The sequence below is a fragment of the Malaclemys terrapin genome, chromosome 2 (assembly GCF_027887155.1).
Source record: "Malaclemys terrapin pileata isolate rMalTer1 chromosome 2, rMalTer1.hap1, whole genome shotgun sequence".
In the NCBI taxonomy this organism is placed as follows: Eukaryota; Metazoa; Chordata; order Testudines; family Emydidae; genus Malaclemys; species Malaclemys terrapin.
The window spans coordinates 116,257,582-117,411,014 of NC_071506.1; the positions used below are offsets into that span (position 1 = coordinate 116,257,582).

A 1,153,433-nucleotide genomic window follows, 5' to 3' on the forward strand; every position below is an offset into this window, starting at 1 on the left:
ACTTTCTCCGCTCTTCCAGTACTTGGAGCTGAAGTCTGGCCGTCTCCTGTTCAGCAGCGAGCAGCTCTAGACGTCCCTTACGAGCTCTCTCTTCTCTCTCATCAGCCTCCTTCTTTCTTTGATCGGCTTCTTTCTCTCTCTCAGCAGCCTCCTTCTCTCTCTCAGCAGCCTCCTTCTCTCTCTCTCTTTCTAATTCTGCTATTTTTTGCTTCTCCAGCAATCGAAGATCTGCTAGCTTCTGTTCATGCTCAAATTGCAGTTTACTTGTCACCCTTTGCATTCTAATTTTTTCTGCCTCTTCTGCAGCCTCAGGTAAGGGCTGTGCTCTTGCCCCCTGATCACTGGCTATTAACAGGTTTCTCAGTTCTTGATTTGTAGCTTTCTTTCTAAAGCTTATCCTCTTTTCTGAACACAAATTTTCCAGGGCTTTTTTGCCAAGTCCCTCATATGCTCTTTGCTCAGCCATTGCAGCAGTTCTTTAACCAACAAAACTCTCAATCCCAAAACTCAAATTTGGACAGCGTGGGGTTCTGACCCAAAGCTTAATTGACCTGGTTCTGTGGATCCAAGCACGACTACGCCACTGTGACAATGCGGTTCTGGTGGAACCCAACTGAGAGTGCCAACTCAGGACAAATTGCTCAAACAGGGCAGTTACAGCCCAAGGCTGGGGTTTTTTCCACCTCTAAGGCAAACCAAACCAGCCAGACTAGGAGGACTTCGGTCTCACCCCCTGGCTAACCGCAAGTCTCACAAGCAATCTCCTTAGACACCCCAGTTTCCCAGTATTACCACCAGTGCCACTCGTTATGGGGACAAATGGTTATGAATACCAATACCCCAGTAAAAGAAAAAGGTTCTCCCGATCCCAAAGGACCAAGCCCCAGACCCAGGTCAATATACAAATCAGATCTTATCCACAAATCACGCTGTTGCCAATCCTTTAGAATCTAAAATCTAAAGGTTTATTCATAAAAGGAAAAGGATAGAGATGAGAGTTAGAATTGGTTAAATGGAATCAATTACATACAGTAATGGCAAAGTTCTTGGTTCAGGCTTGCAGCAGCGATGGAATAAACTGCAGGTTCAAATCAAGTCTCTGGAACATCCCCCGCTGGGATGGGTCCTCAGTCCTTTGTTCAAAGCTTCAGCTTGTAGCAAAGTCCCTCCAGAGGTAAGAAGCAGGATTGAAGACAAGATGGAGATGAGGCATCAGCCTTATATAGTCTTTTCCAGGTGTAAGAACACCTTTGTTCTTACTGTGGAAAATTACAGCAAGATGGAGTCTGGAGTCACATGGGCCAGTCCCTGCATACTTTGCTGAGGTACAAGGCGTATCTGCCTTCTCTCAATGGGTCCATTGTATAGCTGATGGTCCTTTAATGGGCCATCAAGCAGGCTAGGCAGAGCTAACACCATGTTGTCTGGGATGTCACCCAGCAGCATAGCCTAAGTTTGCCATACAGACAGTATAGAGCCAATATTCCTAACTTCAACTACAAAACTGATACATACATATAGACAGCATAATTATAACCAGTAAACCATAACCGTGTCTTAGACACCCCATTTGACCCCCTTTATACAAGATCTGGGTGCCACTACCAGACCTTGGTTGCAACAATGATCTATACGGTCCCAGATTATATCAATAACGTCACACATGCACGACAGTTTTCACTGCCAGCAACTTTATTGATCAAAGTGTAAATGAAGGTGGGGAGCTGACATTTGCTGTTCTTCCTGTAGAGAGAGGAGCGCTCGCTCTGCAACCTCAACCAAGCGTGATGCTTCCCTTCTGTAGGACAGCCAGTACCCTTTTTAAGCTAAAAAAAGGGTTGTAGCACTTACAGAAGGACATTTTTAGCAACGTGCCTGGGGAACTATGCCTGCAATTCCCATTAATGTTAGCACAATGTTGCACATCCATCCTAACTATGCAAGCACCACTCTGAAAATTTAATCCAGCCTGGCTGAGGATCTGATCATGCATTTTTTGCTCAGGCAAAATTCCCATTACATCAATGAGAGTTTTGAATTAATAAGGAGGGCCAGAAGAACCCCTCTTTATGATACAAGATTATCCACATGTTTTTAAATGTACCTTACTTTTTAAAATTGAATATGTATTTCTAGTCATTTTTTATTCATTGCAAAAATGCTTATTTACTAATGTTTTAATACTATAGCTTCAAAAATTACACACCCCAGATCCAGTTAATAGAAATGATAGCACAAAGGGAGGAATCTAAACAGCAGCAAAGAATCCCCCCTTTTTTTTCAATGCATAAAAAAACCTCCTAAAATATACGTTGAAACTTTGCCATCATGGAGATGTTTAGTTAGGTTATCAAAATATGAGGAAAAGCTATCGTCCACATGTAATCAAAGAGAGGTTTGCATGCGTGTGTGTGTTTTAACTGGGCTATTAAATATGAAAGTCCAGAATGAAGAACTCTGAAAGTGGGTCAAAGAGAAACCTTTGTCTTGAATGGATGTTGCCTTCCCTGCTCAGAATGATTTGTTTTTCCAAAGAAGATAAGTGACTCATTTGCAAGTAACTAGGGGAAAAGAACAGTCCAGGAAGCAACTTAGTGAAAACAAACTGCTCTAAGCCCTCACAATGTTGCAGGTAAAGCACAAAAGTACAGCCGTTTCAAAGCCCTAAATAGATGGATAGGCCTGCAGGTGCAAAGCATATACAATTCAAATTCCTGTTTGACAGCACTTGGTATTAGGAGGTGCACATTTCTTTAGTTATACAGGTTAGTATAATTCATTGGCATTGGTAGGAAATCGTGGATTATTTGTCAGTACATTGGGATACCATCTTTATTCCTGGCTTAGCAAAACAACAAAAAATTATAGCTAGAATTATTTCTAGGTTGCTCCATGATCACAGTTTTTAAAGGAACTATGCAGTGTGAATGAGCTATAACAGTGGTTCTCAAACTAGGGCCGCTGCTTGTTCAGGGAAAGCCCCTGGCAGGCCGGGCTGGTTTGTTTACCTGCCGCGTCCGCAGGTTCAGCCGATCACGGCTCCCACTGGCCACGGATTGCCGTCCCAGGCCAGTGGGGGCTGCAGGAAGTGGCGTGGGCCGAGGGATGTGCTGGCCCCGCTTCCTGCAGCCCCCATAGGCCTGGAGCAGCAAACCGCAGCTAGTGGGAGCCGCTATCAGCCGAACCTGCGGACGCAGCAGGTAAACAAACCGGCCCGGCCCGCCAGGAGCTTTCCCTGAACAAGTGGTGGCCCTAGTTTGAGAACCACTGAGCTAGACGATCAAAGCAATACCAGCTGTATCCCTTCCTAGTTTGGGATATCTAGTAACTGACTGGGTACAGTACCTAGGACAGTGGGATTTAATAGCCCAGGGTCAACATAAACTGTGCTACAGTCATCACCAAATCTTGCAGTGTCACTCGTTGTAAAATGTAGGGTTTGGGGCCACTGCTCTTTCTGTGGGTCATGCCAGGGAGAAAACCAGGGTAGCAACTGCAGACACTGTGAGTGTAAAGACCATAAGGTATAAAGTTCCATCACTGTATCTGAGTCTCTCATGTTGCTGCTATAATTTCAATTACCCTTGTTCTAAAGTTGTTACATTGGTTACCCGTAACATTTTTTTGATTCATTTAAAAAACGCTATGAAATCTTTTCAAAGAACTTTCATGGACTAGCCCCTCTTTATTTTTTTGACCTCAGTGTCTGTCATCTGCCAGTGTCCATACATTATTGCAGTGGTGGCATGCTATTTTCCTGACTTACGCCACATGGCATATGGTTTTGTACTGGCTCGTGAACTATAGTTTCCAGAGAAAAACAATAGCAGCTGATAGTAATGACTCCCACAGCATCCTGGAACTGTTACTGCATTTATCCTGGCCTCCTGGATTTTGACATGTGTCACAGCTGTAGTCCTGCAATGTTGCTATAAGGGTGTGTGGGTGAGTGGAAAAACTGAAAGAGCATTTGATCATGCTGCTCCCTCTTCACTGAGGAATAAATTTCCACTTAGATATTTGCTCCATGGACATTTTTGCATTTTAGTTAACTCAGGAAGCAATCTAGCTTTTTTTTTAAACGTGCTGCTGGAGAAAGAAAAAGATGATTAGTGTATCTGGATAGGTGAATGTAGAGTGGTTTTGGTCTTGTGTGCTATACCTTTAAAAGTAAGGAGTTGCCCAGGTTGTTGTCTGTGTGTGGGGGCGGGAGGGTTCCTGTGCAGCAATTCAAGATGGCTCTTACAGAGTAACATGCTGTGCTCTATCTGTGATTTTTCTTTTTCTTGCTGTAAGAAAGAAAGGGTGTAAAACAAACCTTAGTTAAGCGACTATTTAACTGATTATCTGTATCATCTTTCTTAGGGTTCTTTTAATTTCAATTGCTTAACTAAAGAAAAGGAATTGAGAGTTTAATTTAGTTATATTAAGTTTTATTAACTATCCTTAACAACAGCAACTAGTAGTGTAGGCTATAAGAAGGCAAAAATAGTATTGAACCAGCTAGAAAGTTGGTTGATATAATCATTCAGGTTTTTGGAATCTAATCATACAACCACAATAGAAAACAACACTTATACTCGATCTCGGGTCTTGGGAAGGTGACTTTGTTTAAAATTTTTCACTGAGTCCCTCAGAATATGGCCTCACATGTGCCAGTTGGTTATCCAAGCTGCAAAGAAAAAACAATCCAAAGCTAAATCACAAGATAATTTGATCAATTACTTACATGCCAATTCACCAAGGTCTCCTTCCCAATGGACCTTTAGTAGTCAACCCTTGTTACCTATTTCCTGATGAATGATATTAGCCCCAGGATCTGATTAATGCTCCCAACTACCTAAAACTCCTACATTTATGACAGACTGTATAGACTGAGTGCAGTTCAAGAGGCTTGTACACTTGATCTGTTTTATGTTCGTATGCACCTAGAAGCTGAAAGGCTGTATGAAACCATTAATTATGGTAGACACATGTACAGTGTCCCACAATCCGAGTTCAGTTTCAAAGTTATCTTACAACAATCTTGATTGGAACCTGTTACAAAACACTGACACACACTATAACTCTGTGACAATCTTTAACACACATGCAAAAGCATGTACACTTCCTTATTAATTAGATACCCAGTTTCAGAAAATGGTCAATTGACAGATTTGAGTCATCACCCAAGAAAAAGTCTGTGTGTTACTTATCACCAGATCTTTGCTCAGCTGTCAGCTTACAGCTTTGTTATTGTTCACAACAGGAGTTGATGCTGCAAACACAGGGGGAGCGAAGGATGGACACAACTATACTCTTTTCTTGGTGTGCTAGTGGGCACCCTGTATTGTTGGAAAATAGGAAGAGACAGTTAAAGGTGTGTCTCTGAGATAGGCACTTGATGTCACCAGGAGGACTCCTGGGTGGCAGGCCGAGGACCTCAGTATTCTCCCTTCCAGGTGTCTTTGGCTTTTGGGAGCACATCTTGTCTCACCAGCTTGTGTAAGACAAAGTAGGCCATATCTATTGATGCAACAATCTTGGGACATACCTTGAACGCTGGCTGGTTTGATCCAGTCAGCAACTTACCTCTGCAAACCGCTTTCCGTGGCCCTTTTGTGGTGCATCCCTGGGCCAGCTTTGCAGTTATGCATGCACAAGTTGCAGATTCTTCATCAACACTCTGCTAGCTGCTGAAATGTCCAGTTGAAAGTTCATGTAATATATACAAAGTCCCTCCATAGTCTCTGATGCTCCTTAAACTTGTTTTAACAGTCCATTATACAACGCAAAGTCACTTAAAGAGCTGCTGTTCTCCAGTACACCGGAACAGCTGTATAAATTTTCCATTTCTGTTCTCCACATTTTAACAACAATGGTGGACTTTGGTATATATGGCTGAGCTCAGTCTGGGCATTATTAATCAAACAGTAACATTTCTGATTATTCCATTCTGTGATCAAGTGTCCTTATACACACACTATTTGGTTTCAGTTCTGTTTACTGCCTCTTTCAGCACAGGTGTATTTCACTAACTTGATAGCATAAGCATGCTTGATTGCAAACATTAGCCTTCTTCACTTTACCACTTAAACTAAAAGAAATCAATATGAACACAAGCCCTTTCTTTCTTAACAGGATTGTCCAGTTGACTTCCATTTTATGCCCATTTTAAGAATAATGTTAGATTCCAGCAAGTTCCCTATATTAATGCTGTATCTGGCACATCATATAATATTTATATTCCATATTCATTTAATGTTTAATTAATTAATTCACAGACAGGCAATAGGGAGAAGTCTCTTTATCTGCACCGGTGGTACACTCTTGCGAGAGTCTGCAGCCACTCTGAGTTCCCTCCGACTATTGAAGAAATTTGCTGTTTGATCTTGGGTTTTTATTCTCTTAGCCCAATGTTCTATCTTTTCTAAAAGGCCTTAGTGCTAGGGCAATTCTTAAATAGTAAGAACTCATAACTTTAGGGCCTTAGTTGCTATATTGTTTTCCTTCATCTGAAATACAACTCATCTGGACTGAAAGTACATCTTTTGCTCTAAATATAGTGAAAATAAAACAAGCTGTATATGAGGTCTTTCAAAAAGATTTGCTTTGATATGACAGAGAAACCTTCAAACCTCCAGAAACAGTACATTGTTTGGCACACCTTTCCTCCAAAACTGGGACCAGGCATGTCCTATTATATAGAACATTGCAGTGCAGTTATTTACATGCTTTTGGGGGTTGCTAACCTATATGACATTTTCCTTCAATTTCTTTCCCCAGATTTAACTCAATGTCCATGACCATTTTGGTTTTACTATCCTAATCTGGAAGGCTAATGGGTTGATTGTATTTTTCTTTCAGATATGTAAATCTAGGATTCAGATGTTGAGATAACAGCAGTGGCAACTTCCTAGAAATGGCTTGTAGTGTCTTATTCATTTCTTCAAAGAAGGGGCACACAATGAAAGAAAGGATGGCTTTGTGATTGAAGTACTGGACTGGGATTCAACAGATTAGGGCTCATTTCCACCTTGGGCAGGTCACTTAAACTCTCTCTCTGAGCCACAGTTGCACATCTGTAAAATGGAGATAATTATACTTCCTCTCTCCCTCCTATTGTCTGCCTTTTCTACTCAGATTGTAAATCTTTTAGTACATGGACTATCCCTTACTATCTGGTTGTGCAGCACCTAGCAGAGCCGGGCCGCAGTCTTGGTTTGCATATCTAGGCATTACTGTGGCACAAATAAATAAATAATAATAGTAAGAGACCAAAGCCAACTGTGGCTGGTGCAGGAAGCTGGAGGAGACACAATGCCCAAGTGGGATCTCAGAAGGGAGTGTTATGGAGCAGACCTTGCTGTGCCTCTAAAGTGTGACCCACATTGGTGCTGAGAATCCTCTCTTCCCTGGATCCTCTCCATAGGGCTGAAGAGAGTGATAGACGAGAGGGCTGGCTAATGAATAAGCAGCAGATAGGGTACACCATGCTCCTGTTCATGGGCCCAATTCTACGAGCTGCTGAGGACCCTCACCTCCCAACACCCCTGGGGAAGGGAGGAAAAGAGAGTGGAGATTTGTAGTGGACAGACCCCCACTTCCTCTGCTTTCAAAACAGGATAGCAGAGAGCAGAATTTAGCCTCTCTCTCTTTCTCCCGCTCTCTGGTGTTTGTTCACAAAATGTATCTGCGAACCCATTGTTAACCAAGATCTAACAGCAGCCACCAGCTTCTTTCAGTCAACTTCACCGTGCTGCTAGAACTCAGAGTTTATCACCCATCTTTAACAACGGTGGGTCATACGCCCTCGCTTCTGCCACACATATATTTTTCATAAAATCTCTTCAAGTTTGCGGGGGGCCCATAACTGACTTTTAGCTCTTTGCTGCCCTGTCTAATCACTGAGATAGCTCTTTTGTGAACCCTACTTTTTAAGTTGTCGATAAAGCATTTAGTAGCGCTAATGCTGCACTCAGATATGTACGACAACTTTTGTGGGGGAATCTTTTATTCTGTCTTATTTATCTTAGGGTTCTATTCTGCCATCCAACACCACAGTTTCTGTGCTCCTTTAGTGTAAAATCAATAGCAATATCCCTAGTGGACTTCATGGAGTCTCTGGCACTGCTCCCTTTTGGGGGTCAAAACTTGGTTGGGATAGGGTGTTTGGGTTTTTTATATTTTAGATCTGATTAATTTACTTTCTTCTCTTTTGGGTGGGGGCTCAGTTGAGGGCTTTTGGGTAGAAAGGGATAACAGTATTGTGGGTGCAGTGCTGTAACAAGGGCGAGGCGAGTGAGGCACTTGCCTTGGGCGCACAAAGGGGAGGGGAGCAAGGGCTCACCTCTGCTCCGTCTCCGCCTCCTCCCCTGAACGCTTCACCCCGCTCTGCTTCTCCGCCCCCCCCCCCGCTTCCTGCAAATCAGCTGTTTGCGCGGGAAGCCTGGGAGCACAGAGAAGCAACTGGCGGCACGCTCAGGCCCAGGGAGGCAGAGGCGGAACAGAGGTGAGCTGGGGCGGGGAGCGCAGGGCTGGCTCTAACATTTTTGCCGCCGCCCCAAGCAAAAAAAAAAGCAAGGGGAGGGAGCTGGCACTGCCGCGGCACTGCCGCGGTGCAGCCAAAGGAGGTAGGCACGAGGGGGTGGTGGTGCAGCCAGAGCGGGGGGCAGTACGGCACAGCCGGAGGAGCGAGGCACGAAGGGGGCGGTACGGCTGGAGGAGTGGGGGCGGTGCAACCGGAACAGCGAGGGGGGGTGCAGCATGGCCGCAGCGTGGCTGGAGGAGCCAAGGGGGGGGCAGCGTGGCTGGAGGAGCCAAAAGGGGGCACGGGTGGAGGAGCCAACAGGGGGCAGCGTGGCATGGCCGCAGTGTGGCTGGAGGAGCCAAGAGGGGGGGCGGTGCGGCTGGAGCAGCGAGGAGGGGGCGCAGCATGGCTGCAGCATGGCCGGAGGATCCAAGGGGGGGGTGGCGCGGCCGGAGAAGCCAAGGGGGGGGCAGCGTGGCATGGCCGCAGTGTGGCCGGAGGAGCCAAAGGGGGGCACAGCCGGAGGAGCGTGGGGGGGAGGGTGCAGCATGGCCGTGGTGCGCCCGGAGTAGCCAAGGGAGGGCGGCGCGGCTGGAGCAGCGAGGGGGGGCGCAGCATGGCTGCAGCGTGGCTGGAGGAGCCAAGGGGCTGCAGCGCGGCTGGAGGAACGGGGGCAGGGCGCAGCATGGCCGTGACGTGTCGGGAGGAGCTGGGGGGGGGGGGCGTGGCCGGAAGAGCATGGGGGGGGTCGCAGCATGGTTGCTGCACGCCTGGAGGAGCCAAGGGGGGGCGTGGCCGGAGGAGCCAAGGGGGGTAGTGGCAAAGCCAGAGGGGGGGGGGCACAATTTTATATTCTTGCCTCGGGCGCAAATATAGCAAGTTATGGCTCTGTGTGGTTGTCATCCTGATGGTGAAAGGCTTTCTCAAAGAGGAAGGTTTTGCAATGTTTCCTAAAGATAGTTAGACTCTGCATTCACCTGATTTCCTCTGGGAGTTTCTTCCATAACCAGATCCCCTCAACAGAGAATGCTTTGTCCTCAGCTCTCATGCACTTAGTCCAGGGGCTTCGTGATCTGCATTAACCCAGAGAAGCACAGCTGTCATGGAGGTTCACAGACTGAATTTGATCTTTAATGTAGCTTGGTCCCTTATTTCATTTGTTCTTGGTAAAAACTAAAAGATATGATTCTGTGAGCAAAGAGTTTGGTTTTGTTTGCTTTTAGTCTGGATAGATGCTGTTTCGCAACAGTAGAATTCAAGCATCATTACTCATAGTGTTCTCTGGATGATACTTTACATTAAAATTCCCTCATCTGCATTTCATTTTGATTTAATAAGACAGTTATTGTATTTTAAATAAATACCAACTGCTAATTAAAAACATACTGTAGTATAACAGTGCACTGATATTTGATTACAGAAGTGTTAACTCATCAAAAAAATTTCCGTTTAAATGACACATGCAGGTAATAACTCTCCAATGAAATACACATCTTCAGAATTAATAGTGTCTTTCTTGTCTGCTAACATGCTCATTGAAATTAACAACACATTATTATATCATAAATGATTTGTATTTCTTTCAATCAATCAAGAGCCTTTCTGAAACACTGTAGTAAGACCTTTGTTATATGGATGTTTACCGTGGTTAGAAACTTTTAATGCATATTATACTTTTCATTTACATAGGACCAGATTTTCAAAGGTATTAGGTGCCTAAAGATACAGATGAGTGACTAGCAGGATTTTCAAAAGTGCCTAGTGCCCACCAATGAGAGTTATGTGCCTACGCACTTTTAAAAATCCAACTAGGCTCCTATCTGCATCCTTAGGCACCAACATACCTTTCAATATCTGCCCGATAATGCTTTTTGTTCAGAGATCTCAGTGCTGTTTACAAAAGTTGCAAAGCATTATTAATTCACTTTGGACAGGTAAAGGAATGGAGGCATTGAGAGATTAATTGATTCATCCAAGGTTATACAAGTTACTGGAAGATGTGCATAGAATCCACATTTCCTGACTCCCAGCTGTGAGCTCATTTCTCTAGACTGCAGAGATCTGTCCCCAAATGAGGCATCTAGCATGAATCTACTATCCTGTCCCCATTAAGTACCAGAAGAAGGGCTGCCATTTGTGTTTGCATGAGCGCCCTTTCCTCTGCTAGCACCCCTCCCACCTGTTCTTCCCTCTCCAAAGAAATCTCCATGCTGCTTGTTCCTCATCCCTACTTTCAGCTCCCAGTCTAATCCCATCTTGCTTTTTGCTGGCCAACAAGATTATTAGGAATTTGCCTGGTGGGCACAGGGGAGTTATGTTAGAAGGATGCATAGAGGGAAGGAGTTCCAGATTGGAGAGGGGCAGGTGTGGTGGGAATTAATTCTCTCAGCCCCCCTCCATAACTAGAAACCTTCCTGCTTCCCCCAGTCCATCTGCCACAGAAAGCCCTTTAATAATAGTTATTCCCCATACATACATTTGGGAATGAGCTCGTTTCCTAGGCGTTTATGAACAAGGCACGTGTGCAGTCTTTCAGATATATTCGATCAGTTGAGGCACATGTAGTTGGGGATCAATTGTACTTCTTAAAATAGACTCTTTGGAAAGCGCTGGATTTCCAGAGCGTATCTGGACTACTCACAATGGAAAAAATAGAATTATTTGCAGTGTTGCCTACCTGGGGCCTTGTTCTCCCCCCCCACAGAACACAAGTCATCTCCATTGTCTTCAGTGAGAATGACTAGTATCCTTTGGGGCATGGGGGAAATCAGGCATCTGGTGCTTATTATCATCCCTTAATTTCACTGAGCTCAACATACAGTGTGACATAAGATGAAGAGATGGCAAGCAGCCTGTGCCACGTTGTCTGGGAATCCACCGCTAAAATGCTCCATACAATTAAAAAACGTTTGCTCACAAGTGAGGGTTTTTTTAAGAACAAGATTCTGTGATGTGGAGACGATTGCACAGTTCTTTCAATTGCCTGTTCATAAGTGTCTAAAAGCCTTAACAAACAGTGGAAGATTTAAGCTTTAGAGGAAACCACCCCTTTATATTTAGAAGTAAACTCTCTTAAAACAACAACAACAACAACAAGAAAACAGCTATTTATTTCCAGCGTCTAAGTAAATTTAAATGAATGCGACTATAGAAGCACAAGATTTCAAGACATTTCTACTATATGTTCTTACTAATTCCGAGCTCTTATTTTCCAACACAATTCCCTTCATCCTGTTGTAGCACCCTTCAACCCTCTGTCCCCTAATGAATCCAACAGACATGAACTGGGAGTATAGCAAGGTGTGGTTTTCTGAGTATTCACTGCAGAGATTTCTAATTACTGTGGGGTTTAGCCGAGCAGCAGAGTACAAGCTTATACCATGACTCATATGCTGTAAAGCCAGTGCTAAGCACTGTATATAATTAAGACAGTGTTATAGCAGCTAGATCACGTCTTTTTTTTGGAATGTTTACAGTCCTGAAAATGTGTAATATTTTCAGAGCTCTCAGGTGTGAAGACTGTTAAGATATCTTGGTGACTCCATGCATCTGAAGAAGTGAGTTTTTTACCCACGAAAGCTTATGCCCAAATAAATCTGTTACTCTTTAAGGTGCCACCGGACTCCTCATTGTTTTTGTGGATACAGACTAACACGGCTACCCCTCTGATACTAGGTTTAGACCATCATTTTGATTATTCCAGATGTTTCCCTCCATGTATTTAAGGCATCTTCAGAAGAGCTATGTTTTACTGAGAACAAAAAATGGCCTTTATACCCTTTCCAAGGATTTGATATTGTCAGTGCCCACAAAGCTCTCATTTTTGTTGTGCATATTTCTGAAAGAAGTGCTTGAAACATTTGCATTACAAGTAGCATGCATGGCTAATTATATATTTACTTTTGAAATCAGTAGAAAGAGCTTAGAAGTGTGAAACCTGACAGCCATGAATTCAGCATTTGAGGATAGCACTAGTTGGCCACTGGGCCTGTTTGTGCTGCCATGTTGTTAGCTGTAGTTAGGTGAACAATTCATAGCAAGCATAAAAATTCAGCTAATTCGTTTTCCTTCAAATACATGGCTGTCAGGTCTGATCCAAGAACTTTTTTTTTCTTGTGGATTGGCTTATCTAAGAAACGAGATTGGAAAGGATTCCCTGGCAAGAGTCATATCTTGGGTCCAGTTGCTTTGGAATCTAAGTTACTGGATCCAAAAGCTAAATGCGAGGAGCCAACCTCCCAGCCTAAGAGGAAGGATCCACCCACCTCATATCTGAGGGTTGGCACCAATAGATAGAGATGATATCATCACCCAGATCCATCTCCACCACTTCAGATGGTGCCAACCACAATGATTTTGCTGGTTGCAAAAGTCCAGCAAGATTATAAGGTTACATCTACACTGCAATAAAATGCCTTCGGCACAGCCGTGGCAGGCCCAGGTGCGCAGACTTGGGCTTTCAGGGCTCAGGCTGCAGGGCTAAAAATTGCTGTGTAGACATTCAGACTGGGCTGGAGCCCGGATTCTGAAACACTGTGAGGGGGGTGAGTCTCAGAGCCCAGAATCCATCCCGAGCCCGAACATCTACACCTCTATTTTTAGCCCCACAGCCCAACCCCTGTGAGCCCGAGCCAATTGACTCAGGCTCTGAGACTCAGTGCTGCGGGATTTTTATTTCAGTGTGGCTGTACAGTAAGAAAGAAGCCTCCTGGATGTCCCAAGAATGACTAATATTGGGCACACTGCTTTTTCTATGGACACTGAAGGAATGTTCAGTATTTGTGATGTTCTATCCACTATCTTATGGAATAGTATAGCATCTTATGGAGGAGTGTAGTAGTTCCGGGGTGGGGCTCGTCCCTTCCTGGGGCGCCTGGAAGCCAGGCCGCCCCGCTACAAAGCGAATAACAGTTCTGAGCTCAGGCCCTTTGTGCAGGGGCTGAGCAGACAATTAACAGTTCTGAGCTCAGGCCCTTTGGGCAGGGGCTGAGCAGACAATTAACAGTTCTGAGCTCAGGCCCTTTGGGCAGGGGCTGAGCAGACAATTAACAGTTCTGAGCTCAGGCCCTTTGGGCAGGGGCTGAGCAGACAATTAACAGTTCTGAGCTCAGGCCCTTTGGGCAGGGGCTGAGCAGACAATTAACAGTTCTGAGCTCAGGCCCTTTGTGCAGGGGCTGAGCAGACAATTAACAGTTCTGAGCTCAGGCCCTTTGTGCAGGGGCTGAGCAGACAATTAACAGTTCTGAGCTCAGGCCCTTTGTGCAGGGGCTGAGCAGACAATTAACAGTTCTGAGCTCAGGCCCTTTGTGCAGGGGCTGAGCAGACAATTAACAGTTCTGAGCTCAGGCCCTTTGTGCAGGGGCTGAGCAGACAATTAACAGCTCCGGCCCTGGGTCAGGGCGGGGCAGCAAACCAATAGTCAGTCAGAGGCCCAGGCCTTGTAGCAGGGGCTGGGTCAGTTTGGGTTAGCCCAGGCCCTAGGTCAGGGCAGGGCAGCCAACGGATAGTCTGTCACGGGCCCAGGCCCCTTGGACAAGGAGGAGGAGAGACTGCCACCCGGCGCGGGGTGGCAGGGGGGAACACAGGCCCGCCCACTCCACTGTGTTCCAGCCCGGGGCCCTATCCGCAGCAGTCCGTCTGCCGCGCAGTCAGTGGGGATCCTGACCGCAACACACTGACATGGGTTCGGGGTCTGCTATCCCCGGGCCACTTCCCATCTCCTCCTCCATGGGTACCTGCTCCTCCTGAGTTCCGTCTGCTGGGTCACAGATCATGGGCTCCTCCGGGCCCCGAGCACCAGGTAGGTCTGTCACTCCCTCTGGGCCCTCGGCGGGGGGAAGCTCAGACTGCTCCTCAGGGTACCGGGCTCTCGGCAGGCTCGGCCAGTCCTCCTCAGGGTACCGGGCTCTCGGCAGGCTCGGCCAGTCCTCCTCAGGGTACCGGGCTCTCGGCAGGCTCGGCCAGTCCTCCTCAGGGTACCGGGCTCTCGGCAGGCTCGGCCAGTCCTCCTCAGGGTACCGGGCTCTCGGCAGGCTCAGGTCCGCGGGAGCTCGGGCACCAGCGTCTGTCCTCTCCCGCTGCCGGCCAGCTACTGAGCGCTGGGGCCTGGCCTTTATACTTCCTGTCCTGCCCCTTGACTTCCGGGGGGTGGGGACAGGCCGCGGTGGCTCTGCCCACTCTGGCGGCTTTTCTGGCTCATCCCTTCCTGGGGCGCCTGGAAGCCAGGCCGCCCCGCTACAAGGAGAAGAACCTGATGTCACCCCTACACTTTCCTCTGTTGATGTTACTTCTCCTCAGTTCAGATCAGACTCCTGAGGTTGTGTATTTGTTCCTTCTCTCTCAGTAAAGTGTATTGCACAGTCATCGGGGACCGGTCTCTTCTCTGTGTTGTAGCACCAGATCCATTTTCTTTGGATCTGAGGGCTGGAATCCTTCTTGGAGCCATGCTGGGGAAGACTTCCTCAAATAAAAGGGACAGTCTTGGTATTGCACTGGGGAAGGCTTACCCATGGTGAAGCTTGCCATTCGACCAAAATCCCATATTTAGCTCTGGTTGTAAAACCTGGTGTGTCTAGATCTTGAGCATATCCTTGTCTGGAAGAAAGTTCGTACTTGTGGTTAAGTACCCCGGTTCTGGTTCAGTGTCCAATTGTGGATCCATTCTTGGTTCTGACAGTATCCGAGAAATCAGAAGTCGTGGTTGAATAAATGAGATAGGTGGAACATTTTTATTTGGCGATTCCAATGGGTTTGGAGTGGAGGGGTAGAGGTGAGATTCATATCTCTTCCAGCCTCCTTTTCTCCAGAGGAGGACCATTAATATGGCTAGAGGCCAGCAGGATCTTTGAACTCTCCAATCCAATGGTGGTAGAAACTGCACTTCAGAGATCAAAGGAGGAACAATTTCATTCTACACCAGCTGACAAGGAAGGTAAAAGACTGGATTATGGGGAAGAAAAAATCTTTTTGTCAGCTACTCTTGACATAAAAGTATCAAACTATTAGGCAGTTATGGCATGCTAACAGTACCCTCCCTGAAGAAAAATGGCAACATTTATAAAGAATTTCCAAGATGACCTGAGGAAACAAGCAAATGCAATCTTGGGGGAAAGGGCACAATGTTGCCAAACATGGATTAAGAGCATCCTTTGACTCTTTGGACACTTCCACCAGAACTGTGGCCTCAGCCATATCTTTGAGATGCCTCACATGGCTGAGTTCAGCAGGACTTCCACCAGAGACCAGGATGCAAACTAAGGATCTCCCATTTGAGACGCAGCAGGCTAATTAGCTCAAAGACAGATATGATTCTAGAATGCACAAAGAATACTAAATCTATGGCAATGTCCTTAATGGTTTTTCCAGTCTGTCAGAAGGAGCTTTGGAGCACCTGTATTTAGGGATCAAAGACAATACCCTCTTTCTTCCTCCTCAGCCTATTTTTATCAAAGGTGGCATTACTATCAGCACCATAATCCTTCTCAGCAACAGTAATTGAAGAGAAACTCTTTAAACTCCATAGTAGGAGAAAATCATCAACCACATCATCTTCTGGACCTCAACTACAGGCTCACATTTGACATGAGGACAGAGAGATACAATCCAGTTGTGACGGTGCAGGACTCACCCCTGCAGCACCTCCTGCTGGTTGTCTCTGGGAATTAGTTCATCCAGCCTCCGGAGCGCCCTCTGCAGGCCGGTGCCCCGCTGTTGCTTGGCCCCCGTGTCCCTCCCAGGACCCCGGTGCCCTTTTATCTGGGGTGCTGCCCCCTGGCCGTACACGCCTCAGTCTCGGGGTCTCCCCTCCCCGGGGAACCCCCACCCACTATCCCCACCTCGCCTTAGTATAAGGCTACTGCCAGTCATTGTCTAGCCTCTGCGCCCTGGGGCAGACTGCAGTATCAGCCTACTCATCACCGGCAAGGTTGGGTTTGGACCTGCTGCCTTTGACTACCCCAGGCTGACCTCTGCAACCCCCAGTACCCATTGGCCTTCTGCTAGGCTGCAGCCTGGGGCTTTCCAGGCTGGAGCTCCCGAGCTCCTCTGCCCTGCTCCACTCAGGTATTCTGCTCAGGTCCCTGCAGCCAGGTCCCTCCCTCTCAGAAGCTAGAGGGAGTCTGCTGAGCTCCTGGCTCCCAGCCTCTTATATAGGGCAAGTTAGGCCTGATTGGGGCGTGGCCCAGCTTCGGCTGCTTCCCCAATCAGCCTATTAGCTGCTTTCCCTGCCACAGCCCTCTCCCAGGGCTGTTTTAAGCCCTTCAGGGCAGGAGCAGGGTAACCATCCGCTACACCAGTCCTATTCCACTTGGGGACCACCCGTTCCAGTTCTGTCACCACTGGCAATCTATAATATCAGACAAGTGGATTCTAGAAATTGTTCTCAGTGTATACTCTATCCAAATTCAAAACCTTCCTCCTTCCAACCCCCGCTACCATCCCTCTTCAAGGACCCATCTCACGAGAGCCTGTTATAAGAACAGGGGCTATAGAGGAAATTCCACGTGAGTACAGAGGGAAAGGATTTTATTTAAAGATACTTCCTAATACCAAGAAAGGATGGGAGTTTTCATCTCATTTTAGTTTTCAGGAAACTAAATTCATTAATCAGCAAGTTTCAGCTCTGCATGTTGTGTCTATCATTCATAATCCCTTTCTTTTCTATACAGGGCTTGTTTGCAACTCTGGATCTGAAGGATGCATATTTTCATATTTCAATAAGACCTCCCCATCAAAAATACCTACATTTCATGATGGGAAAGGACCACTTTCCATACAAGGTCCTCCCCTTTGGTCTTTCTACTGCCCTGCGGGTTTTTACAAAGTACCTCTCTGTAGTTGCTGCATATCTGAGGAAGCAAGGGACCTTCATCTGTGCTTATCTACATGATTGACTAGTCGAATGCATCACTCAGAGAGATGTTATTATCAGTGATAATGCAAATATGCTCCCTCTTTGTCAATCTGGGCTTGTGAATAAACTGGGAAAAGTTGCTCCTGGAACCCACTCAGACGACTGTATTCATAAGGGCTACATTGGACTTGATAGCAGCCGAGCTTTTTTTCCCACAAGAGAGAGAGGTAAAAATAAAGTGGGTGATATCTCTACTTCCACAATCCCTGGAGCAGATAATCTTCTCCTGCAGACTACTGGGTCTCAAAGCCTCACTGTGTCTGTGGCTCCTTATGCTCAACAACAAATGAAAGTTGTACAGCAATGGCTAGCAAGCAATTACAGACCCTGCATATACAGCATGTGTCAAAAATTGGTGGTTCCTGGGAAGCGTTATGAACACTAATAGTGGTATACACTATATCAGAATGTTATGGTGGGGATACCTTTTCATTCTCTGATACCTTCAATAATAGTCACTTTGGATGCATCCAGTCTAGGTTGGGGTGTCCATGTCAGCAACAGTGTCACAATAAGAGGTCATCGGCCTCCCTCAGAGAGGAAGATGCATATTAACGTACTGGAAATGAGAGCCATCAGAGAGGCTCTAAAGTCATTTTTGCCACAAATCCATTACAGTTCAGGTAGCAATAGACAATCGAACTGCCATACTATCTGAATGAGCAGGGGTTGCTCATTCCCCTCAGTTATGCAAGGAGGAATAGGCCTTTAGGATTGGTGTATAGCGATGATATTTACCTGGTGGCCATTCATCTAGAAGGAAAAAGTAACATTCTTGTGGATCATCTAATCTGAAAACCTTTGCAAATGCACGAAAACTACTGTGGTGAAAGAAAACTTCAAATTGTGGGGACAACCAACCATCGACCTCTTTGCATCTAAAACCAATGAGACATGTTTAAGATTCTGCTCAAGGGCAGGGAGAGACAAGGGATCTATCTCAGACACATTTCTGATAGACTAGGGACAGGATCTCCTACATACATTTCTACCTTTCCTTCTCATTCTGAAGGTGATGAAAAAAATAAAACAGGATAGAGCTGAGATAATTTTAATAATCCCAGTTTAGATCCAGCAAGAGTGGTATCTGGACATTCACCTGTCTAGGGAAGTATACAGACTCCTGTCACTATCCCCAGACTTACTGTCACAACAGCAAGGGACAGAGTTCTCACCTGGATTCTCAGTCACTTCACCAAACAACATGGGCAATAGGACTTTGAGACACTTGAAATAGTCCTGTTCCTTAGAATCCACATGGAGATGTTATGCACATAAACAGAAAATATTTTTATTATGGGCAAACAGTAGTAATATGTAGATCCCTATACAGCAGCTATTTAGTATATTTTAGAGTATTTGCTCCATCTTAAAATGTCTGGTTTCTCATTGTCGTCCAGAAGGGTTCATCTCTCAGCTATTTCTGCACACCATGTCCCTGTTGATAATAAACCAGGGTTTGTTCAGGATATAGTAATGAAATTCTTAAGAGAGCTTACGTTCTATCCACCACTTAAATGTCCTGTATCATCCTGGGATCTAAATATAGTGCTTACTCAATATATATGCAACACCCTTTGGAGGTATTTATGCTATTCCACTTATCCATTAAGATGACATTTCTCATAGCTATCCCCTCAGCAAGGAGAATAAATGAGCTACAAGCACTAATGTCTGAACCAATGTTTACTATCTTCCATAAAGACAAAGTAGTGCTACACTCTCATCCTAAATTCTTACCTAAGGTAGTTTCTAAATTCCATATTAATCAAACAGTTAATTTACTGGTATTCTTTCCTAAACCACGTAGTCATATGGGAAAGACCCAAGTACACATGCTTGATGATGAGAGCTTTACTCTATTAGTTAGAGAGAATCCAACAGTTTAGATTATCGCCCAACCTTTTCATTTGTTACACAGAGAGAAGGAAAGGTCTGGTTATCGCTACACAAACATTGTCTAAACGAGTTATCCTTTTGGATACAGAAGGCATATTAGTCTCTGCTCCCTGCAAACAATGAGATCTCATTCTGCTAGAGCAAAGGAAGCCACTATGGCATTCAGCAGACATTCTGCTAGTTGAGATTTGTAGAGCAGTTACATGGAGCTCCATTTGTGCTTTTACCAAACACTGCTCTTTAGATTTAGAGTCTAGATCAGATGCACAATTTGGTAAAGCAGTTCTCCAATCTTTATTATATTAGGACTTCACAGACCACCTTCCTAGGATAGGTGTACTGCTAGCCAATCTCTGCCAGGAGTGGCAATATGGAGAGGTCACTTGAAGAAGACATGAAGGTTACTTACCTGTTACCTGGAGTTCTTCAAGACAGACTCTGCATATTCATGGTCCCCATCCACCTTCCCCTCTTCCTTGGATCCTAAACACTACAAAGGACGTGGGATCAGGAGGGAAGCGACTAAGGTGACCACAGCCCCATGCTGCTTTATACCTCCAGCCTCAGAATGTTTGCTGAGGGAAGAGGTGGGATGGGTACCTGAGTGCGCCAACAAGCACTGCTAGCTAAGGTTCTACCATCTAGCCTGTACTGGTTGGAGGACCCCAGGAGTGTGACTATGCAGAGCCCATCTCGAAGAACTCTGGTTACAGATAAGTCACCTTCATTTACTGGAGCACCTGGTGAAGATGCAAGCAAACATAACATCCAACCCATGTTTATCATGTTTATCCATGCATTTGATGATCCTTACTTTTGTGTATGCTGAGCCACCAGCCAATGTTCTTGAGTCTGGAAGAACAATACAGAGGTATGTGAAACAACTGAAGGGAACTTTAGGAAAAGATATGTCAGTTGCCTTTCCTACTTTGCTCACATAATTAATACAATGATGTTTTCCTGACGACTTTCTAACGTATTGTTGAAATAATAAAAACAAAACAATAACATTTTGGAAAGAAATATAAGGGTACTCCTACGCGTATGGGATAAAATGGCTTAAAATGAAAATAGTTAAAAATTGCATTTATGATAAATAGTATCAGTGAAAGTTCACAAAATTAATACTGAGTTTACAGTTGAGAAACAGACTTTCAGCATGGAACTCTGTGCCTGGAAAGAGTCCTGTTGAAGTCAATGGGGGGAATCCACATTTGGGCATGTATCCATGCTGGTGGGTTCAATTGCCAGATTGGGTAGGGTTACCATATTTGAACATTCAAAAAAGAGGACACTACTCTGGGGCGGGGGGAGGGAGAATGGTATTTACACCAGTAGCTACCAACTCGTGTTGTATTAATGTGTTATTATACTGTTATATATTCTGTCCACTACATGTCGTCTATATTGAGTATATATAAGAAAAAATTATGTGGCCTCCTCACCCTCCTGCCTGCTGCTGGCTCCCTTGCCACTCGCCTCTTCACCGCCCACCCCCACCCGCCACTGGCTCGCTGCTCGCCTCTTCATCCTCCCTGCTCTCCACTTGCCTCCTCACCTGCCCGCCAGCCAGCCAGCCACTGGCTCCCTCGCTGCTCACCTTTTCACCACCCACCCCCCCGCTCGCCTACTCACCCCTCCACCCGCTGCTGGCTCATCGCTTGCCTCTTCACCCTGCCCCACTCGCCTACTCACCTCTCCTGTCACAGGTCCCTCTGGCTCCTAGGATCAGGGGCAGCCGAGGGGTCTCCACGTGCTGCGCCCGCCACAGGCGTGAGTTCTGTGGCTCCCATTGGCTGGGAAAATCACCAATGGGAGCTGCCAGCGCCGCAGAGTGGGGCTTGCAGGCGCCAGCAGCGCACAGAGAGCCCTCCGCCCACCACCCCCCTGACCCGACCCTAAGAGCCAGAGGGACCTGCCGGGGGGGCGAGGTGGGGAGTCCCAGCGGTGCTTATCTGGGGCGGCTCCCAGGAAGCATCCAGCAGGTCCCTCTGGCTCCTAGGGTCGGGTGGGGGGGCGGAGGGCTCTCTGCCCGCTGCCAGCGCCTGCAAGCCCCGCCCCTGCAGCTCTGATTGGGCAGGAGGGAGCCGGTGCAGCATGCGGAGACCCCCTCGGCCTCTGTGCCTAGGGGCTGCCCACACTGCCGGCAGGCGGGCGCCGGGAGCTGTCCCAGGAAGCGCCGCCAGCGAGCCCCGGGACTTTGGTGCGCGCGGTGAGGTGAGTGGTCCCTGATATCGGGACAAAGGACGTTCCGACCAATGTGGCAAAATCCCAAATGTTTTTAGATATTTAAAAATTCCTCCCAGACGGCGATTTAAGAACCAAAAAGCTGGACATGTCCAGGAAAATACAGACGTATGGTAACCCTAGGATTGGGGCCTAAAACTTTAGGCAAGAAATGATGAGAGATAGTGACAAACAATAGGGCTGGAGCAGGGCACTGTAAGGACAAGGGCTATAGTAGTGAGATTATTAAGTTACTGAGGTTGTTGTTTACACATCTTGGTGGCTTATTATACAGCTGAGTCAATAATTGATTTTTCAGTTTGATGGCCAAACTGAAAAATCTGAAAAAAAAAATGATTTGTTTCAAACCGAAACTGATTTTTTTTCCTGCTGAACCAAAAAAGAAAGTTTTGTTTGGGTTGAACGAAACATTTCAATTGTCATTTCAAATAAAGATTTCAAAACACAATGTTGATTTGAAGCATTTTCTAAATGAAATGGTGATTCAAAATGAAGAGGTGTGCCAAAAAATGCTGAACAGTGAAATCATAAACTACTGGAAGTGTAGGCAAATGCAAAGTCATTAGTATGGGCTAATTAATACAATCAGTGCCCATTTAGGGCACCACATTTAATGGAGGTTCGCAGGAGAAGTGCTGACCGTGCCATGAACTAACTGCCCTGACCGAAACCATTTATACTCACCCGTAGGGGTTCTGTTTGCCTGTTTCTCCATAAAGAATGTGTTTTTGTTCTGTCTCAGCTGTGTGTAGTGGGCAACACTGCATCACTGTAGCAAAGAGATGAGGGAGGGCATTTGAAGTACCATCTGCAGGTAACTCAGAGACAGCCTTTTAGATGAAGAAATGATATAGAAAGAGCTAGGTGGGTGATGAAAAGAGGAGCACCTAAGGGTAAGAGGAAAAATGCATTCTTTTTTTAAAACACCAAAGTATACAGGGCCAACCGTGAGAGTTGGAGCATAAACAAACAGCTTTGTGAAGGAATGAACTTCAGTTAATCAAACAACTGACTCATTGTAATAACCCCGTCATATAAAGGTGATGTAGTTTGTATGCTACTGTGTATTTTGTCAATAAATTTGTGGAAGCACTGCAGCACAGTTTTGAGAAATAGGTACATGGGGAGAGTTTAGGATACATTTGTTAGATTATCCTTCGCAAACCAAAGTGCAGAAGATTACAGTGGGAACAGGAAAGAACTTGCTGACTTTGTAAAAATCAAAGCCTGCAGCTTGCACACATCCATAATTATGAAACAACTGTTAAAAATGTGGATAATGATTCAAAAGTTCATAGTTTAAAAAAAAATTACACAACAGTGAAACAGCACCTCCTTTCAATTCCTTATGACTAAGGCTGCATGTTTGTCACAGAGGTCACGGATTCTGTGACTTTCTGCAGAGACAGCAGCAGCAGTTTGGGTGTGTGGGAGGGGGCTCAGGGCAGGGGCAGAGGGTTGAGCTGCATAGTAGCGCTTACGTGGGGGGCGGGTGGCTCCCCGGCTCCTACCAGTATATCCCTGCAGCTCCTAGGTGGAGGGGCTAGGGGGGCTCCGCGCATTGATCACGCCCACAGGTGCTGCCCCCACAGCTCCCATTGGCTGCAGTTCCCAGCCAATGGGAGCTATGGAGATGGCACTTGTGGCAGGAGCAGCGTGCAGAGCCCCCCTAGCCGCCCCAGGAGCTACAGGAACCTGCCGCTTGGAGTTGGGTAGGGTGCCTACCAGCCCTGCCAACCCTCCCCCCCAGCACCAGTGGGGATCCCAGGCTGTGTGCTGCTGCGCGCCCCCCTCCCAGCTTCAGCGGGGGCCCGGGTTGCACACTGCCGCCCGCCTCCCACCCCAACACCCGCAGCCCCCCGGCCCAAGTTTTAGTTAGGGGTATATAGTAAAAGTCATGGACAGGTCAACCATGACCTATCCATGACTTTTACTAAAAATACCCATGACTAAAACGTAACAACCCTCCAGATCAACAACCGTCAACAAACCAACTATCTCAGATGTTACAATTGGGATGTTTACAACTCACCCTTGCACCTCCTTCTTAAACTGCACACTTCCTTAATTAATAAATTACTCTGTACAAAGATGCTGGTCAGTGCTGGAACAGGAAGATGGTCAACCCCCACTTTGATAACTGTCCTCAGGAGAAGCCAAAGAAGCAGTTTCACTAGACTCTTCCATAATATAGTTGGAGTGTGTAGAGATAGCTACAGCAAAGGTTGCTTCCATCTTTCCATCAGACATGTACATTTTATGGCCCTGAGTCAGCTAAGCACATCAATGGGATTCAAGCAGGTGTTTAAGGGTATGTCTACACTGTAGTGTAAGCCCAGGGTCTGAACTCAGACTCAAGCCTAACTCCTCTTCCATCTACACACAAATCATGTTAACCCAGGGCTCAGACCCAGGTCCCCATTGGGGTGGATGGTCTGAGCTTAAGTCAAGCCAGGACTCAGAGTCCAAGCTCTATTTCTTTGCAGTGTACAAACAGCCCCACTGAATTTGTGCTCTGGGAGTCCACCAAAAGCATCCCACAATCCCCCGGGCCAACTGTCTTTGTCCTCTGGAAAGTCAAGTTTGGTGGATAGTCAAGTTTTCTCATGCTACACTATGTACAAAGGGCTAAAGCAGCCACATTTTAGGAGGGCGCAAGGAAGTTTGGGATATGGGTGGTTGGACTTGGGCCTTCATAATGCAGTGTAAATGCTGGAGCCTCACGTTGGGACCCAGGGTTCAACCATTCCTAAACTGGGGTTACAAATGAATATAGATGCTCAAACCCTAGATTAACAAATCCAGGGTCTGCTAACATGAGTTCTACTAATCCTGGACTTACTTTGCAGTGTAGACCTACCCTGCATGGGAGAGGATTACTCACATGCTTAACTTTAAAAATGAAGAAAAAATTCTTTCTCTGTATGGAAAAAAGTCACATTGACTTCACCTGGCTTTGGATCAGGCCTGTGAAGGCTGCTCCTGGGAAACTGCCATTGACTCATTGGTTTCCAGCAGTTTACAGTGGAGTAACAACTTCACAAAGAAGAGTGCTCTATCACCAGACTTTACAGTGCATCATTAATTACATTTAATGGCAGTAAATGAAAACCAGGGCTTTCTGTTCTCCATTTACCCTACTGCGTCACCCCTGATGTCAATAGATTTGAGCCATCCAGCTGCTGCTCCACAGGAAGGTAAATTAAGGTCAGTACAGGCTAATAGGTGAGGAAGAGTCATTCCTAGGAAGTCGCGGCAAGGAGAAAACACCTGCCATCTGGAGCTGTCATAAGCATGAATTTGCATCACTCTCCCCAAAATAAATAAATTGCAATCTAGAGAACATTACGCTCCCTGGATGCAAAGCCCCACTGCTGTTGCAAATGTGGTCCTCTGCTGTCAGTGTCATTACCAGTCTTGTGAAAGCTCCCCAGAGGTCTCCTGAAAGATGGGAATGGGCACAGAGGGGTATTGCAACCACCAGGAGTTTAAGCACTACGGATTGAATGTGATTGTGCCACTCCGTCCGTTTGCTCACCCTCTGTGACTGAAAGCTTTCCTCCCAGCTCTGACAGCGCCACAGCCACTTGGGGAAGTGCATGACTTCCTCTGGGGGCTGAATTTTTTATTTGTGTTGCAGGCCCCTGATAGACATGGCATATCAGCAATATTTATATCAGCTTTTGTAATGTCACTGCAGCAGCCACAATTCAGGGAACTGAAATGCTGGATCTTGAGCCATAGTATACAGAAATCATAGACTAGAAACAAATGCAATCATCCCCAGACAATCCTCTGTTGTCCCAAGGCAATGGCAGCACGTACCGGTTCCTAATACTGTTAGGATGATGCCCATTATTCATGTGGGGGAGACAGAGAAAGGGGATTCTGTTGCAGTTTATAAAACTAAAAGACCCTCGGCCCTGATTGTATCCTGTCTCCTCTTGTGTTGTCATTTACGTCTGTGCAAAGTGGGCGTAAAGCCACCACCGCTCATGTAAGTCGGCAGAGAATTCTGACTAGTTGGCATTTTACACCCACATTGCATGCAGTGTACATGATGACACAAGGTGCAAAGCAAGGAGCTGAGAATTCCAATTTGCATCCAGGGAGTGGGGAATTCCCATTTTCAGCTGAACAGGCTGATGACGCCAGTTCTTTACCATTAGGTACTTAGCTATGTTAAGAGCTAGGGTAGGAATACTGCCAAATTCTCTACAGTTGTAACTCAAGGCATGACTTCAGTGGAGTTATGCCAGCAGAAGGGTTGATCCTTAATTTACATTACTGGACTGTAGGCAATAGCTCTCTGTGTGGGGGACAGAATGCCAACTGCCCATCTTTTCAGTCTCTAATCCACACTGCAACATGATGAGTGGTCTGGTCTGATTAAATGATCACATACATTGTGCTGTAAGTAAGGGGTGATCTCCACCAGCCAGTTGGTGCACAAGTATGTCTGTTTTTTGGATGCACATTATTGTGTCTGCTGCCAACTAGCATAGGGTTACCATACGTCCTCTTTTTCCCGGACATGTCCGGCTTTTCGGCAGTCAAACCACCGTCCGGGGGGAATTGCCAAAAAGCCGAACATGTCCGGGAAAATGGCGGCTCTGTTTAAGAGCCGGGCTGCCCGAGCCGCAGCCGCTGGAGGCTCTGTTTAAGAACCGGGCTGCCCGAGCGCTACCGGCTTCGGGCAGCCCCGTGCCTCCAGACCCTGCGCCGCCGGAGCCTGGGAGGGGAAGTGCCCGGCTGGGGGCGCAGGGTCTGGAGGCACGGGGCTGCCCGAAGCCGGTAGCGCTCGGGCAGCCCGGTTCTTAAACAGAGCCTCCAGCGGCTGCGGCTCTGTGTAACTGACACTGTGTCAGTTACACAGAGCCCCGGGGGCTGGAGGCTCCAGCCGCCCCCGCTCTGTTTAAGAGCCGGGCTGCCCAAGCGCTACCGGCTTCGGGCAGCCCCGTGCCTCCAGATCCTGCGCCCCCAGCCGGGCACTTCCCGTCCCAGGCTCCGGCGGCGCAGGGTCTCCAGGCACGGGGCTGCCCGAAGCCGGTAGCTCTGGGGCAGCCTGGCTCTTAAACAGAGCCTCCAGCGGCTGGGGCTCTGTGTAACTGACACTGTGTCAGTTACACACAGCCCCGGCGGCTGGAGGCTCCAGCCGACCCCGCTCTATTTAAGAGCCGGGCTGCCCGAGCGCTACCGGCTTCGGGCAGCCCCGTGCCTCCAGACCCTGCGCCGCCGGAGCCCGGGAGGGGAAGTGCCCGGCTGGGGGTGCAGGATCTGGAGGCACGGAGGCTGCCCGAAGCCGGTAGCGCTCGGGCAGCCCGGCTCTTAAACAGAGCGGGGGCGGCTGGAGCCTCCAGCCCCCGGGGCTCTGTGTAACTGATCCAGTGTCAGTTACACAGAGCCAAAGAGGAGCAAAGCCTCCAGCCCCCTGGGCTGTGTGTAACTGACACAGAGGCTCTGTTTAAGAACCGGGCTGCCCGAGAGCTACCGGCTTCAGGCAGCCCCCTTGCCTCCGGACCCTGCGCCGCCAGCCAGGCACTTCCCCTCCCGGGCTCCGGCGGCGCAGGGTCCGGAGGCACGGGGGCTGCCCCAAGCCGGTAGCGCTGGGGCAGCCCGGCTCTTAGAGCCTAAGAGGAGCAGAGCCTCCAGCTGCGGGGGCTCTGCTCCTCTTCGGCTCTGTGTAACTTATACAGTGTAAGTTACGCAGAGCCGCCGGAGCCCCGGAGGGGAAGTGCCCGGTTGGGGGCGCAGGGTCCGGAGGCATAGGGGCTGCCCAAAGCCCGAGCGCTACCAGCTTCACGGTTTGCTGGGCAGCCTCCAGACCCTGCGCGCTGGGGCTCCAGCTGCGCTGGGGAAGCGCCGGCCGGGGGCGCAGGGTCTGGGGGCTGCCCGGCAAACTGTGAAGCTGGTAGCACTGGGGCAGCCCTTTCCCCCTGGCTGGGAGTGGGAGGGAGGAGGGGGCGGAGTTAGGGTGGGGGAAGGGGCGGAGTTGGGGCGGGGCTAGGGGTGGGGAAATGGGCGGGGCCATGGCCCGTGGAGGGTCCTCTTTTTTTATTTATGAGATATGGTAACCCTAAACTAGCAGCCACTAGCTGGACACTGAGCCTGAGTCTCCCTTTACATTAGTTTACCCTCCTGTAACTCCATTGAGTTAATGGAGTTATTCCTGACACATCAGGTGCCAATGATATCAGAATTAGGCCTCCTCTTAATCTTCAGCTGTGCCAGAGCAGAGCTCAGTACAGCTGAGTGAGAGGTGGGGGAAGGGATGCAAAGCTGACTCTAAGCAGGCTTTCTGCTCCTTCTTCCCCTACTGCTGGAGCTGGATTTAAGAAAGTGAACTGTCAGGCTGGAAGGAGGTTACTAGTGGAGTTCCTCAAGGGTCGGTTTTGGGACCAAACTTATTTAATCTTTTTATTACTGACCTTGGCACAAAAAGTGGGAATGTACTAATAAAGTTTGCGGATGACACAAAGCTGGGAGGTATTGCCAATACAGAGAGGGACCGGGATATCCTACAGGAAGATCTGGATGATCTTGTAAACTGGAGTCAGGGCCGGCTTTAGCAAGAGCGGGGCCCGATTCCTGGGGGCGGGGCTTGCTGCAAGCCCCGCCCCCAGGAATCGAGCCGCGCCGGGGGGACGGGGAGATCCGAGCCGCGCCGCGGGTGGGGGGACGGGGGGACCCGAGCCGCGCCGCGGGGGAGGAGACGGGGGGGACCCGAGCCGCGCCGGGGGGGGACACCCGAGCCGCGCCACGGAAGCCGCGCCGGGGGGAGACCCAAGCCGCGGGGGCCGAGCCGGAGCCGGGCCGCGGGGCCCGGGCTGGAGCCAAGCCGGGCCAGAGCTGCTGGGGCCTGCGGGAACGGGCCGCGCCTCCCCGGAGCCCTTCTCCCACCCCCACCACCCCAGCTTACCTTGTGCTGCCGGCCCACCCCTGCTTCTTTTCAGACTTCCCACGAATCTCTGATTCGCGGGAAGCAGGGGAGGGGGCGGAGCGTTCAGGGGAGGGGAAGAGGGGGAAGTGAGCTGGGGGCGGGGTGGACAGCTGCAGCGCGGGGCCCTCTTGGCGCGGGGCCCAATTCAGCCGAATCGGCTGAATCGGCCTAAAGCCGGACCTGACTGGAGTAGTAGTAATAGGATGAAATTTAATAGTGAAAAGTGCAATAGTGAATCATTTAGGGATTAATAACAAGAATTTTTGTTATAAGCTGGGGATGCATCAGTTGGAAGTAACAGAGGAGAAGGACCTCGGAGTATTGGTTGATCACAGGATGACTATGAGCCGCCAATGTGATATGGCTGTGAAAAAAGCTAATGCGGTCTTGGGATGCATCAGGCGAGGTATTTCCAGTAGAGATAAGGAGGTGTTAGTACCGTTATACAGGGCACTGGTGAGACCTCATCTGGAATACTGTGTGCAGTTCTGGTCTCCCATGTTTAAGAAGGATGAATTCAAACTGGAACAGGTTCAGAGAAGGGCTACTAGGATGATCCAAGGAATGGAAAATCTGTCTTCTGAAAGGTGACTCAAAGAGGTTGGCTTGTTTAGCCTAACAAAAAGAAGGCTGAGCGGAGATATGATTGCTCTCTATAAATATATCAGAGGGATAAATATCAGGGTGGGAGAGGAATAAGCTCAGTACCAATGTGGACACAAGAACAAATGAATATAAACTGGCCCTCAGGAAGTTTAGACTTGAAATTAGATGAAGTTTTTTAACCTTCAGAGGAGTGAAGTTCTGCAATAGCCTTCCAAGGGGAGCAGTGGAGGCAAAAGACATATCTAGCTTCAAGACTAAGCTTGATAAGTTTATGGAAGGGATGGTATAATGGGATAGCCTAATTTTGGCAATTAATTGATCTTTGAGTATTAGCGGTAAATATGCCCAATGGCCTGTGATGGGACACTAGATAGGGTGGAATCTGAGTTACTACAGAGAATTCTTTCCTGAGTGTCTGGCTGGTGAGTCTTGCCCACAAGCTCAGGGTTTAGCTGATCGCCATATTTGGGGTCGGGAAGGAATTTTCCTCCAGGGCAGTTTGGCAGAGGCTTCTCCCTACATGGAAAAAGCGCTAGAGTTAAAAATTGTCATTTGTGGAGTTCCATTTGGCCTCACCTGAGCCGGGACCTCTGCACAACTCTTTAGGTGTAAGCAACTCTCCGGGTGTCGCGGTGTGTCAGCGACACCCATACCATTGTGAGGCATGGGCAGTCCTGCTGATTCAATCAGGACTAAATCCCAGGAGAGTTTCTGCTTGTAATGCATGTGAAGAGCAAGAGCACTGACCATACAAAACAGCTGCTCTTCAGTTCATGCATTTTCTCTGTCCCTTTACTTCCCACAAACTCTTACTATGTGGGGTGGAGGGGGGGTATCATTGTGTCTGGAGGCAATGGGGGGGTTACATTGGTGCTGAGGGGATCAGAGCACACTTTGCTACTAGGATTTATCTGTAAAAGAGCAGTTAATACGTGTTGAGACAGAAGGGTGATTTAATTCCCCCAGCTGTGGCCCTTTAACTGCAAATATACAGGCCCCGATTGATAAATGTGACTTTAATTTTGCACTTGCAAACTTGTGCATGTAGATATTTGCATGCACAAAACTTCAATGTACAGGATGTCGGAAATTGGTTCATGCACAGTATAGAGGCTCTGGGCCGGATCCTCAAGTGGTGTAAATTGATTTCAATGCATCTGTGTGGATTTACATCAACTAAGGATCTGGCCTGCATTTAAAGACTGAGGCTATGTCCTCACTACGGGGGGGGAGGGGAGGGGGTCGATTTAAGATACTCAAACTGAATTCGACGTATCAGAGCCGAATTACCCTGATGTGAGGACGGCGGCAAATCGATCTCCGCAGCTCCCCAGTCGACAGCGCTTACTCCTACCTAGGGTTACCATACGTCCGGATTTTCCCGGACATGTCCGGCTTTTGGGGGCTCAAATCCCCGTCCGGGGGGAAATCCCCAAAAGCCGGGCATGTCCGGGAAAATCAGGAGGGCTCTTTGGCCGGGGCCGCGGGGCCGGGGGCATGGTGCCGAGCCCCGCCGGGCGCGCGGTGCCGGGCCGGGGTCGCAGTGCCGGTCCGGGGTGGGTGCGGGGTCGGGCGGGGAGCCGGGGGCGCGGTGCCGGTCCGGGAGCCGGGGGGTCCGGGGGGTCCGCGGGGCCATGAGCCGGGGGGGCCGGGGGGTCCGCGGGGCCGGGGGATCTGCGGGGCTGCGAGCCGGGGCGTCCGCTGGGCTGGGAGCCGGGGTGTCCGCTGGGCCGCGGGGTCCGCTGGGCCGGGAGGTCCGCGAGCCGGGGGGTCCGCGGGGTCCGCTGGGCCGGCGGGTCCGCTGGGCCGCGAGCCGGGGGGGTCCGCTGGGCCGCGGGGCCAGGAGCCGGGGGGTCCGCTGGGCCGCGGGGTCCGCTGGGCCGGGAGGTCCGCGGGGCCGCGAGCCGGAGGGGCCGCGGGGTCCGCTGGGCCGGGGGGGCCGCTGGGCTGCGGGCCGGGGGGTCCGCTGGGCCGCAGGGCCAGGAACCGGGGGGTCCGCTGGGCCGCGGGGTCCGCTGGGCCGGGAGGTCCGCGGGGCCGCGAGCCGGAGGGGCCGCGGGGTCCGCTGGGCCGGGGGGGCCGCGGGGCCGCGAGCCAGGGGGTTCGGGGGGCCGGCAGTGCTGGGCGGGCCAGGGGTGGTGGGCCGGGGCTGGCACCCCAGGGCCCGAGCCGACCCAGGCTGGCCCGCCGCCGGGGGGCCAGCCTGGGCCGTGCCTCCTCCCCCCACACCGCCCCTTACCTGCTACAGGCTTCCCGCGACTCAAATGTTCGCGGGAAGCAGGGGAGGGGGCGGAGACTTTGGGAGGGGGCGGAGTTGGGGCGGGGGCGTGGGCGGGGCTGGGGGCGGGGCCGGGGTCCCTGGGGGTGTCCTCATTTGGAGGCACAAAATATGGTAACCCTACTCCTACCTCCGCTGGTGGAGTACAAGTGTCGATTCGGGGATCGAATGTCGCATCTCAACAAGACTCAATCATTCGATCCCCGAGAGATCGATTTCTACCCGCTGATTCAGGCGGGTCGTGTAGACGTAGCCTGAGTGAAACAAATAACCCAGCTTTGCGCCAGATCCACATGGCCCCTGTGCACCACTCTAGTGGTGCAAAGGGGCAATACAGCAAGTTTAACCAGCTGGTTGAAATTCCCGAGTGTGGCGAGCCCAAGTAGCATAGAGCTAGCACGACCGGATCTGTGCCATTGTCTTCAGGGGCATGCTCAAGGGAAAGGGGAATGCCCCTTTATAATCTGGCAATCCCCAGATGGCATAATATCCCCTTGGGGGCTGTGCACCTGGCAGAACTTTGTGCAGCAATGAGGAGTTCCAGAATTAGCCCCAGGAGTGTGGAGCAGTAAAGGTGGCTTATAGCTACCCCTCCCCCCCCCCCGAGGTGCTGCTGAGGCCTGCTTTGCCACAGCTAAGGCGTGAGACCCCTACATGGAGCAGCATGGCAAAACTTCTTTTACCATATACACTGAAAACTGTATATTGAAATCCTTCTGATGTATATGTGTGGGGGTGGGGGTGGGGCAGAAGAGCGAGAGACACCCACGGCTCCAGCAGCTGTTGCTGCTGCCTGGAGGAGGTGTGGGGACAGTTTGCCAAGAAGGGAAGTCTCCCAGCCCTGCAGGGGGGGCGGGGAAGGAAAGGGGATATACTGCAGTTACTTAAGAGCCCCCAACTATTTCCAGATTTCATTGCACTTGAGAAAGTCTACCAGAAACAGGAAAGAGAACATCTGAAAAGAAGGTACCCTGGCTAGCTAAACACTTTCTTTAAAAGATTAATGCTATTAAATAATTGCCACGTTTTGAAATGCTGCCTGAATGGGTATTTGGAAGAAGCTGAGTTCTCAGCATTGAGTATTTTTTCTGAGCAGGCTGCAGTGTCTTTGTCATTGCCACATGCATGCATGCGTGTGTACACACACACACACACACTAGATGTGAAATCAGCTTTATGCTACCTCAAAGAGAAATCTCTTATCATCCAATATCTGCAATTTCCCTTTAATTGATTTACTCTAGAGAAGTAAGTGGAGGGAAAGTTTTTCTCCCCTTTTTCTTGCAACCTGCAGGGTGTGGGAGGTCATTTTATTGTCTGGGTGTCTGTGGGCAAATCTTCAGATATTTTGTCTGTGTAAAATATGTAGAAGCCCTATACAAAATATGATAGCATTCATTTCAAACACTTTGTAGTGTTTTGGACTCATGATGCAATATAATTTGTGTGTGTGTATTAAATCAGGGTTGAGAATTTGTGAGATTCACTCATCAGTGATATTAATTCACCACTTAATCTGCAGTGATGCCTTTTTGGAGGGTTATGTATGTATTTAATCCTAACTCATGGAATCTCCCAAATGTTTCAAAGTCTTGCTATTCCCAGACAAACCCTTTTGTGTTTGGGTTTATTCTTTCTTCTCTTTTTCATATGTTTTGACAATCACAAAATACCTTCCAAGCCTCAGGGGATTGTAATCCATCGTTAGACTGATGCTTTCTGCTTTTGTTTTATTTATGTAAGACTGAAAATGTGTAGCTCATTGGCATTGCACACTGTTATTTGTTTTTCCCTCTTAGACGTGGGGCTCTAGCTCACTTTTCTTTTCTCTTGCTCTCCTTTTTTCTTTTAGGGGATTGCAACACTGTTACAATGTCTGAACCAACGCAGGCTGACAAAGAGAAGAAAAAAACAATTCCCCCTAGCCTGAGTGGCCGAAGAGCCCTCCCCCCAAACGTCTCTAATGCTGAAGAAGATGAGGTCCCTGTCATGGAGATGACTGGTTTGGTACCTAGGGGAGTTAACCTGAAAGGTACAGTGTACTGCACATTTTAAGAGTTGAACCCTTTCTATATTTCCAGTACCTACTTCTGTTTATGTCTACGAAGTAAAACAAAAACACTTGTAATAACAAAGCTAGGTAATGATAATTTGTTGTACTTCTGTAGCTCCTTTCATTTGAGGATCTCAAAGGCCTTTACAGGGTTTAATGAATGACCATCCCTGTCAGAAAGAGGAAAGGAAGTTCTCTGTCTTGCAGGCAGAGAAGCTGATGCACAGAGAAATTAAGTGGACTGCTCCAGGTTGACCATGTCAAATAGTAGATAGAGGAGGCAGATTCAGGAATATTTTGACAACTATAACACTGAGTTCAGTTCATTGTGACTTGTGGGGATCATATTATTTGTTGTTCAAAAGCTTTCAGATGATTGTGGGTTATTTCTGAAAATGTTTGCAAATCTTGAATTAGTCTTTAAAATTACCAGAAATTGCTTGTTATGCTCCTGGTTACAAAGCTTACAATCAGGGATCAGAACTGATATCATGTGACTTATATGTCAAACAACATTGAGTAACAATTCTAAGTCTTTGGAACAAACGGGTTCACATGCCAGCTGAAAATAATATGAAAATAATACTTATAAATAACATACATTTAAAGAAATCAGGATTGACGCTTGAATGATTCACTAGCTTAAGAGGCTAAATTTATAGAAATTAATAGGTGATCTAGTTCTACAAAGCAACCAGGGCAGTATGATATAATAATACATGAAACTCCTACAACAATTTTCAGCCAAGGATCTCAAACACATGACAAAAGTGCGTAAGCAGTAATATCTCCATTTTACAGATGAAGAAACTGAGGAATGGAGAGCTTTAGTTGCACTTGAAGACTGTGTAGCCTTGACTTCCTTCACCCTAATCCCGTGCCTTAACCACAAATTCACCCACCCTTCCCATCCTAATACATAAATGTTTCTTTAATAAACATCACTTTTAAAAACAGGCAAGCAACTGTTGTGTTAAGAGTGGAACCATGGGCTATGCTTTTCAAACATCCTTGCTGTTGTATGTTGGTTTGTGTTTTGATATAATGTAGCACAGTGCAACATGACATAGGAAGGTCCAGCTCAGACTACCGTGGATACATAGGATCTCAAAGGAGAAACATTAGTAAAAGCAGGGAAGCCTAAGGTCTTTGGAAGCCTGAGAGGAAGATTAGAGAAGTTGTGTTGTGGGTCTGAACCAAAGCCCACTGAAGTCAATGGAAAGACTCCCACTGACTTTTGAGGAGCTTTGGATCAGAACCCATGTATAAGGGTAGAGTTGGGGGAGATTTTTATGGGGTTTTTCCACCAACAAAATTAAAGCTTTCAGGGCAAGTAAAAGGTGGTGAGAAGTCTGAAATGTCTGCCTCCTGCCTCGCTGGCAGGCCGAGAGATTATTAATGTACAAGGCAAGGAAGTTGATGGCCTAGAACTCTGCCTCTAAATAGATAAGTGTAGAGGTTTTTTTGTGTCATAATGTGCTGAAGGGGAGAATCTGCCTGGAACGATTCACTGTTTCTGAGGGGACTCGTTTGCCCCACATTATTCCGTAGCAATGTTATCCCAGCAGAACTGAGGAAAATGCAGTTAGCATAGCCAGGATAATACACTTTGAAAAGGATCTGCAGGGTGTGTGATGGTGACTGGGGGGAGGGAGGAATTGCTGCTATTTTCACCATATTTTCAGAAATAACAGAAGGAATTACCTGGCCTCTTATTTTTTTAGACCAGCATGTCTTACACACAACTCTGGCTGAGTATTGCATTTTGGGGTTGGTGCTTGCTGCGCAGAGCAGGTGCAGTGTTGTGCAGACAAGCACAAGGTAAGAATTTGCCAGGAAGCCGAGGCCTGCGTCAATGAGCATGCTTTCTGCCTAAGCTGCTTCCATGCCCATGCTACCCCAATATCTGAGCACCTCACAGTCGCCAAAGGATTTTATATTCACAGCACCTCTGTGACATAGGAAGTGGTATTATCCCCATTTTACAAATGGGGGACTAAGTGACTTGTACAAGGTCATACAAGAAGTTTGTGGTAGAGGAAGGGATTGAACTTTTAGCTCTCAGGTCAGCACCTTGACCACTGGACCATCCTTCCTTTGCTCTGCTTGCCAAGTTACTCCTACTTAGTGGGAGGAATAAGGCTTTATGGTGGGCTAATAGCTGAGTGCTTTATTAACCAGCTAAGAATTTGTCTGATGTCCATATCTCCCCAGACACACTCATTCTTCATCCATATCATGCCCCTTTTTTACCCAGGTGAGTTCAGCAGAAATGTCTGGGGGGGCTTGAAACTTCCTGCTGCTCAATTGTGGAAGATATGCCCAATACTTATCCTTACTTGTGTCCACTCTTACTAGCACTGGACAGGAAACACCCAGCTCACCCTCCTTTGCACCATCCAAGGACTTACCAGTGATCCGTGCCTTTGTGACTAGAACTACCTGAGATTCAATTCAATAAAGTCCCCACAATTCTTCTAGTCTGGAGCCATTTTTGTCTTGTTCTTTAGGAAGTCATGAAGTTTGAAGGCTATTTTCTTTTATTGACAAAGCACCTTAACTTGTGCTAATGTGTTGCCATGAAAGTTTAAAATTCTTCCTTTATAAATGTTTTAAGTCACCAAATTGCTCCTTCTTGCGCATGAAACGAGCTTGCCCTGAATGTCTGGTCCAACACTGATGTCTGCCAATCAAGAGGATTTTGCTTCAAGGCTGTCCCTCCGCTGCTTGCTATCTGTTTTGAACAAAGAGGTTCAGCTGTTCAAGGGGGTCCGGAGAAAGCTCTAAACATCCCTGTGCTTTTTATTGTAACCCTTTCCTAGTTTTATTTTCTGTTAATGCTGATGTCTAAAGCATACAATTACCAGGAGCCTTGCAGATATTTTGGCCATTGCAACTAACACAACAACAACTTTTGTTGTAAAGGCACAGGTCAGCTGCATACGGTCAATGTACAGTTGTTAATTTTAAACACTTTTGATGTTGAAAGGAGGCGGGGGGGAATTCTGCAGCCATAGATCGCTGCACTTTGACACAAGCTTCATAAAGACCTGAGATGAAGCAAACAGATACTGGAGCTATAGGATGAATTTCCTTTTTAGTTTCTTGAAGGTGCTGGTCTGAAAATAACAGAAGGAGTGACCTGGCCTCTTATTTCTGAAAGCAGGGTGAAAATAGGAGTAAACTCCCCACTGAATTCTCCCAAATTTTGTCAGAGGAATCAGAGTGCTGAGACAAAGATGCATCACGTTCCACTCTTCCTCCAACTCCACAGAAGTCCCACATGTAATTTCTGTCAATAGGGGGTGCTGCAACTTTTATATGGAGTGTTCCTGTATTGGGAGGGAATTGAGGAGATGCCATGAGAGAGCAGCTTTGCATAACATCATTCCGCTGGAAACTCATGAGATTTCCTCACATAAGTTAATGATGATCTTGTTAGCCTTGTTATAAATGGAGTGTTGGTAAATCTGAGGGAGTGAGGTGAGCAGATGTTCCAGGCACGAGGAAAAAAATGTGCTTTGGCTCTGACAAAATATTGTCCTCCCCCACCAGGGCTCTGTTAGTTTACCATTGGCTGTATGCCTCTGCCTGTAAGAAAATGATCTAGAGCAAACTATAGTGGGAAATGGGGAACTCAGGATCCCCAAATGGAAAAATCACGTAGAATTAAATAGTGAATAGCAACCTTGCTCTAGAGTTTTTAAACCTGCTGATCATTCTAATCAGGAATTGTATCCTTTTTATGGGCGGGATTTAAAATTCTTTATAGAGAATGTTTATCATGTATCCTCTCTGTGGGTGGGGTTATGATAAACTTTCTTTATATACAATTTTAAACCCCAACGTTTGTCTTAACTCCATCCACAGAAAGGATACAACTCCCTATTAGATCGATCAGCAGTTTTAAAAACTCTAGAGCAAGTTTACTATTCTCTGTTTAATTCTATAGGCTTCTTGAGTAACTGCTACGAAAGTTTCATCCCTTTTAAATTCCATTGGACTTTTCCATAAGGGCTGCAGTAAGAAATATTTTGAGCATTTTTACATCAAACAGACATTTCCCTCTCTGATTTGTTCTAGATTGGTTTCCCACAAGGCAGCATACAGCTGCTGATGAGAAAAGACAAGGATATACTCCTGCAACCCTTATTCATATGAGTATAAAAGAATAGCACAAGTATGTAGTAGAAAAATCAGAAAGGCTAAGGCACAAAATGAATTACATCTAGCAAGGGAAATATATTACAATAAGAAGAGGTTCTATAAATACATTAGGAGTAAGAGAAAGACAAAGTAAAGTATAGCCCTTCTACTTAGTGGGGGAACAAGAGCTAATAACAGACAGCACCAAGAAAGCTGAGGTGTTTAACACCTATTTTTGCTTCAGTCTTCACCAAAAAGGTTACTTGTGACCAGATACATAGCAAAATTAATATTAATAACAAGGAGGAAGGAACGCACAGCAAAATAGGGAAAGAAGAGGTTAAAAAAATACTTACGTAGGTTAGATGTATTCAAGTCAGTAAGGCCTGATAATATTCAACCTGGAGTACTTAAAGAACTAGCTGAATCAATCTTGGAACCATTATCTTTGAGAACTCCTGGAGGGCTGGTGAGGTCCCAGAGGACTGGGCAAACATAGTACTTCTCTTTTAAAAAGGGCAACAAAGAAGACCTTGGGAATTATAGACCAGTCAGCCTAACTTTGATTTTTGGAAAGATACTGGACAAATTATTAAACAATATGTAAGCACTTGGAGGATAATAGAGTTATAAGGAATAGCCAGCATGGATTTGTCAAGTACAAATCATGCCAAACCAACGTATTTTACTTCTTTGACACAGTTACTTGCCCAGTGGATGGGGGGAAACTATAAATGTGACTTATCTTGATCTTTAGTAAGGCTGTTGACTCAGTCCCCCATGACAATCTTATAAGCAAATACGGTCTACATGAAATTACTATAAGGTAGGTGCATAACTGGTTGAAAGATCATACTCAAAGAATAGCTATCAATGGTTCTCTGTCAAACCAGGAAGGTGTATCGAGTGCAGTCCCACGGGGGTCAGTGGTGGGTCTGGTATTAGTCAATATTTCCATTAATGATCTGGATAATGGAGTGGAAAATATGAAATTTGTGGATGACACCAAATTGGGAGGGGTTGCAAACACTTTGGAAGACAGGATTAGAATTGAAAATGACCTTGACAAATTGGAGAATTGGTCTGAAATTAACAAAATGAAATTCAATAAAGACAAGTGCAAAGTACTACACTATAAAAATTAAAGTCACAACTACGAAATGGGAAATTACTGGTTAGGTACTAATAATACTGAACAGGAGCTGGGAGTTATAATGGACCACAAATTGAATACGAGTCAACAATATGATGCAGTGGCAAAAATAAATAAATAAAGACAAGCTAATCCTTGGTGTATATTAACAGGAATGACATATGTAAGATAGGGGAGGCAATGGTCTCACTCTTCTTGGCACTAGTGAAGCCTCAGCTGGAGTACTGTGTCCAGGTGTGGGCACCACACTTTAAGAAAGTGTGCACATATTGGAGAGAGTCCAGAGGAGACCAACAAATATGATAAAAAGGTTAGAAAACCTGATCTATGAGGAAAAGTTACGAAAACTGGGCATATTTACCTCTGAGAAAAGAAGACTGAGCAGGACTTGATGTGTCTTCAAATATGTTAGAGGCTGTTATAAAGAGGACAGTGATCAATGTGTTCTCCATAACTACTGAAGGTAGGACAAGCAGTAATTGGCTTAATCTGCAGCAGTTTAGATGTTAGCAAAAGCTTCCTAACTGTGAGGCTAGTTAATCTCTGGAATAGGCTTCCAAGGGAGGCTGTGGAATCCCCATCATTGGAGGTTTTTAAGAACGGGTTGGACAATTACCTGTTGGGGATGGTCTTAAGGAATACTTGGTCCTGCCTCCGTGCAGGGGCTGGACTAGATGAGTGCTTGAGGCCCCTTTCAGCCCGGCATCTTTATGATTTACTTGTGAGTCCTTAACTACACTTAAACAGCTTCATCAATCGGTACCTGGTAAATAATAATCTTATAAAAGGAATAAGTCAGGTACATGGCCTTCATTAATGCAACTGTGAGGGCCTACAGTTATTTTTATTCAGTGGCCTGAGCAATGGGGGATGCAGAGCGGATCAATGATATAGGAAGTAGCTCATGGTAGGATTCTCGGCTGCAGGAAGGTCATGAATGGGGACTGCACTTGCCCGGCAGAGCAGCGCCTATCTCCCCACTTTTGTGCCAGGATAGGAAAGGGAGACTTGGGGCAAAATGGGTGAGGGATGAGTGTGTGAACTCTGAATCTGCTACTTCACAGATCCTCTGACCACAACTCCTTCACCCACAGCGAGGGCAGGCTGGATTCTGTGCCTCCCTGCTTCCAAGAAGAACCTCTGTGCAAACCTGATTTACTTGAGCAGCGTACAGCAGTGGTCTGTTTTAGCCCCAAATTACTTACATATCACATTTGTTCATCAGATTATAATACCTGGCAATTTATATAATGCATTCCAAGCCAATGCAACATGATTGTAAGGGAGCACAAGTCAGTTTAGAACAGAGCCACACCTGCTTACCCAGCTGTGAGTTTGGCCCTGTAGTCTTCAATGGAAAGTGCAAACATTAGCTTACAAATTCCTACAATGAAAGATGGGTGTGGTTTTTTTCTCCTAGTTCAGCATTGGAAACTCATGCTGACAGCTGATAATCAAGGGGTCCAATCTTGACCAGTAATAAAGATCCTACGGGCAGATCCTGTTGACCTTTTGACTGAGGGTGTGTAAGGTGGAATAGAATCCAGCTCCTTCTTTCATAGTAGGGTTACCATATCTCATAAATAAAAAAAGAGGACCCTCCACGGGCCATGGCCCCACCCATTTCCCCACCCCTAGCCCCGCCCCAACTCCACCCCTTCCCCCACCCTAACTCCGCCCCCTCCTCCCTCCCACTCCCAGCCAGGGGGAAAGGGCTGCCCCAGTGCTACCAGCTTCACGGTTTGCCGGGCAGCCCCCAGACCCTGCGCCCCCGGCCGGCGCTTCCCCAGCGCAGCTGGAGCCCCAGCGCGCAGGGTCTGGAGGCTGCCCAGCAAACCGTGAAGCTGGTAGCGCTCGGGCTTTGGGCAGCCCCTATGCCTCCGGACCCTGCGCCCCCAGCCGGGCACTTCCCCTCCGGGGCTCCGGCGGCTCTGCGTAACTTACACTGTATAAGTTACACAGAGCCGAAGAGGAGCAGAGCCCCCGCAGCTGGAGGCTCTGCTCCTCTTAGGCTCTAAGAGCCGGGCTGCCCCAGCGCTACCGGCTTCGGGCAGCCCCCGTGCCTCCGGACCCTGCGCCGCCAGAGCCCGGGAGGGGAAGTGCCTGGCTGGCGGCGCAGGGTCCGGAGGCAAGGGGGCTGCCTGAAGCCGGTAGCTCTCGGGCAGCCCGGTTCTTAAACAGAGCCTCTGTGTCAGTTACACACAGCCCAGGGGGCTGGAGGCTTTGCTCCTCTTTGGCTCTGTGTAACTGACACTGGATCAGTTACACAGAGCCCCGGGGGCTGGAGGCTCCAGCCGCCCCCACTCTGTTTAAGACCCGGGTTGCCTGAGCGGTACCGGCTTCGGGCAGCCCCGTGCCTCCAGACCCTGCGCCGCCGGAGCCTGGGAGGGGAAGTGCCCGGCTGGGGGCGCAGGGTCTGGAGGCACGGGGCTGCCCGAAGCCGGTAGCGCTCGGGCAGCCCGGTTCTTAAACAGAGCCTCCAGCGGCTGCGGCTCTGTGTAACTGACACTGTGTCAGTTACACACAGCCCCGGCGGCTGGAGGCTCCAGCCGCCCCCGCCGCTGGAGGCTCTGTTTAAGAGCCGGGCTGCCCCAGAGCTACCGGCTTCGGGCAGCCCCGTGCCTGGAGACCCTGCGCCGCCGGAGCCCGGGAGGGGAAGTGCCCGGCTGGGGGCGCAGGATCTGGAGGCACGGGGCTGCCCGAAGCCGGTAGCGCTTGGGCAGCCCGGCTCTTAAACAGAGCGGGGGCGGCTGGAGCCTCCAGCCGCCGGGGCTGTGTGTAACTGACACAGTGGCAATTCCCCCCGGACGGGGGTTTGACTGCCGAAAAGCCGGACATGTCCGGGAAAAAGAGGACGTATGGTAACCCTATTTCATAGTTGCATTGATGCTAGCAGGAGTGGCTGGGGGGATGGTTTTGTTATGAAGTTAGCTAACTTAAGTCTGTTCCCTGTGTATAGTGGTGTGAGACGATGCCATTTTTGCATAGTCATTTATCTAACTGTAACCACAAGTATCTCTGGTATTTTTCAAACAGGCTGGGTCTATATGACATAGCTGATCTCAGCAGGAAATGTCAGCTGGAGAATATTTCTTTAATTATAATTCTCAGAACTTTGTTTCTGTAGTTTAAAATAGACTATTCAAGGAAGGGTATTCATCTTGCCAGTTATTTCATGAAATGATAATGAAACATTAGTCCAAATATATCCTGTGTGTTACTCCATTAACATCAATGGATGAACTGGCCCTATTTTCTGTCTAAGGTTCAGTTCTGGCACTCCCTATTCAAAAGCACCCACAGAAAGCTTAAGAAAATTCTGGGTCAGCTACCCAGATGGTGCAAATGTGCATAGCTCCATTGAAGCCTAATTCCTGACTCTGTCACTGACTTGCTGGGTGACCTTGCGAGAGCCATTTGCATGTCTCTGGGCCTCAGTTTCCCCAAATCCACCTTTGTTAAAGGTCTACAAAAGAGAGGGCCAGATCCTCAGCTGGTGTAAACTGACATAGCTGCAGCGACATTCAAACTACATCTGTTTATGCCAACTGAGGATCTGATCCACGATCTTTTTGCAAGGGCCGGCACATCCAGAGTGGAAAGAAGGCAGACAAAACTTCCTTATATGGGGTGGTGGTGAGGTAAAGCCCTGCCCCTTATGTCAAACATTTTTAAATTGAGTTGTAGTAACTGGAAGCATTTACTGCTGATGTTCTGTGTTATGGGGTGTGGGTGTCTGCTTTAGAACAACCACCAGATGGACTTTAAGGGGTGGGGTGAGCTTGATTTTTTTTAACAAAAATCACATCTTTTATATAGTGCCTTTCACCGAAGCATCTCAAACCACTCTACCAAGGTGGGTGGTATTAACCATATTTTCTCAGAGGAGGAAACTGACACACAGAAGTGAGACAGGGAATTAGTGGCACTCAGAAATAGAACACTGATCTGCAGACCCCTAGCCAGATACTCTGGTGACTAGGCACCGATGCCTCCCTACTTTCAGCTTGGAGGCAGGATTTGGGACCAGACATGGCTGCAAGCTGAACTTGAACTTTGACCTTCAGCTCCGTCAAGTTACAATACATACAGCTTTCAGACTAGCTTGGCAAAAAGCAGTTTTTACTGGAAGGAACCACTTTAATTATTGTCCGTTTATCACAAGTCACAAAACAACCCCAGATAAACCCCCAATTTTTCCGTCTTGTCATCAGACAGTCTAACAGTGACAGTTAACCCATTGTCATCTATATGGGAAATCAAAATTTCACTCTGCTCTACCAATAAATGTCTACGCAGGCCATGCACTAGCTTAATTTAAAGCTGTATGCTTACAAAAACGCTTCATCCCTGCCTGGGAGATATCCTTGAGGGAAGATAGGGCAGGAAAGGGGGAACCCAAAGGGGTTTCAGAAGGGGGTGGGGGAGCAGCTTTAAATTTCACCAGAGGCTCCAAAACTAGAGGAAGCTACAGCAGGGATAAGCTTATCAGCAAATCCTCCAGATGCCCTAGCCACATCCTCCCTGGCTAGCTCTGTCCACTTGTTGAGCTGAGCTGGTCCCCCTCATCTTCCCCTCTAGGCTACCATTCTCCACGGCTGAAATTGCTCTTCCTGTCAGACTTTCTGCTGCTGGGGCTCTGTGCCAAGGCCTATGCCTGCAGTGTAGACACAGAAATGAATCTGCCCAAGTTTTTGAAAAGATCTTGCAGAGCACAGGCACCATCTTCTTCCATGCCCTGGGGGTGCTCACCACTCCTGTGCCCCGCCTCTTCCCACCCCCTACACCCCGCCCCTCCTCTTCCCGCCCAGTTCTGCCCCCTCCCCCGAGCGCACCCCATCCCTGCTCCTCCCTCTCCCTCCCAGAACCTCCTGCACGCCGTGGAACAGCTGATCGCGGTGGGCAGGAGGCGCCGGAGGGAGGGGAGGCACTGATCAGCAGGGCCGCTGGCGGATGGGAGGCGCTAGCGGTCTAGGGGGGAGCTGGCTGCCAGTAGGTACTAAGCACTCACTAATTTTTTTCCGTGGGTGCTTAGTACCTACTGGCAGCCAGCTCCTGTCACGGAGTCAGCGCCTATGTTGCAGGGCACTAGCTGAGTGCATAACAAGCCAATATACTTAGGGTATCTGCCTTCTAAGGAAAATACAGAGGATTCTGTTGGCACGAATGTTGAAAGCAAGCAAGCCATAGCAGGCAAATGGGACAGAAAAAAATATTAGCTTTATGGGAGCTTAAATAGGTATTTATATGGATCCCTCTGTCATAAAGTCCTAGTAAGCTCCCTCTCACAGTGGCGCTTTAGATAGAACAAAAGGAGCCCTTGAAAAGTTGACTCATACAACTGGCGACAGAATGATGCAAGTTCAGATCACAGCATAACTGAATGGAAGTGCTCAGTGGGGGATACGTGCTGTGAAGCATGGTGAAAATTAACATGGGGAAACAGCTTGTTACATAGTTTTACCATAATGATAGGATTAACCCTCTGACTACTACCAGTATGTTCCACTCTGGTGCACTCAGAGATATAACTTATTAAAGTGTTTCCATAATAGGCCAATATGATAGCATCTGAGGCAGTAGATTCCCCCTCCGCCCCCCATCCCAACTGGGTAACCACAGTTCTCTGTGTTGCTGAATTAAAATTTAATTCAGAGACAATAGAATTGCCTCCAGTATGCATTATGTATCTGCATCATTCATGAGACCACCTTTAAGTCTCTTAACTTCAGCTATTGGGATTTCATCCAGGCATGGGAAAATTTCTAACGTATTGTGCCCAAAGGGTCACCACTCAGATACATTGTTATAATTACCAGGATCACCAATGTTTTGGGATAGATACACCTGTATATACGAATGCTGCAGCTGTTCTAGCCCAGGGCTCATTTTAGGAACAAACTACTGCTGTGAGCCAATTAGAGATAATAGCATGAAAATTTTCTGCAAGGAGTTCAGGTATCCCAGTGATAGGTGTGATATAATTACCTGAGTAGACGATTTAATTAAGTTAGTATTGTTTATAGTGAATTTTTGCCCCATGAACCAAGCAAATGGGTCAAAAGAAGCAAGGACAAAAATTTCAGATGTGGCCTCTGATTCTGGATACATCAGTTTTTGGATCCCCAATTTAGAGTCCACCTTTGGCCTGCTTTTCAGAAGTGCTGACCACATGCAACACCCGTGCCTTCAGCTGACCAAGGTGTCTCAAGTTGGGCACCCAAAATCAGAGGCAATTTTGAAACTTGTTGGACTGAAATTAAACAGAGGAGACCATCTCACTGCTGTGCCAAAAACAAACACTCTGATCATTAGAAAATATGAGTAGTGCAGGGCTCAGGTTGAATTCCTAATTCACTTGAACCATCCCTGTTCCAATTTGACAAGGAGCTTGACTTTCAGCAAGCTCAGGTTGGGCAGCCTTGTTTTGTTGTGATGTGATATTTACTTTGTGGTGACATCTGCTCAGAAGAGCCCAGTATCCAGGTGCTCATATCTTGAGCACCAGGAGGAGGAGGTCCGCTTCCCTATGTAGCCAGCCTGTTCCTTCAACCCAAGTTCTGGAGAATGTCTCTTCTGGGATGGTTCCCAGGGATCTTTTGGTGATCTACCTTAACTCCAAGACCTTAAGGACCCAATTTTCAGCATAGACACACAACTCCTTAAATACTATCCGTACGTATGTGGCCCGGCTGTGGCTCTTCAGCCCCCGAGGCCCCACCCCTAGGGTGGAAGCTGGGTCCAGGTTGGGGTAAGAGCCACACGGGCAGCTGTGGGGAGCCACAGACCCTCCACCTGCCCTGGGCTGGGGACACAGGTGGCGGGGACACAGGCCGTGGGCTAGCTGTCGGATCCATCCCACCCCGGGCAGTTAGAGGGGCCTGGGCTCCCCAGCCCAGCTCTGGCTTCCAGCTTGAGTAGGGGTGGGGCCTCGGGGAAGAGGAGGAGCAGGGGCGGGGCCACAGAGGGGAAGGGGCCTCTTGGCCCCCCACTTTTAGGAAGAATCCGTTGCCCCTGCCACACCCCGCTTCTCATCCTGCAATCCCTAGCCTCCTGCACTGTGCACCTTCAAGCTTCTGCAACCAATGAGGCAGGGAACCTATATAGTCAACAGCCTCACTTGTGAAACAGCCCTGATTCATCCCAAGAGCACTGGATTATTATGTAACTCATTTCACATAAGGGGCCTGATTCTCCTCTCTCTTGAACCCCACAAGACATTTACACATGTGCCAAGTGGGTATAAAACTCAATCGGACAATAATTTTCCTCTCCACTTCAGTGGGGCTATTACCAAGTACTACTCAATGTGAGTGAGTGAGTAGGATCAGAGCCCATAAGTGGTATGGTATCAGTATGAAACAAAGAAATTGATTCCCCCCCCCCCCTTTGTGTGTCTACATAGATTTTCTGGAAGTTAAGGAAGTTCACATGTTCAAGAGTGACCAGGATGTTAACAAGCAGCAGCACCATACTGACAAGTACTACCACCCTAAGTTGATTGTACGCCGTGGACAGCCTTTCCTTATCCAAATTGACTTCAACCGTCCTTACAATCCTGAAAAGGACCAGTTCTGGGTGGAATACCTTATAGGTAAGTGCCAAACAGGAGCTATGTAGTATTAGCAAAGTAAAGTTTATAGAATATCTATATCAGTCCCAAATAATATAGTATCTAAGGGCCTGATCTTCTTCAGTTAAAGTCAGTGAGACAGTAGGATGTGCTTAAAGCTAAGCATATGCATTAAATGCCTTGCTGAAACAGGGCCTGAATCCGGCTAGCCTTACTCATTCATATAAGTCAATGGAACTACTCGTATGAGAAAGGTGAGCAGGGTTTGTCCCTCTATGTATATTCAAAAGCTGTACTTTATTATATTGGATTGCCAATGTTATCACTAGTTTATGTTTAAGAGCAAAATGATAGTGGTGGTGGGCAGATTAGAAAAACTTGTTACAGTAACTCCTTGCTAACGTTGTAGTTCTGTTCCTGAAAAATGCTCCTTTAAGTGAAACGATGTTAAGCGAATCCAATTCCCCATAAGAATGAATGTAAATGTGTAAATGGGGGGTGGGTAGGTTCCAGGGAAATATTTTTTGCCAAACAAAAGACATTATACACACACACACACACAGAGTATAAGTTTTAAACAAACTAATTCTGTACACAGCAATGATGATTGTGAAGCTTGGTTGAGGTGGTGCAGTCAGAGGGTGGGATATTTCCCAGGGAATGCCTTGCTGCTAAATGATGAACTAGCACTCGGCTGAGCCCTCAAGGGTTAACACGTTGTTGTTAATGTAGCCTCACACTCTACAAGGCAACACGATTGGGGGGAGGAGATACAATAGACGCATGGCAGTGGCTGCAAACATTCCCTGTGGAAACTGAATGTGATGATGAATCCATGCTATCCCACTGGAGTGCACCACTTCCCAAAGTGCCAGAGGGTGCATGTGTGTGTGAGACAGAGACATACCCCATTTGTGTGTGTGTGTATGAGAGAGAGAGAGACACCGTGTGTGTGTGTGTGTGTGTGTATGAGAGAGAGAGAGTGAGTGAGAGAGAGAGACAGACATACTGTGTGTGTGTGAGGGAGAGAGACGCACATCGTCCCTTTAAGTATGCTGACCCCAGTCTAAGTACACTGCCTTTTTAAGTAGATCAGCAAGTTGAGACAGCAGCTGCTGCCAGCAAGCTCCCTCAGTCCTGAGCCCTGTCATTTCCCCCCCTGCTTTGTGAAGATGGGGTACAGGAGCGGGAGAGGGGGATACCCTGACATCAGCACCCACCTTCCCCTCCACCCCCTGCAGGAGGCTCCCGACAGTAGCTCCAAGGCAGAGGGCAGGAGCAGCACACAGCTGTGGGGGGGAGGGACACCAGAACTGCCTGGCAATTAATAGTCTGCTGGGCGGCTGCCACACAGGGAACTTAGGGGATCTGATGGGGGGCTGCCAGCCCACCCTGGTTCCAAGCCCCCACCAGCTAGCTCCAATGGGCTGCTCTTCCTGCAAGCAGTGGACAAAGCAGGTGGCTGCCAAACAACGTTATAAGGGAGCATTGCACAACTTTAAACAAGCATGTTCTCTAATAGATCAGCAACGTAACAACGAAATGTTAACCGGGAGGACATTAAGTGAGGAGTTACTGTACTTGCAATTTCGGAGGATCTAGAGAAAAGAGGAAGAGATCGTAGTCAGGAGAAATGGCAGAAATGTGTGTGTTAATATAAAAAATAGTTCTATGCACAAGGGGAAAAGCAGATCAATAGAACTGTGAGAATTTCTATAATGTGTACTTACTGCTCAATATATTAAACTGGAAAATTCTTAGGCAAGGGCAAAAAAGATTGCAACCTTGGAATCAGAAAGGTATTGCAATCATAAAGACCAGATCATGAGTCATCCTGCATGACTACTCAGGAGAATAAAAGCAGGCATATGGTGATCCCTTGCACCAGATACTTCCATCACAGGGAGAGGAAATGATCCCCTCCCCCAATGCACCAACCAGTGCAAACAGGGGATAGGCTGCCGGTTATGTCCTTGGTAAAGAAGAGGGAAAGTGAGAAAGCAGACTGCAGGTCTGAGTCACAAACTGCTTCCCACTCTGCTTCTGGGACAGCGGAGTCGTACACCGCCCCATACAGAGGGCTTTTAGTAAAGTCACAATTTCACCCTGAGTTCTCTCTGAATTTTTTTTAAGACGTCTCTGTTCCTTCCTGTTATAGATTATGTATAAATTGGTTTGAATTGACAATGCTCTGGTTTCTCGTCAGATCGTATAAATCTTTTACCTTCCTGAGAACTGCATTTTGAAACTTGTATTACTGATTTTTTTCTGCTCTTGGATTATGATCATGTATCCACTTATTAGATGTGTTACCTTTTTATGATAGACATACTCTATCTTTTAAACATATACATGGTGAAGAAGGTGCAGTCTGCAATTCCGCCGCCCCCTCCCACTTCGTTACTTCTCATTTCAGTTAGGGTTAGGAGGCATGTTGTGGTAGTCTAGTGAGCTGATTGGCTAGAACATCCCTAAGTGCCTTAAAATTTAATATGCACAAAGATTATTAGTTCTTTGGGGGATTTAATTAAATTCAAGGCTTTTCCAATTCACCTTTATATCTTTAAAACAAACAGTTATAGTTGGAAGAAGTGAAAAATGGAAAGTTTGTTTGTTATTGCATTGTGTAATGTATGATGAATAAAACAAAATTCAGAATTCTTTTTAAAAGTGATATTTGTTTTAATTTTTTTATTGAAGAATTCTGAAACTTTTTAGATTCATTTCTCATACATTACACAATGCAATAAAATAAAGTATACATGTGCATCGACAAGGTTCTTTCCCAGCATACATCTTCCAAGTTTCACACCATGGCTTCATGGGAATGCATAGTGTACTGGTATGCATAGGGTTACCATACGTCCTCTTTTTCCCGGACATGTCCGGCTTTTCGGCACTCAAACCCCCGTCCGGGGGGAATTGCCAAAAAGCCGAACATGTCCGGGAAAATGGCAGCTCTGCTCCTCCCCGACTCTTTGGCTCTGTTTAAGAGCCGGGCTGCCTGAGCACTACCGGCTTCGGGCAGCCCTGTGCCTCCAGACCCTGCACCGCCAGAGCCCGGGAGGGGAAGTGCCTCCAGCCGCCGCGGCTCTGCTCCTCTTCGGCTCTGTGTAACTGACACAGTGTAAGTTACGCAGAGCCGCCGCAGCTGGAGGCTCTGCTCCTCTTCGGCTCTGTTTAAGAGCCAGGCTGCCCGAGCGCTACTGGCTTCGGGCAGCCCCCGTGCCTCCGGACCCTGCGCCGCTGGAGCCCGGGAGGGGAAGTGCCCGGCTGGGGCGCAGGGTCCGGAGGCATAGGGGCTGCCCAAAGCTCGAGCGCTACTGGCTTCACGGTTTGCCGGGCAGCCTCCAGACCCTGCGCCCCCGGCTGGGCGCTTCCCCTCCCGGGCTCCAGCCGCGCTGGGGAAGCGCAGGCTGGGGGCGCAGGGTCTGGGGGCTGCCCGGCAAAACCTGAAGCCGGTAGCACTGGGGCAGCCCTTTCCCCCTGGCTGGGAGTGGAAGGGAGGAGGGGGCGGAGTTGGGGCGGGGCTAGGGGTGGGGAAATGGGCGGGGCCAGGGCCCGTGGAGGGTCCTCTTTTTTTATTTATGAGATATGGTAACCCTAGGTATGCAAGGGGCACTGTCTGGTATTTCAGTGGTTGCAGAAGAATCTACGATCCAGGGCTCATTGAAGTCAGTGGAAAGATTTCCCCCTCGTTCACATTAGAGATGGATCTGAACACTGTGGAGAAGCTTGCAATACAAACCCAGTTCCACATCATAACTTTGCAATCGACTCCTTTCTTTATAATGAACCAAACCAAAACCCCAGAGCCAAACTTTTTTTTTCTTTTTAAAGTTTTGGAGTGTTTGAAATCCAGATCCATCTGTTGGGGCTTGGGCTCAATTCTAGTGCGTGTTCTGTGTAAGTCAGACACAAACATTGCATTTCCCAACTTCCAAATGCTCAGCCCAGCCATTGGCCTCTCTCATCCTGACCCTAGTTAGTCCCTCCAGTGCTGTGTTTGGACCAGCCCAGAGAGAAGTCACCAGCAAATAGCTACAGCAAACCTTTTCATTAAACAGGAGCCCAATGGGAAATGATAGTGACCTCAAACATTTAGAGGGATGAGCTAATGGACCTAGTCCTTTAGCTTAGGGGCAGCAGCTCATGCTAGTCTCTGTATGTGGTCTGCCTGGTTGAGTGGGACAAAGCCCTACCTTCTGCCAGTCAGAGACAGACTTGCTCAGTGCGGCCCTATCGATGAGTGGCAAATTATTTCCACAAATCTAAATCCATATTCAGTCATCCTGCTATTTCTTGCTGAGCATCTCGTATGTCGTTCTTTTTTGCAGTCTCATGTTCGTAGGGTGCAATGGGAACTGAAAGCGCTCGAGCACCTCTTAGGAAGCACTCAGCTGTAGGTAAGCAGGAGAACAAGGAGCTAGTTTTTATGAAGGAAGACTTAGCTGCTTTTCTCCTAGTGATTCAGAGTGCAGTGTTTCAGAGTCGCCATTCTTCCCGCATGATGTCTTTCCCTGAGGAGATGACAGAATTTCACAATACTTACAGTAGTGAGCATCCCTTGATTAGTGAAATACTGGATGGCAGTACACTGTTTAATACTTGATGCTGTTGGGCTGCAGTCAGATCTGCAGCACATTTTCTGATCATGGTCCAGGACATAGCTTCCAAAAGGCAAGCAAGGAGCTGCTACTCTATCTTGTGATAAGCTTCCAGCCCTACTGAACTCACTGCCAGCACTAAGCAAGCTGAAATCCAGAGCACTGCTTAATACTCTGCACTCCGACAAATGTTTCTCTATAACCACGTGGGGGTGGGGTTTTATGTGGGCAGCAACAACAAAAAACCAGAACAGTACACATGGGAGGAGGAAGTCATGTAGGAATGCTAAGTTGACATTTCTTATTGGCAGTCTGTTTGCCTCTTGCTACTTCCTTCTAGTGGAATGTTCAATATTTAATGATCTTGAGGGGATGGGGAAGAGGTTTCTCTACAAATACTTAGGAACAAACAGAGACTGCTGAAAGATTCTGCATTTTGTTTGCCATGAGGAAACTCCACTCTGTCTGCATTTAGTGTCATGTTCCTGGGAAGCAGGCACCTGGCTTACCAAATGAAAGCGGTACTTGCAAAGGAATTTGGCAGACAGCAGCAGCAAACCATTGCAACCCAAGCCAGAGCTTTGGTAGATAAGAATGTAAAAGGTATTGCATGACAGTAAGTGGTGATTCAGAGGAATGTTGTAGATTTGAAAGTTTTTAAGTTGATGGATATTAAGCAGCCTTACAGGTGACTGTAATGACCTGCAAAGATCCTCCTCTCCTCTATTCACAAACATGTAATTTAAAATAATCAAATAAGAGACCATCACAAAAGAACCCATCCCAGGTTTTACAGCAGATTTAATGCATTGCAGGATGGGGCTTGAGATGTTTAACTCTCAATCCTGTGCGATGCTGAGTATCTCAGCAGGAGCAGATGCCTTGGCTCCCAGTCAATTCAGTGGAGGTTGAGGATACTTAGCACCTTGCAGGGGGTTCTCTTTGCAGGATCAAGCCCTTAGTGAGTGCTGTGTAGATACCAACATAGAACGTATGTGTTTAGTAGGGTGACCAGATGTTCTGATTTTATAGGGACAGTCCTGATATTTGGGGCTTTTTCTTATATAACTGCCTATTATCCCCTACCCCCTTCCCAATTTTTCACACTTGCTATCTGGTCACCCTAGTGTTTAGTAAAGATGATTCTTGCTGACAGTAATTCAGCATGGAGGTTTAATAGATTAAAGACCAGTTCTGCTCTTAAAAATGACTCCTAGGTGCAGGAATTACTAGTGCAGGGGGTGCTGCAGCACCCCCAGGCTCACAGCTGCCGGCCCCGCGCACCCGGGGTCCTGGCTGCCGGCCCGGTGCTCTGAGGCCACCCCATGCCTGGGGCTTTTCTTCTGGCCTCAGCTCGGAGGCTGGGGAGAGTGGACAGGGGTAAGGGGGCTGGCTTTCAGCACCCCCACCATTAAAAATGTTCCAGCGCCACTGAAATGACTGAGTAACAATGGCATTGGTATACTCCAGACAACTGGCCCCTGCGTGTATTCAGAGTTATCGTTTTTAGTTTCCTGGCTAAAATAAATGTTTACTACTCTTTAGTCCTGCTAATGTTGCAGACCTAATGCCGCTATGGGAGAGTGAACTGGATTCCAGTCTGGTTTGTGCATTGCTAACAGGACTGTGAGCTAAGCTAAATTTGGATTGCAGAATCCTTTTAGTTGGTAATGAATCACATGGGGTAAAGTCTCCTTGCTACCCTCAATAGCCTGAAATTTGTTCTCTAGAGACATTTCATGAATAACAAATTTGCAAAAACTCAGTCTGATTGCCAACAACTCCCAAGCAGAGTGAAGTTAACTGAATACATTGTTCATTACAAATAGTTCATGCAGCTCCATTTAAAAATACATCATTTCACAACACTGTACCACATAGCTACCTAGTGAATACAGTACCTTAGCTAGGGTTACCATATTTCAGCAAGAAAAAAAGAGGACGGGAGGAGCCCTGCCCTAGCCCCGCCCCTGCCCCTCCCACTTCCCGCCCCCCCCAGAACCCCCAACCCTCCCCCCGTTCCTTGTCCCCTGACTGCCCCCTCCTGGGACCCCTGCCCCTAACTGCCCCCCAGGACTCCACTCCCTATCTAAGCCTCCCTGCCTCTTGTCCCCTGACTGCCCCAACCCTTATCCACACCCCCACCCCCAGACAGACCCCTGGGACTCCCACGCCCCATCCAACCACTCCCCACCCCCTGACAGCCCCCCCCCCAGAACTCCCAACCCATCTAAACCCCTCTGCTCCCTGTCCCCTGACTGCTCCGATCCATCTCCCCACCCCTGCCACCTGACAGCCCCCCCCAGAACTCCCAAACACTCCCCCCCTGTTCCTTGTCCCCTGACTGCCCAAAACTTTCTCCACTCCCCCCAAAAAGCCCCCCCCCCGTTTCTTGACTGCCACCTCCAGAACCTTCCTGCCCCCTGACCTCCTTACCCTACTGCTCAGAACAGAGTGTTGGGCTCTGTGCAGCCGAGCCAGACACGTGGCTGAGCTCCCCAGCACAACAAAACCCGGTCCCTGGCCCTGCACAACAAAACCCGGTCTGGCCCTACACAGTGCTGCCGGACTGGGCTGCAAGGGAGCTGCCAGCTCAGAATGCAGGGCGGATCCGGCTCCTCTACAGCTGCTCCTGAGTCCAGCCCGGGACTTCCCTGCAGCCCTCCCAGCCGCTCGCTCTGCTCTGCGGGGGGGAAATCCCGGACATTGTGAGTGCTTTACAAATTCCCCCCGGACGCTATTTTTAGCACACAAAAGGCGGACATGTCCGGGTAAATCCGGACGAATGGTAACCCTACCTTAGCAGAATGTTTCTGTTAAGATGATCAGTAGTGAAGTAATGTAAATGTTAACATTTTAGACAGTCGTAATTAAGTTTCACATGTAACACCTCGTTGAATAGGTTGTCCAGGGGAAGAGCAACTTAAGTTCTTCTAGTTTTAGGAGCTTGATGGGAGCTTTGCTGGCTGAGGGTATAAAATGGATGCACTGAATCAAGGACTCCACCAGACATCCTGGACTTATTCACTTCTGGTTAAGTTGGGGCTGTGTTGGCTTTCTGGCAGCCTGGTGAAGGGGCAAATGCAGGTATTTTGTGCTACTGGAAGCTCCACAGCAGATTTTTCACAGTCGGGGAGGGAGCTTGTGGTGAATCTGTCCATCTGTGCATATTGCTGCAGATAACCAAGCTGGCACCAGTGCTGTGAAAGCTCAAGTACGAGCGCTTACTTAGAATTAGTAGTTCTAACAGTGATTTCTTTGAAAAACGATTGTATGATTAGGTCTGCTAATATGGCCTTCAATCTCACTTTTCATAGTAGTTTCTATTCCCGGGGGAATTCTGTAGCACGTCTGGTAGGGGTGCGGGTATGTGGGCTGGGGCGCCCTGCAGCTGGGCTCTGGGGTGTATGGGGTGAAGGTGCCTTGGCTGGGGGGGCCACCCCATGACTGGGTTCTATGGAGGAGGGGGTGAAGATGTCTGGGCTGGGGTAGGGTTACCATATTTAGTGCCTCCGAAAGGAGGACACTCCATGGGGCCCCGCCCCCGCCCCAACTCCGCCCCCTCCCCAAAGTCTCTGCCCCCTCCCCTGCTTCCCGCGAACATTTGAGTCGCGGGAAGCCTGAAGCAGGTAAGCGGGGTGTGGGGGGAGGAGGCGCGGCCCAGGCTGGCCCCCCCGGCGTTTCCAGCCTGGGTCGGCTCAGGCCCTGGGGTGCCGGCCCCGGGCCCGACCGAGCAATCCCGGCCCGCCCAGCACTGCCGGTCCCTGGCCCGGCCCCCGGGCCCCCGGCCGAGCACTCCCGGCCCCCAGCACCGCACCGCCGGTCCCCAGCCCGGCCCTCAGCACCGCCGGCCCGTCCCCCGAGCCCCTGGCCCGGCCTGCCCCGGCACCGCCGGCCCGGCCCCCGAGGCCCCGGCCCGGCCTGGCCCCCGAGTCCCCCGGCCCAGCACCGCCGGCCCGGCCCCCGAGCCCCCGGCCCGGCCCGGCACTGCCGGCCCGGCCCCCGAGCCCCCGGCCTGGCCCGGCCCGGCACCGCCGGCCCGGCCCCTGAGCCCCCGGCAGCGCACCGCCGGCCCGGCCCCGGAGCCCCCGGCCCGGCCCCGCTCCGATTTTCCCGGACATGTCCGGCTTTTTGGGATTTCCCCCCGGACAGGGATTTGGAGCCCAAAAAGCCGGACATGTCCGGGAAAATCCGGACGTATGGTAACCCTAGGCTGGGGGGCACACTGTGGCTGGACTCTGGGGGTAGGGACTGAGGGTGTCTGGGCTTGGAGGGTGCCCCGTGGCTGGGCTCTTGGAGATAGTGTGTACAGATGTGTGGGCCGAGTGGGGGAGTGCCCCATGGATGGACTCTGAGGGAGGGGGGGAACGGGTAGTGAGTGTCTGAGACCGGAGGGGAAGAGTTTTCCCCCAAGATGTGCCCAGCTGGCATGTGTGACACACCCACACTGAGGTTCCCAACAAAAGCATAACAGAGAAACAGGAACTGATTTGTCATAGAGGTTTCTTTACCTCTCTACTCCTGGAGGAATCTTTCTTGTTGTCTGTATTGTTACTGACATACTTGCTGACCAGTATTTTGAAATAATTTACCAAAATAATTGAAACTGGTATGATTATATTGTGTTATTTTGACAAATAAAATATGCAGAATTTTGCAGAAATTTTAATTTTTTGGTGCAAAACTTTTAATTTTTGACATAGAATTCCCCCAGGAGTAGTTTCCTGTACACTACCAAAACTGTTGATGACTTTATATGGTACATCCTTATTCTAATGAGATATTTCTATGCATTGTTGTAAATCTTAGGACTAGTCATACCTTCCTTAAATTGCTTCATAAATCCATAGATATCGGTCTATCTATAAATGTTATCATAAACCTCTAATTTATCAATACACTTCAGAAATGGTCATAAATCCCAGACCTCTCGGCTAATCTCACCCCCACTTCCCATGCATCTATAAATCATGGAATATTTCTCTGAAACTAGAGCAGAAACTTCCTTCTCTCTTTTCTGTAGCCTTATAGGGCAATGCTCAGAGGGACTGTTACTCATATGAAATCAGTCAAGAGTAAAGAATTCTAAGGCCTGATCCTTTATGCTTTATTCAGGCCAAACTCCCAGAAAAGTCAAGAGCGTATTTGCATGAGGAAAGACTTACAGTGTTAGTGGCCCGGTCCAAAGCCCTCAGAAGTCAATGGGAGTCTTTCCAGAGCCCAGGTCCTTAGTCTACTTTTAAAGAAAAAAAATGTCACTCTTAATTGATCAGAACGTTTTTTGACATTTAATACAGAAGCAGTAAATCTTGTGCTTTCTGAGATTAACTTTGCCAATGGAGTCATTTTTGCCCATTGGATTCAGAAAAGATTTCTGACTATTTGAGAACATTGCCTGGGATGGTCTGTTTTCTCGACAGTATGTCTGGTAAAGCACGTTGTCTCAGTCATTATGACAATATGCAAAAGAGGACTGCCTCGGTCACTGTGACATTGTGGCAAAGCATATTGTCTGCCTGTTTAATCAAAGGCCATGGTTTAATTAAGTAAATATTTTCCCCCTTTAAAAAGAATGGATTCTCATAAACATTCAGGAACGCATGATGGGCTGAGCAGAGAGTCCGTGTCACGTCCCATATTGTTTCTATTTTCTAAAGAAATTCCGATTCTTTGGAGCCAGAATTATTTATGACCATTAGAACACACTTCCTAAAATTGGTCCAGGACATAAAAACAACTGCATGCCAGCTGCTAGCTAAGAACAACAAATCTGTTTGTTTTCTGCATAATAATGTCGAGGGTATATTTTTCTCACCCTGGCGTTCTTTGCCAAAGGCTAGAAAGGCATAGGAAAGGAATTCTCTGAGACCTTTTACAAAATCAGGATTTTTTTATGCAAAAAGACCTAGATTCTGTTGCTCAATTGCATCTATGCAACAACAGTAACTTTTAAAACTTAGCTTCTTTTTTTTTTTAAATGCCTTTAATAACTAAGAATTAGTAACTGCAGTGGGTGTTTAGCAGGTTTTAGCCCAGGGAATGTGGTCAGATCTGGGTAAAGTTGTGCTGATGTGTGTTTTTTCAAAATGTTTTCAAGTCTGCATGCAGCCCTGCTAAAGGCGATGCTGTTTGAAGTTAGGAGGGAACCAGATGTGACACTAGGCAGCCTCTTAGAGAGACTAATATCTTCAAGGATTTGTTCCTCTTACAGGCTGTGATCATTTGGGGCAGGAAGGTTGGTTTTTTGTTTTTGTTTGTTGCTTTTTTGACAGCTGGATGTTTGTAAAAATTATTCATGAACGTTAGCTGATCATGGTCCCAGAGTACCCACCTACCATCCTCAGGCTGTTTGTTATAATAAGGCTTACCTCTGTTACAAGGCTACTATACTCTGGCTCTCAGCTCCAACTTATTTATCATCCTGTCACAATTATTATACTTCCAGGACCTGCTTGGAAATGGATTCTTTATGCTGTGTATGAAGGGTCTATCTGGGTAAAATGAATGAGTGGAACAGGAAAAATATTAACCTCACTATGTATATAATAAGTCTCCCAAAGGAAGACAGATTCTGGTCCCTTTTTTAAAATATCTGCTAATGAGAATGTGGCTGAAAGGGATACTGCGAAATAGTGTGGGGCCCCCACATTTTGATATAGATCTTAAAACTAATGCACTCTGGCGCAGGTGGGGGAATATCTTCTGGATTCTAAATATATCTTTAAAAGAAAATCCCATTACTCTGTCTGCCAACAAAAGTATCGCCACTGATTTGCGGGACCTGTCCAAAAACATCTTGCGCTCCCTCTGCTGGCCCTGTAGCAGTAGTTAACGAATATGCCCTAATTGCAGAGCAATACTGATATCAGTATGTGCTCGCTGGTGCACATACAATGAATTAAACCAAAATTACATGTTAGCTTCAATCTTGATTAGAACAATGGAGCTGGAGGAGGAAAGCCCATGAGAGTTTTCCCTGATTCAGAACTGTCCTGATGTTTGTTAAGCTGAAAATAACAACATTGGTGTATCTATTTGGCAGGGTTTTGTTTAAAGAGCTTGTTAACTGGAGGAAGATTACTCTTGTGTTGCTGACTGAACCTTATTCTGCCTTCCTTCCTCTCTCCCCCACAATCACTGTAAATTCCTCCCTTATGCTCTACAACTATATCCAGCATTAAGCCTAGCATACTAGAGTAACTAACAGGACCTTGAGGTAATAATGCTGATATACCAAGCAACCAAGACATACTTTAAACAGAGCGAATTTCTATGTGGGATACGTGTATAGGTGACCACAGGTCTTTGTTTTAATTTAACTTGTTTATTCTTTTACTTCTAAATCAATATGCTTGTAGCAGTTGTTCATGTCATGGTGGATGGGCATAGTTTATCTCCCTGTACAAAAGGCTGGGCTGTGGTTTTTGTAGGTGCCTTTCCTCATGTTTTTGGAGTACCTTAATGCACATTCTGTTACTAAATAAGATATTGGACACCAGCAGGAGAAAGCCCCAAGCCAGCAGTAAGGATGGAATCCCAGCCACATTGAATGGCAGAACTCCCATTGACTTCAAACAGGTTAGGATTTCACTCTTAAGTATTCGTTTACTTCCAAATAATTAAGAAGTGTTGGCATACCCAGGCCCAGTAAACTATGGGCCAAATTCATGCTGTAACATTGCACTCTATATAATTTTATGAAAATATTCTAATGAGTGTGAATATAATGTAACTGGAATATGCTTCATGCAAAAGGTCTCTTGTAAGGTATCATTACAAAGCTTATAATCTACTGAGTGTGGCCATCCTATTTGTATAAATGTATCACTCTTGTATCTGAAACTAGAAAAATGAAATATAACTCTGAGGTCCTATTGTAGTTATGCAAAGTGTGGGCCATTAATGGTGGTTTGGAATCTTGATGACTCCCATCAACCAGGACAATTGACTGTGGATGGCTCTGTTTGCTTGCAGGCCTTCCTGTGAGTCAGGCTGGGAGGAATGAGGGCTTGAAGTCTTACAGTGACATGTGATCATGTCACCTGAACTGGAAGCCATCTTTAACCTGGTGCTTTTCCATTTAGAAGGATGGGTGGGAACCCAGAGAGGAACAAAGGATTCCTGCCTTGTGCAAAAGATATATAAGGGGGTGGAACAGAACAAAGGGGGCTGAAATCATGAAAAATCCCCTAGCTACCATCTGAGCTAGAACAAGGGCAGTACCAGGGAAAGGACTGTGGCCAAACTAGGAAGGCATCCAGTCTGTGAAAGAAGCTTATTGAAACATCTCTGAGGGCATGCATCTGATGAAGTGAGTATTCACCCATGAAAGCTTATGCTCCAATATGTCTGTTAGTCTATAAGGTGCCACAGAACTCTTTGTCACTTTTTACAGATCCAGACTAACATGGCTACCCCTCTGATCTCTGAGGGTGTTATTTTATCTGTAATCACTTTCTTACAGTATTAGGTTTCGACTTGCGTGTTTTATTTTATTTTGCTTGGTAATTCACTTTGTTCTGTCTGTTATTACTTGGAACCAATTAAATCCTACTTTTTGTATTTAATAAAATCACCTTTTACTTATTAATTAAACCAGAGTATGTATTAATACCTGGGGAGGCAAACAGCTGTGCATATCTCTCTATCAGTGTTATAGAGGGTGAACAATTTATGAGTTTATCCTGTATAAGCTTTATACAGGCTAAAATGGATTTTTGGGGGTTTGGACCCCATTGGGAGCTGGGCATCTGAGTGTTAGAGACAGGACCATTTCTTAAGCTGTTTTCAGTTAAGCCTGCAGCTGTTGGGGGACATGGTTTAGACCTGTGTCTGGGTTTGTAGCAGGCTAGTGTGTCTGGCTCAAACTGGCAAGGTTCTGGAATCCCAAGCTGGAAGGGAAAATGGATCAGAAGTAGTCTCAGCACATCAGTTGGCAGTCCCAAGGGGGTTTCTGTGATCCAACCCGTTACACATGCCTCCGTCAGGTAAGTGAGCTAGACTCAGGGGAGGGTTTAAATAGCCCTACATCAGTGCACCCATGAGGTGGAGAAGCACAATCAATTTCCCAGCACTGGAGAGCACAGAGTATTACTGTCCATACTAGCTGTCCCAAAGAACATGTATCGGAATGGGGTGAGAACACTGAGTGAAGTCATGGCCCCACACCTGCATCATTTACCCTATTACATAGGAGTGGCAAACGATGCCCTTCTCTTCACCCCATCCCAACCCTTGAGCCTGTACAAGCCACACACAATTGAGACCTGAATGTACAAATATGGGCCACATCCCACTTGCCTTCAGAGGAGTAGTCCCTTCTGAGTTCCGTGAGTGAAGTGAGACAACGCTGGCATCGAAGTGAGGCACTTTCCTTATAATGAGGGATTATTCTGGGGCATTACGATGAGTTACTACTCCATAAACGTTCTTCAAAGCACTGTTAGGAGGGGACTGGATGGTTCTAGGTAATAATTGATGAGTGAGCCTTTCATGTTTAGAAGTCTTGTTTTAAATTCAGACCAGATCAATAGTGACCAAAAGTTATTGCTGTCTGGTGTCCCTTTGGTGCCCTGTGTAAAATGTGTTGATGGTTTCAGACCAGTCCCTAGTAGGCAGATGTTCGCATCACAGAAAGTGCAATCGCTGACACTCCTGTTGTCAGTCTCAGGCCACAGAAAGGGCAAGGACCGAATGAGCCTGGAGACTGAACTTCTCTTGCCTCTCACATCCAGAGGTGATTCCTGAGGCATGTCGGTGGGACTGTGAGATGATGGAGCTAGTAGTACCACTGGTTGTTTTGTACATAAACAATTTAAGCTTCCAGTGTGATCAATCTGGCTTTTCACAAATCCTCAAATTCACTTTTTAAAAATATTAAGGGGAAAAATATTTTATGATTGGCAGAGCTGGTAGCATCACCTATTATTAAGGTTGCCTGACACTTCCCATTATAAGGCCCTGTTATTAGTTGTTTATTACATTGCAAATTTTAACCATTTGTGCTGAAATTTTGCATGCTCAGTGGATGTCTACCTCAGGCTGAATTGTTTCAGAAAATTTCAGCCAAAATGGTTTGGCTATTTCTGAGAATGAGGCTAGAGAGAAGTACGTGGGTTTTTTTGCCCATGTTAAAATAGTCTGGTGACCTTTTTTTTGTGAAGCTCTAGCACCTATATGCTTTGGAGCAGAGACTTGAAATTTGTCAGGGATGTGCCTTTTGCCAGATTTGCCCAAGTTTTAAGCCTTTGAAGAATCATAGTTTGGACATGTTCAGTAGAGATGTCTTAGATTTTAGTAGCTTAATTCCCTGAAGATTCTACCCCCACTGGCATGCTCCAGCCAGGACTTTCCCTGCTGGGCTGCTATGGGCCAGGTCAGGCCAGTTCTGGCCATCTGAATTGAGAGCTGGGAGTACCTCTACTGTGCTCTCAATGACCTCCTGCTGGGCCCAAGAAGCATAGAGGAAGAAGCTGCCTGATTTGAATGGAGAAGGGAGAAGCGCCTGATCTGCAGGATTGGGGGCAAGTAGATTGGAACAAGGAGCCTTTGGGGAGAGGACACTGGGACTGGTTAGACAAGGTGACTGGGTATGGGAGCCAGGGAGGAAAATGGGTGTGTCAGCGGAGAGGGGGAATTGGGCACTGAGAACAGATGAGAAGACTAGGACTGGTTGGGCAAAGAGACTGTGACAGGAGTGAGGGGCTTGGAGATTGGACGAGTTGTCTAGGGAGAGAGATTGGGACTGGAAATTAGTGGAGAGGGGGAAAAGAGGAAGGCAGGATCAGGAATAGCAGGGCAAGGAGACTGGGATGAGAAACCATGGGTGGGAAAGACTGGGATAAGGTCAGATTGGAGGTGATTGGGGAGAAGGGGGGTCACATTTAAGGGGTGTGGGCAGAAGAGTCTGTGCTCTTTGGACCAAACTCCCTCCAGATCCTGGAATGGAGTCAAAGATCCCTGAGTCTCACCATTCCTCTAAGTCAGCAAATATCTGTGACATCCACTGCCAAACGCACACCCCTCTCTAGTGCTGATCCACCTGGAGGATGACTACCTGCTATTGCTATCAGTTATTCCATTAGCTCAAGTGCTGGAAGTTTGTGTGGTGGCTCTAAAGCTTCCAGCCCTGCGGATGACCAGTGTGGGTGTCAACATGATGGCATTTTTTGGGTGTGTGGTGTTTGTTTGCTAGGTTCTTTAAAAAAAAAACTAAGAATTTACACACAAAATACGTTAAAAGAACATTAAGGTTACAAAGACACGCACTGAAAAGTTAAAATATGACAGAACTAAGATTGCCAGGGCAACCTTAATTTGGTCTTCTTGTATTATGATACAGACTTTAATTACATAATTACATACTCCCCCTTCCCCCTCCCCCATTTGTTTCAGAAGTTGGAAGGTGTGTAGTGAATGAGGCAGGGGATTGCAGGAAGAGAAAGGACGGTCCCATGGTTAAGGCAGTTGAATGCTGCCCTGGAGACTTGGATTCTATCCCTGACTCTGCTACAGAGTTCCTCTGTGATGCTGGGCAAGTCTCTTATACCAAACTTTTCACAGTTGGTCACTAACTGGGTGTTCCTCATTTTCTGGATGCCTGAGTTGAGACTGTATGGTCTGATTTGTTGAATTGCTGAGCACTCACAACTGCAGTCAATAGGTGCTGTGTTTTTACATAGAAAATGCTATATAATAAGCAACAGAGGGTCCTGTGGCACCTTTGAGACTAACAGAAGTACTGGGAGCATAAGCTTTCGTGGGTCAGAACCTCACTTGCATCTGAAGAAGTGAGGTTCTTACCCACGAAAGCTTATGCTCCCAGTACTTCTGTTAGTCTCAAAGGTGCCACAGGACCCTCTGTTGCTTTTTACAGATTCAGACTAACACGGCTACCCCTCTGATACTTGCTATATAATAAGCTCTCTGAAAAATTAGGTCTCAATTTGGGCACTTAAAATTAATGGATACTTTTGACCTTAATTTCCGTGCCTCAGTTCTCCTTCTGTAACAAGGGCATAATAACCTCTCACCTCACAATGGTCTTGTGATCATTCATTAATGAAGCGCTCAGATGCTATAGTAATGAGTGCCATAGAAAAGTGCATGAGGAAATCAATAATTCTGTCTTCAAAGCAGGGTTTGAGTAGTGTGGAGTAAATAAAGCCTGTGGCCACACATTGAATAATGAGGAGAAAGTAAAATACCATGAAGTGAGCACCATCCATCCTGTGTATTGAATGAGGCCAGGGTCCTGTGGAAAAAATAGTATGTAAATGTGTATTGAAGACTGAATTCATACTATGCATTGCATAATCCATCAGAATCACTCTGTCAGTTCCCACAAGCCCTCAGTTCATTGCAAATGATGACAAACCAACCCCAGCTTTTTCACTCAGCACAGGCACCCTAACCACTCCCAACTCTAGAACCTTCCCAGCATCCCTTGCTTGGCAGTCTCTGCCGTCTCCGCTCCTAAACCTTCTTGCTTCTTCTCTAACAAATCTTGACTGACTTCCAGCAATAGGGGCCTCCTTTATTACACCCATCCAGACCTTTCTGCTACCCTTCTGAACCTCTCTTGTTCTCATCTCTCACACATATATAACCCTTCCTCCTACTTGTTTAAACCACCTGTAACTCCTACCCCTCCTCAAGCAAGTTTCTCCTCGTGGACTTTCAAATTCATCCAGTTTCTGCACCAACAAATTGCAGTAGGCAACATTTTTAAGGGCTAAAATATGACTAATGGGATAAAAGGATTATGAGGTGCTCAGATACTATAGTGATGAGGGCCATATAAGCATTTTAGGTAGATGTGTTAGCAATATTTCAGGGAAATTCTTGCAGAAGGCAGTGTTGTGCATTTAATAATTGAGTGATAATCATGCCAAAAAAGAAGGGAAGTGGGAAAAATCGTACCTAATGACGAAGAATAACTGAAGGCCTTACAGGCCAAAAAAAGACATTGTAACTGAGTTCTATCCTGCAACTTTGTATTACTATATCAATTCACATTTAACATTAGGCCTTTATCTGCTAAAGAAATCTTAAACAGTGTCAAAGTGAACCCATACATAACTTTTGATTTGCACAACTTCTTTTTTCCTCACATCTTCATTCTCTCTCTCTCTCTCTCTCTCTCGTACACTCACACTCACATATATGGTTTAAAGGGAGGGGTGATCAGGTGCAAAAGCTTCTGCCTAAACTCTACTTAACTCTGAAGCTAGTGAATAGGATTGCCCTTTTCCTTGAGGCATTGCTGTTCTGAGGAGCTCTCCTCATTGTGTTGAAGTGTAGACATCAAAGACATGCTTTACAACCAGAAGGGACTATAGTTCATTTATTAGACTGGCAGACAGTGTTTGATGCCACTAAATACAACCTTAGATTAAAAACATCTAGTGCCAGAAAGGGCATAAAGTTGGGAACAAAACCTTCCAGAGATAAAAGATAATGACAAAAGCTGTAGTTTAAAAATTACCAAAGGAATGCAATGTTTAGTAGGCAATTCTTTTTTGCTACTTGTTTACATTTAATAAAGCAATACGCTGCCGGGTCTGAGATGGCTAAGGGCATGTCTGCATTGCAATTAGACACCCGTGGCTGGCCCGTGCCAGCTGACTTGGGCTTGTGGAGCTCAGGCTAAGGGGCTGTTGAATTGCAATATAGATGTTCAGGCTCAGGGTGCAGCCCAAGCTCTGGGACTCTCCCACCTTGCAGGGTCCTACAGCCTGGGCTCCAGCCCAAGCCTGAACATCTATACTGCAATTCAACAGCCCCTTAGCCCAAGCTCCACAGTTCTGAGTCAGCTGGTATGGGCCAGCCCTGGGTTTTTAATTGCAGTGTAGCCGTCGCCTTAAGCGTACTGGTAAAAGGATACAAAATAGACCCAGTCTCATCAAGGTTGTTGGCTTGAATCAGTTCAGGTCTCTGGTCACTAAAATTTGTCACTGTCTGATGGACACAGGGTGATTCGTATGAAATGAATTTGCTGTCAATCCAGGTTCCAATGGACAGAAGTTCACATTATGGAAACCACCATAATTAGCAACTTTGATGGCAGTGTTAGCAAAGGGGACACAACCAGTGACTAAGAACAATTCCATTGTGATCAGGTGTCTTTAGACAAACGTGACTAAGCCCTTGTCTACACTGCCACTTACAGCGCTGAAACTTTCTTCGCTCTGGGGTGTGAAAAAACACCCTCCCCAAGCGCAGCAAGTTTCAGTGCTGTGAAGTGTCAGTGTAGATAGTGCACCAATGCTGGTAGCCACACTCCCGGAGCTGGTAGCTATTCCCCTCGCGGAGGTGATTTTATTACAGCGCCAGGAGAGCTCTCTCCCAGCACTGGAGCCACGACTACACAGCCGACATTAAAGTGCTGCTGCAGCACCGCTTTATTAGACATACCCTAAGAAAAATGAGGACTAGGCAGTGCAAGGGATTGTTAGGGATGTGTGGGGGGTTGAATTTGGCCCGTGAACAAAGGCATTACCATTTAACAATTGTTTATCTCTCTATTTGTAGCCACAGCTCAGTTTCGGGTGGACATACGCCCACCTCATAAAAAATATCATCACACAGTAGCACCCTTTTGGAAATCTCAGAGGGGCCAGGGACTAATGTCTACTCCCATCTCTAGAGGACCCTTTAGATCAAAGATGAGGCACATCTCAGGGCACTGCAAGGGAGCTTGTACTGCTGTATCTGTTCTATGGATAAATGGAAGACTTGGGCCAGATATTTTTTAAAGATATATAGGTGCCTAAAGATACAGTTAGGCACCTAGTGGAATTTTGAAAAGCACATAGGCACCCAAACACCTTTAAAAGTTTGCCCCTTAGTTTAATAGGCTGTCAGCTGGGCAACTTTCAGCAGCACAAAGTTCAGACTTTCCTCTTATCTTTTTAATTGAATAAACCAAGCAATTTACCCTGCTCCTTGGGATTAGATGGTTTGGAAGTTGCTAGTGATGTCTATTGAATAATCCAACTTGTTTATAAGGATTTCTGTAATAACACTCAGCTATGAGACCTTGTCTCTGAACTTCAATGAACTCTGTTATTACTTTCAAATTCACTCAATGAATTCACTTCATGAAGTTCAGAGCAATATCCGATTCTTAATATCTTTGTAATGTAGCTTTACTATTTCCCTTTTGAGTTCTAATATATAAATGGAATCTTATTCACAATAGACCCAGTTCACCAGCATGTGCTTAACTTCAAACACGAGTGGCCCCATTGACTTCAATAGAACAACACATGTCCTTCAAGCTGAACATGTCCTTTAAGTGCCTGATAGTGTCTCTTCTAAAAATATATGTTCATTCAAATGCAGAAGATATCTAGCCATTATCACTTTAACAAATATAATCTTCATATCAGTAGTACAGCTCCTACTACAGCACAGATCAGAAGATTTGTCAGGATTTTTGACCAGCTCTCTTGTCATGCAACCAGTGATTTCCTATTAATCATCTGAATCTAAGGGCTACTAGAGTCTGTGCTGTAACTCATGAGAGGCTTCAGAGTGTTAGTCTGTATCAGCAAAAACAATGAGGAATACTTGTGGTACCTTATAGACTAACAAATTTATTTGGGCATAAACTTTTGTGGGCTAAAACCCACTTCATCAGCTGCACCGAGTAGAAAATACAATAGGAAGATATATGTATAGGAGTACATGAAAAGATGGGAGTTGCCTTACCCAGTAGGGGGTCGAGACAAATCAATTAAAGTGGGCTATTATCAACAGGATGAAAAATCACTTTTGTAGTGGTAATTAGGGTGGCTCATTTCAAACAATTAACAAGAAGGTGTGAGTAAGAGTAGGGGCAAATTAGCATGGGGAAATTAGTTTGGTTTTTTTTAGTTCTTGTAGTGACCCATCCACTCCCAGTCTTTATTCAGGCCTAATGTAATGGTGTCTAGTTTGCAAATTAATTCCAGTTCTGCAGTTTCTCATTGGAATCCAGGGAACTGGGGACAAAGGTGGCTTACAAAAGGCCCCATGCTGCTTCTGTGCTGGTAGAATTCTCACCTCCCTTATTGTGGATCCTGTTCAGCTTCTAAATGGTACCACATTGGTGTATACAGGATGGCAGAATTGGTTCCTAAGTCTAATGCGCACTCGAGTATTAATACCAACCCCCTACAAAAGAGTAAGAAAGGTATTTTCAAAAGCCGTACACGTATGTGGGTTTCAAGTGTGTAGGTTAAGCTAGTTGATTGGCTCTGCTGTCATCGGCTGCTGTTTGTTTATACAATTACTGTACATCAAAAGTGGAAGCAAAATACTTACTGTAAAGGGAAGAAGGATCAAATCCAGCACCAGTTTAAAGGGCAATCCTACATTCAGATCCAAATTGTTAGTACCCAAAAGACTGCCATTTCTTATCCCGCTACACCTTAATTTTTAATGGCCTTTTTAAGACGTCCTGCACTTCAGCTTCCTATGTTTGCTATTGATTTTTGTTTTTTCTTTCTAATTCCTTTTTCTTTAGCAGGATTCTTACTTCTGTTGCATGCACCAATAAACAGAATATGTAAGGTATCTGGGTTGCTGCATTCCTGGACTTTAGGGCAAAAATGGCTATGTATGTGGTCCTGAACAATCCATCAGATGGAAGCATAGTAGAAACTCAGAGGCTGGGCTGTGTTATAAAGTTCAGATCCAGAGCTGGATTTATGTTATCCCAAAATGTAGGGATGTCCAGATCTGGGACTATCTCTACGTCAGCATTTTAAAAATAATTGGAAAGGAAAATCAGTTACATGCCCTGCATACTCCACTTCAAAGTACATAAATGCTATATTTTCACTCTACTATTATTAGACTTGTCTGTCCCTGTGTGTTTGCTTTCCAGTCATCTATATAAGAGCTTGCTAAAATCTGACTTATGATTTATTAAGGCAAGGATCAGTTTGGAGTTCAGGAGAAGTGTGATGCAATATCTAAACAATACTGAGATGTGGTGTTATCTATTATTCATATGGCAGCAATGCCTACAGGCCAGGGCCCTGCTGTGCTAAGGACTGTACAAACACATAACAAAGACAGTCCCATATAAATTGAAGAGGAGACAACTGGTGGATGCAGCAAACACATGGGGTGGGGGGAGGGAGCACAAGGAAATGATGAGAGACTTAAGTTGAGGCATTTACAAAGCTGTCAAATACATTCACAGAAGAACAGGAGTACTTGTGGCACCTTAGAGACTAACAAATTTATTAGAGCATAAGCTTTTGTGGACTACAGCCCACTTCTTTGGATGCTTATGCTCTAATAAATTTGTTAGTCTCTAAGGTGCCACAAGTACTCCTGTTCTTTTTGCGGATACAGACTAACACGGCTGCTACTCTGAAACCTGTCATTCACAGAAGAATCCTCCTCTCTTTCCATTACTGTAGGTCGTTATCCACAGCAAAACAAAGGCACTTACATCCCAATCCCTTTGGTTGAAGAACTGCAAAGCGGGACATGGGGAGCCAAGATTACCTGGAAGGAGGACAGTTCCATTAGACTGTCCATCATGTCTGCTCCGACCTGCATTGTGGGGAAATTCCGCCTCTATGTCGCTGTCCTGACTCCCTATGGCATCCGCCGGACAAAGAGAAACCCAGAGACTGACACCTACATACTCTTTAATCCCTGGTGCCCAGGTGAGGGGTGTGCAATATTCAGATGTTCGTACTTCTGCGACAAGGCCCATCTGTTTCCCCAGGCTTTTGGGGAGGCAGGGGTGTGATAAAGTTTGTGATGGGGGGGGGGGTTATTGTCTGGGCTTGCCTTCTTATTTTTTTAACTTGTGGTTGGTTATTTTCTAGTTTGAGTCAGCAGTAGCTGGTGGCTTTACTTTAACTTTTGGTAAAGGTACCTAGAAGCCTGGATAGCTGCTTGATTGCTCTCTCTGTGTGTCTGATTCAAGGCCCACTGAGATCAATGAGTCTTTCCACTGATTTCAGTGGGCATTGGTTCAGGGTGCAAAGAACTAAATGTTTAAAACCAGTGTTCCATTTGTGCATATAAAAATCAGAATTTGTGCTCACCTATGCATTTTACAAAGTCAATTCTATGTTCAAGGTATTTTTGAAGTGAGTACAAGTAAGTTGCAAGTTCCGATCAGCACCTTTTCAAAACAGTTTAGGAGCACTATGCCTCAATGTGATAAAACTTGAAATATAGACAGATCCAGAATCTAGAATGGCTTCAAACTTTTGGTTTTGCTTTAATGCAGTCCTGGAACTGTTCCTTCTTGGTAGATATAATCTCTTTCCCATAATATTTATATAAGTTTCTTTAGTCTCAAATAAGGAGCATCGTACTTTGTGATAAATGTTTGGCATTATTAATAGAGTACTCTGCAGCACTTTGTTTTGTACATGGAGTGATTTGGCCCAAGTTCATTACCTGCCTCTGGTCCAAGAGAACATAGGCAATGATTAGTTTATGTATTGTTTAGGAAGATGCATGATTAATCCTGAGTAAAGTGACATTAGTTAAGTGGAATTAGGACTAAAAAGGAGGGAAGAGAAGGAGCTGGACCAGTGGCGAATTTAGAGTTAGTGGGGCCCTGTGCTCAGCTTCATTTTTGCCCCCCCCCCCAAACGGGGGGAGCATTCTCTCTTATTTGCCCCCCCACCCATTTTTCTTTTTTTTTCTGCATTCTCCTCGTGGGGCTCAGGGCTGGGGGTGCAGGGTCTGGGAGGGAGTTAGGATGTGGGAGTGGGCTGGGTTGCAGGGTCTGGGTGGGAGTTATGGTGCAGGAGGGGGCTCAGGGTCGGGGTGCAGGGTCTGGGAGGGAGTTAGAGTGTGGAAGCGGGCTGGGGCTGGGAGTGCAGGGTCTGGGTGGTAGTTAGGGTGTGGGAGTGGGGTGGGGGTGCAGAGCCTGGGAGGGTGTTAGGGTGCAGGAACAAGCTGGGGATGGGGGGTCTGGCCAGGAGTTAGGGTATGGGAGGGGGCTCAGGGCTGCAGCAGGGGGTTGGGGTGTGGAGCACTTACCTGGGGCAGCTCTCATTTGGAGCGGGGGATGCAGGTGCGGGAAGTTCTCTCCACCCGCACCTCCGCCTGCTCCCCTGAGGCTGCGGGTGAGCTTCCCTCCCTGCTCTCCTACCCCTCACAGCTTCTACCCCTGCAGCTCCCCTCCTGTGGAGCAGCCCTCCTGCACTCGGGCACTCGGGCGCTGGTACTGAGCTGCCTGAGTGCCCAGCCCTGGGGCCCCCCTGTTGTTGGGGGGTCCCGTGCCAGGGCACTGTGTGTTTTATGGTAAATCTGCCCTGGCTAGGACAGGATGCTACAGCACCATGAACTGTACTGAAAAACAGTGTAGAGTTGTGTTCCTTAAAACTGCACAGTAAGAAGATGCTCCATGGAGAAACTAAGTGCACAGCCAGGAGAAAAGTGGGAAGTGTCACAGCCAGATGTAGGCATGCAAATATAACTCACTGCTGAGTGGATGTTAACAGATCCCCCTCCATGCCTGATTTGTAGATGATATGAGTCTGTTACAGCCCCAGCTAGGGATCTTTAGCCTAAGTTGTAGGTGCTCGTGCTTTTAGTTCTGGACATCTCTGGTTCAATGCCCCGTGTGTTGGCCAAGATGACAGCCATCCCACAATCATCCTGAGCCAAACCCAATGCAGAATCCTCCTAAGAACTCAAGTCATCGAGCAGATCCTCATGACGAATGCACAACCATTTCATGTCACGTGCTTAACCAGCCCTATAGGAACTCACAGCTATCATGCTATGTACACCTGTTGAATATGACCAAACAGACCAAAATCAGATAAAAATAGATCAGTGGAGGAAACCAGTAGGACATGCTGCAAACTGCAATGAAGTGCTGAAGCTGTTGCCTTCAAAAGCAGTCATCAGCATTCAGGGAGTGATAAATAATGAAGAGTCCAGGTCACTGTCTGACGCAGAACAATCTGGATCTCTTGGTAAGCTGGGTGCAAGAAAATAATATGTTCCTAAATCTGGCTAAATGTAAATGTGTACATCTAGGAACAAAGGACCTAGGCCAGTGATACTCAGACCTCAGAGGTTCGAAAGCCAAAGCAATCACATTACCCAAAAGAGCCACAGTAGTGTGAATTCATTGTTTCATTTACAGCAAAATGACTAACCAAGTATTATTATTTTATCAACTACAATTGGTTAACAACATAATAAAAGCCCCCTGATTGCTTAATAACTTAGATTGGTTAATAATTAACTCACACAGGGTTTTAATATCGTGTGCTGCAAAGAGCTGCAGGAGCCGAGAAGAGCTACTTGCGACTCGCAAGCCTCAGTCTGAGTATCACCGATCTGGGCCATACTTACAAAATGGAGTCCACACTCCATTCTGGGTAGCAGCAGCTCTGAAAAAGATCTGGGGGTTGTGGTGACTAATCAGCTGAACACGAGCTCCCAGTGTGATGCAGTGGCCAAAAGGGCTAATGCGATCCTTGGATGCATAAACAGGGGAATCTCAGGTAGGCGTCGAGAGGTTATTTTACCTCTGCATTTGGGACTGGTGTGATCACTGCTGGAATCCTGTGTCTAGTGCTTATAATGTTGACACCCGAAGGATGTTGATAAATTGGAGAGGGTTCAGAGAAGAACTGCGAGAATGATTAAAGTATTAGAAAAAATTGCCTTTATAGGGATAGACTCAAGGAGTTCAATCCAATTAGCTTAACAAAGAAAAGGTTAAGGGATGACTGGATTATAGTATAAAGGTACCTACATGGGGAACAAATATTTATTAATGGGCTCTTCAATCTAGCAGACAAAGGTATAACAAGATCCAGTAGCTGGAAGTTGAAGCTGGACCAATTGATTGGAAACAATATGTAAATTTTGAACAGAGAGACTAATTAACCTTTGTAGCAACTTATCCAGGGTTGGGGTGGATTCTCCATCACTGACAATCTTTTATACAAGAGATCAGTCTAGATCAGTGGTTTTCAACCTGTGGTCCGCAGACCACTGGGGGTCCACAGGTATGCCTAAGATTTTCAAAGGGGTCGGCACCTCCATTCAAAATATTTTGGGGCCCACAAATGAAGAAAGGTTGAAAACCACTGGTCCAGATGATCACAATGATCCCTTCTGACCTTGGAAGCTATGACTGTCTATGGGCCAGGTTACATAAGGCTCTGCCATGGGGGAACGAAACTCCTAATACCATGCAAGTACACAGATCCATTATGAATCCACAAGAGTAGAACAACAAGTAAGAAGCAGCTGATCCCAGAGTTTCCTAGATGACTCTGTGCTGAGTAGGGTACCTCTTTTTGGTCTGTTACTTACATGTACTCCACTATATATGCAGCCGCTGACCCTTTTTGCCTGTTTGGATATCGCTATGTATTTTTTCAAGTTGCAGCCCCTGATGACTGTGACAGGTTCAGTTTTCTGCACATCCAAGGGCGTGATTTCATTTTGATCTCTATTTGTTTCTTGCCACGTGTTTCTAAATAGTTTTGACTATTACACTTATTTCTCCCCAGCCTGTTTGTGCAAGCAAGTGAGATAGACTGCCCCTCCTTCCTTTGTACCCTGACAAAAGATACTTGTGAAATGGATCAAACAATGTGTATAAATACTCAGCAGCTTAAATATAATCCTTGATTAGCAAAGAAAGCAGTGATATGAAGATCTCATAGGCTGACTTGCTAGGTTAGTAGATAACCTTTGGGTGAAATACACCATTTAAAATGAGAAAAGAATGACCTGATTAAATGCTCTAATAAATTTGTTAGTCTCTAAGGTGCCACAAGTACTCCTGTTCTTCTGATTAAATGGGAGTGTTTTTACATTGATTAGAGGACAAGTTTTGTCTGTTTCACTAGCAACTTTCCAGCTCATTGTTTCGAAGAAACGTCCGTGTTTCTGGATGAGATTCCCTCAAAGATAAAAGTGAAATATTTGTGTTCTTCCTGTATAGCATCTTTTGTTACAAGAGTTCAGCTTTGATATACTTTTCTGGTTTGCATAGTCTGCTGTTTCAGGACAAGTATGTATACTTTATCAGTCAAGCTAGAGAGAGGTTCTGGAGCTGCTGGCTTTAAAAGTCATTGGATTCTCTCATATGACTCTCTAATCACCAATCTTTACTTTACTAATTCAGTTACAATACTTTAGGGCCTAACCCTGCAATATGTTGAGTGCCCTCAACTCAAGCTCTCAGCACACTAGAGGATTAAGAGGTTTTTTTACATACTTAGGTAAACCATGTGCCTTTAGTAATCTTAGATCTGGATACCATGAGACTGATTTCAGGAGGTGCTGAGTTCCCATAACTTTTCTTGGTCTAAGTTAGCAATGAGAGCTCAGCTCAGGTTCAGGCTTTACGTATAGGGCTATACACTGTATTCGGTCAAGCTGAAAACTTCCCTGGCTGAAGTAATGCATTTCATTCATTACAGCCTTTTGCTAACTGAGCAGTATATTTAAGCTGTTGGGGTTATACACATTTTTGCTGCTCTAATTACAAATTTCTTCCACTCATCCTTGAATATATAATTTGAGGATTAGGTATAAATGGATGGCCCTGAACTGCTCAAATAAACTATTGTGAATCCAACTTTGTGTCATAGGAAATTTCCCCTAGATTTGCAATTGCGGGTTAGATTTGAACTACTATGGTTATGTCTACTCCTTGCAGCAGTATGTCAAGTACATACTGTGCATGCCCCCCAGCCCAGATCTACATAGCAGCGTAGACAGTAAAGCACTATTTAGGCAAGTAGATTAAAGACATGCCAGAACCTTAAGGTATATACTAGGGCTGTCAATCGCAGTTAACTCACGCGACTCACTCAAAAAAATTAATCGCGATTAAAAAAATTAATCGTGATTAATCGCAGTTATTATAATAGAACACCAATTGAAATTTATTAAATATTTGTGGATGTTTTTCTACATTTTCAATATTGATTTCAATTACAACACAATACAAAGTGTACAGTGCTCACTTTATATTATTATTTTGATTACAAATATATGCACTGTAAAATTGATAAAAGAAATAACAGTATTTTTCAGTTCACCTCATACAAGTACTGTAGTGCAATCTCTTTATCGTGAAAGTGTAACTTACAAATTCAGATTTTTTTTATTACAGAATTGCACTCAAAAACAAAACAGTGTCAAACTTTAGAGCCTACAAGTCCACTCAGTCTTACTTCTTCTGCCTATCGCTAAGACAAACAAGTTTGTTTACATTGACGGGAGATACTGCTGCCTGCTTCTTATTTACAATGTCACCTGAAAGTGAGAAGAAGCGTTCGCATGTCACTTTTGTAGCCGGCGTTGCAAGGTATTCACATGCCAGATATGCTAAACATTCGTATGCCCCTTCATGCTTCAGCCACCATTCCAGAGGACATGCTTCCATGCTGATGATGCTCATTAAAAAAATAATGCGTCAATTAAATTTGTGACTGTACTCCTTGGGGGGAGAATTGTATGTCTCCTGCTCTGTTTTACCCACATTCTGCATATAATTCATGTTCTAGCAGTCTTGGATGATGACCCTGCACATGTTCGTTTTAAGAACACTTTCACAGCAGATTTAACAAAATGCAAAGAAGGCACAGATGTGAAATTCCTAAAAATAGCTACAGCACTCGACCCAAAGTTTAAGAATCTGAAGTGCCGTCCAAAATCTGAGAGGGACGAGGTGTGCAGCATACTTTCAGAAGTCTTAAAAGAACAACACTCTGATGAGGAAACTACAGAACCCGAACCACCAAAAAAGAAAATCCACCTTCTGCTGGTGGTATCTGACTCAGTTGATGAAAATGAACATGCGTCAGTCCACACTGCTTTGGATCATTATCAAGCAGAACCCATCATCAGCATGGAAGCATGTCCCCTGGAATGGTGGTTGAAGCATGAAGGGACATATGAATCTTTAGTGCATCTGGCACATAAATATCTTTCAATGCCAGCTACAACAGTGCCATGCGAACGCCTGTTCTCACTTTCAGGTGACATTGTAAACAAGAAGCAAGTAAGACTGAGTGGATTTGTAGTCTCTAAAGTTTTACATTGTTTTATTTTTGAATGCATTTTTTTTTGTACATAATTCTACATTTGTAAGTTCAACTTTCATGATAAAGAGATTGTCCTACAGTACTTGTCTGAGGTGAATTGAAAAATACATCTTTTTTGTTTTTTACAGTGCAAATATTTGTAATCAAAAATAAATCTGTGTTGTAATTGAAATTAATATATTTGAAAATGTAGTAAACATCCAAAAATATTTAAAATAAATGATATTCTATTGTTTAACAGTGCGATTAATTGCGCGATTAATTTTTTTAATCATGCAATTAATCTCTTGACAGCCCTAGTATATACCCTGCACTGCTCTCTCTGTGACCAAGCAGTGCCCCCCATGTCTACACTGCTATTTTTAGTCTTCTGCTTCCTGTAGTCTCCTGCTTCCTCCCCACTGCTGGAGCCTTTCTCTGCCTCAGTGAAAGGCTCTGGCAGCGAGGAAAAGGCTCAGGCATTTCCCCACTGCCTCCCCTCCCCCCCAGAGCCATTCACTGAAGTGTAGCTATACACCTCAGAGGTGGTGACATGTAGTGTAGACATACCTTAAGTGTCATCGATTTCAGAAAGGTGAAATTCACCCGAAGTCTCTAATTTACTGCCCCAGTGGTGTAGATGGCTTCTGACTGCTAATCCAGCTCATAGGTTAGAGTAGCAGCCCTGGGGGATGGGGAGGTGCACTGCACTTGGCCATGTGTTGGGTAGATTTTGCAGGCACACATACTAACCCTTGCTTACTCTGGGCCCTGTTGTGGCTTTAGGAAAGACACAGAGTTATACTGTCACAGTAGAAGCCCTGGGGGCCATTTGGTTACAGGGAGGCACAACGGTGCTAGAGTTCCCCAGTGCTCATGGAGAGTGCGTGTTGATGCACCCTATAAAGGGAGGCAACCTAGGCTCTCACTTGTGCAGTGGATCAGCTGCATGGGGGACGACTCCCACCTCCTCCCTGCCCTCTTGGGAGAGACTAGACTCTCTCAGGAAGTGTTAGCAGCAGGGCCGGCTTTAGGCCGATTCAGCCGATTCGGCTGAATTGGGCCCCACGCCAAGAGGGCCCCGCGCTGCAGCTCTCCACCCCGCCCCCAGCTCACTTCCCCCTCCTCCCCTCCCCTGAACGCTCCGCCCCCTCCCCTGCTTCCCGCGAATCTCTGAGTCTGAAAAGAAACAGGGGCGGGCCGGCAGCACAAGGTAAGCTGGGGTGGTGGGGGCGCGAGAAGGGCTCCGGGGAGGCGCTGCTCGTTCCCGCCGAGCACGCAGGCCCCAGCGGCTCTGGCCCGGCTCGGGTCCGGCCCAGCCCGGCCCAGCCCGGTCGGCGCGGCTCGGGTCGGCCCCGGCCTGGTCCCCACGGCGCGGCCCCGGCCCGGCCCCGGCCTGGTCCCCGCGGCGCGGCTCCGGCCCGGCCCCGGCCCGGTCCCCGCGGTGCGGCGCGGCTCCGGGTCGGACCCAAGCCCGGCAACCCCGGCCGGAGCGCGCTCGATTCCTGGGGGCAGGGCTTGCAGCAAGCCCCGTCCCCAGGAATCGGGCCCCGCTCTTGCTAAAGCCAGCCCTGGTTAGCAGAGGGCATTTCCTGTGCTCAGGAGGGTACAGGGTATGCTACTGTGGCCCGTGTATTAGGGGGGCAAGGTGGGAGGGACTTCCTGTGGACTTCCCTTGCTTGATCTCACAAAGGAGACAACCTATGATAGGACTCGTTAGCTGCATTACTTTATTCAGGCCAAGTGTATTTCACCCTTTCTAATCTTCATACAGGTAAAATACAGGCAATTAAATGTAGTACAGTACTTTTTTTTCTAGCATTGCTAGAATATTATTTATTTCCAAGGTAAAACCTAATTAGCAGAATTAATGGGATCCTCCACTAGCACAGAATAATTGTGGAATTGTACTACCTGCAGAGGACTTAGAATCAAAGTAGTTCACAAATGTCTCATGTTTTCTTCTCAACAGTGCTAGTGGTATTGAAAGCTGTCAAAAATCAAAGCAGTTGGTTTCTAGGCCTTATTTCCACTTCCCAGTGAAAGCAGAGATCCTTTTCTCTTTTTTTGGTTTAATAAAATACAAATATTTAAAACAAAAACAGAATGGCAAAGGATTTAATCAATAGTCATCTGATTTTTGCAACGATTACATAATCTTCAAATAACGAAGACAGTCGTATTGATATCCACAAGATCAACGGATATTTTTATTCTGTGAAAGGAAATATCTGCTGTCATGAAACCATAGGCTATCTCTACTGAACGGGTAAATTATCAGTAAAAATGGAAGAAAATGCAATTTTCATTCCCTTAAATGTTCCCGCTCCACCCATTTTTTACAAAGGTATTTTAATAAAATGCAAAGGTCAGTGAGTAAATATATACAGTAGCTCAAGCTGCAAATTATGCAGATCAACACCAATCAAATAGGCTATAGAAACCTTATGATCTGTGAAGTTTGCAACATTATTGGCAAAGTGCTATGCAGGAGTTGTTCAGAGCTAGGAATCAGAAATTGGAAAAACTCACTTGACAAGCTACTTCCCTAGGGTCAGAGTCTCAGCTCATATAAAACAATGGAACTGTTTCAGTTTATGCCATCTGAAGATCTGTCTTGAACTTTTAAATCTATATTAGTAACCTCGGAATCAAAAAACGTGATCCTCTGCCGCCTGAGCTAAAAGACCCAGGTCTGTTAGGGTATGTTTACACGCCATTCAAAGGTGTGATTTGCAGCTCAGGTAGGCACAATTTGCTAGCTTTAATCTAGCTAGCATGCTAAAAATAGCAGTGAAGATGTGGCTGGGCAGGTTTCGGCGTGGCCCATACAAGCCCCCCTGGTCCCCTGGGTACACGTACTCATGTCTGCACTGCAGCCTGTGCAGCCATATCTTCATGTCTATTTTCTGTCATGCTCACTAGATTAAAGCTATCATGAGTGTGTCTACCTGCGCTCCAGTCACACCTTCACTTGCAGTGTCACTATACCCTCAGTGCATAGCCAGTAGCAGGTTCATAAACCTGTCTGTGGGTGGCCCAGCCATTAGCGCAGGGGTTCTCACAACACATTTTTTGGTGGCCTCAGAGTGCGGCTACCAACTCTTGCTGGTGGCTGCACTGACACTTTTTCCTAAAATTATTTATTTTTCCTAAAGTTAATTAGGTACTATGCACATATATACATCCAAATCATTGTAATTTATTTATGTACGGTTTTGGGGTTTTTTTGCAGACTCAGTAATAAAAATCATGCACAGTTATCTCTATTCTTTACTGGACCTAACAGAATAAAAACACAAAGGTGCTTTGCACGTTCTTGTCTTTCTAATTATTGTTTCTTTTTGTTTCTTTTTTGGTAAAAGTGGTTGTCTGTATAACAATCATGAAGTAAATTTAAAAATGCTTTGACATAATAGAAATCCTAATAATAATGAAAAACATATCTGGGTGGCTTGGGTCTGGGGAGCTGAGGGGAGGGGAGACACGGCTGAGGCTGTAGCTGGCTCAGGGCTCCTCCAGACAGGTGGGAGGGCTCGGGGCTTTGGCCAGCCCGGAGCTCCTCTGGACGAGGTGAGGGGCGTGCTCTGGGTTTCAGCCAGCCCGGAGCTCCTCTGGGCAGGTGTGGGAGCCAAGATTTCATCCCAAGTTTCAACCCAAGCTACAGTTTTATGGACAAAGTAAGAATTTCTAAATATATTTAAGAAGATTTAAATAGCTTCAAAACTGTAGGCTATTTAAAATAAACTATATAGTCCACTCTACCCTATTATTCATTTTCGATGGCACAATGGAGAGCCACCGGCACAGTGGTGACACAGCATAGTTTCATACTTGCCTCGTATCACAATACCACAAGCCATTATTTTCATTTCATTTAGTATCTGTGGCTGTGCTTTTACTTCATTGCATACGACACACGATTTCGGTTGCCATTACATTATGTCGCTAAGCCTCTCATCTTGCAAGCCTTTACACACGGGAGGCAGATCTTCAGCTGGTGTGTGGTAACTCCACTGAAGTCAACAGAACTAAGTCAGTTTACACTGATGATCTGCCAATGTTTACCTTTAAGCATGTGAGAGTCCCATTGACTTCAATGGAATTGTTCATGTGTTTTAAACCTGTGAGATAGTGTTTGCAGGCTCAGGGTCTATCTGCTCTTGATTGACATGAGATCATTTTAGAAAATGTCTTAAAACATTTTTGACAAAGTACTCTTCAACTTGTTTTCCTCTTGGAAAGGTAAGTATTTCCTGGCCAAATGTACAATCACGCCCATATTTACAGGAAAGGAATCCAAACCCTTTAGCTAATATGAGGGGAAACCTGCACTCCAAATACTGTAATCATTTTTTAAGGCAGTACAGATTTTTCTTTAACTCGCTTGACACTGAGCTATTTTCCATTAACATTAATGGGTTTGAAATTGTTGGTCTTTGATCTGTTTTGTAGAAGTGCGTCATGGCGATCAGCCTTTTAAATTAGTGATGCACAGTAATCATAAAATGGTTGATAAGATGTGACATTTTAATCATGCTTTACAGATCCTGCTAAAAACAGTCAGGAGTCGTCAGCATTTTTCATCTTGCATACCTTTAAGTTGTATGTCTTATTTCTAACCGTGATTGCTATAATTATTATTGTTGTTATTTGTATTGTGTTGGAAGAAATAACGTTATGCCTGGTGAACAAAAGACACTTTTCACTTAAGATGACTAGAATACAGTAGCTTTAACATCTGTCGACTATAAAAACAAAGTGGCTGTATTAATGGCTATTGTGTGTAAATTCTGATGCAGAGGATTCTGTGTTTCTGGATGACGAGAAGGAAAGGGAAGAGTATGTCCTGAATGACCTTGGTGTTGTTTTCCATGGAGACATCAACAATATAAAATCCAGAAGCTGGAATTATGGTCAGGTGAGCCCTTTAGAATTTCTCTGGCTGGCCCCAGTAGTACTCTGCAAGTTAGTTTAATTGATACCAGATTGTAGGCTCTCGAGTGCATTATCACTCCCTTTCTGGGAAACACAGTGGGCATCATTTTAATATTGCATGAAGTGGGTATATACCTAATCCAGACAAGTAATTCCATAATATCTAATATTTAAAGGACTAGTTTTAGGGGCATATTTCAGATATTGAGAGGCTGTCCATTGAGAATTAAAGGAATCAGCTGACATTTCTGAAATGCACCAATATTTCTTCTGCTGCATTTTTACCTCTCCAGGATCAAGCCGGTTGGCTCAAGACAAAAGGGGGACAGTGATTTTAAGCATTTTTTTTTTAATTAAATAGCCCTCAAATGTTGTCTAATACAATTCTAGGCATAGTTTGTACCTTTTTCTCTTCTTCTCTTTAGTTCTAGCAGCTCAGTGGAAATGCCTTCTCTTCTCACACGTTAGCATGACACAGGCTGTGAGGGTTCTTAAATCTTTTTCCAATATAAGATTTGTTGATTTTTTTTAAAAATAGTTCTGGATTATGGAACTTTCCTAACATAAACACTGATTTCCCTGTGAGAAGTTGCATGGGTTGATTTTCCTTCTCTTCCCCTGACTTCTCTCAAACACTTGGCTCTTTGTTCATGGACATGTTGGTTGTTCCATGTACCTGTGTTATGTGCTTTCATTTTTTCATTTAAACCTGGAGGCCCCAACTTTTTCCACTGCTGTGCACCATTTGCTGTCCTTTTCCTTTAGTGAAACACAGGTGGAACTTGGGTGAAAGTGATATCGAACATTGAAGTCCTACAGGCGTAATAAGCTACTGAAGGCAATGGAAAATCAGGCCTGAAAACTGTATTGATGGGCTCCTAATTTTCAACCAAATGAAGTGTACAACGTTTCTTAACTTCCACAATTGCCTCTCATTTGGGTATTGCCCAATATTCAGTCACTTTGAAAATGTTGTTTTCTAAATTTGTGGTTTAATTGAGGAATCATGGATGTTAGGAATGAAGAATATGGGTGGGAGTGAATTAAAGTGCAGGCAGGCACCGTGAATGGATAGGGCCATGGGGGGTGGGTGTGTGTGGGGAGGAAATGAGGCCATATTTGCAGTATTGGTGGTTTGGTTTGTATATAGAAAATAGTGATATATTATATCCTACAAGCATGTTTCAAACACTGCTCATTTGGATGTTTTGCTCAAACTGAAAGTTTTAAAATGGGAGGTGAAGTTCCAAAACAGGACCATGAGGTGCTGGGGAGATTGTGGCTGCCATTTTAGAAATGGCCAGCACCATTCTGGAAAGTAAGAGAGTGGGTGGGGGCAGGAAAAGTGGACCCAGGAAGAATAATAGAGGGAATCCGACACTGGGAATAAAAGAGTATGGGGAAACAATTGTACCCTTCATCGTGATGGTGATTTTCCCCTTGTATTGAGTAAATTGCTAGTCACTCAGAAAAGCCCAACCCAAAGGGAATACAGGGAAAATCAAGGGTTGGAAGAGATCTGGGCAGAAAGGGTGGTCTGCCCAGAAAACTAGGGAGCTCAGATTCACAGTGATTTTCATGCTTTTTGCAATAAAATTATGATCAGGTCCTCAAATTTGTCTACATACAAAGTTGCACCAGCTTAATTTAAGGCATGATTTTTAAAAAACAATATGGATTTAGTTAAACTGGCACAACAGGCCCACAGACACTCTTATCTTGGTTTAACCAGCTTTTATTTCAGTTTAGCATATGTCAATTAGAAACAGGTTTAACTTAAACTGAAATAAGAGGGTCCGCACAGGGGTTTGCCCCAGTTTAACTAAACCAGTGCAAGTCTGTGTGGAGACAAGATCTCTGTGTCTGTCTATTCCTCCCCAGCTTTGTTTTCCATGTAGCAGTTCCATTACTTGCAGCTGTTTCTCCAAACTGCTCTGCCAAAACACCTCAGTCTTGAATCCAGCTTTTAATTATTTTTGTCCTTGGCTGTCTCGAGCTGAGAGTGACTGCTTTATGCTGCATGGGCTAAATTCAGCAGTATTCTCTGGATACTTGGCACTGCTATGGCAAAGCAAAAGCAGCCATTCACTTCCTAAATTTTGGAGATCTTCAGATTTTGTGTTTTGCTTCAGGTCCATCTTTTGCTAGACAGCAGTTGAATGCAAGCGATGAAGACATGACATTGAGTTTGATGCAGTTTTTGCAAAATAACTGGCATGGAAGGTGGAGAAGTATAGGTCTCTAGCCTGGTTTATGTCTGCTTTGTGCTGTTGCGAAGTCACCAGGGTATACTGATGGCCATTTATCCCTTCTCTTGTCCTTTTAACCCAGTTATTTCACAAACACTTACTATTGTTTGCAGTATTGTAGCCACATTGGTCCCAGGATAATAAACAAGGTGAGTGAGGTAACAGCTTTTATTGGACCAATAGAAGTTTTTAAGGCCAGGGGGGCCTTAACACCACCAGGATGATGGCAATTCCTATGTCTCTCTCTCTCTCTCTCTCTCTCTCTCTCTCTGCCAGTGAGATTGAGATCTTCAGGCAGCAATAATTAAAAGAGTACCTAATAAACTGTAGATGGCAAGGGTTTAACACAGAATATACTTTACTGCATCAGGTCTTTGAGACCAGTGATGACTAGATGCAAAGAAAACAAATTTTTGACTTTGGTGAAAGTGACATGTCCTTAGTTCAAGCCAAGAGCAGAGTGAATTGTACCAGACAGGGCTGGTGCCAGCAGAGGTGAGCCAGAGGATTTACATCCTCTGTTGTGAGGATGCTGTTTAGAAAGGGGTATCTTTACAGAGCTATCCTTGGTCCAGGATTATTTCCAATACATACCAATATCCAACTGATCTCCAGTGCGAACACTCAGTGGATGATATGACTCTGGCATTAGCTCCTTGGTGGGGAAATGCTGACCTCCACTGAACTCAGTTTCGCACTCTAAGATCAAGGCCGGCTCCAGGCACCAGCTGAGCAAGCAGGGGCTTGGGGCGGCCAAGGGGAAGGGGCGGCACGTCGGGCTCTTCGGTGGCAATTCGGCGGAAGGTCCCTGACCCTCTCGGAGGGAAGGACCTGCCGCTGAATTGCCCCCAAAGAAGAAAGAGTCACGGTGGAGCTGCCGCCAATCACGATCGCGGCTTTTTTTTTTTTTTTTTTTTCCCCGCCGCTTGGGGAGGCAAAAACCCTGGAGCTGGCCCTGTCTAAGATGATAACTGATTATTTAATAATGAGTTTCTGTTAAATGCCAAAGAAACCAAATTAGTGCAATTGCGGTTAGTAGAGCCAAGGAGTTGAATGATCATAAATGTACACTGACTTTCTTGGTTGATACTGCATTAGAGAGTGCAACAATATATCAGTACCTTAGATAGGTGCTGACATAATCAATTCAGTTTTTCTATTTTGGATCAATTAGAAAACAAAACCTTTATAGCATATTCATGTCTTTAAGAAATGGATGCATATTGTATATAGCGCCTTTCCATTGCTCGTATGGAATTAAATGAGTGAGGAAGAGCTTTGTAGTTCATAACTTTTGATGTATGTCACAGCCTGCAATAGAAATATAACTTTGTTATATGCATTTTCAGTGAATACAGAAGCTGATCATTTTATTAATGCGCATTTCTCTGTCCCCTATCCTCTTCCAGGGGACAGCAGTATTTTCTGCTGCTATCCAATTTCTCCTAAGCAAATGGAACTACACCAAAGGGCAAGTTGTTTGATGATGGATTCTGGTCTATGTAGGCACCTCTCCCCCTATTCATTCCTGCGCTTGTTATTACTGGATTTCAGAAGTTGGAGTCTTTAGACGATGTTTTTAAAGAAGACCGCTTTAGGTCACTTGTCATTTTCTTAGTCCAACTGCATAGGCCAGAACTAATCAATATAATGTATCTGATAGCTAGTTAATTTTAAACACAGGTATAAACATATTACTTTTTAAAGTATGGAGACTTTGCCCGAACTTTGGTAAAGCATTCATCGTTCAGCTTTGGGCACTGCAGTGGCTATGTCAGAAAGGTCCTCGTAATCAACAGGTCTAGGACTTGTGAAGGACACGGAGTTCTCTTTGAATAGATCAGCATTCTTCTTGTTGTTGTTAGAATTTCCTATTATATTCTTGATAGCCACTTAAAATGTTATGTAATGTAAAAATTACTTTGTTGCCATAACCTTTAAATGTCTAGATCAGAACTGACTTGAAAGCAAGACTACATTTTCTCACGATGGAACACTTCTTGCTCAACGTGGATAATTAGTAAACAAAAAAACCAACAACCTGTATATCTAAACACTGAACTAAAACATGACCTTGATCAATTTATTGTAGGGGCAAAGAATATTAGCTTCCTATTTGCTTTCCAGCAGAACAACTGAAGCAGCCTCTTTTCTTTTTTCTTTTTTTCCTCTTTCCTTTTATTTAGTTTGAAGAGGGCATTCTGGATGCTTGCCTACACTTGATGGATAGAGCAAAACTAGATCTCTCTGGGCGGGGGAACCCAGTCAAAATCAGTCGCATTGGATCTGCAGTGGTATGCAATAAAGATAAAGACCCGGAATGTGTTGGAAATGACATGTTTTTATTTATTTATGTTTTTATTTCTATTTTGAAAGCTGATCATGAATGGCCACTTTGAATAGGTGGAATCTCACTTTCCTATCCCAGTGCACTGCCCTAAGGTCAGATCTGACTTATTCTTATTGCTCATGCTGAGTTCTAGAGACCGCCATGATTGATGTCTCACTCCAAGAGGGATGATATCTTAGTGTCTGCCCATCATCTGTGTCTGACACTAGGACCACACTGATAGAAGTGCCACTTTCAGACATTGCACTTCTTGATGTGATGGCACTCCACCTGGCACCATGCCAGTATTTAACAGGTCAAATAATGGATAACGTCCATCTTCCCGGAGCAGGGAAGACAACATGCTGATTAGACTGGGAGTCAGGAGGCCTGGATGTTCATTCCGACTGTGACCTGGCTTTGGTGTTTGGCCTCTGGAAAGCCACTTTACTGTGCCTCAGTTTCTTCATTTGTAAAATGGGGATGATGATAATTATTTGTTGTAATTAGATTGATTGGGGCTGCCAGCAGTGCGAGGCACCCCAAAGGGTGAGAATCGTGACCCTGGATCTCCTTCACCATCCAAGTCTGTAGGTGGAGGAGCACACATGCCACCCTGATACAGGATGCAATAGCCCCTGTTAAGGCACGTGTGCCCAGTACTTCTCAGGATTCCTGCTTGTGCAGGTCGACTCTGCAGTGTCCCTCTTTCCCCTTTCCACCCCCAGCCATTCTCCCTAGGGCTGCATCTTAACAGCCACAGTGTAGCCTTTTAGTGACTGGTTATAGCACAGATTAAAGATCAAAATACTGCACTGTCCTTGAAATGTGCCTCGTACAGTATGTCTCCCATGACAGCTAACTGGATGCAACCCCTCACCCTTTGGTTTTGTCACTGAATACTTACCTTGTTCCATCCCAGGGTTCACAGGATTTTCTAATTAGAAAACAGTAGTTAATCCAACCAAAAGCTTTTAAATGAAAATTGTGATTTATTTGGCAAGAGTGTAGTTGCTGTGCATTAACATAATTAAATGGTATATGGCGAATGAGGTTTTTCACACAGCCTCAACTGATTTGATTCAGATTGCTACTAACTAGGAAATGTATTGCTCATTAATGACTATCAATTCAGTCACTAGTCAGCAAAATTCCACATATAGTCTTACCAGGAGAAAACTTACACAGCAAAATCTTTCTTGTTTTCGTGTGTGCTAGATGCATGCTATTAGATTCAGCTCTAAAAATAACAGTGGACCTGTTTCTTCTCTCACACCAATATAAGCCAGGAATAATTGTACTGCAGTCACTGGATTTACACTGGGGTATAAGTGAGAGGAGAATCAACCCCAGTATTTCTCAGTAGGATTCAGAGTCACTTATTAGTCTATATTCACTTTCCAATGAGCATGCTTATTAATAGTAAACCATTGAAAACTGCCAATATATATACGTTGCATTTTGACTTGACTTCACCATTTCCGCCCCCTTTCTGGCAAAGAATCATGTGTCCTCGACTTGATTACTCCTCTTCTCCCCCGTTGGAGGATGGTACATCCCCAGGTCCCACTTCAAGTGTGACACTTCCATGGAGTGTTAAACTACCAGTAGAAAATACACTTCATATAAATGAATAGTCCATGACAAACAAATGACAGCTTAGGATGTCTGTGTCAAAACAGTTCCACCCAGTTAATCATTTGGTGACATGATTGAAACTTTCAGTCATTTGGTCCAGTGACCATTGGACTTGAGCATTTGTCCACCTGTGGGATTTTTCAAAAGAGCCTTAACAGATTAGGTACCTAACTCCCATTGATTTCAGTGACACCTAAATGTGAAAAACTGACCCCAAGTGACTAAAAGATCTAGGTATTTGGCCAAATGGTTAAAGTAGAGAACTAGAAACCAGGAATTCTGAGTCTTAATCCCAGCTCAGACACTGATTTAGTGTGTCACCTTAGGCAAATCAATTAGCCTTTCTATTCTTCTGAAGATGATAAAGAATGTTGAAATTCCTGGATGATAAAAAAGCACCTCATCTGAAGAAACAACATAATGTGGGAGAGGGTTACAACATTTCTAACACACAGTATAACCTCCCTCCCTAAAAAAGTATTTGTACAAAGGTTGTATAGAAGAGACCGTATAACTTTTTTTTTTACATTTTTATATCATTTTATATCTTTTAAATTATTTTATCCATTGCCCTATGCCATAATGTACTCATAGCAGGCCACTACCAAAATCCAGTGCTCTCCTTCTTTGTAAACAATGGGAAATGTTTTGGAAACAACTTACATGATATTCCTAAATTATAAGGGAAAGAGGCCATTTTGATCATCTAGACTGACTTGCATAACACTGGCTGGAGGACTTCCCTGAATTAATTCCTGTTTGAACTAGAGCATATCTTTTAGAAAACCGTCCAATCTTGATGTAAAAATTTTCAGTGATGGAGAATCCACCATAGTCCTTGGTAAGTTGTTCCAATGGCTAATTACCCTCACTGCTAAAAAATGTGAAACTTATTTTCGGTCTGAATTTGTTTAGCTGCAACTTCCAACTATTGGAGCTAGTTCTACCCTTGTCAAATTTTAGACATACTTAACATATAGGGAGATTTACAAAATTTCTTTTTTCGTTAGATCAATGCTAAAGATGATGAGGGTGTGGTTGCTGGCAGTTGGGACAATATTTATGCTTATGGAGTAGCACCGTCAGCCTGGACTGGAAGTGTAGACATCCTACTGGAATATCATAGCTCTGGTATGCCAGTGCGGTACGGTCAGTGCTGGGTCTTTGCTGGAGTCTTCAATACATGTAAGTATTTTAAAAAGTGGTACTTTTATCTAGTGCAGATAGTTTTTAGATCTAAGATATTTGTTGGCTCTACAATGTTCAAGAATAAATAATAGGAGTTATTGCCATTACATGGCTAAAACAGCCGTGCTTTGAACATGATTGTATGTTTTCAACTTTTTTTTCTCTTCTACAAGAATCTTCTAGCTATCTAAAGTCTGTCTTTTGCATCTAAAATGGCTGGTAAAATATGTGTTTAGTGATGTGTGGGCAATGGGTGCATGATGGGGATTGGGACAGGTGGAGACTTTGTAAATGGAATGGTTATTGTTTTCCTCTGGAAATCTGAGATGGAAATCATGAATGAGTGATCTCGATCTAAACCCACTGTGGGCAACTGACCACATCACAAAACCATTGCACTGTACGGCACAACTGACAGTCTCTCTTTGCTCAAGAAAACCTAATGACTGGAATAGCAAGGATTCTTCTTGGCAAGACCGAGGTGCATTGGCACAGCACCTGTAATATTCTGTGTAACTGACACTATCAACACTTCTTTGGAGTTTGTGAGCCAGCCCTGTGGAGGAAAATACTGGCTTGGTGTATCATGTATCTGGTGCACCAAGAGGTTAAACTAAACGATCAGATCAGAATTTCAGTGTTGCATCAAAAGCAGAAAGGTTCTAGGTTTCATAGCCCAGTGAGGGAAAGCAATGCTTATCTGGTCATAACTATCACTGTCAAGTGAAACTGTAGGAGCATCATACCAAATAATCACTCAATACCGGTGTCAAACTATTAGCCTCTAGAGGCCAAGAAAAACATATGCACTGTGAGACATGTGAATACTCTGCCCATGCCAAGATCTTGGAGTACAGAGTGTTTTCTGTAACTGGGTCCAGGAAGATTATGCCAGTGTACAGAGATCCTCTATAGGCTCAAAGCCAGCATAGCCGCTCTTATATCAATGTCCCTGCTACCAGTGTAAGGGGCTTGGCTGGAGTATAAAGGATATGGCTTGGGTTTCTCTAAACCCCACTGATCCCCAAGTTCTCTGTTGGCCCACTAAGATGACTGCCAGCCTGGTGACAGAGTGGCACACAGTCATCCCAGGATCAGTGGATGACCATAAAGGACATCTTTGCAACCCCTCATTCTGAGCTGCAGCCATAAACTCATTGGCCAAAACCAAGGGTCTGGGACTCCATTTTTAAGTTGTTAAGAAGAAATTAGAAAAACAAAATAACCCAATGAAACCCTCTCACTTTCTCTTTGATGTTGTATCCATGACCTATACAGGCACATCAGTTTTGTTTGCAGTATATTCTTATGTCCGTGATGTTACCCATATTGGCAGACCTGGAAGTTGCATGATTAATGCACTGAGCAATTAGGTTAAGATTATGCCTCATTATCTGTTTCTGTTCCATACCTTTCTGGATCTAATAAGATAAGGGAGAACATATGCCAGACCCTTTCCTGGTGTAAATCACTGTAGTTCTATTGACTTTGGGAGCGATGCCAATTTACATCAACTAGGACTTGGCCCTCCCCAAAGTGTCTGCTGCTGAACTATCTAGGAATATGTGGATTTCTGGAGTGGGTTGATTCCTGGTTGGGAGCAAAAGTAAAGCCAATATACTATGATCATAGTCAATTCTCCATGGAATTTCAATTACCAGCTGTTTGCAAGTATTGATAAACCTAAACAAAGATAGTAAAAGCAACAGCAAATCTTCAGAGACCATGCCGCTCTGAGAGCTCCAGCTGATCGCTGGAGGAAGACCTGAAAGGTTTTTGAAAATATTTGTTCCCTTTGATTTTTGCAGTAGAAATTCAGGTCTTGCCTAGCATGGAAGACTATATGGCCTTGTCAACAGTCAGCTGTTTCTTAAAATTTCTCACCATATCACTGCCCCGGTACAGCTCCAAAAGTAGTAGCCAAGAATGTGTGGTATAGCCCTGCTCATAGCATGAATAGCCAGTGGAGAATTAAGCCTCTTAAATTGTGAGGGCTGCCAGTCTTCCACCTTTGACAAGTACTAAATTCGTTATTCCTGCCCACTGACTCCCCAAACAAAAGTAAAAGTTATGTCTTATAAAGTGCATCAGCCAGAGAGCTAGACCTGAAACCATGAAGTTCTATTGTTGTGGAATGGTTACGAAAGAGAGAGACATCCAAAACCTTCATTTCTGAATATTGAGAAGTGTGTGTGTATCTTTAGTTTAGATATACATCTCCATCTGAAACACACACACTGTAACAACTACCATACTTATATCAGGACTAGCAGGGCTCCAGTACAACCTTATCTTCTACATGCTACAAGTGTGGTGATCATGCCACTGCTGGTAGGTACCACAAGCCATTTGAAATTTCTATAGCCATTGGCTGATGCATTTTCCCCAGGACACCCTGCCACCTCAATCCTGCGCTACACCTAAAACCTCCTCCATTGCAGACATCCCATTATACACAGCAGGCCAAATTTTGCCCTCTGAAGCACAGGTGCACAGCTCCTATTGGAACTGATTAATTTCTGCATTCCTCTAGCTATATCCTATTTATAAAACTGAAGTAATACAATGTAGATTCAGGGCCACCTGTATTGCGCATCTTAGGACAGAATCTGGCAAGGTAGGCCTACTAACGTAACATGTTCAGTTAGAGATCTCGCATGCATTGTTGTTACGAAGCCAGATGACAAACAAAAAAAAAAAGATGACTAGCAAGTTAAAACGCTAGGCAGTGGCATATCTAGCATATGGCTGCTTACATGAAAAGGAGCCACTGCAAATGAGCGTCAAGAAGACAACAGTGAATATGGGGAAGGCTAATTCAGCTAAAATGATTGCTTTGAGTTTTGAGTTATTTGAAGCTTGTAACATTTTATGACTGCAATTGCAACCAATCCAGTTTTTCAAGGTTACCTTACTGATTCAAAACAATCATCTGGTTTAAAATGCTAAAACATTCTGGAGAAAAGTAAGCTAAGTCTTTGATCTTAAAATAGTCAGATTAATTATTTTCAATGAGCCCCGATGGCACTCATGTGCTGGAAGTCTGGGAGGGCATTTGAAAGAAATGTAATCCATAGGTACTGTGACAGACTCAGGCCAGAAGGATATAAGAGGGTAGTGGAAGGCAGGTATATCAGCCTCAGAATGAGCAGGTCCCTGTTCCCTGGATAGCCAAACAAGGGCTACTCCAGGCCAATCAAGACACCTGATGCCAATTTAGCCAGTTAAGGTCGTTAGGCTAATGCCGGCACCTGAGCTCAATTAACTGACAGAGGGTCAGGTAAGACTGTTAGGCTAATGGAGACAGCTGGAATCAATTAAGGTCCCATTTATACTGCTTTAAAAGCTCTCCTTTCCAGTCCTCTTGAGAGGAGCCCAGGTGAGAGGAGCTGGAGGAGAGGAGAGGAAGCATTACTGTACCCTGAGGTAAGGGTGATGTTTGGAAAAGGGGAGTATGGGGAAGTGGCCCAGGGAATCAAAGCAGCGTCAGTGGAGGAGGGAAGCCGCTAACAGCTGCTATCATTAGGATCCCTGGGTCGGAACCTGGAGTAGAGGGCGAGCCCAGGTTCCCCCCTTTCTTCCCTCCCGCATGATCCACAGAGATCCCTTTGAAAGGGGAAACGGACTTGGATCCAGGCAGGAGAACAAACTGTGCCTAAGGAGCTCTAAAGAGCAACAGAGACTGTGGGTATTCCACCTTCCCACCTGCCATACAGGCCTGTGATGGAAGTAGCTCAATAATCTGTAACCTTTGCCGCCTTACTGGGAAAGGGAGGTCATATTGAGGGCCTCAGTGAGCTTCTGAGGCCACTATATCCGCCAAGAAGCACGGGACCCACCAATACAGGCTTGGAGCTTTGCCACAGTACGTATGAGATGAATGTATGAGATGCATCCAGGTAATCTGTCATCAAACAATTTAAAACAAATGTGCGCTGTTGCTCTTTATTGACATTAGCCAAAATAGTACCATATAGGGCTGACCAAACTTTTCCATTGACATTGTTTTGTGACAGTAAATTGGGTTTTCAAGCCTCTCTCCTCCCCAAAACAGTATCTGCCTTCTGTGGAAACGTTTGGCTTTTCATCCAAAAAATGAAGAACACAAATGCTTCTCTGAAAACTGAAATATGCAATTCAGAAATGCTGCTGCAGTGTCTCATGGAAGTTGTTGTTCAGATGCTTCAGACCCCACCCCTCCCACTACCCCGCATTCTTCTTTGAGAGCTGTGCATCCCTTGCTGGACTCCCATCTCCTATGCTATACCATGGCCATGGGACTCCCATGAGGCACCAGACCATCTGAACAAGAGCCTTAACCTGACTACATTTTAGCTTTCCCATCCATAAAAATAGAGATAACAATTACTAACGTCACTGAAATGTTCTGGGATTTAATGCATTTTTTTAATTCATGTGAGATCGTCTAATAAAAGGTGATTACAGAAGTTCAAAGTATTATTACTGAGCAATTGGTTCAAATTATGTAATGTGCTTTATTTAAACTCTGACTCTGACACTTGTAAATAATTCAGTTTTTTATCTCAATATCAATTGATTTCTGTTATATTCTTTGGATTCTCTAGATTCCTCCAAATGTAACATTGGAAAATTCCAACTAAACTTAAAACCAAGAAACCTTCTAACTGTTGCCCTTTCTAATAAAGTCTTCCATTCACTTCAAAGTTTATCACTGCTGGAAGGTCCAGTGTTTACCCTCTACTGTGTCTTGTTTTTTGGGGAAGCTAACTGTTACACTTAGCACATGAGGAAAAAGTGTTTGTGTTTTACAAATGGAAAGTATTGAAATAATAAAGGCCCCAATTATCTTTCCATCCTCCCACCCTGTTTCTACCTGCAGTATACCTATAATCTCCTCCAATCTACCTACCCATCCTATCTACTCATCCTCTTACCCATGTATCATCATATTGCCTCATATCATCCTTTGCATTTCCTTTCTCTTTCCACTCCAGTTTTAAGGTGCATAGGGATACCTGGAAGAATTGTTACCAATTATTCCTCTGCCCATGATAATGATGCCAATTTACAACTGGATGTCTTTGTGGATGAAGAAGGGAAAGTGGACTCCAAACTCACAAAAGACTCAATCTGGTGAGCTGTCCCAGCAAACCTATCATCTCTGTGCATATAAAACATGACAGATGATCGAGGTTTAGTTTGTGTCTGCTGTATACCTTAAAGAATACTGCTAGATTATAGAAAGACATAGTTGCAAACTGTGGAATAAAAGCTAGTTAATAGGCCAATGAATGTAAATTACTCAACATGGAAAAAGGCAAGGGATCAGTTCAAGAGTCAGCATTCAATGTACCACACATATAAGCAACTTGGAAGAGAGGGTGAACACTTAAATAGGTTTTCTAGAGTTCAGCAATTATTGCTAACAGAGGGCCCAATCTTGCTATATGTTGGGTATCTCTAATTTTGCTGGTATTCGGAGGATTTCATAGCTTGGATTTAAGTCCTGATCCAATGTCCATTGAAGTCATGGGAAATTTTCTGTTTCCTATTTGCATATTTTATTTAAAGTTGGTACCTGCATCCAGAGTTGCAGCTGGACAAACTTTAAAATAAATCAGACACATTTTTAAGAGATACAGGACAGGTCTCTTTAATACTTCTGTTAGCTTTATAAAAATAACAGGATATCTGATCAGTGTATTGTTTGAGCCAAGACCACCTTAGGTTTGCAGAAGACAATTCTGCTGTTTTCTCCCTCAAACTTTCCCGTTCTCCTGTCTGGAGTAAGAACAGCAATATGTATTAAGTGCTACATTCAGCAGAAATGATCTGTGGATTACCATACCACAACATCTCTCTTTCTGTGGAGCAATGAATCTGCCTTCTATACACATTCCTACATTCAGTAGATTCTTGTTCTGCCCACTGTTAATATTCCTGATTTGTGTGAATGATTTCTTCACCTCATCGGTAGAATAATATTCATTCATCAGGATGCTTCATTAACAATCCAAGATCTGGTTTCTTTATAACATAAAAACTGGAACAAATCTACTGTCCCAAGGACAAAAAGACTGAGCCTATTATAATTGCATCCCTGATATCATCCCCATGAGTTCCATTGTCAGCGGGGAAGGATCCAGGTTTTGGAATCTATGTAAGAATTACATGTCAATTTCCAAGGAAAAATTCTCTTTCATGATAGCATAAGTCAGTGCATCTCACAGAACCACCCATGTGCCATCCTATACGAATTGCACAGAAAACAAATAGTTCTGTATCTAGAGAGACAAAGTGGGTGAAATAATATACTGGGACCGACTCAGCTACAACAACATTACGTAGTTCTGTGTCTGTAATATACCTATTTTGAAGCCTATACTTTGGGGTTCCAGGGTTCCAAAATTAAAATTTAGCATTTACTCTAATGATCAGAAGACATTAGAACATTTCTATAGGTATGATTCTCCTGCAACTTACACTGGTATAAATTGAGAGTAACTCCATTGAAGATACAGTGATGTATAACTGATATGAGAGGAGAATTAGGCCCTGTGTATATAGCCAAGTATTACTGCAGTATGTTAGACACTCTACTGACAGCTTCATCAAGCTCTTTTTCCCTTTGTACTCAAAATCACATTTGTCTTAACCGCTTGTGAATTTTTCCTTTTCTGCCCCCACCTTTTCATTTCCCTACCATTTTTCAATATTTTTCACTTGATTCAATAATTGTTCAATTTTTCCTCTGAAGCTAGGGACAGATTCTCAGTGGGTGTAAATAGATGAAGCTCCATTGAAGACAAGGGATCTGTGCCAATTCACTTGAGCTGAGGAACTAGCCCGCAATGTTTTACACCTCACATTTTATATGCCTCTTTCTTTGTCTTGATTACTTTGGGAACTTCCTTGTTCTTCCCCTTCTCCTCATAATGTATTTATTGCTACATGGTGCACATAAGCCCTTGGGCGTACATTAATTTATCTTACAGCACTTTCCATTTCTCCTCTGTGTCCTTTCTCTTCATTACCTTGTACCACTCTATGGTAGCTCTAACTCAGACTTTAAATGGTTTGTGTCTTATCCTTGATGTTGTTTCAATGTAGCTTTTTGTTTTTTTAAGACGACACATTCAAGGTATTTATAACAATTTATTGAGTTTTCTTTTTTAATTTATTTATGATCCCTAGGTAACTGGGAGTTAGGATCTCTTTCCGTTATGAACATCTATATCAGTTGATTGTTTTATTCCCTGGAGCTGCAAAAGATGGATCTGTGTTCCTATTTCAAACACCCCCAGAATTCAGGGATGTTTAGATCCAGGATTTTTGTTCAGACCCCTCTCTAGGTGTGGGGCTGCACTCAAGTGCTTGGCATCTGATATGCATTTACTTATTTTTAGAAAAAATCACTTTTTCTCAGGATGAAAACATATATAAAGAATTAGACTTTTCCAGAAGTTATTTTTAAAAACTTGGTCAGATTACTGTCATTACTGACTGCTTCTCCTTACTTTAGTTTTCTTTTAATTATGTACAGATATGTAAGGAATATACCTTGAAGGTGGATCCTACTATCATGCCTTGATCCTAGTATGATCTCCAATCCCTGTTAAAGTCAATGAGCCTCCATATGAGTGCAGGAGCTTCTTCTATGCCAAGCTCAGTGTAGGATGGAGGCCTCAGAAGAGATCCTTTCTGAGGTGTTGAACTCCACTCTTTCATGCTCCACCCTCTCTCTCACTCCAAAACCAAATTTCTTGTGGTGTGGAAGACAGGTCTTCAGCACTATTCTCAATCCTAATGTCCTCTCTCCTCCAATATGTCCCTAACCATATGAACCCTGTAAAGTACTCTTCTTAAATTGTCTGCCAGGCATAAAACCCACATGGTCATCTTTTATTAGTTTTTCTATCATCTTGTTTAGTCTCTGGCTGGTGTAGCTTTTATATCTAAAACTTCAGTTTAAATAATTGTCTATATATAGGGCCAGATCCTCAGCTGCTAGTAAGCGGTGTAGCTCTATTGAAGTCAGTAGAACAGAGCCCACTTCCACAGCCAAGCATGTGGCCCAGTATGTTTTGGAGCTGGGAGGAACTTTAGATTACCTTTTAGGGATGGAAGAATCCCCCAAAAGCTGGGACAGTACAAGTGAATATCTATCTATCCAGCCTCACCCAATGTCATCATACTTATTTATCATTTGTATTGCAGTAGCATATATAAATCTCAATCCCATTGTTCCAGGCACTATACAAAACAAAAAAAAACAAAACAAAACAAAAAAAAAACAGTCCCTGCCACAAAGAGCTTACAGTCAGGTTATTACATTGCAGTGTCTACTCGCCAAATAAGATTAGTTTCGTTCATGGCTCCCTCCCTGCTGTTTCTTACATTCTGTCCTTTTGTCTCACTCAAAGCCAAGAACACTGAGTTTGATTCAAAGTTGGATTTTAAGTGCTTCAGGGCAGAGGTTGTCTCTTCTCACATGGCATCATCATGACTTTCAAAAACCCACCTACCAGATAGCGGTTCACCAAAGGCTCTATGAGAATGCGGCGTACTGAGTCAATATCAAAAATTCTAGTTGTGTGCGTCACTTTTCTTGAATAATGCTTTTTCTGTACTCCTGCTTCATTAAGTCTCCTAACTGACAAGTTTTTCCCTGATCCAAGCATTTATTTCCGCTTTGAAATGTCTTGTTAGACAAGCCTCAGATCCCACTGACTCCTCTCCATTTCTGTTTTTTCACCTATTATTAATGAAATGGTCGGAGTTTAACAATCCATTCTGGCTGCAATTTTATTGCTAATATTGCATGCATTAGGGAAGTATCAGTGGCTACACAAATGCAATTTTAGTCATATCTGCTGGCAGGATACACATAATTTGCAAAGAAAATTGCTACTTTCCCCTACCCCATTTTTGGCAATAACAGAATTCAAACACTTGGTTGATTCTTGAAGCTGTTGCGAGAAACTCGTGTTGGGTTTTTTCCTCCTTGTTTGTGCTCTCCCTTGAGCTCTAATAAAATTTCAAAAAAGTTACAAGAGCCATCTTTTTCTTTAGGGCTGTTCATCTTTGAAACATTCTGGACAAATTATAAATGAGATGACCTGGTGTTTTTTCAAGCATCCAGCCAAGTGAGGGCATTTCAAGTCTCAGTGCTTAGATTAACCACTTAAATGCCTTTGAACATAATGCATGTGGCTCATTGAACAGCACTTGGCAGGGGCGCTGGAACAATTGGTATAGTGGGGGGTGCTGCGAGCCATTGAACCAAGCTGTAAACCTTGTATATAATAGAAACCACTTCAAGCTAAGGTGTGCGGCAGCAACCCCAGCACCCCTAGTTCCAAGACCAATGGAACCTGGCCCTGTGGAGCTATGACCTCTCACGTGGGCAACCATAGCATGTGAGGCTGGGAACTAATTAGAAACTGAGAGAGCTGGGCCTAGTTTTTGCTTACATGGAAAACCTCCAAGGAAAACTTAGCAGCACGGCACTGGTGATTCAGTTGGGGTCTCTCTACCTTCTGCAGTATTACCAAGGGAGAGTTGGAAAATTCTAACCTAAATTGCTTTTTGCGTATTTTTTAGACCTTTAGTTAGACCTAATCATAGAAAGGGACCTCTAGCAATCATCTAGTCCAGGGGTTGGCAACCTTTCAGAAGTGGTGTGCCGAGTCTTCATTTATTCACTCTAATTTAAGGTTTCGTGTGGCGGTAATACATTAACATTTTTAGAAGGTCTCTTTCTCTAAGTCTATAATATACAACAATAGTTTAGTTATATGTAAAGTAAATAAGGTTTTTAAAATGTTTAAGAAGATTCATTTAAAATTAAATTAAAATGCAGAGCCCCCTGGACTGGTGGCCAGGACCCGGGCAGTGTGAGTGCCACTGAAAATCAGCTCGCGTGCCGCCTTTGGCACATGTGCCATAGGTTGCCTACCCCTGATCTAGTCCATGACTCATGGCAGGACTAAGTTTATCTAGACCATCCCTGACAGGTGTTTGTCTAACCTGCTTTTAAAAATATTCAGTGATGGAGATTCCACAACCTCCCTAGGTAATTTATTCCAGTGCTTAACCACCCTGACAGGAAATTTTTCCTCATGTCCAACCTAAATCACCATTGTTGCAATTTACGCTCATTGCTTCTTGTCCTATCCTCAGAGGTCAATGATGACAATTTTTCTCCCATCTCCTTGTAACAACCTTTTTAAGTACTTGAAAACTGTTAGCATGTGCCCTCTCAGTCTCCTCTTCTCCAGACCACACTAACCCAATTTTTTCAATCTTCCCTTATAGGCTAAGTTCCCTGTAAGCTGTGCAGCTGCCTTCTTAGCACCACACAGGCGCTCAGAGAACTCGCCTGGGGTCCTGCTGCGGGAGGGGGAGGGCATGTCCCTCCCCTGGCCCCAACCTAGCCCAGCCCTCAACTCTGCCGTGCCTGGGGTGCCCGGACCGGCCGGGATGCCCCTACCCCATCTGAACCCAGCTGCAGCCGGGGTGGGATGGCCCAGCCAGGCCCGAACCCAGTCGCGGCACGGGCAGCCCAGCCAACCCCAAACCCAGCTCTGGCCCAGACCTGCTGGGGGAAGGGTGCCTATCATGCGGTCCCAGCCCCGGAGCTGCCACGGCAGGGAGAGATGCCTCTCCCCCCACAAACCCTCCAGCCCAGGTGCTGCTGCGGGGAGAGAGAGCTGGGGGGAGTCCACTCTCCCCACCATAGCCCCAGAGCACCTTCCTGCACCCCAAAACCCTCATCCCCAGCCCCACCTCAGAGTCCGCACCCCCAGCTGGAGCCCTCAACCCTTACACCCAACCCTCTGCCCCAGCCCTGAGCCCCTTCCCACGCTCCGAACCCCTCAGCCCTACCCCTGCCACATGAATTTTGTTATGTGCACCAATATGCAGGTGATGTGTGACACATCACCTGCATATTGGTGCACATAACAAAATTCATTCCGCACGTGAGGTGAAAAAATTAGAGGGAACACTGCTCATAGGTCACGTTTTCTAGACCTTTAATCATTTTTGTTGCTCTTCTCTGGATTTTCTCCAATTTGTCCACATCCTTCCTGAAATGTGGCACCCAGAACTGGATACAACATTCCAGTTGAGGACTAATCAGTGTGGAGGAGAGCAGAAGAATTACTTCTTGTATCTTGCTTACAACACTCCTGCTAATACATCCCAGAATGATGTTTGCTTTATGACCCCCAGATCCCTTTCTGCAGTACTCCTTCCTAGGCAGTCATTTACCATTTTGGATGTGTGCAGTTGATCCTCCTTAAGTGGAGTACTTTGCCTTTGCCCTTATTTAATTTTATCATATTTACTTCAAAACATTTCTTCAGTTTGTCCAGGTCATTTTGAATTTTAATCCTATCCTCCAAAGCACTTGCAACCCCTCCCAGCTTGGTATTGTCCGCAAACTAATGCAACTATTCCTCTTTAAAAAGTTTAGTCTTTGGTCTGAAGCATTCAAAAATGACCTACAAGGAGTTAGGGAAATATTTTTTTATATCCAGTGCAGGGTCAGTTAATAAACCTGCACCTGCAACTTTACACAGAAGCACACGGGATCTTTATAGAGGAAGGTAAATACACAGCATTTATTGAGAATACCACAGTTAGCATATGCTTTTTAGACACACACACACAGTCCTGCCAGTGATGTTCATAGTTAAAAGCTCGTTTGTTTGTTTTACCCGTCAGAATGAACATAGTTGTGCATATTGCCTGTTGTATAGTTGGTACTGAAACCTCTGTTTAAGATATACCAAGTCATCAGCCTGGCTAGTTCTGCTTTATACCATTCAAGAGGCACAAAGCAGTGTTAACACCAGCGTGCATGCGCAGTTAGGGATTTCTCTTGCATAGAGGCATTCTCTGAGATAGTTGCCTGGCACCCTTCTCACAGCCCCCATTCTTGGGGACATGGCTGACAAAAAAGGGTTGTGGCAGGAGCACAGCTGTGCACCAACAATCCCCAGATGCCTGAATCTCTTTTTAGGGACCTATGCATTAAGTGCCATTTAGAGCATCTTTCAGTCTCCTCTAATTGGCTTCTTGGCACTGAACTGGTGCCAGGGAGCTTGAGGATCAGGGGATTGCAAAGAAGGCTTACACTTACCTTTCTGATGCTCCCCATCAAGCTTCAGCAGGCACCAAATTATTGGGCCTGGGGATCTGGCTTGATCTGTCGTCTGCAACGTATAAACTGCTGAACCCAGGAAATTCTTATGAGATTTTCACTGCAACAGTGAGTCATTAAGACACAGGCTTGTTTTGATATTTATTTGTATGCTTCAGTGTTGAATATTCTTGTCTGCTCTCCCATGTAAGGAACTATCACTGCTGGAACGAGGCATGGATGACCAGACCTGATCTTCCCGTTGGTTTTGGAGGATGGCAAGTCGTAGATAGTACTCCTCAAGAAAACAGTGATGGTAATCCTGCATGCAGTCTTTGTATTTTAGTCTTTAGACTGAAGTCGGCGGCTGTGGAGAAGATTTGGAGATGTATTCCTCATTCTCCCGCAATAGATATAAAAGCACCAATTATCTCAGCAGGCATAGAATTTGGCCAAAGGAAAACAAGACACACTGTACCATAATTCAGCCATTCTTGTTGGGTTAGGCAGTATACCAAAAGGTTTTGATGCAACCCATGTATAACCTTGACTTCTATTAATGGGGGACTGCATACTGTTTCCCATTGAAAGCATGTTCAAAGCAGAATTTCTGTGCATACTGCTAGGAATGATAGGAATTTTATCATGGAAATTACTTTGAAAAAATCATAGGTGAAACATGGAAAATGTTGATGAAACCACAAACTTTATTTAATCAGATTTCTAAAGTGCCCTCACCATAGTATTTAGGTGTTGGTCCTACATTTTGATACTGATTGTTATAGGCTCAGACATATTTACATCCCCCTTCAGTAAAGGAATGGCCCTCGCCCTTCAGCCTCAGCAAATGGCATAAGCAGAGCTGAGTGACTGCTTCAAAGGTGGGGAGAGATTGCGGTATTTTCCACAGCACGGCCACCCAAAAGTCAAAGGGCTCAAGGAAAAAAATGGAGAAGTCATGAGACTCCTGATTTCCATGAGCCCTGTGACCAGCTTGCAAGCCAACTTATAGCACAGTGGAGTGAGGGAAGGGAAAGGTGCCTGATCCAAAGAACATTGAAGCCAGTGAAAGGACTCCAATTGCCTTCACTGGAGTTTGGACCTAGCCCCAGGAACGTTAAATGTATTTGTGATAACAGAGCTGCCCTGTGGAAGAGTGAGAGGGGATGTAAGTTTTAAACCAAGTATTTTGGGTGTATATAATATATGCCATAGTGCTAATTTCCCTCTGTAAACTCCTGTGGTTGCATTCTCTAGATGGTAGAGAAAAATGAAAATCCACTATTGCTGTTACATTTCCTAATTTCCTCCTCACTCAGTTCAAACATAGATCCTTAAGACAGCAGCAGTCGGATGTTTTCTAGGTTCACACTCTGACAGACTGAGCTTCTCCAGGCTTGTCAGCTTTAACTCAAATCAACTCATACTGAATGACATTTCCAGCAGTTGAGGCTTAAGCTAAACAGTGAAGCAAAAAGTGTCATTAAGGTGCCAACTGTTAGATAGCTTCAGATTTGGGACTGGATGGTTCACTGAGCTGGTAATAGAACATGGAGCCTTTCCCGTCTAGGTCAGTTGTGGCTATACGTTATTACCAACAGATACATGTTCTGTGGCCTAGAGCATGTGAAATGAGTTGATGCTATCAGTCCAATTCCTAGCAAACAGGTCTCCGTGTCATAAAACTGGCATTAATTGACAGTTGCTGACCATCCCAGCAGAGAAGAAAGGACTGAATGACCTCTGAAGTAGTACCTATGGCTGAGGATTGAGGCATGCTCGTGGGGCAATATGGAAAACGTGGAGCAACATGTCGGTGCTTTATCAGGGGCTAACCAGCGGAAAAAGGGCCTGATTCAGCACTTAGTTACTCCAGTTTTGCACAGACATAACTCCACTGAAATCATGGTGAATAGGGACCAAGTTCTGTCAGTTCATCACTTTTCAGAAACTCCCAAATCACTTTAAAAAGGTAGATGAAAACATCACCGTTTTCAAGTAAGCATCAGGGCCATGATCTTACCTTAGTTGAATTTAGCACACGTGTGTGTGCATGCATGTGCACCTGTGGGCAAGTTGAGGTTAGAACATCAAAAAACTAGAGTGGGGAAATATTGCGGGGGAGGGGAGAAGTGTTGTAAAAGCCTTTTTTCCCCCTTCTTTAAATAGCCTCAGACACTGAAGGCCTGATTCTGATACTCTTATCACACTGAGTAGTACTTCACTCTGCAAGTAGTCTCACTGCCTGCAGAGTTTGTAAGGGGAGCAGAATGAGGCCCTGAAAGTGGAAAGGAAGCAAAGTTTCCATTTTCATTAAAGAACAGCTTTGTTGCTGCATCACACACTTAGCACATGAGTCGAAAGGCACCTGCATGTACCAAGTATAATATGCCATCTTTGCAGTACAGATACCAGTGGAATATTATGCCTGAAGCAGAGGAGCTAGGTTCTACTTAGTATCATAAGCCCAACTATCTTTTTATTTCATGTATATTGGAATTGGAAAGGGTTCAGAAAACGGCAACAAAAATTATTAGGGGTATGGAACGGCTGCTGTATGAGGAGAGATTAGTAAGACTGGGACTTTTCAGCTTGGAAAAGAGACGACTAAGGGGGGATATGATTGAGGTCTATAAAATCATGACTGGTGTGGAGAAAGTAAATAAGGAAGTGTTATTTACTCCTCATAACACAAGAACTAGGGGTCACCAAATGAAATTAAGAGGCAGGTTTAAAACAAACAAAAGGAAGTATTTTTTTTCCACACAACACACAGCCTGTGGAACTCCTTCTCAGAGGATGTTGTGAAGGCCAAGACTATAACAGGGTTCAAAAAAGAACTAGATAAGTTAATGGAGGATAGGTCCATCAATGGCTGTAAGCCAGGATGGACAGAGATTGTGTCCCTAGCCTCTGTTTGCCAGAAGCTGGGAATGGGCGACGGGATGGATCACTTGATGATTACCTGTTCTCTTCATTCCCTTTGGGTCACCTGGCATTGGCCACTATCGGAAGACCGGATACCATTGGTCTGACCCAGTGTGGCCGTTCTTATGTTCTTATTTTAAGCTAATGGTTTTGGCTACTTGTTTTTTCCCAATCTAGCACATTCTAGGTATTAACTTTAACTAAAGTTAAAGAGAACAAATTCAACCTTTTATTTCTCTTCCCCCTCTACTCTCAATTCAGGTATGTATAGATGTGGCCCTGCTTCCGTTCAAGCTATTAAACATGGTCATGTCTGCTTCCAGTTCGATGCTCCTTTTGTTTTTGCAGAGGTATGTACCTGAAAAAATAGTGTTTTGAGTGATTTTAAATGGGACAGTAAGTCAGTCTCTAGGTATAATACATGGACTGCAATGTTATTTCCCATACAACCCATGTAAAATAGAAATCCTAGAATTATATTTAGATCAGTAGGTTTGATATGACACTTTTGAATGATAAAATTCACCAATCACTGCTTGCCAAAGGAGTAATCAGAAGAAGTTGCTCCAGTTGAAATTAAACCACAGTTACCAGAGCAGCAGAGAAAGTTAGTCGCTGCTTTCCATAACACAATCTGCATTAGCTCCTGCCTCTCATTAAGGACTGTAACAGCAGGCAGGCTCTGAAGCTCTGGGTGGTGTTGTAAACTCTTTGGACCAGGGCATGTCTTTCTGTATGTGTTGACAACACCTAACACATTGTGGGGCTCTACTAGAATGCAAACTAATTGTGCTCCTGCTGGGACAGTGGGGCCCCTCAACTCAGGACAGTACCTTTACAGGCATCATGGAGACCAGACTTGCTGCCAGCATTTCTCAATCTTCAGAAATGTGTTATTAAATAACTACTGATTATTCAAAAGGACACAGTGGGCCAGATCCACGGCAGGTGACAATTGGCTCCAATGACTATACATGGAGCTATGCTGAATTACACTAGCTGAAGTTCTGGCCCTGCAACTGTATTAGGAAATCCACATGCCAAGTGTGTCTGACAGCTAGTTTAAAATATTACCAAATTATCATTAACGTAAGCCCTTTTTGGAAGTGTTTTGGGCCCCAGTTCAGCAAGGTGTTTAAATATGTGCTTAATTTTAAACATGTATCTTGTCCTGTTGAAATCAGTAGGACTTGATGATTGTGTCATTGAGTCAAGGGGAAGACATACTGGCTTTAAACCCAACAGAAGATGTAATGCTTTGTTGTTTAATTTTATAGGTAAATAGTGATGTTGTTTACTCAAAAGCAATGAAAGATGGGACCAGAGTGATTGAACACATTGATAAGACCCACATTGGGAAATTAATCTTGACCAAGGAAATTGGGAGTGATAGAACCAAGGACATTACTGAGCAGTACAAGTTCCAGGAAGGTAACTTACTGCACACGGCAAAACAAAGTGTATATACTGACATAGATTTTTCTTAAATAGGTCTCATGTCGTTGAGATGTAAACCTCTAGCAAGGTGGGTTCTCACACAGCTTTCTCCAAGTGGTGTGGAAAACTTTGGGCATCTTAATTCCACCTCAGACACATTACAAATCCTTCTGTAAGAACATCTCCTTAGGCTGTCACTCAAAAACATCTTGGACAGGAGTTGATAGACCTGAAAACAGAGGGTAACCATGGATGAATTTACGTAATTCAAAAAGAATTTATGCTTTTAATACAATAGGTGAGACTTTGTGGCAAAGATCGCTCATATTCTGTACTCAAATGCTTTAAACATGGAGGCCGGACCTCCAGTTGGTGTAAACTGGCCTGGCTCTATTAATGTCAATGGAGCTGTCCTGATTTATGCCACCTAGATCTGTCCTGCGTCATTAAGGCCAATCCATTCAGAGAGTGTGAGGATCTCCTTATGCTTCACCCTACCCCATGAAGTTTCACCATTCTGAGGTATGCACTTCAATAAAGACATTTCATATCATGTCTGTCCCACTCTGCTATAATAATTGCATACATTTGCCCCAGATGTAAATGTGTAGTGTAGCCAAAGACAACATGTGCCCCTTAGTTATTCCCTACACTGAATACAGACAATCCTCCCAGCTGGGGACTAACATTATCTGAAGCACATTTGTGTGTGTGTGTGTGTGTGTGTGTACTGAAGGACCAGAGTCAAAACAGTTAGTAAAAAAATATTTATTCCATGAAGAATTATAATCATATTTTCCCAAAATGCAGTTAACATTCTTACGTAGGCTAAAAGGTTTGCTGGGCCTTCTGTCCTGCCTACTGTTAGCAAGAGGTTAGGTCTAAACAGGACTCTGTCATCGTAATGTTTTGTGGAATGCCTTTTTGTGGGAGAGGAGAAAGGCATGTTGCATACGTGCTGTTCAGCTCTGCCATGTTCCTGTTAATTTCTGACATGACACAAACTATATGAATGTAATGTAAATGAGATAGTAAACTCTTCATGGCAGGGATTGTGTCTTCCTGTTTATTCAGTGGTGAGCACAATGGGGTCCTGATCCTGACTGGAACCTTTGGGTACTATTACAAGACAACTAATTATTAAAGTCCTTTTTAACAGAGTACTGGCAAATATACACAGTCATGCTTCATTAATTATTGTGCAGATAAGACCCAGCTGAACTCATATGCAATCCAAGTGCCAGTCCCTCAGTCTGATTCCACTGTCCACAGTTAAAAAAATAAATAAATAAAAATACACACCATTAATATGGACTGTGTGTGTGTCTAGAAGAGGACATTTACAAGTGGTTTTTCATCATCCACATCAGAAGTGACAGGGTAGTGTGACCTTTAAGAGTAGTGGTGACTAAGGGTTAGCCCATCCTAGGTCACATGGCATGGCCCTTTAAAATTTTGGGAGGTTTTGAAGTATGCAGAGCCCTAGGAAATAAAAAGTATTGGTGGAGAGGAAGTGATCCCAGAAATAAGTAGCATGTGGGAGAAAATCAGTTACTGTTTCTTTAAGGGCCTGCAAACAGGAATTTTGCAGAGTGGGTGAGGCAAGGCTCTTCTCTTATCCAACCAATTGGGGTGAACTGAGACTAGGGGACTAGCTAATTTTTCATCATCCACTACAGAAGGTCTGAGACTGTGTTTCCAGTGCTAAAAATTAAGTCCATAGGGTTGTGACACGTATCTAGAATCAGATATACTCAAAAGTGTTCTTCCATCTTCTCTACTAATTTACTTTAGCAACACGCTTCCATTCATTTGTGATATTAAGGGAGCAGAGAAGGAGCAAAATAAAATTTTAATCCAAAATAAGATGTTTTACCCAGGACTGCATGGTTTGGAGTACAGAGATTTTGCTTTCTAAGTCCCACTGGTCAGTTGAGTTTAGGTTGATAATGAACCACAGTAATTATTATCTGACTATTGCTTCAAGTATTCACTACTTATACTTCACTAGTCACACAGTGTGACTGATCACCGACGTCATATGGTAGCATTTCTGCTTCGTGACTGGATGATCCCAAATCCACAAGCTATCAGCATGGTTCAATGAACGCTTTAGCACAAATATTCAGGCAACTGCAGATGTGCATGAGTATTTGGAGCAGCCTGTCTTTCCGTGAACAAAAAATTCACAGAAAACAAATATGGCAAATATCATTGAGTTGAATTTGCTATTTTTATTTTTAAAAATAGCAAGTGATTTTTTTTTGTTTTTTATTTGCAATAAATCTCTGACTGGTACCATAGTCGAAAGTCTCAGCAAAGGGGCCAAGAACTGAATGGACATGAAGACTGAACTACTCTCTTACTCATAAATGTGGTCTCTTTAGTACATTAGCTGGTCAGTTTGGTGGGGAAGCATACATTACCCCTGCCACTGCTCAAATGGTCCTCTACCTAGCTGCAGATCTCCAGAAACCTAAGGGCCCGATCCTGAGATCATTAAGGTTAAGGGGAGTCTTTTCATTGACTAATGAGCTTTAGATCTGGTAGCTTTTATAGGGTTACCATATCTATTAAATAAAAAAAGAGGACCATCCACGGGCCCTGGCCCCGCCCATTTCCCCATCCCCAGCCCTGCCCCAACTCCGCCCCTTCCCCGCCCTAACTCATCCCCCTCCTCCCTCCCACTCCCAGCCATGGGGAAAGGGCTGCCCGAGCGCTACCGGATTCACGGTTTGCCGGGCAGCCCCCAGACCCTGCGCCCCCGGCCGGAGCTTCCCCAGCGCAGCTGGAGCCCGGGAGGGGAAGCGCCCGGGAGGGGGCGCAGGGTCTGGAGGCTGCCCGGCAAACCGTGAAGCTGGTAGCGCTTGGGCTTCGGGCAGCCCCTTGCCTCCAGACCCTGCGCCCCCAGCCGGGCACTTCCCCTCCCGGGCTCCGGTAGCGCAGGGTCTGGAGATATGGGGGCTGCCCAAAGCCCGTAGCCCTCGGCTCTTAAACAGAGCCGGGGAGGAGCAGAGCCGCCACGGCTGGAGGCTCTGCTCCTCCCCTGACTCTTCGGCTCTGTTTAAGAGCCGAGCTGCCCCAGCGCTACCGGCTTCGGGCAGCCCCCTTGCCTCCGGACCCTGCGCCGCCGGAGCCCGGCAGGGGAAGTGCCCAGACGGCGGCTGGGGTCCGGAGGCAAGGGGGCTGCCTGAAGCCCATAGCACTCGGGTAGCTCGGCTCTTAAACAGAGCCGAAGAGTCAGGGGAGGAGCAGAGCCGCCATTTTCCCGGACATGTTCGGCTTTTTGGCAATTCCCCCCGGACGGGGATTTGAGTGCCAAAAAGCCGGACATGTCCAGGAAAAAGAGGACGTATGGTAACCCTAGTTTTTATAAGCACTGAAGTAATTTAAAAAGAGAAATAATTTCAAAATATCTGTAAAAGATTTTTTTGGGGTGTTTGTTACTGCCATACAGAAAACACGAATCTGGACCCTGAGAAAGTGGCACCATTATGAACCTGGTAATTAGTCCCCTTGTTTCAGGTTTTTTTTAACATAAATTTTCATCTTGTCCTAGGCACAGAAGAAGAGAGACTGGCCCTTGAGACAGCTCTGATGTATGGCGTTAAAAAGCAGGCTACCCAGGATACTATGGAGCCGGCAGGGACCGATGTCGACATGGACTTTCAAGTGGAAACTGCAACACTTGGCAGCGACTTCAAAGTCACTGTAACTTTCAGAAACAACAGCCGCAACCGTTACACTGCAACAGTCTATCTGTCTGGCAATATTGTGTTTTATACGGGTGTCACGAAGAATGAATTCAAGAAACATACTTTTGATGTGACACTGGAACCCTTGGCATGTAAGATGGGGAAAACTAAGTCTCGGCCTTTTGTTTGCTTTCTTATCTGTGTGTGCTGACACCAGTGAAATTCCCTCCAGCGATAGACCCAAATTACATAACCTTGGATAGGGCCCTGGAATGGGAGTCAGGAAACCTGGGTTCTATTCCTCACTCTGCTATGTTGTTTCCTGTGACCTTACCCAATATGTGAAATGGGGGTGATAATGCTTATCCACGTTCAAAAAGTACTTTGAGTTCTACAGATTGAAAGCGCTGAATTAAGAAATAAGTGATAAGGATTGTTATTATTTAATGAGAGAGAGAGAGAGAATGGGCCCAGGTGTTAAGCTGTAAGATGTCATTTTCACATCTTTGACCATCTTGTAATTTCTCTGAAAGGAAAGGGAAAGCTCTGGTTCTCCAGGTGGAGGTTACAATGACAAAATAAAAGCAAAATCTTTCCCTTATCTGAGAGAGCCCTACAAGAGAAGGGAGTACAGTGGCACTGGGTGCACATCTGGCACAAGAGCCAGTGTGGAGTTAGAGCAGGTGTAGACAACCTATGGCACACGTGCCAAAGGCGGCATGCAAGATTTTTGGTGGCACTCACATTGCCTGGATCCTGGCCACCGGTCTGGGGGGCTCTGCATTTTAATTTAATTTTAAATGAAGCTTCTTAAACATTTTAAAACAGTTACTTAATATACAACACTAGTTTAGTTATATATTATAGACTTATAGAAAGAGACCTAAAAACATTCAAATGTATTACTGGCATGCAAAACCTTCAATTAGAGTGAATAAATGAAGACTTGGCACACCTCTTCTGAACAGTTGCCGACCCCTGTTAGAGCATAGGATGGTTCAGGACAGGCTATGGGAATACAGTGTTAGGTGCATATTTATGGCAATCTAAAAAGGAACAGCATACATCCCTGGCCAGTGTGTGCTGCTGACCACAGCATATGCGCTAGCCAGCTGACGGCACACTCCCTATCTGAGATACCATGCACCCTGTGGGGCATGCTGTGCTGGTGATATAATGTTCTAGCCCTCTCTGGACTGTTAGGGAGAGATCCTGCCCTGTTGTTTGCCTGGGATAAAAAGTTCCCTCTCATCCATTCTGCACATCTTAGGGCAGGATTTTCCCCTACAACTGTAAATTTCTATTTGGAGCTTGTAAATCTCTATAAAATAATCGTCCACTTAATGAAAAAGTAGAGACGGACCCTAATCAAAACTTTCGCTCCAGTCTCATATGATGAGCCAATAGCGATTTGTTGGTTGTTTCTAACTCATCCGATTCGTTTGTGGGTACTCAGTAACTGTTAATGTACTTTCTCTCTGCTGCATCGAGTTGTTCCAACCGATTTTATTATAACAAGCAATTTTTAAGTGCTTTGAATCAATTATTAAATGTCACCTGTAAAGTTGTCAAACTTTATAAAAAATACGTGGCTAGCCATTAAAGTCAATCAATTTCAACTCTCGACTAAACTCTCATTTGCAATCCCATTGCATCCCTATAACTGAGAGAAGCATTTAACCATAATTTAGATGTTCAGTATAGATGTGCAAATATCTCAGCACTCCCTCTGTTTTCCAAGCTAAATTCCACAGGTCAGATCCAGCCCTGTGCTTAGGTTCCATGTAAGTCACCGTGATTCCACTTAACAAAGAGTTTAAATGATGCAGGGGCGCTCGTTTGAATCCTCTGCACTAAGGTGAATTTACTAGGATACGTTTATAGCCACAGTGCTCATTTTTGCTAAGCTGTGGCATGGTACATAAAACTGCTATGGAATGTTTTAATAAATTCCAAACTCTAGTGACTGATGATGATGAGTGAATATAGACGGGGCCTCCATCTAGAATAAGCTAGCATACCAGGGGGAAATTGCTAGGGTTGCCAACAGTCCCTTATTATAAGGGACATACCTTATTTTTTCATCTCTGTATGACAAGATTGGGAGTTGCTGAGTGTTGCAAAAAGCAGCAAGAAATAGCTCTGGCAAATGTAAGTGAGTACTGCTGGTTATGATTATTAATAATAATAATAATGTCAGGAGGACAGGTGGGGCGAGGGTGCTAAGAAAACAGTCCCTTATTTTTGAAATACAATGTTGGCAACCCTCAGAATCGCCTTAACGTATTTTGAGGAATGTGAGTAGAATTTGTAGATTTAGTGACATAGCAAGAAGTGTGTGTCTGTCTATTTTGAAGGTAATAGAATATCACTATATGATCAAAATGTGTCAAAGGCATTCTTTCTAGACTACACTGCTGAAAGGAGCAAAATAAGTTTTCAAACAGAAACTGGGTGCGTGATTTTCAGAATAATGATTAAAGGAACTGTGGGGGTTGAAAACATCTTTGAGGATTTGAATAGCTTAAACCTGCCAGTGCCTTCAAAGGTGCTATTGCTTCCACTCAGTTATATTTAGCTTTCTCTGTTTTTTTGAAAGGCTGCTAGGCAGCTCAGTTTTGTGTCTCCCTTGGCTTTCCCAGGCACAGTAAGTTGTATTGGCATCTTACCAGCATATCCTCTGCAGAAATGAGATTCCATTATTCTTTTTTCTCTATGATTAAATTTAATCTGAAATGTTTCTTTTTTTTTCCATTGTAAAATACATTTCTCTTATAGTACAACAAATATTTTTTGCACAGATAAACACTGAGTCTTGATTATAATTAAATATTTGAGATATGATTCGAAATTCATTTACAGGAGATGGGACCACATCAAAAAAATTCCAGGCTGGCCTGGTGAATCTAGTTCAGGTGGTCATCCTGGGAATAGCTTTGAAACCCACTCTAGGAACCCATTTTGATGTAGGTGAATCAAAAGTGGAAAGAGGTGAATGTGATTTATCCAGTTTGAATTCAATTTCATGGGTGTTAATACAGTGCCAAGCACACTGGGGGCCTAGTCCAGCATGACTCTGATGCTCCAAGGTGCTACGATAATACAAACGAATAATGAGTGGGTGGAAAACCTTGATACTTTTTACTAATGCTGGAAAAAGTAGACTGCAGTTTGCTCAGGCAAGGAATCAAGATATATAGTGACCGATTGCCTAGATGATCTATGTGAGCTTCTGCATGTTGAATTCTAACACCCTTGCTGGACTGGAAGTTGCCGTTCAATACAGTTAAAATCAATGATTCTCTGCATCTTAACATTCCAGCCCAGGGAGTTGTTCCTTTCAATAATTATGATCCAGGACCAGAGTGAAAGCTCTCAAGGGAGAGGGGTAGTGCTGAGAGATTCCCTTTGTGGCGTGCTGCATGTAGCGTTGATGTAGCTCAGCAGCTGGCATCAGCAATGAGCTCTGCGCTGAGGAACAGGAAACCTTGCCAGTAGCATTGTGCGCATTCACACCTCCAACTGGTTGCTGTTACCGCCTGCATGGATACCCACAAAAATAACTGGAAGTGGTATGGGAACGAAGTAGAGAAGTAAACATTTAGAGGGAGATTCTCCAAGGGCATTTCAGCACCTCACTCTCCCATTAAAAGCCCATGGGAGTTGTTTATTACATGTTGTTTATATTATGGTAGTGCCTCTGAGCCCCAGTCAAGGATCAGGGCTCCATTATGCTGGGCACTGGACAGACATGTAACAAAGAAGATTGAGTTCTCTGGAATAGAGACTATCTTAAATGACAGGTGTTGCCCAAGGTGAGGAGAAAAGGAACAGATGTGGGAAAGGGAGGTAAGACACAATGAAAATTTTAGCAGAAAATGAGGGGGTCGCAGCTTTTGTCTGACCACCTAATTCTCATCTGTGCCTTTGACAGTCTCTTCAGTGGGGGAAAATCTGTACTGTGTCTGTAGGGCATCAGCAGGACTGAAAGTAATAATAGGTAACTATACTGCTTTCAAGCGTCAGTTTTATTGTGTGTGTTTTGTTTTTTCTCCCATCAGCTAAAATTTCTGAGGTCTTAATCAAATCGGGGGAGTACATGAGTCAGCTGCTGGAACAGGCCTCTTTGCATTTCTTCGTCACAGCACGTCTCAATGAAACGAAAAAGATTCTGGCCAAGCAGAAGACCTCTGTACTGCAAATCCCCAAGCTGCACATCAAGGTCAGTTTCAGGAATGCAACAAAGGAAACTAGCAACTATCCTGAGTTCAGCATACATTCTGCATCACCGTCACACTGACCTCTATTATGTATATCTACGGGTTGGGCCAGCGCTTAGGTGGCTAACCTGGGGGTCTTTTTTCAAACAAATTTTAAAAGCTAATGTTATAACTTAAAACAGGGTCAGATATAAAAATAAGTAGTGTTGATCGCATCACCTCTAGTTCGGTTGCCTCATGCATCCCACTCGGACCCTGTTTTCAGTTGCTTATAACTTTGCCAGATTTTAACATTTTGGCTGAAATTTTCCATGTTGGTGTGTGCCTGAGGCTGAATTTATTTGTTGTTTTTTGAAAGGCTCAGCAAAAATGAAGAAAATATGTTTTGCGCATGTTAAACATTCTTACAACTGTTTTTGTTAAGGTCTAGCACCTCCATGCTTTGGAGAAGGACTTGAAATTTGGTAGGGACATCACCTTGATGTCAGGTATGGGCCTTTTGCCATCCCCAGAAAAATTCACCCAAGAAGGCCAAGTTATGAGCCTCTGAAAAATCTCAGTTTGCACATGTTCAGACAGACTTGTTAATTTGGCAGCTAAATTCTCCTGACTCCATCTGCACTGAACATGTTCCAGCAGGGGACTTCAGGGAGTGAGCAGGACTTTCCCTCTTATTACTTGGGTAGGGGGAGCAGCAAACAAGGAAATGGTGGGGGCACAGGCAAGACGGGTTTATATAACTATCCTTCCAAATGTGAATAGATACAGAACAATCTTCCTGACCCTGCAGACAGACTGAAGCAATAGCTATGAACTACCCCACGTCATCTCAAAGGGAGGGTCAGCTGTGAAATATAATGGAGGTAGCTCAAATGGCAGCATTGTTTAAGATTCTGTATTTCTTAAAATAAACACAAAAATTCTGAGGTCCTAACATCATAGTTATATCCATGTGAAACAGCAGGCAAGCTACAAAAAAGGTGAGAAAGTAGAACAGATATTGTAGACTCAAAATACTGAGAAGTTTGCAGAAAAACTCTCATGAAATACAAAAGTGTCACTGTGGTCTAATTAGAGAATGTAAATGATTATCAGTATTGTCTTCAGACAGGGTTTTGTTTTACAGAGAATCTTCAGTAGCCAAATTTAAAAATGTATAATCCTGTACCTTCAGTATTCAGACAGAACCTCCTACACAAAATCCCCAGGTTAAGCTCCAAAATAGCTTATCCACCCTCCTCTGTGATGAAAGAACAATTAATGAAAGCGATAGGTTTTTGCCCAATAACCATCTATTCTATAAACAATAAAAGCTTAAAGTAACCTGCAAAGGGTTTAAAAAAAAAAAAAGTGTTTTGTGCCCTATTTGCTGCTTTGTGATGTACATAGGTGGCCTGCTTTTTGTTTTGTTTTTTTTCTTTCAAGTGCATGCAAGAGAGAGGTGGTAGGGGTTTCTGCTCAATTTTAATTTTAGAAATGTGAGAAATGCAAGTCTCATCTTCCCAAACTTTCTTGGGAGACTTCAATATGTGACTTGGGTGACTACTTAATCCTTATGTAAGGGGAAAGGGTGAAAAATCCTATTCCCCATATGTCATCATATATACCTCTTGAGCTTTCTATGTCTGGCTAAAAGATCATTGGAATTAACCAATTAATGCTTTCTTTCAAATTTAGCTTGAAGCCAGGTCACAATAATAAGTGTGCTATGGTGAAATTCTGCTCTGTTACATCTGTGTAAACCCAGAATAACTCAACTCTTATGGAGTTAACTCCTGTGATCAAAAGCACTTAAGTAAATTAGGTGCCCAACTCCCATTGATTTCAATGGGAGTTCAGCGCCCAACCTACATAGGCACTTTTGGAAATCCTACTAGGTGCCTGCCTGCAACTTCAGGCACTTTTGACATTTTGGTCCTCAATGCCTTATCCTATGCCACTGAAGTCAGTGGGAGTCTTACCTTTTACTGTTTCAGAGTGGGGGTGATCAAGCTCTAAGTGAGGATACTATTTGGCCAATAGCAATCTCTTAGGGCTTGGCTACACTTGCAGATGTAGAGCGCTGGGAGTTAAACCAGCCTTCGGAGACCACAGCAGAGAAAACGCTGCCGTGTGTTTATACTGTCAGCTGCAAGCGCACTGGCGTGGCCACATGAGCAGCTCTTGCAATGCCACAGAGAGCAGTGCATTGTGGTAGCTATCCCAGTGTGCAAGTGGCTGCAACATGCTTTTCAAATGAGGTGTGTGTGGAGTGTGACAGGGAGTGTGTAGTGTGTATAGGTGGGGAGAGAGAGTGGGTTTTTGGGGGACTGAAAGCATGTCAGTATGCTGTCTTGTAAGTTCAGACTGCAGCAGACCCCCCTTCCCCGTCTCTCTCTCTCTCACACACACACACACACAGAGTAATGGTTTGCTTTGTCCCAGAGCAGATAAGCATGCTGGCTGTCAGAAACGGAGCTGTGAAAGGGGATATTCACATACCTGCAGTCAGGTTCAAAACAATGACAAGAGTGGCCACTTGACTTCAGGAAATTATGGGACATTCCAGAGGCCAATCATAGCACAATAATGCAACACGGCGTCCACACTGACACCTGGGCATTTCAGCCGCGGCGCAGCAAGCTTTATGCTTCTTGTGGAGGTGGATTACCAGGAGCGCTCCAGCTGCAGAGTCCAGGCGCTCTACATGCCTTGCCAGTATGGACATCTCAGGAGTTAGGGCACCCGGGGCTCATTTAATGTGCTCTAACTTGCAAGTATAGCCAAGCCCTTAGACTATTAGAAGTAATGTTAAAAACAAAGTACTACTGACTAGAAGTGGTCAGAGAAGAGGTTTTTATCCCCAGTGGAAAACTTTTGAGGTGTTGTCCACCACCACCACCCGCAGCAAGTATTGGTTTGGGGAGGGTAGCCAGAGTTTTTAACTTTAAGGGCTTTTGTTTTTTCATTGAAAACAATTTTGGGTGGGAGGAGGGGTAGGACTCCATGAAAACTTTTCAGTACTACTGACATCAATTTGAAGGTATCAGAGGGTTTTTTTTAGAATCATAGAATATTAGGGTTGGAAGAGACCTCAGGAGGTCATCTAGTCCAACCCCCTGCTCAAAGCAGGACCAACACCAACTAAATTATCCCAGACAGGGCTTTGTCAAGCCGGATCTTAAAAACCTCTAAGGATGGAGATTCTACCACCTCCCTAGGTAACCCATTCCAGTGCTTCACCACCCTTCTAGTGAAATAGTTTTTCCTAATATCCAACCTAGACCACCCCCACTGCAACTTGAGACCATTGGTCCTTGTTCTGTCATCTGCCACCACTGAGGACAGCCAAGCTCCATCCTCTTTGGAACCCCCCTTCAGGTAGTTGAAGGCTGCTATCAAATCCCCTGTCACTCTTCTCTTCTGCAGACTAAATAACCCCAGTTCCCTCAGCCTCTTCTTGTAAGTCATGTGCCCCAGCCCCCAAATCATTTTCGTTGCCCTCCGCTGGACTCTCTCCAATTTGTCCATATCCCTTCTGTGGTGGAGGGGGGACAAAACTGGACACAATACTCCAGGCGTGGCCTCATCAGTGCCGAATAGAGGGGAATAATCACTTCCCTTGAGCTGCTGGCAGTGCTCCTACTAATACAGCCCAATATGCCGCTGGCCTTCTTGGCAACAAGGGCACAATGCTGACTCATATCCAGCTTCTCGTCCACTGTAATCCCTAGGTCCTTTTCTGCAGAACAGCTGCTTAGCAGTCGGTCCCCAGCCTGTAGCAGTGCACGGGAGTCTTCCTTCCTAAGTGCAGGACTCTGCACTTGTCCTTGTTGAACCTCATCAGATTCCTTTTGGCCCAATCCCCCAATTTGTCTAGGTCACTCTGGACCTTATTCCTACCCTCCAGCGTATCTACCTCTCCCCCCAGCTTAGTGTCATCTGCTGACTTGCTGAGGGTGGAATCCATCCCATCATCCAGATCATTAATAAAGATGTTGAACAAAACCGGCCCCAGGACCGAGCCCTGGAGCACTCTGCTTGATACCAGCTGCCAACTAGACACGGAGCCATTGATCACTACCTGTTGAGCCTGATAATCTAGCCAGCTTTCTATCCACCTTATAGTCCATTCATCCAATCTAGGGGTAGGCAACCTATGGCACGCGTGCCAAAGGCAGTATGCGAGCTGATTTTCAGTGGCACTCACACTGCCTGGGTCCTGGCCACCAGTCCAGGGGACTCTGCATTTTAATTTAATTTTAAATGAAGCTTCTTAAACATTTTAAAAAACTTATTTACTTTACATACAATAATAGTTTAGTTATATATTATAGACTTAGAAAGAAACCTTCTAAAAACGCTAACATGTATTACTGGCACATGAAACCTTAAATTAGAATGAAGACTCGGCACACCACTTCTGAAAGGTTGCTAACGCCTGATCCAATCCATACTTATTTAACTTGCTGGCAAGAATACTGTGGGAGACTGTATCAAAAGCTTTGCTAAAGTCAAGATATATCACATCCACCGCTTTCCCCCATATCCACAGAGCCAGTTATCTCATCATAGGAGGCAATCAGGTTGGTCAGGAATGACTTGCCCAGTTAACTTTCCTGATCACCTTCCTCTCCTCCAAGTGCTTCAAAATGGATTTCTTGAGGACCTGCTCCATGATTTTGCTGGGGACTGAAGTGAGGCTGACTGATCTGTAGTTCCCCGGGTTCTCTTTCTTCCCTTTTTTAAATATATTTGCCTTTTTCCAATCATCCAGCACGTCCCCCGATTCCCACAAATTTTGAAAGATAATGGCCAATGCAATCGTATCAGCCAACTCCCTCAGCATCCTCTGATGCATTAGATCCAGACCCATGGACTTGTGCATGTTCAGCTTTTCTAAATAGTCCTTAACCTGTTCTTTCACCACTGAGGGCTACTCACCTCCTCCCCATACTGTGTTGCCCAGTGCAGCAGTCTGGGAGCCGACCTTGTCTGTGAAGACCGAGGCCAAAAAAAGCATTGAGTACTTCTGCTTTTTCCACATCTGTCACTAGGTTGCCTCCCCCATTCAGTAAGGGTCCCACACTTTCCCTGACCTTCTTTTTGTTGCTAACATACCTGTAGAAACCCTTCTTGTTACCCTTCACATCCCTTGCTAGCTGCAACTCCAATTGTGCCTTGGCCTTCCTGAGGGGGGAGGGATAGCTCAGTGGTTTGAGCATTGATCTGCTAAACTCAGGGTTGTAAGTTCAATCCTTGAGGGAGCCACTTAGGGATCTGGGGCAAAGTCAGTACTTGGTCCTGCTAGTGAAGGCAGGGGGCTGGACTCGATGACCTTTCAAGGTCCCTTCCAGTTCTAGGAGATAGGATATCTTCATTAATTTATTTATTACACCCTGCATGCTCTAGCAATATTTTTATATTCCTTCCTTCCCTAGTCATCTGTCCAAATTTCCACTTCTGGTAAGCTTCCTTTTTGAGTTTAAGCTTACTGAAGATTTCACTGTTAAGCCAAGCTGGTCGCCTGCCATATTTGCTATTCTTTCTGCACATCAGGATGGTGCTCCCTCAAAAAGGCTTCTTTAAAATATAGCCAGCTCTCCTGGACTCCTTTCTCCCTCATATTAGCCTCCCAGGGGATCCATCAGTTCCCTAAAGGAGTTGAAGTCTAGGTTCCGTATTTTCTACTCTCCTTTCTTCCTTTTGTCAGGATCCTGAACTCAACCTCTCATGGTCACTGCTGCCTAGGTTGCCACCTCTTTCTACTTCCCCTACCAATTCTTCCCGGTTTGTAAGCAGCAGGTCAAGAGGAGCATGGCCCCTAGTTGGTTCCTCCAGCACTTCTATCAGGAAGTTGTCCCCAACACTCTCCAAAAACTTCTTGGATTGTCTGTGCATTGTTCTCCCAGAAGATGTCAGGGTGTTTGAAGTCCCCCATTAGAACTAGGGCCTGTGATCTGAAAACTTCAGTTGTCCGAAGAAAGCCTTGTCTACCTCATTCTTCTGATCTGGTGGTCTAGAGCGCGACATCACCTTTGTTGCTCTCGCCTCTAAACTTAACCCAAAGACTCTCAACAGGCTTTTCTCCAGTTTCATACTGGAACTCTGAGAAATCATACCACTCTCTTACATACAATGCAACTCCACCTCTCCTCCCTTACCTGTCCTTTCTGAACAGTTTATACCCATCCATGACAGTGCGCCAGTCATGTGAACTGCCCCACCAAGTTTCTGTTGTTCCAATCACATCATGGTTCCTTGATAGTGCCAGGGCTTTTTGACTGGACTGTCTCAGATGTGGCTATTAATGCTATCATTGCACATCAGCCATGTGTTTTACCTCCTCTGCACTGCATCCATTTCCTGTTCTTATATACAGGGGGTTTTGAGAACAGCCAAATAGAAAGGTTATATACAGAAAACAGGCTGAGCTGGAATTCCCTCCAGAGCATTAAAGATGAGTGCAAAAGAATGGAAAGCTGTGCACAAGCCCTTAGAGGATCCTGAGTGACACAAACCAGCGCTCCTAATTTTATCGTATGGAATAGGGAAAAATATTTTAGTAGTGCATTCTGGAGTGTCTAATCATCACAGTGAGAAAAGGGACTAGATAAACAGCACCAGGAGCATTTTCTTCCCAGGGGCACCTTCTTTCTCCTGGGAACACCTCCTACACCGGGAGCTGGGACAGAGAGAGGAAGTGGGCTTGGAGTAGGCACCACCACCCCAACTCTACATTTATGTACTACTTATCTACTTAAGCCAGCTTTGTTGCTGCTTTCTGCTGCTCAGACCCAAGAATTGGCCCTAAAGGATGTAAAGCCCCTTTTCTAGATCCAAGTTCCACCCCACGCTGCTGGCTGGTCTTACAGCCACAAGTTTGCATATTCCTACAAGCTTTGTACTTTTAAGTCAAATAAAAAAAATGGAAGACCCTGCACACACATAAACCATGATTGTGCTGTTACAAACAAGGGGCTGTGCACAACTTCATGTGTTGCCTGAAAAAAGCAGAGTTGTTAAAACAAACTAGATCCCATTCTTCATCCTCTCTCGTTCACGAACCCTGTGATTTGGGGTGCTGAGCATCCTCCTCTCTTACTGAAGTGTATGGAAGGTGGGGACACACTTTGTCTCCCAACTGTGATGTAATCAGAGGTCCCCCTACAAGGACAGAATTAAGGAGATCCTCAGAAGTGACAAGGCAGAAAAGACTGTTTCAGTCTGGAAACCAGTATGCCAGGGACAGAGGTGGGCATAGTGTAAGAACAGCAATAGAATAGAATGAGATCTACAGGGTTTCTTTCTGTCCAGTACCTCAATACAAAACCCTCTTTGTAGTCATAATAATCAAGGCCCCAACTCATCCTCACACATAAAAAAAGTCTCTCTTATAGTGCTTTAATAAACCTGTATGCATTACTCCACTTTAATTGTACAGCAGGTCCTTCTGTGGTTCTGTTATCCTCACTAGCATACATGTTATGAAATCTTCCCGGACAGATTGTGTGCAGAAATGAGGTGAAGACTGGCGCTCTTTCCCCCCCCCCCCCCCCGCAGCTTGCTTCAGTCTCTGAATACTGCAAAGTTCACTGCAAGAAAACCCACATTTAAACCAGTGAAATATTTGCCTGGTCATTGTATCCATTGCAATTTGGTGCAATAAAGAATGCATTGCTACTTCCCATACAGTCACCCCAGCTGCATCTAGGGGCTTGTCTATCCTTATGCGCTGGTTCGGCGGCAGGCAATCTAACTTCTGGATTCGATTTATCACGTCTTGTCTGGACGCGATAAATCGAACCCAGAAGCGCTCCCCGTCGACTCCGGTAATGCTGCTCGGCGCGAGGAGTACGCGGCGTCGACGGGGGAGCTTGCCTGCTGCGTCTGCACCACGGTAAATTCGAACTAAGGTACGTCGACTTCAGCTACGTTATTCACGTAGCTGAAGTTGCGTACCTTAGTTCGAATTGGGGGGTTAGTGTAGACCAGGCCTAGGTATTTTAACTAGTTTTGATTTGTAAAGAGGTGAGCACAAAGAAAAGAAACATGGTTCAAATGTTGTGTGCGGAGAGGGGAGTGGTAGTCTTCTCTGTGCATGACCAAGCCCAAGAAACTAATAGCTCACTTTACATTGTTTCTTTCACAAAAAGCCATCTGTACAAACACACATTTTGTTAAATGTGCATCTAACAATTGAGACTGCATGCCAGGATTTTATAATTTTCTTCTTATCTACATCCTTCCCTTGTTTTGTAGGTTCCTGGAGAGAAGGTAGTTGGTAAGGAAATGTCTGTGATGATAGAATTCACCAACCCACTGAACCAAAAGCTTGTGAATGTCTTGGTACGTCTCGATGGACCTGGCCTACTGAGGACAACCACAAAAATGTTCAGGTAGGGAAGAGTGTGGAAATAATGGGCTGTTCATTCCCTTCTCCCTTATGGGATTTAGCACAAAGTAACTATCCCTGTTGATCTATGTACTGTAATTCAAGCATATGCTTTTTATTCTAAGGATTTGTAATGGATGGAGGGGGAGTAACAGTTGGAAGAGGTCAGTCTGTCACTGTCAATGTTACTAGAGGGTTTTGGTAGTTGGGAAGGGGCTTTGCAAATGGTGGTGGTGTGGGTAATTGCCAATTCTATTATTTTTTTATTTGTCATCTTTGTGTCAAATCTAATCTCTGCCTCAACTATTCAACCACATATTGCCCACTACTCAAGATTTGTGGTAAAACCATAAATAGGATCCCCTTTTTAGGGAGAGTGTTCCAAAAAGGGATTCTGCCTCCCGCATTGACTCAGAGCAAGATTTTAAAAGATTCACCTAAAGATTCTGATAGATGCTTTTGAAAATCCCTGTATGCACCTATCTGAATCTAAATACCTTTTAAAAATCGGTCTCTATGGGTCTGATGCTGAAACTGCAGAGCATGGAGGGGATCACTGTGTTGAACATGGGAGTAAATAACTGCCTCTACAGCATCCCTAAATAGGTCTGTCCTGAAATGCAGGGGCCTGATGCAGAATGACCTCAAGTCTGAGAAACAGGAATGTCCTATGTTGCTGGCCAATCTTTTGTTTCATTTAGAGAGAATCTCATCACTGGCACAGCTGCTCCCAGATGTAAGGGCTAAATTTCCCAGAACTCACTTTACATTTGACTGTGATGTAGTGTGTGTGTGTGTGTGTGTGTGTGTGTGTGTGAAAACAGTAGAACTGTGTGTGCATAAAAGATTTTTGGATGCAAGTCTTATTTGCATGCACAAGTTCTGCTGTTGGCACACAGTATTGGGCACTCAAATTTAGAAGCTGGATTGAGGCCCTGGTTCCTTTGAAAAATTGGTGTAATTCAGCAGTAGCATAAAGGATAGCATATTTGCACATCAGGGATCTGATTCTGATCACACTTGGACCAATGTAAAAATGATTGGCATCAGATCCTGGATTTGAGTTAGGTAGAAAATACGTGTTCAAGGGCATTGGATGGTGTGTAACATGCACTACAGTTCAGGGCATGACTGAATTTGGCTCAGGATCTTCCACAGGGGCTATACCAGTTTTGAAAATGGCCTTAATTATTAGGGAATCATGGCAAACCACCCATTGTTTTGCAGCCCTTCTTATTCTAAAAACTATTGCTGACTGTTCTCACCTTCAAGGAAGTGAGAGTTGTCAGGTGCATCCAAAGAAAGGGAGTTACCAGGAAACATGATTAATCAAGTAGATACTTTGCTTTCTTCAAGCCACAGCTTCTGCCCCCTCCTCCTCTCTCCCCCTTTAAGATAATGTCCTAGGACTTATTTAAAAATGGGAAATGATTGCCTATGTCATTTGGAGATTTTATTTTCACTTTCCTCGGATGGATAAAGGCTGCAGGTTACACACACGCACACAGGGGACAAACCATGGGTAGTTGTAGTTTAATTAAATAATAATCCCATTTGCCTCTATGTATTCAAGGTGATAAATGGCTGCAGTGTGTTGATGGCTCAGCACATTATTTAGAATCATTCATCACTAAGTTCACTCCCAGGCAAATATAATTAGGGCAGTTTGACTTCATTTGCAAAAAAGTGAAAATCAGTTGGTTTTCGGGGGGGGGGTGTAGTATCTCTATCCATCACTGGACCATCTCGCTTTGCAGGTGTTCCCTTTGGTCTCTTGTAATTAGTTATTGTTTGGAGAGAGGGGTATTGAGGAGGATAAGAATTTAGAAATGTCTATAACTGCTCTTGTATTTTTATAGTACTGACTTATGTATACTGAGATAACAGGCAGTATGGTCCAGTGGATAGAGCACTGGGCTGGGAGTCAGGAGACCAGGCTGTTTTTCCTGCCTCTGCCCATTGACTTAGGCACGTCACATAGGGCTATATATTGATGCTTAGCCATGGGCCTGAGTAGGGAAAGGAGCATGATTTGTGCAAAGGCCTTTGACAGTTGCAGCCCCTGTAGTTGGGGGTATTGGTATTGCCTTTACACGTCTCAAAGCTAGCAACTAGCCACACAATTAATTGCATTATTAAAATGATTTAGGACCAGCAGTATTCAGATCCTCCTTCAAGTCGCTTTATCCTTTTCCAAAACTCTGAGCTTGAATTAAAGGCGATGGAGGTGAGGAAGGCTGATTTAGTGCCTAGGACAGTAAATTGGGACACAGAAGATCAGGATTCTATTCCCAATTTAGCCCCAGCCTCTTTGTGGTCCTTGGACAAATCATTTAATCTACTTCGTGCCCCAGTTCCCCATCTGTACAATGGGAATAACAGCGCTTCCCTACCTCGCAGGGCTGTTGTGAGGATAAATACATTAATGGCCACAAGACATTCAGTTGCAGTAGGGACAAGGTCCTGTAAGTACCTCAAGAGTGAACATACCAGCTACAGGCCTGATACAAAGCCCATTTAAATCAATAGGCCTCTTTCCATTGATTTCAATGTGCTTTGAAGAGTTGTTTTGTATAGTCAGGTCCTGATCAGAGAGATATAGGGTATGTGGAATGGCAAATTTAGGGTAGTAATAATCTCCAAATTGCATTTACACTAGGATCATGCCTACAACAAGCATTGCATAAGAAGGAAAGTTTATAATGTCAGTACACGGGGCCAGAGCCTCAGCTGGTGTAGCTCCATTGACTTCGTTAGAGTTATGGGTAATATTTTCAAAAGAACCCAATTGACTCAGAAGCCTAAGTCCCATTGAAAGTCAATGAAATGTAGGCACTTTAAACTTTAATCTTATGACAATTTACATCGTCTGAGGATCTGGCCCATGTCTGACAATGTATAACAAACAGTTTTTCTACCTGAAGGATCATGTAATGCCTTCATTGCTTCCCATATTGGACATTTCCCACACACACTCTGAACTAATGGCATTTTAGCTGGCACCGTCATCTAAGTAGTGTAATTCACCAGTCTGCCATCTTAAGTTTGTATTTGGTGAAGAGTCAGTTATAGAAGGAGGACAGGTTACACATTTCATTAGGAACAAAAAAGAAAAGAGAAGGAATGTACTAAGAGCAGTTTGCATATATTCTTTTCTAAACAGTGTGCTTTGGTTTTTTGCAGGGTGCATGCATTAAAGCTGCTCCAAAGTATTTTTGTGCTTAGCTTGGGACTTATTCAAGAAATCCCCATCACAACCTTGATTCTCCCTTGCCTTGAACCTAGTGTAGTCTGTTACATCTGTGCACAGTATAAAATGTTACCAAATCTGACTCCTACTTTTACTTGCACTCATGGTAGTAAGCCACCTTGCACTCACTCTGTTCAGATGTTTACACAAAAGAGAGAATCAGGCCCCAGATCACTACAACCTCACAATCCAGAAGTGTGCAGTTCATAATCCTCTTCCTTACTGCTAAAGAAAACAGTATTTGTTTTTATAAATACCTAGTTCACATCCTCCACTGGTTCCATTAAGCAGGCTGCATTCCCCTAAACAGTCAGTCAGTATCAACATCTGTACACAGGGACAGGGAGAAGGCTGTGAAACTGCCTAAAAAAACAAACAAACCCAATGCACGTGGCGGTCTGTGTGACTTAAACCTTAGCATAAAATTGAAAATCAAGAACAGTACAGAGTGCAGTTTGTTGCTACTATAAGCAATCAGGAGCCATACATAATGGAACAGTGCAACTGCTAACAGCAGGACTCATAAGAACATTTCAGCTTGTTTTCATGGACAAAAGGAAGTGATCTTTAAAAGTGGACAATGACAAGATGCTCTCTGATTACCGCAGTGTGAGCTTGCAGAGTGTTTCAATTCCCCATCACCACTCCTCCTGCTGGATATTTCTGAATAAGGAATTGTTTGAACTACATACATGAATTTGCTTTCAGTATACGCATTGGAAACTACAGATAATCTTCTCAGGTCCTCCCAGGACCAGAGGGGAAAGGGGAAGAACTGAATAACTAGACAAAATCTGCTGAATACTATTTTATGGCAGCATAGTGCAGATTATTAGGATGCTAAAATGAATATACATTCCTTGAGCCACCTGAGAGAGACTAGATGGAATCCTGGTCCCATTGAAGTCAGTAGTAAGACTTGCATTGATTTCAGTGGGGCAGGTTTCGCCCAAATAACTTATGACAAAACTGAGCTGAAAGACTAAATTTACACTAAAGCTCAGAATTTTGAATGAGATTTCATGGACTCACGGAAACATGGAATAATGGGTCAAATTCTCTGTTGTTGCATGTCAGCGTAGCCACCTTGACTTCAATGGAGTTTTGCCCATTTACACCAGCAGAGAATTTGATGCATTGGAGATAAGGGCAATCAGTACCCTATGGGATTGACAGAAGCTATGGGTTTAAATTTAAAAGGGGGGAAATGTAAATTGAATAGCTGGAAAAACTTCCTCCCAGTCAGACCTATTTGACTGAGAAATAGACTCCCAAGGGAAGTGTGGGAAGCTCCATTATTTTGGGGAAAATTTAAAAATTGGATTGGAAAAAAATCCTAGAAAATGTATTGTAAGAACAATTTTGCAATGGCCAGGAGATGGGAGCAGTATGAAAAAAAAAAAATCTAGATTGATCATTTCTGGACTTCTCAAATTCTGTGTCAGGTTGAGGAAATCTCACCCTGCCAATCTGTCAAAATATTGATATTTTGCTTTATAACTGCAGGGAAATTCCAAAGAATTCTACTTTGACCTGGGAAGAAAAATGTTTTCCAAGACAAGCTGGAGTTCGAAAGCTAATTGCAAGCCTGAATTGTGATGCCCTACGACATGTCTATGGCGAGCTGGACCTAGAGGTTGAAAGGAGACCACTTGTGTGAACAAGATTGTCTTCTTCAGCCTTTTATCAGCGTTTTATAAGGAAAAAATGTGAAGAAATATTTTTAGCTCTCATTGTCCTATCTCCGAATAAATGTACATGTCAATGAAGCAAAGTAACAGAAAACACCAGGAAGGGTTGGGAATGCATTTATCGGGTTATGAGTGTTTCAAATTAAGATAATACTAGTTAAAGGCAACTTCAGGCCATATTACTCTTATAGTTCACATGAATGTATACCCCTTTGCATTGGTACTGGGAGGGAGAAGGTTCCATTCTCCAAAACACTTTGAACTTTAGTTTTAATTAGGGCTTGATATTTCACTGAACAAAAAAAAAAAAAAAATTACATTCTTATGGTAAAACATGGTTTTATCTTGTGGTGTTAAAGTTTTCAAATTCACAGAGCAGCCCACTTTGTTGAAAGGATTGATCAGGGTTGGGTACCTCAAGGCTGCTCCCAATTAGCACTCTGCTATGCCCTCCCATACATACAGACACTGGCTTCTTGCTTTGTCTTTACCCCATTCTGTCTGCTGCTAGTGCACCGTCCCTCTTGTTTGTCCCTAAGCTACCATATCTCTGCCCAGGGATCATTGCACCAAGCCCCCAGTTTATTAGTCATAACCTTTCAACTGTGTTCCAAGGCTTCTGTCTTGCCACACCTACCATCTCTCCTTCCCCACACTTAGTAGGGGGCCTTATTATTCCTTAGTTCCATGTGTGTATAGGAGACAGCCACTGCTGACAGAAGGTGTTCCATGCACCTTTATGGAGTTTAGGCTGCACAGACCTGGAAAGTGGGCAAATAGGGCTAAAAAGGTGTAGACAGGCAGCAGGCTGGGAGTCTCTGGGTTCTACCCCTCCCACACCCACAAAGGAAGCAAGTGCAAATGAATCTGTCCCCTCTGTGCTGTGAAACCTTTAGGGATGGTTCAAGAAGCAGCTGTGATCAAGTGAGCTTCTGGTATCTCGGTTTTTGCAGGAGCAGCATTCTTGATTAGCGAATAGGAGCCAGTGGGGCTGGGCATGGAGATGCCTCTTAAGTTTTGGGAGTGCTCCCAATGAAGATTGGCACAGATCTTTGGGTATTCCCAGGGTAAGACGATGGAATCATAGTTTCTTCCAGGGGGAGGGTACAGCCACCTCCCCTGAGAGAAGGGGGAGATAGAAACTCCACAACCTGACTTCAGCATCCCCTCTCCTTTACAAATTATTCCTGCATAAAGAAGAATGGGAGCCCAGGCTTCCCATTTCTAAGACTGATCCTACCCATAGCTTCTTCCTGACATTTCTATTGATTCCAGTCTCACTGTTCGTCTTGCACCACTGCTACTCAGCTGAAAAGGAAGTACTCCCCAATGCATTCTGGGCAATGGTGTGGCTCTCAGTGTTGTTGATGCAGGGCCGGCTCTACCATTTTTGCCGCCCCAAGCAAAAAAAAAAAGCTGCTTGGATTGTGCCGCCCCAAGACTGGGCAGAATGCCACCCCTTAGCATGTGCAGCCCCAGGCACGTGTTTCCTCCTCTGGTGCCTGGAGCCGGCCCTGTGTTGATGTGACTTAGGAGATCTCGGAGATACAGTGCTGCCAAACAGGTATGGGACTGACACTGAGTCATACTAAAATTTTTCTAGGGGATTTGAATTTTACTCCTAAATACACATTTCCTCCCCAAAACATACGTTGTTTCCCTGTGTGTATTATGAATGCCTACTGAAATACTTCACAGCATTTTATTCATTATAAAACGAGTGTGTGAGGGAGAGGGATGGGTCTCAAATTATTCTGCATCTGCAGTAAAAACCTTTGCTTGCCAAGCTGTAGAGATTTACTGTATGTAAAAGGACACGGCCCATGCTAACAAACTGCATGTGTGGGATACTTCATCATTTTAAAGGGAGATAAGAGAGGAAGCAGGTGCAAACCTCACATCTATTAAATAATATAGCTTTACTGTGCAGTTTATAGGTGACATCATGTTATGGTCTGATCAATGAGAGAAAGATGGTTTGCCTTAACCTCTGAAGTCCCATGCTCCTCTTCTTTCCCCATGATCCCTCCCCTCCCTACACCCACAGAACTTGTACCTAGGTAAAAGTAATTTCTTTAGGACAAGTAAGCGCAGGAATTCTCTCAATGACAGAAGGTCACGTAGGGGAGAGAGCGCTTGCTCTTTTGTTAGACTATATAGGACAAATTTTCATACAGAGACACATAAGTTGCACATACAAAATGTGTATGTATACACCTCATACTACAGTGATGGGTTTGGGACTGAAAGGTAAGTACCAATTGCATGCCTAAGTGGGCACGTTCACATGGGGAAGGGATAGGTGTATACTTAGAGTACCTGTTAGCACCTGGGCTTTAATGCAACCGTGCTCACACATGTTTTGTCAGCACAACTTACATTACCTCTTTTGAAAATTTGTTCTTACCTGTCCAAAGGCTCTCAAGGAGCCCTCTGTGTGTGTTTAGCAGTTAATAGCATGCTGACAATGCATTACGGCAAGTTATGTTTACTGATCATATGTTCCTTGCTAAATTCTACAGTATCTAATACAAAATAGCCACATTTTGCTACCGAGTATAAATCTGCTTTCTTCTGTGCATTTTTAATAATTAGAACATAATAGAAACTTAAAATAAAGACAGTCTGATTATGCAATAGAGCTCATAGCTTGTGTTTTGTTTCCTGAACTATCATTTCTCCTACAATCCAGCAATATAGTACACTACTTATAGCATCTGTTAAGGGGTAAAAAAAAAAAAAAAAAAAAAAGGCTGGGAAAGCTAAAGGCTGCTTAAGAAACACATCAATAAACGCCTCTCTGATACCAAGGAGACAGCCCTTTCCTTACTTAAAATGTTTTCCCAGGGCCAGTGTGACTATTATAGCTACTGCTTTGCTCCCTGGTTTATCAGCTGAGAACCTAATGCATTTATCCAGCAAGGAAGTGAACATTTGCAGGACAGATCACAGTGACAGCAGAAAGACTCCATGGACTTCCCTGGTGTCAGAAACCCTTTAAATGGCCAATATTCTTCTAATGGAATCTCACAAACATCCCAGCTTCTAAAATATGCACTTATTAGCTAGATACACACTTAGCACTTTACAAACATTAAGCTACACAACATCCCTGGGAGACTGCTTCACTTTATATAAATTGGGCATAATATTACTTGCCAAAGAGATGTTCAGCAGTTTGACTAGGGTCTAAGGCAGAACCAAGAATACAAGAACCCTGAACGCTTAGATCTGTTGCCTCCCCATTCTCTACAGAGAAGTTCTCTAAAGAGAGTTGCCCAGCTAAACATAAGGACACACTGAATAAAAATTGAATAAGAACTCCAGAACTTGGGCCATAGATTGTAATGGGTTTGATGTGAGTAAGGGTCAGGATTTGGCCTAATTTATACATATGATGCTATATGGAGAATATATTCTATACACACCTTGCCATCCCCCAAATTACACTAACAACAAAAGAAATGGGCCCAACCCAAAACCCCAGCCCCAACACCTCTGAACTTTGGGGAAGTCTGGATCAAAGTTTGAACTTGCCAACTGAGGCCTTCTTGCCAATGGGTTGAACTAAAACCAAATAGATCCAAACTTCATGGCTCAGGACAATCTCTAGCAAAATTACACACATCAACAAAACAAAATCCCGACCCCATTGAGCTCACAGGCACAACATACAATTGACAAGTAGCAGACTTTGCAGTTGCCTGCACGCCTTAGGGGTTGAGCGAGGTTTGAATGAGGAGAGCGAGGGTGGAGTATGACTGTTGATTGGGAGTGTATTCCAAGTGTAAGAGAAGGCCTGCATGACATCACACAGCCAGAATTGGCTGAATGAAACAAATGAAGCAGTGGGGAAAAGCTTGGGTTGAGTATACGAAGCAGTACAGGCTGTCAGAGAAATGGGATCCAGGCTGTAGACATGGTGGAGAGTTGCTGAATGTGTTAAATGAGACGCTTGAATTGAATACAGAAGAAGGGAAACCAGTGCTGAATGTTAGGAGGTAGGGAAAAACATAGCCAGGATAAGGGAAAGAAACATCAGCTTAACAGCAGTGTTTTGGACAGACCTAAGGAGAGAGGGAGTTGCCAGAGGGGAGGCAGTTACAATAGTTAAAGTGGGGAATCAGCAGAGCATGTCCGAGAGCTTGCAGTGGTGATAGTGAGGAGAGAGCAGAGTCTGCAGATGGTATAGAGGAAAAAGCAGCAGCATTTAGCATCCCTGTAAGACCAACAGCAGTGGGTGCTTCATTTTTTCCCCCAGTGATGGCACCTTTACTCCAAAAGAGTGATTTAGGGACTTTGAGTTAAAACATAAACATGATCATTTTAACAGCTGTAAAGTCAGAATACAGCTTTGGTAAGAAAGTGACCAGTTTTATAGCATAGGGAGAGCCTGCTCTGGTCTGTGGATCCATGTTCATGTGAAGTTCAATTTAGCCATGAGTCTGACTTAAATGAGTAGAAAAATGTACTCAGGAACAAGGTTCAGATGATTTTTATATTATGCTTTAGGAAAGCCCCTCCTCGTATGAAAGGGTTAATATCAGGTGCAATATATGTGCCCCTTTTACACAGTCACCAGCTACTGGTTTAAGATTTATTTACTGTCTTTGAAAAGAGAAAGGCACTGTTGAAATTTTTCCCCTAAGTCCTAGTTTGCAAAGTGATTTAATTTTCAAAAAGACTTTTAAGTTCCTTAGTAACTTTTGAAATTAGGATGGAGGTTCCTAAGTCATGCAGGCATATTTGAACCTGTTAGCCTAAGTCTCATGGGACTTAGAAAATGAGATTTAGGGCAACATTTTCAAAGGTGCCTATACTGGCCTATTTGATGTTGTTTAAGTGCATTTGAGGTTTGTTTAGCCCATTCATTAAATCCGTCTGTACAGGCACAGTGGGTAGAATAGTAATATTCAAATAATAATTATGGGCAAATATTTTAGATAGCTGAAGAATCAGCAGTTTATGGACTGAATAGTAATCCTGACGTGCTGTGGTTCCTTTTTGTATTCTTAGTTCTGTAACCCTAGAGGTGGAGATTTTCAAAGGCTCAAGAGACAGGAGCCCAATTCCCATTTAAAAAATCAATAGGAGTTGGGTGCATAAGTTCTTGTTGACACACTAAAGTTGTACTATGCTGGTACAGTTAAAGCAATAGGCAGCTCCCATCTGGGAAGGGGAATAAGCTAGAAATGTATCCAAACTAGGAGCAGGACCTAGAGCAGGTTGGAGGATTTTCAACAGAACCATATTTGGTTGGAAGCTGCAGGTCCATTGAAATTGACACGCTTGAGGAACACAGGGCGATTGCTCTGGCATATCGTTTCATTTCAGAAGAAAACCAGAAAGCGAAGTTCCAGCACCATCAAAATGACCCATTTTGACCTTTTCAGAACAAAAAACATTTTGATTTTTCATTTTGAAACTATTTTAATATCAATGTTTTTCATGCGGTGTTGTACTATAAAACAACATTTTAAAAAGGCAAAAATCAAGATGCAACGTTCCAAGTGACCAGAAACAGGTTTTCTTTAGGGTGGGGAGATGAACTTTCCTTTGAAATTTTTGGGTTTTGTGCCTATTTGGAACAAAGCCAAATCTTAAAATCCTGCACAAAACCAAATTTCCACCCTCCACACAGCTGTAGTTGCACAGATATATTGTTTCAGTTAAATAAATGAAATCACACACCCCTATCGGAACTAGTCAGAGCAGTAGAAACCTGTGTGTCGTCCAAACCAAAGTCTCATTCATGACTGAAAATTTCCCCCCATAGTTTTAACAAGTTTGGTGGGTTTATTTGCTATTTTAAAGCAAATAATTTGAGACAACTCTGAAACTGTTATAATATGATGTGGAAGAGTCTCCCATAATCTAAACATTTGAAGTTCCAGCATGACATTAGTGTTTAGAGTGGGGAATTGTGCAGGACCCAGGAGCTAGTTCTTTTAAAAATCTGCCATTAAGCAACGGCCACAATTTGTGCACCATAAAAACAATACCTTGTGCTCCATCCACAAGCTCTGGAAGAACTTTTAACTAATAAACCCTATTCCCAGAGCTGTGCTGACATCAGTGTTGCTAGAGCACAAGGAAAAATGCCTTGGTATTCTGAGATGATATATAATTTGAAAGGGTCATAACAAAACACTACGTAAATATTATTTTCATCTCAACCATAGGGAAAATCGGTTTGTCACATGGAAAAGCATATAATAAAGGCATTTTTGCACTGAGGCTCATACAAATAAGGAAAAGTTAAAAAAAAAAGAATTACAAAACCTTTATATTTTTCTTTTAAGGTCTGTAACTTACCGTAAGGGTACTGTTGTAAACCATGCACTTTCAGCTAAACTGGAGTTTATTTCCAAGCCCCCTCACAAAATGCAATTTGCCAGACCCCCCCTGAAAGCCCAGTGGTCCATTAACTGGCTAAGAAAGTTTCGATAGTATCATTCCAATAGTAGGTGAGCATCTTACAAATGATGAGAAAAATATCCTGGCTCCTTCTCTGTCCATTAGCCAGTACCCGGGGAAGGGGGGGGTGGGGCATGCAGGTGCATGCAGTTATTCTGGGACAGCCAGAATCTAGTCCTATAAATTCATCTGAGTGCAGCCATTGATGGCTATTTTGAAGGAAAATGCAAAACTACCATAATGCAACTAATCTTAGCTAGAACCTTAGCTTCTACAGAGCACTAGAATGTACATAGGCTCTGGGTAGGTCTCCACAGCAGCTGCGAGGTGTGATTGCCCATTTGGGTAGCGCACTGAAAACAGGCAGCGGCTCAGGCTAGCCACTCATATATATCCTCGGGGTTGGGCAGGAGTGTCTTCTGGCAGCTAACCCGAGCTTCCGCCTTACACGCTAGCCTGAGGGGCGCTAGTGCGTGTATATCTACCCAAGCTGGGAATCACACCTAGCTGCTGTGCAGACATGCCTTCTAGGGGAAGGGAGAAGGGATCTTCCCGAACCCAGATGATTATCTTCTGCCAATTAGCCTCAGGATTGGTAGTTTTTGTGATTGTATCCTAGTTCCCATAACCAGCGGTGGATTTAGAATTAGTGGGGCCCTGTGCGCAGCTTCATTTTTGCCCCCGCCCCCTCCACCTCCCCCGTTTTTCTTTTTTTTTTCCCTTCATCCTCCTCCTATATCATAAGTAATGGGAAGTAAATTAAACTAAAGTGAGGTCCCTTGATAGGGGCAGGGGCTGGGGTGCAGGAAGGGTGTGGGTTCTGGGAGGAAGTTTGGGTGTAGGGTGCAGGCTCTGGGCTGGGGCAGGGGGTTGGGGTTCAGAAGGGGGGCAGAGGGGCAGTGCTTACCTTGGGTGGCGCAGCTCCCAAAGCAACCAGCACACACACCCCTCTGGCAGTGGCTCCTAGGTGGGCAAGGCAGGGGGTCTCCACATGCTGCTGCCCAAAGGCTCCACCCCCGCAGCTCCCATTGCTGGCAGTTCCCAGCCAATGGGAGCTGTGGAGTGAGAGCTTGGGGTGGGGGCAGCACGTGGAGACACACACACACATACCTAGGGGCTGCAGGGACATGCTGGCGGCTTCCCAGAGCAAAGCGGGATGGAGGGAGGGAGGCAGAGCGGACAGGGAGACACCTTAGCCCTGCAGCTGGCACGTCTCTGCGCACCCCATGTTGGGAGGGGGGCAGCGGGTCTCCATACACTGCCCGGGGAAGAGCCGCCTCCCCTCCCACCAGGGGCACGCAAAGACATGCCAGCAGCTGGCCGCTTCTGGGAGTGGTGTGGGGCCACCGGCCATGGCAGCCTGCCTACCTGATCCCTGCTGTGCTGCTGGCCAGGACTCGGGGGCAGGTTGTCAGATATTTGTCCTGCATTTTGGGGGCCCCGCTGCTGTTGGGGGCTCCTTGCCACTGCACAGTTTGTTTCATGGTAAATACGCTCCTGCCCGTAACTGCTGATGAGATGCTTCAGGCCAGCATGTTGGGGTTTATCCCACCTGCTCTATGCTGCCCCCACCTGGCCTAGGCTGTGCACTGCCACCTTTCTGACTCCACAGTAGATGGAATGTCAGGGTGTTGCCAGGGGGTAAGGGAGCATGGCTGGAGGGCTGAAGTACTCTGTCAATCTCTAGCAGCAGAATGGCCCTTTGGGGCTGTGGCAGCTGGTCATAATTTAGAGTAGCCCTAAATAACACCAGAGACCCGGAGCAGCCATGCACCCAGCCACAGGGTTGGAGAAAAGCAAAAAGTGACTTGCTCTTCCCACAGCCCCCAGGATTATAGAAGAGAAGAGAGGGGAAGGCAGAAAAATGGCATAATGCCTACTACATGCCCCTTGCCAGGTGTGCTGAGCATTGCCCGGCTGCACCTGGGGTTCGAGCCCTCTATGGTTACATCTTTTTTAAACTTTCTAAACAGTATGCACCAGCACTATGGGTCCCACTGAGTTAATGAAAGTCACATAACAGATGTAGCATGGCATGAAAGTGAGATGGCAAAGAGGCACACTTTTCCATGACAAAGTAAATATTCTATTGCCACCCCACAAGAAGCTGCGCATTATTTACTCATCACTAGTGTGACAGGTTGGATCACAGAAACCCCCTTGGGGCTGCCAACTGATGTGCCAAGACTACTTCTGCCCCTGCTTTCCCTGCCAACCTTGGACCCAGCACCCTGTCTTGTTGAGCCAGACATGACCGTCTGCTCCAACACAGACCCAGGGTCTGAACCACGTGCCCCAAAGCTGCAGACTTAACTGAAAGCAGCTTACAGAAGTGTTCCTGTCTTTAACACTCAGATGCCCAACTCCCAATGGGGTCCAAACCCCCAATAAGTCCATTTTACCGTGTATAAGGCTTACACAGGGTAAACTCATAAATTGTTCACCCTTTATAACACAGATAGAGATATGCACAACTGTTTGCCCACCCAGGTATTAACACATACTCTGGGTTAATTAATAAGTAAAACGTGATTTTATTAAATACTGAAAGTAGGATTTAAGTAGTTCCAAGTAGTAGCAGACAGAACAAAGTGAATTACCAAGCAAAATAAACTAGAACATGCAAGTCTATGTCTAAGAAAACTGAATACAGATAAAAACCTCACCCAGTAAGCTTCACTTTTACAGACTAGTCTCCTTCTAGTCTAGGTCAAGCAATCACACACACACACCGTAGTTACTGTCCTTTGTTCCAGTTTCTTTCAGGTATCCTTGGGGAGAGGCTCTCTCTTTAGCCAGCTGAAGACAAAATGGAGGGATTTCCCAGGGGAAGTAGACTTTCTCTCGTGGGTGGAGACCCCCCTCCTCTCTCCTATGCAAAGTCCAGGTCCAAGATGGAGTTTTGGATTCACATGGGCAAGTCACATGTCCATGCATGACTCAGAACTTTACAGGCAGCCGCCATCATTTACCTACTATCTTGAATGTCCTCATGTAGGCTTCTTATGTGAATTGGAGCCTCCCAAGATCCATTGTCCCTTAAGTGCTTCTTGATTGGGCACTTAATTTGCACATTCCTTTCTCAGGACACTGACCAAATGCTTTACAAAGGCTACATAAAAATCAAGCCAGTACACAGCCAATATTCATAACTTCAAACACAAAAATGATACATGCATACAAATAGGATGGATAAATTCAGTAGATCATAACCTTTACATAGCTATGTTACCTGGGATGTGTAGCATCGAACATATTCCAGTTATGTTATATGTATATTCCTAAGCATATTTCCATAAAGCCTTATGGGGTGCACCATTACAACTAGTTTCTAATATTCTCTCTTTCTTTCAAACCAAAGTTCCCGCTGTTGTCCCTGCATGTCAACAATTAAATATTTAGCATGCCAAAAAAGTAGCTTGCATTTTATGCTGCTCATTAACACAGACCGTTCACTATGTTCATTAGCTTTGGAACTGAGAGCACAGTACTGGAACACTATATAGATCATTGCAATATTTGCCACTAAATATGAAACAATAAACAATACAATACACCACTCCTCGCCAGAAACAAAAAAAATTGGGCGGCGGGTGGGAGGGCACAAAACCAGCAACTGATAAGTCAGTTACTTTGCAGTTTTTTTTCTGTTGAGTGATCTATGAAAAACCACCTGCTGACTTCCATTTTCTTCATCCACTAGAAACCCAGCTTAGGACTCGATCATGCCTGCCTGACCTGTGCAGGCAGGGGACCTTCCCTGTAGAGTCAAACCCCTGTCCTACACAAGAAGCGGCTGAACCCCCCTGCTAAGTCCCATTGCTCCCCCCTCCTTCTTCTCAACCCTGTGGAAGGTGTTTTATGCAGCTCGCATCTGCCCAGGAATGAAGGCAGGAATAAGTGGTAGAACCCTGAAGTTGGCTCAGAGCAGAACTGAATAGAAGCACCTCAATTGCAACAGCCTTGTGGTGATTACTAGGAAAGGAAGCGTATCCCACGGCAGTCTTGCTTTTCCCTCCTTCACAAGGAGGATTTCCCTTTAAGGGCATGTGTAGTGGATTAGTAATGGTCCCTCCCCTCCAGTTCAGTAGGAGGCCACTCTGCCTCACTACATCTCTGGGGCACCGCCTCCTATCAGGGATTAGTGCTCCAGCCCTTAGGCTGGGCAGAGCAAACAAACGTTCTTGCAGCTCAGGCCCTCAGGCAGGGTGGAGCAAACAACAGATAGTCTGACATCCTGGCTCTGGATGACAAAAGATACACACAGGCCTCTTGGCCTAAGGTGGAGAGGCTGCCACCCCAGGGTGGAGTTGGCTGCAAGGGGCCCAGAGCCATCCTACACCACCATGTCCCAGCCCAGAACCCTAACAGTGGCGGAGGGTTCCACCACTGGGTCAGCGGGAAGCCTACTGCAACACACCGACCTGGATTCAGGCAACAACCCAACCTAACTATAGTCTAGTGTCCCCGGGCTACTTCCTACTTTCCCACCATAATATACCTGCAGCTCAGGGTTGTCCCCCATCTCTTCAGGGTATACGGCAGGGGGCAGTCCTGGCAGCTCTTCACCTGGCTCGGTCTCCTCCAGGGGCAGGGCAGGGCAGGGCATGGCACAGTGCAGGTTCAGCTCCAGGGATCTGTATTGGCCTGGAAAGATCTGTTTCCTTCCCTGGCTCAGACTCAACGGGGTTAGAGGCTCCACCTTTTATACTTCCTGTCCCGCCCCTTAGCTTCTGGCGGGGGGGCCAGACAACTGCCTATAGGCCAAATCCTCAGGGGCATCCAACCTGAGCAGTGCTGCAATGCCATGCGCCAGGTTGCAATGCCAGTCACTCAAATTTGTCCCAGTCATCCCTCCATCATGACAGAGGGCTGGCCAGCACTGCTTGGGGGGTTGTGTCCTCCATCAGGAGTCCCCACCGGGGCCTGCCCAGCCTCCGTGGCCCCTCTGCTCTGCCCGCAGGACTGGCTACAAGTACAGGGAGCTGCAGTGAGTGCTTGGATGGGAGAGCCAGCTAGAAGAGGAATGGCGGGGAGTGCAGCAGGTGCCAGTCACTGACTGACCTGAATAGGAGAGGGTTAACATCCAGACAGCAGGAAGCCAGATGTGCTTGGGTTAATAGATCACTAGCGCAGCTCTGCTGGCCAGGACAGAGTTAATATAAATGCATCCATACCGTGGGAGCCTCTAGATTAGCTGGCCAGCAGAGGGGCCCAGATTTATACATTTGCCTTGGGCCCAGCAATGGGTTCATCCAGGCCTAGTTTCGAGCATTACGTTAAAATGCACTAGGGAACTTGTAGAGTATGCAGCAGAGTCTACATGGACCAATTAATGCACAGCATATTAGTGCACTTTAGAAAACACACCCCATACTGCACCTTGCTGCACCACGTAAACATGGTTTGATAGTAATAATACCTAGTTCTTATATAGCGCATTTCACCAGTAGCCCTCAAACTGCTTTACAAAAGGTGGGCACCATCATTATCCCCATTTTACAGATGGGGAAACCGAGGCACAGAGAAGTGAAGTAACTTGACCAAGGTCACCCAGCCAGCGAGTGGCAGAGCCAGGAATGGAGCTCAGGTCTCAAGAGTCCTAGTCCAGTGCCATGCTGCCTCTTTAATGGGTCCCCATTGGCAACTGCTGGCTATAGAAGCCCTCATAGCATAGATTAATTGGCATCAAATGTCTAGGGAGCATTAAGGAGACAGTAGGGCTCTGGAGCGACTGGGATGGCACAAGATCCCCACATGGAAGGCACTAGGATTTAGTTTAATCCTCCCACTTAGCCCACCAGTCTGCTGAGAAGGGCTAGTCCAGACCTTCAGGTTTTTTGGAGCCCAAAGGATCTGTAATGAGCTGCCTTTTGGAAATTCACTGATCAGACTTCCAAGCGGCATAATCTTCCATTTGAAACAATTAAGTGTACGTCTTCACTACCCACCGGATTGGTGGGTAGTAATCGATCTATCAGAGATCAATTTATCGCATCTCGTCTAGACGCGATAAATTGATCCCCGAATGCGCTCCCCGTCGACTCCGGAACTCCACCAGAGCGAGAGGCGGTAGCGGAGTCGATGGGGGAGCCGCGGCCATTGATCCCGCGCCATGAGGACCTGAGGTAAATCGATCTAAGATACTTCGACTTCAGCTACGCTATTCACGTAGCTGAAGTTGCGTATCTTAGATCGATTCCCACCCTCCGCCCCCAGTGTAGACCAGCCCTAAAGGAATCCTGTTTCACCCACTTCAGAAGGTGCATCTTTTGGACCATCAAAATGGAGTGAGGACTTTTTGCAGATGAATTAGTCTGCCCCCAAAAACCTGGCTCTGAGTTCTCAAAGAAACCACACCAGTGCTGTTTAGTTTTATTTCAGTTTACCTTAGGGTGACCAGACAGCAAGTGTGAAAAATCGGGACGGGGTCAGGGGGTAATAGGAGCCTATATAAGAAAAAGACCCAAAAATCGGGACTGTCCCTATAAAATCAGGACATCTGGTCACCCTAGTTTACCTGGACAGGTTTCTTCTTGCTGCTGAACTGAGGACGCCACTAATGACTATGCAGTAGGAATGCTGGATAGGAGCCCATGTAATCCATGGACAATGCGTTTGTCTCCCCAGCCCTTTAAACAGATCAACTACAAGCTTTTAGTCAGACACCGTTAGATACAGCTTGAGCTCACCAGAATGTCTGAGTGGCATCAGTCTGGGCTATTTTCCCTATAATGCCATCTATACTGCACAGAGGGAGGTAGGGGTATTAAACCTCTGAGTGAAAGCTATGAGGAGAGATAACTAACCCTGCTTCAGCAGGCAAAAGATTTCAATGGTTAACAAGACACATAAGCACAGCAGCACCTAGATCAATGGATTTTGCTATACAGGTGGCCTCAAAGCCAGCTCCAAAAGAATGTATTTTCTATGAAACTTTTACAGCAGTTAATTATCCAAAAGCTTTTTCTTGCCAATTGTTTTGTATGGTCTTTCTCTAGCTGCTTTCCTTGATTTTAAATAAGACTGTACTGCAGAACAGCTGTACTGGATTGAATTCATGTTGTTGTGATCTGTTTTGCCAATAACCCTTAAGAGCCCAATTCTACCACCACTGCTCACGCTGAGTAGCGTATTACTGCATGAGTGATTCAATGGACTTACTCATTGAATAATGATGCTGCCAGATGTGAGCAAGTTGCAAGAACTGGGTCCTAAATGATCATTGAAAAGTAGTATTTACGGGGTTTTCATTATGAGCCAACTGCTACATCACAGAAAAACCTTCAAAGCCGTTTTGCAGTTCACATCGCTTATTCTCTGCTACTGTGGATATTTGCAAGATGATTGTTCACATACCTATACTGCCTATCCCAAAGGGTGTGTGTGTGTGTGTGTGTGTGTGTGCGCGCATGAAGATCACCTCATCATGTATGCTGTACCATTTATTATCAGCAGGGCTGATGGCATCACCTATTATTAAGGTTGCCTAACTCTTCCCATTAGAAGACCTTTTTTTCAATGGCTTATAACTTTGCCAAACTTTAACCATTTGGGCTGAAATTTTGCATGACAGGTGTCTGCCTCATGCAGAATTATTTTGGAAAATTTCAGCCCAATGGTTTAGCCACTTCCAAGAATGAGGCTAGGGAAAAATAGGTTGTTTTTGCCTATATTAAAAAATATTCTGTTAACCTTTTCTTTCAGGTGCTGTAGTACAGCAGAGACTTGAAATTTGGCTGGGCAATGGCCTATGTGTAAAGGACGTGCCTTTTGCTATCCACGTAAAATCTACATAAATTTGGCCAAGTTGTAAGTCTTCAAAAAATTGCAGTTTGCACATACTCAGTAGAGACATCATAGATTTTTAGCAGCTAAACTCCCTGAAGATTCCCTCCAAACAGGGGAGACAGGCATTAGCTTGGGACAAAGAGCGTTGGGGTGGGGGCAGGAGATTGGGACTGTGGCTGGGGAGGGAAGAGGGAAACTGGGATTGGAAGCCAGGTCGGGAGGGAAGACTGTGACTGACTGGGCAAGAAGACTGGAATTGAGAACCAGTAGGTGGCGAGAAAGGACTTGAGTCGGAAGAGGAGACAGAGCTGATGGGGAGAAAGAAATGGGACTGGCAAAGAGACTGGGACAAGGAGCTGTGGGTAGGGAGAAGACACTATGACAGGATGAGGAGCCCAAGGAGGGAGACTGGGGTTGGGAGTCAGTGTGGATGGAGAATGGGGATAGGACAACTGGAGGTCAGGGTGGGGAAGAGAGACAGATTGGATGAGGAGCCAGGAGAAAGGAATTTGGGACTGGCTGGGAAAGGATTCAGAGTTAGGGATTGGGGGCGAGACCTGGGACTTGCTGGGTAAGGACACTAGGACTTGGGTTGGGGGGAGACTTGGACAAGGACTCCAATGGGGTTAAAGACAATCTTTAATTACATGATCACATGCTATTTCCCCCCCACAGAATGGATCTGCTCTGAGGATGAATCAGGGTTGTGTAGTGAAGGAGACTGTTGTCTGTAGGGCCCCAGGTTCATTTGTTGCAGAAATTGGAAGGTGGGTAGCAGTGAATGAGTCAGGGGAGGGGGAAGGATGGTCTTGCAGTTGAATGCTCCCCTGAAGAACTGGACTCTATCCCTGCCTCTGCTACAGAGCTCCTATGTGATGCTGGGCAAATCACTTAAAACAAACTTTTCACAGATAGCCACCAGTTGTGTTTTCCCAATTTTCTGAATGCATGACTTGAAACCCTGGGGTCAGATGTGCAGAAATGCAGCTGTGAGTGCTCAGCAACTGAAGTCAATGTTGGAGCTGTGCTTTAAACACATAAAGTGCTACACATATGCTAAATACTCTGAAAAAAAATCAGGTTTTAGGTGTCTCAAAATGGGCACTCAAAATTAGTGGACACTTTTGACCTTAATCTCTCTGTGCCTCAGTTCCCCGTCTGTAAAATGGAGATAATAATCCTCCCTTCATCTCCCGGAGGAGGGAGCTGTGAAGATAAATTCATTAATATGTGTGAATCTCTCAGATAGTTTAGTGATGAGCCGCAGAGAAGAAATTAAAAATTCTGTCTTCAGAGCAGAGTTTGAATAGTGGGCAAAAAATAAGGCCTGGGGCCACACATTGAACAATAAGGAGAAAATATAATTTTGAAGTGCTGTTCATGCAATGAGCACTATCCACTCTGTGCCCGGAATGAAGTCAGAGTCATGTGGAAAAAATAACACCTGATCATGTAATTAAAGAAAGACTGTCTCATAATGCAAAAACACAAGGAGGCTGAATTAAAGCTGCACAGGCGACCATAAGCCTGGCATTTTCTGACTTGGAGGGCTTGACATTGCAACTTTAATAATGTTCTTTTAATATAGCATTGCATACAAATATATAATTACACAGCAGAATAGATGATTGTGTGGTATAATGAGTTTCCCAGCATGAGTTTGGAGTAAGCCACACTTATTCATGAATGGCAAAGCCTTGAGTGAGCGACCCAGCTCACCCCAAGCATGTACCAATAAAACCTTTGTAGCACAGAACATTATCATGGGTTCTGTATATGCCACATAGTTCACAGAAAGCTAGTTGATAATCCCCCTTTGCTTGTGACTGTTGGCTCCCTTAGTTGCCATGAACCCAAATGCACTGATCTCTGACATGCTGATCCTACAAAGTAATGCACCCTTGACTCCTATTTACTTCAGTTCATTGTAAACTGAAGATGCTCAGCACCTCACAGATCCGACCCTTGCACCCCAAGAAGCAAAGTTTCAGATTCAAGTGTGCTGGAAAGTATCAAGCATCACTGCTTCCTACTTTAGTACCTATGACCCTGATGGGGTCTTGGTCCATCTTGGTTCCCCTCATGGTATGTAGAGTGTTTCTCAGTTCTCTTGCCACTAGATGGAGCTAAAGAGTCTTTGACCACAAGATTGACTCACACAGCACATTAAATAAAATGTTGTCACGGTCACTAATACCTTATATATTACAGGGATTTGATAGACCATAAAGAGAGATCTAGTGATACAAATTCCACCATTTATAAGGGCATGCAAACTATTCTGACATCCACACAGGGCTCAAATACTACACAGGTAGGGATAAAAATCTGCTGTCATTTACACAGCTGTCAATTGGGGGTCCGCAGCCCCGGATTCAAATGTGGATGTCGGTAAGTGTACCTTTGACAAAATCCAGTTTGTTACTCCAGCTGTACACTGGTGTAAATCAGAGCAGAATCTGGCCCACCACATCTGCTGAGCTCCTGCACCGATATGCTCCCAGGCATTAGAATGGGAAGATTCTACACTGACTCCGTTTCAGGCTTATAGGGACCTGTTCTACAGCGAATTCACAGTGAGGAAAGCATGGCTTTATATTAGACACTCGCAATAGTAAGAGCTTTATGACAGGGACATTCAGCCCAGTCCCAATCTCAGTAACACCACTGCACTTCCATAGATCCACGGATTGTAAGGCCAAAAGTTATCATTGTTATCATCTAGGCCTGACCTCCTGCAGATGGTCAGAGCCTAGCACAGATGGGTACAAAAGTCTCTCTAGAACACACAGGTAAGTAAAGTAATTCACTTCATTCTGTATATGCTAGCTGCACTAAACACCGTCAGGTGGTTGCTGTTTTAGGACCCAGTACAGCCAAGTGATAAAACACGTCCTGAAAGGTGCTCGTCAATCAATATCCTGTTGACTTCGAAGAGAGCTGAGGATTCCCCAAAACCTCTCACGAGGTGCTTAGCACCCAGCCAGTTCAGGTCCATAATGCATAACACAGCATGGTTAACATGATGCTTTCTAAATTAACGTGTTTTTAAAAAAACAAAAACAAAAACAAAAAAAACCCCAATTGACTACAATATCATGGGCCTAATTCAGACCCGAGTCAAGAACCTGTAATTCCACTGAAGTCAGATTTGAACCTGCTGACAGCAGGTCTGAATTTGGCCTCCTGCATTTTATTGACTAAGCGGTACCAGCCAAATGCCAGAAAATATATCTGCGTTTGATTAGCCCAGAATCAATACCCAGATGTCTAACTATATCTTTGATACATTTAATTTGATTCCAGCAGTGGAAGCTCAACTCAGACACTATTGTGTTATCTTTAACTCAGAAATTTCACTTAAGACGTACGTCAATCGATCATCAAAATGTCTTACTGAAAGAATGTTTCCAAATTCCTACCAGTGCTTACAGTGCAGGAGAGGAAAATTTTTGCTTATGCTTTAGTCCCTGGAAAACCTTTGATTTGTATTTCCCTCAAACATTTTTAATTCCTCTTAAACTTCATGCAAACCTCTTCAGCATATGCCACACCCCAGATTAATTTGTATTATCCTATCCCACCAGTCTTAGCTGTTTTCTTTTGGTTCTCAGTGTAGCAGAGAAAGTCTGGAGCACTGGGCCTGGTGCAAGGCCTGAACCAGAGGCTGTGAACCAAAGTTGAAAATAATAAGAAATTAAACCTTAAAATTTGTTCGCTAATTTATGGATTAGGTCAAGCTATTAGTTGATACTACAGCATGTTAGTTCAGAAGACCTCAATGTTACGGTTCGGTGGTGAGGGCATTTGGCCAGGTTTATCGTCAACAAAGCACAATACTAGCTTCTGGGTCAATGTCTAGAATTACACTAACACATGTATGCTCGTTACAATGGACTCAGCTCAGTCAGTGGTGGGACTGTCCACTGCCCCCTAGGCTGGGCAAAGGATTAAGGTGAAGTACCCTGACATTTATAGGCTGAGCCAAACAACTGGAATACACAATTTACACACCACCTTACGTGTTTGTTACCTCTCCTTGTTCCTGATATCTTGGATAAAACATCCCTATTCATTATTTTCTCAAACCATCTTATCTTGTACTAGATTGGGATGTATCTGTACTCATCATCATCATCTTCTTCCCATTATGCCTCTGACATTTAGGGCAGCAACGAAACTCCTCCACTCCTGTCTGTTTCTGGCAAGTCTTTCAATGGTTCCCCAACTGTGCCCCAGGCTTTTCAGCTCGGCTTCCACAGCTCTTCACCATGTTGTTTTCAGGCAGCCTCATTTTCGCTTGCCTTCAGGTGTCCATCTTATTGCTACTCTGGTGATGGAATCAGTTTCCATCTGAAGCACATGACCGATCCATCTCCAACGCCTCCTGGCAATGATGGTGCTCAGAACCTCTTGGCTGCACTGTGTCAATAGATCTTGGTTTGAGATTGTTCTGGTCCAAAAGGTACGGAGGATTTTTCTGAGGCAGGTTGTATGGAATGAAGACAGTTTGGATATGTCATACTTTCTCATTCCCCAGCATTCTGCACTATAAAGTAATGTTGAAAGTATGCAGCTCTGATAAATCTTGAATTTGGTTTTGGTGTTGTATTTTGATGATTTTCAAGACTGTATTTAAGCTCCTGAAGGTGTTTCTGGCTTTATTGATTTTGTTCCGGCTGTCCAGGCTTGTTCCACCATCCTGGCTGATGGTGCTGCCCAAATATGTGAATGTTTCTACATTGGTGAGAACATAATCCTCTATCCATACTGGTGATGATGAGGCAATATTAAAGGTCATGATATCTGTCTCACTGTGGTTGATTTTCAGTCCAATTTGCTGGCTGAATGCATTGAATCAAGTTGTTTTTTCTTGTATATGGTGTTAGGTATGTGATAGGAAATCAAGATCATCTGCAAAGTCCATGTCTTCAAGGGATGAGAAGAGTGTCCATTTAATGCCTCTGGGCATGTCGTCTGTTGTACCCTGTGTTATCCAGTCGATGGCAATGTTGAAGAGGATTGCAGACATGACACACCCCTGACATACTGTTTTGACTTCAAAATTGAGCTCACTGTGATCAACACTGCATGTAAAGTTGGAATAGAAGCTTTTGATGATGTTGATTATACAGAGGGGGATTCCATATGCCCGCAGAATGCACCATAGGCTGGTCCTGTGAATGTTATCAAAAGCCTTCTCAAAGTCTATGAAATTTATGTAGAGTTGCTGTTGCCATTCTAAGCACTGTTCTATTACGTTTCGTCGAGTGAAGATCTGGTCTGTGCATCCACGCCCTTTCCAAAAACCAGCCTACTCTTTTCTGAGAATGCTACCAACTGCCTCTGATATACGCTGGACTATACTCTTACACAATACTTGGCTTGGCACAGATAAAAGTGTGATACCCCACCCATTATTACAATCACTGAGAGTTCCTTTCTTTGGTATCTTCACTGTAACCCCACTGGTCCTCTCATCTGGCACTTTTTCCCTTTCCCAGACAGATGTAAATAGAGGGGCCGGAATAGATGCTGTTAACTCAGGATTTACCTTGAACAAGTCTGCATTCAAGTTATCTGTACTAGCTGGAATATATTTACGTAAATATCTAGTGCCTAGTACACTAGCAACAACTTTGCCAAGTTCATGTACTGGACAATAAACTTGTAAGCATCTGCTTGACTACATGGCCTGACTTTGGTTCACAGCCTCTGGTTCAGTGCTCAGACACTGCATCAGGCCCAGTGCTCCAGGCTCTCTACACTCAGTTTTTCAGTATACTGATTCTCAAGTTTTACTGATTGATTTTCTTTTAAATTAACATTGATTTTGAAATATCAATACATAGACAATTTTCAACATGGAAATAAATGATATGTGTAGTGAGATCCATTATGTATCATGGATTCTGAATATTAATCCATATGTTCTTCTGGAGATTTGGGAACATCTAGACTGCCCAGCAGTTTTAAGCCCAGCAACCCAAACCCCACAAGCCCAAGTCAATTGACATGGGCTCTGAGACTTGGAGCCACGGGTTTTTCTTTACAGTCTAAACGTACCCATTATGGCCTTTAGCAAGGTGTTTAATTAGACATTTTCAGGACTAGCCATTAATTGGAGTCATGCTGGTGCAGCAGACAGGGCACTACTCAAGGACACAGCAGAGCTGGGTTCTATTCCCTGCTCTTCCTCTGCCCTGCTGTGTGACCTTAGGCAAGTCCCTTCACCTCTCTGTGCCTCTTTTCCCCTTGTCTTATCTATTTAGATTGTAAGCTCTTTGGGGCTTGGTGTTAGTACAGTACTTAGCACAATGCAGGCCCAGACTCACCTGAGGACTCCAGGCACTAGTGTAACCCATATAATTACATTTCTCGTGCTTCGATTTTTGGATAGCCATCTTGAGATACCTGAAATGAGCATTTTCAGGGAGTGTTGCGTACCTGCCCTCTTAAGTTTAGGCCACTTTAAGATGTCTCCGTTTGGGGCCCACAAAAACAGAAGCACACACAAAAACAGAGGCCACTTTTGAAAATATAGGTCTTAACTGCTGTATGCCTCACTTACCTCTCCTCCCCCCCCCTCTGTACTCTGGGGAGACTAATACCCACTTTCCTCACATAGGCGTTGTGAGGGTTCACTGCAATTTTTTTATGGCACTTTGAAAATGAAAAGTGCTGCTGCTAAAAATTCATACAACTAGCTAACAGTGGCCAAATGCAGCACTGATGTAAGCAAAATTATGCTATCCCCACTTACAGCAGGGGCAAATTTGGTCCATTATCCCTAATACCTATAGGAGACTTTGCACAGCCTTCTTCCCGCTTTCTTAGGAGTGCTACTGCTGCCTGTGTCCCTGCTTGATCTCTGTGCTCAGCTTCACTGGAACACTTGAATATTCCTTGCATGATGTGAGTCATCTCATCACCGGGACTTGGCCCTTTGGATTCTCTGTTCATTTGTTGAATTCCCTGCCCTGGCGGCTGTGATGTGGATGCCTGACTGAGTTTAAAGACTTGCTTACATCTTATGGAAAACTTAAAATAACCAAAGCAGACTATTCACCCTTGTCGTGTCTTCTATAGTTGCCTTCCCCATGATATACTGATAATGGGTAATGGCATTTCTATTAAAAAAGGGCCACGCACAGTAAGCGTTCCTCTGCTCCTGCTGTTGCTCCCTACTTGAAATCATAATCCTCTGAGTTATCACAATTGATTTGTTGTGGAAATAATAATGATGCTTAGCCCTTATGCAGCACTTTGTAAACACAAAGCGTCAAGATTTTCAAATGTTGCTAGTGATTTTGGATGCCCAACTTGAGACCCCTTTAAAAAAAGTCCTGATTCTCAGAAAGTGCTGAGCACTTGCCCTTGGAAAATCAGGCCCCTTTCAGGTGGCTCAAGTTGGGTGCCGAAAAATCACTAGTCACAGATGAAAAACTTGGCCTAACCCTGGAGCCTAGTACAAAGGCCAGGTACACAGGCTTTGCACCAGGGATCTCCATGGCAGTCAGAATTCACCACCAAGGGTATAGATCACCAGCATAGCTGCTCCTAGCACCCACAGACAGCAGTATTAGCTACTGCACCAACCCACCCTAACGTCTATATGATCACTAAGCTTTCAGCCAGTTATCCCGATGTGCTTCACAAACATATTGTAAGCCTCACAAGTGCTAATCCTCATGACAAATATGTATTACTATTCACATTTTGCATATGCACAGAAAAGTTATAAGTGACTTACTCAAGGCCCCATAACTGAATAGCAGAGATTTGAATCCAGACCTTCTGATTCCCCTCTAACATTTAGCCCAGAACCCAATACTGTAAACAAAACAGCAAGTAACAAAGACAGCATATAACTGAATATATAGCACCAGATATGCTTAGCTTTGTTATTAGATGCTGGCTCTGCTACTGCTTGAATCTAGTTCTCTTGTACTTGAACATGTTAGGTGATCATTTTCTCGCAGGAGCGGCACGATCTTCCCCTGGGGAGAATGTAAAGGCTGTGACACTTTGGGGCATTTTGCAGCACTACTGCAGCTTCAGGCTGTCCGCTCTCTGCCACGTGTTTTGTGCTGGGGTGTAGAAGTTACCATGCCTAGCTAATATTCATTGTTAGGCCGGGGACAAGCACAATGATCATATATCACTTAAGCCCTCAAAAGTGGGATGATTTTTTCTTAACACATCCCTTATCTGCCCCTCTGCACAGGGGTGAATTTCATCTGTGTGAATGGGAAGGAGGGAAACGAGGCCCCCAGAATAACAGAGCGGGTACAAACTATCCCACAGACCAACCTAAGAACCAGGCCACTGCCTCCCAGTCAGTCAAAAAACCTGCGTCACAAGAATAGCACAGCACTGTAGACCTTAAAGTGGGGGCAGACCAAGTGCAATAGATGTGATAGGCAGCCTGAGGCCCAAGTGCTGCTGTGGGACTTGAGGATTGACTTGTTAAAGAGCCACTGAACAGGCAAGACACACAAATGAGTTCTCCAGTGCCACAGGTAACTCGTCTATTTGTCAAACTCCGCTATCATCTTAACACGAGAGCACTTTCCTGTCTGTGCAGAGGAAGATATCTGGATTGAGTGTATTTTGATCTGATGTCATGTGGGAGTACCTGGTTCACAGGTGATCTTCCCCGGGGCTGCTTTAACAAATAAATAAAGACTATTCTGACGGCTATTTGCTTGTTATTATTTCAGTTAACTGCTAACTCCTGTACTATTTTGGCTCAGCCACCTGCTCAGTAAAGCTGAGTTTGTTGCTAAGTGTCACATTGCCCTAAATCACACCCAGCATCTCAGCTAGCAACCGAGCAGTAGTCACACTAATGAATTTGCAACATGGTTTATTTGCATGCAGAAATCTCTTCTATAGTAGCAGCTACTGTAGAAAGCACTAGCGCTGGAAGAATACAGAAAAAGATATATGAATATTCATTCAAAATTGTTTCTGCATTCGCTTCATATGGGTTTGCACCCCTTTTTCATTTCATTGAATATTCTGGTGAATGATCTGTGTTAGTATGAATAATCAACAAGGGCCTGATCCAAATTCCATTGAAGTCAATGTAAAGTCTCCATGGCCTTGATGGGCTTTAGATCTGACCCTTAAGCCCATTATAAGCATAAATATTCACTGAAGGTGAATTACAGATCGAAAAACCAGCCAACAATCGTGCAAATGTTGAGTTTTACATGCCAGTTTGAAACATGTGCTGTCATTGGTTGGATACAGCAGCCAGCCAACCAGAGAACAGACCCACCAGATGTATATCAGTGAGACTGATATTCTCCTGGGGAAATTCTGTGCCACTGTGCAATGCAGAATTTTGCAGAAATTAACTTTGTGCGTGCAGAATTTCCTTTCTCCCACAGAAATGGGCTGCAGTTCTGCTAGCCACCACTAGGGGCCACTGGACTCAGCAGAGCCCAGCTTGCACATAGAAGACACTGCTGGGGGGAGGAGGAGGGAACTGGAGGGTTCCTGGCTGCTGGAGGATCCCAGCATACCCTGAGGGTGACAAGCAGGAAACTCTGTGCAAGCCTGGGACCAAGCATCAGGCTGTTTCTCCCTCTGGTTCCCTGGGCTTGGGGGGAGGAGGGAGACAGGTGTCTGGGCAAGGGGGGGCCTTGTAGCTGGGCTCTGGGGGGCAGGGGCTGCGGGTGTATTGGCAGGGGGGCTCTGCAGGTGGGCCCTGGGGGAAGGGTTGTGGGTGTCTGGCCCCCCAGCTGGGCTCTGGGGGGAGGGAAGTGGGCAGAGAAACAGGAACTGGGTTGTCATAGGGGTTTCTTTAACTTTCTACTCCTGGGGGAATTTTTGTGTGTCTGTATTGTTACAGACATACACCTCTACCCCGATATAATGCTGTCCTCGGGAGCCAAAAAATCTTACTGCATTATAGGTGAAACCATGTTATATTGAACTTGCTTTGATCCACCGGAGTGCGCAGCCCTGCCCCCTCCCCCCCTGCGAGCGCTGCTTTACTGCGTTATATCCGAATTCGTATTATATCGGGTCACGTTATATCAGGGTAGAGGTGTACTTGCTGACAGGTATTTTGAAATAAATTACCAAAATGAATGGAACTGGCATGATTATGCAGTGTTATTTTGCCAAATAAAATTTGCAGAATTTTAAAACGTGCACCGAATTTTTAATTTTCTGGCACAGAATGCCCCCAGGAGTAGGTAGTGCAATGGACTTGTGCTGGCTCTCTGCGAAGGGGTGAATTTTATTCTTACTGCTTAATAATATGCACGGGATGCTGTGAAGTTCGAGGATGATCTTCACTATTGGAAAGAATAGATTGATAACTGGGGGTGGGGGGAAGGGGCTTATTTTTAAACCACTAGGCTCAGTCCAGCTGGCAGCTGAATACTCCGGGCCTGTTTCTCCTCTGCTCTCTCTCCTCCTCAGCAGGAACCATCAGTGATGCAAACTGTGCTCCCCCAGGGCCCCTGTCTAGCAAGTCAGATACCAGACAGATTTGACATTGCAGGTGCTAGAAACAAAGGGCCTGATCCCAAGAGGTCAATGGGAGCTGCTGGTGTTCAGCACCTCACAGGATTGGACCAAAAGGTAGAAAGTAACTAATGCGAAACTAAGAGGGATGGACAATGGAGACTCATTCACGGCACATGGAATCAGTCTGCTGGACCTAGTCCAGCCATTTAGCACATGGAAGAACTTCACATTGCATTACAGAGGACAGTGCTACACTGATCCTTATATGCATCTAGGCCCTCATTCAGCAAGGCACTTCAACACCTGCTTAACTTTAGCCAGGAAGTAGTTCCATACATTTCAATAGGATGAAGCACATTCTTAGCGTTATGCCCGTGCTTAAGGACCTTGCTGAATCAAGATCTTAATCTCTAGGTACCATGTACATATGAAAACATTATCCTTACTGGGGTGTGACTTTGCTATACACCTGATGGATCAGAATAAAGCTGGGGACAGTACAGCCTGAAATACCATTGAAGTCTATGGGAGTTTTAACTGAGTAAAGAGGGTGAAATACACCCCTGTGCAGAGGGCCAACACAAGGCATAGGCACTTGCTTACATTCACTGAACTCAAGGGTTTAAGCCATGCACTGGCCCTTTGCAGAGGGGGAGTTTCCCCCAGGCTGAGTAAGAACTGAAGAATTGGATCCTAAAAACTGCACTTGGGTTCCAGGCAAACTGGGTTAAACAAGCATTTAATCAAACAAATTACAGCCAATTAACCTGGAAAAAAAATCTAGGACAACTCTCCCGTATCTACAAGGAAAGCACACGTTTCGCTCCCACGGAGGAACATTTCTCTGGTCTCCCACACTGGGTGAAATCCTGGCCCCATTGAAATCAACGGCAAAACTCCCATTGACTTCAGTAGGGCCAGGACTTCACCCTCCATTTTCAAAACAAGACCCAAGAGTTCAGTGTATAAATCCAGCCAATGAACGAAGAATGGGATTAGAACATTGAACTCCTACTACACATTGCTCTTTAGAATCTGAGATATCCTGGACAGGAGTAGCTGAGGTGAGTAAGTATTTGGCATGATGTTCAGAATGATCTCCTCAGAGGATAACCAGTGACATGAGAAAATACAAATGCTCCCAGGCTTTCTAATCCATAAAAGGCCTTCCTGGAAGTACAGGCCGCTCTCCAGAATGAGTCTCCTTTATTTATTTTCCTGATACCAGGACACACACAGTGTAATGGCATTTTAAACCAGCAATAATTGTGTGTAATGTAGTTTGGGAAAGGGCATAATTACAAGAATCAATATACAATAGGCTGGAACAAAAGCTTGCATTAACACTGCAGCAGTGATTTGAGTTAAAGAAAAGCCTGACAAAACCGCATCACTGAAACACAATAGTGTGTGCTTTGTGAGGGTATGGTCAGTAGGGGGCAGAGAAGGAGTAACTGGACTATTGCTGCTTTACACATATATAAGGCCCTATCCTGTGTCTGGATCCCTATAGCAGACCCAAGCAGGGTCCCACTGAAATGCAGATCCTGATGCAGGAATGGAGCCTTCTTACTCATAGATAGAGAAAGTGCACCAAACTTCCTGAATAGAAACAAACAAAGCAGTATTCATTCATAACAAATAGAATCATCTGCCGTGCCCACATCCATTAGACAGCGTTTGTAATACCAAGGAGAAAAGCATTTGCCAAAATTTTGTGAAGCAAAGAATTTGTCCTCAAGACATGGATGGGAAGGGAAGCTGACACTTACTTGTGGTTATTAATCATATGTTTAAAGGGCCACTGTCAGGTTAATATATTTTTTTTTAAATTCACTTTCTTGTGTTGCCAACCTAAGACCTTATTACTGCTGAGAAAATTTTAAGAGGTAGATTCTCAGCTGGTGTGTCAGCAGAACCCCACTGAAACCAAATTAATCTCAGCTAAGAATCTGACCCTTTAACAATCTAATTTGCTTATCACTGTTCATGCATTTCACCATTTTAAAGACATGTCAGCTTCACTTTTGTTTCTGATCATGTTCATGTTACAGTTCTCATGCACTAGTGCAGTGATGTGATCCTGGAGTTGTCTAACTCTGAAGGGGAACATTTAAACTTAACCAAAACCTTTTCATTTAGAACATGAATATTAAAATGTTAACAATGTTACAGTTTGTAAAACAAATGTTTCTCCAAAGCTTAGATTTTTGGCTACCTTATGCATCTCTTTAATTAGGCAACATAAGTTCACATTGACTTCAATAGTCATTGGACCAGGCCCATAATGCCAGACAAAACAAATGTATTTTAAAGATGCTTGCTATAAAACTCCTGTGTAACAGTAGATTACTCATATAGTGAAGCTGTTTATATTAAAACAAGAGAAGATTTTGAATTAAAGATAACAGTAATAGTAGCTAAGCAGCTGTGATAAATGAAGGGGGGTAGCCATGATAAATGAAGGGCCACTAGGATGATCAGAGGAATGGAAAACCTGTCGTATGAAAGGAGACTCGAGGAGCTCGGTTTGTTTACCCTAACCAAAAGAAGGCTGAAGGGGGATATGATTGCTCTCTTTAAATATATCAGAGGGATAAATACCAGGGAGGGAGAGGAATTATTTCAGCTCAGTACTAATGTGGACACGAGAACGAATGGATATAAACTGGCCGTGGGGAAGTTTAGGCTTGAAATTAGACGAAGGTTTCTAACCATCAGAGGGGTGAAATTTTGGAACAGCCTTCCGAGGGAAACAGTGGGGGCGAAAGACCTCTCTAGCTTTAAGATTAAGCTAGATAAGTTTATGGAGGGAATGGTTTGATGGGATAACGTGATTTTAGTCAATTAATCAACAGCGTGCCATCGCTGGTAAATAGTATCAATGGTCAATGAGGGTCTGGCTAGAGAATCTTGCCTGCATACTCAGGGTTCTACTGATTGCCATATTTGGGGTCGGGAAGGAATTTTCCTCCAGGGTAGATTGGCAGAGGCCCTGGAGGTTTTTCGCCTTGCTCCGCAGCATGGGGCGGGGGTCGCTAACTGGAGGATTCTCTGCGACTTGAAGTCTTTAAATCACAGGATTTGGGGACTTCAACAGCTGAGTCAAGGGAAAGGGGGTGGGTCAGCTTTTGTGGCCTGCATCATGCGGGAGGTCAGACTAGATGATCATAATGGTCCCTTCTGACCTTAAAGTCTATGAGTCTATGAGTCTATGCACACCCAGACAGCAAGTTAGCTACAAAATTCCTGTTAGTAGCTGTTCTCTACTTGCTTTACCTGTAAAGGGTTAAAAAAGCTCATAGGTAAAAGGAATGGAGTGGGCACCTGACCAAAAGAGCCAATGGAAGGGCTAAAACTTTTTAAAATTGGGGAAAAAAAATTTCTCTCTGTCTGTGGTTGTTCTCCTGGAGAGCAGGGACAGGGCTGGGACTGTGCTGTAAAAAAACTTTAAACCAGGCATGAAAAGTCATCAGATCAGAAACTACTTAGTGAAAACCCCAGATATGTAAGTAGATCAGGAAATGTCTAGGAAGACATGATTAGGTTTATTTCTTTTGGGCTTGTGGACTCCTCTGTGCTAACCTCCAAATGCTTTTGTTTTGCTTGTAACCATTAAGCTGGGCCTCAAGAAAACCATTCTTGATGCTTAATTATTATATTGCCTTTTTTAAAATCTAGCAATAGCCTAAGTTCCAGATGTATTTTCTTTCTTTTTGTTTATAAAAAAAGGTAAATTTTATAAGAACAGTATTGGGTTTTTGTGTCCTAAGAGATTTGTGCATGTTGTTTAATTAGCTGGTGGCAAAAGATGATTTCCTTTGTTTTCTTTCTCAGCTCTTCCCTGGAGTGGAGGTGAAAGGGCTTGAGGATACCCCACAGGGAGGAATTCCCAAGTATGCCTTCCTGGGTTCAAAGGTTTTTTTTTTGCATTTGAGTGGTGGCAGCGTTTACCAAGCCAAGGTCAGAGAAAAGCTGTAATCCTGGGAGTTTAATACAAGCCTGGAGTGGCCAGTATAATTTTTAGAATCCTTGCGGGACTCCACCTTCTGCTCTTGAAGTGCCAGAGTGGGGAATCAGCCTTGACAACATGTAGAGTGAGGATATAATCCTCGGCGATACAAAAACATGGGAGCAGAGCACAAATGAGTTGTCAGTGGAACTGCAAAAATCAGATTTCTTTGCATCACACTGTGGCATGTTGGTTTTATAACATCCTGTTAGAATGTTTCTATTAAAACAGCTTTAGTTTTACATTGGTCTGTAAAATTCAGATACCAGTGTGATGTCATCGTCAGACAATGGCTACTCTCATGCTACATCATTAGCAAATTCTTTTTTTCCTCCCATGCACAGTGTTTACTGTTCTAGTGGAATGTAAACAAAAAATTAAAAAACAAACAATGAGCTTGATCCTTTTTCTTACATCAGTGTAAAGCAGGAGTAATTTCAGTTAAGTCCATGGAGTTTAATGGTGAAAAGCTGGTATAAATGAGGCCAGAATCCAACGCCTTAGGTTGTGCATTTTTTGGTGATTATTTTATTGATTTTTGTAAAGAAACAGGCAATAAAAAGTACAAAGAGGAAAAAGAAATATCTTGCATATGTTTCCAAATATTATATGCACGATGGGATCTCGTCACAGTTAGACAAATACAAGACAACACTGCATAGACAAAACACGTTAGGGTGGGTGTTGCAGTAATAAAATAGAAGATGTACATGAATAGGGAGAAAACAGAAGGAGGGGACCAGGGCAGAGCGAAAAGGAGTGGGACAGTATTAGCTCTATCCAAGTGTATATAGAAATACAGTACAAATATCTTGAAATTCATACAACTGATCTCTACATTTGTACGCTCTACATAGTTCGCTTCTAACTATGAATACCACTGCTCTATTCTAGATATAAGCTCACTCTTCCATCTTTGTAAAATCATGCACTCTAGTGAACACTGCAGCCCTCAAGAACTACAGTCTTGGGGTGGAGTTAAAATGAATTTCACAGGTAAGTATCCTAAAATATAATTTTCAGCAGGGGTGTGGCTGCAGAAGTCAAACACCATAGTAACTCTCATGTCCACCTCTCTCCACAGCTGCCTACTGTTAGATAGTCCCATGGCATATGCATCAGGGTCCCTTTTTTCTTTATTATGACACCAAACAGACATCAGAGGATTGAGCAAAGACATTTTTAACATGATGCAATATTCTCTGGCACTGCGATTCTGTTAAAGGCAGTGATCATCCCCTTCCCAAGCTTTCACAAAGAATGCCAGACTAACGGAGTTCCTCTTCATTAACAAAGCATACAGAGTGGACATGGACCTGGAGAGTTCATAAAATGTTCCTAAAACTCCCAGAAGTTCTGGAGCCTCTGGCAGTCCTAGATGTCCAGACCAAGCTGATATGTTAACCAGGGTCAGAGTATGTCTACACTTCAATCAGATACCCGCAGCTGGCCCTTGCCAGCTGACACAGGCTCACAGGGCTCGGGCTAAGGGGCTGTTTAATTGCAGTGTCGACTTCCAGGCGAGGGCTGAACCATGGGCTCTAGGATCCTGTTGGGTGAGTAGGTCTCAGAGCTCAGGCTTGCAGCCCTAGCCCAGAAGTCTACACTGCAATTAAACATCCCTGCAGCCTGAGCCCTGCAAGCCTGAGTCAGTGGGCACGGGTCAGCCATGGGTTTTTAATTGCAGTGTAGACATACCCTTAGTTGTAAATGCTGCCACTCTGCAGTAGAAGAGGGACAAAGCCCTCACCATTGACTAATTGGGAAATCCAAATGCCACCTCTGCTCAGCTAATCCTTCCAAATTATAGGTTTGTTCCCAATTTCTATGTCTGGGTTGCCCAAAACTGGTGTTTTTGCATGAAGGCTAGAATGAAATCAGTGCCTCTTAGCTAGGCTAGTTCATACCTTTTGTGCAACCACCACAGGTTGTACCTACTTTAACAAATGGGTGTTATTATTTGTACATAGTTTTACATATACATTTTTAAGGCTAAATTAACATTTCAATATAAAATAATCTTGGCACTTTATAATTTCAGGCAAGCACCCTCCTGCTTACTCCTACATGGGAGGAACATCCCATAAACATCTGCAAAGCCACCTCATTGTCCTCTTTCAATTCCCGCTTAAAACTCTCCTCTACCAGGATGCCAACAAAAACCTTGACTGTGGTTAGGCTGCTTGTGTGTGCTGAGACTACAGACTATCATACTGACCAATATTGTCTCATTTCCTTGTACTCTCCTGTCTGTCTGCATCCACCTGGTGTCTCTTGCCTCTGGCCTTGGCTACACTTGCGAGTTGCAGCGCTGTAAAGCCGCCCCCAGCGCTGTAACTCACTCCCCGTCCACACTGGCAAGGCATTTGCAGCGCTGTATCTCCGTGGTTGCAGCGCTGCATGTACTCCACCTCCCCGAGAGGAATGGCGAGCGCAGCGCTGCCACTGCAGTGCTGCGTCGCGAGTGTGGCCGCTCAATGCGCTGTGAATGGCCTCCAGAATTATTTGTCAGTATCCCACAATGCCTGTTCTAGCCACTCTGGTCATGAGTTCAAACTCTACTGCCCTGGCCTCAGGTAACCAACCATGTGACCCACCCTTTACATTCCCCCGGAATTTTAAAAATCCCCTTCCTGTTTGCTCAGCCCGGTGTGGCGTGGAGTGCTATCAGCGAATCTTTCCAGGTGACCATGCCTCCACGCGCCAAGCGAGCCCCAGCATGGAGCAATGGCGAGTTGCTGGACCTCATCAGTGTTTGGGGGGAGGAAGCTGTCCAATCCCAGCTGCGCTCCAGCCGTAGGAATTACGATACCTTCGGGAAGGTATCAAAGGACATGATGGAAAGGGGCCATGACCGGGATGCCCTGCAGTTCAGGATTAAAGTCAAGGAGCTGCAGAGTGCCTACCGCAAAGCCCGCGACGCAAACAGCCGCTCAGGTGCTCCCCCCATGACCTGCAGATTCTACAAGGAGCTGGATGCGATACTTGGGGTTAACCCCACCTCCACTCCGAGCACCACCATGGACACTTCAGAGCCGGTGTGCGGTGGGGGGGGGAGGAGGAAGAGGAGGAGGAGGAGGAGGAAAACGGGAGTGATGGTGGTGGGCCGGATGGAGACACCCCGGAATCCCTGGAGCCAGGCAGCCAGGAGCTCTTCTTGAGCCAGGAGGATGGTAGCCAGTCGCAGCGGCAGGTACTTGGTGGAGGACAAACAGAAGAGCAGGTTCCCGATAAGCGTTTTTTTTTTTTTAGGGAAGGAATTTTTTAGGTGCGGGCTCCTTGGGAGAGGAGGGTTAGGCATGCATGCCTAGATGCGGAATAGTGCATTGATGTGGTTTATCACATCGCGGTAATTGGCCTCGGTAATCTCCTCAAATGTCTCATCCAGAACGTGTGCAATGCACTTGCGCAGGTTTATAGGGAGAGCCACCGTGGTCCTTGTCCCAGCCAGCCAAAAGTGTCCACGCCACTGTGCCGCGAGGGGCGGGGGGGACCATTGCACACAGGCAAGCTGCATATGGGCCAGGGCGGAAGCCGCATTGCAGTAGAAGACCCTCCCTTGCTTCCCAGGTCACCCTCAGCAGCGAGATATTGTCCAGGACGAACTCCTGTGGAAAATGTTGGAACAGTGTTCAGTGTAGGTGCCCCCTGAAGCTATTGGCTCTCCCCAAGGCACAGAAACCCAGAGGACAGTGCAGCCCTGAAACAATCAGTCCCCATTACTCACCATTTTGAGGCTCCCGTGGGATGTGTGCGCTCTGTTTCGGACGGGAAAATTATGCTATTGTGTAGACCCTGTGTGTTTTCTACTCCTTAAGTGCGGGGGGAATCATTACTCTGTCTGGTATAAACAGTGCTGCCTCTGTTAAATGTTACGTTTTGCCTATACAGCTGCATCAACCTTGAGACCTCAGCCGTCCCTCTTATCACCTGCTCAGAGACTGCAAAGACTCAGGAAGAGACCGCGAAAAAGCAAAGAAGACATGCTGCAAGAAGTGATGTGGCAATCTATTAAAGAGAACGAGAAGGCACAGGACTGGAGGGAGAGAGAAAGCAGGATCACCAGGAAAATGCGGCGCACCGGCGGCAAAGCACCGCGCACCGGCAGCAAAGCACTGATAGGCTCATCAGCATCCTGGAGTGCCAAGCAGATGCTATCCAGGAGCTGGTAGCCATGCCGAAAGAGGAGCAGTACCAAAAACGCAAACACCATCCCCCTCTACAGCCCTTGTCCCAAAACTCTCCGTTGTGCCCCACTGTCACCTCCAACCCACTTTCCCCAACTTCCGTGTTCTTCACGCCACCCACTGCCTCCAACACCAGTATCTTCACCACCCAACCTTGAAGACCACGACCCTTACCCTCTGCACTCAACCTCCATCACCATGCAGTATAGCTGCCCTGAAGTGCAGCACTCACTGCACAGCACACCAGACAGGACATACACGAATCTGTGATTGCACTGTTTCCCACTCCACCCCCTTGTTTCTTTTCAATAAATAATTTTTTTTACTTTTCAATAAATGGATTCTTTGGCTTTGAAAACATTCTTTATTATTGCATAAAGTAAAAGACTCCTTAGCCCAGGAAATAAACAGGCACTGCAAGTCTGCTTGTCTGCTAAGCAGACACTGATTCCTAAAGATTGGAACTACTGCACTTCACTCCCGTGCAGGGCACCAGATATCACTGCTGGTTTTCAGCCTCAAATTGCTCCCTCAAGGCATCCCTTGCAGCCCCGCACTGGGCCCCTGTAATAGCCCTGCTCTCTGGCTGTGCAAATTCAGCCTCCAGGTGTTGAACCTCGGAGGTCCATGCCTGAGTGAAGCTTTCACCCTTCCCTTCACAAATATTATGGAGGGCACAGCACGCGGATATAACCGCGGGGATGCTGCTTTCGGCCAAGTCCAGCTTCCCATACAGAGATCGCCAGCGGGCCTTTAAACGGCCAAAGGCACACTCCACAGTCATTTGGCACCGGCTCAGCCTGTAGTTGAACCATTCCTTGCTGCTGTCAAGGGTTGTGTAGGGTTTCATGAGCCATGGCATTAATGGGTAAGCGGGATCTCCAAGGATCACAATGGGCATTTCAACTTCCCCTACCGTGATCTTCCGCTCTGGGAAAAAAGTCCCGGCCTGCATCTTCCTGAATGGCCAAGTGTTCCGAAAGATGCGTGCGTCATGCACCTTTCCGGGCCAGCCTGTGTTAATGTCAATGAAACGCCCACGGTGATCCACAAGCGCCTGGAGAACCATAGAGAAATACCCCTTCCGATTAACGTAATCGATCCTAGGGGTGGTGGTGCCAGAATAGGAATGTGCGTCCCATCTATTGCCCCTCCACAGTTAGGGAACCCCGTTTGTGCAAAGCCATCCACTATTTCCTGCACGTTACCCAGAGTCATGGTTCTTCTGAGTAGGATGCGATTAATGGCCTTGCAAACTTGCATCAACACGATTCCAACGGTCGACTTTCCCACTCCAAACTGGTTTGCGACCGACCGGTAGCTGTCTGGAGTTGCCAGCTTCCAGATTGCAATAGCCACCCGCTTCTCCACTGGCAGGGCAGCTCTCAATCTCGTGTCCTTGCGCCGCAGGGTGCGGGCAAGCTCCTCACACAGTCCCATGAAAGTGGCTTTTCTCATCCGAAAGTTCTGCAGCCACTGCTCGTCATCCCAGACTTCCATGACGATGTGATCCCACCACTCGGTGCTTGTTTCCCGAACCCAAAAGCAGTGTTCCACGGTGCTGAGCATGTCCGTGAATGCCACAAGCAATTTCGTGTCGTACGCGTTACGCGTCTCGATAGCATCGTCTGACTCCTCACCCTCACTGTCACTTTGGATCTTAAGGAATAGTTCGATAGCCAAACGTGACATGCTGGCGAGACTCATCAGCGTACACCTCAGCAGTTTGGACTCCATTTCCCGCAGACAGATCGCGCTGCACAGAAACGGTTGAACGATGGCACCAAAGGTGGATGGAAACAAAGGGATTTCTGGGATGCAAAGCGATGCATCACAGGGCATTGGGACAGGACCCAGAATCCCCCACACCCACGCCCCCTTCCCACAACCCACGGCGCCAGAATGAGAAGAGGTGCTCTGTGGGATAGCTGCCCATAATGCACCGCTCCCAATAGCACTGCAATTGCCGCAAATGTGGCCAAGATAGTGCTCTTGGCAGCTGTCAGTGTGGACAGACTGCAGCGCTCTCCCTACTCAGCTGCACGAAGTCAGGTTTAACTCACAGCGCTGTACATCTGCAAGTGTAGCCAAGGCCTTATGCTTAGATTGTAAACTCTTCAGGGCAGGGAAACATCTTTTTGTTCTCTGTTTGTACACCACTTAGCACAATGGGGCCCTGCTCCAAGACTGGGGCCTGTAGGTGCGAAGGCAATAATACTCATTTCACCTGCCCTGAAGGAGATTGCCTGCTCTGTAGGTGAATTCCATTCCATCCAATCCTCATTCAAAAGCTGCAAGACATCTGCAGCTTGTCGAGCCTGTCAGCAGGTCAGCACTGTGACTGAAGTTTATTAACGGGGCTGACAAGGTTGCGATGTACTTTCTGAGCTAGCAGCATATCACGAGGTTTCTAATTCAGGACCTCTTATTAACAACAACCCCTCTCTCCTGTGTTTATCTGTAGGACTGGTTGAGGGCATCGTAAATCCATAACTGAGCAATCCAAGGACTTTGATTGGAATCCTCAGGTCAGAATCACAGGAGAACAGCTTTATAAGTATGTGCACATCCTGTGATTTTCCTGATTTACTATGACAGAGGTGCTGGTAAAAAGAGCATGTGATCTGAAGCACAAGAGAACTAGGTTACGTACCAGTAACTGGTGTTCTTAGAATACATTCCCTCCAGGGAGCCACACAATTGGAAACATGCAGCTGTAGTGCAGATCCTACCAGTTAAAAGGCACTTTGCCTCCCAAAAATAAATTGCTTTATTTATCGGATAGTGACGTTTGCCTCGGGTGACTCAGTGGCACAAGTCATTTCCCTCTTTCTGTTGAGTGCGAGTCATGGAATGTTTTACATTCATTCAGTGTGGGCTGTTGAGTAGAGGAAAGGACAAATTTTAAAGCTGAGCTTTCACCCCTCTCCCCCCATCAAAGATCATCATTCAGTTTTATTAGCTCTTTGGCGCCGCAAGCCTGGGAGGGAGAGAAGCAGAGTGGAGCGGCGTGTTCAGGGGAGGAGGTGGAGCAGAGATGAGCTGAGGCGGGGAGTTCCCCTGCGTGCCGCCCCCCCACTTACTTGCTGCAGGCAGCCCTCCCTGCACCCACCTGCCCCAGCTCCCTCCGCCTAAATGCCGACGACAACCAGGGTGGCCGAAGATCCAGCCACCGTGGTCGCCGCCAAAGGACCCAAAATGCTGCCCCCCAAATGCTAGCGCCCTACGTGACTGCCTAGGTGGCCTAATGGGCTGCACCGGCCCTGGATGTGTGACATCTGTCTTTGGCCCCAGCCACACATGGGATCCTCTCATTGGCCCCAGGTGTGAAGGGTGGCTGTGCATTGATCCTGGCCCACTTGAAATCAGTTCAGAAGGCCCCATGAACAAATCAAAGCTGGGTACATGCATGGTCAGGTCTGTTAAAAGAGACAGGGTTCTGGCATCAGCTGCAGAATATTCTTCTTGGCACATCGATGTCATAGAAAAATCTTGGCAGGGCAAGAGGGCCCACAATGGCTGTCTTGACAGCAAGCATGCTCTTGGGTGGTCAAAGAGAGCTGTTATATGTAGGCTCAGGTTTGCCCTAATCGTCTCAGCTATTCTAGCCATAGCATCCTCATGGCGGATGTTTGGAGGAGTGGTTTTGCTCAATGAAACTGTTTTATTCTGGGTTTCTCATACATAGAAAAGTTGCATTTAGGAGGCTGGGTATGTATTTAAAAAGGGGATGGGGGGGAATGGATGATTGAGATTAAAGCTGCTCTTTACAGCTCAAAGGCTACTCTCTTTGATTAAAATAAGTCTAACTAATTATCCAAATTCTTGTATAGCGGCCTGTAGAAGGTTCGTGCCGGGGCTCGACCCTCCTGGGCAGGAGGGGAGCCACACCGACTCACTACCGGTGGAAAAGCGGTATAGTTCGTGGGGTCAGGGCTCAGGCCCTTTGGCACAGGCCTGAGCGACACACAGTTTAGGGAGCTCAGGCCCTCCGGTGCGGGGCTGAGCAATGCTAGGGTAGATGAAGAGCTCAGGCCCTCTGCGGCAGGGGCTGAGCATCGGTACAACGGTCAAGGGAGCTCAGGCCCTTTGATGCAGGGGCTGACCAACAATACAACAGTTTAGGGAGCTCAGGCCCTCTGGCACAGGGGCTGAGCAACAGTACAACAGGTAAGGGGCTCAGGCCCTCTGGTGCAGGGGCTGAGCAACAATATAACAGTTAGGGAGCTCAGGCCCTTTGGTGCAGGGGCTGAGCAAAAGGCCACAGTTAAGGAGCTCAGGCCCTTTGGTGCAGGGGCTGAGCAACAATATAATAATTAGGGTAGGCCCAGGGTCCTATACCAGAGCGTTGGGTGAGGGGGAAGCCTGCCACCCGTGAGCAGGGGTGGCAGGGGGGACGCAGGCCCACCCACTCCACTGCGTCCCAGTCCGGGGCCCTAGCAGCAGCCACTGCCGCTGCAAGTCAGTGGGGTGTCCTGACCGAAACACACTGACATCGGCTCATATGTGTCTACAGCCTGACCGGGGTCGGCTACCCCCAGGCTACTTCCAGGTTCCCCCTCAGGGCCTACCTCATCTGTGGTACCGGGCCCAGTCCAGTCCACCAGCATGGGTTCCTCTCGGCCCAGGCTTGGTGGCAGGTCCGGCAGCTCCTCGGGGAAATCCGGCCAATTGCACTCAAGCGGCTCCTCCGGGTAACAGCAGGGACGGAGGGGCTCGGGTGGCGTCTCGCCTTCAGGGCTGGTGTGGGGAAGTTCCAAGGGCTCCACGCAATGACGGGAGCAGACAAGCTCTGGTGGCTCCTCCTCGTAGTGGGCGCGGGGCAGCTCCGGCCAGTTAGGGCAAGGGCCTCGGAGGTCTGCCGGCCGCGAGCTCCCGGCCGTACGTCTGCTCCCTGCGGTGGCTGGGGCCTCACTGAGCTCTGGCGGCCGGCTTTTATACTTCCTGCCCCGCCCCTTGACTTCTGGGGGGCGGGAACAGGCGTCGGTGGCTCCGCCCACTTGGGTGTCTGTAAGGGCACTCCCTCTGCTGGGCAGGAGGGGAGCCACACCGACTCACTACACGGCCCACCAAATAATATCACATCATTTAGAGGTGACGTTCACTTCAAATGAGTTAGATGCACCACCGGCACTGATACTGGTTGCTAACGGGAGAAGTGCTGTCAACAAATAGGATTCTATATGGATAGAATTAAGGTAAAGAAAAATTGCTTTGTAACCAACCATCAAGCACCACACACACACACACACACACACACACACAATAAATAAAATCAGTCAATCACAAAACTCATTAAGGGGAAAGAAGTTTAGTCAGCCCATCAGGGTGATGATAAGAATTCACTTCTTAATTGGGCTGAATTTCACCCAGATTCAATAATTAAACTGGATTTTTTACAAGTCAAGATACTTACAGCCAAAATGAATGGTTCTTCCAGTTTAACTGATAGGAAGGCGTGTCAATATTCAGGACTCAGAGGCCTAATTACAGCTGCATCACGTAGCTGTCTACTTAGAGGCCAAAGATTCTGGACATCAGTTTTAGCGCTCAATAGAAGCCTTACGGCCAGATCCTGCCACTACTACTCACAGTGAATAACAGTGCTTTGTCTCTCATATAGTCCCATTGATTGCAATGAGACTGCTTGCAAGCCAGGATATTACACACTGCGCAGAAGAAACTAGCTGTGGTCTCAAATTGAGGAGAAACTGAGAGTTAACAATCCTAGCTCCTTTGAGATTATGCTTTTCATTGGCAATTTATTGCAGTAAGTTCAGTTTGTGGATGTTGTGGGAAGGGTTTGCTTGAGGCCCCAGGGGCCATTTGGGCTCGGTTAATATGACCAGCGTATGTTTAGCAGCTGTGCTAGTTACCACAGGGAATGGGCTGCAGTTACATGCTGGCTGTGTATCCCAGAGGTTGTTATGGAGGAGTGAAGAGCTAGGAGGCGGGGGTAAATGTTGAGGAGCTGCAGAACTGGATGATGAGAGCCAGCTCAGTGAAAATAAGGGGATGCAAAACAATCCGCGCTGCAACCTTTGAGCTGTTCCCGACGCACTACTTTAGTGGAACGCAGAGACTTCAGGGTTAAAAATATGGGCATGGGATGTCCTGCCAACCACTGCCTTCTGCTGGAAGTGTGTCACTGACAAACATGGCCAGGTGCATGGGATCATGTCATCCTCGAACGGCTGTGGGTGCTGACTGCAGAAGGTATAAGCCTTTAAAAAAAGAAGGGGGTGAGAAGGAGAGAGATGAAGGGAAGAGGTGAGATGGGGAAGGAAGAAGTGTTGGAGAATGAAAGGAAAAGAGGATAAAAAGGGGAGGAAGGAGAATAAAGATGAGGAGGCTGCGGACTACTTATGACATAATCCCACCAACTCAGCTAGTGTGCAAATAGTACCGGCAAGGAAAGAGTTAATTCTCCCATCCCTTTCTAAGTCAGGCTTTGTAAAATGGAGCAAGGGCAGTAATATGGAAGAAGGAAGATGCAGGTGCAGGAGAGGGGGAAGTGCTCCCGGTAATCAGAAAGCAGGGCCTCCTTCAGCATACCCAGGAAACAGCAGGGGAATGAGAGAAGCAGATGCTGGCTTTTGGCAGCTAGAGTAAAGGGCAATGTTATAGAATGTCAGGAGGAAAAAAAAATGCCACATTTTATGGTTTGTAATCCCTGCAGTAGTCTCTTTATTAGATTAAAAGCACATTTGGACAGGAGCACAAAGAGCAAATTGATGCCATGCAGCTCCTCTGAGGAGTGCAGAGATATAGTAGCCAAATGGAAGTACCCTGAGGAATCCTGCCTACAGGGAGCTCTGGGGAGGAGTGTGCAGAAAGGTACAAAATGCTGTCCCACAGCAAGACACAGGCAGCCACAACGGAGGCAGGACCTTGGCCACATCCCCTTGGATAGCAGGGCTCCACTAGGAATGCTAACTGGTCCCAAATTTAAAGCTATAGGGAGCTCTAGGGGTTTTGTCCTGGGGCTGGTGTTGTTTCAAGGCAATAACATTTTTGTTACCTCAGTGATTTCCCTGGAAGTGAACATAAGAATGGCCATACTGGGTCAAACCAAAGGTCCATCTAGCCCAGTATTCTGTCTTCCGACAGTGACCAGTGCCAGGTGCCCCAGAGGGAATGAACAGAACAGGTAACCATCAAGTGATCCATCTCCTATCGCTCATTCCCAGCTTCTGGCAAACAGAGGCTAGGGACACCATCCCTGCCTGTCCTGGAATGGATGGACTGAACATCTCAGGGCATCAGTGATGGGATTCACAGCTTTTCAGTTCTATATCACCGGTTCAAATCCAGCCCAGGGCAGAAGTGACTGAAAGGGCCTGCCTACACTTAAAATGCTCCAGCGGCTCAACTGCAGTGTAGACACTGCCTAAGCTGACAGGAGGGATTCTCCCATCCATGTAGGTAATCCACCTCCATAAGAGGGGAGCGGATAGCTGGGGCAAGTGAGGGGGGACAATGCTGGAAAGCTTGTGCTGGAGCTGCCTGAACCATCCCAACTGTAGGAATAGAACACTTCAGTCCCCTGAGTTCTCACTGTGATACTCTGCGCAAGCCTAAATTCACTTGGAATCCAATTACATTCACTTTACAATGAATGTGTAAACTTGATTTGTTTTACTGTCTAAAACAGGCCTGGAGGGAGGAGGCCCACGACTATCAGGACTATTGGGAAACTCAAGACTGACAAGCTCAACATCAATTAGATGGATCCCACAATTATGGAGCATTTGATAGAAGAATTAGAAAGTTACTCCATGGCTGGAGTTGCATCTCATAATTAAACTGGTGCAATTTTGTGTTTGGACCAGTCTAAATGTTCACATGTGGCTTATACTGGCTTCAGTGGGAGAGGTGTGTGTGTGTGTGTGTGTGTGTGTGTGTGTGTGCGCATGTACACACTGTTGTGGAGAGGTCTGTACTCTAAGTTGTTCAAGGCGCCTGCTGAAATCACAGATTGACATGACAATAAGCTGAAAGACCTGAGAAACAGGAGGAAATATTTATAACTGAAATCACCAAAATGTGCTTTGGTAAATTGGTTTGTGTTCACGGGATGAGGCTGCCACCCTTCTTGAACACTGTTTATCTGAAGGTCACTGAAAGAGTTTGGATGGAGTGGAAAGAGCAAGCTTTACCATCCTGGCTGACATTTCCTTGGACCCCAGGATCCCCCAAGATCATTTGGCCTTCTTCCTGATCCTGGAAGACATTCTAAAGTTTTATAATGATGGTTATTACAATGGGAGCAAGCCAGTGATAACTTGATGCGAAATATTGCACTACACTTAACTATAGATTTGTAACAGTAAACAAGGGTTTTATTAACATCTTATGCTTTGTTGCCAACACATGTGCATCGACAGGCAAAATTTAGCTCAGGCTACATCTTTTTTTAATGACTCTGGGACACAGAGGTCCATTGGTGCTGACAGACAAAGGGTTCACTGTTCTTTACAAGCAACTCCTGTCTCAGACTTGACAAACTCACTTCATCTAATACACCACCTCCATGGTATTTATCCATGGAAGGTAGCATATGAGATCACTACTGAAAGCTTGTAACTTATCAGTACTCAATCATTGCGAGATGTGTGTACTGGTAATATTTAAGGAATAATGTAACTATATTAAATTACACCCTAATGGTCTCGGTGTGAAAGTGAATCACCAGGGAATTATATGTCTGAGTGATGGCCTATTCAAGTGGGAGGGAGTTGTCACCCGTCCCCCGCTAGCTGATTACATAATGTATTACTCAGTTGTCCACTGTTGCAACAACCCAGAAAAGTCAATGGAAAACCATCACAGATAAACTATAAACACTGAACCCACTTGGAAGTAAAAAAGAATGATATAACAGACAGGGGATCACCCTGTCTGGGAATAAAGACAAAAGACAGATTCAGTATATTACACAGTGGAGACAGATGCTCTGTATCCATTAACTGAGGAGACATCTTGTTGAGCGGGGATGTCATGAAAGATTGGATCCTGGTTTCTGTGAAGCCAGCCAGCTCTACAACAGACTGAACTTTGGGGGGGAAACCTACTTTATTAGATAGGAAAAGGTAACTATTAATAAGTGTAGGCCTAGTTCACATTTAATTATTTTATTTTGTATCATAACCATCTGTTCCCATCATTCTCTTGTTTCTAGTGGAACTTCCATTCTTTCTTAACTAAAACTTATTTTGTTTTATTACAAGTGCTCCCAAGTACTGTATGTTATGCAGGAGCAGTGATTTAAGATAAAACTGGGGTACACTGCTCCTCTGGGAGCAGAGGATCTAGGGTTTCTGTGAGCAGCCAGTGTCAGGTTCTGGATATCACAGGGGAACACTTCAAGGGGTCTCAGGGACTGAAGTGCCCCTATTGCTAACCTGCAAGGCAAGGGCAGTGCTGGCATAACCTGAAAGAAGAGTGCTTAAGTAGCTGACAGGCTGGTGGTGGCAGGGAGCTAACATTTAGCTACCACAAGCAAGACTCCCTCGTGCTAGCAGCAGAAGAGTAACAAGGTGACTCCCAAGCCTGGGTATCCCTGTCACAGACCCTCCCTTCACTTTCACCTGCAAACATTACATTTTCTAACCACAGTTGCCAGAACAGCCTGAAGGGATTGGAGACCAACTTAGAACAGCTAATTTGCATCAGGGACCAGCCCAGCCCAGCTCCTAAGGAGCCAAGGGTCATGAATCCTAGGTGTTTACACAATTTTCTTCCCCTTTAAGTAAGGCTCAGTGTGTTAACTATCTATTTGGTACAAATTTCTCTTAGTGCCTCAAATGTTCAGAATGTGGTTCAACATAAACTCTCTACTTCTGCCTAATTTTCCTCAGACCCAAGGAGTAATGAATGGTTTTATGTCCCTCATCAGCTCTGTAACTCCTCAGTGGAATTCTCCACTCTGACTTTCTAAGTTCAATCACTTTCTCAGGAAGCAATTTCAGGCTAATAATACTAAGAGTACTTTGCCTAGTGATTCCAGACAGTCATCTACATTCAAGGACCTAGAATAGAATATACAAGAGATTTTGTATTTTGTGTGTGTGTGTGTGTGTAAGTGTCACACCTCTACCTCGATATAACGCTGTCCTCGGCAGCCAAAAAATCTTACCGCGTTATAGGTGAAACTGCGTTATATCAAACTTGCTTTGATCTGCCGGAGTGCGCAGCCCCGCCCCCCCGGAGCACTGCTTTACTGCGTTATATCCAAATTTGTGTTATATTGGGTCGAGTTATATTGGGGTAGAAGTGTAATATCATAGCCTCAGAATCTTCTGTTATATTCATGCAACTGTTTCTGGATTGCTCTATTTTAAATCTGTGTATCTACAGTATGTTCATCATCATTTTTATGTACATTTCAGTGCTTACTACTTTAATTGCTTGACCTTCCCTACAAGGAAATGAACGCTGGTACTTACCTTACTGATTGCCCTTGAAGAGTGCTTTGAGATCTCTGAATGAAAGATGATTACTTTTAGCAGTACTGGTGGGGCAGTTACTGAATCAAAGAGCAGGAATCAGAGAGCAGTCTGTAGAGCGATGAGCAGATGGAGCTGCCAGGTGTCCCTACAGAAGACAGGTAGATGTGCATCTGCGGTGGTGTCAGCAGAGACAAGGAGGAACAGGAGATGGAAGCTCGGATGGCTAGCAGCTGTCACAGGAGGGAGCACAACTATGAAGAGGATTGAAGAAGATCTTCTAATAGCCCATGATAGTGAAAAAAACCCGACTAAATGTTCAGCCTTAGCAATTAGAGGACACTGTTACGAGTTAAGGCTGAAGCTGGTGGTCGAATAGATGCTCTTCATTCAGGGTAATGTAAGGGCTTGTCTATACTTACCGTGCTGGTTCGGCGGCAGGCAATCGAACTTCTGGGTTCGATTTATCACGTCTAGTCTAGACGCGATAAATCGAACTCAGAAGTGCTCCCCGTCGACTCCGGTAATCCTGCTCGCCGCGAGGAGTACGCGGAGTCGACGGGGGAGCCTGCCTGCTGGGTCTGGACGGCGGTAAGTTCGAACTAAGGTATGTCGACTTCAGCTACGTTATTCACGTAGCTGAAGTTGCGTACCTTAGTTCGATTTGGGGGTTTAGTGTAGACCAAGCCTAAGAAACAGTTAAGCTCCTTTTTGGAGTGACAGATGAAGCAATAGGAGTCACCACCCAAAACACAGCCACACGCAGGTGGGGTTAGAAACTGAGCTGTGTGGGCGGAGGGGTTTCACGGGTATTGTTTGACAGAGGTGGATATGTCTGCGAACAGAAGCACTCAGAAGCAACTAGAGAACCGGTAGAGAAAAGCAGCCAAAAAAGCCAAGCAGACATCAAGAAAAGCACTGAAAACACAGTCCTGAGGGAAAGCAGAGATAGCATTTTACCCAAAAAACTCCCTGGCTGGAAAGAGGCTTGGAACTGTGAGCAGGGGCACTGTCTGGATTCCTCTGGGTTTCAGGGAAACAGAACTTTATGTACTTTCTTTGTAATAAACAGCATTGCATTACAACAGTACCTGACTCCATGATCAATTTCTCCTTCTAATGGAAACAACTCACAAGACCCCAAAGTTTGGCTAACCATTTGACTCAAGAGGGGTAACAATAGCATTGTAACAAAGAGGTCCAATGTGACACATGCTCTTCTGGAGCCTCTAGCTAGCCTAAGAGCTGCAAGGGCTCAAGGAATACAGGGCCAAATGAAGCCAAATACAAAGTAGAAAGGATAGTCGAGTGGGAAGGGCACTAGACTGGGACTCAAGAAATCTGAGTTCAATTCAGACTTCCTGTGTGACCTTGGGTAAATCACATAATCTCTCTGTGCCTCAGTTCCATATCTGTAAAATGGAGCTAGTATATCTCTGCTTCAAATGGATGTTGTGAGGATAAAATCCATTAATAACTACAAGGCATTCAGATATTATGCTGATGGTGGCCATATAAGTACTGATCTAGAGTTAATTAGCAAAAAAAGAGAAAGAAACATACAAAAAAAGAAATCAGCTATACCTCTAAAATTGGTTCTCTTAGTAGGTCTTAAGAGTCCAGCATGTCTTTTCTTCACCAGGACTTGCCCAATACTACTTTTTCATTTGTCCTCTTTTATTTTATAGTCTGGTGAGGGTTTACCAGCATGCTCTTCCTTTGAAGAGATAGCACCCTATCACAGCTAGGACTGTTATTTTTAAAATGGATGTCAGTAATTATGTAAACTTCCAACAGATTAAAAACTCTGTCCAGAGCAGAGAGAGTTTCTAAAAGTTCAAATCATAGGAGATTAGGGTTGGAAGAGACCTCAGGAGGTCATCTAGTCCAACCCCCTGCTCAAAGCAGGACCAACCCCAACTAAATCATCCCAGACAGGGCTTTGTCAAGCCGGGTCTTAAAAACCTCTAAGGATGGAGATTCCACCACCTCCCTAGGTAACCCATTCCAGTGCTTCACCACCCTCCTAGTGAAAAAGTTTTTCCTAATATCCAATCTAGACCACCCCCACTGCAACTTGAGACCACTGGTCCTTGTTCTGACATCTGCCACCACTGAGAACAGCCTAGCTCCATCCTCTTTGGAACCCCCCTTCAGGTAGTGGAAGGCTGTTATCAAATTCCCCCCCTCACTCTTCTCTTCTGCAGACTAAATAAGCCCAGTTCCCTCAGCCTCTCCCATAACACATGACTCTAACAATTAACCAATATCCCTGATAAAAACAATCAAGGGGAATACGTTTTTGTTAAGGAAAGCTGAATAATCATATCCCAAGTTTCTACATCTAGCCAATTTTGAGATAAAATGCTAAAAAAAAACCCTCAAAACACCCTTTTCATGTTTAGAATGATCTCCAAGACTCCTTTTATAATTAACATCAGACTTTCCAAACGCAAAAATCCTCTTCTGGCAAGAGAAAATAATTGAGAAATTGCAGAGGGAAAGCAACTTCTTTTCAGAAAGTTAGAAAATTTGGGCTTACAATGGAAAACTAGTTGCAAACCTCACTATGGAATCACTAGAGGTTCCATAACATATTGGACATTTTTATTTTTAAGCTCTCTGCCTCACCATTTCACTTTATTTCATTTCAAGACTGTCAAACTGCTAGACTTGTAAACACTATTGGTGATGTCACTGAGAGCTTCTTTTACAAGCAGTAGAGTGGAAACTGTTAGCTCTTTTAGTTCTATTATATCTGAATACTGATCTGACTTTTGAGATATGCAAAGTGGTTCTATCCCTTCATACAGTCATTACGGACCATACTGAAAATATTGAAAACATTAACAATAGAAAACATATTAGTTACAATAAAAGCAAAATCAGTTTATGCAGGTAGGGGGAGAGTTTCAAAGACACAAATGGGAGTTTAGCACCCAACTGCCATTGAAAGTCAATAGGAATTGGACTCAGCTCCCATTTGTGTCTTTGAAAACCTCCATCTTAGGGTCCAATACACCTGCAGAGAAGTCAACAGAGTGACTCCCACTCAGAGTCAAATCCACTGCTGCAGAATGGCCAATATGCAGTGAAATGACTGTGGGGACTGTAGTTATGTAGATGGTTTTACCCTCTCTGATATCTCAGCAATGCCAATAGCTTGTAGGAAAATTCAGAGGGATACTACCCCTGTTACATGATGGGTCAGGAAAGAAAATTTGTTCATTTTATTTCTGGCCAGCAAAATTCTGATGACGCTGAGCATCCACAAAGCCTGGATTCCGGTTCCTTGCGTTGTCAGAGTGAGACAAAGCAGCCAATGTATTCTGGTGAATGTAGCTCACCATGTATCTGAACGCTAGCCTCCTGCATGCCTTGGACCTCAGCCTCAAAGCAGCTTTCTCCCTGGGACCAAGGGATCTGGGCTGTGGCATGTGGCCAGGGAACTGACTGCAAACAACATAGATCTGCTGACCTTAATAAACCCTCCAGAACATGAAGTACACAGAGAATCATGGTTGCTACTACAGTGAATGGCTGCCTGTTTGAGCAAATACCCAACACCCTGCCCCTGAATTCAGAGTGGGAAATTCCAGTCCTATTTAAACAATGTTGGTAGCCTATACACTTGTAAATTTCACCCTTAGGAAACTGAAATGTACTTCTGGCAATCATCAGATTAAACCTTCAGAAAGAGTTTTCAACTGTATTGTCATCACTAATCATGTTTTCTCTTATTTGAATAGCAGAATTATTAAGCATTCAGGTTCAGTTAGGATCAATTATCAAACAGCTCATTTTGACACTATGTAAACTTCAGATCTGATTTTTTGTAAATGTTTTCCGAATGTGGACAGTCACCAGAAAAACAGAATGAAAGGTTTACATAAAGTGTTCAAGCCAGGTCTGTGTATCTTCATAGAAATGCCGGCAATAATATTACCATTCACTTGAATTTCAACTCTTTAATGACAAGTCCATTAGCTGAAAGTCTGTTTGAAAAACAACCAGACATAAAGCTCACCATCCATTTTAAATAACAAGTCTGCAGTGCATTTTCCCCCTTACATAGAGTGCATGCATCATAGCAACATGGCTATACGAGCATACAGCATTACAATAGGAGATACTGCTTGCAGTATCTGTGTGATGTTCATGAATTAGATTTTAGATAATGTTTTCACCCCTCAGCCAAAAGACCGAGAAGCCTCCCACTGACAAAACTTCTATAACAGCAGATACGTGCTCTTTATCTACTTGACTACTTCTCAGACGGCAAGAAAACATAAACTGGAAGGAAATGAATGTTTCCCAAATTCTGCAGCACAGGCCAAATCTTGAGCCCAAGGCCCAACCCAGTAGCAAGTTCGCTCTCAATTGCACCCAACTGCCCATAGCACCACAAGGCTGTTTTGACAGCCAGGGATCAACAGAGCCGGCATAGGGGAACTCTCTCTGTGCTAATGCTGGGAGTGCGTTGATAAGGAATTCCACACCACCTGGACATTCCTTTTGTTTACAGAGGGGAATCCTCAGGCGATTGGGTAGATCAGCTTTATGGCCCCTTTACACTGAGAACTCTGCTCATAGTCACTGCTACAAGGATCTTACAATCTGTGACATAAGAAACAAGACAAGCTGTGCTTTGCAAAGAACCTATTACAGTGTTGCGGTTGGGAGTTTTGATTTTTGCCAGAATATCCCAATGTTCTTCCTAAATTGTAATTAAAAAAACAACAAAATTTCACTGCGGGGACAAAAAAAAACCAAAACCAAAAACCCCAATATTTGCTATATTGTTACAAATAACAGCAACGGCATAATTATATTCTGTGGTGCATCTAACAAGTTCTATAGAAAATCACTAGCTGTTCAAATGTGCAACTGTGTGTTAACATACTTTCCTAACAAAGCAAAAAAAAAGGACAATGATTCAATTATCAAAGTATGGAATGTTTTCCTTTCCTGTTCCCTAAAGACTTGAGGCAGTTTATGCACCTTTATCTGTCTAGGTACAGAATGACCTTTTAGGATTCTTCAATAGTTTGATAATTGTGTCATTTCACAACTTTCAACAAACAGGTAAAGCTGAGAACAATTTCACTTCATGACCAGAAGAGTGTAAAGTAAGCTAGGATTTCTCACGTAACCCGCTTCCTCGATCTCCTGAAGCTGTTATTCTACGGGCAATGCTTTTCCATACTGATAGTTCCAAGCCTAGAGAACTTACATTTTGTTTTCACCCATAAAAAATGCTAATTGTAGCAAAAACAAAAATCTCCTTTCTCTGCCCACTGTGCGACTTTGCAGGTTGGCATGAGCAGAGGGTGCTGAGCACCATTGCTGTGAGCAATGGGGAGGGTTGAAAAGAAAATCAATGGCATTTCTCGTTCAATTAAGTTCATTGTGATGCAGAACCACCTCTTCACACTGCAGAGCCTGCAAGAGATCAGTGCTGCAATCACTACCTTTTAGCAGCTTGCCTCCCTCTGTCTGGACCTGCACAAGCCACTCTCTGGCAGGGGATGGCAGTTTGCGCTGAAAAAGATTCCTTATAGGAACCAATGAAATATGCTGTCATAAATCACTGGCCTTCAGGTGAGGATGTCAGAGTGAGGGGAGGGAACTTAGGGCAGCTTTCAAAATGAGTCAGTTTATTTTGATGTCAAAATTACTGCTGTCTTTTTTTTACCCTTCAGTAAAGAGTTCTCTCTCCTTGGTGTCTCCCTGAAAAATAGCTGCAATACATATTTTGGTTTTTTGACCCTTTGGTCTTAGCAGCTAAATGGCCGTGATTGTGCCCAGGAAGGAAAGCTCTGGGAACAAAATGTTCATGACAACATTTATTTTCCACCTCTAGCTGTTTGATTGGCTGGTTAGTCCTGGAAGGTGCAGAATGCTCCTCTCAGGTGAGGAGCGCCCTCAACTCCTATGGCAGCACATCCTAGGGTGCTCAGCACATTTCAGAGTAATACTCTTAGGGCCTATGATTACATTTCCCACTAATGGTTGGCCCCAGCAACTACAAGATCTTTCTACTTTCTCACAGCTAAAGCAGATTTTACTTAGAACAAGTGTGAAGGAGCTTATGTTTCACTGCGGCAGGTCCCAGGACTCAAACCCAAATGATGCACATGATGTTTAAAGGTGTATGTGGTCACAGTTTATTACAAAATCAGAAGACAAGAGAATGATCAGTGGTCTCAAAGACCCCAAGGGATTTTGTTTTAACCTGTGGAAAGATCATTAATGCCCTTGACGAAGGCAGCCATGGTCTTCATGAGTTGATTATCTCATGGAAGTGATTAAATGCACAAAACTTAACAAAAATCTCACAGACCCCTTCCACCCATGTCTATGTTCATCCCCTCATAGCATTACCACACTAATTCACTCCATGGGGCAAGATTCTAAGGGCAAGTCCCCAAAGAGGCTGTCTATTTAGATGCCATACCCCTCTAGGAAAGAGACGGGCATCATCCCACAGACGTGTCCTTGACATTTCTATTTGCAACCTGCTAAGCAGCAGCTGCCATGTTTTCACTATGATGTTTCAGAAACTCTTGGTTAGCCAGAAACAAGGACAGAGGGATGCTGGAGAGGGAGAAAAGATTTTGACATGTGCATGATTAGTAAATGTGTGCACGACTGACTCCACGGAACATCTAGCTGAGAGAGAGAATACAAGGTGATGGTGATCAACAGCTACCCTCTCTTAGACAGATGACCTTCCTTTCTGGACTGTTGAGTCATTCACCTTTAATACTGCGTCACTGAACAAGTAGCACAGTATGCTGCTACTTTTTGCCTACACAAATGCGTACCCATTTAGTCCAGTTGTTGTTCCACATCGAACATAGAATAACTTACCCAAATACAGTTTCTGAACAATGATCGTTTTTGGTAGAGTAACAAAGAAGGACCTTTACAATTTGGAAGGAATGTTCACTTTTGGTCAAGCCACACTCACTTGGAGCTTCATCCAACTCCTATTCAAGTCAATGAGAGGCTTTCCATTGACTTAATTGGGACTTAGATATGTCTCTTTATGAGTTCTATCTTCCAAGACGTGTCTGCAGCCAATGGCAGCTGCTACAGAACTTAACACCTCTGAAAATCAGGTTATTAGTGTTCTTCCAGATCGATTCCCAGAGAAGATAATTCTAGAGAGCATCACACACCGCAGACCATTTACTCGTCTCTTTCAAGATGTGCATTAGTGTATTGCAGGGCAAAATTTTACCTTATATATTTTTCCTCCCTAGATTTAGCACTTTTCTGGCAATGACTATCTCATTTAAGTTCACTGAGATGCACACATGTGAATCTAAATTGCCTGTGCTCAACTCAAACTACACATAACTAATTAACACATGGATATTTTTTTTCCAGCTCTGAAGTTCCTTTGTAACTTTGGTTATGTTAGTGAGGGCTGATGAAGTGAAAAATTAAAATTTAGAAGAGCGTAAGTGTAGGTTTTCATGACAGCTGGCATCAGATAAAGCTGGTTATTTTAATGTGTTTCTCGAAGGAATCATATTGACTGTTGTAAAGAAAACTCAGAATGGAATTTCAGTTGCTGAATTCCTATTTTAACTGAAGGCCAATAGCTGCTATGGCAATAGACATTCATCAAATCAATAAAATAAATAAATGAAACCAAATATTAATCCACCAAGGGATCCCTGTTTCCACTGCAGTCAATAGGAGTTTGGCCATTGACCTCAGTGGAGCAGCAGCAAGCCCTGTGTGGGATTGTTATTGTTATATAGTGCAGTTACAGACATTGTGCAACTAGCTCCTGTAATGGAAATGTCATTGTGGGCCAGAGTCCGACCTCAGTTACTCTAGCATAAATCTGAAGTAACTCCAATGGAGCTACCCCAGAGTTACACTCAAGTGATTGAGATCTATAGCTGGCCCACAAGATCTATTCAGAATGGCAGAAGGATGTCAAACTGAGGCAGGATGCGTTCAACTCACCAAATTTCCATATCCAATACCCTACCTGGATTTGGCTGACTAAGACAAAATATCCAGTTTGGGATGTCAGTTCTTTCCCAGCCCCACCTATGCCATTCAGGTCTGTGATGAAAGCACTGGGGTTCATCTCATCCATAGAGCCTTTATATTCTCATCCATGGTATATGTCCCTTGAAAGAAAACACCCATCTAGGATGACAGAGACACAGTTTTCCAATAGGACAGCTTTTCTGAAACCAGCCCACTCCTAGCAATGTCCATGGGCACCTGAAACAATATCTTCTGTGCCAAACATAATGGAAGTGGGTGTGTTCTCCATCTGGATGGAACACTGTGGGCTCACATTTCATTTCTGAGCTCGGTTGGGCTCATCAACACTCTCATTACAACACTGTATTAAGAAGTGACTGAGCTGGTGAGAAGCAACATCCTTCAGATAAGAAAATTAACAATCCCTGCTTGGAATTTTCTGTTTTCCACATGTATCAACGAGGATTGCTGATTGGCTGTGAATGATCATATTTTTAAGAGAGACATTGTTTTCCTTACAACCGTGGCTGGCAAAAATTTTACAGTGGTCAAGTGAGATTTTGTAAGTCAACATTTCTTTTCAAAAGACATTTCAAAAAGTACAAACATACATGTAGGCTGAGCTTTCCCGAGGAGCCTAATGGAGTTAGGTGCTCAGGCCCAGCTCCTCAAAGATATTTAGGTGCCTAACTCTCATTGAACTAGTTTATTTCCCAATACTCTATATTCTACTCTTGGTCCTCAGTTCCCCACTGCCTTCCCCAGCTTTGCATTTTGAATCACCACAACAGTTTACATTCATAAAAATTCATTTGGCTAACAATGATTTGCATTTGTATGGTTTACAGTGTATACACACACATAGCAATTGCATAATGTGACACAACTTTAATGTAGATTAGGGTCAAATTCTTTCCTCAGATGCACATGCCTGCCTGACTCCTGTTCAATACAACAAGTCATACACATCCAAGGGTAAAACTAGACCTCTGGTTAACCAGGACTTTCAATTAACTTTCTGAAGATTGGCCAGTAACATAAATCCTAAAATATGTGACCAGACAATACCACTGCACCCCCAATCTAGAAGGTGTTCCTTAAACCCCGCCTGTCACATTTTCAGTGTGTTCATGCTCATTTTCTACTTAAATAAAGTCTTCAGGATCTCACAGTGGATTGGGGTAATTTCAACTGGGCATCAATATTGGTTTGCATTTTCTGTCTCTGGCCATCTTCCTCTAACAACAGAACTAGCTGGAGGTTATGAGCCTCACTATCTATGGCTTGCTGTCAACAGATATGTCCTTTCTAGACTGTGTAATCCAGTACGGAATGCAATTAGTAATAGTATTTCATTCAGTTAGAGTTGTCAACAAGCATAGCTTTTTGTAACAGAGATAAAGATGGATTCCTGACCTGAGGAGCTTCCAGTCTAAGGGCTAGATCATACCTCTATGGCGCATGTCAGAAACAGGGCTACACAAGGAACAATGGAAAGCAGAATTCCTCCTTGACCTCCACAGCATGCAGAGGGACTGCAACTACTACTAAACCACTTTACAGGGTACAGCTTCTTCCCCCGCCACGAGCATTGATCCCACTCACAGAGCAATTCGTTAAGGTGTCAGAATCATGCTTCGATCTTTGACCCTTTTTAGACTCTGAAATTCAAAAGTCTTTAAACAGTGTTTGAGCTTTTTTTTAAAAAAAAAAAAATGTTCACATGGCCTCACACTTTCAGGTTCCAACCAGAACTGGAAGCACCAGAATTAGAAACAGCCTGAGCCATGAAGTTCAGATCTGAATCTATATTTGGAAAGGTCTGGAGTGGCAGTTTGGTCCATTATAATGATGGAGTGCAAACAGAATGTTCAGATACAGCTGAACTTCCCCAAAGTTCAAGGCTATCCAGAGGTGGTTTGGCTTAGGATCATTTCTAGCTGGAACACCAGGAAACCCACTGCTCTTGTGTTCCAGAAACAGAAATGCCAGATATCTCACAGAAAAGCCTGGTCTCAAGAGATTTTTGACCCAGTTTGTCAGAAGTGCAGATAGCTCTGAACTGTTAAACATGGATCTGAAATTTTAAACAAATCAGAGTTCTACAATCTGTTTGATTTGCATGTTGGAAATTATAATATAGACATTTTCAAAGCAAGTTTTACGTGTGTTATGGTCAAAAATAAGTTCAAGACAAGACACCTCATACTAGCTAAGCCCTAACCTGCAGCTAGACCTTGTTTACCCTTAGGGAAAAGTAGGAGATACAAGTATGATTAAAAAAAACAACAACCCAGCAACCACAAACCTTTATCAGCATGGCATGGGAGTGAAAATGAAAATTCCTCCTGCTGCAGCTCTCTCAGTCCTTGTACTCTTGATCTTGTCACTTCCCTTCAATCCTGGTGCTTTTCCAAGGGTGCTTTTACACACTGACCAAAATACAAGCAGCGCAGCTGCAGGCTGACCAGCATGTACAATGTTTCCATTCAAGCACCATGAGCCTACAGCCCATCCATCCCCTTTTATTTGCTGCTAATGCACTAAATCAAAGACCTATCTAACTGATCTTTGCAGGAACAATGGCAGAATTCTACCGTATGGTATATCTATCTCTGTCTGTTGGCGGTATTTCTAGAGCAGCCATTACCTCAACATTTGAATGCCAGATACTGTATTAGCATTTTTGCCTTAAATCCAGTTTAGATTCAAATATTGCTACTGAAGGGAGCTTCTAACACTTCCCTTGAGAGACTATTTAACATCGTGAGAGTATACCTGTGATGTAGGGACTTGAGCTTTCCTCAGCAGTCTAGAGACCTGATTCTATCCTTAATTCTGCCATGAAATCACTTTGGGACCTGACAAAAGACACTTTCCCCTACAGTGTCCCTATCTGGAAAGTAGGGGTAATGCTGCTTATCTACCTCTGTTAATCAGTTTGAGGTCTATGGATAAAAAGGTGTTGTATAAGTGCAATGGGTTAATTGCATTAGTATTATTGTATTAACAGATCTCACCATCAAGAGTTTTTTGCATCTTACTCTTGATTTCATGTAATTGCTCCTAGTTGTACTGACTCACTTAACCCTAAATAATCCCTCTCCCTTCTTGGTGACCTTCAGACCCTTGTAGACTGTCATGCCTCCCACCCTCTTACTTACTTCTCAGCATATTGCTCAGTCCTTTTTCATTAAGGCCATGGGGAAGTGAAGGGCTGTTCTTTTTTAAATAATGCTTCTCAGGAATTGCTGGTATAAGGAACTGCGCTATGCAGCAGTCACTACTGCTAGAGTAAAACTACTTAATTATATTTACTCATTAGGAGCAGAGGGATTCAAAATCAACAGCTGCCTTCACATTGCCTATATCAGCCAGCCTGCAACTGGCTGCTGAAACAGGGGTGGGAAGAGCTGATTTGGGGGCAGTAATTTTGTGGTGGGTGGATCTGACTGAGGGGTAGTAATTATGGTGGTGAAGGAGTGGCTAATCGGTGGGAAGAGGAGCTGAGTGGAGGGGTCCTTTTGAGCGCCAAGATGTGGGCGAGCGCTAGCTCGCCCACTGCTAAAAGCCACTCCCCCAGCCTAGGGAGGAGCTACTGAACCCAGAACCCAACCAAGTTTGGAGGACAACGAAGGCAATAACAGGAACAGGCGTGGGGGTCAAAGGACCAAAACCAGGGAACCAGAAGGGGACACCGAGCAGAGAACCCCTGAGAGAAGGGGTGGTAGGAAGACATGGGCAGGGGTTGGTAATTTTGTGGTGTAGCATCTGAGTGGGAGTGGCTACTTTGTGGTGGGGAGAAGCTGGTGGGAGCTGGTAACTACAAGCAAGTGAAACCCTTAGGGCCGCTGTGTTCAGTGTGGCTACACAGGATCCAATGCAGGGCAGAAAGAGGCCCTTGGTAGGCAACAGCAGCAGAACATCTCCATGAGCTGCTTGTGTTTTCTCCCTCAGCAGACACAGGCTTTCAGTTTGCATTAGCCAGAGCCAGCACTCGCTCTTTTGGCATCCTAGAGCTACTGCTACCTGAGGGCAAGTGGGCCACATTTAAAAGGGAAACACTCCCCCTAGAGAAGCTGCCCCACCTAGTGGGAAGGTGGCCAGGTGGGAGCATCACCTAACAATTAAATGCTATAGGCAGGTACCTATGTAGCCTACCCCAGCACTGGCAGCAGGTCCCCCTCTCCCTTAGGGGAAGATACCTGTGTAACCCCCCAGGATCAAGTGTGTGTTATACACCCCCCATTTTGGGCCTAGTCCACAGGGAGGCTTTTTAGGTCAAGCTGTGGAGCCTGGTGTTTTCAGCTCCTGGGTTCAGTCCCCAGTATGTTAGCCAAGATAACAACATGCAAGTTCTACTGAGCTGAGCCAGAGCTCAAACCCTTGCCTAGGCAGGGGTGCTGACAGACTCTCACCAAATGTGCCCACTCCCTTGGCCTCATGCCTTGAGCCTCGCACCTGGGGTGGTGAGGGCAGCACAGCATACAGGGCCCCAGGAGAGAATGGGGATGGGGAGGAAAGGATGGCACTGCAAGGGCACTGATTTGCCTGGACAGCTCCCTTATTGTCTGGCAGGAGCATCCCTCTGAATAACAGGAAAGCCCTCCCTTCCCCCCAAGGATGGAATAAGGAGCTGGTCAGAGCAGGACCCGCAGCATCCACTTCTCTTTGTGTAGCCCCTAGCTCTGATCTGCCTCAGGCCCCAGCCACCGCCCTAATACACACAGTAGGAAAGAAAAAGGCAGATCCGGCAGGCAGGCCCTGGTCTCCCTCAGGATTCAGGGCAGGCAGCCTGGCAGAGATTAACCAGCTCAGCAGCCCTCCCCATCTTCATCCAGGTGACGTGATAGGGGAGGGATGGGGGGAGACTCCTGAATCCTCCGCCCACTCCTCACTGCAGGGGCCAACCCGGGCAGACCCAGCAAAAGCCAGTCTCCGATCCCCGCTGCTGCAGAGAGGGGGAGGACGGGGAGGGGTGTTTCTTCAGTGCTATCCCCACCCACGCAGGGAGGGAGAGAGACTCTTCCACAGCAGAATATACCCCTACTTGTCCCCCCTCCCTCCTGTCTCCGGGAGCGCTGCAAACCTCCCCACGGCCTTTCTGGCCCCCTCAATATCCTCACCTGGTAACAAATCGATGGCTAGATCTCTCCCTAGCCGCTCCTGTTGCTCTGCAGGAGAGAGGGATCGATGGATAGACAGGTTCGCTGTTTGCAAACACCTCCCTCATTGGATTTGCATGCCTTAGATAGTATTATTTTTGCACCTCCTGGCTAACATGAGGAAACACACGTCATGCCCCTCCCATCTAAAATAATATTGGACGCTTTGTGCTAGCAGCCTGCATCCCCAGAAAGCTCCAACTGTCCTGGACAGAGATAAGATTTAATGTTGGGGTCTAACTACTTCTACTTTCCCCATCTATTTGCCAGTTGCGGCCCCGTCCATTATGTAACAAAGCAGCAATGCAGCTGCATAGATTCAGACAGCACAAGGGGCAGGTATTTTATAATACGTTTAAAAAAAAACCCAGAGGGCTGGAGAGCGAGTTAAAATCATGTGGAGAGATTAATCCACAATAAAAAGAGGGGGGAGCGCGGCAATTTTGCAGGCCACTCCTCAGCAATGCCTTAAGTAAAAACAATGCCATCGGCAGAGCAATGCCAAGGATTTCGGGTTGTTTAGATACCCAGGGCTATTGGTTATTATTTAGCTTAAGCTCAGCCCAAAAGAGCCAAGCCAGCCTGCTGGCAGCCTGTTCAAGGCCAAGCTTTAGCCCCCCACGATGTCGCCTGTTGCTCTTGAGGACCCGGCCAGCGCTGCAGGGTGAGGACAAGCCCGCAAGGATCACATCTAGAGGTCGGTGCGTGCCAGACACAGAGAAGCTGGACGCAGCTGTTTAGTGGGGAGAGAGAGGGGGGAGAGACGCACACGCCAGGCTTAACAGAAGCTGCCCTGCTTGTCAGGCGCTTGCTGCAGTGTTTGGCCATGGGGACGTGTTAATAAAGATGGCAGGAGTTCCTCACGGGCCAGCTCCTTCTGGTGGGGCTTTTGTTTGTTGTCGGGGCTGTTGCAGGCGCGTGGAGAATCCAGGGCTCCCCTAAAGTCCTGCAGGGTCACACCAGCAGCCAGCAGCCCGGGGGAATTTCACCGAGGGGAGGAGATTTCGTGGCGATTAATGGCAGAGAGCGGGCTAAATCCAGGCTGGGATGCCTATAAATGGCGTTTCTCCTTCCAAGGTGCACATAAAAAAAAAGAATCCGTCAGTGTCATTCCCTCACGTCAGGGCTGGTGGTGGGCGTGAGGCTGTACTTCCTCCGCCCCCTGCTAATGGAGTGAACCATTCCCGGCTCTCCCTTCTCCCTCTTTCTCCATCTCCCCCTCGTCTGCAAAGTCTCCGCTGCTGGGAACTTGTTGGCAATGCCTGTTTTTCAGCTTTCCCCCACGTTTTCCAAAGTAACTATTTAAAGATCTGCAGTCGCAAATGGTTTTACTAAATGTAGGATGGGACTTAAGTTGAACGGCAGATATATTTCTCTGATCCTTGCTGTACAGATAGGTAAGTGGACCACCAAATTGTGTCTCAAGTTGTCTGCACCAAACCCCATTTGATGCATGCAGAAACGGAATGTCTAAATAACCTGAAATGATTGGCATGATTCGCGGCGAAGGGACCAGGCTATGTACTCTCCTCGCTCGCTCTTTTTAATGGCATGTTCGTGTTTATTCAGGATGCCAAGCGCTGAAAGAACAGCTTTTCCGCAGGAAAGGGAACGAATTCTTATTCCTCTTGAACCACTTTTGCTCTTCCTTATTGCAAACCAGACGGATGAAATGCTCGTTAATGGTTAGGTTGCTTTCTTTTTCCTTCCCTCCTCCCCGGGAACGATTACATGCATATTTCTTTCTAGATATATGCCACCGACAATTCAGTGGTTCCAATGCTAGGACATTTATTTCTTCCCTAGAGGGGCAGAGAGATGAGATAATGGAACAAAATGGCTAGAGATAGGTCTAACTGGAAAGTTTATTTGCAGGCAACCAGGGACGTGCAAAGGGGTCGCAATGCTGTCTTTTGGTATGTTAGGGCTCTCCCAGCTGCAGTGAATGTTTTTGTTAGGTGTGGTGGTGAAATAAAAACAAAATTTAAATCTTATTGCCTGAGAATTAATTTTGGGTAAACTAAGAGAACCTCTGTCACTAAAGTAGAGGTGCAAAATGCCTATTCTTTGGGAGTTACTTAAAATAGCACAGGTTTCCCTCCACCCTAGTTTGTGTGTGTATATATAGATAGATAGATATACGTGTATGTGTATTTTTTCTTACTGTTGTTTGGGATTTTGTTGTTGCTAGGTTTTGTTTATTAGATAAATTTTGTTCAATGTTTCCGACTAAAGTATTTTCACAGTTACAAATATTAAAACAGCTTTTAAGTTAGCAACTCCTTTCATTCTGCATAAGGAACTAATAACAAAAAAAAAAAAAAAAAAAAAAAACCAAAGAAATTCCCTAGCATTATCCAAAAACGATCTTGGATTAAAAATAATTAAAACACATCCTTTATCGATACATTGGCAGATTACAAGAGAAACCCTTGAAAAGATTTTCTGCAAAGGAATTCTGTCATAATAAAAAATGCTCAGTTTTGCTATTTAAAAATCATTTCGCTCTGTCGCTTTCCTCGCTAGCCGATCTCTGCAGCATTGGGGCGGGGGGAGCGTGGAGAAAAGGCAAAACGCGATGAAAATAAATTTCGCATCGATGGGGAGGGGGAGGAAACCCTTGAGACGAAACATTGAACTCGGGAAAATGTGGCTAGGATTTGCCAACCTCAAAATTCATGTCATTATTTCAATCAGAATAATTGCAAAGGATGATGAACGCTTTGCAAAACCATTTTTCAGGACACATGGCCTTTTTAAAACTACATTTATTTTTTTATAAATGTATGTATGTGTTTATTTATTTATTTATTTATTTATTTGGAGATTGGAGGAGGATGTGAGGATAGGAAATTTTACCAAGAGAGGCATTTATTCGCCGTGAATTTTACATATTTTGGCACTTTATGTGCACTAGATCGTTCGAAAACGTGCAGGAATTTCGAAAGTTCAGATAAAACCAGTGCTGCAGACCTCAAACATTATTAAAGTGTAGATATTTTTGGGGTAGTGAGGAAAGGGATGAATTTTCGGATCTTATAGTCTCTTCGGAGAGCCGTTTGGTTTTATTTTACGCCGAAGTATTTATTACTATTTTGAAATAAGGTGCCACCTCTATTTTGTAAAGAGAATAAATGCCACATCCAGTGTAGAAGTGTATTTACCTCTTCTGGTGAATTACTAAAGGGTTCGTATGAAATGGAAGTTTGTCGCATTAGTTTGGTGCGCCCCAAATATATGTACATCTTTGCACCAATGCCTTGGTCCTTATGAATGGCTGGAAGCTCTCCGAACCACTGACATTTTGACAAGAAAGGTGGCCGAGGGAAGTAAGCGGGGATTGCAGGAGCTTGGAAGGAAGGAAGGTGAGACAGAGAGACAGATGATGCGGGGAGTAGACGGAGCTAAAGAGCGTGTTAAATGTGGAGAATAAGCTGCAAAATTAAGGAATGCAAAAAGGATCAATTATGGATGGATCCTTTCGCCCTTATGCGTTGTCGATGGGCTGCACTTTCCCCTTTCTCTTTCAAACGACCTAGTTCAAGAGAAATCCCACTGTTGTGTAACTCGGGAAAAACCCTGTCTCGTTTCTTAAAGCACAGTTGCCCCCAAAGCCGCGGACAGCGACAGCATGCTAACACTACGTCATTTCGCTCACGCGCCCGCGTGTGCTTTGAGCAGGCCTCTCCTGCCGAGCACGAAGGCAGTACAATGGCACTTACGAATTATTATTGTTGCCATCGCATCTTGGCGCGCCCGGGAGGAGTCGATTCATAGGGCAGATCATTTGGGAGCCTATATTTTTAAGAGTGACTTGTAGCATTTTGCCGCTTGGAAGTGGCGTTTTCGCCTTCCTCGTTCGCTTGCAAGGAGGGATCGCGATGGCTTTTATAGGACTTTTCTCTCTCTCTCTCTCTCTCTCTCTCTCTCTCTCGGGATGTTCTCAGCTCTGCTATTTGTTTGCATGTTTTGTACCGTAGCCAATGTCTGCACCACCACCCCCTCCCCGCGTGTTTTGACGTGCGGGTGGGCGGCGGTGGTGAGGGGTGTGGTTACTAAATCAGGTTAATGATGAATCAAACGGGGAGGGGTGACGGGGTTTCTGAGCCTTTTGGAGCCAGCCACTTACTTGGTAATTGGAGCGCCTTAAAAATAAGCAGCCACGCTCCCCAGGGGAATCTCTAGGGCAGAGTTTCTTACGGTTGCAATCCCAGGCTCCCAACCCAGTGTGTGCCCCCAGCACTTGGGGCAGGCTCCTGAAAGCAGAATGTGAAAATGGCAACTCCCTTAACCCGATTACTGTAGGTGGCTAAAGATGCACTGCATTGAGGGGAGGAGGGAGCAGCTGAGAGCCCTGAGCTCTGTTGTTCAGGATCAAGCCAGTGATCAATTAAACCAACAAGCCTCTAATTCCCTTTCATTTGCAGCGGGATTGATAGGGATAAATAGCCCGTATGCTAGCGAATCCCAGCCAGTCAGCCAGAAATTGTATCTGGTGGTGGTGTTTTTTCAAACAGACAAATCAATTGAGTGAGTCCTGACCATGCAGGCAAGCAGAAAGCGAGCGAGAGAGAGAGACCAAACCACAGTGACACTCCTACTCCCCTCAGCACCACTGCATCAGGAGAGGCTAGTGGCTGGGAGGGATTTTAGAGCTAATATCACTTTAAAGGTATTTACAAAAAATCTTCCCAGCAAGACAGCCTGGCTTCCCCTTGCCTGAAAATCCACTCTATCCCTCAGCACGGTGTGGATTTCGTTGCAAGGGGAAGAGATCGAGAGGGAGCACCTTCTTCCCAGCAGGGTCAGTTTTGTGTGTGGCTAGAGACAGAGCGCCTGGTTGATGGACTCAGCTATAGCTAGACAGTTTTCAGAAACTTCTAGCCCTCTAGGCAGAGCGGTACATAGAGGAGCTGAGGTGAAGTGAGGTAAATGATGCTCTTGTGTCTCCACGTCGATCCAGCTGGCTATGGACAACATGTCCAGAGACACACAGTCTGACATATAAACCACAGGCGTCTCTCTGGCACCAATCTAGCTGCAAAACTACGACATAGGTGAGAAGTAATTTTACCCACACACCCCTAGTCTGTGACTCTAGCACTCACTCCATCGGTGGATTACACAGGAGGGCATTTTCATTTTTTTCAAACAGCGTCTCAGTGTGTGCCAGTGAATAGCAAAATCCGAAAGGTGCAACATGGGAAATATAGCCAGGAAAAGATTTTAACCGTGGAAGAATTAATCTTACTAGCGATTGCAACCCACAAACTTTTCGTTCCCACCCCACGCTGTTGCACCATCGGAGGGAGAAATATACGTGAGCCGTAGCCCTTTGCGTGTTTTGTGAATGTTTTCCTCTCAGAGAGGTTTCATTTTCCGCAGCTATTTACCCAGTTAACACTGAAATAATGAAGTGCCCTTATCAGAGTGTCCGTGTGTGTCTATACGATCGGAAGCAGAATGTTATAACAATAAAACGCATCCCGGGAAAGGAAAGAATCAAATTGAAAATTGCGTTTAATAAACAACCTAACGGTAATCAAGACTGTAGTGGGCCACGCTACTGTAAACTAGATTCAAACATACAACGGGAGAGCGAGGGATGGAATAAGAAATGACGCGCGCGCACACACAAATCAAAGGCACAAACCCACTCCCTGAATGCCTTTGACTCTAACCCTGTTGTTCTCAGCACACTTGCCCTCATTCAAAATTAATCCCGTCTGCTGGTGAAAATGCCCAAACAGGAAAGCTGGCTTTGTGTGCTGAGAAGGAAGCAAAGCGGTTTGCAACCTGGTGGGTGCACAAGAATGGCACATCTTTCTGTCACAATCACGACTTTGATCCCTCGTGTATGGTGGTGGTGGGGGACGGGTTGGGGAGGGGTTGAATGTAGCTCACAGACATGTGGGGGTTGAGTGCTGTACAGAGTTACTGTGTTGGGATCTGTCCGGGCTGATGTGGTGCTGATCTGTTTCCCAGCGTACCTGGTGCAGGCGGTGAGAGCAGCGGGGAAGTGCGATGCGGTCTTTAGGGGCTTCTCGGACTGTTTGCTCAGGCTGGGCGATAACATGGCCAACTACCCGCAGGACCTGGACGACAAGAGAAATCTCCAAACGATCTGCTCGTAGGTCTTCCTATTTCGTTGTTATTCCTCGTTACGGATCGCCAGGGTTACATTCGGGGTGGTTATTCGAAAAGAGAATATCACTGGCCGGGCTGAAAATCCCGCTCTAATTGCTGCTGTGAGCGTGGCTCTCTGCGTAAAAAGAAAGGGATTTTATGGCGCTGCAAGGTGCTGCCTTATTTTCAGTTGTCCATGGCCTGAGTTGGCCTGACCTCCGTCCTTATTTCTCTGCAGTCTGAAGCGCCAATCAGAGCAAAACTGTACTGCGAGGAAAGATTTAACCTGCGCTGTAGCTGGGCCGTTCAGTTCGTTTCCCCGCTGACTATGTATTCTTTTGGCTTCTCTTCTCTTTTTCTTGCCCTCAGCATTTTTTTTGTAACGTCGATGGTCCCTTCCCAGTTGATCTGTTCAAGGCCCCGAGTGTGACATCCAGCGTTAGCTGTCAATGCAAACAGTCATTTACATGGGTGGTGCCGGTGCTAATAAAAATGGAGGTCGGAAATCCAGCATGGGGTTGGCAACATTTGGCTGGTACTGGCTCTTCTTAAAGGCCAATTTTGTTGCTAACGAATTGCTTAAAATAGGATCGTTTTTGCAAACCACCTAAGCAGCGAAATTCTAGGGCTACGTTTATTCTTCATTGACTCTCCTGATTCTTTGTTTTTTGTGGGTCGCGTTCTGATTTCCTTACTCTAGAAATGTGGGACTGTTTTTTAAGTCATCTGCTAAGCAACACGATTAAAGAGATCAGAATCTGGCCCCGGAATTAAACATAATAAATTAAGATGACAACAATGCAATCGAATATACAGAGAAATAATAATAATAATGATGAATAAATAGCACCTTGCTGCCTTATTAGAGAGAGTTATTTTTCCACGATAATTCAGATCTAGTTAGTTTCATTTGTAGAGTTAACATTATTGCTTAATAAGGTGTGAATAATGATTTGGGCTTGTAGAAGAAATACTCGTGTCTGAAGAGAGACTGGCACTGAAATGATCTCTGCAGGCTGAGACACTGAAATGGTTTCGCTGTCAAACTTTCAGTCCTTGTGGAAGAAACATTAGGCCAGACCGGGCAGGGAGTTCTTAAGCACAAGTTTCCATTGAAGTCATTGCAGAGTTTTGCTTAGACTCCAGACTAGCGCCTGGGTAGGGGTCCATTGCTTAAGGAAATGTGAATCTTGATTTATTTCGCCCACATTAAAAAAGCCGTTGTCTCCCATTCCTGACTCTTTACTGGGGACATATGAAGGTTGTTGGTGAGAATAGGAGGATAAGAGCTAATGCTTCATTTTTAAGAACTGTCCATTAAGGGGTTCTTTGTTTGAAGATAGTAACGCACCGTTTGCATTTTAATTTAATAAAAAAAGAAATCCGTTTATAGGATTTCCCTAATTGCTGTTTTCCTGCATAATCCTGAAATATCCGGCAAATAGCCACATTTAGAAGCCAAGGCGGTGTCATTGGAGTATAAAGTCTTTCTTGAAACATAAAAAAAAGGAGTCAGAAAACAATGTACATTAAACGGAAACATTTTTTAAATCAAGACATGTTAACCCAAAAGACAATGTTGTGAAACCCCTGTGACTTCTCTTTCTGTCTATATATTTCTGATCGACAGTAGGCTGCTATCTGCAGCGTCTACAACGCCGGTACGTGGCCAGCTGCAATATACCTGCTGAGCTGCATGTAGAATAAATACAGAAACAAGGGCCCTATCGTTCTAATTTAAAGCCTTTGTCCTAGATACTGTTCAGCAGTTAGCTTCTTGTCCAGTGCCACCGGCCTGCGCCTGATTTCTGTAGAGGTTTCTCTCCCCCTTTTTCTATGCCAGAATGTGTATTGAAAGAAGATCAGGGAAGATTTAACTTTCCTTTGGGAGATGCAATTATAGCAGAAATACTGCAGGAGAGGCACACTCTCAGCCTTCTTGGCATCTCAATATCTCATTATTTATTACAAATGTAGCAAACACTGGAGTCTACAACCAGTGTAGAGTGCTCATAAATTAGAATCTGCAGGACTGCTTAAAAAAATAACCGAAAACCGAGCGCCTACCTGGAAAAAACAAACAAACCAGAGAACAGTTCACAGAGGCCACACTGGTTTTAGATAACCGAGACCACTACAGAGAGATCTGCCAGTCTCCTCTGAAATGAGACAATCCTTCTTGGAGTTTAGATTTAGCCTCGAGATCTGGTTTTGGTTTGAGTGAGAAAAATGGGAAAGCAGTTTAGGAATATTGGATTTTTTTCCACGGGGGTGAGTGGTTTCTTATTCTAAACACTGAAGGATCCTGGGCTCACTTAAATCACTGGACAGACTTCCCCTTTGTCTCCAGTGGGGCTTTGGATTAGGTCAGGATTCTGAAATCACAGGCATACTGTCCCTGTAATTTCAGAATCACTGACCTGGCGCCTGATCGAAAGCCACTCGGCATTCTGCAGAGAGGTGGCTGGTTTTCTGTGCAATGAGGGCTCGATCTAAAGCCCTCTGAAGTCGGTGGAAGGTTTTCCTAGATGGGATCACCAAGGAACGCGGTGCTTTTCTGTGAAGTAACTTTACTTTAGGATCTTTAAACTTTGGCCGATTCCATCGTTCTGATAGAGTAAAATCAAATCTCACCGCACAATAATACAGGTCATCAGCATCAAAACCAAAGAACACTCTCCAACAATAATCATGCTAGGCAATAAATAAATATCATAATCATTACAGCTAAGAAACACGCTCCTTAATAAAGTCCGACAGTTAAGGAAGGTTAATAATAGGCACCTTGCTTTTTGTGGCTATTTCCCCCCCTGGAAGATGTCCAGCTATTCTGTGCATGCAAAAGGCACACCTCCTACCCCTGCCTATGATTTACGGGGCTATGCGCTGGACCCCAGCCGCTCTCCCTTCAAAGGCAGAAATTTCGATTTCTGACTCTGTGCAAAAGCCAATAACAGAACGTTACCGAGTAAATACAAAATAAGCCAGCTGTAGCCTCCTTGCTCGTTCAGAATGGAAGCAAGCCGCCTGCTTAGGGGGCGTTTGGGACGGGGAGGAATTAAGATCGCAGTCACTCTTGAGGAAATCCTGAAACAGAGCTATTGACTGAAGGCTTGATCCTGCTCTCATTGAAATCAACGGCCCCACACCCACTGGTTTAACTGGGAGTAGGAGCAGAGCCTCACTAAGTGCAAAACGAGCTGGTTGTGCGTAGGGCTGCTTCTTCTAAGGTTGCAATTCTGAAGGCAGCAAGGGCTAAGGTTTTCAAAAAGTCACAGTTGATTTTAGGTGTCTCAATTTTGCAGCGCCCCAAGGGGGAAACTTCTTGAAGGGGGCCTGATTTGCATAAATGGGGGGTTGGGCACCCAAACATCAAGGCACCCGTCATCGCTACACACATTTGAAACTGTTGGGAGGGGCGGAATCAGGAGCTGGTTGGAAGGGGAGCATGTGGGTGGAGGGAATCGGGCGTGGGGTTGGTATGTTGTTGGGCCCTCTTGTGCAGCGAGTGACCTGGCGCTTGTCCCCTGTGTTTGCTCCTTCCCCAGGTACTGGGATGATTTCCATTCCTGCACCCTCACAGCCCTCACGGATTGCCAGGAAGGCGCGACAGATCTTTGGGAAAAACTGAAAAGGGAATCCAAAAACCTCGATTTTCAAGGCAGCTTATTTGAACTATGCGGAGGAAGCAACGGGTCAGCTCCTTCCCTACTCCTCCCTGCCTTCCCCCTGCTCCTGCTGGCTCTCTCTGCAGCGTTAATGACCTGGTTCTCCTTCTAGGAGGTCTCTTCTGGTAGAACACACATACCCACCCACACACACACTCTCCATATACTGGATTTATAGAGGAAGTGTCCATCCGTTTTTTGGGGACCGTTGTGATTATCTGTGATGATGAAACATCCATATAGGATTGTGGAAACGTTCTCTCTTTATTTTGTGTTTTATTTGCCAAATGTTACCAAACAATGAGCAACAAACAGCCAAAATCGGACCTCAGCTTTAGTGTCTCTTCAAATAAAAATAGAAAACCCGAGCCCTTTGTGCAAAAGAATCTCAGGAACGGCTTTGGGCCACCTAATATTAATAATCTTAATAAATAATAATAATAACAACAACAACAACAACAACAACAAAAGATGGGCTCCTCTTGTAATATGAAAGAAAACGATGAGTTGAGAAAAAAGGCACTGGAAATGAATCCAAGATTGATATCCACGTGTGAAGCATATGGTGAATAACTCACAATCTATCATCTTTCCTCCACAGTCGCTTGTTTATTGGTCATTCCACTGCAAAAAAAAAAAAAAAAAAAAAAAAAAAAATTTCCTCGAGGGGAAAAAAAGAAAGAAATGGACAGTTAAAAAAAAAAAGAAGGAAGGAAAGAGATTATATCTAATGACTGAAGGATTGAATGCTGCTAAGATTGCTGAGAGTTTAGCTTTACTTGGTGTTGTCAAAGCATCTTTCCGAGTTCACTGCCTTTAATTTCCCTCCTCTTCTCTTGTTTTAGATGTTACACATACAGTAAAATACCTGAATATCCAACAGTATAGATCACAAAAAGGGGGCTTAAATGTAAACCTAAAAATACAGCATATTGATTTTGACAAAAAAAGAACCTTGATTTTAAAAGAAAAGATGTAATTTAAAAAGAGTTTATTATAAAGCCAATTCAGCAAAAAAAAATTTGCTACAAGTATAGAAAGAAATATAAAATAAAAATTATTGTTTGAAATGAGGGTGTCGTTTTATTTGTAAAATATGCATGGTATATATCTATTTAACCGGACAGGCTTTTAATATAATAGCGGCTAAATGCAGAGCTGCTAAATTAATTAACATCGTCATCTTGGTGCAAAAAAATATAGAATTGCTAAACTAATTAACATAGCCCTTTAAAAATCATGCTATAAAACTCCCTTAAAAAAGTACACAATACTCCTTTTCTAAAACGTGGGACTCATCTGCTGTGACTGCTTACAGAGGGAACCAGCCCAAGCCAGCTAGAGTGAGTGCCAGATTTCAGTGGGAACCCGGGGTGCCAGGGCAATGCAGGACGGGCTCCCAGGTCTAGCACTTCTGCATTTGCAGCAGTTTGTCAAAAATCCGCCCCGGTTATACTTCCCTTTATTCACATGCACGGGTTTTGCTGGCACAGCAATTGCTGGCGGCGTTATAGGCAGACTATTTACAGCTATAGTCTTTACATACGTATTTAGTGATTTCTTTTTAAAAAAAGAAACCCATTTTGCTGAAAAGGGGACCGTTTATAGCAGTGGAGGGGAGAGAAAGCAACCACCATTAAGATGCTGCAAAGGAGGGACAGAAAGCTGCTGCCTGAGATCAGATGAGTCCTTTCATAATTAATAAGACAGCTCAGCTGAAATAGCCAGGAGACTGGGCCCTATTGATTTAGCAGCAGAAGCTGCTATAACCTTGTCTATTTATAGGATTTTGATGCCTTTATGGAGAGGTAAACATCAAGGAGTAAACACATCCTTTCTACCTATAAGATGAGAGTCCTGCCGAGAGGGAGGAAGCTGAGGGAAAGGGGAGGAGGGGGTCAGAGTTTAATTTTGATTCTGCAATTCTAGTCATACATATTATTTATTCTGGTGCGGGAGGGAAATGTAATAATCCCCCTTCTCCAACATATCATTATTCTCTCTCTCTCTCTCCCTCCCCCCCCCCCAAGGTCTGTAAAGTCTGAAATGTAATGGGTAAGCAATAGCAAACGTAACAGTTCATAAATCAAACAGTGGGTTGCAATCCAATCTGCATTTCCCAAACGTATTGAATCCCAGCAACAAATGGGCCCCGGAACTGGAGCCAGCCGCCTTTAGCACTGGAAGCGATGTTGATTTTTAATGATAAAATACATTATATGTGTGTGGGGGAGGAGGGGAGATGAAATCACCAATCTATGCAAAGCTCAGCCTTCTTTCATGGGCATTTTTCCACCCTTCCCTTCCCTTCCTTCCCTTCTTTCCCACATTGGCACTGCCAGGGAACCGTGGACTTTCTGCGAATGGCTTTTCCCAGACGATCAAAATTTAGATCGCTATTAAAAATAATCATGACATCACACGTTGCTATTATTTTTTTAGCACAAACTGACAGCTGCAAGAGAGGGGGGAAGGAAATGGGAGAGTTCAGGCAAACCCTGCACTGCCTTAGCACCCGCTAGAGTTCCCACTGAAGCGAACAGCAAAACTCCAATTGATTGCAGTGGGAGTAGAATCGGGTCCTTCTTCGGGCCAAACTCCCACTGAAATTTTGCCAGCGTAAGGCGCACGAGTCTTTTTTTTTTACTGCTAGTAGTTAAATCCATTTCCGTCAGGAACTAAATCCCGCTAGCTGTAGCAATCCCACTGACTTTCTATCCCAAGCAGGATGTGGTCATGTGATTATAGTTTAAAGTCCCCAATTCCGCAGTTCTTACTCGATAAAACTTCCACTGAAATAAATAGATTGGATTCCATTGAGAGAGAGAGAGAGGTTTTGCATGTATAAGGACTGCAGGACTAAACGCCAAAGATGTGCCATTCTATTACAGAAATACAAATTGAATCTGGATTAAAATGGCTTCTCATTGCTTTATATTTCCAGATTTTTTTTAAACAATAGTGGCGTAACTATATAAAGAAATCTCAAACTCTTTGGGAAGGGGACCGGTTTCCATCTCAGTAGTGCGTTCAAGAGATTTTCGAATTAGAATGAATGAATAATAAATAATCTCTCTATATTTAGCAAATACACAAAGTAGTTCTACATGGCGACGAAGCGGCAGACAGAGGGCTGGTGAAATAATAAACATGGTTTTTGAAGTTAGTGGCTGAGCCAGTGACAGACTAGGATGCTGGGTTATTTGATTTGATTTTTTTTTCTCCTGGGGTATTGCAAATTGTTTCGATTTTAATATCAATCTTCTTAGAGTTTTAGAAGGGAAAGGATTTGTTCAATAGAAGCAAAATCTCCCGGGAAATCTCCCATTCCGGTGTTATTCCAAATGCACCAGCATGCAGATGTGCCTTTCTAATTGACAAACGCTTGCTTTCAGAAATCACTGTCTAATGACAGGGTAATTCCAGGCAATAAGATGAACAAGGATGCATATGTTATACATAAATCTACATTGCATCGCCTATATTTATTTTTTATACAAAGCAAGTGGGTTATAAATAATGACTTACCCAGCTTTCTTTTCTATAAATGTATAAGCCACCCACACAACCTTCTGACAGAGAGAGAAGAAACAACAACCCAAATCAGAGAGAGGAGACTGCAAAATAAGCTAATAAAGAACCACCAAAGGCATCCTCCCTAGTAGCATAGAATAAGGAATGGATTTTAACAACCATGTAACTATTCTTTCAAAATGGGATCTTCCCCTTGCTGAAGCCACTGAGCATTTTGACACTGATTTCAGTGGGAGCAAGATCAGCCTGTAACTTCACAGCCTAGACGGTTTCATTTGTTTTCCACTTAAAATTAAAGAAAAGGCCAGGTGCAAAATAAGGAACTCCCCCTCTGATTTTCCAGGGATGTAGCTGGGAATTTCTGTCTAGAAATAGCTGATGTCAGTTAAGGTGAGTAAATGAGGAGTCAAAGAGTTTGTAAATAAACTAGCAGCAGGCCTTGTTATAGAGAGAAATAGTTAAGCTTCCATCTCTGTAACTGTCTTGAAGATAGAGGAGGAACAGCAGAACTGGATTTCAATCTCTTAATATTCTTATCGTGGCTATTTATTATTTGTATTGTAGTAGCACCTGCGATTGCACCAGTCTTTTGCGCCACAAATATTTGTTAGTTTCTTACAAAACAAACTAAAAATTAGGAGGTGGGAACTGAATTTATTTGACACTTTAAAATATAAATATTTTACATAATGTGTTAACAAATGATCTCTGGCTTCATTTAATTACTGATTGCTAATCAAAACCCTGCTCTATGGAGCTTCAAACAGCACAACGTGGTCTCAAATTATGGTGGCAGGGCTAAAGCCTTCTCAGTGTTTAAGGTTATGAACATGTTAAGGGTCTTGAACCTCCTGGATGTTATTCTTCTATTTTCAGTTTGATTTTTATTCCGGAAATGACTATACTGACATGTGTTTCCAGAGTTTTTCTCCTCAGCTGTGTCCAAATAGCACAGGAAAATAACTGACCCAAACCCGGTGAAAAGGACTAAGCAAACCAGGTTTGTTTAACCTCGTCTTTCTGTGCACACCAGCTCAGGAAGGCTTTATGTTTATGATAATAGAAGTGATAAAAAGAGAAGACAGGAGAGGCCAAGAAGAAACAAGCCATGCTCTCTGCTGCACTGGTTCCACTCCCCAATAAGCAGATTGCTTTCAAAGCTGCAGGTGTCCAATTTTCTAGAAACCTCACACCAGTTTCCAGCCCCTAGGCAAACAGGAGCTGGAAAATTTAAAGTCCAAACAAAGGAGTTCAAATGCTCATTCAAAACCGAAAGGGACAGAAATAACCCAACAAGTGCCCTTCTTTGCTAAATTGCAAGGTAAATGAAGTTAGCAGAAGCTGGGGCCGCTATTTTCATTGTCAGAGCAGATCTGCAGGCCCTAATCCTTGTCCTAGTTCAGTCTGTGAGCAACATCAGACCTGCAGGCTGCTGTCCCCTGAGACTCACTGAAGCTTGTCTCCTTCCTTATGAATTCTGGATAAACTCGTATTTAGTAACAGGCTGCTCTCACTGAATAATCCTTGCCAACCTCTGCCTTTTAACCAGCCACCTGAGCACTGGAAGTGAAGGCTGTACATTGCTTCCTATTCAGATTTGCCTCGGATCGCCTTTGAAAGATGGAAAATTGAGCCAAGTTAAAAAATGCATCGGTTACCTCTCCATCTGCTCCACTTCAAATCCCGTGCAGTGAAATGAGCATAATTTTTTCCTGGTCGGCAACAAAGCCTTGTTGCATGATGCAAAGACAGAGAGAAAGATGGATGTGCAACATTGCAAAACCAACCTGCTAGCACATGGGGAATGAATAGGGAAATGTGGTATATGTCCATTGCTCAGAATAAGAACATAAGAACGGCCATGCTGGGTCAGACCAAAGGTCCATATAGACCAGTATCCTGTCTTCTGACAGTGGCCAATGCCAGGTGCTTCAGAGGGAATGAACAGACCAGGTAATCATCAACTACATTTGAATGCAAGGCTGTCTGAGTGCAGGGTACATTAACCTGTATGTACACAGTATTATTAATAATTAAGGTCTGGATTGTGCTCCCTCTTACTTACCTTATTTCCCACGTAGCCCTGTTTAAATCAACGAGCTGTTCTCGTGCTCTGAGAGCAGCCCTAGTGAAATCAGTGGAGCTACAAGCAGAGGAAGGTACTAAGCAGCCTGAATAGGAGTGGCAAAATCAGGCCTGTATTTATTAATTAATTCATAATATTCTTTGTATGCCAGTGGGGCCTAGAGGTCCCCCCTGAAGGGAACTGAACATTTTAAGTTAAAGGGCCTGATTCACTACTGTGTTACTCCATCCAATCTCATGCTAATATAAGGTCATGAGTTTTAATGGAGCTACAAAGGTGTAAAGCTGGAGTAACATAGTGATGAGTCCAGCCAAGCTTTCCAAATATGCAACCTCTTTTTGCCTCTGGCTCTTCCTTTTCTCTCTTGTTATCTGCAGCTCTCCTGCTTTAGCTGCTCCTCCTATTTGCAGGCAGTGCTTATTTTGTGCCGGGGGCTTGCCAGGGTTGAGCCCCGGCACCTCTAGGCTTGGCAGTTCATAGCGCCAGCATCTCTTGACTTGCATTGTCAGTTATGAAGGTCAAAAAATTGCTTGAGCCCCAGCACCTAATTGCTTGAGAGCCCCAGCACCTCTTTCATTGCAAATGAAGCACAGCTTGCAGGAGGCTGTGGAGAGGCCTGTGTAGGGACACTCTAGAGGTAATAGCACCAGGAGGCATCAAGTTGTCTTCTTTCCAGTGAGGTGCAGGGTGAAAACACATTTTGACAGGGATGAGGAGTCATTAGTCTGGGGTAACCCAGCCTACTTACACTATATGAATCCAAAGCAATTTGAGGTGAGGAATGGGCTATGTTTGGCCATCAGGATTTGGTAACTGGGTGTGCCATAAGAATCTCAGCTGGAGACAGTGGCCACCTGAGTGACGGTCACACCAGGCCCTTGGAGTGGTTTTCCAGCCAGCAGTGCTGCATTATCTTGGGTCAGGTAGGTCAGGTGTCCTTCTCCTGCTTAGCTGGTGCCTTTGGCTTAACAGGAAGTAAGCCTCTGATGACAGAGTGTGATTGACATGTGTCTGCGCTGGAAAAAAAAGGAGGCAACCAAAGGAAACAAACCAGCAGTCATGATGGGTGCAATTCCCTCCGGTGCAGAGTGCCCACACAGGACCGATGTTCCCACTGAAATCCCACTTAAGCTCTGGGACTTCAGTGGTGCATGGGCCTTGTGCTGCACCTCTGTACAGGGATGAATTCCACCCTGTGGGGATACAGCCCTACACCTGAAAATAGAGTACGTCAGTGACCTGTCTTGTAAACCACATGTAAGACACCAGATTTTGTGGCTGTAATATTACAACATGATTGAATAAAAAACCTGTAACATCATGATTTGCAGTGTTATCTGACCCAATAAAATTACAAGATGGCATGTGTGTGCCTGTGTGAGAAGGAGAGAGATACAGGTGCACGCTAATGAAGCTAAAGCCTGTTTACATCCTTGCTTAGAGACAAGCAGAATTAGAAACAGACTCATAACAATCCCCAAACCAGGATACTAAAGAACAAGTACCAAGGCACTGAGCAGGGGATAAGTTGTGAAACATTTCTATGTTAACTTGTATTTTCTACCCTCACTGCTCCAATGGACGGACTGCCTGTTTTCCATCTGTTGAATGCATTGGGAATGTACCAGGTTTCAGAAGTTCTAATTCACAGGACTTAGATTAAAAAGTGCATCATTGGCATCTGAATCAATTGGTCTGGTGTTGTATTAATATTATGTGTCATCAGCATGTTGTCACCCGATGATAAATTACTTTGACTAATACCAGCTGCCTGAATCATCACCTGGATATATCACTTATTGGACAGATTTTTAATGTCTGGGACATTTCATACTCAATATTTTGTTTGGAAAATAGAAGAACTCATTTGCACGGCACGAATGGATAAAATGGACCATTCCAGATCACTATAACAGCCAGACAGCTGGTGGAGAGAATGAGGGAACAGCAAAGCAAAAGGAGTATGTCAGCAAGACAAAAATGGAATATGTTTCAACTGTTGGATAGTGGTTGCTCTACTAAATTGGTAGACATCCTTCAATCCCCTAAAGCCTAATAAAAAAAAGGTAGTTGGAGTTGTTCATGCAAATAAAAATTTACCTCAGGATGAAATTCACCCCCGTGCAAAGGCCTACACACCACTCAACCCAATGAAATTCTATTGGGAGGTGCTAAGTGAGACATAAGTGCTTCATAGATATCTTCAAAAAGAACAGGAGTACTTGTGGCACCTTAGAGACTAACAAATTTATTTCAGCATAAGCTTTTGTGCCACAAGTACTCCTGTTCTTTTTGCACATACAGACTAACACGGCTGCTACTTTGAAACCTGTCATAGGTATCTTGTCACCCACCAAAGCAGAAGGCCCACACAAAGCCCCGTGCATCCATGTGAAGCATTTAATAAGTGGTACATAGGGCCTTTGTATGGGCTGGACACAATGGGATGAATTTCACCTCCATTGTGATACAGAGAATTTGTTTAAAAAGTGTTTTGTTTAAATTATAAAAGTCTGTGCCTCCTCCCGAGACAAAAGCAAGACAAGGGAAGTCATAGTTAACAGTTTCTGATGTCAATCTGAGACTATTAATTTGAGAAGATTGCCTACTGCATCAGACAACAGAGATTATTGCCTACAGGTGCTGTCCCTGGAGGCACAAAGGGACTCAGAACTGCTGCAGGGATTAAGGGACCAATCCTGATGTCCTTACCAAGCCCTTCCTCAGGCAAAGCTTCCCATGAAACCAATGTGAGTTTTGCTTATGTAAGCATTTAGGATTTGAGGTATGGGAATTTTACCCAAGCAAAGACTCCAGGATCAGGAACCTCAATATTTTAAATGTCTGTAGGTCCTTTGTATCTTTTCTATGATATTTGACCTCTAGGATTTAATTCCCTCATAAGTTATGTTACCGCTCCATTAGGTGACATGAAAAATGTACAAAGAGGCACTTATTTATGTAATGAAGGTCAATTTTGTATTCATCAGGACGGGTTTCTTGCCAGGAAATGAGAGACTCTGACGTAGAATCAGCATGTGAGGAGAAGTGACAGTCCTTCAGCAATATCAAGCTCAGAACACTTTGGAAAATGTTGGATATGCAAGCTCACCACTCTGCTAGGCAGGGCTAAGTAACAACAACAACAACACCACCACAAAGACAGACACTAACCTCAGCAGTAATTTTTTCATCACAGTTAACTGTCCTTGAACCATCTCTTCAGTATAGTATCCACCAACAGGCTTTTCTTCAACATCTGGTAGGTACAATTTCTAGCCCCACCACATTTTTTTTCTTAAAAGGGCACTGTCATATCATGTATGTTTATAATACAACACCTGTCCTCATCTGTGATATTAGTAACCCCTGAGATTATTAAAAGTGAAAAAAATAGAATTGACTTTTCTGTATTTATGCTCTTTTTGCACTTCCTTCAGATTGGCCACTGAAAAGAGTCTAGTAGTCCACTTCACTGTGGCTTTAGGTCAGCTTCATTTTTTGGTTCTCCTGCACTAGCTGCTGCACTGCAAGGGAATGTTTCAAGCAAAACAATAACAATTCTCCCATTCCAACACCCCACCCCAAGCTAGGTTAGATTTAGCTGGAAAAGTATTTAGTCATGAATATATGTCTATGAATCATGAGTTTTGTAAAACTTTTGTTTCTTTAACAAAACTTAATTTTAGAATCTAACCTACCAGACAGTGTCCCGATTGCAAATAATGCAAAGCAAATTCTGCTTTTCATTTATACTTATGTTCCTCAATTTCCTTACCCGGTAGCAGGGCAATGATAGAAGGATGATTCTTGTTCCACTTTTGACTTCAGATCCCGTGCTCAATTTCCCCATCTATGAAATGGGGATGATGGTACTTATTTCTTTTGTAAAGTACTTTGAGATCTCTGGATGAAAAGTCCTATTTAAGAAGCTAGATACAGTTATTGTTGTTCATTCTGCTTCAAGACTTGAACTCCAGTTTCTTTCTGGTGCTGAAGTGGCACCAAGAAACAAAAGGTGAAGGATGCCTCTTCATAGATTTTTTTAAATTCTGCTTGGTACAAAACAGAAAACAATACAAGGCAATTTGGATGCTATTCATCCCTGTGCAGAAGACCAGCACAAGGGCCATTTGCCACTTATTTCTCACCAAAGTCTTATTTTGAAATTAAGTGAGACATAGGGTGTGGTGCTGGCCTTCAGCTCAGGGGCCAATTTCACCCTATGTCATTGATTTGCTTGCAAGAGACATAGTGTGGCATCTTCTTATAGAGACTCAATCCATCTTCAGAAGTTTCATCTCACTATGGTGATCTCTTTATTTGGTTGTGTACCAAAGGTTATTTTATTTTTTAAAGTGCCAGTGATTTGTGCTGTCTCCAGCTAATTCAGTGACTTGGAAAGGAGAAAAAAGAAGACAAGCACCAATATTACACAGTGCAGAAACGTAACTGGTATGCCTTCATTTCAGCTGGGGTCAATTGTTTTTTCAAACTTAGTGCCTTACACTAGACACATAAAGACACATTTAGACACCTCGTGCGGAGTATCCACAGTTGTTGCTGACTTCAGTAGGAGTTGCAAGTGCTCAGAATTTCTAAAAATCCAGCCACTCATTTAGGTGTCTAAATAGGGATCTGTGTGCCTGATATTAAATATTTAAACCTGGTGGCCTGGGTGCATTGTTACAGTTTCAGGGTAACTACACCTGTATTCTTCCACATACACCCCTGTGGTCCACTCCAGGAGTTCTCAGTCAGGTCTCCGGCCAGTAACTGTCTCTGGTCAGGAACCTTTGTCCAACTCCCTTGTGATCTGGATTTTTAAGGCTGCACAGCTCCCCGCACTGTGATATTCCCAGCAAGCCAGTCTGCCAAAAGGCCAATACCTGCACTTTGCTTTCTCTCGGAGATGCTATGATCAGTGTATAGCCAGCAGTTACCAGTTACCACCCAGCTCTTTCTAAGCAAGCATGTTAGTTCTTCCGGTAAAGGTATCACAGAGAAAACATAAGAATATACCAGGCATCACTCATGTGCTCTTGTCAAGGCTGCTTCCCCACTCTGAACTTTAGGGTACAAATGTGGGGGCCTGCATGAAAACTTCTAAGCTTAACTACCAGCTTAGATCTGGTCCGCTGCCACCATTCCCAAGTGGATTCCCTTCCCTGGGAAGCCTTGAGAAACCCTTCACTAATTCCCTGGTGAATACAGATCCAAACCCCTTGGATCTTAAAGCAGGGAGAAATGAACCATTCCCCCTCCTTCCTTCCACCAACTCCTGGTGAATACAGTTCCAACCCCCTTGGATCTTAAAACAAGGAAAAATCAATCAGGTTCTTAAAAAGAAGGCTTTTAATTAAAGAAAAAGGTAAAAATCATCTCTGTAAAATCAGTATGGAAAATAACTTTACAGGGTAATCAAACTTAAAGAGCTCAGAGGACCTCCCTCTAGCCTCAGGTTCAAAGTATAGCAAACAAAGATAAACACTCTAGTAAAAAGGTACATTTACAAGTTGAGAAAACAAAGGAAAAGTAACACGCCTTGCCTGGCTATTTACTTACAAGTTTGAAATAGGAGAGACTTGTTTAGAAAGATGTGGAGAACCTGGATCGATGTCTGGTCCCTCTCAGTCCCAAGAGCGAACGAACTCCCAAACAAAGAGCACAAACAAAAGCCTTCCCCCCACCAAGATTTGAAAGTATCTTGTCCCCTTATTGTTCCTTTGGGTCAGGTGTCAGCCAGGTTACCCAAGCTTCTTAACCCTTTACAGGTAAAAGGATTTTGGAGTCTCTGGCCAGGAGGGATTTTATAGTTCTGTACACAGGACAGCTGTTACCCTTCCGTTTATAGTTATGACAGCTCTAGTAGGCCAAAGTCCTTCCAACTCTTCTGTGAGGGTTGGGACCGCCTTGGAAAGAAGGCCTTGTCCATTTGCTGGATTAGAAAGATGGCCCTGGGTCAGTTCAAACACAGCCTTTTTAATGCCAAAAGCCTTTCCTTTGTCTGTTGTTCTCTGAAAACCCAGTCTGAACCACTAGATGCAAGCCTCTCTAAGGGGTGGTACCTCTCTGGAGGTGCTTATAACATAAGGGATTCACCTTAATCACACACACTCTCTCTCTCTCTCTCTCCTGGAGGAGTTGTGGCAACCCTCCCTTCCTGGAGTGGCATACAACCCCTAGCCACAATGATACATCAACTTCATGTGGGATTGCAATCTCTCTCACGTGCATAACAATGTCTCTACTTCTAGTGTTAACAAGGAAGCCAGTGTTCGGGGTCCTTAGACAGCTGAAAACTTCATTTTGTTACAAAGTTACAACAAGAATAGCCAAGGACCAGCCCATGCACTGGATTCACCCTATGTTTGTTCCTTATCCATGCTGCAATTTACAATTGCGTTAACGCAGGCCGAAACATAAGTAGTAAGTGTAATGTAGACAAAGCCTAAGAAATCAAAGCAAAAATGGTGCACCAGAGCTTCAGGTGGTGTACATTGACTTTTGACTACAGTGGAGCTACACCAATTCACAGCTAGATCCTGCAGCTGGTCTAGATTCTGCAAATGGAGTCAGCACCCACATAGAGTCCCAGTTAAATCAAGGGCTCTCTCCAAGAGCACAGGGCTGAGAGTAGACACATCCATTTGTGAGAACTAGTAACTAGCTCTAATTTTGTTATATAGAAAGGGCATTAAACTCATTTCTCTTATTAAAATATACTACGGTGCCATCACTTCAGCAACAAGAATTGGAAAATTGGGGGGAGGGGAGGGGTGAATTTACCAGCTGGCAGAGAGAAAGATGGAATTACCTGTTACAAAATGGCCACTTGAAGGCTGCAGATCCTGGGCTCTGCCCAGTTTAAAGAGCCTGCCCCACAAAGCTTGCTGAGAAAAACAATTCCTAGAAGATAGTAAGCCCTCACACAAAAGTTAGTAGGGACCCCAGGAATTCACTGAGAATAGTGTTGCATGTGTCACCACTCCCCCCTATATGTATTCTACAGTAATGCCTGCTACGATTTATGATAGTGTTACAGTAGAGCTTGAAGCTATTACTTTGTGTACTACTGTGGTGTATTTTTAGAAGGGTTGGTATGTACTTGAATACCCAACGATGTATTCATGGCTGCATTGGGGCTCTTTTAGTCCTCAGTGTTTCTCAAAACTCCCTGTTCTTTAATTTTATATTATAAAATCTCTTAAGCAAACTTTAGTGATTTTAATACCACTGCTTTACAAGTTCAATATTTGTCTTCCTGTGTTATTTTATATCTCATAATGTTTATTACTGTCAAAAGTATTATAGTATATATTATTAAAAACTGCTAGTTAGTGTCAGTAATGTAATGTCACTAATTGTACTTTTACACCTGATACAATTACTCTCATTTGGTTACTGAGCTCTTGTATTTCTACAGATTTCAGTGTTACTTTACTCTTCACTCATCCTTTTCCCCCATTAAATTAATGCATATTGCAGATAAGAAAAAGAGGGCCAAAACTTTCACTGACTTGAAACTCTGTGTGTATAAGGAATGCAGGATCCATTCAAAAGCTGATTCATTTTATTGTTTCATTTTTAGGATGCTTGGGACTTGATTTTCAAAGTATCAGAAGCTCAGGGACATGTATAGAAATTTATGGGCAACTGAATGCCTAATTTCTGTGAGCAGATGCTGAGGCATTGTCTACACACAAACTTGCACTGGTTTAATTAAACTGGTATAAACCCCTACATAGATACTCTCGGTTTGGTTTTAGAGAAGTTTTAGAGTGATTTCTATCAGTTTATCTTTAAAGCTGTTCCTGAATGACTTCAAGTAAACCAAAATTAGCCTGGTTTAAACTGAAATAAGAGTGTCCAACACAGCCTTTTGCATCAGTTTAACTAAATTGGTTTAAAACTGTACCTTTAGTTAAATTGGCTTAACGTTCTTGGATAGACAAACCCTGACTGTGCATGCAAATCTCATACTTGCATGTACAAATGACCAATTAGGCATCTGACCATTCATATACTCAGACTGAATGGACTCAATCCCCACATGGTATAAATGGTGCAGCTCAATTTACACCAGCTGATGATGTAGCACAGTAACTGTGGGCAGAAATTAAGCACACAATTGCACACGCATTTTTTTGCAGAGAGCCTCCGGTTTCTGATGTATCGAAAATCAAGTCCTTTTTATCATGTGCACTTGTTTGGAGTGAAGATCAAGGAATTAAGGGCTTCCACAGAAATACTGTAGTGGAGGAAAAGCAAAAAATAATAGAAAAAGACCCTTCACTGAGGAGTCAAAATAATTCCATCTTAATAAAATAAGAGTAACCTAAAGAAAAAAAGATTCCTACAGTTATTAATACTAACAAAAATTATACAGGAGAACTCACCATCCTGCTTAAAGGCATAAGACTGTCATGTGCAGGAATGAAGAGAGTAATTTCACTCTGACCATGTTTACATTCTCCACAGCTGAAGTTCTATCCCAAAGTCCATACTCAGACAAAATTCCCAGTGAGGGACTTCCATGTGAGGAGAGATTGCGAAGTATAGGCAGGGCCAGCTCTAAGGTTTTTGCCGCCCGAAGCAAAACATTTTTCCCGTGCCCCTCAGCCCCGCCCCAACCCCATCCTTCCCCAGATCCCCGGCCCCACCTCCTCTCCCGAGCGTGCCGCATTTCCCCTCCTACCAGGGCCGGCTCTATGTTTTTTGCCGCCCCAAGCAAAAAAATTTTCCCATGACCCCCTGCCCCGCCCCAACTCCGCCCCTTCCCCAAATCCCCGGCCCCGCCTCATCCCCTGGGCACACCGCATTTCTCCTCCTACCCCTCCCTCCCAGGCTTGCCTGGGAGGGAGGGGGAGAAGCGGAGCGGCGGCGCGGTTGGGAGAGGAGGGGGAGGTGAGCTGGGAGGGAGCAGTTCCTCTGCCCCCCCCAGGGTTACTTCCTGTGGCTCTCCTCGCGCCTCCCCCCACCGCTGCAGCTCACCTCCACTCCGCCTACTCCCCTGAGTGCGCCGCCACCGCTCCGCTTCTCCCCCCTCCCTCCCAGGCTTGCCGCAAAACAGCTGATTCGCGCAGCTAGCCTGGGAGGAAGGGGGGAGAAGCGGAGCGGTGGCATGCTCAGGGGAGCAGGCAGCAGTGGAGTGGAGGTGAGCTGGGGGGGGGGAAGCAGTTCCTCTGTCCCCCACCAGGGTTACTTCCTGCGGCCCTCCCCGCACCCCGCACCGCCACAGCTCACCTCCGCTCGGGCCGGCTCCTGGCTTTTTGCTCCCCAAGCAAAAAAAAAAAAAAATGGGGCCGGAGTGCTGTCCCCTTGGAAAGTGCCGCCCCAAGCACATGCTTGGAGCGCTGGTGCCTAGAGCCGGCCCTGAGTATAGGACAATTGTTTAATGTATAGAGATGAATAATGGGAGATGACAGCTAGATATAAAATAATGAATGGCATAGAGCAAATAAACCAGGCACTTGTATTTCCCTCTACTGAAATACAAGATCAATATTTATTTTTCCTGTTGTTTTTACATAATATGTTTGGATTCACCACAACCTGGATGTTACAATGTATCTGGTCAGCTTTAATAACAAGGACCATCTGAAAAGCAGAGCACTAAGTGAAAGATGGCTGAGTTTCCTTTATAATAAAAAGTGACTAGAAACCAGCCAGGTATAAGAGACACAGTGGAATGCACAATGGCAAAGTAAGGAAGAAAAGTAACAGGTTTCAGGACAGGTCAATCATTTCAGTTGATGGGGCTGTTCAGATTTTATTGTGAACTCTGAGCACTTTCATTTAAAAAAAAAAATAATGTCCAGAACTTCCTTTCAGATTCTCACTTCAAAGCAAAAGGCAAATATTTTCCTCACTGAGGGCTCAGACCTGCAGACTCAAACTCCCTGGAGGGAAACAATCATGTCTATAGGAACTTTAATGTTCACAAGGAGAACAAAGTCAGGCCATGAATCAGAAATGGTTGTGGCATTTTCAAATGAGCTTTCACAGTATGAGGAGTTATATTGTTGAGGTAGTTGCCTTCACAATCATTTCTATGTTCCATGATTAATTATTATAAATGTATTTGTATTGCAGTAGCAGCACCCAGGCATCCATTGTGCCATGCACTGTCTAAGGGCTTGTCTTCACTACAGTCGCTGCTGCAATCAACGCAGCAGGGGTCAATTTAGCAAGTCTTCACTTCGCTAAATCGATGGCAGCGCGCTCTCCGGTCGACCCCGGTACTTCAGCTCTCTGAGAAGAGTAAGGGAAGGCGACTGGAGAGCATCTCCCATCAACGCAGCACAGTGAAGACACCGGGGTAAATCGACCTAAGCTACCTTGACTCCAGTTACGTTAGTCACATAGCTGGAGTAGTGTAACTTAGGTCGACTTACCCCAGTAGTGAAGACAAGCCCTAAGAGTTGAAGCGGATATAATGTGGGACCCAGCTCTAACCAGCTTGGTTATAGCCCCAGGGTTACCTATCAACTTTAACCAGATTTCTCCATCTTTAAGTGGGGCAGAAACAGAATTATTACTTATGAATATAAATGCTCTCAAATTAGTTGCCAATGATGTTACTGGTATATGAACAGATAATAGAGTTTACTTAAGTAAAATCACATATTCTTGGAACAATAACAAATATGTCCCTTGAGTGGTTCATTATTCACATTGGAGGCTTGAGATAAATGTCTAAATGCTACGTGGCCAGTGAAGAGTCAGCAGATTTTTATCATAGATTGGGGCAAAGATTTGTACAAACTAAATATATGTGTGCCTGTTTTGAAGATACTATGAACGTTATTTAGGGGATGGAGTGATGAAAAAAATAAATAGTATTCTGCCCACAAGCCAGACACTACTCAAAAAATCGGGACAGCTGGACATTTCAGCTGAAACGATCAGTACTGAAATAGTTAATGTTGTCATTTAACTTGCCAGGGTTAGGTTTCAGAGTCCACACCCCACTGACATGAATGGGAGAAATGTACACTTTGCAGACTCACTGTGCTAAATTCTCCGCTGAAGCCAATATATCCTAGGCACAGCCATGGGACAGAGGGTGTGCACCAAAGAAGCCAATCCTGAGGCTGGTCTCTGGTATAGTTTAGAGCAGCCTAAGGTCAATTCTGAACTACAATGTCTGGCTATGGCCCCCAGGGGACATTATGCCAGTTGAAGATTGCAGGAGCAGAGTGGCACACCATCCTCCTTTCTCATGGCCACAGTTCCCACAGTAGAAGCCAAGAAGGAAGTGAAACAGAGAGCTGGCATAACATGGGGACTCCTCTACCTCCAGTGACTCCCCAGCTGGCTGGATACACTGGCTTTACAGAAAAGGAGCAACTTATCACAGGGGAGAATCAGACTCATTGATTCTATCAACAGCCCTGCATTTAGGGCTTATTGCAAAGTTTATCTCAATTTTTTTTAAATGAAAGCTTAAATTCTGCAGAAATGAGGGCATCACCAGAGAAAAGCTGGCCCTGTGTGCCAGCTGCACAACCACTCCCTCCCTTGAGATGGGATGCAAGGATCTGACCCCTGACTACTCTACATGGAAGCTAGACGCTGGGGGATGACATCAGAGGAGGCAATGCCTTCCCCATTCTAAGTGAAGGGTGAGTTCCTTCTTGGCTTCTTGCTGTGCCAGAACAAAGTCTCCAATCCCATGACAATCAGGCTCCTCTCCCAAAAGTTCCCTTCTTCTATCTCCTTCTGACTTGTAAATTACACTCTCACATACATGTGTTTATAAAACAATTTTCAGTTGACTCAAAGATCCCAATGTAAAAATCCAGCACTTGGGGCCAGCCTGCAGACTGGCAAGGCTTCCTGCAGGACTTGGGAATCCACAAAGAGATGATTACAGTGTAGCGTAGCTGCAGTATTTTCACCTCTGAAAGGGATATAATCTTAATCCTATATTTGTCAGATTACTTACAGTAACTGCTTCAGACACCCATGTGTGAGGGAACACAAGAGAAGGGCAATTGCTTATGCAGAATGTTTCCATCCACTGTACAGTAAAGCTGTCTAGTGGCATACAGAGATCTGCCACAATTTGGTTTTAAATGTTGATTCAGCAACTCACCCACTGAAGCTATGGGCAAAATTGATTTAGCCACACTATATATTGGACATTCAGAGAATAAAGTCCTTGGGTCCACTCTGTGGAATGCTGAAATGTGGCATCATTTAGTTATTTAAGCACCTGGCAACCGTTTCTGCAGCACATTTCAGCTCCATTGGTACGATACTGTCCCAAAATAGAGTCAGTCTCAAGAGCCACCTGTTTAGGCAAGTAGTGTGAATGAAAGTACTTAGGCTCATAAAAATACAACTGTATGTCAGGCTATATCATCAGAGAAATATACCTCTGGAGGATAAATTCTGAGCATAAATTAATACTGATCACATCTGGAAAAAATCATGTTCTGTAGTATATGCACCTGGATTTGAATGACCATTAGCAAGCTGTCTGGCTAAACATGTTTTTTCTACATCCCAATGAAAAACGTAGCAGTCAGGAACTTTACTTGGATTTGTAGCACTCCCTGGAGGATTTTGAGTCCCTGTGCACTTGATTTTCAAAGGTACCAAACACATGCTGTTTGCATTGCCTTCAGACAGAGGAGGGTTGCTCAGCAGTTCCAGAGCCATGGAGGGATTCCTGGTATGGAGACACAAACATAACGTTTTGGGGTTGGCCCACTGTGCAGATAGAGGTTAACTGCAAATTTTAGACCCAGACTCATAGTCTTCAAGGTCAGAAGGGACCATCGTGATCCTCTAGTCTGACCTCCTGCACATTGCAGGCCACAGAACCTCACCCACCTTTGAATTTTTTCAAAATATGGCGAGGTTTAGATTTGTGGAGAACGCATGGCTATTTTTGAAGGAGAATGAGTGTAATAGAGTGCATTGACTGCACAGGGAAAAAAACTGTGGGATATTATATTAGACCATTCTGGGAGGAAGAACTGGGGTTTTAATGCTCTTTTCAAATGATGTGAAGATGAATAAACACTGATGTGCATTTCCCTTCTCTTTGATATGAAGATATGCTTAATTATATCAAATATGATGTGATTTTTCAGGCAACAGGTAGCTGTATTCTATAAAACCTGTTGCTCTTCATTAGCTATTGTCCTAGCCAGACTCCTGTTGGTAGTTATCTCTCCTTTGCAACTTCAGCCAAATGTGGACATAACTGCTTAGTAGACAGGGGAGCTTGCTTTGTCTTTCATTAAGTCAGCTGATAGGATCGAGTGCAAAATAGTCACTACTAAACCTGGTGAGACATTTTTCTTGCAGTGTTTGAACAAAAGATCAGAGACCTATTTCTGCTCACTTCTTTCCTTGTTAAGATACCCATTATTTTTAACTGCTTTGGGATATACCTAGAGCATGACAGTTATAGAAAAGCCAAATTCTATTCTTTTCTAAGAGTGCCATGCTCAAATGCATCTGTGAATCATAAGTACTACCCTTTGATGCGTTATGAGTAGACAAAAATCAAAAGAGGTGAACTGCTTTGCCAGTCAAGTGTGAGGCTATGAAATGAAGGACACTCCTGGATGGATTGTTGAATATGTGCATTCATCAGTGGTAATTGCAGAATAAGGGCATTTTATCCTGCATATCATTTAACAAACCAAAAATAAATAAGATGAGGATTTCCAACCTGATAGGTGTTCTTTTGTATCTATGTTGCCTAACAACTTGGACAAGCAGCAATATAATTACTGGTCACGTGAGATTATGGACAAGTCTGAACTAGCTTTTTGTTTTCATCTTTTCATTTGCAGCAGAAGTGGTATGTCAGATACGTTTTAATTTGCTGACTTTCTCTCAAAACATACTAGGATTTATTTTTAGATGTTATCCAGCACTGGTGTGGTACGAATATATTTTTACCAATAATTTGATCATCATAACCATTATTTACCATTTCTCAAATCATGGTAGAAATTCAAAAAAAGACAGGAAACAAAGGGGAATAAATGGTCAGTTTTCAGAATGGAGAGAGGTAAATCATGGTGTCTCCCAGGGGTCTGTACTGGGACCAGCCCGATTCAACATATTCATAAATTATCTGGAAAAGGGGGTAAACAGTGAGGTGGCAAAATTTGCAGATGATATAAAACTATTCAAGATAGTTAAGTCCAAAGCAGACTGCGAAGAGCTACAAAGGGATCTCACAAAACTGGGTGACTGGGCAACAAAATGGCAGATGAAATTCACTGTTGATAATTGCAAAGTAATGCACATTGGAAAACAGAATTTCAACTATACATATAAAATGATGGGGTCTAAATTAGCTGTTACCACTCAAGAGAGAGATCTTGGAGTCATTGTAGATAGTTCTCTAAAAACATCCACTCAATGTGCAGCGGCAGTCAAAAAAAGCAAAAAGAATCTTGGGAATCATTAAGAATGGGATAGATAATATAACTGAAAATATCATATTGCCTCTATATAAATCCATGGTATGCCCACATCTTGAATACTGCGCTCCATCTTAAAAATGATATGTTGGAATTGGAAAAGGTACAGAAAAGGGCAACAAAAATTATTAGGGGTAGGGAATGGCTTTCATATGAGGAAAGATTAGAAAGGGCCTTTTCAGCTTGAAAAAGAGACAACTAAGGTGGGATATGATTGAGGTTTATAAAATCGTGCCTGGTGTGGAAAAAGTAAATAAGGAAGTGTTATTTACTCCAGCTCATAACACAAGAACTAGTAAAGTAATAGGCAGCTGGTTTAAATGAACAAAAGGAAGTATTTCTTCACACAACGCACAGTCAACCCGTGGAACTCTTTGCCAGAGGATGTTGTGAAGGCCAAGACTACAACAGGGTTGAAAAAAGAACTAGATAAATTCATGGTGGATAGGTCCATCAATGGCTATTAGCCAAGATGGGCATAGATGTTGTCCCTAACCTCTGTTTGCCAGAGGCTGGGAATGGGTGACAGGGGATGGATCACTTGGTGATTACCTGTTCTGTTCATTCCCTCTGGGGCACCTGACATTGGCCACTGTTGGAAGACAGGATATTGGGATAGATGGATCTTTGGTCTGAGCCAGTATGTCCGTTCTTATGTTCTTAACCTGTACATTTCAAACCATTCATAACATGTTGCCATTATTTGCCTGAAATACCCTACTGCTATCAGCAGGAGTTGATCCTTTTGAGAAAAGGTTATGTGGCTTCTGCTGATTCACTGAGGGTCAGTGACACACAGTTGCTCCTGACTGACTCCATATGTAGACACCCATATCCAAAATAAGAGTGTCCCTCCAGGGAATTATTCAGGAATAGCAATTGCACTTTAAATTCACATCCTATCTCCATCTTCATCCACCTTTAAGTGTCGACAAGCCCTGAGGTAGAACACTCATTACCCTAGCTTACATATATGGGAGTGGCTCACTGTGGGAAACAGGATTTAAGGTGTGGGCTGAGCAGTCCTAAGGGAGGAACCTTCCGCACAGTCAAACCAGGGGAGACGGTTTGTGCTGAATTATTTATTTATTTTGTTAATGAAATCTAAAGCAAGGGGTAAATTGGGGGTTTATATACTGTATAGATTGTATTTGTGGAGCAGGTTGGGGAAAACATCTGTTTACATCATTGTTTCTATAGATGGACTATTGTAAACTCTGCGCCATCCCACTGGCATCAGTTTCTACAGAAACATTGCATTTTATACGGGGAAAAGTGAAAGGAGACCAAAAGGGACAAATGAAGGGCCCAGTGATATAAACAGCCCAGTGCTCTGTGTGTTTGTGTGATATGCAGAGATAGCTATAAATGTGCATATGTATGTCTACAGTAGATATCATTCAGGTTAATGAATGAGAAAGAGCGATTACCAGGTTATAGATCCACCAGTGAGATTGAAGACAGGCTATCCACAAGCAATGAAGTAACTCCGGCTGGGCCCCATGTCCTTTACTTCCACTTTCCATCCCCCACAATTTCAAACCTACACCATACAGAGGAGCAAATATCCAGAGAATGCTTTGGGGAGAGGGGCCCATTGGGAAGAGGAAAAGAGCCAAGTGGAAAACAGCCCCTTTCCTCTTCTTCAACCTTTCCCCTCTGCAAAATATCTGTGTGGCTCAGGCCACATGGAAGAAGTAGGCTGGCAGAGGGGCAGGATCTTCACTAAGCAATCAACACCCCTCAAAACCACAGGGAAGTCACACAATGAATGCTTCCACAGCATAAGTCATTGCTGTTCTCTCTGTGTCTCTTTCTCTGTCCTCCTTTCACAGTCACAGAACAGAGAAGCCAATAGCAACATGGCTACTGGTTCTGCAGTGGCTAGGGTGTGCTGCAGTGGAGAACTAAGTGGGAGATACTGGCCAGAATCTCTGGGCATGATTCCCCATAGCTTTTTGGCCTCCACTGCCTTTTTTTTTTTTTTTTTTGGCCTCCCCCCATGAGGACCAGGATAGGGAAAATGTGCCAATGCCACAGTTTCAAGGGAGCCAGAGAGTTCGTTGCAGTAATTTGTTCCCCTCTGCATCTTTTTTGTTCACACATTGACTGCTGTTTGCGTTCTTTACATTATATACATGTGAATTGCTATAGCTGGTTTTTGAGGGATGAGTCATGTTCAGAAATACCTTTCCACTCTAAGAGCTTGTCTACACTACAAAATTAAGTCAATTTTATCTAATGCGACCTTGAGCCTCTGAATTAAGTTGATTGTGCATGGCCACACCATGCTCATTGTCTCGATGGAGCGAGTCCTCACTCACAGTGTCTGCATCGATGCACAAAGCAGTGCACAGTGGGTAGCTATCCCAAAGTGCAACTTGCTACAGTGTCTTTTGGGAAGTTTGTGCAATGCCTCATGGGACCAAAACACTGTCACGGGGGAGAATGGGAACATTGCGTCAGCATCCCATGATGCACTGTGCTCAGGGTTTTCGTGCCTTAAAACTGCTGCGCGTACGCCATAACCTCAGAAGCATGGAACCTGCTCAGTTGTGCACTCTTGCTCTGAGCATCTCAAACACCTTGCGCCTTCTCCTACAGTATTTCCAGAGCCAAAGTAGGGTCTGCTGCATGGAACATAGTGATGTCCTGCAAGCAGCCCTGTGGATGATTTTGCTGCGATGGGGTTCCCCAATTGCGGTGGGGTGATAGATGGCACACATATCCCCATCTTGGCACCAGACCACCTGCCAAACAGTACATAAACTGAAAGGGATACTTTTCAATGGTGTTGCAAGCACTGGTGGATCACTGGGAGCATTTCACCGACATCAATGTAGGATGGTCAGGAAAGGTTCATGACGCACGCATCTTTAGGAACTCGGGTCTGTTCAAAAAGCTGCAATCCGGGACTTTCTTTCCAGACCTCAAAATGAACATTGACAACGTTGATATGCCTATAGATATCCTGGGGGACCCAGCCTACCCCTTGCTCCCCTAGCTCATGAAGCCATACACCGGCCATACATAGGCTCAGCAAGTGCAGAATGGTGGTTGAATGTGCCATTGGTCGTTTGAAAGGGTGCTGGAGAAGTTTACTAACAAGATTGGACCTTAGTGAGGAGAACATCCCCATGGTTATAGCTGCCTGCTGTGTGCTCCATAATATCTGTGAAAAAAAAGGGGGGAGGGAAATATTCTGCAGGGGTGGGCAGTTGAGACAGATCACATGGCCGCTATTTTTGAGCAGCCAGACACCAGGACAATCAGAAGAGCACAGCAAGGGGTGCCGCGTATCCGTGAGGCTTTGAAAAGCCGTTTCAAAGTAATGAGTCACGGTAATGTGAGCTGGCTGTCTACCTGGGCTTTCCTAAACCTTCACCTGCCTTGTATCATTGTCCCTGTAAAGTCAACCCCCACTCAAGCCCACTGCCTCTACTCAATAAAAAATATTTATTTCTCAAATCCATTTACTTTATTTAACAAACACAAGTAAAGAGGGAGAACAGAAAAAAAAAAGATAACCTTGGGGGAAAAGGGTTGTAAAGTTGGAACGGGAGAAACATTTTCAGCTGTGTAACATAACACTGCATTCCAGACCATCAACGGTCTGTGAATGGGCACCTTCTGTTCCTTGTACCCTCCCCCTGAGTTAAGTGAAAGGGATAATTGACTCTTTGCCCAAGCCTCATGGAATGCTTGGGGGAGGGTGATTCTGCACTAGGCGATGCTGGCTGTCTGTCCACCAGGGTCTGCAGAGGGACTCTACCCTCCTGCTTCTGTTCCTGCAGTTCAACCAGACACCTGAACATGTCTGCTTGGTCCCTCATAATCCAAAGCATCTCATCCTGCACCGCACGCTCTTGCTTATTGGAAGCTTTCCTGCTCTCCATGTCCATGTCTAACTTCTCAGACAATGAAATCCTCCACACTCTCAGCTCTGTGTCAGCTGTCCAGAGGCATTCATTATCTCGGTCAACATGTCCTCCCACATTCTCTTTCTCCTCCTTCTAATCAGCGAAAGTCTGCTTTCAGGTGTTGATGACACACTGAAGGACACATTTCCAGCTGTCAGTCATGGGAAAAAATAAAGGAGCCATTGTACATGAATAAAATGTTTCCATAGCAAGGCCATTTTCATTTAAAAAAAAAAACTTATTACACTAGGTGCAAGCCCTAACATAATCAGAATCTGTAACCGTTCACTGTGCTGTTTTGCTGCTCCAGCCGTGGTGAGTAGGCACCCCGGGGTCATGGGTGACCACACTTTTAATGAAGTTTATAGCAGGCTCATGTCAGGAGCAGAGGTAGCTAGTCGAACAATGGCCCTTCCCCATAGCACCACAAGAAGTTGTTTACAAATGGGGTGTGTGTGTGGGGGGGAAGTTTTCACTCCCAAATTGCAGAATCTCTAATGCCCCAGTTCCCTATCAGCTACTTTAAACTACTTGCCAACCCATGCTGAGCACAGAAAAGGCACATTAGCAGCCGCATGGTTTGGTGATCCAGAATGTGAGGGGGTTGGGTGGGTCCATATGCCCTTTTTTTTCTTGTAAGAGCACTTTTAATGAGAACTTCCCCCATTTCCCCTAGGTGACCCTATGTGATATCAGTCTTCTGAGGGTAACAGAGGCGGAAAGGAAGGAGATGCTGCAAGCGTCTGGGTATAGACCTGATCCTTATGCTGCTATGCTGTGTACCACAATGATGCCAGCAGAATTAATTCAGGAGTTGCATGGGAAAGTGTCCTACCATGGTGGAAGAAATAAGACTGCCCTGCCCAGAAACCTTTTGCAAAGGATTGCAGAGTACCTCCATGAAAGTTTCCTAGAGATATCCATGGAGGATTTCCGGGCTATCCCAGTCCACATAAACACTTTTTTCCAGGGGCCACATTCTGCATAGCTGGAGTGGCCTTTTGTAAGCAGAGAACCACAGCACCTCACTTTTTCTTCACAGTAAACATGCAACACCACCGAATGTGTGTGCCCGCTAAAGTTTAACTGGACTTCCATTGTAACTGTATACTCACCAGAGGTGCCTTCCCTGGCATCACGGTCGACCACCATGATGTCCTGTGACCCACAGGGCTCCAGGGTTAAGAATATTTCCTGGCTCTCGGGGAGAATGGATCCACCGCTCACCTGTCTCCCATTCTCCTCCTCCTTTTTCTCATCCATCATATCGTCCTCCTTGTTGTCCCTAGACTCACACACCTGTGAGGTGTCCACATTGCTTGTAGGGGTGCTGGTAGGGTCACTCCCAAGAACCCATGCAGCTCATTGTAGAACTGGCATGTGTGGGGCTCAGCACCAGAATGACTGTTCTCCTCCCTTGCCTTCTGGTATGCTTGGCAAAGTTCTTTTATTTTCACACAGCACTGCTGTGTGTCCCTCGTGTAGCCCTTTTCCCCCATTCCACGAGCGATCTTTGCATAGATGTCAGCATTTCTTCTGCTGGATCAGAGGTCTGCCTGCACAGACTCTTCTCCCCACACAGCAATGAGATCCACCACCTCCCCAGGGCCTCCCAGAGGATTCAGGGGGCCTGGGGCAAAGCGGGGGAGCTGCGGCGCTTGTACTAACCCGGCGGCGGTCTGGGTCTTTGGTGGCATTTTGGCGGCAGGGGGCCCTTCAGTCACTCCGCATGTTCGGCAGCACTGAAGGGCCCCCTGCCGCCGAAATGCCACCGAAGACCCGGACCGCCGCCGGGCCAGGGCTCGCGGAGCCCCTGTGGGGCCCAGGGCAAATTGCCCCCCCCCCCCCCCCCCACGGGCGGCCCTGCACCTCCATCCTGTGCAGACCAGGCTGGAGCGCATTTGGGGCATGTAGTGTCCATGATCAGCTATGCTCAAGCTGACATGCTCCCAATGCTGATCAAACAGGAAATGGGAAATCAAAAATTCCTGGTGCTTTAGCAGGGAAGGGCTGTTTCTTGTGTACCTGGTTGCAGTGCAGCAGAGTTGAGAATGATCTCCAGAGCGGTCACAGATGAGCATTGTGGGACACTACCTGGAGGCCAATTAAGTTGAATTACACAACGCTGCATCTGCACTACCTCGCAGTTGACCCATGAAAATCGAATTAAGCACTTTGCCTCTCACAGAGATGGATTATAGAAGTCAACGTTAAAGGAGACCTAGGTTGGCGTAAAGGACCCGGTAGTGTAGACATGTACATTAACAAGTCAACTTAAGGCAGCTTCCTTCGACCTATTTTTCTAGTGTAGACCAGGCCTACGTGTAATTCTGCATGGTACATTCTATGTTCCCAGGTAACTAACTTCCTTATGTCCTTTCACTGTTTTCTCATCCCAGAGGGATATTGTGCTGCCACAGATTTCTCCTTCAACTATCTCCAGGCTTATTATGTAGCTGGAAACCTTTAATGGACACCCACAGTTACAGTCCACACACTCGCTCTGAGAGCTTCAATGCCCCAATTATTTCATCAGGCACTACTGCTGCTTAAAAAAGTCAGGATACCCAACCAGGGAACTGAAACCACACAATGTAACTTAGGTGACCATTCTTACAATTCAGTCACCGAATTCCAAATACTGAATATTTAAAAGAACACTCACTACAAACACTTCATGAACATGCTATAGCAGTGGTTTTCAAACTTCTTTTCTGGGGACCCAGTTGAAGAAAATTTTTGATGTTCGCAACCCAACGGAGCTGGGGATGAGGGGTTTGAGGTGTGGGAGGGGGCTCTGGGCTGGGGGAGGGGAGTGGGGTACAGGAGGGAGTCAGGGCTCTGGGGTGGGGCTGGGAATGAGGAGTTTGGGGTGCAGGAGGGGCTCCGGCTTGCGGGGGGCTCAGTGCTGGGACAGGGGATTGGGGCACAGGGGTTGGGGCACGGACTTACCTCTGGCAGCTCCTGGTCAGCGGTGCAGCCAGGGTGCAGAGGCAGACTTCTCACTTGTCCTGGCACCATGGACCACACTGTGCCCCAGAAGCAGCCAGCAACAGGTCTGGCTCCTAGGTGGAGGTGCGCAAGCGGCTTCACGCAACTCTCACCCGCAGGTACTGAGCCCCACCCGCAACCGGCCAATGAGAGTGCAGAGCCGTTGCTTGGGGTGGGGGCAGCGCGCAGAGCCCTGTGCCCCCCCGCCTAGAAGCCAGACACGCTGCTGACAGCTTCCGGGGCGTAGCACGGTGTCGGAAAAAGAAGGCACTAGCCTGCCTTAACCGGGCAGCACCGCCAACGGGACTTTTAATGTCCTGGTCCACGGTGCTGACCAGAGCAAGGCGATCCAGTGCCTTATATGCCGTGACCCAGTACTGGGTTGTGACCCATGGTTTGAAAAACACTGTGCTATAGGCCCAATTATGTTGGTCAGGCCAAACAAGTTAGGTGATCCGGGCCAACTGACAAGGAGGGAAAAGGGACAAGTCCAAGTACTCTAGTCAATATTATACTTCTTAGTGGGGTTTCAATGCTGAGGAAATAGGAACAAAGTGTATTGCCCACAAACAAACAATCAGAATTGATGGATGAGAAGCATATCAAGAGCCACATTGTGCCACTATTTTTTAATCCTGTTTTTTTGTGTGTGGCTCTAATAAGATTTGGTTTTTAATAATTCTGTTTAAAATGTGATGACATAATATGGTCCCTGATCTTTAGAACTTTGCCATCTTCTCTCTTGGAGAGTAGAAGAAGACAAAGACACTCTATCCCCCCCTGTAGAAAGTGGTCTGTGTGGCCTGTGGATGCCACGCAGATGAGTTCAGATGCCATTTATATTCCATTTCTGGATACCGTGTTACAAGACATTCAAGCACACACAAAGCTTCCAAATACACCCCCAATGCCACAGAAATTCTGAGAGACAAGGTGGGTGAGGTAATATCTTTTATTGGACCAGCTAATGTTGGTGAAAGAGCCCCATTTCTCGTCATCAAGATTAGCTGGTCCAATAAAAGATATTACCTCACCCACCTTTTCTCGCTAACATCCTGGGACTGACAGGGTGGCAACAACACTGCAAACAGAAATTCTGGAAAGGTTTCTGTGACATTTACTGTTTCCCCCACTGTTGTAGGACGGTTGCTCTGCGCTCATGTTACAGTGGTAGGTGGAGCAGCTACACTGGGAACAAGAAGCACTTCCACAGCATGAACATCAGGGTAATTTGTGATGCCAGAAACAGCACTGCTAATCTTTTTAGTAAAATATCCTAGATCCACATATGACATCTTTAATGTAACAGATGTCTACCCTCCGCCACATGTTAAAATTTAGTTCAGCTCTGCTTATCGAGTTGGTGTAAAGTAAAACGAATTCTTGTTGTTTGAGAGTGTGACAAAGAAATATTTGTGTTACTACACACTAGACTTTGTGTCCCAGATAGTAACGTGTGAATTTTAAATAGGCTCCACTTCCTTTATCTTCAAAATCAGCTACAAGAGAGAGAAATGGGGCTAATAAGAAACAAGCCTTGCAAGGGCCTTGGGGATCTTTAAAATGAGGTTCAGATGGCTGCACAGCGATGGAGGTTCCCTACAGCTCTCACTGTGAAGTGACTGCCAAGTGTTAGCAGCAGGCTCGTCCATGCAGCATAGTGTGGGCTCACAAGAGGTATATTTCTACAACGGAAAAAGCAGCATCGGCCAGAGGAAGGTGGCCAATATGAAGAAGGGGGAAGCAAGTGGAAATGGAGCTAGAATGGGAAGTCTCAGAAACAGGAGAAGGAGATGGTTTAGGGCCAGATCATGGCTGTGAAGGAGCATAAGTGGGAGTAAGGCTCCCCAGGCCATATTCCTACATAGCCACCTCCCTAATCCCTGGGTCTAGGAGTAGGTGGAAAGGGACAGGGTCTTGGCCCCAACCTCCCAACCTACTGACCAGCACAGCTGAGCAGGGGCAGGGTTATGGGGGTGACCTTTATGAGAGTAATCTGTTACCAGTAGCATATGACTGGCCCTCTTCCCGCCACAGCAAGGGAGGAGCAGGGAAGGATGATGTTAACTCAGGAGCTGCTGAATTTCTATCAGCAAGAAATGATGTCTTGGGCACAAACATGTATGGTTTAAAAAAACTAAACTGAGTATTAAAGCAAATACATTAATACTTTTCATGTACTAGTGTATTAGGCAAAGACGTCTCAGGCTGGGTTGCCAGCCAAGGCTGAGGGGTATTTTTGGCTGGGGTACTATTCATCAGCAAACTTTTACTGACAATCAGTTTAAAAACAAAAAGAAAACTGACCATCAGTACATTTTTCAGTAAAAAAGGGCACCCTTTTGGATGTCAGCTCATTTTGAGTGACTGCCTCGGGGTATATCTACACAGCACATTAAGCATGGGCTCTAAATCAGGTTTAAGCTCAAGTCCCCCTTCCATCCATATAGAAATTAGTCTGACCTAGGCCAGCACCCCCGCTTCACTCAGGCCTACAGACCCTGTTAGTGGGATGGTTCAGAGATCGAGTTTCTCTGTGATGTGAGTCAGAGCACAGACATTTTGCAATGTGGATGCAGCTCAAGTCCAGGTTGCCAGACTTGGATGTGGAGAGTTCGCAATTCCAAAATTTGCAACTTGCTTCCCAGGCACCAGAAGCAACCTTCTGATTCAAGGACCCTGGACATAGGTTTACATGGGCAAAAGGCAGCTTGAATCTTGAACCCAGAATCTGTAAAAACTGAAATGTACAATCACAAATAGAAACTGTACAAAACCCAAATTGCCATGAAATGGTAACTGCCCTCCTATATAAACTGGATTTGTGTATTTATTGATTAATTTGATTTTTCAACATTACGAATTTATGAGTGTCTGTATCATGTTGGTGAACAGCAAAGGAGATTGACCTCCTGGTGGCACAAATCCTGGTAGCTGAAGTGTTTGTAACAACAAATCATATCATTACAGAATTCTAGTAACAAACAACATCCTTCTAACTTGCATAAAGAAGCTTTATTCAGGCTGAAAATTCTAATGCTTAGTTTTAATCCAGCCTATGGATAGACAAACACTGCAACAAACTTACACAAATATTCAAATGATTGTTTTTAAATGAATGTACGGATTTCTATTTCATCCCTTTTGTGTTTGCTTTCTGAATGAAATTCATCCCTGTGTGGAGAGCCAGCAGAAGGTCTACAATCCATTAAAATAGGGTTTAAGAGGGACTTAAGAGGTGCACAAGGGAGGATTTCACTCTGGGGTGTAAGTTTACTCCCAAGATTGTTTGCTGAAACAATTATTGTTAAATTAATATTTGTGACTATTTGCAGAAATTGAATTTTGAATTAGTAATTGTGAGGATTCACACCAAAGACCTGCTAATTGGTTCTACCCTCACCCAATCAAGGAACAGAGATATACCAGTGTCCAGTCAAAACAGCTCAAATTGCAAATATAATTAATTGCTCACAAACAACTCATAGTTAAAGAATTATTAACAGAAAAGGAGGCAAAATGTCATATAACAAATGACTGATACGAAATATTCTCCCTGATCCAATCCAGGGGTAATTTTTTTGGGGGGGAAGAGACGGGGCGGAGTCTTTAAAAACATCTGGCAAAAGGGTTTTGAATTATGAGGCTGTGGAAAAATCTGCACGTTTTTGTTTTGTAAAAACTGTTCTCTTCTTTTTCCTCTGCTCTCTTATAACTTCAAAATTAGCTTTCTTTTAAAAATGCACATATGCCGTATAGTTAATCTTCAGTGAGGACAAGTGCATGTGACATGGATTTGAAAAGTGCTGGTTTAGGAATGAGAAAGTTATTAATGATTAAATTCCCGAACTACTTAGTGGCATCAGCACAGACAGATAGATATTATAAAATATAACTAGTGCTATGCATCGCTTAATTAGTACACCTGCTAGCTAATTTTTCTACCTGCTTCTGTAGTAGCTTTTAATTATTTTGGAGGGAATAGCAGGGTAGATGAAATGGTGATTTTGATTAAGCATTCTTGAAGGCCTCAATGCACCTAGGTATTATTACAACCAATAAACCTACATTAAAAGAAAGTTAAGATTACAAAGTCAAGCGCTCAAAAGTTAGGAGATGTCAGAATTAATCTGATTATCTTGTATATATGTATTCCGATTAGAAATGGGTGCAAAATTATTTAACTGAAACTTTTTTAGGCAAAAAGGGCAGATTTGGCTATGCCACAGCATTTTGCAAATTCATGTCAATTTCACCAAGGTGTTTTGGTTAAAAAAAAATCTGAAAAATTAAAATGTTTTGTTTCACCATTTTCAAAATGAAACTTTTGGATATGAAACTTCATTTAGAAATTTCCTTTGAATTTATTTGTTTTTTTAAAACATTTTTTAAAGTGATAAAAATTAAAATGAAATTCATTGGGTCAGACAAAATAGGGATAAAATGAAACATTTAATTCAACCCAAAGCAATTTTTTAAAAGAAAACTTTGATTCAACAAAACATTTGAAATAACTTCATTCTTGGGTCAACCCAAAACTTTATTTTTAATTGCCAAACCCAAAAATCCATTATTTACCCAGCTGTAATTACAATAGTCTTTAATTACATGATCACATACTATTTTTTTCCCCAGGACCTCCTCCTCATTCAGTGAAAGGGCCATTAATCAACATTTCTTTGAATGAGAATAAATAAGGCCCTAGGCCTTAATTAATGTACATCAATCAAATCCTGCACTGAATACAAGATTATTAACTTTTTCATGGGTCTTTTTACGGTACTCATCACTAGAGTCTGAGTGCTTCACAAACGTTTAGCTTCATGATGCTCCTGTGAGAATAGGTGAGATTATTATTCCCACTTTATAGATAAGGAAGTGAGGTACAGAGAGACTAAGGCCAAACTGTCAAATCTTCAAGAATTTTGGGTCTCCAACTTGAGGCATGTATGATCTGATTTTTCAGAGTACTTAATGCTTGTGTTCAAAGCCCAGCTCCAGTCAACTTCATTTGCTGCTGTGAGCGCTCAGCACTTCTGCAAATCTGGACCCTTTCTCTTTCTGCTGTTCCCTGCCTCATTCACTACACGCCTTCCAACTTCTGCAACAAATAAGGCAGGAATCTAACAGTCTCCTTCACTACAAAACCCTGATTCATCCAGAGAGCAGATTCAGCCCGTGCACTGAATGAGGCAGTGATCCTGTGGAAAAAATAGCATGTAATCATATCATTAAAGATTGTATTATAATGCATAGACACAGAGAGGCCGAACTAAGGTTTGCACAAACTTTAATTCTAACTTTTGAGGGCTTGACTTTTCAACCTTAATGTTCTTTTAACATACTTTTTCGATGTAATTTCCTAATTAAAAAAAAAAAATCAAAAAACAAGTTTCAGGTCCCTGCTTCAAAGCATGTAGAGGCCAGAGCCTCTCAATTAAATAGATGTAAGAATTGTTTTTAACAGGGGCAAAACAAGATATTTTCCCCTCACCTCCTATCAGAAATGGCTGAACCATTTTTTTCTGAAACTTTCTGAAAGGATTCAGCTTGAGGAAGACACCTGGCATGGAAAATTTCAGACCAAACAAATTTTAGTAGTTATAAACATCTGAAAATAGGGTGAAAAAATGCAGTGCTATCAATTTTTGCCTATAATACAGGTAATTATACATCATTTAAAGAGCTTGGACCTTTACTCCTGATGAGATCTGCTTAGAGATCAAGGGGTCCCAAGGAAACCAGGACAGGGAGCCAAACTCTATGCTCATTTCAAGGGGAAAGGAGCACAAACCCCACCCTTGAACAAAGTAGTTTCCACAAGTGGCAACGTGCAGGGTGGGTTTTCATTTTATTTTATTTTATTGTCACCTACACAATGTCAGCAACTGAAAAAAAAATGTGTTCACAAATGTTACTCCCTTTTGGCCATTCTTCAAGCCACCTAACGCTGTTTATATCAAAGTAGTGTTGAATCAACTTATCAATGAAGTAAATGTTTTACTGAAATATAAGTGTTCGACACCTACCACTTTCCCTTTCTCCACTAATTTTATAATTGTGCCAAAAAAGCAATCAAGCTTTAATGATGTTGAAGCAGCAGAGTAACACAGGCCCAAATGCAGCTATCGTCAATATTTCTCTCAGCCATCAGTTGCTTTTACATCTCAGAGAACTATCAGAAGTTTAGCTATTGCCAAGGCCCTTTTTTCAATCACTTACAATATCTTGAATGAGAAATCCATCAGAGTAAAGATACTATCCTCCAAGACACATATATGGAAGAATCAAAACAGCCTTGCAAGTATTATTAGCCAGGAAAGCAATGCATAGAGCCATTTGAAAATTCTATTTGAATGTGTGCTACATCCGTTTCCATTGACTAGTCCCAGGAATTGATGCAGTTACTGCAGTCAAGATTAGCAATTCTTTCTAGGGACATCCTTCATAAAAGAAAATCCCTCAGCTTGAATGAATCTTTGTCCCAACAAATGAGGCATGCATTCCAGAGGTTTTGACTGGATAAGGTATTGTTCTTGTCTTATACTAAATTGCTGTGAGCTGTTAAAAATGCCATGTTTCATCCTAGAGGCGATGAGTGAAAGGACGCATGTATATAGCTTGCATATTAGTTTGCCTTGATTTTAAAGCATCTGGGGACTCCTTTGAAATGAAAGATGTTATATGATTCATATAACTTTATATACGTATTTATTTATACTTTTCTCCATTGATGTGGGCCTGGAGTCAGAGTCGCTGACAACGTGAGCAGTACTGCTGGTTAGGAATCGTTTCACTTATCACCAGAGCTGAGTGGCACTGCAAACTCCACTACCCTATGCACAGTACAGGCAGAACTCTGCATCATATAGGAAAGCTCACACGGCAGTAAGGGAAGCTAATATTTGGAGCAGTTAAAGTAGCAGTTTAGTGACTCACCCATAAGTATCTTTCTCCAGGATTCAAAGGGATAACTTTCCAACAAGGGATTCTGAGATTTAGCTGCATGGTTTCCATTCATTTTAATGGGAGCCATGCAGCTTAATCCCCATGTGATGTGAATTGAGTAACAGGACTGTGACCCCAACAGAATCCCAATGCAAGAGGGCAAGGGGCTCACTGGTATCTGGTAGTGAGTTTCAGGTCAGTGTGCAACACCAACTCACTACAGTCATAACCTGTATCTAAAAGTGTCAGGTAAGGTATCAATAGAAATCTAATAACACACTGATCATTAGTATTATTGCGTGGTATACGTATGGAGGACAAATCCAAAATTACAAACATATTGGGAATTATGTTCTTAATATGTGCCTGTCAGGCAGGGCTGAAGTTACCCTACCCTAGACAAAAGAATGTGGTTTTGCCACCATGAAGGTATTTCCAACGTGCATTAAGAGACAATGGGAATGCAATTTCCATAAAAGGTAAACAAAACCATAGAGCAAACAAAGGGAGGAGATAACCACTCAGCATCGTGGCGGGGGGAAGAGGGAGGGAGCAGATTGCAGGAAACAGATAAATTTTTATTTTAGCAAACACCAGCGGGGGAAGAAACTAGCATGGAACTTCCTTCACCAACAGATTCCATGTCTCCTTTCTCACAGCTTGAATGCGCTTTACTTTGAGGAGTAGCATTCAGAAGAATCCATTTCAAAGATTCATTGGACTATGAGAGAGAGGGACAAAGAACCCCAAGTGATCTTTCACCTAAGGAGACAAAGGAACAAAGCACTTTGGGCTTTGTGGAATATCCTGACCAGAGGGGTAGTCAATCCTCTTGCTGGAAGGAAGTGTGATAAGAATCTTACCTTGACCCAAGACTGTAGTTTTGTTAAGTTTTGATTTCTAGAAATCATTTTTCACTTTTATTTGCATGTAACCATTTCCAACTCTACCGTCTATCCTTGAATTCATCTAAAATCCCATCTCCTTTGGTTAATAAACTTGTTTTATTTTTAATCTAAACCAACCCAGTGCTGTATTTGAATTGAAGTGATAGGTAAGGCCAGCTAAAAGGATAAGCTGTTCAGGTTGTTTCTTGAGACACAAACAAACCTTATTCCTCTGAGTGGTCCAGGAGAGGGCTGGACATTGCAAATGTTGGGGAAATTTGAGACTGGGAGGTGTTGGGGTCATTTTGCCCGGTGTAACCAAGTCTGAGGCCAGAGTGTGGCTGTGGTATGACAACCAGGCTGCCGGAGTCAGAGCTGCTGGCCCAGTGTTGCTTGTCACCCAGACACCCTGTGCATGCTCATACAGTGGTTGGGAGAATCCATACAAGGGAGATGCAGCAGCAGATCATTACCCCAGCAGGGCTATTGGGCAGGTGAGGACACAACCCTTCACTGGGCTGGACTGCATCCCAGAACATGAAAAGGGCCAATCTAGGGAAAGCTTTAAAAAAAAAAGGTGGGGCTTCTGCCATGTGGTGTGTTTTACGTATAAATCCAGTGACTTGCTGCATGACAACTGTTTGTGAACAAAACAATCTACGTGGGTTTAGGTCCTGAGCCTCATTGTTCTCATACCTGTGCATCTCAGAAGGAGTTGAGAGAGCTCAGCATTATGTGGGATCAGGCCTCAATCCACAACAGAACTTATGTACATGCGTAAGCGATGTCCTGAAAAAGCAATGGTGGGGGGGTGGGGCTGATTGCACACAAAAAAATCTTTCAACACCTGCTGCTGTCCAGTGACCTACCGTAACATAAAATGAAACAGGAGAATGCCACCTGGTGGAATTGCCCGTTTATATGCTAAAGAAGCTGCTGAAGCAAAGAAAAAAAAACATTCAATTAATATGTGATGTTACATGTAATTGGCAAGGCAGATGTACTTCACAATGGCATCTCAGTGAGAACTTAGTAACCATCCAGGAGCCATTTCAGGCAGCAAATTACTAAGTCAAGGCAGCGAGATCATGTCTCAATTAAACCTTCCACAGTGATTGTAAATATTCCTGGTGGATGTGCAATTCGAAGAGCAGGCTGTGAGAGTAAGAATGTCAAAATCGGCTGCAGTTTTAAGAGCACTTTCCTGCCATTCTGTGCCTTTTATTCTTTATTTGGGGTCAAATTCACCTCGATGGAAAGGGCCACACGAGACTCTCTTCACCTCTTAAGCCACATTAGACAGCTTCCTGGGATGGGGGAGAGGTAGGCAACAGTGGATCAGTCACAACTGTGAGTTTCTTTGCACATTCTCTCTGCCACAGATTGAGTCTATAAATTAGCCTATGTAAGCCGGCACAGAGCCTGGTGATGGGTGCAGGTCAGGGTAGGGGAATGGCTGTAGGATCCATGCTTATACTGGTGCAGTGACTCTCAACATCCTACGAAAGTGCAGAGGAATTGTAGCCATTATTCCAGCCGCTGGGGAGCTGCATTACAGCTCTGCAGGCTGCAGCTGGATTATAGGAGTAGATTTCACTCTCCTCCTGCCCCTATTTCCCCGCATTTTAGCCTTGATATTTATTTGGCTTCTAGCTAGGGTGGTAAAAGGATTAGATACTTATGATCTTTTCCAACAAGTAATCTTCAGGGTAGTCATTGTGCTGTCTCCCCAAGCATAGCTTCGCATCATGCTAGAGGTCTCTCCCTTTGTTGACTGAGGGCAGCTTCTTAGCCTATTTCCATCTCCTCAAAAGAAATGGTTGGACTTTTGTTTTGTTTTGTTTTTCTCTGCTGAAAAATCTAAATATTTTTTGTTTCTGAAAGATGGGGACAAAAGTCCAGCCAACACCTGCACGTGGCAACACAAGCTATGGTACAGAGCAAAATAGTCTGAGAGATTTACATTGCAGGGTTTGTCTTCCCATCTGTGGCATGCCCATTCGTTCTCTCTTCTCTGTAAAAGGAAGCATTAAGTCCATCCACTGACTTTGAACACTTTCTGGTAGCTGAAGGAGGGGCCTGGAAAAATACTCTTCAAACAACAGGCTAAGAAGATCAGTTAGTAACTTGCTGCCATGGCTTTGTGTGCTGTAGCAGTTTATGGAAGTGGTCTCACTGACTGCACGCATGAGTATATACACACACAATGTCTATCTATATGTATTGTGATAGACCCAGGCCAGTTGCGTACAACAAAGTAGTCCTGTTGGTATCCAGGAAGTGGGCGGGCAAAGCCCACTGCTCAAGGACCTCCCCCCAGCCTAAGGAGAGGATTACAACAAAGCAGTAGAAGGCACTGGATTAGCAGTTTTCTGTTCCCTGACTGACCAGAGCAGGGGGTGCTCCAGGCTAATGAGAACACCTGACTCCAATTAACCTGCAAAGAGTCAGGTGAGGCCATTAAGGTAATGTGAACACCTGACTCTAATTAAGGCCCTTTTTGATACTACAAAAGGGCTCACTCCAGTTGGTCTGAAGAGAGCCAGGGGAGAGGAAGTGTGACTGAAGGGCTGGTTAATGAAGACACCCTCAAGCCATTGGTAAGGGTGAAGAAGAAAGAAGCGGGAGAGCTGTGGGGAAGTGGCTCAGGGAAATGTTGCAACTCTGGCAGTGAAGTCGGCTGCCAACAGCTGCTTCTATTAGGGCCCTGGGCTGGAACCTGGAGTAGAGGGCGGGCTTGGGTTTCCCCCAACCTGCCACTACAGAAACACCTCCTGGGAGGGGAAGTCAGGCCCCTGTCAGGACAGGAGGCTAAACTGTTCTGAAATAAGTCCCTAGGGACAACAGAGACTGTGGGAATTCTCTCACCAACCTCCTCGCTGGCTTATGATGAAAAGGGCTCAGTAGACTGTAACCCTGGCCCTAGAGAGAGAAGGGCTACGTGGAGGGTCACAGTGAGCCACTGAGGCTTGTATATACTGCCTAGAAGTGCGGGGACAAGGTTTAAGCTCTGCCACAGTGTGTGTGTATGTGTGTATATATATATATATATGTATATGTGTGTGTGTGTGTATATATATGTATATGTGTGTGTGTTGTACCATTGACTCTGAGACTACTGATATTGTGTGAGAATAGATATGTATACAATGTACACCCACCTACACACACACACACTAGCTCATATACCTATACGTCTCTGTTGTCCTAGGGACTTATTTCAGAACAGTTTAGCCTCCTGTCCTGACAGGGGCCTGACTATATATAGGTATATGAGCTTGTGTGTGTGTGTGTGTGTAGGTGGGTGTACATAGAATAGATATGTATACACACACACAATATCAGTAGTCTCAGAGTCAATGGTACAACCTATATTATATAATAGCATATTTGTGTGTGTGTGTGTGTGTGTATATACACACAGGTATATACATTATTAGTATCGATATAAAATAAATGATGAAATTGCTAGAAGCTGAAATAATCAGTGTGCTGCTCTTCTTGGACAGAGAGTTGATATGTTTTAATAGCTTAAACAGGAACAGAAGTGGGCAGCTTGTCCCAGCAGTATACTGTGGTTTCCTAGGTAACTGTACTTGAAATAAGGTGATGTCTGGAACTGGGTTGTAGCAAATCAATTTGTTGTAGGTGCGTGCATGGAAAAATGAAGCCACACAGAATCCTGCTGATTCTCAGCTCCTACATTGTATCACCTAGTTATTTCAGTAATTGAAGATTTCAGTGAGTTTTAATGATCAGCAACATTTTTCTTTTGCATAATAAAATTATGCATATTATGTGTTCTTGATACAGTGCCATAGCTCTGCATTATGCTTTACAGACAAATGAAAAAATGACAGATCCCTGCCCTGAGGACTTTACAATCTAAGCCCTGATCCTGCAAATCCTTGCCCATGTGCTTACGTTTACATGCATGAGTTGTCCCACTGATAGCAATACGACTACATCATTAACATTCATCTGACTATTCATGTGCATAAAGCCAAGCACATGCACAAATGCTTGTGGAATTGGGGACAAAGCTTGCTCCTTTTATGCCAGTAGTCCCACTGATTCATTACTTATGGGGATAAGGTGAGAAGGATTTGGCCCTAAAATTAGACATAGCATAGCAAGAGACAAAAACAATCAAAGGATAGAGGTTAGCAGTTATGGGACAGCCCAGTGGTAGGGCATTAGACTAGAACTTGAGAGACATAGGTTCAAGTTCATCTTCTGCCACTGACTTCCTCTGTGATCTTACGCAAGTTACTTAGCCCCCTGTGTCTCAGTTCTTATCTGTAAAATGGGGATCACAGCACTTCCCTACCTTGTAAGGCTGGTGTTGTGAGGATGACTACATTAAAGATTATGAGGTGCTTAGATACTGTGATGATGATGAAAGCCATAGAAGTATCTTAGATAGAGGGCTACAATAGTGCAAGATTATGACACATATTAATTTTATACACACTTCATGTTCATTCCATTTCATATTTACAATTAACTAAATATAATAAACGGTGTTTAGAATGAAGGCCATTACAGAGACTGGTGATCTAAAACAACAATAGAAATGTTTAGCTTTGGTGAATCACTGTTAAATGTCCATATGTGCTTCAATTGCTGCCATTTTTTTAGAAAGGGCTAGTGTAAACACTGAAGGGACACCATCAATATAAAAATCACACTTCTGTCTCAACATTCTTCTGCATTTAGACAGCTAGTTTATGCTGTATATTTGACAGCACTTTGGGGGCCTGATTCTGCCAAGTGCTGAACAACTCCAGTGATAGACGTTGAAAGATTCAGCACTTCCAGGAGTTGTTTAGCAGCTTATAGGATTGGGCCCTTAAAGATAGGGAAAATATGGTTGCAAAATCAGAAAAATTAGCAGATGGCTCAAAGTAAAGTTTGGGACCTGAAACCCCTTCAGTCAAATATGAAAAATGAATTCAGTTTCTAGTTTGATAGTGTCTCTTTAATCCAAGTGGTTCTTGTATTCACTTTTATCAAATGTATAGACAAAAAGAAAGGCAAAATGTTATCATTGTTTAACAAGACATCCAGAAATGCTGACCATGGTTCTTCTGAACCATCTCTAATTTATCAACAGTTTTCTTGAATTGTGGACACTAGAACTGGACACAGTATTCCAAATACGGTTGCACCAGTGCCAAATACAGTGGTAATATAACCTCTGCTTCTATTCAAGATTCTCCAATATATCCAAGGATTTCACTGGCCACAGTGTCACCCTGGAAGCTCATGTTCTGCTGATTATCCGCAATGACCTCCACAAGTCCTTTTCAGAGTCACAGGTTCCCAGGATAGAGTCCTCCTCTTGTAAATATGGCCTACTTAGAATAATAAAACTGTAGGGCTAGAAAGGACCTCAACAGGTCATCTAATACAACCCCCTGTGCTGAGGCAAGACCAAGTTTAACATCCCTGAAAAGAGTTTATCTAACCTCGCCTTAACATGCTGGCTGCTGCTTCCTGCAGCTCCCATTGGCTGGGAACAGAGAACCACGGCCACTGGGAGCTGCGCAGGACGGTGCCTGCGGACGGTCAGCAAAATGTCTTGCGGCCTGCAATCAGATTACCCTGATGGGCCGCCTGCGGGCAGCAGGTTGCCCAACACTGAGTTAGGCATTTGATTCTTCTTTGTTCCAAGACGTATGACTTTACATGTGGCCATATTAAAATGCATATTGTTTGTGCCCAATTTCTCACGCAAGCCAGATCCCATGACCTATCCTCTTAATTTATCACTCCCCCATACTCTCATTAATAAATTGAGCCTCGTTTATGAGCATCCCTGTGAGAGAGAAAGGTATTGTTATCCCCACTAGATATATGTGAAACTGAGGCACTGAAAGCAGCCTAAATTCAAGGTCATACACACAGCCTGTGGCAGAACCAGGATCTCTTAATTCCCAGCCAAATGCTTTAACCATGCAACTATCCATCTTTGCTATTGTAGCTGTTTGAGTCACTGCACCTAACTCCATACTTCTCAGCCTAACCGGAAAATGTGTAATAAAATTACCTAAACACCACATGCACATGCAATACAACTTTTTTCACAACTTATAGGGAAGGTCAGGGTTCTTCCACATATCTATCTGTCCCTTCCAGGCTGGAAGTCAAGGAGAGAGGGCCTCATCATCCACCCATTCCATGGATCTGGAAAAGGATCTCATGGATCCTGGAACTTGTGTGAGGAGAGAAGAAGGAGAGAGAAATTGGGTCTGGTGGAGTCACATGGGACACACATTATTCCTCCTGGCAACCTGAGGGAAGTCCTCCAGAAAGGTAATACAGGTTCAGGAGCCATCTCTCTGGACCAAGCAGGGACATGCACAAGGGGGTGTGGCAAGCAGGGGCAAGACCCTCCCAATAATCGGCATGGGCACAGAACTCCTCCGGCCCTGCAGCTGGAGCGGGAAAAGCGAGCTCGGCCGGGGCAGGGAGAGTGAGCTCCTCTGGCCCTGGGGCTACGGCGTGGACACAAAGTGCCCCTCCAAAAGGAGTCAAATTTTTATTCCTGCACATACCCCTGCTACCAAGCAAGGTTCCAATGGCTCTGGCAGCATGACTCTATACCCCTATGCAGATACCCTGAAATCTTGGCAGAGCACCGAGATTCATACAAATCTGGAGGAATCTATTGGATTTGAGTGATAGACCCTTATTCTCTTGGAAGGGATGTAACCTTTTGCTGAGTAAAAACTCATAGGATGGGGACCCATCATTTGCATTCATAAAATTAAACTGCATTCTTATATCTCATGTTCATTTACTGCAGCTACATCAAATAACCTAGCATCTACAGTGATGCTTCTAGAGAAAGGTTTCATGGTTGTAGGCATGATCTAGACCTTCCATATGGCCAGGGCTGCTGGACAATCTGCACTGAAGGATCCTCCAGCTTCTCCCTGGCTCTAATGGAGCCTTAGTTTCCCCATGGGTGGAACTCTACTTAGCTGATAAGCTCTTGGAGGAAGGGACAGTTTTCTATGTGTACAGTGCCTACATTAAATAGTAGGTCCCTGATTCCCAGCTCCACTGCAGTAGCAATAGTAATAACAGCGATGATTATTCCTGGAGAAACGTACTTTTTCTCATGCAACTGTATGTATTCTAGAAAATAAGCTATTGTGATTGTCCCTTTCACACATTCAAAACTGACCATCATATAAAGCAACATTTCATCTCTAAATAAAACTTGCTTCCCCTCTAGAACAGGGGTCTTCAGCCTGGAGGGTCATGACATCTGGGAGTGTCACAAACAGATGTCAGGAGGTTGTGACCATTCTTCCCCCCCTAGAGGTGAGGGGCAGAGGTTCCTTTAAATTTTGAACTCCTCCTTTATCTCCATCAGTCCTTGCAGGTACCCAGCTGCTCATGCCCCACTACTCATCTCTTCACAAAGTGATGGATAAACATACCAGCTGGATGATTCTGTAAATATGATCATTAATGAAATAGCAGTGATGACTCTAGGGTTCAGAATCAACTCTATTAAGAAAACCGGGTCAGTTTACATATCTGTGGACAGCTTGAACCAATAGTGCCTGAAGCAGGTGTCAACAGGCTGAGAGCAGCTGACACTCATACATTGGGTGTCCACTGGCTGTTTTTTTAAAAATCCGGAGCGAGGCATGGTAAGTGGGGGGAGTCCTGACACATCTCAATATAAACTTCCTATAACAATAATTTTGGGAAGCATTAGATTTTTGTTGGTCTCTTTTTCTTCATGTGAAATCTTTTCCTTTTAGGTTTTTTTTGGGGGAGGAGCGGGGGGGAGAAATAAGGTATTTACCATGTTTGTTGGCTTTTAATACCCATTTGATAAAACCGATCTCCTTTAACTTTCACTTTGATTTTGTGGTCCTCTCTTTCCGTATTAGGCCCTCTTCAGGCACCACTTACCTAGCAGAGGATACAGACTTTCATATTGTGTGGACGATACTGGTGAGTTCCACTGGTCTGTGACAGTGAACTTGGCACATATACAAGCAGGGCTGTGTATTCCAGAAGCTAGGCAAGGAGCCAGCAACAAAGAGTGAGAGTGGCCAAAGCAATCAAATTCAATGGGTTGTAGTCTGAAAAAATAAGAGAGAGAATGTCAAAGCAATAAGCTCACAACAAGTTGTTGTCTTGGGCAGCCCAGTTTATGGCTTCATTCCTATTCTTGACTCCTTCCTACTGCCAAATGTAATTATATATCCCATTTCAAAATACAATAAAAGCAATGCAAAAAATTACACCATTCTCCATAAGATATTTAAGATTTACTTTTGGACACAAGGTGACACTTTCTTAGAGCCCCAACATCTTATTATACAGTAGCACATTTGGCCATGTCTGACTGAATACCAGCCAGTTAGGAAAAAAGACTAAGGCCTGGTCTACACTGGGGGGGATCAATTTAAGTTACGCAACTTCAGCAATGTGAATAACGTAGCTGAAGTCAGCGTACTTAGATCGACTTAGCATGATGTCTTCACTGCGGTGAGTTGACTGCTGCCGCTCCCCCATTGACTCCGCCTGCGCCTCTCGTGGCGGTGGAGTACAGGAGTCAACGGGAGAGCGCTCGGGGATCGATTTATCCCGTCTAGACTAGACACGATAAATCGACCCCCACTGGATCAATCACTGTAGTGTAGACATACCTTAAAGGGAATCTTGGCCTGAAGGTGTTGTGCCCTTTCTTGGTTAATAGCTTTATTCTGGAGGTCAAAGAAGAGTGCTTTGAACTATTCCTTGGTTTCTGCTTCCTATGGTATTGATGGGGAGGTGGAGGCCAATGGATGGAATGAAGAAGTTTAGCTTGGCTGATTTCAAAATGGAGCTGTCAGCCAGGGAAAAGTAAAGGGGGCATACAGGGTCAAAAGAGTTTAGAAACAAGAGCAGTAATCAGCAATGAATACTACCAGCTATTTTACTGTAAATAAAACTCATCCATCTGATAATTGTCCAAAATCCTGCAGGCCCACCTCCCCCAAACACACACAGGAGTGTTTCAAACCAAATTTTTGCTTCACAGCTACAAGTGATGGAAGAGAAAAGTGTTTGAAGGATCTGGAAATTAAGTATAGTGCATCACAGGAGAATACCTGCAGAATTCCTGGGATTGTTGTGGTTTCTTATATGCTTCCATAGTAAGACTGCCTCTTGACTAAACAAAATTATCTTCCCATACCTTCTGGGCAGGATTTCTTACAGTGGGAAATTTATAAACCAGAGGTTTTCTACTCAGCTGATACAAAATCCTTGATTACACTGGTCTACAATTTTTGAGAAGTTGTCTGCTTCAGAGATAAGATGTTATTTATTATGTATTTTGATGTGCTGAATTCAAATATGACAATTAAAACAACTGGCTACTGTTTCTAAGATATTTAAGTTTTTACATTTTATGTCTATGTATATTGTGTAGATAGTAGAGTTTTAATCATAAATTGTAAACCTAGGTCTTTTCATGTGTTTATGGTTGCTTTACATGATAATATTTCACCTGTCCTGTTTATGTAACACTTTAAAAATCAGCAAAAGGGTTATATAAATAAAATGTATTATGAAACAAAAGGCAAAAAACTATTATGTACATAGTTTAGTCCTATTCAGTGTCTACTCGGAGCTTCTTGGCTTGTCTCTTGTATTCATTAAATGGAGCATCCCTTGTCACTGTCCAGCAATAGTCTGCAAGCATTGATGGGCTTCATTTGCCCTGATAGCATTTTTCCATTGTTGCAATGTCCTGGTGAAATCGCTTGCCGTGCTCGTCACTCACTGCTCCGCAGTTTGGCGGAAAAAAATCTAGATGAGAGTGCAAAAAATGTATCTTTAGTGACATGTTGCAAGCAAGGCTTTTGTATGCCTTGAGGAGGTTTTCCACCAACAACCTGTAGTTGTCTGCCTTGTTGTTTCTGAGAAAATTTATTGCCACTAACTGGAAGGCTTTCCATGCCGTCTTTTCCTTGCCACGCAGTGCATGGTCAAATGCATCATCTCGAAGAAGTTCACGAATCTGAGGACCAACAAAGACACCTTCCTTTATCTTAGCTTCACTTAACCTTGGAAATTTTCCACGGAGGTACTTGAAAGCTACTCGTGTTTTGTCAAAGGCCTTGACAAAGTTCTTCATCAGACCCAGCTTGATGTGTAAGGGTGGTAACAAAATCTTCCTTGACTCAACAAGTGGTGGATGCTGAACACTTTTCCTCACAGGCTCCAATGACTGTCGGAATGGCCAATCTTTTTTGATGTAGTGGGAATCTCTTGCACGACTATCCCATTCGCAGAGAAAACAGCAGTACTTTGTGTATCCAGTCTGCAGACCAAGCAAGAGAGCAACAACCTTCAAATTGCCACAAAGCTGCCACTGCTCTTGGTCATAGTTTATGCACCTCAAAAGTTGTTTCATGTTGTCATAGGTTTCCTTCATATGGACTGCATGACCAACTGGAATTGATGGCAAAACATTGCCATTATGCAGTAAAACAGCTTTAAGACTCGTCTTCAATGAATCAATGAACAGTCTCCACTCATCTGGATCGTGAACAATGTTGAGGGCTGCCATCACACCATCGATGTTGTTGCAGGCTATGAGATCACCTTCCATGAAGAAGAATGGGGCAAGATCCTTTTGACGGTCACGGAACATGGAAACCCTAATATCACCTGCCAGGAGATTCCACTGCTGTAGTCTGGAGCCCAACAGCTCTGCCTTACTCTTGGATAGTTCCAAATCCCTGACAAGGTCATTCAGTCCACCTTGTGTTATCAGGTGTGGTTCAGAGGAGGAGGATGGGAGAAAATTTGGGTCCTGTGACATTGATGGTTCAGGACCAGAAGTTTCATCCTCTTCCTCGTCTGACTCAAGTGAGAATGATTCTGGTGCATCAGGAACTGGCAGTCCTTCTCCGTGGGGTACTGGGCATATTGCTGATGGAATGTTTGGATAATGCACAGTCCACTTTTTCTTCTTTGACACACCTTTCCCAACTGGAGGCAGCATGCAGAAGTAACAATTGCTGGTATGATCTGTTGGCTCTCTCCAAATCATTGGCACTGCAAAAGGCATAGATTTCCTTTTCCTGTTCAACCACTGGCAAAGATTTGTTGCACAAGTGTTGCAGCATATGTGTGGGGCCCACCTCTTGTCCTGATCTCCAATTTTGCAGCCAAAATAAAGGTGATAGGCTTTCTTAACCATAGTGGTTATATTGTGCTTTTGTGATGCAAAAGTCACTTCACCACAAACAGAGCAGAAGTTATCTGCACTGTTCACACAAGTACGAGGCATCTCCGCTCACTTTGGCTAAACAGAAATGTGTCCCTTTGCAAAATCAAACACTGACAAATAAGAGAGCACGACACTGTATGATTTCTAAAGCTGATATAGGGCAATTTGTTCAGCAGAGTGATGTAAGCTTCGTTATGATTGCATCATCCATGACTTCTAGGAATAACATGATGCAATTCATATCATGTATGACGCAATACCAGCTTCAGATTGCATCATTCATTGTTTTGCCTAAAAAGCAAGTACTGTCCAAACCCAGTCATAGATTTATTCATAGATCCAGTCAAAGATGTATTTTAATCATTTCTGGTTTAAATTGAGATCCCTTCCCTTTATAACTCACTTATCCTCCGCCATTCCCAAGTCAAGGGTCGTATAAACTGACCTAATAGCATATCTTGAAAACTAGAGCCAATCAACAATTTTAAGCATCATTTTCGTTCTCAGTGATCCAGATTTAGTAAAGTTTGACTACATTTATTTCAGAAGCATTTTGGCTGTAGAGCAGTGTTATTTTGACTCAGATACATGATAAATTACACATTTTACAAATCTGATGGTTTCACAGTGCCCTTTAAACTAAACTGAAAAGTTTCTTTACCTTGCTTCTTTGTTGCTTCTTGTACCTCATTCGACTAGTTTCATTGTTCCATTTGGTTGGATTAATCAGGATACAATATTTCTTTGTTGTGTAACTACATGCTTGTACATTCCAAATGTGCATATTGTGACAGACCCAGACCAGTGGGGTACAGGAGTCTGGTAGAGGGCAAATATACTGGTCACTGGATGAGTAGTTTTCTGTTCCCTGAGTGACCAGAGCAGGGGCTGCACTAGAGTAATCGGGAACCTGCTAGAGCCAGTTAAGGCAGACAGGCTAATTAGGACACCTGGAGCCAATTAAGAAGAAGCTGCTAGAATCAATTAAGGCAAGCTAATCAGGGCACCTGGGTTTTAAAAAGGAGCTCACTTCAGTTTGTGGTGTGAGTGTGAGGAGCTGGGAGCAAGAGGTGCAAGGAGCTGAGAGGGTGTGTTGCTGGAGGACTGAGGCGCACAAGCATTATCAGACACCAGGAGGAAGATCCTGTGGTGTGAATAAGGAAGGTGTTTGGAGGAGGCCATGGGGAAGTAGCCCAGGGAGTTGTAGCTGTCATGCAGCTGTTACAGGAGGCACTATAGACAGCTGCAGTCCACAGGGCCCTGGGCTGGAACCCGGAGTAGAGGGTGGGCCTGGGTTCCTCCCAATTGACCTGTACTGTGGGTTCTTCCAGAGGGGAAGGTCTCTGGGCTGTTCCCCAACCCGCATGGTGAATCTCTGAGGCAAGAAAATCCACCAATAAGCACTGGATCCACCAAGATAGAGGAGGAACTTTGTCACAATATAATCAGTAGTTCTCAACCTGTGAGCCATTTGCAGAACAATCAGCACACAGCTGTGGCCCATGTAACATCCTCCAAGCCATAGAGGTGGTATATTGTGTGGATGCAGCCCACATAACACACAGAGAGCTGCATATGTAGCCCACAATGGTAAACAGGTTGAGAGCCTCAGATAGCTAGATAGAGGAAACATGGTACCACTGTAGGTGAATCAGGACAACAGAATTGGAATTCAATAACTATCTTCCTTTCAGCCTGCCTTTGCAGGACATGTGTGTCTACTTCTCACCTACTCTATTCAACATCATTTTCACAATTACAGTAATTTCAGCAATGGCAACTACAGTACTCATGGATGAGAATCCAAAGAGTTTGAGACAACCCTGGAAGTGAGACACCCTCCTAACATCTCAGGCATGAATGACTGAGTAAGGACCTGATCCTGCAAGTTCCTGAGTGCCTCCTGGGGGGCACTGAGCACTTTCAAAGCTCATTAACTTCAAAGAGAGTTGAGATCCTGCAGCATCTTGCAGGATCTGGGCCTGAGTGAAGGACATTGGAAGAGTGATTAGGTGAGACATGAGAGAGGTATTGATGCCACCTGTCATCTCTGTGTAGTGTATATGCATGGCCACACACAGGCAGTCAGACACCATGCAGAACTTTAATGCCACTTAGCAGGAGTTCCACAGACCTGAACAGCTGCCTTTCTGTCCTGCTGTGCCTACTGACGGGAACCACTTAGCCCTGAATGCTGAATCACCACTTCCTGCTCTCCTGAGGTAAGCAAATGAGATGGTGACTGATAGTGAATGACTGAATACGTGTGAGTGAATAACGGAGTGAATGAGAAGGAACAGGAATGAAAGTAGGAAGAGAGCTGGGTGAAAATTTTTTTTGGCAGAAGTTTTTTCCACTAAAAATGAATTCTGTCAACTGAAACATTTCATGAATTTGTGTTGAATTCACATCATTTTTGTTTAAAAAATGAAAAATAGAAAAAATCTGAGCATTTCGTTGTGACACTTTCTCAATAAAACATTTCAGTTTTTCAATTTGAAAGGACTGTTTCAAAATTTATTTCAAATTCATTTTCAAAAAATAAATAAATGGCTTTTAAAAGCTCAAAAATGAAACAACTTTTCATTTCAGGTCATACAAAGATTTTTTTTTTCCCTTCCCCTCCCACAATCAGTTCTCCAAAAAAAAAAAAAAAAAAAAAAATTTGTTTCAGGTTGACCCAAAATGATTTTTCTTGTTCATTTTCAAAACAGTCAGTGTTTTGACAAATCAATTAGTCACACAGCTTTAAACTAGAATCAGAGCAGGAGTGCATGAGAAAGAGATGCACTCACAAGTATGAAGGGGTAGCAGCCTTGCCTTCATGGTAAAGCACTGGGCTGAGAGTCAGAAAACATGGGTTCTAATTTGTCTCTTACTGTGCTAGAAAATAGGGATAATAATACCTACCTATTTCACAGGGATGTTGGGAGGCTGACTTAACTAGTGTTCATTAAATTCTTTGTATATATTCCATCCTAAGAATTCAAAGTATTATTAATACTTGGGGGGGGGGGGAATAAGAGGAAAACTTGGTTGGCCCCAATGCACATTATTCCAGCCTTGTCCCATTTTATACAAGATGAACTCATGAACTGTAAAAACAACGAGGAGTCAGGTGGCACCTTAAAGACTAACAGATTTATTTGGGCATAAGCTTTTGTGGGTAAAAAAAAACACTTCTTCAGATGTATGGTTAACACGCCTACACCTCTGATACTTGGTACCAGGAACTATAGATCAACTTGCAAAATTTTAAAGGACCCTAAAATAACTTTCTGGTCCCATATGTTGTCACTATGATGCAGCATTGCATTGTGTTAGGAAACCTCAACACCTCCTGTGGCTAACTTTGGCAACACGTGTGTGACCTACCTCAGTTTCTCCTTCTTCCACCCATTCAAAGGCATATTTTATCTGTCAGTGGCAAATTCAACCACTTTTATTCATAGGAAGTTCCACTGTCCAGATCCATCACAGGAAAAAAATTCCTCCCAAAGTAAAATAAGAATACAGTGCAGCAGCTCTCCAATCCCATTCAGTGATCACTATTCCCTAGTCACCCACCCGAGAGTCATTAACTTTTCTGTCCCAAGGTCCTTTAGCTGCAGTTCCAGGCCCCTGCTCTCAAGACTATCCACCTGAGAGTTCCAAGACCTTGCTCTCCTGCAATTCATCTCCTGCAGCCTCAATCAGGTCTCCCACCAGAGGGCTCCCCTCAGTGTTCCACTCACCAGGACTCCTCACCTGTGAATCCTGCCCCTACTCAGGAGAACCTCCCTCCGGCACCAACTCCTTGTTCCTGGGCTCCTCCTGTAGCCCCCACCATCAACTCTTCTGCCAAAGAACTCCCTGCAGTATTACATTCCCTAGGCCTCTTTGACAGGGCATATTACACCTCCCCCAAGAGTTAGCCCCTTGCTTCTGGGCCCAGCTTGTATTGACCAAGCTGATTTTTTCCCCTCATTCTGCGGGGCCTCCACCCAAACCAAACTCCACAGGGAACCCCAGCTCTAGCCTGTCCTCCTAACACCTTTCCTCAGAATTTGTCACCAGCAGTTTCCAGTTACTGCTCTCTTTCAGGTCTCCTGCATCCCTTTACCCTCAGGCAGCTTTCACCTGCCACTGACTAACTCTGAGACTCACCTACGCTGGACCCCTCCACTCCTTCCTAAAGGGGCCAGTCACCCTGTGACACACTGGGGCTGCATTTGCAGCTAGTCAAAATTTTCCATCAAAATTTTCTGTTTCTTTGACTGAAAATTGGGTTTTGAACTCAATGGAAACTTTCACAGAGTCTGTCTGCAGAAAAAATTGATTTCTTTTTGGTGAAAAATGTCCTTTAAAAAGTCAAAATTTTCTGTGCAAAATTGACAAACTGCCCCCTCCTCCATTTTCATTGACATTTTCTGCGGGGGAGGGAGACCTATTTTCCAATGACCACATGAGACACAGAAAGATGTTGCTGTGTCATGACACAACAATCACAAGAAATAAGCCCACCCACACATTTTCATTTTACAAGACATGTATTTATTATATATAAAAATGAGGAATGTTTGGTCAAGCACACTGTACACACATCTATGCTGGGTAACTGTGTGATCTTATTTCTGGGGGCCCCTGCCTCCCCTCCTCCCATTTGTTGCCCCTTCACTACATCATCTGTGAAATCAGAATGCAAGCTCTTCAAAGCCAGGACCATGTGAAATTGATTAGCACTGTAAGGCACCCAGTACACTTTGGGTCACTGGACAATAAAGATTTGTGCTACAGCAGCACTTAAAGCACAGAGTGATTAAGTGACTTGCCCAAGGTCCCACAGGAAGTCTGTGGAGGAGCCATGTCCTTCCTCTGAATGAGATTTATATCTTGATATCACAATGCAGAAGTTTTTTCTTCAAAATAAACAGTTAAAGGTGGCAACCCCTGTTTCCAGTCCTTACATATGAACAACATCCCCTGGGATATTTTCTTCTGCAACAAGCCTATAATTAGTGGGAATGGCATGTGTATATCAAGAGAATAATATAACTCCTTAGACATACTTATGGCCTTTCAAGACACTTGCTTTGGTTTTAATGGTTAGATATGTTGTGTCCTTAAGGTACATTTATAAGGTGGGCATACTAGAGTGCTGAGAGGGCACAAGGAAGTTTCTCTCCCCTCAGCACAACAGTGCAGGCACAAGAACTAGTATCCTAGAAAGGGGTGTCCTAATGGTGTCACGATGGGGCCATCGCCCTGATACATCCTAATCACCACGATGGCTGAGCTTGGAAGACAAACTGGCTCCCTTTGTTGCAGAAGGAGCCTTTCCCCACCTTCTCCCTTAGCTTAGCTCAGCCTCTTGGGAGCCATGACTGAGCCCCTCAGCCCTCACTTTCCTCTGAGAGTGATAAAGCGTTGTGTGTGTGTGTGTGTGTGTGATAAATGTCAGTTTGCTGACCACCCAGGTTACAGCTGCACAGCAGCTAAATGTATACTTTTCCAGATCAGGTAGATATGCATGTGTTAGCTTTAACAACACTGTAGTTATTTTTCGTTTTAAAAAAATCCACTTGCAGTTTGATCAGGATCCAAACTCCGAGTGATAGTGATAAATGTACTGCTGTCCTCCTCACCCTCCTTCCATTTTTCAGATTCTGGTGTGGAGACTTCTGAATGGAGGCATCAATTTCCAGGACAACAACAATGGGTTTCAATCTCCGATTATTTAATGAGGAATTATAAATAAACAGTACTTCTTCAGAGAAGCTCTATTCGAAATCTCTGTGGGATCCTAAAGGACTCCAGAATTGAAATAACTCATTGGCTCTACAGTCCTTAGTAAACACAATTTAATCTAAGAATAACAAGACGTTGTTATGAAATGAAAAATAATCATTAAAGCCACATGGCACAATGGTTTAACGTATAGCATCAACAGACCTGGCTATACCAAATTTAATTAAGGATTTTTATTTGCGGCAATAAATCATCACCCAAGGTGGAATAAAAGTTATTCAATTTGTTAGCATTCGGTTTCATTTAGGTGTACAATTAGTGGGTTTATCCTATTGCAAAATAATTCAGCTAAGAAATCAGAGCACCAACAAAGAGTACAACTGAATCTATTAACAATCTTCAAACACCAATTGGATACAGCTCTGGACAGGACATTTTATGTGTGTCATATTTCTCTCTCTCTCTTAGTCACACACACACAAATGTGTGTAACCATTTAGTAGAAATGATTGGTTGAATGCTACTAATAATAAAAGCAGTATTTTTTTTACAGACATCACCAAGGGCATCTTTTAGTAAAGATGCAGAGAAAAAAAAAGCTATAAAATCTTCTCTTTTTCTAAAGAGACCATGCAGAAGCAATTTCTTCATTAGCCTCATGCTGGTTCCTTATGTGTTCCCAGTAACCAGGGACCAAAATGGATCACGAATATGGCACCCAAGTGGTCCTATTGCCAAGCATCTTTTCCCACTATTTAAACTAGTGGGCAGTGTGGGTGTAAAATGCTACCACATTGTCAGCTGTAAGCAGACCGAAACTAATCTGTTGACAACAAAAAGCCAATTTGTGTATCACTGTAACATTTCCCTGGCGGGTAGCCAGGGGTGTGAGGCACCTCGCTACCACCTGCCCTTAGTGTGAGGAAGCCTCGTCTGTGCTTGCCGGGGTCAGCTCCCCACCTCTGTCAACTACAGGCAACACAAGCACTCCCCTCTAGGCCTAAGTAGGCCACGCTATCTCTCTCCAAGTTAGCGGCAGGCACACTCCAACCCCAAGCCCTCCAAGTGGCTCCCTGGAGTGTGTAGTCCCTGTTCCATTGCACACTGACTGTATTCACAGATTCACCACTTCCAAAGAAGCAGTACACCCCAGCTTACCAGTCCCACCTCCAGTCACTGCTCTGCTTAACACAGAGATACGTTTATAGTGAAAACAAATAAAAGTTTATTTTTTATTCATTAGAGATTCAAGCAATAGGAAGTAGAAGTGTTGGATACAAACGGCTACATATAAAATAATACACATACCTAGACTTTACTTAACTAGATACTTTTCTGTCTAATAGAGCAATATTCGCCCAAAATCCTTCCAGTGTTTTACAGCCAGGTTTGGCTGTGATCTTCCATTTATGAGACAAGTCACACTGTCAGCTTGCTTCCTTGGTGAAAGATTCAGCGTGTCTCTTGGTAGCCTTAGATATACCAGGACAGTCCTTTGTTCTTTTCCGTAATCTGGACACACCCAGCTTATTGGTTTCCTCTCTTGTCAGTTTTGCAATCTTTTTATTAGCATCAGGCTCAATATGCAAACAGATTTACATTGTGAGACACAAGATACACACATGGCCAGCCAGTGAGATACACATCTATTACCCTTTGCTGGAAAGGAACCTATCCAAGACAGCTCACCTCCTGGTTACCTGCCTTAACAACATCATTTTCAGTACATAACTCCTTAAATGTTATCTGCACATTCATTTCACAGTGATTATGATGACTGGCTTTAAGCAGAGCTCTCACCTTTAGTGAATTATTATACATATATCTAACTCTAAGCACCCATTGTGCCCTCTGCCAGTTGACACAATGAGGTTCCTGGGTCACAACCAGGTATAGGGCACAATTCTGCAGATTTTATTCAGGAGATCTTAACATTCGCCAAAGGCGAATCTCATCCCAAAACCACAGAGGTTATGCTGGAGGAATTGCTACCTGTGTTCCCACTTTAAGTTTGTTCATGTGCTGGTCCAATGGTAGTTTTGCCTGAGTAATATTGGCAGGATAAGGCCTCTAGTACAGTATATAAAGTAGCAGGATACTGGGAAGTGAACTAGGGAAAAAACACATATTCTAAAAAATAAATGCAGAAGAAGAGATAATTGATGAAATTATGGTTGTACATGTGCTATTAACTGGAAGGACAACCAAATCTAATTCAACAGCAATAACAATTCTTTATTGTTACAATACCCTCTGCTTGAAAACCTCTGGGTGCTAATCAAGCATAAAATTAAAATAAAATCTTAAAGATAAAAGGCTTGGAATCACATAATCAATAATAACTTGAGGCCCAATCCTGCAAGTATTAGGCAAGGAAATAATTTTACTCAGATAAGCAGCACTATTAAACTCAGAAGGACTACTCATGGGAGTAAAGGTACTAAAGGTGTTTATGGGTGAAATACTGCCCTAGCTGGATTGCAAATCTCCCACTGACTTCATTGGGGCCAGGATTTCACCTTAAGCCTCTACAGGATTAGAGATGTACAAATATATAATAAACAAGCTGACTTCTCTCATCTCTTCATTGTCATTATTTGTATTATTATCTGTATTACACTGGCTACAACCGAGATCAGGCCCCATTGTGCTAGATATGCACAAGCCACAAACACATGGAATTTGAACCAGTCCCAGCTCTGAAGAGTGCCTACAATCTAGATAGACTAATAGAACAAATAGTGGCAGAAAGGGATTCAACATACAAAGCAGAAGATTGGGAACCCAGACACAGGGATTAAATGACTTGCTCAAGATCACACAGGAAGTCTGTGGCAGAGCTGAGAATATAATATATGTCTCTCAACTTTCAGTATAGAAATAAAATGTATCCTTGTTAAATGTTTGGTATGTTTACCACCCCTCCACTCCATTTCACAAGTCACTATAAAACTGTAAAATAAATAAAAATCTATTAAGCCTCACAGTAGCTTAGCCCACTCATTAAGCAGGTGGCTCCATCCTGTTAACTTCTTCCCAGCTTTCACTGATAGTCCCAGGTACAGTTTGTTGCAGTAGTCTAGCACACAGGTTACGAAGGTGTGGATGAAACAAGAAGAGCCTCTAGTCTCTTTGCCACTAGAGATGAAAGTCTCTTGGACATTTGAGGTACATCTGCACTGCAAAAATAATAAAAAAAAAACCACAGCAGCAAGTCTCAGAAGCTGGGTCTACAGACTCAGGCTCACCCTTCGGTGCTAAAAATAACAGTGTGGACATTCTTGCTCATGCTGGAGCTCAGGGTCTGAGCCACGTGCCTCCCACTGAGTTTCAGAGCCGAAGCGGGACTGTCTACATGGCTATTGTTAGCACCATAGCGTCAGCCCCACAAGTCCGAGTCTGTAGACCTGGGTTCTAAGACTTGCTGTTGTGGGTTTTTTGTTTGAGGTTTTTTTTGGGGGGGGTAGTGTAGACATACCCATAGAGAACAGAAGTCTAGTCCAGGTGTTACTTAATGTAAGCAACATGTCTCGCATATAAATTGTGTGTGTTTTTAAAAGGACTTTTGTTGGTAAGGCAGTAACAACTAATGACAAAGGTAGATTGAATGTGTCATGAACATGATGCATTTTTGGCCATGAGCTTACAGGAAGTCTAAATGATTGTAAATAACTTTGTTCAAATGCCCCGAGGTTTTTAATGGAGAATGAAAATGATAAGGGTCATATATTAGTATTTTACTGACTACAAGCCAAAAATTCAACATACCGATGGGTGAAAAGGAGAACGCATCCTTTTGTCCAGGGAAAGAGATTTTGGACCTTTCCATTTCCAAAATAATGAATAGAATGAATGGGTTTGGGGTTTTTGTGAATTGCGGCTTGTGCTCGTGACTTCATATTTTCTGCAAAAGTATCAAAAAGAAACTTTTTTTTTGGCGGGGAAGGTTTTCTTTCAAACATTCTCATGGAATTTTTCCAGTTTTCCAACAAATAAAAGGACCATTTCAGAAGAAAAAATAAAAATGTCCCATAATTTTTTTAAAGGTCATTTTAAAGGTCAAAAAAAAAAAAAAAAAAAGTTGACCACATCCAAGTAACATAATAGTGGGGTTATCAAATGGTTAAGACCTCTGTTTTAAGTCTCTCCCCTCCCCCTACCCCAAAAAAGCCTCTCCCAGCAGCACAGTGCCACCTAACACCATGTTGTAAGGTACTCTTCCCTTACCTGTTCTTTTCTGGAGAATCACGCCACTATTCTTAAAAGATTTTTGTTGCTGTTGGTTGCCACGTTTCCTCCCTTATTAAATCATTCACCATGTAATTTACATCATATTGCTTAATTAAGGGGAAATTGTTTTGCTGAGGAGTTTGTTGAAGGATGAACAGAATCAATCAACTTTCTTAAAAGACTAGAATCTCCATAAAAAAACATTCACTTCCAAGCTTATTTCTGCAGAAACAATAAAATGAATGCTATAATATACTACCTGGGAAATGTGATGCTGCCGTGCATTTTAAATGCTTATGACAGGTATATTGTAAATATTTATGACGGATATATTATATATTTTTCATATCTCTGGTTAGAAACTAAAAGGTGTCTAACTTAATAAGCATCAAGTGCTTGAATTTGGGACTGGGGTACTAATAGGCGGCTGTACCATGCCACCATTTTCACGGCTCTCAGCTAATGAAAGGAAAAAGGAGGCAGAGAAAAAGTTGTCAGGCCACCACTTCTAGTGTCATCACTTTGCCCTCTAGCTTCCCCTCCCAGTTCAGGCACTGCTAATAGGAGTTATGTGTGTGCATATCGACAGAATAAAAAGACATCTTCTGCACACAAGTATAAAGTCAACTGCTGTGTCTACTGCAGTCCACCCATCATACTGGAGAAGCTGAACCTAATTAATTTAAACATGGCCCACCTTGTTTTATTATAAGTAATAAGAATAATTTGTTTCTGTAGCACCAAGAGTCTGCTATGGCTATTGTCTTCAGTGGTACTTAGTAGCTTGCAGGATCAGTATAATAGTTATAATTTACAGATAAGAGAGGGGAATTGGGAATGACGACAAACAAAGTGACAGAGCAGCAGTTCTTGACATTTTTCATACCAGGACCTCCCACCCAGGTAGCTAGGATCTCACTCACACCACGTCCTTCCCATTTAGCAATATGGGAAGGGCAGGATGGTCATTGACCCCCTGATATCTGTTTGTGCCCTCTAGCTTAAGAATTCCTGGGCTAAAGTACTAAAGTTAACCCCTGTCTGGTTGGTTCCATGATTTTAGTTTATATTTATTATAATTAGTTTATATTAGTATTATTATTATTAATTATTATTTTCTATTTTAAAATAAACTGATGTACCCTCAAACAAATATCTGACCCACTATTCTCAAAACAAAGGAATGAACTGATTGTAACTGTAGCGGGGTGGCTACCCCGTTCCTGCCCTGAGGGGTTTAAAATAGCCCTGGAGGAGGGCTGCAGCTCTAAAAGCTGGGCTGATTGGGGGAAAGTGGCTGCAGCTGGGCCACTGTTATCGGTCACAGTCTGTGAAGCAGCCCTTCAGTGCAGGGCAGCGTGGCCTAGCGGCCAGAGTCTACAGCACCACCCTGGGGTGCAGGGCAGTGTGGCCTAGCGGCCAGAGTCTGTAGCATTGGGGCACCCCTTATGGGGTGTGGCAGCCCTGGTAGGGGGGCCCAGGACCACCCGACTCCACCGGGCCCTGACCCAGAGCCCTAACAGTGGCATAGCAGCTTGCCACTGACTCAGCGGGGGGGTCCTACCAAAACATGCTGAGTTTCCCCGGGCAGGAGGTACCACTCGGTCACCCTCCCTGGGTCACTTCCTACCAGAGTCTGTGTTGGGGTTTCCCATGAGATGTTGGGTCCTCTGTGTTCAGCAGGGCCAGTTGTCTCCAAGGGTTCCTCCAGTTGCCGGGGTGCAGGCAGGCCGTGGATGGCTTTGATTTCCGGTGCAGTCAGGGGCTGTGGCTAGCCCTATTCAGGAGCTTCCCAGGCAGGTCCTTCCCCTGCGGCCTCCAGCCCAGAATGAGCCAGTCTCCCTCCCTTTATACTACTAGAGCACTTGGAGCATGCCAGTCTCGCCAGGAAGGTGGGACTTCCGCTGTCAGTAACAGGGGCTTAACCCTGTTTGGGCTAGTGCTGGGTAAGCAGACCCCATCTCTCTCTCACTCACACACACACACCCTTAAGAAGGACCCCCAGGGGCGGTCCGTCTCCCCTTCCTCCCCTCCCTGTCTAGAAAAGAAATCTGCGTTAGCGTGAGTCTTACCCGGATGATGAAACATGTGGAAGTTGTATGGTTGGAGTGACAGGTACCAGCGCATGATTCAGGGGTTCGCGTCCTTCATGCTGTGTATCCACCTGAGGAGGGCATGGTCAGTGATCAATTTGAAGGTGTTCCCCAGGAGATAATAGCGCAGGGTGTCAATAGCCCATTTCACGGCCAGGGCCTCTTTCTCTATTGTTGAGTAGTGTTGTTCTTGAGGAAATAATTTGACTCCAGTACAGTACTGGGTGTTCCTCCCCTTCCAGTTCTTGGGAGATTACGGCCCCTAAGCCTACCTCTGAAGCATCCATTTGGAGTATGAATTCCTTTGAAAAATCGGGGTGTCGCAGAACCAGTTCCCGTGTGAGCCGTTCTTTCAGAGTCCTAAAGGCCTTGTCGCACGGTCAGACCACTGCACCTGTCCTGGCTGAGAATTCTTTGTCAGGTCTGAAAGGGGGGCAGCTATGGATGCGAAGTCTGTTACAAAGCCGTGATAGTACCTGGCCAGTCCCAAAAACTGGCGCACCTGTTTCTTCGTCTTGGGCATGGGTGTATCCATAAGGGCTTGTACCTTATTGACTAGGGGGCACATTTCCCTCCCCCTACTACATACACAAAGTAGGTCACCTCTTCCTGTCCAAGATGGCATTTCACCGGGTTGGCCGTGAGGCCGGCTGCTTTAAGGGCCTGGAGTACCCCAGTGAGGTGTCTGAGGTGGTCCTTCCAGTTGTAATGGTGTGGTTGCTAAGGTATTAAGCAGGCTGAGGTCTCTGTATACTGTGACAGACCCAGACCAGTGGGGTACAGGAGTCAGGTAGAGGGCAAATATACTGGTCACTGGATGAGTAGTTTTCTGTTCCCTGAGTGACCAGAGCAGGGGCTGCATTACAGTAATCAGGAACCTGCAAGAACCAGTTAAGGCAGGCAGGCTAATTAGGACACCTGGAGCCAATTAAGAAGAAGCTGCTAGAATCAATTAAGAAATTAGAAATGAAATAGAAATTAATGGAGATATCCCATCTCCTAGAACTGGAAGGGACCTTGAAAGGTCATTGAGTCCAGCCCCCTGCCTTCACTAGGCAGGACCAAGTACTGATTTTGCCCCAGATCCCCAAGTGGCCCCCTCAAGGATTGAACTCACAACCCTGGGTTTAGCAGGCCAATGCTCAAACCATTGAGCTATCCCTCCCCCGAGGCAGGCTAATCAGGGCACCTGGGTTTTAAAAAGGAGCTCACTTCAGTTTGTGGTGCAAGTGTGAGGAGCTGGGAGCAAGAGGCACAAGGAGCTGAGAGTGAGAGGGTGTGCTGCTGGACGACTGAGGAGCACAAGCATTATCAGACACCAGGAGGAAGGTCCTGTGGTGAGAATAAGGAAGGTGTTTGGAGGAGGCCATGGGGAAGTAGCCCAGGGAGTTGTAGCTGTCATGCAGCTGTTACAGGAGGCGCTATGGACAGCTGCAGTCCACAGGGCCCTGGGCTGAAACCCGGAGTAGAGGACAGGCCCGAGTTCGCCCCAAACCTCCCAATTGACCTGGACTATGGGTTCTTCCAGAGGGGAATGTCTCTGGGCTGTTCCCCAACCCACATGGTGAATCTCTGAGGCAAGAAAATCCGCCAATAAGTGCAGAACCCACCAAGATAGAGGAGGAACTTTGTCACACTGGTGTTAGAAGTGGGATCTCAGGGTGCACAGTGTGGCGGAAGAAGGAGGGTGATTTAAAACAACAACCACCAAACAAACAAAAAGGAGGGTTTATTTTTTTTCACCACAATGGATGACGTAGTGCGGGCACTGATACAAGCTACGGTGGCCCAGCAGGAGGCTACCCGTGTCCAAGCAGCTGCCCAATAGGAGGCAGTGCGGCTGCAGTAAGAGACTAATCGCCTGCTGATGGACCAGGCTGCTCAAGACCGAGCTATGTTGCGGGAACTGGTAAACCAGGTAAAGTCCCTTACAGAGCTGAATCACGGCCATGATGGGAAGCAGCTCATACGGGCCAGCCATTGGCTGCAGAAAATGACACGGGAGGATGCTGTAGAGGCATACCTTCTGGCCTTTGAGAGGACAGCCCTACGGGAGGCCTGGCCTTGATCAGTGGTCTGGCATCCTTGCCCCATTCCTGCGTGGGGAGGCCCAGAAGGCCTACCATGATCTTCCTAAAGAGGCTGCGGCAGACTACCCCCAGCTGAAAGCAGAGACCCTGGCCAGATCTGGGATAACAGCAGTGCAGGCCCAGCAGTATCATGGTTGGAGGTACCGGGAAGACAAAACCCCACAGTCCCAACTGTATGACCTCATCCATCTCGCACAAAAGTGATTGCAAACAGAGTCCCGGAGTCCAGAAGAGATACTAGTGGTTCTGGTCGTCGACCGATACATGAGGGGACTACCACCTGACCTTTGTGCCTGGGTAAGCCAGAACAAACCCTCCACCTATGACGAGGTTGTCGCTCTGATAGAGAGGAGAAGGACAGCGAGGGAGCTGACGCGACCAGTTAAGGAAGAGGCACCCCGGGTTAAACTAGCAGCACCAAGCCCTAAAGTTCGGGTGACTTGGCCACCAGGAGGGCCCAGGTGGAAAAAGAGAGAGGCTGAAGGCCCATCAGAGGCCACAAAGAGTTGGAGCACTGAGGGAGAAGAGGATCGTGATGTTAGACTGCCCAAACCAAGAGACCGGGGAATGCTTAGGGCTCCATACAGATGTTATGCCTGCAGGGAGTGGGGACACATAGCTGCACAGTGTCCCAATGCTGAGGAGCCTATGCAGTGTAACCTGGGGAACTGGGCAGATCCATGCTTCTTAATCCACCTTGTGGGGGTCTCACTAACCCCACATATGTATACCAGACCAGTGAAACTAAATGGGGTAGGGACCACTGGTTGATTTGGGGAGTACTATCTCGCTTATCTCAGGGAAGCTCATGAAGCGTAGTCAGCTGCTGCAGGCTAAACGTACGGGGATAACATGTGTCCATGGGACAGTTAGTTACTACCCCATCCCCAGTAAAAATCGAGATCCAAGGGAACACTACTGAGGTAGCAGCAGGTGTAGTCCCTAAACTCCCATACCTGGTGCTCATAGGGAGGGACTTCCCAGGGTTTGGAAACTTACTCCCAGTAGGGGGATTGGAGAAAGATGGGGACCCTAAAATTGGTGAGGCATCCACAGCAGACTGTCAACCCCCAATCTTCTCTGAAATATCCCCAGATTTGTTCTCTACTCCCAGACAGAGTAGAAAGACAAAAAGGGAAAGAAGGGCAGCTAAGGCCTTGGGAACCCGAATACTCACCCAAAGCCAGAGGGTTGCTCTTGTAGGTAGGTGGAGCTGAAAAGGAGGCCACGCAGGAGGGAGAAGCACCTGAGTCTAACCCTCACCCTAATGCTTCTGAACCAGTAGAGGCAATACAGACTGGGCCCCTAGATCTTGGGCAGATTAGCCCCGGGAGAGGAAATTTTGGACGGGACCAGGCAGAAGACCCAAGGCATGACAACATTAGGAAGGAGGTGACTGAAATAGATGGGGTCCCCGTGGAAGGAAAAACCCAGGGACCAGGACCCTACTTCATAATGAAGAAGAATCTCTTATACCGGGTTGCACCAGTACAGGGGCAGAAGGTACAGCAGATACTAGTACCTCAAAAACACCAGAACGCTGTATTAAGTCTTGCTCATAGTCATCTTTTTGTGGGGCATTTGGGGGTAGAGAAGACCCTGGCACGAGTCCTGCGACGGTTCTTCTGGCCCGGAGTACATGAAGAAGTGCGGAGGTACTGTGCCTCCTGCCCAGAGTGTCAGCTGCACAGTCCCCGTCCCCACTTGAGGGCACCTTTAGTACACCTTCCCATCATAGAGGTCCCCTTCAAGTGAATAGCCATGGACCTAGTGGGACCCCTGGAGAAGATGGCTTGGGGCCACCAATATATACTTGTTGTTTTGGACTATGCTACTTGCTACCCAGAAGCCGTCCCCCTGCGGAACACGGCCTCTAAAACTCTAGCCAAAGAGCTGGTGGGGATCTTTGCCCAAATGGGGCTACCAAAGGAGATATTAACCGACCAAGGAACCCCATTTATGTCGAAGCTAATGAAGGACTTCTGTACACTGCTCCATATACATACCCTGAGAACTTCGGTCTACCATCCGCAGATTGATGGGTTGGTAGAAAGGTTTAACCGAACCCTCAAGGCCATGATAAGGAAGGTGGTAAGTCGGGACGGGAAGGATTGGGACACCCTACTATCTTACCTTATGTTCGCTATCCAGGAGGTACCACAGGCCTCAACTGGGTTTTCCCCCTTTGAGTTATTATATGGGCATCACCCCCGTGGCATACTAGATATCGCCAAAGAGATCTGGGAAGAGGAACCCAATGAGGGGAGAAATATAATAGAGCATGTAATGCAGATGCAAGACCGGATAGCCCGGGTTACCCCTATTGTACGGGAACATTTGGAGAAGGCACAGGAGGCCCAGCGAACCCATTACAATCACCAGGCAAAAGTGCGACAGTTCCAACCAGGGGATCGGGTTATGGTGTTGGTACCCATGGCAGAAAGCAAGCTTCTGGCCCAATGGCAGGGGCCCTATGAGGTGGTTGAACCCGTGGGGGAAGTAACCTACAAGGTGCGGCAGCCAGGACGCAGAAAACAAGAACAGATTTATCACGTTAACCTTCTGAAACCCTGGCATGCACAAGAGGCATGCACAACGGTCCAAAAAGACCTAACCCAGGAAAACAAGCCTTCCAAACAGGTGAGAGTGTCTCCTGATTTAACACCAGACCAGAAGAATGAGGTGTCTGAGATCTTCCAGAACCAAGATGTGTTCTCGATTAAAACCAGGTCAAACAACCGAGACATATCACCACATCGTCACGAACCCTGGGGCCAGAGTAACAATGAGGCTCTATCGGGTGCCAGTGGCAAAAAGGGAGGAAATAAAAGCAGAAGTAAAAAAAAAAATGCTGGAGTTGGGGATCATCGAAGAATCCCACAGTCAGTGGTCCAGCCCAATCATGCTGGTGCCCAAACCTGATGGCACCACAAGATTTTGCAACGACTTCCGGCAACTAAGCGAAGTATCCCAGTTCGACGCATACCCCATACCTCGCATAGATGAGCTAGTGGACCATCTGGGTAATGCCCAGTACTTGACTACCCTAGACTTGACAAAGGGGTACTGGCAGATTCCCCTTGCAGAAGACGCAAAGGAAAAGACTGCGTTCTCTACACCAGAGGGTCTTTTTCAATATACTGTCCTCCCTTTTGGACTACATGGGGGGCCCTAGCTACCTTCCAGCGCCTCATGGACAAGCTATTACGCACGCATAACAGTTATGCTGCTGCCTACTTGGACGATGTGGTCATTCATACCCCAGACTGGGAAACCCACCTGGAGAAGGTGGAGGCAGTCCTCGATACCTTCAGGGGAGCTGGCCTTACAGCAAACCCTGCCAAGTGCGCTGTAGGGTTTACAGAGGCCAAATATCTTGGCTACTTTGTGGGAAAAGGTCTGGTAAAACCCTAAGTGAACAAGTTAGAGGCCATCCAAAATTGGCCCCAACCAAGTCGCAAGAAACAAGTCCAGGCGTTCCTAGGTGTGGTGGGGTATTACCGACTATTTATCCCCCACTTTACCAAAAGGGCAAGCCCCCGACAGACCTAGTGAAAGCCCGTGGACCTGATCTGGTGAGACGGTCTGACGCAGCAGAGGAAGCATTCATAGACCTACGGACTGCCCTCTGCAATAACCCCGTACTGATAGCCCCTGATTTCACCAAGGAGTTTATCCTGCAGACGGATGCATCGGAAGTAGGGTTGGGGGCTGTTCTATCACAGATGGTCTGGGAGGAGCAACACCCAATTCTATACCTCAGTCGGAAACGCCTTCCAAGGGAACAAAAATATGCAGGGGTGGAGAGAGAATGCCTCGCTGTAAAATGGGCCATGGAAACATTGCGCTACTACCTACTCGGGCGCAGATTTGTCCTCGTGACCGACCATGCCCCTCTTCAATGGATACAGCGGAACAAGGAGAAGAACACAAGGGTGACCAGATGGTTCTTATCCTTCCAACCTTTCCAGTTCTGTGTGCAACACAGAGCAGGGAGCCGTCATGGCAATGCTGCTGGCTTGTCATGTGTGCATTGTCTGGCGTCCCAAGCTGCCCAACCCCCTGGCGTTGAGCAGGGGGGAGGGATATGTGACAGACCCAGACCAGTGGGGTACAGGAGTCTGGTAGAGGGCAAATATACTGGTCACTGGGTGAGTAGTTTTCTGTTCCCTGAGTGACCAGAGCAGGGGCTGCACTAGAGTAATCAGGAACATGCTAGAACCAGTTAAGGCAGGCAGGCTAGTTAAGATACCTGGAGCCAATTAAGAAGAAGCTGCTAGAATCAATTAAGGCAGGCTACTCAGGGCACCTGGATTTTAAAAAGGAGCTCACTTCAGTTTGTGGTGTGAGGAGCTGGGAGCAAGACACGCAAGGAGCTGAGAGTGAGAGGGTGTACTGCTGGAGGACTGAGAAGTATAAGCGTTATCAGACACCAGGAGGAAGGTCCTGTGGTGAGAATAAGGACGGTGTTTGGAGGAGGCCATGGGGAAGTAGCCCAGGGAGTTATAGCTGTCATGCAGCTATTACAGGAAGCACTATAGACAGCTGCAGTCCACAGGGCCCTGGGCTGGAACCCAGAGTAGAGGGTGGGCCTGGGTTCCCCCCCAAACCTCCCAATTGACCTGGGCTGTGGGTTCTTCCAGAGGGGAAGGTCTCTGGGCTGTTCCCCAACCCACATGGTGAATCTCTGAGGCAAGAAAATCCGTCAATAAGCGCAGGACCCACCAAGATAGAGGAGGAACTTTGTCACAATACCAAACCCCAAACCTTGTTTAGAACTGTTTAATGGTGACAGTGACTGGGTTATGTTAACTTCTTTGGCCCATATATTTCATCTAAATTAATACAAGTCTCATGATCTCTGGGTAAATCAGCCAAGGAGAGTTTGAAGTGATGCTGTAAGGCTCCAAAACTAAGCACAGATTCCCTACTCCCATTTAAAAAAAAAAAAATCTAGGGGGAGGAAATGAGGAAGCTCGCCTCTCTTTCTAAAGTCTCCCAGTGCTTTCAAAATTGATTGAATATTTATCCTCACTTCTCCTGAACTGTTTTGAAAGATACAGTCCAGCTACACAGGACTGTGCACATTTTCTGTGCACGTTCCTCTGCAGTGTCTATATTTCAGGAGTGGCAGGGAGACAATTCCTAACTGGTTGGGTAATGCAGGTAGGGAGTCTCCTGACCGAAAGGCTGTATATAAATGTAAAATATTATTAATTATTTTAATCATTTGATTTTCAAGTTTGAGAGAGAACCTCAAATTCAGGAGTCTGTTAGAATTAGAGAGGCCCAAACTGCAAATGTTGGATCAAATCTGAGCTTCTACCAAGATTGGGCTTGTCTGGATCTGGGATTTTGGTTTGGACCCATCTTTGGTTGTTTCCCCTGAGTCCATTACTCGGCTGGAAATTCTGTAATGCACAGTACTCTCTTCCCTCTCTAAACCTGCCAGGTGTAGCCTTATAAGATGTATAGGATAGTGAGTCTCCACATTCTTGATAACTGTATTCTGCCAGGTGGTGTGTGAATTCCGAGGAAAAGAAAACTCCCTGCCTTTGGGGAAATGTTCAAGTTAGCCTTTGGAGCTACCAGATGATATACTGAACTTTAAATCAGTCTGCTGAAATGCAGCACTGTACTGAATACACAGGAAGAAAACCTCACACAATAACCCCCTAAATCTATATACATTTTTAATGATTCTTACATATTTCTCTCTTCTCAGAGGTGTGGGTCCATTTCTGCCTCTCTTTAGACCAGGGGTGGGCAAACTATGGCCCATGGGCCGCATCCAGCCCAACAGCCATTTTAATTCGGCCCTCAAGCTCCCGCTGGGGAACAGGGTCTGGGGCTTGCCCTGCTCTGGCGCTCCAGCCAGGAAGCAGGGTTTGGGGCTGCTCCGCACAGCTCCCAGAAGCAGCAGCATGTCCCCCCTCTGGCTCCTATGCATGGGGCAGCCAGGGGGCTCCGCTCCATATGCAGCCCCCATCCCAAGTGCCACCCCCGCAGCTCCCATTGGCTGGGAACTGTGGCCAATGGGAGCTGCAGGGGTGGCGCCTGCGGACGGGGCAGCATTCGAAGCCGCCTGGTCATGCCTCTGCGTAGGAGCCAGAGGGGGGCATGCCGCTGCTTCTGAGAGACACTTGAGGTAAATGCCACCTGGAGCCTGCCCCCCTGAGTCCCTCCAGCTCCCAACCCCCTGCCTCAGCCCTGATCCCCCTTCCATCCTCTGAACCCCTCAGTCCTAGTCTCCTATACCCCAAACCCCTCATCCCCAGCCCCAACCCAGAGCCTACACCCCCAGCCAGATCCCTCACCCCCTGTGTCCCAACGCTCTGCCCCAGCCCTGATCCCCCTCCTGCCCTCCGAACCCCTCGGTCCCAGCCCAGAGCACCCTCCTACACCCCAAACCCCACCCAAGAGCCCCAGCCTTGTGTCCCATCCCGCACCCTGAACTCCTCATTTCTGGCCCCACCCCGGAGCCCATATCCCCAGCCAGAACCCGCACCCCATCCCCAATTTTGTGAGCATTCATGGCCCGCTATACAATTTCCATACCCAGATGTGGCCTTCGAGCCAAAAAGTTTACCCAACCCTGCTTTAGACAGTATAGAGGTGACTATAGAAAAGTATGAAGAATTGTACACAATGAGTTGATCTATCTACATAAGAAAAGATTTTATTACATCTTTAAATTGTCTGACCCCAACACATCTTGCTGATTCAGACTCATAAGGTCTAAAATAATTTCCTATTGCTGCTCTATCTGCTGGACTGTTGTATTTTTAAACAATTAATGGGCCAGCAAATGCCTGGGAATAGGTCCCATGACACTGTGAACTAAAACAGAACAATTTTTGCACAGGGTAAATCTGGTGCTGCAGCAAATTTATGGCAAAAGATTCTATACTTGAGATATTAATGATTAGGACCTGATCCTGCAAAGATTTAGGTGCGTGCTTAACTTCACACACTGTGAACAGTCCCATTAACCTGGCCCTTATTCTGTATTTAGCCCAGAATTTTTGCTCATTACGTAATAAGGCCCTGAGCAATGGGATTGTTGTTTTTTCCTCCATAAAATATTATAATGGACCTTGGGCTGAAATTCTGTGCTGCTGATCTCCCCAGTAATACCCCCTACGTGTGGTCCTGGAAAGGAGTCCTCAAGAGGCATAGGTTCAAGGATTACACAACATGCCATACAGTGATAAGCTAAATAGATCAAGCTCCTTGAGTCTAACAAAGAGAAGGTTAAGGGGTGACTTGATTACACTCTATAAGTTCCAGCATGGGGAGCAAATATTGGCTCCTCAGTCTAGCAAAGAAAGGTATGACACAATCCACTGGCTGGAAGCTGAAGCTAGACAAATTCAGACTGGAAATAAAGTGTAAATTTTTAACATGTGGGTGTAATTAACCACTGGAACAATTTACAAAGGATTGTGGTGGATTTTCCGTCACTGACAAGTTTTAAATCAAGATTGGATGTTTTTCTAAGATCAGCTCTAGGAATGATGTTGGGGCAGTTCTCTGGCTTGCGCTAAACAGGAGGTCAGACTGGATGATCACAACGGTCCCCTCTGGCCTTGGAATCTGAGTACCAGTCTGCCAAGAAATACTTCCTGGGGCGGACATGGGGGTTTTCAGGCCTCTTTTACATCACTCTGGACCTTTTACACCACATAAAGGAGAGGGAGTGAGGCTCTCACTCTTGGTGAATTAAGCAAGATCATCCATTCAGATCAGATGGGCAAAGCTCATTTTATGAGCTCCCTGTGACTGTAGGGATGGTGGGCTTGATGACTTGTTCCTCTTAGTCTAGAAAATTGGAAGGCTCCAAAAGCGATAACAGCTGCTATCCTATAAGTAGCGTAAGAGAAATACTGCACCTGCTTTTAGTTCCTGTTGCTAATATTTATTTCAATGTTTTGTTCTGAGGTTGGACATTATTAGATAAATCCACTGGAGTGTTCTTAAATTGTTTTGGCTTCGTTTTGTTCTTACATTATTTTTATTTCCTTTGTCAACAGTGCAGCTGAGAAACCTAAAAAGTATCAGAAGAGCGAGGCAATGTGCCCCAGATGGAAACACAGAAGCATAAACCAGTCTCTCTTCAATCTAGTGTCCTGAGTTGGTTAAAGAAGTGGTATTTGGTTATAGGGAGCCACCAAGTTTTAAGGGAGCCGCAGTATTAAAAAGTTTGGGAACCATGGGCCTAGAGGGGCACATGACCCCACAGAGTTAAACAAAGATCCCAGTAGAGAAGAACTGAAGCTACAACACCGTTGGGGCAAAAGACAATTTTAAAGTGGTAAAATAAACATATAGGCGAAAAATTAATTTAAAACTTGGGTGCTTAAATTAGGCACAAATCCAAATCCAGACCCTGATTCTGCAGACTCTTACACATGAGAATAACCTGAAACAGGTGAGCAGTCCCACTGAACTCTGTAGGACTACTCACAAGCTTGTGGTTAATCATGTTTGCAGGATCAGGATCTTAACAGACTGTTGATTGTTAAAGGTATTGATCAGCCAGGCACAACTCTCATTGACGTAGCTGGGAGCTGTGGGTGCTCAGCACCTCTGAAAATTGGTGCACTCGCTCCCCAGTCCTGCTCCCATTGTCTTCAATGGTGCATGATGGGGCTTTGATTTAAATGCCTAATTCTCAGTTGCAGGGCTAGCTTCACCTCTGTCCTCTTTCTGGTATCTCCGGGTGCACCCACTCAGCTGTTCAGCCTCTTGCCCATACCTGCCTCAGGGCGGATTTTGCAATTCTTTGACTCCTAAACCAGGACCCAGGTACAGCAACTGTGTGTCACCCGGCAGGTCTTCTGGGATTTCAGGCACCTGTATTTCCTCCATTCTAGAACCTGTGGCCAGTGATATTGACCAACAGCCTTCTTAAAACAAAACATTTTTATTTAGTAGTTGGAACAAAGTATGGGAGGGGAAAAAAGGATTTTAAAACACCAGACATTTTCCATGCAAACATAGTCTTGCCTAATCTTATGCTTTGCTACAAGCTAAGTTAGATAGGCTTTCATCTTAAATTTCAGGAACAAAACAGAACCACCTTACATTCTCTCAGCAAAGCCCTTATTCTCCTGTATGTCTGTGGGACTGTGCCACTCTGTACCTCAAAGCAACCTCTGGAACCCCCATATTCACCCCGTTGTATAATTATGATATATTTCATACAACATATGCCATGTAAGATATATGAAAAGTCCTGATCCGCTGAAAACCATTGTTCTGTCCAAATGTATATATTGTGAGTGTGTGAAGTTATGAGATTTTGCGATATGGTTATTACTGAAATAGGTTGTAGATTTGAGAGTCTCTACTGCTGGTTCCCCAGGAACAACAAGGGTGGTGATCCACTCCCAGGAGGGTGTGAAGTGACCCTTAATCAGCAGGGGAGTTGTAAACAATGGATTTGTTTTCTAGGCACATGGACTGAGGATATAAAAGGGGGACAGTGCCATCATGCTTTGGCCCTTATCCTCCCCCACATACACTGGAAGCAATAAGAACCGCTGGAAAGACAAAGACTTGAACTGAGGAGACTGGTCCCAGGCTTAAAGGGGAAGCCTTTATATTAAGAACTATAACATCTAGTGCTTGTCCAAATACTGCCCAGTCTAATAAGGTTTAAGATTTAGACTGTGCGCTTATCTTTTATTTTCTTTGGTAACTATCTCTGACCTTTTGTGCCTGCCACTTATGATCACTTAAAATCTATCTTTCTATAGTTAATAAATCTGTTTTATATTTTACATAAAACAGTGCATTTTTGTTGAAGTGCTTGGGAAATCTCAGCTCAGTTTACAAAGGCTAGTTTGTGTCCTCTCCACATCGAGGGAGAGGACTGGGTAATAAACTTACACTGGTCAGGCTTGTGACCAGGGTAAGATGGTATATTCTAGGAGTGCAAGGCTGGTGGCTTGGGAGATTTGCTGGTGCCTTCCTCTGTGTGATTTGTGAGTGGATCAGGGAGCATTCATGCAATTTAGCTGGGTATGGGGCGCCACATGCTGTTGTACTGAGTGATAGCGGTGCCTGGAGGGGTTTGCTGCTTGTCACTAGCAAAGCAGTGTGAGAGACAGCCCAGACTGGCGAGGTAAGGGGGCACAGCGGTTCCAGGTTGCACCCCAGGAATCCTGTCACAGGGTCTCAGGATAAAAGTTGATGCTGCAGCTCAGAACAAGCCTCCCAGCCCAGCACAGGTAGCCAGACACACACTAGCTCTGCTCAAGGCAGCACACTAAAAATAGCAGTGTGGACGTTGCAGCATCAGTGAAGGTGCAAGTTAGCCACCCAAACTTGGACAGTCCTGGTAGGTAAGTGACTTAGGAGCACAAGTCTTCTTGACTTTCAATGGGACTTATGCTCCTAAGTCATTTTGGTGCTTTTGAAAATCCCACCCTATTTTTATTTTACTATTCAAACAACTCATTTTCTAGGGTCAAGTTCTTTATTTACAAAAGTAAAATGCTGACTTAGAAAACCTGAGATTTAATGAGTTGTCTTTAAACGTTTCTTTAAAAGCTACAGCATCCTTTTGTGGACTTAGGCAAGTCACAATAAAAAGAAAGAAAGCTAGGCTTTCACTAACATCAATTAATCTTCACAAGGTCACACTTTACATAATTTTAATTAACATCTATTGAGTGTTGATGTTCACTTGCCAAATGGAAATATGTTCATTAAAATACACATTAAATACCCCTGCTATAACATCAGTCGAGAATGTTAAACAGACAGGAGTTGGAATCACTGTTCTGAATGTTCTTGTCAGTGGTGTATGTGCTTAACTTTTTCAAACATTTTCCATTTCTCTCAGCCTGGATAAATGTATCGCAATGCATCTCCAAGGAGAGCTGTTTCCTGGCTAGCATTATAATTCTGCAAAGGGGAATTTTTATAAACTTTGAATTTACACCGTACTGGGTAAAATGAAATTTAAAATTAAAAAGCCATATTAAAATAGTATTAGGGCACCCCATGGAATTTATTTATTTGTTCCATTAATACATTTCTGACAGAGATGGAGCAAAGTGCTGTGACTGGGCTAGGGGAGGGAAGCAGGATTTCTATTAAGCAGTAATGTGGTCTGGTGCGTTGCAGCAGTCTCAAGCTGTGGATCAGTGGATCAAGAGAATACACCCTAACATTATCTTAGGGCACCCATGATTGAGTCACCTTGTTACCCCACATGACTCAGCAAGAGAGAGAGACTTGCTGGTGCTAAATTGGGTGTCAGCTCCCTGTCACTCCAGTCTGTTAGCCACTCAAACCATCTCCTCAGAAGCTCTGCCAGCCTTTCACCCCTGCCTGCAAGGCAAAGTAAAGTAACTTAAAGGACTTACCGGTACCTTGGAGTCCTGAGTGGGGGCATGGCCTCACCCAGAAGAGGCAGGGCCTTTTAATATTTAAAGGCTCTGGCTGTGGCTGGGAGCCCCAGGGCCTTTAAATCACTCCAGAGCTACCAGCTGCAGAGGCAGCTGGGAGCTCAGGGGCGAATTAAAGGGCCTGGGGCTCTGGCCGCCACGGAGCTCCAGGCCTTTTAAATCACTGCCGGAGCTGTCAGGGTTCCTTCCCCACTCTGAACTCTAGGGTACAGATATGGGGACCCGCATGAAAGCCCCCTAAGCTTATTTCTACCAGCTTAGGTTAAAACCTGGTACGCTGCCACCACCAAGTGATTTAACAACAAACAGGGAAAGGACCACTTGGAGTTCCTCTTCCCCCAAAATATCCCCCCAAACCCTTACACCCCCTTTCCTGGGGAGGCTTGAGAATAATATCCTAACCAATTGGTTACAAAGTGATCAAAGACCCAAACCCCTGTGTCTTTGGACAATGGAAAAATCAGTCATGTTCTTAAAAGAAGGATTTAATTAAAAAGAAAATGTAAATATCATCTCTGTAAAATCAGGATGGAAAATAACTTTACAGGGTAATCAGATTCAAAGAGCCCAGAGGAACCCCCTCTAGCCTTAGTTTCAAAGTTACAGCAAAACAGGGATATCTCCCTCTAGCAAAGGTAAAATTCACAAGTTGAGAAAACAAAGATAAACCAATACGCCTTGCCTGGCTGTTACTTACAAGTTTGAAATATGAGAGACTTGTTCAGAAAGATTTGGGGAACATGGATTGATGTCCGGTCCCTCTTAGTCCCAAGAGCGAACACCACCAAAACAAAGAGCACAAACAAAAGCCTCCCCCTCCCCCAAGATTTGAAAGTATCTTGTCCCCTTATTGGTCCTTTGGGTCAGGTGTCAGCCAGGTTACCTGAGCTTCTTAACCCTTTACAGGTAAAAGGATTTTGGTGTCTCTGGCCAGGAGGGATTTTATAGTATTGTATACAGGAGGGTTGTTACCCTTCCCTTTATAGTTATGACAGGAGCCCTGCGGCCGCTATCCCGGGGCAGCAGGGCTTCAGCGGGGATTTAAAGGGCCCGGAGCGCCGGCCGCTGCAGGGAGCCCCAGGCCCTTTAAAGTGCCACCCGAGCCCTGCTGCCGGAGCTCCCGGACTGGTTACATGGTTTAAACGTATTTTTAGTACATACAAATAATTTCTTAATGATCACCCGTACATACTCTCACAATGCTTATGATTAGGACTACGATTTTGTCACAGAGATCATGGAATCTGTGACTTCCAGAGACTTTTGTGACTTGAGCCTGCAGCGCCTGGGAACTGAAGGGTCCCCCATCACCTGTGGGGAACTGCAGGGCCCTGAGCTCCCAGCAATCACAGGGCCCCTGGGAGCTTGAAGCCACCACGGGCAGCAGAGGCACCCCAGGAGCTTAGAGCCACAGTGGGCAGGTGGGACACCCCTGGAGCTTAGAGCCGCCGCAGCCAGCCGGAGTGTTCCGGAACTCCCGGCTGCCATGGGCCGCCCTGCAGCTGGGAGTCAGGGGTGGTGGGGATACCAAGGCAGCTCCCAGCTGGGGGCCCCAGAGGTGGTGTGAGGACCCTGCAGCTCCCCATTTTGTCATGCATATTTTTAGTAAAAGTCACAGATAGGTCACGGGCTTCCGTGAATTTTTCTTTATTGCCCATGACCTGTCCGTGATTTTTACTAAAAATATATGTGACAAAATCTTAGCCTTACTTATGATGACCAGTATAATATAAGCTTTCATTTGATACCTCACACAACCTTCTTTACAGAAAAATCCTATGACAGCAATGTGTTTGAAGCAGTGAGTTTGTTAGGCCTCATAGGAGTTGCTGACACAACTCAAAACACGTAAAACTTAGGTCAACATAGCTACGGCACTCAGGGATGTGAAAAATCCACACCCCTGAGTGCCTTAGCTATGCTGACCTAACCCCAGCGTAGACACAACTAGGTTGACAAAAGAATGCTTCCGTCGATCTAGCTACCATCATTCAGGGAGGTGGAGTTCCTACAGAGATGGAAAAACCCCTTCTGTTGCTGTAGCCTGCATCTACACTGTGGGGTTACAGCAGTGCTATCCACTGTAGCACCCATTGTGTAGATATGGCCTGAGAGGGACAATATAACATAACATACTTTTATGACATATAGAAACATGACAATTATAGGGCACAACATTGACCTGGTGTGGTCACTTTGGTCTCTTGTTTTATTTAAAAATAACAAAAGTGTTTATGTCTCATGAGAAATACCTGACAGACTTGATGCCCAAAATTTACAGCAGTGAGCTCATTTCTCAGGGCTTGTCTTCACTACCCGCCTGGATCGGCGGGTAGAAATCAATCTCTCGGGGATCGAATTATCGCGTCTCGTCGGGACGCAACAATCGATCCCCGAATCGATGCTCGTACTCCACCAGCCCAGGTAGGAGTAAGTACCGTAGACGGGGGAGCCACGGCAGTCCATTTGCCGCCATCCTCACAGCGGGGTAAGTCGGATCGGATACGTCGAATTCAGCTACGCTATTCGCATAGCTGAACTTGCGTATCTTAAATCGATCCGTCCCCCCAGTGTAGACCTAGCCTCAGAAACAAAAAGTAGCAAGGAACAGGATTTAGCTAACAAGCGACCTTTCTATAGAACCAGCCCCTGCTGCCTTTTAGCACTGGAGAACTAGTAGGTTTCTGACCTCAAAAATACCATGGAAATGCTACCTGATTTTCATTTAGACCGTTCAAAACTCTTTTATTTTTGCTCACACCTGTTTAACTCAAACACTTAGGCTATTTTTCATTAAGGATCCCACACGTCTGTCCCTTTAAAAAACTAATGGCAGAGAAAACCAGCAGTTCACATCTATATGCCATACAAATAATCTTCCAGCCAAAACAGGGAAAGCAGGACTTAATATTCCAGATATTTCTTAGGTAAAACATCAAGCAGAAAAAACATTTAAAAAAATTCAAGGGGTGTTTAATGAATCATACACAAGTAAAAAAGGGCACTACTTTTTTTTTTCCTTTCTGGGTCACTTTTAAATATTAGAAGGCTCGAGTTTACTTGACTGTATAATTAGAGATACTTTAAAAGAATATATCTTTGATATAGCATACATTATTACACATTACATTTGTGAGAGCGCTATCTACAGACATTACAGATCTATTATTGGCAGTGATATCTATAAAGCAGTATGTGTTTTGGCTATATTCATAATGTGATCACATATTTCTTATGCTGACTATATGTTGTCATGCTGGACAGCATTCATGCAACAGCAGCTGGTTGATAAGACATTCAGAGAAATTCTCCACCAGCCACCTTACTCCAAAGGAGAGTTCTAGGTATGGCTTAATTTTTGAAGAGAGAGAGTCTGATACACAAGTGTTTGCCAACTTCAACACTCATGGCCTGAAAGCTCTATGCTCTTCTTCCTCGAAGGTAAAAACTGCCTGCCTATAGAAAAGTTTTATCATAATTTGTCTCTTCTTTGTTTAGACTATCCTTCAGAATTGAATAGAAAATTAACCCATTCCTGCTCTGTAATTGGATGGGATGGTTAAAAATAGAACCTATAAAAAGTTTAGAATTTCTACAAGTTCTTAGAGTGATTTTTATTATACATTTCTGTAGAACCTTATGGATTTAAGACCTGATCCTGCACTGTTGAAGTTAATGCAAGCTTTGCCGTTGGAGTCAATAAGCCTTTAATCACTATAACATTTTATAGGACTTTTCCATAAACATGAAGAAGTTAATCACTTTCTGGGTACTGTCTGCTTCATATTATTTATCAGTTAATTATCAGTAGTTAACTCCCTGTGATGTGCATGGGGCTGTAGAAGACACCAGCAAAGACAGTCCCTGCCCTGAGAAACTTACAATTTCTTCTTTTCTCTATAAAATGTGACAAAAAATAATAGTAAGTTTCAATTACATGGTGCCTTATAAAACATATATAAAGTATAATCATATATCAAGGACGGAGGACTCAGTGGCTCAGAGGGTTGGTAGTGTATAGCACCTCTCTAGGTAGCTCTCAATATTGAATTGCAGATGGCTGTTAAATATGCAACGAGAAATACGTGTGCCCTCTCTGTTGAGTTTCTAGTGACTATGCACAACAGCCACCATCAGAACGGTGTCTTTGCTGGAAGTCTTGATTGACAAGTGAAAGGCAGAATTGGGCGTGGGACTAAATGGCCCTCTGGGCCCGAGAGGTGACTCCCTCAGCTCAGGATCCAAGCACTTTGGTTGGGAAGTTTGCATTGCTGCTGTCTGTGCTGCATCCATTCTGTGGTGCTAGATGAGCACTACCTGCACTGCAATTAAAAAAAAATCTACTATGTTTTAACAAACAAAAATATTTCTTAACACACACATTAATTATTGTTAATTTGCATTGCAACCCAAGCTCCCAACCAAGGATCAGGACGCCATCATGTGATGTGCTATAGATACATGTCGTAAAAAGACAGCCTCTGCCCAAAAGAGTTTACAAGCTAAGCAAATGTTCTAAATGTATGATGCTTCTGAGCCAACAAGAATGGGCACCCCAAAAGCCATTGGAAAAATATGGGTATCATTTTTGTGCCTCTGGAACTAGTAGCCAGCCCTGTTCTTTCAGACCTAGTAGGGCAAAATGGTATGCAGGATGGTAACAGCTCAGTGAAAACCTGAGACCCAATACCAGTTAGGGATTTAACTGTTCGAATTATAACTTGCAATTAAATCTGTGAATCTACAGGCATAAAGCAAAAGTAGCAGGAAAATTTCCAATATTCCCATTACCCAGGTACCCAGCTGTTCTTACGCCCTCTTGTTGGTCTTAACCTTTTTTTCTCCAAGGCACTCAAGTGAATGCTGACAGCATCCACACCTTAAAAAGTCTCTCTAATAAGTTAGCTCTTCTGCACAATTAGGTATTAACTAAATTAAAAGAACAACATCCTAGGCCTTGTGCTTTTTTATAGAGTCTTGTAGTGCTGCTTCCAGGGTCAGTGCACCTGCAGAGCGAAGGCTGTAACCATTCACCACAACGCATACAGATCAGCAGACAACATAATGTTTAAAAGCAGCATTGTCCTGGTTATTGAGAACGCCTGGACTCAAATATTTTCACCAGAAAATCTTATTATATTTCTCATATTGTAACACAGCTGTTCATAACTTTCAAAATTCAATCTGCATTGATAACACCAGCCAAACATTCCAGCAATATAAAAGTTCCTTATTGTTGACAGGGTAGCCTCTGTATATATTACTTTCCTTTGTACCACAGTAATCACACAAACAATGCAAAAGCACTCTGGCTAACTAAAGCATTTTGAACCAGAACTTTAGAAAATGGTAGTCCTTTTAAATCATGGTTACCCTTGTTCCAAAACCTAGTGGTTCTCGCCTTTGGTGTATTAACTAGGGTTGTCAAGCGATTAAAAAAAACTAATCTCGATTAATCACACTGTTAAACAGCAATAGAATACCATTTATTTTAAATATTTTTGGATGTTTACTACATTTTTCAAACATATTGATTTCAGTTACAACACAGAATCCAAAGTGTACAGTGCTCACTTTATATTTATTTTTATTACAAATATTTGCGTTGTAAAAAACAAAAAAATGGTATTTTTCAATTCACCTCAGACAAGTACTGTAGTGCAATCTCTTCATCATGAAAGTTGAACTTACAAATGTAGAATTATGTACAAAAATAATTGCATTCAAAAATAAAACAATGTAAAATTTTAGAGCCTAAAAGTCCACTCAGTCCTACTTCTTGGTCATCCAATCACTCAGACAAACAAGGTTGTTACAATTTGCAGGAGATAATACTGCCTGCTTCTTGTCCACAATGTCACCTGAAAGTGAGAACAGATTGTTCGTATGGCACTGTTGTAGCTGGCATTGGAAGATACACTAAAGATTCATATGTTGCTTCATGCTTCAACCACCATTCCAGAGGACATGCTTCCATGCTGATGATGGGTTCTGCTTGATAACAATCCAAAGCAGTGCAGGCTGACACATGTTCATTTTCATCATCTGAGTCAGATGCCACCAACAGAAGATCGATTTTCTTTTTTGGTGGTTTGGGTTCTGTAGTTTCTGCACCAGAACGTTGCTCTTTTAAGTCTTCTAAAAGCATGCTCCACACCTCGTCCCTCTCAGATTTTGGATGGCACTTCAGATTCTTATGTAAGCAGAGTCAGGATGAGCTCTACCCTGACATCTGGTGGTGAATTATGGTGAGTGTGGAAAAGAACTTCAGGGGCTGATCTTGTTTGCATAGGCACACCCACCCGCCTGGCATGAGACAGCAACTGAAAGTGGTTACTTTGGCTGGTGTGGGATCCCCAACACTACAGTGCAAATAAGTGATGGTCACATAAACACCACCCTATACCAGAAACCTACTGACCGCTATACGTATCTACATGCCTCCAGCTTCCATCCAAGACACATCACACGATCCATTGTCTACAGCCAAGCCCTAAGATACAACCGAATTTGCTCCAACCCCTCAGACAGAGACAAACACCTACAAGATCTTTATCAAGCATTCTTAAAACTACAATACCCACCTGGGGAAGTGAGGAAACAGATTGACAGAGCAAGACGGGTACCCAGAAATCACCTACTACAGGACAGGCCCAACAAGGACAATAACAGAACACCACTGGCCATCACATACAGCCCCCAGCTAAAACCTCTCCAGCGCATTATCCACGATCTACAACCTATCCTGGAAAATGATCCCTCACTCTCACAGACCTTGGGAGGCAGGCTAGTCCACACCAACCCAGGAACCAATCTCTGTAGCAAACCTCGTTACCTACTCTGTCCCCTTATCTACTCTGGTGACACCATCAGAGGACCCAACCACAATTCTGTCAAATGGAAGTATTATTCTTCATGCAACAGTAGTGTCTAAAATTAGGAATCACCTTTTTAAGTTAATTAGAACCTTCATCAGGGATGCCCTTCTAGCATAACAGCCAATGAGAAGTTGTAAGCTTCATTGAAAGACAAGACATACTTCATGGCTAACCATATAACCCAGGATTTATTTGAAGGGAGGGTGAGACCTACACAGTCAAATACAGAGCACAAGTCCAAATGAAACAGCCAGTCCTCAAAAATAGAACAGAAGGTAGCTTTTGGAGGTCATGTAGAACCCTCTTTCACCCTCAAAACATAACCTTCATGATTGCCTAAGAATTCAGTTCAGCACTTGTTTGCAGTGGATATTCTTCCTCTCATCAGATTAAGTTCTGTGCCAAATATACCCCTGCTATAATTCTGTTATCTTCGGTGGAATTACACCAGGGATGTGATCTTCCCCCTTCAAGTACACAGTGGAGTCGTTTGGCTTATATAAATCTGGCAGGTACACAGTTCATATAGTACACATGCAACATGTGAAGTCAGATTCTAGGCCTTGTGCAAAGCCAGATGTGCAAATCCTTTGGTAGGCATAGGGCTTGGCTACACTTGCGAGTTACAGCGCAATAAAGGAGCCCCGGGCGCCCTAGCTCACTATCCGTCCACACTGGAAAGGCACGTAGAGCGCTCTGACTCCACGGCTAGAGCACTCCTGGTACTCCACCTCGGCGAGTGGAATAATGTTTGCTGCGCCCCCGCTGGAGCACTGCAGCGCCAGTGTGGATGAGGTGTTGCATTATTGCGCTCTGATCAGCCTCTGGAAATGTCCCATAATCCCCTTAAGTCAAGTGGCCACTCTTGTCATTGTTTTGAATCACTGTAGGAATGCAGATATGCTGTTTGAAAGCTCCGTTTCTGACAGCCGGGAATGCTGTGTGTGAGAGAGACAGGCGGGTGGGAGGGGGAGGTCTGCTGCTGTCTGAACTTACAAGACAGCATGCTGACATGCTCTCAGCCCCCAAAAACCCACTCTCTCTCCCCACACATACACACAACACGCTCCCTGTCACACTCCACTCCCAGCCTCCCCATTTGAAAAGCACATTGCAGTCACTTGCATGCTGGGATAGCTGCCCATAATGTACTGCTCCCAATGCCACTGCAAGTGTCACAAATGTGGCCACGCCGGTGTGCAAGCAGTTTTCAGTGTGGACAAACTGCAGCGCTTTCCCTACTGCGCTCTCTGAAGGCGGGTTTAACTCCCAGTGCTCTACATCTGCAAGCGTAGCCATGCCCATAGTTGAACTGCATCTGGAGCATGGTAGCAAACACTGGGAACAGGTTGGGGCACAGGGCTCAGGGTGATCATGGGGAATTTGGGCATTTACGGAAGGTGTCAGGTTGTTTGTCACTGGAGAGATGAGGTGCTTGTCACTGTGAATGCAAGAGGGTTTCAAGAGCTGAGGAATTGGGGCACTTGGAAACAGAGAGTGTAAGAGCTTTCTTTTTCTTTTGCAGTTGAAGGGGGTTGATACTTGTCATTGGGGTCATGGGAGGGGGGGTTGGAAGTCACTGGAGATATGGGAGAGATTTTCAGTTAGCTGAGTTGAACCCATGAACAATTACTTACCTTCCAGTAACTTGTTCTTCAAGATGTTTTGTCCGTGTGGATCCCACTTATGGTGTGTATGCACACAAGTCATAGAATGTGCACGTGCAACATCAGTGGGATGCACACTGACAAATTCTCAGTTTACAGTGCCCAGTTACTCATCTGAATATCTCCTTTAAGAAGAACAAACTGTTAGAGACACCGGACTGGGACTCAGGAGATCTTCAGCTCTGACAAAAGAGTTTCCTCTGTGACTTTAGTCGCTCTGTGTCTCAGTTTCCCACCTGTGGAATAATGGGAATAACCGCACTGCCCTACCTCACAGGGGTGTTGTGAGGATAAATGCATTATGTGATTGTAAGGTGCTGAACCACTATGAGTGCTTAGATACACAGACTTATATACAGTGGCCCTTGCAAAACACTATAAGCTATTTCTTACCCCTACATCCAGTACTTTGCAAGAGACACTTTGCTCCAGTATGGACAAGTTTAATATTTGCCAGCTGGCTCACAAACACCTCCAGTGACTGACACGCCCTGGCTACTGACCTGTACATGTCCACTTCAGCTCTGCAGAGAGCCCTGTGCCCTATTGCTGGTATGTAATGAGTACATAATGCAACAGCACACAACTATACACTTTAAATTGTACAACTCCTCAGTCATATTATTCACTCAGAAGGTACATGGTTAAAAACAATGCAAAGGACACATAGCACAGAGATATGAGGCTCCATAGTGCCAGGAGACCAGGAGAGCTGTAAAGGACATGAAAGACTGTCAATAGGACAGGTGAGGAGACCTGGTTTGCAGTTCACTGAGTGAAGACAATAGAAAAGAAGTGGATTTTAATATGTTTTAGAAAAGGGTGGGAATTCAGCAAGTTAGCCAGGATGGGTAAGGAATGGTGTCCCTAGCCTCTGTTTGTCAGAGGGTGGAGATGGATGGCAGGAGAGAGATCACTTGATCATTACCTGTTAGGTTCACTCCCTCTGGGACACCTGCCATTGGCAACTGTCAGTAGACAGGATACTGGGCTGGATGGACCTTTGGTCTGACCCAGTCTGGCCATTCTTATGTTCTTAAGTTCTTGTCTACACTGGAGATTTGCCCCAGTTACAGCCATTAATGGACTGCCATTAGTGTAACTGCAGCTTGCAGCTCCTACCTTGAATGGGCAAAGCTGCTATTTGCACTGGTGAAGCATATCCCACTTCCGGAGTTTATGCTAGAGGTGTGAACTAGGGCAGCTCCATTGGTGCTTGAATGGCTGGAAACAAATGTAGACAAAACCTGAGGCACAGAGTGGGGGCATGTTTTATTGGATAGCTGGTACAGCAGCATTCAAGGATTAAGCCCTAACAAAGGCATGTTTATCAAACTCAGAGGAGCCAGGATACCATGCTCACTAGTTCTTTGTGATTTAGAACAGACATGATGGGAAAATTCCCATTCTGATTTAGACAGAATTAAAAGAGAATGCAGGAGATTAATGGACAACAGGAAAGTGCATTGGAACTTTATAGCACTTTAGCACAACTACTGTATTGACAAGCACCGTGAGTCTCAGCTCCTAGCACTCAGCTCAGATAATGCTTCAAGGATTCTGAAGTACAATGGGGCTTCTGAGGAAGTGCACGAGTACCCAGTGAGGTCCTTCTGATTAGTACATTACAATGAATAGTTAATGACAGGGCACTTATGCTAAACTGAAATACTCACTTCATTGTAAGTGTTCCATTGCATCATGGAAGGAATCCATTGTTCTCTTCTGCAATTTCACCAGCCATACTGCTTTACTTTCCCTGCTGAGATGTCACTTTTTCTGCCGAAGGTGCTGTTGGAACATGGCATCTGTTTCAATAGTCACTTAGGCAATTGCACATGAAATATCTCATTTGCCCATTAAAAGCAGCAGGGCTGAAACCTCAGGTGGTTTTGTCCTTGCAATCTAACAGCTAATTTTAACCTTGGAAGATTTGATTTTTCCTCCCCTTAAATCCAGGCACTTACTCCTAGCTCAAGACACATAAATAGCTCTCTCTGGTTAATAAATAGCTCTTTATAGAAAATATTTAACATCTCAGTGTTTGCTCTGAAGAAACAACCCTTCAGCAGGAGGTAGAGGTGATTATGTAACAACAGCACCAAAAACCCAGTGTGTCTTATAAAAAGAGATCAGTTGGCTAATCCTGTTAGCTCCCTAATAAATGCCCTGTTAGGGAGAGAGGACGTTAGGGCATGCAAGTGGGAGCAAGGACTGATATTGCAAATTTCTACTCTCATCACTTACTTAAATGCAAGTACTTCATATCTAATACAACGGGCTGAAACTTAGCATCCTATTGGCTTAGATTTTCAAAAGTGGCTAAGCAGCAATTTTGGTGAATTTGAGACCCTGGAAAGGGGCCTGATTTTCAGAGGACAAGTGCTCAGCACTTTCTGACTAGAGGTTTAAGGTGTCTTAAATGTGACACGTAAAAATTGAAGCATACCAAAATCACTCGTCATTTTTCAAAAATTTGGCCTATATCCCTTTTCGTTTCACCACTATTTGAACAGAGCTGGGCCCCGCCCCCTGCCACACAGTCTGGATCCTAGGTTTGGGTGAATACAGTACTGGGATTTTGCTTTGGACCAACCTCTGGTATTGACATAATTCTGAGAGAATAAAGAATCGCAAAGGACAAGGTGAGGCTTTGACAAGCTTCGGGGTGATGAAACAAACAGGATTTTTTGTTCCTAATGCTGATTATGCTTCTGTCATTGTGAATTTTTCTAATAAGGAAAATTCCTCTGTGATTTCTTTTTATTTGTAACAGTAAGTACATAACTAATTACAGATGGGAACAGCTGAGTCAAGGATCTAGCAAGCTGGCAATGCCATTTAATAGTTGGACTTGAAGTTAGAATGCTGCTCAGAGTCAAAGCTGAAGTAGCTGTCGTGAAACTTTGAAGAATGACACCAGAGGGCTTTGTAAATGTCCCTGAATTATGTGATGTTTCTTGCCAATGAATTACAGTATCATAAAGGACATTGTTCCTAACTAACTGTATGACAACTTATAGCCTCTCTCACTTAGTATTCTAAGCTTCAGGTATTTGGGGTGCCTCATAATTCACTCCAGCAGAATTTTGCCAGCACACAAAATCATATCAAATAACAGCCTGAGCATCATTTTAAACTAAGTTCACACTGTTTTATAGCAATATTATTCCTCATCTAAATATATACTTCCAGATCCAGAAATCATCCAACCTTATTAAACATATCTTTTTGTGTGTGTGTGTGTGCGCACGTGCACGTACACATACACACACACACACACCTGCCTGATTCAGTAGAAAGATATGGGCATAAGTGAAAACTTGAAGCCAAGGACGAGCCAAGGGCAGAATATGCTGGCATCTCTTCACTCCCTCATAGTCACAGTGACCTTAGACACTGTAGCACTTTTTTGGCATGTGTATATAGTCTTCTCCAATAGCTCATCTTGTGTTTTAGCTCATAAGGCCAAATCAGATCTTATGACTTGGCTCCAGCCTAGCTCTGCATTCAATGTTTGTGGCTTATAACCTGCTTCTGGAAATAGGATAAAAGTGAACTTAAAAAAGCAGAACTGCAGTCTTAGCTTTATATCTCCTCCCACAGGAGTTTATATAAAATTCCTGCCGGTTTGTTGAAAGTAGCCCACAGACACAGAGGGCTTGGATGATTTGTATCAGGACATACAAGTATAATGTTGCCACAGCACTACTTATTTGGAATTTGGGAATAGGGGCTGGCTTAATGAATACCTTTGACTTCTTTTGCTCTTAGGGGTATAGCGGCATCTTGATAGGAAAGAACTTGCATTAATGTTAATAGACCTTACTGATTTGCATGCTGATGAGAATAAACTCCTCCCATCACAGCTAGCCAGGAACAATATTAAAACCTTAGGCAGAGGATTTCCAGATTTCAAATATTAAAGTATTTTAAATTGTACTTTGGGGGAATTCAGAACTGAATGTAAGAAACGCTGCAGACAAAGGAAACAGCTATTCCAGAAAATGTCTATAATTTTCAGAGACTCCTTTTATTGCTGATTGAATCCAAATATTTTTGCCCTTGACTAAGGTTTTTCAGTTCCCTTGTGCCTCCCAGTAATCTCTGCAGAGGCTGAACAGAATTGCACCAGAAAGAAGAAACTGCAGAAGCACAGACATAAAATCCCTCAGTTAATGAAGGAAGCTTCTTCACTCACAGATTGAGTACAAACAGTGTTTCTTTTGGAGGATCACACCATACTGGATGGGTGCATGCACTGAACAGAACCAAAAACCAGGAGAAGGGAAATGGAATCTCTAGGAAACAAAAGACAGTACCACGTACAAAATCTCACTCACGTGAGTGCAGGATCCAAGTCCTAATTCCTTACCTATACTTTCTATTCTTTTAAATTCATACAGTCATATTGTTGTTATTCATTATTTAGAGGGCTCTTAGTGTGTCTGGAGCTTTACAAACCACACAGGGCTAGACTGTGTCCAGCTACTAAGTGGCTGTGCAAAAGGGTCAAGGCACCAGAAGGGTTCTCTTCTTGTGTTCCCCTGCATGGCAACCAGGTACAATCATAGTCCCATGCTCCCCTAAACTAAGAGACTGGTCCCTCCTCATGCCTCTCTGGATATGCCTGTACTAGAGTTTTTTACTTGAGTCAATAGATTGCCAGTTACCACCCATACGAAGGCAGCCTGGATGCTTCCCAAATGTTTGTTACATGATACAAAAATCTATAGTTTATCCCAAATAGATCCTGTTATAACTATAAAGGGAAGGGTAACAGCTGTCCTGTGTACAGTACTATAAAATCCCTCCTGGCCAGAGACTCCAAAATCCTTTTCCCTGTAAAGGGTTAAGAAGCTCAGGTAACCTGGCTGGCATCTGACCTAAAGGACCAATAAGGGGACAAGATACTTTCAAATCTTGGGGGGAGGAGGGGAAGGCTGTTGTTTGTGTTCTTTGTTTGGTTGTGTGTTTGCTCTTGGGATTGAGAGGGACCAGACATCAATCCAGGTTCTCCACATCTTTCTAAACAAGTCTCTCCTATTTCAAACTTGTAAGTAAATAGCCAGGCAAGGCGTCTTAGTTTTCCTTTGTTTTCTCAACTTGTAAATGTACCTTTTACTAGAGTGTTTATCTTTGTTTGCTGTACTTTGAACCTAAGACTAGAGGGGAGTCCTCTGAGGTCTTTAAGTTTAATTACCCTGTAAGGTTAATTTCCATACTGATTTTACAGAGATGATTTTTACCTTTTTCTTTAATTAAAAACCTTCTTTTTAAGAACCTGATTGATTTCTCCTTGTTTAAGATCCAAGGGGTTTGGATCTTGATTCACCAGGAGTTGGTGGGAGGAAGGAGGGGAATGGTTAATTTCTCCTTGTTTTAGATCCAAGGGGATTGGATCTGTGTTCACCAGGAGTTGGTGGGAGGAAGGAGGGGGGATGGTTAATTTCTCCTTGTTTTAAGATCCAAGGGGTTTGGATCTGTATTCACCAGGGAATTGGTGAAGGTCTCTCAAGGCTATCCAGGGAAGGAAATTAGCCTTGGGATGGTGGCAGCGGACCAGAGCTAAGCTGGTAGTTAAGCTTAGAAGTTTTCATGCAGGCCCCTACATTTGTACCCTAAAGTTCAAAGTGGGGATACAGCCTTGACAGATCCCTAAGATAAACATTTGTTGTCTGGTACCATCTGAATCCAAAAGATGGGTTTAACATGTGTTAACTAACATCAGTTACAATCCTAATGTAGTCAGAGCAAATTGTATATTAACACGTTTTAGCTAGTAAGGTAAACCTTAAGGGGGTGCCTAGGTTTACCTAAATCAGCTGACATATTTCAACTACGACTTGCCTTGTCTACACTAGGATGTCAACATCTCTTAAGCTTTGTCTACACTAGTAGTTTTGTCAGTACAACTTTTGTTGGTCAGGGGTGTGAAAAAAACAAACCCCCGACTGACAAAAGTTTCACCAACAAAAGCACTTTTGTGGACAGCGCTACGTCAGCAGGAGATGCTCTCCTGCCAATATAGCTACAAGCGCTCGTTGGGGGAGGTCTAATTATGTTGACAGGAGAGCTCTCTCCTGCTGGCATAGAACAGCTACATGGGAGACCTTACAACAGCGCAGCTGCAGCGGTACAGCTGTGCCACTGTAAAGTCTGTAGTGTAGACACAGCCTTAGTTAACATGGTAAAAACACAGTCTTTTTCCTAGTGACGATGAGGCTTGTGCAGACTACCCTTTACAAACATGTTAACTACCTCAAGTTAACTGACAATTAATTAACTAGGTAAAGAAACTCCAGTGAATATAGACTTCTGGGTGTTTAAGGCTCCAAAGATGGTGAGGAGGTTGGGCCAGGGTGTCTCCATTTGTAGCGTTAGTATGAACAGGGTTCCTTTGTAGGCTCTATGCTGGATGGATACTTGTACTAAAATACTATGCTGGATGGATACATGTACTAAAAATTAAAGCTAGATGGGAAATGGAATCTCAGGAGAACAAAAGACGGTATCAAGACTAAAGTGTAAAAATCTTACATGAGTGAGGTGGTTTGGATCAGGTCCTAATTCTATTCCCATTTCTTTCTATACTGGCCAGTGGAGCTGGCTGTATAGGGGGAATATGCTGAACTCTTTGAAGGGGGTTAGGAGTGGCACACTTCCCCTTTGCACTGAGGAATTCTGTGATGGATTGTGCTTCTCTGAGGCACAACACCTCTCTATGCTCCAGCTGTGACAACATGGCTCTGCATTGACCCATACTCAGAGCTGTGCCTCTCAGGGGCAAAACTGAGCCCTTTAGAAGACAGGGACCTTGCTCCAAATCAATGCAGATGCACATGCTACACAGTACAGTTCAAATTATAGGACTGATAGGGGCATTGATAATGGAGATGGCCATGTCAGAGGGCTACACAAAAGTAGGTATTAGGAAGGCTTGGTGTGGAGTCGGGGGGGGGGACTTTCAGTGGATGGGATGTGGGAAGCTATGCCAACTAGTCAAGGAGCTTGAAACATCTCTGTGATCTCAAGGCAGAACTTGTGCAGAACTTGGATGGCTCAAGCCTTGAAGTCAAGGAAAGGAATTCTCACACTGTTGTCACTCCTTTGAGACAGCCTCAGCCTTTGCTTTGCTGCTGGGTTAGCTCAGCCATTCATCGGCCAACTGAAGGCTGCATGTAGTGGGGCCGCTGTCCCACTCCCGCAGAACAGGGGTTAAAAACAGCCCTGGAGAGGGATGTGGCTGGGATCAAAGGAGTGAGAGCATCTGAGGGAGTAGCTGACCACACATGTGGCCAGCTCAATTAAGGCCCAGCTGGCCCTGATAAGAGGGCTGGGGGGCCAGGAGCTGAAGGACTCTAACTCTAGCCCTGGAAAGGGAAGGGCTAGCTGCCTGGGAGCAAGGGACCTGAAGTAGAGCAGGACTGGAGAAAAGGGCAAGAGGAGCTGGGGAGCTCTGGCAACTCCCCAGGCTGAGGCCTTGGTTAGGGCCTAAAGAGGTACTGGGGCTGCAGAGAGGCAGCCCAGGGTTAGACAGAGGCAGCTGGTCCAACCCCCTTGTCAATTATGAGTGGCCATTACAGACTGCAGTCTGCCCTAGTGAGAGGGGGCTAGATGATGACTAGCAGTAGCCACTGAGGCAAGGTGGGTATAGAGGGTTGGGGGTTCCCTGGGGAGGGGAGACCCAGAGTAAGGGGGTACTGCTAGGGGCAGAACCCCAAGGGAAAGGGGCACCGGGGTCCGGGAGGGACACAGGGCCTGAGGCAGGTGAGACACCAGCCACCAGGAGGCACTCTTGGGCTGGAAAAGAGCTAATTCCCAAGAGTCAATCAGCAGGCGGCGCCACATCGATGAGTCGCAACCTCCCTACACTGCACTATGCTACTCTGTTGTTTATTGCACACCAAAATACCATCATTCAAAAAGTGCTGGGTAAAAATAGGAAGACTAGGCTTTAGAAGGGCAAGCACGACTCCTATTTTATGAATAACAGGCTACTAGAGGGCAACCAGAACTCCTAGATTTAGCCCTGATTTAAGTCAAGTCAATTTAGTTATGCCTTTAAATGGCAGTAAGATATATGAGCAAAGATGAAATCATAACAGGAATTTAATTTGAGGGAGAGGGGAAGAAGTTGAAGTGTGTGCTTATGAAAATAATGATTTGTTTATCATAAATGGATTGTTTATCATATATTTATATATATGATAATTAAGCAATCAGTTTGCAAACATCTAGAAGATAATAAGGTGATAAGTAGCAGTCAGCATGGATTTGTCAAGAACAAATCATGTTAAACCAACCTGATAGCTTTCTTTGATGGGGCAACAAGCCTTGTGGTTGGGGGGAAGCGGTAGACGTAGTATATCTTGACTTTAGTAAAGCTTTTGATACTGTCTCACATTAACCTCTCATAAACAAACTAGGGAAATACAACCTAGATGGAGCTACTATAAGGTGGGTGCATGACTGGTTGGAAAACCGTTCCCAGAGAGTAGTTATCAGAGGTTCACAGTCACCCTGGAAGGGCATAACGAGTGGGGTCCCGCAGGGATCAGTTCTGGGTCCAGTTCTGTGCAATATCTTCATCAATGATTTAGATAATGGCATAGAGAGTACACTTAAAAAGTTTGCAGATTATACCAAGCTAGGAGGGGTTGCAAGTGCTTTGGAGGATAGGATTAAAATTCAAAATGATCTGGATAAACTGGAGAAATGGTCTGAAGTAAATAGGATGAAATTCAATAAGGACATATGCAAAGTACTTAGGAAGGAACAATCAGTTTCACACATGCAAAATAGGAAATAGGACTGCCTAGGAAGGAGTGCTGTGGAAAGGGATCTGGGGGGTCATAGTTGTTCACAAGCTAAATATGAGTCAACAGTGTAACACTGTTGCAAAAAAAGCCAACATCATTCTGGAATGTGTTAGCAGGAGTGTTGAAGCAAGACACGAGAAGTAATTCTTACACTCTACTCCGCGCTGATTAGGCCTCAACTGGAGTATTGTGGAAAGATCTGGACAAATTGAAGAAAGTCCAGAGAAGAGCAACAAAAATTATTAGAAGTCTAGAAAACATGACCTATGAGGGAAGATTGAAAAAATTGGGTTTGTTTAGTCTGGAGAAGAGAAGACTGAGAGAAGACATGATAAAAGTTTTCACGTATATAAAAAGTTGTTATAAGGAGGAGGGAGAAAAATTGTTCTTAACCTCTTAGGATAGGACAAGAAGCAATGGGCTTAAATTGAAGCAAGGGTGGTTTAGGTTGGACATTAGCAAAAACTTCCTAACTGTCAGGGTTGTTAAGCACTGGAATAAATTGGCTAGGGAGGTTGTAGAATCTACATCACTGGAGATTTTTAAGAGCAGGTTAGCCAAACACCTGTCAGGGATGGTCTAATAATACTTAGTCCTGCCATGAGTGCAGGGGACTGGACTAGATGACCTCTCAAGGTCCCTTCCAGTTCTATGATTCTATGATTCTATATCCATTCATCATATTCATTTCAGACAACATGGTATCTGGCATAGACTCCCGTAAACTATATAAACACATGATAATTCCCCATACATGATTCATGCATGCTGATCCAGAAACTGACTTTAGGAGTCTGGCTGCACTGGGGAAATTTTCTAAAGGGTTTTAAAACCGGTTAGAGCTGTAACATAGACCCAGTTTTAGTTCATTTTTACTGAACCAGTTTCCAAACCAGTTTGAGAATTTCTCCATTGTAGATCTTCCCAAGGTGGCTAGGACTCCGATTGCTAGCTATTTTGGTTGAATTGTATGTTATTTAAGAACATCTAACATATATAATCAAATACAAACATTTTTTAATACTGCATTCACACTGCAAATGCTCAACTGGTTCTCCTTAGTATCTGCAGTGTATTTTTTCCTGAAAAAGCTAAGGTCCAGGGAATGCATTGTGTGCCAGTGGACAGGTAGTGGAGTGGGATGCAGGACCCCTGGGTTCTATTCCTGGCATGACTGACACTGATCTGCTACAGCACCTTGGGCAACTAATGTAAGTTATCTGTTCCTCAGTTTCCCTACCTGTAAAGTAGCCTTGAAAGGCACTTTGGCAGTCAATCACAGTAGTGTGGTGTTGTGGGCTGTGTTTACCTCACCCTGAAGTTGTTGTTTTTAATTTTGGGGGGTGGACGACTGTTAGGAATTGTATGGTGCTTAGTGTACATTTATAAATATAACACTGACTGTTAATGCACCTATTAATTTTTCAGTGCTTGCTGTACATGTATAATTATTACACTGTGTTTGTCACTGACCCTGTGTGTTCTGGAGTGTTAGGCATTCTGCAGCATTTGTTGTGAAGTAATATAGATTAATTATTTTCCAAAAAACAGAATTTTATTGCATACCAAAACCAGTGCAAAATAACTATGTGCAATTAAAAAAAATAAAAACTTCTGAAAGAAATTAATGGAATAGAATAAGGGAATGGGTGACAGGGGATGGATCACTTGATGATTACCTGTTCTGTTCATTTCCTCTGAAGCACCTGGCATTGGCCAAAAGCAGGATACTGGGCTAGATGGACCTTTGGTCTGACCCGGTATGACCATTCTTATGTTCTTAAGGGGAAAGAACACTGAAGTCCATTTTAGTCCCTTTTGGCTACCTATATAGCAACTGCAGTTCTCACAGGCCTTTGTATGGGAAGCTGTGGTTGTCCTTACTGTCCCCTGGTGTGGAGTGGTAGGGGGAGAGATGTGGCCTCTAATGCCATGTTGAATGTTGGGGGGGTGTAGGGAGGTGATAAAATAAAGTTCTCCATTGATTGCAAAGGGAGGCGAGCCCATGCTTGTTGAATGTATAGGTCAACCAGAGTCTGCAGCATCTGTATTTGCTGCTGGTGCATCTCCCTCTCCTTTTCCTGCGGGGACTCCTGGGCCTTTCTCCTGTAGCTCTTGCCCTCTTGCATCGGACTGGTGAATGGAGGGCTAGGCTGTCTGAAATACTCACCCTCCAGACCCTCTGTTCACTGTCCAATGCAGGAGTGGCTTGCAGGATCTCAGAGAACATGTCCTCTCAAGTCCTTCTCTTTCTCCTCCTTATCATGGTCAGGCATTCCAGGGGTGTAAAGGGGGGACCCCTCAAGACCACAACAGCAGCAGATAAAACACACAGAGGTACCATTGTATGTATAGTCACCAGGGGCGGCTCTATGTATTTTGCCGCCCCAAGCATGGCAGTGAGGCAGCCTTCAGCGGCATGCCTGCGGGAGGTCCGCTGGTAACGCGGATTCGGCAGCATGCCTGCGGGAGGTCCACCAGTCCCATGCCTTCGACGTACCCGCTGCCGAATTGCCGCCGAAGCCACGGGACCGGCGGACCTCCTGCAGGCATGCCGCCGAAGGCTGCCTGACTGCCGCCCTCACGGTGACCGGCAGGCCGCCCCCCGTGGCTTGCCACCCCAAGCACGCGCTTGGTGCGCTGGTGCCTGGAGCCGCCCCTGATAGTCACAACAGAAAGCGAAAGTTAAGCTTCAGAAGTCCATTCCCTCGTCCCCCTAAAGTTTTAAACAAGACATGCTTACTGACATGTCAGCACCGCTCTCCAGTTACAGTCATAGTGAGTGTGGGGCAGGGGCAAGTGGGTGGGGAAATGAGAAAGGAATTATTTGCTTGCATGTAACAATAAAATGTTGGCCCCTATTTCCATGGGTACAAGTACAGAGCACTGAATAGTGGCACTATTTTCCACAGGCAGTGGTGATTATAGCTAGCTCATTCCTGAGGGTAACAAAGGCACAGAGAGCAAAGCTGCTGCTGGTGTGCGGAAGCCGTCAGGATCCATATGCCGCTAGCCTGTTTATTGCAATGGTACCTGCCAGAGTCATTGCAGACTGACATGGGAAAGTGTCCTGCTGCGGAGGAAGGAATAAGGCTGCCTTCCCTAGAAACCTTCAGGAGAGGATTGCAGAGTACTGTACCTCCAAGAAAGTTTCATTGAGATCTCTCAGGAGGATTCAAAGGACATCCTGGTAACATAAACAAACTGCTCCTCTCCCCGCCCCCACCTAATCCCGTAGGGAATGAAAAGCAGACAAAAGCTGTATCTCTTTTTGTTGTCCCGCTTCTAGTACAAGTAAATGAATGAAAAATCGATACCTGTGTCCTGTTAACTTGGGGTCAGGCACCACCTGTACATTTAAACATTGTAATGGAAAATGCATTCACACATTTCCTTCCCTGGCATCGGGCTCACCCTGGCTCAGCTGCTGGGACTGACTGGACTGCAGTAGAATCTCGACAATTCCTGGCTTGTGGAATAGTTGGAACCCCCAAGTCGCCTGTCCTCCATTCTCCAACTTCCTCGCTGTTCATGGCAGGGGTCTGCGTCTCGCTCCTCGGTGGTATCCGTGGTGCTCTGTGGGGTGCTGAGGAGGTCTCCTCCAAGTATGGCTCATTGGAAAAGCAGTAGGTTTGTGGTTTGGCAGCAGATCTACAGTTGGCCTTTCTGGCCACATTTCCGTCGCATTCATGGGGCACTGCTGCTGGTCCCTGTTGTAGCCCCTCTCCTGCATTCCCCCAGCAATCTACTCGTAGATGTCAACATCTCTATGGCTGAATCGGAGGTGTGCTGGCACAGCCTCTTCTCCCCACCGGCCCAGGAGATCCAATATCTCCTGTCTACTCCAGGCAGGAGCACGTCTGAAGGGTATAGCCGGCACAGTCTATTGGGCAGTTGCACACAACAAGGGAGAGCTGCTAGGTTTGCTCACCAGGCTGGGCAATTCATGGGATTTTTAAAGGGCGGGGGTTGGCTTCCAGTATCTGTGACCTGTGGGCAGTGGAGGTCACAATTGTGACTGGAGCGGTGAGTGATGAGCATTGTGGGACAGCTGCTGGAGGACTGTTAGGGTTGACATAGGTAACACAGAGTCTACACTCATGCTGCATCGACCTCAGCACATCTCCCATGGCTATATGCCACTCAGGGAGGTGGTGCGACCGTGTCACCATAACAAGGCACTTACAAGTTTAAGTGTAGCCGCCTGCATAAATAGGTCAATGAAAGGCTGCTTACCTTGACCTAACTTTGTAGTGTAGACCAGGCCTATGTATTATTATTAATATCCTGCTCCGTGTACAGGAATCTTTCCAGAAAGGGACACCTGTATCTCTATGCAGAATAAAAGATCGTCCTAATAGTACTAATTAAAGCCTTTCCCTATCTTTTAGCCAATACTCCTATAATCTTAAATTAACCAAGTCCTTTCTTGTTGTTACGCACAGCATTCACAGGCTAGGCCAGACAAGATCAACGACAAAAATCCTTGCAAAATATAAATACAGCAAACCACAGTAAATTGGGAGCAGCCCCCCAGAATGGTGCAAAATACATAGGGGACACTGTTGCCATAGTAACCGGCATTACAGCTTGCTTCTGATAATTAATGGAGGGCTTTGCTATTACACTATTCTTGAAATTTCACTTTCCCTGGTGCTCCACTCCAGAATGCAGGATCATTTCCCCATTCATAAATATTTCATTACCACAGTCATCCATGTTTCATCATCACTGATAACACTCAGCCTAACCCACCCATATCTGAATTCGTATAGCCCTGTCCCTAAGGCAACTTTCATTCTCTCCTTACTCCTTTTACTTCTGCAGTCTCTGTTTTTCTGGCTTGATGTCCTTAGTCCAAAACAATACCTCTGCAGCATAAGTTCAAGACCCACTCCCCCCCCCCAACTAAAAAAATCAAGACAAGGTTGTAAAAAATATCATACATCTATAATATATCTATATATATATACACACACACAAATATACACAGATAAAATGTGTGTATAGCCACTGTATCTCTGTATAACACTGTTGAGAGAGATGTACTGCAGATATAGGCAGTAATTTACAGAAGGACACTGGCTCCAATCCAGCAAACCACGTGCATGTCTTTAAGCATGAGTGGTCCCATTGATATCAGTTCAGTGCCACACTAGTGTCACTGTGATCAATAGGATGTGCTAAAGGACTTTGCTGGATTGGGGCCTTATTCTCCTCCATGAATAACGAGCTGGTGGAGACAATCCAAAGCATGGGGGCACAAGGGGTTAAAGTGATACAGAAATAACCGGGGGAGAAAAGGAATTGTTCCAATTCCTTTCTGTAGTACCAAAACTTTTTATTTAAAATGACTGACATAGGGCTATTTCCACTGGCTCCCACCGACTGTACATGAGTAAGAGCATTTGAGCATCCTTGTTCTTTATCACTTGACATACTAATTTTTGGTGCCTTTCTGTTATTTGCTATTATGGTGACTTTGAAAATATCCTGGGAGCCAAAGGGCTCACAGATCCCAACCCTCAGGTGGGTAATTATCTCCTTAATGCCAGATCAAGTTCTATCATTAGCTGTGATGTTTCATAGGTTGTCTCTAGGAGAAGATTTCTTCAGCCAAAGGAAAAAAAAAACACTTTGTGTAACCTATTGTGGAGCATATTGTATGTATAATTTAACATATTTTCTCATATGCTTTGTATGTATTTCATAACATCTTTCTGTCTGTGGGCCAAATTCTGCTCTTAAATGTGTTTTTATGGCTTATACTGACATCAGTGACACATGCATGCATCTCAAAGCAGACCGTAGCCCTCACTATATGAATAAGAGTAGATACATTTCTCTCTCACACGTGGGAGAAATCTGCATAATCTATTACACATGTGGTGGCAATATCCATGTGATAAATTGCAGCGCCATTCAATAAATACTATTTATTTGCCTACGCCATGCTATCTGTGTGACCAGCTATGATGCCATTTACACTGGAATCTTGGTTTAGCAGAGCTCTGTAAATCCATTTCCTAAAAGCACAATAAAAGCATTTTTCATACATCTTCATCCACAAAATCACTAGCTTCCTGCAGCTAGAAGAGAAGGCTAGAAGGGAAGGGAAGGGTACTTATGTATTATTTTGCCTTTGGCAAAAAATCCACTTGTACAAATCCCATTTCTAACTAGAAATTGTAATTATTTTCTCTTCCATGCAAGAACTGTTAAGGCCAGGCACAAATATAGCAATAGATATTTTTTTTGTCAGTGTGACTGGGACAGGGATGTAATGAATCAACTTTTTTTTGGAATCAGCTGGTGGGCTCCTTCCCATAAATATGTTAGGTTGGAGAATTCAGGCTACTGGACTGACCAGAAGACATCAAAAATTAAGGAGTAGGCCTCGGCTCAGGTATTCAGTGTGAAGCAAGTTGATTAAAATGCAGAGGTTTTGGTACAATTTTGCTTTGAGTCATGAAGTTCAATCAAACTGAGAGCAAGGGCATCCAAGAAGCTATTTTTAAAGATGGTCATTATGTTTCTGATCTTTCATTATGTAACAAATTAAAAACCAGTTTTGACTATAGCATTACACCTTGAGAAATGCAGACTACAATATTACAAGAGCAAAGCAAATACTAGAGCCACATCCAAATGGATGGATAGGTCTAAAATGAAACAATCTGACCATCTAAGCAGTGTTCCAACAATTAAAATGATCCCAGGGTCATGACAACACCATGTTGCACTACTGGTGCATACCGCAAGTATGTTCAGCCATCAGCCATCCAAAAAGTATGACAATAACCTACTAATTGCACATCTCTGATGCTCTATTGCTATTAGATTATGGCTCTTTAACCTAATTGCTTTTAAGCTTTAAAAAAAAAAGGGTCAGTGAGTTTTGTGCAATATATTCATCCATGGCCAAAATAAGTTGCTAGCCAAATAAGAGAAAATAGTGCTGAAAAATAAAAGTTATGAAGACCATTTCCCCACTATTTTGTACTATTTGCATAATATATATACGTCTTTCCCATCAATTTAATCCTGTTTTTCTTGTAAGCTTCTCTAGACCCCGCCCCTTTTGTTAAGGTGCCTTAAGCCCCGCCCCTTTTGTTAAGGTGCCCTAAGCCCCGCCCCTTTTGTTAAGGTTGCCCAAACCCCTTCTCCCATTGTCAGGATAAGGCCTTCGTCGGCAGCCTGGTTAAAAGAGCAGCAGCCATTAGCCGAGAAGCAGGAAGTCACATTCTCATATTCCATCTAAATGACATCAAAACACTGTAATAGGCTGTTAAGAAGGAGACCCCGTCCTAATAGCACCTCGATCACCAGATAAAGAAACAGATCTTAAGATGGTTAAAGAACACTTAGTTTGATAGCCTCCTGTCTGGCAAGAAATCACTTCTCAATAGTTGTGGCTGTGAAACCCTCATTTCTTTATTGTTTTGTCATTATGGTCTTCACTTCCCTATTGTTTGTCTGTATGATCTCTCTCTGGTTCTTTGATTGTTTCTGTCTGTTACATAACTAATTTTGCTAGGTATAAATGAATTAAGGTGGTGGAGTATGATTGATTAGAGAATTTTGTTAGGATTGGTTAGTAAAATGGTAGTAAAATAATTGGTTATGGTATAGCTAAGCAGAACTTAAATTTCACTATATAAACTGGGGTCCAAACAGGAGACCAGAAGAGAAGGAATAGAAGAATAAGAAGAAGGAAAGACCTGGAAGAAGAACAACTCATCTCCAAGACACAGCCAAAGATCAGAGCTGCTAAGAATCCTCTGCACGACTGTGACGTGCAGCAACCAGAATGCAGATGAGACCGACCTTGCCTGGCCAACAGGGAAAGTTTGTCTGCTTGATCAGGATTGGTGAGCATAGCATTGTATACTTAGCATATGTATTCTGCTTGGTAATTGTCAATAGAGGGTGAACATATTACTCTGTAAGGCTCTTTCACTGGTAAAAGGTCCTGCAAACCCACAGAAAATTATGCCGAGCCCTAGGAACAGGGTAAGGGGGGGTGCCCTAGAGTGTAAGGTTATGCCTGAGCCCACAGAAGGGTAAGGGTGGGTGCCTAAATTAAGAGGGTTACGCCTTGAGCCCTAGGAACTGGGTAAAGGTGGGTGCCCCTAGAGTGTGTAACAGAGAATTTTGTGCGGGTAACTCCACCTTTCAGAAGATTAGTTACAGCAATCCGTGTTTCAGATACTCTCCCCACAGTTTCTTTTGTAAAAACGAAGGCTCCAGTCCTGCAACCCACTCTGCATCCACACAGAGCCTCATTGAGTTCAATGGGAATCTGCCCATGCAAACCCTGTTGCACGGTTGGGGCCAAAATTTGGCATTCAGATTTCAGATTAGTTTTCACTTTAGAAAGTGAAATAAAAGCAATGGAGAGCTTGGCACTTCGGGGAGCATGAGCAATACAAAATAGTCACTGTTTCTCCTTCAACCCCTCACTTTGCTTCCCACCCTCACAACAGCATCCCTAGTACTCTTCTCCAAAGGCAGCCGTTAACACCTACGTCATCCAACCTCAGAGCCCCACAATTTAACAGAAAAGGCATCGGGATTTCCCCCCCTCAGTGATGACTTTCCACAGTGGCCTTCTGGGAGATTGTTCATGGCTGTGGCTTTCATGCTAAAGACCCGGCTGGCCAATCAGAATGCAGCACTGGACAATTATGACATCCTCAGCAAGAGTCTACTATTTTTTTTAAACTCTAAAGAATAACCCCGGGGCTGGTGATACGTCAGTGTGAGCTCAGCAATAATCTAAAATTGGCAGAGATCCAGCCTGAGAGATGAGGCTGATGTATAAGGCACTGACACACCTACTGTGGGTGATGTAAATCGGAGACACTGGGATGTCGTTTTATGACGTATGGGACACATGTAGCATCTAGTTTGGGGATTTGAAAGGCTCTGAAATCCTTTGACTGGCATCAACAGTCATATGGCATGTTAAGTGTGTAGGCTTAAGACTTTATGTTTCTAGTTTCTACGCAGTCACAATATTCATCCTGTTATGACTCAGCCTGCTCTGTCATCAGGGCCCTGTTGAGAGTGCACAGCTGAGACATTTGACACTCCACGGGCTACCTAGAATCAAGAGAAAAAATATGGGCATGCTTTTAAGTGAAAACAAGCTACCAAAGCCCAATACAAGAGGACACCGACTAGAAGGTGCAGCTCTGATTCTAGAGCATAGTAGTTAAATTGCCTTTTGAACCCTCTTTGAACTCTTGCCACCAATGTATCCAGCAGAAATTCATAGTTTTTTAATCAGTTACAGAGTGAAGTTTCCTTGGTAACTGCTGTATGTTTGATCAGGCCTTCAGCATTTGGTCTACCATTGTTTCTAGTGTTCTCTCTGTGTGGAGCCACCTGATTTGAGATCCTGCCTACCCATGGCTGCTTCTCTCTTCGATATGGGACACATTCCTCGTGTTTAATCTGAGATTTGACTCTCTACAGGGCCAGATTGGGCACTTTGTACCCTGAGACACATCAGAGAAGATGTGTCTTCTCTGATGCACCACCCCCTGGGTGGGAATTTGCCTCAGGAAGCATGTTTCCCCCTGGTGCACATGGAGCCTGACCCAAAGCCCACTGGAGTCAATTAAAAGGCCCTGACATCAATGGGCTTTTTATCAAGCCCATGGGGAGCACGCATACCACATCATGCTTTAGGATGGTGCAACATAGCCTCTCTGTGTCCGACCAATTCTACTGGCCAGTGCAGGGGAAGAAGGGCTCCCTCCCTGCTTCCCCTTTGATGTTTTTGGGATAGTTTGTGCTCCAGGTTGGTTGGAAGGAGCATTCCCTGCACATCCCAGAGAACAGGGCCTGAAATTGTGTTACAGGGGTGCTGTATATCTGAATACATGTAAAGAGTTAGGCGCTGATCTACAAAGGCACATAGGTTCCGAACTTCTGTTGAAATCAGTGGAAGTTAGGAGCCTAAATATCTTTGTGGATCTGAGCCTTAGTAAATAATGTGTCAGTAGATGGCGCTCATCAGCTCTTCACATCTGGCCCGAGGGGAGGAGGGAGGCGCTTAGAGAAGGGGAAGCTCCTTAAGCTCCCTCTTGTTCATGGCACCCACAAAAGAATCAGAGACCATTCAGCCCATAGTATTTACTTTTACACCCTATCATGAACTTTTATCTTCTAGCAGATATTTGTTCATCTTAGGTGAGATGGAGAAACAGAATTAAACCAAGGAAAACTGAGAGCTCAGCTATGTGTTTTGGTGTCACAGGAACCCAGAAAGTCAGAGATATTTCAAAGTGCAGCCTGGCTACAAAAAGTTATCCCTTGCACAATATATTGCTCTTCTCTGTTCTTGTGGCATTAATCTATGCTGTCACCATGGCAACCGGCTGAATTCAGGTGCCTGTTTCCCAAATAGCCCTTCTCACAGTATTGTACCAGATATGGTAGTTTGTACCTGTGTGATTGGGATGTGCTTCGATGTGACGGTAATCACTGACCCGTCTCATTAATTGCATGGTAATAATTAACTCTTCGCTAGCAATGTCTCACCTGAAGCTCTCAAGGTGCTTAACAAAGACAGGCAAGAATCGTCCAAACTCGGGGAGAGAAAAATAAAAGCAACTTGCCCAAGGTCACACAACAGGTTAGTGGCACCACTGGAGCAGAACCTCTGTCCCCTGACTCGCAGTCCAGTGCCCTAACTCACTGGATCACACTGCTTACACCAGTGCTTGGAGCTCTTTTACCTGCTGGACACCTGACAACTGGACTTTACAATCACATCCCTCCACTTCTCTATACTGCACTTACCATTTAAGCTCTGACCTCTGTCCTATACATGCCAAATACTCAAGGGTCCTTTCTTGTGGTTCCACTGCCAGATTCCTACTGAACGCGCCTCCCTTCCCCCAGCCATACATTAGTAGCAGCTTCCCAGAGAACACAGGTAAGGGATCTGTATCTTAGGTCTTGTCTACACTTAAAATGCTGCTGTGGTGCAGCTGCACTGCTGTAGTGCTTCCATGGAGATGGGAGGGATTTTCCTGTTGGAGTAGGGCCATGTCTACACTACAAAATGATGTTGGCCTAACTTCCATCAGCACACAGGCACCTCAGTTATTAAATTGCTTGTGTGTGCGCACACTTGGCTCTTTGGGCTATTTTCACCAGAAGCGCATGTATCGATTATATTGTCAGTGTGGGGCATTGTGGGACAGCTCCTGAAAGCCAGTAACAGTTGACGTAAGCAACGCAGTGTCTACATTGACACTGCATCAACCTAACTGCATCGACCGTGACTCTACACCGCTCAGGGAGGTGGTGTTACTAAAAGGGCATAGAGCGGCACTTATGTCAGCAGGAGTCAAATTGAAGTGAAGACACTTCCCCAGCTAGGTCGATGCAAGGCAGTTTACATTAACCTAACCATGTAGCATAGACCAGGCCTAGGTAATCCACCTTCCCAAAGGGCAGTAGGTAAGTCGAATGAAGTATTCTTCCATCAACCTAGAGCAGGTCTACACTGGGGGGCTAGGTTGTATAGCTGCGTCTCTCAGGGGTGTGGATTTTTCACATCCCTGAGAGACAGAGCCATACTAAAGTAAACTCCTAGTGTAGACCAGGACTTAATGTCAGATCACATTCTTTTATCAAGCAAAGCAGATGTAGCCAGATTTTACTTCCTATTAAAGCACTTAAGTGACTTCAGAGCTTAAATCCTATTTTCAAAAGTCACTAAGGTATTTAGGGACCTGAGTCCCATTGAAAGTAAAGTGCTAACCTAACGCCTAAGTGCTACAGCTGATCAGAAATTTGCCAGTGGAACATTTTCCCATCAGAACTATTCATGTCTGTTCTGCCAAATCTTCTGACAGAAATCAGGCAGGTTCCGCCTGGTTTCTTGCCCACTTGTTCGCACTGAGGGCTGCCACAGAGCAGTGACCCCAGGAGACCCATCATGGGCTGCGGTTGTCGGGGCTTCCTGGCTCCCTGCTTTTTGGTAGGCCGCTAGGTGGGCAGCTGAAGTGTGGGGAGTCTCAGTGATTTCATTTTTAAAAAGTCAAAATAAAAATTCTTGACTCCGCCCGTTCCTCAGGAAATTACAAAAGTCTGAGCTTTCATTCTGATGCAGAACAATTCATTTTCATTTCTGAATTTCCCACCGAATGGAAATTCTGAGTTCTGACCAGCCCTACTAAGTACTTAAGTTCTGCATTCACAGAAAATCAGAACTAGTTTGTGCATGATTTGATTAAAAAAAGGGGCTAAAATCCAAAATGAATGTTATTTGTAATGAATAATGCAGCTAGTTCTGTTTACAAAGGGCCCAAGCAGCTTTAGTCATTCAAGATGCAATGGCACTTCACACAAAAGTGAGGGCAGGTCATCTTCACTAGAAAATTAAATTGAGTTAAAACGCAATTTTGAGGCATCATGTTTAAGAACCCAATGCTAAACATGACTTTGCAATCAGTGTAGCCCGGGACAAGTTGATTTTAACATCATGTCACCTACTCATAAGGTTCACTCTCTGGTTCCAACAGGGTTTATTCATGAGCAGCTGACATGTTATATACATGATTGTCCCCTTCATGCTAGATTACACTTCTCATCTGAAGATCTCAAAGCACTAGGATGGGTTCTAACATGACCTAATTTCCTAGTGAGGACAAGCCTTAAGAGTATTGCAACCTCTGTGTCCTGGCCAATTCCCAACTGTTTATATTTTTGCCAACCCCAAGCATTCAAAAATGAAGAATCAGGCTAAGATTGGCTTCCAAATAATAAGATTTAAAACAATAACAAGTTTCAGATTCTTTTAATTAGCTTGTCTGTTTTTTTGAGCCTTTACGGTTCACATGTTCAAGCTTTCCTCTGCAATCAAGAGGACTAGAAACTTGAAAGAAAAGAAAAGAAAAGAAAAGAAAAGTTCTCATGTAATCACATGATTCCAGGAGTTGAGGCTTTAAGAAAAACACACGGGTTGTAATCAAATCATGAGTTGGCTGACTCTGTCTATAGCCGTCATCTCCAGTAATGTGGCATGCACAACAATATAAACACAACAACTAATCTAAAATGGGAGTCAACACCTCAGAAAAATCAGATGCTGCAATAAAAGAGAGAAATACCCAAAAGGAAAGAAGTTGTGAACAAAGTAGGCCACAGTAACGAAAAATGCATTGATCCAAATAGAATGACATCATACCAACCTTTGAAGACAGCCACAGAAGGACTCTGGGGATTATATTTAGGATCATGTTGGTTCAGAAAAACCCTCTCTTTCCCTGGCTCAGCCCTGAAGGAATCTCAGGAGGGAGCACAAGGCCAAGTACCAACTTTGTCAGCTTCAGACAGGTTCTCAAGAAACTCAATCAGTCCACCTAAAAGAGTTCCCTCATAGTTTCAATTACATGAGTTATTCTTCACTTCCCAGCCTAAGCTGTTGTGTAGGTAGGGTTTCTGTTTCCTGTTAAACTATAGTGTTTAGTCCAGAGGTTGTTGAATTTCGGTGATGGGTGAAGTCACACACACACACACACACACACACACAAGCAGTCTGGGATCCTTCAAGACAAAAGCAGCTCTATAATAGTATGCCATTATCTTAATCATTTTCAATGTAATGATTTTCACATTCCCATTTGCAATGCTATTTTTGAATAGCATCACTGGCCTAGAGAACAGTCCATCCATGATGCTGTCAATCTGGAACTTTTTGTGAGCATGACATTCACTTACAGGGCTTTTATTCTTCCCCATTGCTGAGCTTTTCTTTCAATTTTGTCTCCATTTTCCCCTCTGAGCTTAGAAATAGTCAAAACTCATTACAGAGAATATAATATCATAGACATTAGAAATGGAAAGGACCTATTAGATCACCAGTCCAGCTTCCTGCCAATTAAAGACTGTTCTCTAGAGTACATTTTCTAATGCTTTGTCCGGTCTAGTTTTAAAAAGGTCCAAATAGCTGGGCTTCCACTGCTTCCCTTGGGAGACTATTCCACAGCCTAATACCTCTCACTGCCCGCAAATCCTTCCAGCTATTCAGCCTTTTACTGTCACACCATTAGCTCTAGTTATATCCTGGTCCATCACACTAAACATTTCTCTCCACTTGGTGTTTACACCATTCAAATATTTGCGCATGTTCATATCCCCCCACACCCCTTAGTCAGTGCTTAGCAAAGCTGTACCTAGCTGTTATTTTGAACTGATCCGTCAAGCCCTTCTACCCCATGATTATATTTGCTGTTCTTCTCAAATGTTCTTCCAACTTGTCAATAACTTTCTGGTATTGTGGCCTAGCACTGATAGCAGGGGTTAGTGTGGGATTTCTATCGGACAGGGGTAGCGCTGACAACATTGAAACAGGGGATACCTAGCTAAGTGTGAGAAGGGGTGGGTCCCCACCTAGCGGCTAGAGTATGTGGCAGCACCCAGGGGCGGCTCTATGTTTTTTGCCGCCCCAAGCACGGCAGTCAGGCGGCCTTCAGCGGCATGCCTGCGGGCGGTGCGTGGTCACGCGGATTTGGCGGCGTTTCTGCGGGTGATCTGCTGGTCCCGCGGCTTCGGCGTACCCGCCGCCGAATTGCCACCGAAACCACAGGACCAGCAGACCTCCCACAGGCATGCCGCCGAAGGCTGCCTGACTGCCGCCCTCACAGCAACCGGCAGGCCGCCCCCCGCAGCTTGCTGCCCCAGGCACGTGCTTGCTGCGCTGGTGCCTGGAGCCGCTCCTGACAGTACCCCTGACTAGCAATAGGGGTAGGGGGAATCCGGGCCCACTCACTCCACTGGGTTCCGACGAAGAAGCCTTCTTAGGCACCGTAAGGAAGGCATCTGCTGTCTGTGGTCCAGCTAATGCCCTCCATGAATCTCTTCCTACTGCTCTGTTCCTCCTTGGGGCAACATCGTGCCTTGCAGTTGGTCCCTTGCAACCTCTGCACCCTGGGGAGTCCCAGCTTTGTGCCGCAGTCCTCCTGTGGATACTCTCCTGGCATAACCCTTCCATAGCAGCGAGTTCAAGTTTGTCTTTCTCTGCCTGCCACCCTGCTGTGCTAGAAGGCTCCTTGTTAAACCCCCTTTCCAACTGGGGCATACCCAGCAGGCATGCTGGGGTGGGGCTTCCCATGCTCAGAGTTGTTGCTGCACCCTTCGCTCTCTAGTGTGGACTTTATCCATCCCGTCACACGATGTAACATAACTTCATTCACTGGTTTAAATGGTCTCGCCAGCCATTCAAAGAGGATGTTTCGTTCAAGCATCCCTGTGAATCTTAGTTCTTGGGGCACCACAAGGAAGAGCCTCTATTAATTATTCTCTCCTACCAACTTACACAGCAGCACTGTACCTCGCCCTATAGCATAGGGAGAATGATCTGTGTGAATAGAACCACAATAACTCTCTGCACAATCATGTACCAAGCTACACTCCTGGAGTTGCAAGAGTTATTGTTAAGCATTTTATTTCACTGCTTATAGTAGTTCCAAGGCTCCTAACGGGTCCTGGTTTGGAGTAGTAAATCTGCTGAAAGGCTGAGCATATTAAAGCCCCAGGCAGCAGTTGCTTGGCTCCTGATGTAGGTTTTGTTCATGCACCACAGGCGGAGGTCCTTGCAGAAAGCACATCCATGGAGGAATAAAGATCTGTAAATATGCTGCCAACTGGCCCTTTTGTCCTCACGCGGCATGTGCTTCTAGAGGGGGGGGAGGGTTAAAGTCCTCGCAGAATCCCCCCACCCCCATCTATCTGCTCCCCAACCCCAAACTCTCAGACTCTTCTATATTTCTGGTTTGATCTGAGGAGTTCCGGAGGAGAAAACATGCAGCATGATTTATTTAGTGTCACTGCAATGCAGGGAAGTGGAATAGTGACAAAGAGCCCAATGCTGCAAGGTGGCAAATGTATTCTATGAGGTGCAGTGCATTGGTCAGGACATCCAGCAGCTTGCAGGAGCCATCCCAAAGAAAGGGAGTCAATTCTAGCAGTTAGATCAAGAAACGGGGAATTAGGGTCCCTGGATTTAAGACTTGCTGTTTGGCATTGGGCAAATCACTTTGCCTCTCTGTTCCTCAGTTTACCCCTCTGTTAAAGAGTATAATAGTTACTTACCTCTCACTGGTCTTGTAAGGCTTAATTCTCAGTGAGGTGCTTTGAGATCCTTAGATGAGAGGTGATATCAAAGTGCAAGAAAGATCTCACATTTGCACAGTTAGGTCAATGATTCCGTATAATTTATTTTGAAATGTGTCCAGTTAAAGAAGAAAAAAAGTCAGAAAAAATTATTACCAGGAAGACAGAAATATTGTAAGAAAGAAACACTCTTCAGTGAAATAAGGTCACCCTATATTGCAATCTCAATTTTTTGGGGGGGGACTTGTTTGACTTGTTGGTGTGAGATGTGGTAACCTCACAGGTTTGCCCTCTGTTAAAGATCAAAGTCATTTTTTAAAGAGGTTGGGGGAGGGGGGTTAAACCTAAATTAGGAAGTTTGAACGATAAGTTTTTTGGAAAAAGTTGGGTTCTTTTGTATGTCACCTTTACTCCCAGGAGGAGAGAAAAGACCCTGATTGTTATCAGCAGGTATTCCAAAGTATTCTAAAAACAGATTCCTGAAAGTCTTTCACTTTCAGGCTGAAAGGGAAAAAGCTCTTGAGTGGGAAAGGGAGGTTCGCTGGCTAGAATTCAATAGCTCTTTGAAAAGGGAAGAATGTTCACAGGTCTCAGACAGCAGGAAGCATCATAAAGTATTGAATTTCTCTCCGAAAAAAGATGATTCTCCTTGTATCAGAGCAAAGCTGCAAAAGAGAATAGTCTCTAATCATATCTAGTACAGGAAACAATGTCTTTGCTTTTGCATCCATGCCACATAAGTAAGGTTCTCATCCCTGTTTTGATCTATAGACATATATTTTGAAAGAGATCACTGGAGTTAGACAGTTATGTAAGTGTGCAGCACTAACGTAGGGGCACAATCCCGCAAGGCGCTAAACACCTCCTGAGAGATGCTGAGCACCTCTCCACAGTGACAAATTGCGGATCAGACCCATCCTGACCAGATCATATAGGAAATCATGGCCTTCCCAACCGAACTCCATTTTTCAGCATTCAGTATGTGGGGATGAATGAAAAAGGATGCAGGACACACAGCACACCAGCCCTGCAGATTGCAAACACACACTGATATGTATAGAGCTGCTGATGTGCAATGAATTTAAAAAAAAAAAATAGTTTTGTGTTAAATTGTTGTAAGTGGGCAGCAGCGACAGGCGCTGGACTGTACGCTCAGATTCTCACACAGGCTCCCTGGTTACAGTGCTCCCTGGCTTGGCTTTCAGTCATTTACACTCATTCATTTAACAACACTCATTACAATCTCTTCTCTTTTCTTTTTTAACGCTCAGAATTCTTGCTCCCCACGGGAGGGCCTTGTAATGAGGGTGGAATAGATTCTTAATTTGTTATTCACGGGGCTGTTAGAAGTTCTCAGCCCCACCAATTCCTGTTGCGAACACGTGTCAAAACTGCTGAACTCCCTGAAGTGACATCAGGGTACAGAGGCAGATCCTCAACTGAGCTAAACCGGCATCGACCATGGCAGCTTTTCCAATTTATGCCAGTCCAGGATCGGGTCCAGAGAAGATAGTTAAGGTTTCAGATACGAGCAAACCTATTGATCGCAGAGAAATGCACTTACATTATCAAGGGGGTGTATTCAGTTCCTACGGCTGGATCATCCTACATATAACTCTAAATTATTCTCACTTTCGCTGCTGTCCCTTGAGAAAGAGTTTGGCGCAGGAACAAGTAAACACCTTTATTAATAAATAATGATAATTAAAAATGAAAAATCCTAGACACGCAACCTAATTATTTGTCATGTGCCTGCTCAAAGCCATGCAGTGTAATTCACTCTGTATACAATACAACAGTCAGATATGGAACAGTGGGAGGCAGCATCGTCTAGTTAGTACTGCCCAGGGCTGGAAATCAGGAGTCATGAGTTCTTATCCCATCTCTACTATTCACTCACTGTGGGACCCATGGCATAACATAGGAGCTGACATATCAGCTCAGGCTAGTGGTCCATTTAGGCCAGTATCCTGTCTCTAACAGTGGTCAATACCAAGTGCTTCAGAGGAGGGGGCAAAAAAACTGAGGTAGGCAGTTATAGCTTCTTTCCAACCACCCTCAATTTAGGTTTGGCGTATATCTTGAAGCAAGAGGTTATGCCTTCCAGAACTCCTTACTATTGTAACTGAAGTCACTTAATCTTTCTGAGGATAGGTCTACACTTACCCGGTAGTTCGGCGGCGAGCGATCGAACTTCTGGGTTCGACTTATCGCGTCTTCTCTAGACGCGATAAGTCGAACCTGGAAGTGCTCGCCGTCGACTGCGGTACACCAGCTAGACGAGAGGAGCACCACGGAGTCAACGGGAGAGCCTGCCTGCCGCGTGTGGACCGAGGTAAGTTCGAACTAAGGTACTTCGAACTTCAGCTACGTTATTCACGTAGCTGAAGTTGCGTACCTTAGTTCGAATTAGGCGGTTAGTGTAGACCTGGCCTAAGCCTCAGTCAGGGGCAGCTCTATGTTTTTTGCCACCCCAAGCACGGCAGTCAGGCGGCCTTCGGCGGCATGCCTGTGGGCAGTCTGTGGTTATGAAGATTCAGCGGCGTTTCTGCGGGTGATCTGCTGGTCCTGCGGCTTCTCGGTGTACCCGCTGCCAAATTGCCGCCATAACCGCAGGACCAGCGGACTTCCCGCAGGCACGTCGCTGAAGGCTGCCTGACTGCTGCCCTCACAGCAACCGGCAGGCCTCCCCCCACGGCTTGCCGCCCCAGGCACGCGCTTGCTGCGCTGGTGTCTGGAGCTGCCCCTGGCCTCAGTATTGTAATCTGTAAAATGGTGATAATGATACTGACTTGCAGCTGTAAAGTGCTTTGTGATTTTGGATGAAATTACTATGTAGGTGCCAAATTATTATATACAGCTTGCCAATGTGACGTGTTGGATTCATAGATTCATAGATTCATAGATTATAGGACTGGAAGGGACCTCGAGAGGTCATCGAGTCCAGTCCCCTGCCCGCATGGCAGGACCAAATACTGTCTAGACCATCCCTGATAGACATTTATCTAACCTACTCTTAAATATCTCCAGAGACGGAGATTCCACAACCTCCCTAGGCAATTTGTTCCAGTGTTTAACCACCCTGACAGTTAGGAACTTTTTCCTAATGTCCAACCTAGACCTCCCTTGCTGCAGTTTAAACCCATTGTTTCTGGTTCTATCCTTAGAGGCTAAGGTGAACAAGTTTTCTCCCTCCTCCTTATGACACCCTTTTAGATACCTGAAAACTGCTATCATGTCCCCTCTCAGTCTTCTCTTTTCCAAACTAAACAAACCCAGTTCTTTCAGCCTTCCTTCATAGGTCATGTTCTCAAGACCTTTAATCATTCTTGTTGCTCTTCTTTGGACCCTTTCCAATTTCTCCACATCTTTTTTAAAATGCGGCGCCCAGAACTGGACACAATACTCCAGCTGAGGCCTAACCAGAGCAGAGTAGAGCGGAAGAATGACTTCTCGTGTCTTGCTCACAACACACCTGTTAATACATCCCAGAATCATGTTTGCTTTTTTTGCAACAGCATCACACTGTTGACTCATATTTAGCTTGTGGGCCACTATAACCCCTAGATCCCTTTCTGCCGTACTCCTTCCTAGACAGTCTTTTCCCATTCTGTATGTGTGAAATTGATTTTTCCTTCCTAAGTGGAGCACTTTGCATTTGTCTTTGTTAAACTTCATCCTGTTTAACTCAGACCATTTCTCCAATTTGTCCAGATCATTTTGAATTATGACCCGGTCCTCCAAAGTAGTTGCAATCCCTCCCAGTTTGGTATCATCCGCAAACTTAATAAGCGTACTTTCTATGCTAATATCTAAGTCGTTGATGAAGATATTGAACAGAGCCGGTCCCAAAACAGACCCCTGCGGTACCCCACTCGTTACGCCTTTCCAGCAGGATTGGGAACCATTAATAACAACTCTCTGAGTACGGTTATCCAGCCAGTTATGCACCCACCTTATAGTAGCCCCATCTAAATTGTATTTGCCTAGTTTATCGATAAGAATATCATGCGAGACCGTATCAAATGCCTTACTAAAGTCTAGGTATACCACATCCACCGCTTCACCCTTATCCACAAGGCTCGTTATCCTATCAAAGAAAGCTATCAGATTGGTTTGACATGATTTGTTCTTCACAAATCCATGCTGGCTGTTCCCTATCACCTTACCACCTTCCAAGTGTTTGCAGATGATTTCCTTAATTACTTGCTCCATTATCTTCCCTGGCACAGAAGTTAAACTAACTGGTCTGTAGTTTCCTGGGTTGTTTTTATTTCCCTTTTTATAGATGGGCACTATATTTGCCCTTTTCCAGTCTTCTGGAATCTCTCCCGTCTCCCATGACTTTCCAAAGATAATAGCTAGAGGCTCAGATACCTCCTCTATTAGCTCCTTGAGTATTCTAGGATGCATTTCATCAGGCCCGGGTGACTTGCAGGCATCTAACTTTTCTAAGTGATTTTTAACTTGTTCTTTTTTTATTTTATCACAGGGACCCCCTTGGGACTGCCAACTGATGTGCCAAGACACCCTCTGAGCCCACTTTCCCTGGCAGCTTGGGACTTCAGAACCCTGTCTGGTTGTGCCAGACACGCTAGCCTGCTACAAAACACAGACCCAGGTCTGAACTACGTCCCACAAACTGCAGGCTTAACTGAAAATAGCTTAAGAAATGCTCCTGTCTCCAACACTCAGGTATCCAGCTCCCAATGGGGTCCAAACCCAAAATAAATCCATTTAACCCTGCATAAATCTTACACAGGGTAAACTCATAAATTGTTCACCCTCTATAACACTGATAGAGAGATATGTACAGCTGTTTGCCCCCCCCCCCAGGTATTAATACATACTCTGGGTTAATTAATAAGTAAAAAATGATTTTATTAAATACAAAAAGTAGGATTTAAGTGGTTTCAAGTGATAACAGACAGAACAAGGTGAATTACCAAGCCAAATGAAATAAAACATGAAAGTCTAAACCTAATACAGTAAGAAAGTGATTACAGATGAAATCTCACTCTCAGAGATGTTCCAATAGGTTTCTTTTACAGACTAGCCTCCTTCTAGTCTGGATCCAGCAATCACTCACACCACTGTGGTTACTGTCCATTGTTCCAGTTTCTTTCAGGTATCCTTTGGGGGTGGAGAGGCTATCTCTCGACCCAGCTGAAGACAAAAATGGAGGGGTCTCCCAGGACTTTATATAGACTTTCTCTTTTGGGTGGAGACCCCTCCCTCCCTCTGTGTAGAATTCCAGCTACAAGATGGAGTTTTGGAGTCACATGGGCAAGTCACATGTCCATGCATGACTCAGAACTTTTACAGGTGGCAGCCATTGCTCACATGCTACCTTGAACATTCCCAGGTAGACTTCTTATGTGGATTGGAGTCTTCCAAGGTTCCATTGTCCATTAAGCGTTTCTTGATTGGGCACTTAACTTGCAAATTCCTTTCTCAAGAAGCTGATCAAATGCCTTACTAAGGCTACTTAAAATCAAACAAGTACACAGCCAATATTCATAACTTCGAATACAAAAATGATACATGCATCCAAATAGGATGAATATATTCAGTGGATCCTAACCTTTACAGAGATGTGTTACATGGCATATGTAGCATAAAACATATTCCAATTATGTCATATATATATTCATAAGCATATTTCCATAAAGCATTATGGGGTGCAACGTCACAGCCAACATCTACATACAGTATATAATGACACAGAGAGTTATTGCTTGGGCTGGATTACATTGTGGCAGACATGGAAATCAAGCTGAGTCACTGAAAAGAAAAGAGAACAATCTACTGTCCAGCTAACCAGCTCCTGCTCTGGATTACTGCAGTACTGCCCATCAAATTAACATTCACCGAAAAGGGCAGAAAGAGAATTCCCTGAACTGCATGTTAATCACCTCCAGCCACCGGGTGACCACAAAGAGAAAAATCCCTGGCAGTACTACGGTGAGAATACAGGCCTGCTTTGCACAGAAAGCAAACCCATTTTATATACAGCACTTTCTCTTAGCAAAAACACACAGCAGGCGAAATATACACAGCACCCTGAGCTTTAAAAAAATGCAGCTGTTTCAGTGTTTTATATTTCCCCTCCAGATCGGTAACAATTTACCGGGATGATTTAGTGACATAAACAAGCAGGTCTGAAATACTTTGGGCTAAATCTTTAACAACACCCAGTTTACACTCTCTCACTGAATTTCGGGGGAACATTTGCATGTATGAAGTTACTCAAGTGTGTAAATGAAGTGGTTACAGGATATCAGCCCATTTGTTTGGGGAAGGACAATAAAAGGTATCCCAATATTAACTGCTTTTCTGCTGCATTGTTTCTTTTGTTTCCTCATTCTCCTACCCAATCCACATAATTTGTTTCTTTAGTCCACTTGGTGTGTCCTGTCTGACACTATCTATACTGACACTGACACTATGATTTTTTTTAACTGATACAGAAGCCCTAGTGAAGACACAGTTATACTGGCATGACAGTGATTTATATTTGTATATTTATTCACCTTCCCATACTGCATCCACACTCGGGGGGTTGTACCACCTTAACTATACCAGTCTAGTTAAAACACTACGCCTTTTAAGTATAGACAAGCCCCTAGACTGTGAGCGCTCTGTGGCAGGGACAGTCTATGTTGCTAATTGTGTGTATTGTGCCTAGCATCAGGGGGCCCTACTATATATCAATACTAACTCTGGATAGAAATACATTCTAAAATAGCCACTTCTGAACAGTGTTGTCACTGTTTCATTCTGCAGAACTTGTTAAAGAAAATGCCTTGAAGGGTTAACACGGTCTAGAGAGGAGACTACTGAGGAAATGATGACTTGAGTTAAATATTAAACAAAACGAAGCCATTTGTTCCTAGACTAGAGTATATGACATACAGTTTCTGATCTCGTCCGCTTCCCAGTAAAAAAGAAAATCAATTCTAGTAACAATCAATACAACTACACAGAGTAGCAAGCAGATATAACTATGCTGAAAATAAGCACAGCCCCCAATCTGTTAAGGTGACTGAGGAAATCTGCTCTTTCCAATTGGGAGGTAAATGACCAAACCAGATTAATGAACTGCTGATTGCAGGTTGTCTGAACAAGGCTGTTTTCAGATTAGTACTACTGTTTTATCATTATTGGTAGTGTTAGTTTATGGGAGAGGTCAGTGAAGTCTCAAGTGATTGCATGGCGATTTGCTGCTCAGACAATTCACAATAGTTTTCCAATGTAACATGTTTACAACGAGCAAAAAAACCAGACCAACCAAACTGCACTGTAAATTTGCTATCAGCGTGCTGGGAAGACACAACTCTGGGTGTTAAAACAAAATCTCTATAATCTCTTTAATCTCTAGAGTCAGGATCCATGGTAATCATTCTGAAAAACAATGGGAACTGCAGTATACTATCTCTGAAACATTAAAATGGTACATATTGTTGAACCAAAAATAAAAATCCCCAACCAACCCTACATCCTAAACTTTTGATGCAACATGTTACAAGGCAACTTTGTTTTTTAACAGTTACTGATCTAAAATCTAAGGTCAGACAAAAATAAAGTACCAACAGGTGATCACAATGAAATGAATGGCCTGGTATATGCCACTTACCCTGCTGAATAAGTGCTATGCATATGCCAAGTATTATTCTTAACCTAATGCTGCTCCTCTTGAATTTTTTTGCTTGGCATTATTTAACTTGGGCATTTAGGAGATCACACTCCCTACTTTGTTTGAGGTCCACCAGTTCAGTGATGACTGCTGTTATGATGTAGCTCACATCAACCTGGACCTACATGCTTTATCAGAAGAGCAAAATGAGAGGCACAGATGCAGCCATTTTTTTGGCAGAGTCAGACGGGGTTTTTCCTGTGGAGTCCTCTTTGGTAGGGTTTTCTACAGAACATGCATGCTATAGCAGACCAGACTCTGAGGTTCTATTAGAATAATTTCTCTTTGAACAGTAAAGTATATCTTGCACTATAATAATTTATTACATACAATTGCCAAAGGCTATTCTGATGGCAGCTGAGAGTCATGCTGCCTAAAACTAGTTACTGGTTGATCTCTTTTGTTGATATGATTCTAAGAACAGAGCAGAAGTTCTGCTGCCTACAATGAACTTTTCCAAACTTATTTGTATAAAATCAGGGACGGGAGACACAAAAATAAGGAAAGGGCAAGATTTCCAAAAGGTAGAAGTCTAAACATTTTACCCTATTGCTTCTGATCTGAGGTCTGCTTCTCTGAGAATGGAAAGTGCCACAGTCACCGGCAACAGCGAGTCCTTGCCTAAAAAGTTTTCCAGATAACATCTATACCAGAGTGTGTATGAAGAAGGCCTATTTAATCTAAATCTATCTAAGCTTTTATACCCTGCTGTCAGATAACCATGGCATCTGATAGCCTTACACAAGCCTCAAAATCAGGGCCGGCTCCAGCATTTCTGCTGCCCCAAGCAAAAAAAAAAAAAACAAGCTGCGATTGGAGGCGGCAGTTCAGCGGCAGGTCCTTCGCTCCTAGAGGGAGTGAGGGACCTGCTGCCCCCGAATTGCCGCAGGTGCCACCCCACTCCCTTGGCCGCCCCAAGCACCTGCTTGTTAAGCTGGTGCCTGGAGCCGGCCCTGCTCAAAATCTTTCACATGGATCTAATTTAGTTCTCTCCTGAAGACATCTGAGTTCTTTTCCTGCAAGACATGCAACCCCCTTTCCATCGCCGCCTTCTTTCTTTTTTGTTGTGAAAGAACTCAGCTAAAAAAGTCAGTTTTGCATTTTGGTCTGAAAGCAACATGATCTAGTCATGCTTACCTCCACCAAAAGAAGTGTCCATAGTCTTGGGCAGCTTCAGAGAAAGCTCTGTCCTTTCCCACCTTTCCATATGAACCCCGAAGGTTGACAGTTTCAGAGATCCTGTAGAATGTGGCTGTCAAGAGAGACTATGGTCTCAGAGAGATGCAGACTCTTAGGTACCTTGGGCCAACGCCATGGAGAGCCTCATAGAGAACAAATGAGACCTTGAATATGGCCTATACATGGTTAACATAGAGGGTGGATATATTCTTGGTAACTGGTACTGCTGAAGAGTTCGGATGCTGCAGACTGCACCACGGTTGACTTGCTCACTCCCAAGTATAATGAGAGGCAATAATGCAGCCTAGAGGTCATGAAGGCATGGATCACTGTAGCCAAGTCATCCTTCAGCAAAGCAGGGAAAAGCTTTCTAGCCAGTCACAGATGGAAGAAGTCATTTTAGAACGACATGGAATGAGGTTCTTAGTGTGACGTTGTGCAGTCTATATGTTTTTTATAAAAACATAATAAGTGAATATAATGTAACTGGAATATGCTTCATGCAAAAGGTCTCTTGTAAGGTATCATTACAAAGCTTATAATCTACTGAGTGTGATCATCCTATTTGTATAAATGTACCACTCTTGTACCTAAAACTAGAAATATGAAATATAACTCTGAGGGCCTATTGTAATCATGTGAAGTGTGGGCCATTAATAGTGGTTTGGAATCTTGATGACTCCCATTAACAAGGACCATTGTCTGCAGATGGCTGTGTTTTACCTGTGAGTCTTCCTGTATATGTGTGTGCTGGCAAGTGGGTAATGAAGTCTTGCAGTGACATGTGATCATGTCACCTGACCTGGAATCCATCTTTAACCTGGGTGCTTTTCCAGTGGGGGGTGTGTGAAAACCCAGAGGGACAAAGGGTTCCCACCTATGCAAAAGATATATAAAGGAGTGGAAGAGAACAGAGGGAGAGAGGAGCCATCATGAAGAATCCCCTAGCTATCACCTGAGCTGGAACAAGAGCTGTACCAGGGGAAAGAATTGTGCCCAGGCCTGGAAGGTGTCCAGTCTGAGAAAAAGCTTACTGAAGCATCTCTGAGGGTGAGATTATCTGTATTCAGTTTGATTAGACATAGATTTGCGCATTTTATTTTATTTTGTTTGGTGACTTACTTTGTTCTGTCTGTTACTACTTGGAACCACTGAAATCCTACTTTCTGTATTTAATAAAATCACTTTCTACTTAGTAATTAACTCAGAGTATATATTAATACCTGGGGGAGCAAACAACTGTGCATATCTCTCTATCAGCGTTATAGAGGGTGAACAATTTATGAGTTTACCCTGTATAAGCTTTATACAGGGTAAAACAGATTGATTTGGTTTAGACCCCATTGGGAGTTGGGCATCTGAGTGCTAAAGACAAGCACACTTCTGTGAGCTGTTTTCAGGTAAACGGGCAGCTTTGGGGCAAGTAATTCAGACCCTAAATCTGTGTTGGAGCAGACGGGAGTGTCTGGCTCAGCAAGACAGGGTGCTGGAGTCCTGAGCTGGCAGGGAAAACAGGAATAGAAGTAGTCTTGGTACATTAGGTGGCAGCTCCCAAGGGGGTTTCTGTGATCCAACCCATCACACTTAGCATTAAGAACTTTGTCTTCCCATTGGAAGGTTCTCTGAGTTTCCCTCATCCCTCATGAAATATTACTGCAGTATTTTACAGTAAGGGTCCAAAACAATGCAGCTTTTACAAGATACTCTTTTATTAAGGAAAAAAAATTCAAGACAGTGGTATCAGACATTTTTTAAATGAAGAAACCAGACCAATAGTGAAGTGAAAACTGCTTGTTACTTGCAGTGGCACTCTGTAAAAGCATTTTCAAGACCTCACCTATCTTCCCACCCTTTTTCCACCAAGAGGTTAGATGCTCTACGGACTCTCTCTTCCCCCCACTCCTCTGCTGCTAAGTACAGACAGTTTGCAATCTGGATCATGCCAAGTACCATATATGTTAATGGCTAAGGAGCAGACTGATTCAATAACATTTGGGTACCCTTTGTTAAGCCAGTCAATTCACGTCTCTGGCATGAGACCCATGGTTCACTGTCCAATTTTCTCCCCACTACCTTTCTTAAACTTCTGTGCCACACATATTGATGGATCAATCCCATGGGAAAATCAATCTTGCCCTAAGAAATTGTGTGCATGGGGGGAAGGGGAGGGAGGAGGCAGAGTAAAGGGGTTTGGGAAGCAGTAGATGGAGGTTTCCCTATTGAATGGTAGAGAGAATCTTGCAATGTGCCCCAGCCAGGGTCATAATAAGAAAGGAGATGTCATCTTTCTCCAAAAGTCTCTAGGTACTACCTCAGTGCTTTCACACAGCAGGAAGCAGCTTGTACTCTCCTCCTCGTGCAACGTGATCGCTGAACATCACACCACCCTTTCATCATGTAAGATTTGGGGTCCCCAGGTGGCAGCATTGCCTGAACTTGGCTGTGCCAAGGAATAATCACCGCTCTGGTGCAATTTTTGAAAAAGCCCTTTCATTGTAGTAGTCCCTAATGAGAATTCTAAAAGGGGCGGAGATTAAAAATAGGAGGGAATCAAATGAAATGGAAGACAATTAGGGACACCTGCTCTTTAAAAAGATTTTTGTTTAAAGATCACCAAGTAGGTTCTTCTGGTGTGTAAACGGCTCCTACTCTGCCTTGTAGAAAAAAATCTAGCATACTATCTTTATAATCAAGTTATTTAGATAGTGCAACAATGATTTAGATTAAAATTTGTTTATACAGTGAAGTCTGTTGAATAATGAAATTACAATGAGCTCTCAGTTCATGTTCCATCTGTGCTAGTTGCTGGCTTCTTCTGCTTGAGTACATTAGTCTCGTGATGGGGTATAAAGCAATGCTGGATGGTTCTTAGTGCATGGCTTTTACTGCTCCCTTCCCTGGAGAAAGCAACGTTCCTTTCAAAGCCAACAAATTTGTAAGTTACCTGAAAGACCATATTAAATATCTTTACAGGCAAGAACATGCGCTCGCACTACCGTCTCTGCATCTGAGTGCTTCATCAAGTATTTATCAGACCATTTGAAAATTTCCACAAGCCTCCAGTGTCATTCCACTGCCAAAATTTGCTTATTATAACCTGTCATGAAAGAAGTAAGCATCCAATAAAGTGACTGAACTAGAAAGGGGTTCCATCAAAGACCCGCTTTCTCCCTCCAAGGTCACGTCTTTCAGTAGATGACTTCTGTGAGGAAGCACAACATTATGGGAGTTCAAGTACCTGCATATTTCTGCTTTTCAGGGCCTTGTAATAACAAGTACTTCCCTCTTCCACCTCCAAGCGATATCAATCTTTGGCAGATGATGCGGGCGATGGAAATTATTGCCATAGTACACATGCTAGGAACACTGATTTGAAGCAGACACTTTGCATGTCAAGAGGAGATGCTCTCTTTGGCTTGGTCTGAGTACAGCTGGGCCCACACCACAGGCCACATCCAAACACCCAGCACTCTGGGAAAGTTCTGATTTGCACCCAGAGTCACACTCCACATCTATCCCTTCCTTTAGAATAGGCCAAACCAAAATCCAAGAGCAATCAACTTGGGTCGAGATCCAAACTTTGCAGGTATATTTCATGAAAGTTTTTCTTGACGCAGAATGTGCCCTTTTTATAAGAAGGGGGAGAAAAGAAAGAGTGAACAGTTTTTCTATTTAGCGCTAAAATGTGCCTCTGTTTTGCTTCACTCATGACGTGGACGGAAAACCCTGTCAACACAGAAATAATGCCAAGTGTTTACACTATAATGGAACCCAGGGACCAATTAACAACACAGAAAACCACCAGGCAGAGTATTTCTTAATGTAACAGGAGGGAAATCTTACATTACTGCTCCCCCTTCCCTTTCTTAAAATAAAGGACAAATGCTTTGTCAACAATTTCTCAGTGGTAATCTTTATGATCTGAAAGTTCTACCACTGCCCATTTATCAAAAGGCTTCCAAACTCTACGCTTCGCCACAAAATTCCTTTCTTTCTTTACAAAAAAAAAAAAACATCCACAGTGATTGTGACAGGCAACGCAAGGATTTTAGAATCTACCCTCCACTCCCAGTTCTTGTACTGCCGATTCCTCTATGGCTCGATGAAGGCGGTTCACCTCGAGCTGAGTCAGAGTCCTCTCCAAGTGCCGGTAAGTGATACGATAGCAATGGCTGACCTTCTTTGTCCTGGAAAATAAACAAAAAGAGGGCTAATACACATTCATACACACACACACACCACAGCACACTTCCCCATCCCAGTGTTTTTGTCTTGTCATCTTATTTTATTTTTATTGTTTAAATTATCAATATAATGCTAAAATACACAATCCAGATAGCCAAGACTGAATGTAATTTAAATCTACACAGAGGATTTAAGTAAAATCCATTTCATAATCTCACTTGTTTCTCTGATGGATCATCACCTAACTTTTCACCTACTGCCATTCCGCCATGTTGAAAAGTGTTCTGGAGAAACTAAGGAAGTGTTATTTACTCCTTCTCGTAACACAAGAACTAGGGGTCACCAAATGCAATTAATAGGCAGCAGGTTTAAAACAAACAAAAGGAAGTATTTCTTCACACAACTCACAGTCAACTTATGGAACTCCTTGCCAGAGGATGTTGTGAAGGCCAAGACTATAACAGGGTTAAAAAAAAAAACTAGATAAATTCATTGAGGATAGGTCCATCAATGGCTATTAGCCAGGATGAGCAGGATGTCCCCATGATTACCTGTTCTGTTTATTCCCTCTGGGACATCTGGCATTGGCCACTGTTGGAAGACAGGATACTGGGCTAGATGGACATTTGGTCTGACCCAGTTTGGCCATTCTTATGTCCTTATGTACTTGACTGCTGAATAAAATATGTCAGTTTGACACATGCCCTGTGTACGTCACTGTGCTGACATTCCAATGGAAAGTGAAGACAACAGAACACGACAGTGTAAGGATTAACACCGACACCTAGGAAAACAAGGGGTTTCTCTCACTATATCTCAGTCTAATGTATCTTGCAGTTTCAGAAGCAGGAGAACAACTGGCAATCTTACAGTGCTAGCAAGTAACACCGTTAGTCAGGGTGAGATGTTTCACAAATCTCTACTCCATGTTGATTCAGCTCAGTTGTAGCAACCACTAGCAGCTCCAACTAGAAGGGATGCTAGTGTTTTTCCAAACACAAAGAGCAAAACATGTCTTTTTCAGTCCAGATTATTTTTATTTCAGATCACAGAAAACAAAGAAAGAACGAATGTAAAGTCTCCACATGAGATAGTGGGACAGAGAAAGAAGTGTGCCTAGTGAACCCTTACATTCTGTATCTCAAATGAAAAATAAAATGGCAACTGCTTCACAGCTGCTTTTGTGAACATTCCTTTGTATTTGAAGGTGCAGTACATAGAAAACAGAATGACATCTCCTTCCATTTATGTAGCTACCTACACCTTAGTAAGCATCAGTAGCGCATATTGTCCTGAGATCATGTAGCACACAACATACTTCCACAGCAGTATACCATGTGTGCTTGGTAGTTGGGCATGTCACCAGCAATCCAGAGAGACCAAACAGCAGTTTACGATTACACTGTTGGAAAGGAATTGCAACAATGGAACTGACAGTACTATTATACATATCACTTAACAGCTTAAATTAAGCTCAAAGATATCAGAAAGTAGAAGAGGAAGACACTTGAGCTTCCCCCAGTTTCAGAAGTTCTGACAATTGTGAAGAGGAGAAGAAAAGGAAAAAGAGGGGAAGAGGGAGATGGGGGGAGGGGCTAAGACAGAAATCAGAAATTTACTGTATGACAGAGGTTTTCAAACTGTGGGGCATGTCCGAGGTTAGCGGGAGAGGGGTGTGAGGACCTGACAGGGATGCACTGAAGGGACAGGGTCAGGAGAGGTTTCTGTCCAGCGGGGGAAGTAGATGGGGGTTTCTGCAATCTCACATTTTGCAGCTTCGATAATAACTGTATACAACGTGTTTTTGAGACCCTTGGCTGAAAAGCTCTTTAAAAATGATGTAATTCTGGCCCTGATCCTGAGGCCTGGAAAATGTATCGCATTAGAGAACGTGTAACTATGTTTTAGCTAATGTGATGTGATTACAATTTTGCCCTTAGTGTGGAAAAGGGCAAGTGTTTAGAAGCGTAACTGGTCATAGTTAACCCTCAGGTTTAAAAAAAACCCACCTTATTTTGGATCCCATGTCTTTATGCTGTCCCCTCTCACCACTCAAGCTCCTCTCCCAATGCAGATGAGCAGTTCTTTCATGACACAGAGACATGAAATAGGTCTGTAAATGACATAACGAGCTTTTTGTGGGTGTTACAGAAGAAGTACGTCTTCAGGAGGAATTTAAATGAGGAGAGGATAGTGGCCGTGCAGGCATGGTGCTTTGTTAGCCAGAACTGAAAGTGGGAATTAGTGTGGGAGCAATAGGAGAGGGGCTGAATTGTAGAGGAATCGCAGTGAGTGTGGTTGATTTAAAAAACATTAAGATCAAACAACGATTCAAACAAAGAAGTAACTATTAAGATGGGACTAGTATCACACAGATAATTTTGCTTGTATGTTACACTTCTTTCCCCCTCTTTTTAGCTGGGATTACTGGGAGATTGTTACTAACTAGGAGCAGAATGATTTTTAAAAAATGTTTGTTCAATCGGAGATGCACAATAAACTTCGGAAAGCTGAACCTCCTGCCTAATTAAGTCCACCCTGAATGCCATGCTGCAGGCAGCCTCGTGTTAGAGTCTGCACATCTATATTTCAGACAGCTAAAAATTGAAGCCACAGAACTGGGACAGCCGCTTCGCTAGGTAAACAAACATAGAGGATTAACACTGAGTGCAGTGGACATTATTTACCTAAGCTGCACCTTCAGACAATCCCATACGGTTTACAATCACACAGCCTCTTTCTCCTTTCATTAGGATTTAATTGATCTTATTGTCACACTCAACTCTGCACCAGCCTGCAGCTGTCAGGTAACGAAGCACAATAAATACAGTGAAGCACTGCTCAAAGGGAAAAAGTAGCAAGAAGACAGTGATGTATTCTGATGCCACAAGAGAAAACATGGATGCATTCAATGAACACTGAAGTGAAACAATATCTAATATTTTTTCATGCATTTTTGGTGGGAACAGCTTTGCCTCATGGACAATGGCTTTTCAGGAATTGGAGTCCCCCAGTGTTACAGTCACAGGTTAGTTTCACTGCATGCAACCAACCTGAAGGTATATTACACACACACACACACACACACACACACACACACAGTAAGGGACCTGATTCTTCCTTCCCTTACTTATTCAGGAATAGCTTTATTTAAGTCAATGTAAAACCAGTGTTAGATCAGAATCAAGGCAAAGGACTATCAAAACCTAGAATCCACCAGTCACAGCTGTTTGGTGGGGCCCCGCCGATCAGCTATTCGCCTGCTGGGGGAGGGGTTTGGGGGAGGGCAGAGAGCAGTGGGCGGGCAGGGACATTGGGGAGGGGGCGGAGTGGGGGTGGGAAGAGGCAGAGTGATGGCAGGGTGGGGCCTTGGGGTGGAGTGGGCGTGGCGCACCCCCAGGGAAAAATAAAAGTCAGTACCTATGTACCTAGGACAGAGATAATACAGACACGGATATTTATCTAGACTGCAACATTTATTCTCGGGAACAGGAAAGCAAGGAGGATAATCTCCCACACTGACAGAGTGAGTAAAAGACTACTATTGTAATGCTACCTACTCACCACAGCCTCCATCTTAAGCCCCTTCCTACACAGTGTAATTGTGGAGGTGAACGCCCACTGACATCGGAGAAATGGGATATTTATTCCCACCAAAGGACTGATGACCAAATCAATGGGAAGTGTGTGTGTGCGTGCTGCGTACAGGCTTAGTGCCTCTCAGGACCAGATTGTCCACCTCACCAAGAGCTCAGCTTGAAAGTGTTTCTCAGCCCAGCCAAAGTTTCTTTCCCCACTCACTCTACTCACTTCTTATAGGGCTGGAGTGTAAAAACAAACAAACAAAGATACAGTATGAAACATTACAGGCAACAGATAATGTTCCTTCCACTCAGCTTCATGCTTTCAAACCACATACACCACAACCGTCATATACATAACTAGTGTATGTCATATTATAAAATTTACAATTGACAAATAGTGCTCTTTGCTAGGAACAACATCATGGAAAATGGCAAAAGCCTTGGGTAATATACCATGCTGTCAACTGCAAATAATTCAATTACCATAGTAATATGGACATGGAATACAGCAACCAGTAATTCACTGAATAAAAGGCCTTATCCAAAGCCGCGCTCTCATCAGTCCTTTCAAACGTAGATAGCCCATGACACATTGTGTCCTATAGCGTATTTTGAAAAGTGGCCACATTTTGGTTTATTTGAAGTGAACTTGATGCTGGTGAAAGACCCTGGACTGAGAGCTCTAGAAAATAAAATTCTCTATTAAATCCATAGAATGTACTGTATAGGGAATGGGCTTGGAAGCTGCCATCGCACTGCCCTTCCAACATGGCTCAGCCCTCATCCAGGAGAAAGGTAGTCCTGTCTCCAAGGGTGTTCGTTCCACGGCAGCTCGGTTGAGGCTGCCAAATAAAGTTGATGCTTGTGGTTGTAAAAAAATAAAGTTTTTGTAGTGAGGCAGATACTTATCTACGAGGGCAGAGGTTCTCAAACTAGGGTGTGGGTCCCCCTTAGGGGGGACATGGAATGTACTGTGGGGGTGTGTGAGAAGCTTTAAGGGAAAAAAGAATTACTGTACACATTTTACCCACTGCAATGAATAAGGACGGTCATAGAACATGGCAGGATCATAGAATATCAGAGTTAGAAGGGACCTCAGGAGGTCATCTAGTCCAACCCCCTGCTCAAAGCAGGACCAATCCCCAGACAGATTTTTGCCCCAGATCCCTAAATGGCCCCCTCAAGGATTGAACTTACAACCCTGGGTTTAGCAGGCCAATGCTCAAGTAGCAAAGCTGATTCCTCCAGACAAACAGGTCCTTAGATGGGGCTGTACATTTTCATGTCTTTCTGTTAAGATTGCATAGCATTATACAAAGTCGTTGCCATCCGTACGTTAATCTGTTTGCTATGAAATGGTGTGAACATTTAATTGTGAGCGCCAACCACAATCACAGTTTTGCTTTTATTACAACGGATCGTTGACTCTGTTTGAATCAATGCCTTACTGTTTTTAATATTTAGTAAGAGTTGCATGTTGATTTTTTTTATTGGTATATGTACTTGTGTGGCGGAAGGTAAGTTTGAGAACCACTGTACTAGGAGCTAGATTGAGATTATTAACAATTTATTTTACAGCCTTTAGTCAGATAATGACTTTTTCCTCGCTACTAACCTGGGCTAGATTTGAACTGGTGAAACAGAGATGAGTGTTCTGTACCTCATTACCAATCTCTGAGCCTCCTAATTTCTCCATTTAATTTTCTTTAAATCAAGATCTTAATATAGAGCTAAATTTCAAATATAGTGTCATACATCAATAGGCTGGTTATTAGGAGACAGAAAGAATGTATGTTATGGGTTCCAACAGCAAAACACATTTATGCCTAATTTTGTGTCTAGTTAAGCTAATGGGAACTCACCAAAAATTCTGAAACTTTCTAGCTCCTCAATCATTAATAAACAAACTTCTATACAGTCATAAAGATGGGTCTGAACCACAGTCTAGTACGGGAACACACTGAAGTTGAGGAAGTTTGGATCTAGATTTTCCATGTCTATACAGCTGTAGCATTTAAGGAGTTAGATGTTGAAAGAAGAAAGAGAGATTCTTGCATTATAATAAAAAAGCCACTTTACTAGAACACCATACGTATGCCCTAGAAGAGAAAGACACTCAGCTGCCAGACTGATTCACTGAAAGTCTGGCGGAGCAATACAACCATCTGGTGTCCACAACCATTAATGCTTTGACCCCAAAACACCTTCTTTCCCCATCTCCATAGATCATCATGGTTTATGGAAACTCTGTCAGATGAAACAGGAAGGCAGAAAGCTTTTTCATCATGGTGAAAAACCCATTCCATAATACACAAACAAAAGCCAAAGGAATTCTTGTAAACATATACCAAGCTGTGCAAGAAGCTAAAAGAACCCTCTTTCTCCTTGGTGTAATGATGACCACCTGACCTATACTGTGTAGAACACTAACTTATCAACCCTGATGCCTCAACCCATCCACATATCCAAGCACCTCGCTCTGTAAAGAGCTCTCATCCTTCTTTGCTGAAAAATTAACTGAATTCCCATAAGCCCCATGATAGCCTTGCATGAATGAAGTAGACCTGATGCAAAAAACAGGAACCATGCACTATGGAGTTTCACAGACTCATAGAAATGTAGGGTTGGAAAGGACCTCAAGAGGTCACCAAGTCCATCTCCCCAGACTGAGGCAGGATTAGATAAACCTAAGGAGGAAAATATGAAAACTCTGAGGGATGATCAAGCCACTAACTGTGACATGGACCCTTGCCCATCATGGATGGCAAACGCCAGTGAAGAGCACTTACGCTTGCTTCTGAATAAAATAACCAATCCTTCCATTGAAGGCAATCCACCAACCACCCTGAAGCAATGCTCAGACCAGCTCTCAAGCAGCCAATGCTGGATTCTACAACCCACACCAGCTACCAGTCCATCTCCAATCTCCCTTTCCTAGGCAAGGTGTGACGCATGGCCAGAAAGGGTTAAGCATCCTGCAGGCTAAATGACACAAAGTCAACCTGTAGAGACATGTTAGAACAGTATATAAATGGTAATTAGGGCCATTCCATGGTACATAGGCTAGAACTTTGAAATGCAAACCTATATTGTTAGAAATTAGAGGTGATACTAATTGTATGTGTGTACTCATATGTTAGCCATGTAAATAGACAGTTCCTTCTCTGTCACTATAGCTATTGATTCAGAGATCAAAAGAGAATATTAACATTTAAATGAACTGTAAACACAGGATATCGCTGTGTTCATCTCTCTTTGAAATGTATAGCAAGTCACCTGAGAATGATGGAAAATGGGCAATTGTTTTATGTTAATCTGTTAATGTTAATGTTAATTACCAGTGATGCTTAGGAAATAGGTCCACTTCAAAGTCTCTATAATTGCCTACTGTTCGCCTAAAAACTCCAACCTGTCAAGAGAAGGCCTGGAATTGTACAAAAGATCCTTGGGTCCTGATCCTGTCATCTCAGACCTGCTTGAAGCTTCATGCAGGGGAAGCTTAAGTCATAAGGCTGAGATCCCAGTCCTAAACTGGAACACCCTGAACATGAAGATTGGACTATAACCTATGAACTAATTCTGAAAGAACTCTTTGCAACTACAATGCTCGCCATCTCTAATATGAATTCAATCTCAAGAACTGTACTCATGTCTGCATGTATACTGATCCTTTAACCAATACTCTCTCTCTTTTCTTTTTTAATAACTTTTAGTTTATTTAATAAGAATCGGCTGTAAGAGTGTATTTGGGTAAGAGCTGGAATATTCATTAACCAGGGAGGTAATGTGTCTGATCCTTTGGGATTGGTAGAACTTTTTTATATGATGAATAAGATTTTAAGTAATCCTCATCATATTTGACTTGGGTGTCTTGGTGGAGGCCAAAGGCTGGGTTATTTTAAGGGAACTGTGTTGTTGGCTTCTGGGTAGCCAGTGAGGTAGTATAGAAGCTGTTTTGTGCTGGCTTGGTAAATCTAAGTATTGGAATATCCACCAGCTTTGGGGATTGTCTGTCCCATTCTTTGCAGGTCACCCTAATTGAGTGATCTCAGTTGGCTCCCAGGAGACCCCGGTCACTGATTAAGTGGGGCTGATCAAACTCCAACAGCATTTGACTCATGCTGATACCAAAGAATCCATTGCATCTGGATTTACACTAGGATGTTGCTGAAATGAGATGGCCCCATTGGATAACTTCAGGTAACTCTGAACTGGGCTGAGGAAGATCATCACTAGAAAACTCCAACATGAAGCACCTCCTGCGAAGGGAAGGGAAGGGAAGGGAAGGGAAGAAAGAAAGAAAGAAAGAAAGAAAGAAAGAAAGAAAGAAAGAAAGAAAGAAAGAAAGAAAGAAAGAAAGAAAGAAAGAAAATATTACATTGGTACCCTAAAACCTCCAATTGCTCACCATCCAATTCTGGACCCAGTTCAACATCCTGGTCCTAATCTGTAAATACTCACAATAGGATAGAATCTCAGTATCTTAGAGGCTGTCTTTCCATCAGTAATTCATACTACTGTAACCATGAGACACGTCAAAGCTGACATAGAAGCTGATACTTTCAGAAGCCAGCGGCAGAGAGTTTACAGTGAACAGCACTATGCTGTGGAACTCACTTTCAGAGAGATAAGGATGTGCCCAAATCTGCTATGCTCAGAACATGATGTGAGGCCCCATCTTTCCTTCAAGCCTTTTCACAGTGACAGGGATGAAGCATTACAGGCTGTGTGACAGTAAAATAGAAAGAAGACGAAGAGAACTTTCCAACAAAAATATACACATCACAATATCCACAGGAATAACAGTACCTTCGTGGCAAATAGAGGAGTGTTCTTTGGTTAAAGTATTTAGGACCCTTAATTTTGCACTAGAACTATATAACACAATGACTGGATGTTGGGTGAGAGGGAGAGAGAAAGTGGATGGGTGGAAAGACAGATCCACCGTTCAGTTGCAGACAAAACAGAACGAGAGATTGTATGTGCAGCTCACAGTTTCATTGAGCATCACTTTTGCCTAGGGCTGGTAAAAAACTATTTTGACTGAAAACTGGGTTTTCAACAAAACTAAATTTGTTATGAAAAGCGTCTGCATGCTAAGAAAAAAAATGGATTTTTTTTAATCAAAAACCTGAACAACTGAAATCTGAAAAATATTTGTTAAAAACAGAAGTATTCCGATTTGGATACAGTACTACAATGCCTCATGGGAGATGTGGTTCAGTTACCTCATGCTCTCATTCTCCTCTCTGGTCCAGGCCCTTTGGGTGGACTACAGCTCCCATGATGCACAGCCAGTTACTTCCAGGGTACACCGTCTCCTCTCTCCAAGAGGGGAGACTGTGGTGCATCATGGCAGATGTAGTCCATGGCAGGAAGCCCAGCCGTAAAATGAGAGCATGAACTACAACTCCCATGAGGCACATTGGCAGCATCCTGAATTCAAATACTTTGGGTTTTGGCCAAAACTTTTCTTTTTTAAATTTTCACAGAAAAATCAAAATTTTCCATGGAGGGGAGGAACGAAACCATTTTTTGACCAACTCTCCTGTTCTCACTTCCCAGTTCTGGTTTCCTGTCACATTTCCCTCAGGTTCTTAAATCCCAACTAGTTACGGATTGGATTGTTGCATATGCATGGAGGTCTATGACCCTCCTGGGAGCTTTGGCAGGCATTGTGCTGAGTACTGGTAGCGCACAACCACTTCACTACTGTAAGAGAGGATGCAGTGCCCACTCCTCTTTGTGTACAGCCAGTGCTGTTGGCTAGTACAGAGGTGGGATAGGCTCACAACCCATCTGCAGAAGTTAGTGATGGCAGTTACACTAGCCCTGCAGAGTTCTTGCACTCCTTGAGCACACAGACACCATATTTACCTGTCCCCAGTTCAGGGGATGCAAGGGAGAGAAGGGGAGAAAGATGCCTTGAATCTTCTATCTCTACACTCTTGTGCAGGGGACCAAACACAGTTTGATCCTGTGAAAATAGCAACGATTATCCTATCATTGGACATCAGGGCAGCTCAAAACTCTCCAACTGTTGGCAAATGAATTACCATCTACATGGACCCAAGAGTGACATGCTTTCTCAACAATCAGAACAAATCCTACAAGAGAGATGGAACTGGACTCTTCTAAATGCTGTATGAAGCATTTATAGTAAAAATGTGCAGTGGGATACTTTTTTAGTCTGTTTCATACAAGATCAAAGAAAAAAAGGTATAAATATTTAGCAGGAGGTTGGGTTTTTAGTCAACTACATGTTAATACTAAAGGCTACAAAAAGTATTACTAAAAATAATATTGCTGACAAGTTAAAAATGTATCTGATAAAGGACTAAAAAGGGAATTTATAAGAGTGAAAACACTTCATCCTCCTCAGAAGCCAGGCTGGATCAGTGTGACAGCAGGCACTCGGGCATTTTCTATTAAACAAAACTCCATCACCTCGTTAACTCTGAAAACCAAATTCCAAGCTTGAAGAGAATTCTGCCAAAAAGTGTCTTGTGGTAATAAAAAAAAAAAAAAGTTGGTCATTTCCAACAGTATAAAAACAACAGATCTCTTGTGACCAGAAATGGTATGCCCGGCTTGATCAAAAATAGACAGTGACTGTTACAGGCATCACAGATGCACATCTTTTATGAAATGGGGATAGATAAGAAGGCAACTATGTTCAGATGCCACTGCAGAACAAAGTACTAAACGGCCAAGCCATTCCTTTAAGACCATTAATAATGTGAACAGTAAGTGGAGAGCAGTAGTACACACTAATACACAAAGGGTATTTCACACCAGTCACAGCTTTGTTTGTGAATGACCTTAATGGGCTTTCCATTCTGGGGCCTTTGGGCACTTCTGCAATATAAATAATACCTAATCAGAAGAACTAGGTTTAATTAGACAAAACCTATCAGGATCAGGCCCCATAGTGTGAACCAGTGCACAAGAATTTAGGGAGAGCTGTCTATCTTAGGTACTTATAGGACCCTCATCGCCAGAATATCTGAGAACTCATGACCTGTAATGGATTTATCTCACAACACCTCTGTGAAGTGCTATGTCTCCCCCATTTTTTCTTTTTAAATTACATATTAGGAGGAACTAAGGACACAGAAACTAACTGACTTGCACAAGGTCACACTGAAAGCAGGGACTTGAACCCAGGACTCCCAAGTCAAGGCTAGTGCCCTAACCACTGGACCATCCTTCCTCTCTGTCAGCTGTAAAGCATCTCAAGAACAAAATGGATTGCTGTGTGGGCATAGTCCACCCATGAGCAATAGACAAGACAGCAAAAGGGACAAGGAAAGCGATATACTAATCAAACGTGTGATTTTTGCAAGTGTCATGCAAATGCCATTCTTTAAAATTGACCATGGGGGCAAATAGGGGCTGGTGGTGGTGGAGATGAAGGACAAGATGAGCTAACATGAGCATGACAGTAGGGAGAGGAAGGAAGGGACATGTGAAGTGAGGAAACACTTAGGGTACATCTACACAGCAAAAAAAGCCATGCCAGCGAGTCTCAGAACCACGGTCAGTTGACTTGGACTCACACTGAGGTGCTAAATATAGCAGTGTTGACATTTGGGCTCAGGCTGGAGCCCTGGCTCCAAGACTCTCCCCCTTGCTAGGCGTCAGAGCAGGGCTCCAGCCCAAGACTGAGTGTCTACACTGCTATTTTTAGCCCTGCAGCGCAAGCTCCACAGGCCTGAGTCAGCTGACCCGGCTCTGAGACTCACCGCCACAGGTCTTTTTTTGCTGTGTAGACATACCCTTAGGCTAAAAAAAAATTCCTTTGCCTTTTTTGATATAGAAATCACAGAACATTCAAAAGAATCAAAATCTATGCAGCCAGGGTATTTCCCCTGCTCCCCTCAGGGCATCTCACAGTGCTATAGGAAAGTCTATAAGATGTTCGTATTTATATTTTTTCCACCTGTCAACTTACTTTTTGGTTTCCAGTGAAACTGAGTGGAGATTTTCTAGCCAGACATGTAATTACGTGGTTTTTCCAGATGACTTTATTTATTATTTACTTGTTTTTTTTTTTTAAAAAGCTCTCCCTTTTCCCCATAAAAGAAAATATTTTTTCAAAACGGGCATTTTTTTATGGCGATTAATCTTGCTAACCAGAACTACAGAGATTCCTCTCCTTGATACTACTTTCCTTCCCTGAGGACAATTCCGTCCCACATAGCCAGTCACAAGAAACTGGACCTGACTGTTTTTTTGACAGTCGATGCCTCGGGAAGACAACTCAGAAACAGTCCACAAGTAAGGAAGACCCAGGGCCAGTAGGTTAGACCATTGCTAGTGCACAGCAAAACAGTGTCTAGCTGTTAAATATTCCTCCTGTTTATCCAGTTACATAACTCCATAGTTCCCAAGCAGATCTTCAGCTGGTGTAAACTGGCCTAACTCCTCTGAAGTGACTAGAGCTATGACAATTTATACCAGTTGAGGATGTGTTCAAAAATCTTGTAGGGTGCTTTAAAATTTAAATCACCCCAAAATTCCCACTTCCATTGCTATTCTCAGTGATGCACCCCAGGTACCACAGCTGCATTCACTCCTACTGGGCTACTTGATGTCCTCATAATAAAAGGAAGAAAATTGCGGATGGGGAAAACTGACTGGTGCCAGCTGCTACAAAGGAAGAAAAGAAAATGGATTCATGGGCAGCATGCAGGTGAGGCAGTCTAAAGCTGCTAATGCATGCAGTTTATCACTTGCTTCCACAACTAACATACCACTTACATATCAAAACTTCCGCTGTGTGTCTCATTAATTTTAGTACTAATTATCTGAATGAAAAGAAATTGTAAGGATTTCTTGTGCATGTCGGTATGACAATAAAACATGGTATTGTAGTCTATAATGACTTTCATATATAGATCTCAAAGCACTTGACAAAGGAGGTCACTATCGTGATCTGCATTTTACATAGAGAAATTGAGGCACAGAGAGTTAAAGTGACTTGGCCAATGTTACACTGTAGGTTAGCATCCAAGCTTGAAACAGAACCCAGATCTTCCAAGTCTAAGTTCAGTGCCCAATCCTCTCAGCCACACTGCCTTCTCCTGTCCCACTCTGTTGTGTTACAGCCACCTACTGTGTCTTTTCCATGTTTATATTGTAGCTCTGAGGAAGGGACTGGCTTTCATTTTATGTTTGTATATGCCTCACACATCAGAGAACGGGGCCTCTGTGCATTATTCTAATACAAATAATTAACCTCTGCATATGTGTAAATAATCACACGTGTATATATGCACACACACGCTCATGTTTGCAAAGGCTATTTTGTATATTAATTCTAGCAATACTGCTTAGGTTAGCAAGGTTTTACAGGTTATAATACAGGTTATAGGTTAACAAGACATGAGTTTTGTTTGTTTCACACCCAGTTTTCCGAAAATTCAGATGTTTATTGAGTAACCATCGGGGTGAATGGGTCTCATAAAAGGTACATGACAGAGAGTGCCACTTCATACATTTTCTCTTGCACTTTCATTAAATTTGAAGTTACAGAGTATAGAATAAACTATTTTTGATGGGGCCCTGTGTTGTAACAAAAAGTATCTTAGCGGGGTCATGCTTTGTAAATTGATTGATTTGAGGGAGGTACAGTATATTGTTCCACAGATTGGAGAATGGATAGAGGAAGACTGTTAAATATAGTCAGGGAAATGCATTTTCTCCATCTTTTTTAAAAAAACCTAAGCTATTGATGTGTGATTGGTTAACTCCTAACAGAGAATTATGGAAAGAGCTTGGCATTCATCATGTACTAGATGAAGCATCTTGCAGGTTATGATGTTTGGCCTCACATACCAGGATCTCTGAAAGTGAGATTTCCATGAAAAGTGATGTGCTACAAAATGAAGAATAAGATCCTCTTTCTGAAATTACAGATACATAACTGAACAACACTAAACCAAATTTAACCCTGGTGTAAGCTAATTAAAGTCAATCGAGTTTGCCCTCTACTTTTTCCTCAATGTACAATTATATACTACACACTTACCACCAAACTGGAAAGATCAGTCTGAGGGGTTAAGGGTGCATTTGCATGTGCCTGTGGGGACTTGAGGGGAAGAGGAAATGCGAGGCTAATGACAGACTCATTAAGACAAAATGTACCTCACATTCCTTTAATTTAGAAATGGGCCATAATCAGAGAATGCTAAACTGGATCTGAACTTTCCCAAATTTGGGACATTTTTGGATGGGGGGAGGAAGGGGTTGGTTTAGCTCATTTCAGAGATACAGGTCTTGATTTTGATTTTACCAGTGCAAACCCAGTGTAAATCATAAAAACTCCATATGAATCAAAAGAGTGAAACTAGTGTGTGATCGGAATCAGGTTCAGAGGCCAGCAACAAAGTCCAGATCCAGATGCAAACTGTCCAAAGTTCACAATCTGGGCTTTTCATTTACTCCCAAGATTGGTTGTGTTTGACGTAGTGGTTAGTTGCTGATAATCACATGCCAACAATTCACTACATTCACACCAGAACTAAAATACAGCAAATCTCATTGTTCAAAATGTTTACAGACAGAAAAATCATACTACAAGTTTCAAACAAGATTTAGGAAAAACAGCCTTATGACCCCAAAACATAGTTGGTGTAAATTGGTTTGTTTCCACTGAAGTCAATGGAGTTATGTCTATTTACACCAGCTGAGGAGCTGGTCAACTGTCTTCAAAACAAGAATGAGGACTCCCCTGATGGGAAAGTTTCTAAAATTAATTAGCAGAAGCAGCTAGTGAAATCCTATTTCTGTAAAATGATGATAAACATGCTTGGTTGGGAAATTAATAAATGTGTGTAATTGGGCATAGACAGGGGTGAGGAGTTAAAATAGCTGTTGGTAGGCCTAAGCTGACAAAAATGAAATTCATAACAAGGCAGGGGGCTTGTGCTAGTTTCAACCTACCGCTTAAGCCCTGTGTCAAGCCCTATGTTAAGTGGGGCTTAAGTGATGTGTACATGGGCCCTCTGCACCAGAGTAAATTTGATTCTGTGTGAGTGAAGATCTGCAATTTGATCTGTAATGCAGATATATCTTTCCAGGATCTGCAACTGCAAGCTCTCTCTTGCAGTATTTAATTGAATATAGCAGCAATGCATAAGAAATGACTTCCATTAAAAATGAATCTCTTCCAGATCATTGCTTTTAATACTCCCGCATGTCTCGAAACATTGACCTCGGCTGACTGTTTGGTTTTCAGGTATTAAGTGGAGTGGCCAGGGAGAGAGAGAAAAAGAAAAGCCTTCATAATAATAAGCTACACTGTTAATCAGTCATTTGCTGATAGAATGCAATGTCTGTGCTCTTTAATAAACAGGTAGATTGTGAATGTGAAATAATCAAAGTGAGGCTCCTATGAAACTCTGCTATAAGATATTTTGAATAAGGCTCTACAAAGCTGCTAATTGGATTCAGGAAGTTGTAGAGTCATTATCCTATAACACTGTGTTGCTTTGAATAGAATATGAAATCCATATTTCTAGAGACTGTGTTTTCCTTGTGATTAAAATGTAAAAGGAAATGAGCATGCATATATATGGGTTTTCAAGAATAAAAATGAATAATTAAAAATTAACTCATTGCAATTATAAAGCATTCACAATAACATTATTTTGCCATTTATCTTTTAATTAAAGATGTCCCATGATTCAGATTTCATAGGCATGAAATTAGCATGGATTTTTAATGTTTGGAGAAAAACACAGTAGGTTCATTGCACTGATGTATCTGGTGTGACACCATCTCGGTGTAAAATGAAGACGGGGAGAGGGATGCTGGGAACTACATATAAATCACTGATCTTTCACCTCTTAGGACAGTTTCACAATCAAATTGAGATGCTAAATGAGTTCAGCTTTTAATGTAAAAAGAGCCTAAATTACAAAAGCTCCACCATGTAAATAATTCATTCAGGAGCCACTGCTCAGGCAAAAGCTTGGGGCTGAATTAGTCTGAGGCCTCTATTATCTTTTACCTGGCAAAAGGATGATTAGTGGGAGAAATGTCACATTTATATTTTAAAAAAAACGTTTCAAAGATGACTTCCATCCTTTGGCACAAACCAACCATCTTAAAAAATGGAGAGCGATCGAGTGTCCCCTGTTATGATTTCTAGCTCCTGTATCAGGGCACCAAGTTTATCCAGAATAATCAATAACGCAGTGCTCGGCACATCCCAGGTGACTGTGCTGAATCGCCCTGCCATTGATCCACAGTCTAGCACACAGTGCCAAGTGTCCTTGAGGGAGGGGGCAGATCCCTCCAAGCAGTTATGCCTAGATTCTTAAGTCACCGCGCCAGTGCAGTCTGCATAGTCTCAAGTGTTAACTCAACTGTCAGTAGAGTACAGCAACTGCAGAGCAGATATACTGTATAAGGAGCAGTGAGTAACAGCAGCTCACTCATCCCTCCTAGTGTGAAGGAGGAAATGCACGGCTTCAGCTATTTTATAAAATGTCAGAAAAGGGTTAAATTAACCAACTGGGTGGGACAAAATGGGTATTTACTAATAAATACTCTTCTTTATAGATTTTCTCGTAAAATGGAATTTGATGTCTTCCCTGCATATAGTGTAGTTCATATACAAGGAGAGTTTCCTTTACAGGTGTCCTAGTATGGTCATCAGTAGAAAAAGTTGATGTTTACTCTTCTAGCAGTACCTCAGATGCCATAGCAATTGCAAGCCTGTGACTGGTAGCAGCTGCAGTACCATTGTGGGTAAATGTTGACTTTTTAATGAAAACCACTGTAATTCTGCTTTTCTCATTAGCAGATCTACAGAATGCCTACTTGGTTGCTGTGTGTTTGACTTGCATCTGTTACTTCCTTATGCAATGCCAATGGAAATAAATCAAAGAACTCACACAAAGACTGCAGGAACTGGCCAAAGAAACCTTGGTCTCTGCTACTTGGCAAAAGTCAACTACTTCACAAAAAACACAGCTGCATCTTTCTGGAAAAGGAAGAGCTCCCAATAACAAACGAAGAAATCTGAGAGGAATCGTATTATTCCATCCTTACCCTGATCGTGCATTTTTGGCTTTTCTCTGAGATTAATATCAAGCAGACCTTACATGCTGCTTTTAATGATGTATACATGCTTGTAAGGGGTCCTGGGAGATGCTCAGATACTACTGTTAGATGGGAGCCCTGTAAGTACCTAGACAGAGACCACTACTTTACATCTATCTTCAATCCTGGCAACTCTTATTCATTGCTACACTCCATGTTCAAGGCTGGCAGCTCACACTGATTTCCATGCCACTGGAAGTGTAGTCCAACTACTAGAAAGTGTATTCTAGTCTACAATCATTTGTGATATGAAAACAATGTGTATTCCTAACAATAAAAGGAGGCATTCATTATTTACACTGCGTAGCAAGAGGGATGGACACTGATCTATAGTAATAGGTCTTTTCTCTAATTTACATCTATTTCTTTTGAGACATGGCCAGACGGTTGTCTCTAACTTCTTCATAGTCCTAAAAATGCCCTTCATTTTGGTTTTCTCTCTGCTCCAATTGTTTCTTCTCCAGTCTCTTCACATGCTTTTCATGTTTTGAAGGTTAGCTTTTAGTGTCTATTCCATCTTCTGGGTGAGTTCCCATATTTGTGATCCATATCTCATTTCTGGCAGGTCACAGATGTCAGATTTTTTAAAAAGAGAAATCTTAGTCTTTATGATGCCATTCAGCCTGCCAAAGAACAAGGTTCAGCCTTGACTCTTCTCTAGACCTCATTGTCCTGTTTCGGAATATCACCTACAAATTGGCAAAGTTATAATGCAGTTGCTCGAAAAGCAGCGCATTGCAGACTCTAATCTGGAAGCTTTCGCTACTTTATTAGCACAAGATACTGTCCATATAGTCTTCCTTTATAGAAAAGAATTAAATAGAAATTATACCAATTAGGTTCTATAGCAGTTGAACAGGATTCTATAGCAGTTATACAGAAATTAACAGAGAATTCTCTCTTTTGTATAAGTGTTTTCAAATACAATCCTATAGAATTTCATAGCAAGTTAATAATTTTCTATTAAAAATTCTATAGGTCTTTTCGGGAGGTCCTATTTTTCTACAGGTAGTAACCCTTCTATTCCATTTGATGCAATACCACTCAAATTCTCATGGCCAGCAAATAAATGCATAACGTACAACCACACAGTTTTAAAGAGAGAGGGAGCGAAGGACAGCTTTATCTGGTAGGCCATGATGCTAGTCCCTGCTCAATGGCACTCTTATCTGGCTACAGTAGCTGTCAGAGAAAAAGAAGCATGGTCTAAAGATTAAAGTACAGGCAAGGCTTAGCAGCTGGGGCTCTCTGGAGTGGAACTCCGGTAAATATTTTCAAACCCTAGAGGCGAGCCACAGTGTGCCCAGAAGGGCTGAAGCCCCAAAACCCCCCAACCCTGCAGCTGAATGGCGTGGGGTGGGGGCTCCAGGAAATAATATATGAGAATTTAAGCCCTGAGTACAGGCCTAGGATTTTGGAAGTCTGCTGCTGACAAAGACTGGTTGTATGATCTTGAACACGTAACTTTATCTTCCTGTGCTTCAGTGGGGATAAAGATACTTATTAACCAATTGCTGGTTAATAAGCATAAGCATAAGTAACAGTATGAACCAAAGACTGTGAACAAGAATAGGCCCAGTCTTGCCAAAATAGCAATGCACCAGGTATTAACTAACACCAAATAAGCACATTCCTGACTGGAGAGGAAGGTACAGGAACACAGAGATATCTCATGTAACTACATAAATACAAAAACAACAAGGAGTCTGGTGGCACCTTAAAGACTAACAGATTTATTTGGGCATAAGCTACTCCTTGTTGTTTTTGTAGATACAGACTAACACGGCTACCCCCTGATACTTGACTACATAAATACATTCCTAAGAGATGGTACAAGAACACACTGACTCCTTGTAAAGATAAAGAGGGGATGACAGGATAATGGATAAGGACGTATTGTTTGAACTAGCAGGTACAAGGTAAAAGGATGGTAACTAACAATATCTGGAGGGTCATACATAGCTTGTTTGTATCAATGAATAAACGGAGAAGTCATAGGAGGGGCATATTGGTACTTGCTGAAGGGACAGCGTCCTGGTGTGCTGACTGAGCAGGTACCATTGTTGCAGGCATACATGTATTAGTATACCTGTAGCTCCTATGGGGCGCTAGTACCGTGCTTTGTTAACAACCACCCTGGTTGAGTGCCTTCATCACTATACTGAGCCTGTGGTCTTTCTTATGAATAACACTGAGATCTGCTGAATCGGTACGCTGCACTCTTTACTCGTGCAGCTGACAACGGAGCTCCAAGAACAGCAGCACTGAGCAGCTGTCATAACTTAACAGCCTTAACAACTCTCCGCAGCACTAACACCACCCATCACAAAGATATTGAAAGCCTTAATAAGCTAGTGCGTGTAAAGAGCTTTGAGATCCTCAGATGGAATGAACTACAAGGTCTTTCAAACACTTAACACATGTGCCTAACTTTATGCGTGTGAGCAATCCTAAGGCAGCATTTTTGCAGGACCGGGTTTATTAAATAGTATTACTCTTACATTGCACAGCCTTCCAAAGTTAATTTGGGTGGCATGAGGGTAACAGTGTATGCTGGAATAAAATTTTTATTGTAAAATTAAGAATAGTAAAATCTTGTCTATAAATGTTTTATAATATATTTATTGAAGTCATATATTATATACTTAGTCTTTCCTTAATAAAATATGTCAATAAAGAGAAAGCAATTTCCAGTCCATTATGGAACTTATGAGCAGGATAAATGTGCAGTTTATTGGACCATAGAGACGAGACTAGCAGTTGATCTGTCACCCTCTGTCAAACCTTAACAGGTAAGGATAGCTTGTCCACTTTAATCTATCATAGTTATGATGCTGAGAAGAGCAGTCAGTCCAATGACAATTATTATTATTTTAAACTACAACCTTTGATGTGACAACACCTATAAAGGTTATGGGCAAAAATGATAAAGCACTAATCAACTGTCCTGTACTAGTGATACAAACCGATGATGTCCAAAATGACGTTAAAATGCTGCTCTGTGACTTTTGTGCAGGATATTCCACAAAGAGGTGGGGGATCTAGGATTTTTATTAGAAGACACTACAGCCTCTGCTTTGGCACTCATAAGGGCTATGAAGATTGTACTTCTAGGGCCCAATATGGAAACTTACTGAGAGCCATCTGATGTCAGTGGAAGTTGAGGAAATCAGCATTTCAAAGGACTGGGCTCATAAGTGTAAATTTTACCTTAGGATATGACATTTTCACATCTTTGCACCTGGCTTTAACTTCAGATTTAGAGCCAAATCTTGAAATTCTTACTCAGTCCTTATTCAGGCAAAGTCAGAGAGCTTTGACTGAGTGAGTACATCAGGGTTTGTCCCATTATGAACAACTTCAATATGTGTTATTGAAATACACCTGATGCAGCTTCTTTTTTAACTACATGGAAACAGATTAATTTTCTCCCAACCCACACAACCACAAAATCACCATTAGAAAGAATTCACTCTATGAATGAGACACCCGATACACTGACTATACCTTTACAGTATCATATTTTGTGGTGAACAATAGGTTTTTGCATCTCTTTATCCCTCACTATCATCCCCTCTTGTAGTGTTTCATTCACTCTCTTTAATATCTCTAAAAACTGGATTAATACAAATTGCCTGATGATAAAATGGATGCACCAGTGTACCTCAGAACAGACATTCTGGAAGCAAAACTTTTGCCATTCCTCTTACAATCACAAGTTCACTGGCTAATGTGAGTTGGGGTTTTTGGATGATTTAGCAGTTCGTTTAGTTGAAAGCATGGGAGGCTGATTCATCAGAGACCCTTTTACAAATGTGTTTCTTGTTAGTAATGCAGAAACCACCAACACACCACACACCTTTACAAACAATAGGACTAGATTGGGTGTGCTAGATGAGCTGTGGCAAGATTTTGCCCATTCCTCTCCCTCCTTGAAGGTGTGTATATGTGTGACTGACAGGCTATGTCTACGCTGCACTGTTAATCTGGGTGATTTACACCTGGGGTAGGGTAACCTGGGTGCTAGCGTTCCCGCAGCAAAGCTGATAATACAAATAATAATAATATCCAAGTTATTGTGTCTTCGTTGATTCTGCACTTCCCCGTGTGGGTCTGGGGACATATCCCTTGGTTCTTTGTGCTGAGACACCTGAGGATTCGTTCCCAGTCGATTGTGGGAGAACTTGTCTGTCCTTTGGGGCACACTGTAGGAAGGGTATTATGGGACTATCAGCACTTGAGTGATTTACTCTGTGTCCTCCCTGCAAAGTGGGTGAGCTCCAGCCTAAGTTAAAGCAGAGCCTGGGCTCTATGCCATCCCCTTCCAGCTGGATCAGCTAGTCCAGGCTTAAAGCACCTCCAAACCTGAGTCAGAAGTTCTTCTCTGGGGTCGCACAGGAGTTAAAGATAAAATCTGGATAAGAGCCCAAAGTCACTGTGCAGTGTAGACATACCCTGAGTGAGTTAGCAGCACCTCCTAGAGTGTGTCTTCATTGCAACGTTAACCCAGGTTCTTACCTGGTTTTAGCCACACCCTCCTACCATCCACACACAAAAACCTTTGACCCAGTAGCACAGGTGCTTTGACACCAGGATATATTACCCAGCTGGGGGTGTAGCTTTGTAGCCCAAGCTCTGCTTTAACTTGGGCTGGAACCTGCCCACTTTGTGGTGCAGATGAAGGCTGTAACCCAGGTTACTTAACTTGGATGTTGATAGTCCTCCAATGCCTTCCCACAATTCCTGCAGGGTAGTATATTCCTGCCCTTCTCCCTTCTTTTGCAACAGAAATCACCTACAAGTTTATACATGCCCATTCAGCATTTAAACCCCATTCCACGAGGCCTGCTACATTTCTACACAACACTTGAACACAGATGCCCACCAATGTGCTCCTAGCTGACCAGACTCATAGCATAGAACAGCACAGCTTAGTGCCGTGCTAAGAACCATGTGATGTGTCCCAGAAGTCCTAGCACCTAACCTAGGTTAGTGCAGCACCAGTGTGGCTATAGCTACATGTGTGTGACTTAAGCATGGCTTAGAAGTGTGGAGGTTCACACTTGGCTTGGTTAACTTACGTTCCCAGGCCCTGGAGCCTGGACCGAAGCACAGATATACTGCAGCAAAGATACACTCTTACCCCTGCATTTCCAGGCCCCAATCCTCACAATCTATCCCAATAATGTATAAATAAGGGAGGGAAATAAACACCTTTCTCAGGTCTTCCACCAGCCAGTGTTTACACTATACTTTTACTTTCCTTTAAATTACTGGCCAGTGTACAAAGACTAAACCATTGCACCACAAAGGTGGAAGTGTAATCATGAGGGTTATTGAACCCAAGTACCTCCAGTGTATCACAATTACAGAGACACCTGTTCTAAATAACTTTGAATTAAAATGTTTCTCTGAAACAAGGGCATAAGGGGCAGTGTGGACCAACTGCCTCTCCAGTTCCTCCTCTACTGCAAATAAATTTAGGATAAGGATCTCAAGCAGAGGAGAAGGGGTGGGTAATGGAATACATGTAGGGCCATACATCTCAAAGAACACCAGCTACTGTACACGGTAAGTAACCCATCCTTCTTCTTTGAGTGACGGTCCCTATGTGCATTCCACTCAAGGTGACTCAGAAGCAGTATTCACTGAGGAGGAGGGTGCAAGGAGCCCAGTTGTACCACAGATTGAAGGTCTGCTCTGCTGCAGAAGGTGTCAGTTGTAGAAGCCTGTACAGTACTAGGGCGTAATGTCTTGCAAAGGCGTGCACAGAGCCCCATGTTGTTGCTCTCCAGCTCTCCAGAAGAGGAACATTTCCAAGTGAAGCTATCAAGGCAGCCTCAGCTCTAATCAAGTGAGCTCTCAGACTCTCTGAGGCAACGTTATCTGTCAATTCAGGGCAAAGCAGATGCAGCCCGAAATCCACCTAGAATGTTCCTATGAGGTGCCTGCTTCTCCTCTCATATGTTCAGTGAATAGAACAAATTGTTTAGTGGATTTCTTGAAGAGTTGTGTCCTCTGTAAGTAGAAAGCCAAGGCTCATCAGACATCCGGAGAGTGGATGGACCTCCCTGTGGGGATAGGGCTTCAGATAGAAGACAGGTAAGTGGATGACTTGGTTCAGATGGAATTCTGAGATCACCTTCAGACTGAATTTAGGATATAACCTTAGAGAAATTTTATCCCCATGGAAGACAGTATATGACTACTCATCTGGCTGAGGTGATTGCAACTAGAAAGGCAATGTTCATAGAAAGATAAGTGAAAGAACATGAGAGCAAAGGCTTAAATGGGGAATTTGCTGAGGTCAGGATTAGTTTCAGCAATGGAGGAAAGATTCTGACAAGGCCCTTCAGAAAGTTTATTGTAATTGGATGGGCAAAGATAGTATAGTTGCTGTCTGGAGGGAGGGGATGAAAAGTGCTAATAGCTCCCAAGTCCACTCATAAGAAGCTGGGGACAACCCCGACATTTTCAGAGAGACAAGATTGTCCAGAACACTTGGCATCTCGGTTTTAAACAAGGTTGTAAATCGTTTGATATTCTGTTTTATTGGGTACATTTATCCCAAAGTGCAAATGTACATCTGTTATATGATACCGAGTTGTTAACCAGTGTTAAAGAAAAGTATGTGCTTCACTAGATGCATAATCACATCACTAGTTTGCTATGTTAACATCCCCTTTATTTACAGAGCATTGCTAATATTTTTTGTTGCAAAAATAATTTCTTTGCATATTGATCGCTCCTGTTAGACAACAAGAGCAAAATCATTTTGGCTGTGAAAATTATCAGTTTTACAGTAGTCAAGTTATATTTAAAAATGATACTCTTCTGTCACTTAAACTGGTGAAGCATCTATGCATAAAAGACCAGTGATTTATTTGTAATGGGTGGAAAGGAAGCAGGAGAAATATATATTCCCTGGCTGGGAAGTTACTGAGGGCCAGATTCTAATATCTTACCTATGCAGAACAGTACGTTACTACTTGAGTGATCCCACTGAAGTCAGTGAGAGGACTCAGAGTGAGATCCTTCTCAACGTGAGTAAGGGAACAAGGATGTGTCCTTGAATGTTCACAGTATTGAGGGAACAGATTAGAAGGGGTGGTTTCCCTGTAGGCCACTAAATAAATCACTCTAGAAGATCATGGGGAAAGTTCAGACATGCTGTAAGTAGGGGTATATCTACTGATTTTACCAGAGGGGAAAAGGTGCAAACTCCATTGGCTTTTCACATGGAGAGACTTCAGTGAGTAAGGGAGATGTGGGTGGCCTGAAGTGGTCAAAATTATGGGCCAAATCCTTCCTTCTGCACACAGACCAAGTAATAGGGCTGTGTACAAGGAGGATATGCTTACGGGTGGTGGTGGGGGGGGAGGGGAGATGATCCTATCCCATCCTGTAGAGCAGCAGTGATGGGTGTTGTCTCTGCCTCTCTCCTCATGGAGGGGCGAGGAATGATTGAAAGACCCACACAGTTGTGGAGAAGGAGCAGGGCTGGTGGAGCCACAATTGAGCCTGTCCCCACCCCCCTTTTCCTTATCAGCCCCTCTAGAGTAATCTTCTGGCATAAAAAAAGGGGGGGGGGCAGGCCGGCCCTGAGCAGGCTCCCAGCACACTTCTCCCTCCACAATGCAGTGGAATAGTATAATAGTTCTGCTGCAGGCACTGTGCTTTGTGATCACAGATGAAGGGGTCAGGTTTGCCCAGATAAGAAGTACAGCATATCAAAGGATTAATAAGGGCTTTTCAAAAAGATGTATAAAGATTCTCTCCAAAATTTCCATTTAAATAAATTGGTATTCTTTTTTAAAAATGGGAGCCCATTTACACTATGTTCAGGCCCAAAACATCTGACGTGCACTTTCAGACACTAAATTACTTGAGTTACACCTGATACCAACAAAATGCACCTGGGCTATGTGGGAGTATCATAGGTCTTGTCAAGCATTCCAGCCGAAGTAGGCTGTTTAATGAAGCATAGAAGGAAAACATGTTTTAGAGGCAATACAAGACTGAGCTCACGTTTAAAGCAGGAATTTGCCCATCCCGATTCAGCAAAGCAGCAGATTTTCACTTCATGGAGCAGAGAAGGGGGAATTATTTGTCAGATGTATCTCCAGAAAAATTTGCTTATGGGAGAGTGTATGTTTGTGTGTGGAGGAGTTCTTGACCATTTTTGGGAGAAGGGTGTCCCCTGAAGGTTTCAGACATCTGTTCCAATGGGCTGCCCTGGAGATTTTTTATTTTTGGTTTGCCATATGAGAAATCTGTGCAGCTAGCATTGCACAGGTTTTCTTTCCACTAGGACTACTAGTTCTGTTGGAAAAAGGCAGATACTGAACGCACTGCATCATTCTAATTTCACTGAATACATGGGTTTAATCTACAGCAGGATGACACAGAGGCAGACATTTCAGACAGCTCCTCCACTTTCCTATCTAAGTGACCTTTTTTGAAGGCATAAATAAAACTGAGAAATTGAGGGCCCAATCCTTTAAAGTGGTCCTTCACTCTCAGCTCCTATCTGTCAGCACCTTGCAGAATTAGGCATGAAATTATATGATTCAAACAAAAAACCTATTGGGGCAAAACCAAAAACTGGAAAAGGAAAGATGCACTGTGAGTGTGTGTCCTACACTTGTGAGCATTTCCTTCTACATGTGCGCTCTATCTCAAGGTTATTTTATTATATTTTACAATGTCCCCCTTACTTATTTAGCAGCACAACAGAATAAACAGTCTGTAAAATCCACATTAATTGCTGGTAGCCATATGTACTGTAAAGAGAGCACCCTCCTGCTGTTTTGAATTCTATACCCTTTAGATGTACAATAGAGATCACAATTTATCCTGGAGAGGGAACTAAGTTAATATTGAAGAATTACAATTAAACCAAGACAGGAATACTCCACACTTTTCTTCTGAAAAAAAGAATAAACAAAATCTACATTCATGAAGGTCTGAATACTTATTTTTAACAGAGTTTTTCACATTAAAAATATGTATAAAGTTAGGATTTCCAGCAAATAGTGAGACACCTTATTCGTGATTCAAATTTTCTGACTAATTTGATGTAAGCCCACTTGACATTATGTAGGCCTACACCAGGACTCAGTAATCAACCAAGATAATGATTTGATGGTGGAGGAGAAAGGTAAAAACTATTTTAATTAATAGTGTTTGAAAGCTTACAGTCTGAATAATTTCTATGCTGTACACTTTTGTCAGACACTCAGAAACAGAAATTGCATTGCGACTATTTCTTGGGAGGATGTGCACACAAAAAATGCTTTGGGAGGATACTGAAATTTATTTCCACTATGGACACTTTACTCAATAAGAACCTCAGTTTGCTGATCCCTTCAGCTCTTTTTGAGGTCAGTGGGAGTTGAGGGCACTCTTCAACTCACAGGATCATACCCTTTCCTTTAGTTTGGAAAATTGCTGTGAAAACTGACCTATCCAGGACCTTAGTTTACTTCTTTCCCTCTACTATAATGATTGATGATAATAAAAAACCCTAATGATGTTTTATTTGCCAATCAAAAAAATAATTCACTATGGGCCAGTAGAATTTTGCAAAGTTGCAATACATTTTTAGTGACTCCAATTAGAAATTAGAAATGATATTTTCAATTGGCCTGTTGATTTGTTGTCATTCCAAGGAAAACAGGTAAGACTACAAGTTGTATTTAAAATGAATAATTTCTATAGCTAATTAGGCACAAATGTCTTTCTAATGAGGTTAGTGTTTATGAAAAAGAAATCTAACCACAATCAGATGAAAGTCACTAGAGGATTTTTTTATTTTATTTTGGTAATTTTGGTTCCATTTTGTCTTTTTTTGGGGGAGGTGAGGAGGGGAGAAAAATCTTTCCTCTTGAATCCATTTGTGAGCATTGAAAAGTGCAGTATAATAGAACATCAAAAAAAGAACAACTTCAAAATGCCAGTGCTATTTTCAGAAGCCTCTTGTTGCTAGATGAAGTAGAAATGATGGTTTATCAGTGCTCCAGAGGGACCAAGGGGAAACCCCCAACAGGAAACTTAACTTTCATCTACAAAGAAAGCTAACTTTAAACTTTATCTATGTAATTAAATGAAGGAAACTAGTCTGTGATCTGAAGGAGATAAAGGTGTTACTGAAGACTTTTAAAACTCCTCTATTTTTATTGTACTTGAGTCCGTGTGCTCTGTGCCTGTATGCAGTCCCTTCAGGAAGAGAAAGCTCTGGTATGTCATGCCCTTGATGGTATTCTGTTTCTATAAGGAAATGACAAGGATTCCTTTCAGTAAACTATCAAAAAATGAAGGCCCAGATTTTCCCCTGTGTAACACAAATGCCCCTAGGTGGGTCATCAGCAGTGGGGATTGAAGCTGGGATCTATAGATCTTAATGTATGAGCGTCTACAGCCTGAGGTAAAAAGACCACCACGTTTTAGCCAAGGCTGTATGTAGCAGGCGCATCAATCTCTGATTGGCTTTAGACACCACCAGGGGGAAACATAGCACCACACCACGTGGGCATGGCTTAAACTTGTGATGTGACCCCCTTTGTATCACACAACCAGGAGATACTGTACCTAAATCCTGTGTAGCCAATCACAAAAAGATCACCCCAATGGAGGAGGTGGGATTATCCAGCAGCACAGAGATGGTACTCTGGGTTTTATGATGCCAGGACAGGGGTGTGGCTGGGGAAGGAGAAGGCATAGCCAGGGTCCCTTATGTCCTGGCAATCCCTGGCTGCAATTACAGCTCCCTTGGGACTATCAGCAGATGAACACACACAGTGCTCTGGAGGCTGCTCCAGCTTGCGCCAGGAGACATGCCCAGCACTCAGCTAGCCCGGGATTTCTAGAAGAAAGCAAAGGTGGCTTACAGCCACTTTGGCATGTAAACACGCCATACCCTTCCTCCTGAGATGCACTGTGCTATGGCCTAACAGTGCAGAAGATCTGGTCCAAAATGGTAAACTATTGAGTTTCACATGTATCAGTTAGGCCATGTGTTATATGGCTACTATCTACCCATTCTGTCTTAAAAAAGTATCTTAAACCCATAGTGTAGGTGGATAAATTTAATGGGTGTCACATGGCTACTTTGAAACTACATCTCTACCCCGATATAACGCTGTCCTCGGGAGCCAAAAAATCTTACCGTGTTATAGCTGAAACCGCGTTATATCGAATTTGCTTTGATCCACCAGAGCGCGCAGACCCGGCCCCCCGGAGCACTGCTTTACCGCGTTATATCCAAATTCGTGTTATATCGGGTCGTGTTATATCGGGGTAGAGGTATATATGCCCAAGTATCTAAAATGTAACATGTCACCAGAACAGTTTATTAAACCTACATTTTATTATACACCTGCCAACTGTATACAGGGTCCTGTGCATTTTGTGATTGCAGAATTTGCCCCTTGCTGCAGAATTGTGCTCCAGAACCTCAGTATTCATTTTATAGATGTTAAGCTTCTGCAAAGCTTGAAACAATGGCTCTGGAAGGTTAAATTGCCCCAGTCATCTCACTCAGAGCCTCATGGACTTTGTGATTGTGCAGCCATGGAATCTGGCATTTTTCCAAGATATTACAAAATTCAACATTTTTGCTGCAGAATTTGTATTTGTATGTGTGCTTGAGAGTAGACGGATGAAAATGAAGGTTATTTCATGCTAATAAAAATGCTAATTGAAGTATATTCATAATTATATATATATATAAATGCTATGCCATATTGTGAGAAGGTATTGCAGGTTGTAGATGAAAGCAACTGAAGGCCAAATTTTGCCTTTAACTTCAATGGCAGATGCACGTGTATCTGGTGCCAGTATTCAGCCTATACAACATATACCATTGTTTGCTGCCAATCAATGAATATCATAAGGCTCTTATTCCAAGATTAGAACAGCATGGCAGCTGAGAATCTATGCTTCCTTCAATTTGTATTACAATCTGCACCCTACTGTGTTTTCACAGAGGCTTTTCTTTTTCATTAATCTTTGGCTCTATATTTTGTACTTACATAGTAGAACATACCAGTGTAATTTTCCACTCATGTAACTTCTATTCATCAAACAGCTTTTAATTCTACATAAAAATAACCTTTTCTTAAATTATCCAAGCCCAATTAATCCCTTGTGCAATGCCAATGAGTACTGTAGAGTTACACCAGAGATAATCTTGGCTCTCTGGGTTTAATTTCAGCCAAGAAGAACTGTATGCTGCTTTGATCTTAAGGTTAATCATCTGCAAATCAGTTAAAAATTAATATTTCATTATTCCAAAGAAAGAAACTCTAATAGTATATGTGAAATATTGGAATTATATGTGATTTACTGATTTAATGTAGGACTATAAGAACATAGGAACTAGCAAAATGGATAAGACCAATGATTCATCTAGTCCAGTGGACCCCCAAACCTTTTTGTGGCCATTAGCACATTCATGTTTTCAGAAGAGTGTGGCAGGTGCCAACAATTTTTCAAGGCTTATTTTGTATTTGTACATTAAATAATACAAAAACATCATATTTAATATTACATAATATATGAATCCAGAGAGAAGAGAGAAGCCAGAGAGAAGCCGCGAGGACAAAGAACACTGGTGCCCGCAGCCCCAGAGTACTCTGTCCCCAGCAGGCGCAGGGCCCCGGCTTCTCTCCCCTGCTGGGCACTAGGCGGGCCCCGCACCTGCCGGGAACAGAGAACACCGTGCCCGCAGCCTGAGTTCTCTGTCCACGTCAGGCGCGGGGCCGCGACTTCTCTCCTCTGCTAGGCGGGCGCCATGGCACCCGTGGGCACCGCGTTGGGGACCACTGATCTAGTCCAATATTCTGTCTCAGACAGTGACCAGTACCAGTTCATTCAGGGGAAGGTACACAAAACCCCATAAAGGCCAAGTATACAATATCTTGCCTCTGGAGGAAGTTTCTTCCTAATTCCTGTCCGTTAGTGACTGGATTTGTGTCCTGAAGCACAAAGTCTGATATTTATTCAAACATAAATTTAATCTTAAAAATCCATGGAGCTCTTTGGCTCAATATCATCTTGGGTAGGTAATTATTTATGCCGTCTGTAAAAAAAAATCCTTTTATCAATTTTAAATGTGTTTCCTTTTAATTGCATTGAGTGTCCCCCTTATATTTGAGAACCAGTGAGTAGCAGCATGCAACCACCCTTCTCTATGCTATTCATTATTTTTACTTTCCTCTGTCATTTCACCTCTTATTTGTCTCTTCCCTAAACTACATAGTCCTGATCTTTTAATAATCTCCTCACTTGCCTCATGTTTCCATACCTTCGATAATTTTTATTCCCTTTCTCTGGACTTTTTCAGCTAAATGTTTTTCAGGACACGGTGACCAGAAATGAACACACTTCTCAAAGTGTGGACGCACCATCAATTTATATAATGGCTTTTTAATATTTCCAGTATTATGGTTTATTCTTTCTTTAATGCATCTTAAACCCTTGTTTGTTTTTAGGACAATTCCCACTGAGAGAAAGGATTGAGCTAGTAGATAGGGCACTCGGATGGGACTCGGGAAATCTGGAGTTTACTTCCCACTGAGCCACAAATGGGGTGTTTCCAGGATTTTTATTCCTAAATTTAATATATTTAGAATGCATCAGTGCATACGATTACCTCAGAATATTCCTACAGATGTGTATTATTTCCACTTAGGTCACATCCATCTACATATTTTATGGCTACTATTTCCAACCAGTTTACTTGGTTCTGAAATGAGATTCACATGCATGTAGTTTCCACCATTTTTCTACCTTTTTAAAAAATAGGTACAATATTTGTTACCCTTCTTGCTTCTGGTACAGTAGCTAAATTTAAGGAGAGATTGAATTATTTTATTACCAGCCCAGTCACCTCATTCTCAAATTCCTTCAAGATTGTGTCCTGGTGATTTGCTGCAATTTAAATATTTGTTCTAGCACCAATTTCCTTCACAACTCTGTTTCTGACAGGGTTTCATCTTTATTGTCTACCTCAGAGCTACTGTTTACAAGTCTGTTCCTATTGTCCCCTGTGGACAAGACTGATACAAAGAAATCATGTAGTTTCTCTGCAATATCCATATCATCCTTAATTGCTCCTTTTACTTCTTGGTAATCTAGAATAATTTAGCAGGCTTCCTATTTCTGATATTCTTAAAGAAATTATCTGCTTTTATGTCTTCAGTAATTTGTCCTTCAAATTCCCTCTTAACTCTCAAAATGTCCATCTCACATTTTGACTGCCATATAGTTTATGTTATAGATAGACATCTTGGCCCCATTCAAATCACTAGCAGAATTCCTATTGACTTAAATGGGGCTATAATTTTATCCCATGATTTAAAGAAAATGTTAAACATCATCTCATTTCTGTTTATCAAAATGTAGGTAGAATATTTAGTTCAAGCTTGAAAGTTTCGTGTTGTATGAATCATTTTAAAGACGTGACATGGGGAAAGACTTTCCCCACAAGCCTTTATTTTCTGACAAACAACAAAACTTTCCCAACTGCAGTATTGTTGTAGCCCAGGATAAGGTTCCAAGATGAGAGAATGAGGTAGGTGAGGTAATATTTTTCATTGGACTAACTTCTGTTAGTGGAAAGTACAAGCTGGGGCTTGACGTGAAGAAGAGCTCTGGGTAGCTCAACAGCTTTTACTATCCGCCAAGAGAAGCTAGTCCAATTAAAGATATCTCACCCATCTTGTCTCTCTCAAAAACCTTCTGAACGTTTTACAGCTAGGGAAACAGACTCAGAAAGATTAATGGCCTGATTTTCAAAGGTGTTCAGTATTCCCAGCTCCCACTGACTCCAACAGAAATCTTGGGTGCTAGGCACACCTAAAACCTGAGCCATAAGTGACTTGTCCAGGGCCCCACACTAGAGCTGAGATTAGAAATCAAGAGTTCCTAGTCTGACTTTCACCATTTGGGCTCATTCCAAAGATGGAATCTCCAGCAGTGTTCCCTGCATTGCATTGTTGTCACTCTGCTGTTGGTGAATTTTCTGCCATGGGGGCCTGCAGCTTGTGTTCTGTCAGCAGAACGCTTGCAGTGATTCGTATCTATACATCTACATGCAGATATTGATATTGATATATAAAACCATGCTTTTGTGGTGATACATAAATGTGAATAGTCAAATATGTGTATCTATAAATATTATTATAGAGTGGTTATAGCAAATCTTGCTTTCTGATTGGTCAGAAGTAATGACAATAGACAAGTAACGGACACCACACGTCCAAACTACTGGATACTACTGTTCCCTCTCTGTGATCTTGGGTGACAGTATTTATCCTGTCAGCCTCAATTAACTTATCTATGAAAGAGGGCTAACGAGATTTACCTGCCTGGTGTGGATTGACTATAGTTTGTATTGCAAAGCACTTGGAGGATGTGAAGAGTTATATAAGTGGTGGTGTTTTATTATTAGTTTTTTTTAATTGAAGTACATCACACAGGGCTTAAATTCAGCCAGAGCTGTCCAGAGTTGAGTCTGGTAAATATTTTAAAGCCCTGAGCCCCAGCGCCTCTCCCGGGGGGATGAGGCTGAAGCCCATGGGTGGAGAAGCAATGTGGGCGGGGGGCACCTACATATCTTCTCCCTTGTTAGCCCTCCCCTGATGCTTCCTTCTTGCAGAGGAATGTTGGTTGGTGCGGGGAGGAGGGGGGCAGCAGTGACGCCAGCCAGGTGTTCTCTGCTAGCAGGTCAGTTCCCCCCTGTGGCGGAAGGGGAGGGCTTTCTAGGCCTCTGTGCAGCAGTGACAAGCCCAGGTGAGTGAGTGAATTACTCCCAGGGGACTTCTGCGCTTGGCTCAGCTGCTAGTCCTGAGTAAGCTGCGGGGGGTGGCCCCCGTGCATCCAGACCCCCACACACATCCAGAAGCCCCCGCTGAGCCTCACCCCACGCCCCTGGAATTTCTCTGCACCTGAATCCCCACTCCGCTGATCCTCTCCCTCTTCATCTGGAGCCCTCTCACACCCAGACCCCCCACAAGTCCCACCCCCCACATCCAGACCCCCCACCGATCCTGACCCCCCCAAATATAGAAGTTGAACTATGACTATGCTGAAGCCCCTCCTCCTGGCACCTTCTGCAGGGTTGAAGCCCTTCCCCCACTGGCACCCCTTCTCACCCATGGGGCTAAAGCCCGGAGCCCTGCTGCCCCTCAGGGCAGAAGCCCCTAGCCCCACCACCCCACCGCAGGGCATAAGCCCTGTAGGCAGAGAAGGGGTGGTGTGTGGGGGGCTCCAGAAAATATTTCAAGAGAATTTAAGCTCTGACATCACATAATGCACCTATGCAAATTATGACAGTATTGACTAATCAAAATACAGGATTTTCTATGATGTTTTAATTTTTAATATTTTCCCTAATCAATAAAAGTTGAGTAAATAATTTTTTTATTTAGCAGGGGTGTCCAACATAGAGTCTTTGACCCTCCTCTTCTTCTGCCTCCATTCCTCATGTCCTAGAATCATAGAATATCAGGGTTGGAAGGGACCTCAGGAGGTCATTTAGTCCAACCCCCTGCTCAAAGCAGGACCAATTCCCAGCTAAATCATCCCAGCCAGGGCTTTGTCAAGCCGGGCCTTAAAAACCTCCAAGGAAGGAGACTCCACCACCTCCCTAGGTAACGCATTCCAGTGCTTCACCACCCTCCTAGTGAAATAGTGTTTCCTAATATCCAACCTAGACCTCCCCCACTGCAACTTGAGACCATTGCTGCTTGTTCTGTCATCTGCCACCACTGAGAACAGCCGAGCTCCATCCTCTTTGGAACCCCACTTCAGGTAGTTGAAAGCAGCTATCAAATCCCCCCTCATTCTTCTCTTCTGGAGACTAAACAATCCCAGTTCCCTCAGCCTTTCCTCATAAGTCATGTGCTCCAGACCCCTAATCATTTTTGTTGCCCTCCGCTGGACTCTTTCCAATTTTTCCACATCCTTCTTGTAGTGTGGGGCCCAAAACTGGACACAGTACTCCAGATGAGGCCTCACCAATGTCGAATAAAGGGAAACGATCACATTCCTCGATCTGCTGGCAATGCCCCTACTTATACAGCCCAAAATGCCGTTAGCCTTCTTGGCAACAAGAGCACACTGTTGACTCATATCCAGCTTCTCGTCCACTGTGACTCCTAAGTCCTTTTCTGCAGAACTGCTACCTAGCCATTCGGTCCCTAGTCTGTAACAGTGCATAGGATTCATCCGTCCTAAGTGCAGGACTCTGCACTTGTCCTCGCACAACTCAACCCCTCTCTCTTGCACTGCTATGCTTCCCCTGTTCTTTTATGCTGCACTCTCACCTCTTTACCTCCTACATCATAGCTTAATGTTCCGACCACTGGCCTCTTCCACTAGCCAACCCAGACGGTGTGCCATTTGGTCACAACTGTTTAGATGTACTATCAGCTGATCACACACACACACAAAAACCCCTCTCCCATAGTCTGTGTCCTAGGTCTGCAGGGAATAAGGGCAGGGGACTGAAAATTCTTCTCATTTGTTCCCCTATATGAACAAAAATAATTTTTCATAACCATCACCAGGGAGCTAGGCATTACTTGGCAAAGGAACTTCCACTAAGAGCACTTGCTGGAAATGTTTATACATTGCTCAGTGTATTCACAGTATAGCACTGTCTTCAGTGACTGTGCCAGTTGAAAAGGACAGGGGTAAAGATCTCATAAGGATATCCGGAGGTGGTCTCTGTCAGATAACCATTTGGAAAATACCAGGCACCTGGCACAACCTGATCCATTTCGACAGAAAAAAAAAATCTTTTCGAAAATGTTTTTCAAGATCCAGGGATAAATTATCCCTGGCAGGAGTGATTTAGCGATATTAGAGAGGAGGTGAATGCTGCCAGATAGAAATTACCCCAAATCTTCAATACAGTGGCTGAATGTTCTGCAAGCTCCATCATTGGACCTGTTTCAAGCAACTCACCTGTGCAGAGCCACTGGGGTGTGTGTGTGTGAAGAGAAGAACACTGCTTCTAAAAATAGAGTGCTGGCCCAGCAACTCAGCCCATGTGTATGAGGAGGCATTCTCCAGGGAAGTTATGAGTGGAGGAGGCCTAGGCATTTTTCTCTCATCCATGGCCCCTTTCCTACTTTCTACTTCTGTTGGCACTGCAGAGCCTATGCAGCTATGGCAGAGTGAGACAGATTCTATTATGGCTTATCACCATCAACAGTATAGCTCATGTGCACCAGATTCTGATCTCAGCTGCACCAGTGCAAATCCAAAGTAACTCTGCTCAAGTCAACGGAGTTGTTCTGGAGTGAGTGAGATCAGAATCTGGGCCGGCATCTCAAATGCAGGGCAAATTCTACTTTCGGGTACACTGCCTTACACCATTGGAAAGGGGAGTGTCCCAGTGGGGGACACAAGGTCTAGTCCAAGAAGGATCCACAATACTCAACTTCAATAGTATGATGTTTTCATACATGGAAAAGCAATTCAGAGTCCATTTTAAGAGGCTTCCATGGCTCCCTTTGAGACTTGTGCAGCTGGACCCCTAGTAATTCAGAGAGCTTTTATAACCCTCCAATTCCAGGCAGAGATGTACCAAACCCGACGAGGACATAACCGAACTCATGCAGACAAACATTATACCACCCTACATCATCATCTTCTTCTTCTCTGTATATAATTTACTAACAACTTGGTAGCATGCTGTGATGGCCACATCACTGTGGGGTGACACCCCACTTCTGCACAGCTCAAGAATTCCAGAGCAGAGAAGACGTCTTGGCTAGTTCTCTCATATAGAATTCCTGTGTTGTGCAGATTATCATCTGGACTGTGGTAGCACTCAAAGACTCCAATCAGGATCTTGTCTTCATTGTGCTAGGCACTGTACAAACACACACTTTGCCTCTACAATGTAAATTGTAAATTTAAATTCAGACATGATGCACCAACAATAGAGAGAGACCACAGGGAAGACAGGGGTTGTAGTAAAAGAAATGTGATTACTCAGGTAAGTTATGTGCACACCTTGATAATACAGAAGGTTCTAGAGTGCTAATGGACTCTTCTTCCTTTATTTTAAATACAAACTATGGGCCAGATCCTCAACTGATATAAATCAGTACATCTCCATTGACTTCAGCGAAGGCTCTGCCCCTAAAACTCTTTTTGGGCAATTTATCGTGTTTCCTCCCGCTCCCATGACCCTTTTCATTCCATGTGATAAGAGTAAGGGAAGTGGCTACTGGATGTGAGAGTTGGAGAGATTCAATGGAGGGATGAGGAGGTCTGGGACAAAACAACAGGGAAGGTATAAGGAACAGAGAGGAAAGATGGGGAGAGAGTAAGGACTATGGGCGCATGCACAGATACAGGGAAGGGTGAGGAGGAGGGAAAATCAGGCAGATGAGTGGATGTGGTATGGAGAACTAGGGAAATGGTAACAATGAAAAGACATTTAATGAACCAGGTGGCAGCAAATCAGTGGATGATGGACTTTGCAATCCTACAGTTTGTGGTGAAGGACTAAGCTGGAGCATTGCAGCCTGTGAGGACTGCTGGGGAAAGGCACAGGGAGTAGCTGCCTGACATTAGGGAAAGGATAGACAGGGGGAAAAGGGAGGAGGTGTTGCCTTATATATTAAAAATGTACACACTTGGACTGAGGTAGAGATGGACATAGGAGACGGAAGTGTTGAGAGTCTCTGGGTTAGGCTAAAAGGGGCAAAAAACAAGGGAGATGTCATGGTAGGAGTCTACTACAGGCCACCTAACCAGGTGGAAGAGGTGGATGAGGCTTTTTTCAAGCAACTAACAAAATCATCCAAAGCCCAAGATTTGGTGGTGATGGGGGACTTCAACTATCCGGATATATGTTGGGAAAATAACACAGCGGGGCACAGACTATCCAACAAATTCTTGGACTGCATTGGAGACAACTTTTTATTTCAGAAGGTTGAAAAAGCTACTAGGGGGGACGCTGTTCTAGACTTGATTTTAACAAATAGGGAGGAACTCGTTGAGAATATGAAAGTAGAAGGCAGCCTGGGTGAAAGTGATCATGAAATCATAGAGTTTGCAATTCTAAGGAAGGGTAGAAGGGAGAACAGCAAAATAGAGACAATGGATTTCAGGAAGGCAGATTTTGGGAAGCTCAGAGAGCTGATAGGTAAGGTCCCATGGGAATCAAGACTGAGGGGAAAAACAACTGAGGAGAGTTGGCAGTTTTTCAAAGGGACACTATTAAGGGCCCAAAAGCAAGCTATTCCGCTGATCAGGAAAGATAGAAAATGTGGCAAAAGACCACCTTGGCTTAACCACGAGATCTTGCACGATCTAAAAAATAAAAAGGAGTCATATAAAAAATGGAAACTAGGACAGATTACAAAGGATGAATATAGGCAAACAACACAGGAATGCAGGGGCAAGATTAGAAAGGCAAAGGCACAAAATGAGCTCAAACTAGCTACGGGAATAAAAGGAAACAAGAAGACTTTTTATCAATACATTAGAAGCAAGAGGAATACCAAAGACAGGGTAGGCCCATTGCTTAGTGAAGAGGGAGAAACAGTAACAGGAAACTTGGAAATGGCAGAGATGCTTAATGACTTCTTTGTTTCGGTCTTCACCGAGAAGTCTGAAGGAATGCCTAACATAGTGAATACTAATGGGAAGGGGGTAGGTTTAGCAGATAAAATAAAAAAAGAACAAGTTAAAAATCACTTAGAAAAGTTAGATGCCTGCAAGTCACCCGGGCCTGATGAAATGCATCCTAGAATACTCAAGGAGCTAATAGAGGAGGTATCTGAGCCTCTAGCTATTATCTTTGGAAAGTCATGGGAGACGGGAGAGATTCCAGAAGACTGGAAAAGGGCAAATATAGTGCCCATCTATAAAAAGGGAAATAAAAACAACCCAGGGAACTACAGACCAGTTAGTTTAACTTCTGTGCCAGGGAAGATAATGGAGCAAGTAATTAAGGAAATCACCTGCAAACACTTGGAAGGTAGTAAGGTGATAGGGAACAGCCAGCATGGATTTGTGAAGAACAAATCATGTCAAACCAATCTGATAGCTTTCTTTGATAGGATAACGAGCCTTGTGGATAAGGGTGAAGCGGTGGATGTGGTATACCTAGACTTTAGTAAGGCATTTGATACGGTCTCGCATGATATTCTTATCGATAAACTAGGCAAATACAATTTAGATGGGGCTACTATAAGGTGGGTGCATAACTGGCTGGATAACCGTACTCAGAGAGTTGTTATTAATGGTTCCCAATCCTGCTGGAAAGGCGTAACGAGTGGGGTACCGCAGGGGTCTGTTTTGGGACCGGCTCTGTTCAATATCTTCATCAACGACTTAGATATTGGCATAGAAAGTACGCTTATTAAGTTTGCGGATGATACCAAACTGGGAGGGATTGCAACTACTTTGGAGGACAGGGTCATAATTCAAAATGATCTGGACAAATTGGAGAAATGGTCTGAGTTAAACAGGATGAAGTTTAACAAAGACAAATGCAAAGTGCTCCACTTAGGAAGGAAAAATCAATTTCACACATACAGAATGGGAAAAGACTGTCTAGGAAGGAGTACGGCAGAAAGGGATCTAGGGGTTATAGTGGACCACAAGCTAAATATGAGTCAACAGTGTGATGCTGTTGCAAAAAAAGCAAACATGATTCTGGGATGTATTAACAGGTGTGTTGTGAGCAAGACACGAGAAGTCATTCTTCCGCTCTACTCTGCTCTGGTTAGGCCTCAGCTGGAGTATTGTGTCCAGTTCTGGGCGCCGCATTTTAAAAAAGATGTGGAGAAATTGGAAAGGGTCCAAAGAAGAGCAACAAGAATGATTAAAGGTCTTGAGAACATGACCTATGAAGGAAGGCTGAAAGAATTGGGTTTGTTTAGTTTGGAAAAGAGAAGACTGAGAGGGGACATGATAGCAGTTTTCAGGTATCTAAAAGGGTGTCATAAGGAGGAGGGAGAAAACTTGTTCACCTTAGCCTCTAAGGATAGAACCAGAAACAATGGGTTTAAACTGCAGCAAGGGAGGTCTAGGTTGGACATTAGGAAAAAGTTCCTAACTGTCAGGGTGGTTAAACACTGGAACAAATTGCCTAGGGAGGTTGTGGAATCTCCGTCTCTGGAGATATTTAAGAGTAGGTTAGATAAATGTCTATCAGGGATGGTCTAGACAGTATTTGGTCCTGCCATGCGGGCAGGGGACTGGACTCGATGACCTCTCGAGGTCCCTTCCAGTCCTATAATCTATGAATCTATTATATAATTAAACATCTTTATTTGTTTAGTACTTTAATTTTGTGACATTAAAGCTCTGAAAAGTGTCAGACTGCCCAGCCTGGAAACTGAGGGTGGGGACAATGCTCAGTGTTGGCCTAACTCTGCTCCCATCAAAGTCACCTGAAAACTCCCAGAGTTAGACCAATGCTGAGCACTTTTGAAAATCGCAGTGAATTCCTGTTTGTTAATAGAAGAGGTATCACAAGGGCAGGGCTAATGCAAGTGTCTCCCTAAACTGCACTGCCAGTATGACTCAACCCTAAGTTTGAGGAACTATCTTTGTGTGTAATAATCAGTTTTAACAGACAACCGTTGGTGGCCTGCTGATACTTAACACAGGGGCCAAGCGTGACGGTGGATTTTGAAATGTGGATTCTTGTCTGCTAGGTATTGGACAGAGGCCACCAAATCACTTCATACACAGCAGGCCAACAAAGAGCCATCTGAGTGAAAATTCAGGAGGCATTTGAAAGGAGTTTGCTAGCTTCCTGCCAGTCCTCATTTGTTCACATCCTCAAATCTGCAATAATTCGACATGGTAGCACTAGCAGCCTGTACAGAGACATCAGTGGACCTTTCCTGGCCAGGATTTCTTTTTCACTAACCTAGCAAGATTTTTAATATTGTATTTAGTGATTGGCAGCAACTTTTTACCTGATGTTCCACTTCCTCTCAAGTGCTGCCAGCCTATCTCCTCATCAGTGCAGCTCTAACAGTCGATTTCATTGCACAAAGCAAACTGCTTTAGTGGTCACGACAATTTTCATACTTTTAGGATTTTAGACAATTACAATTACTGCTGTAGGACAGCTCTGGTTGCAGTAGGCTTGTTTTCCTTCAGGGCTACCAAAATGTTGGCTCTCACTGCTAAGTAAAATATAAAGACATTTAAATTAAACTATAAAAACAGCACAAGATAAGAACTTTAAATCCTTAATGTACCTTCCCTGAAACCATGGTTTACATTCCCTTGAATGTGAGTTCTGACAGCTATGAGTTGGTACAGATTCCACAACAAAGGTTGTCCTTTTGAGGGAAGAGCGAGCTAGAAGAAAAAGAGAAGCATCTAGCTGTGCAACAGGAAAATGGCAGCTGCCAAAGAAAAAGCATCTGGCGTGGTAGCCTCCAGCACCTTTCATAGCAGGAATCAATAGGGCAATTGTATGTTGCTAGTTCAAATAACAACTGAAATGCAAAGAAATGTACAGTATTAGAGACAGGGGAAATAATTAAAAGACGCAAAAGCTGTAGGCTTCCAAAGCCTTAGCAATCTCGGTTTTATATTTTCTTGAAAGGAAAGAGAACTGAATTATTCTGCTCAAACCTCAGTGATTATACAGCGGGGGCTGTTTAAAAAATCTACACGTAAAATACAAAGGCATTTGACTTTATCACAGTATTCCCGTACTCCCTTGACTTAGCATAGGAAAGGCTATGTCAAATATCACAGCTCAGTAAATGTTGATTTTTTTTAAATAGTGCCAGCTATAAATCCTTGATATTAATGATCTCTTAAGGAAGGCTCTTGAGGAGAACTATGGAGGTCAGTTTTCAAACCACATTTTATAATATACATGTGTAAATTTTACAATTTGCAAAGCATTTGGGGGCTGTACAGTCCATGCTGCACTTGGAAACTTAATTCTAAAAAGGCTGATGATCCTGTGGCTGTATTTTAAGAGGTGCTCAACACCTGCAGCTTCCATTGACATCAGTGGCTTTAATGAGAGATGCTAGTGCTTAGCACCTCTGAAAATCAGGAGGCTAATGACTAGCACAGAGTTCCATTATGCAGTAGTGCCCAGCTTACAAGTGACCTCTGAACTCTTGCATCTTATTCTAGTTGGGACTAAAAATGTCCCAGAGTTTGTACAATTAGCTCTGTCAGAGATGGCAGGATATGCCAAAGTTCAGTACTCCCTACAAACTGATTATGGACTGAGATTTCAGATTCATGGGAGAATGTTTGTTTATCATGCACAAAGGTGTTATAAGGTGAGGCGCATGATCAAAGCTGCTACTGTTATAAGGGAATTACATTCTGGGAAAGGTATCTTCAAATGACAAGACATCTGGTAGTCATTGTCTTGGGCAATGGAGAGTCAAAAGTCTCCCTAGTGTCTGCCTTTGATGGATCAGGGAAAATCCCATGTTTGGACAAAAACTTTGCCTCCATCAAAAAAACAGAGGGGAAGGTTCCCACCTTGCTAGATATTTTTTTTTGTCTTTTGCCTCTGATCATACTTTGTCTCTGTATCATATCCTTGTAATTTTAAAATGGTTTAGAGTACTAAAAATTTTCACTTAAATTAACATCAGTCAGTCTTCTGTGGATTTCTATGTTTCTTTGAATTACACACATTTATGGAGCATTATGGATTTTAGGATGCCATGTATAATGCATTATGTTCTCAGATTTTTGTGCATGTTTAAATTCTGAAGAGGAAAATTAGTGTGTTAATGTGCCTGTAGTGTACAAGGCAGCTACTTGGAAAATCTCCAGTGGTGGTTTCAGTTATAGTCACCGAATCAGTTTTTAAATTATGAATGGGGGCGGGGGGGAACGGGGAGAGGAAATAAGAATTACATGAAAATGATCTCATAGGTATAACTGAAGTGGAAATGTTATTCCCAACACGAATTTCACCTTGCAATTTTGTGTGTTTATTTCAAAATGTAAATTGTCATCTCCAAATCAATATGCAGGGAGAGCCATCATGCATGGATCTGTTTCTTCCACTGCGGAATGCCTAGAGCACCATCGTTCTGTTCCCTGGACACTTTTCTATAAATATATTACAAAACACTTCCAGTCACTTACAGTTTACATATGCCAGCGCAGTTAAAGTGAAGTGTGTAGGTTCAATATTTAACAAAGGCTTAACCCCTAGATTTAACTCAATAGAGAGGAGGAGGCCAGGTTCTAGAGGAAATTATTGGATATGGGGAAATATGGCAGAGTCAAGGAATGTAAATGAATGCATTTTTTCAGAGAGAATGTTAAGCATCATTGGCTAGGTAGAAGTGATGAGATTTCAGGAAATCCTTGTAGTATTGTAAAAATGTCTACCAGGCAAAACATTAATATTGCAGGTATGTATTACAGCAGAATAAAACATGGTGTTTTCATTCATAGGGAGTTATGTACAGCTTGTTCCCATTCACATGGGTTCACACCTTTTGGGTTTTGTGCAAAGAAACCCCAAAAAGCTCAAAGCGAATCTCAGCCAAAATCAAAACATTGAGTTTTTACCTGCTGTTCCCAATCCACACACTAATGTAAATCTGCCCAAGAGCTCTCAAAATTTAGCTTATGTTTACAAAAAGGTTCATGAACGTTGGTGATTCTTCCTGCAAAATTGGCCCAAGTTTTGGGATTGTAATGAAACCCCAAACCTGGTGAATTGCATTTGATTTCAGATTTAGTTTCAGACAACTACAGCATATATGACTGTACTATACCATCCACTGCTGTCTAGTTTCTAAGCTAAATAACTTGTCAATGAGTGAACACATTTAAGATGTTGGGTAAAATTTTCAAAAGTAATTTAGGCACTATTGAAAATTGTAGCCATTTTCTATCTTTTAATTTCACCAGTGTAAATCAGGGGTCAGTAGAGTAATGCCAGACTAGAATAATATCAGTATAGAGTAATACCAGTAATAGCAAAACTGCCAGAGCAGAAGCAGACCCTATTATTCTTTCCCAATGAAATCTGATTGTGCTCCATGTTGTGTGCAGAGGAAGATGTGCAGGTACCAATGTTACATTAAACTGAGGGATAACCCATAAGGAACCAAAACTCGAATGCGTTGCTAAACTGATAAAACAGCTGTGATGACATTGCCTCATTAGGGATTTCTGAACATTACCACATTATTTCTTAGCTGGCATCTCTCTGCTTTGCATGAGTTTGAAACGTGGGTATTTTCCAAAGCTAAAATGACTATGTCACTCTTGAAGAAAGAATGGCTTCTTCAAAATGATTGTTGCTGTTGGCAGAAGAATTTGAAGCTATGCGATAAACAATGTATGGTTTGCGAATGATCCTCTCATTGTGATAACTGACATGAAATAGGTCATTATGTGTCTAGCAGATAAATGTAACAGATACTAGATTTTGCTTGAATTATAAAGAAGACCTTAGCACAAATACCACTCAAATGTATTTTTCAGAAGTCCCTTATCTTCCAAAAGAAAGGAAGTCCATGTTTAGAGCCCTAGATAAGAATTCAATATCAGGCATGAAAAATCAGAGTTCTATCTATTTTTATTACAATAATGTTGGAGAGCAGTAGACAGGAAAAATCTACTGTGTGTTGAGACTGATGACTAAGTGCTGGCCTTGAGAATTATAGATGCTGTATGTGTGGTGCACTTTAGTTTTCCTGCAGTTCTAAAAAACTGCAGTGTTCATCCTGCAGGTGCCTGTTGTTCCATTTTTAAAAACTTAACTGAAAAGGGCACTTAAGGAGAGCAGGCATATACTGTAGTCAAAGGCAAAATCAATTTTGATATTGTAGAAAAGGCCAGGCCTTGCTGATTTTTTTGTTATTTATGACAGACGTAGGTGAAATTTCCTCAGGGGTAATCAAACATACAGCTTCTGCATTAATAAACAAGAAAAATATCGAATCTGGTAGAACTTTGTCAGCTCCATCCTAATTGTTATGGACTCTGACGTACAGTGATTTTGTAGGTGGTACTTTTTCCTACAAGTCAGTGTGCTCCCCCTTCAGGCACAGAGGTGAGGGTCACTAGGCCTATATCAAGTGTACGAAAGAACATTGCACTAGGCCAAGCCTCCTGTGACTATACACCCATGTAAGGTGTTCTCTCCGTTTGACTGACTGACAACTGTATTTGGAATCAGGGAAGATGCCTTGATAATTCTCCATCCTTTTGTTTGAGGAGATACAGCTTTCAGGATTCAAAGATGGTGGCTCAGGTATTTCCTGACAGAATCATTTTGCCATCAGCATTTGTTTTGATTAAACATCATATTTCTGATCAGTTCAGTAAAGGGAAGAAAGTAGAGTTCCTACTGTTAACATAACAGCATTTTTCATTACAATAAAACAACTATCTAGAGAAAGCAGTATCCATATTATGGTGGACAAGAGCTATTTTAACTTTCGACAGGGAAGAGAACCTGTTGTAGCACAACAAAGAAGTATCCTGGCGTATAAGAATAAAGATTAAGGGTTGATAGTAGGCTTTCTATGCCCTTTCTTCAGATTCTTAGCATACAACGTACGTAATTTTTATTATGTGATTTTCAGATACAGATTGCAGGTTATAAAGCTGCAGCCATACCCGCTTTTGCTGTTATCCTGTCAGGTATCATTAGATAAGCAGGGCAGGGCTCAGTGAGTACGTGGATGGGAGATCTACAAGGAGCACCTACAGTAGGTACTATAGGAAGTGCTGATAGGGAACCAGCAGATGACGCTCTTCCCTCGAGTCAGCACAGACCTATATCCCCAGCTCTGTACTGCCACCATTTAGACAGCTCAGTATTAGATCTTCTGACCACTTATGGCTGGCCACTGAACATACCATGGGATTTGCAGAAGGGTTGTGAACTCTGGTGTGCTGATCAAATTCCCAGGGCCCTGTGCTCACTTCTATGAGCAGAAGGAAGCTAAAAACCTATGGCTCCATCTGGGGGAAGGAAGCAGGGTGTACCACCTTTCTGGCACACTCTCATTCCTTCAAGTCTCTGCACTATGTGTGGAGGGGGGAGCTGCTCTGATAGATCTCTTCTCCCCCTTATCAACTGGGCAAAACATTTTGAGCTACTGTAGCCAGAGACTGCACTGCAGTAGTTTGTGTACCATCCTCCTCTGCCCCTTAAGGGAGCATCTAGGGACAGCAGGAGTAGAGGGAATCCCTGGCAGCATGGCTCTCACAGAGAGTGTTCTGGCCAGAGTGGTGGGGGAGGTGAATACATCTGGTGGAGACAATGGCTTTCTGCAAGAATGCCCCTGATATCTGCAGAGAATTTGGGGAAAATGTTGGAGCAGGGGATCAAACTCCTTACTTCTCCTGGGAGGCAAATCCCATCCTCCGAGATGTGAAAGACAAGAAGAAACTACCAGTGTAAACCTGTTGAGTTTCTACTCTTATATTCTGCCCACATACATTATCCCTGCAGATTCAGCTGGCTTTTGTCAGACCTCTTTGCTTCCTTTCCTGTGCTGTTTTGTGGTGTTGCTGGATGCCATTATACAATTCTCGTGTTTCAGCTCAGAGGCTACTATGATCCAGAGGTGGATGAAGCGATCTGATCCCCATATATGGTTTGTATATCAATTTTTAAAGTAGGTAAGACTCTTTGTGATCCTTCAGATGTAAGGAGCTATAAAAATGTCAACTCTTATTATTATAGTCCAGAATTTGATGGAAACACTGCTCAAAAAGTACAATAGGGAAAAAAACAACCACCAATGAATAGGATTTGTACACATACACCACTGACTCCAGTGCATTTCTGCAAAAACCCGGATTGTCTTACTCTTACGTACTGTCTGTAATTAGCAGTGTCAGGCAAATAGCCAAGCAAACTTTTAAGCATATGGACTGAACTGCCTTGTTTAGAAAAGCAAGCGAGAGAGAGCAATATGCTTCTGAATTCTGTTTTCTTGCCCTTTCGTTCTCAAAAGCCCCATGCTGCCACACTGGAGTCTAAAATTAAAAACTCACTGCATTGGGTTACAGGAGCACCGCTTCCCATCTCTCCAGTGGAGGGAGAGTTTAAACATCACATCCTGAGGGCACAAGAGCACACTAAAATGGTCATTCTCTCTGGATTCCCCTCTCCCCTTTTCCCAAACAGATCTGTTTTTCTGGCCTTTTTGGATAGTTACATTAAAAGAGGTTAAATGGACGCAGACTTTATACATGCCTCCCATACCTCCCCCCAGAGGAAGCCAATAAAAAGAAGTAGTGCCAAGCCCTCCTAGTCTGCCGAAGAATGGAAAATATGAAGCAGCAGCAGCAGTGAGACAGTCCTATACTAATGTGAATCCCTGCCAACCCAAAGCTTACTATCTCTGCATATCTTCCATTCCTGATCCGAATGGGGATGCTGGCATCAAATTGCATCTTCCAATTAACAGTAAGGACTATGCACTTTGTTCCCACAATGGATTTATGTAATACTAGGGCTTGCCTACACAGGTATTTATCTTAGAATAGCCTTCCACTAACTACTCTGGATTAAATCCATGTGTGGAGCTCTTATTCCAGAATAAGAATAGTGCCTTATTCCAAATAAACTGGATTAAAATAATTTGGAATATGGCACTCTTATTCTGGAACAAGAGCATCCACTCATGGTATTAATCTGGAATAGTTAATCTGCTCTAAATTCAAATCCTATTTTAATATTGATTAATTTTCATTAAATTTCTATTTTCATTTAATTAATTTCATGTGTAGACAAGCCCTTAAGATGATGTCAGTGTGAAATGTTAAGGGAAAGCTATAATGATGTGTTATAATACCTAAAATAATAAATTCATCTAGACAGACATATATTATGCTAGAGTTGATGGTGATCACTAATATATTTTGAAAGAAGTTAAACTCCACCTACACTAGATGCTCAGTGGTGTTTAAAATCATTATGTAACATCATTTAAGAAACTCCTTTTAATATTATTCTGAACAAGGTAAGAGTTTGTAAATTGGTTGGGATGTGATATGTATGTACTGAATTCACTTATGTATTCTGTTTCTGCTGGCAAGAAATTTCTGTCTCTTTGTTATTCTCTTCTTTGCCCAGTACATGTTCTCCTCAAATATACAAGTTATTGCCAGTTTGGCTTTCATGATTGTTTTTTGTTTTTGCCTTTTTTTTGGGTGTGGGAGGGGTAAAGAGATTGGCCCAAGCCACAAACTTCAAATCCATACTTTCCCAAGGGATTTGTGGGGTGGGGGGGGGTTAGGTTTAAGTTCAGACCATTAAATAGATAAAGATAATCTGTAAATTTTGGATCTGGACCCGAAATTTACCAGTGTGTGAGAGAACTTGGATTTCAAGATTTAGTTTGGGCAGATCCTTGGGAGTTTGGGTTTTTTTAAATTTAAAATGTTGTGAGCATGTTTATTTTGTGAAGGAAAACACACACAACAGCCCCAAACAATTACATTCCATGAAACCAAGTTCAGTTGCTTGCCAATCATATACTGGTATAACCATAGATTTTGAAGGGGTGTCTGGGTATGTGCCTTTCCTCTGCTGAGAAACATGTCAGTTAGGGCTTGTCTTCATTAGCGGGGAGATCGATGCTGCTGCAATGAATGCAGCAGGTGTTGATTTAGCAGATCTAGTGAAGATCCACTAAATCGACGACAGAGTGGCTCTCTGGTTGACCCCAGCTCCCCGAGAAGAGTAAGGGAAGTTGATGCAGCAAAGTGAAGACACCGGGGTAAGTCAACTTAAGTTATGTTGACTCCAGCTACGTTATTCACATAGCTGGAGTACCATGACTTGGGTCAACTTACCCCAGTAGTGAAGAAAAGCCTTAGAATGGGGCACAGGCTTCTTCCACGCTAGGGTTAAGATCCTCTTTGCTTGAAGAGCTTGTGGCATAAAGGATACAATTGCTTTGGTAACATTTGACACGTCCATCCACAACCTCCAGTGCTTTTAATGTGCTCAAAATCACTTTTTCACTTAAAAAAGCAACAGCAAGAACAAATGGCTTCAGTGAACTGAAAACATCTCTAGGCAGGCCCCTCTGACTTCCTCCTGAAATAAACCTGTCCTGTAGCACAGTGGTAGATATGAAAGGTGCTGTCAGGTGACTTGTCACTGACAAAAAATGAAAACAGCAGTGAACGCTTTTTTGCATTCTCTTGATGTTAACCCACTGACCTCAACTGATTTGAGGGTTGCTTTAAAGTTCATTGTAGAAACAAAAGACACATTTAGTTGCAGGAATCTGCTGTGTCCCAGAAGCTAATAGCAATACTTGGCCACTTATGCATGCTTTACATCTTCGACGTGCTGTGCAAACATTAACTAATTAATTAATCCTCTCCAGGCCTGTGAGGGACGTCAGTAATATTGTATTGAGACAGACGGTTCAATGTTAAAATGTGGCTCTATTCTGAAAAGTGACTAGAATGGTAACATGGGTCTTTCTGTTTATATATTAAAGATTTCAGAATAAAGTGTTCTTGGTTTACAAATAAAAAGATGTTAATTTTTCCTAACTGCCAGCCCTGCAAACTTAGCCTACTCTTTGAGAACGAAGATGGGCTCTTATTTCTCTTTTTGCAATCATCATTACTAGTAATAAAAGTTATGCAGGTTACTTACATTCGTGCAGCCATGTTGTCTTCAGATTATGCTCTCAACATCACCTGTGACTTCAATGGGAGTTGCTGGGTGCTTAGCATTTTTGAAAGTCAGGACACTTATACGAGACTTAGGGTTCTCATTTTAGAGGCTCAGGTTTGAAAATCTGGGCCAACAGTTTTATGTAAACAAAGATCTTGGGTCAGGCACGTAAGGGGTGAGCATGTTACCTTTTAACTCACAATGTTTTATTCACACCTTAAGGGCAAATAATGTTGAAGTGCAGTTCTGCTCCGAACAGTGACTGTAAAATTACATCGTAAGATCCGTGTTTTATTGTGATTCATTGGTTTCTCTTCTTACAAGTAAAAAGATTTTTCTAATTGACAATGCGACAAACTCTTCCTTGGATCTGAAAGACATCTGTGTTCTTTCCTGTTCATACATCAATCCTAGTAATCCTGCAACTGGAGTTTATTTAATAATACTGATAAAGATGCATGAGTCAAAACAGAATGCAACTCACTTTCCCATTTCTGTGTTGGCTCTGCAGTGCTAATTGGAATAAAAACTATCCCTAAATCAGTGATTTCACTTTGAATGCATAGTATGAGGCCATTCATTGAGTGCCATTTTTAGATAGTCACTTTCATAATCTAACTACACTTTGTTAGTCCAGCTAGTAGGGGCAACTACAGAAATAGCCAAAGCAGGAACCTTCAGACATTCAGAGAACTTTCTATAGTTTTGCCTCGTCTTTCTTAGCCCTTTGCTACAGCTCTCCAACTCCCTCATAGATTCTTCACCTCAGCTTCAATCCACACCTGCCCTTCTTACCGTCTTTTAATCTGCTCTGTCCCCTTCCTCCTCATTCCCTTCAATATCCTCTCTCCCGTCACTTACTTTCTTTCTATTTAGCTGGTCCCATCTGTAAACTCTCTGGGGTAGATACTGTCTTCCTACAGGGGTATATACTAGCACATTTTGAGTGTCTTGGCGATATAAATAATAAATCCCAAGTCCTAAATAAATAAATAAAAATAATAACAAAAACACAGAATTGGAAAATATAAAACATATGAGAAGTGTTTTTAAAAAGAGAAATGTTTTCAGTTTTCTAGATATCAACTGCTTCTTAAGTCTATTAAACCCATATATCTTCTGATACTGTGACTTCAAACAGTAGTTATAAATTCCATCTCAGACACTACATTTGGTTTCCAGATGTTGGCTCATTGTTTGATAGGTAATGAAAAGAGTGGGTTTAATCAGTGAAAGCTACATCATCCTGCATTACTTGAGCTAGGCACATGCTGCTAACTCATGACAGGTTATTGACAGGAAACAGCTGTGACAGATTTGTTTCCCCAGCAGATATGGGTACAAGGTGATGATATCAAGCAGTCCCTAACACAGAGTAGCGAGGAAAACAAGAGAAGTAAAACAGAAAAAAATAAAACAACCCCAGAGTTCGGAAGTGCCAATGAGACCTGCACCAATTCTTCTTTTAGGGATTTTTTATTTGATTTTTATTTATCCAAATGTTCTGGGTACAGATTTATTCAGCATTCATTAGGGTTTCATTTTCTTTTACATGAGCGCAGTAGGTCTCATGATAAATTGAACAGTTATCAAATTCTGGCATAGCTTCTTTAAGAACTGCTGTACCCTGTGCTGAAATGCTAGTTTGTAATTTCTGCCAATGGCACTACTTAATGAATCACCATCACTAGCCCTATGTATCCTCTGATAACTGTATTAGGGAAGTGGCTGTCCATGTTTCCATATGGTGACTTCATTTTCCATACTGAGATCCCCCTCCCACATAACTGGGATCCCACTCCCATTTAGTACCCTGACTCCTGTTCATGATTCCCACACTGAGGACATCTGTGTTGAAAGGATTACTTTTCCCTCTCTTTCTCCAGAAGGACAGACAGACACACACACACAGCAGAGACAAGTCAGAACCAATTGGTTTAGATCTAGTGTCAATCTTCTGCAAATTAACTTTAATTCTGTTGCAAACAGGATCTAAAGAAGTCTCCTTATGGTTATATTCAAAACAACAAAACACTCCCATTTTCTAAATAAAAAGCGAACCATGCAATTTAACATTTTACCAAATCAAAGCACAACAATGAAGGAATAGACCAAAGGTAGGCAACCTATGGCACGTGTACCGAAGGAAGCACGCGAGCTGATTTTCAATGGCACTCACACTGCCCGGTTCCTGTCCAGTCCGGGAGGCTCTGCATTTTAATTTAATCTTAAATTAAGATTCTTAAACATTTTAAAAACCTTTTTTACTTTACATACAACAATAGTTTAGTTATATATTATAGACTTATAGAAAGAGACCTTCTAAAAATGTTCAAATGTATAACTGGCACGTGAAACCTTAAATTAGAGTGAATAAATGAAGACTCGGCACATCACTTCTGAAAGATTGCTGACCCCTGGAATAGACTCTTGCCTGTGTTTTGAAAGCATCAGAATGAAGAAGTTCAATAACTCATGTCTGGAACAGGGTAAAAGTCTTAATTCACCAAGCTAGACAGCTGAGGGGAGCATACACACAAAAACAGCAAGCCAAAATCCTTATGTTTTTAACCCGTTTTAAGGATTTCCTGTAGAATGTGTTCACAAAGGGTGAATTTGAATTAGCTATGGAAGGCTGGTACAGGGCTCTCTGCACTACTTATGGCCCCCATAGAGTCTGAAGTGTTTATCTATGGGCTGACCCCCTACATGCTGTGGAAAAGGTCTCAATGTTCGTTCTAGATAGACTGTTGTAAAAGGCCACACAGGGGGTGGACTGGGAACAGGCCAAGAAATGAGTCTCAAATCCACAATTACATGGATCCAGTAGCTCAGGCAATGCAGGTATCTGGTGTGGGCTGCTGAACAGCAATTCTGCACCTGGCTTGGAGTGAAGGGGGCACCTCCCCTCCCCACTTGCTGCACACCACCCTGAAAGAGGCTGAATACTTAAGCTCTACAGGTGAAGTAGGACAAGGGACACAGACTATATCAAAAAGGAATAAAATCTGCAATGTGCACAACCACAAAGTCTCATTTTGTCTCTTCAAGTGGGTTAAAGTTCGGGGGAAAAGGGCAACAGATTAATTTATGCATTAACTCTAATGCTTCTTTGCTGCAATGCAGACATAACAGCTTTCTCTACTACAGTGTGTTCTAGTTAGAACTTCCTCAGCTTGAATTCACTATAGCTCAGCCACATAGTGTTCCAATATAGGAATAGCAACGTGCCACATCTTAATAATGTCTTTGCTAAATGTCACAAAACTTGCCACCCATCAAGGAACAGAGGTAATTCGTTACTGTACCTCTAGATGTGCAGGCTTAAATTAGATTTCCAATTCCCCTGCTCAAAATAGTGAAACGCACATTATAAAAAAAAAAAAAGTGTTGGAACTGAGAGTAAGTTAGATCTGCCAAGAGACAGATCTATTTGCACGGTCAATTTTTCTGAGGTATTCCTTTAGTGTTTATTGCATTACTCTATAAAGATGAGTAACAAGCATAACAGCACCTCAACTGCTTGATGCAAATGAACCATTAAAAATATGAAGCAACTTGTTAATAAAATGCCGTCATCAGAATGCACTGTGAATTCCCACTAACCTGTGTACATTTAAGGTTAGTACATCTCTAATAATCATCAGCAATCCTTCGTTTTCTTAAATGGCTATTATTATACCACTTCCCTCAAAAACTTTCCTCTCACAGATATTGTGGTTGCTAAAAGAAAGCAGGAGCAGTAGCAGCCACATTATTCCAGGTTCTTACATGGGATTGTGGAGGGGAGGGGGACAAGCAGCACATTGCCCTGTCAGCTCCAACAGCCTTCACCTTGAGGGCCTGGGAGGCAGGAAGGGTAATTGTGTTATGAACAGCAGTAGGGCACGGGGGAAGTGCAGAGGGTTTAGAAAGACAAATAAGGAGCTCAAATTTAGCCACGGTCTGGGTGAATTGCTGGTGAGACATTCAGGAAGAAAGGTCAAAGAAACTGAAGCCCATTCTGCTCTTTCCTCTCTTAGTGACTTTTCTAGGACAGGTTTGTAGCTTTAGCAAGAGGAAGAATATCTCAGATTTGCACCATGGCTAGCAGGGATCAGGTGAGCACTATTACATGCTTACTTCTACACTCTGGGACTATGGACTTGATCCAAAGCCCACTGAAGTCAATGGAAAGACTCTCATTGACTTTAGTGGGTTTTAAGCCAGGCCGTGTGTGAACAGGGATGACTGATCATACTGTGTTTGTTGTGATTCTGCTATGTGGACAAATGTCCACTAGGGTCTGGGATGTGACCACAACACCCATTTGCATTTGAGTTCTAAACGAGATTTCAAACTGCAGAGAGGGCAGGACATTCAACCGTTGTGCCACTTACCCCTTTGACTGACATTCTAGCAGAGTTAAGAGAGTTTACAGTTGAAGAAGGGGTCAGGGGAATGGATCCTAACACATAGCATATGTGGTATTTAATTAATAACACAGATGCCTACAGTTCCATGACCTTCCCTAGTCCTTTTGTAACCACATTCCACTAAGCAATTGCTCCAAAGAGCAGCTTATTAAGGCAGCTTTACTGTGTACATGGAAGAAAATTAAATTGGAAGTTACCTTGAACTAATTAAAGCCCAGTAGCTGAATGGAGTAAATGAAAATGGACACATTTGTTTTAGTGACTGTGCCCAGCAAAGTTGTGTGTATACTGGCAACATGTGGATCTGGGACTCTCCACTGGTATAGCCCCATCAGTAGTAGCAACAGTGCTAAAAATGCCATACTCAGTATACTTGCCGGGTTCCACCATTGGTACCACTGCCAAAGCTACACTGGCGATGAATTACATTCCCATTTTTTCTAGTATAGACATGGCCAGTGTGTTAACCAAGCCGAAAAGACAGAAAATGGTACTGATTGATTCCTCTGCCTGACCTAAAATCAGGTCTTTGCAGTACTGATCTGTGGCCTTACTAAATAAAGTAAAAAACACTGTTGTGCCAACCAAAGTGCTACCCAGAGACAAGCAGCGGGCAAGATCTCACGCATTAGAACAATCATATACATCGAGTTTTGTCCTGGGGGCCAAATTCCACTCCTGGGTACCAGTGAGGGATAGAGCAGTAGCAGTGGCCAAGCACCTTGCCCTGCATTGAGTCTCCTCGTTTTCTCCTTTCACTCTATCAAATTCACACACCGGTGGAAAAGAGATAATTTGCAGGGGTATAAAGCTATTGAATAAAGCTATTGAAAGGAGGCCCATGTGTATTCTCTCCTATTTGCTAAAAAAATACATGCCATTTGGTGCATTATGGATTGTACTAAAGCAATTTTTTGTGTCGATGTAATCTGGTGAATTCCGGAGGCAAAATATTTGCTTTTTAAAAAGCGCATATTTTATATCTATATCACACACATACATAGCACCCCTCTCACATACATGATGGTATCCATGTGATAAACTGCACTTTAGCCCCTTTCACTCCATCACTTGCACTCAATCCAATAATCCATCTCCACCAGGACTATTTCTAACATTACAAATCTTCATTAACAAGGGAAGATCTTAAGCAGCTTTCAAACAGCCACCATTATTTTTTTTTTACAACAACCAAACAAATAAACCTCAAAACAGTAGCACCTGCCATAAGTCTTTCCCTCTTTACCCCGAAACAGTCTCTTCTTTTCCACTGGTCTCTGGTCCAAGAGGAGCAATATTGTTTAAGTCTCATTAGAAAAAAGGTACATAAAATCACATGGACTAGTGTCAGATTAAATTATTAGACCTTAGAAAGTTAGTAATAAGCCTTATCCAGTGGTTTAAGGCACTTGTTCTCCTGGTAGATCTTTGAGATATTGCACCTTAAATCTCCAATGTTATTATGGAGCAGACAGCGCCATAATAATTAACTCACCTGTGTTGTGATGCCTACAAAATACTCAGTAATGGCTACGCGGCTGGCATGCTGTGACCACGGCTCATTACCTCACCACAGTCACCATACTGTTACCTTATGCTCCTGTCTGTTATATTCATTTGTAGCGATATACTTAAACTATGAGTTCTTTGGGACATCTTCTTGTTATGTATATGTACATAACAGTGCTTAGCGCAATGGGACCCTGACCCTTGTTTAGGGCTTCTAGACGTTATCACCAGGGCTGGCTCCAGCTTTTTTGCCACCCCAAGCGGCGAAGAAAAAAAAAAGAAAGAAAGAAAAAAAGAAAAACCTGATTAAGCTGCTGCTGAAGAGGAAGAGATGGAGTGAAGGGCCCGCCGAAATACCGCCGAAGACCCGGACATGCCGCCCCAATAACGGACAGACTGCCGCCCCTTTCTATTGGCCGCTGCAGGCACCTGCTTTCTTCGCTGGTGCCTGGAGCCGGCCTTGGTTATCATGACACATATTGTGAATTATAATCCATAGTTAAATTGAGTGTTTTGGATAATGGAGGGTTTTAATCCTTTTGCAGGGGATGAAAACAAAAGTGTATCAACCCCAAAATTACACCATTTACTTTTAAGGAACAAACGTACAGCCACATTCTCTGCTGGCGTAAACTGATGCTGTTGTACTGATATCAGTGGAGCTGACCAGTTTACTGTAGCTTCTTACTAATGATGAATATAACAATAAGTTTAAGTGTACCGACTTAAATTTGGCATCACTGGGTATTTAGAGGCTTGTCAAACTGGCAGGAAAGCTTCCTATAAGCATGTTTATTCGCATGAGTTGTTGACTTCAGTAGGACTTCTCATATGCATAGAGTTAAATTCATACTTAAGTGTCTACAATATCACGTCCTGAAATAAGCATTTTAGGACAAGAAGGGGCAGCAACATTAAACCTTACCAGCAGGGGTCGCCGACAGGGGAGGCAAAAGGGGCAATGACGTTAAAGCACTGCCACAGCGCTTTAACATCATTGCCCTTTCCCCCCCGGGCCACTGACAGGAGCGGGCCAAAGGGGCAGCTGCCCTGGGGCCACCAATTTAAAAGGCCCCGGGGCTCCTGGTTGCCGCCCCTGACCCTTTTAAATCACCGATGGGGGCCAGGCAGCACGGATGGGCTGGCTGGGGGAGGGTGACCCCTCCAGCCCCTTCTTCCAGAGACCCTGCCCCTTCTGGGGGCTGGAGCTGGCCCTCATACTGGTAAGAATTTAATATTACTTTCACCCCTGCCACCGCCCCATAATTCTCTTTTATTTTTTGGAGGGACAGATTGAATAGGCCAAAGGGGCTAGGAAACCCATCACTTTTGGGGCCCTCTTTATACACTGAAAAAAAGCAAAAATGAGCTCAAACTTTTGCAGGTTATCTTTACTGCTGCTTTGAAAGAATATGTGTGTGCTTGTTAGGGAGTCCTTTACAACTGTTTCCGGCAAGATCTATTCACCACGAGACTACGTTGCAATTAACGGAAAATACTGAATTGTAATGTGACAGGCTGCACTTTGGGTTGCACCATTGCCTGCCCATGCATACTCACACAAGGATCACAGTGCACACATACACCGTGTCTTTTATCTGACTTAATTTAAGGAGTACAGTAGAAAAATGAAAAGTAAGGAATTGTTTTAAAGAATAACTATGACTACTACCTTGCTTTAACAAAGCATTAATCTATTGGCAGGATACTTTTTTTTATTCAGGTCAAACGTGAATAATATAAACCAGTTTCACTGAAGTACTTTTTATACCAAGGCAAAGAGCAGAGCAGGTCACATGGGTCAAACTACAAGAATTTTAAAAGTTTCCCTACAGAAAGCCAAGACATGAAAAAATAAAAAAGGAATAAAATTTTCAGTAAGGAGATCAGCTTTCCATTCTAACTTGTTTCATTATTAGGGATCAAACAGCTAAGTGACCAAGTATTTGTCATAAGTATCATGTTGTGGGCTAAACATTTTTCCTATGACTACACCTTCCCCAAATTTTACTAAGCCATGTGACCAATACAGGATTAGCTCTTTCCCCTCACAACTAGCTGTGAAGGTAATGTGAGCTGCTAATAACAGTGCATTCTGACCAGTATCATCATCTACTTCTAACAGTGCTAAAGTACAACCTACTGTAACACGATATTCATTTATAAATTAGATTACACAGTGTTCATGTTGCAGAAGATTGGGGTTCTCAAACTTTATTTTTCTGGGACTCCCTATGAAAATATTTCAGGCTGTGATGACCCCCTCCAAAAAAGTGAAGATCCCCCCCCCCATAGCATGTCACCCTTACTTCTGGTAGCAGCGCTGCCTTCAGAGCTGGGTGCTGGCCATCAGCCACAGGTCTCGCAGCCCCCCTACAATAGTCTTGCGACCCCCATTTGGGTCAGGACCCCCAGTTTGAGAAACTCTGCTGGGGGCAAGAGAGATAGAGTGAATCTGTGCAGCTGCCCTTGCAGACTCTTGGGGGTGGGGAGGAAACAGGGGGCATGCCATGTGCACACATACATAACTGTCTATAGGAATTAATTTGACCTATTATCTTTCACTAACAAACCATAAATGTATCCTAGCATCCAATTGTCCACAATTCCTCCAAAAGAGGGAATCTGGAATAGAATCTAGATGGGATAGGGCAGATTCATCATAAACTTTGGTACTGAGTAGATTTAAGATTAACACAAATTGAAATTTAATTGGTAGGGTATACAACTTCGTACACTCTTTTTACATGCAATCTTCTGATTATATTCTAACTCCCCCCCCAAAAATGCCTACACTAGACTTTCTAATATGGCACAGTGTAATCAGTTCTGCAAAATGTAGGTCAATGCAAAAATACAGTCAACATGCATACAGAGTGTTTGAAACAGAACATGGCATGGAATAAACTAACCTACTTCACAACATACATGATGAAAACTATATTCAAAAACCTATAAAAATCATTTCCTTACCTAGTAACACTTTTTTTATCAATCTTTTGGTCTAAAACCTTAAAAAGTGTTTATTTTCTGGAAACCTACTGTGTTCTTCCATAGTGAATTATTTTAGCTTATTTCAGTACAGGCTATTTTGCAAATGCAAAGGATAAATGAATCCCCAAAGCACTGCAAAACTTCCGCAGTAAAAATGTAAATGGATTATCCCTACATTAATATCTCACTAAACAGCAACACTTTAGAAGCAATCATTCATCTGTTGCTCACAACATAAAAGCTACATGATATTTTCTCCATAAATCATCAGGCTGTAATAAGATTAATGTAGGAAGGGGCTGGGTCTATGCAGGGTTTTCCTACGAGGAAATAAAATATTTAAATAATCTTGCAAGTGGGTTTTCAGATGCCACATTTTCTCTGCCACATACTAAGGCACTAATTTTCAAAAAGCTACAGTTGATGGTCAGGGTGAAAAATATGCGTATGTACACCCACATTTGCTCATGTCATTATCCACTTACATGTGCACAAACTGATTTGCATACACAAACTTGGGTGCACACAGATCTTTGTCTCCACTATGAAATTTTGGTCCCATTTCTGTCCCACCACTTGCAATCCTTGATAATTTTTTCCATATGTTAATCATAATGCTGGGTAAAGCACTGAGGCACCAGGCTGCCTAGAGAGAAGTCACAGCAGTTTTATTAATTACATCAGCACGCAGCCCAGTCTGTGTGTGTGCTCAGGGTTTTGGAAAGATCAGCATCATTACTCCTATGCTACCATCACAGGTCTGGATCCTCATTTGTGATTGAGTTCTCAGCACAGCTCAGTAGAAGGGCATGAGGACAAAAGCAGATTTGAGCCACTTTTTATTTCCTCAATCCTGGGCTGGCCATGTAATGGTCTGGTGCCCTAAGTTAGAGCAGTCTGCACGTTGCTCTAATGTACACCCACTGCCATTAGGTCTAAGTGGCAATTACAGCAGCCAAGAAGCCCAAGCTATGATCCCTTTCTCCTGGTTACACTCCAAACACTGGCTGCAGGAAATGGGGTGTATCACAGGAGTCATTAAGGTGGCTCTATGCTACCAGAGGATCCCACTACACTGGGGTGATCTTCCCAGGCCTTTACAATGACAGCAAGTTTAAAAGTGGCCCTAATGCAGCGGATAATCTGGCTGATGATACCTATCCTTACTGGAGCAGCTAAATTACCTCTTAGGTTTCCAACTTCTCCAGTCAAGATTGGAGTTTATGGCCAGAAAAGTGACCAAGTTCAAATAGCACCTACTTATTCAACATAACTGCTAGTCATATCTGTTTGCTTGTCCAAGAAAGCGACATTTTATACCTGTTAACACTGCAGAACCCTATGAAAAATTGCAGTTATGCAAAAGTGAGTTGGCTTTTACTCCTTCATACATCATTCACAAAATTGTCTGCTAAATTCTGATTACAAAATATTAATATTAATTAATATTAATTGATATTAATAGATCACAGGTTGACTCTGCAGTGTTGGGAGTTAGAAATACACTCTTCTTTTGATATGTAAACTGAGCAAATTTAATATGCAAATAACTGAAAGAGAACTCTACAATGTCATTTTTAGAGTCTCTTTTCTAAGTTTAATTGGACAACTACAGCAATTCTCCTTATACTGTATGATCTTTCATAAGAAGTTTGAACATAGAAACCACAAAAGCTTCTAGGGAGAAATCATGTCTGGAAGTTTCTTCTTCTTGGGAACTCCGCCATTTTAGGAGCAGATCCCCTCTGACCTTAAAGTCTATGAGATCTGATCGTCAAATTGCTGTACCCATTTACTGGATTAGATTATGTCAATACTGTCTGATTGACCCTGCTCCCAAACCCAGCCATTTTACCACCAGATTCTAATGCTCTTAAAGGCTGAATAGAAAGAGGGCTACCTCTACTCTGCCTGATGCAACATGGCTCTGTTTAAGATGCCTTAAGGGAGTAGCAACTTAAACAAAGCCTGCAGTTCAAGTCATGACTTATTGTACAAAAAAAGAAAGGAGAAAAAGAATTAGCAATTGTTAGATTAGCAAAATAGAAAAAGAATAAATGTATAATAGTTATCCCAGGTGATATTTAGCTGACACTCTCTACAAATTAAATAAAAGTTTGCATCTGAATCAAGAATGTATCAGTTGTGTAGTGGTGGATTAATCAGTTTGCAATATACAGTACTGTGCCATCCTTGAACAATGAGCAAATTACTTGAAACACTGCTGTGGTTTTGAGAGATTCTGTTCCATTCTGAGATGCACCACTGAAATTACCCCATTCATATTTCAGCATTTTGGACTAGAGTTCTGCAGTTTTCAATAAAATGTCCATGCAATTACATGTGGGAAAATCCCCTCCAGGTCTGTGTGGCTGCACTGGTGAGGGAAGAGGATGGTGGGAAGGAAGATGCTCCCCTCCAGTATAACTACAGCAGCATCGAGGCCCAGCTATTGCGTTCATTTGATAGCCACAAGAGGACAATGATATGCTAGCTATGAAGTGTGGCCAGCTGCACAAGGTGTATGCTGGTGTGTGTTACTTATTAGGAGTGTTCCTTCTAAAGTTGCAGCAGTGTGTACCTCACCACACATTATCCTCAACCAGCCTAGTAATTCCACCCTGTGCTATCATCATGGCTCTGCTAAGCACAGCACTGGCAGCACACTTCTCCTCCCCACTAGTTCCAGCATAGATCCAGCAAATAAAGGCAGGGTTTAGGCCTAAATTGGATCTCAAGAGAACTAAGATTCAGCAATATACTTTAGAATTCTAACATTAGCGACATGTCAGGCAGTTTGGATACAATTAAAAAAAAAAATAACCCAGAGCTGAGCCTCGACCCTGAGCTCTTACAGAATCTTCCCCAAGAATCTGAGAAAATCCAGCTTGGACCAGGAATATCATATAACAGTGAGAAAAGCTATTCCCATGGACTTACTAGAACAAGCAGACAAAGAAAGTACCAGAAATCTCTTAAGGCTTTTCCATAAGGAGAAGATAAGAACTCAACTCCCCTGGCTCCCAGGCCTGTGAGTTCTAACTAGGGACTCCCGCACAGGTACTGGTACTATTAACAGATCTCCCAGTCTTCATCATTCCTGATAAACCCATCTCAAAGGTGTACGTGGCTGTCATGCTTAGGGAGCTGGAGGCCCGTATGTGTTAGACAGAGTCTTTGAGGAGAGTAAAAGGCAATGGAATTGCTAGGAAGGAGAGAGCCAAAAGACTGTGGGCATATGTCTAAAAAGAAGAAAATGAGAGCCCAGATTGCAGCTGTGGGTCATTTTAAAGATTTGGTTTGTGTAACATGGCTTGCCCCTCAAGGGCTACCATCCTGGGGTGAGTCAACACTGATTATTAAGGAGGCACACCTGAACAGAGATCACATGGTTCCCTTATAAAGACCAGGAACTGGAGGAGTGGGATGAAGGACCGTTCAGTGAGATCAGAGGCTGCTAGGAGTGAATAGCCTCCAGCAGAGAGTTCTGGGCCTTGGGATTGAGACTACAGGCAGGAAAGGCCTCGGCAAAGCCCTAATAAGAGGGTAAATACATGAACTTGAAGAGACTTGAAACAAAGCAGACTCCAGGGGTGCAAGATGGAAAAGACTCCAGCCAGGCAGAGCCTGACAGTGGTCTGCCAAAGCAGGAAAAGCCTCAGGCAGGAAAAGACCTAGGAGTGGGAAGAGAAACTTTAGTTTGTTTCGACTTTTGTTGGATTTAGGATTTGCACTTTTATTCTGCGTTTATTTTATGTTAATAAACCCAGACCCGAAGGAGGGGTATTTTTGACTAGAAAAAGCCTATGGGTGAAGTTTGCAGAGTAGTCCAAGTGGGGAAACTAAGACAAGGGGCACTTGAGGGTCAATCTTGAGGTCACTAGAGGGTGCCACTCTATGACAGTTTGGAAAAAAATCAATTTACCCATTTTTACTTAAATGTCTTTAAATTCTTGCAAGGGAAACATGGAATCCTGAATTGAGGTCTGAAGCGGATAAGTAGATGAGGTTCTTAGAACTAGGATTGGAGATGGGTTCAAACCACAACATTTGAGTATGATTTGGGACACCAACATTCACAAAATTCTGATCCAGACTTCAAACAACCCAACATTAATGGGTGTTTGGATCAGGCCCACCTCTAGAATTGACAATTTTTTAGGTTATGTTTTCCACAAGCAAACAGCAAAACAAATATGGTGAGTCTGATTCTCTTTTCTTACTTTTACACAAGTGTATGTCCATTGACTTCAACGGAGATACTCCGATTTACAACAATAAATGAGAGGAGAATCAAGCCCTGTCAGTCTATATGAATGTTATATCATATAACGTATGAGAGAGGGAGAGTGAGCACAGTGTGCGTTACTCATTCTTTAAGAGCCGTCACAACAGAACCCCCTTCAATTATAGACGCAGTACAAAGAAAGAAGAGCCTATCTCCTCTTACATTTACATCACTACAGCCACAGTTATCTTAAAATATAGTTATAGATGAGTGTGTGCACACACATTTACACAAATACATATATACACAAATACATGCAAATAAGTGGGTGTAGAGTGGGTACACAAACACACACATGGTTTATTTTTATTTATATTTAATGCTTCTCAATACACTATTAGCAGCAGAGAGCTTCCTTTAAAGATAAGCAACATTGTTTTTCTCTTAGCACGGACTACTTTGTCATCTTACAGTTAAACAGATGTGTTCTGTCCATTAGAGGCAGATCAATGTTTTGTTTTTTCATGTGGATTTTCTATATTTTGGTGTTACAATTTAGACAATATTTGACCTAGGGCAAATGTGTCAATAGTAACTGGAGGAAACCACAGCAGTCCCAGAAGAAGTGATGTTACAATGTCAGTGTCCAAAGACACAATCATCTAGGCCAGCTGGGATGTATAATTTTTAATAGGATCTTTGGGTTAATAAGATCTTCCCTTGTTAATGAAGAATAAAGGCAGGGGCTAAATCACATTAAGTGCTTCTAAAGAATTTAACAGACAATTTAGCAAAATGAGATTTTCACAATCAGAAATATAGCTCCAATCAGAAAATTTTTACATGCTCTACTATAAAACTATACATAAATCATCTAATGCATGGTAATAAGGCTTATACTGTAGAGTATGTTCTACCAAAGTTGACTTTGTAAGTGTCATTATATTACTTACTATATGTTGGGGGTTCCCCAAGATCTCTTCCACTTGGTTCCCCAAGAATTCGGTCTAAATCTAATCTTGTCACCCAGATTCCTTTATCTGGCCCTTAGCAAAGCTATGTTGAGTTGATCAGATTCAAGTGTCGGGGGAGGATATGGGGCGTACCACACATCCACAGTTACACAGCAAACCTCTTCTTTTAAGTACATTTACACATTATCTCGCATTTGCTATACATTGCATTTAACATTTTGGGATTGGTTTGGTCACTTTGTAGGAACCAACCCCTGCACAGCATGCTCAGTCCATGCACTGTCCACGTAGAATTTACTCTTTACCTCATCTTACGTTCCAGGCTTATTTTATCCATTGTTATCCTGTCCATTGTAAATGGTTCCCTGGGTGTTCCCCCTTATTTTAGCTAGTACAGACATTCTTGTTTCCAGCCTGCTGATCCATTTACTTCCTAATCTTCCCAAGAAATGAGGCCTCATCCATGTCCAGTTACTCATGTCAAGCCAGGCCTACACTATATTCCCGAGAATCATTGTATTAAAAGTATTAACACGGATCCCTGAGATTAGGACAAAATACTGGAGCAACTCAAATGAGTAATGTTACCCACATATATAACTTCATCACAATTGGACACACAGACCCCAATCCTGCAATAATTTATACATGTGTTGAACTTGAACCTAGTAAGTAATCCTGGGGACTACTCCTGTGATTAAAAGGAAGAGTGTGCATAACTCTGTGCAGGATCAGAAGCAGGGTGTGCATTTATACAGGGTGGGCTTAATTTTCTCTGTTATAACAGTCTACAGAGGGAGTAACTCCACTGAAGTTGCACAGTTTTCCATTTGAGCTTTGATCCCTCCATATTTTGTTGTGAATGACGATAGGTGATCAGAAAGGAAATTTATGTAAAAACACAGATTCAAAAAAGTACATCAACAATGAACTAATATTGGGTAAACTGAATATCCTGAAGACAGATGCCACTGAAAAAGCCTGTATGTATACAAAACAGATGTTTTATGAAAAAGGAAATAAATGTGATAAGCTCTTAGCTCAAAAACTTAAAGGGATCCAAGAGCAACATATTATTCCACCAATTAAAGACAATCAGCAAAAGATAGCTACACACCCTAATGAAATATGCCCTACCTTTGCTGCTGCTTATAAAAACCTCTGTTTCTCAGATATTCCAAATTCTGAAGTTATTCAAAAATATCTGGAAGTAGCAGGCTTACCGAAGATCAACAAAATTGATAAAGAAATGTTAGATAAAGAAATAACAGAAGAAGTCGTCTTAGAGACAATAGCAAGTATGAAAAGTGGTAAAGCTCCAGGAACTGATGGCTTTCCAGCTGAATTTTACAAAGTATTTAAGGAGATATTAATGGGTCCCTTGAGTGTACCTTCAGTGGCATTCTGTTAGGTTAGGAACTTCCACAAGCTATGATAGACGCTATTATTGTTGTTCTCCCTAAAGTTGGAAAAGACAGTACTTTTATACAGCTCTTGTAGGCCCCTATCACTGTTGAATCATGACAAAGATGTTAGTAAACAATACTAGCTAGCTGATTTGGTGCACACTCTCAGTTCACATACACCCAGATCAAACTGGATTCATTAAGGACACACAAATGTCAGACACTATTCGAAGAGTACTTGGAATCATCCATAATGCCTTATAAAAAAAAAAAAAGGTAAATTTCTTTTATCATCACTTTACTTAGAGAAAACTTCTGATAAACTAGAAAAAAGAACAGGAGTACTTGTGGCACCTTAGAGACTAACAAATTTATTAGAGCATAAGCTTTCGTGGACTACAGCCCACTTCAGCCCACTGAAACCTGATAAACTAGAGTAGAACTTCCTTCTTCAAATCCCATCCCACATGGACATTGGCCCCCAGTTCCTTAAATGGATCCCAGCTCTTTATATCAGCCCAAAATGAGCTGTGCAACTTAATAGGGTTGAATCTCCCATTTTTGAATTACACAGAGGGATGAAGAAGGCATTTCCATTGTGTCCTTTGCTTTTTTCATTGGCCATGGAGCCTTTTGCACAGAAGATAAGGAACAGTGACTGTCATGGGAATAAAACTTGCAGAAACACATAAGAATTTAGCTTTCTATGCAGAGAATGTAATATTATTTTTATCTAAACCAAATATTGTCCTAAAATTTGAATCTAAAGAAATTCATGACTTCAAGAAAGCATCTGGATTTAAAGCAATGTTTGCCAAATCTGAAATGCTAACTATAAATTAGCTAGACTCTGAAATATCATTCCTACAGAAGACAGGTGGGTACAAATGAGTAACAAATTCTATAAAATATTTGGAAATTCAAATCTCAAACAACGTAGAAGAACTCTGTGATTTAAATATCAAACCACTATTTCATCAAATGAAAAAAAAATCTGGAATGCTAAGACAAGTATGCAATTTCCTGGTTGGGAAGAACAGTCACAGTCAAAATGAACATTTGGCCAAGGAAATCTTTCTTGTTTCAAAATCTCCTTGTAATCATCCCAAATAAAATCCTTGCAGGAATACAGAAGATGCTAGAATTGATATGGAATAAGAAAAGACCAATAGTGAGTGCATATACTTTGTACAGACCCATTTAACAGGGTGATCTAGCTGTTCCAAATATTTGATGGTATTAACAAGCCAGCTAACTCAATGCACTAGTGAATTGGGAGCGAAACACTGGGTATTTATTGAACAAGAAAATTGTGGCAGCATAAATATTGATAGGCTATCTTGGATTCATTAAAAAAAAATCACATTCTTCAGAAATTTATACACATGCTTTAGCAAAGCCTACCCTATGGGTCTGGGATAAAACTAGAGATAACGTAAGTTCCTTTCCCTTGCCAATGACACCCTTTGCAAATAATCAAAATCTTAACCCAAACTGTGAACCAGAGAGCTTTAAGACTGGGAAAGCCATCAAATACATATGGTTGGACAGCTATTCAGCAAATAAACTTTTCTAACTTATTTAGAGATCAAAACTAACTTTAACTGGCCCACTGGCCCATGGTACCGGTACTTTCAAGTTAGGCATTATATTTCTCAACTTTCTAGAACAGCTAACTTCAATAGAATGGCTTCTGGTCAATTAGGAAACAAAAAAATTATGGCTAATTTATATCAATCTTTGCAAACAATTTTCCTAACAAAATAATGTCATTATATGTAAGGTGGCCAACTTTCTAATTTGTGAAAATTGGACACTGAGTGCCGGAACCTCCCTCGCCCTCTGCCCCGCCTCTTCCTCCTGAGGCCCCACACCTGATCCACTTCTTCTCTTGAGGTCCCGCCCACCGCCCCCCCGCCCCCATTGCTCACAGCTCTGCTCCACTTCACTCCCCCACCAGCTGAGAAGGGCTCTAGGGGTGGAAGGGTGACTGGGGAAGGACGTTTGAGGGAGAGCTGCTCTCCAAGGGTGCAAATGGGATGACTGAGACAGGATGGGGGAAGGAGAGCCGTGCTCTGGGGGTGAAGTGGTGACTGGGGCAGGACAGAGGTGCAGCATCCCCAGGGCTGGGCACAAATGTAGGATTTTTTTTGGTTACATAACTGCACTCAAAAACAAAACATTGTAAAACTTTAGAGCCTACAAGTCCACACAATCCTACTACTTGTTCAGCCAATCGCTAAGACAAACAAGTTTGTTTACATTTATGGGAGATAATGTTGCCTTCTTCTTTACAATGTCACCAGAAAGTGAGAACAGGTGTTTCCATGGCACTTTTGTAGCCGGCATTGCAAGGTATTTATGTGCCAGATATGCTAAACATTCGTATGCTCCTTCATGCTTTGGCCACCACTCCAGTTGCACTTTCACAATAAAGAGATTGCACTACAGTACTTGTATGAGATTAACTGAAAAATACTATTTTTTAAATCAATTTTACAGTGCAAATATTTGTAATGAAAATAATAATATAATGTGAGCACTGTACACTTTGTATTCTATTTTGTAATTGAAATCAATATATTTGAAAATGTAGAAAAACATCCAAAATATTTATAATAAACTTAAACTAGTATTTTATTATTGTTTAATAGTGAAATTAAAACTGTGATTAATTGCAATTATTTTTTTAAATCTTGTGATTAATCACAATTAATTTTTTTAAAAAGTTTGACAGCCCTAGTTATTTTATCTCTGTATTTCTCACTAGTGCAAATGCTGCTGGAATACTGTGTTCAGTTCTGGCACCCACAATTAAAAAGGATGTTGACAAATTGGAGTGGGTTCAGAGAAGAGACACAACAATAATTAAAGAATTAGAAAACATACCTTACAGCGATAGACTCAAAGAGCTCAACCTATTTATCTTAACAAAGAGAGGATTAAGGGGTGACTTGATCATAGTCTATAAGTCCCTATATGGGGAACAAATATTTAATAATGGGGCTCTTCAATCTAGCAGAGAAAGGTATAACACAATCCAATGGCTGAAAGTTGAAGCTAGATGCATTCACACTGGAAATAAGGCATATATTGTTAATAGTGAGGGTAATTAACCATTGGATTTACCAAAGGTCATTGTGGAGTCTCCATCATTGGCAATTTTTAAATCAAGACTGGATGTATTCCTAAAATATATGCTTTAGGACAGGGGTCCCCAATGCGGTGCCTGCGGGCGCCATGGCGCCAACTGGGGCATTCATGCGCACCCGCCTCCTGGCTGCCGGACAAGCAGCCGCTGAAATGCCGCCGAGAAGCGGCGACGTCAAGAAGCACTACCGCTGAAATGACGCAGAATTTCGGCGGCATTTCGTCAGCGACACCGCTTGATGACTCTGCTTCATGGCGGCATTTCGGTGGCGATGCCTCTTGACATTGCCACTTCACGGCGGCATTTCAGTGGCTGCTTGTCCAGCGGCCACTGTCCTTGGCGGCTAGTCGTCCGGTGCCAGCCCCACGGAAAAGGTTAGGGACCACTGCTTTAGGAATTATTTTGGGGAATATCTATGACCTGTGTTATACATCAGGTCAGACTAGATGGTAACAATGATCCTTTCTGGCCTTGGAATTTATCAGTCTATGAATTCATACTGAAATCTCTTGTGCGATTTTAATTGCACGCCTCCTGAAATGCAGTTGGTTCTTTAATTCCACATGGAAGTTTTAACTTGGCAACTTCAAATATTCATGACTTTAAAACTAAGGAATTAAGGTTCTGATACTGCTACCACTTAACTCATTGGAGTAAACTTAAGGATGTGATTAAGCATTTGCAGGATCAGCGTCTTCATTTCTGCAGTCAGAACATGCATTCTTAACTAAGGGGTCACATCCTATCAGTTTACTTAAAACACTTTCCCCATAGGTCCCACTCATAAATTTTGTACACTGAGATCTTGAAAATGGCTGAAGAACTGGTGACTGAAACTTAGAAAATGCTGAATCAATTTTCTTTGAATTTGACTTGATTTTAAAGTCTCGATACTACTTTCAAAGCAAGGGAAGTCAGAAGTTTTTGTGTCTGATTCTATACCACCTGCACCTTATGCAGTCATTTACACCTATGCAAAGTGAGTGCAAAACATTACCAAAATCGAAGTGGTTGCATTTTAGCATTCACTTTACACAGGTGTTAATACCTACACAAATGAATAGCGGTGGAGAATCAAGCCTACTAGCTTCAGCCATTTTTGTGTTGTTCACACACAAATTTTATGATCAGAACATAACAGGAGTCTTTTAAGTTTACAATATAGTGTGATTTTCAAAGGCCCCAGAAACAGTTGCTGAAACAGATCTTGCCCAAACTTTCAAAATAACTCTTAGGCTGAGACCAAGCACGGGAAACTTCTGCCCTAGTCATAGGTGCAACCTGTTCCAACTAGAACGACCCTGTGATTAAAAGAAATCAAAGAGCATACATTTAAAGAAGAAGGTTCAGTGACATCAGCCATGGTGGAAGACTGCAGGTGCCCAACCACCTATGTTTTTTGTTCTTTTATAGGAGGGGTGTTCTTAAATGTTTTTTCTTTTGTAACTTGAGATCATGGTATAGAAGACTAGCTCAATGGATCTCTCTCCAAAGAAAGGAACATTTAATGGCTGAATCCTCAGAGATAAGCCACCCATCCTGGTGAGACTGCAGCACAGATAGTCTTCAGCAGAACTTGCCCCCAAGGAAGACTTTAGTTTCCATCATACATAATCTGATTTTGATAGATCCAGTAGCAGCACTGCACTGGATTAACACTAAACTGACTCATCATGTCAATACAGAACTACTAAAGCTATTTAAGTGGCAGTGAGGTGGGAAGGAAAGATGGATTTTTTTCTGAAATTTTAAATAGGTAGAACCAAATCCCCCATTAAAAAAAAAAAATCACACTTGGCAAAGTTAGTTTGCCCTTGAAAGGATACTATACAATTTATTTTTTATGTCGCACCCTTCATGCAGTTTCCAGTGAAAGTCCATTGCAGATAAAGTTAAAAAGAGGAGTGTTTTAATAAAAGATATGGAGACTGTAAGTGAGTCAATGGTTCAGAGGGAAGAAGGAAGGTACGAGATTTTCAGATAGCTGCAGCAGCCTAAGTGAAGGAACAATACCTTCAAGCTACGAAAAGGAGGCCAAGTCTAGAAGAAAAGTGTGAGCAAGTAATGCAGTGAGGGGATGTGGGGCAAGAATATGGGGTGAAACAAGTACATATTGAATTTTGAACCGGATTTGATATGTTTAAGACTGAGTTGTGGTTTTATTAAAAAAGTTACCATTTAAACTATGGTGATATACCATGAACATTTTGTTTCTACCGGCTATTAGATTCAATGTATATAGATTCGGTTTTTGTGCATTCAATACAGTGTACATATATATCATATCATATATACACAGATCTATTTAGAGCTGATTGTATATACATATGTATCTCATAAGACAAAATGCATCAGATAAACTTGAATGTATTATATGAGTATTGGCATGTACCTTTTTTTAAAAAAAAAGTTTTATACCAGTTCTCTGTTGCTTTAATCGTGTATGCTTCATCATTTGGGCCCTCCATCCCACCTAATGGACTTCAGTGAGGCTTAGGGTGACCAGATGTCCCGATTTTATAGGGACAATCCCGATTTTTGGGTCTTTTTCTTCTATAGGCTCCTATTACCATCCACCCCCTGGTCCCGATTTTTCACATTTTCTGTCTGGTCGTCCTAGTGAGGCTCTACACAGGTGCCACAGCATTTCTTGCAAGATCAGGGATTTAATCTATACTAGCCTTAACCCATTAATCAGACATTCTAGTAAAGCAGTTATAGATATATTTTCTATAAGCTGCACCCTGTAGAGGGCAATATGATGTCTCCCTCACGCATACTAATGTAACACTGTTACAATTGATCATACAGAAATACTTGACTTCTGAAGTATTAAGAAAAGAGGCAGGTCCAAAACTATAAAGACAGAATTATGCAAACCATTATTTTGTAAATCTAAAGGGTATTAATTAGGATTTTTTTTTTTATTACAGAGAAGCAGCAATGGCCCAGTGAACCAACCAAGTGAGCTGGGAATACCCTAGTTCTGCCACTAACTTGCTTTCTCTGGCCTCCTGAAACAAACTCATTGTTCTCATTGACCACACTGTGTAAATAGTGATAATGATGCTTACCTCTCTCAGTGGGGTGTTGTACGTATTGATTAATGTACATACAATGTTTTGGAAATGTAAAGTATTAGATGAGTGCTAAGCATCATTATCATTGGGAGGGTAAGTATATTATTTTAAATTAACTCAGCATTTTACATACAGTACATTGGTCAACACTCAAAAGTTTGTTTGCCTTTTTTTTGGGGGGGGAGAGAAACAGATTTTTCCCTCTCCCCACTCCCACTAATTCCACCTCACTAACAAGTAAGTTGTAAAGTAATTTTAAAAGAAATCTAACAGGTTTCCTGGGGTGAGGTGGTGATATTCCAGAGAGAAAACATTTGCACCATAAGAAAGATCCCCCATAAAACAGTTTCTGCACATAGAGACCTTGAAAAAGAAAGGGAAGCAGAAGAACAGTAAAGGCAATGACACTTCTGATATATTTTAAAATGTGCTTAAAATGACTTTGAATGGCGACACTGTCCAATAAACAAGGATCCCTTTAAAAAAAACAACGACCTTCAGCTGTTAGTGAAAGCCTGTAACAACTGAGAAATAATTTTTGTATTTACATCAGTCATTTTTTCCCAATTGTTAAAAAGTTCGAATTTACTTGTCCCTAAATTTTTTGCTCTGATGGGTACTTAGCTGATTTATCACATCAAACAAATAGAGTCATTAGTGTACTCAAAAGAAAACAAAAATCAATCTTGCCATCTGGTCATAATTTAGTGATTGAGGATTTAATTGTTAAGGAGTCATTCTTCATTTTTTACATTTATATAGTTTGCTAGCACAAATGGAAGAAAATTAAAGCACTAATGTAGGGCCAAATTGTCTGCAGGGGTAAATTGGTACAGTTCTACTGAAGTCAACAGAACTGCGTCAATTTACACCAGTAGAGAATTTGGCCCATAACGTGTCAAGCACTAGAGTTTTGTTTGAGGATTTCATGATACTCAGAAAGAATACAGCTGTGAATCTAGCAAGAAGCAATTAGGATTACAATTTCAAGTGTTGTCTAAAGGTTCACTCCTGTTAATTCTGTTTAAGTCAATCGGATTCATTCGGATCAAGAAATCCACAATGCTTTGAAAGCTTTCCTGGCAATCATTTCTTTTGTCTATGATGAAAACAGGCTCTGGCTACTGTCTTCTTTTAGTACAGGAAAAGCAAGCACTTACAGAACCATTGCCATGCTCTGGCAAAGTGTTTTATTCATATCCCATTAAACTATCATGCACTTTTTTTAGTTTCCATTTAGCATCCTTGCTGTTTGGAAAGGTGTTTCACTAAACAGATACCATTCACGCTTCAACTCATCTTATTCTTCCATTTACGAGCCTAATTCATTCAGTAATGCCACAACCCCAGTGTTTCTGATATCACAATTCAGAAACACCGCTGAAGTTTCTTTAATCTCACAAATTCTAAGCCAGTGGTGTAATGGAATGACTCAGGCAGGAGAAACAGGTTGATTGCAATGGGAAAAGCTTCTGTTTCTGTGCATACAAATATAAGCATTAAGGGCAAGGAAATATATAAGAATTACAAGATTAATGAGACATTAAGAGATGATTTGAGCAGTTTTTCTAGAAGTGCCCTGTACATAGCAATTGAAACTGCATCACCCATACACATAAATATGAGCAACCTCTCCTACCTTATTAAAAGTTGAAAACAGCAATCATTGATTTGGTACAAAGTACTTCCTGGGATTAAAAACCAACTGAAAATCCAAGCTAGTTATTCAGGGCCCAATCTGCCAAATTTTACTCAGGTAAGTAGTTCCACTGATTTAAAGGATTGCAATATGTGGCCTTACTCGGGGAAGGTTTTGTGCAAAGGCAGTTGTTATATGACAGTTGAATGAGGTTTTGTGAACGTGCATATTTCTAAGGCTTACTTAAATGTGACAATGATCGTTTAACTCTATAGTTATTATTGCTAATCATTTATATTGGGCCATAAATAGTAGGTGACTTGAAAACAGATAACAGGTCCCAGCCCTGAAAGGTTTACAACCGAAAGGCACGAAAGACACAGAAATAAGAAGACAGACAATTTACAGAGAACACAAAGTGTCCATTAGAGCCAAACACATCTTGGAAAAGGGATTTTATTTGAGTGTGTGGAGACAAAGGAAGATGTAGGAATCTTGGGGTATGTCTACACTACAGCCACTTCAGAATCACAACTGCAGCTACGTTGCTGTAGCACTGTAGTGTAGACCTTTCCTATATTGATGGAAGGGTTTTGGGGGGGGCTGTCAAGCGATTAAAAAAATTAATTGCATGATTAATCATGCTGTTAACAATAATAGAATACCATTTATTTAAATATTTTTGGATGTTTTCTACATTTTTAAATATATTGATTTCAGTTACAAGACAGAATAGAAAGTGTACAGATGCTACCAGCAGAAGGTTGATTTTCTTTTTTTGTGGTACAGGTTCTGTAGTTTCCACATTAGAGTGCTGTTGCTCTTTTTAGACTTCTGAAAGCATGCTCCACACCTCATCCCTCTCAGATTTTGGAAGGCACTTCAGATTCTTAAACCTTGGATCTAGTGCTGTAACTATCTTTAGAAATTTCAAATTGGTACTGTGACGGGTTGGATCACAGAACCCTTGGGGCTGCCAACTGATGTGCCAAGACTACTTCTGCCCCTGCTTTCCGCCCCGGCAGCTTAGGACTTCAGTGCCCTGCCTGGTTTGAGCCAGACCCGCTAGTCTGCTGCAAACCCAGACCCAGGTCTGAACCACGTCCCCTAACAGCTGTAGGCTTAACTGAAAGCAACTTACAGAAATGTTCCTGTCTTTATTACTCAGATGTCCAACTCCCAATGGGGTCCAAACCCCAAATAAATCTGTTTTACCCTGTATAAAGCTTATACAGAGTAAACTCATAAATTGTTCGCCCTCTATAACACTGATAGAGAGATATGCACAGCTATTTGCCCCCCCAGGTTTAATACATACTCTGAGTTAATTAATAAGTAAAAGATGATTTTATTAAATACAGAAAGTAGGATTTAAGTGGTTCCAAGTAGTGGCAGACAGAACAAAGTGAATTACCAAGTAAAATAAAATAGAACACGCAAGCCTATGTCTAAGAAACTGAATACAAATAAAACCTCACCAGTTCCAGTAAGCTTCCTTTTAGAGACTAGTCTCCCACTAGTCTGGGTCCAGCAATCACGCACACCCCCTGTAGTTACTGTCTTTTGTTCCAGTTTCTTTCAGGTATCTTTAGCCAGCTGAAGACAAAATGGAGGGGTCTCCCAGGGGTTTAAATAGATTTACTCTTGCGAGTGGAGACCCCCTCTTCACGCTTATGCAAAGTCTAGCTCCAAGATGGAGTTTTGGAGTCACATGGGCAAGCCAAGTATCCATGCATGACTCAGTTTTTACCAGCCAAGCCACATTCCTGGGAAGGTGCAGATGTGGATTGGCATCTTCAAGTTCATTGTTGGTTTAAGTGGTTTTTGATTGGGCACTTAATTTGCACTTTTGTCAAGAAGCTGACCAAATGCTCTACTAGGCTAGTTAAAATCAAGCCAGTACACAGCCAATATTCATAACTTCAAATACAAAAATGATACATGCATCCAAATAGGATGAATACATTCAGTAGATCGTAACCTTTACATAGATATGTTACATGGCATATGTAGCCTAAAATATATTCCAGTTGTATCACATATATATTCATAAGCATATTCCATAAAGCCTTATGGGGGGCACCGTCACAAGTACCTTCTTTGCATTTTGTCAAATCTACAGTGAAAGTGTTCTTAAAATGAACAACATATGCTGGGTCATCATCCGAGACTGCTATAACATGAAATATATGTCAGAATGCAGGTAAAACAGAGCAGGAGACATACAATTCTCCCCCAAGGAGTTCAGTCACAAATTTAATTATTGCGGGGGTTCTCAAACTGTGGGGCAGGAACCCAAAATGGGTCGAGACCCGATTTTAATGGGGTCGCCAAGGCTAGTGTTAGACTTGCTGTGGTACAGGTCCAAAGCTGAAGCCTGAGCCCCACCACTCGCGGCCAAAACCAAAGCCCGAGAGCTTCCGTCCTGGGCTGCGGGACTGAGGCTTCGGCTTCAGCCCTGGGCAGTGGGATTCAGGTTACAGGCCCCCTGCTGGGAACTGAAGCCCTTTGGGCTTTGATTCCCCCCACCCCTGCAGAAAGGGAGGTGGGGCTTGAGCTTTGCCCTCCCCCCTCCCCCCGTCTGAGGTGGTGGCGCTCAGGTGGGCTCAGGCTTTGGTCCCCCCTCCTGGGGTTGTGTAACAATTTTTGTGATCAGAAGGGTGTCACAGTGCAATGAAGTTTGAGAACTAAATTAACTGAATTAACACATTATTTTTTAACGAGCGTCTTCAGCATGGAAGCATGTCCTCTGGAATGGTGGCCAAAGCATGAAGGGGCATACGAATGTTTAGCATATCCGGCATGTAAATACCTTGCAATGCCAGCTACAAAAGTGCCATGTGAATGTCTGTTCTCACTTTCAGGTGACACTGTAAATAAGAAGCAGGCAGCATTATCTCCTGTAAACTTGTTTGTCTTAGCGATTGGCTGAACAAGAAGTAGGACTGAGTGGACCTGTAGGTTCTAAAGTTTTATCTATCATTGTGGATAGTTCTCTGAAAACATCCACTCAGTTTGTAGCGGCAGTCAAAAAAGCAAACAGAATGCTGGGAATAATTAAGAAAGGGATAGATAATAGGACAGAAAATATCATGTTGCCTCTATATAAATCCATGGTACGTTCACATTTTGAATACTGTGTGCAGATGTGGTCGCCCCATCTCAAAAAATATATGTGGGAATTGGAAAAGGTTCAGAAAAGGGCAATAAAAATGTCTAGGGGTATGGAATGGCTTCCGTATGAGGAGAGATTAATAAGACTCGGACTTTTCAGCTTGGAAAAGAGATGGCTAAGGGGAAATATGATTGAGGCCTATAAAATCATGACTGGTGTAGAGAAAGTAGATAAGGAAGTATTATTTACTACTTCTCATAACACAAAAACTAGGGATCACCAAATGAAATTAATAGGCAGCAGGTTTAAAACAAATAAAAGGAAGTATTTCTTCACACAACGCACAGTCAACCTGTGGAACTCCTTGCCAGAGGATGTTGTGAAGGCCAAGACCATAAAAGGGTTCACAAAAGAACTAGATAAATTCATCGAGGATAGGTCCATCAATGGCTATTAGCCAGGATGGGCAGGAATGGTGTCCCTAACCCCTGTTTGCCAGAATCTGGGAATGAGCGACAGGGGATGGATCACTTGATGATTACCTGTTCTGTTCATTCCCTCTGGGGCACTTGGCACTGGCCACTGTCAGAAGACAGGATACTGGGTTAGATGGACCTTTGGTCTGACCCAGTAGGGCCGTTCTTATGTATACATTGTTTTGTTTTTGAGTGCAGTTATGTAACAAAAAAAAATCTATATTTGTAAATTGCACTTTCACAATAAAGAGATTATACTTGCATGAGTGAGCTGAAAAATAATATTTCTTTTGTTTATCATTTTTACAGTGCCAATATTTGTAATTACAAATAATAATATAAAATTAGCACTGTTCACTTTGTATTCTGTGTTGTAACTGAAATCGATATATTTGAACATGTAGAAAAACATCCAAAATATTGAATAAATTTCAATTGGTATTCTATTGTTTAACAGTGCGATTAAAACTGTGATTAATCGTGATTAATTTTTTTAATCACAATTTTTTTTTTTAGTTAATTGTGTGAGTTAGCTGCGTTTAATCAACAGCCCTAGTTTTTTCCATTGATGTAGGTAATCCATCTCTCTGAGAGGTGGTAGCTAGGTCGATGGAAGAATCCTTCCATTGACCCAGCCAGGTCTACACTGGAGGTTAAGTCGATCTAACTACACGGCTTAGGGTGCAAAATTTTTCACAGTCCTGAGCAATGTAACCAGGTTGTCCTACATTTTAAGTGCAGACCAAGCCTTGGCATATACAATTTGAAGAGTTTAACAAAAGGTTCAAAGGTACTATTATCTTCTGAATACTAAACATTACTGAAATAATCTTGAATTCTTTAGGAAAACAAATTATAGAATAGTTTTAGGCATGAAGTAATCCAGTTTTACAGAATTTCACAGGGTTCTACAGAACTTACACCAAAACCTTCCATAATTTAATACAAAGTGATATGTTTTCTATACAGTTTTAAGTCATACTATAGAACAAATATATCCCTGCTATAGAATTCTAGTTTGTCTCAAAAATTCTACAAAAAGGTTATCATTCTCTAGGCAATTTTACAGGACTTTTCCGTAAGTGTTTCTTTAAATTGTATTTTCTCCCTGCCCCATGTCTGCATGATTTCCACTTACACAAGTCTAGCCAGTTTCAAAATATATAAGCCAAATTTTCTTAAGCACTGAGTGGATCTCTATAGCTTCCTGTTTAATACTGGAAGGTGTTAATGGCTGTCATTAGTTATAGACCTGGTTAAAGTCTAAGGGTGTATTAAGCACCTTTCATTCAGGTTAATAGAAGCTACTACCCAAGGCACTGACTAGCATGGGTAGGCCTGAACAGAAGCTAAAAGCCATGTTGGCAGAGGGGTTTCCCTGGAGACTGACTGCAAATGCAAGGTCTGAGGGATCGATTAGTTGTAGCTGTGTTTGTGAGAAGAAGAAAACCAAAACAAAACCAGCTAACAGCATGGCCCTGATTGGGAGTAGAGACAAGATCTTTGGGGCATAAGACTCACCGGAAAGACAGGTTTGGACACTGTGAACCAGGAAACTTCCTGCTGAGCTCAGGGAACTAGGACTTTGTGTACATTCTGTGTAAATAAACAGGACTGCACCAAAGACATACCTAACTTGTATCATCGTTTTCTGCTAATGGAAATAACTCGGTAAGGCCTAAAATATTGGCTAACTGCTTGAGCCAAAAATTATCGAATCTTAAAATCTCATAGAATTAAAGCCATAAATTGTGAGAGTTATAGATTCACTCAATGTTAGCATAAAACTGATATACTTTCTCATAGGCAGTCCATTGTACTCCGCCACTGACCAGTGACAAAGTGATATCCCCAAGTCAGAACTTGCTGGGAAATGAGTGTGGAAATGGATAGTTAGTAATTTTAGGGGAACAAATATGGAAGTCTAAAAACACGGGGAGGAAAATGTAGATTAATTTGTTTTTAAAGAAAATGCAGTACATTGGGGCATGTAGATAGAGTTGCCAGGTGTCTGGTAGAAAAGGGACCCTGGCGGCTCCGGTCAGTGGTGCTGTAGGGCTAAGGCAGGCTAGTTCCGACCTGTCCTGGCACTGTGCTGTGCCCGGAAGCTGCCAGCAGATTCAGCTCCTACGTGGGGGGGGCATGGAACTCTGCGCGCTGCTCCTGCCACAGCACCGGCTCCACACTCCCACTGGCCAGGAACTGCAGCCAATGGGAGCTGGTGTGTGTGTGTGTGTGTGTGTGCGCGCGCCTGCGGGCAAGAGCAGCGCACGGACTCCGCGGAGCCTCCTAGCCCCCCCACCTAGGAGCTGGACCTGCAGCCTCCTCCCACATTCCAAATCCCTTGGCCCCATCCCCCAGCCTGAGCCCCCTCCTGCATCCCAAATCCATCATCCCCAATCCCACCTCAGAGCCTGCACCCCCAGCCGGAACCCTGAACCCCTCCTGCAACCCAACTTCCTGCCCCAGCCCGTAGCCCCCTCCCACACCCTGAACCCCTCATTTTTGGCCCCACCCCAGAGCCCACACCCCTAGTTAGAGCCCTCACCCCCTCCCGGACCCCAACCCCCTGCCCCAGCCCAGTGAAAGTGAGTGAGGGTGGGGGAGAGTGAGCCACCGAGGGAGGGGGAATGTAGTGAGTGGGGGGTGGGGCCTTGGGGAAGGGGCAGGGCTAGGGTGTTTGGTTTTGTGTGATTAGAAAGTTGGCAACCCTTGATCCCCACATGCAGAAGGGAACTGCAGTGGTAAGTCATTCTTTAAAAAAAAAAAAAAGGTTTCCATTCATCTTTCAAATATAATCTATGCCATTTAATCTTCTTCAGTAGGTGCTACTATATAACAGCAGGCTGCAATGAGAGGTGAAGGGGGAGGATGGAGACACCTACTCACTGTTATGACAGCTATTGATCTTGAGAACACAGACTTAACAGCTATATACAACATTTTTGGACTATGCAGTTCATCCATCATTTACTCCTCAATCTAATCTCCAACCATATTGCCATTACCCAGGTCCCATCAAGCTGCACTAAATGAATCTTTCCACAGAAGTCTATGGGGCATGACTTGCTCCTCCTTGCCTGCACCATGGACATCTCAACCCTGATGGCTTTTTGAAGACATCCTCAGTGTTCTCATAAACAAAATTTCTCTTTGCCTCTGTACCCACTAGACAAGTTGGACAGCCAGAATACAGGAAACTGCTAACTGCAAATCAACTGTATTTCTAGTCACCTAGGGTTACTATTCGTCCGGATTCTGCCGGATATGTCCGGCTTTTTTGAGTTAAAAATAGCGTCCGGGGGGAATTTGTAAATGTCCGGATTTCCCCCCCATGCAGAGTGCGCGCGGCTGACAGGGCAGCTGGCCAGATCGTGCCACTCGCACAGGGCTCCGGCAGCCAGAGCCCTTGCTCCGCTTCCCCCTCCTCTCCTCTGCAACTTGAGACCACTCCCCTCCTCTCTCTCCCTCCCTCCCCGTCCCTGCATTCGCAGATCGCCGGCCGGCCATTCGCCTCGGGCCTCCGGCAGTCTGGAGCTCCGACCCTGCTCCCCTCCCCCTGCTGCCGAGCGCGTTGCTCTGCAGCACTCTGTTCTGAGCGGCATGGTAAGGGGGCCAGGGGGTCGGAGAAGCGGCAGGGAGGTTCTGGAGGGGGTAGTCAAGAGACAGGGAGCAGGGGGGAGGGTTGGATGGGTCAGGAGTTCGGGGGGGGGCTGTCTGGGGGTTGGGGGTGTAAGGTTTTGGGCAGTCAGAGTACAGGTGGGGGGGTCTCAGGAGGGGGCAGTTAGGGGACAAGGCACAGGGAGGCTTAGGTAGGGGGTGGGGTTCTGGAGGGCAGTTAGGGGCAGGGGTCCCAGGAGGGGGCAGTCAGGGGACAAGGAGCAGAGGGGTTTAGATGGGTCAGGAGTTCTGGGGGGGGCTGTCAGGGGGTGGGGAGTGGTTGGATGGGGCGTGGGAGTCCCGGGGGTCTGTCTGGGGGTGAGGGTGTGGATAAGGGTTGGGGCAGTCAGGGGACAGGTAGGGGGTAGCGTCCTAGGGGGCCAGTTAGGATGGGGGGAAGGTCTCAGGAAGGGGCAGTAAGGGGACAAGGAGCAGGGAGGCTTAGGTAGGGGGTGGAGTCCTGGGGGGCAATTAGGGGCAGGGGTCCCAGGAGGGGGCAGTCAGGGGACAAGGAGTGGGGGGGGGGTTGGGGGTTCTGAGGGGGCGGGAAGTGGGAGGGAGTGGAAGGGGCGGGGCTAGGGCAGGACGGGGCGGGGCTAGGGCGGGCTCCTCCCGTCCTCTTTTTTGATTGTTGAAATATGGTAACCCTATAGTCACCCCCTCCTCTGTCACCTTCTTTTCATCCTCTTGCCTTTCTACCTTTACCACAGGCTGCCTCCTGATTGAATTCAGACAGATATTTGGAACCATTATCAAACACAATAGACCACAATGAACAATATGCTCTTGGCTTGAAAAAAAAAAAATCTCAAGTTACTGTGTCCTCATTGTTTCTCAATTAAAGGACTGCAAAGTAGATTTAAACACTCATTGTGTCTCTGCAGCAACTGCTTTTAATGCAGTCAGGGTTTAGAGATACATTTTTTAAAGGTCAAACAGCTAATTTCAAATAGAAGAGGGGGGGGGAAATAGCTAAGCCACCTGCAGGAGAGGTGCCCTTATTCCAAAGCACCCATGCAAGTGCAGGCAACACTGCAGTTGAGGCGTGGAGCCACAGCTTCCTATTTTTGCCACTGCTGGTGCTAGTTATCAAAAGGGGACAAGGTGAATGTGGAGCCATGGCTCCACCCCTCTTCTGCCCAGCCAGCACACTGGGAGAGCGAACACACCATACCCATGTCAAGGGCAGAGCTATTACTGTGCTCTGCTTCCTGGGAGCTCTGGGAGGAAGTCTGGCTCCTGCCGCTGCTGCTGTGCAGCTCCTATGCACTTTATCCAGTGCTCCTCCACCCCCAGGCATGTTTCAAAAACTCTTTATAGTCCAGAGGAGCAAAGCTGTGCATGCATGTTTATACATCTCTGAACGGTGTCTCTCTGTCTGTCTATATATCAGAAATCATGTTTATTTCCTTCAACTACGAATCTCAATTATCGCACCAAATTATTCTGAGGGGGTAACAACAAAGATGCTGCTTTCAGTCCAACATGGATTTATTTCAAAGCAGTTTTCAACGTGCTCTAAGCAGCAGAAGCTGTAGAATTGTAAAACACAAGGCTGGCTGCCAAGACCAAGCTCTGCTGCAGCTGAGCAGGCAGCAGCTCAACATAAACAAAAATAATTGAAAATGAAAACCAAGAAAGGGATGAGGGGCTAGACGGGAGACGAAGCTGAAGCCAAGACTTAAAAAAAAAAGACAAGAGGGCTTTCCAGGGGGGAAGTGTGGCTCTTTTTTTTTTTTTTAAATCCTCCTAAATATGCATCTACCAGTGATTCCAGGAATTTGCATGGCCAGCAACAGATTTCGAATGTTTTTGTAATCTAAATAAACTATTGTAGTGAGTTAGAAACTGGTTAAAAGACTTCAGAGAATAAGAGGTCAGTTTTCAACATGGCCATAGGTACCCAAAGGATCAGTACCAGAACTGGAATTGCTTAATATATTGATTAATACTTTTTTTTTTAATTGACATTGAAAGAACATTTAGGTTGCAAAGTTAGGGTTACCATACGTCCGGATTTTCCCGGACATGTCCGGCTTTTGGGGGCTCAAATCCCCGTCCGGGGGGAAATCCCCAAAAGCCGGGCATGTCCGGGAAAATCAGGAGGGCTCTTTGGCCGGGGCCGCGGGGCCGGGGGTATGGTGCCGAGCCCGGCCGGGCGCGCGGTGCCGGGCCGGGGTCGCAGTGCCGGTCCGGGGTGGGTGCGGGGGCCGGGCGGGGAGCCAGGGGCGCGGTGCCGGTCCGGGAGCCGAGGAGACCGGGGGGGCCGCGGGGCCGGGGGGTCTGCGGGGCTGCGAGCCGGGGCGTCCGCTGGGCTGGGAGCCGGGGGGTCCGCTGGGCCGCGGGGTCCGCTGGGCCGGGAGGTCCGCGAGCCGGGGGGTCCGCGGGGTCCGCTGGGCCGCGAGCCGGGGGGGTCCGCTGGGCCGCGGGGTCCGCTGGGCCGGGAGGTCCACGAGCCGGGGGGTCCGCGGGGTCTGCTGGGCCGGTGGGTCCGCTGGGCCGCGAGCCGGGGGGGTCCGCTGGGCCGCGGGGCCAGGAGCCGGGGGGGTCCGCTGGGCCGCGAGCCGGAGGGGCCGCGGGGTCCGCTGGGCCGGGGGGGCCGCTGGGCTGCGGGCCGGGGGGTCCGCTGGGCCAGGAGCCGGGGGGTCCGCTGGGCCGCGGGGCCGCGAGCCAGAGGGGTCCGCGGGGCCGCGAGCCGGAGGGGCCGCGGGGTCCGCTGGGCTGGGGGGGCCGCTGGGCTGCGAGCCGGGGGGGCCGCGGGGCCGCGAGCCGGGGGGTCCGGGGGGCCGGCAGTGCTGGGCGGGCCAGGGGTGGTGGGCCGGGGCCGGCACCCCAGGGCCCGAGCCGACCCAGGCTGGAGCCGCCGGGGGGCCAGCCTGGGCCGCGCCTCCTCCCCCCACACCGCCCCTTACCTGCTACAGGCTTCCCGCGACTCAAATGTTCGCGGGAAGCAGGGGAGGGGGCGGAGACTTTGGGAGGGGGCGGAGTTGGGGCGGGGGCGGGGCTGGGGGCGGGGCCGGGGTCCCTGGGAGTGTCCTCCATTTGGAGGCACAAAATATGGTAACCCTAGCAAAGTTAAACACACAAAAGGTAGGAAATGCCATTTTACACTTGCAACCTTACTTCTATCCCCTAGTGCAGTGGTTTTCAAACTGCGGGTTGCGGAATGGAAGGCACTGGGTCGTGGTGGCTCTGGTCAGCACTGCCAACTGGGCCTTTAAAAGTCCCATCGGCGGTGCTGTCTGGCTAAGGCAGGCTAGTCCCTACCTGTTCCAACACCGTGCTGCTCCCAGGTCCTGCTCCTAGGCAGGGGGGCCATGGGGATCCACGCGCTGCCTCCGCCCTGAGCACCGGCTGTGCAATCCTATCTGGGAACCAGCCAATGGGAGCTGGGAGGGACGGACAGTGCCTGCGGGTGAGAGCCGTACGGAGCTGCTTGCCTGCCTCCGCCTTGGAGGTGGACCTGCTGCTGGCCGCTTCCAGGGCGCAGCGCGGTCTGCGGTGCCAGGACAGGCAGGAAGCCTGCCTTAGCACCCCTGCTGTGCCGCTGACCTGGAGCTGCCCGAGGTAAGCCCGCGCCCCAACCCTGTGCCCCAGCCCTGAGCCCCCCCAAACCCAGAGCCTCTTCTTGCACCCCAAACCCCTCATCCCTGGCCCCACCCCAGAGCCTGCACCCCCAGCCCAGAGCTGACCCCCTCCCGCGCCCCAGCCCTGAGCCCCCTCCCACACTCAACCCCTAATTCCTGGTCCCACCCCACAGCCCTCACCCCTGCACCCCAAACCTCTGATCCCCAGCTCTGTTGGGTCATAGGCATCAACAATTTTCTATAACTGGGTCACCAGAAAAAAAGTTTGAAAACCACTGCCCTAGTGCATCTGTCCTCAGCAGGGGCGGGGGCCTGTAATTTCCTGGGGCTCATGTCATTTAAAACTATCACAACACGTATGCCCAAGGGGCCGAATTAAGATTGCACAAGCAGATTTTTGCATATCATTTCCTCATTATTTGTTTCCTTGTTTTACAGAAAAAGGTAAAAAACAATTTGGTTATGTACAACTGTAATGACCTCTGCTCATGCATCATCAGCAGGATTTGAACCCTAACCCTTCACCACATGCCTCTACTGCTTGTAATACATGACCTAACTGATAGCAGAAGAAAGTTATCATCACAAATATGGGGGTCCTAGGGCCATGTGCTGGGTCCAGGGGATGGGTTGGGAGAAAGCCTGGCTTTCTCTCCCCAAAGCCTCTACTACATCTGCTATGGCAGCTCCTAGGTGTGTTCCCAGTGAAATGTCATTGTCGTCTGCTGGTGTTGTGGCACTGGACTGGCCTTAGAATGTTCATGCTCCCAAAATTTTCCTGAGGAATGCAAGTGAAAAGGAAAATGGAAATTTAACAGTTTATATAATCTCAGCAAAATCTGAATGGAAAACCAGAGGACAGGCAACAAAGGCACTTCTCTAACCTAAGGTCTTTCCCGTGCTGAACTTCAAAGGCCTGCTGCAAATGGTAGAGGTGTCAGACCTTCTCAAAAAGATCACTAGAATTTATAATGGAAAATGTTACACAATGTAAAGACAAGAATTGCCACCAGTTCCACTAGTGATTTGGAATATGGAGTAAACAGTGAGGTGGCAAAATTTGCAGATGAAAAGTGTGCAGGAAAAAGAGACCTGGACATCATGAACAGGACAATGAAAACAAATCTGCTAAATATGGAAGTGATCCAAAAAAACCAACAAACCAACCCCAAACAAAATGTTAGGATGTTCTCTAAGAATAGGATAGAAAATAACACTGAAAATATTTTAATGCCTGTATAAAAATCAATGGTATGTCCTCATCCTGAATACAGAGTTTAGTTCTGGTCACCACATCTAAAAATGTAACAGAAAACAAGGGGTCCCGAGAAGGGCAACAAAAATATTAGTCATGAAAAGACTTTCTGCCTGAGGAGAGATTGATGAGATTAGGTTTATTTGGTTTAGAAAGGAGATAAATAAGAAGGGGGCATGATAGAGTTATGTAAATAATGAATGGTACAGAGAAAATAAGTTGAGAGCTCACACTCTCATAACATAAAGCAAAATGCAATGAAATGGAAAGAACCAATAAAAAGGAAACACATTTTTACACAACAGATAAATAACCGGTGGGACTCATTGCCACAAAACATCGTCGATGCCAAGAGCTTAGGAAGATTCAAACATGATTAGATATGGATAATGAGAACATCCACACAGTTACATCAGATTTCAAAAAGTATGTATGGAATAAACCCTCGTGATTCAGGACATAAATCAATTACTAACTGATGGGGATTAGGAAGAAATTCTCCTACAGGTAGATTATTTCATAATTGTCCATTATGGAGTTTCTTACACCTTCCTCCGAAGCATCAAGTATTAGCCAATGTTGGATACATGACACTGGAGTAGATGGACCACTAATCTGACTGATATAGCAATTCCTATGTTTCTGTTACAGATTTTCAGCCAGCACTTATGTCTAAGGATAACAAATGTCAGGGTTAGGTTCACTATTACGCTGAAAGGAATGTGCTGGGTTTTCTGAGCAACCTAGATTAGACCAAAAAACCCCAAATTTTACAGCCACTGTGACAAACTCACTGTCATTTCACTTCCAATCTTCCTAATGCTCTATCCCAAACTCCTTGATCTCTTTGGGATTTTTTGGGTGTTTATTTTTCATTCTCCCATTTCATCTTTTAATACACATAAACATTTTAATCTTGTTAATTTTTGAGCATCCAGGAAAATACTGCAGGCAATAACAAAAGCAAGAACAATGCATGTTTTTCATGTCCTAGTGCTGCTATGTATGGTCAACCTTATGGAGCGCACTGCATTACAAATCTGCAAATTTACTCTTTTTGAGAACAAGATTTTCTGAAGACAGCAGAGTTCGAAAGGAGGGCATTAGAGTTTCTGAAGAGGAAAATGCTGCCAACCATACCAATGCCTAAAGCAGCCAGTGACTTGCAAATAACACTCCAAGTAACACCAGGCAAGAACTCTATTAGACATACAAAAAGAGAGCTTACAAAAACTTAGTATAAAGGCAATAAACATGCAAGTCTAGTTTGGCAGGACCAAAGCCTACAACGATGCTTCACCCCTTCCAAAATATTGTATTCTGCAGTATACTGCTGGATATAAAATCATAATAAACACTAGATGAATTGCCATATCTGAGGGTAAATCTAGAAAGCCTAATGTGGCATTTCATATACTTGATCAGACAATCGGCATAGTGAAGCACTATGTCTTAAGTGCAAAAAAATGATAATGAATCTGCCTTTCATTTCTGTGAGGCCATAGAAATTTGGACTCTTAGCCCTGGTCTACACTATGAGTTTAGTTCCAATTTAGCAGCGTTAAATCGAATTAACCCTATACCCATCCACACAACGAAGCCATTTACTTCGACATAAAGGGCTCTTAAAATCGATTTCTGTACTCCTCCCCGATGAGGGGAGTAGCGGCGAAATCGACATTGCCATTTCGAGTTAGGGTTAGTGCAGCCGCAATTCGACGGTATTGGCCTCCGGGAACTATCCCACAGTGCACCATTGTGACCGCTCTGGACAGCAATCTGAACTCGGATGCACTGGGCAGGTAGACAGGAAAAGCCCCGCGAACTTTTGAATTTCATTTCCTGTTTGCCCGGCGTGCAGAGCACAGGTGACCACTGAGAGCTCATGAGCACAGGTAACCATGCAGTCCGAGAATCGAAAAAGAGCACCAGCATGGACCGTACGGGAGGTACTGGATCTGATCGCTATATGGGGAGAGGATTCCGTGCTAGCAGAACTACATTCCAAAAGACGAAATGCCAAAATATTTGAAAAAATCTCCAAGGGCATGATGAAGAGAGGCCACAATAGGGACTCACTACAGTGCCGCGTGAAAGTTAAGGAGTTCAGACAAGCCTACCAGAAAACCGAAGAAGCAAACGGAAGTTTCGGGGCAGAGCCGCAGACATGCCGTTTCTACACTGAGCTGCACGCAATTCTGGGGGGTGGCTGCCACCACTACCCCACCTCTGACCGTGGATTCCAAGGAGGGGGTAATCTCAGCCATGCCTGAGGATTCTGCAGACGGGGAAGATGAGGAGGAGGAGGAGGACGACGAGCTTGTGGAGAGCACACAGCACTCTGTTCTCCCCAACAGCCAGGATCTTTTTCTCAGCCTGACTGAAGTAACCTCCCAACCCTCCCAAGGCATTATCCCAGACCATGAAGCCATGGAAGGGACCTCTGGTGAGTGTACCTTTGTAAATATAAAACATGATTTAAAAGCAAGCTTTTTTTAATGATTAATTTGCCCTGAGGACTTGGGATGCAATCGCGGCCAGTACAGCTACTGGAAAAGTCTGTTAACATGTCTGGGGATGGAGCAGAAATCCTCCAGGGACATCTCCATGAAGCTCTCCTGGAGGTACTCCAAAAGCCTTTCCAGAAGGTTTCTGGGCAGTGCAGCCTTATTCTGTCCTCCATGGTAGGACACTTGACCATGCCATGCTAGTAGCAAGTAATCTGGTATCATTGCATGACAAAATCTGGCAGCATATGGTCCTGGTGTTTGCTGGCATTCAAGCAACATCCGTTCTTTATCTCACTGTGTTATCCTCAGGAGAGTGATATCGCTCATGGTAACCTGGCTGAAATACGGGAATTTAATTATGGGGACAGAGGTGGCCGTTCCTACTGGTCTGTTTGCCTGTGGCTGAAAAGAAATCCTTCCCTGCAGTTAGCCAAGCGGGGGGGGGGGGGGGGGGGGAGAATTGACGCTGAGCTTTTCGCGTTTGGCTAGCAGGGATCTTCCCTGATACCAGCCACGCAGTGGGGGGAGGGATAAAGCGACCATCCCAGAGAATTGGATGGGGGGGTGGGTTAGTTTGGTTTCTGCTGCTGCACGTTAACAGGAAAACCGCAGACTCAACGGGCTCTGCTTGGTATGTGGGAAAGGAGGGCGCTGCTTTTCTGAAGGCTGCAGAAGCCGAAAGACAATGGCTTACCATGGTCACATGCAAGCCGAATTCTGTTGCCCGGACCTGCATCTGTGATTTCTAACATCAAAGCTGCAGGCACTCAATATTAAGATGCAAAATGCGACCTTGTACTGAAATCACATGTGCTATGTAATGTGAATAGTGTTGTTCACCGTGAAAGAGTATAAGCATTGTTCTGTAAAATGTATCTTTTTAAATACTTCTCTCCCTTTTTTCCCTCCCTCCTGCAGCTGCAAATTTTTCAAGCCTACCTCCTCCATCCTGAAGGCTATCTCAGATAAGGCAGCAGAAAAAAAGGACGCGAGACGAAATGTTCTCTGAAATCATGAAACTGACCCGCAATTAAAGAGCTCATCTGAATGAGTGGAAGGACGCGGTATCAAAGTACAGGAAAGATGCCAGTGAACGTGAGGCCAGGAGGGACGTGAGGACATGAGTGACCAACGTGAGGACATGAGGGACCAACGTGAGGAGAGGAGAGACGCTCGAGATGAGAGGTGGCGGCAGGAAGATCAGAGGAGGCAGGATGCAACGCTGGGGCTGCTGCGTGAGCAAATGGACATGCTCTGGCATCTGGTGGAGCTTCAGGAATAGCAGAAGGGTCACAGAGTGCCACTGCAGCCCCTGTATAACCACTCTCCCCCCTCACCATGTTCCATAGCCTCCTCACCCAGACTTGTAAGAATGCGGGGGGTGGGGGGGAGGCTCCGTGCACCCTCCCTCTCCACCCCAGTGGACAGCCCAACCAAATGGCTGTCATTATTTTGAACTTTTTTAGTGGCCTTTTCCTTCCCTCCTATCCTCCTCCCAAACCCCACCCGAGCTACCTTGTCAGCTCTCTCCCTCTTTTTATAATAAATTAATAAAGAATACATGATTTTTAAACGATAGTGACTTTATTTCCTTTGAAGGCAAGCTCTGATCGAAGGGGGAGGGTGGGTTGCTTACAGGGAATGAGTCAATCAAGGGGGCGGGTTTTCATCAAGGAGAAACAAACAGAACTTTCACACCGTAGCCTGGCCAGTCATGAAACTGGTTTTTAAAGCTTCTCTGATGCGCAGCGCTTCCTGGTGTGCTCTTCTAATCACCCTGGTGTCTGGCTGCACGTAATCAGCGGCCAGGTGATTTGCCTCAGCCTCCCACCCCTCCATAAAGGTCTCTCTCACAGAGATTGTGGAGCACACAGCAAGCAGCAATAACAATGGGAATATTCACAGATTCTAGGACTGGAAGGGACCTCGAGAGGTCATCGAGTCCAGTCCCTTGCCCTCATGGCAGGACCAAATACTGTCTAGACCATCCCTGATAGACATTTATCTAACCTACTCTTAAATATCTCCAGAAATGGAGATTCCACAACCTCCCTAGGCAATTTATTCCAGTGTTTAACCACCCTGACAGTTAGGAAGTTTTTCCTAATGTCCAACCTAAACCTCCTTTGCTGCAGTTTAAGCCCATTGCTTCTTGTTCTATCCTTAGAGGCTAAGGTGAACAAGTTTTCTCCCTCCTCGTTATACCTGAAAACTGCTATCTTGTCCCCTCTCAGTCTTCTCTTTTCCAAACTAAACAAACCCAATTCTTCCAGCCTTCCTTCATGGGTCATTTTCTCAAGACCTTTAATCATTCTTGTTGCTCTTCTCTGGACCCTCTCCAGTTTCTCCACATCTTTCTTGAAATGCGGTGCCCAGAACTGGACACAATACTCCAGTTGAGGCCTAACCAGAGCAGAGTAGAGCGGAAGAATGACTTCTCGTGTCTTGCTCACAACACACCTGTTAATACATCTCAGAATCATGTTTGCTTTTTTTGCAACAGCATCACACTGTTGACTCATATTTAGCTTGTGGTCCACTATAACCCCTAGATCCCTTTCTGCCATACTCCTTCCTAGACAGTCTCTTCCCATTCTGTATGTGTGAAACTGATTTTTCCTTCCTAAGTGGAGCACTTTGCATTTGTCTTTGTTAAACTTCATCCTGTTTACCTCAGACCATTTCTCCAATTTGTCCAGATCATTTTGAATTATGACCCTGTCCTCCAAAGCAGTTACAATCCCTCCCAGTCTGGTATCATCTGCAAACTTAATAAGCGTACTTTCTATGCCAATACTGGTTTGGCTGAGGTCTGAGCGAGTCAGTAACGTGCGCCAGCGACCCTTTAAACGTCCAAATGCACATTCTACCACCATTCTGCACTTGCTCAGCCTGTAGTTGAACAGCTCCTGACTACTGTCCAGGCTGCCTGTGTATGGCTTCATGAGCCATGGCATTAAGGGGTAGGCTGGGTCCCCAAGGATAACTATAGGCATTTTAACATCCCCAATGGTTATTTTCTGGTCTGGGAAGTAAATCCCTTGCTGCAGCTGTTTAAACAGAGTAGTGTTCCTGAAGATGCTAGCGTCATGATCCCTTCCCAGCCAACCCACGTTGATGTTGGTGAAACATCCCTTGTGATCCACCAGTGCTTGCAGCACCATTGAAAAGTACCCCTTGCAGTTTATGTACTGGCTGCCCTGGTGCTCCGGTGCCAAGATAGGGATATGGGTTCCTTCTATCGCCCCACCAAAGTTAGGGAATCCCATTGCAGCAAAGCCATCCACTATGACCTGCACATTTCCCAGAGTCACTACCTTTGGTAGCAGCAGCTCAGTGATTGCTTTGGCTACTTGCATCACAGCAGCCCCCACAGTAGATTTGCCCACTCCAAATTGATTCCCGACTGACCGGTAGCTGTCTGGCGTTGCAAGCTTCCACAGGGCTATCGCCACTTGCTTCTCAACTGTGAGGGCTGCTCTCATCTTGGTATTCTGGCGCTTCAGGGCAGGGGAAAGCAAGTCACAAAGTTCCATGAAAGTGCCCTTATGCATGCGAAAGTTTTGCAGTCATTGGGAATCGTCCCACACTCGGAACACTATGCGATCCCACCCATCTGTGCTTGTTTCCCGGGCCCAAGATCAGCGTTCCACGGCTATAACCTGCCCCATTAACATCATGATCTCCAAAGCGCCGGGGCCCGCGGTTTGAGAGAATTCTGTGTCCGTGTCCATGTCCTCATCACTCTCGTTGCCGCGCTGCAGTCGCAGCCTCCTCCTCACCTGGTTTTCCAGATTCTGGTTCAGCATAAACTGCACGATAATGCACGAGGTGTTTACAATGTTCATGACTGCTGTCTTGAGCTGAGCGGGCTCCATGCTATGGTATGGTGTCTGCACAGTTCACCCAGAAAAAAAGGCGCAAAATGGTTGTCTGCCGCTGCTTTCACGGAGGGAGGGGTGAGGCTGTACCCAGAACCACCAATGACAATGTTTTTTGCCCCATCAGGAATTGGGATCTCAACCCAGAATTCCAATGGGTGGGGGAGACCGCGGGAACTATGGGAGAGCTATGGGATAGCTACCCACAGTGCAACGCTCCGGAAATCGACGCTAGCCTCGGTACATGGGTTCCGAATTAATGTGCTTAGTGTGGCCGCATGCACTCGACTTTATACAATCGGTTGCCCAAAATCGAATTCTGTAAATTCGAAATAATCCAGTAGTGTAGACATACCCTTAGGCTTTCATACTGAAGAAGCTACTTTCACAAGGCATGAAAAGAATGGAATTGGTGGCTAAGTAAAGGGCAGATACATACTGCAGTACCTACATTTCATTTGTAGTTCATCATTATGTGTAAAACCTAATGGCTGAGATCAGAAGCTACTGTAATACAATTATTCATAATTACTACTACTTCATACTACTGAGCAAATAACAGTGTGTCCCTCTTGACTAACAAGTGTATTTTTATGACTATTATATTTCTGAGTGTGGTAGCAAGGAAGGCCAGGATGCCAGAAGAGAAATGACTGAATTAGTGCAGACAGATTAGGTTTTAGGAGGAAAGAAAATATTTAGGATATAATCCAAAACTTATTGAAGTCATGGAAAGATTCCTACTGATTTCAACGGCCTTTGGATGAAGTTCTTGGTGCTTGATCCTGCATTTCCTACACACAAAGTCCACTGAAATCAACAGGTTTGGTCGCCACCGAATGCAGGATGGGCCTTTAAACAACTACAATCACTGTCATAACACCTTAATTTAACTAACATGGTAGTATCAGTAAGTAAAACACAACTTTATTTTGTGTATCACTTTTCCTACAACACTTATGAAATGCTTTGGACAGATCAATAATACAAGCACACAACAGCACAAAGAAAAGTTATAATTATTTCATATCTCATCATCACAAATACAAAGCTGAACATTTTGATATGCAATATCCACAAAGGTGCTGGAAAGATACTGCATGGCTACACAGTCCGTAATTTTGGAATTGTGCCCAGAGACGTATGGAGAGATTGTTATGTCATTGTCTGGAATTGCTAAGGACAAAGCATCCTGAAAGCTTTCTCAACAACGCAGGTGAAGTGAAGGGAGATCTAACTTCTTTAAGAGAGTTGCTCCTACAGTTGTGTTGTCATAATGGATTTGAGGGGAAGTGGAAAACAAGGATCTGAATGTCAATATGACTAGATGAAAATGTCCATCAACAGGAAAGATGGTAAAGAGTGAGGGCCCGAGCCACCGCTGTTATCCAGCTTTACGCCATGTATGTCTGTAGGAGTTACACCAGTGTAATGGTATGTCTACACTACAAAATTAGGTCGAATTTATAGAAGTTGATTTTTTTATAAATCAATTTTATACAGTCAATTGTGTGTGTCCCCACTTAAAACCATTAACTCGGCGGAGTGCGTCCACAGTACTGAGGCTAGTGTCAACTTCCAGAGCATTGCACTGTGGGTAGCTATCCCACAGTTCCCGCAGTCTCCGCCGCCCATTGGAATTCTGGGTTGAGATCCCAATGCCTGATGGGTCAAAAACAGTGTCGCAGGTGGTTCTGGGTACATGTCGTCAGGCCCCCCCTCCGTGAAAGCTATGGCAGAGGATCGTTTTGAGCCTTTTTTCCTGGGTTACCCGTGCAGACGCCATACCACGGCAATCTTGGAGCCCGCTCAGCTCAGCGTCACCGTACGTCTCCTGGGTGCTGGCAAACATGGTGCTGCATTGCTACACAGCAGCAGCTCATTGCCTTTTGGCAGCAGATGGTGCATTAAGATTGGTAGCCATCGTCGTCGTCTCCTGGGTGCTCTTTTAACCGACCTCAGTGAGGTCAGTCAGGGGTGCCTGGGCAGACATGGGTGCTCCTGGCAGACCTCGGTGATGTCTGTCAGGGGCGCCTGGGCAGACATGGGTGCTCCTGGCAGACCTCGGTGAGGTCTGTCAGGGGCGCCTGGACATAAATGGGAGTGACTCCAGGTCATTCTCTTTTTAAGTTTCATCTCCTGAAGATTCAGTCCTGCCTGCAGTCGTACTGCACTGTCTTCTGGCAAGCAGCTAGGAGACGACGATGGCTAGCATTTGTACTGCATCATCTTCTGGCGAGCAGCCAGGAGACGACGATGGCTAGCAGTCATACTGCACCGTCTGCTGCCAGCCTAAGATGTATAAAAGAGATGGAGTGGATCAAAACAAGAAAGAGACCAGATTTGTTTTGTATTCATTTGTATTCATTTGCTCCCTCCTTCCTCCCTCCGTGAAATCAACGGCCGACAATCATTTCAGTGAGGTCTGTCAGGGGCACTTTGAAAAGTTTAATGGCGATTCAATCCTGCCTGGAATAGTGCGGGGAGGGATAGCTCATTGTTTTGAGCATTGGCCTGCTAAACCCAGGGTTTTGAGTTCAATCCTTGAGGGGGCCATTCTGTGTGACAGTTGTGTGTGTTTCTCTTTGATGCAAACCCACCCCCTTTGTTGATTTTAATTCCCTGTAAGCCAACCCTGTAAGCTATGTCGTCAGTCGACCCTCCCTCGGCACTGCTGCGGGTCCCTGTTATAGCCTCTGTCCTTCATGCCCTTGGAGATTTTTTCAAATGTTTGGGCAATTCATCTTTTGGAACAGAGTTCTGATAGCATGGATTCATCACCCCATACAGCGATCAGATCCCGTACCTCCCGTTCAGTCCATGCTGGAGCTCTTTTACGATTCTGGGACTCCATCATGGTCACCTCTGCTAATGAAATCTGCACTCACCTGCAGATTGCCATGCTGGCCAAACAGGAAATGAGAAACAAAAGTTTGCAGGTCTTTCCCTGTCTACCTGGCCAGTGCATCTGAGTTAAGAGCGCTGTCCAGAGCGGTCACAATGGAGCACTCTGGGATAGCTCCCGGAGGCCAATTCCGTCAAATTGCGACCACACTACCCCACACTATGCCAAATTCGACCCAGCAAGGTCGATTTCAGCGCTAATCCCCTCGTTGGGGGAGGAGTACAGAAATCAATTTTAAGAGCCCTTTAAGTCGAAAAAACGGCTTTGTTGTGTGGACGGGTGCAGGGTTAAATCGATGTAACGCTGCTAAATTCGACCTAAACTCGTAGTGTAGACCAGGGCTAAGACTGGGGGAAAGCAGTGGAGAATCAGGTCACAACCTGTTTGTCTAAAGAAAGAAATGATTGGAAGAGAATCTCATTTCTCACATTTGCTCAAAGTTCTCCTGTCAGGATATAGGACCCTTTCAGGTGCTGGCACTGATTAGTTTAATACAGACCTACAGGAGCGTGTGTGGGGAAAAGTGGCACGGGTGCTGAATAAGAAATCTGACAATCTAACATCTTGTAGAAGGTTATAGCAGGAGAATAAATCAGACTGAAATTTCTTTATTCTTTTGTCCAAAGGAAGTTAACAACAACAAAGATATTAAATACCGCACTTAATCCAGGGTGGAAGTTCCCAATTCTTTATTAATAGGAAGAAGCCCAACTGGTGATGATCAACTTCAAATGTTATGAAAAATCATGGATATGTTGAGAATTGGAGGAAACTGTTGAGACAAATGAATATGCTAGAATGGTGGCTCAACAAGAGTGACAGGTAATGTGTGCTTTTATTTTTTAATTCAAATCTCTCGGGCACAGCTTAAATGGCACAGCATCTTAGCTCACCTGATAATTTCTCTCTATGACTGTGCTTCAACAAGGTAGTTCTTAAATTTGTTGAATCAGGAAGTTCCAGCATATTCCTAAAATGCTACTGCACTCTGCTGGAAGTAAACTATGCAAATACAGTTGGGTCATCAAACATATGTTTCTTCTGAATTGTTTAATAACAGTTCATCCATTTGATCCTCTGATCAGCAGAGACTACTGGATGGCTTTTAGCACATACCCTTCAAACTTGGAACAACTTTACTGATTTGGCTGTACTCACTTTTGTTTGTTTTCATATACAGTCTGAGCATTCAACCTTATTCTCGTTACACTTCTTTCCTAAATGTGCTTCTTTTTATGTATAATAATAAATAAATATTAATACAGTAATAATAAACAGCTATACTGTGTATATATATCAGCATCCTCTCAACTAATAGAATTAACTAGTTAAGTACATCTGATTTCACTGTATATGTTAAAACTGATATATCTTGTAATTAGAACCCCAACAAAAACAAAACAAACAAACAATAATAAAACAATAGTAAGGTATATCTAGTTTGGATCTGTAAGTACTTCAAACTGTTATATGATAATGAATTGAGTATTAGAGATAAGATAAAATAGATGAGATGAAAGTAGAAATGTTTATATGTTGAATGCAACACAAGAATATTGATAATGTATTTTGTTATGGCAAATTATGTTTGTGAGAAGTTATTTATGAGCCCCAAAATATACCATCTCTGAGAGGCATCAATTAGCAGTATCTGGGATGGGATGGATATGTATGAACTCCAATCCAACTTACAACTGTGATGGATGCTGTATAAAAGCCCACATTGATAGCGTGAGACAAGAAAATTATCCCAAACCAATTCTTCAGCTTTGTGATAGAATTTTAACCTGAGGTTTCCAGAAGCCCTGGAAAGCCCAACTAGCCCCCCCAACTACCCAATGCTTTGCATTACAAAACTGCCGCTTCTGAGTGGGGCTGAATTGCTCAGGAGATTTGCTCAATTCGACGGTATTGGCCTCTGGGAGCTATCCCACGGTGCACCATTGTGACCACTCTGGACAGCAATCTGAACTCGGATGCACTGGCCAGGTAGACAGGAAAAGCCCCGTGAACTTTTGAATTTCATTTCCTGATTGCCCAGCGTGGAGCACTGATCAGCACAGGTGACCACGCAGTCCCAGAATCAAAAAAGAGCTCCAGCATGGACCTAACAGGAAATACTGAATCTGATCTCTGTGTGGGGAGATGAATCTGTTCTATCAGAACTCTGTTCCAAAAGACGAAATGCCAAAACATTTGAAAAAATCTCCAAGGCCATGATGGACAGAGGCCACAACAGGGACTCAACACAGTGCTGCGTGAAACTTAAGGAGCTGAGACAAGCGTACCAGAAAGCCAAAGAATCAAATGGACGCTCACGGAGGGAGGGGTGACTGACGACTGTAGCTATCCCACAGTTCCCGCACTCTTTGAAAACCATTTGAATTCTCGGTTGAGCTCCCAATGACTGAAGGGTCAAAAACATTGTCGTGGGTGGTTCAGTGTATATGTCGTCAGCCACTCCCCTACCCCCCATGAAAGCAAAGGTAAAAAATAGTTTCTCGCCTTTTTTCACTGTCACCGTATGTCTACTGGATGCTGCTGGCAGACGCGGTGCTGAAGCGCTACACAGCAGCATCCCCCTGCCTTGCCTTGCGGATGGCAGACGGTGCAGTATGACTGGTAACCGTCATTGTTGTCCTGTGGGTACTCCTGGCTGGCCTTGGTGAGGTCGGTCGGGGGCGCCTGGACAAAAAAGGGAACGACTCCAGGTCATTCTCTTCTTTAAGTTTTGTGTAATGGAGATTCAGTCCTGCCTGGAATATCATGCCAGCTGGAGGCTTCTGCCTCAGGCTGCTCTCCCAGTCAGCAGCACCGCGCGGTCGCACCTACCCCAGCCTACCCCTTGCTCCCAGAGCTCACAATCAGATATTTTTTGCTGCAAATAAAAAAATAAAGCTGCCGTTTAGAACTGTCCCCGAACATACATATCCTGGGACATTTTGTATTTTACCAGTGTCAACCAAAGGCCCACACACAAATGGAGATTCAGTCCTGCCTGTGCTTCTATCCTAGTGCTTATCACAGACTCCCATTTTCAGCTATAGGCTGAGCAAGTGCAGAATGGTGGTTCACTCGACTTAGCTGTAAGCCAGGCGCCCTCCTCTCCCCCCTTTGATCTCTGCTTGCAGAGGCAATAAAGTCAGTGATGTTTCAAATTCATGCATTCTTTATTACTTCATCACACAAAAGGGGGGATAACTGCCACGGCAGCCCAGGAGGGGTGGGGAAGGAGGGAAGCAACGGGTGGGGTTGTTGTAGGGGCACCCCCTAGAATGGCATGCAGCTCATCATTTCTGCGGGATGTCTGGGGCTCTGACCCGGAGCGGCCGTTTGCTTCTCTGGTTCTTTAGTAGGCTTGCTTGATATTCTAGGCAGGACTGACTCTCCACTAGAAAAAAATTAAAGAAGAGAATGACCTGGGGAGTCATTCCCATTTTTGTCCAGGCGCCCCCGACCGACCTCACCGAGGCCGGCCAGGAACACCCATGACAGCAGCAGATGGTACAGTATGGCTGGTAACTGTCTTTGGTAACTTGCAAAGGCAAGGGGATGCTGCTGTGTAGCGCTGCAGTACCGCGTCTGTCAGCAGCGTCCAGTAGACATACGGTGACAGTGAAAAAAGGCTGAACAGGCTCCATGGTTGCTGTGCTATGGCGTCTGCCCGGGCAATCCAGGGAAAAGGGTGCGAAATGATTGTCTGCCATTGCTTTCACGGAGGGAGGATTGACTGACGACATTTACCCATAACCACCCGCGACAAATTTTTGGCCCCATCAGGCATTGGGATCTCAATCCAGAATTCCAATGGGTGGGGGAGACTGCGGGAACTATGGGAGAGCTATGGGATAGCTACCCACAGTGCAATGCTCCAGAAGTCGACGCTAGCCTCGGTACATGGATGCACACCGCTGAATTAATATGCTTAGTGTGGCCGCATGAACTCAACTTTATACAATCGGTTGCCAAAAATCGAATTCTGTAAATACGGAGTAATCCCATAGTGTAGACATACCCTCAGATAAGACAATACCAAGGTCCTGAGCTTATGTATTAATGAAACATCCTGTGGCAATTTTTTCTTTTGTTTTTAAAAATAATTAACAGGAGAGGGGAGATTATAATGATCTGAAAAAAATTAATATGGTTACATCAAACTACTGAAATCATATTATAAATACAAATACTATCAATAGATATTAAATCCCATATCAGCTTCACATAAAATTACTATTACAGGACTGTTCATCTGAATATTTCAAAGTGATTTACAGCACTATCATCATCTACATTTTACAAACAGAAAGGCTTAATATTTATGTAAGGTTACATAGCCAGTCATGTGCAGAACTTGGAATAAAACGAAGATTCTCATTTAACTCTCTGCTGGAAAAGCAGAAGCTTTTGGCAAAATTCTAGTTTGGTAAATTAGCCTTTGGGCTAATAACCTACCTAAAATCCTATCTGAAATTTCTATATTATTCCACATCTCCTTCTATGTGTTAATCAGCTACCATATTCCATCCCAGAAGGGTCTAAGTTTCAGTGATTGATGCAGGTATCCTTGTATGGCATATAGATATTTGTTGCATTTGCAAGGCACTTTGAAGTGCTTTTGGATGAAAAGCATGACTATAAACACCTACATCTAAATTATACAGTAAAAATAACACATGTAAATTATTGTTCTCATAATAATCATCAGATATCCCTGAATTCTTTTTATAAATTTTGGCCAAGATTTGCAAAAGTGATGAGTGATCTTTGGTGCCTTCAGTTTTCACTACTCAAGTTGAGACATCTGAAAAGGGCCTAATTTTCTCAGGAGTGGAGCATCACACTTCTATGACTCAGATTCCTTTAACGTGTCAGGTTGCTCCGCCCCCAAAAATCATTTATCATGTTTGCAAATATTGGCTCTTATGTTTTAAATGCAACATTTATAAAAGGAAAAAGTTACTCAGGACTGTACCTCCTTTCCCTCTAATCAGCTGCATTTGCAGATTTTACTTTTTTGATCATTCAGCTTTTGGAATCCAGCCCCCATTTGAAAAATCCAGCATGAGAAACAGTGCAGAATTACTCTAGACCTCTGACACCAATTTCCTTGCAGACTGTCTGAAGGGAAAGGCAATATATAATCAACCAATCAGGAAAGAAAGACACAAATCTCTCCTCCCACTCTCAACATTCTGACAGACAGCATACAAATAACAATTCTTAATGGCTTGCCATCAAAGTCTGCGGTTTCGTTCAAACCACTGTATTCAGATCCATTTTGGGTCAGGCTATGTTCTGTTATGCAATCCAGGGCTCTTCTGAGAGTACACAGCAAAAGACAGTTTTCACTATTAGAAAAAAGTTACTGTTAACAGGCTTCAGTAGGAGTCCCATCATTCTTCTTTGGTTGGAGGTTGGGGGCTAAGACATGATAACTTGTGGGAAGAATGGTACAGAAGAAAGGAAAAAAGATAAAGAGGAAACCATAGGATTCCATTAGGGGGAAAAAAAACAAAACACCTGAAGTGTGATATATCATCAGTGATATTCCATTAGAAATGTAATCACCTTTCATGGGTAACAAGAACAGAGGAAACCGTAAGTGCATGAGCCACATGGAAGAACATGTGGACTCACTTATTCAAGCAAATGCAGAATATTGCTCTGTTATATAGAAAAGGGATAGCCAGAATCACACTGAATCTTGTAAGAAGCTACAGCTGGAGACCTTCACCTTTTCTCACTATGTTATCTGGAAGTCAGTCCTTAACAATCAATCCTCAGACACATCCCAGAAACCTTTGCAAGAGTTCCCAAAGCACTTCACTGGAATTAGTACTGTGATTAATTGGATACTTTTAGCATGCAATGGGCTGGTGAAAAGTGGCTAAACAAATAAGCTACAACAGGACACAAGGGATAGAAGCAGGCTCCAGCCTCCAGACAGTTGCAGGTGAGTGGCTCCCCTTGTGGTCCACAGGCTGAGATCTAGTGCTCTACAGAATCTCCCACAAGAGCTGTCTCCCACAGCACAAAACTGTAGGCGTTATGGGAGTCTGAGAAGCATTATAGTGGATATGAATATGTTCGTGAAAAGATAAACTAGTAAAAGCCTTTGTAAGCAGATTCAGTCAGACAACACCCCTTGATAGTGTTATATCCAAAGCCATAAAGACGGAAACTCATTACATGCCATAGAGAATGGGAGGAGTGAGGAAATGTTTTTCTGTCCGGTTTCAGATCTTTGCCCATAACTTTTTTATTTTTTAAAGTTAGCAGGATCAGCTGCTCTGTACAGCTTCCATTCTGCCCTTAAATTAAGTCTCCTGTTTAATGCATAATGCACTTGCTTTGTCTTATATTAATTTAGCTTTGTGAAGTGGCTCAGATACTTATCAGTAACACCTACTTTAAACCCCAAAGGTCTCAAGTTCCTCTTAAGCATATATTGAGAAAAATTCTACCCTTCCCTATGGGAGCTGCATGGCGAGGCAGGCATGGGGTGGTAGTACTGGTGTCAGCTGCTCAGGGCCGGTTCTAGGTTTTTTGCTGCCCCAAGCAAAAAAAACCAAAAACCAACTGTTGAAGCAAAAAAAACCCCCCAAAACCAGAATGCTGCCCTGGAACTGAGCCTCCCCCCAAGTATGTGCTTGGTTTGCTGGTGCCTAGAGCCGGCATTGCAGCCACTTCTCTGTCACAAGAATCATTCTACTCATGCAAGGCACAATGATTCCAGTCAGAGAGCCACAGTAAATTACCAAGCAAACCTTTCACGAGGAGCACAGCAGTCCTTTGCTCCTGCATACTGTTTATCGCAGTGTGACAGATATGACAATATCCTTATGGAGTTAAGTTAAACCTTATTGAATTACACTTAATACCTTTAGGGTCCATTGTATTGAAAATGCAAATGTTTGTGTACTATTGTGTGATTCTATAGAGCTTCTTTAGCAGAAAGAACTCATGCAATCTCTTATTAGGGACTTTTCAGGACGGTTGGGGATAGTGCATGTGTATTGTGCATTCCTAGGAATATTTAGGGGAATACAAATGACCCACTTCAGATTCATCCTTTTGAAGCTACGCCCTGGGAAGAGAAACCAATTGTATACCTATTACCCGCTCCTGAGAACTCCAGTTCAAAGACCTCTGAACTGTGTAAATGATGGACTAAACTTCTCATGAGTGTTCTTGTTCTGAGCAAAGAATATTTTTAATATTTTTTTTGTAGTCCTTTTACTTTAATAATCAAATATACTTGCTTAGAAGAATGGTGTGGTAGCTTAACTGTGGGCAGTGACGCTGCTATTAGTCTCTGAAGATAAAGCAAGCAGGTCTGCTTAGGCAGTCTGTCTTTGTCTAGGAATAAAACAGCGAAGACAGGAAGCTGTTTAGCATGGCAATACCCGGCCAGAAGGGAGAGAGACAAGTCTCCCACCCAAGAAAGGCAATGGCTAGGGAACTGGAAGCCTGTGACTGTGTGCCCTTGCTGAATCACTAAAGGAAAATACAGGTGCAGTTGCCCTGAATTACAACTTACAGTATATGTAATTGCCAGCTGGAGCTCTGGGCTTCTGGTCTTACCTGCAGACTACGCCCCCTTGGAGCTGTGAAGTGCCAGCTGGCATGGTAGCCAGGCACTTCTTAGACTGCCTTGAGGCTAGGAATAGACTCTATAATGCTATTTATATGGGAGGGAAGGGGAGAAAGTCCCTATGCCCCTCTTCACCCCTTACTGTAACTTCACAGAAGAGGGATGAATCTAGCACTAAATAATTAATTCTGCCCTTCATCTTTAATGGCTCCAGAACTAATTTTTGTAAGGAAAAAAACTCTATGGCTAGGAAGGATTTTTAAAAAGTCGATCCACTGCAATAAACAGCTGAAAGGTTAATTATCTCTATGCTGGAAAATGTTAACATTTAGACCAAGGAAACATGTTTTCGTAATTTCAGAACAAATAAATGTCAGCATTCCTGGAAGAGATCACAATGTTTTCAACTTGTTTGTTTTGTATTTGGTGGATATTCTATACTAACAATGAATTTGTTTAAAGTTACTGGTCTACAAAAATGATTACCAAGTCCTGTAAGGTTCTGATCACCCGCATCTCCAGATGGCTAATGGGATTCAGGGCACTAACCACCCTTTAGGAGCTATATGTTACAGAGATGGGCCTGAGCTGCAAAGCTTGCATTTGGATTAAGACTTCTCTAAAGATCAAAACTCCTCTAAAATTTAGGTATCTCTAATGCAGTATGTTAATGTTAACAGTACTGTCTGTGTTAGCCATTTGCAATTGATCCATCTTCATAACTTTCTATTATTCATATTAGGCATAACACCTAAAAGCATGGCAAAGCATCTTTTACATTTTAAGTAATTTTGAGGGTGAATGTAAATTGTGTATTTATACTTTTATACCAAAAACCTGAATAGAAAGAACACAGCTCACCAAAATAAATAAAATAAAATAAAATAAAATAAAATAAAGCAGTTTAAAAATATACAACCAGCATAAGCTGGAAGTAAATGTAGAGAGAAGAAACAGATGTCCATTTTATACCTTTTAATGTAGTGATGTGATGAAAAATTACTTTTTTCTAAGCAAATACCAAATAGAGGCTATATAGAGACTAATTTATCAACCTAATTCTTTGCATTTACTTAACACCATTACAGGTGAGTATTTAAAGCACTTTACAAACATTAATTAAGGTATTATCATACTCATTTTGCAGATGGGGAAAAAAAAAGACATTAAGTGACTTGTCCAAAGTTCCACACAGCAAGTCTGTACTTCTACTCCCAGATCTACTCAGAAAACTACAGTATCAGAGGTAGCACTGAGTACTAGGGATGAATAGCGAGACAGTTCAAAATTAGTTAGGGTTTTCAAAACTAGGGAGGACTTAAGTACTCCAGGATCTCACAAAACATAGTAATCCTCAGATTCAGTTCAGCATTGCCAAGTCCAAGGTAATGCTGTGACCCAAGAACTTCTAACTAAATGGTAACTTTAAAAAACTAATTAAAATACTTTGCATAGTGTATCTATCAAAAACTCCATGCCACTGAAAATCTTCCAGGCAAATAAACTTAGTAAGATTTTAAAAATAAGAGTAGTATCTACAGTTGCACTAAAATTATAAGGTCTATCAAATCTCAACCTTCAGAACACAAGGTGACACCAGTATGGAGTCAGAATGAAATTGTACCATGAATCATAGACCTGCAGAATCTGGAACAGCATGGTGATTTTACATGCACCTCTGAAGCAACTGGTACTGGACAATTCTATAGACAGGATATTGGACCAGATGGTGTCTTGGTATATTCTGGTATGACAATTTCTATTTCTGTATGTTTAAATCCATACAATACCTACACTATCATACACTTCCTTTTTTATTGGATAATGTCCCCAGTGGACCTCAGAGTGTCCTTCTGGGCCACTATAGTCTATCATCTAAATATGAACTATAGTTATATGTACCAAATGTGAAAATGAATATTAATCCAGTAGATTATTACAATAGCTATTATGATCTATCATGTAAATATGCTTTTAGACAGTTTTAAAGTGGTGGATAATTGATATTGCATATTTCAGCTTTTCTGGTCTTTTGACTGCTAGCCCAATTGCTGGGGATGGTTTTGAAGTAAATCCAGTTTCAACCCAGGGAGAAGTATTTTACGGCTGAGTTTTAACGCTGGACTGATAGAAGTAGATGGATGAGCCTCGCTAGTTTGAGATTTGACTAACTTCACATATTTTGGGGTTCTCAAATCTATTTGAAGTTCATGCATATTGTCCCTGTAATTTAAATCCATGCTTCCCCTCCCACACAAGGACAATTTAATTTTTTTTTAAAAAGTGATTTTCTAGCTAAAGAGATATCTGTTCTATAAATTTGAGATAGAACCCAACATTCTAGGTTAGCACAAAGTGGGTGACCTGTATATGACATATATAATGCCTACTTGTAGTTATTTATTACTTAATTAGATTTCTCTTCTCACCCTCACAGTCTAAAGATTTCAATCTTGTCTCCTCTGTGAACCAGTTTCACTTTATTTCTCCGCATGTGGATTTTATTCTCTGCCACCATTCTGCTCTTTCCTCCCAATTTGCAATCTTTTCTACAGCAAGCAGAATGAATACCCTATATTGTTGGAGTCAGAATTGAAATTTCAAACCCACGATATTCCCATATGTAAAAAACGAAACAAACTGAGGGCTTGTCTTCACTAGGAGGTAAGTCCAGCTAAGTTACATCAGATTTGTCAGGGCTATGTACTTCCTCTAACCAGAAAAATCACCTTGTGTGCTTGTATCCTTTACTGGAATTGCTGCCTCACAAGAGGGGCAATACTTAAAGCTAGGAGACTTCAACTTCTCTGATCAGAGAAGAAAAAATACAAAAAGAACAACTTCCAAAAGGCTGTCGATGTATCTGCCAATGATAAACTACCTAACTAATGCTAATACACAGATAATTATTCACAGATAAGGAAAACAGAAGATGCGGACACTGAGGAGTTCGGTTTTGCAGCCATGGGTGATGAGAAGGTACTGAGTGGCAGTTGGGCCTGCTCTGCCCTTTACATCCTCAGTCACAGGGGTGTAAGAATGCCCAAGACACAAACACAACCTGAAAGGACACTGCTAGCCAAAAGACACTGATCTTTGGTGTATGCATGCCAAGAGTGGAATGCCAATGCATGAGTGATCCAGGAACCATCTGCATTACTAGCATTTTTTTGGTCATTTTGAGGGCTATGAGACAAAAGCGAAACATGGAGAGCTTCTCCTTCACTGAAGAGAGTTAAGTTGTGCTATTTTGTGTGGGAGGAAAGGGAGAGGAGACATGGGGCCTTCGCCGGCTTTTACAAACCACTGTGTAATCTTCAGAGGCTTGCTCGATTATTGGGGTTGATGAAAAGGGCCAGAAGCCAACCAATAGTCTTCAAAAGACCCTGATATACATTATTAATTTAATGCAGAAATATTAGTCTTCCGTTTATTTGACCAAAGAAATGAAAAGCTCCAGCGCACTAAAGCACACAGCTCATTAAAAGGGGGCCTCTATCCTCTGATAGCTCTTATCAAGCCGCCTCTGCTCTTCTGGTGATCTTTGCAGAGAAACTACAACTGGGACTCTGCCAGGTCAGCAGTTAAAGGTAATCTCAGAGAATCCCTCAGCAAACTGTAATGTACTCAGGATGAAGAACAAGGAGTTCAGGGACTGAACTAATTGTGTTTTAATTTGTGTAATACTAGCAGCAAACAGGGTTTCAGTGTTATTCCACTGTAATTCACCTCTTGCAGAAAGCAAAACAAAAACACAACAGAAAAATATCCCTGTTAAAGAACCAAGCTCTAAAAGTATTTGTGTTTGTATTGCTTGATCTGCATTTTGGGGGGGGAGGGGGAGGAGGAGGCAGGGGAAAGGAAGCACAGTATGGCAAGAAAAGAGAAAATAAGGAGATGTACCATAGATTGGCTTTTATACAATCTAATCAGGAGGTATGGGAGCAATGTGACAGACTGTGGTAGAAGATGGGATCTGTTGACTTCTCCCTACCCCACTACAAATCTGCCCCCTTTATCAATTAATATGGCAGGCAAAGAGGGGTGGAGAAAGGATCAGACAAGATACTGGCCATCTGATTATTCTATATCCAGGACATTTTGAAATGGTGGTAGTTCCTATTTTAGTATTTATAGTAGGGGTGGGCAAATTTTTTGGCCTGAGGGCCACATCTCGGTATGGAAATTGTATGGAGGGACGGCTGGGGCAGGGGATTGGGGTGCACAGGGGGGGATGAGGGCTCCGGCTGGGTGTGCAGACTCTGAGGTGGGGCTGGGGATGAGGGGTTTGGAGTGCAGAAGAGTGCTACAGGCTGGTATCAAAGGGTTTGGAGGGCGATCAGGGGTGCAGGGTCTAGGTGGCACTTACTTGAAGTGGCTCCTGGAAACAGCGGCCCGTACCCCCTCCAGAGGCGGGGCCACACCGCTTTGCGCACTGTCCCATCCACAGGTACTGCCCCCGCAACTCCCATTGGCTGGGAACCACGGCCAATGGGAGCTGCAGAGCCGGTGCTTGGGGTGAGGGCAGCGTGCAGAGTCCCCTGGCTGCTCCTGCTTCTGGGAGCCGCGTGGAGCAGAGCAAGGCAAAGTACACAAGAAATTCATTCAAAGACAGGAATAACCTTCCTTCACTACTCCCTTGCCGTCTTTTTAACACTGCATGTGAAAGGGAGCAAAAGAAAATTTCCTGCTTATACTTTCCCATACTGCCTTTTCAGGGTATTTTTAATTGTTCTGATTAAAAATTTACTTTGTTAAATACCACTGAGAAGTTCATTTCTGGTTTCCAGTTTTATATATTTCTTTCATGTAACAGGACCTGAAGAAGAGCTCGGTGTAAGCTCAAAAGCATGTCTCTCACCACAGAAGTTGGTCCAATAAAAGATATTACCTCACCCATCTAGTCTCCATGTAACAGGGTCGTGACCATTCCTGCTCCCTGTTCTTGAACCCTCGTCTTCGCCCTTGGCTTGATTTGGACCTCGCCTCTTGACCCAAACACTGAAACCTGAACTGGACTCTGATCCTTGTTATTGATCCCTGCTCAGGTGTGTCTACTTAGTAACTAGGGAAGGCTGGCTCTGCGGCCTCTAGCCCTTAAAGGGGAAAGTAGCGCTGTTACACTTTGTACCTTCCTACTAATCTCACAAGGAGAATTTGTGTGTCAAACTTAAAATTGGGATCCTGTACTGGAAAAATTTATCCATGGGAGACAGAACAAACTTTTCAGAACACATGATTCCATGGTGTCCTGCATCATTATGGAGTATGCAAAGGGGCTGGGCTGAGATGTGTTGCTCAGGCAGGAAATTGCACGCAAAGGTGGCTTTAACCAGAGAAGTACAGAGACTCTGACTTCTGGGTTCAATTCTAGGTTCTGAAGGGAAGTGTGTTCTAGTGGTATAGATCCTTCTGCCCCTGTGCCCACAACCTGCCACCAGCCTCTTCTCCACCTATCCATCCCTGCCATCAGCCAGGCCAATAGGATGTTCCACCAATCATAGGCTGTCCTGGCCATACCCATTCCTCCCAAGACATATCACTTGTACTAGGAGCTGCTACAGTGGCTATATGTCACTGGAGGACTTCCCTGTTCAGATGCAATCCTCCAGAGGTGGCTATGCTGGTGCACTTTCCAAACTGCCACACTGTATTGGAGCCACTGTACACTCTGCAGTTTATTTAGCAACACTAGTTTAAAACTTTTAAGTCTGAGAAAACACATTGCTGGTATAGCCTTCAACTCATTTTCAAAAGATCAGCATTCAGTCACTTCTGTTTTAGAATAAAATCATAGAATATCAGGGTTAGAAGGGACCTCAGAAGATCATTTAGTCCAACCCCCTGCTCAAAGGAGCACCAATCCCCAGACCGATTTTTGCCCCAGATCCCTAAATGGGCCCCTCAAGGATTGAACTCACAACCCTGGGTTTAGCAGGCCAATGCTCAAACCACTGAGCTATCCCTTTTAGACATCTCTTTTAAACAGTATGAATTCCTACGTATTGTTCTCCCAACCTTTCCTTATTGTTACCCATAATGATACAGGATAAAATTGAGAGGTTTTTTTTGTTCTAAACTGATTGTTTCACCCATGTCATATCTTCTGGTTTTAAAATGAGACAGTACAGCTTATTTTCTATTATATATATATATATATTGTCAACTTTATTTCACTTTGTGGTCTCTGTTGGAAGTTTAGGCATTTTTGATTGATGTTTCTTTTATTATTTCAGGCATGTGCATTCTCATTATCATCACTGGAATATCATCTCTGCATGAATGCATTACTGATATTAATGTCTCAGCAATTTCATATACTCTTCTTACTGGAATGTTTTGGATGGCAGCAATTTTGCTTACTTAGGAGAGGCATACATCTTTCCTCTATTTGCCTGCTTTTTGGACAACATTTTTTTCCTCTGTGAAAACCCATTTCTTTTGCGAAATTAGCAAAGTCTTGACCATAAAAGGAGGACCACTTTCTGATTTAACTATTGATGGAATTTCAGAAATATTGGATAGGTTATCTCATACAACAAGTACTGAATTTATGGACGTGGATAGCACCATTGTACTGCAGAACATCTGGAAATGTTTACCAACTGCTGTCCACTCTGGAATGTTCCATAAAATTCTAAGTATTCACAACCCTTTTTGATTTTGAAAACATTTGCATGAAAACATTTTTGTTCACCAGCATGTTGGAGAAAAGGGAAAATGTCACAAATACTTGTGGAAATATGTATTAATGAAGTATTTACACAGACATCTTGCATTATGGATATGCAAGTAGTCATTCAATCAGTTAGCAGAAACAATAACATATGACTGAGGGGACTAGTCATAGCTCAATACTGAAAACAATATTCACAATGAATAGTTTTGCAAGCAATCCATTGAATAGACAAATATGTTCACATAAGCTATTAATCAAGTAATTTTGAATTGCAAATACATTCATAAAAATCTAAATGTGCTGCAGATAATTTACAAGCAGAAAAAGGATGTGGAAGGCTCTGATCCAAATAAAAAGGACAAGGTGGGAGCAGCACATATGGGGGAAGGAGGGGAGACCCTATGCAGGAACCTGCAGCCTTTACATGCTACAGAGATCCTCACCATCAAAGCTCCTACACCCTAGCATGGAGGGGTTCTAGATGGCAATAGGCTGGGAGGTCCTGAGACAAGGACAGCTGGGCCACGACTAGGCCAAGGTGCCTGAAGTGAGGGAACATGCTGGGTGAGGGGACTACTGCAGCCTCAAGGCTGCACTAGTAGCCATAGAGCAACATGGAGACAGAGGACTCTTCCATCCCCCAGCCTCTGTAGAGACCTTAACTCACCCCCTGCTGCATGATGGGAGTTCAGAATTTTGCCCAAAGAGAATGGTTAGCAACAAAGGCAATGCCACATTTTTAATCACAGTATTCTGAGAAGATAGCAACCAACACAAAACTGTCAATGGAACAGACATTTTACCTGAGTAAAAACATAGAATTAGCATATAGGAAGTTAGACTAGTTCTGGACAGGTCTTTCCCATTTTTACATAACAACTTTCTGATGCTTCTTTTATTTATCAACACTGATATGAAGACTGGCAATTAAAATGTATTTTCAGCAACATCAGTGCGCCTAGTTTTCAGGTCTATACATTGTCTTGTGATAACTGACAATGCGGGTGCATGGCTGCAACAAACTTGTTCTTCACAGTCTCCATAGTTAATAATGGTGAGGTGCACTCATTATCTGATCATAGACTATATTGTTCTGCTGGATATTTGACTTTCAGTCTGGAGGTATTAATTGAAAATCCTGTTCACAGCAGGAGACATCACTTAAATGTTAGGAACGCTTAGGGACTAGAAATGCAGAGATTTTAGATGACTCCATAAATTCAGGTGACACGTCCGTTTCTTTGCATAAATGAAATTCTGTTTCATACAACGCCAAGCCCACTTTAAGGAAAATGCCAACAACCAACCAAAACTTATTCACCTGTTGAACCACGATAATTACCAGGCCAGAAAAATAATTGATCCATCCAGCATACAATGTACAACAAATTCAAGAGAACAATGGGGTCAAATGTCTGATTGTGGTAGGAAAAGCCTGCAGGATGCAAGGCATAAACTGATTATCAGCTAGGTTTAGGTCAGAAATTTCCCTTCACACTGGAGATAATATTGCACAATTAGATTCACAGCCCCACCAACCTACAAGAACAAAAGAAGACCGAAAATAAATCATTTTTAAAACCCAATTTTTAAAATGGTTTCAGCTAATAAAATTTTACCTCTTACCCTCCTTGAAAGGGCATAAGGTAGTTTAAACTGTGTGAAGGATGATTTCAAAAATAGTTTTATCCGCAACATCGGGCATTTGTCACTGTTAGAGATAACAGACTATATTAGATGGACCACTCTTTTTTTCCAGTATGATAATTTCTATGCTCCTATTCTAACAGGAAGGAATTCTGATGCCTGGAAGTGTGAATTGTTCCAGTTACATGGCTGGCTAATAGAAAAGAGAGCAAAATCTAATCTCCCTCCTCCCACACACTAAATATAAACAATATTCGTATATTACCCAATTTATTCTTGTCATGCACGTTCAGGATACATGTGTGGACCAGACCACAAGGAAGGAAGGAGGGAAGAAACAAACAAATAGCAGTCATGGCTCAACAGTCTAGGACTAGAATGGGGATGTTGTGGGTGAGGTACACTGGCAGATCTATGTGGGAAGTTGGTTTTCAGCCAGCATTATCCCTCCTTAGCATAAATTCATACATTCATACAAAACTTTAAAAGGAAAATAAAGTTTTTATAAAATAAAACCCATTTTTGAAAACAGTGCTGTAGAAAACATTTTGGAGCTATGAAAATGTAAATGTACAGCCACTGTAATAACCAAGCATGTTTTTATACATTTTTCTAGATAACACATATTATCATCTGACAATGGGGAAGAAATATTTCAAGAGCTTTACTTACTTGGGATGTGTGAATTTGTCAATGAGGACAACCTTTTCCACCAAGTCTCCTCCAATGGTTCGGACTAAATCATAGAAGTCATTTTCAGAGTATTTCTCAGAGGGCAGCCAAAAGGAGATGTCATTTATCACAGGAGGATATTTGCTGAGAGGCTAAAAAATAAAATAATAATATATATAAATATATATATATACATACACACACACACACACACACACACACACACACATCTATATAAATGTTTGATTTGGATAGAGATACTTAAAATTCTATTTTATGCTTGTAATAACATGTAAACTAAGCTTTCATAGAGTTAATTCCTTCAAAACTTTGTGCACTGTTTTTAGAAGCACAAACTGAATTGTCAAGCAGCTAAAGTGCAGTTCTAAGCTGAAAAGCTAATCTCTCAAAATGGCATTATGGGGTTCCAATGTTCATTGTCTCAGTGCCTCCTTTGCTCAGTTCACAAGTAAAAAGATATTTCTTCTAGCTGCCATTTCCGCAAACTCATTCAACCTTAATTCCTTCTTGCACATCACCACTAGCAACCAAGGCTCTGTAAGGCAAACAATGCAGGTACACTGTGCAACCCTTCCCTATCTTTAATGAGATTGAACAGGCGTACTCAAAAAATAAAATATGGCTCTGCAGTTAGAATAAACATTAATTCTGCTAATTACTTGTGAGCAGGAATAGAATTCATCTGCCTCTTTCCTAGATGTGTTGGTTCTGCAGGTCTAACTACATAAGAACAGGTCTACCTACTTAAGAGTAGTAAGAACTTATTTTTGTCACTTTAGTCAACATTTATGACCTTTAAACACATAGAGGGAGCAGATCTGTTCAATAAGAGGAGGCCATTTCATCACAGTAATTTTCAAGGTAGAATCAGTTTAAAGATTTACACAGTTCTTTTCACATATTCAAAAGATACTTATCACATTCATGCATAACGTTTCCATGTAGTGTATTTTACCGTGTTTATCTCATTTATCTTCTGTAATGTTTATGTTTATCTTCTGCAATGTCCAATTTAATGCTAAAACAGTCTGATTTACAGTTCTTGGTGCATTCTTATTTGTAGACAAAGCAAAGAACATGTTTAGACTCAAAAAATGGGGGTATCAGTTAATTTCCTCTATTGGTTTTAGTTACAATAAAACCCTTAAGATTAAAAAAATACAGACTATTTTTAAGATAATTAATATTTTCATAATCATTACAATATGTTCTCTAAGCATGCAGTGGTAAATGTGTCACCTTTGCTGTAGACTAGAAGTCCCTGTCTCATGATCTAAGTAGTCAGGAGAGCATGCCCTGATATTTTCAAGATCAAAGAGGGAGGAACAAAATGAGGCCAATGTTTACAGGCACTGGACTTTTAAGGCCCAAGCCAAAGCCCACTGAAGTCAATAGGCTTTGGATCTGGCCCTTAATGAGATTTTTTTCTTTAAATCAATCCTTATTTTGAACAAAAACCAGAACCAGACAGCAGTAGTTCTCTTCTCCTATTCCTGCTTAACTTTCTAATTGTTTGTATTACCACAGCACTTAGGAGCCCTAGTCACAGACAGGATCCCATTGCGTTAGGTGATGTACAAACACAGAACAAAAAGACAGTCCTTGTCCAAGGGACTTACAATCTAAGAACAGGGCAAGAGACAACAAACGGATACACATAGAGGACTGCAAGTAAACAGTGAGACAATATTGGTCAGCATGGTAGGTAGTGGTCTCTGTATAGTAGCAGACTAACTGTTGTCAAGTTTAACGTAGGAATCAAGCAAAGGAGATTTTTGAGGATGAATTCAAAGGTGGATAATGAGGTAGCTTCACTGCTATTTGCATGGAGTGCTTCTAAAGCATCTTGGGCAACATGGGAGAAAACACAAAGCTGTTTGTTTGAAAATGTAACAAGTGGGCAGTGGGGGCTACCATCACAAGGTGATGGGAGGCAAGCGTCTTATTACCTGCCTTCCACAAAAACGTTGCATCTTACATATATACAGGATCTTTGGGTACTACAAGGGTAAATTACTTTTCTTATTTTGTTTATACAAATTCAACAATTCATATGTAGGCATTGGTCCGTACAGTACATTATCTCAATAAAAAATGTATTCTATGATTGGGAATGTTTTATGATAGAACAGAGAAATTCTAAGTGAATACCTGATAGAGCAATAAACCTGTTAGTAGGACAAATTTACAGTGCCCAGATTTATACAAATCCTGTTACGTACAGTGTAAACCTTTCAATGAATATCTGATAAGAAATATAGTGCAAGTTTTAAATTAATAACCCCCGTGAATCAAACTGTGAATCACAAATGATTATCCAACTTGTTACATGAATAAACTTGTCAAACAAATTCATCTCCTGTATACCAATTCAAAACTCCACACAATAAAGCCATCAGACAGGAGCTCTTGAGACAATACCAACTCTAAATGAATAAAAGGAATACACCTCTTACACCACAGCCAGAGCTGTGGATGTTGGAGACACCCTAGACTTACTGTGTTAATACAAAGTTAACGAACATTATGTTGTTAAAGATACCAATGTGACAGGACTCCTATTTTAACATATTTCCCTCTCACCCCGCAAGTTACATTACATTACGTTCTCCACTACCAAAGAACCGTAGCAACTTATTGAACTAATTTCAAGGTATTTAGGGACTAATCCAAAACCCATTGAAATCACAACTCTGTATCAGGTCCTTCATTCTGAGACAAGCAGGAGACTTGCCTGGAATAAATATGAACACAATCTGCAGCTAATCCAGATGGTAGCTATGTATTTCATGCTTAGAAGTATGATGTTAAACAGCGATACTGCAAAAAATACATATAAATGCTGTTCGTTAATGCGCTGAATCTGAAAGGTGCTGAGCACCCCCAATCACGCTCAAGTCTTTTGCCGTTGATTGCAGTGGAAGCAGGATTGGACTATTAATACTATTCTCAGCTAAACTCAGATTTACAAGGCCAGATCCTTCCAAAACACTTGAGAGTAACCTTACTCATGTGAGTAATGCCGCTGAACTCAATGAGACTATGTACATAGTAAAGCTACTCATGGACATAAACATTTACAGGATCTGCATTACCAAGTCTCCAGGAAAACTAAATGTATCCTAAATGTATCCTTGGAGAATTAATCAAACCATGAAATTACTGCCTTAGACTAACAAATGTATTATTATTTTTTTAAACAGAGCTGGAAAGAGTATGAGCCTTTTATCTCCAAACAGACAAATATAGTTTAAACACTATCAAAATGTTAACAGATACCTCAATGCTCCTTAATATTTTGGTAAAAGGTATTCTTTTACTCAAGACTTACAATATAGAAAACTCCAGTATGTTCAAAGATAAAAGGCAATAGTCTTATATTCTTGTCACTCTTTGCCACCTAACTGCAGTCAATGGCACTGGATAGGTATGAAGTCAGTGCCCAGTTTGGTTCCAAATGTGGACTACCTAGTTCAAAAGTGCAGTTGGTTAAATAGTTGTAAAACTAGATGGTAGGCCACTATCCCCACCCACAAATGGTGGACATATAAAAGGGACAGTCCTAGATTTTTTAACTGGGAACCCAAAATTAGGCTCTTAAATCCATATTTAGACACCTAAGTAAGTGATCTGAATTTCAAAAGTGCTGAACGCCCAGCAATTCCCAATAGCATCAATAGGCCCTGTTGCATCCAGATGTGCAGGTTCATTAACTGAGATACCACAGAATCTCAAATCCTTGTTATTTTATGAGACTGTGGGTTTTTTGTGTGTGACTTAGCCCAAAACCCTGAACTGGCTGGCAAACGGGTGGTTTCCTTTACTCCCCAAATACATGAGAGGAGGCCATCTAACCTGTTTTCCCTTTTACCTCCCCCCCAGTCCTTCAAGACCCAGGCGAGAAACAGAAATGAGCCTCACACCTCTTGAAAATGCTAGAGGGGAGCCATTCTTCCTCTTGCAAAAAGGCAACAAAATAAGCAGAGGATCTTAGGGAAAAGGTCATAAGAGGGAAATGCTGGAACCTCCTCTGTCATCCTAGAGACAGGTGTTGGAGAAAAACAGAGTTCTCACTCCTTTGGTTGGGTGCAGCAAGTCAGATACTTTATTATCTCTAGCAATTGCATGGAGGGAGAGAGCTAAACAGGTTTCTCTTCAGACAAACAATTACAGCAAGCATTTATACTTTTTGTTACAAACAATAATGTGCAACAGCTGCATTTTGTTTATACATAGGTCATCCTGATACCTTATTTTCTCACCAATTTAAACTATAGTCTACATTCCATACTTATCTAACTCAAGGCTGCAACAACTTCTCACACAGTTCTTTCCCACTCGCCTCACACAATCCTCGCTTCTACAAATCTCGCGTTATTAGGGTTACAGCTTAGCCTGACAATTGCTCACAGAGGGGACTGTTTGCATTGAAATCCCCTTCAAATCCCTGTCAGGTCTTTCTCTACTTCCACACAGGGATGTGGGAAGTCCTTTACCAAACTTTTCCACACTTCAAAAGATGAGCAAAGGGTTAGAGGTGAGGAAGTTCTTGTATCCAGACTAATTTGCCCCTCTGTAACATTTATAACTGAGTACTTCAATGTTCATAACTTATAAGAAAAATATGCTTTTTTCTAATCCAAAAAGAAATAAAATTGTAGTACGCTGCACAGCTTGTGGGGGCAAGTGTTCCTTCAGCCAATAAAACCAAGAAGAAAATTCCAACCATCTTCAGAGCTTTTCCTAAACCCAACGTTCCTTCCGTTTTCAGGTTCAAGGCAAACAATAGCCCCAAACTCCCTTTCCTCAAGGTTTAATAGAAATTGACAGTTGTCTCAGTGGTTTTATCTGCAAACCCCTCGACACTGCTGTTTGACTCTTGATTGCCTCTTCCTCCTCCCTCGATATACTCCAGGCAGGTTTCCTCAGAAGCTAATGGGCTCCAGTAGCTTCTAAGCTAAGCCCTGCTTGCTAACCCTTGACTCCCAGTTTTAAATGCCAGGGTTTCTTGATGCAGTTCCTTCCTGACAGTCCCAGGACACAGATAAGTATTAGGCCCTGCCACATACCCCACATATGAACTTTTTTTGTTTTTAAGATTTGAGAGTAACTTGAGAGGCTTGAGAAACTGTAGAACCATTTGCAGAACATGGTCAGACATTTTTCAGGATTACTATACAGCTCTGGTGATGCACTGCAAACCACAGTTGCCAACTTTCATGTAGTAAATAAGCACCTCGACTTTCACAATAAGCCAAAAAACAAGCTAATCCCATTTCAAAACAAGGCCAAAACAAGCTAATCCCTAAGAACCCCAACACCCTATGTGACTAGATCACTCTGGTGTGCAGTCTGGGACTGTGGTGGGCCGACTCTCTCACTCCCTTGCCCCTGCTTGCCCCTGTCTGCCGGGAGCTGATAAAAAAAAAAAGAAGCAACAAGCTACAAGGAAAAACTAGCCAGCAAGCAACTCACAAGCCAATGAAGCCAAAAATAAGCCCAATTTCTGCATTTTTTTTGCGGGTTCGGCATGACTGCTGCAAACTCTATGCTATTTCCTTTGCTCAGTTGACATTTTTCTATATAATGAGCTTTATAGTTGTGCTATTTTAGATTATCTCTACACACCTCCATTTTCAAATATTACAGCACATGTACCTTTCACACTTTTCAGTAGTCTCAGAAAACTAGATAAAACTAGATACATGACTACATTATCCACAAGGTATTTCCAGGGAATACTGCAAATACCCGAGAAAACATTATGTAATTAACCAGGCAAAATTGGAAAGTATTTAAGGGTGAGCATTGAATTATTAAATACAATAGACGCTTTTGAGAATCTGTGCCCAATGATACATGTTTACAGTTAGAGATCAAGAACAACAATAAACCATAAATCATTTTCTGCTGCCCTCTAATAAAAAATAAACAAAATGCATCTTAACGCTGCAGCCACATGCATGGTACTTACTGTCATATGAAATGGGGAACTGGGCATCCTGCTCTGCCAACCTGTAAAGTATATCTACACATACTTATTAGGTATATCTGATATACCTAACCACCTTGGCGACTAAGTACCAAATGCAAGTCCTTAGAACCTCTTACGTCACCAGATCTGCAGGAGAAACCTGGTGATAGATTCAGGCTACGGGAATCACGTGCTGATCATAAGGTTACTCTCTGCTTGTTTGAACAGAGCAGGATCCGTCAACTAAACTGAACCAAGATTTCCTCCAGTCATATAAAAGAGAAGCCTCACAAGATACTACTTTACTTACAAAAGAGAAAGACCTGCATATGGTACCTTCCTGTCCTTGGGGAAAATGTTGTATGAGAACAAAGAAGGGTGCTAGGAGTGAAGATGACACATCAGTACCAATAACCAATATTTCATCCTAGCCTAAAACTCTAAAAAGCTGGTAGCACTGCACAGTTTTTGCCCAATGCTTTTCACAAATATTTCGCATTAGTATTATATGTTTTTCCAAATACAGTGATCAAACTGCAGCATGCTGAGGGGAACAGGAGAGGAACTTTTTGATACGGTGTTTCACTAAAATTCTCTCTCTCAGCTCCTGCGGAGACAAAATGACACCACGAAAGAGTCACAATGAACTGTAAATTGAAAAAGTGGGAAAAAAGCTTAACTTGTATTTTGACAGCTGTGAAACAAATACCATTTTAATGCACCAAAAACTGGGTTAGCAATTCCACAACAGTCAAACTATTAAAAAAGCCAACTGTGTGTTACTGTCATCACTGTTCTAGCCAGAAAATAAATAAATGAAAACTATCAGCATTATTGCGGCCACAGCTTTAATAGTCCTGCATTGCCTGTATTTTGGAGAAATGTACATAAACTGCATAGGGTTTTAATGTGACATAATGTTCTCACGCCTGTAACAGATAACCCTTTCTCAATACATTCAGTGCTGAAGCTACACCAATCCACTGTTATGGTTGGAAATTTACACCCACAACAGACATGAAATTCAAATTTGCAACTGTAGCTTGATCCATTTGCACATACGGTAGTATTTTGTATTAGTGAATATGCTGTTAAATTTATGCTTTCATATTTATGCCCAACGTAGCCAATTTACAGTTGCTGCAGAAAGCATAACTTTGCATTTCTCGGCTGTCATGGGTGTAAATTCCTAGTCATAATGTTCCATTAAGGGAGGGTCCCCTCCCCCCATCAAATTTCACTTTCTTTTTTATATTCCAGTTAAGAGGTAAAAGTACAAACAAGCAAAAAAAAAAAATTGATGTCAGACAAACATATACAGTATGGCCCTGGTCCTGCAAAATACCTTCAATTCCCAGTAAAACTCAGCACCTTGCAGGATCAGGCCATTTTCCAGTATACAACCTGAGTTATTTCACTGACCACACCATTACCCATTCAAATCAATGCTTGAGAATACTGTGGGCTAGACTGTGGAATTTAACCAACAGGCTGGATTTGGGGGTAGCACACTGCTTTACTCTCCCAGAAGGAGCTCTGGGAGAGACTGTGCTTCTAGAGGCAGGATCCCACACTGAGGAACCCAGATGTAGGGGGAGCAGACATGATGTACCATCTTTGGATGGTGCAGTTTGCTCCCTCCTCAGCACACCTGTGCAGCTTTCCTTATAGCAATGGCTTTCCTTATAGCAAGGCCCAGGCACAACCTACCCTATATTTGAAGGTCTGCTATATGAGGTACATGCGGCTCTATGTATTTTGCCACCCCAAGCACGGCAGTCAGGTGGCTTTCGGTGGCATGCCTGCGGGAGGTCTGCCAGTCCCGCGCCTTCTGTGTACCCGCCACCGAATTGCTGCTGAAACCACGGGACCAGCGGACCTCCCGCAGGCATGCCGCCGAAGGCAGCCTGACTGCCACCCTCATGGCAATCAGCAAGCCGCCCGCCGCGGCTTGCTCCCCAAGCACGCGCTTGGTGCACTGGTGCCTGGAGCGGCCCCTGGGAACATGAATACCAAAGAAGTGTTTGAAAAACAATTAAGTGTGACAAACACCCTTTTTACTGTGCTCTGACAACTCCACCAAAGCCAAAGGAAATGTCACAAATTTTTCCCAGTTTACTTCATTTTTCAGCCAAGAACAAGCATAGTGAATGTAGTCTGGGCCAGAGAGCCCAGCCCACAGTGGAGAATGGGGGCATGGGGCACATGGACTACAACTTCTAGGAGGTTTGGCAGCCGTATTATCAAGTCAAAATTTTCAGTTTTTTATTTTTTGCTGAAAAGTTGAAAATTTCCATGGAGACGCCCCCATTTTCAACCCAGCTCTGTTCATTACAAATGCCAGGGACCCCAGACATAGTTTCAGTACTTGGTGGCTGATCAGAACTTTTGATTCCTCAGCTGCATTTAACAACACACAAAAAATGCTGACACTGCCCTTCCGTTTCAGATGAGAACCCAAATTAAAGCCAGATCCTACCACAACAAGCATTTGTCTGTTAATTCGGTTACTGATTTGAATGCCGATATTCACCAACACATTGCATCAATCAAACAATATCCAGGTTTCCATTCCATTTATAACAGTTAATATCCCCCTCACTTGGGTAATACAGAGAAGGGAATGTCAGATTCCCCTCCTGAGATCAATACCCTGAAGAACAATTGCACATTTGGCAGCAAGGGTTGATTTGTTTGTCAGCAGCAGTCCACACAATTAAAGCAACGTTGGATTACAAATAGCTGCTGCTTCTGATCTTGGCAAACACTTTTTTTTTTTTTTCATTTTTTCCCCCTCCATACAAAAAAATATAAGGAAATATTTTGTGATTATGAATCAGCGCTCAGTACCTTAGCCACAACACTGCCTCCTCCCCAGGTGAGGTAAGTCTTAGCAGGAGAAGCTACCAGATACAAGGGCTTTTTGAAAGTAAGAGTTGATAATATGATGATATCGTATATCACGCTCCCTGCAGGTATAACACAGGAGAACATTTAAAAAGACGTGTTCTGTTTAGGCTCCTAGGTTTCCAACTAACTTCTTCCCATCCCATTCAGCCACCTACTCCATTGCTGCTGAAATAATCACAAACAGCATGAAACAAATACATTCTTGCTCTTTTGTCACAATGAAACCCAAACCTAACAACTGCAAACAGCATCCTTCCCGAACATTGATGCGGTTATGGTTCATTACAGAAGCAGCCACCTAGCTTAGAGGAGGTGGAAAAGGCAAGTGGTGTTCAATATGACATTGAAGGATTAACATGTGGAACAACTGAAGGGAAGTTCAAAGTGTTATAGATGAGTATATCTCAGCAGCTCCAGCTTGCCTGAACCACAGCAAGGACCGACAAGAAGAATGGTGCTCCAGCAGAACTCAGATGCGTCGTCAGTGGGGCCGGTAAACACTGAAGAGGAGAGGGCAGAATGCACAAACCTATGAGATATCAGGGAGGGCTGCGCTCCTAAAACTGAAGGCTGTAGAGCTGAAACAATATCTTACAGTACTGAGCACCCGTGCATGTTTGTCATTCTAGACAGAACATAGTAAATATACCTTTTTAAATGGTGTGTTTAGATAATATTTTAACATGTGATTATCTGAGAAAAAATGTGACAAATTACAGAGATAGTCTGAGAAAAAATAGCTGCTGCCCGGCTGTCAACTATCCGTCTTTAGACACAGAAGAGAGAAGTCACTCTTTCCTTGAAAATTCTGTATATTAAAAAATAGTAATAGCCCTCTCCCACATATAACCCACAACAGACCAGTCTTCACGCCCACGTATGAACCATCCTTTCTGATCCATGTTAAGCCATTTAATAACTTAAAACATTTATGAGATTAATAATCATAACAACTGGAAAAAGAAGGTAAGGTACAGTATTCATACCACCACATGGACACAGGCACCCATGGATAGATGCTGTGCATCTTGGCAAAGCACCGCACAAAACAGAAATCTAAAACATTGTCTGACCTGGGAGCTTCTGCTTGGCACAGCAATTAATGCGTTTAATATTTTAAAAGTAAAACTGTTCCCCAGCTGTCATTTCAGGGACCAGCACAAACACACACACACAAAATAACACAATGGGGGGAACTATTCATACTTTTTACTGACAAGTACGTATTAAAAATTCTTACAGTGTATTAATGTCAAGTTCATGTTGGCACAAGAGTAGAACATACAGAATTAAAGTTCACTTATAATCTGAGGAGAGGCTGGAAAAATGGCATTGTGGCATTCCATAATTATTGTGTCTCTGACTCCAGTTCAAATGTGCTCAGCCTGCCCATAAGAAAGATGGGTTTGCCAACTGCCGTCCCTGCAAACTCAACCTGGCATCTAGAAGTTCTTCCCTGCTTGTGCATTGTCACCAAATATAAAATATTCTGCAGGCCAAATTAGACCCCGTGTGACAACTATGAACTGAATTCAATGGAGTTACTCCAGATTTACATCTGTAAATTGTTTGGGGTAAATAAAAGCAGAATTTGACGCAGAGCCTATAAAGGGAATTTTTAAGAAGCTGGGCATTGAAAGTACATGGGTTGTGTCATATCCTGATTTGGCGTCAAGGAATTTATTATTAATAACAACCGAGACAACAATAATAATACCACCCAGCCCTTCACCTAGCACCTACCACTTTTCAATTAAGAGTCATCCTTTCCTGATACTTAGAGATTCAAACTTTGGTACCATTAAGGGCCAACCACACAAAGTGTAGATATGGGTACAAAACCTAGTAAGTTTCTAAAATAAGGGCATGAACCCTCAACTTTCTGCACAAGTGCAGTCCCACAGAAGTCAGTGGGATGAAGTCCTAAGAGCCCAAACACTTCACAAGTTATATAGACTTTCTGCAATGAGATCCTGGGCAATTGTCTAATCACACTCTCCTGTTACTTGTGACTCTGAGAATGAGCTTAAATAGGAGTTGAGAAAGTCCATAACAGTGCTATTGTGCCTTTCTAAAGTTAGTTGAAATAAACATAGTGCTCATACTCATTACACTATTTTAAACAATGATTTTGTTATTTTAAAAGTTAAATTTAATCAAACTTGTTACTGTTTTACTTCTCTGAATGCAAAAAGCATCTTGTTTTTTAAACAGATCTCTAGGGTCAGATAATTCAAAAAGCTGGATGGACTTTAGGGAACTTTCCACATACAAAAAATCACTTCTGTTTCTACTACAAAGTCATTTTTATACTCTAGTAAGTTATAAACAATTGAAGGGGGAAGGGAATAGAGGGGTATACATAAACCAAAGGGCCAGTTTAGCCTTAACTAAAGCATCAACATTATACTGTATACAGCACAGAAATTCTCACACGCACCGCTGCAATACACACACACAGTGCTCTTTCGGAAAACTTCCCAAGAGCAGTAGCCAACATGCAAAGTGTCAGAGTTATGTTACTAGTCAGAGGACATTTAGTGAAAGTACAATTAGTCTTTTGGAACACCGAGCACTGTTTCAGTTACAGATATTTTAACCGTATACTTTAAAAAAAATTCAATCAGTTGTTGGGGCCAGTGTAAATGAACATCTTGATGTGAATAGAGGGGCACCAGCATGTTAACGACATTCACAGGGGATATTGAACTAGAAGGCGTTTGAATATCACTAAGGACAGAGGGGTTCCAGAGAGATTATAAATATGTCCAGAAAAAAATCAAAAACAAAATAAGATTCAATTTGAAAATATGTCTGGGGGAAAATAATTTGAAACACAGATAGTTCAATAAGAAAGAAACCTGGAAAGCAATAATGCAGAAAGAATCTTAGAGGGATAGTGGCCAGCAAATTATATACAAGTCTGAAATGTGAAACAGCTGTAAAAAAGATCGGGTTCTACACTTCATACCAAGGGGGTATACAGATACAGATACAGAGCAGGGAGGCGACAGTCCCTCTCTAGACATCACAGGTGAGAGTACACTGGCTATACTACTATCAGGTCAGGAGGCAGCTCAGTTACAGAAGGATACTAACAAACTGGATGATGTTAAGACAAGGGAAGCAGAGAGTTAGAGACCAGGAGGAACTAACTTCTGAGGATAGGTTTAAAATTCAGCTTGTTACAGCACTATAAATTGTTCTGTATCTCCCGCTCCACAGCATATCCACAATGCAGTGAATGTCTACCCAACCCCCTCCCAATGAAATTCCCTACTACAACCAGGATCTCCCTTCTAACCTATGGCCCGCCAACCACCACCCCAATTCAAATAAATAAATAACATTTTTAGTATTTGTTAATTACTGGTAATGTGCTCAGTGCTGGGCAAAGCAAAAATAAACAGCCCATGCCATGGGACAGACAAGACTAACAGGTGACTTAAAATTCCCTCCCCCAGCTTCTCGGTTTCTTACAAACCTCTTGAAAATGTTGGAATGGAGAAGACATTTGACAAGGGCTCCTCTGGCAACATTAACTCTACCACCTGAACATATACATTCTGTTCATGTGCCTTTCTCTTAGGCCAGTGGTTCCCAAACTCCAGTCTGAGGAGCACTTACCGTCTGCAGAGCTAGTTGGTTATATGATTCTAGCTCTCCTCCTGGTTTCAAGCAGCTAAATATCATTAAAAGACAGCTACAAGCATATCCATACTTTTCTAATATTATTTGCCCATTTAAGCAATTGCTGTGGGATCATATGCAATCACAAGTGGCAGGGGAGGTGGCTCTCCCAGTAGGGAAGGGGATATGAAATGGAATGGACTCTCTCTTTCTCAGAAGCTAATCTCTGGGGACAAATTCTGGTCCCCAAATACAACTAAGTAAATGGGATTTCCATAGAGGTATGGGAGAATAAATCATAGAGCCACAGGATTAGAAGGGACTGCAAGGGTAATCTAGTCTAATCCCCTGCCAGGATGCAGGATTTGTTGTGGCTAACCATCTAAGACAGATGGCTAGCCAACCTCCTTTGGAAAACCTCCAACGAAGGAGCTATCACAACTTCCCTAGGCAGTGTGTTCCATTGTCCTACTGTCCTTACAGCTAGGAAGTTTTTCATGAGATTTAATCTAAATCTGCTATGCAATGAAACAGAATCCTTTTCCCACCTGGCCGAGTGTGAGCATAAGCTTCCCTGGAGCTGCTACTGAAGCAGCTCCATACCTACTGTACCCCTCTCCATGGGAGTACTGACTAATGGCTAGAGATTGCCTTCTGCACATTGTCTCCACAGGCCGTTCTGCACAAAGAGAACTGCACTGGATCCATTGCAATTGGGTAGAAGGCAACCAGGGGTGGGAAAAGGTGCATAAAAAGCAAATAGTTAAGCAAGAAATATCATATACATATAATGTTAAGTCTCAGACCTGGACTTTTCTAAGAACTACTTATCATACCTGGGGGGAGCTGGCAATTGGTTGATATACTCGGTAAAAACCCAATTTATCAGCAGATACTACGGGCCTGAGTTTAAGAGGTGCTGAGCACCTGCAGCTTCTACCAAAGTCGATGGTAACCTGGGGTCAGCATCTCTCAGGTTCAGATGTCAGATTTTCTTGTTTTTGTACCTACTTTTTCTTGTTATGCTTAATAACAACCCCAAGATAAATCGCTCAGTGGGATAAAATACTGCACTTATCAACAATTCCCATCAGAGCTTTATATATAAATAAAAAATGCAAGTCTTAGAAAACTGACTTAAGCAACAGGAAGACATTCTTTTAAATATATAGCTTAACAATATAAACAAATCACATCCAACATTTTATTTTAACTCAGAAGAAAAATATCACTGGGCACATTCTGTTGAGAACATTTCCTTTTCCACTCATTACGTTCCACCAATTTGGAGAGCGGTTTTCTAAGCAGTAGCTTCTCCACAACACCCAAGTGGAACTTGCACCAATAGTCCGTGGAGATCTGAATATGCAGGAATTACTGCACCAAGAACCCTGTGGCCAAATGCAGCATGTGTAGAAGCTCCTCTATGCCCTCTAGCAAGCTGTAATGTTTAAAAAAAAAACAGCAGAGAGATTTCCAAGTGATGGTGCAACATATTTCCTTGACAGATGCAGCTTTACACAATGCCCTGGACATTGCTGTAGCTCTAGTGGAATGAGCCTTTTTAGTAAATGGGAGGAAAATGCCCCCATCCCTGTAAGTCTCTCAGGGTATGTCTACACTACGGGATTAATCCGAATTTAGATAATTCGGATTTGAGAAACAGGTTGTATAAAGTCGAAATGAGTGCGGCCACACTAGCACAGTAATTCGGTGGTGTGCGTCCAAGTACCGGGGCTAGCGTCGATTTCTGCACCGTTGCACTGTGGGTAGCAATTCCATAGCTATCCCATAGTTCCCGCAGTCTCCTGCGCCCATTGGGATTGTGGGTTAAGATCCCAGTGCCTGATGGGACAAAAAACATCGTCGCAGGTGGTTCTGGGTACAGCCTCACTCCCTCCCTCCCTCCCTCCCTGCATGAAAGCAACGGACGGCAGACAACCATTTTCGCGCCTTTTTTCCTGGGTGGGTGAACACTGCAGACTCCATACCACGGCAAGCATGGAGCCCGCTGAGGTCAAGACAGCACTCATGAATATTGCAAACACCTCGCGCGTTCTTGTGGAGTTTATGCTCAGCCAGGACCAGAAAAACGAGGCGAGGAGGCAGCGGCGGCGGCAGCGCAGCGACAAGCATGATGAGGACATGGACACGGACACGGACACAGAATTCAGTGAAACCACAGGCCCCGGTGCTTTGGAGATCATGTTGTTAATGGGGCAGATTCTATCCATGGAACGCCGATTCTGGGCAAGGGAAACAAGCACAGACTGGTGGGACCGCATAGTGTTGCAGGTCTGGGACGATTCCCAGTGGCTGCGGAACTTTCGCATGCGTAAGGGCACTTTCATGGAACTTTGTGACTTGCTTTCCCCTGCCCTGAAATGCCAGAATACCAAGATGAGAGCAGCCCTCACAGTTGAGAAGCGCGTGGCGATAGCCCTGTGGAAGCTTGCAACGCCAGACAGCTACCGGTCAGTCGGGAATCAATTTGGAGTGGGCAAATCTACGGTGGGGGCTGCTGTGATGCAAGTAGCCAAAGCAATCACTCAGGTGCTGCTACGAAAGTTAGTGACTCTGGGAAATGTGCAGGCTATAGTGGATGGTTTTGCTGCAATGGGATTCCCTAACTGTGGTGGGGCACTAGACGGAACCCATATCCCTATCTTGGCACCGGAGCACCAAGCCACCGAGTACATAAACCGCAAGGGGTACTTTTCAATGGTGCTGCAAGCACTTGTGGATCACAAAGGACGTTTCACCAACATCAACGCGGGCTGGGCGGGAAGGGTTCATGACGCTCGCGTCTTCAGGAACACTACTCTGTTTAAAGGGCTGCAGCAAGGGACTTACTTTCCGGACCAGAAAATAACCGTTGGGGATGTTGAAATGCCCATAGTTATTCTTGGGGACCCAGCCTACCCCTTAATGCCATGGCTTATGAAGCCATACACAGGCAGCCTGGACAGGAGTCAGGAGCTGTTTAACTACAGGCTAAGCAAGTGCAGAATGGTGGTAGAATGTGCATTTGGCCGTTTAAAAGGTCGCTGGCGTTCATTATTGACTCGCTCTGACCTCAGCCAAAGAAATCTCCCCATTGTTATTTCTGCTTGCTGTGTGCTCCACAATCTCTGTGAAAGTAAGGGGGAGACCTTTATGGCGGGGTGGGAGGCTGAGGCAAATCGCCTGGCTGCTGATTACGCGCAGCCAGACACCAGGGCGATTAGAAGATCACACCATGAAGCGCTGTGCATCAGAGAAGCTTTGAAAACCAGTTTCATGGCTGGCCAGGCTACCGTGTGAAATATCTGTTTGTTTCTCCTTCATGAAAACCCTCCCCCTTTACTGACTGATTTTCTGTAAGGAACCCACCCTGCCCCTTCCCCCAGCTTTCTTTCAAACCAAATAAAGTCACTATCATTTAAAAATCATTTATTCTTTATTAATAGATTAGAAAAAGAGGGAGGGAATCCGGGTGGTATTTGGGAGGAGGATTGCTGGGAAGGAAAAAGCCACAAAGAAAAGGTTAAAAAAATGACAGCCTTTTGCTTGGGCTGTCTACTGGGGTGGAATGGGAAGGTGTACGGAGCCTCCCCCCCCGCGTTCTTACACGTCTGGGTGAGGAGGATACGGAACATGGGGAGGGGGGAGGGTGGAACAGGGGCTGAAGCGGCAGTCTGTTTTCCAGCAGCCGTTCCTGAACCTCCACCAGACGCCGGAGCAGCCCCAGCATTGCATCCTTCATCCTCTGGTCTTCCTGCCGCCATCTCTCATCTCGATCGTCTCTCCTCTCCTCACGTTGGTCCCTCCTCTCCTCACGTTGGTCCCTCCTCTCCTCACGTTCACTGACTTCTTTCCTATACTTTGAAACTGTTTCCTTCCACTCATTCAGATGAGCTCTGTCACTCCTGCTGGATTGCATAATTTCAGAAAACATGTCCTCCCGCGTCTTCTTCTTACGACGCCTTATCTGTGATAACCTTCGGGATGGAGGAGGGAGGCTTGAGGAATTTGCAGCTGCTGTAGGGAGGGGAAAAAAGAGAGAATTGTTTTAAAAGCTACATTTTGCAGAACAATGCTTATACTCTTTCACGGTGACCAACACTGTTCACATTACATAGCACATGTGATTTCTGTGCAAGGTCGCATTTTGCCTCTTAATGCTGAGTGCTTGTGGCTTTGCTGCTAGAGATCACAGGTCTGGGCAACAGAATTCGGCTTGCATGCGGCCATGGTAAGCCATTGTTTTACAGCTTCTGCACCCTCCTTTCCCACATACCAAGCATAGCCTGTAGAGTGCTGCAGAAGCCTGGCCAATCTCAGCCAGTTGGGGGGGGGGCAGTGTGGGGGGGCTTGTCTGGGCCCCTTCAGGCAAGTAGAGTGCTGCGGTTTTTCTGTTAACATTCAGCAGCACCAGAAAACAAACTAACCCCCCCCCCGCCATGAATTCTCTGGGATGATCACGGTACCCCTCCCCCCACCGCATGGCTGGTATCAGGGAAGATCCCTGCAGGCACCAAACTACCCCCCCCCCGCCGCCGCCGCCCCCCCTCGCCATGAATTCTCTGGGATGATCACGGTACCCTCCCCCCACCGCGTGGCTGGTAACAGGGAAGAACCCTGCTAGCCAAACGCGGAAAACTTCAGGGCCAATTTCCCATCTGCGCTTGGCTAACTGCAGGGAAGGATTTATTTTCCGCCACAGGCAAACAGCCCAGTAGGAACGGCCACCTCTGTCCCCTTAATTAAGTTCCCGTATTTCAACCAGGTTACCAGGAGTGATATCACTCTCCTGAGGATTACACAACAAGATAAAGAACGGATGTTGCTTGAATGCCAGCAAACACCGGGACCATACGCTGCTAGGCTTTGTCAGGCAATGATACCAGATTACTTGCTGCAAGCATGGCGTGGTCAAGTGTCCTACCATGGAGGAGGGAATAAGGATGCACTGCCCAGAAACCTTCTGGCAAGGCTTTCGGAGTACCTCCAGGAGAGCTTCATGGAGATGTCCCTGGAGGATTTCCGCTCCATCCCCAGACACGTTAACAGACTTTTCCAGTAGCTACAGACTTTTCCAGTAGCTGAACTGACCGCGAATGCAAAGTCAGGCAAAGTAATCATTAAAAACCGTTTGCTTTTAAAACAAGTTTTATATTTTAAAAGGTAAACTCACCTGAGGTCCCTTCCATGGGGTCAGAGTCTTGGGTACTGGCTTGGGAGGCTTGGGAGGGTACTTCAGTCAGGGTGAGAAAAAGATCCTGGCTGTTGGGGAGAATGGAGTGCTGTGTGCTCTCTGCAAGCTCCTCCTCCTCCTCCTCCTCCTCTACCCCATCGGCAGAATCCTCAGGCGTCGAGACTATCCCCGACCCAGAATCCACGAACAAAGGTGGGGTAGTGGTGGCAGCCCCCCCTAGAATTGCATGCAGCTCGGCGTAGTAGCGGCATGTCCGCGGCTCTGACCCGGAGCGACCGTTTGCCTCCTTTGTTTTTTGATAGGCTTGTCTGAGCTCCTTGACCTTCACGCGGCACTGCTCAGAGTCCCTATTGTGGCCTCTCTCCATCATGCCCTTGGAAATTTTTTCAAAAGTTTTTGCATTTCGTCTTTTAGAACGAAGTTCTGCAAGCACTGAATCCTCTCCCCATACAGCGATCAGATCCAGTACCTCCCTCACGGTCCATGCTGGTGCTCTTTTTCGATTATCAGCCTGCATGGTTACCTGTGCTGATGAGGTATCTGTGGTCACCTGTGCTCTCCATGCTGGGCAAACAGGAAATGAAGTTCAAATGTTCGCGGGGCTTTTCCTGTCTACCTGGCCAGTGCATCCGAGTTCGGATTGCTGTCCAGAGCGGTCACAATGATGCACTGTGGGATAGCTCCCGGAGGCCAATACCATCGAATTGCGGCCACACTAACCCTAATTCGAATTGCTAAAATCGATTTTGGCGCTACTCCGCTCGTTGGGGTGGAGTACAGAAATCGATTTAAAGGGCCCTTTACATCGAATTAAATGGCGTCGTTGTGTGGACGGTTACAGGGTTAATTCGAATTAAAGCTGATAAATCCGAATTAAAGTCGTAGTGTAGACCAGGCCTCAGAAACGAGCTGATCTGTATTGCTTAGGAAATGTTACTATATATGGTGCCATAAGAGCTATGCTCCCTATGACTTGTGGTCTGAGCATATCAGTGATGGCTCTGAAATACTAATGGGGATTTCCAGTGCCACTAGAATGGCAACACTTCTTCCTCTGTTTGGGGGGAAGCTTCAAAACTAATAGCAAAATGTTTGGTCATTAAAAGAATGTCCAGCCTAAGAAGCTGTAAGTGAAGGAAAGCAACTAAACTGACAGTCTTCACTTTTTTTCTCTTATTTAAAAGGTGGGGGAAAAGCTTTTCTAATTTCCTTTTAGAAGGAAGACGAACATTCATAAAGCAATGTTCTTGTTTCCCTCAAAGTGACATAGAAATCTGGAGTCCTCTTAACCCAACAACATACCAGGGCAAAAAAGTGCATGAAGTGAATAAAATGTTTTTATGATCAACAACAAAATCTAACAAAAGTATAAATGTTATGTGCTCCCTCCCCCCTTTATGAATAAACAGAACCTCTGAACACCAGAGCTAACAGGTTTTTCCATTCTACTTTTCAAAGCACCAATAGGAAAATGGGTTCAATATTACTGTATTAGGAGAATATGTTTAACTTAGAAACAAATATGCAAACTAGACTTTAAATCTGTGTGAAGGTGCTACAGGATGGAAGTAATCAATGGTAATTTATTTATTTATTTTTAAGTGAAATTGCAAACAATCCCTCTCCAATCTACAAGATCCTAGTTTTTTTTTTTTTACGTTTTGCTCCCTGCCGTCACTTGTACCACATTCCAGAATGACAAAGGAAACAGGAGAAGGGTATTACAATATTGATATAGCTTTTTTTTCCCCCATACCATGCCTTTGTTGTTTGGCTTTTCTCTGTAGTCTAATTCTTATTCTGATCAGAGAAGAAGTAGCTAAAAACCAGATTTTTATTAACACCATATACATCCAACGGTGCTCATGCCCACACTTACATCCATACAAACATATGTACAATCCCCTCCCATTTTCTAATGATACCTTTCACAGCTGAGCTGCTGTGGCTAATCATGATGATTGAATGGGATTTGTGGATGGATATTAGAGCACTCTTTATCAAAAGCTCATAGACTCATAGACTTTAAGGTCAGAAGGGACCATTATGATCATCTGGTCTGACCCCCTGCATGATGCAGGCCACAAAGCCGTCCCTACCCTTTCCCTTAACTCTGCTGTTGAAGTCCCCAAATCCTGTGGCTTAGAGACTTCAATTGGCAGAGAACCCTCCTGCTAGCGATCCCTGTCCCATGCTGCGGAGGAAGGCGAAAAACCTCCAGGGCCTCTGCCAATCTACCCTGGAGGAAAATTCCTTCCCGACCCCAAATATGGCGATCAGTAAAACCCCGAGCATGTAGGCAAGAGTCTCTAGCCTGACCCTTGTTAGCCATTATACTATTTACCTGCCATGGCACGGTATTCCTTGGACTTAAATCATGTTTTTCCATTAAACCATTCCCTCCATAAACTTATCTAGCTTAATCTTAAAACCAGACAGGTCCTTCGCCCCCACCGTTTCCCTCGGAAGGCTGTTCCAATATTTCACCCCTCTGATGGTTAGAAACCTTCGTCTAATTTCAAGCCTAAACTTCCCCACGGCCAGTTTATATCCATTCGTTCTCGTGTCCACATTAGTACTGAGCTGGAATAATTCCTCTCCCTCCCTGGTATTTATCCCTCTGATATATTTAAAGAGAGCAATCATATCCCCCCTCAGCCTTCGTTTGGTCAGACTAAACAACCCGAGCTCCTCTAGTCTCCTTTCATACGACAGGTTTTCCATTCCTCTGATCATCCTAGTGGCCCTTCTCTGTACCCGTTCCAGTTTGAGTTCATCTTTTTTAAACATGGGAGACCAGAACTGCACACAGTACTCCAAATGAGTATTCACCAGCGCCTTGTACAACGGAAGCAGCACCTCCTTATCCCTACTAGATATACCTCGCCTAATGCATCCCAAGACCGCATTGGCTTTTTTCACCGCCACGTCACATTGTCGACTCATAGTCATCCTGCGGTCTACCAGGACCCCGAGGTCTTTCTCCTCCTCCGTTACTTCTAACCGACGCGTCCCCAGCTTGTAACTAAAATTGTTGTTAGTCATCCCTAAATGCATCACCTTACACTTTTCACTATTAAATTTCATCCTATTTCTGATACTCCAATTCACAAGGTCATTCAAGTCTCCCTGCAGAATATCCCTATCCTCCTCCTCTTTGCAAGACGTATTTTTGTGTAAAATGCTTCCACAAATGTTAAAATAGCCATCAAGTAAACTAATCTTTGATAGAATCCAAAATACCCTTCTCCCAGAGCATGGGTAAAAGGAACATAGAGTGGTATTAAAAACTCTCTCTCTTTCTTTATTTTATAATGTATATACATGCACACACATACATCTAAATAAATTCACATCTCTCTCTATATATATGTTTATTCACAAATGAAATGTCTATGCATGCTCACATACATAAAATGTATCACTGATAGTACTATTATTATTATTGTGGTAGCACTTACGGGCTCCAAACCAGAGATCAGGGTCCCATTGTGCTAGGCAATTTACAAACACAGAACATAAAGAGCTTACAATTTAAAGGTACGTCTACACTTACGGCAACGTGTACAGCACGGTCACTACATGCCCAGCTAGCACAAGTATAAACAGCAGTATAGACGATAAAGCACAGCTTAGCAGAGGGCCCTACATGCCAAAACCTCATGGTATATACCCAACACAGCTCTCTACATGCACAAGCAGTGCCGCCAATGTCTAACATTGTTATTTTTACTCCCCCCCCCAGCCAGAGCCTTTCCCCGCCTAAGTGAAAGGCTCCGGTAGTGGGGTAAGACTCTGGCAGTGGGGAATCAGCAGGGAAAGGTTCTGGCATCTTTCTGCTGCCAGAGCCTTTCCCTGCTGCCACCCCCCGGCAGAGCCTTACCCTGCCGCAGAGAAAGGCTCCAGCAGTGAGAAACTGCCAGAGCATTTCCCACTGCTGGAGCCTTTCCTTGCCACGTGTAACTACGCACCTAGGGTGACCAGATAGCAAATGTGAAAAATCAGTACAGGGAGTGGGGAATAGGTGCCTATATAAGAAAAAGCCCTGAATATCGGGACTGTCCCTATAAAATCGGGACATCTGGCCACCCTATACGCACCACAGTGACAAGTGCGGACACAGCCTGATATTCACTGTGGCATGCAGCTGTACTGTACACGCCATCGCAGGTGTAGACATCGCCTAAGTATAAGATCAGAGACAACAGGCAGATACAGAAAACAGATTGGGAGAACACAAGATAACAATGGAGCAATTACGAACAGGAGTGGAAACAGAAGCTCACAGAGGTGAAGTGACTTGCCCAAAGTCACACAGCAGCTCAATGACAGGGCTTGCAATAGAACCCAGATGCTACACTGAACTCCAGGTGCAATCCCTTATCCACTAGACTGGAATTTATTCTAGTAAGAATTGACATAAAATGTTACAGGCCCACCAGTACCACAGGAGACTTTTCCACATACCCATGCCTTTATAGAGAGTAATGAACTTGTCCCTGAGAAGTGATGAGCACCCGACTCCACTGAAATCAATAGTAGTTGGTACTCAGAGCCTCTTGCAATCAGCCCTAAATCTATTATTATTTTAAAACTCTGTGTTTATCCCATCATCTGATAATAATTTAAAATGAGTTTTTAACATATTGCTGATGGAAATTGCTCCATGGTTTATTTAAGCACTTTGTCTATCCATTATGCTTCACTATTTAGGATGTTATAAAGACGGGGTTGATGCATTCTGCAGCAGAATTATTCATTTGTGAGCTATTTGTTTTAAAGAATCTCAACTAGTCAAACTATGAATGTCTGAGGTTGAGAGATCAGACAGCACTGCAGTGCATTTATTTTTAAAGCTCCTTTAAGCTTTTGCTAAGTACCCATTTAAGAAGTAGCAGACGTACTGTTGTTTGGTTACATTTGCTTTCACCTTAAAAAAATACAAGTATCAGAATTATATGACTTAAAATAAATCTGTCTATTGCATCATTCCATCTGCAATACTACAGTGAATATGTCAGCACTGGAATTGTTAATTCCTTTTTTCTTGACCTTATTATTTTGAGGGGAAAAACACTGTTGAACTGAAAATTCTATTAGGGCCATACAACCTCTACTTTTTGTGTAAAGATGCACTGAAAGGAAGTTCCTAATGGTATGTCCCAGATTACCGGGGATCTCTTTAAATTGATATTGAGGGATGTAATTATTGGGCTTATTTATCATGTCTGCATTTTATGAGTATTCACCCAGTAATGACTAAACAGCTAATATCTGGATCCAGAATGCTCTGGGCTGAGGGTAAAATCTGGAATGGATAGTCTTGGCTCAGTTTCTTCTGTTATTGTTCAAAAGTCCTTGTCAGGAACCTGGAGGGGATATGTACGGGATATTATACTTGGCTGCAAAGATTTGAAGCCAGGTATACTGCCCTGGCACCCCAAATAGAGGACTATAGAGGCACAGAAAAAAATATAGCCAAAACCTGTGTCCTGGGGTCTCCCCTAGTAGTTGCTGTGCTGTCCCTAGCCCCCCATAGTAGGTAGTACAACTGTGACCTTTTTGATAGGAATCAAAGAGAATGTAGTGGAAGTTTCTGCTGTTTAGAACAGTAGTAACTTACAAGTAGAGCCCTACAAATCCGTGGGTATCTGCTTTATAGGTGTGGACGATTTCGGTGGATAGCAGCGCGGATGTGGATACCAATTTTGTATCCGCGCAGGGCTCTGTTGGTAAGAGCCGGACAGGCAGCTGTGTGGAACTGCGCCACGGATCCTCCACCTGTCCTGGGCGGGGAACCTGGGGGGCAGGGACACTGGGCAGGGGGCTGCTTGGGCCCCACACCCAGGGCACTGGAGGGGCCGCCGCGGCTCCCCACAGCTGCCTGCCTGGCTCTTACCATGGCCAGGCTGCAGTTCCAAGCCGCCTCCCCCCTGGCTGGAACCGGGTCCGGGAGAGCCACGCTGGCAGCTGTGGGGAGCCTGGGTTCCTCCTCCTGCCCTGGGTGGAGGGGCTGGGGGCAGGGACACTGAGTGGGGAGGCTGGGACATTTGGGGGCGGGCTGGGGGGCAGGAACACGGGGAAAGGGCTGGGACACTAGGCGGTGGGGTGCTTGGGCCCCTGCCCAGGGCAAATGGAGGGTCCGCCGTGGCTCAGAGCCAGGCGGGAAGCTGTGGGGAGCTGCGACGGATCCTCCACCTGCCCTGGATGGGGGGCCCGAGCAGCCCCAAGGCAGCTCTACAGGTCTGCCCGCTTCCCCCGGCCAGGCCAGTGTGGAGCCCAGCCAGAGAGACGTGGTGGATGCTCCACCTGCCCGCAGGACGGGGCAGGGTGGGGGGCTGAGAGCAGCCCCCGGCTGTGTTCCCGCCCCCCAGGCTGCTCGCCCAGCTGAGAGCAGGTGGAGGGTCTGCAACTGCTCACGGGCTCCCTACAGCTGCCCATGCAGCTGTCCCCAACCAGGCTCTGGCAGGGGGGATGCCTCAGAGCCTCAGCCTGGCCCCCAGTGTAGAGCCCTGCAAATCCGCAGATATCTGCAGATTATTTTTGGCACATTAATTGTGTGGAGGAATGATTGCAGCTACATGGTGCAGAAAGAGACATGGAATCGGATCCCAAATCCTTAAGCATCAATGGGAGCCTTTCTATTGACTTCAATGGGCTTTGGACAAGGCCCACAATGCACAGGTGCATTTTTCCTTTGAAGGCCACTCTTACAAATTGGGACCTAGGGTTGGGGGGGGGGGGGTTCAAGACTTTCAGCAGATGGTGGGTGGCATTTGCATCTAAGTTTTCCCCCTTCTCCCCTTCCTCAAATTCTTCCCACCCATTCTACTTCCTCAGGCTTCCCTCTCTCTTCCATTCAGGCTTCTCCTCAGAGGTTCTGAGTCTTCAAGGTGGGGGAAGTGGGAGTGGAAGACTGAAGTATCTGGCCAGCAGACTTCTCTCCCTGCCCAGACTACTCATCACCCTCACGGCTTTGTGTCAACTCCCCTGCTGTGGTTTGTGCTGTTAAATAAGCAGAAGCAGAGATGGGAGTAGTCACAAAGAAATGAAAGCACTGAGTGAACATGTTGGCTGAGGAGAAAGGTTTCAACTGCTGATTTCTGGCTGACTGTTCAGCCAAGACAGAGAACAGCTCCTGGTATCAGGTGGGATGGAAAGATATTTTCTGTTGCAAGCTGTAAACAATCCTGGGATGTTGTCTGAGACTGTTAGCAAGTATGCAAAGGCAGGGGAGCATATGGCTGTTGGACTACAGGTTTTCATCACAGCACAGAATTAATTTCCTTAGTGAGAAAATATATAAATTGGTCCAGCTTTTAGAGTTACTTACAATTACAGCTGTTTTAACTCTGCAATATATTCTGACCTGAGGAGATAGTTGCATTTTATGAGGCCACTATGTAAGGAAAGCAAGCAACTGGGAGAAGGATATTGCTCCGTTCATATTTAGATAATGTGTTTTTTTTCTTCTAAAATGAAATGCCTAGCTGGGATATCAGAGCACAAAGCAGAGAACTCAGTGCATCTAAAAGGTACAGCTCACATCTTTAGTTTCCAGAGCTCAGTCACAGCACTGCTATATAAATAACTAGAAACTGGAAAAATCACTCTAGCTATTGACATGTGATAATTCAGCAGAGGGGATGGGAATATAAGAGTTTGTGGATATTTTAAGGTTGTAAATGATCAAGAATTATTTAACAGGTTTGTGAAGAATATGGGAGATTATCTGTATTTTTTAAATTAAATTAATGTATATTTACTGTTGGTCTACTATCATGATATCTGTTACCTGGTTACAAGAGTTAACGTAGTCCAGGGGGGAGGGGTTACACTTCTGCAAGAAGGCAGACAATGGATGTAGATAGCCCAATCGTTGATATTTATCCAAACAGTAAAGGCATCAAGACCTGCTGCTGCCCTTTTTGTCCACGTTCAAGAGGAGCACAGCTGACATGCTCCTGTTGTGCTGAAATTGCCATCCAAAGACTATTGACTTGCTAATGATTCTGATCTAGGGTAACAAACACAGAGGGCTGCTATGAATGGAAAAAAGACAGGGCAAAGACAAGGGCAAAGACAAAAGTTAGAATCTGCTGTTAAAACAGAGACTCTCTCCAGCAAGGGAATGCAGAAGACAAGACTGGGCAGGAGGAGCCGGAGGTGCAGAAGAATCCTGGACTCCATGGAAGACAGTGACTACGATCCAAAGGACGCTCAGGAGGGGTGAGGAATCTGAGGGAAGGTCTTGCACACAGATGTTTGTTATTTTTCCATAGATCTGTATAACTCTGGTGCTTTGTCTGTGAGTAGTTTGTGTGATTAGAGGTGCCTTTATTAAGTCTGTGTGGTACTTGCTTTAACTGTCCCCAAGTTCCCAAAGGGTGAAACAGGAATTCAGGGTACACACGAGGGTGGACCACTGGAGAGGCATGACTGAGACTGGGTGTGTGTGTGTGGATGTGCACACATGCCTAGGGCAGTTGGGCTACATCCTGAGATATTCCAGGAGCGGGAGTTAACAGCTATTTTAGGGTTGGTAGTTCGAGGCTCCTTACATCTTCTCTCCACACCAATTAGCATGTCTGCACAGGGCCAGACATAATTTGGCCCTTAGGCAATATAGAAACAGCATCAAGAACTGATAGCTGAGGGAAACGTCTGAGCTCGGGTCAGACTTCTTATACCTTTGACTCCACATCCAGTGGAACCAGGAGTTAATAATATGCAGAAAAAGAAAAAAGTTTTAAAGGTGTTTGGAATGTTCATTAAATTGAAAGGTTGGATACAATTCCAGTAGGTATATTTTTGCACTACTGAATTTGCGGTTCTATGATACTGTAAATAGATTCTCAGATTCAATGGCAGAGTTGCCATGGTAATTAATTTTTCAACACTAATCACTACTGGAATCATGCATGATTTGTTAGCATATAAGCTATTGGTCCCAGGTGATCTTGATTTAGACCCTTTATTAAACCCCCATCTAACTCCACACCTGAAAATGCAAAACTAAATTTGCATGGTGTATTTTTGAGTTCTGGAGCAAAGCATAATGCTTTCACCCCTCAGCTCATACCCCTTCTTCCCCCACTGTCTGAGTTGCAGACATTCTGGGGGAGATTATACCAATTTTAAGAGCGTTACTATAAATCTATGTTATTCTAAATCAGACAATTTCTTTCCCTACTTGACTTGTGATGGGAGAGGATATCTAAAAGGACAGGTTCTCCTTTTATGGCTTGCGACCTTGATTTTTGTGGCCTCCCATTTGCCTCTTCAAGGAAAATAAATGTGATCTATCACATGCAAATGGGTCCACGGGTGCTAGAACTAGGAGTCCTAGGGGTACTGCGGCATCCTCCGGCTTGAAGTGGTTTCCATCATATCCAGGGTTTGGTTCAATGGCTCTCAGCATCCCCACTATACAAATTGTTCCAGCACCCCTAAATGGGTCAGAACTGGATAAAGCCTGGGAAGATTTTCCAATTTTTTTGTTTGTTTACTTACTAGAAACAGGGAAACCGCCAATATATCGCCAATATGTTCCTAACTGTCAGGGTGGTTAAACACTGGAATAAATTGCCTAGGGAGGTTGTGGAATCTCCATCTCTGGAGATATTTAAGAGTAGGTTAGATAAATGTCTATCAGGGATGGTCTAGACAGTATTTGGTCCTGCCATGAGGGCAGGGGACTGGACTCGATGACCTCTTGAGGTCCCTTCCAGTCCTAGAATCTATGAATCACAAAGTCAACTTTAAAAAAAAACCCTATTGCCTCTCTTTTTCATTCTATATCTTGAATAATCTTTTCATCATTTCTTTCACTCTGTGTATTCTCTGGAATCCGCTCTAGAAATGTTGCTTTTCTCTTTTGCCGCTCACCTAATTTATTTTACCTTTCAATGTTACTTCTCACTTCTTTTCCCCTCTCTCCTCCATTTTTAAACCACCCTTTTCTTCCCTTCCCCCCTCCAGCCGGCCCTCCCAATCCTCTAACCTTCTTTAATTACCCTTCTTTAGGCAGGGCTGGAAGGCAGGTTCTGCACACTCTCCTCCAAAGGCCGGCTTGATGAAATACCTTTCCCTCATGCAGTTCAGTGATACCAAGTGGTTTCAAAGGCTTTCAAATATCTATTTTACATTTTTAACGCATTAAACTGTCATGATTTTACTCAGGATCATTTAAAAACATTTTTCTGCTTACCATGAGCTCAGTCCTGCAAGATGCTGAGCACTCAGTTCAATCTTGCAAAGTGCTGAGTTCTCTAGCCGCGATCCAACAAGCATCCAACCCATTAAGGACATGCTTAACTTTCAGCACATGAGTAATCCTACTGACTTCAGTGGGACTACGCATTACCTTAATGTTAAGCATGTGCTTAAGTGCTCTGCTGGACTGAGGCCAGAGAGCTCAGCATCTTGCGCCTACTGCCATGACTCATGATGCTAGATGCCATGATGATTGACAGGTTTCTAATCCAATGAAAGGCTGAGTGTGAGGTCTCCTTATTCTGAGCTGACAGTAGAAAGTGTCAGTGGTTCCCTTCCCCCGCCCATTAGTGTGAGAAAAGAAGAGAGTGTTCCATCCTCCCCCCACCCCCCCGAAGATAATGTACAATACCCAACGGTGTGGGGTGGTGTAAAAATTTTATCGATACTCATTTGGGGTGATCTGCAAAACTCACTCATAAGAAATGCAACATTTCTAAATTTATGCCAATAAAATTTTTATGCCACACCATCACGTATTCTCTATATGTATCTACAAACATAAGCTCTGTATACATCTTCAATTACAACAAAACTAATTAGCCAATAAGTCACATTTGAGGCTGTTGCTCAAATATTCAGACATCCAAGTTCAATTTACATACTAATGGTTGCATATTTGCCTTTAATAGATGTACTATTAGAAAGCAAACATAATAAATGGATAACCATTTAAGCATGGAGTTACCCTATCTTGATGAAAAATATCTGAAACTGCAACAGCCAGTGAATCTATTTACTTTTTTTTATTGGGAAATAAAGCTAATCACAGACTAAGAAGATAAATGTAAATTATACAGAGCAGCATACTAATGGTGGATCATTAGACCCACCCCCCTTCACAGTACATAATCAGTTCAAACTGGCTGAAATGGCTGGCTTGTACCTTAGATTTTATTTTTCTGAGACAGCACTAGAAACACACAGGCAAAGCTGCTTACGTTTTGAAAATGTTTTCCCTTAGGCTTGTCAGTTTGTTCTATTTTTGGTCTCCTCTAGATTTCCAGAACAAGTCCTCCATCTCCCAGTGGCCACCACTCCTAAGGTATCAGCCTAGGGACATTTCACTTGTCTGAAGAAATTGATGACTACCCAGTGGTGTACGCGTAATAAGAAGTTTTAAAGTTGCATGGTGTGGAGCAGCAAGAAACCTCAGGTGTGTAGTGAACAAGGTGCTAATTGGGTAACTGGGTGAACAGAACTCTATTACAGATTATGGGCCTGATCCTGCAGTCATTACTCACACAAAACACTCAATGAAGACAAATGGGAGTGGGGGAGGTATACAGGCGCAGCAGCCACCAAGGGAGACAGGAAAGGAACACTGTATATTACAGAGGTATATTGTCAAGGATCCATAAACATTCTTACTCTTTTTTCCTTATTTTAGAGTCCACACCACTTTAAAAACAATAACAACAACCCCACAGGAAACCCAATATTGTTATGTCTTGACAATACAACACACCAAGAAGCAGCATGGTCTTATGGTTAAGGCACTGAATTTGCACTCAAGAGATTTGGGTTAGATTCCTAGCTCAGCTACAGACTTCCTGTGTGATCTTCCCAAGTTGCTTGTTCTCTCTGTAAAATGGGGATAACAACGCCTCCATTCTTTCACTTTTTGTCGGCCTCTTCAAGTAAGGTCTCTTACTAAGTGTTTGTGCAATGCCTAGTGCAATGGGACCCTGATCTCAGGTGGGGCCCTAGGCTCTGCTGCAATAGAAATAAATAACGAAACAAGCAGCCACTGGGAAATGAAACTGACTTTGTGCAGAAGAACAATACTCCTACAAGACTGAAACAACATGCTGCTTAGTGTGGCAATGAAACAACTGAGATTCCAGAAAACCGCCTTTGCAACAGAACCCATCTGTCAGCACCTACAGGTGTGCAGCATTTTATATGAATCTCTCTCCTCTTCCCTCCCCAAATATCATTTTATTTTTGTACCCTTCCCTGTGTGAGGTGCCAACATCTGAGGTCTTTTTCACAAGAACGCCAGCTCAGAACAATTCAGGAAGCGGTCATTATCTGCAGGTGTAACTACGCTAGTTGCTGACGAATGAAGATATCACATAATCTACTAGATCAAATTACACAGTTTCCCGGTCTGTAAAATGGGAATAATGACTCTGATCTCCTTTGTAAAGCACTTTGAAATCTGCTGAGGAAAGGCGCTATAGGTATTAATTATTATTATTATTATTATTATTATGAACAGGTCCAAGTGATTTCCTTTAATTATAATATCATATTCTTCAGGTGCTCAGTTTTTCCTGCCCTTTACATTCCAGGTCCTACCGCCTACCTGCCTTACATTCTGAACATAGGCAACAAATGCTAGTGACTGCAGGGCAATAACTTCCCGTGATCCTCCATACTCCAGTGACATGACAAGTTATAGGCTGAGCCATTTAGTTAATCCAGGTCAACACCGTAGTCTCATCTATGGGGAAAAATACTCTCAGACTGCTGTGCCAGGTGAGCACAAGGGTATGCGAGTTGTCAGCTTCCGCCAGCAGCTTCTTGACACACTACTGCTTGCATTCAAACACCAAGCGACTGTGATGACAGAGTACAAGCCTGACAAACTCAGGCTGTTAAAGTGTTCTTTACTAATGCAAGGAACACATACTGTAAGTCCTGAGAATGTGTTCAAATTAAATTCCATGTTTGAATGAGAGCATATTTAGCTCAGATCATATTAAAGGTTATTGCTTTCCAATGAGATGATCTTATCTATGTGAAGAACGTTGTAATGACCAGTGGAAAAATGTAATCTGAAAATTATGCACCACCATTTATAAGAATTGATAGAGTAAACTCCAAAGGTTCGAAAGTTTGGTTCAGTTAAGCACTGAAAGTATGAATCCATGCCTCCTGGAGTCCGCACAACTGGGCTGGGAAGCTTGTGAGGACAGGCTCTCAATATTTCTGTTGTACCTTGCTTCCATTCACTTAGGCTGAAAATGCTGCAGTGGCTTTCCTCTAATATCCATCAGAAAAATCATATAAGCCTCCACATTGGAAGGCCAGGTTTGCAGCCAGGCTACAATTTTTCTATGAAATTTGATATGAATTGGACAAACGGTTCCTTAATGATGATACCCTAAAAGTAGGAGGGTTTATCAAAGTTTAAAAAGTCTGCTAATTTGGTTTTGCCACTTAGTAGCAAAATGACAGAAAGAAGAGATAAAAATTAGTTTATTAGATTCCCCCAGCTGAGATCTAGAGAACGGCACCATACATTACTTGATTACAATCTCATCTGAACAGTTATTAACCCTTTAAAAAGGAGTATATGGATTTTCAGCTCTTAATTGCTCAAGATAAGAGAGGGTAGTTCAGCACCCACAGGGGGACACATCTCAAAGAATTCCAATTATTATACAAAATAAGTAACCTCTCTCTTTTCTTCGAGTATTGTTCCTATGGATGTTCCACCTCAGGAGACTCCCAAGCAGTACCTCAATACGGAGGAGGGTGCCGAGAGGTAGATTCAGTACAGACTGTAGAACAGTGTCACCGAAAGCCATGTCCGCTCTGGAAGCAGGCACAAGAGCATACTGCTGGGAAAACATGTGCACCTAAGACCAGGTGACTGCCCTGAGATGTATGAGATATGAAGCAGTTTTTCAGTGCAGCTGCAGAGGTAGATTGAGCCCCAGTGGGCTCAATCACTCTGAAAAGAAAGTAAAACCCTGTTGTTCATAAGAGGTTAAGATCCATCCTGTTCAATCTTTGGGTGCAAACCTGATGTCCTTTCATTCATTTCACAATTGAGATGAAAAACCATGGGGAAGCCCTAAAGGGCCTTGTCCTGTGAAGGTAAAAGGCAAGAGCTCTTTTTATGTCCAGTGTATGGAGGTTTGTTTCTTCTCTTAAAGACTGAGGCTTGGGATAAAACACCAGTATCTGAATCTCCTGATGAATGTAGAATTCTGAAGAAACAGGTAGGAAGCAAGGGTGTGGACATAGTGTTACCGTATCGCTATAGAACAGTGGTTTTCAACATGGGGTCCACAGACTATGTCTAAGACTTCCAAAGGAGTCCACATCTCCATTTGAAAATTTCTAGGGGTCTGCAAATGAAAAAAGTTTGAAAACCACTGCTATAGAACAGTGTACGGGGGATCAGGCATCAAGGCTGCAAGTTCCCCATCACTTCTGACTGAGGTGAATGCTTTGAGGAATGAGAGGTTTCAAAGTAGCAGCCGTGTTAGTCCGTATCCGCAAAAAGAACAGGAGTACTTGTGGCACCTTAGAGAAAAATTTGTTACTCTCTAAGGTGCCACAAGTACTCCTGTTCTTTTTGAGGAATGAGGTATTACAGGACCGAAAAAGGAGGGAACAGGTTCCCACGAGTTCAAACATGGATTTTCTCAGCACACTGAGAACCAAGTTGAGAGGACCCATGATGGAGTTGGCTCCCTAACAGGAGGATAGAGATTGAACAGACCTTTAATAAACCTCAGTGTTTCGGTAGGTGAAGAAAGCCACATGATAGGGCATGTGTGTGAAAAAAAAAAAAAAAAAAAAAATTAATGGAGATATCCTATCTCCTAGAGCTGGAAGGGACCTTGAAAGGTCATCGAGTCCAGCCCCCTGCCTTCACTAGCAGGACCAAGTGTTGATTTTGCCCCAGATCCCTAAGTGGCCCCCTCAAGGATTGAACTGACAACCCTGGGTTTAGCAGGCCAGTGCTCAAACCACTGAGCTATCCCTAGGTGAACCTTAATGGAGCTCACCAATAAGCCTGTGATTTTTAAATTCAGGAGGTAATCAAGAATGTGTGTCAAATAGGACTCAAGAGGAGGTATAGATCAGTGGCTGCATGAAATCTGGAAGGTTTCCACTTCTTCAGGAGTTTTCCTTGTCATGGGTTTTATATTATGAAGCAGTACTGTTTATACCTCTGGGGAGCAGTCTTGTTCCATACCAGAGAGCCATCTTGAAGCCATGCCTTGAGGTGAAGCTCCAAGAGGTTGGAGTGGATGATGGATCCCGACTCCAGGATGAGGAAGTTTGCTGTTAGGGGAAGGCAAAGAGGGTGGTTGCACAGACATGCAAACCAGCTCTGGGAACCACACCACTTTCAGCTATGAGGGTGCTATGAGGATGGCTAAAACTTCCTCCTGTTTCAATTTTCTAGGACCTTGAGCAATAAAGGTGGCAGGGGATAAGCATGTAGCAATACACAAGGCCAAGAAATGACTAGGACATCTCCTGTCGGGTTGTGGCTGTGCTCTCCCCTTGAGCAGAATCATCTGCACTTCACATTGGATGGTGTCACAAAGAGATCTATCTATCTGCAGATAACGTCAGGTAAGTAAGATCAGATAGTAAGATCTATCTATCTGCAGATAACGTCAGCTTTGCGAACAGGGGCTGCTAACAGGGAGTTTCGCAAGGGAGTTTGGAAGGGGAGCAGGAAGGGGGCGAGGGTCCCTTGCCGGTTCCATCTGTTTTCTCTTGATTCCCCTTAATACCTATAAAGCAACTACATTCTAACTGTTTGCTTAAACAACCCTTTCAGCTGACAGGGGGCTGCAGACGGGAGTTTGACAGAGGGAGGCTTACGATGGTTAGGAAGACCCGCAACACCTGTGCCAGCACTGCTACTGTCTCCTCCACCTGTGCCTGTAGCCAGACAGAGTGCCTAAGCATGGATGCCTCTACCCAGATCCTGGTGTGGTTTTGCAAAGACTGTAACTTGCAATTTCCACTTATGGATATCCAGGCTGGGGGGACCATCCAATGTGAAAGGTGCCTGCTGGTGGAATCTCTCAGGCAGCAGGTGGGAGAGCTACAGGAGGAGGTGGCTAGGTTGAGGAGCATCCGTATCCACGAGCAATTCCTCGACAGTGTCCATGTGGAGACAGCTGAGGTAGCTGTCCCAGTACACAGGACTGCTGATACACCACTGGTGGAGGAGGAGATGGCTCAGGGTGGACGCTGGCAGCTGGTTACTTCTGGCAGCAGGCAGTGCTCCACCCTTGCTCCGAACCCTCCTGCCGTGGTTATAGGTAACCGTTATGCTCTTCTTGATACAGGAAAGAAGGAATCACTCCCTACAGTAAAGGAGGAGAAGCCTCGTACCCCTAAGGCTGGAGAGTCTGCTGCCACCACTGCGAATAGGAAACGTAGGGTAGTGGTGGTCGGAGACTCTCTGCTGAGGGGGACGGAGGCGCCCATCTGTCGCCCTGACATTTCATCTCGAGAGGTATGCTGCCTGCCGGGGGCCCGTATCCGAGACGTTACGGAGGCATTGTCGAGGATTATCCGGCCCTCTGACTACTACCCCATGCTACTCATCCATGTGGGCACAAATGATACTGCGCGGTGTGACACTGAGCGGATCAAGAGTGACTACAGGGCTCTGGGAGCACGGGTGAAGGAGTTTGGAGCACAGGTGGTATTCTCTTCAATTCTTCCTGTTAAAGGTAGGGGCCCGGGCAGAGACAGATGCATCATGGAGGTGAATGCCTGGCTGCGAAGATGGTGTCGCCAGGAGGGCTTTGGCTTCCTAGACCACGGGATGCTATTCGAGGAAGGACTGCTAGGCAGAGATGGCGTTCACCTTTCGAGGAGAGGGAAGACCCTATTCGGACACAGACTGGCTAACCTAGTGAGGAGGGCTTTAAACTAGGTTCGACGGGGACAGGTGAGCAAAGCCCACAGGTAAGTGGGGAACATGGAGACCGGGGAAATGAGTCGGAAACAAGAGGGAGTGTGGGCTATATTGGCAGAGAGAAAGGAGAGTCAGGAAAAAACTGGGAGGAAAGATCAAACCAGTATTTTAGATGCCTTTATACAAATGCGAGAAGTATGGGGAATAAGCAGGAAGAACTGGAAGTGCTAATAAATAAATACAACTATGACATTGTTGGCATCACTGAAACTTGGTGGGATAATACACATGATTGGAATGTTGGTGTGGATGGGTACAGCTTGCTCAGGAAGGATAGACAGGGGAAAAAGGGAGGAGGTGTTGCCTTATATATTAAAAATGTACACACTTGGACAGAGGTAGAGATGGACATAGGAGACGGAAGTGTTGAGAGTCTCTGGGTTAGGCTTAAAGGGGCAAAAAACAAGGGAGATGTCATGCTAGGCGTCTACTACAGGCCACCTAACCAGGTGGAAGAGGTGGATGAGGCTTTTTTCAAGCAACTAACAAAATCATCCAAAGCCCAAGACTTGGTGGTGATGGGGGACTTCAACTATCCGGATATATGTTGGGAAAATAACACAGCGGGGCACAGACTATCCAACAAATTCTTGGACTGCATTGGAGACAACTTTTTATTTCAGAAGGTTGAAAAAGCTACTAGGGGGGAAGCTGTTCTAGACTTGATTTTAACAAATAGGGAGGAACTCGTTGAGAATGTGAAAGTAGAAGGCAGCCTGGGTGAAAGTGATCATGAAATCATAGACTTTGCAATTCTAAGGAAGGGTAGAAGGGAGAACAGCAAAATAGAGACAATGGATTTCAGGAAGGCAGATTTTGGGAAGCTCAGAGAGCTGATAGGTAAGGTCCCATGGGAATCAAGACTGAGGGGAAAAACAACTGAGGAGAGTTGGCAGTTTTTCAAAGGGACACTATTAAGGGCCCAAAAGCAAGCTATTCCGCTGGTTAGGAAAGATAGAAAATGTGGCAAAAGACCACCTTGGCTTAACCACGAGATCTTGCACGATCTAAAAAATAAAAAGGAGTCATATAAAAAATGGAAACTAGGACAGATTACAAAGGATGAATATAGGCAAACAACACAGGAATGCAGGGGCAAGATTAGAAAGGCAAAGGCACAAAATGAGCTCAAACTAGCTACGGGAATAAAAGGAAACAAGAAGACTTTTTATCAATACATTAGAAGCAAGAGGAAGACCAAAGACAGGGTAGGCCCACTGCTTAGTGAAGAGGGAGAAACAGTAACAGGAAACTTGGAAATGGCAGAGATGCTTAATGACTTCTTTGTTTCGGTCTTCACCGAGAAGTCTGAAGGAATGCCTAACATAGTGAATGCTAATGGGAAGGGGGTAGGTTTAGCGGATAAAATAAAAAAAGAACAAGTTAAAAATCACTTAGAAAAGTTAGATGCCTGCAAGTCACCCGGGCCTGATGAAATGCATCCTAGAATACTCAAGGAGCTAATAGAGGAGGTATCTGAGCCTCTAGCTATTATCTTTGGAAAGTCATGGGAGACGGGAGAGATTCCAGAAGACTGGAAAAGGGCAAATATAGTGCCCATCTATAAAAAGGGAACTAAAAACAACCCAGGTAACTACAGACCAGTTAGTTTAACTTCTGTGCCAGGGAAGATAATGGAGCAAGTAATTAAGGAAATCATCTGCCAACACTTGGAAGGTGGTAAGGTGATAGGGAATAGCCAGCATGGATTTGTGAAGAACAAATCATGTCAAACCAATCTGATAGCTTTCTTTGATAGGATAACGAGCCTTGTGGATAAGGGTGAAGCGGTGGATGTGGTATACCTAGACTTTAGTAAGGCATTTGATACGGTCTCGCATGATATTCTTATCGATAAACTAGGCAAATACAAATTAGATGGGGCTACTATAAGGTGGGTGCATAACTGGCTGGATAATCGTACTCAGAGAGTTGTTATTAATGGTTCCCAATCCTGCTGGAAAGGCGTAACGAGTGGGGTACCGCAGGGGTCTGTTTTGGGACCGGCTCTGTTCAATATCTTCATCAACGACTTAGATATTGGCATAGAAAGTACGCTTATTAAGTTTGCGGATGATACCAAACTGGGAGGGATTGCAACTACTTTGGAGGACAGGGTCATAATTCAAAATGATCTGGACAAATTGGAGAAATGGTCTGAGTTAAACAGGATGAAGTTTAACAAAGACAAATGCAAAGTGCTCCACTTAGGAAGGAAAAATCAATTTCACACATACAGAATGGGAAAAGACTGTCTAGGAAGGAGTACGGCAGAAAGGGATCTAGGGGTTATAGTGGACCACAAGCTAAATATGAGTCAACAGTGTGATGCTGTTGCAAACAAAGCAAACATGATTCTGGGATGCATTAACAGGTGTGTTGTGAGCAAGACACGAGAAGTCATTCTTCCGCTCTACTCTGCTCTGGTTAGGCCTCAGCTGGAGTATTGTGTCCAGTTCTGGGCGCCGCATTTTAAAAAAGATGTGGAGAAACTGGAAAGGGTCCAAAGAAGAGCAACAAGAATGATTAAAGGTCTTGAGAACATGACCTATGAAGGAAGGCTGAAAGAATTGGGTTTGTTTAGTTTGGAAAAGAGAAGACTGAGAGGGGACATGATAGCAGTTTTCAGGTATATAAAAGGGTGTCATAAGGAGGAGGGAGAGAACTTGTTCACCTTAGCCTCTAAGGATAGAACCAGAAACAATGGGTTTAAACTGCAGCAAGGGAGGTCTAGATTGGACATTAGGAAAAAGTTCCTAACTGTCAGGGTGGTTAAACACTGGAACAAATTGCCTAGGGAGGTTGTGGAATCTCCGTCTCTGGAGATATTTAAGGGTAGGTTAGATAAATGTCTACTAGGGATGGTCTAGGCAGTATTTGGTCCTGCCATGCGGGCAGGGGACTGGACTCGATGACCTCTCGAGGTCCCTTCCAGTCCTAGAATCTATGAATCTATGAATAAGACATATCTCTTGGAACACATCACTGTTCAGCTCCCACTCATGGTTGATGTGGAAATGCCTGCTGAGGGATTCCGCCACTGTGATGTGTAGTCCTCAGGGCTGGCCTTACCATGAGGCGAACTGAGGCGGCCGCCTCAGATGCCAGACTGGGGGAGGAGGGGGCACTAGGGTGTAGAAAATTGAGTCTGCCGCTGGTGCATATGTATTCTCTCTGCTCTAGATGCACAAAGATGGTGGAGTGCTGTGCTGGAGGAAGGAGGGCACAAGAGACATAACAGGCAGGCAGGAGAAAAGGTGAGAGGGAATAACAGAAAGCAGCAGGAGCTGCAGGAAGAGAAAGGAGGAGGAGCCTCTTATGTACATCTCTAGCACCCCCAGGAACCTGGACTGATTAACACCAGCTTCTCAGGGAGCTTTCTGTTTCCCTGAATCCACTTGAGGAGAACAGGCAGTCAACTGAAGTAGTAGGAGCCAGTTAGGCCCTTAAGATGCTGATATCTTCCCTCACTCAGGCCCTGCTACCAGCCTGCTTATTTGTCCCCTTCAATTGAGTATTGAGAGCCACTATAGCTGGCACAGAACAGCAGTCATGAGCGAAAGAAGAAAACGCTCCTCTGGGGCAGCATTCAGAAAAAGAAAGAAAGCAAAGGAAGCTTTTCTATCTAAGCAGGAAGGAGTTCTCCTGAGATACATAGACACAAATGTTCACAGTGAGCCTTCCGGCCCCAGTGAGGATGTGAGTGGTGAGGAGGTGCTTGATCTTCCAGTTAGTCAGAGTGCCGGTGACTTGGCAGCTACTGCAGCATCCATATCTCCATTTTAAATGGATGTAACCATGCACATTCCTGAAGAAAAGTGTAGATCAGAGAAGAGTGTGGTGGAGGCGCAAGAAACAGCTGCTGCTGAGTTTAGTTCCTTAAGTCTAGATGACCCAGGACTGTGGACCCACTTGAGCAGTAGCCTGAGGGACTTCCTCGTACTGCATGGGCCACAGCAGATAAAAAAACTTCATGTTTCCCAAAGACAATGAAAATAGAAGTTTCCATCCAACACATTACTTGTGTGAAATCCCCAAAGGTGACAAAGTGGAGAGGCCATGGCTTATGTATTCAAAAACCCAGAATTCTGCATATTGTTTTTGTTGCAAACTCTTCCAGTCTAATGTTCCAGCCACATTGGGTTCTACAGGAACAAAGGACTGAAAAAATCTGGTTAGAAATCTGGCATGCCATGAGAAGGCAGCAAATCACCAGAGAGCATTCCATAGGTGGAAAGAGCTTGAGATGAGACTAAGGTTAAAGGCCATCATAGATAATCAGCATCAAGAGAAGATTGCATCAGAGTCTCTTTACTGGCAAAATGTTCTGAAAAGGCTCATTGCCATTGTGAGAATGCTTGCTACCCAAAACCTAGCACTGGGACTTCAGATCAGCTGTATATGCCAAACAATGGAAACTTCCTTAAAATTGTGGAGCTGCTGGCTGAGTTTGATGCTGTACTTGAAGAGCATCTAAGAAGAGTCACCACCCAAGAAATGTACACACACCACTACCTTTGAAAAACAATTCAAAATGAGATCATACAGTTACTGGCAACAAAAGTCAAACAGAAGATTGTGGCAGATCTGAAGCCTGTTATTCTGGACTGCACACCTGACATCAGCCATACAGAACAAACGACTTTAATGGTGCGTTTTGTATCAACAACAACAGAACCTAGTGAAAATGTCCCTGCAATGGTGACTGTCAGAGAGCATTTTCTAGAATTTACTGACATTGATGATACTACAGGAGCTAGTATGACAAATGTGCTTCTTAAAAAGCTGGAAGATACAGGAATTGCGATAACTGATGTGAGAGGTCAGGGCTACGATAATGGTGCCGACATGAAAGGAAAGAACAGAGGAGTGCAGACACGGATCCGAGAGTTAAACCCTCAAGCTTTTTTTGTCCCATGCAGTTCTCATTCATTGAACTTGGTGGTCAGTGATGCAGCATCAGCTTCTAGTGAGGCTGCTGAATTTTTTAATGTAATTCAAAGCATCTACACCTCTACCCCAATATAACGCGACCCGATATAACATGAATTCGGGTATAACGCAGTAAAGCAGTGCTCCGGGGGGGCGGGGCTGCGCACTCCGGCAGATCAAAGCAAGTTCGATATAACGTGGTTTCACCTATAACGTGGTAAGATTTTTTGGCTCCCGAGGACAGCGTTATATCGGGGTAGAGGTGTATGTATTTTTCTCTGCATCAACTCATCGATGGCAAATTTTGAAGCAACATCTGGGAACATCCCCTCTGACACTGAAACCACTGAGTGCCACACGATGGGAAAGTCCAGTGGAGGCGATAAAGCCTATCAAACACCAAATTGGGAAGATAGATGATGCCATAGTTGCCATTATGGAAGATAATATTATGACAGGAACTGTTTTTGGGAGAACAGTGACACAGGGAAATGGAATCACCAGAAACATACATAACTTCAAATTTCTGTGTGGCTTAGTGTTGTGCCATGACATACTGTTTGAAATAAATGTTGTAAGCAAGAGACTCCAAGGTGTTGACCTTGATATATCTGGAGCAATGGAAAAACTGGACAAAGCAAAGTCATACCTACAGTCTTACCGGTCAGATGAGGGATTTCAAAATGTTCTGAAGAGTGCACAGAAGTTGGCAGAGGAACTTCACACTGAAGCTATTTTCCCACCCATTCAAGAATACAAGAGTCACCGAAGAAGACATTTTGATTACGAGGCATGGGATAATCCCATAAGAGACCCCAAACAACAATTCAAAGTTGAATTCTTTAACCAGGTGCTAGATTGTGTAATACAGTCAGTTGAAGAACGTTTCATGCAGCTCAAGGAACACAGCGGTATATTTGGGATGTTGTATGATATTCCAAAACTCCTCCCTATACCTGAAGAAGACCTACACCAGCAATGCAGGGCACTAGAGACAGTGTTGACATATGATGACATGCGCGACATTGATGCGAGTGATTTAGGTGATGAACTGAAAGCCCTTTCAAGATACATTTCAGCAGGATCAACTCCAAAGGTTGTTCTGGAATATATGTACACAAATAAGATGACCACCCTCTTTCCAAATGCTTTTGTTGCTCTGCGCATACTTCTAACGCTTCCTGTAACTGTTGCCAATGGAGAACGCAGCTTCTCCAAGCTGAAGTTAATAAAAATACATCTACGCTCCACAATGACACAGGAGAGGCTGGTTGGCCTTGCAACCATCTCAACAGATCATGGCCCAGACTGTGGACCTTCAGTAGGAAGCAGTTCAAATCTTTGCAACCAAGAAGGCACGGAAAGCTTTGATTATTCAAACAGATAAAAATGCCAGTGTTTACTATGCAGACAAGAAATGTTACATTTGCTGTTCAGGTGTTTGAAAGTTAAGTGTTACTTAACATTTTTGAACAAGGCATTTTAAGTTGTTAGTTCTCCTTTATTGGGGTAGGTAGCAGAGCAGTACCATGAGAGGAGTAGAACAGGAAGAAGGCAGAATTGAGACCTTTCAAAGTTTTGGCCCAAGTGAGGGGACATGGGGGTGCCATTTGAGCTCCCCGCCTCAGGTGCCAAAATGTTGTGGGCCGGCCCTGGTAGTCCTATCAGATAAACCGCTAAGCTCTGAATCCTGTGTGAAACGCACCAGTTCCATAGTTTCACAGATTTGGTGCTTAAGGACTCAGATCTCACTCCTCCTTGTTGATTGATATAATACATTGCTGCTCTATTGCCCAGCATTATTCTGATCGGGTGGCCCCAGATGTGTGGTAGGAAGTGCTGGCAAATGTAACAAATCACTCTGAGCTCTAATATGTTGATAGGGAGGGGTCCATTTGCCCTGATTTGTTAAGTTTTGGGAGTGTGCGCTCCAGGCAATCAAGGAGGCATCTGTATTGTTGGTTCTTGTGGGAGTAGGCAGCAGGAATGGAACTTCCATGCACATCCTTTGTGAAGCCTTCCTCCAATTTAGAGAATCAAGGCCCCTCTGAGGTACAGATACTTGCTTGGATAGACTGGTTGTTGGGAGTAGAGACAGTTATCAGTCAGGCTTGAAGACACCGAGAGTGTGGTCTTGCTAATGGTGTCACAAACATACAAGCTACCATATATGTTTTAAGAGTTGCAGGCAAGCCCTTGCTGTGGTTTGCAAGCTCTGTTGCAATGTTGCCATTCGGCAGGTATGCTCTGATGGTGGTGGAGTCTACCGTGGCTCCAATGACGTCTGTCTGTTGAGTGGGTTTGAGGGTAAACTTTTCTGTGTTGAACTGGAGGCCCAGTGAGTGGAATAGAAATAGGGCCTTGCTGGTGGCAGTCGGTGCCTCAAGAAATGAGAGACCTTTCAGGTGCTGATCATCTAGGTATGATAAGACAAATTATTCCCAGCTGGTGAAGATGGGCTGCAACAGCTGAGAGGACTTTGGGAAAGTGGAGAGACCGAAGGGTAGGGCATGATATTGGTAGTGGTCCCTGACCACCATAAAACAAGCAAACATCTGTGCCGGGGTGCATGGCAATATGAAAATAAGCATACGGAAGGTCGAGGGAAACAAACCATCTCCTGGACCCAGAGAGGGAATCATCACTGCTAGGATTACTATTCTGAATGGCTGACAGCAGACAAGGGTGTTCAAAGCCCTAAGGTCCAGAATTGGTCCCCACCCTATATTTTTCTTCTGGATCAGGAAGTCCTGGGAACAGAACCCTTTCCCAACTAAGTATAGTGAAACAGGTTGTATCACCCCCACTGTACATCCTGTCTCAAAAAATCCTGACGAGAAGGCTTCCTGAAGAGAGACGGGCGGGGGGAAGAAGCTGCAATGGATGGAATAGCCTGTAGAAATCACCTCCAAGATCCATCTATCCCATGTGATGAGCTCCCAGAAAGTTAGGAAATGGGAGAGACGATCCCAATAAGGGTGAATGTGGGGAATAGATGCAGCATAGAAGCTGGAGCAGGAGACAGGATTCTGGGTTAGTTGGACCATTGGTCTGATGCAGTATGGCCATTCTTATGTTCTGATGAAAAGGTGCGCCCTTCACATCTGGCTACAGATGACAGTGCTGACAACAATTTCAGCTTGGCTTTGGAGACCTTATGTTTCAAAGGCACTGAGTCTGGTGCTGCTTTAGGTTGTTTACCTGACAGCTTCTCAGTATGTGGCATGGTATTCTTAGCCAATGCTGTGGTCTCTATACTGGAAGGGAAGAGAGGCTTAGTGGTACCCAAATCAGGACACAAGGTCTCCTGAAACATAGACTGAGGTTGTGACTTTCCTCTTCTTTTATCCTGTTCCGGAGAATGGGGTCTTCTCTTCCCTGAGAGTCTGGATGGTTCTGAAGGGCTCCCAGGATTTTTGCTTACTGTTGCAGCAGAGATGGTCGCTGGAGCTCTCTGAGCAACCAGATACATGATACAGAGGGGTGAATCAGATCCCATAAGTCTGTGAGGGTTCTCCATTAACAGGAATTTTAGAACAGCTATACTGGGTCAGACCAATGGTCCATCTAGCCCAGTCTCCTGTCTCTGACAGTGGCTGATGCCAGATGCTTCAGAGGGAATAAACAGAACAGGGCAATTTCAAGTGACCTATCCCCTGTCGTTCAGTCCCAGTTTCTGGCAGTTGGAGGTTTAGGGACGCCGGGAGCAGAGTTGTATCCCTGACCATCTCGGCTAATAGAATTGATGGATCTAGGCTCCATGAAGTTATCTAATTCTCTTTTTAACCCAGTTATACTTTTAGCCTTCACAACATCCCACAGCGAGAACCCCTAGTTCTTGTGTGATGTGAAGGGGTAAATAACACTTCCTTATTCATTTTCTCCATATCATTCATGATTGTGTAGCCCACTATCATAGTTGTCTCTTTCTAAGATGAATGGCCCTAGTCTTTTTAAGCTCTCCTTGTTTGAAAGCTATTCCATACCCCTAATCCTTTTCACTGCCCTTCTCTGTACCTTTTCCAATTCTAGTATTTCTTTTTGAGATGGGGTGACCAGAACTGCATGCAGTATTCAAGTTGTGGGCATACCATGGATTTATATAGTGGCATGATATTTTCTGTTTTATTATCTATCCCTCAATTTCTTAGAGCTGCTTTTAAATCCTGAGCCTATCATACATTTGGAGGGACAGTGAATCTATCTCAGGCAGCAAAGGCAGCTTGAATGACCACTGCTGTGGGGAAAAGACTTATGGCAGGTCTGGCAGAGTTTGGAGTCCAAGTCTTGGGCATAACCCATACTCAAGGCTGCAGATCAAGGACTAAGGGAAAAAATAAAGGCTCAGAATGCACAAATGAAGAAGGGAAGGTGTTCTTAATAACAGAAAATAAAAGAAATTTGAAAAGAAAGGATTAAGCAAGAAAGGTAGCAAGCTGTGTAGCTAGCTAATAGGCACCACAATGATCCATCTCAAGCTGCAGGTGGTTGAGAAGGAACGGGTGTGGTGGTGGGTCGACCCCCTTCCTGTATACCTTTGTACTGGAGAACCAGGATGTCAAGGGCACAGACACTGCTGATGAAAATATCCAATCAAGAGTGCATGGGCACGTGCACATCCTGATGCAGAGCAACCACAGCTACTCGAAGAAGAACCTCACAGCGAGCTTTCAGAGTCACATCCTGACCGCTCACGAGACTCCTCAGAGACCATCCCAAGTCACCAGAATTCCTAAAAGGAGTTTTAGTCCCTTAACAAACTCCTTCTTAAATTATTTAGTTGGCTTTGTAAAAATTAAAAGGGTGCTTATCTCATAGGCTAGGGACCCCTGAAAAGACATCCAGCAGCAACCCCACAAAGTGTAGCCAAAAACCAAATTTTACTTTATTACCCTGCCAACAAGCCTATTCCGGTTTGTCAGTGAGAAGCCTGCTGAGCCTATTTTGGATCATTTGGAGCTGAGGGCCCTAAGGCGGGGAGGGAGGAGCACCATAAGGCTGGGAGAACCAAAGGCCCAAGGGGCAAGGGCTAGGGAAGCTGCCAACTAGCCTAATAAATAATTATTAAGAAATAAAAGTAATTATGTTTTTTAAAATATTAAGTCACTAAACTTGCCTGTGCCTTTACTGAAGTTTATGATATATGTATCGTTATCATCTACCTTATCTCCCAAGGGCAAGCAAATATCAGGGAAGATAAACATGTCTTTATAGCCATAAAATGTTTATTACCTCCAAGTGTGTTTACACCAACTCTGGGATGCAGTTTTATAACTTCTATTTTGCTTTAACATTCTATGCTATTTTCTTTTATATTATGTTTTGAAAGATTTATATACATGTTAATTATTGTGCTTTGTATGAATGTAGATATGAGTCTGCAATTACAAATTGTAATCAGACTGCGAACAGTAAATTATAAATCTAGAACCTATTTAGTCAAAAAAAGCAAACAAACAAATCAGAGTTATCAAAGAATGGAACAAGTCTCCTGTTTATAAATATTGGCTTGATACAAAGGTAATACTTATTTCAAGAAGACAAACCATATAAAAAATTCATGTTTTAGGAAGATACCTGATTATGGGCTAGAAAATGTAGGGTGTGTTATCAAAGTAATAAATATAAGTAAGCCCATACAAAGAAGTCTAGAAATATCATCATTAAAATAAATTTTATAATTACTCTAAAAACGAATTCAGAAAAAGCCTCTAGGATAAATATGTGTCATTGGAAGTGTTTAAAACCTTTTGTTTATTTCTTAAATGTTGAAATGGCAAACACCTTTCTGAAATGCATACTTGCAAATACATTAATTAAATGCAAAGCTCCTAATACCATTGCTATGTAAATAGTGACATACTTCATGTACAAATATAGCAAGATCATTTGATGTCATAACTGGTTACTAATATAAGAAGCCATTTAAGTACAGAAATATGTATATTAATTGGGAAACTAGTTACCTGATAATCCTTTAGCAATCCCTCATCAAACTTGTGAAGAAGAACCTCTCCAAAAACTAGTAAAAAGAAAAGACAATACTACCTTCTCTGATAACACTTTAAGAATTTAATTTTAAAAGTCTACTTTGAAAGCTGACCTTAACAGAGAGAACTGGAGTGTTTGGACTCATTTGAAACAGAATTTCAACTTCAATTAAACTCTGATGGAACTAAAGGAATATCTTTGAAAATTGACTGAATAAAAAGAAAGAGTTAAAACTAACTTTAAAAGTCATTTGATGCTTTTCTGACAGAAGAAGAACAAAGGCAAGTTAAAAAAATGTTGTTATTCGTTATTCAGACGGCACATTCAGGAGATGAAGGTGTCACTCAAGCCAACTCTGAAGGCATGAAGCAGTGAAAGGAGGACAGCAACTAACTTTAAATCTACGTAAGACTGAAACAACAGGTGTGTTTTCTTACTTTCATGGAAGTAGGAAGGAAAGAGTATAAAAAAACCCTCAGAAGTGAACACCCCCTGTACACATACCCTCTGCTACCCAGCTTCAACAAGAACTCTACAACTCATCACATCCTGTTCATCTCTGCAAGCAAGCTGATACAGACAGATAAGAAAAACAGAAAAGACTCAAGAAACCAACTCAAGGAATAGCTTCCCAACACTTCAACATGGATTGGTGAGAGGAAGTTAACTAAGACACTTGCCAAGACACTAGATTTAAAATTCTTGCAATGATTTTATTGGAATATGAAATTGCTATTATAACTTAAAAGACTAACAGTGTCTCTTGTTAATCACCAAGTGATTAGAGCAATGGTTCTCAACCATGGGCACACCTACCCCTGGGGGTACGCAGAGGTCTTCCAAGGGGTACATCAACTCATCTATATATTTGCCTAGTTTTACAACAGGCAACGTAAAAAGCAGTAGCAAAGTCAGTACAAACTAAAATTTCATACAATGACTTGTTTATACAGCTCTATGTACTATACACTGAAATGTAAATACAGTATTTATTTCCAATTGATTTATTTTATAAGTATATGGTAAAAATGAGAAAGTAAGCAATGTTTCAGTCATAGTATGCTGTAACACTTTTGTATTTTTATGTGTGATTTTGTAAGCAAGTAGTTTTTAAGAGACGTGAAACTTGGGGTACACAAGACAAATCAGACTCCTGAAAGGGGTACAGTAGTCTGGAAAGGTGGAGAGCCATTGGATTAGACCATATATTCCTGGAGACGAGACAGGCTAAATGCTGGTAAACAGAGAAATAGTGGGATTTAATTGGATTTAAGATTCTTAATATTTGTAACTGGCCTGTCTCGAAGCCAGCTCCTTATATGGCTTCTCTAAGTAACTGACTTAAAATATTTCCTTCAATTTCATAGGATTTAGTTAAAATTACTTATTTTGCCCATTTATAAACTTATTTATTATTATTAACTAGACAGGACCCACCAGCCCTTAAATTCTTTTACCCAGTCATAAAACAACCTTTAAGTATCTAATCGGACACTAAAACTGGAGTCACGATAATTTTGGGAAACAATATACTTTGATCTTAATTTACCAAAGGGAAAGCACTCCTCAGAGGTGTTCGCTCTGTGGGGCATACTCTCTGTTAAAAGCTCTCCACAGAGAAACATACAGAAGAGATTGTAATGGAAGTAACCAGATTATCATTTGTGTTCAGTCACTCGTGTTGTTTGACGTCCTCTTTTCCTTTCTTTAATAATAAAATAACACTGGCTAATAATTGTGATGTTTTTGCTTGCTCTTAATCATGGTGTGGTGTCCCCTAAGAAACGTTAAAGAACCCCTTTGACTAAAGCAGTGGTGGGAGCCAAACCTCCGTGTTGGCAGCAAGAGAAACAATTAGTAACAGCTGGCCTATCATTTCTTGCTTCTCTAAGACAAATATTTTTAGTAATTTTTAAAATAAAATTTCTCAGTGTCCAGCACTGCTCTGAGTCCCTATTGTGGCCTCTCTCCATCGTGCCCTTGGAGATTTTTTCAAAAGTTTTGGCATTTCGTCTTTTCGAACTAAGTTCTGCTAGCACTGAATCCTCTCCCCATATAGCGATCAGATCCAGTACCTCCTGTACAGTCCATGCTGGTGCTCTTTTTCGGTTATCGGCCTGCATGGTTATCTGTGCTGATGAGCTCTCTGTGGTCACCTATGCTCTCCTGTGCTGGGCAAACAGGAAATGAAATTCAAATGTTCGCGGGGCTTTTCCTGTCTACCTGGCCAGTGCATCCGAGTTCAGATCGCTGTCCAGAGCGGTCACAATGGTGCACTGTGGGATAGCTCCCGGAGGCCAATACCATCGAATTGCGGCCACACTAACCCTAATTCGAAATGACAATATCGTTTTTGGCGCTACTCCGCTCGTCGGGGAGGAGTACAGAAATCGATTTTAAGAGCCCTTTATTTTGAAATAAATGGCTTCGTTGTGTGGACGGGTGCAGGGTTAATTCGATTTAACACTGCTAAATTCGAATTAAACTCATAGTGTAGACCAGGCCTAAGACTAAACAGGCACACCTGGGCCCATAGGGAAGTTCAGTGTCTGGTGAGCCTCCTAAGGCTTGCAGTAGGAAAGGTGCGGGAAGCCCAACTAACCTTTTAAAACTAACAATACATGGAGGCTAGGGGGCCTCCTGCTGAGCCTTCTCTAGGGCTTGTGGGAGCTGAGGGTTAGGAAGGCCCCTGAAAAAAGGCTTGAGTGGGGGTGGAGGGCTGCTAGTTTCCTTGTGGTCTCACAAGCCTCCAAAGGCCTATAGAGATTGAGGCCTCATGATGCACTCCAGCCAGTGGGGACACTTACCCTGGTAGAGACTTCTCCTAGGTGCCTCCTAAGGGTTGCAAGGTCTTTGAATGTGTACATTAATAAGGCTTCCCAATTGCAGACATCAGGAAGGGAGGAATTCCTCTTTCTACGCCCTCTCCCCTCCACCGTCCCAAGTTAGGACTTTAAAAAAATAAGGAAATTCTGACATAAAATACTCTATCAAGGTGAAGTTAAGGTTTCTGTCCTTGGTTGGCTTGCTTATTATCTTTCAGATATATTAGAATCACTCAAGAAATTAGAAGCCTAAGGAATTCAGTTAACAATGCAAACATTTTAAAGTATGGAAATTCACACAATTAAGATAGCCAAATTACCATGGTTTTGCCCCAGAAGAAATCACTGAATGTCTGAGGATTCACTTATAGAGGCAGAACTAAATATGCATTTTTTGTTATTCTAGGCTGGCTATCTGCTGACTTAGAGAACTATAACAATCTACAAGTATTAGAAGAGCACTAAGATGAGGAGAAAATTGTTTAAGGTGGTGCATGGTGGTAAAACTGGGAGCAATGGCATGAAACTGAGCAAAGAAAAAATGTCACAAGCTAGCAGGAAAATGTTTGTACTAAACTCTGTTGGACTGTGAAATAGTCTGCCAGTGGATGTGGAAGACGGCCTAGCACTGGAGTATTTTAAAATGGACAGAATTTTGCCTAATACAGGCAAATTCCTGTCAGATCCCTAATTTCTATGATTTCACATGGAGAACAACTTTTGACTGTTACTATAGGGACCATTTTCATCTATCTCCAGAGGAGAGAAACCTTTTTTTTTTTTTTTTTTTGGTGCTGGCATAGAGAAATTTGAAGGAATAGTCTGAGCATCACAGAAGTGTTATGTTTTATGTTTTGAAGAGCTTCATTTAATGATGGTACAAGAAGAGCTGCAGTTAAAACTGGTCAAGGAAAGTAAAACACTTGTAATGAAATTCAAAACTCTCAATAAACATTATTTTATCATTCTAACTTCTGTATAAGCATGATGCTGATCTGAATTAAACTGAATGCTATGTGACAAGCTACCAGAAGAAATCAGGCAAATCCAAAGTCTAACTATCTTTAGGAAACATTGCAAGGCCTTCCTCTTTGAGAAGCTTTTCAGCCATATGTGACACACTCAATTCAAACACTCCTTTTATTCCTAAACTCCTAGTAACTGCCCTCTCCAAAGGAAAACCCTACCTCAAGCAGAGTTTTGACCCTGTGAAGGGAGGGGTACCAAAGATTCATGAAGTCCAACAGGGCCTTCCTATTCCTAATGAATTTAGGGTTACCATACGTCCGGATTTTCCCGGACATGTCCGGCTTTTGGGGGCTCAAATCCCCGTCCGGGGGGAAATCCCCAAAAGCCGGGCATGTCCGGGAAAATCGGGAGGGAGGGCTGGGCCGGGGTCGCGGGGCCGGGCCGGGGCCGCGGGGTCGGGCCGCCGGGGGGGTGAGCTGGGCCGCGGGGTCGGGCCGCCGGGGGGGTACGCTGGGACGCGGGGCCGGGAGCCGGGGGGTCGGGCCGGGAGCTGGGCCGCCGGGGGGGGGTGCGCGGGGCCGGGGGGGTGCGCGGGGCCGCCGGGGGGTGCGCGGGGCCGCGGGGCCGGGGGGGTGCGCGGGGCCGCCGGGGCCGGGAGCCGGGGGGGTGCGCGGGGCCGGGGGGGTGCGCGGGGCCACCGGGGCCGGGCCGCCGGGGGGGTGCGCGGGGCCGCCGGGGCCGGGAGCCGGGGGGGTGCGCGGGGCCGCCGGGGCCGGGCCGCCGGGGGGGGTGCGCGGGGCCGCCAGGGCCGGGAGCCGGGGGGGTGCGCTGAGCCGGGGGGCCGGTCCGGGAGCCGATCCGGGGTCGCGGGGCCGGGGGGTGCGCCGGGCCGCTGGGGGCCGGCCGGCAGTGCTGGGTGGGCCGGGGGTGGTCGGCCGGGGGCCAGGGCCGGCACCCCAGGGCCCGAGCCGACCCAGGCTGGAGCCGCCAGGGGGGCCAGCCTGGGCCGCACCTCCTCCCCCCACACCCCCCCTTACCTGCTCAGGCTTCCCGCGAATTAAATGTTCGCGGGAAGCAGGGGAGGGGGCGGAGACTTTGGGGAGGGGGCGGAGTTAGGGTGGGGGAGGGGGCGGGGCTGGGGGCGGGGCCAGAGCCCCGTGGAGTGTCCTCCTTTTGGAGGCACAAAATATGGTAACCCTACTAATGATTAGACATGGAAGGTGCTCAGATACAAGTGATGGGTGATAGTGTAAAATTCTAAAATAGATTAGATTAGATAAGATAAATTTCATCACCTGGAGCTTCACATCCACAATAACATTTAGAGAAAAGAAAAAAAAGTTGTTTTTTTCACTAGGCTTTTCAGCTTTGACTGAGTTCTGTCCGTCATTTTCATGGTTTGCTTTGACTAGCTCCTCCTTCCTGGAAAGTTGGAGTTGTAAGTATGCGTACTGTATTTGAATGGATGTCTGGGTATTTCAAACCTCCAGCTGGAGTTTGATCTTTGTGAACACACTGGAATATTTAGGTTTGCTCTTGTGTAGGTTCTTTTTACAGTATTTCAGAGGAGAATTGTGGTGGCCTTTCCCCAATCTTATATGCCAATGCATCTTCATTGCTAGGTGATTGTACAAATGTGAGAGCTGTTTCAACAGCTGATTCAGATTTATTGTAATTTATCTTTTAATATTATATTTACTTTCAAACAACAAAAAAACCCACGTTGGTTCCCAAATTAAGTGAGAGGAATAGTAAAGACACTAGTGTTTAAAGTCCACCTTTCCCACCTTGACATAGTACTGCAACAATTATTATCTAATTTCTCCTACAGAGACACCCGGTAAAATTTCAGTAGCTAGTCTAGCTTTTCAGTAACCCCTTCCACTGGAGCATGATGCCAGTTGACTTGACCTTCCCCATGCTGATGGTAAAGTATATTCTGAATGTAGCAGTGCCTTTCAATCAATTCATGTTCAGCTGCTGTATTACTGCAATGAGTGTGGCAGTCTTCCAGCTACAGAAACGTTAGGATGGTTTTGATGGCAGAGTTACTACAAAAGTGCTGCTGAAACCCCAGCTTGCAACTCACCCACAGAAGAGGCTGGAGGAAAATGCTGCTGATACATTGGGGCAAAGGAAACTTGTGCTTGTTAAGTATCATTAAAAGCTATACCCACATACACATTGAAGATAGCAGGTCACATTTCCAAACTGTTTTGTGGAGGGTTGGCCAAGCAACTACCAGTGACTTGAATGTACATAGCATGGCTGTAACACCAAGCAAGGATTTGGGAATTTATTACAGTATTTTTAGAGGCAGCTTCCATTCAAAGCAACACAGAATTACAACCCTCCTTCAGGAAATCACTTAAGCATGTTCTTGAATCCATTCCGACCCTGGAAAAACACGTAAGTATGTGCTTCAGTGGTGTCCTGAACAGAGATGATTTTCTGAATATCCAGAGCTCAATAAAAATGTTCCATCATTGATATAACATCCCTTCTCCTTTGGTACTGACCAATCCCTCCTACAGACAGAAAATTATATATATATCTATCTTACCTGAAAATGCACTTTTTGGTCAATGTGAGGCACACTAAACTGCTTCAGGAAGCGTTCGTCTTCACTCCAGAACAGGCGGATGTCAGGGATATCATAGAGGATCATGGCCAGCCTCTCTAATCCCAGGCCAAATGCCCAGCCAATTTTCTCCTCAGCACCAGCTGCAATAAACAAAGATAAAAATCCAAGGGCTTAAGAGTGGCACATGACAAATTGCTAATACAATGCCCAACTCTTTCCCAAGGAAGACGCTAAAGAAGCATGAAAGGAAAAAAGTCTGCAAGTAATTGTCCAATGATGGAACTAAAGCCTGATCCTCATCCCATCAAAGTCAGTGGCAAATGTGATCGAGGAAGCATGACCGAGTTCAAAAGTAAGCAAGGCTTGTGACCAGGAAGTCTTGCTCACATGGTTCTCTGGCTGTAGTTAGACTTTGAAGACACAGTTAGCAGAAGTGTATGTTGCCTTCCCTTACATTACTCCTCTATTGTGCTTATAGGTTAAACACTTAATATTTTATTCAATTATGCTGTATAATACATACAAAAATTGGTTTACGATCCAAAGCATTTTAGTTGGGCTGATAGGTGAGGCCAGTACAGAGTTAACACTGTCACCAGCATTTGGGAGGATCAAAACAGTCACTTTCAAGGTGAGAGTAAGATCAGTTCAGACCAACTGTTTACAGAACAAAGGGATTTAGGACACCACCAGTGTTAATAACAACACCTCTACCCAGACAGCTCTTAGATCAGCAGAGGCTTTTGCACCTGGAGAAAGCTGTTACTCCAAGATAAGCAAGGTTCTGTTATTGTAGCAGTTAAATAATAATTAATAATTCTTTGTACTTATATAGCACTATGTATGTGAGGATATATCAGATCTTTGCAGATGTTCATGACACAAGACCCCTGTCAAGAAGGTGAATATTCTTATCCTCATTATTTACAGTAGCGTAAATTGAGACAGAAAGGTATTAGAGTAAGTTTTTAAAAAAACGGAGCCTAAAGTTAGACTCCAAAATCCACAAATAGACATCTGCCTGATTTTCAACAGTGCTAAGTTCCCAACAGCTCCCACTGAAGCTCAGTCCTTTTAAACAATCAAGCAATTGCCTAAATGTGTATTTAAGCTTCCTTTTTTGAAAACCTTGGCCTAAGAAATGTGCCCCAGTTCACACAGGAAGCTGGTTATAGAATTCTGTTTCCTGATTTCTATCCCTGTTGCCATCCATGGAAGAAAACTCCAGCAGGGAGCCCATGAGAGCCTTCCTGTAATTAGGGCAATTGCTACCGCCCGAGGTGCACTGTCCCCATTAGTGCAGAAGAGGAACATCACATAGTCCTGGATTCTTGAAGGCAGACATAACAAGAATTAGAAAAGAAGCGTAATCATTGTTTTGATTTATTTAATTAACCTGAACCTCCTTATGTTACTTAGAATACAGAGTCCCTCAGCAGGATTCCTGTGCGCTTTATCTGTGTTATCAACTGGCTCACACTGCACTTTCCAGACATTGCAGTGGGAGGTTAATCCATTTTATAAAGAATAATCCATAGCAGGGATAGTCAATAGGCGGACCGTGGGCCAAATCTGGACCGCCAGACACTTTTGAACGGACCGCAACATCTTTTTATTTACTTATTACCATTATTATTGTTTTTGTATTATTTTCTCTGGAGTCTGGACCTTGACAATACCTTGACCAAGAAATTTGGACCTGGCAAAAAATAACTGATTACCCCTGATCCATAGAGTCAGAACTATAAATACCCTGCTCTATCCTTCTTAGGATGTTCTCGGGTACAGAGTGAAGTACAAATTCAGGTTCTTTGAAAGCAGACAAGATAAGAAGCAGTCTTTGCATATATGTCACACTAAAAAGGTTGGATTTTGCAAGTTTGGTTACACCAATTTTTATATCATATAAACGGCAGACACAAAGACACAAATGTCACCAAGTGACTTTTTTTTTTTTAAACTCAAACTGAAAAAATAAAGGAAACTGAAAGCTAAGGCTGCTGCTAAGTTATTTGGAACCCACTACAGATGACTGTGTTAATTACCAAGACATCTGATGAAGTGGGTTTTAGCCCACAAAAGCTTATGCCCAAATCAATTTGGTAGTCTCTAAGGTGCCACAAGTACTCCTCACTCTTTTTTGCTGATACAGACTGTCATAACTATAAAGGGAAGGGTAATAGCTGTCCTGTGTACAGTACTATAAATCCCTCCTGGCCAGAGACTCCAAAATCCTTTTCCCTGTAAAGGGTTAAGAAGCTCAGGTAACCTGGCTGGCATCTGACCTAAAGGACCAATAAGGGGACAAGATACTTTCAAATCTTGGGGGGGGAAGGTTTTTGTTTGTGTTCTTTGTTTGGGAGTGTGTTCGTTCTCCGGGAATGAGAGGGACCAGACATCAATCCAGGTTCTCCACATCTTTCTAAACAAGCCTCTCCTATTTCAAACTTGTAAGTAAATAGCCAGGCAAGGCGTGTTAGTTTTCCTTTGTTTTCTCAACTTGTAAATGTACCTTTTACTAGAGTGTTTCTCTTTGTTTGCTGTACTTTGAACCTGAGACTAGAGGGGAGTCCTCTGAGCTCTTTAAGTTTGATTACCCTGTAAGGTTGATTTCCATACTGATTTTACAGAGATGATTTTTACCTTTTTCTTTAATTAAAAACCTTCTTTTTAAGAACCTGATTGATTTTTTTCCTTGTTTTAGATCCAAAGGGGTTTTGGATCTTGATTCACCAGGAGTTGGTGGGAGGAAGGAGGGGAATGGTTAATTTCCCCTTGTTTTAAATCCAAGGGGTTGGATTTGTTTTCACCAGGGATTTGGTGAAGGTTTTTCAAGGTTTCCCAGGGAGGGAATCCATTGAAAATGGTGGCAGCCGAACCAGAGCTAAGCTGGTAATTAAGCTTAGAAGTTTTTATGCAGGCCCCTACATTTGTACCCTAAAGTTCAAAGTAGGGATCTCAGTCCTGACATGGTGAATAGCGGTGGGATCATTTTAAACCCAAAAGCCAGTGAGATTTTTTTTTCCTTCTAGCTGCTTGGAAAGCCGAGCTGGAAGTAGATAGATGCATATCTTATCTCTCCTTGCCTGAAGGCAGAGGTGTTAAGTTTTTTTTACAGGTCCTTTGTTAAGAGAAGGGTTCAATTAGCAAATGACTGGTAAAAGGTATTTACAAGCTGAATTGTTTTTTTTTTCTTTTTACATCCTCGGGAGTAGCTAGTTAGAAAGTTACTGTTAACTCTGCAGCAGCCAGAGCTGAGAGCTTCCCAGTTTGTCAACTGCAAAGGGGGTTACCCAGCACAAGAAAACAGGAAAATGACTACCAAAGAAGTAGCTAACAAAATAGAACTGGCCAAACTAGAAGCAGAAGAAAATGAAAGAAAACATCAGAGACTGCTTCAATTAACAAAACTCGAGACAGAGCAGAGAGAAAGAGAAGAAAAAGCCAAAGAGGAGGCCCACAAGAGAGAGATGGAGCTGAAAGAAAAAGAGATGAAGATGAAAGAAAAAGAGATGGAGGAGAGAGAAAAAGAAAGGAAGCATGAACTGGAAGTAGCAAAGGCTAAGCAGGATGCACCAGCCAATGCTAACAACCCCCCTCCAGGTACCACTTCCCATCCCAGAAGATTCCCCACCTACAAGGCAGGCGATGATACTGAGGCCTTCTTAGAAAATTTTGAAAGGGCCTGCCTTGGATACAGCATCACTGCAGACCAGTACATGGTAGAGCTGAGGCCGCAGCTCAGTGGACCCTTAGCAGAGGTGGCGGCTGAAATGCCTAAGGAACACATGAACAGTTATGAACTTTTTAAAAACAAGGCCAGACTCAGAATGGGGCTAACACCCGAGCATGCCCGTCGGCGGTTCAGAGCCCTAAAGTGGAAACCGGATGTGTCATTTACCCGTCATGCCTACCACATTGACAAAAATTGTGATGCCTGGGTATCAGGAGCAAATGTTAAATCTCTGGAAGATCTGCTTTCCCTAGTAAAAATGGAGCAGTTTTTAGAGGGTGTTCCTGAGGAAATAGAAAGGTACATCCTAGATAGGAAGCCCAAAACTGTAACTGAGGCGGGGGAGATTGGAGCCCAATGGGTGGAGGTGGCAGAAAAGAAAAAAACTAGTAGCAGTTGGAGCGAATATCAGAAGGGGCAAGCCGAAACAAAACCTTACCACCGGGGACAACCCAAGGCCCCACCCACATCTCAAGGGAAACCCCAGACGCCTTCTCACCCCACCACACCAGTCTCCACCAACCAACATCGCCCCGGTGATACCTTAGCAGGGCGATGTTTTAAATGTAATGAACTGGGACATATAAAGGCTCACTGCCCCAAGAACCCTAACCGATTACAGTTCATTACACCCCAATCACACCAAAGATCCCCAAACCCAGATGCCTCTCTCATACCCTCGGAGCGAAGGGAAACCTTGAGAGTGGGCGGAAAGAAGGTTACCGCCTGGAGGGACACTGGGGCTCAAGTGTCAACTATCCACCAATCCCTAGTGGACCCCAAACTCATCAACCCAGAGGCTACAGTGACAATTCAACCCTTCGTGTCACAATCTGTAACCTTGCCTACAGCCACGTTGCATGTCCAGTACAAGGGCTGGTCAGGAATGTGGACTTTTGCAGTCTATGACAATTATCCCATTCCCATGCTGCTGGGGGAAGATTTGGCCAACCATGTGAAGGTAGCCAAGAGGGTGGGAATAGTCACCCGCAGCCAGGCTAAGCAAGCTTTCACCCCCATCCCTGTTCCTGAGCCGTCCACCAGGGCCCCGTCTGTGTTACCGGAGACCCAGACAAAGGTGGTGGAACTGGATCCTCTGCCAACGACTGCAACAGCCGTAGTGGATCCAATCCCAGAGACCCAGCCAAAGCCAGTCCCAGAACCGGAACTGGCAACGCAACCAGCACCAGAACCATTGCCAGCCCTGAGTCCAGCGCTTGCAAACCCGTCTACAACTCCAACGCCAGAGGGCACCAGCGAGCCTGAACTGGCAGAAGCAGCAGATAAGCCTACCCAAGAGGCTCAGCCAGAGCCTGAGATACCACATAGTGCACCAGCGGACAGCGGTTCACAGTCAATGGAAACAGCCCCAGCACCTGCATCGCTTCCAGAGGGACCAAGCCCCAGTCCACAGTCCAAGGAGGAACTGATGTCTCCAGCATCAAGGGAACAGTTCCAGGCCGAGCAGGAAGCAGATGACAGCCTTCAGAAAGCTTGGGCGGCGGCGCGGAGCACCCCACCGCCTCTCAGCTCTTCTAACCGATCCCGGTTTGTTGTAGAACAAGGACTTTTATACAAGGAGACTCTTTCTGGTGGGCACCAGGAAGACTGGCATCCTCAAAGACAGTTGGTAGTTCCCACTAAGTATCGGGTAAAGCTCTTGAGCTTAGCCCATGATCATCCCAGTGGCCATTCTGGGGTGAACAGAACCAAGGACCGGTTGGGGAAGTCCTTCCACTGGGAGGGAATGGGCAAGGACGTTGCTAATTATGTCCGGTCTTGTGAGGTGTGCCAACGAGTGGGAAAACCCCAAGACCAGGTTAAAGCCCCTCTCCAGCCACTACCCATAATTGAGGTCCCATTTCAGCGCGTAGCTGTGGATATTCTGGGTCCTTTCCCAAAGAAGACACCCAGAGGAAAGCAGTACGTACTGACTTTCATGGATTTTGCTACCCGATGGCCGGAAGCAGTACCCTTAAGCAACACCAGGGCTAAAAGTGTGTGCCAGGCATTAACAGACATTTTTGCCAGGGTAGGTTGGCCCTCCGACATCCTTACAGATTCGGGAACTAACTTCCTGGCAGGAACCATGGAAAACCTGTGGGAAGCTCATGGGGTGAATCACTTGGTTGCCACCCCTTACCACCATGAAACCAATGGCCTGGTGGAGAGGTTTAATGGAACTTTGGGGGCCATGATACGTAAATTTGTAAATGAACACTCCAATGATTGGGACCTCGTGTTGCAGCAGTTGCTTTTTGCCTACAGGGCTGTACCACATCCCAGTTTAGGGTTTTCACCATTTGAACTTGTGTATGGCCGTGAGGTTAAGGGGCCATTACAGTTGGTGAAGCAGCAATGGGAGGGGTTTACGCCTTCTCCAGGAACAAACATTCTAGACTTTGTAAGCAACCTACAAAACACCCTCCGACATTCTTTGGCCCTTGCTAAAGAAAACCTAAAGGATGCTCAGGAAGAGCAAAAGGCCTGGTATGATAAGCATTCCAGAGAACGGTCCTTCAAAGTAGGAGACCAAGTCATGGTCTTAAAGGCAATCCAGGCCCATAAAATGGAAGCATCGTGGGAAGGACCATTCACGGTCCAGGAGCGCCTAGGAGCTGTTAACTATCTCATAGCCTCCCCCACCTCCAACATAAAGCCTAAGGTATACCATGTTAATTCTCTTAAGCCCTTTTATTCCAGAGAATTAAACGTTTGCCAGTTTACTGCCCAGGAAACAGATGACGCGGAGTGGCCTGAAGGTGTCTACTACGAAGGAAAAAAGGATGGTGGCGTGGAAGAGGTGAACCTCTCCATGACCCTTGGACGTCTGCAGCGACAGCAGATCAAGGAGCTGTGCACAAGCTTTGCACCAATTTTCTCAGCCACTCCAGGATGGACCGAACGGGCATACCACTCCATTGACACAGGTAATGCTCACCCTATTAGAACCCCACCCTACCGGGAGTCACCTCATGCCAAAGCTGCTATACAAAGGGAGATCCAGGACATGCTACAGATGGGTATAATCCGCCCCTCTAAGAGTGCATGGGCATCTCCAGTGGTTCTAGTTCCCAAACCAGATGGGGAAATACGCTTTTGCGTGGACTACCGTAAGCTAAATGCTGTAACTCGTCCTGACAACTATCCAATGCCACGCACAGATGAGCTATTGGAGAAATTGGGACATGCCCAATTCATCTCTACTTTGGACTTAACCAAGGGGTACTGGCAAGTACCACTAGATGAACCCGCTAAGGAAAGGTCAGCCTTCGTCACCCAGGCAGGGATGTATGAATTCAATGTACTCCCTTTCGGGTTGCGAAATGCACCCGCCACCTTCCAAAGACTTGTAGATGGTCTCCTAGCAGGATTGGGAGAATCTGCAGTTGCCTACCTCGACGATGTGGCCATTTTTTCTGATTCATGGGCAGAGCACATGGAGCACCTGGAAAAAGTTTTCGAGCGCATCCAGCAGGCAGGGCTAACTGTTAAGGCTAAAAAGTGTCAAATAGGCCAAAACAGAGTGACTTACCTGGGGCACCAGGTGGGTCAAGGAACTATAAATCCCATACAGGCCAAAGTGGATGCTATCCAAAAGTGGCCGGTTCCAAAGTCTAAGAAACAGGTCCAATCCTTCTTAGGCTTGGCTGGATATTATAGGCGATTTGTACCCCACTACAGCCAAATCGCCGCCCCGCTGACAGACCTAACCAGAAAGAAACAGCCAAATGCAGTTCAGTGGACTGATGAGTGTCAAAAGGCCTTTAACCAGCTTAAGGCAACACTCATGTCTGACCCTGTGCTAAGGGCCCCAGACTTTGACAAACCGTTCCAAGTAACCACAGATGCGTCCGAGCGAGGCGTGGGAGCAGTTTTAATGCAGGAAGGACCGGATCAAGAATTCCATCCTGTCGTATTTCTCAGTAAGAAACTGTCTGAGAGGGAAAGCCATTGGTCAATCAGCGAAAAGGAATGCTATGCCATTGTGTACGCGCTGGAAAAGCTACGCCCATATGTTTGGGGACGGCGTTTCCAACTACAAACAGACCATGCTGCGCTACAGTGGCTTCATACCGCCAAGGGAAATAACAAAAAACTTCTTCGGTGGAGTTTAGCTCTCCAAGATTTTGATTTTGAAATACAACACATTTCGGGAGCTTCTAACAAAGTGGCTGATGCACTCTCCCGGGAAAGTTTCCCAGAGTTAACTGGTTAACAATTGTTTTTGGAATGAAACATATTGTTAGTTTTTATATAATCAGTAGTATGTCTAAAGGTACATGTGTCTTATTAACTCTGTTTTCTCCTAGAACTCCAGGAAGAAATCACAGCCAGTGTGGAACCGAACATCCAACACTATCTGTGATTTGGGGGGCGTGTCATAACTATAAAGGGAAGGGTAATAGCTGTCCTGTGTACAGTACTATAAATCCCTCCTGGCCAGAGACTCCAAAATCCTTTTCCCTGTAAAGGGTTAAGAAGCTCAGGTAACCTGGCTGGCATCTGACCTAAAGGACCAATAAGGGGACAAGATACTTTCAAATCTTGGGGGGGGAAGGTTTTTGTTTGTGTTCTTTGTTTGGGAGTGTGTTCGTTCTCCGGGAATGAGAGGGACCAGACATCAATCCAGGTTCTCCACATCTTTCTAAACAAGCCTCTCCTATTTCAAACTTGTAAGTAAATAGCCAGGCAAGGCGTGTTAGTTTTCCTTTGTTTTCTCAACTTGTAAATGTACCTTTTACTAGAGTGTTTCTCTTTGTTTGCTGTACTTTGAACCTGAGACTAGAGGGGAGTCCTCTGAGCTCTTTAAGTTTGATTACCCTGTAAGGTTGATTTCCATACTGATTTTACAGAGATGATTTTTACCTTTTTCTTTAATTAAAAACCTTCTTTTTAAGAACCTGATTGATTTTTTTCCTTGTTTTAGATCCAAAGGGGTTTTGGATCTTGATTCACCAGGAGTTGGTGGGAGGAAGGAGGGGAATGGTTAATTTCCCCTTGTTTTAAATCCAAGGGGTTGGATTTGTTTTCACCAGGGATTTGGTGAAGGTTTTTCAAGGTTTCCCAGGGAGGGAATCCATTGAAAATGGTGGCAGCCGAACCAGAGCTAAGCTGGTAATTAAGCTTAGAAGTTTTTATGCAGGCCCCTACATTTGTACCCTAAAGTTCAAAGTAGGGATCTCAGTCCTGACACAGACTAACACGGCTATCACTCTGAAACAAGACACAATAGTGACTACATAAAGTTGCACTGGGGTTTGTGCTTCGCACAAGGTTTTAAGCTTCTCTGCTTTGAACATGATAGTGTGCCCTCCCCAAATTTAAAGCACTTATTCTTTTCGTGTAGAATTAATTTTTGGAGAATTTTGATGTAAGACTGTTGATTAGTTTAAAAGGCATAAGTATTTAAAAACTGAGAAATTTGTATAATTTCTCTACTCTCTCAGCAGACGGATGCTCCAGAATCCAACCATTCATGTACAAATAATTATGTTTGTAGTCCTTACGGATGTGAAGAAAAGATGAACCAAAGGAAAATCAGTGTTAAAGTGTGGTCTTCCTGAACTGCATCCCTTTGCTCTCTTGTCACTTGCCTTCTTAGATGATCAACTTTTTTGGTCAGGGACCACAGATAGAATCCCAGCCATACTGAAGTCAACAACAAAACTTCCACTGACTTCAAAAAGGCCAGGATTTTACACCATTGTACAGTGCCTAGCACAATGTGGCCCTGATTTACCCTCAGAGCACTACTTAATACATAACAAAAACAGAAATAGACTGACTGAGAATATAGCTCTGAGAGGTATGAACTGCCACTGCTTTTCTCAATAGAGGAGTTAACTCTGAAACCTAAAGATGCCAATTTAAATGCCAACAATGTTAACTGTTTCACTACTGCTCATTTGAGCAGAGAGAACCAACAAAGGTGACAAATTAATCTGATGGAACTGATGACTGTGTATGTTTTTTGATGTGTAAATTTTAGCAGAAGGTCTTGATCTAGACTGTTTTTAAATGTTACTAATGTGCATATTTTGATTTATGAACAATTTAATAACAACCATTTCTGTTTATTCAGCAAAGTTTAACATATTATTTGACAAATTAATTAGTCATACATTGCATTTTTACAGTGAATATTGTGATTTCATGTCAGTTATTTATTTTTTACATGGAATGGGTCCATTGCATACTTCTGCAGTATGCGCATATGGTAGCCAACTGAGAAAACATTCTTCATCCAAGCAACTACTTTGCAAGCTCAGCACTTCAATGGCTCACCTATCCACAGGGACCTGCTCCAAGAACTTGTCTTTTGGATCTCCTGAACACTAGGAAGCCCACAGGTGGGAAACTGCTTTCCTGAAGACTTTATGAATTTTACGAGGCATACATAACAATGTTCTCCTCAGCTGGCTACCCTACAGAACTTGTCAAATCCCTATGCACCCTCAGAACACACCCCTCCTGCTGTGTCCCTTCCCTGCTGTCTTGTTTTCTACTTGTAAATGATAAGGCCCCTAGTCAGCAAAACATTTAAGCATGTGCTTAACATTAAGCATATGAATAGTCCCAGTACAGTCACAAGGACTAGAGCATATTCTTAAATGCTTGCTGAACGGGATTGCTAATGTGCTTAAAGTACATGCTTAAGTGCTTGAATCAGGGTCAAAGCATATACGTTTTTAAAAACAAATATTTCATGCAAGTACAACAGTTATCACTACAGAATTGATAAATATAAAATGTACCTGAATAAAAACTAAGCACCTATACTGACAAGAAATTAACTGCTTGGGGCAAATGGGCAAGAGAAAGTGACGAGGGAGCTGGAAGTGACTGGGATGGAGACAAGCTGAGGGCTCACGAGTGAATCTGGTCAGGCAGCAGGTTTAAGGGAACCGGGGAGCTGGTGAAGCAATCACAGCTTCTCTGTTTAAAATGTCACAGGCCAATGGAGATAGCTTGAACATCTGTTCAAGCTTTCTCCAGCTGGCTCTCAAAGCTTTTCAAACTGCCAGGCTCTTGATGCTTCATGTGAAAAGATTTGACCACTCAGCAGAGACGCATCACTGAAAGTTTCCTTGCCCCATACACAGTTTTAAAGAAGCCCTTTTTTCCGGCCCCGTGGTCAGTCTCCCATCCTGGGTCCTCAGTCCTCATAGATAAATACATTATATAAATTAAAAGAAAAATCCCCCCCCAGGCCCACCAATCAAATGCCACCAAGACATTCTCCATTACAAATCTTTGTTAACTTAGAACGAAGATTGCTCAAATGTATTTCAAACACAAACATGTGGACACTGAAACACCACAGAAATCATAAGTTAAGGAAAAATACATGACCAACACAACACCATTCTTCAGACTTTAGCCCACTACCATCACAGTGCTCAGCCACTCTAACACTTTCTACTCACTTAATTTCTGTACCAAACAACTACAAATAATTTAATCTTCTTTGGGCTGGACTAGAAGGTGCTATACTCTAGTTGAGAGACATATCCTGACCTGCCAAAGCCCAGGATAAAGCTACCGAATCCTTTATTACACCTATGGACAGAGATATACATTTTTCTGAGGAAAGAAAGCTTTAAAGCTGTGGGTGAGATAAGACTTTTCTATCAGGTAAGATTTAAACTTTACTTTGTAACTTAATTTTAGGATCAGCCTAACATTCTCTCATATAAGCAACAGAGAGTCCTGTGGCACCTTTAAGACTAACAGATGTATTGGAGCATAAACTTTCGTGGGTGAATGCCCGCTTCGTTGGATGCATGTAATGGAAATTTCCAGGGTCAGGTATAAATACGCTGGCAAGAATCAGTCTGGAGATAACGAGGTTAGTTCAATCAGGGAGGGTGAGGTCCTCTGCTAGCAGTTGAAGTGTGAACACCAAGGGAGGAGAAACTGCTTCTGTAGTTGGATAGCCATTCACAGTCTTTGTTTAATCCTGATCTGATGGTGTCAAATTTGCAAATGAACTGGAGCTCAGCAGTTTCTCTTTGGAGTCTGGTCCTGAAGTTTTTTTGCTGTAAGATGGCTACCTTTACATCTGCTATTGTGTGGCCAGGGAGGTTGAAGTGTTCTCCTACAGGTTTTTGTATATTGCCATTCCCGATATCTGACTTGTGTCCATTTATCCTTTTACGTAGTGACTGTCCAGTTTGGCCAATGTACATAGCAGAGGGACATTGCTGGCACATGATGGCATATATAACATTGGTGGACGTGCAGGTGAATGAACCGGTGATGTTGTAGCTGATCTGTTTAGGTCCTGTGATGGTGTTGTTGGTGTAGATATGTGGGCAGAGTTGGCATTGAGGTTTGTTGCATGGATTGGTTCCTGAGTTAGAGTTGTTATGGTGCGGTGTGTGATTGCTGGTGAGAATATGCTTAAGGTTGGCGGGTTGTCTGTGGGCGAGGACTGGCCTGCCTCCCAAGGTCTGTGAAAGAAAGGGATCATTGTCCAGGATGGGTTACAGATCACTGATGATGCGTTGGAGAGGTTTAAGCTGAGGACTGTAGGTGATGGCCAGTGGAGTTCTGTTGGTTTCTTTCTTGGGCTTGTCTTGTAGCAGGAGGCTTCTGGGTACAAGTCTGGCTCTGTTGATTTGTTTTCTTATTTCCTTGTGCGGGTATCGTAGTTTTGAGAATGGTTATGGAGCTTATGCTCCAATACATCTGTTAGTCTTAAAGGTGCCACAGGACTTTCTGTTGCTTTTTACAGATCCAGACTAACACGATTACCCCTCTGATAATTCTCTCATATGCATCTCAATCATGCTTATTTTTATACCTACACTGCCTTTTATTATACAGTTTCCTTATTACTACTTCTTATTCCTTATTATTACTTCTGTAAAATTGCCAGTAAGGAATTATTTTATTCAAGACAATTAAACTGAGTCTTGGAACTATGAGACGGGGCAGTTACTGCAGTTATTGAGAGGTGAGAGAAACTCAACCAGTGGTTCTCATCTTGCGTCCCAATCAGCACAGAGCTTCGGCCCCTCAGGGCCATACAGGTAGTATTGGGTGCGATCCACAATGGTAAAAAGGGTGAGAACCACTGAACTAAACTCTGATCTTAAGGTTGAAGTGGTATCAGGAGTATAAAGCAGCTTGGGTACAGTGTGTGCTGTAAATCAATGAATCCAAATCTGGCAGACTAAGGACTGGAGTGAGTTGATAAAGACCTGATTCCTCCCCCACTCCTCCCATTTAAAGATTGTTATTGACTGTTAGCTTGAGCACCTTTACTGACTGAAACTGCAGGTAGAGATGTGGACTGTCACATAGCCAGGACCCAACTATTATGACATAAATTCCACTCAGAAACTAATCTACAGCCAGAGAATACTACAGAACACAAGTGTAACGAGCTCTCTGCATGTAACATTGCTTAAAATGTAGCCCCATGTTACAGTACTCTAATCTTGAGGTGAGAAATGCAAGGTAGGAATTAGAAAGAAAAGGATGCATTCTTCTTGCCAAGCACAGATGAGGAAAAACAGTCTTGGCTACAGCTGTTACCTAGTAGGGGGTGAAGATTTAATAAAACCTCCAAATTGTGAACATGAGTGATAAATCACAAACACACTTCCTCAATCAACAGGGCTGATACACTTCTGTGCCATTTCTCCTGGTTGCGTCCCTGAATGTATAAGCATTATCCCAGTCTTATGTGCATTGACTCTCTGCCAGTCATCCTCATTCAAGCTCCAATTTCAGCTAAAGGCTCAGGGCCTGATTCTCCATTGTGTTTCTTTTGAGTAATGGGTGTAAAATGCTATCAAATGCAAAGTGGATGTAAAATGCTGTCAAATCAGAATGATAGAATCTTGCACTCTATTTACACGGGTATAACGGACTACACAGGTGTCAGGCAGTGAAGAACTGCACCAACTGGGGTAGATCAGATGGAGACACAGCACTGAGGAGAATAAAAACTGTTAAGAGGAATTTGAGAAGAATTCTCTTTAATTTAAAGAAAGAGCTCTCCTCTCCAGGCTGAAATCTTGCATGCATGCTGATATGTATTTCTACAGCTGAGTTAGAAATGCCTCAAACAAGGACTTGGGTCCATATTTTACATGTGCTAAGGAATTGTTAATAAGCACTGGTTTTATAATGGTTTCTGAAAACAAGAGTTAAACAATGTTTGGCTAGTCAGTATGGACTAAGATCCATATTCTAAATGAAGGCCACAGTGATCAGATAAAGTATGTTTAACCCATGTTAGAAAGAAATCATTTTTAATCTAATGTTTTAAAAAAATGGTTTTCTGGTATGGGTAAAACTCCATTATGGTTTGGGGACAAAGGGTGCTATAATGGAAATGCCAACACAGCAAAAGTCACCAGTCTAATATAGATGCGTCTAGGAACAGGATTAGAAAAGCATTCCATAATGAGGTCAGATGAATGGAATGTTAATCAACTGATGCTGAAAACTTATCAAAGTTCTGCTGAACTGATCTCTTCATCTAAAACGATAATCAGAACTATTCACATTATCTTCTAACTCCTTTAAATTGATGTGTCAGGCTCCTGAGTGCAATCCAGTTTAAATTACCTCCTTAAACAAGGATGTGTCTTTCAGACTCTGCATGCTACATAAGCCACTCTTCAGGAATGCCAGAAAAGAAGTAAACATTCAATTATGCCTACCATATGAGGCGAAAAAAAACTGTTTTTTTTTAACTCAGATTTGGAATAATTTTCTAACAGTAATAACTGCTTTGAGAACATAGCTTTGTCTCCTGTGTCAGACTGATCTGTTCTGTTTGCTTCACTTGAAAACTAAATAAAAGAACTTTAAAGACTTTGACTGAGTTTTTAATATTTATGTTCTTCCATAATCAAAATAGCCTTGTACACACTAAAAGGAGAGCCTATTTAAGAATAACTCCCAAGGGAAACAATCACTCCTATTAACTCTCTTCTAATAAGTAATTAACACATATCATCCTTACTTGCCAATATTTCACCAGGATAAATAGCCAAGTTGGAAAGGGGTCCTGCTTCTATAGAAGTTCTTGGGCAAGAAGAAATAGACAACAGAAAAGAAGAGGAGAGGTAATGGCAAAAGGGGGAGGGGAGAGATGGCAGGAATGGGAAGAGGAGAAAATTCCCTTCTCCCTCCCACCCAATCATTTCTCCTTTTTATCCCCCTTCACTTCTTTACCTTTTCCATGTCTTGATTTCTCCCTTCCCACAGCTCTCACCTTTTCCAGCTTCCACATTCCTAAACTGACTCCACTTCCTCCCTTTTCCCCCCAAACTACCTTCTCTAAAGTCCTAGGATGAAACCCTGCCTCATTGAAGTTAGTGGCAAAACTCTCACTGACTTCAGTAAGGACCAGGATTCTATCCAAATCTCAGAAAACTTTTCTAAGTTATATAAATGAACACTGCCATAAACTAAACTTTCTGAAGCTCCATCAGCTGGATAAAGTTTCCACTCAGTTCTCACGTGCAATTCAAGATATTGGTTTTGAACCCAAAGCCCTTTATGGTCTATGTCCCAGCTACCTTAGAAATTGCCTTTCTCCTTGTATTTTACGCTAAAGTTATGAATAGCTGGGATGCTCAAATTTTAAGTCTTTAGAATTGTATGTCTGGGGGTTAGACATCCCCAGTGGATGACATGGGGGAAGCAAATTCCACTCATCTGATAAAACCCAAATTTGCTGACCTTCCAAGCATATTGCCTATCTACTTCCCAAGATTTTGCCTAATGGGTCGGACGTTGCTTTATTTCAGCATGTGTATGTTGAGTTCCTTTTTGCATTGTTAACATTTTGTCAACGTAGGTAGCTCTGGGGATTTTGTATGTTTTAAAGTGCCCCTAGAGAGAGTGATAATATAAACTGAAGAAAAAAAAATATTATAAATATAAAAGAGATTGCCATTTGGCTGGAGAGAATGAGAGGTACTGCAGTGTTCAGAAATTCAATTATAAACCTAATTTATCAGGGGTATAAACTACAGCTAGACAAATTCACTCCAAACAAGTTTATTGTCCAGATGCAAGTTTGTTGGCAAAATTTCACCATCATTAATTTGGGCTGTTTTGTGTTTTACTAGGGTGGTCTTTTCTAGATTTTCTCAAAGAGAAACAAGTACAGCACAATAGCTAAATCCAAAAGAACATCACATTTTGATTCAATTACTTGCTTGCATTTTATCCTTATATTAGGTGTGGGCTGTCAAAGTAGCTAACAGATTGAAATACAACACTTTATACACAACACATCACCAAATACTATTTAGCATGTGATTAAGATTTTCTTTCAAAATGAAAACATAAAAAAATCTGTAAAACAGGTTATATATAATGAGTGCAAATTTTGATCAATATATTTGGAGGCAACATGGTATATGGGTTAGAGCAGGGGACTGGATGTTGCAAGCTACTGATGATTGTCAGATGTTTGGGGCAGGGATCGTCTTGTGGCTCTATATTTGTACAACGTCTAGCATAGTGGAATTGTGGTCCATGATTGGAACTCTGAGGCACCACTGTAATAAAATAAACAATAATAATAAATTCTAGGTTCCAGAGACAACTCTGCTACTCACTCATTGTTGGTCTTTGGAAAGTCATAATCTCCCTGTGCATCACTTTCCCCCTTTGTAAAATAATGCCCACATTTATAAAGGACTTTGTGATCCTTGGACAAAAGGCCTGACATATATGCAAAACATTATTAACATCTTCCTGCTACTACTTGTATGCCGCTCTGAAGGCAGCATTATAAAAGAAATTCCCAGTCTGAAACGATATTGCCCAGGCTCATAACTAGAGCTGGTGGGAAATTTGCCACTGAAGAAGTTTTGTCGGAAAATACTGGTTTGTCAAATGCAAACTGTGCCACAGAGCCGAGAACCTGTTCTAACTGTGGTTCAGCTTCTGGCTCTCTACCAGAGACCCTGGCAATCCTGGAAGATCAGGGTGTAGCTAGGGTTCTCAGGAACTAGATTCCTGAGGCCAGGCTCTCAGGGCTTCCAGGCTCCCTGGTGTGGCGCTGGGAACCTGGAGGCTTCGAACAGGCTTTCATGGCCTGAAACTCCTAGACTTTTTGCAGACCTACCTTGGATTCACAAATCCTGGAGCCCCAGCAGCCACTGACTGAAACTGACATTCTTTTAGCACCAGTGCAACTGACAAGAATTTCAATTTCAGTCAGCAGTTGCCAGTCCTGCGGAGCACATTTTGTTTCAGAAACACCCTGGGTCAGTGTTGCTGAAACAAAATTTTTTCAGAATTTTGAGTTTGAGATAAATTTTGAAAAATTTGGTTTCAGTCAAATTTGGAACAAAACCAAATTTTGAAATGTCAAAATTTCTGATAAATTGGAAATCCCAAGTTCTGACCAGCACTACTCATAACTATTTAAAGTGATTGTGACATGATAGCAAATGTATACTGATACACCAATAAAATTAATTTCTCTCTTGTAGAACAAAGTGTACAACCACATCTAAAGAACCAGTTATTCATTGTGCTCTGAAAAATCTCTGCTCACAGCAGCTAACCCTGATTTTCTCTTTTTCTCACCAGAGACATACTCCTTCAGTTCTTGCACTAAACAATTGTAACGGCTCTCCTCTGGGACCAGAGAAAGTATTATCGGCTTTTGAAGCTGTGCCCACATATTGATCTTCTGTCTAAAAAATTTCAACAGTTGTACACTCTTGGCCATAAACATTTCTGTCAATAGGTCCCTTGTGCTATCCAAGGATCGAATTATTTTTAAAATATATTCCCATGAAATATGCATTATATGGGATTAGACTCTACAAGCTTTGAAAGAGAGTTCTACTGAGTACATCACATTCTACCGGGCTCTTTCAAATATTGTTAGTGCATACTTTACTTCAGGGTACCCAGTGGAAAGTGCTCACAGTTGGATTTCCATGGTTGACAAACTGCTTAAATTTCAACAATTATTTGTATCTACAAAACACACACAGAAACAGTATTGGAAGACTGTGTACTTTGTACACAGCCCTGAGTAAGGGGTAGTGTTGTTATAATAACTGGGCCTATACAATTTATGAAATATTCTAATCACATATAACAATAAATGTTGCTGATAAAAGGCGCAAAAGGAAGACAGAAAGACTGAATTAGATCAAACAAAAAGACCTACTGATATAACTTAAGGACTGTGTTAAATTCATGCCTGGTAAACAAGTGAAGTGTGGGACTGGACATCAATAAACCAAAATTGGTGTCAGAAATTGGCCTAATTGGTGGAAAAAATAATAAGCAGATAGACTATTCTGTCCGTCACTCCCCGTTTTGAGGTCCTTAAAAATAAAAGAGATTTTTGGGAGAAAACTGGAGGCTGCAGAAGAAGCAGCTGTCTGACAACAAATCCTAGCCATTGTCTCCTGGAACCTTAGGATCTAACATGGCACCATCGGGCCTTCGTCCTGATCCCAAGAGGTGTTCTAACCAGACCATGCCAGAGGTAGGGACCCATAAGACATCTTCACCTCCACCAACTCTGGCTGAATCTCAAACATCACCTGGGATGTGAGATTTTCAGTCTGGCAGGGTAAGAGGATGTAAAATATTATTTTTGCTGCTGGGACAGCTTGGCAAATGGGGTATTGTAGGAGTTCTCTAATTTATCACTGTACCTTGTCAGGCACAGCTAGAGCAAAAGACAGGTGCTCTTTTTCAGTCTTCATTTATAAATAAATGAATACATGGTAACATATACAGCTCTCCTTCATAGACCATTAGTGCAGAATTTCTCATTCTTTCCAAAACACAATACATTAACACAAAATCATTAACAAAATAAAACAATATAACAAAAGAGAACTCCCATAATCTGCATTTCAAAGAATCTGTACAATTTATATGTGCACCATATCATATTAAACCTTTGGCTCAAATCTGTATTTAGTGTAGTATAGTGTGGTGTAAATTAATACAGAGAAACTATCAATATGCACATTAAAAGTGTAAAGAGGGAAAATAATAATTTAACGTGCTGAGAGCGTAGCACTGAACATAGACTTGGCTCAGTTTGTTACGGCCCTGTTCGTACTGACTGGCCTAACTCTTCTTTTACAAGCACAGTTCAGCATCGCTGTGATTGACCTTGCTCAAAGGGGAGGATTTTTTAAGGTGCTCAAAGTTGACCTAACCCTATTTCCACTGAAGTCAAAGGTAACAATACTCCTGTTGACTTCAATAGCAATAGAGTTAGGTCGTCACTGAATCCTTTTTAAAATCCCACCGTAATCGTTCCCCAAAACATCTCTATGCTGAGTGCAGAAAGTGCCTAAACCGCCAATAGAGGGTGAATTTCACACTTCATGTAGATAAACGGGCAAAAGGAGCTGGATAGGCTTCATCTTCTAGGGGTGGGGTGCAAGAGTCAGGGTGATTGCTGGAAAGTGTTAGGAGGAGGCGAAGGAGGCAGAGAAGAAAAAGATGTCACCCAAGGATTAGGAGTGAGAAATTGGAGTTTCCATTATGAGGAAGAGGGGGCATTGTGTGTCCATTTCAGGTTGAACTTTCATCCTAAAACAAGCACTTCACACCCCCGCCATCAAGGGGAATTCCACTAAGAGTAAAAAGAGTAAATCAGCAGTGAGAGTCAACCCCCCACCCCAACATATTTAGTTTTTAAAATTCTTGTGATTTTTAAGCCAAATGCGTGCTTTTTGGTGGCATCTGTCAGGATTTTGGATTTCTCAGGTTTGGCAATACTGTGAAAATACTGCTTAACTCCTTTCCCAGTCCCTTTCTGCCTTCTCTCCTCATGCTCCACAAAGTGGTCTGTAGTGCTTTTTGCCTTTTTTTGGTACAGCCCCTCCACTATGGAGTGGAAGTCACATCCACCTCCTTGTCCTTGCTTAACAGAAGTATACATAGAGAAATAAGGTGGGTGAGGTAATATCTTTTACGGGACCAACTTCTGCTGGCGAGAGAGACAAGCTTCAGAGCTCTTCCTCAGGTTAGCTCTGTGTGGCTCAAAAGCCTCTCTAGTATCCTGGGACTGACATGTCTACAACTACCCCGCATACAACAACAGAAGTATATTTAGTCACAGACTGTTCTGCAAATTAATACAGCAGCACCACCACCAGCAGATAGAACCATGTGGCATGACATATTTGGGGTGGGAGGCCTGAATCTACCTGACTCCTCCAAGGCTCAGTTGTAACTTCGAAATGGCTTGATTTGTTTTCCTTTCCTTCTCTTTTTTGTATTCACCTTTGGGATATTTTTTTAATGCCCAGTGTCAGCCAGGAGCACATGGCTGATGGCTAAATTATGACTTCCTAACAAGAATGGAAATTTTGTAACATCTTGAAGTATAGTCATGCCAAGAGAACCACAAAATGAAAAACTAGCATCTTTTCTTGTGAGCCTCTATTATATTTCTTCCTCAAATGCAACACCGGAAAGTACTGTGACATGTATAACAAAACTTGCAAAACCATGATGAGAGGTTTTGTTTGGGGCCCTTCATATGTTTCATGGAAATAACACCTTGGCTGCAAATTCTGCAAACTGTATGTTCACTCAGTGTAACAGACGGGGAACATAAATTATGATGGAAGCAGATATAGAAACAGTGAAATATGCAATTAAAAATTGCAGAGGGTAATCTACAAATAAAATTGCACCTTGCAACATTTCTTTAAGTAAAGAAATCTTAAAGAATTTGCTTTCTCCTCTAGGACCACTGGCAGAATTTTTCACCATAATCCTGACATCTTCAAAAACCAATTCACATTTATTCTTTTCAACCTATGCTTTAATTTCACCCTTTTCCCAACCATCTGGGGCTGCTAACAGGGAGTTTCGCAAGGGAGTTTGGAAGGGGAACAGGAAGGGAGCAGGGATCCCTTGCGGGTTCTGTCTGTTTCCCTTTATTCCCTTTAAAACCTATAAACCTAACTACATTCAAAACTTCTTGCTTAAACAACCCTTTCAGCAGAAAGGGGGCTGCAGACAGGGGAGTTTGAGAGGGAGTTTGACAGAGGAAGGCTTAAGATGGTTAGGAAGACCCGCAACACCTGTGCCAACACTGCTTCTGTCTCCTCCACCTGCGCCTGTAGCCAGACAGAGCGCCTGAGCATGGATGCTTCTACCCAGATCCTGGTGTGGTTTTGCAGAGACTGTAACTTGCAATTTCCACTTACTGATATCCAGGCTGGGGGGGACCATCCAATGTGAAAGGTGCCTGTTGGTGGAATCTCTCAGGCAGCAGGTGGGAGAGCCACAGGAGGAGGTGGCTAGGTTGAGGAGCATCCGAATCCACGAGCAATTCCTGGACAGTGTCCATGTGGACACAGCTGAGGTAGCTGTCCCAGTACACAGGACTGCTGATACACCATTGGTGGAGGAGGAGATGGCTCAGGGTGGACACTGGCAGCTGGTTACTTCTGGCAGCAGGCAGTGCTCCACCCCTGCTCCGAACCCTCCCGCCGTGGTAATAGGTAACCGTTATGCTCTTCTTGATACAGGAGAGAAGGAATCACCCCCTACAGTAAAGGAGGAGAAGCCTCGTACCCCTAAGGCTGGGAAGTCTGCTGCCACCACTGCGAATAGGAAACGTAGGGTAGTGGTGATCAGAGACTCTCTGCTGAGGGGGACAGAGATGCCCATCTGTCGCCCTGACATTTCATTTCAGGAGGTATGCTGCCTGCCGGGGGCCCATATCCTAAATGTTACAGAGGCATTGTCGAGGATTATCCAGCCCTCTGACTACTACCCCGTGCTACTCATCCATATGGGCACAAATGATACTGCGATGTGTGACACTGAGCAGATCAAGAGTGACTACAGGGCTCTGGGAGTACGGGTGAAGGAGTTTGGAGCGCAGGTGGTATTCTCTTCGATTCTTCCTGTCAAAGGTAGGAGCCCAGGCAGAGACAGATGCACCATGGAGGTGAATGCCTGGCTGCGAAGATGGTGTCGTCAGGAGGGCTTTGGCTTCCTTGACCACAGGATGCTATTTGAGGAAGGACTGCTAGGCAGAGATGGCGTTCACCTTTCGAGGAGGGGAAAGACCCTATTTGGACACAGACTGGCTAACCTAGTGAGGAGGGCTTTAAACTAGGTTCGACGGGGACAGGTGAGCAAAGCCCACAGGTAAGTGGTTAACAGGGAGACCTGGGAGATGGGTCGGAAACAAGAGGGAGTGTGGGCTATAATGGCAGAGAGAAAGGAGGGTCAGGGCAAAACTGGGAGGCAAGATCAAACCAGTATCTTAGATACGTAAATACAAATGCGAGAAGTATGGGTAATAAGCAGGAAGAACTGGAAGTGCTAATAAATAAATACAACTATGACATTGTTGGTATCACTGAAACTTGGTGGGATAATACATATGATTGGAATGTTGATGTGGATGGGTACAGCTTGCTCAGGAAGGATAGACAGGGGAAAAAGGGAGGAGCTGTTGCCTTATATATTAAAAATGTACACACTTGGACTGAGGTGGAGATGGACATAGGAGACGGAAATGTTGAGAGTCTCTGGGTTAGGCTAAAAGGGGTAAAAAACAAGGGTAATGTCATGCTAGGAGTCTACTACAGGCCACCTAACCAAGTGAAAGAGGTGGATGAGGCTTTTTTTTTAAACAACTAACAAAATCATCCAAAGCCCAAGATTTGGTGGTGATGGGGGACTTCAACTATCCGGATATATGTTGGGAAAATAACACAGCGGGGCACAGACTATCCAACAAATTCTTGGACTGCATTGCCCACAACTTTTTATTTCAGAAGGTTGAAAAAGCTACTAGGGAGGAAGCTGTTCTAGACTTGATTTTAACAAATAGGGAGGAACTCATTGAGAATTTGAAAGTAGAAGGCAGCTTGGGTGAAAGTGATCATGAAATCATAGAGTTTACAATTCTAAGGAAGGGTAGAAGGGAGTACAGCAAAATAGAGACAATGGATTTCAGGAAGGCGGATTTTGGTAAGCTCAGAGAGCTGATAGGTAAGGTCCAATGGAAATCAAGACTGAGGGGAAAAACAACTGAGGAGAGTTGGAAGTTTTTCAAAGGGACACTATTAAAGGCCCAAAAGCAAGCTATTCCGCTGGTTAGGAAAGATAGAAAATGTGGCAAAAGACCACCTTGGTTTAACCACAAGATCTTGCATGATCTAAAAAAATAAAAAGGCGTCATATAAAAAATGGAAACTAGGACAGATTACAAAGGATGAATATAGGCAAACAACACAGGAATGCAGGGGCAAGATTAGAAAGGCAAAAGGCACAAAATGAGCTCAAACTAGCTACAGGAATAAAGGGAAACAAGAAGACTTTTTATCAATACATTAGAAACAAGAGGAAGACCAAAGACAGGGTAGGCCCACTGCTCAGTGAAGAGGGAGAAACAGTAACAGGAAACTTGGAAATGGCAGAGATGCTTAATGACTTATTTGTTTCGGTGTTCACCGAGAAGTCTGAAGGAATGCCTAACATAGTGAATGCTAATGGGAAGGGGGTAGGTTTAGCAGATAAAATAAAAAAAGAACAAGTTAAAAATCACTTAGAAAAGTTACAGAGTAGCGGCCGTGTTAGTCTGTATCCGCAAAAAGAACAGGGAGTACTACCTAGGTGCCACAAGTACTCCTGTTTTTTTTAGAAAAGTTAGATGCCTGCAAGTCACCAGAGCCTGATGAAATGCATCCTAGAATACTCAAGGAGCTAATAGAGGAGGTATCTGAGCCTCTAGCTATTATCTTTGGAAAATCATGGGAGACAGGAGAGATTCCAGAAGACTGGAAAAGGGCAAATATAGTGCCCATCTATAAAAAGGAAATAAAAACAACCCAGGAAACTACAGACCAGTTAGTTTAACTTCTGTGCCAGGGAAGATAATGGAGCAAGTAATTAAGGAAATCATCTGCAAACACTTGGAAGGTGGTAAGGTGATAGGGAATAGCCAGCATGGATTTGTAAAGAACAAGTCGTGTCAAACCGATCTGATAGCTTTCTTTGATAGGATAACGAGTCTTGTGGATAAGGGAGAAGCTGTGGATGTGGTATACCTAGACTTTAGTAAGGCATTTGATACGGTCTCGCATGATATTCTTATCGATAAACTAGGCAAATACAATTTAGATGGGGCTACTATAAGGTGGGTGCATAACTGGCTGGATAACCGTACTCAGAGAGTTGTTATTAATGGTTCCCAATCCTGCTGGAAAGGCATAACAAGTGGGGTTCCGCAGGGGTCCGTTTTGGGACCGGTTCTGTTCAATATCTTCATTAAGGACTTAGATATCGGCATAGAAAGTACGCTTATTAAGTTTGCGGATGATACCATGGGAGGGATTGCAACTGCTTTGGAGGACAGGGTCATAATTCAAAATGATCTGGACAAATTGGAGAAATGGTCTGAGGTAAGCAGGATGAAACTCCACCAGAGAGGTCCTTTGGGGCCATCTGCCTGTCCCAAGTCAGGATAAAGGAGGAGGGTTGGGCATGGGGCTAGCAACTCCACCCCGTAAAAAATTAATTTGCTACAGAAACGCCAACAATAGAGATAACAGAGACTTTTGCCTGGAAAAAGAAGGGCCTTCAACTCGAAGACACATGATGCTGGGTGGTGAAAGTCGTGAGGAAGCCACTAAGCCGATTACCCTTCTTGCAACTAGGAGGATTACCATCGGTACATGGAATGTGAGGACCATGTACAAGTCAAGAAAGACGGCGCAGGTCGCAGCAGAGATGGGGAGCAACAACGTGACCCTACTAGGCATTAGCGAGACAAGATGGACGCAAGCTGGACAGAGACAATTGTTGACAGGAGAGCTGTTGCTGTATTCCGGACATGAAGAGAGCGACGCACCCCACACACACATACAGGGAGTGGGCTTCATGTTGTCCAAGCATAAATAGTTGCCTTAGAAGAATTCTCCAGATCCGCTGGCCAGACAACATCAGCAACATCTACCTCTTGGAGAGGACCCATCAACTTCCAGCAGAGGAAGAAATTAGAAGGAGAAGGTGAGGCTGGATAGGACACACACTACGCAAGCAGCCAACCAACATCACTAGACAGGCATTGCGGTGGAACCCCCAAGGCAAGCGGAAAAGAGGCCGTCCAAGAAACACCTGGCGACACGACCTTCAGGCTGATAGCATAAAAATGGGCTATACCTGGAACCAGCTAGAGCAAATGGCCCAGGATAGAGGACTCTGGAGATCTGTGGTTGGCGGCCCATACCCCGATTGGGGTGACGGGCATGAGTGAGTGAAAACAGGATGAAGTTTAACAAAGACAAATGCAAAGTGCTCCGCTTAGGAAGGAAACATCAGTTTCACATACAGAACGGGAAGAGACTGTCTAGGAAGGAGAACGGCAGAAAGGGATCTAGAGGTTATAGTGGACCACAAGCTAAATATGAGTCAACAGTGTGATGCTGTTGCAAAAAAAGCAAACATGATTCTGGGATGTATTAACAGGTGTGTTGTGAGCAAGACACGAGAAGTCATTCTTCCGCTCTATTCTGCGCTGGTTGGCCTCAACTGGAGTATTGTGTCCAGTTCTGGGCTCTGCATTTCAAGAAAGATGTGGAGAAAGTGGAGAGGGTCCAGAGAAGAGCAACAAGAATGATTAAAGGTCTAGAGAACATGACCTATGAAGGAAGGCTGAAAGAATTGGGTTTGTTTAGTTTGGAAAAGAGAAGACTGAGAGGGGACATGATAGCAGTTTTCAGGTATCTAAAAGGGTGTCATAACAAGGAGGGAGAAAACTTGCTCACCTTAGCCTCTGAGGATAGAACAAGAAGCAATGGGCTTAAACTGCAGCAAGGGAGGTTTAGATTGGACATTAGGAAAAAGTTCCTAACTGTCAGGGTGGTTAAACACTGGAATAAATTGCCTAGGGAGGTTGTGAAATCTCCATCTCTGGAGATATTTAAGAGTAGGTTAGATAAATGTCTATCAGGGATGGTCTAGACAGTATTTGGTCCTGCCATGAGGGCAGGGAACTTGACTCGATGACCTCTCGAGGTCCCTTCCAGTCCTAGAATCTATGAATCTTTATCAGCTTTCCTAGAAAAAGATATCAATGGCAACATGTCCCAGTTTATTCACAATATTTTTCCAGAGATTACAGGTGACCAATACAACATACTTTATTTTTTTTTGGCTGTTAATTAAAAACAAAATGCTACCTTGTTAGGCAGTAATAATGGTCCAAAACACAGTCCCCAGCTGGGAGATATGCTTTTCAGTGTTCTGGTGAAAATGTTTTCATTTGGGCAGTAATAAGGATTTAAAAACACGGAGGCCAGATGTGCACTAGAAACTTTTGCTGGTGGAGTAATGTTGGTTAGGGATGTGATTTTTTTTTTTAAATGACACTTCTATATCAGAAAAAGCCCTAATTTCAATACAGGTATGCTGTCAGAAAAGACCTTTTGCCCGTATAGCTTAGTTCAGGATTTCTCAAACTTCATTGCACCACAATCCCCTTCTGACAACCAAAATTACTACAAGATCCCAGGAAGAGGGACTGAAGCCTGAGCCCCCCGCCCTGGGGGGGTGCCGAAGCTTGAGGGCTTTCAGCCCTGGGCAGTGGGGCTTGGACTTTTGCTTCAGCCCCGGACCCCAGCAAGTTTAACAGCAGCCCTGGCGACCTACTTTAGGATCCTGACCCACAATTTGAGAACCGCTGGCTTAGTTCATTCAGGGAACTGCTATAACCCATACCGACAAACCTTTTCTAATACCTTACTGTTTCTACAACCACTTCCATCAGAATTTATGTTCCCTATTAGATCACACATGCACATTGGTTATTATTTTACAATGAACTAATGATATGACAATGCTCCACTGGCATTGTACATGTGGGCTTATGTAAATTGAGTTGACAGTCAATAGGCAATCTCTCAGCATTCTATTGGAATTACAACTGCATGCATGAGAAAATGGAGAAGAATTACATTTTAACATGCAGGTATGTAGAGAATGTAATTGTAATACCGCACAGATGAGCAGAGGCTGGTATTAAGGTAAACTTTTGACTATAAACAGAACTATAAACAGAACTTTGTAAACCAAACTAGGGTTGCCAATTTTCTAGTCGCACAAAACCAAACACCCTAGCCCCACCCCTGCCCTGAGGCCCTGCCCCTTCCCTGAGGCCCTGCCCCAGCTCACTACATTCCCCCTCCCTCGGTGGCTCACTCTCCCCCACCCTCACTCACTGGGCTGGGGAAGGGGGTAAGGGCTCTAACTGGTGGTGCGGGCTCCAGCGTGGGGCCAGAAATGAGGGGTTGAGGGTGCAGGAGGGGGCTCTGGGCTGGATCAGGGAGTTGGGGTGCAGGAGGGGGTGCGGGCTCCAGCTGGGGGTGCAGGCTCTGGGGTGCAGAAGGGGGCTCCAGGCTGAGGGGTGGGGCCAAGGGATTTTGAGTGCGGGAGGGGGCTGCGGGTTGTTGCGGGGGTTGTGATGTGGGAGGGGGTATGGGCTCTGGGCTGGGGGTATGGACTCTGGGGCCAGGGATGAGGGGTTCAGGGTGTGGGAGGGGGTTGGAGTGCATGGGGGTGAGGCTCTGGGCTGGGGGTACGGGCTCTGGGTTGGGGCCGGGGATGAGGGGTTTGGGTGCAGGAGGGGGCTCTGGGTTTGGGGGGGGCTCAGGGCTGGGGCAGCAAGTTGGGACTCAGGGTTGGAGCATGGGCTTACCTTGTGCGGCTCCTGGTCAGTGGCACAGCGGGGGGACTAAGGCAGGCTGCCTGCCTGTTTGTCCTGGCACTACGCTGCGCACACCCTGGAAGCAGCCAGCAGGTCCGGCTCCTAGGCGGGGGGCCCAGGAGGCTCCACACATAGCTCTCACCCGCAGGCACCATCCCCACCACCACCAGCAGAGCCGGTGCTTGGGGCGGGGGCAGCACGCAGAGCCCAATGGCCCCCCCCGCCTAAGAGCCGGACCTGCTGGCTGCTTCCAGGGCACAGCGCGGTGCCAGCCAGGACAGGTAGGGACTAGCCTGCCTTAGCACCGCAGTTCCGCTGACCGGACTTTTAACAGCCCAGTCGGCAGTGCTGACCGAATCTGCCAGGGTCCCTTTTCAACCGGGTATTCCGGTCGAAAACCAGACACCTGATCACTCTATAACATACATACTACCACTCCGGGTAGTTGCAGCCTGCGACTGCCCTGTCCTGGGCTGCTTTGTTTCTGCCCCCAGTAGGGAGAGTATCACAGGAAGTCCAAAGACTGCATAAGGAGTGTACAGAAAGTGTAGCATCTCTACACATCCTGGAGGATTTACTTTATCACACAAAAAGAAGAACAGGAGTACTTGTGGCACCTTAGAGACTAACAAATTTAAATTTGTTTAGATTTGTTTTAGAACTCCTGTTCTTCTTTTTGCGGATACAGACTAACACGGCTGTTACTCTGAAATTTATCACACAGTAATCTGAAAAAGTGTGTACCAAAGGACAGTTCCATATGACCCCTGCCTCATTCTATTTAGTGTACATATCAGGCAGGATGGCTTGTTCTGTTGTTTAGAAAATAGCAATGCAAGATAAAGTGTATCTATTTTCTTCAAAATAAAAACATCCCCAGAAAATTCCACAAAGAAGACACAAAAAGAATGTAAAAGTTGCAATGTGAAGCAATTAAAATTCTGGAAATGTCAGATTTAATGTTACTTGAACAATCTTGCATCTGCTACCTTGTTCATATGTATTGCAATAAAACTTTGAATTCTATTACACACAAAAAACTACATCAAACAAACATTATTAAAGTTGAAAAGTGAAACCCTCAAAAGTTCAGAACTGCCAGAATTAAGGCTGCCGAGGCAATATTAATTAAGCTTCCTTGTGTCTATGCTGTATGATATAGTATTTAACTTCATGATCCCATCCTATCTTTTCCACAGGACTCCGGCTTCATCCACTGCACAGGGTGGATGATGCTCACTTAATGAGCAACTATTCAATATTTTGTTTTCATCTCAGGCTTTATTTACTGCACCCTATTCAAACCTTGCTCAGAAGACAGCATTATTAATTTTCTCAAGAGCTTTTCCTTTCATCGCTGAGTCATTCATAAATATTAATTTATTTCTACAACACTCTTGTCGATGAGGAGATATTATCATCCCCATTTTACAGATGGGGAACTGAGGCACAGAGACATTAAGGTCAAAAGTATCCACTAATTTGGGGTTCCCAATTTGAGATGCCTAGGGCCTGACTTTTCAGAGTACTGAGCACTATCTATCACTTCATATGTTCAAAGTGCAGCTTCCACTGACTTCAGTTGCAGCTGAATTTCTGCAAATCAGATTCCCGAGTCTCAAGTCAGGCACCCAGAAAATGAGGAACACACAATTAGTGACCACCTGTGAAAAGTTTGATTTAAGTGATATGCTCAGAATCACAGAGGAACTCTGTAGTGCAGACAAGAATGGAATCCAATTCTCCAGGGCAGCATTCAAATGCTTTAACCATGAGACCGTCCTTTCTGTTCCTGCCATCCCCTGCCTCATTCATTACACACCTTCCAAATTCTGCAACAAATGAGTATGTGTGAACTGTGAATTTTCAAACTCTTACAAGCTGACCAAATTTGTGTGGATTTTCACAGGGATGTGTGTAAAAGGCACCTCCCTGATACTGAGGCCACACCTCTCCCCTCTTTCTGCCAAATTTCAAGTCCCTGCTCCAAAGCATCAGGGCGTTAGGGGTTTTCAAAGGAAAGGTCGCCAGAATTTTTTTTAACGTGGGAAAAACAATATATTTCCCCCCCTCTATCATCATCATTGGAAACACCTCAAGCATTACAGGTGAAAATTTCCAGAAAAATTCAGCCCGAGGCAAACATGCAGCACAGAAAATTTCAGCTCAAATAGTTAAAGTTTGGTTAAGTTATAAGCAATTGAAAGCAATATCTTATAGTGGGAAGTGTTGGGCAGATTTCATAATAGATTGTGCTATCAGCTCTGCCTGTATTGACCACAAAAGACAAAATCTTAATTCATGCTGAACTGTACCTTATTCCATAAGCGCAGTCTCTTTGGGGAGAAAGATACCATTCGATCCGAGTAAGGGTATAAGAATCTGGTCCTTACTATTTTTCTCCAGAACACCCGCCTCACTCAGTGAACAGGTTGGATGGTGAATGAGACAGGTTGAATAGTAAAGAAGAAGTTGGACAGTGTCTACTGACTGAGGCAAAACTGGGCCCATACACTGGGCACCAGATCCAAAACCTAGTGAAGTCAATAGAAAGATCTGATTGACTTCCATGGGCTTTGAATAAGTTCCTAAACAAATGGACTAATGAAAAGCTGCCTTATTCACTGAGCAATGTCTATCCTATGCATTGAATGAGGCAAGGATCCAGTGGAAAAAATAGTATGTGACCATGTATGCAATCAAAGAGTACATCCTAATACATACACACAAGGGGGCTAATTAAGGTTGCACAAGCAGCTTGAAATTTGGTATTTAGTGACTTTTGAGTACTTTACTTTCGAACCTTAACTACTTTTTAATAAGCGTTTTTTAATGGAAAAATTCCCAATGTATGCACTATGTAAGTGAAAGGTCAGTGCTTTCCTTATTGGTTATTTCAATTCACTGCTAAAATATTTAAATAAATTAACAGGAAAGTCAACTCATCTTTTGTTCTTTGTGAGGAAAGAATATATTAATAAAATCATCTCTTGTTCAGTTGAAATAATGCATTTTAGCATCCTTACCAAAAAGATTACTTTCTCAAAATAAGTGACTAGTTCTCTGTTTCTTTTTACATAGTTGGTAATTAATTTGATGCTGTTGTGCACAGAACTTAATTTAGAGTAAATAACGCCACTGTCACTTAAATACATGAATGCCAAAAAAAAGTCAGACTCTGTAATTCCGATGTAATGACAATTAATGAAATGCTGTTTTCCACTCGGAATTATTTTAAGCATTAGAGAAAGGAGTTATTGTTCCTTTTAAGATTTACTCTCATCATCAAACTGCATCTTTCTTATTATCTGAAATATAATTAAAAGAAGGCTTTAAAAAAACATCCAGACAGTTCTTAATTACATCTTCTTTTCCATTCTTGTTTGAGGGTTGACAACAATCACTACAGAAACTCATAGTTGTGTATGACTGAGTGGACTTGTAGGCTCTAAAGTTTTACATTGTTTTATTTTTGAATGCAGTTATTTTTGGTACATAATTCTACATTTGTAAATTCAAATTTCATGATAAAGAGATTGCACTACAGTACTTGTATTAGGTGAATTGAAAAATACGATTTCTTTTGTTTTTTGTAGTGTAAATATTTGTAATAAAAATAAATATAAAGTGAGCACTGCACACTTTGTATTCTGTGTTGTAATTGAAATCAACATATTTGAAAATGTAGAAAATATCAAAAACAATTTAAAGAAATGGTATTCTATTATTAACAGTGCGATTAATAACGCAATATTTTAATCGCGCCATTAATCATGATTAATTTTTTTAATTTCTTGACAGCCCTACAAATCAGGCTATTACTAGTTTTTTTCTTTGTTACGTACAGAGGTAGCAACATTTAATGACTCTAGCCTCATTGTTGTGATATAGACATTATTATTACCCTGATTTTGCAGGTGGTGAAATGGAGGCACACAAGTAATTTGCCCAAAGTCATAAAGCATATCAATCCCCGAGTTAGAAATATATCCCAAAATTCCTGACTCCCAGACTGATGTTTTAACTGCTAGACCACACTTTTGCAAAAGTCTAGGCTTATTAATGTTAACACAAGATGTAACTTTTACATTCCCTGAACAAGGTTAACTGCACATATACCCTAACAGCACAACAGCATTACCAGAGTTGAGAAATGCTACATAAAGCATGTCACATATGTAATGTGATCCAACTATGAAAACCTTTTTAATTCCCAGAATTATTGTATTAAAATTTTAAGCCAGTATGTTGCATTAATAAACTCTTTGCATAAAACTGTAATGATATAGTCTCAAATTACTTAATCTAATGAAGTTATTTGTAAGTAATCTGCTGCAACAAACTGTGAGAATAAAAGAATCAAGAACCCTATTCCTTAAAGTTAATTTTTGTCAAAATACACTGTGGGTGTTTCAAACAAGCAAAGCTATCCATAACTCTATACCTCTACAACTAGACATATATGAATAACAACATCCACAATTACATTAGATAAGAAATATGTATAAGGGATGTAAACTCTACTCATGCTTCCCTTACGAGCAGATTATTCCATACTTGTTTATTATGGGGTTTCTTACACTTTCCACTGAAGCACCTGTTACTGGCTATTATCAGACAGAACAATGCACCAAACAGACCACTGGTCTGATCCAGTACAGAACTTGCTATGTACCTCTCAATTTCTTTTGCATAAACATGCTTTTCAGTTTACATATTTCTAAGGATGCAAATATAGTCAAATCAATACAGTTACACATTTGACTTGGTATTCATGTATTATTAACCCAACGAAGTCTTCATCATCCTCTCAATTTCCTCTCTAGGTCCTATGATACGTTGCATACCAATGGCTCGGTGGTAATACATGCAGTTATGACAAGAGAGTTCCTCAGTTATCAAGCATGGCTTTTACCTTTGTTTCCTGTTTTGCATGAGCATCTTAAAATATCAGTCATCAAAACAAAACTAGATAAATAAAGATGCACCTGTGCAATTATCCCACGCAGTAGGTAGGAATTTACTACAAGTACTTTATCTACAATGTTTATTTAATCCATCCAGTCAATAGTCTCAAGACTGATGAGATCTGCTTTGATGCCTGTTCATGCCTGACAGACCTACAGCTTCATACTTGAACAAGTCATCCTGCATGATATGCTGCAATGAAACAGATTCTTTGATGCTGGAATCTGGATGGCAGTGATTTTTTAAAACAAAAGTTCCAGCAAATGTTCATTTTGGTCCCCAAAAATCAAATGGAAATAGATAGGGTTTTACTAGGAAAGAACTCTGCCCCAGTATGCATGTGTAATTTTAATTTAAATTAAAAGTAATATTTACTTTCTTTAAAGGAAAAAACTACAAGCACAAATTCTGATTAATATAACCTTTCTCCCCAACACCAGCACACTCCCACCCCGTAATTCAAACTAAAAGGTTCCTTGATTCAAATAAAGAAACTGGATATGAAACAATCTTGTAATCTTCTTGGAACTACTGGACTGGACTGGTGCTTGTGCATGAGACAAAGAATGAACTACTGTTATTACAGGAGAGAAAACAGAATGCAGGAGAACTAAAAGGAGAAAGGAAAGCTGTAAAACACTGGGCAAGATTGTCAGCTGGTATATATCAGTATACCTCCACCAACATCAATGGAGCAGCGCCAATTTACATCAGATAAGAATCCAGCCCACCACAGGGTCATCTCTACCAACAAAAGGATCTGACTAAATGTTACATTGTTTTACAGAGGACATATTAATCTAATAGTGCAGTGATTATGCTAAATCCAGTAAAATTGCCAGTTCATTTATTCATTTCTTTGTGTATGTTTTAGAAAGCCTTAGTCAATATTTACAATACATTCGGATGATCATTTCAGCTGAAGTAAACAGCTCTTTATTATACCTATTTTGTAGCTGGGGGGAAACAGGCACAGAAAGCTTTAGTGATTTGCCCAAGGTCACAGAATGAGTGAGGGAGAGAAGCAGGATTGCATATGGAAGTCTGACCTCCCAGTGCATTGCTCTTAAAAAGTCCCCCCCCCCCAATCAGTGTAATATGTTGATGTTTCCAAATTTCTGAGCTCAAGATTCACAGAATCACACAGAGGATCCCAGTGTGAGAAAGGTTAAATGGAAGATCTGAATTTACTGATCTTTTCTCTCTTTAAATCAACACAGGCCAAGCAAGAAAGCATGGTAGATTTGCACAACTGTACATCAAGCATGGTACACTAATTAAATATTATGACTGATTACTGTCTGCACGTAATCCCACGGAAACTCTTCAAAGAAAACAGGCTGCCAAATAACCAACCAACACTCCTCACTCTCCCTTCCCCCAAATAAAGCAGGAGAAGGGGCTCTAGATCAGGGGTGGCCAATCTGTGCCTGAGAAGGAGCCAGAATTTGCCAATGTACATTGCTGAAGAGCCAGAGTATTATATCAGCAGCCCCCCTCAGCTCCCCTGCCCCGCCTGCCAGCCACCCCGCCCATCAGCACCTCCCCTCCCTCCCTGTGCCTCACGCAGGATGCAGGAGGGTCTGGGGGACGAGAAGAACAGCGAGGGCCCGGCAGGCTCGGGGAAGGAGGCGGGAAGGGATAGGGCCTTGGGGGAAGGGGTGAAGTGGGAGCAGGGCCTGTGGCAGAGGCAGGGGTTGAACAGTGAGCATTGGCAAGTTAGCACCTGTAGCTCCAGCCCCGGAGTCGGTGCCTATGCAAGGAGACGCATATTAACCTCTGAAGCACCGCATGTGGCTCCGGAGCCACACGTTGGCCACCCCTGCTCTAGATCATCAGAACTCCATGTTCCATACGCTCTATGACAAAATAACTGCACTTGACTAAATATGTTGGCAAGAAAGGAAAGCAGTGTTAGGAGTTTAGCAGAGGAGAAAGGGTGTTACAGGATAGGAGGAATACTGGGGATACCCAGTCTGGCATAGTCTGGCTGTGTCAAGTATAATATAATATCATCATGGTTTAGGGGTGCTACTATATTTGCCCAGGTTGGTAAATTTTCTTAACTATTTTGCAACATTGTTTTAAAGGGTTAATAAAAAGTAAGACAGGAAAAAGCATTCAATAAAGCACAAAGAGGTGAACCATCCCAGAAACTCATAATGATCTCTGAAGGTACCGGTGAGAACCAGCAGCAAACTCTCCCTTACTACTGTGGGTTTTATTAGTGAAAGGAAGGTATAATGCTATTGCTCTATTTGTTAAATAGTACCCATCAAAAGAAAGCTGGGTCTGATTATTTCAGGAGTAGCAGTTAAATCCATCTGATGCTCAGTGACCATCCAAAAAGCAGTTACAACCCTCAAAAGGCTGTGAGTCACTAAGTCACATCTCAAGACCTATAAATATAATCATTAGTAATCAAATTTTATTTCATAAATAGTTGTCTTTTACCTTTCATGTTAAAGCTCAGCTGAGTGATAACTCTGCTGTTTTAGCAGTTTTTTAACAAGATGGTGTAAGATAGTACATCCAGAAACAACAGTATACCATATTCACCTGTTACCATTCTACTTCCAATATGGCATGTTTTATTTTTATTGTCTAGTAAAATGTTTTTTCTAAAACTGTGTGGGAGGGGGTGCAAATGCAGTTATGAGCCACTGCATCTCACAGAAGTGCCAAGACAGGGTGCCTTATGTTCCACAATTCAGCTGATTTTTACCAATCTAGCCCTTGATTCTGCAATGAGAATTAGGCAGCCAGACCCCTGCACCGAGGTGGAGCCCAACTGAGCTCCATGCAGGTGCAGGGGTCCACCCATATGGAGTGATTTGCTTTAATCATTAAGATCCAGTGAAGAACTGTTATACCGGAGACTTAAAATATACAAAAATGTAAAATGCCAAAACAGAACAAAAATGAAAAACAGAACTACTCTGCTCCACAGGCCAGCACTATGCATGCAGTCTGCCCAGAGCCATCTTTTTTTATCACAATTCAGGATAATCTTACAAAAATGTCAAGACACTGGAAAAGACTATGCTGCCTTATCTCTGTGGGAAATCACAAATGCTAAACCAGATAAACTACAACCCAGATCCGAAGAAGAGCTCTATGTATTTCAAAAGCTTCTCTCTCTCACCAATAGAAGTTGGTCCAATAAAATATATTACCTCACACACGTCTCTCTTACAACCTTTTGTCTCAAGCATTGAGGACAAATAGGAAAATATGTCTATGCAACTCATCAACCTGGACTCCAACATCAATGTTATTGAAAAGTGACTGGAAAGGAAAGCATCAATCACTAAGGAGCAAAGGGATAGCTCAGTGGTTTGTGCATTGGCCTGCTAAACCCAGGGTTGTGAGTTCAATCCTTGAAGGGGCCATTTAGGGAACCGGGGTAAAAATCTGTCTGGGGATTGGTCCTGCTTTGTGCAGGGGGTTGGACTAGTTGACCTCCTGAGGTCCCTTCCAACCCTGATATTCTATGACTCTAAATACTGACTTCTGAAACTCAAAGAGAAATACTACAGACCCAACTCCTTTCCTGGAATCTTTGGATACCTAGGATTCCAGCTGGAAGAGAGAAGGAGGGTCTAATCACTTATACGGGAAAAAAAGACGCGTCTGTCACCTTAGAATTAACTCTTAAAGAAGAGCCAGTCTACATAAAGAAAAGCTATTGCATACCGCTGCCTAGGAACCCTGATGACCCTAGATAGGTGGTACTGTGATCTTCACACTGAGATTAAATCATGCAGAATTTTGCAAGCAGCCAGACAAAAACAAGATATCAGTCTAGATGGGTTTTAGCTATTCCATATATTAGTATTACACGTCTACCCCGATATAACTCTGTCCTCGGGAGCCAAAAAATCTTACCGCTTTATAGGAGAAACTGAGTTATATCGAACTTGCTTTGATCCGCCGGAGTGCGCAGCCCCGTCCCCCCGGAGCACTGTTTTACTGCGTTATATCCAAATTCGTGTTATATCGGGTCGCGTTATATTGGGGTAGAGGTATATTAACTTAAGGACAAAGACTACTGAATATAGTTAAACAGTCCTTTCTGGAAGAAAATGCACAAACATGTTGTTATAACCCGTTATGTTGTGGGTTCTCATAAAAATAAGTGATATCTGTTTGCGGCAGGAGCGGGGGAAAGGAGTGTGAGGAAAATGACGGACTAATCTGTGGATGAACATGGCAATGTGGAGTCAGAAGATATTGTTTAAACTTTGTGATAAATGTTTCCTGACAGTTTATTTACTATATTTTGGATATATTTGCTACTATTGCATAATATTAAAGTTCCTTGCAAGGAAAAGTACTCTACTAATTTTAGGAAGTGACTATTATACTAAGAATAGGAAGAACATTTTCTTGGTCACAACTTTAGAATTAACAAAGTGAAAATGTAGGATGTTATGTTATAATGGAAGAGTCTCCCTAGAGCAGGGGTGGGCAAACTACGGCCCAGGGGCCACATCCAGTCCTCCAGCCAGTTTAATCCAGCCTTCAAGTTCCCGCTGGGGAGTGGGGTCTGGGGCATTCCCCGTGCTACAGACGGGGAGCGGGGTAAGAGGCCACTCCGCACGTGCATGCTGAGGCTCCTGGAAGCAGCATCATGTCCCCACTCTGGCTCCTACGTTTAGCGGTAGCTAGCGCCACCCCCCCCCCCCAGCTCCCATTGGCCGGGAACTGCAGCTAATAGAAGCTGCAGGGGCAGTGCCTGCGGACAGGCAGCGCCTGCGGATGGGTAGCGTGCAGAGCCACCTGGCCACACCTCCGCATAGGAGCCAGAGGGGGGGACATGCCGCCGCTTCCAGGAGCTGCTTGAGGTAAGCACCACCCGAAGCCTGCACCCCTGAGCCCTCCCATGCCCCAACCCCCTGCCCTAGCCCTGATCCCTCTCCCGCACCCCAACCCCCGCTCCAGTCTGGTGCCCCCTCCCGCACCCTGAACTCTGGCCCAACCCCAGAGCCCGCACCCCCTCCTTCACCCCAACCCCAATTTTGTGAGCATTCATGGCCCACCATACAATTTCCATACCCAGATGTGGCCCTCGGGCCAAAAAGTTTGCCCACCCCTGCCCTAGAGGTTTCTATAGTTTTGCATATAATTAGATAAGTCCATTTATTTTTTGTTATGTAACCTGCAGTAGTTGACCTATTACTTAAATAGATGGGTCTTCATCAGTTTTCAGGATATCATTGGAAAGGTGGCTTTGTATACACTCTCCCTCATAAAAAGACTTATTTTAAGGACAGTCATACTGTTAAGTTGCTCTGTGTCATACCTTAAGAGAGTAACACCTCTTTGTAAACTCCCCACTTACTACCACTATCAATATAACAGTGCTCTTCAGGGTTTATAGTGAGCACCCACTGTAAAGTAACCAAGAAAGCGGAAGTGAATGAATAACATTTTTTACAAGGACCAATGTAGTATCTTTAATACAAATTTCACAAAACATGGCTTAATTATTGTGACTTGGGAACCTCTTTGTGGCAACTGGGAGAAGCCCACTGGTCATCATAATCATTGTTAAGGCTACAATTTAGTCATGGGTATTTTTAGTAAAAGTCATGTACAGGTCACAGGCAATAAACAAAAATTCACAGCCTGTGTCCTGTTCATGACCTTTACTATACATACCCCTGACTACATCTTAGCTGGGGGGGCCTGAGGTGCCGCTGCTCTGGGGAGCCTCCATGACTCTGCTGCTTGGGCAGTCCCTGGGGCCAGCTGTGCAATGCAGAATTTGCACAGAATTAATGTTCCCTGCAAAATTCTATCTTTCCTGCAGAATTTGTGGTTCCCTCCAAAATGCTTCCTTTTGGAGGAAATCAAAAATTTCAGCCCCGTGCATGGCGGGGCTTGGGCTGCCAGCCCTACACGGAGCTGTCAGAGAGAGACCCAGCCATAAATGTGGCTGACAGAAGGGGCCCCAGCCATGCATAGGGCTGACAGCTGTGGCCCCAGCCAAGTGACATTTCCTGAATCTTTGGGTCCTGGATTGGGGCTTGCACCCCATTCTGCATCTGGTCATCTCTCTACAACAAAGACACCAACTCTGGTTTCTTAAGATGAGCAGTTGGGAAGCATACGTTCACAAATTGATCCTTCTTATGGACTTTATAATTCATGCTCGTTCCCCATCTTTCCCAGTCTAAATAAAAGATCCACTCTGCTTTAGGCTGAAGTGGTTAGTTTCCTTGTGAAAGCCTCCTTCAAAACTTTGCTCTCTGCCATACTGAACCCAAAGTTTCAAAGGAGGCTTTTGCACAGAAACCAATGTCATTACTTGGCCCAGTCCCCTCTGCATGGACATCAGTCTGTTGTGAATGGACTCAACTGCTGGATCCCACATGTTCCTAAGCCAGCTGTGTCTGGGCAGAGTCAAGCTTCTAGCTCTGGGTCAGAAAGGCACATTCCCAGGCTGATCCCCCTTGCCTTAGCCTTTCCTTGGGATATGGATCTCAACTGTCCTGTCATCCCCAGACCCTGGAACCAGTGTCTCAGACCTCCCGAGTCCCATCTAGTTGTTTATAACATGCTCCCTCAGAGTTTCATGTAGGCTGTGGTCACTCTGAAATTCTAGTTTAAACCTTTCAGGGACAATATGACAGGAAGGCAAGGGGGACAGATTTAGCAAAGGAATTTCTTAACCCCTGTTACGTTACTCTTAAAAGGACTAGAGAGTTACAGATATTATTTAAAATAACAAAAGTCCTGGAATGCATTGATTTCACTCCACTTCTAGTCTAATCTAACCCCTTCTGAGAGTCCAAGGTCTTGTTAGTGTTTCAGACTGGGTCTCTCCTGCCTCCTGACTCTCTCTCCCTCTCAAGCCAGTTCTTCTTGCACATGGCAGAGGTTGGTTCCCTTTCAGAGAGAAACACACCTTCTTAAACACTGTGTCTGTCCCCTTTTGCCATGTGCCCAGGTTGATAAACTCCAGCCCCTTCCCCCCAGTCAGGCTTCTGTGTAGAGAGTTCATTGTTCCATGCTGTTGGGTCAGCAGTTGAGAGACAATGAAAGCTGAAGGCCCTGCCTAGATTACTCTGTGATGGCTTCTCAGTCACAGTCATTCAACTAGGCATCAAGCATATTTCCTGGGCTGGGTACCTATCTGGAATGCAGTATAACAGACTGACCTGTCAAGATCAGACTGGTTTTTCAACACAGAATATAAAATGTCCAGCACACAAAATGGAAGACAGGGTACAAAAATAGAAGTCATAATCTGATACAGACATAACCCACTCCATCACAGGAAGGTTTAAATAAAATAGCAGTTAATTGTTCATTCCTTCTGCAAGAAAAAAAGAACAAAATTTCCAAACCTCTTCTTAGGACTTACACAAATACAAGCCTTTGGAGGAAGAAGGAAAGTGCTAGAGATAGAATCTCTAAAATAAGCTTTGAACAACCTGTGTCTGATTCCTTCTTTCTTCAGGGAAAAGGGGGGGGGGAAGTAAACCCTAACAGTCTTTAAATAAACTCCCAATGATTTAGAAGTATGTCCTCCTTGGACAGTTGTCTCCCTACAGCACAACTATCAAGCTGTCCAGCCCCAGAAGTCAATTTCCTCTTCCTTTTAATTTGTAGGATAAAGGACCCTAATTGTTTCCGGGCAAGGGTTCCTAATAACCCTTCCATCTTCACATACCCTGGAACAAGGATTCCTAATCCCTTTAAACTCCTGGCCTCACACAGGCATAGTACACGATCACATACATCCCATTTCTGTACTAACGTGCTTTGCCCCTTTATATTTTTTATATTTGTGGGTCTGGGCTCAGCTTCTCAGCTGCTCCATAGATCCCTGGTTCAACATAATCTTCAGGGGCAGAACTAAGCTGTTTCAAAGCTATATGCAGGAATGAAAGAAACTGACTGCCCCGTTACAATGTTGCCATATCTCATGATTTTATTGTGAGTCTTGTGAAACTTGGTGTTTTTCTTAAAAACTCCAGCTCCCGAGGTCATGAGAATTTCATCTTTCATATGTTTAAAAAATAACTTTCTAGCCCTTTTAATTTGGAGAAAAGCTGGAATGTATGACTCAAGTATAACCAAAAGGCAGAAAAAAAGAAACCCACATTTACTGTTTTTAAACATCTCATAATTTTCAAGCCAACCTCATAATTTTGGGGGACCTGACAAATGCTTTTTGACTACTTAGGTTGGCAATGCCGTCACTAACTACAGACAGCAGTTTCTGTACATTGCCACAGTCACAGCGATATAAAGTATCCATATGGCTAAAGCTTTTAGCTTTAATTCACAAGTCCTCAAAAACAGTAAAAAGTTGAACGAAAACCAAGAATTACTTCCCTTCCATGTTATCGGCACTGAGTTTCAGAAGGGAGCAAATACAAGATTGCATAGCATATGTTAAAAAAAATAAGGTGGGATCTACATGAGATTTTATATTAAACACATACTCAGTTTTTCATATTTTGTCAAATTAAAAACTATCTGAGCCAAGGAATTCTCTATTTTGAGTTTAGTTTTTCTAAAACATTACAGCCAGACTGCATGTTTGGCAGATGCCTGGTGGAGCAGGGAAGAGAAATTCACCACACACATGTCACAACTGTGGAGTTACTTCAGAAGTACCCCAAAGACACTCCTTCAATCCAATGGCTGAAGTACAGTCCCACGGCTCCACACAAATCCCACCACTGGAGGATCCTCCGTGATACAATGCACCCCTGTATTCACACCTTACACACATTAGAATAATTTTTGTATAAGGCATATCTTATGAGGTATCATTTATAAACTCTTAATTTGCTGATCAATAATATCATGGCAAAATGCACGTAGCAGCGTTATATGTGAAATTATAAACTCAAGCTGAGATCCTGACTAAAAGCATGTTTTCCAGATAAGTCTGGGAAGTGGTCAAACTAGTTCCTCGGAGACAAAGGACAAGCTGACACCATTGCCAGGAGTAAAAAGGCAGATGCACCATTACCTGCTAAGTGGCCACTCTTTGGCAGGAAAGGGGACAGAAGCAAAAATCTACATCTTAGCAAAGAATGAGCATGGAGATTCCTTCCAGACAGACTGCTTGTGACATTGCTCCCAGCTGGAAATGCTTCTTGAAGGGGGGACAGGACTATAAAAAGGAGGGGCAGACAGCACAAGACATACACACACACACCCTTCTCTCCCTGCCCATCACATTCACTGGCCCTGAAGAGACAAAGGAAGCAGTTATTGGATTGTGAGGGATGGGTCCTGACCTAAATTGTTTGGTCAGTAAGACTGCTGAAAGCATGTAGTGAGAAAACTTTGCTTTGAATCTAATGTAGTTTGTTATGTTAGGACCAGTAAAAAGTTTTACCTTTAATTTTCTTGTGACCATTTCTGACTTTGATGCCTCATTACCTGTACTCACTTAAAATCTCTCTCTATGTAGTTAGTAAACTTGTTTTACTATTTTATCTAATCTAGTGTATTCAAACAGAAGTGTCTGGGAAACTCCACTTGGTAATAATGGACTTAATATACTTGTGCTGTCCAGGAGAGGGCAGGGCAGGAGAGGTCATATATTTCTGGGGGGAATATCCAGAGCTGGGGGTGTATTGGGGTCCCCCCTGCAGCATAACCAAGGCTGGTAAGAGACAAGGTTTGGCTGGCTGGCTGCAGCACCCACACTGACATAGCTGGGAGTGACTTACATGTGTGAGGCTGTTTGTGAGCAGTCCAGGTTGGAGGCTACAGCAGCAAGGCATTGTAAAGGCAGGTTATAGGGTAGGGGTGACACAGCGACTCATTAGTCTGGATTGTATCCTAGTACGTCACACCCTTCATGAGGCAGATTCCTTGGACAGGGCTCAGTGCCTTACCCAGGGTGCATAACTCCTGTGAAACAATTCCCCCTCAAATGGTCCCCTGCTTGCAGAGTGGAACAGCGCTGGTTTCACTGTTAGTGGACCTTGAAGAAGAGGGAGTCAGTATAGCCTAGTACACCATAAACTCATTTTACACCAGTTTTCTATTTCTTCATTCAAAGACATTTTGGGTCATGATAAAATAAATGCTAAAAAAAGTATATGTGGAGTTAAACAAATGTAGCACCTTCAGTGTGTAAGGAGAGTCTGATGGGCTTGAGAGATTTCAGTTTGTTGCAACCGATTCAGTTCCCAGGCTCTGAAGTTCTAGGAGCAAGGTACAGTACATTGCTTGTGCCTGCAGAGGTGGGATGTGTGACGGGTTCCCCTCAGGGTGCCACCTAGAACTGGGGTACCACTGAGCCCTCTCACCCACCTGCCTGGGCTCCCTCTCACACTGTGCTGCTGTGACAAGCTGCAGACACACTCCTGGTCTTACACTTCCACCAGAATATACACAGGTAGGGACACAACCAGCTGCAGTTACATGCAGGATCTCTGACCAGCCACTGCATGTGAACCAAAAATAGAGGCTACAGCCAAAATAACCACCAACTTCCCAGCGTAGGACCCCGGAGCTGTACCGTCCTGCCCTGGTCCAAGCCTTGATGTTTATATGCAGGGCGAGGTCCTGGGCAGACCACAGACCTTGGGTCTGAACGTCCCCCACATGGGCTCCCCACCCCATGTCTGAAGCGTTGGACACCAGCTCCACCAATGGGGGCCTGCTCCTGAACAGGACCCCGCGGATCATGTTCCCCGGGGAGGACCATCATTGTAGGGAGGCATCATTGGCTGGGGCACAGTGAGGACCTTGTCCATCCTGTCTCTGGCCTGGGACAACACCGAAGCCAACCAGAGCTGGAGGGGCCTCATCCTGAGTCTGATGTGGCAAACCACATATGTGCACGCCGACATCTGACTCAGGAGCTGGAGACACGCTTTGGCTGTCATCACGGGAAACGTTGTGACTGTGTCGATGAATCCTTTCAGGGTCTCGAACCTGTCCAGTGGGAGGGAGGCCCTGGCCAACGTCACGTCCAGGACTGCTCCAATAAACATTATGCGCTGTACCAGGACTAACATGGACTTGGTGTCATTTACCAACAGGCCCACGGTGGTGCAAGTGGACAGAAGGAGCCTCATGTGATCCCGCACCTGCGACTGGGAGCTGCCCTGGACCAGTCACCCAGATAGGGGAAAATCTGGACCCCACGACCTCTGAGGTAGGCCTCCACCACAAACATGCACTTTGTGAATACCCTGGGAGCAATGGACAGGGCAAACGGGAGGACCGTAAATTGGTAGTGTTCCTGCCCAACCGTGAAACAGAGAAAGCGCCTGTGCCCCTCGAATATATGAATGTGAAAGTACACATCCTGCAGGTCGAGGGCGGCGTACCAGTCCCTGGGATCCAGGGAGGAGATGATGGAGGGCAGAGAGACCATGTGGAACTTGAGATTTACCATGTACTGGTTCAGGCCTCACAGGTCCAGGATGGGCCTGAGCCCCCCCTTTGGCCTTCAGGGTAAGGAAATAGCAGGCACAGTACCCCTTGCATTTGAACTCTGCTGGCACCACTTCCACTGCTCCTAGGTCAAGGAGCTGCCCCACCTCCTGCTCGAGCAGGGCCTCGTGAGAGGGGTCCCCCAGGAGGGACGGGGGCGGAGGGTGGTTGGGCAGGGTAGAGGTAAACTGGAGGATGTAGCCCCGGGAGATGGTGCTGAGGACTCATCAGTCCGATGTCAGCCGCGACCACTCTGGGAGAAAAGCACACAAAAGGTTGGAGAAGGGAAGCTTTATTGCAGATGGATCCCTGATGTGAACGGGTAGGTCGCCCCGAGCGTCCCGTCAAAACTGCTGTTTCTCCGCCTGTTTACCCTTGGAGGTCCCCGGCTCGGGAACAGACCGGGACTGCCTCTGCAGGCGTTTCTTATAGTCCCGTAACTTTTTTTAAAGGGGGCTCATATTTAGAGCAGGTGACCTGGGTGGGAGCCTGCTGCGGCTTAAACTTAGGTCTAGCTGGAGCCGGAACACAGAGTCCAAGTGTTTTAAGCGTAGTGTGGGAATCTTTCAGGCCATGCAGCTTCACGTCTGTCTGTTCCGCAAACAGAGTATTGCCCTCAAACGGGAGGTCCTGCAGGGAGTTCTGCACCTCACTGGACAGTCCAGACAACAGGAACCACGATGCCCTTTTCATGGACACTGCAGAAGCCCTGGACTGTGCAGCCGTATCTGCCGCATCCGATGTTGCCTGCAGGGTTGCCCTGGCAGCTGCTGTACCCTCCTCCACCAGAGCTTTGAACTCCTTCCTGTCACGCTCCTGGAGGGAGTCCTCGAATTTGGGAAGAGGGCCTCACAAACTGAACTCATACCGACCCAGGAGAGCCTGATGGTTCACCACCCTTAACTGGAAACTTGAGGACGAATAAACCTTTCTCCCAAATGAGTCCAGCCTCCTTAAGTCTTTATTTTTCAGAGTAGGGGCTGGTTGGCCCTGCCATTCCCTGTAGTTGACCAACTGGACCACCAGGGAGTTGGAGGCAGGGTGAATGTACAAGTATTCATGCTCCGTGGCAGGCACAAAGTACTTCTGTTCAGCCCTCTTAGAGATGGGGGGCAAGGAAACCGGGGCTTGCCACAAGGGGTTTAAATTTTTTGCCACCTCTTTGTGAAGTGGGAGAGCCACCCTGCCCATCACCGAGGTGGACAGGACGTTGAAGAGGGAGTCTGAGGGCTCCTCCACCTCCTCAGCCTGAAGGTTGAGGCTTGATGCCACCCTTTTCAATAGTTTCTGGTGGGCTTTAGAGTCCTCCTGTGGAACGGAAGGAGGAGGGGCTGTAATCGCCTCATCAGGGGAGGGTGAGGAGGCAGGTGGGGTACTTTGCATGGTACTCGGTTGCCCTCCGGGCACAGAACCGAAGATGCACGTCCCACCAACTCTTTTCTTGGAGGCTGGGACAGGGAGGCCGAAGGCCGGTCCGAGGCTCCGGCCACTGTGCGAGCCCCCACCGGGGGCTGTGTCGGGGGTCATGGGTCCCATTGGTACCACTGTGCCGGCTACGGAGCCCGGTGCCACTGCACCTGCTGCGGCACCGGCGGAGCAGGCTGTTCAGTCTGACTGGCCTGTCCCATCGATCGATGACTATGAAGGGAGGCCAGGCTGACATATGACCTGTCACTGTCCCTGGACCGGGAGGAGCAGCGGTGTCGGGAACGGTGCCGACCACGAGACCGCGATCCCGACATGGAGGAACGGTACCACCGGTAGCAACTGCTCCGTGATGAGCTCCGGTGGTGGATCCGCGATGGCGAGGCGCTGGTGATCAATGCCCGGAACTGCGGGAGCTGTGCCATGGCGGGGTCCTGGAGTGAACTGACGATCGGGAACAGCATTGACATTCGTGTTGTGACTGGCTATGGTAGCCCCTCGGAGACGAAGACCTTCAGTGACGTCTGTCTCAGTCTCGACGTGGCCCACTCCTCGAGGCGGAGCGGTGCCTGGAGCCCCGTCAATCGAAACCCAGCCAGACAACCTGGTGGGGGTCGACGGTGACTGGCGTGGATTATGCACGGGACGGTTGCTGAGCGGCAAACGGTGTCAGGAACATTCCCTCGACCGCGAACGGTACCGAGCAGGGGGCAACTGCGGAGATCCCAGCGGTGGCTTGCCTCTGGACCGTGGAGCCAGCGTTGGCGGTGCCCCGGTACCGGCATGGACATAGTGTCCTGGGCCGCTTGCAGGGCCTCCGGCATGGAGGGCATCTAGACATCCAGGAAAGCCTGCTCCAAATGGGCCGGGCTACTCTGCTCAACCTGAGTCAGAGGCCTGGAGGCTGATGGGAACCAAGGACTGCCCAACATGAGTCTAGTCTCTCCCCTGGTCTTGCTCCGGTGTTGTGGCGGAGAAGGCCTCTTCTTAGACTTCTTGGTGTGTCCCGTGGACAGGGAGTGGTGCCGACTGGTAGATGGTACCGAGGGGTCGCCACGCACCGACACCGCGGTACCCGGTGCCGACTCGGAGCGGTGCACCGGAGTCAGGGTCAATACCGACTCCATCAGGATAGCCCAGAGCTGAATGTCTCTTTCCCTCTTGGTCTGAGGCTTGAGAGACCTGCAAATCTTGCAGCAATTGCTGAGATGGGTTTCGCCCAGACAGCGTAAACAGTCCGTGTGCGGATCACTCACTGGCATCGGTTGCCTACAAGTGTCGCATGACTTTAAACCCGGGGCACGGGTCATGCCCTGGCCCAGGCATTCTAAACTAAACTAAGTTACACTAACTTACTTCAACTACAGATACTACTACACTGAATGGACCAGAGTTCTGGAGGAAAGCTGCAGACAAGCTGGAGCAGAACAGTTCCAAAGCCCCTTCACTGGCAGCAAGAAGGGACTGAGGGTGGGGGGGGGGCAGCGCCCCTTATACCACGCCATGGAGGCGCCACTCCAGGGGTTGCTGGGGCGCTCCTCTACGGGTATTGCTAGGGGAAAAACTTCCAGCACCGGTGCACATGGCGAGCACGCACACCTATTGTGGAATAGACATAAGCAATCACTCGAAGAAGAAGAGAAGGTTACTTACCTGTAACTGGAGGTTCTTTGAGATGTGTGATCCCTATACACTGTGGGTTATGCATGCACACCATGTGCCTGGAGTTGGAGAATCTGAAAGTAGTGTCTGTTGGCCCACACATCAGCCCTGGCTCTCCTTGTACTTCCGAGGTGATAAACCGCGGGGCAGACCGACCGCCTCTTCTGTTCCTTCTCCACTGTGAATCAAATAAGATCCAAAGTAGAGGGGAAGAAGGGCAGGTAGTGGAATACAGATCGGGATCATTCATCTTGAAGACCTCCAGTTAGAGGTAAATAACCTCCTCTTCTTTTTCTTCGAGTGATGGTTTCTATACTATTCCATTGTGGATGACTGTCAAGCAGTACCTAATAGGTGGGAGGAATGAGGATGAGAACAGTAGGGTCGAGCAGAGAACTGCCATCCCATATAAGGCATCAGCAGCCAAATCTTGTACCAGAGCGTAATGTCTTGCAAACATGTGGACAGAGCTCCATGTGGCCGCTTTACAGCTGTCTAGGAGGGGTATGTCCTGAAGAGATGCTACAGTCATGGCTCTTGTGGAGTGTCTTCATACTCCCGTGGGAGGGCGGGAGGTTTGAGAACTGATAGCAAAGTAGAATGCAACCAGATATCCATTTCAAAATTCTCTGGTTGGAGATGGCATGACCTCTGACTCTCTCCACTACAGCGACAAACAGCCTTGGGGACTTTCTGAATGGTTTGGTTCCCTGCAGGTAAAAGGCCAAATCTTGTTGAACATCTAGGGAGTGGAGCTATACTCCTCTGTAGACCCGCGTGTGGTCTCAGGAAGAATACAGGTAAGTGAATGGATTGGTGAAGATGAAATTCTGAAACCACTTTAGGGATAAAATTGGGGTGCAGGTGTAAATAAACATTATCTTTGTGTAACAGAATGTATGGAGGATCTGCCATAATTGCACCAATTCATCAACCCTTCTTCTGATGAGATGGCTACGAGAAAGGCTACCTTCTTGGAGAGGAGGAACATGGAGCAAGTCACTAAGGTTTCAAAGAGGGGCCATGTCAGAACCGAAAGAACAAGATTCAAGTCCCATTGAGGTGTTATCTTTGGAGGTGGGGGAGTTATTATCAGGCCTTTCCAGATTAGAGTTGTTAGCAGGTGTGCGAAAACAGAGTAGCCTTCAGCAGGGAGATGGAATGCACTGATAGCTGCCAACTGGACTCACAAGGAACAGAGGGATAGGCCCGATGTCTTCAAATATAGGATATAGTCTAGGATGAGTGGGATACCCATAGCTTTCAGTAGAACGCCTCTCTGCTGTGTCCAGGATGAGATGCGTTTCCATTTAGATTGGTAACATTTCCTGGTGGAGTCCTTTCTGCTATTAGAGGGGATGTCTCGCACGGCCGAGGAGCACACTTGTTCTAGGGCTGACGACCATCCAAATACCACACCCTGAGGTGAAGCAGTAGTGGATTGTGATGTCTGATCCTGCCATTGCACTGGGTCAGGAGCTCGGGGAATATTGGGAGGGTAATTGGGGGACAAGACAACAAGCACAGAATGTTGGGGAACCAAAACTGTCTGGGCCATAAAGGGGAGATCAGGATGACTGTCACCCTGTCCAGTTGGATCTTGCATAGAACTCATGGCTGAAGCAATAGTAGAGGGAAGGCATAGTTGGACTGGTCTGACCAGGGAAGGAGGAGAGCGTCGCCCTGGCAGCAGTAACTTAGGGATCCCCTGGAGCAATATGTGGCACACTTGCTATTGGCCTGGGAAGCAAACAGATCCCTGGTTGGGGTCCGCCATTGGGTGAAAATGTCATGAAACACCGGGTTGTAAAGTTCCCAGTTGTGGTCAATCACAAAGTCTCTGCTGATAGAGTTTGCAAGCATATTCTGCATCCCCGGAAGGTAGGCTGCAGACAGGGTGATCTGCTTGCTAATGCACCAGTTCCAGAGATTGACTGCCTCTGCACACAGGGAGGCAGATCTTATTTCCCTCTGTTTGTTGATGTAGAAGACCATCGTAGTATTGTCTGACATTATAAGGACATGGTGAGAGAGGATAAAAGGAAGAAAGGACTCACATGTCTTCCATACCACCCATAGTTCCAGGATATTGATGTTCATTCTGGACTCTCAAGATGTCCACGTTTCCTGTGCCATGTGGTTGCCCATATGGGTTCTCCAGACTAGTAGGGACAGGTCCATAATGATGATCTTGCCCAGTGAAGAGGGGAGAAAGGAGACCCCTACACATATGTGAGGAGGATTTGTCCACAATAGGAGAGAAGACAGTACCTTGGCAGAAACTGTCAGCATGAGGTTCACAGAATGGTGGCTTTGGGAGTAAACCAACTGTAGCCATGTTTGAAGGTAACAAAGGTGAAGTCTTGCGAATGGAGTGATGTAGTTGCACAAGTTCACGTGGCCAAGCAGGGACAGATATGTTTTGACCTTTACTTGAGGACTGCTTGTGATGTGAGCTATGATATCGTTCATGGTCCGGAATCTGTCTGTGGGCAAATAGGCCCTTGTAGTGAGAGAGTTCAAGGTTGCCCTGACAAAGTTCAAAGACTGCATTGGGGTAAGAACAGATTTTTCAATGTTCCCACTGACTCCCAATGAGGAAAGGAGACAGAGAATCATAAAGGTTGACATTAAGGCTTCCTGGAGAGATTTGGTGGCGGGGAGTCAGTCACTGAAAAATGGGAAGACAAGGCGGCCATGAGGTCTGACATGAGCTGCTACCTCAGAAAATACCTTGGTAAAGTTTGAGGGGGCAGTAGCTATCCTGAATGGTAGTACTCTGTATTGCAAATGGTCGGAGCCTACCACAGATCTGAGAAATCATCTGTGGGCAGGATGAATATCGACATGACAGCATTCATCCTTCTTATTGAAAGCAATGAACCGCATGCCATTTTCTAAAGGCAGAATTATTGCTGCGAATGTGACCATGCAAAATTTTAGCTTGTGAATAAAGTGGTTGAAGTGGTGGAGGTTGAGAATTGGTCTCCCCACCCACCCTTCTTCTTGGGTATGAGGAAGTAAGTTGAGTAAAAAACCTGTCCCTTGATATTGTGGAGGAATACATTCTACTGCTCCTTGGAATACAACAGGGACCACCACTCAAAAAAGAATTAGCTATATTATCCCTAAATTAGAGTTGACTTTGGTGGGGAGTAGGGAGAGGTAGGGGAGGAAAAGCAATTTGTTTCCAAATGCAGCAATATAAAATACTTAATTGGATGGACAGATCTGTACATAATGCAGCAAGATGTTCATTAATTCAATATTCTTGGGAAATACATTATACTATGGCAAAGTAAGCATTAAAATGAGCAATGTTCTCAAAGACTTTTTATGAACGCACATATAATATAATTCCTAAAACTACAAATCTTAGACCGATCAAAAACATTCAGCTGAGCTTTTAAGAGATATTAAGGGAACGGCAAGAACTTATTTCAATGATATCAGTGACATTCATTTTCAATGTTAATGTCCTATTTACCATGATAGCAGCTTAATAACCTTTTAACTGACTAAATGAAATTATATTTCAATGATGCAATATTATTACCATTGTTGAAAACAAGAACAGACTGTTCCTTGTACTCATTGTTCTGATATTTTTATCCCACATTAGAGGGGTCACGCTTAAATGTTCAATTTCCCTTGCCCTTCCTCCTGTACACAATAAATGTTTCAGTCAGTCTAAGCACCAGAGCTTGAAGAGAACTCACATTTCATTTATGAAACAAAATGTTTTAACTTGTCAAAAAACCCTCCTCCAAACTGCAATCATGGCCTCTTCTGTTCAGATTTCCTTTGAAAATTATGCTGTACTCCGATGACAAGTTCCTTGACTCTCTTTATACAGGTAGAAGCTACTTTAGAACACACAATTGGGCAAAATTCTGCTCTCTGAGTCAGCTCTGCTTCAGAGGCAGAGACAGTTTAGATAACATTCCAAGATATGCCACTGACTCATGTGACCTTGAATGAATTATTTCACCTTTCTTCATCTGTAAAATGGAAATCATAATTACCTTCTTTGTAAAGGACTTTGGAATCTTTGGATGAGAGCACTATACAAATGCTAAGTACTATTATCAAGGGTTAACACATATACAATATGCTGAGAACATACAAAATGACAATTGTAACGGTCATCACTAGGGCCAGAAGGATTCAACTCCTGCCACATGACAGGCATATAACCTGTAACCCTGACACATATCCCATGATTGGGGCCAGGATAGAACAATCATATGTAAAAACATGCAGTTATTATAACAATTTTCTCTTATAAATGATTTATTACCCACACATCATATGGCATCAGTCACTAGGTCTAAAATACAGAAACAAAATGTACTGGAAAATAAAAGGATAAATTAATAGCATATGCAGGCATCATCTCTACTAGGTCTATAACCACTAAAAGAATTAAATTTTTACAGGTACACCTCTACCTGATATAACGCTGTCCTCGGGAGCCAAAAAATCTTACCGCGTTATCGGTGAAACCGCGTTATATCGAACTTGCTTTGATCCGCCGGAGTGCGCAGCCCCGCCCCCCCCAGAGCACTGCTTTACCACATTATATCCAAATTTGTGTTATATCGGGTCATGTTATATTGGGGTAAAGGTCTATTATTCTCATCATGTATAAGTCAATCAACATCTCTTTCCTGAATAAGCGTTCCTTACTTAATTCTGGCCATCTCTCCCTTAGCTGCCAATCTGAACTCATCTTGGAGTAGATATAGGGACCTCCCTTTTTTGAGGTCTACCTTATGCATGAAAGAAAATTGCTCAACCCTCCACGCAAGAGAATATCCTTCTGAAAAAACATTATATAGACTGCTGTCTTGTTCCATGTATCACAAACACTATTTGCCATGTCAATTATTCAGCATAGCTGAGCATGAATATTACATATTGAATCCTTGACAATTTTGTATGCCAGATATTGCTTTCAATTGAAAAAAAAATCATGATTTGACTCTTCCATGAAGTTCTTAGACATGTTATTACATATTTTCTTTTCGTTAAGGTTTTGGCAGCTATCTCATGAATGAGCCACTCTGGGTTAATTCAAACTGTTTAATAGCTGTATCTCAAAAATTTTAAATATGATCACATGCATATCTGGATGTGAGTGAACTTAAACATTTTTTTGTGCTACATAGATCTTTATCTATAGCAGTGGTGGGCAACCTGTGGCCTGCTGGCTGCACGTGACCCATCAGGGTAATCTGATTGCAGGCCGCAAGACATTTCGCTGACATTAATTGTCCGCAGGCACGGCCCCCCTGCAGCTACCAGTGGCTGCGGTACGCCGTTCCAGGCCAATGGGAGCTGCGGGAAGCGGAGGGCTGCAGAGACATGCTGAGGGCCCACTTCGTTTTTGGAGCCTCTGCTGAGACTGCCAACGTGCAGATCTCTGACAATTGTTCTGATGGGATTGGTGATATAAAGTGGCCTGAGAATACAAATCCATTTCACATAGGTCACTGAACAGCTATCAGACAATGACTTTTCATCACTACTAACCCAAGCCAGATTCAACCTGGCCACCTAGCAGTGAAAGGCTCTGAATTCCATTACTAATCCCCTGGGCCATATACTCCCCCAGAGCCTTATTTGTCTTGTTCCTGATATTTATCACAGAACTGAAAGGCACATCCGTAAGATAAATAGAAATGGTGTGGATATTTCCAATTCAGTTTTAATTACAGAAAATAATTGGTGATGTTTCAAAGTGCCATGTATACAGTATTACATTATTACTCCTCTAGTGTTCAGAGTTACATTGAGGAAATAAAACTAAAATAAAATCACGTTTGTGAATTTTGATAACACAGATCATGAAAAAAAAAAAAAACACCACCACAGATGCCTAGAAATTATATCTTTGCACTTTGACTTGTATGCTTCACTGGATCAAAACATAGCAATGTAAACTTGCCAGTGTACTACAGCACCCTTGAAATTTTAACACTGTTTCATATTGTACCTGGTGTAAATTGTATCAAATTTCAGATTTTCAATTTTCTGCTGAAGGGAAGATCTAGGTATCACACTATCGAACAAGGTAAGAGCTCCAACATACCTCTGTAACCCACCCACCATTAAGGATCTCTTCGGGGGATCTTAAATCCCCATTATTAATGGCACTATGACTATCCCATTAACATGTAAAATATACACTTTTGTAACTATGACAAGAACACAGTAAGTTATTACTTTAGCTGACAAGAACAAGTTAATTAATATAACCAGTGACACATTATTAGACTTACAGAGTATAAAAGATAGACGTGTCACAGGCTTAGGAAAATGAGTGTTTTCATTTTTAGAGCTGGACTGTGGCAAGCCATTGTGCAGGTATACAAGGAGCTTTCCTCATGCTTGTGTCTCCCATTCTAGGACCAGGCATGATTGCTGACTGTTAACCTCAAGAACTATTTATACTCTGCTACTAGAGGTACGTTAAGGAAAGAACCATGGCTTTGCAGCTCCAGACATTGTGAAGCCCAGGAAGGTTTGATCCAAGGTCCTGCAGAGCACACGGGAACCTTCCACAGAAACTGGGGCATAAGAAAGAGCACTGGTGTAGCAGAAGTCTACAGTGCAGCTGCTTCCTGGCTAATGCTTGAATCATGGAGGTCTGGGGGAGCAAGTCCCCTTTGTTACTTTTAGGGCTACCTCACTTCTGTCTTATGGCCCCTTTACTGCTCACTACTGTTTACGTTAAAGCAAGCCACGTGACATTCAGGGTCGCCCCTACTTATTCTCATAATTCAAGTACTGTTCCCGCCCCCGCCCCAATCTCACTTTCTTCCCCCTCAGACTCTTAGCTGGTCAGCAGTGGCTTCCCATGGAGGTTGGGTCCTCTCTGCAGATTGCCAGCACACAGATGAGGGGATAGTGCCACTATTCCTCCTGCCTCCCTACCCAGTCCAGTTGAACATCCCACTCACATCCCAGGCCCAAAGAGGGAGATCTGGCCTTATTTAAAGGTTGCTATTTTTCCTCAGGTTACACGCAGGAATCATTTCTCTGTGAGCAGCCAGCCCAGCCAGCATTAAAGTGCATCAGCCCACCAAGAGTAATTTTGCCTATCTATCCCTTCAGCCATAAGAAACTTCCTGCAGCCATAAGAAATGTCACTCTGTCATAGCAAGGCCAGCTCCAGTTCACAACAGCTAAAAAAAATAAAGCTATAAGAGAAGAGGCACCAAAGGAAGGGCCTTCAGGAGGAAAAATAAGAGGAAGAGAATAGGAGTGGTGCAAAGGAGTGGGTGAAACAAGGACCAGAAGAGAAGAAGAAGGGAAAGGACAAATGACACAGGAGGAAGAAACCAGAGGTGAGGGGAAGAAAAGGGGTCGAAGGCAAAGACTGGAGGGACAAGATATTTTAACAATATATTGAATAATGCACCCTTTGAAAAGTACAGAAACTAAAGTAAATGGCATTTCTTTTTTTTAACTGATTGTTACTAATAACACCGACACCTTTCATAAATGATAGATTTGGGGGAAAATACTTGGTTATTTTTCATTCTGTTCGTCGGTCTCTCCTTTATTGAGTGTGAGGTCTTAAAATATAAGATAACATGATTCTGAAACCACAGAATGTAGGCAGAGAGACTCAGAGTCAGCTGTAGTTCCAAAGGCTACTTTTAACTTTTTGTAATTAAAATGACGAGTTTACAAATTAAAAGTGTTATTTCATCTTTAAATTCTGTTGATCTGAAGAAACATCTCAAAGTTCATTCTCACGATTAATGGACCTCTTAATTGAACTGCAACCTTAGATTGGAAGTCGGGATGGGCACATTATTCTTTATATTCGCACTAGTTCTAGGGGCAGGCGAGCAGGGCGGTCTCTCTGGGCACCAACTTCCAAAGGGCATCATAGTGCTGTACCACTCTGCTGCTGCTGCTTTCTTTTTGTTTTGTTTTTTGGTGGCTCAGCTACACAGGAGAAAGGGGCGTGAAACGTTTTCCACCCTAGCCAGCAAATAGTTAGGGTGACTTCTGTTTATGTTCTACAAGAACCAAAAAACAAACGCTTTTTAAAGACTTTAAAAGTGGAATGGGGTATAACAGAGGGATATGTCACTGTTTCCAGAACCAAAAAATAAGGCTTTAACCACTAAACAAGTTACATAAGCACAAGGTTGCAAAAAAAATAAATTGGTTTAGCTATTCAAGCTTTATCAGGTTAGACTAAAGTATGTTTCCGGCTACACTCATTTGGGCTTCAATTATATCAACAAATGCACTGAAATAATTAAATTATGAAGCCCCGAAAGCATTTAATAATCACAAAAATGAAGCAGATGCACTAATAAAATTAACACTAATAAACTAGGTCAGCACTGAGCTAAAGGAAAGAGCGATGACAAAGACAGAAAACTCTACACACACAATGCTGGAACCTGCCCCCTCCAGGGTACCATTTTCAACGCTGTAGTCCACATATAGGACTGTGCATTGCACAGTAATGACTAAGGAGGAATGATGCAGCTCTTTGACCTCTGTAACACAGGCATTGCTCACACTGGCTCCATAGAATCTTTACTTGCTGCTGCTAGCATTCAAATGGCTACTTAATACAGATATGGGGAAAATGCTCATGGTACCAGTACTTTAGCAGCGTCTACAGTAAGAGGTATATTCTCCTCTAGCTTGGAGAGATTGGTGCATGTACTCCACACAGGCTTATCTGCAGGGCAACATGATCTAGAAAGTTGAGCATAGGACTGGGAGTCAGGGACTCCCAAATTCTAAACGCACCACTATCACTTACTTAGGCTTGGGCTTGACCTCTGTCTTCCTAATCCAAAATGAAGATACTTTTGCTTACCTTCCTCACAAGGGTGTTGTGACAATTAACTAAGGTCAGATTCTGCCACCCTTTCTCACTTGGAGTGGCACCTTCCTCTGGTAGTGACCCCATCAAAACCAAGGGAGTAACTTGCAGAGTAAGGTAGTACGAGATAAAAATAATGGTGGGTGGCAGAGTTTGGCTCTTAACATTTACACAATGTGTTGCATATGTAAAGCAGTACATTCACTAAGAGGAAGGAACCAAACCTTGAGGAGTTCTGAAGCACTAATAACTTCCACCAAACTCAGGTGATGTCAAGGATGCTCAGTCTGTCTCCAAATATGACCTATTATTGTTATAAAGCTGATTATGCAGGGGAGGGTTGAGAGTATGCAAATGTTAAGTATTATTGTTATTATAATACAGCTACACAAAAGATGATGAAGAGACTTAGGGATATGGCATTGACTTTTAGGTTTCTCAAGGGCCAGAATAACAAGGATCTCTGCTCAAAAGGAAGGAAGGAGAAAGAGGAGGTAGGGATAAATGCAGGCCGAGAGAATTATTCAGGAAGGAAAGAGAGAAAATCTACCTCTCTGTCTCTTTCTTTTATGCACTCCCTTGTTCACACTGGGAAAACTCTAGCACAGCAGTAAAACAGCAGAGAAAGAAGAGCAAAGGAAAGAAACTAAACTGTTCATTAAAACTCAGGATTGGAAAGCGCTGACAAGCATTATAGTGCTGCAGAAAATCATTTCTCTCAAATCTCCAACACAGAAAAAACAGGCACAACCCTCATAAAATATCAAGGACAAAGGAGCAAAGGAAGGGACAGACTCTGAAAAAGAGAGGGTGGTAATAAAGACACACAAAAGCTGTACATTTAAGTGTTTTGAATTACGGACACATTTTAAAAGAAAGCCTAACTGTTGTTATAAATCCTGACATTAAAACTTCCGCTTTTTAAATCCCACTCCTCAAATGAAGGTCAATGCCAGATTGCAGAGGCACTAGGAGAATTTCTGATACAAAAGCAGAGGCTTTGGAGATATATACAGAGGATAAAGAGATAGTAAGAGGTCTAGAAAGTAATTCTAGAAACAGTGGCAGGTCTGTCATTTCACAACTAAGCGTGTGTCAGAGTAGAGAGAAAAAGGGCAAGGATGGACATAACATGATGTAAAAATTAAAAATACAAAGCTTGCTCAATATCATTCATCAAAAGCATGCTCAGAGGAATCTGCAGTATTAGCAAATAACCCCTAAAGAGCTGGTGAAAAGAAGTTAAGTATTCCCTTCACAGTCTTGCCCCTGCTCCCACACAAGTAGATCAGTTTCTGGAGAAAGGGGAATAAATCAGCAAGGCTTCATCACTTATAAAGTGTGATAAACCCTTTTATGCCACACATTACCATAATGCATTCAGCATGGTCCATTGCACTGAACTGGGAATCAGGAGTTCTGAGTTTGGGCAAGTCACTGACCCTTTCAGTATCTCTCTTTCCCCTCACACCCTTTGACTGTTTTGTCAATTTAGAACAAAAGGTCTTTGGGCCAGAGACTGTCTCTAACGTTGTATTTGAGCATAACATACTGGAGCCCCATTCTCAACTGGGGCTTCTAGGCACTACCATAATACAAATAATAAATAAATAATAATTTATTCCATCAGTCAATTTCTCTCCCTCTGTTCATTACAAATATTTATGAGTTAGAGGTCAGCAATGATAAAACATTGCCTGAAGATTGCAATACTTATTGGGATTATAGTTATAGTATGTTGCGTCAATGGATCATAAACCCTTTCATGCAATATCATAAAATCTCAGAACTATTTTAATCCTCAGGCAAGATTTTAGTACTGTTGCCCTTAAACCCTTATACTCTTTGCCTCATATATATTACATATACTAACACAAACATATTATTATTATACATTTCCAGCTCAATTTCAAATTTTCAGTTTGATAACTGATTTCAAAACAAGCCCTAGATAGCAGTTATATATATTTTATTATCAATGGGCCAAATTCTCTCTTCAGATGCATGCAAACAACCCTGGTGACTTGAACAGGATCACCATTAGGCAACAGATTTTGAGCCTTTATCTTCTCACTGTGCTGTCGGCTTCCTTTTCTCTTTGCTCCATCTCCTTTTCTGCTCCTTTCACACATGTGTAGGCTGATGGGCTCTCTCACCAAATGGTGCTACCCCCAAGTCATACTTCAGGAGCTTGCATGAGGGCGCGGTTTATTGCCCTCATGCAATGAATGAGTAACACAAAACAAAGCGATTCCCCTGACCAACAGGCTGCAGGGACTTGTCCCCTTGCTTGCCTCACTCAGGCGCTACCACAGAAGAGCCTGTCTCTCCCCTTTCCAGGCTTTTCCTGGCTGAGCTGTCATGGTTTTAGACTCTCCAGCAGGCAGTCACATGACTCAGAGTCCTGACCCCCTTCCTAGTTGGTTCAAATAACACACTCTGCAAACTACCAGTCTCAAACATATGATCTTAAACTGACAAAGGGCTCCACCTGAGAATGGGACAGGCTGATCTCAGCCCTCCCTCTCCACCAACCCGGCCTCTAAAGGGGCAGACTACCCTGTTACAATTTTATTCTAATTTTTCTCTTTATTTCTTCTCGATCAATTTTTTGTTTTGCTTTTTTTTGCGTATCAGCTCATAGGACCTGATCTAACACCCAGTGAAGCTGATGGCCAGACTCCCACCAACTTCAAAGAGCTTTGAATAAGGGCCCATAGCTGACTGGATATTTGAAACACTCTGCTTACCAATTCATAAATTTTATAGCATAACTATTTTGCACTGACTCGACTATTGGCTGCAATATACATTACTCCTCCATAATATAGGAAACTGAAGCTCTAGTACACACCATTCATATATGTTCCTTCCAGTTGCTGAGGAATCCTAAATCTGTTGAATATGGAGACTGATAGACAACACTATAAGAAAGAGGAGATCTAGACCTTTCAATTACAGAGAGAAAAAAAGGAGTGCCTCATCTCAGAAATAGAAAAATGAACATAATTTATGAAGATGGGACCCTAGCAACAAGTGGTAAGCAGGGACAAATGGAATGCAGAGGCATTTACCTCTTTCAGACTTGTTTTCTTTGGAGTTTAACTCTTGATTTGATGGCCAGCCCTTATGTGTTGTTTCAAAGCTAGTTTCTTGTTTCCTTTCTCCCAGGAGCCACTGCGAGTTGAAGTTTGAAGAGACCTAATTTAGGGTCAGATTCTGAGCTCAGTTATTTGGGTATGAATCCAGTGTAACTTTACTGATCCCAGTGAAATTACTCTGGATTAATGCTGCTTAATCATAATGTTGCTTATGATCAAAAACTGGTCCCAAATTCTTATTTATGGCTACAGCAAATATCAAAATACATGATAGTTGCAAATTGGAATTAGCTTAAATATCCAAGTAAAAAGGTGTGGCGTTGATCTTTATTACTTCTTCAAAGCATTACAATGTTGGATTTTGTCAAAATAGGGATGCTCTGAATAAAGCCTTGGTCAAATGAATTGGGTGTGTGTGTGGAGGTATGAGGAAGGTGGTCCTTCAGATCTGTGGTATGAATAATTAATGAAAAAAATAATAAACTGAGCACAAAGGCATAAGTATTTACAGGACCCAGGCCCAAATCTGTAATTAGATCTCTGTAACTATCATGTTAGTCTGACATGATCTTTAGGATACAATGCCCGGGCTAATAGAAATAAGTGTTTGCATGAAGGAAGGAGGAGGGTTGAGGGAAATTTGGAAAATTCTATAGTGACTTCCCCACCCAAAATCTAGAGTATTCTTGAACATAATATTCTTTACATTTTTCTGTTCTATTTGGCCTAATACTTGGATATCTTTGTAACATACAAGAAGAGTCATTCAAAAAATCATTAAATTATTAAACTAAACTACCTTCTTTTCTTTTGGAAAGTTTTATACAGGAGCAACAAGCTACATCATGGGAGTTCCACTATTACTTGCTACTAGCCATGTAAACATCTATCCTACACTTAAGTATTGGATCATTAGTATGCATCAAAATTATCTTACAAATCAAAATAATTTTTGATTATAAGAACTTTAAAAATATGAGCTTCATTTTTACGATAACTTCTTTTGATGGAAGAGCTTTCAAATATCTGTGGCTCCATATGAAATGCCCAAGTATTTAAGATGTCCCCAGACTCCTGGGTTCCTGGAAGATCTGCCAAAGTATCCAAGTTTAAACATATCAGTTAGCTGTGATAGGTTGACATGCATCTATTTTAGATGGATGGAACTATACAGAGTGCCATGGATAGAAGAGCAGAGTTATGGCCATTTGGCAAACTTTAGCTTAACTTTGTATTTCCACACTCTCCACCTTAAAATGTAACCTTAACTTTGAATTTCCTGGCTTTTGAGTTTTTTATTTATTTTTAAATTACATTGTTTTATCAAGGGGTTTTATTTCCCTCGTTGATATATATTTACAAACTGAGCTCCTCTTAATAAAGATTTTGCCTAAATTTATTAGGGCTATTTGGCTGGCCTGTAACATATCTTTCTCGGGTATTCTGATCAATAGAGTTTTGTAATGGCCATTATTTTAGTACCTCCTCTGCCTGTTCTTAAGATATAATATAATAAAACATCCCTTACTTCCTTTCTTCCTATTCCTTCTCCACAGAGGACATCCAAGAGATCGTGGAGGATAACATGAAATAGCAGGAAAGTTTGGCAAGATTATTGTTTTCTTTTAGAAATAATCCAAGATGACTGCTAACAATAATAGTTTAATTTATATTGCAACCCACCATCCTCCATACCACAGAAACAATACTTGGGGCTTATGTAGCACTTTACGCCTCCACACATTAACTATTTCACTTAGGGCTGGTCTACACTGGGGGGGGGGGGGGGGGAGGAATGTATCAATCCAAGATACGCAACTTCAGCTATGCAAATAGCGTAGCTGAAGTCGAAGTATCTTGGATCAAATTACCTGGGGTCCAGACGGCGCGGGATCAATGGCCGCAGCTCCCCCGTCGACTGCGCTACCGCCGCTCGCTCTGGTGGAGTTCCGGAGTCAACGGTGAGTGCATTCGGGGATCGATATATCACGTCTTAACGAGATGCGATATATCGATCCCGGATAAATCAATTGCTACCCGCCAATATGGCGGGTAGTGAAGACGTACCCTTAGTTGAAATAAAATCTTTCTTTCCAGGTATTCATACTGCACTCATCACTGCGGTATGTGAGCATGGTAACAAGTGCTGACAAGCAACACAAGGAAAAACAGTGGATTTTACATACCCTTCTGTGGAGAAGACTGATAAATCCAGGATAAATCAGAGAATCATGAAGTCTGTTTAACCTCCTGGATCAGAATCTCTGCTGATGTAAATGGACGGGGCTCCACTAAAGTCAATGGCGCTCTGCCAATTTATGCTAACTTGGGATCTGACCTGCTGAGTCTACTGCTTAGTAGCCCAGTACTCTTCCCCTCCCCCTCTCCCCCCCCCCCCCAAAAAAAAACAGTCAGGCAACAGATATTAACATCACAGGAGATGCAGAACAAATATAAAAGGAAAAGAGGCTATTTCTAGCAGCAACTTAGCTTCCAATGGCAGATTGAAGTGGGTTTTGTGGATCAGCAGATCAGGAACCTATGCCCCAAATCTCCTATCTCTCTAGCCATGCCCCCCTGGAAAAAGTAAGAGTGTGTGTGTGTGTGTGTGTGTGTGTGTGTGTGTGTCTCTCTCTCTCTCTCTGTCGGGTTTGATCCAAAGCGCACTGAAGTCAAAATAAAGTTATTCCCATAATTGGGAAGGTATTTAAGAAGGTCCATCATTAAGAGTTAGTATATACATGTTATATTAAGGGACAGTTTTTGTTTTTACTGCATGCTTGAGCTTGAGATAGGCACAAACGGCAGTTGAATTAAATAATTCAACAACTCAAACAGTTCACCTTAATGTACCTTGGTAGCCTGAGTCTCCAAGACCTAGCAAATACAATGCTCTGGCTAAAACACCTGGCAGCACTCCACTAGAAAGAAACCTCGCTGGTAAACTAAAAAGAGAAGGCAGCACATTTAACATCAAAGCCCACAGCGCCATTTTTATTCAAGGCCTTTCTTTTTAAAGATTTCTTCTCCCTCCCCGAATGCACCTAACCAATGAAACAGCTTAAAAGAAAAAAACATGACCAAGGACTCTACCCTGGTGATGCTGAATGACTAGGGATACTTGGGATATGTCTACACGGCAGCTGGAAGCAAGCCTCTCAGTCCGGGTAGTCAGACACATTCTAGCTCTGCTTGAACTAACACATTAAAAACAGTAGTGTGGATGATGCTGTATAGGTGGTGGCATGGGCTAGCTGCCTAAGTACAAGCCTGCCCAACTACCGGGGTTCGAGGTAGGGTGGCTACCCAGTGCCTCCATGCATACAACAATGTTCACTTGCTATTTTTAGCATACTAGCTGGCATGGAGTTAGCACATCTGTCTACTTGGACTGTAGCTCCTAGCTACAGTGCAGACATACCTTGAAGAGTCTGAAGCAAAGTCTTGGGCGGTGCACAGACACCAAGAGAGATTGCTTTGCACAGGCTGAGCTATTGCTATGATATTGATACTTCTCATTTTAAAATCCATGTCTTGTTTGTTTTTCTTTATGCGTAAGCCCTACACACCCAGTCCCCAAAGGTAATAAAATATCAGCCCCTGCACTCGCAACTCATATTTAAACTCATTTTGTAAATCCACTGAAAGCTAGTTATTTTATTAAAGTACGCTGTGTGAGTAATCTCTCCTCTTAGTTGATCAGTTGTCTGTCTAACCGTAGCTTGTGAGATACTCAGGATAGGGACTGTTCCTTTAGATTGTTTGGTAAGTACCTAGCACTGAGTGGATGCCACCATAAAAATATTAATAGGTTATTTATACATCAATCAATATTAAGTATCTTAATTCTTGCAGATTTAAATAACATCCTGCGTGTAGGGAAATCCATTTAGTTCATGTAAATCTTTTATTAAGTTTCTAATTACCAGCAGCGTCCATAGACTTCAGAATATCCTTTCCTCTGGTAAGGACACATGAAGTACACCAACTTTCCTTCACTGTGGAAATTGTGAAATGTTTTTAAATAAACTTTTCACATTCACTACCTCAGGAAAAATGTCCCCCATGACTAAACTAAACTCTTCAATATTTTTTGGCCCATGGAAAAGCAAACAAAAAAAATGAGAAGTGTGGGCAGCAACTCAATATATGTCAAAAACTGGCAAAATTAAGCATTATTTAACCCCAAAAGGAGAAGAGTTATAGATGATTTGATTGACGATATAGTGAAAAGTGATCAATTGCTCCTTTCTCCCTGTTCCATATTATAAGTACAAGGGACAATAAACTGAATTAGAGAACTGCACAGTCTGAAATTCCTGGAACAGGAACACACTGAGACATGAGTAAGAAAAGTGCTTCTAATGGGCCTTTCATGATCCAAGTGAGAAAACATTATTAAGAGAGAAAGAGTGTGTGTCTGTGATGGGGAGGGAGTACCATCCTCTGAAACAACAGCCTTCTGGGTCTGCTGCAATAATCATTAATTCTGAGGCTATTGAGCAGAGAATAGCCTGAGGGTTTGAGTGGTTAAATTCATGGAGAGTCCTTGTGTATTCTTTTGTATGGTTTAATCTATGGGATAAACACTCGGGATATAGGAGGGGCACCTACAGTTATATATTATAAATGCAAACAAATTAATCAATTAAACAAGCAGATACCAGCTACATCCAGAGACAGGATACCATGGCAATTTCTGGGTTCCATTCTGGTTCAAATTTTTTAAAAACTATTACCTGTTTTATTTCATTTTTTTAACCATTTCGATTCAGTCATCCACTCTAGATCTAGGTCTTCTCTCCCTCATTCCTTCCCTTTAGCAACTTCATCGCTTGACTTAACTTAGGCGTCCCTTCCCAAAGTCCTTTCAGTTGAATGTATCTGAAGTCTCAATGTCTCCTCTACATTCTGACAGTTGTAGGTGTTCTCGTTTAGAATTCTCCAAGTTGCTCCTTTGCTGCTAGCCCATTGAAGCATCTATGAGTTACCGAAGTTTCTGATGCTTTGGTACAATATTAAAACACACTGGGCCAGATCCTAGCTCCGGTGGCAGCCCCTTTGCACTGTCCCAGTGATGTATAGAGGCTATGAAGGAAGAGCAGTCCTACAAGGGATTCTTCCTGGCACAGAGGCGTGTAGTGTAGTGGTCTGCACTCTCGCAACAGCTGGCTGAAGAGCAGCCCATGCACAGCTGGATTATGGCGGCCCCTGCTCTAACTTACATGGAGGGCCTCGCTGGTGCCCAGAACACCCCAAAATCCAGGAGGTACAACGGGTGCTTAAAGCCACCTTCAACCCCACAACTCCTGAGAGGGGTAGCACAAAATCTGGACCCTTGATTCCCTTGATTTAACCTCAGCATGGTAAGAACCTCAATTTTCAGCACTGCAATTGTCATGAAAATGGTATTCCAACATCCTGTTAACTGATGCTTTCACCTGGATAAGTGCTGTGTATGGGTATGCATAGGCTTGTCTGTACCTATTCACCAGGAAAGAGGAGCGAAACATACCTGAGGGGGCCTATGCGCCTATATTTTGGCCTCCCAACACCACTATTACATTCTATACAAGAAACAAAGCAGAGTTGTTGCTTAGCAACTAAGAGCCCACACAAGGAGAAGCTAATCAATATAGCTCTGACTATAACCCCTTTTATAAACAAAAGTAAAACAGTAATTTACTCTGAAATTCAGACTGTAGAATATTTTCCTTTGTGGTCTGACCTTTCCCTCCCCACCCTCTGGCTGAACAAATACTTGGGACTGATAGCTCAGTGAATTACCACAGGGTGAGTAATGTTTTAACAGCAACCTGAATATGATGTTAAGAAAGATGAGAGACATAACTGACAGTCCAGTAATCTTCAAAGCAGTTTTGCATAGTAGCAGACTAAAGAATTCAGGCCACTCATGACTTGTCAGCTAATGACACAATCACTTCTGATTTTAATACAATGTAGTAGAACAAGCCAATCATTTATTCTGCAGTCTTCTTGCATAACTGCATAAACAACAGTATCCGTCCTCCGAACATGGCATTTTTATGTTTTCCGTGAATTAACTGAAATTCAAATTCAGGTGCTTTCTTCATGCACAGTTGGAATCTTGTCCTGTCTCTTAGTTAAGTCCTGCACTGCAGCAGCAGCCAAACATAACCATGCTAAATCATTGGATAAGCTGGGAAATAAATTACAAATTAATTATTTTCAAGGTTACCCACGCTGGTTTTATTTTTAGCAGAAGGGGATATTTATTATTTGATCCCTTAGCTGCAGACAAGCTTCATTACAAAAATGAACTCATTTCAGCACACAACTACATATATTTCTTGATATAAAGAAGAAAACACTTTTTACGAGGGAAAAACACTTGCAACTGTTAGCTAAGAGGCCATATAAAACACTATTAATAATACTGTTAAATCCCCACAGCATTATAATGATCAAATCAACAGGATCTTAGACAACAGCAAGGCACTTACAAAAACTCCTTTCCACCTCTTCATTATTGTGGGAAACACACCCTCAGTTTACTCCAGTGGTTCTCAAACTATTGTACTGGTGACCCCTTTCACATAGCAAGCCTCTGACTGCAACCCCCCTTATAAATTAAAAACACTTTAAAAATATATTTAACACTATTATAAATGCTGGAGGCAAAGCAGGGTTTGGGGTGGAGGCTGACAGTCGCAATCCCCCATGTAATAACCTCATGACCGGGGTCCCGAACCCCTGTTTGAGAACCCCTGGTTTACTCCACATCCCCTCCTCCCACCCCATCCCCACCGGCCCATATCTTTTGTAGTGTACCCAGAAGGTCACCAAATTGAGGTTATCTCAGACCAAGACAGGAAGCAAGGTCCAGAGACCTGGAGCCCTCACAGAAAACACTCTTCCAGCTACCTCCTCTCTTGTATAATATGAGGGTCCACCTTGAGCAGCCCAGTTGTAGCAGTATAGCACAGGGAGAGAGCTGACCTCTCAGGCAGGCAGGTCCCAGGCCAATTAGGTCATAACCAACAACTTAAACTCCACCCAGAGACTGATGGGCAGGCACAGAAGACATCAGAACATGACAGTATGAGGAATGGAAAGAGTGGGAAGATGGGGGGCAAGGGGGGAGGGAGAAAGGATGGTATTAATGAGGTGGTTTTTTTTTAATTCAATTAGTTGTTACATTTGAAATGTCTTATTTTGTGACTAGGAGTCTTTCATTATTATTTAAATAAAAATAAATAATTTAGGTCCTGCTCTTGCAATCGATCCACCCATGCAGAGCCCCACTGAAATCAGCGGGACTCTACGTGAGAGCAAAAACCTCCCTGTATGGAACCAATTGCAGGGGTATGTGCATATATTGTAAACAAGAACCTCATTTTCTTATACGTTTGCAAAATGCTATGCATACGTATGTCACTATATAAATAAATAGCAAAAATATCACTGCACACATCTTATTAAACCATAACTGAAATATAATCTATTTTTAATTAGCTTGCAGTAGAATTCGACGTTGTGTGTGAGGGCATACTAAGAGAGAGAGAGAGAGAAGGAGGCTACAGGACAGATGTTCAGCTGGTATAAATTGTCACTTGGGCCCACGACAATTTGCAACCACTGAAGTTCTGCCCATACACATACCGGTTTTTATTTTAACCTCTCCTTGCACATTTGCAACTTCTTACCAGGCGTGATGGACCATGACATATCAGATGAAAAAAAATCTTTCCTCGATCTTGGATTAAACATGGTCTCTCTTTTGGCTTGAGTAATGTCATTTTGGGGTGAACTCTTTCATGGGTAGGAAAGAAGGATGATTTTTTTATAGGACTGTTTTATTTAAAAATAAAGACGTTCTCTGCGAGGGATTTGAACAGACATTTAGGTTCTTAGACATAGTCCCAGCAGAGATTAAATTAGTGGGTAGAGTGCAGATGAGGCAGTCAAAGATGCATGATGATAAATGAAACTTATTACACAGCTCAACAATTTATCACACTGATATTGCCACTATTGACCATTTGTCTTACCACTACACATATACACACTTCATATCTATCTGTCCAGCTATACAGAAGTAAAGCACAAATCTGTGTATTCAGCTATAATTCCCAACTCATTGTGAAAGTAAAAGCTACAGAAAATTCAGATCATTTCCTCTTTCACATCTCTTATTCTTCCCCAGAATGCACACCAAACAAAAGATTTCATAGTCCAGAGAAAATTATCATCTTCCATGCCATTATCTATACCAAACGCTTGTTGAAGTTATCAAAATCAGCTGCTGGCACTAGCACGTATTATCAACATGTTGGGGAAGGATTTTCTATTTCCTATTAAAAATAAAGACATACTTGTTTGAATGTTAAAATGCAACTTGCTTGGCAGCAAATGATTAAAAGACTCAGCCTTTGGTCCTTCTGTGTTTTTTTTTTTTTTAAGGAAAAACTGTGCTAGTAATTACATCTTGCAGTTATGAGTCCAATTAAGAATATGCAATATGTCCCACTTCTTTTATTCTCTACTGATATAACACCACAGGCAAAATTAACTGTCTAATAAATAGGTGACTACTGCTTAAGACTTTGTAATGCTTCAGCACTTTCATTCACTCCAGGCATCAACGCCTTCTCTCCCTTGGCTATTAGCAGATCAGCCTGGCAGCATGAGGATGCTACCATGTGGTGTGACCAGGCACACACGCACAGTCTTGTGACTCCCCTGGGCTATGAAAGGCAGGTGGCATATTCAGATTCTGAAAAGGAAGATGCACTAAGCTACCATATGAAGGTTTTTAAGACACTTTTTGCTAGCTAATTGACTGAAAAAGGAACAACTTCTACCTGGAAGGGTCTATGTTAGCATGTCAGCTTGACTAGAAGGAGCAAGTGTGTAAAGTATATTTAATATACTTTTATGCACTGAGTTCTAAATATTTCCTTTATGAGCGCCAAATTTGATTTACACATATAGGCAAATACGAATGATAAGAAACATTGTAACAAATTCATCTATGCACAATATTTAACTGATCGTGGAATCTTGACATATTGAGCTCCTCTGTAATAAGGTAGGTAAAAGTTTAGCAAGTTTCATAACCTATAACCTAAACTCACATGGCTAGTGCCTTCTAGCAAGGCTGCAATACTCAGTTATTTTTACAGCAAAGAGTAGGAAGTCACTACAAAAAAGTCTATGTGCATTACAAATTAAAAAGATACTAATGGCAATTCATATACTCATACAAACTGATTGATCTCTGTAGAGATCACCAGTATTTGAAAAAGAACACCACAATAATGACACATTATTTACATAAAATAAGGAATCAAGAACAATACAAACTTGGCTAGCTCTACATGGATATGGCCCAAGAAGAACTCACAAGCCCTCCCTCCAGCCTGTTTTGTCTACCAATAGCTTAAATCCTATGCAGTAGTGATTTTAGAATATTGCTACCATTTGCTGAAGAAGAACCAAAAGTACATATTGGCTTTGTTATTAGAGATTTGCAGTATGTAATAATAATAATAAAAAAACATTCAAAAGATTGCAGATAATCTCTTCACATGAATAAACAGGCCTTATCCATTCAAATATATTATTGCACATGCATATATGAAGCATATATAGATTAATGAAAAATAAATAAAAGGAGCATATATTAAATTGTTTCCATAACTTTAGAGAACTCTGATACAACAGTCTCTGACTTCATACCTGACTTTTCAAGCACAAATTAAATCAATACCCACAACCTTTTCCTATGTTTTAGCTGCAGTAAAATTTTCCATCACTTCATCAGATTTGAAAAAAAAAATATTCGCAGCCATGCATTTCCACAACCACTTCAGTTCAATTTTCCTAAGAAGTCTCATAGCTGACTCACAGAAAGCAATTGTCTCATCTAGAAAAATAATGGTTTTAGAGTTCTACATTAATTCACTTGGTGGCACCTTTAAGAAACTTATTACTAAAACAGAGTGAACTAAAAATTAACTAACACACTATAAAGCATAGGTGAGAGATTTTTTCCCATTCTTGGGAAGTCTGCGGGTGGAGAGCACTAGAGTCCTCCATAATGTACCAATTCAATTGGCTTTTTCCTAGTAAAGCAAAGAAAGATCTAAAGATTCTCTTCCTACAGAAACACGAGCAAGTCTCGGCTATTTCATCCAGAGCCTACTCTCTATCTCACCCATCCTGGAAAAAAAGAATCAGAGCCTCAGTTCGTATAAATCACCATAGCCTCATTAAAGTCAAAGGACCTAGCACTTTCATCTCTTTTCTGGCCCACATCAGGCCAGCAACATCAACAGTGTAAGTGTGACACTGTTTAGGGTTACCATATTTCCACAATCAAAAAAAAGGACGCTGGGGGCAGGGAGCCCCGCCCTAGCCCCACCCCGATCCACTCCCTCCCACTTCCCACCCTGACTGCCCCACTCAGAACCCAACCCCCCCTGCTTCTTGTCCCCTGACTACCCCCTGCTGAGAACCCCCCACCCTAACTGCCCCCCAAGGACCCTACCTGTCCCCTGACTTCCCCGACCCTTATCCACTCGCATGGGTGGCAGGGTTGTAGAAATTTGGGTGGTGCCCAGAACCCCCCCTCACCTGCCTAAGGCTCTGGGAGGGGAGTTGGATGGGGGAAGGAGGTCTGGGGTGCAGGTCCTGGGCTGGGGATTAGGGTGCAGGAGGGGTGCAGGGTGCAGGTTCTGGGATAGAGTTTGGGTGCTGGGTACAGGCTCTGGGCTGGGGTAGGGGGTGGGTGTGCAGGAGGAGGTGGGGGTGAAGACTCTGGGATGGAGTTTGGGGGTGGGAGGCGGTGCAAAGGGAGGAGGTGCAGGCTTTGGGAGGGAGTTTGAAGGCAGGAGGGTGTGTGGGAAGGGGGAAGGGGGTTTGGGAGGGAGTTTGGGGATAGGAGGGGATGCAGGGGTGAGGGCTGTGGGTCTGAGGATGAGGGGTTCATGATGCAGGAGGGGGCTCAGGGATGGAGCAGAGGATTAGGGTGTGGGGGGATGAGGGCTGGGGCTGAGGAGTTTTGGGCGTTGGAGAGGCTCAGGGCTAGGGTGGAAGGGCAGGGTAAGGGCAGCCTGTCTTCCCATTAGTGGATGGGGGCACTAGGACCCGGGGGAAGCAGACAGCAGTTGCTGCTGGCTCTGGCAGTACAAGCAGACAAGGGAGAGGCAGGTGGGGAGGGGCTCACGGGGGGGGTACACGAGGAGGAGGGGTGGCAATTGGAGGCCAGGGACCCACCCAACATTCCCCCGCTCCCTGACTGCCCCCCCGGACTCCCCTTACCATTCTGGCTCCACGTGTTTGCAAAACACGCTGCCCGGTGGGTCGGTTTGTGTGTTACACAGGGCAGACAGAGGGAGGGGGGAACGGGGAGGGTTCTGGCTGCTGGAGGCCAATGGGAGTGGGTCAATCGGCCCAGCTGCCCAATCAGCAGCCGCACTCTGCATGGAAGGGAGGGAGGGAGGCAGGCGAGGGAGAAAAACCTTGTTACCAATTCCTCCCAGACGGCTATTTAGAGACGCAAAAGCCGGACATGTCCGGGGAAATACGGACGGATGGTAACCCTAATACTGTTGCTTCTAAAATGGTGGATGAGCTCTATTTCCAAATCAGTCTACAAATCCTTCAGATGTATCCATAAACCCCTGCAAATTATGTATCCTTTTGGGAATGAGATCCAAACTCTTGGAAACAGTTCTTTAAATAAAGAAGTCCATTAATTTAAACTGTTGAATTGTTTGTACTGCCCTTTGTTGGAGGCAGCGAGACTGCCATCCTCGTCTTAGTGTCTCTGCTCTGCAGTACAAAACCTGCTCTTGGACTGGGAGATTCCTGTTTTTCAAAGTGACACAGCACCTTCTGTAAAAGATCCAACTCCACAAGGGGGCACACAAAAAATCCCGAACAAATTCAACAACTGCTCAGCAAACCATTTCTGCTTCCTGGGCCACATTTAGGGCCAGTCTATGCTTGGCAATTGTGTGGATTCACAGGAGAGAGTATGGGAAAGGGTGTCAGGAGCCAAGTAAAAATACACTCCATACTCTCTCCTGAGCATAGGGGCTGCTGCCTGCCATTGCCTCCTGGGTCAGCTGCATGGCCTCACCCAAACCTGCACTAGTAAGTGGAGGTAGCTGGTTACTGAGAGAACAGCATGCTGCCCCCTCCCAAGGCTGCACTCTTGGGAAGCAGAGAAATCTCTGGCAAGCAATGTTTGTCAACATACAAAGCCGCACAGAGCTCTCCACAGGGTAGTGCAGTTCATGCGGTCTCCCATCCAGGCAGGTACTTAATGTCACAAACAGGCCCTTTGCAGTCCTGTGTATATGTTGCATCAAATTAATGTTAATATTGTGTTATCAATAGCATGGTATTTTTCCCCACTAGTGTTTAAATATTCTTTTTGTTGCTTTCATATGATCCTTTGGAGTGTATTTAATGTTCAGGTTCAGGACATGTGCAGCATTTTGCTGTCAAATGCCAAGGAATAGATAAGAAAACCTCAGTTCAGTCAAGAGGGGAGGAGGTGGTGTGAGCAAAGGCAAGGTGATGCCATGTAACAATTTTCATAAGTTTTTGTTGGCTTTGTTTTTTTCCCCTGCACTGGAACAAACAGCTGTCTGGACTGGAAGGTTCACTCTGAAGGTGATGCATCTTAATGAATTCTCTTCTGTCTGTGATTGAAAATATTTTCACTTCCTACATCGATCTGGGTTGACTTACTGAATTTAGCATTTGTGAAAAACAAAACAAGGCACACAAAAAATCCAGGCTATTCTATTGTTCCATAGCAGCTAATCTAACAGCAAGCAGCCGATAATGTTGAAAAATAAAAATAATAATGTTATTATTAATAATAAAAAGAAACAAAACAAAAGAAAAGAAACATTTAACTAATTTCTCACTGTTAGTATTTCATACCACTGAAACTTATATGTACAGCCAGTTTTTTTACGTTGGCTGAATGGACATTATTATTCTCACTCCTCAGGATAGTTGGCAATCCTCTATTATGGATCTGCACTAAATGTAATATTTATTTGAACTCATTGTCTATAGGGCCAGATCCTATGATTGATCCTCGTCACGATACCAACAACAACTCTCTAGGGCTTCCATGGGTACTTTGTGTGCCAAATAATTGTCAAATCAGGCCTATTGTCTTATATTACACTTGTGCCATCTGTCTTATCGCACAGTGTCTGCGTATGGGGTTCCATCCTTCAGCTCTCCCTGACCAACGTAGTTAGGATGATCACTGTTGTCCTGAAAATTTTCAGTAAAAAAATGTTAAAAACCAAAACCAAACCAAGATCATATACAACATGAAATGACTGAGAAATAATAAAAAAAGAGCTACATTTCTGCTTCTTTACTTCAGGCAACAACAGCTTTTACACTACAAGAAATATTACTTTTTGACTTTTAAAAAATATATATTTCTGACTAAACGACATCTTTTTTGGCTAAGATCACAGGTAGTATCAATGGAGATGAGACTGAGGTGCAAAGTCTTAACTTAAAATCTGACACAAACTTCCATAAAAGTCAGGAGTGTTTGGTTCCTAGGTTTTGATTTGGGACCATCTTGGAGTATGAACTTGATACTGAACATGTCTTCTACCCAGAGACAATATCCTATCCCTGCAGATGGACAGACTCACTGATCAAGAGAGCCTTGTGCAGATACAAAATTTGTATCCACATCCAATCTACAATCCACAAAAATGATCTGTGGGTATAAAGAGGCTATCCATGGAGTTGCAGTGCTTTAGATAAAAAACGTTGATCCGCATCCATCTGCAATCTGCAAAAATGGTCCACGGATATCAACATCCATGGATATCTGCGGATATAAAGTGAATATCTGAAGATTTGCAGGGCTTTACTGATCTAATAGGACTTTCCTAGCTCTAACTTCTTCGTACTTCAGGGCTCAACATGGGAATGAATTTTGTCGTCTCTGGCAGCTTTTAAATTCTAAAAGTGCAAAAACAATGGTTTTAAAATGTTGCAAAAAGTTGTAATCAGTATGCTTGTTTTTGTGTTTTCAAGTTATTGGCACACAATGTAGGGCTGACGTTTATTGTGGTGTGGAAAGTTTCTGAATTGAGGCCTGAACCTTCATCACTGAAATCAGTGACTTAAATGGAAACAGCATTGTACCTTTAAACAATTATGTTTAGGACTACAGTTAACTGTGTCCAATCTTATCATTAGGACTTTAAATGCAAGGGCATGCATGACGTCTAGACTGACAGTTTCAGTGCTAATGAGTTATAATTGTTACAAGTATATGATAAATCATAATGGCATCATGTAAAAAAAATCAAATCTCCTTTTATAAAAAGAAGAACAGGAGTACTTGTGGCACCTTAGAGCTCTAATAAATTTGTTAGTCTCTAAGGTGCCACAAGTACTCCTGTTCTTCTTTTTGCGGATACAGACTAACACGGCTGTTACTCTGAAACTTCTCCTTTTATAATGAGCCTATATACAAATCCTGGGGAGTCAATTTGAAGAGGGGTTCATTTGGAAAACTAAAGGTTAAAAGTCCTTCCTTTAAAAGTAGCAAGTAATAACATCACAATGAATCATGAAGATGGGATGACACTGTATGGACAGAAGATGAGGTGAAGTTTGACTACAATTTGACTACAATGGGTGAAGTTGGTCAAATCTAATTTATTGGAGATGCCACCTTATCAATATGGGAGTCTTCATAGGGGGCCAATCAGAACCATTGTGATCAAACTATTTTTAAATGTACTGTACCAAGAAGCCATACAGTACAGTCTAAGTATTTTTTTTTAATTATTCATCCAGGTAGTAGTAAATAATATGAGCCAGATTCTCAACTCGCATAAAAGTATAGTGTTCAACGAACCTATGCCAATTTACACAAGCTGAGGATCAGGCCCTAGATTGTAAAAATCTGTGACCTGAAATGTGCATCTGCAGAGCAATTTCTGTCAACTGGGTAAACTGAATACTTTCTCCTTTCATGAACATTTATGTTTCTTGCTCTTAAAAAAATACTCCCAATCCCGAATTTGAAAGCCACCTTTTCCTTAAATCAAACCACTTGTACTTTCCATTTCCATTCTTGACACCAGCATGAGCTATGGACAGAGTGTGAGTCCTGGGCTTTTGAAGTTCCTAGTTTATTCCATTTAGTGTCACAATCTCTAAGCATTATTTAAAGGCAGCTTTTGTCAGCAAATATGAAATATGAAACCCAAGAACAAACATACTGTAGTGTATGTGTACACATATACACAAGCAACATAGTATATGTTACACAGAATATATGTTTTTTATATACAGTGTATATACACACTATACACACACACACACACACACACGTGTGTGTGTATAGACAAACATAAGTGGAATCTTTCTCTATTCAGGCAGAATATTGGCCAAACAAATATTTATTGAGACTTACTCAGCTGTAATACATAAGGGGATTCACGACATGGTACATCTGGAGTCTTCTTAGTCTTTATGAGATAATTGCACCTTGGACCACCTAAAACAAGGCGTAACTAAAGGATTTGATTTTTAAATTTAAAAACATGGAACGGGCAGGAATTAAATCAGTCATGCCTCTGCACTGTTCATAAATGAAAGAGACTATAAACAAATGGGCAACAGAAATGGTACAATAAGAACAGGATTAATCTGAGTGTGATTAATTCAGTGTCAGATTAAAATGGATAGTGCCAGCTGTATCGGATCCATTCTGCAGCATTGTTCTTTCCTGTCATTTTTGCCCACCCCCCTCCCATTCCAAAACCCACCTCCTTGGTAGATAAACCTGCAAGAGAGTTAATTGTCACATACATGGATTTAATCACATTGTCCACAGTGTTTGGGGGCCTTGCCTTCAGCGATCCATGACTAATTGCTGTGGTAATTTTTCAATCATTAACAGCAGCGCATATGCTGCAGACAAATCCCATGACACTCACCAAAGCCCAGTGGCAAGAGGCATACACTCCTTCTTAAAGGCCACCACACTCCCCTCCTACACCTATTATACCCTCATTAATATATGTCGGTTTCCTTTGGCTGGAGATGGGAGGGATGTACTTAGACTGTATATTGATAGCTCAGTAGTTTGTTTTTATTTTCTTTAAGGCACGATCTGGTGGGGATGCTTGGTGGGGGAAAGAGAAGGAAATTAAAACCCCATCTGGGACACTAGCTGAAGGCCTGCTCTACATTCTGCTTGTCCTTCATTCATTTTATGTTGAGCCTGTGTGCTTCAGCAAGTGCCCTTTCTTTGCATTTCAGCTGTATTAGAGATTTCCATGGCAACTGCTGGTGCTCATCTGCTGCACCATACTGCAGCCTCTCTCAGCTCAATTCTCCAGTCGCCCCAGTGTCAGACAGGGCACGCTACAGGCACTGGTGGGACAAGACCTTGCCTTAGGGAGTCCTCCCGCTGATTGAAGCCCTGCTCTAATCACCTCATAATATAAGCGAACCAGATCACATAAAAACAATTTTCTTTTTGAGATTCTAGGAAATAAAACAAACAAACAAAAAATCCCTAGAGGTTCTTTGTTGCTCAAAAGCAAAAGAAAAACAGCACCCAAGACTGTGCAGTAGCAGAAGGGATTAGATCCATAATAGTCTGGAAGGAATTGTGGGAAATACATAAAAGCATCTCTGCCAATCCAAGCTATATGACCTGCTCCTTTAGCTCAGCTGGCAGAGTGCTTGCCTGGGGAACAGGAGGCCCACATTTCAGTCACCTCTGTGACTTCTCTTTATAAATGAATTTATTCACCGGCACGCGGGCCAGTTTATGCTAAATGAGGTGTGTGGCGCCCTCCACTGGAGCCTATCTGTGCTCATAGAAAATGTCACATTTGGTACCCAGTTTGCACCCTCTGGATGCACTCAGTGGGGTCATGTTCCTCCCTTTCCCCGCTGTACGTTAATGTATTAACTGTTACGTAGGCCTATTTATAGGACACATGCAGCAGGTCCTTCAGAAGAAGTCACACCCAGGAATGTGGAAGTCAGGAGGCACCAGATCCAGACACTGCACCATCAGTCCTAGGAAAAGACCATTTTAAAACAGAGGTATAAAGAGCACCCAGAGGCTTTAGAAATGCATATAAAATATTAGTTATTGATAGCAAATAAATAATAATTATAGTGGAAAGATCCCCACAGAAAGTAAATGAACAAACAAGAGCTCATGGCAAAGGAAGAAGAGATTAAATAAAAGTAGAGCCCACTCACTTCCTGGGCCACCAGCCTCAAAAAACTTTTATTTAGTTTCTGGTTCTCATCATACGGGAATGAAAAAAAATCCTATTCTTTTGGCCTGTTTGTGACAGTCATGGCACCAGCTCTCTGATGTAACTATTAGATAAGTTATGACAAGGCCAATGCTTTATTTTCATCTAGCATGGCTGTGAGCATGCAGTGCTTCTGACATTCCCAGAGCCTCCTCTAAGCCAGGGGTTTTCAAACTGCGGGTTGCGACCCAGTACTGGGTCGCGGAATGTAAGGCACTGGGTCACGGCGGCTCTGGTCAGCGCTGCCGACTGGGCCATTAAAAGCCCCGTCGGCAGTGTTGTCCATCTAAGGCAGGCTAGTCCCTACCTGTTCTGACACTGCGCTGCGCCCCAGAAGCGGTCAGCAGCAGGTCCAGCTCCTAGGCTGGGGGGGCGGCCCATGGGGCTCCATGCGCTGCTCCTGCCCCAAGCACCGGCTCCGGGAACCGGCCACTGGGAGGGCGGTGCTTGTGGGCGAGAGCCGCACGGAGCCGCTTGCGCACATCCGCCTAGGAGCCGGACCTGCTGCTGGCCACTTCCAGGGCACAGTGCGGTCGTGGTGTCAGGACAGGCAGGAAGCCTGCCTTAGCACCCCCGCTGTGCTGCTGACTGGGAGCTGCCTGAGGTAAGCCCCTGCCCCAACCCAGAGCCCCTCCAACACCCTGAACCCCTCATTCCCAGCCCCACCCCGCACCCCAACCCTGAGCCCCTCCCACACCCAAACCCCCTCATTCCCAGCTCCATTGGGTCGCGGGCATCAACAATTTTCTTCAACTGGGTCACCAGAAAAAAAGTTTGAAAACCACTGCTCTAAGACATCGTGCAGGACAATCTTCTGTACAAGTCATGATGAGCCATGGTTTACATTTACAAAATAGTCCTTCAAACTTTTATTATTTTTCAACAGCTCTCTCTCTCACAATCAAAAGTTTGTTTTGCTTGGGGGGGGATGGGAGGGAGAGGATTTATGGAATACAACTGAAGCAACATTTTTATTTTTGCACGTTCTTCTCTCAGTGGGAAAAAAAAGGGCAACAACATGTAAACTGTTTCTTGATTAATTTCTGCATGTGGTAGAATCATTGTTATTACTGTGCTGTACTGCGTCAGTGTCATGGACACAGGACCTGCACAAGTTAGGGGATCTGCCTTCTAAAGCCTACCAAACATGACAAAAAAAAATCCTGACACTGGCAGATGGCATGTGAATCACTGTAAAGGCAATTAGCAGCTCGCTGCCGGATTTTGACATGCTGGGGAGGAGAGAGGGGGTTTTCTCTGCTTGGAGCAGTTAGCACTAAAGGGGATGGAAATAGGGATTAGTCTCACTTTGTTCCCACAGAGCCTTCACAACTGGTGTTGCTGGCTTTGCGGCTGCTGTACCGTAGGTGCCCCTAAGTCTCTGGTGCAGAAAGATTTGCAGCAGCAATAAAATTGCCATCTCGTTACCTTGATGACTACAAGTCACAGCTGGTGCAAAGAAAGGGGTGTTAAGCAGAATAAAGATCTGTGTAGCAAAGGAACAGAGCCACCCAGCTAAGCACTGACACTGCTATGCAAAAACATTATGGAGCACTACTGAAAATATATCAAAACCCTCTAGTGTTTCTAAGAAACAACTATAAATGGATTTTTGAACTGTTAAAAAAATTGGGTTTCTCTCAAAATGGTTCAGTATGGCAGAAGGTGGTCTCAAATTTTTATCAGTTCAACTAAAACTGAATCCTGCAGCCTGATCCTTGTGGATGTGTTTCTCTTTAAATGATGCCAGTCAACAAGAAACTGAAAAGAGTAATAATACAAACTGCAATAATAAAATAATAGTTCCAATACATGGCCCCCTAAGATTCCACATGTCACGGTGCTGCACATCCTGGTTACAACAAGAGCAGGAACAGAGCTCTGGCTAGACCAACTCTGACAGTTGATACCACCATGACTGCTAACCTGTGCTACTGTCACCTTGTTCACCCATCGACCTCCCCCACATTTGTCACCTTCTTCACTGGTTATGTATTAGCTAAATCTTAGATCATGAGATTTAGGGACTATTTGTTGGTACAGTGTCAAGAACAATAAGACCCTAATCCCTGTGTGGGTTCCAAAAGCAGTGTGGCAACAGAAATAATGACTACAACAACTCAGATCCTCCTACTCTAAAAGCAGTCTCCTACCCCTTTTGCTAAAGAAGAATCTCCATTAGCTCGCTGATACAGGGCCTATGATGCAAACAGTTTTGATTCTCTCAGTCGAGAGCAGCGGGAAACGTACACACTAGCTAGATCATTCGAATACTTATAGATGGCTTCCATCTGAGACTCTAAGCGTATTTTGCAAATATTAATTAAGCCTTACAACGATATGTCAAGGAGATAAATTATTATCCCAATTTTGCAATAGGTAAAGTGAAGAACATAGTAAAAAATGGCTATTGAATGACAAATAGTTCATAGAATCATAAAATGTCAGGGTTGGAAGGGATCTCAGGAAGTCATCTAGTCCAACCCCCTGCTCAAAGCAGGACCCATTCCCAACTAAATCATCCCAGCCAGGGCTTTGCCAAGCCAGGCCTTAAAAACCTCCAAGGAAGGAGACTCCACCACCTCCCTAGGTAACACATTCCAGTGCTTCACCACCCTCCTAGTGAAATAGTGTTTCCTAATATCCAACCTGGACCTCCCCCACTGCAACTTGAGACCATTGCTCCTTGTTCTGTCATCTGCCACCGTTGAGAACGGCCGAGCTCCATCCTCTTTGGAACCCCCCCTTCAGGTAGTTGAAGGCTGCTATCAAATACCCCGTCATTCTTCTCTTCTGGAGACTAAACAATCCCAGCTCCCTCAGCCTCTCCTCATAAGTCATGTGCTCCAGACCCCTAATCATTTTTGTTGCCCTCCGCTGGACTCTTTCCAATTTTTCCACATCCTTTTTGTAGTGTGGGGACCAAAACTGGACACAGTACTCCAGATGAGGCCTCACCAATGTCGAATAAAGGGGAACGATCACATTCCTCGATCTGCTGGCAATGCCCCTACTTATACAGCCCAAAATGCCGTTAGCCTTCTTGGCAACAAGAGCACACTGTTGACTCATATCCAGCTTCTCGTCCACTGTGACCCCTAGGTCCTTTTCTGCAGAACTGCTACCTAGCCATTCGGTCCCTAGTCTGCAGCAGTGCATGGGATTCTTCCATCCTAAGTGCAGGACTCTGCACTTGTCCTTGTTGAACCTCATCAGGTTTTTTTTGGCCCAATCCTCTAATTTGTCTAGGTCCCTCTGTATCTGATCCCTACCCTCTAGTGTATCTACCACGCCTCCTAGTTTAGTGTCATCTGCAAACTTGCTGAGAGTGCAGTCCACACCATCCTCCAGATCATTAATAAAGATATTAAACAAAACCGGCCCCAGGACCGACCCTTGGGGAACTCTGCTTGAAAACCGGCTGCCAACTAGACATGGAGCCATTGATCACTACCCGTTGAGCCCGACGATCTAGCCAGCTTTCTATCCACCTTACAGTCCACTCATCCAGCCCATACTTCCTTAACTTGGCGGCAAGAATACTGTGGGAGACTGTATCAAAAGCTTTGCTAAAGTCAAGGAATCACACATCCACTGCTTTCCCCTCATCCACAAGCCAGTTATCTCCTCATAGAAGGCAATTAGGTTAGTCAGGCATGACTTCCCCTTGGTGAATCCATGCTGACTGTTCCTGATCACTTTCCTCTCCTCTAAATGTTTCATAATTGATTCCTTGAGGACCTGCTCCATGATTTTTCCAGGGACTGAGGTGAGGCTGACTGGCCTATAGTTCCCCGGATCCTCCTTCTTCCCTTTTTTAAAGATGGGCACTATATTAGCCTTTTTCCAGTCATCTGGGACCTCCACCGACCGCCAGGAGTTTTCAAAAATAATGGCTAATGGCTCTGCAATCTCATCCACCAACTCCTTTAGCACCCTCAGATGCAGCGGATCTGACTCCATGGACTTGTGCACGTCTAGTTTTTCTAAATAGTCCCGAACCACTTCTTTCTCCACAGAGGGCTGGTCACCTTCTCCCCGTATTGTGCTGTCCAGTGCAGCAGTCTGAGAGCTGACCTTGTTCGTGAAGACAGAGGCAAAAAAAGCATTGAGTACATTAGCTTTTTCCACATCCTCGGTCACTAGGTTGCCTCCCTCATTCAGTAAGGGGCCCACACTTTCCTTGACTTTCTTCTTGTTGCTAACATACCTGAAGAAACCCTTCTTGTTACTCTTAACATCTCTTGCTAGCTGCAACTCCAAGTGTGATTTGGCCTTCCTGATTTCACTCCTGCATGCCTGAGCAATATTTTTATACTCCTCCCTGGTCATTTGTCCAATCTTCCACTTCTTGTAAGCTTCTTTTTTGCGTTTAAGATCAGCAAGAATTTCACTGTTTAGCCAAGCTGGTCGCCTGCCATATTTACTATTCTTTCTACACATCGGGATGGTTTGTTCCTGCAACCGCAATAAGGATTCTTTAAAATACAGCCAGCTCTCCTGGACCCCTTTGCCCTTCATGTTATTCTCCCAGGGGATCCTGCCCATCTGTTCCCTGAGGGAGTCAAAGTCTGCTTTTCTGAAGTCCAGGGTTCGTATTCTGCTGCTCTCCTTTCTTCCTTGTGTCAGGATCCTGAACTCGACCATCTCATGGTCACTGCCTCCCAGGTTCCCATCCTCTTTTGCTTCCCCTACTAATTCTTCCCTGTTTGTGAGCAGCAGGTCAAGAAAAGCTCTGCCCCTAGTTGGTTCCTCCAGCACTTGCACCAGGAAATGGTCCCCTACACTTTCCAAAAACTTCCTGGATTGTCTGTGCACCGCTGTATTGCTCTCCCAGTAGATATCAGGGTGATTAAAGTCTCCCATGAGAACCAGGGCCTGCGATCTAGCAACTTCTGCTAGTTGCCAGAAGAAAGCCTCGTCCACCTCATCCCCCTGGTCTGGTGGTCTATAGCAGACTCCGACCACGACATCACCCTTGTTGCTCACACTTCTCAACTTTATCCAGAGACTCTCAGGTTTTTCTGCAGTTTCATACCGGAGCTCTGAGCACTCATTCTCCTCTCTTTGGACGCAACTCCCCCAACTTTTCTGCCCTGCCTGTCCTTCCTGAACAGTTTATATCCATCCATGATAGTACTCCAGTCATGTGAGTTATCCCACCAAGTCTCTGTTATTCCAATCGCATCATAGTTCCCTGACTGTGCCAGGACTTCCAGTTCTCCCTGCTTGTTTCCCAGGCTTCTTGCATTTGTGTATAGGTACTTAAGATAACTCATCGATCGTCCCTCTTTCTCAGTATGAGACAGGAGTCCTCCCCTCTTGTGCTCTCCTGCTTGTGCTCTCCTGCTTGTGCTTCCTCCCAGGATCCCATTTCCCCACTTACCTCAGGGCTTTGGTCTCCTTCCCCCGGTGAACCTAGTTTAAAGCCCTCCTCACTAGGTTAGCCAGCCTGCTGGCGAAGATGCTCTTCCCTCTCTTTGTTAGGTGGAGCCCGTCTCTGCCTAGCACTCCTCCTTCTTGGAACACCATCCCATGGTCAAAGAATCCAAAGCCTTCTCTCCGACACCACCTGAGTAGCCAGTTGTGGGTTTGGTTTGTTTTTTTAAGGAAATCCTGTTCTACAGTTTTAATGCAGATCTACGTTAACAGTTCAATGGAGTTATAAATGTTAATTGTGCAACTACTGCATGGAAACAAAACACAACCAACCAAAAGCAATTCCTACAATCAAGCAAGCCAGCCTTTCCCAAGTTCTAATTACCATTCAATGCAGGAAATAACTATAACTTTCCAGTAAATACTGCATGTGTAGAACTACCATACTAATTGCTAGGACATGAAAAAAGATTGCAGATACACTATGAAACTGCAGATCATTGGGCAGCTAGAATAAAAGAAATACAAGATCAAACATTTAGAAGGCAGTCACTGGAGTATGGGAAATAATCAGCCCCATGAGTATTGAGGTGAAGATCATTTTAAAGAACATATGAATTGCCATAGTGGATCTGATCAATGGTCCATCTACTCTGATATTTTGTTAGCTACAGAGACCACTACCAGAGGAAGTTGTAAACTCCATAAACCATAATTGTGCGATAACATGGCTATACGTGAAGTTTCTTCATCATCATCTCAGGCAGTAAGTGACTGTCCTGAAGCATGAGGACTGATAACATTTTTCTCAAACCTAGTTTAGCTGCTGCTATTATTCGTATTATTCATATTAATTGTAGTGTAACACTGTAAAAAGGAGTTTGCTCACCATGCAATTCCAAATGAATTAATAACAGATAATGGCTCATTTTGGCAATCCTCTTTGATATATCAGTTCACGCAGTACACAAAACTAAGCCCATGACAGGCAGCAACTACTGAGTTAGCAGAAAAGTCTGTACAAAGGCAAAGAATTTGTTTTTTTAACACCCTCATGGTTTCAAGGAATATACACTTAACATTGAATAGTGCATCACAATGCTTTGTTTTTCAACTAACTCAGACACTTTTGAGTAGAAGGACTAAAACCTTAACACCAACGTCTAACAAGCTTCTTGAGCCAAAGAAAATTTACCCCTTGAAGTAATTAGAAAGCAACAATATGATAGAAATCTAGATGAGAAGAAATGCCCATTGCAAGTGGGAGTGAATGTTGAATTCCAAACAGAAAGTGCCAGTGTAACAGCTATTCCATCGATATGAGTGTTATATGACTACTGAGAGTCAGGCCGACAGGAGGGAAGGCAGTGTGACCCAGCGGACAGAGCAATGGACTGGGACTCAAGAGACTGGGTTTCTATTTGTGGTCTGCCATTGTCCTGCTGGGTGACTGGGGAAGCCATGTCACTGCTCTGTTCCTCAGTTTCACCGTCTGTAAAACGGGGTTAATCCTTAACGGAAGATGTCTAAACAAAATCACACACACAACCATGGCTCTCTGTCTTTTGAGGTATCCAGAGACACTGTTTCTCTAATACATTTACCTTAAGGACAAATAACAGGTGCAACAAACATACGCTCCAGTGCTTAAAGAGGCCACTATACTAGCATATCTGTAAGTTCACACCTTCTGAAACTATAGCACATGAAAAGATCAAAATTTAGTTTGGTGACCACACATCACGCTTCTTAATATTATTATTTATGTAACAGCCAAAAGTGTGGTAGTAGCTTGACAGCAAAACAGGTCATTGCTCCAATGAGCTTACAGTCTAATAAGACAATGTACAAACAAAGGAGTCGGAAAAGGGATCTAACTTTTTTCTAATTGCATTAGTCTTTAACCCTCATTATATGCCTGCCAAACCGCTAGTGTCAATTTTTTAATCTGTATTATATCAATTTTCTACTGATACTGTGATTTAAAAAAAAATCTTGCCCAGTCCTCAAAGCTTTGCCCCAACACCAAATAATGCTTTTACTCTTTTCTACACTTAAGTTTTCTAAGAATACATAACCTGCATTTTTCCATTTCTAACTACCAGCTGCACCCACATCTACCTATTTTTAATTCAAAGCATGATGCTACCAGAAATCACTATGACTTCAAAACAGAAGTGAGATGCTGATTTTGCCTAGTTCTGGTGAAATGTTGAGAAGCAGAATTCTGAATAATCAACTGGCAGGAGCCCAGCCCTAGATTAACTCCACTCATATTTTATATAGCTGTTTTTATAGCTAACACATCTTTAGATGGGTAAACTGTACTCTTAATGTGTCATTTTGGATCAGACACAGCATATGTATTTTTATACACATAAACAGTACATAGGAACACATGAATTGCCATAATGGCTCAGCTCCATGTTCCATCTAATCCAGTATCCTACCGCTGACAGGTGCAGGAAACCTCACTGTAGGCAGAGATGAGATAATATGCCCCCCCCCCCCAATTAATGTTTCATCCTAATCTAGTAGGAATGTGCTTTTGCCTTGAAACATGAGATTTTATCTCCCCTCCAAAGCTCTTTTTGTTAACATGGATAGCAAGTGCAAATATGTACAGAATAAAATCTTTGGAACTCTCCCAATTAGTGCTCATGAAAGTGAGGAATTGTTATCCTGGCCTTGAGTCTAAAAAAATGGAGCTTGGATAATGTGCCTTAGCATAACTGGGAAATTCTAGTTAGTGCCATCAGTCTTACAGTAGTATCGTGAAAAGAATTCATTTAGTTGAGGTAAAAGAAATTTCAGTCAGAGTTTATCTTTGACTGTCTCTAGTGAAAAGTGTGTGCTAACAAAGTCTGAACTAATATGAGACAGGGAAAGGATTCCCCTAAATCTATTTGTTCTTTTGGAATAATTCATCAGCTAAATACTTTTCAACTGTTACAATCAACAAAGAATTCCTGACTGGAGCCTTATTTCAATACATTCCAATAACTTTTCTAGTATTGCAGTCCCCAATTCTATCTTGCATCGATCAATGTTTTGAAACAAAATTCAGTAAATTCATCTTAACATTTTTTTAAAAAGAGGAAACTCTGAATTACAATATCAGTGACAGTCCCAGCCACTAATAGTAAGGAGATGAGGCTGATGCATGAAGAGCCCAGTTTCTGAATTAGGATGGTATTTATTCTCAGAAGTAGAAGAAAAAATGGTTACCTACCTTTCATAACTGTTGTCTTCGAGATGTGTTGCTCATGTCCATTCCATTCTAATTGTGTGCACGTGCACGTACACAGTTGTCGGAGATTTTTGCCTAAACAGTATCCGTAGGGCCGGCTGTGGCTCTCTCGAGTGCCATGCTAACGCGTCGGTATATTAGGTGCCGCCGACCCTATGATCTCTCAGTTCCTTCTTACCAGAACTCAGACAGCAGGGCAGGAGGGCGGGTAATGGAATGGACATGCGCAACATGTCTCAATGAAAAACAATCACAAAAGGTAGGTAACTGTTTTTTTTCTTTGAGTGCTTGCTCATGTCGATTCCATTCTAGGTGACTCACAAGCAGTATCCCTGGAGGTGGGCTCCGAATTCACAGTCATGCAGCTTGCAACACTGCTCTACCAAAGCCAGAATCGTCTTGGGTCTGCTGGGTAAGCGCGTAATGAGACATAAACGTGTGGACGGATGTCTAGGTGGCAGCCCTACAGATATCCTGGATCAGCATTTGAGCTAGGAAAGCTACTGAAGAGGCCTGCGCCCTAGTTAAATGGGTGGTCACAATCGCTGGAGGAGGCACCTTTGCCTGATTGTAGCTGTAGCGGTTACAGGTAGTGATCCAAGACCAAATTCTCTGAGCAGACACTGGACAACCTTTCATCCTGTTGGCCACTGCAAACAATTGTGTCAACTTACAAAACAGCTTGGTCTGCTTAATGTAAAAGATTAGCACCCTTCTGACGTCCAGAGAGCGTGTTGTAAAGATAAACACATTAAAGATTGCCAAGCGCTCAGATATCATTGTGCGGGCCATTGAAGTAACTTAGGTAGAGAGACACTGGATAAAAAGAGATTTTGTTTTCCACTAAAATATTTGTGATGGGGGCAACTGAGACTCAAGAGGGAAAGTTACATTACTCTGGATGCCTTGTTTGAGAAGTACAACCTTAATTCATCATAACACTGGAGGCGTTTTATGTGTCTACGTGCTCAAATAATTGATATGCAATTGTAACCTTAACTTCACCTTAAAGCAGAGGTCCCCAAACTATGGGGCGCACCTCCCGAGGGGACTGCAGAGGAACATTCAAGGGGGTGCGGCTGGGGGCGGGACGGGAGCCCCACCCAGCTCCGCCCCTGGTCCCGCCCCCAGCCTCAGCCTCCTTACCCCTGTCCGTGTCTCCCCAACCCCGTGGCCCCACTCCTGGCTCCAGCTCCAGGAGGGGGGAGGTGCGGCAGTCGGCTAAGGGTGGGGGGCAAGGTAAAAAGTTTGGGCACCGCTGACTTAAAGGTTTTGTAAGGATGTGTGTATGTGTACTCCTCTCTATTATATTATACATACATACACACATTTAAATATTTAAAGATTCCTGCAGTGTTAGTGCTCCAAAGGATGTTAGGAAAGGTAGAACACATTGAGTTTGCATATTGGATAGGCCATATGCACCATCTGTTGAAACATTTTAAAGCAATTTATCAGGCAAGACCCAAAATAAAGAGCTGGATGAGACATTAAATTTCCCATTCCCCCAAACTCCCTGCCCTTCCACTGCTTGATATATAAATCAAAATCCTACATCTCTAAGATTTAACTCAGAGTATAATAATAAATTAAACAAGTAAAACTGTCCCTACAAGGCAGAATTAACAAGGTTTTTCCATTAGCTACTAATTCACTGCTTATGATACTGAGTTTGGAGGTGTCAAAACCAGAGCCTAAAACAACTGAAAGGTTAAGAATCTGGAGCTGCCGTTTTCCTTTAGAAAGCATGTGTCAAACATAAATAAGTAAAATGATCGGATGTGTAGAGCGCTACAGCTGAGATTACACATGGTAAAATTTGTATTGTGCAGAAGATGGCAGCACTGGGCTCAATAACACTTGAAGTACGGGAATTCAATGCTGGACCTAAGCTGTCAGTGTTTTAAAACAGGGAAAACAGACATTTTGAGGATTAGCATCTAACTTCCACCTCAAACAATACTTTGTGGCAAATATGCTTCTGCCTTAAAACCTCTCAGAGGAAGAGTTTGCTTCAGTGAAATTAGTTTAGTTACTGCAAACTCTTTTCTTTGGGTTTCTCTGTCTATGAGGAAGACCCTTTATCATGCTCATTAGTCTTCGCTCACAACAATCTTAGGACTGAATATATAAGGACTGAAAACAATAAATTGCCAGCAAAAGTGCTTTCACTGTAACTGCAAGATGTTATACACATTCCTTTGAACCTCAGCACTGCACAGCAATGTTTGAACCTAGAATACAAACGAATGCAAACGGTGCACAGTTTCTCCATATCCTTGTCAAAGGCCTCATGCCGTCACTGAAGTCGGAGCAATCCCCTTCCCTTCCATTTTAGCCAACTGACATTTTCTCTGCCAAGTCCCCCTCATATCCACGGCATTCATCCTCAACCTCAAAAAACAGGCAAATGGCCATCTCTGACGGCTATGCCAATGCTACTTTCTGAACTGGAGATACATGCAGGAGATACATTTGCAGCAACAAGCCTTGCCAACTCTCCCCACAAGCAGCTTCAGTACAGCAGCACTTATGATTTAGGCTAAGATTTACTCATGGGGATTTTTAGTAAAAATCATGGACAGGTCACAGGTAATAAAAAAAAATTCACGTCCGCTGCTTTGGTGGGTCTTGGGGACCAACGGCTGGCCCCTACTCTGGTGGCGGGGGCTGACTGGCCCCAGCTGCCCACTGCTCCGAGGTCCAGAGGGAAAGCTGCTCCGATGGTCCCCAGGGTGGTCCCCGGAACTGCTGCTGCACCAAGACTGCTGCTCTGGGGTTGCTCCGGGGCTGCTCCTGGGGACAGCAGCACCAGCCGCTGCTTGGGCAGCACTGGAAGTCACAGAGGTCCCAGAAAGTTACCAAATCCTTGATTTCCATGACAGACTTGCAGCCTTACTCATGGTTCACAAGCACTCAGTGTGAGATATCAGATAGTGTTTACATCTAGAGCTGGAACTACTGTTTTTCAAAAAGTCTTAATTACAAAAATATACATCCTACTAGTTATTACTACTATTATTCATTGTTATTTGTATTGCAGTAGAGCCTAGGAGACCTCATCATGGATCAGAATCCCATTGTACTGGGGGCTGTACAAACACAAAACCAAAAGACCCCACAGAGCTTACGTTGTGCTTAAAAGCTTCAATACTTATTTTCTAATTGTTGAGTGTTAATTATAATAACCATACCTTTATATTAATATGACTTTTATACATGAATTTTAATATAAATAATATTTAAATACACAGTTTTACTATTAGGAAAAACACCCCACACAACATGAAATTTAAAAAAAATCTAGAAGAAGATTTTATACTAATTATGATACTGAATTTCCTTCTATCTAGCTCTTTCTGTTTGCACTACAGTTAATTTCTGAAGTTCTGCATCACTAACTTCAGCCTTAGGGGAACATGTAACTACATTCCTTACTCTGTGCCTCTGGAATAATAAGAATTTTCTAAACAGTTGAAATAAATCTCTACATCATGGAAACAGGTGGAGTTTTTTGGGTTTTAGATAGATTAGATATATTGATAGTATTTAAGCCAGAAGGGACCATAAAATCATCAAGTTTGACCTGCTGGATATCCTTCTGTATTACACAGACCTATAAATTTCACTCAATTTGACGACAAGATATCTTCCAGAAAGGTATCGAGTCTTGATCTGAAGACATCCAGAGATAGAGAATCCACCACTTCCCTTGGTTGTTTGTCCAATGATTAATCACTCTCATTGTTAGAAATTCGTGCCTTATTTCTAATTTGAATTTGTTTGGTTCAGCTTCCAACCACTGGTTATACCTTTTTCCACAAGATTAAAAAGTCCTTTAGTACCCAGTATTCTCTCCCCATGAAGGTACTTATGGACTGTAATCAAATCACCCCTCAATCTTCTTTTTCATAAACTAAACAGATGGAACTCTATACATCTCTCACTATAAGGGATTTACTCTAGCCTTCCAATCATTTTTGTGGTTCTTTTCTGCACCCTCTCCACTTTTTCAACATCCTTGTTAAGTTGTGGATACCAGAACTGTATGCAGTATTCCAGAAATGGTCTCACCAATGCCATACACAGAAATGCAAACACCTCCCTACTCCTACTCACTACTCCCCTGTTTATACAAGTCTGGACCACATTAGACCATTTTGCCACATCTTCACGTAGGGAGCTCACATTGAGTTGCTGGTTTACTATAACCTGTAAATTCTTTTCAGAGTCACTTTTTTCCAGGATACAGTCCCCCATTTTATAGGTATGACCTGCATTTCTTGTTCCTAGAGGCATAATTTTGCATTTGGCTGTATTAAGCACATTTTGTTCAAATGGGCCCAGTTTACCAAGCAACCCAGATAGCACTGTATGACTGCCCTGTCCTCAGCATTATTTATCACTTCAAAACTAGTTACATAGGCAGGCCAAAGACCTGGAGGCAAAGTTTGGCACCATATCCTCAGTGGGGTTATAAAGAGTAGTCCTCCTAATATATGCATTACAATTTTCTTTTAAACAATCAATAACACTGCAATCTCTCCTCTCCCTTTTACACTTCACGGTTTTTATTTTGGAATCAAACACCATCACAATAGGCACCCTGACTGACCTCAACACACAGACCAAGGTCTGAATGGGTATGAAGAATGAACAACCCCCATATCCCGTCAAGGATGAGGCTTTAGGATAAGGCTGAGGTCAGCTTTAGAATCCTGGGTGAAGAAATCTGGCATAGTTTTTCTTAATATCAGAAACAGTTGAACCTTGAAAGTGAGGTATGACACTAAAACAACCCTATACAAGATAAAGCAATGAATCTTATTTTATTTCAGAAATTTCAAATTTAATGTACTATTTTTGTTGTCTCTGTCATTTGGGTTCTTTGTAACACATTTTGAAGGTCAATGGAGACCTAGCAGGTTGAGAGTTATGCTGTCAGGAAAGAGAGACAAAGACTGTGGAATCTTTTCTTTGATATAAAAAGACAAAAATAAATAAATAAATAAAACCCAGAAGACCAGGAAAGTGGGCAGTGAATGAAGCTAATAAAGCTTTTGCTCTTGCACAAATTTGACTGTTTTTAAGTACATATTCTATATTTAAAGGTGACTGAAATCAAAGAGAGGTTTCTGTCAGACGGTCCAAGTTTACTTTGTCCTGCCTCAGCGGAGGAGGTTGGACTTGATGACCTCCTGGGGTCACTTCCAGCTCTACATTTCCGTGATGCTCTGTAAAGATGAGTGAGTATCAGAAGCATCTTCAGTAGAAGAGAGTATTTGGGAAAACAATAGTTTATCCCAGATTCCATAGGGCATTACAGCTACAATGGAATTCTTCACTCAAGACTAAATGTTCAGAACTGAAAATCTTAAATAATTTGGCAAGATCATTTGAATTTGATACATCCTCAAGTTATCTGCCAAGAAACTGTATTAAGATATTACAAGCAGGAGAACTGTCATTGCAAGACCCATGCAGTGTTGTTGTAACTGTTTTGGTCCCAGTATATTAGCCCAGGTCTACACTAGCGGGGAGGTCAACTTAAGATATGCAACTTTAGCTACGCGATCTACCTGGCCGTGAGGACGGCGGCGAGTCGACCGCTGCCACTCCCCCATCGACTCCGCTTCCACCTCTCGCGAGCTGGAGTTCTGGAGTCGACGGGGAGCGTGATCGGGGATCGATTTTATCGCGTCTACACTAGAAGCAATGAATTGACCCCCCAATAGATCGATCACTGCCCGCCGATCCGGCGGGTAGTGAAGACCTGCCCTTAGAGAGACAAGATGGGTGAGGGAATATATTTTATTGGATCAACTTCTGTTGGTGAGAGAGACAAACTTTTGAGCTACACAGAGCTCTTCTTCCCTTTTGGGAAAGGTACTAAGAGTGTCATAGCTAAACAGATAGGTTAGCTTTAGTATAAGTAGTTAGCACATATTCTAAGGGACCATTCAAGATGAAGTATTACTACTTCACTTCTAATGCCTAACAACTTTGGGTAGGGAACTTGTCTTTTAATCAGCCTATAAAGCTCATCTATATTTCTGCCCAAATACATAAAAAATAAATAAAAGACTGCATAAAAATCATCCAATGTGTGGCATTCTCAGTGCCTCTTTAAAATATATCCATAACAGAGCCTTGCGCACATGCAACTTAGTTCTGAGTGATAGCTTTTGGTGGCCTCACAAACAAATACTTCACATTTAAGCAATAATACGAAGTGGGGGAAGTAATTGTAGGTAAGGCTGTATTTTTTCCCATGGAAAAGTGCCATTTTTTATGGAAGAAAAAGGCAAATTTCACTGGGCAACATAAAATTTCATAAATAATGGCTCACATCAACCAAAAATGCTTTGTAAGGGGCTAGAAGTGTTTTGTTAGGAATAAATAAATAAATAGTTTCTATTCATTGTTTACTATTTTGGAGCTTTACTTCACAATTTTCAGTGTATCTAAGGAAAACTTGGATATAAATTGTTCAAAAAAACGCATTAATAAAAGCAGCTTAAACACACATTCTAAAATTTTTACTGTAGGAAAGGTTTTGTTCATCCTAAGTTCATTCTGCTGCAGCATCCTGTATGAATGCAAACTCCCTTGTTTCTGCTCTGGTGCTTATCAGTTAGCAGCGCAGCATAACATGAAAAGGATCTTTCGGCACTTAGCCTCTGAATTGGCACACAAAGCAAACTAACTGAAATATTCCCCAGCTGTGGCCTAGCCAGCCAAAAATGAATAATGGTTTTTTTTTGGTTTTTAAATTCCATTCAATTCTACTGTGCTGAGTTCTAGAATATCTTCCATGGAGATTCTGAGTTAGCATTTTTCACAATAAGTGAGCAACTGGTGGGAAATTTTAAATTCATGTTTTTCATAGAGCAGTCAATTTCATGTTTTCCATGCAATCTGTGATAACTGTGAAAATAATGTAGCTTCATTTATAGGCAAGTACTCTCGATGAAGTTTTGAGGCACACAATGACAAAAACCATATGAAAACTATGGTGTTCACTTCCCAGGAAAAGATGAAGATCTCTCCCCTCTCCCCTTGCATATGGGCGGGGTGATAAACAAAGCACTGTTCAAAGGTGCTGGAGAAGCATGATACCCTATAGATAGGCTTGGTAAAATTCCATTTTTTTTCCCCCATAATTTTTTTTCCAATTTTTAATCATTTTTATTTTTACAGTTGCAGGAAATTAAGGGGGAAGTAGGGATGGGGGTAGTATTAGGGCACTGATAATGGAGCAGCAGCGGGATCCCTGTGCTACTGAGAGGCCCAAGATATCCGGACACAGGATGCAGGGGAGGCTGCGGTTCAGGCCACCAGAGCACAGGCCTTTGGCCAGGGCTGAAAGGAGAAAGCTCAGCTCTCTCCCATGGGGAAGGCCACCCCACTGCTGAACAGTCCCTGCCTGGGGACAGCCCCTGCACTTGTGGCTAGTGAGTGAGTGCGGGACTATGACAGCGGAGCCAGTGACACTGGATTGCTGCAGGTGCAAGGCAGGCTACAGTCCTAGCGGGGCAGAGCAGAGACCTCCCTGGCCGGGACTGCAAGGAGGAGAAGGACAAGCCCCCGACTGTGGAGGCAGCCACTCTGCTGATGAATGGCTCTGTCCCCTACAGCTGAGGGCTCATCCTCCACCTTGCAGCCCTGGCCAGGGGTCTCTACTCTGCCCTGCCAGGACCATAGCCTTCCCCACACTCTCCACCTGCAGGAATCCAGTGTCACTGGCCCTGCAGCTGTGCAGAGAGCCCTCTGCAGCTCCATTGTCACAGACCCGCTCTCTCTCTTCTATGTGCAGGGCTGCAGAGGGTGTACTGTGCTGCTGCTGCAGGGCCAGTGATACCCAATTTCTACAGGCCCAAGTGGGAGGCTGCATTCGCACAAACTTATACGGATGGATATGCATTTCATCAATTTCAGTGTGTCAGCTGAAATCAATGTTTAACATCATCTATCAATTTAAATTGAGTCCTGCCAAGCCTTTATGTAGAGGGAAGAGATGGAACCATAAAAGCAGCCCTCTGTGCACTATGGGGTGGAGACTTTGGAAAGGAAGTTCCAGTCCTCCCAGCAATCAAGATGAAGGAACTAGGAGACACAATTTTGATTTCTAATAGCCATGAGAAGTACTTCCCTTCTGGTCATAGTGTCAGGGCAATACTAAGGATTTTTAACTTTGTCTTGCAGGAGGCTTGTCACCATAACAAATTCTGAGAATCTATGAGTTGGAGTCATAATAATAGACAAGGCACCATCAAAAATAAATGTTAAGTTGGCACTTTGGGGATATTCTGAAATCTGTGTGAATGGGACAGTAGCAACTTTTGCGTGTGTAGGCTACGTCAAGTCATATGCAGTAATTACAAGCCACATTTCATAATAAATAAATAAATAAACAAACAAACAAACAACATTTTGGACATTTTGGTTTTGTCTGTATTAAGTTTACTGTAAAGTCCTGTACATTTAATCTTTAACTAAACAACAAAAGACAGTAAGAGGAGCTTTATAGTGTTTCAGTGGCTGGTATGTGTTTCATACTAGTGCTAAGCCTAGGCACTTCTATTTGCAAAGTGAATTCTGAACAAGCTGGGGGAAGTAGGGGATTGAAAGCCTACTGCATCTTGAATTGCAAGTAAATAAAAAGACTCCTCAAATTAAAAACAAGCTTCTAGCCTCCCAGCACATCTCACCAGAGAAGTTAATACACTTTCAAGCTTTAAAATTTTTCACAGTTCCTACTTGTTTTTTCCAATTTGTAATATCCTCTGAGCAATCTCAAAATACGTCTTCTTTTCTCAACAACTTTGTCTCTTTCTGTTTGACAAACATTGATTCCTTCCTTTTTGTTCCTCACCCGCAATGCATTTTGCTCTGAATGGAGCTGAAATTAACAGGACTCTTTTGGTCTGTACATCATCATCATCAACCGACCTGATGGGAAACTGTTTTCCCATCCCGTAAAAACTCAAGATTTCAAAAATACTTGAACCTGGGTCTCCCACATCCAAGATGGGTGCCCTAAGCACCTAGGTATTAACTATTCTGGGATGATGCCCTCTCAGTGTCTCCTATTGGAGCTGTCCCACTTTGTATAAATAATTAAATGTTCACTGGGCCAGAGACAGACTGACTCCATACTAGTGGTCAGGGCACTCACCTGGGATGTGAGAAACCCAGGTTAAATCCCTACTTCAAAGAATATTTAAAAAGAGGAATTTAGAGTCTACTAAAGACAGATGTATGTCTACATCAGAAACACAACCGTGGCCCAGCTGCAGCACTGCAGCTTGCACTGCTGTAGCATAGACAGTTACTGCAGCAACAGAAGGTGTTCTTCCATCACTGTAGGTAATCCACCTTTCTGAAAGGGGGTAGCGCTGTCTACACTGGGGCGTAGGTTGGCTTAACTACGTCTCTCAGGGTTGTAAATTTTTCATATCCCTGAGCGATGCAGCTAGGTTGACCTAAGTTTTAGGTGCAGACCAGGCCAGAAATAGCTTAAGAAAACCTACAGCAACAAAACACACTAAATATACCATAACAGGAACACCTGGAGGCAGCAGCCTTCCCCATTTGCACAAAATACATGAGTAGTATTCCAAAGGGCCATTGATATGTAGTAAACGACAACTGCTGTTTATTCCGGGGGAGCTGCAGGTTCCCATCCCCTCCAAAAATCAAGGTCATGAAATAGTGAATTTGAAAATACTTGAAAAGTAATCCCATTATCTTTTTCTTTCCTTTTTTGTAATCTTTAAAGGATAACTCATGTCAGGCAACCAACCATATCTCTGTAATTTCAATTAGATTAATTGCTGTTGCTCTTGAAACAGTACATGATCATCACTACAAATAAACAACATATAAAAGGAGATTATTTACCCAATTAACACATAGTGGTAGCTAAGATGCCACAGTGTTCTCCTATGTGTGTGCTATTTTGCTAACAGCATTTTTTAATCATAACTATTTGAATAAATTAGGCTTGATTTGAAAGACAGGAGAATTTGTCTGTCAATTAATTAGTTTATCTTTTAAAATTAAGGGTCCTCCCTCCCCCCAAATTCCCTAAAAAAAAAAGACACGGTTTCAGTTTTTGGGCTCCAGCTAGTTGGCTAGCTTGGTACCCTCACAGCATGCAGCATACATTCTGTCTGCAGTCTTTCTGCTTCTGCTAACAGAGATGTGTGTGCGCGCAGTACACTGAGGGAAAAGGGAGTTGGAGAGTGTGAAACTGATTGTGCTGGAAATGTTTGCTAATAGAGATGTCAATGAAGCAGAGAAGTTTCAGTACCTGAGTTAACTAGTTGTTGCTCCATGACCCCACAGCCCAGCACCTCCATCCATTCTCCTTGGAAGTTGATCTCCATCTCAAAGGAAGGGTGTGTAAACGGGAAGTAGCAGTCTACCCATCTAATTTCCAGTCCTGTACCATTGTTTAAAAATAAATAAATAAAAAGAGTAAGTATTTAAAAGGCTACCCCCTCCAACCCTCTGTAAAACTTGTCCTTCAGTTAATGACACCAATTACTGCAATCCTGAGAAAATAAATAGTGAACAAACTAATTTGCAGCACTTTTGCGCAAGGTAATAAATCTTGAAACTTGTGAAAAAATGGCCATGTCTTTTCTAATATGAAAAACACTTTGTGCAATTCAGGCAGCCTTTGAAACCAAATCAATCACTTGTCAAATTCCAGCAACCACCTGGCAGAGAAGGAAAATGAGCCAAGATCATGGGACGGTAGGTAATTTTGTTATTCTCTGTAACAGAAAATGACTAAGCTCCTCAAATAAAGCTGACCCTTTTCGTTGTGTTTTTATTATTCTTATTATTTTACAATTTTAGTTATTTCTTTAATGACAATTTAGGCAAATAAATCCCCCCCCCTTTTTTCCCCCCAAACATAGTAATCTTAACCTGTTTTAAAAATAAAGCTATTTTCCCTGTACGTGTTTGTATATGAATATTTTATTAGGTTACACATACGAGAATACATGATGGTGCAATGTGGTGTAACACACAAGATATCAGTGGCATGAGTTTGGGATGACTCCAATACTCGTAAGTGGGGAATCCATAAGTGAGCTATGCATGCAGTGTTGCCCTCTTTTGACATTTTGTCATGACCCCCTTTTGGTTCATTTCATAAATCCCTAGTTCCTGGAGTCATGATTACATGAGAATCTCAGCTTTCATTAAAAAAAAAAAAATCAGTTTTCTAGCCCTGACAATTACAGAAGAAAGCTTGAAAACATGAAAGGCTCAAGAGCCTTTTAATTTTTTTTAAATCTCATGACTTTTAAGCTAATTTTATTATTTCTGCAAGCCTGACTCATGAATTTTGAATGTTTGAGTTTGGCAATATTATACATATCATCCCAAAACTGTGCCAAGAAAACCTATACAGCATACTACACCATCCTGATTACAGTAGATGCCAAATATTTTACGGGGGGGGGGGGGGGGAGGAATGTTTAGATATGTTTTTGTTTGTTTATAGTTGTTGTTATTGTAAGCATCAGCATATATCAGGGCCAAACTGATCCCAATGTTGAATTCCAGTTTCTATTCCAATTCCCTTCCCCTCACTTTTTCCATTACTAATAATTATATGAAACAAATTATTTTAGGTTGAAATTTTCCACGTTTAGTTTAAGCCTCCCACGCTTTTTTTAAGCAAATGTGATTCAGCCATTTTTGAGCAACACAAGCAGGGAACCCCCCCAAACAGCTTCCACAAATGTTCTGATGGAAATGTTTGCACTTACATTAATTAAAAATAGCTGAAACTAGAACCTTATTAATGACTGTTATTAAAATGGCACCCTAGAGGCCCCCCATGTGAGATCATGGCCCCATTATATTAGGCACTGTACAAACATAGTTAACACAGTCCCTACCCCAAACAGCTTACAATCTAGGGCCCCAGTCCTACACTGTGATCCACATGGGTGCAACAGGGGCCTACAATGCAGGATCAGGGCCTAAATAGACAAGACAGACAGGGTGTGGAAGTATTGTTATCCCATTTTATCGTTGAGAGCTGATACACAGAGAGATACAGAGCAGGGTGACCAGATGTCCCGATTTTTTAGGGACAGTCCCGATTTTTGAGTTTTTTTTTTATATAGGCTCCTATTACCTCCCACCCAGTCCCGACTTTTCACATTTGCCGTCTAGTCACCCTAATTCGGGTCTCTCTTCACTGCAGAGTTTACTCGGGTGTTGCCCTTCACCTCCCTCCCATGCACACAAGTTTAGTGGTGCTTTTAACTTGGGCTAACTGGCTTGTTTGAGGCTATGCTAAACCCCAAGTGAAGCTTTCACTCATGCTGATAACCTGCCCACTTTGCAGTGGGGATGCAAGCTAAAACACTCGAAGTAACGAAGCTAAGTTCAAACTTGATTTAATTCATATTCACTAATGAGAAAGGGAAAGCAAAGTGGGTTACCTAGGGAGGTGGTGGAATCTCCTTCCTTAGAGATTTTTAAGGTCAGGCTTGACAAAGCCCTGGCTGGGATGATTTAGGGTATGTCTACACTACGGGATTAATCCAAATTTAGATAATTCGGATTTGAGAAACAGGTTGTATAAAGTCGAAATGAGTGCGGCCACACTAGCACAGTAATTCGGTGGTGTGCGTCCAAGTACCGGGGCTAGCGTCGATTTCTGCACCGTTGCACTGTGGGTAGCAATTCCATAGCTATCCCATAGTTCCCGCAGTCTCCCGCGCCCATTGGGATTGTGGGTTAAGATCCCAGTGCCTGATGGGACAAAAAACATCGTCGCAGGTGGTTCTGGGTACAGCCTCACTTCCTCCCTCCCTGCATGAAAGCAACGGACGGCAGACAACCATTTTCGCGCCTTTTTTCCTGGGTGGGTGAACACTGCAGACTCCATACCACGGCAAGCATGGAGCCCGATGAGGTCAAGACAGCACTCATGAATATTGCAAACACCTCGCGCGTTCTCGTGGAGTTTATGCTCAGCCAGGACCAGAAAAACGAGGCGAGGAGGCAGCGGCGGCGGCAGCGCAGCGACAAGCATGATGAGGACATGGACACGGACACGGACACAGAATTCAGTGAAACCACAGGCCCCGGTGCTTTGGAGATCATGTTGTTAATGGGGCAGATTCTATCCATGGAACGCCGATTCTGGGCAAGGGAAACAAGCACAGACTGGTGGGACCGCATAGTGTTGCAGGTCTGGGACGATTCCCAGTGGCTGCGGAACTTTCGCATGCGTAAGGGCACTTTCATGGAACTTTGTGACTTGCTGTCTCCTGCCCTGAAACGCCAGAATACCAAGATGAGAGCAGCCCTCACAGTTGAGAAGCGCGTGGCGATAGCCCTGTGGAAGCTTGCAACGCCAGACAGCTACCGGTCAGTCGGGAATCAATTTGGAGTGGGCAAATCTACTGTGGGGGCTGCTGTGATGCAAGTAGCCAAAGCAATCACTCAGGTGCTGCTACGAAAGTTAGTGACTCTGGGAAATGTGCAGGCTATAGTGGATGGTTTTGCTGCAATGGGATTCCCTAACTGTGGTGGGGCAATAGACGGAACCCATATCCCTATCTTGGCACCGGAGCACCAAGCCACCGAGTACATAAACCGCAAGGGGTACTTTTCAATGGTGCTGCAAGCACTTGTGGATCACAAGGGACGTTTCACCAACATCAACGCGGGCTGGGCGGGAAGGGTTCATGACGCTCGTGTCTTCAGGAACACTACTCTGTTTAAAGGGCTGCAGCAAGGGACTTACTTTCCGGACCAGAAAATAACCGTTGGGGATGTTGAAATGCCCATAGTTATTCTTGGGGACCCAGCCTACCCCTTAATGCCATGGTTTATGAAGCCATACACAGGCAGCCTGGACAGGAGTCAGGAGCTGTTTAACTACAGGCTAAGCAAGTGCAGAATGGTGGTAGAATGTGCATTCGGCCGTTTAAAAGGTCGCTGGCGTTCATTATTGACTCGCTCTGACCTCAGCCAAAGAAATCTCCCAATTGTTATTTCTGCTTGCTGTGTGCTCCACAATCTCTGTGAAAGTAAGGGGGAGACCTTTATGGCGGGGTGGGAGGCTGAGGCAAATCGCCTGGCTGCTGATTACGCGCAGCCAGACACCAGGGCGATTAGAAGATCACACCATGAAGCGCTGTGCATCAGAGAAGCTTTGAAAACCAGTTTCATGGCTGGCCAGGCTACCGTGTGAAATATCTGTTTGTTTCTCCTTCATGAAAACCCTCCCCCTTTACTGACTGATTTTCTGTAAGGAACCCACCCTGCCCCTTCCCCCATCTTTCTTTCAAACCAAATAAAGTCACTATCATTTAAAAATCATTTATTCTTTATTAATAGATTAGAAAAAGAGGGAGGGAACCCGGGTGGTATTTGGGAGGAGGATTGCTGGGAAGGAAAAAGCCACAAAGAAAAGGTTAAAAAAATGACAGCCTTTTGCTTGGGCTGTCTACTGGGGTGGAATGGGAAGGTGTACGGAGCCTCCCCCCCCCGCGTTCTTACACGTCTGGGTGAGGAGGATACGGAACATGGGGAGGGTGGAACAGGGGCTGAAGCGGCAGTCTGTTTTCCAGCAGCCGTTCCTGAACCTCCACCAGACGCCGGAGCAGCCCCAGCGTTGCATCCTTCATCCTCTGGTCTTCCTGCCGCCATCTCTCATCTCGATCGTCTCTCCTCTCCTCACGTTGGTCCCTCCTCTCCTCACGTTCACTGACTTCTTTCCTATACTTTGAAACTGTTTCCTTCCACTCATTCAGATGAGCTCTGTCACTCCTGCTGGATTGCATAATTTCAGAAAACATGTCCTCCCGCGTCTTCTTCTTACGACGCCTTATCTGTGATAACCTTCGGGATGGAGGAGGGAGGCTTGAGGAATTTGCAGCTGCTGTAGGGAGGGGAAAAAAGAGAGAATTGTTTTAAAAGCTACATTTTGCAGAACAATGCTTATACTCTTTCACGGTGACCAACCCTGTTCACATTACATAGCACATGTGATTTCTGTGCAAGGTCGCATTTTGCCTCTTAATGCTGAGTGCCTGTGGCTTTGCTGCTAGAGATCACAGGTCTGGGCAACAGAATTCGGCTTGCATGTGGCCATGGTAAGCCATTGTTTTACAGCTTCTGCACCCTCCTTTCCCACATACCAAGCATAGCCTGTAGAGTGCTGCAGAAGCCTGGCCAATCTCAGCCAGTTGGGGGGGGGGCAGTGTGGGGGGGCTTGTCTGGGCCCCTTCAGGCAAGTAGAGTGCTGCGGTTTTTCTGTTAACATTCAGCAGCACCAGAAAACAAACTAACCCCCCCCCCCCCCCCGCCATGAATTCTCTGGGATGATCACGGTACCCCTCCCCCCACCGCATGGCTGGTATCAGGGAAGATCCCTGCAGGCACCAAACTACCCCCCCCCCGCCGACCCTCCCCCTCGCCATGAATTCTCTGGGATGATCACGGTACCCTCCCCCCACCGCGTGGCTGGTAACAGGGAAGATCCCTGCTAGCCAAACGCGAAAAACTCAGGGCCAATTTCCCATCTGCGCTTGGCTAACTGCAGGGAAGGATTTATTTTCCGCCACAGGCAAACAGCCCAGTAGGAACGGCCACCTCTGTCCCCTTAATTAAGTTCCCGTATTTCAACCAGGTTACCAGGAGTGATATCACTCTCCTGAGGATTACACAACAAGATAAAGAACGGATGTTGCTTGAATGCCAGCAAACACCGGGACAATACGCTGCCAGGCTTTGTCAGGCAATGATACCAGATTACTTGCTGCAAGCATGGCGTGGTCAAGTGTCCTACCATGGAGGAGGGAATAAGGATGCACTGCCCAGAAACCTTCTGGCAAGGCTTTCGGAGTACCTCCAGGAGAGCTTCATGGAGATGTCCCTGGAGGATTTCCGCTCCATCCCCAGACACGTTAACAGACTTTTCCAGTAGCTACAGACTTTTCCAGTAGCTACAGACTTTTCCAGTAGCTGAACTGACCGCAAATGCAAAGTCAGGCAAAGTAATCATTAAAAACCGTTTGCTTTTAAAACAAGTTTTATATTTTAAAAGGTAAACTCACCTGAGGTCCCTTCCATGGGGTCAGAGTCTTGGGTACTGGCTTGGGAGGCTTGGGAGGGTACTTCAGTCAGGGTGATAAAAAGATCCTGGCTGTTGGGGAGAATGGAGTGCTGTGTGCTCTCTGCAAGCTCATCCTCCTCCTCCTCCTCCTCCTCTACCCCATCGGCAGAATCCTCAGGCGTCGAGACTATCCCCGACCCAGAATCCACGAACAAAGGTGGGGTAGTGGTGGCAGCCCCCCCTAGAATTGCATGCAGCTTGGCGTAGTAGCGGCATGTCCGCGGCTCTGACCCGGAGCGACCGTTTGCCTCCTTTGTTTTTTGATAGGCTTGTCTGAGCTCCTTGACCTTCACGTGGCACTGCTCAGAGTCCCTATTGTGGCCTCTCTCCATCATGCCCTTGGAAATTTTTTCAAAAGTTTTTGCATTTCGTCTTTTAGAACGAAGTTCTGCAAGCACTGAATCCTCTCCCCATACAGCGATCAGATCCAGTACCTCCCTCATGGTCCATGCTGGTGCTCTTTTTCGATTATCAGCCTGCATGGTTACCTGTGCTGATGAGGTATCTGTGGTCACCTGTGCTCTCCACGCTGGGCAAACAGGAAATGAAGTTCAAATGTTCGCGGGGCTTTTCCTGTCTACCTGGCCAGTGCATCCGAGTTCGGATTGCTGTCCAGAGCGGTCACAATGATGCACTGTGGGATAGCTCCCGGAGGCCAATACCATCGAATTGCGGCCACACTAACTCTAATTCGAATTGCTAAAATCGATTTTGGCGCTACTCCGCTCGTTGGGGTGGAGTACAGAAATCGATTTAAAGGGCCCTTTACATCGAATTAAATGGCGTCGTTGTGTGGACGGTTACAGGGTTAATTCGAATTAAAGCTGATAAATCCGAATTAAAGTCGTAGTGTAGACCAGGCCTTAGTTGGGAATTGGTCCTGCTTTGAGCAGGGGATTGGACTAGATGACCTCCTGAGGTCCCTTCCACCCCTGATATTCTATGATTCTGCTGGACTGAGTGAAGTTTGTTGGGGAGACATTAACTATATATTTCCATGCGATAGATGATTTTTTAATTTTAAAGAGAAAACTTAACTTGGAATTTCCACAATTTATAACGTTTGGTTTTGGTTTTTTAAAACTGTAACATTCTCTTACAGTCTTAGTTGATAGATTATTTCAGCCTTAGCTGCAGGCTAATGACATTTTTGCACGTAAATATTCATACACACACATTACACTGTAACACATGCATGTGTACACAGACACAGCCAAAGCAGTAAATACGTTCAACATTTAGGAAACACCACAACGGATGCTGTTGACAGACAGCCATTCAAACACATTAGCACTTGCATATTTTCTTTTTCGCTTTTAAAAATAAACCTCAAGAACTTATATGGATGAAGATTAACTTTTTATTCATATAAAATCAGAAAATTCAAAGTGATGATCAGAATTACCATATTTGTACTATGTTTTTTTATTTATAGATACATACACACACACTATATGGTGATAATATATTTATATATGCATGAAGTCAGTATAGTTAAGTCTATATGAAATCAGTATATATATGCATGAAGACAATAAAGTTATCCCCATATACCGTAATAGAGAACACTACATATATACAAAAGGGACCAACATATAGTCACTGTGGGAATCATAACTTTGAATTTCCTGACCTTTGTGCAATTAGAATCTTAACCCTAAGGCTGATATAAGTCATCGCAGTTTTTGTATACATATGCACATATGTGAATTTAATTTTCATTGAGATTGCACAATTTGCAATGGCAGTAAGAATTACATTGAATATTCAACTAATTTTGTACTTAATAAAAAGAAAGCTCCAGTAGAATATGTTTTTAATAATCTGCCTTTCAGCTAATGTTCAGATATTTGATTTCTGTTATTAAGAATCATAGAATCCCAGAAATGTAGGGCTGGATGGGACATCATTTCTATGATGCTTAATCAAGTAAATACAATTTCAGAACATTATCGAAAGACAGATGATTAAGGACTGAATGAAAAGCAGGAAGGTGAAAAAATGATTCTATTACATGAGGGGTTTTGGGGCCGGGGGGTTGTTTTTTAAATTTTGAACCGTTGATGGATGTAAATAAGTTTTTTTTGGTGTTCAAGGAACACTCCCTTTGGGGTATCAGACACTGTACAGAATGCAGTTCCTTTGCATTAGATTATACTGCATTATTTGTCACAGAGTTCATCATGTTACCCAGTGTTCTGAGCCACAGGGAGGCTCAAAGAGTTAGGATTGCTGTGGAAAATATATACAAATTACCTGTAATTTAGGATTAGTTAGAACACTAACCGAGTGTTTTGTAACATATATTCATTTTTTATTTTTTATTTATATTCAAAATTAAAGAAATAACATAAAAAGTACAGAAAACAGAGAAGGGATAGTAAAAAGAAAAGTACTGTATAAGAGAAACTGTATCAATACTGTATCAATCTTCATTTATTTATTTTAACAACTTTTATTTCCATTTCTCCAGTCCTATACCAAGATGTAAACACCTAACTTCATTTAACTTATTGCTTATCCATTAGGCTTAATTTCTTTTTAAACTATTATGATTAGAGATTGCACATGAGAAATTTCAGACACAAAGGACTATTTCCAGAAATTTTAAAAAGGCTGAGGGCTCCAAAAATCAGTCATACAATTTGCAAAAGTCCAATAGGACTTTACAGAACTTTAACCAAGCAATTGGTCCTTCAGACACTAACTACATGTAGACCCACTGATTTCATTATTTCAAAAGGGACTGTTCATGGTAATAATCCACTACCCACTGATGTCAATGGGAATCCTCTCACTGGGTATTGGATTGGGCCCCTTGTCCTGCAGTATCTAAAGGATTAGGCCTCCTGTGAGTAAATGGAGGATTATTCTTATTTTTGAGTAATGCATGCCAGTAAGGAATTGCACAGATCATATTAGTATTCAACAGAGGTGGCATTGCTAAATACTGAGCTAAAGGAAAAATCTGTCAGTGGTAGCCTAATTGAGTCCTGTAAGGAAAATGTTTAGCCAAAGGCACTGAAAATAAAAATCATTAAGGCAACCCATTGCTGTGGTACTAAAAAGAATCAGCAAAAACAGAGTACCAGACATTCTCCAGAGATTACACATCTATGTACTGTTTTGTTCCTAGTAGGATTATGTTTAGGAAAGGATTCTGGAAGAAAAGGAAATATTCACAGAAGGAAACTACTGAGAACAGGAGTTGCTTAACCCTGTGTATGTAAAATTTACATCTCTCCTAAATTAAGCCAGCACTTCAATACTTCCTATTTTCCTTTGTAGCCCCATCTCCAGAAAGATATGTTGGAATTGGAGGGGTTTCGGAGAGGGGCAACAAAGGTGATTGGGGGTATGGAACAGCTTCAATATAAGGAGAGATTAGTGGGACTGGAACTTTTTGGCTTGGAAGGGAGACGACTGGGGTGGTATGATTGGGGTCATTAGAGTCATGGCTGAGGTGGAGAAGGTGGATGTGGGGATGTTGTTTGCTCCTTCTCATGCCACAGGAACTAGGGGTTACCAAATGAAATTAGTGGGCAGCAGGAGGAGGTATTTTTTCGCACGGCACACAGTTGGCCAGTGGGGCTCCTTGCCGGAGGATGTTGTGGGGGCTAGGACTATAGCAGAGTTCATAAAGGAACTATATAAATTCATGGAAAATAGGTCCACTGATGGCTATTAGCCAGGATGGGCAGGATGGTGTCTCTAGCTTCTGTTTGCCATAAGCTGGGAATGGGCGAAAGGGGATCGATCACTTAATGATTACCTGTTCTGTTCTTTCCCTCTGGGGCACCTGGCATTGGTTATTGTCGGAAGACTGGATACTGGACTAGATGGACCTTTGGCCTGACCCAGTATGGCCTTTATGTTCTATTAATTCTGCTTGCGACAACTGGCAGAAATTGGGTGGACCAAAAATCTAATTTATCCTATGTTTTCTCAGAAATTACCACCAAATGAGATTTTTGTTAGACTGGTAAGAGGTACACAAATTAGAGAGAGTCCAGAGGAGAGCAACCAAAATGATAAGAGGTTTAGAAAACATGACCTATGAGGAAAGATTGAAAGAACTGACCATGTTTAGACTAGAGAACAAAAGACTGAGGGGGGACCGGAAAACAGTCTTAATAAGTAAGTTATGAACAGAACAGTGAACAATTGTTCTCTATGTCCACCCAGGGTAGGACAAGAAGTAATTGCCTTAGTTTGCAGCAAGGAATATTTAGGTTAGATATTAGGAAAAACTTTCTAACTATACCTCTACCTCGATATAACGCTGTCCTCAGGAGCCAAAAAATCTTACCACGTTATAGGTGAAACTACGTTATATCGAACTTGCCTTGATCCACTGGAGTGCGCAGCCCCCCCCACCCCCCGGAGCACTGCTGTACCACGTTATATCCGAATTCATGTTATATTGGGTCGCGTTATATCGAGGTAGAAGTGTATACAGATAATTAAGCACTGGAACAAGTAATCTAGGGGAAGTGGTGGAATCCCTGTCATTGGAGGTTTTTAAGAACAGGTTAGAAAACACCTGTAAGGGATGATCTAAAGTATACTTAATCCTGCCTCAGCACAGAGGAATTGACTTTTGAGGTCCATTCCAGCCCTACATTTCTATGAGCAATAATTCTTAGCTCTTGTGTAACTGTTTCATCTATAGATCTCAACGAACTTTCCAACAAGGTCTAGTTACAACAATGTTAGAAGAAGAACAGGAGTACTTGTGGCACCTTAGAGACTAACAAATTTATTAGAGCATAAGCTTTCGTGGACTACAGCCCACAGAACCGGGGACAGAGGAGTGGGCCCCGCCTTGCCTGCTGATGTAAAACATCGAGGCCGTGTTATCCATGAGAACCATGACCACTTTGACCTCCAGGTGCGAGCAGAAGGCCACACACGCCAGCTGGACTGCCCTGAGTTCCTTGAAGTTTATATGCAGGGTAAGGTCCTGGGCAGACCAGAGACCTTGGGTCTGAACATCCCCCACATGGGTTCCCCAAACCAGGTCCAAAGCGTCAGACCCAAGCTCCACCGATGGGGGCCTGCCCCTGAACGGGACCTCGCAGATCATGTTCCCAGGGGAGGACCATCATTGTAGGGAGGTGATCACTGGCTTGGGCACAGTCCATCCTGTCTCTAGCCTGGGAGAACACTGAGGCCAACCAGAGCTGGAGGGGCCTCATCCTGAGTCTGGTGTGGCAAACCACATATGTGCACGCTAACATATGACTCAGGAGCTGTAGACACGCTCTGGCTGTCGTCACAGGAAACTTTGTGACTGTGTCGATGAGTCCTTTCAGGGTCTTGAATCTGTCTAGTGGGAGGGAGGCCCTGGCCGACATCGCGTTCAGGACTGCCTCGATAAACTCTATGCGCTGTACCAGGACTAACATGGACTTGGTGTTGTTCACCAACAGGCCCAGGATGGTGCACGTGGACAGGAGGATCGCCACACGATCCTGCACCTGCAACCGGGAGCTGCCCTTGACCAGCCAGTCATCCAGATACGAGAAGATCTGGACCCCAGGACTTCTGAGGTAGGCCGCCCCACAGACATGCACTTTGTGAATACCCTAGAAGCAGTGGACAGGCCAAATGGGAGGACCGTAAATTGGTAGTGCTCCTGCCCAACCGTGAAACGGAGGAAGCGCCTGTGCCCCTCGAATATATGAATGTGGAAGTACACGTCCTACTGATCGAGGGCGGCGTACCAGTCCCCAGGATCCAGGGAGGGGATGATGGTGGCCAGAGAGACCATGCGAAGCTTGAGATTTACTGGTTCAGGCCTCGCAGATCCAGGATGGGCCTGAGCCCCCCTTTGGTCTTCGGGATAAGGAAATAGCAGGAGTAGTACCCCTTGCATTTGAACTCCGCTGACACCACTTCCACCGCTCCTAAGCCAAGGAGCCGCCCCACCTCCTGCACGAGCAGGGCCTCAGAAGTGACAGAGGCAGAGGGTGGTTGGGCGAGGTAGAGGGTGTAGCCCTGGGAGATGGTGTTGGGGACCCATCGGTCTGAGGTCAGCTGCAACCACACCGGAAGAAAAGCACACAACTGGCTGGAGAAGGGAAGCTTTATTGCGGGTGGATCTCTGATGTGAACTGGTAGATTGCCCCCAGGCGTCCTGTCAAAACTGATGTTTCCCTGCCTGTTTACCCTTGGAGGACCCAGGCTAGGGGGCAGACTGGGACTGCCTCTGCAGACGTTTCTTATAGTCCCATGACTTTTTTAAAGGGGGCTCATATTTAGAGTGGGTGGCCTGGGTGGGAGCCTGCTGCGGCTTAAACTTAGGTCTAGCCGGAGCCGGAACATAGTGGCCAAGTGTCTTAAGCCCAGTATGGGAATCTTTCAGATCGTGCAGCTTCACATCCGTCTGTTTCGCAAACAGAGTATTGACCTCAAACGGGAGGTCCTGCAGGGAGTTCTGCGCCTCACTGGACAGCCCAGACAGCAGGAGCCACGACACCCTTTTCATGGACACTGCGGAAGCCATGGACCGTGCAGCCGTATCTGCCGCATCCGACGCTGCCTGCAGGGTTGCCCTGGCAGCCGCTGTACCCTCCTCCACCAGAGCTTTGAACTCCTTCCTGTCACGCTCCTGGAGGGAGTCCTCGAAATTGGGTAGAGGGCCCCACAGATTGAACTCATACCGACCCAGGAGAGCCTGAGAGTTCACCACCCTTAACTGGAAACTCAAAGACCAATAAACCTTTCTCCCAAATAAGGCCAGCCTCCTTGAGTCTTTATTTTTTGGAGTAGGGGCTGGTTGGCCCTGCCATTGTCTGTGGTTGACTGACTCGCTCACCAGAGAGTTAGGGTCAGGGTGGGTGTACAGTATTCATGCCCCTTGGTGGGCACAAAGTACTTCTGTTCAGCCCTCTTCGAGATGGGGGGCAAGGAAGCTGGGGTTTGCCACAAGGCATTTGAAATTTTTGCCACCCCTTCGTGGAGTGGGAGAGCCACCTTGCCCAGTACCAAGGCCGACAGGACGTTGAAGAGGGAGTCCAAGGGTTCCTCCACTTCCTCGGCCTAAAGGTTGAGGCTTAATGCCACCCTTTTCAATAGTTCCTGGTGGGCTTTAGAGTCCTCCTGCGGGACAGAGGGAGGAGGGGCTGTAATGGCCTAATCAGGGGAGGGTGAGTAGGCAGGAGTGGTACTCTGCGTACCCACCGGTACCGGGGGTCCCACCACTTGGTCGACTTCCGGGCACGGAACTAAAGAGGCACGTCCCATCAACTCCTTCCCAGGAGGCTGGGAAAGAGTGGCCGATGGCCGTTCCGAGGCTCCGGCCACTGAGCGAGCCCCCACTGGGGGCTGCATCAGTGGCCACGGGGCCCATTGGTACCACGGTGCTGGCCATGGAGCCCGATGCCACTGCAGTGGCACTGGCAGAGCAGGCTGTTCAGTCTGACTGGCCTATCTCATTGATCAACAGCTACGAAGGGAGGCCAGACTGGCATATGACTTGTCACTGTCCCTGGACCAGGAGGAGCGGCGGCGGGAATGGTGCCGACCAGGAGACCGTGATCCCGACATGGAGGAACGGTACCGCCGGTAGCAGCTGCTCCGCGATCGGCTCCAGCAGGCAGATCCGCGACAGCGAGGTACTGGCAATCGACGCCTGGGATTGCGGGAGCGGTGTAGTGGCGGGGTCCTGGTGCGAGACGACGAACAGGAATGGCATCAACATCCGTGTCGCAACTGGCTACAGTAGCCCCTCGGAGAGGAGGACCTTCAGTGCCATCTCTCTCTGTCTCGACGGAGCCCGCTCCTTGAGGCAGAGCGGTGCCAGGAGCCCGTCAGTTGGAACCCAGCCAGACAACCTGGTGGGGGTCGATGGTGATCGGAGTGGACTATGCACAGGGCAGTCGCTGAGTGGCAAACGGCGTTGGGAACATTCCCTCGATCACGAACGGTACCGAGCAGGGGGCGACTGCAGAGATCCCATTGGTGGCTTGACATAACGTCCTGGGCTGCTTGCTGGGCCTCCGGTGTGGAGGGCATCCGGACATCTAGGGGAAGCCTGTTCCGAATGGGCTGGGCTACTCCGCTTGACCTGAGTCAGAGGCCTGGAGTGCGATGGGGACCGAGGACTGCCCAACATGGGTCTAGCCTCTCCCCCGGTCTTGCTCCGGTGCTGTGGCAAAGAAGGCCTCTTCTTAGCCTTCTTGGCATGCCCCGTGGACGGAGAGTGGTGCCGACTGGTAGATGGCACTGAGGAGTCGCCGCTCACCGACACTGCAGTACCCAGTGCCGACTTGGAGGAGCGCACCGGAGTCGGGGTCAACGCCGACTCCATCAGGATAGCCCGGAGCCGAATGTCCCTTTCTTTTTTGATCTGAGGCTTGAAAGACCTGCAAATCTTGCGGTGATCACTGAGATGGGTTTCCCCCAGACGGCGTAAAGAGAGAGAGGAAGTCAGAGTAGGCTTGGCAGATCACTCATTGGCATTGGCCGCCTGCAAGTGTCGCATAGCTTAAAGCCCGGGGCATGTCCTGACCTGGGCACACTAAACTAAACTAATCTACCTACTTCAACTACAGGTACTACTACGATGATCGAAGAAGAGTTCTAGAGGAAAGCTGCAGATAAACTGGAGCAGAGCAGTTCCGAAGCATCTTCTCTGGTGGCAAGAAGGAACTGAGGGTGGGGGGAGTGCGCAACGCACCTTATACCAAGTTATAGAGGCGCCACTCCAGGAGGTCGCTAAGGGCGCTCCCCCACGGGTACTGCTAGGGGAAAAACTTCCGGCACTGGTGCACGCGGCGAGCACACACACCTATTGTGGAATACACATGAGCAATCACTCGAAGAAGAATAACTTGCTAGGTGAATTCAAGAGCTGCAAATGAAGGGAGTTAACACAAGAGCTTGGAGAGGGAGACTGGTCAAGAAGTGTGAGAGGCTTTCCTTCCAGGTTCTGCTTTATGTGCAATTTCAAGATGGCCAGAGCTGGAACAGTGGTGGCAACCTGAAACAGATGTGCCATATCTTCTTTCCTGCCTGAAGCTAGAAGGAACTTGTTGTGCATGAACGGCAAGGTGGTGGCTGTCCTGGAAGAAAAGATTCTTGGATTGGAGGAGTAAATAGAAATGCTAGGGAAAATCAGAGAAGCTGAGAAGTTTCTGGACAGCCAGGTTTGGGAAACATCTGTATCCCAGCTACAAGGAAGAAAGGAGGTAGCCATCAAAGAGTCAGAGAGAGAGAGAAAGGAAGTCAGAGTAGGCTTGGCAGTTCATAATTCCGAAAGGGAAGAGGTGAAGCTGACATTTTGCTTGGGTGGAAAAAGATGAGGATGGGCAGGCTGTGCCCACCAGAGAGAAAAGGATCAGGAGAAATTCCACACAGCCTGAAATTTCCAATCCATACCAAGTCCAGGATCCAGCTCTCAAGATCCAGCTGGTCTGAGGGAATGGAGAAATAAATGGGACACATCAATGGCAACTCAGTCCAATCTGTAAGAAAAATGAAGCTTGCCAATGAAGAGATCTCCAACCCTCCAACGAAGACAGACAGTCCTTGTTGGGGATTCAATATTCAGAAGAATCAGAAGAACATTCTGTAAGGGACAGACTGGAAACAGGATGGTGTACTGTCTTCCCAGAGCCAAGCCACTCTAAGACTGGATAGGCTTTTGAAGTGGAAGAACAAGGGTCCTTTAGTAATGGTTCATATCAGCACTAATGGCACTGCATGCCAAGATCTCTCAGAAAATAGCTTGTTTTATTGATCTTGGAAGTGTGATGAAGAATGTCCAAGAAATCTTCTCAGAGATTCTTCCTGCCCCACGGGCAAAGGAAGACACAAGGCAGAAGATTCTGGAAGTGAACTGATGGCGAGCGGTGTAGAGTTGCGCTTTTTGACTTTGTGGAATATTGGTCAACCTTCTATGAGGAGAGCAGGCTGTATAATTTGAATGGCCTACATTGTATTAGGAGGGGAACCATCTCCTTGGGGACAGGCTGACCACAGTAGGCAGGAGGATGTTAAATAACAAAAGGGAAGGGTAGAAAGAGGGAAGACATGAGAAATCACTTAGCACAACAACATGCTGGCAACAAAATTAATCAAGGCACTAAAGGATATGAAGAGAAGAAATTCTTCAATTGCCTATACACCAATGATAGAAGCCTGAGTAACATATGAAAGGAACCGGAATTGCTCATTTATGAGCATAAATTTAATCTAGTGGGAATTACTGAAACCTGGCAGGATGATTCACATAACTGGAATATTAAAATCAATAGTTATAACCTATTTATGTAGGATTGAATGGGTAAAGGTGTGAGGATACTTAACATGGGGAAATAGATTCAATATGTGTAATGACCCAGCCACTCCTAGTTGCTATTCAAACCTAAGTTAATGGTATCTAGTTGATGGACTGCGAGTGGCTGGGTCATTACACATATTGAACCTATTTCCCCATGTTAAGTATCCTCACACCTTCCTGTCAACTGTCTAAAATGGGCCATCTTGATTATCACTACAAAAGTTGTTTTTCTCCTGCTGATAATAGCTCATCTTAATTAATTAGCCCCTTACAGTTGGTATGGCTACTTCCACTTTTTCATGTTCTCTGTATGTATATATATCTTCTTACTATATGTTCCATTCTATGCATCTGATGAAGTGGGCTGTAGCCCATGAAAGCTTATGCTCAAATACATTTGTTAGTCTCTGAGGTGCCACAAGTACTCCTGTTCTTTTTATGAATTGACCGGGAAATGATTGCAGAAATGGCTATTCTGCAAAGAGAAATGGGCTGAACACCTTAGAGGCAGCATACCACATAACTGGAGGCATACTAAATATGCTCACCAGTATATTTAAATTTGCAGTTAGTCTCCACATGGGAGACACTTGCCCTCCACTACTGTTCATGAGCAGAACACCAATTATGGTAGCCCATACTATAACCACTATGGAAACCACCATGTAGCTAGCAGCCCAAGCAGAAATCAACACATTCATTTTCACTCACCACCTGCTATGGGGACAGGTGGCAGCTTCCCATGATGCTACAGGACCAAACTAGCAATGTCCTTGCCTGACATCTCATTTCTGCCTTCTGATGTGTCCAAACTTCCAGAAGCATATGTTCCTACTATACTAGAGGTACAGAAGCAAGCATATTTTTGGACACAGGTCCTTTTATGTCCCTTATTAGCAAAATAAATTCTGTATGGTAATACAGCCTCTAAAGAACTCTAAAGAATACATCTCTCTGTAGAGACTGGTGACAGGGGAACAGCTGGACACTTGATCTGATTTGAATCACCTTGAGGACTGGTCAATTATTCAAAAGGGCATACAAGTTGTACAGAATTCTTCCCAGTTTTGTATCTTTAAATGGGACTTTCTCCATAAGGATCATTCCATCCTCATGCAGGGGAGGGACATTTCTTCCATTGCAATGACAGGATTCCATTCATGCCAAAGTTTTCCATTTGTTGTTTCATATGTCTGTCCCGAACTCAGGCACGAATGAGCTGAATGTGCTGAACATTTTCCAGCACGAGGGTTGTTTTTAAAAGTCAGCATTTATGTAGGACCCACATAATCAGGACTGACTTGGGGAAAGACATTTATGAGCTGTTGCATGGGTCAGTATTAGATCAGTCTTACTTAACAACTTCACTAATTAGTCAAAAATGGTAGCAAACAACACTGATTATAATAAACTGGAAAGTTCTGCAAAGATTAGAGGTAATATGAAGGGGCCTAGAGTGGTTAGAAATACGGGCAACACATAAAATGAGAGTTGGCTTAGGAAAATGCAATCTAACAGATCGGGGGAAATAATCTGAAATAAAGATATTGAGTGAGGAAGGAATCTGCAAAGGAGTAAAGGTGAAAGTACTTGGCAGCAAATTAGTTATGAGTTTACAATGAGATGTGGCAACAAAAAAGGCCAATGAACTTTGGGCTATTTATGCAGAGCAACAAGTCACAGAGCAAAAAAATAATAGTTCCTCTCTGGTCAGCCCACTTCTGAAATACTGCATTCAGCTCTGGACACCTCAGTGTGAAAAAGCTTCGGACAACTGAAGAGAGTTCAAAGGAGGGCAACAAAAAAGATCGGTAAGCAGGAGAGACTGATTTACTGCATGAGGAAAGATTAAAATAGCTTGGTATGTAGTACGTGTAGCTTGGTGCAATGATGACTAAGTGGGCACACAACAATCTTCAAACATCTGAAGAGTATAAATGCAGAGTGAGAGAAATTAATTACTGTATTACGAGAGGACATACACAGTAACTAGAAGGAATGGAAGGAAATTAAGAAAGCGGAAATCTAGGCTGAATATCCGGAAAAGCTCCCTGACAGTGAGATCTATTGGAAGAGGTGGAAGGCATATAATTTGGGAAATGTAAAATTCGACAAGACAAAACACTAGAAAATGTAACAAAAGGAACCATCATATATTGTCAAGAATGCGAACAAGATGACTTAATATTCTAGGTCTTTTCCTATTCTAATATTTATGATTGTTTTGCCAGTGATCAATAAAACCAGAGGAAAGACTTCGAGAGATAAAATAAAGACCTGATATAGTCATTTAGCTTTCACAAAAGGATAGACTTTAAGTAACTTATGTTATTTAATGACATGTATGGCAGTAAGATACCTCAGAAGCTTGCTATAGCTCCAGTGCTTATGAACATGTTATCCCACTTGATAGAATGTGTAACTCAACTGAGAGGTTTTGCCGACTTCATAATCTGTAAAGAATACAACCTAAGTGATTTATGAAAAGCAGCAATAATAAACAAAAGTGAGTGTGTGTGTGTGTGTGTGTGTGTGTGTGTGTGAGAGAGAGAGAGAGAGAGAGAGCATGCAATTGAATGTGGGACCTTAAGCAACTGAATGTGGGACCTTACAGTATAATTCTATTTCAACAAAAAGAAAAATTACATCATTTTTCTACAGAAGCAACAAAGTAAAATCCATTTCAAATTCAAAATTAAAATCTGAGGGACATTTGCGTTTCTGAGGCAGAAAAGTAAACAAAAAACATACGATAAGTTGGACAGCAGAATAAACATTCAAAGATAAATGCTGTGACAGGCAGAATTTATTTGAACTTATCCAAGATCTTTTGCACTGAGCCCATATTGTATGTCTACATAATAAACTACATAGCACGGATTTTGTTCCTTTGGCGCCACCTTACTTTATTGTTCTGTTTTCACTGACAACTGAGCTGGAAGTAATCAGAGAAGAGCTGGAGAGTGAAAGACAGGAGAGAGGAAAAGGACTTAATTCTTATAAGTTCCTGACCATACGCTATGTCTTTATGTTCCCGAAAAATGGGGAGGGAGGGAGGGAGGGAGAAAGAGAATAACCTCACTGATAGATCAAAATGAGTAGGGAATCTAGTAATTTAAAGTTTCAGTCTGCAGGTTTAGCAACTATTTATTTAAGAATGTTTTTTTCTAATGTTCATCTGGCCTCCCCCTAACCTGCTGCAGAATAAACTTCAGTATAGTAACTGTTATTAAAAACCATTCTTATTCATACACACACACTCTATAACCTCGAAACAGCAAATGGTGGACACCCTCCACTCAGTTACAGAGTCTAGTTTATTAAGCTATGGGGAACTTTCATGTTACTTCTTGGACAGAGTGGATGTAATAACATACACACAATATGTAATTGTATATAAAATTACTGATTATATCAAAAAGAGCAATCAATAGACAACAAATGCAGCTGTTTTAGTGCCATGACAGGTCCCAACAGCTCTCCCTGGCTCTCTCTCTTTTATTATGCTGCATAATCGTTCTCAAAAACTTGGATCCATGCCTGCCCACCAGTAGACTAGGTGAAAGGGTCTAACACCACATTGCAATACTTACCATCACCAAAGAGATTAGTCACAAGCTTTGTGAGCACTTGTTTTAGATTGAATTCCACCAGCCGCACTGCCTCCATGGTGTGTGTCTCCTGCTTGTGTGCTGTGCGATGCCCTTGCTCAAACAACTGTAAACTTTCTCCATCTTTGATGTTGCTGAACAACTAAACCAATAAAACAAAGCACATTGTTCTGTATTAGTGACTTTTTAATGAAGTTTTATTGACTCTAGTAAGGAGTTCAGCTGCTGAGTCTTCAGCATGAAATGGAAATTTAAAGATTATGGGTTTGTATTGGTGTAATTGTGGGCATATTTTTTTCCTGAAGAATCTTTATTATGGATGATGATGCCAACAAATATACAAGAAAAAAACCCAGCCTGACTCTCAAGACCCAGGTTGAGTTTGCAGGGATAGCAGTTAGAAAAACATCTATTTATTTATAGACTGAGCATATTTGTTATGGAAATCAAGAGGCAATAAAAACACTGCATCTTAAAAATCACTTTCCAGAGCAGAGTCAAACACTTCAAAGCTGTAACCAAAAGTAAGGAAAAATGTAAGAGGAGCTGGAGTTTCTAGTTGAAAGATACATGATGTTTGAAACCTCACAGTTTTTTTTATTTTTATTTGTTACAAATTCCATTCTTTAAACAGTAAGATGAACTATCAAACATTCAATCAACTGATCTTTACAACTTGATTCTGTACACTATGATTATTTATAGCTGCAATTACAGAAATCTATTTGTAGGTGAGAGATTCATAAATCTGTTTATTTATAGTAACAAATTAAATCAATCTGTTTGGGATGGGAGAGTCACAAATAAATTTTTAAACCATTTTGTTACTTCAGAAGTTATCATTATAAATAAGAGTACCCAAAACAGAGAACACAATGTAGTACATCTAAGTTATATCACAATATTAATATATAATAAAATTTGTTGTAGCTTGAAAAATTTTCAAAATTAAAACACACAATACAAATCTATGAAAAAATTTCATATAAATGAAAGATTATAAACATAAGCTAGCTTTGGAAACCCAAAAATAGTTTCCAAGATCTCAAACTTTGTGTGATTGACCCATCCCTAATAAAAACACTTTGATTCTTCCCAAAGAGACCTGCAGGTCATGCTAGAATTTAAGCCACATTTAGAATAGCCACAATAGAATGTGCCTGCCCTTAATATTGCACCTGCCTTCCAAATGGATTACCTAAAAATCAGCAGACCTCACATGTGTATCACCTAGTGGCTGAATCCAATTGTCTCTTCCATTGCACCACAAAGGGAAGCAGGCGGGATGGGTGGTTGAGTGTGTGTGAGAGACTCCCCTCCACAAAGTACTTTGTACCCTATGGGAAAGTGCACTCAGCTGAAAGCAAGAAGTTCAGATTTCACTTCTACTTACTGCTGTTTATATTTCTATACTTCACCACTCTTATTCTTCAGCACAGTTTATACACATTATAGAAGGCAGTCAAATTGCTTTCCCTGTTCTACAAATAAATTAACTGCAAGGCAGCACAAGGTCATTTCAGGCAGCACTGAGAATAGAACCCAGGTCTCTAACAAAGAAGACCCAAGACACATTGTCTTTCAAATTACTATGCCCAGTCAGCATACTTGTCTATCTGGTCTATAGCCACGGCTCTAGCCACTACACAACACTCCCCTCCCAGAGCCAGGAACAGAATTCAGGAATCCAAGTCTCAATATACTGCAGCTGCCTACCAAACAGCTGTGTAACCCAATTGCTAAATATGTGTAGTGTCCTTCTGGCATGCCTTGTCCACAACAAAAATAATACATTCTTTGTAGCTTGCGTAATAGAGCGCTGTCCTGGGGATCTGAAAATCCAGGAATCATACCCTACCGATGACCTATTTATTATTCCAGTTTTATTTTTTTTTAAACTAATTACTTACTTTAAAACATACTTAAAACAAGGTTTTAAAGTTAAAAACCATTAAAATCTCAATAAAGGCACACAAAGTGTAATCAGCCACAGGTGATCTGTATATCTCTCACCTGTCAAACAATTTGATTGCCGGTGTCACACTGTGGAAGATCTAAAAGCTGAGAGGTGTGACAACAATAAATATATGGGTATACGGGTGGAGAGAGGGCAAAGAAATATACACATAAATCCTTGTGTACACAACCCCTCTCATCCAGCCTGATGACTCAGGTAATAAAGATTGATGGTAGATCCCTTGAACTTTTAACAGATAGAACAAGGGGAAACTTGGAGGTTAACACTTTTCCTGGAACAGAAGTTTACATAATACAACATATTCATGCCCATAACAGCAGCTAGCTATGGAGTAGAAGACGCAATTTTAGCCTCACTTTGCTACAGGGTTAATGTAGACATGAAGCTGTTATACTGAAGATGCCCAGCAGCAGAATGCAAACCCTTTCAAGTAGGGTAACAAACAGCCTTGTAAATATTGTGCATCATAACCAGTTTGCATGGATTCAAATCCCTGATGTTCAGAAAGTTTTCCCATGATCAATTCTTCTTGTAAATCCATAAGCAAAAGTCAATGTTGACACTTTTCTGATATTTGCAGTGTTTGCTGTCTCACAAGAACTGGAAAAGAAGCAGGCTTCTGATGCAACAATGTACATTTTTCTGAGATCAAAGTTATTATAAAACTGTCCTATAATTATTATGTGAACCAAAATATAAAACAAGACAGTTCACAATAAGTAGAGAATCACAGAAGGTAACAATGTACTAGGCAACTGCCTGTTAGTGTCAGAGACACATAGGAACCAGCAGATGTATTTCTTCCCACTTCCTGCCTATTTGATTTTCCAGGTCAAACTCTCCCCTTGTGAAACCAAGTGAAATGGCTTCTACTGATACTCCTGACTACATTAGATATACTCAGCCGATCAAAGGCACAGAAAATATGCATTGTGATTGGCCCATTTGATCTATCCCAGCAAACGTGTCTTGAACTCAAAATGTACTAAGAACAGTATCCTTAACAGTTCACGAATGCCCATAGAGTTAACAAAAACAAAAAAAAACTTGTAAAATGCTTTTTTAGAAGTTCTAATAAACCACTGCTGACTTTCAAATGCAGGTCACAATTAATCAAGGCTAATTTCTAGCACAAATATCACAGATGTAATGCTGAACAGGGGAAGTTTGAATTTAATTATTAGGAAAATTAGCAGCCAAGATTGGGAGCGTGAGTGGAAAAAAAACCACTACAGTACCACCTGAACTGGTCTAATATTACAAGTCAGGAAGTTACATGGTTGGGAAACAGAAAAAAGAACCCAAGGTCAGATTCCTATGTTGTGTTCAGCATGTCACAGGAAAAAAGGAAAAGAGGAAAAAAGAAAATAGCAAATAAAATGAGTACTCATCACTCTAACAAAAGGAAAGGCAGCAGCTTTAAAAATTATTTATTGCGCTTTGAAATAAGAACAAGAGGTTCATCTTGCAAGTGACTATTTGAAAGTTAAAAAACACTCTTTTCCCCGCTGGCATTTTTTCTGCATTGCCCAAACAAAACAAATTGTCTCCACCACAGCATCCACTTGACCTTACCACTAGCTGCACAGATCAATCATCTAAAACTCTAAGGCTATGTCTACACTAAGAGCTAGGGCTGTGATTCCCAACTCACACAGAGCTAGAACACTAAAACTGTAGTGTAATCCGGGGTCATTTAAGCTAAGAGCTGCAGAGATATGAACCCTGGGGGGAAAAAAAACAGCCATAAAAAAAAAAAAGAAAAGAAAAGAAAAACCAAAACCCAGTTGGGGAATTTTTTTGTGCAGAATTCAAGTCACCTCTTCTCTCTCTCTCCCCCCCCACCCCAAGACCTCAAACTATTGAAGTGATGTGGGTCACAGTCTGTCAAGTTATACCCAAGGTAGTGCACGGCACCACTAAATCTTTGGGGGGACCCAAACTGATAATAGTATTTAAGAAAATATACATTATTTTTTTTACTGTGTGTATGCACCAATATGGCTAGAGGGTTCCATTCCTGCCACTTTATGTGCTTTAAAACTTGACTCTTGTAAGTGCTCTAAAATCCAAATGGTTACTCAGACTGCTTTGAAATTTGGTGTGCCTCATCATGGAGGTGCAAGGTAGTATTAGCGATCCAAATTTGGGGGTCAACTGACCAAAGGCTTCCCAAGTTGCAGTTCCCTTCCCCCCCACCCTAAAAAAAAAAACCAGTTCTCTTCTGCTGTCTTATACTGTTGAACTGAGAGGTACTAATAATTAGATGAATCTCAAACCTCATTGAGATGGATGACTGATTCACCCTTCAATTATCATCATTAAGGATAAATTAATCACATGCTCCCTCCTAAGAGGCAAGGAGTTTTGGACTGAGTGACTGGAGGTTGCTACAATTTGAGAGTCATGGGGGGATGTAATCCAAGTCTTTGGGGAAACGTTAGACATGAATGCTTCCTGGGAGAAGAGTGGTATTAAGGGTGGAGGAGTGGGGAAATAGAGGGAATGGGTTTGGGGCTGCAGCAAAGGGAGGGGAGCTTTGGGAAGTGGGATAAATGGCGATGGGTGGTAGGGGAGGGGAAAGAGGTTGTACATTTCAGCAACTGTGGGGGTGGCAGAATAAAGGTCTGTGTGTATTGGGGCGTACTGGGGCATTGATGAAAAAGGGTACAGTTAACTGTGCAACCTTAACTGTGCATTTCCTGTTTTTCATAAGTTTGAGTTTTCCTCAACTCAACCTACTGCAAGGAGACAATATACCACCAAGCAACCTTAACTCTGCATTAATGTCATTTTTTGCCACTTAATTATTAATTCAAATATAACATTAAAACATGTTCACAAAACCTCTTAAAATACATAAATTCAATCATCCAGGAGCTCTGCAGCTTGATGGGACACCTGGTGCCCAAGTCAGTTTGTTTACTCCTTCCAAGGGCATCACATGCAGCTCCAATAATTTAACTGGGGGGGGGGGGAGGGAAATCTTTTGTACTGGCATATGTGAAATGGATTAAATGTAGTTCTTGACTGGCAAGCTGCCATATTGCAAAATGCCACCATTAAGATATGCACTAATTAGCATCCTTGCTGGCATGTTCCATAGAAGCCTGATCTACACACAGTTCTTGTATCAGTATAATTATTTCACTAAGGCCTCAAGGATGTGACTTTTTTTTAAACTGATGTAGTTATATCGGTACAAGTCCTAATGTGGATTCAAGTTATATCATTACAAAAAATGCCTTATATTGGTATAGTTATTCCCCTTCCTGTACCAGAATAAGCTATCCTGGTATAAGCACATTTTTACCAGTATAACTACATCCACACTAGGAGGCTTGTACTGCTTTAATTATACCAGTATAAGTAAAGCAGTGCAACTTGTTTGTGTGTGTAAACAAGCCCAGGGAAGCTAACTACTGAATAGGATGGAGAATGACCTACAGTCTCACCCATTTTAGTGCCTATTCTAAACTTTTATGCCAGAGAACTTCTGCATCAGATCACATGGATATATTTTAATAATTTCACATACAACGTTAGCACGTCCAAGCTGCAGTCATGTCGTGTATGTTTACTCTTTCAGAGTAGATTGTGAAAAACAGACCATTTTATTATAACCTGTCCACTTAATTTTACAAGCAGAAGAATAAAGGTTTGGTTTAGTGATGTAATAAACAACAGTGTGTCTATCTTGTGTCATGACATGAAGTCTTTCTATTTAATTTTGAAAGCCAAACATATTGCATCATCCTGCAGGACAGATACACATTCTTCCACTATGTATCAGTACAGCCAGCTAATTCAGCATTAAAAAGGAAGGAGGAATTAGGTGATTTAACCATATGGCATGATGTCTACTAGTCCAGTGGTTCTCAGAGCCGGTCCATCGCTTGTTCAGGGAAAACCCCTGGCAGGCCGGGCCGGTTTGTTTACCTGCCGCATCCGCAGCTTCGGCCGATCGCGGCTCCCACTGGCTGCGGTTCGCCACTCCAGGCCAATGGGGGCTGCGGGAAACAGCGCGGGCCGAGGAATGTGCTTCCTGCAGCCCCCATCGGCCTGGAGCGGCGAACCGCGGCCAGTGGGAGCTGCGATCGGCCGAACCTGAGGACGCAGCAGGTAAATAAACCGGCCGGCCCGCCAGCGGGTTTCCCTGAACAAATGGCGGACCAGCTTTGAGAACCACTGTACTAGTCAGATCAGAATAGGCAATAGCAGGAAGTAAGTCAACATTGGTAACCTCAGATGGCCAGAAGATACTAATTATTATACAAAAAATAAAAATGGAGCTACATTTCTTTAAAATCTTTTTATAGCATTGATCAACCTGTTTTTTCTCATCAAAAAGTTGACCAGTTTAAAACAATTAAACAGTTTGTAGCCATCTTATTTAATTAAACCTAGATGTGTGAGTCAATGTTTGTATAACAGTATTAAAGCAAAAAGCTAAGAGTTTAGTAACATAGAATCATAGAATCATAGAATATCAGAGTTGGAAGGGACCTCAAGAGGTCATCTAGTCCAACCCCCTGCTCAAAGCAGGACCAATTCCCAGCTAAATCATCCCAGCCAGGGCTTTGTCAAGCCGGGCCTTAAAAACCTCCAAGGAAGGAGACTCCACCACCTCCCTAGGTAACGCATTCCAGTGTTTCACCACCCTCCTAGTGAAATAGTTTTTCCTGATATCCAACCTGGACCTCCCCCACTGCAGCTTGAGACCATTGCTCCTTGTTCTGTCATCTGCCACCACTGAGAACAGCCGAGCTCCATCCTCTTTGGAACCCCCCTTCAGGTAGTTGAAGGCTGCTATCAAATCCCCCCTCATTCTTCTCTTCTGGAGACTAAACAATCCCAGTTCTCTCAGCCTCTCCTCATAAGTCATGTGCTCCAGACCCCTAATCATTTTTGTTGCCCTCTGCTGGACTCTTTCCAATTTTTCCACATCCTTCTTGTAGTGTGGGGACCAAAACTGGACACAGTATTCCAGATGAGGCCTCACCAATGTCGAATAAAGGGGAACGATCACGTTCCTCGATCTGCTGGCAATGCCCCTACTTATACAGCCCAAAATGCCGTTAGCCTTCTTGGCAACAAGAGCACACTGTTGACTCATATCCAGCTTCTCGTCCACTGTGACCCCTAGGTCCTTTTCAGCAGAACTGCTACCTAGCCATTCGGTCCCTAGTCTGTAGCAGTGCATGGGATTCTTCCGTCCTAAGTGCAGGACTCTGCACTTGTCCTTGTTGAACCTCATCAGGTTTTTTTCTGCCCAATCCTCTAATTTGTCTAGGTCCCTCTGTATCCGATCCCTACCCTCTAGTGTATCTACCACGCCTCCTAGTTTAGTGTCATCTGCAAACTTGCTGAGAGTGCAGTCCACACCATCCTCCAGATCATTAATAAAGATATTAAACAAAACCGGCCCCAGGACCGACCCTTGGGGCACTCCACTTGAAACCGGCTGCCAACTAGACATGGAGCCATTGATCACTACCCGTTGAGCCCGACGATCTAGCCAGCTTTCTATCCACCTTACAGTCCATTCATCCAGCCCATACTTCTTTAACTTGGTGGCAAGAATACTGTGGGAGACAGTATCAAAAGCTTTGCTAAAGTCAAGAAATAACACATCCACTGCTTTCCCCTCATCCACAGAGCCAGTTATCTCATCATAGAAGGCAATTAGGTTAGTCAGGCACGACTTCCCCTTCGTGAATCCATGCTGACTGTTCCTGATCACTTTCCTCTCCTCTAAATGTTTCATAATTGATTCCTTGAGGACCTGCTCCATGATTTTTCCAGGGACTGAGGTGAGGCTGACTGGCCTGTAGTTCCCCGGATCCACCTTCTTCCCTTTTTTAAAGATGGGCACTACATTAGCCTTTTTCCAGTCATCTGGGACCTCCCCCGATCGCCATGAGTTTTCAAAAATAATGGCTAATGGCTCTGCAATCTCACCCGCCAACTCCTTTAGCACCCTCGGATGCAGCGCATCCGGCCCCATGGACTTGTGCACGTCCAGTTTTTCTAAATAGTCCCGAACCACTTCTTTCTCCACAGAGGGTTGGCCACCTTCTCCCCATGCTGTACTGCCCAGTGCAGCAATCTGGGAGCTGACCTTGTGCGTGAAGACAGAGGCAAAAAAATCATTGAGTACATTAGCTTTTTCCACATCCTCGGTCACTAGGTTGCCTCCCTCATTCAGTAAGGGGCCCACACTTTCCTTGATTTTCTTCTTGTTGCTAACATACCTGAAGAAACCCTTCTTGTTACTCTTAACATCTCTTGCTAACTGCAACTCCAAGAGTGATTTGGCCTTCCTGATTTCACTCCTGCACGCCTGAGCAATATTTTTATACTCCTCCCTGGTCATTTGTCCAATCTTCTACTCCTTATAAGCCTCTTTTTTGCGTTTAAGATCAGCAAGGATTACACTGTTTAGCCAAGCTGGTCGCCTGCCATATTTACTATTCTTTCTACACATCGGGATGGTTTGTTCCTGCAACCTCAATAAGGATTCTTTAAAATACAGCCAGCTCTCCTGGACCCCTTTGCCCTTCATGTTATTCTCCCAGGGGATCCTGCCCATCTGTTCCCTGAGGGAGTCGAAGTCTGCTTTTCTGAAGTCCAGGGTCCGTATTCTGCTGCTCTCCTTTCTTCCTTGTGTCAGGATCCTGAACTCGACCATCTCATGGTCACTGCCTCCCAGGTTCCCATCCACTTTTGCTTCCCCTACTAGTTCTTCCCTGTTTGTGAGCAGCAGGTCAAGAAAAGCTTTGCCCCTAGTTGGTTCCTCCAGCACTTGCACCAGGAAATTGTTCCCTACACTTTCCAAAAATTTCCTGGATTGCCTGTGCACCGCTGTATTGCTCTCCCAGCAGATATCAGGGTGATTAAAGTCTCCCATGAGAACCAGGGCCTGTGATCTAGCAACTTCTGCTAGTTGCCAGAAGAAAGCCTCGTCCACCTCGTCCCCCTGGTCTGGTGGTCTATAGCAGACTCCAACCACGACATCACCCTTGTTGCTCACACTTCTCAACTTTATCCAGAGACTCTCAGGTTTTTCTGCAGTATCATACCGGAGCTCTGAGCAGTCATACTCCTCTCTTACATACAACGCAACTCCCCCACCTTTTCTGCCCTGCCTGTCCTTCCTGAACAGTTTATATCCATCCATGACAGTACTCCAGTCATGTGAGTTATCCCACCAAGTCTCTGTTATTCCAATCACATCATAGTTCCCTGACTGTGCCAGGACTTCCAGTTCTCCCTGCTTGTTTCCCAGGCTTCTTGCATGTGTGACACTGCACCCCATATTCTTCATAGTGATATTATTATATGATTATGACATAGTTATGATGCATTTTATGCAAGATAAGTCATGTGAGATGTCACTAAAAAGGTTATGATTTGCTGAATATTATTATCCTATTTGTATGCATGTATCACTTTTATATCTGAAGCTATGAATATTGACTATGTGTCTGTATTTCAAATGTAGTTACACCTGGGTAATGTTCACTAGACAAGACGCTTTCAGTCTAGATGGCTGGTTGGGGAAGGGCCTATTCAGGGCAATGAGCCATAAGGAAAAAACAATAGGCCTTAGGAGAAGCTTATCGCCCACCTGGGGAGCCTTCCTGTGAATGCTACAGACAGCCTCCGAGTAATGGCTGCTACGACTCTACAAAGACATGTGATGTGACCCCATGTCTCTAGACTCTATCTTGGGATGTCAGTGTTTTTCCACAGACTGGTCTGGACATACTGGAACAAAGGGTTCCTGCCATATGCAAAAGCTATATAAGGCAGGGAGTGACATCATCTGCGGTTCTTCGCTCCCCACAGAAGAAGACTCCCAGAAACACCTGAGGAACAAAGACTGGACTGAGGGAAGTGCTGGACCCAGGTTAAAGGGATTTTTAGTCTGTGACTGAAACACCTGGTGATTCCAAGCTGTAAAGCAAGTGTAGCTTGCCCCTTAAGCACCTGCAGCCTGCTTGTATCATTTCTTAGGGTGAGAATCTGCTAATTCATATCCAATCTATTTAGTATATTAAGCTTAGTTTGCATTTTTTGTTTATTTGCTAGGTAATCTGTTTTGATCCGTTTGCTATCACTTACAATCAGTTAAAATCTATCTTTTGTAGTCAATAAATTTGTTTTTGCTTTATCTAGACCAGTGTGTGGGAATCAAAACTCAGGGGCAAAAGGCTGTTGCATACTCCTCTCCACATTGAGGGAGGGGGCAAATTTTATGAGCTTACGCTGTGCAGTTCCCTGTGCAGCGCAAGACGGTATAATTTTGAGTTTATACTCCAGAGGGGGTACATGCCTGAGGACCTGGGAGCAGCCTTCCTATACAGGGGCTGGTCAGAGAGCCTACTTATAACCGGAGCTGGGTGTGCCCCTACCTATACGTATGCTGGTTTAAGTACAGGCTGGAGGGCTTTGTAGCTTGTCACAGCAGTACAGTGTGAGAGGGAGCCCAGGCTGGTGGTCAGGGGGCTCAGTGGTACCCCAGTTCCAGGTGGCACCCCGGGGGAAACCCATCACAACATGTTTGAATTTATATTGTTTTAAATCCTGACATCTCTTGTCTTGCCAACAAACATGGCACTTAGATAACATGGTTTTGAATGCAGTATAAAAACCTGGGTTAGATAAATAGATTTCTGTCCAACTAATCCAAGGTGTTCATCAAAATAGCATCCTGGCATAAGCAAAATTACACACATTAGGGCTCTGATACAATGAGGCATTTAAACATAGGAGGTGATAATGGAATCCTTTTGTCTCAATGTTCATTAGCTCAGGAACAGCTACTAACAAGTTTACTTGAAAGTGATACCTTCATTATACTGTAATGTGTTCCCCAGCAATACACCCTGTGCTCTGACTGGCTCCTTATATTTATGGCTGCCCTGTCACAGCACTTCTTCACAGTCTGCATGTCTTCCTCCCTACTCCACTTTACCCTTATGGAAGGCTTAGTCTTCATCACCAAGAGAAACTCCTGTTTAATTAAACTGTAATTAGAACATGGGGCTTGGTGGGGTGACTAGATGGGAGAAGGGCTTAGAAGTTGAGTTAGCCATGCTTATTGTGTGCTTACCAAGAGGGACTTCTCAGGTCAGAAGCCAATTCTACTGGCAGGGATTTACAGTAGCCAATCAAAATGAAGGAATTGACATTATCCACATATGGTTATAGAGAATTTTTTTCACCAGCTGTATAGTGATTATGCAAATCCCTGTGTTAAGATTATGTAATAAGTACCCTCCACCAGGGAGAGTACAAAAAAAAAAAAAATAATCAGCAAGCATTCTGTGGGTATGTCATCTACACTGCAGCTTGGTGTGAGCCTCTCAGCCCAGGAAGACGGACTTGCACTAGTGGGGCTCAAGCTAGCGGCTAAAAATAACAACGTGGCTGTTCTGGCTTAGAGCAGAGTTCAGGCTCTGAAGCCTAGAGGTTGGATGGTCTTGAGAGACTGAGCTTCCGCTCAAATCGGAACATCCACATTGCTATTTTTAGAGTGCTAATTTGAGTCCCATTAACGCAAGGGTATACCTTCCCAGCTGCAGTCTAGACATACCTTATATGGTCAACAAATAACCCGAGAATTACCATTTATTCACAGTAAAGTGAGTAGTACAGTATCCCTTGTTCTAACTGAGTGAGAATTCCATTTCAGCATATTCACTCAACACTCGAATGAGTCTAAGTTCTTTCTGAATACACTACTTAAGAATATCTACCTGTCACTTGGATGTTCAGATACCACGGTGATGAATCTGATATAAAAAACTAGATTAGACTAATTAGATAAATAGACACAATTTTGGAGCTCACCAACAATTTTTGATTTTTGTGAAAAATGTGACATTTTTCCATTTAAGAAAAAATTTCAATTTCCCCCCTAATTTTTGGTCAACTCTACACAGATTAATAGAGAACACCTAATCTATCAGTGATGTTAGGATGGCAAAGATTAAGGAAACCCTGATTAAAAGGGGCACTGACAATGTCATAGTATTCTGCCTACTGTTCCTCTCTGTTTTTAAATACATAGCCAATTGGAAAGTTAAAAACATCTGTTTCCTTACCAATTTTTCTACCATATTTACACATCGGTTTATTATTGAAAGGTTATTCGTATGTATTGAGCTAATAACTTATTTTTGTGAAAGGAAAAAGTAAAAAATTTTAAACTTCTTCCTATACAAAATTATAGTTTTCTAAAAGACACAAGAAAAAAAATTGATTTACCAACCTTGACAATATCCCTATAAATAAACAAGCAGCTGTACTCTAAATCCACTTACCAATATTGAAGCATTTTCATATTTTTTAAAATATACTGTATTTTGTAAACTGATGGATTAGCAATGACATTTATCTGGAGCTGGTGCATCAACAAGAAAACTTCCTGCCATCCCAAGTAGTCTCTGACACAACAAAACTTGTGCAATCACACCCAATCTAAGCAGAGTCAATCACTGAGAAGATGCATGAGCCAGTGTGTTAATAATGGAGTACTCTATGCTGCTCATTGACAAGCTTTTGGCTTGGGAAGAGAGCAACAAAAATCATTTCAGACAGTAAGCCTGCTCAGCTTTCTTAATCTCTGGAAGCTTCAGTCTTCATTCCTCCAAATACAGGAAACAAATTTTATTTTTATTTTTTTTAAATCTAGCCAAAATGTTTCTTTAAAGGAAGACTAAGTATGCCGCTTGGAATAACATAGAAAAAGCTATCATATTCAAAGGGTACCAGACTCATAATGATGGATTTCAGGTTCATAATGCTATAATTCTTCATTTCTTTAACAAACTAAACCTTTTCAAATACACCTGTGGATGAAACTTGCTTTTTGTCTCCTGATTAAAGAAGCTGGTACATCTGTTTGATAAATTTGTCTTGAAATACATACTTTGATTTTGAACTGACTTCTGAGTAAGATGGGAGTTCCAAACATTTATTTTTTTTATTTATATTTAAAATAATAAAGATGCCTATCCAAGGTCCTAGGTGCTCTAACATAATTAATCATTGTGACCCAGGGACCTCGTTATGTTAACTGGCAGAGGGCATAAAGGGTGCATAAGGGTTACAAAGATCCCCATAGTCTGATATTTACAGCTCAAACAGCATAATGTAAGGTCTCTAATGAAAGCCCGTGTCATACTGTTCATCACAATCATTGTGAGATGTATGTACAGCTGATATCTGTGGAGTTATGTATCTGTACAAAAATTATGTTCTTAAAACACGTAAAGTGACACACCCCAGAATCATTCCACCAGAAACATTTCTCTCTCTGGCTATGTATAAATTAAGTATTGTAACCTTTACAATGGAGGCCCATTTACATATTGAGTCAAAAGCTAATAAAGAGAAGTCAAATCAGCATGAAAGAAGCACACAGGGAAAAAAATAAACTACAGGGGGTTATCCTGTTTGCAAACTAAAACTATGATTTGGGGGACTATTTCTAGGGGTCAGATGAACCCCATGTTTCCTTTAATCTGGTGGGACAAACTGCCTGCAGGCTTGATCTTACAAGAAGAGGACTCAACCAAACTGGCTGCAAATGCTGGGGAAAGAACATGGGGTAAGCTATCTTGTAGGAGACAGGAGAATGCCTTGTTAGTTAAGTTTAGTCTCTAGAAAGCATGTTATGATGTTGTTTAATATGTAGCCATTTGTTCCCATCTCTCATACCGGTTTTTATTTGAATCTCTATTCTTTCTTAAATAAATTTCCTTTTGTTTTATAATTAAGGCCCTACTTGAATCACAGGGTGATTGTCAAATAATTGCAGCTGAATTGCAGACAAGTCATGGAAAATTGCAGATCAGTAATAATGGACCTTTATTAATTGTGGTAATTTGGAAAAGCAAGAGAAGACCTATTTCTTTAAGAAAAATTTGCTGGAATGATATAAACACTCAAGTATTATGCCTGCTCATTTTTTTTTTATACCCAGACATTTCACTGCAACTATATTACAGTCATTAATGCGTGGGGGTGACAGCAGGAGTCCTGCTGCTGTCAGCTTGGATAAATGGGGTTCTACTGTACTAATGGGGAAAAAGTGTGGTTGCAAACCTCAAAATGTATGCAAAATTGTGGACTGTGCAAAGTAATTAAAATCAAAATTGTGGTGGAATCTTAATATTGTGGGATCCACAGTATCGCATATTAAGTGGGGCTTTATTTATCATTTAACTCAAGTGCTGTACATAATACAGGGACAGCGCTCTAAGATAAAATCTGTAAGCTGCTCCTTTGGAAACAGAGGATCTGGGATTTCTGTGGGCATCCAGTGATCAGGAGCTGGATACCACAGGGGGATACATTTAACGGACTTGGGAGCTCGGGTGCATTTATTGTCAACTTGCAAGGCAAGGACAGGGATGGCTGGGTTAGGGAGCTTACACCTAGCTAGTATGAGCAGCACTCCCTTGTGCTGGAGGGAAGATGGTAACAAGGTGAGGCTCAGCCTGCATGCCCCAAGAAGTGTGAAAATCATACAATATGTACAATTAAATTAAACCTCAGCCGCACTGAAATAAGTTCCACAGGAACTCGACCAGCCAATAGGCTGTAGCACTTCATCATCTAGGAAGCACACCCTAAGCCTACTCCAAGACCTTATCAAACAGGTGTCTTCTGCAGAGTGCCTGGAAAGTTACCAAATTTTTGGCTATTTCGGACCAAGGGGTGGGTTCAAGAATCTTGGATCCCATACAGAGAATACCCTGCCAACCTGTGTTATAATAAGGGGACTCAAGTTTGGGTGCCCCTGCTAACCCTGGGATGCTGAACAATTATTCAAGTTGGGATGCAACACCATGCTCTGAGTGTCCCTAGCCTCTGTTTGTCAGAAGCTGGGAGTGGACAACAGGTGATGGATCACTCCATGATTGCCTGTTCTATTAATTCCTTCTGAAGCACATGGCATTGGCCACTGTTGGAAGACAGGATACTGGGCTAGATGGACCTTTGGTCTGACCCAGTATGGCCATTCTTATGTTCACATTCCTGTGGGAAGTTGGTACCAAATGAAGCCTATTTTTAAATCAGTCTTTTCATCCATTGTACCGCACAATAAGCTAGATATTTTAGCCAAGACTTGTTAGCCAGGGAGAAGCGCCCATTACAGAGGGAATGTTCACTGAAAACATTTTTCTTTCATGTCACTGTTCCTCTTTTATCTCCTCCCCTTCTGTTCCCTGTCCCTTCTCCCCCAACACTTCTCTCCAGCCAAAATGCTTCTGAAATAAATGTAGTCAAACTTTACTAATTCTGGGTCACTGAGAACAAAAATGATGCTTAAAATTGTTGATTGGCTCTAGTTTTCAAGATATGCTATTGGGTCAGTATATATGACCCTTGACTTGGGAATTGCGGAGGATAAGTGAGTTCTAAAGGGAAGGGATCTCAATTTAAACCAGAAATGACTAAAATACATCTTTGACTGGATCTATGAATAAATCTATGACTGGGTTTGGACAGTACTTGCTTTTTAGGCAAAACAATGAATGATGAAATCTGAGGCTGGTATTGCGTCATGCATGATATGAATTGCATCATGTTATTCCTAGAAGTCATGGATGATGCAATCATAACAAAGCTTATATCACTCTGCTGAACAAATTGCCCTATATCAGCTCTAGAAATCATACAGTGTCGTGCTCTCTTATTTGTCAGTGTTTGATTTTTTCAAAGGGACACATTTCTGTTTAGCCAAAGTGAGAAGAGATGCCTCGTACTTGTGTGAACAGTGCAGATAACTTCTGCTATGTTTGTGGTGAAGTGACTTGTGCATCACAAAAGCGCAGTATAACCACTGTGGTTAAGAAAGCCTATCACCTTTATTTTGGCTGCAAAACTGGAAATCAGGACAAGAGGTGGGCCCCACACATATGCAGCAACACTTGTGCAACAGATCTTCGCCAGTGGTTGAACAGGAAAAGGAAATCTATGCCTTTTGCAGTGCCACTGATTTGGAGAGAGCCAACAGATCATACCAGCAATTGTCACTTCTGCATGCTGCCTCCAGTTGGGAAAGGTGTCTCAAAGAAGAAAAAGTGGACTGTGCATTATCCAAACATTCCATCAGCTATACGCCCAGTACCCCACGGAGAAGGACTGCCGGTTCCTGATGCACCAGAATCATTCTCACTTGAGTCAGACGAGGAAGAGGAAGAGGATGAAACTTCTGGTCCTGAACCATCAATGTCACAGGACCCACATTTTCTCCCATCCTCCTCCTCTGAACCACACCTCATAACACAAGGTGAACTGAATGACCTTGTCAGGGATTTGGAACTACTCCAGAGTAAGGCAGAGCTGTTGGGCTCCAGACTACAGCAATGGAATCTCCTGGCAGGTGATGTTAGGGTTTCCATGTTCCGTGACCGTCAAAAGGATCTTGTCCCATTCTTCTTCATGGAAGGTGATCTTGAAGCCTGCAACAACATCGATGGTGTGATGGCAGCCCTCAACATCGTTCACGATCCAGATGAGTGGAGACTGTTCATTGATTCATCGAAGACGAGTCTTAAAGCTGCTTTGCTGCATAATGGCAATGTTTTGCCATCAATTCCAGTTGGTCATGCAGTCCATATGAAGGAAACCTATGACAACATGAAACAACTTTTGAGGTGCATAAACTATGACCAACATCAGTGGCATCTTTGTGGCGATTTGCAGGTTGTTGCTCTCTTGCTTGGTCTGCAGACTGGATACACAAAGTACTGCTGTTTTCTCTGCGAATGGGATAGTCGTGCAAGAGATTCCCACTACATCAAGAAAGATTGGCCACTCCGACAGTCATTGGAGCCTGGGAGGAAAAGTGTTCAGCATCCACCACTTGTTGAATCAAGGAAGATTTTGTTACCACCCTTACACATCAAGCTGGGTCTGATGAAGAACTTTGTCAAGGCCATTGACAAAACACAAACAGCTTTCAAGTACCTCCGTGGAAAATTTCCAAGCTGAAGTGAAGCTAAGATAAAGGAAGGTGTCTTTGTTGGTCCTCAGATTCGTGAACTTCTTCGAGATGATGTATTTGACCATGCACTGCGTGGCAAGGAAAAGACAGCATGGAAAGCCTTCCAGTTAGTGGCAATAAATTTTCTCGGAAACAACAAGGCAGACAACTACAGGTTGTTGGTGGAAAACCTCCTCAAGGCATACAAAAGCCTCGGTTGCAACATGTCACTAAAGATAAATTTTTTGCACTCTCATCTAGATTTTTTTCCACCGAACTGCGGAGCAGTGAGCGACGAGCACGGCGAGCGATTTCACCAGGACATTGCAACAATGGAGAAACGCTATCAGGGCAAATGGAGCCCATCAATGCTTGCAGACTATTGCTGGACAGTGACAAGAGATGCTCCATTTAATGAATACAAGAGACAAGCCAAGAAGCGCCGAGTAGACACTGAATAGGACTAAACTATGTACATAATAGTTTTTTGCCTTTTGTTTCATAATACATTTTATTTATATAACCCTTTTGCTGATTTTTAAAGTGTTACATAAACAGGACAGGTGAAATATTATCATGTAAAGCAACCATAAACACATGAAAAGACCTACGTTTACAATTTATGATTAAAACTCTACTATCTAAACAATATACATAGACATAAAATGTGTAAACTTAAATATCTTAGAAACAGTAGCCAATCAGTTGTTTTAATTGTCATATTTGAATTCAGCACATCAAAATACATAATAAATAGCACATTTTATCTCTGAAGCAGACGACTTCTCAAAAATTGTAGACCAGTGCCATCAGGAGATGCCACTCATGTGGATAAGAATGCATAGTCCAACCCCTGCCAATCATGACTATTCATTACATTTAAGTGGTAGCCTTACGTCACAAAATTGGCATTGACTGAAGCCCTGGTTGGCAATCTTAACAGAGGCCCTTGATTGAGTGAGGATGAAAAATAAAGAAGTTTTAATCCCTTAAGAGCATCACTCCAGAACAAATATGAGGACATTAAGAAAGTTGTACTGCTACTATCCTCTAATTTTTTTTTTTAAGCTGGATGCCACGGCTCAGACAATGCCAGCCAGTCCTGCTCTGCACTCACATCTGAGCCTTACTGTGTTCCTGGATTTTGAGGTTCTTTGACCAAGTGGGAGAGCAACACCTCATTCCCATTATGAAAAAGGTAAGTTGAAATATTTACCTTTCCTCATTCCTGTCATGCTTCCAATCACATGAACAGATTATTTAAAAAAACAGTAACATTATTTAAGAAATTACTTAGAACAAAAAGTAGACTTCCATGGGGCGCTCCATGTGGTCCCCAAACAATGGGGGTTGGAGTCTCCAAATTCTAAATTTCCTCACTGATAACTCTATATAACTGTTTTGATCCTCCTCCTATAACACACTGGATGGACAACGAGAAGACATGTCTCAACTGCCCACACTTCGAGCTGACACTCATAGACAAAATTAAGATTAACTACAACTTACTTTCTCCCCAACAGGCTTTACTTTAAGGATCTGGAAAAGAAAGCCGATGTTGATGAAGGGCTGAATGAATATGAAGTGACACAAAATCTCATCACAATTCAAATAGTAGCAGTTCATATATCCCTATTTTTCCAGGGTAATAGATTCCAGAATAACTGAAGTTATCTGATCATAAATCCACCATAGCTACTGGTATTTTCAAAATATGTGCTTTGCAAAACCTCCATGTCAAAACATGAATTCCACAGAAAACCAGCTGAGAATCAGAAATCAAATATTGGGAAGCTTCCACAGTAGAAAATGCTTCTATTGATAATATTTAAATGTCTGGCCTCCCTTTTCTTCAATTCAAAACGTATTCATTTTCCCAACTGGTATTTAGGAAGTCGGGCGGGGGGAGGGACGGGTGGATGCAAGAAAATCTGAATCTGAGAAACAAACCATGTTGTTCCACATCTACCACTATCAGACACACAGACCAAACTGCTGGTGAGACTACCTAATCCCCATAAAGTTAAATGACATTGATCCCACGACCCATTCAGGTTGCTCTCAGGAATGTGGCCAGCCAGCAAAGCCCCCGGTATCATCAGCAGTGGGCTTGTTCAAAACCTCAAGGTTTTTAGAACTCTGTTAAACACATTATTTTTTAAAAATCACAGACCTAGATATGCTGCTAAGTCCTTTAACCTACTTGTCAAGGGTCTTCTCACAAAATCCTGCTGTTGGAGCTATACAGGATAGTTGTGTTCTCAGTTAACTATGGCAGATAAACTGCTTATTGCCAAAAAAAATGAAAATGTACAGACTTCCTCCCCATCTATAACCTACTGTCTTGAAAGAAACCCTGAGGCCCTTCATGTATTTAAACATTAATTACATGAATAACAACATAAGTACAATAAATCTCACAACACCCCCATGAGGAAAATATGGCCTTAATACAGATGGAGGGGAGGGACGTGGAGGGAAACAAACCACACCTGAAAAAAGAACAAATAAGGCCATCAATATTTTGGCCATGGAAAATGCCACAATATATAAAGCAATGGTGCATCTCAAATGGAATGCTATATTCAACTTTGGTCACTTAAGCCCACATTTTTAAAAAAGCACATGTGCTGCTAAAATTGGAGATTTGAGAGCACATGTACCAATGAATGCACATAACCTCAACTTGTGCACTTTTAGCAGCTGTTTAAGTGCAAGTCAGACGCATGCAAAAGTATGTGCCCACTTTAGAAAATATAGGCCTCATTCTCTAAACAGACATCTGAGAGCTGAAACAGATATGGTTCAGAAATGGGAAACAAAATATATTAGAGGCAGCATGGGGCTTTCATCTGATGAAAGTCTGAATTGACTCACAGGACTCAATTATTTGACACTCTTTTTACACTGGAGTAAATCCACAGATTTTGGACAACTTACTCAGGTTTACATTGGTGTACTGCAAGGGAAAACAGAATGAGGCCCGCACTTTTAATATGGCAAGGGGAAAACAAGAGGAGAGAAGAGAAAATAGAGGTGTGTAGAAAATATAATTGTCCAGAGAAGGTAAGGTTACCAAATTTCAACACTGAAAAAAGAGGACACTCCACGGGGGCCCCAGCCCCACCCCAACTCCGCCCCTTCCCCGGCCCTGCCCCCACCCCAACTCCACCCCTTCCCCACCCCAATTCCAACCCCTTCCCCAAAGTCCCCGCCCAAACTCCACCCCCTCCCCTGAGCACCCCGCATTCCCCCTCCTCCCTCCCGCCCCCCGGGCTCCGGCTGCTGCTGCGCTGGGGAAGTTGCTTCGGCCCCCGCCACAGTGGAGAGCGGCGGGAGCCGGGAAAGTTGGAGCCTGGGGAGGAGGCGGCTGCGCGCTCGGATGCCGCCTGCTGCCTCTGTGCCCTGGCAGATCGGCAGATCGCGGGAGTTGTAAGTTTTGCTGCAGCCATTCGCACTCGGGGTCCCCATACCATGCCTCCCTAGTTTCCCGGACATGTTTGGCTTTTTGGAAATTCCTCCCGGACGGGGATTTGAGGACCAAAAAGCTGGACATGTCCACGAAAATCCGGACGTATGGTAGCCCTAGAGAAGGCTAATTGGATGTTCCCATCTATCTCAATCTATAAAACAAAAACAAAAGGGCACTTGGCTAAATTAGGAGACAACATTTAAAACAGATTAAAGGAAATGACTTTTTATATGATATACAGTATAATTAATATCACAGAATATCAGGGCTTGGAAGGGAATCTCAGGAGATCATCTAGTTCAATTCCCGGCTCAAAGCAGGACCAATCCCCAACTAAATCATCCCAGCCAGGGCTTTGTCAAGCCGGGCCTTAAAAACCTCTAAGGAAGGAGATTCCACCACCTCCCTAGGTAACCCATTCCAGTGCTTCACCACCCTCCTAGTGAAAAAGTTTTTCCTAATATCCAACCTAAATCTCCCCCACTGCAACTTGAGACCATTACTCCTTGTTCTGTCCTCTGGTACCACTGAGAACAGTCTAGATCCATCCTCTTTGGAACCCCCTTTCAGGTAGTTGAAAGCTGCTATCAAATCCCCCCTCATTCTTCTCTTCTGCAGATTAAACAATCCCAATTCCCTCAGCCTCTCCTCATAAGCAGGAGCAGCGCCAGGGTTTTTGCCGCCCTAGGCAGCAGCGCTCCTCCTCTGAGCATTCGGCGGCGGGGGTCCTTCTGCTCCGTGTCTTCGGGGCACTTCCTGGAGCGAGTGAAGGACCCACCGCCGAATTTCCGCCGAAGACTCGGAGCGGAAGGACCCCCCCGCCGCAGAATTTCCGCCAAGGACGGCAAAATGCCACCCCCCAAATCCTGCCGCCCCCCAAATCCTGCCGCCCGAGGCGACCGCCTAGGGTCGCCTAGTGGAAACGCCAGCCCTGCTCATAAGTAATGTGTTCCAGCCCCTCTAATCATTTTTGTTGCCCTCTGCTGGACTCTCTCCAATTTTTCCACATCCTTCTTGTAGTGTGGGGCCCAAAACTGGACACAGTACTCCAGATGAGGCCACACCAATGTCGAATAGAGGTAAATGATCACGTCCCTTGATCTGCTGGCAATGATCCTACTTATACATCCCAAAATGCTGTTAGACTTCTTGGCAACAAGGGCACAGTGTTGACTCATATCCAGCTTCTTGTCCACTGTAACCCCTAGGTCCTTTTCTGCAGAACTGCTGCCTAGCCATTCGGTCCCTAGTCTGTAGCAGTGAATGGGATTCTTCCATCCTAAATGCAGAACTCTGCGCTTGTTCTTGTTGAACCTCATCAGATTTCTTTTGGCCCAATCCTCTAATTTGTCTAGGTTCCTCTGTATCCTATCCCTACCCTCCAGCGTATCTACCTATCCTCCCAGTTTAGTGTCATGGGATGTAATTACAATGAACATCTTAGTAAGATACCAAAAAAAAAAAAAAGTAGAGACTTTTCTATAAATAAGAATAGCCTTTGTAGTTATATTACCTGGGATAACAGTTTTCATGCTTGAGGATATACAAACCACCAGCTGTGGTCAGGAAGTAATTCTCCCACAATTATATAGAACTGCACAATTAGGAGTAATACATAGATGCCAACTGTCCCTGATTTGGAGAGAGAATCCCTATTTTTAGCAAAGTTTTAAAATTCTCCATTGTGTCTTAGCAACAAATTCACCATCTGCTCCAATACATTTCAATGGAGACTACAGATGTATCCCTATTTTTCCCTCCAAATGTCCCTATCTATAGCCTTCAGATGTTAGCATCAGTGTGCTTTATGGAACTTTGACCACTGATGGAGCTAGGATATTGAACTGGAGGAACAATTACTACATCCCCGTTTCTATTCCCCACCAAAATTATACAAAGCTTGGTATAATCGAGAAAAAATATTTTGAATGCTCTAAGACATGTAATTTTTAATTAGCATTTGTTGTCAATTGAAATGTTTTGTGATACTGAGTTTGTATTGGCTCCCTCTGGTAGCTAAAATACATGAAATCTAAGGGGGGCTTAATCAAACATTTCAGTATGTATGGAATTGTACACATTGATCCCTGTACATCAAGGAGTGCATCTCTCTTTCATTTTTATGTAGAAAAGTATGAATAAATCTTTGGGGATCAGAATTAAAAATGGTCAGTTCTAGTCTTATTGCAGTTATGCTAAAAGGCGACAAAGAGTCCTGTGGCACCTTATAGACTAACAGATGTATTGGAGCATAAGCTTTCGTGGGTGAATACCCACTTCGTCAGATGCATGTAGTGGAAATTTCCAGAGGCAGGTATAAATATGCAGGCAAGAATCAGTCTAGAGATAACGAGGTTAGCTCAGTCAGGATGAGGCCTTCTTCTAGCAGTTGAGGTGTGAACACCAAGGGAGGAGAAACTGCTTCTGTAGTTGGATAGCCATTCACAGTCTTTGTTTAATCCTGAGCTGATGGTGTCAAATTTGCAAATGAACTGAAGTTCAGCAGTTTCTCTTTGAAGTCTGGTCCTGAAGTTTTTTTGCTGCAGGATGGCTACCTTTAAATCTGCTATTGTGTGTCCAGGGAGGTTGAAGTGTTCTCCTACAGGTTTTTGTATATTGCCATTCCTAATATCTGACTTGTGTCCATTTATCTTTTTACATAGGGATTGTTCAGTTTGGCCAATGTACATAGCAGAGGGGCATTGCTGGCACATGATGGCATATATTACATTGGTGGATGTGCAGGTGAATGAACTGGTGATGTTGTAGCTGATCTGGTTAGGTCCTGTGATGGTGTCGCTGGTGTAAATATGTGGGCAGAGTTGGCATCGAGGTTTGTTGCATGGATTGGTTCCTGAGTTAGAGTTACTATGGAGTTATGCTAATGTTGCTAATCCAAAGACTTTGCAAATCACATGACAGATGGAAAATCATGAGATTTTATATATTTGTATATACAGATAAAAAATGATAGGCGGAGACTCTGTTCAGATTAGAGACATCTTCTCTGAGCCCTGGTCTATACTACCTGCTTATGTTATAGCAACTGAGCTCTTGGTGTAGAGAGCACTATGTTGGTGGGAGGGCTTCTCCCATCGACATAGCTACCGGCTCTCAGGGAAGTGGAGTACCTACGCCGACGGAATAGGCAGTGTCTTCACTCAGTGCTACAGTTGCAGCGGTGCACCTGTGCCACTGCAGTGCTGTGAGTGTAGACAACACACTGAGGTCCTTTTTTCAGAAAAGGAACAAACCATAATAAATTGTATTTTTAGTTTTATTTTCCCCTTCTCTGGGAGATGCCTTCCAATGAAACCCCACTACACACCAAACACCTCCTTCCCATAGCAGACTGCACACTGTTTGAAACAGAAACTGTCTCTTCTAGACTCTCAAATCCATCACTCTCTCTCCTCTGTTACAAAAGAAACTGATTTCCAGTTTTGATTTTTTACTTTTTCATGTTGCTGTCTTAACAAGATCTTCAGTACATAATGGCCATATTCATTCCCCTGATCCACTGTATTAATACAAAACATGTCACACTAAAGAATGCCTGATTAGACCTTTATTGAGGATATCATTATATATGCAATATTTCATTTCTATAGTCTTGGATTTTAATTTGTAGTATTAAAGATCAAAAATGAAAATGAGCATTGTGTTGTCTTTGCAGCCCATACTGCAAATTTTGTCTATATCTTAAAAAAAATTATTTGCTGCTGCATGAGTCAGAACAAGAATAGTTAGCGTATTTTACATTCAGAATTGAGGTGCATTAGCAGAGCCTTACAGCATTCTAGTTCCTGCCACTTCTATTACCTCCCTTCATAAGCATTAATTCATACAATACTTTAGGCAAATATTAAAAAAATTAATAAACATGTTCGAATAAAAACTGCAAATGTGCTTTGATTGTGTCCATGACTGTTTCATAATTAGTTTTATGTGTCCATTTCTATGAATACACCTCTACCCCGATATAACGCTGTCCTTGGGAGCCAAAAAATCTTACTGCATTATAGCTGAAACGGCGTTATATTGAACTTGCTTTGATCCACCGGAGCGCGCAGCCCTGCCCCCCTGGAGTGCTGTTTTACCGCATTATATCCAAATTTGTTTTATATCGGGTCATGTTATATCGGGGTAGAGGTGTATTTAAAAAATATTTTTAGAACAAGAATGTACTTGGAAAATGAGTCTCTAATATTTCTGTGAATGAGTAGTCATGGAAAGCTTCACAATGGAGCTGGTTGCATGGCGATCTTGAAATCTCAGATTTTTCTGCTCTTATTTATAAAAGAATCACTCATCCAACCAGGGAGCAGACATAATGCCATGTGATTTGGGTGATCATTCACACACTATGAATAAGGTAGGGTTACCATACGTCCGGATTTTCCCGGACATGTCCGGCTTTTGGGGGCTCAAATCCCCGTCCGGGGGGAAATCCCCAAAAGCCGGGCATGTCCGGGAAAATCAGGAGGGAGGGAGGGCTCGGCCGGGGCCTCTTTGGCCGGGGCCGGTGCGGGGCCGGGCCGGGGGCATGGTGCCGGGCCAGGAGCCGGGCCGGGGTCCAGGGGTGCAGTGCCGGGCCGGGGTTGCAGTGCCGGGCCGGGCTGGGCGCGGGGCCGGGCGGGGAGCCGGGGGTGCAGTGCCGGGCCGGGGTCCGGGCGCCGGGCCGCCGGGGGGTGCGCCGGGCTGCCGGGGGCCGGCAGTGCTGGGCGGGCCGGGGGTGGTCGGCCAGGGGCCGGGGCCGGCACCCCAGGGCCCGAACCGACCCAGGCTGGAGCTGCCGGGGGGCCAGCCTGGGCCGCGCCTCCTCCCCCCACACCCTCCCTTACCTGCTTCAGGCTTCCCCCGAATTAAATGTTCGCGGGAAGCAGGGGAGGGGGCAGAGACTTTGGGAGGGGGCAGAGTTGGGGCGGGGGCATGGGCGGGGCTGGGGCCCCATGGAGTGTCCTCCATTTGGAGGCACAAAATATGGTAACCCTAAATAAGGATTAGAAAATAATCAAAGACATAACTGAACCAAATAGTCTGCAAACACATCAGAGTATGGTGAAATAAAGTATTCGTCAAATAATTCTGAATAATGAACAAATTCATTAAAAAAAAAAATCAAATGGTTAATTTATGAACATAAAAGGTAATTTTTTTTTCAAACTAATAATAGTTCTCCCAGCTCTAATCCCCATTATTATTATTCTAAGATATTTGGGAAGAGTGATGTGAATGTTTCACTCAAACAGCAGTACTATTCGAAATCCGCCTTGATTACAGTTTGACATGAGTTTGTGAAAAAGAGGTGGTTCATTAAATCTTTCTTATCCTGTCCAAAATGCCCATTCAAGCTGAACTGAAGCTTTTTTGCAAACATGTTTACTCTCTCGATATCACAAACGATGGACACCATTAGCTGTGTATTTTAAATTCAAAATGCCATGGGACCTTTGGCACTTCCTGTTATCTGACTGCTTCCAGGTGGAAGGAGGACAAACAATGACTGTGGAAATCTGAAAAGCAAAGCAGTATAACAAACTAGCTAGTGTGTTAAATGTATATCATTGCCTGCATGAAATCAGATCTACTCAACTCTGCATCAGAGACCTTCCTTCTAAACTTAAGGATACGTACCGAAGCTGGCCTTAATCAACAGCAGAGGAGCTGCAGCAGGGCGGGTGAGTCATTCAGTACATATCCAGGGTCTGGAGCAGGCTTGTATAGCCCATGCTGCTGTGGCTTCATTGCTATTAGTACTCAAGCTAGCTAGATCAAAGCTAGCTCACACGTGTCTACATATGCTGCAATCACACCCCATCTGGCATCAATTGCAGCGTACACATATCGTATGAGCTAATGAAGCTTTTCCTTTAGCTTAATTTGTAAGATCTTGTGCTCTACCAGCAGGAAGAAGTGGATTCTATCCGCAATACTGTGACATTCCTATTTGCCATGGTGTGTAGCAGAATCCCCTAGGGCAGTGATAGCTACCACTGGCATTCATGCTCCTTCTGTGGACTGTGGTAGCATTTATACGTGCATGCCCAGACATATAATATATTTGTAACATCTCTGCTTTTTACTCTTTTTCAAACTGACTAGCCCCTGTGTATTCATCTAGGGAGTGGGGACGCTTGACCTAGCAATTCCAAGACAGAACATGGAAAGGCCCTACTGAACACAATGAAATCACTGAATTAGTTTTTGGAATTAGAAGTCTTACTTTATTCTTGTGATGAAGTTTGTAATAAGTGTTATGTATTACAATGTACTGCGTCAATATTCCTCATGAAATTCAAGAGTAAAACAAAGTATTCGAATTCTACAAGGTGAATTTTGTGCAATCTTCCTCTCCACCAGCCCTACACTTTCTATGTGCCACATATTTATTAAGTGTTTGCTACTCTGAAAGTCTCCAACACAAATTTAAGAGGGAGAGAGAGAACATCTTTTCCAAACAAGTTGTTTAGCACATCATTATAAATCATATAATGAACTGGATGTTAACATTCTGTGATAACAGCCCAATCGTTCTCCTGAGAAAAATGGTGAAGAAAAGAGAAAACAGGGAGAAAGTAACATTCTTATTAAAGGCTGCAATGAGGTGAATGGGAAATGGTATGGGGCTTTTCTTTCTCACCCTTCCTGACTTAAAAACAAAATTTAAAATGGCTCTGACACTTGTTGGAGAGATTGTGGAGGAAGAGATGCCTTTTTCCGTATCTCATAGGAGTGTCCAAATGTGGTCAAATTTTGGATCCTCATTTCAATGTCTGTAATCATGGGATCTAGGATCTTGTCTGACCCTGAAACTTTCAGTCATACTTCTAAGACTTCCCATGATATAAAACTATCAATTGAAAACCCTATGCTTATTGTTCATCTCTTGGGAGCAGTGAGATGCTCCATACCTGTCTACGTGATACAGGAAAAACACACAGCTACAGTTCTATGTGGAATTCTCTATAGTAAAACAATATTTATCGGTGCCTGCTAAAGGAGTAACTTCCAGTTATGAAAAACAATGGGGAAAAGTTACCATTAATACTAAAAAAGGTCTTCAAATGTAACTCTGTACAAGATATTTGTGAATTTTAATTCCATTATTAAGCTCATTCAGGAGAAAACCAATCTGAAAATGGGTGCTACATTTCTTAAAGGAACCATTCTTAAATTAATTTTAGTCCATAAATTAATTAACCAATTTACTCAAATTCTCAGAAAATTCATTCTGTACTCAAATAGTAAATGTTTTTTTCCTATATAACTAAGGCCTGGTCTACACTACAGAGTTAGATTGATGCAAGGCAGCTTATGTCGACCTAACTATGTAAGTGTCTACACTAAAATTTTGCTCCTGTTGACAGAACTGCTCCACTATGTCAACTTAATAACTGCAACTCTATGAGAGGCGTAGACATTGCGTTGTGTACACACTGCGTTGCTTACATCAATTGATACTGGCTTTCAGAAGCCATCCCACAATGCCCCACACAAACAGTACAATCGGCACAAGTGCTCCTGATGAGGACGTGCACCACGGACACAAGTGTAGACCTGCACGAGCGATGTAATTACTGCAGTGGCTGTAGGTCAATGTAAGGTAGAATGACTTAATTTTGTTGTGTAGACATGCCCTAAGTGGTTAATCAATTCTTTAAATGTTAAACTCAACTCAACCAACCCAACCTTGACTGTGCAACTGCAAGTGGCACTTCCCTAACGCAAATATATACTTTTTATACGTGTGTCCCCACCTTATATGCACACATCTTATATTCATTCATATTACCTCCTCAGCTAAGCAACCCCAATCACTATTCTATTCCAACAAGCAAACCGTTTCACATATTGGCATCCCTTTTAAGAATCTCATATCAATATATTACTTATCAATAGCACTTAAGCATGCACAGTGTGTATAAGCTTTGCCAGTGAAATATATAAACTCAGGAATCTCAGACATTTGCTAAAGGCTTGCTGACTGGCATTTCTGCGCCCTGCTGAGCTTACTGTATAAGCATCACAAGCTTGTATCAGTGTCAGCTGTACAGAGCCATCCTTAACATGGCTTTGGGACGAGACTATGAATAGAAAATTACAGTACAAAAGGAATTTTTCTGAGAAAGTTAGAAGCAACTCAGAAAAGGTGATGGTTAGAACAGAAAATGCATTTCAATTTTAGCTGTAACAATTACTGCCCTAAATTACTGACATATTGAGCGTGTGAATGAAACAAAGCGGATGGTAAAAAGATGTTCTCAACATGGGTTTGGCATGGATGAACTGAGTTATGCAGGTCGTAAGTAAAGCTAGTTGCTCTCCTTTATTTATTTATTTTTTATTTCCAAAGACCATTTCATTTTGCTAGTTTTCAAATAGGATTTTTTTTTTTCATTTTTCAAAATTTCATGTGGATTTTTTATTGAATTTTTCTATTTTAAAAAAATCTGAATGTTTGAAAAAGGAATTATTTATTTCAAAATCAAAACTTTTTATCTTATTGTTTCAGTTCTGAAAAACTCTACCATGTGACTGGGCTGACTAATCAAAATTGGAAATACGAAAAAAAAAAAAAAATCTCCAAACCCTGACATTGAAAACCATAAACTAAAACAGAAGGTTAAGAAAAAAAATTTCATGATTTTTCTTTTAAAAAGACCATTTTTTGTTTTTAAAAAAATTAAACTAAAATTCTAGTTGCGAGTTATTCCAAGACAGTTTTGATAAAATCTTTATACCACACCAAGCTGGCATGTGTATGCCACATATTTTACAGAAACAACTATATTTAGAAATGTTCTTTAAAATATTTGTTGACATTGGGTTGATTTTTTAACCTCTTCACCAGTAAAACAAGATTCCTTTGCCAAAATAAGATTCCTTTGGCACACAAAGGAAAACTGAACAGCCTTGGAGGAAAATATTATAAATAATACACTTTAGAAATCTCTACAAATTGCCTAATATAGCTTTTCCATATGTCATCATGGCATGGTTGTAAGGCCCATCATTTTGCAGTCTATGAGGGCTAGAAACAATAACCCTTTGGAAAGGGGAAATTCCTTGACAGGCTGCAGTTACAGTACAAATAAAGTGATACTAGCCAAATGGAGGGACCCGTGAAACTCCTTGCTTGTTAGAGTCATGCTAAGCATTGTGAATAGTTCCTACCTCATGATTGGAGAAGAGCCGCACTCCTTCCATCTGGTGAAAGATTGGGTAGTGGCTGCTATCAATCGTATCGCGGCGATAGACATCTCCCACAACTAGAAAGGCATCCAGCCCTGAGTGCATCAAGTCCCACTGGTGAGCCGACGTATGTGCTCTTAGCATGTGAATGTGATTCATGTAGTAGTTTTCCCCTTTCCTCCTGCTGGGGTGGTCTTGTGGGATAAGCAATCTGTCAAAGTTCTGCTCCACTGTAACCACCGGGGACAGATCATCATAAACAGAAAAGAGTGGGGTCCCAAAGCGTCCTATATACTGCTTGTAAAAATGATCCTTTATTCGCTCTTTGATCAGCCACAAAGGGTGGTATCGTTGGTTGTGCAAGTTCTTTCCCACCTTGGAGAGAATTTTCTCTGTGACATTGCTGTAGTCATCTCGAGGGTATGCTTTACCAAGCAGTTCCACTGTATTTGATGTGGGTGTTTTGGCAACAAAACTTGAAGTTATAGTCCTGGACAAGGCATGCCCCAAATCACTGGTGATTCCTCCTATCTGGACTCCCTGTGACAAAACAGTTTTGGAATAATGAACTACTCTCATGAAATTCCAAGATGCTGCCATCACAATACCTCCGAGGCTCTAGAAAAAAGGCAACAAAAAAAAAATAATAATAATAGTCAAGACTTGCGGTAGGAATTGAAAATAGTCTAATGATAATAAAAAGCCAAACATCAATTTGTTAAATAAGACAGAAGTCCAGTTTTTAGTCTACTACTTTACAGAAAAATCTTATGACCCAATTCCAGCTAGATTATCTTCTCCAACCACCAACCCTGCCCTTGTATTAATGATTTGGAGCCTGATTCTGTCCCCATTAAAGATGACGGTAGTCTTTACAGTACCTTAAATAAAAGCAATATAGGCCTTTTATTTAATATTCTTTATATTCAATTTAACCCCCCCCCACCCCAATAACTCAACATATTATACAGGAGAAATTGTGGTAAATTTTAATATGTTTGTCAATCAGATATTCATTTATAATAATATTCCATGTGCTCACATATTGTTGTACATTCTCAAAACAAACTACAGGATTAAATAGCAGCAGCACAACAAACAAGAAGCAAATGTAATATTTTGCACTGTTTATAACAAAATGTTGTCCCCTATAAGGAGTCTAGAGATGAAACCTAGGTCATTTCACAGCATAGCATACAAACGTAACATATGCATTACAAACTATACTTTTGTACATATTTTTTCTATTTAACAGAAAACAAAAAAGGCAGTCTGACCTTTCAAACAATTATGCAACTGTGTAAGGTCAGACAACCAACATATTAAATTCATAATGGAACACTATCTAAGGTTCTCTATACAAATTCCACATGGACAGAACTGGTCTTCGCATTTTTGGGAAAACCTGCAAAACAAGTTTCCAAACCCACTCTAATGCAAATGACTCTTGTCCATGCTGATTATACCACTATGCAGAGGGTAGGCCTTACGATTTTGGAGAAGGTCAGTGAAATGGAAGATTTTGCTGGGGATGGGGGGGTTTGGTGGTGATGTCAAATATAAATGACTAAATCTATATAAAAGCAGTATCATTGGCTATCCCTCGCTTTCTCTGGTTGCAGTAGCAGAGCCTTATTGTGCTGGGTTCAGACATAACTGCTGTACGTTGAAGTGTTTAAAGAGATAATTCCTCAACAAACAAGGATTCTGAGGGCTGTAATGCCTCTAGAGATTAAGCCCTGGTCTACACTACGAGTTTAGGTCGAATTTAGCAGCGTTAGATCGATTTAACCCTGCACCCTCTTGGATGAAACCGTTTTTATAGACTTAAAGGGCTCTTAAAATCGATTTCTGTACTCCTCCCCGACGAGGGGATCAGCGCTGAAATTGACCTTGCTGGGTCGAATTTGGGGTAGTGTGGACGCAATTCGACGGTATTGGCCTCTGGGAGCTATCCCAGAGTGCTCCATTGTGACTGCTCTGGACAGCACTCTCAACTCAGATGCACTGGCCAGGTAGACAGGAAAAGCTCCGCAAACTTTTGAATTTCATTTCCTGTTTGGCCAGTCTGGCGAGCTCAGAAGTGACCGTGCAGATCTCATCAGCACAGGTGACTATGGAGTCCCAGAATTGCAAAAGAGCTCCAGCATGGACCGAACAGGAAGTACTGGATCTGATCGCTGTATGGGGAGAGGAATCCGTGCTATCAGAACTCCGTTCCGAAAGACGAAATGCCAAAACATTTGAAAAAAATCTCCAAGGGCATGAGGCTATAACAGGGACCTGCAGCAGTGCTGAGTGAAACTTAAGGAGCTCAGGCAAGCCTATCAAAGAACCAGAGAGGCAAACGGCTGCTCCAGGTCAGAGCCCCAGACATGACGCTTCTATGATGAGCTGCATGCCATTCAAGGGGGTGCCCCTACAACTATCCCAGCCCTGTGCGTGGACTCCGTCAATGGATTCTCACGCAACAGGGATGCAGATTTTGGGGACGAGGAAGATAATGAGGAGGAAGAGGTTGAAGATAGTGCACAGCAAGCAAGCGGAGAAACCATTTTCCCCGACAGCCAGGAATTGTTTTTCACCCTGGATCTAGTATCCTCCCAACCCATCGAAGGCGGGCTCCCAGACCTAGAAGGCGGAGAAGAACCTCTGGTGAGTGTACCTTTGTAAATATAATACATGGTTTAAAAGCAAGCGTATTTAATGATTAATTTGCCCTGAAGACTTGGGATGCATTCGTGGCCAGTACAGCTACTGGAAAAATCTGATAACGTGTATGGGGATGGAGCGGAAATCCTCCAGGGACATCTCAATGAAGCTCTCCTGGATGTACTCCCAAAGCCTGTTAGCCATGCGGTGGGGGGAGGGGTGAAACGATCATCTCAGAGAATTGGGGGTGGTGGTTTAGTTGGGTTTGTGCTGCACGTTAACCCAAACGCTGCAGCCCCTCCTTTTAAACGGCCAACCCATTTTAAATGGCCAACCCAACGGGTGCTTGGTATGTGAAATGAGGGCGCTGCTGTTTGAAACCATTCCCACATGTTATGAAGGTTAAAGAAGCCAAAAGACTGTGCCCAGACGCCCAAGAACGTGGTAGTGGGGGCTCCGGCCACCCAACCACTCCATCCCAGAGGACTGCCCAAGCAACAGAAAGCTGGCATTCAATAAATAAGTTTTGAAGTGCAGTGTGGCCTTGTCCTTCCCTCCTCCTCTCCTCCATCACCCCACCCGGTGATTCTCTCCTCTCCCACCCCTCCCGGGGCTACTTTGGCAGTTATCCCCCCCATTTGTCTGACGAATTAATAAAGAATGCATGAATTTGAAACAACAATGACTTTATTGCCTCTGAAAGCGGAGATCAAAGCGGGGAGGGGAGAACGGTTGGCTTACAGGGAAATAGAGTGAACCAAGGGGTGGGTTTTCATCAAGGAGAAACAAACAGAACTTTCACACTGTAGCTTGGCCAGTCACAAAACTGGTTTTCAGAGCTTCTCTGATGCGCACTGTGCCCTGCTGTGCTCTGCTAACAACCCTGGTGTCTGGCTGCACGTAATCAGTGGCCCGGTGATTTGCCTCAACCTCCCACCCTGCCATAAATGTTTCCCCCTTACTCACAGATATTGTGAAGCACCCAGCAAGCAGTAATAATGAAGAGAATATTTGTTTTGCTGAGGTCTAACCGAGTCAGTAAACTGCACCAGCACGCTTTTAAATGTCCAAATGCACATTCTACCACCATTCTGCACTTGCTCAGCCTATAGTTGAACAGGTCCTGACTACTGTCCAGGCTTCCTGTGTACGGCTTCATGAGCCATGGCATTAAGGGGTAGGCTGGGTCCCCAAGGATAACTATAGGCATTTCAACATCCCCAACGGTTATTTTCTGGTCTGGAAAGTAAGTCCCTTTCGCCAACTGTTCAAACAGACCAGAGTTCCTGAAGATGCGAGCGTCATGTACCTTTCCCGGCCATCTCACGTTGATGTTGGTGAAACGTCCCTTGTGACCCACCAGTGCTTGCAGCACCATTGAAAAGTACTCCTTGCGGTTTATGTACTGGTTGCCTTGGTGGTCCAGTCCCAAGATAGAGATATGCATTCCATCTATCGCCCCCCCACAGTTAGGGAATCCCATTGCAGCAAAGCCATCCACTATGATCTGCACGTTTCCCAGAATCACTACCCTTGATAGCAGCAGCTCAGTGATCACAGCAGCCCCCATAGTAGATTTGCCCACTCCAAATTGATTCCCGACTGACCGGTAGCTGGAAGCTTGCAATGCCAGACAGCTTTATGAGCCATGGGAGCAAGGGGTAGGCTGGGGTAGGTGCAACGGCGCAGTGCTGCCGGCTGGGAGAGCAGCCTGAGGCAGAAGCCTCCAGCTCACATGATATTCCAGGCAGAACTGAATCTCCATTAGACAAAACTTAAAGAAGAGAATGACCTACTGTAACTCCCATTTATGCCCAGGCGCCCCCAACTGACCTCACGAACGCCGGCCATGAGCACCCATGTCTGCCCAGGCACCCCCGACTGACCTCACCGAGGCCGGCCAGGAGCAACCAGGAGACAGCAGCAGACGGTGCAATATGACTGCTAACCGTCTTTGCTAACTTGCAAAGGCAAGGAGCTGCTGCTGTGTAGCAATGCAGTACCACATCTGTCAGCTTAACCCAGGAGACGTACGGTGACAGTGAGCTGAGCAGGCTCCATGCTTGCCATGGTATGTCGTCTGCATGGGTAACCCAGGAAAAAAGGCGAGAAACTTGCCGTTGCTTTCACGGAGGGAGGGAAGGAGGAAGGGAGGGGGGGCCTGATGACATGTACCCAAAACCACCCGCGACAATGTTTTTGCCCCATTAGGCATTGGGAGCTCAACCCAGAATTCCAATGGGCAGCGGAGACTGTGGGATAGCTACCACAGTGCAACGCTCCGAAAGTCGACGCTAGCCTCGGTACTGTGGACGCACTCCGCCGACTTAATGCGCTTAGTGGGGACACACAATCGACTGTATCAAATCGATTTCTAAAAAATCAACTTCTATTAAATCGACCTAATTTCGTAGTGTAGACATACCCTAAGTTTCTGTGCTCATTCATGGAAATGTTAGCACTTATATACCATTAGTAGTGCTTTACAAACATTATCACAAGACTCCTGTGAGGTAAGTAAGCACCGCTGTCTCCATTGTAAGAAGAGGGACACAAAGATATTAAGGTTAAGAGACTTGGGTACGGGCACAAAGGGAGTCTGTGTCAAAGACAGTATTCAAGTCTAAAACTCTGAACACTAGATCAAGCTGACTCTTGTGGCCAGAGGCTACCCTGGCTGATCAGTAGAGGAGCTGGCTCAACAGCAGGAAGGTAGCTGGAAGAGAGTTTGTGTTGACACTGACTCCATTAGAAGCACCCCAGGTGGCACCAAAACCATTAATTGGTCTGTGTTCCCTTAAGATGTAGTGAATACAGGGCCACAGATTTTATAAGCACTAAGACCAGTCCTGTGAGACTGTTGCTGTAGTGGGAATTAATAAGTAAACCATGATCTTTATGAAAAATCTTTCAGTCTTAGCAACTGCTTTACACTTTTAAGTCTACCTTTCCAGGGAAAAAGGACTAGAAACCAACTTTGAAAATAACTAAATAAAAGCTATGATTGTTCTTTATAGGATAGGTTCCTAAAGTCAAGAGGGGCCTGGGTTACACAACCCCAAAACCAGCTCTGCAGAAGACAATATAGAATTTATGTAAATCTCAATATTTCCATATTCTTTATCGTTTCTTCAGGCTTGTTCCGGAATTATCTCCAGTAATTTATCTGCTGAAGCAACTATAGGCATATCAGTAACCAAGAAGATGAAGAAGTTTGGTGTTCACAAACAACTCTGAGTTTGACAGGGTATATAATATTATCACTAGGCCTATCGATTAATCGCAGTTAACTCAAGCAATTAACTCAAAAAAAATCACAGTTAATCGCAATTTTAATTGCACTGTCAAACAATAGTATACCAATTGAAATTTATTAAATATTTTAGATGTTTTTCTACATTTTCATATATATTATATTCTGTGTTGTAATTGAAATCAAAGTGTATATTATTTTTATTACAAATATTTGCACTGTAAAAATGATAAAAGAAAGTATTTCAGTATACCTCATACAAGTACTGTAATACAATCTCTTTGTCGTGAAAGTGCAATTTACAAATGTAGATTTTTTTTTGTTACATAACTGCACACAAAAACAAAACAATGTAAAACTTCAGAGCCTACAAGTCCACTCAATCCTACTTCTTGTTCAGCCACTCGCTAAGACAAACAAGTTTGTTTACATTTACAGGAGTTAATGCTGCCCTCTTCTTATTTATAATGTCACCAGAAAGTGAGAACAGGCATTTGCATGGCACTTTTGTAGCCGGCATTGCAAGATACTTAAGTGCCAGATATGTTAAACATTCGTATGCCCCTTAATGCTTCAACCACTATTCCAGAAGACATGCTTTCATGCTGATAATGCTCATTAAAAAAATAATGCATTAATTAAATTTGTAACTGAACTCCTGGGCGGTGGGGGGCAGAGGGAATTGCATATCCCCTGCTCTGTTTTACCTGCATTCTGCCATATATTTCATGTTATAGCAGTCTCAGATGCTCACATGACCCAGCACATGTTGTTCATTTTAAGAACACTTTCACTGCAGATTTCACAAAATGCAAAGAAGGTACCAATGTGAGATTTCTAAAAATAGTTATAGCACTCAACCCAAGGTTTAAGAATCTGAAGTACCTTCCAAATTCTGAGAGGGACGAGGTGTGGCACATGCTTTCAGTCTTAAAAGAGCAAAAATCTGATGCGGAAACTACAAAACCTGAACCACCAAAAAAGAAAATCAACCTTCTGCTGGTGTCATCTGACTCAGATAATGAAAATCAACATGCGTTGGTCTGCACAGCTTCGGATTGTTATCGAGCAGAACCCGGCATCAGCATGGATGCATGTCCCCTGGAATGGTGGTTGAAGCATGAAGGGACATACGAATCTTTCGCGCATCCGAATGCAGGTTTTTTTGTACATAATTGTACATTTGTAAGTTCAACTTTCATGATAAAGAGATTGCCCTACAGTACTTGTATTAGGTGAACTGAAAAATACTATTTCTTTTGTTTTTTTACAGTGTATATACTTGTAATCAAAAATAAATATAAAGTGAGCACTGTATACTTTGTATTCTGTGTTATAATTGAAATCAATATTCTTGAAAATGTAGAAAACATCCAAAAATATTTAAATAAATTGTATTCTATTATTGTTTAACAATGCAATTAATCGTGCGATTAATTTTTGTAATCGCTTGACAGCCCTAATTATATTGTCATTTTGACAAATAAAATATGCAGAATTTTAAAATACTGTGCACAGAATTTTAAAATTTTTGGTGCAGAATTTTTAATTTTTTTTGGTGCAGAATTCCCCCAGGAGTATCTCTTAGAAGATCAGGAGGGAGCCCAAGAGACTCTGGATCCTCTACCTGAGCTAACCTCTTGCCTTGGCAGAAGTGATGATGCTCTCTTGCTAATGTCCGATTCACCAGAGGAAAAAAAGATAGGTTTCAACTCCCTAGGTGGAGCCGTCAGCATCATGGATCATGTGATGCCACGGCTGGTTGAAGGAACCAGAGAGTGACTCTCTCCTTTGTGTAGTCCTGGACCAGTGTTGTCAGGGTCTCTCCTGAGGATTGGGTTTGAGAAGATGAGAGACTCCGGATCCAGGATAATGGTGATATCCTCAGGGGTAGTGTACTTTAACTAAAACGAACTAATAAAGACTACTTACAATTACTTACAGGTAAAATACTGTAGAAGGTAACAAATGCTGAGAACACTGAAGGATTCTGTCTGAGATCAAGCCTGGCAGAAAAGACCTGGAAAGGCAATTGATCTGCACTATCCTTATGCCCTTGGCTCGGAGCATGAGGAGGAGAAAGGCAGAGGTGTGGACCAATGGACAGCACAAGCAAAATTGTTCCAGTCTCAGATGCATGGAGCACATGCGCACCCACAGTGGAATACACATAGGGACTATCACTTGAAGAAGAACATATTGTTTTTGCATTAGATAAGTAGAAAAAATTACCTAGGTATATGCAAAATTACCTAAATTTCCTTATACTTACTATAGGCAATAATTCCTAGATTATTGTGAACACTGAGGTAAAGAAAGTTATTTAATTATCTAAAAACCCGATCTTGCAATTTACAACACCCAGACAGACCTCTGCAAGCAACAAGTTGCAGGATGAGGACCTATGACACTATATTACACAATTTGAAAGTTTTTTAGGGTGATCACTGGACAAGTACATAGCTGGCTTTAAAAGCAGTTATTCTCTCTCTCTCTCATACCACACACACACGCGCATGCACAAACACAGTTAGATTTCTTCCATTAGCTCTCAGCTAGTAGGATGGTGGATACAGCAGAAAAATGGTATTGGTCCCCAGTTTGTCTCCACTACTTATAAAACTAATTTAGCCAAATAAAAGTGTGCAGATTTCTGGTTTCACTGAATTTCATTTTGTAGCTAAGTGACGTTTGGAAAAAAGGAGTGGGGGGGAAGTGTTAAATCATTCAATGTCTATGAACAAAAACCCAAATGAAATGTCCACAAAGATGGGCGGCATGACTGGAAAATAAGAAATCTCCTTATCTTAGCACTAACAAATATCTAATGTTAAAGACGCTCTAATTACCGTCATTGTTTTCAATTGTAATCAATAGACTGTTATTTCTAGTAGCATTCTAGATAGAGTTCAGGAAAAATATAGTTTAAATATCTAGCTTTCTTTTTCTAGCTACGTATCCACAGTGCTCAGAATTCAACAGCAGTTCAGAGCTAATTTCTATGCATACTGCACTAAATTGACAATACCTCCATTCCCATTGCCACCTCCTTTTTCAAGTGTCCTTAAATATCTGGGCACCCAACATAGTGAGAAGGAGTGAGTCTCTCTCTCTCTCTCTTTTTTTTTTTTTAATAATATCAAGCTTTTCTAACATGGGTTCTGAGGAGTAGGGGCACGCATAGGTTGACCACGTTTGTTAGTTGTAAATAAGGGAAACCACATGGAAAATAAGGGACAATGCTTAAGGGACAGCAAAAGATTGCTTGTCAACTAACAAACATGGCAATCAAAACAATAACAGTCTTGTAGGTGAAAAAAAGCTGTTGCTAAACCAGCTCTTCTGGCTGATGTGGAAGGAGGGAGGTCAAGGCCATGGGCCGGTTCTCACATCCTGCCCCCCATGTTGAGGTTTCTAGTACTGCTGTTGAGGCTAGAACCCTTGGGTCCTTGCACACCAGGGACCTGATCGAAAACCCACTGAAGTCAATGGACAGAGTCCTGTTGACTTCAGTGGGCTCTGGATCAAGACCTAAGAACACAAACATCGAGACTGTACCTGGCCCCTCTTTTAAAAATCAAGGGGAAGATGCTCATTGCACCCCCTCCCCTTCCCTTGCATACCCATACCACACAAGGCACAATCTAGACTTGCATATGAAGGAGTCACCCTCCATCCATCATTGAAAACTACCATCCCCATACTGCAAAATGTTAGGCTTTTAACAGAACACAGCAGCAGTACACCACAAACAGGAACACAACTACTAGGAGAATATAGGCAGGCAGAATATAATACCACAACAGGGATTTTGGAGTATGTCCAATGAACAATTTGGTGAGCTGATTGGATCATATTGTCACACTGTAGAAACACGTGTTTTCATGTCACAATCAAGGTTCCCACACATTAGTACAGCAAGGTTTGAGACAGCATAATACAGATGTCACCTAAGGTGACCCCCATCCTTTATTTTAAGTGACCAACCCTTATTTAATTGATTTGTCCCTTTAAGGTGACCACTTATTTTAAGGGACATCCCTTGACCATTTTAAACATTGAATTATGATTATTGCGTTGTATACTAGAGAGGAATTATGTTTCCCTAAAGTGTCCCTAAAGCCTTGTCCCTTATTTTTCATGCGGTATTCCTGTATTTCTAATCAACAAACATGGTCAACCTATGCGTGCCTCTACTCCTCTGAACCCATGTTAGAAAAACTTGATACTATAAAAGAAAGAAAAAAAAGAGAGACTCACTCCTTCTCACTATGTTGGGTGCCCAGATAGGCAGGACACTTAAAAAAGGAGGCGGCAGGAAGAATAGGTTGGGAAATTGGCAGTCCAAAATTAAATAAAAGTGTGTGGAAACTGTGCGCGCCAGTATGGTCTCTGCCTTCCACACCATTGATACTAAGGAGAACAGACAACACTCCTGTTTAGAAGCATAGCACATACTAGTGAATAAAATGTGCTAGGTCTCAGGACCACTTGCTACCTACCCATTAAATATCTAAAAGCAGTGAGCGTCTTCAGCTGCTATAAGGACCTGTGAGACTAGAACACAGGTCTGCAAAGCCTGGGACAGCTGACACTCCCACATTGCCACTAGGAGGCCAAGCAAAGCCACATCCAAGGAGAACTGTGGAAATTAGGCACCGCAGGAAGTACCGCCCAAAGGGTCCAGAGTGACAGCACCCTGCGGCTCTCTGATTGGCCCATGCACACTATTTAACCCTGGAGGGTGCCCCAGAAGTAATCTGGGCAATCAAACAGACTTCTGGCCTACTGCAACTCCAGACCATACCTTGTTTTCTGATCTTCAGTTTCCGACCCCAGGCTGACTCTGACACTAACTCTTGCCTCCTGATTTCAGGCTGGTACTACCTCTGATCTCCAGTCTCCAACCCCAGTGTAATGGAGTTGCATTCACCTCTCGCAAGTGCCCCCTGGCCGAGTGGGTGTGCCTGCACTCTCTCTCTCTCTCTACCTGTTTGTGGTGGGCCTTCGCCAACAGCCCTCCAGCCAAGTCATGCACAGTCTGCCTTCTGTAATATTTCTCTCAGTTTGTCCCTGCTCCAGAATAGAGCAGTGCCCCAGGGCTCTTTCCTTGGAAGCAATGTTTTCTCCCACTTAAGGCCTTTCCAGACACAACTCTCGAGTGGGGCTGCTGCAGTTCAGTTCCCCCCTCTTGGGGTGCCCCAATGTCCAGGCCACTACCCCACTGTTGCTAATGGGAGCTTAGGGGGGACCCAGGCCCGCCCACTATTCCAGGTCCCAGCCCAGGGACCCTGTAGATAGCAGCTGTCCCTGTGTCCCTTTATCTAAGTCACACTGCTGCTCTAATTCCCTGCGCCGTCTTCACCCTTACCTCAGAGCTTTGTCCTGATGGAGTCCCCACAACTAGCTCAGAGCTCTTTCTTGCTCTCCCTGGTTTCTGGCAACACTACCTCGTCCGAGGTCCTTCAGCTCCCTCAGCTAGCTTGCTCTAGCAAGGAACTGAACTCCCATTGGCCCTGCAATTCTTCTTATACTGACCTGCTGGGCCCTGATTGGCTGGTTCCCACACAGCCACTCTAGGCAGCTTGGAGGACCTCTCTACTGCCCTGTTCTGGGGCGGGGTGTGGCGGGGCCATAAGGCCTCGAGCAGGGGGTCTCAGGGCCTAGTCCACCCCATCACACCCAGCCTGATTGTGACTCTTGTTTATCAATCCCAGCTCTAACAATAATTCTTATCCCAGCTCGCTGACTAGCGCCTTGTGGCCATCCATGGTTTGTGGACACCAGCCCAGCTGTGACCATTTGGTCAGATCATCAATTCCCCAGTCCCTTACAGCTCCCTTTGACCTTACAGCCTGTATGACCTGTCTTACAGCTTGTGGCTACAGCAGGGGTAGGCAACCGATGGCACGCGTGCCAAAGATGGCACGTGAGCTGATTTTCAGTGGCACTCACATTGCCCGGGTCCTGGCCACCGGTCCGGGGGGCTCTGCATTTTAATTTAATTTTAAATTATGCTTTTTAAAGATTTTTAAAACCTTATTTACTTTACATACAACAATAGTTTAGTTATATATTATAGACTTATAGAAAGAGAACTTCTAAAAACATTACAATGTATTACTGGCACACGAAACCTTAAATCAGAGTGAATAAATGAAGACTCGGCACACCACTTCTGAAAGGTTGCCGACCCCTGGGCTACAGGAATACAGATGAGCTAGTAAGTATATAAGCTCTGAGTACATGAAAGGTTTTAAACCAAAAATCTTTAAAGCTCTTTTATCCTGCCTCCTGTCCAAGAATATTTAATTAATGAAAAATTCTGAAGTGCTATGGAAAATATTAGAAAAGTTGGACTGCCACCATCTTGTGATCTGACAGTTTTTGTGTACAGTATGTGTGGGGAGGGGAGTTCCACTAACACAGCATATGCTAAAATAAAAATTATAACATATGCTAGGTTGCTAAAATTGGACATTTACCAGTCTGCTTAACAATTTAGCAAAGCCCTGCATTTTAGTTTTGAAAACTGTGCAGGCATACAGCAGCAACTATCACTGGTTTAGCCATGACCATGTCTGCATTTTTTCCCCACTGGTTACAATAGGACACCATGGAAGTGGTTTATAGTGCCGTAATATTGGCGGTTTGAATACTTTTTCAAACTAAACCCTGTGTTTACAACACAGACATCTTGTTAAACTCCAAAACAGGCCTGCAGTCCTACCACAAACATCAAATTTGTTATACAACAAAGACTTTTGAAATAGGCTGTACCTCATGCACACACTTAGGCCTGGTCTACACAACGAATTTAGGTTGACTTTAGCAGCGTTAAATCGAATTAAGCCTGGACATGTTCACACGACGAAGCCCTTTCTTTCGACTTAAGGGGCCTTTAAACCGGTTTCTTTACTCCACCTCCGACGAGGGGATTAGCGATAAAATTGGCCTTAGCGGGTCGGAATTGGGGTAGTGTGGACGGAATTCAACGTTATTGGCCTCCGGGAGCTATCCCACAGTGCTTCATTGTGACCGCTCTGGACAGCACTCTCAACTCAGATGCACTGACCAGGTAGACAGGAAAAGCCCCGCGAACGTTTGAATTTCATTTCCTGTTTGCCCAGCGTGGAGAGCACAGGTGACCACGCAGAGCTCATCAGCACAGGTAACCATGATGGAGTCCCAGGATCGCAAAAGAGCTCCATCATGGACCGAACGGGAGGTACAGGATCTGCTCGCCATATGGGGAGATGAATCAGTGCTAGCTGAACTCCGTAGCAGTAAACGAAATGGCAAAGTATTAGAAAAGGTCTCCAAGGCTATGAAGGACAGAGGCCATAACAGGGACGCACAGCAGTGCCGTGTGAAAATTAAGGAGCTAAGGCAAGCCTACCACAAAGCCAGAGGGGCAAACGGAAGGTCCGGGGCAGAGCCGCAAACATGCCGCTTCTACGCGGAGCTGCATGCCATGCTAGGGGGTGCAGCCACCACTACCCCAACTGTGTGCTATGACTCCGTCACTGGAGAAACACACAGGGAAGCAGGTTCGGGGTACGAGGAAGATGAGGATGAAGATAATGTAGATAGCTCACAGCAGCAAGGAAGCGGAGAAACCGGTTTCCCCAACAGCCAGGATATGTTTATCACCCTGGACCTGGAGCCAGTAACCCCCGAACTCACCCAAGGCGTGCTCCCAGACCCTGAGGGCACACAGGGGACCTCTGGTGAGTGTACCTTTGTAAATATTACACATGGTTTAAAAGCAAGCGTGTTTAATGATTAATGATTAATTTGCCCTGGCAATCGCAGCCAGTACAGCTACTGGAAAAGTCTCTTAACGTGTATGGGGATGGAGCGGAAATCCTCCAGGGACATCTCCAGAAAGCTCTCCTTCATGTACTCCCAAAGCCTTTGCAAAAGGTTTATGGGGAGGGCTGCCTTATCCCGTCCGCCATGGTAGGACACTTTACCACGCCAGGCCAGTAGCACGTAGTCTGGAATCATTGCATAACAAAGCATGGCAGCATATGGTCCCGATGTTTGCTGGCATGCAGACAACATCCATTCCTTATCGCTCTTTGTTATCCTCAGGAGAGTGATATCATTCACGGTCACCTGGTTGAAATGGGGCGATTTTATTAAGGGGACATTCAGAGGTGCCCCTTCCTGCTCTGCTGAACAGAAATGTTCCCTGCTGTTAGCCACGCGGTGGGGGGGGAGGGGTGAAGTGATCATCCCCGATAATTGGGTAGGGGGGAAGGGGGGTTAGTTGGGTTTGTGCTGCATGTTAACCCAGAAACCGCAGCCCCTCCTTTTACATTGCAAACCCATTTTAAATGGCCAACCCAACGGGTGCTTGGTATGGGAAATGAGGCGCTACTGTTTGAAACCATTCCCACATGTTAAGAAGGTTAAAAAAGCCAAAAGACTGTGGCTTACCATGGCTGCCTGCAAGCCGAAATCTGTTGCCTGGCACTGCGTGAGTGATCTCTCACACCAAACCGGCAGGCCCTCAATATAAGAGGAAAAATGCGACCTTGTAACGAAAGCACATGTGCTGTGTAATGTGGACAGCAAAATTTAACGTGAAAGAGTGTACCCATTGTTCTCTAAAATGTGTCTTTTTTAACCACCTCTCCCTTCTCCTCCACCAGCTGCAAATGTTTCTCCTTCACAGAGGCTAGTGAAGATTAGAAGGAGAAAACAGCGGACTCGGGATGACATGTTCACGGAGCTCCAGATGTCCTCCCACGCTGAAAGAGCACAGCAGAATGCGTGGAGGCAGTCAATGTCAGACTACAGAAAAGCACAGTATGAACGAGAGGAGAGGTGGCGGGCTGAATCACGGGATGAACAGAGCAAGTGGCGGGCTGAAGATGATAGGTGGTGTCAGCTTGCAGACAGAAGGCAAGAGTCGATGCTCCGGCTGCTGGAGCATCAAACTGATATGCTCCAGCGTATGGTTGAGCTGCAGGAAAGGCAGCAGGAGCAGAGACCGTCGCTACAGCCCCTGTGTAACCAACAGCCCTCCTCCCCAAGTTCCATAGCCTCCTCACCCAGACACCCAAGAACAGGGTGGGGGGGCCTCCTGCCACCCAGTCACTCCACCCCAGATGATTGCCCGAGCATCAGAAGGCTGGCCTTCAATAAGAGTTAAGGTTTTAAACTGCAGTGTGTCCTTTTCCTTCCCTCCTCCCCCACCCATCCCGGGCTACCTTGGCAATTATCCCCCTAGTTGTGTGATGAATTAATAAAGAATGCATGAATGTGAAGTAACAATGACTTTATTGCCTCCAGAAGTGGTGCTCGAAGGAGGAGGGGAGGGTGGGGTGGTTGGTTTACGGGGAAGTAGAGTGAACCAGGTGGCGGGGTGGGGCGGAGGGTTCATCAAGGAGAAACAAACAGAAGTTTCACACCGTAGCCTGGCCAGTCACAAAACTCGTTTTCAAAGCTTCTCTGATGAGCACCGCCCCTGCTGTGCTCTTCTAACCGCCCTGGTGTCTGGCTGCGCGTAATCAGCGGCCAGGCGATGTGCCTCAACCTCCCATCCCGCCATAAATGTCTCCCCCTTACTCTCACAGATATTGTGGAGCGCACAGCAAGCAGCAATAACAATGGGGATATTCTTTTCGCTGAGGTCTAAGCGAGTCAGTAAGCTGCGCCAACGCGCTTTTAAATGTCCAAATGCACATTCCACCACCATTCGGCACTTGCTCAGCCTGTAGTTGAACAGGTCCTGACTACTGTCCAGGCTGCCTGTGTACGGCTTCATGAGCCATGGCATTAAGGGGTAGGCTGGGTCCCCAAGGATAACTATAGGCATCTCAACATCCCCAACAGTTATTTTCTGGTCCAGGAAGAAAGTCCCTTCCTCCAGCTTTCGAAACAGAGCAGAGTGCCTGAAGACGCGAGCATCATGTACCTTTCCCAGCCATCCCACGTTGATGTTGGTGAAACGTCACTTGTGATCCACCAGGGCTTGCAGCAGCATTGAAAAGTACCCCTTGCGGTTTATGTACTTGGTGGCTTGGTGCTCCGGTGCCAAGATAGGAACATGGGTTCCGTCTATCGCCCCACCACAGTTTGGGAATCCCATTGCAGCAAAGCCATCCACTATGGCCTGCACATTTCCCAGAGTCACTACCCTTGATATCACCAGGTCTTTCATTGCCCTGGCAACTTGGATCACAGCAGCCCCCACAGTAGATTTGCCCACTCCAAATTGATTCCCGACTGACTGGTAGCTGTCTGGCGTTGCAAGCTTCCACAGGGCTATCGCCACTCATTTCTCAACTGTGAGGGCTGCTCTCATCCTGGTATTCTGGCGCTTCAGGGCAGGGGAAAGCAAGTCAAGTTCATGCCGTGGAACGCCGATTCTGGGCCCGGGAAACAAGCACAGACTGGTGGGACCGCATCGTGCTGCAGATGTGGGACGATTCCCAGTGGCGGCAAAACTTTTGCATGCATAAGGGCACTTTCATGGAACTTGAAAAAAGTTCCATGAAAGTGCCCTTACGCATGCGAAAGGTGCCCATGATTGACAGCCACTGCAGTACGATGACGACGGATACCAGTCGTAATATACCATCTTCTACCAAAAGGCAAGGGGCTGCTGCTGTGTAGCAATGCAGCCCCACATCTGCCAGCCCCACGTCTGCCAGCACCCAGATCGCCGATGAAGGCTACCAGTCATACTGCACCGTCTACTGCCAAAAGGCAATTAGCTGCTGCTGTGTAGCAATGCAGTACCATGTCTGCTGGCACCCAGAGGACATATGGTGACGGTGAGCTGAGCTGAGCGGGCTCCATGCTTGGCGTGGTATGTTGTCTGCACAGGTAACCCAGGTAAAAAGGCGCGAATTGATTGTCTGCCGTTGCTCTGATGGAGGGGGAGGTGCCTGACGACATGTACCCAGAACCCCCCGCGACACTGTTTTGCATCATTCAGGCATTGGGATCTCAACCCAGAATTCCAATGGGCGGCGGAGACTGCGGGAACTGTGGGATAGCTACCCACAGTGCAACGCTCTGGAAGTCGACGCTAGCCTCGGTACTGTGGACGCGGTCCGCCGACTTAATGCACTTAGAGCATTTTATGTGGGGACACACACAATCAGCTGTATACAACCGATTTCTATAAAATCGGCTTCTATAAATTCGACCTAATTTCGTAGTGTAGACATACCCTTAGGCTCCAATCTTATCAGGTGGTGAGCATCCTCAGATCCTACTGAGGACATCTAACATTTCCCATGGCTCTTCAAAAAATTGTATTAAAATATGGGAAGAAGGCAGGATAAAATGATTTTTAAAAAAGACTTAATTCTTTCATGTACTCAGAGTTCATCTACTTAACAGTCTATGTATAGACTTGCAGCCATAAATTGTAAGGAACACACAAAATCCCCTTTTTGCAGTTTCTGTAACCAAAACAAGATGCCATAGGCTGGTTTGTTGTCTGTTTTCCTATAGTGCCACATTAATCATGATGATACCACTGGAAACATTTGGAAGCTTGCAATATTGAAAGAGGAAAATTATAAAATGTTTTCTTGGATAAGGTTAACAACCATCATATTTCTCCTTGCTGTTATGTGTAAGAACTATTTAAAGTTTGCAATAGAATTAATAATCAAACCATCTCTTGTAACTAATCTAGTTGTCTAACTCCTTAGCAAAGTTTAGTATTTTTATGTCTGTTTTACAAACATCAATATTGAGAGGCACAGAGAAAGTGGCCCATGTATCTCAAGCACGCTTTCTTCCACCACCATCCTCCTCAACTACAAGAAAGTTGCACCATGTGAGGTCAAACCCTATGGTGCAGCATCTCCTGGGAGAACAGAACATTGTTCTGCAAGAGCACTGCATGGGCACCAATAGTTGTATATTAAAATATTAAAGTAAGAAGTACAAACTCCATATAATTTCAGGTAGGATACTATAACTGATGACAATTCAAGTGTCCTCTTCATATCATATTGGATTATTCTGCAGGTTCCATTATTTCGTTCCTGATGCTATCCACCAAGCATACCTAGGACAGCTACAGTTCACCAGTTATTCACATCATTTAGGTGTTCTGGTTTATCCATAAATTAAAGCACATTAATTTAAATAGATAACATTTCTCAATTGCTTCTCATGTTTCAGCTGAATTAAAATCCATTTCCAGTGTGGTCAAAAGGGCCACAAGTTCTATAATTCTGTTATAACTCTAGCTGCATTAAATCTACATTTCAAATATTGACAATGTTTGGTTCTAAATGAATTACATGAGCTAAATAAAGTATGTTTTAGCAGCTGGGAAAGTGGAGTGCTGGTACACTGGAATTTGTGTTCATCAAACTACACAGTCACATCTAATTTGTTGTACCATTTAGAGAGTGTCAAATTTGAAACAGAGGGCAAGGGGGGCACAGGCAGAAACGATCACCTTTCAAATGGCATCAGAAGTCAACCAGCAGATCGCCACAAATTCAAATTGTGCATACTCCAGCACCCAGTAAAATACAATAAAGGTATCAAACTCTATAATCTGTGAAATTAAAAAATTTAGGCCCCAGCAGAAAGGGCCCAAAATCTTCAGATCTCCTCCTGATGCAATATTTGAAATAAATGGAGAGAATGCACAGATTCAGAAAAGCAGAGCATTAATGCTGAAACTGGCTTAGATGTTCTCTTGAATAGCTTAAACTGTTAAGAAAAATCTCTTACCCCACATGCACAGTAAGCAATTTTCTTTTGCTAAAAATGGAAATTATTCCTTGAATTTTTCCCTAAACTAAATAGAGTCTGTTCTTCATTAAAGACTAGCTACATTCCAAGTTTGGAGCTTTAGAGGGGGACTTTCAAGAGCACCTATATGATTTATGTAAAAACCATCTGGTTTTGAATTATCTGAATATCAGAAATAGCAATCCCAAAACTCAAAAATGGTTGAAAGTGCGTATTTTAATGTTAAATCTTTACTATATAGCTATATTCTCAACATACAAAATAGTATTACATATTCTCAGACACTGATCTCATATCCAACAAGATGAGTCATAAATGGTTCCTACGCGTTCTCAAACACATCTCCTGTGTCCTGCCTTTGATATGTCACTCTTTCAAGAGACGCATCCTGAACAAGGCTAGCCCTTCATTCCTTGTCTGATGGGGGAGCATTGTCTTTCTAGTACTTTATTATTATTATTCTCTCACCACCCTTAATCCAGACTATATCTAGTTTGCTCTCTTTGAATAAATGTTCTTCAGATCTGAACTGTTATTTAGTAAATATGCAGCTGAAGTGGCCATAAAGTCTACCTGCAAAATTATCATCTTTTCAGGCACATTTTCTCAACATCTGAAATTCAACTATGTTATCCTGATGTATTTGTTAAGCAAAAAGAGTAAGTTTCCACTGTGAAGCATTTATATGGGCAAAAATTAATTTAGGAATTAGACACTAGTCATCTCAATGTGCAGTGGCATATTTCATTAATTTTCACCCCATACTGCTAGGCACTGTAAAAAATACAAAAAAAGACATACTCCCTGACTACAGAGTTTACAATTTAAGGCCACATCTTATAAGCTGATATGTCAATGGGACTCTATTCAGACACAGGGATTTTCCCTCATGGATCAATTTGCAGGATTGAGACCTAAGAAGAAAAGAATGGGGGAGAGAGATACAATCAACATTTTAAAAAATCCTTACTACATTATTAAATTTATAATGGACAGGGGAGGAGGACAACAAGAGGAGGACAGAGGTATCATAAATGCCCCATAAAGCCTATCTTAGCCTTGCAAATACGTTGAGTCTCAGTTCTATTGTGATAATTAGGCTTACAAATTTACTCTAAATATGAGCTCAACTGTAAAAATTATGTGAAAGTTCATATATCATATCATAAAACTCGTAACAACAAATGTTGATGGGAAAAGGTATGAAAAAGAGACAGAAAGGCTGAATTAGTCTAAACAAAAGCGACTACAGATATGGTTCAAGGACTACGTTAAAATCATGCCTGGTAAAAACAGATGTTGTGGAACTGGAAATTAATGAATCAAAATTGATGTGTCGGATACTAGGCCTCATTGGTGGACAAAATAATGGGGGGATGGGCTATTCCACCTATCACTCCTATTTTGCATCCTTAAAGAGAGACACTTTGGATGAGGAAACAGGAAAGAACAGACAGAGGCAACTGAAGCAAGCTTCGCCATGATGCCTGCCATTCCCACCATCTCCTGGGACCCCAAGCCTTCATCATCCTAATTCTGAGAGATGCCGTGACCAGACCAGAGCAGAAAGTGAGATCCAGATAACATCACCACCTCTACCAGCTCCAGCTGAAGCCCAACCACCACATGGAATAAAATGGGATCGGATTTTAAAAACGAGAGTAACAGCTCTAGTCCATCTCAACTAACTTCTCTTTTCCCCAAAAGGACAGCTATTGCCATCTTTAATACCATCTAAGAGACTGTCAAACAATGGGGTTTTGCTTGTAAAATCTCTCTCCAGCTAAGGGGAAAGGGAACAAGGGATGTTGTTAAAATCAAAGCCTTACCTTTACTTTTCAAATGTTTTAACTGTTTTTTCCTTCTTTTCTTTATCTTTAATAAAAAGTTAAAAGGATGTTTAATGATGTGTTCGCCATGATACTAAGCAGGCTGAGGTATCTATATAGCAAACCCCAGGCCCTGTTTAACACTGATTAATGTTGGCTGGTGATGGAATTACATTAACACCTTTGGCCCATTTATTGAAACTACATTAATACAACATTTCCTATCTGTGCAAAACATTATTTTTCAATTACACCGAGGTCTTTTTCCAGATCAGGGGTACTGTGACAGGTTAGTCTATAGGGATTTAGTCCACGATGGATTCACCTGCCTGAATAAAATTCATACACCTGGGAAGTGAAATTTACCACAAAATCTGAAATGTAAAAAATATTCTAGCCCAGTGTGACCCAGAAACCTCTTGATGCCAAGTGGCAAAGGTCATAAGGGATGCAGATGAGTTACAGGAATCCCCTGGGTCTGGTATGTACATTCTAATTCACCAAAGTGAGTGTCATGTGAGGTCTCAAATAAAAGCCGGTGCCATTCTGGTCATCAATAACACTGCAAAAAAACATGTACAGCTGTGTAAGGAGTTATGTACATATATGGGGTGGCGAAACCATGGCTTGTGAGCCGCATGTGGCTCTTTTACAGTTAAAGTGTGGCACATCCCTCACTGTCCACATAACAGACTTGGGGGAGGGGAGCTCGGGACCTCTGCCTTGCAGCGGGGTGGTGGGGTAGGAGCTTCTGCTTAGTGGGGAGAGGGGTCTCTGGGCTTCAGCCCCACAATGCACACCTACTGGGGCTCAGGGCTTCAGCAGGAGCAAGGCTGAAGCTCCGAGCCCCAGCAGGCGCGCTCTGGCTTTCAAACTTCTGAAGATTGTCATATGTGGCTTGGAGGGTCAGTAAGTTGGCCATTCCTGGTATATAGATTAAAAATTATGTTAAAGTCTGTGTATAGGAACCAGTCACCAGGAAAAGTGAAAAAAGGTTTTTCTTTTAGGCACAAAATGTTTACTTATTCATCTGTTTATACATTAACTACATATTGTATGGTTCAAAATAGGCCTCCACTCCCAACTCTAAACCAACTGCTAATGAAGTATTGTGAAAATTTCAGAGAAAAACAAAAAGAGAAAAACAGTAGGGGTGAGGAGAAGCCCTCTTTTGAGGTGCAGATCAAAGGTCTGTTCTGGTATATTTGGGGGACAAAGAGGTCATTCTGGCATCCTTCACCTAGGAAGTAAACAGACAGACAGTTTGATTCATGAAAGAAGGGTCTCAGCCAGATTTGGCTGAAAATCATAGATTATTAAGGTTGGAAGAGACCTCAGGAGATCATCTAGTCCAACCCCCTGTTCAAAGCAGGACCAATCCCCAACTAAATCCCCAAACAGCCCCCTCAAGGATTGAGCTCACAACCCTGGGTTTAGCAGGCCAATGCTTGAACCACTGAGCTATTTCTCCGCCCTGGAGGAGAGAATTTTGAGTGAGATAAGCTTCTTGAGACAGGGGACAACTTTTTAGTTTAGTCTAGTCACTAGAAACTAATTTTGTTTTATATGTAACCATTTGTTTCAATAGTCTTACTAGCACTTGAATCTCTGTTCGATAATACATGTATCCTTGTTTTCACTATAAATATATCTAAGTGCTGTGGTGCTAACCAGAGAGGTGATCCTGAGTTGACTCTTGCAGCTGGTGTGTACTAGTCCTTTGGGAATAGCAGATCTAGGAGTTTTGTGAGTGCTCAATGGAACAGGGGCTAAGCCCGGCAGAGGGACACTCAGAGGATTCAGAGGTTGGTGTGTGCCTCTGAACTACCTGTACAGAGAGAGCAAGGCCTGCGGAGCCCTGGAGGGCAGAGCTTGTGTTACCAGAGGCTGGTGATTTCAGGGAGCTGATCCACAGCAGACACAGACAAGGCTAAGGGCACGTGATGGTGAGGTGCCTCACAACCCTGGGTAACACTGGTACCGGTCGCACCCTGTCCCCAAACAAACCTAAAGTGCAGCTTAATTCAGCTGGGACAAAGTAGGAGATGCAGCTTTGCACGTATTCATCAAGTCTGCCGGGAACCTGAAGAAATGCCTTCTGATTTTCTATTCGCTCCTGCTCTCTCCCAATAGCCTCCCAACTCACTCTCTCAGCTCCTAGTCTCTCTCAATTGCCTCCCAACTCACTCAGTCGTCTGTGTTTTCTATGATGATGGGGAATTAATTAACTCACAGCTGGCTCTGCCCCCCCCCCCATCCTACACACCCAGGCTTTAACCACACATATGCCAATATTATTTTCATAATATACAATTCTTAGAAGTAAGAGTTGAGCCAAATCTAAATTCAAATCCCGGAATTTGGACCTGCCCCTTCAGCTCTGGCTCCTATTGGGATTTAAAACAGGAAGGGATCTCTTCCCTGGTACCAATTGGGATGCAGTCAAAACCTCATTAGAATACCCATTCATTGTCAGATTTAAGCCCAATTGTAGCCCTATGGGAAAATTGTACCATTCAAGATGGTAGAATTCTCATATCAATTGAGCTCCTGTACTTGCTGCCATTTTGAACCAAAATCTCACCATTGAGCCAAACCTCAGCACTAGCGCTAATGCATCTTTGATCTCAACTTCCTAACTTTAACCCTGCTCCAACATTGCTCCTTTCTCCATCTCTATTATGGAAATAATGAAAATCTGTGAATGGACAGAGCATTTACTAGGACTATGTATATTTCAACAACCACATTTCTCTATGGATTTTATTTTAGAATCGATAAATCTAACAGGCTTCAGAGTAGAAGCAGCACAGAACATATAAACATTTGCAGCAGAGATGCTACTGCTGCTGCCGAGGTACAGTATCACTCAGTTAGTAAACGTACGATCACATATGTAAAAAGAAGCCATCTTTAGTTTGAACAGTACCAGCCCTATTTATCTGTCATAGGTTCTGACAATGTGTTTAAAAAAATCATTAGAATGTTCTTCCAGAAGGAACTGTATTTCCCTGCCTGGGGCATACAGCTTCTATGGGTCGGTAAGAGTGGGACTGAAATATTAATGAGTAAGCCATTTGTCAAGAAAATTATGCAAGAAAGCTTGGCAGTTGCACAAAGAGGCAAGCAATATGAGATACAAAATTATGCACTATGATCTAAAAAAAATCACTGACTGTCTGGTCTGTGTTCAGAAACTACTACCTTTGTAAAGAATGCTTTGGGAAAAGTAAATAAATAAATTAATGAGAGAATTGACAAACAAGTGCTTACTAAATTCGGCATTTATAATTTCAGGTATTATCTACAAAAGAAAAGACCCCCACAACCCACTCACTCAGAATACAAGATGAGATTTCATAATCAATTAAATTAAGAAATGACTACTAATGATATTTTTGCAAATAAATTACTATACTACATTCCACAAATGTGAGATGAAAGATGTTTTGTCATGTCAAAAGCTGTTTGATTATTGAAAACCCACAGAACATAAGAAAAATATCCCATGATGGCCAGAAATACAAATGGAAAAAATACCATTTTAGAATGGTTTTCTCACAAATCATAATGCATTTGTAATAGGCAAAATGATGTCTGCCGTGTCAAATCAGAAGATTAAAATCTGAAACTAAACAGATGCACATGGGAATTAAATTAGTCAGGAGCTTCAAAATATTTTTTTTTTACAAGGAAAATTTACAAATGAGAAAGGACTTTGTGTTATCGGAAAAAAAACAGATATGGTATTCCTTTCATGCAACCCTTCATTTTATACAGAAAAAGATACTGCTGGAAGACAAAATGTATTAATGAATACCAGTTTATCCAGACAAATGTAGCCATATTTGTGTGCAACTTAAACTGATCCCTGTGTCATATTCTGAAAGACTCAAATATGTGTTGATTCACTGGTTTAATTCCCATTGATTGCAATGGGTGGTAGTCACAGACATTATTTATGATCTCTTAGAGTATTATTATTATTATTAATAGTAATACTTTGCACTTACATGGCACCTTTTGCCTGAGGATTTCAAAGTGATTTGCAACCATTAACTAATTAAGCCTTGCAATGCCTTATGACAGTGTTTCTCAAACTGGGGTCGCCGCTTGTGTAGGGAAAGCCCCCAGCGGGCCAGGCAGGTTTGTTTACCTGCCCCATCCGCAGGTCCGGCCGATTGCGGCTCCCACTGGCCGTAGTTCGCCGCTGCAGGCCAATGGGAGCTGCTGGAAGCAGCGGCCAGTAAGTCCCTTGACCCGCGCCACTTCCAGCAGCTCCCATTGGCCTGGAGCAGCGAACAGCGGTCAGTGGGAGCCGCGATCAGCCCGACCTACTGATGGGGCAGGTAAACAAACCGGCCCGGCCTGCCAGGGGCTTTCCCTACACAAGTGGCGCCCCCACTTTAAGAAACTCTGCCTTATGAGGAAAGTATATTATTTATACCCATCAGGTACATCAGCTTCCAGTTCAGAAATATTGTATTTCATCATACATGAAGATGAGCTCTGCATAGCTCAAAAGCTTGTCTCTTTCACCAACAGAAGTTGGTCCAATAAAAGATATTACCTCACTCACCTTGTATTTCAACATGTCGTTTTTCATTTGTTGTTTGTTTCCAACTGGTTTTCAATTAATTTCCTCTCTTTCAAATGCTCAGAATGTTTTTTCTTTAATCTTAAATGTCATTCTTACCAACTATTCATGTCAGCATTTAAAAAAAAAAACTTCACAGTGAACCTAAATTTGAATGACTTTTCGATGAAAGAAATTGCTTGGTTAATGAAAAATAATGATGTGAACAATCCTCTAAAAGTATTTTAAACTAGAAACAATTTAACAAGAATAATGGCTACTCTCGATGAAATTGAAGTGCTTTTTAAAGTAGCTTGACTAAGCTGACTATTAAGAACTGTGCTGGACAATTAGGGAATACTGCAATGTTATGGCTGAAGTAGCCTTCCATGTACAAGTTCTTGCACTTAACATAATGTATTAGGCTTTATATAATTTTTAAGGCCCAGTTGTACATTCCTCAGGCAAGGCATGCAAGGACTGCAGGGTCAGACTCAAATTTCATCCCCCAAAAATTCACAGACTTAAATTTTATTATTCTTATTTTTTACTTAGTACCATCAAGAGACATGAGCTTGAGAAATAAATCAAAAGACACTTTAATGAAAAAGAAATATGCTTTGAGATGAGAAGTGAAGAGAGATGGAGAGCTGCTGAGGCAGATAGGTATAAGGATATTCCAAGTTGATTATCTGCCGTGCAGAAGGCTTTCACATCAAGAATAGCAAAATTACGTGAAATTACATAGAGGAGAACACTGCTAGTGTTATTTATGCCTCACTGAGTCTTTAACTCAACCTGCTAACTCATGTGAAAACTAAAACCTGCCTCGTCTTTGCTAGAATTTTACCTCGCGTTAGTTAACTCAAGTTAACTAATTCAAGATGAGAACACTCCCGTTTTCCTGGTGTAGACAAAGTCAAACCACAACCATAGGCTATCAGCGTTAGGGTTTGATCCCTCATTGTGCTCAGTATTCTGGCATTGATCCAGTAGAGCAGGCTGAATTTGCTTAAGTACTTTGATGGATTCCAGAGTGCTCAGCAGTTTGCAAGATCAAGTCCTTAGATTAAAATAAAGAGAACTCGAAACTGAACAAATGGAATAAAAGAGTGGAGAGGGTGACTCCTCTGTAAAAGATACATTAACTCTGCCTCACAAAATGGCAACTGCCTTTGCATCCAGGCAGACTGCCTTAGAAATGTAAATGTATAGTACTGAGAGGATAAAATCATAACATTTATATATACTGCAGCTACTGTAGATGAACAGAAGAAACTGGGAGGGTAGTGGAGAGAGATATTTGTTGTTAGTGCTAAACAAATACTAAGTAATAATCCTAGCTGGGCCAGAGGATGAGGCAAGAGCACATCCACAGAGGGGTTTAAAAATAAGGGAGGACAATATTGAACTAAATCCTAAAATTAATGGGGAGCCAGTAAAGTTATGTGAGAATTGGGGAGATAATGGTTGCAGTTCCTTATATGTGTGAAAAGTCCAGCAATGGCATTCTGCCCATACTAGAAAGAAGAAAGCTGGGTCTTGGGAAACACATCGAAAATTTCGTTTTTAAACTAGGGGGAGGGGAGTGGACAGAATCTGGCACCCTCAATTATGATTAAGCAGTAGGCTACTGTGGAGTGAGGTACTACTCAATGTGAGTAAGGGGTACAGAATCCAGACCAAGAAAGGAAAATATAACCATTGCCTAAATAGCATGCAGCAATGCAGATTTTGACAGCAATAGGAATATGAACATTATAAGCTCCTGAAGTTCCAAGCACTATTGCCTAGACCTATTACACTGAAGTGACATTTTAGAATTGTTTTACTCACTATACACCTTGATTTATAAGTTATAACCTAGGCACAGGATACCACACTATAGACATATTCACAGTGAATTCTTTTAAATTTACTGCTTTTCCCTTCTCCCTGAAAGGCCTCTATATTTGTATTGTCATCATCCTGTTTATTTTTTAAAAAATCATCTTCATTTTCATGCTGTTACACCATTATATGTGTTCACAATAAATACTATATCAAAAGTATTAGAGAAAATCTGTGTAGTTCACTACTTGTTATAACAGCATCTGGCCTATCAAGCACATACTGTATCCTACGGGACATTGTCCAGCTATACTGGAAAAAGAACAGGAGACCCTGGATATGGTTTAATCAGGCTGCAACTTTATTATTAGATGTCTGGGACTACATGGCAGATAAAAGTGTACAGTGCAGTAACTCCATGATCATTTCAATATCTACCCGGGGGCTTCGGTCAGCCCCCTCTTTTTCCATTGGTCCCCAGCATTACTGGGACTTTACCATCCCCCCACCTCAAATGAGGGTTAAGGTGGGCTATAAAAGAAGGCAGGCGGCAGGCTCCATGCTGCGCCAGTCACAGGCATTCTGAACCACCCCTCCCGCCTCTGTTCCACTCCTTTAACAGGCTATTTATCCGGTTACTGTGTCCCTTCCCTAGAGAGTGCCTGCACTGGACATCTGCCCTACACTTACAGAATGAGTTGTGACATCATAGCCTAATGCTCTTCCCTACTCACCGTAACAACCACACCCCCGAACCTGCTGTGGGGAAGGTGACCCCCCCACACACACACTCCATCTTGGCCAATCTGGCAGTGAAGGAAAAATTCCTTCTCAGCCCCCCAAGAAAGGAGCAGCTAGTGCAATGCCCACAGCAGGTCCTGATCCAAACCTGGTATTTTGCCACTTCCAAGGCTGGGTGCTGCTCTGCGTGGCCCGGGAAAAGGGGCTTCTCCTACCAGGCTTGCCTTTTATCAACTTCCCAGCCCTTCTGGTCCCTGGGGTATAAGTCAGCATTGCAATTCTGACCCACTCTGCTTTTGTAGCAGCATTTGTGCCTCTCGCGCCTCCCCACCCTTAAAGCGATATACCCCTTCCCCCAGCAAGCCAGAAAACGCTCCGTCTTCCCCCCTCCCCCACCTGCTTGTGGTACCATAGGTATGCATATCTATATTTGCAAACTTGTTTCCATATTGTCAAAGCAATTTTATCTTTATTATTGAAGCAATTCAGATGATTAAACCTTCCCTCCACCCCATTTTTAATTTAATGTACTTTTTTCACCATGTAATGTATGCTCTTTGTTTACTTTTTTCACTTCACTCAGCTTGAATAGTGAAAGTAGACTTGTCACTAGTCTAGTCGATTTTCAAGAGTTCACTTTTATTAATAGCCAGTTTTAATCAATAGTTTTTCCATGCTACCACAGTGCTAATGCATTTGGGTTTCCATCACTGTAGGAAAATAGTTAATTTTATTTAATGTTTTAAAGTTTTAACATGTCTATTAATATAATTTATTTTTTCAATATATTAAAGAATCTGTTACCAAAGTCTCTGGGCCCAGGTAGGATCAGATTCTGACAGATTCTGACACTGCTACCAATAGTGTAGCATTTTATTCTGTAAATAGTCCCACGCAAACAAAGGGGCCCAACTGTGAAGTAATGTACTACTCAATGGAAGGGCTTCAGAATCTGGTCCCAAATTACTATACTAGAAGGTGCAATCAGACAAACACTATCAAGCTCAGTCCCATTGAAATCAGCAGGACTCATCAATGGTTTAAGATCTAATATGCTTGGTAAGAGGATTAGTGTTTGCAGAATTCTGTTCTGTCCCATTCATGTTCTTACACCAGACCCCACACCATGACAGCTCAGTAATTGCGTAATTACATTTTACAATTTATTTTTGGTCATAAATTAGTTGGGGACAGATTACAAACCCCTTAAACACACTGGTAAGAAATTACTCATCTGAAGCCACTGGGCTACTTGAATGAATAACTCCTCACCAATGTAAATAAAGGGTTGAAAATCTGGCCCTAAATTCATAAATCTCTTGATCTAAATTATGTGACTATTTCCCCTATAATCACCCATAAAAGACTGCAGGTAGAATTGCTGCTTTGTCATTTATGTGGACATGGTCAGAGAATTTAATTCTGCTGGGAAATACTACAATAAAATCGCTAAGATAATTACAGCAAGAATGAAAGTCCAAGATGAAATGGTTGGAATTTTTAAAGTTCAAGCCACTTTCCTGCATCTTTATGGTATTTAATTTTCTGCCATTCTAATACATGCATACAAAATGGCATCTGAACTGAAAACTCTCTTTCTCCAATTCTTCTTTCTGTCATCTGAAGAGAGGCAGAATAAAGTAATTAGATTGACTATAGATGTTGCTGATTGCTTTCAGTGTGTAGTTTACTCCCTGACTCCACGGAGGGAAGGCTTGCTAAATAATGATCAACAGACTAGATGAACCTGTCTAAATCTGTTTCTACAAAGTTAAAAAGCAATGTTTGAAAATGAACTCTTCTCTTTTTTTTTTTAAAGGCAAGTTATTTGAATAAAATGTTTAGTCAGCTATGGCATAATAAAGTTTAGAAGAGATATGTGCAGACTCTACAATTTAAGGAAAGTGGAAACTGATTCAATGCTCATCTCCTTTGTAGACAATTTCTAAGAACCCAGCACAAGCTCAAAGGAAAAGACAGTAAAGAGACACGTTAAAATTTCAGTGTCAGTTACAAAAAGAACTGGATCCGGGGAAGAAAATTTGAATCACAAACCAAAACATTGCAAAATGACTTCTCACAAACCATCACTACAACTGGCACCTCATGCACAATCATACTGGAAAAGCCAAACATCAAACATGTATAAATAGAAAATTGAAGTAGTCTCTCATTCCCAGAGGTGGTTCTACTTGCTCAGGCTATAAGTCCATAGGCAGGGTAAAGTGAGAAGCTTGCATTATTACTGTCCATGTTATACTCATTTCAGGCCTTCTGTTTTTTATAGTATTACATTCATTTGAGAGAGTAATTCAAAAGAGTAAATAAGATCCACTAGTGTATAGGGCAGAAAGGAAATTATTATCCCGTTGTTTTAAAAGTCAGGTTACTTTACATAGCAGATAACATTATTCCAATTGAAACTACAAACCACAACTTTCTCTTTTGTTAAATATTTTTAATATGTCAAATGTTTTCTATGTTCTTTCATTTACTTCAATGTTATTTATATTGAAGTAAAGTGAAACATTTTGCAGGTAAAACAAAGGTACTTAAATTGGCCATTTACCCTGTTGCATTTTTTGCTAAGCCTTTGCTAACTTGGCAGTAAATTAAGCATTAAACTGTAGAAAGACAGGGAGCTTACCCACAGGGCTAGTCAAACAAGTGAAGTAGAGGCACATAGACATTCTGCTGTTCCTCTGCACAGGGATAAATTTCACCTAGTATTAAGAGTTTGCAGGGTTCAGGCTCATAATTTGTATTCATATATTCTGAAGAGTCACATTCTAAAATACTAAGTTCAAGGTACATTCACACATCAGTGTTTAAAATACATTCAAGTTTCCATATAGTTCTCTTGAATGCAATCGTGATTCAAAGAGTATCACACTAACCTCTGAAGTAACTACTGTACATACATCATATATTCAAGTAAGTCCCACCAAGGGTGTGGAGTCAGATTCAATATAATCAGTATAGCCTACACAATGTTAACCTCTACCATCTTTCTCAAAATTGCTAGTAAATTAACCAGCACTCTACTAGGTACATTACTGTAGTTACCAGCAGACTTTGAGTAGCATTTGTTTCAATGCCATTGGGTTTGACATTTGGCGGGGGGGGGACACAGGGGGAGTGTGTGTGTGTGTGTGTGTGTGTGTGTGTGTGTGTGTGTGTGAGAGAGAGAGAGAGAGAGAGAGAGAGAGAGAGAGCGCGTGCGCCATAGTAGTGCAACTGTATTTAGATTTAGCTCCTCCCGCAATGAATGAAACATCACTGCATTGTAAATTATTCTCCAATACATAATTAAATATATAAAGGGAGTACAATTTAATGTATCCTGTATGCTTTTTTGGAGATCTGAATAGTACATATTAAGTATACTTTATTACAATATACAACTGACAAGAGAGGGACCTCAGCCAAATCCCAGGAACTAAACAACCCCAAGCTCTGGAATCATTAAGACCTGTACCTGAGCTGTGTTCTCTCTAGCTATTCTGATGCAAATTTTCAGAAGCATCCACTAAATGCTGGGTATGGAACTTGCAATGACTAGGACCTAATTTTCAGAATTGTTGGGCATCCATGAATCCCACTGACTTGAACGCTGACACAGTAGTATCAAACTGGGAACACAAAAATTGAGGAAGCCAGAATTAATGGGCACTTCTGAAAGTTTTGGCTAACGGCATTCAAACAAATTGTAATGAAAATAATTAAAACAGAAAACAATAGAAACAAAAGATAACTGGGGAGGAAAAAGGGACAGAAGCACAAAATGAGTATAGAGCAGTGGTTCCCAAACTTTAACAATCTGTGAACCCCTTTCACTAAAATGTCAAGTCTTGCGAACCCCCTCCTAAAAATGAATATTTTCAGGGATTGTCTCCTTTACCTGAATATAAATTATAAAAGTAGTGATCTTGGAAAGATAAAATTTGTTTTTATGACATGCTTATTACACACTATTTATTATTAATTATTATTTATCATTACAGTATTTTAATTACATTATGAAAACGGCAACACTCTTCCAAGATCTCACTTTTGTAGCCTGTATCACTCTGAATAAGCCTGTTATAAGACAAGGCTCCTATGTTTCATCAAGGAGTGTCAGATGTGAAACAGCATGAAGGTATTTAAGAAGCCAACTCAAAACATTCCTCCTACACAAGCATTCAGGTCTCAAGCAGTCCAGGCAAACAATGAATGTGAAAACAAAGCTTAAACTTGCTCTTCATAATAATTTTAAAAACAGTTGAGGCAACAGGAAGGAAAGTTACCAACATCCAAGCGGGGTGTTAAACAACCCATCAACAACCATTGTCCAGCAGGGGAGCTACAATTCAATGACTCACCTGCATGAGGCCACACCAGGGGAATTGCTCAACCTTGCTAGGCTATGTCTATGTAGGGATATTAAAGAAGGTATTAACAGTGATTCCCCCAAGTGACAGTGACCCCCTCATAATTTGTCCCCCACACTTTAAAATCCAACAGTTTCACCAAGTACAAAAATCTCTTGGGTCTTCTGTTAAAACTTGTAAACTACTGTCTGTAGAAACCATCGATTATATCTATCCGGTGAAAGATACTTTATTACTATGTAAAACTTACAAACAAGTTAATTGACTTTGTTCTTGAAGTAATTGATACAATGTAAACAAACACTATAAGCTGTTAAGTGACTTTCACTTCATTCAACGGCTGCTAGGACAGACCCCCACCCTCTGTGATTAAAGGGCTGGGAGCTTCAAATGAATTAGCACACACCCCGAAAGTGGTGGAGACAGTAAATTAAAATATGGTTAAGATATGGAATGTATGTTGATGAATGCTTGATGTACATAAATGGTTAGGGAGGTGCCAGCCTAGAAAAGGAGTATCCATCGGCCGAAGAATGTGTCAAGTGGATGACCAGAAACCCCCGGAGGGTAAACTGGGATCCACCCCATCACCTGGAAGAATGAGAAACACAAACTTTGGACAGTGTGGAGCCACCAGGAATGTGCCACTTTGGACAGGAATGTGCCATCTGCTGATTGAGTCAGCAACAGCAGGATGAAACAGCTCCCATTGACTAACATAGGAATTAATTCCTATAAGAATGGACTCTAAAGACTGATGACTTTGAGTCTCCGGTTCTGCTGCCAACCTCCAGGAGCATCAGGTGCACCTGACACAGACTCGGCTCCATCCTCATGACCAAGATACCCGGCCAGTAACTTGGCATGAGCAACTTCTAGGCTGGTAACTATAACACATATACAGAACTTGAATGAATGATTGTGTGAATGAACCTCTCTCTCTCTATATATATATGTATATATATATGTGTGTGTGTGTGTATAAGAAATAAGTAGTCAAACAATGTTGTTTACTTTTATCTTTTGCTTTATCAGTATATTTACAATAAATGTGGCATCTTTGCCTTATCCCTCTTAATAAGATCCTGCTTGTTTTTATTCTATTGGTATAACATCTACACTAGCAGATTTACATCACCGGCAGTTACAGCACCACTCAGAGAGCACTGAAGAGAAACCACTGTTGTGTTCTCACACTGTCAGCTGCCTGCGTGTTCACACTTGTGACACTTGCAGCAGTATTCGGCGCGGTGCACTCTGGGCAGCTATCCCACAGAGCATCTCTTCCTCTTCTGTCACTAATACTTGTGAGAAGGCAGAGAGGGTCGCGGTGCATCCCGGGTTCTGTCCCAATACCCCATGATGAACTGCTTTGCATCCCAGCAATCCCCATGCTTCCGCATTTTGCACCATCTTTCAGCGGTTTGTGTACTGTGTGCTCTGCCTCTTCAGTCTGCAGGAATGGATCCCACACTGTTGACCAATATGCTGCTCACTCTTACTAACACATCACAAATAGCAGTGGAGTTATTCCTTAAACTACAAAGGCAAGAACAGTTTGACATTGATCTCGCCACATGTAATAGCTATGACACAAGATTCTTGTGGCATTCACGGAGGTGCTGACCACAGTGGAATGCTGCTTTTGGGCTTGGGAAACAAGCACTGAGCGGTGGGATCACATCGTCATGCACGTCTAGGATGACGAGCAGTGGCTGAAGAACTTTCGGATGAAGAAAGCCACATTCATGGGACTGTGTGATGAGCTCGCCCCAGCCCTGCAGTGCAAGGACATGAGAATGAGAGCTGCCCTGCCATTGGAGAAACGCGTGGTGATTGCACTGTGGAAGCTGGCTACTCCAGACTGCTGCTGATCGGTCGCTAACCACTTCGGAATGGGAAAGTTGACTGTTGGATGTGTGTTGATGGAAGTGTGCAGGGCCATTAATCGCATCCTGCTCCGAAAGACTGTGACTCTGGGCAACGTGCAGGACATTGTGGATGGCTATGCACAAATGGGCTTCCCTAACTGCGGAGGGGCAATAGATGGCATGCATATTCCAATTCTGGCACCAGACCGCCTACCCACCAAGTACATTAATCTGAAGGGGTAGTTCTCTATGGTTCTCCAGGCACTGTGGATCACCGTGGGCATTTCACAGACATTAACGCATGCTGTCCGTAAAGGTGCATGACGCACTTATGTTTCGGAACACTGGCCTGTTCAGGAAGCTGCAAGCAGGGACTTTCTTCCTAGGTCAGAAGATCACCGTAGGGGAAGTCAAAATGCCCATTGTGATCCTGGGAGACCCTGCCTACCCCTGAATGCTGTGGCTTATTAAGCCATACATGCGGATCCTTGACAGCAGCAAGGAGTGGTTCAACAAGAGGCTGAGCACGTGCAGAATGACTGTTGAGTGTGCTTTCGGCCGTTTAAAGGCCCGCTGGCGCTGCCTACATGGGAGGCTGGACCTGGCCGATGACAATATTCCTATGCTTATAGCCATGTGCTGTACACACCATAATATTTGTCAGGGGAAGGGTCAAAGCTTCACTCAGGGCTGGACTGCTGAGGCTGAGTGCCTGGAGGCTGAATTTGAACAGCCACAGACCAGGACTATTAGAGGGGCACAGAACGGGACCATAAGGATCAGGGATGCCTTGAGGCAGCAATCCGAAGCTGAAAGCCACTAACATTTGTTTCTATGTTCGGGAGTGCAGTACTTGTAATGCTAGGAGGTGATGGTGATTGGTGCAGATGATGCACTATGATAATTTAAGAAAATTGCATGTTGCTTTGCAGAGCTCTGTTTGCTTTCATTTAATGGAATAAAGATTGCTTTCAAACCAACATAATTCTTTTATTAAAAAATAACAACCTGAGGAGAGAGGCAAACAAAAAACACATTAGCACTGTGGGGGATGAGGGAAGGGAGGGTCCCAGGAGGAGGTGGGGTCCCAGGATGGTTAAAGATTTGTGTATGTCCAGGTATCATATGCAACCTTGTCCTTTGGAGTACAGTGCAGCGGGGACTGTACTTCAGCAGGGCTAAACAGCAGAGGGACAGGTGTTGAGTGCAGTCGGTACTGGAAGTCCACAGGGCTGGACTGTGACGGGGGAGGAGTGGAATGCAGCGGGTATAGCCTGGAGTCCGGAGGTTGATAAGAGTGTGTTGGCAGTGGGGGGTGCATGGGAAAGAGTTCTGCAACAGCGGCTGCAGGGGAGGGCGGGCGCAGAGCTGCTCGGTTTGCAGTGCTAGTAGCTTCTGGAGCGTGTCCACTTGGCGCTCCATAACGTTTAAGAACCGCTCCATGGCTTCGTTCTGGTGCGCCGCATTCTCCTTTCGGTCCCTCTTCTCGCTGTCTCCCGCCACTCGTTCAATTCTTGTTTTTCAGCCGCAGAGTGCATCATGACATCACACAGAAAGTCCTCTTTAGTTCTTTGTGGTCGCTTTCTAATTCTGTATAACCGTTCAGCCGGTGATAACAAAGAGGGAGGCTGGGCTCCCAAGGTCATATCTGTGAAGCCAAAATGCAACATTTTACAGAAGCAGTATTGTTTGCAACACACTGACCATTGATTCAGTGATTTAAAACATAGCCACTATTCACACACCTGTCACTAACTGACTGACCCCAGGCAAGCACACAGGAGCCTCAAAATGGTGAGTAACCGCAGGGGTAGGGGAAATCAGTGTTCCAGGGCCATACTGTATACTGGGCCCTTGGCTCTTGGGGAGAGCCAGCACTGTAGGGGCAGGGGGCCTTATAATCATTACTGTCCCCAGATTTTCCACAGGCTGTGTTCATTATGGAAGATATCTTCTTGCTGAGGGCGAGCAGGAACTCTGACCCTGATGCGGCTCGCCTGTGTGCAGCAATGGTCCTCCCCTCTTCCTCCCGCCGCCTCCCAGTGATAACAGAGTGGCACAGGAAAGTTACCGTTAATGGGGAAAGACGTATCCACAGTGGCCTTCGCAGTGGAGGTGGGGTTGCCGCCGAGTATCGCGTCCAGCTCTTTGTAGAACCGGCAGCTTGTGGGTGCAGCACCAGAGCGGCAGTTTGCCTCTTGCGCCTTGTGGTAGGCATTTCGCAGCTCCTTCACTTTGACCCTGCACTGCAGTGTGTTCCAGTCATAGCCCCTTTCTGTCATGCATCATGAAATCTGTCCACTGGTATCATAATTCCTGCGGCTAGAGTGCAGTTGGGAATGGACAGCTTCCTCTCCCCAAATGCCGATGAGGTCCAGCAGCTCAGCATTGCTGATGCGTGGAGCAGACATGGCCACCTGGAAAGATGCACGGAGATCACTGCATGTGTCACCGAGCAAACAGGAAGGGGACTTTCCAAAGGAATTTACCGGGTGGGGATGATGGTTGGTCACCTGAGGGCAGGGGAGTAGAGATCATACCGATGACCAGACAGGCGAAAACAGGCATTGTGGGACACCTCCCGGGGCCCAATAGCAGCGCTGTAATCTACCAGGGTGTTTACACTGGCACCGCAGCACTGTAGCCCGGGCACAGAGAGCTCTATGCCTCTTGTTGGGGTGGTTTTTTTACAGCGCTGCAACTGCACAGTTTCTGCACACTAAGTGGCTTGGCAGTGTGTACACCTCAGGAGTTACACTGCAGAAAACTGCTTTACTGAGCAGAAACTTGCCAGTGTACACAAGGCCTCAATAATGCCCACCAGACATGCCTGGACTTGTGTGTTCCCCAAACACATGGGACTCAGGGTATAAAACTGAACACTGAGGGTCCAGGCTTGGCCTTTCTCCTGCCCTCAGCTATGCTGCAAGCAACAAAGACCCTCAGAAGAAGACAAGACTCCAACAGAGGAGACTGGACCAGGTTTAAGGATCAGGGGGTAGCCGTGTTAGTCTGTATCTACAAAAACAACAAGGAGTCTGGTGGCACCTTAAATTTGTTAGTCTTTAAGGTGCCACCAGACTCCTTGTTGTTTTTTTTTCAGGTTTAAGGACAAACCCGTATATTAAGGACTGCAATATCCAGTGGGGTGAGAAAAACTGCTTAATCTAGATGTTGCCCAGTCTAATAGGGTTGAGAGTTTAAACTGCATCCTTATATTTTATTTTATTTTGGTAACTAACTCAGATTTTAAGTGATAGGCAAAAAGTCAATCTTTTGGGGTCAATATATTTGTTTAACGGTTTATCTTTACCAGTGAGTTTGTCTGAAGTGTGCGGTAAATCTGCTCAGGTTTTGCAAAGGCTGGTTTATATCTACTTTCCTTTGATGAAGTGGTGAACCAATTAATAAATTTGCACTGCTCGTCTTGAGCAGTGCAAGACGGTATATTCCTGAGGTACACTTCTGGGAGCTGGGGGGATTTAGCTCTGGTGCCTATCCCTATGTGATTCATGAGTGACTCTGGAAGCATTCATGCAATCTAGCTGCGTGTTGGGTCTCCACATGCAGTTGTGCTGAATGATAAAGGCATCTGGAGGGGTTTGCTGCTGGTCACTAGCAAGGCATTGTGAGAGACAACCCAGGCTGGAGAGAATTCAGGGGACATACCGGTCCCACGGTTCCAGTCTGCACCCCAGGGAACCCGTCACACACAGAATACCAGAAAATAACGTCACCTACCAAATCTAATACAGCAAGTGTCAATGGAGCAAGAAACATAACTGAAGACAAATTGCAATGACCATTCAAATGAGCAAGTGCCACTGGCTAATTATATATTAGATTTATAAAAATTATTTTATTAATTTTTGTTACTGGTTCACTTCAAGAACCCTCTTGTTCTTGTAGTATGGACAGGATAAGCAGGACAGCCAACTGGTTTGTGCTATCCCATTCATTACTTTATCTAACTTTTGCTTAATTCCCTATGTGGACCCAATCCAATCCTCACTGAAATTAACTGAAAGACTCCCATTAACTTCAGTGGGAGTTGAATAAATCCTGGTAAGAGAGCAACACTATTATTATTCTCCTCCCCAAATGGCAATTATACTCCTAATTTTTTTTAAATCTCTTCTCATATGACATTCATCAGCTCCAACTATTGCTCTGGATATTTTGTTGTTGTTTTTCTCTGGACCATTCCTATTTCTGATGGTCCTCTTTTAAGATGATGTGAGCAAAACTGAACACAGTCTTCAAGATGAGTATATATCATTGATGTATATGATGGCATCATTATTATTCTCTTTCATTCTTAATGCACCCTAACATCATGTTTCTTTTCTTTCTTTCTTTTTTTATTTTTATTTAAACAATACTCTAGCTGGGCTCAATTTAGCTATTTTAACTTAACTAATGTTATATATAGCACTATCACAAGAGACAAATGTTACATAAATTGGTCTTGTTCCCATGGAAAAAGGCAAATAAATGTCAGATATACAGTCATTTATTTTATTAATTAAAAAAGAAACATATCCAAAAGGCAACACTCAGATACTACACAGATTGAAAAACCTAAGATTAGGGTTGGTCTACACTGGGGGGGGGGGGGGGGGAGTCGATCTAAGATACGCAACTTCAGCTACATGAATAACGTAGCTGAAGTCGAAGTATCTTAGATCGATTTACCTGGAGTCCACACAGCGCGGGATCGACTCTGTCGACTCTGCTACCGCTGCTCGCTCCGGTGGAGTTCCGGAGTTGACGGGGAGCACATTCGGGGATCGATATATCGCGTCTTAACAAGACGCGATATATCGATCCCAGATAAATCGATTGCTACCCTCGATACGGCGGGTAGTGAAGATGTACCCTTAGATAGCTGAAATTTTGAAATTTTACTGCAGCACATAATGTGGTGTGCTCAAAGAAAAAGCATTTTCAAACTTTGTATGATTCCAGAATCAATTAACAGTTATATTTTAATTATTAGTTGGCTGCTACCAGTCATGTGACCACTGTGAGCCATAAGAAGGGCTATGGGAGGGAGGGGGTGGAAAACAGCATAAATTCCCTAAAGGAAGGTTTTTGTTGTTGTTTTTTCTTCAGGTAGATACATGATGCCATAAGAATGGGGAAATATAACAATATCCCAGCACTAGAACAGAAACAATACACAGTAAAGACAAGGGACTTCTTTGATGATTCTATTACAGTCTATCAACAAATAGTTATTTAGAAGGTTTTGCTGTTCTGTAATTTTAAAAAATATAAACTTATTTAAAAATAAACAGTTGTACTCCTTTCACAAAGCAACTTTACTTTTGATAGAACTGTATAAAAAAAGGTGTCAGCATAGTTGCTGGGAAAAGGGAAGATTAAACTTTGTTTCAAAATAGAGCAGAAAAGATCTGTTGTGGTTGTATGTGAAGAAAGGCCTGGAGGTAAAATATAATTTAAATAAATGGCATGGCCTACACCCTCCCTTAAGGTACTGAATTAAGCCATTTCTATTGGAAACGAGGCATGAACACCACCTCCTGGGTGTCATGAGGGTCACCTCCCCCATGATCTGGCACCTCCCCAAAACGCACTGCCTCAGCCATATAAAAGATAGACGGTATACTAAGCTGATAAAACAGACACCATCAAGAAACAACTGAAACAGAACTTCTCTCTTCACCAATTCCCTGAAGTAGGAAATCCCCTTTCAAGAGTCTCACAGGCAGATGACAGGTAAGCAATTACTTGACAAGCAGCAGCTTCCTGACTGTATCTCCCTAGGCTGTATTCTTGTTTCCTCTAATTCTTCTTCTTTCCTAGGTACCTCCATCTTCATCATACAGACTGAAGACTACTCAGGTAAAACTCCCTTTGAAGTCAATGATCTCAGTTACACCAGTGTGAATCTACTGACATCAGAGTAGTTACTACAGATTTACGTTGTTGCAAGAGAGCACAGAATATCATTCTCGGGGAGTTTTGTCTGAGTAAACTTTGAATGAGTACTCTGGGATTTAGCTCTTTTTGGACAGAAACTCTGCCCAAGAAATATAAACAAAAACAGAGTGTAGAAACAACAAGAAGATGCCTATTTTGACAACCAATTCAAACAAATTGGAAGCTATGCTCCTTATTTTAAGGTGTAAGATACACATCTAATGTTTTTAAATGTAAAAGTAAAAAGGTTTTCTATAAATCTTTTTTATTTATATTTCCATATGCCTTGAGCAACTCAAACAACTGAAAAGCCTACTTTTATATTTTCCCAGAGCTTCTAAACCCCACAGCGAGTGTAAGCTAAAAATCAGGCTTGGTCTACATAATAGTTAGTTTAAAATAAGCCCTCTTCTGTCAACCTAGTTGTGCACGTGTCAACACTTAAATTTGTCTCCCACCAATGTAAATGCCCTGTTACACTGACACAGTAACACCATCTCCCTGAGAGGCATTGAGCCATAGTTGATGTACACAGCATGAATGTAGACACTGCATTACTTACGTTGACTCTAACGTCCTCCAGCAGCTGTCCAGCTTGGGGAGCACACGTAGCCGTGCTCCCTTATTGTGGCAACTGCCCAGTTGACTCTGTCTGCTACACACTCCAGACGTGCTCCAGCTTGGAACAGACAGGAGATAATGGATTTCCTGGGCTTGTAGGGAGAAAAGGCTGTGCAAGCACAGCTACGGACCAGCTGCAGAAACATGGACATCTACGAGCAGACTGCACAGGGGATGCAGGAGAAGGGGTCTGACAGGGACCAGCAGCAGTGCCACATGAAAGCAAAAGAATTTCATCAAGAATATGAGAAGGTTAGGGAGACAACAGTCGATCCAGTGCTGAGCTGCAGACTTGCTGCTTTTACAAGAACTGCATGCCATGCTTCGGGGGGGTGGGGTGGGGGGGTGGAGAGTGGGAGGCAGGAGAGGGCCTCGGGTCGGAGTGTGGGCAGGGCCATGACTGGCTCTTTGACGAGGTTTAGCCTCCACTGGCCTGCGATATCTGCTGCCCATAGCAAAGGAGTCCATGCGGAGCAATTTGTTTATGTACACAGGGATGTCCCTTGAATCCTCCTGAGAGATCTCAATGAAACTTTCAGGAAGGTACTCTGCAATCCTCTCCTAAAGATTTCTAGCCATGGAAGCCTTATTTCTTCCTCCGCAGTAGGACACTTTCCCATGCCAGTCAGCAAGAACTTCAGCAGACACCATTGCAGTACACAGGCTAGCAGCATATGGGTCTGGGTGGCTTCGGGACACCACATCAGCTGCTCTCTGTGCCTTTGTTACCCTCAGGAGTGAGATATCAGCTAAAATAATCTTCCCCCGTGAAAAATGGTGCACAAGCACTCCAAAGTGTAAGTGTCAATAAGCATGTCTTGTTTAAAACTTTAGGGGAAAAAGCAAATGGAGTTCATTTTCTGTTGTGACTATACTGACTATGACACTTCTGAATGTTTATCTGCAGCTGCTACTGTTGTGGCCTTCAAGGGTTCCCCATCCACATCTGCAGAGCACCTGAGCCAGATAAAGAGAAAGAAGAGGACTTGGGATGACATGTTCAGTGAGATCCTGCAATCCAGTGCTGCATCAGATTGTGAGCAGAGGGCGAGCACTTTAGACAGCCTAGAGAAGGAAAGAGCAGACAGGAGAAAGTCCCAGGAGACCCAGAAGGGAGATATACCAGGGCATAATGGGGCTTCTCTGGCAGCAAGCACAGATCATAGAATATCAGGGTTGGAAGAGACCTCAGGAGGTCATCTAGTCCAACTCCTTGCTCAAAGCAGGACCAATCCCCAGACAGATTTTTACCCCAGATCCCTAAATGGGCCCCTCAAGGATTGAACTCACAACCCTGGGTTTAGCAGGCCAATGCTCAAACCACCAAGCTATCCCTCCCCCCCCCGTGCTACAGCCTCTTGTGGATCTACATGTTCAACAGTCACAGGCTTGCCTCCCTTTGCAGTCCATGGAGACCAGCATTACAGCACCTCTCTTCACCCCCCTTCAACATTCCATGTGGCATCAGGGGCTGCATCCCTACCCCCACCACTGTACTCCTAGGGACATTAGGGACAACTACAGCTTCATATGCATTGACCTGTGAAAGCCACAGTTGCCGTATATGTAGCTAAAAATGGACATGAACACTCTTTCCCCTTGTTCTGTTCCATTAATTTATTACGGTTTTATCATATTTGCTTTTAAATTGCACAGATTTTAATTTGCACTGGTTTTGTTACTGAATAAAATTCTATTACCTATATTTTGAAAATGATTAATCTTTATTAGTTCACCACATATGCTGCAGAACGCCTAGCACTGCTGAAAGCACCCACTTACTTGTTATTGTACAGTTTGACACAACGTATAGGATCAGTGACAAACACAGTGTAATAATAATAAATTTACAGCAAGCACCTCAAAATTAATAAGTGCATGGACAGTGTTATATTCATCAATGTACACCAAGCACCACACAATTCTTAACAGGCCCCAAAACAGCAGGGCGAGGTAGAGCACAGTATAAAATACATTACTGTGGCTCACTGTTAAAATGCTCTTTCAAAGGCTCCCTCAGCTGTATAAGCTCTTCTAATAGCCCTTGTTTCTGGCTGTTGAAACTCAGCCAACAGCCACTTCTCCTCTGCCCTCCAACCCATCGGCAATTTTTTCCCCTTGGCTACACAGATATTATGCAGTACACAGCAGGCAGCTTTTACCATTGGGAGGTTTTTTCCACCGAGATCCAATCTTGTGAGTAAACAATGTCAGCGTCCCTTCAACCAACCAAAAGTGCATTCAACAGTGACTCTGCACATGCTGAGCTGGCAGTTGAATCTTTCCTTGGTGCTGTCAAGGTGTGGTGTGCGGCTTCACGAGCCAGGGGAGCAAGGAGTAGGCTGGGTCCCGCAAGATCACTATTGGCATTTCAACATTGCCAATGGTAATGCTCTGATCAGAAAAGAATGTCCCTGCTTGAAGCTTTCTGAACAGTCCAGTGTTCTTAAAGATATGAGCATCATGCACCTTCCCTGACCAGCCCACACTGATGTTAGTGAAGAAACTGCGGTGATCTATCAATGCTTACCTAACCATAGAAAAGTAGCCCTTTCTGTTTGGCAAGCCAAAAGTAGCCCTTTCTGCTCTGGTGCCAAAATAGGGATGTGTGTGACATCTATTATTCCAAAGCAATTTGAGAACCCGATTGCTGCAAATCCATCCACTATGTCGTCCACATTGCCAAGAGTCACAGTCCTGCGTAGCAGGAGACAATTAATGGCCCTGTATGCTTGCATGACAGTGGCCCCTCCAGTGGATTTCCCAACTCCAAAAGGATTTCCCATTGACTGGTAGCAAATTGGCATTCCAAGTTTCCACAGTGCTATCGCCACTCACTTCTTCACTCTCAGTGGTGCTCTTATTTTGGTGTCCCTTTGCTAGAGGGCTGGGGAGAACTTGGCACAAAGATCCAGGAATGTGGCCTTGTGCATCCAAAAGTTCTGCAGCCCCTGCGCATAGTCCCAAGCCTGCATGAGCCCACCAGTCAGAGCTTGTTTCCTCAGGCCCAGAAGCAGCTTTCCACCATCTGCAGCTGCTCCATGAACACCACCAACAATCTTGAATTGGTTCTCACTATGACCCACAGCAATCTGTCCTCCAAGGAATCATCATGTCCCCCACCAATTCGGTTCTTCTTAAGGCTCTGCAAATACCAGAGGATTGTGCATCTTGTGCTTGCAAGACTTATGACAATTGTACAGAACTGTGCAGATTCTATGCATCTATCAGAGGATGGGTTGCGCGGTTTCTTGGGATTTGTAAAAAGGCACAAAAATTATGGGATATAGATGACAATAGAGGATGGAGACAGCTGCACACTGGGAAGTTGACCCCTTGCTCCGAGTCACACCTGCACAGCTCGTTTCTGTCGCACCATGAATTTCCAAAACTACCCAAAAAGACAGTGTGCTGGACAGTGACAGGTTGCTCACTGGGATACCTGCCCGTGGTGCACCACACTGTGCAATGACACAAGTACTCCTGGTGAGTATACACAGAACCGACCAAGGAACCAAGTATGCATGCCCACAAGCCTGGAGGCTTTATGCTGATGTCACTTGCATCGACCAAAGTTTGTAGCGTAGATATGGCCTAATTTTTGATTTTTGGAAGCCAACTAACCATGCAATATTTCCAAATCCTCCTACAGTGCTTCAGTTAAGGGCCTTCCTGTCACAGATACAAATAAATTAATCATATAATGCAAATGTCTGGACCAGATAGAATCTCCTGGCTTTCATCTCTTTACACAAAATGAGGAATTTCCTTCCAGTAACAGCATTGGCACTCACCTCTCGTGGGCGCCCTCTTTCTGGTTGGGTGCGAGTCTGCTTTCCTTGCTGTTCTTACAATGGGGTAGCACCTGCCTCTCACAAGCGCCCCCTGGCTGATGGTAGTTCAGCAGGTCTTCAGTGACTCAGCACTCGGGCCAAGTCACACATATTGTCCCCCCTTCCAGGGTATACAGTCACCTGATATGGGGCCATAGCACCAAGGCTTCCTCCCCGGAGGCACAACAAGGGCCCATCTTGGTACCCTCGGTTTGTGTCCTTTCATCAGCCCTTGCCTGGGCTCGGTCTTCAATCAGACCAGCAGGGCCCATCATGGTACCCTTGCCTTGTCCGGCTAGGTTCTGTACTCAGTCCCCTTGGCTCAGCCTCCCTGCAGTGAGCTGTCTGCAGTCCTGCTGCTCTTCCAGCCAGCCAGGCACTCGGTTTTCCCTCTTCAAGCTCCAGGAAGCAACTGACTGCTCTGCCTCTGCTGCTTCCTTTTCTATGGCCCTTCTGGCCCCTGACTGGCTGCCTGGAGGACTTCTCCTCTGCTCTTTTCTGGGGCAGGATGAAGCAGGCCTCCACTAGGCCACAGACCTAGTCCACTCCATCACACTCCCCCAGAATTACCCTGGTCTGGGGGGCAGGATGTGCAATTCGCAGTTCTGAATCTGTGATATGCTGACTCTGTAACATGCATCTCATAGTGCTACTAGAAATAAAGTATTTTTAACATTGGGGAATGGGTGCATTCTAAGCTTCTACATACAGCACTTCTAACACCTGTAAATTTCCAAGACATTAGCTCTTAAAATCAACATGTTTAGACATTGAAAATGTATTTGAGGTAATTTTTAGAGGTTTCTACTGGGTATGTTATTTCTTCCTTTTTTCCATATACAACTGAACTCACAGTAACTAAGGGAATCTGATTTGCAAGTGGAGGGAAATGAAAAATAGTACCAATAAAAAAGTATAAAACATTCTAAATACTTTTTTACCTGTAAAATATATGTGGTATGCTGTATATAGAATATACAACAGTAGAGGTGTGGTATAAAGGTTTTATCAGCCAAAGTTTGTGATGGCCACCTATTACTCACAGGTAGTGAAGGTTCTTATGCTTATGCAGACTATTCCAAAAAAGCACCAATAAAACTTTTCTAACAAACCATATATACCATCTATCTATTCTGCTCACTTATATTCTAAATGTTTTCTTTATACATTCAAAAAGGAGCAGACATATGCATTGTTCTTCATGGCTGAAATTTAATATTGTACAACTAGAACTCTGAAGTTCTGGGATTTGAGCTCACAGGAGTTCATGTGGCCTCAACCCCTCTGAATTTCACTTTGATTTTTTTGTTTTTTGTTTTCTTATTAACAACCTCTCCGAAAAACAAAAAGCAAAACTAAGCTGAAACTGCCAAGTTTTGCCTGGCTTCAATTCAAAATTACTCAGTTTTACGCTGTCTCTGTCCAAAAACTGACAAAACTCAGTCTAGCATTTCAGATCTCTGTGATGCTAGCCCCAATGTCAGGTTTGCAGCAAAGCCCAATACCAGGCAAGATTAGTCTGGCTGTGGGTTTCACTACAAAAGTTTCATGTGGCTCAAGTACACAACTTACTAAGGCCCTAGTGAACCAGTTGGGGCCTCATTCAAAGCCCGTGTCAATGAGAGTTTTTCCACTGATTTAAATGCATTGAAATCCATTTCTTGACTTGAGTGGAATTTAAGCACGTGCTTGAAGCTAACCAAGTGCTTTCCTGAATAGGGATGCTTTCCTGAATTTCCTTCTGGAGCCTTAATCATGTGTGTAATTTTAAGCATGTGAGTAGTCCAGTACAAGTCAATGGTACTGCTCACATGCTTAAAGACATGCACACTTGTAAGTGCTTTACTGCATCAGAAGCTAAGCACATAATCTGTAGAGAAGGTCCACTCCACAAAGTTCAGATCCAGACAAAATTATCCCATAGTTGTGGCGGTATTTGAATCCAGGGGTTTGATTTGCCCACTAGAAAGACAGATATCACTTACAGAGTTCTGGTCCAGATCTGAATTACCTTCAAGTTTGGGGGGAGGTAGCGGGAAAGGTATTCTTACCTGAGAATTTTGGTCAAAGACTATCTCAGTTTAAAATGCCTGACCCTTTTAACAGGTTTTCGTACACAATGTGAGAAGTCATGACTGACTTGGGTCAACTTCCGATAGCAATTCCACTTTTACAGCCAAAGCCTGCAGTCCTTCGCATGTTTAACAAACTTTGCAGGGAGAGCAGAGGATACTTACCATGTCCCAGGAGACACTCAGCACTTTGCAGGATGAAGCCTTTCATGAAGATAGAGTTGGTTTTCTGTTTGTTTTGGGAGGAGGGGAGGGAGAGTGTGTTGAGAAAGGAAATAATCTCTTATTTATTAACTTAAGTGGTACACAGGCTTTGTGGGGTGGAGAACTGCTAGACAGGAGAATTCACACAGGATTTCTCAGTAATTAAAGTATTATGACTGCTTGCAATAATTAGAACAAAGTTTGATCAAAACACTTCTTGTAGTGCTTCTCACACAGTAAAATCACATTAAAATCAGGGCAAGAACATGAGAGAGGTAAAAGGAGATAAAATTCCATATAGGCTCATCTGATTAATAAAACACTATACATACAAGCGCACACTGCATCTTTTTCCTTTTGTCATATTTTCTCCCTCAGTCTGCATAGTCCTATTGACTTCAATAACATTATTGAAATGTGTAAGGCTAAAAGGATATGGCCCTCCAATTATATCAGACAGAAGATGAAGCAGCAGTAGTAGCAATACTGCAGAACACTAACAGGTCACATTAAAAGATAAATAACTACTTGTCAATAAAAATGTTAATTTCCCTTTGCAAGTATTTGTTCAGAACGGTCAGAGCTGAGTTTAGAAAAGTCTTTCACCATCTGAATGACATCTGTTCATTTAATTAGATCAATTTTTCCTACATGTCAGCTTTGGCCACAGCAGTAACATCAATATTCAATATGCATGTGTGAGACATGAAGATTTAAGTAGTATCTATTAATGGATTCATAAATACACTCAGTAAAGCCAGAGAGCATCTGATTGAAGAGGAAGCAACATGCATGAAGTTCTTAAATAATGTAGAGGCCACCTGTCAACAAATTTCTGAGAATAACTTCCCAAAGCAAGTCATCCTTTCCCTCAGTTTCCCTTCATTCCTATATACACAAACACACACAGAGGAGCAAGGTCACTCAGAAGTTAGTGAATTTGTTATCGCAAAGGGAAGGTGAGCTGCTGGTTTTTGAGAAAGTTTTCACTGTTTTGCTGACAAAATTCAGCTTCAACAGCAATCACTAACTCACTAATTCTAAGCCACATGTATTTAGGCACGGAGCAGTGCTTCTGCTGGAAAGGGAAGGGTCAGTAACTGAACAGCCATATTTTCCTTTCCAGCCACCTATCATCCTACATTTCTACCTTGGTAGGCTATGAATAAGATCATTCAATAACAAGATGACAAAGGTATTCTTCTTACGTATTCCAGAACCTGATCTGAAATCCTTAGATTATCCATTTGATGTATTTTTGACCTAGATTCACAACATATAAGCCCTGAAAACCCGAAGAAGCGCTCTGTGTAAGATCAAAAGCTTGTCTCTGTCACCATCAGAACTTGGTCCAATAAAAGATATTATCTCACTCACCTTGTCTCTCTAACATATAAGTCCATAATTAGGTACCTACTAAATTCACAGTCCATTTTGGTCAATTTCACCATCATAGGATTTTAAAAATCGTAAATTTCATGATTTCAGCTATTTAAATCTGAAATTTCACAGTATTGCAATTGTAGGGGTCCCGACACAAAACGGAGTTGTGGGGGTGGGGTTGAAAAGTTATTGTAGAGGGGGTTGCAGTACTGCTACCCTTATTTCTGCACTACTGCTGCTGGCAGAGGTGCTGGGCAGCTGGAGAGCGGAGGCTGCTGGCCGGGAGCCCAGCTCTGAAGGCAGAGCCGCCGCCAGCAGCAGCGCAAAAGGATGGCATGGTATGGTATTGCCACCCATACTTCTGTGCTGCTGCCTGTAGAGCTGGGCCCTCAGTCAGCAGCCGCCACTCTCCAGCTGCCCAGCTCTGAAGGCAGCAGCGCAGAAGTAAGGATGGCATGGTATGGTATTGCCACCCTTACTTCTGCGCTGCTGCTGGCAGGGTGCTGCCTTCAGAGCTGGGTGCCCAGCCAACAGCCGTTGCTCTCCAGCCACCCAGCTCTGAAGGCAGCGCAGAAGTAAGGGTGGCAATACTGCAACCCCCTAGAATAACCTTGTGATCCCCCCTGCAACTCCCTTTGGGGTCAGGACCCCCAATTTGAGAAACGCTGGTCTCCCCCGGGAAATCTGTGTAGTATAAGGTAAAAGCACACAAAAGTCCATGATGTGTTTTTCACGGCCATGAATTCGGTAGGGCCCTACCCATGATGTGTCCAAAGTTTTAGCAGATCATATTCTATACCTCTACTGGATGAATTAACTTGTAGTAGCCACTTCACCATATGAGCTGGCAAGGACTGTAGTAATTATTACATATTGTATTACCCTTCCAAACACTGTAAACACTCAGGATTAAATGTATTGTGTCATGTGCTCATAATGTAGTCCATAATTCTTGATTTGCACCCATGCAACATGGGCATAGGTGGATGAAACTCCACTGAAGTCAATGGAGTAATACCTGTAACAATAATCATTTGAATGGATGATTACTGACTTCTGTGTTGTGACAAGCATATTAGCTTTTGTAACCTCGACCCAGGCCACCCTAGGTGAGCCATACATATGTGACATAATAGCTTGTGGACAGATATTTAAATAAAAGTACGGATATGTACCCAAGGCATACTATGTGGCCTATATTCCTCACTTCACACAGAATCGTTTATTAGCATTATTATTTACATTACAATAATAGCTAAAAGCCAAAACCTAGATCAAGGTCCCATTGTGCTAGGCACTACACATACATATAGTCCATGCCCCAAAGATCTTATAATCTAAATAAACAAAAAAAAATCAACAGAAGACAGCTAGAGGAAATCATTATACCCATTTTCCCCTCAGTCTTTTGACAATATAAGTTAATTTATTTTCAAGTATTATCTTTTTTAAATCTTCAGCACAAACCAGCACTTAAAGAAAGAAGCTGGGTTCCTTTCAACTGTTTACACAGCAAAACTGGTTTTTAACATCTGGGACTATTTAATTATTGAGTAAATCACAGGTTTAGAACTGCTTTCTCCCAAAGCTTAGATTGGTGATATAAGCATGCACTGCACCATGTCAAAGATCAGAGGCCGCTGACTTCCACGGGAGCTAATTTAGCTACAACTAATAAGGAAAGATCTTGGAGTCATCGTGGATAGTTCTCTGAAGAGGTCCACGCAGTGTGCAGCGGCAGTCAAAAAAGCAAACAGGATGTTAGGAATCATTAAAAAAGGGATAGAGAATAAGACGGAGAATATCTTATTGCTCTTATATAAATCCGCGGTACGCCCACATCTTCAATACTGCGTACAGATGTGGTCTCCTCATCTCAAAAAAGATATACTGGCATTAGAAAAGGTTCAGAGAAGGGCAACTAAAATGATTAGGGGTTTGGAATGGGTCCCATATGAGGAGAGATTAAAGAGGCTAGGACTTTTCAGCTTGGAAAAGAGGAGACTAAGGGGGGATATGATAGAGGTATATAAAATCATGAGTCGTGTGGAGAAAGTGAATAAGGAAAAGTTATGTACTTGTTCCCATACTATAAGAACTAGGGGCCACCAAATGAAATTAATGGGCAGCAGGTTTAAAACAAATGAAAGGAAGTTCTTTTTTTTACACAGCGCACAGTCAACCTGTGGAACTCCTTGCCTGAGGAGGTTGTGAAGGCTAGGACTATAACAGTGTTTAAAAGAGAACTAGATAAATTCGTGGAGGTTAAGTCCATTAATGGCCATTAGCCACGATGGGTAAGGAATGGTGTCCCTAGCCTCTGTTTGTCAGAGGGTGGAGATGGATGGCAGGAGAGAGATCACTTGATCATTACCTGTTAGGTTCACTCCCTCTGGGACACCTGGCATTGGTCACTGTCGGCAGACAGGATACTGGGCTGGATGGACCTTTGGTCTAACCCAATATGGCCGTTCTTATGTTCATGCATGACTTCCTCAGTAAAACTCTCCAAATGCCTTGTCAGACTGGGAACAGTTGCACCTCTTCTTTCAGGAGACATTAATTTCAATTTTTGCTCACAGAAGGGTCATGGTAGCCATGATGAGATAATATGAGCAAGAGCCTCTTCATGAGTCACGACATTAACAATCTACTGTAGAACAAGCAGCTGCCTTGTTCCGTTCTCTCCAGCACTACTGCATTGTCTTATTTTCATGACCATAGTGAACACATGGTTGAGGTTCAGCTTGATGACGTAGCAAGTACTTTACCTCATCTTATTGATTTCTCATGCACTCCCCCCATTCACCAAGTAGGAATGCTTCTATTAGTGACTTCCCCATCAGCCTCCTCAAGGTGCTCTCAGGAGAGATGATTGCGCTGTAAAGCTCACAATCTGGAGTTCTCATTCTCAATTAACCTGGGCTGGGGCTGGTTAAGCAAGTGGAAGGAAAAAACAATTTCAAGCAGGGGTACTGTATTCTCCTTTTCATTTAGCTTCTCTCTCATATTCAATACCCACTTAACCTTCACGCAACTTCAGGGTCAAGACTTGACTAACACTTGGTAAATTAAATCCATGGTACAGTATTCTCATACTTGTAGCATTCAAATTAAAAGTACCTCTAGGAATATTGAAGCTAAAATCCATCGAACAAAGGGCAAGCTAGAAACCTGTAATCTATTCATGACTCAGACACTGATTTGCTCTGTACTCTTTGCAAGCCATTTAACTCTCCATGTCTCAGTTACTGCATCTGTGGAATGGGAATGGGAATAATAAATTTCATTGAGATTTTTTGACTGAGAAGTACTATGTACCTTATTGCAGGATACTGTGGGTGTGGGTGTGTGTATATTACCACAGGAAAAGCAGGGTTTATTGGGTGACTGGATGCTAACAACAGCAGAACAACACAGCTTTCTAGAGGTGCACTACATGAATAACAATATGTGGACAGTATCAGAGGGGTAGCCGTGTTAGTCTGAATCTGTAAAAAACAACAGAGGGTCCTGTGGCACCTTTTAAGACTAACAGAAGTACTGGGAGCATAAGCTTTTGTGGGTAAGAACCTCACTTCTTCAGATGCAAGGGACAATTAAGCTTTCTTATGAGTGTGGATTCTTAACTTAAATTAATGGAGATATCTGATCTCCTAGAACTGGAAGGGACCTTGAAAGGTCATCAAGTCCAGCCCCCTGCCTTCACTAGCAGGACCAAGTACTGACTTTGCCCCAGATCCCTAAATGGCCCCCCTCAAGGATTGAGCTCACAACCCTGGGTTTAGCAGGCCAATGCTCAAACACTGAGCTATCCCTCCCCGGCCTTCTATCCCTTGGTTTCGATACATGAGATTAACCAGTGCCTTAGAAGGAATGCCTCAACCAGAAACAAGGACAATCAGCACATTCATTTCCCGGGGACACAGTATCACCATAAAGGAATGTGATCAATAGCTAGCAAACTAAGGGGAAAAAAATATTGGGGTACTTTCATTCCCACACAGGACAGACCTGAATAAATAAATGTAGCAGAAGACAGTGATGGTAGGAAATACCTGTTCATTATTTCCTGCAGCCCTAAGGATTAACGGCCTTACTCATAACAAAGAGTAATGGGACTTTTGGGATCAGTACTGTATTTATTTAAATTCTAAGCTGAGATACATGCCAAGCATCGCTGAGTAGTTTGGGTAACATGCTGCTACATTTATCTATATCCACCATACTAAATACATAGGATAAGATTCTGCCCTGCTAGGAAGACAGTAATTATTAAGTGGTCATTTTCTATACTCCATTATACAGTGGGGAAAAATAAAACTTACATAAATGCGCTGCACCACTTAAAGTGATCTGGAGACTGTGATAATGTGATACTTTATCAACCTTTCCCAAAGTGTATGGTGTGTCCCGATCAATTGCTTGTCCAGTGGAGGGCTAGGGGGAAGGAAGAGAAATGGAACAGTCGTATTGCAAGCTTCCCCCATGCTGCTCTGTCAACAACATGGAGGGGTTGAAAGATGACACAACCGATTTCATTTTCCTGAAGAAAGGCTCAGCTTTCAGAAGTTTGGAAAATGCTATTGTAAATTATATAGATTTAAGTATCCATTTGCTCAACGTACTAACCACAGAGACCCATGTATCACATGCTACAATGATGAGACACCACGATCTGGGAAACTGGCCCAATTCTGTCCTCAGTGAGAGTTTTGTCATGGTGTTCAACAGGAGCAGAGATAGACCCACTGTCTTATGAAAACGTGTTTGCATTAATGTGGTTGTGACATACTCCATATTCTTTATGAAAATATGCTTGTGGTAGGATAACTAAGGTATGCTTTATGCAATATAACTCCTGTAAGGTATCATTGGAAAGGTTATAATTTACTGAATATGATTATCCTATTTGAATGCATGTATCTTTTCTGTAACAGAAATTAGGAATATTGCCTATGTATCTGTATTTCAACTATGCTACTTTGGGTGACGCCCACTGCTAACACTTAAGGTACAGCAATGAAAAAGCCAGACAGAGCTGATGGCCCATCAGCAAGAGACAATGGACTGTAAAAGAGCTTAGTCTTCCTGTGAACCTCTGGGTCAGCCTGTGAAGAATGGCTACAGGGGCCCTACAGAGGCAGGTGACCATGTCACCTGATACTGGACCCACCTTGAATTCTGTACTTTTCCACGAGAAGCTGGGGGGGGAAGAGAGGAAGCTAGGAAACAAAGGACTCCCGCCTTATGCAAATCCTATTTAAGGGTGAGGAGTGAGGTAATCCAGGTTTTCAATTCTCCCCTGCTACCCCATCCAAGATGACTGCTGGAAACAACTAAGGCTGAACTGGGGGAAAGAACTGAACCCAGGCTGGAAGGGTGTCTGGCCTGTGAAGAAGATTATTAGAACCATGTTTAGGGTGAGAACTTGCATGTAACCAGTTTCTTTAGTGTATTAAGCCTAGTTTACATGCTCCGTTTTATTTTCTTAGTAATCTGCCTTGTTCTGTCTGCTATCTCCTTAACTACTTAAAAAATACCTGTTATAGTTAATACATTTATTTCTGGTTTACAATATAACCCAGTTTATGTGATTTTTAACTGGGGGGGGGGGGGGGCAAGAAGTTGTGTACACCCTCCTCCACATTGAGGGAAGAGGTGAATTTCATATAAGTTTTGGTTTGAACTCCAAGGGGGGGTGGACATCTTCCCAGAGCGGATCTCTGTCTCTTTCTGCAGCTGGGTGTGGCCCTACCTGTGTGCTTGGCTGGAAAAGGCTGGGGAGCCTAACCCATCAAGGCCTGGTAAAGGGGACCCAGCCTGGCAGAATAGTCTGACTCAGTGGCATCCCAGCACACCAGGTGATGTCCCAGGGTTCCAGCCTGTCACAGTGGTAATTCAGGATTCAACCTTTTCTGCTTGCCATCATTTACTCTGGAAATAATCATGCCTGGCTGATGCAAGCATGTGCAACGTTATATTTAATCTAATCCAAAAGTGAAAAGAAGAAGCCTGTGCCCACGGTATACTAAAGACTAAAGTGATAATGCCATATGTTATGTGGACTTCTGGAAGTTTTACAATACAGTGTTTAAAGGGGTAGCTCTGAGCTAGTTAACTCCATCCCTTGTAATGTTCCTTTAACATGAATACTGCCTAGTAAATATTTTAAGTTAAGAGAAGAAAAACAAAATAATGGACTGAATCAATTTCCAATTCTGGACTCAGAATCCTGCATATAACAAGCCACAAATACTGCCATGGTGCACTCGGTTCCTATACACAGAGGTGAGTCCTTACAACGCTCAGCAGTTGCAACTGCTGCCAGATCAGGCATGGAATTAAAGTTTTCCTCAGGGTTGTATTCATTCTGCTTAACCAGAGAATGGTTGTGGTGACATTAAACTGTGCTAGATTACTTAAGAACAGTGTGGAACCAAGGGCCTGAAGTACCTCTAACCACCATGCCCGGCCTTTGTGGCATACTCATAAACAAAGGTCAAGTCACAGATTTTGTAATCCAGCCACGATTCATCTTCCCACAAAATGCCCTGACCTGTGTTCACCATTCCTTATGGTGTAAAAAGGAGCTGTAGGATATGCACTCAAGTAACTGACCACCTGTTTCCAATGAGGGATAATATAACATTTTCTCCATGGCTGTATTTGGTTTCTTCATTTAAATGTTTAAATAAATACTAACTCAAACACCACCTACGTAGATGCCAACACGTTGTCATAGAAAACTGCCATATAGAATGTAAATCTTGAGTCATGTTAAGGAAAAAAAAAAGTTCATCATGCTAGTGCCCCCATCCCCACCTCCACCCAGAGAGTGTCAGCAAACAGTGCCAGAAGTGTGAATACGAATGAAGAAAACCCAACATTGCACGACAGGGAGATAAACAGAGTCCTCATTTATTTCTACAAGACTTTCTACAAAGTAAAAACAAACTCACTTTCTATGCTACCTCCTTTTTATTTTATTCTCTCTCCCTGTATCTTTATTATATATTCTTCCACAGACACATTTAAGTGCATCTTCACACTGTTTTTCCCTTAGAATCTTTTTAGTAATCAAATTCTCATTTAAGTTTTACCTGTTTCTCTTCTTTTATCATTTCTTTTCTCTTCAAAGTTTTAATTTTATGTGCGTTTCATAATTTTCCTTACTCACTAGCCAGTAAGCACACACACAACTCACAATTTCCTCACAGCTAGCATCATCACTTTGCTAAACTTCTCTCTCTCTCTCTCTGTGGTCCACTTTACCCAAATTACCCTCTTTCCCCGATGACCTTCTTTACTATCCACTCAAACATTGTGTAGGGTCTTCTTTTCACTCTACTTTCTGCCACTTCCTAGTTCCTCCTTTTTGAAATGTCGAGCACTGTGGCACTGAATCATTTAAGCCTGGGAGTAGTCCCATCGTGTTTTAATTAAGCACATATTTAAGCTGCTGGCTAGATCAGGACCAGAGTGCTCAGCACCTTGCAGGACTGAGCCCTTCATTCTAGAATTAAAAATTTTATTAAGATGATGTTAAAAAAAGTGAACAGAGTTTGAGCATAGAAGTTTCTGGTTATCAGGGGATAACGTACAGATTATTGAGGGTGCAAAGTTTGGTTTAAGATCAGGTGGCATAAGGAATACATAATCTGTAATATCCCCGATTGGGGGTAAAAGGTTGATGGGTCAAAGTACAGGCATTGAGATATGACGGTATGAAGTTCACAGAGTGGCTATGTTCGGGTGTGGAGTATAATGAGTGGATATGATGATGAGGATGGATTGACCCTCATTTGGTGAGATTTAATGTTCAGGGAGTTTATGGTTCCAGTTCATATGATCCAACGGAGAAGGTCACTTGGTCCCTTTCTCGTAGTAGGAGAACGATGTCACTCTGGTTCACGCCTCCTGGTACTGTCGGTGGCCAGTGACGTGCTCGATGTAGATGTCCCTGGACCATCGGATGGTGTCTGAGACCATGAGGCGCCGCATGAGCTGTGCGTAGCGTCGACTGATCCCGCAGGACCACAGCACACGCTCATTGCAGGGGTCCCAGGTGCCCAGGGCTCCGACAATCAGGGCATCCATCTGCACCTTGTAGCCCTTTGCTCTCAGGGTGTCAGCCAGGGGGGCGTACTTTTCCAGCTTACGAGCTTGGGCTTCGCGAAATGCCGGGGTCCTGTTCTCAAAGGAGACCGTGACGTCGACGAGGATGATCTTTTTCTGGGCCTCGTAGCTGGCTGTCGGTACCGGGGATGGTGCAGTTCACGGAGATCTCCCCCAGGCGTGGCGCAATGGCTTTCACCAGGCGGTTCTGGATGGCGTTGTGGCACAGCTGCCAGGCTCTGGAGTGGGGTTTGCAGCTGCAGAGGATGTGGGGCAGGGTCTCGGAGTAGCCGCACTTCCTGCAACGCTTGTCTTGGTTCCCGTGGCGGACGGCTCCATTGAGCGAGGAAGTGGTTGCTGGTGTCCCACTTGCTGGTCAACTCAAAGGCTTTACCCTGGTCTGGTTAACGCTTCAGGGTTTCCATGTACAGCGAGTGGATGGCGGCCTTCAGAGTCCTCTCCAGCAAGCCTCTGGCGCTCGGGGTGACGATGGTGTTGTCATCGGATCTGATGTGCGGCACCTGGACTCCCAGCTCCTCGGGACATGTCAGCAGGCGGAAGGCGTGGGTGATCACCACGACGTCGCACAGGTCACCCATGCGTGGGGACATTGGCACCGCCGTGCCTGTGGGCGATGTAGACCAGCTCGTTGCTGGCTCTCTGGGGAAGGAACAGCCACTTCTTCACCAGCTTCCGGACGATCTTGTCTGCCTTGCTGAGGGGTACCTTTACCACAGCGAATCCTCTTAGGGTGAATGAGATGCATGGGATCAGGAAGGTGTTCAGGGCGTCTAAATTAGGTTTTTTTACCCGATTCTACTGAATTCCTATCTAAAACTATTCATTAAGTGACAATGCACTCACTGAAAAAACAAATTAGAAACAAGACATCACCAAAACACACTCATTGGCCGTTCTCACCTTGAGGACAAGACATTGTTTCCAGATTAACTTTTGTTGTTATTGTCCTCCCACCCCAGTCAGCCCTTAAATAGGTATCACATACATCCCATAACTAGAGTGAACTTCACACTACTCCGTCTATTCTCCCAGTGTCATAAGACCTACTTTGGTTTGCTTCACTACCCATCTTGCAGTTCCAGCTTAATTCTTGTTCCTTTTGTCATTTAACAAACTATGAAAAATCTGCAAGCAATCAGTGATTTCAAAAGAAATGAGAATGTGCAGTTACTTCTCATTCTTAAATAATATCCATGTCTAATGAACAGGTTTTCATTTTTCACCTCTCACATGGGAGGTACAAAAGCTGTAATGCTTTAATACTTCAAAAAGTGAATTGAAAACCATACAACCCATTTTATCTTCACACCATAAACTTTAATAGCAGTGTTTTACATTATAATACCCATGTTTAAGTAGCTGTGCATGTACTCCATAAACTGTCACTAATTATTTCAGAGAAAGTACCTCTAAAGTTATAGAACTATAAAGAGTGCTGACACACACAAGATTTTGATAGGTGAACTTCAAAAGTAAGAAAAATCAATTGGTTTGGGGTCCTTTTTTGCTGCTGCTTCTCTACAAAAAAGTATTTTTTAAAGAGTTTTTTTCCTACCACTTTTTTTAAACCTTAGAAATATCAGGAATATAAATGTTTGCCTTCTCTGTTTTTGCTGGAGGTCTCACCGGAGGACCAGAAAATGAAGTGGGAGCTTGCTCAGCCCTCCACTGGGTCCTGATTCAGAAAAATACTTAAGCACATAATTAACTCAATCCAGCACAAGCTTGAATTTCAGCACATGTTTATGTGCTTCCTGTGTTGCCAGCTCTCACGATTTTACTGAGATAATATTTGTTTTTTTTACTTAAATCCCCAGCTCCTGGAGTTACGGGATAACATGAGAATCTCAGCTTAAGTCTGTTGTTTTTTTTTTTTCAACAAAGTTCTGGCCCTCAGCGTTGTGAAGAAAGGCTTGAATTATGAACCCTAAATGTTCAAAAAGCAGAAGGCAAATAAGACGACCCAAATGTATTATTTTTTAAATCTCATGATTTTTAGGGGCCTGACTGATGATTTTTGAATGCTTGGGGTTTGTAAATTTGGGATACTTTCCTGAAATGGGAACCTTACCTTGAAGAATAAATAGGAATTACAATTTACAGCAGGCAGCAATATCAATCACTAGACATAAGGCTGTGTACTTGGACTTTCAGAAAACCTCTGACAAGGTTCCTCAGCAAAGGCTCATAAGCAAACTAAGCAGTCATGGGATAAGAGGGAAGGTCCTCCCATGGATCAGTAACTGGTTAAAAGATTGGAAACAAAGGACAGAAATAAATGGTAGATTTTCACAGTGGAGAGAGGTAAATAGTGCCCCCCACCTCCAGGACCAGTGCTGTTCAACATCTTCATAAATAATCTGGGAAAAAAGGATACACAGTAAGGTGAAAAGTTTGCAGATGATACTAAATTACTCAAGATAGCTGGGTTCAAAGCTGGCTGTGAAGAGTTACAAAGAGGTCTCACTAAACTGGGTAACTGGGCAAGAACATGGCAGATGAAATTCAGTATTGATAAATGCTAAGTAATGCATATTGGAAAACATAATCCCAACTATACATACAAAATGATGGGTTCTAAATTAGCTGTTACACTCAAGAAAGAGACACTGGAGTCATCGTGGCTAGTTCTCTGAAAACATCTGCTCAATGTGTAGCAGCAGGCAAACAAGCAAACAGAATGTTAGGAATCATTAGGAAAAGGATAGATAATAAGACAGAAAATATCATAATGCCACTATATAAATCCATTGTACGCCCACACCTTGAACACTGTGTGCAGTTCTGGTCACCTCATCTCAAAAAAGATATATTAAAATTGGAAAAAGTACAGAGAAGTGCAACAAAAATGATTAGGGGAATGGAACAGCTTCCATATGAGGGGAGATTATAAAGACTGGGACTGTTCATCTTGGAAAAGAGATAATTGAGGGGAGATATGATAGAGAATTATAAAATCATCAGTGGGGCAGAGAAACTGAATAAGGAAGTGTTATTTACCTCTTTACATAACACATGAGCTAGGAGTCACTAAATGAAATTAATATGCAGCAGGTTTAAAACAAACATAAGGAAGTAATTCTTCATACAACACACAGTCAACTGGTGGAACTCATTGCCAGGGGATGTTGTGAAGGCCAAAAGTATAACTGGATTCAAAAGAGAATTAGATAATTTCATGGAGGTTAGCTCCATCAACAGCTATTAGCCAAGATGGCTAGGGGTGCAATCCCATACTCTGGGTGTCCCTAAACATCTGATTGCTAGAAGCTGGACTGGATGACAGAGGCTGGATCACTTGATGAAGTGAAAAATAAGATGTGATTCTTACTAGAGTTATAGGCTGCAAAGCTCAGATGTAAATAAAAAACTAAATGTTCTCAAAGATTCATGTCATGAGTCTTGTTCAGACCCATTACAGAGGTAGAGGCAAGTCATAAAGTCTGAATCCAAACTTCTCCACAGTTTACAAGCAGGCAGGAATACTTAGGGTACGGCTACACTTGCAGATGTAGAGTGCCAGGAGTTAAACCCGCCCTCGGAGACAGCAGCAGGGAAAGCGCTGCCATGTGTTTACACTGTCAGCTGCAAGACCAGTGGCATGGCCACATGAGCAGCTCTTGCAATGCCACAGAGAGCAGTGCATTGTGGTAGCTATCCCAGTGTGCAAATGGCTGCAGCGTGCTTTTCAAAGGGGTGTGTGTGGAGTGTGAGAGGGAGTGTGTTGCGTTTATGTGGCGGGAGAGACTGTGTTTTGGGGGGCAGAGAGTGTATCAGCATGCTGTCTTGTAAGTTCAGACAGGAGCAGGGGAAACCCCGACATCAGCCCCCCCCCACACACACACACACCTTCCTCAGCAGCAGCAGCATTCCACAGTAATGGTTTGCTTTGTCCCGCAGCAGATAAGCATGCTGGCTGTCAGAAACAGAGCTTTGAAAGGGGATATCCACATGCCTGCAGCCAAGTTCAAAACAATGACCAGAGTGGCCACTTGACTTCAAGGGATTATGGGATGTTTCCGGAGGCCAATCACAGTACAGTAATGCAACATGTCGTCAACACTGACACCCAGGCATTTCAGCCGGGGTGCAGCAAGCTTTATGCTTCTTGTGGAGGGGGATTACCAGGAGCGCTCCAGCTGCAGAGTCCAGGCGCTCTAAGTGTCTTGCCAGTGTGGACACCTCAGGAGTTAGGGAGCCCGGGGCTGATTTAATGCGCTCTAACTTGCAAGTGTAGCCAAGGCCTTAGCAAACATGATAGAAGAACTTACAGCAAACTAATGAAATACAGACTCATTTAAGACCCAATCCTGAACTACATAGATATATGCTTGAGTAGTCCCACTGATATCAGTGGAACTATTCACATACTTAAAGTTAAGCACATATATAGGTGTTTGCAGGTTCAGAGCTTTAATGTTTAAGCCTGGGCTCGTTTAACATTTCTCTCTTTATGGAAGTTTTTCTTGGAGGCAAGGGAAAATGTACGGTAATTTGTTTGCACTGACGTTGAGAAAAATACCACTGGAGATCAAACTGAGTACAACTAAATTGATATGGTTTTCCACCACAAATGATATACCATTGCAGTCAGTGCTGAAGTCTATTTACCGTAGTTTAAACTCTCACACAACATAAGTCTCTACAAAGCATTCAAACAGAACGACTTTGCAGAGAAAGACGCCGTTATTAGGAGTTCACAGGTAGAATACATCATTCACCAAGGGCAAATTGGTCTGCAGAAAAGTTGCAAAAACACAACAAAAACCCTCTAAAAGGTAAATATCTATAAATTTCATACTTGATTACCCAGTAGCTGTAACTGTTGACAACTTACTAAGGTTTACATCAGTTCCCAAGGGTCTCAAGCCACTGCTGATTGAACAGATTACAGTGATCTACTGTTAGTATACGCCCCTAGGTAGGCATTATCCTACTGTTAAAAAAACAAAACAAAAACCTGTAGAACTGTAATTCCACTGAACCCTTTATCTCTTCAAACCTGTCTTCTGACATTTACAATAGCCATTTCTGCACTGCTGACAATGGCTATTTGTTAAAACACTGCACCAGAAACAAACACCAGGATACATATGAAGAGAAGAATGAGTGACTGAATACAGCAAATGTGGTGGGGTGTATTGACCCAATCCTTGGAGTGGAATGGAAGGACTTAACCCTTCTGCTGGCTGCAGTTGTTTGTAACCAGTGTAAAAGACAGGAAATGTCTTATCTATGACCAAGGCAAGAAACAAAAGCCAGGCCTGTTGCTCACTTTGGGGAGGCTAGGGGATGAGAAAGATCCGGTTTAGGGCTCTCCATAGGTCTGAACTGGGATGAGGAGAGATGCCCAGAGGGAACTGGGGGCAAGAGCCCAGGAAAGGGCTGTTGGGAGACTTCGGAGAGAAACAGGAGGAGCAGGACATTCCAGAATCTCCCAGCAAGGTTCTAAAGAAATTACAGGCATAAGAGAGCGAGTGTGTGTGCATATGGCTGAGAGCCCAAGAGAACTAGTACCTAAAGCCCTGACACAAGGGTAATTGGGAAGGAAGCTTGGGAAAGGGAGCAAATGGACTTCTTGACACAAGGGAAATTAAGATTTAAGAAGAACTAAAATGTCCTGGGATACCCTACTCTAATGTCAAGTGCTGAGTACCTTTATATTATGTTCCAATAAACAGCCCCAAGAAAAAGGACCTACACTGCAACATGTGGAGGGGGCACACTTTGTGGTACCAACAGAGAGGAAATTAAGATGCTGACATTCAGACACAGAGTCAGGGTAAGTCAACCATCACACACAACCTGAAGTGAGTCTGAGAGAAACTTCAAAATAAACTGTGTTATATGCAAGCAACTAATAGATTAACACTTGTCCTGCTGAAGTCAATAGCAAAACTCCCATTGATTTCAATGGGTGCAGGAGCAGGACACAAACTAATGCAGTCACAAGAAATCAGACAATTTAATTACAGTTCCCTTCTCCTTTTGTGTGGAGAGTATAACAATCCTATTATATGGCTCCAGTTATTCCTGTTTGAAACTAGGTAATTCACACAAGACTTATATAATATTAATTATACTCCTTTGATTAAGAAAATCAAAACAGATCTGGAAAAATAGGTCAAAATATAAAATTTCATGGTTGGGCAAAACTGCAGCAGTTAAAATGACTTCACTTTCACTAAAATGAAATCACTTCCTTTTCCAAACACTTCAGGTTTCACTGGTCTACAATTTTTGAGAAGTTGTCTGCTTCAGAGATAAAATGTGCTATTTATTATGTATTTTGATGTGCTGAATTCAAATATGACAATTAAAACAACTGATTGGCTACTGTTTCTAAGATATTTAAGTTTTTACATTTTATGTCTATATATATTGTGTAGATAGTAGAGTTTTAATCATAAATTGTAAACCTAGGTCTTTTCATGTGTTTATGGTTGCTTTACATGATAATATTTCACCTCTCCTGTTTATGTAACACTTTAAAAATCAGCAAAAGGGTTATATAAATAAAATTTATTATGAAACAAAAGGCAGAAAACTATTATGTACATAGTTTAGTCCTATTCAGTGTCTACTCGGCGCTTCTTGGCTTGTCTCTTGTATTCATTAAAGGAGCATCTCTTGTCACTGTCCAGCAATAGTCTGCAAGCATTGATGGGCTCCATTTGCCCTGATAGCGTTTCTCCATTGTTGCAATGTCCTGGTGAAATCGCTCGCCGTGCTCGTCGCTCACTGCTCCGCAGTTCGGTGGAAAAAAAATCTAGATGAGAGTGCAAAAAATGTATCTTTAGTGACATGTTGCAACCAAGGCTTTTGTATGCCTTGAGGAGGTTTTCCACCAACAACCTGTAGTTGTCTGCCTTGTTGTTTCCGAGAAAATTTATTGCCACTAACTGGAAGGCTTTCCATGCCGTCTTTTCCTTGCCACGGAATGCATGGTCAAATGCATCATCTCAAAGAAGTTCACGAATCTGAGGACCAACCTTCCTTTATCTTTGTCATAACTATAAAGGGAAGGGTAATAGCTGTCCTGTGTACAGTACTATAAAATCCCTCCTGGCCAGAGACTCCAAAATCCTTTTCCCTGTAAAGGGTTAAGAAGCTCAGGTAACCTGGCTGGCATCTGACCTAAAGGACCAATAAGGGGACAAGATACTTTCAAATCTTGGGGGGGGAAGGCTTTTGTTTGTGTTCTTTGTTTGGGAGTGTGTTCGTTCTCGGGACTGAGAGGGACCAGACATCAATCCAGGTTCTCCACATCTTTCTAAACAAGTCTCTCCTATTTCAAACTTGTAAGTAAATAGCCAGGCAAGGCGTCTTAGTTTTCCTTTGTTTTCTCAACTTGTAAATGTACCTTTTACTAGAGTGTTTATCTTTGTTGGCTGTACTTTGAACCTGAGACTAGAGGGGAGTCCTCTGAGCTCTTTAAGTTTGATTACCCTGTAAGGTTAATTTCCATACTGATTTTACAGAGATGATTTTTACCTTTTTTTCTTTAATTAAAAGCTTTCTTTTTAGAAACTGATTGATTTTTCCTTGTTTTAAGATCCAAGGGGTTTGGATCTTGATTCACCAGGAGTTGGTGGGAGGAAGGAGGGGGGATGGTTAATTTCTCCCTGTTGTAGATCCCAGGGGGGTTGGAACTGTATTCACCAGGAGTTGGTGGGAGGAAGGAGGGGGAATGGTTAATTTCTCCTTGTTTTAAAATCCAAGGGGTTTGGATCTGTATTCACCAGGGAATTGGTGAAGGTTTTTTCAAGGTTTCCCAGGAATGGAATCCATTGAAATGGTGGCAGCAGAACCAGAGCTAAGCTGGTAGTTAAGCTTAGAAGTTTTCATGCAGGCCCCTACATTTGTACCCTAAAGTTCAAAGTGGGGATCCAGCCTTGACAATCTTAGCTTCACTTAACGTTGGAAATTTTCCATGGAGGTACTTGAAAGCTGCTTGTGTTTAGTCAATGGCCTTGACAAAGTTCTTCATCAGACCCAGCTTGATGTGTAAGGGTGGTAACAAAATCTTCCTTGATTCAACAAGTGGTGGATGCTGAACACTTTTCCTCCCAGGCTCCAATGACTGTCGGAGTGGCCAATCTTTCTTGATGTAGTGGGAATCTCTTGCACGACTATCCCATTCGCAGAGAAAACAGCAGTACTTTGTGTATCCAGTCTGCAGACCAAGCAAGAGAGCAACAACCTTCAAATCGCCACAAAGCTGCCACTGATGTTGGTCATAGTTTATGCACCTCAAAAGTTGTTTCATGTTGTCATAGGTTTCCTTCATATGGACTGCATGACCAACTGGAATTGATGGCAAAACATTGCCATTATGCAGTAAAACAGCTTTAAGACTCGTCTTCGATGAATCAATGAACACTCTCCACTCATCTGGATCGTGAACGATGTTGAGGGCTGCCATCACACCATCGATGTTGTTGCATGCTACAAGATCACCTTCCATGAAGAAGAATGGGACAAGATCCTGTTGACGGTCATGGAACATGGAAACCCTAACATCACCTGCCAGGAGATTCCACTGCTGTAGTCTGGAGCCCAACAGCTCTGCCTTACTCTTGGGTAGTTCCAAATCCCTGACAAGGACATTCAGTTCACCTTGTGTTATGAGGTGTGGTTCAGAGGAGGAGGATGGGAGAAAATGTGGGTCCTGTGACATTGATGGTTCAGGACCAGAAGTTTCATCCTCTTCCTCTTCCTCGTCTGACTCAAGTGAGAATGATTCTGGTGCATCAGGAACCGGCAGTCCTTCTCCGTGGGGTACTGGGCGTATAGCTGATGGAATGTTTGGATAATGCACAGTCCACTTTTTCTTCTTTGACACACCTTTCCCAACTGGAGGCACCATGCAGAAGTAACAATTGCTGGTATGATCTGTTGGCTCTCTCCAAATCATTGGCACTGCAAAAGGCATAGATTTCCTTTTCCTGTTCAACCACTGGCGAAGATTTGTTGCACAAGTGTTGCAGCATATGTGTGGGGCCCACCTCTTGTCCTGATCTCCAATTTTGCAGCCAAAATAAAGGTGATAGGCTTTCTTAACTATAGTGGTTATACTGCGCTTTTGTGATGCAAAAGTCACTTCACCACAAACAGAGCAGAAGTTACCTGCACTGTTCACACAAGTACAAGGCATCTCTGCTCACTTTGGCTAAACAGAAATGTGTCCCTTTGCAAAAATCAAACACTGACAAATAAGAGAGCACGACACTGTATGATTTCTAGAGCTGATATAGGGCACTTTGTTCAGCAGAGTGATGTAAGCTTCGTTATGATTGCATCATCCACGACTTCTAGGAATAACATGATGCAATTCATATCATGTATGACGCAATACCAGCTTCAGATTGCATCATTCATTGTTTTGCCTAAAAAGCAAGTACTGTCCAAACCCAGTCATAGATTTATTCATAGATCCAGTCAAAGATGTATTTTAGTCATTTCTGGTTTAAATTGAGATCCCTTCCCTTTATAACTCACTTGTCCTCCGCCATTCCCAAGTCAAGGGTCGTATATACACTGACCCAATAGCATATCTTGAAAACTAGAGCCAATCAACAATTTTAAGCATCATTTTCATTCTCAGTGACCCAGAATTAGTAAAGTCTGACTACATTTATTTCAGAAGCATTTTGGCTGTAGAGCAGTGTTTTAGTCCAGGGAGTCTCTTAGATAATGGCAATCCTCGAGAAACAAATTCATTTGGGAAAATAAGAAACCCATGGTTAAGCAATCTACTTTACAAAGGTCATGGCAAAAGGGAGGATTGGCTTTGCCAAACATTAAGCACTATTACAAAAAACAGTCAGACTAGAAATCTGACGGATAACACCAAATCCTAATTAGCACTCAGTCAAAATAGAACAGATTAGGCATTTAACCTATCTCCCCATTGAAAAATTCTGCAATATTAAGCTTTTCATCCTGTTTTCTCTGATCTATTTTCCTTATTTTAATATCTGAATTTCAAGTTTTATTTTGACTATCGTTGAAGGGGTTTCTCCATCAGTAGTCAAAAAAAGTTCTCAAATTTCTTCATATCAGTCAATAGTCTGAAGGGAGTCACTCCCTTTCCGCCACCTTGCTATGGTAATTCTAGAAGAACTAGGAGATGAGTGATCAGTTCTCTAGGACTTTTATAAGACACAGAGTTTTCAGGACAATCTAGTAAAAAAATCTAGGACAGAAATTTGGACCTAAACATGAGATAATGAAAGACTAACTGATATCATCAACTGATATGAAGAAAGAGGGAGAAGAAGAGTAGGAGAGCATCAATCCCAATATGTGATTAAGACCACAAAGTTGAAGAAAGTGACCGGTAGCAAGCCTCCTCAATACAACATTAGGGATTTACACAGACCAATTTAGAATTGTGCGTTTGCATATATACCAAGTATTTTTATTTAAATTGTAAAACAAGGTTTATAAGATTTCTGTTTAAAAGAATGATCTTCATAAATAAAATTCAAAAAAGAAGAAAAATAGGTGATTCACATTTTCTGTTATATTTGAATAATAAACCCTGATTAAGAGGTCAACCCAATGCTAAATTGAGTCAACCACACAATCCACTTTATGGACTATTTGATGCCTTTTCAATAAACTTTGTCTGAGAAAGATCTATTGACTTGGTTTAAAAATTCACACTCACAACTTTGAGAAAGGTGTGGGTTGATGCTACACAATTAGCTATCATATATTCTATATTGCACATTCACAATATTAGATTTTCCTAATAAACATGACTTTTTCCCTCACAGAAGAAATGCATTGTTGAATGGACTTATACAAGTGTCTTTAAATAATGTGTGGTACATCACTTTTGAATGAAAATCTGTTATTTTCCTGCTGTCTTGTGACCACCAGCTAAAAGGTGAAAGCAAACCTGAAGAACAAATTTCAGTGCAGTTGAGTATTGTGCATGACATCACGAGGACAATCTGGGGCAGATAAACCCAGAAACAGAAGAGAGAATCACACGAAAACAAGATCTCCATGTGTCCTAGAAACACCAAGCACACAAAGACTCTACATTAGTCTCCCGTGGAGGTCCCCTTGTTGACTTTAGAATGATGAGCACCCAAAGAACCTAGGCAAGCAGCAAAAAAAGCCAGCAGATGGTTCTAAATGAGAATAAAGACAGGTGACTAACTAGTCTGAGAGGAATAAAAATAAAATTGGAGCACTGCCATGGTGTTATCATTTTTTGTGGAGCCACCTGGAGGTGTTGCAGACTTATCTCTGAATGCCAAAAATGAGTAGTGCCCATCTGGCTAACCCTAATAAATTTCCTTCCTTCATTACGAGAATATAAAAGAATAGAATTCCCTTAGCTCTACTCACATGTTTTCAGCAGATCTATTTGTTTAAAATATTTATATGGGTCAGGCAGGGCTTCACAACAATTTCCTTTAAGTACAATAATGCCATAAGTTCACATTTGGAAGCACATACCATATCAGTAGCAATAATAATTAGTAACTGTAGGAAGCATCAACACTTTATTTTTTAAAACACAGAACTTTGGATTTATATTTCCAAAATGATTTTAGGAGGATATGGTTAGCCAGTTCAAAAGACTAATGGTAATTCCCTGCACTACTACATAGGATGCATAGCTGAGGAAATCTGCCACATTTATGAAGGAGGATGGACCATGTACAAACCAAGGGAAGAACGAGTCCGTAAGAATGTATTGTTACGCAATTCTCTACATTCCCTGCCTCCTATAAATCTTAGAAGAACTGATTGTACAATTTAAAACTATACATTTCTTCCAAGCAGTTTTCACTTGTGCAACTGACACTCACATAGAAGATAGCCATAAACGTCATTGATCTTAGTGAACGACAGTGTTGCTTTCCCGCAAAGATAAATGTATTTTTCAACAAATTTTTCTTGTGTGTTGGACACATATAGATTTTTCACTGACTTTAAGCATGTATTGTATGCCCTCTCTTTCCATTATATTTATGACCAGTGCAAGGATGTTTCTAATCTTAATTACTGCTGGAGTTCCCGTAGGTCTTCCTGAGTAGCCCAGCAAAGTAAATCCTTACAATATGTAGTCTTGTTCTACAAAGGTGTCTGGTTATTAGAGCCCTCTTTCCCAATATCAGCCATACATCTGCTTTCTGGGTAAAATGTTAAGTTTAGGGCCTTCTCCTGCTTAAATCAATGTCAAAACTCCCATTAACTTCAGTAACGCATGGTCATGTTCTTAGCACGTTCATATTAAGAGTATGCCCTTGTTCCCTAACTCAGATATATCATGTTGGCACTACAGGATGCAAAGGTACCAGGGGCGGACAAGTCCCATTAATTAAATCACACATCAACCAAACATTCTATCTACAAGAGCAGGTCACAAATGGATTTTTGTGGGGTGGTTGGTTTTGTTTATTTTTTCTCCCAAAATGGCTTTCATTTTCATCAAAAGTTTACTACAATTGTTTGGATTTTCATTTAAAACCCCAAACTTGAAAATGTTTCAGATTTTGGCGCAATAAATAAACAAACAAACGGTGGGGCGAGGAGGGGTAGCTGGGCAACTCCACAGGGATGACTTTTCCACCTGGGACAAATTACTTTTCTGAAAGGGGGAATAACCAATGCTTAAGCTGTACTGAATTTGTTCCATTAACTAATTAAGGTAACAATCATAATAATAATAGATATTTCAGTTATTCAGTGATTTTCATCTGTTAATCCCAAAGCACTTTATAAAGGAAGGTAAGTATCATTGGGGGAAATTTTCAAAGGCACAAAGGGCAGTTAGGTGCATGACTCCTATCCCAGTTGAAATTGGATGCCTAACTTCCATTTGTGCCTTTGAAAATCTGATCTGTTATCTCCATCTCACTGCTGGAGAAACCAAAGCATGGGGAGGTGAAAAAGTTTGCCAAAGTAACACATTAGCTTAGTGACAGAGACCAGACTAGAACACAACTCCCCTGACTCCTACTGTCCTGTCCTGTCCGGTCCATTTGAGCACATTGCCTCAAGGTAGTCTCAAGGTAATACTTATAGCTCACTTCAGCAGCTACTAGAACCCCAGTGAATTAAACAATTAAATTAAACAATATATGGCTGTTTTGTTTTATCCTCATCTGACACCCGAACATTGGCCTGAAGGAACGCACTCAAGTTCTCCCTTACTTCTCTACCCCATGCCTGATAGAAACAGAATTTTCAATTTTAAAAAGTTCATAATTTGCACTAAAACATAAAAGCAAGTGAGAAATTAATAATTTGCCTGCCCTGCCCACCTCCTAAAAGCACATGCAGAACTAGGATCGATATACGCTAATGAATCAGAATTCAGAGAAAGCAGAGAGCAATTAGGTCACCTAATCTATCTTTCCTGCTAGTCCTAAATTGTTCCCTAAAGTAGGGGTTCTCAACCTTTTTCCTTCTGAGGCCCGCCCACAACATGCTATAACAATTTCTTGGCCCACCTGTGCCACAACAACTGTTTTTCAGTAAATTAAAAGCCAGGGCCAGCGTTAGGGGGTAGCAAGCAGAGCACTTGCCAGGCCCACATGCTGTAGGAGGCCCCATGAAGCTAAGTTACTCGTCAGTGGGGCAGCAGAGCTTGGGATTTGGCTTTCTGCCCTGGGCCCCAGTGAATCTAATGCTGGCCCTGCTCTCTGGTTTATTTTGACTGACTCCCAGAAACCTACTCGCGGCCCCTGGGGGGCTCAGACCCCTGGAGAGAACCGCTGTCCTAAAGCATGTGAAAATATTTTTATGTTATCACATGCCCCTCCAAATCACTGCAAATGATAGACATTCACATATCATAGTGGTTGTGTGCATGTCTTTTTATTTTGAAAGATAATGTCTTCCTCAGAAATAGCATATGTTCCATGCTATATGGCAGTTAAGATTATTTTTAAAGTTGTCTCCTTAATTCAAACCAAACTACTCATCTTCCAAATGTGGTGTTATGTTGCTTAAGATAATCTAAATAAGAAACAGAAAAAAAGATTACAACACTATGCAGGATAAATGTAACCTGCTCCCTGGTGAATGCACACACAATACAATGGGCATTTTGTATTAGAGGACTTCCTTTTTACCCTTAGGCAAGAACATCACAGTATAAGTTAAATATAACTGTCAGCATTACTGTTTATAATATGTTTGTTGTTGCTTTGCTCTTGGATAAGGTTAATAAAACAAGGAACCATTTCAGCATCTTGAAACTGTCTCTTGGTTTGGAGTTATTGTTTTCTTGAGAGGTCAGATCTAAGTTCAGTATGGAAAATTCCTAACTATTAATAAGTGGTCCAGAATAAAGTCACATTGTTTAACTGCCCCGTCCTTTAGCATAAAATAGCTCCTTGTGTCAGTGAAATATTGCCACATGTGACTTAATAGACTCCCTGGTTAATATTTAATCAGCAAGCAATAAAAAAAATAGATGTAGACATACACTAACCTAAATTTAAAGTAGGCACAGTCGTAGGATATTTCTAGATATGTTGTAATATAATATAATATAATATAAATGTTCCATTTACAGTTGCCAGCCATTATTCCACCTATACAGATGGTATTTTCACCTTTAGTTGGGCCACCAGAAAAGAAACGTACCAGCAAAGCAAAAGCTTGCCCCTAATTAAATCACATGTATAAAGGCCTCATCCAAAGCCCACTGTAGTCAATTAAAAGACTCCTATTATCTCAATTAAACTTTTAAAACACCATTGAATTCTATCATCTATTCAATTTTTATTCACACTAATTTTTCATTAATGGTGACATAGGTTAAGAATCAAGACATCATCTAGTTTCAGAACCTTAAAAATAGGAGAGATTCAGTTCTCATTGCTGTATTTCTGTGGGTTCGTCAGTTCTTGACATGGCTACCTAGTTACTTAGGCAATGTGTACACTACCACGGGATCGACGCTGCTGTAATCAATGCACCAGGAGTCAATTTTGCAGGTCTAGTGAAGACCCACTAAATCGACAGCAGAGCACTCTCCTGTTGACTCCAGTACACTCCACCGGGAACGAGATGAGTAAGGTAAGTCGACGGGAGAGCATCTCCCATCAACCCAGCACAGTGTAGACCGGAAGTCTACCTTAGCTATGTCGACTCCAGCTACATTATTCACATAGCTGGAGTAGCATAACTTAGGTTGACTTACTGTGGTAGTGGACATAGCCTTAGGGTCTGAACCAATTCAAGTCAACACAAAGGCTCCCATTGAAACTCCAGTCAAATCTCTATTTAGGCATTCAGCGCCATCAGTATCTGTTACCACCCAGCAGAAAACAGTGTCAAAGCCTAATGAGCATAGCATAGGAAATTCATACCAAAACACTGTTGTCTCTTAAATGAAGCAAGATTCTTAGCTATGTAAGCACAGCAATTGTCAACTCGTGACAGGAAGGATGTTGTTTTTGTTGTCTAAAACCTTGTATTCCATCTACAGTAGGCCATGATCTAAATTGAAAAAAGGTGTTTAAATACAGTTCCAACAAAACTTTATAAAACAGTTTGGCTGACCAGTGTGCGTCTTTCTGCACTCCAGGAAAATATCAAAAATGTTGAGGAGAAAAGAATGCCTTCTCTGTTGTATTGTCTCCTCTCTCCTCATGATATATGGATGACTGTCAACTGGAACTCCAGAAAGGGTTGGAGGTGGAGCTGGGGCAAGGGTGAAAAACAGATGAAATGCTTCTTTCATCCGAGAACCCAGAGCAGCAAGTGAAAAACTCAGAAGGAGATAATACTGCTATATCCTGTATGATGTCACTCTTGGTCTCCTCTTCAGCAGCTACTCAGAGAAACAGAAGGCAATGGCTATGCAGCTGCAGTAAGGACAATGCTGCCAGACAGACAGGCACTAGCAGAGAAGCAGCTGTTCCTAAAGGTTCCTGTCTCCATGAAGGAGGCAAGTGCTTTCATCAGAGATTCTTGAGATCCACAATGACAAAAGGTGGAGTGACTTCCAAACTCTGCTTCCCCCAATCCTCATCTCATGGCAAAGAGAATAGTGGTAGGAAAATTCGGAAAGAACCTTGCACTACACCTCTACTCTGATATAACGTGACCCGATATAACACAAATTTGGATATAACGCGGTAAAGCAGCGCTCCGGGGGGATGGGGCTGTGCACTCCGCTGGATCAAAGCAAGTTCGATATAACGCAGTTTTACCTATAACGCGGTAAGATTTTTTGGCTCCCGAGGACAGCATTATATCGGGGTAGAGGTGTATTTTCCTCCTACTTAGCCCTCTGTCACAGCGTCACAGGTCCGATGCTCTGGAACTGCTCTGTATGAAGCCAGACAGGCCTCTGGGGTAGCATGACACCCCTCAGGGCACGCTGTCCAGGGCAAGAAGCCTTTTTGGCTATGGCCTTCTTGGATCTGACATCAGAGCATTCAGCACCCCTGTTGTCACCATACACTTCCCGCAGCGGGTCCACCTGGATGGGACCCCTAGGGAAACTGGAAGGGCCCTGCACCTCAACTTCACAGTCAGCAGTGACTCTCAGCCAGCATGTAAAACAGAAGGTGTATTAGTTGACAGGAACACAGTGTAGAACAGAGCTTGTTAGAACAGAAAGCAGGACCATTCACCAAAGACCATCTTGGGGGAACCCAGGGCCTGGTCCCCCCTGGGTGCCCCCTCCGGCTTCCCAACAGGATACTGACCCGCTTCCAGCGGCCCAACCTCTGACATGCCCACTGCCTCTCTTCTAGTCTTTTTCTTGCTTCCTGGGCAATGTGTCACCTGGTCGCATCCACCTCCTGGTTCTCAGGTTACGAAGGGCACCGTCCATTGCTTACGTGCAGGCAGCTTGAGCAGTCTCACCTGCCCCTGGGGGTCTCAGCAAAAGTCACACACCCTTATTCCCACTACCTAGGCATTGGTGTAATACACCAGGAAACTGAGGTACACGCAGTATTCATGCAAAACAGTAAGACTCACATACATACAACACAACAAGGGGAAAAACCCCTTCATCACACCCTCTCCTGTGAGTGTTTCTGCATGCAGAGGTGATCCAGCCCAACATTAAAGCCTTCTTTAAAAAGTGTGTTAAAAACTAATTATACTGAAACCAGGTTTAAACACTGTTTTTAAACTCAGCTGCTAGCCCACTGTCTATGAGGCTATGAAACAATGTTGAGTAAGATGTAGATGAGCTACACACTATTGCTTAGGAATCGTGAATGATTCCCATAAGTTCATCCAGCTATGATTGTTGCTATGATAGTCTGTATGACTCACCTAGTTTTTAACATGCTGTTGGTTCACCCTCTGCTTAATAGAAGTCCATGTAGCTGAAACGTTTAGAGCGATGCCCATAACTTGTACTAAACAAATATATAGTCATAATTTTAAAATTAAATTTACATTGACTTTTTTTAACATAATACAAGAAGGCTTTAGTGTTTTAGCATAATTCCCCATTTTTGATAGTGTGCCTCTTTTCTGTTGACTCAGTGAATTGAAAACTAATGCAATACTAGGTATGTCTTCTCCCATCAACATGCAAGTAATTCAGGCATTTGTCTTCCATTCTTCTAATGTGAGGTACAAGCATAAAGAGCTCTTCGTTCCATAAGGAGAAAAATCAAACCTGATGACTTACACAAATAGTGTATATACGCAGTATGCTGAAGCAAAGTGGATCTATTTAAAGAATCTCTACTGTAATTCATATTCCATCCCAAACTGCTAACCAGGCAGAGAAAATACCTTTACAAGGGCAAATGTATTAATCCAAAGTGCAGTAGTCAATAAGGAGATAAGCAAGGCAGGTTTTCCAACTGAGAGTTCATTCCACTCCCTTCCACCAGTATCAGAAGTTGGAAACATATAAAGATTCACAAGCAGTAGAATGGCTCTGTCAACAAGGCTCGAATAATCACAATATCTATTTCAATAAAGTCAGTCTCATGGCAATATAAAACTTCACAAGGCAAAATAAAAACAAAATGAGATTCCACTGCTGAACGTTTCCAGTTTGTTTTCTTTTATTTCAGTCTTTTTAGTAAACTTATTTATCGTATTTCTTAACTATTCAGTTCATATTTCATTAGAACCTGCAATTTACAACAGGTTGGCAGGTGGCTGTACCTCCACAGAGCCCCATTGACTTTAATAACGCTCTGAACCAGTTAAGGAGTCTTCCTGTACGTTGTAAATTGCAGGATCAGGGCCTTAATATTCACTTTTTAAAAATAATTCAGAAAATATATCTTCATGCATTGTGTAAGCAATTTCCCATGAGCAAAATATAACAATTTCCCATAAAATATTCCCCAGTTTTAAACTCTGATGGGGAAAACACGGTTACCACAGATAGAGTAGCAGTGTTATAAATATTCTGTTTGGATTATTGAAATATTTGTCATGTTTGCATTAAAGAAACTGCAGAATTACACTTCTGGCCTATCTAGGGAGGATAAAAACTATAATAAGAAATATGATTTTCTTCAAATCAGAGAGTTCCCAAGTGGAAGTCATAACGTGCTGCTAGAAATTACGCTGTTGAGAAAAGTTCCATCAGGTATTTTATAAAATTATTCAAAGTAAAGTTCCATCTACACTATTAAACACAGGCCAAGATATAATATGAGTTGGTCTTACCTGTATCAATGGGACCAAGTCTTGTTCTAATTACATGAAGCAACTGTACTTTGGTTCTATAACAGGTCAAGGCTAGAGCATAGTGTGGTCTCATTCATCCATGCAAGTTCAAATTGTTATAGCATGGTCACGACAATATTGTTTTTAAACATGTTTGAACACTATCAAACTTAACATGTTAAAGGGGCCTTATAGCTCTTTAGTTTCCTCAAAGCAGGGCCAACCCAGTGATGTGTGAGGACCCAACCAAAGCAGAGAAAGATTATAAGAAATAGAGCCAGAAGTCATTTGTCCTTCTGGTCCTGCTGTCAAAGGGTGTAGAAAAGTCTGAAGTAATTGCAATACAAATAATAATACCTGCTATTGGAAAAGATAATACATCTTAACCCATGAGTTCCAAGACTCCCAAAATAGATGCTTGTCTTATTTGTCCGTAATGCTAGTCCTGCATCAAACCCTATAGGGCTCGATGAACACTGATTTGCTTCCTCCAGGAACAGCACAGAGAATGAAACACCCTAGAAGACCTTTTGCTTGAAAGGCTTCCAGGAAACAACACACTTTAATCATCTCAGAGAACTCTTCTATGGCCCCAGATGCCAGAAAACAATATTTACTTCCAATGCCAGCATTAGTGAAAAATATGAGAGGAACTCAACATACTTATCTTTACAAAAAAGCAACTGTACTTGGAGACATTTTCTTGACAAAACAAAAACAAAAAGAACACATTTCCAGCCAAGATAAATGTCCCTTGCTGGCTGACAAAAGATACAGTAGGCCAAGAAAAGCAGAATATAACATCAAAGAATCCATCCTTTATTATTAATGAAGTGCACTTAGTGTCATTATGCCTTGGGCTCCCTATGATACAAGTACAATCAATAAACATTGCATTTCTTTATGTACTAGAACAATCTGAGCTAAAGAGTAAGATTTGCCTCTTGCTTTTTCTTTATAACCATTTGGGGAACTGCAGTCTGTGACATGTTTAAGAATCAACTTCCACACACAGCCTGCAGGCTCAATCACCAGGGGTTTTGAAATGAGAAGTGAGAACAATAAGACGACCAGGGTCAAATGAACAGAGGAGATAATAAGGAAAAAAAGTAAATCACTTTAATAACGAGAAGTCAGACCTTGTAAGGCTTTAAACAGTATTCATTTAAAATCAATAAAAAATACTACACAGGCAGTCTGGGAAAAGAAATCAGAATAAGTATGTTTCCCTATCCTTAGTGCAAGTCTTAGTTCAACCAATGGATTTTTCCATTAATTATAGCTTGGATATTATAGTAATTGACTAAAAAAAAAAAATGCATGAATAAAATGTCTATACCACAGTGAGAGAGAGTTTAGATTTCACCGGCCTTCCTGAAAAAAGGACTGGATGGGAAAGGAAGAGAATAAACTACACTGTAAACACGAACAGCAAAAACATATAGAAATTCCCACCCAATCTTTCTTCACCAAGCAGCATCCCCCTCCCTGTTCATAATGCACTTCCTCCGTGATACCACGGCTAACGTGCCAATGTAAGAAACAGGTAGCTTTTCATATTTAAAATAACTTCCATATAGATTAGATATTTGACCATTTCCTGGTCACCTCCTATTTTGAGATCTGTATGCTGTATCTATCCATCTGTAGATCATGAACTCCACAAGGAAGGGACTTTGTCTTCTTTTATGTTTGTAATGGCTCAGTACCCACTGACAGCCATTAATAAGTTAAAATAAAAGTGAACGAATGCCAACATTTCTAGAAAGATATGCTTTACAATGAAAGCAAAAGAAAAAGCACTATATAATATGGTGCTTAGAAACTTTAGTGATGGAAGCACTATAAATACCCTTCCAGACCCAAGAAATAAAAATAAAAAGTTCAAAATGAAATACAAAATTTTTATTGTAAACATGGATTAAAATTTTTAAAAAAATCTTGAATTGGTTATTTTCACTCTGCATCTGATTTTATAGATTCTAAAAAACATAGACCCATCACAAGGCAGCATCTCCAAAAGAGATAAAAGGAAAATAAGTGTGCAAATCACTTGCATAAAAATTGTAAGTTGTAGGTAAGAAAAATTCTGAGAAGCAAGGAAAAACAAAATAAGGCTACATCTACACTACGGGGGGGTCGATTTAAGATACGCAAATTCAGCTATGTGAATAGCGCAGCTGAATTCGACGTATCGCAGCCGACTTACCCCGCTGTAGGGACGGCGGCAAAATCGACCTCTGCGGCTTCCTGTCAACAGCGCTTACTCCCACCTCCGCTGGTGGAGTAAGAGCGTCGATTCGGGGATCGATTGTCACGTCCCGACGGGACGCGATAAATTGATCCCCGAGAGGTCGATTTCTACCCGCCGATTCAGGCGGGTAGTGTAGACCCAGCCTAAGTATAATGCCAAAAATTTATGTCAAGATAGATCTTGGAAGCATACTTGGGAAAAAAAATACCCCACACCCCAACGTTTCTGAAGCAGAAAGTCTCAATTCTCTCCAATGTTCCCTAGAGAATCCTACATTAAATTCTAACTGCTGTATCTGTTATGGTTTGTCAGTCAATCACTTACTGATTGGGGCGGGCAAACAGGGGCGGGCAAACTTTTTGGCCTGAGGGCCGCATTGGGTTTCGTAAATTGTATGGAGGGCTGGTTAGGGGAGAGGGTCGTGACCCGGCCCCAGCTCCTATCTGCCCCCACCCCCCCATTCCCTGATGGCCCCTCTGGGACCCTGCCCTATCCACATACCCCTGCTCCCTGTCCCTTGACCGCTCCCAGACCTCAATGGCCCCATCCAACCCCTCCTCTCATTCCTGACTGCCCCCGGAATCCCTGCCCCTGACTGCTCCCAGCCGGCCCATCCAACCGCCCCTCCTGCCCCCTTACCACGCTGCCTGGAGCACTGGTGGCTGGCGGCGCTTCAGCTGCGCCGCCCGGATGGAGCAGGGCCATGCCGCCGCCACCACACAGCACAGAGCACTGGGTCAGGCCGGGCTCTGAAGCTGCGCTGCCCCAGGCGCTCACAGCCCGCCGCCCACAGCATTGCACCGGTGGCGGAGTGAGTGAACTGTTATCCTTTCTCATGTTGAGGAGTCACTTATTCATCAAGTAGTTTCTTTGATTTTAATAGGACCATTTGATGAGAAAGATACAAATCAACATGAGTAAATGTGGCAGAATCTGTCCCTTACCTATGTACCTCCACTACCCTGAATCCCATTACTTCCTTTGATAAAGTATTAGGGATGAAGAAATCATTAACGCTATAAGAAGGCCAAAGGCAGGAGTCTGGCATGGTACTCCAAATATGAAAACAGACTTAGTTTTCTATTTTAAAAGAAGAAGCTGAGACAGTGTGTTCCTGAAGGCAAGAATACTCATGCTAAATGGCTGATAGCTGAGGAAAAGGAGTAGTAGAAAGCTCAATTTCTGTGTGAATTTAAATACTTACTTGCATCAAGAGGTGTCCTCTTCTCAGTTCTAATTCCTTTCCTTTGTCCGTAAGCTTTGGTCAACCTACTGTTCTGGTCTTGCCTTTCCTTCAGAAGGCTTGAGACACAAATTCAGTATCATCTGCGGATAAAAGCCTAGGGAGAGAAGAAGAAGAAAAAAAGTCATCCTTTTTGAGGTGATAGTGAATATATAGAGCAGGCCTGCACAACATGTGGCCCAGGGGCCGCGTGAGGTGAGTAGGTGGGCTCACTGTGCGGCCTGCGGGGGGCGAGTAGGCAAGTGGCGGGTGAGGGGGGGGCCAAGGAGGCAAGTGGGCAATGGTGGGGGGTGAGTAGGCGAGCCGAGGGGGTGGGGACTGAGGAGGCGAGCGGGCGGGCAGTGGCGGAGGGGCAGGCGAGCTGGCAGCAGGGGAGGGGGGGCTGAGGAGGCGAGCGGGCAGGCAGTGGCGGGGGTGCAAGTGAGCTGGCGGTGGGGGAGGGGGGTTGAGGAGGCAAGCAGGGACTTGATGGCTGACCTGGTCTACTGATCTGGTCTGGCTCCCATCCCCTCTCCAAGGGTTGCAGCTATCTGTAGGTGCTGCCTTCCATGCCTTCCTCATTCATTCTACAGGGCAATTGATTACAAAGTGGGGGGGAAGATCTTATTCTACTTCTAGCTAAAAGGCATTTTTCTTTTACCTTAATTATACTAACTTAGGAGCCCACTATAACATATTACAAAGGTTCAATACTGCTGTTTTTTAAATTAATGGAGATATCCTATCTCCTAGAACTGGAAGGGACCTTGAAAGATCATTGAGTCCAGCCCCCTATCTTCACTAGCAGGACCAAGGACTGATTTTTGTCCCAGATCCCTAAGTGGCCCCCTCAAGGATTGAGCTCACAACCCTGGGTTTAGCAGGCCAATGCTCAAATCACTGAGCTATCCCTCCCCCCCTTCCTCAGTGGTGCTGGGGAAGGAGGGTTTGTTTCCGCGGGGCAGGCGGCGCTGAGGGAGTTTCGGGGGGTCTGGGCAGTGCTGGGGCTTGTTTCCGCGGGGCGGGCGGCACTGTGGGGGGTGTTGTGTTTCGGGGGGGGCTGGGTAGCGCTGGGGGGGGGGGGTTCGGCAAGGCCCGGGGGGTTCGGCCCTCAGCTGTTTTCTTTGGAGTAATATGGCCCTCGCCGCTTTACAAGTTGTGCAGGCCTGATATAGAGAGTATTACCCACACCCGTCTACCCTTATGCTTCTGAGAGACTTCCCAGACCCTCAGGAATTTCTACTAAATTGCATGTCTTCCACTAATGTCCTGACTGTGGATACTGCAGGTTCCATGGCCACAGGCATTGCAGTCATGAAAGGTGATATTGTATAGAATAGTGAAAGAATACCAATTCCAGAAAGACTGCAAATAAGTTATTGCTGGAAGTCTATTGTTGTTATAATTCCCTGAATGTATGGAATACAATATATTGCTGATTTTTTTTAAATAAAATGAAGTTTTGATCCTGGTTGTGGGTCAGATACTGGTTGTGGGTCAGATGACAGAAAAGTATCACACTTTTTGATTTTCTCATTGTAGGTGGGCATAGTACTATCTGGTCTGCCTAGAGAATCACTGAATCGACTAGAGCATGAAAATATAGTCCCTGAAACTCATCAGCTACACCTATAGGAAATGGATGCCAACAAACAGGACAAAAGCCTGGAGAGAAACATATCATAGAGTAACGTCCATGGCAAAAGTGAAGCTTTTTAAAAAAAATTGTATAGCAAGAGTTTTTTTAAACTGCAATCACGGCAGCATTTTTTAAAGATTTGTGATCCTACTTGTGATTAACTTCTGGGTCAGATATTCTGAGTGAGCCAAGAATAAAGTGGTGGCTCTGAGCCACAGCAAAATTCAAATTCAGTCACTCTGAAATAAAGTATAATTTCTTGTTTTCCAGAACTATAGTTTGCTTTCTATTCTAAATCTCAACATCAGCTAAAATAGGAAGAAAAATGAAACTAACTAAATATGTTAGCTTGGCTGAATGACAACTATGGAAAAATATGACGATAGCATAAATCACCAAGGAGAGAGAGAAATCGTTTATAGATTGTCTCTGAAGGATATAACTAGAGGTAATGCGATTAAATTAGAAAAGGAGACGGTTTAGGCTAAATATGAGAAAACATTCCCTAACGGTGAGATCTGTTATACAGGGGAATATTCTCCTCAAGGGAAGGGAAGGTTATTTATGACTGGACAAAACACTAAAAAGTATAACATAGAAAACAGTTCTGAATTGATGCAGTGACAGACTAGAATACCTAACAAGCCAAGTCCATCTCCGATTTCTATAATTAAGTTTGTCATCAAGATTTCATTATGCCAAATGACTATGCAATGAAAATACCCTCATTGCCTGCAGGGTTTCTGTCCACAAAAAATATCTGAAACAATACCAGTATTAAGGTTAGTGGTATCTCTCAGATTTGGTATAACTACTACAAAGTGTCAAATATCAGGGGGTAGCCGTGTTAGTCTGAATCTGTAAAAAGCAACAGAGGGTCCTGTGGCACCTTTAAGACTAACAGAAGTACTGGAGCATAAGCTTTTGTGGGTGAATGCCCACTTCATTAGACGCAAGTAATGGAAATTTCCAGAGGCAGGTATAAATCAGTATGTAGATAACGAGGTTAGTTCAATCAGGGAGGGTGAGGAGCTCTGCTAGCAGTGGAGGTGTGAACACCAAGGGAGGAGAAACGGCTTCTGTAGTTGGATAGCCATTCACAGTCTTTGTTTAATCCTAATCTGATGGTGTCAAATTTGCAAATGAACTGGAGTCTGGTCCTGAAGTTTTTTTGCTGTAAGATGGCTACCTTTACATCTGCTATTGTGTGGCCAGGGAGGTTGAAGTGTTCTCCTACAGGTTTTTGTATATTGCCATTCCTGATATCTGACTTGTGTCCATTTATCCTCTTACGTAGTGACTGTCCAGTTTGGCCAATGTACATAGCAGAGGGGCATCGCTGGCACATGATGGCATATATAACATTGGTGGACGCAGGTGAATGAGCCGGTGATGTTGTAGCTGATCTGGTTAGGTCCTGTGATGGTGTTGCTGGTGTAGATATGTGGCCAGAGTTGGCATCGAGGTTTGTTGCATGGGTTGGTTCCTGAGTTAGAGTTGTTATGGTGCGGTGCGTGGTTGCTGGTGAGAATATGCTTAAGGTTGGCGGGTTGTCTGTGGGCGAGGACTGGAGGTGACAAATGGACTGCAGGTGAAAAATCCATTGCTATCTACATACTGCACAGACCACAGTGAGAGATTATGCCATACACTATCAAAGAAACTGAGGAACCACCTGATCAGCATCCTATACAGCAAACAGAAAAACATCAAGAAAGAGCTCTCCAACCTGGAGACTTTCTGATGAAGTGGGCATACACCCACGAAAGCTTATGCTCCAATACTTCTGTTAGTCTTAAAGGTACTACAAAGTGAGCATCCTTAAGGATTACAAATATGCTAATATATATCTTCTGATGTCCTGAGTTCCAGTTTAATCCTTTCACCACAAAACCATCTCTAGCACTTTTAATTCAAGGATTGCAAAGCACTTGACAGACATCAAGACCCAGTTAATTTCCTGCAGAAATGCCTGTGCCATGGGAAAACCTACTTTGGTGCAAGATTTTAAGAGTCCAATCTTCAGCACATATTCACTTAAAAGAGACAGTGTTGGTAGCTTCATGGTAAGGGTATGGGGCAGGGCCATGGAAGCTAGGAGTTCAAGCCCCTGCTCATGGTTTCCAATAAACAAATGCCGGCACTTTGAAAGGGATATAAAGCTTCATGCTTCAGGTTGTAATCCAATCTTTGAAGATTAGGTTTTAGGGAGGAGATTTTGAAATAGTTGGTTTCATGGGAGGAGATTCTCCCACATTTGACTTCTTTGGGGTTTCACGCATTTTCCTCTGAAGCTGGCCATTGTTGGAGCCAGTAAATTGAACAAGATGGACCACAAGTCTAACCCAGCACATTACAGAACAATTAAAAAATAAAAAAAACAAACAAGGCAAGCAGGAAAAAGTGTGATCAGCATCCTGCAATAGGCTTCATACATAAATAGAACTTCTCCTGTGGGATCAGAGAGATGGAAGAGTTTTCTCTTGTTATTTCTTCCAATGTAAAAAGTTTAGGGTGGGATTTTCAGAAGTGCCTATGTGATTTAGGATCAAAACTACTATTGAAACTCAAAGGTGCTTGTGCTCCTAAGTCACTTAAGTGCTTCTGAAAGCCACCCCCACCCCCATTCAGTTCTGTTTCTGTAGGCAATTACAGGGATATAAAGAAATTACTAATTTTAGAAACAGAGTTATTCAGAACACCCATTTGTTATGAGGACATAATCCTACCCAGTGTGGGCAACAGAAAAACACTTTTTAAATTATAATCAACTATGATAATATTGGCTGAGAGCCAAATTCTGCCTTGATTTGCATTCCTAATTTTCAATGGGTGATATAGAATCCAAACAAGGGCAGAACCTAACTCTGAGTGGAACTGTCTATCATTGCGATCAAGAAGCAAGAGTGATTAAGATTTAGGAGAATCAGAGCAGCAGCAGGAGGGAAAAGAGGTTATCAAGTTTTTAGAAGTTGAAAAACAGTAATTAAAAAAGATGATAATATCATGACAATCAATTATCATTCCAACCCCAAAAGAAAAATAATCAACATGAATAACAATATAACAGGAAAGCACATGCTCTCTCAAAGTGTTGAGTGCCATGTCATAAAGCTGAAATGATATACCGAAAAGAATAATTTAGGCAGCATATGACAAAGCTACAAATATGCCCCGGAGAATGTAACAGCTGTTCCATTTCACACAGTTCTATAGTCTCGGCAGGTATTTTGTTCAAATTCATTTTTCTGCTACTACAGATTTAGAATATTATCAAGTACGCCAGATGCTTATGTTATTACATCATTCTCAAATTGCTCATTTATCTTAAGATATAAGGCAAAGAGAGGGCCAGCCAGGTTTCCTTCTTCCAAACCTGAACACAAGCAGCAAAGACTGCTGTCTAAATAATATATAACAATAAAACACCATCAAGGTATCAACCAACAATGTTCAGAAAACTAGAAATTTGCCTAGGTTTTTTTATGCTAAGGATTTTATGCACACCACTAAATTCTCCCCCATATTTGCACATAAACAAGCAAGCAAGCAAAAGCACAGTTTACATAAACACACAAGTGGACCAGTCTTGGTCCCATTTAAATCTGTGAGCTGAGTAAGATAAGAATCAGGGCCCATACGCTGAAGATGAGCAGCACTTATTTTTGTGCAATACATGGCTTCCAAGAAAAGCAAAAGCAAAACAAATGTATAAAATTAATCATTCTATCCAACAATACCATCAACTTAAAAAAGAAAACACACTTCTGTCTGAATCTTGTTCCTACTGCTTGATTCAAGTCATCTCCAATTACTATAATCAAAATAAAAGGGGGGAAATCGCCTTTTTTAGTTTACTTTTGCAGTTGACTGCACTTTCTGCATCACTTTCTTCTGACTTGTCTTTTGTTTGTTTTGCATATATGTGTGGCTTTCATACTGACACAGGAGAATGAAATACATTTTAAAAATAGGGCATGTGGTTGTAAAACCACAAAAATTATCAGTTGGACTCGGGAGCACGGGTAGTACCTGAAATTATTTTAAAATAATTTATTTAATGACTAGATTAGATTTCAAACTGACAGCGTTCCTGTAAACAAGGTTTGCTTTAATATATTTTGCCTTCTTCCTCATAATTCTTTCATATTTTGGAGATCAATATGACAGCAATAGAACCTCTAGTACAATGGTGCCAAAACTTTTCCTGGCACACCCCCTCTTACCCATAATGGAATCTGTCCACACCCTCCTCCCCTTTACTGCACAGTTGGCTCAGCAGAGGAGCTTGGGCTGAAGGCAGAGCTGGAGGGAGAACTGAGGATGGGGGAGGAGCTGGGGCTAGAGGCGGAGCTGGCGTGGGCATGGAGAAGGAATGAGGGCGGAGCTGGAGGAGAGGGAGCAGAGTGGAGCTGCAGCTGGGGCTGAGCTGGGGGAGGGCAAGCGGGGCAATTTGCCCCAGGTCCCGCAAGGGCCCCCACAAGAATATAGTATTCTAGAATATTGCAACTTTTTTTTATGGAAGGGGCCCCCAAAATTGCTTTGCCCCAGGCCCCCTGAATCCTCTGGGCGGCCCTGGTGGAGTGGAGCTGCGGCTGGAGCTGGGCTAGGTGATGTTCCCTCCTTGCATCCCGTGGGGCTGACTCAGGTCCCGCCATGCACCCCCCAAAACATTCCTCTGTACCCCCCTAGGGGGCACACCCCACAGCTTAGTGACCAATGCTCTAGTTCCAACGACTGAAAGGAAACTAAACTGAGATGGAGTCATCACTGCACTAGCCTGTAAATTAGGGTTACCATATTTCAGCGAGCAAAAAAGAGGACGGGAGAAGCCCCGCCCTAGCCCCGCCCCTGCCCCTCCCACTTCCCGCCCCCCCTGACCTCCCAACCCTCCCCCCGTTCCTTGTCCCCTGACTACCCCCTCCTGGGACCCCTGCCCCTAACTGCCCCCCAGGACTATCTAAGCCTCCCTGCCTCTTGTCCCCTGACTGCCCCAACCTTTATCCACACCCCCACCCCCAGACAGACCCCTGGGACTCCCACGCCCCATCCAACCACTCCCCACCCCCTGACAGCCCCCCCCAGAACTCCCAACCCATCTAAACCCCTCTGCTCCCTGTCCCGACTGCTCCGATCCCTCTCCCCACTCCTGCCCCCTGACAGCTCCCCCCCAGAACTCCCAACCCATCTAAACCCCTCTGCTCCCTGTCCCCTGACTGCTCCGATCCCTCTCCGCACTCCTGCCCCCTGACAGCCCCCCCAGAACTCCCAACCCATCTAAACCCCTCTGCTCCCTGTCCCCTGACTGCTCCGATCCCTCTCCCCACTCCTGCCCCCTGACAGCTCCCCCCCAGAACTCCCAGCCCCCTACCCCCCCGCTCCTTGTCCCCTAACTGCCCCCTCCTAAGACCCCCCCCCAACTGCCCACCAGGACCCTACCCCCTACCTGTACCCTGACTGCCCAAAACTTTCTCCACTCCCCCCAAAAAGCCCCCCCCGTTTCTTGACTGCCCCCTCCAGAACCTCCCTGCCCCTTCTCCTGCCCCCCTTACCCTGCTGCTCAGAACAGGGTGTTGGGCTCTGTGCGAGCCGGACACGTGGCTAAGCTCCCCAGCACAACAAAACCCGGTCCCTGGCCCTGCACAACAAAACCCGGTCCCTGGCCCGGACCGGGTTGCAGGGGAGAGCTGCCCTTGTATCAGCACAAAGTGCTCTCGCTCCCGTTTTGCTACGCTGCATGGCAGTAACCGCTCCCAGTTGCAAAAGGGGAGGGCTGCACTTTGTGCTGAGACACTTGCTCAGAATGCAGGGCGGAGCTCCTCTCCAGCTGCTCCGGAATCCAGCCCGGGACTTTCCTGCAGCCCTCCCAGCCGCTCCGGGGGAGGGGGGAAATCCCGGACATTGTGAGTGCTTTACAATTCCCCCCGGACGCTATTTTTAGCACAAAAAGGAGGACATGTCCGGGTAAATCCGGACGAATGGTAACCCTACTGTAAATCTACTTTTACTTACCTAACCTTTCCCAAGCCTTCGAAACTAGATTTTACTGGCTAAATGAAGACTGCAGGTTTTTTTAGGATTCCTTAAAATATATGAATAAAGAAACAAAGTGTGGTTGTCTCTGAGAATTTTAGGAAGAATGTTATAAAGAATCTGCAAATAAAAATGGAAAATTCCATTTTAAATGTGTTTAGTGTCCCCGTTGCCCAGAACAAGAGAGGTATATGGCACAAAGACAATAAAAATCCTTCGTTTCTTCTATTCATATTCCCTTAATTCACACAACCAGCCTACAATGCCTCATTCTGTGACCTACAGCTACCAAGGAAGCCCCAAGGAGTATGGTGCTGGCCATGAAAGTTCAGTTAATTGCATTTCTGTAGAACAATTTAAAGTTTCTTAGAACAATTTTAATTTTGTTTTTAACAAAGAAGAATGTTTGAGAAGGTACTATATGTAATTAAACAAAACTGAAATTTATTTTAAATTGCTTGCTTGCTTTCCACAAGGATAGCCAAAATAAAACAACTTGTGTATATACAGTATACAAATTATACACACAGAAAGATTATTCTCCAGTCAATATTGTGGTATTTATCTGTATTATTTACAGACAACGCATTATTTTATAAACACACTGTAAACTGGATCAGAAATGTAGCTGATAGAATTAAAAAAACTCAAGCATAGGTGCAGTTAAATATCAGTTTAATCAGTGAAAATGGTGCACCACAAATACACCTTTTCTGAAGACAAACTCACTATTTAAATAGCATATAATAGATACACTGTAATGTTAGAAACACTGCTACACCAAATAATACATATTGGTGATATTATATTAAAAAAGAAAATCAATCATCGATACTGGAGTGATATGAACTATGATGCCAACCTTACGTTAGTAGTGACAAAACTACCAGCAGAGCTGGAAGTGGAGCCATTTTATTTGCAGGTCTGGAAAAATCTGGATGCTTACGAGTACAGATGGGAGAAAACTGTAGGCTGATGGTGCAGTTGTGGTAAAGGAGTGATAACCCATAGAGCAGAGGAGGGTAAATCTAAGATTTATTAAATAAATGAGGAGAACGTACTAACTGAATTATAACCTCATAATTCATAGTTAACTGTTTATTCCATGAGCCATATGCTGTCCAGGAGCTGCGTGTGTGCAGACAACAGGTAACATATACCCTTTGTCAGAGCCAATTCCAACAAAGCTGGGGCCTCTTGCAAAATCTTGGGCCCACAACTGCAAGATGAAATGCATGACCTCTCTTCACCTATCAAACTCCCATGTAAACTCAATTTCAGGAGAGGGTGTATGTCCTTGTGGAAAGAATAAGGAAAATGGTGGATGGAAGTTACCTGTTAAACAGAAAGAGACAGAGGGAAACCTTTGCTACACTTCCCAGGGACATTTTTCCCCCAAGAGTCCTTGTGCTATCACCCTGCCTCAAAGCTCTCAAACAGCACAAAGCAAATCATACTCAACAACACGTGACACCAGACCACAACAAGCAGGAGTCATCACATTATCATAACTTAATAGATTCATGCAGGCTAAGGCCAGAAGGGATCATCTAATCTGACCTCCTGCACATCACAGGCCATTACATTTCACTATCCCCATATTAAGCCCAAAGAATGCATAGATTTCAAGGCCTGAAGGGACCATTGTGATCATCTAGTCTGACCTCCTGTACCACACAGGCCATAGAACTTTCCCAAAATAATTCCTAGAACATACCTTTTAGAAAAACATCCAATCGTGATTTAAAAATTGTCTGTGATAGAGAATCCACTAGGACCCATGGTAAATTTCCCAATGGTTAATTACCCTCACTGCCAAAAATTTACACCTTATTTTCAATCTGAAGTTGTCTAATTTCAATTTCCAGCCATTGGATCATGCTGTATCTTTATCTGCTAGACTGAAGAGCCCATTATTAATTATTTGTTCCTTATGTAGATACTCATAGGCTGTAATCAAGTTATTCCCTAACATTTTCTTAGTTAAGCTAAATAGATTGAGCTCTGACATAAAGGCATGTTTTCTAACCCTTTAATTTCTTGTGGCTCTTTTCTGAACCCTCTCCAATTTATCAATAACCTTGAATTGTGGGCACCAGAACTGGATACAGAATTCCAGCAGGGGTCACACCGTGCCAGATACAGAAATAAAATAACCTCTACTCTATTCAAGATTCCCTGGTTTATGCATCCCAGGATGCGCAACTTTAGTTAGACCAAAGCATTTCAGTCCTCATGAAACTAAACTGGTTTCAGAGTAACAGACGTGTTAGTCTGTATCCGCAAAAAGAAGAACAGGAGTACTTGTGGCACCTTAGAGACTAACAAATTTATTAGAGCATTTGTTAGTCTCTAAGGTGCCACAAGTACTCCTGTTCTTCTTTTTATGAAACTAAACTGTGTGCAATAAACGGAGAACAGGAGAGACCAAGGTGCCAGCAATGCCCAAAGGGCCCTGCAATAACAGCAAATTGATTTGGCGAGATATGACCAAATATGCCCATAATCTGGGGTGTTCCTACAATGTGGAGCCTTCCTGTGACTGTAGGTTTGGCAACATTGTCTGAATCAGCCATAGGCCTTTATGATTGAAATTACTGAACTTTGGGAACAGTTCAAAGAAGTACAAGTAATATTGGACTGATATTATTGACTTCAGGATCATCCTGCCCCTCTCCTACCACTCAACCTTTCAACTGCCCAACCTCTCCCTCTCGCATTGCCTTCTCAACTTTCACTTCAATAATCCCTTCCTCTTCCCAACTTCAACCCAAAGAGCCCCTTATGGGTTTGTAATACAAAGAACTAACCTGACTTCTGGCGGCCAACAGTCTGTCCATGTGGTATGAATGTTACACCCTTTCCCCTGCCCTTTTTCTGGGTTTGTCTGTTAAGGACTCAAGTCTGCAACCATTTAAGAACACAAGAAATTTTATGCATGACAGCAGTCCTATTAAATTCAACAGGGCTACTTATTTTCATAAAGTTATTCTGGTGTGCCAGTGTTTGCAGCATTGGAGCCTTAGGACAGTGGTTCTCAACCAGGGGTACGCGTACCCCTGGGACTATGCAGAGGTCTTCCAGGGGAGATACATCAATTCATCTAGATATTTGCCTAGTTTTACAACAGGATACATAAAAAGCACTAGTGAAGTCAGTACAAATTAAAATTTCATACAGACAATGACTTTGTATATCTGCTCTATATACTATACACTGAAATGTGAGTACAATATTTATATTTCAATTGATTTATTTTATAATTATATGGTAAAAATGAAAAAGTAAGCAATTTTTCAGTAATAGGGTACTGTGACACTTGTATTTTTATGTTTGATTTTGTAAGCAAGTAGTTTTTAAGTGAGGTGAAATTTGGGGGGTACACAAGGCAAATCAGATTCCTGAAAGGGGTACAGTAGTCTGGAAAAGTTGAGAGCCACTGCCTTAGGACATGCGCTTAACTTTAACAATTCTAAAAGTCTAATTAGGTTCAACTTTCCAAATGCAGGATATTATGTTTTGGTTAAGAAGTACCCTTAAAATATGTGACAGAGAAGTCTACCACAAGCCATTTAAAGACACTGATTCTGCACTGAGAACCAGAGAGACACACTCCTGTTGAGGTTAGTGGCAAAGGTGCTGGAACAATTTGTATAGTGGAGGTGCTGAGCCAAATTGATCCAAACTGTAAACCCTGTATATGATGGCAACCACTGACAGCACTCAAGCACACCTAGTTTCAGCACCTATGGTCAATGGAGTGCCGGGTGGGCACAGGGGTCAACCTGTATGGTTTTCAATGCAGGATTGGGATCTAAAGCAGGAAACTTACAAATAATTATGAGTAAGGATTCAATCCTGCAAACATTTACACATATGTATAAATGTTTGCAAGACTGCCCCAATCAGGTTTGCAGTCAGACCCTTGCTGAACCAAATTTAAACCTGGCTTAATTTTTCAGGAAAATTTCCTCACTATTGACAGGGCCTGTAGGTTTCACTGTGGTCTCCCACCAGTACAAATCAAGAGTAGTATCACTAGAGTTACAGCAGAATAAATCTGATGTGAATTAGTAAATAAGCAGTAAAAGCACAAAAATAGGATGTTTTAGGCGCTCCAAAGATGTGCAGGGGAAAGTCTCTCTTTTCAATATTTTGTTTGCAGGATTAACAATGCGCATGGAACAGATCGTTCTGGTTTCTAAGGACTTAGCAAACACTATGTAACATTTACTTAACAGGAAGTTTCAGAGTAACAGCCGTGTTAGTCTGTATCCGCAAAAAGAAGAACAGGAGTACTTGTGGCACCTTAGAGACTAACAAATTTATTAGAGCATAAGCTTTCGTGGACTACAGCCCACTTCTTTAACAGGAAGTGAACATGTACAGTGAAGATTGTAGAGCTGGTTGAAAAATGGAAAAGATTTTGTGGGATATATTGAAAGCTTCCATTTGGCAGGAACCAGTTTTCCATGAAACTTTGAGACTTTTTAAAAAAATACATATTTTTATCCAAAATCTTGCTCAAAATAGTCACTGAACTTTTAGCAATGAGAATGTTAGACAGCACCTTGAAACACAATTTCGATAGGAGTTATAATTTATAAAATGGATAAAAACATCATACTGACTGAAAAAATTAGCAAAAAGGTCAAAGAGGTGACCAGTTTTTCCTGAACTGGGGGGGGGGGGGGGGAGAATATGCTCACTATTCATCAGAAAACGTTTCACTTAACACAAGTATCAGAGGGGTAGCCGTGTTAGTCCGTATCCACAAAAACAACACAGCTTCCACCCACTTTAACCCTCTGGGAGGCAGGCAGGGGGCAGAGTAAAGGGTCTTTGTTCTGAGCACTTCACTGTGCAACCTGGGGCGAACACCCTCTTAGTCCCTAAATAAATCAATCAGGAACACCGTAATATTCATAACGCGAGGTGGGGTGGGAGATTGGGGATGTCTCAGGCCCAGAGCAGCGCCCCAGGGGAGGCTGTGAACGCCCATCCCCGTGGCCGGTAGGCTGCCCGCTAGAGGCAGGGCTGCACACCGGGGAACCACGCGGCGGCAGCGAGCCTGGGAAGCGCCTCTGGCCCCTGCAGCGGCTGTCCCCCCGCCCCGTATCCCCACGTGGGGCCCCACCGGGGCCCTCCCAGCCGCCACTCACCGTCCCCCTCGGCTCTCTCGCCCGGCGGGCTTGCCGCTGTAGCTGCCCGAGCCCCGCCTGACACGCCGCGAGCGGAGGCCGCCGGCCGGGACCGAAGCGCTGGGTGCCGAGCGGCAGAGCCGCACCCGGGCAGGGGGCGGCCCTGGTCTCCGCCCCGCCCCGGGGTCCCCGCGCCCCCGCCCGGGGCTGAGGCGGCCGCCCTGAGCTCAGGCTCCTGCGCGGGCGGGTGGGCGAAGGGGCCTTCGCGGGAGGACCCGACTGTGCCAGCAACATGGCAGCGTCCAGCCGGGCCCAGGTGCTGCGGCTGTACCGGGCCCTGCTGCGGGAGAGCCAGGGCTTCACCGCCTACGGCTACAGGTGGGCCCCGGCCGGGGGAGACACGTGCCCGGGAACCTGCTGGGGGGTGGGGGAGGCCGGGGTCCCCCCAGGTCCCTGGGTTTTGGAGGGGCGGGAGGCCCTAGGACAGGTTCTGTTCCCCTCCCCCCCCCCCGATCTGTGTTCTGTGGCGGGGGGCACAGCTCAGGTTCCAGCCCCCCCCGGGGGGGGGGCAGCTACAGGCCAGTTCCCGCCCCCCGCTCCATGCATCCGTTCTACTGGGCTGGAGGTACAGGCCAGGTTCTCTTGCTCAGGCCTCCTGCATTAGGGTGGGACAAACCAGTTTTTCCTGTATAAGGCCCACTTACTTTTACTGGGTGTGAGGTGCACAGCCGGGTTCCGAACTCAACACCTCTTACTCCAGTGGGAGCCTCATCCTTGCATTGGGTGGGAGCAGAGGGCAGGTTTTCTCACGCTCATCTGAGCCCCCTGTATTCCTCAGAGTAAGGGCACACAGATTCGGTTCCATTCTTTGAGCCACTTTTTTTCCACCCCACGTGCTGGACATGTGGCTGTTTTCCCCCCCCCCCCCGTATGGGGTTTATGGGAAGGCTTGATGCCAGGTCCCTCAGACCCTAGCATTCCACCAAGAGGGCATGTCTAGATTACTAGGGCACAACTGGCTAGCTGTATGCCTGATATTGCTTATAGTTATCCAGTTCATTTACTAAATATATAGGGCTGCTCCTCAGCAGTACTGATGATAAGACTATATAGCAGGGATGGGCAAACTTTTTGGCCCGAGGGCCACATTGTGGTTGCGAAACTATATGGAGGGCCAGGTACGGAAGGCTGTGCCTCCCCAAACAGCCTGTCCCCTATCTGCCTCCTCCCACTTCCCACCCCCTGACTGCCCCCCTCAGAACTCCTGACCCATCCAACCCCCCCTGCTCCTTGACCCCTGACGGTCCCTTCCTGGGACCCCGGCCCCCAGGACCCCACCCCCTATCCAACCCCCCCTGTCCCCTGACTACCCCTCCCCCCGGACTCCCTGCCCCTTACCCAACCCCCCCTGCTCCCCGCTCCCTTACCACACTGCTCAGTGCAGCAGGAGCTTGCAGCCCTGCCACCCGCACTGCCTGACAGGAGCGGTGGGCCAGAGTGCTGGCTGCAGGGGAGGAGGGAGAGCAGGGGAGGGGCCGGGGGCTAGCCTCCCCGACCAGGAGCTCAGGGGCCAGGCAGGTCAGTCCCGCGGGCCGTAGTTTGCCCAACTCTGCTATATAGCAATGATGATATGAAGCTAAATGGAATTGTTGCTTTATTTTAGATAAGACTTTCAATTCTGGTCCTTCCTACTTTCATGTATCGCCCTTATGTTAACCATTTTAAAGCGTAGAAATTATGATAAGATGTGCACTTATATTGGGTTCTTGGAAGTTTTCATGTAGAGATGAAATCTTTCCCTTTCTTCAGTGAAATGTCTTGATTTTGATGAGTCTGTCTCTAAATACTGTAAAATGGAAAATATTGTCTAAATACAATTTTTGCTATATTTATGAGTTTGAAAACACTAAAAATAATGGCAACTTCTCAGAATACGCAAACAGCAGCACTTGCCTGCAGACCATCTGGGAACAAGAAAACAATTCTACCTGCTGGGTTTTTTTTTTTTTTATAAGACACCCATCAATGAAGTATATGAGCACGTAACGAAAATGAATGTGTTGGTAGTTTCTTCTGTTCTAAGATAAACAGTTCTACAGCATCTTTAGGGCTCACATAATGTGGTGTTGTGGTTGGTATCTTAGCACAAACTTCATAAGGAATTACATTTATTCTGAAAGGCAAAATGCTAAAAGTTAAACTCACTGTTTCATGGATTTAGTGGGAGGATTTTTTAAGCACATATACTATTGCTTATGAGTCTATGCACAGAGTATGAATCGTCTGCTACTGTCTCCCTATTTTACAGTCTTAAATTTTTTTCCGAAATATTTACATTTAGAGTCAGACATGGAGTCAAATATTTTTGTATTGCTTCTGTCTTGCCTATTTATGAATGGCAATGTAAATGTTTTCATAAACATATTCTGTACTTGGTCTCCCGATACCACAGTTCCTTCTTCCAATCCACAGTTATTTTGCTGCCGTCACTGTGAAGGGTAATGTTAGTTTCAGAGTTACTGAGCTTGCTACTGATAGGCTTTAGACTAATAATGCACAGGATCATCTCCAGAGTCTGGCAATAAAAATTATGGAGTGCTCTGAAGCCCAGATGTGTGGGCCATGTTTTAATAGCAGGAGAGAATTTAGTAGATAATAAGTAATTTCATGTTTCAGAGTAGCAGCCGTGTTAGTCTGTATCTGCAAAAAGAAGAACAGGAGTACTTGTGGCACCTTGGAGACTAACAAATTTATTAGAGCATAAGCTTTCGTGGACTACAGCCCACTTCTTACTTAGTCTCTAAGTAATTTCATGTCTGCTAGTCTGCTGTATTACACATGCATGTGGCCTAAAGAATAAAGTGTGATTTAAGATGGTAGGAAAAGAATCAGAAGGTGGAAGGTGATGTTGAGGTGTCTAATAGCAATACCCTTGATAAGAAGCATCTGTGTGTTTTTATTTGGTAAATAACTTCTCTTGTTGCATAGGTGTTTTTTTCTTGGGTTTTAAGTAAAAAATAAACATCAATATTACAAAGGTCTCAGCAGACACTTGCAACAAGTGTAAAATATAGTTTTTGATTTTAGTTCAAATTTGGATAAATTCAAGATCTGGAGAATCAGGGTTTACCTGTAGAAGAACAGGAAAACACTGAAGAACTAAAAATATCTTAATTAACATAAAGATCTTATAAAAGGAAAACATTGTGCTTCCTGCTCTCCCCCTAAAAGTCTGGTCCTTTATAGAAGGTGCCAGATGGGCCAAGAATGAAGGATTGAGGGTTAAATTGCTGCACTCTGAGACCGTTTGCAGGCATAAGACCAGAGTAAAGAGAATAGTCCAAAGAAACTGCTTACAGATTTTTGAGGCCCTGCATCCCAAAGTTCAGAAGGATCAGAGGAACTTGTTCATAGTTTATTACATTAAATTTGAGGTGGGTGTCCATTTGCTTTGTAAACATTTACAGAAATTATCAGCTGATATCATGGGCTCCCTACAGATTTGCATATTTTAAAAATTAATGTTGCTGAGGAGTTTTCTTATGCATGCCAAAAATAAAACAAAAGATCACACCTTTCCTGCCTAGTGTAGATAGGGGAAATGAAGGAAGGAATTAGTCTTTGGTGGGGAATTTGAGAGTAGATAAAGATTTACTGTGACCCCCAAATTGTGAAAAACAAATAATAAACAGCCTTAAGAACATAAGAACGGCCGTACCGGGTCAGACCAAAGGTCCATCTAGCCCAGTATCCTCTCTACCGACAGTGGCCAATGCCAGGTGCCCCAGAGGGAGTGGACCTAACAGGCAATGATCAAGTGATCTCTCTCTTGCCATCCATCTCCATCCTCTGACAAACAGAGTCTAGGGACACCATTCCTTACCCATCGTGGCTAATAGCCATTAATGGACTTAATTCATCCAGTTCTGTTTAAACGCTGTTATAGACCTAGCCTTCACAACTTCCTCAGGTAAGGAGTTCCACAAGTTGACTGTGCGCTGCGTGAAGAAGAACTTCCTTGTATTTGTTTTAAATCTGCTGCCTGTTAATTTCATTTTGTAACCCCTAGTTCTTGTATTATGGGAATAAGTAAATAACTTTTCCTTATCCACTTTCTCCACATCACTCATGATTTTATATACCTCTATCATATCCCCCCTTAGTCTCCTCTTTTCCAAGCTAAAGAGTCCTAGCCTCTTTAATCTCTCCTCATATGGGACCCGTTTCAAACCCCTAATCATTTTAGTTGCCCTTTTCTGAACCTTTTCTAGTGCCAGTATATTTTTTTTGAGATGAGGAGACCACATCTGTACGCAGTATTCAAGATGTGGGCATACCATCGATTTATATAAGGACAATAATATATTCTCAGTCTTATTCTGTATCCCCTTTTTAATGATTCCTAACATCTTGTTTGCTTTTTTGACCGCCTCTGCACACTGCGTGGACATCTTCAGAGAACTATCCACGATGACTCCAAGATCTTTTTCCTAACTTGTTGTAGCTAAATTAGCCCCCATCATATTGTATGTACAGTTGGGATTATTTTTTCCAATGTGCATTACTTTACATTTATCCACATTAAATTTCATTTGCCATTTTGTTGTCCAATCACTTAGTTTTGTGAGGACTTTTTGAAGTTCTTTAGTCTGCTTTGGTCTTAACTATCTTGAGCAGTTTAGTATCATCTGCAAACTTTCCCACCTCACTGTTTACCCCTTTCTCCAGATCATTTATGAATAAATTGAATAGGATTGGTCTGGGGACTGACCCTTGGGGAACACCACTAGTTACCCCTCTCCATTCTGAGAATTTACCATTAATTCCTACCATTTGTTCCCTGTCTTTTAACCAGTTCTCAATCAATGAAAAGCATGAATCCACATGCACTTACTCAAGGAGGCTATCAGATTCTGCCAGCTAAGACATAGAATTGGGTGGTGGTAATAAAGTGATCATACAGATTATATTAAAAAAAAATTCTTCTGTACTCTCTCAAATAACTAACAATCTTGCTTTTTTTTCATGCTATAGAAAAATGTTTTTATGAGAGAAAATTGTTGTAGCATTCTGTTTGAATGTTGTTTAAATCAATAATCTACCTCTGGTTGAATGTTCTAAAATTTATGATTCTGCTCCAAGCAAACTGCCAGTTGTTTTGGTTCTTTTTGTGGTGTTTTGTTTTTTGAAACATAATAAGTCGTCACATTTTGCATCTGTTTTAATATCTCCACCTCCCCATTCCTCCTCCTTTCTTTGTGCTTCCAGCCTATCCTCCTGGTGTTTTTGTTATCCCTTTGCTCCTATCTGTAGCATCAGTGTCTGACATGTTTGCATATTTTAGGAATTACTTTTTACTTTCTCCCCTGTTGGCTAGATACAAGTGCTACAGACCTTGGTTTTATTCTGTTTTGTAAAATAGTCTGATATAGACTAAAACTGATAATGCAAAAACAGAATGCCACAAGCTATCTGTTGATCCATTGTTTATATGTAGTAAATCTTTCTGACCCTATGTGAATAATGGGGATAAATTAAGTATCTAGAATCAGTCAATTATATCTCCTCTTGGTGAACACTTGGTATATCATTCAAGGTAAATTGGAAAACTGGGACTTAGATTTCTCCATTCTGTGGATCAGCCTTGTCAATCAGTTTACCAGAATTTGATCTGCTAATCTTTGACTTTTTTATTTTTTAAAAAGGCTGATTTTATAACATCAAGAGATTAAATTGAGACTGTGTTTATGGACTTCCTCTGATTTAGATGTTCTCTAGGTTTCTGATACATGAGAGGTTAGTGAAGTCAAGATCTCCAGGTTCTATTCCTGGTTCTTCCACTGATTCCAGTTTGGGCAAATTACTTAATTGTCTGTGCCTCAATTTACCCATTTCTAAAGGTGATATATTCACCTACTTCACCAGGATGTTGTGAGACTTGTATTTGTTTTTGGAAAGTGGAATTTGTCATTCAGCTTTCTCCTGAGTAAGTTTTGATTGGCTAGTGCCAGATCTCCTGTGAATAAGGCTAATGTTCTTGAGTTGATCATGGAATGTTGCTTGTATCTAATGTATCACTGGGTCCCGTTTCGATGATGACCTCAATTCTATGTTGAAACAGCTGGTACCAGCACAGTATGTCAATGATCCATCAACTTGTGCAGAAAAAAGTGCTGAGAAATTAGTGATATTTTTATCTTGCGTTCAATCCCGTAGCCAACAATGGACACTAATTTATTTGAGCAGTTGGCCATTTCTAGTGCCCCAAAGGCCTAACACAAATTCTGGTGGTGAGTAGAGCTGTTCATGTGCCTGTTCTCATCTTTGGATTTAGGCTGAAAGACTTGGATATTTGGGTTATCCCTAATAGTGGCCTGGCCATCAATTTGTATGTATCAGTGCACAAGCTCATGAATCTAATGAAAGAGTGAGCCAGTTTCTTTTCATGCATCAACAGAACTGTAAGCCATAATAAAGACTATAATATCTTTATTCCTGGTTATATAGAGAGTACTACCAAATTCACAGTCCATTTTGGTCAATTTCACAGTCATAGGATTTTAAAAAATATAAATTTCATGATTTCAGCTTTTTAAATCTGAAATGTAATGGTGGTGCAATTTTAAGGGTCCTGACCCATAAAGGAGTTGGGGGGGGAGGGGGGTTGACCGGGGTCTGAGTGGGGGCCAGCTGAGGTCACTCAATTAGGGCAAACTGCAAAGAACGGGGTAGATAATCGTAGAAATCATAGAACTGGAAGGGACCTCGAGAAGTCCTCTAGTCCAGTCCTTTGCAATCAAGGCAGGACTAAGTATTATCTAGGCCATCCCTGACAGGTATATGTCCAACCTGCTCTTAAAAATTCCCAATGATGGAGATTCCACAACCTCCCTAGGCAATTTATTCCAGTGCTTAACCACTCTGACAGTTGGGAAGTTTTTCCTAATGTCCAACCTAAACCGCCTTGCTGCAATTTAAGCCCATTGCTTCTTGTCCAATCCTCAGAGGTTAAGAAGAACAATTTTTCTCCCTCCTTGTAACAGCCTTTTATGTACTTGAAAACTGTTATCATGTCCCGTCTCCGTCTTGTCTTCTCCAGACTAAGCAAACCCAACTTTTTCAATCTTCCATCATAGGTCATGTTTTCTAGACCTTTAATAATTTTTGTTGCTCTTCTCTTGACTTTCTCCAATTTGTCCACATCTTTCCTGAAATGTGGCGCCCAGAACTGGACACAATACTCCAGTTGAGGCCTAATCTGCGCGGAGTAGAGCGGAAGAATTACTTCTTGTGTCTTGCTTACAATACTCCTGCTAATGCATCCCAGAATGATGTTTGCTTTTTTTGCAACAGCATTACACTGTTCACTCATATTTAGCTTGTGATCCACTATGACCCCAGATCCGTTTCTGCAGTACTCCCTCCTAGGCAGTCATTTCCCCTTTTGTATGTGTGCAACTGATTGTTCCTTCCTAAGTGGAGTATTTTACATTTGTCCTTATTGAATTTCATCTTATTTACTTCAGACCGTTTCTCCAGTTTGTCCAGATCATTTTGAATTTTAATCCTATCCTCCAAAGCATGTGCAACCCCTCCCAGCTTGGTATTGTCCGCAAACTTTATAAGTGTACTCTCTATGCCATTATCTAAATCATTGATGAAAATATTGAACAGAACCAGACCCAGAACCCATCCCTGTGGGACCTCATTTGTTATGCCCTTCCAGCATGACTGTGAACCACTGATAACTACTCTCTGGGAATGATTTTCCAACCAGTTGTGCACCCACCTTGTAGTAGCTCCATCTAGGTTGTATTGCCCTACTTTGTTTATGAGACGATCATTGGATGCAGTATCAAAAGCCTTACTAAAGTCAAGATATACCACATCTGCCGCTTCCCCCCATCCACAAGGCTTGTTACCCTGTCAAAGAAAGCTATCAGGTTGGTTTGACACAATTTGTTCTTGACAAATCCATGCTGACTGTTGTTTATCACCTTATTATCTTCTAGGTGTTTGCAAATTGCTTAATTATTTGCTCCATTATCTTTCCGGGTACAGAAGTTAAACTGATTGGTCTGTAATTTCCCGGGTTCTCCTTATTTCCCTTTTTATAGATGGGCACTATATTTGCCCTTTTCCAGTCTTCTGGAATGTCTCCTGTCTTCCAGGACTTTTCAAAGATAATTGCTAATAGCTCAGATATCTCCTCAGTCAGCCTCTTGAGTATTCTAGGATGCATTTCATCAGGTCCTCCTGATTTGAAGACATCTAATTTGTCTAAGGCCATGGCTACACTCAAAACTTCAAAGTGCTGCCGCGGGGGTGCCCCTGCAGCAGCACTTTGAAGTCTGAGTGTGGTCACACGCCAGCGCTTGGAGAGAGCTCTTCCAGCGCTGCAGGTACTCCACCTCCACAAGTGGATTAGCTTACAGAGCTGGGAGCCCGGCTCCCAGCGCTGGGGCACTGTTTACACTGGCGCTTTACAGCGCTGTAACTTGCTGCGCTCAGGGGGGTGTTCTTTCACACCCCTGAGCGAGAAAGTTGCAGCGCTGTAAAGCACAAGTGTAGCCAAGCCCTAAGTCATTTTTGTTCTTTCCCTGTTTTAGACTCTGATCCTACCTCATTTTCACTGGCATTTGCTATGTTAGACGTCCAATTGCCACCAACCTTCATGGTGAAAACTGAAACAAAGAAGTCATTTAGCACCTCTGCCATTTTCACATTTTCTGTTACTGTCTTTCCCCCTCATTGAGTAACGGGCGTACTCTGTCCTAGGTCTTCGTCTTGCTTCCCCAAAGCTGGTGGATATTTTAAATACTTAGATTTACCAAGACAGCATAAAACAGCTTCTTTGTTACCTCACTGGTTGCCCAGAAGCCAACACCACAGTTCCCTTGAAGTAACCCAGCCTCAGGCCTCCATCCAAATACCCAAGTCAAATATGATAAATTTTATCATTTCATCATATAAAATTTATATGATGAAATAAGATTTCTGAAAATCTTATTTCATCATATAAAAGAAAAGGTTCTACCAATCCCAAAGGATCAGACACATTACGTCCCAGGTTAATGAATCTTCCAGATCTTATCCAAATACATGTATACAGCCGATTCTTATTAACTAAACTAAAATTTATTAAAAAACAAGAGAGAGAGAGAGAGAGTATGGTTAAAAGATCAGTATACATACAGACGTGAGTTCAATTCTTGAGGTTCAGATTCATAGCAGAGATGGTGAGCTTTGTAGTTGCAAAGAGTTCTTTCAGAAATAGTCCATAGGTTCTAGTACAATGTTTATATTTCAGGTGGTCCAGTCAGAACTGTAATCTCAGTCCTTGTGGCTTAGGCTTCCCCTGCATGAAACCTCAGTCAGATCTGAGATAAAAAGGATCAGGCCCCAAGGATCTTTTATACAATTTCAGGTCTTCCTTGACCAGTTGAAGTCTCTCTTGGAACAAATAGGTAAGCAGGGCGTATTTGAAGTGGGTCCATCACCGATACTTAGCTATACGAATTAATATAAGACATGAGACAACTACCTGTTCCTCCACCATTCACTGATGATTTGATATACATTTCAAAGAGAGATGAATATAGAGCAGGGTGGTTTTGAAGAAGGCTCAATTTAATCATGGATTTCTACATAAAAGTGCATTCTTGTTGGTTGTTTTAACCTTAATACATATTCTTCACAACTCAGAGATAGATGAGACCCAAACTGGGTCTCTTTTTTTTATGGCCTGCTGCCATTATAGGTTTTCCCTTCTAGTGAGAGAATGGTATGGTAGATCTCAAATCAATGAAGGCTAGACTCAGAAAGACCTCAAGACTTGCTGCTCAAACAGTTTCACTTTTGTTTCTACTGCCTGTAGGGTTACCATTCGTCCGGATTTACCCGGACATGTCCTCCTTTTGTGTGCTAAAAATAGCGTCCGGGGGGAATTTGTAAAGCACTCACAATGTCCGGGATTTCCCCCTCCCCCGGCAGAGCGAGCGGCTGGGAGGGCTGCAGGAAAGTCCCGGGCTGGACTCCGGAGCAGCTTCCTCCTCCCACCCCCCCCTCCCTGCATTCTGAGCCGGCCGGCAGCTCCTCCTCCTGCAGCCCGCTCCGGCAACCCTGTGCAGGGCCAGGGACCGGGTTTTGTGTTGTGCAGGGGAGCTCAGCCATGTGTCCGGCTGGCACAGAGCCCAACACCCTGTTCTGAGCAGCAGGGTAAGGGGGGGCAGGAGAAGGGACAGGGAGGTTCTGGAGGGGGCAGTCAAGAAACGGGGGGGGGCTTTTGGAGGGGAGTGGAGAAAGTTTTGGGCAGTCAGGGTACAGATAGGGGGTAGGGTCCTGGGGGGCAGTTGGGGGGGGGTCTTAGGAGGGGGCAGTTAGGGGACAAGGAACAGGGAGTCTTAGGTAGGGGGTGGGGTTCTGGAGGGCAGTTAGGAGCAGGGGTCCCAGGAGGGGGCAGTCAGGGGACAAGGAGCGGGGGGTAGGGGGCTGGGAGTTCTGGGGGGGAGCTGTCAGGGGGCAGGAGTGGGGAGAGGGATCGGAGCAGTCGGGACAGGGAGCAGAGGGGTTTAGATGGGTTGGGAGTTCTGGGGGGGCTGTCAGGGGGCAGGAGTGTGGAGAGGGATCGGAGCAGTCAGGGGACAGGGAGCAGAGGGGTTTAGATGGGTTGGGAGTTCTGGGGGGGGCTGTCAGGGGGTGGGGAGTGGTTGGATGGGGCGTGGGAGTCCCAGGGGTCTGTCTGGGGGTGGGGGTGTGGATAAGGGTTGGGGCAGTCAGGGGACAAGAGGCAAGGAGGCTTAGATAGGGAGTGGAGTCCCGGGGGGCAGTTAGGGGCAGGGGTCCCAGGAGGGGGCAGTCAGGGGACAAGGAACGGGGGGAGGGTTGGGGGTTCTGGGGGGGCGGGAAGTGGGAGGGGCAGGGGCGGGGCTAGGTCGGGGCTCCTCCCGTCCTCTTTTTTGCTTGTTGAAATATGGTAACCCTACTGCCTGTCCCTCCCTTCTCACATTTATCTCAAGACTTCTTCTCCTTGTCCAGATCTATTCCGCCCCCAACAATCTTCTATTCATTGAACTTTTTGAAACTTTGCACTTTTAGAGAGAGATAAGGGACTGACTCTGTGTACACAAATTTGCAGAGGGACAATAGGGTTAAGGTCTGTTATTTCTCACCCCTATATATTTATTTATTTATTTAAAAACATTTTTGCTGTTAACAAGCATGTTATCTCTGGAGACACGTATCCACAGTTTGAGAACAGCAAAACTAAGAATCTCTGATGGTATCTTCTAGACTTAGCATTGAGTCCCACTGGGTAGATAGAAAGATTAAGCTAAATAATCTATACAGAAGCCCCTGGAACCCCATAAAATTGAGTCCCTAATCCATGAACTATTGGAACTCATTTACAAAACTTTTCTTAAACATTACATGAATATATTCTCTCATACTATAGAATTTATAATCCCTATTCCATGATGAGATATCTTTGAGCTATAATGTATCTTAATTAAAACTATCTCTAGAAAGGTTTTTTTCCTCAAAAAGCATTTTATCAAAAAAAATCCTATTTAAATTTAAAAAATCAATTTTTTTATTAAAAAAAAAATCATTGATTTTTTTATCCACCCTGATACAGAGAGATCCTGTGTTTACAATTAATTTAAATGCTAGGATGTTCTTTTGATCTCTGAATTATCAGAATACAGCATAGACAGGGACTGTTGATTACATTGTTGACCATTACCCATATATACGTAAATACACAAAACCACAAACATTTTCTCCCCACGTCTTTAGGGGTTGAATTTGAGTAATTTATTTTGCAGGATGTTCAACACTTTCTGACCATGTGTCACAGCGGGGTAGCAAGGTTTTTGTAGGAGGGGTGCAGTATTGCTGTCCTTACTTCTGTGCTGCAGCTGGCGACGGCACTACCTTCAGAGCTGGGCATCTGGAGAGCTGCAGTTGCTGGTCAGGAGCCCAGCTCTGAAGGCAGACCTGCTGCCAGCAACAGTGAATAAGTAAGGATGGTATGGTATGGTATCACCACCCTTACTTCTGCGCTGCTACCTGCGGAGTGGGGCCCTCAGTCAGCAGCAGCCATTGTCCAGCCACCCAGCTCCAAAGTCAGCAGCGCAGAAGTAAGGGTGCCACTCTTACTTCTGTGCTGCTCTTGGTGGGGCACTGCCTTCAGAGCTAGATGGCATACCGTGACCCTCCCCCCACCCCCCCAATAACCTTGTGACCCCCCTGCAACTCCCTTTTGAGTCAGGAGAAACACCGGTCTCCTCCATGAAATCTGATTGGTATAGGGTAAAAGCATACAAAAGTCCAGATTTCATGGGGGGAGACCAGATTTCATGGTCTGTGATGCGATTTTTCATGGCCGTGGATTTGGTAGGGCCCTAGTTATATAGATGTTTGCAGTGTTGTGTTGTTGCATTGGTCCCAGAATATTAGAGACACAAGGTGGATGAGATAATCTTTTATTGGACCAACTTCTATTGGTGAAAGAGACAAACTTTTAAGCTACACAGAGCTGAAGAAGCTTGTTTCCTAATCCTGGACCTCTTCACTCCCCACATATCAATTCAACTCTAATAATTACTTTCCTAGAAACTTGGCAATAAATTTCTGTCATAAAAGTTTAAATTATTCCCCTGGATAAACTTCAAACTATTGACTATGGATTTCAGTGAAAAAAATGGTGGACAACAAAAGACCTAAGCCTGAATCACCTAAGCAGCTGAAGGACGCCACAGCAGAATCTAGACCAGGATATCACAGCATTGAATGAATCCAGTTGATCTGTGAGGAATTCTATCTCAAAAGATATTTGTGTCCTCTCTAAGGCCTTGGCTACACTGGCGGTGTAATCAGAGCCTGCAGCGCTGCACGCTCGCTTGCAGAGCTGCACGCTGTTCCCCTCGGAGAGGTGGAGTACATACAGCGCTGCGAGAGAGCGCTGGCGGCGCGACTACACTTGCGCTGCCACGGCAGCGCTGTGAAGTCCCGAGTATAGCCAAGGCCTAAAGATGTATGTGACATAGCATCCTGAATAGCTCACTTGGAAAATGAGCTACCAAAGACTGCAATTGAAATCAGGGAAATTAAAGAAGAAACTGCCTCCTTAATTCTTAGACTACACCAACTGGAAGAAAAACAGGATGACCTAGAAAACAAATCTCGAAGAAACAACTTTTGCCTCTTGGGTATTGTTGAGGGTCTAGAGAGGAAGGATATTACCAGCTTTCTTCAGAAGCTGCTCCCTGATGTACTTAAATTGGACCCCCAGCTGCCCCCATTAGATATTGAAAGGGCTCATTGAATGCCTGGTACTAGAAGGCAGCAGTCTGGCAAGCCCAGACCTGTCTTCAAGCTGCTGAAGTTTAATGATAAAATAATGTTAATGAATGCTACCAGAAAAGCTGAAATCCTGACCTACAAAGTCCACAAAATTTCTTTTTTCTGACTTCTCAGCTGAGCTTAACAAAAAGAAGGCTGCATTCAGTGGCATAAAGCAAATCCTGAGGGGACCAATGTCAGATACAGCATCAAGTACCCATCCACTTTCACTATAAATTTAGCAGGCACCACAAGATTTTGCAAAACCCTCTCTGAAGCTTGGCAAACATTTCAGAGACAGATAAGATTTGACCAAAAATAGCAGTATGGTTTTTTTCATCATGAAAAGCATACCTCAACAAGTTTAAAAATCAGTTTTTTCTACGCATCCTTGTAGATATGGTATTATTCACTTATATAATCTTCCAGCTCCTAGCAGATAATCAGATAGATTGAACTCTTCTGTTGATCTCCTTTGGAAGTGAGCAATACAATAACAACAACAACTGTATAGTACTGCAATGCATAGAGTAACAGTTTAAAACCAAGCTGGGGTTTATAGCACCATCTACTGACTGATGTATTAGCTGCACTAACCATCACAATTTGCATGGATAGACAGTCTCTTCACTAGCTCTATCTCTGATAGATTGTGTTTTGGTGGCCACAGGTCATATGGAACAGTCAACATTTCTGATTTGTAGACTGTAACCTAAACCTTAAATTGCACTCGTTTTTATTCAATTTGTGCAGGACATTTGAAATATTATGAATATGATTTTTATATTGAATTTTTCATATTAAGATTTTTTACTAATTTATATTTGATTTAACAAATCAATTGTAAACTTATGTGTGATGAGTCTGTATGTATTTGCATATACATATTAGCAAATGTACATAAAATCTTCCGTACGTAGGAATACATTATACATCTTCTAGAATACCGAATGGTATTTACAAGGTAATATTTGACTTCAAATATATTTGTATTTAGAGATGTTTAGACTATTATTCGATAATATAGGGAGAGGAGGAGCAAATGGAAATGAAGCCATTAAGGATCTGAACATGCCCACACTGGCTTGTTTTAAGTCTGTTAATTTTTGTGTGTGTTCTGTTGCAAATATATTTTGGAAGACATATGAAATCTAATTACAGATCTTTTTGAATACCTGACACTCATAGATGCTCAATTAAAGGCATAAAATCATTCAAAACTAACCAGTATCTAATATTTATAAATACAGACCATATCCTACAGATGTGATTTTAAATATCAATGAGGAAATATGTATCTTAAGGTTATATACCTTAATATATCTTTTTAAAATTGTGCCATGAATGTTCTTAGTGTGTGCTCCTGGAATGTGAGGGGACTTAATCAATCTTCCAAAAGAATTAAAATCCTGAGACACCTCAGATCAAAAAAAGTTGCTTTATTGCAGGAAACTCATCTAGCACAAATAGATGTCAGTAGAATCAAGAAGATGTGGGTGGGTGTTGAGTTTCATTCCTCATTGAATTCTAAGAGCAGAGGCGTATCCATCTTAATTCATTAAAGTATAAATTTTCAATGCATATAGTCTTGGTCTGATCCTGAAGGAAGATACGTTCGTCTTGAAGGCTGTTTCAAATCAAGAGTTAATTCTAGGAAGCATGTATAATCAAAGTGAAGGTAATTCTGATTTTTTCAAAGACATTGCATACATTCTTTCTAATAAAAAAAAGACATTCCTCTAATATTGGGAGGTGATTGGATTTATCCAGGTGTCTAACTAGCATAGTATTCCAATTGCATGATACTGAGTTCTCAAAACACAATAGGCCAACCCTCATGATTAATGAATGAACTTAATTTTAAAAGGGATACGGCGATCGAGACACCCTAAGGAGCATGACTATTCATCTTACTCCAGAATTGACTTTTTTTGTGTGTCTTCAGAATTGATTCCAGCGTGCCCAGAAGCAGCTCCTGATGATATATTAATTTCATATCATGCGCCAATTATGATTAACATAGATGCAGGTTACACATCATTGAAGTTGTTGTACTTAAAGTACTGCAGAGGATCTTTTCAGGGGGAATAAGGCAGAACGCCACATTTATTAGTGATACATGTATTCATTAACACTGTATTATATGCATATAATATATTACACTTACACTCACACACACACACAAACACACTCCGTCTTGTTGTTACCAATTAGTTGCTCCCCTTAACTGCACTGGCCAGGTGAGTTAGATGGGGGAGGGAGTGGAGCCGGGCTTCTGCCGATCCGGATCGATACTCCCATGTTGACAAGACGAGACCCGGGGTCCTCTGCAAGACACCTCACTTTTATAGCAGCTTTCCTCTTATGCAAATCTATACCAGATTCAAACTCTGTGTCTGTGTTTATTGGTCCTTTGTGCTGCTTTTTTTTGAGTGTTGCCCCAATGCTGCAAAGAGGGTGTTTCCAAAAGAAGGTGCTTGCTTCTAACCCCCGAGGCCGTCAGTATGTCTGCTTGTTTTTAATGAGCCCACTTGACACGTTTTATTGTCCTTGGGTTTGGCTCCCAGCCCCTCTCCAACAGTTGAGGCTGTCTGGAGGTGCTGCCTTCCATGCCTTGCTCATCCACACCTCATTCATTCAACAGGGCAATTGATTAAGAGTGGGGGGGAGAGCTCTTGTTCTACTGCTAGCAAAAAGAAATTTTCTTCTATTTTATTCTATCCTTAGGGGCTATAACATTATACCAAGGGCAATGCAAAGTTGTACAATGTAGATAAATCTCTGATAATTTTCATATGACTTTACATTGTGCCTCTTCATATAACCTTGTGGTGGGTCTACCCACGTGTGACCTCTGTTTTCATGGGACTTTGTATCAGAGCCTCATTTAGAAACTTTGCATTGCCCTTGGTATAATGTTATAGCCCCTAAGGATAGAATAAAATAGAAGAAAAATTTCTTTTTGCTAGCAGTAGAACAAGAGCTCTCCCCCCACTCTTAATCAATTGCCCTGTTGAATGAATGAGGTGTGGATGAGCAAGGCATGGAAGGCAGCACCTCCAGACAGCCTCAACTGTTGGAGAGGGGCTGGGAGCCAAACCCAAGGACAATAAAACGTGTCAAGTGGGCTCATTAAAAACAAGCAGACATACTGACGGCCTCGGGGGTTAGAAGCAAGCACCTTCTTTTGGAAACACCCTCTTTGCAGCATTGGGGCAACACTCAAAAAAAAGCAGCACAAAGGACCAATAAACAAAGACACAGAGTTTGAATCTGGTATAGATTTGCATAAGAGGAAAGCTGCTATAAAAGTGAGGTGTCTTGCAGAGGACCCCGGGTCTCGTCTTGTCAACATGGGAGCATCGATCCGGATCGGCAGAAGCCCGGCTCCACCCCCTCCCCCATCTAACTCACCTGGCCAGTGCAGTTAAGGGGAGCAACTAATTGGTAACAACAAGACGGAGTGTGTTTGTGTGTGTGTGTGAGTGTAAGTGTAATATATTATATGCATATAATACAGTGTTAATGAATACATGTATCACTAATAAATGTGGCGTTCTGCCTTATTCCCCCTGAAAAGATCCTGTGCAGTACTTTAAGTACAACATTTTGGTGGAGAATGCGAAAGGGAGAGCAAGCATAGAACCCACAGTTATTATAAAACTGGTGTGCACACCGCCAGCTTTAGCAAGCCTGGCACTATAGGAAAAAGAGCGTAAACTTTCAGTTAATTAACCAAACTCTGAAGGATATAGGAGTTTAGGTTTAAATTGTGTTAGAGAGGTACATACACCCTCAGCCGTAGCAAGACTGAGCTAAAGAGGAGAACTTAGTGTTTCTCACTCTGATCCGGGGAAGGATTTGTATAATTGGTGTATAAACCCTCGGTGGTAGCAGACCGAGCAATACAGAGGGAAGCTTAGCGTCTCTCCCTCTGGCCCAGAGTGGGTTAAAAACATAAGATGCAAATCTTGTTCTGTTAAACCAAACTCTGAAGGATATAGGAGTTTGGGCAGTGTAGTGTGGTTTATGTTTGTTTGTTTGTTTCTTTGTTTTGTTTTGTTTTTTGTAAGTAATATTGTGGTAATTTCACAATTTTAAAGAAAATGTTTAAGGAATGGGACCAGGAAGGGTGGGGGCTAGTTGGAAAGCCCACCCTCCTTGCTAAATTGGTAGTGAAACAAGGCTTGTGCCCATGGAAAGAAACTGTTTATTGGAAAAAGCAGGATCGGGCCCAGGCAAGCAACAGATAGAGAAACTGGAAAACAGGTTGGGTGCAGAGAGTTGAGGCAGCGCTCTCGAATCTTACAGCAGCAGTGGCATCAGGAGAAGAAACATTTGGGGCCCCAGAAGGGGGCAGACCTTTGGGCCCCCTCTGGAGATTGGGAAGGGGGATATTTGGGTGAATTCCTCCTCCCAGCGCCAAGGTGCCATTGAGACAGTTGACGGCGGTGCCTGCTTCTGCCTCAGATCTCCAGGCCATGGCAAAGTGGCTGGGGGTTTTAGGGCAGAATTTTTTTTCTAGATGGAGTGTTAACGCCCTTTTGCTGAGAGAGCGGGAGGATTTACACTCACAGGAAGTGCACCACTTGATTGGCGTTTGTGCGGCCCCAAGTACCAAACACACTGTGGCAGAGACCAAGCAGGTTCTGCCATGGTTAAAGCACTGTGCTAGTTTGTTTCCAAGCTTCTGTCTTTCAGGCTCTGACCCGGAACATCGGGAGAGCTGGTGCCAGCTGAAGAGTTATAAAATACCATGGTTACAGTGTCATGACAAAGTCTGTGTTCAGTGTTCTGTGTTGCATGTTCTGTGTCTGTCTCTGGTGGTGTCCTGTGCTGGCGTTGGGTCCAGAGAGAGAGGGGATACTACACTAGACAGGGCAAATGTCTTTTCCTCTCTCTACTTCCCCCATCTCCATCCAACTTGTCAATCACCCCTTGTGTCCAAAGGACTTTGGTCCCCAATGCATCAGGTTTATTTGTTGTTAGGTTCTCTAGTAATCATTTTGTTGTTAATTTTTGTTATTAATACATTTGTATTGTTGGTTACATTTGCTTGTGTTATTATTGATTCCACACTTTTCTCTATGCACTCTGGTTCTGTTTCCCCAGGCCCTGAGGGGTGGTTCTTGGGCCCCCATGACCTGTAGGACCTTGGCCCATGGTTGTATGGCCCCATCTTTCAGGTCCCCAAAAACCTCTGAGAACAACTGTTAAAAATAAGGAATTCTACAACATTTTAGCAACTGAATGTTAGTTTAAGTCCAAATCAGCTTAACCTTGCATAACAACTGTGGTACTCCTACAAAATTTTATTTGTTGTGTGTGCTTAAAAAGGTCCTGACCTCAGTGACTTTTATTGTTTGATGGCTATTGCAGCATCAAACTTGGGCCTCATTTTGTTTGTCAATGTACCCAATTATTGGAATGGTAATGGTCTTGTTGTATTTCCAATTATTATAATTATAATTGTTTGCATTTGTGTTTATGTTATATCTGGCGTTTAGTCAATTGTAATGGTTTTAGTTATATTCACCTGGTTATAATTGTTTGGTTTGTTTGCAACAAATACAAAAGATTTATATGGTGACCACTCAAGAATTGTTCTTGAGAGGTCAAAAGGGGGACAATGTAGATAAATCTCTGATAATTTTCATATGACTTTACATTGTGCCTCTTCATATAACCTTGTGGTGGGTCTACCCACGTGTGACCTCTGTTTTCATGGGACTTTGTATCAGAGCCTCATTTAGAAACTTTGCATTGCCCTTGGTATAATGTTATAGCCCCTAAGGATAGAATAAAATAGAAGAAAAATTTCTTTTTGCTAGCAGTAGAACAAGAGCTCTCCCCCCCACTCTTAATCAATTGCCCTGTTGAATGAATGAGGTGTGGATGAGCAAGGCATGGAAGGCAGCACCTCCAGACAGCCTCAACTGTTGGAGAGGGGCTGGGAGCCAAACCCAAGGACAATAAAACGTGTCAAGTGGGCTCATTAAAAACAAGCAGACATACTGACGGCCTCGGGGGTTAGAAGCAAGCACCTTCTTTTGGAAACACCCTCTTTGCAGCATTGGGGCAACACTCAAAAAAAAGCAGCACAAAGGACCAATAAACACAGACACAGAGTTTGAATCTGGTATAGATTTGCATAAGAGGAAAGCTGCTATAAAAGTGAGGTGTCTTGCAGAGGACCCCGGGTCTCGTCTTGTCAACATGGGAGCATCGATCCGGATCGGCAGAAGCCCGGCTCCACCCCCTCCCCCATCTAACTCACCTGGCCAGTGCAGTTAAGGGGAGCAACTAATTGGTAACAACAAGACGGAGTGTGTTTGTGTGTGTGTGTGAGTGTAAGTGTAATATATTATATGCATATAATACAGTGTTAATGAATACATGTATCACTAATAAATGTGGCGTTCTGCCTTATTCCCCCTGAAAAGATCCTGTGCAGTACTTTAAGTACAACAAAGTCTTCCAGGTGGAAGCTGAACACTCTGCTATTAAAAGATGCAAAGTTTTGTTCCACAGTTGTTTCAGTCATCTCTAACTTCATACAAGAAAATAAGCACTGAGTTACCTCAGATACTATCTTGTGGGAAGCTATGAAAGTTACTGTAAAGGGTGAATGTATAAAATATGCCTCCCTAAAGAAGAAAGAAAGAGACTCAAGTTACTAGAATCTCTGGATAAGGAAATAGATGAGTTGCAGAGAAAGCATAAGACTGACCCAAATAATGAAAACCTCCTACATTCTCTAATCAACACAAAATATAAATATAATGAATGCTTATCCAGCCAAGTCCAATTTACACTCAACAGGGGCAATCAAAGATATTATGAATGGGAGATAACGCAAGTAAACTACTTGCCAGAAGACTTAACATGGAACTAGCCAACATTTCCTTCTTATTACATGAAGACAGGAATGCCATCCTTGAACCAATAAATATAAATAAGCAGTTCTATCAAGCTTCATATAAATCAGACAACCAATTTGACTAATAAATTTGATCATTTCGTTGAAGGCCTACCTTTATTACCCTATCTTCAGAATAAGTGTTGTTTATGGACAAAGCTAGCACAACACGAGATAAAACAGTCAATTAAAAAAAATATGAATTCCAGCCAGGCTCCCGGGATGGATGGCTTTCCAGCAGATTTCTACAAAACATTTTGTAATCAACTATCTTTTATTCTTTCAAAGGTGTTCACTGAAACATTCCAAAAATGAACTATTTCTCATGACATGAGAACTGCTTTAATTACTTTATTATTAAAGAAGAACAAAGATGGTTGCAACTGTGGCGACTTCTATCCCATATTTCTATTGAACACAGATTCAAAATAATTGCAAACGTTATGGTGACACAACTGAATGCCATCATCCCAACAATTATACACCAACAGATCAGATTGGTTTCATTAAAGGAAGATTGGCTGCTGATAATATGAGAAAAATCTCTCACTTGGTCCAGCAAGCTCAGATGTCAGATGTTCTGAAGACCCAGAGAAAGCCTTTGATAGGCTTGAATGGCCTTATCTAATGGCTGTCCTAAAAAAAATTCAGATTTGGACCAATAACTGGGTCAGGTGCATTATACAATCTCCCTTCGCTTCAGTGTCAGCTAATGGAATTATTTCTCCCACATTTCAACAAGAGGGCTGTCCCCTCTCACCTTTCCTTTTTAATGTCGTTGTTGAACCACTGGCAATGTACATACGTCAGCACTCAGCCCCTGAAGGTGTAACTATAAACAGGAAAGAATACAAAATTATTTTATATTCTGATGACATTTTTGTACAATTGAAGAATCCATTCTCATCAATCCCATCATTATTGAATGCAACTGATGTTTTTGGAAAGATCTCTGTTTTTTGCATTAACTGGAATAAATCACGAGCAATGAATATATTCAACCAGATCCTTCTTAGTTTCAGAATTTTCCTGTTCAAATATGCAAGGAAATAAATTATTTGGGTGTTAAAATTTGTCCTAATCTTCCCAAAATTGTTTTGATAAATATGGACTATATATTAGAAAGACATGGTGGGCATGGCAATATCTTTTATTGGACCAACTACTGGTGGTGAGAGAGACAAGCTTTTGTCAAAAGCTTGTCTCTCTTAATCTTACCAGCAAAAGTGCCTCTTGTCTTTCAAAGTCTCTCCCTTTCTCTTTGCTCAAATAAATAGGGTTATGCAATTTATATGGGATAAAAAACAACTTTGCTTGTCACAGAAGGACCTTAAAAAATCCTGGGCAACTAGAGATATGGGAAAAAGAACAGAGTACTTGTGGCACCTTAGAGACTAACAAATTTATTAGAGCATAAGCTTTCGTGGACTACAGCCCACTTCTTCGGATGGAGATGTGGGGTTGCCTAATTTGTGTCTATATTATCTAGCATTCCAAATGCATCCTATAGTAACGTGGTTCCCCTCCAGTAACTGTGTACACCAGCCTGTTTTGAGATAAAAAAAAGGTTAGATATGCCATTTGGTTCCCCCTCTTCTTTTATATACCTTAAGATGCTACCAATACCATTAAGGAAAAAATCCAATCTTTGTATCTACATGGGGCATACTACAATGCATTAAGATGATTACAGCATTCACTCTTACTAATTCTCTTCTTGAATCACTATGGGATAACCCATGCCTTAGGATCAAAACCAGCCCTACACTTAAGATAATTTGGATAGAAAAAAGATTAACAAAAAAATAAATATATAATACAAGATGATAGACTGGACTCCAATTACATGTGCAAAAAATATCAACTACTGCTATGTGTCAGTTCCGTCTTTCAGCAGCTATGCTCAAGGATTCATGCAAGGAGAGGGGACAAATTGGTCTCACCTCTAAAAGAACTTGTTAAGAAATATTATAGATGGCTTAATGCTTTGCATTACCCTCAAAATCTCAGTCTCAAAGAAAAATGGGGAAAATTACTTCACCTTGCTATCACAACAGAAAACTTGGAGGATATCTGGCTTAGTGTGAAAGATTCTTCAAGTTCTTTATCCTTGCAATTCTTCCAGAACATGATATTAACTATTACTGGACTCCAGGACATTTGTTTAAGGCTAGATTAGCAACACACAGTGAATGTTGGAAATGCAAACAGCCCCATGCCAACCTTTCACACATTCTCTATACCTGTCAAAAAATGTGTATGTTCTGGAATACCATATTTAGTGCTCTCTCAAAAGCTTGAAGTGTTGCTATTTTTCCTTCTCCATGCTTCTGTATTTTAGGGGTACTGGATGAGTTGGTATTAACAGTTAACATGAAGAAATGGATTGCAGTAACTATTTTAGTGGCCAAAGAGTTATTTTGAGAAAATGGAAATCTGCAATTCTTCATACACAGACTGTCTTAGTGAGCTCTGTACTATTACCTTAATGGAAAAAATGACTATCTAATAGAAATGCTTGGAAAAAATATTAGTATGTCTGATCACACATGAAACTATTGCATACTTTTGCAGTTTAGTATCCTGATATTCATAGGTTATGTTCTCACTTATTTATCTATTGAGTCACTTCAACAATTGATTCCCTGCATGACCTCTGTGGCTGCAGATTTTTTGTTTGTTTGTTTTTCCAGGTTTTACAAATAATGAAAATTGAATTTTGCAAGGTATATAGTGGTACACATATTGTGTATGTGTTTATATATGTTTTGGTTGTGTTATATGTTTGTATTTTATCTAAAAACAAAAAAAGTGTGTATCAAATTAAAAAAAACAACACAACAGAAGTTGATCCAATAAAATAAATTGCCTCCGCTCCTTTGTCTCTCTGGTTATATAGATGCAGAAAGATCACAGTAAGTGCTTTTAGAGTCTAGGCTGAGTTTAACTAGCTGCACTACAAAAATGTAACCTTTTTAACAAACTTGACTAGTAAAAAGAAATATGAAACAATTCCCCTTGCAATTAGGAATTTGATAAACTCACTGACAGCTGTTATACATTAGAATGGGCTTTAAATTCCTTAGCTTCTCACTGCGGTCTAGTTGTCTCTTGGGCCTTGAGGGTGTTGTAGTTTAAAGATCATTTGTGTGAGTTGAAACATCTGGAGTTCATGTGGAAAAAGAAAGAGCATAGAAGAATGGGGTCTGCTATAGTGTACAAGGATTTTATGCAGAGGTGAAGAGATAGTCCAATGGTTAGGGTGCTATACTGGGACTTGGGAGACCTAAATTTGATTCACTGCTTTGCCACAGACTTCCTTTGTGACCTTGGGCACGCTGGTTCCCTGTGCAGCAGTTCCCTAACTATAAAATGGGGATAATACCTCTTGCTACCTTGCAGAGGTGTGGTGAAGATGAATACATTTAAGATTATGAGGTACTCGGATATTTATGTAGTGTCTGACATATCTAGATAAATAAGAGCTATGACTGAAACCAAAAAATGGTGTTTAGACCTGGAAAGCTCATGTTCAGAACTGGTTCTGAACTTAGGGCTAAATCAGTTAATCACTGGTTCAGCAGCACCTGTTGTTGACACCAATTAGCAACTTTTCAAATGTACAACGGGCTGTAAGTTGGCAGATGGGTGTTTGGGTGTGGAAATCACTGCTGGCCTCTAACAAATCTCTTTCTACCTTTAAACAATCCTTCAAATAAGTAGAACAGGAGTACTTGTGGCACCTTAGAGACTAACAGATTTATTAGAGCATAAGCTTTCGTGGACTGCAGCCCACTTCTTCGGATGCATATATCCTTCAAATAAATGTATATATTGTTTCAAAAATATTGTGACCATTGCTGGCCTATTTATTACCTCATTTCCCCCAATCCCTTTCCCTTTTAAAAATAGTATTCAATTTGCATTTCATCCCCTCTACCCCCAAGCTGTAAGATTTGATCAGCTAAAATGAAACATCTTGCTTTATTGTTAGGCACTGACAAACTGGAATCTCTGTTCACTTGTTCTTTTTCACCTTTTATCCCCAGTCTAGATTAACAACTGCACAAAGGCTTCATCTGTGACACATTCGTGCTGGATGAGTAGTGCTATACATTTTGCTTGCTGGTTGTCCTAAATGGGATTGTGATTGACAAGATCTTCCCTGCTGTCAGCAGCATGTTGCATGATACTGTACATTTAGAACAAAATGTGATCCATGGAGATGTTAAAAATGTATCTGAAACATGGCATTTTCAGGAATGTGTTGTATTCTGTCTTCAGGTAGTCTTATAACTGAGTTGAGGAAGCTAGAAAGTGGGGAGTTGTCAATTCTGCTCCCACAGCATTATTTTGACTTATCCACCCCAGAAATCTAGCTGTACCATGACAATGAAATATTGTGATTTGATACTTTTCCTGCTGTTTGAACAATTTGCAGTGCAATAAAGATAGGTAATCAGATGAGGGATGTGTGGTATTTTTTGTTTGTTTTTCTTTAGTTTCCTTCTCTACATATATTGTTGCCTCTTTCCAAGCAGTGGTAGATTTTGGGGCCCTCCCAGGTCCTATTCCGGTTTGGCACAGAAATAATTGATGCAAACCTAGGTTTTTCTTCGTGTAATTTGTTTAGTTACAAAATGTTCATGGCATATTTCCTTGAACAGAGGTGATAACAAATTTTGCAGTCATTGCCCTTATACAGAAATCTTATGTAAGGTCCTACATGTTCTGTGTTGCTTTTCCTCCTCCAGCCCCTATGCTTTTCCAACAGAAAATGGTTCCATGGTTCCATCAATCTGTTCTATTCAGGACCCATTTCCTTGGACTTCAAGGCATCATTGAATGTCATTCCAATACCTTTATCCTTTCCTTGTAAAATTAAATATATTTCTCTTTAAAAAACAAATGAAAACACATTCACACTTCTGCTTTGGCAAGTTTACAGAATTTCACTGGGACAGAGAGGAACCTAAAATATTTATGGTAGTAATTTGGAAAAACAAAATGGGATCCAAACTTTTGAAAAATAGAAATGGTTAGCTATAATTTGAAAACAATGAAGTGGGTTTTTCTCTGGGGACTGATAATTCATAGATTCATAGATTATAGGACTGGAAGGGACCTTGAGAGGTCATCGAGTCCAGTCCCCTGCCCGCATGGCAGGACCAAATACTGCCTAGACCATCCCTAATAGACATTTATCTAACCTACTCTTAAATATCTCCAGAGACGGAGATTCCACAACCTCCCTAGGCAATTTGTTCCAGTGTTTAACCACCCTGACAGTTAGGAACTTTTTCCTAATGTCCAACCTAGACCTCCCTTGCTGCAGTTTAAACCCATTGTTTCTGGTTCTATCCTTAGAGGCTAAGGTGAACAAGTTCTCTCCCTCCTCCTTATGGCACCCTTTTAGATACCTGAAAACTTCTATCATGTCCCCTCTCAGTCTTCTCTTTTCCAAACTAAACAAACCCAGTTCTTTCAGCCTTCCTTCATAGGTCATGTTCTCAAGACCTTTAATCATTCTTGTCGCTCTTCTTTGGACCCTTTCCAATTTCTCCACATCTTTTTTAAAATGCGGCGCCCAGAACTGGACACAATACTCCAGCTGAGGCCTAACCAGTGCAGAGTAGAGTGGAAGAATGACTTCTCGTGTCTTGCTCACAACACACCTGTTAATGCACCCCAGAATCATGTTTGCTTTTTTTGCAACAGCATCACACTGTTGACTCATATTTAGCTTGTGGTCCACTATAACCCCTAGATCCCTTTCTGCCGTACTCCTTCCTAGACAGTCTTTTCCCATTCTGTATGTGTGAAATTGATTTTTCCTTCCTAAGTGGAGCACTTTGCATTTGTCTTTGTTATTTTAATAAGGCTCCCAAATCAAGGAAATCTGATATGTTTGTAATCTGAAACACTATTTACCTTCTTTACATAGCACAGCTGAACATTTTTTTTTTTAATGTAAAATTTAATTAGAGGTAGAGTTTGAGAACTAATGAGGGTAATAGAAAATCACTGCTTTTGGCACAGATTTATGTAAATAGCGATATCTGTATAATTTCTAGTAGATGAGAAGTACTTTGTAATGTAGTGATAGCTCTGCAACATTGAAAGATCAACTTCACTCCCCATCCTCACCCTGCATTCTTCTGTGGTACGTGGTTAGTTTTCATTTTCTCACCTTCAGAGCCTGAAGCTCCCCTTCTATATTCTGCTGCACTCAGAAAAATGATTGAACTGATTTACTTAAGCAGTGGGTTATAACCTGATTCCAGGGATCTTCCTAAGATGATGAGACAGCTCATAATTCTCTGAAGAAGAAAAAGATTCGTCTATGGAGTCCAACCTGCTCAGTTAGCATGTTTAGATCCATTAGAAAAGCAGGCCATCAGTAACTTGTGCCAGCATGCAAGATGGCAGAGTGCACCAGGATTGGCCAACTGTGGTCCTTTGCTCATTGGTTAGATCCAATCCTGTCCCTTTGAACTCTGGCTACAAGAGAAGTACAACTCTGGTTAGTTGTCTCCACCAATAGGAGCTGAGAAAAACGGAATTTATTTTCTTGGTGTTCTTATGGGTATGTGAATATTTGCGCCGCCACTGATTTGGCTTGCACACAGGATGCCAGCCACACTTTCTGCATTCTGTTTCAGGTCCCATGATCTTCCCCACTCCCCGCCGCCCCAGCCTCAACTGAAGGGACGGATGCTTTCTTGAGCCATTATATGAAGTTTAAGGGTATTTCACCCACTCCCCTTAATATCAAAGCTCCTTGACAAGATCAGAATGAGGAAGCCACAAATCATTCTGAAGGTTCCCTTCTGGCTGAAGTATCCCCAATTTTTGGATTTATGGAAACTTGGCTTTTTTTCTACTCTTATTTTTTCCCCACTACATTTTATTGCTTTCCCCCCCTTTTAAAAAGCTTTTATTAATTACTTTCTCAGTGCACAGTTTAGTGTTTAATATGATATAATGAAGGGATTGTATATACACCTACTTTCTGAAAACTGGTTGTCTGCAGTGAAAAAAAACTTAAAATAAACCTTAAGGAAACTTTAGTTGGGCCCCGTGCAATGAATTGGCTGTGTCCCAGGGTTGGCTGGCATACACGGGCTAAGAATATATTAGGTATTGAAGGAAAGTCAGATAATGCTTGTTACGAAGTGGTATGCAAGGCTGTTTCCTTTATCATGGTGGGGTTTTTTTGTATCTTTCTTTTGATAACTGGCAGCGGATAACATAGTGTTGTAGTCTACTAACTGAGAAGAGCCCAAATACAAAATAAAGTAGAATTTAAGTGCATGTGTAAAAAATACAGTATCTAGAGGTTCAGGAATTTTCTTCTGACCTTTCCAAATTATTGTTCTATGAAAACTGCTGGTTAAATAGGTGGACAAATCAGTGTGGAAGATGGGATGCATCACAGCTTTGTTAGTATGACTTCTTGTGAATTAGTGTCTGTTGAGTTACACTGACTTTGTGTCTTGAACTTAATGGAAAGATGATCTGGTTGATCTGTTTTTGTTTTTAGTTGACAGAAATTCAGAATGGTGGTTTCCATGCACAGTGAAATGGCATTGAAATAATATAATGTTGTAAATATTATAGAGAGATAAACCTGAGCTTCAAAATCTCTATGTGGACATTGAGCACCCGAAAGTTTGAATATATTCAGATTATGTGTTTTGACTGAATCCATTACAAAAATATGAATCATTTGCAAAATTCTGATCCTGTTGTGGGTTTGGATTCTGAGTCCACCCATCCAGTTTTGGGGCTTTTCAGACCCATGATTTTGATTCAGGTCCATTTCTAATTTATTAGCTCATACAGATGCATATCATCATCATTCCACAGCTGTTAAGATCATAGGTAGAGCATATGCTTTCTTAATAAGTATATACAGTCCAGAAGTACAGTATTCACTCGGTTAAGAATTTATATAGATATAATTTTTCTGCCACATTTCAACTAATTTTATGTAGGCATCACTATATAAATCTGTGTCTTATTTTTAAAAGTGTTTTTCATTTTAGTTTTGGGTTCATTGTTTATCTGCAAAAGACCTATGGCAGCAATATATGGAGAGGATGCTGTATATTCTTTGTTGCTTTTGTCTTTGATATCTGTAAAATAATGCTTGTACTCCTTCAGGGCTAACAAGTTCCTAAAGTTTTGATGTTAACTTTTTAAAAATGTATTTTAGGGGATATCTTCAATAATGTAACAGAAAGCAGAAGTGTCCCTCCCCCACCCTCATACACTGAAAGTTAATTTGTTTTCTGTCTGTCCCCGACAATGGGTTTTTAATTATTATTTTCAGGTCTTCATTGCTTTAGAAAACCTCACAGTCCTCCCTGCAGCTGTTCTGTCTATAGTAGTATCCATAACTAAATTACTTAACGTGACTGCTAACTTAATATTGTTGAAGTTCATACAATCTCATTTATTTTTGAGACTTCATTTGGTTTGAATTACCTGTGAAAGTAACATGTTATGTCCCTCTAAGGTTGAGCTCATCAGAGATGCCTTCTTCTCTGTTTCAGGCATCCTTTTGCTCATAGATTCACTCGAGAGGTCATCAAGTCCAGTCCCCTGCCCTCATGGCAGGACCAAATACTGTCTAAACCATCCCTGATAGACATTTATCTAACCTACTCTTAAATATCTCCAGAGATGGAGATTCTGCAACCTTCCTACGCAATTTATTCCAGTGTTTAACCACCCTGACAGTTAGGAACTTTTTCCTAATGTCCCAACTTAAACCTCCCTTGCTGCAGTTTAAGCCCATTGCTTCTTGTTCTATCCTTAGAGACTAAGGTGAACAAGTTTTCTCCCTCCTCCTTATGACACCCTTTTAGATACCTGAAAGCTGCTATCATGTCCCCTCTCAGTCTTCTCTTTTTCCAAACTAAACAAACCCAATTCTTTCAGCCTTCCTTCATAGGTCATGTTCTCAAGACCTTTAATCATTCTTGTTGCTCTTCTCTGGACCCTCTCCAATTTCTCCACATCTTTCTTGAAATGCGGTGCCCAGAACTGGACACAATACTCCAGCTGAGACCTAACAGTGCAGAGTAGATGGGCTTAAGTGCTGTGCTGAATTTGGCCCTAGGTTGAGAGGAAGGTGCAAATATCTGTAGATGCTCTCTTTAGTTTATTAAAGTTTAAATTCCAAAATTTTGCTGCTGTCTCTTGTAACCATGAATCATTGAGGGTGATCGTTGCTTATCAACACATAGTGTGATGCACTTTCAATCTGTATTTTACTACTAAGCTATTAGTTCCTTCAGAATACTGCCCCAAGCTTTGTTCGATTATAAAGGCTTTTAAACTTGATCATGCTGGGGGGCAAATATAGTAGTTAACAATACTAAACTAACAGATGTTCAGAAATGGGAAAGTTTTTTTCCAAAGCATTCTCCCTACATGACACTTGTATTATTCTAACATCTCTTCTGAGCTTTCTAGCTGAGACTCAGTTTTCATTTTGGGTAGCATGTTTTGGACAGCTGTGTCTTCCAAGAGCATATCCATTTCACTTTTTAATTTAAACTCATTTTGCCTATCTATAAAAACAGCAGCCTTCATTTCTTTTCAAAAAATCTTTCTTGATCTCTTCTCCAATATTGGGCTGCTCAAGGTACATCTGGTAACATGAATTTTCTTCCTTTTTTTCGAGACTGTCTAGTTGTTTGACTTGCTCTCAGTAATTGGTTTCTCTCAACCACATCTGCCATTATGAGTTTGAAGGTACTACCACACTTACTTATCCCCTATATTTTTGTGCATTGGTATCTGGTAGCACCTGTACAGTAGAATTGTCTTCCGCCAGAACCATTTGCTGGTATAGCTACACTGGCAAATCCTTTTTAGTGTAGACAAGGCCTTAGTATACCCAGTGATCTTTACATGTTCTCTATCTGTTGCATTAAAATGCTTTTCTGTAGACAGTGTTTGAAGAGCAATGCAAGAGTAGCAGAAGGTTCGGAAGCTGTCATTTATTGGCATGGATTAATCACTTTTGAGAGCAGCCGATCCAAGTTTTTTTTTTTTTTTCTTTTCCTACTAGGAGACTGTCATATTAATTGATATATTTTTTGATCTGAATCTCCACCTAGATTTTTTGGAAGAATCCTTTCATAAATCAGCATGTGTCTTCTCGTGTAATCAATACAGTTCATTTATCTAAGCTATCTTGGATTGCTTCCTTTCCAGAAAACATTTTAGGTCAATAAAGCTCGGCTGAAGTGCTTAGGACATAGTACAAACCACAATACTTCCTAGTGCATTTCATCTTGAATTATGTTCTGGATGTCAGCAGGAAGCATCCCGAATTGGTCTTGAAACTAATATCTGAAAGTGACAGTTTCAGGAAATATCTTGCAACTCACTGTCTTATCTAGAATATTGTAATACTTTTCTAAGCCAAGTAATTACTAGTAATTTTATAATCATAAAATACTTAGGTAAGGCTGTAAGAAAGTCATGACTTCTTGCTTCAAAAGATGTGACCACAGTTTGTTAAAGTTGTGGTTTTGGTGCAGTCAGTTCTAGTAACACTGACATATTTCATTTATTGAGTTGCTTTCAAAATGGATTCACAGTATCTATTCAAGAACAAAAATAGAAAATACTAAAAAAAATGCCAATAGAGTATCAGAGCATTTGTATAATTCAAAACAGCCCCTCCTTATCACAGTTTGGCAAGTAATCATTTGAAGTAAAACATTTTAGACACGTTGCATTGCTTGTGAAAAAATGCAGCAAAATATAAAGGCATAACATACATGCAAAATGGGAGTTTTTCAAAAAGTTCAGTCACAAAATTGAAGGTGAATGATGTTGCAACCCTGTGTGCCAGTTCAGTATACTTCTCACTCAAATTTGCTCCCTTCCTCCCCCCCCCCCCCAATCCCTCTGAAGGATGGCTGGGCCAAATTTGAGTGAGTGGCATTTTGACCTGGCGCATGGCTTCAAAATGCCACTCAAATTTGCAACAACTATAAAAAGTTGCAGTGTGTGTTAAAAGTTGCGGTTCCACAACAAAATCATGGCCCATGATTTTCTTACAGATATATATATATATAAAATTTTCACATTGTAAGTTGTTCAGGGCAGGTAAGATATATTATGTCTATAATCTCTGTAAGGCACCTAGTTTATATGGACACTACGAATAAATAATACTTGTAATTTCTCATTAAATATATATGGGCTTGAAGGTGAATGGTTTAATGAGAAATTACAAGTATTATTTATTTGTAGTGTCCATATAAACTAGGTGCCTTACAGAGATTATAGATACAATATATCTTACCTGCCCTGAACAACTTACAATGTGAAAATTTTCACTGATTATTAATTTACACCAAAGATTAACATAAAAAAATTAGGCAAGATTTTCAGTAATGGGTTCTGAAAAGCAAATTCCTAAATTCAGTTTTAGGCATCTAAATAAGTGTCCCAACTTTCAAAAGTATTGACCATGCAACTCCCATTGAAATAGAGATTTAAAGAAAAATCTTGGCCGTAATTCTTATTATTAATAATGTTGATAATATGTGGATACGAATTTGAATGGTTAACCCTTTTAGTCTGGACGTGCGGGGCAAGGACCAGCAGTTAGAACATGGGATATAGTCACAAGTCAGGGTTCTGGTCCTAGCCCTGCCACTGATTCATTTGTGTGACCATGGACAAATACAGTAACGCCTCACTTAAAGTCGTCCTGGTTAACATGTGCTGCACTTAAAGTCATCCTGGTTAACGTTTCATTGTTATGTTGCTGATCAATTAGGGAACATGCTCATTTAAAGTTGTGCAATGCTCTGTTATAAAACGTTCTTTGGCAGCTGCCTGCTTTGTCCACTGCTTGCAGGAAGAGCAGCCCATTGGAGCTAGCTGGTGGGGGCTTGGAACCAGGATGGACCGGCAGCCCCCCATCAGCTCCCCGCTAGCCTAAGTTCCCTGTGCGGCAGCCGGCAGTTCAGCTGTCCCTCCCTCCACTGCTATGTGCTGCTCCTGCCCTCTGCCTTGGAGCTGCTCCCGGGAGCCTCCTGCTTGCCTGGTGAAAAAAATTTCCCTGGAACCTAACCCCCTCATTTACATTAATTCTTATGAGGCAATTGGATTAGTTTACATCGTTTCGCTTAAGTCGCATTTTTCAGCGTTAAGCGAGGAGTTACTGTAATAACCTTTTTGTGCTTCAGTTCTTCTGTCTATAAAATACTTCCCTAACTTACATAGCTGGTGATAATTAGGGCTGTCACTTAATCGCAGTTAGCTCATACGATTAACTCAAAAAATTAATCACAATTTTAATTGTACTGTTAAACAATAGACTACCAACTGAAATTTATCAAATATTTTTGGATGTTTTTCTACTTTTTCAAATATTGATTTAAATTACAGAATACACAGTGTACAGTGCTCACTTCATATTATTTTTATTAAAAATATTTGCACTGTAAAACTGATAAACAAAAGAAATAGTATTTTTCAATTCACCTCATACAAGTACTGTAATACAATCTCTTTATCGTGAAAGTGCAACTTACAAATGTAGATTTATTTTTTGTTACATAACTGCATTCAAAAACAAAACAATGTAAAACTTTAGAGCATACGAGTCCTACTTCTTGTTCAGCCAATCGCTAAGGTAAGCAAGTTTGTTTACATTTACAGGAGACAATGCTGCCTGCTTCTTATTTACAGTGTCACTTGAAAGTGAGAACAGGCATTTGTATGGCACTTTTTTAGCCGGCATTGCAAGGTATTTACGCGCTAGATATGCTAAACATTTGTATGCCCCTTCATGCTTTGGCCACCATTCCAAAGGGCATGCTTCCATGATTTTTCATCTCTGCTCATTGTCTGATTTTTAAGGTCGGGGGTAGAGGGTAGGATGGGAGGGGACAGGAGAAAGGAGTTTGAGGAGAAGTTCCCTTCCTCCAAATAAATTTTTGCATGATGTCTGTGAGCAGACTATGAAATGTGTTATGTTATTATTTTACGTTACATAGTTCCTTTCATCCCAAAGTATCCCAAAGAGCTTTACCAGCTATATGATGTTTATAAATCACCGCTGAAATGCAGCCACCTCTAGGATGGAGAGTGGCAGCTGGCAGCGCAGAGTATGCAACTGTGGAAGAGGAAAATTTTGTCTGACATCCGGGTAAAATTCTGTTCTTACAAAAAGCATAATGGAATTTTTAATGACAATGTACAGCAGATTGGACCTCTGTTTTCAAGGACTCATCGGAAAGATGAACATGCAAACTGAATGATATTAATTCCTGTGCCTCAGAAGGATGAAGGGACGAATCAGTCTTACCAGGATTTGAACTTGTAGTTCCAGGACTCTAGATATTCCACACCTGATAATTAGACCACTAAGCTATCCCATGCCCTGTCAGCATCTGTGCCAATGAAACCTTAGTTTGGAGCTATTTGTCATTTCAGGCCATAAGGACACTTTTCATCTGTGGCAAATTGTACTTCTAGCCCCTGCAGCAGTTCCCAGACTGGTGCCTCATTAACTGAATGACATGTTCACTTGGGTCCTGTGCTGGTAAAGCATTTTTCTTTTCCACCTTTACAATACAGAGTTACAGTAGCAACTCCAATTAAAATTAAAGGAGTCCTTCTATTCTGAAATTTTATTTCCTAGTTTCTCGATTTTAACTATCTCAAAAGCACTCTCTTTGTGCTGAAACTTTTTATGCTTAGTCTTAGTTCAGTGATAATTTCATTCTTTAAAAATAATTAAGTATAGCAATCAACAATTTATGTTTTAGAAGTTGTTTCAGAGGATTCCCCAAATTGGAGCAGTCCAGCTATGAATAGAATGGGCAGTATTGATCAGATAGTATTTGGTGCTCTCTTTATTGAAATTGAAAACAGGCAACCATTTAGCCTAAAAAAATAGTCCTTCCCCTGGGTTCGCCAGACACTGAACTTGTTCAAGTAGGAGGAGGAGTTTTCAGTTTTTTAGAAAAATAAAAGAAAATTCAGGGAAGCTGTTTCAGAGTTATGGTGCTATAAAAATATAAATGTTAGAAAAGTCTTCTCACTTTTCTTTTTTTGCTCTCTCAACTTGGGCAGGATACTTTTAAAAGTTCAAACTTTTTAATTGATCGAATAAACCTGAGAAATAGAACATAATAAAGTAACAAGATTTGCTTTAGAAATCAGAAGGTTTTTAGTTTTCAGATGGCTATTAGCCAGAATGGGCAGGGATGGTGTCCCTAGCCTCTGTTTGCCAGAAGCTGGGAATGGGCAACAGGGGATGGATCGCTTGATTCTGTTCTGTTCATTCCTTCTGGGGCACCGGGCATTGGCCACTGTCAGAAGACAGGATACTAGGCTAGATGGACCTTTGGTCTGACCCAGTATGGCTGTTCTTATGTTCAAACTTGTTAGCATTTGCTACGTAAATTCGGTCATATTGATGCATATTATGATATATAGTGGGTCTCGATTTATGATGTAATGTGCATCAAATACATCTCTTAATATCCTATTGATCATCTAGTATTTGATACTAGCTTACCATTAGAAGGGGAGAGGGTTTTGTTTGTTTGTTTTTTGACCAAGCATTCTTTCAAATGATGTTCTGTAGACAGATTTCACCACCAATCACCCAAAAGCAAGACATTTTAGGAGAGGTTTGGAGTTCTAAAACTACTGACCAGAATAGATTGAAAAGATGGAGGGAGAAAGATGCTGGGATGCCTACCAGGGTTTTGCCCCCCCTGGGCCTGGCCTAGGGACTTTGTCTTTGATGTCTACCTCTGGCTGGTAGGTGTCTGAAAAACTAAATGCTTTGTTGCTCAAAGAATGAAGGTGCAAGTCTGTCACTTATCTCCCACTCCATCTCATGGCTGCTGTGAGGAATCAGGTATTCTCTGCTTTACCCCTTTCCCAGCCTGTTCTTCTATGAAATATTTGCAGTGCTTGTCTTTGCTGCTCCTCTGAACCTTCCCAGCAGGAGCAGCCAAAAAAAAAAAAAAAAAAAAGGCACTGAAGGTGTCATCTCTTAGTAAATTCAGGAAGGCTCTCATGCATTGATTTACAGTCCACGTTTACAATCCACATATCTTCGCAGTTACAAGGACTAGAAACTGATGCTGATTTTATTTTAGATGAAACCCCCAAACTTGCCATATAAATTTATCCATGTACTGGTCAAAAGAGGATTTTTTTCCCCAAGTCTTTGTTCAATGAGTAGACCTGGACTTTTATATTACAGCCAGATATCTTTACTGTATTGTAATTTGAGAGCCCCGGCACTGTTAGAAGTTTGTCTAGTGTGGAAGCTTTGTGAGCTGGAGCTCTGCTAATAATAAATAATAATAAAACAACATTACACCTACACCATTCTGTTCGCTCCTGGATTAAATTCCACAAGACACTACGCCATCCCTAACTGTGAAGTATGAGTACTTGGGGAGAGCTAGATATGGTTACTGGCCTGACTAGGATTCTGTTTATATTAAGTTCTCAAATTTAACTTTACATTAAAATGTCTGCATAGGGTAACTGTTATATTTGTTTGTTAAAAGTTTCTGTTTGACCCTTGCTGGTGACTTCTAATGAGACTTTAAAGAATTATGAAATATAAAACATATTAAAAAGAAATATTCCTTTCCTTTGGAGTAATTTGTTATATTTCAAGTCTGCACTGATATCTGGCCAAGCAATAAAAGTTTCAGGTAACTTAAAATGAATCTTCAGCAGACTTTTTGTCCCTGAGGCTTTCAGTTTTTGAACTAGATGTTGTTCTAGAATGTAAATATAGCTGAGCAAATTCCCTCCAGTTCATGTTTTGCCCATATGAACTGAGATCCTGGCAGCTAGTACTTTTAGTATATCAAGACCATAGGTATCAGTGAGGGGGAAGAAGAGAATCAAACTATAAATGGAAGAAGTTAACAGTAGTTTTTTTAGAAGGGAGACTTTTCTGAATTAGTAAATGTTTCATCCTCTCTCTACATCACACTGCGCCTCGTCTCCCTAAGTCAAAGCATGAAAGAATTGGAAAATCTTTTTATTTTATAATTGTTCGCCAGAGTGGATTTCCTATACGTGAGATACTACAGTACATAACTTATTATTCACCACAACTTTAATTGATAGAGAAATGTAATTTTGTGTTCTCTCTTTTTTTCATATATTGATGAAGCCTTCAGTACTCTCTAACCTTCAGGCCTCTTCCCATGTGATCTGTCTCTTTTGTTTGTTCGGATTCTGTATCACTGCTTCTGCCCCAGTGTTTTGGATCATCCTAAATAACAATCTGTAATAGCTGTGCCATTATCTTTAGCAGTCTGTTGGCTTATAACTGTGATATGCTCCATTAAGACATTATTTTTGTTCACAATAATAGATATGGGGAAATGTCAGCACATTTATAAGGCCTCCTTTGGAAGATGACTTAAACCATTAGCATGTTTTGAGTATTGATAAATGCAAAATGTTGAGACTCTCTAACATTATTACTTGACCAGAATTATTTTGAAGGAAAAGTGCTGTGTAGTGAAAACAAGTGTGCCTATGCACAGTGTTTTCAACTCATTTTTTGCACTCCATTTTAACAAATAGTTCTTTTATCTTTTGTACCTAAGACTTAAAGAAAAACTGCAGTGATTTTATATATGTAAATTTGACCTTGCATAAGTATTTTCTAATAAGAATATCTGAATCCCAAAACAGCAATTATTTTCTGATCTATACCTGTTGCAATTTCAGTATTTCTATAGCAGGCAATGGTTCAGACTTCACTCCTTGGAAGTTGCTATTTTGAGAGGAATTGACACACAGTAAAATTAGGGTTACCATATTTAAACAATCAAAAAAGAGGACGGGAGGAGCCCCCCCCCCGTCCTGCCCTAGCCCTGCCCCTGCCCCTTCCACTCCCTCCCACTTCCTGCCCCCCTCAGAACCCCCAACCCTCCCCCCTACTCCTTGTCCCCTGACTGCCCCCTCCTGGGACCCCTGCCACTAACTGCCCCCCAGGACTCCACCCCCTACTTAAGCCTCCCTGCTCCTTGTCCCCTGACTGCCACCTCCTGAGACCTTCCCACCATCCTAACTGGCCCCCTAGAAGCCTAGCCCCTACCTGTCCCCTAACTGCCCCCTCCTAAGACCCTCCCCCCATCCTAACTGGCCCCCTAGGACCCTACCCCCTACCTGTCCCCTGACTGCCCCAACCTTTATCCACACCCCCACCCCCAGATAGACACCAGGGACTCCCACACCCCATCCAACCACTCCCCACCCCCGGACAGCCCCCCCCCCCCCCCCGAACTCCCAACCCATCTAAACCCCTCTGCTCCCTGTCCCCTGACTGCCCCCTCCTGGGACCCCTGCTCCTAACTGCCCTCCAGAACCCCACCCCCTACCTAAACCTCTCTGTTCCTTGTCCCCTAACTGCCCCCTCCTGAGACCCCCCCACCCTAACTGCCCCCCTAGGACCCTACCTGTACCCTGACTGCCCAAAACCTTACACCCCCAACCCCCAGACAGCCCCCCCCCCGAACTCCCGACCCATCCAACCCTGCTCCCTGTCTTTTGACTGCCCCCTCCAGAACCTCCCTGCCCCTTCTCTCACCCCCTGGCCCCCTTACCGTGCCACTCAGAACAGAGTGCTGCGGAGCGGCCCGCTGGGCAGCAGGGGAGGGGGAGTAGGAGTAGGGGCAGGAGCTCCAGACTGCCGGAGGCCCGAGGCGAACGGCCGGCCGGCGATCTGCGAATGCAGGGAGGGGGAGAGAGGAGGGGAGTGATCTCAAGTTGCAGAAGAGAGGAGGGGGAAGCGGAGCAGGGGCTCTGGCTGCCAGAGCCCCGTGCGAGTGGCATGATCCAGCCGGCTGCCCTGTCAGCCGCGCGCTCTCTGCATGGGGGGGAAATCCAGACATTTACAAATTCCCCCCAGACGCTATTTTTAACTCAAAAAAGCCGGACATGTCCGGCAGAATCCGGACAAATGGTAACCCTAATAAAATTGAAGGATACTTGAGCTGCATTTTAGGGAATAGCAAAAGCCGAAGTTTTAAAAGTTAGTTTTATGGTAAATTTGTGTGCATTAGGAGAAAACTATTGTTTTTATTAGTGTTTTTGACCAGTACTGTCCAAGATTTGAAAAGCTGGTAGCTAGTGCCCATTGCCTATGACATTGTATCTTGAAATGCATTTGCACAGGAACTGTTTTCCACATTAACCCCAACCACCTTCGATGCTTTCTACTTATGTGCAGCTGCTACCTGATTAACACTTTGTGTAGCCATGTAGCTGCAGTGCCTTTGGCCTCAAATCTCTGTACTGAAACTATTAACCATCTACATTATACTTTTGGTTTAATTGGATGTTAATTGCATGACAGATGCAGATAAGCAGAGATCGCAGAAGGTGGTTCAGGGAAGGTGTGCATGCAGAATAGAGCACAGGGACTACATTTAATACACATTTTTATTCTGGGTTTGTGGTTACCAACTAACTGTATGTGTTCAACAATTCCAGACAATATCTGCAGTAAAGTAGAAGGGAGGACAGTTTCTGTTAAAATGGTGCTACACTTGGATGATAAAATGATTTCAATAAGACACTGAAAAATTACCTGAAAACTGCTTTCATAGTCTCCTACTTTTTCCCATTCCTGGAAGTGTAGATTGAGTTTCCGCTGCTGCTGGTTGTTTGTTAGTAAATACTTTTCACTAATATAATACCTCTTTGTCAAGGATCTCAAAGAACTATACAGAAGTGGTTAAGGAAAAATTACATATGTTGTAATTCTACTTCTCTAAAGAAATCTTTTTTCATAATTCTCATTGCTTGGTCCTGACATGTTGGTGCAACTTCCCAAGCTCTAAAAAGGTTATTTTTAGTTAGTGGTGTGAGGTAAGAGCATGAATTCTGGTAGTTATGCAGTACCCCAGTGCGTAACCTTCCAATCAGTTCCTGATATGGCAGAAAGAGAAGACATCCCCAGGAAAACAGAATGGTTGACAAACGAATGCCTCAAAAAGGCAGAACAATAATCATCAAGGTGTATGATAAACGCTCTCTCTGAAGGGCTCCCCAACAAACTGTGAGGGGAAGTGAGCGACCGAAATTTCTGCATGAAAATACCTTCTAATTCTGCATTGAAGTTATGTAATTTTTCCCTTCTGTGAGCATTAGAGCTGATTGAAATGTTTTAACTGAAAACTCATTTCAGTTTCAGTTTTACTTCAAAAACAAACTTTTTATGCGGGAAATTTTGAAAACAAAAACAAAAAAAGGTTGAAATTTCCCACAAAAAATAATTGGTATTTTCCAACCAGCTCTTCTAAAGTGGCCATCTGTAGTGGAGATTCGCTCCTGGAGGATAAGTAGTTCAGGGAGGGGGAGGAGGGTATGAGTTTCCCAAAGGTAAAAACATAATAAAATTGCAAGCAGTAACCAGGCTAAGGACAACAGTGTGAGTAGTAAAGCAGCATTGCTCCCCAAAGCATCAGGCTTAATATTTCAGTGGTCTGTAGGGCATGGGCAAAAATCAGAGCTTTAAAAATCTGGCCATAAAGGACATCCCAAAAAGACTCCAGGGGAGAGTTAAAATTCTGTCCTTGTGTAATTTACCTAGAATAGACTCTCAGCAATTGCTGTGGACAAATTCTGCTTCCCCCCCCCCCCCAATATTTTTTGTTTCTTGTTCTCCTGGCCTTTTGCATTAATTTGTTGTGATGGTTTCCAACACCCATTATGATAATTTTAATGCAAGAGATTGCACTGCAGTTAGCTTGCTATTTTTGTTGCAGCAACTGTGTCATTTCTGAAACCTGCTTGCTCTGGCTGACAATGTAGCACATACTGCAAGACCCATTTGAATCAACAGGAGCAAAAGGTGTAAGGTATTATATCTACAAATAACTATTATGCCTGGATGAGTTTATTTTTATTATTATTTATTAAAGGATATACAGATACTCTACCCTCTCACTTGTAAATCCTGTACCATATGAGAATACAGATGAATTTGTGCTGTGCTGAGAATCAATGTAATCATGATAATTAGTAGTCAGTCTGCAACTCACTATGAGCCAAACAAAGGGATTTCCTTGGAGTAGCTATTCTCAAGAGAAAAACAAGTGTGTGCAAGAGAGGGCATATGCTATCCATGTTTCTGCATATCCTTGTTTCTTGCTACGTACAGTATGTGAGTTGCTATAATTTTAAGAGGGCTCTGTTGTTCAGAGACCTGCAGAGGTACTGCAGCCATAGTGTTACTGGTGGCTTTTTGTATAAGCATTGTTAAGACCTAGAAGCATGAGAAGAGGATAAAGATTCAGAACTGAGGCTGTACAAAACAATCAGTTTTTATCTTTTGTAGAAGATGTTACATTGAGAAGGGCTAAAATATATGTTAACTTTTTTTTTTTTAACACAAATGTTGGAAGAGTGGAATAGGTTTGGTTTGGAAACTATGTTTACCTTATACCTCCCAAAAAGGAAGAAAGGACGTTAGGATTGTATATCTTCCAGGAAACAGCCACTGATTTTTTTTTTTTTAAGAAATATAAGAGTATATTTAAACACACACGCACCCCGGATGAAGAGCATTTTCCTTATCCAGTCATTCATTATCAAGCAACAAAATTAAACGAAATCTCAACATTTTTTGGTTGTCTGCCCCAGAATAACTAAGCAGCTTCCCCTCAAAATCTTTCTAGGACACCAGCTGCAAATAAGAATGAGCTTCCATATTTAATAAATTCTATTAACTACACACACATCCATGTCACATTATAGGTGAACAGGCCCTAATTAAAAGCACACACCATCTGCTGGTTTGTGGCAGCAGGGTAGCACTCCATAAGCACCCCTGGTTCCTGTGATTGAAATGTATTATTTATGAGCTCTTACAAAAATATGTCACTTACCTCATGGAAACTGCGTTAAGAGCTGGATGGCACCATCTAATGGTATGGTAGTGAAGCAGGTTGTTAATCTTTTTTCTTAAGAATATTCTCTTTGCTCTCTCTCTAGATATATATATTTGGGGTGGAGGAAGGGGTTAATGATCAGATTTCCAACAGTTTCATGTTGGACCTGAAGCTTGCTTTTCACTTTTGTATGAGATGAAAAGTAATCTTTGAAAATATTAAGCTATTGGAGTGGTTTTCATTGTTTTTTTTCTTTCTGAGCAAAATGTTTAAGTTTGAGATAAATGTGTTTATTGGTGTGATATGTTTATAGGTTTCAGAGTAGCAGCCGTGTTAGTCTGTATCCGCAAAAAGAACCCGAAGAAGTGGGCTGTAGTCCACGAAAGCTTATGCTCTAATAAATTTGTTAGTCTCTAAGGTGCCACAAGTACTCCTGTTCTTTTTATTGGTGTGAGGCATTTTAAATGGTGATAGACAATAATAGTGTGAATTACAAAGATACCTGAAAAGGATCAGCATGCACCAAATACCTTTTATAAGCTGGCCTCTCATAAAAATATCTACTGTCAATTGGGAGTGTATTTTAACAAAAATGAAATCCATCTAGTGTTTGTTAGGGATTCATTGCAGATTGTACCAAGATTATTTGTTGGCTTTTAAATAAGGAGAGAGAATTCTAATCTGTGTTTCTAATGGTTCTTGGGACCTAAAGTTTTGGACACTTTTCTATGGTGCCTTGCAAGGGTGGAGGCCACATCCTCTTTCCCACATGTTAGTGGGACTAGGGGCACTGTTCCTCGAGTGGAAAGCAAAATGCACGTTGAGAAAAATAAAACACCTTTTTGAATGGCTGATTCAACAGCTCACCTTTGGTGACTTTCAGGTTACAAATTGATGTATGCAGTGGTTAGCATTGTGCCTGATGACCCTTGGAATGCCAGGAACAAGAATCAGTGCACTGATTCAAATCACTCTTGTGGTTCATATGACAAGAAAAGAGATGATTGAAATATCCTTGTGCTCTGTAGCACTCATAACTAGCCTCCAGCAGAAGTAGTGCTATTGTGCTACTTCAGGCTTTTTCTTTGTAGTGCCAAGCAGTGCTGCATCTTAATAGCAGTAACAGGCAAAGCAATAATGATTGGACTTTTCTTGTGGCTACTCATATTGTTACAAGGAGACCTTTAGTATTAAAAAAAGTAAACAGAGAGCATGTAATAAGATCCTCCAGGTAGTTGTACTTAACTTTAAAGAAAACAGACAAACAAACAAACAAACAAAAACTGCCTTGGTGAAGAAAGTTTAGACAACATGGGGCTTTCTGTGTTTCTCTGTGGTGTTGTTAATGATTCTGTTTCCAGTGATGAAACCACCATCTTTCTTTCCACACATTAGGTAAGGGTGTGTAGAGGAGTAATTCTACAGTTTATTTGTGATTCCACAATATGTTTATAATCTACAATAACATTCCCAGTCTGTTGGCATAGAGGAATGTTTATACATCTCAGAGATGACGTAGACATGAAGAAAATTGAAGTATATGAGGCACAAAGTTCTTCCACATTAAGTTCTAGTAAAACTGGTTCTACAGTTCAAGGCCCTGACCATTGCTTTATAGTATTTACTAGGGCATGATGGGATTTAACCTGAACAGAGAGAGAGAATATAAAGTTTGAAGCAGATAAATGGACGATTAGTGTGTACAGCTGTTTGTAAATATCCTCAACAGCATTTACTTCAGTAGCCAAACACTTTAAAAATTGTTTTGATGTCAAAACACTTACGGATGCTTTTTTTAATAATGTCTAGAACATATGCCATCAGAAGGATAAGAGATGCCTTCAGAGAAAACAAACATTTAAAGGATTCAGAAGAAATACAAACACTAGTGAATAAAGCAAGAACAAACCTAGAGATTATTCATCGGCAGGTAAGCATACTTTAGTTCATCTCTTTTACTTAAGAATTGTAAAATGCTGAATGACATGTTCTTCTCCCCTAAGGGTATAAGTCCCATGCCAGTTTACGGAATGGGGAGAGAGATCCTGTACAAGTATTATTGTTCACAAATGGTGGGGAGGCAGAGTGAGGGAGTGAGTGACTGGCACAGTATTCAGTTCTCCTTGATTGGAAGGATTTAAACATGAGTCCCATTAGTACTAATGGGATTCTACATACTGTTCTCTAAACTCCTTTGCTGTCCCTCTTTTTTCTGCTCTTCAGTCCTCTGTTGCCATGTGTTTTGTCTTTGCTTTTCCCTGTGTTGTGTTTTCTCTTGCTCTATGTCCATCTCCTCATCCCTTCTTTTCTTCCTTCCCTCATCACTGGCATGTTAATATGCTCAGGGGAGTGCCAGTAGCTTAAGCTTTCTTTACTCTGTTTTTGTCCAATTTGAAGCACAGTCCAGTAGGGTGTAGAAACAGAAGCATATCCAATCTTAACATTTTTGAATAAGTTTGTGAAAATATTTTTTGCTTGTTTGCACCCCGGATATTATTGATTCCTGTCCACTGTGTTCACACCACTGTGCACAGGGCTAAGGAGGGTAGCGAGATGATTCTTTGGAACACACATCAAACTTAACTGATTAATTTTATACATAATGTATTTTAAGAAGTTTTATCTTTAAGTTCCCCCTAGCCTCTTACTTCAGAAATGGAGCCTAGCTTACAATTTTCTTTCAAGCCTCATGATTGTTTTACATTTGTTTACATTTTGTTGGCTTTCTTTGCAAGGAAAGGGGCTAGAAAGATTTTTATTTCACGCAAAAGCTGAGATTGTTCTTCAAATTTATTTCTCCCAAATTTATTTTTAGGGAGGGTCTGAGGCTGCGGGCTTTATGGAGCCAAAGGACAGCCCTAAATTAAAAAGCTGGAAGACCGCTTGCTAAGTGGAGTCAACCATTAACCATTCAATAACAGCAGAAGAATACCTTTAATATTATTTGTTGAAAGAAGGTTTGGTCTTTAAAAGCATGGGGGGGAAGGTGTCCCACTCATATTTCCTGCTGTTTGGCGCCAGGAAGCCACAACTAGTTCAAATTCAAAAGTGTCTTCTAATTTTGGATGCCTTAACATTTAGGTATCCAACTTGACACACCTATAACCCCACTTTCACTGGTCCCATTAACCTAAGTGGAACTGTTGGTGCTCAGGTTCTACCAATGTCAAGTGCAATGTCCTCAAATTGAGGCAATTATGTTTAGAGGCCATTCTTGGGAAAATTTGTTCCTAAGTGATTTGGTCTAAGTATCACAGTATGTCTGTTACAGGGCTTGGAATAAAACCCAGCTCTCCTTATTCTGAGTCCTGTACTTCAACCATATAATATTTATGTGACCAGTCCTCCAAAATCTCAATGGGGCTTTGCAGAATTGGCTCTTGGGTTTTATTTCATGTCAGTTGACATGGTGGGGAAAGGAAGAAAGCACTTTTTCTAACCTAGCTGGTGAAAGAACACACAAAATTGGTTAGGTCCTTCAATGTGTACTTTTGTTGTTTTGATGCCTAAAAAAAAAAAGGAGCAGGGAGATAACAGTGGAAAGTTCGGTTAATCTCTGTTCTGCATTCCCACTATCTCTTTTGGTCCTGTTTATAAAATAATAGGGACCAGATAGCCACTAGCAAATACAGTTGTTATATTTTTTTAAGTGACATTGTCACAGCACGAACATCCAGTCTTTGTTTGGATCTCTGAAAACATGTGTTTAAAGTTTACTCAGAACATGGTTATGACTGTTGTCATGACATCAACAGAACCATTTTAATCCATTAATATTGTTCACCTTGTTGCTCTGAAATATTCACAAAAAATTAATTTAATCTAGAAATAATCCTCTAGGGCCATATTTTGTCTTCAGCTATGAACATGCAGATCCCAGTGAAAATGGCTCAGGCATATAAAGACACAATTCCACCTGTAGGGAAATTTCCATAGGCACAAATGGCACATAGGTAAGGCTAAGATTTTGTCATGGATATTTTTAGTAAAAGTCTCGGACAGGCCACAGGCAAAAAAGAAAAATTCACAGAAGCCGTGACCTGTCTGTGACTTTTACTAAAAATATCCCTGACAAAATGGGGATCTGCAGGTCCCCACACTGCCTGAAGCAGGGCAGCTACACTGGGGCTGCAGGGTACCCCTGCTGCCTGCATCTCCAGGAGGTCCCCGCTGCCGGTGGGGTTCCCCCGCCTCTGGTGTCAGCCAGGAGCTGTGGGGATTCCCCACGGCCAGAAGCTCAGGGGGTTCCCCGCTGCCTGCGGTGGTCAGGAGCTCAGGGGTTCCCCCACCACTGGCAGCTCCGGGGCCCCCACTGCCTGCGGTAGCCGGGAGCTGTGGGGTACCCTGCCGCCTACAGCAGCTTGGAGCTCCAGGGCCTGCCAGAGGTGGCGGGGATACCTCGCAACTCCATGACTCCACGGGCAGTGACTTCTGCCACTAAATTGTAGCTTTACACTCAACTCCCACTGATTTTCAATTTGGATTTTCACATTTGAAAATCTCCCTCTTTATATTTAAATTTTAAAATATTCTTAATTTGTAATGGTTTGATACACATAACTTAAATGCATTGTAAATCAGTAAGATCATTTAGAGATCTATATTTTTCTCTTCTCCAAAACCATTTGTCTGTTTCTCAATTTTATTCTTTAATTTGTCTTGACTATCTTCACCTTTACATTTGCTATAGGAAGACCTAAGTCAGTTGCTAAGTCTATAGCTTTTAAGCGCTTTTACTCTCGAAGGGGTTTCTTTCATGTTCTAAGCCAACCTCCTGGTTCAAAAAAAGTCTTTAATTCGATTGCATTTTGAGATCACTCTGTGTAAAATTTCATGGGAAAATATATTTAAAAAGCAGGGGATTTTGTAGAAATGGAAGGGAAAATTCTTGTCAGATATGGAATATTTTCACTATTTTGGAAGTGTTAATTTTATCTAAACATTTCTTTGGTCACCCTTTTAGATTTTTTCTTCTTTTAGACAAGATAGAATCTCTCTAAGTCTGACTGTCAAAGGGTGCCTATGTATCTATATATAGATATATTTTTATTGGAATAAAAATAATAGCAGATGGTATGTGGTGAGGCTTCTCTTTAAAAACATAATCTAATAGAAGGAAATGAGTTTAGCAAGTGAATTTCAGAGATGTCTGAGCTTTGGGGGGCTTTGAATGTTGGTATTTGAGATAACTGAAGCTGAATTAGTCTCTATACCAAATGAAAAATGTATTTCTAAATAAGCAAAAGAAATTGTCAGTGTTCTTTTGTGGAACAAATTATATACTTCAATGCTGGCAGCATTTCATCTATAAAGCAAGCTCAAAATATTATGAAACAAGTCTCTGTCTTGTCCTAAAGTACACATGTAAATTAGGTGAAAGTACAAGAGACCTCCTAGAGTCTCTTCCATTCTGTGTTGCACTTACAATCATCTGTTCCATGAAAAACACAATTTTTGCATGACTCACATTTCTCTAACATCTTGATTGTTTATTTTCAGTCTTATTTTAATTGAACAATTTAATTAATGGCGTGAACTGACATAAAATAATGGGTTTATATTTAAAACCAACCCTAAAACATATATAAATTGTTTTTGTTTTTAAACACAAAAGCAATGAAGCAAATATTAGATGTAGTGTGCATTTTTGTAAGTTTGGGGATTTATTATAATATAGCACATCTGGTGTTGCTGACTTTTTCATTGCATGTCGATAGAAATTAAATAATATCCCAGCTTGCTGACAATTTGTTGTTACTGTGAAATCAAATTTACATGCTAATTTATGGTTTAGTCATCAAAGTGACCACTGAAGTATAAGGTTCATAAATAACAATTTGAATCAGTCTAGTGGGAAATGTGAAATAGTGACAGATTACTGTCATTTCATGTCAGTTACCACAGTATTTTCCTGAATGTTTTAAAAGGAGCTTTATAAAGCTAAAAAGCATGGAGGAACATTAATCTCAACCTCTGTCTTCCCACACTTTCCTAGTTATTGGTTTGATTTGAAAATAGGATGGGTAATGGAGGGAGCAGATCACAGATTCTTTTCTGCCCATAGCACATGGTATGGAGGTTTTTCTTGTATCTGGTGTGCTAACAGCAGAGAAGGGGATTATACACTGTGACCAGCGTATTGTCATCATTAAAAGAGTGGAAAAGTTGCAGTTGTTAATGCCAGCATATAGTCAGCTCTAGACAAGCAGGGTAACTTTAATGTAAAATCCTTTGTATGTGGTTATTGAGACAGAATGAGTTCTACTGTCACCACTAGTGTGATATGGTGTCTGCCACTCGCTTATCAAACTGTTTCTGTTTATGCTCCCATGACTTCTCTGAAGAACTATTACTACTGTTTGAACAGGAGGGGGATTGGAGACGCTGCCCTGAAAAAAATATTGTTTTTGTTTAGATTGAGGGTTTATACAAGCCACTTTGAAGCTCATTTGTGTTGTATGTGTTCAAGTCCTAGCTAGTTCTCTTAATGACATCACAACAGCCTTTGATTTTCACTGCATCAAAATGAAAATCTGTATGGGACCAGTGTGTTTTGGTTAAATGCCTATTTTAATACACAAAGCTATTTATTATTATTTGTTTTCATCCTACAAAATACTTCTTTTTAGCCTTAGACTGAAACTGGAAGGCTTTAGTCTTTTAGCTCTACATTTAAGAAGGAATTATTCTGGATTTCCCAATAGATATGAAGACTACAGTACCAATCATTCTTGTTTTGACATCATATCACTGAAATACCCTTCAGTAAAAAGGTTTTGACGCCTCATTGCTTTTCTTGTTCTTTCAAGTAGTCCAAACTGAGGAGAATTGTGCTTTATACAGAAGATTCTTTTGCAGGGTGACCAACAATACATCATAAACTTCTGGAGGAGCACTATGTGAGGGTTTCCCTGATTAGTGCTAACTTGTCTTTCAGGTATAGCCATGCTCTGAGTGAACAGATGGACAGTGATGACTCCTCTCTTTAATATCATTTGAATTGTTTGACTTTCCTTTCTTATGTATATGAATGGAACTGTAAGAAGAACGTTTATGAGCTATGACAATTCTATTTAATGGGCTGTGCTTATAATACCAAGTACAAAATGCTTAAAATATTTTTCACATTCACAGCATATTATGAACCTTTTCTAATCCTTGCAGTATTCTTTGGGGTTGGTAAGCATGAGATGAAAACTGAAGCAGTGTTGAGTGATACAGCCAAAGTCACTGTCAGATCCTGTATTAGAACTCAGGAGTTCCTATCTCCCAGTCATGTGGTTTTGCCACACCTGTCTTAATCTTGTAACAGTCTTGGTTTTTCCATTGCAATTTACTGCAATTAGTTGACAAGTATATTTCATGTTAGAACCTCTGTTTGCGTATACTCTACCGTTAGAACAATTCTCCTGGATTAATGGTTTGGTTTTTGAGTTACATTCTATCCAGTGCAGTAGGGCATATCCAGAGTGCTTGACCTTCTTGACTCAGTCATTGCCAAAATGTCTCCTCAGCAGTGTTATGGATGCAAGCACCGAAGTTATGGCTGATGAATGTACTAGAACCGCACTAGTATTATTACGAATGAGTAATAATATATCTCCAGCATAAAAAATGAAACATAGAATATTTTGAATCTTTTCGTTCTTTCAGCACCTCCTAAGTGTTTTGGTTAAATGGCAATCTTTTAGTACTGTATGTGCTGTTGTATTCAACATTTTATTTTTAATGTTCACGGGTTCTTAGAGACTGTTAGAGGGGTGCAGACAATTTGAAGTGTAGTCAGTTTGAAAAGCAAAAACTAAATTTTGCTTAGCTACTGCACTTGCTTTTGGATCCCACTGCCAATTTTTTGTGGTTTTACCACATTTTCCTGTTGTTTTACACAAACGGGGCTGGCTGACTATATGGGGGGAACAATCATCATACAGACACAAACTAATATAACAGAGAAATACGGGTTTTTTTCCCCTCTGAACTTTCAGTTTTAATAATCTTAGTTTTATTTGCAGCCGTGGCAGGTAAAATATTTTAGGCAGAAGTGGGCATGTACTTTTTAAGCATTCAGAGTACTGGGTCCAGTCTACAAAATCTTTAATGGATTTGGAGTTCACCATCATATAGACCTTCTCACCCTCCAAGAGAGCTACTTAGGCCTTGGCTACACTTGCACACTACACCACAATAAAGCCTCCCAGAGCGCTCTACCTCATTCCCCGTCCACACTGGCAAGACACGTAGAGCGCTCTGACTCCCTGGCTGGAGTGCTCCTGGTACTCCACCTCCCGGAGAGGATTAACAGCTGTTGCGTATTGGGTGAGACGCTTCAGTGCCAGTGTAAATGAGAAGTAACATTACAACGCTCTAATTGACCTCCGGAAATGTCCCATAATCTCCTTAACTAAAGTGGCCTCTCTTGTCTTTGTCGTGAACTCAGGACGCAGAAGTGCCCTTACAAAGGTCCGTTTCGGAGTGCTGGCCACTTATCTGGTCTGAGAAACAAACAGCTAATGTTTGCTTTGAGTGAGTGAGTGAGAGGCAGGGGAGGAAGGGGGGTCTGAACTTACAAGACAGCGTGCTGACACACTCTCAGCACCCCAAAACCCACTCTCTCTCTCTCTCCCCACACTCCCTGTCACACTCCACCCCCCCCCATTTGAAAAGCATGTTGCAGCCACTTGAACGCTGGGATAGCTGCCCATAATGCACCGCTCCCAATGCAGCTGCAAGTGCTGCAAATGTGGCCCCACCAGTGCGCTTTCAGCTCTGTGTGGACGGACTGTAGCACTTTCCATAGTGCGCTCTCCAAAGGCTGGTTTAACTTAAAGCGCTCTATAGCTGCAAGTGTAGCCAAGCCCTTAGACTACTAAGCATTAGAGACAGAATGCACTTAGCAGCAGAATCTTGACTATGAAACTTCTTGCTAGTAATTTTAATTTAAGGCTATAAATAAGACAAACATTGTTTTTTTTTTCCCCCTTGTTAGTTGAGAGTTGCAAAATTATATAATATCTTTGGTTATGTAATGGCAATTGTGTAGCCAAGAGCACAGCATAGTTGGAGAGAGCCTTGAACCCCACATTCAAAAGGTTCTTTGAACACCCACAACATTCTTGAAAATTTTGCACTGATTACTGTTGATGCTGGGGGTTCATGAACCAAAAATCTGAACGTTTCTGTTCCTACTGACAGCAAATTATCTTTGTACACAAATGAGGTTTCGTTTTATCAGATTTGCTACTTGGAAAAAACATGTAAAGATGGTAAATGAATTTACTGCTTGCTTCAACAGGCTCATCTGAATTGATTTTATTTTAACGTTTTAACTCTTGCACATAATTCTAAACTGTACAAAGAAACATATCTCTGTGTGCCTGTAATTATCTCCCTGGAATTTAAAAACTCCATGCAACATAGAGTGATAAGATTGCTAACGTCAATTCTGTATCTCTGAATGGAAAACCTGCTTTCCCCTGTTATTCCAGATAATCTACAGTTTGGATGGAGTATATTTCCGGGGAAGGGAGTGGGCATTTGTTTGTTTATTTGTTTGTTTTCTTCTAAGCTTATGTTTGACTTTCATCTTCATCGTTTCCCCGCTCCCTCTTTTTCTCTGCCCTTTCCTCAGAACCATGTATGTTGTTTATCTCCTTATGTGGAACCCAGAAACAAAAGCACATTGCTCTCTCCAAGAGCCTTTCTGCAAGTCAGCAAGCAGAGACATAGTCAGTAAGCTTCCACCTTTTCCCTTGAGGGTGACTCAGCATATTTCCCTAGCTCTGCTGGCCGGGGAAATGGAAGCCCCAAACTTCATCCTGAACCCAGCTCTCCTGCATACCAACATGCTAACCCATCCCTATCGGCTTTTTCTAAAGCCTAATATTTATCACTTTTTTCTATTCTGTTCTTTTGGATAGCTCTCCCAGCCCTGTGGATCTCAGTGGAGTTAAAAAAGTGTGTCTGCTTTTCTCCACTATATTTACTAATGGCTTTCCTCTCTTGGCAGTTCATTACCACTTTACCTATGATTTTTGTTGTCAGAGATTTGTTATTTATTTGTATTACAGTAGAGACAGTCTCTGCGCCAAAGAGCCTACAGTATAAATAGACAAATCACTGGAGGGTGGGGGGGGTTGAATGACAATATCCCCATTTCACAGAAGAGAAACTGAGATATTAAGAGACTTTCCCAAGGTCTTACAGGAAGTCTGTGTTAGAGCTGGGAGTTGAATCCAGATCTCTTGAGTCCCAGTCCAATACTTTAATTGCAAGACCAATCTTCCTCTTGGTTTGCAATTAATGTGGCTCACCTGTCTTTGAATTTTTTTACATATTCAAGCTTGTGCTGATTTTTATTTGAAACCGAGCAAAACTTGTTTGTTTCATTCAAATTGCACTTAAGTTTGAGTTCATTTGAAAAGAAAACGCAAGAGATACAGATCTGTCTGAAATGCAACTGCCCTTGTTTTATACAGGCACCCTAGAAGCATCCAGTGAGACAGGGAGGCATAGAATGAAAAAGTGACTAAAAGCCTTATAACGGCTAAATTTTCAATATTGTCCCTTGGAAAGAGGAGTAAGGCAAGACAAATCTAATTCTAGAATTTTGCAAGAGGAGAAAAGAGAACCTGAAGTTAAAATGGGGAGAGATTAGATATATAGCTACAATAGTGTTTTGTATTATAATGTAAGAATATGCACATTTTTTGTCTTTTAGCTGGTCATAGCTTTGGAAAAAAGGGGTAGGGTGGGATACAGGAAGTGAACTGAAGTAAGAGTAACTTTGAACATGCTTTGATAACTTTGAACAAAAATGCAGAGGGATTAATGTTTGGTCCGTCACAGGACATTATTAGCAAGGTGAGACCTACTTCCGACCAGTCTTCTCAAATAGTTTTTATCTTGGCATATAGTATAGCATTAGAGAATATGCAATATTGTAACAGATGCAAAAGCCCAGAGCTGTCACAACAGTTTAATTTCAAACATCTGAATGTGCAGGAAGTGTAACAGACATTATACCCCTCTTCAGGTGATATCGCTCTCTAGGTTACACCTGTTCCAGTCTCCAGGGCAATGTTAGTCTTTAGGCTTTCAATCTAACACTCTTGATGGAAGACAAGGTTGTATTATCACAAATGATTTGCTGCAGTTTGTTCTGTGACTAAACTCAAAGTGACAGATTCTATATGTAATATTTATTAAAAACAAAAACAGACCCTACATTGAAGTAACCTTTAGGTTGTGACACCAGCCATCAAAGACAAAGGCAATTCAGAGTTAAAGGGTGAAATCCAGTCCATCCAAAATAAGTGTTACAATGGAAATGCCTATTTTGAAAACAAGCACTTTACATCTGTAACAAATATTTCTATGAAAAATGAGACTGTTTTTGCACCAGCTGCTTGTAAAATGTATAATTTTGACCTTTTAAAAAGATTGTTTACAATAATATAAAAGTGCTTTGAACATTTTATGGACATACACAACTTCGCTTACTAAGGTGACCAGATTTTCAAGGTGGTGGGGAGGGTACACACTCACAGAAGGGTTCAGCAAAGCCTGGTGGTGGTAGGTATGAGGGAGATGTACCAAGGAGAGTTTGGCTTTTGGGGGGTAAGGAGAAAATAAGTGTCCCACTACTCCGCCTTTCCTCTTGCAATCAAAATCCAGAAAGCAACCTCGTCCTCCTTAAAACTCTCCTTGGCCATGAAGCCTGCAAAAAACTGGACCGTGGTTAGGCAGCTGGTGTGGCGAGACCGCTGCCTGTCATGCGGGCCACTGTTGTTTCTGATTTACCTTGTGCTCCTCCGTCTGTTGTCTCACCTTTATACTTCAATGGTAAGATCATTAGGGCAAGCATCATTTTTCATATATGTTTCTACCTAGCTCAGTGGGCCTAGGACCTCTATGCACTTCCACAATACAGATGAATAATAACAACATAGCACTACACAGAGTCAGTGAGCCTTTGATCGTGTGTGCGGGAGAGGACTGTCTATAGGAAAGTGGCTCATTTTGGAGAGAGGAAGTGAGTTTGGCAATCTGTTGGTGGAGGAAGTTAGTGTTGGTACTAGAGGCACGCTTGCACTTAGCCAGCTCTAAATTTCACCAGCTCAGCAAGCCGGTGGCTCTTCGAGATGGCTGGAATCCGTGGAGAATTCCATTTTTGTAAATTACAAGCAGGACAAGCCATGAAAATAGGCACATTTCTACTTTTTGGTGGTACGATTGTCTACCTGTTATCCCCTTGTACTTCCTACTTAGCTGTGTCCAGTGTCAAGATGCAGATAAATACAACTTCCAGCCTTTTGCTGCAGCAGCACTTCATCTGGATTACTTCCAAATGAAACCACCAGTGGGAGTTGCACTCATAACTCAATTTAAATATAAAACTTTTCAGAGGAATAGTAGGTAGAAATAACTCCTGTTCATTACAGTTCACTATGTTTGTACCATGTTTTAATCTGACTATCCAGTTTTATGTTGGAATAGGTGGTTCTGATTTGTAAAGCTGAATTTCTGATGTTGAATTGTGTCCATCTTAAAGCTGAGCATTCTCACCTTTTAATGTGTGGCGTATGAGAGGGGCCAGCCCTGCAGCAGAGCAGAGTGTTTATGGGAGAATTTTGGATTTATCAATCACAAGTCAACTCCCAAGAGTAGCCAAGAAGAAAGAGGTGGAGTGGTTGTGACGGGTTGGATCACAGAATCCCCCTTTGAGAACTGCCAACTGATGCGCCAAGACTATTTCTGCTCCTGCTTTCCTTCCCCATCAGCGTACGACTTCAGTGCCCTTCCTGGTTTGAGCCAGACTCGCTAGCCTGCTGCAAACCCAGACCAGGTCTGAACCACGTCCCCTAACAGCTGTAGGCTTACCTGAAAGCTAACAGAAGTGTTCTTGTCTTTAACACTAAGATGCCGAACTCCCGATGGGGTCCAAACCCAAATAAATCTGTTTTACCAGGATAAACTTATAAATTGTTCACCCTCTATAACACTGATAGAGAGATATGCACAGCTGTTTGCCCACCCAGGTATTAACACGTACTCTGAGTTAATTAATAAGTAAAAAATGATTTTATTAAATGCAGAAAGTAGGATTTAAGTGGTTCCAAGTAGTAACAGACAGAACAAAGTCACCAAGCAAAATAAAATAAAACACACAAATCTATGTCTAGTCAAACTGAATACAGATAATCTCACCCTTCGAGATGCTTCAGTAAGTTTTTTCCTCAGACTGGACACCTTTCAGGCCTGGGCACAATTCTTTCCCCGGTAAAGCTCTTGTTCCAGCTCAGGTGGTAGCTAGGGGATTCTTCATGATGGCTCCCTTTTTTTCCTGTTCCGCCCACTTGTATATCTTTTGCATAAGGCGGGAATCCTTTGTCCCTCTGGGTTCCCACCCTTCCTCACTGGAAAAGCACCAGGTTAAAGATGGATACCAGTTCAGGTGACATGATCACATGTCACTGTAAGACCCCAAGCCTTCATTCCTCCCAGCCTGACTCACAGAAAGGCTTGCCTGCAAACAAAGCCATCCACAGTCAATTGTCCTGGTTGATGGGAGCCATCAAGATTCCAAACCACCATTAATTGCCCACACTTTGCATACTTACAGTAGGCCCTTATAGTTATATTTCATATTTCTAGTTTTAGATACAAAAGTGATAAATTTATAGAAATAGGAGGAACACACTCAGTAGATTATAAGCTTTGTAAAGATACCTTACAAGAGACATTTTGCGTGAAGCATATTCCAGTTACATTATATTCACTCATTAGCATATTTTTATAAAATCATATAGACTGCCACGTCACACCAAGAGTAGCCAAAAAGAAAGAGGTGGGGTGGTGATTTGTTTTTGTTGCTAATAGGAAAAAAAGCCTCTGCACAAGGCTCACATTTATATTATAAGTTATATTCATACCTGAATATGAATCTGACCTGGTCATAATTTTTCAATAATATATTTGGGGATAAAACATTGTATAAGTCCTTGCTGGAAAAATGGAACTTGCTATGTTTCTCTCCTGATATGGTGGGGGTTTTTTTGGTTTGGTTTGGGGTTCTGTGAGGGTGGGGGAGTAGGGCTTGGTCTTTTTTTAAAATTGGTGATTGAAAGAAAGCAGGCTCAGGCTTGGTGGTATCGTAAACTGATCAAAGATGTTTCTTTCCAGAATCAGATTTAAAATGCATTTATCCAGGGCTTCAGATTTTCTGGGACAGTATTGTATCACTCCTGAACTTCAATCTGTGTGATTCAGGCTGAAGTTGTCGACACAATCATTATCCCCCCACTCACCTAGGCTTGCGAACTTGGAGTGGTTTTTTTTTGTTTTGTTTTGTTTTTTAATAACTTTCTTTTCTTTCTCCCCATACATTCAGGCATCCATCCTCCCAGCAGCTCAACATTACAACCTTTCCTCTCTGTTTTTATGGCTAAAAATGCTTATCCTTGTCTTAGTTCTCTCCCACCTCAATAGCTGTGCTCCCCTCCCTCAACTTTCATTTCACTCCCCTCCAGTCCATCCAGAATATAGTCACTAAAATCCTTTTCTTCACTCCATTTGTTTCTCCCATTGCTAACATAGCGAGTCCAAGAGTTTTGATTGTGCCTTCAAGACTATGCACAAGTTTATTCTAATTACATCACTTCTTACAACATCTCCCTTGCCTTGTTTGCATTATCAGTGAATTCAGCTTCACCCTTACCTTTCTTGCCTTCCTATTTTCATGCCTTTGCTGCTTCCCCCTCTGCCTGGAACATCCTCCCTATCCCAGTATACTAGGTACCAATGCCTTATTTTAAAATCTCTATACAAAGCTAATTTCTTGTATGAAACCCATAAACATTAACCAGTTAAAAAGAAAAAAAAAAAAAAAGCAGGATATGTAGTTAGTTAGATTTCTGTTAAAAAGGGTTTTATTTTGGCAGTATTTTTCCATAAAAATCTATCGGACAACACATCCTCGATTATCACCCTCAATTATCACCCTTCTTCGTTGTAATTTTATAATTTATAAAATAATCCAAATTCTGTTTGATCTCTGTCATTTGTTAGCAGTGGCTGAAAACGGAGAGAGTATGTGCTACCTTACTAGTGGTAGGAAATTAATCAAATGTGTTTTATCTGATGTTGTATTGTGATGAAGGTAGAGGTCTGGGGAAGAAAGCCATCAGTTTTTAATATCTGTATGTCAGTCTCTCACCTTTGAAACTTTAACCAAGGAAGACTCTTCCAAATAACTTGTAGTACAGGAAGAAGTTTAATTAATACTGACACAATCTCCTGGGTAATGGTGCACTGCTTCTCTTTTCAGCTCTGCATATAGTGAGGTGTGCTCTTTTTTTGATCATTACAAGCAATAGCTGCAATGCCCTTCATCTTGATGGAAGGCATTAGGCCAGTACCTTATTTCCAAAAGCAGGTAAAAAAAAAAACAAAGAATAATGGAGTCCAAATTACTCTGGTCACATTTAAATTCTGTGTTGCTTGGGTCACATTCATGTCTCTGTCAGGTATGTCAGATGTGTACATTTTTGTCCTGTATGTACATTGTGTATATACATCATCTAAACGGTGAGTTCACATGAGGAATGTGAACAGTTATTATTATTTCCCTGGCCAGCTAGATAGTGTGTACATATGTACTGTCATGTGTGTACACAATAAATGTAAATAGGCACATGTGCACACACACAAGATGTGCATATTTTATATCCAAATGCATTGATCTGGGTTATTTTAACCATTTTGTCAGGTAATATGGTTACTCAGAGCACCATATGACCTGGCCAGTTAACCTTTCATGTTAATACTACAGCACCTTGTTTGTGCTTTGCTTACTTTTAATGTTGACCCAATGCTCACCTTGTCTGTTTTAATGATTTTAATTTTAATCAAAAGTACCTTGTCTCCCAGCAACCTAATTTCCCTGTGCATTTCTCAGTAGTGAATGCTTATTGATGGTCATTACTCTCCAACTGCTTGTGCCAGTGCACCTCTGGGAGGTTAATCAATCTTGTGCTTTTTTAATTGACATCAATAATGTGTTTACATTTATCAATATTTCTTAATTGTCAAGTTATAACAGTGGAACATCAATAATAAATCACGCCAATGGTGAACTTCACACATTAGACTTTTAAAAGTCTCCTTAAGCAATTTGATATATTGTAAATTGCTGTGGTGTGATTTGTATGTGCTGTGTGGGAAGAGGTCCAAAAATTGGTATGTAAAGTCATGTACTGTAGAATAAATAACATTAAAGAACCAATCCATTGAAATGGCAGTAGGATGTTTTTTGCCGTAGACATTATATACTATTATGAGGAAGGAGGAAGCAAATGTTTTAAGGGCTAGTTTAACGGCCCCAAGCAAGATTGTGAACCCATTGTGCTAAGTGCTGTACATAAACATGGTAAGAGAAAGTCCCTGCCTTGAAAAGTTTACAAACTAGGTGAGACAAAGGCTGGGGAAAAGGAATTATTATTCCTATTTTACACATGGGAAATAAGGCACAGAGAGATTAAGGACTGGATCCAGATAAGCAGATAAATACACAGTTAACTTTAAGCATGTGAGATGTCTTATTTAAATGAATGAGACCATTCATGCTTACGATTAAGCATATGCTTAAGTGCTTTCCTGTGTTGGGGCTTAAGTAACTTGCCTGAGGTCACATAAGCTTCTGGCAGGGCTGAGAATTGAACCAAAATCTCCCAAGTCCCAGTCTTGTATCTTAAGGCCATCCATTCTCTTTCTTCTATCCCCACTAGCTTCATGCAGTAATAAGCTGCACATAGGACAATCATCTGAATGAGAGACCTGGCAAAATGCTGTCCTGAGGACAGCTACCAAATTAAAGACATGTCTAATGAGAATGGAAAAAAAGAAATGGGGGGAAAAGGTGAAGAAGGTTGAACACTTGACAAGACGATAACATGGAGCACCAAGTAGGAGGAAAAATAGCACCAATGAAGCAGCTATTTACTTCCTTCTTAATTTTATGCTTCATGATTTTTTTTTATTTAGCTCATATGATTTTAAAGGTAAACTAGAGATTTTAAGGTAAATATATGCAAAAAACAATCAAGATCCTAATCATTAACAGAATATGTTGCTATTAGACTTTAAAACTACAAACTTTAAAAAAAAAGTAAGTAAGTAAGACCGGAGTTCAGGGTTCTCCATGTCTCATAGAAGATATTGTTCATTATTTTGTTATTTATAAATCATTTATAGTGCTATGGATTTAAATGGTTCTTTACACAGAGCAAGAGAGAGGCATTTATTCCCTTAAAGATCTGACTGTCTAAATCAAACTAAAACAACAAATGCATAAGCCAGGACATGAGACAATGATTCAGGAGTGAAAGAAGGAGATTATTAATGATGACAAAAAGGGGGAAAGGAGGTTGCAGGAAGATCTCTTCTTTGAAGGAGCAAAGAAGGGGAGTATACTGTGGATGAGAACAGGGAGACTGTTCTAGACATAGTGGCAGCTTGATAAAAGGCACAAAGTTGAGTAGAAAAAGTGACCACGGGAAAGGAGTAAGATGAAAGTATTGGAAAGAGTAGGAAATATCAAGATTATCTAGGTCCCTGTAGATGAGAGATTTCATTTAGTAAGAGGCAGAGAGGAAGTGGAGAGTTTAGTGGGTGGTCAGAGCACACACTGGCATTTTGGGTGAGAGTCATAGAGGGCAGAGAAGAGACAGTTACACTAACCGGGGCAATGATTTTTATGGAATCGGTGGCAGAGCTCCCACTGATTTCAGTGATACAGGAACAGGTCCCCCAGGCTTTAATGGGCTTTGACTCAGTAACCATTGTAATGTTAGTTCCTCAGAATCCTGAAGTGTAACACCAAGGTTCTCTCATTTGAAAAATATTGGTTCTAGATAGATTATTTTTATTTACTAGTTTGAACATATGTAAAAGACATACCGAAACGACAAAACAGCTGCCATCATAGTGAACTGAATATTATTGTGGAGGCCTGGCATGTCCCACCTATCATGATTGAATCAATGTGAAAACTGGGACTCCAGTTCCTGTATTCAATATTCTCTTCTAACTCTCTAAAGAATGGCACACACAACCGACTCTGGGAGAGCAAGAGATTTTACTGTTAATGCACTATAAAGTTAAAAGGTTTCTGTTATCAAAAGAGGCTGTTAAATAGCATAAAGAACATAAGACTAAATGGTAAAATCTTTTAAAGTTCAGTTTACTATTCTGGCAGCCATTCTGCTGGCTTGTTGTACTTTTACACAAATGTTCAAAGTAGCGAATAAAAAGAATCAGTCTTTTTCAAATGAGAGGGCATTGGCAAGACAGCCTTCAAAGGAACTAAATTATAATGGTTACTGCGTCAAAGCCCATTAAAACCTAGATGTTTAATCAATCTTTTTATCAAGAGTAAAGCAAATCAGAAAGCAAAGGAGTTGACATTTATTGTATCATGGCAGATTATGTATATTTCTTGGCTGTACAGAAGGATGTGTTGTGGGGACCTTGTGTGGAGAAAGCAAATCTAGACTCAAAGGCATGTATCTCTTAGCTGGAAAATAAGGACCTGTATTCACAGTAGGGCTCAAATGGTGTTTACCAAATTGGTTTGAAACATGTTAAACCCTTCAGATTGACTCAGATTAAATGTGAGACTAATTTAGCTTAAACATGCTTTGTCTGGCTGGAACGAAGAAGGTGAAATCTTATTTAAATTGAGTTTAAAAACAGTATTTCACACATTGGCTACCAAAGCACTGTTTAAAATCAAAGTAGCATGAACTTTGTTTTAAACCAGTTCAGCAAGTATGTTTTTCAGTACAGTATAGGCAGGTCCTAAATAATAACAATAGTTTTTGTTCCTGATGTATTAACATGTTTTGAAGCCCGAGTTAGTCGGAATATTGTGCTTGGACCTGGTTTTTTAATTGTATTAAGAGATGACATAGAGGCTGCTGAGAAATGAGGATCTGTAACAAATATCATTGCATACCACCTTGCAGGCTAAGAAGTGAACGTGAGTCTCTTGCCCCAAAGTGTGCTAGAAGCCGTACACTGGTACTCACCCAGTATTGGTGCTTCATGCTTTTGAGTGAAATATTCAGAAATGTGTCAGTCCTACTTTCAAAAGTGACTTGGACACTTAGGAGCCCAAGTTACATTCAGAGTCAATGATATTTAACTTCCTAAATCACTTAGGTGCTTGCACATTTTACCCTTTTCTTAGTAATACTCTAGGCTTCCCTTCCCTACATTAATGATGAAGCCTCTTTGCTTGATTCAGTGTACCACCATTTCCCATTTTATTAATGCACACTCTCATTTGAAATGGAGTGGCACAATGTAACAGCAGGCTTCTTGTTTCTCACCGCCTTTTGATACCCATTAATAAAAGCACAGACCATCTCTCTGTCTCTTCCATACTCTCAGGCTGAAAAGCTGAGTATTTTCTTTTCAAGTAAATACCCATCAGCCCTGCAGATCTATCAGCAGTAGTTGTTCTGGGGGTAACATGTAAGCAGCCCAATACATGCATGACCTGAGAGAGGTTCTGAGTACCTGCAGTTTCCATCATGATGATGTGGGAGGTGATACTATTTATTTGCATGGCAGTAGCGTACAAAATGTCTGTGATGGCTCAGTGGTTTGAGCATTAGCCTGCTAAACCCAGGGTTGTGAGTTCAATCCTTGAGGGGGCCACTTCGGGATCTGGGGCAAAGTCAGTACTTGGTCCTGCTAGTGAAGGCAGGGGGCTGGACTTGATGATCTTTCAGGGTCCCTTCCAGCTCTGTGAGATAGGTATATCTCCATAAGAGCCCCAGTCATGGACAAGAATCCAATTGTGCTAGGCGCTATACAGACACAGAACAAAAAGACAGTTCTTGTTCCAAACCTTTGAAAAACTCATATTCACAGACTTTAAGTATACCTATTCCCAACTTTTTTTTTTTTTGAGGGGTGGGGGTGGGGTAATTGTATCAGTTTACCAGATAAAGGGTTTGATCTTTAGATTTAGTGCAGAGCATTTACCATTCCTATTGAAGTCCACAGGGGTTTGACACAAGTGATACATGATAGTTTACTGTGAGTACTGGAAGAATATGGTTCATTATTTATGGCCAGTTAATTGATTTGAATTTTTTAAAAAACTGTGTACCTAAACAGCAGTAATGAATTCAGAGTACTGAAAGTGTTCATTTAGTTTCTTAATTTTTTCAGTTCTTATTTGCTGCTTGCTTGCTTAAGATTTCATTTGAAATTGTAAAAATTAGACTTCTTTATTTTACTTCCTGGCTTTTACTGTAAAACACGGACATTGATACTGTGTTTCTAATATAAAAGTGTCATGAAACTTAGAGAGAGAGAGTTCTGACCTATTTTTATAAAAGAAAACAAGGATAGGGAAGGGTAGAACACAGGAGCAGAGACCCAAAGTTTCCCACAGTATAGTAATAGATATGACCTTTAATATCGAGGCCTTTGGATCAAAGTTAAGTTGGCATTAAAATTTTCTAATAAATTCCCTGCTGAATCTCAGGGTTTTTTCCCCTCAAAGTTAATTCAATAAGGTCACAATAAAGCGAGTGCTGTCTGTGTTATTGTAATTGCTCTCAGCAGGCTGGTAGTAGTATTGCACAGAAGTGCCAGCTACTGTGCTTTTAGTTCTCTCTTCAACCACGCTCCTTCCTACATACTCCCTCCCCTCGTCTCTCAAGTCCACCCTAAATAGGAAATGAAGCTGTTTTAAATGCCATTTGCCTCTCATTTAAAATGCTTTTATAGTGATGCTTTCCTGAATCCTTTGCAGCGAAAGAAATAAAAGATGAGTTAGACTTCTTGTGGAATAATTGGAGACTTTTTATTTCCTTTCTTTAAATCTGCTCCAACCTTTGAGCACTGGATCCTGCCTTTAAGTTCTTAAGTAAAGGATGTTATTTCTAAACACAAAGGGCTTGGTTCATCTCATGTCGGTTTGACTCTCGGAGCGTAGCAAATTGACAGATATTTCAAGAGTTTCTGTAAGGGTGTGGAGGATGGGATAGTCATGGGAAACCAGCTAAAATAATAATGTGTTTCACAAACATTCTTCTGCCTATTGAGACATACCTGGTTGTCCTATTCCTGTAAATTATTGCTATCCATGCCAAGCCTGGTAGAATAATTAATTTGATATTTCTTGTCCTGTGGAAAGCAAGTTTATGTTTGACATTCATGAATCTACTAGTAGAATATTAGTCTGGGCATAGACCATTGCAGTGAATAAATGGCTGCACAGAAACACTGTGATCATTGCTCTTTGCATATGTTATACAACTGTAAGTTGATACATACGTGTTAACATGAATTTGGTTTCACTTATTTTTGTTTGTAGTGTCCATAATTAGGGCACTGTTGTTTGGATCCTAATTCCCAGATACAACTTTCTCCTCTCCTTCCTCTAACATGCAGTCTTAAATAAACATACAGATTTGGTTGATATGGGTAAAATGCAGTGTTGTATGACAGGCTGCCCACGTTGTAGCCAGCTTTTTTCATCTATTGCAGAGATTTTTTTAAAATACTGTATTTGCATTACATTATGATTATTTTATTACAGTAGCACTCGGGACCTTCAATGAAATATCAGTCTCCCATTCTTCTCGGCATCAAACAAAGATGTTTTACAAATACAATCCTTGATCCAAAATGCCTGCAATCTGTCCTTCCCTAACTGCACCCTTCATCTGTTAGAACCTCCCTGTGTTACACCCGGATTCTGAATATGCAGTGAGTTTTGAAATTTAAAATAAAGGTTTTTGCTTACACCACTGCATCAGACTTTTGTTAGTAGTAAGGAAAGAGCACACTTATTTGTCACTTTTTCACCCTATTTCTGTATTGCTTATTATTTCTCTTCACCCTCCCACACACTTTTAAAAATTACTCTTGTCCCACACTCTTGGTCATGGATCATACCCTACTGGTACAAAGTACACTGCAGTGCCTGCATGTTGGATGAACTCCAAATGATCAAAATCATCACTTTTACTGTGTTTGAAGTTTCTGCCAGCAAAGAGACAAGCATCTTGAGATCACTCCTGATCAATAACTATTTATTGCTCTTATTTATGGCATACACATTTTAATTTATAATTCCTGTTGCTGCTTGGGGTACTCATTTTTGGTAGCAGAGATGTGATACGACTAGTAAAAGCAGTATGCCTCCAAGATGAAAGGACGCTACTGACCCAAAAAACTTCAAGAAGGTTGATTTGGAACCCTACTGTGGTTGGAGTCTAAGACATGTTAAGATTCCCCTGAATCAGCATGGCAGATGATCAAGTTGTTGCTTTGTGAATTTAATAATTAAGCATTGCTGTGACAGAATTTCTATTTAAATTAACATTTTTGATTGATTCTACACTTCAAAAGTTCAGTATTGAGATTACAGCAATATAGGCTAAAGAACTCACATTTTCCAAACCAGTTTTCCCTCTGGCTGCGTCAGGTCATTCTAAAGTAAACCTGAATGTTGAAAAATCCATTTGGACTACATACAGTAAAAGCTTTTTTAACGGGCATGCTGCGGGCACGGGGGGTGCTGGTTAACTCAGAGGGAGGGGTTTGGAGTGGGGGGGGGGATCCAGCGGGGCGTGGGAGGGGCTGCGGGGCACGGGCTCTGGGAGGGAGTTTGGGTCCGGGAGGAGGGTTGGGGCATGGGAGGGGACTTAGGGTGCCAGATGGGGGGGCACTCATCTCCAGTGGCTCCCTGCAAGTGGCTTCCCGTCCCTGCTGCTCCTGGCGGAGGCACGGATAGGCGGCTCTGCAAGCAGGCATGCTGCCTCCGTCTGCAGGAGCTGCCCCCTGCAGCTCCCATTGGTCACGGTTCCCGGCCAATGGGCTGGGAGCTGCAGATTCAGCACTTGGGGAGGAGGGAGGGAGGCAGCATGCCTGCAGAGTCATCTGGCTGTGCCTCCGCCAGCAACAGGAGGGACGGGAAACCACCGGAGGTGAGCGTCCCCCCATCCGGCACCCAGAAGCCCTGTGCCCTAGGCCCCCTCCAGGACCCAAACTCCCTTCAAGAGCTCACCCCGCAGCCTCTCCCACAGCCCAGCCCCCTGCTAGCCCCACACCAACCACATTATAAACCAGAATTTCAGTGCAGATCAGAAATGCTGGTTTATAGAGCTTGCCGGTTGGTGAAGTGCCAGATAAGAGCTTTTGCTGTATTAACCATAAAAATATCAATCATGCTGTCCTTTGTTAAGCTAAACAAATTACTTGATTAAGATGCTATTTAGCACATATTGTTTTAAATAGTTTCCTGACAGGACCCTTCCTTCAGCCCTCTTGCAGGATTTCAGACGATGCATTTGTCCATTATTCTGAAGCTAGCTGTGTCTAATGTTTGACCTGAATGAAAACCACTCAGCACTTCTGAAAATTAGGCCACTTATTTAAATTTCTAAATAAGGATTTAGGAGCCCAACTTTCGGTCCCAAATTTAAACAATTTAGACCTAGCCCCTGCACCTGAGAGCTCAAAATCTCAGTATCTCGCTTGCACATCTTCTTACAGATAGTTTGGTTATTCCTAAATAGATCCTAAAAGGAGTTTTGACAATAAGGATAGATTGACTGTTGCATCCCAATCATCATAACTTACATATCTCTATCATCTTTATTCTGAAAATTCCCAAAGCATTATACAAAGTCTAATAACATCAATGAAACACATCCTTCCTTTAGGTGGAAGGCCTACCAATCATTTGTTTTATTTGCCTGGATTCAATATTTTAAAAAGCCTATCCAAGCTCTAAGTATTCTCATAATTAAATTCAAACTCATAAAGGAATATGACCCTGTATCTTAATACAAATATTAGTCCTGGGGGAATTCTGTGCCAATATTTTAAAATTCTGCAAATTTTATTTGTCAAAATAACACTATATAATCACACCAGTTTCAATTATTTTGGTAATTTCTTTCAAAATACCAGTCAACAAGTATGTTTGTAACAATACAGACACGCACACAAATTTCCCCAGGAGTAGAGAGTTAAAGAAACCCCTATGACAACCTAGTTTCTGTTTCTCTGCCCGCCCCCTCCCCCCCCCCCCCCCCCCCCCCCGCCCGCTGAGCCCAGTTTTGACCTCTTGGTTTTGGTAAATTGAATCTTCCTTTAAAAATATTGTATCTTCAGATTAAAAATGAATGCAATACAGGCACTGTACTGCTTGATAATTGCTTATTAACAGGGCAGTCAGTATAAATCAAAATTAGGAAAATTGCTATATGTAATTGGAGCTCATTTAAATGATCTCTGTTATGGGAACAATTCTGTTGTTAAAAGAATCAAGTGCAGTTATACCAAATAGTAAAATAAAATAGATCATTGGACTGGTGAAAGGAGGGCCAAATCCAAGCCCTGTAGAAGTCCACTGGAATTTTGTGTTGGTCTTTCATGGGATCATAATTCACCCTTTGATCAATTTAAAGGTGGACTGCAAATGAAATTGTGAAAATTCCATCTGCTTTAATGCAGCCCTCTGCTCCTACTCAAACTCAGAAAAGTCTGCATGTTCAAGTATTGCATGCCTAAAGGAGCTACTTTTTCTGTCCTATCCGCATGCCTAAATCGTTGTACATATTTCTCTCAGACTCGGCATTTTCTTCTTTCTTCACTCTGTGCTGTGTATTAATTCACCCAGAGCCCCTTATGTATGGTCAGCCTTTTCTTTTTCTGTTTTCCTCCAAAATTTTCCATCCTCTAATCATCTTAGCTCAAGCCTGAAAAGACACAATACCCAAGAGTGGAAAATGGTAGCACTATTAGTTGACACAGTTGTCGAAGTAGTCTGCTCCCCTTTCTTCTCTTTAGGAAAGCACGAGCTTATTGTTCCTTAAGTCAAATTTTAGAAAACAGACTCAAGAACTCAGGTTCAGAAAAAATGCTCTAAGAGACAAATGGCTATAAGACCTGGTAAAGCCACATCTGCCTCAATCCAGTTGGCAGTTTTCCCCAGCTTATGTCTCCAGGCCACATATAAATGTGTTTGTGGACCTAACAGGGCAGCAACATACTTGGGGAGATTCAGACCCTGAGAAGAGGAGTCTGACATGATGACACATTTTATATCAATATTCCTATGCTCTCTTATAATGTTCAGAAACCTGTGATTATAATCGTGCTGAGATGCTGTTTCCAAAACCCATGTTGTAGAAAACACATATTCATAATAAAAACACTACGGAGTACTGTTGCAAACTGAAGTTTGTGATCATTCTTTAGAAACGCACATCTTGTAAAAAATCATAGTCTACTTTTAGTATTCAACTTTGAGTTGAATTCAGGTTTTTGGTTTCTGGTTGTTGTTTTTTTACTCATCCACGTTTATTTGTGGTTATATTAGCACATAGTAACTTCGGGGAGTGGGGAGGGAAGGTTTATTTGACTTCTGAAGGTTTATTTGGATTGTGACTGCATACAGTTAGAGATAAATCAGTGGAATAATTAGCAGTGAAATTCATAAGTAAAAGAAAGTTCCAGGGGAAAAAAATCCAACGGTGTCAATTAATGTTTGCATTCTATCTTTCCATAGTGTGTAGCCACACAGGCTACTTTGTCTCCCTTCTACTATGGGCCACCAAGAAGTGAACCAAAGAAAGCATAAATATGCAGTGATATAAGCGGGAAGCATGAACACCACATGAATTCTAAGTCACTTTAAACAAACCTACCTGGACATTTTCTCTGTTTTCAGTCATCATTTTCTAAAACCAGATCTAGAAAAATTACAGTGGATAATGACTCCCTGGTTGGTTTTATTTAATCTGGAGTTTTATTAACTAAACAGAGACACGTTTTCCACAGTAATATTTTTGGACAATAAATCTGGCCAGTATAATGCACCTTATTGGATGGTCATATGTATGTATACAAAGGGAAGAATCAGTGAGCAATAATACCTGTGTGCTTTAAATTTACTGCACCTTTTCCTGAGTATTCGCAAAGGCTTTGGCAGTTTGTAAAATCGAGTTCATCATTTGCTTGTGGTCCTTCCTCATCTGAATGTATTTCTTTCAAGGCCCTCACTGCTGCAGTGAAGAAATTGGTAAATTGGTGGTTCCTCTCACCCCCTCTCCCCCAGTGGCTCAGGTAGCCCATGGCACAGTCTTCTGTCTTTTTATTAGGAATTCTGGAATCTGTGTACACCCAGTGGTCATATTCCTGAAGCAATCTATGCTAAATGCCAACATAAAATAATAGATGCACAGAACACAATTACCATTGCTAAAAAATAAATGTGAAGAACATAATAGTGGAAAGTATTCATCCTTTGAGGATGAAAACCACTTATATAGCTTTGATAAAATTAAGCTAGTGTTATGGATATCAAGCTGATGCAATTTCCCTGCCACTGCATTCCTCTCCCTCCCCCCAGTGGAAGCTCTTGCTACTTGAAATGATTGTATTGGGTTCACTTACTTATGCCAGATGATGTAGTCAAAAAGAGGACTGGAAGTCCAACCTCCAAGTTTTCATCTCAGCTTTGCCAGACTTCTATGATGTTGAACAAGTTATTTGTATCAGAGGGGTAGCCGTGTTAGTCTGAATCTTTAAAAAGCAACAGAGGGTCCTGTGGCACCTTTAAGACTAACAGAAGTATTGGGAGCATAAGCTTTTGTGGGTGAGAAGCTCACTTCTTCAGATGCAAGTAATGGAAATCTCCAGAGGCAGGTATAAATCAGTATGGAGATAACGAGGTTAGTTCAATCAGGGAGGGTGAGGTGCTCTGCCAGCAGTTGAGGTGTGAACACCAAGGGAGGAGAAACTGCTTCTGTAGTTGGATAGCCTTTCACAGTCTTTGTTTAATCCTGATCTGATGGTGTCAAATTTGCAAATGAACTGGAGCTCAGCAGTTTCTCTTTGGAGTCTGGTCCTGAAGTTTTTTTTGCTGTAAGATAGCTACCTTTACATCTGCTATTGTGTGGCCAGGGAGGTTGAAGTGTTCTCCTACAGGTTTTTGTATATTGCCATTCCTGATATCTGACTTGTGTCCATTTATCCTCTTGCGTAGTGACTGTCCAGTTTGGCCAATGTACATAGCAGAGGGGCATTGCTGGCATATGATGGCATATATAACATTGGTGGACGTGCAGGTGAATGAGCCGGTGATGTTGTAGCTGATCTGGTTAGGTCCCGTGATGGTGTTGCTGGTATAGATATGTGGGCAGAGTTGGCATCGAGGTTTGTTGCATGGGTTGGTTCCTGAGTTAAAGTTGTTATGGTGTGGTGCGTGGTTGCTGGCGAGAATATGCTTAAGGTTGGCAGGTTGTCTGTGGGCGAGGTTTAAGCTGAGGACTGTAGGTGATGGCCAACAGAACTCCACTGGCCATCACCTACAGTCCTCAGCTTAAACCTCTCCAACGCATCATCAGTGATCTACAACCCATCCTGGACAATGATCCCTCACTTTCACAGACCTTGGGAGGCAGGCCAGTCCTCGCCCACAGACAACCTGCCAACCTTAAGCATATCTACACCAGCAGCACCATCACGGGACCTAACCATAGATATAGTAACATAATTCTACCATTTAAGTGGCAATCAAAGCCGGATTTTCAGCTGGTGTAAATAAAAAAAAGAGTCTAGGACTGCTGGTGTGATACTAGCTGTGCAATGAGATCTTTGGATCCTTGAGGTTCTTCCTGCATAATAACGTTGTTCACAATTGCTGATTGCTTAATTGTTGTTCTAGTTCTTGTGAACACTTGAAATAAAGACGAGACAGACAGACCTGCCTTGTTGGAACTAACAGATTATAGTATAGTTAGAATATGGATGGAAGGAATGTAGTAGTTTTTAACATCTTGCCAAATGATGTCTTGGGCTTTAGAGGCCTGTGGAGCATGATTACTGAATACAATTCAAGGATGGTTTGGCTATACTTAAGAAGGCAAACTTGAACCAGATCTCCCAACAGCTTTGTTTTTATAGCACTAACGATACCGCATATTATATTGTTGTTTGTCAAGATGATTGAATATTGTATTGTGTGATTTTTTGTTTTTCCAATACATAATTTTTATGTAAAAAAGCAGTCTAGGGCGTGTGATAAGACATGGTTTTCTGTCTCTGCCTGTACTCCTCTCTTCTGCAGCTATTGGGCCATGTTGTCTTTTATTAGTAGATTTTATTTATTGTATTGTATTAAACACCCACAAGCCTTTGAGGCTGGGACACTATCTAAATGAAATTTTAATTTTTACTATGGCATCTTTGAACACATAAATAGTGTCAAAGGGGTACTCCTGGGGGAATTATGCACCAAAAAAATAAAAATTCTGCACACAATATTTGAAAATTCTGCAAAATTCTGCATATTTTATTTGTCAAAATAACACAATATAAACATTCCAATTTCAATTATTTTGGTAATTTATTTCAAAGTATCTGTCAGCAAGTATGTCTGTAACAATACAGACAAAAAAAGATTCTGACAATTTTTTTATTTTATTTTTTTTTTACAAATAGATTCCTCACTAGGCATATTAATACAGAACTTTGAGTAATTCTTTTAAATTACAGTACAGAGCTGTATTTCCTGCACCTGTCAGAAGCAGTGCAAAGGTTTGGGGGGTCAGGGGTAACAGAGGAGCTGAGGGAGAGGGAAGGAGCCTGGGAGTGAACCTGGTGGGTGTGGGTGGGAGAAGTTTTGTTTTTGTTTTGTTTTTTTTGGGGGGGAGGGGGGGATGCGTTGTTAGGGAGTTGGGAAGCTTCCCCCATGCACACCCTGGCTAACCCCAAGCCTCTCCCATTCAATCAGACACATCTACCCCATCTCCACACACCCAAACTCCAGTCTGTCCCCCTACTACCATTCTGAACCCCAGTCTGTGACTCCCTAGCAGCTCTGTGTTCCCACTCTGTCCTAACCAGGCTTCATGGGCAGGGTGCTGTGATGCATTTCTACTCCTGGGGGAATTCTGCAACACTGGGCATGCATAGAAATTTTTTTTCCCCACACATAAAATACATTCCGTCCAAGAAGTTCTGCAGTTCCGCCTTTTGCCCATCAGAGGCCACTGTGGCACCAAAACAGCCATCTGTGTTCATTCAGTTTGCTGTTCTGGCGCCACAGCAGACTCTGGTGGGCAAAAGGCAGAACTGCAGCACTTCTTGGACAGAATGTATTTTATCCTGGCGGGGGGAGGGGAAATTATGGGGGAAAGATGAATTATGCACATCTGCAGATGCACCGAATTCCCCCAGGAGTTAAGGGGTCACTACAAAGAATCTTTCAGGTCAGAACACACTTAGATTTACAATCAAATTTTTTTGGTAGCCCAGCTTAATTGTTTTTGACACCTTATTTTGATAGAATCTTCCCCTTAGATGAGATGTAGATGGATTAAAAATGAATATATTGGAATCATCAAACTGCTTGGTTTTGCTCTTTTGTTCACTGGGAAACTTATAGCCACAATTAGGAAAACATCTCTTCGTGAAGAGCTCACTTAAGAAAATGTTGCAGGAATTGTGTTGATTTAGAAAATTAAACCTTTTTTCTGCTTCACTAAAAGGAAAAATAAAACACTGAACTAATAAAAGTAGAATTATTCAAGGTGAACCACAAATGACATTGCTAAAATATCAACTTCAGTAATGTATGTATGATGAATGCCCAGTTGTATTAATTTATAACTTATAATTCATTTTTTAATTTATAATTTAATTATTATAACAACCCCCAAGAATCCGCCCACTTATTTTTACCCCTTTGTTTTTTTTTAAAGACCTTTATATTTTTTTTTTCCCTTTTAGGTTACATGACATTCTTCATTGTCTCATGACTGGTTCAGTGGTCTATTCCGACACCCCAGCATGTTAGCATGCTGGTGAGAGACAGACCTCTCTGAACTCTGTAGACTACGTTATGAGAGGTTAGGTAAGTGGCATTTTTCTTTATTATATTGCACAGCTTTTAATTTATTTCATATTCAACACCATATAAAATATTTATAAAATAAATTTAGGGGGAAAAGCGCAATATAATATTAAAAAGCCACTTATCAGACCTACTATACATGGGGTTGACTCCATGACCAAGGAAAATTGCATGGTGGTTTTGACATCATCCAGCACAATGCACACTGAGGCACCTAGCCGGGTCTGATGAGAAAAGGACTTTAAAGAAAAAAGTTATTTGTATATAGAAGGGCTATTGCAAAATTAATTTATTTTTTAATACTAGGGCTGTTCACACAACCAGAGCAAAGAAATGAGCTAGAAGTGGGATTCTTCCTGCCATTGGTCAATTTATGGGGTTGGTTGTTTATGAACATTGAGCTTTGCTGTTTCAAGTTATCAAAGGCTGTGTTAGTCCTGCAATACTACTGGGGGAATTCCGCACCACTGCGCATGCACAGAATTCATGTGCCGCACAGAATTTTTTCCCCCCAACAGAAAATATTGTCAGAATGGTGCTGCAGTTACTCCTTTTATCCACCAGGGGCCAGTATGGTGCCAGAACAGAGAGCAGCTGCTCCCAGATAGGAGCAGCCCCAGCTGGGGATAGGGAAGACAAAGAGGCTGCCTTTCTCACAGCACCCTGCCCACGGGGCCAGGTCAAGAGGCATGGTATATGGGGGAATGGACAGCACGGAACACATGGGGCTGTTACAGGGTCACAAACTGGGGTTCAGAAGCAGTAGCATTGCTAGGGAGGGAGCTGGGGGAGCGGCCACTCCCCTGAGCACTCACTCGGCACATCCCAGTGTGTCCGGGTCTTTGGTGGCATTCACTTCGGGCTCCACTGCGTGCATCTTGCGGCAGCGGCTCCTGCGGCCGATGCTTCTCCTGCTCCCCCCGCCCTCGCTTTGTGGCAGCTGGGTGACACTCCTCCCTGTGCCCATTGGGGGGTGCCTGCTACCTTGCGGCTCCGGCTGCGCTTGGCTGAGGACTAATCCAGCACGGGTTTCCCACAAGCAGCTCTGGGTCTTCGACGGCAATTCGGCAGTGGGTGCTTCAGTCGCTCCGGGTCTTCGGTGGCAATTCGGCGGTGGGTAATTCGGCGCAGCGGGTTCTTCAGTCTTCGGCGGCAAGACTTGTTTTTTTCTTTTTTTTTTTTTTTCTTCGCTGCTTCGCAGTGGGTGGCGCCTTTTTTTATGTGTTAGCTCCCCATGCTCTTAGAACCTGGCTACGCCACTGTTCAGAAGGGATAGTTGGGGGAGGCACGGACTGAAGCAGAGGCTGAATGGGAGTGGGGGTGCAGACACAGATGGGGACGGGGAGGGAGGTGCAGGGACATATGGGGATTGGAGAGGGGATGATGGGATACATGGGGATGGGGTGAGGTAGGGTGGCTGAGTGGGGGTGCAAGGACACATAGGGATTGGGGGTGCAGGCAGGGGCACCGGAACTGGAGGGGCAGGCAGGGCCCTCCCACTTTTTGAAAGTGGACGGGCCTGGCCCTCCCACTTTTTGCTGGAGCAGGGCCTGCCCTCTTCCCCTGAGGCCCCACCCCCTGGTCATGCCAGCATGGAGCCCGGGTAGATATGGGAGCCCCGCACACAGATCCTCCACCTGCCCGTGGTGCAGGGGGGCTGAGAGCAGCCCCCAACCCGTGTTCCCGCCTAGCCAAGGGCAAGTGGAGGGTCCGAGACTCCACGGCAGCTGCGTACCCTCCACCTGCCCTGGGCGGGGAGGCGAGGACACAGCCCGGGGGCTGCTCGAAGGGTCCGCCACGTGGCTCTTATCATGGCCGGGCTTCGGCTCCAAGGCCACCCGACCCCTGGCCAGAGCTGAGAGAGCAGCTGTGGGGAGACTTGGTCCCTCCACCTGCCCTGGGTGTGGGGCCTGCTTTAGGCCACCCCAGGTGGGAGGAGCAGGCTCCCCAGCTCAGCTTGGCTGAGGAGGGAACTCTGGGGGGAGAGGAGGGGCAAGGGCAGGGCCTCATGAGGGCGGGGGCCCCAGTCCCCCCATGTTTGGGAAGGCTCTGGCACCCTTGATGCAGGGACACATGGGTTCAGGGGCAGATGTGCCTGACTGAATGAAAGAGGTCAGGGATCAGACAGGATCTGTATGATGGAGGCTCCCTAACAATCCCTCCCCGCCCAAAAAACCCCTGTTCCATACTTCTCCTACCCACACCCAACCACCCTCCAAATTCACACCCAGACTCCTTCCAGCAATTACTTTCCTGTCCCTCCATTCCTTCATTACTCCTGACTCCCCCAAGCGTTTGCACTGCTTCTGAGGGGTCCGGGAAGTACAGTTCTGTATTGTAGTTTAAATGAATTATTACTCAGAGTTCTGTATTAATATGCCTAGTAAGGAATCTGTTTGTCAAAAAACATTTCCTGGCCCTTTTTTGTTGTCTATATTGTTACAGACATAGTTGCCAACAGGTATTTTGAAATAAATTACCAAAATAATTGAAACTGGCATGATTATATTGTGTTATTTTGACAAATAAAAATGCAGAATTTTCAGAATTTTAAAATATTGTGCGCAGAATTTTTAATTTTTGATGCAGAATTGCTCCTGGAGTAGAGTAATCTTCATCCTGTTGATGACTGATCTGAAAATCTCCTAAATCTACCTGACTCTGATTACTAGAATCACTGGGAATCACATCAAAAAGCATCATCAACTATCTGGTTGTTAAAAGTGATGTACAGAGCTAAAACCTGCTCTTCTCAGCAATGCATTCAAATCAATAGTATTAATGAAACTTTACTCATGTGTTGGAAAATTACAGTATCGTTATATTTAAAGTATACTTAAAATGCTTTTAAAAGGGAGATTTAACAGATGAATTTTAAGTATTGGAAAAAATTAATTTGACACACTTTTTATGATAGGAATAAATGGGGGAAGAGGACATATGTATAGAAAACTTGAAGTATTAAATTTAGCTTAATACAGGGGGTTATTGTTTAAGCTGGCATTTTTTAAGACACCAGTGTGCAGGATCAAGTCTTGATTTGCATGATGTTGATGCAGTTAGCTCATGGTTTGTACAGGTGGTGAATAATGGGCTTTGACTCTTGATTCACCTGTCTTACTGGTGTGTTACCAAATGTAGACATATAAAAGCAGAGTACACTTAAATTGTCAGTGTCTACTATGTATAATGGTGATATACATAGTTATAATCATGTCATCTTATTAGCAGTAATGTTCAGAAAGCAACCTTGTAGCTTGGCATCTGTTGGCAATGTGGGTAAACATAGTTGCCAAGAGCATGGAGAGAGGGTATTTCAGAGGCTTTTGCGCATTACGTTTATAGATAAATACTGATCAACAAAAATGTTAAAGCAACAGCATTAACTTAAATCAAATTTCTGATTTTTTTTTACCTTTGTGACTGTTACAATTAAAATAACAAAGAGGTTAAAGAAAAATATTATCTATTTTTTTAAATGTTTTTCTTTCTGCGTTTGACAGTATTTTTTTTTAAGTTTCATTCAACTGGCTTCCTGTGTTATTGTGTGGATCTTTCACACTGCAACAGCTGAGAGAGAGAAACTTAAAAAAATATATATTATTTTAAAAATTGGCAGGGCGACTTAAGAGTAGTGCCTAGTATGGTTTTTAACTTTTTAAAAAACTGATTTCAAGTTGACAGTGTCCCTTTATTGTCATGTAATCAAATAAACTTAAACAGAAACTTTGCTTCCCCCTTAAATGTAATTACATTGAAAAAAGCTAGTGTTAATAATACCACATCAAGATATTGAGATCACGCACTCAACTTCTAGTACACCTCTACCTCGATATAACGCTATTCTTGGGAGCCAAAAAATCTTACCGCGTTATAGGTGAAACCGCGTTATATTGAACTTGCTTTGATCCACCGGAGTGCGCAGCTCCCCTCCTCCCCCCCCCCGGAGCACTGCTTTACCGTGTTATATCAGAATTCGTGTTATATCGAGGTAGCGATGTGCTTCCTGTTTTTTTAAAGATTGCTGCAGCTGTATTCATTTGTCCACATTGCACATCCAGTATATTCTATAGTACCTATTAATAACAAAGGGTAATACATTCAAGTGACATTTAACTAGTTCTCAGGGAGGATCTGTATACATGTCAAGTTTCATATTTCAACCATAATTGCTATAGTCCTCTTTTTTTTTTTTTTTTTAAGTGTGGTTGCAAACTTTTTTAAATGGGGAAAGTGTTCTTCTATCGTTTGCTTTTTGTTCTTGCTGTACTTGGAAATGTCTGAATGGATCTTTCTTAGACTTATTCCTTTGAGAACAGATTCTTATTCTTTTCTTTCTTAGACTTATTCCTTTGAGAACAGATCAAGTCTGAAAATTTTCAACCAAAATGGTGAATATTTATAAAAGTTATTAGTGAGGGAGGAAGGGAAGGGGTTCTAATGAAACTATTCTGCAACCGTAACTACTGTATAACCAAGTGCCTGTTATAATAAATGCCAACTTATATAACATGTATTCACTATCTAAGCACTGGTTTTATGTACCAGTAGATCCATCAGGTCACCCCTACCACATGTTGCAGCCCAGGAGTTTGGGTTCAGAATCCATCTTTTCCACCCAACTCACCATTCATTCATTCTATTGAAACTACTAGCGAAGATGCCAGCTGGGACCCTACAGTTTGAAGGAAGTTATGTATACATTATAGCAGTGCCAGGATGCCTTTGACAAGCTAACCAAGTTGATATTGTAGCACTTTCAATGCCACACATCACTGTCACAGCCAGGATTATACCAGTCTGGTTGCTGCTTTTTCCCAGAACAAGCCAGCTGGCTCCAGCCAGGCCCTACCTCAGTGAAATAAGTCACACAAACACATACACTTTTCTCCTAGCATTTCAAAGTGCATGCTCAGTAAGCAGAAAAAACAGATTGGAGGTTTTAATTTCATGTTTTTCACTGACCTTTTGAAATGTCAATTTTAAATTTTCTACTTAAATACTTAACAAATACAAAGAAATAAAAGAGCTATATAAAAACTAAGTATTATTAATTATCCAGCATAAAAACTAATTTCACCTCTCACACTGAGAGTTGGTTCCTCCAGATCAGGTTTATAAATACATTGTCAGGATAATGTGAATAATTTATGATGCTACTGCCAGTAGTGTAATTATTCTGTGAATAAAAAGAGGACTTTAGTCCCCAGGGATATAAAGCACCTTTCAAGAATACTAAATTAACTTAAAACATTGAAGAAAAGAGCAAATTAGAGAGCAATGGTTTATATCCTATCTAAACTGGCGTACGTCCACATTAACACCGTAAGTAATAGTTTTAGAGCATTCCTGAAATAACAGTAGGAATTTCCTTCTCATTGTGCATATTTGTTCTACCACTGTTTAAACAAATATATTGGAATGATAAAAAGTATTTGCTTATTTTACAATTACTTTCCATCTTCCCTCAGACTCTCCTACAAGTTACAGTAATCAATGCTCTGTGTTGACTAGTGATAAATTACAATTTAATAGTTCAGGGCTATGATCTCAACAAGATTATATTGGGTCAGATGGTTCTGATGTCAGAGACTTGAATTATTAGTTATTTCAAAGAGGAATTGGACTGATGAATCTTAACCATGGGGAATAAATCTGCTTGCAAACTGTCAAACATGGTCTCTATATCAAGTTGTAATTTAGTCATTCATGCATGGGAAAAGGAGTCAGGAATCAAACTGAGAGGCTGCACAGGGATACGAGAGAAGCAACTGAGCTTACTGCTGAGGCCAAGTGTTTCCTATACACCTCTACCTCGATATAACGCTAAGTGACAGCAATTATTAGATCTGGCTGTCTTCATTTCACTTTGAATATTATTCCAATCTGTATTTCTAGCCAGTATTTAGCATCCATACTGATCTGTATTTTGTTATCTTAAACGGTGGGAGGGAAGGGGAAACACAACTCAACGAGAACACTGGTTGTTGCTGCTTTTCACCAGTTATACTTAATCTCCTGAGTCTCCTCTGTGTCTCAATAGCTGTAGAAAAGCAAACATTTGCTGCTTTTGATCGGAGGAGAGAAATGACAGTATAACTTCCTCTACAGCCAGTGCCAATCATATTCCCGAGCCTGCCTGCAGAATGTACACATCATTCTTTCTCTTCTCTCTTTCTGCATAGAGACCAAGCAGCTTGTCACCTTCACTAGTTCAGTTACAGAGAAGTGCAATTGCTTCCTAAAACTAGAATCTGTTAGGTCAGCCCCATAGTGTGGGAGCATCAACAAGGGGGAGGGCAGGTGGTGAGATCCTCTTCTCTTTGTGCCAAAGCAATAAGCTATGGAACTGCTGTCTGGACAATCATGTCCTCATTTCAACAGTTTACCTTCCCGGCATACAATGCACCACAGCTGAGGCTTTCCGCAGGCACTTCTCCCAAGATACATGTGGGGCTTATACTTCTGGACTCTCAATCATCTTTTTCTGACCCGGGGGTTTCCAGAGGTGGACTTTTTTGCCAGCAACAGGAAGTGCAGACAGTTTTGCTCAAGAGTGGAGTTTGGCCAAAGTCATACTAATAGTCCCACTGTGGCCCAGACAGACCTGGTACCCTTACCTAATTCACCTTGTCCTTTGTCCAGCGATCAGTCTTCTGTCCATTCCTCATTCCCTCTCACAAGATGCTGGTCAGACTCTCCATCCCAATCTGGGAATTCTCTGCCTCCAGGCTTGGTTCCTTAATGGTTCACAGGAATAGAGACTTCCTGTTCTGCAGAGGTACAGCAGCTGCTGTACAACAGTAGGAAAAATTCTACAAGGAATTCAAAAATGGAGGAGATTCCACCATTGGTGTGACCAGTAGCATCTTTCATCTGCTCTTTCCTCTCTCTCTCTCTCCTGTCCTGCACTATCTGCTGGAATTTTTTAAAAAATCAGGATTATCTATGAGTTCTATCAGAGTTCACTTATTGGCTGTTACGGCCCTCCATTTCTCGGAGAAGAAATTCTCAGTATTTGCTCATCCCATTACAGTAATATTTACCAAAGGAGTTGGGAAACTGTTTTCCTCAGATTAGAGAACTCATCCCTGCATGGGATCCAATAAGATCTCCCTTTGAACTGATGGCTACGTATTCTCTTCTTAACCTATTCATTAAAACAGCCTTTTGGGGGCCATTACTTTTGCCCAAAGAGTTAAGGAAAGGGGGGCTTTAATGGGAGACCCACCCTTTACAGAGTTTTTCAAGGACAAGTTTGCTTTACGTCCACAATCTAAATTTCTCCCTAAGTGTCGTCAGAATTTCACATCTGCCAAATCATCCAACTTCCAGATTTTTTTTCTGAAATCACATCAAACCTGTGAGATGCTGCCTTACACACTTTGGACATTACCTTTATATTTGGACAGAACCAAGTCATTTAAAAAGTCTCCCAGACTGTTTATTTCAGTTGCTGACCGGTTCAAAGGGTCTGCAGTCTCTATCCAGAGACTCACGTGACGGCTTTCTGGATGTGCTATTTCTTGCTTTGAATCTGCTGATATACAGCCTCCTCCTTGGGTGTCAGCTGATTTCACAGGGTCTTTTTCTACTTCTGTGGCATTGCTTAAGCATGTTCCCATTGTGGAGTTTTGCAAGGCTGCACCTTGAACTTCAGTACATAGCTTTACCAAACATTATATCATGGTCCATTTTTCTAGATCAGAGGCTGCCTTTGGGAATGCACTCTTGTCTTCAGTTTTTGACTCTGCTCTGAAGCTCCCCCCACTACAACTGAGGGTACTATTCAGTAATCACCTGAAGTGGAGCACCCATCAGGACACTACTCGAAGAAAGAGAGGTTACTCACTTTGTACAGTAACTGGAGTTCTTAGAGAGGGGTGTTCCTCTACCTGCTTTCCTTCCCCTCTGCTTAGGAGTTTCCTCTAAGGGACTTTGCGGTGGCTAAGGAACTGAGGGCAGTTCACCCACATAGCTCTAAATAACCTTGGTGCATGGGGCGAGGATGTGTAGGGTGTATGCATGGCCAAACAGGAACTGCTACCGAAAATCTCTGATTAGACGCCCAAGGGATGCACTTGAAATGGAGCCTCCACAAGGAGACACATCTTGAAGAACTCCACTTACTGCATAAGGTGAATAATCTTTACTTTTCTAATATTCAGTGAGTGTACGACTATTGATTACACCAGTTCTGTTTAATACATTAATGGATTAATTCTCTTATCCGCCCAGAATGTTCTTCGAAAAAGTATACAGTGAATACAAAAAAGTCGGTCTTGGAATAGATTTAGTATCCTAAAAATGTTATAACTTTAGATTTTTAGAGTGTCTTTCACATAAAGAATCTCAAAGCATGTGTCAGATTGTGGGCCAAACTCTTCGAACATAAGCAGAAGTAAGGAAAGCCTCTTCAAAGAGAGTAAGTGTGAAGTGCAGCTTTTGTACCCTGATGCTGGGTCCCTCCCTAGTATTTAGGGTGAGAAAATTCTAACTTCTGCATCCAAAGAGAGTTAGGTAAGATGCAAAGATGTTTGGTATGGGGTACAGAAGGGGAGAAAAAATAGTGTAGTCAATAGTCCATTCAATAACTCCCTGCAAATATTTATGAAGATGCTGTGGCAATCTTTACCCTAAAGAAACTTGCTGTGTTTACTACCATTTGATTTCCCTTGGCACACCTGTAACACATCTCATACCCATACACACAGATTTTCCTAATGGTGCACAGGCATTCACAGCACTGTTTTAGATTAGATGTGCTTTGAGCAAGACTACATACCATGTGCTCCTCCACCATGCCATTCTCCATTGCCAATGTGGTAGGGTGGATAAGGATGACTGGCAGCTTTGAGATATTAATCAGCCATACACTCAGTTATATGTGTCATCTGTAGTTCTTAAACCGCAAAACAGATTCTCCTTTACAACATACGTATCACATTCTCATTAATTCTAATAGAACAATGTTCTGTGCCTAGAGACAAAAATATACACCATTGTATTTAGTTATTTCTGATTTTGTTGTCTCCACAGCAGTACAGATATGTGGCCTTTTACAAACATCTGGGTCCCTGCCCCTTGCTTTTAGACTATTAGTTCTGCTGAGATGATTCCCTGCTTTCTCCATGCATAACAACTCAAGGCTTCTCCTGTGGCTCAAGTGTGTAACTGACAATGAACAATAAGTTTCCAACAACATTATCCTACCTGGCCCAGTCTTCCCATTATAATGCTGAACAGGCTAAATCTGAATGCATCAGGACCCAGTGAATCCATACAGTGTTGACTTTGAAAGCCAATTTCTATACCAGTGCTACATTAACACCTAATGATATCTGGGTAATTTTTTAGTTAATGGATGAAGTAACATGGTGAGTTCTAATATGGCAGTTGGCAACCAACTCTAAAAAGTTTCTCCAGGCTTAAATAAAATATGCTTTAAACTGAGTGGGCGAGGGTTCAGGGGGCTGGAATGGCATGTTAAGATTCCTGCAGTAAAACCTGTGATTGTTTCTGGATGTAAATTAAACAAGCGTTCTTCACACTAATGGTCATCATGTTGGCATAAAAGTACTTGTGTGTCAGTGAATTGTGGTTATAAAGCATCATCATGTTACTTCAAGAGGATCATTAGAGCTGAATGACCAAACCAAAAAATCCTAAACAAATCAAAGTGCTTCTGTAAGAGCTCTCTATAAGGGCATCAATCATTGCTGTATAAGCACTTTCATAGCCTGAGTATGAAAACACCCTGCTGAGGTCCCAGAAAATAGATCAGAGGTGTAATTCTAGAGGAAGATGCAATGGACTAGTTACCGGAAGACAAATGTAATGTAAGATTTTACTGATTGAGTTTCTCAGTGAGTCTAACCTTCAGCACTACAAATAATTATTTTAGCAGTGACTAACACTTAAAATGAGCACCTATTATATCAATAAAGGCACACATTGCAGGATCATATTTTTTCAGGTTTACTCCCTTCAGTTAAGACAATGTTGGTGTTTTCCTAACCTGCATATTTACCCTTCCTGTTCCAGACATAGCAATTATCTAAAGTTGTATAGAGAGGAATTTTTTTACATTTTAAGATCACTAAGTAACTGAAAATTTATTGTCAAAATTAGTGCAAAGAACTTATTCTTTGTAAGTACTTGATCAATCCCTTGTTGCATAGTGGTGGGGAGAGAGGATTATATGTTGTCAGTTGATGTTTTGTCATGAAGCCTGGCAAAAATGTGAGATTGTAACTGGAAATAATGTTTAATGCATTTGGTGCTGAAGTCTGTTTATTGTGGGAAATGGATCACTACGGCCACAAAATAACCATACTAAACCCCAGATCCACATTTGTCCACTGATTAATTTTTACATTTGTATAGACCCGGTCTGTTTTTTTTTTAATTAAATAATAAAATATATTTTTCTCAGTATTTAAACAGGTATGACTTTTAACCTAATACATAATGTGAATATGTAGGTTATCTATCTGTTGGACAATATGTTTTCAGTGTACACCACGAAGTCTGTTTATATTGCACTGTAAAGTCCATTTTCAGTTCTTTTTGTGCATGCAGAACTTCCTTTGATGCCAGTGGGGGTCTCACACTAAGGGTACGTCCAGTATCGGGGATCGATATATTGCGTCTTGTCTAGACGCGATATATCGATCCTCGAATGTGCTCCCATCAACTCCAGAACTCCACCAGGGCGAGTGGCGGTAGCGGAGTCAACGGGGGAGCCGCGGCTGTCGATCCCCTGCCGTGAGGACCCGAGGTAAGTCGAAATAAGATATGTTGACTTTAGCTATGCTATTCTCGTAGCTGAAGTTGCGTTTCTTACATCGACCCCCTCCCCCCCCCCCTCCAGTGTAGACCAGCCCAAAGATCAAGGGTAAAATATGATCTTAAAAGTAGTGGAGGAAAATGCAGAATAGTGCTTGGTAAACATTTCATTCCTGCTGCATGTACTGGAAATAAACCATATATTTTTTAGAGTAAGAGATTAATTTAAACAAAATTAGTTGCAACTGCACTGAAAAACTAAAAACATGCAAAATGTTTAAGGTGCTTGATTTACATTGCTATTAAAACCTTGACACTTGCATTTCCTGACTTATTGTGATTTTAACAATGCAATGTTAAGATTGCATTTACAGTTGTTCTTCCATTTAATAAATAGATAAGAGAGCTTTCTCAACTAATGCATCTTACTCTGCTAGAATCAGAAGTCTGCTGACTCTGTCTTTCCATGTCAAATGGGAACAACAGTCTTTCTGACCTCCTGAGCCCTTTTATTATGAATTTCTAAACCTTCTTTGAGGCAGTATGCAGCTAAACAATTCCATCCATCAACAATTTGGGTAACAAACTTCTTGCCAGATTCTCTTCTGAGCACAGAATTTCTGACAATATTAATGGTTGAAGCAAATGTATAGATGTAATACATTCATACTTTATGCCATCTTATAATACTGTGTCTCAAATTTTGACTTGAAAAAATAATTCATGTTGGCGTAGATCGGAACACTGTCCTATCTAAAAATTCCTTTAAAACCCATAAGCAAAAAGTAGTGGTAAATAGCAATGCATGGAATTGGTGGAAAGTATTAGGGTGCATAGATGAACAGCAGTAAACACACTAGGAGACAGGTGGAGATGATTCTTACCTAGATAGATCTCCCTTCTTCTCCCCTGCCTCTCATAGGATAGTTACAGCATTATGGTGAGTTAGTGTTTGTTGGCTTCATGGAAGAAGTCAGATTTTGGGAGAGCCTGAAAAAGAGGCAATGGGTACCAATGTTCCCTCTAATTTTTTCCATCCATGTGTGGAATGAATTTTGTTATGTGCAGCACCGATATCGAGGTGATGTGCGCCATCACCTCTGTGCTTTCACAGCAGCCCTTATCCCACCAAGATGTCACAATGTCCTACTGCTGGTACCTAGCTGGGTCTTAAGGAAGATCTGTCTTCAGGTGACGTCTGCAGTACCTATCTGTTCATTCCTACAGCCTCCTTCCACAAGTATCAGTACATGCTTCGTAAACTATACATATAAATGCATCACCGAGATGCAGCCATTTCTGAGGAGAAAAGTCAGCAGCCAGCTAGGCCAACAGCATGGAGAGCATTGTGCAGTAGTTTGGAAAAAGAAGGGGAATTTTGGATAGGAAGAATCTTTTCCTCTTACGCAAAATGCTTGAGATATTTAATGTTCAGACAGGACTTCATCTGTAAAGGTCTCACCTGAATGTAAAATATAATACTGCAATATTTGAAATCAAAATAAATGTTTCTTTTTAAATCAGGACCTTAAGGCTCAAAATCATTTTTAAAAACACTCAAATTCCCCTTACTACCATCATCTTGTATTAACAGTGCAAAGCATTTTAAAAGGTTTATAGACTATTCAACCTTCATGTTGTTTATATTTTTACACTTGATCAGCTTGGACAATTAAAGTAGTACAGTCAAGTTCACCTTCAGATTTTCAGGCACACATACAGTGTTCCAATGTCTTGGTTATTACAGTGAAACACACATAGCCCTGTAAATTTACACAGCACTTTACAAACGTGGGCTCAGACAAACTTTAACTTGACATGAAGTTCTCTCACTTCATTTCATGAGGCCGCTCACATAAGTAACAGCTATATGAATAATACTTTTCAGGGTCAAGCCCCTAGATAAACCACGTGTCTTCCTGCCCACAAAAAGCTTTTCAAACACTGCTAGGGGAGGTTTAAATCCATAACAGGGAATTGTAATTGGAAATCAGACAAAAACAGTCACAAAAATATTTCCATTAGTCCTAGTTTTGGTAATTTCCTTTTAAAACACAAATCTAAAAGCCAACAATATTTAGTGCTTTTCATTTATAAATCTCAGTGTTTTATAGAGGAATGTCAGTATCTTTATTCCCATTTGGAAAATAGGGAAACTGAGGCACAGTGTGGGTGAGGTGACTTCCCAAGGCCACACACAAACTCAATGGCAGAGCCAAAGTCTCTTGACTCCCAAGGACTCCCCCAGCCCCGGGGCTGCAGCGGGGAGAGAGGACTCCCCTGCCGCAACCCCGGGGCTGGGGGAGAGAGGCGTCATTCCCCACCGTAGCCCTGCACCCCCAAGCTTCCCCATCACTGTCCCCCCACCTTACCCCACTTCCCCCACCCCCTGTGGCTACGCCTCTGTGTGCGCATCTGCACTAATCAGCCCTTGATGGCCTCTTGTGCAGACATGCAGGCACGCAGCTTAGAGGGAATACCGGTGGGTACCTGATGATTGCAGTGAGGACGAAGCTCTGGAGATGGGGGATATAGTGGGAGGAAGAATGGAAGACAGAGGATAAGAAATTAAAGGGAGTAGGGATGAGGTTGGATTAATTGGTAGAATGAAGTAGGCAGTAGTGAGAAATGAGAGCAGAGAGGGGGGCAGGGATGGAAATGAAACATTCCACTGTAGTTTGACTTTTTCTTTAGTAATCCCATAACCGCTTTAAAAATAAATTGATCTTGGGGCCTAAAGATCTTTTGTATTTTTTATTATCACCGCATGCTATAAGACATTTCCCATGAATAGGGCTCTTTTCCCTTTAGCCTTTGCCTTTTAGTCATTGCTGTACATCAATATAAATTGAGTTTGTTTCGAGTAGCCTGCTATACAAAACTATTTAAGCTTTTATTACTTTCTCCTTTGTGAAATAACATGCCCTGTTCCTTTAGAAGCCGGGCATAAATTATGGATATATTATAGTTCAGGGTTCAGTATAGATATTAGATCATTCTGGTGCTATATAAATACTATACTGGAGGTAAAGGTGGATGGTCAGAACTGCATCAATTTCGCCCATCCTGGAATGGTTTAGAAGCTAATAAATGAGAGTGGTGTTTTTAAGCATGGGCCATAGACATGCATTTCTGCTTGAAAGAGATACATTAGCTTCTGCTGCTTAGTTTGCTGATTTGAAAGAGGTGCACTTTTTCATGGTTTTTCATGCTATTTCCATTAGTGTAACTAAGGTTCCTATGTTGACTTTACAGGTCAGCATTGTAGTGTTGATCAATTATAGTGACAAAATACATATGTAATGGTACGGCCTCTGTGGGAAACTAAAGAAAATTGGAATCCAAAATGTATATCCAATTAGCACTATTCCAATTATGAGAAATGTTCTGGTAAAGAAAAGCACGAAGCAATATATCTTGCTTCCTGAGTAAAGATTTCATTTTTATTTTTAAGCAGAGCTCCTCATGAAAACTTCACTGAGTAGCACTTCACTTTGGCTTAATTCATTAACAGCTCAAGGTGATGCCAGAGAGAACCTTTCTTATTACAAATCTTGATAATTGATTTAAAAAAAATAAGGGGGGGGTGTGCTCAGGAGATTGGTGCTTGTATTTAAAGGTGAGGTTGCCATTAGTAACACATTTGTACTTCTTGGTTGGAGAAGTCATTGTTCATTACTCACCTGAAGTGAAATGTTAATGGCCTGTGGTGATCTGAAGAAACCCTACAAAAATGCACAGGAAGCTCTAATGGCATTATACAATAGTCCTTTCCACACAGATCTCCCCACATGTTAGAAGGCCATAGAATGTGGTTTCTGCTTTTAATTAATGTCTGTTCCACTAATTGGGATCTGGAATAGCAGAAAATGCAGAGAAGCACCTGCTACTGACTAAAAAGAACAACATTCACCTGGAGACAAGTATTGTACATTACTTATCAGTATTTGCAGAACATATGGGACATGAGCTGTATGGAACCATTACAATTTGGAACCACATTTCTGAAAGAAAAAACCTCCTTACATTAGAAGGAACCTGTTCAGTAACTCTTATTTTTCTGTGTTACTGTCTATTGTTTCTGATTGCTTTTTAGAAGACTAACAATTTTTGGTAAAATGATTTTTCCTCTCATGATTTGAATGGAGTTGAAGTTAATAATACTACTACCTGATAGCGCCTTTCCTCTCAAGGGATCCCAAAGCACTTTGCAGGCATAAAAAGAAATTTGATCTCTACATAGGGATCAATTAATTGACCAAGGAAATGCACCTTTGTTGTGCAGGTCTTCAAGACAACTCAACAGTTCAGGACAGGTGCTCAGTCTGCCCAAGGAGGAAGAAGGCTAGTTTTGGAGCATTGGTGTAACAGATTACTCACTTATTAGATTGTTTAGACCTACCAAATAAACTAGAAGGGCTCAAATATAAGTGATGATAGAGAAAGGGGACTTTGCAACCTGATGAGCAGTAGGACCAAAAAAACAGCAACAAACAAACAAACATTGTTACTGGTAGCAGAAATCATTGGTGACCATCAACATAAGGAGAGGCTTTTTAGTTTTCCAGTAACACAAGGAGAATCACAAACTTTTATATGTAAAAAGAGCAGCTTGATGGCTTGAAATGTGTTCTGAAATAGGTTGATTTGAGAGTCTTTTAAAGGTAGTGCTTGTACCCAATGTGGCAGAGTCTGAAGCACCAAATATAGATGCTCATCTCTGGTGAAAGATCCTGCCCTTTTGGGTTCAAGGAGTTCAGTTTACTGGTATGTGTGCTTCTGGCTGGGAAGGCATTCTGACCTCTGGGGCCAGAAGATGCTTTAAGGATTTTGTGGCTAAAGTAGTATATGGATCTGGGAATTTTAAAATGGCATTTGAGTCTTTCAGCTTTTGTGGAGACTTCTGCTTTCCCACTGAACAGGTCTTGACTCTCAAATGATAAATCTTCAACTAACTTCTGTGCCTAAACTGGTAAGCTAGAAGCTCTCAGCCAAGAAGTTCATGTAATGGCTGATCATGCAAAGGAGCTGTATGTCTCAAGAAAGGAAGGTGTTGGTAACTAGCTTTACACTTTTGAAGGGTAACCAGACAGGAATTATTTTACATTCAGGAGGGCCACTTACTTTGCCAATGAGCAAGGGGAACCATCTTGTGTCATGGGCTGCCAAGGCATTAAGAAAACTGTGACAGGGGAGTATGAAAGTACTTGGACCCCTTGTGTGGGGGACCTAGTAGATATGCGGCTGTGACACCTCTGACAATTCCAGGTCCAGAGCTTTGGTAAGTCTACCCAGAAAATCCTCATCATTCTTGAAATCACCACAGACTTGGTAACTGAGTCATCCAAAGGAGAGAATGATTGTGGTGGCCCTTTTAGAATGGCATCTTCCAAACTGTCATCATCTTCATCTTCCAAATAGTCGGTGGAGAATCTATGGAGAAAGTTGCTAGGATGCAGCTGACATCATGGAAACTTGTCTCTATCTCTGACACGTTGAGGTCACATCTTCTGGACCACAGACACAGTTGCATTTCAGGCTGCACTGCACATATGTTCTTGGCTGGGGTACCAGGACATAAGTAGTTTACAATCACAGCACCATCCAGAAAGTTAAAGCTCATGCTCCCTCTGTGCATGTATCACATATGGTGAGAGCTCATGCAGGTAATCATTTTCAAGAAGATTTACCCTTTCTGACATGTATACTGTTATATTACTAAAAATCCTGCTGTACAACTTTTTAAAAAAGCACTCAACATAGGCATTATTCAATTAACAAAAATTTCCAGTACCGTACGTAATACAAACATGGGATTTTCCCTAGAAGACCAGTGGTCCATCAAGTCCAGTATCTTGCCTGGTGCTTTATCCCCCCTTTACTCTTCCCCCACCCCAAAATACTCGTACATAATATACAGTTACGTACATTGTATAATTGATTAGAGACATAATGGCAGTGGTGTTCTTTCATGACTCCTACAGCATTAGATCTGAGCACTTGCTACTGTGAATTACAAAGCTCTCTTTTTGAAGAAGTGAACTCTATTTATTAATTTTAAATTCACCTGCCATTCACGCTATTGATTTATCTTATTATGGGACAATGCAGAAAGGAAGAACTGATCATTTTTAACTGTATCCTCCATAAATGCCTCAATCTCTTGCCCTTTAACACTTCTCCTTCCCAGGCTAACTAATCCTATCCTTCTGCAATGCAGAATTCTTCATATGTAAATCCCAATACACCTCTGGCCATCTGTGTTATCCTTCTTTGGACTTTGTAATTCTCAGCTGTCTTATTTTTAGATAGGCAACTAAAATCGGATGCATTATTTCATATGAACATTGTTGATCTGGATAAACATATTTAAACCGTGCTCTGTATATTCTCTCTCTCTCTCTCTCTCTCTCTTGCTTTAACTGCTGTTCATTTTGTTCATCTGTTGAGGAAAAAAAATCAAGAGGACTGGTGTGTCAACTTCAGTTCACACGCAACCTGTCAATCAATCATGATCTGTTCCTATGGGGAAATCTCTACATTTTTCCTCTATGAATTATTCCTGGCAGTCTTATGGTTAAAATGTTGACCTTTGCTCTCACATTTGCAGTGTACATTATGCCCATTTTTTCCTGCTCTTTTCTGAATCAGATCCAGGACCCCATAATCAGTATATTGTAAATCTATTTATCTTGTATACTTACGAGACCCTACTATCTCAGCATTTGCTATCTTAATCTATTTGTCCTCCCAACACCCTAGTGCAGAAGGGAAGATCAGAAGGGGAAGTGAGGTACATAAAGAGAAAATGACTTGCTGAAGGTCCTAAAGGGAGTATGGGCCAGAGCATGGAACGGAATTGTACCCCAGCTCCTAATCACTTAGACATGCTTCCTCCTGAATCATCTTTATTACTAAAGAGAAAACCATGAGATTGAGAAGGAGAATAGCCTAAGAGTATCTCACTGCCAGAAGACTCCAGCTTTCTACAGCTATATAAAAGACAGTTGTGTGCCTTCCAATATGATAGTTCAGCAGTCAGTATTTGTGACACCACTGTTATGCTTAATTGGTGTGTTGGTATTAACAAACGTGTAATGGCATAAAGCACAGAAAATGTTGTTACAGCTTTGGCAAACCTGTACTGAAAGAAAGAGTAGCACAGATGGCTGAAAATAGCATTACATGTCTGCAAAAATCATTAGACAGCCTCTATAGTTGTTATTAATGCATCAGATTCACCTGGGGAGTCACGTTTCTGTAATATGCATTACAACAATGATACTTTTGTTTTTAAATGGAACTGTTGCCGAATACCAACATGTATTTCTGCAGTTATGAAATGAGGTTATCAGCAATAAAGAAGATGCAATCCAAGTTTACACATTTATTCTCAATGGCTTTGTTTGTCTTTTGCCAGCCACCCACAGTAAGCAACTAGCAACACTACTGTTGTCTTTGGCCACCACTGCCAAAATGCAATCTTATAAAGTTATATCACAAACCCAATGTATTGATTTGGAGCATACAGTAAACCCAGATGAGAAGAGAATTTTTAGCTAGAAGACCAAAGTATCAGAATTTGACCTATTTCTGTGATGCAAAAATAACTTATAAGAAGCAACTGGTTAAATACAGCCTTTTATAGTTAGTGAATAATATTTGAACCTCTTTTCATCCTGTGGTATGTGTGTGTTGTGTATTACTTTCAACCTTGAGCTTAATTCAAGCATTCATGATTTACTATCCATTATATTACTAGTTATTGATTAATTTTGGATGTATTTCTGAACGTTTCTTGAAAAAAGAAGAACAGGAGTACTTGTGGCACCTTAGAGACTAACAAATTTATTAGAGCATAAGCTTTCGTGGACTACAGCCCACTTCTTCGGATGCTACCTTTATAACAAAGAAGCGAAAACTCCCTACATTTTTTGTCTGCAGGATTAAAAGGCTGACTATATTGCACTACGTGGCAGAGCTATGTAGCAATGATCAGCCATCAGAATAATACATAGATTGTTAAACTAAGTGAAGAAAGAACAGGAGTACTTGTGGCACCTTAGAGACTAACACATTTATTTGAGCATAAGCTTTCGTGGGCTACAGCCCACTTCTTCGGATGCATAGAATGGAACATATATTGAGGAGATATATATACACATACAGAGAGCATGAAAAGGTGGAAATGCAGTCTTATTGATTGAAATCCCTCCCCTTTCACGCTTAAGAACTCTTTTTATTAGTATGATTGTGGCGGGGTTTGTTTATTTTGTAGTTGCTTTTTTTGGCTCTTCAAAAATAGAACTATAAACTGCTGCAAATAGGCAAGTTCCTAAATCAGAAACTTCCATATGAATTCTCCCTTGGATTACATTTATTTTCTAGGCACCTGGATATTTTTTGAAGTACACAGTTTGACTCAACTGAGGTGGATGTGTGCTTCTAGTAAATATGAGCCAAACAAGATAAGTTGAGTGATCGCATTTTGCTTTGTGGTTTTGCACCTATAAATCTTAACCAAAAATGATGTAAGAAATTAAAAAAAAAAATCCATAACCAAATTAAAAATTAAATAAAAAAAAATCCATAACCAAAGCTCGCTCATTCTGAAGTCAGTGGTGGTTTTGTAGCTGACTTTAAGGGGACAAGATTTGGCCTATAGCTGAGACTTCACTAGTAAAAGGACAAGTGGTAGTTTTACATTTGGGTTTTCCTCGACCAGCTATATTGAGATAAAACTACCACTTGCCTTTTCTTGCTAGGATTTTACAAGATAGAGATCTTATGTTAGCTATCTCTTTGGGCTGGTCTACACTGGGGGGGGGGGGAGTCGATCCAAGATACGCAGCTTCGCGTAGCTGAAGTTGAAGTATCTTGGATCGAATTATATGGGGTCCACATGGCGTGGGATCGACAGCCACGGCTCCCCCGTCGACTGCGTTACCGCCGCTCACTCTGGTGGAGTTCCGGAGTCAACGGTAAGCGCGTTCGGGGATCAATATATCACGTCTTAACGAGACGCGATATATCGATCCCGGTTAAATCGATTGCTACCCGCTCATACAGCGGGTAGTGAAGATGTACCCTTTAAACAAACAAAACACACACATCATTTTCACTGTCAAGATGCAGCCAAAGTTGTAAATTAGGGGTACAGTAGAGTTAAAACGCAACTGATATTTGGGAGCTTTTGTCCAGTACACTCTCATTTCCTCACATGTTGCATTAGCAAACTATTGTTGCTTCCTTTGTCCATGCTCAACGCAATGGAATTTTGGCAATACTGATGAAAGCGTCATTAAAATAATGCATCTGACAGATTTCAGGACCAGTAGCTATGGAAGAAGACCTTGGTAACTAATAAACTGAGTGAAATCTCCTATTTGTGCACCTTAGGGCAGGGCTATTCTGATTTTCGGTCAGTTGAAAAAACTGTATGTTTTCTGAAAAAAGTCACTTGGAAAAGAAAAGTGAAAAAGCCCACAAATGGAGTCATGTGTTAGTAGCTCTACAGAGTGCCTTGTGTAAGCTGTTTGTTATATTTCAGCCAAAGACTTCTTCCTGCTAAGGGCAAATTTCAACATACTTATAATAGATAGATGCAAATATAATCAAACAGTCTTCCTGAGTATTCTACCAGTAGGAAGCTTGTGGTAACAATCTTCCTTTTTAAATCAGCAACCACAAACCTGATTATGTCTGAGAAAGAATTTTTGAACTTTCACAATGTGCTTGAGGATAGTTAAGTGTTAATTCTTTCTCAACAAAATTTAAATAGTGTGTGCTGAACAGCTAGACATCAGAATTTCAAGGTAAGTGCACTTGAGCAGTTCTCTCACTTTTTTTCACTTCCTGTTGATTGTCTGAGCAAATGGCAATGGCCTCCTTGTCATATTTTTTTCTTCATTTTTTTTGGAAGTCATCTGCGGAAACTTGGACATAATACTTAGTAGTTTTCAGACAAAGTCAATAGCACTAATTGGCAATGGCAGTTTTCCCTGTAAGGGTTTTTGTTGTCATTAACAGATCATTTTTCATATAGATGCTTATAGTCATTAGCAGATTGCTTGTAACTTTTTGACTGTTTTCCTCACCCTACTAACATGTGAAAACTATAGCTGTCCACTAGGATGTTACCACATGTGAATTACCACATTAGCTACCACATGTTTAAAAAGCAAAACTTTTTCCCTAGTGAAGTCAAGGCCTAGTTGTGGACTTGTGAGATTAAATCTCTCTGAAGCAGAATATCTAGTGTGAAATGCTTCATGATTTCCTGAAATTGCTCATTATGTGCAGCATTGAAGCTGAGGTTATGATCAATTTCTTCTCAAGTTTGGGGTTATAATTTTCTCATTGTTACCTAATAGTCATAACAAGAACTGTGATTTTCTCATCAGTTCCCTTTTAACTTTTTTAATGAAAGTTCACATACTATAATTTGTTAGTTTATAGTATTTTTAAAAAGAATATCAAATAGATGTTACATTCATGTAAATAATTCAGAGTAGCATAGAAATTATTGATAAAAACAGATTTTTCACAAGTTTGCCTTTGATAGGTGAGAGAGTTATTAAAACCAGATTGCCTATAGACACTATAATATTCCTATCAGACAATTCCACCTCTCTCCTAGCCTTCGTGTTTCATGATCATTCTTCCACCAGTCTTAAATAGCATGCATTTTGCCTCCATACTATTTTATGGTCCCTCTATTTCAGCTTTGATTTCCTACATAATCTTCCATCCTCTGATGGATGTGAAGATATTTATAATGAATATTCTTCTCTTCACTCAATCTCCTCAGCCTCTCACTCCTTTTTCTGCAGTACTCTGGTGGACTCCTAGCTGTTGCTCAACTTCCTTCTGATATGCAATCCAAAAATGTACAAGCTGTTTCTGTGCTTTTTGCAGTAAGTGAAAAACTTTGTCCAGCATGGGGGTAACAGAATACTGTGATATTTTTTGCCACAACACCAACAGCGCAGACCAATAGAGGAAAGTTATTTTTGATTATACAGGATTTACTGTCTTATAGCAGGATGCATACTGCCATTTTTATAGCCAGCACCAAAAAAAAGTATTATTATTACAAAGCAGGGCATAGATTTTTTTTAAATGCTTGTCAAACCATGACTCCAGTAAATCATTTAAAAAATTTCAAATAGCAAGGCTCTTTCTTTCTGGCTTTGACATTTTTTTACTGAAGTATTAAGAAGACAGTAACTCTGATCTTTCTTTCTTTCTTTCTTTTTCTTTCTTTCTCAGTTACTATAATTCTTGGTCATAAATGACAAGTGTTTAAAAACAAATCTCTGTACATTTCCTACATACTCCTTTCAAGGACAGGAATGAAATGCACAGCACTTCTACAGAGATGGATTTCCACAGAGAATGTGGAACAGAGCCAGCAAATAACAATCCACATAAACAAGTGTTCTTTCTTGATAAGAGGCAGTCTTTAAGAATGAAGACAATAAAGAACATTTTTTGTCAAGTTATGACAAGTGTGTGGTATGAAGACTTAGGACAAGAAATCTTAGAACCCATCCTGAAAACAGAAGGTACATTTTACTTATCATTTATTGTAATTCTAGTAAATTTTGCTATTTGTTTAGTGTATAGTACAAGATACTTCCTTTCCATTTGGGATTAGATTAACCCATTCTTTTAAGAATCTATTAATTTCATTTTAAGAAAACTAGAGCAGCTACAAACATTTGCTGCCTCCATTATTGCTTGAGCTCATTTCAAATAGGTGTGCTTAGAAGCAGCAGGAAAGCCCTAATTGTTACCAAATCATATCAGCTGTGTTTGAGGTGGCAGAATTCCTCCTTGTTCCTTTCAAAAAGTCTTGTGGAAATTAAGGGCCTTAATGGTCACATTAGAATGAAGGAAGCAAGGTCTGTAAGAACTTGAACCAAAAAATCAATAAAAGAAAAATGTTTTATATTTGTTGTGGCTGGCATGGCAGATCTAATAATATTACTTTGTAAAATTATTAAACATTTCTGTACATTCTGAAGCACTTGAATTCATGATGATGTAATTACAGTGGTGTAACCTTTGGTATGGACTCTAAAATTGAACCTATAAATATTTAATTACATGGTAGAGAATATTCTTTTAAAAAATAATAATGTTGAACACTGATGCAATGCATTCAGAACCTGTGTAGTGATAACTAGCCTATATTAACCATACAAAATTCAATTTGCTGTTTACTTCAGCTCCGCAAGTCAGTGTAAATCAGGAGGGTTACAAAATAATAACAGGACATGCTCTTGATGGATCTCAGAGAGCTGTCACTATTACATGAGAACAGGAATTTTCTACATTGAATAACCATTACAAAATAACATCTGGTCTATCAAGTTAACGGTCTTATTGAATCCATATCTCTTGGACAACACTTTCTTAAAATGCGTGAATCTAATGTACACAAGCACTTCCACTGTTCCTACCACTAGTGGAGTCCAGGTTTTGCTAGTGTAGGTTCAAAGAAGAAGCCTTATTCGCCTTAACCGGTGCTTAATTTGTGCCAGATCTGAGCCCTGGCATCTCTGGGTTTGCCAGGTCAGTTACCGGTCCTGGCACAGGCAGCAAGAGGCTCATGATGGCCACAGAGCGCACTTTCTGCCCGGGGGCTGCAGTCGCTTCCCCCTCAGGCTCCAGTGCCACCGCCTCGCCCACATACCCTGTGCAAGGCCAGCAGCTCACTGAGCCTGCCTGACACCCAGCAAGTGCAGCTGCAGCTAAATTGGCACAAGCTGAGCTCCCACATCATGGACAGCAGAGTCCTTCAGGTCCAGGGATGCCACCCCCCAGCAGTGCTTCTGCCAGCACCAGCGCCTCCTTCACTTTGTGGGGAGCTCCCACGAGCAGGCTGCTGCCCTCTGGAAGGCCCAGGAGAGGCAGCAACTCCCCAGTGCTGGCAGTGAGGAGAGAGGTGAGGCATTAGGCATTGGGTTAGTGACCATGCAGCCAGGGCACAGTGCAGGACAGGGGAGCTGGGCACCAAAGCAGGAGGGTAGTAGTTTTAGGAGGCTGGCAGGGCCCCGCCGGGGGAGGCAGAGCAGTTAGAGTGGGGTGCACAAGATGCACCCAGCAGGAAGGCAGCACTGCGCTCCAGCCAGGGGTCGCTGTCCCCCCATGGTGCCCACAATCCTGGCTACCACAGCCCCCAGCAGCAGCTGTGCTTGGCGGGATGGGCGCTGCCTGGCCCTTCCCCCTCAGGGGACCCTCACCAGGAGGAGGTGGGAGCTGGGCCCGATCCTGGACCCCCTTGCGTGCGGGTGGGGTGCTCTTCCCCCATAGAGGATTTCAGCTGGGCAGGTGCCCCGATCCAGGCTGAGAGCCGAGCAATCCAGGTTCAGGTGGCGGGGCCCACAGCCTCTTTGTACAGGAATAATGGATCGGGTGGGGCAGAAAATTCACACACACACACGCATTGAAAGAGCAATGGGAATGGCTGAGGTTGAGGAGGGCAGCACTGCTCTCCCGCATCCCCTGCCCAATTTGGAAACCAAAGCACCAGCTCCCACCCCCCGAACACGGGGGTTTGTGATGGCGTATGGGTTGTGGGGTACATGGGGGATAGGCAGGGTTGGGAGTGCGTGCGGGATGAGGGATAAGCAGGGTTGGGTGTATTGGTTGTGGGATAAGGGTGCATCAGTGCTTAATTTGTGCCTGGGCTGAGCCCTGGCACCTCTTTCATTACAAATTAAGCACTGGTTTTAACATATGCTAGATTTGGCCCAAATCTAAAGAAAATTAAATATTGTGGATCATGTTTAATACTTCTCCTTCTGTCTCCATAAAGTATTCTCCCCTCCAGTTCTATGTTTTGTTCATACATTCTGCATGTTGAGAGGAAGGCTAGGTAGAAAGTTGTTATGGTGACACAGAACTCAGAGTCAGGAAATCTGGATTTTGCTCCCAGCTCTCCAAGAGTCTTCCTGTGTCACCTTGGGCAAGCCACTTAACCTCTCTGAGACTCAGTTTCCCCATCTGTAAAACAGGGTGATCATGAGGAATCATTCATTAAAATTTGTAAATGGCTGTGTGATTGCATGGAAGATAATGTATAGCTGAAAAGTACTATTTCTTTTAATTTAGAATAAAATGCATAATCATAATTTTACATTGGATTTCCTTTTGCTTAATTAAGATTTTGACTTAGAAAAAATGTTAATTTCGAAGTGCTAGAATTTTTGTAACATATTTTACTAAAATGCAAAAAAACTTCCAGCAATAAGATGCCTTGACAAAACAACAGAGCCATGCAGTGGTACCCCTTTATACAGCCAGCAGTTACCTATTTGAGAGACTAATAAAAGCTTATATCAATAAATTCCAACCAAGACAGGTTATTTAATGACCAAATATCCAAAGTTGCCTATCTGGTTATGTGCACTAGCTCAAACATGCACATTTTCACACCCAAGAACTTGGATTTGAAGATGGAAATCTGATAGTTAGATATCCAGCTGCTCACTTTGCTTGTGTAAATGCTGCCTGGAAAAGTACATTTTGTGAGGCAGAACAGCTCCTCTGAGGAGATATGTTCCCTCAGTTCCTGTTGAACACAATTTTTACACTTGGATGCCTACAGTTGGGAAATCTAAATAAAACTGCTTGATTTTCACAGGTGATGTGAATCCATAACTCCCTTTGACCACAGTAAGAGCTATGAGTATTCAATACCTTTGAAATCAGGCTCCTTGTGTAGGTGCCGAATATGGATTTAGGTGCCTAACTTTAGGTTCAAGTTTGTAAAATTTGGCCAGAGTTTTGATGGGTTTATTTTCCTTTTGCATGTTTAATTGTTATTAATATGCAAGTTATTTGCATGTCGGGAGAAAGTGTAACAGCATATAAGTTAGAAATTTTTAGTCTGTCTCTTGTGCTGTTCTTTTTCTGTACTATTGATAATGGACTAAGTCTACAGATGGAGTTGCAAGGACAAAATCCTCAATCGGTAATTATTGTTTTAGGAAAATTAATAACATTTCACCTTCATTTGTGTGTTCCTTGTGGTCCTCTCTTGCAGTTCTCAAACTGTATCTGTCCGCCCTGTGTTTCCTGACTCTGCGACTGGAATAAGGATTTGATCAGCAGGAGCTAAAAGTAGCTCATGATGCTGACAACATTCTTATCAATGTCAAGCAGACCTGCCTACTTAAAAGTTACTTTTTGTTTACGTGCAGGTATTCAGGTTTTCTACAAGAAAGTTTATTGAGGAGCAGCTAAAGCGTTCTTATGTACTCCCCAACCTCACAGCATTATTGTGAGGCAAGGCTAATTAATGTTCAACGCCCTTCGCACATTTTTGTTTTTTTACTGATTTTTACCGAAAAATGTCTGGGTTTTACAAAAACTGTGGTTTGGTTTTTACAAGTTGTCATCCCAGTTTTGGACCACTCAAGTACGTGAAAATACTCATTATAGGTTAGAAAATCCAATACATTACATTAGGTCGCTGATTATGTTAATAATAAATTAGTCTACATGTAAATGCAAGGCTGTCTGTCAAAGTAAGGCAATGTAGTAGGAGAAGCACACTTTCACACACGCACATGCATATGTGCACATCAGTGAACTCTCCAGACTCGGCTCCCCTCCCCCGGAGGATAGATGGCAGCTTTGTAACCTGGGTGGCCAGAGTAACCAAGCTGCCATCTCTTCTTCTGGAGCAGGCTGTAAGCAGAAGACGTGGAGGAGGCAGCATGAGGAGATAGCACCTCACCTCCTCCGCCTCTTCCAGGCCCAAACTGGGAGAAGAGAAGGTGGTTCAATAACCTGGGCTGCCCAGTTTACTGAGCCATCATCTCTTCTTCCAGAGCCAGGAGCTGGGTCAGAAGGGCACTTACTTTTCTCTGTTGGTGTTTTTTTCTCCCTGTCTGCCGGTCCCCCCCCCCCCCCCCCCAATATTAACTCTGATATTTCCCCAGAAAACTCTGGAGTTGATTTTTGCATTAAATTTATACTGTTTTTTTAATTTTTGTATTAAACATTGATAAATTCCCAGGAAACTTTAAACACAAGAAAAACTGAAAACGTAGGGCCTTCTTAATGTTGTAAAGTACATTAAAATCTTCTGATGAAAGATAATATTGTAAAGCTGAGAGGTATTATTATTTTTCCAAATTATGAATTTTTGAATTTTCTGTGTTGGCTGCTGCTGAAACTGGTAATGCTTGTTAAATGGCAAGTGTAGAAGATTAAGAAATATTTACATGTCAATGCCAAGCTAAAGGCTGTTTGTTTAGTAGGTGCTTTTGTTTATTTTTATAACGAAGTAATGTATGATCTGTGTTTGCATTATTTGCTGGCTTGTTAATTAGGTCCATGAAGATACATGTCCTACATATTAATTTCATGGTATATTCTACTAATTGAGATGCATACGTTAGAGTTTCACTGGTAAATGGCTGTAAGATTCAGTACAAGCAGCATGTTACATCCATTCAAATACAGCTATTAGGAGCTAAAGAGACAATTAGCAGCCTTAATGACTCCATTGCCAGGCCTAAAATGAACCCTAAAGGTATAAATCACATAGAGGAGCAAGTTCTTATAGGTCCAGCATTCAGAATTAACTTTCACAATGCAGTGAATAAAAAAAGAGGGGAAAAATATACTTAGAAGAAATGAAATAAAATTAAATACTGAAACAACCTGACAGAAGTGTTTGATGGTATCACATTGCTATCTTGCACTGTGACTTCAAACACTGCTTCTAAGAAACGTGTCAAATGGCCATGTCTGTGCTAGGGCCTTTTTTAAAAAAAAATAAATCTCCCACTTTTGCTAACACTTGCTCAGGTTCACAATTGTTAGCAATACTGGGATCCCTGGTGTGTGTGAGACACTGACTACCACTTGTCACATAGCCCTGCTTAGGGGAGGTCCAGTCAAGATGGTGTTTATAATAGCAACAGCAGCACCGCCAGTGGCCCATTCAGGTGCCCAGCAGTGTTGCTAACATGAGTGAAATTGAATCAGCGTTGGCAGTAGTGGGATGTTTTTAGAAAATGCCCTTAGTTTAGATAGGGTTGCCAGGTGTCCAGTTTTCAACTGGAATGCCCGGTCAAAAAGGGACCCTGGCGGCTCCGGTCAGCACTGCTGACCGGGCTGTTAAAAGTCTGTTCAGCAGCTCAGCAGGGCTAATTAAGGCAGGCTCCCTGGCTCCATGCAGCTCCCAGAAGCAGTGGCATGTCCCCACTACGGTTCCTACTGGTAGGGGAAACCATGGAGCTCTGCATGCTGCCCCCACCCCAAGCGCCAGCTCCACAGCTCCCATTGGCTGGGAACTGTGGCCAATGGGAGCTGTGGGGGCGGAGCCCATGGATGGGGCAGCACGCAGAGCTGCCTGGCCGTACCTGCGCGTAGGAGCTGGAGAGGGGACATGCCGCTACTTCCGGGAGCTGCTTGAGGTAAGCACCACCTGGAGCCTGCACCATGACCCCCTCCCACACCCCGACCCCCTGCCCCAGCCCTGATTCCCCTCCTGCCCTCCAAACCCCTCGATCCCAGCAGGGCCTCAGAGAAGGGGCGGGGCAAGGGTGTTTGGTTTTGTACGAGTAGAAAGTTGGCAACCCAAAGTGTACGAAGGGCTGTAGTCTGGCAATTCAGCAAATGAGGCGCTTACTATATGCTTCACTTAATGCAAGCCATCATGTTTTAAAATGGATGTTACTTGATGAAATTCCCCCTCAACTCAAAAGCCAACAACTAGACTCTACAAGTGATACTGCCATTTATTGTTTTGTACAATTTTTGTACAATTACCCGAGTTACTGTATACAGAGGAGGCTAAGAATCAGTGATCCCATTGTGTTCCCTCAGGGGCATTGAAGAATAATCTAAGAATGAAAGCCTCTTTCAGGAGCAGTATTCAGATAAAAATGTTATGCCCTCTTATCAACTTGGACATAGCTGTGCTGGTTTTTAGATTCATTGTAATGACTACTACCTGTTGCACATACTGTTGTATATTCTAAAATTGTTCTTTAACATTTCAGTGAACTGTTTTCATTCTGGCTCATAATTTATTTTGTTCAGTGCTTTATCAAAAAATTAAGAGATCAGAAAAGAATGTCATGCATTCCAGTAGAGGAAGGAAGTATTTTGGTGTAATGCACTTACTGATTCTTGCCTGAAATATTGTTCTAGTACCCAATCAGCATTCCTTGTACACCCAACTTCTAATTGGCTTCGGTAGGAGTTTCAGATGCACAAGGAATGCAGGCTTGTGTCCCTAATCAACTATTAATGCTAAGATTTTCAAACGTGTGTGCTTTAAAAATTGGATCCCAAATAAACACCGTGTACTGAACTGAACACCCAGTAGCTCCCATTAAGTTCAGTGGCTCAATACATTTGAAAATCAGGCTGTTTGTTTAGGTGCCAAAATAAGGACTTGAATCCTGTTTTTAAGCATCCACTGTTGACAATTGTGGCATTCATTTTTTAATTTAACACTGTGGTTGTAGGTCTATTGGTGTGTTTTAATTATGTTGGCTGCTGATTTTTAATCCCTAACAGTTGACATGCTGTCTGATAGTTTAATAATCATGAGGCTTACAGTTTTCAAATGTTATATTTTGCCGTTATCATTGAACAGCAGTGAGGTGGTTCCATGCAGTATCTTGTCAAATATTAGCCAGGATTTTGGTAGTTACTTTAAGTTCTTTACATAGGACTTATTTAAATCCAACTCATGCTTTTTTTTTTGCTCTATGATACTGAAAGATACATTCAGTTTCAAGCAGAGATGGCTCAGTATTTACCAGAGGTGGTTTTTACCAGCTAAAATCATGGTTCTTATCACCTTGGGAAAAATTAGTTAGTCCGTTTAAGGCATTTTCTATTTTTAAAATCATTTTGTTAATGCACACCACATTACACTTAGTTTTTGTTACATATTCTAATTGTGATTACATAAGGCAGTAGATTCATAGATTAATTTAGGGTTGTGCAAATGAAAAGTAAAACTGCCGGAGGTGTAGTACTACAATATGTAATTCTAATACTGAAAGTTGGAATGTCGCGTACATTTTGGTTCAGTATTTTCTAAAGGAAAGTATACATGTCATGACTCATTTCAGTTTTCAATATTATATAAACAAAAGTCAAACACATTTCAGTTTATGAAAATGACAATAAGGCGTAGTCATAGGCTTGAAGCATTAAGTAATCAGAGTGTGCAGTTGCAGATTACCAATCCAGGTCCATTTGGCCATGCCACATTCTGTAGCAGAAGATCAACTTTGATTTAGTGGATAGGCGGAGCCTGTTCCTCAGTTTTGAATGGATGTATCCAAAGTTTGAAAAGATTTCTTCTTTGCTTGCTGAATTTGTTGGACACTTACTCTATTATTTTTCGCAGTTTCCCGTTTAAGCCTGTATTTACCAGAGCCCTGTCCTAAACTAGTTTTTCCTGGGAAAAAAACAACCCTGGAAGAACACGTTAAATGTGTTTTTATAAAATGTGAGCAGTCTTCACTAGTACTCTCTAAATGTACTAAAATGCTGATCCATTAGAGAAATGGGGGGAAATATTTTTAATTATTAAATGTGTGATTGAACGACAACCTTTTTTTCTTTTTTCTAATACAAATAAACAGTTGCAAATACAGCATTTCTAAAAGATCTGCTATCGCTGAAACAGAAGCTATGGGTTTGTTGCAGGAATTTAGGGTCTCTGTTTTGAAGACTTTTGTTACATCTACACAGCCTGTGGCAGTGTGCCTCCTAACCCCAGGTTGACAGATTCAGACTCGCACTGCCAGGCTAAACATAGCTGTGGAGACAGTTGCACCACAGGCTGGAGCTCAGGCTCTGAAGCCTCGTGAAGGGGGTGGGTTCAGAGCCCAAGCGCCAGCCTGAGCCACAACTTCAAAGTACTGTCTACACAGCTATTTTTAGAGTGCTAATGCAACCTGCAGAAACCCATGTCTGTTGACCTGGGCTGTGTAGACGTACCCTAGATGATCACAATGATCCTTTTTGGCCTTCAAATCTATGAATTTGAATTTGTAACCGTTAATGTTAAGGAAGATTTTTTTTAAAACTTTTTAACAGATGGCCACTTACTGCTAACTGTAATGATTACGCTTCTAATGTGAATTTATCATGTCTTCTAAGAATGTGAAGGCACTCAACGTTTCCTATAAATGTAAAAGAGAAGGAGAAGAAGAGAGCTAGACAGTTCCAATACTATTGCAATAATTGCAAACCATTATGGACAATATTTTGGTGTGTTCTGAGTGAACAGGGACTGTCTTTCTATCATTTTTTCTAAAAATTGCATCCAGCCTAGGCTGCTTTACCCCTTGAAATGGAAGGACTGTCTAGGGTTGCCAATTTGGCGCATTCATCATATGACAATCTTTAACTAAAGATTAGTCTTTAATTTCTGGAAACTCCAGGACAGTCCTGGAGGGTTGGTAACCCTAAGACTGTCAGATCTTGTATACTGTTTGCTTTACGCCCAGACTCTGTTATAGTCCAGGCAGCATATTTTGAACCAGGCAGTCTTCCTCAGTGGTGCCAATAAAACCATGTCATCTCAAGGAGTGCTTGGTGGCTCATGTGGCAAGATAAGATACAATAAATGACTGGCTCAGCAAAAATCCAGCTAAAAATTCAAAGTATTACTTTACTGAGACCAAATGTAGATGTGGGAATACATTCCCCCTTTGTTGCTATTTCATTATTAAAGTGTGTGTGTGAGTGGGTGGGTGGTCGTGGTGAGGTTAGTGCTAAGTTGATGGGCTCATATTTCATAAGCTCATAAGATTGAATGGTATAGAATAAAATTGATATTCCTGCTAATTAAGTTTTTTTGGGTGGTGGAAAGACCAAATGGCATTGTAAAGTCATTTCAAACTTTCATATGTATATTGACTAAAAATATTGGTTTGAAGATCTGAACTCTCTACTATAGAGATTTTTGTTTGTTTTATAGGAGAAGCAAAATACGTTCGATGTTCTCTAAAAACTGATTCTCTGCATTTATGACACAAGGGAGATAGTTCTTGGTGGATATAAAATAATGGCATTAACATTAATGTCAAATATTCCAAGCATTTAAGTGCAGTATTTTCTTTGCTACTGGTTAAACCCCTCCAACCATCCTTCAAAGGATCTTCCTGTTTTGGGATAGTGGGTCATTTCAAGTTTACTGGACATTTGTGCTGGTATCTTTTTATATCAGAATTTTTTTTAATTACCATTTGTTCTCCATTTTATTAAAACATTGTCTAAATTGCCCTTTTTTAAATATTCATTATGTTTATACTTCTGGTTGTGCTAATAAACTTATTGTTGCTGAAGAAGTGTTGATAATAATTTGATGATGGTGCATTAAGTAAGTGTGACGGGTTGGATCACAGAAACCCCCTTGGGAACTGCCACCCGATGTGCAAAGACTACCCCTGCTTCTGTTTTCCCTGCCAGCTCAGGACTCCAGCACCCTGTCTTGCTGAGCCAGACACTCCCATCTGGTTCCAGACACAGATCCAGGGTCAGAATCTCCTGTCCCAAAGCTGCAAGTTTACCTGAAAACAGCTCGCAGTAGTGTGCTTGTCTTTAGCACTCAGATGCCCAACTCCCAATGGGGTCTAAACCCAGATAAATCCGTTTTACCCTGCATAAAGTTTATGCAGGGCAAACTCATAAATTGTTCGCCCTCTATAACACTGATAGAGAGATATGCACAGTTGTTTGCTCCCCCAGGTATTAATACATACTCTGAGTGAATTACTAAATAGAAAGCGATTTTATTAAATACAGACAGTAGGATTTAAGTGGTTCAAAGTAGTAACAGACAGAACAAAGTAAGTCACAAGCAAAATAAAATAAAATGCGCAAATCTATGCCTAATCAAACTGAATACAGATAATCTCACCCTCAGAGATGCTTCAGTAAGTTTTTCTCAGACTGGACACCTTCCAGGCCTGGGCACAATTCTTTCCCCTGGTGCAGCTCTTGTTGCAGCTCAGGTGATAGCTAGGGGATTCTTCATGATGGCTTCTCCTCCTCTCTGTTCTCTTCCCCCCTTTATATATCTTTTGCATAAGGCGGGAACTCTTTGTCTCTCTGGGTTTCCACCCCCACCTCACTGGAAAAGCACCAGGTTAAAGATGGATTCCAGTTCAGGTGACATGATCACATGTCACTGCAAGACTTCATTACTCACTTCCCAGCACACACATATACAGAAAGACTCACAGGTAAATACAGCCATCTGCAGACAATGGGAGTCATCAAGATTCCAAACCATCATTAATGGTCCACACTTTACACAATTACAATAGGCCCTCAGAGTTACATTTTATATTTCTAGTTTTGGATACAAGAGTGGTACATTTATACAAATCAGATGATCATACTCAGTAGATTATAAGCTTTGTAATGATACCTTACAAGAGACCTTTTGCATGAAGCATATCCCAGTTACGTTACAGTCACTTATTACCGTATTTTCTCTAAAACCATCTCAGTTACATTATATTGACTTATTATCAAGTTTTTATAAAACCATATAGACTGCACAACGTCACAGTAAGCAACTGGGATTCTTCCTCTTCAGTCGCAGTTTTCCCCCCCTCCTCAAAATCCCTGCCTTTGTTTTTGTTCATGGAGAAATGTTTACCTAACTCATGGAGGCAGATGGGCCTTTGTTGTTATTGAACGCAGTCGTTTAGACTATACTGGCTTCATTTTTGCTTTAGGGTCCCTACTAAAGCAATCTAGGGCCCTCTAATAACACCCCACACTGGTGTAATGTTGCTCCCATCTTGGCACACGTCCTTTATGAAGTCACTATTCAGATGTGTTGTAAGAGGATGAAACTTCATGGGCTGGGCTGCTGAGAGAGCATACCACATAAAATAGTTCCTACCTGACTTCACCTCTCCTGACTGACTAATACCCTTCGTGCATGTGTGAAGAGTCAGTAGAGTTGCATCCAATTTTTCTAGGTCTGAATTTGGCCCAACGTCCCTGCAGTGCAGGAACATAACAGTTGTTAATATTTTATCAAGATTCTTTTTCAAACTCCTTGTATAAATTATGTTGGCAAGAAAGCAAAGGAGCAGGAAAACATGCATTAAGAGCCCAAAACTTGCGCATGGGGAAAGTGATGCCTTTGTGACATGCTCCTCCATGACCCAGTTCAAGACCAGTTTGCTTAAGACTCATTCTGTAGCCCTTCAGACATTTGATAGTGAAAGGGAACTTGACATTATTATGGACCTGAGTTGTCAGTGCCAAGTTGGGGAGAAGGGACCCTTAGTAAGAGAGGTTTCAGAGTAGCAGGCATGTTAGTCTGTATCCGCAAAAAGAACAGGTGTACTTGTGGCACCTTAGAGACTAAGAAATTTATTTGAGCATAAGCTTTCATGGGCTAAAACCCACTTCATCGGATGCATGCAGTGAAAAATACAGTAGGAAGATATATATATCACAGAGAACATGAAACAATGGGTGTTACCATACACACTATAACGAGAGTGATCAGTTAAGGTGAGCTATTACCAGCAGGTGGAGGGGGGGGACTTTTTGTAGTGGTAATCAAAATGGCCCATTTCCAGCAGTTGACAAGAAGGTGTTAGGAACCGTGGAGGGGGTGGGGGGAATAAACATGGGGAAATAGTTTTACTTTGTGTAATGACCTATCCACTGCCAGTCTTTATTCAAGCCTAATTTAATGGTGTCCAGTTTGCAAATTAATTCCAATTCAGCAGCCTCTCACTGGCGTCTGTTTTTGAATTTTTTTTGTTGTAATATTGTGACTTTTAGGTCTGTAATCGTGACCAGGGAGATTGAAGTGTTCTCCAACTGGGGAAAGCGCCGCTTCTCTCCGGCCGTCTTTGAAGGGGAAAGCGCCGCTTCTCTCCGGCCGCTGGCTGCGTGGCTGCCCCTGCTCCTCCTGAGTCCTCCAGCCTGTGCTCGCAGGGCTACATTCCGAAAGGGGCTTTAGAGCTGCAGGCCAGGGCCCTGGGCCCCCCTTAGCCTAGGGCCCTGCTGCCCCTAAAGCCCCTGTGTTCCGAGTGGCCCTGCTTGCCTGGGGGGGGGGGGGCAGCTTCCTCGCTCCCTCCCTCCCGCCCTTCCAGAAAGTCCTAAGCACTGGAAGGGAGTGAGGGGGGGGGGGGAGGAGGCGGAGAAGAGGAACTTGTGCAATGCTCCCTTATAAAGTCAGCCAAATGACGTTATAAGGGAGCATTGCACAACTTTAAACGAGCATGTTCCCTAATGGAGCAGCTACGTAACTTCGAAACAACGTTAAACGGGAGGATGTTAAGTGAGGAGTTACTGTATACTACTGTACAACATGCTTTGGGTACACTCACTAGCTGAGTACGTCCAGTGCCAAGAAGTGTCTAAAGGACAGACACATCAACATGGTTTATTTTAAAAAATGTTCCTTATAGATCTGTAATTACAGAAATATACCACACTATTAAATACAAACAAACAAAAAAGGATAGGAAAATAGTCAACTTTGTTTATGGCCTTTAAAAAGAATTCTGTCAGTAAAGTCTTTTTACTTCACCACACCATCATGCATTTGGTATATGCCACATATGTTATAGAGAAACTAACTGACCAGTTTTAGATAACTTACAAAAATGTATTGGTGATTCTTTGCCTTGTTTACCATAGGTCCAACTGTAAAGGGCTTTCTGAAAGCAATTAAAACCCTCAAAAATTACCTAAAAAATCATTTCTATATTTAAAATTGACAATTTTATGGTCTCAATATCTTGGATCTTGTATGGCTAGAAGTGTCCCCTTCTAGCCTCTGCAGAGCTGTTCTCTTCCCCCATATTCCCCATGAGAACCCCATTAGCCTTCATGCTGCCCTCCATGCTCCCAACCATTCACTAGGCCACATTTTCACCCCACGCTCAATATCCCTGCCCTCCTTCTTCCCTATTACAGCTTTTTAAATGTTTTGTTTTTAATTTTGAATGTTAAAAAATGGCCTACAGAAAAGATGCTCTCAAATTATGTATGTTTGGAGTTTCTGGATACTATACAGTGGTTTCACTAGAGGAATTAAAAAAAAAATGCAGAAAAAGAAGGGCAAATTTTCAAAAATGGAGACCAGCTGTAGACAATCAAGTCTGTGATGTTGGAGAGGGTAGGAATCTGATATGCACAGCTATTATTCCTTTTGAGAATGGAAACAAGTTCCTGCAGATCTGCCCTGTCAGTGAGCCTAGGATATCCTGGAACATGCTCTCCAGACTTCTCTTGCTGCTGTGAACCTGCCCAGATTGATGTAGGGTACAGGTGCGTGGGTTTGGCCTCTGGCTAGGGTTACCATATTTCAGCAAGAAAAAAAGAGGACGGGAGGAGCCCCGCCCTAGCCCCGCCCCTGCCCCTCCCACTTCCCGCCCCCCCAGAACCCCCAACCCTCCCCCCGTTCCTTGTCCCCTGACTGCCCCCTCCTGGGACCCCTGCCCCTAACTGCCCCCCAGGACTCCACTCCCTATCTAAGCCTCCCTGCCTCTTGTCCCCTGACTGCCCCAACCCTTATCCACACCCCCACCCCCAGACAGACCCCTGGGACTCCCACGCCCCATCCAACCACTCCCCACCCCCTGACAGCCCCCCCCGAACTCCCAACCCATCTAAACCCCTCTGCTCCCTGTCCCCTGACTGCTCCGATCCATCTCCCCACCCCTGCCACCTGACAGCCCCCCCCAGAACTCCCAAACACTCCCCCCCTGCTCCTTGTCCCCTGACTGCCCCCTCCTGGGACCCCTGCCCCTAACTGCCCCCCAGGACTCCACTCCCTATCTAAGCCTCCCTGCCTCTTGTCCCCTGACTGCCCCAACCCTTATCCACACCCCCACCCCCAGACAGACCCCTGGGACTCCCATGCCCCATCCAACCACTCCCCACCCCCTCCCCAGAACTCCCAACCCATCTAAACCCCTCTGCTCCCTGTCCCCTGACTGCTCCGATCCATCTCCCCACCCCTGCCACCTGACAGCCCCCCCCAGAACTCCCAAACACCCCCCCCTGCTCCTTGTCCCCTGACTGCCCCCTCCTGGGACCCCTGCTCCTAACTGCCCTCCAGAACCCCACCCCCTACCTAAGACTCCCTGTTCCTTGTCCCCTAACTGCCCCCTCCTAAGACCCCCCCCAACTGCCCCCCAGGACCCTACCCCCTACCTGTACCCTGACTGCCCAAAACTTTCTCCACTCCCCCCAAAAAGCCCCCCCCGTTTCTTGACTGCCACCTCCAGAACCTTCCTGCCCCCGGTCCCCCTTACCCTGCTGCTCAGAACAGAGTGTTGGGCTCTGTGCAGCCGAGCCGGACACGTGGCTGAGCTCCCCAGCACAACAAAACCCGGTCTGGCCCTGCACAACAAAACCCGGTCTGGCCCTGCACAGTGCTGCTGGACTGGGCTGCAAGGGAGCTGCCGGCTCAGAATGCAGGGCGGATCCGGCTCCTCTACAGCTGCTCCTGAGTCCAGCCCGGGACTTCCCTGCAGCCCTCCCAGCCGCTCGCTCTGCTAATCCCGGACATTGTGAGTGCTTTACAAATTCCCCCCGGACGCTATTTTTAGCACACAAAAGGAGGACATGTCCGGGTAAATCCGGACGAATGGTAACCCTACCTCTGGCCTCCCATGCACCAGACCCTTCCTCTCCTCATCCCTATACTTTGTATCTTGCTTTCTCTTCTGATCCAGAAAAAGGAGGCTCTGGAAGAAAAAAAAGGAGTTAGAACCAGAGAGCTATGTGCTGGCTTCCATGTTTCCAGGAGAGGAGGCAAAGAATACTAGAATAGGAAAGAATATTCCCTCTAGTTCTTCTTCAAGTGATTGCTCATGTGCATTCCACAATAGGTGTGCATGCTCGCCACATGCACTGGTGCCGGAAGTTTTTCTCCTAGCAGTACCCGTAGGAGAGCGCCCCTAGTGGCCCCTGGAGTGGCGCGGTATAAGGGGCACTGTGTGCTCCCCTCACCCTCAGTTCCTTCTTGCTGCCAGTGAAGGTGCATTGGAACTGCTTTGCTCCAGCTTTGCTGTAGCTTCCCTCTTGGATTCTGTTAGGTCATAGTAGTACCTGTAGTTAGAAGTAGTTTAGTTTAGAGTTAGTTTAGTGCGCCCGGGACGGGGCATGCCCCGTGCCCCGGGTTTTAAGTTGTGCGACACTTGCAAGCAGCCGATGCCTGTGATTTGTAGATCGTTCAAGCCTCAGACCAAGAAGGAGTGGGACATTCGGTTCCAAGCCATTTTGATGGACTCGGCCCCGACACCATTGCGCTGTTCCAAGTCGGTACCAAGCTCCACGGCGTCGGTGTGCAGTGACCTTTCGGTGCCTTCCACCAGCCGGCACCGCTCCCCATCCACAGGAGACTCCAAAAAGGCTAAGAAGAGGTCTTCTCCGCTGAGACCCCGGAGCAAGACCGGGGGAGAGACCAGACTTGCATTGGGCAGCTCTCAGTCCCCAGCGGCCTCCTGGCCTCCGACTCAAGTTGAGCGGAGTAGCCCAGCCCACTCTGAGCCGACCTCCCCAGACGTTCAGGTGCCCTCCATACCGGAGGCCCTGCAAGCAGCCCAGGATGTTATGTCTCTGCCGGTACCAGGGGCACCGCCACCATTGGCTCCGCAGATCCCTTAGCACAGTTGTAGCAGTCATTAGTAAGTTAGCACTTCTTAATAGTAGATAGTTAAGCTTCCTTTGTTTTAAGTGTCTGGAAGTTGTTTCCAGCACCAGCCCTGGTGGCCTTGTGGCAAACCCCAGCTTCCTTGCCCCCCATCTCTAAGAGGGCAGAGCGGAAGTACTTTGTGCCCGCCAAGGGGCATGAATACCTGTACACCCACCCTGTCCCCAACTCCCTGGTGGTCGAGTCGGTCAACCACAGGGAGAGTCAAGGCCAACCAGCCCCTAGTCCTAAGAATAAGGACTTGAGGAGACTGGATCTATTCGGTAGAAAGGTTTATTCATCCTCGAGTTTCCAACTGAGGGTGGCGAACCACCAAGCCCTGCTGGTGAGATACAAGTTCAATTTTTGGGGCTCTCTGCCCAAATTCGAGGACTCCCTCCAAGAGCATGACAAAAAAGAGTTCAAGGCTCTGGTGGAAGAGGGTAGAGCTGCTGCCAGGGCGGCCCTTCAGGCTGCCTCGGATGCCGCAGATATGGCTGCAACGTCTATGAGTGTCTGCGGTGTCCATGAGGAGGGCGTCGTGGCTCCTGCAGTCTGGGTTGTCCAGCGAAGCGCAGACCTCCTTACAGGACCTTCCATTCGATGGCAAGGCCCTGTTTGCGGAACAGATGGACATGAAATTGCACGGCCTGAAAGATTCTCGCACAACACTGAAGACCCTTGGTCTCTATGTCCTGGCCCCAGCCAGGTCCAAATTTAAACCGCAGCAGGCTCCCACCCAGGCCACCCACTCTAAATATGAGCCCCCTTTTAAAAAGTCAAGGGACTAAAAAAACGCCCAAAGAGGCAATCCCAGTCTGCACCCCAACCTGGGGCCTCCAAAGGTAAACAGGTGGGAAAGTGTCAGTTTTGACGGGATGCCCAGGGGCGACTTACCAGTTCATACCAGGGATCCACCCACAATAAAGCTTCCCTTCTCCAACCGGTTGTGTGCTTTTGTCCTGGAGTGTTCGCAGCTGACATCAGACCAAAGAGTCCTGAACACCATCTCCTGGGGTTACACCCTCCAGTTTACCTCTACCCCACCAACCCCTCCTCAGGGACCCCTCTCATGAGGCCCTGCTCAAGCAGGAGGTGGGGCAGCTCCTTGGCTTAGGAGCAGTGGAAGTGGTGCCAGCGGAGTTCAGACACAAGGGGTTCTACTCCCGTTATTTCCTCATCCCGGAGGCCAAAGGGGGGCTCAGGCCCATCCTGGACCTGCGAGGCCTGAACCAGTACATGGTAAAGCTCAAGTTCCGCATGGTCTCTCTGGCTTCCATCATCCCATCCCTTGATCCCAGGGACTGGTACGCCGCCCTCGATCTGCAGGACACGTTCTTCCACATTCATATATTCGAGGGACACGGACGTTTCCTCCGTTTCATGGTTGGGCAGGAGCACTACCAATTTACAGTTCTCCCGTTTGGCCTGTCCAATGTCCCCAAGGTATTCACAAAGTATATGTCTGTGATATCGGCCTACCTCAGATGTCGGGGGATCCAGATCTTCCCCATCTGGGTGACTGGCTAGTCAAGGGCAGCTCCAGGTCGCAGGTGCAGAATGACGTGGCGCTCCTCCTGTCCACATGCGCCACTCTGGCCTGTTAGTAAATGACACCAAGTCCACGTTAGTCCCGGTGCAGCACATAGAGTTTATTGGGGCAATTCTGGACTCAGCGTCGGCCAGGGCCTCCCTCCCACCGGACAGGTTTGAAACCTTAAGGGAGCTCATCAGCACGGTCACAAGGTTCCCTGTGACCACAGCCAGAGCGTGCCTGCAGTTCCTGGGTCATATGTTGGCGTGCACATATGTGGTTCGCCATGCCAGACTCAGGATGCAGCCCCTGCAGCTCTGGTTGGCCTTAGTGTTCTCCCAGTCCAGAGACAGGATGGACAAGGTCCTCACTGTGCCCGAACTGGTGATCGCCTCTCTGTGATGGTGGTCCTCCCCGGGGAGCATGTTCCACGGTGTTCCGTTCAGGGGCCGACCCCCATCCGTGAAGCTGGTGTCTGACGCGTCGGACCTGGGGTGGGGAGCCCATGTGGGGAACGTTCAGACCCAAGACTCATCACTTAGTTAATGCACAACCTTTTAACTTAACTGTATTATATATATATTTCTTGGTTCAATGGCAAATTCAGCTCCAGAATTTTCCTTCCTACTGTAATTAAAGTATAGTTACTTTCTATTTTTCTTGTGAAGATGAACAAAGATATAGTTTCTCATGTTCTTGATACTAAAATAAGTGAAGGTTCATACAATTATTTCACTTGAAATAGGCAGTAATTTTGATTCAGAAAGGATGACCTTCTCATGATCATCACTGCGATCTGATTTGGGCTGAGTAATTACTGAAAGTTTCCTACTTCTCTGGGTACTTCCCAGCCTGCTCATCTGAGGAGTTCTAACTTTCCACCATACGTCTGTGTTTAGATTTGTGTAGTGAAAATGTAAAATTCTTATTTAGGTGACAAAAATTGAGGGAGAGCCACTGGTTCATCTACATTATCCCCTAGCCATCTTGCTATATAAAACCTACTTAGCTATTTGTTTTCAGATCACTGGTCCTCTCACAAGGCTGACTAAGAGCATTCCTGAGCCATAGAATTTATTTTATTTAATGCTGTGCCCTCTAATGTGCAAGCAAGGAGGGATAGACCAGTTCAGATAATATTAGAATTGCCCCAAAACTTGAAGCAAACTTGTTCCTATGATTCTTTCAATGTTCGACTCATTTCTTATACACAAGGAACTTCTCCTGCAGGATCCAGTGTGCCATTTTAACTCATGACTTCTACACTCCCTACATGCACAAAAAGGAAGAAGAATGACTGGATAAGCATAGGTCTTTTGTACAGATACTCCATGTATATTTAAAGGCCTTTGACTTTACTAATGCCTTTAGAGAAAACTGGAGTTCCAAAAGAGACTAGCAAGGGGGAAAGAACACCTCAAATAGGAACATTGCTGTCATTCGGGAATTCTTTGTGGATGACGTTAATAAACACATCAGTGCTACTTTCCTTTTAGGGTCCAAGCCTTCTCCCTTGAAACGCCATTCCCTTTACAGCAAATTATCAACTAGCAAATCATCTTCTTTTCAAAAATGTGCATAATGTAAATATTACATACAATTGTCCTTGAGGAAATTGCATATGGATGAGAAGATTCCTCTTTGGACACTGCTTAACATTGCCTTCATGAATCTCCTGGAAGCCAGGGATAAGTGTATAGTCTATAGGTTTCAGAGTGGTAGTCGTGTTAGTCTGTATCAGCAAAAAGAAGAGGAGTACTTGTGGTACCTTAGATACTAAGGCCATGGCTACACTTGCAGCTGTAGAGTGCTTTGGGTTAAACCAGCATTCGGAGCGCGCACTACGGGAAACGCTCCAGTCTGTCCACACTGGCAGCGGCATTGGGAGCGATGCATTATGGGCAGCTATCCCAGTGTTCAAGTGGCTGCAACGTGCTTTTCAAATGAGGGGGGTGGGGTGGAGTGTGTTGTTTGTATGTGGGGGGAGAGAGAGAGTGGGTTTTTTGGAGTGCTGAGAGTGTGTCAGCACGCTATCTTGTAAGTTCAGATCCCCATAGCCCACCTGCCTCTCACTCACTCACTCAGTAAACGTTTGCTTTGCCCCGTTGCAGATAAGCAGCCGCTGTCTGAAACAGAGCTCTGAAAAGGCACTTCCGCATTCCTCAGCCGATTTCACAACAAAGAGAAGAGAGGCCACTTGACTTAAGGGGATTATGGGGCGTTTCTGGAGGTCACTCATAGCGCTGTAACTTAACTCCCCATTTACACTGGCCCTGGGGCATCTCAGCCAATACGCAACAACTGTTATCACTCTCGTGGAGATGGAGTACCAGGAGCGCTCTAGCGAGGGAGTCAGAGCGCTTTATGTGCCTTGCCAGTGTGGACGGGGAGTAAGGTAGAGCGTTCTGGGAGGCTTTATTGCGGTATAAAGTGCCAGTGTCGCCAAGCCCTAACAAATTTATTTGAGCATAAGCTTTCATGGGCTAAAATCCACTTCATCAGATGCATGCAGTGGAAAATACAGTGGGAAGATATATATACACAGAGGACATGAAAAAATGGGTGTTGCCGTACTAACTATAACGAGAGTAATCAGTTAAGGTGGGCTATTATCAGCAGCAGAAAAAAAAACGTTTGTAGTGATAATCAGGATGGCCCATTTCCAACAGTTGACAAGAAGGTGTGAGTAACAGTAGGGGGGAAATTAGCATGGGGAAATAGGTTTTACTTTGTGTAATGACCCATCCACTCCCAGTCTTTATTCAAGCCTAATTTAATGGTATCCAGTTTGCAAATTAATTCCAATTCTGCAGTTTCTCGTTGGAGTCTGTTTTGAAGTTTTTTTGTTGGAGTATTGCGACTTTGAGGCCTGTAATCGAGTGATCAGGGAAGTTGAAGTGTTCTCCGACTGGTTTTTGAATGTTATAATTCTTGACATCTCATTTGTGTCCATTTATTCTTTTGCATAGAGATTGTCCGGTTTGGGCAATGTACATGGCAAAGGGGCATTGCTGGCACGTGATGGCATATATCACATTGGTAGATGTGCAGGTGAACGAGCCTCTGAGAGTGTGGCTGATGTGATTAGGGCCTATGATGGTGTCCCCTGAATAGATATATGGACAGAGTTGGCAACAGGCTTTGTTGCAAGGATAGGTTCCTGGGTTAGTGTTTTTGTTATGTGGTGTGTGGTTGCTGGTGAGTATTTGCTTCAGGTTGGGGGGCTGTCTGTAAGTGAGGACTAGCCTGTCTCCCAAGATCTGTGAGAGTGAGGGATCGTCCTTCAGGATAGGTTGTAGATCCTTGATGATGCACTGGAGAGGTTTTAGTTGGGGGCTGACGGTGATGGCTAGTGGCGTTCTGTTACTTTCTTTGTTGGGCTTGTCGTGTAGTAGGAGACTTCTGGCTCTGTCAGTCTGTTTCTTCACTTCAGCAGGTGGGTATTGTAGTTGTAAGCTTGTAGGTGTTTGTCTGAGGGGTTGGGGCAAATGTGGTTGTATCTTAGAGCTTGGCTGTAGACAATGGATCGTGTGGTGTGGTCTGGATGAAAGCTGGAGGCATGTAGGTAAGTATAGCAGTTAGGGTGGTTTTTATGTGACCATCGCTTATTAGCACTGTAGTGTCCAGGAAGTGGATCTCTTGTGTGAACTGGTCCAGGCTGAGGTTGATGGTGGGATGGAAATTGTTGAAATCATGGTGGAATTCCTCAAGAGCTTCTTTTCCATGGGTCCAGATGATGAAGATGTCATCAGTGTAGCGCAAGTAGAATAGGGGCGTTAGGGGATGAGAGCTGATATGGCACTAACTGAAGTCATTGGGGAGCTTCTGCATGTATCTGTGGGCAGAATTTGGCCAGTAGTCTCCAAGTATTGCTGTCCTTGTTGGTGTGGTGATTGATATACATCAAATGCTTCTTCCCTTCTCATTTGGGGAGATAATGCCTGCTGAAGTTTTTCCATAAGGAGTGCATTGATGCCACATTGAAATGAAATTATTTTAATTTCGCCTTAGGCAGTTAATGGTAGAACTGGTTAGAGTGGCTTCCAGGAAACCATACTTCATCGGAATGGAAACACTTTGAAATCGGGTCTATTTTGGCAGAATTTCTCTTCAGAAAAAAATTTAGAGAAGTTCCAACAACGTCCAAATGAAACATTTTGAAAAGACTTTGTTTCAAATTTTTTTGTATGTATGATAATAGAAAATTGAAAAAATAGAAATCAAAACAAACCATTTCAGCTGTGTCAAAGCAAAATGTTTTGACCCAGAACAAAAATCATTTTCTGAATTTTCCTTCGTGGAGAGTTTTGGAATATCTCGTTTTGTTCCTATCAGGGGAACAGAGCAAATTTTCTAAATCTTGAAATCCTTCATGAAATGGAACATCCATCTGCCTCAGACTTCTAATGAATATCTTACCTCTTTCTTCCAAAACAAGAAAAAACAACAATAAGCCCAGACCAATGAATGGTCTAATTAGTTTGAAATCCAAGGTTCCTGGCAAATCTAACACTTTTTAGTGGTGGGCTGTTTGTTTTAATGACTTCTGGTACTCCATAGATGGCATTTTGTAGCCTGGGTATTGCTGCCTTGGTGGAAGGGTTGCTGATTAATTTCAGCTTCAGGGTAGCAGAATAAGTCATGCTTTCCTCCCCAGCTGCTGCTATTCATGTTGGCAGCACTTACCTCCTCCCCCAAAACAGGCACATAAATCCCACTTGTCACATTATCTGTCATAACATTAGGATGAAGCCCATGATATCTGACAAAATACTTGCAGACTAAAGGACTCTAGTTCTTGTTCTTTGTAAGCTTCCGACAAGGTGAGAAAGATCCTATAGGAGATCTGTAGAAGATCCTGTGCATCAATTTATGAATTTTTCTTCATTTTTTTTTTTTTTTTAATAAACACCTTTTCTATCATTTTTGCTAAGTTGAGGGTTTTTGACTGGTGGGCTCTAGACATTATTGTCCTGGCATAGCATTGCTGTAGTGATCCCACAAAAATCTGACAAACTGCTTTCAGAAGTGGCAGGAAGAAGTCAGTAATTCCATAATTTTGTCTGCTAATTAATTGGAATTATGGAGAAAATTGCAGATGCAGTAGTTTCAAGATAACATGTTTTCTGAAAAACTACTGTTTGAATGTATCAGTATGGAGCGTTTCAGCTCTAAAAATCCACTGTTCAGAGCCAAAAAATATCTGTGATACAAACAAGGCCCCATAGTCTGGAATTCCACAATCAGAGATTACAGATTTGGTTTATTTTTTGGGATCCATCAGCACAGCTTACGTCTACCCAGGTGCCTGGTCAGAGAGGAGGTGTGGTCAGGTTGTTAAAAAAGGCCTGGGACAATTGGCAGTTTAATGCTTCTCCTGACTGGATTTTAGGGCTGCCCTCCCCTCGTGGAACTATGGGATTGAATCTCTGCTCTGGTGTAGCTTCTCCTTCACTAAAAGTGTGGGCAGAAGTTGTTCCATAGTTAAGATTGCTACAGAGCTTCTGGTATAAGCCCAATTTTGGTCTCAGAATGGGAAGGTTAGATTCCTAGCTGAATTTTTCTTAAAAATTTAAAACAAATTGAACAAGGAATTCCTGAATTACTATATTGTAAAATTAGCTGTTAAACACGTTTGCAAAAGTCTAATTATATTTGCTACTTGTCACCAAAAAAATAAAAAGGAAGAAAGAAGAGAGAGAGAAGCTATTTTTACTGAAGTCTCCTAGCTAATGACCAGTGCCAAAATTTAGTTGATTAATATGAACTGACAGAAGTTATTAATACTTTTTTTAGCAACGTCTCTGGGGAATGTCATTTCTGGCAAGCTTAGTATAGCATGTCAGATAACTGCTGGAAACCTAATAAGTAATTCTTGGGGGCCCAACTTTTTAAAGGTATTTGGTCATTGCTACCCTCAGTGTCGCAATGCCTAATTGATTTAGGAGCCTAAATCTAATTTTCAAAAAGGTTTTAGGCACTTAATAGCCTAAATTCCCTCAACAGTTAATGGGGTTTAGAATCCTAAGTGCCAAAATCCTTTTGAAAATTAGATTTAGGATCCTAAATTAGTTAGGTATTGCAATGCTGAGGGCAGCAACAACTATATACCTTTAAAAATCTGGGCCTCAGGCTTTGTCTGTCATAGACGGAGCTCAAAATGTAACCCAGTCTATAGGGAGACTTATTAATGGAGCAATGTCATTTTTCTATCTGAAGGCTTGCAAGGATGGCTACCAATCCTCCTAAGACTCATAAAGGTGTGAGATCCCCGAGTGAGCCTGCTAGAGTTTTCTCAAAAAGAACAGGAGTACTTGTGGCACCTTAGAGACTAACAAATTTATTAGAGCATAAGCTTTCGTGGAGAAGAACAGGAGTACTTGTGGCACCTTAGAGACTAACAAATTTATTAGAGCATAAGCTTTCGTGGACTACTGTAGTCCACGAAAGCTTATGCTCTAATAAATTTGTTAGTCTCTAAGGTGCCACAAGTACTCCTGTTCTTCTTTTTGCGGATACAGACTAACACGGCTGCTACTCTGAAACCTAGAGTTTTCTGGGTTTTTCCTCCTGCAGAACTGAGGGAGCCCACAAGAAAAGAGAAGAAGGGTGTTCTCCTTCCCTAAGCCCAGCTCTCACCCAGTTCCGCTTCCTAGAAGGTCTTCTGTGCTCCTCTGTGGGTTGCACTAGTTGCAACTACGGGTAGTTATTGGGCAGAGATGTCAGGGAAACCACTAGTAATTCCCCGTCTTTTTTTTTTTTTTTTGCTTTCCCCTGCTCTTTAGAAAAGAGAGGGGAAAGCTCACATCATAAGTTTCCTTTGCTCCTGCATACTGTGTTACGGTGATTTTAAAAAAACTAAGGAATTTCACTCACTAAAACCTTCGTTAAAGTAAAGTTAGCTGCAGGCACATACTGCAGTGTATTTGCATTACTTCTGGGAGAATTCTCGCAAAAAAAATTTTTTTTTAATTCTGCACCAAAAAAATTAAAATTCTGCACACAATATTTTAAAATTCTGCAAAATTCTGAAAATTTTATTTGTCAAAATAACACAATATAAAAATACCATTTTCAATGATTTTGGTAATTTATTTCAAAATACCTGTCAGCAAGTATTTCTGTAACAATACAGACACAAAAATTCCTCCAGAAGTAGAGAGTTAAAGAAACCCCTATGACAACCCAGTTCCTGTTTCTCTGCCCCTTCCCCCCGAGCCCAGTCGTGGGCCCATCCTGCTAATACACGTGAATCTCCTCCAGCCCCAGAGCCCAGCCATGGGCCCCCCTTAGTCCAGACACTCCCTACCCCTCAGAGCTCAGGGATCCACAGGGAGAAACACTCAGTCCCAGGCTTGTGTTGAGTTTCCTGCGTGCTGCCACCTCCGTCCCTCAGGGCATGCAGGGAACTGCAGCTGCTGGGGAGGTCCGAGGGGAACAAAAAAAAAATACCAACCAGACTGCTTCAGTCTCATAGTCGTTAAGCTGCTTATAACTTTCTTTGCTGTGCTGCGAGAATTCTGTAAATTTCTGAATAGACAAATTCCATACTGAAAGCAGACTTTTCATCATGAGACACAGAGCTAGCAAATAATAAATATATATAAATATCACAGGTCGTGAACGTGCTTTTAGAGCACTTGTGTGAAGAAAGCAAAAACTATTGTGATGACAAATTAGTATGGGAGACACGTATGAATGAAACAATACTCTTCATGCAAAAAAAGAAGATAGTGGGCTGGCATCATTAAGATGGGTGGAGTTAAGGTAACTGGTATCTTGCCTGAGAGGTACAACTTAATTCTACATTTATTAGTTGTGCAACATTTGAGGGTTTTTTGATTTTTTCACATTGCCATTCTTGAAAAATAATAGTCTAACCTCTGATCTATGTAACCTTAACTTCAGTTTAATTAAGTTGGGAGTGTGTAGGGAGTATAATTAAATAAAGAAAGCTGATTTCCTGAATGTTTGCTTGTGTATTGCTTGCCACCATATAGTTTCATGAAGTTTGCTGCAGCTTTCAGTGCCATGAAAGTCAAAGAATCATAGAAGTATAGGACTAGAAGGGACCTCAATATTTTTAAACTAATCATATGCTTTCTAGTATCTCCTTGCTGGATATGGGACATTAGTCATCAAATAAAGCACATCTTGTAAAACACAGGGTTGTAACTCTACTATGAGGAGCTGATTGGATTTGGAAAGCAGAGCAGGGAAGACTCATAGAGCTGGGATGATAATGCAAATACACCGTGTATGTTTTATTTATTCGTTTGTGCATATGTAGCATTGAGCTGTAGCCAAATACATACCTCAGTTATACAATAACCAGTAGGGTTGCCAATTTTGGTGGGACTTATTCCTGGAGGTTTCCTCACATGACATAATCTTTAATAAAAGATTAATCTTTAATTCCTTGGAGACTCCAGGACACTTCTGGAGGATTGGCAACCCTACTAACCAGTTAAACAGCTACCTACTTTCTTATTATTTCTAAGCAGGATTTGCTGGAATGACTTGGAAAGTGCCACACTGCCATCTACTGGCTAAGCCTTTTTATATTTTCCCCATTGATGACTTTTGTTTGAGTATGTGCAGAGCTATGTAATGTTGTTAAATAGGTTTTAAGGTTGGGTCAGTCCAGATTAACCAAAGAAGAACTCTTAATGGGTCAGCCATTTGACTCTTAATGGGTCAGCCAGGCATTTAATAGGTACCCATTTCCTTGCTAAATATTTGTTAAAAAGTATATTCCTTATATATAATTCCGTACACTGTGCCTAAATAGTTTAAAGAAACACTGTAAAGTTGTGTCCAATAATTTTTAACCCACTATTGTAAGTAACACCAAAGATTACTAAAACTGAAAGAAATTAGAGGAAAAAACTCTATCTCTTCTGTTTATTTTGTGCATTTGACAGCATTTTGTTCATGGTCAGTTTACTATGTTATTTATGGGTTTTTTTTAAATGGGGGGGGAGGGGAGAGAGCCATTTTTTAAAAAATATCTAGGAGATGTGATTGTAAAGACAAAAATTGGCAGCGGTGTCTGGGGCAGGTGTCTTTGAATCTACTTTAATTTTTTTTTAAATGTATCAGAGTCTCACTGCAAGTACATGTTTGTGTATGTGCGGCATAGGCGTGTTTTATTCTACACTGGGCCAAATTTTCAAAGTTAGATGCATTCCTATATTTGTAGCTATCTAAGTTATCTGTGCAACCCTAATTTGTGTTCATGTATTGAGTATGTGTGCATACATCAGGCATATGCAAATGTATGTGCATGCATACATTTGGGAAATTGTCCCCTAAACATATGTATTCTGCATAGGGAATAAGGATGCATCGAAAAAGAGAGAAATATTTTATAGTATGAAGTCATGTTCTATAGAACAGCCTCACTGTAGCCAGAATTGCAATTTGTACATTGACAGAGTCTGCATATTTTTCCCTTTCACAGTGCTATGAATAGAGTTAAATTATATGTAGAGTCCATTGTTTATATACATTAAACAAATACGCACAGAGAAGCATTTGTATGTGTGTTTTTCTGTATTACAATACATAGTATCTTGCAATAGCATCAGTGACTAATGTTTTCGAACACTAAGGTGTTCCTTAGCCATATAATTTCAATGTATGTCAGTCAGTTATACAGATAAACAATACACACAGCTGTTTGAATATTTAAACCTGTATGTTGTAGCTGATGTTGGGGGCAGTTACTGAGTGCATTTTGAATACTCTACGGTGTGTTTTTGTGATTACTCAGAATAGACTCCAAAGGTACAGAATAAAAGCAAAGAAGACTAGAATGATGATAAATATTTTAAGAGGCCCTGTGACATGCTTTGTTTTTTTCTGATGGCAGACTGCTGATCAGTGGATTCACAAATTCTAATGATGTGAGGGTTATTATAATGTAAGATTTCTGAAGGGGTGTTTTGTTAGTGATACTATTTGGCCTCCAGCATAGGCTGTTTTTAATGTTAGCTGTGTCACATACATATATCTTCAATCTGATCCTTGACATTAAACCACTGATATCACTGGAAAATAATAATACGTATCTCTTGTATAGAAAATTCATCAACAAATCTCAAAGTGCTTCACAATCTTTCATGTATTTATCCTCACAACGTCCCTGTGAGCAGGGAATGAGGACAGTTATGGGAAGTTTTGACTACTTAAACTGGGTATTTCCTCAAATATGTTTGACAAAACATGGGCTAAAGCAGCATTCGAATCATGCTGGAATGTTCTGGAATACTGTTCCAGCACCTTTTTGGGAGCTGTTGTTCTGGTACTTCTGCTAATTCTAACTGCTTCCCAGCTTCCGTGGGAGGAGTTGGGCCCTGATGCCAGGGCCCCTCTGAAGTGAGCTGGTCTGCACCAGCCCCTTTCCCCTCCCTGGCTGCAGAGCCTCCTCTGAGCCGTCAGGTGCTGATGCAGGGCTCAGGTGGTGGGCACTTAGCAGCAGATCAGCAAGGAGGGAGCTGGGGACACATGGGAAGGAGCTGGAGCCCAGTAGCAGGGACACAGACATCAGAGTCCCCCTCTCTCACACACACACACACACACACACACCCCAGGCATAGGTGTGGGGAGGTGAGGATTGAAGGGGCTCTTCGGGGAGTTGCCCCACTGCTCCCCTGGGCCTCTCCCAGCTCCACCACTGCATCTATATTCCTCCCAGTTCACCCCACTAACTCTAGCTTGCCCTTGTCCCCTCAGCTCTCTCCTGAGGCCTCCCACTGCTCCCCCTAGTAGGCACCTCAGCCCTCCCCCACTCAGAGCAAGCTTCCCCCATCTATGGGGTTCCAGCACTACTTCCTTTAGGACTTGAGCACAGGACTAAAGTCACCATTAACATTGTCCATAGAAACAATCCTACATTGCATATGTTGCTGCCAAAAAAATAATCCATAGACACGTATAAAAATCATTATGCATGTTTTCCTAAATAATAAGAACTGTGGGAATGAGAAAACCTATGCCCATTTACGCTTACAACTGCTTCTTTTCCTCAAGTTCAAACACAGTTCCCCCCCACTAATTGGCTAATTCATGTCTCTCCTAATTCCTTTTAAAGTACTTGCCAAGTTTAGATTTTCATTCTTGTTTTTTTTTTTTTTTTTTTATCAACTTCCCTGTGGGTCATTTAATGGTACCCTCTCTCTATCTCTGCCTTCCTATGGCAAAATTGGTGGCGGGGTGTGTGACATGTTCATTAGATGTTGTATAGTGTGTGGGGGGGTTAATTGCCGATTTTATTGTTACTGTAATAAATCCAAAGGGAGTGTGTTTAAAAAGCTCCAGCTGTTATTCCAGACTTTGTGTAGTGTGAGTAAATATAAAATGTCTGGGCCTTCGAGACCTTTTAACCTTTTATCTCACTGATATTGGGAAGGTCATGTGTATCTTGCAAACCACACTTTTACTGCATAGTTAGGAATAAGGTGTTTGTACTTCCATGTTCATGATCTTCGAAAAGCCTAGTCCATTTGGCAGGATGTTACTGAAAGGTTTCTTCCTTAAAGCTAATTTTTAAAGTTTCTATTTAGATTTCATTTTGGGTTATTAAACCCTGGTTGACACTCGGCATATTAAGAACAGTAATGTTTAAATGATCCTAGGTGGCAGCTGTAATGTAACCTATAAGAAGTCAATAATATTGTATTCTTGAACCTGCCTCATTATGTTCAGACTTTTCAGTAATTTCCAAAGAATCCACCCACATCCCACCAGATGGGTGCACAGAAACAAAAACCCTCATCAGCACTCCCACAATCATGTGGGAGTTTTTTCCTATTAGAATGCTACATTATTTTCTGCACTGAATAAGATTATTTCCCAGCCTTACTCCAAATACTCACAAATCTCTCATTTTCAGTTGCAACCTGCTCTGGGAAATTCCAAGGCAGGTCTATATTCCAGTGTGAGACTAAGTATGGAAGAGTTGGGAAAACCAGTATAGTGAAGAGGGCAACCTTCATAAAAAGTCTTTCCCTGTGCTGTATTTCTCTCTTGACACAAGCCCTCTTCTTTTAGCCTCTGCTCTTCCAAAGAGAGGAAAGACTAATTAAACCAATCCCTGAATGTTTCCCACCTACACTATCCAAAAGAACTCCTTGTACAGAATTAGCTCTAACCAGCTGTGTGAAACCCAACAATTTAATTGCAGCCAAAAAATGAAGAAAAAGTGCTGTTATAGTTTATTCCAGTTAGTCATGTTAATATAATTTATACCCTATATTCACATAAACACTGACATCTCCATGCTCAAAAGCTGGAGGATTTGCAAATAGTTATTTTTTCTCTCATTAATTTTTTTAATGTCCATGAAAAGAGCTGGGAAGACAGCACTGGAAAATGAAGTAATCAAAGCATGGAACAGATATAGAACAGGACAAGTGTAAGCTTCCCTCAGTGAAGAATGGTCTAGTGGCTAGTTTGGTTCCCTGGGGCTAAGGACTCCAGGTTCATCCTCCATGCCTTCACCACAGGCTTCCTTTGTGATCTTAGGCAAGTCACTTAGTCTCTCTGTGCCTCAGTTTCCTCTCTGTAAAATGGAGATAATCTCTTCCTCACAAGGGTGTTGTGAGGACATTGCAGCTTGTGGGTTCATATGAGTACCGTAGATAGAAGATAGATAAATGCGCAGGTGCCACCTCCCTGACCTGGAGTGTCTCAGGAAGCGAAAAGACAGTTCAGTTTCCATGTTGATCAAGTCATTGGCCTCTGCTGAGGCTGCCAATAAAGCATGACACGTGTAGTAATGCTTTCTGAGATGTGGGCATGTGTCTTTGGGAACTGGACTGAGACCAGCAAAGTCATCTCACATCCTCCAGAATACGGTCATCATATGGTGACAACTTTTAGTCTCTAACCCTGGTCTGGTTTTGAACTGATGTCCTGAGTTCTACAGATGTATCTTCTTTTCATTAGTTCCTTGTTTGGGATTTTGAAGAATCTTACGTATACAGATAACTTCTAGAAACCCCAGGCACTATTTTTTTCCTAATGGAAATTCCAAATATGACAGTCTTTAGTTCCAAAGGGGTAAATGAGGTTACCTGAGTCTGTGTCTATCTGAGAACATGAAAGTAAGGATATGGTCTGTTTTCCAAAGTTTTACTCCTTAGTTCTGCTTGAAGAGCACATTTTGGCTCATGTCATTTTTCAGAAATAGGATTTAGTAATATTAAAATGAGAGTGAAATATGAGCAAAGAAAATCATCTGTCATACATCATGCAAATCCAGATAAAGAAGAAAATTGTTCATGTGTGAATATGTAGGGACCAGATGACCAGATGACCAGGGCTTGTTAATCTGTTTTCACACAAAAAAAAAGAAGTCTGTTTTACACTGAAATTAAACTTGATTTCATTCCTAACATACTTGCAAATCAGCCAAATACTGTAGTAGCCACAACAGCAGTGATTTGATCTGAAAATATTTGAATGGAGACCCTTACAGACATAATTTTTTTTTAAAGATACAAATCTGTCAGAGTCTACATGAGTTAACGCAAGCCTCAGCTTTGGAAATGGGAAGATGGCTAGAGTCTGTATTTTCTTAAGACAAACAATGCTAGTTGTTTTTTTTCTTTTTCTAATTTAATTTTGTAATATGTCGAGAGAGAATTTGAATCTGCATTGGGAAAAGCCCAAACTTGTAATTAAATATGAAAGGGACGTTTGGTTTAGCAACATTACTCCAGAGAGAGAGAGTGACTGAAACTTTATAAGTAGTATTACGTTTTAAAATCCAATTTAATCTCTCGCTCTATCCAGGCCTCTACTTTTCTGAAGAAAGGAAAAAGGGGAGTTTCTAATGCCCTAGATTTTGGAAAAGCGTATATATTGTAGGAGGATTCTTGACTATTTTTTCTTTTAAACAAACTTTGAAAGTTTTTGTTACTCCTACATAGTGAGAAGCCTTTGTTGTGTGTCCTGGTAATAAATGGTAGTCTTGTTCTATAATAAAAGAGGCACAGATGATCACAGAGTAGAACAATGTGAAGTTTTAAATACATAACAAGCAGAAGATTTTTTTTTAAGTGTATTTATTTAAAGAGATTCCATTATGGGTCTGTGTATCTTGCTCAGGATTTTATGCATGTGCCCAAATTAATTTCTGGCAAACACACACATTTCTATAATAATTGATAGCTCATTGCATATCTTTGTCCTCAGAGTATGCCATCATCAATATTGACACAAAATGTTTCTTGTGAAATATTCTAGGGGCTTAGATGCCAGTCATGAAAGACAGAGAATGTGAATTTCTAGCAACAAATAATGGTTTCTTGGGCTACCTGGATTTTTTTCTTACCTTTTATGTATAATGAGTTTGTCAGATAAGATTCAAGACAATTAAAATTAAATCTAAATGTTTCCTTCTTTTTTTTTTAAATAGATACTTCAGTTTAGTTATTCAATAATGACTTGCACCACCAGAAATAAAACTAGCAAACAGTTTCTTCCTGAAAGGAAATACATTTGCCTTAAATATGCTTATACTAGTTTTATTTAGAAGCTGATTAAGTAAAGGCGACAAGAACCTATCACGATTGTTGAGTCAGTAGCTTTCACATACCCCTTCCCCCCCAGCCCCGGTTAATCATTTTGTTTAACCATATAGAAATCTAACAATTCTGTAGTGTATACAGTAGAACCTCAGAGTTAAGAACACCTCGGGAATGGAGTTTGTTCATAACTCTGAAATGTTTGTAACTCTGAACAAACATTATGGCTGCTCTTTCAGAAGTTTACAACTGAACAGTGACTTAATACAGCTTGAAACTTTACTATGTAGAAGAAAAATGCTGCTTTCCCTTCATTTTTTTTAGTAGTTTACATTTAACACAGTACTGTATTTGCCTTTTTTTTTGGTCTCTGCTGCTGCCTAATTGTGTACTTCCGGTTCCAAATGAGGTATCTGGTTGACTGGTCAGTTCGTAACTCTGGTGTACGTAATTGTGAGGTTCTACTGTACTCTATACACCTCTACCTCGATATAACGCTGTACTCGGGAGCCAAAAAATCTTACCGCGTTACAGGTGAAACCACGTTATATTGAACTTGCGTTGATCCACCGAAGTGTGCAGCCCTGTCGTCCCCTCCCCCCCCCCCCCCCCGGAGCGCTGTTTTACTGCGTTATATCCGAATTCATGTTATATCAGGGTAGAGATATATTTCTGTTACCTATCAGAGGGGTAGCCGTGTTAGTCTGAATCTGTAAAAAGCAACAGAGAGTCCTGTGGCACCTTTGAGACTAACAGAAGTATTGGGAGCATAAGCTTTCGTGGGTAAGAACCTCACTTCTTCAGATGCAAGTAATGGAAATCTCCAGAGGCAGGTATATATCAGTGTGGAGATAACGAGGTTAGTTCAATCAGGGAGGGTGAGGTGCTCTGCTAGCAGTTGAGGTGTGAACACCAAGGGAGGAGAAACTGTTTCTGTAGTTGGATAGCCATTCACAGTCTTTGTTTAATCCTGATCTGATGGTGTCAAATTTGCAAATGAACTGGAGCTCAGCAGTTTCTCTTTGGAGTCTGGTCCTGAAGTTTTTTTGCTGTAAGATGGCTACCTTTACATCTGCTATTTCTGTTACCTGTATGCTATTTATTGGATTATGGGTATGATCCTTCAACGAGCTGAGTGCTTTCAACTCCCACTGACTTCAGTAAGAAGTGAGTATGCAAATATGTTGGAGGATTGCACCCAATATTATTTGTGTGCTGTTTGAGCTTTCATTCCACTTCTTATGTATTTGTGGGGTTTTGTTAAAAAAAATATTTTGTCTCACTGTACAGTTTTTTGTGTGTGTGATTGGGGGAGGGGATATACACAAGAACATGTTCTAAGTACTGTAATTATCTGCTGTGAAGAGCCATCAATATTAATGCCCCTCACTTCCTAAAAATGATGTGAAAATGAAATTAAAGTTTATTTTAATTCATATTGAATCAGAGAAGTCTGAATAAGCGTTGGATCATCAGAACTCCCATTGACTTCAATGACGGTAGGATTGGACTGTGATGATGAAGATATTTTATTGCTGTCATAAACATGCTGCTATGCCTACCACATTTTTGAGGATAAACTGAATGTAATTGCTTTGTAGTCATCATAATCCATAAACTATGCCCAGATCTATTTGATGCAAGGCATTTTCAGATATTTCTTGTTGGAGTGGAAATAAAGCAGCAAATCTGGATGGGGAAGAAACAGTTATTAAACTTATTTTAAAGTCTTTTATTGTTTGGGATAATCAGATTGTCCTGTGTGTTGTTGAATGGGGACACATTAAAACTTAAGGGGGATATGATGTTCTATAGTGAACAGTTCACATGTGGATTCTGTGGAGACTTTCAAGGCCAGCTGTGTTTCATGAGTTGAGAAGGTTTGGGATAACCCTCAAAATGGGGTATTTTACAGACATTTCCTGAAACTAGACAGGGATGAATATAAGGTATGCAGTAAAATTGAGGTAAGAGGAGAAATAAAACATAGTCATGAAAATGTCTTGGATGACAGTGACTCCACACAAATCATCATGCAGCCTGTTTTGCTGTGTGAATGGACTTCATAGCTCAGGTTTGCAGCCCTCACCAGCAATCAGCTTCTTCCTTTTATCACATAGAAGGGAGTGAGGAAAAGGATAGAGAAATTGATCCTTCCAGTACACCGCATTTCTAATATCTGACTTCAAATAGAAATGTTGTCAAAAGAAAGTCTTTACGTTTTGAGTGCTATTCACTGTGAAAGTGCCAGTTCCTTTCAGATCCATAGTGGCTCACCGTATGTGAATGCCTTTTAGTGCTATGAAATTACTTTCTCTCTCTTCTCCAAAAGCATAAGCATATTTATTATTTATTTACACAAATCCCCAAAGACTGGATTTTGTTCAATGTTTCATACCCAAATAGTCTGTCATAATTAATGATCTAGAGAGACATTACTCGGGGCTGAATCATTTTCCTGTTAGGATGCCAACTTAGGATGTGTATGTACCGTGACTGTATTCTCATATAGTATTCAGCTAGTCACAGTGCAGAATACATTAGGGTGTATTTTACAATATATACAAATGTATTATTTGAATAAAATGATGAATAGGCAAATTCACAAAAGTAAGGCATCCCCGTTGTCATTCATTAATCTTGTTGTATTGGTATTCGAACACACAGGTTCCTCTGTATATAATTTATCAAGGCATTTACATTACACTCCTCAGTTTTATCTGAGTACCTGTTATACTGCATTCTTCATTGTGTTATCTGAGAGCTTGTAAAGGGTGCTACCCCCAGCTTCCTCCATATTTTGGAGGCACTCCATATTTTGTATAGTTTTTGCTATACCCTGCTGCACAGCCAAGTTATTATTTTGTTCCATATTTTATGTTCAATGGATTGAAGCCTACCGTAAGCTGCTCCCTTTTCCCAGATGGGATTGGTCACTTAGTGACAGCCTGCCTATAATGAGTTGTGGGTTTCTGAAGGAATCGAGCTGCTCTGTGAAGGCAGGCTTCACCCAGCTTCAGCTCTTACACTCTCTCATTTTTGAATGAAACATGCAAATAGGAACAAAGGAGAGAGATATGGAAAGTGAAGAAGGGATGAAGAGATCTTAAAGGGGCAAAGTTTTCTCTGTAGATGGATCTTCTCCCTGTGCAGATGTACATCAAATTTAAACTACTTCTTGCTGCTGAGGCCGAACTTCACTCAGTCCCTGTTTATATTTGACCTGCTATCTGGTCTTGTTTTAAAGATTATCCTCCTTCACATCATCAATGGATGCCTCTTTTTCTCATAAGTGTAGTTTGACCTCTGTATTTTCGGGGGGCAGCACCAGTCAGGCCAACGGGCTGCACATGCCGGGGCAAATTCCATGCCTGTCCCAGGCTTGCAGTGGGGGGAGGGGGGGCAATGCCCCCTGCCCCATCCTTCCTCCAAACTGCGCCCATGCTTTTTCTCCCTCCAGCAGGCAAACTCCAGAACCTCTGCCCTATTCTGTCCTTTATGCTTTAAAGAATCTCCCAAAACCTATTTGTTAAGCCACCTCCCTTACCACATTCCATCTATCAGTTTTAGGATTTTTTTTATAACTCCCATCACTGTAGTATCTAAGGATTTATGCCAAAAAGCCTACAAGATGTGAAGGAAGGAAATGTAACTAGCAAATAATAAGAATAAAGGAGCTGAACCATCAGGATTGACACATGCCTTTTACTGCGTGACCCTACAATCTTGTCTCCTTATCTCTCTGCTGCTCTTCTTTCTCTATTTCACCCTCATTTGTTGCATCATGTTAGATTTAATTTGGAGCAGAGGCCGTGTCTCTGTTTGTGAGGATGCTAGCACATTTCTGGGTGCTTAAAAAAGAAATACTTCTCCATTTCCAGCCTCTGTTTCTATGAAACAATCAATATTTCAGGGTAAAAGCACTGATGTCCTAGTTCACTGTGTACAGATATTACATACAACTGTTCAGGTACAATAGTTGAGCGATTTATTTGTTGTTACTGCAAAAGGTCTGATTCAAGCATTAAATGGGTATTATGTAATTCAGCATCTGATTGCCTCATGAAGGTTATAGCTGCTTAGGTGTCCTGTATAACTACGTAAATATAATACTTAGCACTTAAATAGCAAGTCTGGACTCGTTAGCCTGTTTACTTTCTTTTAGATCACTACATCTAGGAATTGGGAGAAAAACATATTGGAGTAGTTCTTTTTTATTATAGTTTGTCCTACCTCTTGCCGGAAAGCTTTAAACAGTTTTTTTGGCTCCAAATGCCTGTATGTGCTTCTGGCAAGGAAGACAGCATCAGCTACTAAAAACCTACAAGAGTTCTATTCTAACTTCTCTGCTTCTGGCTCTCCTTCACTTCCGTTTCCATTCCCACAGAAACAGAAATGGAATCACCGGAAATGGGGAAAGGGTCTTCAAGATCATAAATGTTTCAAAAGTATTCTAATTCTACTAAATTGGCATAACTTATGTATGCAAATGCCCACTCACACCTCTTCTGATAACATTTGGTTTTAGCTCAGGGATGTTTTTCTTTGCTAAGCAAATAAAAACAAGTCTGTGTTTTTGAAACATATTTAACATCAACACAAACTGAAACTTGGCAAATCACTGAACAGTCTCTGCTGAACTTCTGGTTTGCTGCTTTTGGCCAACTTAGTGTGTGTTAAACTTGATGTGTATATCTTCTTTTTCACATCAGAAATGGATATTAGGTATTTAGAAAATTATTGCTTTCATCCAGTGAATACAGAATTACATTAAACAGACGTACAGAAATTGTGAGTAATATTCATTCTGAACATATATTTGTGCACCGTATATCTAATTTCAGGGAGGGAAAATAATACTTTGAATTATTACTTTTTTTAAACAAATATGCAATGATAAAATCCATTGTCACATATGTTTTATATAAGCATTTGGCAAATACAGTCAAATAGGAGAGATACTGGGTATAGATTATAAATAACTGTCTCTTGATCTTAAAAGTAAATAGATTATTCTGACGTGTCTTAGTAATTCATATATCAACTTTCATTGTACATTACTATTGTGTGTGAGAGAGAGAGAGAGAATTTTAATAAAAGAAAATTGGATTCTACATTAAATTTTGGGGGGATAATCTTTTTTATAGGAATTTTTTTTATATGAGGCTTGGGGCCAAATTCACCAGAGCCATATGCAGGTGCAAGTGAACTGGCTTCAGAGTTTTCCCTTTCAATTAAGTTTTAATTGTGTGATTCCTCTGATATAAATATCAGTTCTTTAATCATCTATGGAGTCTCCTACAACTAGCAGAATAGACAAACCTGACTTTTTTAATGTAAAAAAAATTAAAAATCTATTTTTAAATACACATCCTCATTAAGGTCTTTTTATACATCATAAAGAGGCATAAAAGGACATAAATTAAATGACCTCAGATTCTAGTACCAAGAGGAGGCTATCCTGCTTTTCCCTCTTTTGCTGCACATTTACTATAGGGTTAAAAAGAAAAGGATTAAACGCTTTTGCATTTGAATGCAGAAAGAAGTGTTCTAATATGTTAAACCATCTGTTACTCATCAATTAATTTCAGCTCATCATCTACAATTCATAGAAAAGATTGTTATCCCTCATGAGATGGCATTTTTCAGCAAAACAATTTCAGGAAATTGTTTTTAAAAATACAAAATCAAGAGAGCCAAAGGAAGTTATTTTCTTCTTTGAGTGCTTGCTCATGTCGATTCCATTCTAGGTGTGCGCGCGCTGATGTGCACAGTTGTAGGAGATTTTTGCTTTAGTGGTATCTGTAGGATCAGCTGTAGCGCCCTCTTGAGTGCCGTGCTCATGCGTCGGTATACTAGATGCTGCCAGCTCTACGCCCTCTCAGTTCCTTCTTACTGCCAGTGACGGTTCGTCGGAGCACCTTGTCTTGCATCGCAAGAATGTTAGTGGTTCTTACAGTCCATTGGTCTGTCTCCTTTGTTGTTAGTTGATAGGTACTTGGTCAAACCTTTAATTTAAGAGTTAGAGTAGTTGTTTAGGAGTAAAAGTCCCAGCTGGGACTTCACTTCGGAGCAGGACATGTCCCGTCCCCAGGCTTTAAGTCATGGCTCATCGTGCAGCAGGCCAATACCCATTAGTCACCCCCACGAACAGTGGCGGATTTACTGTGAAACAAACTATGTGGTGGCATTCTGGGGCCCCCCAATGATAGGGGGCCCCAGAATGCAGGACAAATCTGACAAATGACTGAATTTAATAAGCGTTGCAAGTCATGAAGCGGTCCAGGCTTTCTGCATTCTGCGAACTGTGCTCTAAATGTGGTTTTTTGAAATAATCTAGCAAAGAATTTTGCTTTGCCGTTTTTTCGCTGTCTCGGCAATAGCATAACAGCAACTAAGGGAAATCGTCATTTGCCAAGCAAAGTCTGTCTGCTTGAACAACTATCCAATTGAACAAAAGCACCCTCCCCCGCACTTTACAACAGTGCCCGTGATTTGTCACTAGTATGTAATGGTTCAAAATCCCGTTTTTACAGATCCTGATAAAAATGCGGGATTAACTGCATTAAATCTAATTGGGTAGTCCCAAGCCCACCCCTGGCTACGCCCTTGCTCTTTCACACATTTTTAATCTACCTAAAATCAAAGTCAGTTTTTTAGCAGTAATGAAGCGACACATTGAGTCTGGCAGTCAAAAAGACAAAGAAGACAAAGCTAAGCAAAAAGGCAGTTTGTCACTTATTTTAAAAAGCTTGAAGTATTGAGTAGTGGACATTCATCACAAAGTATGGGCAAGGAAACACCTGAATTATCTGATCACTTGCTGACTTGTGGGGATACCACAACGACTGCAAAAGTTGAACAAGTGGACTCTGAAGTGACAATGGAACTACAAAATATTGGTAATTTTGTCAAAGTAAGGGAAGAAACCTACCCTGAAGACATTGCATTATGGCCAAAATTTGTTTAATTGGATATGATAGAATATTTCTTAGTAAATAAACCGAAAAATGTAGGTAATATGGAAAATTTGAGAAAAGAGTATGAGGGAAACAGTGGGGGCGAAAGACCTCTCTGGCTTTAAGATTAAGCTTGATAAGTTTATGGAGGGGATGGTTTGATGGGATAACGTGACTTTAGTCAATAGGTCAATAACGTGCCATCGCTGGTAATTAGTAACAATGGTCAATGATGGGATATTAAAAGTTACTACAGAGAACTTTTTCCGGAGGGTCTGGCTGGAGAATCTTGCCCGCATGCTCGGGGTTCAGCTGATCGCCATATTTGGGGTCGGGAAGGAATTTTCCTCCAGGGTAGATTGGCAGAGGCCCTGGAGGTTTTTCGCCTTCCTCCGCAGCATGGGGCAGGGGTCGCTTGCTGGAGGATTCTCTGCGACTTGAAGTCTTTAAATCATGATTTGGGGACTTCAACAGCTGAGTCAAGGGAGAGAATTATTCCAGGTGTGGGTGGGTCTTTTGTGGCCTGCATCATGCGGGAGGTCAGACTAGATGATCATAATGGTCCCTTCTGACCTTAAAATCTATGAGTCTATGAGATTGCAGGACGAAAGCAATTTAAAGGTCTTCATGAGTCCCATTTTCTGAAGATGCAGAAAAATGGTACAACAGAAGTGAGAATTTGGTTGATTTTTTTCAGAAATCCTTAAGGCAGTCTATTGTTATGTTTGCAAATTATTCCCTGACCATAGTAAAGGAAAACAAACATTTGTCGATGGGCACTCTAATTGGAGAAATGTTGCAAGACATGTTGCTGATCATGAAACTTCCAAAGCTCATATTAATGCTATGTGTAAGTTCGTTCAAAGGTGTAAATTATCTGGAAGAATTGATTCTGTGTTATAGGCTCAGTTTGAGAAGGAGTGTTCTTATTGGAGGAAAGTGCTGAGACATGTTGTTGCCACGGTCAAACTCTGTCTTCTTTGGGACTACCTGTAAGAAGACATAAGTCATTGTCAAATCAAAAAGGTAATTTTTTAACCTACCTTGAATATTTTAGTGAATTTGATGATTTTCTCAAAGAACATTTGAAAAATTGTCAGTATTATGGCTCAGAGAAGACCAACTTTTTAACGCACCAAACCTACGATGAATTCATCACTATAATAGCAGAGCAGCTCAGAAACCAATTCACTGATGAAATAAAGGATGCCAAGTACTATTCCGTAAAAGGTGATTCAACACCAGATGTGAGCCATGTAGACCAATTAACATTAATTTTAAGATATGTGACTGTCAATGGTGAAGTTGTAGAGCAATTTCTTTGTTTTGTCCCGCTAAAATTCCACACTTCTGAATGTCTAGAGACAACTGTTTTAGAAATCATTGCAAATTTAGGTTTGGACATCAAAAGTTGTCATGGGCAAAGCTTTGATAATGCCGCAAATATGGCAGGAAAATATTCAGGTCTACAGGCAAGACTGAGCAATGCAAGCACCTCTGCTTTATTCATACCATTTTCCAGCCATTCCTTAAATTTAATCTGCAACACTGCAGCCGAATCTTGTGCGGGATCTATACATTTTTTTTACTTAGTTCAAAACGTGTATGCCTTTTTTCAGTTTCCATGCATCGGTGGAGTATGCTACAATCACGCTTGGTGCAGACAAATTAAAAAACATTTGACAGTCAAAAGAATTTGTGACACCAGGTGGTCTGCTCGTGCAGATGCTGTTTTGGCTTTGAAAATGAGCTATGATGATATTAAAAAAACCTTATTAGACATAGCCACATCAAATTCTGAAAAACGGTGTGTGAAAACTGAAGCAAAATCCTTAGCAGAAAAGTTTGAAAAGTATGATATTGCTGTTTTTACTCTTTTGTGGAGCCGTTTACTTCAAAGAATTAATGCCATCAGCAAATTGCTGCAAAAGATTGATACAAATTTATTGAATGCTGCACAATTGTTAGCTTCAGTTAAAAGTTTTGTCATGGAAGTTCAAAATGACTATAGCTCGGTGGAAGCAGAGGCACTAACATTAACAGAAAATATAGGTTTCTCTGATATATCTGGTGAGAAGCATAAAGAAAGCAGGAAGTTATTTTTCGGTGAAACTAGAGACAATGAAATCAATTTAAAAAGGAAAGAGAAGATCATTGTTGAGACCGTCACTGTTATTTGTGACACAATAATAGTGCAATTGCAGAGTAGAGGTGAATCTCTAAAGAAAACTGTTGATTTATTTTGCGTCTTTTTTGACAGAAGTATGGACAAAAATGCAAAAAGTCACTACAGTAAGAAATTAAGTGAATTCGACTGAGAGAACATAGACACAAATCTTTTTGAAGATAAAGTGAAACATTTAATTCATTTTATTGAAAATGATGAGGTCTGTGCTTCAAGATCACCAGTTGATTTGTATAGACTTTTACGTGACGATTTGCAGTCAATCTTTTCAAATGTAGAAACCATTCTGAAAATATTTTTAACGATACCTGTCACAAATGCTTCTGGTAAACCTTCTTTTTCTGTATTGAAACAAGTTAAAAATTATTTGCGAAATACAATGAGTCAGGAACATTTGACAAGTTCGGCAATATTGACAATTGAAAGTGCCTCTTTACAAAATATTACTTACGATGACTTACGTGACGATTTTGTATAGAAAAAGTGTAGAAACAAAGATATCTGAAAAATAAATTCAAATTGAATAAGTTTCTTCAGAGGAAGTTAACTTTTATTTTTCCATTCATGTGTCATCTATGCTTTTTATTTGTACACATTTTTCACTTTAGCATAATGCAAATACAAGCTTTCATCTAGACCATAAGTTCTCAAACTATGGTCCAAGAACTCCATTCAGGTGGACCGAGGAAAGGTTATTAAGGTTTTTTTTTTTTTTATAAAGCGCTCTTATCCAAAGCACTTTACAATAGTTAGCTAATGGTACAAACAACATTTGGAAAGATCACTAAGTGGTCTACCACGACCCTCAACAATTTTCAAGTGGTCTGTGAAAAAAAAGTTAGACTACAAAAACAATCAAGGTACCTCACTTTATTTTCATTTACTTCATATTACTTATAATATAGGAGGAGGATGAAGAAAAAAAGAATGAAAAATGGGGGAGGGAGATAAGAGAGAATGTTCTTTTTCTTGGCTGGGTCCTGGGGTGGGGGAGGGGGCGAAAATGAAGCTGCGCACAGGGCCCCACTAACTCTAAACCCGCCACTGCCCACGAGAGCTGTTTGGGGGAGTGCATAGAAAGGACAAATGCAGGATCTGCAAAAACTTTCACCCTTGAACTCAGAAGGAGCAGGATATCCGGGATCCTCCTCATGGAGGCTGTGCTTCATCCTGCCTCGGAGCCCTCTCGATCAGACTCCACACCCAGCACAGCACCTCTGTGGTAGTGCGCAGCAAATCACTGGCACCGGAACCCACATGGCACCGTTCCCCCTCCGTGGTGCCTAAGAAGCGGTTGAAGTCAACAGGCCCATCGGCACCACAGAAAAAGGGGGCTTCAGGCAAAGGACCTGTGTCAGGCCACATGCCTTCCCCGGAGCTGCTTGGGAGTACTGCTGCGGTCGGACCTCCTAGCCCAGCTAGGGATCCTCCTCCGACTCCTGGGAGCAGTATGGGGTCCCAGACCCTAGTAGAGTCATCTTTGCCCGAAGCGGGCCCAGCGGCCAAAGAGCAAGTAGGCCGACCAGCACTGAAGATGCTAAGCTGGGCGACGGACCTGGCCAAGGTGCTAGACGTCAGGAGGGTGCTAGCCTTCTACGTTGAAAGGACCAAGCCATTCCGCAAGTTGGCGCAATTGTTTGTCATGGTGGCCGACAGGATGAAAGGTTGTCCAGTGTCCGCTCAAAGAATTTATTCTTGGATCACTGCCTGCATTCGCTGCTGTTACGATCAGGCAAGGGTGCTACCTCCAGCGATTGTAACGACCCAGTCAACCAGGGCACAAGCCTCCTCGGCAGCTTTCCTAGCCCAAATGGCTATCCAGGTCATCTGTAGGGTGGCCACCTAGTCATCCGCCTATACGTTCACATCCCATTATGTACTTGTCCCAGGCCTGCTGGGTGATGCTGGCTTCAGAGAGCATTAATGCAAGCTGCTAGACTGTGAACTCCAAGCCCACCTCTGAGGATACTGCTTGTGAGTCACCTAGAATGGAATCGACATGAGCAAGTACTTGAAGAATTAAAAATGGTTACTTACCTTTTCGTAACTGTTCTTCGAGATGTTTTGCTCATGTCCATTCCATTACCCATCGTCCTATCCATCTGTTGGAGTTGCTGGCAAGAAGGAACTGAGGGGGCATAGGGTCGGCGGGGCCTAAAATACCAACGCATGAGCACGGCATTCAAGAGGGCACTACTGCCGACCCTATGGATACCGCTAAGGCAAAAATCTCTGACTGTGTACCTGGGCACGCATACACCTAGAATGGAATGGACATGAGCAACACATCTTGAAGAACAACAGTTACGAAAAGGTAGGTAACCGTTTTTTTTTATGGCATTGCTCATATTTCTATACTGTTCTGCTCCTGTCCTCATTTATATGTTAGTTGTCTTGACTAATAAAATGACCCAGAGTTGATAATTCATTTATTTCCCTTCCCTGTCTGCCCTCCCCTCTACTTTCCTATGCTTGAGAAATAGCCATGTTTGAACACAACTGTAATAAGTGCCTATTGTAATAAGGTTCCTTTTTTGCCTGTGTGGACAGAAAGGAAACGTTCTAACTATGTCTGGGAGCTATTTTTAATGCAATTTGTTTATTAATTAAGTAAAATATATAGCAAATGTACCCATATGTCACAGATTCGATTACTTGCATTATTCCATAAGCAAATAGTTAGTTGCTTGGGGTGAGTTGATGTTGGGTTTTGGTTTTAAATTCCAGACATGCCATCTACAGTAAATTTTAATATTCAAACCACGTATGAATAACAAGAAGTAACATTTACAGGGAGAGAAATTTAATGGTTATTTCAAGTTATTTGATAGTCTTTGCTTTATTTTTCTTAATTTTAACAATACAGTTTTAAAATGCTGTCTTATAAGTGAGTTTGGGGGAAAGGGGTTCTTTACCAGCAGTAGCTTGGTCTCCAAAAATATTGGCTCCTCAGAGCCCTGCTGTAGGTGCTGGACACATAGTCATGTGGCCACAGAACCTTTTTGAGCAGTAGTTACCAGCTGGGTGTAAAACACATGTCCCTCAAGTCTAGCGGTCTGTAGACCAAGGGATTTAAATACCGTGCTCACTTTAATGGTCTGTTAATTCCTCACTCTCAATCTGTTGGCGGAGTCATGGAGCCAACCTTTTCTTTTCACATTCATATTAGTTTTACATGTAGTTGTTTAGTTGTAAATAGTCCTTGGGTAGTTTAGTAGTTATAGTATAAACTCAAAAGTCTTTGTTTATTGTTTGCAATATCTGTTTCTGGGTCACTTTTAAAGTTGGCAGATCTGCTTGGGAAAATGCCAAATGTTCCTCTTACATCGCTATGATCCTCACATCAGAGAAGAATGAAAAATGCCTTCCATGTGTTAGGGAAGGGCTCTCAGCCCAAGGCTGTGAAGCCTTCAAGGCTTTGCCAAAAGGGCCCAGAAGAATTGAAAGACACTTCTCCCACACCGTCTCCTCCATAGGGCTCTGGTAGTGCATGAGTTTGTATGCTTTCTCCAAGGAAGATCTCTCCACACATCAGTAATGTGGCCAGTAAACCCCTCTCAGTAGCAAACCCTGATACAAAATCCCAAACTGAAAAGGGCTAATGAACCCTATACATACATGCTCTTAGTGCTCTTAGCTAGCTCTCCCTCCTGTTTATTGAATCCTCATATCCTTTCCACGAAGGGTTCCCTCTAAGTCTGGATGTCCTGTTTGTGTCCCCAGAGCTTATTATTTCCCTTAACTTTCTATAGCAGTGCTGGTAACATCCAGAAACGGATGAGTCCCTCTCTCACTGTCTTAAACAGGAGCAAAACATCTTTGAGTGCATTAGCATTAATTTAGCTGGGGACGGGATGGAAAATAAAGAGCGCTGGGGGAGCTCTATGGGCATTAATGATGCTGCAGGCAGGGAGATAGGCAATAAAAGAAATTAATCAGTGGGGAAAAGATATTTTCTTGTACTCCAGTAAGTTTCCCAGGTAGGGCTCTTAAAGGTGTGATTTTTGCTCTGAAAAATGACTAAAAATGGCACTGTGCAGTTGTTTGTCAGCAAACTCAGTGGTTTACATAAAAATACACTCAGCTTACATGTGAGATGTCTAATTTCCAACTCTGCAGTTTTGTCTCAAATCTGAGAGTCAAGCTGTTTTTTTTTCTTCTCTCGTATCACCACCAATAAGATAGATTCTACAGTCCAAGTTATATTATCTGTGACACTAGTGACATTTTGCACAATTATTTCCTAAGTTCCAATCAGTTACAACTCTAATGAACAATAGAATCCAGTTCACCCTCTCAGCTGTGTTGGCTCTGCAGAACTAAGAGAGTAAAAATGTTGTAATGACTAAAGTTAATGGACATTTTGAATATACACAGGACTGTTGAGTAAGGTGCCATTTTTGAAGTAGTCACTTTTCAGAGAATTGCACCATAAAGTGACTTTGGCAAAATTGGAATTAGAACTGTAACCATTTGACTTTGAGGTCCACAGTCTCACTAAACAAAAAATCTCTTCTTTGGAGTGGGTAGAGTTAAGATATTGTTGGCACCTTAAACAGGTTTTCTGAATTTCTAGTTTTCAGAGTATTAAAAACTACAGCATTCTACTAATGGTGTTTTCTGTGACAATATATTTTTATACTTAACTCTGTTTTAAGAGACTTTTCTTCTAGAATTCTATTATTTTTGAGAAAAATTTATCCTACTAAACCTTTTTTTATAGCTGTGAAACATTCCACACTAGGTCCTCCTCTTATCATTGTAGCCAGCTGTGATTGAGGGAGAGATCAGTGTTCAAGTGAACCAGGAATAGTAAGAAAGTTTCTTGCTTTTATTCTGCTACACCCAAATGATCTGTGAATGGTTTGGGAGTTATAAGGAGAGATTCAATCAATTCTTACTATTCAGCAACTTTCTTTCCTTTTCTTACTGTCAATTTTGCCCATTGATAAGTCTTTTTACCCTAGCCCCATACTACTTACGTTACAGCACTTGCCAAATCTGCTGGTGTGGGGAGAAAATCAAGTATGGTTTCATACTATCTTATATCTGATCTATCCTCTGTCAGGGACTATATCTTGCATGTGCAACGGAAAGAACTTGATGCTGTAGATATTTTTCATCTCTAACTACTGTGGTCATCCTTACTGATTTTGTTTTTTCATTGATTAAACTGTTTCAAGATAATATATCCCTCACACTAACTAACTACAAATATTTGGGGAGAAGGATAAAATAATCCTGTGTAATCACACTGAATGGTGGCCCAGTTCTATATTGTAAACTGTTTGGGTAGAGAGGCTGTCATCGTACTTGTTGATAAAGTGCATAGCACATTATTGGCACTATATAAATATTTAAACATCAAGTAATTCATTCAGATCTGAAGTGTATCTCTACCATCACTTTGGTCTTCTATTCCCACAGATACTTTCATAAATGCTTTTTATTCTATAACTTTTCTTGGAGGACTAAAGTGTAAATTATACCACCAGTTATACAAAGGGTACGGAAAAAAAAAACTGAAGGGAGGTTTGTGGAGCAAATGGTTGGATTTTCTAGGCAAACATCGCTTGTGGTAAATGAACTGTGATGAAAATACTGTGACATTGACCTCTGTACATTGGCTTCCAGCCATTTACCAAAGGAGTAAATGTCTCATTGTGTATAAATTACAAACATGCTTGGTGAAGAAAGAGCTCAGTAAATAGCCATTTAACTCTTTCATGCTTTGTGAGAATCAGTGTGCGATAATAACATAACACTAGTAAAACATTTTCATTAGAATTGGCACAACAGAATATCTTTGTAGAAGAAGTTATTGGGACCTTACGAATTAATGAATTAAAACTGATATGTTTAAACACTCTCTTGCAGTCCTGCTGATATATTGGTGGGGGGAGGGGGGAGCATCTTAATTTTTCAGCAAGTATAAAAGGAATTTGTGTCTGTTCTGTCTAAAGTGTATGTGATCAGGGGTGTACAAAGTTTTAATCATCTTATTGGAAGTTCAAGGCTAACAGTGGTTGAAGAACTGAGGTTTAGAAGTTTAACCTAAAATATTCTGAAATAAATTCTGGAACCACAAGAAAATCATACAAAGTGCAGGCAGATTATTGAAAATGCAGTGGCATAGTGTTTAGGGCTGAGTGCACACTAAAATGTGTGTCTGTGTACATTTATTGGGAAAATGAGTCAACACGTATGTCTTAAATGGAGATTTTCATATATCCAAATCAGCCATTCCAACAGTGGATAACATAACCTCTTACCACAGGCGAACAGAAAAGAACTACATTTTTGACATTCTCCTCCTGCAAAGAAGCCTGCCCTGCCTGAACACACTACTTCACTTCCAGGCTCTAGCAGGTAGAAGAGCTCTGCTTAGCAGAAATATTGTTTTTTAACTTTTTAGTGAATTTTTTTAAGCTTTAATTTATTAGCTTTCTTATTCCCCAAGAGAGTAGAAGGGGAATATTGAATCTTAGGTCATGTATACATTGGGTATTTTCCTGAGTTGCTAGCCACCAGAATAGCACCACCAGTACGAATCCCTAGTGTAAGCAAAGGAAGCCACAACATGCTACAGTGGCAGTCCTCTGGGGTGCCAGTGAATATCACAACTTCCCATCTCTACATAAGAGGTTTTCACCAGTGCAGTTACATGCACGGCTGGCCAGTGAATGCTGGAAACAGAATATGCTCCACGTGGCCAAGACCTTAGATGTTTGCCTGACTCAGGCCTGGTCCCCACTAAGTCCCCAAATCGGACTAAGGTACGCAAATTCAGCTACGTTAATAACGTAGCTGAATTCGAAGTACCTTAGTCCGAACTTACCGCGGTCCAGACGCGGCAGGAAGTCTCCCCCCGTCGATGCCGCGTACTCCTCTCGGCGAGCTGGAGTACCGGCGCCGACTGTGAGCACTTCCGGGATCGATCCGGGATCGATTTATCGCGTCTTAACCAGACGCGATAAATCGATCCCAGAACATCGATGGCGTGCCGCCGGACCAGCCGGTAAGTGAAGACTAGGCCTCAGTAGTCAGACGTTCAACCTCCCCTGCCTCTTCCTTTGAAACAAAGGAAAAAATGCAGTTCAGCCTTGGGACATCGCCATCCAGATTGTACAAAGATCTTGACAAAGTCCTCTAATAAAATGAGGGAAGAGGAGGGCCTGGTATCCAAATATAAGACACATGCAGAAGAGGAATTAACCTTTTTGAGAGGGAAAAAACAAACTTTGCCTTGTATATAATGTAGCCTTTAAATCCATGACAGCATACAGAGATTATTTTAAAAATGCAGTGCAAGGTTTTAGATATGAGCTCAGAGAGACAGCAAATCTCATCTCAAAACCAGAACAGAAAATGAGTGATCTGTTGACAGTTTAAAAAATAAGTTGTAATGGCTGAACCTGTGACCAAGCTATAATGAGAAATTCTTCTCCAGTTTATTTAACTAACCTCAAAAACATCTACTGTAGATTTGGCTGGGATTTAACAGTCCATTCTCTCTTCCCCTTCCCCCACCTCCAAGTGATACAAACACAAATGTTAATATTTAAAGCTCCCCAGGCCGCTACTTTAAAACCAAACATCTCTTACAAAGCTGAATTGAACCATCTGGTAGAAGTCACTGACATAACAGTAAGTGCTGCCTCTTGAAAACCTGATTCAGCAAAGTGGAGGGAAGGCTGAAGTTAGTGGGGGGATTTGTGTCAACTGAGGAGGCCTCCAAAGCTGAAATTGCAGCACGGATCAGCTGGGAATTCATCCCCCTTGCTTTTCTTCATGGCAGGATGAAATCTCCATTCCCCAAAATTGATGTAAGTAAGAAAACAGATTCTTTATACTGTCCTAGAACTTTAAAATTCCCCTGTTGTGCAAGGTGACAAGGTAGGTGAGATAATATCTTTCATTGGACCAACTTTGTTGGACTGCCTGTTGTGCTGGATGGCTGCCAATGAACAACATTGAGTTCATGTAGAATTCCCGGCTCTTTGAGCTCTGGTCAAGTGTAGGACTCTCCTTTCTTCCAGGACAGATATGTTAGTTGCAAAACATTTTTTTAAGGCTTGTTAGGTATTTAATTTCATGCTGATAAGCACATTGTAAATCAGCAGGAGCTGCCAAAAAACAGGCCACTTAGGTGAGAGCCTGAATATAGATTTCAGAGCCTAATTTTAGACCCCTCAAGTCTGAACATTTTGGCCTAAAATATTCAACTATATTAATTTAGTTAAATGTCATGGCATGGTTTATAATATAGCAATAATTACTACTCTGCAGCCTGCCACATAACTCACATGTTGCGTCGTCTGCCTGATATAAGTTACATTTGTTAGGGGTCTACTTTTTTTTTCATTTTGTGAATAATATGGCTTTTCCTAAATTGCGTAATCGGTTTCTCTTTTCATATACTCTATATACCACATCTACTCCCTGTTAATCGGTGTTGTTCATGGGCTTTTGTTGACTGAATTCTGTATGCTAAGGGAGTGGAATGTTTGCTGGCGAGAAGTGCTGCTATTCCTTTAAGAACAACACATTAATCTTCCCTTCAGTGAATAGTCAGTCTAAAATCCAGTGCTTTACAAGTTTCAGACCAGGCTATCTATCAAGAGGAGACTGTTCATTTTTTAGAAGGGCAACATGTATGCAAAGATGCATTTGTGACAGTATGGGGAGTGGATAGCAAAATATAACTTAATAGCTGCTAGCTTTTTCTTTTTTAAGTAAGCTAATACAAGTTTAAAACATTGAACTTTGACTTTTATATTGCTGTTTAGATTCATGCTGCATTGAGGCACTGTCACAAGTAACGCAGTCAATTATACTTTGTAATATATCAGATTCTATGTAATACCCTCTACATAGGTGTAAATGGTGTTTATAAATTATGCCATCTTTTTCGTCCTACTTCAGTAACCACAAACCGAGCTTTTTTTTTTCCTACGTTAATAGTTCAGTGGGAGCGACTGGGTGTCCTGTCTTATGAAAACCAGGACACTTATTTAGTTGGCTGAATATGGATTTAGAAGCCAAACTGTAAACTCCTTTTAAAAAGAATCTTGGCCTCTGCTGCTTTCTTTAGCCTAAACTTCCTCTTCCTCTACCCCTTAACTGTTCTGTATGTCAGTTGGTTGCTACCCTCTGTCCCACTGGTGGCTGTGATTCACTGGGACTGTATGCAGAGTTTATAAAGCAAGCTCAAAGGTAATTAACACATAAAACAATAGGGAGAAAGTTTATTATTTGGATTACTGTAGCGGCTAGGAGTCCTATTCGTGGACCATGAACCCACTGTGCTAGGTGCTGTACAAACACACCCTGCACCCAAAGAGCTTACAGTCTAAGAATGAGACAAGACAACATATGGATGCAGACATACAGGAGAGTACAAGGAAACAAACAATATTAACAGGCAGTGGTCTCAGTATACCAACAGCCTAATTGTGTAGGCATCATGGCAACATGGGGTTTGAAGGAGGATAATGTTAGCTTTGCTGATGGGGGGAGGGAGCTCCTTCCAAACATAAGGGGCAGCATGGGAGAAAGCATGTTCAAGAATTTAACAAATGGGTGATGGAGGCTGGCACTCTGGGCCAGTCACAGGTGAGAGTTGACATGATGATAGGGAGGGGTGGGGATAGGCCATGAAGGGCCTTGAAAGTGATGACAAGTAGCTTGTGTTTGATGCAATAGAGAAGAGGGGTCAGTGGAGTGATGCAAAGGAGTCAAAGCGACAGGCTAGGAAAATGATCATTGCAGCAACTTTTTTAATGGATATAAGCAGGGCATGGCTGCATTTGTCATTTGGATAGGGAAGGCTGTATTTTAGAGATCTTATGCAGACAGAATCAACAAGATTTAGACATAGTCTAGAAGTGAGGACCCAGAGAGAGGTCCTAGTCAAAGATGACACCCAGGTTACTGGCCTGAGTGACAGGCAAGATGGTAGTGTTGTCTGTTGTGTTAGAGGAAAGAGGAAGCAGAGAAGAACTAGGGGGGATAATTAAGAGCTCGGTTTTAGCCATGTGGCGCTTGAGCTGACCACTAGACATCCATATGGAGATGTCAGAGGAATAGGCCAAGATTTTATTTTGGACAGGACGAGAGAGAGAAAGATCTGTGAGTTGTCAGTATAGAGAAAATAGTTGAATTTGTGTTTATGGATAAGATCACCAAGAGATAATGGCAGAGGGAGAAGAGAAAGGGAACCCAGGACAGAGCCCTGCGGAATCACACAGAAAGTTGGAGGAGGGACAGTCCTCCCCCGGACATACTGAATGAGTGATTAGAGAGGTAGGAGAACTAGAAGAGAACAAAATCACAGAAACCAAGGGAGGATGAGATTTCAAGATGATGACCATGGATGACTGTGTCAGAGGTGGCAGACAAGTTAAGGAGGATGAGGATGGAGAACTGGTTCTGAGATTTGGCTAGGAAGAGGTCATTGGAGACTTTGTCTAAAGTGATTTCAGTGGAGTGCAAGGGGTGGAGGATGGAATGGAGAGAGTCTAGGATGGAATTAGAGGAGAACTACTCCAAGCAGTGATTGTAAACAGCACATTCAATGAGCTTGGAGATGGGGTTGTAGTTAGAGAAGCAAATGGGGTCAAGGAGTGTTTTTTTTCAGATGAGAGAAATTAAAGTGTGTTTGTATTGAGAGGGAAAAGCTAGAGGAGGGGGGAGGTTATGGAGAACAGTAAGGGAGGAGATGAGAGTGGGTGCGAGAGAGATCAGGGGATGGGGTCACTGGGAATAGGGAGCAATCTGGAAGGAGCAGGTAGGAATACTAGTAGGATGATGTTAACAAGGATGGGGGAAAGAGGAGGAGGAGGATGGATGCTATGTTGCAGAAGAGGGGTGTGGGGAGAGCTATGGGTGAGTGGCAGATGGACAAAGTTCCCCCCCCCCCCCCCCCCGAAAATCAATTTAGCATTGTCTGTAATGTTTTACTACTTAACTATAAAGCACAGAGATCCTGGGTATGAACAGCATGTTATGAACAAGAAGCTATTTCTACCCATTATATGTTACTGATGTACAAATTGTGCAGTGGACCCTATCCCCCTCAACTAATTTTAAGGCAAATTAATTTGTGAATACCAAAGGGATAAACAAACTACTGTGCATTAGTCTCCACCCAAAAAAATTATTATAATGTTCCCTTCTATTTGTCTAAGTATATTTTGCATTTCCTTTCTCTGTAGTTATTGTGTGTGTGTGTATATATATATATATATGCATATCTTTTTCCTTACATTGTCAATACTGTGTTGAGAATTTATGTGGCTATTTTATGCATTATCATTTTTTGCTGGCTGGGTTGATGCTGACGAACAATGTTGCGGAAAGAATACAGACTGCCTACTTTCACTTTTGTTCTCAGTTGTGCATTTTTACTTCCCTTACAGAGCTGAAGCAATGCCCCATTGGCCCTCCAAGCCTGTCATTTCTGAAATATTTTTTGTTTTATTTCAGGTTACCATTGGTCAACTCTATTCAACCCAGAAACTTGTTATTGAGAGTCCAGAAAACACAGAGATAATCTGATCATCTAGCACCGTTGGACCATCCTCAGCTTTCTGTAGTGCTGCACATCCAACATAGTGTGTATGCACCCTGCCTGAGTTTGAAAAACTTATCTGTCTAGTAAAAGATAAAGCTTTGGAAATGCTCAGTTTTGGCAACCAAAACAGTCTAGAATTTCTCTTCTCATGGTTCATGCACTAAAATGTACTGCTAAGCCTACAATAGCGTGTAATGTATTCCTAATATCCGCGTTGCTAGTATTTCATGTGTAATGAGACTGTTTCTTGGCCTTATTTGACAATAAAATTCCATGAACCGAATACTTGTAATAAGATATTTTCTTCTCCCAGTGATCTTGCTAACTTACCTGGCTCATAAAGGATACCAATTATGTTTCAACCAATGATACAATTGTTTAAAATTACTTTTTACATTGAGCCCCAGTTAATATAGAAATACGCAGCCTACAGTGAATAAACTAAATAGCTGAATTTGTATGGACCTGGTGTGGGTAAATTCGTGTTAAATAATTTATTCATTAAAGCCATGTGAAATTTGATAGAGGCCTTTAAGTACAACAAAGATATTTTGTTATATCCTGGACCTCAACACCTACAAATATCAAAGGTTAGATTGTGTGTTTTCATTTAAAACCAGTCTCATCTCACTTCTCAGTTAATAGCTTAGTAATAGAATTTTAGCCTCATGTTACTGAGACTTCAGAACTTTTAAAATAAAATTTCATCACTGTTCCTTATTTTAATATACTAAACTGCAACTGGCAATATAAAGGAACAAAGTATATTTTGTTATACAAAAATTTTGTATATTACCCTCATTACAGATACTTGGAAAGTTAGATAATTGAGTGTGAATGGTGAGGTTGGTATATTTAATTCAGAATTCATACAAATATTTTCTAATTTCTGTTGAGTGTGCAAGTTTCTACACGCTGGCTCAGTGTCTCATGCCTGTTTTCCAGGGACTATCTCTAGAGGCTGAAGGCAGTTCAGTCTTTATGCCCATTCTGTACTAGATCCAGTGAAAGTCCCAAGGTGGTTTGCTTATTGCATTCTAGTCACCTTCACTTACTTACAGTAATGCCACAAAAAAAGTAATTTTTAAAAACATCCATTTGTTAAACTGAATAAATACAGCCAATAGCAAACAGACATTTCTAAAGCTTTCTGTAATTATTTATGGGCCTCATTCAATGCACATATTGAGTAGCATATTGAAAGAGGTGGGGTTTCTTAAGAGATTCTCCTAAGCCAACAACTCAGTAGCTTCACCTTAAGATTCCCCTTTCTTGCAATGTTCCTGAGCTCTACAGGAGAGAAAATTCCTGAACTGCTTTAAAATGCCCCCCCCCCCCTTTTTTTAAATTTATTTGAAAAGTAAATTACACCTCTTAAGACAGCGTGCTAAACGAGAATGGAATCTTTTTTAAAATCAAGTTTTATTCACTTTAGTGCTCCGAGTTTGCTATTATGTTTTCCACTAGAATGTACAGCAAAATTACTCAGTATAAAGCTTCAGCACAATGTACAGCGAGAGCTTTATATGAAGTAGACAGAACTTTAAACTAGGACCATGCCTGTTACCTTTAAAGAAACTGCATTTGTGGAGGCAAAGGGACATACTTTCTATTTCTTTTGTAAACTAAAGAGAGAGTATCAAACTGAAATGACAGAACTAAGCATGTAAGTGATTAGTTTAGAAGTACTAATTCCCAAAACTTATTTATAAAATTTTGTAGAATTACCTGTATTTTAAATATAGCATTCTGTTAACTATGCAAAGAGTATGCAAAATAAAGTGCCACTACTGTATTTAAGACTACAAACCTGCCTTAATACTGCTTTTCACATGGAAAGCAGATACTGTAGTATTTCTGCATGTTAGATACATAAATACAGCAAATAGATCACTTTGCTACAGCATTAATATATCATTTTATTAAAATAGATTTTTTTAAACTAGGCAGAATGCCATGGACTACAGTTTAAAAACAAGGCACTAACACTTTAAAATCCTAAAATACACCTAACCAAGCTAATTAGAACACTAGCATTGATGGTAAAAGGACAAGGGGGGACAGATTTAAGTGCCACTAAAGCATTTAATAGCATTTGCATTGCTAATAAAAATTATACAAGTGTCTTTTGTGAGACACAGTATAGATACATGTATAATGTTACTACAACCCTTCTAAGGGTATGTCTATACTGCAATTAAACCCGCAGATGGACCATGCCAGCTGAATTGGGGTCACAGGGCTCGTGCGGAGGGTCTTTTTTAATTGCATTGTGTACCTTCTGGCTTGCTGGAGCCTGGGCCCAGGACTCTGTGAGATGGGAGGGTCCCAGAGCTTGGGCTGCAGCCCAAACTTCTACACTGCAATTAAACAGCACCTTACCCCAAATCCTGTAAGCCCAAGTCAGCTGACACGGGCCAGCCGCCAGTGTCTAACTGCAGTATAGACATACCTTATGTCTCTCATCAGTCACATTTTCCTTAGCCTGCAAAGGGGCACTTTTAGTTTTAAGGATGCATATTGTACATATGATATGCCAGAGCGGAGGCCTCTGTGCATAGAAATGTGTAATACAAAGTAGGTTGAGAAGGCTCATTTTATTTTTTCATTTGAGGAATCAGTTACATAAGACTTCAAGAAGTTATCCATGGGCTTCTTATACAGCATGGCTACATTGCTTAGTTTCTAAGCTTACCTAAGGAGACTGTTCAGTCCTTAAGCACTAACCAACTTCAGTTATACAAAAGATATAAACTTATTTTATTTAATAAGGTGCAAAGTTAGAAAATGAAATAATCTAGTACAATGATTACTTGTAAATTGCAACACAATTAGTGCATTTAAGGATGCTCCTTGGAGCAGGTGTATACAACAAGAATGTTTCCCCCACTGATGCACAGTCTGTGTATCTTCTATTAATATTAATGATAGTAGCATGTGCAAATCTATTACATGTGACCGGAACAAGAGACCCATTAATATTCTCTGTTAAATGCATAATGATTAGTATTGCATTTGTTGAGATAACATATCCCCTGTATATGAAAACTATTGTCAAATACTGTATGAAAGTAATCCTATCAACTATGGAATGAAAATGTACTACTGTACTTCCCACTGCTCATTTAAAAATACCCTTTTTTGATATTCTATTTTCACTGGTTATCAATGAAATTGTTTACTGGATTTTTGTCTGAGCAATGGAAACAATATAAATATGTGAACATTGTAGGTAAAAGGGTTCCCAGTGATTTAATTTCATGTCCCCCTATTCCAAAAGGGATATTTGTTTTTGATTTACAGCAGAAGAAAATGTTAAGAACTCTTACTAATTCTGTAATAATAATTCTTAAAATTACTTAGTAAGATACTAATTTTTGTAGCATGACACTGAAAGATCATTTGCTTCACACATGTACCTTCAGCTGTCCCTGATCTCAGCAACCTTTGACTTTAGTGATTTGGAAATGATATGGCTCAGTTATCATGCTCCAAAATTTGGCTGTTTACATATATCAAAGGTCAAATAAGAGCTTTTAATAGAAAAATGCAAACAGTATTCTGAAAGAGAGCAGAAGACAACCTCTGAACTGCCCTAACATGAATAACTGTCTAAAGGACAGGCAGTTCTACAACCCTGTTGACATCTGATTAGATAGTCCTACTACATTTAGAGGATTATTTTAAAAGGCCTGGAAATACCAGCGGTATGGCCATGGTGAGGTGAAGCAGACCCGAGGTTACATACAAACGTTTTTACCTGCTGATCACATATACTGTTCTTGTTTAAACATGCCATCAACATAGGGATGTTAAACTGACTCTGCTCTAGCAAAACTGTACCAACTATTTCTAGCCTAGTGCGTGTCATTAACAACATTACTTGTGCCTCCTAACGTGTAAGACACACAGGAGAGCATGTTTTTGTGGAAGGCTAGAAGCACCAGTTCCACAGCACACTTCCTGCCACACTCCCATACCTCCTTAACACTTCGCAGAAGCACCTCCACTAAACTTCTGGCAAGGATCTCCATTTCTCCACAGGTATGTAGGACAGAACTGAGAGGGAGTGGCCAGCTAATCTCTGAATGTTCCCCTGCTCACTCCATAGATATCTAGGGTGAAATCCTGGCCTCATTTAAATCAGTGGCAAAATGCCCATTGACTGAAATGATGCAGGATTTCACTCTTAGGGTGAATGTTAATGCTACTGGAAGCAGCATTAGCACTTGTGAGCTCCACCTAGGAGGTGCTACTGTGCAGCCACCGGGAAGGAAGAGGGGAGGGAAGAACCATGCTGCCTGGAGCAGACAGCTAGCAGGGCAGCAGAATCTCCACAGATCTTGGGAGAGCTATTAATTTAGGGCTGCAACCCCACTGGCCATTCCAGTGGAAGAAAAGAATTCTTTCACCCAATTAGAACACGTTGCTTTTTCCCCCCTCTACATATTTAAAAAAAAAAGGGGGGGGAGAGAGGAGGAGAGAATATGGGCCAGAGTTGCTCAATCTGAGGGCAAAAGAAGAAATAAATCCACTTCCTCCTTAAAATGAACATATTCCACTAATCTAAAGAAAAGATTTGGAACTCTCAAAATTGTACAGTGCTTAGATACCACAGTGCTAAATCATGGATTCAAACAATTACTGTTCTACATCCAGAATAAGAGAACTATGAAGACCACTGAGGAATTTACAAGACTTCTTTTGAAAAAAGTACATAAAATATTTATACCAGCCTTTGGAAATTCTTCTCACTGAGAACAAGTTTTTTTTTTTTTTTTTTTTTTAAACAGACAAGTATTAAGTATAAAGGTCTTTCATTATCATGCTGAAGGGCAAGCAAATACATTTTGTGCTTGGACAGGTGAATTTTCATGACAATTCTGTATTGCCATAGACCTGCATTGGGGAGCAATTTTCAAATAGACCAAACAGGTAATCAAATTTTAACTAAGAATTCTGGTCCAGATCACCTCCACTACCTTCATTCAATACACTGGTCCAGTTCCAGGTCCCACTGACATAAATAGGAGCAGAATCCAGCCTTAAGAGTTCAGATTGAAATCCCAGGCCTTTCAAAATTGATACTTTAAAGGCAGCAAGTGTAATTTACATGCAACTTTGTAGACCTTGACAGCACTAAACTATATTTAACTTCACACTATCTTTCTGAAATTCCTACTCTTCTATCAACCCATCTTGATCATGTACAACTATTAGAGAGAAGTTTCCTATTGCGTGTGTTTAAATATACAAAGAAAGAACAATAAATGTTTCCTATATGCTGCAAAAATAAAAATTGCTTAAACCAAATTTAACGTGTGTTAGTTTGGTTTCCTTCATGCCCAAGCAATTTAACCTATCCCTTTAATTTAAAAAAAAAAAAAAATTCAGATGCACTATTTGTTGTTTTACAAATGTCTATAAAAGCCTTTGGTTATATTTCTTCCTTTAATCCTAGAAAACCTTGTGTAATCCACAGGGACCATAGAAATCTGCACATACTGAAGAGCCACAGAACTGGAGTTTTTCCAAACATTCTTACAACCTTTAAGATTTCATGTTTTCAATTAGTTTTTTAGAAAATCTTCACATACTGCAACAGATATTTTAAGGTGATACAATGTGTCAATATTGATGTTTAAGCCCAGTTATCATTTTGCTTAGTCCCACCATCAGTTTATGGTGTTAGAAATACTTGATTTTTAATAAACATATCTATCCAGTCTGAACTTATTACATATACCAGCAGCACTAGCGTCTAGTGGATTACGCATAGGTTCTAGCACTCAGACATGGAGTCTAACTCTGGTTTTGACACTGACTTCTTGGGAAATCTTTGGCAAGTCACTATATCTCTGTAGGCCTCAGTTACCTCATCTGTGAGAATGCGGAGAATCATGCTGATGGAATCTTTGAAAAGTGCTTTGAAATCTACAGCTGAAAGAAGTGCAACATACTGTCTTGCTGAAAATTGAGCATGTGTGACTCAGTAAAGAGAGAGTCCCCATCCTATTTGTGCTTTTAAAAAAAAAAAAAAAAGGCACTTTAGCATTTAATATTAAATAAATTAAATAAAAAAGGTGTCTTGTCTATTGTCAAAACAGGAGAATTTTTTTTAGTAGTAGTGTCAGCAAGATTGTAGGTAGGTATAGATATGCTAGCTGTAATTTAAAAAGTACTTTTAAATATTTAGCATTTTAGCCATGGAGAACAGTGCTGCTCACATCTTGAACTTTTAGACTGCTTGGGCGGGGTGGGGATTTTTACTCTAAAGGTGACCAGCAAAGGTAAAGAACAGCTTTCTTGACTTGATCCTTTATGATGTTAAAAGGAAAACAAAAAAGTCTCCGCTTTCTTTTTTTTTTTTTTTTTTAAAACAGTTACACTCTACCCTGTTTTTCCTGAAAGGCTATAGGGATGACTGGGCAACTGGTGAGCTCATATCACATGGATGTGAAACATCATTAATTTAGAGGGTAAGTCATTTATATTCATACTTTTTAAATGCTTGTTAATATCTATAACTCATTCAGCACCTAACTGCTTTTCTTGGAAGTTGAGACAGTTCTGTATCTCAGACCTCAGCAAAACCAAGGAAGAACAGATCAAGAATACCTATCTTTTCCTATTTGAATAAGTATAAGGTATGGGATGTTAAGTTAATGTTCTGGAAAGTTCTGCCATTTTGGAGACCAACTCCGCAAAACTTCGCAAGAGTTTGTTGCATACCAGAGAACATTCTGACTTGCTGTGAATAATCTTGCCCTGACAGCAGGATTCTTGGACATACCAGCTAGCATCTCTGCTCGCTCTCTCTCTCTCCCCCCCAGCTTGGGATAGATTTAACCTTTAATAGTCAGTTTAAAAAAATATATTTTTAATTATTCTTTTTATAATGTAATTCAGTGAAGAATTGGGCTCAATACTTTTAGCATCATACCTCAGCTGTAATAGCATAAATTTCAAGTAGTAACAATCTAATGTTTTATGTCTTTACCATCTTAAGAAACTAGATCAGCTCACATTTTCCTATGTAGTATCCTGTTTATACTACATATTTTTTAAAGAAGTTAATGTATTGGAGACAGTAAACCATTTCACTATTTTCCTTTTTAAAATATATGGACTCTGTGCATATCTGGGGGGAGTATATACTTAACTTGTAGAATTACTACTGGGATTTCTCTTTCAGTTTATATTTATACAACTTATTGTGTACAACCTCAAACACATTTTGAAGTACTGTACAGTATTACAAGAATATAGGTCGAGTTGAGTAATTAAACATTCCCAATTAATTCCATTGAAAATTGGTGTTTTCGTTATGCTAAAAAGGCCTCATACACACTGAAAGTCTAATGTGTCATTGTATGTACTTACAATATTGTAGTGCCCTAACATAGGTGAACCACGATTTATTCCTGTGGCTCAGACAGGATTAAACCATGTTTTAGCAATTAACCATGAATGCTGCTCACAGACCTGCAAAGTCCAAGGTTATAGTGTGATTCACTAACAGAGTCTGACCCTGTCTACACTGCAAAATATAACTGTTTTAACCTTTAGGGGGCACTATCACGTTGTAATTGAGTATTCCAAGTTACCTTTCCATAATGTAGACAAGCCTTGGAGCATCCAGTTCTATACATTACAGCTCCATGCACTTAAACAACATATATCAGTCATCTAAATGTAAAAAGTTATACTTTTCCATGCTACTTATCTTGTTACCAGGGCTTTGGAGCGGAGCCCGGAGCTGGAGCGTGGAGCAGCTCCGGAGCAATGGTGCTGCAGGTTTTTGCCTGCAGCCAGAGCACAGCTCCAAAGACCGGCTTGTTACACCACTAACTTAGATGTTAGCGAATGGGGTCTCTTACAAATGTGTACTGACAAATGACACTTAGAACAATACTACACAGAATAAGGTACTATAAATACCTACATGAATATAGCATGAAGAGGGCTGAAGGAAACAATTTTCCATGAGCCTCACTAATGAGTGAAAATAAATGAAGACCTGACTCTACTTCATAAAACTATTCCTCGGGTAGTCATCCGTAACAAAAATATTTACCCATGCCAAATTGTACAAAAATCCATGTAACAACTGGGCATCATACTATTGAAAATTTCACACCTGTGTGATGTAGTTAGGTCAACCTAACCGCCTCTGTAGGCACAGCAAGATTGACAGTAGAATTGTTCCGTCAGCCTATCTAGTGCCTCTTGAGGGTGGTGGATTTACTACAGCAACAGAAACTCCTTTCTTCACTGTAGTGCCTACACCGGGGTGGCCAACCTGAGCCTGAGAAGGAGCCAGACTTTACCAATGTCCATTGCCAAAGAGCCACAGTAATACAACAGCAGCCCCCCCATCAGCTCCCCAACCCCGCTCCCAACGCCTCCCACCCACTGGCATCCCTGCCGATCAGTGCCTCCCCCTCCCTCCATGCACCTCCCGTTCAGCTGTTTCGTGGCATGCAGGAGGGATATGAGAGAGGGAGGAGTGACAGTATGGCAGGCTCAGGGGAGGGGGCGGGAAGGGCTGGAGTGGGGGCAGGGTATGTGGCAGAGCCAGGGGTTGAGCAGTGTGCAGCCCCCTGGCACATTGGAAAGTTGGCGCCTGTCGCTCCAGCCCCAGAGTCGGTGCCTATACAAGGAGCTGCATATTAACCTCTGAAGAGCTGCATGTTGTTCCGGAGCCACAGGTTGGCCACCCCTGGCCTACACTGTAGTGCTACAGAGGTGTAACTGCAGCGCTGCAACTGTGCTGCTCTAGTACCTGTAGCATAGACATACCGTTAGAAAAACCATCACTATTTTAAATCTCTAGATCTTTCATTAGAAAGAAAAAGCAACTCCTGTGTGAGTGTGTTAGGCAAGACTCTATTTAACAAAGATTAGCCAGAGCTACACATGAACTTTATAAAACAAGGCTGTGGTACGTGGGAACTGCATTAGCCATTGAACAATGTTAAAGTGCACTAACTTACAAGGAAAGAAGGATATTTTCTGTCATTCGGGGCCTCCAAACCTACAGCAAAGATGGGACACAAATAAACCAGAAAGTGTTCACACATGAAAGTTATATTATGGACTCCATTAAATTAAAAATAGGGTGGAAGACTGCTGTCATATTATGTTGTTTTTGGAAAGGGGTGAAAGAATTAGGCCCCTCATTTGAATATGTGAAGACTACTGACTGAACTTAAGCCTTTAAGTTCCTCCATGGTCAGGCAACAACATAGGCGCTTGACTTTAAGTGCTTGAGTAGCCTCATTGACTACTCCCATGAATAAAGTTAAGCATAAGAACAGCCATACTGGTTCAGACCAATAGTCCATCTAACCCAGTATCCTCCTGTCTTTCGACAGCAGCCAATGCCAGGTGCATCGGAGGGGATGACCTGAACAGGCAATCATCAAGTGATCCATCCCGTCATCCACTCCCAGCTTCTGGCAATCAGAGGCTAGGGACATCCAAAGCATGGGATGGCATCCCATCCTGGCTAATAGCTATTGATGGACCTATTTTCCATGAACTTATCCAATTCTTTTTTGAACCCGTGTGTTTGCAGAATCAAGACTTAAGAATTAGGGGGGTTGGGGACTGACCCTCACCCAGTTCTCCCTCTCAAAAAAGAGTTGGATTTCTGCAAGTCATAATAACAACTCCGTTTTTGCCTACATCTGTCCCTGTTCCTAGGAAATGCCTACATACCCATAAAAGGGAAAGTGCATGCATTATCTGTCATTCTAAAGAGAAATGCCTAATGCATAAACATAGCACAGTCACAACACTGGATTTAAAGTTCTCTCTTTAAATTCAGTGTATTAAATAGGAAACTTCATATAAGGCACCATCTTCAAGTTAGACACAAATATTTTTAAAAAAATAAATCACAAAAAGATTGTTTCCAGTTCTCTTTAACCAACTTTAAAGAGAATAGTCTGTGGGAGGAAACTGTGCTGATTTCTTGCAGCTCCTGAGAGTTCATTTCCTTTACAAAAATGGTGAATTAACAATACCGAAACCAACAGGTCAGACCTCACTTTTTCTACAACTTTAAGGTTAATGGTAGGAGGCCCCTGCCCCAGTCAGCTCTTTAATTAAACAAAACAAGCCACATTCTAATGGAAGGCTCAGAAACCAGTGACAATGCAGCAGGAAAGTGGTATTGAGTTGTTCTAGGGTGCAAGTACAAGGGATGGGACACTCTGCAGTGGTCTCTGACAGCTAAGGCTTGGCTTGGCACAGAATGTTCCCTTTCTGTGTTCAAGGGCAGGACATTCATAGCCGGCTGCTTGTTGCCACACCCCACCCACCGCAGGCTCGGCACAATGGGTGGCTGGCCCCAGGCTCCCTGCAATTTGTTTGCCCCCAAGCTAGGCTCAGAGTAAGGCGCTGCTTTTGCTCCCAAGCTGGGGAATGCTGGTTTGCTGCCGGGCTAAGCTGAAGGCAGGAGCTGCCCCAGGCTGGGGAATGCTGGTGTGGTTCACGGCTGTCCCAGGCGGCGCTCAGTAGAGGGGCCCAGTGGGGTCGCCCTGGCCGGTGTCTGTGCTGGGCGCTGCGGGGAGCCCCCAGGGGGCGGGGCGGCAGCAGCGCAGGGTGTAGTTGCTGCCCCCGTTGTTGTCCCAGTACTCGCCCTGCTGGCTGCGGTAGCAGACGGCGAAGTGCACGGCGGAGCCCTCCAGCAGGCCGGGCGGGGTGCACAGGCTGAAGTGGAAGCGCTCGGTAGGGGGGTCGCGCCCCTCGGGGCCGGGCAGGGGCTGGGCCGTTGCGTCCAGGAAGGAGCGCCACTCGTTGAAGGTGTAGCGCACCGTCACCTCCTTGGGGCCCGGGCAGCTCAGCACCCGCACGGTGCCCCGCACATCCAGGGCCGCCGCGGGGCGGCCCAGGCTCTCCAGACACACCCGCTCCCGCCGCAGGCGCTCGGCCGCTGCCACCTCCCCGGCGGGCTGGAAGTCGGGCACTAGTTGCAGGGGGGGAGGCGGCGGGAGGGCCCTGCAGCCCAGGCCGAGCGCGGCGCTGAACTCCTCCCGGGGCAGGCGCCGCAGGCGGGAGAGCACGGCGGGCGGCACCTGCGGGTCTTCCGCCGCGCTGAAGTGCTTCACGCTGGCCAGGTTCAGCCCCAACGCGTCCGCGAACTGCACCCGCTTCTTGCACTTGGTGCAGCAGCCCCGGCTGCCCTCCTCCGGCGGCGGGAAGAGCCCGCCGGCCGCCAGGCTGGGGCTAGCGGGCAGCGACAGGGACCGCCCGCCGCGGCGGCGCAGCCCCAGCAGCAGCTCCCCATCGTCCGGCGGGGGAGAGGCTCCGGCCCGCTGCGGCTCCCCCCAGGGCTCCTGCAGAGGCAGCGCAGCCGCCGCCCCCTCTTGCTCTTGCTCTGCGGAGCTGCCTCGCCAGGGGTCCCGCGGGAGCAGCCGAGCCGTCCTCTCTTGCTGGTGGCCCCCGAAAGGCGCTAGCATTTGCTCCAAGCCCAGCAGTCCGGAGTCCCGGCCTTCCATGGCATGTCGCCCTCGCCCCCCACCCCGGGAGACTCCGCGGCTGCTGCTGGCCCTCTCCCGGCCGGGGCTTGCTCTGGCTAAGGCGGTGGGGTCGTTTTATCGCCTTTGCCTTGCAGCGGAGTCATGGCGGGGGGCGCGCCCCTGTCCCCCCATGGGCTCCTGGCGGCAGGGACGGACCCTCGGGAGAAATTAAGCCGCGGGCTGCCAGCCACGTCCCCAGCCCTGCCAGAGCCAGGGGGCGAAGGGGCAGAGCGGACCCAGCGCCGCGGACAGGCTCGGAGAAGTTTCCATGCGTAGTGTGTTTGGCCGAACACGCCCACCTCGGCGGGAGGCGCTGCCCGCCCATCCGCGGCTTCCAAGCCAGGGGGTGGCGCTGCCGTCTCCACAGCAGAAGCTACAGGAGGAGCCCAAAAGTGGTATCAGAGAGAGGAGCGTCCCACCGAGTTTTCCCTGCAGGGCGCTGAGATGTCTTGTGATTTGCTTCCTGCTCCCAAGCACGAGCCCCTCTAGAGCTGTCAGGGTCAACCAGTAATGCCCTTCACCCCATGCAGCTGTAATGTTATTGTCATTATTGCAGTGTCTTAGGCCAGGGGTATATGTTTGGGGGGGGTATGCAGGTCTCATCTACATATTTGGCAAGTTTTACAACAGGTTACATAAAAAGCCCTAGTGAAGTCAGGCCTACCAAAACTCCATACAGACAATGACTTGTTTATACTGCTTTATATACCATACACTGAAATGTAAGTACAATATTTATATTCCAACTGATTTATTTTATAATATGGTAAAAATGTAGGCAATTTTTCAGTAATAGTATGCTGTGGCACTTGTATTTTTATGTCTGAGTTTTTAAGTGAAGTGAAACTTGGGGGTATGCAAGACAAATCAGACTCCTGAAAGGGATACAGAAATCTGGAAAGGTTAAGAGCCACTGCCCTAGGCCATTGCCTGTATAAAACAAGGGCACAATGGTCCAAGCTACCCCATAGTTAGTCTCACATTCCAAATACCAGATTTGATACTACTTCAGGGAATCTATGATGCTACCATAGGGGAGGCAAAAATAATTTAAGCCCTGGTCCTGCAACAGGCGCTCTGCATAGGTGATTGACCTCAATACAGTAAATGCAGCAGCTTCTTGGCAAGGACATTAAAAGTGTCTTGGCAAAAAGCAATTTAAAGGTGTCCTTTTTTTTGCCTTTGTGATACACAGAGGCCTGGGGGAAGGGATTTGCTGTTACTGCTTTTTAAAGTTTTTATTTATGATTTTTTTTAATGTAGAAATGTCAGGACGGGTACATCTAGTTTTCCTGATTTTTTGCCAGAGAACTCACTGGGGGTATTAATTCGGATCTTTCTGCTGGCCTTAATTGAAGAGAGTGTTGAATCTTTAACAAAAACTTTTGTCATCAGGCCATTTGAGTAAAATAGAAATAGAATCAAAACATTTAAAACAGATTTCCTACTTCAGTTAAGTTGTGGAACTTAACCACATACTTTACTTCTGTATAACACTGTCAGAATCCTGCCAGTTCTCCACTAATGCTTGGGCCAAAAATTTTCAAAAATGGCCTTTGATTTTGGGTGCCCAGCTGGAGATCTCTTGGGCCTGGTTTTCAAAAGTGCCGCGCCCCTGCAGGTCCAGTTGAAGTCTGTATGAGTAGCAGGTGCTTCCAGTGCTGCCAACTTTTACCATTTTATCACAAGTCTCATGATATTTGATGTTTTTCTTTTACAGGCATGTGATTATATGGAAACCTCTGCTTTCATTTTTTTAAGAAAGTTTCTAGATCCTCATAATTACTAACACTAAATAACACTTACCCAGGTCCTTAAAAGCATTTAGGCTCCTAATTTCCACTGGAATCAATAGAAGTTAGGAGCCTTTGAGAAAATGAGCCTTAGTGTTGGCAATACTGTGCTCCTGTGAAAACTATGCCAAAGAGTCTGAAGATGCACAGGCCCCTTTTGAAAATTTAGTCATAGTGTTTTCTAAGTTTATAATGTTAAAAAAAAAAAAAAACACAGAAAAAGTTTGATTTCATCAAAACAGTACAAACATTTTTTCCCCCTATAGGCCATTTTTAGCTGAATGCTGCATGTTAAATGACAGCACCACAATAAGGACTTGATTAGGATTTTTGGAGTCAATACCCTTGCATATCTGAGAAGTTTTCCAAAATTAAACGTGTACTTAGTACATGTTACAGCTGTCATCTTTAGATAGTTCTGTTGGTGAAAGTACAATTCCTCTCCTCCACCCCACCTTTTTCAGGACAGAGAAACTAGAAATCCACATGCAAGTAATATCACTTTCTGGAGATTTAGGTTCTCTCAATAGATTTCTGTTATCAAGATAATTTTCTGAAGAAATGAAGATTTATTTTTAATTCAATTTCATTTCAGTTGCAAAAATAACCTTCCAAAGGTGAACTGATGAGATACTATTCTACTTTGTGGGCAGTCTGTCTCTCAGAGAGAGGCAAACTGCTCCCATTCATCTCATCTGGTATTAAAGACAAATGGACACCATTGAAATATTAACTGTCTTAGCAGCAGTCATCTAGCAGGGCTAGATAGTTCATTCATTTAAAAGGATATTTCCACAAGAATAAGAGTGCAAGCTTGTGCTATTGAAGATTAGAACCACTAATGTTAAGATAAGTTATTTAAAATTTCCCAATAACCTGATTCCTTCTGTAACTTCTGTCATTGTAATCAGCTTTTACCAGTAACTAATTCTGGAGCATGCAAGAAAGAACTAATTCTCAACCTAGTCTTGTGTGTGACACAGGAACTGGTTCAGAGAATAACTAGAAAAACAGATGGTCACTGTTGCTCAGGATACATTGTTTGGCTATCATGGATTAAGAATGGGAGTCAGCAATGGACAACACCGTAACATATAAGAGTGGAGTTTTTTCTTCTGAAAGGCTGATAAACTGTTAAAAATAGGCTGAAAGGCAAACTAAAATACTGAAATGATCAGGTTAAGTCATATTGGTGCAAACCCCAGTCTGCACCAGTGCAGTTTAGTTACCTTAAGGATTTATACCAGTGTACTACATGTGCAACTACAGTGTAGTTACACCATTGAAAATGTATCTAAGACACACTTTACACCCTGATCCTGAAAACATTTTCAGACATGCTTAACTTTACACACTTAAGAAGTCCCTCTGAAGGCAATGGAATAACTCTTGTGCATAAAGTTAAGCACATATGTAAATGCTTGCAGGATTGGGCCATAATCCATAGAATCTATCTGAAGGCTGTTCAAAAACACTATATTCGAGGCAGTGATAGTGTGTGTGCTGAAGAGCAAAACCAAAGTAACAAGGAGTGAATAAAATGTGTCTAAATAATGAGGTATGGAATATTATACATACTATACATATATTCAGTAAGGTCAGATCAATATAACTTCTGTAAGGCTAAATTTGTGCTGATTTACTGTTAGAATTCTCTGAAAGAGACGCGAAAATAAAATACTGGCTCTGTTGTTTGAATTTTGAAACAGCTTTTGACAAGGTCTCCCAAGAAAGGGAGACTGTTTCTGGGGGAAAACACAGGATAAAGGAGAAAATCCTATTGCAGTGTTGCCAACTCTCACAGTATTTGATGTTTTTTTTCTTAAAATTCCAGTTTCTGGAGTCAGGTGATAACGTAAGACTCCGCTTTCATTTTTAAACAAAAGTAAATTTCTAGATATCATGGTTATGGAGAAAAGTTATAAACCATTATTTTTAAAGGTTCAAATAACAAAGGCAAATAAAAAGATCCCCAAATTATTATATACTTGGCTTAAATCTTGAGGTTTAAAAAATCTCACGATTTTGGGGGTCCTGACTCATGATTTTTGAACACCTGGGGTTGGCAATATTGAATTGTGGATAAAACTACGTCCTACTAATCTGAGTAAAGGGAAATTAATAGAGGCTGGGAAGTTAATGGTGGACCTAAAGAACAATTTTATAATAATAATAATAATGCTATTTGTAAATTAAAAATTCTGTACAGAGTAACTAATTCTCAGAATACCACTATGAATCAAAAAAGTATTATCCCATTTTAGAGATGGTGAGATCCACAAAGATACTTAGGCACCCAGATTTAGGTGCCAAAATCTCTGTTTTTTTAGGCACCACTGCAATCCAGAAAGCTCCTGCCAAACCCTGTAGGTGCCCAAGTTTTCAGGGTAAAAGTTCCCCAGTGCCTATGTTTCTGTCTGTGAGCATGTGCACTGCCTCCTTACTGTAGTTGTCCAGATGTCTATCTCCCCCCAAACTCCAGAGCAATTCACAAACCGGGGGAAGACAGACACATGCTGGGCCAGATCCGGTAGGAGTGTTCAGAGGCCACCTATTGGTTTAGGTTTCATTCACAATCTGGTCACCAGAGGAGGAGGTGGTGGCGGCAGTGCTACCCATCTTATAACTTTTAGCCCAATGGCTAGAACATTTCCTGGAATGTTGAAGACCCAGGTTCAATTCTCCCCTCTCTGCTAGAGGGGGAGAAAGACCGGGGGTCTCCTACCTCTTTGGAGAGTGCTCCAACCAGATATGGAATAGTCTGATATGAGACTCCCTCAGTATCTCCTGTTGAAGTGTTCCACTATGAATAAATAATGAAAGAGTGATGTGAGGAGGGGGACTGGACTCTGGGTTTCCCACTTCCCAAGTGGGTTCCTTAACTACTGGACTACAGAGTCTTTCTCTCTGTGTGGCCCAATGACTGTTCCACTGTGGATAAATACTCATTTGTGGATCTGTGTCTAGACCTACCTCCCTAACTCCTCATCTTATGCTTATTCCACAAAAGCATTCTGCCTTCGCTGCGCTACATGTTATTTAATATGTTTGTTAATGATTTGTTAGGGGAAGGAGCGGTGAAATTTGCTGATGACACAAAACTATTTAGATTAGTAAAAAAAAATAGAGAGGATTGTAGGAAAAACTTCCAGAAAAATCTAACCAAACGCAGGATAGTACAATAGTAGCTGAATTTTAATTCTGATAAATGCAGGGTAATGCATATTGAAATGAATAATCTGTATTTCTCCTAATAATATCCCCATGACTGTGCTAAATTGGTCTGCAAAGAGCATTGCCATTCATAAGAATTCTGTGCAAGCAGTAAGGCAGTAGGAATTAATATTGGATCAAAATCTATTTAAGCATTCAATCAGGTAGTTATGGAGATCTTGGGAATTTAAAAATTCTGAGGGCTGGGTAAGTTGTTTGTTAGTATTCCCAAAGCATGTAGAATTTGAACTCTTAAGTCTAAGGGTTATATCCTCAGCTGATGTAAATTGTCATAGCTGCTGGAGCTGTGAGGATCTGCCCCCAGGCCTTTAATATGTTCTCTATTCAAAACATTTCCAAATGGACTCTTTGAAATAAAAATTTTAGAAGTGATAGTTCGCAAGACTAGATTGTTCAAGAGCATAAACAAATCTGATCAATGGTTTTTCAAAGCCTACTCATTCATCAAATTATTTTTGTAAAATCTTTGGTTCAGCTGGAGAATTTTTGTCATTGGAGGTGATTCATTTTTGTCTATTATCTGAACAACGTCCTAGAGAGCAATAGCAATGGAGGTTGCACTTGAAGTTTGAGAGGAAGAAGAGTCTTATGATTAATGAACTGGACTGAGTCTCAGGTGATCTTGATTCAGTTCCTGCCTCTGCTACAGACTTTGGGCAAGTCATTTATCTGGCAGTGCCTCAGTTCTCCATCTGTAACATGGCAATAGCAATATTTCCTTTGTCTAGCTGTTTAAGCCCTGATCTTGCAAACACTTAGTTGCATACTTCACTTGAAGCATTTGAGTCAAATTAAACATATGGTTAGCATTTATTGGATTGGGGCCTTAGACTGCAAGCTTGTCAGGGCAGGAACTACCTCATACTCTGTTTGTACAGTGCCCAGCACAATGGAGCCCAAGCTTGTTTGGAGGCTCCAGGCACTACTGAAATACAAATAAATAATTACAATAAGGCTGATTCAGAACACAGTTTTCCTCCCCCTCCCTCGTTGGAAGTGAAATATAAAAACCCCTCATGCTTTTGCATTTTTAAAGTTCTCATTGGCAACTATTATCTGTTCTTGGAAAAAACAAACTTAGTACTTTATGGCCCTGATTCAGCAAAGAAAGTAAGCAACTGCTTAACTTTCATCCACTGAACACAGTGGGAAAATTCATGTGTTTAAGTGCAGTGCTGAATCATGGCCTTTGAGATTAAAAAACTTAAATTGGCTTGTTTGGAAAATATTTGCAAACTAAGCCTCCCCAGTCCTGCAAACACTAAGGGCTTGTCTATACTTACCGCGCTGGTTCGGCGGCAGGCAATCGAACTTCTGGGTTCGATTTATCGCGTCTAGTCTGGACGCGATAAATCGAACTCAGAAGTGCTCCCCGTCGACTCCGGTAATCCTGCTCGCCGCGAGGAGTATGCGGAGTCGACGGGGGAGCCTGCCTGCTGGGTCTGGACGGCGGTAAGTTCGAACTAAGGTACGTCGACTTCAGCTACGTTATTCACGTAGCTGAAGTTGCGTACCTTAGTTCGATTTGGGGGTTTAGTGTAGACCAAGCCCAAGGCACATACTTAACTTTACTACCATGAAGCAGGCCCACTGAAGTTAGGGATCAGGACTTAATGTTTTTGTGTCTCCCTCTGTCGGCCCAACCAAATCACTTACCCTTACAAAACTTGACGTGCTGGCAGTGGCTGGAGGGGGGAGAGGGATAGCGATAGCTCAGTGGTTTGAGCATTGGCCTGCTAAACCCAGGGTTGTGAGTTCAATCCTTGAGGGGGCCACTTAGGGATCTGGGGCAAAATCAGTACTTGGTCCTGCTAGTGAAGGCAGGGGGCTGGACTCAATGACCTTTCAAGGTCCCTTCCAGTTCTAGGAGATGGGATATCTCCATTAATTAATTAATTTATTTTTATTTGGATTGTAACATTGTCTCTTGACTGCTCCAGTTTTCATGTTAAGGGATAGTAAAAATATATCCAGTTCTCCATCAGTGAATCCAACAGAGAAAAGAAAATCATCTGAAAGTATTAAAGTGGGATAGGGGATTTCAGTGGGACCTAGCCATTGTGTTATAGTAAGTTACTTAGTGGCTTTGTTGCCAGCCTATTCAGTTGAAATGTTATATAATAGTATCTTGCAACATTTACTATTGCACTGGGGAGGGGAGAGGGAATCAATAAACCTTGGGGCGAAAAGTCTGGTAAACTTGCCTTAAGAGGGAAAATCATCTATAAACCCTTGGGGTGGGGGGGCGGGGGGTCTGGTAAACTTGCTTTAAGAAGCCCTTTTACAATTGGAGGCATGGACTCAAAATATTATATTCACTTTACCTTTCATTTATCTTATTGCCTCAATGTCTGTGTGTCTCTTTTCCAAGACAAAGCTTATTTTGGTTTAGGAGAAATAATGGAGAATAGAAACAGCCTGTTAACAGTCTGGAGTGGCTTCAGTTAATTCCCTCATACTGTAGCCATCTCAGGGCTAACGTGTACCATACATTTTATTCCAGACAACAGAATGAAGGTAATTTATGTACTGATGAAAGGAAAATATGAGAAGTTCTTTTGTTTCAGAACTGTCGTTAGGAATTCTATTTTCAGTAGCCCACGATGTTTGATCTCTGAATCGGTTACATTATTCCATGAAAGTAAAACTTTATTGCAGATGCCCTGTCCAGAGGCCCAGTCCTTTGGGAGGCAGCACTGCAGTTGGATGTGTGGTTTAACAAACAGTTAAATCTGTTTGAATCAGTAACCACCACATGAACACAAAAGGAAGACAAAATTGTTTGTCTACAGTCATCCAGCTTCAAATCCCTGGAGAAGGGATGAGCTATATCTAGACTGGAAAATTAAATTTGCTTACTCAGTTGCCACTGATTCAGATAACCATCCAATTTAATCAGGAGTCAATTGAAGCAGCCTGTTGATTATTCCTCTATAACCATTTCAATCATGGCTTCAATCTCCACATCCTAAATTGATAGATTTCCCAGCAGTCCCAAGGAAGATATTCTATTAATAAACATACAGGTTACAAAGACTCAAATCTCTTCAGTGACCTCACCAATTCCCCCCTAACATCTTGTCTAAGGAAATCCCTAATGACAGAGGCTTATCAGAAAACATTAATGAGATAACTATTGTGTAATATTAACATACATATGAGAGAAGTCCTGGTGAAGTGTGTGTGTGTGTGTATAGAGAGAGAGAGAGAGAGTTTGTGCCCAGAATGAATGTTCAAATCTGACTTCAAATTCTTCCCACATCTCACTTCATATTCTTCCAGCATTAGTTCTGAACTGTTTTTTTATCCATATTTAACTAAGGCTTGGGATTTCAACTTTGAAAATGTATGCTTTTGCATTAAGCTGGTTTTCCAGAGATAAAATTGTGTCATGAATACTCTTGTGTTTTCAGGACAGCTAATTTTAACAGATCTGTCATTCCTATGTAGATGGCATGTGGGGATATTAATATCCTCTTAAATTATTTTAAAACTATTAATGCTTCATGTCCTATGGGAATGTTATCTGCAAAGCTAGCATCTTTGTATCTTTGCTAAGATTCTAGGGTTTCAGTTTTATCAGTCTGTGAGGATTTCCAAGTATTGGATGTAAAGATTCCATCAGATTATGAGTTTCTGCTATATTCCAGTGTAAAACCTGTATCACAGATCTTTCCAGGTTATACTGTTTGATTAGAGATTATTTAAATATATGTGTATTCCTTCCTGTTTTGAAGCTTATACAGAGAGTTTATTAGAACATTTTCTTATTTTTAAACTAGTTTTCTTCTGTATTAAACAAAATTGAATAGCTCTAATACATAAAGTCACAGATTGGTTTTGTTCTTGAAGAAGTGGGTATTGAACTTAAAAAGTGTTCAGTATGCCTTAAGAGGCATAGCAGAAACTGTTACAGTTTCCAAAGGGACTGAGAGGGATTTAATCTGAATTTCTGCCAGATGTTCAGGAGACAAAACCTCATAAATTTTACTGGAGCCCTTCAGACAATGGCAGAAATCTCTCATCCTTTAGGGCTGCCAAGTATTATGAAGTGTTCCATCCATCTTTAACTAGTGACTCACATTAACAATGATATGTGAGAAATGGAGATACAGTACTTTGAATTTATGAATATCCTATTTCTCTGATTCATGGCAATGATTGCGTTTCCCATAATGATGTGGTGATTCTAAATCTTCTGTTATTTGTGCCATGTATGTGGCAGTAGGGCAAGGAATCTCTTCATTTTGGGTGAAATCCTGACCCTCTTGAAGTCCAATGGGATTTCTCCTTGTGTCTTGCACATAACTGAGCACACTGTTTGTGCTGAACAAATACATAATAAAAAGGGGAATTATCACATTATCCTTTGTTTCCCCAAAACAGTGTGCAACAGATTCCAAGCACTTTGGGGAAAATTAAACTAAGAACAGAATTCGACTGAAATTTAACAAAAATAGCTTTTGCACAAATCTTAATTTCACTACAATTTTATGCATATTTGGATTATTTTAGTGGTGTTAAATTGCAGTGTTATGCATCTGTGTTTTGGGAGATATTTATTTAAACTTTCCCATGTACATAGCATATTAAAAACCTTATTTGTTTAAGTCATGCTTGTCAGACTTTTCAATCAGCTAATGTGATTGTGGTCAGAGAAATATCTATGTAAAAATGACTCCTTCTGGTGGAGATTTGCAGCTGTGTTCATGAAGTTTTGTGCAAGTAGCAGGAGCCTTTGAAAAGGGCACAGCTCTATGACAAGGTCTGTCAGAGTGACTGGCAAAAAAAAAAAAATACACTCAACCACTGAAAAAATGTTTTCAGCATAGGAGGATTTTTTTTTAAATGCTGCTTTCTGACATGCTGTCACAGAGCCACATGCATTTCAAAGGCTCCCACTATTACAAAGAACAGCAACCATGGTAGTGGAGCACTTTTGAAGTAGAAACTACCTGCTGAGTCAGACAGCTCGGGGCAGAGCATCAAAGGGGGATGTGTTTGGACTCCAAGCAGCTTGAACATTCAATTAGTTAATTTTAAAGATATCATCTTCACCATCCACTCAACTCCTCAATGAAGTTAGAGGTAGAATTTTGGATAGATTAATGGGTTTACGAGCCCGCGTCCTGAGGAGCGTATCAGGATAAATATGGGAGAAGATCTGTTGTCAGTAGCCCATACATTTCTAATGTGCAAAGAATTTATTTTAGAAAGTACAGTAACTATGATCAAGCTAGGCCAATGTAGAATCATAACCCCAGCCATCCATGTTCTCTTCCATTGCAGGGCCATGTCACAGCAGTCCCTGTGTCCGCACTAGCTTGTGGTCATAGAGAGTTCAAAGGGAAGATGACCTGTTTGAAGTGCTGTTAAAGGATCATAATCAGGATTTAGCTGGTGTGAGGATGAACAGTAATGGCCAGTTAAAGAAGCCAGACTAACAGGGGTGTAAAAATTCCCCTGTCCTCTCTTGTTCAAGAGGTTGTGAGGGAGCAAGAACCAGTTTGGGGACCAAGATCCCCACACATTCAGCTCCAAGATTGGGCTCCTTCCCCAGTGACGGCCTCTAACAAGCAGAAGTACGCAACATGCCCAGTAAGCATTGTGGTGCTAGCAGTGAGAGCTACTGTCATGGGCCCTTCTTTGATCATAAATAGTTTTTAGTGTAAGGAAAAATCTCTCCCCAGGTGGTTTCCAAACCTAAGATGGGGAAAAGTATAGAAGAAAGGCATTAAATGGAAAATGTTTTGAGTAGCAGAAACGTCTTGTTGAAATGGAAGTAGAGTTCTAATATATGCTTGAAGACTCTTTCGCTGGCCTGGAACCCTCTTCAGAGAGATCACAGCTTTAAATGAAGCTATTTTATAAGGAAAGTTTAAATACTGAAGATAAATCTTAAATAGAAAGTGATGATCTACGCAGTGATGAGATATGTCCTCTGTTGGGTTACATATCTGCCCTTATAGGTAGATGGACTCATTATTGTATTTACATTTTAACTGCTATGATGCTTCATGGCCTTGGTAAACATGTATTCATCGTAGATGCAACTGTAATATATTGGTTGTATTATGTTTTGTAAATTTTCTTTGACAATAATGAAGAAAATATTGGGCCAAATTCTGCCCTCACTTATGCCAGTGCAACCTTAATGATTTCAGTGTGGGTACATATAGGTGTGATTGAAGGCAGTATTTGACGGATTATGGCAATAGAATATTATTGTGATTGTCTTCAGCAATAGATTGATTCTAAGCAGCTTTTAACCCCAGAAGCTTAAAGGTCTCTATAAGCTCAGCAGTCACAGTACTCAATCCTGACCCAATTTTATCCACAAATCTCACTCTTTTCCTTGCTGCCTATCTCTAATTGGCCCCTTATCCCAGTCTCAGTCTCCTCACTTAGGCAGTCCCAGTCTCCATTCCTCAGACTTCTCATCACAGTCTCCTTGCCCAGCAAGTCCTAGCCTAACCCCTCCAGACTCCCAAGATCCATCTCCCAGTCCTCATCTCCTTGCCCAGCTACTCCCAATCCCCACTGCCAGCTCCCCATCTGATTTGTCTCTCTCCCTCCTGGCCTCCAGTCAATCCTCCTGCCTGCCTTCCCCATCCCCACTGGCTCCCGTTCCCCACTGATTGAACTTTTTTAGCTGAAATGTTCCAAACAAAATCATCATGAGGCAGACAGCCACCATGGAAAATTTTTCCCCATAGGTTAAAGTTTGTGAAGTAATAAGCATCCGAAAACAGGGTCTATAATGGGAAGTATTGGACAATCTTAATAATATGTTGTGCTACCAGTCCCACCTACAATAACTTATTTCTATCATAGTACCACTGAAGGTCCCCAATCAGAAATAAGACCCCTATTGTACTAGGCACTATAACAACAAATAATATTAAGACAGCCCCTCCCTCAAAGAGGGAACAATATAGGACTAAATCCCGTTGTCAGAAAAATAACTCACTGAGCGAAAGTATATTCAATTAGGTGGCCCTTCAACCTTGTCCTGCCTAGGTGCAAGGAAATTGGATCAATGAGCTGAAGTTGTTCTTTTACACTCAGCGGAATATAGACAGTTTCATTGAGGAGGCTTAAGTGTAAGGGCATGAAGCTGGTAGGAGGGGGCATGAAGTAAGAAAAGCAGCTGAAAAGAGCATTCAAAACTACCTAAACTAGTGTAGAAATTACACCACTAATTTAGGCAAAAATGCCCTTGCACTCTTGTTTACGCAAGTTGGGGGGAAAGGGCCATACATTTGCCAGACTGATGCTTATTATATAGAAGAAAATTATTGTAAAGAAATATTGTAATTTATGCAAAATATATTAAATATCACAAACATGTCACTTTGAGAGAACAATAAAAATAGATATAGATATATATTGTATATATAAACTATGGATTATATTCATAGCTATCTGTTTTGTTAAATTTATTATGCAGTACATATGTATAGGAACCTGGTTTATTCAGTATACAATTTATTTATTTTTTTATTACTTTGTTTGATTAAATGGTTAAGTGGGAAAAGCATAGACCCGAGAATCTGAAGACTTGTGTTTCATCCCCTGATCTGCCAGTGACATGCTGTTTAACTCTGGGCAAGTCACTTCACCTTTATATGCCTCAGTTTTCCCATTTGTAAAATGAAGATAATGTTACCTACCTTTACAAAATGCTTTGAGATCTATGGAGGAAAACTCTACAGAAGTGCAAAGTATTATGCATATACTAAACCTTCGTTAGCCATATAGAGAGAAGATATATTTTACATCAGGTTTATATGTCTACAATAAAAATTTGATAATATATTTTACAAAATATATTCCTCTTGCTGGTCCTGAGCTAATATTAGTCCTCATTGGTCCCGCTTTTCTGCTTGCGTCTGAAAATTAGAATGCATTTTTGCACTGTAACGAGGGGGCGTGGCCTCTCTCCCAGACGGACGCTGCGAGCTGGTGGGCAGAGCCGGGACACCCACATCTGCCCTTCCGGAAGCAGAGGGGTGGGACAGGACCTGGAAATATAAAAGGCCGGCTCACTCAGCTGGAGAGGAGCTGCCAGAGGAGAACAACGTCGCTCACCCACTGCTGGAGCTTGGACCCGACAGCAACCACTGCAGCCCCCGAGATCTGGAGGGACTGCCAGAACTGCTGGTTGCTGGCGACGTTAAGGAGTTGCTGCGACTGCTGTTAGCTGTTTATCCCAGCGAGGCAGACTGCGACCCTGGGACCCTTCTCAAATGGGAGTGTAGGAAGTAGCCCAGGGGAGCCGAATATAGTTCGAATATAGACTGACAGCTGGCCAGCGTGTTGCGGCCAGTTTTCACTGCTTACCCAGTGGCAGACCATTCTGCCACAGTTAGGACCCTGAGCTAGGATGCAGTGGAGTCGGGTGGGCCTACGTCCCCGTATCCTACTATCCCACCCCTGGCATGGCAGCCTGATCCACCACAGACAAAGAGGCCTACATTTGTCGGTGGTCCATCCAGTGATGAGCTCCCAAAATCCTAAGAACTGGTTCCCTACCGGGTCCTCGGCGGCACTTCGGCGATGGGGGGGGGGTCTTCACTCGCTCTGGGTTTTCGGCAGTATTTCGGGGGCAGGTACTTCACCCGGAGCGAGTGAAGACCCCCCCCCCCGCCGAAGTGCCGCCGAAGACCCGGTAGGGAACCGCGCGGTGAGTACAAGCCCTACATGCCTGTCTCCCCCCCCCGCCCACCCATCCGACCCCAACCCACATCCTGCCCCCCCTCAGAACCCGCAACCCATCAACCCCCCCCCCCCGGGTCCTTGTCCCCTGACCACCCCCTCCCAAGACCCCCCACCCTAACTGCCCCCCAGGACCACACCCCCTACCCAACTCGCCCCACTCCCTGTCCCCTGACTGCCCCAACCCTTCCACCACCCCGACAGACCCCCGGAACTCCCATGCCTACCAAACCCGCCCCCTGACCGCCTCTCCCAGAACCCCCACCCACCACTCCCTGCCCCTTATCCAACCCCGGCCCGGCCCCCTTACCGTGCTGCTGTGTAAGGATGCCGCGCGGCCGCTGGGGCTTACAGGAGCTGCAGAGCTGCCCAGCACGCTGGTGCCGGCAGCGCAGCGTGCTGGGGCTCTGCGAGGGGCGGAAGTGGGGGGGGCAGGGGAGCCTCCCCTGCTGGGAGCTCAGGCGGGCTGGGCAGGACAGTCCCGCGGGCTGGATGTGGCCTGCGGACCGGAGTTTGCTCGCTCACCCGCCCCTTTAGGAACCGATTCTACACCGGCTTCTAAATTTAACAACCAGTTCTTGTGAACCGGTGCGAACCAGTTCCAGCTCACCACTGGGTCCATCAGAGCCAGGACCCTGACTGTTTGCTGCTCCACCCTGTTTGGGAGCCTGGGCTTAGAGACTCATTGTCGCTCTGTCCTGAGTACAGGCCTGAGCTCCCTGACTTTGCTGCTCTGCCCTCGTTGAGGGCCTGGGCTAATAGACTTGTTATTGCTCTGTCCTGAATACCAGCCAGAGCCGCCTAACTGCTTGCTGCCTTGCCTGGCTGGAGGGTCAGGGCTTATAGACACTGCTGCTCTATCCTGAATGTAGGCTAGAGCCCCCTAACTGTTCGGTGCCCTGTCTGGTCAGAGGACCAGGGCCCCTAGGCTCAGTACTGTGTAACCCTGCCAAGTGGCAGAGCCCCCAATGCTAATTCGCCCCTGAACTGTGCTCGTCCAGAGGACTTGTAGCGAGGGGGCATGATCTCCCTTCCAGACGGATGAAGGGACATCTGCAACCGCCTTACACACACCTAATTTAAAAAGAAAATGACACCAATATTTCTTCCTATTTTTTACTTTAACTGATAAGACTAATAGCAACAGCTGGTGCTGCAGTCATTCAGTAGATTCTTTCTAATCTATCCATAATATATTAACATGACAGATTCAGAAATCTCCCTTATAAATGGAGCATACTCATGCCAAAACTGGTCTGTTTACCTTTTACCTGCTTTAAACTGAACAACTAAGCCTGTTGTATTATAGGACTGTTTCAAGAAGAGGCCATATTGCATGGAGCCCAGAAATAACTTCGTTTTTTCAAAGCAAGATAGCACACCAACAAGAAAAGTTTCATGCCCCTCTCTCTCACACACACATACACATGCACACACTTTAGATGCATAAAGAAACAGTTACAGTGAACAACTGGTCTGTTGGTTTTTGGTTTATACTAGTGACATGTTTGCAACATCAGAGGGCCATAGTCTACTCCAGTCACACTGGTTTAAATCCTGAATAACTCTCCTGACATTAAGAGGGCTACTCCAGATTTACACAGTTGTAAATGAAAGCAGAACATGGCTGAGAGTCTTTTAATTAAAATAATAAACTGCAGAGTCCTTTGGCAACTGAATTAGCAGCTTCAATACTGACAATTTGAGTATTATTTTAAGCAAACCTGAAGCCAGCGATTTGATAATACATTATTGATCACAAGTCTCTCTCTCCCTCACTCATCATGTATTTTTGTACTCAATCAAAAACTAATAGAATAAAAGGCAGTCACCATTTAAATTCTTCAGCAAATTGTCTATCATGAAACTACTGTTACTCATTTAAGTGTATAAGCCTGCCTGATAAAAAGTAGTTCCAATTTCCCTAACAAAGTTCCAGTGTAACCTGGATCACTGTCTATATCTAGACCTGGGGTCGGCAACCTTTCAGAAGTGGTGTGCCGAGTCTTCATTTATTCACTCTAATTTAAGGTTTCACATGCCAGTAATACATTTTAACGTTTTTAGAAGGTCTCTTTCTCTAAGTCTATAATAAAGAACTAAACTATTGTTGTATGTAAAGTAAATAAAGTTTTTAAAATGTTTAAGAAGCTTCATTTAAAATTAAATTAAAATGCAGAGCCCCCCGGACTGGTGGCCAGGACCCGGGCAGTGTGAGTGCCACTGAAAATCAGCTCGCGTGCCACCTTCAGCACGCGTGCCATAGGTTGCCTACCCCTGATCTAGAATAACAGGGCTTGATTCTGCCATCCTTACTCACAATGAGTAGTTACTACTAGGGCTGTCGATTAATCATAGTTAACTCATGTGATTAACTCAACAAAATTAATCACAATTAATAAAATTAATCGCAGTTTTAATCGCACTGTTAAACAATAGAATACCAACTGAAATTTATTAAATATTTTGGATGTTCTACTTTTTCATATAGTATTCTGTATTGTAATTGAAATAAAAGTGTATATTATTTTTATTACAGATATTTGCACTGTAAAAATTATAAAAGTAATAGTATTTTTCAATTCACCTCATACAAATACTGTAGTGCAATCTCTTTGTCGTGAAAGTACAACTTACAAAAATAGATTTTTTTTTGTTACATAACTGCACTCAAAACAATGTAAAACTTCAGCGCCTACAAGTCCACTCAGTCCTACTTCTTGTTCAACCAATCGCTAAGACAAACAAGTTTGTTTACATTTACAGGAGATAATGCTGCCCTCTGCTTATTTACAATGTAACCAGAATGTGAGAACAGGCATTTGCATGGCACTTTTGTAGCCAGCATTGCAAGGTATTTAAGCACGAGATATGCTAAACATTCATATGCCCCTTCATGCTTCAGCCACCATTCCAGAGGACATGCTTCCATGCTGACAACACTCGTTAAAAAAATGTGTTAATTAAATTTGTGACTGAACTCCTTGGGGGAGAATTGTATGTCCCCTGCTCTGTTTTACCCACATTCTGCCATATATTTCATGTTATAGCAGTCTCAGATGATGACCTAGCACATGTTGTTCATTTTAAGAACACTTTCACTGTAGATTTGACAAAGCACAAAGAAGGTACCAGTGTGAGATTTCTAAAGATAGCTATAGCACTTGACCCAAGGTTTAAGAATGTGAAGTGCCTTTCCAAATTTGAGAGGGACGAGGTGTGGAATATGCTTTCAGAAGCCTTAAAAGAGCAACACTCCGATGTGGAAACTACAGAACCCAAACCACCAAAAAAGAAAATCAACCTGCTGGTGGCATCTAACTCAGATAATGAAAATGAACATGTGTCGGTCCACACTGCTTTGGATTGTTAGCAAGCAGAACCCGTCATCAGCATACTCATAGACTCATAGACTTTAAGGTCAGAAGGGACCATTATGATCATCTAGTCTGACCTCCCGCATGATGCAGGCCACAAAGCCGTCCCTACCCTTTCCCTTGACTCTGCTGTTGAAGTCCCCAAATCCTGTGGTTTAGAGACTTCAATTAGCAGAGAATCCTACAGCTAGCGATCCCTGCCCCATGCTGCGGAGGAAGGCGAAAAACTTCCAGGGCCTCTGCCAATCTACCCTGGAGGAAAATTCCTTCCCGACCCCAAAGATGGTGATCAGTAAAACCCCGAGCATGTAGGCAAGAGTCTCCAGCCTGACCCTCGTTAGCCATTATACTATTTACCTGCCATGGCACGGTATTCCTTTGACTAAAATCATGTTTTTCCATTAAACCATTCCCTCCATAAACTTATCTAGCTTAATCTTAAAACCAGACAGGTCCTTCGCCCCCACCGTTTCCCTCGGAAGGCTGTTCCAATATTTCACCCCTCTGACGGTCAGAAACCTTCGTCTAATTTCAAGCCTAAACTTCCCCACGGCCAGTTTATATCCATTCGTTCTCGTGTCCACATTAGTACTGAGCTGGAACAATTCCTCTCCCTCCCTGGTATTTATCCCTCTGATATATTTAAAGAGAGCAATCATATCCCCCCTCAGCCTTCGTTTGGTCAGGCTAAACAACCCGAGCTCCTCGAGTCTCCTTTCATACGACAAGTTTTCCATTCCTCTGATCATCCTAGTGGCCCTTCTCTGTACCCGTTCCAGTTTGAGTTCATCTTTTTTAAACATGGGAGACCAGAACTGCACACAGTACTCCAAATGAGGTCTCACCAGTGCCTTGTACAACGGAAGCAGCACCTCCTTATCCCTACTAGATATACCTTGCCTAATGCATCCCAAGACCGCATTGGCTTTTTTCACCGCCACGTCACATTGTTGACTCATAGTCATCCTGCGGTCTACAAGGACCCCGAGGTCTTTCTCCTCCTCCGTTACTTCTAACCGATGCGTCCCCAGCTTGTAACTAAAATTGTTGTTAGTCATCCCTAAATGCATCACCTTACACTTTTCACTATTAAATTTCATCCTATTTCTGTTACTCCAATTCACAAGGTCATTCAAGTCTCCCTGCAGACTATCCCGATCCTCCTCCGAATTGGCAATACCTCCCAGCTTTGTGTCGTCCGCAAACTTTATCAGCCCACTCCTACAATTGGTTCCGAGGTCAGTAATAAATAGATTAAATAAAATGGGTCCCAAAACCGAACCTTGAGGAACTCCACTGGTGACCTCCCTCCAACCTGATAGTTCACCCTTCAATACGACCCGCTGCAGTCTCCCTATTAACCAGTTCCTTATCCACCTCTGGATTTTCATATCAATCCCCATCTTTTCCAGTTTAACCAATAATTCCTCGTGCGGTACAGTATCAAACGCTTTACTGAAATCAAGGTATATTAGGTCCACCGCATTTCCCTTATCTAATAAGTCCGTTACTTTCTCAAAGAAGGAGATCAGATTGGTTTGGCACGATCTGCCTTTGGTAAAACCATGTTGTAATTTGTTGCAATTGCCATTGACCTCAAGGTCCTCAACTACTTTCTCCTTCAGAATTTTCTCCAGGACCTTGCACACTACAGATGTTAAACTGACAGGCCTGCAGTTACCCGGGTCACTTTTTTTCCCTCTCTTGAAAATAGGAACCACATTAGCTATTCTCCAGTCTAACGGAACAACCCCCGAGTTTACAGATTCATTAAAAATTATCGCTAAGGGTCCTGCTATTTCTCGCGCCAATTCCTTCAATATTCTCGGATGAAGATCATCCAGTCCGCCCGACTTAGTCCCATTAAGGTGTTCAAGTTTGGTTTCTACCTCGGATACGGTAATCCCCCCTCCTGTATCCCCCTCTGTCACGCTGCTAATATTCCTAATCCCTTCATTGGCCTCATTGAACACCGATGCAAAATATTCGTTTAGATATTGTGCCATGCCTAGATTATCCTTAATCTCCTCTCCAGCTATAGTCTTCAGCGGTCCCACTTCTTCTTTCTTTGCTTTCTTCCTATTTATATGGCTGTAAAACCTCTTACTATTGCTTTTAATTCCCCTCGCAAGGTCCAACTCTACATGGCTTTTGGCCTTTCTCACTCCATCTCTACATGCTCTGACCTCACTAAGGTAAGTTTCCTTACTGATCCCTCCCCTCTTCCACTCTTTGTACGCTTTCTGTTTTTTCCTAATCGCCCCTTTGAGACGGTCGCTCATCCAGCTCGGTCTAAATCTCTTGCTTACTAACCTTTTTCCCTTTTTCGGGATTCAGGCCTCCGACAGCTCATGCAGCTTTAACTTAAAATAATCCCAGGCTTCTTCTGCCTTTAGATCCATTAATATGTTTGCCCAATCCACTTCCCTTACCAGTCCTCTTAATTTATTAAAATTAGCCTTTTTAAAATTATAAACCCTAGTCTTTGATTTAATTCTGTTACTCCTTCCATTTAGTTTAAACCGAATTAGCTCATGATCACTGGAGCCCAAGTTGTCCCCTACAACCACTTCCTCAACGAGGTCCTCACTACTCACCAAAACCAAATCCAAAATGGCCTCCCCCTTCGTCGGTTCAGCTACCACTTGATGAAGGAATTGATCAGCAAGCACATCTAGGAACATCTGAGCCCTATTATTGCTACTAGCATTTGTTCCCCAATCTATATCTGGGAAGTTAAAGTCCCCCATAATTACACAGTTCCTATTAGTATTTACTTCCCTAAACACATTAAATAGTTCTTTATCCATATCCTGGGTTGATCCCGGTGGTCTATAGCACACCCCAAGCACTATCCCTGGAGAGGCTCTAGTAGTTCTTTTACCCAGTGTGAGTATTGCCCAGACGGACTCCGTCTTATCTATTCCATCAACTATTATTTCTTTACAGCTTATCTTATTATTGACATACAATGCCACCCCCCCCACCTTTACCTTTGTCTCGGTCTTTCCTAAACAGTGCATATCCTTCCATACCTGTATTCCAGTCATGACTGCCATTCCACCACGTTTCAGTTATTCCTACGATATCCGGTTTCAATTCTCAGACCAGGAGCTCCAATTCCTCCATTTTGTTACCTAGGCTTCTCGCATTGGTGTATAAACATCCTAATGTATGCCGTTTAGCCTGTCTCCCATTAGTAATGCAATTTGTTACAGACCCCTTACTGTTCATCCCCCCTCTCCTTCTTATGTCCAATCCCATCCTCCCGGCTATATCTCCTCTTATCTCATCACTCGCCTTTTCAATGTTGGAATCTGGCGTGGAGATTAACTGTACATCTCCCAACCGTCTCCCCCAACTTCCTAGTTTAAAGCTCTTTTGATGAGATGAGCCAGCCTCCCTCCCAGAAGTCTATTTCCTTCTCTACTCAGGTGAAGTCCATCCCGTGAGAACAGCTGTCTGTCCCCGAAAGCCTCCCAGTGGCCATACATTCCAAAGCCCTCCTTATAGCACCACTCCCTTAGCCAACTATTTATTCTCACAATCCTATCAGCCCTTTGCTGCCCTTCTCTAGGAACAGGCAGAATCCCACTAAAGATAATCTGAGCCTCTATCTCCTTGAGCGTCTTACCCAGCCTGGCATAATCTCCCTTGATTCTCTCTAACGAGAACCTAGCCGTGTCATTCGTTCCTACATGAAGGATTATCAAGGGGTTCTTACCTGCTCCTTTTAGTATCCTTTTCAACCGCAGGTCCACATCGCGTATCTTTGCGCCCGGTAGACAGCACACCCTTCTGTTTTCTGGGTCCGCCCTGGTCACAGGCCTGTCTAATCTCCTCAGTAAAGAATCCCCAATCACATACACCTGCCGTCGCCTGGCAACAGTGCGATCTACTAATCTATTCTCTGATCCCTCTAGTCCTAACCTGTGTCTGTTCCTATCTTCCCTTATACTCCCCCTTGTGCCTTCCTGAATCCTCTGGGGGCCCAGATTTGGTGCTGTCTCCATCAACTCCTCCCCTGTCTCTATTGGACTAGCTGCTCTTCTCTTCTTCCTCACCCTCCCACCTTCAGTCACCACCTGCTGCCCCCCCTCCTCGTTATCCAAACACCCAAACCTGTTCCTGAGTTCTATTTCCCCCTCACTAGCCCTCCTTTTCCTTGGCCTGCTTCTCACGGTCACATGCTTCCACTGCCCTTGTTCTCCCCTTAACATTCCCCCCTCACAGTCCTCTACCTCTGCTTCCACCTGCACCCCTGAGCATTCCCCTTCAGTCCCTCCTTGTCTGTCCTCCATCAGCTGCTCGAACCCCCGTCTAAACTCCACCAGGGTATCTACCTGCATCTCCAACCCCTTAATCTTTTCTTTCAGTAACGCTATTAGGCGGCACTTCATGCACACATACCTCTGTTCCGGCTCACCTGCTAGAACTATATACATACCACAGCTTCCACATGCAGCCATCTGCATTCTGTTTGCTGCTGCTTGGCTCATGGCTGCCGCGGTCTCTGCCCACAGCTCCTGGGGACACAGAGCACACAACACGCTGCGCCCTCCTGCCTCCCCTTTCACCTCCCCCTGCAAACTCCCACTCAAACTCCCCTGTTAGCAGCCCTGTTAGCAGCATGGATGCATGTCCCCCAGAATAGTGGTTAAAGCATGAAGGGACATATGACTCTTTAGCACAAATGACACATAAATATCTTGTGACGCCAGCTACAACAGTGCCATGAGAATGCCTGTTCTCACTTTCAGGTGACACTGTAAAGAAGATGCGGGCAGCATTATCTCCTGCAAATGTAAACAAATTTGTTTGTCTGAGCGATTGGCTGAACAAGAAGTAGGACTGAGTGGACTTGCAGGCTCTAAAATTTTACATTTGTTTTATTTTTGAATGCAGTTTTTTTGTACATAATTCTACATTTGTAAGTTCAACTTTCATGATAAAGAGATTGCACTACAGTACTTGTATTAGGTGAATTGAAAAATACTATTTCTTTTGTTTTTTTACAGTGTAAATACTTGTAATCAAAAATAAATATAAAGTGAGCACTGCACACTTTGTATTCTGTGTTGTAATTGAAATCAATATATTTGAAAATGTAGAAAATATCCAAAAATATTTAAATAAATGGTATTCTATTATTATTTTAACAGTGTGATTAATCATGATTAATTTTTTTAAATCGCTTAACAGTCCTAGTACTACTTAAGTAGTCCCTTTGAAATCAGTAGGGCTACTTGTGGAGCTTGAGACAATTCAACGTGAGTAAGGGTAGTAAGCTTAGGCCTGGTCTACACTAGGGTACTACAGCCAGATTGTGGAGCCCTTATTGATGTTGGTGCGCACTTATTTGTATAATTAGTTCCTCTAAGTCACAGGGAGGGGCAGTTTAAAGTATGAGAGGCATCATGCTCTTATTTATTGAGTAAAGGTCTGAGAGCAATGAACTAATCCCAGCTCCAGTTCTGTGGCTTTGCTCAAGGTAAGTAGCCAACATTTTTAGATGTTAGGTAACTGAATGTATAGCTGAGCCCCAGCAGCATCCATTAACTTTAGTGGGATCACCGGGGGCTCAGCTCCTCTACAAATCAGACCACTTTTATTTGGATGCCTAGGCTTATATGCCCATGTTTGAAAATAATCACCTGAACCTCTCTGTACCTCATTTTACCACATCTGTAAAATGGTGGATCTCCCTTATAGGTGGATTGTGACAATTAAACAACATTTTACAATACAAGTTCTGCATATGTCCTAAACCCCACCAGAGTGCACAGAAAACCATCCAGTTTGTGCAGCCTCTATGACTCTCCAAACTCCATTTAATTTGAGAGTGCAGCAAATTTGCCCATGTGGCTGTGCTGGTGTGCACATTTTCTTCACTGTGCTATTACAGTAGCTTTTACAGACACTGCAGCAAATTTTTTTAAATAAAGTTTGCTTTACAATTTTATTTCCTCCATATCCCTATCTGTCAAGCAGAATCATGTCTTCTCATTCCTATTTTCTCTTTGTGCCCTCTGTGCTCAAGATCTCATCTCATGTCATGACCGTCTTTTCACTCCAGAAGACCAAATGGACTTGCTTAATCTTAAATGCTATCTCTTAATTAGCTGTAGAAGTCACTGTTCAATGACACACACTAGACCTTTCACAGGAGATGAACACGATTACCAGCCCAAGCTTCCTTATTTCCAATCCAAGAGCAAAAGGTTATCCTGGGTCTAACATAGAGCATTTCCACTAAGCTATAAGGCTGCCTTCCTTTCAAATTCAAAGATGCTTAATGCCTTCAAATCGTATCAAACTCTACACATGTTCTCTGCCACATTTTCAATGGGTTCTCTGATTATTCTGTTTCATCAGTTGATCCAAAGTGTCTGCCATTTCCCTATTTAATATTGTTTCGTTTTAAACAATAGAGAGGGACAAACTATTGGCACTGAATTGCAATGAGTTGTCAAACTTTACAATGTATCTGCACAGTAGGTAAATACAGTAATATAGTGAACTTTCAACATTCCACTTAGATGGTTCTGAATCTTCCCATTACATTTCAAAAAGCTTATCTGAACTGCTGGATCTTGCTTTCTTGGATGGATGGATGGTGCAGTTCATTTCTTGTCTAGCTTCTTCATAAAACTAACAAACAAACAAAAAATCCTCTGGGCACATACAAAGAATTGCCTGTTCCCCAAAATGTTTGGCCTGAAATAGCAAGATTGGCAAGAGCTGAACACAGCTCTGCTAGCAGACAAAATGTGAGGACTCAGACTGAAAAAACAAATACTAAATTTGCACCACATGCCAATTGGCAACTGTTTTACCAGAAGAAGATTATGTTTCAAGGTCAGGTGATGTGGGAGCTGTGGGAGCCTCAGGTAAGGAGATGATTTATACAATACAATCAGAGCTTCTATGCTATTGTTGTTCTCAGACAACGCTTTGCCATGGGAAATATCCCAGAGGAAATTTTGTGATTGACTCAGCTATTTGGACTAAATCCAATTACAGGAAACGTGTTTGTTCTAAGTACCCAAATTTACAAGTTGCTTGTTCTCAGGAAGATTTTTAGTAGTTTAATCATCACTATAAACGGCATAAAGGGATAAGAAACACAAACACCATACATTCAAACTGGGAACAAATAGAAGTAAAACAAGAATGAAATAAAACTACAAATGCACACCCCCTAGATTTCTCTGCTGAAAGGGACCAGAGAGATAGGAAAACTCCATAACAGTCCCCTCACATTATTTCTCACTAAGCATCCCCTAAGAGAAAGGCATTTGGGACACTTCCCTGTCTGATAGATCTTGGGGATCGGAAGGACAGGGCAACCCAGCCCTGTGGATATAGGACCCTACCATCTGTGGGACTTCTGCCTCTGCACTGCTCCATGGCTCCCCCTCCCATGGCATCACAGTCCCTATAGAAGCTTTGCTTTCACTAACTGGATCCTATGTGGCTGCTCAGTGGCCTTTGTAGGGGGGGCGGACCCAGGGGAAATCAATACAATTCCCAGCTATATTAGTTCTCTGCCACATTTCCACATGAAAATTCAGTGGCTCTAAATGGAACAATGCCATTAAATGTAGCCAGTTCCCTGTTCCTTACCCCTAAGCCCTAAATACCCATGGAATCCCTTCCTCACATAGGGAGGGGGTGATGGTGCTGTGGAGGCAACAATCCCCTTACCGAAAAGCTGACGGCAGGAGATGCGTGCATATAGGGTCCCTTTCAAGAACATATGTGTATATAAGATGCTTTAAGCCTTAAACATCAGTGGTTTTGTATACAGACCATGACCAACATTTTTTTTAAAAAGGAGCCTACAGTTAGGCTCCAAAGTTCACGTTTAAGCACCTAAGGGTGGGATTTTAAAAAGTGCCTATGTGACTTAGAAACCCAGGTCCTAACATCAGTGGGGCTTGTGCTAAGTTACCTAGTGGTTTTTGAAAAATCCCACCCTTCAGTGCCTAAATACAGTAGTGTGGCTGAAGGGGTGACCACCCTGTCTGCCTCCAGTGAATTTCAGGTGTATGCGTGGTGTCTTTTCACACAGGGCTGGAGAGTAAGCCTTTCCCGCATTCCCGCAGCAGCAGTGACTCCTGTCCCATGGGGCTAAGCCCAATTCCCTGCTCTGGGTCACAGAACCATTCAGGTTTGGCCCTAAGTGCCTAAGATATGTTTGAAAAAGGGACTTAGGATCTTAAATCCATTAGCTGCTTTTGAAAACCTAAAATAGACTGGTAAAGTGTTGCTTTGCTCATCTTAGACGAGGGCCTGTTCCCCTAAATCAGGGGTTCTCAAACTGTGGGTCGGGACCCTATTTTAATGGAGTCACCAGGGCTGGTGTTAGATTTGCTGGGGCCCAGGACTGAGGCCGAAGCCTGAGGGCTTCAGCCCTAGGCAGGTGGGCTAAGGTTACATGCTCCTTGCCCAGGGCAGAAGCCCTTGGGCTTCAGCTTTGGCCCCCCAGCCCAGGGTGGCGGGGCGATGGGCTGGTTCGGGCTTCAGTCCCCCGTCCTGGGGTTGTGTAGTAATTTTTGTTGTCAGAAGGGGGTCATGGTGCAATGAAGTTTGAGAGCTGCTGTCCTAAATTATTACAAGTTCTGGATTGCTTTGTAGTTACTTCTTAGGTTTTAAGGTTAACATGAAGAGAGATGACTGGAATTCAGGTCTCAAGAAACTCAACAGCTATTGCTTTTTTAATACCTGGGCACCACATAGCCACGGACAGCAGGCTAGATAACTCAGGAAAGCTGTGCATACCAATAGTGAAGGAACTAAGTCCAAAATACAAGTGTAAAGGTTTCTTATTGGCTGAGAAACCACACTCCTCTGTCTCTATGGCTTTCTTACTCTGCTGGCAGCATTTTCTGTATTGCTCTGATGGAGATAAGCAGCAACATGATCTTGGCATTGGGTTGAAAAACAGTATTTCAAAAACCCTGCTAAAATTTTTAGGCCAAATCCTGCAGTCCGTACTCATTCAAAATACTTCTCTTACACCAATAGGAGCTTTGCATGAGAAAGAACTGCAGTAATGGGCCTTTTATGAACAACTGAATGTTTTTGGAATGTAACACAATAGATTATTAAAGGAAAATGTCAGTGTTTTTCTCTCAAAATATTTATTAAAAATAGATCTCAGCATAACAAGCATTATTAAAGCAATAGATGCAGGAATTGCAACATTTTAATGGCATTAGATGACTTACTGGAAGCTGGTATCTTCCCTAAGGATGCTAAAAATGTGATTAACTGAGATGGAAAATAACTCTTTCAGCAGGAAAAGCACATAGTTTTGAATGCTGTTTACATTTGAACATGGATTTTAAAAATGTGTGCAGAGGAGGAAATGTAGCATTATTTTATTTTTGGTCTGCTTTGGGCTCCATAGTGCCATTTAAGGGCTGCCGTGTACTGCCCTGGTGGAACACCAGGAGGCATCTTACAGAATGTCTTTCAGAGCCTCCTGGTGTACAAGGGAAGCATAGCTGCTATTCCACCCCATTGTGGGATGCAGTACACTGCTCCCTGTGTGCTGATCCCACTCCCAAGGCAATGTGGAAGAATAGAGCCATAGTCCTACCTCCTCCGGGACAACTTGTATCTAAGGGCACACTGAAGGTGTAAGCTTAAATTAAATTAATGGAGATATCCTATCTCCTAGAACTAGAAGGGACCTTGAAAGGTCATTGAGTCCAGCCCCCTGCCTTCACTAGCAGGATCAAGTACTGATTTTGCCCTAGATCCCTAAGTGGCCCCCTCAAGGATTAAACTCACAACCCCAGGTTTAGCAGGCTAATGCTCAAACCATTAAGCTATCCCTCCCCCTGCCTTGTGCTACCCTGAATGCAGGGACTGCATGCAACTGTGCTGTGACAGGAAGGTGACTTGCAACTCTCTACCACCACTGTGATAAATAAAGGGGGCGGGGGTTTGCTCCCTTTGATTGACACCCAGCCACCCAGTTAGCTGTAAAATCCCTTTTGATAGCTGTTCTTTACTTGCTTTACCTGTAAAGGGTTAAAAAGTCCCCCAGATAAAGAAAAAAAGTGGGCACCTGACCAAAAGAGCCAATGGGAAGGCTAGAACTTTTTAAAATGGACGAAGAAACTTTCCCTTTGTCTGTTGGTCTCTTTGGGCTGCAGGGACACAGAGCAGCAATGCTATAAGTATGAATGCTGTGTAAGGTTTAAACCAGGTATGAAAAATTATTTTCCATACCTAGCAGGACTTATTGGGATAGGGCAGGGGTGGCCAACCTGAGCCTGAGAAGGAGCCAGAATTTACCAATGTACATTTCCAAAGAGCCACAGAAATACATTAGCAGCCACCAACCGATCAGTGCCTCCCCCTCCCGCCCGATCAGCTGTTTCGTGGTGTGCAGGAGGCTCTGGGTGGGAGAGGGAGGAGCGAGGGCATAGCAGGCTCAGGGGAGGGGGCGGGAAGGGGTGGAGTGGGGGCAGGGCCTATGACAGAGCCAGGGGTTGATCAGTGAGCACCCCCCGGCACATTGGAAAGTTGGCGCCTGTAGCTCCAGCCCCTGACTCGGTGCCTATACAAGGAGCCGCATATTAACTTCTGAAGATCCTCATGTGGCTCCAGAGCCACAGGTTGGCCACCCCTGGGATATGGAATGTTTAGGTAGACCCAATCAGGTTGTTGTTATTTTTTTTTGGCTTGTGGATCTCCTCTGTGCTAACCCCAGATGCTTTTGTTTGCTTGTAACCTTTAAGCCGAATCCCCAAAAGCTATTTTGGGTGCTTAATTTTTGGAATTGCTCTTTTAAAATCTAGCAAACGCTTAAGTTCCAAATGTTTTTTTTTTTTTTAATAAAATTTACCTTTTTTAAGAACAGGATTGGATTTTTGGTGTCCTAAAAGGCTTGTGCATATGTTGTTTAATTAGCTGGTAGCAACTGCTAATTTCCTTTGTTTTCTTTCTCAGCTTTTCCCCGGAGGGGGGGTGAAAGGGCTTGAGGGTACCCCACAGGGAGAAATTCCCAAATGCTCCTTCCTGGGTCTCAGGGTTTTTTTTTTGCATTTGAGTGGTGGCAGCGTTTACCAAGCCAAGGTCAGAGAAAAGCTGTAACCTTGGGAGTTTAATACAAGCCTGGAGAGGCAAGTATTAATTTTTAGAATCCTTGCAGGCCCCCACCTTCTGTACTCAAAGTGTCAGAATGGGGATTCAGCCTTGACAACCACCATGCCCAGTAAAGGCCAACCACAATCTCACCCTTTAAAGACAGATGGAGGCCGAGATTTCTACACAAAGATAGATCACAAGCACTCCCACTCTCCTTTGAATGGATTTTGTCTGATAACCTCCTCCCCATTTTCTGCTTTCTTACTCTGTCGAGGGCGGTGGTAGGAAACCTGCGGCCTGTCAAGGTAATCTGCTGATGGGCCACGAGACAGTTTACATAGACCATCCGCAGGCACGGCCGCCCGCAGCTTCCAGTGGCTGCGGTTCGCCATTCCTGGCCAATGGGAGTTGTTTACATTGACCGTCCCTACGGCCGCTTCCCGCAACTCCCATTGGCCGGGAACGGCAAACCGCAGCCACTGGGAGCTGCGGGCGGCTGTGCATGTGGGCGGTCAATGTAAACAAACGGCCTCAGGGCCTGCCAGCGGATTACCCTGACAGGTCACAGGTTGCCCACCACTGATCTAGAGTCACAAGGTCAGAGTGAGAGGTTTCCTAGCCAGACAGCTCCTTTCTCTTTATTCTAACTCCCAAGTCACAGTGAAATTAACAAAGGCAATGCATCCCATGGTTAGCTAGTGTTCACTACTCTTCCAGGCTTGAGAAAATGTTTTTGTTGGCGTCAGCAAAAGTTCAAAAAATTATGGTTATTTACCAACACCTCTTAGGTTCCTTGAGTACATTAACTGTACAGATCCCAACTCTTTAGCATCGAGTTGCAACCTGCTAGAAAACGGTGAACAGTGAGGCCATTTTCACAATCTGTCACTGAGCTGAACATTTGAGTCTGAGAGTATTAAAGGAAACCAAGGCTTAGCCATTTTTCAATTCCTCCCACTTCCTCAAGAATTCCTATAAAAGCCTCTGAAGAAGTGAGTAAGGAGTCTGAAGAAAATGTACCATGATCGAGTGAAATGCCATTTTTCAGTTTCAAAATCTCAAAAGGAAAAACCAAAAATGGATTTTTCATATTTTATTCCTTTTAGCTAACAGTCTTAGGCAGCCTGATGTATTGGTCTCTAACTGTTTTATGAAGTATAGCAGAGCTTATACAGAAATGCAAAACAAGATGTTTTCTTTAGAAACACCACTAATGATGGCCAAGGTTAGAAGATTCAAGGCAACTTCCTTCCTTTTCTTTTTCAGTCAACAATATTTGAGAGAGAGAAAAACATTGACTGGAAGCAAGAATGTTTTGATGGCAGCTTAGAAACATACACCAGATTCAAAGTAAACATGACAAATAATTTGTAAGGTTTAATTTTAGGATTTTTATATATATATGACTTTTGATCACAGAAGATACTCCAGAATGCACAGAAATTAAAAAGTGCATGTCACCTTTTAAACCCATTTTCTGTTCTATATTGCAGTCTCACACATTCACTGTTCTCCAGCTTTGAAAAACCAAATCAAGATCTGTTTTCAAAGATGAAAAAATATATGGAAGAGGCAGTTGGCTTCTGCAACAAAAAAAATGTTTCCATATAATGTGAAGATCGGGCTTTTATTTCCAAATCCAGTCATCTTTATAGAAAACAGAATCAACTTTTCACCAGTACCAGGCAACGTTTCACAAATCCCACCTTACTCCAAGCTATTACCATGGATGTTGCCTCAAGGCATTTCCTCTTGCCTACAGCCTATAATTTTCTTCAAACATAACAAATTGAATTGCTGTATAACTGCATTACCCAGACCGTGGATTGAGATCCCTAGGGAGATTGGCGTGGATTTCTGAGTGTTGAGCGGTTTAAATTATTTAACTTTTAAGATAAGAAAATGTCCATTTTCACAATACACAGAAACCTCACACTAATTAAATACAGAAATACAGTAATAGCCATTAAAAACTCAACATTTCTCACCAATTTCCATGCACCAATATAGCCTATTTAAGCATAGGTAAATACTATGGTATCTTGGAGACCACTGTATGGTAACTGTTGCAAATACCTACTTTTTTTGTCCGTTTGTCTGGTGAACTGAGGGGAAAGGAAAAAACCCACAAGACTATGGATTGTGCTGCAGATAGTCAGATTTCTCCTCTGGTGCAATGAGATTATTTGACTCAGAGGCATGAATTTTCTCACAGCCCACGTCCATTGATCTTCATGGGATAATGTAAAGCCTATTTGTTCATGCAGGTTTTGCCTGTGGGGTTGATAATGGGCTATCTCTGTGCATATAGTTGAATTTTGCAGTGGAGTCTCTCTGTATAGTTGACATTAATAATCAACTATTTTTTGTATTTTTAAAAGACTTTGTGAATTAGCCAGTGACAAATGTAATTGGTACAATTTTTAAATTAGAATACCACTGTGATTACACATGCGAGTGGTTGGATGCCTAAATATCCATTTTTGTGTATAATTACAAAATTTGTACAAGCAATTGCGATAACTATACAGTCAATTTAGGTGCAAATCTCAGACTTCCTTTAAATATGTTGCTGAGCTACTGACCTCAGAGGTCTGTATCTTAACAAAAGCCTATCAAGCCAGATGTTCTGAGCCAGTGAGCTCACAGCCTTGTCATCAGACTAGCAAGATAACAGAAATGAGTGCCATAAAATCAACCTAGGCGGCCAGAGATCCTGAGCTAGTGACTTCACAGTGGTTTCTCCCTTACCATCAGACCAGTAATCTAAAGTTCCTGTATTACAGACCTCACAAAGACCTGCCTCTTTACATCACCTAGCAAGCTATAGGTGTTGAGCCAGTGATATCTCAGAGACCTAGACCTTACCATAACCACAGAACACTCTAGCCTGACATAGTAATGGAGCACAGTCACTCATGTCACAGAGGGCTGAGGCTTGATATAAATTCTGTAAGCTAAGAATGCTGAGCTACTAACCTTAAGGAGGCATGAGTTTTGGCATCAGTCTGACGAGCTATAGCTGATGAGTTAGTAATTTCAGAGACCTGAGCCTGCACATCAGTCTAACAGCTATAGATCCTGAGGTAGTTACCTCAAAGAAGTTTACGCCTGGATATTAGTCCTGCTAGCTAATGGTGCTGAGCCAGGGATGTCACACAGGCCTACTTTTGACATGAGACCAGTAAGCTAGAGGTGCTGAGCCAGTGACCCTAACAGAGTCCTGTATCTTGGTACCAGCCCAGTACCGTAGAACTGTACAGCCAGTCAGCTCCCAGAGGCCTGTGGTTTGTCATCACAATCCAGCAAGCTAGAGATGCTGAGCTAGTGAACTTAAAGAAATCTAACTATTTACATCAGTCCAACAAGCTAAAGCTGGTGAACTAGTGAAATCTCAGAAACTTGGCCCTTTACATATATCCAGCACACTACAGCTGCTGAGCAAATGACATAACTGTGGTCTGTGTCTTAAAATCAGTCCAGCAAGCTGAAGGAACTTTTCCCGTAGCCCAGCTAAAGGGGCTGAGGAACCAATCTCATATAGTCCTGGCCTGGACAGTAGCCAAAAAAGCCAGAGATGCTGAGCCATGACCTTCACAGAGTAACAGCCCAGCATGCTAATGCTGCTAGACCAGTCATCTCACATATGCTTTTGGTTAGCTCAGGAGCTAGCACTGTTGAACTGATATAAAAGCTCAGGCTTCTTCAAAACTCAGCTTTTACAGCTTACTGGATTTATGTCAAGACACAGTCTTCTGTCTCCTCTTTCAGTTATTTATGTATTGGAAAGCTCTGTGAGCCACTTTAAGTAAACGGTGCTATATAAATTTGATAGCCTTGCACATGCATAAACAGCAGCAAGGTTGACTTGGTACCTATGGATATGGTCACATTTGCTATTTTGTACTGTTCTAAAGTGAATGAGGGGACAGCAAGCCAGGGGACAAGGGAGATACACTGAGCAAGGGTGAGCAGGGAGCAGATAGAAAAGGCAAGGTTTTTACATATTCTCCATCATGAAAGGATCTAAGAAAAGCCAAAACTGATGGCCTAATGCTGCAAACACTTGCCATCAAACACCGTGCTTACCATCTGAGTAACCCTATTGAGGGTGTGAGACCAGGAAAATGGAAATGCATTGTTATTTGTAAAATCCTGCAAAAACTGGAGGCATGTTAATACGCAGAGTCCTGATAAGTCTCCACAGGATTCTGACAGACCTGAACAGAGTCCCAATGCATATTGGCCTGTCTCATGCAGTTCCAACACACTGGACAGCGCCTCGGGCAGGGCCGGCTCCAGGCACCAGCTAAAGAAGCAGGTGCTTGGGGCAGCCAGTACCAAGAGGCGGCACTCCAGCCACTATTGGGGCGGCACGTCTGGGGTCTTCGGCGGCAATTTGGCGGTGGGTCCCTCAGTCCCTCTGGGAGCGAAGGACCTGCCGCTGAATTGCCGCCAAAGAGTGGAGTGGCGTGATCGCGCTGCCGCGGCTTTTTTTTTTTCCCGCTTGGGGCGGCAGAAAACCTGGAGCTGGCCCTGGCCTCGGGATCCAGATACTTCCTCTGCGGGGTTGTGAGGTGTCTGCCACAGTGACAAGGTGCTTGACACATCTCATTAGGTGCCTAACACATCCAGCAGGACCCTGAAACATCCCTGTTTGCTTGACATATCCCTCAAGGTGTCCATAGTCCCCAAAACATCCCACATGGTGCCAATATATGCTGCGAGTGCCTCACATGCCCACTGTTTGCTCAGCACTTCAGTGGGGTCCTGCCACATCCCTCAGGAGGCTGACAAGTGTCACATAGAATACAAATACTTTTTAAATTATCCAGCCATTTTTACTAGCACATGGTGGGAATCCTGGGGGACGGGGGGAGGGAGGACAAAGCTGATAGAAGGCAACTGCCCAGATTAAGCATTCTACAGCCAATTGCCACTCCCCATTTGCTCTTTAGAACATATTGCTAATGAGGGAGTTGTGCTGCAGGCTTCACTGCTATCAGTGTGTGTTTGGAGCAGGAGTGCTATGTAGCACTACCACTGTGCTTACTGCAGAGAAGTCTTTGAATCATGATTTGAAGATGTCAGTAACTCAGCTAGAGGTTATGGGTCTATTACAGGAGTGGGTGGGTGAGATTCTGTGGCCTGCAATGTGCAGCACGTCAGACTGATCATGATGGTCCCTTCTGACCTTAAAGTCTATGAGCATGAGAGGGTGGGGGAACAGACTACCACTATCAGTGTAGAGAGAGAGGTTTCTATGTTCCTGTATCTGTGGTTTGGGGGACTGGGGAATCCTATAGGACAGCGGTTCTCAAACTTTAGCAACCTGAGGACCCCCATTTTTATTTAATTTTTTTCATGGACTTCCAAGCCCCCTGCTCAGTCCCAGGCCCCACCCCTGCCCCTCTCTTTCCTCCCTGAGTGTGCTCTGTCTCCACTCCTCCCCCTCCCTCCCAGCGCCTCCTGCATGCGGCTGAACAGCTGTTCCGCGGCTTATAGGAGGCACTGGGAGGGAGGGAGAAGAGTTGATCAGCAGGGCCGGTGGCCCTGGACATGACTCGTGGACCCCCTGAAATACCCTCACAGACCCCTGTCTGAGAAACTCTGCTATAGGATGTATTTAGTGCCAGTATGGCTTCCTGTGGATTGTACCATTATCAATGCAATGGCTTCAACTATATATCCAGTGTTTAGGAGGATGTAAATTGGAGGTGGTAGTGATGTGGCCTAAGTTGTCAGTGTAGCAGTCACTCATGCTGGGGACCTAATTTTTCCTTTACCCCATACCATATGTAGTGATTTACCCCACTGTGACATGAATGCAAAATTGATTATGGGACAGCATAATACACCCACTTTGAATTCACATTGCACTGATATAAATGACTACAGAAGGTGCAATGGAGAATCAGGTCTAAAAATACAAATGACACATTGATCATGGATGGATTTTGATGCATTGTCCCAGTAGCATGCCAATCCCTTTCACTTCTCTGTTTTGCATTTGGTGAGACAATTAGCTTTTTGTCCCCTTTAAAACTGATGACACAATTTTTTTAAACATCAAAACCATAGGTGAAAATGTTTAACTCTATACTGAATCAACTCTTTAGCAGGTTGCTAAAACCTGCTGTAATAATTTTATTGTGAGTCTTAAGATAGTTTGTGTTTTTCTTAAAAGCTTCAACTCCTGGAGTCAGTGATTAAGTGAAAATAGGTTTCAGTGGTAGCCGTGTTATTTTGTATCAGAAAAAAAAAAAACAAAAAAACGAAGAGTCCTTGTGGCAGCTTAGAGACTAACAAATATATTTGGGCATAAGCTTTCCTGGGCTAGAACCCACTTCATCAGATGTATGAAATAAAAAATACAGGAGCAGGTATAAATATATGAAAGGATGACCTAACACTTGGTAAAGCACCCCCATCCTTTCATGTATTTATAACTGCTCCTGTATTTTTCACTTCATACATCTGATGAAGTGGGTTCTAGTCCACAGAAGTTTATGTCCAAATAAATTTGTTAGTCTCTAAGGTGCCACAAGGACTCCTAATTTTTTAAGTGAAAATATTAACTCCCTGTTGCCAATGCTTGCCATTTTTATCACAACTTTTGCAATATTTTGTATTTTTCTTCTTAAACCTCCAGATGCTGGAGTCAAGTCATTCTGTGAAAATCTCAACTTTCATCTTGCAAAAAGGAAGTTTCTAAGGCTGATGGTTGCAAAGAAATCCTTGAAAACATGACCCAAGTCCACCTTAAAAGCTCACAAACCAGATGACAAAAAGAACACCGTTTTTAAAAAATAACAATCTCACGACTGTAAAGCAAATCTCATGATTCTTTCAGCCTGTTGTGATTCTTAAATGCTAGTGGCTGGCAAGGCTGCAAACACCAACACCAGATCCAAAAATGTTTAAACCTTGGGGGACAGGTAAGACAGGCCCTGAATAGGCTCTTCAGCAAGCAGCTTCTGACACAGATTATTTAGGTCAGGGGTAGGCAACCTGCGGCACGCGAGCCGATTTTCAGTGGCACTCACACTGCCCGGGTCCTGGCCACCGGTCCGGGGGGGCTCTGCATTTTAATTTAATTTTAAATGAAGCTTCTTAAACATTTAAAAAACCTTATTTACTTTAGATACAACAATAGTTTAGTTATATATTATAGATTTATAGAAAGAGACCTTCTAAAAACGTTAAAATATATTACTGGCACGCAAAACCTTAAAGTAGAGTGAATAAATGAAGACTCAGCACAGCACTTCTGAAAGGTTGCTGACTCCTGATCTAGATGTTGGGTTACATTGTGCCTTACATGCCCAGCCCTGTGTGGGTTACTGCACCCAGCTACAGCATCCAAGTACCCCAACCCTGCTCTCCCAGCTCTGACCCCTCTGCCCCTATTTTATCCCATTTTGCACATGGAGAGGGCAGCAGCAGCTTCGCCTGCTATTACTGCGCATTCCTCTCGCTCACTAATTACACGGGTAGCAGGAGCTGAGGCTACACCGGAAACAGCTGCTCTGCATCTGGGAGGCGGCCGGAAGTAACCGCACTGTCCCACCTCTTCCTGCGCCTGCCTGCCTGGCCCCTCCCGCTGCGTGACGTGGGGGGAGGCGAGGTGGCTCCCGGCTGCTTCCTTATTGGCGGCTGCTGCGCGGCGCGTGGATTCGGGATGTCGGTTCCTCTGCGGCGGCTCCGCGAGACCCCGCGGCACCTGCTGGTGTGCGAGAAAAGCCACGTGCGCCATGAGCGCTCCCGGCACGCGGCGCACGTGCGGAGCCACGCCTACAACTGCCGCGTGAGTGCGGGGCGGTTGGTGGCTGTTGGGGTGCGGGGGTTCTTTGCGAGCGAGCGGGAGGGGCCCCCTCACCACCTGGCTCGGTGTCTCCCTCCCAGCTCCGCTTCCGGGTGCCTGTCAGGGGCCGACTTCCTCGCTGCACCCTGCGAGCTGCCTGGCCCTTGGCTACAAACGTGCCCCGGTTTCATGGAGCAGACTTAGAAACCCCTCTGCTGAGGCCAGCCCCTGGTGTAGGCGCGGCTCTGCTGCCACATCTGCAGTACAGGGACTGTAGGGCAGGCAACCTGAATTATAAGCGTAGGCCGACATTAGGGGTCATCCCCAGTTTGACCTGTTCAGTTGCAGAGTGGCAGCCGTGTTAGTCTGTATCAGCAAAAACAACCAGGAGTCCTTGCGGCACTCCAGAGACTAACAAATTAAAGCTTATGCCCAAATAAATTTGTTAGTCTCTAAGGCGCCACGAGGGCGCCTTGTTTCTGCTCAGTTTGTAAGGCTGCTCGTTGGGCTGGTGCACTTGTCTAGTGTAGACAAGGGTTCAGGCCTGGCTTGCACTTAAAATTTAGGGTGGTACAGCTGTGGCACTCAGGAGTGTGAACAATCCCGAGCCTATAGCTACGCTGACCTAACCCACGTGTAGACACCGCTCGGAAGGTGCCCGTCAACCTCGCTCCTGTCCTGTGGGGAGGTGGAGTTCCTACACCAAAGGGAAAAACCCTCTCAGTTGGTGTTGGTTGCATTTATGTTACAGGTTATGCTGGCCTAGTGCCAGTGACAACTATGCTGCTATAGTCTCTGTAATGTAGACATGGCCTTAGTAGATTTTGGGTTGTTAGTATTTCAGTCTAAGTGGTGTACACGATGATCTCTTTTTCCCTTCCTCTTCCAAAAATAAAAAAAATCTAAAATTAAAATAGCTGAGCAACAGCCTCTTTTTTGTATAAAGGTTTGTAGTGCCAATTTTTCCATGTACATCCGCTCCATTGATTATTTCAGTTCAGCTCAGCTCTTGGGACAGTTCTTCACAGATAGATGAATAAAGTTGTGTGACTATTTCCCCCCCCCCTCCTTTTTTTTTTTTTTTTTTTTTTTTTTCTTTGCAGAGTGCTGGATTTTTAAAGCAAAGAGGGAAAAACTCCAAAACTTGATATATTTTCAATCCAGACATAGGCGTGCACACGGGGTGTGCCAGGTGTGCCCGTGCACACCCTAATGCAGGGCAGTCAGAGCTGTGGGGGCGGGGCTGCGTGCTCTCTCGGGGCTGTGTGTATGGCTCCGCGCTGAGCCAGATGCTACTAGGAGCCTGAGGGGGGTTGGATAGGGTTACCATTCGTCCGGATTCCCCCGGACATGTCCGGCTTTTTCGGGTTAAAAATAGCGTCCGGGGGGAATTTGTCAATGTCCGGACTTCCCCTCCTTCCCCCTCCCATGCAGAGCGTGCGCGCGCTTACAAAGCAGCCGGTGCTCCGAGAGCCAGAGCTCGGACAGCCAGAGCCAGAGCCCTGCTTGCACTTCCCCCTCCTCCCTCCTGAAACTTGACACCCCCCCTCCTCTCCCTCCCTCCACTCACAGATCACCGGCTCCGACACTGCTGCCCTCCCCCGCTGTCGAGCACACTGCTCTGCAGCACAGTAAGGGGGCCGGGGGCCAGAGAAGCGGCAGGGAGGTTCAGGGGGGGGGGGTAGTCAAGAGACAGGGAGCAGGGGGGAGGGTTGAATGGGTCAGGGAGTTCGGGGGGGGGCTGTCTGGGGGTTGGGGGTGTAAGGTTTTGGGTAGTCAGGGTACAGGTGGGGGGTCTCAGGAGGGGGCAGTTAGGGGACAAGGAGCAGGGGGGTGTTTGGGAGTTCTGGGGGGGGCTGTCTGGGGGTTGGGGGTGTAAGGTTTTGGGCAGTCAGGGTACAGGTAGGGTCCTGGGGGGCAGTTAGGGAGAGGGGTCTTAGGAGGGGGCAGTTAGGGGACAAGGAACAGGGAGGCTTAGGTAGGGGGTGGGGTTCTGGAGGGCAGTTAGGAGCAGGGGTCCCAGGAGGGGGCAGTCAGGGGACAGGGAGCGGGGGAGGGTTGGGAGTTCGGGGGGGGGCTTTCTGGGGGCGGGGTGGATAAGGTTTTGGGCAGTCAGGGTACAGGTAGGGGGTAGGGTCCTGGGGGGCAGTTAGGGGATAAGGAACAGGGAGGCTTAGGTAGGGGGTGGGGTTCTGGAGGGCAGTTAGGAGCAGGGGTCCCAGGAGGGGGCAGTCAGGGGACAGGGAGCAGAGGGGTTTAGATGGGTCAGGAGTTCTGGGGGGGGCTGTCAGGGGGTGGGGGTGTGGATAAGGGTTGGGGCAGTCAGGGGACAGGTAGGGGGGTAGGGTACTAGGGGGCCAGTTAGGATGTGGGGAAGGTCTCAGGAGGAGGCAGTCAGGGGACAAGAGGCAGGGAGGCTTAGGGAGGGGGTGGAGTCCTGGGGGGCAGTCAGGGGACAAGGAGTGGGGGGGAGGGTTGGGGGTTCTGAGGGGGCAGGAAGTGGGAGGGAGTGGAAGGGGCAGGGGCGGGGCTAGGACAGGACGGGGGCGGGGCTAGGACAGGGGCGGGGCTCCTCCCGTCCTCTTTTTTGATTGTTGAAATATGGTAACCCTAGGGTTGGACAAGGGGCGGGAGCAGTCGGGGGACAGGGAGCAGGGTGGGTTGGGCCGGGGTGCTCTCACTTCGGGGGCAGCTCCCCCCTCCCCAGCGTCCCTGCATGCAGGGAGAGTCTCAGCAGAGGCAACACTGCCCGCTGCCTCCCTCCCAGCGCTGACCCGGTTGCCAGCCCATTGGCCAGGAACCCCGGCCAATGGGAGCTGTGGGGGGGGGCGGCGCTAGAGCTCCCAGACCATGCCTCCCCATCAGGGAGCTCCCCAGCTCCTCTTGCTCAGCCTGCCCCACCTCCCAGGACTGAGCCACCTGGGACCAGTGCAGGGGCCGGGTCGTTCTCGGCCAGCATGGGGGGGAGGGCTCGTCTGGGCCCCAGGCAAGAGGGTTATGAGGGGGGCAGGCCCCCTCCCACTCAGATTCCCCCACCAACCCCAGCTGTGACGCTGGCTCAGCCCAGGCAAGGCAAATAGCCCCCGCCCAGCAGGCCAGTGAGTGTGGCTGGGGGGCAGGCAGGCGGGGGCGCTGGGTCTCTGTGGATGGTGCTGGGCAGTGGGAGTCTGTGTGGGGTACTCCTGGGCCCCAGAGGGAATGAAAACAGTCCAGGTCCCCCTCCTGCAGCATTCTTTGCTTCCTTGCAGAAAATGAAGGAGAAACAGGGATGTGTGATTGGTAATGTTCATGGCATAGTTTGGGGGCATTACCCCCCAAATAGAGGTGAGGGGTGGGGGGGCCACATGGGGTGCAAGGTCACGCCACTCCCCTCCCCACCATTTCTGTGAACACAGGGTTGCTGCAGCCCCGCTGAAAAAAAGGTGCTGCTCAGCTCCCTGGACTTTGCAGCTGGACACCACCTTCTGGGTCCTAGGGCTGGTTGAGCTCCCTTCTGTGTGCTGGGAGCCATCCTTCATTTTGTACAACAGTGAATTGTGGGGCAGGGGAAAAGAGGCAGGGGGGAAAGAAGGGGGTGGGATGGGGAGGAGATGGAACGGTGGGGAAGGGGCATGGGATGGGGAAGAGAAGGGGATAGGGGAAGTGGGGGCCCAGCGTGCAGATCCCCTTGGCAGCAGCTGGGGCTTACCTGTTAAGCAGGCCCCTCAAACCCTCACTCTGACAAGCCCCACCTCCCCTGCATCTGTACCACCCTGATGAGCCACCCCCAGACACCCTCCCCACTGAGACCCAACCACCTACACCAGACTATCACCCAAATGAACCCCACCTCCCCTGCACCCAGACATCTCCTGCCCCCGCTGAGTTCCAACCACTTTCACTTGGTCCCCCCTGCAGACTCCCATTACCCCTACACCTGGAATCTCCCTGTACATCCAGATCCCCCACTGAGCTGCCTGCACCCAGACTGCCCCACACAGAACCCTCTTACCCACCCAGCCAATCACCGCCTCCCCAGTGCTACACATGACCTTTGTTGACTTACATCAGTCATAGCACTCTTCCACCACTGCGCTCCAGCTTGGTTGGCGCTCTCTGCGCCCGCCCTGTAAGTGCCATCACTCCATTGGTCAAGAGGATGTCCAGGGGGTAGGATTTGTTGGGGACTCTGTTCTGAGCTGCGACGTGGTAAGGGGGCTGGGCCGGGTGGGTTGGATATGGGCCAGAGGGTCTTGGGGGCAGTCGGGATGGGGAGTGGTTGGATAGGCATGGGAGTCCTGGGGGTCTGTCTGGGGGTAGGGGTGTCGTTAAGGGTCGGGGCAGTCAGGGGACAGGTAGGGGGTAGGGTCCTAGGAATGGAGTTACAGTGGGGGGGGTCTCAGGAGGGGGCAGTAGGGGAACAAGGAGCAGGGGGGTTGGGGGTTCTGAGAAGGGCAGTCGGGGGCGGAAAGTAGGAGGGAGTGGATGGAGGCGGGGCTAGGGCAGGGTGGGGACGGGGTTAGGGTGCAGCTCCCTGGTGCACACCCTAATGAAATGTGCTGCGCATGCCTATGAATCCAGAGCAAAACACTTTTTCGCCCATCCAGTTATAATTTGTCAGTAGGATTGTAGATCATATTTTTAATCTAATCATGTCCTTTTAAAGTATCATTTGGATGAAGTGATGATATATCAAGCTGGTAAAAACAAACAAAAATAATCTTATCACTTCTCTACTGGCACCTAAGGCTTTGAAATTAGTTATCCAACAAGATAATGTTGAAGGGGGAAGGGAAAGAGATCAGTGTTTACCAGCTGGTAGAATTTTGGTTGTTGGTATTTGAGTCTAAGGTCAGGTGTAAGCTCAGAAATTTGAATCTGTCACCAACAGAAGTTGGTGCAATAAAAGATATTACCTCACTCACCGGTTCTGTATAATTCTATGTATGCATTTCTGAGATGCTTCTTTAAAGGACATGCAGTTGCTTCTAGAATGTCTCTTACGCTGAGACTGTTAGTTTTAACGAAACTGGATCCATTATTGGTCTGCAAGTTGCTGTGTTTCAAAAACTCCAAAACTTGCATCACATTTAACAGCTACATATGATGTATTGAACAAGGTGTCAAAAACGGATAAACAAGCCAACAGCAGATAGGTATTGTGATGCTTTCTTGAGGTGGTCCAGAACTATAAGTCACCTGTTATTCTTTCTGCCTTAGCAAAAGAAGGTTTGGTTTGTGTTATTCTGTGTGACAGTTCCCTGCCACCACAGTCTCCTGTTAGCTAGCCAAAAAAACTCCTTAGGATTCTGCCACCCAAGACTGTGCCTTGCAAATTAATCCTTGGTGTACTACAATTCTCAAACTCTCTAGAAGCATCTCTCTGCAGCATCCAGCCCCTGTCACTGGATGCTGACAGAACTACCAACTCTGCTGCCACCAAAGAGACAGACTACACACCTGCCTGCTGGTTCTGCTGAGGATGCACACCTCTCTTTATTATAACAGCACTGAGATGAATTTATAATAAAGCAAAAGAAAGTTTATTAAGACCAGTGATTTAAGTGAAATTAAGCAGAGATAATAGAAACAGAAAATGGTTAAAAATGAAACAAAAGTATAACATGTTTCTGAGCTATATATAACCTTAGCAGGCTCCATGCTTTGTCTAAAGCAGTTTTCTCACCTACAGCTACTTCTTCGCATCATCAACCCATCTGGTTGGAGATCCACTGTTCATAGATGCAAAGAGCACTGACCTCTTTGTACCCTCAGTTATGAGTAGCAATATGTCCTTTTGCTGCTTATATTCCCCAAAGTTCATAGTCTTTGTCCCAAGAGTCAGGCTGACTCCCTGTGGTTCAGATTATGAGGTGTCCTCTGGTGTGTGCTGATGCCGTGCTATTGCCTCATCCTCTTGATAACTGGTGTTTTCCTTAGATGCAAATGAAAGGTCCATTGTCTCTGGCAACCCTGTGCTCAGTTTACATTATAGACATAGGCGAATCAACATTCCCTTTGTCTAGGACAAACGTGATCAAATCTGCCCCCAGAACTTCTTATAGAAACATATTTCCAGCACACATACATAACTCTTTATACTGCATCCATGCATCATCATGCAATGATATTAATGACTAGTGTGTCACCAGCTTTCACTTGATACTTCACACAACACTCTTTGTAGAAAATAACATCATAGCAATGTGGTAGATGTAATGAGTGTGTCATTGGAATTGGTATATTGGAAAAGGTACAGAAAAGGGCAACAAAAATTATTAAGGGTATGGAACAGCTTCCATAGGAGGAGAGATTAAAAAGACTGGGACTTTTCAGCTTGGAAAAGAGACGACTAAGGGGGGATATGACAGAGGTCTATAAAATCATGACTGGTGTGGAGAAAGTAAATAAGGAAGTGTTATTTACTCCTCATAACACAAGAACTAGGGGTCACAAATGAAATTAAGAGGCAGCAGGTTTAAAACAAACAAAAGGAAGTATTTCTTCACACAACGCACAGTAAAACTGTGGAGTCCTTGCCTGAGGATGTTGTGAATGCCAAGACTATAACAGGGTTCAAAAAGGAACTAGATAAGTTCATGGAAGATAGATCCATCAATGGCTATTAGCCAGGATGGACAGGGATGTTGTCCTGAGCCTCTGTTTGCCTGAAGCTGGGAATGGGCAACGGAATGGATTGCTTGATGATTACCTGTTCATTCCCTCTGAAGCACCTGGCATTGGCCACTGTCGGAAGACAGGATACTGGGCTAGATGGACCTTTGGTCTGACCCAGTATGGCCGTTCTTTATGTCAGGCCTGATAGGAGTTACAGAACAGTGGACCCTCTCCCATTGGCACTGAGTGCCTCTTAGGGTCACAGTATAGATTTTAGACTTATTTGTGTGTAAGTTATTTGTAAATTAATCTTCCTGGCTGCAGCGGTACCTAAAGCCCAGATCCTGCAAACTGCTGCACACATCCAGAACCCCATTGAAATCAGTGGAGCTCCATGTGGGTGTAAGGGTGCAGAATTGTGTCTGAAGATTAAAGGTACCAATCCTACAAGTGACTCCTTGGGGGTGGACCCCAGTGGTCACATAGAGCATTATCTGGAATGGGGCCTAAGATTGCATGCAAACATTTGTAACAAAAGATTGGAAAGAGAGAGCTTCTCTCTTAGAATCAAATTGAGTTGCATTTTGCAGCAGCAAGTAAGCAAATTGTAGTTGAGTTTACTAAGCCTCCTCTGGTTTGGCTGCAAAATTAAATGGTCACTGGCCTTTCTGTCAAAGTTTAATAACTGCAGTTAAACCATCTGAATGTTGCTGAAAAACCCAAATCCACTCTGTCCCCTCCCTTGTCACCACAGACCCCTGTGCAACCCTCAGTGCCAACTAGCAGAGAGCACAACATACCATAAGTCACATCAGGCCTGACGCTCTCATTGCCCCAACATACTGTGGTCATAATCTGTATCTAAATGATGTTGTGTAAAGTATCATATGCAAACCGTTAACATGTTGGTCCTGAAAATCATTGCATGATATATGTACGGGGTGTGTACAAAGAGTTAGAAATGTGTGCTGAAAATATGTTTGTTTGGCAGGCAGCACATAAAGCCCAGCCTGCCCTAGACTAAGGAATGTGTTTTTACTTGTCTGGCCAGCTTGATCACAGAGGACAATGAAAAGTATATTTACATATAAGGTAAACAAAGCCATCAAACTAGCAAGTGGGGAGATGATCACTTAATGATCACGATGGGGGATGGAGTCTGTACCTTCCTGGCTCTTGAAACAGAGACCGTGAACTTTGGGGTAATATAAGGGGGACAAAGAGAGATTTGAGTCATCCCGTCATCGAGGGAATTTAGGGTTCAGTGTCCTCTGAGCCTATGAAAGCTCTCTTGGCCTAGAAGGCAAGAGTATCTGGAAACTGACTATAGATGAGAAACCTGCTTAGAAAAGGGAACTTGCTGAAATTGTTTGCCACAAGAAAGCATATTTTGTTTTGTTTCACTTGTAACCATACCTGTTTTTTTTATTCTTATTTATTATCACTTACATTTGTTCTTCGTTAACAAACTTATTCTTCTTTTATTACAAAACCATGTCAGTGCTGTGTATTAAATTGGAGAGTGAATCTTCAGCTAACCTAACAGACTGATATGCATGCGGTCTTTTTTGCAGGCAGCAAACTTAATAATTTCTGGGAATGTCCAGTGAGAGGGACTGGATTCGGCAAAGAGATGTCTCTGTGGAACTTGGGAATTGGGGTTCACTGGTTGTTACATGCAAAGGAAGTTTTGGACTGGCAGAATCCTGTAGCGTTTGCTGGTGAAGAAGAAAAGCTGGTGTGCCAGGCCTCTGACCCGTTACTTAGCAGCAGCAAAGCTCTCGCTTGCTGGGTCTGAGAGGGGGTAGCACAGTGGCTTATAGTTCTGGGTACCCCAACGGAAGCATCACACCCTGATTAGAAAATTAATGGCTAAAACATTTTAATTGAGGCTCAGCGTCAGACATTCTCGGCAATACACTTCTCCCGAGTCTCACCCCCTCCCTTTTTCAAAGCACTACTTTTGTGTTAAGGTCTATCTCACTCTCATCCAAAGGGCAGCTCAATGCTGCCATGTCAGACTCAGCCTATTCCCAGCTCCCCTGTATTCTATTCTGTATGGGTTCTTATATTATGTTCATCACCTTAGTAGCTGAGGACTAGATGCACAAAGGTATGTAGACACCTAAATATCAGACTTTGGCACCTAAGTTCCAGTTTTAGGTTCTAATGCAATTCACAAAACTCCAGCTGAACCCTGTAGGCCCTTAAACTCACTCAGCACCTAAATTTTCAGGGTAAAAATTCCATAGCTACTTACGTTTCTGCCTCTGGGCCTGTGCACTGCTGCCTTGCTCTAACTATCTGGAATCCTGTCTCCTGCCTAAGCTCCAGAGCAACTTATGAACGGGGGAAGATAGGTGTTCACCTGCCTAACTTGCTGGTGGAGCTTGATCCAGTAGGTGTGCTCAGAGACTATTCAAAATCTAGTGTTTGGTTATAACTTTTAGGCCAGTGATTAGAGCACTCACCCAGGAGGTGGAAGACCCAGCGTCCAGTCCCCCTGCTCCATTGACTCTCTTTAATTATTTAGCTGCAGTGAAACAGCTTCGGCATGAGAGATTGAGGGAACGCTGTATCAGATTATCCCATAGCTCAGTGGGTAAAGCACTTGCCTGAGAAGTGGGAGACCCCTGTTTAAATCCTGGTAGATGGGGGGAATTTTGAACCTGGGTCTCCCTCATCCTGGGTGAGTGCTCTAACCACTGGTCACAAGGAAGACAGCAGCAACGCCTTCTCCTTTGATTGTCTTGTGTAGTTGAGAGCTTGCCTCGTTCATTCTCATAAGAAACACATTAGGCCTTAATCTGCTTGAATTTGGGAGAATAGCCAAACTACATTGAATGCACCTGATCTCATCTGAGTTTTTATGGATCAAGCAGGCTTAATTTGAATGGGGGGGGGGGGGAGGGTAAATCTGTGTCTTGCACCATGGAATGTATTCATCTTAAAAATGGACCAAATCCTACCCTACCCAAATCCATTCGTGCATGGGCATAACTAAGGACAGATTTAACCCATTATGTGGTAAATGCCCCAAATAGCAAAGGTAAGCATTCAAAACAGATTTTAAACTAACCTTTATTTTGTCTTAAAACCATACCCTTTGCAAAACCATGCTGTGCAATAATATCCCTTTCTGTAGTGCTTTACATGGCACTGTACTGTGTATGAACGATGCAAAATAGAGAACTGAGTCCTAACAAGGTTTAGTAATTGTGAAACTCAAGGGCATCTAGAGTGGGGCTATCTTAAAATTAGTTATGTGCTGAATTCGCCTCTTGCTATTTGGGGCACTCACCCATCTTCAGATACCTTTAACTCTTTAATTTTATGTGCTAATCTCTTTGAGGAGCTGAATTTTTGTTTGCTTATTTCTTTTCTTCAGCCCAGTTTTGTAATTTCGATTATCTATGTTTATATGTAAGATCTAATTTGCATTACAAATATGGTCTGAATAGGTGTCATTTTTGATCCCTGAATGTGGAATTCTTCCAGAAGCACTGAAAAGTGTTATCACAGACATTGGAGAGTATTATTTGGTGAAGAATTTATCCCTTCATGAATTGGTTACGCATGAATTTATCAATACATTCGTGAAGAAAGGTAAGGGGGAGCTAAAAATACATACAGTGAATATGAATGAAACCAAATGTCTTGCCAGTGCTTCCTGGAATAGTAAAAAGTGCTTGTGATAACATCAGGTTTTGTTTTGTTTTGTTTTGTTTTCTGTGAGTTTTTTGTACTGTGACATTCTTGGCATTTGGAAGAGACGAACAAATAGAGAAGTTTGCATCACTCTTCTCTTCTCTCTGCTCCCTGGTAAATGGGCTATTATACCTGTTATAGTGCAGAAGAGAAAGATTAGTGGTAGAAGAAATGGTGGAGAATGGACAGAAAATGTGGGGAGAGAGCAAGGTCACTGTGGTTTTTTTAAAAATTGAATTTCCATATTTTTTTTTAAGGGTGGGAGAACTAAATAAAGGGAATCCTGTAGTACACTCAGATCAGTTTATTCTCTTCCTCGTTAGAGTTTTTGGACAAATGCCTGAAAATGTACACTGCTCCTGACAACGTTTACCTTTACAACAGCTTTCCCCACATAATTCTTAACAGGAATGATCTCATAAACCACTAGCTAGAGAGTAAAGCATTAAACATTTGAAAGCAATAATTCCAAGATTTCAGAATGATATTTTTTGGATTCTAGCTCTAGAGGGCTTGAGGTAACAGTTAGTTATTTAGGGTGTGTCTACAGTGCAAAAAAAAGTGTTCTTAACTTGGATTAGCCAACTGCAATAGCTAATTTGTGTGAAAATAGCAGTGAAGACACAGCATCTTGGCTTTTACTCAGGTTAGCATCTCAAAATAAAATCTATAGGAAGAGGAGCCTAACTGCTAACCCAATTTAAAAGCCAAGTTGCTGTATCTTCACTGATATTTTAACACAAGTTAGCTACCACAGGGTAACTAATCCAAGTTAACACACCTTTTTTGTAGTGTAGACATACACTATGGTAGTGTTTTTCAAACCGTGGGTTGCAACCCAGTACTGGGTCACGGCATGTAAGGCACCACTGGGACTTTAAAAGTCCCGTTGGTGGTGCTGCCCAGCAAAGGCAGGCTAGTGCCTACCTTTTCCGACACCGCACTGCACCCCAGAAGCGGCCAGCAGCGGGTTCATCTTCTAGGAAGGGGGGCCACGGGGCTCTGCATGCTGCCCCAACCCCGAGCACTGTCTCTGTACTCCCATTGGCCAGAAACCAGCCAATGGTAGCTGAGGGGGAAGGGGGGATAGGTGCCTGCGGGCAAGAATCGCGCGAAGCCGCTTGCGTGCCTCTGCCTAGGAGCCAGACCTGTTGGTGGCCGCTTCCAAGGCACAGCGCAGTCCGCGGTGCCAGGACAGGTGGAAAGCCTGCCTCTACACCCCAGCTACGCTGCTGACTGGGAGCTGCCGGAGGTAAGCCCGCGCCCCAACCCCACGCCCCAATCCCCTGCCCCAGCCCTGAGGCGCCCCAGCCCTCACACACTCACCCAGAGCCCCTTCCTGCACCCCAAGCCCCTCATCCCCAGCCCTACCCCCTTCCGGTGCCCCAACCCCCTGCCCTGGGTTGTGGGCATCAACAATTTTCTTCAACTGGGTCCCCAGAAAAAAAGGTTGAAAACCATTGCACTAAGGTACAGCAAGCATTGAAATGTGTTTGTACATGGATGAAAGGGAGAAGCAAGATGTTAAAATCAAAAGTCTTGTTAAGGTTTGTGATCTCAATAGGTGAACATGTGTAAGGCCTGTGGCATTCTTTACAGGAATGGAATGAGGGAAGGTTAGCCCGGGTGCTCTAGCTGGGTTCCATTTGAGTAATTACAGTCTGCCTACCTGAATTCCTGAATTCTCCTTGCACTTTCAATTGGGTATGATTTATGCTTTGCTTTATGTCCTGAACTGTAGTGATGTGTTGCTGTTGTTTAATCGCAGCTATCTTCCAGCCTAGAGGTAACTGCATTTCAGATATTAGTGACGTGATTCTTCTCCATATAGTTTGTAATCATCTTGTGAAGTTCTGGGTCTTTCATTAAATGTCATTATAGAGATAGTAATTATGAATAAAATCTGCGAGTTCCAAAGAGGGCATGTAAATCTGCACATAGAAATGGTTTCTCCCTCTGGTCCTTCTTCCATCTTGAACATTAAAAATGGAACAATGTGTCTCCTGCTTTTGATATTTAACACTCTGAAGAAAAGGCATGTTGATGGCAGACATCCAGGGACATCCACCACTTTGTTGATGTCAAAAAGTTCCCTATCACTGAGGACTCAATCGTGTAGCAAAGGATTTTTTCAAATGAGCTGTTTTAAAAGGAAAGTAGTTGTCCCTCCATTAAGGATTAATTACTTGCTAAATTTAGGACCCTCTTTCTTACTGCTCTTATTCTCTTGAATAGTACTTGTGCCAACAGTTCCTATTCAAGCAATGGGACCACTCATGTGCCAAGATTACAGGACTGGGCTCTTGATTTTAGAAGATGAAGGTGGTTGTGGGATATGACTGAACAAAAATGTCCACAATAACAACAGCGTCCTCTCTGTTTTTCAATGTGACCCAATATCTGAAAAATGGTTGGACCAATTTTTTTTCTAATTTGGTGAAAAGAATCACTTCCAGGGTGAAATAAAGTGTTTCAATTTTGGGCCTGGAATGAATTTCATCTGGGTTATAAAACCCTGAAAATGTCACTGTCAGATTTGTAGAGGTAACATGAAAGTACCATAGTGGGAGAAGGCTAGTTAGTTGAAGTGCAGAAATCAAGCAGGATCTAAACAGCAACTGACTGATTTATTTATCTTGAGATGAGTCTAACTTAAATATTGCCAGTATATCTTTTGCGAACTGTATAACCTCAGATTGTACTGTTCCTTTGTGTTAAAGGTTCATGCTATGCTCTTACATACAACACAAAAATTGATCAAGATAATTCTGCTGCTCTACTACCGACTGGTATGAATTCATACTATTCATTATACATAGACATTGACTAATGCCTTTGATTGTTTTGTTTTTACTTGGGTTTTTGAAAGGGGTACTGTCAACTGGAAAATCATGAGTACATTTCTTTACCTATATTTACTAGTAATTATTAAAATGAAATATTAAAAAAAATGAAAGTTACTCTTTGTTGTTAATGCTCACGATTTATTTCATTTCTTACATCATGGAAAGTAAACTCAATTAAGTCAGTTTCACTTTTACTTATTTCAAATGGTCAGTGCTGCAAACCTTGGATTGCTAATGTTGTAGAGGAACGTTTGTGTAAAAACTGTTTTCATTGGAATTAAAAAACAAGCATTTCTGTTGATCTGAAACTTTATTGAAGGCTGCTTTTTACAAACTCTAAAATCTAAACCATTTTAAGTTGACCCTGCCCCCTTTAAAAAATATGGGTCAGGTGGTTTTAGTATATTTAGTTCTTAAAAGTACTGACTAATACTTCTCTCAAAGTATGATTAAGCATTTCACACATGAGAGTAATGGAGAGCTTTGTTTTGATTCACTGTTTTCCAAACGTCTTGAGATTTCAACATATTACACAATACATATTACAGCAATTACAGTAAAAATGTAAATCTTTTCATATCCTTTTATTTTTGGTCTCATTTGCTAATTGTCATAACCCAGTTTCCCCCCCCTCCCCCCTCTCCAAAAAAAGCAAGTGTTTGGCAGAGCACAAGTAAACTGAAATTCTTCAAGTAAGCTCTTTGCGGCAGGGATATCCTCTTTTGTATGTATATACAGCCACTAACCTCAACTCAGGAATTATGTTATTTAGGGTTCACTCATGCTAATTCATAAGACATATTTTGACAACCAACAATAATCTACTGTTAAGATTTTCCAGGGTTTCTCTTTGTGGTCCATTAAACTGAAACTGAAGGAGCCTGGATTACATTACTAACACCTAGTGATCCAGGTTTAACTTTATGCAGCATGAGACTCTCAAAGATTTTAAAGGGAGCTATGGAAGAGATAACTGGTACTAACAAAAATCCTTTCTGTTCATAGGAAAACTAATTATATCAGTAGACAAGGACACATATGAGGAGCTTGGACTACAAGGTCGTCCATCTCAGTATTCTGGTAAAAAAGTCATGAGATATAGTAAGTATTGTTTACACTAACAGCACCTATTCTAATAGTAATATCCATTTATAAAGTGTCTTAATAGGACACCAAAGTATCTCAGTTTAAGCTTTGATTCCTCTAAATTTGGTTAATCTCTGGGATGTTTTCTCCCTGTGTGCACACACTATACATGTATTGAGAGAAATATGTAAACTACACAAGTAACAAGAAGAGCACAAATAGAACATATACATTTAATATTTTGTTGATATTGTAAGAACTTAATTTCTGCATTTCTTGATTTATTTTTAATTATATATCCCTTTTATTGCAATAATGTAGGATGTGAGCATTTTTGCATTTTATATATTGTATGCAATCTCTGTATCTTCACAGCAGAAAAACAAAAAAACATAATTTTTTTTTTAAATGAAAGCTTACACCTTGCAGTTTCTGCAGCATTCTGCAAAGAAAAAACTAAATTTGAGAGACCCCTTTTGTTGAGAGAGAGAGAGAGAGAGAGAGAGAGAGAGGATTTTGTTCTGTTTGTTTGAGACACTTAAAATCTTTCTCAGGCAAATTGTCCTTTCAGTAGCCTCCGTGCCTTGCACACTGTAAAGAAAATTTGCAGTTCTTGGCAGATATCCTGTGGACATGCTTATGTCTGATTTTTTACAAATCACTAACTCTTTTAGTTCATATCCTCTCCCCACAAGCCTATAAGAGTCGTACATATTGAAAGCTAATTACAAGCAAAGATGAACTTTCAGAGTTCTGTTGGCTTTAAGTTATCTGAATAAAAACAACTGGTAGCAAAATAGGACATAATGCTAATTCATCAAACTTAAAAATGGCTCAATAAAATTTCTTCAGTTTTTTTTTTTTTTAATTCATCTTTGAACTGGGACCGATGGGTGTGGGAAAACAGGCTCATAATGGAAACAGTGCTGAAGCCATAAGTATGGTTTTTCCTGGTGCTGTAAGCTACAGCTTTTTTTCTTAAATACCAATGGTCTGTTGCCAGTATTTTTTTTAAAGCCACTATTTTGGCATGACAGCCCCCCTTTTCTCATTTCCCTCACAAAAGTGAGCTGCTCATTGCTGGTTTTTAGAAAGCAGTTAACTTAAAAACAAACAAACAAAAAAACCACCAAACAAACAAAATCCCACAACTTTCCCTTGATTTGTGCACAGTGAAGCTGAGACACAACAGAGAAGTTAACAAAATGCAGCAGTTGTAACGTCTTCTACATCAGAATAAAGAGAGAAAAATCTTCATTTGCAAAATGGAGAGCAACAGCTATATGACTAAGATTTTGAGAGAATGCTACAAGGCGTGGAGGGTTAACTTAAAAGGAAAAACAAAGTGTCTCCATAAAAAAGTAGTTGACAAAGTCTTCTAGTACTCTGATAATTCTTATAGAATCTGAATATTAAAGCTGAGCTCAGTTGAGTAAAATTTGCCCTTTCATCTTTTACAGTTGTTACCATTGACTTGACTGACTCGGCCTTTGATCCTGATAGTAAGAAACATAAAAGAGTGCTTTGGGCCTTGAAAGAGAAGAAACCTTTAGAATTTGATTTCCTGCTGTCCTGGTATAACACAGGTAATAAGAATGAACTGTAATATTAGAAGAATATTCAAATATTACTATGGATGACATAAAATTAGATGGGTGAGGTAATATCTTTTATTGGACCAACTTCTGCTGGTGAAAGAAACAAGCTTTTGAGCTTACAAAGAGCTCTTCCTCAGGTCTGGGCTGTGTGAAGAGTTCTGTAAGCTAGAACGCTTGTCTGTCTCACCAACAGAAGTTGGTCCAGTAAAAGATATTACGTCACCCAACTCGTCTCTCTAATATCCTGGGACCAATATGGCTGCAACAACAATGCATACACCAATAATTAGATATCATTCTTATTTGGGTTGTAAACTTGTAATATAGTGACATTTTGTTACTTAAAGAACAAACTCTTGTTGATGGCACCTCAAAGGTGCAGTGACATGAAGTAAAATTGATCAGGAAGAAAACTGCAATTGCTGTTTGATTTTGAAATTAACGTACAACCATTGTATGTCCTGTTATTGGGCCTTTTGTGAGGCTGGTTAAAAAATTTCCATTGAAACTATATATATATTTTTTTTTACAGTTTTTTTTTTTTCTTCATCCAAAAAAAAAAAAATTTTTTGATTTGGAAGTGCTGCAGTGGTGCCTCATGGGAGTTGTAGTTTGTTTGCCTCATGTCCCCGTTTTCCTCTATAGGCCAGGCTCCTTGGCCTGGCTTCGTCTGTCATGATCCACTGCCTCCCCTCTCCAAAAGGGGAAACTGTGGTACATTATAGGAGTTGTCCAACATCAACCAGGAAGCCTGGCCTATAAAGGAGCACAAGGCACTGCAGCAGTATTTCCAAGTCAAAAAAGTTTGGTTTTCCACATAAATGTTTTATGTTTTGAATTTTTGCTGAAAAATTGAAATTTTCCATGGGGAAAAGTGACCATTTTTCAAGCAGCTCTATGCTGTTCTTCTGACACGCAGAGTACAAGCTCTCTTGTTGGTGGCCTATATAGAACATCTCTTCAGGAACAGCCTGCCACTGTCTTTTTTCTCCTTTCATCCAATGATTTCAAAGTGTAGGCAGGGACATTATAAAAATTGCTTTTTACCAATTGGATATCTTGTTTTTGAGTCTGTTAATATATCTTGAAGAGATGGTGTGGGAGAAAAGAGGACAGACTCAAAACATAATGTTAGTGATAGAACATCATCACCTAAATATAGTTTATTTGTAATAAACTGTCATCTAAGCCTCCAAATCTGGTTAACGTTTCAGTGGGATGATCAGATTCTCCATTTGCATTCTTATAGAGAAAGAACAAGTGGAAAAGCATAATTTTTCCTTTCCTGTGGCTATTTATTCGGAAACATTAAATAAACACTCATCCTTGAAGATGTTCTGTAATACATGAGTTTAATTTTTATTTTGCCTTAACTGTTGCTAATGACAAATTGAACTATACAAATATGGCTCAATAAGGTTTCTGAGCTTGCTGGATCTGAAACTGTACTTCATTTCCAAGAAAAGAGGAGAAGATATAAAATCTAGGGCTCTGGCTTAAGTAGATAGCATGTAAGCAGTTTTAATTTCAATTCATCATATAGAGCATCTCACACATCTTTTCTTTACGGATGCATGTAAAGGTTTCAGTTTAGTTTGATACTCAGTGTTCCTTTGTTGTTGCAGTTTTATAACAACTTTGTGGTCTGTGTTGTTAGGTGCAGAAGGATCAACACTGATGTCATACTTTTCCAAAAACCAAATACAAGCCCATCAGCCAAAAACAACATTCAGCACATTAAGAAATTTGCAGTGTCCAGTGTTCCATAGTAATGAACTGCAAGGAAAGCTGGAAGAGTCATGCAGTGCACAGGAACTGTTTGAATGGCTAGGTGCCGTTTGCAACAAAGTTGGTTTGTAAGTGTCTGAACTTGCCTTCATCTTAAATATTTTTTAAAAAACATAAGCCATAATTTACTGCCTTTGATGCCTGACAGTAGGCACTTCAGTCTTGAGGTACCTTAAATAAGTGACTTGATTTTTCACAGGTGCTCAGCACTTCTGAAAAGCGGACCATTTATTTAGAGGCCTAAATATGTATTTAGGTGCTTCATGGTTGATGCACAACTCTGAAAATGGTAGCGTTGGTATAGAAAATTTGCAGTGTACCTCATCCAGATTATTTCTGTTTTCAGAGACAACAAGTCATTTAGCTTCTTATCAACCTATTGCTGTCCTCAGCCCAGCACAGTAGTGGAGCAAGCCTATTTGTGCACAATCACTGGCTTTATAGTCCCAGAGAAGATAATTCAGTTATTGGAACAGCTATGGTAAGGGCGATCAGAGTTACATTATTATAACATATTTACAGTTTTAATACTTTTCCCCTTCAAAGTGTTTTACAAAGACTAATCTTCAAGACCCCACAGAGGTGAGTAAAGGATATCCTCCCCAATTTACATATAGGGAAACTGAAGCAAAGAGGTTAAGGCCACAATTATCAACAGTGACAACTGATTTTGAATACCTCAGCTTTGGGGGACCCAACTTTGAGATATTCTAGTCTTGTTGTTTGTTTTTTTTAGTGTTAAGCAGCCACAGCTCTCGCTGAAGTTATGGCAGCTGTGGGAGCTCAGCATTTTTGAAAATCAGGCCCACTGTATGTCATATTGGGCAAGTCACAGCCAAATTTTCAACTCCTAAAGCAAGTCACACTGAGCTTTGATTAAAACACAGATGTTCTGGCTCCCAGTCTTAAGACCACTGGACAAAGCCTGGTCTTTATTAATATTAGTTTATGATTTGTAGTCTGGTTCCCTTCTGGTTGCTGAAATACTAATCCACAAAAAGAGTCCGTTCACCAGATTTTCTTTCCATATGTCTTCCACTCTGACGTTGGATTGTTCTATTATCCTAGTCACAAATAATGCCAGTTCCCTGCAAGATGGTGGCTGCCAGAGGCGGCTCAGAAAAGCTAGTTTTATTAAAAACAACAAGTATTTCTAATTAAAGTACAGCTCAGTTACATGTGTCAAAGTACATCATACAATATAAATCTTCAGGGGTGAAGTTCTTCATTGTGAAATGCCATTTGGTCCCATTTCTTTTGTTTTTTGTTCAGTTTTACATAAACAGTTAATATTAAAATATTTAAACTGAGCAGTCTCATAAATATTTTAATTTAAGGCAGTATTAAGGGTCTGAAGGAATGCTAGTGTCTCAGCAGGAAAACTACAACCCTTTGTGCTCTCCATATGTACCTTCTAAAATGATATGACAGCAGTTGGAATTTCTCATTACACTACTGGGTGTCCCACATTTCAGTAAAAAGTGATTTTTATCTCCTTTAGTTATACATTTCAGTTAAGTAGTTAGGTCTCTAATTCCATTCTGGTGTACTTCAACATAACTTATTGTTCCATTCTAATTAGCAGTTAATGTATTTTTCTTTTCCAGTTGCTATTTTGATGAACCAAAATTGGCGCAGTGGGTGACCTTAACCGTACATGGCTTTGCAGACAGCCCTGTTTCCTGGAGAGAAAGTGAACATGGTTTCCAAAAGGGAGGAGAGAACTTATACAATTTTGTTGTTTTTAGGAACCTGGACTATTGGCTTCAAATGGCTGTTGGAGCAAATGATGATTGCCCACCTTAAAAGTTCTGCCTATAGGAAAGTTTCTTAAAAAGAATTATCTGAGATGTGCTTACAAAAATATCAGACAATTAATTAGCCATTGAAAGGATCTATGTATATAGGAAGTTTTTCATGTTAGCATCTTATTGCTTCCACGTGACAACTGGAGAAGTCTTGTTTACTGGAATGTGTATTTTTGTCATATCTATTTTTAATAAAAAGTGAAACATCTGTTCCTTAGAAATCTTGTTACATATTCTACAAATATGTAATCTTGACAAAATGATAAATGGTTTTCTAAATCATGGCCTTCTGTGTTAAAAACAACAACAAACAAACAGCACACCCTCCACTAATCAGATACCAGGAACAGAAATTCTACCTTCCAACACAGAAAGAAATTAAAGCAGCAACAAGGGGTCTGCAGTCTGGGAAAGTTCTTAGCTCCTATAAATATTGAATATGGCTGGTTCACTTGACAGAAGCTTTATTGGATGTTTTATTTTGTTATGCATGCAAACTGCTGCAGTTATTGGATAAGTCTACCATGACCCTGCTTTATAAGTCTTTGTTTAGGACTAGGTGATGCCACGTTTCAACTTTCACCTGTTTCTGTCGTCACAAAAGATTGAATTTTTCTTTAGTAGGAAAGTGTTTGTTTTTTCCCTGCCCCCTCCTTTAAGTCAAGTGGCTAAAGGGATTTGGCTCAGGCCTTGCTGGAAAATTCATCTTCAGCAAGAGATCAAGCATAAAGCCTTAAGGGTAAGAGTTAGATCTTCTTGGAGAGTTACAAGCATTTGAAAACCAATGCTTAGCAGGGAAAGTGTTTTGTAACTAGCTAGGAAGGCTGCTACCAAACCCTGCTCTGCTATACCTCTCAGAATTATTTCTTTCCAGTAACTGCCCCCAGTGTGCTAATTATTTTCTAAACAAAAGAAAGGAATAGTCCCAGCCCTGAAGAGCTCTTACTGTGTTCAAAAATAAAATGGACAAAGGAAGCAATACAATGTCTACAGACAAGGTGGCTAAATATATAAATGTTAATGACTCAAACTCTCCATTAGCCATCAACTAGTTTCTATAGGCATAACACCAGAGGTGGATCTTCAGGAAGGAGCTGAATGGAGAAGGAAGTGGCTTTGCAGCTGATCTCAGGAGGGGAGGTGGGCATAGCTGTCAATCAGGTGGACCAGACTAGCAATGCAGAACAAGGATTGATAAGCAGTGCAAGCAGCATTATGTAGAGCTTACAATGGAAGGACAACAACCTTAGAAGCTCAGACCTGCTAACTGCGCTGATCTTCTACATAGACTCTGGGTTTTCAGACTCTTTTATGGTCTGCAGGAAAATTCCCTTCAGATTGGCCACTAGTTCTCCATACCGTTTAGCTGTGTAAACAAAGGACTGGGAGCACTACCAGAGCTCAGCCCTTTGGGCAGAGAGCCACTAGGGTGCGGCTAATTCCTACTGGCTCTGCAGCTCCCCACCCGCTCTCTAGCCATTCTTACCACTCACTAGTGAAGATACTAGCACTGCTTACCCCACACCAATCCCTCTCTGTGCTGCTGTAGTTGCCTTCCCATAACACCTGACCACCACACACCCAGCTTGCTCCCTCTTACCATGGGAGTTTTCTGTAAGAAAAGGACTGATAGTATTCCCCCCCCTACACCTCTTCTGACATCTGCAGGAGTGGGTTGTTAGCCTCTTCCTCTCCTTTCAACCCTAGGGAATACCACTGAGGGCAACTACCTGCTTCCCCAGCCCTCTAAAGCACTCAGCTCTTCAGGGGAAGAGCATTGCTAAAATCCCTGCCTGTCCAAAAGTGCTGCAGCTAGTCTCCTGCTGAGATGGGAGAGATCACTTGTGCCCTAAGAAGACTCCTCTGATAGGTGAGGGGGTGGAAAGGCGCTGGGAGCAAGTGTGGGGGCAGTGGCATGTTGGAGAGTGGTACAGGGAAGAGTGGGTGGGTGGGTGACATGTAGTAAGCTTCACTCCTAACTTGCCCCTTATATGAGGGGCTCGGAGTGGAAGGGCAGGTATTGCTGGTATCTTTCCCCCACCTCCTGACCTACGCGGAGGCGGCAGGAGAATGCGGAGCGTGGGGAGGAGCTGGCTGTCCGGCAGGGAACAGCTGCTGCGCTGAGATCAAAGGGGTGAGCGCTCAGCGAGCAGTCGGGACGCTGGGGAGTGGTTTTCTGACCGCGGGAAGGGATGCCACATGATTCACTGGTCAGATTCAAGCCTGGGAAGAATTGGTTGTATGAGGCACACGGGGCTTGTTTACCAGGGGGAGGGGAGGCAGGTATAGGAGCCGGCAGGCAGGGGGTTTGGAGTGGTGACTGAGAGGGGATAGGGACTCTGCACTTATGGAGCCCCCCTTCCTCCCCCTGTGAGCTCTGCTTATCATAGGAAGGCACGTGTACTTCTCCCCTCTCCCTTGCAGCTGGGGTAGGCGATGGGAGGAAGGGCTGGCTCGAGAGCCTCAGCCGCTGAGCTGCATTTGGGGTTGATTGGACGTGTGCAGAATGGGTGGGTGTGGTGAGGGCGGGAAGGAGTGGCTGTGCGCATTCAGTGCAGTGTGGGTGGGGAATGAATGGGGCTAGGAGCTGAATAAACGCTCTCTGGGGAGAGAGTAATAATAGGTGGGTTGGACTAAATGAAAACTGGGGTGTATAAGACTATCAGATAATGCCCTTTATGCACCTGAATGCTAATTAGAATGGACCAGTGTTTTGTCAGCAAGTATGAGAGCTAATGGAGAGAGTTTTAGTTGTAGTGTTTTTTGTGTGGGATGATGTGGGTATGGGGGAGATCAAAAAGGAGATGAATTGAAGAAGAGTCTTTACTGAAGGGACAGAACAAGACAGATGTCGTGGAGGTAGAAGCAGCAGGATTTGGCATGGTTTAGATATAGGGAGCAAAAGAAAGAGTCAAAGATACTCCACAAGTTATAGCAGTTAATTAAGGTGGGTGGGGGGGATGATGTTGACTGTGATGGGAACTGGAGGTAACGGAGCATGTGGTAGAGCAGAAAACAAGTTTGGGTTTGTCCATGTTAAATTTAAATTGGTGGTGAAACATCCAGCAGATGTTGGAGAGATTGAATGAGATTCAGGATTGAGTGGATGGAGAAAAGTCTGGAACCAGTGGATTCCCAAGTCACTGGTATGGAGATGATAGTAGTAAAAATCATCTCAGTGATTGAAATTTCCTAAAGATAGGGTGTAGTAGTCTTTTTCTGAAATAAGGCCTGCCCCCTTATTTTGCCCTATAGTAGGCTGCTTCGTGCCCCCCAGCTGCACAGCCTCTGGCAGCACATTTCAGAACCAGCCAAAACTTAGTCCATCCAAAATACTGTTTTGTGGTAAACTAATTAACTGTTGTTTGCATTGTACTAACACTTGGAGGCCTAACCAAACAAACACACAGTAAGAGACAAGCTTACAATGTAAACAGGAAAGACCGACAAAGGGGGAAAGACAGAGGCACAAAGAGATGAAGTGACTTTCCTAAGGTCCGTGGTGAAGTTGAAATTAGAACCAAGGTCTCATTGCATGTAGTCCAGTGCCCTAGCTACAAAGCCTATCCTGCTTCTGATGTTGTTAACCATATTATTAACATAGGCTCTCAGCTCTATCATTACCAATTTTTTATGCCAAAGAAATATTGGGACAAACTGAAGTGTTTTCCTTGATCTATTTCATACATATTCTCAGAATAGAGCTTGAATGTTCTTCAAATGTTGGAGTATTTAAATATTTGGTCTTTATGAGTAGTAACAAGAACTTCAGAAAACTCCAGTATAAACTGTGGCAAGCTCTCAAAGATCATCTCTACTACTAGGATAAACACTAGAAAATGTCTATTGCCTCTGTTTACTCACCCTCTTTTGAAGTATGCTACCAAATGTTCCTAAAAGGATTTTAGTTTAAATTTACTAGTTTCATGTATTGGAGCTAAAAGGGGAGCTAGAGCAAATTACAAAATTCTTCTGTCTCTCAGAGTGAAAATGGCATAACTGTGACAACTTTGTTAGCTAGCTGCTCAAACACAGTTGAGTCTTGATTGTTCCACTATAGACAAATAATAGCTATTCAATTGGAGAGTAGTCTAGCTTCATAAATCTATTCTAGTGTTTTTTTAAAAAAGAAACAAAGAGAAAATAGAGATCATGTAATTATCTCCATTGTTAACATCTGGGCTAGATGCCTATATTCAGTAGAGACCAACAAACTAATATTGTGCCCCGATGTGGTGGTGTAGGGGAAATCTTTTTTTTTTTTTTGTAGGTGGAAAACTGAGCATGTTCTTATGTTAACTGATTCATTGCATGGGCAGGAGTTTCTAATCTTCTCAGTCTCCGTTTTTTTTTTTTGTTGCAGCTGTTGTACTACCAGATCAGCCATGTAATTTATAATAGGATGCTATTGAAGGATCTAAGTAATGAGTAAGGCTCATATTTCGTTAGAAAATATCTTCAGGAATATACACCTGACACTGAAGCAATCTCATATCTGAACTAGGCCCTGAAGCAAGAAATATAAGCAACTGTAATTGGGCCAACATAGCTTACCCCAGCACTTCATGATGATAAAATCTTTTCTGGCATTGAAGTCAGGGCTGGCCTTATGAGTGGGCAACCACCCAGAGTGCTGTGGTTGGGGGGTGAAGGTGGGGTCAAGAGGCAAGGAGCAGGGTGGGCCGGGGGTGCAAGCTGTGAAAGGGTCGGGGGAGACAGCAGGCCCTGGGGGCAATGGGGTGGGGGAAGTCTGGGGCATCAGTGGGGCTTAGTGTGCCAAAATACAAGTGTGCCCAGGATGCTATTTTCCCTAAGGCTGCCCCTGATTGAAGCATTCCTCATTCCTACAAGGGGCTCACTCCAGGGTGAAGTAGAAACACAGCTGATTATAGGCTAGATCCTGATAGATGCTGAACCTCCACAGCTGCTATTGGATTCCAGTGGGACTTGTGAGGGCTCAGCAGCTAAGAACTTCAGGCATTTTGAGAGGAAATTTGAAATACACAGGATGGCAGGTCAGAGCAGCCATACAAACCCAAACTTGGATCTCCTAAGGCCGACCTGGCTATAGCTTATGCCCATGTCAGCTCCATTTAAGTGGACACAAGCTTACACCAGTATCCTCTTAAACTATGAAAGTACAAACTGGTGAGCCTGTTATCTGGCCATGAATGGAAATGTCTGGGAAGGTGAATGTTCTCAGTGTATTAGAACGCTGCCCTCTCTTCTCCCCTTCATCCCCTTAAATCAGTTAGCAAACTGTTATTTTATGTGTGTGTGTGTGTGTGTATATATATATATATATATATATATATATATGGAATTGCTCTTCACGAACAAAACAAAAATTGCTCTACTCAGCACACCTGACTTGCCCAACAATGAGAGATCAATCTGTGCAGGTGCCTAATGCAGGAGGGTCAAGGGGAAGGAGAAACAAGTTTTCAAGATCTAAGGAATTATGCAATTACTTGAAAGGAAACTAAAGGTGTCTTTCATAATTTAAAAATGTATTCACGTTCTATAACGTGAAGTGTACTTCCCCCTTTATAAAAGTTCTCCTGAAAAAAATAATAGTTCTTGCTGTACTAACTAAACCAGGAAAGAACACAGACAGTAAACTGCTCCTGGATTAACGAAGAATTGCTAGTATTTCACTCTGAGCGTATTCCTGAAGTCTGAATGGGAGGTACAGCATGTGGATTGGGACAGAAGTCTTTCTGTTGAAAACTCAGTCCTAAATCATAGTGATAATGAAACAGTTAAAGTTCCAGTAGGTGTCCTGGGGCAGCACAAAGATACAACAGAAGCATGTTCTGCTGATTTTAATACATCCCTTAGAATTTTATATATGGCATTTCAACCATGTCCTCTCTTAATCTGCTTTGATGGGATTTTAGATATATGGAGACAGTATTGCCTAGTGGTTTCCCCCTCTGTGAAATGGGCATAATGATGCTTGCCTCTTTTGTAAAGTACTTTGAGGCCTACAGATTATTACTTATTTTTGGCTTACAGAATTTACTTTTAAAACCTTAGGCAGCTAGTATTTTCCACTTAGGAACAGATTAGTAACCATGTTGTTTTGGAGGCTGCCAAACAAGGCTGGCCTGGATTCCATAATTGCACCACCCAGCTGGGGTTTTAGCTGTGTGGTGCCAATTGATACCAAGTGGAGAGAGAGGGCTAAATTCCCTTTTGCTGCTTTGTCAAAAGACACTTATAATATAAGCCATAATTAGTTGATAATGTCAGTCATGTTTAGCCTCAGCAGAAACTGATGTGGTTAGTATCAAGTTGCCAAGGCTCTATTCCTTGTCTCATTCATATGTCAGGGCTTGAAAGAGAGGGCTCTATCAATAGAAATTTCATGGGCTTGCAGGATCATACTCTTAGAAACAAGGTCTCAGGTTTTCTGGCCCCCCTGTGCTGCTTGAAAATCAGGCCTTCTCTCCCCCCCCCCTCCCCCACCCCCCATCTGCTCATCCATCCATGCCTGGTATTTGTAGAGCGCTATTCTACATAATATCTAGGCACTTAAATACAGACAAGTTAAGGTGACATCAGACCCAGATCAAAAGCTTAATCCCCCTGCACAGAGGTTTTGTAATTTGGAGCAGCGGGATTCAGCTGAAGTCAAAATAAAACTTGGAGAAAATATTCAGGACTCAAGCCACCCCCTCTTAGTGCTTGCATCTCTGGCCCCTTTGTGCTAGAAACCGCCTCAGAGAGAAGTGCATGCATCTTTCACTTATGGAACAACATGCCTTTCACTGCCTTTCAGGTTCCTGAGGTACTGCTGAGCCTGGGAAGCCCTGTTTGCACAATTCCTATGGAACTGGGAGCTAGGTGCGTAGCCATAGTGCGCCAGAGCTCTTGTGCAATCACATGATGTCCACGTAAATAGCTCTGGCTTCTTCCTGACCCTTGCAAGTTCTGGAGCAGAATTGCTAAACGTTCTTCAGTAAACCCCTCCATCCAGCAGAACAACTTGCTTTTGCGGAGCTTTCCTTCCCTCAGGTCTGAAAATGGACCTCGCGCTATGTTTTAACTGAACTGGAGACAATCCTTTACTCCCTCAAATCCAAAAGGTTGAATCCTCCCATCAGTACACAGCCTGACTATCTAGGCCCTGTGCTGAGGCTCTCCAGGAAGAATGGCTGAGGGAAGAAAGGAATGTTCATGAGGGCTGTGAAATGGCCATGCAGACCCTATCCATGGTCACTACTGCAACCTCAGAGATGCAGCAGGTTCTGTTCCTGTTGCCGCCCCGTCGCCCTATATGACTGGGTGGGATTTGTTCAGTGGATTCAAATAACCATGGAGTTACCTGCCCCTTTCTAAACCTCCCTGCTGAGACAGAGCGAGTCCCTGTGGAGGTGGTCTCTGCTGCACGTAAGGGACCCGTTGAGTGGTGGTGGTGGTCATGTTTATTCCAACCAAGAATTGATGTCCCATTCACTAGGCACTGTACAAACACAGTAGTAAACGGTCCCTGCCAGGAAGGGCTCACAATCTAAACAGACAAGATGGGCACAGGGTGCAGGGAGGCGTCTAACACACCAGCAGTGTAAACAATGTGTTGGTAGCAAATGTCTCAGTTCCCCAATTTTGTTTTTTTGGTGAGTTTAGTTAGGAGGGGATATGCTGAATGGGGAGGCAAGGGAGATGAGGCAGGTGTGGTGAGAAGCTGTGATGGAGAGAGAGGGTTGCAGCAAATGGCCAATCAACACAGGGCAGAGAAAGTCCAGACAAAACTGTAGAAAGTTCTCTGAACGTCCACGGTGTTAAACTTGGCAAAACAAATTCTTCCATCCCTAATGAGAACTGTGGTTTAAATAACTCAGCTGGCCAAATACCTAAGAGGACCTTTTTGCTAGAATTCCACATCCAGCCAAGATGGTGTGAAAGGCACCAGTGGAGGGAATTGTTATGAACATCAGACCTAGGACTACCTGGAACCAGGGTGGATAAAAATCTGTTTTTTTTTATTATTTAAATCAGATTTTTAAAGGTTTTTTCCTCAAAAAGCATTTTATCTAAAGATATCTTAATTAAACTACATTATAGCTCAAAGATATCTCATCATGGAATAGGGATTATAAATTCTATTTCTATAGTATGAGACAATAATATATTCATGTAATGCTTAAGAAAAGTTTTGTAAATTAGTTCCAATAGTTCATGGATTAGTGACCCAATCTTATGGGGTTCCAGGGGCTTCTGTATAGATTATTTAGGTTAATTGTTTTATCTGCCCAATGGGATTCAGTGCTCAATCTAGAATAGGGGTAGGCAACCTATGGCATGCATGCCAAAGGCGGCACGCGAGCTGATTTTTCAGTGGCACTCACACTACCCGGGTCCTGGCCACTGGTCTGGGGAGCTCCGCATTTTAATTTAATTTTAAATGAAGCTTCTTAAACATTTTAAAGACCTTATTTACTTTACATGCAACAATCGTTTAGTTCTATATTACAGACTTAGAGAAAGAGACCTTCTAAAACGTTAAATTTTTTTACTGGCACGCGAAACCTTAAATCAGAGTGAATAAATGAAGACACGGCACACCACTTCTGAAAGGTTGCCGACCTCTGGTCTAGAAGATACCATCAGAGATGCTTAGTTTTGCAGTTCTCAAACTGTGGATTTGTCTCTCCAGAGATGACATGCTTGTTAACAGCAAAAATGTTTTTAAATAAATATAGAGAGGTGAGAAATAACAACCTCAACCCTATTGTCCCTTTGCAAATTTGTGTACACTGAGTCAGTCCCTTACCTCGCTCTAAAAGTGCAAAGCTTCAAAAAGTTCAACAATAGAAGATTGTTGGGGGCAGAATAGATCTGGACAAGGAGAAGAAGTCTGGAGGTAAATGTGGGAAGGGAGGGACAGGCAGTAGAAACAAAAGTGAAACTGTTTGAGCAGCAAGTCTTGAGGTCTTTCTGAGTGGAGCCTTCATGGATTTGAGATCTACCATACCATTCTCTCACTAGAAGGGAAAACCTATAATGGCAGCAGGCCATAAAAGAGAATAAGTTTGGGAATAAGAACCATTCAAGAAATATGCTCGCCGATGATGTTTTAAAGAAAGTTACACCAGTGAACTGGTGGAAGTCACTTAAGCACTTGGATTCAGAGACTGTTGAAGTGATAATCTCACTTTTAACAGCAGTAGCTTTTTCTGCTGGTGTAGAAAGAATATTTTCTTCCTTTGGACTAATTCATTCCAAATTGAGAAATCGTTTGGGACTTGAAAAAGCAGGAAGCTTGTTTTTCTTTTCCAGATTATGAATGAATATAATTTGAATAATGCGTACTCGTGAGAGAAGGATGGTCTTGTGGTTGAGGGACTGGAACTTGGAAGATCTTCGCTCCTTTACCAGCTCTGCCACAGACTTTCTGGTGACCTTCAGCAAGGTATGTGGGGCCAACTTTTCAAAAGAACTCTGCTCCCATTTAGGCACCAAATAAAGCAGCCAGATTTTGAAAAAGTCTCAGTGTGTTGGGTCTCAGCAACTGAATATCTGGCCCTTATCTTTTCATGCCTCAGTTTCCTGGCCTGTGTCTTGTTTATTTAGACTGTAAGCTCTTTGGGCCAGGGTCTGACTTACTATGTGTGTTTGTACAGTGTCTGGCACAATCTAAGAGCTACCGTAATGCTGCTGCCTATTAGCAGCAGGACTGTTGACATCAAGACTATCTAGAACTTTAGCATCCTTAGAGATGCTGTAAACAGTGTGGGGCTCAGTTCTCAGAATTTGACTCTTCAAGGTGGTGATGCAACATAAAAACGCCCTGGAAACATTCATGAGTGAAGGAAGTAAAGTTTTGAAACAGGCGGAGCCAAATTCATCCTGGATGTAATTCCACTGGCTGCAGTAAAGTTACACCAGGAATTAATTTGTTCTGTTTTCATCTGAACAAAACAACTGATCACACGCTTACGGACTCTTTCCTCCATCTTTATATAGATTTAGGCCAATACTTTAAAATGATTACACTGTACTTTTTTTTTTATTTAAATAATAATTGTCAAGGAAAAAGCATGAGAGTGGGAAGAAAAGGACTACATTCTGAAGTTAATTTATGCATGGTTTCAGACTTGTCTGCCTAAGACTGGGCACGGCAATCGCTTGACTTTCGGGAGTGCTGAGAATCACAGCTCCCATTGACTTCTCTGGGAACGGTGGATACTCAGGATCTGTCTAAATCAGGCTACTTATTTGGGTGCCTAAATAGGAATCTAAGTGCTTAATTTTTGGAGAAAAGTTTTTAAAAATGACCTTATTTCATGGTAGCATGTTTAGATTTGTTCTCATTGTTCTATACCCCCGTTACTGCTCAGAGTATGTTATTACCAGCTGAGCACTGTAAATGACAGCTGATGTACGTTGTCCAAAAGATTCTCATCGCTCTCATTTTTCCTTCTCCCCTAATGAAAGCATCTAAATCACACTGTAGGCTTTACAGTTTATCAACCCTTTTGATCAACTGTCAATAATGATGACAAAGTTTTCAGATTATGAAAACCAGTTCCAAGGTATTGCAAAGACCAAGGGGAGATTTTCAGAGAGAATCAAAGCCAACAAGAGAGAACTGATTAGGGGTCTGGAGCACATGACTTATGAGGAGAGGCTGAGGGAACTGGGATTGTTTAGTCTCCAGAAGAGAAGAATGAGGGGGGATTTGATAGCTGCTTTCAACTACCTGAAGGGGGGCTCTAAAGAGGATGGAGCTCGGCTGTTCTCAGTGGTGGCAGATGACAGAACAAGGAGCAATGGTCTCAAGTTGCAGTGGGGGAGGTCTAGGTTGGATATTAGGAAACTCTATTTCAGTAGGAGGGTGGTGAAGCACTGGAATGCATTACCTAGGGAGGTGGTGGAGTCTCCTTCCTTAGAGGTTTTTAGGGCCCGGCTTGACAAAAAAAAAAAATAAAATAAAAATAATGGAGATATCCTATCTCCTAGAACTGGAAGGGACCTTGAAAGGTCATCAAGTCCAGCCCCCTGCCTTCACTAGCAGGACCAAGTACTGATTTTGCCCCAGATCCCCAGGTGGCCCCCTCAAGGATTGAACTCACAACCCTGGGTTTAGCAGGCCAATGCTCAAACCACTGAGCTATCCCTCCCCCTAGCTGGGATGATTTAGTTGGGAATTGGTCCTGCTTTGAGCAGGGGGTTGGACTAGATGACTTCCTGAGGTCCCTTCCAACCCTGATATTCTATGATTCTAACTGGAGTGTTATATTAATTAGCCTGGAGTGAGGCGTCTGAAAGCAGAATGGAGCTGTATCAGCATATTGGCTCTAAAGCAAGAAAGAGCTGGCTGAAGCCCATTCATCTGCATGTAGTTTTAGGATGAATTAAAGTTTTGAAACCAGGGGGGTTTACTGAAAAAATGACATTTTGGAAGAAGCAAGTTGGCTGCTATGAATATGAATGGCAGCAGAGCCAACATAAGCTCATGTTTCTTTTATTCTTGGACCACTGTGAGGTCCAGATTTTCCAGCATGACGTGCTCATGTTAAATGACTCTGCAGAGCGATCTGCCAATTTTTAGTGAGAGGTAAATATGAAAATGTACTGCATGTGTCTAAAAGGCCAAGTTACTCAGACATGATGGGATATGTGTGTGCACTAGGAAAAGGAGCGGAGGTGAGAGTGGACAGAAAATATAAACCATTACTTCAGTGTTTGGCAGAAGACAGGAGAGTAAATAAAGTATTGGTATGTAAAAAGGAAAAAAACAGAGCAAAAGAGGTGGTTATAGTAGTATACAATGAGCCAGTGAGACTAAACCAGGGGCATCAGGATAAATTTGTGTGAAGGGTACAGCCGAGGGTATCAGGAATGACAAAGGGCCTGAAAGTTAAGGGGACAGGCCAAAAAAATTATGCTGTGGTCCAGATACCTGTATAGATCAGATGTAACTCAATGACAGTCAATAGCAGTAACTTGCAAAAGTTAGTCTAGAAAGGGGCCATATATTAGACAAGAGGTTAATTAGATATGGGGATGTGACTGAGTTCTACACAGCTCTTAAGATACATAAGGTGGGTGTCAAAAACCTATCTGAGCAGCTAACAAGTTCATAAAGGGACAGAAATGAAAGCAGAAAAGGTCCAGACTCTAACTATCAAAGCAGTAATAGTGGATGTAGTTTAAGAATTAAACTGATGCTTAAAAGGAAGGAAACACTGCAGGGTGTAATGCTAGTTTTTTATTATTATTATTATGGGGGACAACTAATGTAAAAACAGGGACAGGAGTGCGGTCAAAGGGTCAAAAGAAGGGAACCTGACGGGGACACCGAGCAGAGAACCCCGGACAGCGCTCACTGCTCCTCAAAGGTGTCAAGGGAGCCAGTGGACGCCGCCCAGAGGAACTCTGCCCGGATACGGGAACGGACAGAGGACCGGAAACAGGCCCACAGTCACAAGAGCCTCCATTGGCCAACCTCCTCTCCCTGGTTTTATAGATGACCTGTTTAGCCAGGGCCAAGAGGAAGTTGACCAGGAGGTCCCATGACTTAGTGGGGCCACGGATAGGGAGTGCGTCAATGAGAAGATGAGGGGAAAAGTGCAACCAAAAACGCAACATAATATTGGTGAGGAGCCGGTATAGGGGCTGCACCCTGGCACACTCCAAGTAAACGTGAGCCAGGGTCTCCCTCACGACGCAGAAAGGACAGGTGTCTGGGACAGGGGTAAACCGCGCCAAGTACACGCCCGTGCTCACAGCCCCATGAAGGAGCCGCCAGCTGATATCCCCGGCAGGCCTCTGGGCCAGGGTGGAATATAGGCTGGCCCACGGGGGCTTCTCACCCTCAACAGGTGGATTGACCTAGTAATGCTAGTTGCTAGATAGGTGGATTGACCTAGACAGGCCACCAGGCCTCCTTCAATCCCCAAATGTTGTTGTATCCGAGATTGCTGAGTTCACCGGATGTTGAGTAATTTTATATATTGTTGTGAAGAACTGCTCCTGTAGGATTCTGCTACCATGAGTTACAGATGTAGATTAAAGATAACACAACAAAAGGGGGCAAATGGCATTACATAAATAGAAATTAATAATACAGTTATTCAGATTACTTCAGTGAGTCTGACCAGGGAATAAATATCCCAGCTAATAAACAAAGCGAATATTCAGGCTTAATTTTTAAGGTGAGGCAAAACAGTTCAAATAAAAATAATGCTGAACTTTTGCATATCCCCGCTTCCTATTTTAAACTGCTGAAAATTTAATTTTGAGGTTAGAATAAAGCACATCAAATAAATGCAATGGGAGTTGAGAACCCAATTGCCAGTGGTGTGTCTGAAAATCTCCCCATTTCCTGTAATCTTAGACCAAGACTTTTAGAAAGAGGAGCCCAACTTTTTGGCATTCAAGTCCATTGTTAGGTACCTAAGTCAGAGTTCTAATCTTCGGAGGTGCTGAACAAATCCCATTGAGATGGTAACAACATAAGCTCAGTGTGATGTGAAGATAAAATTGTGTCTAAACTGAGATGCTTTACATAAGTAGGGTGAACATATTTCCCAAATGGAAAATGGGGCATCGCATAGGGCTAGCCTGAGCCCCCACCCCTGCCACGCTTGGGGCTGGCCCAACCCATTAGCCCAAGCTCCCTCCCCACAGGGCTGGTCCAAGCCCCTCCCTGTGCGGAGCTGGCATCGCTGCTCGCCTGAGCCCTGCCTCCCCTCTGTTCAGGACTGGATTCACCACTCACCCCTGCTCCCGGCATGTTCCGCCGCACCCCACTTTTCCACTTTTTTTTTTGCAAAAGTGGGCATTTGTCCTCTTTGCTCTTGTCAACTATCAGTTGGCAACAGCAAACAGGACAAATGCCCACTTTTGCCAAAAAGTTGGGATGGCCGGGACAGGGCTTAAAAAAGGGACTGTCCTAGCCAAAGTGGGATGTATGGTCACCCTAATAATTAGGAATGGTTGGGAGGCTTGTTAGCAACACAAAAATTAATGAAATATTACTTAAGGGGTGGGATTTTCAGCAGCACCTACAGAAGTTAGGTGCAAAATTTTGGAAAATGGTTGCATAAGCTGTCTGTGCAAAATATACATGCAAGGATCACAAACAGGTAATTGTGCATTCAAAATTGGATGATACCACTACATATCTTGCACACACAATTCTTTATTTGCACACCATGTGTGTATTTAGCAGATACATACTGAAGTGTTTTGGTTTTTATTTTGAAATCTGGACCTTTGCTTTCACTGGGAGGTGGATGTCTAACTCCCTTAGGCACTTTTGAAAATTCCATCCTAAATTATGATCCTAGAGCTGTTTAGGTTTAATTACATTTTTATTTAAATGAAAAAGGTAATAAAAAAAAGTTTGCAAAAAGCATATGTAACACTTTCAAAATGACCCATTTCTTTTTGAATTGCTTCAGAGGGCTGTTTTCCTTCCAAATTGCAAACTATAATATGCTTGTCAGTTGAACTGACTCAGTGGTGTTTACCATCCTGGGCTTCTAGCCAGGCTAATCTTAAAAACTGCAATTACCATTGTTAGGAATAGTTACAGTTCTCATCCCATTTCCTCTGCCTTCTTTCTTTTTTCCCCTCAAGGAAGTCCTCCATTTTCCTGTCAGAATCCTGAGGAGCCCCTTAATTTCTCCTTAGCGGGTTCCCACACTGCACTTCACAAACCTCAAGGGTGTGGTTGTAGTCACAGAGACTCCTTTTCCACCCAACTCTTTTTTGGCACCAATTCCACACTTAAGCTTACACAAAGACCTCACTGGGAAGCAGTGTGAGGCACTCCTTTCCCCCAGGATTGACATCCCTCGCTGGCCTGAGGGGTTTAAGATGGGAACCAGGAATTTCCTGTGGAACAGGGTATTATCATTAAGACACCTACCAGGTCAACACACTCCATCTGCCTGTGTAGCACCAGGGGTCTCAAACTTTTTTCATCTGATGTGAATCCCAGTTAAATGCCTTTGTAATCACATGGTCCACCTCCCCTCCCATTCATGATCATATAAGCAGTTGCTGCAGAAATGCTCATCAGGAAAAGTAATGCTAGAAAAACATATAATGTAACTGTAAGTGACCTTCTAATGTAGGTTAAAAGGGAGGGTTGGGGGAAGAGCTAGCACCATGTAGGGTTACTACCTGACCAGTACTTGACAGGCCTACCTGTTTTTTTTTTTTTTTTCTTTTTTTAAATAAATAGATTTGCCAGTTGCCAGAAAAATAATTTAATCTGCCAGGTTTTTTTTGACATGGGTCTAAAGATTTGCATTATTATCACAGTACACTGGGCTACCTAACGTTACGTTTCTGTTTCCAGCTAAAGATGTTGCAGTGTTCCCACTTGTGCAGTTTAAGTAAGAAAATGTTATCACTCTTATCTATACGTGTTCTCTCTCTAGATACTATAAGTGACTGTTGAAGGGGGGCTTGCAGAGTTGGGGTTGCAGTGGGCTTGCCTTGTGCGGGAAGGGAGGTGCTAGGTTTTTTGCATTTCAAAGTTGGTAACCCTAGCACTGTGTGACCAGCCAGCTGTGTGTGGACCACGAACATGTGCTGTGTGGGCCACAGTTTGAGGACCTGTGACCTAGCATGTAAGCAAGGTTCTGTTTGCTGCTGTGTATCCTGAGAGGATTGGAGGATAACTTTCTCTTTAAATGTCCATCCAGTTCCACAGGGAAAAGACCACATCTTTCTGTTAGTCTGCTAGAAAAGCCACCTCCAACTCTTCTAATGTGCGTGCATCATATTGTTGTTGTAGACACACACACATGAGGGTTACAGCACCCTGGGTGCTGGCTACCAGGCAGAGCAAGTTGAGTGTGAATTTTCAAGTGGACAGCTGTTGTACTTAAAGTACTGCACAGGATCTTTTCAGGGGGAATAAGACAAAACGCCACATTTATTAGTAATACATGTATTCATTAACACTGTATTATATGCATATAATATATTACCCTTACACTCACACACACACACACAAACACACTCCGTCTTGTTGTTACCAATTAGTTGCTCCCCTTAACTTCACTGGCCAGGTGAGTTAGATGGGGGAGGGGGTGGAGCCGCGCTTCTGCCGATCCGGATCGATGCTCCCAGGTTGACAAGACGAGACCCGGGGTTCTCTGCAAGACACCTCACTTTTATAGCAGCTTTTTTTTTTTATGCAAATCTATACCAGATTCAAACTCTGTGTCTGTGTTTATTGGTTCTTTGTGCTGCTTTTTTCTGAGTGTTGTCCCAATGCTGCAAAGAGGGTGTTTCCAAAAGAAGGTGCTTGCTTTTAACCCCCGAGGCCGTCGGTATGTCTGCTTGTCTTTAATGAGCCCACTTGACACGTTTTATTGTCCCTGGGTCTGGCTCCCAGCCCCTCTCCAACAGTTGAGGCTGTCTGGAGGTGCTGCCTTCCATGCATTGCTCATTCACACCTCATTCATTCAACAGGGCAATTGATTAAGAGTGGGGGAGGGGAGTTCTTGTTCTACTGCTAACAAAAAGAAATTTTCTTTTATTTTATTCTATCCTTAGGGGCTATAATATTATACCAAGGGCAATGCAAAGTTTCTAAATGAGGCTTTGATACAAAGTCCCATGAAAACAGAGGTCACATGTGGGTAGACCCACCACAAGGTTATATGAAGAGGCACAATGTAAAGTCATATGAAAATTATTAGAGATTTATCTACACAGCCAAGTCAAGACATCACAGCTGGATTCATTAGAATGTCTGGAAGGTGGAGATAGTGCATTGATCTATTGAATGAATTTGGTGTGCTGTAATTTTAGCTAAAATATGTACTGGTATTTTATCATCAGTGATTTGCAGAGTGGAATATGGCAGTAATCCAGGAATAGGAAAAGTACAGCCTTCTCAGTGAAGCCTTCAGAACAAAGCTTCTATTTTATGCTATAGCTCAAATGAATGTAAAATGTCCTTAATCTCAACTGTCACCCTCAGCTCAGCAACTGTCTTATGTTATGTTGTGAGATAGGTATGGGTTGTATATCCTTATGATGGTATGAGGAGCAGAATATATTCACCCCCCAAAAAAGTTTTTCACTTTGTGAATTCCAGTCATGCTGCAAGAAAGAGAAAACCATGGTTATCTTGTTACTGCCTCTCACTCTAAGGCTTGGTCTACACTACAGAGTTATGCTGACAAAAGGCAGTTTATGTCTTCCTAACGATGTCATTTGTCTACACTACACACTGGCAGGAGCAAGACTAAGGGCATGTCTACACTTACCTCCGGAGCGATCGATCCAGCAGGGGTCGATTTATCGTGTCTAGTGAAGACGCGATAAATCGACTGCCGAGTGCTCTCCCGTTGACTCTGGTACTCCACCGGAGCGAGAGGTGCAGGCGGAGTCAACGGAAGAGCGTCAGCAGTCGACTTACCGCAGTGCTAAGTAGATCTAAGTAGACAGTGTTAAGTAGATCTAAATACGTTGACTTCAGCTATGTTATTCACGTAGGTGAAGTTGCGTAACTTAGATCGATTCCCGCCCTGCCCCAGTGTAGACCAGGCCTGAGTGCCCTACTATCCCAACATAATAAATCCACCTCCACGAGCAGTGTAGGGCTTATGTTGGTGTAATTAGGGTGATGCTTACATTGGCTATTGGCTGTCATACATGTCAATTTCACATCTCCAGCAGAGCCATGAAGTTGACAAGAAAGCTGACCCCGGCCGTGCTGCTGCTGGGTCTCTGCTCTAAGCCTGGCTGCCATCCAGGGTCCCACTGGGGTCCTGGGTCCCTGTTCTCTCCAGGGAGGCTGGCAGCTGACTGGACTCTGGGCACAGATCTCTCTGTCAGTTGAAGCGCTCCTGGGGAGGACACACGCCATTGACAGGAGGGTAGCGTGGACATCAGCCACCGCAGTAATTACTGTGGTGGCTGTAAATCGACCTCTCATAGGGCGACTTAAGACTGTGGCATAGACAGGCCTTAGGCTGCTCAGCATCTTCACTTATAGGTTTCTGAGGAACATGTGGGGCTAGAACTTAGAGTACTTCCACTAGCACTGTAAACCTGCTCATGTAGCAGTTGCTCTTCATCTTTGTCATTTGTCTCCACTACACACTGGCAGGAGCAAGACTAAGGGCATGTCCAGGAATGTAGCAGAGAGCTGCTAGCAGATCAAGTCCTACCAGTGTAAAGTATCAGAGTCTAAAGGCAGATAGTGGCTAGCCAGCAGGCAAGCATGCAAACAAAGCTTGTTTTAGTCTAATCCAATCGTCCTTTTCACACATGCTCTCTGGAATGCTTGTTGCATGGCTTATTACTCTAATAAAGTCAACAAATAACCACAACGATAGTTAGCAGTAGTGAAGCGCTTTTTGTTTCAAGAGCTTTACAAAGGTGTATAAGCATTACCACTACTTTACAGATGGGGAAATTGAAGCACAGAGATAACTGACTTGCTAAAGATCAGTGACTCATCACTGATGAACAGGGTGGATTGATTTAAATCAAGCTAAATAATCCATTTTAATCCGCTTTTCCATTTGTACTTCAGTTATTTGCTAAAGAAAAGTGCATTCTCATTGGTTGATATAACCCTTAAAATAGGTTGATTTACAGCTAAATAGAGTCATTACATTAGCTTTGGCACATCTTTTTTGCTACCTACGAGGGTACCCTGTAACTACATATACATTTAAGCAATTATGTAGCTTAATATTTTCAGATTCTTATTACTTGTACATCTTTAGTATGTTAGAAAATGGTGAATGAGATATTGCTTATTTACTAGATAATTAACATTTTGCTGATTTGTGTCAAGCTGCATTAGGATGGTAACGGAATTTACTTAAACATGCACAACAGCATATGAAAATTATTTTGATTAAACAAAACAACCTTAAATGTTTGGGATACATAAACTTCTCTTATTAAAACTAAATGAGTTATTAATGGAACAGAGAGATTAACTATCAGTAAATTAAACTGATTATTTCATATCAGCCTGAGAAAATATGCATAAGTGAAAGTGACTGGAGATTATATTCCTACCTGCCTAAGTCTCTGGAAAATGAGAGCCTACACAACTTAGGAGACTTCTATCCTGCAAACTTTTAAAACTAGTAGATCTCATTCCCTTCCTTGTTTATTATTCATGGACTGGAAAAGTTTTCCTGTTTTGTTTTTTTCCCAACTCTGAGTGAATTAGTCCAAGTGAAGAAAATATTCTTTCTGTGCCTGCAGAAGATGCTACTGCTGTCAAAACTGGTTTAGCATATCACAAACTCTGTTTCCAGGTGCTTAGCTAGTGACTTCCACCAATTCAACGGTGTGACTTTCTTTAAAGTAACTATCACCAGCAAACAGGTACTGCTTGAATGGTTCACCTCCAGCACTGAAATTTATTATGGGTGACTAATAGATGGTCGTGTCATAGCTGCAGCGTCTTGTTCAGCAGTTAGGAATCCACCCTGGTACTTTGGGTTGAGAATATTGCCAAGAAAACGAGGTGGAGTAAGTACTTGATCCATCTGCTTCTTTACTGCCTGCAATGTAAAACTGTTATTGGGTATTTCTTTCTTCAGTGTCTCTTGATGTTCTTGCCAAATTTCAACAGCATCAGCAATACAGCCGCAATCTTTCTACAGTTTGTCCAAGGCTATGGAAATAGGTTTTAGTATATTAGCATATTGTCTACTTTTCTCTTTAGTCTGAGTTGATTAGTTTGGTTGTGAAGTTCCATCTTGAAAATTCTATTTTGTGATGATTTTCTTCACAAATTGTCATCAGAATAGGCCAGCTTTTAATAAATAGCTCAGAACAGTCAGCCGCTGAAATCTATTATACATCTTGCTCCTGTTTCCTTCAGCAAAGCTGAAGTGAAGTGACTGTTATGGAAAGATTTTTCAATTTCAACAGCATTTTCTTTTATTTCTGGAATTGTAGTTACATCTTTCGCTAAAAGGTGCATGAAATTAGCACTGCACCCCTCTGCTATAAGTTTCAGTTTCCCTCAATTATCTTTTTCTAGATTTCTTCTCACATTTATTACATTGGCAGTAGGACTGCCGATTCATCGCAGTTAATTCACGTGGTTAACTAAAAAAAATTAATCGTGAGTAAAAAAATTAATCGCGATTAATCGCACTGTTAAACAATAAAATATCAATTGAAATTTAATAAATACTATATTTTGGATATTTTTCTACATTTCATTTATATTGTATTCTGTGTTGTAACTGAAATGAAAGTGTATATTTTGGATTACAAATATTTGCACTGTAAAAATGATAAATAAAAGAAATAGTATTTTTAAATTCACCTCAGACAAGTACTGTAGTGCAATCTCTTTGTTGTGAAAGAGCAACAAGAAGTAGGACTGAGTGGACTTGCAGGCTCTAAAATTTTACATTGTTTTATTTTTTAATGCAGTTTTATTTGTACATAATTCTACATTTGTAAGTTCAACTTTCATGATAAAGAAATTGTATTAAGGGCATTGAAAAATACTATTTCTTGTTTTTTTACAGTGCAAATACTTGTAATAAAAATAAATATTAAGTGAGCACTGTATACTTTGTATTCTGTGTTGTGATTGAAATCAATATATTTGAAAATGTAGAAAACATCCAAAACTATTTAAATAAATGGTATTCTATTAATGTTTAACAGTGCGATTAATCACAGTTAATTTTTTTAATTGCTTGACAGCCCTAATTTGCAGCATTACCCCTGACAAAGCTATTATTGTTCATAGTTTACCGCTTTTACTGCTACTACTTTTAAATATTCTGCTGTATGAATGTAATTCTAAGAGCTCCTCAATGTCAACTGGCAGAAGGCCCACTCATATTGTTACCCACACAACTTTGGGGCTCCCACCCCCTTTCCAGGGCCCAATGGCCCTCCACAGGTTAATGGGACCTTGTCCCAGTAAAGGAGCCTTTATCACATAGAAAATATTCTTAAATATGCACATGTATTTTAGTAATTAACAGTCAATCAACAGAATACACACACCAAACATCTAATGCTCACCAATCCCCATAAAACAGACTGATGTCTCCCAATGGCCAGTCACAATTTGATCCCATCCAGGGCTCCAGCTTCCACAGAATCCAGTCATGCAGGGGTTAAAAATCCTACAAGGGTTGGTCTTGAGCTGTATCTCGGAGTTAAGTTCCAAGGAGCGTGTTTCCTGATGCTCATTATATTGTTAAAATGAGAGTTCTTCTTATCAATACCTTATCCAATTATTTTACTCAAAGCATATCTATGCAAAAACACTAACCAATCATTTTCACTATACAGGGGTTCATATGCCGAAGACAGCCTACTCATTAACTTTTGTATTTTTCATGGTTATTAAAATTTCTGAATTTATGCTTTGTTAGTGGAATACATTTGAAACAGCAAAGCCTTATACTTTTTATTATCAGGAAGAAGCTGCAGAAACTCAAGGCTAGCTTTTCCATTCTCATGACTTTGTGAATATATATCTATCCCTGATAGGAATGCTACAGCGGATACTTTTCTATCTGCCTGCCTACATCAAGGCCGAATTCTCCTGACTCCGTAGTTTTTTTTTTGTTTCCAACTTATGGTGGCTGAACATAGCAGATGGTTGCAGGTTATGCTAAGTCCATAGGCTGAAAGTCATGTCAAGTCCAGGCCTCTTATTACAATATCAGGCTTGACACACTCACTAGGGCCGGCCCTAGGATTTTTGCCCCCCCAAGCAAAATCAATTTTGGCCGCCCCCCCCCCCCGTTTTTTTCTTACCCTACCCCCCGGCCCCGCCTCAACTCTGCCCCTTCCCGAAATCCCCAGCCCTGCCTCCTCCCTCCAGGCTCTCAAGCCTGGGAGGGAGGGAAGGAGGGTGAGCAGCAGCGCGCGAATCAGCTATTTCGCGCGCTGCGGCCGCTCGGGATCTCCCCCTCCCTTCCAGGTTTGAGAGCCTGGGAGGGAGTGCGAGTAGTGGTGCGCGAATCAGCGGCAGCAGCGGAGGTGAGCTAGGGCGGCCGGGGCACATTTTTAGGGGTGGCATTCTGGCGCCGGCCATGCCGCCCCTAAAAATGTGCCGCCCCAAGCACCAGCTTGTTTTGCTGGTGCCTAGAGCCGGCCCTGCCCCCAACATTTTGCTGCCATAGGTATCCAAAAGGTATCCTGTAAGGTATTATATGTAAATTCGTGACGTACTGGTCCCAAATATCATTGCTTGATGAAAGTATATTTACATATGAGTAGGGCTGTCGATTAATCGCAGTTAACTCATGAGATTAACTAAAAAAAATTAATCGCGATTAATCACAGCTTTACTCTCACTGTTAATCAATAGAATACCAATTGAAATTGCTTAAATATTTTGGATGTTTTCCTATTATGGTTTAACATTCTATGTATTCTTTTGTTTAACAGCACGATTAATAGTGATTAATTTTTTTAATTGCTTGGCAGATTACAGATGAGGTAAACAAAGCAATCAAGTGTAAAGGAGCTAAGTGAGCACACCAGCAAAGAGTGTCTGCACGCCCAACAAGTCTTCCTGACTCCTGAGGCAAAGACTATCGATTTTGGAGAAATAGAAGGAGAGCAAAAAGTTGGATCCCTGGGCCTGCAAGAATAGCGACCCAGTAATTTGGCGTAAATGAGGAAAAACTGTTCAGGCAAAGATTGTAAGTTGCTAAAAATTGTACTCACTAGAAAGAGTGTGATGTTTTGTTTGTAACCATTCCTGTCTCTCTCGCTCTTGCTTAGATCTGTTCTTTAATAAACTTATTCTTAGTTTTACTAAGTTTTACTATAACCCATCTGAGTGCTGTTATATTGAAGTATAAGAGTGAATCCTCGGCTGACCTAACAGGCAAGTGTGTACTCAGTCTCTTTGGAGACAGCACACTTAATTTCTCTGAGTGTCCAGTGAGACAGACTGGACACTATAGAGAGACATTGATGGGGAACTCAGGAACTGGAGTTCACTGGGTGTTACTTGCAGGGCAAGGTTTAGAATGGCAGAGGTAGGAGGAGTTTTGGGGGCAAGGCAGACAGGATGGAGTGTCAGAGCGCTGACATGCAGCTGCAAAGCTCTCCCTTGGTGAGGCTGAGGGTTAACACAATGGCTTATGGTTCTGGGTTCCTTGAGGAAGTGTCACAGTGAGCATTTCCAGATTTATGAATTGTTTCTGTAAGCTACACAACCCCATCTTCTGTTGTCACACAAGCACTTACTGGATTGCTGTGTACATTGCTCTGTCAATACTGATTGATGAATTTCCTGTCAGGGCCGGCTCTGGCTTTTTTGCCATCCCAGAGCGCCGGGGGGAGGGCGGCGAGCCCGGCCAGGGCTCCGCTCTCCCCGGCGGCCGGAGCGCCGGGGGGAGGGCGGCGAGCCCGGCCGGGGCTCCGCTCTCCCCGGTGGCCGGAGCGCCGCACCGTCCCGCTCCCCTCCAGGTGCCGCCCCAAGCACAAGCTTGGTGGGCTGGTGCCTGGAGCAGGCCCTGTTTCCTGTTAATGCTTTTTGCACATTTGTTCAATCTCCTTCTCATACACTGTATCCAGCAATGTCTGCTCTGCTCTTGGAGTGTAGCCTGGTCGTATTGATTGAATCATGTCAATTAAATGTTTGTTCTGAACAAGACAAAAGGGAGAATTTGTTGTGTAAATTAACCAAAGGATCTTTTGTTTGTGGAGTCTTGCTGGAATTTGCTGGTCCTGATTAAAACCATGGATGAGTTCATACTGGATGATGATAATGAAAGTCTTTTGGATACAGGTAACTTACTGTCTGATATTTAATTGCAGCACTTCTGGTGGTTCCTGCAGATGACTCTCTGAAGTTGTAGACATTGCAGATGATGGACATTCATAACCTCATATGTTAAGCTGGACCCTGACACAATGGTAAGTCACTGACTCACAGAGTATTAGTCAGTGCACTGCTTTAAAAAAAAAAAAAAAAAAAAGAGAGATTGTAAATGAAGGATTCATCCAGCTGTTTGTGCCACAGTTTAAATGATAGTTTATTCTAAACCCAGTTTTATAGGGAAAATGCAGACGCTGCCCGACTTACGCAAGTGTTCTGGAACGCCTTGTGTAAGTCGAATTTTGCGTAAGTCAGGAACGTATCTCCGACAATTACGCAAAAAAAAAAAGACGAAAGCTGGAGAGTATGGTGTGCGGAGTTAAAATATTAATAATTTTGAGAACTGAGTCAATCAGAGTTCAGGTAGGGAGAAGCTATAAACTAGGAGTATGAGACCACCCAGGTGGGCTCAGTAGATGATCCTGATGAGGTACATGGTGGTATCTCCTGTAATCGGAGGCTGGGTCGCACATCTACTAGCATGGTCCCACAGAGTCAAGCCCTTAATAGAGTAAATGACATATTGTGCCATGTCTATAAACCTAGACCTCAAAAATTAGATGTCTTCCCTCTAATCCTTTCTTTATAGAGAAAAGCAGCCTTTAACTCAGTTTTTGATAGAGGTTTATGGACCCAGCAGATTTAAATTAAATATTTTAAGAGATTATAAGTAGTTTAGGCCTTAAAATATTTTGTATCAAATTCAGATTTCATGGTAAACAGGTTTATTTTTAAGAAGAAAAGTGACTAAATTTAAAAAAGCTGATTTGTAGCTTCCCTTGTACAGAGCAATAGATTGATTACTATTTCTGTAGGCTGAGAATTGTTTAGAGGGAACAAACACCACACATTTGACTGAGTTTCAGCCAGTTTTACTCAGAGTTACTGGGCTTGTTGCAGGAGCTTTGTGCTGGACCAGTTCTGCTCGTGGGGAATATAACTGAAGTGTTTGCCTATCCTGGGAAACAGAGTGGCACTTTAAAGTGTGTTAACTAGGGCTGGTTTTATAAAAAGGAGAGGGGGGAAAAACGTTTTTTCCCTCCTGTCATCTTCAGGCTTTGAAATGTTTAAATGATGGATTTTTCACAATTTGTGTGAAAAGTTAATTATTTTTGCATTGAGAAATCAAACCAATTCTAGTGCTAACTAAACATATATTTTAATTAGCACCTAGTGTAGACACAGTCAGCCATAGTTGTTTTTTGTTTTTAAGTATGAACAGGTTATGATTATCCCTAAGTGGTATTTTAAGAACTTTTTAGTTAAGACATTTTAAAATGCCATTCATTTTAAGTATAGAGAAACCCAGACAGGGAGGTTTGTTATAATTGGACTTGAAAGGATTACATTATCAGTAAATGTTGATTTCACCACACATGGAAACTGACAAAATATTTTCATCAGTGATAAGTGAAATTCAGAGATAGGCAAAGTAAGAAAAATTGCTTGAGAACTTATTTAGAGTTTGATTTCAGGATATTTACTTTGTATATTGTGACGTGATGTTGACAACTTGTTTTTAACAGTTCTATAAAGCTTTATGACAGGCTTGCTTGTGTAGTTCTACTTTCCCTCTCAAGAGATTTCCAGTAGGTTTCATTGGATAGCTGCTCATACCCCTCTAGGCTCCTTTGAACAAATGGATGAAATCCCATTATGGATGCTTAAATTTTTATAAATATCTAACAAACAATGGCTAAATTCAGCAAAGCTAGCATAGGGCTGTGAAAAGTGGCACATCCCTGAACCAGTCATGCTCATCCCAACAGAAGGGAGCTTTGTTCTCCTTCAGGACAGCTTCCAATCCTCTTTTCCTGTTATACTGCTCAGCATGATTCTCTAGTAACTATGTAATTGGCGCTTTCAATGGCTAATACAAAGCTAGTAAGGTGGGGGATGTGACAGTGAAACTAGCAGAGTCCTCTTATTTTAGGGATGATGGAGACTACAGTTCTCCAGTTCAGTAGAGCTCTCGTAATGCTCATGTCACCAGCTCTATTTGGTTAGCGGGTCAGTTAGTGTATTCTCTTGCACCACCACTGTTTGATTATACCATGTGCCTGTTTTCCAGAATACAAGAAATATATCTGATTGAAGTAGGTGCTGGGAAACTTTCCATTTTTATAATAGATAAAATCCCATTTTTGAAAAAACTGTGCTCTCCTTTTTGATACACCAAAACCCTCCAAGAGGTTGTGACCCACACATTTGGAATCACTGCTTTATAATATGTATACATTCTATCTACAGGAGAAACCACCCTTAGCATTGTCTGATGGCTGGCTCATCTGATACTCTCTCACTAAGTGTCAATAGAGGTGGCTGTGATGATGGCAGGCAGCCACTTTTACCAGAGAATTAGTCTTCCTCAGGGGCCTGATGCTCTTAATCTGTTAACCACAAGATACAGTGTAAAATCCAGCTATTTACTCAAACTGATACCTGAGGAATTGATGAGGGGTGTATTTTTACTTTCATTCTGAGATTGAGTCAGTCTATTAATGTTCTGACACTGATCAACTTGTATTGTCTAAAAATTAGTTTATGTGCAACCAGCAAAAAATGTGATGGGTACACTTCAGGATATAACACCTCTGTCCATAGGTGGAGTGCAAGGTGATGTACATGGTGATTGTTGTTCATCATGCCTTTATACAGAAAAAAGTGTGCTATACTTTTCCCTCTTCCATTTTAAATAAAATATAGGCTCACACTTACTGTGTGGCTTGCACATCCACATTTCTCACTGAAGCCAACATACCCTTGTTAATGAAATCATTTTTTAGTTCTGTGTCCAGCCTATTCCTGGATGGCTTATTCATGGAAACAGATGTATTTGTTTGTTTTGGGACATTGCCTTAGCCCAGAAATTGTTAGAAGAATTTCTCTGAGGGAGTAGATCTTATCTGGATAGGATTTTCATGCTAAATATTGTTACGTACTTTTAGATTAGTCATCTTTCCATCTTCAAGTGGCATTTAGTTGCTTAAAGGAATCAACCCAATTAAAGGATTTTATTTGCAGTGGTTGCTATCTCCCTGATTGTGGGGTACTCCTCTGTAATCTTATTTTGTCCCTTGTAATAAGGACAACTATCTGGCTGAAATGACATTCACAGCATGTGCATTGTCCTCTCATCCTCAACTTGTGTATGCACCTCAGGCTATTTCCTTCTGACTGATGCAGCAGATGTCAGTGTGTTTAATGCATAAGTGTAACAGAGGCAGAGGTGAGGCTCATGTTTAAAAACCAAAGTGCTGATAACCATTCACTTTACTTGCACCTCCCTCACAGCAGAGAAGACAAGAATTGAATGGGTGTTGAAACTAACCTGCATCATAACCTCTACTTGGTTTGAGGTGCTTTGGTGCTGCATTGTAGGGAACGTGCACTGCAGGTACAACCTGTGCTACAATTGTTTTGTGGAGACAACATGACTTCTCCGCTTCTAGTGCCAGCAGCGCCTTTCAGAAGCATTAGATTGATTTGGGGTTAAGTGTTTGCTTGTTTCCAGGAATAGACTGTTACGAGCTGTCCAAATATGGATACAGGACAAATCTAGGCTAGCCCTGCTCTTTATGAAATCACAACGGTAAGGACCTTTTAGCAGCCTCTGTGAGATACTGAAAATAGTCCTGCTGGGAGACAAACCACATATGTTATACGTCCAGTCTTTCAAGGATCTGGAAACTTGTGCCTAGGAGCTGAAATTCCCTAAAGCAAGAGAGATTAAAGGAGCCAAATTCATGACCTGCGGAGTGCTTGTGCTGGCTATGGAGCTCAAAGAAGCAGATGCTGGGTATCTTGCTTTAAAAAACAAAAATGAAGTAGGGAGCAGACAATCTTCTCTCTTGGAGGTGCTGGCTCTGCTTCGTTTATAGCCCAGCCCCAAGAAATTATTGATCAAATTGCTTGGGGTTGTTATAGATTGTGCACATGATTCAGGACATTACAGTCCTAGACAGAAGGAGAATGGTGACTTGCCGCCTCTAGCCCTTACTCTTGTGGTGGTTATGGATGGTGGCTTTAAGAGCAACAGCTGCTCTAGAATATTGTCCTGCTCCTGCATCATCTGCTCAGTGGTGCATTAAGCAAAGTCCAATGCTGAGTCGAGCCAGCTTTGATTGCTGTAATACAGCCCCCACAGCCGCTGGGGAGTGATGCTGTCCCCATAGCAGTGTGGCACGCTGTTGAGTCAGTGTTGGCAGCCAGACACTAATTCAAAAATGGCACAAGGCTTTTTTTAGTTCAATCCACAGCATCACTTGTTGGTATCTACTAACTCCCCTCTTCTGTATCCCCCCTCCCAACAAAAGAAAACACCCATCTTTAGGGCTAGATTGGAGCTGGCCCCTGCATAGTTGCACAAGAGCAGGGGGTTGGGTTATGGAACGAAAAGCCACTGCAAGCTTTTCACCGAGTAGGGGTGTGGATCCTATTCTAAATGTGCATGAGCCTCACGCAGCCAAAATGGTAATCTTCGAACAGGTATGAAGTTGGGCCATGCCTGCCCCCTGTGGATATAAAAGGCAGCTGCAACTGTCCCTTAATTCCCTCTATCTGTGGTAGTGAGATAGAGCCAGAGTGTGTCTACCTGCTACCCCTTAGCTCTTTGCTATAAATTTTCATAACTAGGGTGAATATATAGTGAATTCCCTATATATCCCCCTCGTGTTTTTCTTCTAAAAACTTTTCCTTACTTTTATTAAAGACCTCCCCCACCCCAAAAACCAAAACAACCCTATCTACGCCTTTCCCCTCTGCTACAAGTGCTGGATGATTTCAGAGCCTTTCAGGAGCTGCTCTGACAAATTACTGACACACTGGAGATTTAGACCTCACTGATTAAGGGAAAAGGCCCATAAATAACTTGATATCTTCTGCTCTGGGAAGGTTAGCAATACCTGTTAATGAAGACAATTTGGAGCCAGCTAACAACCTTACGATCCTTGCTGCAACTAGCAAGCGAGCGTAAAACAGATCAAATCCTATAGAAGGGCATCTACACACATGCCGTGGATCTCTGCTGGTCTCTACAATCCAGGAGAAAGCTGGACAGCCTGGTCCATCAAAAGCTACTCTCTGAGATAAAGACCCTAAAAAGCTGGATCTCTGGGACAAAAGTTTACTCCCTGCTTCACATCTTGAATTACCAATCACAGCAAGGAGGGCTACAGGCCTGGGGTAGCTCCACCAGGGTACAGAATATTACAGAAGAGCTACTCTTTGAGAACACTGACCTATTAAGCAGCCACACAGAACAGGCCCTACATTCCTTAAGAGACTCTATGGCTACTTTGGGATCACTAAGCATTGATATCTTGGCCTCAAGATGGAAGTCCTTCTGGTCCCATTCTCAGACCAAACAAAGAACAGTGATCATCCTTAGAAAAAGAGACCCATATTCTCACAAAAGAGGCCACCATCTTCTCCGTCACTACCACGCTGCAATGTGATGGCCATACTGGAGCCATTCCCAAACCTTATCTTTGAATGCCATCTTTGCCTAGAATAATCACTGGCAAATAGGCATTAGAAGTTGTCTCCCCATGAGTACTATATTCATTTCCAGTCTTTGCGTCACGGCCCGTTCCCTGTCCCTCTTGAGGGACCCTTTTCACGATAAACTGAAAAGGAACCCTAGAGAAGGTACCTCTGCGATTCAGAAAATGATTTCTACTTCCCATATTTCCTTATTCCAAAGAAAAAAGCAGATCTTTATCCTGAGAAGACTGAACAAGTATATACACTCTCAGATTCAGGATGGTGACAAAGAGTCACAGTAGTTAATTAGTGGCCGATGAGACTCTTCAGTCCCACCTATCTCACTGCCACCTGCTTTCCCGTCACCTAGAGTGGGATCCACACTAATGAAGAACAACAAAAAGTTACTTACCTTTGCAGTAACCGTGGTTCTTTGAGATGTTGTCAGTGGGGATACCATGACCTGCCCTCCATCCCCATTCTTTGTTTGTTTGTTGAAATTCAGAAAGATGCAAGGGACTGTTGAGCCACTCTGCCTTTCATGCCCTCAGGTAGCAGTTACGGGAGAGGTGGAGGGAGCAGGTTTGGCCCAAGGGACACTGATGTTCAGAGACTCCAATCTCAATGTGCATGAGGTATATGCACATTTGGAGTGAGCAAAACATCAAGCACAGAAGTTACTGCAAGCTACATAACCATTCTTTCTGTAGTTCACTGGAAGTGAAGCAAAACTTGAATGTGGCCCTTAGAAGCTAAATCTGAAGCTTCAGACTCAGGGAATTTATTGTTGTTTGAGATTAATCTACCACTGTAAATACATACACAGCTTTACAAAAATAGATAAAATGTATGCTAGAGAAAGAAGGCATCATTACCAAAAGAGGAATGCATGGAGAAAACAGATTTAAAATATCTTGGTCACTTTTTACACGCTATACCTGGTTTATGCAAACTAGGAGGATGTCTCTGTCCTCACAGCTACCAGTTCGCTGTTTCTTTGCAGTGTTTTTTACATAGGAGAACAAACCCTGCTTTGATCAGCTTTATGAGATGGTATGGGTTCCTGAATGATTTGCTGTGGAGACTTGCTGGGAAATAAGCCAAGATAGAGATTTTTCAGAATAGTTAAAGGTAAAACTCTAGATTAGGCCAACTTGAATTCAAATACCTGGTGGGGAATATTGGCTGGAAAACTAATCTTGCACACGTCTCCTTGCAAACAAAGAATGAATCAAACAATTCTTGCAGAAGGCTAGAAAACTCACTCACTGTTGAAAAGTCTCCCAAAGAAACAGGTGTTTCTGGCAAACTCTTAATAGGATTAGAGAGAGGTTCTGTGGGAAAAGAGGCCCCAGGCTTACTGTGCTGAGATGTCTCCTAAACCAGTGGTTCTCAAAGCCGGTCCACCGCTTGTTAAGGGAAAGCCCCTAGCGGGCCAGGCCAGTTTGTTTACCTGCCGCGTCCGCAGGTTCGGCCAATCGTGGTTCCCAGTGGCCACGGTTCGCTGGTCCAGGCCAATAGGGGCTGCAGGAAGTGGCGCGGGCCAAGAGATGTGTTGGCCGCCCTTTCCGCAGCCCCCATTGGCCTAGAGCCTAAATTCTTGGACTGCATGGCAGACAACTTTTAATTTCAGAAGGTTGAAAAAGCTACTGGGGGGGAGCTGTTCTAGACTTGATTTTAACAAATAGGGAGGAACTCATTGAGAATTTGAAAGTAGAAGACAGCTTGTGTGAAAGTGATCATGAAATCATAGAGTTTGCAATTCTAAGGAAGAGTAGAAGAGAGTACAGCAAAATAGAGACAATGGATTTCAGGAAGGTGGATTTTGGTAAGCTCAGAGAGCTGATAGGTGAGTCCCATGGGAATCAAGACTGAAGGGGAAAAACAACTGAGGAGAGTTGGCAGTTTTTCAAAGGGACACTATTAAGGGCCCAAAAGCAAGCTATTCCGATGGTTAGGAAAGATAGAAAATGTGGCAAAAGACCACCTTGGCTTAACCACGAGATCTTGCATGATCTAAAAAATAAAAAAGGAGTCATATAAAAAATGAAAACTAGGACAGATTACAAAGGATGAATATAGGCAAACAACACAGGAATGCAGGGGCAAGATCAGAAAGGCAAAAGGCACAAAATTAGCTCAAACTAGCTACAGGAATAAAGGGAAACAAGAAGACTTTTTATCAATACATTAGAAGCAAGAGGAAGACCAAGGACAGGGTAGGCCCACTGCTCAGTGAAGAGGGAGAAACAGGAAACTTGGAAATGGCAGAGATGCTTAATGACTTCTTTGTTTCGGTCTTAACCGAGAAGTCAGAAGGAATGCCTAACATAGTGAATGCTAATGGGAAGGGAATAGGTTTAGCAGATAAAATAAAAAAAGAACAAGTTAAAAAGCACTTAGAAAAGTTAGATGCCTGCAAGTCACCAGGGCCTGATGAAATGCATCCTAGAATACTCAAGGAGCTAATAGAGGAGGTATCTGAGCCTCTAGTGGACCACAAGCTAAATATGAGTCAACAGAGTGATGCTGTTGCAAAAAAAGCAAACATCCTTCTGGGATGTATTAACAGGTGTGTTGTGAGCAAGACACGAGAAGTCATTCTTCCACTCTACTCTGCGCTGGTTAGGCCTCAACTGGAGTAGTGTGTCCAGTTCTGGGCACCGCATTTCAAGAAAGATGTGGAGAAATTGGAGAGGGTCCAGAGAAGAGCAACAAGAATGATTAAAGGTCTTGAGAACATGACCTATGAAGGAAGGCTGAAAGAATTGGGTTGTTTAGTTTGGAAAAGAGAAGACTGAGAGGGACATGATAGCAGTTTTCAGGTATCTAAAAGGGTGTCATAAGGAGGAGGGAGAAAACTTGTTCATCTTAGCCTCTAAGGATAGAACAAGAAGCAATGGGCTTAAACTGCAGCAAGGGAGGTTTAGGTTGAACATTAGGAAAAAGTTCCTGTCAGGGTGGTTAAACACTGGAATAAATTCCCTAGGGAGGTTGTGGAATCTCCATCTCTGGAGATATTTAAGAGTAGGTTAGATAAATGTCTATCAGGGATGGTCTAGACAGTATTTGGTCCTGCCATGAGGGCAGGGGACTGGACTCTATGACTTCTCGAGGTCCCTTCCAGTCCTAGACTCTATGAATCTATGGGAGCCGTGATCTGTCGAACCTGCGGAGGTGGCAGGTAAACAAACCGGCCTGGCCCGCCAAGGGCTTTCCCTGAACAAGCGGCGGACCGGCTTTGAAAACCACAGTCCTAAACTGATCCACACTTTGAGCACCAGTCCAGTTTTGTGAGGAACCGGTGATACTTCTGAAAAAACACATGCCTTGAAGTGTCTGTGTCAACCCCCCCCTCCCCCCCGAGTGTCATTAAACAAGTGGGGAAAGAAGGGTGCCGCTTTGCTGGATATGACTTTGAATTTAGATTCATTTAATAATTGAGGCACTCGTTATAAAGCACAAGGAGGAAAAGCTCAAGGTGTGTAAGTACCTACAAGCTTTTGATTTGGAGGCAAATGCACAAAAGAGGAAAAAATCTATTTCTAAGCTGGAACTTGCCCCAAATCGTTAATTTGCAATCTTTTTCAAAAGCTAACCTTCAAAAAATAGTGTATCAAATTCCATTTTTGTAATAATTTGTTGATTCTTAGGAGGTAAATCTGCAGTGCCCAGCCTCTGTCTACACATGCACTTATATGTGTGCAGGTGTTAACATTTGCACATGCAAAACCTATGGGTCCAATAGTGGTTTTTTTTAAGTTACTGGCAAATTTAGTGCATTATCCAATACATACATACAGAGAGAAATCTACATCTAAATGTTAGATTGCGTCTGTCTCCATTCTCTCCCAGGTTTTACATCAGCGTAACTCCACAGGCTTTAATGGAGTTTCTCTTGACTTTGAAGGGAGAGAAGAATCAACCTAGCAGCGAAAGCTTTTTTTCTATCTAGTTTGGTACATAACAATGTTGCCTATCTCAAAGTATAAAAGCATGTTTTTTTGATGACCCTTGACAGTTTATGTGTAGGTGCTGCTTGTGACATCGAGTAGGAAGATTTTTGTAGGAACGGTCATCGTTACAGTATGAACGACAACAGTCCCTGCTGTTTATAAACAAACAGCATAATAGCCAGAACCCATTAATCCCCAAACAGATCTTGGAGAGCTGGATTTGAGCGTCAATTTAATCTCGCTTTAATTATTTTAATCACATCTCAATTTCAGGGTTTTCTTTTATGGGTCACATTATATGATCATTCATTTTCTTGTGGTTCTTAATAAAAAAAAGGGGGACACATGGTCAGAATATAATGAAGGTTAGGGAAGCATCCCACAGAATAAAGGGTCAGGTTTGTAATCGTATGTATGTGAAACAGGTTGTACACATGACCAGCATGATTAGATAAAGTTCTGCAGGCAGCCTGGCGAGTGTGCGCGCACGTGGGCATACAGGATGTTGACAGGTTGGTCACCCTATCCAGCAGAGGTTGGGGCTTTTTTGAGTTCGTTGATTGCTATGCTGTAGCAAAAGGGGGATTCCTTTCCATTTGAATTGCCTGCATGAGCATGTTGGAAGAATTACTGACCTGATCCTTATTTACATTAAGGCCCCTTTACAATGCCATGGCAGCATAAAGGAGCATGAAAGTGGATATAGGTGCAATATATACTCACCGTAAGGCTTATTTAGAATGAGAGAGGGGTGTAATGAGTATCTGGCTGAAATTCTACACATCAGAATCTGGTCTAGCATGCTGGGTTTCCTCTCTCCCTTCAATATGATCACTTCCAAACAAATTTCAGTTACTGGTTTGTAGAACTAGTGGGAAAAACTGTATTCTACCCTTTTGAAATGCCTGGGAGGAGAACCTACCATAAACAGATTAGTCTTTTGGAGATAGAGGGAAAACAGAATAGCTTCATGTATTCTAAGAGAATGATTTACAGCATAGACTCAACTTTCCACTTGACACTGAGGGGAAAATGTAATAGATTAAAGCATTAACCTTTCATTGCTGTAATACCATCACTTACAGGGTTTGTTAAAAAGAGGATACTCCTTTATCTTGGAAGCTTATCTTTGAAAAAGAGGACAGAGAGAGAAACCCATTTAAAATGTGTTAAGAAATATTAGTTTTATTTTAACCAATTTTCACAGCTGAATATTTATTCTATAAAAACTTTACAGATTGTACAGTTTATATATAGTTCAAACTACCAGAACAAAAGTAGGTCCCACAGATGCAAAAATACTGTACCAATCCAAGGTAAAAGCAATTTACATACTGTACAGCTCTCCACTAGGAAGGGAGGTGGTCAGTTCCAAGTATAAACTTCAAAACTGTACAAAAATAAGGTTTGATTTTTCATTCTTCATAATACATTCAATAAGATTGCAAGCACAGATACCCAAGTAATAGTAGATATCTGCAGTCAGGAATCAGTAACCTGTCCTGAAAGGAATGCAAAATAGGTCTATTTACAGAGGGCACTCTTTTACACCATATTGTGTATATATAGTGTATATTTAAAATAATAAAAAAGCATAGACAAAGAACATTAAACATCTACTATAAGGTAGTTTTTTATAAAAGGAGTTTTTGTATGTAATAGTGTGCCAAAAGAATTTTAACTTATTTAAATAAAATATATTCTAAGTGAACCTAAAATGCATTTTTGGTGTAATACATCAATTAATCCAGCACATAGAAAAAAAACCATACTGTGTAGAAAGTAGTATTCTCACCCAGCAACAGAAGCACTTATGTAGTTATTAAAAAAAATCAAAACTATTTAAAAAAACACTAAAACTAACTTATAACTTAGGATATTCATATACATAAGATATTCAGTGATTCACTAATACTGCAAAACAAGCTTTCCCCCCTCCCCCAAGAGACAGTGGTTTCTTTATGCTATCTAAGTAAGAATTAGACATGTCCCTCCCCCCAAAAAGGGGTTGAGTGTTTTCTTAGCATAGCTCCTGAGCACACTCTTTTTGGGATATTTATCTAATTAAATCTTTCATTATAGGGTTTTATTCTCAAACAAAACAAAAAAAATTAGAATGTTCCATTAGTTGAGGTATTTCAACCTTCTTCTGAGATCAAGACAATGCCTTATCTGAAGCCACTTGTTGGGCCGTGAAAGTAGGGGCTGGCTAATACCCGTTTCAATTCTGTATTTTAGTGAAGGGGGGGAAGCATTATTCAGACTTCCCTGCCACACAGAAAATAATACAACACAATTCATTCCCCCCCCCCCCATTCTTTCTGATACAGTACTAGCCAATGATAACAAAAACTAGAGCCTCAAAGAGATGTTTGGTAGTGCACTCCATTATAATTTTTAGTTTGTGTATATAAAGATATATATATATATATATATATAGGGAGAGTTTTTTTGTTCATTTCTTTTTTAAGATACAGTACTTTACAACCCCTTGACAATAAGCGTGAGGGTCTTTCCAATCCCATCCCCAAGCTTTGAGCTATGGGTGACTTGGTAACAGGTTTTCAAAATAAAATTGGGGCATTTTTATGCCCCAGATGTCCAGGTAAATACAATTCCAGTGTCAGTGCACATCTCATCAGAATTCATCGATTTTCCTTTGCAGGTATTTTAACATAGAGTCCATCCCTTGTGCAGAGCCCCAGATTTTCTTTAAAGCTTCACACTCCTTGTCATTTGCTTGTTCTAAGTCCACCTTCATGATATTACGGACTAAAGCTTTGGATTCTTCAAGCACCTGTAACACAAAAACCACAAATGATATTAGTAATCTGTGTGCTAAATGTTTGTTAGTAAAGTGGAATAGTCACCTGTAGATGTACGTGGGCAAATCCCAATATTGCTAAGAGAAATTATGCACATGAATCTAGTGGACAATATGTCCCACATTGAGCAGTTACTTTTCCATAAAGTAAATACAGGAGCTTCTTCATTCTGTGCCAGATAAAAGTGGAAATATTTGAGTATGAACCAGATTTTATAGATGGTATTAAAAGAGACAGAAGTCATTATAACAACTTGGTAAATTCTGATCACAACACTGTGTTTTCCAGGATTGTCCGAATTATAACCTGGTAGACCTTACATCTAAAAAATAGCTTTTTTAATTTTCAAGTAAAATTTCATAGGCTACTTTTAAATGCTAAAATTGATGATTTTTAGACAATTCTTTTGCCCTCCTCCGAAAACAAAGACTTCATAAGAGCAGAAACTGATGTTGATTTGTTGTGAAGATTGTGACTATCCAGTAGTTTAAAACATACTTTACGTTTTGGTAAAACTCCAGCTGGCAGGAGAGCAACTGCCACCTGTGGGCAGGAGCAGAATGGCTCCTGTATCTTCTTACTATGTGCATCTCTGAGAATTTAAACCTAATTTAACGGAGTGTCCAGAATTTTATACTCATGGTTCTTAGGTACAGGTATATTTATATTAGTCTCTTGATGTGTGATAAAATGTTGGTAAATATTTAAGTTACATTGTGTAAGTGGTTCTTTGATGTGAAAGTGGCGGAGTCTGTTCTTTCTTTCTAGGGCAAATGAAGTGCTGACCCCAAAAGCTACTTTGAGCAGGTATGTCATTAAGAGACTGAGACTATTAGTACTTAAAGATGATTAAAAAATTCTCCTCCCCCACCCCACCCCACCCCGGTTTTATTAGTATTTATAGCCAGCTGTTGAGATGAAGGAAAAATCATGGATTATTTTCCATCCAAATTTGGAAACTTCAGTGTTGTTTGTTTTTTGACTGATTTTATTGACTACACCAGGGGTCGGCAACCTTTCAGAAGTGATGTGCCGAGTCTACATTTATTCACTCTAATTTAAGGTTTTGCGTGCCAGTAATACATTTTAACGTTTTTAGAAGGTCTCTTTCTCCAAGTCTATAATATAGAACTAAACTATTTTGTATGTAAAGTAAATAAGGTTTTTAAAATGTTTAAGAAGCTTTATTTAAAATTAAATTAAAATGCAGCTCACGTGCCGCCTTCAGCGTGCATGCCATAGGTTGCCTACCCCTGGACTACACTATTGCTACTGTTAAACACAGAGGAGTTAGCCACACTGTGGTGTTAAAGCAAAGACTCTTCTCTTCCTCCCCTCCTCCCTCCCCCCCAAATACACCTGCCATTCATTTCTGTATTTCTGCTCAGTTCTTATGGCAACAACTATTTTAATTTGGAGTGAGTTAGTATTAGTCTCTTTTTATGTGGAGTATACTCTTAACTTAGATTTTGCCTTGTGTTATCAATCCTAGAATCTATTACAGCGTGTGATAATTTGAGAGGTGCCTCTCTTCTTGACCTCTTTATTCTTTAATGATGAGCCTAATAATATTGGAATGCGTTATTAAAACTTTGTGCTCCAATCTACATAATTTATCTCAAGTATGCCATGCAAATTGTTTCTAGAAAGATGAGTGAATGATGTCGTTCATTATTAATCTATTTATAAAATGGAAGAAAATAAAATGAAACTTACAACTGAATTACATGTGACAAGTTCCTTAATTCGAACCATTACTTCCTGTGTGAATGTTCCCGGCCAAAACACTTGAGATACCAATCCTTTTGCACAAGCTTCCTGCGCAGTCAACTTCCTTCCACTGAATAACATTTCATTTGCCTGAGGGGATAAAAAGTTATTTCTGATATGAAATGTAATGACAAAAGAAAAGTTTAAAGGAAAATGTTAATAAAATGCCTGCACTAGTTGAGATGCTTGGTTGTACTGTAGCTCTCCAGTGTTAATCCAAATACATCAGTAATATATAAAAAGAAAATAGATGTTAAAATTGTTGTGTTGCCAACTATCATAACTCAGTAGTTAATCAGAGATGCGTCTGATTAAATAAGAAATCACCAGATAAATACTTGAGAAAAGTCACACTTTTTCCATTCATGAATGGTTAAGATGTAATTCACTTGAAATAGTGCTATTTATAACTCATACTAAAAATAAATCATAATTAGATTGCAACATTAAAAAAATCTGGAAAATAGATGGAAGTGATTACAAATAGCAGTTTGATGCATCTCCTGTGTTTGATTAGTTTTAGTGATTTAATTTTGACTTCTGCAGCACTAACAAACAGTAACATTCCTCCACAGATCACCATTCAGTTGACTCATTTTCTGTGTTGGAAGAAAGCATATTTAAAAGTCATGCAGCAACAGATTTTGCAGCTTAAAAATGTTACCACTGAGACTTTAAATATTTAAAATGTGATATTCTCACAGGGCCTGATCCCAAAGTCCACTGAAGTCAGTAGGAGTTTTTACAGCAACTTGAATGAACTTTTGATCCGGTTCATAGTATTTCCTCCTTTCTATTAACCTCAGACATATGTTGTTTTAATACTTAATTTAAAAACAGTTGTTTTGAGTAGGTGGATAGAGCTTCTGTTCTTTCTGAATCTTTGAGGCCTAGTTTTAAATAGTATTTTTATGAAATGGATTATAGGCATGGAATGAGAAAATATATTGGAGTGCAAGATAATTCTCTCATGCAGGAGTTAGTGCACTATTATAAATAATATGTATTATTTTCTAATGTTAAATACACCTATGCTAATATGGTAAAATGTATTATTTGCCCTTAACTTTAAGCACAAATATTTCTATCTTTTAACATTCTATTCCATTCTTAGTAGCTACTGCATCGATAGTCTTTCTTTAATACCGAGTTGCTACTTTCTACATTAAAGGAAATCACAAGGCTATTCAGTAAATTTATTTGCAACTGAAACATTACTCAATGACAAGACCATTGTATCATAGCTCATGGAATACAGAGAAGAAATATGAGACGGATCTGACAGATTTAGCCTTTTTTAAGATAAGCAATTGAATAATGCTTGGCACTTAGCCTTTCATCCAAGGATCTCAAATAACTTACAAATCACTATCCCCATTTTACAGATGGGGAAACTTAAGGCCCAGCGTGATTAAGTGACTTAATGATACAGTGAAATAAAAGATCTGAGTTCTTGCTAACAAATAAAGTTACTGATGCCCAGTCCACTAAACACACAGACTACACCATGTATTGAGAGGTTTCATAGAATAGTTTCACTGTATTTGCAGATCCAAAGGAAGACACTGTAAATAGATTTCCATCTCAAGTTGCAGAAAGGAAGCTATGAATCATGTACAAAAAGAGAAAGTGTTGGGTAGATCCACCTATAAATCCACCTTGTGTAAAAAGTTTAACAAAAAGTTTATGAACCTGTTTGCAAAATTGGAAAGTATATTTGTGATAGCTGTTAATTGACAAAATTGTAGGTAAACAGAGTTATAAGAATGTTGCATCATGGACTATCTTATACGCACTTGATGTCAAGTGAACACATCAGGAAAAGGAAGTATCTTTTGCGAGAAGGTACAAAGCAAAGAACTTCTGAACCAACACTGAATTTACTTTTTGTAATTACAAATCTCCTTGGGAGTTTATAAACGTAATTTGTCTAATTATTTATCATCTGTAGGAGTGTATGAATGCCAGAGTGACTTTTTATTCCTTTAGAACCTGATAGATCTGGCTGAGCTCTTTCAACAAGAAATATTATAAAGAACTGTAATGAAAAATGTTGTGGTCATGTTAAATCTCATTTACAAGCTACAAAACAGCAGAGCCTCTCCAACTTGAAGTAAGCACTCAGTAGTGTTATGGTTTGACAGGTTTTGAAGGGGAATGCTTTCTGCTGGCACTTAGCTCTTGATCTAGCTCCAATACATGCCAAAACATTAACAGCAACTTGACCAGAGTCCTGCTGTCAACAATATTCTGCAACCAACCCCTGTTTTTCTGCTCTGAAAATTGACAGCGCTATTGGCCATTTCCCATAGAAATAGAATAAAATGTAAAAAGTAATAACACAATACATTTCACTAACACTCTGAGTGGTAAGTTCGCTTTTGGGTATGTCTACACAAAACAAAACAGCAGTGAGTCTGAGCCCAGGGCTCTAGACTCAGGGTTGAGTTATGGTGCTATGAATAACTCTAGGCGTTCAGGCTCAGGCTCTGAAAGCCCCTTTCTCCCGAAGATATAGAGCCCAAACCCAAATGGCTACATGGCTATTTTTAGCACTATAGCGCAAGCCCAAGGCTGTAGAGCCGGGCTCTGAGATGCGCTGCCATGGGGCTTTTTTGCCATGCAGACAGACGTACTGTTCCTTCATTCCTTCTCATTCTGTTCCAATTCCTCTATCCATTTTGTCCTTATTTTTAAAAAAGCCAATTAGCACGTGATCCCCTCTCCCAACAGGTTATAAACATGATACTAGGGGACAATATATTCTAGAACGTGGTTATTTTTAAAAAAACCCAACAATATAGGAATTTCTATACTGGATCTGACCAATGGTCCATCTAGTCCAGTATTCAGTCTCTGGCTATCCAGAACCAGCTAATTTAAGAATAATTTTTGCTACAAGTAGAAAAATCAATACATTCCCCAAGGAACATGTAAAGTTCATGCAATCTAAACTCAAACTTCCTAAAAAATTATCAGTCACAAAGTTTCTCAAAACTAGAAACCAAATACAAATGGAAAGGAATGACTGCTCACTTAGAGTAGACACCAGCATGAAAAAATTATTAATCTAACATTTAAATTTTTCTATTAAAGAACTGTATCTGGCAGTCTCACAATGAGGTCTGTTAATTAGTTATGAAATCTATTCAAACTTTAATTACACTAGTAAACTAAAATTTAAAGTTCCTTCTAAATCAATCAGTAAGTGCATCTGTTTGTGTGGGGGGGGGAGAGGGAGAGGGGGAGGGGAGTGGTAGGGGTGGAGAGGGTTCTAGAAAAAAAAAATTCAGGCAGCCCTAGGCACTTGCTTCATGGAGCTGTTAGTCAATTTCATACTGGCTTAGGCTGCAGGTCTAACATCAAATGCTGCTCAGAAGGATGCATATATATTATGAAATAAAATGCACAGTAGTATGAAGCAAAATGAAAAATAATGCAGGTAACTGTGGCTTTTTTCAGCTTTTTTTAAACTTTGCCCCTTCACTTGATTTTTTTTTTTTAAGCTGTATGTAAATGCAGTTTCAGCAGTAACATGAAATGGGAACATGTTTTTAACCTACTGATCCTACAGACTACACACTTCCCTGGCATAACACTTAGGAGTGACAAACAAAAGTGTCTTATTGGAACACTTGAGAAATAAAATATCAGGATATTAATATGTTAATATTAAACAAAGCCACTTCAACTGATATGTGCATCTTAGGAAAGTCTGACGAGGCTACTCATGAGAGAAACTGAGAAAATACATGGACATATTTTACACATTAGGGTAAGATTGTGGGAAGTAAGCAACTATGGGTGGCAGCTAAAAATGCAATACTCCAGTATGGTTGTGCTTGACTTAGGCATTATGCCTTTAGGAGCACTGGGGGAACAGAGCAGTCTCTGCCTCCCGCCTTTACAGGATGTAGCATGTAATCCCTCATGTGCTGGCCTAGATCTGCTGGCTAATATGGAGGGAGAGGAAGCATGTTTGTGGCCCAGTTTTCCCTTCTCCTTCCCTTTTGGGTAGACCTCTGCCACTACAACCAGTTAGCCTTGCACAAGGAGAAGGGTTATAATTAGCCCATGCACCCTCTCGTTCCTCTTTTATATACCCATGGAGGCCTCGTCACAGTCTACTCAGAGTAGATAAGCAAAAAATATATTTATTTCTCATGAACCATTTTCATAAAACAATTACAATCCACGCACCATTGAAAACATGACAGGATCACTGTAGATAAAGCACTAACGGGGCAGAAAGCTGATTATTTATTTTTATTAAAGTTACTTACAGAAGCCAGGCCCATTATCCTAGGAAATGTGAGGGATGAACATCCATCTGGACTCTGTCCAAAAGTAGTGTACGGTGTCTGAAACCAAGCCTTCTCATTAGCCCAAACCACATCACAGAGAGATAATATTGATGCTCCAAGTCCAATGGCTGGGCCATTTACTGCTACAATGATGGGCTTCTTAAACTGAATAAAAGTATTCACAAAATTCCTGAAAAGAAATGAACACTCCATCACTACACATTTTAGCAGCAAAATGTATCAGCCACTCAGCACTCAGTAATAAATAGTCTCCACAGCAACTAGTTGTAAACAACATTTCAAGAACCTGCTCTACTCCCTCACCCTCTGCAGAACACAACCACTGGGTATCTGCAGACCTCCGACGAACCTACCTGGTCCTTATGGAGTGGTTGTGTGTGGCAATTGACACCATTGGTAGCAGACCATTACTGAGTATGCTCAGACAGCATTCCCAGAGAGAGGAAGGGGAGCCTTCCCTGAAAAAACAAATCTGCTTTTTGGAAACAAGTGGGAAAAGATCCATCAATAACTTCAGCCCCATTATCAATCACAGATCTTTAAAACCTTCTCCCCTTCATCCCTTGATCTTCCATGTTCATCATGATCCTCAGAGGTCTAGGTGCCTTAAGGATAAGCAAACTCATCTTCCTTTAGCCACCCAGAACAACATCAGTTTATTTCAGTGCCCAATGGTGTCAAAAGCTTGGATAACGCATGGGATTCCATGTAGAATTGTGGAGTTCAAATGTGTACCATAAGTGCCATCTGGATAAGACAGAAGCATGCAATCAATCACAAGAAATGGCAATGAAGAGGGAATAAAATATTGACAGCCCGGGGGTGACAGTGGCCATTTAAATGTTTATGTTTATGTTTATAGGGTAACAGCTCAGAATACTTCTCAACATATCACATAATTTGGATTTGGTGAAATTTTCTCTCTTCCCATATCCAAAGTTTATTCCAAACTTGATTACCTCACAAACACGAAGCACCTTCAAGCAACTATTACATTGAAATGTGTAATATTTTTGAGACCTAATTTAGAATTGGGAAGGGAAGATGGGGGATTATATTGTGGGGAGGGGGCAAGAGAGCCCCTGGCATGAGGGAGGGATTGTAGGGAGTTCCTGAAATAGAGGGGAATGGGAGGATGACACACACGGAACTTGTGGGGATGGGGGAGAAATGGAGGGATGCAAGGAGCCTCTCATATGTGCAACAAAGCATGCAACCCTCAAGTATGTAAACATCTCAGGACAACAGCCCTTTCTGTTTAGCTCGCTGATTCTGGCTTTGCATTAAAAACGACTCCTAAGTGAGAAGGTCTGGGATAGACTTGAAAAAGCTGAGTAGTCTTGTCTGCAGTAGAGAACACCACCACCAACACTTTCAAAGGTGTGACTGCCTGGGGTAGGAGTACTGCATGAACGCATTATACTGGTGCAGCTTTCTGTTCACAATAGCCCTGCAATGGTGCTGGCTATCCTCATGCACTATTGCCGAGGTGCGGTACAAGTACAGCAAGCACTTCCAAAAGTGTTGGCATTGTTTATGCTAGAAAAATTCAGCAAAGTCAACATATTATTGTTTAATCAGGCCAAAAAGGATGGAGACAAAAATGAACATGATGAGACAAAAGGAAACAGGCTTGATTAGGCACTGTACTGTCTGAAACCACAAATGTTTTGAAACAGTGAAATATAGTAGTTGTAAAATAGTGGCAAATCAGTTTCCACATCTGTATATAATCTTGCTGCTTCTTTGAGTGATGGTCCATATACGGATTGCAAACGTGGATGTGCAGGTGTGCCATGTACCAGAGCCAGAAGTTTTTCGTAGCAGTGCCCGTTGACCCACACGTGCATCGTGCATTCCCTTGTGTTTGCAGCTGAGGCTATAATAGGCTGTGTGGGTCAATGCTGTTCCAGTTCCCTCCTACTGCTGCATGACTGGAGTTGGAACCCCCGTTCCTCTACGCTCTTAGCTCCGCTGAGAGAGTGATCTTTGCCCTTTTATCTGTATATAGTTGTAAATAGTTTGTTTTTCCTTGCAGTTAGTAGAGTTAGTGTAGTTTTCTCCCTCTTTGGAGGGCAAACCCCCACCCCCACGTCCCCGCCACCCAAATACAGGGACTATGCCCTGTGAGGCTGGCTTTAAGAACTGTGCATTGTGCCCATGCTCATTTTTGGTGAGCGACGAGCAGCAACACTGCTTGTATTGCCTCAGAGAGGCCCATGTTGCCATCCATTGCAGCATTTGCAAAGTGTTCCAGGCCTGAATGCAAGGGCCTTGAGATCATCACCACAGGAAATTCCTCATGGAGGAGGCCATGTGCCCGTGTGTGCATTCAGACCTGGAACTGGCAGAACTGGTGGTGCACACACACCCCCTCCCTCCATAACCGGTGACCAGCGCTCCTCCAAGCACCGGATCCACTGGTCCCGTGACTGTCGGAGAAGCCATGAGGGGAAAAAGCACAGCCCTGGCCACAAGAGCAGATCCCTGACCAGGACGCCGCGTTCCCTCTCTGAGCCATGCCAAGTCGTGCATTGGCCTGACCACTCCACCGCCTAAGGATCCCAGACTTGAGGGTAAGGCAAAAAAGAAACATGATCCAATGGTACTGTCGGCTCCACCTGTGCCCACGCCGGTGCTCTCCCCATTGCGTTTACCGCCCATCCCACCAGCTCACCTAATGCCGCCTGGACCCTCGGGGCCACCTCACGACACCCCACAGCTCTGGTCGCCTAGACCCACTGCTCTCTACTGAGGTCACCGCTCCTCTCCACTCACCCCTGGGACCTGCTGATAGGCAGAGACCCTTACTTCGGGCCTTATAGGCTGCCCTGTGATCCAAACTCAACTCCCATCACCCATCCCCCAGCTCCTCATCTGGCAACCTCTGTTTACAAGGAAGACAAACCAGACGTTGTCTGTGGCCTCCTCTTCCCTGGATGAGGCGCTTATCCCTTCCTTGCTCGCCCCACCTGACAACTACTGTCCATACAGACGCTCCCCAACTTATAAAAGCATTCCATTCCGGAATGCCTTGCGTAATTCGAATTTTGCATAAGTCGGAAACGTATACCCGACAATTATGCAAAAAAACAAAAACACCCCCCCCAAAACAACAAACAAACAAACCCTCCTATCTCTAGCTTACGGAACTTTTCCCGTAAGTGCGGATTTGAGTAAGTCGGGTTTGCGTAACCTGGAGGGCGTCTGTAGCAGGAACTGCTCCAGCGGGTGGCAATGGCTCTGGGAATCCTGGCATAGGAAATCCAGGACACACACCATCAATTACTGGACATCCTCCAACTGCAGGGACCCTCTTGCATGACCCTTCCTGTCAACAAGGCTATTTTACAGCCAGCACAAGCGGTCTGGCATACCCCACCTCCTGTGCTCCCACTCCCAAAAGGGCTGAATAGAGATACTTCATCCCTGCCACGGGTGCAAACTTGCTCTTCACCCACCCATCTCCCAACTCTCTAGTGATCCACCCAGCAATGAAGTGGGTCCACCAGCAACCCCAATGCTCCACTCCCCCGGACAGAGGGGCAAAAAAGATTGACCTGCTCAGCAGGAAGGTCTACTCTTCAGCAGAGCTCCAATATTACATCGCGAACTATCAAGCCCTGCTTGCGAAATATGATTTTCTTAACTTCTCAAAACACGCTGAGTTTAAAGATCAACTGCCAGCAGACAAGCAACAGCAGTTCCAAATTCTCTTGGATGAGGGGAAACTCAGGGAAAAGTTGGCCTCCAAGTTGCTGTGGATGCGGCCGACACAGCCTCTCAGGCACTGGCAACTGGTGTTGTGCTCTGCAGAGACGCATGGCTGTAGTTCTTTGGTTTCCCGCAGGAGGTCCAAACCACCACTGAAGACCTCCTTTTCGATACACGAAAACAATTCAACAACAACAAAAAAAAAATGGATGACTCTCTCCATTCCCTAAAGAATTCGTGAGCTATCCTCCACTTCCTCGGCATCTATGCCCCAGCCCTGAGGTGCAGGTAGAAACAATTGTTCTGCCCCCGATCACTCGCCTCCTACCCACCCTATTATCAGCAGTAAAAGGAACCACAACGTTGAGGTCAATAGTCACACAGGCCACAATATATGGCCTCTGCCACAACTACCTCCTTGACCCAGCAGCAGTCAAAACAGCAGTTTTGACACATTAGTCAAGATCTACAAACCACTCCCAATCCCTACTGCGGCACCCCATATCATCTTAGGGGGCCATCTTGCCCCATTCTCCCACAATTGGGGAAAGATCACCACGGGTACTGGAGGTCATCTATCATGGAAACTCCACAGAATTCTTCTTGTTTCTTCATCACCCTGGACCCCCGGGGGGACCCATCCCATTAATCCCTCCTCCAACAAGAAGCCAATGCTCTTCTCCTCAAGGGCGCCATAAAGCTTGTCCTGTTTCACTACAGGGAATATGGCTTTTACTCTGCATACTTCCTCATCCCGCAGAAAGGCAGAGGCTAGAGACCTGTCCTGGACCTCTGAGTACTCAACAGATTCATTAAGAAATCCAAAGTTTGCATGGTGAGGCTCACGTTGATTATCCTCTCTCCCCACTAGGGAGCCTGGTTTGCAGGTCTCGACATGAAGGATGTCTATTTCCACATTGATACTCACCTGGCCCACCGTAAGTTTCTTCAGTTCATGGTGGGACACCACCATTACCAATTCTGAGTGCTCCCCTTCAGTACAGTTATAGCTCCATGAGTCCTCACAAAAGTCGCACACATGCGATGCCTGGGCTACCCCATGTTTCCTTACCTAGACAACTGGCTCCTCATTGCACTTTCCCAAGTCCTCATCGTAGCCATCCTACCTCTTCGCACCTTTCTTACCTCCCTTGGCATTTGCATCAACAAGGAGAAGTCAGTCTTCGTCCCTTCCCAGATGATCAACCTTATTGGGGCCTGACTGGATTGAATCGTGGCACATGCCTTGCTCCCAGAGGACCACTTCACTATGTTCAATTCCTCAATCATGAACTTACGCTGCCAATCCCGCACCACCATCCGCTACTGTCTCTCCCTTCTGGGACATATGGCAGCCTGCACCGACGTAATGCCCCATGCCCGCCTCCACATGCGGTGTCTTCAGATGTGACTCCTCTCCATCTACAGACCATACAGAAACCATACTGACAGAGTTCGACTTTCCCAGACGGTCCTAGTCTTCTTTACATGGTGGACCAACCCCTCCAAGGTCATGACTGGTTCCCCTTTTTTCTCCTCCTACCCCGCAAGCCACCATCATTACAGATGCCTCCCTCACAGGCTAGGGGGCCCACTTGGCTCACCACAGAGCCCAATGCCAAGATGCATATCAACATCTTGGAGCTGAGAGCGGTCTGTTTTGCATGCCGTGCCTTCCTTCCTCTCATATGGTCCTGCCACATTCAACTGCTCTCAGACAACATCGCAGCAATTGTTTATATTAACAAGTAGGGCAGGGCCAAGTCTCCCTCCCTCTGTGTGGGGTCCATCCATCTGTGGAACTGATGCATCAAACACCAAGTCACACTCCAGGCCACATACCTCCTAGGCACCCAAAACTCCCTCGCAGACACGCTCAACAGGTCCTTTCACGTGAACCACGAGTGGGAGTTGCACAACGCCACTCTCCAATAGCTCTTCAGCAGCGGGGGCATCCCCCATTGGGACCTCTTTGGGACCACAGAGAATCGCAAACTGCTCCTTTATTGCTTCAGAGAGGGCCATGGGCGGCGACTCACAGGGAGATGCCCTTCTCCTCCCCTGGATGGGTGATCTCTGCTATGCCTTTCTCCCCATTCCCCTCCTCCCACAAGTCTAAGGCAAAATTCGCAAGAACCGAGCTACGGCGATCCTGGTAGCTCCATTCTGGCCTCGTTAGTATTGGTTCACAGACCTCTTCCGCCTCTCCCCTCGTACACCATTCTGCCTCTGCACATGCCTGAATCTCCTCACTCAGCGTCATCCCAATCCAGGCCCTATCCACCTCACAACCTGGTTTTTGGATGGAGCTTGGGGATAGACAAGAGGTTTTTGACCCTAGTGTGCCATATCCTTATGCAAAGCAGGAGGGTGTCCACCACCTGCTACTGGGAGCAGTAGAAGTGCTTCGCCTTATCCGTGCACCGCCATCGCCACCCACTGGAGACGATCTCCATACTCATCATCCTTGATTACTTCCTTTAACTTTAAATGTTGGACCTCACCATCAGTTCCATACGGGTCCATCTGGCAGCGCTTAGTGCCCTTTTCCCCCATTTCTGTGTCCATACACCCTACTACTGTACACTTCCTAAAAGGTCTGCTTAATACCTTCTCGTGGGTGCTCAAACTCCCACCTTCATTGGACTGTAACCTGGTCCTCTCCACGCTCACAAAACCGCCCTTCGAGCCCCTCACCACATGCTCTCTCTCCCACCTCTCCATGAAGGTTATCTTCTTAGCTGCCATTACCTCGGCAAGTTGGTCAGCAACCTTATGGCCACAATAGCTGACCCCCTCCTTACACGGTCTTCCACAAAAAGTTAAAGTTTTGCTGTGGCTGCGCCCCAATTTCTTCCTAAAGGTGGAAGCAGAAGTCCACTTGAATCAGTGCATTCACCTCCCACTCTTCTATCCTAAACCTATGCCTCCCATGTGCCAGAACACTGCATTCCCTCAACGTTCAACATGTGCTGGCGCTCTACCTACAATGCACCCATGCCTTTTGGGTATCACCAACAGTCTTTATCACCATTGCCAACGGATGCAAAGGTCTAGCCCTCTGACAGCGAATCTCCAAGTGGATTTCAGGGTGCATTCATGAATGTTACATGTGCACCGATATCCCCCACCTCCTGGATTCACGGTGCACTCTAACTTGAGCGCTCAGCAACCACATTTGCCTGTTTCATGGATGTTCTGTGGCAAGACATCTGCCGCACAGCATGGCGCTTCGTTCACAGTTTCATGTCTCACTATGCCATTGTCCTGGCACCAGCTGCAGATGCAGTTATAGGCCGTGTTGTACTCCAGATCACACTTCCTCACACCCACCTCCATGCTGATCACTTACCTGTAACAGAAGGCTCTTTGAGATGCGTGGTCTCTATTTGGATTCCAAGACCCACCCTCCATCCCCTCTGCTTTGGCCTAGACTACTTAGTGGTAAGAGGAATACTGGAGTGGCATCAACTCACACATCCTATTATAGCCCTGGCTGCAAACAAGAGGATGATGCACGATGCACATGTGGGTCAACGGGCAGTGCTACGAAAACCTTCTAGCTCCGGCGCATGGCACGCCTGCGCACCTACATTTGGAATCCAAAATGGGACCACATATTTCAAAGAACCTCCAGTTACAGGTAAGTAACCTCCTCTTTCTCAAGACAGAAAGGGGGTCTGACATTAAAAGAATTCTGTGGAGAAACCTGCTGATATTAAAAAAGTACCTATATTTCCTTAGTTTGATTTTCTTCCCACTATAAAAATAAAAAAAATCTATTCCTTAGAACAAAGCCCTAAGAGCCGAGAAGTAGGCAGCAAAGTGCCAAAGCTTTCTTTAAGATGTTTTGGAATGCACAGACTGGGCTGTTACTCCTTTGCTGTCAGAAAGGGTGTTACCTGGTGAGTTTAAGACAGGATTTGAATTTCAGATATTTTCTAAAGCCTCCTCATCTCAGGAGGAAAATATGAGGAAGGCAGCTTAGGATGGTAGGGAAAGGGAAGACCTTTTGGCCCAGTATGGTATCTCAGAATCTGATTAAGGTCTTGTCCTATCAGATGGTGGTCCCTGACTGGTATGAACATCAGTACAAATTCTGAAGGAAAACGCACTATTCTAGGTCATAAAACACTTCTCTTGGTCACTGTGTTGCTAGCTATCATTTTCAGCAGAGGACGCAAAACTTAATCACAAATGAACCATTATCTTGTGTTATTGCTTCTAATTTGGCTTTCTTGAAGGAGCAAGGCATCTTAATGTCAATGAACTCAGCTGAAAACATTTTTGGCCATGTAATACATACTGACCACAACAGCTAGCCAGCAGACTGGGCTCAGAAACAGCTTAACAGAAGAGGGTTTTAGAAGGCTGAGCCTATATGCCCCTTCCTTAGAGCAAAAAATCACTATCCTAGAGGGTAGGGCAGAAAAACTGTCTTTTAGGGTTGGCATTTCTACCCCTTTTATCTAATTAGTCTCAGTCACGTTGTGCTTAAAGTCCATGATTCCAGAACAAAAGTTGTAATAGATTTTATATGACTTAAATAAGGCAGAATGGAGATTGCCCCCTTCACCTCAATGGTTTTCTCCAATTTTCAGCTGGTAGAATTGTACAGGAGCTCCTTTTTGCTTCATAATTAAAAAAAATAGACGATAAAATGTTTGTAAAAATTTGAGAATTTGAGCCATAGCTACAGCGTTTCATCAACATAATGCAGTTGTTGGAAAACAACGAACCGTCCTACTGTAGTTAGGTTATAGTTAGCCTTCTATAACCTATTCTTTCTTGTAATAGTTTAATGCTAAGTAGGTAGTGAGTTCCTGTATTTTGACACCTTTTGTTTTCTCTTTGCATTTCTGTAGCTTCTTCTGCCTGTCCATTTAGAATAAACATTGTATTGAAATTTCTTATTTCAGCTATTCAAGAATCTCAGAATAGCAGGCAATATCAATTTTTTTCCTCACTAAAAGATAGAAGGGCAACCTTTAAAACCGAAGGCCTGATTTAACATCCATTTAAGTAAATGAAAAGATTCCCAGAGACTCTAATGGAAGATGGATCAGGCCCAAACAGAGCTTAAGAATCTGGCATCAACTGTATTTTTTTAGGAAATGTTTTAAACTAAAAGAACTCACAAATACACCTACATTTGTAAGGTCAGGTGTTCCCAGTATTGAGTGATTTTTAACCCCTGATGTTCCTGCCAGACAGAATTGTGGGAAAACTTTCGCACTACTGGTGAAACTAACAAAGAAACCCTATCTAAAAAGAAGCTAGTTCTTGGAGAGTTAGGTGCTAAATACCTTTGAGGAGCTGGGTTTAGAGCTTGTCTCCTGGGGAAACTGACAGGAATAGCTATTTCTATTAGACAATAAAATATGACCTGAAGTGGATTAAGTTAAAACTGGAAAAAGATATTCTTATTCTAGAATAAAAAAGTCTCCAAACAGGGAGTAATTCTGGAACAGCTATAGCACTTTAAATTCTCACTCTACCTTTTCTAGGCATAATTTCCCCATGTAGGCAAGCCCTTATTAGCCACTTGTTTCAAATGGCTTCACCACTTACATAATCAATGAACACTTGAAACCTTTTATCTTTTTTCAAGAAAGCTAAGAGTGAATTATGAGCATTAGTTCTTCCATCTATATTTTTGGATATTTACCTGAATGTTTACATGTAGCATAATCAAAATGCAATAGGAAACCAGTTTACAAGTTACATGGGGAAAAATATCCTTGAGATATTGTAAGAGGTACACATTAAATGCTTATAATCCAACACAGGCACAGTGTCCATCTCAGCGGCATGTTTCTTTCATTACAAATTATGCTTTATAAGACAATTAAGTTCATTTATTTGAATATGGAATTTGACAGCTAGCTAGGCTGTTGCTCACAAAGATTAAGCCATCCCTTTAGAATGTCTGTCATTCTACCTTATTTATATGGACTTTGTTCAATCTATTCTTTCAGCACATTTATATATTGTTTGTACTGCTTTTGAACAATACATTTAAAATAATCTTTTAAAAGCATTTCTCAGGTCTGTGTTGTTTATATTAGGAACACCATCATGCTAAGTTTTTATCAGACACAGGGGCTCTAATTCAACATGGCAAAAATGGAGTAAAAAGCTATGAATAAAATGTCAACTTGAACAGAAAGGTACAAGTAATATAAACAAGTTATGCACACTGTATATTATCAAAACTGAACGTTTGACCACACTAAATTCCTACTAAGAAGAATATAGTTAGATCTTTTATGAGATAAATTAAAAATAAACTAGTTTAGACAATGAAAAAAATCAACACTTAAATGACTGAAAACAATTTTACATACCTAATAGCTTCTGCCATCTTAGTGCTTTCCCTTTTTCTATCATCTGTTAAACGTCGTATAAAATAAATAAAATCAAGACCACAGCAGAAGACACTACCAACTGCACTGAGCAGCACAAGTTTACTGTCATCTGCAGCTGCTGTATTCAGTGCACTTTGGACTTCCTTCATTACCTGAAAATCAGCAGGAATTAAATTCGTCAGACTCTTTTTATTGTGTTATTAAAAAGTAACAAACTGTTGTTCTTTTTTGACAGGTCTGAATCTGAACTTTTACATTCCTGTGTATTCCCTAGTATCTGGGATACTTGCAAATTCTGCTGCAGGTGTTTGTTTAAACACATTCAAATTTTTCATTGTCCAAAGGAAAAGAGAGTCTAGTAATGTATGTTAAAAAATGTGCAGATCACAAATATGATTACACTGAGATAATGTAACCATTAGGAAGAAATCCAGCAGCCTGCATCTGTTGCTATAGCACTCTCTCAGTATTTCTGTAATTTGAACACCAGGTGGCATATGCAACCAGTTCAGAAAAATGACTTGAATTTAGGCTGAAGTTTATTTCAAGTCACACTTAATAAACCACTAAGTTTATTATGAAAGGCTGCAACTCTAAATATTCAGATAATGTAGTGTATTGTACAGTGTTAATAAATAAAACTGAAACATACTAAGATTCAGATTTTAAAAGGCAAGAAAGTATAATATTTACACATTTATAATACTTTAAATGCACTAGTATGACTTTTCTGGAACCTACTGAACTATAAGTTGTTTTTTCATATTTCTGTGATTAATAATAATACTGTAATTATTGAAAATATTTGTACCACCACCCCCAAAAAGCAAGCAAACAAACAAATCAAACCACATAAAACAAACATTCTAACCTCTGGATTTAGTGAGTTGTTGTCAGATGATTTTGTTGATAGCAAAACGTGCGTGAATCCGTCTTGTTTCCTGACAACAATGTCTCTATACCGGTAAGCACTTTCAGTTTGTCTCACGCTGAAACGTAGCCTCTTGTCAAAAGGTTGGTCTCTCCTATCATCAATAAATCTCCTTTTGCTGGCTGTCACTCCTGTTACAGATGTTTGTATGTTGGTTGTACCGTTGGCTGCTAATGCTTCAATAAAGGTACCTGTAAAGAGTTTGAAACAACAGTGTTCTATTAATTTAGTTCTATAGCTGGAAAATCTCTTATCATGGAGACATGTCAGTCAAAGCATACTATGACAATATACAAAAACAAGTGCCTTTGTTCTCTGCCATTTGGCAAACATTTAAAAAAATTGTACATGGAACCAAACCTGAAAGCAAAATACTGCAAAGGATGAAATACTTGAAGCGTGAATTTTAAGGCTATGAGAAAAGAAATTTTTAAATGGAATAATTTTTGCCCATTCTTCTTTTACCTGATTATTCCTAAAACTGGAAAACTCTTTACTTGGGGATCCTACCAGTAGTACAATTAAGACATTTTTAGAAATATATTAAAATAAAAGAAATGACAAAGATGCACTACCTGAGGAAATTTGCTTTTCCCCTCCTCTAAGTGGCCTAAAATCTTCAAAACCATATACAAAAGAGAAAGTGAAGGACTTTGTTTTAACTAAAAGTGGGAACTCAATAAACTCCTGACCAAACTCACACCTTTGACAAAAATCAAGTAAAAGAGTTGGACTAACAAGACCATATAGAGTATATGAATGTTTATAGAAAGGTAGGAACAGGGAACACAGGACAGTCTTAGTGAAAGATACAGAATCAATCTCTGAAGTGGAAGGGTGTAATGGGAGACATGGAAATATGGCCCTTCTTGACCTACATAATTCTTTCCATTAATACTTTGCCTTTCTGATCTTGCTCAAAGTGATCTTAGCTTAACAGAGATAAGGTTAACATGTGACTAGATTATAGTCAATTAGTACCTACATGGGGATAAAATATTTAATAATGGGGCTCTTCATCTAACAGGATCCAATGGCTGGAAGTTGAAGCTAGACAAGTTCAAACTGGAACTAAGGTGTACATTTTTTTAACAGTAAGAGTAATTAAACATTGGAACAATTTACCAAGGGTCGTGGTGGATTCTCCATCACTAATAATTTTAAAATCAGTACTGCATGTTTTCCTAAAAGATCTGTTCTTTATATGGGGATTATTTTGGGGAAGTTCTATAGCCTGTGTGACACAGGAGGTCAGCCTAGATGATCACAATGGTCCCTTCTGGCCTTGGAATCTGAGAGTCTATGAAAATTTTAATTGGTGGAATTTCAAAGAATGCAAGTGAACAAGCCACCCAGAGAGTCACAGAAAGTATCAGGTTTTTTTCTACATTCCATGTTGTGAATGTAATATTGTCTAAATTAACATTTATGGGAGGTGCAAAGAACATTATGAGAGATATTCATGTCCAGTAGATAAAGGTGCTTACACACCTTTCAAGATCCATGGGTCCTACACGTACCTATCACAAAATGTGGTGTACCCTCATCCAGTGCACTACATTTCCCAATAACAACTATGTTGGTGAAACCAATCACTACACTCTTGAAGGAATTCACACAGAAAAATGATAAAAGACAAAAACATTGTATCACCCGTGGGCAAATGCTTTTCACAAAATGATCGCTCCATAGCTGACCTCTCAGCCCTTGTCCTCAAAGAAACCCTGCTCAACACCTTAAAAGACAAGCCTTAGAGCTTAAATTCATAACTTTCCTAAACACTAAAACTCATGGTCTTAAGACACTGTATTTATGACTTATTACAACAATCTTTAATCACTAACTTCCCTTTTTTGTTCTATGGCAGCAGAGGTGTTAATGGGCCAGTTCATTTTGATTGGTCTCTGGCAATGTGTGTTAATGACTTATGCTAAACAATCTGTTCCACCTTTAGCTCACACTTTGAGTATTTTTCCCAGACCTGAAGAAGAGCTCTGTGTTGCTAGAAAGCGCATCTCTTTCATCAACAGAAGGAGGTCCAATATATAGATGCCGACCCCGTGCTCAGCACCTATCAGCCACAGCTGTTTGGTGGCTTGGGGACGAGCTTGGGGGAGGGTGGAGTGTGATGGATGGGGACCTTGAGGAAGAGATGGAGTGAGGGCAGGGCCCCGGGGGAGGGAAGAGGCAGGGCGAGGGCGGGACTTGGGGAGGAGTACCCCCAGGGTAAACTAGAAGTTGGTGCCTGTGGTCCAATAAAAGATATTACCTCACCTATCTTGTCTCTCCAATAGATAAAGGGACATTTCTCAGTAGAGATTTGCATGTTGCCATCTGAAACCTGTGTAAAGCTGCAATTCAAATATGAAAAGGAGAAACACTGGAAAGGTGTACTACCAGGCTAAACCACAAATCTGTTTTTTTTTTTTTTTTTTTTTTTTCATATTTTCATGTTTAACAAAAGATGAGAGCCCATTTGTCAAATATTTAAAGATTAACTATGGCCCTGATCCCCCAATGGGATCCCCAGGACCCATAATTGTACATATTATATCTTAAAGATAGCTAAAATGAAACTTATAGACAAGCCTTAATAAAAAACAAAACAAAACAAACAGTGGTGGAGCTTGTTTAATTACTGTAATTTCCCTTGGAATAATTCATCCTGTTTAGCTGAAGTAGCTACATGAGATATTTAAAAACTGTGACTAATGTATAGTGCTGTCACTTTAAAAGAGTATGTGTGGGAGACTTGTGGGTCCCATGAGGACATTATGTACGTTTACCTAAATAGTTTGCTACACTATTACTGTAATTGGGATATTACTTGTTATTTTTGGCCAGATTTGAATTAGGAATTACACTGCACTAATAAAAAGATATTTCAAATAAAATAAACTTTGAGAGTGCATCAGTTTCTCTAACATTTACTTTGTTACTTTTCTCTTTCAAACAAACAGAACCCTTAAAAAAATAAATGTAGCACTTCGTATGTAATGCATTTGCAAATAAAAGTACTTCTGATTAAAAATCCCATAAGATGATTAATTATGTAAATTGTCAATTCAATTGAAAAATTTTATTTTTCTTTTTAGTATCTTTTATATCCTCTGACTTATAGCATTAATAATCTACTGCTCTCTCTCTATAACAATTTGTATGGAGAAGATAAAGAGAATTCAAGGTTTTTCCACAGTCATTTAAAGGGAAGAGATTGAGAATGGTCCACAAACTGAATCCATTTTTTTCAAAGAAGATAGAGGGAGAAAAGTAATGTGGAAGATTGATGTTATTTTATGTTGTCATAGAAGATTCACATTTATTCCTATATTTTCCAGTTTATCAAATTCTCTTTCACTTCAGCAGAATAAATAAAACTTAATAATGAATACAAAATTTGAAATTGCTTGTAGGAGTTCACATCAGATATTTTTCTCTTTTTAAAACACAACAGGGATGATCATAGTTCTATAGAACAGGGGCTCTCAACCATTTTCTTTCTGAGGGCCCCCCACCATGTTATAAAAATTCCAGGGCTGTGGGGAGGAAGGACTCAGAGTTTCAGCCGTGGGGGGCCTCCGGGCTTCAGTGAGGGGAGTGTGTGTGTGTGCGGGGCACCTCAGGGCTTCTGCCCTGTGGGTCTCCAGTGCTCTGACATCCTACCCACAGGGTGCCAGTGCTTGGGGCTTCAGCTGCAGGATGCCAAGGCTCAGGGCTTCGGGCTTCATCTGCAGGGCACCACAGCTTGGGCTCTGAGCTTTCTGCCCTGGTCCTCAGCCAATCTTACACTGATCCTGCTTCACAGATCCCCTGAGGTCCATAGACCCACAGTTGAGAACCGCTGCTATAGTGGAGAAGTTGCAAGAACACAATATTCTGTTTTTCATTAGCAACTGAAGATGAAGTGGCATTAGTTTTTGCAATGATTTGGTTTTCATTATGAAAGATATATCAATACAATTCAAATCACCTCTACTTTGAGACTTAGGAGGTCATGACAGAACAGCAAAAATTACAACATTCAGGAAAACTGTAGAGAACTTAGGTTTTTGCTCATAACTTATACTACTAAAGATGTCCTCTTGTATCAAATAACTGCTTTAGAGATTCTAGAAGCAATGAGATACTTAACATCACCCTCCCCCCCCTAAAAAACCCCCAAAACCTCAAGCCTTCTTTGTCAAGGTAGACCAAGATATAAAGGTCAGAGAGCAATTTCCCTGCTTATCGGACAACACACACGAGTAAGTGCACACATATATTACAGCACTGGATGGTAGGTATAGTTCAAAACCCAAGATAAAATACAACTGGGCAGCTGCACTTAAATGGAAGGAGATCTATGGTTTAAATCAGTGTTTCCCAAACTTGGGACGCCGCTTGTTCAGGGAAAGCCCCTGGCGGGGCGGGCTGGTTTGTTTACCTGCCGCGTCCACAGGTTTGGCCGATCGTGGCTCCCACTGGCCGCGGTTCGCCGCTCCAGGCCAATGGGGCTGCAGGAAGCAGCGCGGGTTGCGGGACGTGCTGGCCGCCCTTCCCACAGCCCCCATTAGCCTGGAGCGGCGAACCGCGGCCAGTGGGAGCCGCAATTGGCCGAACCTGTGGACGCGGTAGGGTAAACAAACCGGCCTGGCGTGCCAGAGGCTTTCCCTGAACAAGCGGCGGCCCAAGTTTGAGAAGCACTGGTTTAAATAGTTGTTCACTTTTAATCGCTGAAAACAAACAAACATTCTGACTATATTAATGGACCAGGGCCACAGACTTGCTGACTTAAGAAAAAAGTGCATATTTTTCTGGCAAGGAATTTCAGCCAATTTCTTTTAATCAGAAAATTACATTCATAGATCAAGAATACTGGATCAGTATCTATTAACACATGTTGGTTATAGGACCACCACGGTACATAATAGGATTTACTGGACCTTGAAATGTAGTGTACAGTTTCTCATGGCTTTTAGTCATAAAACTGAAGAAAAGAATTACAGAAATTCGATGTAAAGCACTACATTATGTCAAGTAAAAATACACACGCATTAGTCAAGTTACACCACAGTCCTGAAGTAGTCTCAGATTTTTGTTGCAGCAAATGAGCATAAAAGAATCAAACAAATATATATGGACAAATCTTAGAATTGTATTTGCATAATTAACATGAGAAGTCAGTCACTTAGTTCCAAGTAATTTAATACCATACCAATATTTAAACCACAAATTCTGAATTTGTTTTTCACCAAAAGGCAAACAGAAAGATATTCTCTCCATTTCAATTCTTTGAAAAATATATTAGAAAGCATTAAAAAAAAAAATTCTAATCCTGATGGGTAAATGTAAATAGAGTGTTGCTTCAGTGCTGTCTCTGCAGCTTAAAGCTTTGCAATGCAAAGGCAGAGTGAAATTAACAAGACTATCAGTTTCACAGCTACTGCTCAGAACTCAGCAGCAGCAAAGAACCTCCATTTTCATTCAGCTGCTGCTGACAGAAAAACTATGAGCATCAGCAAAGCCAGGCACAGGTGTTATTCATGGGGAAAGATGACCCAATATACAGAAGTTGGAAGGGGACAGAGTAGCAGAGATCTCTTCCCCATTCCTTGCTCTTATTTTTACCATAGCCAAGAAACTTTGAAGTAGGGACAAAAGAAAAAACTCTTCCTTTGTGGTATCTAGAGGGAGTGGCAATTGAAACATTTCAGATACCTGCTAGCCAGAGGGTGATACTGGAAAAAAGAACCAAAAGAGGATGCCATGACAGTGCTCAGGGTAAAATCCCAGGACTTTCATCCTTCATACCAGCCACTGGAAGCCCCTCAACCTTGCTGGTGGTGCCATCCCCTTTCATATCCATCTCTTGACTTGTAGGTTTACTTATATGGCTGGCTGGAGTCTAGTATTTTCCCCGTGATTAAAAGCAAATTAAGAATGTAATATAGGACACAAATATACAGTAACACTGAGAGCCAAACAATCTTTTTTTCCCCACACAGTAATTTTCAGTACATACATACTAGAGAAACTAAAACTGAAATAATTAAATCTGAATAAGGGCTTTGTTAATCAGAAGCCCTCTTTTTGAATAACTGAATTAAGAATCCAGGACAAACACCATCATCACTAAGCTTTTTAAAAAAGCTATTTACACAAATATAACTCTTATTTCTGCTTGAAACTTGTGCAGTATTACCGTATATACATGTTGATAAGCCAAATATTTTTGATAAGCATCGAAGAGCGGGGGTCGGCTTATAAACGGGTCTACACCAAAATTTGATGATTTTAAACTCTATGGAATTATTGAATTGAATATCTAACGCATTGTCATTTTGTTTACCTGGAGCGTCCGCAGGCATGGAGTCCCTCAGCTCCCTGTGGCTGCGGTTTGCCATTCCCAGACAATGGGAGCTGCGGGAAGTGGTGCCACTTCCCGCAGCTTCCATTGACTGGGAACGGCAAACCGCGGCCACTGGGACTGAGGGCTCCGTGCCTGCGAACACTCCAGGTAAACAAAACATCCAGGCCCGCTAGCGGCTTACCCTAAAGGGCCAGGAGCCAAAGTTTGCCGACCCCTGAAATATAGGGTCGGCTTATGAAAGGGTCAGACAGTTTATGCTATTTTTACCTAACCATCTTGTGGGATCAGCTTATAAACAAACGGGCTAATGAACGAGTATATACGGTACTTTTAAAGTAAAGAATCTTAGCTTTCCAATGACTGCAGGCAAATCCGAGAAACCTGTGTAACTTTAAAGATAGGCATGTTTCAGCACAGATCAGCAGTTTTCCAAAGAAACAGAAACTGAGTGGTAGGCATGAAGGGCAGTTGTGAAAGACTGATGTAAAAAAAATTCAGTGTTAAAAATAATCCTTGTATTTTATGTGAAATGACTGTTTTGGGTGAACACAAACAAAAACAATTCTCTGTCTATACTTGTATCATTTTACAGCTCCAGTATATGAGACTCAAACACCCAGCTCTCCAACTCATACTGCTGTTACTAATGCTCCTCTTCCTCCAAGAAAGTGTCCTTTTGCCCCGGGTCTGCATGCATCACCAATCCACAATTTTACTCAGGTCACCATTAAACCTTTTCCATTTTAGCCTTGGGTAACTAGATAATTACATGTTGGTATCTGAAATATTCCCTAGACCTAGTATACAGAATTGCGCAAGTACAGAGGTAACATGATCCAAGCCCAGATTGGAAAGCTTTATGGGTCACCACTGTGTATACATGGTCCACTTTCTTTCTTCCTTTTCCTGTCTTATCTACGTAGACTAAAAGATCTTCAGGTCAGGGACTCTCTCTTACTAAGTGTTTATACAGTTTAACCCAATGGGGCCCAATCTCAAAAGGTGCTATTGTAATGTAAATAAATAATAATATATGCCAGAGTCATCTTTCTGTCTATGCTTTCTTCAAAGTACTTGAATAAATTACAAAGCAAATACTTTTTAAAAATATTTGAATAGGTTCTAAGAATTCGCACAGCTGGTTCCACAAACCACTCAAAAATATATCAGAAGCTATCAATACCTTCCACTTCCTAAAAGACCTACATTGTATGTCTGCAACATTTTTCGTCTAAGAAAGCCTCATTATTTATAACGTTTAGTCCCCAAATGTGTTAACAATTTTCCTTTAACATGCCATTACAAAGCAACTTGTATAAGTGAAAACAAAATGAAATTACAGTTTTTATTGTATATTTTTGGCAAAAATCAATGTTTTGTTCTGGAAGAGTGATCAGCAAAAGTTTGTCAGTCATGTATGTAAATACAGTTTGTACTAATACGTGTATTGTTCCAGCATATTGGTATTGGCATAGTGCACAAAATACCTATACAACCAGTAACATTCTGAAGGAACCGCATGTTAAAATACAGCCACCAAACAGAAGAGAAGCTTGAGATGTTCACCCCAATCATCTCTGTCAAAGACAATGCCCAAAAATACTCCTTCAAATTATACAAAACTGAATATTATATTACCTTGTCAATCCACACTCAGTATAGCTTTCAGAAACAAGGTGTAAAGATGGGCAGCAAATGGATGTTTCCAAATTGTGTTGTCTCCTTCCTTAATTATATTTTTGAGAAAGTGTTTTTGTTTAAACCCTAATACATACCCTGGTCCCTCAGCCATTCTTTCTGCAAACATGCCACCTAGAATCCCATACATTGGATTCGTCACAGAGTAAGCGGGAAAATTTTGTGGGAGTACTTTATAAAAATAGCAGCAATTCCTAAGTAAATATTACACAATTAAGATAATCTTTCACTGGCTGGATGATTTAATTAATTGGCCATTTCCATCTTAATTTCTATGGAATTGGTTTCCTCAGGAAACATTATGGAAATACATGTGACAGATTTCTTTTCTCTTCTGTATGTTTTGTATGGGTGCGAAATTTAAACAACATTACTGTGGAATAAAGCGTTTTCTAAAGTCTATATTTTTATAAAGTATTACTTTGGAACTGGGTGAAGACAAAGTGAACCTAAGTGTAGGTGTAAAAGAAGAAATATTTTCCAGGCAGAGAATTCTGATTCATGTCCTGCACCAATTTTTATTTTGACTCTCATGCCATATTTAGAGTATTCGGTTCTGTATCAGGACGCAATACACTAGTGTACAGACTCAATGTACAGGTGGGAAATTATTTTCTCTCTGATTACATCACAGTATCAATATTATATCTTCACAATTTTAATGATACCAGCCTTATTGCTTGCCTTTGCTATCAGTATCTTGTAGCCTATATTGCTGCATTCGCTGTTTAATGTCATTCCTTCTCAAAACAATAATGGGAGCAATGTGCATACTGTATAAATAAAAACAGTCTATTTCCACACATTTCTCTACTAGAAAGGAGGTTAACCAGAGCTTTCCTGAACACCCACAAGATGGTCATCTGGCAGAAGACGTACATCATTTCCTCACCTTAAATTTAGATCAGAGTTTGGGCATTTTAAATTTCATTGGTGGAAATAATAGAATTGAAACAGTTACATACTTTTTTGTTTTAATTAAATTACCATACAGTATATTAGACAGACACTTAGTAGTATTATGCCCATAAAAACAGCAGGACTGATGGTATTAACACAGTTTGAGAATGAAGTTCTTAAAAATTGACCTGGAATAATTTTACTAACTCAAACAGAATTATACATTTTCATGCATAAGCTACTTAATGACTTCTCTACAAGTTATTTTACATGAAAAATAAACACACCTCTAAGAATTGTGCCTGCTAGATTATCAAAATGTACCAATCACTCATTGTATGATTCATTTATTTTCAAATTTTAAAGAGAAAATAAGTAGTCCAAATTGTTCAAACCACAAGACTCTGCCCTTTACTAATGCCAGTAAGGCACATAGGCAATTTTTCACCTCTCTTTTATTAGGTTTTAAATTTACTGTTTGACAATTTAGCTGAAACAAGAGATTTAGAACAGACATGCCAAACCTGTGGAAAAAATGCAGAAATTGGGCTTGTTTTTGGCTTAATTGGCTTGTGAGTTGCTTGTTGGCTAGTTTTTGGCTTGTAGCTTGTTGCCTTGGGGGGGGGGGGGAGAAGAGATCGGCTCCTGGCAAGCAGGGGCAAGAAAGTCAGGGGTGCACAGCGGGCCCACCACAGTCCCAGAGTGCATGCTGGGGGGATCTAGTCACATAGTGTTGGGGTTCTTAGGGATTGGCTTGTTTTGAAATGGGATTACCTTGATTTTTGACTTATTGTGAAAATCGGGGTGCTTATTTACCACATGAAAGTTGGTAACTGTGATTTAGAACAACTATCAAAATACTATTGGCTATTCTAAAAAAGAGTGTATAATCATTACAAGAAATCTCACCTGTATGTCATAGGTAAACACTTTTGGTCCATATCAAAGTGAATTGTAAATACTTCTGACATTTGCTCTCCCAGGAACAAGAATTATACCAGGAGCTGTTTCTCGTCGTATGGATAAGATTTTAATATAGAGATTATGAGTGAGATTCTCATGTTTGCTCCAGCCTCTGGGTAAGAAGCAGTTGTAAAGTGGCTCTAAAAGCCCTAATGTGCCTGGGAGAGAATTGTAGTGGGTGTGGCAGGGGGTGGGAGGGATGGTAAGGGGTGGAACCACTGTTATTCCAAAGCAGCTGGGAACTGGCCCAGAACTGCTCAAGCCCCTGGAGTATCCCAGAAATGAAAATCCTTAGTTCCTTAGTGTTCCCTTCCCCACCAATCCTTGGGCTGCTCAGCACAGAGTCTCACTTTGTGTCAAAGACATCTTCTCTTCTGTTCACAGTTGCACACATATGCCTGTGGCTACTACACAGAAAAGAAAGTAATGAGTGTATTTTCAGCTATATTTTAATGTCATTTAGTAGCTGGAAATAAGAAGGAGCAGCTAGCACTGTTACCAGCCAAGTCTCAGCAGATCAGAACCAGGGGCTCCATGGAGGACAGTTTAAGAATCTCTGCATTACGCAATTGTAGGATTTTTAAGTTTCAGTTTCTGAGGCTAGAACTTTGAACTATGCAAGCATCTGTTCCTTAAGGAACTCGAATAGTAAATTACTCTAAAATGGATGGCACATATGGATTAACAGTATTTGTGGTAGATTCAGACCAACCGTGACCTTAGGACTGTGTTACTTTGCATTATCTGCATCCACAAGGCTAGTAGGGATACACATTAAGAAACAAACAAAAAAATGATTTCAGTGCTAAAATAATGTAAAATTTAGAGAGAGATTTGGCAGTTAGGTCTAAAAGTTGAGTGGTAGTAGTTGTGATGAAATGCACCTCTGTATTTAAACCCTACAAACTAATCCAGTACTTTAAACTGTGTGGGTGACTCCATTTAGGATAGAAAACTGCATAGTGATCCCCTTAGAGAGGCAACAAACCTAATATATCTGGACTATCCAGGAGTGGGCTGGACAATGCAGAAACACATTTTTTTGGGGAAACCTGGAACTGGGAGTGTGTTAGGATCACCCTGCAAGTAGTAACCAAGGCTGCTGGAAGCCAAAGCGTGGCTGGTGTTTGCTGACATGATGCTGGGATCAGAGTTACTGGACCAGACACACAGGGTGTGGCCTGAATGCTGTTTGGCTGTTTGTGAGTCACGCCAAGTTGCAGGGCAGGTGGTAACACAGCCTCTCACTGGTCTGGATTGTACCCCAGAATATCAGAGTGGCTTAGTCTAAACAGGATTTATACACAGCTTGCTATTCTACATGAGATTTACTCTTTTAGCACTGGTGTAACAGTTTCAAGTGAATCTCGAATGTGTTGGCTGGGAACAGTCAAAAAAAGGTTAGTTTGTTGTTTTCTGCTTGCTTATTTCAGGCAAGGGAAATAGAAACAGTAAAGCATACATATGAGTGCCAACAAAGCAGCTATAACTGACCAGGTTGGAGCAAGAACAGAAAGACAAAGATTGTGAACACCAAAAGTGGTAAACAGAGATGAAAGCCAAGGAGAGGGAGCCAGAAAGACAACAGCAGGAAGACTCACACCAGTGAGCCACAGAGCTGAAAGACAAAGAAGCCCTAAGAAAGGAAAAGGAGAGACAGTATATTCTGGACACGAAGGCAAGGACAAATCCCAGAGTTTCCAGTCGCTCCCTTCATACAAGGAACACTCAATTGTGACAAGTTGTGGCCTGCATACAAGGAAACAAACTGTATTGAAGAATACTTTACCACTTTTGAAAGGCTATGTGAGATTCAAAAGGTTCCAGAGGACAAGAAATTCCCCACACTGATCGCAAAACTCTCTGGTAAAGCTTTAAATGGATTTAATAAAATGCCAATTGAAGAGGCTTTGAAATATCCTGAATTTTAAAGTGCTGTTTTGCAAAGGTTTCAAATCACCCCTGAAGTGTATAGGCTGAAACGTAGAAATCGCAGGAAAAGCGTTGGCATGCGTCACAGTATGTTTACAAAATGTGTGACAATGAAAAAAATGGGCAAAGGGAAGGGGGCTAAGAACTATGACCGATTACTTGGTCTTTTTGCTCAAGAACATTTCCTAAGTATATGTTCTGATGAGGTCAGAGATGCATTATGGGATAAATCTTTAAATTCTGTACAGAAAATGGCCATCCTGCCTGATTCCTTTGTGCAAGCCTGAATATCTAATGAGTGCAAGACACAGAAGAAGGGACACAAACCCAGTGTAAATGGGGGATCCCATTTTACCCCCAGGAAGGAGGGTGCTGGGAACCCAGGCACATATCTCCCCACTCCTAGAAATCTCTATCACAGACCTCCTGTGCAAAAAAATGGTCCGAGAAGGTGTGATGCTGTCTAAAGGGGAAGATGACTGTCTACTCTCTCACGGTCACCACTTTATACAAGATTTATCACAATTTTGTAAAAGTATGCCTTGTGAGGTACTGGAAAAGTTGTAATCTGCTGAGTATTATTATCTGGTTATAATGTGTATATCGACATTGTGTGTGGAATTATGAGATTTTGCTATATGTTTGTAATTCAAACATTTTGTGAGTCTGAGAAACGCCCACAAGTTAGCTCTTCAAGGATAACAAAAGGAACTGTAAACAAGAGTCCCTGCATGTCATGTCCAAAGATACCTGAAATGGCACATATGCAGAATGTGCAAGCAAAAATTTGCAATTCATATGAAGAACTGGTGGCAAAGCACGTAAACCATGGGACTGCTTGCCCCCATGACACAGCAAGGATTTTTCCAGCAAAAAGGATCATGATATAAAAAGGGAGAACAAAGGCCCTGGCCACCTCTTCCCTACCCCATCTCTGGACTGATGAATTCTGATGGGAAATTTTGAACAAAAGGACTGAGGTTCCCAAAAACTATTTGGGCAACCCAGAGAGACTTTTAGAAAACGAGCAGATTTAACATCCCTACCACCATTTTGGACTATCTACTTTGATCCAACTGTAATGTATTTTATTTGCTTTAACCTTTTAGTAACTCATCTCTTTTTCTTAATTAATAAATCTTTAGTTAGTTTACTAAAGGACTGACTACAGCATTGTCTTTAGTTTAAGGTCCTGAGAACCTGAGTAAGTGACTGGCCCCCTCGGGCTGGAAGAACCTAATGTGTGGTGATTTTTGGTTAATAACCTGTCATCACAGAAGTCCAGTTTGTCTGGGTGGTAAAGATAGGCCGGAGTGTCTAAGGGGATTGTCGGTGGCTCCACGTTAAGCTGGTATAGCGATCCAGGAGCACACATTTGTTGCTTGTGGTATATATAGAATATACCACCAGAGTGGGGGAGTCTGCCCAGTTTTTTGATAGTCTGACCTGAGATTGGCCCTCTCCGCTATACCAGGCATGGCGACAGAAGGTGCTTCTAGTGTAACTTCACTGAGCACCTAAGAAATCATTGTCCTCCGCTAAAAAGAAAGTAAGCCCATGTCTCATCCAGCCCAGAATGAAGTAACTATCCTTAACACACAACCCCAAAAGGTACCTGCGGAGGCTCTATTGAATTTTGTGAGGTCTGACCCTGGGGAGTAGATATGGAATTTATTAAAGTCACCAAGGTTAATTGCAAAGAACTTATAGGGTGGAGAGACTGGTGCTCACATCTCTCTGGTCAGGAAAAGCGTGCTCCAGAAGACTGACCTGTTATCTGATCAGGAGTTAGAGCTTCTGGCACTGGGGAAACAAAATTCATTCAGGTTCATTCAGAATGGGAAGGCTCAGAGGGTGACTTGACATTCTGAATAGTATCCCTATGGAAGTGCTCATGGGGAATGATATTTTGCATATGGCTAAGGCTGTTAATGTTTTAACCCATAGTAAAAGGGAAGAGTGTGCTGGGATTCCAGAGGAAAACGGTAAAGACCGTAAAACTGTTAAGAGAGGAGGGGAAGGTCCTGCCACAATCTCTGCAGCAGGAGAAATCACTGTGTTTCCAGGTGTGGGAGAGCCCAAGGTCAGCTTCTCTATGGCAGACGAAAGAAGCAGGTCCTCAGTGCTGGGGGCGAGGGGGAATTAATCCCGGTTACTGAAGTTATCAGCTGCCAGTGTTTTGCAGACCCCACTCTAGAGTGCAGAAGGGGATATGTCTTAAAGGGAGCCCAAAAGAGGGGAAATGGGGAAAGGTTTTTTGAAGAGAAAGGGAGATTGTACAGGGAAGCTCCCATGGGAAATGAGAAGAGCCCTGGAAAATCCTACAAGCAGCTTGTTGTGCCTGCCCAGCACGTGGGGAATTAGCAATGCGCCCTGTGGGACCTATGGCATGTCCTACTCAGAGGGGGAAGAAACATATCCTGGTGGAAGTGGATTTTGGCACCAGATATCCTGAAGCAGTTGCTCTAACCCACACAGAAGCTGGTTCTGGGGCAACAGCCCTTTTCACTGTTTTTAGCAGAGTGGGTTTCCCTAAAGAGATTTGAATCGGACTGTAGGTCAAATCTCATGTTTCAGCTATTCAGTGAATTCTGGAAGTTGGGTGGAATGAAACAACTAAAAACTGCCCCACATCGCCCAGAGACAAATGGTCTGGTGCAAGGGTTCAATGAAACTCTAAAATCTATGCTGGAAATGAATGAAAATAAGAGAGCAAGACTGGGATGAAATATTACCATATTTGCTATTAGCTTATAGGGAGGTGCCCCAAGAGTCAATCAGCTTCTCCCCATCTCATCTTCTATCTGGAAGGAAAGTGAGGGACCCCGAGATTTCATCAGAGACTCACAGGAAAGGGACACTAAGGCAGTGGGAGAGCCAGTAACTGAATACCTACGAGGAGTCTGGTGGCACCTTAAAGACTAACAGATTTATTTGGTCATAAGCTTTCATGGGTAAAAAACCCCATTTCTTCAGTTGCATGGAGTGAAAATTACAGATACAGGAATAAATATACTGGCACATGAAGAGAAGGGAGTTACCTTACAAGTGGAGAATCAGTGCTGACAAGGCCAATTCAGTCAGGGTGAATGTGGTCCACTCCCTTGGTACTGACACCTCCTCATCAATTATTGGGAGTGGACCACATCCACTCTGACTGAACATACTTGTAAACACTCTTTTGAAATAGGTGACTTGGTGTTAGTGTTAAGCTCTGGGGGAAAAAAATACAAAATGCAAAATTCTTGGGAATGACCTTTTGAGGCGATAGAATCGGTGAATGAAGATACATATGTTTAAAAGCCGCATGGTAATGCTATCTCACAACTGGTACATGTAAACAGACATAAAGCTTATCCTATGCCGAGAATCAATGATATGATGGATATCTTAAGCAAAGCTAAATATCTCAGTTCTTTTAATTTAGTTAAGAGGTACTGACAGATACCTTTAGATGATGATGCACAGAAAAAAAATCTGTTTTTGTTACTAATATGGGATTATATGAATTCAAAGTGTTACCATTTGGGTTAGTTAATGCAGGAGCCACTTTTCAGAGGCTGGTCCACCAAGTGTAAAAAAGGTTTACAGGACTTTGTGAGGGTCTGTGTCAAAGAGATACAGGTGTTCAGCAACACACTTGGGAATTGCATTGTAAAAACTCGAAGAGGCAGGCCTGACTACAAAAGCCTCTATAAAATTGGAGTAGCCAAAATTCCTTATTTGGGACACTGTGTAGGGGGTTATGGAAATTGTGCATACAAAGGGAAAAGAAAACATGGTGGCAGATGCCCTGTACAGGAAAGAGGGCTCTGACACTCTGCCCCCAAGTCAGCCAACTTTACAAGGGGGGAGGTGTGATGGAATGCACCTCTATATTCTCACCCTATACACTTTGTACAAAATATGCCTTCTGAGGCACCATCTGAAAACTAATAACTCTTGGGTCATAATATCATGATGAAATGTGTGTAGCAACATTCTATGTAAAGTTATGAATGCCACATCAATGATAATTGTAGCATATGTTCAAATCCACATAGCCCTGATTAGGCAGAACCGAGCAAGCAGGTCTTAAACAAAGGAATGTGTGTTTACCTCAATTTACATATAAGTTGTAAATAGGGTCCTCAGGCAGAAAGAGGGGGAAGAAAGGAGACAAGGAAAATCTGCATTTCAGCAAACAGAGGTGAGAAGAAACAGCATGCAACCTCTTTCACCCTCAGACACCATGTCTCCTTTATTGTTTGAATAAACTTTGATGAGGGGTAATCTTCAGGAAAATGCATCTCAAAGAGGGAATGGACTATAAAGGTGAGGGGTAAAAACACCACAAGGGCTCTCCCTATCCATCTCTCTCTTTTCCATCTAAAGATACAAGAAACAGCCTATGGATTTTGGGAGAAGAACCTGACTTGAAACTTGGTCCGCAACGTTACTGGGGACCTGGGGTAAGAATTTCACCTTGACCCAAGTCTTGTTTGTTAAGTTTAGAAAGCGTTTTATCTTTATTTCTCTTGTAACCATTTTTGACTTTAATGCCTTATACCTGTACTCATTTAAAATCTTTCTCTTTGTAGTTAATTAAGCTTGTTTCATTTTTTAATCATAACTAATCCAGTGTTTTGAACTGCGTGGGTAACTCCATTTAGGATAGCAAACTGCTGTACATTGATTCCCTTAGAGAGGAAACAAACCTAATATATCTGGACTGCTCAGGAGAGGGCTGGACAGTGCAGAAACACATAGTTTTGAGGGGGAAACACATTGGGAGTGTGTTAGGGTCACCCTGAAAATAGTAACCAAGGCTGCTGGAAGCCAAAGTCTGGCCATTGTATGCTGACAGGCTGCTGGGGTCAGAGTTGCTGGCCCAATGCTGTGGCTATACACAGACATTCAGGGTGTGAATGCTCTTTGGCTGTTTGTTGAAAGTTACAGCAACAAAGCATTGTGAGGCACCCCAGGTTGCAGGGCAGGTACTAACAGCCCCTTACTGGTCTGGGTTGCACCCCAGAATGTCATAGTTGTGAAGAAGGAAAGCAAGCCAAATGGGGGTTAAAAACACATACTGTAAATGAATGACTAATTGAACAATAATGATAATACCTAATACTTGAAACACTTTATATCTTCAAAGTATTTTTCCAAACATTAATTAAATAGCCCTCACATCACCAGTTCTATTAATTCCAGATACAGAGATTATAACATAGGGCTACCTCACTCCCCACTCCAAATGGAAATCAGTACAAGAGAACCATGGGGAAGGAAAACTCCAGGAGCTTCAAGTCATTGATTCCCCCCCCACATCACTCCTTTGGGAGCGAGAGCAAAAATTAATCCCTATTACCATGTAAAGAGCAGGGAGGATCAGCCCCCATAACCTGGGCTATCTGCATGGATGACAAGAGCTTCTACACTGGGTCCTATGGCCACCATACCATCAATGGATCCATGCTGCAAGGGCCGGCTACTACCCTGACCCTCATCCATCAAAGGTATGCAAGTCCATGTCGATTCTACAGCTGCGAGGGAAATCTCTTCAGAAAAAACATTGTACAACTTAACGGCATACTTTCTTATTAGCCACTTCCTGCTTGGTGCCCAGCAGTGGAGGGACTGGAGTAGAGAAATGTATTTAGCATATCTACCCTGACACTGCATAGATACTGCAGTAGTGGCTAAAACCCCCTTTCTTCACAGAAACGAGGAGATACATATACAGATCTAGTGGGATTGATCTCACACTGGTAGGACTAGGATTACCATAGGTCCGTATTTTCCCGACATGTCCGGCTTTTTAGTTGTTAATCGCCGTCCAGGAGGATTTTTAAAATATATAAAAACGTCCGGAAAATACGGATGTATGATAACCCTACCCACTGCCCTGCTCTCCTCTTGGGGCCCTCGTGGAGTGTCCTCTTTTTTCAATGTTCAAATATGGTAACCGTAGGTAGGACTCAACAGATAACATGGTCTGAACCCTACTATGTTAACAAATGTGATGCCCCCTCCCCAGAAATTCTATAGTATAAAACTGCCCATGTTCAAAGATCAAGTCAATATCAAAGCCAGGATTAGACCTGTGGATGGCCTGGTTCCTAGTCCAATACACTACTCTTCTCCAGAAGCAGCTGTTGGTTTTGTGGACTACTGGAATAGTCTCCTGGAGTAAGAAACTGTATGCATCTAAATTAAATATGTACCTACTGGAAATACTAAGACTGTATCACTAGCCAATATGTATTTATAGTTGAAGAAACAGCAAGGAGATGACACATGAACTACCCCCCCGCCCCGCCCCATGATATTTAAAGGGAATGTACTGTATTTACACAATAATAATGAACTAAATATGAAATTGTAGTGGCTAAGTAGTACAATATTAAGAACATAACCTTACAGAGATACTCATTGGTAAACAAGAAATTGGGGAAAAACAGATGGTAGAGAAAAGCAGCGGTTAGGGCAAATTCCAGAAAGAACGAAAACCAAGAAAAACAAAAGTTAACTCCTAAAACAGGGCTTAGGAGCCTATGGTGATAGGTTTTAAACCCTGAGACAGGGCTTAGCTACAACAAGACAAGCACTATATATAAACTCCCTGAGGTTCTGTGGAACAAAGTAGGTGAACAGCAGCCTCAAAGAGATAGACTTCTGTAACTTGTATAGAATGTTTTTAGTTGGGGGTGGGAGGGTAAAGTTAATATGACTCTTTGGGCGAAGGAGCAGGAGCAATTTTTTCAAAGTGGGAGTGGTATTGGTGCAACTGTCATTGGGAAACCAGAAAGAGTTTTGGCAGCTGGTACAGAGGTAGTCTTGGAGATCCTGTCACTGGGAGGCAAAGGAGGGTTTGGGTCCCTAATCTGATCATTTGAGATAGTAGGGGAATCATGACAGCCCATCAACTGAGTTCATAAAGGTCTGTGTGGAGGTGGGAAGGGGGAGGTTATTCACAGAACAGGACCAGCAAAGCCCACAGGCACTGTGTAGCTGCACATTCAGTACATGGTTTCTGAGGATAGTCTCTCCCTGAGAAACAGTTAAATTGAGCTTAGCCAAGAAACCAAAACACTGAAAGGGCCCTATCTAAAAGTGAGATATAAGAATTGCTATTTAATAGGATAAAAGTTGTACATGCACATATAACAAGACTGAGTATATGCATAATTGTTAGTCCAATTTTCATTTGGAACCCATTTCAAAATGTAGTATGGATGAGACAATGATGGATGAATTAAATGATTGCTTCCTGAAACTTGTCAAGGATCAACCTGTCTAGATCAGTTTCCAAACACTGAAGAGGGCAGAATAAATAAACCAGAAATAGGACAATACTGTCAAGAGGCCACAATATGATTAAATGTGATGTGGAAATCAAATTTAATTACTATCAGAAGAAAACTGTGCAATTTTAGATAACTGAAGATGTGAAAGGATATTACACAAAATGGTTTTAGACAAATATCAGGTACTCCAGTCATAGGGGGAAAAAGGTCTGACTAAATGTAGATGGTAATTACAATATATTCTTCAGAAGTCAGATGCAGCTTTAATGAACTCCACATCGTTAAACAGGTCAGTAAGAAACTGAGGGGGAAAATAGAATATGCCATACTTACAAGAAAATAAGTAGTAAAGAACACTGGGAAGAATACAGGGAGATGCTAAAACAGATAAAGAGGAGTGTTAGAAATGCAAAAACTTTGAAATATACATAGTTACAGATGCTAAAACACAATTTTTTTCCTATGAAACAAAATAAGAGATAAGTGAAAGAAGATTGAGACAGAAAATAAGATTGAAATGGAATACAAAAGTTACGTATGTGGATTAAAAAAATAAAGAAAAAATGACAAGCCTTAAGAAACCAAAAGGGATATACACTGAATAAAAAATATACTCTCTGTGTGTGTACACACACACACACACACACACACACACACACACACAAGCTACAATGCTGCAATATGGCAAAATTGCTTATTTATAGTACGACTAGAAGCACACAAACATGATATCCTGCATGGAAAAAAATTGTCCATCTTTGGTTATAAGTAAAATAATTCAAGCTGCTGACAAGCAAGCTTGAATGGTATCTTCTGTAATATAATTCTGATTAGCACAGATATAATTTCAGACAGAGTGGAGAAAGTACCCTAAAAACTGCAGTTTATTTGTTTTCAAAACTGCTTTCATAAAGTCATGTTTAATAGAGCTCTATTACTATTAAGACCTACTGGGTGCAGAAAAGCAGTCAAGAGCAATATCCAAGACAGCCATCTTGGCTGGAGTGGAGAATTTTCATCCTTTTCCAACAGTTCATTTTCCTCAGTATTTGTGTAATTTTATACCATTACATATGTGTATTAAATCAGAGTTTTCTATATTAAGAACATAAGAATGGCCGTACTAGGTCAGACCAAAGGTCCATCCAGCCCAGTATCCTGTCTGCCGACAATGGCCAATGGCAGGTGCCCCAGAGGGAGTGAACCTAACAGGTAATGATCAAGTGATCTCTCTCCTGCCATCTATCTCCATCCTCTGACAAACAGAGGCTAGGGACACCATTCCTTACCCATCCTGGCTAATAGCCATTAATGAACTTAACCTCCATGAATTTATCTAGTTCTCTTTGAAACTCTGTTTTAGTCCTAGCCTTCACAACCTCCTCAGGCAAGCAGTTCCACAGGTTGACTGTGCGCTGTGTGAAGAAGAACTTCCTTTTATTTGTTTTAAACCCACTGCTCATTAATTTCATTTGGTGGCCCCTAGTTCTTATATTATGGGAACAAGTAAATAACTTTTCCTTATTCACTTTCTCCACGCCACTCATGAATTTATATTAAATATTCCACACTTATCTCTGATATAGTTCAGTTTTTGTTTTTAAATGTCTTCAATCGAAAAACTGCCCCTATTTTGCTCAGCATAGAAATCTGAAATTATATGGCTAGAATATTAATTTGAATAAAATATGAAATATATTTGATAATGTAAAGTTTTAATAAATTAAACACACATAATTGAGCCTACTGCTCATGCTGGTAAACCTGATTACAAGTAACATACAACTTTTGACAAAGAGGACAGATTTTGCAAAAGAGCCCGAGTACTTTAGAAAGTGCCTGACTTCAGTATGCAATAGCCCATAAAACACATGCAGGCTGGGGATTGTGCATACACACAACTAGATTTGCAGGGACCTCTGCAAAATAAGACCTGAATCCATTCCTTTTCCCCTCTGAGCTGTTTTTGTATTCCTACATTCATGGTTCTACACATACAAATCAATAGCATTTGGTGGATTCCCCTTCATGAGCACCACTAGAGCAAGACACTAGGATAAAAGTGGGACTATCCAACCAGAAATGACAAGTCTAATACTTTGGTCTGTTGACTTCACTTGGTTGAGCCAACCTGCTTCCCTACCTTTTGTTCCAGTAGCCTCGATCCCAACCAATTACACTTGGAGCAAATGTTAACACAGTGTACAGACCAGCCCACACATTAGAAACATGACTAAGTTGGGAGGTAGGCCTGAATTTTCATAGTGCTGCTCTGGGTCACGGGCATCAGACTTGTAGATTCATAGCTGCATCAGACTTGTAGATTCATAGCTGCGGTTTAGTCCTGCTGTTCTACAGTATTACTTCATCTACTAAAAAGTCAAATTCAGCCCTCTAAATTTCCTTGCTTTTATCGATTTTAATTAACTTAAGGAACTCACTGAACATAAAGTCTAGAAAACCATAATTAATATATGGTAATATAAAATTAATCTAAGCATTACCATCATTTAGTTTTTTAAAAACACAGGAAAGCTGAAGATAACTATATTCAAAATTCCAGGTTGAGAAAGGTAAAGGCAATGAGGACAGATAACCCTTCAATTTATATTATTAAAAATGCACATTTAATAAGGGACTTTACGGAGTATGAAAATCTCACATTATGGACACTGTCAACTCAATTTACTATTTGTAGCCTACTGATGACAGCATAAAAAATTCAAAGCAGCTATCACACAGCAATTTTTTTTCATTTAGAGAATCTCAGATATTCTCAATGGGGGAATGTGTGCATGTTGTTTTTTTTAAGAATGAACACAGCGAAGTATGTAGAGTAACTAGAGATGTAGTAATGCTACACAGGAGCATAATTACCATTTCAAAAATACTGTATGGTTCAATGACATTTACAAGATTAGTAACATTCACTTTTATTGAAAGTTTGATTCTACAGAGCTTTACCAAACTCAGCATCACAGCTTTCCGATTCACATTCAGGGAATGTTCCTGTGTCTCTACAAAATCACCAAACAATTCTGCAGCAAAGACTTCAGTTTACAGAAAATAGCAAGAGAACATAAAGAGAGACTTTCCACATAAAATACACTCTTTGTGCATGTAATTACATAGAAGTTCTTGTGAATACATAAAATGTCTATTGCTGCTCAACTGCACAACATACAAAGACAAATTTCACTATATGACTGAATAACTCACAAAAAACACTGCATTATCAAACTTACTTTCCCACAGCTCAGTTAAACTCTATTGAAAACATACGAACTGTTTTGAAATCACAATGTATTGTTTTAAATCATTACAATCAACAAAACATAGTTGTTGAATTTCCCTCTCTCGCTCTCCAATTCATATGACATTTAATTTGTTTGATATAGAAATCTTTTTTTCCTAGTTAAGAGATTGCTTTGCCATGAGCCCCGAGCAAGGAGCAGCAAACTGCTACGAGGACCCTGGAGCAGACCAGCACAGATTGTGACTCAGAGCTGCAATCTGTTTTCTGAGTTTCCCCTCACAGCAAGGGGGAAGTACCCTTCACCAGTTCTACACTCAAGGCAGCGTACTTCCATCAGCATGCTGGCATTGTTATACTAGCCGGCATGTTTGTGGATTCAGACAAGGTTCCTTCAATTCTCCACAGTCCTGCCCACTTGGGCGGAAGGGGCAACACTAGCCTTACAGAGGCTGCTCTTCTCGCTGAGCTGTCGCCTGCAATCTAGGTAACCGGTGCAAGGGAATAAAAGGGGGCTGTACAAGCTGTGATACAACCTGGCCCTAAAGCAGTAATATAGTTTAAGGAAAGGGAAATTTGGGGGTGGAGGGATTGCTTGTAAATTTGGTCTCTTCTGTTGCAACACAAAACTAGAACAATTATTACAATTTAAATGGAAGAAAAACATGACCATTGTACTGATGTCATGACTTTTTGCCCCCATTTAACATTCTGATCCATAGTTGAGGAAACAAATTTAAAGGGAAAAAAATGATTTTGCCTTCTTTCTGCATTGGAACTATCGTTCTGAACAGAAGTAATAATTTATGAAAAGTCGCAAGAAGTGGGTAATAAGAATGATCAAATGCAAAAAGTCACTACAAATATATGTGACCAGGAGTCAGACAAACTATCATTGAAAATTCCTTACAGCCAGAATTAATCTGAGATTTAAAAGTGCTGTTAATACTGTTCATTAGCTATGTACTGAAAAATAACAGCTTCCCACAAGGAATAATTTTTACACTCACTCACTCTCTCTCTCCATACACACACACAGAGAGATAATATACCATTTTTAATAATATACCTCTGCATCCTGAAACTCTGAGAACAGTCTGATCTGTTCAGATTTGTTTCCTGACAATTGCATCCAAAGAGGATAACACCACATTTCTGTAATGCTTAAAGAATTTATTGATGACCAGTTAGCAGCTTTGTAAAAGGTTTCTTTTTTAAAGAGATGATGCTTCTCCATGCAAAATGTTTCTCATATATTTATATATAAGCAAAATGATCCCCAAAATCCCAAAGAAGATTCTATGACTGCCTGGGAAATGGAAGCATTTCATTCCTCAGGCAAAAGTGGACTTTGAGTGTACCATACTTTTTCATGAGACTGTTAAACAAAAACGTTATCAGACTTGTTCCACAGATTAGAATGTTTTAGATAAAAACATTGTCCGGACCATTTTCCGAGATTTAAAAATGTATTTTTAAGATATGGAAGGCTTATGTCTGAAAAAGAAGCTCATACGCTTTAGGTGGAGTTCTGTGATCTAAGCAGGGAAGCCCAGAACTGATATGTGAACCACCTCATCCAGACTGTTGAAAGTAATAGTCTACAATTAAACAAAACAGTCTCTGCTCATCAAACCTTAGGGAAATGGACAGAGTTGAGAAATAGACACATCACGGTTGCTGGGGTTACCATGTTGCTTTAGAAGTAGGTGATCATGAGCTACAGACTACAAAGAAGTGAGAAATATGATTAGAAGAGGGTGGGCTGCTGCTAGACTTGAACTTAAGGGCTAGGTCTTGTGATAAACTGGAACATCATTTAGCACTGCTGGGGGGTGGGAGGTAATGGCTGACTATGCCATTAAAGCGATAAAAAGAAAACAGTAACTTCTGTTGAATCAGTCACTATGTTTCAAGAGAGAGTTATTGATGTTGGACATCCATGCCCAACTCATGAGAACAGAACATGGTCAGTAAAGTCCTAATAGCAGGACCAAAGCCTGTTCTTTATGTATTCCAGAAAGGATGGGGGGATGGGAAACGGGGAGGAGAATGAAAGGAGAAACCCTTGTAGTTGGAGCCCAGCAAACTACAGACCCTAATCCATTGTAGACATCTAGGAAATCTGAATTTTGAAAACTACTGAGTAGTGAAACAGTTTTCTTCTTGTGAGAAAAAGCCACACAACTGAGATCTATTAGTGAATCTTTGAGACACAATCCATTTGCCTGTTGCTAGAGCCTACTGAAGTTATTTGGACTATCCTAAAGTTTTATTTTGATCCTGCTGCAAAATGGAAACTGTTGCACATGTGTGGTTCACTCTGAGCTATGCTGGAATTTCATACAAATTTTGATACAGGAGGGGGAAAAAAGCCTTTTGTTTTTCCATTTCTGAACTATGATGAGGCAGACTGTAAAGAAATAAGAAGCGATGGAATGGATAAGACAGAGTGTCTGGGCAAAAATCACATTGGGGAAGAAAGCTACTGGAGCCTCCTCTGGGATAGTGCTTGGGGTGTGCTATAGACTGCCAGGATCCGATTTAGATATGGATAGAGACCTCTTTAATGTTTTTAATGAAGTAAATACTACTGGGAATTGTGTGATCCTGGGAGACTTTAACTTCCTAGATATAGACTGGAGGACAAGTGCTAGTAGTACTAATAGGGCTCAGCGTTTCCTGGATGTGATAGCTGATGGATTCCTTCACCAAGTAGTTGCTGAACCAACAAGAGGGGATGCCATTTTAGATTTGGTTTTAGTGAGTAGTGAGGACCTCATAGAAGAAATGGTTGTAGGGGACAACCTTGAGCGATCATGAGTTAATTCAGTTCAAACTAAATGGAAGGATGAACAAAAATAGATCTGTGACTAGGGTTTTTGATTTAAAAAGGGCTAACTTTAAAAAATTAAGGAAATTAGTTAGGGAAGTGGATTGGACTGAAGAACTTGTGGATCTAAAGGTGGAGGAGGCCTGGAATTACTTCAAGTCAAAGTTGCAGAAACTATCAGAAGCCTGCATCCCAAGAAAGGGGGAAAAACTCATAGGCAGGAGTTGTAGACCAAGCTGGATGAGCAAGCATCTCAGAGAGGTGATTAAGAAAAAGCAGAAAACCTACAAGGAGTGGAAGATGGGAGGCATCAGCAAGGAAAGCTACCTTATTGAGGTCAGAACATGTAGGGATAAAGTGAGAAAGGCCAAACGCCATGTAGAATTGGACCTTGCAAAGGGAATTAAAACCAACAGTAAAAGGTTCTATAGCCATTTTAATAAGAAGAAAACAAAGAAAGAAGAAGTGGGACTGCTAAACACTGAGGATGGAGTGGAGGTTAGGGATAATCTAGGTATGGCCCAATATCTAAACAAATACTTTGCCTCAGTCTTTAATGAGGCTAATGAGGAGTTTAGGGATAATGTTAGGATGACAAATAGGAATGAGGATATGGAGGTAGATATTACCACATCCGAGGTAGAAGCCAAACTCGAACAGGTTAATGGGACTAAATCGGGGGGCCCAGATAACCTTCATCCAAGAATATTAAAGGAATTGGCACATGAAATTTCAAGCCCGTTAGCAAGAATTTTTAATGAATCTGTAAACTCAGGGGTTGTACCATATGACTGGAGAATTGCTAGGGGACAAAAAAAAAAAAAAAAAAGGTGATCTGGGTAAGTACAGACCTGTTAGTTTGACATCTGTAGCATGCAAGATCTTGGAAAAAATTTTGAAGGAGAAAGTAGTTAAGGACATTGAGGTCAATGGTAATTGGGACAAAATACAACATGGTTTTACAAAAGGTAGCTCGTGCCAAACCAACCTGATCTCCTCCTTTGAGAAGGTAACAGATTTGTTTAGACAAAGGAAACGCAGTGGATATAATTTACCTCGATTTCAGTAAGGCATTTGATACGGTTCCACATGGGGAATTATTAGCTAAATTGGAAAAGATGGGGATCGATAAGAAAATTGAAAGGTGGATAAGGAACTGGTTAAAGGGGAGACTACAATGGGTCGTACTGAAAGGTCAACTGTCAGGCTGGAAGGAGGTTACTAGTGGAGTTCCTCAGGGATCGGTTTTGGGACCAATCTTATTTAATCTTTTTATTACTGACCTCGGCACAAAAAGTGGGAATGTGCTAATAAAGTTTGTGGATGACACGGAGCTGGGAGGTATTGCCAATACAGAGAGGGACCGGGATATCCTACAGGAAGATCTGGATGACCTTGTAAACTGGAGTAATAGTAATAGGATGAAATTTAATAGTAAAAAGTGCAAGGTCATGCATTTAGGGATTAGTAACAAGAATTTTTGAGGAGGAGAAGGACCTCGGAGTATTGGTTAATCGCAGGATGACTATGAGCCGCCAATGTGATATGGCTGTGAAGAAAGCTAATGCGGTTTTGGGATGCATCAGGAGAGGTAATTCCAGTAGAGATAAGGAGGTGTTAGTACCGTTCTACAAGGCATTGGTGAGACCTCATCTGGAATATTGTGTGCAGTTCTGGTCTCCCATGTTTAAGAAGGATGAATTCAAACTGGATCAGGTACAGAGAAGGGCTACTAGGATGATCCGAGGAATGGAAAACCTGTCTTATGAAAGGAGACTCAAGGAGGCTCAAAAGAAGGCTGAGGCTCTCTATAAATATATCAGAGGGATAAATACCAGGGAGGGAGAGGAATTATTTAAGCCCAGTACCAATGTGGACACAAGAACAAATGGATATAAACTGGCCATCAGGAAGTTTAGACTTGAAATTAAACGAAGGTTTCTAACCATCAGAGGAGTGAAGTTCTGGAATAGCCTTCCAAGGGGAGCAGTAGAGGCAAAAGACATATCTGGCTTGAAGACCAAGACTGATAAGTTTATGGAAGGGATGGTATGATGGTATAGCCTAATTTTGGCAATTAATTGATCTTTGACTATTAGCGGTAAATATACCCAATGGCCTGTGGTGGGACATTAGCTAGGGTGGGATCTGAGTTACTACAGAGAATTCTTTCCTGGGTGTCTGGCTGGCGAGTCTTGCCCACATGTTCAGGGTTTAGCTGATCGCCATATTTGGGTTCGGGAAGGAATTTTCCTCCAGGGCAGATTGGCAGAGGCCCTGGAGGTTTTTCGCCTTCCTCTGCAGTGTGGGGCATGGGTCACTTGCTGGAGGATTCTCTGCACCTTGAAGTCTTTAAACCACAAGTTGAGGACTTCAATAGCTCAGACATAGGTCAGGAGTTTGTTACAGGAGTGGGTGGGTGAGATTCTGTGGCCTGCGTTGTGCAGGAGGTCAGACTAGAAGATCATAATCGTCCCTTCTGGCCTTAAAGTCTATGAGTCTATACTAGGGGAAAAGGTGTATTGGTATACATGTTAAAATTCTAGTGTGGGCAAGTCGTATTTGTAACAGAGACCCTAGGGTTTACCTTGACCATACAAAAAATTAAAAATACACCTTTTTCTAGTAAAGACAATGTCTCCAAGGGTAGGGTCTCAAGTCCCTTCCCTCTCCAAGATTAGTGATTGGCCAGAAGAGTTAATTAGGGACACCAAAAAAGGTCTTTGCTCTGTTCTCTTCCAAGTTGTTATACTGTCGTATGAATTTCACCTATCTGGCAGCAAGTCAACATGCGGAGCAACTTTCAAGTACATAATCCTCCCTTAGACATACCACTGAATTAAAAAAATTGGTACCTCATGCCAGATATTTAAGTTATGAGAGACCTCCCTATATATCTTCCTACCTAATTTAAAGCCTGCCTAATAAACCTTACTAGTTCTGAACCTAGGAGATTGGAATCACATATTTGCTTAAGTGTGACTGACAAATCCAAACAGCCATCTCTCAATCACAGCTGGCAATTCAATGCTCAAAATGATCCTTTTCCTTTCTACATTCTTTCTTGAACTCCCTTGCTTGCTCTCGATTTTCTTCACTCTGAAGAGATTTGGAGAAAATTTGTTTTTTGCTTGGATGATCATCCCACATATATGGAACACAATAAAACTGAGAGAATTGGCAATTGAAGGTATAATCTCTCAATTCAAGTGTTCAAATATCTTCACTCTGTATTTCAAAAGCCAAATCCCGCGTAGTAACAATCCCTGAAGTCTCCCTATCATTCATCTTAGTTCTGGCATTCACTTAATGGGTTAAAAGACTGAAACTTACTGCCCTGTGTAGTAATACAATAATTACATGCACAAAAAACGTGTTAACATGGTGTTTTAACCTTAGACACATCAATGTTAACTTTTACAGAGGACTCCAGAGAACTGATCAGCAAAATTGCAGTGAGTATTTGGGCTCATTTTCTCATTGTAATCAATATGCTGAATTTTTCCCTTCAGGAAACTCTTATTATGCAAATTCATGATAAACTAAAAGGTATCTGAAAAGAAACTGGGTGTTAAAGTCACATCGATTCTGGTGTTATATGCCTTCATTTGACAATATTCCTGAACTCCAGTAAAATGGGACTCCATAAATGTAAGAGAAATTATGGAACACTTAATCCCTTTATATCTTTGGAGCTTCTTATTAAAATTAGAAAAGGTGGTTTATCATCTATTTGCACTTGGATATAATTTGGAAATTATAGAAAATGACAACTATATTAAATCACATACATGAAACAGAAAAGGAATATAGGTATGTATGTATATGTGAATACATGTTCTAGTGAGGGGGTGGGGGGAAGAAGCTAATATTTTATATTGGCTGACCAAGTGAATAAGACTATAATCCCATACCATCCCACACAACTGTATGCAACAGGATTTCTGTGCTGGTAGGTAAGAAAATAAAATCACTCAAATTTAGTGGTATTGTAGAAACTTACTTCAAAGAGTACTACGCCACACCATGTGAGTAAAGAGAACTCACCAACAATATTAGAAAGCAGGGAATGGATTTTGAAGACGAGGTATTAATTTATTATATTAATAAATGTCATAGAAAAGTATTTTAAAATCAGTTTATAAAGGCTTTAGCAAAACTCAAAATTTGTTTAGGAAGTGAACAGGAGAATATGTTTGAAATGTATTTACTCAGAATGTATCAATGACAACAACATTTACATGAGAACAGAGGTAATTTGGCAAGATTTTCCATTTCAGTTATTTTTTTAAGAAATAGCTTTCTTCTTTACCATTTATGGCACACTGGTGTTTAACAAATATAAAGGTGTCAGGCACAATATTTAAAGGATGCAAAGGGGAGTGAGTAAATAAGAGTTACAAGTTAGAACTTGTGAAGCAACAAGACAACATATTCCATTTTCTCTTTTTCCTGTTCCCTGCACCCCACCTGAACAAATGAAGGACTGCCTTGATTAAAATGTCACATAGCTGTTAGTGAATATTAACATAAGCAGCTAAAATACCACCTTTGGATACAATTTTCACTGAGTGAGAAAAATCTGACAACCACTCTATATGGATTATATTACAAAAAAGCATTTTCAGGTAAAAGCCCTATTTCTGCAGCTGAGGTACAGTAATTCAAACAGACAAATAGGTTAAGTATTATTATTAACATTCAAAGAGCAGGAGACACTCTTTGCGAATGAGATTCAGAAATGCAATACTTATTAAATGCCTGATCCTGAACCACTGAAGTCAACGAAAGTTTTGCCACTGACTACAAATGGTGCAAGTTTGAGCCCTACGCAACTATAGCTTTAGATGCTTGGCATCCTCCATGATACTTAAGAGGATGAACAGATGATAAAGGACCCTACCTAGATTTTATTTCATTGCTCGCCTAATGCCAGACATAGTCCTTATTTGAAAATGGATTGGGACAAAAAAATATTTCCTGGTTCAAACAGATATGAAAAGAAATGAACTGTGTATACTACAACCTTATTCTGGAAAAAAAATCAAGAAAGGAGGTTATGTGTCAACGTTTTAACTGACACTGTGAGCTGACAAAATAGCAATCAAGAAAATGATCTTGACAGTTAAGAATCAAAGGGCTTTTCTACACTTAGGCCATGTCTACTCTAGAGACCTTACAGCAGCAGAGCTGTACAGCTGCGTCACTGTAAGATCTCCCGTGTAGCTGCTCTATGCCGACGGGAGAGAGCTCTCCCATCAGCATAATTAAACCACCCCCAACAAGCGGCTGTAGCTATGTTGGCAGGAGAGTGTCTTCCACTAACGTAGTGCTGTCCACACCGGCGCATCTATTGATGTGACGTATGTCGGTCAGGGGTGTGGTTTTTTCACACCCCTGACCGACAAAAGTTTTACTGCCAAAAGTGCTAGTAGACATAGCCTTACAGTGCTGCCACCTATGCTGATGTGAGAGCTTCTCCCATTGGCGAAGGTACTCCACCTCCCCAAGAGACAGGAGCGATGTCGATGGGAGAAGCCCTCCCACCAACATAGTGCTGTCTACACCAGGAGTTAGATCCATATAATTGCATCACGTGGGATGTGGATTTTCTACACCCCTGAGTGACATAGTTATACTGACTTAAGTTTGTAGTGTAGACCAGGGCTCAGTGACATAGACAAGTTTGAAAAAGAGGAGCATTACATTAACTCTCAGCAGTACAATAGACCTAGCAAGATAATGTCACTTCTCTAAGCAATGTACTATTGAAGAGATGGGTCTTCACTGGGTTCCTATTAATGGAGTCAAGGGGAAAGTGAGGTATTGTGGACCTAAATAATATGGAGGTATACTTAACCAGCCCTTCCCGCAGGAAGATCAGCATCTGAGTTATGAAGTCCTTTCTATGTTCCTAGCCTTATCAAAACAGAAAATATTTTTCTAGACGTAGGAATAAACTTTTAGTTAGATGTTCTTGCAGACTGAAATAACATACCCACAACCTCATCTCACACCACCCTTGTCAACAGCCTACAGATTCAGATGACATATTGGTTCCCTCAACAGACTGTTTGGAAACTGCTTCAGCAGCCACATATTTCTGAAAGAGATTTGTACTTGACTGGCATACTGAGCCAGTCAAGTACATGCTGGTTATACTACAATGGCTCTGCATGGTCTACTTTATTTTTGATCCTTACCTTGTATCAAAAAAGGCTCAGAAGAGAAAATGTACATTAAAACCTAGGACACACTAAGAGAAAAAGAATCTGTATGCTCTTTACCTGGAGCATGAGTCCTTATGAAATTTATGTGCAGTATTATGTGAATAACATGAGACAAACACTACTTACCTCCTCATATTTTTCTCAGGTTGCATATTTCATTTTCAAGTATTGCAAAGATTTTCAATACTGGCAATATAGTAAATCTTAAGGGCAAGTTTGTTAACCACTTACTCACATAGGTGAATGGTTGCTCATGAGTATTTTCTTTGAAGTTAATAAAACTACTTATGTGAGTAACTTGCTCACCAATGATTTGGGGATTCACAATATGGCCCTAAAATTGTTTCCTGAATTAAAGACCCACTGCCTGGGGATTCAAGACAATATACTCCTGTTAAATGTTCTTGTTTCATGTCAGGCTGGTAATTTAATTCCAAGTTGGATTCACAATTTTGAATTCCTCTTTATTGAGCTGTCTCAAGTTATGCATCCTCTCCCTTCCCTCATTGGTATACAACCCTTCACTCTTCCAAAGCATGAATGTACTTGCCATGTCATAAATCAATAAATCTGAAACTGCAATAATGATCAAAAAGTTGCAAATGAACAGTTTACACACATAGCTACTACTCACCTTTGTTTACTATCTTGAAGGCTAACTAGTAAAAAGGAGAATTAAAAAAATATTCAGCTGGAAGGACATACTATTTTTAACTCTTGAACCAAATGACAAATTTAGGTCTGATGGTTGTGGGCATAGTTTTTCAATGGATCTTGATTTTAATGAACACTAGATCAGGTCCAGACACTGGATCAAGTAAGTCTTCATTTGTATTTTATTTATTATCATTAAATACTCTAATATTTACCTGTAAAACATTATTCAAAACCACTATAATACTTAAAGAATTAAGCTAGAAAGAACAATATAAATGCCTAAGCTGTATAAAAGCACATACTTTATACAAAAGCATAAAAAGAGTCAGTGGAGGATTTGCAAAACCTACATTATTTTTTTCAATCCAATAAGCTTGTTGTTATGAGGTTAGGATAGGACAGATGTTTATTTCTTTAAATGATAGCTAGACCAGTGGTTCTCAACCAGGCCTGGGTTATACGCAGAGGTCTTCCAGGGGGTACATCAACTCTCAGAGGTATTTGTCTAGTTTTACAACAGGCTACATAAAAAGCACTAGCAAAGTCAGTTTAAACTAAAAAGTTTTATACAATGACTTGTTTATACTGCTCTATATACTATACACTGAAATGTAAGTACAATATTTATATTCCAATTTATTTATTTTATAATTATATTGTAAAAATGAGAAATTAAGCATTTTTCAGTAAAAGTGTGCTGTGACACTTTTGTATTGTTATGTCTGATTTTGTAAGCAAGTAGTTTTTAAAGTGAGGTATGCAGGAAATGTTGGGTACGAAAGACAAATCAGACTCCTGAAAGGGATACAGTAGTCTGGAAAGGTTGAGAGCCACTGATCTAGACAAGTCATCTACGGGTGATTTATTCTGAAGTAAACACCACACCATCTTTGTCATAGCAGAGTGAATTTATAAGAATTAAAAAAAAAAACAAAAAAAAAAACAAAAAAACAAAAACAAAACAAAACAAAAAAAAACCCAAACCCACAAAACAGCTGACATCACATAGGCTCAAGAAAACAACTCACCCTCACCATTACTTCTGATCACCCAATCCAAGGATACTAAATATTCTCTCTGGTGATAATCACATTCAGGCCCTGCCCACCAGCAAATAAGCCAAGGAATAAGGTTGTGTTAAAGTCATATACCAGCAATGCAGTGTGAAATAGTATGTTATTAGCAAAACACAGCCTTGAGAAATGAGTTTTAAGGCCCTGATCCAGTAAAGCACTAAGACAAGTGAATAGCTTTAACAGTCCCATTGAAGTCACTGTGCTTAAGAGATTTGTTAGGTCATGGCTTAAACGCAGTTCTACTGTAAAAAGTGACTGAACTGTGGAATTCCCAGTTTACTGCACCTCAATTATTTCTGTACCAAATGTCCTTAGTCTACAAGTAACAATATTTTTTCTAACTTCAAGGCTCACAAACTCAACCTAGGCTCTAACAATTAAGCTGGATTGTTTCCATTTTCCACACTAGCACTAGTAATTTAAGGTTCAGCAGGCTAAATTATGCCTTCAGCGACACCTGTATAACCATGTTGTTTTCAATGGGATTTTCCTTCACTGAAATTTCTTTTCCAATATCTTCCCGTTTGGTATCTCATCTCTTCTGCTGTTCTTGAAACACCTACAGGAGCAAATAGAAGATTGTTGACCTTACTGAATTTTCTGAAATCTTTTTTGCTACTTCAAAGGAGCAAGGGAGAGATTCCTTCCACTTTTCAGAATTCTCTGATCATGGTGTTTAAGGATTTAAAAACAAAAGCTTCTGGCCATCTGTTTTGCTAATTGGTCTACTCTATAGATATGGTGCCACACAGGTCACCAAATAACTACACTTGATATCGACCAGGAGGAGAACTGGACAATCAACAGTAGCATCTGCAATGAAAGATGATGCAAGTACTGTAAAGTAAGGTTTGTCTCTCTTTATCCTTGGCTAGATGCAGTTACCATAGTTCCCTGCACCAAGCTAGGGAAGCTCAAGCAAAAAAGGTAGCTGAAGCAGAGCACTGAACAGACCCATCTGCAGCTTCATAATTCCTCTGCAGTGAGAATTCTCTTTTCTTATTCACTTGGTGTCACGGTTCCTGGGCTAACAGCACCTCTGATACCTGCTGATCTCTTTGAGTGTAATGCATCTCAGATCTCAGACTACTAGCCATCACCTATCTTGGGATGGAATCACATGATTCTCCCACTTTCAGTACAGGCCCTGGCTGCAGTCCCCTGGTACTAACCATGATTAGCTACACAGGCCTGATTGAAAGTCAGACCTTGGAGTTCTGTTCCCTCCAGAAGTACTGACAGTGATATTCAGTAACCAAACAGCCTTTTTAATGCAAAGTATTATTTATTTAGAGCCAAAGCATTTAAGAGAAAACAGATCTTAAAACAATAAGCAAACTGTACACAGGTCTAGTTTATGAGGGGTCTAACCATATTCCACAAGCAGGCCTTGGTAGATCTAATTTCCTATAGACTCCTCCATAAGCCTCTCTTTGTGTCAGCTTGTCTTCATGGACAGCCCCTGGCAACTGACAATACCCTCTCTTCTCCTCCAAGAGCCTTTGACTGTTTTATTTCCTTTTGATCTCTAGGCTGCCAGCCTAACAAAACAAGGCTTGCATCTTTGCTGAAGACAGGATATAGGATCCTCCAAGTCAGTAGCTTTCCAAATTGTCTTTCAAGTGTGTGCCAGGACGTTCTTATCTGGGGAGCTCGTGTCACCCTCCTGCACAGTCCCCACTGAATTAAAGCATTATAGGTTTAATTAAACACTCCACTACCTCCAGTGTAAGTTATACAGTCGCTCTCAATAATTAGGTTACATATTAGTACTCTTAGATTATTACATAGCAAGCTCCATGATGTCACACCTGGCCATGGGTAAAATATCCTCTTCAGTGGGTACAGCTGATTCTTTTGCCTGAAGACCATTAACCACAACTGTGTTAGGTTGTCCCGCACTTGGACTTTTTTCTGAAATGTACATTATCTTGTCTAAGGGCAAGGCACTTTCCTTTTGATTGTTGTTTTCATTCTGAACAGATCACTTCTGCAATGCATGCAAATGGGAAAACCAGTTTCAGTTTTTGAGCTGGATGGAAAGTTTCCTACTTGGGAAACTGGATTCTGTGACCAGGCCCCAAACTAGAATTACTCTCCTTACTGTCATTTCAAAATAACGGTGGGAAAATAGCTGTGCTCTGAGGAAACTTCTCATTGATCAGATTCAGATTCTCAATTCCCCTCTCTCACAAGAGTCATTCATCAGAGGAAGGCGACAAGCACTTTCTTGCTCTCTCTCATGTAGTTTTTTTTTTTTTAAATAGCATTTTGACGTATCAGTATCACTATTGGATGACTTCTGTGAGGATTCAGATGAAAGGGCTCAAGCCCTTTTATGCGACTCCTTTTCGGACTTCCCAAGACAGCTTTTGACCTTGTTAAGAATATAGGTGCTGGTGGAATGGTTCTCTGAGGTGACCTTCCCCAGACTCTTGTGTTAGTTTGGAGTTTGGCAGGGGTGGAGCACTAGAGGTGAAGTTAGCCTATTTCTCCCCAAACCACTATCCAAATGAGGACCACAAAGGAAGGAAAGCAGTGATAACTGCTAGTGGGACAACTGCAATGGAGGAAGGTTGAAGTTTATTAGCATCTAGTTATGCTAAAGGGGAAGCTGCCTTCCCGGATTTCCCCCTAAAGGGGAGGTTTTACCTGGATTGGAGCGCTTCTTTCCCTTCTTGGATTTCTGGTGGTACTGCAGCTGCCTCTCTCCCTCAGCACTGCTCTCTACCACTGTAGTAGCTCTGGCTCCCGCACTGACCTGCTCCTCCGCAGCAAATTTTAGCAGACTACCAGTTTCTTCACAAGACTCAGCAACTGCAGAGCTAGTTCCCTCTTGGAAGGCTTCAAGTTGCTCCTTTTCCCTCAACTCAAGCAGAACTTTGTCAGGGGAGCTTCTCTGTGACCCAAAGCAGCATTCAATAACTGAACAAGAGTTGAGGAAGGGTCCCTGGCACTGGCTATGCTTTGGGCCATCTACCATTTTGTAGATGCTGGCCTAAAATAGCAGGCAGAGGGTGGGAAATTCTGCTCTGTAGGAAAGGAAAAGAGGTGGGAGCATAAAGACATCACAGAAAAGTTGGCAAGGGAGCAGAGAAATAAAATATAAACAGAGTTCCTAGCTGCCTGCTATTGGAGTAGACACAGCTGGTAGTAATTTGATGAGCAGCCCATTCCTCTTTACACCATAACCCTAACTTGCCCAGAGACACAGCTCCAGGTGCTCTGGTCCAATCAGTAGAGAGGCAGCAAATCAGAGGACATGCCCCTCCCAGATGTAGTGCTTATATGTTGAGGAGCTTAATTAAAATCAAGGGACTCCTTCCTATACTGGTAGTTAGCGTTACACATAGTAAACAGCTGCATGATCTGGCTCTGATGTATTAGTTAAAAAAAACATTATTAAGGTTGCAAAGTCACTCAAAAGTTAGGAAAGGCCAGAATTTAGGTTGACTTTGTAACCTTAATTCAGTTCCTCTGTGCCTATGCATTATGAGACAGTCTTTAATTACATGATTACACACTGTTTTTTTCATATTCGCTACACAGGATGGATGGTGCTCACTTAATGAGCAGCTATTCGATATTTTGTTTTCACCTTGTGAGCCTTGCCTTATTTACAGCACTCTATTCAAACCATGATCTCAAGACAGAAAAACCCAGGAGGAAATTTATTAACTTTATCAATATAGTATCTGAGTGATTCATAAATATTAATGAATTAATTTTCACAAACCTGTGAAATGAGAGGGAATTATTATCCCCATTTTATATGTTGAGAACTGAAAAAAAGAGAGAGAAAGGTCAAAAGTATCTACTAATTTTAAGTGCTCAATATGAGCTATGCAGGACTTGATTTTCCAGACTGCTGAGCACTATATAGCATTTATATGTTCAAATTGTATCTCCCACTGATTTCAGTTACAGTTGTGAGTGCTTAGTATTTGTACAAATCAGATCCCAGAAACTCAAGTCAGGCATCCAGAAAGTTAGGAATACGCAATTAGTGACAACCTGAGCAAAGCTTAAATGACTTACCCTGCATCACAGAGCCAGGTGTAGAATCTAAAACTCCAGGGTGGCATTCAACTGCCTTAACTGTGAGACCATCTTTCTCTTCCTGCAATTCCCTGCCTCATTCCCTATACATGTTCCTTAGATGCCTTTGAAGAGCAGTGGGAGCTGTCTGAGGTTCTTTGCTCACTGTGCCTTTCCGGTTCCCTGATTTTTAACCCTCGATCCTCACTCCCTTTCCTGTTTTTTTTTTTTTTTTTTTTTTTTAAATTTGTTGCCCCAAAACATCAGTTGTGGCCTGAGTTTTAGTGGTTCCTTCCCTTGGGTGAGGGGGTGGGCCTTTACTTCTGGGTAGGCATAGGCCCACCCGCCCCAGTATTCACAACAGGTAGATACCTTGCACCCCTTTCCGCCTCCCTGACTCAGACTCACTCCACACCCACCTCCTCTGTTTCCCAGATCCAGTTTTCTTAACCAGCCAGTCCCAGTCTCCTCTAACCAAGGCTCATTGCCCCAATCTATTCACCCCATTTCCCCCTCTTGCAGGTCTGGCTCCATAGGTGCTGGAACTAGGGGTGCTACCGCACCCCCTGGCTTGAAGTGGTTTCCATTATATAAAGGGTTTATAGCAGGGGTTGGCAACCTTTGAGAAGTGGTGTGCCAAGTCTTCAGTAATTTAAGGTTTCGCGTGCCAGTAATAAATTTTACATTTACAGGGGCCCCCAACAGAACCCCAGACTGGCAGCGGACTAAGCGGCACTGGCATCAGGGACCCCGGGTGGCAGGGGTCGGCGGACGGAACCCCAGACTGGCAGCGGGCTGAGCACGCTGCCGGTCTGGGGTTCCGTCTGCCACCCGCACTGCTGGTCTGGGGTTCTGTCCGCCGGCCCCTGCCAACCGGGGTCCCGGCCGCCGGCCCCACTCAGCCTGCTGCTGGCCCAGGGTTCCATCCATCCAGGCCGGCAGCAGGCTGAACGGGGCCGAGACCATGGCTGGCAAGGGGCCAGCAGCTGGAACCCCAGACCAGCGGCGGGCTGAGCGGCTCAGCCAGCTGACGGTCTGGAGTTCTGGCCGCTGGCTCCTGCCAGCCAGGGTCCTGGCCGTCGGCCCTGCTTAGCCCCCTGCTGGCCTAGGATTCCGTTCACCCAGGCAGGCAGCGGGCTGAGCCGGGCCAGTGGCCGGGACCCCAGCTGGCAGCAGCGTGCCAGTAAAAATTGGCTCGCGCCGCCTTTGGCACATGTGCCGTAGGTTGCCGACCCCTGGTTTATAGTTTGGTTCAATGGCTCTCAGCACCCCCACTATACAAATTGTTCCAGCACCCCTGTCTGGCTCTTGTCTCCTCTGCATTTGAAATCAGGCAGCTTCCATCTCCACAACGCATAGGGATCACTCAGAGCACAGGACAGAGACTGGCTTCCTGTTCTTGGTTCAGGCACCCAGTCCCTGTCAAGTATTTCTGTCCACTTGATAGATATGCTAAGTACAGAGTGTAAAACAATTTTGCTGTTGGTAACGAGGGTCATTTGTGGATTACCCTTATTCTTCAAGGTAATGACTAAGCAATGATTCAAATGATATTTCACTTTTTTACTTACACACACACACACACACACACACACACACACTCTCTCTCTCTCTCTCTCTCATCCTCTTATCTCACATGCATTTATGATTCAGGAGAGTCAGTTATACTCAATTCACTATTAGTTTTTATGCCAGTGTAATTGATTATTTTACCATGTGGACTTTGGTATTATCCCCTTTATGAAACCTTGCTAATATCTGTGTCTCTAATTTGCACGCCCCATAATTTGTACTCAAAAATGTCTTTTCCTCATTTCTCAGCAAATATTTAACAGGAAAGTGCAGTAATTTGATCACATTAAGACTTCATTTGTTTTACAAAATACAATACATATCTTCAATAGAGTGAATCTGTGAGCCAAACCCACTACATATTGTAGGCTGTGAGCACAGATCCTATGGGAGCCCCAACGTTGCAGTAGTGGACATGGAATAACTGTGCAAATATTCCAAAACCAAGGGATGAGCGGGGGGAGGAGTCTCCAGAGAAACATTGTGCAGTGCCTGATAACTCAGGCTTGTTACAGGCACAATAATATGGCTCTAAGGAAATAAGTAACATTCAAAGTACCTCGCCAAAGTTTCAAAGGGGTATCAAACCAGTCTCTTACTTGGCAACCACAATCTACAAGTACAAAATGAGAGGGTAGGTAGCTATCCATAATGAAAATATACCCTTTTAAGTTATTAAGAAAATACAGTCAGTACTTTCACGAAAGCAATTTACAAGTTGCACAATTGAGTTTGATCAGCTAAAAAGTCAACTTCCTATTGACACACTTTACACAGTAATTCTATTACTTCTCTTTGCAATCATCGGAATAAAATTAAAGAACCAAAATTGTGCATACGAACAGTTCAGCTAAAAGCCTTTTTGGACACCTAAACCGCTTGCCTGTAGAACTTTACTTCCTTAGTTTTATTCAAATGTACAATGCTAAGGAATTTCTGAAGTTACAAGAAGATCAATTCATTTTAAGTTTAAAAAAGTACATGTTTTCTCTTTACCTGTAAATGTGGTTCACCAGTTTAAAACACCCCACAATAGCTGTAGCAAAAGCATCCAGAGAGGGAAGGAAATAAAACAAGTGTAGATATACTAAAGAAAGCTAAACATTTCAAACACTGAACTGCTGCCTGAAAGACCAAACTACCTTAGTTAAGGAAGAAACAGCCTCTTTATAATACTTTATGCTGGGATGAGATGAAGCTCAGGTTACTGCCCTGCAGATCTCATTAGATGATGCTCAATTCTGCTCTTCCCAAGAAGTTGAAATGGATCTTGGGGAATGAGATTTAATACCATAGGGTGAAGATTTGCTAGATTTAAACATATACCTCTTTAATAAACTGCTCCTTACCTTTTTAGAGATTGTAGATTTTTGAAGCTTTAGAACTCTTTTGAATGAGCTAGAAATAGACTGAAAAGAGCATCTAGTTTTCTGCAGATTTCACTTAGGCTAATACTATATAATAAAATAATAATAATGTATAAACTTTCACCTCTTGGAACTTGGGAAACTGGGTAACACAACGAATAAAAATGCAACATTAAAAACACACTTAGCAGTAAAAAAAAAAAAGCTTAATAAAAGGATCAAATAAAAAATAGGGGAAAGCATGAGATATTGTTTTTTGTAGTTGTTTTGTAGTGGAGAGATGAACTGTTGTGGGCAGTAATTACCATACCACAAGGGCCAACATAGTAAGGTGCCATGCCCTGCCTACCTGACACATAATGGTGGGATTCCTATAACGTGGGTAGGTATTAGAACAGAAGCACCCATCAAAAAAAGGCTCACAAGCAGGTGGTCTTGAACAGTGAGAGGGCTAATGTCACTTAGAGTTTTCAAATCCAACAGTACCAACTTAAAATCGGTGTGCCAGTGTCAAGAATTCAATATGGTGTAATCTGATCACAGTTGTTCCAACCAATGAGCAAATAGGTTACTGAAGAAGTTACCAGCAATAGGGCTGCCTCATAAGCTCTGTAATTTCCTGTTTTGCTGTGACAGAACTTTATGGTCACAATGGCATGTGCTGTTGTGAGGTCATTTCTAGTTAAAGAAGGGCACAGGCTGTATAACTGAAAAAAATCCCAAAACAAAAAAAAAATTCTATTACACCTGACAGATGGTATTCCACGTAAGCAATGCAGCTCACATTTACTCTCAGCTTCTTGAGAGGAAAAGGTGATCTTGTTAAAGCACAGGACTGGGAGTCAGGAAACCTAGATTCTAGTCTCAATTAAAAAAATTTAAAGATGAGAACTTAACACTATCCCCCTCACAAAATAGAGAGCGAGATTGTGTTTCCACTACAGACTCTCCCAAATTATAAAACCTAAAACCCCAACCCCTTAAAAATCTACTCCAGCTTACCTAGTAAATCACACCAAACCGTTTTTGGACATTATAGTCTCTGTCAGAAGCATAAAAGACAAAAACTAACTAAAATAAAAATTACATCTTCTGTGTTTGTTCCAGAAGTTAAGCACAACTTCATTAAAAATATATGAAGGTACAGTAGCTCTCTAATAGGAAGAGGTCAGAGCACGGTGAACTATCTACTTGACTGAAAAGCACCTAAGTAATACAAGAATAACAGCAACTTTAATAATTAGAAAGCACAAACACCTGCCATTGACATGAATATACACTCATTACATGGGGTAAAATCATTCCCATTTAAAATCTCACTTCAAAAGATGATTAAAAGCCTTAAAGAAATAAACACACAAAAAACCAAGCAACACGCAACTAGCAATGTGATTGTGAAAAAACAATGTGGCCTGCATATTTGGTTAACTGTAAATATCCAAAGAGAGAAACCTGAATCCTAAGAGTTCTAAAATTTAACTATTACTGCAGATTATCAGAAGAAATCTCCTTAAAGATTTAGAGTGCCAATTATGTGATCTGTGCTGTAGAAAGAGAGGCTGGCAATGCTCCAACCCCCAAGGGGCAATCCGCATTCAGCATCTAATTAATCTAACTCAAGGACAATCACTGGAGATATTTTGTGAGCAAATCATACAACAAGACATGAGTCACCTGAAAAAGTTCATCCAGAAATAGTTGAGAAACTTTGGCCCTGGGACTTTTTTTAGACGACAGAAATCTTGTCAAACATTTTTCTTCTATCACCAACGCTTTCAAACCCAACGTCCCTGGTGTGGAGTAGAGTACGGGGAGATGATCACATTTCTGTCATACAAGCATTCGGGCCTGATTCTCATTTACCAGAGTAAAGTGCCCAAGTGTAAATGCGATTCCAGACCTGCAGTCTCACGTGTTAGAAATGTCAGGTAGCAAACCCTGATAACACTGCTCTACAGCCAAAATGCTTCTGAAATAAATGTAGTCAAACTTTACTAATTCTGGGTCACTGAGAACGAAAATGATGCTTAAAATTGTTGATTGGCTCTAGTTTTCAAGATATGCTATTGGGTCAGTATATATGACCCTTGACTTGGGAATGGCAGAGGATAAGTGAGTTATAAAGGGAAGGGATCTCAATTTAAACCAGAAATGACTAAAATACATCTTTGACTGGATCTATGAATAAATCTATGATGCGTTTGGACAGTACTTGCTTTTTAGGCAAAACAATGAATGATGCAATCTGAAGCTGGTATTGCGTCATACATGATATGAATTGCATCATGTTATTCCTAGAAGTCATGGATGATGCAATCATAACGAAGCTTACATCACTCTGCTGAACAAATTGCCCTGTATCAGCTTTAGAAATCATACAGTGTCGTGCTCTCTTATTTGTCAGTGTTTGATTTTGCAAAGGGACACATTTCTGTTTAGCCAAAGTGAGTAGAGATGCCTCGTACTTGTGTGAACAGTGCAGATAACTTCTGCTCTGTTTGTGGTAAAGTGACTTTTGCATCACAAAAGCGCAGTATAACCACTGTGGTTAAGAAAGCCTATCACCTTTATTTTGGCTGCAAAATTAGAGATCAGGACAAGAGGTGGGCCCCACACATATGCTGCAATACTTGTGCAGCAAATCTTCGCCCGTGGTTGAACAGGAAAAGGAAATCTATGCCTTTTGCAGTGCCAATGATTTGGAGAGAGCCAACAGATCATACCAGTAATTGTTACTTCTGCATGGTGCCTCCAGTTGGGAAAGGTGTGTCAAAGAAGAAAAAGTGGACTGTGCATTATCCAAACATTCCATCAGCTATACGCCCAGTACCCCACGGAGAAGGACTGCCGGTTCCTGATGCACCAGAATCATTCTCACTTGAGTCAGACGAGGAAGAGGATGAAACTTCTGATCCTGAACCATCAATGTCACAGGACCCAGATTTTCTCCCATCCTCCTCCTCTGAGCCACACCTCATAACACAAGGTGAACTGAATGACCTTGTCAGGGATTTGGAACTACCCAAGAGTAAGGCAGAGCTGTTGGGCTCCAGACTACAGCAGTGGAATCTCCTGGCAGGTGATGTTAGGGTTTCCATGTTCCGTGACTGTCAAAAGGATCTTGTCCCATTCTTCTTCATGGAAGGTGATCTTGAAGCCTGCAACAACATCGATGGTGTGATGGCAGCCCTCAACATCGTTCACGATCCAGATGAGTGGAGACCGTTCATTGATTCATCGAAGACGAGTCTTAAAGCTGTTTTACTGCATAATGGCAATGTTTGCCATCAATTCCAGTTGGTCATGCAGTCCATATGAAGGAAACCTATGACAACATGAAACAACTTTTGAGGTGCATAAACTATGACCAACATCAGTGGCAGCTTTGTGGCCATTTGAAGGTCGTTGCTCTCTTGCTTGGTCTGTAGACTGGATACACAAAGTACTGCTGTTTTCTCTGCAAATGGGATAGTCGTGCAAGAGATTCCCACTACATCAAGAAAGACTGGCCACTCCGACAGTCATTGGAGCCTGGGAGGAAAAGTATCCTCCCAGCATCCACCACTTGTTGAATCAAGGAAGATTTTATTACCACCCTTACACATCAAGCTGGGCCTGATGAAGAACTTTGTCAAGGCCATTGACAAAACACAAGCAGCTTTCAAGTACCTCCGTGGAAAATTTCCAAGGTTAAGTGAAGCTAAGATAAAGGAAGGTGTCTTTGTTGGTCCTCAGATTCGTGAACTTCTTCGAGATGATGCATTTGACCATGCACTGCGTGGCACGGAAAGCCTTCCAGTTAGTGGCAATAAATTTTCTCAGAAACAACAAGGCAGACAACTACAGGTTGTGGGTGGAAAACCTCCTCAAGGCATACAAAAGCCTTGGTTGCAACATGTCACTAAAGATACATTTTTTGCACTCTCATCTAGATTTTTTTCCACCGAACTGCGGAGCAGTGAGCGACGAGCACGGCGAGCGATTTCACCAGGACATTGCAACAATGGAGAAACGCTATCAAGGCAAATGGAGCCCATCAATGCTTGCAGACTATTGCTGGACAATGACAAGAGATGCTCCATTTAATGAATACAAGAGACAAGTCAAGTAGACACTCAATAGGACTAAACTATGTACATCATAGTTTTTTGCCTTTTGTTTCATAATAAATTTTATTTATATAACCCTTTTGCTGATTTTTAAAGTGTTACATAAACAGGACAGGTGAAATATTATCATGTAAAGCAACCATAAACACATGAAAAGACCTAGGTTTACAATTTATGATTAAAACTCTATCTACACAATATACATAGACATAAAATGTAAAAAAAAAACTTAAATATCTTAGAAACAGTAGCCAATCAGTTGTTTTAATTGTCATATTTGAATTCAGCACATCAAAATACATAATAAATAGCACATTTTATCTCTGAAGCAGACGACTTCTCAAAAATTGTAGACCAGTGTAATTCTAATACTGGATTTTGTGGCTCCCCCAGACTATTCTGACATAGTATCTGAAGATTAAAAGGCTGAGAGTAAATGCATTCAGATATATAAACCAATTTATAAATGCTCTTTGCACTGAAATGTCAATATTTTGGAGGCACCAAAGTTATTTCCAGAGTGCTTACTATCCTGTAAAATAGGCTTTGGCAGGAGACAGAAGTGCCTGGTTAAAACCATGAAGATCCCAATGGGAGAAAAAAAGAATACATGGCTACGACACTCATTGGTAAGCAACTAGAATTACTCTTCAGTGAATGAGGCACTCCTACTACCAAACTCTAAGAAATAAACAAAGCCTTTGCAGCATTCCCAGGCTTTGGCAGACCGAGAAGCCATCTGGAACTTTAAATGGAACTTGGGTCTCTGGCATGACCACACTGAGCACTATAAAATAGGTTACTAGATTCATGGGTCCTTTTAAAGCAGATTTTCCATGCCATTGTGCACAGTCTCCAGGGATTTTTACATGTAAACTATGGTATTTTAGCAAGCATTAACAGAGGAAATGCAAAAATCTTGGCAGATTTATTAATTCTGGAGAGACCTCTTAGGGATTTTTTCCTTCTGAAGGAGGGACCAAATAAAGTCAATACCATTCTCCAAGGGAATATTATCCCTACCTCTAGAGATTTGCCAGAAATCCTTTACAGTAGATTCAGAAACTGGTTCTTCATAGACCAGGTAGAATATACCTTATTCTACAGCTTGGCCAGTTCATTCTATGGACAAATGCCTATTACAGTGGGTATAAACAGAGTAGAAAAATGCTGAAAGGGAGAACATCTCATTTGACTCAGATAAAGAAAATTTAAGGACTTATTTTTAACCTTATCTTTTAGGGGGAAGATCATAAACACTCCAGAGTTTGATCAGAGAAAAAACGAGGACCATCAATGGGTTCCCATAGCAGGAGTCTCTCAAGCGACTGACTTCAAGGTTGAGTGTTTGCAGTGTTCCAGCCATGTCGGCCCCAGGATATGTGACACTCTGATTACCATTCCCAGACCTGAAGAAGAGCTCTGTGTCACTCGAAAGCATGTCTCTTTCATCAAAAGAAGTTGGTCCAATAAAAGATATTACTTCACCCACTTTGTTTCTTTCAGGTTTGAATATAAGTGACCGCATTTTAGTTGGAGAAATAACATTAGTAGACATCCCTACTGACTGTTTGTCTGCGTCTCCTTTGGAGGCCGCCTTTTTCATTGGCTTGTTTGAGGAAAACCAGCTGCTCAGAGAGGATCTGTGGCATTATGCTTCCAAAGTGCTTTACAAACTCACGGTGCAACTTCAGAAAATCAGGAGCAATGCTGGAATACATTATTAGGGACACAATACAAACTACATTGGCTTGTTCAGCAGAATGTCAAAGAATATGAAAAATGAAAAGGACCATGGGAAGGGGGCAGCAAGAAAAATAAAATGTGACAAGCATTAGTAAGTTTAAAGAGAAAAGCTGCTATGGAAGATAGCACAGTAGATAAGGGAATCATAGCACATTGCACAAACTGCAAGAGTGAACGGAAGTATGATCTGTGGGGATATTTGGATGTACCCACTTGCTACATCTTGTCTTAATGAGACTACAAACTCTTCTGGGCAAGAACCATTTTTTACTGTTTTTCCACAGTGTCTAGCAGAATGGGGCCCAAATCTTTACTGGGACCTGCAGAAGAAGCAAGTCAAATAAAAATAATAAAGTATGGACTAACTGACATAAAACTGTCTAGCAGAGGTATCTGCACAGTTGCCTAAATTCTGGGTTACTCAGGAGTTCCTCCAGACTGCTGGACTGGTTTTAAAATAAAAAGATTTGCAAAAAATAACTGGACACTAAACTGAGTTATTTGTGATTTAAAGTTTCTGATAATATGAAAAACTACTTTTAAAGTTCCACATTGCCATTTGTATTTTTCTGATATAATAACTTCTCAGTTGTCACTACCCCTAAAGTCCCATAACTGATCAATACAATGTTTACTACTACATCATGGGTATAGCTTATCTTTCTGTATGTCAGTCAGTATCAGTTGGTGTAAAGACACTGACTGCAGAGGAGTCTCCTTGAAGATTTGTACCTAAAAAACACTTAACAGAAAGCCCTGCTACCTATGTGATTATACGTAACTGCCTTGAAGGAGTTTTAGTGCATTTTAGTATACCTGCCCAGCACTGTGTAAACCAAGTGACTACAGCAAGCTGAAAATTTTTTAAACAATTGTATTTTAGCATTCCATTTACCCAACAAACATTTCAAATTCAGTAACAGAATGTACAGTATCATGTATATTTTTCATGTGTTCTCTCTACTGCCCCCATCATGAATAATACAGGGTTTTACCCACAACTGCATTACTGTGTGCACATATATCAACTATCAATAAAACAGAAACTTCTCCACAGAAAATTTACATTTCATGCACTAAAGTAGGACTTTTTCTACATAGGTGCACTTGAAGGGGAAAGGAACTTTACCACACCACAGTGTACTTACACAGGACCAGGCATAATGTCTCCTGGAACTGGCGGACCAGCTAATATTGCCTACAACTATGAAAAGCACCAGAATGGGTGTTTCTGGACAGACTGTGTGCTAGGATATGTCTTCTGTTTCCACAATGAGTTGGGATACCTTTGCTGGGACCTTCTTAAAAAGGTGTCGCAAGTCCCACTCTGCACTGCATTATTCCTAGGGTGTACAAAGCATATACTTTTTAAAGGAAAATTGCCTTGACACTGTGCCCTCCCACTTTTCTAACAAGCCTCAGAAGGAAGTCTAAATTGTACTGTGTGGTCTACAGGCTCAAGAGTATGTTTGTAATAATGTTTGAAATTATATTGAATTATGCATCTTAATCTGTCCAAGAGCTGAAGAGTGACAAACATAATTGCAGTTGGGTGAGCTTTGCTGGGATTCGCACTAAAGCCTTCTCTCAAACATCTGCGAAGTTCCAAGTCTATTAACTACAACAGCTAGTATTACTGCCACATTTGTATTAGCATTTATATAACTGTAGTGTTTCAGAACCACTAAAACCAGATCAGTATCTTGAACCAATAGCAGCAGACATGAAACATTTAGAATGACAGAATGAACAGAAAATAAAGTAAAAGAGGGACAACAAATTACTAATGAGTTTTCCTGAGCAATAATTTTAATACTATACACTTGTCTGCATGAACATTTAGTTTGCTGCAAGCTGGGGTATAAACAAACCCCACACAAGCTTGCTGCATGCTAAGTGTCCATGTAGACCCTGCTGTCGTGCATTACAAGCAGCGTAGTGTGCTTTAACATGCCCCACTTTAAAATGCGACTAGATTGAAACCCATTAAGGAACTGTTAGTGAGCATCAGCAGGGTCTACACACACAGTTAGTGGTTGGCAGGCTACTAAGGGACTGATTAACACCAGCTTGCTGCAAATGAAATGTTTGTGTACACAAGTCCTAAATTTCATCTTAATCAAGTATTTACAGACTAAAAATAAAGGTCAAATGAGTTTCTTACTTTCCTGAACATGGCTTTAGTTATTGTTACACTTATGTTTTATATCTACAGAGGTTATTCATGAGGTCTTAACCTAGTGATTCATTGCTTAAGGCATTTCAGTAGGAAATACAGACAATCATTACCATGCAGTTTTATATTGAAAAGGACTTCTGCTTTTGGGTCAAAAGTCAACAGGTTATGAGGGTGTGTGTACTGTTTCTTTAAGTTTATAGCAGAAACCCAGACAGAATATTGGTGGGAAAAGTTCTAGGCAGAAATTAATATGACTGGAACTACATCTATTTACAACAGATGAATCTGGTCTAATATTGTTTTTCCTGTTCAAAGTTTTTTGTTCAGTCTTAGAAAAATGCAATTTTTTTCTGCAATTCTTTACCAGTAACACATAATACGGTGCCAGAAGTTGGCTCATTTGGAATCAGTATAAAAGCAAAATTATGCTGAAGTTCATCCATCCACAAACTTTTCAAATATGATAAGCTCCTGGAATAGCCTGCACAGAAGGAGTGCTTCCCAATATTCTGAATCACAAGAAATCTTAATTTAGAGAAAGCTGAAGTATTGGCCAAGTTACTAATTTATGCAATAGGAATTGAAACTGAAAATATTTATAAATCATTTACCTTCACTGAGGAAGGAGACAAAAATAGCGATGGCAGTGTCTTAAAAGCAGGGTGAGCATTTCCTTCCAAAAAGGAATGTAGTAGGCAAAGGAACATGCTTTTACCAAAGGATGCACCAGCCTGGAGAAAGGACTCATATAGTAGTTTCTATGCTAACGTATGTGAAAGAGAAAAGTATTGATATGAACAAGAAAGAACTAATAAAAGACTGTCTAATCATTTGGATTTTAATCAAGAAACTTTCTGAAAAATTACTGTTAATGTCTATGTCTCCTCTGGAACAGGCAGTGTGACTGACCCAGCAATGTGAGCTAATAAAAATGCAAGTCATGCAGCAAGGAAGTAAAATAGCCAAGTGCAGGAAGTAGTAGCAAAAAAATTCCACAGGAAACAGAGAAGCAACATAACTAGTCCTATCACCTCCAAAAAACAAAACAAAACCCTAAGAATTGTGTTTCCTGGTCAAAATGTGAGAATAATGTGCTATAAAAGACATCCAAATGGATGATGTCTGCCTAGAAAGAGAAAGCACACACAGGAAACATCTATCTTGTAGACCTTGGAAAAAACTAGGGTTACCATTCGTCCGGATTTACCCGGACATGTCCTCCTTTTCGCGCTAAAAATAGCGTCCGGGGGGAATTTGTAAAGCACTCACAATGTCCGGGATTTCCCCCTCCCCCGGCAGAGCGAGCGGCTGGGAGGGCTGCAGAAAAATCCCGGGCTGGACTCCTGAGCAGCTGTAGAGGAGCCGGAGCCGCCCTGCATTCTGAGTTGGCCTCTCCTGCAACCCGGTCCGGCAGCACTGTGCAGGGCCAGGGACCGGGTTTTGTTGTGCAGGGCCAGGGACCGGGTTTTGTTGTGCTGGGGAGCGCAGCCACGTGTCCGGCTCGGCTCGCACAGAGCCCAACACCCTGTTCTGAACAGCAGGGTAAGGGGGACCGGGGGCAGGAAGGTTCTGGAGGGGGCAGTCAAGAAACGGGGGGGGGGGCTTTTGGGGGGGGGTGGAGAAAGTTTTGGGCAGTCAGGGTACAGGTAGGGGGTAGGGTCCTGGGGGGCAGTTGGGGGGGGTCTTAGGAGGGGGCAGTTAGGGGACAAGGAACAGGGAGGCTTAGGGGTGGGGTTCTGGAGGGCAGTTAGGAGCAGGGGTCCCAGGAAGGGGCAGTCAGGGGACAAGGAGCAGGGGGGTGGGGAGCTGGGAGTTCTGGGGGGGGGCTGTCAGGGGGCAGGAGTGGGGAGAGGGATCGGAGCAGTCAGGGGACAGGGAGCAGAGAGGTTTAGATGGGTTGGGAGTTCTGGGGGGGGCTGTCAGGGGGCAGGAGTGCGGAGAGGGATCGGAGCAGTCAGGGGACAGGGAGCAGAGGGGTTTAGATGGGTTGGGAGTTCGGGGGGGGGGGGCTGTCAGGGGGTGGGGAGTGGTTGGATGGGGCGTGGGAGTCCCAGGGGTCTGTCTGGGGGTGGGGGTGTGGATAAGGATTGGGGCAGTCAGGGGACAAGAGGCAGGGAGGCTTAGATAGGGAGTGGAGTCCTGGGGGGCAGTTAGGGGCAGGGGTCCCAGGAGGGGGCAGTCAGGGGACAAGGAATGGGGGGAGGGTTGGGGGTTCTGGGGGGGCGGGAAGTGGGAGGGGCAGGGGCGGGGCTAGGGCGGGGCTCCTCCCGTCCTCTTTTTTGCTTGCTGAAATATGGTAACCCTAAAAAAACTGTATTAGAGTTGTATGAAAAACAAGGACGTATTTGTCCTATAGCCACTGGATTTCTAGAGCTGTAGAAATTCTATTTTTTTGTCATCTGGGGTTGACATGTAGGTCTACTGAAGTTAAAAAGACTCTTTTCTCATTGGAGCATTCCAGAAGAAAGTGTCACTGACCACAACCCACAGTTTGCCAGGTCTGAATTTCTACCTTTTGGGATTGAGTATGATTTCAAGCATATTACTTACTATCACCCACAAGGGAATGGCTTACTGGAGAGAGAGCAGTCTTCTTCTTCCGTATGGCTTGGGTTGTAGCAACGATTACAAATTTATATCTAGATTTGATAGCCAGCACATTGCCGCAGCAGTGAGCTGGTGAATGTCTTTCAGGCCACCGGTGAAAGGATGAAGGGGACACTCAGATATGATGTGCTCCATCATTTGTGCCTGGTGACCACAGCCTGATTTTCCATTTAAAGAGGGTTTGTCCACATCTCCCATGAGATGTCCTGATGTGATTCAATCTGCACCAGTCTCTCCGACATAAATCAAAACACATTGGTTCCTCGGTAGGGTTAATGATAAGTTTGTTTTGAGAGCTCAAAACACTCCACGTGGCTCTCTATTGAGCCTCAGTGTTGAAGTTGAATGTAAGAGTCTTGATGAGGTTCCATAGAGGGTTGTGGGATTTTAATCTTGTCTTTGGCAGGTTCTGCAGGTTGTTGTGCAACAGGATCCTCATGTTTGTATTGACATGGTTGAGAAAGCAAGATGTCTGGGCAGCTCTTCCAATCTGTGGAGGCTGGATGTGCGAAAGGACGGGAAGCCAACTGATTGCAGTAGATTTGAGGGTCCCTGACACTCTGCCCATGGTGTTATTGAGTTGAGTACCAAGGAGTTTAGTGTGACTGCTGTGAGAAAACACTGGTGTACAATATTCAGCCGCAGAATATACCAAGGCAATTATTGCGGTTCGTAAGGTCCGTGGACTGGAGCCCCATGATGTTCCGGCCAATTTCCTGATAAGCGCGGCACAAGTCCTGACCTTATCACGGGTGTTCTCAAGGTGTTGTCGAAAGGTGAAACTCCGGTCCAGTGTAATGCTGAGATACTTTAGTTAGAACAGGGGTGGGCAAACTTTTTGGCCCAAGGGCCCACGGGGGGGGGGGGGGGGGGGGGAAATTGCATTCAAGGCCATGAATGTAGGGCTGGGGCAGGGGGTTGGGGTGCTGGAGGGAGTGCGGGGTGTATGAGGGGGCTCAGGGCAAAGGGTTGGTTGGGGCGGAGGAGAGGTGCAGGGTGTACAAGGGGACTCAGGGCAGGGGGTTGGGGTGCAGGAGGGGTGCAGGGTGCAGCAGGGGGCTCAGGGCAGGGAGTTAGGGTGCAGGAGGGGTGTGGGATGCAGGCTCCGGCCCGGCGCCGTTTACCTGAAGCAGCTCTGGGGTGGCAGTGGTACGCAGCGGGGCTCAGGCAAGCTGTCTGCCTGTCCTCGCCCCGCACCGCACCCAGAAGCGGCCAGCACCACGTCCCTGTGGCCCCTGGGGAAAGAGGGGACACTGGGTCCGCGTGTTGCTGTCACCTGCAGGTACCTCCCCCGAAACTCTCATTGGCTGCAGTTCCCGACCAATGGGAACTGCGGGGAGCGGTGCCTGCAGGTGAAGGCAGCGTGTGGAGCTCTCTCTCCCCCACCCCTCCCAGGGGCCTCAGGGATGTGGTGCTGGCCACTTCCGGGAGTGGTGCAGGGCCCGTGGTGCCACGGGAGTGGGAATCCCGCAGGCCGGATCCAAAGCCCTTACGGGCCGGATGCGGCCCGCGGGCCGTAGTTTGCCCACTCCTGAGTTAGAATCAGGGACATCATTTTAGTAAACATATACAAGCAATCTAATATCATGTGGCCTGATCCCATCTTCCCTTCCCTTCTTCATCCGGCCATCTACATAGGTGACTTCAACAGCCATCATGAAGACTGGGGATACTGCTCAAACGACACAGCCGGGGAACAGATCACAGAATGGACCTTCCTTAAAGATCTCCACCAGCTCTATGATCCAAAGCATTGCAGATCTTTTCGGTCTCCAGGGTGGACAATGGATCACAACCCTGGCCTGTGTTTAGTGACCTGTAACAACACAGGTATCCTACTGGCCACAACAAGAACCATCTTGAGTCACTTCCCGCATAGCTAATGTGGCCCAATTATCCTCCAGACTGGCCTGGAAGTGCCTCTTCTGCAGTTGGTGCCAAAGCCACTTTGGAATTTCCACAAGGCTGACTGACCTGCCTATGCTTCAGAAACAGAACACTGGATCCCACAGCTCGAACGGATACCTAGAAACTTTGGCAGTTTTACAAACATCCTAAAATCGACCGCTAAGAAGTATTCTGTGCAGTCACCACAAGCTTTCATCCACTGCTGAACAAAAGAATCCGAGTCCCTCCTGAGGGAATATGAAAGAAGTGATGACCCAGATAAAGCCACTGTGCTGCTCGAGTCCTTGCATTCAGTGCACCTGGGAAGAGACTGTTGAAAGCCTTGATTTCACACATTCGAGCCACAAGGCATGGGCTCTTTTGTGGCAACTTGGAGGATCCCAGCCAGTAATGCGAGTCCCTGCAAAGGTGACCGCAAAATGCTGTCGCCTCTCATCTTCTTTCTAATAGCAAGCCGCTAACAAGATTACATGCCAGGAGATCAAGTGGGAATTCCGCAAAAACCTTCACCAATGCCTGGAGGAATCTCCACTCTTCTCTCTGTACTCTGTAGAGGAGATCAACGTTGCGTTGTTGGAAGCCAAAAGCCGCAAAGCTGCAGGAGTTGATGTAATTCCTCCAGAGTTTCTCAAGAACCTGGGGAGATGGGGATGGGAATGGTGACAAGCAACAGTGTTTGTCCTACTGAAGCCTGGGAAACCCTGGAAAACTGCAGCCAGCTATCGTCTCATCTCTCTCCTCTCAACCACCGGAAAGTTCATGGAATGGGCACTGCTCCGTTGTATGTCTGACATTATCACAGATATCCTCCCAGCGGAGCAGGCAGGATTTTGCCCAAAGAGGAACTGCTGTGACCAAGTAGCTTCACTCACCAGCCACACTGAGACAGGATTCTAACATAAATTGAAGACAGGGATCGCCCTTGTTGATTTGACCTCGGCATATGCATCGTCTAGAGAGAGGCCTCCTCCTCAAAATCTCCTGCGTCATTTACTGCTGATGAACACTCCGTCTCTTGGCAGTGTTGCCCGGGGACCGCCACTTTAAGGTACACCTTAATGGCCAGATCAGTAGACAAAGAACTCTTAACTCGGGCACCCCTCAGGGCTTTGTCCTGGCCCCGATACTTTTTAATCTATACACTGTGGATATACCACCGACAGAGTTGAGGAAATTCATGTATGTGGATGACATTGCTCTAGTTGTTCAGCACACAAGCCTCCAAACCATCAGCTGCACCCCTAGCCCAACCCTAACCTTAGCACAATGACTGGATTATTTCCAACGCTGAAAAAAACAAAAATACGGTGACCACTTTCCATCAAAACAATAAAATGGCTAATATCAAACTCGATGTGCAATTCTGTAGTGAGAGCATCAGCCATGAAAGAGAGAAGTACAGATTGCTCAGAAAATTCTACACCTAAAAAGAACCTATGGGTATGTCTACGCTATGAGCTGACGATGTGACTCCTAGCTCAAGGAAGCTTACTCGTGCTAGCTCGCATCAAGCTACCATGCTAAAAACAGACTGTAGCTGCAACACTAGGAGTGAAGGGATGGGCTAACTGCCATGAAAGTGTGCCTAGAGTCTCAGATGGGTACATACTTGGGGTGGCTAGCCCATGCCGCTGCTCACTCTGCCACAGCTAGACTATTTTTAGCATGGTAGTTCAACGAGAGCTAGCGCGGATATGTCTCCTTGAGCTGGGAATCACAGCTCCAGCTTGAATGGTAGACAAACCCTATATTAGCTCAGCTGATCTATAGTGCAACTTTCACATTGGAGTAACCCCAGCTTAGCTGTTTGTGGGCTGATAGGTCAGAACAATGCTGTCTACCTTGGAGGTAAATCTTCCGACATGACTCTGCTTGCTTACACAGGAAAAAAGAAGGTATACGGGGGGCACAGAACAGAGATGTTAGGATTGGGTATCATTTCTTTAATTCTGTACCAGGACACAAGGCAGGAGGGGCTGGAAAAGATTCTAGAAAAGCTGTACAGTGAGGTGAGAGCAGCAGTGTAGTGCTAGCCTATTGGGAGTCCTAAGCAACAATGTCCTCTTACTCCCCCAATCCTAAAACAGACAAGTTCTTATAATAAGAAGTGAATAGGGGGCCCCCTTGAGCTGCTCAGGGCCCTTAGTAATTGCTTACTCTGCTTATGCCTCTTATGGATGAGACAGAGATGTTTCAGAGATGTCACTTTTTCCCTCATTCTAATAAAGTTCTTTGTTCAATGAAGAAACCAACTCTCTGTGACTTTACTATTCTCTACCACTTGGGAACTGGAGACAATGCTCTTGTGAGAGATGCTCAGATGGGGGGAGTAAGACCTTAGACGGGGAAGGAGCATGGACTGGCTATCTTGGAGGAGCTGGAATGCTAGGGGCAGAAGTGCCTTTAGAAAGCAGGGGGAGACTATCAGTCCATGGTGAAGGCAACACAAACGCTATTTAAAAGAGATAATTTTTCCTTTTCTGCCAGGACCTTGGCTCTGACTCCATTGGGGGTTCCAGGGTACTTTGCAGGCCTGCTTAAAATCCTCTGAGTCCTATTTCATTTTCTCAGGAGGAGATTCTTCCTTACTGTCCCAGATCTCTTACTTCCACAAAGAGTGGCGTGGGCCAAGGAGGGACCCAGTGTAGACGCCTGCTTTGTGTATAAAAACTTAGTAGCATGGGCACATCCTGGTTCTGAAGCCCCTGCAGGAATTGTTCAAGCTGCAGTCCTGGCTCAATGCATGTGGGACTGAAGGCCCATAAACTGCTGAAGCCTCACATGATGCTTCAGAGGCAGCTGTACAAGTCCATGTTTTATACCATGAAAACTTCTCAGGTCTACTCCTCTTGCTCTTCTAGGACTACTCCATTCTTCCTTTTACGCATGGGAGAAATAGCCTGCAGGTACCTCATGTGATGCTGCAACGTTAACTGCACACCAGGGTTTGCCTGGATATCCTCTGAGGTCTACTCCATTTTCTCCTCCATTCTGTTCCCTTTTCCTCTGATGAAAAGGGTTCTAATGCTCCATATCATGAAGAGAGAAACAGCTAATGGAGAAGGAAAGCCACTGTAGGAAATGACATCACCAGAAGTATCAATGTACTGTTACTGTGTGCTGGCAAAGAGGAATCATACCCAAGCATCTTGAAAGCTACAGAAGATGTTAAAGAAAAAAGTACTAACATTTTAAAAAGCACAGTCTCAGCTTTAAAAAGACACATTTGATGGGCAAATCTCATGACTAGGGCCCTACCAAAATCGTGGTCCATTTTGGTCAATTTCACGGTCATACAATTAAAAAAATTAGTAAATTTCCTTGTTTCAGCTATTTAAATTGGAATTTTCACAGTGCGTAATTTTAGGGGTCCTGACCCATAAAGGAGTTGGTTGGGGAGGAGGGTTGCAAGGTTATTGTAGGGAGGGTTGCAGTACTGCTACCCTTACTTCGCTGCTGCTGCTGCTGGCGGCAGCGCTGCCTTCAGAGCTGGGCAGCTGGAGAGCAGTGGCTGCTGGCCGGGAGCCCAGCTCTGAAGGCAGCGCCACTGCCAGCAGCAGCGCAGAATTAAGGATGGCATGGTATGGTATTGGCACCGTTACTTCTGCACGGCTGCTGGTGGGACATTGCCTTCAGAGCTGGCTGTCCAGCTAACAGCCACCACTCTCCAGCCACCCAGATCTGAGGCAGTGCAGGATTAAGGGTGGCAATACTGCGACCCCACCTAAAATAACCCTGTAACCCCCCTGCAACTCCCTTTTGGGTCAGGACTCCCCATTTGGAGAAATGCTGGCCTCCTCTATGAAAGCTGTACAGTATAGGGTAAAAGCACACAAAAGACCAGACTTCACAAGGGGAATCCAGATTTTCACGGTCCGTGACATGTTTTTCAGGGCCAGGAATTTAGTAGGGCCCTACTTATGACCTAAGGTTAGTCAAAGTTGTGTTTCTCATCAGGTGCAACTTTTTACACTTGTACTAGTGCAACTGAAGAGAGAGGGGAAAAAAAAAACCTATCCTTGTACATTAGTAATACTACTGTGTAAATTACTTTGCCGCATGAACATGAATGTTGATAATTTTCACATTGTTTTCATAGTATTCCTATTAGATCTAATGTCATTTTAACCCGTAGGTATTGCCAAGTATAGAAAATGGATATAAAATGTCATGATGTTCTTACGGAAAAAATGCTATTACTACACACTTAATTTAAAAATGAAATCAAATGGTTTCAGGAAGTCAAGCACTCTTGATCCTGCTCAACATCTTTACCACTTCCATGAGATGATGTAATGTCTATTAAATCTAGCAGGAAGCAGTTTATTTTTAATTGAAAAAATAAGTCACATATATCCTCATGTATTGATACAAAGAGATTAATTTATCACATGAAAGTATAATGCAGTGCACCACAAGTGAGTCATCCTCCCATTATACCCACATACAACACATAATTAAAATTGTAAGGCACTCCCACATACACCAAGTATTTTTATCGTTTCAGTTTGAAGAATGTGCATAGTTCTAATATTTAACAATAATTTAAGAATCTCTTGTTTATATTTTTATATGAAGACATGCTAAGTTAATTCAGTGTTAATTCAAATAATTTCTGTTTGTGATACACTACACAATTAAAGATGGTCAAAAAGTTGTAACAAACAACAACAAATCTGCATCCACAAGGAGACTTGTACAAAGAATCCTCAGTTTCTATGATGATGACGAATGATTAAATCAACAAAATTCACACTTGTGCTATAAGACATGTCAATATCCATCGTCTCAATGACCTCAATCAAACCACAAACCAACAAGCTTCTCCTTCCCCATTTTCTAAATAAACTTATAAAAAGAAAAAGAAAGTAATTATAATGTGAATCCTGCACTCCTTACACAGACAAAACTCACACTTGTGTCATTAGGAGTTTTGCCTGAATAAAGACTGAGGATTTGTGTTAAATTTTCAGAAGTGCCTAAGTGACTATGACTACACTATGAATTATTTCAGTATAACTAATCCACACCCCTGAGTGACATAAGTTATATCGACGTAAGCACCGGTGTGGACAGCGGTATGTCAGTGGGAGAGCTTCTCCCGCCGACATAGCTACTGACTCTCATGGAGGCAGGAGTTAAGCCGATGGGAGAGCTCTCTCCCGTCGCCTTAAAGTATCTTCACAAGAAGCACTACAGCAGTGCAGCTGCGCTGCTATGGTACAGACATAACTCTAAAGTGGATAATGATGTCTAAAGCTAACTCAGAACTGCAGAATCTTGAATACACGTGGATCAACGTGCTAGCTAGCAAAACACAGGAGGGGTTCTGGTGAAGGTCTGTTACAAACCTCCATATCAAACTAGAAAACAGGATAAGTTACTTATTACTTTAGTTCACATATCTGTAATGTGTGGAGAGAAAAAGTGTGTTGTTACATGCTAAATATGTTATATGTGTTCACTTTGGTGGGAGACATATGCTGGAGATCTCATGCCTTGTGGATGTGGGGAAGAAGTAGATGAGATATATCTTGACTTTAGTAAGGCTTTTGATACTGTCTCACATGACCTTCTCATAACCAAACTAGGGAAATATAGCCTAGATGAACCTACAATAAGGTGGGTATATAATAGGTTGGAAAACCATACTCAAGAGTAGTTATCAATAATTCACAGTCAAGTTGGAAGGGATATAGAGTGGGGTCCTGCCGGGATCTGTCCTGGGTCTGGTTTTATTCAATATCTTCATAAATTATCTGGATAATGACAGAGAATACGTTTATAAAGTTTGTGAATGATACCAAGCTGGGAGGGGTTGTAAGCACTTTGTTGAACAGGATTAGAATTCAAAAGGTTCTTAAATAGGAGACATGGTCTAAAATAAATAGGATGAAAATCAATAAGGACAAATGCAAAGTACTACACTTTGGACAAAATCATCAATTGCACAAATACAAAATGGGGAATGACTTCCTATGAAAGAGTATGCCAGAAAAGGATTTGGGGGTTACAGTGGATCACAAACTAAATATGAGTCAATAAGGTAATACTATTGCAAAAAAGTGAACATCATTGTGGAATGAATTTGCAGGAGTGTTGTAAGCAAGACATGAAAAGTAATTCTTCCACTCTACTCAGCACCAGTAAGGCCTCAACTGGAGTACTGGATCAAGTTCTGGGAAGATTAGGATAAATTGGAGAAAGTCCAGAGGAGAGCAACAAAAATTATTAAAAAAAGAAGAACAGGAGTACTTGTGGCACCTTAGAGACTAACAAATTTATTAGAGCATAAGCTTTCGTGGACTACAGCCCACTTCTTCGGATGCATATAGAAGTGGGCTGTAGTCCACGAAAGCTTATGCTCTAATAAATTTGTTAGTCTCTAAGGTGCCACAAGTACTCCTGTTCTTCTTTTTGCGGATACAGACTAACACGGCTGTTACTCTGAAACCTGTCAAAAATTATTAAAGTTCAAGAAAACATGATGTGCAAGGAAACACTGAAAAAAAATGGGTTTTAATCTGGAGAAGAGAACACTGATGGGGGACACGATAACAGTCTTCAAGTACGTAATTGGTTGTTATATTGAGGAGGGTGAAAAATTCTTCTCCTTATCCATTAAAGACAGGACATGAAGTAATGGGCTTAAATTTCAGTAAGGGAGATTTAGGTTAGACATTAGGAAAAAACTTGTTTTTTAAATTGGGCTAAATTCACTTTAATACTCTAAGTCAAATACTCTTTGAAGATGAAAACCATCTTCTATCTATACAACGTTCCAAATAAGGTAATGTCCTTATTTTACAGATGAAGAAAATAAGGGTTTGACTACACTTACAGCAGTGCAGCGGTGCCACTTTAATTCTTAGCGAAGATGCTACATACCCTGACGGGAGAACTTCTCCCGTCGGCGTAGGTAATCCACCTTCCTAAGAAGCAATAGCTATGTCAACAGGAGAAGGCCTCCTGTCCACATAGCACTGTTTACACTGGGGGATAGATCAGATTTTCTATACCCCTGAGTTACATAACTATACCAGTTATACTAAGAACCATCCTACTTCTCTGACACAACAGAATCTTACTTAATGGGTGACCGTTCTCTTTTTGTACTTCATTAGTATTGTGCTGATTGAAATGTAATCTTCTGATTGAATAGATTAAATTTATTAGGTGGTTAGTAGCTGACACGTGAATCATTAAAGACAGGTCCATGGTTTATTAGATGTTTACAAAATATTTTATAGTAACTCCTCACTTAACATTGTAGTTATGTTCCTGAAAAATGCGACTTTAAGTGAAACAATGTTAAATGAATCCAAATTTCCCATAAGATTTAATGTAAATGGGGGGGTTAAGTTCCAAGGAAATTTTTTTTGCCAGACAAAAAGCATTATATACATAAAAAGTATAAGTTTTAAACAATTTTAAACAAGCAATTTAATACTATACTCAGCAATGGTGTTTGTGAAGCTCTTCCCCCGTCCCCTCCAGCCTCCTGAATGCTTCATGTTTTACTTACTTGAATAATTTTAATTGCAGTTCTGCTTGAAAGGGAGAAAGAAGAAATGAGAATTTTAGTGTCTCCATCTGTATATTCATGATTGTTAAGTATTTAATGAGTATCTATAGTAGTTACATTTTCTTTCAATATGAGGTATTATAATAATTAAAGGTATCATTTTATGGCTTACTAGCTATATAGCGTATTTAATTCCTTTTGTCTAATAGCTGTTGTGCTTTTCACACCTTTTTCTCTGTTAGTAACCAGTCTACTATGCACCTTTGCTTGTCCCTCACTTCAGAGGTATTCCCACATATTTTCAGATATTATTGAATTATACTCCAATCTTTTTATTGGCTAACTTTGGTTGTTATGAAGGCTTTCTGCAGTGTGGGAGGAAAAGTTAGGGAGGTGTGTAAGTTTATTTCTTATTGTGCTTTTGTTTTAATTAAAGCTTAGGTTCTGCAGAAAACAGAAGTTGTTGTAAAACCCTACAATTGATATAACAATGTTTTTGTGCTTGCAATTTACTGGTGCCATAGAGCCCATTCACATTAGTCAGGCACAGTTAAGTGACAGTATTAATCAAATTACCAGATTAACAAAGCAGTTTTATTGTGATGGAGGAGGAAGAGTTGACTTACAGACCTTTTCACTGATTGGATTACTGAGAGTTCTATATATTCCAAGGGTCAGTGTCACTAATTGGAAAACTTGGAATAAAAATGTTCATGTGTTATAGTTCTCCTAATACAGGATGCGGAGAATATGGCAGTTGTGTAGCATTTTTTTTTTATAACTATCATATGTCCATCAGGTTATCCGTTTATATTAACCTGCCTCAATGCCCAGTTAAACCAAAGGCGTTTGTAAGGGGAGAAACCAACAGAAAATGAAATAATGGCAAAGATAAGGCTCCTTGGGGAAACAATGTGGGGGAAGCTATCCATAGAGCTCTGCAAATCTGTGGCTATCCACTTTATATTCATGGACCATGTTTGCGGATTCTGGATACAGATCCAAATTTTATATGTAGAGCCCTGCAAATCGTAGATATCTGCTTTAAATCCATGGATGTGGCTATCTGTAGACCGTTTGTGGAGCACAGATCGAATGCGGATACAAATTTTGTATCCACGCGGGGCTCTAGCTATCAATGGGGGAATACCCTGTTTGGCTCCAGTCAGGTATAGAACGGCTTACTCTTCCCAAAGATAAGTGTTTTTATAGCAGACAAATTCCTGTTACAACCTCTGGAAAGCAAAAATTAAAATAGCTCTCAGGAACTGTTAATGCATCAACATCACTGCAAATCTCTCTGTCACCTACTTGCTTTGCTAGGGACTGTTTGTCTTGTCCAGTAATCTGAGTATTTGGTCATGTCTGAATTCAGATTCACCATAAATAAGATAGACTTATAGAAAGAGACCTTATAAAAATGTTAAAATGTATTACTGGTACACGAAACCTTAAATTAGAGTGAATAAACCACTTCTGAAAGGTTGCTGACCCCTGGATTACAACATACTTTGTAGAAGAAACTTTGGTAGATAATTTTAAATTTTAAAAAAATTTGCATCCTGATTCTTGTATGTTACACCTATGCCCAAAGCCATGGAAAGTGGACTGTCAATCAAAAAAGATGATTTTTTTTCAGTCAAATAAATATGAAGAAAGTTATTCAGGACAACTCACAATGGCTGCAAATTCAATCTTCCCAGGTTAAATTATCTATGCGTAGTCCCAACCCAGTGAATAGTAATGGAAGATGTGAAGAAAATCTGTTCAGCCTCTTAGTTCATATTTGAGTTTAGAGAGGCTGAGGAAAAGTTGCCCACCTCCTTCATAAAAATGAATACAGCTATTTTAAAACAGAACTAAAAATTCTAATAGTGAAGAACATCCACAAGCAAGTGGTTTTAAAACAAAAGGTATGATAATAGTTTAGAACACTTTTAAATTGACTTATGTTTTATTGATAGCTGCTGAGATATTTTTGTTTAGCAGAGCCTAATGAAACTCCCTTATTTTTTATTACTCTGTAATGTCCATACTTCCTGTTCAGCCTGACAGGAAATGGGTTGCTGTCCTCCGAGCATTTTACTTGAGGGAGATAGCAATGACTCAATGAAGCAAAAGGCATGACAAAATCATTACATACTGACCTAAAATCATATATAGGTTCTGAGATTTTAGTCTCTACACAAATATTGCTGCATTCTGCAAATTCTCATTTTATTTGTAAAAAGTTTCTAAATTTTGTATATGCTATAATCCAAATGTTACAATTCGTGCTTTGTATTCACTGCTAAAAAGGTGTGTTTTTTACTTCAGGGTAGCTAACACATATGAACTATCCTAAAGTAAAAATACAGTGAAGACAAGGCATTCAGTTTTACCACAAGTTCAACTCACAGAGGTCAGCCTTACACGCATCGCCTTACTTAGGTTACTTAAGATTAGAGAATACTGTTAAAAAATTCAGAAGAACTTAACTGAGTTAGGATGAACAACATAATGGAAGATGAAATTGAATGTTAAATGAAAAGTAATATACAATGGAGGAAATAATTTGAACTACTCATATACCTTTCTAGATTCTAAATTAACTCTCTGCTCAGGAAAACGACTAGACAACTCAATCAATACTTCTACTCAATATGCAACAGCAGTCAAAAAAAGCAAACAAAATACAAGGTCTAGAATTAGATAGATCATGTCTACTGCTTCCCCCCATCCACTAAGCTTGTTATCCCACTTAAAAGTTAGACAGACACCTATTAGGGATAGTCTCAGAATATGAAATCCTGCCTCAGCACGAGGGGATGTATAAGAAAACCGACTGAGGTGCCTTCCAGTCCTACATTTCTATGATTCCATAAGGACTGTGATGGAGATTGATATGGAAAATATAATCACAATAAATCAATGTGTTCAGTTACCCCATCTCAAAAAGGCTATAGTAGCATTAGACAGCATTCAGAAATTGAACACTCTCTACACTAGTCCTGTGTGTGAGATCTCTGAATTGACTCCTAGATTAAAACATATTTGGAGAATCTAGGACAAGCCATTGGTCAGAGATGACAACAGGAATTATTGGGGCATGGAAAAACTTTTTATATATGAGAAATTGAAAAGATTGCAATGGATTGCTTTAGAAAAGAGACAAATAAGAAGGGCCATGATAAAATAATGAATGGTAGAGAGAAAGTAGATCAGAAACTTCTTGTATTTTGAATAAGGGTGAACAGGACAAGAGGCATTCAAACAAATTGAAAGGTGCCAAATTCAAAACTCTCAAAAAGGAAATATTTTTTCCACACAGCTTCCAATTAGTCTCTAGCATTCATTACTACAGTATATCAGAGGCTAAGAGCACAGCAGGATTGAAAAAAGGCTCAGGCACTTATATGGATTTTAAAAAAATTCTAGAGTTAGAGTAGCAATTTCTTTAAAAGCATTTGGAAGGGATATAAATCCTTCATATTTCTTTAATTATGGGGCTGCTTTGCACCCAATTCAGTCTTCTACACCAGATGTCATCAGCCCCATGCCACTTTGAACATACACCCTACGTCATCCTCAGAAGCAAGGGCTGGCATGGAAGCAGATTTATGGCAACTCTGTAAAAAGAATCCTCCTATAGAGGGAAGATCTTCTCAGGGCAGATGTGTCCAATTTAGAACCACATTGCAGTTGTGGGTCAATGCTAAGCAATCAAAGCATAGTACAGAATTGAGACCTCTGACTGTCTAAAGTCTGCCAGATCTTTGAAATACCTAAAGCCTGTGTATCCTGCCAACTCTGAGTTTGTAGGTTCTGTAGAGACTGATTAAGAGCTTTTAATATACTATTATAGGCTTCAATGGCAAACAAATTTCACAAAACCCTGCAGTCTGAAATCTAACTTTATTTGGAGGGGGAGGGAGGGGAGGAGAAGAGGAGAAGGAATTGGAAATTTGAATAAATATATACAGTGTTGGAACTTAAAGGCAGGTTTCTAAACTCCAAGGAATTAACTCTGAAACTAAACACTTTAGGCTTTGCAAACTAGGTCTATGTATGGACCTTTTATCAGGCTCTTAGGAAAGAGAGTCTAAGACAAGCAAGTATCAGTGAAAGATGACCCAACAAAAAAGCACTGGAAGATTTTTAAAAAGCAAAACCCACCACTTACTTTCTTTTTTCCTTTTGTTATATGTGTCATAACATGAAAATGCCTGTGAACAGATTCCCTTCAAATTTGGGGGTGGGGGAGAACCCCCAAATCCCACACATCATCCTTTTGAAAAAGAACATACTAAATTTCAAATGCAAAGGATCTTTTTTTGAGGAATACAGAGGTGGGCCAAAATCAGGCTAATACTGAGAAGCTGATTACAACCTTATCTATGGTAAGATTAGTGTATTTCCATAATTAATATTTGAATAGTTATTCAACATTTAGAAAAATTTATTCTGATGGGCACATGTGGTGGGTTTTCCTTCCAAGATTAATGATCCTGAACTGCCTGAAGCACTTCTTTAGAGTAAAGCAACCATCAATAGAAAGACTAGAAGCCTTTTTTTCTTAAATTAACGTAAGGAAGAGAGTTTAATGTAATGAAGGTGAAAGTAATGGGATTTTAAACAATATTGTTTTTTGTTGTTGTTTTTCTTAAAACTACAAGTACAGGAGATTGCATAGTGTTCTTTGTTTGGGATTTCTATGTTTGCTTGTTTGTTTTTCTTTTGCCAAATAACAGGTTAAAATTCAAACTAGTAGTCCGGTGCTTTGAAGAACAGTGTATTACAAGAAAATTGACTTAAAGAATTATCCCTTTTCATTGTGTCTGTATATGTAAACGAGGGCTGTTAATTAATCACAGTTAACTCAAGTGATCAACACAAAACAAATTAACTAGATTAAAAAATAGTCGTGACTAATCACAGTTTTAATCACACTATTAAACAATAACAGAATACCAATTAAAATTTATCATCAATATTTTTGGATGTTTTTCTACATTTTCAAATATATTGATTTCAATTACAACACAGAATACAAAGTGTACAGTGCTCACTTTATTATTTTTGATTACAAATATTTGCACTGTAAAAAAGAACAAAAGAAATAGTATTTTTCAATTCACCTCATACAAGTTCTGTAGTGCAATCTCTATCTTGAAAGTGCAACTTACAAATGTAGATTTTTTGTTACATAGCTGCACTAAAAACAAAACAATGTAAAACTTTAAAGCCTACAAATCCACTCAGTCCTACTGCTTGTTCAGCCAATTGCTAAAGTAAACAAGTTTCTTTACATTCATGGGAGATAATGCTGCTCATTTCTGTTTTACAAGGTCACCTGAAAGAGAACAGGCATTCACATGGCATTTTTATAGCCGATGTTGCAAGGCATTTATGTGGCAGATGTGCTAAACATTCATATGCCCCTTCATGCTTCAACCACCATTCTGGAGGACACGCTTCCATGCAGAATTTAAATTGGTATTCTATTATTGTTTAACAGTGCAATTAAAATTATGATTAATTGTGACTTTTTTTAATCTTGCAATTTTTAAAAATCATTTGACATCACATTTATAAAGATGCACCATCAATCTGAAAATCCTATTTGTTTGAAAATAATGTATCTAGTATAGCATCAAGTTATAGTTATGATTAACACAACTGAAAGTTGGGGAAAAGGATATATTTTCCCATTTCTTTACTTTGTAGATTTGACAGCACTTAGTGTATAGTCAGTTTCATTGTGTCCAGTATAATCAGGAAGTTTCTACCTTGATGAAAGGACCTTTGTAAACAAACGGTAGAGTAGAAAACCGCCTTTTAAATATTTATTTAAAAAACATTCTTGTACGTACTGTTTAACTGTTTATCAGAAACTGGATTTTTTTTTAATCAATTAAAAAAATCAGGTAGTCTATGTCCCATTAAAGTTGGTTCTCCCCAAATCTTTGCTATTGACTTCAATAAGTCTAGGATTTCTCCCCTGGATTGTGTCCACACATTCCTCTTTCATGAAAATAAACTTCAGAATAATCTTTCTGAATCTATTTTTATTTACAATATGTATATAGTTCCTATTAATTTGTTGATCAAATTTGGATAAAAAACAGGGAAAGTAGCTGAAAAACCTACACCCCTCCACCCACCCACATACTTCCAGGGTGCCAGCAAAACAAAACCTTCAGCAAGCCAGCCTTCTCCTCTTCAGACACTGTTTCCAACTATTGTGCATCTCTGTCTTAACCGCTCTCATTAAATGCATGTTAAGGGTATAGCTCCAAGTTACCATACCCTTGACAAAGGCTCTTCTAAAAGGCTCTTAGACCCTTGGTGAGGTGTTAAATAACATTACATCCTGGATTAGAAACTGGTTAAACAACAGAAAACAAACAGTTCATTTTCACTGTTTAATTAATTCTACACTGTTAATTTTCAGCATGACAACGGCTGACTGTCCGTGTTGTTTAATACATTTATTAATTAACTGAATAGCGAATGTGAACAAGGTGGTTGCAACATTTCAGGACCACATTTTATTCTGGTTAAGAACAGAAAAAGCTGAAAAACTTCAGAGTGACCTAACAAAGACAGGTGAACGGACAAGCTGGATGGCAGATTTAAAATGCTGCAATGCACTGCACACTGGAAGGAATAATTTGAACTATTCAAACACATCGCTGGGTTCTAAATGAACTGCAACCACTCAGGAAGAAGACCTGGGCATCATTGTGGACTTTTGCTCATTCAGCTCTAGATGAATTTGTTAAGTGCTATCACACAGACAACGGAGAATACACAGGAGCATATACTATTATATTTTTGATAAAAATGGTGAAAGTAAAAACCAAACCAAACCAAGATGACTTTACTCAATAGATTTTAATTCAATTCATAGCAGATGAAATGTGTGTCTAAACTACTTTATCATTAAATAGTTATATTGAGGCCAACCAGGTCAGAGCCCCGCTGTACTGTACAAACAGAGAAAATGACAGTCCCAGCCCCCCAAAAAATTATAATCCAAAAAGAGACCATACTACTATAAAAATATTACATCTTTGAATTGAAGATTTTATCACACGCTTGAATGAATAAATTCATTAGCCAAATATACACAATAAACACTTTAGACTGAGTAGTGATTTTCATCCAAGTATCTCAAAATGATTTACATATCATTCAGACTCACAACACACCAAACAGGTGGGGAAGAAGTTTAATCTTATTATAATTGGGTAAATGGAGGTACAGTTAAATTAAATGACATGTCTTAGATTATATGACAAACTGGTGGCAGAGCAGGGAACAGAAATGAGGAACTATTTAACATTTAATATGAAAACACTAGTAGTGCTGACAGATTCTCCTCATAATGGAGGCAAGATATGAAAAGCATGAAGAAAATACTGTATTTCTGAACAGTTCTTAGTGAAAATGTATGTATCTACTGTACATCTGTATGTACCTGCTTACTGTATACAGTTTATGTGGATATGAAATAAGTGGACAATTTGACAATAAATCATATTGTCCGCTTATTTTATATCCACAAACAATATTTTTATTGTTTTATTGAAATGATATCCACTAAAAACACATCTAGGGTCTGTTCCAAAGCCAATGGAGTCTTTCCATTGACTTCAAAGGTCTTTTGATCAGGACCCCAGTGCACAGTAGATATAGTCATGAATCATAAAAGTGAAGGAATGTTCAGATCTGGGATTTTGCTTTGGACCCATCAGTTAAGTATATTAATATTAAAAAAAATAAAGGATTTGGATCAATTTGTATTTTTGAAGTAAGTATGTTGCTTCAATTTTACATGATCATTTCTAAGAAAGAGAAAGGTGAACAATGACTCCCTTATCTAATATACTATACCATCTATAATTGCCTATTTTGCCTGAATTACTTACATAAAATGTCACCACAATATCTATTTCTAGTCCAAATTTACCAAATTTTCAAACATATTGCATCTAATATTTAAATTTGAAAACCAAAATATAGGCTTTTTTTAGCAAGTCATTTAAAGCATTTAAGGTAGTGGAGGTTTTCTATTACTTGTGTTACTACAAATAGAATCACACTGAAATAATAACTCAAAATGTCAAATTTAATGATTGTAAGATGTCTGGAGCTGTTACCTAAATATCAAACTTAAAAAATCCAGCACATTTTGCACACATTGAGAGAAATAAGGATTTCATTTTCCTAGGCATTGTGCCACTAAGGCACTAATGTCTGTAGTAACAGGTGCAAATAAAATTTGTACCAGCTAAGCATTTTCAAAGAAGGGTGTAATCAGGTTGAAAATAACTTTGGAAAATATGGCAAAACAAAATAGCTGAAGGCAATTGCATAGTCTTGTATGGACATTTAAAGGGCCGTTTCGTCTGAGAGGATCTTGAAATTATAGTCTGGAACATATTGGAAAATCGTTCTAATGTGTTGCCAATCTGTAGCACATCACCACCTATCTGAAAAATCTCTATCTCCTTGCAAGAGTAGATAAGGTTGGTCATCTGATCTGCATAAGAAGCCTCTGAATATTAGTGGGCCTAGGTAACACTGAAAACTACTTCCCTGACTTTACTTTCTATTATTATTGTTTCTTATGACACATCTATTGATTTGGCAGAGATTGATGAATTGTGTATAGGGAAAAAGTAGTAATTCCTTATAAAGAGCAAAGAATACACTTATTTGCTGATGTAGCCAAGGTTCCTCAAGCTTGGAGAAAGGTTACTTTTCTTCATGGTAATTTTATGTCTGTGCACTTTATCATGGCTGTCTTATTTCCTACTAAACTGAGACACTGTAAAGACAAGAGATTTTTATATATATAATTTTTAACTCAAAAGTCTCTTTATATCTCCCAGATGCTGCCCTATTTGATTCTGTGATAGTCACATTGTGAGCTGTTGTCTGCAGCTGTTTTTTCTGCCTAGTGTAAAATAACTGACTTATGTTCTAGATAGGTTTATAGGTTTAATTTTTGGATAATGATATTTTTTGCTTTGCAATTAAATAAAAAAATAATTTCAAACTACTAGGGTCAGTGGAATGGTTGCAAAACAGTAGTTTTTGCATTAGACCGTATATTACATGGGATATTTCAGAGTTGCTAAGCCAATATTTTCTGCTGCCTAGTATTTTCCTAGTAATACATTTTTCATTACATGTTGTGTTTTAGTGTGAATAATGCACAAATTAATATGCAGTATTTTGACTCCCAAGTTTCTTCACAATACAGCTGTGTCTGAATGTTATTAAAGCTAACCTATTTATCCTGTCCTCATACTGTTTCCCGCCACATCCGTGCACCTATGATTGTCTGAGTATTGCACTGTGCCAGGTCACTGGAAGAACATTCATGCTCAAGCAGCAGGCATCACAGGAGATGATTCATATTTTGAAGCTCTCTACCACAGTCACAGGTACTGGAGCCAGTGACGTAGTCCCACTTGATCATCGTGTCTCTGGATGAGCCAACTCCAGTGAGGAGTCAATTAAGGCAATGTCACGTAGGCCAGGACTGATCTGCACCAGGTGGTAGGTGCTTAACTGGTGGAAGCCAGTCCCTGTCAGCCTTAAAGGTTGTGAATCCTGCTAAACACCTCGTACTACCACTTTCCCACTTCTTATTAATGTTAATTAATTAACATTAATAATCACAACAAAACCCCCATAAGCCTTGTCTGTTTCACTCAGTGTGGAAATAGGACAGTGAGACACTTCAGGGACAAGTGACATTGAATTCACCACAGACTTAACATTATTTGAGTCATACACTGTTTTAAAAATGCTCAGCCTTCTTTATGGGGAAGACAATCACTTGCAATAACAGAGGTGCATAGTGTTAAAATGATGCTTTTATATTCCGTACACACTTATTTATGGAAGGGTGAGAAGCAGTGAACTCCATGTATAATTCCTGCATGCTTTAGGCTCAGCACATCCAGCTGTGTGTAGCAGACAACCAGTTGGAATATGCACTGATAACCAACCTGCTCTATTGTATGCCATGCATGACTGACACTTGAGCTATGCCCTTGAATGTTTTGGTTTGGTACTATTTAAGATGATTCTGGATCCCACTTTTCTAACTGTACAGAAGGGTGTCTTGCAGTAGAAGTGTAGGCTGGCTGCCTGTCTGTATCAATAATTGAGGTGAGTCACCTTCAAGGCCTGGGGTTGGTAGAATTTTCTTTATCTTAGTGTTAAATGAGTGGAAAAGAATTAAGGCTAAAATTGCTTTCTGTACTGAAAACTGCAACCTACATAATGTATGTTTACACTGCAACAGGGAGCGAGCGGGGCTCAAGCTAGTTCTCTAAGAGTAACAGTGACCTTGTGCTTTGGGCTGGAGCTTGGGCTATCAAGCCGAGGGGGGTCTCGGTGGTCTTGAGAGCCTGAGCTGCAAAATCCACATTGCTATGTTTAGTGTGTTAGCTCAAGCCCCACTAGCACAAGTCTGTCTACCTGGGCTGGGAGACTCACTCCTAGCTGCAATATAGCCACATACATATACTCTAAATTATACTTTTGACAACAGGTCCTCACAGGTGCTACTTCTTTTTGCAGACCGAAATTATTTCAGCATTCATTAAAACCTTATTTCATAGTGAATATGGTTGCCATTTGGAAATACTCCAAATGTTAATATGGGCCATAAGAAACAAAGAAATTGACAGGAATTGTGCAATCACGTGTGTGGACAAATGCCAATTACACAACAGGCAAGTTGGATGCCTCCAGGGAACAGCAGAGAGCAGACCAAGGCAGCATGTCTGAAGGCTGCAAGGAAACAGAAATCTAGTGGGAGTTGAATAAATATGTTTTATCATTTAGTACCGTTTTCCTCTCTACTCTGTGAGGGAATCATGAAGGCACACAGCCAAACATTACACCTGCCTCCTTTCCCCAATAGACAATGAAGAAGCAGTTTGTCCATGAGACCCTCTGGCAGATTCTCCCTCTCATAGACTAACAGGCCAACATCCCAGACATTTCTGTCTGATATGGGTATCACAGATTTAAGGAGTTTTAGGAGGCTTTTCAGACTGTTTGTACTCTCCTTAATAGCCTCTTTTCATTACATACATATTATAAACAAAACTCACTGGGATGCCATGGGATGAACACAATTTCTATTGTTTATCACTTTCGTTAGCGACACCTGGGACATTTGCCCAGATATCTCAGCCTTTCTCTGACTTCTGGAACATCAGTGTTGATGACTTTGATTGCTCTGAGCCCTCTCTTCCCTTTCTATCATTGATAGAAAAGATTAAAAATAGAAAGGAGCATAAACTCTGGCAAATGAAGTGTAAAAGTATAATTAGGAAGGCCAAAAAAGAATTTGAAGAACAGTTAACCAAAGACTCAAAAAGTAATAGCGAAAAAAAAAAAAAAAAAGTAAGTACATCAGAAGCAGGAAGCCTGGTAAACAACCAGTGGGGCCACTGGACGATCGAGATGCTAAAGGAGCACTCAAGGACAATAAGGCCATTGCAGAGAAGCTAACTGAATTCTTTGCATTGATCTTCACAGCTGAGGATGTGAGGGAAATTTCCAAACCTGAGCCATTCTTTTTAGGTGACAAATCTGAGGAATTGTCCCAGATTGAGGTGTCATTAGAGGAGGTTTTGGAACAAACTGATAAACTAAACAGTAATAAGTCACCAGGACCAGATGGTATTCACCCAAGAGTTCTGAAGGAACTCAAATGTGAAATTGCAGAACTACTAATGGTAGTTTGTAACGTATCATTTAAATCAGCTTCTATACCAAATGACTGGAGGATAGCTAATGTGATACCAATTTTTTAAAAGGGCTTCAGAGGTGATCCTGGCAATTACAGGCTGGTAAACCTGACTTCAGTACCAGGCAAACTGGTTGAAACTATAGTAAAGAACAAAATTGTCAGATACATAGATGAACATAATTTGTTGGGAAAGAGTCAACATGCTTTTTGTAAAGAGAAATCATGCCTCACCAATCTACTAGAATTGTTTGAGGGAGGTCAACAAGCATGTGGACAAGGGGGATCCAGTGGTTATAGTGTACTTAAGATTTTCAGAAAGCCTTTGACAAAGTCCCTCACCAAAGGCTCTTAAGCAAAGTAAGCTTTCATGGAGTAAGAGGGAAGGTCTTCTCATGGATTGGTAACTGGTTAAAAGATAGGAAACAAAGGATAGAAATAAATGGTCAGTTCTTGGACTGGATAGAGGTAAATAGTGGTGTCCCCCAGGGGTCTGTACTGGGACCAGTTCTATTCAACATATTCATAACGGATCTGGAAAAAGGGGTAAACAATGAGGTGGCAAAATTTGGAGGGGATATAAAACTACTCAAGATAGTTAAGTCTTAAGCAGACTGCGAAGAGCTACAAAAGGATCTCAGAAAACTGGGTGACTACGCAACAAAATGACAGATGAAATTCAACGTTGATAAATGCAAAGTAATGCACATAGTAAAACATAATCCCAACTATACATATAAAATGATGGGTCTAAATTAGCAGTTACCACTCAAGAAAGAGATTTTGGAGTCATTGTGGATAGTTCTCTGAAAACATCCACTCAATGTGCAGCGGCATTCAAAAAAAGCAAACAGAATGCTGGGAATCATTAAGAAAGGGATAGATAATCAGACAGAAAATATCATATTGCCTCTATATAAATCCATGGTATGCCCGCATCTGGAATACTGGGGCGACCACATCTACACACCCCATCTCAAAAAAGATGTATTAGAATTGCAAATGGCTCAGAAAAGGACAAAAAAAATGATTAGGGGTATGGAACGGCTTCCATATGAGGAGGGATTAATAAAAGTGGGACTTTTTAGCTTGAAAAAGAGACGACTAAGGAGAGATATGAAAGAGGTCTATAAAATCATGACTGGTATGGAGGAAGTAAATAAGAAAGTGTTATTTACTCCTACTCAGAACACAAGAACTAGGGGTCACCAAATGAAATTAATAGGCAGCAGGTTTAAAACAAACAAAAGGAAGTATTTTTTTCACACAACGCACAGTCAACCTGTGGAACTCATTGCCAGAGGATGTTGTGAAGGCCAAGACTATAAGAGGGTTCAAAAAAGAACTAGATAAGTTCATGGAGTGTAGGTCCAGTAATGGTTATTAGCCAGGATGGACAGCAATGGTGTCTCTAGCCTCTGTTTGCCAGAAGCTGGGAATGGGCAACAAGGAATGGATCATTTGATGATTACCTGTTCTGCTGATTTCCTCTGGGACACGTGTCATTGGTCACTGTCAGAAGACAGGATACTAGGCTAGATGGACTTTGGTCTGACCCAGTATGGCCGTTCTTATGTTGATTTTCTCCCATGATTCACTCTCCTTCACCCTTTTGCCCCTTTCCCATAACAAAGTCCTCCTTGCCAATCCCCAGCCCTAGGAAACCCCCAACATCTCCTCCTCTGCTCCTGCTCTGTCTTTGCAGAGCATCTCTGGCAGAAATCCCGTGACCAGCCTGATTTTCTCCACTATAAATTCATTCTTTCCGCCTTCAGTTCTGCCATTTTCCTGGCTAAACAACTCTATTTCTCCTACTTGACTGGATCCCACCTCCTCAATGCAATTGGAGGAGAGGGATTCCAGACAGCAATTGTAGACAGCATGTTCAATGAACTTAGAGATGAAAGGGAGATGGGAAAGTAGGTGGAGATGGAAGCGGGGTCAAGTGTGGGTTGCCTTTAAAAAAAAAAAAAAAAAAAAAGATGGAAGAGACTAAAGCATGTTTATATCCTGAGGGGGAGGGGAAAAAAAAAAAAGAGTTCCTTTCTTTCTATACCATACTACAACCTCTACAATTTGACTTTTGCTCCTTCCACTCCACTGAAATTGCTCTCACCAAATTCTTTAATGACCTCTTCCTAGCTGAAACTCAGAAGGAATACCCATCCTCCTTTTCCTTGACCCCACTGGCTGTCTTTGACAGACTTGATCATGTTTTTCTTCTTAAATCTTGTCTTCTGTTGGCTTCTGCTACTCTCTCCTCTCCTGGTTCTCCTCCTACCTCGCTAATTGCGCCTTCAGTGTGTCCTTCAGAGATTCCTCCCTGATAGCTTTCTGTGGAGGTTCCACAGGGTTCTGTCCCTCGTCCGCCGGTCTTCTGACTTTACACTTAACCTCTGGGTTCTCTCATCCACAAACACAAATTCAGCTTCCACCTCTATGCTGACCTCTCTACTCCAGACCTATTCCGTCTGACCAAAATAAAATCTTGGCCTGTTCCTCTAACATCTGCTTGTGGATGTCTACCCATTAGCTAGAGTACAACATGGCTAAAACGGAGCTCTTAATCTTCACCCCTACGTCCTTTCTTGATCACTGTGGACACCACCACCATCCTGCCTGTCAGTCAGGCCATTAACCTAAGCATCATCTTTAACTCAAACCTCTCATTAGGTCCTCACATCCAGGCTATGTCTAAATCCTGCAGATTCTTTCTGCATAACCGCTGAAAGGCACAGCCTTTCCAACCCATCCACAGAGCTAAAACCTTATCCAGGCTCTCACCATCTCACTTATCAATTACAGCAACTTTCTTTTCTCTGGACTTGTGTGATGCTGTATGATTGAAACATGACCAGTTATATCATTAATATTGCCACTGTTAGTCAACTGCAACAAATCTTGTACAAGGTATATCATGTAAGGTGTCAATGGAAAAGTTATGATTTACTGAATATGATTAGTTTCAGAGTAACAGCCGTGTTAGTCTGTATCCGCAAAAAGAAGAACAGGAGTACTTGTGGCACCTTAGAGACTAACAAATTTATTAGAGCATAAGCTTTCGTGGACTACAGCCCACTTCTTCGGATGCTAGATGCAATTGTGGCTGTTACTGGCACTGGTAGTTGTGGCACTAATGGATGCTATATGCATCCGAAGAAGTGGGCTGTAGTCCACGAAAGCTTATGCTCTAATAAATTTGTTAGTCTCTAAGGTGCCACAAGTACTCCTGTTCTTCTTTTTGTGAATATGATTATCCTCTTGGTAATGCATGTATCATTTTTGTATCTGAAGTTATGAATATTGACTGTGTACCAGTATTTCAAATGTATTTGCTCCTGGGGTAACCCCCACCCGGTAATTTCCATACTGTCTAGCCAGCACACTGTGAATGGACCATTAACTAACACAATGGGCCATAGAAAAAGCAGTGAGTCTTCTTTTGGACACCTTAGCCAGAATATGGGTGAGTAACAGCTGATCCTATGACTCATCAAAGCATTCAAGGGCATGTCACTTGCTCATGTGACCCTGGGCTCCATCTTGTGCTTGTAATTTTCCACAAACCATGACTGAGAGCAGTCCCTCCACATGGGAGAAGGTATAAAAAACTCTGGAAGCATCTCCATTTTGCCTCTTTCCAGCTCTGATCTCTGGATTATGGACTTACACTAAAAGAAGTATTCCAACCAATGGACCGAGGACTTTTAAATCTTTTCGAAGTTACCAGAGATTTTACAAGCCAGCAGTTTAATCCATCACTGCTTCAAACCTGATACAAGAACTATGCAATGGTTGTATGTACTTGATTCATTTTACCATTTTAACTCTCTCCTCCTCCTCCTTTTTGCTTATAAATGAACTTTTAGATATTAGATACTAAAGGATTGGTAACAGCGTGATTATTGGGTCAGATCTGAGTTTTATATTGACTTGGCTATCTGGCTGACCTTGTGAGATTAGAAGAACCTGTTTGATTAAATTGGTTTTCAATAACCACACATCATTAAGTCTAGTGTCTAGATGGTAAAACAAAGGCTGGGATACTTAAAGAGATTGCATTTCTGACTTCTAGTTAACCAGTGTCGTGAGACAGAAGTTTACTTTTGTTACTGGCTTGGTATATCTTATGGAAGAACCACCACCAGTTTGGGGTGGGTCTGCCCCATTTCTCAGCAGTTTGTCCTAAATCTGGTATTCTCAGCTGTGACTCACTGAGGCACGGTGACAACTTGACAAATGCAAGCTTGTCCCACTCATATCTATTTAGAATGCTGCTGCAAAGATCATTTTGCTAGCTTGACATTTTGATCATATCACCCCGTTTGCATTTCTCCACCAACTCTCTTCTTTATTGCACATCAAACAGGAGCTATTTGTCTTCACTTTCAAGGCCCTTTACAGACTTTCCCCACCATACCCATAATCTCTCACTTGCTACAGAGATGTTGACTCCTGCCTTGGATCGGCCCACATTGCCAGCCTCCATTGGGCACTTATTAAATTTTCAAACAAGCATTATTGTGCTTCCTCGCATGCCATCCCTCATGCTTGGGAGGAATTGCCCATAAACACCCACAAAGGTACCTCATTATCCTCCTTCACATCCCTTTCTTCTTTGTCCATGATTTCTACAAAAAACTTGGTAACAGCTATGTTCTGAGACCACTGCCTATCATGCTGACCAATATTGTCTCATTCTTTCCTCACACTCCCCCATCTGTCTGTATCCATCTGTTGTCTCTTGCCATATTCTTAGACTGTAAGCTCTCTGGTGCAGGGACCATCTTTTGTTCTGTGTTTCTACAGCACCTAGCACAATGGGGCCCTGGTCCATGACTAGTGATCCTAGCTGCTACAGTAATGCAAATAAATAAAATTATTAATAATAATGATGATCTAGGCCCTGGGTTTCCTCTGCACATGCATTGTTTCAAGGTGTGTGCTCTCAATGTACATTAGATAAGTAGAGCTGGGTGGGTAAATGGTTTTCCCATCCCAAAAGGTCAAAAGATTTTCATGAACTGACAATCTGAAAATTATTTTGGTACAAGTCAATCGAAACCTTTTGTGTCCATAATTTGGAAGTATTTAATTTTTACTTCAGCGTAGTGATTTAATGTTTTACTATAATTAGCTTAAATTTTAAAACTAAAAGTAGTTATGAACTGAAAAAATTGAATGTTTTGTTTTGAAAAATGTCAAAACGTCCCACTCTGACAAATCAAACTTTTTTCCAAAAACTTTTTGAAACCAGATATTTGTTAAAAATCGACCATTTCCCACAGTTTTAGTTTCAACGATCTGGCATTTTCCAACAAAAAACGCTTTGTGGAAAAATTCCCAACCAGCTCGAATAATAAGTTTGTTTTGAAAATATCACATGGTTTAGTCCTCCTGACTACATTCCCTTCTCCCCCCTCCTTTTTGTCCTACTGTATCTGCACCTGTGAAGAAGAGCCAGAACATTCACACAGTGCCACAATCCTAAGTGTTAATAGGTGGGCTTTTAAAGACATTCCTGAGATGATGTTTGGTTGACATGACAGTATATTGACTACCTGGCCAGTGTATCTACATCTTCTGAAATGCATGACAGCAGTTGAGAGAAACAGTGACACCTTAGCAAATATACAGGTATAAGCACCTGACACAATACCACTTATCCTCTACATGACTGAAACATCCTTCATTTCTATTCATGTGAGACTCCATGCAATTCTCCTCTCTCCACTTTCACTGGAGGCACTGTACTGTTCCCTATATTGCCAATGCTACTAATGCAGAAGGACTGGATTTTGGAAATGGTTTTGTCATTTGTGGCCAGTGATTTGCCTGACAAGGTTCCTTGTTTCCTCTGTTTCTTTCTCTGGATGCTAGGAGGCAACTACACTGAAGAGAGAGTACATTTGTCAGTTCACAGTGGGCATCCATACAACACTTTCTCACCATATCAGTTATCACAAAACCATTGCATGTGCACACACCTCTAGTTCATCTACATCAGCGACTTATTGACAGTAAGTTTCATACATTGCAGTCTCTTATGTTTATCTCCAGCTTCTGTTTGTGTCCTTTGAGGTTCACATTCCACATTCAGCCCATGCACAGCAAGAGATAGTCCTGTCACCAAAGCGTGCATTAAAATGATGCCCTAGTTCATCTGAAGCACAGTGGATTAATTTGTGACCTGACACCACAGCTCCTAGAATGAGTTCCTCACTGCCCACTGCGTTCCAAACTCTCCTATTATGCCTGGGTTTTCAGAAACTCTGAATAGGAGCAACAATGTGTATGAGTTACAGGCGGAAGTGAAGTCCTCAGAACAATCTCTTTTGTGCCCATTTGTTGTGCCTGTAGCTGCTATGTTTGCGAGGCCCAATTCTTAGTTTCCAAAACATTTTTGTCATCCCTTCAACCTCAATAGCACACCTGCAGATTTTGGCCTCTGCATCACATTTGCAGATGCAATTTTACACTTTAGAAAATGTAGCCCTAAAAGTGCACTCACAAGAATATTTACAATTGTACAGAACAGTCTAAATATGTTTACAGTTATTCTTCCCCTTTAAAGAATAAAGACTTGGGAAACCAAAGGGATGAACATGAAGTTTTTAAACAGGTTTCAATTATTAAAAAGCAGTTTGTCCTTTTATGGTGTTACAAGTTTTGTAAAACCACTTGAATAAATTCATAGTAGGTCATTGAGATATTAGTAAATTTGGTCTTTAATCTAAATGAACTTTCAATGTAAAGTGAATTATATACAGCCAAATACTGCTAAATATAATCAAAATGCAAGACAGAATTCAGTTCAGAAAGTGCATCTATCTGCCCAATTGGCTCAAATTTGCACAGAAACCAACCATAAGAACATTATTATTTAAACCATATAATTCTGATGGCTTTAATCCAAGCAACAGTTAGGCAAAAAGATATGTAAACCAAAAGAGAGAGAACCACTGTGAAGAACTCCTACTAAAAATTACGTGACTATTTCCATCATTTATATTCCTAGCATTCATGACAAATTTGAGTCTCACCTATTTAGAGAAATTTAAAGCAATGATGTAATCTTTGGGAATGGTACACTGATGTCAAGTCAAACACAGATGTATCTTATATTGATTTTTAAAACACAAATGCCAGTGGAATTCAGTGAAGAAAGCAAAAACTGGCAAACCTCTCAAAGGCTTCCACAGTCACAGTTATTTTAAAATAAAGCAATTGCGAAATTCTCCAGATTTGGTTTAGTACAGCAGTTATTCTCTCCATCAATCAATATACTGCTCAAACAGGTCAGCTGAACAAGTAATTGTTTGCATATGACAAATAACAAAAAAGAGTCCAGCCAAAAGGCTAATCTACATAAAAGTGTCAAACGTATACACTTACCTTTTCCATTTATTGTTAATGCTGATGCAATTGTGGCTGTTACTGGCACTGGTAGTTGTGGCACTAATGGATGTATTCTTGGCCGGCTCCCCATCCTAGCACGCTCTGCACCGGGTCCTAATAAAGCTCCCACCGGTTTTTCTGCTGCCACTTCTGGTGCGACAGAGTCTTCTTGATCCTGTTCTATGTGGTCCAATTTATCAGGGCTTTCATTTTGAAAGTCATCAACTGCTGTCCTGCTTTTAATAGGACTTTTGGGAACAAGGATTTTAATACCTGATTTTGCAAGGTCCATATTTTTCCTGCCAGAAAGAGATGGTGAATTGTTTTTCCGGAACTTCTGCGTGGCAGTAAACAATTGATTATTTTTTGACTCCTGGTCTTTGCCAATAACTAAAGATTTAGGTGACGTCTTTGAAAAAGAGCTATTGGTAGATCTAGAAATTTGTTTTCTGGCATTATTTGGAGAGGTCCTGTTTGTCCTGGTTAATGTGCTTTCTTTTTGCTTTTCATTGTGACGCCTATTAAATTCATGTATATATTCCTCACAATTTACAAGGTGCTGTTCAGGTTCCCAGGTGTCATCTTCACTCTCATATCCTTTCCATCGCACCAAATATTCTATTTTTCCCTTCTTGTTTTTCCTCTTGTCGACAATTCTCTCTACCTGTTGAAAGGCAAATTAAAAGTTAAACATGGATTTAGATGTAAAGAGGAAAAAATATGAGAAAGCAATTGCACATGGTATTAGATGCATATGGAACACTTTTACAGGAATATAGATTAAAGTATTTTTATGATTCTACCGTGAGATTGTATTCTTCCACTGCTGACTGGCAACGCAGTTTAATGTACCTCAGCTCGTTACTTCGATCTGATAAAAGCTGTCTGGAATATCAAAAATGTTCTGATTCAGAAAATATTTTGTATGTACATGAATCTGAATCTAGCATATCTCAGTTACCACTTTGAGTGAAATCTTGGCCTCACTGGAATCAAGAGATGTTTCGCCACTAACTTTGATGGGGCCAGAGTCCTTTTAACTTCAAGGAAAAAATGTCTTAATATGTTTAGACAGAATGTTTAGATAGCAAACTGTTTATTTTGCAAAACATATTGGTTTAATATTGTTTGATCATCTATTTATTTAGCATGAGTCAGGTGTGAAGTTATTGGTCCTAATGATATATTCTTTGGTGATCAAGGACACTGTATAGCTCAGGAATCAAGGGAGGATATGTGCCATTACATGAGGAAGGCTTTTCTTCTGGCAAAGACAAATAACTGAGGATCAGGAGAACTGGTCCTGATCCTGGCTCTGCCAGACTTGTGTGTGTCCCTGAGCAAATCACTGTGCCTCCGAATGGGAATGGATAGTATTATATCGTACTTTTATAGACAATGCAAGAACAGCCACAGGATTATCAGTTTCTTCTGTTCCACTTCCCCCACAGGAAGTGGTTGCTCACAGGTTGCTCACCCCTTCCATCCTCTCCTATTTTTGTTATGATGCTCCTGCTGCTCCCCTTTCTTCCATGTTCTCCTTGTTTTTGTTTATATGTTTTGTTTTTTAAAAGGGACTCTTACTTTACTGCTTTGACACATCATGAGCAAGGGGCTCCCATATATGACCATACTGAATGCAGGTATCTAGGATTATCTCTGAAGGATACTTCTACACATCTAATTCACAAGTGTGTGGTTAAGCTAAATTAATGTCTATGGAGTGATTAGAAGAATGGAGGGCAATATACAAGTGCAAACATTATTGTTGAATCATATTGCTACTGACAACAAATTGTGTTAAATGTACCTCTTAGTTTTGAATTTATGTATTTAAAATGGCATGTTTGTGTATTGTATTGAACTTCAAATGTTTGTTTCATTTAGACTACATAATTATTTTAACTTCAGCTACAGTAAAATCTATGTGACCTGCTGTAACAGACCTTTGTGATAGACCGCAGGTACTCTACCGTAAATATCCAACCACCGGGATGTTACAAAGGCCAAATGTATAACTGGGTTCAAAAAAGAATTAGGTAAGTTCATGGAAGATAGGTCCATCAATGGCTACTAGCAAAGACGGTCAGGGACGCAACTCCATGCTCTGGCTGTCCCTAAACTTCTGACTGACAAAAGCTAAGACTGGACAACAGGGGATGGATCACTCAATTTCCCTGTTCTGGACTGGATTTGCTCTGGTCTAGATGGACCATTGGTCTGACCCAGCATTCTTACTTATTTGCATTCGACTAAAGCTAATAGAAACTTTTTACCAGAATTCCCTTAATAAACATTACTTTACTGTTCAAATATATGGTACTACTATTTCAATACACAAACAAAATTTGTGAAAAATAAACTGTCAAAACATGTAACTGGTGACATTTTCTAATGGCTAAACAAAGAAAACTTGAAATATTTATAATTTATTTTAGAGCTGATTATATTACTCTTTTATATATTCATGGGACTGATGGAGAATGGGCTAGACATCAGAATATGAAATCAAGGCATTCGCTTTTCCATAAAACAATATATGGAAACCAGCCTGAACAAAAATGTTGTCTCAGAGTGAATGAATAGAAAGTTTACCATATGGATGTAAGGAAGAACAAGCTATCAAGAACTATTGTTAAGACACAGAATGCCTAGAAGTGCTTGTCCGTGTAAACCAAAAATGTTAAATTAAAAGCAAGATGAAAGAACACAAAAACACCAGAATCTTGGTCTTGTATTGTCAGGAGTAGTGATGATGACTCTGTCTTCCTATCTCCATCTTTCTCTTGTGCTTCTAAACCAAAGATAAAAAAAGCACTAACCTCAGAGAAGATGAGCTACAAATAGCGGTAAGGAAATTTATATTCTCTAACTCAAATCTTCATAATGCACACACCTAATAGGGGCTATATCTTTCAAGGATGACCAATTACTAAGTACACGCTCTTTTAAAGTAGTAGGCAATTACACCTGCATACAAAGAGACACCTCAAAGACATAAAAGATAAATTGCTGAACAATAAATACAAATTCTTTTCCTATCCAGATGATTTGTAGAACAGACGCAGCAAAGGCATGAAAAGAACTCTGAACAAAATGTTATGATGGCTCTTTCAAAAGTTTACAACTGAACATTGACTTAATACAGCTTTGAAATTGTACTATGCAGAAGAAAATGCTGCTTTTAACCATCTCAATTCAAATGAAAACAAGCACAGAAACAGTTTTCTTACCTTGTCAAAAAAATTTTTTTTTAAACTTTCTCTTTATTTTTGAGTAGTTTACGTGTAACACAGCACTGTACTGTATTTGCTTTTTAAAAATGTATTTTTAATCTCTGCTGCTGCCTGGTTGTGTAAGTCTGGTTCCAAATGAGGTGTGTGATTGACCGGTCAGTCATAACACTGGTGTTCATAACTCTGATGGTCTATTGTATTTATATTATGATAATGCCTATAAATTTCAATCAAAGATTAGGGCACCGTAAAGACAAGCAATAGAAAACAGTATCTACCTCAGAGAGCCTAATATCTCGATGCCAGACAAGCCATAGCAGGTGGACAAGAAAGACAGATAGACAGACAGGATATGGGTGTATTGGGAAGAAGAGTTTCCTTGTGGCCCTTGCAGGCTGAGCTCGCCACCTTTCTGCAACCTCTGTCCCCCTCACAATGTCGATGTGTGGTAGGACTCAGAATGAGGTGAATCCTGGATGTAGAGTGAGAAGTGCCTACCTTGAATTATGGGTTATATAGTTGGAGCCTTATAACTCCGACATGGAAACCACTTAAATGCCTAGTGTATGATGGAAAGTATGGGTGATGGACAGATAGTACCCTTGCCCTGTGTTTAAGTTAATAAAAGTTGCAGCCTACTGCTTAAAATGCGTCCATGTGTCTGTCCTCATTTCACCAGTGTGTCCGGATCAACAGAGTTGGGCAGAAAGGCAGAAGTCACAGTTCCCTACTTGCCTAACAAATGCTAGATCAGGGGTAGGCAACCTATGGCACACGTGCCAAAGGCGACACGCAAGCTGATTTTCAGTGGCATTCACACTGCTTGGGTCCTAACCACTGGTCTGAAGGTCTCTGCGTTTTAATTTAATTTTAAATGAAGCTTCTTAAACATTTTAAAAACCTGTCTTGAATGTTGGTCTCTGTCTGAGGGGTTGGAGCAGGGGTTACAACCGCATCTGCTCCAACCCCTCAGACAGAGACCAACACCTACAAGATCTTCACCAAGCATTCTCAAAACTACGATGCCCACACAAGGAAATAAAGAAACAAATCAACAGAGCCAGACGTGTACCCAGAAACCTCCTGCTACAAGACAGGCCCAAAAAAGAAACCAACAGAACTCCACTGGCCATCACCTACAGCCCTCAGCTTAAACCTCTCCAACGCATCATCAGTGATCTACAACCCATCCTGGACAATGATCCCTCACTTTCACAGACCTTGGGAGGCAGGCCAGTCCTCGCCCACAGACAACCCGCCAACCTTAAGCATATTCTCACCAGCAACCATGCACCGCACCATAACAACTCTAACTCAGGAACCAACCCATGCAACAAACCTCAATGCCAACTCTGCCCACATATCTACACCAGCAACACCATCACTGGACCTAACCAGATCAGCTACAACATCACCGGCTCATTCACCTGCACATCCACCAACGTTATATATGCCATCATGTGCCAGCAATGCCCCTCTGCTATGTACATGGGCCAAACTGGACAGTCACTACGTAAGAGGATAAATGGACACAGGTCAGATATCAGGAATGGCAATATACAAAAACCTGTAGGAGAACACTTCAACCTCCCTGGCCACACATTAGCAGATGTAAAGGTAGCCATCTTACAGCAAAAAAACTTCAAGACCAGATTCCAAAGAGAAACTGCTGAGCTCCAGTTCATTTGCAAATTTGACACCATCAGATCAGGATTAAACAAAGACTGTGAATGGCTATCCAACTACTGAAGCAGTTTCTCCTCCCTTGGTGTTCACACCTCAACTGCTAGCAGAGCACCTCACCCTCCCTGATTGAACTAACCTCGTTATCTCCATACTGATTTATACCTGCCTCTAGAAATTTCCATTACTTGCATCTGAAGAAGTGAGGTTCTTATCCATGAAAGTTTATGCTCCCAATACTTCTGTTAGTCTTAAAGGTGCCACAGGACCCTCTGTTGCTTTTTGAGGAGAGTTGGCAGTTTTTCAAAGGGACACTATTAAGGGCCCAAAAGCAAGCTATTCCGCTGGTCAGGAAAGATAGAAAATGTGGCAAAAGACCACCTTGGCTTAACCACGAGATCTTGCATGATCTAAAAAATAAAAAGGAGTCATATAAAAAATGGAAACTAGGACAGATTACAAAGGATGAATGTAGGCAAACAACACAGGAATGCAGGGGCAAGATTAGAAAGGCAAAGGCACAAAATGAGCTCAAACTAGCTACAGGAATAAAGGGAAACAAGAAGACTTTTTATCAATACATTAGAAGCAAGAGGAAGACCAAGGACAGGGTAGGCCCACTGCTCAGTGAAGAGGGAGAAACAGTAACAGGAAACTTGGAAATGGCAGAGATGCTTAATGACTTCTTTGTTTCGGTCTTCACCGAGAAGTCTGAAGGAATGCCTAACATAGTGAATGCTAATGGGAAGGGGGTAGGTTTAGCAGATAAAATAAAAAAAGAACAAAGTTAAACATCACTTAGAAAAGTTAGATGCCTGCAAGTCACCAGGGCCTGATGAAATGCATCCTAGAATACTCAAGGAGCTAATAGAAGAGGTATCTGAGCCTCTAGCTATTATCTTTGGAAAATCATGGGAGACGGGAGAGATTCCAGAAGCCTGGAAAAGGGCAAATATAGTGCCCATCTATAAAAAGGGAAATAAAAACAACCCAGGAAACTACAGACCAGTTAGTTTAACTTCTGTGCCAGGGAAGATAATGGAGCAAGTAATTAAGGAAATCATCTTCAAACAAAAAGGTGATAGGGAATAGCCAGCATGGATTTGTAAAGAACAAATCATGTCAAACCAATCTGATAGCTTTCTTTGATAGGATAACAAGTCTTGTGGATAAGGGAGAAGCGGTGGATGTGGTATACCTAGACTTTAGTAAGGCATTTGATATGGTCTCGCATGATATTCTTATCGATAAACCAGACAAATACAATTTAGATGGGGCTACTATAAGGTGGGTGCATAACTGGCTGGATAACCGTACTCAGAGAGTTGTTATTAATGGTTCCCAATCCTGCTGGAAAGGCATAACAAGTGGGGTTCCGCAGGGGTCTGTTTTGGGACCGGCTCTGTTCAATATCTTCATTAACGACTTAGATATTGGCATAGAAAGTACGCTTATTAAGTTTACAGATGATACCAAACTGGGAGGGATTGCAACTGCTTTGGAGGACAGGGTCATAATTCAAAATGATCTGGACAAATTGGAGAAATGGTCTGAGGTAAACAGGATGAAGTTTAACAAAGACAAATGCAAAGTGTTCCACTTAGGAAGGAAAAATCAGTTTCACACATACAGAATGGGAAGAGACTGTCTAGGAAGGAATACGCCAGAAAGGGATCTAGGGGTTATAGTGGACCACAAGCTAAATATGAGTCAACAGTTTGATGCTGTTGCAAAAAAAAGCAAACATGATTCTGGGATGTATTAACAGGTGTGTTGTGAGCAAGACACAAGAAGTCATTCTTCTGCTCTACTCTGCGCTGGTTAGGCCTCAACTGGAGTATTGTGTCCAGTTCTGGACACCGCATTTCAAGAAAGATGTGGAGAAATTGGAGAGGGTCCAGAAAAGAGCAACAAGAATGATTAAAGGTCTTGAGAACATGATCTATGAAGGAAGGCTGAAAGAATTGGGTTTGTTTAGTTTGGAAAAGAGAAAACTGAGAGGGGACATGATAGCAGTTTTCAGGTATCTAAAAGGGTGTCATAAGGAGGAGGGAGAAAATGTGTTCACCTTAGCCTCTAAGGATAGAACAAGAAACAATGGGCTTAAACTGCAGCAAGGGAGGTTTAGGTTGGACATTAGGAAAAAGTTCCTAACTGTCAGGGTGGTTAAACACTGGAATAAATTGCCTAGGGAGGTTGTGGAATCTCCATCTCTGGAGATATTTAAGAGTAGGTTAGATAAATGTCTATCAGGGATGGTCTAGACAGTATTTGGTCCTGCCATGAGGACAGGGGACTGGACTCTATGACCTCTTGAGGTCCCTTCCAGTCCTAGAATCTATGAATAGCTATTATTTAGATTGCTGTAGTGCCCAAAATGTGGTACCGAAGATTGGCTTCCAAACACCAAGTAAAAGATCCAGTCTTTGCGCTGAAGAGAATATATATATTCTAAAAAGACAAAGATAGACTAAAGGTGGGGGCAGGAAAGGTATGTATCAAACAAGCAACATGATATGGGTGGCAACAGGCACACTTCCTAGTTTTATTTATTTTTACACATATTAAATTATCCTTTCCCACCACTCACAATTCAGTTTCAGTTTGAGGTATTAATGTACATTGTTATATAAAGAGAGGCATGTTCTAATAGCCAGAGCACAGGAACACCTGAGTTCTAATCCCAGCTCTGACAGCACACATCTGTGGCTTTAGGCAGGCCACTTAACCTCTGTGTCTCAGTTTTCCCATCTGTAAACTGGTCATAATATGTAGTAGGCAGATTTGCGCGATAGGAGGTCCCAATTTTTACCTCAAAGGTATTCAGTAAAAGACATTTTTAGCCATAGAAATCAACCTTGCTTGGGTGCTTCAGCCTACACCATGAAAAAAGTAATTATGTTCCCCCCAATTGCAACTGCCAGTCACTAGACTTAGTATTGCTGGCTAAAGAAAGAAATTCCGAATTCTAGTGAATGCTTCCCCACACCGCAGACAAAAAAGGCTGCACACACAGTGGCACACTGCTACATCCAACTTGGGTGTTGAGCTTCTGGCTCCAACACACTCAGTCAACTTGGGAAGCAGAATCTCGTTACCAGCTGAATCCAGGTCTCCTGCTTGACACTATTTAGCACAGCTTTTTGGGATGATCCTTAAATTCCTGTTTATGGCATAAATTAGTTGCGTAAGAAGATCACTGGGCAAAGGTACATAAACACAAGTCACTAAAGGCCAAAACAAATTTACAAAACAAAACAAACAATTGACAATTTACTTATTACAAATAATCTTGAAGAAATGCAAAATGATACAACCTCAGAGTTATTTGTATCAGCTCAAGTGGTTAGATAAATGAAATTTAATCACTGAGTCTTGTAAACTGCCAGGTCATTTTGGATCTCTACCAGCAACTTTTTGGCACTTCAGATCAACTTTCAGTCACTGAATCAGAATTTCACTACAATCAGACTTCTTAAAAGTTAAGCAGCAGGTTGTTCTAATATTTGAAATTTAAATATTAATGCACCTTTTTAAAAGAGATTGCTTGCACAAGAAATATAAGCACAAGGATTCTAGGCCACATTTTATAGGACAGTATTTCAGGATGGACTGCAAAATATTTTGTAAATGGTTCTGGACCCTTTTTTCCTAGTTTTTAATGATGAAAGTTCCCTCCTGACACACACACACTTCTCTCATCCCCACCCCTGCAAGGATTTTTTTTTTAAACCTTATAATAATCAAGAACGTCAAGTCTTCTTTCCCTTGAAGTGGTGGTTCTCAGCTTTCAAGGATGCTTATTGTGAGCTCTTGCTTGGTAACAGAAGGATGGAGTTGAACCTTTAACAAACACAACATCTCTAAAGCATTCACATTAGTCATTTTAACTACATAGATGTTAACAATAAACAAAAAGCAAAGACTCTGAAACAGTCTTATTAAAAAAAAATAACTTCCCTTCCTAAATTGCTTTGCTTTCCACCTTTTGATTTTCATCTAGTCTCCATAGCATTTACTTTACATAGCATTTTCCCAGGAAATTGTATTGCGTTTAAATTGTTCCAACATAATTGTCAAGAGCCGAATCAGCTGACATAATGCTGACCATGTCTGACTGGTCAGTCTACACAAGTCAGCATTGGGTCAGCTAGTTGCAGTTAAACCTTGTTGAAGGTGCTGTTGTTTGGACAAGATGTAAAAACCTGATTGACAGATGAACTGCTCAGGGAATTGTTTATTGAATTAGCCTTTAAGTCACCAAGACCAAAGTAAGAGAGACAAAGTAATATTTGGCTGAAGTATATAACTGGACAAATTATTCACTATGAATGTCATATGAGTTTAATTCTTTTTTCTGTTTCTGAATTATCCACAAACATGCCACAATTTTTGCAAATATATTCATTATTCACAATTGTTCAATAAATAGTTTGTGAGAAGAAATTTTAGCCTACAGTTTGTCAGCACATTGATCACTATGCAAATATTTGTCACCAAAGTGCACATAAAAAAAGCTTTTGGGTGTGTTCATGATAGCACTTTTGCTGCAAATGATTACTAATATTTATTCAATGTGCTCAATTATACTGGCTCTAACTATGCAAGAAAATACAAACGTTCTTTCAGAATAGAAATCTAAGAGGTATGTATAATAGAATCAAGAAAGCAACCAGTCCTTCAACTGAGAGACTGTCCCACTCAAATCTCTAAATGTTTCTGTCAATTGTGATGTCTCCAAACAGATGCAATGCTGGGTGGAACATTGTCATGAATGCTATTAATGTGAAACCACTGTTTCTGAAGCAGTACTAAAACATGATCCCGAAGTTCCAGATTGTGATATAGAGGCTCATGGGTGCCAAGACAGAAAGGGTTCACTGTTCTTTACAAGCAACTCCTGTCAGACCTGACAAACTCACTACACTTAATACAGCAATTTTATGGTATTTATCCGTGAAGGTAGCACGCAAGGTTCCTACCGCATGCTTGTAAGTAATCAATACACAATTATTGTGAGGTGTATGTATGGGTAATATTTAAGGAATTGTGACCAGGAGGTCAATGAATGATCTTTCAGTCTCCAACGCAGTGGCAATAGTTTGTGTACACAGATTAAAGTATACTGAATATGGAGGACCATGTGAAGGTTGCCACCATCACTCCTTGCAAGCATCCTTCCCCCAACCATCCAGTGAGAGAGGACTATGTTGTGTGAGTACAAGAAAGCGATCGCTAACCAGGAGCTCGCGCTCCATGACAACCTCATTCACTCGCTTCACACTTGCCTTAAGTCCTGCCAACCATTCTGGACAGCTGGAGAAGCTCTTCTGTCATCCAACTTCAACTCGGAAGACACCTGGTAGGTGCAATGGGCAGGCTCTGATGTAAACAACAAGCACCTCATAGATGACCCTACCATCGAACTGCCAGGTTTCTTGCTCTGCTGAAGACAGTGGACAACCATCAACCATGTTAGCACGTTACATGGAAGAGGAGTACACAACGCACAAATGGAGAATCAAGGATTCACCACAATGTGAACACTGAGACCTCCAAACCATCCAATACATTGTGAACCGAGCGTCCCATCTTTTTATTTCCAGGAGATAGAGCAAAGGTACACTCAGCAGTTCCTGAAGCTCTCAAGTGGATTTCAACCTTTCTATTAACTTGTAAATGTTGCTATTTCCATGCGAAAGAAGATTTAAAGAATAATATAACTATATTTGACAACTATGTCTTATAGTCTTGGATTAAAAGTTAGTTTCCAGGGAATCATATATCTCGATGGGTAACTGGGGATTGTCATACACACTATTGAAGACCTTAATGTATAACCATCTATAAACAAACTTGAAAATGCAACAACACAGAAAGGTCAATGGAAAACCATCAAAGATAAAGTACAAACATCAAAGCCACTTGCAGGTAAAAAGGAACATTATAACAGACAGTGGAGTGCCCTGTCAGGAAATAAAGACAAAAGACTGATTCACGGGTTAGGGAAAGACACTCCATCTGTTCACTCAGGACACATCTTGCTGAGCACGGATGTTTCATAAAAGACTGGATTCTGGTTCCTGGGAACTGAATTCTGGGGGGGGGGGGGCAGAAACCTACTTTATTAGACTGAAAAGGTAATACTAATAAGTGTAGGTCCTAGTACACTTTTTATGGTTTTGTTTCATATTGTAAAGTTTACATCACTCTCTCGTTTCTAGTGGAACCTATCTTAAATAAACTTTCTTTTGTTTTATTAAAAGTGCTCACAAGTGCTGTAAGTTATACAGGAGTGACGATTCAAGGTAAAACCAATAAACTGGGGTATACTGCTCCTCTGGGAGCAGAGACTCTGGGATTTTTGAGAGTGTCAGGGTCTGAATATCACAGGGGAATGCTTCAAGGGGTCTCAGGTGCATCTCTTGTTAACCTGCAAGGCAAAGATAGCGCCGGCATAGCCAAGAGGAGAGTGCTTGAGTGGCTGACAGGTTGGCGGTGTCAGGGAGATAACACTGCTACCACAGGCAAGACTCCCTCTCACTGGAGGTCGGGGGTAACAAGGTTCCTCTCAGTCCTGGGTACCTGACTGTCACACAGACTATCAAAGAACTTAATATAGATCCATCTATAAACAAACTTGAAAAGGCAATTGTCTCCTAGCACCAGGAAAGGCCACAGGAAAAGACGGAATTCCAGCTAAAGTACTGAAACAAGAAGGATAGATTGTGCTTAAACATCTGCACAATGTTCTGCTTCCCTGCTGCAGGAGAGGAGGAGTACCACAAGACATGACTGATGCCACCATCGTAACACTGTATAAAGACAAAGAAGATTGAAGTGACTAACGACTACAGAAGAATCTCTCTTCTTAAAGTTGCTGGCAAGGTATTTGCACGGATGATTCTCAATAGACTGCAAGTTCTTGCCAAATGTGTGTATCCAGGGAGTCAGTGGGGCTTCTGAGACATTAGATCAACTATTGACATGGACTTTGCACAACGGCAACCAAAAGAAAAGTGTCAAGAACAAGGAAAACCTCTCTACAAGGCCTTCATAAATCTTACAAAGGCTTTTGACTCAGTAGGCACAAATAGCATTTTTCAATTCCCCCTCCCCCTTTTTCTCCCTGTATTTTCAGAGATTCATAGATTTTAAGGCAAAACGGGACTCTTACATCTCTAGGTTGACCTCTTGCATACCAGAGGTCATTCAATTTTACCCCGTTACCTCATATTAAGCCCTATACATTGGGCTAAATTAAAGCATCTATCTTTCAGAAAGGCATTCTATCTTGACTTGAAGATATTAAAAAATATTAGAAAAGGGATGGAAAATAAGACTGAACTAACATCATGCCATTATATAAATCCATGGTGAGCCCACACCTTGAATAAGAGTGTCCAGTTCTGATTGCCCCATTTCAAAAAGCATACAGTAGAACTTGGAAAGGGTTCAGAGAAGAGAAACAAAGATGATCAAGGGTACAGAATGGCTTCCAAATGAGGAGAGACTAAAAGGATTGCAGCTGTTCAGCTTAGAAAAGAGAAGACTCAGGGAGAATATGATATAGGTCTATAAAATCAGGAATGGTGTAGAAAAAAATGTTATTTATCTTTTCCCACAATACAAAAACCCAGGGGTCACCCGATGAAATTAATAGGTAGCAGGTTTAATACAATCAAGAGGAAGTACTTCTTCACACAACACACAATTAACCTGTGGAACTCCTTGTCATGGGATGCTGTGATTGCCAGAAGTATAATTGGGTTATAACAAGAACTCGGTAAATTCAGGGAGCATAGGCCTATCGAAGACTATTAGCCAAGATCATCAAGGATTCAATCCCATGCTCAAGGTGACCCTAAACCTCTGATTGTCAGAAGCCAGGAAGGGAAGACCAGGTTGTCTTCTGTATTCACCAATGGCCCTGCTCTGTACACTCTCCCTGAAGTTCTGGTATGGGTCACTGATGGAGACAGGATACTGGGCTAGACGTAACATTGGTCTGACCTAGTATGGCTGTTCTTATATTCTTATGACAGAGTTCATCACGTCCCTTGGTAGTTTGTTCCAAGGGTTAATCACCTTCACTGTTAAAAACTTGTGCCTTATTTCTAATTTGAATTGGTCTGGCTTCGGCTTCCAGCTTCATTGGTTCTTATTATGCCTTTCTCATCTAGATTAAAGAGCCCTTTAGTACCTGGTATTTTCTCCCTGTGAATGTACTTACACACCGTAATCAAGTCACATCTCAATCTTCTTTTTGATAAACTAAACAGATTGAGCTATTTAAGGGATTACTATAAGGCATTTTCTCCAGCCCTCGAATCATTTAGTGACTCTTTTCTGAACCCTCTCCAAATTTCAACATCCTTTTTGAAAGGCAGATACCAGAACTGAATGCAGTATTCTAGTATCGGTCTCACCAATGCTGTAGACAGAGGTAAAAATCACTTCCCTGTTCTTACTCACTACTCCCCCATTTATACATCCAAGGATCATATTAGCTCTTTTTTGTCACAGTGTGACCCTGGGAGTGCATGTTTAGATGTTTGTCCATTATGACCCCTGAATCCTTTTCATATAGTCCTGCATTCTTTGTTCCTAGATGTATGACCAACCATTTGGTGGTATTAAAGCAGTGTTTCTCAAATGCGGCCACCGTGGCTGCATGCAGCCACCAGGGGCTTTTCTCGCAGTCACAGCCTCCTGGGCTGTGATGGAGGGGAAGGGCAAAGTAGAGACCCTTCCCTCTCCCTGTTGCTCCTGGATGCTGGGGCCAACAGCAGGGGTTGGGTCCTGCCCACCTTCTGGAGTCACCTGGGGCACAACGCTGTTGGAGCAGGCAGCCAGCGAGTTCTCACCTTCCCATGGGTGGCAGGGCTCAGGCTTTGGACTACAGCCCTGGGGCAGCAGGGCAGCAAGCTCTGTCCGTGGGGCTTCAGGCTCCAGCCCTGGGCTCTGGCTGCGCAGTGGCAGGCCCGAGGCTCCAGCCACACGGCTTCAGGCTCTGTCCCTGGACTCCATCCTCTGGCTATGGGGCTTTGGGCTCTGGCTGCAGGACTCCAGCCCCCCACTGCCTGCCCCAGCCCATCTCCCCTGGCCCCCACTGCCTCCCCCAACCCTCCATCAATGGCTTAATTTGTCCCCAGGCTTGACAGGGCTGATTAAGTCTGCTGTGAAAAGTGATATGTGTATGTTTGTTAATATCACTTTTCACAACAGATTTACTAGCTAGCAATAAATAAATTACAATGATTTGGAGATGTATATGTGCATATTTATTTGGTTATCCTAAAGCTAATCAAGTACACCGCTACCTCGATATAACGCGACCCGATATAACACGAATTCGGATATAATGCGGTAAAGCAGTGCTCGGGGGGCGGCGGGGCTGCGCACTCTGGCGGATCAATGCAAGTTCAATATAACACAGTTTCACCTATAATGTGGTAAGATTTTTCAGCTCCCAAAGTCTGCTTTATATTGAGGTAGAGGTGTATTTTAGGAAAAAGCGAGAGAGCGGCCATCAGCAAGAGTTGTGGCCTCAGAGTGTGGCCACCAAAAAAATTGTCCTGAGAACCCCTGTATTAAAGTGCATATTCTTTGAATAGTCTCGCTTACCAAGTGACGCAGATTGCTCTGTATGACTACCCTATCTCCGTAATCATTTATCAGGGGTGTGACAAAGTTCCTCCTCTATCTTGGTGGATCCTGCGCTTATTGGCGGATTTTCTTGCCTCAGAGATTCACCATGTGGGTTGGGGAACAGCCCAGAGACCTTCCCCTCTGGAAGAACCCACAGTCCAGGTCAATTGGGAGGTTTGGGGGGGAACCAGGGCCCGCCCTCTACTCCGGGTTCCAGCCCAGGGCCCTGTGGACTGCAGCTGTCTATAGTGCCTCCTGTAACAGCTGCATGACAGCTACAACTCCCTGGGCTACTTCCCCATGGCCTCCTCCAAACACCTTCCTTATTCTCACCACAGGACCTTCCTCCTGGTGTCTGATAACGCTTGTGCTCCTCAGTCCTCCAGCAGCACACCCTCTCACTCTCAGCTCCTTGCGCCTCTTGCTCCCAGCTCCTCACACTCCCACCACAAACTGAAGTGAGCTCCTTTTAAAACCGAGGTGCCCTGATTATCCTGCCTTAATTGATTCTAGCAGCTTCTTCTTAATTGGCTCCAGGTGTCCTAATTAGCCTGCCTGTCTTAACTGGTTCTAGCAGGTTCCTGATTACTCTAGTGCAGTCCCTGCTCAGGGAACAGAAAATTACTCATCCAGTGACCAGTATATTTGCCCTCTACTAGACTCCTGTACCCCACTGGTCTGCATCTGTCACAGGGGGTAGCCACGTTAGTCTGTATCTACAAAAACAACAAGGAGTCTGGTGGCACCTTAAAGACTAAAAGAGTTATTTGGGCATAAGCTTTCGTGGGTAAAAACCTCATTTCTTCAGATGCATAGAGTGAAAGTTACAGATGCAGGCATTATATACTGACACATGGAGAGCAGGGAGTTACTTCGCAAATGGAGAACCGGTGTTGACAGGGCCAATTCAATCAGGGTGGATGTAGTCCACTCCCAATAATAGATGAGGAGGTGTCAATTCCAGGAGAGGAAAAGCTGCTTCTGTAATGAGCCAGCCACTCCCAGTCCCTATTCAAGCCCAGATTAATGGTGTTAAATTTGCAAATGAATTTTAGTTCTGCTGTTTCTCTTTGAAGTCTGTTTCTGAAGTTTTTTTATTCAATGATAGTGACTTTTAAATCTGTAATAGAATGACCAGGGAGACTGAAGTGTTCACTTACTGGCTTATGTATGTTACCATTCCTGATGTCCGATTTGTGTCCATTTATTCTTTTGCGGAGGGACTGTCCGGTTTGGCCAATGTACATGGCAGAGGGGCATTGCTGGCACATTAGTGGATGTGCAGGTGAATGAACCCTTGATGGTGTGGCTGATGTGGTTGGGTCCTCTGAAGGTGTCGCCAGAGTAGATTATGGGGACAGAGTAGGCAACGAGGTTTGTTACAGGGATTGGTTCCTGGGTTGGTGTTTCTGTGGTGTGGTGTGTAATTGCTAGTGAGTATTTGCTTCAGGTTGGGGGGTTGTCTGTAAGCGAGGACTGGCCTGCCTCCGAAGGTGTGTGAGAGTGAGGGATCATTTTCCAGGATAGGTTGTAGATCGTGGATAATGCGCTGGAGAGGTTTTAGCTGGGGGCTGTATGTGATGGCCAGTGGTGTTCTGTTATTGTCCTTGTTGGGCCTGTCCTGTAGTAGGTGATTTCTGGGTACCCGTCTTGCTTTGTCAATCTGTTTCCTCACTTCCCCAGGTGGGTATTGTAGTTTTACGAATGCTTGATAAAGATCTTGTAGGTGTTTGTCTCTGTCTGAGGGGTTGGAGCAAATTCGGTTGTATCTTAGGGCTTGGCTGTAGACAATGGATCGTGTGATGTCTCTTGGATGGAAGCTGGAGGCATGTAGGTACGTATAGCGGTCAGTAGGTTTCCGGTATAGGGTGGTGTTTATGTGACCATCACTTATTTGCACTGTAGTGTCCAGGAAGTGGATCTCTTGTGTGGACTGGTCCAGGCTGAGGTTGATGGTGGGGTGGAAATTATTGAAGTCCAGGTGGAATTCTTCAAGGGCCTCCTTTCCGTGGGTCCATATGATGATGATGTCATCAATGTAGCGCAAGTAGAGGAGGGGCACTAGGGGACAAGAGTTGAGGAAGCGTTGTTCTAAGTCAGCCATAAAAATGTTGGCATACTGTGGGGCCATGCGGGTACCCATAGCAGTGCCACTGACTTGAAGGTATAAGTTGTCCCCAAATCTGAAGTGGTTGTGGGTGAGAACAAAGTCGCAAAGCTCAGCCACCAGGCGTGCTGTGGCCTCATCAGGGATACTGTTCCTGACAGCTTGTAGTCCATCCTCATGTGGAATATTGGTGTAAAGTGCTTCTACATCCATGGTGGCCAGGATGGTGTTTTCAGGAAGAACACCAATGAATTGTAGTTTCCTAAGGAAGTCGGTGGTGTCTCGAAGATAGCTGGGAGTGCTGGTAGCGTAGGGTCTGAGGGGAGAGTCCAAATAGCCAGATAATCCTGCTGTAAGAGTGCCAATGCCTGAGATGATGGGGCGTCCAGGGTTTCCGGGTTTATGGATCTTGGGTAGCAGATAGAATACCCCTGGCCGGGGTTCTGGGGGTGTGTGTCCATGTAGATTTGTTCCCATACTGTAGCTGGGAATTTCTTGAGCAGATGGTGTAGTTTCTTTTGGTATTCCTCAGTGGGTTCAGAGGAATGTGGTCTTGGAGAGTTGCCTGGCAGCTTCCTGTTCATAATCCGACCTGTTCATTATGACTACAGCACCTCCTTTGTCAGCCCCTTTGATGATAATGTCAGAATTGTTTCTGAGGCTGTGGATGGCATTGCATTCTGTACGGCTGAGGTTATGGGACAAGTGATGTTGTTTGTCCACAATTTCAGCCTGTGCACGTCTGTGGAAGCACTCTATGTAGAGGTCCAGTCTGTCATTTCGACTGTCAGGAGGTGTCCACGCGGAGTTCTTCTTCTTGTAGTGTTGGTAGGAGGTTTCCTGTGGGTCAGTGCACTGTTCAGTGGTGCGTTGAAAATATTCCTTGAGTAGGAGACAACGAAAGTAGGCTTCCAGATCACCGCAGAGCTCTATCGTGTTCGTGGGGATGGTGGGACAGAAAGAGAGTCCCCGAGATAGGACAGACTCTTCTGCTGGGCTAAGTGTGTGGTTGGAAAGATTAACAATGTTGTTAGATGAGTTGAGGGTACCACTGTTGTAGCCCCCTGTGGCAGGTAGGAGTTTAGATAGCTTACTGTCCTTTTTTCCTCTGTAGAGAAGTGAAGCATGCATTGTAAATGGCTTGTCTCATTTTTTTAAAGTCCAGCCATGTGGAAGTTTGTGTGGAAGGTTGGTATTGTATCCTGGAAAATGATCCCTCACTCTCACAGACCTTGGGAAGCAGGCCAGTCCTCACTTACAGACAACCCTCCAACCTGAAGCAAATACTCACCAGCAACTACACACCACACCAACCCAGGAACCAATCCCTGTAGCAAACCTCGTTGCCTACTCTGTCCCCATATCTACTCTGGCGACACCCAGAGGACCCAACCACATCAGCCACACCATCAAGGGCTCATTCACCTGCACATCTACTAATGTTATATATGCCATCATGTGCCAGCAATGCCCCTCTGCCATGTACATTGGCCAAACCGGACAGTCCCTCCGCAAAAGAATAAATGGACACAAATCGGACATCAGGAATGGTAACATACATAAGCCAGTAAGTGAACACTTCAATCTCCCTGGTCATTCTATTACAGATTTAAAAGTCACTATCATTGAATAAAAAAACTTCAGAAACAGACTTCAAAGAGAAACAGCAGAACTAAAATTCATTTGCAAATTTAACACCATTAATCTGGGCTTGAATAGGGACTGGGAGTGGCTGGCTCATTACAGAAGCAGCTTTTTCTCTCCTGGAATTGACACCTCCTCATCTATTGGGAGTGGACTACATCCACCCTGATTGAATTGGCCCTGTCAACACCGGTTCTCCACTTGCGAAGTAACTCCCTGCTCTCCATGTGTCAGTATATAATGCCTGCCTCTGTAACTTTCACTCTATGCATCTGAAGAAGTGAGGTTTTTACCCACGAAAGCTTATGCCCAAATAACTCTGTTAGTCTTTAAGGTGCCACCAGACTACTTATTTTTTTCATAATCGTTTGCCACTCTGCCAATCTTTGTGTCATCTACAAATATTATCCGCAGTGATTTTTCTATTTACTTCCAATATTTTTATCAATGATCTGAAGAGCCTCACACTTAGAATCAACCCCTGCAGAACCCCACTAGAAACAATGAGGATTCCCCATTGAGGTTTATCAGTTAGCCAGTTCTTACTTAGTCCATTTAATGTGCGCTATATTGATATTGCATAGTACTAAATTTTTTTTAATAAGAATATCCTGCAGTACTAAGTCAAATGCCTTACAAAAGGCTACATATATTACAGCTATGCAGTTATCTCCCTGAATTGAATTTTTAATCTCATAAAAAAATGCTATCAGGTTTGCTTCACGAGATCTATTTCAATAAAACCATGTCAACTGGCATTAATTATATTCCCATCCTTTAATTCTGTATTGATTGAATCAGATACAAGTTTATTAATAATTTCCCCCAGGACTGATGTCAGGCTAACCAGCCTATAATTGCCCAGGTCATCCCATTTGTCCTTTTTCAAATATCAGCACAACATTAGCACCCTGCCAGTCTTCTGGAACTACCTTAGCAGACTAAGACGTATTAAAAATTCAAGTCAGCAGGCCAGAAACATCATCAGCCAATTATTTTAGTACTCTTAGGCAGAAGTTATCAGGACCTGCCGACTGAAAAATGTTTATAGCTACTAAATCCTCATTAGTTGCTAATGGACTAAACAGTACTTCAACATCCTGCTTCTTTCCAAATACTGAACGAAAATATTTCTTGAACACTTCTGCATTATTATTAACAATTTTACCATCTCCTTCTAATAATGGGCCTATGCCATCAGGATTACTTTGTTCCTAATATACTTTAAAATCTTCTTTTTGTCCCTAGTTGCACAACTCGTCATATATTAATGCTGGGTAATAAGCAAGAGGAATATGAAATTCTCATTTGTAAGAATGTTTGGTATAATTGGCATTATTAAAACATGTTTGGATGATTCACATGATTGGAATGTTAATCTCTAGTTGCCAACCTGCTTAGAAAGGATGGAGTGGATAAAAGAGGTGGGGTTGTATGGCACTCCATGGTAAAGACATCATTACCTGTTTTAGAGTTACTTATAACTCTGAACTGCAGAATCTTGAATGCATATGGATTAATTGCTAGCTAGCAAAGCATAGGAGGGGTACTGGTGAAGGTCATCAGTACCTGGTGAAAATCTCTTCTGTCTTCAGGCATGTATAAGGCAGGCCACGGGTCTCATCATCCATATCTGCTATCTGGTATAGAGCTATACCTAAAACAGAAGCAATCATAGTCCCTCCTATAAATGACCTCCAAAACACCACTGTTTGTTGCTCCTGTTGCCTGCTTACCTGTTTGGTTGGCAGTGAGGAGGTGGAGCTATGCAAAGAGGCTTAGTACATAGTATAGTAGAGAGAGGGGGATTAACCACTCAGGGTATATTTACACACACAAAAAAAGACCCATGGTAGACTCAGAGCCCAGGTCAACAACCTCAGGCTCTCTGGGCTAGTGCTGGCTAAAAACAGCAGTGTAAATGTCGGGCCTGGGCAGGAACACAGGCTCTGACACCCAACCCCCATCACTGGGTTTCAGAGCCCAGGTTCCAGCCTGAGCATGAACACCTGCATGGCTATTTTTAGCCCTGTAGCATGAGCCCCATGAGCCTGAGTCAGTTGACTCACTGAGACTCCCTGCTGTAGATATTTTTTGGTTTTGGTTTGTTTTTTTGCAGGGTAGACATACCATCAGAGACTTTAAATACTCGGTCGGATCAAAGACTCCAGGGTTCCAGCCACAAGGTCCTCACAGAGAAACAAGCAGACATTTCTCATATGGCCAATCAGAGGCTCTAACCCCCAGCCCTATGGTCCTCCTGTAGACAAACAGGCAAACACAAAACTCACCAAGTCCCTTTACCTACAAGTACAGGCTCTGCAGCTACTCCCTCCAAAACTTTCCTGTTTGCCACTCCTGTCCACCTATTCATTCAGTTCTAATCTGATGGCTATTGTCAAACACGGAGCTCACAGGACAAATCAGGCCTGCTTGATGCATCTATGTGGCCTGCATGAAAGATTCATATTCTGCAGAATCTATGTGTTTACTTTTTTAAAAACCAAGATTTTAGATCTCCTGGTTGCAAAGATAAATGTGAATTGAGTGTAAACCAATGCAGTGAGGTCTGCCTGAATCTGCAAGACAGCCTGAAATAATAGCTGTGAGAAATGTGATCAAACCCAGGCCCTGTAACCTAATAGGGGTGTCAACTCTAAGACCCAACAGTTATACTTTAATATCAACTTTAACTATTTCGTTGCAGATTATTTTAATGGATGGAATGGAGGAGTAGGTAGGACTGAAAGCCAGGAGAAGTGAAAACTGGGTGCTACTGCAGGAAAGGAAATGAAGATATAAAAACAGAGGGAACACAGACTAAAAAGGGGGAGAGAAATCAGGATGGGGAAGGAAGGGAAGAATAGAATAGAAACAGCGGTGGTCTTATAGGGGAGCATATTTTCTGACTGACTGAAGCTGAATTTAACAATAAGGCACTGAACGAATTCCTATGATTTAGTCATGGAGGTCGTGGAAGTCATGGAATCCGTGTCTTCCTGTGACCTCTGTGACTTCAGCGGTGGGAAGCTGCAGGGTCCCCTGCTGCCCAAGGGGAGCTGCAGGGTACCCCCACTGCCTCTGGCAGCCCCCACAACTCCCGGCTGCCGGGGGAACTCCAGGGTGTCAGGGGAACCCCTGAGCTCCTGGCCTTCACAAGCAGTGGGGAAACCCCCCTGCTCTTGGGAGCAGCGGGGAATCCCCTACAGCTCCCAGGGTCCCCAGAGCTGTGGGTGGTGGGGGTACCCCGCAGCTCCTGGCCCCTGTGCAGCTGCCCCCCTTCAAGCGGTTTGAGGATCTGCAGATCCCCATTTTGTCCTGGATATTTTTAGTAAAGGTCACAGACAAATTCACGAAAGTTGTGACCTTTCTTTTTTGCCAGTGACCTGTCCTAGATATTTTTAGTAAAAGTCATGGACAAAATCTTAGCCTTAGTTATTACATAAAGGCCATACTCCACTATTGATCCCTGTGTAAGCCTCCCTACTACATCATCAGTACATGGAACTTAAATCCAGAATGGCAGTTCCTATCTACTCCAGTATCCTCTCTCTAGTAATGGCCAGTACTAGGTATTTCTGAGCAGGGCACAAGAGCCCTGCAGTAAGCAACTGTGGAACAATCTCACTCATCTTCCCAACACAGAGGTCTCCTCAAAATCTCTTATAGTTACAGATTGGTTTAAGACACGACACATGAGGTTTAATATCCCAACCAACTTTTTTTGTTAGCAACAACTATTACAATGCTTAATATTCTTCTCAGTAAGAGTCAGAAAGGAGCTGGACAGTTATATGGTTAAATTATTGGCCTCAAAGACATCCTGCGGCAATGAGTTCCACAGGCTAATTGCCAGCTGTGTGAAAATGTATGGCCTTTTATCAGTTTTAAATTTACCACCTTTTGACTTCATTGAATGCCCCTTGTTTTTGTGTTATGAGAGAGGGAGAACAGAACTTCCTAATCCACTTTTCTAGACCATTATTTTATACACTTTTATGTTCCCTTTTATTCATCTCCCTATTAATGTAAGCTATCCCAGTCTTTTCAGTCTCTCTTAGTATGAGAGTTTTCCTCGTCTCTTATCTTTCTCATCACCCATCTCTGAACCCCCTATAATACTGGAATATACTTTTCCAGACAGTGTGACCAGTATTGTACATGGCATTCTAAGTGAAGCACACCACTGAATTATATAAGGATATTATATTTTCCATATTGTTCTCCACCCCATCAGCTTCTATCAATTGAAGTTCTACTGTGGATTGAGAGGGTTATGAAAGCCTACATTTTATAGCCTGTACCACAGACCATAGCTATAATTTAAACTCAGCCCTCTTCACAAGTTTCAAACCCCTGATTTAGGTGCTTATAATGGACCTCATCATGTAGAAACTGAGTGCCTGAGATGACTCTCTCAGTCAAGTTTGTAATGCAGCATCACAATTGGGACCTGTTGGAGGTCTAAACAGAGATTATGGGACTAGAAACTGTACTGTTGTGCCCTCTCACCAGCATTAGTGCTCCCTCCAGCACTGAAATCATAATTGAGGCCCACTGACAGATTGCCTGGCTGCTGCTCATGTTGCACCTGTTCTGTATATAGGCTGGGATTTTCAAAGTGGAGGGAGTCAGGCACCACACTCTCACTGAATTTCAATGGACGCCTAACTCCTTTAGGCTCCTCTGAAAATGCCAGCCATAATACAAGAAAAGGTCTTTGGAAGCCTTTTGCAGGAAAGGCACACTAGAAATGCTAGAGAATGTAACAGAAACCTGTGGTAAAGTAACCATTCTTATTTAGTGAATTTCCTTATTGAGAAGCATCTTTCCCCAACGTTTACTCTTTTACAAGTCACCCTTTTAAACTCACATTAAATGTCTTCATGGCAGATAATCTTCCTATTTAGGAAGTGGGCATTCACCCACGAAATCTTATGCTCCAATACATCTGTTAGTCTTAAAGGTGCCACAGGACTCTCTCTTGCTTTTTCCTGTTTAGGGTTAACATAGAAATTATCACTCAAAATTGTAGTGGCATAACTAAATGAAAACCTACTGCAGAATCATTTTATCAAGAAACTTACATTAATTGTATTTATCTAGATGTTCCTTTTTGAACAAATACAACCTCTTACTCTTCATGTTGATGTTCGTGACTGACCTAACCCTCAGTTAGGAACAGTTCAAACTTATTTATTTACACAACAATAAAGCAAAAATAAACATGTTGCAGGATATAATCCTATAATATATGTAAAAATGTATAGATAACATCTGAATACATTTCTACATATTTATATAATCAATAATATATGGTTAACAATGGTACACTGTACAAAAAAAGCTATGTATCATTTTATTCTATTAAAAATAAAGATAAAAAGGAAGACTGTTAAATTAGCATTAAATAAGCTTGATCTCTTAAATGACAATATTCTTATTAGAATGAAGTTCTTAAAATTACCACTCTTTCCTTTCAGGTATGCAGTAGGTTGGAGCAGACCAGAAGGCTTACCTATTAATGTGCTATACGCATTAAGTTATCAAGTTCTCTCATCACCAGTTACCCAAGGATCTCATCACCAATATACAAAATCCCTCAGGAAATTCTTCCCATCTTAAATTCATTAGTGAAATCTGTGCTCCAGAGAACATAAGATGATTCAATTCACTTGGCTTTTTATTGCTCATAACACTAGTTTTTCTCTTCCTTCATAGGCAAATATTCTCTCTAAGGGTCAAAATCCTGCTGTTCCCACATCTCTCTACTGCAACATGGAGGGCTCAGGCCAGAGGCCCAGAACAACCAATACTGTTCCACTGGAAAAACAAAACAAAGCAAACAGTATTGAAAAGTATAGTCTTGCAATACAGATGACCATGGTAACAAGAATCATAGATTCAAATAACAAGTTTCAGAGTAACAGCCGTGTTAGTCTGTATCCGCAAAAAGAAGAACAGGAGTACTTGTGGCACCTTAGAGACTAACAAATTTATTAGAGCATAAGCTTTCGTGGGCTGTAGACCACGAAAGCTTATGCTCTAATAAATTTGTTAGTCTCTAAGGTGCCACAAGTACTCCTGTTCTTCTTTTTGCAGATTCAAATAAGTCCATCTCTCAGGATGTGATGATTTGATAACATTTGGTACATATATTAAAGCTGTCCCATAGACAGAAAAGACAACTTTAAATTACAAGACTTGCACTTACGTAAGAAATAATGTTAATAAAAATATTGTCATGGTCTCCTGCTGAGAGGCAGCTGAAGAATTCATCAAAATCAAATATCAAGACAAAGAAGACATTTGCTTCCAAAGCAAGAGACACTGATCCTGCAACAATTTTTAAATACAATTACTATTTTTATAAAATCAAATGACTGATACAGATTCAAAATATTGTATCTAATTTGTACATTAAGGTAACAGTAGATCATGCTACAGTTGTTGACCTTCTGTATTCTGAATGGCTTAGAAATCAAATCTGTGTACTTCAGTCATGGTCAGGTACCCACAATAGTGGATTTTGGGTAGAGGTTTTGGTATGCTGTACTTCAAATTTACACACTCTTCCTTCCCCCAAACACACATTTTCATTTATTATGGTCAACTGTCCAATAATATGACTGGCATGTATTGCAATGGTATAGAAAGCGCATGGGTGCTTGGCAGAATTACTATAGGTATATTTTCACTTAAATTAACTGTTCCTTAAAAAGTTGCTGATATATTAGACACAATATAGGTTTTTTTTACTCTCCAAAAATCAGTCACTCTCAAAATCAGTCATTCATGTCTTCTCATTTAATAGAATATTAATTATATTCATTGCACTTAAGATTAAAGATCCTGAATTACAAAGAAGTTCTGATGTCTATAGGATTTTCGTCTACACTTCCATCATTTTGGACATGTCCCTCTTTATAACTTCATTGCTATACAGCAGCTGCATTTATTCTTCTTCTCCATCATCAGTTTACTTAGGGCGCAGCAGTTTTTGGAAGTTAGACTGATTATTCTGATGTTAACTGGTAGAATATGCCCCGTCCCATCTCAAAATTGTGTGTGCATTGGCATCAGGAGTAAAGAATGTGACAGATGTGTTTTTTGGACACAGGAAATGGCAGCTTCAGTAACAGCAGACGGTTTAGATAATTCTCCTACTTATTTCAAACAATTAATAAAAAAAGAGAGAGCTGAACAGAAAACACTTTTTTTACATTAACAAATAGTCTTGAAGAACAAGTTCCTTAAATATGCTTCAGAGTAATCTTTTACTTATTGACTTCACAAATTCAATCCAGGTAAGGAACAAAAAACTGACTTGCCATAGACCAGGGGCAGGCAACCTATGGCACACATGCAAAGGCGGCACGCGAGCTGATTTTCAGTGGCACTCACACTGCCCAGGTCCTGGCCACCGGTCTGGGGGGGCTCTGCATTTTAATTTAATTTTAAATGAAGCTTCTTAAACATTTTAAAAACCTTATTTACTTTAGATACATCAATAGTTTAGTTATATATTATAGACTTATAGAAAGAGACCTTCTAAAAACGTTAAAATGTATTACTGGCATGCAAAACCTTAAATTAGAGTGAATAAATGAAGACTCGGCACACCACTTCTGAAAGGTTGCCGACCCCTGCCATAGACCTTAAATTTTCAGAATCAGGTAGTTATTCTCTACCCCTGCTGTACCCATCCCACCTTCTTGTTTGAAAACAATACCTCAAAGTTAGCTCTAGCATGAAGCAGCCATTGAAATCTGGAAAAATGCCCTCAAAGGAGATGCAGTGGTAGGATTCTTGCAAGATCATGGTTGAAGTTTAAGGAAATATTTCTTCAATTCTATGATCTGTGCTGGTGTCTATGACATTCAGAAGAAAAGCAGAGTCTTGTCCTTCCTATGCAAGTGGCTAAAGTCTTTGTTCAGGTTGAACAGTGTGATACTCTGACTCGACTTGTTAAAATCTGTTCCTGAGAAGGAAGTGGTCAACAATTTACACACATGATGTTGTTTTATGTTATCTTTTACTTAAAGAATGTTTTGGTCTCTTGTTTATTTTCCCTCCCCTACCCCCTCACAAGTGCCACCAGAGATAAACTCAGCTTTCTAACAGTTAGTATATCCAAGGTTATCTACTATTCCGGACTATACCAAAGCATCAGAATTATTTATAAACTTCCCTGTATGCTATTAATAAAGGTGCCATTTAAGACTTCATATTTCTAAGTAAAAAAGATATTTATTTCTGTTCCCCACCCCCTGTAGACACAGCTGATTACAGATACTTTTTCAGCCATCTAGGCATTTTTTCCATCTAAATTACAAACACAGACATTTCTTTCCTTTATATACAAACACTATTACATTCTTAAAGGGAGTCAGTAATTCCTGAACATCAATTACTAATCTGGGAAGGAGTCTTGATAAAAATCTTCATATTATTCCAGAATTGCTCCATTTCATTCTTTATGATTTGTTCTTTCACCCAGGGAATCTCAAATTTATTTTATATTTAGTTGTCTGGTTTAAGAACAAAAATGAAAAATACTGCCCCTTCCCTCCCACACACATTAGATGCCTCTAATTACTAATGGTCTGGAAGCAGTCTCTCTTATTTTCATATTAGCTCTTACTATGGCAGGCGTGGCAGTGAACACTATAGGTAAAGATACAAAACTGTCTCTATTATAATCACCCATTTTCAGTTACTCTTAACTGCCTAAATCTCATCTTTCAAGATGAAATTCTCCAGGCTTGGTTACTGCCTGGAAGATTTTTTGTTTCATATGAACAAATATGATTTAGTACTTTTTTTTTTTTTTTAAGCAAGAAAGAACTTTTTTCCCCACTTTCAAAAAAATAAAACACCTCCTGTTCCAACTTTTGCAACCTTGTTTTGAACTAAACCCCCACTTCTTCACAGCCCAGTTTATTCACGAAGATGTTAAATATAGTTTTGATGAGCAATTTCATAATATAAACGGCATCTTCACCACACCAGCAAAGAACCTCATTAGCCAAAGGGATGGAGCTCATGTGAAATAGTACGTTCCTCTGTGAATATACAGGTTGCTTCAAATGGAAAGGTTGCTCACAGAAACCCTGTGAACAGCCTTCTGATGTAGATGGAGACCTTGTTGGGCAACATGGTGAGAGGGGGGAGAAAATGGCAGCGTGGGCTGTGAACTCGATACCACGACTGCTTTATTAGCCTGAACCTATATGGAGTGTTAGAGCCTTTGAAACTTTGAAGGCACAATGAAAGACATAAGCATCTCATTTATCAATGCTTTGGGATAAAAGGAGTCAGGCAAAATCAATTTAATGAAGACTACTGGACACTGGAAGGAGGCTTGTCTTCTCTACAACTGCACACTACACTTCCAAGTTGGTTTTGCAGGCTCCTCAACACAGGGGGAAAACATCATTCCCATAGTGCTGAACTGCAAGGAGGCACAATCCATAACATTTGCACTCTGATTTTTTTTTTTAAATTTGCCGCCTTCTTCCACATTCCTCAGTGTAATGGTGCAAAAGTGTCCATTTCCAAGATAAGGAATATTAAAAGAGGCCAGTCTTTAGGGCACAAAAAATCTCTGATAAGTAGTTAGTTACTTTTACCCGACTTTCATTTTCAGAAAGAAACCCTAGGATTTCTAGATTACTGGAAAAAATATATATTTTTTTTTAGCAAATACCACCACTCCTTTATATTTGAGCAATGCAGAGAGTTTTTGATGTTTTTTCCTCCAGCGTAGAAGGGGCAGAAATGGGTTCTGCCCATAATACAACCACCATTTGATTAAAAAAAAATTACATTTGAACTATTTTAAAATATTTCTGGAAAACTTCTCTCAAAACCTCTCTCTGCTCCTCTCCACAGCATCAAAACTTACTCAAAGCGAGACATATGAAACACTTAATTAAGAAAAACACATTTTAATTTTTGATTTCAAAATCACACACCACATTATAAACTATTAAGCACAAAATTTTCTCCTAAACAGTGACATTTTGTGGTCATGGTTTATAATGTTTACTATGTTTATTAATTTTGATGCAACTAATGTACTACCATTTCCAAACTATAAAATCATTTAACTTTGAACATAGCTCAGAAACTGGAATTTCCATTTTCAAATTGAATGTCTTGATAATAATCCCTAAAAAAGAGATTGCAAGTTAAATTACATATTATACTTACAACCAAAAGAAAACTTACATCCAAATGAAAACATTTTGATACACCCATTTTTAGTTTGTGGAAAACATTAAGATACAGAATCATAGGACGGGAAGGGACCTTGAGAGGTCCTCTAGTCCAGTCCCCTGTACTCAAGACAGGGCTAAGTATTATCTAGACCATCCCTGACAGGTGTTTGGCTAACCTGCTCTTAAAAATCTCCAACGATGGAGATTCCACAACATCCCTAGGCAATTTATTCCGGTGCTTAACCACCCTGAAAGTTACGTAGTTTTTCTTAATGTTCAAACTAAACTGCCCTTGCTGCTATTTAAGTCCATTGCTTCTTGTCCTATCCTCAGAGGTTAACAATTTTTCTCCCTCCAACTTGTAACAACCTTTTATGGACTTGAAAACTTATGTCCCCTCTCTGTGTTCTCTTCTCCAGACTAAAGAAATCCAATTTTTTCCATCTTCCTTCATAGGTCATGTTTTCTAGATCTTTAATCATTTTTGTTGCTCTCCTCTGGACTTTTTACAATTTATCCACATCTTTCCTGAAATATGCTTGCTTACAACACTCCTGCTAATACAGCTCAGAATGATGTTTGCTTTTTTTGCAACAATGTTATACTGTTAACTCAGAATTCGCTTGTGATCCACTATGGCCCTCCGATCCCATTCTGCAGTTGTCTTTCCTAGACAGTCATTTCCCATTTTTTGTGCAATTGATTGTTCCTTCCTAAGTGGAGTACTTTGCATTTGTCCTTATTGAATTTCACCCTATTTACTTCAGACCATTTCTCCAGTTTGTCCAGATCATTTTGAATTTTAATCCTATCTTCCAAAGCACTTGCAACCCCTCTCAGCTTGGTATCATCCGCAAACTTTGTAAGTGTACTCTCTTTGCCATTATTTGAATCATTGATGAAGATATTGAACAGAACTGGATCCAAAACTGATCCCTATGGGACCCCACTCATTATGCCATTCCAGTTTGACTGTGAACCACTGATAACTATTTTCTGGGAGCAGTTTTCCAACCAGTTTCTCACTCACCTTATAGTAACTCCATCAGATTACATTTCCCTAGTTTGTTTATGAAAAGGTCATGCCAGATAGTATTAAAAGCTTTATTAAAGTCAAGATTTACCCCATCCCCCCATCCACAAGACTTGTTAGCCTGTCAAAGAAAGCTATTAGGTTGGTTTGACATGATTTGTTCTCGACAAATCCATGCTGTTACTTATCACCTTATATTTCTAGGTCAGTCTCTCTCAACCTTTCCAGACTACTGTACCCTTTCAGGAGTCTGATTTGTTTTGCATACCACCAAGTTTCACCTCACTTAAAAACCACTTGCTTACAAAATACGAAAATATCACAGCACACTATAACTGAAAAATTGCTTACTTTCTCATTTTTACCATATAGTTATAAAAATCAATTGGAAAATAAATGTTGTACTTACATTTCAGTGTATAGTATATAGAGCAGTATAAACAAGTCATTGTCTGTATGAAATTTTAGTTTGTACTGTTTTCGCTAGTACTTTTCATGAAGCCTGTTGTAAAACTAGGTTAATATGTAGATGAGTTGATTTAGTCCCTGGAAGACCTCTGCGTACCCTCAGGGGTACTTGTACCCCTGGTTGAGAATCACTGTTCTAGGTGTCTCCAAACTGACTGCTTAATTATTTGCTCCATTATCTTTCTGGGCACTGAATTTAAACTGACTGGTCTGTAACCAGGGTGGACACAAATCAATGATTTAAAAAAAAAATCAGATTTTTTTTTTATTTTAAATTGGATTTTTTTGATAAAAAGCTTTTTTCCTCAAAAAGCAATCTAAAGATAGTTTTAATTAAGATACATTATAGCTCAAAGATATCTCATCATGGAATAGGGATTATAAATTCTAATTCTATAGTATGAGACAATATATTCATGAAATGTTTAAGAAAAGTTCTGTAAATGAGTTCCAATAGTTCATGGATTAGGGACCCAGTCTTATGGGGTTCCAGGGGCTTCTGTATAGATTATTTAGGTTAATCATTCTATCTACCCAATGGGTCTCAATGCTCAGTCTAGAAGATACCATCAGAGATGCTTAGTTTTGCAGTTCTCAATCTGTGGATTTGTGTCCATGCTTGTTAACAGCAAAATGTTTTAAAATAAATAAATATAGAGAGGTGAGAAATAAGAGACCTCAACCCTATTGCCCCTTTGCAAATTTGTGTACACAGTCAATCCCTTACTTCTCTCTAAAGTGCAAAGTTTCAGAAAGTTCAATGAATAGAAGATTGTTGGGGGTGGAATAGATCTGGACAAGTAGAAGAAGTCTGGAGGTAAATGTGGGAAGGGAGGGACAGGCAGTAGAAACAAAAGTGAAACTGTTTGAGCAGCATATTCCAGAAGCCTTGAGGGTCTTTCTGAGTATAGCCTGCATTGATTTGAGATCTACCATACCATTCTCTCACTAGAAAGGAAAACCTATAATGGCAGCAGGCCGTAAAAGAGACCCAGTTTGGGAATATTTTAATGAAGTTCCTCTACCTGTGGGTAAATCAGGCATGCGTGCAAAATGCAAACATGGCAACAAAGAAATGCAAGGCCTAGTTGCCCGAATGAAACATCATGAGAAGTGTTCCTTCTCAGGAGGAAGCTGCGTTGAAGATGAAAGGAACATGTCTGAACATGCAGGATCTTCAGATTGGTAAACTTTTTTTATTTCATACATTTTTCTTAAGGACTGCCTGTCTTCCTTCTGGACTATTCTCGAATTCTCATGTTTGAGCAAAAAATATAGTTGTTTCTCTATGGTACTATCATTTTAGATGCAGTTGTGATAAAAAATAAATAGCTGAAATAGGCAAATCTTCCTTTTACAATTTTTCCTTTAAAGTAGTACTGAGTGTCAGGAAATGCAATGAGTAATACTAAATGAGCAGTATGGTAATAATAATTAAATAACTGCATTGACTTATTTTGTTTAGGAGAATCCCTGTAGAGGGTGAAATTGTTAACCTGAGTCTTGATGGGTGGAGCACTCTCCACAATGATCCAGTTGTATGTGCTTGTGTGACAACAGAAGAAGGGAATGTCTTCCTTACAGAAACAATTGATACGTCAGGAAATGCACACATAGCAGAATACTTACAAGAAGTAGCAGTAAAAGCTATAACAAATTAGGGTGACCAGACAGCAAATGTGAAAAATCGGAATGGGGGTGGGGTGCAATAGGAGCCTATATAAGAAAAAGTCCCCAAAATCGGGACTGTCCCTATAAAATCAGGACATCTGGTCACCCTATAACAAACTGAAAAAAAAAATCAAATGTCTAGTACACAGCTTGGTCACAGACAATGCTGCAAATGTATCCAAGATGTGAAGAGAGTGAAGAGAGTCCCAAGCTAATAACATACAATTGCAGTGCTCATTTGATGCAACTCCTAGCCAAGACTTCAGTGTTCCAGAAATAAAGGCTAATGTTGCTGAAATTGCAAAATACTTCCGTAACAACCACTTTGCAGCAGCTGCTCTGAAAAAAGTGGGAGGAACCAAGCTAACTCTCCTACAAGACATGCTATCAAACTCAGTAGTGGACTGTTTTGAGCACTATATCAAGAACTGGCCTAATCTGATGATGGTTTGTGAACAAAATCGTGAAAAAATAGGTAGCAAGGTGGCATTGTCACAGCCAAAGTTTTCAACATTGGGCTTAAAAGAAATGTTGAACACATGCAGTGTACGCTGAAGCCTATTTCTGTAGCCTTGAACAAAATGCAGGGAAATAGCTGTTTTTACTGATGTTGTTTAAATTTGGAAGGAGCTGAGTGAGATCTTAAAAAGAGAAATATGCAATGACAGAGTTAAATTACAAGCATTAAAAAAAATGAATGGGACAAGCATTATCTCCAGCTCATTTTCTTGCAAATATTCTCAATACTCGGTACCAAACCTTAACTGCTGAAGAAGAGGAGTTGGCTATGACATGGACATCCAGCAATCATCCCTCCATAATGCCAATTATAATAAACCATTCAAGAAATATATGTTTGCTGATGATGTTTTAAAGAAAGTCACAGCAGTGAACTGGTGGAAGTCACTTAAGCACTTGGATTCAGAGACTGTTGAAGTGATAATCTCACTTTTAACAGCAGTAGCTCCTTCTGCCGATGCAGAAAGAATATTTTCTTCCTTTGGACTAATTCATTCCAAATTGAGAAACGGTTTGGGATCTGAAAAAGCAGGAAAGCTTGTTTTTCCAGTCCTGATTATGAACAAACAGGAAATTGAAGGTGAAGACGACTGAGTTAGCTGCAGAAGCCAATATTTTAAGTTTCTCATGTTGACCTAGCTGACATAGTCGATTGAATTTTTGTTTTTTTAAAACAAATATTTCATTTACTATTTTAGTTTAAAACAATTTTAGCAAAAACAAACCTGATTTTTAAAAACTTGAATGTTTAACTAAATTCAAAAATTCATATGCTTGTTTTGTTATAATATTATATATTTGCTGTTGAAGAAAAAGATCCAGAATACACAAGGTTTTTGTTTTAGCTAAATAAAATAATTTAAATGTCTGTCTGGGGATGTTCTCCTCCTAATACAGCATGGCAAGAAAATCCTCCAAATAGTAATGATTAACCTGTTGAATTGGAGATAGTTCACCTCCCAGTGACTTCATAAATACTGCTTCAATTACCTTTGGTAAATGAAATAAACAAACAATCATTCATTTTCTGATATAGCTGTAAAACTAATCTGAAACATTTTCAAAATAAATCACTTAAAAATGTATAGTGTGTACCTTCTAAAAATGAAACCTACATCTATCTCTGAGTTGTGAAGAATATGTAGGGCTGCACTTTTATGTAGAAATCCATGATTAAATCAAGTCTTCCTGACTAGTGATTTAAATCATGACTTAAATCAAATCCACCCTGTCTGTAACTCTATGGGTTGCCCTTATTCCCCTTTTTATAGATTGGCATTTTATTTGTCCTATATAATCTGCACAGAAACATTGCTGCTGCTATTTATTGCATAAGAGTACGAATCCTTTTTACTCTTCTTTTTTAAAATAGTAGAAATCATGAAAATGGGATCTCGGTTCTTTAAACATTCAAGTATGGAATAAATAAATAGTGGAGCAGATTAAGTCCTAACCCTTTGTTTTGACATCACAATAACCTCTCTCACAGCAATCAAGTGTGATATCATAAACAAAGGATTACGATTTCAGGTAAACAGTTGAAGCACATGGACAAAAAAGATAAAAGTAATATAGAAATGTACCCAATCATAAGAATACACAACTCAGAATTAAGTTTTTCAAGCCTGTCCATTCCATCTGAAGAGACAAAACCCTGCTACACCCCAAAACAAAAATGCCAATTACACTGGTCTACAATTTTTGAGAAGTCGTCTGCTTCAGAGATAAAATGTGTTATTTATTATGTATTTTGATGTGCTGAATTCAAATATGACAATTAAAACAACTGATTGGCTACTGTTTCTAAGATATTTAAGTTTTTTTTTACATTTTATGTCTATGTATATTGTGTAGATAGTAGAGTTTTAATCATAAATTGTAAACCTAGGTCTTTTCATGTCTTTATGGTTGCTTTACATGATAATATTTCACCTGTCCTGTTTATGTAACACTTTAAAAATCAGCAAAAGGGTTATATAAATAAAATTTATTATGAAACAAAAGGCAAAAAACTATTATGTACATAGTTTAGTCCTATTCAGTGTCTATTCGGCGCTTCTTGGCTTGTCTCTTGTAGTCATTAAATGGAGCATCTCTTGTCACTGTGCAGCAATAGTCTGCAAGCATTAATGGGCTCCATTTGCCCTGATAGCGTTTCTCCATTGTTGCAATGTCCTGGTGAAATCGCTCGCCGTGCTCGTCGCTCACTGCTCCGCAGTTCGGTGGAAAAAAATCTAGATGAGAGTGCAAAAAATGTATCTTTAGTGACATGTTGCAAGCAAGGCTTTTGTATGCCTTGAGGAGGTTTTCCACCAACAACCTGTAGTTGTCTGCCTTGTTGTTTCCGAGAAAATTTATTGCCACTAATTGGAAGGCTTTCCATGCCGTCTTTTCCTTGCCACGCAGTGCATGGTCAAATGCATCATCTCGAAGAAGTTCACGAATCTGAGGACCAACAAAGACACCTTCCTTTATCTTAGCTTCACTTAACCTTGGAAATTTTCCATGGAGGTACTTGAAAGCTGCTTGTGTTTTGTCAATGGCCTTGACAAAGTTCTTCATCAGACCCAGCTTGATGTGTAAGGGCGGTAACAAAATCTTCCTTGATTCAACAAGTGATGGATGCTGAACACTTTTCCTCCCGGGCTCCAATGACTGTCGGAGTGGCCAATCTTTCTTGATGTAGTGGGAATCTCTTGCACGACTATCCCATTCCCAGAGAAAACAGCAGTACTTCGTGTATCCAGTCTGCAGACCAAGCAAGAGAGCAACAACCTTCAAATCGCCACAAAGCTGCCACTGATGTTGGTCATAGTTTATGCACCTCAAAAGTTGTTTCATGTTGTCATAGGTTTCCTTCATATGGACTGCATGACCAACTGGAATTGATGGCAAAACATTGCATCATGCATACATGCAAACATTATGCAGTAAAACAGCTTTAAGACTCGTCTTCGATGAATCAATGAACAGTTTCCACTCATCTGGACCGTGAACGATGTTGAGTGCTGCCATCACACCATCAATGTTGTTGCAGGCTACAAGGTCACCTTCCATGAAGGAGAATGAGACAAGATCCTTTTGACGGTCACGGAACATGGAAACCCTAACATCACCTGCCAGGAGATTCCACTGCTGTAGTCTGGAGCCCAACAGCTCTGCCTTACTCTTGGCTAGTTCCAAATCCCTGATAAGGTCATTCAGTTCACCTTGTGTTATGAGGTGTGGTTCAGAGGAGGAGGATGGGAGAAAATGTGGGTCCTGTGACATTGATGGTTCAGGATCAGAAGTTTCATCCTCTTCCTCATCTGACTCAAGTGAGAATGATTCTGGTGCATCAGGAACTGGCAGTCCTCCTCCATGGGGTACTGGGCGTATAGCTGATGGAATGTTTGGATAATGCACAGTCCATTTTTTCTTCGACACACCTTTCCCAACTGGAGGCACCATGCAGAAGTAACAATTGCTGGAATGATCTGTTGGCTCTCTCCAAATCACTGGCACTGCAAAAGGCATAGATTTCCTTTTCCTGTTCAACCACTGGCGAAGATTTGTTGCACAAGTGTTGCAGCATATGTGTGGGGCCCACCTCGTGTCCTGATCTCCAATTTTGGAGCCAAAATGAAGGTGATAGGCTTTCTTAACCATAGTGGTTATACTGCGCTTTTGTGATGCAAAAGTCACTTCACCACAAACAGAGCAGAAGTTATCTGCACTGTTCACACAAGTACGAGGCATCTCTACTCACTTTGGCTAAACAGCAATGTGTCCCTTTGCAAAATCAAACACTGACAAATAAGAGAGCACGACACTGTATGATTTCTAGAGCTGATATAGGGCAATTTGTTCAGCAGAGTGATGTAAGCTTCGTTATAATTGCATCATCCATGACTTCTAGGAATAACATGATGCAATTCATATCGTGTATGATGCAATACCAGCTTCAGATTGCATCATTCATTGTTTTGCCTAAAAAGCAAATACTGTTCAAACCCAGTCATAGATTTATTCATAGATCCAGTCAAAGATGTATTTGAGTCATTTCTGGTTTAAATTGAGATCCCTTCCCTTTATAACTCACTTATCCTCCGCCATTCCCAAGTCAAGGGTCGTATATACTGACCCAATAGCATATCTTGAAAACTAGAGCCAATCAACAATTTTAAGCATCATTTTCGTTCTCAGAGACCCAGAATTAGTAAAGTTTGACTACATTTATTTCAGAAGCATTTTGGCTGTAGAGCAGTGTTATGTTCAAAGTTGCCACATATTCTACAGGAGATCGTTTGGTTCAGGGTTTGTCTCTCAAAATCTATGTCCTCTTTGAAAACATTTCTGCAACTAACTTTACAATAGACCTTTGGAAGTGTGTATTTGGAATTAGTTATCAGAAAGACCTTCCACATACTGACAACCTTGACTTGTTTCTCCCATTATAGGTGAAAAAGCAAAATCTTAATGTCATAGTCAATGAACCAAGCACCAGAGAACATACCCTGATCTCTTATCTGTGAGAAAATTACCACTGATGCAAATAGTACGCTTTGCAAGAGAAACCCCCCGAGTTTTGTGTTACTGAAGAAGCAGTGTCTGGGATATGCAGACACATGGTCTGTGTGACAAAGTACAGAAGTTTTGGTGTGGTCTCCAGTTATGACCTTTAAAATTTATGAATGCCTTGGAAAGAATCTAAATTACCTGTTTGTTTTGGCGGCTAAATTCTGCTCTCATTTGCTCTAGTGTAAAACTGAAGTAATTCCAATTAAATCAATGGCGTTAGTGTAAATTTTAAGTAACTCTACAGATTGTTGTTATTGAGAACAGAATTTAGTACAGTAAAATATAACAGGGCTAAAATATTAAATACGGTCATAAGCAATCACAAAGTAGCATCAAAAATTACCGATATATACAAACTTTTTAAAAAAAGTCTATTTGTTAAAAGTATGTCCAAATTATCCACTGATTATTTTGGACATACAGATAATTTTGGATATTTTTGAAAGATGACTGGATACTTTAGCAACACCTTCCAGATTGATTTTATTTTAAATAATTGTCAAAGACCTTGAAGTACAAAAGAGCCCTTGTCTGAAGAAGCTTGCAATATAAATTGGTTGAATGCAATATAAATAGTTAGAAGGCAATGAGGGTAAGAATCAAGATGAACCGAAAAGGGAAAAAAGTAGGCTTACAGAAATATTTGAAGCAAGAGATAGAGGATGCTTGGTGTATATTTTAACATTACTGTAACAATATACAGTAGAACCTCAGTTACGAACACCTTGGGAATGGAGATTGTTCCTAACTCTGAAATGTTTGTAACTCTGAACAAAATGTTATGGTTGTTCTTTCAAAAGTTTATAACTGAACATTGACTTAATATAGTTTTGAAACTTTACCATGCAGAAGAAAAATGCTGCTTTTAACTATCTTAATTTAAATGAAACAAGCACAAAAAGTTGCCTTACCCTCTCAAATCTTTTTTTTTTTTAAACTTTCCCTTTATTTTTTTAATAGTTTACATTTAACACAGTACTGTACTGTACGTCTTTGCTTTTTTTTTTTTTTTGGTCTCTCCTGCCTGATCGCATACTTCCAGTTCAAAATGAGGTGGGTGGTTGACCGGTCAGTTCGTAACTCTGAGGTTCTACTGTACTAAGACAAAAGGAACATGTTGCAAGTTTCTAGGAATTAGGTTGTTTGTTTTTAAGTGAATTATCATTTTGTGTGGGTGGGAGTTAACAAGTTTGAAGTTTTGAAATACCTACATGAAGAGTATCTGCTCTTGCCTAAACGGATGTGACTGAGAAAACCCTGGTGCCAACTGGCAGGGGGCACAAGGTTTTACAAGGATCCTCTTGGTCAGATATAGGCACAATTCACTAACAGGTGGCATCTGAGGTATCTAACGAGAGCCAGTAGCCCACTGGTCAGCACAATCAGAGTGAAATACATGTATGGATAATATTTAAGGAGTTATGTGTCTGTACTGAAAATTATGTTCTTAAGGCAAGTAACCTGGAGGTGACATGTCTCAGATACTTTTCAGTCAGTGGCGGGAGACACTTATCTCCCTGTCTGGTCACTGTTTATAATGTTTCTTATAATTTATGCCTATTTTCATATTGAGCCAGATGCTAATGGAAAGATTACAACAATTACAAGGAAGGATTATACAGGGAAAAACAATCTGTTGGGGGCATCGTGCTTATGAATAAGGATAGCGGATTGTTCTGCTATATCTGAGGCTGTAAAGAGACACCAAGAATCTTTCACAGAGGAGGCAAACTGACAGTGTGACTTGTCTCATGAACAGAAGATCACAGCCCAGCCTGGCTGTAAAATGCTGGAAGGACTTTAGGTGAGCGTTGCTTTATAAGAAATGAAAGTATCTAGTTAAATAAAGTCTAGGTTCTAGCATGCATGTTATGATTTTACTTTATATGTAACTATTTGTTTCAATACTTTTACCTGCTACCACTTGAACTGAATCTCTATAGTTTGTTAAATATACTTTTATTTGTTTTCACTATAAACATATCTAAGTGCCATGTGTTAAGTGGAGCAGTGATCTTAGGTAAAACTGGTAAGCTAGGGTGTACTGCTTTTTTGGAAGTGGCGAATCTGTGAATTCTGTGAGTGTCTAGTGGAACAAGGGCTGGCCACTCCACGGAGATACTCAGAGGGCTTGGGGGCTGGAGTGTGCCTATCGCTAACCTGAAGAGAGAGATCAGTGCCTGATAGGCCTAAAGGGTAATGTTTATGTTGCTGGGAGGTTTTGTTTGTGGCTCTCTTTGTTTGTTCCCTCTCCGGATGGTGAGAGCGACCAGGCAGGCACAACATCTCCTGAAAACGTACCTGAAATGATCCACCTAAAATTACAAAAATTGTAAGTAAGGCAAGGAAATCCATTAGGTTATCTTTTGTTTTGGCTTGTGAATTCCCTATGCTAAAGAGGTAGTTTCATTCCTCTTTTGTAACTGTGAAGCTGAGCCAGAGGGGAATCCTCTGTTTTAAATCTTTTTATTTACCCTGTAAAGTTACCTTCCATCCTGATTTTGCAGGTGTGATTCTTTATTTATAAAGAAAAAGTAAAAGTTCTTCTTTTAAGAACCTGATTGATTTTCAGTGTCCTAAAGGCAAAGGGTTTGGTCTGTGCTCACATTGCTAACCAATTGGTTGATATATTATTCTCAAGCATCCCAAGGAAAGGGGGTGAAGGGGTTTGAGGAGATATTTTGGGGGATAGGGATTCCAAGTGACCCTCCCCTGATTTTTTGTGTAAATCACTTGGTGGTAGCAGCAATACTGTCCAAGGACAAGGAAAGGAATTTGTGCCTTGGGGAAATTTGTAACCTAAGCTGGTAAAATATAAGCTATGGGGATCTTTCATGCGGGTCCCCACATCTGTACCCCAGAATCAGCATGTGGGGGGGAACCCTGCTAGCCATTATGGAACGTCATGATACAAAGATTTGGCTAATAGCACCTTCATCGGTGTGAGAGGGCTATCTGCAAAAAAGCCCATCCCATTGGTTTGAATGCTGGAACAAATAGATAAAATAGGGACACAAGAAAATTCTCTCTCTGTCTCTTTTGCTCTTTGGACTCTCACAGGGCTGGAGCTAGGAAACAAACCGAAATCCCCAAGGTAAAACTGGATTAGCCTCAAAAATTTTCAGTGATGACAGATTACTACAATTCTGTTACGTTTTGGAACCAAAGACTGTATCTCGTTTGTGTATATATGTTGCCAGCTTTAACCTGTAAATTACTCTCTCATTTCCTTTTCCTAGTTAATAAATCCTTAATTAGTTTACTATAGGATTGACTACAAACATTGTCTCTGGTGTGAAATCTGAGGTACAAACTAACATGGGATAACTGACTAGTGACTGGTCTCTTGGTACTGGAAGTAACCTGAATATTTTGTGAGCTTTGGTGTATGGCAACCAGCTATCACTATGTCCAGCTTGCTTGTGTGACAAGATAGAGTCCAAAGGGGACTGTCTATGACTCCATGGGAATACTGCTAGAGTGCTTCAGGAGTTCACATTTGTTACTGAGTTGGTGAAATCTAATTATAGAACATACCAACAGTTTGGGATCTCTGCCCTGCTTTTAGACAGTCAGCCCTGAGGCTGGCACTCATGGTCATGAACCACTCCAGACAATGTGACAGGCAGGTTGTAGCAAGATGCCTCACAACCCTGGGTATCCCAGGAAGCATCACAACTGATCTTGGGTATACAGTGAAATGGGAAGTACAATCTAAAACTTAAGAGCTTGCCTACATGAGGAAGCTGACCAGAATACCTACTGCAGAATAAATGGAATATTCTGCAATAAAAATCACGTTATTCCAGAAACAGATTATACAAATAAAAAGAAAAAGTCTTCTTCCCAAATGTTAGCGGAGTCATGCCAAAGACCTTATTGTTGCTTTTGTGTCCTTTATCTTTACTGGCATCAGATCTAGCTCTTGCTAAACAGATCTGTTCCCTGGAATAGCAAACCTTCAGTTTCTGCTTGAACATTCCATGTCAGAACCCCGTAATCTCAACCTGAAACAGCACCTCATGGTGACAGCCAATCGCCACTACACTTCCTGCAGTTCCTAAATAGTCTTAAGATTCCCTTAAAGTATGTCATGAAACATTTGATTAACTGTCACAATATTTTTGTCTCATGGACGTACTCCTCTGGTAAATGATTAATCAAAGAAAGCAAATTATCTTAGATGTGTAAGAATTGTATTTTAGGGTACATTTCTGTCCGACCCCTTAATCTGTTTAATACACCTGACCCATTTAGAATATAAAAGTTTCTGAGAGACTTACAGAGGTTATGTAATCTCATCAACTACCTAGTTTCTGTTTTACTTCTTAACTATCAGCATTAATCACCACATCTCACTGTTCTGTAACAGATTCATCCCTGACTAATTCAAGACCTCTTCAAACTATTTGAGCCTGGTGGCTCATGAGTCATCAAGCCACATCTTTTCTGTCGCTTCCATGTAGATCCCATTGATAAAATATCTCTGGTTAAAATTTCTCAGCTTTAGGTTTCTGACAGCTACCCACAGTGAAATAATTACTCCAAAATACACCATTTAGTATGCCTTATCACTTAACCTTAAAAGCCTGTTGAGATGTTAGCAAATATATATATAAAAAAGGTAAACACTGGCTAAAGTGAACTTGGACCAAATTCTCAATTAAAAAACTTCACAATATTTCAGTCATTCTTCCTGACCATTGTTGGGGATAAATTTATTTGCAACAGCTGTGACAGCTATTTAAATCTGGGGAATGAGAAGTTTAACTAGGGAAGTACATTAAAGGGCAGCAGGTATAAGTACAGTATTATATAAGGTTTAGTTTAAAAAAAACAAACCTGCTTTTTCAGACGCAGGGAAAAACATATGATTTGCTTCATTTATCACGATAAAATGTACCTAATATTTGTAGATAGATTATTTCTATTTCTAAACTTTGTACACTGTAATACAGGTATACATAAAGTTAACAATGCATTGACCTGATCCTGCAATTCTCTTACTAAGTCTTCCAAAGTATTACAATGGGACTACTTGCATGAGTAAGCATTATTTACACAGGTGACGGCTGCAGGATCAGTTCTGTAGTTTTTATAGCCATAACAGAATTGTTGTATCTGGAACTATTTAGAAGGGTTCATTATGTTTGACTAGACTATAAAAGTTTTTCAGAGGCTTTTTAATAGCCTATTACACAAATCCAATTAGGATTAAGACCTCTTTAAGATCAAAAATATGATGACACGACAAGTGTGAGAAAAAAATGCTATGAGGGTAAGTACTATAACAGTAACTCACTAAATATTATATATTGAGGCGTAGTACAACCACCTTGACACTTCCTAATACTAACAAGCAATTGATTATCAATAGCTACTAACTTATCAAAATCAGCATTTGCAGACCTCTTGTATGCTAGGTACTGAAATATAGAGAGTGAATGTTTTCACTCTGGTTAATATTAGTGCTTATAAAGGCTACACTATTTTTGCTCTTTATACTAAAAATTTTAAAGTATTTTATTTGTGAATAAACAGCAGTTATATTTTTATATTTTACATCTTAATTTCCAATCAAATCCTATTAAACAAATACAATACTACAGACCTTCCAGATGGTATGAAATGGTTTCAGTTATTCTTTAAAAACAGACTATAAACAGTATTACTCTGCCAGGCCAGAGCTTTACTACCAGGTGGAGGAAGGTTTTATTCAAGGAAGTGGGGGGAAAGGAATATTTGCAGCAATATTAAAGTTGTGCAGTTAAACATGCAAGAATCACGAAATGCAGAATCACAATTGTACATTCAAACTTAACTATGCCTTTCTATACACTTTTCAATAGACTCACTCTAGGATTAACCATGATCAACAAACATATTTTAAAAGTATTAACCTTTCCTACACTATGTACTTGCACTTTTAAAAACCATTTTAAGCACTTTTTACGCACTTAATTAAAAACGTTAGTTAACTTTAAAACAACTTTTTCCTAATGTAGAAGAGACTACAATACTTGTTCTGAGGCCCTGTCTCACATCAGAAATTGCAGCAGGTTAAATCGGTTTCTAAATCAATTTGATTAAAATAGTGCAACCAGTGGATACTCTGAAACTGGTTTAAGATTTAGCTTATTAAGAAGTTACTTTAATTAGAAGCCAATTTAGTTACATCAATGCAATTTGTGTGTGTAGACAAGCCCTCAGACTGAAATGAAAGAGGTGGAGTGCACAAACTTATACGTTTCAAAAACAAAAACAAAATGTTCTGACTATTTCTGCACACAACACAACACAAACTATTTTTAACCTTAAAAATTCAAACTTCCCAAGTGCATTGAGCTAGGGACTATGGGTAAGTTTGAGAAAACATTTTTAAAATAAAGACTTGATCAAAAGCTAGTTTTACACATACTTGCAATACAGCCTCAAAAAAGATACATTAGAATTGGAAAAGTACAGAGAAGGGCAACAAAAACTGTCAGGAGTATGGATCAAAAAAGATGGACTATTCAGTTTAGAAAAAAGACAATTAAGGGGCCTATGACAGAGGTTTATAAAATCATGAATGTGGTGGAGAAAGTGAACAGGGAAGTTTTATTTACCCTTTAGCATAACACAAAAATTAGGTGGGCTTAAAATAAACATAAGGAAGTACTTCTTCACACAACAATCAACCTGTGGAATTTGTTGCCAGGGGATGTTGTGTATAACTAGGTTCAAAAAAGAATTAGATAAGTTCCTGGTAGATAGGCTCATCAATGGCTATTAGGCAAGATGGTCAGGGACAGAACTCCATGCTCTGGGTGTCTCTAAGCCTCTGCTTGCCAAAAACTGGGACTGGACAACAGGGGATGGATCACTTGATAATTACCTTGTTCTGTTAACTTTCTGTGAAGCATCTGGCACTGGCCACCGTTAGAAGACAAGACACTAGGTGGCCCATTGGTCTGACCCAATATGGACACTCTTATGTTAAAATATTTATCTCAAGTGTGTTATGTCATGCGTAATCAGTGTTGTGCAACTCTACAAGACTATACTGCAGAACTACACAATGTCATATTAAAATGTATTCTATGTATATGAAGTGGTACAGTTTAAAACCTATGAAGTTGCAGGAATACAATAAAGGTTACTTAGGTGGGGTTTGTGTGAATCCAATAAAGTGCTGCAGTTTGTAGTGCTGTAGGAAAAAAATTACACAACTCCACGTTACTGTAATGGTGAGGGGGTGGGGGTTAAATGAGGAAATTAGATACAAAAAAATCTTACATCAAAGGAATAATACATTTGAAATTGTAAAGTTTTAAAAATTTAGAAATATGAAAAAATTAAGTCTCTCATATTAAATACAGAGATTCCAAGGCCAGAAGGGATCATTGTAATCATCTAAAGCAGGGGCGGGGAAACTTTTTGTCCAGAGGGCCGTATCGGGTTTCGTAAATTGTATGGAGAGCCGGTTAGGGGAGGGGGTCATGGCCCGGCCCCTACTTCCTATCTGCCCCCTCCCCCAGACTCCTGCCCCATCCAACCCCCCTGTTCCCTGACAGCCCCTCTGGGACCCCTGCCCCATCCACCACCAGCCCCCACTCCCTATCCCCTGACTGCCACCGGACCCCCGCTGCCCCATTCAATCCCTCCTCTCATTCCTGATGGCCCCCCCCAAGGCCTGTGCCCCATCCAACCACCCCTTCTCCCTGCCCCTGACTGCCCCCGGAACCCCTACCCCTGACTACCCCCTGCCACCCCATCCAACCCCCCCTCCTTCCTGACTTCCCCCCAGGACCCCTGCCCCCATTCAACCCCGTTTCCCCCCCCGATCATGATCGACCCCCCACCCCCTGACAACCACCACGAACTCCCCTGTCCTCTATCCAACGCCCCCTGCTCCCTGCCCCCTTACCGCGTTGTCTGGAGCACTGGTGGCTGGTGGCACTACAGCCGCGCCGCCCAGCTGGAGCCAGGCCACACTGCCGCCGCCACCACGCAGCACAGAGCACCGGGTCAGGCTGGGCTCTGCAGCTGCGCTGCCCCAGGAGCTCACATCCCTGCCGCCCAGAGCATTGTGCCAGCAGCAGAGCAAGCGAGCTTAGGCTGCAGGGGGATAGCAGGGGAGGGGCCGGGGGCTCGGATGTGGCCCGCAGGCCGTAGTTTGCCCACTCCTGATACAGTGTCATTGCCTGTATAACACATTCTTTGTTCCTAGATGTATACATTTATACTCCACTAGAAACACACTTGTACAAAGATGATTACCCATTTACAATTTCATTTTGAGACCTATCAGAGTTTGCTAGCTTTTAAAGCATAAAGCACCAAGCATGGAAAGACGACAATGGACTTATTTAGGACACGCTTTCAGGATGCCAACAACGCAACTTCCACATGGTGGTATCTTGGACACCATTTGGAGAAAAGAGAAAAGGAGAGCTACCTAGAGATACAGTGCGCGGAACAATAGAGAAAGAAGCTAAATCCATCAACATGACACTCGAAAGCATGAAAAGACCAGCACAAGACAGAAATAAATGGTGGAAACTGGTGGATGTCTATGCACCTGAGGGTGCAGGAGGATAAAGAAAAAAGAATATGCAACATGGATAACTAAGTTTTTCTGAGAACCTCAACTTTTGTATCCACTGACTTTTTATAAATCACAATCTATAATAGTAGATCAACATGTGTTTTTGAATTTGACACCCACATTTTATTACCAAAATCTAATTTCAGAACAACTCTTGATTATCAGCCAGTAACATGCATACTTTGTCAAGAACACCTGAAGGCTGTACTTGTTGCCTGCACCTATAATATGTTAGCCATTGACAGCATCTGTCCTTTATTTTTAACCTGAACAATTAAAGAGTTAATTCAGGAGGACATTTAAAAACACAATAATCATCCTGAAATCAAAATGTTGTTTCCTCTCTGTCAAGATGCAGCAGATGTCTAGGGATTTGTATGTTGGCTTCCCAGTGGAGGAGAAATAAGTGACATAGATTTTAGGCATATTCCAAGCGTAATTATTTTCATCTACCCATTTAACCACAAACATGGAACACAGGTTGTCACAAACAGCATGCAGGTAATCCCTCTCTTAAAAAATCTCCTCCCAACATCAATGCTCAGTTCCCAAAGAGTAAATCTGACTCAAGAATTGATTCCAGAGACCAAACTCTCCTGCTGTTCACACATCTTCTATACATAACCTTGCATAACAAAACTAACATAACATGCCTTCCTAAGACTGAACAGTTGCTCATGTGCTAAGAAAAAGAAATTGAAAGACTATGATTACAGCGTCATATGGTGACACCTACAACAATATATTCTCTACTTTTTAGTGCCTGAGGGCCAAATAGCTAGCTAGCACAGCAGCACCCCTTGTGTCTCAACATCAGCTACCAGCATCACAGGTAACAGTGCAGGAAGTGAAGCAGGCTCACCAGAACCACTGCATCCACTCCCCACGTGGGTGGGCGGGAAGGGACAGAAGTGGAAAGACCCCTGCCACGCCCGGCTTCCCATTGGTGAGCACTTATTTACACAAGTAGCCAAAATGACTTAAGAAAACAAAAACTGGGGAGTGAGGGTGAGGAAAGAAGGAAGGGAAAGGAAGGACAGAGTGCCAGTAAAAAGGCTCACCAGATAAACTCACTGAGAAATGTAAAGGTCTTGCAAAGAATTTATTCTTCTCCATCGCCACCCATCTTCAGCTCTTGTAGACGAAACAACAGATGTCATTTTTCATTTTTTGGAATTACCTGAATGAAACAAGGATGGTGGCTTGGGAAACTGGATTAGAGGAGGATGTTCCAATCAGAAGGGAGGGAATCATGCAGACTTTCATGAAAGAAGCTAGCAAAAAAGAAATGGAGGTTGGTGCCACAGACCAAGCAAAGAAGCCAAAGAATACAAAAGGAGGCCATATCAGTTGGATAAAAGGTTGCATGCATGTAGGATCTTAAAGGCAAGGAGTGGTAGTTTTCACTTGATGTTCAAAACAACACAGAGTTAGGGAATTGACTGAGGTTGGGGGTGATGGTGTAACAGTTAAAAAAAAAGTAAGGAAAATGATTTTGGATGGGGGGGGGGGGAAGGGTCAAGATTACTTAAGGGATAAAAACCTGAGATGAGAAGACTGCCATAGTTCAAGGCAGGAGAAGGTTATGGTATGGGTACACAATTTGCCTGTCAGAACAGAATGAAAAAATATGGAGATTTAACTTATGCAAACTCAGATGCTGCATTTCCCTCATGATTACTCATTCACTATTTGAATTCCGTTAGCCATGGTTTTTTTTTTTTAACCTCCTCTATGGTATGTCTATTCAGATAATCTTTTTCAACTTCTCTACTTTTTTTGTTTTGTTTTAAATATGGCACGGTATCAAAACATTTATTAAGGCAAGATGAATTAAGTCAACTGTATTACTTTTGTCCAAAATCCCTTGTAGTTAAATAAAAAAATGATAGTCTATTACGAACAATTGTTGCATCTTTCTCATGTTACTGTCCTCTGACTGGGGATAAGTCTATAGATTGATTTCTTTAATTCATTTGTTCTGGATCACCCCAGCTGTCATTTATATTTGTTTCTGCAGGAGGATTTCCATTTTCCTTAAACTGAGAAGTTATGTCGCACTCTACCAATCATTTTCAATCTTTTTTCTTAATACATCTTATCCATGGACACTAACCACTAATGTTCTTCGTTTCCAAAATTAGTTTTAATAAATGAAGAACCTTAGTTTACTCTTTCTTACTAACCTAAATTCATTATTTCATTACCACTTTTCTCCAGATAACTGCTTACTTTCTAGTGTATTATTTCCTTTTTATTGGTTGCTACCAGTCCAAGGCATATTCTCAATATTTTGAAATAAGAGGTTATCCTTCAAAGATCTAAGGAGTTTGCTGTGTTTGGCACTTGTATCTTGGTAAATGATACCGCTTATAAACACTAAATTCTGTCCTTTCTCTGATAAATATTTCAGACAAATTCATCCCTAATATAGATTCCTTGAGCAACAAAATTAACGTTAGGGAAGAATTTTGCTCTTCATTTTTATTTTTTAGTCTGATTTCCTGGGTTAACAATAACTTGACTGTAAATTTTTGCTTATTTCAACACGCACAATTTTTTCAGAAACCGCACCAAATCATAGTCAATATTGTGTATGCCCTAGAAAACCTAGGTGTCATGATCAAAATTCCATAAAATTACTTCGTATTTCAGACCAAAAAATGGTGAACTGCCTTGATGGATCATACGTTATGTTCTGGTCACTGAAATAACAAATATTGTTTTCCTCTGAATCCTGATGCCTGGCACCTTCCCTTGTTAATATCCAGTAACAACATAGTACTGGCATATCTCACCAGAAGATATTTATTACCTAATATGGTTTGGTGCTGCTGCAAGACCATCAAGTTTGACTGCTTTCAATGCCAAGAGATTTATACTCTGTGACCTTTCACTCTTAGCACAAGAGTCAGATAATCTGTAGTTCCCTCATCTTCTCAAATTGACATCTATTTTGAGAGTCACCCTGATAAGGATCTGGAAAAGTTTCATGGGAATGTCCACTATTCCACAGTCTGATTAGAGAATCTGGATCACATTTTCCTCCTGGAATGGGCTGGGCACCACTGTCAGAATAGATAATGCTGCAGTGCCTTCATTCTCCAGCAGTTCCAGGGTAGTATGTTGGTGCAGCTCAACATACTACATCAAAAACTTAAGAAATCCCTAATTTTTGCAGTCCAGTGTAGGCGGGGCATCTGGTTTGCGGTGGCCTGGAGATCCTGGAACCTGTACAGAGCCAACATTCTTGGATTGGGACATGGAAATTGATCCAGGTGGAACCACCATCCTGTTCTCTGAATTGTCTATGAGCTGAAAAGAAGAAATCCTCAATTTTTCAAACTCCTAAAAGGAAATAGCCATCAAATCTCCCTTTAAAAGATCTACTGAACATGGTCTAAGACAGTGGTTACCAAACTTGTTCCGTCGCTTGTGCAGGGAAAGCCCCTGGCGGGCCAGGCCGGTTTGTTTACCTGCCACATCCGCAGGTTCAGCTGATCGCGGCTCCCGCTGACCGCAGTTCGCTGCTCCAGGCCAATGGGAGCTGCTGGAAACGGCGGCCAGTATGTCCCTCGGCCCGCGCCATTTCCCGCAGCCCCCATTGGCCTGGAGCAGCGAACCACGGTCAGCAGGAGCCGCGATTGGCCGAACCTGCGGATGCGGCAGGTAAACAAACCAGACCGGCCCGCCAGGGGCTTTCCCTGCACAAGCGGCGGAACAAGTTTTGGAACCACTGCCCTAGTTTGTTTATGAAAGGATGATGCGAGATAGTACCAAAAGCCTGACTTACTAAAGTCAAGATATAGTGTATCTACCGTATTTTCCCCCCACCCCGCCATCCACCAGGCTTGTTACCCTGTCAAAAGAAAGCTATTAGGTTGTTTTGACACAATTTATTCTTGACAAATCCATGCTGTTACTTATCTTATTATCTTCTAGGTGTCCACAAATGGATTGCTTAATTATTTGCTCCATTATCTTTCCGAGTACTGAAGTTAAGCTGACTGGTCTGTAATTCCTTGGGTTTGCCTTATTTCCTTTTTTATAGATAGGCACTATATTTTCCCTTTTCCACTCCTCTGGAATCTCTCCAATCTTCCATGACTTTTCAAAAATAATTGCTAATGGCTCCTCTGTCCACTCCTTGAGTATTTCAGGATGCATTTCATCAGGTCCCGGTCACTTCAAGACGTTTATCTTTTCTAAGTAATTTTAACTTGTTTTTTTCCTATTTTAACCTCTGATCCTACCTCATTTTCACTGGCATTCACTATGTTAGATGTCCAATCGCTATTAACTTTTTTGGTGAACACAAACTAAAAAGTAATTTAGCACTTCTGCCATTTACATATTTTCTTTTATTGTTTTCCCCCCTCAAAACAGGCCTATCCTGTCCTTGGTCATCTACTTACTTCTAATGTATTTGTAGAATGTTTTCTTCTTATCCTTTGTGTCTCTAGTTAGTTTAATCTCATTTTGTGCCTTGGTCTTCCTACTTTTGTCCAGTTTATGTCCATCACTGGCAGTCCTGTCGCAGCACCAAAGCTTTTGCCACCCATATGATTGCTGGCTATGTAGCAGCTTTCCTTGATACACACTCTTCAGAATTAGTCTTTCATTCTTATATGTCCATACCAAGGAAGCTCCAGAACCAAATCAATGCCGATGGAGACAACTGCTGGGTTTGACTTTAAATATCTTTGTTTCTGATCTTGTACTGCTACCTGATATGGAGCAGCTGACGATGAGAATAAAAAATGTCAATCCAGTATTCTTTAGCTTTCCTTGGCGCCCACATTTCCCTTCCATACAACAGAGATGATATAACTGTGGTTCATATAACTCCGCAGCTTTATAGCAAGATTGATGTCATGTCATCACAACAGAGGCCACTGAAGGGCCCGAAACATCGCAGCAGCTGCTGCTATATCAGCTTCTGCATCTTTCAAACATCCTCCAGCATCGTTGATGATGCAGCCCATGTATTTGACAGCTGCCACCTACTTGATGTCCCATCTGGACAGGTTAATACTGAGCTGGTTGTAATCTTGAGCTGGAGGCTGTTTCATGGTAATGGCCAGGGACCTAGTTTTATCCAGATTGATAACCCTGCTTCTTGTGTGACCAGAACTGCCATTAGCTGCATTGATTCAAACTAAACCAACAAGACAACGTCATCAGTGTATTCAAGATCTTGAAGAGGACTAGTGTTCAGCTCGATGTCACCGACAGCGGTTTCTTCAAGCTTATCCATCAACTGATCAATGCCAATACTGAACAATGATGGTGACAGAACATCACCTTGCCGACCTCCTGTAGAGGTAGGAAATGATGATGTGCATCTGCCACTGACTCAAACGCAGACGACTTCTATTCTATCATAGAGTTCTTTTATAAATGATGCTATCTTCCCAGGGATGCAGAGATGCCTCATCAGATCCCACAAACTTGCTCGATGCACTGACTCAAAGACCCAATGGAGCCTATAATAAGCGCTGTCCATGGCTTAATAGCTTTTTGAGAAGATGGATGAATTTATCTGAAGGTAAAGATCTGGTTGACAGTGGAACTACCAGGTCTAGAGTTGCACTGAGTATCCTGGTCTTTGCCTCGAAGCACATCATTGATTCAAGATGTTAACACAGAAATTAAGTTCTTCCGAGACTCTAAATCTAAATGGGATTACTGAGAGTCCAAATCATCCTTAACTAGGAGTGCCCTGAAAGAATGTGGATGACTAACCCAATGTGCAGCCTTGCTTCTCTGCTTCATAGAGAGAGTTTGATGTGGGAAGTTTTCAAGGTTTGGAACATCAGTTCAGAACCGTCTTTGAACCTAAAGCCTACACGTTGACACAAAGCAGCATTTTGGCACAAGGGATACCAAGGTTATGGATTTTAACATAAAAGGCACTGGCACAGACCCCCTCCATGTAGATGAAGTGCTGAGGAGCTCCAGTCGCTTTATTAAGTCATTAAAGCGCATCAAGAGATTGATGCAATTGTACACCTTTTATGTCTCAGAGCTCAAAACTCTCTTGATAAGTGTACCATGTTCCTTCGTGATCATATAATGTGACCTCCTGTATAACACAGGCCAGAGAACTTTCCCAAAATAATTCCTAGAACATATTTTAGTAAAACAGCAAAATCTTGATTTAAACATTGTCAGTGATTGAAAATGCACTACGGCCCTCGGCAAATTGTTCCAGTGGTTAATTATTCTCATTGTTAAAAATGTATGCCTTATTTCTAATCTGAAGTTGTCTAGTTTCACCGTTTATAGTTTTCTCTGCTAGACTGAAGAAGCCGTTATTAAATATTTGCTCCTCATGTCAAGTCACGCCTTAACCTTCTCTTTCTTAAACTAAATAGATTGATTAAAGGATTAGAAAACATTCTTGTGGCTCTTCTCTGAACCGTCTCCATTTTATTAATATCCTTTCTGAATTGTGGACACCAGAACTGAATACAGCATTCCAGCAGTGGTTGCACCAGTGCCAAATACAGAGATAAAATAACCTCTGAACTCCTACTTGCAATTCTCCTGTTTGTATGTCCAAGAATCACAATAGTCTTCCTGGCTACAGAATCGCACTGAGAGCTCGTGTTCAGCTGATTATCCATCAAGACTCCTATATCTTTTTCAGAGTCAGGGATTCCCAGGATAGAGTCCTCCATCCTGTAAGTATGGCCCACATTCTTTGTTCCTAGATGTATACATTTGTATTTAACCATATTAAAACCTATATTGTTTGCTTGTGCTCAAGTTCAATAAGTGATCCAGATCCCTCTGTATTGTTTGCTGTCCTCTTCATTATTTACCACTCCCCTATTTTTTATCATCTTCAATCTTTATCAGTGATAATTTAATGTTTTCTTCTAGGTAATTAACAAAAATATTAAAGTAGCATAGGGCCAAGAACCAATCTCTACAGGACCCCCCCTAAAAACTTACCCATTCTATGATGATTCCCCACTTAGGTCTCAAAATGAATTATATCGGTTAGCCAGCTTCTAGTCCATTTCATGTGTGCCATGTTAGTTTTATATCATTCTAGATTTTTTTTAATCAAATGCCATGCTGAACCAAGTCAAACACCTTACAGAACTCTAAGTATACTACACCAACACTATTACCTTTATCAACCAACCATGTAATCTCATTAAAAAAAATCAAATTAGTTTGACAGGATTTATTTCCCTATATCAATGTTGATTGACCAGAGGTATTTACTGCATATGCATTCAACATTAACAGCTGTTCATTTATGTATTAAGAAAAAAAATCAGACAGAGTGACAGCCCTCCAAAAGAAAAGTTTTTCTGGATACTCTGAGGAAATGGTCTAAAGCTCTTCCTCTCAATTCCCTCAGGGTAAGCAAGAATTATTTTTACATTGGAACATAGCTTAAATTTATTGAATTACACTGGGATTTTACCTAAATGCTAGATATGAGGTTATCCTACTTAAGGATATTCTCTCAAAACAGTCCCTCAGGGAGGATGTTCTTACAAACTGTTTTGGCCCTTTCCCAATCCTTTCATGATGTTTGATATAGTGAAGTCTTCTGGACCTCTCTGCAAGCATCTGGTCCAATGCCTGAGCTAGGGTTAATACTAAGGAATGCATTTCCTTCTGTATGTCTGCCTTGCAATACAATCCTCATAATGTCTTTATCCTGAGAACCACATGGATTTGCGGCTAGGTGTTTACACCTGTTCAATATTTCACCAAACACTCCCTCATTCTGTTGCAAATAGAGATTGGGGAAGTTTCCATTAGACTTCTGGGCATATGAATCTGTCTCCTACATTTTCTTTGTTCCTTCATGAAGGAGTCGATGAGTTTGTGCTGACTCCCCATGAGCATTTGAGTCTCTGGAAGTAGTAATCCAGGTATTATGGTATCTGTATAGAAGGGACTCTCGCCTCACTTGTAATTCCACTGCCCTGAAGGTGGTTATCTGATTAGATTCACACTCACTTGTCTGCTTCTGCTCAGAGGCCCCAGTTCAGCAAGTTAGTTAAGCACATACTTAACTTTTAAGCACATCATCTCAATGGGACTACTCATAGGCTTAAAGTTAAGCATGTGCTTAAGAACTTTACTAGATACGGGCCAAAGTTAGGAAAAAGATTAGAATTTACAGTGACTGATGCTTTTTGTGATGGTGTCATACTATTGTAAATACTATCTGAGCATCTGTTATACTTAGAATTTGGGGTGCTCTCTGCTCCTGCTCACCAAGGAACTGGAACAATATCCCAAAGGGAAGTGGCATGGAGGTGCTGGAGTTGGTTTCAGATGGAGCCAGCCTGTCTGTGCCTCAGAGCCAGACCTGGGGAACTGCCAGGCTCTCTTGGGCTGGGGGCAAAGACCAAGGTGCATGGATATCTTCAAGGGCAGCACAATTACAAGCAAGTAATTTCCGTTTCCACCAGAGACTGCATTGTAAGAGTCTTAACCATATTCTTAATAAGGCTCCTCTCCTCAGCTGAGACACTTTGGGGATACTGTAAACAAACATGTTACTGATACAGACACTCCTTAGCTGTTTGTAGATAGAGCTACTGAAGCAGCATGGGGAGGAAGCTTTCTTGGGGAAGGCAGAGAAAGAAGGAATAAGACTCAGAGCCAGCCTTACAAACATCTGGTTGAGCCATGAAGTTACTTTAAGGGAAAAATACTCCTTACCCAAACTTGGAGGGAGGGAGGGGAGAGGGCCCTGGAAATCAGCCTTTGCCATGTCCCCATCCTTATCTGTTGCCAAACTCTTTATCTAAAGGCTTCCTTTTAGGGGATGCTGTGCCTTTGGCTGCAGACATCTAAGGATCTGCTGGCCAGTATAAAGGGGAGAAGTAGCCTGGAGCTTTGATTCGACCCTATAAAGATGTGGATCTCTGATGTGCCTGGGAAAATGTCATAGCAGGAGTACAGTTCAGTCCTATTTTCTTCTTTTAGGGGGTAAGCAGGCAAAAATCCCCCTATGTCATTGCTGGGGGTGGGGAGACAGCATGGAGGTCAAGAGTTGCAAACCAGTCTTGAGGATCTAACAAAGGAATTATGGACGCAAAGCGCCACCATCCTGAACCTAAAATGACAGATAAACTTCTTGAGATGTCAAGTCCAGCATGGGAGACGAAACCCCCTTTCTCCTTTGGGATGAGAAAGTAATGTGAATAAACATCCCTGACCCTGAACTCCCAGGGCACCTTCTCCATTACTCCAACTTGTATAAGGGAGTCCACTTCACAGTATCTCATGACACGGATCCCTGAGAAGAGACAGTGAAAGGCAGGGTAAAGAGTAGATTGTAATTAGATAGGATCCTCTCTTTGTTTACATTTTCCAAGACCTACTGAATCCAAGTCTGAGTCCAGGCTTCCCAAAGTGGGAGGGAGGGGTTGGAGGGAAGAGATCATCTAGGAGATTCCATCAGATGGCATTTAGAGATGACAATCTTTACCTTAACACCACCAAGAGAAGCTAACCTGTCAAATTGAGACAGTTTGTCATATGCAAATAAAGCTCTGGTGGAAGACACAGACTATACAACAGAAAAAGAAGAGGCAGAGAGTTGTCATCGCTGGAATCGGTTTCTGTCTCAGGGGCTCAAAAGTCCTTTGGAGGCTGCTAATAGTATACTAGGTAGAGGAATACTGCTGAAAGCAATCTACAATCTCTTTTATTTCCTTCTTGTGTCCGGAGCACAGAGGTCCAGAGAATGTAGAGCCACCCTCAAGTCCTAAAGGAAGAGAGTGGGCCTTACCTGTCTTTGAATCAAATGTTCATTGCCCTCAAAAAGGGAAGGTCCTCATTTGTTGTTTGGACTCCTCTGAACACTAGAACCAGGTAGATCTTCTCACAGCCACCAATGTAGCCATAATATTCACCACTGTTTCGGACATGTACAAACCATGCAGGCTATCAGATGGCATTTAGAGATGACAATCTTTACCTTAACACCACCAAGAGAAGCTAACCTGTCAAATTGAGACAGTTTGTCATATGCAAATAAATGTATTTGCACAGTAGAACTGAATAATTAGCTACACTTGTCTGGAGGTGGGCAGATGAACAGACTTTGCACCCGAAAAAGTCCAGTCTCTTTGGGATTTTTCTCCCAAGGTATAGAATTGGGAGGCCTATGCTGCTTTGTCCTCTCTTGGACCACAGCTACCAGAAGTGACCGTGGTACTGGGCGGGAATAAAAGTACTCAGCTTCCTTGGGAAGGACTTGATATATCCTGTCAGCTCACTTGGATGTAGTTGTAATGGACCCTGACATGCCACAGCTCTTTGGTAGGCTCCAAAAGTCCCTTATTCATAGGCATGACGATGCTACCAGCCACAGTTTGTGAGGTTTCCTCTGAACCACTTCAAGAGGTATATCTTGAGTCTCTGCCGTGTTCTTGTAGAGGCTCTGGAATGCCTTGAAGGTATTGAGGGATGTACTTCCTCATCAGGAGATGATGAGGAGACTGCAGTGGGAACAAGCTGTTCTTTCTCATCCCTTTCCTCCTTCGGCCCTTCGAGGATCTGAGGCTGCACTAGCTGACCTGGCTGCGTTGGTTTATATTGCCTTTTTGGGGAGGAGGACAGCCCTGGGGATAGAGACATGCCTTTCACTTGTTTCATGTACTTCTATTCAGGTTTGGCTGAATTATAAACTTAAGAGTCACCATTTCTCTACTCTTGCTTGCATTACTCATGAAAGTTATGACTTAATTGTCATTACAGAGACTTGGTGGGACAACACCCATTATTGGAGTACCCGCATTGAGGGATATAGTTATTCCAGAAGGATAGGTATGGAAAAAAAGGAGACATTGCACTGTATGTCAAGAATGTATACATTTGCTCTGAGATTCAAGAGGAAGGGAGTGGCAGACCTACTGAGAGTATCTAGGTGAGGATCAAAAGGAAAAAGAATAGCAGTGATGTTATGATTGGGGTCTATTATAGACCACCAAATCAAGAAGAGAAAGTAGATAAGTCATTCTTCAAGCAGGTAACAAGATTAGCTACCACACATGAGCTAGTATTAATAGGGGATTTTAACTTCCCTCATATCTGTTTGAAGACTAATATAGCAAAACATATGTCCTACAAGTTTATAGGATTGGTAGGGGACAACTTTCTGATTCAGAAAACAACTAGGGGGTCATCCATTTTGGATCTGGTTTTGACCAAAAGGGATGAATTAGTTGAGAACATGAAGGTGGTAGGGAACTTGGGAGGAAGTGATCATGATCTGATAGAATTCAAGATCCTAAGGAAAAGAGGACACAAGAACAGCAAAACAAGGACACTAGACTTCGAAAAAGGCAAATTTCAACCAACTCAGAGGAACAGTAGGAAAGGTCCCATGGAGAAACTAATTAGGAAGAAAAGGAGTCAAAGGGGACCGGCAGTTCCTAAAAGATGTAATACTGGAGGCTCAACATTAAGCTATTCTAGTGCAGAGGAAACATAAGAAGAGTCACAGGAGACCAATGTGGCTACACAAAGAGCTTTTTAGCTATCTAAAAACAAAAGGGATCCATATAGAAAATTGAATTATGCATGGGAATAGCACAAATGTGTAGGGACAAAATCAGGAAAGCTGAGGTAAATAATGGAGTTACAACTGAAAAGACATGTTAGAGACAACATGAAGGGGTTCTATAAATGTGTCAGACAAAAATTGTGTGGGTCCACTGCTCAATAAAGAAGGTGAGCTGGTAACGGAAGACGGTAAGAAGGCAGAGCTGCTGAATGCCTACTTTGCTTCAGTTTTCACACAAAAAATAACATGTGACCAGATGACTAGCAAAGTTATCATAGATATTAAAGGGGAAGGGATGCAGATCAGGATAAGTAAAGAACATGTCAGAGATCTTCTGACTAATTTGAATGAATTCAGGTGAGCAGGGCCTGATGCTATTCACCCTAGGGTGCTGAAGGAATTAGCTGAAGAAATCTCAGAGTCACTGGCAATAATAGGGAAATACAACCTAGATGGAGCTACTATAAGGTGGGTGCATAACTGGTTGGAAAACCATTCCCAAAAAGTAGTTATCAGTGATTCACAGTCAAGCTGGAAGGGCATATCGAGTGGGGTCCCACAGGGATCAGTTCTGGGTCCAGTTCTGTTCAATATCTTCATCAATGACTCAAAGTTTGTGGACTATACCAAGCTAGGAGGAGTTGCAAATGCTTTGGAGGATAGGATTAAAATTCAAAATGATCTGGACAAAACTTGAGAAATGGTCTGAAGTAAATGAGATGAAATTCAATAAGGACAAATGCAAAGTACTCCAGTTAGGAAGGAACAATCAGTTGCACACATACAAAATGGGAAATGCCTGCCTCGGGAGGAATATTGAGGAAAGGGATCTGGTGGTTATAGTGGATCACAAGCTAAATATGAGTCAACAGTGTAACACTGTTGCAAAAATAGCAAACATCATTCTGGGCTGTACTAGCAGGAGTGTTGTAAGCAAGACATGAGAGGAATTCTTCCACTCTACTGCATGCTGATTAGGCCTCAACTGGAATACTGTGTCCAGGTCTGGGTGTCACATTTCAGGAAAGATGTGGGCAACAAAAGAGGAGAGCAACAAAAATGATTTAAAAAGTCTAGAAAACATGACCTATGAGGAAAGTTTGAAAAAAAAAAAAAAGTGTTTGTTTAGTCTGGAGAAGAGAAGATTGAGAGGAGACATAACAGTTTTCAAGAACATAACAGGCTGTTCCAAGGAGGAGGGAGAAAATTTTTTTTCCTTAACTTCTGAGGATAAGAAAAGAAGCGATGGGCTTAAATTGCAGCAAGGGCGGTTTAGGTTGGACATTAGGAAAAACTTCCTGTCGGAGTGGTTAAGCACTCTGCCTCGGGAGGTTGCGGAATCTTCATCTTTGGAGATTTTTAAGATCAGGTTAGCTAAACACCTGCCAGGGATGGTCTAGATAATACTTAGTCCTGCCATGAATGCAGGGGGCTGGACTAGATGACCGCTCGAGGTCCCTTCCAGTCCTATGATTCTATGATTTGCAAACTCATGGATGACAGGAGATATCCTGGAAGACTGGAAAAGAGCTAACATAATGCCCATCTTTTAAAGAGGGGGAAAAGGAAGAGCTGGGGACCTACAGACTAGTCAGACTGACTTCGATACCTGGGAAGCTACTAGAGCAATGTATAAAATATTCAATTTGCAAATACCTGGAGGATGAAGGGGTGATCACTAGCAGCCAGCATGGATATAAAATTTTTATTAAAGCTAATGTTAAAAAAAATTATATAATACATAGGTTGAGAAAACAGTGTCTGTACATCTGGGTATAGTGTTTAGATAATCCACAAATACTAAGTTTCTTTTTAAAAGTCATGATACATAAAGTAATCCGCAGTAACCCAAAGGTGAACAGATTTAACAATACAGTTTCGATATGAGAATCCGAATACTTGGGTACATCACTCATGAAAAGTTGTACAGAGATTTGATTGTGGAAAGCAAAATATATCAATGAGTGGAGATTGTCCCTCAGTAATTGAGAATTAAGTAGGTTGTCCATTTAGAAAATACAGTCCATGAGGATAGTATTTCAGTTACTTTCCTGACTGCGCTTCTCATCGGCACTCCAGCTCATCCATCCTGGTATTGCCGATGTAAGAACAAATCATGCCAAACTAGCTTGATTTCCTTCTTTGACAAGGTAACTGGTTTGGTGGATAGGGGGAATGCGGTGGACATAATATACCTGGACTTTAGCAAGACTTTTCACACAGTCCCACATAACCTTCTCATAAGTAAGCTGGAGAAATGTGGGCTCGGTAATACTACCATTAAATGGATACATGAGTGGTTAAACAACTGCAAATTAAGAGTAACTATTAATGGAATGGTATCACAAGAGGGGTTCCACAGGGATCTGTTCTGGGTCCGGTGTTATTTAACATCTTTATTAATCACCTGTATGTAGGAATAGAAAGAATAATCAAATTTGCTGATGACACAACGCTAAAGGGAGTTGCAAACACTCTGAAGGATAGAGCTAAAATTCAAAGGATGCTTGATAAATTGGAGAACTGGGCTATTCGCAACAAAATTAAATTCAACAAAGACAAATGTGAGATGCTACACTTAGGGAAGAAAAAACGAAATGCATAAATACAGAATGGGAGATAATAGGCTTGGCAGATGCACTGCTGAGAAGGATCGGAGAAAGAGTAGAGTAAAAGGGGGACAGGATACTCTTCAAATAATTGAAAGGCTGCCATTAAAAAGATGGAGAAAAATTGTTCTCTCTTGCCACCAGGCAATGGGTTCAAACTACAGCATAGCAGATTTAGAGTAAATCTCAGGAAAAACTTCCTAGCTGTAAGAACAGTAGGACAATGGAACAAACTGCCTAAGGAAGTCATGGATGCTCCTTCACTGTAGGGTTTCAAAAAGAGTCTAGATAGTCATCTGTCTTGGATGGTTTAGACACAACAAATCCTGCATCTTGGCAGGGGGTTAGATTAGATGACCCTTGCGGTCCCTTCTAACCCCATAGTTCTATGATTCTAAATTCTGGCGGTATGTCAAAATGACACCTGGGTGTGAACATTCTGAAGAGCCAGGCCCATATTACTGCCAAAAGCAGCAGCAAAACAGCAGCAGCACACATAATTCTGGGAATGCCTGGGAGTTGTCAGAGCATTTGTAGTGGCTAGGGAGAATGGAGTGGAGAACAGACTCAAGCCAAACTCCCCAGCCCACACTCAGCTAATGGCCTCAGCAACACATTCTCCCCTCTGGAGCACCACACTGTGGAGTGCCCCCCAACTCATGAGAGAGGGGGCAGAGAGAAAAAGCCTGACTGGGCTTGGCTTTCTCTAACCCCCTTGTGCAATGCATTATGATATGTGTCTTTACTTATGTGATAATTAGGGCCCTACCAAATTCGCAGCCACGTAAAACGCGTCATGGACCATGAAATCTGGTCTCCCCCATGATATCTGGTCTTTTGTGCACTTTTACCCTATACTATACAGATTTCACAGCGGAGACCACTGTTTCTCAAACTGGAGGTCCTGATCCAAAACAGGGTAATGGGGAAGGGGTCACAATATTGCCACCCTTACTTCTGAACTACCATCAGGACTGGGTGGCCAGAGAGTGGCGGCTGCTGGCCAGGCGCCCAGCTCTGAAGGCAGCGCCTCACCAGCAGCAGTGCAGAAGTAAGGTTGGCAATACCATACCATGCCACCCTTACTTCTTGCTGCAGATGGAGGTAGTGCTACCTTCAGAGCTGGGCTCCCGGCCAGCAGCCACTGGTCTTTGGCTACCCAGGTCTGAAGGCAGCGCTGTAGCCAGCAGTAGTGCAGAAGGAAAGATGGCAATACTACAACCCTCCTACAATAACCTTGTGACACCCCCTCCCGCCAACCTCCTTTTTGGTCAGGACCCTACAGTTACAAAACCACAAAATTTCAGATTTAAATAGCTGAAATCATGAAATTTACAATTTTTAAAATCCTATAACCTTGAACTTGACCAAAACAGACTGTGAATTTGGTAGGGCCCTAATGATAATATAGTATTTCTCCCCCACCCCCAGACTCTGACCTCATTCAGTGCACAAGATGGGTATACAAAGAGGCAGAATTAAGGTTGCACAGGCAACCTTCAACATGGCATTTCCCAACACAAGGGAATTCTACATTAGACCTTGTCTTGATGAACAGAGGAAATGATCACAGAACTAAATATTAGGGGTAGCTTATGCATAAATGATCATGACTTGACCACATTTGTATGTTCAAACAGAATAAAGTCCAAACCAGTAACTTATATACTTGGTGTCTTAAAAGAGCCAATTTTCAAAGCTGAAACAATTATGAGTCAAATCAGTTGGGAGAAATAATGTAAATAGAAAAATACAAAGGATAATTGGGATGATCTAAAAAAAGAACATTTTATCAGATGCCCAGAAAACCACAGTCCAGCAATTGAGAAAGAAGATCTCACAGGTTAAAAAAAAACAACAACAAAAAAACAAAAAAAACTGGCTTAAAGGAGAAGTGAAGGAGGTGATAAAAAAAATCCAACCCAAAATCAAAACCCACTATACGACAAATGGAAGAAAGGAGAAATTGATAGAAAATTGATAAGGGAAGCAAAAGAACACAGAGCAAAAGGACACAAAGAGGCAGCAGACTTAACTATAATAAGAATAAGTTTTAAGTATATTAGAAACAAAAAGAATCCTAGAAATGGTATTGGTCCATTACTAGATGGAATTGAGAGATTTGTCAATAACAACACAGAAAAGGCAGATGTGTTTAATAAATATTTTTGTTATGTGTTGGGGGGGGACAAATGATGTCATCATGTCATATGAAAATCATGAAACACTTTCCATTCTAATAGTAACTCAGGAGAATGTTAAACAGCAGTTAATAAAGTGAGATTTTTTGAAGCAACAGCTCCAGATAACTTCCACCCAGGAGTTTTAAAAGAAACGGCCAAGAAACTCACTAAACCATTAGTGTTGATTTGTAATAACTCTTGGAAAAAATGGGACATCCCAAAAGACTGGAAGAAAGCTAATGTCCTGCCAATATTTATAAAGGTAAACAGGATGACCAGGGTAATGATAGGCGAGTCAGCATGACATCAATCCTAGGGTATGTCTACACTACGGGATTAATCCAAATTTATATAATTCGAATTTTGGAAACAGATTGTATAAAGTCGAATGTATGCGGCCACACTAAGCACATTAATTCGGTGGTGTGCGTCCATGTACTAGAGCACTGCATTGTGGGTAGCTATCCCATAGCTATCCCATAGTTCCCGCAGTCTTCTCCACCCACTGGAATTCTGGGTTGAGATCCCAATGCCTGATGGGGCCAAAAACATTGTCATGGGTGGTTCTGGGCATATCCTCCCCCCTCTCCAGGGAAGCAACGGCAGACAACCATTTCGCGCCTTTTTCCTCGGTGAACAGTGCAGATGCCATACCACGGCAAGCATAGAGCCCGCTCAGCTCAATACAGCAGTCAAGAACATTGTAAACACCTCGCGCGTTACCATGCAGTTTATGCTGAACCAGAACCTGCAAAACCAGGCGGTGAGGAGTAGGCTACGGCAGCGAGAGTGATGAGGATATGGACATGGAATTCTATCAAACCGCAGGACCCGGTGCTTTGGAGATCATGCTGTTAATGGGGCAGGTTATAGCCGTGGAACGCCGATTCTGGGCCCGGGAAACAAGCAGACTGGTGGGACCGCACAGTGTTGCAGGTGTGGGACGATTCCCAGTGGCTGCGAAACTTTTGCATGCGTAAGGGCACCTTCATGGAACTTTGTGACTTGCTTTCCCCTGCCCTGAAGCGCCAGAATACCAAGATGAGAGCAGCGCTCACAGTTGAGAAGCGAGTGGCGATAGCTCTGTGGAAGCTTGCAACGCCAGACAGCTACCGGTCAGTCGGGAATCAATTTGGAGTGGGCAAATCTACTGTGGGGGCTGCTGTGATGCAAATAGCCAAAGCAATCACTGAGGTGCTGCTACGAAAGGTAGTGACTCTGGGAAATGTGCAGGTCATAGTGGATGGCTTTGCTGCAATGGGATTCCCTAACTGTGGTGGGGCGATAGATGGAACCCATACCCCTATCTTGGCACCGGAGCACCAGGGTACCCAGTACATAAACCGCAAGGGGTACTTTTCAATGGTGCTGCAAGCACTTGTGCATCACAAGGGACGTTTCACCAACATCAACGTGGGCTGGCCGGGAAGGGTTCATGACGCTCGTGTCTTCAGGAACACTAATCTGTTTAAACGGCTGCAGCAAGGGACTTACTTCCCGGACCAGAAAATGACCGTTGGGGATGTTGAAATGCCAATAGTTATTCTTGGGGACCCAGCCTACCCCTTAATGCCATGGCTCATGAAGCCATACACAGGCAGCCTGGACAGGAGTCAGGAGCTGTTCAACTACAGGCTGAGCAAGTGCAGAATGGTGGTAGAATGTACATTTGGCCGTTTAAAAGGTCGCTGGCGATCGTTATTGACTCGCTCAGACCTCAGCCAAACCAATATCCCCATTGTTATTTCTGCTTGCTGTGTGCTCCACAATCTCTGTGAAAGTAAGGGGGAGACCTTCATGGCGGGGTGGGAGGCTGAGGCAAATAGCCTGGCTGCTGATTACGCGCAGCCAGACACCAGGGCAATTAGAAGAGCACACCAGGAAGCGCTGTGCATCAGAGAAGCTTTGAAAACCAGTTTCATGACTGGCCAGGCTACCGTGTGAAATTTCTATTTGTTTCTCCTTGATGAAAACCTGCCCCCTTTATTGACTCATTCTCTGTAAGGAACCCACCCTCCCCCTTCCCACAGCTTGCTTTCAAAGGAAATAAAGTCACTATCGTTTAAAAATCATGTATTCTTTATTAATTGATTATAAACATAGGGAGAGAACCGACAAGGTAATCTGGGTGAGGTTTGGGAGGAGGATAGCAGGGAAGTAAAAGGCCACTGAAAAAATTCAATATAATGACAGCCTTTTGGTTGGGCTGTCCACTGGGGTGAAGTGGGAGGGTGCACGGAGCCTCCCACCCAGTGTTCTTACACATCTGGGTGAGGAGGATATGGAACATGGTGAGGGGGGAGGGAGGTTAAAGAGCGGCTGCAGCGGCAGTCTATTATCCTGCTGCCGTTCCTGAAGCTCCACCAGACGCTGGAGCATGTCTGTTTGCTCACGCAGCAGCCCCAGCGTTGCAGCCTGCCACTTCTCATCTCAAATGTCCCTCATGACCTCACGTTCACTGGCATCTTTCCTAAATTTAGATACCGTGTCCTTCCACTCATTCAAATGAGCTCTTTCATTGCGGGTGCATTCCATTATTTCCGTGAACATCTCGTCTCGCGTCCTCTTTCTCCGCCGCCTTATCTGAGATAGCCTTCGGGACGGAGGAGGGAGGCTTGAAAAATTTGCAGCTGCTGGAGGGAGGGTTGAAAAAAAGGAGAGAAGTTTTTTAAATGATACATTTTACAGAACAATGCTTATAACTCTTACATAGTGAACAACACTATTCACATTACATAGCACATGTGATTTCAGTATAAGGTCGCATATTCCATCTTAATATTGAGTGCCTGTGGCTTTGGTGTTAGAGATTACAGATGCAGATCCGGGCAACAGAATTCAGCTTGCATGCGGCCATGGTAAGCCATTGTCTTTCGGCTTCTGCGCTCTCCTTTCCCACATACCAAGCAAAGCCCATTGACTGCTGCAGTTTTCCTGTTAACCTTCAGCAACAGCAAACAAACTAACCCGCCCCCCATCCAATTCTCTGGGATGATTGCTGTACCCCTCCCCCCACCGCGTGGCTGGTAACAGGGAAGATCCCTGCTAGCCAAACGCAAAAAGCTCAGGGCCAATTCCCCCCCCCCCCCCCCGGCGCTTGGCTAACTGCAGGGAAGGATTTCTTTTCAGCCACAGGCAAACAGACCAGTAGGAACGGCCACCTCTGTCCCCTTAATTAAATTCCCATATTTCAACCAGGTTACCATGAGCGATATCACTCTCCTGAGGATTACACAGCGAGATAAAGAACGGATGTTGCTTGAATGCCAGCAAACACCGGGACTATACGCTGCCAGGCTTTGTAATGCAAGGATACCAGATTACTTGCTGCAAGCATGGCGTGATCAAGTGTACCATGGAGGACGGAATAAGGCTGCACTGCCCAGAAACCTTGTGGCAAGGCTTTTGGAGTACCTCCAGGAGAGCTTCACAGAGATGTCCCTGGAGGATTTCCGCTCCATCCCCAGACACGTTAACAGACTTCCAGTAGCTGTACTGGCCGCGAATGCATCCCAAGTCCTCAGGGGAAAGTAATCATTAAAAAATGCTTGTTTTAAAAGCAAGTTTTATATTTTAAAAGGTAAACTCACCTGAGGTCCCTTCCATGGGGTCGTGGTCTTGGATACTGGCTTGGGAGGGTTGGGAGGGTACTTCAGTCAGGCTGAGAAAAAGATCCTGGCTGTTGGGGAGAACGGAGTGCTGGGTGCTCTCCGCAAGCTCGTCCTCCTCCTCCTCCTCTTCCCCATCCGCAGAATCCTCAGGTGTAGCTGATGAGATTATCCCCACCTCGGAATCCACGGTCAGAGGTGGGGTAGTGGTGGCGGCCCCCCCTAGAATTGCATGCAGCTCAGCATAGAAGCGGCATGCCCGCGGCTCTGACCCGGAGCGACCATTTGCCTCCTTTGTTTTTTTATAGGCTTGTCTGAGCTCCTTGACTTTCACGTGGCACTGATCTGAGTCCCTATTGTGGCCTCTCTCCATCATGCCCTTGGAGATTTTTTCAAAAGTTTTGGCATTTCGTCTTTTCGAACTAAGTTCTGCTAGTACTGAATCCTCTCCCCATATAGCGATCAGATCCAATACCTCCTGTACGGTCCATGCTGGTGCTCTTTTTCGATTATCGGCCTGCATAGTTACCTGTGCTGATGAGCTGAGCTATCTGTGGTCACTTGTGCTCTCCACGCTGGGCAAACAGGAAATGAAATTCAAATGTTCGTGGGGCTTTTCCTGTCTACCTGGCCAGTGCATCCGAGTTCAGATTGCTGTCCAGAGCGGTCACAATGGTGCACTGTGGGACAGCTCCCGGAGACCAATATCATCGAATTGCAGCCACACTAACCCTAATTCGAAATGACAATATCGATTTTGGCGCTACTCCGCTCATCGAGGTGGAGTACAGAAATCGATTTAAAGAGCCCTTTATTTCGAAATAAATGGCTTCGTTGTGTGGACGGGTGCAGGGTTAATTCGATTTAACGCTGCTAAATTCGAATTAAAGTCATAGTGTAGACCAGACCCTAGACAAGATAATGGAGACAATGGGGGGAGGGATAGCTCAGTGGTTTGAGCATTGGCCTGCTAAACCCAGGATTGTGAGTTCAATCCTTGAGGGGGCCACTTAGGGAGTTAGAGCAAAAAATCAGTACTTGGTCCTGCTAGTGAAGGCAGGGGGCTGGACTCGATGACCTTTCAAGGTCCCTTCCAGTTCTAGGAGACAGGATATCTCCATTAATTTAAATTTATTTAAAACAGATACAGGACTTGATCAACAAAGAATTAATGGAGGATAATATAATTAATGCCAATCAACATGAGTTTATGGAAAATAGATCCAGTCAAACTTTTTTCCCCTCAAATGAGATTACATTTTTGGTTGATACAGGTAATAGAGTTCATGTAATATACTTAGACTTCAGTCAGGCATTTGATTTGATGACGCATGACATGTTGGATTTAAAAACTACAATATAAAATTAACATGGCACATATTAAATGGATGAAAACTGATAGGTCTCAAAATATAATTGTAAATGGGGAATCATCATAAAAAAAAGTGTGTTTCTAATCGGGTCCTGAAGGGATTAGTCCTTGACTCTATGCTATTTTACATTTTTATTATGACCTGGAAGAAAACATAAAATTATCAGTGATAAAGTCTGCACATAACACAAAGAATGTGTGCGGGATAAAAAAAATAAAGAGGACAGCTAAGTGATACAGAGTGATCTGGATCATTTGACAAACTAGGCACAAGCAAACAATATGTGTTTTAATATAGCCAAATGTTAAAATATACATTTAAGAATAAAGAATGTAGGCCACACTTCCAAGATAGGAGCCTCTATCCTGGCAATCAGCCACTCAGAAAAAAGACTTGGGAACATGGAATATCAATTGAACCTGAGTTCTCAATGCGATGCAGTGGTCAAAAGGGCAAATGTGATCCTTGGATTTATAAACAGGAGAATATCAAATAGGAGTAGGGAGATTATATTACCTCTATATTTGGCACTGGTGCATCGTCTACTAGAATACTGTGTCCAGTTCTGGTGTCCATAATTCAAGGGAGATGTTGATAAATTGGAGAGGGTTGAGAGAAGAGCCATCAGAATGATTAAAGGATTAGAAAACACACTTTATAGTGAAAAACTGATGGAGCTCAATCTATTCAGTTTAACAAAGAGAAGGTTGCGGGTCAATTTGATCAGTCTTAGGTCATGTCTACACTACAAAATTATGTCGACCCAACTTAAGTCAGCATACAGCCACCGCAGTTATTAAATCGCTTGTGTGTGTGCACACACTTGGCTCCTTTTGTCAGAAATGCACATCCTCACCAGGAGCACTTGTATCAATTGTATTGTCAGTGTGGGGCATTGTGGGATGGCTCCTGAAAGCCAGTAACAGTCAATGTAAGCAATGCAGTGTCTATTCTGACACTGCATCCACCTACTTACATCGACCACACCTCTATGCTGCTCGGGGAGGTGGTGTTATTAAGTGGACGTAAAGAGGCACTTACGCTGGTGGGAGCCAAATTTAAGTGAAGACATTTCCACAGCTAGGTTGACGCAAGGCAGCTTACATCAACCTAACCCTACAGAGCAGGTAGGTACCTAGGTGGGAACAAAAGTTTGAAAATGAGTTGTTCAATCTAGCAAAAAGGTATAACATGATCCAACTGCTGAAAGTTGGAGCTAGACAAGTTCAAATTAGAAATAAGGTACAAATTTTTAATGGAGGGTAATTAACCACTGGAAAAATTTACTAAGGTTTGTGTTGGATTCTCCATCACTGGCAATTATTAAAATCAAGACTGGATGTTTTTCTAGAAGATATGCTGTAATTCAAAACAGGATATAATTCAGGGAAATTCTTTGGCCTGTGATATGCAGGAGGTCAGACTAGACTAGAGGATGACAATGGTCCCTCCGTCTCAATCTATGAACCTATGACTTTTGAATTCTTGACTCTGCAACCTAAGTAATGGTCTTTTAATATATTTTTTTTTAAATGTAATTTCGAGAGTGAGGGGGGACTGAGAATGACAGACAGACTTGCATGAGGACTCTTCTGAAAAGCTCATAATTCTGAAATTCACAGGCATGTCAGTTTCAAAATTATACTGCAGAAGCAATGCAGTCAGACTATGTTGCTCTGCAGTATCTTAGGGCTTGTCTACACTTGGAAATTAACTGAAATAGAATTACAGAATAATGATTTTGGTATGAATTCTAGTGTGGACACTCTCATTCCACTTTGGTAATGGATTAAGTTAAATTGGGGGAGGGGGCAACTTTTCCTCTGGAATAACCATTTCAATAAATTTCCTAGTGTAGACATACCCTTAGTAAATGTGGTTGACTTGTAGGCAACAACTGGAAATCACCCATGCTGAAAATATCAATCCCTTAGTTTTAGTGCTGTTTGAGTTATAAGTATCTAAACATAAAAGGGTTTTTTTGTGTTGTATTCTTGAACAAAACCTCTGAACTACTGCAGAGTAAACATTATAGAATAACCATGTCACAAGAGACTAACAGCAGTTTCAATTGCACTGAATTACTTTTTATGTTTATAATGACTAAAAAAATGTCAGATACACAGTGTCAAGGAAACTATTGTTTAAATTGTTTTAATATGATCTCCTGAGATGTTTCTCCAACATTAGTAACATTCAGAATAAGTTAAAATTTTCAGTTGACTTCCTTGAATATTAGAGATAACACACATCTAATCTTCAACCTTCCCACTGAAATATGAATAATTAAAACAAAATATCACCAAATTTAATACAGGTAGATACTAAGGCTTGGTCTACACTACCAATTTATGATGGTATCACTATGTCGCTCAGGGGTACGGACTCCCGGTGTAAAAAGCACTATGTTGGGCTTCTCCTGTCACCAAAGCTGCCGACTCTTGAGGAGAAGAGTAACAGAACACCACTGGCCATCACATACAGCCCCCAGCTAAAACCTCTCCAGCGCATTATCCACAATCTACAACCTATCCTGGAAAATGATCCCTCACTCTCACACACCTTGGGAAGCAGGCCAGTTCTCGCTTACAGACAACCCCCCAACCTGAAGCAAATACTCACCAGCAACTACACACCACACCACAGAAACACCAACCCAGGAACCAATCCCTGTAGCAAACCTCGTTGCCTACTCTGTCCCCATATCTACTCTGGCGACACCATCAGAGGACCCAACCACATCAGCCACACCATCAAGGGTTCATTCACCTGCACATCTACCAATGTTATATATGCCATCATGTGCCAGCAATGCCCCTCTGCCATGTACATTGGCCAAACCGGACAGTCCCTCCGCAAAAGAATAAATGGACGCAAATCGGACATCAGGAATGGTAACATACATAAGCCAGTAACAATCTCCCTGGTCATTCTATTACAGATTTAAAAGTCACTATCATTGAACAAAAAAACTTCAGAAACAGACTTCAAAGAGAAACAGCAGATCTAAAATTCATTTGCAAATTTAACACCATTAATATGGGCTTGAATAGGGACTGCGAGTGGCTGGCTCATTACAGAAGCAGCTTCTCCTCTCCTGGAATTGAAACCTCGTCTATTGGGAGTGGACTACATCCACCCTGATTGAATTGGCCCTGTCAACACTGGTTCTCTACTTGCGAAGTAACTCCCTGCTCTCCATGTGTCAGTATATAATGCCTGCATCTATAACTTTCACTCTATGCATCTGAAGAAGTGAGGTTTTTACCCACGAAAGCTTATGCCCAAATAACTCTGTTAGTCTTTAAGGTGCCACCAGACTCCTTGTTGTTTTTGTAGATACAGACTAACACGGCTACCCCCTGATACTTGAGGAGGTGGAGTATTTACACCGATGGGAGAAGCTCTCCCAGTGGCATAGATAGCATCTTCACTAAGCACTGCAGCTGCGCTGCTGAAGCACTCTACGTGTAGACAAGCCCTAAGAAGACGTTAACCTTCTATGTTTCCAGACACTAAGTTTCCCCAACTACTTTAGTATGTGCTTTTAAAGGCAGGGGAATGGTGCAGAGGGCTGAGCACACCTTATTATTTAGTGATTGTAATTACCTTAATTAAATAATTGTACACTAGAAAATTATCCATATTGATAGATACAGATGTTCGGGAAAAAAAGAAGTGCAGAACACCATCTGGGCCTTACCAAGGAAGGAAAGGTGCACTAAACCCACAGCACAAGAAAGGGAGACAAATTTCAACCTCATTAAGAGGCAATTAAACAAATCATCTTGTCTCACTTTCTTCCAATGGGCTGAGTTATATACACATGCATGCATACACAGGAAGAAGCATTCATTTTATAGTGCACTGTAAGAAACAATTCCAAATAAATCGTATTAAGATTAGATTATAGCAACAGTACACAATCAGACCTCAATAAGCACCAATCACAACAGTACACAATCACCACCACTTAAAATGTCATTTTGTAGTCACATTGCACCTTGCAATAATATCAAAGAATCATCTAAATCCATAATGCTGCCTATTAATATATGCAATTTTAAATGCTAGGATGAACAGTTTCCTTTTAATACCATACATAGCCTTTGAGGTTGTGTCAAAACATGGCAAACATACCTCTTGAAAATAGAGCCTCATCTGTCTAAAGTTTGTTAATTTTTTTAAACTTGTAACAATTACACCGCTACCTCGATATAACACGACCCGATATAACACGAATTTGGATATAACGTGGTAAAGCAGTGCTCCGGGGGGGGGAGAGGGGCGGGGCTGTGCACTCCGGTGGATCAAAGCAAGTTAAATATAATGCGGTTTGACCTATAACGCGGTAAGATTTTTTGGCTCCCAAGGACAGCGTTATATCGAGGTAGAGGTGTATGTTAACAAGCACCCTAGTAATTTGAATAACGTTAACATGGAAGATAATAAAGAATTTTACAAAACATTAAATTGAAAGAAAACGGTACTAAAGAGAAGTGAAGAGCTATACCAGTGTCCAAAATCCATCTGTCCAAAACTCAAATATAAAACTTTATTAGCTTTCCAAGCCAAAGTGCGAGTCACTTAAACTAAAAAATTAAACCCAGAAGTTCAAAATATTAGAATAAAGCTTATATACATTTTAGATGTCTAAGGTAGTGAATATAAGAAGAAAATAAGATGTTCAAATGCTACATATAGCAGAACATCTTAGCAAAAAGGAGGACTCTATTTAAATTCTATTTTTCAGTAAGCTACTATCTGAAACTGGGAGGAAAATATTTGAAACCTATGTATAAATTCCAAACTACAAATTCCTTCTGGAGGCATGGAACCCTGCACATCCACGAAAACAGGGGTTAAACTTAAAACAGAAAGGTACAGTTACTACTAGAACTAACCTCTGACCCCAAAAGAAGCTTTGTTCACTCCACATGTAGAGCCAAATCTTGCCTTTAGTTACACCCATGTAAACTCATTGACTTGAATAAAGTTTCTCGAGTGTAACAGAACAGAATATGGCCTATGCCCAGCAATAAGACACAAAAACGATGTCTATTCCAATTAAAAATGAGTAAGTAGCACAACACACTATGCTTTCTGTGGGATTCTACACAGAAAATGCAACCAAAACAGATTCTGACAATCCTGTGAAGAAAAGCTCTGTGCAGCTCGAAAGCATGTCTCTTTCACTAACAGAAGTTGGCCTAATAAAAGGTATTACCTCACCCACTTTGTCTTCCTAAAATCCTTTGGCAGACACGTCTACAACTAAAATATTAAGACCTACTTTGAACTTTTTACACTGCTTATAAAGTAAATAAGGCTAGATGCAAAAACTGAGGTGGTTAAAATTAGCTATACAACTTAAATACTGCCGCTCACATTGCTACACAGGAAGAATTCCTCTCCTGGTCAAAATATTTGCCTTTTCAATTAGCTGAACTATCAGGTCACCTGCTAACAGTGTGGATTCTTTCCTGTCTGGAAGAAATGTATTGTCATCTCCCTTAACAAATAGCACCATATTGTTCCCAGCTGGTTACTAATTTATGCAATTGTTATGAGAAAATGTTTTCTAAATGATGTGCAGAAGATGTACACTTTGGTTGGGGTATTTCATTTTCTTTCATTTGAATACACACACACTATAAAAATGCACACCCAAGTTTTTCCTTTCTCTATCTTATGTGATTGCTGTGTATATAGAATGCTATATTCAAATATATTTTACACATATTCACCCCTTGACTAAACCTGGATGTGTTAGATGCTGAAAGCACCTTGGCCAGTGTTGGTAGACAGCCTGTATTTTTCATAGGCTCATAAATTTTAATGCCAGAAGGGACTATTATGATCATCCAATCTGTCCTTCTGCATAACAAAGGATACAGATTTTCACCCAGTAATCCCTGCATCAAACCCACAGCCAATATTTAAATCAAAATTTCAAGCAATAGAGAATCTAGAGAACCACTCCCCAGGTATACTGTTCCAATGGCCAATTACTCTTCTTGTTAAACATTTTCACCATATTTCTAGTCTGAATTTGTCTATGTTCCGCTTCCAGCCACTGGATTATGTAATGCCTTTGTCTGCTGTATTAAAGGGCTCTCTGGTATCAGAAATCATGTCTCCACATATAGGCCATAATCTAGTCACCACTTCTCTTTGTTAAGCTAAATAGAGGAAGCTTCTTCTTCAGTCTCTCAGTGTAAGGCAGATTTTTCAGATTATTCTTCTAGTTCTTTTCTGAATCCTTTCCAATTTGTCGACATCCCTTTTAGATTGTGTCACCAGGACTGGACATAACAGTCTAACAATGGTCAGACTAACGCTGTAGACTGAGTAATAACATCATCTCCCCATTTCTAATTTAAAAAATCCCTGCTTATGCATCGAAGGATTGCACATGCGCTCTTACCCACCAAATCACATGGCAACCTCACATTCAGTTGGGTTTCCATCATGACCCCTCAATTCTTTTTTGAGTTAGGGATTTCCAAATACAATCCCTCATTTTATAAGTGTGCCCTACAATCTTGGTTCCTGGACACATGACCTTCCCTTTAGCTGTATTAAAACACACATTATTTGAATGAGCCCAGATTGCTTTTTTCCAGTTCTCTGGAACTTTCCCGAATATTTCAAATTTGTTAAATATCAACAATCAGAGCTTCATACTGCTCCTCAGCCAATTTTTAAAACTTTTGAATGCAAGCTATCTGGTCCCGTAGATTTTAAAGTGTTAATCTTTAGCAATTGCCGTTTACCATCCTCCCTAGTTACTGTTGGAATATAAATTATTTCCTTACCACTGTAAACTGAATACATCTAGCTTCTTTCTTAATGCAAAACAAAAATATTTATTGACTACTACTGCTTTTTCTGCATCACTGACAATTTTATCATCCCTTTCTAGCAACAGACCTACACCATTACTAGGATTTCTTTTATTCTTGATATAGTTTTTAAAAAGCCCTCATATTGTCCTTTACCCTATTGGCCATGGATTTTTCAATAATTCCTTTCACTTCCCTTATCAACTGTCTGCAATTCATGACTGCTCATTTATAGCCATTGTTGTCACCTACATGATTTGTATTTGTTATAGATTATTTTATTTTTCATTGCTGTTTTCACTTTCCTTCTTACTCAGGGTGAAGACTTCTGTTCTGATAGCAGAATCGTGGTTTTGGGACCTCTTATAAAGATTTTTTTTTAATTCTCCCAATCATCCACATTTAAAATTTAAATAAAATCAATTTTGTCCATTGTTGTATTGTCAGCTTCTGGAAGTTGACCCTTTTTAAAAAAATGCCAGGTGTGTGTGTGTGTGTATTATATATATATATATATATATATATATATATATATATATATATATATATATATATATATATATATATATATATATATATATATATATATATATATTAAAAATTAGTCAGGACTAGTTTCTCTTTGGACATAACAAATGTAAGTAGGTCATGATCACTTTTATCTAGGCAATCACTAATTTTTCATTCAGTGATTTCTCATTAGATTTCATCTTTGTCAAAATGAGATCTAATATAGAATTACCTCAAGTAGGATGTAATACTTTTTGTGATAGAAAATCATCAAAATTTTAGAAACTCCACAGAAGTTTTACTACTGTCCGTATAAGACCTCCAGTTTGAAATACATGATAGAAAGTGCAGTTTTTTTCTACACATAACTAGTTGTTTAAAATATGGTTCATCCTGTTTGCTAGTTTGATTTGGTAGTCTATAATGGATTCCAAACAGGACCCCATCGTGTGATTTGTCAGAACACTGATCTATAACATGCCAGCTCCTGCATTTCTGAACTGTCAATTATTCTAAAGCACGTAATGGTAGTTTTGATATAGAACACCACCTGCTCTGTTTCTGTCTTCAGGATCCTTCTTAAATAGGGTGTGTAGTCAGAGATTTTAACATCCCAATCATGTGAGTCCTCCCACCATGTTTCAGTAATATCTATTGTGTCAAATTTATTTTTTTAATAAATGAGCACTTGAAATTCTTTGTATTCATTACTCAGGCTTCTATCATTGGTACACTGGCAATTAAGGAATTTCTTTTCTCTACATCCCTTGAAACCTTGATTCTTTCCATTCATGAAACCTTGAGCCTGAATTATATTTTTGCCTGGTGTGAGACAGCAGTGACCATTTCAAGACCACAGATCCAGAAATTAGTTCTACACAACACTGGAAAGTTGTATATTGCTGGAAAGCTGGATTTAACTTATTTTTTATTCTGGGGCTCCATGAAAAACCAGAACTTCAAATCACATTCTGAATACAATAATCCGAAGCTCAAACTACCAAAATGATGCTGGAAATGAATCGGAGGGGAAAACATAAGATGGTAATTAGAGCTACTTGTTTTTAGAACGTGGATCTACCCTGAAAAGTGAGTAAAAAAAAAAAAAAGCGCATCATGGGATTCCACGTTCAGTATTTATCAATGATTTCTATATCTAAGCATGCCTAGCATTTAAGTAAAAAGGTGTTTTGAAAAACCGTCACCATGGCCAATTCAGTTTCGGCTTGGAAAACCAAGCTGGGTACTTTCCATCTTGCATATCACCACCTGTAACAGAGACTCTATCGGGCAAACTGCACCACTGGTTACACCTGTGCAATTCAACAGTTTTCACCTTGGGTTTGCAGAGGTTTCTGAGTTCATAACTGGAATATAGTAGGATTTCACAGATCTGCAAAATTTATATTTCTGGTAATGTTCTCCAACAGGGGGAAAATCCAGAACTTTTAATAAACTACATGATTACCATGCTTTAAACTTTATTTTCTAAAATGTTTATGGTGAATTAATATTAATTATGTGTATCTCAATAGTTTCACACAAAATTCAGGGAAATGTTAACATTTATACATCTTAGCTCTGAAAGAGTCAGAGACACATGAGTCCTGAAAGTTGCTGAAAATTTCCCACTGTCACATGAAAGAGTGAAGTTATAGTGAAAGAAAAAAATCAGACTTAAGGGGAAAAATACAAGTCCACTTCACTGGGATGTGTAGTTCCTCTTGAACGTGCACTGCTACTTGTGATATCAACATGGGACTCAATGTCCTCTCAGATTTTGTTGGGAGTTAGAACTAGTTGAGGGACAAATACTAACTTTCCTTAAAGTTTTCTTAAAGTTTCCCAAAACTATTGAAATTTAACCAACATTCAACTACAAAGAAAGATTTAAAAATATCAGTTAAAATTTTTTATCTCTTCCCAAGGCAAGGAAACATTTTGGTGGGATTAGGATGAATGCATTCATGATCCATTAATTTTTCAGTAAGTTTCAGCACCACCAGCACTACTCAATTGCATTCATCCACTAATATCACCCACAGTCTCCAGGACCATGCCAGCAGTGGATAGAAGGGTGGATCATCCTGCACCAGATGAGTGAAATAGAAGGCCTGGGCATTTGCCTTCATGGCAAATTCCTCCCCCTCTGCCACTGAGAAATTAGGTGAGAGAGAAAGGTAGGGAGGAGGCTGTTGTGGCTTGTGCTTGGGATACAGTTTCCTTGCATGTGACCCAGTCAATCTGCCTCTGTACACGTGCCATATTATTATTATAAATGTGACTGGTAGCACTGCCTATAAGGTTGCCCAACACTTCCCATTATTAGACCGTTTTCAGTTGCTGATAACTTTAACTATTGGACTGAGACATTCCAGGCAAGGCATCTACATCAGACTGATTTGAGGGGGGGAATTTCAGACAAAACAGCTCAGCTACTTCCAAGAATGAGTCTGAGGAAAAATATATTGTTTTGTTCTGGTGAGGTTTTCTTTGAAAAGCTCTAGTAACCCCAAGCATTGGAACAAGAACTTGAAATTTGGCAGTGGGATAGCCTGTGGAGCAAGGATGTACCTTTTGCCATCCCCATGAAATTCCACCCAAATTTGGCCAACTTATAATTTTCTGAAAAACTGCAATTTGCACTTACTCCATAGAGACTTGATAGAGCTTTGTAGCCCTCATTTCCCACAGATTCCATCCCCACCAAGCATGCTCCAACCAATGGCTGTAGGAGGCCTAGCAGGACTTTCCCTATAATTACAGTTCCTGATTACACCAGGGCAAGTCCAAGCCCAAGAAATGAGAACAGGGAGCCTGTCTCTCTTGTGCTCTCAATGACCTCCTCCTGTTGCTGACCAGGTAGCATGGAGGAGGTAGCTGCCTGAATCAACTGCAGAGAAGACAAGAGTCAGACCCGAATGGGGGGTGGGGGGGAGGAAGGGGGAGAATTGGATGGACAAGGAAACTGGGACAAGAAGCCGGGAAGGGGTGGATTCATTATGTGCAAATTGGCAAGATTTTACTCTACTATACTTGATAAACAGGTTTTAGGTGTATGGTTTTGAAAACATGAAATAGTAGGTCTTAATATCACTATTTTTCTGCAGTCATGGACATAAACTGCCAAAGCAAACAACTTCTTGATGCACCAACTTCCATATTTCAACAATCTTTCTGTCAACAGCCTTAGAACACCACGTCCCAAAGAAAAGTCCTTCAACACTTGAATTTATATCTTATTTCTTAAAATCAAATATTTTGTTAAGAAATTGAAGCCAAATAAGAGCATACCTTGAGAGATACAATGAGCGCAACATGACAGACAACAAAATAAAAACAAAATCCTGCAATATGAAGTAAAAGGCTATCTTTCTCACATAAGTTTTGCCAAGAGACATTTCTCTTACATGAGTAAAATACATTTTTATACTGATCCTTCAGAACAAAAAGATAATTATTTGCAATTTGTACCTTGGAATGCAATTCCCTTGTTCATATTGATCATCTGTAGCTTGGATAAAAATACAGCCTTTCAACATATTTATTCTGAAGCCATGCCTCCAGAAAACCAGAAGACGTTACAAAATTTTTAGAAGCCCACAGCTAGTGTCTTATCCAAGTATTTCCCATACTACACAAAAAAAGCATACAATGAACCGTGAGGATGAAAATTTCACTGCATCTAGTTTGTTTTGTTTTTAAAACATGTTTCCAATCAGAAATCAAATTCTTTCCTGATCAGTGATCCAAGACAAGCACTTGAAAAAACACACTGGCCCTGAAAACATTTGTACTGGTCTGCCAATGTGTTCTAAGTCCTGGCTTCTGTATGGCAAAAAAAAAAATGACATGACTTTTTTCTTTTTAAAACCCAAACTGTAACAAACAAAGTTAATTTTTCATTTATCATTGTAGGTAAGGAAGACTAATTTACTGAAATATAAATAATAAAATTGAAGTTTATGGTTATCTACTATAGTGGTTGGCAGTTTCAAATACCCAGTAATAGATTCTGGAATTCATTACTACAATTTGTTTTACTGTAACCCCATGACCTATTTCTTTCATTTTCTGATAGACATTTGTATGTGCTACACCAAAAGTCTGGTCATACAAGACAGCTAGATCTTATTTTGCTATACGGATCACATATACTAATCTTGTCTCAATTGCAAATTTTACAAGTCTTCACTGGGATTGTGAAGCTCTGCCCCTGACTAGGTCACTGGCCGGGAATGAACCGAGAACATCTGCATCTAAAAGTGTGAACCTCTACTGCTTCAGCTAAAGGAGCAAGGATGAAATCTTGGTTCCATTGAAGACAATGACAAAAATCCCAATGACTTCATTAGATCCAGAATTTTATCCCAGATCTATTAGCTCAGAAGCAGTAACAGACACACAAACCTATATGTGGTCTAGTCTAGAGGTGGACAAGTGTTATTAGCATTGAATACAATTGTGCAGGATCAGCTTCTGCAGTTGCATGTAGTTAACAACTTTAACAAGCAGCAGGCCAGAATAAAATCCAGCTCACTCTCTTGCAGCTGTTTTGACTCTGTAGGGCTAACTGGAGGAAAAGTTATTCCTGCCACTAAAGCAAGCAGCTATTACTTCAATAGACAACATATCTGTTATGAAGGTTTTATCATATTAACTTATGTAACTACTTTTCATAGGAGAACAACACTTTTAAAAACAAACAAAACACACATCTAAAGCCACAGAACCTTGTTTCACTACAGTCAGCACATTACAACTCCAGAGTCTTTGTTTTAAAACGTTTTTATAATTTAGGCTTAATGTAATCTGAAATGCATACCTATATAATATTTTTATGGACAAATTCTTGCCGAGATCCATCAAATATCTTATAAAAGGTGTTTTAACTGGACTTTAAATCATGACACTCTCTACAAAAGCCAAATCTGAAATATGCCATTAAATAAGTGATTTATTCCAGAAAACAACCGCTTGTACAACTGTTGATTACTAAAATAGTAAAAAGAATTTACCTTGTCTGCAAAAAACAAAACAAAACAAAACACACAATTCTGGATACCAGAAGCATAAAAGAAGTCATGTGGTTAAAAAAATTAGCATTTTCCCCACACAATATTTCAGAATAGTCCTGAGAAAAACTTAAATGGTCTCAATGTGTGTCTCAAAAGCAGGGAAATCTGCAAGTTAAGATGTTTCTTATTTTGAGTTTTGTTTGTTTGTTTTTTTAAAAGGGACTGCATAGTTGTGTACTACATGTGGCTGGCCCACTTAAATTCAAAGCAACATGGCCTTGAGGCAAGGAGAACCCTGACAGTCATTAACTCATTTTATCATTATATTTTATACAACGGCTTTTAAAATGTACAAAGTGTCACTGAAACATCACAAACAAATTGATAGTTACAGTAATTACTTTGTTTCATTATTCAAGAGAAATAGACACTTAAAAAAGGTATTGAGTGAATATGCAAGTGATTTTCTTTCACATTTTATACTAACAAAATGGCTATAAAAATCATTAAAAACAGAACCCTACCTTAGGTTAAGAGAATAGTTTTCATTAATATCTATATGTATTAATCCATCTTTACAAACATCTAATGCAAAAGAGCTACAGTAGATCACCTCTAAAGAGGCACATGCAAGTGTATTGAGAATGTTTACCAAAACAGTAAATACTGTTGTCTTCATAGTATATTGGACCAACCTGCATTGGAAAGTCTTATGCTAGTTTTGTTTTTCTATTAATACCGAAAACAGATCAAAGAACACCAAATTGTTCTGTAAATATTAAGGTAAGTCCATCAAGAAAAAAATTTATACATAAAATTAAGTGTTATGGCTACTGAAACTACATTTGATCATGAAAGATACATAAATGACTAACAATATTCTAGGACAAGATAAAGTGTGTACAAAATTTAAGACTATATACCAAAGGGAAACACTGGTCCATCTTTAGTATTAATTAGCAAACAAAAAAAAATTTTTAGTGACATTTTACACAGTAAAGGCAACACACAAGCTATTCGACAAGATTTACATGCAACAGCAAGTGCCAAGTGAACGGGGGTGGAGGGAGTGATAACAGAACCAACCTATAAAAAAGGAGATACGAGTGAGCACAAGAACCACAGAGGAATCATCTTATTGAGTATTCCAGGAAAAAGCATTCATTCCCCTCTGCAACGCCCTGGTGAAGAGGTATGTGGAAGCAGGGCTTACAAAGGAACAGGTAGGATTCAGACCAGAATGAAGTATAACAGATCAGCTATTTTTGATAAGACAGATATTGGAGAAATATATAGAACACAACCAAACCTGTTACAACAATTCTATAAGACTTCAAACAGGCTTTTGGTAGCATTTTGTAGAAAGGGTAATGGCAAATCTTAAGAATGTATGGCATCCCTGAGCTGAAATTGATCAAGTCAATAGAAAACATCTACAGCAAGACCAGGAGTGTGGCAAGAGTAAACAAGAAGCTGAAGGATTGGTTTAGAATGACAGTAAGGAGTGAGACAAGGATGCATATTATCACCAGATTTATTCAACTTGGTATTGGAAGCACTACTGTCTGTAGCACTGAGAGATGAAACGAGACGAGTTAGGCTAGGAGGGAGGACAGTGAATAACCTTAGATTCACAGATGATATTGACCTCATAGCATTGACCAAGGAGGATTTACAGAGAATAACCTTGTTCGGACTCATCGTCGCTGTGGAATTGATGGACAGGAAGCAAAGAAAGAGAAAGAAGAGAAAAAGTGACAGTTAAGGTTGTGGCAAGACATCTCATTCACCCAAAATCTTAAAAGCACAGAAAATAAGACGTTAAGGGGAAAGGTCTGTGCATTCCTTTCCACCCTCGTATTATTGGCAGTGTGGTAGGCAACATACCAACACTCCATAAGGTTTTCACTTCCATCTTGACAAGATACCCAAAAGCAATACATAACCCCCCCATCCCATCAATTTGCATTCTAACATAAAACCTTAAGAGTGACCTTATATGTTTTTATATCAACAGATCAGCACATCTGAGTGCCACACATTCAGAAAGTTATTTTGTCTTAACACCGTTGAGGTAAATCTTAAGGTTTTGTTTGAGTGCAAATTTGCTGAGGTTTGGGTATGTTGTGCTTTTGGATATCTATTTACGATGGAAGTGAAAGTCTTACGGAGCCTTGGAGTGTATCATCAACAGTGCTGCAGGCAACTGGGGGGTGGGGGGGTGGGCGTGGAAAGAAACACACAAGTCTTTCCCCTTCACCTTAAAAGCATGGGAAAAAGTTTAGTGAAGATGGGGTATGTCCAGCTGCAACCTTAACTATCACTAAACATAGGGTTTTTTTCCCCACCCCTAATTTCCTAGGGGTTGTTTGGTTTTAGGTACACCTTTGGTGTATCTCAATCGATAGCTCCCAAGAGTCAGGGAGAAGCAGAGCTGCATCTGTCTCGTAATCAGAGAAAGAAACTGAGCTGCTGAAACTGCTCCTGACTAACCCTCCTGAAGACCATGACAGGATGTGATGTGCTTTAGTAAATAGTGTGTCTCTAATATGTTATTCTCATTGAAAAGTTAATGCAAGTAAGTATAGCCACAGCAACTCTCCATGATAAAATAACCTATCAGCTGGAATGAACTTCTGTGAAGAGTCTATGTAATCTGCAAGCATCATGGCCACCATCTTGACCAACACTGAACCAGTGACCTCTAGAACAAAAAACATGGAGCCCTTACAACTTGAGCTAAAGAGCATTAACAGTCACAGGCTCACATGCCCTGTGGACTGGGCACAAAGAGAGGCACATAATACAAATTAGGGGGTAACTAAAGGAAAATGTGTGACAAAATAATAAAATGTGAAATGTGTACTTTGGCTATACATATCATGTACAGATTAACATTGTTTTCAAGTACAAAAACTGTTTTAACATGGTTTTTCCATTTTGTGATTCATATGTAACTATACCATCCTCCCACAGAGCAACAGCAGGATTTGAATCCCTTGACCTTCAGAATCCTAGCTTAGGCCCTTACTATTTGAGCCACAGAAGTAACTGCTAGTGCCTTTCTGGGCTAGCTACTTGAGAGCATGGCACACTTTCACAGTGGGTTGCAAAACAATTTAGTAGTCAGCAGTAGAATATTGGGGAAGAGAAATCCTAGATTCCATGCTTTGTTCTGGGAGAGGAGGAGTGTGAATTATAGTGGTTAGAGATTGGATAACCCAAACTGGTTTAGCCACTGTGTGGTGCAGTAGATAAGATGCAGGTTTGTCATGTTAGAGATGTTACTGTATACACAGAACCCACATTGTGTAAGTTATTTGTTACCTTACTTTAAACAAATGGGAGGGAGGAGTGGCTCTTCCATAACTATTTTTTAGGTTGGCTGTCTTCAATAAGGGTAGTTAATTACATGAGCACTTAGAAGTGAAATTTGAACACCTTGTGTCTTCTTTGCAAGCTTGGGAATTGTTCCGCTAGGCTACAGTGGTATCTGATTAGTTGGAGGATGGGAAAACAAGTCTCTGCCCCCCTTGGAAGTGAGAAATGGCAATTCCATCACAGCACATTTGTTGTCAAATAACATTTGACTGGTCTGTCGTGGTGCACCATTTTGCCAGTATGGCTAGAAGGTTGTAAACCATTTTACAGACAAACAATACCTAACTGATATTCTAGGAATCAGCAGATGTGGAGCAACAATGTGACGAAAGGACAGGTGCCAGAATACTTTATACTGCTTGCTAGAGGGGTGCAGAGAAAAAAGTGAGAGACACTCCATTGAAGAAAAAAAAAAAAATCACCCAAATGGGGGATTGTAACTCATTCTCACTATCAATTCATTTTTCATCAAACCACCAAGAAAAATGTCAGTAGTACTCAAAGTTTATATTGTGTGTTTTGGTTTTTGCCATTTTCATGAGATTTTTTAATAATATAAGAGGTTTAAATTTCCTGATAAAACAGATAGACTTGGACTATGGTCCAGACACCAATGCACCACAATATATGGAAAGCCCCATGTGTTGAAGTAGGTATTTCCCATGGAGGAGAAAAAAATTTGAAAACACTATTTTGGAAATAAGCATATGAGCAGTAGTCCTCTGTAGTCCAAGTATATTTTATGCTTAGGACCAAAATTGTATGCAGTGTGTGATTTTTCAGAGATTTTAAGGCTAGAACGATAAGAAATCATATAGTCTGACCCCTTATATAACACAGGCCATAGAATTTCATCCAGTTACTCATGTAATGAGCCCCAACTTGTGATTTCACTAAGCCTGTGCAGATTTTTACTTTTTTTTTTTTTTTAAGATTACATATTGTCTTTTTAAGCGAAGAAATATATTAAGGATGAAAACATAATTTTAAAAGGCTCCTGAATATTGTTCTTTCCTTACTATAAGCATGAAAGTCAGTCTGAAAATGTGGACTGCACTGGCTGAAATATGTAAAGCTTTAATATTTTTAATGGAAAAAGACTTGATAGATGTTAAGACATATGACGATCAGGTTTACGAACAATGACAAAGTGAAATACAAAATGAAAAGCAGGAATGTTACACATTGGTTAAATTCGGGTGGATTTGGTTTCTGCTGCTTCCTGATAAAACCCAAAAGCACTGGCTTAACAAAAGCAAAATCAGACCTGGACCATGTTTACTCATTAAGAGAAATTCATCCGATGGGACAAATCAAAGAGCTGTAACATCAACAGAAATGTTTATAGGCAGAATGGAAACACTTTGTATCTAATCACACTACAGTCTCCAAAAGCCACAAAATAATTCACATCACTTCCACTGCACAAAGTCCACTGCACTAAAATTTAGAAACAGTGTTTTCCAAACCCATTGCAACAAGTGGGGGGGGGGGGGGGGAGAGACTGCCTACTAAATGCCAGACTTTTGTTGTTGTTATTAAGCTAGCTGTTAATATGCAATTGTACCCGAAACATTTAAATGGGATAACCTTCATGTTTCAAAAACAAATCTCTCACACCACCAACTATTTGGAATTATTTTAATCCCAATCACCACTACAGAGCTCTGCCAGAAGCGGTTAGGCAAACCACTATGAAGTACTTGCAACTTGCTTTGCAGTTGAGCTGTCTGGATAATTTGGGATCACTAGTTCCCCTGCTGACCCAACAAAAACTACTGATTATCATCTTGCAATAGGCAGGTGTCAGTAAAGCAATGAAAGTTGGTCAAGGTCTTTCATAAACATTGACGAGATGAGAGTGAAATAAACCAAACTAGAGGAGAAACTAGCCCTAATCTTTGCTTAAACAGCTGCAAATATGCACAGGAGTTTCTAAAAGGTAAGTGCATTGGGAGGGTGGTGGGCAGGGGAGATGTCATAAAAAAGAGCAAGTCAAACCCTCCCATGTGGACAAATTTGGGAAAAAGTGAGAGGAACCTTTCCGTCACTTGTCTGGTCCACCAAGTGCCCCAGGTCCATTCCCAACTGTAATATCACTTGAAAAATTAGGTAAGGCTTTTAGAAGGAAAAACACTCACTTGTCGCGACCATGGATACAGTCAAGATCACATCTTTGGTTTATTGTCCAGAAGAGAAGAGAAAAAATAAAGCAAAAAAACCAAAACAAAACACAACTGATCTCTGAGGTCTCTCCTCAATGAATGCTTAAGATTTTCTTCTGATCATGCATTCTTTCTTGAGCAATTAGTTACCATTAAAAAGGCCCCTATAAAAGCTCATGAACTAACAATAGATAGGATCCACAGCTTATCCAAAGTAATTCTTCCAAAGTTTTGGGGTCTTTCAAGTTGTCTGTGTTTGAATTACAAATCTTGACCTATAACCATTCTTCCGGTCACCAGAGAAAATATTCTCAATAACAAGAGTAAATAAATAAATAAATCCTCCAATACAGTGACTGAATGGCCAATGCTTCTGAATTTTTAATCTTACTTGCAACAAAATTCTCAATTCAGGTTTCTATTTTAGAAGAACCGAGGTCTTTTGACACCAGCATGTTTAACTGTCATTGTTAGACTGATGAACATTCTCAGATATTTGAGTATCATCTTTTGACCAAAACACAGGATTAGACTGGAAAAAACAGGGCTGTAATCACACTTCATAGAGCATGATTTTGGACTTCCTATTACTGAATGCAAAGAATCATATAGCGCCTTAATTAAAAGATAACTCACAAAAAAAGCAAAAAACAAAAATTAGAAGCAGAGTTAGAAGTACTCATTGTAGTTTAATGAGTTCCGTTCAACATCTCATCTCCTCTGATGGTTCAGCATCAGGCACTGGTGGCACAGCCATGCAAATTCCTCCTCCAGAAGAAACTTGGCAAGATTGAACAGCAATTTTGTTTTTAAATTACAAAAATCAGTGACAGTTTGTCCATTTATAAGTCATACAAGCTTTAAAATAAAAGTTTAGTTGCCTTATGGATACTCTGCACTTGTATAATTAAAGAATTAATTTTATTTTTAGATTAAGAATGACAAAAAGTAATCCATAATGATATGGTCCAACCATTTTTGGTGCTTTGAAAAAAGCAGGCTTTTGAGTAACAGGTGGAATAACTAGACTGCTCAGAGGACTGGCAATGAGATACAGAGTCTTTCACTTAAGACACCATTTCAAACACATTGTCTAGTGACCAAAATGTATTACTATCATAGTGGAGCTCAGTGGCCCACTTGGTATGAATTTGTAGACTGGATGCAATTCTTAGTAGAATGCAATGGAGGGAGCGGGGGAGGTTGGTTGATTTTGACACCTATTAAAACTGGTACTCTATATGACAGTCTCAGGCATCAGATATTGGTATCAGACAGGATACCAGATTAGAAATGCTTATGCTCCAAAGAGGACAAATACTGTAATGAGAATAGAGTCTAAGGGCCCAATTCCGCAAATCCTTTTACCAGCAGAACACCCACCAAAAATCAATGTAAGTTTTGCACATAGAGGATTTCCCAAATTGATCCCTAAATTTATCTTCTTACTTCTAGAAATGACCCCTTCAAGTCTCAGTTGAGCCACATTAATAAGGTGGAAAAACTTGCAAAAGCTATTAACTATGATTTATCTGACTTGGGAATAGAGGCCTTTGGTTTTCTGGTCTACCAATTCAGCACCACTAAAGCTCACTTATAAATTTAAGTGGACACAAGATACTTTTCATTGGTTTCTGTGTGTCTATTCTTCCATCATTGCATATATGTAATTCTATTAACGGACAATTTTTATATATACACCAGCAGGAGAAAAAAATGTCTTTCTGTGCAGTCTTCTACAACTGATCTCAATGACACAAAATTCCAACCTCTGGTTACAAATAGTCTTTTTTTTTTTTTTTTTTTTAAACCTGCCTTAAAATGTATTCTCCCAAGAGACAAAACCATTGTTGTCTCAGGTGAATACATATTTATCAAAGAAATCAGAATGGCTCCAGAATGATGACTGTTCTACACTCCCAAGGATGGCTTCTTGTAAAAATAAAAACAAGGAAGTTAAATCCAAGAGAAACCATACTGCTTTTCAATTAGTGTTAAGGATGTAACATCAAAAGACAGGAAATTTAAAGTTAAGGCTATCATCTCATCTCATCCTCTCCTCACCCCAAGCCCCCAACTCATGCCATGACTGCTCCCTTCAAGCACTTCTCAAGAACCCGGTGAATGATGGTGTGTCAGAGGCTTAACTTTGGCTCTCATGGCTTCTCTTACAACCTTTAACCTTCTTGTTAAAGCATGTTGGGATGAGCAGTTTAAATTTTAATATTTTGCATCACCTGAGCTTGCTGCATGGCCAAGGCACAGGGTGGTACTTCGATACACACATACACACAGAAGGAAACCCCCTCCTCCCCCAACACATGCCATAACTCGGCTTTGCACACATTTTTGCACACTACCAAGCGGCACACTTTTGTGTTGCACTCTAAACAGGGCGCTGCTGTCAGCGCGACTCCCCACCATCCAGCAACCCCCGCTCTCCCCCGCCCCGTCCTCCCGCTGGAGTCAAAGTGTTGTTGGGGGAGCACAGGCCAATGGTAACACTCTACCGTCTCCTCCTTTCAGTCATATTTCCGTCCTCCTCCAGCAAAACTGGGGAGGAAGGCGGCGGGTGGGGGAACCCTGCACCCGCCGGGCCCTGCAGAGAAGGGGCAGCAGCAGGAGCAAGTGTGGTGACAAGCCTGCAGTGTTTCAAACAGCCCCGAAAGAAGGGCGGGGGGTCGGGCAGTGTGTGTACGGACGGGGTGGGGGGCAGGGCTGGTGCTCTGGGTCATTACCTCGTAGAGTTCCTCGGAAGCCATGCTGGGGAGTCTCACAAGGTGGAGTTGGGGGCTGGTTTGGAGATACTTTGTTTCAGTTGGTGTCTGTGTGGCCTCCCTCCTCCTCCTCCTCCTTCTTCTTCCTCCTCCTCCTCCTGCGCGCTGCTGCCTCTCGCTCCCCGGTGCAACTGGCCGCCGCTCCCCGCACGAAATGCCAGCGCTGCTGCGGCGGCGGGGGCTGCGCGCAGAGCAGCTGCGCAACTCGCTCGCACACTCACCCGGTCACACTCACACACACACACACACACTCACCCACACGGCGGCTCCCCGCACCCCCACCCCTCTGTCCCCGGCTCGCTCCCCAGGATCACTAATCGAGCGCAGAGAGAGCGCCACACGCAACCCGCTCCGGCTCGACTTCAGCCGCCTCTCGCACCATCCTCCTCCTCCTCCCCCTTTGATCTCCCATTGTCTGCGCGGCGGAGGGCACCGCGAGGCGGCGGCGGGCGAGAGGCGCGCGAGCTCCCTGGCCGGGCGCGGCACGTCCTGGCAGAGCGGCCATAGGCTGGCTCCGCGCTTTGAGGCGCCTGCCTGGCTCCAGCCCTGGAAAAAATGTGTGTGCCCCACTGGCACCGTCCTGGGGAGGAAGGGACGGGCCGGGCAAAGGGGCCGCTACAGTCAGCCAACCTGGGAGATGAGGCAAAGCCATGTGGGGAGTCCCAGAGTTCACAGGAGACGGGACCCCTGCTAAACCCTCTCGCCCTCCTATCCCCACCATGATCTCCATCCACCTACTCACCATTCTTCTCCTACCCATCCCCACCATGATCCACCTACTCATCCTCCTCCTCCTACCCTTCCCCACCATGATCCCCATCCAACTCCTCCTCCTCCTCCTCCTCCTCCTCCTACCCTTCCCCACCATGATCCCCATCCACCTACTCATCATGCTCCTGCTCCCGCTATCCATCCCCACCACGATCCCCATCCACCTACTCCTCCTCCTCCTACCCATCCCCACCATGATCCAGATCCACATACACATCCTCCTCCTCCTACCCATCCCCACCATAATCCCCATCCCCCTACTCATCCTCCTCCTGTTCTTTCTACTCATCCCCACAATGATCCCCATCCATCTACTCATCATTCTCCTCCTCCCCATCCCAACCATGATCCCTATCCAACTACCCATCCTCCTCCTGTTCCTCCTACACATCGCCAGCATGATCCCCATCCACCTACTCATCCTACCCATCGTCCCTTCCCATCCCAACCATGATCGCCATCCATCTATTCATCATCCTCCTGCTCCTCCTTCCCATCCCCACCATGATCCCCATCCACCTACGCAGCATGGTCCTCCTGCTCCTCCTACCCATCCCCACCCTCATACGCATCCACCTACTCATCCTCCTCCTGCTACTCCTACCTATACCCACGATAATCCCAATCCACCTATTCATCCTCCTTCTGCTCCTCCTACGCATCCCCACCATGATCCCCATCCACCAAGTCTTCATGCTCCTGTTTTTCCTACCCATCCCACCATAATCTCCATCCATCTATTCATCATCCTCCTGCTCCTCCTACCCATCCCCACCATAATCCTCATCCACCTACTCATCCTCCTCCTCCCCATCTCCACAGTGATCCCTATCCACTTACTCATCCCCATCATGATCAGCATCCACCTACTCATCCTCCTACTACTACTCATCCCCACCGTAATCCCCATCCACCTACTCAGCATGTTCCTCCTGCTCCTTCTACCCATTCCCACCATGATCTCCATCCACATACTCATACTCATCTTCCTCCCCATCCCCACCATAATCCCCATTCACCTACTCATCATTTGCCTGCTCCTTCTACTCATTCCCACCATGATCCTCATCCACCTATTCATCCTCCTCCTACTCCTCCCCACCGTAATCCCCATCCACCTACTCCCCATCCACCATGCTCCTCCTGCTCCTCCTCCCCATCCCAACCATAATCCCCATTCACCTACTCATCATTTGCCTGCTCCTTCTACTCATTCCCACCATAATCCTCATCCACCTACTCCTACTCCTCCTACTCCTCCTACCCATCCCCACACTGATCTCCATCCACATAGTCATTATACTCCTGCTTTTCCTACCCATCCTGACCATGATCCCCATCCACCTACTCATCCTCCTGCTCCTCCTACCCATCCTGACCATGATCCCCATCCACCTACTCATCCTCCTGCTCCTCCTACCCATGCTGACCATGATCCACATCCACCTTCTCATCCTCCTCCTCCTGCTCCTTCTACCCATCCCCACCGTGATCCCCAACCAGCTACTCATCATCTTTCTGCTGCTTTTACCAATCCCTACTGTGATCCCCATCCACCTTCTCATCCTCCTCCTCCTGCTCCTTCTACCCATCCCCACCTTGTTCCCAATCCAGCTACTCATCATGCTCCTGGTCCTCCTACCCATCCCTACCAGGATCCCCATCCACGTACTCATCATCCCTCTGCTCCTCCTACCGATCCCCAGCATGATCCCCATCCACGTACTCATCCTCCTCCTCCTCTTGCTCCTTCTACCCATCCCCACCATCATCCCCATCCATCTACTCCACATCCTTCTGCTCCTCCTACCCATCTCCACCATGATCCCCATCCACCAACTCTTCATCCTCCTGTTTCTCCTACCCATCCCCAAAAGGATCCCCATCCACCTACTCATCATCCTCCTGCTCCCGCTATCCATCCCCACCCTGATCCCCTACCACCTACTCATCATCCTCCTGCTGCTCCTACCAATGCCTACTGTGATCCCCATCCATCTTCTCATCCTCCTCCTCCTGCTCCTTCTACCCATCCCCACCTTGTTCCCAATCCAGCTACTCATCATGCTCCTGGTCCTCCTACCCATCCCTACCAGGATCCCCACCCACCTACTCATCATCCCTCTGCTCCTCCTACCAATCCCCACTGTGATCCCCATCCACCTATTCATCATGCTGCTTCTCCTCCTACTAGGGCTGTCAATTAATCGCAGTTAACTCACGCGATTCACTCCAAAAAATTAATTGTGATTAAAAAAACGAATTGTGATTAATTGCACTTATAACAATTGAATACCAATTTAAATTTATTAAATATTTTTGGATGTTTTTCTATATTTTCAATATTAATTTCAGTTACAACACAGAATACAAAGTACATAGGGCTCACTTTATATTTATTTTTGATTACAAATATTTGCACTGTAAAAAACAAAAACATCGTATTTTTCAATTCACCTCATAGAAGTACTGAAGTGCAATCTCTTTATCGTGAAAGTGTAACTTACAAATGTAGATTTTTTTTTGATTACAGAACTACTCAAAAATGAAACGGTGTAAAACTTTATAGCCTACAAGTCCACTTAGTCTTACTTCTAATTCTGTCAATCGCTCAGACAAACAAGTTTGTTTACATTGACAGGAGACAATGCTGCCTTTTTATTTACAATGTCACCTGAAAGTGAGTACAGGCATTCACCTGGCACTTTTGTAGCTGGCGTTGCAAGATATTTAGATGCCGGATATGCTAAACATTCGTATGCCCCTTCATGCTTTGGCCACCATTTGAGAGGACATGCTTTCATGCTGACGATGCTTGTTAAAAAAATAATGCATCAATTACATTTCTGACTGCACTCCTTGGGGGGAAAATTGTATATCTCCTACTCTGTTTTACCCACATTCTGCATATATTTCATGTTCTAGCAGTCTCAGATGATGACGCAGCACATGTTCGTTTTAAGAACACTTTCACAGCATGTTTGACAAAATGCAAGAAGGTACCAATGTGAGATTTCTAAAAATAGCTACAGCACTCGACCCAAGGTTTAAGTATCTGAAGTGCCGTCCAAAATTTGAGAGGGACGAGGTGTGGAACTTGCTTTTAGAAGTCTTAAAAGAGCAACACTCTGATGCGGAAACTACAGAACCCAAACCACCAAAAAAAGAAAATCAACCTTCTGCTGGTGGCATCTGACTCAGTTGATGAAAATGAACACGTGTCAGTCCACACTGCTTTGGATCGTTATCGAGCAGAACCCATCATCAGCATGGACGCCAGGGCCGGCTTTAGGCCGATTCAGCCGATTCGGCTGAATTGGGCCCCGCGCCAAGAGGGTCCCGCGCTGCAGCTGTCCGCCCCGCCCCCAGATCACTTCCCCTTCCTCCCCGCCCCTGCACGCCCCGCCCCCTCCCCTGCTTCCCGCGAATCAGAGATTCGCGGGAAGTCTGAGACGAAGCAGGGGCGGGCCGGCTGACAGCACGAGGTAAGCTGGGGTGGGGGCGGGAGAAGGGCTCCGGGGAGGCGCGGCCCGTTCCCGCAGGCCCCAGCGGCTCTGGCCCGGCTTGGCTCCAGCCCGGCCCCCGGGGCCCGGCTCCAGCCCGGCCCGGTCCCCGCGGCTCGGATTCCGCCCCCCACCCCGGCGCAGCCCCCACGGCGCAGCTCGGGTCCCCCCGTCCCCCCCGCGGCGCGGGTCCCCCCGTCCCCCCCGCGGCGCGGGTCCCCCCGTCCCCGCGGCGTGGCTCGGCTCCCCCCCCCCCCGTCCCCGCGGCGCGGCTCGGCTCCCCCCGCCGTCCCCGCGGCGCGTCTCGGCTCCCCCCCCGTCCCCCTTGCGGCGCGGCTCGGCTCCCCCATCCCCGTCCCCCTCGTGGCGCGGCTCCCCCCGTTTCCCCCCCCGAGGCTCGGGTCGTCCCCGTCCCGTCCCCCCGCGGCGCGGCTCGGGTCCCCCCGTCTCCCCCCCCCACGGCGCGGCTCGGGTCCCCCCGTCTCCCCCCCCGCGGCGCGGCTTGGGTCCCCCCGTCCCCTCCCCCGCAGCGCGGCTCGGGTCGTCCCCGTCCCGTCCCCCCCCACAGCGCGGCTCGGGTCCCCCCGTCTCCTCCCCCGCGGCGCGGCTCGGGTCCCCCCGTCCCCTCCCCCGCGGCGCGGCTCGGGTCCCCCCGTCCCGTCCCCCCCCCCCCCGTGGCGCGGCTCGGGTCCCCCCGTCCCCGTCCCCCCCCCGCGGCGCAGTGGGGCTCGGATCCCCCCGTCCCCCCACGGCGCGGCTCGGGTCCCCCCGTCCCCCTCCCCCGCGGCGCGGCTCGGGTCCCCCCATCCCGTCCGCCCCCCCCCCGCGGCGTGGCTCGGGTCCTGGGGGCGGGGCTTGCAGCAAGCCCCGCCCCCAGGAATCGGGCCCCGCTCTTGCTAAAGCCGGCCCTGATGGACGCATGTCCTCTGGAATGGTGGTTGAAGCATGAAGGGACAGATGAATCTTTAGCGCATCTGGCATGTAAATATCTTGCGACGCTGGCTACAACACTGCCATGCAAACCCCTGTTCTCACGTTCAGGTGACATTGTAGACAAGAAGTAGGCATCTCCTGCAAATTGTAACCAATCTTGTTTGTCTGAGTGATTGGCTGATCAAGAAGTAGGACTGAGTCGACCTGTAGGCTCTAAAGTTTTACATTGTTTTATTTTTGAATGTAGGTTTTTTTGCACATAATTCTACATTTGTAAGTTCAACTTTAATGATAAAGAAATTGCAGTACAGTACTTGTATGAGGTGAATTGAAAAATAATTTTTTTTTACAGTGCAAATATTTGTAATAAAAAATAAATATAAAGTGAACACGGAGCACTTTCTATTTTGTGTTGTAATTTAAACTAATATATTTGAAAATGTAGTTAACATCCAAAAATATTTAAAATAAATGGTATTCTATTGTTGTTTAACAGTGTGATTAATCGCGATTATTTTTTTTAATCACTTGACAGCCCTACCTCCTACTCATCTCCACCATGATCACCTCCACTACTCATCCTCCTCCTGCTCCTCCTCCCCATCCCCACCAGGATCCCCATCCACCTACTCATCATCATCCTGCTCTTCCTATTCATCCCTACCACAAGCCCCCTTATCCACTCATCATTTTTCTGCTTCTCCTACTCATTCCAACCACAATCTCTCTCCACCTCCTCCTCCTGCTCCTCCTATCCATCGACACCATGGTCCCACTGTTCCTCCTTCCCCTCCCTGCCATGAACCCCTCCACCTATTCATTATCCTGCTCCTCCTCCCCATCTGCACATAAAAGCATAGAAATGTAGGACTGAAAGGGACCTAGACAGGCCATCAAGTCCAGTCCCCTGCATTGAGGCAAGACTAAGTATTATCTAGAGTCTGACAGGTGTTTGTCTAATATGTTCTTAAATCTGCCAATGATGAAGTTCTGGTGCTTAACTACCCTTACAGTTAGGAATTTTTTTCTAATGTCTAATCTAAATCTCCCTTGCTGCAATTTAAGCTTATTACTCTTGTCCTGTTCTCAATGGATAAGAACAACTTTTCACCTTCCTTTTTATAACAACCTGTTACCTACTTGAAGACTGGTATGTCCCCCCTCAGTGTTCTCCAAACTAAACAAACACAGTTTTTGAAATCTTTCCTTACACATCATGTTTTCTAGACCTTTAATCATTTTTTATGCTTGCCTCTGCATTTTCTCCAATTTGTCCTCATCTTTCCTGAAGTGTGGTGCCCAGAACTGGACACAATACTCCAGTTGAGGCCTTATCCGTGCTAAGTAGAGTGGAAGAATTACTTCTCATGTCTTGCTTACAACACTCCTACTAATACATCCCTGAATGATATTCACTTTTTTTGTGACAGTGTTACACTGTTGACTCATATTTAGTTTGTGATCCACTATAACCTCCACATCCTTTTCTTTAATATTCTTCCCTAGGCAAGCAACAGAGGGTCCTGTGGCATCTTTAAGACTAACAGAAGTATTGGCTTGCATCTGAAGAAGTGAGGTTCTTACCCACGAAAGCTTATGCTCCCAATACTTCTGTTAGTCTTAAAGGTGCCACAGGACCCTCTGTTGCTTTTTACAGATTCAGACTAACATGGCTACCCCTCTGATACTTCCCTAGGCAGTCATTTCACATTTTGTATTTGTGCAATTGATTATTCTTTCCTAAGGGTAGGACTTTGCATTTGTCCTTATTGAATTTCATTCTATTTAATTCAGACCATTTCTCCAGTTTGTCAAGATAATTTTGAGTTCTAATCCTGTCCTCCAAAGCAGTTGCAACCCCTCCCAGCTTGGTATCGTCTGCAGACTTTATAAGTGTACTCTCTGTGCTATTATCCATGATCCCCCTTCATCTCCCCACCCTCCTGGTCCTCCTACCCATCCTCCTCCTGCTCCTTGTACCCATCCCCACTACCATCCCCCTTCACCTTGTCCTTCTCCTCCTATCCAACCCCGCCATGATCCTCTCCATCTACTCATCTTCCAGCTTCTCCCACCCATCCCCATTGTGATTCCCCTCCACCTCCTCATTCTCCTACTCCTCTTATAAAATTATTACTCTGATCCCCTCCCCTACTTCCTATCCCTTTGCCCCTCATTCTTTTGCGTCTCTCCTTCCTCAGCCTCATCCTCCTCAATTTACTCATTTTTCTGACTCTTAGTCTGACTCCCCCTCTAACTTCTCTTGGTCTTTCTCTTCATCCTCCCCCTCCGCCTCTTCTTCATATTCCTCTTGTGCTCTGTCTCCTCCTAAATTCTTCTCATTCTCTCACCTCACACCTTCTCTCAATGGTCAGGAAATATTTAAAGTTAAAAATGAAGGAGAAAATATTTTTCATAACACTGCCAATATCTTTCCAACACAGTAACAAGGGCTATGTGTTTTAAGATGCTCTGGGTGCAGCTTCAGCAGGGGACCTTTGAAGTAAAAACAGTTAGCGAGTTTGTAAATGGTTCTTTTACTCATATAGCAAACATTTTCATCATCAGATGGGGAGACTTTTGAACATTGCCCTGAAAATGAATCTCCAAATGAGTGAGTCAGATAACGTTTGAGTAGAACTGCATAAATCTGACCCGAAAGTAATATGTTAATCTGGCAGCATAATCAGGATGTAGGTTTAAGAAACTGAAAATAAAAGAATGGTAATTCTGTTTACAGAGCGCAGAATATATTCTGGTAATTTTTGTGGAGTGCCACCATTATGCTTTTTGCTTTATAGATAAAGATGTGGTTCCTCAACCAAGGACTGTACAATCACATTACATCGAAAAAACTACTTTCAAAGAACATTAAGGGTGCAGAGTCAAGCACTGAAAAGTTAGGAAGTGCCAGAATAAGGTTGCCTGTGCATCTTAAAATTTAGCCCCATTGTGCATGAGTAGTATGATACAGTCATCAATAATATGACCGCACAGTATTTTTTCCACAGGAACCTGGCTCACTGAGGGATAACTATATATTGTTTCTTTTTATCCCCATCATTTAGTGTGTGGTCTCATGCCTCATTTACTGTACACCATCCAAGCCTTAGACTCCATAAAGAATTACTGATTTCCTCGTGGGCTTTTCCCTGGCACTCTCCTTGTAGTATCTTACAGCTTGGCTATCTAGGGACACTCAAGAAAATTAATTCAAATGAACTAAAGGTGTGAATTTACAATGGATTAATTAAACCTTATGTCACAACCCCAGGTTTACTACAACCTGGTCTTTGCTACCTGCTGCCACCACTAAGCTTTTCACTGGAAATTTTCTCTCTCGGGACACCCCCTCCCTTTGCTCCCTTGTTACAAGGACCTTATCCCCAAGCCACTGCAGAAATCCCCATTCACTACAGGTCTACTCTGGACTGAATTAATAAACTTGTAATTTATTATTTACAATTAACATATGAATGAACTCCAGTACTGATCCACTGGGAGTGCTCACTATCCTTTTCAAGCCCTGGAAAGTCTTATTTCCTACCCGGTTCAGGCTTCATTTTCAGAAGCCACAGGGTCTGATGTTCTCCCATTCTGGTCTCACCCTCTCAGCAGCCCAGACCTCGATCATCCCTGATGGACCAGTCTCGGGGGTCTGGAGAGACCTTTCTTAGCAAGATCAGCCAGCCCAGTCCAAAGCACCTTCAGTATCCATCCTCACCCCTCCAGCCACTGACTGTTGAACAAACATTCCAGATGGCTCCTAGCAACCCCCTGGGCCCTCACAGAGTCCTTAGGTTTCAAACCACTATCTCACTTCCACCCACATATTTTACCTCCCATATACCCAAAATGGTATAAAACACAACACATACCCTAACATTCTCCACGCCTCACTAAATCCCTTTGTGGATGCTCTTATTCAAAATTAAAATCACCATAATTTGGTTTGCTTAATTCACATTGAATTTTAATTCTGAATAAAAGCATCTACGCAGAGAATTAATGTGGTTTAACTAATACACTTTGAAAGTTACTTTGGATTAACTTTCCTGACTGTACCCCATATAGATGAGTCCTGATTTCTTTACAAACATTAATTAATGTGTCTTCACAACATGCCTGTAAGATAATATGGGGATAATACCACGTTACCACAAGAGGAACTGAGACACAAAGACTCAAGTAAGAAGTGTCAACTAATTTTGTCTGCCCAATGTAAGAAGCCTAGGGCCTGATTTTCAAAGTACTTGGCAGTCTATAGCAATAAATGAAGCAGAGGTCCCACAGACAACAGTATCTTCCATAACACAACCTTGATTCATCCCCAGAGTAGGTGCACTGAATGAGGCAGATGACTTGTGGAAAAATCAGTATGTGATCATGTAATTAAAGACTGAATCATAATACATATGCACAAGGGGACCAAATTCAGGTTGCACAGGCCACCTTAATTCTGGTATTTACTAACTTTTCAGGGATTGACTTTGCAACCGTAATAATGTTCTTTTTAGACAGTTTATTGTGTGTAATTTCCTAAGTTTTTAAAAAACATTGAAAAAAAAAACCACAAAAATTTCATCCAGTGAGATCATATTGCCTCACTCCACATGGGTCATTGGCAGGATTGGAATCTTTAGATCCAGACCACAGTCCTCTACCACCTGAGCTAATGGAGTAACTGATAGAGTATCAGGCTATCTACTATGCAGACCAACCACTAGAAGGGGATGAGACACTTTGCCAGTGGGTTTCCACAGCTATTAGCTAGACAGCAAAGGGAAGTGGAGACTCAGAAATAATGGGTTCAATGCCAGGCTCTGTAGGGTGACCAGACAGCAAGTGTGAAAAATCAGGACGGGGCGGGGGGGTAATAGGAGCCTATATTTGAAAAAGACCCCAAAATCGGGACTGTCCCTATAAAATCGGACATCTGGTCACTCTAGGCTCTGGAGGGAAGTGATCTGTAGTTGTTACAGACCCTTCTGTCCTTGTCTTCCTGTCACCTTCTGTTCCTATCTCCATTTCCACAGCTCCTCTTTGTCCCCTTTCCTGCTGCTATCCATCCTCTATCTACTTAGTTTTCCCTGTTCCATGTTCCCCCATCCTCCTCTATCCCTGGCTCCTGCCCCTCTCTCCTTCCTTTCTTCCCCCCATATCTTCTGCCCCACAACCTGTGCTACTGCCACCCCTCTCCTAGCTCCTGCTTCTAACTCTCCACGCTCCTAGACTCTTAAACCCTCTCTTCTCCATGCTTCTACCCCTGTGACCCTGCCCACCATCTCTTCCCCTTCATGCACCCACTCCTCACTCCTCTGCATTGAAATCAGGCAACTTCCTCCTTCTCCTACATGCTGCCTGGCTGACAAGAGCACTGAGGTCACAGGAGAGAATCTCTCAGTTCAGGGCCTGGTGCCACAGTGGCCTGCAACAGCTGTGAACAGCAACTGGAAGGAAAGTCTTGCTAAGTCCCTGCAACCCTGGACTTGAGCCTGCTTATTTGTTCTGTGGGGACAGTGCATGTACAGTCTGCCACCATATAGGAGCTGCCAGGTATTGGAGTACACTCAGTGCCAACAAAATCTACAGAGAATTTAGCTGCCATACTGACAAGTCTCTAGTGAGCAAGTGCAAACAGATTTCTCAGACACTTATGAATTGGCCTAATTGGGGCACATTTTCACAGGGACAGCAAAAGCCACAGCCATGATACTATGATGTCTCTTCTGCCTTCTCAAGTCCCTGCTCCAAAGCATGGAGGTCCTAAAGTCTGTCCATTAAATGGTTTTTAATTGTTTAACCTGGGCAAAATAAAATAATAAGAATAATACCTAGCTCTCATATAGCATTTGTCATCAGTAGATCTCAAAGCATTTTACAAAGGAGGTCAGTATCATTACTCCTAATTTTCGCATGCCCTCTCCTGTGCTTCCCTTACTGCACATTCTGAAGGCAAGACTGTAACATGATCCTGTGCTTTGGCATCCTCAGTTCCTTTCACAACCTTCGCAGGTCCAAAAATGGAAATTATGACTCTGATGAGGAAAAAGGAAAGGAGGGTGGGGAGTGTGAATGTGCAGAGTCCATTTTGAAAAATTCCATTTGCAGATAGTCATTTCTTCTTTGAGTGGCATCTGCATATTCCCACTCTTGGGATAGTTTGATTAGCAGCACTCCTGTCTACGGATGCCAGGGTCTAGTTAAACAGCAATTGTAATACTGCTTTACCAAAATGAGCATCTACTCTGGATACCAGATCCAGGAAATAGTGTTTTGAAACAGTATGAATTGAGCTCGATATAGTTGCCTCTCTCTTTTTATTGTCCACATAAAAGATAAACAGCCTCAATGATTTCCTGAATTTCTTATACCTATTCATATAAATGCTAATGCTCTCTTAGCCTCTAAAATGTATAACTTCCTTCACCTGGGAGAGAATGAGGTTGGGGGAAAGATATTGGCAAGTTAATGGACTGATTGAGATGGAATTCTGTTACCGTCATGGGAAGAATTTAGGGTGCAGGTAGAGGGCCACTTTATCCTTGTGGAACACTGTAAATGGCAGGTTAGCCAGACAAGCTTGTAGCTCGCTTACTTTTCTAGCAGATGTAATGGCCTGTCTTACCTGAAAGGTGAAATAGGGAACATTCTCACAAAGTTTCAAAGGGAGGTATCAGCTGAGTAGGTACAAGTAAGAGATCTCATGTTGGTGTAGGTTCTTTGACTAGAGGATAGATGTTTATTAGTCAGTTCAGGAATCTTTTTTTCTGTCATGACTAAATGTAGTCTTATAGTCAATTCATATGTGGTGAATTGAGGCAGCTACAAGATGCACTCTTATGTACATTATAGAGAGCCCTAAGGATTTTAAATGAAATAGGCATGCCAATATAGATTGAATACGAGGTGACAGTGAGTTAATATTATTAGCCCATAGAGAAAGCATTTTCCACTTAACATCATGAGATCTGTGGGTTGACTGTTTCCTGGAGTTTAAGACTCTCCTGAACTTCTTTTGTGCAGGACATTTCCAGGTCAGTCAGAGTCCTATGGCCTGTGCTGTCAAGTGAAGAGAGTGTGGGTATGTGTTCTGCTGTGTCAATACATCTATGATTACTAGGCTAGATTGATAGATCCCTTGTGATAACTGTAGAAGGTCTGAAAACCATTGTTGTCTCATCTAGATGGGAGCAATCAAAACAATCTTCGCCCGTCTTGTGTTATCTTCTTGATGAATCTCTGAAAAGATATGGGGAGAATGCATAAACAAAGACTTATCCTCTTACTGCAGTAGAAATGCATCTGGTATTGACTGGCTGTGTGCTCCTGCTTTTGAGCAAAACCTTCAACATTTGAAATTATGTCTTATTGCAAATAGCTCTATCTTCTGATAGTTCCAGAAAGAGAAGATCTTGGCTGCCACAGAGTTCTTCCTTCACTTTTCATGCTGATCTCAAACATCCTCACTCAGTTGTTCCACACAAATTTTGCCTTTGACTTCAATATGGAAAGATATAGGATTAATTTAATGCTGATTGCACCAGTCCCACAATGCCATAACTTCTTTGTTTAGGTGGCTGAAAAGAACTCCCCCTTGCTTGATCACAAAGAACATTGCTAGTGTATTGTCTGTGATTCTAGCTGTACCACTCTGCTGTGCAGATGAGTGAGAAATGACTATGCAGATGAGGGAGAAAGCCCAACAAATAGCTGTTGATTCTAGTACATTGATATGCAGATTTTAATCCCAGTGATTCCAAGGACCATGAATTGTCAGGTTCTTGTAGTGAGCTCCCCCAGTCCAAATTGGAAGCATTAGTAGCCAGTGAAGCTGGATGGTAGCCAACAAAGCTGGAGAGTTGAATGCTATCCCTCTAATGACGTTTAGAGTCTACCATGTGAGGAATAGATGCACTCCCCCTATCTCCACCACCTGGCCCACAGTGTCAATTTCATAAACATACTGT

General features: G+C 42.7%; 7 protein-coding genes across 14 annotated transcripts; 4 read left to right on the forward strand and 3 right to left on the reverse strand.

Annotated features, from left to right (window-relative positions):
• Positions 1-8,592: 8,592 nt before the first annotated feature.
• Positions 8,593-127,668, forward strand: F13A1 (coagulation factor XIII A chain). 3 transcript variants are annotated; one of them, XM_054017838.1, is made up of 15 exons: positions 8,593-8,612; positions 33,243-33,422; positions 46,148-46,336; positions 68,340-68,591; positions 79,763-79,881; positions 84,334-84,441; positions 87,125-87,299; positions 92,279-92,417; positions 99,645-99,748; positions 102,622-102,710; positions 103,638-103,791; positions 107,357-107,644; positions 111,554-111,714; positions 119,954-120,090; positions 124,843-127,668. In XM_054017838.1, exons 2-15 carry the CDS (start codon positions 33,263-33,265, stop codon positions 124,994-124,996), a joined length of 2,229 nt encoding a protein of 742 aa, XP_053873813.1. In that variant the 5' UTR covers positions 8,593-8,612; positions 33,243-33,262; the 3' UTR covers positions 124,997-127,668. The 3 variants fall into 3 exon arrangements, with proteins under 3 accessions (XP_053873813.1, XP_053873811.1, XP_053873812.1); XM_054017836.1 differs by lacking the exon at positions 8,593-8,612 and adding an exon at positions 32,256-32,356; XM_054017837.1 differs by lacking the exon at positions 8,593-8,612 and adding an exon at positions 32,587-32,638.
• Positions 127,669-182,725: 55,057 nt separating this feature from the next.
• On the forward strand, positions 182,726-192,419 carry NRN1 (neuritin 1). Its single transcript, XM_054017839.1, has 3 exons — positions 182,726-182,948; positions 187,537-187,681; positions 191,226-192,419. Exons 1-3 carry the CDS (start codon positions 182,894-182,896, stop codon positions 191,455-191,457), a joined length of 432 nt encoding a protein of 143 aa, XP_053873814.1. The 5' UTR covers positions 182,726-182,893; the 3' UTR covers positions 191,458-192,419.
• Positions 192,420-308,759: 116,340 nt separating this feature from the next.
• FARS2 (phenylalanyl-tRNA synthetase 2, mitochondrial) lies at positions 308,760-707,670 on the reverse strand. Of its 6 annotated transcripts, XM_054018528.1 has the most exons (9): positions 706,877-706,950; positions 704,525-704,618; positions 694,025-694,160; positions 615,840-616,475; positions 586,188-586,347; positions 566,457-566,588; positions 471,264-471,424; positions 419,283-419,434; positions 308,760-309,550 (listed from the first exon to the last, which is right to left on the reverse strand). In XM_054018528.1, exons 3-9 carry the CDS (start codon positions 694,028-694,030, stop codon positions 309,412-309,414), a joined length of 1,386 nt encoding a protein of 461 aa, XP_053874503.1. In that variant the 5' UTR covers positions 694,031-694,160; positions 704,525-704,618; positions 706,877-706,950; the 3' UTR covers positions 308,760-309,411. The 6 variants fall into 6 exon arrangements, with proteins under 6 accessions (XP_053874503.1, XP_053874504.1, XP_053874505.1 ...); XM_054018529.1 differs by lacking the exons at positions 704,525-704,618; positions 706,877-706,950 and adding an exon at positions 707,560-707,670; XM_054018530.1 differs by lacking the exon at positions 704,525-704,618 and having other exon boundaries at positions 615,840-616,397; positions 706,877-706,966.
• On the forward strand, positions 707,064-853,544 carry LYRM4 (LYR motif containing 4). The gene is given in 4 exon segments (XM_054018535.1): positions 707,064-707,233; positions 749,864-749,984; positions 853,174-853,230; positions 853,233-853,544. Coding segments are annotated over 4 exon segments (285 nt in total). The 5' UTR covers positions 707,064-707,147; the 3' UTR covers positions 853,254-853,544.
• Positions 853,545-855,839: 2,295 nt separating this feature from the next.
• On the reverse strand, positions 855,840-865,462 carry PPP1R3G (protein phosphatase 1 regulatory subunit 3G). The gene has a single exon (XM_054018534.1). It carries the CDS (start codon positions 864,766-864,768, stop codon positions 863,782-863,784), a length of 987 nt encoding a protein of 328 aa, XP_053874509.1. The 5' UTR covers positions 864,769-865,462; the 3' UTR covers positions 855,840-863,781.
• A 35,077-nt stretch (positions 865,463-900,539) lies between these two features.
• On the forward strand, positions 900,540-920,460 carry RPP40 (ribonuclease P/MRP subunit p40). Its single transcript, XM_054018533.1, has 8 exons — positions 900,540-900,824; positions 910,880-911,024; positions 913,847-913,915; positions 914,978-915,073; positions 916,519-916,644; positions 918,314-918,512; positions 918,791-918,925; positions 920,052-920,460. The coding sequence occupies exons 1-8, from the start codon at positions 900,699-900,701 to the stop codon at positions 920,248-920,250; spliced, it is 1,095 nt and encodes a 364-aa protein (XP_053874508.1). The 5' UTR covers positions 900,540-900,698; the 3' UTR covers positions 920,251-920,460.
• Positions 920,461-954,687: 34,227 nt separating this feature from the next.
• Positions 954,688-1,140,517, reverse strand: CDYL (chromodomain Y like). Its single transcript, XM_054020530.1, has 7 exons — positions 1,140,218-1,140,517; positions 1,052,846-1,053,512; positions 973,396-973,646; positions 972,504-972,676; positions 962,401-962,611; positions 958,064-958,207; positions 954,688-956,319 (listed from the first exon to the last, which is right to left on the reverse strand). Exons 1-7 carry the CDS (start codon positions 1,140,239-1,140,241, stop codon positions 956,161-956,163), a joined length of 1,629 nt encoding a protein of 542 aa, XP_053876505.1. The 5' UTR covers positions 1,140,242-1,140,517; the 3' UTR covers positions 954,688-956,160.
• Positions 1,140,518-1,153,433: the final 12,916 nt, after the last annotated feature.

Bases quoted from the DNA above. Each gene is read 5' to 3' on its own strand.
- F13A1 (XM_054017838.1), top strand. From the start codon at position 33,263: ATGTCTGAACCAACGCAGGCTGACAAAGAGAAGAAAAAAACAATTCCC. The intron at 84,442-87,124 runs GTATGCAATAAA...TTTTTTCGTTAG, and splicing joins GTCGCATTGGATCTGCAGTG to ATCAATGCTAAAGATGATGA. The intron at 102,711-103,637 runs GTATGTACCTGA...TTAATTTTATAG, and splicing joins CTCCTTTTGTTTTTGCAGAG to GTAAATAGTGATGTTGTTTA.
- PPP1R3G (XM_054018534.1), bottom strand. From the start codon at position 864,768: ATGGAAGGCCGGGACTCCGGACTGCTGGGCTTGGAGCAAATGCTAGCG.
- CDYL (XM_054020530.1), bottom strand. From the start codon at position 1,140,241: ATGGCTTCCGAGGAACTCTACGAG. The intron at 973,647-1,052,845 runs GTAAGTGTATAC...AACTCTTTACAG, and splicing joins ATTAACAATAAATGGAAAAG to GTACCTTTATTGAAGCATTA. The intron at 956,320-958,063 runs GTAAGTTTCATT...TTTGTGTTACAG, and splicing joins TTGTCACATGTAATTCAGTT to GTGCTTGAAGAATCCAAAGC.
- NRN1 (XM_054017839.1), top strand. From the start codon at position 182,894: ATGGGACTTAAGTTGAACGGCAGATATATTTCTCTGATCCTTGCTGTA. The intron at 182,949-187,536 runs GTAAGTGGACCA...TCTGTTTCCCAG, and splicing joins GATCCTTGCTGTACAGATAG to CGTACCTGGTGCAGGCGGTG. The intron at 187,682-191,225 runs GTAGGTCTTCCT...CTCCTTCCCCAG, and splicing joins AATCTCCAAACGATCTGCTC to GTACTGGGATGATTTCCATT.
- RPP40 (XM_054018533.1), top strand. From the start codon at position 900,699: ATGTCGGTTCCTCTGCGGCGGCTCCGCGAGACCCCGCGGCACCTGCTG. The intron at 913,916-914,977 runs GTATGAATTCAT...TTCTGTTCATAG, and splicing joins TGCTGCTCTACTACCGACTG to GAAAACTAATTATATCAGTA. The intron at 918,513-918,790 runs GTAAGTGTCTGA...TTCTGTTTTCAG, and splicing joins GTTTGCAACAAAGTTGGTTT to AGACAACAAGTCATTTAGCT.
- FARS2 (XM_054018529.1), bottom strand. The intron at 471,425-566,456 runs GTACTGAAACTT...TGTTTATTGCAG, and splicing joins GCAACAACTAGTTAACTCAG to CTGGTGCTGAGGAGAAAATT. The intron at 419,435-471,263 runs GTAAGATAGATA...TTTATTTTTTAG, and splicing joins ACCAAAAAGTGCATTTTCAG to CCTCTCAGCAAATATCCTCC.